Raw genomic sequence first — 1093739 nt, 5'->3', positions numbered from 1 at the left:
AAGAGGGATGTGGATAACCTGGAGAGAGTCCAGAGAAGGGCCACTTGTATGGTTAAGGGCTTGCAGACCAAGCCCTACGAGGAGAGACTAGAGAACCTGGACCTATTCAGCCTCCGCAAGAGAAGGTTGAGAGGCGACCTTGTGGCTGCCTTTAAGTTCACCACGGGGGCACAGAAGGGAATTGGTGAGGTTTTATTCACCAAGGCGCCCCCGGGGGTTACAAGAAATAATGGCCACAAACTAGCAGAGAGCAGATTTAGATTGGACATTAGGAAGCACTTCTTCACAGTTAGAGTGGCCAGGGTCTGGAATGGGCTCCCAAGGGAGGTGGTGCTCTCCCCTACCCTGGGGGTCTTCAAGAGGAGGTTCGATAGGCATCTAGCTGGGGTCATCTAGACCCAGCACTCTTTCCTGCCTATGCAGGGTGTCGGACTCGATGATCTATTGAGGTCCCTTCCGACCCTAACATCTATGAATCTATGAATCTATGGAGTACTGTGTCCAGTTTGGGGCATCACACTTGAAGATAGATGTGGACAGTGCAGAGGAGAGCAACAAAAAATGATTATAGAGGTCTAGAAGCCATGACATAAGGAAAGGTTGGAAGAACAGGGTTTATTTTGTGTTAGGAAGAGAACAGAAGTTTGAGGAAGGATCTCATGACAGTCTTCAAATTCAAAAAGGGTTGTTCTCAAACAGAAGTCATTCCATTGTTTTCATGGGTGGAGGGGGGGACAGGACAGAAAGTAATGGATTTACATTGCAAAAAAGGAGATATTAGGATGAACTTTTACCATGAATGTAGTTCTCTGCTGAAATGGATTATCTAGAGTGGCCAGGGAATCTGCTTTAAGTGCAGGTTAGACAAACATTTGTGTGGGATGGCTTAAACAAGAATGATCCTGCCTTGAGCAGAGGGCTTGACTACGTGATCACTTGAGGTTCCTTCCAGACCTGTTTTTCTGTGATTCTCTCAGGTATGGGATGGGTAAAGGACACACACAACGGAGGCATGCAGTGCTTTCTCGCGGTTGGGTACTCTCAGATGGGTCAGGTTTTATTTTCATTGCAAAAAACTGCAATGAAAAATTGCCTTGAAACTCACCACCATAGCTGTCTAAATGGGTTTTATTATACCCTGGTAGGGCCCCAAATACCTTGCAGATATCTTTTAGCCCACCGTACTGTTTCTTTATGAGGGTGTGATCCAGCAAGGTATTCAAGGGGAGTCCAGGCTGGCAAGCAGGTTTCAGGAGACACTCACCACCTTCGTGGACTCAGCCCTTTAGGAAGGAATTTGATTAGCACCAACTCAAACAGCTCACGGTCAGCTTTAATACACTAGGCATGGCAGCAATACAGTCCTTGGGATCTGATCCATAACTCATTGAAACAGATGGACATCTTTCCATTGACTCAAAATTGGCTTTGGATTAGTCCCTTGCTGTGGAAAAATGTAGACTGTCATGTTAGAAAACCTAAAGATGTTAACTGCCATGTGTGGGTGAATTTCATTTTGCAATTGTCCAACTCTGCAGCAATATGCAATTTACAAATCCCTGCTATTCTTTGATACGTGAATCACAGCTCCAGAACGCAAGTGGCAGCTTATTTACTGAGAATGACGAAAGCAATCAATACTCATTCATTCTGCAAGTACAAGTTAGCAATTTAAGCTGACAAGCCAGATAATTACTGTAGGAAACATGCCTGTTTTTTCTTAGCTCTTATTTTTTTATTCATGTCAGCTGCGAACAGTAGTTTTAAACACTGCATGGTAAAAGTGGTAAAAATCACAAGGTATGTTTTCTGGCTAGAAATCTCCATGAGATTCCCCTTTCAGGAACTTCCCCAAATTAGTCCATCAGCCGAGCACAGGATTAACTTCTCGGGATAAGCTTCAGGAGATGACTTGGGTAGACAGAGTGGCAGGGAATGGCTCTGGAAAGGAGATGAACCCTCTTTTCCATGAACAAGAGATCTCAGTCTCTCTGTGCATAGATTGGGAACATGCTTTTGCTTAGTCTCTTAACATTCATGGCTCCACAACCTATTAATTATGGAAGAGAAAAACCAGTTGTAGGTGCAAAGATTACTTAATAGAATTTAATGGATGTAGAATCACACTAAGGTTTGGTTTAGAGACAGTCAACATACAAGATCTAGGCAATTACATTTTCTAGCTGTGTTAACAGCCATTATTTATAACTACTGTAGGACTCTGTGACCAAAGAACCTTTCACATCAAAGGCAACAGAAGTGCAAGGGCCCCTAAGAAATTCCCATTATGCCGTGTCTGATATGAAGATTGGTAGTAGCATCACTGAACTAAACTTTGCTATCATTGATTTTTCTTGGGAACTGCACTGTATAACCCTGAGTAGTTCACATGACAGTTTGTAGCAAAAATGCTGCACGGAGGGATCTTGACTGTAAACAGTTCAGTGCCAGAGGTAAGTAATTTCTTCACCACTGCATTAGATTTAACTCAAGAAAAAGAAAGTTTAAAATATAAGCCTAAATATTTATCAAGTTCAGAGACTTCTCAGCACTTTCATCAGATTATGACCAATTCCCGCTATAATGAACCCACTTGTAAGCAACAGATATAACTGCTAGACAACTTACTTAATGCCTTCTGTAGCTGAAGGACGGACACAGGTTCTTGTCCCAGTTCCCTTTGTCTGTGTGATTTATCTAATGGCTATATATCTGTTGTGTACAGCAAATGGATTTGTTAAACTGAGATGTCAAATTATTATCAGGAGCAATAGCACTCTGTAGTTGGCAGTGTAGGGAGAGATGAGTGAGCTATTGGGAGTGAATAGCAGAGCCATGAGGGTCCTTGGACAATGACAGAATTGATTAAGGAAGCTGAGAGTTTGAACTGGTGTCTCATGGAATTTGCACTGCTGCCCTGAAGCAGACTCTTCATATTGGACCTCATTCTCCTCTATATCAGTGTAAATTTGATTCCATTAACATCAATGGAGTTACACTGATATAAGGAAGCAGTGCAGGTTAGTAGGCCTGTGCGAAGCAGCTAGTATTCACTTCCCATTTGGATTTGGCTGATTCGGGGGACAGTGATTCGATTCGGCGATTCAGCCAAATCTGATTTGGAGATTCAGCTGCTGCCGAATCTCTGAATCAGCCAAGGCAGGCCCATCCCCGCCCCTCTCCCAGCCAGGGAATGACTGCCCCTCCTACCCCAGCTCCCGACACTTGTTAAAAAAAAGCCCTGGTGCTCACTGGGTGCTGCTGGGCAGGGTGGGGGGGCATCCCTGCTGCCCCCCACTGCCCCATGCTGCATGGGAGGCTCTGCATGAGTCTCCCAACCCTCCCCTGCTTCTGCAGCCCCACCATGGGTGCCCTGACTGGGCAGCTCTGGTCCTTTAAGAACCCCCCCAAACCCCCCTAGACTCACCACTCCTGCGGGCGGGGGAGCAATCCCTGCTGCCCCCCACTGTCTGGTGCCATGTGGGGGGCTCTGCATAAGCCCTGAAGCACTGAGGCCCCTGATGGTGTGGTGAATCCTGGGGCTTTTCTCAGCTTTTTTTCCTTAAAGGTCTGGAACTGGCAGGGAGTGAAGGGGGGGGGGGGGTCGGGAGCCTTGTAGCAGAGCCCCCCCATGCGGCGTAGGGCAGTGGGGAGCAGCGGGGATCACCCCCCTGCCCAGCAGCACTCAGTGAGCACCAGGGCTTTTTTTAAAAGTATTGGGAGCTGGGGCAGGTGGGGGCAGCCATGGCAGGGGCTGGGGGAGTGGGTAGGAGTTGGGGGGGGGAGCTGGGGGAGTGAGGAGGGGGGAGCTGGCTTAATGGGTATTTTGCATCAGTCTTTCACCAGTCCCAAGGGACAGCCCTGCTCAATACGGTACAGGACGACCCAGGGAGAGGGAGAATTGTTACCCTTCATCAATGCTGACCACGTGAAGGAACCCCTTGAGAGGCTGCACACCTTCAAGTCAGCTGGCCCAGACAACTTACACCCCAGGGTACTCAAGGAGCTGGCAAGCATCATAGCTCAGCCACTGGCACGGATCTTCGAGAACTGCTGGCACTCTGGTGAAGTGCCTGAAGATTGGAAGAAGGCCAATGTGGTGCCTAACTTCAAGAAAGGGAGGAAAGTAGATCCAGGGAACTAGAGGCCCATCAGCCTGACTTCTATCCTGGGGAAGATCTTGGAAAAAATCATCAAAGAGACCATTCTTGACAAACTGGCTAAAGGCAACATCCTGAAGGATAGCCAGCATGGGTTTGAGCGGGTAGGTCTTGCCTGATTAATCTCATCTCCTTCTACGACCAGGTGACATACCACCTGGACAAGGGCGAAGAGATTGATGTCATATATCTTGATTTAAAAAAAGCTTTCGATCTGGTATCCCATGATCATCTCATAGAAAAACTGGCCAACTGCAGCCTTGGCTACTTCACAGTCCACTGGCTGGGGAATTGGCTCCGAGGTCAGACCCAGAGAGTGGTAGTTGATGGAAGTCAATCACTGTGGTGCCCCGTGACCTGTGGGGTCCCCCAGGCTCCTTGGGCCTATTCTTTTCAACATCTTTATTAATGATGACATTGGTATCAGAACATTGGTATCAGAAGCGGACTGGCCAGGTTTGCTGATGACACCAAACTTTGGAGTAAAGCATCCACACCTGAGGACAGGATGGTGATACAGGCTGACCTTGACAGGCTCGGAAAATGGGTGGACAAAAACCTGATGGCCTTCAACACCAAAAAATGCAAGGTACTCCACCTTGGGAAGAAAAACCCGCAGCATCCTTATAGGCTCGGCAGTGCTACACTTGCTAGCACCATTGCCGAAAGGGACTTGGGGGTCATGACTGACCACAAGATGAATATGAGCCACCAATGTGATGTTGCAGCCAGCAAAGTGAGCAAAACTCTGGCTTGCATCCATAGATGCTTCTCTAGCAAATCCCAGGATGTTATCCTCCTGCTGTACTCGGCCTTGATGAGGCCACAGCTGGAGTACTGCATCCAGTTCTGGGCTCCACAATTTAAAAAAGATGTGGAGAAGCTTGAGAGAGTCCAGAGGAGAGCCATGCACATGATCAGAGGTCAGGAAAACAGGCCTTATGACGAGAGGCTGAGAGGCATGGGACTCTTCAGCCTGGAAAAACGCAGGCTCAGGAGGGACCTGGTGGCTGCCTATAAGTATATAAGGGGGGTACATCAGGATCTGGGGGAACACCTGTTCACCAGAGCACCCCATGGGATGACAAGGTTGAATGGTCACAAACTCCTCCAAGACCGTTTCAGGCTGGACATAAGGAAGAACTTCTTTACAGTCTGAGCCCCCAAGGCCTGGAACAGACTGCTGCCCAAGGTGGTGCAAGCACCTACGCTGGACTCCTTTAAGAGTCAATTGGATGTCTATCTTGTTGGGATCCTATGATCCCTGCTGACTTCCTGCCCCTGGGGCAGGGAGCTGGACTTGATCTTCCAAGATCCCTTCCAGCCCTAATGTCTTTGAAATCAATGAAATCTATGAACATGTAGTATCGGTGGGACTTAAACTACTCCCAAATTTAGATTCGATTCAGCTAATAGTCTTCACCAAAGAAAGTCAGAGAGACTGATACGACTTTTCATTTGAAATGTTTCTTCTTTTGAAATTGTCCTAAATTAAAAATAAATAAATAAAAGGTTATGTAGCCTGAAAACAAAGTTCACCTCAGGATGAACAGAAGCAGAACTGAAAAAAATGGAAGCAGGTCTTTGTCATTTGAAAACCTGAAATAAATTCTATTGCGGATGCACCTGGAATGAGATTATTGTTATTAGTTAGGCTATTGAACCAAAAGATCCATTATTTGAGTCACTCTGAGCCTACCTTCAGTGACCTTTTCCCACCATTCCTTGAGAGTTTAATTTATGACTAATTAATGTTAATGGAACTACCACCAGGTACTTTTGTTAGCTTTAGATCAGTTGATTTTTGGCAAGCTCCTGTATTAAGTCTAACATAAATTGTTCTTAAAATGTGCTAAGTTTTAAACTCACCAGCTCCCTTACTCATGATTCCTCCCGGTCTTTTGTCCTGGTGTAATTGCAAAGCCGCTAGCCAACTCTGCCACCTGCCTCTGACTCAATAGGAACCAGAGCCTTTATATCAATAACCTGCACAGAGATGTCAGCAGATACACCAGGGGCGGTGTTTGGAAACAGGGAGTTGATGTAAAAGAATTACTAAAATCACAGTGAACATAATACCCTAAAGGCCATAACAATACTTTATTACCAATTTGACAGGTGACTTAGGTGAAATCTTTGACAATAACATTTGCATGGACTTCCTTCATCACTCAGGGAAACAAAAACATGGATTATAAGTAACATTAGTCCACCTATGCTAAATAATCCATATCAAAAGCACCTTACTTGCAGAGTTGCCTTTAGGGGAAAGGATAGAAATTACACATAAACCAGTACAAATGATCAGAAACCGGTTCAAATCTGTAACACAAATAAAAGTTCAGTGCACTTAAAAAACCGCTTTCAAAATGACCAAAACTGGTTTAAGATGAACCGGGATGGATGCAGTATCAGACTTAACGGATTTAGGTTAAATCAGTTTATTGAACTTCTGTCCCAGATCCCCTCCATATTCAGGTTAACTCACAGTCCCTCAGCATCCCATGATGCTTTGCATCTCCCCTGCAAAGCCCCCGCCTTCCTCCCCTCACAGGATGGGTGGACTAGCCCTGGCCCAAGCTGTCTGCTCCAGTTGAGCTTCTGGCCTGGGTCACTGCAGGTATGTGGCTGCATTTCTGGAATCAAATCTATGCAGCTTAGACCAACCAGTGAAGCTTGAATTGATTCAGTCTCAGGCTTTTAGTACTCTAACCTAGAAAGAAACAGCATTTCCCACATGGGCAGAAAGAAACCCACATGGATCCTCCTGTCATGAATGAGATTTTTGCCATTGATTTCAATGGCAGAAGGATTAAGACCCTAGGGAGGAAAATCCAGTATCCTCATGTGTGGCCACAGAGGGTCCCACATAAGTAGGGGTTTACTTAAGTCGTGGTTTTGTGCATTTTGCAGAAGCTGGGAAATCCAGGATAGTCTGTGACATAATAATTTAAAAAACGTAATAAAAATAAAATGCTGGCTCCCCAGTGTCTTGCCACGAGTTAAGTAGACCCCTACACATAAGGATGCTGGGTAAGCATTCAGGAGTAGAACAGTCAGAAATGTATCCTTTGGCACCTCTAAACCAAAGCTGGTAGATGCCACAGACACTATGACAAGGATAGGTCACTCTAGTTATACCAAATTCATAGGTTCTCACTCTAAAGCATCCATTTCTGCCACTCTTGGAGACATAATACTTGGCACTTCTTAAGTGTTTAGGTTTTTATGATACTTAGTTTGGAGGCCTGCTTCACAGGAGCTTCCTGTCCTGTGCAGACATTGGGAAAGTGATTATTTTTCCCCTGGGGTGATTTTGTAACAAACTGTGAAGGCCACTTCAGTCATTGGGATGTAAAATATGTGACCTGTTCCTTTGAACATAACTAGGGTCGGGGACATAACCTGGGGTTGGCCAACCCTGTTTAATTAAGAACACAGGACTGTAAGTAGCCTCCTGGGCTGGAGTCCAATACCCTTTATCTTCATGCAACCAAAGGACCCACAATACTGTTCATTCTGACCACTTTGACATATGACAGCCACAAAACACCCCAAGAAACCTTCATCCTACATCATGCCATAGGTATGGAGCAAGGGAGACAAAAGCAACACCAATACCCTGTGATTACAAAGCTGGAAATTAGTTAGGTTAAAATAGGAGTGTCAAACTTGGCACCATGGTGCTGCCACATGCACTGCCCTGCTTTTTTCTGGTGTGGTTTTTTTAACACTGGGAAATCCTGGTGTCAAAAAACCCCACTGTACTGCAAATTAGGAAACTACACATGTGCACTTGGATGGAGATGCCGCAGGAGCAAATAATGAAGCAGCAGAAGACGTTACAATGGGGGTCCATAGCAAAGAGGACTCTAGGAAGGCTGGGGTTGCAGAGGCTCCAGGAAGAAGAGGAAATACCCTGAAGAAGAAAGGCAGGAAGCAGCCTGAAGGAGCAGTGAGGGACTGAAGAAAACTTGCTTCAGCTATTGCTTCATAGTGGATTCCTGGTATGGAATCCAGTGAAATAGATGGGCCAGAGTTCTCCTACTGTCCAGGAGGGGATTGAGAGATACTAGTGGGTATAGACTATTAGATGGGGGTCTGGAATTGACAACAAACCATCAAATGGAGAATGGTGGCATAGAAGGAGAAACCGAGGCAGGTTGTTGCAACTCTCTATCAAGAGGAGGGACAGTGGGTAAAAGCAAGCATCAACATATGGTAACAGTTGGACTACTACTGTTGGATGTGTTTCTTGTGAAAATTTCTCTCTGAAGCAGTGCTGTTTAGACTTTTGTTATGTCCAAAGATGGGCTCAATCAACAACACAATGGATCAGAAAAAGCTGGAGCAATTTTGGTGGGTTCCCCAAGTGGTGGTACAAAGCTGAATCAGGTGGTTTTGGTCAGCATCCATGACTGAGGTGGCAGAGAGGAAAGACTCTCAATTTGTAAGCTGAGGGTACTGAAAGACCCATATAGTTGTTCATTCAGGAGAGCCCCAGTGGAAGAAGATTGAGGAAGACTCACAGGGAAAAGGAATACTAGATTTCAGTGGTTGGAAAAGCTATTTATCACTCATCTAATTCTCTAATCAAGTGGAAAACCCATACAAGGCAGCCAAGGAACTTCAATCTGATGATTCCAACATGGTAAAACTGGGTATGTAAAGACAGATTACCTAATGGATGGGTCTGTGTGAGGTGCTGTTTTTGCCAAAACAGGAGCCACAGACCATGGCCACAAGGATGAACTTTTCCCCATGCTACCTGTCAAGCTGGATAAAAAGGTAATAGGGGACATCAATCTGAGCTATGGACAAGCCCTTAAGCAAAAAGATGACAGACTGTCAGCTAGGGTTGACAGGCACCTCCCTTTATATTTCTCCTGGGTGTACAGTGAAACCAAAGTATGCTTGATGACCAAGAAGTACAGTGCCAGCAAGGCTGGGCATGGGAGTTGTAGAGCGCCATCCATCTGGTAATCCTCAGAAGAGACTGCTAGGGATTATCAACCAAGATTCTAGCAAAAAGAATGCTAAGACAGGGAAAGAGAAGAAGTACCTGCAATGTTGGCCCCAGAAGAAATAGTTTCATAGTTGGTAGGGTTGGAAGGGACCTGAGCAGATCATCAAGTCCCGACCCCTGCCATGGGCAGAAAAAATACTGGGGTCAAACGACCCTGGCTAGATGATTATCTAGCCTCCTTTTGAAGACAGCCAGGGTAAAGGCAAGCACCACTTCCCTTGGAAGTTGGTTCCAGCTCCTAGCCGCCCTGACTGTGAAGTAATGCCTCCTTATATCTAGCACGAATCTACTCTCAGTCAATTTATGGCCGTTGTTCCTTGTTACCCCTGGTAATGCTTGGGGGAACACACTCTCCCATTGCCTGCTGGTCCCCCTTGGCAAGTTTACAGGTGGCCACCAGATCTCCTCTCAGCCTTCTTTTGTGGAGGCTGAACAGGTTCAGGTCCTGTAGTCTCTCCTTGTAGGGCCTGCCCTGCTGCCCTGTAATCGTATGAATCGCCCTTCTCTGGACTGTCTCAATGCTGTCCACATCCCTCCTGAAGTGCGGCGCCCAGAACTGGACGCAGTACACCAACTGCGGCCTGACCAGTGCTGCATAGAGAGGGAGGATCACCTCCTTGGACCTGCTTGTGATGCATCTGTGGATGCATGATCAAGGTGCGGTTAGCCTTCCTGACCGCGTCCCCACACTGTCAGCCCATGTTCATCTTGGAATCAATAATGACTCCAAGATCCTTCTGTGCCTCTGTGCTGATGAGAAGGGAGTTCCCCAGCCTGTAGGTATGCTGCTGGTTCTTCCTCTCCAGGTGCAACACCTGGCACTTGTTCGTATTGAAACCCATCCTGTTCTCATACGCCCACCCCTGTAACCTGTCCAGATCTAGTTGTAGCCTGTCCCTCTTTTCTAGTGTGCTTGCTTCTCTCCACATCTTAGTGTCATCTGTGAACTTGAACAAGGTGTTTTTCACCCCCTTGTCCAAATCGCCAATGAAGATATTGAACAGTGCAGGCCCGAGGACCGAGCCCTGGGGAACCCCACTGCCCACATCCCTTCAGGTCAAAAATGACCCGTCCACCACCAAATAAACCTTGGAAACACTTTGTTCCTCTGGCTGGCCTGAGACTGGAAAGACTTAGTTACTTGTCTCTATACTGCTGAAACAGTATCAAGTTTCAAGGAAGCTTTAAGATCTCTTCAAAACCTACACAGGCAACTGGAAGAAGCTAAACCTTGTAGTGGAATTATACAATAATCTAACTGTCCAATATTACGATGGTCTTCAAGCAAAACTACAAAAGTGTCATTAATCATTCAAAAAAAAAAAGTGTAGTGTTGCCTACATTACTAACTACACCTCTTCTTATTAACATGGAAATACAGTTAAAACTAAATTTACATTTCAGCACTGGTTGAAGCACTGCATTTTCCCCAGCCCAGACAATGATAAACTAGTCAATTTTACTTTTTTTTGTAATCATACTCTAATAGCACAGAATATATGTAAAATATCAAAACAATAAAATTAAAAATAAAAATAATGTAAACATCTACAATTTGCACCATGGTCTTTTAGTTAACTTCAGCAACACAAAATAAGGTTAGTCTGAAGTGTGTGTGTGTGTGTGTGTGTGTGTGTGTAGTCTTTCAAGATTTTAAGAAGGCCTTTGACACTGTCTCTCACCCCATCCTCATCAATAAATTAAGTGACTGCGGCATTGATGCCTGCACAGTTGGATGGGTAAAAAATTGGCGGATGGGGCGCACCCAGAAAGTAGTGGTGGACGGGTTGTATTCAACCTGGTGAGATGTGAGCAGTGGGGTACCTCAGGGCTCAGTCCTTGGGCCCACACTGTTTAACATCTTCATCAGCAGCTTGGACGAGGGGGTGGAAAGCACACTGTCCAAGTTTGCTGATGACACTAAGATGTGGGGCGAGGTGGACACACTTGAAGGGAGAGAGAGGCTGCAACTAGATTTAGACAGACTACAAAAGTGTGCAGACGAGAATAGGATGGGGTTCAACATAGACAAATGCAGGGTGCTGCATCTTGGGAGAAGGAATCCACAGCATATATACAGGCTGGGGAGTTCCCTTCTTGAAAGCACAGAGGCAGAAAGGGATCTTGGAGTCATTATTGACTCCAAGACGAACATGAGCCGCCAATGCCAGACCGCAGCCAGCAAGGCCAGCCATACCTTGTCATGCATCCAAAGGTGCATCTCAAGCTGGTCCAGAGAGGTGATACTCCCCCTCTATACAACTTTGGTCAGGTCACAGTTGGAGTACTGTGTCCAGTACTGGGTGCCACACTTCAAAAGGGATGTGGCCAGCCTGGAGAGGGTTCAGAGGAAGGCCACCCACTTGGTAAGAGACTGAAGGACCTGAACCTGTTCAGCCTCAGCAAGAGGAGGCTGAGGGGGCACTTGATGGCTGCCTACAAGCTCATCAGGGGAGATCAACAGCAAATAGGCAGAGCCCTTTTCTCCCCAGTGACAAGGAACAATGGTAATAAGCTGATGGAGAACAGGTTTAGGTTGGAGATCAGAAGGCAATATTTTACAGTTAGGGTGGCCAAAATCTGGAACCAACTTCCCAGGGAAGCGGTCCTCGCCCCTACCTTGGGCAAATTCAAGAGGAGGTTGGACAATCACCTGTCTGGGGTCTTGTGAACCCAGCATTCATTCCTGCCTGTGGCATGGGGTCATGCTAGATGATCTGTTCAGGTCCCTCCTGACCCCTAGCTACTATGAAACTATGTATGTTTTCTAACCAGTTCAATTTCATTTCTCAACCTGATGCACATACTAACTATAGCAGCACTGTCTGGATTGGAGTTTGCCAAATTAGTTTTGGCAGAAGAGACAAAATCAGAAAATGCAATACAGTCAATGTCAAAATGTTTTTCAGGATGTTAAGTTTAATGAAATTTTCAGTGAGAAATGTCAATGCACATGGTTTTGATTGCATTGTTTAATTGTGATAATGTCTATTACCTTTTTATAAGATTTTGTTTTGACTTTCTTTTCATTTTGATTGATGTTAAAATTGGCTTATGATGTTTACATATTGCATAATATAGTGCAGGTGATTTATTTCATATTATAATTGAACTTATGAAAATATTTTTGATGTTTCTGAAATAAATGTTTCTATCCCGTGAAAAATTCTGAAATGTTTCCCTTCATTCTGATTCAGAACAAAAACAAATTTGGGAACATCAGAATTTTCTGCATTTTTTTTTTAAAGGACACATTTCTAAATGCTCGCTTAAACAAAACCATATTTTGATTCTAACTTTGGGAAGTACATCTCTACAGATTAAAAAAAAGGCTGAATAGATCAGTGGGTTTAAGATTTTACTCCAATAGAGCCTCTTATTTTTAGCTCCTCCAGATCTGCAATACATTAACGTATATGGGGCCCACTGGGGTTCTTACAAATTAATAGGATTTTTAACTGATTATAAAGGGCTTTGGATCAAGCCACAGCACCCCTACATGTTTGTCTGAGCAGTTATTTAGCTATCCCTTCATTTTATCTGATGCACTGGGGTTTCCAACTACTTTTTACTAATTTTGTGAACAGCATCCTTGTCCACAGGATACAGGCCCTATCACATAAAGCAACATTTCTAAAAGTGATATTCCTCTTATTCCTTCACTTCAGTCTAATTCTATAGTCAAAGCTGAACCACTGTACTTTTTATTAAAGAACCTTTAATGGTTCTGATTTTCCGGGACTGGGTGTTCAGGATTTTCTGAAAATTGGTTATTTTAAGTTACTGTGAACATACAGGTGGTCATATAAACAGAACAAATGTCATGCTTCAAACATTTCAGAAATGGCAACTAATCCTCCCAACACTCCTATAAGGTGGGAATTGCTCCAACTTTACAGAAAAATAGAGGAAGAGAAACTATGACTCACCAAATAGCCAGTGATGTGTAAGCTGAAATGTATTCATTATTGAGGCCTTCATTCAGCAAGACCATGCCAAGCCTTGAACACGAGATTTGCCTTTTATTGACCAGAGAGGAACTACTCCGACACTTAAAATCTGGCACATGCTTATGTACTTGCTGAAGCATGGCCTGAATAATTATAAATAATAATAAAACAGCTTGGACAAAACCATCTGTCTGTGGAGAATTTGCATACAGACAAAGGCTGTACTTATGACACAATTGGTTCCTGAAAACCGAGTTTTAAGTCGAAAAGTTGTAACTCGGAACTGATTTTCCCATAGGAAACGTTATAAATGGGGAATTGGTTCCTGAACTAAGACCGGATACCCTATTTTCACCAAAAATAACCCAGAATTTTGTACTCAATTATAGATGAGTAATATAGCTACATTAATGTATTTATATCATAAATAGCACCCATATTGATTTGGAAGGACTTCTTTGAGGTGACTTTGCTGGACTTTTTAAAAGGCTCTTGGTTGGACTTTTTGAAGGGTTCTTGGCTGGAGTCTTCTCAGGAGTCTTGGCTGCAAATTTTTCTGGAGTCTTGTCTGCTTTCTTAAAGAAAGTGTCTAAGGAAGTTTGGACAGATGTTCTCCAGGGAGATGGGCAACACAGTGAACTTGTTCGCTACCGTGGCATCGCATTGGATCAAGCGTTGTAAAGTTGAAACTGAGGTCAGAAAGTTGAAAGAGGGTGTCAATTTATAAACACTGTAAATGTGAAACCTTGTAACTCAAAACCTTGGAAGTCCAGGACTGCCTGTATATAGTTCAGAAAATGGTTTGTGTAAAAGAAACATAAATATGGACATAAACAACAAGCATCCATTCAAAAGTATTTTCCATTACTTAACATTGTCTAAACATTACCTCATATAATAATGTGACATGTACGCATTTCCTTAACTGTTGTTAATCTGTTTATCTCCACTGAACTCAATGGAACAATAACTGGCTTATGGGGTTTTTTTAGGACAGATCTTATTTGAGAATGATTTGTTTCTTTCTCATTTATTTCTGTAATTATGCATTTCAGAATAATGAATAGACCTATTCCTAGGCAAACAATGCATGCTCTTTGCTATAATGGCCGATTATTCATTGGTTCACCAAACTCTACCTTATCTAATGATGAGCTGTAACAGAAAGTAATCAGTTACCATTCCAAAGCATTCTTTGCCTATCCTTGATTCTATATTAACTGGCTTTTTGAGGAACAATTAAACCTAGTGATTGACGCAGGCTCATCACATCCAAGCCCTGAATGGTGTCAAAATGCCTGGGTTCCTTAGCACCCTAATTTCCTGTAGGTTACACTATAAAAAGTAATAAACATCCAGAAGCTTATGCAAATATTGTTGCCAGTTGCATCTGTTAGACCTAAACTAGTTAAAGCTAGTGAGATCATTTTAAGAGAGTAGAGCAGATTCTAAATTCCAATACCACCAGCACCCTGAGTCTCTCTGAGAGTAAGCATATGATTTTCTCAATGTAAATGGAAAGAATTTTCCTATTACTTTTTCTTTTTTGGGAGAACCCCCCACTCTGTAAACTCACAAAGCAAAACTCAGCCCACTAATACAACTCCCCAGGGCTAACAGTAACAAACAGCATTCTTTCGTAAGAGGAGTGAATGGAAATCCCCTTCCAGTGGCATCATTTAAATGTACAAAATAACAATCCTCTGACATTATTCACACTCTATGGAAAGCAGCTTCAATTTTTATTGCCATGAAACACCAGCTTAACTTTAATCAAGTACTACTGGCTACTCTGGGAAGCTTGTTCATTCTCCAGAAATTCCATGCTGGATCCACAAAACTAGCTGAAACTGATGGGCTTTGGTTTTGACAATTTAATATTTTCCATTAAAAATGTTTTGCTAAAAAATTCAACTCATCTCTAGTACTAGATCAGGCCATTTTTTATATTCCTAGAAATATGTATTAGAGGAGAGATTTTCAAACTGAGGTACACTTTACTTTGCCAAGGTGTACGTGCCTAAATTTTAATACTGGTGATGGAGTTTTTGATTGGTCAACACATGGCAAGTAATGGCATTCCTTTGTGTTGGTGGTGGTGAGCATCCAGAGATGTGCTGGGTACCGTATAGGGGGTAAGTGCAGCAACATTTTGCAGGTAAAGTGGTACGTTGTCAAAAAAGATTTGAAAAGTGCTGTATTAAGAGGCCTAACTTCAGGCACTTACAAACTTATAACTCGATTAAATAAATATGTAACACTGGGTTCAGCCTTGATTCCACCTTTTTCAGAGATTCCAAGGGAAGTCTAAAGAGTCTAGTCTTTCTCCTGCTTCTTTTGAAGTTGGAGCCAAAAATGCCATTGGCTGCAGGGGCAGAATTGGACTGCCCCTGCAGTCCAATTCTGCTCCGGATTTATTGCTCCCAGGTGCCACGTCTTTGCGTGCACCCAGGTCCGCAGCACATAGAGCTTAGTCGGAGCAGCCCCAGCTGGCAGGGAACCCAGGAGATCAGCCTGCCAGCCCGGGACTGCTCCCTCTGGCTCAATGTGCTGCAGAGGGGCTGGCTGGGGCACAAGGGTGCTTCAGTGTGGGGCTAGCCAGCAAGCAGACCCACACTGAAGCACCCTTGTGCCCCAGCCATCTTCATCAGCATCTACACGTGTGCTGCTGTGGAATATTTTATTCCACAGCAGGGTAGTACTTGCCTTTACAAGTACTATCCTGCTGCAGAGTAAATTAGTTTACCCCAGCCAAATAAGGGCACATGTGTAGACACATAACATTTACTGCACAAGTAATTAGGTTACTGTACAGTAAACGTCTTGTGTAGACACACCCAAGTTGGTAAGTAAAGTTGGGCACTTACATCCTTATCTCTAGCTACTTATATAATGATGCAAATACAGATTCCAATCTGCAGCCCTTATGCAGATGAAATTCCCTGCAGCATTTTATCTGTACAAGCATTAATCTATGAGTCTTACAATTAAAGCAAACAAATTTATTTCTAGGCCAAATCATATTGGAGATGAGCCCCCAAAAAATTACCTGAAAAAAGGGAATGACATAAAGTTCCTAAATACCATCATTTTGAAATTCCTTTCCTGATTACCAGACTTCCCAGAGCAACTTTGCCCCATGGATGAAACGCAAAATTTCAGGAGGATGAGTTTCTTTGCAGGGGAAACCGAAGCTGCTTGTAAACATTAAATCCAGAGGAATGCAAGCTTCCAGTTTAACAATGCAACAACTATGCATAATAAAGTATTTTGACATGATAAAATTGTCAGTGTTGCATTATTTATATTTAAATTATTACTTCTATATTAATTATTTACTAAAACAACCCCTCAGACTTTTGAGCAACAAAATGCTTTATTACACTGTGACTGCAGCCTTCTGTAGGCATACCTGATCTGCCTCCAAACTAGCTAGCTTGGGTCTCAGGAGTTGTCAGGACACAGCAGTGCACAGCTCAGTGCAGATTAATCACCCATGTTATCCCCTACCTAGCTTCTCAAGTAGGTTTTGCGTCCCCACTGAGCAGTGTACTGTTGCAGCTAGACTGCTACTGGTACCCAAGCTAGTTTAAAGCTAGTTCAAGTATGTGTCATGCCAGGCCATGGGCAGCCAAATCAGGGTGATTTCCTCAGGGTCAGGAGAAACAGCCAAGATCCAAAGTGAGTACTCAGAGTCTGAATATAGAGAAGCCAGGAGATCATGTAAGTCTTTGGGGGAACCAAGTCAGACATCCAGAGGGTCAGGCAGAGCATGAGGTCAGGAGGCTAGCTGGGTTGGGTACCCAGGAGATCAAACCAGAGTCAAACCAAGTGTCCAAAGGGTCAGGCCAAACTTGGGTCCATGGGCAGGCCGGGTCAGGTATCCAGAGAGTCTATCAGAAAGTCAGTAGCACAAGCCAAGGTGCAACAGCTTAAGCACAATGTTGAGCCTTGTTGCCCAGACACTTCTTCTTTCAGGTCAGGGGTTTATATTGGAAGGGGTGAAGGGTCATTTGACCTTGTCTGACCACTCTGGTGGCTGGAAGTGAGTGTGTGGCTAGACCCAGATGAAGAGTTCTGGCCACCTGTGTGCTCTGTTAAGGAGGTGGTAGACTAGGGTGAGCAGCTGTTCCAAACAAGCCAAGGCCCTGGATTCAAGGCCAACCTGACAGCATGCCTATACTACACTGTAGTCATAGCAGTGATAACATTGCGGATATATCCAAAGAGAACACCTAAAGCAAACAATAATGTTCATAATGCTGAAGGCATACATGAGAGTAAGCAAAATTCAGTAGAACAAATATTGATTCCTAGATAAACCTGTTTACTTGCATATTAAAACCACAGTTTCAGGAACAAGGAAAATACATGGCTAAATAACTCTTCCTCTTAAGGATATGGTTGAATGAATGTGTATGAGAAAAAATATACATTTCCAGGTCAATGCCTTAGAAAAAAATGGTTCTTTTTGCTGGTGTATTCAGCCTCGGTTATTTTTTTCTAGACTAAAAACAATTAACTATGGATATTTGCTAGGGTTTTGGGGCATGGGAAAAGCAGATATAGATCAGTTATTCAGTATGATTTCCCAGCTAAGTGGCAACAAACCTGAAATCAATTTAAGTTAAAAAAAGATCCTAATCCGGGGCGGGCAATTATTTCAGGCAGAGAGCAGCTTACTGAGTTTTGGCAAGCCATTGAGGGCCGCATGACAGGCAGCCAGGGGCAGCTAAATATTACTTTTCTACATTTTTTAGGGGCCCCGTGGGCCAGATAGAATGGCCTGGCAGGCCGCTTTCAGCCCATGGGCCACATTCAGTCCACGGGCCACATTTTGCCTACCCCTGTGGACCTAATCATTCAGTCTTATGCACTCAGGTAACAATATTCATGGAAGCAATCCCATAGTACTACATGAAGTTACTCTTATGTGCTAATTTAAGTCTTCCCAGTCCTGTAAACATATATTTTAGATACAGGATGTGATTTTAGGTACAGAAATTGAATTTGATGGGATTGCTCTAGAATGTAAAGTTTAGCACATTCATAAGTCTTTGTGGGATCAAGACAATGGCCTTTTCAATTAACAGCTGCAACACAAACTATAATTTCAGTAACACTTGCAAAAATCTAAGGTAAATCCTTTGATATCAGAAACCCACTTCTGTCATTCAGATCAGAGTCTGGCCCTGTGACTTACAGAAGAACGTGATCAATGCCCTTGGGTTCCATGACTGAAGAGGGCACAAAAGTAAACACGTTTGCTCAACCACCCTAGTTCTTAGACTAAATAACACAGGGTCACATGCCGTCAGAAGTTAACACTGAAATGTCAAGGTAAGAGCTAATTCACTTTCCATGGGTAGAATTTTTTTTTTCAGTTAAGACATATAAAAATTGCACTAAGTGACTTAAAGCATTCAAACTCAGAACACCTAACATTTAGGGAGTGAGCATGGCTATGACTTCCTATGCCATATGTGATTGTTTTGCCATCACCTTGTCTTCCTTCCTATTTGCTCACTTCTATGTGGTTAAGATACTTAGATTAGGAACAATTTGGAGCAGGGATCAGCTTTCTGATTGTCTGGACAGTACCTAGCATGGAAGGCTTGCAACCTCAGAGTTTTTGTCAGCAGGCCTCTTGTTCTGACAGCAAATCATTGAGTATGTCCACATCCACAGCTCCTCTATGGCAGCAGAATGTTCTTCTCTGTGGCAGAGTTAGCACAGCTTGGCTGAGCCAAGTAAGGCTGCTGAGGTGACTTGTCAGCCAAAAGAAGACGCACAGAGACACTCCTGTGGGCTGCTGTGGCCCCTTCAGCAGATGCTGCACACCACAAGGGCACTCTGCAATCTGGCAGTACAGCTGCTGGGTGAAGCCACATGGCACTGAATGCAGCATATGAGTATGTGCAAACTCTGGCAGCTTGACAGTGGTGCTGGTCGTCTGTCACTAGAACTTCTGGTGCCTGGGGGAAGAGAATGCAAAGAAGGCCTTAGATTCAAGTAACTCAAACACAGGTTCCTGAAAGTCAGCCCCAAAAGTGCCTTTTGAAGTCTCTAATAATCAATACAGTGTCTTTAGTGTTTCCTTCTTGAGTCTAGCCTACCTTGTTTTCACTGTTCAGCAAAATGTTCCTGGAGGGGGGAAGGGAGGTGGAAATCAGGATTATATTAAACAGATGTGGAAACAGATGCTAGCAATACATTTTTTTAGATAACAGACTGATGGCTTGGTTTGCACAGCAGAACAATAGGAAATAGTTTTATAAATGCGAACCATAATTGCTATTGTAGATCAATGTCATATGACTGGTCTGAGCCATACAATATAATCCTACACCGTAATTGCCTACACAATGCTTTTCTTATGTCAGAACTGGATAGTACAATTTGCTCCATTGTAACCTGACCCAGAAAACTACTAGATAGCTTGGCTTGCAGCAACCGCTCCTAAGTGGGGAATAAACCTGCAAAGGCACAAGTCTAGCAGCTGGGTCAAAAGCTCACTGATGCCCATGGTTTTCCAGGGACTACAGTGGATTTTGGCTGCCAATCCAAACTCCAGTACACTTTAATGTTCTAGTAATAATTTTCCAAGCCTTTGATGGAATATCAAGACCACCTCTCTTCTCCATAGTGGCTGCATTTTATAGAAGCATGGGGTAATAGTAGAAGCTTCTCAGCTTTAAAATGTATTATTGCCACAGATTGGAAAAAGACCATACCTCACACACTTCAGGTTTATTGTAAGCTCCATCTCTTCTGCCAGATATTCCTGTAACATGATGATTCTCAATCAGGGTGTGATGGCACCCTGGGGTGCCTTGGGATCCTTTAAAGCATGCCATGGGGTGCTTAGCAATGTTAGTACTGTCAGGTGTTCAAACATGATCCACGAGATAAACCCAGAGATTTCAAATAGATTTAAGAACAACCTGACTTGCTTTGGTCTTTATTATTTTTCTGTAATTAAAAATGAATGAAAACTAAGAGGTGGCATTTTCCAAAGGGTGCTTTGAGTTTAATGAGGGATTCTTTGAGTTTACTGAGGAGTGCCTTGTGTCTAAAAAGACTGAGAACCACTGCTTTAACAACAGTACTGGAACAGTGCCATCAACAAATCACCAACTAATAAATCCTGTATCCTGAAAAGATTTATGTATATGTTTGGCTTTAAGCTTGTGAACAGTTCCAATTAAGTAATCTGGATTACTTATGTGCTTGAAGTGAAGCAAATGTGTACATCTCTGTGGGATCAGGAGTAAGTAGATGATAGAATCCAATTCCTTTTAAGTAAATTGTTTGCCTACTTACTAGTGCTTTAAAAGTATGAGGAAAGGAGGAGAACTGAGGAGAACTGGTCCCATCCACTAGAAGATCCCTGGGATATATTTTAATTATGAGTAGTAACACCTAGTAGATACTATAATGACAGGTATCTTAAAAATGCTTATAACAACAACAGTAGCAGCAGCTGAAGTTAACATGGTCTGCTTCCCGGACTGGGAGTTGCATTCTTTTCCAAGCTTAAGTTATTTCCTTACAATCACTTAGCTTAAGAAGTCACGGAAGGAGCTATCAATCATGGGCTAGTTCCACTGAAGTCAAGGGATTTTTGCCATTGACTTGAGTCAGACTTTCACAGGACTATATTCTGAAGGAAATGGATTGGAGGTCTCAGTCCAGACCCCATAACACAAAACCCAACATTAAACATGGCAGTAGTGTCAGTCTTGGCAGAGAGGTCAAGGGCTGAATGACCAACTTGAGTCTCTCACTGGGTCAGAAAAGAGGAATCTTGGCAGAGCACTGCTGGGAAACATGTATTGCCACATTTCAGGCAATGAACAGAGTATTTCAGTCTCTGGACTACTGCCTGCGTCCACTAAATTCACTCAGTATTTTATCATCATTAGGAACTGGTCATAGGATGGCCAAGATTGGGGCACCACTGGGTTAGCATTTGATCCAAAAAAAATTACATACTAAATAGGTAAGATGAATAGCAGGAGACACTGTATTTCCCCTACAGAGTACAGAGAAGTGAAGTTACTTTCCCAATGTTGCATGTGGCAGAGCCCGTCTGAACTTAGATCTCTGGAACCCCAGACTAATGCCTTTAGCCACAAGTTCATCCTTTCTTTAATGAGAAGTTTTTTTCCCTGCAGTACTTCTTTGATAAGGTCTTTGAAAGGAGATGACCAAAACTGAAAACAGTACTTGGGCAGACAGTTAATACCATCAAAGAATATCATTATTATTCTCTTCCAGAAAGTAACCAGACATTTTCTACACTAGATATCTGCACAACTTCACTTAACGAGGATACCTAAATACTGTACAACCTCCAACTCTCTCACAGTGCAGATGCTACTGCAGGCAGTCTTTGACTTACAACGTTTCGCACTTACAACGTTTATAAATTGACACCGTTTCAACTTTCTGACGTTAGTTTCAACTTTACAACGCTTGATCCAATGTGATGTTGTGTCAGTGAACAAGTTTGTTGCATTGCCCAGCTCCCTGAAGAACATCTGTCCAAACTTCCTTGGACACTGTGGCAGTGCACCTTTGGTGCCTGCCACTTTAAAAGCAGAAAACAGCTGGCAGCCAGGTGCCTGATTAGGACAACCATTTTTGGCTCAGTGATATAAGCTGGGCTGCAGTTTGCTGTAGGAAGGAAGGAGGTAACATCAGGCTAAGAGGCTGCTCTGGGAATATGAGGAGGTAAGGTCAGGGGCTATCGGGTGGAGGTGACCCCTTGTCCTGGGTAAGATGTAAAACTGCACCCTAATGGGGAAGGGTGGCCTGGTGGGGCTCCTAGTGACATGGGAGCCCCCAGGAAATGCCAGGCCAGTTACCTCTCCAGTGCCAGGCGGGTTGGGGCACCTTATAACCCCAGCCCCACATCCCTGGTGGTGTTCTAACAAGCAGGGGGAGCCCCAACAAGTAATGGGTAGCCTCCCGTATTAGTAACAACTCTTATATTTTTCCATCAAGGCGTGGCAGGTGAGCAAAGCAGGCAGTTACCCCAGAAGCAGGATGGCCAGTGGAGACTTGATGAGGAGGTCACCCTGTTACAGACACTTTCTTTAAGAAAGCAGACAAGACTTCAGAAAAACCTGCAGCCAAGACTCCTGAGAAGACTCCAGCCAAGAACCCTTCAAAAAGTTCAACCAAGAGCCTTTTAAAAAGTCCAGCAAAGTCACCTCAAAGAAGTCTTTCCAAATCAATATGATTGCTATTTATGATATAAATACATTAATGTAGCTATATTACTCATCTATAATTGATTGAGTACAAAATTCTGGGTTAGTTTTGGTGAAAACAAGGTATTGGGCCTTGGTTCAGGAACCAATACCCCATTTATAATGGTGTTTCCTATGGGAAAATTGGTTCTGAGTTACAACATTTTGACTTGATGCGGTTTTCGGGAACCACTTCTGTCATAAGTCCGAGGATTGCCTGTACAGTAGTATAAAAATGCTTTATACTGGTGTACCAATTCCAAGATGGAAGGGAAAGAATTTTATCTGTACAAGGCATCATATACATACTTAGTGTCACAACCCAAGGGCGTGATTTTTTGTTTTGTGTGTGCTTTGGCGCCACTGAATTATTTTCCCGCCAATTTGTAGCTTTCTTTGCAGTGTGCATTTCTTCTTTGCAGCTAAGAAATGCTCGGTGCAAAGAGTTCCCGCCATTTGTATGATAATTCGAGCCCCATTATTGGCTCGTGTGAAATTATTCACACGTGGAGGCTAGTGATTGGCTTGCTAGCCGTATAAAAAGCTTGAGTGGTTTCCGCCCAAGTTGGAGGACTCCACGAACACCAGGAGGAGGGATCTTCACGCTGTGTGAAGATCTCTAAGCGCTGCGGAGCCTATCGGACCCAGTGCATTTCAAGCAGGCAACAGAGGTCTGATCAGCCTCTAGCCTCTCCCTGTTGCCATTCGCAATCCTCGACGTATCCCTCTCCCTGCGCGCAAAAGGATCCACGGAGCCTCAACCACTCCGTGGGAGAGACCCGAGCTTGTCGTAGTCCTCAAACGAGGATTTAATCAGAGCAGTGCCTGGAAAACTGTCCAGCCTACACCGCGACCATCTTCGGTGTAAGTAAACAATCTTGACTCAACCACTACGCGTCCGTGACTAATTCTAGCGTGTCGCCTGTTTTCTCCGATCCAGCGTGCCCGGGCTGCTGGCCACAGCCCGCGCGGCACAAAAAAGGGCCTGGATCGCTCCCGGCCCTCACACTTAGTTATACCTATAAAAAGTCCAAGTGTGGATACACTTATACTTATCTATTTCGGTAAAAATATTACAGTACATATACTGATAAAACTTTATACATAGGCTTTGTGTGATGTTATGCAGATGGCTTCACTGATTTCTCTCCCAGGACCCAGATCTTTTTCCTGAGTGGCCACAGTTAAATTGAAACCCATCACCAATACACACGGATTCGGATTTTTTTTCAACAATCATCACTTTTTCACTTATCTGCATGAAATGCCATTGATTATCCTATTGCCCAGTATCTACCTGTTTGGATAGTCTGAAGTTCCTAAAAACAGCCTGTAGACTTGACTAGCCTAAATAAATTTCCCAATTTTGCCACATCACTGTTCACTCGCTTTTCCAATTCACTGCTAAGTATTTTAAAGAAGACATGTTACATTGAACCTCCTTCAATCATCCTACATTCCATTTGTTCCTACTGTATGTTTTCTATCTCATATTTTTTAAACGTGAGATACTTCTATATTTGTCATCCCTGCGGTTTCTTCAGTAAACTTCAATTGGAGTGTCCAAAAAGAGTGAATGGGATTTTCTAAAAGAACAATATTTGAATATAAACCAAACTCACCATAATATCCTTGATGTCTTGATCAAAGGCCTCTCAATACCACTTTCTTCAGAAACAAGTCAAAGGAACATGATAAAAAAATTATATGAATGATACCAGCTAGACATGAGCTGTTGCCAAATAAAGTGGTTGTATATATTGTTTCCCCGCTGCTGAACATCTCATTGCCCATGTCAACACAGGAATTTCATTGGGCTCTGCATACTGTTTTCTTAACTAGTTATGTGGAATGGTGATTTAAGGTTTGATTGTACATATATTTAATTTGGCTTGTGTCCTGACAGTGAATTAACAGATATTTATTTTGGATATAATACTCCAAGGACTGCTTGTGCTATAGGAAAATTGTCAAAAAAAATTCGTCTTTAGCACAGGTACATTTCCTTCAACACCAGCAAAATTGGAAACCTTAATATAGGCAATACTTCAGCTACTTCTGCTGTTTTAATCACATACCCTGCTCAGTCTTTAAAATGAGGGTGGCAATTAAATGCCTGGCTCCATTGGGTCTCCCAACATATTGGTGGAGCTTATTCAGGATTAGGAATGATGGTAAATCTAAGGAAAAAAAAACCCTCTAGCACAGACAAAGTATTTTTCACATAAACAGAATACAAAAGTGAACTTTACAGTATTTGAAAGGAAGATGAAGGTAAAACGAAAGATCAATAGAATGAAAATAAGTAGATTGGCCAGAATTTTCTTTAGAAATATTTCAGGCTTGTAAGAGGGGAACAGACCTGAAATTTAAACTCCTTTCAGTAACACTGCTACAACACAGGACTGAAAGGAGCACCTGGGTCATCAAGTCTAGTCCCCTCTGATTGCAAACAAGCACGTGATATTAAGCTAAAAGAAGCCCCCAAGAATATCCACATCGCTTCTGCACACTCCACTAGCCTGTAACAAACTGGGACCTTTAGTACAAATGAAGACCTCAAAAACTATACCATGCCAGAGGAAGAGAGCAGAAAGGATCAAGTGTGTCACCAATTTCTTGGGCCTCTGCAATGGCAAGGAATATGCCTGGAGACTCTTAGAAAATAAGCAATGCTCCAACACTACAGAGAAAGGCAGTTATCCCTGCCCTCTGAAAGACTCCATGCTGATCTGACCCAACAGAAATTCGCTTCTTGACCCCAAATTTGGCAATTATTTTGACTCTAGGCATATGAACCAGACACACTCATGAGACACCTGAGAATTTTCCAGCAGTGTAGCCACATTCATACAGGACTTTGGATAGGCTAACTAGTACTGCTGAGTGACTACTAATTAGCGGCATGGATGCAGGGAGCAGGAAAGCAGAAAGGAAAGGAAAAGGAAAGCCTAGAACAGAACTGTATACTTACAGATGCCACTATGGAGCTTGGTAAGATCACTATGTAGACAAGTCTTCACTACCACTTGGGAGACTACCACGCTCCACTCGATCTCCCCCAAAGCTCCCTGTAATCTGTCTAAAGCACGTTTTTGAACATTCTGTCTAAATGTGAGTTTTGGGCGGTGGGTGCAAAAATTGTGAAATCCGACAAAACAAAAGACTTTTGGGTAAGTATTCATGGGTAACATGAATCCTTCAATCTTTCTACACCAGTTTCTTAATGCTAGTTGTAAATTAAGGAGTTTGAGTTGCCTTCAGCTAGTGTAACTCAGTGTAGCTCCTCAACAATCTAGACCAGCGACTACACGTATAGATAGAACATGGCTGGCAATGTACAGCTACCAGGATATGTCAGAACATTCTGTTTTTTATTCAATAAAAGCATACTTTAAGCCAAAGGGAACAAAGAGCAATGCTAGAAATAAATCAGAGGAAACGCCTGCCAGCTATATGAATGCAGTGTGTCAGCCAGGCACCAAGGACATAGGGGCAGCGGCAACTTCTGGTTGCTGCCATGATTGTTATTTTACAGCTGCCAGCAGCAGCCATTTTTTTCTGCCTCTCCCTCCCAACTTGGTGCCCAGGATGGTTGCCCATCACTTTGCCTTAGTTATGTTACGGGGTCAGATGATGCCTCTGGCAACCTAAGACTCTGGCAACAGTGTCTTAAAGGTGAGACACAAAAGGGAAATAAACTAAGCTTGTGTCCTTTCTTACCACTTCATGATAAAGAAAACAAATCTCAGGCTTCTATATAAAACTTTTTTTTTTAATAATAAAACACAAAAATGTAGCTTGGGAACTTTTCAGCTTTTTGCTGAATGAGTAGAAGCACTGAAGCCTTCGAAACCAGATACTTTTCCATTTGTACATTTTTACCTCTGCCTACTGCAGGGTTTTTATGAGCCCCATTGAAACAGCTATGAGTAGTCGCTATTGGACACAGGGTTCTGGATTAGATGGACCCCAAGCACTGGTGCAGTCTGGCAATTCCTGTTTCTTACCATGTTTGAATTAAATATGTTTAGAGAAGAAGGCATGTCTACACATTCATTAATGCACCTTAGATACTGTGCATTTAGTTTAGTACTTCCTTAATAAAGTACTAACTAATGAACAATACCTAGAGTTACTGCACAGTAGCATCAGTGCACGGGTACTTAGTCATGCTTACTGCGCATTAGCTTAGTAACACTGCGCAGTAGGCTATTAGCACAGTTTGTGCTGTGATGTGCTACTGAGCAGTGTTATTAGGCTAATGCACAGTAAGTGTCTCATGTAGACACACACAGTATTATAGAAACATAGGGCAGGAGACCATTTAATTCAATCACCTGCACAAAGCGGGAACATCCCCGTCTAAATCATCCCAGAAGTAGAGATGTAAATGGGTAAATAATGATTATATTAATACTGTTTACTGACCTCTAGCAGGAACAGCACAGCCCCTTATGTCTTCACTGTGCTCCTGCTGCTGCGTGGGAAGGGAGCAGTTGGGAGTGGCAGGCATGACTAAGCAACTAAGGGGTGCAGAGCCATGGCCTCCCCTTGCCCCCATGGGGAGGGGCTAGGGTTGGAGCCAAGGCTGTGGACCTCTCCTGTGCCTGGATCTTGCCACCATGGGATGGGAGCAAGGTGCCAGCAGGGTTCAAATTACAAGCTGAGCCCCGCTATAAGAGACAAGAGCCCCCCATAAGCCCTCCCCCATAAGAGATGAGAGCACTCTCATAAGAGACAAGAGCCCCTGGCTTGCCCCGTGCATTTCTAAGTAGCTCAGGTGGCGGCAGCGGTGGCTCCTTCTGGTTGCCACCACTGCAGACCCTCCAAGAGTTGGAGTGTAATTTGAACCCTGAGTGCTGGGCTCCCCACAGCAGCTGTGGAGGGGAGGTCTTTCTGCTGCAGCAACAAGACACCTGGCCACACAATGGATCTGCCCTTACTGTAGGCACCTTAATCTAAGACAACCCTGAATTTAAGATGATACCCCAATAATTCAATTCTATACATGGAAAATGCATAAATTTATTATAACTGACCATATATAGAATCGTATTGGGGCATTGTCTTAAATTCATCTTCCACCACCACTGCAGGCAGTCACGGGGACAGGTGGTGAGAGGGCAATAAGGAAGTGGGCGGTGGGGAGTGGTTGGGGAAGAGGTGGTTGAGGAGGTAGTGGGGGGGTATGCAGTAGAGCAGGTTGTGGGACAGAAAGGGACAGGCAGTAGAGGGGCTTGCAGTATAGAGGCAGAGGGGGACAGGTGATGGGGAAGGGCAGGCAGCTTGCACCCTGACATCTGTCCCCCATCACGTACCCCCCAGCCTGCTCCCTGGCACACTAAGGCCCACACTTTGCCCGGTTTATCCCCTTGGGGCTGCAGCAGCTGCCTGTCCCTCCTGTTGCCTTGTACTCAATTCCAAGCTGAAGGCCTTTCCTCTCCATGTTAAATAGGGAAAACATCTTATCTTGGAACTGGTAGTATCCACTTAAATTTCCTTATTGTAATTTAAGCTCATTACTTCTTGTCCTGTCCTGTGAACACAGAAAATAGTTTATCACCATCCTTTACATAACAACACTTTTCGTATTTGAAGACTATTTTAAATCCCCTTACTCACTTTTCTATCCTGAGACCAAATAAACTTTTTTTCCAACTTTTCCTTTTATGTTATTTTCTACACTTATAATACTTTTTTTGCTCTACTCTGGATTCATTTTCTGCACATCTGTCTTGAAGTGCTCCAGATGAGGCCTTACCAGTGCTGATGACAGTGAAAAAATCACTTCCTGTGACTTGTATGATACACTCCTGTTAACACATCCCTGTATACTAATTGATTTTTGGAAACAATACCATACCGCTGACTGAACTGGGCTATTCAATACAATTTTAGCAGTCAGATTTTTTTTTTTTTTAATTCCCTACTCAGTCAGCCAGGTAAGTTTCTACTTTCTATGTATTTAAGGGCATCTCCACACTGCACAATGCAGTACCATGTAGAGAGGTATCTGAGACAGCTCATAAATAAACTCTCTCAGCTACTGGAAACTGCCAAGCTGTGGCAGGCAGGAGCTCTGCAAAGGCTAATTTCCTGTGCTGGATACAATGTAAATGTATCCTATGCATCAGAATTCTTCTGCAGTAACCAAAAGAATCTTCAAGGATACATAAGACCTACATTTATAACAGGAAAAACAAGCATGGGCAGAAAAAATCCACACCCCAAATGCTTTCATTAAAGGAAATCTTTTTAGGACTACTTTATAAGTTAGAAAGAAAAGCAGTCTAAATTTACCTTTACTTTCTAGGTAGGTCATCTTTAAACTCACCAGACACTGAGCAGTCATCAATAAGAAGAAGCTGGGATATATACTGACCAGGGCTGATGTATATTGGCCCTGGGTAAGATTTGGTTTTCTGAATTTGCTGACATCAACCAAAATCACTGAGAACATCCTTTTCAGAAGGGCTTTTCAAGGTGAGTAGAATATACTTTTTAGATTTGATGTGATAAGTTGCAGCTCCAGCAAATCAGATAAGGAACCCCCCTGAGCATCATAGTTATTGAGAGTAAGACCTCTCATATTTTATAAATGTGCAGTATGTTAAAAACACGGCTCACCTGACATAATTAAAAGAAGGTGCTGATGAATTGAGGAACCCAGTACAAAATGATGAAACAGTCAGAACAGAAATGCAAATCTTTATATAATTTAAAATGATCATTTCTCTGAATTAGGATTATTGTTAAATATACCTTAGCAAAATACAAAGGAAAAAATAATCCACATGTCTTTATAATTACACTTTCTACAGTAGTAATATATGTACATGGAACCTATACACACTGGACTTCATTCTGACAAGGAAGAGTTATTCACTGACCTAGAAATTAGCAGTTGCCTAGGTAGCAGTGATTATGATGTGGTTACATTTTCTTAGTGCAAACACAAAATGGCACCATGCAGTGATATCTATACTTTGAATTTTAAAAGGGCTAATGTCCTAAAGCTCAAAGCAACTGTCAGCATAACTAACTGCAGACATTACATTTAAAGTGAAAGCATTAAAGAAAACTGGAAAATTTTCAAGGACATTCTCTTGAATCCCTCAAAATATCATGATTTTACAAATACAAAAACAATTATATTGCTCAAAAATCCATCCTGCTTAAAAGGATATGTAAAAGTAGCAATGGAACAGAAAAAAATTTATTGAAAGAATGGGAGATGGGGATGCTAAAGAGTTAAATGTAGTAAATGCTACACATTAAAAAAAAAATCTAGGTAAGTAATATGAAAAAACAAAGTAATTGATGAAATAACAATGGCCACCTTTTCCTTGACATAAAAGATGGTAAGAAGGCTTTTTTAAAACAAAGGAACAAAAGGAATGCTATAATAAGATGCCATTTCCCCAAGCTGTGAGGGAACATTAGAATGGAATAGTTTACCAGCAGAGCTTGGGGTCATCATTGCTTGGGGTCTTCAAGACGAGATTAGAAATCTTTCTAAAGGACCTGCTCTAATCCAGCTTCAGGGAAAAATGTTACAGACTTCATCCAAAAGATGAGACTCGATGACCACAATGGTCCCTTCTGGCCCTCAGAGTCTACGAATCTATTTAAAACTAAAGCGATAGAGCAACCTGTCAGAAATAGTGGTGAGAATTTAGAGTAGCTATACAATTCAGAGTTTACATTTACTTGTAAATAAGAGAATTTTTGCCCAGAGCATCTGCCAAAGGTTGAATGTAGTGTCAATTTAACATACATTCAACAAAGTCTTTGCAATGGATTTGGGTCGGACGCTGAAGACTCTCTCTCTTACTTGTAGAAAGGACAGACAATAAATTAACTAGTTGTTAAGCTCTGCCCATTTCAGTACAAAAACATTTACTGAAATACTTAGGATTCCACATTTCTCCATTTCATTCCCTTGCCTTTTTTTTCCAAAATTCTTTGGTGACCCCTCTATAAACCTCTGTGAAAGCAGTGTCAAACCTTAGAAAATGTACCTGGACATCAATGTTGCACCTGATTTTTTATCCAAAAATAGAACAGTTCTGTGGTCACAGGAAAGAAAACTGTCATGGTCCGTAACGTAACACTGGTAACACTGTACCTAGACCAGTACTGACATAACAAGAGAATTAAACAAGCAAACTGATCTGGTATCTAGTGCAATTTATTTACTAGGAAAGAATTAATTTGGCTGATCAAGGATGAAAGGCCAGACACATTACAACAGCCCATACATTTTCCTTAATAAGGAGAGGAACTTGTAAGGGTGGTGCATAGGTTGAATGAGGCCTCCTAGAATGCAATCAAGAAAAGTAGTGCTTAGGTTAAATGTCAGGGGCCAGATTTACATAGTTTTGGTTAAATACATTCTGTAGAATAATTCCCCATGGCCGCGGTAGAAGGCCAACTGTCTGGAACTTTTAGGAGTAGGGGAACAATTCCACCCTGGAAGAGGAAAGAATTCACCAGGGGAATTCAATGGCTCTTTTGCATCACCACAGTGTCTTAGCAAAATGGCCTTTTAAAGTACAGTCACGCTTCAGAGAAGTTACCTGGGCATAAACAGAAGAATTTAGCTCAGTAAGTCTGAAAGGCAGTATCACAGCTTTGCCTCATTTAAGATGCAACAGTAATTGCTTCATTATTTGGTTTGGAGAAAGCAGTGTCCATTTGACTCCACATTCACCTGCCAATAGTGCAGAACATTATTATTTACCCAGAATGCAGAAGTATGCCAGGCACCTCACAGGTCAGTATACCCATATACTTCACTGCAAAGTGTAAATTTTGTAATCCATTCCTGCTGTCAGTCCTTTGGCTATTAACAGATAACGTAACCTAAGGTGCAGAATCATTCAATTTGCCAGTCAGACATCCACTTACAAGAAAGAAGCCTGGAGGCTGATTTTGTCATGAGACTGTTCTTTACGTGTTACCTCAGCTAACACTGCGCCCTGCTAATGTCTATTTGTCCTTCTTTTCAGACTGTATTTGTTCTGATTGAGATGGAGCTGTGTGCAGCAGCAGAAGTCCACAGAGTGTCATGGTGATCCCTGCCCACCACAAAAGCGTGTGGGTCTCTCCAAACAGCAGCTTGCCAAGGAAGGCCTACACAAAAAGAATGAGAAACACGTTCACAGGTGACAGCTGTAACAAAACAGTCTGCAGGACAACAACTTGGTGGCAGTTTGTAGCTAGTCTAAACGGGCATTGCTAGTTTTAAGCCTATGATAGCATGCTGAATCACGCTCCTGGAGGAGCAATCCTATGATGCCTAGTATCAGTAGGCCTCTCTCTGTCTCACAAGACAACAGAATTGTACCGAGTGAGATATCAGCTTGCTGAACTTCTGCGAGTGTGGCAGCAGTGATGCCTAGTATAACACCTGCCTGATAAAACTACTGCAAATGCCTGCTGCTAATCAGTGGTACAGTAGTGAAAATCAGAAAAGACACACAGGAGCAAGAATACTTAGACCAGGAGTGTCAAAATCATTTTGTGCCTCGGGCCAGATCTGGACTGCAGGGCTCAAGGGCCAGGTCTGGCAGTGGCTACCTTGGCAGGAGTGGCTGTGCTAGTAGGCATTGCAGCAGCAAGTGGAGCAAGCAGCTGAGGGCCAGGTGGCTGCTTGCCATCAGCAGAACTGGTGCAAGTAGCAACTGGCTATGCAGCAGTGGGCCAAGTGACTGCAGGATGAATGAGAGCTGTGTCGCACAGCCCTTGCTCAATCCCTGCAATTGATAGCTATGTCCACTGGGGCCCCACAGCTATGGATTCTGCAGAAGATCATGCTCTCTGCTAGCTATACCTCAAATTCCCCAGCCCACTGGTAGCTGGCAGGCCAGATGCAACAGCTCTGCAGACTGGATGTTTAATATCCCTGGTTTAGACTGCAGCTCCCAAGACACAAGACGCCCTTCAATTTATCAGCACTGGCTCTTTGCAGAAAGTGTTATCTAAGTTTGTTTATTTAGGCTGCGTAAACCAGGTACCTTTCCATGATCAGTAAACAGTGAAGAGGTTCACCACCTTTACAACATTTTCTCCTTGTTGGGTCCTGCAAATGTTACCCACTGCACTGTCATTTTTCTCCTTTTGAATTGCAGCAGGCAGCACAATTCATCTAGGGGAATATATATTGCTATGGCTCTTTGCTTAACACTGACTTCATGTTGCTCCTGAGCTGGCCAGGATTGAATGCCACTGTACAAGATCATCCAGTCCCTATTCCTGCTGGTAGAGGATTGGTCCCTGTTGTTTTGTCCAACCTAGTTGTAAAGGCTCTAAGTGATGGGACTATCTGGACAGACTATTCCATAGTTTAATACAGAACAATTTATTTTCATAATCAGCCTTAATTTCATTTTAACTTCATCTCATTCATACTTTCATCCCATGACTCTGGTTTATAGTTTCCAAATTCATCTCCCCTTCAAGAATAAAATCTTTACCTCACTAAAATCAATGGCAAAATTCCCATTGATTTCAAAGGGGCCAGGATGCCTTCCCAGTATTTATGCCTTACAATATTAGTAGACTGTCCATTCCCTTTCACTACAGGCCATCACTTTGCCCAGCAACCTGTATTCAGTTGTTTCATACCTTTGTTATAGCTCAATCCCCACAGACCCTAGTTTTTTTTGTTGTTTTGTCCGACTAATTTTTAGTTTGTCTATATCTTTTGGAACCAAAGGAGGCTAACCTGAAGTCCACTGAAGTCAGCAGAAAGGTACCTAGTGCTCGGATCTATGCTGAAAATTGGGCAAGGGTTATTTAAAATAGGGAAGTGAGATGAATGTTTCAGTTTAGGAGTTATCAGAAGGAAGGGAAACTCGGAAGTGTAGTATTCTCCTCGTGCCTACAGGCAATAACTCTAAAACCAAAACTGGGGATGGTTTTAGCTCTGGGCTTCTTAAAAAGAAAGGTTTTTCAATAGATGCAGGACAGAGTGTCCTGGTTCTATCTCAGAGGTCCACACATCTTACTGCAGGCACATAGAAGATAATGACAAACTCTGAAGTTATTGAACTTGATAGTGCTGTAGATGGGATGAATAATTCCCTTTGCTAAATGAATTAGTAAGACAAATTCTACAAACTCTGTCAGGAAAGAGGCCAATGAGCTGATATGCAATGTGATTATCTTGTATCTGCCTATTGAACGGCTCTTTTATCTCCCTCTGGCCTAAGTGGTGCCAGACATTGCTGGAGACAGGAAAATGAACTAGATGGACATAGGTTTATCCAGAATGGCATTATCTTATCATATGTCATTAGTAACTCATCCTTATGGCATTACAACATTAAATCAGTTCTACTCACAGAAGAGAGGAAGTTGGAAGCTGTTGTTGTCACAGTGGCAGTAGCTGAGGAAGAGGAATACCGGAGGGCTTTTGCAAAGGAAGTCCACATGACTGCATTGCAGGCAAATACCAGGCCAACACATCCAACTTGGAGCAGCACATGTAACTGCAAAACAGGAGAAACGTACATATTTTGCCTCAAATTCACTTTCCCAACTATCTCAGAAACCTCTCGTGGAAAGCGAAATTAGCACAACCTGTGAAATTATCTGGACCCAAATTACAAATGTTATTTGGTGAGCTCTCAACATTTGCTTCCATTGTTACTAGCAGGCTAATGTTGGTGACTCCAAAAAAAAAGGAGAATTAAGATATTTTAAACCGAAGCTGTACCTCGCATACCCATTCCTCCTCCTTCCCTTACGACTAAGGAAAGAAAATCTGGAAAACAGATAACGGGGGAAGTTGAGTAAACAGAACAATGGTTCTTTTCTCTACCACCCTTTCCTGAACAAAGAATTCCTTGGTGAAGGCCTGATCCCTACATGGTGCTGGCCACCCAGAATTCCTTTTCTTCACTGAATGCCTTGACGTTTTCATGACCACGAAGGAGAAGCTCATGCTTTGTGTAAAACTAGGTCCCACACAGTATATGAAAAACATATACTGACAAGAAAGGGGTGGGGTATGAGATTTGAAGGGAAGGAACAGGACAGGATCTAGGAAGATCTCAGATTCAGGGTCTAATACATGTAAGTCACTTCTTTCCAGCCATACAAAATGGTCCAAATTCAGCCTGAGCATAAGACCTGAATAAGAGTACTGTATCTTTGAGTTAATTTTGTTTAAGCAAGAGTTGAATTTGGTCCAGCATCTGTCCGCAGCATGGCATGGAATTTGGACTAAAATGAATTCAGGATCAAATCACTGCTCCTAACAAGCCTCCTAACAGCTACTCTAACAGCGTTCGCAAAGGGCCATTACGGCAGAGCCAAATCATGCTTCTTCTACCAGCTGATGTTTGAGGAGTAAGTTTTACTCTAAATTGTTTTGCATGCTCAGGGAATAGCACACGTTCAAAGAGTGCTTTATCCTAGAAAGCAAATATTTAAATTCAATCTGGCCACTGAAGCCATGGATTAAAAAAATAACAGTTTTGAGACAAATCTGATGGACAAAAATGGACGCTTAAGTTCTGATTGTATTAGAAGTAAAACATAGGTCTGAGCCTGCAAGAAGCTCTGTACAGTATAGCCCTTTGCCTTCTGCAATGCTGGTAATAAGACTGGGACCTCTGTTTGGAAAAGGGGTGCAGTTTTGCTTAAGAGCCCTGTCCTATATTTGTAAACTTCCACACTCCCCCACCATTTAAATTGTCCCTGAGGTGTGTCTGCATTAATCACCAGATGTTATGTACTTGATGTGGGTATATAGGCAGATCAGGGAGGAAACTGCAGCTCCAAATGCCCAGCAAACATCCCTTGAGTACATACATGTTGGCAGCTGAAAAGCCAGGGCTTTGTCTACATGTTAAATTAATGGCTATGCCTTCATGGTATGCAATGTATCCTGGATGCCACTGAACACCTAAAAGGGATCAATCTTGAAGTGGTCATTAATGTAAGAGCCCTTGAACAAGCACACCTGAAAGGTGTTGTCTTTTCTATGGGGACTAACTGCTCTTTGTTAACAGTCAGGAGATATTGTTTAGCAGGAGCTGGGGAGCCAACAAAATTTTCTGAAACCCAAATATGTTGCGAACAAGATTAAAGACGAGAGACCATGCAGCAGAACTATTCGAGAACGTCCATGGAATAATTCTACAGGACTTGCTTGCTGGATTTACAGACATGTTTCAATTACAGCTTGATGGTGATGCTGAAGCTTGGAGGTCTGAGTTACCATGATAATTGTATACTGGTCATCACTATTGGCTCTCCACTGTTAGGACTCTGCTCCAGTGGGCTCAATTCAAGTTGACCCTAAAGGTACTCATGATGAGACATTCAAAAGCAGTCAGTATTAACTTTAACTCTGTTCTCTCCGAAATTAAGGGTAAAACTTCCTTGACTTCAACGGCAGACCAATTCATAGGATCATAAAAAACAGGGCTGGAAGGGACCATCAAAAGGTCAGCTGGTCCAACCTTCAGTTTTAAGCAAAATCATCCCTGTCTAAACTGTTTCAGACAAATGTTTGCCTAGGCTGTACTTAACTTCCCTTGAAGGAGATTCATAGATTGTAAGGTCAGAAGGGACCTTGGAAGATCATCAGATCCAGCCCCCTGTACCAAGCAGGAAAGATAACTGGGGGTGAGGTGACCCCCGCAAGGTGACTATCTAGTTCCCTCTTGAAGATTTCCAGGGTCAGCGATTGCACCACCTCTGGAGGGAGCTTATTCCAGTCTGGATACCCTAGCTGTGAAGTAGTTTTTTCCTAAGATCCCACAACCTGATGGAGTCAAGTCCATGCTGAGCTCTCCTGAAAACCCACACCATTCCTGGGGTGAGCTTCTCACCCTCCCCATGCTCACTAATTATCTTGAGTGGATAACTGTACTCAGACCCCACTCACCTTTTAGGGAGCATGGGGCTGTGTCTTGGGGGTCAATGAGAGATGGGGTGGCCATACTAAGGCAGAGCTGTGGTGTGGAATTTGCTTTGCTTTGTGCTGATCTCTTCTCCAGAGCCTTGCTCTCTGCCCTAGTTTCCTAGTTTGAATCAGCCTAGTTTCCAAAGAAACTGTTTATCTCCATAGTTATAACAGGGTGTCGCATCTCCTTAAAAACAGCAGCCAGTTCTACTGAATAGATGCATTCATGGGGAGGCTGCTGATAAGAGAGTGGCTCACTGAATTTAAAAATGTCAGAGAGAAGAGCAACAGGGCAACAAACTGTGAGGGAACAGTTCAGACAGAGCCAGAAGCAAGCCAGCGGGCTGAATCGCTGGCTGCAGAGGGCAGACTACTATGCTAGGGCTTGAGCCACAGGAGGTCTCCTCCCAGTGTCTGGGACAGGACAACAGGGTTGTGTTTTGCTTGCTTTGTTTGTTAAGGATGACTCTTTGTTCATGAACTGGCTGAGGAGCTCCTCAAAGAGCAAAAGCCTGCCTGGAGAATCTAAGAGGAGAGGCAGCCAGGTGCAATAATGCTGCTGATGGACGGGGCAGTGTGGGAATACAGAAATAAAAAAAACAAATCCTCCACATCTTAACTACTTCAACATATTGTGTTAAAAACCAATCAAAGAATGTGCCTGCCACAAAAGACACTTTTTATTATCAAGAGATGCTCATAATAGCCTGTTGTGGCCTCAAAGTTAATCTTTTAAGAGAATCTCCATCTCAAATGGAACCTTTTTGTGCAGTGTGCTTTGCTAACCCTTCTCTAAAGCAGGACCCACTTATTCCCACTGGCAGTGAAATCAAGCAATCTGTGCTCTGGAGTAAGCATATTCACAGAAACAACTCTTTGCAGAATGCTGCTTGGACAGAGGATCCAGGTTGTAGCTGTGTTGGTCTTGAGGAAAAGGCAATCAGGAAATAAAAAAAAAAATTTTTGCAATTAATTTTTTTGCAAAAATCTTGTTGCCTAATAAAAGATATAATCTCTACTATGAGTCCTGATGGTCTTGCACAGAGGAGACATTTCTAAAAAACTATGTACACCTATGTGGCTGTAGGCTTAATTTTCTTACAAGAACTGTACATGTTTTCAAACGAAAGAATGGAAATATAATCTTCCTCCTAAGGACTCTGTGAAGTATTCAGCCTAATAACTCAATGGCTGCTCTTAAAACTGGCTTTACAAGAGCTAGAACACATCTGATTACATGCTTACAAAAATGAAATCACCCTCCTGACTCAAGTGACAAAAAGAGGAGGAAAAAGATGTATATCACTCTTATCTCAGGTAAAATGCAAACCATGACCCCTTTGGAAGAAGTAATCTATTTTTTGCCTTAGCTACCACTTTCCTGATCCTGAGAGTGATGGTTGACATTTCAGCATTTAATTTTGCATTCTGTAGCTCTTAAATACAGAGCACTTCAACTCACTGAAACTGCTACATCTGCCTATGGCTGCTATGGAGATGCTCTTTGAGTAAGAATGTGCAGGTTTAACACAGCCACCAGGATACGGAAACATCTTAGACCAAGAACTGTATTCCTGCAAAATTTCAGTCACTCACAGGAACACTTGCGTGTTTGCTTAAAATTACTGTTATGACTAAAAAAGGGTAGTAACTCGCATTCAAGATAGACAGGGAAAAAGGCAGCTGGAAGAAACAACTTATTTTTTGAAGAGATACAAACTAGATAGTTTGTCATCACTACTTCAAATTAGCAACAATTAGCTAGTTAATTAAAAAAAAAAAGGGAAAAAATTCAGGAAAAATATGACAAAACTTTCTGGGCTGGGATTATAGCTACAAATCCTTCTTGGGCCACCCCAGAACATGTCTCTATGCCACCGGAGGACTCTCCTGCACATCTCTGAGCAGACACTTGCCTGGCCCAAAGCACCGTTTGGTGGTGCCAGGCTGCCAACTGACACCACCCTTCGAGACACTGTGCTAAATATATGGACCCGAATAAGGAACTGGATTTTGGGCTGGTATTATAGCTAGAAATTCTTCTTGGGTCACCCTACGCCATGTCTCAGTGCCACTGGGGAGACTCTGCTAGACATCTCTAACCAGAGACTTGCCTGGCCCAAAGCATGGTTTGGCTGTGCCAGGCTGCCAGCACCCTAGCCACTGTGCTAAGTATACAGACCTGAATAAGGAACTGGATTTTGGGCTGGGATTATACCTAGAAATCCTTCTTGGGTCACCCCAGACCATGTCTTTGTGCCACTGGGGGACTGCTGGACATCTCTGACCAGAGTTTTGCCTGGCCCAGAGTGCGGTTTCTTCATGCCAAGCTGCTAACTGCAGCCCCACCCGCATGCCCACTGCACTAAATATAATGGCTCGAATAAGGCATTTATTTTGGGCTGGGATTAACAATAGAAATTCTTTTTGCGCCACCACATGCCATGCCTCTTTGGCACCAGGGAATTCTTCTGGACACCCTTAACTGTGGTTTTGTCTGGTCCAAACAATGCTTTGGCTGTGCCAGGCACTAATTTACTCGACATCCGAATGTGCTATTTACATTGCTACCAATAAGGAGGTGCCCTTCTGCTGAGTTCATGGGGCAAAACCCTCATGGAATCATCCCAGAGCATGTCCCAACGACCAAGGAGCATCCTGAGAAATCTCGGTATGTCCCTGCTCAACGCAATGCTAGTTGTTTGAGTATAGGCCTGCCAGCTGATACCCAACCTTTAAAAATTTTATGTTGCTGTTCCACCAGGTGCTGGATGGCAGGACGAATGGCTACATGCAAATACAGGGCACCAGTGACGGACCTCTGCTCCAATGCATGGTATTTAGTATGTGTCAGTCTGCTGAAGCGTGCTAATTAGCGCACTCCAGCAGCCACTGCATTCACTGTGCCCATGTTTCAAAATAGCAGCAGCCATTAACTAAAGCTCTTCAAACCAGCTTTGTTTAAGCATCCCTGTGCCTGCCGCTGTTCCAAAAGGCATTCTTGGGCTGCTTTGGCTCGGGTGGCTTTCCGGGTTTGCCCCGGTCCTGTGGGCGGCCCCCAGAGGGTGCCCCGGGCAACGGTGGCAGATCCCTGAAACTCACTAGCCACGGCCTTATCTGGACCCTCAGTGGTGGGGTTCCCCCTTCGCTGCAGCCTCCAGTGCTGTCACGCCTTTGGCGGGCACTCACGGGGCTCCAACCTCCCCTACACCCCGGCCAACGCCACCTTCGATTGTGGGTCTCTCAGTCTCTTCTAACCGACCCCGCCTTGTCTCTTCCCTCGTCCCCGACCAGCTTGGCTCCATGTCTTAAGCTGGACTCTGGTCCGAGGACTACGAGACCCGAGGTCCTGTTGCCCCTGAGGGCTTCCACCCCGGCTTCCCTGCCGGCTCTCTCACCAGTTCCTTCACCGGCTTCCCTGCCGGCTCTTGCACCGGCGTCTCAGCCGGCTCTCCCACCGGTCCCTTCACCGGTGTCCAAGCTGGCTCGTCCACTGGCTCCGCAGCCGGTTCCTTCACTGGCGTCCCTGCCGGCTTTCCCACCAGCTCTTCCACTGGCTCCTTCACCGGCGTCCCTGCTGGCTTTTCCACCGGCTCCACAACCGGTTCCCCCTCCGCTCCCCTACCAGCTCTCTCGTCAGCTCCGCAGCTGGCGTTCTCGTAGCTGTGGCTCTCGCCGCTCCCGGCGCTGCTGCAGCTTTCTCTGCCCGAGGCAGAGAAACCCCGTGTGTGCCCGCTTGTGACCTCAGGCTTCCCTGTGGGCTCCGTCGTCTCCTGCAGCCTCCCGGTGCTGCTCCTGGGGCTGCACTTTATTCCTGCCGGGTGACGTCTCTCGCTGACGTCACCCGCTCTCAGCTGGATGTGAGTGTGGCTAACAAAACGCACGGGTGATTTCCCGGCGTCCACTCCTCTGCTGTCCTCGGCTCCTGCAAGGGGTAAGTAGGTGCTTCCTTTTTTGTTGGTTTTGGGCCGGGGTTTCCCTATAGCCCCGGTGTCCCTGGGACAATCCCCACTGCCATTTTGAAGCGTGGATCGCCAAATACATGTGACACTGAGTATGCTTTAATTAGAGTGGCTCTCAGAGCTGTTCTATTTAAAGCACCCCTCTCCCCACCCCAGAGCATGCATATAGAGGCCCCTAAAGATTTTTCAACAGTGTTTCACATTTACCTCCAGCCGCCACCCAGAAACTTGGTAAAATAACTTAAAACTGGGTGTTTAACTTAAAGAAACCTGCTCACTCACTAGCAAATGTTACATTAAAACAAGTTTATTACAAGGGAAAAGGGGAACAGTGGTACTCCATAAACAAAAGCTTAACTATTAACCACAGAGGCATGGCCCAAGAAGGATTTCTATCTATAATCCCAGCCCAAAATCCAGTTCCTAATTTGGGTCTATATACTTAGCAGAGTGGCTAGGGTGTTATCAATTGGCAGCCTGGCATGGCCAAAATGTGCTTTGGGCCAGGCAAGTCTTTGGTCATACATGTCCAGGAAAGTCCCCTGGTGGCACAGAGATGTGGTCTGGCGTAGCCCATGAAGCATTTGTAGCTATAGCCCCCGCCCAAAATCCAGTTCCTTATTCGGTTTCATGTACTTAGCACAGTGGCTGGGTGCTGTCAGTTGGCACCCTGGCATTCATAGATTCATAGATGTTAGGGTCGGAAGGGACCTCAATAGATCATCGAGTCCGACCCCCTGCATAAGCAGGAGAGTGCTGGGTCTAGATGACCCCAGCTAGATACTCATCTAACCTCCTCTTGAAGACCCCCAGGGTAGGGGAGAGCACCACCTCCCTTGGGAGCCCGTTCCAGACCTTGGCCACTCGAACTGTGACGAAGTTCTTCCTAATGTCCAATCTAAATCTGCTGTCTGCTAGCTTGTGGCCATTATTTCTTGTAACCCCCAGGGGCGCCTTGGTGAATAAATACTCACCAATTCCCTTCTGTGCCCCCATGATGAACTTATAGGCAGCCACAAGGTCGCCTCTCAACCTTCTCTTGCGGAGGCTGAAAAGGTCCAGTTTCTCTAGTCTCTCCTCGTAGGGCTTGGTCTGCAGGCCCTTAACCATACGAGTGGCCCTTCTCTGGACCCTCTCCAGGTTATCTGCATCCTTCTTGAAGTGTGGCGCCCAGAATTGCACGCAGTACTCCAACTGCGGTCTGACCAGTGCCCGATAGAGGGGAAGTAATACCTCCTTGGACCTATTTGTCATGCATCTGCTGATGCACGATAAAGTGCCATTGGCTTTTTTGATGGCTTCATCACACTGCCGACTCATGTTCATCTTGGAGTCCACTAGGACTCCAAGATCCCTTTCCACTTCCGTGCCACCCAGCAGGTCATTCCCTAGGCTGTAGGTGTGCTGGACATTTTTCCTCCCTAGGTGCAGCACTTTGCATTTCTCCTTGTTGAACTGCATTCTGTTGTTTTCTGCCCACTTGTCCAACCTGTCCAGGTCTGCCTGCAGCTGTTCCCTGCCCTCCGGCGTGTCCACTTCTCCCCATAGCTTTGTGTCATCTGCAAACTTGGACAGAGTACATTTCACTCCCTCGTCCAAGTCACTGATGAAGACATTAAAGAGTATCGGTCCAAGGACCGAACCCTGTGGGACCCCACTGCTCACACCCTTCCAGGTCGAAACCGACCCATCTACCATGACTCTCTGGGTGCGACCCTCCAGCCAATTCGCCACCCACCGGACTGTGTAGTCATCCAAGTCACAGCCTCTTAACTTGTTCACCAGTATGGGGTGGGATACCGTATCGAAGGCCTTCCTGAAGTCTAAGTATACGACATCTACCCCTCCTCCTGTGTCCAGGCGTTTTGTAACCTGGTCGTAAAAAGAAACTGGACTGGTCAGGCACGATCTGCCTCCCACGAACCCGTGCTGGTTTCCCCTCAGCATAATTTGTCCTGCTGGGCTCTCGCAAATGTGAGCCTTGATAATTTTTTCAAAGACTTTGCCAAGGATGGAGGTGAGACTGACTGGCCTATAGTTGCCCGGGTCCTCCTTCCTCCCCTTTTTGAAAATGGGGACCACGTTGGCCCTTTTCCAGTCCTCCGGGACTTGGCCCGTGTGCCACAAGCTGTCAAATATTCCCGCCAGTGGCTCTGCAATGATGCCGGCCAGTGCCTTCAGCACCCTCGGATGGAGCTCATCCGGGCCCGCCGACTTAAAGGCATCCAGTTCTTCCAAATGACTCTGCACCATCTCAGGGTCTACGCATGGAAGTCTGGCGCCTTGCTGCTGCCTCTCTACAACCCCAGTGAGAGACTTGTCGTGCCCCTTGCTTAGGAACACTGAGGCAAAGAACTCGTTGAGGAGTTCAGCCTTGTCCCCTCTGTCTGTCACCAATTGTTTCTGCCCAATTAGCAGGGGTCCTATTCCTCCCTGGGCCTTCCTTTTAGTCCCTATATATCTAAAAAACAATTTCTTGTTGTCTTTTACTTGGGTTGCCATCCTCAGCTCCATGGTAGCTTTGGCCTGTCTAACTGCCTCCTACAAGCACGAGCAGAGGAGGTATATTCATCTTTGGTGATCTCTCCCTGTTTCCACTTTTTATGTGCTCCCCTTTTGTCCCTTAGGCTGCCCTGGATTTCTCTGGTCAGCCAGGGAAGCCTCCTGGCCCCTTTCCCTCTTTTGCCTCACTCGGGGATCGTCTTGCTTTGTGCCCGAAGGATCGTTTCCTTAAGGCACAGCCACCCTTCTTGGGCTCCCATCACTTCAAAACTCCTACTCTGCAGTGCGTCCTTGACTAATCGCCTGAGTTCATTGAAATCAGCTTTCCTAAAGTCTAGCACTTTCACCCTACTAGTTACCTTACCCATGGTCAAACCGCAATTTCGGCCAGGCAAGTCTCTGGTCAGAGATGTCCAGGACAGTCCTCTGGTGCCACAGGGGCTTGGCAGGGGGTGGCCCAAGAAGGATTTGTAGCTCTAATCCCAGCCCAAATTGCAGTTCCTTATTCAGGTCTATAAATTTAGCACAGTCTCTCGTCAGAGATGTCCAGGAGCATTCCCTGGTGACACAGAGATGTATTCTGGGGTGGCCCGAGAAGGATTTCTGGGTATAATCCCAGCCCCAAATCCAGTTCCTTATTCGGGTCTATGTATTCAGCACAGTGGCTGGGGTGCTGTCAATTGGCAGGCTGGTACGGCCAAACCATACTTTGGGCCGGACAAGTGTCTGGTCAGAGATGTCCAGCAGTATCCCTTGGCAGCACAGAGACGTGTTCTGGGGTGGCTCAAGAAGGATTTGTAGCTATAATCCCAGGCCCAAATCCAGTACCTTATTCGGTTCCGTATACTTAGCACAGTGGCTGGGTGCTGTCAGTTGGTAGCCTGGCACAGCTAAACCGCACTTTGGGCTGGGCAAGTCACTAGTCAGATGCGTCCGATGCGTTCTGGTCAGACTTTACTGGAACAGGTCTCCGTGCCACTGGGGGACTCCTGAACATCTCTGACAAGAGACTTGCCCGGCCCAAGGCACAGTTTGGCCGTACCAGGCTGCCAACTGACAGCACCCCAGCCACTGTGCTAAGTACAGTGGTGGCACAGAGGTATTTTGATGGGTGGCCCAACCAGTATTTCTAGCCATAATCCCAGCCTCAAAGCCAGTTCCTTATTCAAGCCGTTATACTTAGTATAGTGGGCGTGGGGGCTGTTAGTTGGCAGCCTGGCACAGTCAAACTGTGCTTTGGGCTGGGCAGGACTGTGGTCAGGGTTCTTTGGGACAGTCCCCCAGTAGCATCAACAGGAAGTTTGGAGTGGCCGAAGAAGTATTTTGCCCCATAATCCCATCCTAATCTGACCTTTTAGGGCTCTGTACTTGATGTGGGATATTATTTTACATATTAATTAGTACATATGTATAGCTAATAGCTAATTCTCTCTCCTTAGGATGTATAATTCATTAATAACAAGCTTTTACTGGGTCTAGATTAGCTTTGAAAAAGGAATAGGGAACCAGGAATAAACAACCAACTTCAGCCTCATGTTTGATGACTTGTTGGCGCTAACCCTTCTCAAAAATGATTTTTAGTTATTGCTTATACCTACAGTCTCAACATTTGTTTAAAGCATAAATACACCTTTTGGTATATGTTTATCCATCTAAATATCTGATACTACCTACACTATGTATTTTAAGCATTCTTGTGGCTAAAAAAAACCAACAAATAAGTTCAAAAGCAGTAGAGACCTCTACAAAGACATTTAAAACATCTGAGAGGAGACATGACGGAAATCAAGAGCTGCATCTAGCTTTTCTTGTAATGACTGAAAGGAGAAAGGAGGTACAACAGAACTAAAAGGAGGAAATTGTTAGCAGGAGAGAGGAATAAGAACAATTGTTTCTTGGTAATATGAAACTGCAGTAACGTCCATCTATTCCAGAAAGAATGTTCAAAAGTTACAAGGCATTTGGTTGTGGTGGTTTCCCGGGTCATGCTAGCTTTCCTCTTGTATGATTTTATGAAAATGTCACCAGAATATTTTGAAGCTATTATTTGTCTGTATACTGACAGCTATTTTTACGCATTAGTCAGTCTCCTGGTAACTGTAAGAAAGCTGCAGTATAAATTGCTGACTTATAGTAAAGCACAAGCCAGAATGGCCTTGGCATTAATCTCCAGACACTGAACTACTAAAGGAAAAGGGCAGGCCTGAGAAGGCTTGTTAAAGGAACACCACCATAATTTACATTCTGTCATTAAAGATGCTCGACACCAGAAGAGAAGCTGTGGAGGCTGAAGAGCATTCTCATTTAGTATGTTCAGAGTGAATGTGTGAAGGAAACGTGTTATCTTAATGTATAAATGTAGCATACTCAGAAGCTTTACCCTGAGATAAGATCTATGTCTAAGAAACCTCCCTAACAGAATTAAACAGAGCAGCATGCTGGCACCAAAAGTCACCAAACAGTGAAGACTGCCTTTGATAACCTGCCCTTCTCCCTAGGAGATTTATCGCTCCCCTCCATGGTGAGAGCTCTGTGGCAGGAAGCAAGTGCTGCTCCCACATCTTCAGACACCTTGAAAAGGGACCCAACATCTGCCAACACAAAGCCACAATCGCTCTCTAGCAATTTAGGCCACAAGCTGCTGATCTGCCTGTCTCTGGGGCCAAGCCTGGAAGACCTCCTGCAAATGATTTGATACAGGGACCTCCTGTTTCTTTCCCACTGTTGGAAACAATCCTGGGGACTCTCCATTCTCCCCGCTCCCTGTAGGACAGCAGGCAAACATGGCCAAGGACTAAACCATCGTTTTCATGCAGGAAGCCACTGGCTAGAGCTGCCGTAGGCAGGGGTGCAGGTACCTAAGCGGGGACTGTGCTGCTTTAAGCAGGGGGTTGGACTAGATGACAGGTCCCTCCCAACCCGGACTGTCTATGCTTCAACTCGACGCGCGGCCCGCAAGGGATTGGCAGCGCTGCATCAGGGCCGGGGCAGGCGGCGGCCTCAGCCCAGCGCATCATGCCAAGCCCCGCCGAGGAGGGGTGCGACTGCAGGGGAGCGGCTGCTTCTCAGCGTGACGGGCTGCGAGCGGGGCGGGCGGCAGAGGCTCCGCACCGCCCCCTGCAGGGCACCCACGGCGGTGCCTGCCCCGCCCCGCGCCCGCCGCCGCCAAGGAGTAGCTACCTCTTACCCAGGCGCAGGGGCCAGCGGCCGCCTCGGCTCTCCGGGCGGCCGCCACGCAGACCTCTCGCAGATACTCGGCGCCCAGAGCCAGCTTGGCGGAGCAGGCGGCCAGCGCCCCCAGCAGGCCGGCCGCCGCCGCGCACGAGGGCCCCGCGCCCCGCATGGCAGCCCCCGCCCCGTCCCCACCCGGCGCGGACACACCACGTGGCTACAGCCAGCGGCTCTTCCGTGTCTAACGGGAGCTCGGGTCACGTGATTAGAGCTTCTTGTCACGGGGTGGGAGGGAGCTGCAGCCACCCAGTGATTGGCTGCAAGGGCTGTCTGTCACGAGCGGGCGGGAGCCCGGCTTCCCGCCCTGCCTCTCCTAGTCCCTCAGCAAGTATCCTACCTGCAAGGCCCAGACTGGGATGCTTTTGAGTTCAGATGCTGCACTTCCACCCCGGGTCTTGGTCTGAGCCAAAAGGCTCCAAAGTACAAACTATGCATGATAGTCTGAACCAACCCTCACAGGTGAGGGCAGTTCCAGACTCTCACTCCTCTGCCTGCGTGTGAAAGAGCTCTAGACAATTCAGGCTCCGATTTCTGAATTCCCACCCATTCCTCTGAGATAAAGAGCTCTTGGCCAGTTCAGTAGGGAGCTGGGAAACTGAGTCATGATCTGTGATCACTCTTCTTTCTTAGGCTCACTTAGCATCTGGTGTGATCACTGGCCTATGTGTAGGGACTTACTCAAATTACAATGTCATGATTTTGTGGAACCTGCGGAAAACGGTGGTTTCCAGTTTTCCATAGAATTACCAGAAACAAAAAACATACTAAAAGCCAGCAGCCACTGCAGCCCAGCTTTGCAGCCTGCTGGGGGAAACCACCAGCACCAAGGGGAGCAGCCAAGATGGCAGACACAGCTGCTGCTGATTGGCCAAGGGCTGCCCTTCGTGCAGCCCCACCCCTCTCACAAATCAGCAGCAAGGTGCAGTGTTGCACAAAGGGCAGCTCTCTCAGTCCATCAGCACTGAGGAAGGCCCCTCTTCCTCCCCTGGCTGCAATAGGCCTGGGAAAACAGCAGCTGGAACTGCTGTTGGCCGGTGAAATTATCTGTTTGCCACCTTGATTTGAGTAGGTCCCTACCTATTCATCTGAACGCCCTTGAAACTGTCCATCACAGTCCGCTTTTCTCATATGCTACTTGTGAGTCAGGCTGAACAGCTGCTGGGATCAGAGTACCTGTGAGAAGGAATGTAGCGCTAGACCCAGCACAGCAAAAAGGGCTGAGGGATGTTCAGGACTCCCCAGCAGTAACCTCTCAGGTCTGCTGTGTCTGGATCTCTCCCAGAGACCTGAGGAAGAGTACTGTGGTACAGGAAAGCTTGCCTATGTCCCTCCCAACTATACAACTGGTCCAGTAAAAGCTATCCCCCACAAAAATCCTCACCTCTTGCATTAGCCATGGACCTTCACAGCTATAACGGGAACCGATGACTGGCGGGGAACCCTCAACACCCCTCTTCCCTTTTTGCTGTGCTTGGTCTATCGCTACACTCCTTCTCACAGGTACTCTGATCCCAGAAGCTGTTCACTCCGAACCACAATGAGTAGCAAGTGAGAAAAGATGCATTGTGAGGAACAGTTTCCACTGAGTTGAGATACCAGGCCAGTGATCACACCCAATGCTAACAAGATGACCCCCAGAAAGAACAATTGTCACAGGTCATGACTCAGTTTCCCTGCTCAATTGGTTAAGGGATGTTGTTATCTCAGATAAATGGGCAGGAATCTGAACTGTACAAAACTGCTCCACACAAAGGCAGATGGGGGCACGGGGTCTGGAACAGTCTTCACTCATGAAGATAGATTGAGGGGCCTGGATTCTTCCTTACCACCTAGAGAATGTCATCTGTGTATTCTCTGCTGTATATAGCTGCTCATGGTAAGTGTTGCCTACTTAACATCCCAGTAAAATGGTGTATAGTTCAGAGGAACTTGGTTTGGCTTCTCTTGTACTTTGTTGGATAAAGTAAAAGCCCTCAGCCCAGTGAATTTAATGTGACAAATGAAACTAGTTACTAACAAAGAGGTATTTTTTTCTTTTAATTTTGATCAAAAAACAGGATACATCCACTCATGTTTTGCCTGCTTATGAGGAAGAAAAGTCCAAACTGTAGTCATTCCTGCTTCTGTTTGTTTGTTTTCACAATGGTTTTCACTTCCTTTTATGCATCCCACTATGAAATAGAAATTAATGTGAGTGGGTCCAAATGACAGTTCCATGTCTTTCATATGTAATAAAACAACAAAATCCTTATTTATGTACAAGACTTGTTTAAAAAAAAACCTGCAGTTCCATAAACATTGAAGTATTGATATCATAGACCTAAAACACCAAAGAGTCTACAGGTATCATCACAGCTGCATTTGCTGCTGCATTACAATACTGAGCATTCTGCAATGTGTCAGATAGACAGCACTGGTCACAGGCAGGTCCTCAAATTAGTTTGCTAGTCTGAGATTTTATGCAGGAGGCGGGGTCGATTTGCATGTTACAGACAGCTAAAACAGAGCTTTTGTAAGCAATGGGCTTTATCAGAAGCTGTTTTAGTCTCTAAAGCACAAATCTACCCTGCCTGACTTCAGATTGACATAGCTAAGTGTGTACTTGGGGGAAGGGGGTTATGGCATAACACCCTGAAGGAAATAACTAAAGAATGGCAGCATTAATATCGGAGGAACAAGCCCGCCTTTTTGGTGTGCATCTGCACACTTGGAAGACTACAGGCCCTGTGAAACAGCTAAAAGTATTGTGGAAAAAGGCAGAATGACTGTCCAATCATCTTCACTAGTCTTGAGAAGCTGTATCCTTCTAGAGGGAAGAGGCTATTTCCTAATCTAGTCTAAATAAGACAAGCCAAAGCCTTCTATTTTCTGGTGAACCTACTTGAGGTTAAATTGCCCTGTTCTCTGCTCCAATCTAGCCTCCAAGGAGAAAACAAATCTCTGTTCTTTTCCTACCAAATATTAATATATTTGAATTAAATTCATATTTAAGTTGGGGAAAAAAAAATACTTTGCAGGCAACTGCAATGGAATCTCACTAAATGTCACACACTGCAATTCACAAAATGGTGGTCTCCCTTTCTCTTAAATATTTAATAGTGATTCGTCACTACTGTACTTCACCGTATGAAGATAATACAGATACACTACAAATACTAAAACCCAAACATCTTTATCCAATGAACTTTATTACATCTTTATCCAATGAATATTTTGTGGTATATCAACTAATTTACATTTTGCTTATCTGAATTTTTCAGTCTGTAAAATCCTCAGTGTGATTAATGAGGTTCTGCTATAATCTTAGAAGATGCACTTTCCACACATTAACACTATTGTGACAAGACCGACTTCTGCTCGAGAAAAATTAGTTATATAGTGTTTAAGCAAGTTAAGCAATGAAGGCAGTCTCCACAAAGCAAATGTAAGAACAGTGTCCACCACTGCAAAGGTCATTTTCTAAGCTTAGAGAGGGAGAGAAAAAAGTTAGGTTTAAAAGCATCTGAATTCCAAACAAGAGAGCAAAATGAGAGCAAAAAAATATAATACCACAAATTCCACCACCTTAACAGTACTATTTACATATCAGTTTATTATTAAAATTGACATTATTGCTTTGTTGAAAAAGCCTTAGTACAAAATATTTTCAAGGAATGAGCATTAATTTTTGACGGATTAATCACAACAGCATGAACATGCACTATTTAAACAGATAAAAATATTACAAAAGTTGCTTGTGGGAATTCGCATCTTTCCACAAATTCATCTGCTGAAGAAAGAATGTTTTTGGGGTGAGGGGGAGAGGAATCTGAAGGACAGAAAGAAATAAGATGAGACGTTTCAGTGAAAACGAACCACTTTTTCTTCACAAGGCACAATTGCAACAAAGTCTTTCAGCACAAAATAGGGTATTCAGATAAGACTGTAGAGCACCTTCAGGATGAGGACGTTCAGAAGGCGCTGAAAAGTTGTTGGATGAGCTGGGACTGATGCTCCACTAAAAGCTACTATCTGGCACAATACACAGATTGACATACCTAGTTGTCTTGAATCTATCAGATGAAGGGCTATGGCTCAGCAGTGAAGGATGACTTTTATAAAACAGGCAGTTCTGGGTTTTTAAATCAATGGACATTTTTGTACAATGATATTTGGGAACTGTGGTACTGCAGCTTATAATTCCTTACATCATTCAGATTTTTTCGCTTCTTTCAACACAGCATTTTCAATACGCAGTTTTTCAACCTCCTGTGAAGAGAAAAATATGGTACCTAGTATTATGAGAATGTCTGTCCAAAGGGATTATGCTCATCTCAAATGTAAAGTCATTAAATCAACTTATTTTAAAGTTGTACTACTTGTTTAAGGATCCTGTAGCTCCATGAAACAATTCTGACACTGATGATGAAACTGATATTATGACCAGGGATCTGGGTTTTCCATTCATCATGGAAAAATGCAGTAAAATGCGGATTTTCTCTTTTTAAAGAGAAAAACCCACACTTTCTCTTTTGAAGGAAAAAAACATGGGAAACAAAGTTTTCCTGCCAGCCTGCAAGGGGCTGGGGAAGCGGGAGGAGGGCAATCAGGCAGGGGGTATGATGTGTGCCCCACAGGTAAGTCGGGGGGGGGGGGGGGGTGCTGAGTCCCCCATAGTGAGGGACAGAGGGAGGGACGGAGTTGGACAGTGTGCAAGGCTTGGGCCCTGGGGCTGGAATGTGCAGTTGCAGGGCCCAAAACAAAGCAGCAGACAGCTCCTTTGGGGGAAGTGGGAGGGCTGGCTCCCTGCCACTGTGTGCACTCCTGAGGGGGGGGAGACAGCATGTGCCCCCAGATTTATGCGCAGGGCGGGGGCAGATGCAGGCTCAGGGCTCTCCGCCCTCCTGCCCTCCCTACAGAGCCTCTGTAACCCAGCAGGTGGGACCCAGCGCAGCAGGACAGAGCAAGGCGGGGAGGCTCAGTGCTGCTGCCGTGAGCCTTATGCTGCCACGGCAAGGCACTCCCTGTCCCTCGGCAGCAGCGGGGGCCACAACCCTATTCTGCCGCCCCTGCTGCTGTTGGGGGGCAGGGGGTGCCTTGCCATGGTGGCATGGGGCTCCTGGAGGCAGCACCGAGCCTTCCTGCCTTGCTGTGCCAGGTCCTACCCGCTGGGCTGCAGAGGTCATGGAGGAAGGGCAGCAGGTCAGGGTGCCCCAAGCCCACAGCTGCCAGCCTGCATCCATGCGGCCTGTGAGGGAGGGGGAGCCAGGCTCTATGCTTCACTCCACTGCAGCAGCCACTGCCTCCTACAGGCAGCAGTTGGGGCTGCAGCCCTGGGTCTCTGGCTCCATAGGCCTGGCAGCTGGGGGTCCCCTTTTGGCAGGGCTGGAAGAGGTGGGGGGGGGGCAATGGCATGGACAGGGCACCAGCATATCAGGACTGCTCAGTGCCACAAAGCAGTGTGTGCACAGCCGCAGCTGGACCTGTGTGAGTGAAGGAGGCAGGGAGAGCCTTGATTATCCATAATAAAAAACCCCAAGAAATCAAATGCCAAAATTTATAGGTATTTAGAATTTATTTTATTACAGTACTTGAGGCACTAGTAGGCTTCGAACTTGATATATAGGTATCTATATATAGTGGCATTTAATTTTAATCATAGAAAAACATGGGTGGGGGGTGGTTAATCAGAGAATTTGCAATTTTTAAAATCAGGGAAGAATCAGGATCACTTATGACCCACAGGTGACTGCATGGAACTGCAATATGCCAAATATTCTTATCAGATGAACATTTTAGTCTGCTGTATTAAACATTTTCTCTGTTCTCTATCAAACTTTGAATATAATCTGTATTCTAAATCTCTGGAACATACCTCAATAAGTTTGACATTCTCTTTTTTCAGTTTCACAAGATACTGAATCTTCTGGTTTAGGTTTTGATGGCCTACTAGCTTCCCATTCTCCAAAGTGAGTGAATCTACTTGCTTCCTTAGAAAGTCCATCTCCTGAAATCAGATAATAAAACTGAATGCAGTTTGGAACTCTGTTAAAAAAAAAAAACCACCCTTTGGTTTTCAAGAAAGCAGTTTCTTTTCAAATTAGTAATACCACTCTTTAAACTCCTAGCATGCAATGTATTAATGGGTTTACTCGAATACATGGTATTCAATCCCCTTATAGCTATTGGATTAGTTTTCTCTTTGGAAAAATGCAGTTGTCTGATCTGCACTGCAAATTATTATGGTTTCTGTGCTCAAGCTTCCATCAACATTTGATTAGTGTACTACTACAAAGTACTGTAAATATATACAAACTATAAAATAAACAAAGTATGTTTTCAGAGACAATCCTCGGCCATCATTTGCCACTTAACAATAATGAATTTTCAGTCTCCCAGTTGCAGTTCTATTGCAAGCAATTAGCAGAAAAATCCCATGTTTTTTGTAACCTTTTCAATTTTGTCTCTCTCTTCATATGTTTCTTCCAGTTTTGATCTAATTTCTTCTTTTTCCTGAAATGCTTTAGACTCCAAAGCTCTTGTCCGTTTTATTTCCATGGTCATTTCAAGGCAGACACACTCTGTGTTTTTAAGAGCATTTTTAGTCTCTTCAAGTCTGTCAACAAAATGTTAAATATTAAAAAAAAAAAAAAAATTAATTGTGTTAATACCTTTCACAATATTTCAGCCCTCCATATATAATCATTTTTAACAGGTCCTTTTGTCTGATCTTTCAGTAGCCTTCATGAACTTCAGATTCAATACAGGGGAAAAAAGTTGTTTTCCATTTCAAACTTGGAACCCACAAGAACCCCTTGAGTATACTTTCCCTCCCTTAAAATCTGATGCTTGTCCAAGTCACATTCTGCTGCAGAAAATACTCCCTGTTTCCATACTGGAATAAAAAGCAGAAAAAAATGAGAGAAGATGATAGGCATTAACCTTTTATCTACCTGGGACCTCTTGAGCATATGATACAGGGGTGACATGTAAGGGGTGCACATGCACACCCTGAGCATGGCAAAAGCACCCCGTACAAAATGGGGCTTACCACTGCCCCCCTCCACCACTGATGGCATCTGCGTGCGGTCAGCGATCCCTGCTGGCCACTGCCAACAGCATCTGTGGGTGGTCACTGACCCCTTGTCGGTGCTTGCCACCCTCCCCCGCTGACAGTGCTGGTGGTGTCTGTGGGAGCTCCCCACTTACTGCCGCTGCACTCCTACCACCGCTGCCCCCCCCCCCCCCCCCCAGCCAACCTAAAATTTGCATGCCCCTTCTCCCACACCCGCATATGTGTTCTGTTTGCTACTGACCTAAACCACGCCACTTATAGGAAATCATGTAATTTAGATAGATTCTGCCTTGGGTTTTTTGAATGTTTGTACCTAGCCTAGGATGCAATAAACACAAGAAGAAATGTTTGTAGAACAGAAGGCTGTTTTACAGAGTAAGGGAGCCCTAAACACTTTAATGAAACCATGACACAAGAGACTAAACTGAAAATCAGAGACTCAAAGAAAATGTTAGTTTGACTAGTTAATTAATCCAGTCCTTAATGAACACTTGGGAGAGAAGATACCTTTATTCAGAACTCAGCATTAAAGTACAAATTTTGAGAAACTCTTTCACTTAAGATATCCTTTATGCAAACACTAGATCTCACATTGTTTAATTTCTGTGGTTATAAGAAGAAACTCTTAATACACATTTAGCCCTTCTTAATCTAACAGAATAGCAAACCCCCCCAAAACAAATTTAAAAAAAAATCTTTAGCCTGTCACTAAATTTGATCCACTGGCACTTGAACAGGGGTGTACGAAATGGGCCGTTTTCGATTCAGATTCGGCCCGATTCGGGGACAGTGATTTGATTAACTGATTTGGAGCAGTCCCCAATTCGACTCGGCAGCATCGAATCAGCTATTTGGCCATAGACACAGCTTTAAATGTTTTTTCTACATACATTGAGGTACCAGGTGCAGCTCATGAACGCTGCAATGCTGGGGCAGATGGAGCATCCCACAGGAGCGTTGGGGGGGGGGGGGGGGGGGGGGGGCGGTGCGCACGCGCAAGCTGGGCATCAAACCTGGAATTGGACTGGAAATACTTCCAATCCACTCCTGGTTCTGCCGCTGAGGGTGCAAGGGGTTCCCTCCATACCCCCCTGGCTTGGCGATTGGCCGTGGGGGGACCCCTGGTGCACCCCGAGACCCAGGAGGTACCAGTCGTCGAGCCAGGGGGTGCCTCCCACCCCCCTGTGCGCTCCCTAGAAGTGCATTTGGACCACTTCCAGGTCTGCTGCCAAGTACACTAGGAAGCCCCTGTGCTCCTGTGGGACAGCTCCAGCTGCCCCACCACTGCAGCATTCACGAGTTGCCTGGTGCCTTGAGGTATGCAGAAATAACATTTAAAGCTACGTCCATGTCCGAATCAGCGAATCTTTCCGAATCTCTCCAATTTGATTTGGAGAGATTAAAGGGCCTCCTAATTTGATTCGGATTCAGAGATTCAGCCACTGAATCAGGCTAAATCTCTGCTGAATCAAATCAGGGACCAAAGCTTTGCACAGCCCTATTGTTGAATGTAGAAAAGGAACTCTTTATATCAGCAATTTCATGGGCTTTTGCCCCTCAAGCTTTGATAAAAGAAAAGCCACAGAAATGGTACAATTACAAGCTTAAAAAGAAGTTAATATTTAACTTTAGGCGTCACCAGCATACTATAGTAATAGGCACATTAGAAAAATAAGCAAATTAAATACAGGTTTTGTGGGACCAGAAGTTATATATATATATGTTCAGCAGCAAATATTGACAACAATAATGTGGTAAGACCCATGCTTCAAAATGTGGTTCTCATTTAGAACTCTGTTCTACTCCCAAGGCCCATCATTTCAGTTCTGAAAACACAGAAGCAGCCAGTATTCTCAAATGCCAAGAGTTGGAGGTAATGCTTTATAGCATTCAGAAACATAAATGAACAGTCCCCGTAAAATCAGCAGAGCTGTTCACATGCATTTTAAGCATTTTTAAAGGGATTGGCAATCTGTACCATAACAAGTTGGTTTTGAAAGTCTTATAAAAACAACAGAAAGCACAGATGTACACTTCAGAACACATTATCTAGGTTTTAGTTTTGTAGCTAATGTAGGAACTGCTACCACCTAACTGATGGAAATAAGAACCGAATGTTTGTACTTTAAAAGGCAAAGCTAATCTTCATCTTTGGGGTTTTTTTTTTTTTCCAGATACATTACTTAAGGGTTCTATGATTCAAATTTCTAGGTATCAAACAGCATTTAACTTACTCAGATCTCATTTTCAGTATTTCTTCCATTGCTTTATTCTACAAAAATTCAAATTAGGAAGGGTTATAGCTACAGAATTCAGACATTATAAAAGCATGTAAATAGCTCAGTTTATACACTGAAAGACATTACATATCAGCAAAAAATACCCACAACAATTCATCCCTTGGGCTACTTGCATATAGCCAGTGCTGCTGTAAGACCATGCTGTAATAATGTCTAGGAAATTCATAATTTGAGGAACTGAACTTATTCAGCATTTGCCATAAACAGTATCCATTACAACTTAAAAGCTACCTTCTTTTTGCATACTTCAGAAAAAGGAAACAGCAAAATCTCCACAAGTCCCAGTGGAATGAAGCAAGGCTACTGGGTCTTATTTTCCTCACTCTTCTTTAACTATATATATTAATGTTATTTTTAATTTCAATGGGTTTAAACTACAGTAGAAGCAATAAAGTAAAATTAGGCACTGTCCCCTCCACTAGCATCAGAAATTTTGCAATGATATGAAACAGAACAAAACATGAGGAGCAGGACTTCAAAGCATAACACAAGCAACTGAACATCATATGAAAAAAAAAAAAGAATACCTTTGCTAGTCTTTCTTCAGCAATTTCCTTCTCTGTCTCTTTTAGATGCTCCTCACTCTGATGTTTGTGATCCCTGTAGAAATATAAAGAAAAAATCATCCTTGTTATGCACAAAAGAAACTACTGATAAAACAAGAGCTGCCTCAGAATAAACTAGTGATTGACTTTGTGCTTGTTCAAAATTTGGTTATCATGCATCAAAAAAATCTAGCTCTGGAAGGAGTCTGAAGTTTCCTATACTAAAGATTTTTTACTTAAATATCTTTTGTGTGTGTTTGCTTTAAAGAGAAGTGAGCACTTTTATTTAAAGTATCTTTTTACTAGCAAATATTGATCTGTGTATTATACAACTGAGGTTTTAGCAAATTATTATTAACTGACAATCTTGATCCTGTATTGGGTTAGAAAACTTCCTCCCCTCTTTGAACTTAGCTCTTTCATAGTTAGGAGGATAAGAGGGTTTTTTTATTCAGAAGGTTTAAATACTTTTCATTTTGTTAACATTAACTAGACTCAAAACACACAAGCATAAGTAAAGAGGTGCCCTAGAAGAAGGCATGCCTTTTTTGCTTTAAGTCCAACAATAAGATGTAAGTTTTTGGTTTTTTTTAAATAATAATTTTCTGAGAATAATAGGTAGAATGGATTGAATTGCCTAGTCATATGGCTCAACACTTACACTTGTTGTTAGTTGCTTAAATCTTTGGCAAATTAAAAAAAAAAAAAAAAAAAGCAGCCCAAATTAATACATCAGGTATTTGGTTCAGGGTCACCCCCCCCCTTTAAATTTCAGCCAAAATAGTTTAGCCATTTCTGTGAATGAAACTAGGAAAAATACATTTCTAATGTTAATTTCTGGTGAATGTTGCTTTGGCGAGCACCACTGGCTCTTAGCTTTGGAGAAAGGATTTGAGCATGTTCAAATCCAGGTTTTCCAAGAGAAAACAGACTTAGCCTGCAATAACTGTTCCAGATAGCAGACAGCAAGGAGTCCATCTCTCCTGTGCTCTGAATGACCCCCTCTTATTACCCAGTACTTGGGCAGAATTAAGGAGGAAGCAGTACGATTCAAATTGAGCAAAAACAAGATGGACCTGGAGTGGTGCAGAACAATTCTGAGGAAGTACACCAAGAGAAGGAGCCTGGAGGTCAGAAACTGGGGGAAGGAGGTTGGCAAGAATGCCAGACTCAGACAGGTTGGCCATGGAAGAGAATCAGGATGGAAAGGGACCAATTGAAAAAGGGAGCTGGGTAGGGCAAGGAGACTGGAAACCACTACAAATAGAAGGAAGGGAGGCTCACTGACAAGAAGCTAGAGTATATGGAGATACAAGGGCACTAATGTGGGCAGAGACTGGGAAAAGCTGCTGGGGAAAAACATTAGGATTAGATCATAAGCCCCAGGAGGCAGGACTAGAAATTTGGTGGGTATGAAGAAGTTATCAGGAAGGGATAATGGGGAGGGAAGACTGGAGAGAGACTGGAGAACTGGGAGGGAAATAGGAATGACTTGGCAAGAAAACTGGGAGCAGAAATGGGCGGAGATTTGACTAGGGCTCATTGGGGTTGGCTAGAGACAGATATAACAGGGACAAAGCAGAGCAAGTTGGAAGGAAAGCAGCAGAAAAGTCTTGTGCCATCCTTTTCCACAGCCCTGCAGGGAACACAGATCTTGAAGTGTCATCATTCTGAAGCCAGCATCTTATCCCCCTCTTGTGTTGGTCCACTAGAGGATAAGAACCTCCTCCTGCTATTGGTTACATCATTGGTTCAAGTGGAAGAAAGGCTGTGATAATAAAAAAAATCTATTTTTTCAAATTTACTTTTAATAAATCCTCATACATTACACCAAAGCCTTGTGTTAGAAATATGTTAAGGTTGTAAAGTTAAGCACTTCAAAGTTAAGAAATGCCAAAATAAGGATTGCCTGTGGCATCTTAATTCACATGCCCGTATCAGACTTCCATACACTGTTTTCTCCAGGACCTGTCTTACTCGAGCACATGGTAGAGAGACCAAGCAATTTTGTTTCTGCCTCACTGCTCAATGTGGAGACCTCTGCCTTTTTTTATTACACACTATTCAAAGCCTGCTCTGAAGACAAAATCATACATTTCCTTAAAGGATATTCTGTATAGCTCGTTCCTCTAGGGCTCAAGTGCTTACCTCACGATGAATTTATTCTTCATGACAACCTGTGGAACATAGGCACAGAGAACCTGAGTGTCCAGTGCACCTGAACTTTCAGAGCATGCAGTGTTAGAGAACTGTGCAGGCAGGGAGCACAGTGAAAAGCAGAGCAGCAGATCTGGCAGGTAGCACATGGCAGAGAACAGAAAGCAGAGTAGCAGATCATGCAGGGAAAGGAGATCAGAGATCCAGAGATTTCTCTTCTATACTGACAAAAACATTTTGATCTTTGGAGTCTTTTCAAGTTCTTTGCAACAGAACTGCTCTGCTTTATTATTTCCCACAGGACTGAAAACTAAGTAGTGGTATTTTTCAAGAGGGTCTTCGAGTCTAAAAAGGTTAACTGCCAACACCAGTGTTACAACAGACATGAAATGAGCATATGCATTGAAATGAGCATATGCATGACTTTGTAACCTAAATGTTTTTTACCCAGGCATTTTGTGTAAAGTAGTATTGAAAACTGTCTCTACAATTTTCAATCCATCTTCAGTAAAACTATTGTTAATTTTAGAATTCAGGAAATTCTAAGCATTCTAATTTTCAATGCTTTCTAATGGAAGAGCAGATCCAAGTCCTATCTTTTATTAGGTTGCCACAAAGCTACCACCGTGTGTGATTTATGCTTTAACGTATTTTTTTCTCCTAAATGATTTACTCCGCTTAATTAAAAAACGTAGTGACAGAAGATTATATTATAGTGAATTATCCCCATATTCTATATTTTGTGAAGCCTTTTAGATAGTTCAAAAGTGTTAGAAAGACATATGAACAAGTCTAATTGTGAAAAATTTCTGTTCAATACCGAAGATACAGCCTGGTGATTCAGAATGAAGATCATGTCTAACCCACCTAAGGATGTACTGCAGTTTGAAGTCTTTCATCATCCATTTTTCCATTTTCATTGAAAGTCAGCTTTAAAAGCAGAGAAACAAATCTGGAAAACTGACCTCAATTCAAGTCTACGATAAAATTTCCATTTACTTTTAGTATGACAATCACCCCAGCAATTCACATTCCATTTACTTGCCTTATTTTTGCCATGTTAAAGACTCCAGATGTAGTTAAAATGTGTTATTTACTTGTTTTGTTAATAGCTTAATTATTGTACTTTAATAAATTGTAATTCAAAGACAACAACATTCCCTGACCTTTAAAAGATTTCCACAAAAATCGGTGTCCAGTTATCTCAGTTTATTGCTCTTTCAGCCATAGTTGGGAATTAAATCATTATATAAACAAGAGGTTAACAGATATAAAGTGGCAGCGATATAAAGAAAATTGACTGCATTGGAAATCGGCCTTATGTGGCCAATAATTTGGCTGATAAATGCCTGTGCACAGCTGCAGCACAGCATGAAATACAGCACAGTAGGTTGGACAGTTGCGTCCAGTTGGCAAATCTGCTGTGGTGGAAGGGGAGGGGGGAGGGAAGCGGGGGGGGGGGGGGAGGGGGGGGGAAGGAGGAATAGATCAATGCCCCTCACGGTAAGGGAGGGAGCAGGGCTGGGGCAGGCGTGGGATGAAGCTGTGGCTCATCCAGGGGGCATGGAGAGGGAGAGGTGGCTCCCGCTGTTGCATGCACCCTGGGAGGGCATGGGTGGGGTAAGGCATGTGCCCCTGGATCTGCATGGGTAGGATGAGCTGTTGCTATGGGCTGGGGCTGCGCCAGGATTTTCCTGGTGAGTGAGGGAGGGGGTTGGGCCGGAGCTGTGCTTAGGGAGGGCACCGACGGTGCTGGGAGGGGGGCTACAGCGAAATTTGGGGTGGCTGCAGCCCCCCCTGTAGCCTCCCTCCCTCCCAGTGCCACTGCCCACCCCAAGTGCAGCCTGGACCAGCCCCTGCTAGGAAGACCCTGGTCTAGCCCTGGCCACAGCCTGCTCCACCCTGTGCAGATCCAGGGGCACATGCGCCTCCCCCACCCTCTGCCTCATCCTCCTGGGGTGCACGCAGCAGGAGCCACCCTCTCCTGGATGAGCCATGGCCCCATCCCATCACCTGCCCCATTCCCTCCCTCACCAGGGCAGGGCATTGATCTGCCCACCCCAGCCCAATGCTTCTTCCCTCCCCTTCCACCACAACAGACTTACCCGCTGGATGCAGCTGCGTCAGAAAATCGGATAGGTATTGGCTGACATGCCTCCTTAAAAAATCAGCTATCAGTATCAGCCCCCAAAATCTCTATCGGTGCATCCCTAATATAAACTGAATTCTGAGGTTAGAGAAGATTTTACCTGTTTTTCCATTGTCTCTGAGCCTCTTCAATCTGACCCTGTAGGTTCCGGTTTTCTTCCATTAACGACAGCATTTCCAGGCGCGTGTTTTCCAGTTCACATAACTGCTCCTAAACCAATGTTACAAACATCTTTTTTGAAAACTGAAGTACAACTAACACTTTCAATAAAGAACAGAAGGAACACTGAAAGCAGTCAATTAAAGTCATTTTCTATCAAGGCCCCCCCCAAGAATCTGCCATTCAATGTTTGAACAAAATTTGCTTTGGAGAAAGCCACTATCATTCTTGGATAAAAGCAAGGGGTGCAGCAGTGATACAAAATTCCCCTGATAGTTCTGCTTTTTTTACTTTGGTCTCAGGCTACGCAAGAAGATTAAGAACTACCTTTCTGCATTAACTTAAAGTTCTAAAGACACAGCCTACTAAGACGAACTAAAAATATGAAATTAGTGGATTTACAAACTGCCTCTGATTTTAATTCATGTTACCTTCAGCCTTAGGATTTCATCATTTTTATCTGTTCTTTCTTCATTCAATTTAGATACAAGATGCTCCAGAGTAACTGCAGAAGCTCTCCTGTCTGCTATTTCCTGCTCCTGAGTTTCCAAAAGTTTTGCCAGATTTAGATTAAAATTAGGAGGAGTTCTTGGACACTGGAAATAAGAAGTTTTATTTAAATTTCTGAAAAAAGTTATACATGTTATACATTTTACCCCTGCCCCCCCATGTTATACATTTTATTTTTTAATACTAGGTCAGTGGGGGACAAAAACAACAACAAAAAGAAGCAGCACTACTTACCTTTCAAATAAGAGAAACAATTTCACAGATAAATCTATTTATGGTCTGAAGCCTCCCTCCTCCTCCTGCATGTGTACTGTATGCTACGTATGTACACTACATATATATAGGCAGTTCTTGGATTTACGACACAATTGGTTCCTTAAAACCAAGTCTTAAGTCGAAATGCTGTAACTCAGAACTGATTTTTCCATAGGAATGATGTTATAAATGGGGGATCAGTTCCTAAACCAAGGCCCAATACCTTATTTCTCGCATGTGGTGGCTGCTGCTGCCATCCACCAACTCGCTCTGCCGTGTGCTCCTTTTACATGGCTGGTTGCACATCCGGCTCTGTGGGCTGCTGCCAGGTAGTGTGCAGATTGGCTGGGTGTGAGGCCCGTCAGCAGCCCACATGTGTGACCACTGCCGCCACCCATCGCCCTGCATGCTAACCCTGTGTCTGGCCGAGCATCGGAAAGTCAAAACAGGGTGTCAATTTATAAACATCGTAAGAGCTGTTCGTTGCAACTCAAATGTCGTAAAATTGAGGGCTGCCTGTACACATATATAAAAGTTTCAGTGAAGCATGGTCGAGCAGATCGTTGTCTCCCAAATACTGTACCTGTGCTACTGACAGAGAGGAGTCCACAAAACAGTCCATTTGTTTTATTTTTAGGTCATATTCATTCTTCCTCTTTTCCAATTCCTCCACCTTTTGGTCAAGCTATTATAAAAACCCAATCAATTAGAATTCAAAAGTCATAAAAATGTCACAAAAGCTGCAAAAGGCAGAAACTAGGCAAAAATTCTAATATTTTGGATAAAAAATGCAAGTATGCCAATCTTAGATGGTATTGGGAATATTTAATATTTTACACTTCACAGCTTTAATATCAGCTGTTCTTCCATATTTACCTACAATTGTATCGCTGTTGTTAATCAAATAGCAATTCCTTCTACCAAACTGTTTAAAGAGATTCACATGATAGTGTACTGTGTTAGCACCTAACCTGCTTAATTTTTTGCTGACATTCAGCCTCACTTACGTTTCTCAAGGTTTGATTGCAGGTTTTTAAACATTTGCCTAAATGAGCTTTCTGATATGAGTATACCAATACATCTTCAGTTGGCAAATCCCACAGGTGGCAACATTGCTAACACTTACAAAAGAATACTTTTACTAGTATAGGTTATTCTCTTCCAGCATACTGATCCAAGCAATACTTGCAGAAGGACTTTTGTAAATATACCTATACGTACATTAGGATTTTTATCAGCAGACATATTTGGTAGGACAGTGAGTTATGCAAATAAAACTTAAGTATAGACAAAACTTAAGAAATATTTATTTGTGTTTAAAGTATTAGAACACCTTCAAATTGCCCTCTCCCATTATCAAACTTTAGGTGAAAACAAAGAAACATCCCTTTTGCACTGCTCATAACTCAGGTTCTCTTGCCTTTACTTGTATTCTTGGGTAAAAAAAACACAACACAATATGAAACAAAACCACAAAAACAACAATGAAAAAGGTCTTACTCAGCCTTCAAATTCAGCATCTGTGAAAGCTCAGGATCCCCATTTCTCAATGCTATACATCTTAACATAGGGTTGGGCAAAATACGGCCCACAGGCTGAATCCAGCCCATGGGGCCCATAAAAAAAAAAAAAAAAATCAGAAAATTAATATTTATCTGCCTCTGGCTCCTGTCAAAGATGACAGGAATCAGGGGCAGTAGGACACAGGGGAAGCCATGGCAGGCTCCTGCGACAGCAGGGCCTGCCTGGCCCCACCCCCAGCCAGAAGCCCCTACCTACCAGGGGCTTTTGGCCTGGGATTGTGGGGCTGTTTGTGGCTGCACTGGCATGGGAAATTCAGGTAAGAAGTGTGTGTGTGGGGGGGGGGGGCAAAGAAGGACTGCAGGGCTGAACGAACTGGTGTGCGGCGCGGGGGAAGCATCCCCTCCCACAACCGATGACCAGTGCTTCCTGCTGCAGCCACTCACAGCCTGTGCGGGGCTGTCCTGCCTCTCCGGTATGTCACTGCTGCCTTGTGGAACAGTGGTGGCAACAGAAAGCAGGCACAGCCAGTTTCACACGGGCTCCGAGTGGCTGCAGCACAGGGCATGGGGGGTGGGGTGGGAAGGGCACTTTTCCCATGTGCTGAGCACCAGTTTATTCCCTGCCGCTGCTGCTATCTTGGGCCCCCCCACCAGCTCTGGGCTCACCCGTCAGAGCTGAGTGACAGCAGCAGTTGAGCAGAAACTGCTGCTCAGTGCAGAGGAAATCTGCCCCGCCCCCCACAGCTTGCCACTGCTGGGCAGCATTTGCTGCAGCTGCCCCCCCGGAGCCTGCACCGTGCTAGCTTGCGGTGCAGCTGCTTCACCACTGTCTCTGTACTGCCCAGTGCAGCAACAGTAGCTATGTGGCCAATATTTTTTTTTAATTAAATTAAAATATTTTATTATGGGTGTTTGATTTTTAGTATGTGATATGTCCCCCACCCCCCCCCCCCGCCAAGATGACAAACCCTCTTCCCCAGAGGAATACTTCCGGGGGAAAGGGAGGGACTTCCGGTGGCAAAGATCTGAGGTTAGGGGCGGGACTTCCAGTCCCAAGATGGTGACCAGGGGCACAGCACCTGTCAAGGGGCAGGGCTACTCATGCAGCCCTCGACAGCTTGCCAAAACGTGGTAAGCGGCCCTCTGCCCAAAATAAATGCCCACTCCTAGCTTAACTAGCATTTGCTTCCAATCCTTTACATTATTACTCTCCTAATTCAGCAAGAAATATTTTGTTCTTAATCTAACAGAATGATTAAAAATGTTTGAATGTGTGTCGCTAGGAAGTAATCTAAGATTTAAGCCCCTTTCCATCCAGTTGTTATAAAAGTAAACAAATGATTCTACAAGAAGAGCATCCTATGTTTTACCTGTTCTCTATATTCTTGGATTACAGCATCTTTTTTTTCTAAATCTTCTTGTGCACTCTGAAGCAATGCAACATGATGTTTAGAAGCTTCTGTTAACTTGTTTAGTTGCTCAGTGGTATGGTTCAGGTCTTCAAGTAGGAGATCTCTCTGTTTCATTTAAATGCACAAGCAAAAAGCAGGAACACTGAAATTAACAGGTATTACTCCAAAGTAGAGTACTTCAAATTATCTTTATCAGTTAAAGTTCCCTCTTTCATAATGCCTTTTAATTCAGCATTTCAGTTAAAAAAAAAGATTCTTTGGCAGCTCTCACTATGCAAAGGTACCTTAGTTTCAGAACAAAAGGTTTTACAAATTTTTGAAGGTATACTAGGATATTTTAGTTACAGTTAAGGTATTTGTGAATGATAGCATTGTATTATGGCAGATAAGTTTCTTTGGGTAGATGTGATATCTTGTGTTAGACCACATAAATAGTTGGAAAAAAACGTTCTTTGCAAGCTTTCGGGGACAAATGTCCTTCTTCAACCACGGGAGAAGTCTGGATACAACTTACAAAGACTAATTTTTCCAACTATTTATGTGGTCTAACACAAGATATCACATCTACCCAAAGAACCTTGTCTGCCTAGGTCCTTAGGCCAACACGGCTACAACCAACAATTTTAAGGCATTTCATTACGGTATTTTCAAGGTGGGGTATAATTTATATTGAAACAATCATGTGACCAGGGTTACTTAACACAAATACTGTATCTGTCTTAATCAGAGTTAGTGATTTATCCTGTAATTTTAAAATTACACTTTATATTGCCTTGCATACAGATACTCTCAGTAACATCTATGGGTAATGGCAGTTCGGTTAGCCTGGGAGGGGGAAGAGAACCTCGTGCAACTGAGTAAGACCTATGCTTAGTTTTGAAAAAACCTTTCTATTCCTATTTAGCTGGATCATAGTAGCTATGGACAAACAGAAAAGCCTAGGGACTTCATTAGGAGGTAGGTGAATACTACCGAGGAAGTATGATGAGAGTAAATGCAAGTATGAAGAAAATAAAAGTTAAAATATTTTACACTGAAAGGGAAGATGACTGGCAAAAAATGAATTCAGCAGGTAATTCAGTTCTGGCTTCCATCCTTCAAACACATGGAAATAGAGATTCAAAATTACTTAAGGTCTAAATTGACATTTGTGGTTTTGATAGATTCTCAGCTGAGAGGAGATTTTTTTTCAGAATTGGAGTTCAGAAGGATGAACAAGCTGTTCTAGTACATACAGGAGTGGCACTATGTCAGGACTGAAGCACTATAGGGTTCTACTGATTATTTTACAGAGATCATCAAAATTGAATGCTTTTATCCTAGAGATAAAGGGCAAGTTCTGCAAAATAAAAGGGATGGCAGGGAGTGAGAGGGGATAAATGGAGTAAAAAAATTAAAATAAAAAAGATGCAGGATTAAACAGATTAATTCTGTGCATCTTAAATGTGACACCAGCAGGTGGAGCTTTTGGCTAAAATTATAGGTAAAGGAAAAAGTTACTTCACTTAGCAGCACTAGAAAATGCTAACATGCACTATTCTTTTACTGCTACGTAAATTATTCTTTATGCATCTGATCCAGCTCCCATTAAATGCAATTTAATGGATCACCACTGACTAACGCTAGGTGTCTATAATCTGTCTTTTGTATACAGGTGTCCCTCGCTTTATGCTGTACATACGTTCCTGGAAAATGATAACTCAAATTTGCATAAAGGGAGCCCATGTTACAAGTAACAAATAGGGATACATTCCAAGACCTTGACTTTACTGACCCCTCAGTACACTGGGCTTCCACTACATTGATTGCATGAGTGAATTTACCTCGTATATAATGAATTCTTGATATAAAGGGTCATCACATAAGAGTGAATTTGCATATACAGAACCTGCATAAAGCGAGGGAAACCTGTACCTATTGTGTGCCCAAGTGATGTCAAACAAAAAACAAACCCAACCAAACTTATCTATAGAAGACATAAATTGCAAGGTAGTACTAATGCTACATTCATACCTCAATATCATCAGCTGCCTGTTTTCTTTCCAAGTCTTCTCTCAGTCTCTCAATTTGCCTTTCCTGTTCCTCTATGATTACTTTGCTCTCCTCTTTTGCAATCAAAACATCATTATACTTGAACTAAAAAAAGCAAAATTAATCTTTAGGATTATGATAGTGCAAACAAGATTATCAATGAAAATCGATAACAATGGAAATGATGCATCCTGGTGATTTGAAATGACAATGAGAAATTTCATGTTGAGAGGTCCACTTAAAGAGTATGATTTTATAATGTTATTACTTGATAAATTCCATAAAAAATAGTTTTGCATGAAAGACTTAATAATCTCACTAGGGTTTTGCTAATTCAACACAGATATACTTCTTAATTTGTGTTGAATTAATTTATTAATGAAAGCAACAGATGTAATATACGCTATATACACACACAATAAATAGATCACGGTGTATATTGTGAAATTTTGCATGCATTTCTTTCTTAGCACTTTTTGGGTTTACATATAAAACACTTTGTGCATGGTTGTATCTGTTTGCAACAGTAAAAGAAAGTATAAACAAAGACTGAGATACTTATTACAAAAAGATACACCAAAACAAAAGATAAAACCTCACAGTTCCATCCAGAGTCCAAACGTTAATAACAAATCACCTTGTGAGAAGTTATGCAGATAAATAACTTATTTATTTAAATACTCTTATTGTTTTCATGTACATAAGTGCTGCAGTACTACAGTCTGAGCTGTATGTCATAACTATATTTATATTCACTCTCTCCTAAAAAAAGGAATTTGGTGACTTCAGACTCACTTAGCCATTTCTCCAGTAACTAATTTCCCAGAGAAATTTAAACATGACTGTCAGCGGAGTGAAGCTCACAAAAAGCAAATATACTCTTTGATAGAATCCTCTCTTTACTAACCCTGTGGAAAGCATTCAGTTTCCAAGAAAGCCATAAGCATGAACTGCTGAAGCATTTAACATGTTAAAAAAAAGTTTCCTTCTACTAACACTACAGCAAATGACACTGATCTATAGCAAAATGTAACCATTTTATTCCATTTTTGCAACACCATGCATTATACCACCTCCTCAATGACAGAACATACATTTATGTCCTCCAGCTCTCTTGTCAGTCCCTCTATGGACTCTGTCTTATGACTGATCAGTGTCCTCAGCTCCTGGATTTGGCTCATCAAGTCAGTTACAACCTCCTGCAAGAGCAGAAAAAATGGACTTCATTGTTTGCCTATATATATATATATATAATAAAACCATGATTTCATTTTCAGTATGGAAAATAATATTTTAAATTGAGTTTTGAAATTATACTCTCAGTGTGCATGAGGGAACAATAACATTTTTATAATTAACAAGTCCCTTTTCCCTTTATCTTAAGCAGTCAGAGAATAGGATACTTTTTCAATGTCCCAGAATGAAAGAGACTATAATACAATACAAACTAGTTGGTGCTAGCTCAAATTCTTTTCTGCTGGAATGTTAGGATTACTATTACTTGTAGGAGCACAGAAATTTAAATAGGGCACATCATCTTCAGGTTACCATTACTGCATTCCAGATTTTTGGGACATGGTCCTCCAACCCTACATACCCCAAATTAACTTTCAAATCTTGAAAACAAAGCATCTTGCAAGGCAGTATCTTGAAAAATGAGATCCCATGCAATTTGTTAAATATATTTTATACCTAGCAATACAAAAGGATGCAGGATTGATTTTACTGACAAGGTAAGAATAGCTACAATCAGGTGCCTATTATGCCATGTTTATTTTTTCATTATTCAAGTCCATAACAAATGAAACTGACCAGAAGCTCCAGTTAGTGAGTGACAAGCCCATCCCCTTCACCTATCTGCTAGCTGTTTTGTCTAGTGGCCAAGCTCAATCTTTTCTTCTTTCCCTAGAGGTCCCCTTGTATTCCTAACCCCATTTTCTCCAGCTGCGTGCCAGACTTCTTTCAATTTTCTTTTGTTCTTTTTTAAACTTATGAATCAACAACAAAAAAGTCTCCCTGTACCTTATCAGCAGCATTTGTCTTCTCCAGAGAAACTATAACTTCTTCAGCAGCAGCCAGTTTCTGCTCCAGTTTTTGTAGCCCTGCTTCCTGAAAGAAACATCGTTTTATTTAAAGATAGGACTCCCATTACCTCCCTCAGTATTAAAAAAAACGAATAATTTAAATATGCTTAATATATGGTAAGACAATAGTTCTCAACCTTTTTGAACTCAAGACACCCCTCACTGGACACAAGGCACCCCTCCAGAACTTTTTGAAATTTGGTGCCACTCAGTTCACAAAGCTAATTTATAGATTATAGTGCTTAATTCCTTGTAGAAGGATCTGGCAGTGGGGACAGGAGATTGTCCAGCCAGGACCAAGCTTGAGCTTGCGCTTATCAGCTTAGTTTATCTGCTTATCCTCTAACACCTCACTTAAATATCCTCACATCTACTGGCATGCTCCAAAAGATTTGGTGGCATCCCAGCACCCTGGGTGAGAAATACTGCTCTAAGAGCTAAAATGGCAGCTTAGCAAAACTGCCTGAGGCTTGAAAGCTCTGCTTTTGTTTTACTACTCAGTCAATACGCTAATACAACTGCCAATATACAAAAAAAAAAAAAAAAAAAAAAAAAAAAAAAAAAATCCATGAAAACAGCTTTTAAAAATTGTCAAAATGTTTTACCTGCTGTTCACGCCTCGCCACTATTTCAGAAGACTGTTTCTCCAACTCTGCTTTTTCAAGGGTTTTCAAGAACTTCCTAGAAAAAGATTTTTTTGTAAGTCTTACTCAAAAGGTAAGAGAACTTCAACACAGAACAAAGTAAACAAGCTAATAGCTTATTATATATATATGCAAAGCAGCAACATTGCCCTTAGCTGAAAAAAGACTAGAAATCCAAGCAACCATTTTGATAGAGCCAGATGATAAAAACTTCTACAGATAGGCCCTAAATGGATGTTTTTAGGTTAATTGAAAGCATCATTACTGTTGCTTCAAATTTTTTTTAGGAAGTCAGCAGCCTTTATTGGAGTGGATAAATGGAACATTAAAAATATTTCTTTTTATATCAAGAGACAGGACAGTAGTAGCAATTATAAGACAGTGCAAAGATGTGCTAGACATCATGATTTCCAAGGGCTGAAGAACTCTGTCTTTGGGCAAATTTTAAATCTACAGTAGGAGGTAACTCAGAAATAAGCGTTTCCCTAAGTATTTAGAAGGTTATTTTATTTTTTTTAAAACCCTCTTACACTTAATAAGGGGTAAAAAAAATAAAATCAAAATTTAGTACTGGGTAAAACCATTACATACAACTGGAACTAGAAATAAGATCTATACTTACTTTGAATTATTTTCTTTGTTTTCTTGTAATTTCAGTGTCAGTTTTTGATTATGTTCTTTTTCTGTTTCCAAAAGTTTCAAGAGATTCTAAAAAGAAACAATGTGTTACAACAATTCTAGGCTAAATGCATTAACTTTTATGTTATTACATTCTGTTAGTCAGAGAACTTTAAAATACAGTAATTTAAACCAAAGCTCAAGAATATGGGAGCAAGTAAAAATAAAAATAACCAACAATATTTTACACATAGTGCACAAAAACTAAATGGAAACAAATGTAATTACACTCTGGCTTATACTGATAGGTCAACAGTTTGAGACCACCATTTTTAAATGTTATTATGAAAGACAGTCCGATTGGTACTTGATTCTAAGTTACTTAAGGGTATCAGATGGGAAAAATCCTGACACTTACAGGATGTGTCATAGGCAGTTTATATTATTTTCAAGTTTGAATATTCTAAGGGCACTAAATTTCCAGTGAATTAAAACACACACACACACACACACACACACACACACACACACTTCAATCTGTTAGTATTTTTTAAACACTAAAATGGAAACCTTGGTGAACAGGCAGCCAATATACATCATAGAAAAGTGGGCAAAAGCATTTGCAAGAAACCTTGAGCATCCTTATTTCTGTGTTCTGCAATCACTGCAGTCTGACAGGTTTTCAAGGACAGCACAAGCTATACTGCAGGACAGTGATACAAAACCAAGAGCCATAAGTTATAGATCACTATAATCAGACCTTTTCCAAAGGGAAAAAAGACTAACTTTTAAATATTTCAAAAGATGAAAAGGTTACTTTTAGCTCATATTAGAAAGTCAGAAACCTCTGGGTTTAGCACCCAGGATTCAGCTCCAAAACAATGTCCACTTCTCTGATTTAATCCAACTAGCTCATATCCTATAAAAAGGACAAACAATTACTTCAGAAGACAGTAAAAGTTCTACAAAGAGTTACTGGATGTCTTTCATCTAGTGGTTACAAAAGTCAACTGGAAAATTAAAAGCACTAAAAAAAAAAAAATAAATAAATCTGGAAGTAGTACCTTTCAGAAAGGACTACCATTAAAAATTGTTGGAATTTTCCCTGCCTAACACAGTACTCTTTCTAATAAGATCAGTTTCACAACTTGGTTAAATGAGAGGCTGGGTTATATTGTCCTTTAGCAGCCTTTATTTTCTTACACAAAGCTCAGTTTTCAGTGCTTCATTTTCTTGCTTGCTCTCCTCAAGCTGGCGCTTCAGCTGATCCGTCTCGAACTTGATTACTTCCTGCAGATTGTCATAGTCATCCTGAAGGCTTGCTTTTTCCTCAAGAGTCTTCTCGTGTTCTAGCCTTCATTAAAGAAATTGACAATATTAGAAGACAAACATGCAATGAACTATAAAATAGCCCAATCAATTATATTTCACAAGCTATCCAATTCAGAATGTAGTACTGATTTAGAAAATGGAGTATCATGTCAAGATGTGCAGGATTTGGTGCAATTTTAATCAACATTCCCAAAACAATAAAATTACATTAGAAATAATTGGAGGGTGGTGTGGTATAAGAGGGGTTAGCAGACTATGGAATGTTTGTTACTTATGTTCTACAATCTTAGTGACAGAGCAATAATTCAGTCACTATATCTTGGTCATTATGATCTGTTATGTTTGTCTGTCGGCTGAGATTAAGAGTACATATTTTTTAATATTAGCAGACTGATCCTTTGCATCTGTGCAGTACATTCGCCACACAAGAATTTTCTGCATGCTGTGTATTAGATTTCCTTTTATACTAGTAGTGTGAGAATTTAGGCCATCTTGTACTTAAGATTAAAAGTAAAAGGTTGATGGTCCTCACCACTTACTGACAATAGAATTATGAAATGTAATATGAATATAGAAGCTGAAAAAGAGGCATTTACTAAAGGCAATTGTCAAAAGGATCAATGCCTCTCAATATTTAATTGGGGCAGCAGAGAAAGAATTGAATCAGTTCTGATTCAAAGGGTCAGTCTTACAGTACATCTGTCAGATGACACCATATAAGATGTAATTCAATAGGCTAGAGTAACAGTAAAGTCCACGTGTTTGCACGGCAAATGGAAGAGACTCTCCATGCACCAAAATAGAGCTATTTTAGTGGAAATGAACCTGTTTAACATTACTTAACTCTTAAATACTTGCTATTAATTGATTAAACTTCACTGATTTCCTAATCCTAGTAGCTCTTAATGTCAATTACTGCCTGCAGTTCAAAGAGGTTATCAATCTCAAATTGCCAAGCTTTAAATTAAAAAAAAGAAAAAACAATCAAGTTAAGGGGGCTTCACACTTCAATGTCTTTCTGCTAATTTAACTTTTCATTATATTTTCTACACACACAGTATATAACTGAGCTGGTAAAAGCAAAGAACAAAATATACTCGTCAGCTTTTATAGAATTGACTTAAAGCAGAAGTAAACATAGAAATTAAGATTCTGGAGGCACTCTCAGGTAGAAGGTTGAAACATTTAACTAAGGAGTAACTGACAACACACCTGACATTATCCAGCTGGAGTTGCACGTTCATGTGTCTATCAGAAAGCTGACTCATTTCCTTCTCTTGTTTTTCTTTGAATGTGTTATACTCCACCTTTACAGTAGACAGCTCCTTGTCTGCAGACTGCAGGACAATGCGTAAATCATGGACTTCACTCATTAATACTGTCAAAAAGATACAGAAATGTTTGGAATGTTAATAATTTATTAAATTCCTTGCATCCAGATGCAATATCAGGGATGCTGTCAAATCCTATTAGATTAAAAAACACAACAAAACAAAAACCAACAACCCATCATGTAAAATTGTCAGCAAAAAAACAGCCATACTCTGAAAGACAGGACGAAACAATGGCAGCTAAAATGAATTAACAAGGAGGAAGAGGGACAAAGACATATCTTGTAAAAAAGTATTTGCTAAATCAAAAGAATTCTAGACACCACTGGGGATGAAGTCAGTTAGATATAAATTCAGAATTGCCAATAAAATGCATGCTAACACTTCTGGATAAGCATGTACTAAATCAATCTTCAAGAAAAATTAATCAGTGAATAAAATGAAAATGACATCTCACTTCACAATGTATTTTGTATTCAAGAAAACCTGTCTTTAGTGGATTTGATATCCTGACTTTTAAACATTGTGAACTAAACACTGGAAGACAGTATGGTCTAGTATGGAAAATAGGAAAGTTTCAAGTACTTTCAGGTTTGCTGCATCACAAAAAGTAAATGCAAACATGATAACAATTCATGTTATCATGAGTTGGGATAACAACTCTACCTAATTTAACTGAAAATGTAAAAAATATGGCAATATTTGCATTTATGTCCCATAAGTATGAAAATAGTAGAAGAATAATATTAAAGATGCTCCACAATGTTCAGCTTGATAAAACAGTGGGACATTTTCCTTGCATTTTTAATTATTTTTCTTCTTAACATCATATACATTTTTATTTACTAGTGATGAATTCACTTTCCATTGTCTCTAGTAGAGATCTTAACTCCATATTGCACATGAGTAGGCAGGAAAATTGCTCTGATGATAGATGATATAAACTCCTTATTACCAAATTAAGTCTATTGTAAATAAAAACAGTTATTCAATATTTCTCACGGTTGTTCTAAAACTATGCCTCTTAAAAAAATTCATATAGCATTTCAGTGTTACACATACTTACTATCATTCTTGCTTTGAGTGTCTTGAAGTTGCTTTTCAAGCAATTTTATCTGTTCAAAGAGCTCCCGTTTTTCTTTATTCCATTCATTTCTTTCTGATGAGAAAAGCTTTAGAAGATAACATTAAAAAAAAAAAAGAAGGAAAGCATAGAAGTTACCTAACTAAAATAAATATAGTTATACATTTTACATACTTTCAGCTAATAACTATAGAAGACATTTCTCTGTAAAGACGTTTTGAACTTTTATAATCAATTTATATTAATCTTGAACATTCAAAGAGAGTTTGATTGTAATTAACTAGGTGTATTTGGAAGTAGAAAAAGAAAGCACTACCATCGAAGACAGACAGGCTAAGGGAAGGAAGAATGCAAGAGCCTCATCTAAATGTATTAATCACCGAACTCAGAACCTGACACATCCTTCAAAACTAAAATAGCGGAATTGGGGAAAGTGACTAGTACTTCTCTCTGTCAATAGCATCTTCTACTTGACACAGCATATTCTACTTCTCCTGTACTACTGCCATTACATCTCAAAGAGCTTCATAAAATTACTCTGGTATCTATTCCTTTATTACCAGCCATCATATAAAGAGGCCCACTCAACAATTACTCATTTTATGATAGAACAATTTCTAGTCTATAAACATACAGTCACATCAGGGCATTTTACAATTCATTAGTGAGATAAACAGGGATCCGGGTTTTCCATTTCCTATTGAAAAAATGAGAAAAAAGGTGGATTTTCCCTGATAAAAACATAGGCTTTTCATTTTAACAGGAAAACATACAGATTTTGTACTTTTGAAAAGATGTCTGCAGACTGGCAGAGTCCCAGCCTGCAAAGGGCTGTGGGGAGTGTGAGGAGGCCAGTCAGGCAGCAGGTTGTGAGGAGGCCAGTCAGGCAGTGGCACAGAGTTGTGCCTACCTACTGTTGCCAGGTAGAGGGCACTTTGCCAGAGCAGCGCAGTGCTCGCAGCAGGAACAAGCTTCCCCACCTGGCCCCACTCTGCCCTGCTGCAACAGGTCTGGCCCATTGGGCCTCGGGGAAAGGACAGCAGGGCAGGCAGCATGAGATGCCCCACCCTGGGCTTTGCTCTGGCTGTGCGGTATGGGGAGCTAGGCTTCGCACTTGACTCTGGCACAGCAGCTGCTGCCTCCCACAGGTGGCAGCCGGGGCTCAGGAACTGCTACAGGGGGCTGCAGACTTGGGTCCCTGACCCTATAGCTCTGGCAGCTGCAGGTCCCCTCCAGCAGGGTTGGGGGAGGTTGGGCAGGGGGCTGCAAGTGGGGAGTGAGGGGCCTTGACCTGCATCCTGGTGAGCGAAGGTAGCAAAGGGAGTTCTGATTTTCCAGGATAAAAAACCCCAAATCAAATATCAAAATGTATATGTACTTGGAATTAATTTTATTATAGTGATTGAGGCACTGGTAGGTTTCCAAATTGCTTTTAATTTATAAATATAATCAACAAAACATTGGGTTCAATTGATACCTATAGTGGCGTTTCATTTTAAATCACAGATTTGGGGGTTTTAATTGGAGAATTTGTGGTTTTTAATCAGAACTTGTGATTTTTAAAAACCAGGATCCCTGGAGAAGTAGGCAACTAAGAGCAGAAACAAGCAATACCTTTCCTCAGTTTTGTGCCACCATAAGAGGACTATGACAAAGCTAGTCATAGATTGTGCCACTTTGTGTTGGATGCCTGCTTGCTAGCAGTGTAAGTGCACGACCAACCAGAGCTGCCTAAGCTTTCCAGGCATCCTGCGCAGTTGCCCTGAAGGCTCAAGGGGGCCCAGTCCTGCACACCCACTGGAATTCCTACGCAGGATCAAGACCCTCAAGCTACTGCAACACTTGGCTGCTTTTCCATGGCACATGTCCTTAAGAGGGAAATGCCCCGTCTCCATACTGGGACCCATCTTATGCTGACCAGTGCAAAGGGACGGGCCAGTGCAGGTCATAGCATGGAGGCAAAGGGCACTGGGAATATCTCTGCTCCCACACTACCCCATGCCTTGTTGCTGGGACTTGCTGGCCCTCATGAGGCCTGGCTAGGAGGGGAGCAGGGGAGACAGGGAATACTGTGGCAAGGGAAACATGTCACCCCTTGTTCCACATTGGGACCTGGACAAGGGGCAACATGCATTTTGCCAAATGAAATGGATTGGCTGTGGCTGGAAGATTAATAAAATATAGTAATAAAATTATTTAAGGAAGACTTGTAAACATTTAATATGGTAATGACATTTTAGCCCAGTCACAGCTCGAATTTGGAGCATTTTTGCACTGCAAAGTTTTAAGGGGAAATTTTTCACAAATTGATGCGGGTTTTTTGGTTTATTTATTTTTTTGAAAACAAAATCATTAAAATTAGTCAAGAACAACAGTAAATATTTTTTGAGTGCCCAGCCATTTATGTTCTGACTTTGGACTCAAACATCTTTAGAATTAAATAGTTATAATAGATATAATTAATGTTATAATTAATTATAACATTAATGTTATAATTTTAGTAGTATTTTCTCTCTTGCAAAAACAAGTGACAAAGAAGAGTCACTCCAGAGGACAGAGTTTAGAAGAATGAGTTATTGCATCACTTGAATATACTCTCATAGAAATTTGCATTACATGGCTCTCTCACCTCTTGCATTTGTGTAGAATGATGCTCGAGTTTATTAATATGTTGCTGAAGTTTTATGTTTTTACTTTCCTCCTCATCTAGCTTTTTTTGAAGAATGTTCAGTTGTTCCTGTTACATGGCAGACAGACAAAATTAGAAAGTTTTCCCAAAAATTCTGGTCATGTGAAATAGTCAGTTTGCAAATACTGAATAAAGAAAAGGTTGACTATTTTTAAATCATTTATCACCTGAACCATAGAAGCAAGTCTATAGAGAGAGATTGCTGGTTTCTCAGTTCACATTACCACAGATTTCTGAAACTCCCAAATGAGCTGTGGAAGATCCCTAAAGACATGATATACAAGGGACCTATAATCCCACAACACTTAAGTACATGCTTCCCTTCTAAGCACATATGTATATGTCTAAAATATCAGGCCCCTAAATCGTAATAGCTATCTATCGAATTAGAGACATGTGGATTACAGATTTCTTGGAAGAGCTTTGCATTTCGTGAGAAGTAGTTAGGGCATTTCAACATGGGATTCTACTGCTATGTAAGTTTCCATACTATTTAAACTTGGTACGCATTAACAAAATTAACTCAGGCATTTTGTTGAATTTTTCTATGGCTAAAAGATCCCCCTGTCAGGAAACTAAAGAGGAAGAGATTAAAGTTTTCCAACTGGCTTTTGACAGATTTCCTCAAATAATGCAGTTCCATACCCCTGCACTAAGCAAGCACTCTGATGGTTGGTGACACCTCTGACCTATGCATGAGCCTCCTAGAGAAGTTTTTAAATCAAGTGTTTTGAATAGTCCAGTTGAAATGCTTTGTGGAGTATATAATTTCTGCTGAATTAAAACTTCATCTATTTTTCTTGACAGAGGCAGACATGAATGCAATGCAAGTTTGCATTCAATGTAGGACTAAAATAGCCAACTACAAAGCATATTTTAAAAAATAATCTTGTAAAAATGGTGATAAGGTCTTATAAACACTATAGATGCACCTTTGACTTTTTTTTTTTTTTTTTTTTTTAATTGAGCCAAGAGCATAGTTGAAAGAATATGGCATAGTTTCATAGTAGCTAGGGTCAGGAGGGACCTGAATAGATCATCTAGCCTGACCCCATGCCACAGGCAGGAATGAATGCTGGGTTCACAAGACCCCAGATGGGTGATCATCCAACCTCCTCTTGAATTTGCCCAAGGTAGGGGCGAGGACCACTTCCCTGGGAAGTTGGTTCTAGATTTTGGCCACCCTAACTGTAAAATATTGCCTTCTGATCTCTAACCTAAACCTATTCTCCATCAGCTTATTACCATTGTTCCTTGTCACCCCAGGTGGTACATATACTGGAAGCACTGAAAATATGGTAATAGCACACACCTAAGCTTATATTTTTAAACGCACTTTTTTTTTTTTTTTTTTTTACAACAGCATAGAACCAAAATGGTACTATTCAATGATTACCAAAACATGCCTCAAAATATAATCACTTACTCACTTTAGTTTTTCCAAGCATTTACCTGCACCACTCTGAGTTCCTCAGCAATGGCCTCATAGGCTTGTTCATTCATCTCTGGTGGAACTGGTTCTTTGAAAATATCATCAATCATCTCGGGACTCTGGATAGCTAGAGAATCAAAGTCCAAGTTCTCGGGGCTTACTCGTGGCACCAGACGGGACCTTAGTTGGTAAGCCTTTGTCGGAGTAGTCAAGTTCTGTTGAAAATATTCCAATAGAAACATTAAATATAAATTCAAACCTAGACTGTCCTGTAATTTGTTTCATGATTCTAATACCAGAATACAAAGTGAAATAAAACTGAGAAATTTCCAATAATATTCATCACCACTGCAAGTTTTCTGATTTGCAACCCAGTTACAAGCAGTAGGTAGTTAGGGAGCAACTTGGAACAAGTGATAAAATTTCTATCTATCTGTCACAAAAAAATCACTAACCAAGTTTATGTGCTGAAACACTTTGTAAGACAGGGGATCATAAATTCTAATTCTTACTAAAAATCTTGCTTTCATCTCAAATAAACATTATCAATATCATCTCAAATATAACTAGACACTGTTGCACACATCATTCTTTTTCATTAAGATTTTACAGATTCTTATACCTTAAGAGTTTCTCTGTGCATTTTATTCAGTTGAGAGAGAGCGTGGCGTTTGTGAGCCTTAGTTGCCTCCAGAATGTTTTCAAGATGCTTGTTTGCTTTCTGAAGGGACTGAAGGTCTGACTCCATTTCCAGATGTTTTTTCCTATTTAAACAAGATTTCACCAAATAGCCACAAAGTCATTATACAATTAATTACCTTGATTTACTTCATTTTTTTATGAAGGGATACATCCTTTAAAACAGTATGAAAGTTGAGTTTAAGAGCGAGATGAAAATGGAAATGAGTGTTATGTTTAATTATTTGGACCACTGGTGCTCTAAGTCAACACGTCTTTTTTCCATAACACTAAGTACAGTGTCCATGTTTAACAATAAAAAGACAAACATTTATCTTGCAGCAGCAAAATAAAATGTACAAAAAGCTAAGAAAAATATAATTATATACAACAGAAAATCATGTACAAAAAACCAAAACGACAGATATACACAAATAGACTTTTTTACCTATGTATACATTTGAACTCCATAACCATCATTATTTACATGGCTGCAGTGATTCATTCTACAAGATTCTCTAGTTCAGAGGTGATCAGTAGGGGTGTGCGAAATGGGCTGTATTCAATTCAGATTTGGCATGAATCGGGGGGGAGGGGGGGATTTGGCCCTGTCCTGATTCGATTCAGCTGAAGCCAAATCTGAAGATTCAATGCTGATTCGGAGAATCAGAGATTCAGCCATAGACACAGCTTTATATGTTTTTTCAACATATCTTGAGGTAGGGGCAGATAGAGCGCACGGTCCCCAACGGACCCAGAAGTGCTTCTGGTCCACTTCCAGGTCTGCTGCCAAGTGTGCTGGGGCCCCACCCCGTGCTCCTATGGGACGTGAATGCTGCGATGGTGGGGTAGATGGAACGAGCTGCCTGGTACCTTGAGGTATGTAGAAAAAACATTTAAAAGCTGTGTCTATGTCCGAATCATTGAATCTCTCCGAATCTAATCGGAACCCTCTGAATCGATTCAGAGAGGTTAAAAGGTCTCCTGATTCTATTTAGCTTCGGATGCTGAATCGAATCAGTGACCAAAGATTCACATAGCCCTAAATGCTCAGCCCCAGCCCACAGGCCAGATCTAGCCTGCAGAGCTGTGTTATCTGGCGTGCAAGGCTTCGCAAATCTTGAAATGTGGTGGAGGGGGAGTGGTAGCAGCATTGACTGCCAACTCCCTTTCCGCCAAATTTCTGGACCTACAGGGAGACTTGTCAACTAGATCTGCATGTGCAGGATCACACCCAGAGACGGATCCCCACATGCAAGATCTGGCCGACCTTGCACCACTTGCATATCCCTGCAGGGTGAGAAAGTTGGGTGCCCCTGGTTGTAAAGAACTGACCCATTTGGCAATGTACAAATTGACTATCTGCTACACAAACATTAGACAGCTATACAGAAAGAAAGTTCAGTATCAAAGGCTTTTAAAAATTATAGGCACCAAGAAATCCACAAAAATGGCAATGCTTATGAAAGCTTAACTATCAGGTTCAATATGTTTTAGGACTGCACTACACTTCCTGGAAACACTGTGGTACAGAGATCAGTTGGAGCAAGACAATACAAATGTAAGTGAAACCCAAACTATACAGACCCTCCAGCGATTCCCTTCTGGCTTCAAAATATGCATGGACACAGTAATAACTGTACAGAAACAGTCTTAGCCAACACTATACTAGAACCCTTCTATATAGCAAATTAGTATATTTTGCACCAGATGTGCAATGCCTTTATTTTTTATTTATTTTAGGTATTAAATTTTTGCCTTTAATTTAAAATTAAATAGCTTCTATTCTGACTCCAGCCTCAGACTGGTGGCAACAAGAACATTAATATCTATTAATGCACAGATAAGAACCAAGTAATTTGTCTAAACTTTCAGAAGTTGGAGCTTTCAACTCTAAAACGTTGGAACTTTGCTTGCCGTCTTAAAGGGGCATGTTCCCAGAGGGCTGTAGCAGTCAGTACCTTCTGAAAGTCAACCCCCTGTATGGGGTTTCAATTATAGCACCTAAAAACATGAAGCCTATGTGATAAGTCCTTTAAGAAATCTTGACCATGAAACCAAGTAAATTGTAAAAAGAAGAACAAGTACGGGAAAAATACTGTAAAATGAAACAGGAAAAAGAATCACAGCAATGTTGTTTTTTTTTTAAAGAAAAGAGAAACATTGTCAAAATGGGGGCATGCGTGTATTGTTGTTATTTTCCAGCCAGGCAGCAAGATTTGCAGTGTTAAGTTATCCATGCTCAAACAATAAGAATTTTATTTCCTGCAGCCTACTTCAATTTTTTTTAGAGAAAAAAGGTCAACACTTTCTCCATTATAAATTAACAAGCAGCAGGGTCTATGCTTCCTGCACAATGACATAAATGACTTAGAGATGAGGTTTTGGGGCACCTGCCCAGGTGACCCACATTTGTTGCATACCATAACACTCAGCTGTGCTCTGCAGCCGTTTCATGCACCCTAATGTGAAGAAGAACTCTGAACAAGGCCAATGGATCTGTGACTAAACAAAGGCCGATGTAATACCTGTAGTTTGGCTCAACTGTTACTTGGTGCTCCATGAATAGCATGAATTAGGAAAATATTTTTTCCTTTTTTTCTTCCCTTACCCTGGCACTTTTGGGAAGGCAGAGAATTACTTAGGCTATATTCTGCAGTTAGGATTTGACCCTAAAACTCTTTGTGCATCTGCCCTAGCAAAAATTTTTGTCAGAATATTAGTTTAAGGGATCCTTCTATATTGGATTCATCTTACTTGGTTAGCTCTTTAAATTCTTCATATTCTTGTTTCGAACTTGCCAGTTCACTCTGAGTGTGCACTAGCTGTGCTTTCAGCCTTTCAAGTGATGCCACAGAATTGTTTTCAGTTGATATGGTGGTGATGGAATACAAATGATGACCTAAGCAACAAACAGAAGTCAGGCTGTATAGCACAAAACCATAAGGTCCATCAACAAGTTATAATTAATCAGCTTATGACCATTTTACCAACTGAGTCTAAAAAAAAGTTAGACACTAGCAACAGTTAACAAAAAATTAGGCAGTGTATTCATTATTACTATTGCCGCAGACTGTCTTTATTATATAGCTAATGACAATGGAATAGGATGAGCATATTGAGCAAGACCCTGGGAGCACTGAATCTGAATTACCACCTGCAGAAAAAATAATGTCTTAGACAAAAACAAAACAAAACAAAAAAACAGAACAAAAAAGGCCATTTGCAATAGCAGCCAAGGACCTCTAGTGTTTCTGAAGGAAGGCAGTAGTACTAGCATTACCATCAAGCCTAGATGCCTTAGGCATGAAGCAGGACCTGCCTTGTACAAATGCAGAAGATGGCTACTCCCATAAAAGCTTAAAACCATGGCTTTCTAACATTTTACACTCAAGGCACCCCTTGGAAAACACTAACTTAGTTTTCACTCATTTTTTGAATATGAAAAAATAGCAGCACAATTCTTCTGTTGCAAAGAACTCAGAAAGACTACAACAGATCAGTATGATTTTAAACGCAATGGATTCCTATGTGAAATTTCTGGTTTTAATCATGTGAATCAAATTTGTACGCCTAACAGTGTTACCACTATGTGGCACCCCATGGCACTCTTGTTGAGAATAACTGGAGTAAAATCTAGGTAGAAGACAGACAAAAGATAGATATACATAGAAAAAGGAGTCAGTATAAGTAGGACTGTGGTCTTAACATACCAGAAACCTAATTGCTGTTATGTTTTTGGCAGACATGGAAAGGGTGAATTAAAAAAATATATCTTTAAAATCTCATCATGACACATATTGAAGATCTCTTTTCAAAATGTTTTTAACATTACTGCATCACATGGTAAATGGATAAAAATGATTAGAGTATGAATTTTTCTCCAAGTGCATGTTTCACATTTAAAGTGATATTTCTAAATTAAATGCATAATGCTGAATCTGAGAGTGTTCATTGTAACTTTGCAAGCTTTTTCTTTTAAAAAGAAGTTAAAGTTTGAATGTGTGAAATCGAATGGCATTTCTGTGATCCTCAGTATCACCACTGCTTGTAGGGTGGTTTAAACTCTCTAACTCAGTGGTTTTCAACCCTTTTTCATCTGTGGACCCCATTCGAAATTTCAAATGGAGGTGAGGACCTCTTTGAATTGCAGGTGTGGGTATTCACACATTTTTGATTGATCATAGTCACCTTCCGTAGACCCCTTAGACAGTCTGCAGACCCCCAGGGGTCAGCAGACCACAGGTTGAAAAACAGTTTTAAAACAAGTAGAGTTTCTCAAAAAACACTTTATTAGCACCTTTTAATAATGTTCTATCCAGGACCAAAGAATGGACTACCCCCCCTTTAGAAAGCATGCTAGCTTTTGTATTCAAGTAAAGCATGACTACCTTGAAAACATTTCTAAATACATAATGCTAGGGTTTCATGCTTATTGTACCTAAATAAGCCAGCATTATACACAACATGGGATATAAACTTTTCTTTCTCTCTCGTTTATAAATATACTGGCTCAGCAAGACCAACAGGAATAAAAAGCTACAAAAGCACTTAGCTTTTGGTGTTAAAATTTGAAGGTGTCACTTTGAAGAGTGCCATCCTTTGAGTAAGATACTTCTTTTAAACTCAAAACATGTATTTACTTATGAAAGGAATAGGGAGTTTTTACCTCTGTTATTTTTCTCTGTGGCTGAAGTCTCCAAAAAAGCCTTTTCTAGTTCTGCAGTAGTTTGAGCATCAATTTCTTGAACCCTTCTCACAGATGGTAAGGAACGAAGTCTTTTATTCTCCTCTCTAAGGTTATGATTCTCCATGGCATACTTTGCAATTCGTGGGTGTTGATCCATCTGTGAATAAACAGATGCACAAAACAGTTGATGATGCTTTACAGAAAAGGCTATTTATATATGGCTGCCAATATGTCACTTTTCAAAAACATTAAACTGTAAATAAAACAAAACACATTTCCTAAATTAAGAAGGACTGTTCAGATTTGCTATGCAGTAAGCTAAATTAATGTTTACTGGAATCAACTCTTCATGAGCAGTTATGGTTAAAGACTAAAAGAAAATTATTTTATGTTCTAAAGTAAGTAAGGACAATAATATGCAGTTTTAGTTTTGATCATTCCAACTGAGTTTCTTCTTTTATAATGCAACACAATTTAAGTCTAGAATATATATATCTTCCTATTCCAAGTTAAAACTAAAAGTACTTCATGTTATTTAAAACAGAACTGAGGTCTCATTTTCTTAATATCAAGAAGCCAGCAACATAAGGATGACATGCTCCCACCTGAGTTCACTAAATTGAAGAACTGAAAAAAAAAAAAAAAAAATGTTGTCCATTAACATTTCTTATTTTAAATACTAACAATAATCATGGTCTTTAAATAATAAGGAAACAAAGTTTTATTTGTGCTGTTTGTTAGCCCTGTCATGTTCTTGTGGAATGGATAAACAAGCAAACAGGTTTACTTGTTGTCTTAATGTCTTCAATTCTTCTCTCAGTTCGTTGATGAGGTCGTCCTGCTCTTTGGGCAATAAACTGCCACCTGCTTCTTTATGTAGTCTCTCCAAGCGAACTATATGGTCTTCCCGGAATTTAACTATCATTTTATTGGACTGAATGAACTTCTCCTTTTTTTCACAGAGATCTTCTAGTTGAGCAACTTTTTCTAACAAAGTCTAAAAAATAAACAAAGTTGATTTAGTAGAAAAAATGGTAGCAAAACTAAACTGAATTGCCAGCATATACGTAACACAAATCTAAACATGGCACAAGTTCAAAACAATATTATGCAAACCAGACAAATGAGATTATTCCATTCAGATTTCTGTAATGAAACTAACCTATGTCTTAACACACACACACAATCTAATTATACATAAAAAAAAAAGTTATGATTTATTCTTGGCATCAAACTTTGGAATTACCTTAAATTTACAGTTCTAATAGTTTATAAACCCTTATTGTGGCTACACCTTACTGTTTTGTGATTATGTATTATAAAATAAAATATTGTTTAAACAATGTATTGTGCTTCAGTATACTCACTCACCTTAAGCACTGACCCAAAACTAAGCATGATGCAGTGTGTTCTTACCTTCTTTTCACTTTCAGACTTCTCCAAGAAGAGCATTGCCTCAAGAAAATTGTTCATGTAATTCTTCTCCTCTCTTTGCCCAGCAGCAGCTTAACAGAAGGGTAAAGAATAAATCATTTTCTACATAATGATAAAGATTGTCCATGTTTTCCTTCATGCTAAAAGAGCTACCTATACATCCATTCCCCCCGCCCCCATCATTCTTGATGGGTAATTTCGCTAGTAAGATATAAAAAACTTGACTCTGACAGTTTAAGTTAACGAAGTTGTACACAATGAGTAGGTGTTTTGAATTCAGTTTTTTAAAAACAAAAATTAAATGACATTCAGCTAAGAAAAGAGTAAATATTTAAATTTCAGTTGCTTTTAACACTAGCCTAAAATTTTCATTATTGATTTTACATTGTATATATAATAAACTGAACTATTTTAGGGCTTGTCCTGAAACTTACGGAAGCTTAGGAGAAACTTAGGGAAGCTAATTCAGATGAATTAAATGTAAGAATTTAGAAGTGGATTAATTCCAAATGAGTGTTCAGAGTACTTTAATGCAGCTTAGCAAATCAGCTTTAAAAGTTAATTTGGATTTATTTTCCTGAGGATCCCCAAGCAGACAAGCTGAGAGAGATTTATAAAGACACACCAAACACCACAGAATTAAAGTACCTAATAACTTTCTCATTATAATGTATGTAATTTTTAAAAGACCAACATGTTTTAAAATAAGCAGTTAATGATATTTCACATCTTTAAAATTGAAGCCTAATATGTAATAGTTTGTGTTCATGAAACTTGACATACATGTGTCCATTGTATCAACACTTGCACACAAAATTTTAATTTTTTTAAATTTTATTTTATTTAAGGTGAACGGTCATTTAGCAGATTTAAGTCACACTACTTTTCCTGGTGTTCCTACCAACTGTAACAGCTGTTAAACCTTCACAAACACAGCAGTGCAGAGCAGTGCAGCAGCTTGTAGACTGATTTATTCAGAGGCATCAGTTTCCATAGCCTACAGCCTGCTTTGTCAGATGCTATAAATGACATGCTATATCCATTCAGAGCATCTGATGAAGTAAGCTGCATCTTATAAAAGCTTATACCCCTCTAAAGGAGTTAGTCTATAATGTATCACTTCTGCCTAATGTCAGACTAGTATGGCTAGTTACCTCTCTAAACACAGTAAATCTAAGTGATGGATTCAACATCACACAAAATCTTGTGTGTATGGTTTAATATCTTATCTTTCACATAGCAACAGATGTGTGGTTTTTTTTGCAAAATCCAAGTAAAAATGATTTATAGTCATTGGGTCTCTCAAGTGCTCCTAATGCTCTACTGAAATTCTTAATTGCTTGACAAGGTCAGGCCACAGTCGGTGCAAGGCCACAGTAAGAGTTACAAGGCCAAGATAACAACAATAGTAATAAAATACTATAAGGTACAATATTTCCAGTTAGAATTATACTTAATAGGAAGCTTGTCAGGATCTAAACTGTATAATTGTTCAGTGAAAAGCTCATGGAAGTAAAGTTTACAGATTGACAAAAATCTCACTATTATCCAATTTATTTTCTATATCAAAACAAGCTCTTTTACTCTTCTCCCTCCCACACCAATATTTTTTTTTCCTAAAACAACCGTGATAAAAAACAAAGGCTGACAAACAAATAAAAAGGTTTGTGCAACAAATGCACCTAGTGAGGAAAAACAGAAGCCTCTATGAATAGATAATTGTACGCCTATTTTGACTTATCCCAAGGGCTTGGCCGTGACTATTTTAAAAACCAGAATCTGGAGGATTATAGTTATTAACCAAAATAAAACTGTAATAGAACTTTCACTTAATACATATACACTAAGAAAAAAAGAAATAAAATGAATCCATTAGATTAACAAAAGTGCCTCCAAAATTTTAAACATCTGCAAAATAGCTATTATGTTGTATATAAATATCCAGGTAATACATAAACCCTAAACCATACAAATTAGGAAAAAAATTCCTCACTCCCATCCCCCTAGCAAGACAATGAGCAAATAGCTCCCCCCCCCCCAAAAAAAAAGTTTTATCATTCCAGAATGCAACAAAGATCAAAGTTTTTTTTCTTTTGTCTCCTACCTTGTAAAACAGAAATATCATGTGTAGACTGTCCTGAAGTAAGCTGAGCAAGCTGTTCCTTCAGTTTTTTCACCTCAGCTTGTAGCTGGCTCACATTTCCTTGTGTGTCTTCATTTATAATAGCCTTTTGTCAAAATTGTAACAAGAGGGTATCAGGAGGAATAAATACAATTCTTAAGGTTGCATTTTAAATACTGTAACATTAAAAACAACTCAAATTAATCAGAAAGCAGTAGGTAACTATCAGCAAAACTTCCTTTAAAAACAGCAGAGTTCAACTTAAATTTTATTCTACTTCATTAGCTTCTGAAAACTAAAAATCATGATCTCTTGGAAGAATTAGGCTGAACATGAATTTATCCCTGAAAAGTTTAGGTGAAAAAAAAAAAAAATCACACACACACACACACAGGCTGTGTGAAGCTTCAGTCCCTAATTTGATTCGGTGGAGATTCAGCCCAATTCGGTTGGCGAATCTCCAAAATGAATCAAGAGACCCTTTAATCAGCAGAAGCACTTCCAGTTCACTTCTGGGTCCAGTGGGGAGTGCACAGAGGGCCCCTCCTGTGCCCCCCAGGCTCAGTGACTTGTGCCTCCTGGGTCTGGGGGGGCAGCTGGGGTCCCCCCGCGGCCAATCGCTGAGCCAGGAGGGCATTGGGGGGAGGGGGGGGGAAGAGGTTTCCGCATACGCTCCCCAGCAGACCTGTAAGTGGACTGGAAGTATTTCTGGTCCACTTCCAGGTTCGCTGCCAAGCATGTGGGGGGCCCCCCACTGCACTCCTGTGGGACACTCCATCCGCCCCAGCATCACAGCATTCACGAGCTGCACCAGGTACCTGGAGGTACGTAGAAAAGACATTTAAAGCTGTGTCTATGGCCGAAATCACTGATTCTCTGAATCAGCATCGAATCTTCAGATTTGGCCTGAATGCAAAATCGAATATGGCCCACTTTGCACACCCCAATACGTATGTATAGGATATATGTGTACGTGTGTGTATGCGAGCATGCACAAGAGTGCATATATTTATGTATTATAAACAGGGGCTAAACAACTGGAAGATAACATGCTTCCAATCCCTTCAAGAAGTAGTAGAACAGAACTAGAAAAGTTGTTTTTAAGCAGACACTGGGATGTAGCACAGACGTGAAGTTTGGGTAGAAAAAGTTACATAACCTAAATATATTCATGGCTATCTTAAAGCTTTCATTGTAAGCTTGTATTTTTCATGTTTTCATGAAGTGGCAAAGATTAAAAAAAAAAAAAGTAGTTCAGAAAAAAAACAAAATTAAATGAAGAGTATATTTTAATAGGTCATGTTGAATGATGTGCAAAGAATGAACTGACAGTTAAAAACAAAATTAGATACTTTAAATACTTTGGTAACCCAACTTATTAGTACCAAGACAAGCAAACAAGTGTGTGTGTGTGTGTGTGTGTGTGTGTGTGTGTGTGTGTGTGTGTAAAATAAATAATTATATAAATAATAATATATATATAAAAAATGTTCTGCATTTGAATTAATAGTACAGCAAAGATATTGAATAAAAAAACTGTAGCTTAGCAAACAAAAATGCAATTAAATTACAAAACTTTTTCACCATTTAAAAAAAAAAATTCTTTTTACCTTGTTTTTAATCAACTTTGCTCTCTGAGCAAAATTAAGGGTGGACAAAGTTTCACCAAAACACCTGGATCCAGGGTGAACATTTGCAATTATGCATGTTTTTGCATTACCTCCAAGAGAATCCTGTTTGAAAATATGAAAATGGACTATATTTGCAGATTTGTGGATAAACTCAGAAATTTACACTTCCTTCCACATGTAATCCAGTTTGTAATTTTAAACAAACCTACAGAATAGATTTATCCAACAAATTTCTGTATTTAAGACATTTTATTGCAAAGCTGACCAGGAAAGGATACAACCCTAAAAGTCTGGTTTAAAGCAACTTTCAGCCTGTATTGCAAAGCAATTCAAAACTAAGTAATATTTCAGGAACTGTTAGAAATGAACCATATACTATTACAGGCAAACCTAGAAGAGATGTACAGAGGTGGTTAGCGGTGTCAGTCTGAAGACAGGCAGAAGGTAGGTTAGGTGGCACCATATGGCATGAAGAGATCTTGCATTTGCCCTGAAAGAGACCGTTTTCTCCTGGGGCAAAGTGCAATCAGCTATTTCTGCTGTCCCAAAGAAAACCTTGCAAAATCATTCGAGATGAGCAGCAACCATTTCTTTCAGGAAAGAATGTCTGTATGGTTATCTCAGAACAGCATCCCAAGACAAACAGCCCAGTAGGTTTTTCAGGCATCCCACAATGTGCTGCTTTTACCCCAATTCCAGCCTCCTGAAGTCAGGTGACGGCTTTAGTCCTGATGGCAGAACTATATTGCCTGGAGGTGACTGGGTACAGGTGGTCTCACACGCACCTATATATTGCGAATAGCCATTCCGCACTCACAATTTACATTAGATCAGCATCGGAACCAGGTCCATCTGAACAACTTTGGACACATCCACCGACCAGGGACATCCATCTTGTTTATCACTTGATCAAATCAATCCACTTAATTAACTCTCTTATCACTGTGTCACTGCCTTCTATATATAAAGTCTTTTCTGCCATTCCATTCACAGAATTTAACCAAGTAGTTTACTCCCAGGGAAATTGCATTAATATAGTGTTGGAGTAATGCAACCACATGGTCCAATTATTGATCTCAATTGAGGACATGACGATTATGCAAGAGGTAAGGATTTTTTGGGGCGATATCTTTTATTTATCCCAGCCATGCAGTTGGTTCAAGTTAGATAAGCTTTTGAATTCAAGTTATTCTTCATCAGGCCTGAGGAGGGAAGCAAGCACAGCGATCGCTAAGAACAGTGGGTAGAGTTGTGAATCTGAAGGGAGGAGAAATTCCCAGAGGTAGCAGACAATTAGCAGAAGCTTAATTACTGGGAGATCAAGACTTATTAAAAGAAGGGCATTATCAACTGTAACATGTAAGAAGAATTTCAGGAATCAGGTAGATTACAGTGCATCATAGTGGCATAATCGCCTAACAATTACTGTTTCCTTTCCAGAAGAAACTGTATGAACACTTGTACACTTTTAGTTTCTACTGGGAGTGGTGATTCTCCTGGTGGAAATGTAACGCCACCTGTAAATGGCCAGGGTGTGTTTCTTCTTCAAAACAAATCTAGAAAAGAAAATTATGTTGTAGCAATGATGGTCCTTGCCTGAGCAAAGGAAGAACTTGGGTAAGACTGTGTTTTGCAGTTCCTTCAAAATGTTCCAAAACTTGTGCTGAGAGCAAATTTTGAAGTCCTATTGCATGTAAGAAATCAATTTTCTCAAGAAGCATTATTGAGAGCAAACCAATCCAAAAAAACAATCAATGTTTTCTTTTTTAACACTATTATATAAGGACTAAGTGTCATACATTACCCGTAGTAGGAAAGTGAGTCTGGAATCCCTGTAACAAATGTGTCTTGATTTTCCATTACCCACATCAACAAGTGCTGTAATCACTTGGCCTAGGCAGCTTAATGATCGGTTTATATTACCTGCTTCCTAAAACATAAAAGACAATGAATGAGGGGAAAAACAAACAAAACTTTCTTAATTAAGCAGGTTTCACCTTTAATAGAAAAGGAGAAAGCAGCTACAGATAGAGCACCAACCTTTAATCTCACTCCTTCTGCATGGGTATCTTTTTGTCTCTCAGATCCTGCCAAGTCTACCAAATTAAGCTGGGAGGATCGGATATTAACAATTTCATTGTTCTTCTCCATTGATTCTACTGTGATAGTGAAAACAGCATGTGACCTTGAGGACTCTCTGTTCATGGAGGTAGATGCTACGCGACGATTTCTCCAGCCCATAGTTAACACCTAGGCAAGAAAAAGGCACAAAATCATACCAACTTGCTTATTTCAAACTAACCCCCCCCAATTCCACATATGAAATTTAGTATCCAATTTGAAGACACTCAAATAGCCAATAAAAGAGGCCTTATTGCTAAAATAAGTAAAGCTTGTGTAAACAACCTGTGGCACATGTGCCACAAGCAGCCTGTGGGGATGGCATGCAGCAGATCAGGGAGGGGGTAGAAGGAAGAGCACACTGGGTAAGGGAATGGGATTGGAGGGGCACCCAGGGAAGATGCAGAGCTTACTTTTGTGGCACACTTGCCAAAAAGGTTGGCCCCCACTGAAGCAAAGCAGTTGTAAAACTGACTTTTATCAGTGTATATCTTTATACAAAATTAATATGGTTATAAATCTTAATGACACTATTCAGATATTTCTGATGTAGATGCAAACCAACTTGCTGGTTAAAAAAAAAAAAAAAAAAAAGATTGAATATTTGCTCTACTTCCTTTATTCCTGCCAACACAGTTCCAAGTTTTACAATCTTTATAGTTTAAAATTGCAACTGCTACATTTTAAGACTCATTAACTTTTTTTTCCAAGTACCAGATATCAATTTTTGCTATATAAAATATTATTCCCAGGAGCGATATTTCCTTTGATGTTGTGAATGTACAGATTAGGGCTGTGCGAAGCTTTGGTAGCCGATTAAATTCGGAGGAGATTTGGCCTGATTTGGGGACTGAATCTCTGAATTTGAATTGAATTAGGAGACCAATTAAAAGCTCAGAATTGATTTGGAGATTTGGCCACAGAATAAACAGGCACCTGACACAGCTGCCTCCAGTTGGTAAGTCTGCTGGGGTTGGAGGAGGGAAGGGGCTAGGACTAGCTGCCCAGTCCAGGCAGGGGGCACAGGACTTGGGGAGGGTGTGGGATGCGGGCACAGCAGCACTCAGTAGGGGCTCTGCCTTGCTGCCGTTTGCCCAATCTGGCAGAGGGGGCAGGATGTGGGTGCGGCTCACTCCAGGCAGAAGGGGGCACAACAGCAGCAGGGCACAGCCCCAGCTCCCAGCGCTACTGCGCCCACATCAGCACTGGGTGCAGGGGCTCTGCCCTGTTGCCGCCTGCCTCCCTTCTGCCCAGAGTGAGCTGAACCTGCGTCCTGCTTCCCCACACTGCCCCAGCAGGACAACTGGCAGCAGGGCAGAGCCCCCACTCCGAGTGCTGCCATGCCCGCATCCCATCCCACCCACCCCCCGCCCCGAGTAATGCAACCCCGCCACCCCAGCTGGGTACCTTGTCCAGGTTCCAGCTGCAATCCCTCCCCCCCGCACCACGCCCCTTCCCTTCCCCAACCCCAACAGACTTGTCAGCTGCCTGTTTAGTCTATAGCTGAATCTCCAAAGCAGCGCCAAATCTTTTGGATGCGATTCGGTTGAATCATATCACTGGCATCCAAATCCAAAGTGAATACTTGCCGCTTCGCACAGGCCTAATACAGATATTAATGTGATACAAGTAAAACCTTTATGAAGGATACAAGTGATTGAATTCTAGGCTTTATAGTAAATATTACTCAATTTTTGGACACGCAGCATTAGGTACATGCAGTACATGGTAGTGGGACTTAAGAACCTAGTGCTGAACCACTGACATTCACTGAAAGTACCAGCAGAAAATTACCATCAATGCCTTTTATCCACCCAAACCTCTTAAATTTGACAAATCTTTAAGAAGTGCAGGGTAGGTATTCTTGTTTCAGCTAATACTACCATATGAACAATACCATACAAAGCATAGACCAGTAGTTCTCAACCATTTTAGACTCAAGGCACCCATTGTTAGGACTTGTTATGTAGTAATTTTGGGTGGCTCTTGGAGCTCTTAACACCTGGATTGTCCACACATTAACATCTGAAACAAATTTTAGGGGTATAGGTTGTAGCCATGTTGATCTAAGGACATAGGCAGACAAGGTTTTTTGGGTAAATCTGATATCTTTTATTAGACCAATTAAATAGTTGGAAATTATTTTCTTAGCAAGCTTTCGGGTTTAAAAACGCCTCCTCAGCCTGATGAAGGATCTGCAGTTGGTGTGTGCTCTTCCATCCAAAGAAACTGATTTTAAGCACTTATTATGTAGCTCAAAGTTGCACCACTCCGGGGCAGGATTTCTCTCTGATCTGTGCTACCCAGCTTGCCACTGTAGGCTACATCTTAGTGTAAACACCCTACCCGCCCCTTCTGCTGGCTCAGATTGGGCCTCACTGCTCCCCCCACCCAGCATCCCAAATCCCTGTTTGCTGCCCTCCCCTTCCTCTCCCCCTGCTTATTTGTGGCTGCCTGTACTACTTGTCCCAGGGGAGCAGGCAGGGAAGGCTTAACCTGTCAGCAGCATCTGGGCAGGCAGGTTAACCCTTCCCTGCCTGCTCCCCTGGGTCAGATAACACAGCCAGGCATTAAATGGGGACCCAGATGAGCAAGGGGGGAAGCCCACAATGGGAAGTGTGGGGAGATTCTTGTTTTTCAGTGCTCCAGGGCCCTGCTGGCTTAAAGTGTGACTGCTCCAGATTTAAGCTAGCTCTATTACCAATCAACATTTGTGTGACTCACAACGCAAGGTGTAACATGGCCCACTCAAGGAATGCTTGGAAAATACTAGTGCTAAACTTCCACTTATTTCTTGAGTGCAGAAAAACAACAGAGCAATTCAGTTATTGCAAAGAACCCAAAAATACCAGGTCAGAATGTTCTTGACATAATGGATTCCTACTTGAAATCTCAGAGTTTATACTGTGAATTATACGTAGGTGTTTGCACTTCTAGTTCACAGCACCCTGGTTGAGAATTACTGGCCTAGAAGCTTCAAAAAAGTACTCAATAATGACTACCTGATATGCTTCTGCAGCTGATGTTAACACCTGCTCTACAGCACCAACAACAAAGACTCCCTTCTTGATATGTTCCCTGAGAAAAAGTCCAGCTGAAGCAGAATCCAGCAAGTCAAATATCTGTTCATTGTAGATTTCAATAAAGGAGCACTTGCAGAGAAAACTCTTTCCAGTGCCAGCCTGCAAAACAAGGACATTTCCAGTGTTGATATACCACTGTTATAAAAATAAAATAAAATCAGGTCTCTAACAAAGTACAACGATTTATTTTACAAAGAAATGGTTATTGAGGCTATATTTTATACAACAACATCACTTATTCCAAAAAACAACTTTTACCCTGAAAGCTAAATAAATTTATCTATGCAGAAATGTTCTGGCACTTGTATCCATCAACTGACAAAGCACTAAACAACAAATACTCCTTTACTAGGAAAGAAGATGTAAAGCTAAACGTCATGCTATCGTTTTTACTTAGCCAAAGGTAAACAATTCAACTACTTATTAAGGTCAAAGAGAAATGTCTTTGTTTACAAAGATAAAAATAAAGTTTTACCTTTTCCTTTTCACGTTCAATCAGAAAAAACAAATATTCAAAACTCCGAGGAATTACACCTCTCAGATTATGAGTGAAATTATCAGAATCAGATGGACCTAAAAAAAGGTTTGATAGGGGATATATAGAGGTTTAATTAGGAATTATTATTCAACAACAGCAGCTGGCTCTCATATAATATTATGCAACATTGTGACTACAAGTTTATTACCAATAATTTATAGCAAAAGAGGAAGAAATTGAGCCATTTCTCCTATAAAGACTTGGTTTTCTTGCATCACCTTAGATTTTAAAAGATTAACACTGAAGTAAAATAATTCCTGTGAAAAGCTGATACATTTACAGTTAAAGATACTCAAAGTTCGTTTACCCATAAAAGAGATACAAGTATGCAGATTTCCCCACTAATGTCCTAACCCTTCATGGGATCACCTATCAAAACTGAGAGAATAGTTCAATATTCATGTGCACTCAAATCAGTCCCCTCAACCATGCAGTCCTTTCAGTTTGGTACTATAAACAACCCCTCTGATGTTAAGTAAAGCAGGAAACAGAACAAAAAGTGCATTTAAAATTAACATCACAAATAGCACCAATACTTTAAATTTCCTTTATGTACAAATGGACCTCAATTTCCAGTCTAGTCTTCCAAAAATTCTGTATATTTTAATAAGAGAAGAAAGGTACTTACTTAGACTATCTCACTAGGAATTAAATTGGGTTGGGGGGAGGGAGGCAAAGGAAGGGGAAAAAGAGAAAAAGAAATCCAAGAAAATACTTTTAGAATATTTAAAGGCACTTGGATACAAATATTTGATTTACTAGGTTTACTTCAGCTAAGAATAAAGAAATAGGTCTTCTTCAATTGGAAAAGATGCCAAGTTAGTAACTACTCCTCATTCTCTTGAAAGACTGAGATAAATTACTCCAAGTGCTATAAAAATGTTAAAGTAATAAAAGGTACCTGAAGAAAAATGAAAACCCCACATCATACATCATTTACAAGGCATGAAGAACACAATATTAAAACTAAACCACATTACAGAACAAAAATATTAAAAAAACCACTGTTCATAATAAATCATTATGCGCTTACCCATCATAGTAAATGTTTTCCCTGAACCAGTCTGACCACTGAAGGAAAGAAAACAAATAAACAAAACTTTATTTTAGCAATGACATCACACATTAAACCTTATCTTCCAGGTCAGCCGATATGCTATCAAGCACGCAAAAAGCCACACTCTATAGCAGTGGCTCCCAAACTTTTTTTCTCTGCACCACGCTGCTGGGAGCAGAGTGCAGTGGTGACGGCCCAGGGGTGGGGGAGCTCCCAGCACGCAGCACAGCTCATCTTTTCTTTGAGGTGCCACCAGCATTGCCCCCGCAACCCTCATTTGGATTGTGACCCGGGGTTGGGAATTGCTACTCTATAACATCAATCTATATCTTGACACAAGTCAATTAGTATTCATTTACATGTAATTTTTAGAAACATAGGACTGTGAAACTAAAAGTTTATTTAATATGAAATAAATGTAAATTACTTACTAAGCAAAGATGGTCCCATTATAACCATTCATACAAGATTCAACAATGGTTTTGGCCACACTTGAAAACACTGACTCCTGATAAAACAAAATACATGGCATCTGGAATCAAGATTTCATAAACAAAGAAGCAAGGTCTCCTTCTCAGTATTGTCTATAGCTTAAGGAAATTTGTTGCAATAGCACAACATGAAGAGCTTTATGTATTTACATGTTGATCGTGACAATCATTTAATGCATCATTTCTGGTGGTCTTTCTTGAGGTCATCAAAATAAATGCACCAATACATCCCAGCCCCTTATTACCATGGGACCTAAAAAAATGAGTTTTATTTTTTATTTTCTTATAAGTAGTGAATCAATTGCTCTGTGTTCTGCTGGATAAAGTTTTTCTACTACCACCATCTATTTTTGTGTAGTCCTCTATTTGGACTAGGGGTCTACAAAACTTGAGGCAGCTGCCAATTTCATGGGGAGATTGCAGAGCCGGCCGCCATTTTTGCCAGCTGACAACGGCACCCCTACCCCCCCATAACTCTGACTTGTCAAAGGCTCCTGGTAGCCCCACCCCTTGCCACTGATTGGCTGTGATGCCTGTCCGTCATGCAGCCTCACCCCTCACCACCAATTGGTTGAGAGGGGCAGGGTCACAAGCAGCTTTCTTGGCCAGTCAGTGGTAAAGGGTGGGGGGAAGCAGTGATCTTAGGTTTTGCTTCATGCTGGCAGCCCCTCTCCCTTTTTCCCCCCCACTGGGCTGCACAGCCAGGCCACAGAGCCATGAGGACTCCTGGATTCCTCTGGGGAGCAAGCATTTTGTTTTCAGTATGTTTTGCTTTTTTGCAGATTTTGCAGGCATTGCCCAGTTTTTCAGGAATTCCAGATTTTGTGATTTCTGCAAAGTAGCGATTCCAGTAGGTTCTTACTTATGACTGTAACAATGGTCTAATTTGTCTAAATAAAATGCTTTATTAGGAGCAGTATATAGTATACGACAGAGGTGACCAACCTGTAGCACACATGTCCACAAGTGACATAGGCAGCCTCTGTATATGATAAAGGCAGGTAGGAAAGGGAGCAGGAAACATAGCAACATAAGACAGGGAGCAGAAAGCACAGCAACAGATCAGGCAGGAGGATGCACAGCACAAGAAGCAGAAAGCAAAGCAACAGATTGGGCAGGGGAAGGGCACCAAAGTAGCACTCAGTGAGGGCTTGGTGCTTACTTTGTGGCACACCAGCCAAAAAGGGTGGACACCACTGTTAAAGGATGATGATATGCTTTCCATCATTAAACAAAAGTTTCCCAGTTATAACATAGAATTTTGCATGCAAATGTATGGCATAACATGGTCCACAGCAAATAAAGTCCTTCTTATAGAATGGATGATCAGAAGATGAAGTTACCTTTTGTTAGAGTTGTAAAATTTAATTTCTTGTGCCCTTTACAAATAGTTTGATACCCGCCTTCTCCCCCTTCCAAACACGTTACAAAGTCCACAGCTAGCCAGCCAGCATCCCAGGGATATAGCAAATATTCAAACTTATTTTTAAATGCCACCAAATTGTTTACTTTGCTACAGTCAGGAACCTACAATGCTTGAGGGATTCACAGCATGTTACATGTATTTTCTTGAGTTTGTTTTACTGACATGGCAAGTGTACAGGTAGCTCAAGCTATGTTTATATGAATTAATGGTATCTGATGTATTTTGTATAATAGGGTCAGGATTGCATAATGAATTTTACACCTGGAAGACACTTAGAGCCTAAGTGGCTAAAAAAAAGGTAATCCTTCACAATCAGCCTCTACTATGGGTATGCTAAATAACCACACCCTTCAAGGAGATGATGAATTTCTGTTTTAAAAAAGGGGCCATAAGAATAACACGCCATTGGGGAAAGCACTTTTGTCACAGTAGGGAAACTGAGAGAGTATTTGTAGGATACTGGATTAGTAATCTTGGTGTCTAAAAGGATAGACAAATATTATCTTGATCTTAATTAGAACAGGAAAGACTTCTACTCCAGTAAACAAATACACTGGGGGGGGGGGAAGAAAGAGGCCCACAGGATATGCATAATGTAGGCTCCCCAAAAATCCATGTAAATGGCCAGATAAGAAACCATATCTAAGATTTACCTTGAGAACAAGTTTTAAATCTTTAGCTTTCCCATGCATAGGGGATATCTTTAGGCCTTCACCAGGGGGGCTAAGTATCTTGGCTGACAGGAGATTTGGCAGGAGACCCTGATAGAAAGTTCAGAGGCAAGTGCTGACTTCTAACCTGGTGAGCTGAAAAAAAGCTGCCTTCTTGGGTTTAAGATGCAGAATAAAATCAGAATAGTTTTTCTTTTTCTTTTGCTTGTTTTTTCTTTTTTGTTGCCTGTGGCTCAGCATATGGTTACTGATTTCTTATATTTGTTTTTATTTTCACAACTTTTTTTTTGGTTATAACTTACTTATTGTCAGGATAAGTGCAATTCCAGAGTATTCAACCATACAAGCAGTCCTCTTCCGTGGAAGGGGAGATCTATCTTTTCTGAGTGTATGACCAGATAAGGGTGCAATTCTTCTAGCTGCAAAATCCCCTATGCTAAGAGCTGGCAAGGCCTAGGTGAGATGGGCAAAGCTGAGGCACCATTGATTGGGGGGTGACTTTTGGCACCTCTCAGTCTGTCCTCAGTAGTCAAGCAACAGATGCCAGAGAGGGGTTTGGGAGTGAGGGGCATCCGTGTAGGTGTAAGAACACCCTGGAAGCCCCTCTCAAATGCACGCCTGGCTGTATGAGAGGTCAGGGCGTCACAGCTACTACCAAATGAAACTGAGTCACGTTACAAGGCAAAGGCTTTGGGGACAGGCAGAAAATGAAAGTGCAATAGGACTGCTGTCCATCAAATATTTAGAATTTCAAAAAAGGAGCTACTTGGGAATTGGCTAAACATCGTATGAAGAAAAAAAAAAAATAAGGAAACCCTGCCTTCCAATACTAGACATTTTATAATGGTACTCCTTAAAGCAAATGATTGAAGTGGTATTCTAAAATCATATAACCAGTATATCCGTTTAAAGAGCAAGTACATCAGAAGCTGACCTAACTACTCAAAAAGAACACCATCGCATATTAATCTACATAATTTTTTTAATGAGTTAGAAATTAAACCTTGCTGCTAACTTAGTTGTATAAAATTAGCTAGCAGTCTATCTATGGTAATGGTTCTTAAACTTTTTAGATTTGAGGCACTCCTTGATAGACTCAAGGTACTCCTCAGAAAATGCCAGCTCTTGGGTTTCACTTGTTTTTTTAATTACAGAAAAAAACAACAGAGCAATTCACAACAGGTTAGAATGTTTTTGACACTATGGGAACTTATTTGAAATCCCTTGATTAATCTTGTAAATCATGTTTGCACACCTAACAATGGCTAATATTGTGTGGCACTTCACAGCACACTTAAAAGGATCTCAAAACACTCCAAGGAAACATGCCACTCTGGTTGAGAATCATTGGTCTATGGTATTACCATAATGTCTACAAATGCAAACTGAAATTCTAAAAGAAACTTTGATAAAAGAAATTTTAAAAAACACTGGAGAGAAAAAATGAAAACAGAACTTGCTCAGTAGTAGTTAAAACCTACTGTAGCGTTACCAGTAAGTATGAAAACAGGGATTCACATCTTATTAAATATTTTTTATAGACATTGCAACCATTTTTTTCACTTTATCAAAGATTGTCAACCCCCTTCCAAAGCTGTTACCTGTGTTGTGTCTATATTTGCAACATGGTCAAAAGTGAAGATCTTGGGTTCAGGCTTCGAATGCAGACGGATAGTATTTGATGAAAGAACTGATAAGCACAAGCCTTGATCCCCATCAGCTACTGTAGGTCCTTCTGAAGGAGGACGCACTCTCACATAAACCTTGATGGCATCACCTTCAGCACTAAATGAAGCAATGTTCATATATAAAATATTTATCAAAAAACTGAAAGACTGATTTCTAAATTGTGAGATTATAGTAGTAAAATTAAGGAAGCAAAAGTTTTACATAGGCTTATCTGAAATTATACTAAAATCTATCTGTAAATTTGAATTCTATAAATCTACAACTTTAAGGTATGTTGAAAATTGCAAAATGAAGGAAAAAAAAAAATTATTTCATATAACCTGAAACTATACTCCATTGGCTGTCACCAAGGCCAGATTAAAAAAAGGCCTTGAACATCTCCAGGGTTATAACAGTTAAAGTTATATACTTTGTGAAGAAGCATTAAGCCTCATCTTACTGGGCTCAAGCTTATCCGTTACTAGTAAAAAGGAAGCAGCTGTGGGCAAATGGCATGTTATGCCACACTTGCATAATGAAAAGTTACTTAAAAACTGTCCTTTGAAGCATTTGATGTTGGTCACCATAGGAAACAGGACACTGGAGTACACAGATCATGGCTGTGATCCAGTACCTATAATTCAACCCACTTAATTAACAGAAGGACCTACTAGTTAAAATTAGTCCAAACACAAACACATGACCATTTCTTGGCCCACATTAAGATGGTTTTTCTAAAAGCTCAATGTATGGCAATATAAAAAACAGGCTACCAGGTATTCTGCAGTCATCTAAGATGACAGTCTCAAAGTTGGGTATACACGTGTTTACGGACAATTTGTTTTACAAGAGAATCCACAAGATCATTCATTCTGGCTCCCACCCATGACAGCCACCAAATTCACAACTATAAAACCCTAAAACATGTCATTAGAAAATGACAGAAAATGCAAGAGCACAGGTCAATATCCTACCACTGTAGCAGCAGTTCATGAGAAGACAAATTTCTATTCCACCACAACATTTAGAAACTCTAAACCCTCAAAAATCACTTTGCCAAACAGAATACAGTTTAAAATGCATCATAAAACAAATAGCAAACAGATAGTTACTTAAGTGAATTTGACGAAGGTAATGCTGGATTGCGCACATCTCCTGTAAAACAAAAGGGGAACAACGCTCATAAAACTTCACAGGAAAACCATTTGTAGCTATCAGTAAAGGATTAGGAGAAAATATTCCAAATTATATTGGGAGAGAGAAAAAAGAAAGACATTTGCATACTTACAAAACCATTTAAACATGTTTTACATTGTAACTGGCAATAATAGGAAGTAGCAAAAAAATTTCATCTACCATATTCCTTTGCTAGATATCTGGTTTAGTGCTTCTGGCATATCTAGTGGAAGCACTAAACTTTCAAGGCAAACACTTGCATATGTTTAACTCTATGAATGGTGCAACCCTATTGAATTCAGTGGGGCTGCTCAAGTGCATTAAGTTATGTGCATGTTTGCATCAGGCCACAGATTTTTAGCTATGGTTACAGATTCCCACATAATGGAGTTTTAAAAAGCTTTAAACCATAACAGGTAGATATCACAGAACATTAAGTTTTGACACATATTAGCCAAAAGAAATTTCATTGCATAACAGCGAAGCAGCCGAAATACTTTTACTTGAGCACTGTAAAAAAAACTAAGATGAACTCTATGAAATATCCAAACTTCTACCATCTTTACTCTCACCATCAGCATAATGAAAACAATTGTACTAGGACAGGGAGTTCCACAAGATCCATCAATCCTCCTTAAAGAGAACCAGCTAGCAGTAGCCCAAAAGTTCAGCTACCTAGGTTTTAGTGACTACTAACCTTGCACTGGATGAAGAACTTAGTGTTCATATCAGAACTTAGTGTTCATATCAGAAAGACTGCCACCACCTTCATCAGACTAGAAGAGCACAGAACAACTCAAAGCTTACCATCAAGACCAAAATGCTAGTGTACAAAGCTTGCAAACTCAGCACTCTCATGTATGGTGGGGAAACATGGATAGCTTATGCACATCAAGAGAAAAAGTTAAACTGCTTCCACCTGTGCTGTTTATGCCACATACTCAACATCAAATGGCAAGATAAAAACTTACCACTGCAGAGGTTCTTCAAAGGGCAAGTTTACTAAGCATGAGAGCCCTACTCAGACACTGATAACTGAGCTGCCTAAGCCATCTAAGCAGATCAGAAGATGGATGCATAGCCACGGACGTGCTATACGGGGAACTATCGAGAGGAACAAGAACAACAGGACATCCCAAGTTTTGCTACAAAGACACATACAAGTGAGATATGAAGTAGAGGTGCACTGATACATCAGTCCAATATTGAATCAACACCAAGATAGGGAAAATTGACAGCATCAGAAATCGGCTTTTTTGCCCTATGTGGCCAATAAATGCTCTGTGCAGGTGTACAGCTGCAGCATGTATGTGGCCAGGAGCACAGCCCGGTGGCTCAGAGGCCGGCATAGAGCTGGTACGGTGTGGAGGCAGGGGTGGGGAGTCAGACTGAGGCCCCCTGCAGTGAGGTAGTGGGGCAGCAGCAGGCGCTGCTCAGCCAGGGAGGGACACAGGATGGATCCGCGAGCCTCTCATCCAGCGGGGGGGCCTGCCACTACATGCACCCTGGGAGGGCATGGGTGCCCCCAGATCTGTGCGTGAGGTGGCACTGGGGCTCTAGCCACAACAACCCCCCTCCTCCCCCCGTGCCCAGCCCAGCCCCTTTGCCGGGAAGTACCCAGCACAGGTCCTGGCTGCAGCCCACCCTCGCCCCATGCACAGATCTGGGGGCACATGTCCCCCATGCCCTCCTAGGGTATGTGCAGCAGCAGGAGCTGTCCTCCCCCCCGGAAAAGCCGCTTACAGCTCCATCCCATGCTCCGCCCCAGATGAGCAATGCCTGCCCATGCCCCACTCCCTCCCTCGCTGTGCGGGCCTTGATCTGCACCCCACCATGCCCCTTCCCCCACACCAGACTTAATCAGCCCGATGCTGGTCTCCAAGCTGCCCGGCTCTATATTGGAATCAGATTGGTTTGGCCAATATAGCTCCTTAAAAATCAGCCATCGGTACCGACCCAAAAAATCTCTATTGGTGCACCCCTAATACGAAGGCATTTGTAATTGATCCTGACCAATAGGAAACCTTGGCAGGGGATCATAACAAGTGGCATCATCATCTCCATTAAGTTCACAACAGAAATTGACTCCAACAGCTTGAAGAGAAAAAAGCCCATAGGAAGCATGCAGCTCCTGAACAGCCCAACCATAACATATGCATTTGTAATCACTGCCACAGATCATGCTGATTAAACTATTCAGTCACATGAGACACTGCAAACCATCTACATCATGGGCTACAATATTCACTGTCTCCAGTAGATGAAAGGATGCCAAAGCAAGCTACCATCTATTCAACCATGGTTAAATGCTCCATAACAAATATCTGTAAGGCCTCCCCTAGCACACAGCGAGCTTGAGTCTGTACTTTGGCTTCAACAGCAGGACTTGCTAACAGTGTGAGGGAGAGGCTTAAGATTGAAAATTATCATCTCTACTACATCAACCTGCTTCCCAATGAAAGAGTCCCAGACACACTGCACCTGATATCTCTTGATTTACTTGAGGACACTGAAGCAGCATACTATGCTATAAACTTACAAAAAAAGCCAATGCAACTTTCAAACGTGCTGCATCAAAACTGCAAATTACACTGAAAAATGCAATAGTGAAATGGTGAAAACACAAGAATGAAAAATGCAGTCAGGGAAATCAATCAAGGTTCATGGACAGAGGGGATATCTTTTATTAGCCAAGCAAGATTTTTAGAAAAAAAAAGTCTTTAATTAAAAAAAATCTTTTAATTGCAATTAAAAGTCTTTAATTGCTTTTGGGCACAAACACCCTTCATCAGGCATCAGAGAAAAGACTGTCAGGGAAACCAGGAATATGTGTATATAATGAATGCATGTAAGTGATAGAAAATTAGTGTGTGTATATACATATGCACACCCAATTGATAGAAAATTAATTACTAATTATTAATTATAAGCGTGTGTGTATACACACAATTGACAGTTTGGAAATGTATATGCACACATATGTGCAATTGATAGTGCTAAGAAAATAATTAGGGAGCATGTGTGTGAACTAGAAAATTAGTTCTCTCTCTCTCTGGCTTATACCTACACACACACACACACACACACACACATTTATATCTACATGCAGACGCACATGCATAGGCACGTATACAGGTGTAACCCATATGGATCAGATGGGATGGACGGTACATCCCGCTCGCCGGCCCCCGACGCACAAGGAACTAGAAACCCAGTCGAAGTGGATGAGGGGGTTGGTCGCTAACGGGGCGGCGAGTCGCTGAACTGGCCCGGTCCTTCCTTTCCTGCACGGCTGACGCGGGGGGACTGAGCCTGGGCAAACCGCGACGCAGCTGCTTCCCGCCGAGGACAGTGCCCGCCGGCCCGCTCTCACCTCCTCCCTTTGCTGGAGCCGCCCCCCAGGAAGTGACGGGACCCGCCAAGCCTCCCCCCGCGGGGTCGCTGCCAAGGCGCGGGCAGCCCCCACCCCGACCCGACCCGCTCCGCTCCGCCGTCACCTTTGGTCCCGGGCGCCATGGTGCCCGCGCCCGGCGCAACACCGCCGCTCAAGATGGCGGCAGGTTCAAATTTGGCGCTTAGCGCCAGGAAAAGCGGAAGTAGTGTTCAGCCAGGAAGCCGCCGCGGGGAAGCGGCCTTCGTCACGTGATGCGGGGCTGTCCACCCTGGCCTCTGTCCGCCCCGCCCCTCTCCTGGCGGAAGTGCGTCGTCGGTGCTGCGGCGCGCGGGCCGTTCCCTCGAGAGGCGGCGGCGGCCATGAGCAAGCGGGACCAGGTGTCCTATGTGCCGCCGGCCGAGCCCGCCTTCCTCAGCCGCTTCAAGAAGGAGGTCGGGTACCGCGAGGGGCCCACGGTTGACACCAAGGTAACGGCCCGCCGCGAGGCCTGCGTGATGTCACCGTACCCTCCCCCATCAAGGCAGTGACGTTAAAGCCCCGCCCCTGAGCGCGGGGGCACTGCTCTCCATGGCCACGTTCGCTTCGCGCCCTTAGTGTGAGGTGTGTCAGGTCCCCCCAGGGGCGGTGGGCAGGGCCCAGCTACCTCCGTGCAGCCTGCAGTGTTGCCCGCTGTATGATAAGTATTGTATTTGCACTTTAATTTCAACCCTGGTATGATGTACTATCGATAATAGTAAAAGTGTTCAAAATGCACCAGACAAGGTTCCTTGGGTGAATTTGATATCTTTTATAAGACCAACGCAAATGGTTGGAGAATAGTTATTAAGCAAGCTTTTGGGTTCAAAAACCCTTCGTCAGGCTAAGGAGGTTTCAGCAGTTGGTGTGTGCTCTTCCACACACCAACTGCTGAAGCTTCCTTAGCCTGAGGAAGGGTTTTTGAACCCGAAAACTTGCTTAATAACTATTCTCCAACCATTTGCGTTGGTCTTATAAAAGATATCAAATTCACCCAAGGAACCTTGTCTGCCTACGTCCTTAGACCAACACAGCCACAACCCAAACCCCTGCAAAATGCACCATAATTTTTGAGGCAGCTCATTGTTGCGGCCTATGCAAAACCAAGGTCGCTCTGAGAGAGTCTTAACTGACATCTGGGTTTGCTGTTGGCGGGTTTTTTTGTGAGTACTCACCTCAAAATAAAGAAATGCTTTAAGTTTAACCCAATTCTCACTCACTCACTGGTGGCTGGCAGTGATCAAGATCAAGTAAATAAGACTTATTTGTCTACTTTTTTTTTTCAGTGTATGATAGTTTTTCAGAAAATATGATAATTTCATATTTAAGACCTGGCAACACTGGCATCCAGGCTCCCTGCAGCGGGTTGGCAGGCAGCAAGGAGAAGAGGCTAGCAGAATGCTCTGAGGCCCCCCCCCCCACTACATATATTATGCAGTTCATGGGTCATTGTACGATAAATGTAGAGTGGCTGTCTTTGCTAAGTCCTTGTTGTGCCCTATAAAGGTCCATAGAGCTTTAAAAAGAGCCAACCGAGCCCCCAAGGCCTGGAATAGACTCCCTCCAGAGGTGGTGGGAGTCTGCTTACTATGGACTCTTAAGAACCGTTTGGACAGTTATCTTCCTGGGTGTGATATGACCCCAGCTGACTTCCTGCCCCTGGGACAGGGGGCTTGACTTGATGATCTTCCGGGGTCCCTTCCAGCCCTAATGTGTATGAAGCCGGCCCCCAGACTAGTGCTTGAAATGGTGTAACAGCTTTCTACGTGGTTGCTGTCCAGTTTCAATGGTTTAATGTGGGACTGAGCCATTAGTGTCACGCCCCTTGCATAGGGGCTGGCAAAGGACAAAACTTCAGCCTCTCACATAAGTTAAAGCAGCGCTTCCAAGTGTCGGGACCCAGGGCAGCCGGTCAGCAGCTCTCCCTGACTCTCACCTGGGCAGATAAGGGTCCGGGGCCTTAGAAGGCCGTCAGGCGGGTATCTGTGATGCTTGGAGTGGAATTAATTAGGCGGACGCTTATCTGTTGGAAAGCAAGATTGTTTACTCACGTCAAGGTGGTGTAAGACGGAGGTCAGAGATACTTAGTTAGAGCTTAGAGATCGTCGTTCTGCAGATATATATATACGGGCCGGCGGTCGGCTTATCGGGCATGCGGGGCAAGGGTACGCCAGGGAGGTCGTGGCAGGAAGACGCTGACAACTGATCAAATTGTCAGATTTACTCCAAGGTGTGTGCAGAGTTGTCTTCGACTTTGCGAAAAATGTAAGTGGGTTTTGTTTGTATGATAGCCAATTGTTTTTCGCCATGTCATAAATCTAATTAGAATCGCCAATTATCTAGCGGTCTTTGCTAGGGTGTTATTTTTACAGGGTTACTCCTTGTTTTCTTTGACCAATTATAATGATTTATATAAAGCAAAGAAGGCAAAAGTTTTTATCTCTGTTAGTGGCGCAGCAATAAATTTCTTTTTGACATGCGCAGAAAAAAGTGGTTACTATCATTATTGTTAACCCTTAGTTAACCTAGTGCAGAAAAAACTGTTTTAAATGGTTATTACTTGTTTGTGACATGGGCACTACTTAATTTGGTTGTGACACCAAGGAGGTTGCCTTGTCCTTTCAAGAGTGTCATGGGGCATCACGCAAGGCTAGCACTGTTAGGGGTGCAAGTACGATTTGCAAGAGAAACCTCTAGATTTCCCCCAGGAATCCTTTTGTGTTTAAATCATCCCAATCTTGGGAAAGAGGGAGGGAGGAGAATCTTCCTAAACTCTTTGCCAAAGAAGAATAGCTCTATTATGTTTCAGGAGTCAAAGAAAACCCAAGTGAAAACAAAGCCCTAGCATTTTCCAATGGGTGCCTTGAGCCTAAGAAGGTTGAGAACTGCTTGAGCAAGTGCTGCATCAGCTTACATTTGGCTGCAGTGGCCCCTAAGGGCTGGTCTAGCTGCTTAAGCACCGTATTAAAGGGTACAAGGCTGCTCTGGGATAACTGGAGAAACCTTGGTTCTTGGTTTAAGTTACCTTTGTAGTGTCCTTGTGATGGTGAACTTCAATCCTTTTCCTAATGTTTTCTGAAGCTTCTCTAGTGTGTCTGAACCACAGATTTCTGATTGGACATCAGTCTACGTATAAATGTCAAATAAGTGGAATATATACCTTGTCTTAAACAGCAGCAGTTCCAGCTGTGTTCATGTATACAAGCATCTGCTGCTTTCTAGCCACTAAAAAGATGGGCATCAGCTCTTCTAGCATAAGATTTGACTGTAGCTTTGTGCCATTTGAGTATTGCATGTTGGGAAGGCTTGACACTGTCCCTATGTCTTTCCATCTTGAGCTTGCTACAAAAGTTGAACCAGAGACTGATCTTCCCAGTACTGTTTGCTTAGGAACTTTGGTTTGGCATGGTCATCAGAGTTGCTTTTGTTTCTCTCATGTAGAGAGAGCAGCTTCCGGTCCCTGAGGAAGATGATGAGAGTGGTAGTGACAAAGAGGATGAGCGCCCACAAGTGGTAGTGCTGAAAAAAGGCGACCTGACTGAAGAAGAGGCACTGAAAATTAAAGAGCAGATCAAAGATGCTTCTAAGTTAGGTATGTACTTAAACACTGACTCTGAAGCTGCTTGCCCTTTTGCTTTGTGTGTGTGATATATATGTTTGTGTGTGAGCATGAGTGTGTACACACACGGACAGGGAGACACTACATGTATGGAGAAAAAGATTTGACTGATACATGTTTAATTTTCTACAATTTCCTGTGACCTGTCACTTACCGTTTAGAATTCTTCATGTAAATAACTTATCCCAGCAGTTCCCAAGCTGAGCTCTGTGGCACATAGAACAGTTCCATAGTCTCTAGAGACCCAACTAATATAATCATGCTGTTTCTCATTTTTGTTTCCAGCTGTGAGGAATCAATAAGCTAAAATTACTGTGTTTGTGTGAAATTCATTTTGTTGTTCTCCGTGAATAATCTCTTCAATATGACTTTCAGTTTTCATCTTCTGTGTTCTGATGTATTTACATGAGCATAGGAAAAACATTTCAAATATGAGACTCGGACCATTAGGTTCTCATTTTAAATCCCTGGTTGACTGCTTCTCTACTCTGCAGTGTTAAAGGATAGTTGATGAACATGCCAAGTTTTTGTTAGGCCTAACAGGGGCAATAAACTTACAGCAAACTGCCTAAAGAAGATGGGGAATGAGAGCAGTCAGTGATAGCAGTAAAGGGCATAGCTGGGGTGAAGATAGGGGAGTAGGGGAAGAGCTAAAGGAATTTAGTTTGCTTCTTTTCAGTCCTCACAACACTGAGTACAATTGATGGGGACTTCTCATTCTAACTACTTTAAATGTGAAGTTCTTGAGTCATATTTCATATGGGGTATTCAATATCTGGATATATTTGTTCCAACATGGGTAAATTTGAACTGGTAGCAAATAAGCATTCAAATGGTTGGAAGCAATCACACTAAAGTTCTCTTTATAATAAAAACTCCATGAAGTTTTTGTAGTGAGTTTGAAAGGAACGTAAATCTTTTCAAAGTGCAGAAATTCACTTTTTCCCCAGACTTTAAGATCAAATATCCCATTTAATTTATGTCTACCTTTAGCTTTTCTAAAAAGAAAGCTGAAACCTTCTTTGATATCGACAGCACTGCCTTCAACATAGCAGAAAAATGCACAATTTAAAGAAATTTAATTCAGCCTGAGCACACTTCTTCAGACAAATTTTAACTTGTATGTACATAACAAGATACTACCACTGATGAAATGGGGTAAAAGAAATGAACCAGTAATCACATTAGTACAAGCTGGTTGGCTGAAGGTGAGAAATGATACAATAATGACCAGGGATACTGGTTTCAGCTGTGTCAGTCTAAAACCATGATAACTTCACAGCTAACAAGAAAGAAACCAAATTCAACACCCTGCCTGCAATCGGACACCATCGAGTAATGAGGCTGCTTCAGCCTATTGTCTGTGCCTACTTTGCATACTTGAAGAGCAACCTTTTTAAAAATAGACTGTTCTACCCAGGAGAACTCTGCCATCTTTTAACTGTGTAAGATGAAGTTTCCTTTCACCTGGGAGAACTTTTGCAATCTTTGACTTCTCCTTTGCCTGAGGGAAGGGTGTTTGGGCCTGAAAACTTGCAAAGAAAGCATTTTTTTGCTACTACTACTTAGTTGGTTTAATAAAAGATATTGTGTCTACCCCAAGAGTTTTGTCTGATAATGATGACCACGAACCTAGATACAGCATTTTTTCTTGTGTTTAATAGTACTCCCAGTTCTAAGTGTGTAAAGAAAGAAAACCACAGGAAATTTTCTCAACTTGTTGAAGAGGTCATCCAAGAACGCAAAGAAGAAAATGGCAAGGGGGAAGTCTTTGTAAATAGACAATAAAGATTTGGTGCAGCAAATGAAATGAGGAAATTTCATGCATGCAGTTACCTTGGAAGTCTGAGATGTGACTATTCAGCCTATTATTCAGATATTGTCAACAGGGAACAAATTTCTGAAATGCATCATGCAATTCACAAAGTCCTCCACAAGCATAAGTTACCTCATGGTGTATAAGCAGGTGTTTCATTTCAAATATTTAAGTTTGTTGTCCTGTTTTAAGTAGTTGTGACTATACAAGATTCAGTGCACTAAACAATCCTGCTCTCCTCTCTCCAACATCTGTGGAGGGGTAACAATGCAGTTTAGAATGCTACTATGTAAATACCTGTACAGCTTGTGTGTTAATCCCATTTAAAATCTGGGAAGGCAGGACCAGCAGTTTACAGCTGTGGTGTGTGGCTTTTTTTTTTTTTTTTAAAGAGGCACAAACCCCAGGTTGTATTAATTAAAACTGTTAAGAGTTGTGTCTATCTGTGTATATACATTGGAGAGTTTGAGGCAGGTTTTTCAGTCAGACATTGTCAACAGAGGGCTACATAGAGAAGCACTGAAATAAAGAAGATTTCAGAGTAATTTAACAGAATACAGACCGACAATATTACTGTTTCAGTGGAAATGTCTTGATTTAATTAACATCAAAGAATGAAAACTGCTTAAGGACAAAATAAAAAAAAATAAAAAAGATCCAGAAAAACTGGAATATTTTTGGTGTTTAGCCATGCTGAATTTTCCAAATGCCAGGTGTATAAGTGGAGCTCAAAACCAAAAAAGAGGTTGACATAGAACTGCTGGAATGAAATTCTTTTTTCTGCCATCTTGGTTATCCAGACTTCTAGTACAAATTTGTGCTAATGATGGAAGGTGTTCCTAGTACATTTCAGCAATATATTAGAAAATTACAGAAATAAAAATCTGAGAGAAAAGAGAACAATGAATTTTTAAAACATTAGTAGAATTCTGAATTTTTATTCCTGTCCAGCAATTCTGGAAGCTTTTTTTTGTACATTGGGCACCTATACATGTGCTCCGGGGGTGTGGAGAGGGCGTGTTTTAATTATAGCAGCTCTTAGGAGCTGCTGTAATTAACACACCCTCAGCGTCTCATGTATTCAGCATCCTGCGTTTCAAAATAGTGGCAGAGGCAAGCTCGTTTGAGCTTTAGATAAAGCGCCTCTGCTACTTTTTGCAATGCGGGGATGCTGAATACACAAGATGCTTCAGGCATTTTAATCAAGTCTGCTCTGATGCATTCTAATCGGAACACGTTGGAGGACTTGTAAAAGTGCCCATTAAGATTGGATTGGTCAGTATTTCACAGTTGGTTAGCTGCTTAAAATGCAAGTAAGCATTATTTATTTCCAAAAGCCAGGTGACAAAGATCAGTATTCATATCTGTTTAATATACTTAGAGGTTCCATCTCCTGAACTGCATACTCTTCAATTTTCAGAGCGTTCACAGCTTTAGACTTATTTAAATACACATTTCACATGCTTAATAACATTTATTTTCTTTCAGTTCTGTAAAGTCTGTGTAGATTTTCTTAGAAAAGTAGATTCTTTCTCAGGAAAATGTTAATATTTTAATTAGCCTGGAAAAGTGGTTAGCACCTTTCACACTGTACATCTTCTGTGGAACCAACTGCTCTGGTAGCCACAAAAATCATAAATGATCATATTGGGAAAAGAAGTGTCCTGCATTATTGTGTCTGGAAAATGATGTGGTCTATTAAAGTCTAGTTGGAAAAGTCCAAGAATAGTCTATCTCCCTCAGTAAGGAGAATAACAGTTTGTATAGAATGAAAGTGCATTGGGGTCAGAATAAGGCAGTGGTTTTTCAACCTTTTTAGGCTAGCTCTTAACTTTCACTGGTTTTTTTGACTGTGAAAAAATACCAGAGAATTTTTTTCATTGCAAAGAGCTCAGAAAGACCACAACAGGTCAAAATGTTTTTAACACTATGGATTCCTATTAGAAATCTCTGGGTTTATCTTGTACATCATGTGTATCTACACCATGCTGATATTGTGCATCAGCCTTAATGGGATGACAAGTTTATCAACTGCCCATGGCACCCTGGTTGAGAATCACTGGTTTAAATAATCTCTTTCACAGAGGATCATTAAAATTGAAGGATATATGGTATGCAAATTTTGCTGTACAGTTTTTTCCATGCTGCTCAGCCATCAACTTCAGTACCTCTGGTGCACCACCTCTGCATTTTTTGATCTCCAGCATTAAATCTCACAAATGACTGTTGCTGGGGCAAACTGTTTTCGGTGATATGCAGGTAGATGGTAGCAGGGGCACAAAGTGACTAAACTTTGAGGACCGATATTCTCTTTTCTGTCTCTCTCTGCCCCATGCTGTGGGCCCTTTCTGCTTGCCTGCCAGTTGAGATATTAACAGGTGCATCTTCTGCCTTGGCTGTGTTTGTTGATGGCTAGAATATGATATGTAGATGTTTATTTTTAGGAATTGACTTATCGGTAAAGTAGATATTGTATTAGAACAATGGTCCAGGGCAACAGCAAGAGTTAATTGATTTCTAAAAGCATTTTGTCACACAGTTTCACAGCCTTCAGGGAAGACAGGTTGTCTGCATCCAATGGATATACATATCCTGAGAAATTGAAAACATCCTAATTTTATTTTCATAATAGAGATAGACCGGGCTCCAGTGCCCACTTGCAAAAGCCCTTGGCTTTCTGGTTTTGGGGGAACAGACCAAATTAGGAGGACCACCGGTAAAGTGCAAATTAGGATGTATATATGTAATAGATTTATGAAAATGAAACCCCGTGGCTGCCTATAAGTTCATCACGGGGGCACAGAAGGGAATTGGTGAGGTTTTATTCACCAAGGCGCCCCTGGGGGTTACAAGAAATAATGGCCACAAGCCAGCTGAGAGCAGATTTAGACTAGACATTAGAAAGAACTTCTTCACAGTTAGAGTGGCCAAGGTCTGGAATGGGCTCCCAAGGGAGGTGGTACTCTCCCCTACCCTGGGGGTCTTCAAGAGGAGGTTCGATAGGCATCTAGCTGGGGTCATCTAGACCCAGCACTCTTTCCTGCCTATGCAGGGGGTCGGACTTGATGATCTATTGAGGTCCCTTCCGACCCTAGAATCTATGAATCTATGAAAATAGGATTTTGGCTGACAAAACAGAATGTGCGCAGTATAATGACCACAGGAAGGCCAGTTAGTGATGCCCAAAGATGGAGAGTTGTCAGAGAAGAAAGAATACAAAAGGAGGTCTTTTCAAAACAGCGAGTGGGCAGGTGGCATCAACCCCCTGACCTCCAAGGTTGCTGACCTCAGACATTGAAGCAGAGAACCTCAAGGCAGTGTTTACGTACCAGCTGGACAGACTACATGCCTTGTGTATATCCTGGGCACTGGGGAATTTGCGTAATGTATGTTGTAATAATCTTGCTTGCTTTGCCTGCATTGGTCTTATTTCCTATCACTGTGTATCAGTAAAATTTGCTTATTATCAACTGGAGGAGTTGTGGTTGGTCTGAAGGTTGTGCTCACCTGGAGCAAGGTATTGGGGCTGGGTTGTGAATCAAGTGGCAAAATTCATGTGTGGTCACAGTGGGAGCTAACAAAGGTGGGGCTAGTGTGCTCTGCTGCTGTGCAAAGGCCCATATGGGAAAGTTTTCATGGAAATGTAGATGTATGTATTGGATTTCAGTTTCCTGCTCATCTTGATCCTTTGTTCATCTCTGCCCTACCAACCTCATTTTTAGTTAAGAGTTCTTGGTAACAGAATTATTGGTCTGTTATTTTTCTGTATCCAAAAATGATGGATAACTAAGCTGACATTTTCCAAGGGAACCCTTAAGTCTAAGAAGGTTGAGAACCACTGTTCTGTACCATTGCATTGATTTGGCAAATATAGCTGATTAATGTCCTGTTTTCACTTAACCACTTCCTGAGGGACAGTGGAATTTAGTAACTATATGTTAGCTATAAAATTGGCCTTCTGTAAATACAGTCTTGGAGAGCTCTTTAGCTAGAATTTAAGCTTTTAAATGCAAAAAGTCAATAGGAAAGTTTTATATCAATGGAAAACTTGATAGAAGCTTTTTAAAAAGTTCCCATATTTACTAATAAGTCTTTTTTGCTTAAATTTTCTCTCACACATCTTTCTGTAAAGAAGTACTGCTAGTTCAGAAGTAGTAAAATTGGTCTTATGAGAAATAGTTTCTGATTATGTGCAATTTTAATTGGTATAATATACTTTCTGCCAGCATTCATTATAATCTCTAGAATTGATTTTTGTGCCGCTTTTCTAGTGTATCTGGCCTGTGGGGCATTATGATATATACAGATGACCAAAACATGGCAGTAAGTGTGCTTACTTATTCAAAGTCCTTTAATATTATTCCAGACTTGTTCACTTTGCTTGGCAGGAGGGGTGAATGCAGCCTCATCTGTCTCGTTAGAGCATCAGAGCTTCTTCCTTTCCCTAACAAACTTTTTAGCACATTAATGTCCATGCTGCTGTCAAGTTTGTATACAGCAAGTGGCTATATCAAGGCCATTTTATAACTTTGAGTTAAACACCAGTTTAAAGTAAAAATTCAGCACATCTAACTGCTGTCCTCCCCTTCAAAATATTATGGCTTGAATTGACTCCTTAAATAAGTAAGACTGGATACCATGCAAATGAAAATTTTCTTGTCAAGATATCCTATTATAGTTCAATGAGGCAAGTGCAGAGGAAGGAAAATAAAGCAGGAGGTCTGTTCTTGGTCAGAGTGAGAAATCTCCACAACAGGAATATATTAACTGTTGTAGTATGACTGATTCCAAGCCCCTTGGAGTCAAGGAAACAACTGAGAAATTCATCAGTCTGCTACAAAACATCTCCATCCTTTTAATAAAACAAGTTGCACATTTTTAAGGGTTTGTGCTTACTACGGTTGCCATGAGCCCCTGCCAATTTTTGTGAGTTTTGTTTGTCTTGCCATACAAATGACCTATGCAAACAAAAATTGTCTGACTGTATGCCCTGCTCCTAAACAAAAAAAAAAAGTCAATGAGCTAAATATAAAAAATGCTTCATTCCCCCACTCATCTTGTAAGGTATACGTTTGTTACAAGAAAGCCAAGTAAAATTTTCATGAAGTGTTAACTTCTGAATTGTCACTTCTTAAATGTGGAGTTTTCAGCTCAACTTTTGAATGCAGGCCTTTTAACATATGGAATTGGGATCCAGGCAAAAATAAAAACAAAACCCAACAACAAAAACTTTGATGAAATTCAGTCCTTGTTTTGGCTAGTAATCCTAGCATTTTAGGTGGGGTTTTTTTGTTTTTTGTTTTTTTTTAATTGAAGAAATTCCTTTTCCTGTTCTCACTTTTTCCAAATCACTTAAATAAGACCATAACAGCCATGTATTCTTACCTGGTTCATTCTTCATCCAGTACTGCTGACACATTTGAATTGTCAGTACAGAGGTGGTCTGTGTCCATGGATCTAGAATTTCCTAAAAGGGAATATGGCATATTGCCCTTCAGACCATGGGGTGAATGTCAGTTAGGAGTGTTTGAAGCGCACAAGCTGGCTGAAGACACCAAGGAGCTGGGGTGGAATCAGGTATTTGTAGGGCAGGGGTGCTGTGCTGCCATCACTGCTGCTGCCTCCAGCTGACCGAGACGTGGGGGGAGACCCAGAGTTCCCCTTCCTGCCCCACTCCAGCTGTGGGCTCCAGGGAACAGCTGCACAGGGTGCCAGGCTTAGCCAGGGACAGGAGTGGTGGCACACAAGTTCCTGTTTCCAGTCTCTGCTCCTTGGCCAGTACCCCCCACAGTGTCCTCTGCTGGATAGGAGCAGGCACTGGAAGGGGGAACCTGCACGTCATTGCTGCTGTCCCCAACCAAACCCATCACTCCATGCAGCTGCTCCCTGGAGCCCCAGCTGGAGTGGGGCAGGAGAGGGTGCTCGTGTCCCTCCTGTCTTGGGTCCCTCACCCTTCCCCTTGTGTCTGCATCTGCTGGGGACAGCAGTGGTAACAGGAACGCACCATTCCTCCTTCCAGCATCTGTTCCTGGCCAGCAGGGATCACAATGGGAAACAGCAAATACAGAAGGAGGAAACGTGCCTTTTGTTGCCACTACCCCCACAACACCTGCATGGCTTCAGCCTGTGAGTGAAGTGGGGCAGGAACTGCTCAGGGACTTTCGCTGCATCTCCAGAGATGGCAGCAGCAGTGGAAGTAGGGAGTGCCCACACTGGTGCACCCTTCTTGGAACCTCTCTTGGAAGGAAGTACAAAGGTGTATTGACTTACCAGAAATTATAATCAGAACTGGAAATTGCACTTGTAATTTTTGATTCCTTATTTTATCATATTGCTATATTTCCCTGTTATATAGAATTTCTCCATTGGAAACTACAGTATGTTCTCTGGTATTCAGATTGCTTTGAAAACATTTGCCTAAAGCTGTGCAGATGAGTGAAACTGCAAAAACTCAAAGTCATTTTTCTTAACAAGTTGTCTGATTGATTTATGTAAATAGATCCCCTTGTGATGTCAGCAAGGAAATCTATTGCGTATGGTGTAACATTACTAGAGTGCTAGGTTGCTAGTTACCAGGCTGCTTGTAATCACTGCTTATTTTAAGTTAAAGCTACCAGTTTGCCATTGAGATAACAGAGGATGTACTGTAGTCAAACTGACATTATCTTATCTAGTTTGTATATAGACTCCTGGAATGTTCTTACTAACATCCACAGTAGTGACATTACTGGAGGAATTGCAGCAGATCTTGGATGTTATGTTGGGAAAACAAATTGTGGTTTCCCATTTAAGATGCGTTATTTTATTTTATCAAACTGTTGGCGGAAAAACAGTCACGATTGCAGTTGCACTGAAGCAGTAGTAGTCTACCATATCTTTGCCTATCTAAGGAATACATTTCTTGCTCGTTCACTACTCCGTATCAATTATATGTTTGGTTCAAACGCTCATGAAATAAGTTGGTAATTCTCCTACTCTGATTCACATTGAGAATCAAAATGCACACGGGTGTAACCAATTTGATTTTCCTTAACGTGAAAATAATGGAGCAATTTTGTACTTATTAAATGCTTTATGCATAAAAGGTTGGTATAGTCACGTGATTTAATGGGGCAGTTAACATTTTCGTCAGATGGACACCTGCTTTCTCTCCATGTAATGTTTAAATAGTGAATTTCACCCCAAGGCATTTCAGCATGATGTAACACCTTCATACTTAAGCTGTTCTGTCCCAGGTACTAAGTGCTTGTCATAAAGGTAAGGATCACAAAAGTACATTGATGGCAATACCTTGTTATAATGCTGCAGCAGCAGCAACACTCTGAGCTGTATTCTCATAGCTGTGCTGGCACATATATGGATACTGGTATAAATAGAAGCCAGGATCCTTCAAGCACTTTACATACATGCATAAAAAAGTATTTTGGGCAGATCGGTGTTTGCAAGACTGAGACAATAGATTAGTTGTAATGTCCTGCTGTGGAAATAGATATTTTTTTAAATACAAGAAACCTGTATTTCCTAAAAGACTATAGCTCTGTTTGCAGACGTAACAGTAATATTTCATTATCAAGCTTTGGAGATCATGTTCCAAAACAGGTAGATGGTGGTATGCAACCATTACATAACTTCCAAGGAGGTTGATATAGTTTGTATTTTGTTAGTTTAATGGCATGATATGTTTTGTTGGAAACCTTACAAAATTTTACCCACCGTCCAGAACTATACTGAAATTAGTCTTAAATTGCCTATTAAATATAGGGCAAATTAGTAAACACTGATACATACAACATAAACATTTACAGGCAGTCCTCAGACTTACGACACAATTGATTCCTGAAAACCACGTCTTAAGTCAAAACATTGTAACTCAGAACCAATTTTCTCATAAGAAATAATGTTATAAATGGGGGATTGATTCCTAAACCAAGGCCCAATACCGTTTTCACCCAAAATACCCCAGAACGTTGTACTCGTTCAACTATAGATGAGTAATATAGCTACATGAATGTATTTATATTGTAAATAGCAATCACATTGATTTGGAAGGACTTCTTTGAGTTGACTTTGCTGGACTTTTTGAAAGGCTCTTGGTTGGACTTTTTGAAGGGTTCTTCACTGGAGTCTTCTCAGGAGTCTTAGCTGCAGGTTTTTCTGGAGTCTTGTTTGCTTTCTTAAAGAAAGTGTCCAAGGAAGTTTGGACAGATGTTCTCCAAGGAGATGAGCGATGCAGTGAACTTGTTCACTGGCGTGGCGTTTCATTGGATCAAGCATTGTAAAGTCAAAACTGGCATTGAAAAGTTGAAACAGGGTTGTCAATTTATAAACATAAGTGCGAAACGTTGTAACTCGAAACGTTGTAAGTCAAGGACTGCCTATATTTTAAAAAATCATGATTGGTCTGCTGATGAACGTACTTACATTTGACAAGTTTTATAGAAATGTATATATTATTCCGGTAAGTTATCTGAATATTTTCCTTTATCTGTAATGCTTTAAGAATGCAAAAGCACTATTCTTCCAAGAAAAAAAAGCTGCTGAGTTGACTTATCTCCTGCAGAAGTGCATGGCTATAGTACCTACTCTTATAGTAGTCATTTGCAGAATTGATTGGAGGTCTTAATTCTTAAAGCTCAGGCTTGTTCCTAGGAAAGATTTGTGAAGGTGAGAGTTTAAGTAAGCTTCCCTTGATTTTTTTTTTTTTTAATTACTTAAAAACTGAGGTCTTGATCTGATCTGTATGGATGCATACCTGATTTGGCACCTAAAATACTAATATAATTAATGTAATGATTTTTATAGTCAGAACATGTTCTGATTATTGGTCAACTTTCAGCTAGGTCTTTATGATGTTTTCTGCAATAACGCTGATAAAAAAAACAACTTCTGCTACAGATCATATGTATTTAAGTAAGAAAGGGAACAGGGAAAAAAATCCCTGAGTGCTGATATTATAGTGGCATGGAGGTCATTGTTAAATGGGAATCAATAAACCACAGCCTTGTCAAGCACTACCATTGTCACCAGGAAGTTTCGATTGCAAAATTGATTTTAGAACAAATTATTTTACTTTGTTAAAAAAATGCATTGTGCAGGAGAAGCACTGGTTCTTAAATGCCTTTCATCTACAAATCATGTGAATTGCAAGCCACTGCAGCATGAGCCTTTGCTTCTAATTCATTGACTTTACTTTTATCAGAATGTTTCAGAGATATGTTCATGTAGTAGCTCTTCTGTGTTTCCTTGGCAATGTCAGAATATCTCCCTCTCATTTTAAGTGCAGACATCTTCTTTTACACATCTGGATGAGCAGAATTCATGTGTTCAGCATGGTGACAATATAAATGCACCTACACCCGGCACCTTGTGTAAACAATGAAAAGAAAGTAGAACATTGTTGTACATAGAGGAAAATGGTAAAGATTTGGGGGTTTTTTTTCCCCTTAATCATCTGAAATTAGCAATGGGACAAAGTTAATAGAAGTAAATGAAAGGTTTCCTCAAAGATAAGAATTTAGCCCTTTAGAGATGCATATTGTGAAATATTGAAGGCAGTATTATGTTTTTGCAAAAGGTGAACTGGAGGTTGTCCTTTCCTTCCACACATGTGGAGCTAGATCATGTGGAAGCGGTGGTGGCTAGCTCTGCCATCTCCCTTGTTCCTGCCCAGGTGGTAGGGCATTGACTGTCACCATCTCTCCTTCTTTCAACTACAGTATGTTAGAAGACTTTCTTGGGGTTTTTTTTAGTATTGCACTTTGTAGGTGTGTGACAGTTTGAAATAGCAGCTTTGAAGATTCCCTTGGTACATGATTGAATCCAGTCCCCTACATTTGCAGGTTATAGCCTATGAAGCCTCTTGCAGTCCTGTGTTCCAAAAGCTCTGGTTGGCGTGAGTAGGATAAGTACAGCAACTATGAAAGAAGGGATTTCTCAGGCTATTAGGTGGGTGCACACCACAGAGCAGTCCTGTTTTTCCTCAAGGTTAAGTACAGAGAGTAAAAAAGTCTGAGGCTGAATCGGTTCAATCTTTGCAGGTTAATCTAAGCTGTATAGATTGAACCAATAAGCAAGTGAACAGACATTCACTTTTGATTCTGGAAATGAGGCCATATGCTTGCAGTGGCCCAGGCCAGAAGGTGGGGGGCACTAGAGCATGCCTCCCTGCTGGGCTGGAGCAGACAGCTTGGGCCAACACTAGCCCGCCCACCATGTGAGGGTGGTTCGCAAGGGACATGTAAAGCATCCTGGCATGCTGGGTGACTGTGAGTTAACTTGAATCTGGAGGGGATCTGGAACAAGTTCAATAAACTGATTTAACCTAAGTCAGTTAAGTCTGATACTACATCCATCCAGGTTTATCTTAAACTGGTTTTGGCCATTTTGAAAGAGGTTTATGTGCGCTGAACTTCTGTTGTCTTACAGATTTGAACCAGTTTCCAATAATTTATACCATTTTATGTGTAATTTCTGTCCCTAGCCCAAGAGGATTAGCTCATGATGTTTTTACAGCAAAGCCTTGACTTCATTTTGGTGAACTTTATTTTTATTTTTTGTTTGTTGTTTTTTCAATTTCTAGGGTCTTGTGTCAGTTTTAGTTTGGGGAAAAAGAGACATTAGTAAATCACCATGTATGTGTGAAGGGCACTTCTGATTTTGCAATCTTTATTTATAGATGAAGAACCAGAACCTTCTGATGGAAAAATTGTGTTCAGGAAGCCATCAAAGCGTTCATCAGAAGAAAAGTTTTTGGGCCTGACTGCAAGTTCAAGTAAGAAGATAAAAGAGTCAAGGAAAAATAGGAGTGAACCAAAAATCTCTCCGAATGCAGCTAAGCAGATCAAAAATAGTAGCCTTCTCTCATTTGATGATGAAGAAGATGATGATTAGTAGTTGTGCATGTTTGAGTCTGGTTCCCTTTCAGTTGGTGTAAAATAATTACCATCAGAGAAATGCAATATAAAACTGGTGGTTTGGATGCTATTGTATGAGCGGGATTTTTGGACTGCATTTTAAAATAAAACTTAAATGTATATGTAAAGTAAAATCCATGCAAATGGCTGTTTTTAAGATCCCACTTTAGTAGCAAAAGATGGAAAACTCATCAATATGTTTGCGTTTGCGAGCCAAATATTTTAAAGTCCTGCCTTCCTCCCCTTTTTTTCCTTTTCTTTTTAATACACACCAAGACCTGAGTTAATACTACTGCAGGGGGAGTTTGTCCAGTTAGAGTTCATCTCCCTAACAGCCAAAACTATAAGGACTTCAGTAGTTTGCTTTAAGAACTAAAATCTTTGACCCTTACTTAAATAAAACTTGGATTGTTGGGTTTTTTTGCCTCAGTGATCTACACGAGGCACACATCATGTAGCTCCTACTCAGGACTCAATACCCAGTAAAGTCATGAGTTCTAACACATCATCCGCCTTAGTATCAAGCATGGTAAAATTTACTTGATTGGACCTGTTTGTATGTGTAAGGGTTACAAGACTGGGTCTGTTAGCAATTGTATTGGTTTCTTCATAGGGCAGACTGCATAGAAAGCCAGTTAGTCCACCTTGGATACAGTGGGGCTGGACTTAGTGTTTGGAAAAAATACTGGATGGAAAATATACTTAGTTGTAAAAAGTTATACTTGTACTCATAATTATGTGGGATATAAAACAGCTTGTTTTAAAAGACTGCATTTAACATTTCAGCTATTTAAAAAAAATCTTTATTTTTGTCTTGTTTAGCATGGGAAAGCTGTAAGCAGGATATGTTTTGGGAAAAGCTCTTTTATTTTAATAATGTGAGATACAAAGGGTGCAGATGCATGTATATTTGGAACTCTTTCAAAAGAAGGCAGCAGCTTTGATGTTTAATGTGTGTGCAGGAGCGGAGAACTATTCAAATGTAGAAAAACTGCTCCTACTATGAGGCTGGAAGTAGTGTTAAAGTTAGAGCTGTTCTGTTACATTTTGACTAGTTTTTATCTAATAAGCACATACCAATTATGCCTTTTTGAAAGATTTCCAAAGGTTTGAAAGGGTTCCAAATGTTTGTGTGTCCACACCCAAAGTCAGTCAGACTTGTTGGCTGTGGTGATATCAAGTTTGTACGTTCTGCTGTCAAGTAGATGAAATTGAGCACCCTTCTCTGGGTTATAGAAAAAGGACATGCTGAAATTTGAAAATAATACTGAAAGCTGATGTGGTTTCTGGGGTAGAGTAAACAGCTGGTACATTACCCTTTGAAACTGCTTGGAAGTACTGTGTGTTCCATAATCATAAGTAAACTGATAGGAGACTGTTGTGGGATTACGGGATCAGAGGCCATGAACCTATTTCATTATGTGACAGAACATGCAGAACGAATGTCACTGTAAAGCTTCATCAAGGAGCTGAACTGAAATTGCTGTGTGAGACAGCTGTTCTAAGTTTTATTTTTGTTAATATTGGTATTAAAACAGTAAATGTGATAAAGAAACTGATCTTTTGTGTATGAATTATTAGTCATTAAAGCCTGTTTACAAAAGATTTCAATAGATGGAGCAGGGTTTCTGATCCATCCAAATACAAAGCCTTTTACACTTTTGGGGCTTGCAGGCGAGTGAAAATTATTGCAGTTTAAACTATAGTTTGAATATACATCACAATAACTGCCCTGCTGTTAATTACATGAACTCAGTGCACATTAAATGCAAGGTAGTCTGCTTCTCTGTAAAAGAATAGATGTATTGTCAGAAATTAAAACCAAATCTATAATCATATTAGTTCATTTCCATGTTTTGTATTTCAAATTGCTTTAGAAGGTTGGTACTGGAATCAGTTGGGTTCAGTATGGTAACATACACAGTTTTATTATGGGCATGTTTACTGACCCAAACACATGCAGTACATACACAGGAATATCAGAAACAAAAATTGCTAGTTCTTAATCTGTTTCAAATGATCGTAGTTTAATAAACTCACTTGCATCCAGTGTGTTTATGGAAAATGAAATATGCCCATGAGAAATCTTGTTTAGAATGATGGTTACAGTATGTTGCAGGAACATTTGGACATTTTCTTGAACTGAGAGAGTAAATCATTCTCACTGAGAACCAGTTGAAAGAAAAAGGTAACTTTAAAAAATGCTTACCTAAACTTTTTCTGGAGCTGTTTGTCAGCACAAAAATACATTGTACATATCTTCCTCTCCCAACCTTGAAAGCTCTTCATATCAGCTGGGAGGCATTTCCAGAGACATAGTTATCAGACTATTAATATTTGCCAGGGATCAGAGGGAACTAAATTTAAAAAAAAATAGAGAATCCTGTAAACCTACATCTGGTTCTACATGTTCAAAAGAAGACTGCTAACTTGTTTAGGCACAGTCAATAATTGCATTTAACTAGAATTTGTTTTTCATTAAGCCAGAAGTTATAATATTGAGGATTGGTGAAGGCGGGGAGGCAGTTGAAGTGCATTATTATTTATGCAGTTCCACATCTGTTTCACTACAGCAGTATAGTCACAGACCTCTCAAATGTCAAACTAGAGGTGGATGTGCCAGTTTAAAAAACCCAAAACAAACCCAAAACAATTATATGCAAGTCTTTATGCAATGCAACAGGATGTGGAAAAAGGAAGGTAGAATCAAAGCTGCTTTCTTTTACTGTGATCTTGATATGTAGCACTCCAAGCAGTAAAAAAATGCACTTTTTGTATCTCAGTTCACCTAGCAATAACTATATAGCTAATTGGATATGTTCTGTTAGGAACTGTGAATGATGTACCAAAGCGTTTTAGCCAATTAAATGTGAAAATTCACTGTGCTAGATGAGACACACCAGGAAAATTATACATGTCATCAGCTCGACATGAAACCTGTGACTAAACAAAATTGTTACTTGTTTGGTGAAAATATACAGTGGAATGATTTTAACCACTTAATGAGCCATCAAAAATCTGTTACCTAATGGCAGTGGCTTTCTCATAATAGGGAAGCAAGCTTCATTGCATGGGATGTGGGATGGGGATTCAAGGTTCTTGGCTTTACTATTGACTTAGGGTGAGTCGCTTCCTATTTCCTCATCTGTTGCCTCTTCTATCCAGTGGGGAATATATTTATATCCTTCAAGTGCAGCTCGTTGAGATATATGGATGAAAAGTAGAGAGCTAGGTGATATTGATACAGCTTGCCTAATGGAAATCTTTTGTACACCTTTCACTTTATTTAAAAATATAATTAGGAACTTTTCTTGGTTCAACTGAGACTCTGGGATATTACTCACTGGTGGCAGTACTAATTCATATTATAGTCATTTGAGCAGTAAGCTGGCACTGTGCCAATAGACCATAGCAGTACTACAGAGATAGATGCTTGTACAGAGTTAATGTGGACTTCCGTGTGTTTCTGTGTCGTGTTATAAGGGTGACATTAGGGCTGTGTCCCCTTTCTTGAGCACTTCCTAGTAAGCAATATTGGTGTCAGCCATGAAGGAGGCAGAGTGCTTAGTCTGGAGAAAGAACATCTTTTTTTTTTTTTACTAAAACGGAGATAATAGGAATAGAAAACAAAATCTATGGGAATCCTCATATGCTGACTGAATGGGCCTATTTAAAAAGCACATCCAAAGCTGTGATAGAACAGAAGACACAATGGTGAGTAGGGACATTGCCCAAAAAATTCTGTTCCTGCTTGTATATATAGACTGTCTTAGGGGACTAATAATTTTCTTTCAAAATAAAAAGCAGGAAGTGTTTCTAAATGATCATTCGCATTGGGCTAATCAGAAGTTTAGATAGGTGAGAGTCCTTTTTCTACAACTTGTGCCCTGTACTATTCAAAGAGATACCTTATACAATAACTGGGTGCTAAAAGGCTGTACTTTGAGGGTGCACAGAGAAGTACTAGCCTGTGTTCAGCTGTGCTTTAAATATACTTTCAAAAATTTAATTGCAAGACTGTTCATTCTTTTCACTTACAGACTTGTAAATGTATAATCTTATTATGAGGCTACAGATTTACAATGAATCAGGACACAGCAATGTCATTGTTTCAGTTGATTTTTTCCTTTGTGTTGTGTATTAACTAAGTGATGCTTCACTTGGCTATGTGGGACCGATTTTTATTTTCAAGGACACCTGGCATCCTTGAAAATGAGTCATTACCTTTTGTATGGTATAAGAAGTGCAGTCTCAGCCAGTATTGAAGCTAATTAATAACCTAAACCTTGATCATATTACCCCATTCCCTATTCCCCTGTCAAGATCCATGCCTGAAGTGGATCATCTTTCCATTAACAGGGTAGGTGTATTAGCTGCCTCTCTGGCACTCTCACTATTCCTCATCCCTTAACTTTTAAGTAGACATTTTACATACTGTAAAATTTCTGTATCCCTTTTAGAAGATTGTTTGATGCCATGTGTGGCAGGGTATCCATTGGAATCGGTGTAGAAACACAGGACTTTTGTGGGATGTGGGATTGGCAGTGGATCCTTCAAGATTTTGAGGATCAATGAATTTTGGGAGTTAATCCTAGAGTAGCAACTTGGCCTCTACCACTTTCACTCAGTGGAACAATCTTGTGAAAACTGCATCAGGTTGCTCGGTCTGGAGGTTTCTCTCTGTTAATCACATTCTGTAGAGAGGACCTCCATGAGAGAGGACAATTTTCCCTCTGCTTACCACCATCACATCCTTCTATCAGTCTGTCAGAAAAGCTTTTTATCTGAGGTAGTGACAGCTGGAAAAAAAATTAAGCACAAGTCAACCTCCCAGTGTTGGTATGAAGTATAATGTGGTTTTGCTGCTATTCCATTCTCTATGGTAGAGGATTTCACCCCCTCGACGACTCTAATGCTCCTCAGTTCCTATCTACTAAGCGATAGGGGTTTTGGAGGGGGGGGGGTGCAACTTTAGACTACAGTGTGGTATCCTGTAATATATAGGAGTTGTAAGAGGTCCTTACAGAAACCCCATTGGGTAGCACTAATCACTGTAGAACTTTACTTCTGATATCATAAAAGAAAGTTGCTCCCTGAGGGATAACCAGTAACAATGAACTTTAAACAGGCAGATTATAAAACTAGAAGGAACATGGTTAAAAGCAGGCTGAAGGGCAAAGAAAAATACTTAAAAACCATAGAAATCTGCCTGGAGGTTATTTAAGAACATTGTATCAGAGGCACAGATGGTTTGTGTACCTCTGAGCAAAAACATCACGGAAGTGGGGAGAGCGTACTCACACACTACACATGTAGCCATACTTGTTTCAGAGAAGTTAAAATGCATCCCTGCTTTAAAAAAAAAGAAGAAAAAAAAGCAAAACCTATGGCTTCAAAATGAGTACAATATTTACTCAAATATAAGAGGGCCCCCCCCCCCCATCAACATGGGACGGGAAGCCCCTTTTCACATACAAGGAAACCTTGCTAAAGACATTATCAGTAAGCTGCTGCCAAAAAGAGCATGTGCTCAGTAATGGAAACCAACTTTGAAGTTGATTAAATACAGCCAGCACTAAACATGACTATAAAACACATGGTTCATATGGGGCAAACATACATGGGGCTGAATCAGCCAAATCAGTTCTAAATTGTAATGACTGAGCAGACCTCAGTCATTCCAGTCTGTGTGGCATTACCATTGGCAAGTGTCCTACCTCCCAGACACTTCAGCCTGGGGCTTCAGATGCTCCCAAATCCATGGCAGGCATCCTGCGTGCAAACCCAAAGCCCAGAGGCCTTGGAGTTCAGATGCCCTCCAATCTCACTTGCCCCTAGCTAAAAGAGCAAGCTAAAAGGAAAACCTGCATAAATTGTGGATAGGAACCTACCTTTTTTGCAAAATATATATTGCAATATATATACATGCATACCTTTTTAACAATCTGTCACATAGTAGCCTTTTACCAATCTGTCTTGTGACCACTGTGGTTTACTTAATCTGCAGCACAACTTTATACTTACACTATTCTTATTCCAGTTGCAAAATTACACCGTGCACTCGTGTGCCCATGTGCCCATTTGCCCATCACTCACAATTATGCAAAAGACCACTTCACTGCCCTTCCTCTTGTCACCCAATTCCCCACCTGTTTGCCCAGTCCTTTCACTTGTCATTTTATTTGTCATTGTTGCCATCATCATTGTCATCATCGCTGCTTTCTTTGGGGGACCTGCCTCTGAACAGTCTGTGCCAGTCCTCTCTTCCATATGATGTCTGCCATCTCCTGCCCATCATGTACCATCTTCCTATTGTACCAGTACATCTTATTCAATTCCATTTTGATGCAGTGCTCAACTGATGTTTGTGTTTCTGTTTATGAGTAGGTTTCTGGTTTTCCACAGCACATTCCTGAAGTGGGAAATGAATTGGTCAAAGTGGTCTGTTAGTGTCTATTGCTGCTTAATCTAGTGTCTGTACAGAACTGCCTCTCTGGTCAGAGTTATGAGCCCTGTCAGTACTAGGAGGAATATGTGTATTCTCTTCCACAACTCTCTGGTGTAAGGACAGTCCCAGAAGAGGTGATTAATTGTTTCCACCTCCTACCGCCATGTTTGCCTAGGACAGTTTGATGGACCTCTCTGCCCCTTGCTGTTTCTCCATGCCTGCATGGAGAGTGCCCAGTGGGCAACCTGCCAGTTCAAATTTCTCTGCTCCTTCTGCATCTACTACAAGGATAGGTTATTGCAGTCCATCTGAATATGATATATGGTAGTGCCCATTGAACTCAGTCCTTTTTTTCAAGTCATGGTGAGCCACTACATTGAATACAGTTTGACTTTCTCTTCACTCCCATACTTAAGCCGCACCCTTTCTTTTCCATTTTCAGTGAGTTCTGTTTTTTAACTAGCCTTAAATGTCTGGCAAACATCACTGAATGTGGCCACCCCAAACAGGTTACCCAGAATCCCTCTGTCATCCCCTCTCTCTGCCTGGTGCATATAAGTGTGGGTCCGCCCTCCATGAGATGGAGCTGGACCAGGTTGCTATGTGCCTCACCTGCATATAAATTTTTGGAGGATCTGTTGTCTCTACTGAGGCCCAGCCCAAATCATAGAATTATAGAGAAGCAGGGCTGGAAGGGACCTTACCCTCTGCCAGAGGTAGGATCATCCCTAACCAAGCCATCCCATGCATACCATAAACCAAACTCTGCATAAGACTGCCATCATCCCTGACACAACACAGGCTTATCATGAACGTTTTGGATTTGCACTAATGTCATGCATAGGTTGTAACGTATACAAGCAGGTACAGAAGTGCTGCTTCAAAGTCTTTATGGAGTACCTAAGCTTAAACTTGCAGCAATTTCAAAAGTGGTAAACTGAATCAATTCTGAATGGACTAAGTCTATGGGTACCTGTAGTAATTGTCCTACATGCAAGTTACTGAAGGTATGTTTATATCTAGGTCATTGTTTTCAACTTTGCTTCTCACTTCCATGAGCTCCAGGAGAGCAGAGAGCAGGAACTGACAGTAAGGGGGTGCAGGGGAAAGAAGATGGGGGGGAGGGCAGAAAGCAAGGGGGCTACCTGTGTCCCCAGATCTTTTTCCCTGCTATGGCAGTTGGAAGGGAAAACATTCAAAGGAAACCTCCAATAATTAGATTCTGTACATGGAAAACTATAACAAACTTATGAATTTTTTGTATACAAAATATAATTATTGGGGGGTCATCTGATAATTAGGGTTGTCTTATATCAATATGGTTGATTCCTAAGTAATGCCAGGTAACATACAGAGTAGGTGTCCCAAAAGTTGTTCTGAGCACAGTATAACATTGTATGCAAAAGAGGAGCCTTTCAACAAAATAAGGACACCTGATCTCCTTAGGCCTAAATAGAAATGAAAAAGAAAAGGACAAACCAACTCTTAAGACAAAATACACTTGATCAATACAGGGCTAATGCCAGTGGACTCTTGCACTGTTTTATTCTGTCCAGGAAAACTGAAGCAAAAGATTCACAGCTGCCACAGTCTCTCTTCTTCTTCTCTGACAAACTCGCTGTCTACAGAGAAGAGATTAAGCACTGTTCTGATCAGCTCCACAGCAGCAATCCCAGTTTTGTACTTTAGGGACAGCATAAAATTTGTGGAGCACTGAACAGAACCTAAATCAGTTTTATGATTTTAATATATTATTGTAGACAGATTAAATTTGTGTGGAAAGCCAATGAACTTTAAGCTGTTTAGGCAATGGGCAATAACATTCAATATGGGAATTTTCAAAGATACCTATGGGAATCTTGATGGACTTTGGTGGGAATGGGGACCCTAACTCCTTTAGGCTCATTTGAAAATAGTCCAGCCTTAAATGCTTTTTAAAATTATGCCACATTATTTAAAATAATTAACAATTAGGGAAAGGAGGACCTGTTTTAATTTAATGGGTGTTTTGCACACTATTTTTCTGTAATCTCCCATGTCTCTCCCCTGGGTGTTGCGTATGGGGGTTCCTCTCTGACCTTGCCATTGTTTTTCGGTCAGTAGGGTGACTTTGGGTCAGTCCCCCAGGGGGTCTCGTCTGCCACGTATTTGATGAAGAATAATTTTAATTGGGAGGAAGATGTTCGGTCCCGCCTCCCTTCGGTCGTCCCCGCTGCCTCTCCTATTCGGGTCTCTGCCTCCCCTACACCCCGCCTAATGCCAACCAAGATGTTGTCACCTGTATCGTTGGAGTTGGTATCTCGTGTACTTTTTGTGCTCTGGCTCTTGGAATTTTATGGCCGTAGGATATGGATGATGTTCTTATCCCGAGTGCTTCCTACTGCCCCTTTTTACCTCGCCTGTACGTCATCCGGACGCCATTCTGTCCCTTGGCAAGTTGCCCTTTTCCCAGGCTTGATGCTCGCCGTCAGGCAGCCTTGTCAGGATCCCTGTGCTGTTTAGTCCTGCCGGATTCCAGGACTCTTCACTGCCAACCTCCGTTGTCCACGACAGCCCTATAAGAGAATTCTCGGGCCCTCTCTGGCCCTGAGCTATTGCTGGGACTCCTTCCTAGGGCAACCACCAGGTCCCCTCACTGGGTCTGAATGCCCAGTCTGGCCCCTCTGGACCGGTTGGAGACCTCACTTCCGGTTCCTGTTGCTGGTCTTCTGCTGGGTCTTTTATTCTGGCTCTAGGGGTCTGGCTGCCCAGTCGGTCCCAGCACGCTGTTATAAAGCATGCCCATGCTGACGAGGAAGCCAGTCCTGGCTCCTTCGGGCTTGGCTGCTTTTTTTTGTCTTTTATCTTTTGCTGCGTCCAGCCTCCGGCGCAGCATCCCATCGCCTCTGCTGCTTGCCCGGCAGGGGTAAGTTCTTTCCACACTTTCCAAGTCCTTCCTTCTTATGTTCTTGTGACAAAACATTTAGTAGAATGTGGAGATTTGTTGGAATCTGACAGGACTGCACCACGACTGCTTCTACTGTCCTTGAACTTGCAACCTCTGGGCTGTCAACTATGTGCCTTAGCACCCATGTTACTTTAGCTTCCTTCTTTCCAAGTAGGACTTAACTTGTAAATTAGCTCAGATAACTCTGAGCCCAGAGCAGTAACTCAGGATAAATAGGGGATTGAGTGTTTTTTAGCAGGTTTCTCTCTTAACCATCATTCCTTATAGTGTTTAGAACCCTTTAGTATGTAGGCCTGTGCAAGTCAGCAGCGATCCGATCCAGCTTTGGATCCAGCCACTTCAGATGGCCACGATCTGATCTGGAGCTCTGGACCGGGTTTCCACCTTGATCCAGCTGAAGTGGCTCCGAAGCTTTGGAGCTGCCTCGGACATCTGGCCATAGGGTATAATGGGGAATCAATGAAATATCTATAACTTTGTTGTTTTTTGTCCGATTTGGATGTATCTTGCAGGGACGGTAGCCTCTGCTGAGAGCATGAAATCTGCCAAGTTTCAAGATCGGTGCAGAGGTTTGTACAGGGGAACTGTACTCCAAATTCTTGAAAGCCAAACTCATGTCATGGCTGTGTGTTACATCACAGGGGGGGTCAAAACTGGAGGGTTGGTAGGTCTTACTGAGGCCACAAAGCCTGTCAAATTTCAAGGAGATAGGTGCAGGGGTTTGGGGGGAACTGCCCCTCAAGCTGCGGATAAGCAAAACTCGTGCCATGGGTGACACTGCGTGTGTTAAGGCGCAGCGGGGTGACAGCTGCAGGGATGGTGGCCCCTGCTGAGGCCATGATGCCTGCCAGCTGTTGAGGAGATCAGTGCAGGGGGAGCCCTGCACCCCTAGCTGCTGACAAGCAAATCTCGTGCCAAGACACTGTCAAAAAGCCAATAGAAGACATAGGAAGCCCTGAAATATCTTATTATATCCTTTTTTCTTTGTATGTGGACTTTATGCAAGTCCACTGTACAGGATGGTATTCACCCAGTGAGACAGGATACTTAGAAAATGTTTCATTGGGTAAAGGCACAGAGCAGCTTATTAACATCTCCCAGTTACAGGTTGATTTTCTGTTTGGCTAAGTACAGACAGTCAACAAGCCCAAGGCTGAATTGATTCACTCTTTGCAGGTTAGTCTGAGCTGCGTAGATTGAACTAAGAAGCAAGTGAACATATGTTCACTTTTGATTCTGTAAACAAAGCCACATGCCTGCAGTGGCCCTGGCCAGATGCTGGCGGGGTGGAGGGGGAGGACACTAGAGCATGCCTCCCTGCTTGTTTGGACCAGGCAGCTTGCATCAAGGCTAACACACCCAACCTGCAAGGGTGGGGGGGATGAAAAAATTCCTGGGATTCTGGGGGACTGTGAGTTAACTTGAATCTGGAGGGAATCTGGTACAGATGTTCAATAAACTGATTGAACCTAAATCAGTTAAGCCTGATGCTATATCCATCCAGGTTTATCTTAAACTGGTTTCAGCCATTTTGAAAGCAGTTTATGTGCGCTGAACTTCTGTTCTGTTACAGATTTGGGACTCCTATTGTGTTACAGATTTTGATCACTTATACCAGTTTGTGTCATTTCTGCCCCTAGCCTTTGTGTAGATATCCTGGTTTTGCATTTTTCACAAGTTTTCTCTATCTGAAAGAAACTGTTGTGTTTCAGATCATTGTAGGCTTCTGTGTAAATTGCTGTAACTATTAATGGACTACAACATTTGCTTTACTGAATACATCTACTCTGCTCTACTCCTGGGCTACATTTTCTTCTGATGTAGTTCCACGGTCCTCAAAGAAGTTAAACCAGCAGAGAAATTGGCCACATTATTGTTATCATTGTTATCACACAAAAAATTAAATTCCCAAAGTTGTTTCCCAGTATAGCTTTGATCTCAGATAAAACTGAGGGAAGATTTTTTTGCATATGGTATTTCTTTGATCTTCCTAGTACCTTACCATTAAATCAAAATGTGAAACAATAACAGTGCTATAACATTGACAGAAATCCAACTGAAATTGCCAATATCCAGAAGAATTCAAAGGTTATGGTAAAAAACTTACTGTTAAATAACACCTAATTGTTCTCCTAGTCTGAATACTTAGAACAGTGGTTCTCAACCTTTCTAGACCCAGGGCATGCCTCATTAGACTCAAGGCACCTCTCTTTTACTTGTAAATTGAGTGGCACCCAATTCAAAAATTAATTTATTTATTATAGTGTTTACAGTTGCAGAGGGGCCAGGAAGGGAAAGCCTGAGCCTGCCCTGTCACCCTGGTTGAGAGTCACTGACTGAGATGTGCAGCTAATTTACTTATGGCCAGATCCTGGTGTCAGTTACACTGGTGGAAATACAAAGTAACCACACTGAAACAGACAAACATTATTCTATATTTCCACAGGTGGAAAGTAAATCGGAATCTGTCACAGTGTGAAGGGCTGAATTCTGTATTTCCTTGCTTTTATTTCTTCAAATCAGTTCTGTAGTAAGCATCATTTTTTGGCATTTAACACATTTTGTGTGGGGTCATACTCATTTCCTAAGTCACCACATGTTTGGTCAAATGCCAGACTTCCACTTCCAGAGCTTTCTTTTCCCATCCAAATTATCACTCCAGTGCTCTGTTACACTCATGTGGCTGTGTTTAAATCACTAATATTGCATGTTATGCAGTCAGTCTATTTTCCTCCATTCCTCAGACACTGTATTCCTCCTGCTGCTTTTCTGCTCGTATGTTCTTTTATTCCCGTTGATAACTTTCATTTTTGTCTTCCCTTTTGCTGCTTTCCCTTTAAGCTGTGCTTACGTTACAAACTGCAGTTCAGCAGTTGAGCAGTTGGACTCTGTCCAAATATTACTAAATGCCACATCTTTTAATATCAGGCAAAGCAGCTTGAGTTCTCTTCATCGTAGTGTTGTAAAAGACACGCCAGCATGTTTTCTGTCCAAATGCCAAAAAAAAGTTAAATAAAAGAGAGGAGGAAGAGGGAAGCTAGAATGTGTTTTGGGGACATTTTGTACCTCTCCCCCCACATTTAGTTCATGCTGTAGGTGCTTATTTGTGTAAATCAATGGAGTATTACCAGTTTACACCAGCTGAGAATCTAGCTTTAAGGCTGTTGTGACTGGTAGGGTGGTTTGGTGTTCAGCTATGCTCCTAGCATCACTTTGTCCTTTGCTGCACTGTGCTCCTGGATTGATTACAGTATTGCCAATGTTTAAAAAAAGTCATATCAGGCTCTCCAAAATCAAGAGATTGCCTTAAAAGTAAGAATTTTTTTTATATCATACATTTTGGATGTTGTTTGTTTGGGAGTCATTAAAATCTATTTTTTGAACTTTTCTCTTTAACCATGAGGACTAGAAGCTTTGTTAAAAATTCAAACAGATTTTCATATTATCACATGACTCCAGGAGGTGGGGCTTTAAGGAACACACAACGTATCATGAAAGCTGACAACACTGTGATCCATTTTCTTGTCACCAAACTGATTTGCCTTTGATTGCCTGGCATGGGCTGACAGTTACTATTTTTTACCATTTCATACAAGTGTCGTAACTATATACCTTTTTTTATAATACAATGGTACTGAAATGATTTGCAAGCTTTATTGGCACCCTTTCCCCTGCACTTCATTGGCTGTATTCCTGGATGTTCCTGGATTTGGAACATGCCTGCTATACAAAAAGACCCCCATTGACTTCAGTGGGCTTTGGAACAGGCCCAGAGCAGGGGTGTCAAACTCATCAAGCCCTGTAGGCTGAAGGAGTGGCATGGAGAGAATTTATGAGCTGGATTGGACCAGCAGGCCAGCCCCATATGCTAGATCCGGTGCTCAGGGTAGGCACCACATGCACTGCACACCCCAAACCAGCCCCGTGCACTGCATGCAGCATGTGCTAGACTGCCCTTATATACCATCTGCAATGTGTACCAGACTAGCCCCACACAATGCATACCATATTGGCCCTGCATGCCATGTGCACTGGACAGGGCTGATTTTGAACATGCCGTATGTGGTGTGTAGGCTTAGTCCAAGACCCCCTGGCAGCACTGCAGGCTGGATCTGGTCCACAGACCATATCTTTGACATCCTGGCCCAGAGTATACTTCATTATGTCTGTTCTACTTTAGATGTACAGCTTAAGTGTTTTATAATGCAACTTCTGGGAGAGGAGAAATCATGCAGAGTTTTGTCCAGTTCATAGCTACTTTCCAACAAGAACAACAATTCATCATCATCCTTGCCATTCAGTCTGTGCCTCATGCCCTGCTGTCTGTGCATCAACATGCTCAAGTGGGAAAAGTCCTGTCTTCAGAGCACATAGACAGACACCACTTAGATCCCACCTTAGGCACAGGCTTTGCATTAGGATGAACTCCACTAGGGCAAATGTGTCAATGTTTCTTCTTTAGCATGCATTATCCTCTTCTCTTCACAATGACATTCCCTTGTACGCACTGCACATTAGGTGAGTTAATTTAGCCATGAAGACCAGTTTAATTTTTCTTGCCCTTTGGTTAACACTGATATGGCGAGGACAAATAGCCTTGCTAGTCAGAGGTTGTGTTGGGACCCAGGAGATCTGGGCTCAGTTCCCAGTTAATGTCAGACTTCCAGTGTGATCCTGAGCAAACCCTTAAGCATATTATTTCCCTCATGTTACAGTTCAACATCAATGATATGGAGGTGATTATTCTTCTTTCATAAATCTCTTCTTCTTTCCACCATTTGCCAGTCTTGTCTTGTCTATTTGGACTGGCAGTCATTTAAGAAAATCTCTTACTATGTGTATGTACTACACCTGCTGCAGTGGAGCATTGATCTTGGTAGAGCCTTCAAGTGCAGCTTTAATATAAACACTAAGTTTTTTTTTTTAATGGATAAGATACTTTTTAATCATTTTATTCACCAAACAATAACTGTGGAAACAGTTGCCATTACTTCTGAGGACTAAGTGCATAAAATGTTTCAGGACATAGAATTGATTCCTATAAACACTTAATTCTTTTATCGATAATTGTCACAAACAGATTTCTATCTACATTCTTTCTTTCTCCACCTTTGTCCTCATTATATACTGCATTCAGCTCCCTCCTGGATAGCTGTGGATTTGTTGGTACACAAATTAATTTTGGTATTGACTGGAATGCATGTTCTGAGGATGGGAATGCTGTAGTTATTCGGCCCAAAGCTAATCAATATAACTAAAGCAGTTTTTTTAACTGAGTAAGCATCCTATCTAGGATTATTCATGGATTTTCAGCTGACATAAATCCATGCAGTTCTATCACTATCAGTGCAATGATGCTGATTTATGCCAAATGCAGATCAGACCTACCGTTAGGTTTTTAAATTGTAGTTCATTTCCTGTGAAAACTTAGCTGTGTCATTCAGTGGCTTTCAACGTGATGATACTGGCTTCTATAGGTGACCAGCACTTGTAATCCTACTGATGATGTGATCCCTGATGGGTGCTTCTGGTTCCCTTTCCCTGTTGTAGCAGTTGCCTACAGTGATGGTAGCAGTCTGGTTCCTTCTCCATGCTCCAGTTGGCTCTACAGGCATCTAGATTCTTCTTTGCTATCATTTAAGGACATTAATAATATAATCAGCTAGCAGGGTTCTGAAGTCTTAACAGAAAAGGATAGGTCTCAAGGAGAATTGGCCATTTGAAGGAAGGAATATTGATTTAAAAAACTATGTATAGATGTCTGCATATGAGAGAAGTGGGGGAAGTTGGTGAATGAAAACAGTAGAAAACTGTGGTAGGATTTGGAGAGCTCTGTAACACAGTTTAGAAATATGGACAAGTAAGATAACTTTGGTGGTTGCATTGGGTGACCAGGCAAAATGAGCTTGGAGCAGCTGTCAACACAGGATTGTGAGGGCAAAGGTAAGAGTTTTACCTGGGTAGACAGAGTTCCTTACTTCGATTATGCAAAACCTTAGCTTAAAAAGTCTATTTTTTTCCTAAAGATATGCCCAAACTGCAAAGTTTGTGTTCAGACTGGAATCCAAACTTTGTTAATGCTCACACATTTCAGGTATTTGGCTGTATTTGATGCATTATAGAGACAGGAGTGGGTTACCATGTTTGAATCTAGTATATGAACTACCCTAAGATAAAGGAGTTTTGTTTCAGGCCCAGCTATAATTGTTCCATAACTAGACGTGAGGTTGAAGGAATCCTGTCCCATCCCATCTCAGCTATATAGCTCTTTGCCAAGCCATGGACCCCAAAGGAGTCACTGAAATGTGATAGCTTCTGCCTGTGGTTTGACTGCAGTGACAATGGTCATTTGTTTGTTGCACCAGCACCATCTGAGAAGGAAGAAATCCCTGTTTGGAAGTGAATGATTCTGCAAAGTAGCCCCAGTCATTGATGTGTGGTTACAGAGTGGTAGTTGCATAGCAGTCTGACATGGCTTAGAGAAGGGATATGAAGTAAGTTGATATGAGTGGTAATGTATTGAGATTTACTTAAATCCTGGTAGTGGCTGCTGCAAAATAAGAATTAACATACACAGGGGGCGCGTCTACACAAGACGTTTACTGCGCAGTAGCCTAATAACACGGCACAGTAGCGTGGCAGTTAAAAACCATGCTAATAGCCTACTGTGCCGTGTTATTAGGCAAATGCACGTCACAAAATAACCATGCATTAGTGCTACTGTGCAGTAACTCTAGTTACTGCGCATTTAGTACTTTATTAAGCAAGTACTAAACTAAATGTGCAGTATCTAAGGTGCATTAATGAATGTGTAGATGCATCCAGGGAAGACAAAAAGCAGCTGTAACAGGAAAGGCAAATTGAGTCTGAGATAAAGCACTAGGGCTTATCCAGCCTCTGCTTTCCCTTCCTGCCATGTTACTGCACAAGCTACAATTATTATGCTTATTAATTGATGCTACATTCATATCCCTTCAGAATTTTGCTCAGAGACTGCCCAAAGGTTTGCATCCATTTACAACTTAGATCTACACTAAGCCTAAATTTACACATGAAGTCAATGAGGAGGCAAGGGTGTAAGGACAAGATTTTGCCCTGCTTTAGTTGTCTGTTTTTTATAGACTCATAGGGCTGCAAAAGTCCCCGGGGGGGTCAATTAGAGATGCAGGATTTGCAGTTTCTAACTTATCCCAGATGTCTCTCCAGGCTTTTCTTGAAAACCACCACTGAATGAAATTTCATAACTTCCCTAAGTAACTCGTTCCATAGATTATAATAGGATTTGTTAATCAGATCTTGGACTGACAGGGAAGACTTTCAGATCCTGGTCTAGCTGCCTCCCATGCTTCTGGCATCTTTGTCTTTTGGAGGAAGCAGGCCTAAATAATTATGTGAAGCACCATGTTAATATGAACTATAGGTAGTATAAGACCATGATGACACCAGTGTTCTAGTGGCTTCTTATACCTGGAGAAATGGGACAAACAACTGTTTTACAATACATGAACTGGTCACATTAGGGAGAGTTTTCCATTCTGATGGAGTCTGCAACATAGCAGGTGTGCACTGCTATGGATCACCATTACCCAGACTTTGCAGAATAGCGGATGCCAAGTGGTACAACTGGTACACTTCAGCTGCACAGAAGAGGCTATACTTGGGGAGTGCCATGCTGGGGGAAACCACTCCTTGATAGCACGTAGACAAATTCTGCGGGTGCTTCAAATGTAGCCATATGCAGGGGGTGTTTCAAGCAAAGCAGGGAAGAGACCTGAGAACTGAGGGGCATGGCTGGACAATCTGCTGTTGCCTCTCGTCTTTACATACTTGGGGGGCATGTTAAAACTGCAAAGCAGCTTCCACAAAGAAGCTTGCCAGCTGCTCCCTGGTGCTAGGAATGGATTCCTCCCATTCTTTTCCCCTACAGGTCTCCTAAGCACCCCGCTGAGATCCTTGGTTTAACTGCTAAAGACTGGATTCGTTTTATAGTGAATAGCCCAGCATCTCTGTTATTTGAAAACAAAATTACCTGCATTAAACAACAATCAAATAATCTTGCAAGTTTTTTGCATTTTTACTATAGAAAATGGACAAACACCCTGTGATTTTTAAGCAAAATGTTTCCGTGTCTTAGCAGTTCCAGGCACAGACTGATTTGCTTTATAGTCACGCTAGGATTTGAAATAAAGAACCTAAATGTAGTTGAGCCTTTTTTTTCCAGATAAACCTGACTCTGGTATGGAGTAAAGAGAGAATTACATTTTAATCCCAATTTTCTTGCTATCACTCTCTCAAAAAAATCTAAGTGACCTTATTTTTTTTCAGTAAGATCTGGCAATTTTAATCTGACTTGAATCTATTCCATTTTTTTCACCAAATATTTTGTTTGTTGTTTTCTTTCAGTTGCCACCTCTGTTCTCACTGCATCTTGCTCAGCAGCACAAATTGATGAGCAGCAGAATCCTTAAAAAGAGAGCAAATGTGAATTCTTGCTTTTTCACAGTAACCTGAGATTGTGAAAATACCTCTTAACCATCCAAGATCTTACTGCTGAATGTAACATGGACCCCCTTCCACCCCCCCAATGACTGAATTACAAATGCCAGTAGCTTAGGAGGCTGTAAGAGTCTTTCATTTAGCATAAATGACTCTTTTTCTACATTTATTCTTTTGTTTCTTTATGTCCAATGTTAGTAATTTTCAACGATGCAACATGGGGTACAATGAAAGGCTCCCTAAGAAACAAGGGACATATGAGAGGTCTAATTTAGAGCTAAAAAGAAAGATCCTTGTTTGCATGGTTGGCTGGCCCTGTTTTTCTCCCTCAACTGTAGGGGTGCCATGCACCGGCAGGTGGCAGCAGCACATCACCCAGGACATAGCACGCAAATTCTCCAGAAAGACTGCTGCAGAGCTTGAAAAAGTTCTCCTCTGCAGCAGGGGAAATCTATCTAGGCTATATTTGTTTTTAAATGGATTATATCTGGGTTCCCTTTATGAAAGCTTCTAACATCTGGCATTCAAAGAATATAATCACTCTGGCCTATCGGTGCTGGTACCAGCTTGTATTAAATTTGCGTTTGTCTTCCCAGCGAAATACCTTCTTCTTTTGCTGGCTTTCTTTCCCTGACCTTTTATCTCAGCAGGGGGTCTGACTAGAAAGAGGGTTCTGGAAAGGCGGTGTGTTTTTCATGAGGTTTTCCAGCATAAGAGTTGTGTGGCTCGGGTTTTCTCTCCCTCCTCCCTTTACATATCTACAGTAACACCTGCTGCTTAGGTTTTATTTAATTTGAGATGAACAAGGAACAAAGTACTGCAAGGAGTGAGATAACAAATGTCAGTGTTCTCTGATTTCTTTTATTAGTATTATTATTTTTGTTCGGATTCAGCAAAATGATATTCCATGTAGCCCTGACAATGCCTGCTGTGTACAGTTTTCCTGTAAGATTCTTCTTAAACACCAGCATGTGTCTGGTATAGCAGCAAGGTGCACGCTGTCCAGGGAGGAGAGGTAACGGCTCCTCGGTAGTAATGAGTCACAGAAAGGTTTTAACATAAACTCAGGAGGATGTGTTGGTAATGTTATAGCAGTGGGGTAGGTACCTCTAAGAGTGGATAATACCAGCTGTGTAGTTTGCGCACTCTCTGTCATTGAACAGTCAGCAACACGGCATTAGAGCAGCCTAATTGATTCTCACCCTGAGCCAGACGTCTGATGCTTCTGAGTTAATTGAGGCAGGATGGTAGATTAACTGTAGGAAGGATGGGTGAGTAAGGATAAGAAAAACAGTGCTCAGACAGGCAAGCTTAAAATGCAGCAGAGAGAATGCAGGCTTGGACACCAGCCCTAAGAAAAAAGGCGTCCTTCTGTCAAACCCTACTGAAGGTTACCAGGTCCTAGCTATAGGTTGGCTCCTGAAGTTCTTACACACATTGGTAAGAACCACTTTTGCAGAAAGCCTCAGTGGCCTTCAGTGAGATGACCTACATAAGCACTCTTCAATGTGATCGAGGGCTGCATTATATACAGTATTTGGAGCATTTACAAAATACCACCACAAATGTCTAAATAAGACAAATTCCATTTTATTGGTTTGGTTGTCTTTGCAATATGTGATCTATTATAATTATTATTATTTATGATTCATAGAGCAGCATACATGCACGGTACTTTATTAGGCAAAATAATACTTAGGGCATCAGCTGAAGTGCCGCTTGTAATGCAAAAGGAAAAGCTCTAATAAAATGTGATTTACTGTAGATCGTAAAGAGCAGTAGAGTTCAAGTCAATTAATCAATATTTGTGAAATTACAAAGTTAAATTCCTAACCACTGGACATCTGAAAAAAGGATGTTTGATCATTGAACAGAATGTGACTATAAGAATATAGCACATACGAGAAAGAGACATCATTGAGTGAAGTGATTCACATTATGCTGGGGATGAATGTTTCCCAGCACCTTTTCATCTTTACTCTCTTCCGAACTAAGAGTTTATTAGGCCTACCACTAGATGAAGTGTCAGGATTTCTTGTTTGATTCATGGCTTTCCCACTAGCCTGCTGGATGACCTTGGGCAAGTCACACTGCTACTGTGTGCCTTAGTTTCCCTCAGGATAATGGGTACTGATGCCCTTTGTAAAGCACCTTGAGTGCTACTGGTGAGAAGTGAAGTACGAAAAATAGGTGTTACATCCTATGAATTTTTCACATTTTCAGAAAATGGATGTTTTCCATTCCGAAAGAAACCTATCTCGAGTATACAGATCCGTTTGTACATGTTGGACAGTTAAGACAGGTTGCAGTCAGCCTCCTTGTGGATTCATGAAAGGATCAAAGAATCTTCCTACCCAGCCCAGGCTGGAAACCAGATGAAGCTGCTGCCGATAAATTTCCCTAATTGTGGGGCAATTGCTTTGGGTTGGGGTGGTGGAAAATCAGGATGAGTTGGGGAGAGGGATTTAAGATTTTTTTTCCTACTTAAATTCATTGCTGAACAAAAAAAAAAATTGAAAAAATGTAGATTATTTTTGTCAAAATTTTGAATTGCATAACATTTCTGTCCCTAATCATTCGAGCCATTCAAAATGACATGGGAAAGAGACAGGATCATAGCCAGAGGTAGCACAAAATGCTCTGTGTATATAGCACTCTGTGTAGTTAGAGGTCTTTGGCTTGATTCCACCCTCCTTCCCCCAAAAATAATAGGACTTTTGCTCTTGAATTCAATAAGATCAGGATTGTGGCCTGTAATTATTGCAGTGCACGCACGTAAACTCTGCTGCATGTTAAATGGCCAGTGCCAAGGCATAGCTGGTTTCTGGAAAGATTGCACTGATGTGTTTCAGTCCTAGCCAACACAGGCCTACACAAGGGCATAGTGCCAGCCTGCACTGCCATTTCCCCTTCCTTTCCGGTGATTGCACTACAGTGGCAATGCCCTTTCAGGATACTAAAAATTTTGTAATGTATTCATTTTCCTTCATTTTTAACTATGTTTTTAAATGGAAAGTATTTAAGAAATGGAGGATGGGCTCATAGCAACTTTTAAAGACTCCGGCTCAGCCAAGTGCTTCAGCATATGTTTAAAGCCAACAGCTGTTATGTGCGATGCTCCCCCCCACCTTTTTTTTTTATCAGGGCTTCTATAAGCATGGCCTCTATTCAGAGACTAGTTCAGGTTAGGGATTATTCATCTGAGTAAAACCAACAGATTAACAAGTGTCAGTTTCTGAAGCAAATGCATAGGCCAACACTTTTAAATTGAAAAGCTTAAAATTAGACATCTAAATTCATAATTGGGACACCACCTATCTATTTTTTTTTTTTGCACCTAAAATTTCATGGATTGTAGTTTTTTACCTTTGTGGGACACACACATGCCACTCCTGTCTGTGTTAGTACAGCCAGCTAGCATAAGGGACTCCTAACTGCTCTCTTACTGTAAATATCTAACGCAACTAACTATTACTGGTAAATACATCACCTCAGTTTCAGGGGTTCAGAGCCCTCTTGGCTACTGTTGACTTCAGACAATTCACTTTATGTGAGTAAGGGTTTTAAGGATCAGATATTTTGTTGTAGGTTATCAGTTCTTAGCCTGGAGAAAGGCTGCTTTAACTGCAGGAACTCTTATCACCAGGACTGCCTTTGCCTGCAAGGGGTCACAAACAGGTGTCAGAGGGGTCTGACCACCCTGCCCTTCTTGTGTTGCCAAATGGTTGGGGAATCCCATCTAGACCCTAGTTAGCAGAGAAGGGGATTTCAAGGAGTTCCCAGGGTAGAAAAAGCAAGTCCCCTTATAGAAAAGGTTGACAACTCCTGCCCTACTCTAATTACAGTATATAAACGGATTGATGCTAGAGGTGGGGATGTCAGAGGGAGTTCATTGCTGTACTTCCAAGTGAAACATTTTAGGAATGCTTATTGTGCCCATTTCTAGGGCTCATCAAAATGGAGGCTAAAGAGTTTGCTGTACTTTAAAGAAATAAATGAGGGAAAGAATGAGAGGATGAATTCAGTCCCCTACACAGCATTCCCCCTACCACTTGTGCATAACTGTTTGCAGAATGAGACCCATCATTAAAACATGCAGTTTAAATTTCAGACCCAAGCATCTCCTACCATATGCACAGGCATCGTCACTGGGTCGTCCACTTGTCATCGCATCTGCTTGATCAAAGTGTTCATGTCCAGAGGATTGTGGTTTGCCATAGCTAAGAAGGAAAAAAAAAAAAGTAGTGATATGTCACATGCAAGTCTGGGTGCAGCTATTGCTATACACACAATAGCTGCCACGTTTGCTTATGCTGCCAGCATTTAATCCATTCATTTGTAAAGGTACCTCGTCCATGAAACATGCTACAGAAAAGCAGAATTCACTTGTTCATTCTACCAGAACTGTTTTTTCTGAAGAAAGTACAGAAAGCATTTGACAGGGATGGCCAAGAGCCAATCTTTCCTCATCCAGGCCATTTGTCAAAATCTGATTATTCAACCTGAATTTTAAATCAATGCGTTCTTCTCCACCTTTCTTCTCCTCCCCATGGTAGTTCTATCTTGACTGTAAACATTTGTATTGGGCAAATATATCAGTGCATTTAAGACAACTAAACAGGTATTTTACATGTAATTAATTTAGGGATCTGCTCAGCTGCTGATTCACATGCATAACCTCAATTATTATTAATGGGAGTTATGCATGCAAGTCAAGGACAGAACAGACCCCATAATAATCTAACATGGAATGTTATTACATTACTGCTGTAATTACATCCTGCACACACATCACTTCTACTTTGCCTCACTAACTGCCCTTCAAATGCAGTTGCTAACCATCTATTATACTGTATACATCAACATGGAAATTATAGTAAGTGTTATTGTTTGCTTTTTGTTGTCTCTGCTCCCAGCCACTGAAGACACACTTGAGTAAATTAGTAACCAGCCAGTCAGCAATTTGTAAAACTAGAAGTTTCATTTACTAGGTGATACTTTGAGCCAGAGACAAGTCACCAAAACCAAAATCTCAGCAGAACTGCATATCAACTCTCCTTCAAGCATATTGTTATTTTTATTTATTTTCTTTATTAAATACTAAACAAGCATATTACAAATACCTTTAGGGTCCTGGTCAAAAAGTATTTGAACATAGATGAATGACAATGTTCCATTAGATTTTTTTGTTTTGGGGTTATTGTAATATTACACCAGAAAAAGAGTCATATCCTATTTGGAAGTAACTGATAAAGATGAACACTATTTAAAATCTATAGTGAACAATTTCCATCCAGTAGAGGCTTGGTACAGCTGTTACTAGCTGGATCAGAGACAAGTTCCTGTTTGGTTTGCTTAGCAAAGTTGGTAAATTTGGACGTCAGTGTTCTCACTTCCCTGCTAGTGTAGTGTGTGCCCAACACTTACCAGTGTTTCAAGCATACCTACTATTGCCCTCTGCTGGATGATATTTCAGATCTTTTAGACTATACTTGCCTTCGTTGCCCTCTAGTAGCAATTGCTGGACTGCAGTGGTGGCTTAAATATTTGCACCAGAATGACATATCACTGCTTCTGACTGCAGTCTCTGTAGACATATACACAGAGTTACTGACTTGTGCCATGCAACCTTTACAAAATAATGCTCTATTTTTAAGGAACATACAGCTATGCCAAGTAACTTTTATTCACTTTGTATGTAAAGATTTTGGGGAAACAGGAAACACTGAAACACTGTTTTCCAAAAAGAAGAAGGATGGGTAAAAACTCGGTACGGTAATCAAAACATTAAATGTAACATACCTTAAGATTATCCCAGTTTGTCTTCCAGATTCAAAGTACCAATTGATAGCAACATCCATCACTACTGCAGACAAATTTTGTTTCAATACTTCTGTATGTGTAGGTCCTACACAAAATGGTTGGTAACACTATGCTCTGTTTCCAGGGTAATATCTACCTAATTTTGTTGCTTAAACTATGCTAATGCAAACAAGGAAGAGAACAAACAGATTTGTGTTAATTTCAAGCTCCATTAAAAACACAAGGAAAAAAAAATCAATATTTGCCAAATAGAAAAGAAAAAAATCAATAGTGGGAGAAATTTTATTCTCAGCCTTTTAGACAGGATAATGCAAACAATAGACTTTAAAAGAGTAAAACTACATTAGAGTTCTTGACAGTGTCCTTTAAAGCTGTATTGTAAATTGGTGCCAGATGGGATATGAAGAAGTAGTTTTGGATACTACAAAAACATTATTTAACGAACAAGGATGCTGAAAGGAGAGGCCCAGAGAAGTGAAGTGACTTGTTCTAGGTATCAAGTACAGCAAGGGCTGAACCAAAGACCCCTGACACTTAGTCCAGTGCTCTTTTCCATAAACCAGGAGCAGCGATTGAGGGTATGTCTTCAAGCAGCATGAAGATCTGACTGTAGTATGTGCTTGCTTAATCTAGCTAGCATGGAAAATAATAGCAGTAAAGATGTTATGACATGACTTTAGCATCTACTGACAACTGGAGTACAGACTCGCCAGTGACTCTGGGCATGAAACTAATGTATTCCAGTCTGGCTAATGGGTCTTCATTGCTATCATTACCTGTCCCTACCAACAGAGGTAGACTAGCATGTGCTGAAATGACATCTGCATTTTGCTGTGCATAATATGACACTAGAGTGGACTGCTGGAACGGTGGCAGCTGTAACTGTCTGATGGACTGTTCCCTTTAGAGGCATGAAATGGAGGATGGAGGGGTGAAATGGATGGCCTTTAGCATTCTGAACTACATGGACTATTGTTTTGATCTGATATGACAATTCCTAGGTTCCTAATGAGAGACGGTAGAAAGCAATGTGCTTGTGCTTGGGCACAGAAAAAGGATATAAGTGTCTGTGCATGCAGCCACAGCATCTTGTTTTGTGGGTATGTGAAAAGAAGGCCTGTAAGGAGGAGAACAAGAAGATGTAGGGCAAACTCACTATATGCAAATACAACATAAATTGCAGTTTGAGGACAAGTCTACCAGGCATGTACTGATCAGTCCGATCTGGGACTGAAACTGTAAATGAGACAAAATAATCAGCTATACGGTGCGGAAAGCCACATAATGATAACTAATGACTGGAACCCCTTTACAACACTATAAAAGGTATAGGCAAATAAAAACTGAATACAACAGTCCTGTAAAAGAAAGGACTGGTGACAACTCAAGTGTTCGGTGACATATGGAAGGATTTTTCGTCAAGGCAGCTGGTTTCTCCAGTCTTTCCTCATTTAGGAGAGGCATCTGTTAAAACAGCATGTGGCCCCTCCCTCTGCCCACCTCACCATCATTGCATGGTTTGCCCTGTATTTTCAATGGTATTTACTTTAAGCCTTCTTTGATTCAGTTGCTGTATTTTGTATTTTGGCACCCCATCAACCAGCAAATACAAGTAGAAAAGTGAAGGGAACATAGCTAAGTTGTTATCTTAAATGCACACAAATCCTACGTGCTGTGGCAACAACAAAATGAATAACAAATATACTGCATGACAATCTTCTTAAGTTCCTCTTTTCAATTCCAGCCCTCCATACAACAGGGGAAAGTCTTAAAAAATAATCCTCTAATATTGCTGAACTAACAGCATAGGTATGAGATACAGCATGGTCTTCTTGTGCTTCATTCTGTATCTCCAGACAATCACAGCTGCTGCTAGTAAATTAATGACTGGAAAGGGGGAGGTGGGGGAAGAAAGGAAAAGATGTGTAGGTGGCCTTGTCTCCACCAAAACTGAATATTTTCACTGAAGCTATTTTCTGTTAAAAAATTGGCAGCTCTGTACACAGAGAATTTTCCTTCATGCTGTTTTAACAGTGACAGTTAAAAGGAGACCTCTTCCAGATTCACATTGAAGGCTGCCTCCAGTCAAGCCAGATGCAAATAGGCACCTGGTCATTGCTCTGCAGAGTCAAAGGTGACTGACCATGATGCTAGCCACACCACTCACAAGTGTGCTGTTTGTTACAGCAATTGGCATATCTGAACCATGCTAGCCCACTGGCCTATTGAGCTCAGGTGGACCTTTGACCCCTTTTTTATTGGCATATTGGTTAATGTACATCAGGAAATGTCTCTTTAGCGTCCAAATTGGTTTCTCGTATAGGATTTGTCTGCCTGACTCTTAGACCTTGCCTTGGAAAGTAACTTCAGGTACTCTTATATCAGGTCCATCCTAGAATCTTTGACTAATATAGCAATGTCATCTAGGGGGTGATTTTTTGGGGGTATCATTTATTTATTGGCAAAAGCCACAGTGTAGTTATAGTTGTATCAGTTCTGACCATAAAAGTGTTTTAGCCCACACTATTTTTTCTTGCTTAACCAACCTAAAATATATCCCAGTAAAAGCATTTTTTAAACTATACCCATACCTGAATGGTTGGTAGTACTGTATACTGGTAGAGCTAAATCAGGAAAATGTTTCTATGGTAGACTAGGCCTAAGTGTTTGGTTAGGTCTCTTGTGCTTGCAAAGGGACCATAACATGAATGAAAGGATGGCACACTCTTGGACAGGAATGGAGGAGTAAAAGGAGCCTATGGTGAGGGCAGTAAGCTCAGCTTGTAGAAACTACAAAGAATGGGTACCCCCAAGTTTACTTACAGCTTAAAGGTGTGTGTGTGTGGGGGGGGGGGTTCTATAAAGGTTGCTCAGAAGGGGTGGCAAGAGTGCGAGTTTCTTGGACTGTCCAACTGCAGAACCTCGTCTACTGGAATTTAGCAACCTGGAAGCCAGGTCAGGCTTGTGATTTATTTATTCATTTTCCCCTTTGCCTTCTCCTGTTCATGTCACATGTAGGACTGAAGGCTGTGGGACTGAAGGCATCTTGGTGATGCATGCTTCTTTGCCACTTGGATTTTGCTCCCTGGTCTTTCCACTCTGGTGTTTGCTCTTCAGCTCAGACTTCTAACCTAGCTGACCTTGGGGAGCTAGACTAATCTAAATCAGCATGGTTTCATTGATATTAATGGAGCTACCCTGATTTACACCATTGGAGAATATGTTTGTACTGTACTGTTTTAGTGCTTCTTCTAAAGAAACCTTTCTGCACCAGTCCTTTCTGTTTTACTCTCCTAAGGGTTGCAGCTGTATGCTAATTACTTCTCCAGCCCTCTGGCAGAAAATATAAAGAGATATTGCATGCTTCAGTAAACCCAGAATTATATTCTGCCCTCCTTGACACCATAGTCTAGGGAGAGAAACGTGGATGGAGCCTTTTTCCCCTCTTTCTCTTTCAGTCTCTCTCTCTCAATCACTTTTATACTCCTTTAATTCTATTGACCTCTATGGAGTCTCTGCTTATTTACACCATTGTGAGTTCAGTGCATGTATATGGCTGTAAAGCACTTTAGAGTTTGGTTTTCTACAATGATTTTTAAAAGCATCTCTTGCCTTGAGGTGTTCCATACATTATGCTGTCTCACAGGCCTACACTGCTGCTACATTCATATTTTATTAGGGGGGAAAAAAACCACAACACAACCAGCTGCTTTGGAAAATCTGAGCAATTCCCAAACCAGGTTTTTTTCTTTTTTTAATTAATAGTTAAAAGCTGCAGGGTCATGGATGAAGCAACATTTAAACCCTTGACTGCACCCATGCACAGGGAGGAGTTTGGAGTTATTATTGTGCTGATTAATTATACTTCATGGGTGCGCTAGAAGCACTTCACTTTGCCCTGTGCCCCAACACATGTCTGAAGCGTGTCATTAATCAGCCTGACTGGATGTTTTCTTCTTTCTTATTGCTTAATTAAGACTCTTCAGTAATTTACATGAAATTAATACCTATTTGTATGGAGCTAAAGTTTCATCTCTTTGGGAATGAGTTATTGAACTGCATTATACAGAGTAAATCAATAAAATATTACTGAAAATGGAAATGACACTTTTCCTTGATTTTTAGTTCTTTCATAAAGTGCATGGAGAAAAATCATTTAAGTGAAGTATGAACACTAAGTCTCTATTTCTAACTTTGTGCTAACATATCACCACAAGGATGAAAGGGTTTCTGGTAATCTGGCCAATCAGCCTTCCTCTGTTACTTAGATCACATTATGAAGCTATGACATACTGAAGTTCTGGTAGAAAAGTGAAACAGGCCCCAGTCACATGACTTCGGTCAAGGGCCCCCTACCCTGGTCCTGCAGATCTGAACAGTCACTGTCACTGGTGCTTAGTGCAAAAACCAACTAGATGCAACTGGGGTGTATTGTATCCATGTCTATCTAAATAGTTAATGGATAAAATGCTAGTGAAAGGCACATGCAATATATAGTGTTATCCCTGGATTTGGTAAAGGGCAATAAACTTGTTGCTGGGCACCACAGATGGCTGCTTCTGGGCAACTCTTTACATTAGCACTTGTTCTCAGAATAGTTTCTTTTGCAGTGGCCTGTTCAGATGCTGTCGTGGGGCTGCTCCCTGAAGCCCGGGTTTTTGTGCTTGGTGGTAATTATGCCAGCATAGGAACTCTCAGTAACATTCTAGATGGCCTCAAGAAACACAACCAATGTATTTTTGGCTTTGTTCAGATTCCTTCTGCTCCTCCTTTAAGATTGACCCTCTGGCATAGGTCAGACGCATGATCTTGATGTAGACAATATCACTTTCCCTTGGTAGGCTGCCACATACTTTCTGAAGCTACCTCTTCCAGCTCTTTCCCAAACGAAGAATTCAGAGTCTTCCTTTGTTGAGCTTTTGTGAAAAATTCAGTTTATGCCTAACACCATATAATCAGGATCCAACGCACAGAAACGCTGGCTAGGAACTGAAATTATTTCCAGGTTCCAGTCATATGACCTGGATCAGAGTTCAAAAGGTGCCTAACTATCTCTGCCACGTGATGGGGTCTGGAATTCACTGACTTCAGTAGTGTCTGTAACAAATAATGAGGGCAAGTGAAGCTAAGCAGGCTCCAGCTGCAGAGTTCAAAGGGGTTTCAGTAAGAGGCAAGGGATAGAGATGGTATTTAGTTTGGGGCTTCTTCAGCTAAACAGATGCTGCCAATCTGAATTTATTTAAATTGATGATTTAAAAAAAAAATTGGGAGAGTCCTACTTGGATAACACATTTTGAGTTTTTATCTCTTTAAAGTATTTGGGATTTTTCCCCCTGCTGTCTTGCTGTTGTTCAGAAGGGTATTCTGGGTTGGCTCAAGGGCAACAACACTGAGCTTCTTCAGTGCTGGCCAACCAGGCTCCCCATCTCTCTTTTCCTTGATGCAGATTGCTACCTGGTGCTGACTGCCTTATCTGAACTGGAGTCCTGGTGGCAAAACGTTGAGTTCAGGAATGCTAAGAGTTTCTCTGCGGCCACAAAATCCTCCACTCTGCTGACAGAATTACACTGCCTGTCTTGAATGGAGTAAGGCTTCTGCTACTGCCAGGAAGCTGGCTGCAGGTGTGTGAAAACACATCCTCTCTACTAGCTGGATCCTGTGGTCCATTCAGCAGCTGGTGCCATCCCAGGGTACACTCTACGCTCTGGTAATACAGCTGCTGCATTGGAGCCACACAGAGCTACCAGGAGCATAGGCACGTGTGTGTTTAGTGGTGGTTCAGAGGTGATGTCTGTCTGCCACCACAACATCCTGCCACCAGGCCAGGTGAGGTAGATGTTGCTTCAGTTTTCCTGCTGTTACTTCCATAAATATGCTCTTGGAAATGATAGGGAAGGCTTCTGTGCCATCAACAGAACAGGGAAGCTAACTATGCCCTGGGAGCTGTCTAATGTGCAGACTAAACACCTTGAAAAAACGCCTAGCATAATGCCTTTCAGTTATAGTAACAGCAGGACAGAAACAGTTTCAGGTGAAAATCTTGTGTTTTAGGTGAAGGCACTTGTTCCTCCACACTCCTAAAGGACTGGTTGATTTTCTGAGTTGTTTGAAGGCTGGAACTGCCCCAACACTAATGGGCCTTGGGCCAGCTGCATCCAGCAGTCCCTCCTGTAGCACTAGGGGAGATGCTCTCGGGAAGGTAACTAACCGAAAACTACCAGCACCTTGAGAAGGCCTTTTTAAGTCACATTAGTTGTAAGTATTTGTCCTGTCATTCAAATATTGCTGAAGTTGCGGGGGCATGAATGAGTGGTTAAATAACAAGTCCAGTGTCAGGATGAGGGTGAGGTATCTGAACACAGAGGATTTGACCAGTATGTCACGGACAGGCCTTCCCTCCCAGCAGGCAATGACGTTCTTGCTAAACTTATATACTATAGTCTATGACACTGACCAATATATTACAGTATTATGTCATATAGCCAGTGGCGGCAGCAATCCCTTGATTTGAGGGTGATCTCAAACACAGCTCATTGATGGGTCTTGAGATGACTTGAGTCCAATCTTTGAGCCACAGACCGGTCTGCAGAAGGTGCAGTTCTTTCCACAGGAGAGGGCAGACTTAGGTCAGTATTTCTCTCCTATTCCTTCCTCTGCTCTCTCTCCTCTGCCTCAAGGGCAAAACGCTTCATCCTAAAATGGGCTGCCACCTGGAGTCAGTCAACAGTGAGCTCCTTCCATCTCCTGTTGTTGGCACTCATTTTCTTGAGGTATGCCTTTAATGTGTCCTTGTAGCATTTCCTCTGGCCACAGAGAGATGTCAAACTATTGCTAAGCTGGGAGTAGAGCACTTGTTTTGGGAGTCAAGCATTGGGCATGCGCACACAATGTCTGGTTCAGTAAAGTTGGTGCTTGAGGGGACAGCATAGGGGAAAGGGGTGGAAGGCTCTGCTGACTGCTACAGTAAATTTAGAGTCAAGGTCTGCCCTTTACTTTTCAAACAAGTTCCTGATTTGGGATACAGTCATTCTCTGGTGTTCAGGGAGCAACTCCCTGGCATGCATTTGTCAGTCTACAAAGGATTCTTTTAGGATCGAGCTTTAGTCATTATCACTAACATTTCTGAGCTGCCTTGTTTGATTGAAAGACTTCTGATAGAAGGATTATTCCCTGCCATCATGACTGATGCCTCTCATGTGACAGGGGACCTTTTAAAACCCCACCCCAGCCCATGTGACTGGGGTAGGAAATAGGTTTCAGGTTCTTGCTACTATTCCTGCTCTGTGGACAAGTTATATATCATTTGCATGTGTGGGCTGCTACTCAGTGAAATGTGTGCATGTCTTATTATTCCACTATTTCAAGCTCTCATGAGTGCATTCTGTCCTGTTACAGATTTGCTTCACTTTTCTTCTTCCACATACTTGGCCACATGTTATACCAAAGAGCTCTACTAAGCCATTTCTCACCACCACAAGATGAATCTTGGGGCAGTGGCTTCTCCCATTAGCCATCATGAGTACTGAATAAGGAAACCGCAAATCTCAGGCTCCTCTAAAACTAATAAAAGCATTACTTTTTTCCTGCCTACTTCAGAGAATCCAAAGTATAGCCATTGACTCTGAAAAAATGGGGGCACATCCCAACATGGAGGGGCATATGCTTGCAGTGGCAAAAAAAAATAGCAGCACAAATTTGTGCCACTACTTTTTGCTGTTGTGCACACCCTGCATGTGCACTTTGGTGCAGGGCAAAATGCTCTGCTTCAGGAAGACTGCCATTTCCCCACTCTTCCCGAGCTGGGGTGAAACTAGAGGAGGGAAGATGCTCTGGCCAGCAGCCAGAGCATCTTCTAGGAGAACAGAGCTTCCGTGTCTGCTGGCTGAAGCTCTCGTGGTATGCACTGCACCACTTTTTTGTGACTTTTTTTTTTGTTATCAGGATTTCCCAGTAGCAAGTTTTACCCCTGCTCTGCAAATTTGCAGCGCAGGGCATGTTTTAATTTTCTGGGTGGGCAGTTTGTGGCACTGCCAAGAGTTTGCAGCACCACAAGCCACATGTGCCTCCACGTCTAGATCTGACCAATGAGTCAAATGTCCAGTTCTACTGACCTTCCTTGAACACATGGGATAAATTCACCTAATTAGGGAAGTAGAAAAACCCCCCAAATCACAAATGATTCAATTTCTTCCAGTTTGAGACACCCACTTGATATGGGCTGAATTTTTTCACAGATGGCAAGGCTGAACAAAAGCTATGAACCCAACATCATTGGAAATAACTCTGCTGCAAAAAAATATTCACTTGAGGAATTTAATCATTTAGCAAATTCAGAGATTTTTCATTTTATTATGTTTAATTGGCCTAAGTCCTGACATCTTGGAGACAGTGATCATGAGATGATAGAATTCACTTTCTGTTGTAGGGCAGGCAAATCAGCCAGTAAAGCAGAGGTGCTTGACTTCAGGAAAGCTGACTTCAATGAGCTCAGGAAAATAGTCGGAGGGACCCTATGGGAAGAGGGATTGGAGGGCATGGGAGCTCAGGAAGGGTGGTTGTTCCTCAAAGGAACAATCTTCAGAGTGCAGAAAAGGTCAATTCCTGTATTCAGGAAAAGTGGCAAAGGGGCCAGGAAGCCTTCTTGGCTTACCAAAGGAGTCAAGGAGTGCTTAAAAAAAAGAAAAGGAGGCTTACGGACAGTGGAAACAAGGGGTAATCACTAGGGAGGAATACACAAATATAGCTCACATTTGTAAGGAGAGGATAAGGAAGGCAAGGGCAGTAACCGAGATCAGGTTGGCAACCAAAATCAAGGACAATAAGAAGTCCTTCTTTAGGTATATAGGGAGCAGGAGGAAGGCCAAGAGAAATGTAGGGCCCTTGCAGAATGGGATAAAACAGCTGATAACAGACAGTCAGGAGAAAGCTGAACTCTTTAATGAATCCTTTGTGTTGGTGTTCCTGCATGCAAATGGTGGCCGCCCACCCTGTTGGATACTGGACAGATGCAGGGGGAGGAGGGAGATTGCCAACCAATGGTCAATGTAAAACTGGAGCAGCTGAATATCTTCAAGTCATTAGGATCAGGTGGACTACACCTGACAGTGATGAAGGAATTGGCTGGAGTCATTGTGGGACCGTTGGCAAAGGTATCTGAAGACTTGTGGTGCTTGGGAGAGATCCCTGAAAACTGGAAAAGGGCCAATGTGGTACCAATCTTTATGAAGGGGAGGAGGGCATAGCTGGGAAACTATAGGCTGGTCAGTTTGATCTCAATACCAGCAGAAGGCATGATGCTGAAGGATAGCCAACATGGTTTCATTGAGGGCAGGTCACATCTGACCAGCCTTGTCTCCTTCTATGATCAAGTAATGAACTGCTTAGATGTGGGAGATGCGGTTGACGTCACATACTTGATTTAAAAAAGGCCTTCGATATGGTCTCCCTTGACACTCTTATAAAAAAAAAAAATGGGAGATTATGGGCTGGTAGATATCCACAGTCAGGTGGATTGGGAGCTGGCTAAGGAGTTGAACCCAGAGAATGTTAATGGATGGGTCTGTATCATCTTGGTGGGAGGTGGCCATTGGTGTCCTGCCAGGTTTGGTTCTTGGCCCCATGCCATTCAATATCTTCATCAACGATTTGGATGAGGATGTGGAAAACATGTTGGCCAAGTTTGCAGATGATACTAAGTTATGAGGAAAAGTGGGCACACAAGGAGATAGAATACAGATCCAGGCAGACCTGGACAAGCTGGAAAGGTGGGCAGAGCAGAACCAGCTGCAGTTCAATAAGGATAAATGCAGTGCTTCATCTGGGGAGAAGTAACCAGCAACATGAATATAGGTTAGGAGGAGATGTCTTAGCCAGCACAATGGCTGAAAGGGACCTTGGGGTTACAGTTGATCACAGGATGAACATCAGCCGCCAGTGCAACGCTGTAGTCAGCATAGCTAATAGCATACTGGGATGCATTAGCTAATGTGTCACAAGCAGGGCTAGGGAAACTTCCTCTCTACTCAGCATTGGCAAGACCCCAACTGGAGTTTTGTGTCCAGTTCTGGGCACCACAGTTCAAAAAAGACATGGAGAATCTTGAAAGGGTCCAGAAAGGGCCACGAGAATGATTAAGGGCCTGGAGGACAAAGACTAAGGGATCTTGGACTTTTCAGCCTGGGTAAGAGAAGACTGAGGAGGGACTTGGTGGCCATCTAAATATGTAAGTTCTGAATATCAGGAACTTGGAGAAAAACTGTTCACTAGGGCACCCCAGGGGAGGACAAGGAACAGTGGCCATAAACTGTTAGAGAATGGTTTCAGGTTGGATGTAAGGAAGAACTTCCTTATGGTAAGGGTGAACAGAATCTGAAATAGACTTCCCAAGGAGGTGGTGCAGTCCTCAACCTTGGAAGTCTTCAAGAGAAGGCGTCAACTGATCTCAGCAGTATTCCTGCCCAGAGCAGGGGGGTTGGACACGATGATTTTTCAAGGTCCCTTCCAGTTTTTAATTTCTATGATTCTGTGATTTAATTCTAAATGTCCAAATGTCCCTGAAGTTCAGGAAGTATTTAGATTAGGTGTTTTGGTCCAGATTAACCTGTGATATTTAACAGGTAGAGAAAGACACCAGCAGGCAGAAGAAGAAGTGAATATAAATCAGTTGGACACTTTATTATTAACTAAGTTTGATGTTTCTCACTGCTCGTCTTCCAACCAATTTCTTCTTTACCCCCATACTTAATTTCACTAAAATTATGAGGGTATTTTAGAAACTAACAGCAATTTCAAAATAAAACCATTTTGTATGCAATGATCATTTAACAGATCACATCACTTCTTTACATTGTATTCAGGTGTCACAAGTTTCTTGATACTGTTGTCAAAGAAGCTTTTCGATTCCTGTTACAACTGTTCCTGCGCTGTGAGGTACACCTCTGCCTCACTGGTAAATCTGCTCCTACAAAGACTAGGGGCAGAAGTTACGCATCAATCAGTTTAAGTGATCAGGAACTGGTTTAAACCTGTTACAAAACAGAAGTTCAGTGCACTTAAACTGCCTTCAAAATGGCTGAAATTGGTTTAACGTAAACCTAGATGGATGTAGTATCAGACTTAACTGATTTAGGTCAAACCAGTTTATGGAACTTCTGTCCCAGACCCCCTCCTGATTCAACTTAACTCATAGTCCTCAAGTATCCCAGAATACTGTACAGCCCTGGACTGTGCTTTCTGCTCCAGTGGAGCAGGGCAGGCCCTGCCCCCAGCTTTTAGCAGTGACTTTTCCTTTCCCAACAGCCAGGAGCCAGGTGGATTCCCTGGGCCCTGCCCCTCCTTGGCCAGGGGAATTGATCTGGCTCCCAGCCGGGGTGAAGCAAGTGAAGCCCCCACTGCGGACTCCCCCGCACCCCCTGTGCCAGGCACAGGCTGGCTGGGAGTATAGAGCCAGGTGGGGGTGGGGCACCATTCAGCCATGGACTATTTGGTTGTCTGTACTTAGCCAAGGAGCCACCTGCAACAGTCCAAACAGGTAATAATTACTTGGTGCAAGATTTGGACTGTATGGCAGATGTGGTAAGATTTCAAAGCCCAGTCCATTTAAAGGCTCAACAGCTACCTGTTCACTGTGCAGCCTCACTTTGTCATGCTAGAGAAGAACACTTTGCTTGAGCCATCCATGCCATTTGGTCCAAGTATTTGGATTCAGGTACTTTTGGAGAACATGGCAGTAGATGCTGCTGTTGATCATGACCCCGTACCCTATGAAGTAGATATAGAGTAGTTCTGTGAAGTCCCAAAACAGGTTGAGCAAGACCTTGCCAGAGGCTGGTTGAGTGCAGAATTATTTTGGGCAGAAGTAAGGATGTGTGTTTCCACTGCATGCTCTGCCTTTTACTCCCAGGATCATAATGGTGAACCCAGGTCTCATTCCCAGTAATGATGTGTGAGACGACCCCGCTCCCACCTTTGCCTTGTATACATTGCAGAACCAGGGTACACACTTTTACAGTTCTAATTTAGGCACATCTCAGTTGTTTTGGCACCCAGTGGACACAAAATTTCTAGTAATTCAGGGGATCATATGAAATGGTGTGGATACCACCAGCACTTCTGCCTACTTCGGCCACTGGTTTATGAATGCTTACTCATCTGTTGGCATGTACAGTGGCATCAACCCTGGCAGTCTTGTCCTCCATCATGGCTCTGTTTGGGCAGCCTACCCAAAATTCATCCCCCGTGGACATGCAGCAATTTTTTAACTTCTCCACCCACTCGTATCTGGGACCTACCTAAGTCATGGTGAGACCAAGGGATTTTCACAGGCCACTCGCAGCATGTGGAACCAGTTTAAATAAGTCCCTACTCATAGCTCTTCCACTGAGCCCTACAGTTCTCAATATAGCATGCCACCATCCTGTGGTGAATTTCACTATGCAGCACGTTGTTAGGGCCTCTGATCAATCAGGTCTGGTTGGGCCAAGCACCTGAGCTACCACACCTGCCCTTGATCCATGACTAATGCAACCGCCCCAGTTCTCTGCAGCCAGATTGGCTACCAAAAGTGCCACTCATCCCTTATAAGCACACCTGTAGCCTCAAGCTACAAGCACGCCTTCACACAGCCTCAGTCTGTTTTGGAAGCCGCACGTTCACTGCTCTCTGATTCTCCTGGCTCCTGACTTGGCTTTGGCTTTCTCTGACTCTGATCTTGCATCTCTCCTGAATCTCAGTGCTGGACCTGCTCTGGTTTCTCTGGTATGCTGACTAGGCTTGGCTTCCTTGACCCTGATCTCAGATCTTTCTTGGAACTTGGCACCAGTTCTCTGACTCCTGGCTTCTGACCTTGGCTTATGTCTCAGACTGTGTCTCTTGGATCTTCACTCTTGGCTGTCTGCCCTGTTGACCCCCAGGTCATCCCTGGTGGCCTACTGGCTGCCTACGTCCTGGCTGAACACTCACACATACCTTCAGCCCACAAAACAAATGACAGAATGTTGTTCTTCTTTTGTGCACACTGACAGCTGCGCAGCCATGCTTTTTTATGTGCTCACTAGCATCACAGGTGCGTTCAGCATGAAACAATGGGTGTGCTGTATAATGTGTTTCCTGCTGCTGTAGAGACTTTGTCGCAGGCACAGCATGGGCAGCCATTTTGCTGTTTCTGAAACACCCTTACATTTTATATGCCTGAGCTATTTCTCTCCAAATGCAAGTATAACATTTTGAGATATTTGTCACTGAAAAAGAAGTATGTGGTATGTACAGAAAAACAGTCCCGTGATGGTCTGGTTGCAAAAGGATACTTCTATTACTACCACTAGAAATGCTACAGGAGCTGCCCCAGGCAACCCCAGTTACCTCTTCCATAGCATTCCAGCAGCCTTGACAATTCAGGGGAACTTAATTTAGCTTCTCTAGCTGCCTTTTCTGCATCAAAATTGGCACACAAAGGAACATGTCCTGCCAAAACCACACCAAACCATTATTACATTGCAGTTACCAAATGTTTTACACTCAGCTGGAATCAGCTTTAATGTGCCGCCAACTCCTCAGGCTTTTCATTCCCCTTTCTCACACCCTTCTTTATTAAACAAACAGACTCATAAAGAAAAATATCAGTGCTGTTGCTATGTGCATTCACCTATTTGGTATAAAAGACAGGTTTGAGTATGTGAATACATTATACAATGATTAAGCTACGCAGAATACCGCCCACAGAGCTTTTTAGACCTGCAACAAATCCCTAACCCTGGCTCCCCCTCCCTCCTTATTATCCACTTACCTACCTCTTCATAGCTATGGAATTTAGGATTATGGTTGGTTTTTAGTTATGTTTCTGTATCGAAAGGAAGAGTAACATAGCCCTATCATGGTTTTGCTCTAAAAAGAAAATTTAATCAATTTAATATTAAAGCTATTTGTTTTCTATTAACAAATCAGCCAGTCTGTGACCCCACCCCAGTAGCGTGGACACTAGGTAAGTAGTTGGAAACCCAGAGGTTGAGAGTTTGAGGCCACAACAGAAGTGTTTATGGCACAGACTTGTCAGATTCCAATGAATCTTCAAATTCTGCTAAATACCTTGTCACACAAGGAGATGGGAAAGGAAAGGAAGTCATTCTGGGCACTCTGGAATGCCTAATCCAGGGAGAAAATTCCCCATTGTCCTTCCTACTTCTTATAGCTGGCACTGGCTGCAAGTGTAGTTGTCAATGATCAGATGTTCAGTTGGACCTTAACTGCCTTTCCATATCTTGGGGTAAAAGCGCCAACATAATAACTGGGTAATATTTTGGTCTCTTAAAGACCAAAGCCATCTGTTGATAAACTTGCAGTGTTCAGCTGGTTGGATTTAAAAGCATTGTCTAAAATCTGGATTGGTTCTATTATAAGAATTATAGACAAGCTTCAATATTAATGGGAGACTAGTTATCAAGTTTATTTTAATCCATTACTTATTACTGTCTGATTACTTTACTGTATCTGCTATCCCATTCTCTTCAATTAATTTGTTTTTAAATATTGCCAATTTTTGGTGGACTTAAAGCGGTGACTATTTGTGTTGAGATTGTTCTTTGTAGATAGTCTGCAGGTTGATCCACCTGTATGGAGAGACTTCTGTATGAGGAGGGACTAAATAGGGTAGAACATTGCATCTTAGAGAGAATATAACCGAGGCGGGAGTAACAAGGTTCATCTACACGTGCATTTAAGCACAACTAAATTTAATGCACATTAATCTAATGCACATTAAGTGATTTTTGGCAGGTGTCTACACGTGCAGAGACTTGGGCTAAAGGGAGCTCCAGCCTCCAGCCACATGACTGTCAGCACTTAGCAGCCATGTTGAAGCCAGAGCCAGCTGCCAGCAGCTGGAAGCCATCTGGGAAACTCTGATCCCTGGCCAGCCCCATCCCTGCCTAGAAGAAATGTGCCCAGTGCAGGGGCAGCATGAGGCAGCTCCCTTTTTGCCCACCCTGCTTCCCCATGCCAGGGCTGCCCAGTGGCCTGCTGCTCCAGCCTGGCCCCTGCCAGCAATGACCAGCACCCTTCACTCCTGCTCGCAATGGTACTGGCCCTGCTGGCCCCAGTAGTGCCCCCCGCCCTACCACCACTCAGGTCCCAAGACAGTCATGCATCTACCAGTGGGGGCCAGGCCACTGGCTGCAGAAGGCCCTGCCTGACCCTATCCCTCCTGCACTTCCTGCTCCAGACTGCCTGCCTGCTCATTGCCAACACCCCCCCTATTTCCTGCCTACCCTCAGTACTACTCCAAGGACAAGCACATGGGTGAAACAAAAAAGCAATATTATCTTCACAACACCCACCCCCATCCCTCCCTGTGACAGGGGGCCATCTCGGGGCCAGTAACTTACATTGGACCGCCCACCTATCTAGGGTAGTCTGCCCACCCGACTCGCCTGCCACACCTTTGTTGTAACTGAAGAGAAGTTGTTTCTAGGTGGGAGGCTGCCCATTTAATGCCCTAATGCCAAAGGAATAATACACAGCTCTGTACTTCCCCTACACCGTGTCCCATGTCTCACAGACAGCATCCAAAATCACTCCCCTGACCCCGTAACTGGGCTGCACTCAGCCTTGAGCCCAGACTTGGCCTCAGGTGTCTGTAGACATGCCTTGGCCACATGCCCCCATTACTGGGGTCTCAACTCTGGCTGGCCTATGCATAGTCCTTCAGGCCCCCTTGGACCTTACTCTATGCGGCCTATGACAGCCACTTCGCCCCCTCACTGGGGCCACTACTCCACACCCTCACTGGGACTTCTGGGCCTTATGCCACTTAGGGCTCAGGTATCTGATAATGTGCCTGGACCCTAGCCTGTCCCCTCTGCAGGGTTACCCACCAGACCATGGGGGATGAGGCTATATGGCACTCCATCCTCGCTTTTCACTGGGGAGGCACAGATGTGGCATTTCCTGAACACCGCCCCATCATAGGCAACCCCACCACACTATCCAACCCCAGCAGGGTGTAGTTTCAGGTTATGCCCCAGGACCAAGAATGTTCTCCATCTCTATAGTTCCTATCCTTAACCTCCAGGTGTTCTGGGAGCAGCAGTATTCTCAGCGATGTTCACCCTTTGGCTTCCCAGTTGCTGGCCCTGCTCCCTAGGCCTGGTCTTATACTTGAGCAGCCAAGCCCTCCTCCAGTCAAGCAGTCTCCTCATTGCAATGTGACCCCCTGATTGGCTCTGCTGTCACCTGCAGGCTGCTCTGCTGCCTGCTCAAGCCCATAAAGTGGCAGGCCCCTGCCACACTTCCCCTTCCCTCCTCAGCAAACAGAAACCCCTTCCCCCTCTCCCCTCAACCAGCAGAGCCCCTCCACCACCCTCCCTACCCACCAACAATAAAAAACCCCGCTTACAAATGGGAAACTATATACAAGGGGAAAAATATTTACAATATTTTGGGTCTCCAAGCCCAGAGTGGCAGGCCATGCGGGCGGGGTGGGGTGGGGGGGAGGAGGACACTTGGGGCAGGGACCCAGTCAGGTGCCCAGCACCCCAATTCCTGGATGTTTCTTGTGGCCAAGCTCAGGTTGGCACCCTACTGGCAGGGCAGACCCAGGACTAAAGTTAGTGCTGGGTCATGTCCACACATGTGTTAATGTGCATTAACTAATCACACCTAAATTTGATACCTGCATTTGCAGGTATCAAATTTAGGTGCAGTTAGCCTAAGTGAATGTATATTAAGGGCATACGGGCGTACATGAGTAGATGCACACCCATAATGCACATTAACTTAGGCTAATGCACATTATTGTGTCTCATGTAGAAGTGCCCACAGAGTCCTATGAAAGAATGAATAGCATAGAGAAAGTAAATAGGTATTATTTACTATCTCTCAATAGGATTAGAGGGCATACAATAAAATTATTAGGAAATAGATTTAAAACAGTCAAAGTTCTTTTTCACATAGTGTATAATGAATTATCTTGGGGAACTCATTTCCACAACATACTATAGAGGCTGATAATATAACAAGATTTACATGGCAATTAGACAAATTCATGCAGAATAGGTTTATCAGTTAAGGGTGTAACCTCCAGATTAGGACTTTCTAGGCCTCTGAATGCTAGAAGCTGTAGAGGGAAGAGGGACATAGGACATGGAGCATGGGACAGATCAGTCTGGATAGGTCTCACATAAATACTCTTACTCACCCATAGCATCTGCTCTCTGCCACTGAGAGACACAGGGCTAGATGAGCCTGAGGTCTGACCCAGTATAATATTTCTTGTATTCTTAACTGAATCAGGGATTTAGGGCTTGTCTGTATGAGAAAGTGTTACCAGATGTACTTATGCAGACATTTTATTTCAGCAAATGGCTTTTTTCATATTAGTTTAATCCCTTCCAAAATGTCATACGTTAAACTGAAGACATTCTTTTACCAAAATAAGAATATCCAGACAGAAGTGACTATACCGGTCTATATCAGTTTAAATTCACTCCTTAGTTTATGCTGTATAGCTTTGCTATGTAGGAAAGCTCTGAAATCTCAAAGGACCTTGACTATTAGTACAAAGAAGAAAGGGTACAAAATAGCTCTCACAATTATTTGTACTCACAGCAATGGAAATTAGTGATATAGGAACTGCCCCATAATGACATATATATGACATATATACACAAAGAATATAGCCCATGTGGTGGTGATATCCACATGCTAAATTACTAGACCATCTGCTAAATGGCACTTACTGTATTTGGCACAATTGACCATCTGAGTATATAGACAGACATAACAACTGTATTGATATCATATGATGCTGCAGGCTTCTATAGCAATAGAAGTGTAGCAAAACTCCAGCAACTTTAAGTCTGTTGAAGTCCGGGTCAAAGTCAGAGTGGTTTAGCTCACTTGCACTGATACAGGTCCATGCAGGCAGGTGTAACCATTTAATTGTTAACTCCTGATGTGTACTCTGTAGCAACAGCTCTCCCTCCCCTTGTAAAAAGCAGTTAAATGGTACACTTGTCCATATCCTCACTGTCCCACCCATTGTTTGCTTGAGCCATTCCCTTAATAAGTACTTCTTAGGTGCAATTTGTAATGGGAAGTTTGTATCTAGTTCTCTTGGGCCTAATCTGCATTACAAAGTTTCGCCTGCATACTTATATAGCTTTATATATAAGTATAATGACCAAGGGCCTCCACTTGATGTAAGCTGGCAAAGCTCCAGTGAGGTCAGCTCAACTATGCCTGCTTTAATCAGCTGAGGATCTGACCCAGATTTGGCATTCATTATTTGGGGAGTCAGCAGTGTTTTTCTTGCTGTGCAGAACAGAGCACTTACCTTATAATCTAATTAGACTTGGGTCATCTCCAGATACGTGTTGACATAGACTCTGCCAAAAATTCACCCCCAGATTGTTGAGAAGATTTTCTTCATTGGTCCCTAATGGCATTTATACTTTCCTTTGGGTATTGGATGATACTCCCTAGATACGGCTTATGCCTGGGGCCCACAAAAATACTTTTGAAGCCCTCATTTGCCATTTGAGTGCACTCATTTGCACAATGTTGCATGGTTGCACAATGCTCTTTGCAGGGTTTTTACTTACTCCTGTTTCAAGCTATACATTGAGCACATCTACACATGCATTAATGCCCTTTTCCTAATGTGCAATAAATTTAGTACCTCCAATGTGAACTGAAACCAAATTAATGTACATCAGGCTGCCCTAATGTGCAGTAGTGTAAGCGCGCCCTTTTTAGGTGACGCTTAATACACAGTAGCCTATTTTACTGCTTATTAGCATAACAGCACAGTTTATGTACCACTTCAATGCACAGTAAAATAGGCTACTATGCATTAAAGCGCACATGTAGACATGTTCATTGTGCCGTACTGTCAATATACTCAGAAGTACATTTTTGCAGGAAAAGGTAACACTTCCAGTAAGTACACTTGGCCTGTTTGTTTACTAGTGGGTACTGCTTTTCTTCTTGAATATGATAATAAGGATTTTGTTTACATTAATACTTATTTAACTCAAAGCACAGAGACTGCTTAGAAGAAAAGATGTATTTTTCAAAGTCTGAACATTGTTCCCAACTGCTTCAGCGAAGGACTAAGAAAGCTGACAAATTGCACCTCTTGGCCTTCCAAGGAGTCTTCCAGCAAAACCACAGAAGGTAGACTTGACATTCTTGTTATTTTTAAGGTGGGAAAAAAATAGAAAAGAAATGTTCCATGCCTTTTGTTATTCATCATAAAGAAGCAAGAAAAGACACAGGTGAAATCTCCTCCCTTTTCATAGTCCTCTTTTAAAATAGTTATTTCAAAATTTGTGGTGCTGTTCAGGGACCTATCTGACTGTTGCCAGAAATTCCATGTTATACTTTGAATATAGCATTTTTGGGTAATGTATTTGTATTTGTCTCTTAAAATATCTTTGCTTAACCTGCTTGCCAGATTGCAACAATGAGTTGTCATTAAGGTCTCCATTTGCACACACAGTTGAAGTTAGAAAGAATGTCTTTTGGGTTACGTCAACATTTTTGGGTTATGTCAATACTGTCTGCTACAACATAAGTGGTCTGTCTGGATGAAATGCAAGTTTCAGATTTCACGGGGCGTTCTTGAGCCTGAGATAAAATGGCACAGTTGACATTTCCTTTCAACACAAGCTGCAGCAAAGGGTGACTAAAGTGCAGCCAACAGGCCACATGCAGCTCTCAAGTGATTCTAAGTCAGCTCAGCACAGCACTCTGTCAAAATCTTCACGTTCAACCCTGCCAAGCTAAAGCATGGCAGCCAAGTGTACAGTCACCTGCTTCCATTTGCTCCTTTCATTCCCAAAGATCAGAGACAAGGGATGAGACTGGGGAAAGCAGCATACTTATCCCAAGCACTGGGGAAATTACAAAAGAAAGTAAGCAAAGTGCTATTATCCTTAGAGTGCAGCGTACCTGTGAAGAAAAGGAGCCATCCTTGGATCACGTAACACTGGCTGCTGTCTGAAATAGCATCGCTTGTTAGGTGGCTTCTGTCGTGACACCACCGGATACAGATGCAGGGTCTGGTGTCCTGAGGCCATCCACTTGTCCTACTGGTGCTAGAGCAGGTGTCAGTCAGAGGATTCGGGTCAGGCTGCTGCCCGTTATCTCGCCTGCCACATCTTTGATGATTTTTAATTAAGTCTGGGAGGGTGGTGGTCTTCCCTGACCCAAAGCCGGTTGACACTTGTTCAGGTGGATGGTGCAACCAGACAAAAAAAAGGGAAAACAAGGAAAATAACAGGAAAAACTTCCAAGTCCTGATGGCATCTTCTCTGTTTCCTTCTTTGTTCCCTTGCTGAGTCTCTTGATCGCGTGTACAGTGACCAAGCATTTTCTTCCCACTCCTCTGCTAATTGCTGACACACCGACTTAATCCCACACCCACCACAGCCAATTAACGCGGAGCCCGGATTTCCACTTTTGCTTTCTCTCTCTCTCTAATTTTTTTTCTCTGTGCTCCTCCGAGCTCTGGAGACCTGATGGATATTTTTCCCCATCCCCAGGGACTTCAGTCTTGGGGCAGGTGGGTGGTTCTTCCTGCTGCCGCCCCTCCTCTCTCTCTCTCCTCTACGTCTCCTCATCTCACTGCTGACCACTGCTGGAAATAGCCCTCGGCCTCGTAATTGCACCAATTTGGTGCATCCGGCAAGTCGATAAACCTCCATGGGAACGGATCGGGAGATCCCTCTGGAGCACAACCGGGCTGCGATGGTCGGACGGGTCCCCTCATTCGGGGTTTCCCATGACACGGTGCTCCCGACCTCCCCACAGCTTCTCTCTCTGGAAGGATAAAATCTTAGACCAGAGGTGTCAAACATATAGCCTGAAGGCTGGAGGCAGCCCATGGAGCCACATGAATCAGCCTGTGGGTCTCAGATTGATACCCCATGCTGCACAAGGCATGTGGAGTCAGCGTGACATGTTGACTGGGCCCACTGCTGCAGGTGCTGCTCATAACACTGGAGGTCAATTTGGGTTGCAAGCTGCATGCAGCAGCTATGCCAAACCAACCTTGTGCACTTGCTCTGCAGCCAGTCCAGATTGGGCTGTGCTGGAGCCAGCGCACAAGGATGTTTGGTGGGGTGCTGCAGGCAGCGCATGCCTCATGCCATTCCCCTGTGGTGCAAGCAGTGCTTGTGGCATGAGATCCAGCCCATGTGCCACACGCACCATGTGCTGGCCCTGCTCTGGGGCTTATGCTGCAGGTGGTACATGGGCTGGACTCTGTACCATAGACACTGGCCAAGGCACAGGGGACTGGCATGGGGCATATGCGGCACCCCACTGCATTGGCCCTGTGTGCTGGCTTCAGTGGGCATGAATGGCTTGGAGTCCAATCCTGACTGGCCCTAGAGCCAGTGCTCAGGGCCAGTCTGATGAAGCACTGCATGCAGTGTGCAACCCACACTGGCCTGATGGGTCACAGGCAGTGCTTCTGGCACTGGGTCTAGCCAGTGTGGCCTGCACCACAAGCCCTGGAGTAGGCCCAGTGCTGCCTGCAGAGCAGGGGTCTGGCTTGTGGAATCCACTACACATGGTGCCTCAATGGGCCAGACTTGCCTGCTGGCTCAGGTGTGGGTGGGTCCAGTCTGCAGACTGGCTCAGAGCTTGACACCCCTGCCTTAGACTTATAATAATTAAAAAAAAAAAAATCAATAATAGGCAGGGTAAGGATTTTCCAAAAACTGCACATCATAAAATGGCCACTCAGTTTGATGTGATCACCACTGGATGAAGTGGTTTAGGCCAAGATGATTTTAGACTCTGGAGCTCACAAAGGACATGGAATGACTGAGTTGTGCAGAAAATACTCTCACTATATGGCAGCACTTGACTTGATCAGTACCATGCTACTTGTAGGATTCAGAACCCCAAAGAAGATGAAAGTATGTGGTTCAAGACCTTCCCAGTGGAGTCAACACATGCTGCATTCACTAGAAATCTCCATAGTATCTGGATGTCTTTGTTCCAAGCTAGCTTAAGAAAACCCTCAAGGGACCTTGGGGTGAATTTTGACCAATACTAGACTGAGTGTTAAGTGAACCTGGACTTCCTGAGCCAGTTTACACTAGTGAGTAAAACCTATGTGCAACTGTGGGGGTAGGGAGGCTTGTACAATTTCAGTATAAAATAAGGCAAAATTTGACTATTTGTATTGAGGTCTGGGGATTTTCACTGCTGGTAATTCTTGCAGTTTTTTCTTGACTTTTGGAAACAACTGACTACTCACAAAGCTCAGGGTTTTTGTGTTTTTTTTTAAGTAAAAAGTTTTTGCTTTGATGGTTGCAAACAGAAATCCTAGAACTTTCAAATCTCGGAGGCGAATAAAAAAAACCCCTAATTCACTTTTTAATCATGTTTTTAAGACAATCTCCTGAATTGTGGGTGGCTAGCTCATGGTTTTGGAACACTGGGGTTGGCAGATAAGGATTTGTTCAGTCCTGGAATTTATACACTGTTAACCCATATAAACTGAAAAAAGATGAGATTCAGCTGAAATGGAAATGTGTTTTGTACAGATTTAGTTATTAGGTATGGCCTTTCCCACACATAAGCATAAAAATCATTTCAGCACTTTAAGGGACTGATTTTCACTGTTAGGCATGCAGCTTCTTGAGTCAAATTTGTGCCTGTTGACCCGAGTGTTTATATGCATAAGCATGTATGCTGGTACACATGCAAATTGAATTATGTATGTGCAGATAGGCAATGAGATGCATAATTGGCCACTTGTGGAGGTACATATTTGATCCCAAGCTTGAGCCTTGGTTTCTCAGCCAGCCGACACTTGGAGAACTTAGCTCCTGCTGGCAGAAAACACCTCACATTGCTCACTGAAAGAGACCCTTGAGACAAGAACCTGGACTAGCAGTGATGGACTCTTTAGGGAGCTGTTGTCCAGCCCTCCCGTGTCAGAAGAAAGGCTGTTCCTGCTATGTTGTGAAGGATTTAAGAGCAGAAGGAACTAACCAAGAGGGAGAAACCAGGACCTTTGGGGGATCTAAGATGGAGGCATAGGAAACCCTCTCTCTTCATCTCTCTAATCACAACCTATAAATATTAGACTTTTAAAAATGCTTATTTGCCTCCAGCTTTTACAGCTCTATAAATCCCTGTGGTTGTTCCCCCACTTGGGCTGGTCTTATGTCTTTAAACAAATTCACTTATTTGAAATGCCTGACTTCTAACAAACCCAACAGTACTAGAGGCAGAATACTGTTACTTTTGGTGTTGCTGCTTCTGTTACCTGATCCTTACCATCACAGATTGAAGCAACTACAGGGAAGTGGATATGACCTGTTGCAAATACACTTCCTGTGGGCATTCCTCTGCTTGCAGTGCCAGGTGGTGTCTTCTCTTACCATGTATATTTGAAAAACTAGAGGGGAGGAAAAGGTGAGGCAGAGAAGAAGAGAGCAGTCTAGGAGGGCAGAAGGATCTAGGGAAAACCACTTAGAACTTTTCACACACTATTTAGTTATTTTTTGATGGGAAATTCCACTGTAGAAAAAGCACATGGCTTAGCCCAGCTATTACTATGTGAAAATCTCAATCTGGAACGACAAGTCTAAATCCAAGGAGGGTCATTTCAGCCCTTTAGCCTTCTGAGCAAGATAAAGACAGGTCCTGGTGATATATTCTGTGTGTTGGTCTTTTGGACTATGTCAACATTCACCTAGTGTAGCAGCAGAAAGTTCTGGTGTCTTCTACTGCCAAGCTGCCAGACTGTGTACATGCCCATGCACTCACAGTAGTTCTGCATAGCTACTATACAGCAGTTGTACTACCTGTGGGTGAAATATACCCTGGGAAGGGGTGAACTGCAAAGAGGACCATGGCAGTTGGCAACAAGTGCTTTCAACCACCTGCACCAAAAGCTCTCCTCCAGTAGGCAGAGGCATGGTAACTCTGTTTGGCAGAGTAAAGGATTCTTCTACCAGAGTGGCTTGGGCTGGGAGTGTACTCAAAGTTTTGCCAGCAGAATTTCTGGTAGTGTAGATGACACCTTTAAGGAGAAGTTAAACAGAAAAAAACCAAGATATCATTTTGGGCATTAAAAGTCTCATAACAAAGCAAAATGTCTCTGGCAAAAATGTCCTCTTTTATCCATTGTTTTTGCATTGTTGTTTTAGTGTTTACTTAGGCATCACCCTCAATGATGCTGTAGTTTAGCACCATGCTAAGTCCCTAGCTGGCATAAATTGGCATAGGTCCGTTGTCTTTTTAAGAGCTGTGCTGATTCATACCAGCTGAACATCCAATTCACCAATTTTGAAGTCCTTTGGGCAAAAGATGGCATATAAATGTAAAAGGTCATTGATATTCTTGCACTTCTAAACATATCATGACTAGTAATACTCTGTTGTATTTAATCTCTAGGTGGAAGATCATAGGAAGTTGTTAATACATACTCTTGGTGAAGTGGGGTGATGTTAAATCTCTACTCTTTTTAGCCACAAGTCATTTTATTCTGTTATTTGTTGGATTGTGAACAGAGGGAAGTAAGCAGAGGCAGAGATGTTAGTGAATTTAGTGCTTGATGCATGCCATCATGAATGTTATGAAGCTGTAAATCATAAGGTTCCCTCACTGCCACACATACTGTGTCTGGACTTGTCATCCTTTTTTTTTGTTTTGTTACTGTATGTTGCATTAGAAGCATTGTAGTTTAAGGAATCAAACCTAACTGTATCTCTTTCCCCAGTTATTTTATTATTTTGGATCTCAAATATTGAGACCCTAAATACAAAATAAAGATTTTGGCAAAACTGAACACTATACTGAATGTGCCTGGAATCTCAATGCATAAGGGAGGTAGTACAGCTAACACAAGCCAGACCTACTTACAGTACTAGTCAACTAATCTTCCAAGTTTTAACAGATGCTCCTTGGTCTGCAGTTTGTTCATGCTTCATAAAAAGGTCATTTAAAGTTGCTTAGTAATAGGCTAGTTGTAGTAGGTTTAAGCCCCAAGAGTGGCCATGACAACCCCTGGTGGCTGTGTGGCTCCTGCTCTGTGGGTACCCTCCCTTTTCTTTGGTCTGCCATGCCTTGATGTACTTGGTTAATTTATATGAAGGGAGGCTGCCTAAGGGTCCCAGAGCAAGCTCTTGTCTGTCACCCATCAGGTCCCTCCTGGACCCTGCTGGTCCCAGTCTTGCCCTTCAAGCACTAGGTGAGCCCTCCTGTCCTGTCTATGCCCCCAGGGTACCTGTTGTCTAAATGACTATTTGTGGTCTTCTTCCACCCCTATAGCCACGTCCATACCTTGTGGATGTTACTGGTTATCACTTTGGGCCTCCTTAGGCCTTCATGCCCTTATTGGGGCTTCTGCCTTCCCCTTTCACCTGGCTGGGCCCTTTAAGGCCAACTCCAGTGTGCTGGACCTTGGTCCTGGGCCCCAGGCCCTGGTTTCACCCCTCTTGGGCTTTGGGCCCCTGGCCCTGGTTTCACCTCTCTTGGCCCTGGGTCCTTGGCCCTGCAGGCTTTGCCCTCCTCTGCTTTTTGCCTGCCAGGTCTTGAGCCCTGGATTCTGCCAGGGTTTCAAAACCTCTCAGGTACAAGTGTCCATGTGGTACACCTCTCAGACACTTCACTGTGGGCCAAATCTCAGTGCACTCTCAGGTACCTCTCTGTGTCTCCTCGACACCCCTTATGGCCACATTCATTCTGCTGGTCTGAAGCAGAAACAAAAACATAAGCCCACTGGCTGTAACTAAAACGGCCCCAGACTGGGTCCTACACCCTGCAAGCTATAAGCTTCTTACTTGCAGTCTCCAGGACAGCTCAAATGCCAGGGAGTCACTCTCCTGTAGCCATTCTACTCAGGAGCTCTTCTGCTTGTCACCTGCAAAGCTAGACTTCTTGTTCTGGTTCAGGCCCTGGGTTTATATGCCTCCTGAGCCCTACCTCTTCCAGTCACGTGACTCCCCAGCCACCCTCAGGGGTTTCCAATTAGGCACTGACAGCTGGCTTCCAGTGCAGCTTACAACTGCTACTCTTGCTGCCTTAGCAGGGCTCTGACTATTGTCCTATTGCTGGGCTGCCAGCCCTGCAATAGGCACTCTTAGTCTATGGCTTCCTGGCTACCTACTCTTCTGCAGCCAACCCCTAATGGGCAGCTTTCTGCCTACCTAGAGATTCCCCTGCAGCTACTTGTCCCTTTAAGCAACAGGAGCCCTGTGGCTCCCTGTCACACCAGCTTTTTGGTTCAATTATTAAAATGCAATGAAAACCTACCTACTTTATGGGCATATCTACATAAGATGTTTGCTGAGCAGCTGCCTAATGATCTCCACAGTAAAGTCTCAATGTCTATATGTGTGCCCCTATTAGGCCACTGGAAACTAATTAACTTCAACTCAGGTTAGCACTTGTAAATAAAAGTGCTATCCTATGGTGGACTTCTTTAGTGCATAGCAATGCATGTGTGGACTCTGATGAGGCTGGCTGGGGCACGAGGGTGCTTCAGTGCGGAGGTTGCCTGCTGGCTAGCCCCACACTAGAGCACCCTCATGCCCCAGCCAGCCCCTTTGCAGCACATTGAACCAGGCTGGAGCAGCCCTGTGTTGGCAGGCTGACTCCCTGTGTCCCCTGCCAGCTGGGGCTGGTCTGACCCTGCTCAATGTGCTGCGGTCCTGGGCACATGTTCAAACACGGCACCAGGGAGCAATAAATTCTGATGCTATATGTGCCTTAATTTATTGCTTTATGCTAATAGCACATGTAGATGCACCCAATACGTTTTTATTGTATTTTTCTTTTCTTTTGTTATTCAATGTAATGCTTTTGGTCATGATCTACTGGGCTGTGTATTTTCTCATACTCCTAACCTATACTGAAAATCATTTTTCAGTAAAATATAGGGCTGTTTCACCAAGAATTTTATACCTCATCAGAGGAAGATAGAGGATTTTCTTGTTTCCTGGTAGGTTGCTGGCATTGGGGAGAGATAGGGAAAGAGGACATGACAGGCTACTGTATTTCAGAACTTACAATGAACTAACATAGATGCAGTTTTCTACTGTGATGCCCTTGGCTGGGGGCTTGCAGTTTAGTTCAGTTCAAGATGACATCTGAGTGAGGTTGAAAATTACAGTTTAAAGTCTGTGTGTGGTCATCATCACTTCCAAGGTTGAATGCTGAGACCATGGCAATTGGTAGAGCTCATCATGCTGGTCAAAGGGAGTTCTTATTTGAAGGAATTATTGCCTGGAGGGAAAGGGAAAAAAACTGAAGAAAGGGAATTAGAGTAAGCTCTGATGAGTTGGCAGATGCTGCTGGATGAATGGCCATATCATGGTAGGGAAACCAGTCACAGCACTGTCATCACTATCTGTTAGTGTTGTCTTGGATAAATGCCAGCAAACTGTGCTGGGGGGGGCGGAAACAGAAAGGGGTGGAAAGGACATGCTGAGACATTTTTAATTACTTTAGGTCATGTTATACAAAAAACTGCACACAGTGTCAGATCGCTTCAGATCAGAGAAGTGCTCACGCCCAGACTAGCAAGGATGACTTGTGCATACTAGCCTCTTTCATCCAGAAGGCTCTCAAAGTACTCTACTAATCAGTCTATGCACTAGAGCAGGGGTCAGCAACCTATGGCATACATGCCAAACGTGGCACGGGGCATGATTTTTATTGGCACACAGGCTGCTTCCCGCCCCAAGGCATGGGAAGAGGCGTGCCCAGATTGAGCAGCACATGGTTGCCTGGGAACAGCCTTGTGCTGCTGCCGACCCCTGCTGTTAGATAGACTTGCCACCACTGGACCCCAGCCCCGAAGCACCCTGACCATGCTGCCAACCGCAGCCAGGTAAGAGCCTCTGGCCCCAACCCTAGCCCGGCACCTGCCCTGGGCCATGGGCTGGCCTCGCCCCAATGGCCCTGGCCTTGACCCCAGCCCCACGCTGCTGGTCACGTGGTGCCGGCAGGCCCCAGCCGGCACCACTGCCGCCACGGGCCCCCCCAGGCGCGGCCACATCAGCGGCCTGATGGCCCTGGCCCGAACCCTGTGCTGCTGGCCACATGCTGCCGACAGACCCCAGCCAGCACCACTGCTTCTGCGGGCCCCATCCCCGGGCCTGTCCCTATGCTGCCGGCAGGTCCGGCCCCAGCCAGCACCATCGCCACTGCGGGCCCCGGCCCAGTGCCAGCCTAATATTGCACAGTAGCATATTAGTTGGTGCTGTGACAAGCTACTCTGTAGTATTATTTGGCTGTTGCGCAGTCAGAGTCTCATGTAGATGTGCCCAAGGTCATCTAGTACAGCCCCCTCCTCAAGGCAAGATCATCCCAAGTCATCTTAGCTTGTTCATGAAATTTTCCACAACTTCTCTAGGTAGCCTGTTCCAATTCTTGACCACCCTCATAGTCAGAAAGTTCTTTCTAATCTCCAACCTAAATTTTTTCTACTGTAGCTGAACTCCACTGCGCCTAGTCCTGTCCCCCAAAGCCACAGGGAAAAGGCTATCTCCATCCTCCCTATAATTCCCCTTCAGATATTTGAAGACTATTATAAAATCTCCCCTCAGTCCTTTCTTCTGCAGACTAAATAACTCTAGTTCTTCCAGCCTTTCCTCACAAGTCTTGCTTGTCAGGACTCTAATAATTTGCGTTGCTCTCTGCTGGAGTCTTTCCAATTTGTTCACATCCTTCTTGAAGTGTGGGACCCAAAGCTGGACACAGCACTCCAGGTGATGCCTCATCAGTGCTGAATAGAGTGGAAGAATCACTTCCCTTGATTTGCAGGTGACACTTCTGTTAATACAGCTGTCACAAACCTGACCACGGGGGGGGGGGGGGGGGGGGGATTAGAGTCCCATGTTTCTTCCCATAGTGCTACTTCTTGCCTCAAGAAACAAACCAAGGATGCCTTGGGATAGCTCCCCACCCCAGCAAGCCTCAGCTCCACTGCCCTCCACACTGGACCCTGCAGCAGCAGGGGCAATCTCTGCCAGACCAAGGTGGCCACTTGTGGAGTTATGAGAGAATTTTTCAAGTCTCCCTCTCTGTGGAGAGGGCTAGCCTGGAATATCACTTGCCTAGAAATCCCTCTTTCTGTAGGCAATCAGGAAGGTGCCAAGCAACAAAAAGATCTATTACATAAGATAAAGGATTTATGTGAGCAAAATTGACTAGATTTGGAGACAGAAAATCAAAATCAGAAAAGTTCCGTATACATCTAGTTACACCTTAGCCTTCCTGAGAGTCTTGCCAGCATCACAAGAAATCAGGTTTCCTGATTTCTACCAGTCCCTGATATTGGGGTCTGTCTAACACTTCCTAGCCCACCCACAGCTAGCTGCCTAACTCCTTCCAACCCTCCCCCCACAGCTTTCTTAATAGTCACCAGTACTCTCTACAAAGTTCTGGTTTGCCTGAGGTACCTGGCATTTCTTTAGCTTGATAGGCCATTCCTAACCGTACCCCAAACTGTAAAGACATATACAGGTAGCACAACATAATTTTTATAGAAATAGCGGTAACACAACAAATAGATACAGGATAATATTGGTTTTCCAATAAAACCAAGTATGCCATATCAATACAGCAAAAGACAAGAAAATGTTCATGACACATCGCAAACCTACAAAAAATAATGGGGTTTCTACCAATAACCCGGTATGCTATTGGCTTTTAGAGCAACAAGAGCACTCTGTTGGCTCATACTCAGCTTATGGTCTACTGTAACCCCCAAGGTTCTTCTCTGCAGCCTGGTTAGTCATTCCCCTGGCTGTATTTGGGCATGCAATTATTATGTCACACGTAAAATTATCAGAATCTGGCTCTATCAGAAGCCTTGTCTTGGGGGCATTGGATGTGCTTTTAGTCCTTCCATTTCTGGAGGGTTCTGAATCAAGATGAAAGTAAAACAAATACACATTGCTACAGCTTCAGGTAAGTTTGGAATGAGTTTTAAAAAGATGTGCTGTTGACATCTGCCTAAAAGGAAGCTGTCTGATCTATAGCAAAGCCCTCATGCGAACACCTGGAGATGATTATAAATTACAAAATTTGGATCTAGGTTCAGTATCATATTTTGAATACTCCAATCAGGGAACACAAATACTACCTTGTGACTTAAGGAAACTACCACATACTAGAGGTGCGCGAAGCGGGCCGTATTCAATTTGGATTTGGCCTGAATTGGGGGACAGCGATTCGATTTGCTGATTCAGATCACTGTCCCGATTTGATGTAGCTGAATCTGAAGATTCGATTCTGATTTGGAGAGTCAGCAATTCGGCCATAGACACAGCTTTATGTTTTTTCTACATACCTCGAGGTATCAGCCATGGCTTGTGAATGCTGAGATGGTGGGGTGGATGGAGCATCCTACAGGAATGTGGGGGGTGACGGGGGCTGTGTGCTCAGCAGTGGACCCAGAAGAGGACTGGAAGTACTTCCGGTCCACTTCCAGGTCCATCGCTGAGTGTGCAGGGCACCCCTCCCTGCACCTCCCTGGCTTGGTGATCAACCATGGGGGGACCCCAGGTGCACCCCAAGACCCAGGAGGTACCAGTTGCTGAGCAGGGGGGTGGAGGGGTGGTCCCCCACATGTGCTGCGGCAGACCTGGAAGTGGACCGGAAGTGCTTCTGGTCCACTTCCGGGTCCACCACTGAGCATGCTGCGGACCACCCTGTGCTCCCATGGGACACTTCATCTGGCCCACCATCTCAGCATTCACGAGCCGCTTAGTACCTTGAGGTATGTTGAAAAAACATATAAAGCTGGGTCTATGTCCTAATTGTTGAATCTCTCTGAATCGAATTGATTCGATTCAGAGAGATTAATGGGTCTTCTATTTGATTTGTATTCAGAGATTCGGCTGCTGAATCAGACCGAATCTCCACCGAATCGAATCAGCGACTGAAGCTTCACACAGCCCTACCACATACCAGGAATAATGAATGAAGCAAGGGAAGAAAACACTTTGCAGCTGGCTGCGAATGGTGAATAGATTAGTAAAAATTAACATGTTTTTATCATGATTCACAAACATGCAAAAGAGGCCTTATGTTCACTCTGGCATGTGACCAGTGTTATGGTTAGCTGAAATATTGAAAGTTTCTTCAGATGACCTTGGGTAAGGAAGGTCATTGGCACTCTCAAGAGATGAAGGATTTGGATGTATTTGAAGTGGGGATAGAGTCCTTTTGGTCCTTCTCATCTCCCATTTTTATTCACTGGAACTGGTACTTCAAGTCTTTATACCTGAAATGACAACCCAGCTCTTTTCAGCAGTGCTAAATTCAAAGCCATTTACAACAAACAAACACATGATTTCTGTAGTACCCAGGCCCTGAAGCATCTTTTTAATGACTAATATATCTTAAGGAAGTAACTCACACTTGAACATAGTGGATGCCTACAGAAGCCACATTATACGAATAGACCTGAGGCTTTAATTGTCCTTCTGGAGAAACATAGGGAGCTCTCCCATAGGTTGGGGAGGAAAGAGCCCTTGGCTGAAGACGAGCAAGAGGGCTGGCTCTTGTGTAGGTGACTTCTTCCATTAGCACCCCAAGTAGAATCAAGATGATAGAAGGAGCCCCTACATCCACACGCACTAGGAGATTCCTGGATTACCTTAATTTTGCTCTAGTCTTGATACATGCATTGTCCATTGTAGTGGTTAGGCAGCCAATGCCCTTGTTCATGCTGCCACAGCAATGGTGAAGATTGGCATAATAGAGACATGGGTTACCTTCTGTCATAGTTAGTCTAATCCAGATAGCAGCAGGATTGCCTCAATGCTGTTAGGAGCCTGTTTGTGTGTGGATGCCTGGAATGTTGCAAGCATGTTACGGGGAAACTGTCAGGTAGTTAGTGCACCTGATATTTCTAACCTAGAGAAAGTCTATTAACCAAACCAAACTAGCCTACCTGCTTCGTTAGCTGGCTCAGGAATGGGAACCATGTGAATTTGGAGAATAAAAAAAAAAAGGCAGCCTCTTGTTGATGTATTTATTTTGCAATGCATTATTAATAGGACTGGAACCTTGCCACTACGCAGCAAGCTACACAGATGTGCATTACTATAATGTCACCATCCTGCAGTAAAGGTGGTTGGAGGATCTCTTGTTTAGTTTAAGAATGGTCAACCCGTGTATTGTAGTTGAACTCTCCCCCTACCAAGCTGTGTCACAGCAGTGTTCCTTCTAACCCCATCAACATGTTCGGAAGGTTGCCTTTTACAACCCCAACCTCACTTTTTCTTCCCCACTACCTCCAAACAGCCACTCACCAATGTTAAAACGAAGGGAGTGCTGTCATGAAAAACTATTCCCTCCTTCCAGTTTCCCACTGCCCTTGCTTTCCTCTTCCCCCACAAAGAAGTCTTAAGGGTTCCACTGCACCACAAAGGAGAGATGTCAAAGGTTCTAGGACAGAAAGGGTTAAACTCAGGCGAGCACTAGCTCCAGCAGTTAATCCATATAAAGCTCATGGATTTCTCTGCAGTGATCTTTGCGGTTGTCATTTGCATTTTTTTCCTTTTGTGAAATCTTTTCTTCTTTCCTTTTACACTCGTCTGCGTGGCGAAATTAGCATATTGTAGCGAGAGTGGGAGATGTAAGAAGCCGACCCCCTGCTGTTCAGTGGATTGTGCAATCTGCAGGCGGCATCAATTTTTCAGCAGTTTTCTCATTTCTCATTACAGTCAGGGCACCACACAGCTCCCGATTCAACACAATCCCTAGTGGTCCTGCAGACAAGCATATGGGCTGTCAAATATCTATACCAATACTTTCAGAGCATTAATATCCTTGTTTATGCTTTCACCATAATTAATCATGGTATTAATATAGGCCAGGCTTAGCTTTACTAATTATATATAGTATATTGGAATAATTGTATCAGCATATTATGATGCTGATATTTGACAGCAGTTTACCAACCTTGAGAGAGATACTTTAACCCTTTGGCAAATCCTGCTTTGCAAATGAGAAGAAAAAGAAAGGGTGGTGGTGATAAAACTAAGTCTAATGACTATAAATAGTAATTTTTAAATAACTAAACATTATAGTACACTAAAGTTGTCCTTGGGTATCAAACTCTGTGGTTGTCATAGTGATGTGTGCATTATTAAGAGGGTGTTGTTCATTCTGGCAGCTAATCTTGTAATGAGGATGGCTCATTATCAGACAAAAAGGGCTCCCCTTCCCCTCAGCCCCTTTGCTTTTCCCTTTCTTTTAATATAGCTGAACTTTTAGTGTGACCCTTCCCTTTCCTTCCCTCACCACACCTCATCCCAAATAAACTTTTAAATCTATAAATACATGGAGATGTATCCCAAATGGGATAATGAATTGCCTGATTTGATCAGAAATAATCCGGTTATCTTTTGTTTTCTTTGCATGTGTGTGTGCCTATGTCTGTGTATGTGTGTGTGTGTGTGTGTATGTGTGAGAGATAGAAAGAGAGAGACAGACAGACAGATAGAGGAAGGAATAAAAAGAAACAGCCTTTAAAAAAATGTACAGCCAAGTTAGCCTTCATGCCTATCTGGTGCTCATATTCACTCAAACTGCAGATTGGGGAGGTTTAATGTGATCAATCGTTCGGCTTTTATTTCTGCACCTGTTTCTCCTGCCCGACCATTTCCAGCAAATATCCTTCAAGGGGTCAATGGTTCCCTTTTGCATCAAGCATGTGGCTTAATGGTGTCACAACCAAATTAAGTAGTGCCCATGTCACAAACAAATAATAACCATTTAAAACAGTTTTTTCTACACTAGGTTAACCTAAGGGTTAACAATAATAATAATAACCGCTTTTTTCTGCGCATGTCAAAAAAAAATTTATTGCTGCGCCACTAACAAAAATAAAACTTAGCCTTCTGTGCTATACATAAATCATTATAACTGGTCAAAAAAACCAAAAAATAACCCTATGATAACACCCTAACAAAAACCGCTAGATAACTGGCGATTCTAATTAAATTTATGACGTAGCGAAAAACAATTGGCTATTACACAAATAAAACCCGTCTTTACTTCCGTGAAGAATGGGAGACCTCCGCACACACACCTAAAAAACCCTCTAAACGTATGTGTGAGAATAACTAACAAATTGATCGCTTGTCAGTCTCCCCCGTCTTGACCTTATCAAACATAAATCAACGACCTGTCGGCTCGATTTTTTCTCCGTTTATCTGCCCAATCAACGAACTCTTATACAGACTGACATACAACCTTCGAACCTTAAACTGTAACTAACCAAATATCTCTGACCTCCGCTATTCACCACCTTAACAGCGTAAATAAATAATCTTGCTTTACAACTGATAAGCGTCCGCCTAATTAATTCCACTCCAAGCGTCACAAATACCCGCCTGATGGCCTTCTAAGGCCCCGGACCCTTATCTGCCCAGGTGGGAGTCAGGGAAAGCTGCTGGCCGGCTGCCCTGGGTCCCAACATGGCGTCACGAACAGGATTAAGGGGAAATGTGATGGAGTGGAAATTAATTAAAAACTGCTCCTGGTGTAGTGGGGGGCGCCACGTAAATAATACAGATAAATTATGGGCCCACATCGCTTATCACCAAGCGAGCGGAGCGAAAACAGGGTGTGTCAGCGGCTACTTCTCGCTGAGAGGAGAGGAGGGAGTTGGAAAGGAGTGGGGAGGCTCCAAGTGGGACAAAAAAAAGATAATTAACGTGCCGATCTGTGCAGTGTCACTCCTACTGCATAAAAATACAAACTTAAAAACCCAGCTAGCTACAGTCAGCAAAGCTGCTGCGGAGATGACAGCGTGCCAAAATCCTCTGTTGCCACCAAAAAATGGCACCAAACAAAATATGAGCTGCCCGGAGGACCTAAAAAAGAACGGCAGAGCCACAAAAAAACAGGTGGAACTCCACGCAACAAGCCCGCCCCCTGAGATAACGTCACTCCCAATGGCCCCACCTCCGTACCACAGGGAGGGGGCAACGAGCGAGAATCCGATCCTCCCACCAAACACAATAACAACTACAGCTGCCTCTCATCCTATAACAATAACCAAACAAATAACCAACCCAGAGGGTGCAACCACCACCACCACCCTTGATATCATCAAAACATACATAGAGATTTATAAAAAAGAGGACATCATCACCCTTCGCCTTCTCCTCAACCTGCTCATTACTCAGCCAACAAAAAATCTTTTAAGTCAACTTCCACAACTACAAGCCCTTATAAAGTCAATAGCTACAAACCCAGCCGACATATCAAGCCACCTTACTGCATATCCAGTCGAATACCAAGGGCCAAAACATTCCCAATTCAACTCACGAAAGAAATCAAAACTGCCACCCCAGAGAACACCAGAGGAAAGAGCCATGTTTGGGTTCCTCCTAAACTACTTCACGCTTACCAAACAACGGCTACACGTCCTAGGAGATACAAAACAACTACAACTGGCACATATACTAGGCTACCAACCTCGACGGATACTGCCAACCGGTCCGGGCCCTGAAAACACCCATGCCTAACAGCGCACTCTGGATAACACCGCAGCCTGCCCCAACAAACAACTACTCGAAGGGGACATTGATAAACTATTCCAACCACTACAACATTATGCTCATAAATATACAAAAAACAATTTAATTGTTTTTTAGTTTTCTTTGTTTGTTTGTCTGTTTGTTTGTTTTATCCCCTTACAGGCCCAGCGATAACAAAAAGACAACCTATAACTGCCCGATCACAAAAATCACCAAACACCAACCTACAACACACCTGAGTCAACAACACAATGACCGCCTACTGATATGTCACAAGCAGGGTCGTCGCTCTATTCCTGCTGTTACCAACAGGTTCCTCGGCAAACAGAGCTAACTTCAAAACCTCCAACTCAGTCCTAAACCTTCTGTCATTTTAGGCCAAAAACATAACTAACAACTCATTTTATGGTTTTTCTTTTCCTATTAATAATCTTATACATACTTGTTTTATTTTGTTTTAAAGCCTTTTCAAAACTTTACACAGTAAAGCCAAATCATAATGTTTTAAATAAAAAACTCTAAATTATTAAAAAACCCCAACATTAATAGTCTAAAGGTTTGGAAAATGTCACAGAAAGGTCGGATATAAACAAAAGCATTAATTAAGGGAACGTAAAAAAAGAGATGAGGGAGATGATGATGGAAGGGGGCAAATAGTCAAGGTTCTAAAAAAACCTATACATTAAAAAAAAAAATGGTTTAAAAAAAATAACAATAAATAAAATAAAAAAGGCCGCTAATAATAACACGAAAAATTAATATTTTCAAAGCTACAATTTAACTCAAATATAATAAGCCACAATTTAAAAAACCCTCCGTATAGGGGGCATTAATCTAATACCGCACTCTCAATTACCTTAAAAAATCAAATTAAAAAAAATTATATAAAATCAAGGGTTACAGTTTACTGCGTTTAATTAATTCAAGTGTTGGCGTCTTTGATTATCTTATGTTTACCATAGATCATAATAGCCATTATTACATTTGTGTGTTTTAACTATTAGATTTTACAATATCTCAAAACAAAGTTAACCACGCTTTTTGCTTTTATATATACCCGCTTGCCAAACACTAACAATGATAAACAAAATGGTCTATACATAAACATAATATTACTTAATATGCCATGGGCAAGGGGACACGTCACAACCAAATTAAGTAGTGCCCATGTCACAAACAAATAATAAACATTTAAAACAGTTTTTTCTACACTAGGTTAACTAAGGGTTAACAATAATAATAATAACCGCTTTTTTCTGCGCATGTCAAAAAAAAATTTATTGCTGCGCCACTAACAAAAATAAAACTTAGCCTTCTGTGCTATACATAAATCATTATAACTGGTCAAAAAACCCAAAAAATAACCCTATGATAACACCCTAACAAAAACCGCTAGATAATTGGCGATTCTAATTAAATTTATGACGTAGCGAAAAACAATTGGCTATTACACAAATAAAACCCGTCTTCACTTCCGTGAAGAATGGGAGACCTCCGCGCACACACCTAAAAAACCCTCTAAACGTATGTGTGAGAATAACTAACAAATTGATCGCTTGTCAGTCTCCCCCGTCTTGACCTTATCAAACATAAATCAACGACCTGCCGGCTCGATTTTTTCTCCGTTTATCTGCCCAATCAACGAACTCTTATACAGACCGACATACAACCTTCGAACCTTAAACTGTAACTAACCAAATATCTCTGACCTCCGCTATTCACCACCTTAACAGCGTAAATAAATAATCTTGCTTTACAACTGATAAGCATCCGCCTAATTAATTCCACTCCAAGCGTCACAAATACCCGCCTGATGGCCTTCTAAGGCCCCGGACCCTTATCTGCCCGGGTGGGAGTCAGAAAAAGCTGCTGGCCGGCTGCCCTGGGTCCTGACAAATGGAACTTCCTTTTCTTATCATTAGCCACTTTGCATTTTTATATAACGCTATTAACTGAAATACAGACTTGTCTTTAATTCTCTTCTTAGATGTGTATACACTAGTTATTTTCCCTCACATCCCCAAACAATCCAGTTATCACAGTTTGTCACATAAGGACTGATGATCCACTTTACAGACTGACACCACCTGCAATATTGTATGGCCTGATCCCTGACAAGGGCATCAAGACAGTAGAGTTACAGATGAGTAAGTAAAGGTCTGTGTGATCAGAATCTCTAAGTTACTTTCTTGGTGGTTGCCTTTTTGATGATTTTTTTGGTTGGCAAAACAAAAAACCTGAAATCAGCTGTGAAATGATATTGTTTGAAGCTCTGAAATTTATAAATAACATAAAGGATTTAATTTTTTTTGGTAAAATAATTTATATATGGGCAGACAACTTGCACTGCCCTATGGACATGATGCCCAGTTATCACAGACTACTCAGACTTGAATTGCACCAGATCAACCAGGAACTCTAAAAAGTGGCAGCCAAGGGGAGTTCTGCATTCAGGTTAAAATTTGGGGAATCACTTAAGCACACAGTAAAACTTAAGCAGTGATTAAATGCCATTGACTTCAATAGGATTAGCCATGTGATTAAGTGCTTTCCTGAATCTGGTCCTTGAGTTCTGTTCTAAAGCTCACTGAAGTCACTGGAACGGCTTCCTTGGTCTTCTGCTGGGTTTAGAGCTGACCCTTGGGCCATGCCATTAAGTGCTCCAGGCCAGGATTTATAATGCTTTCACCAATTCTGCTTTAACTGCTCTGCTGCTCTGCTCCACTGTGGCTTCTGTTTCACAGCTGATGGCATCAGCTTTCTTAAAGAGCAGCTGGTAGCATTCCAGAAGCTTGGCAGGATGTACCACCATATGGGGCAACACGGTTGATAGACTATACCTTTTCTCCCCAATGTCAGATACTTTAGATAATTCTCTAGTGGTTGCAGAGGATTTCAGTGGACCAAATATTTTAATGAGAATATTAAAAATAAAAAACAAGCATCCTTGGCCATTTTCCTGCTGCATTTAATTAGGGTCAGATTCACTAGAGAACTTAAGTGCCTGAAAGCCAGGCATTTCTACACCTGAGTGGACTCTAAGACAATGTCGTAGTCACCTTAGCTCTTTAAATAGTGCATGGCATGGGAGAGAGTGGCCAGATACTAAGTCTGGAACCTCCTGAGCAGCCAACAGGGAGCCCTCAGACATATCTTAAAACCCATCCTTCAGCCACTTTACTTGTAGCTTCTGTCTGTGTGGGGATCCACAGCCTTCTCCTGAAAGTAGGCATTTGTATGCTTTCCTTTCTAAGCAGAAAGCACCCCTGTCTTTTAAAATACAGAAGGCAAAGCAAGTAGTGGTGATGCTGTCCCACCTCCACCTCCTTTTAATATAACAGTCTACTGATTAAAATATTTTGCCTGGAATTGGGAGACCAAAGTTTCAAGGTGCCCCTTCGTGATAGGTGAGAAATGTACATTTTAATCATCATAGGCAGTCACCCTAATGACCAGCTTATTGGTATTATCTCATGAAGGAGGGCATCTGGTGCCACTGTAAAGAAAATAAGTCAGGATTCTTTGGCCAGGGAGAGAGTACAAGCAGGAGTCCGACTGCATCTCAGTGGTTAGGGCACTCACCTGGGAAGGGGAAGTCCTTAGTTTTGCTTGCAAGTCTTTGGACAAATACTAGACACCAAAATCCAGGTACCCCTCCCAACCCTAGTGAATGCCTTCAGCAGTAGGCTACAGAGTCAGATTTGAATTTCTTACAGTTACCTTAAACCTGTTCCCCACATCCTAGATGAGTGCTCCAACCACTAGACTATTTTATGAAGGGGATGGGGCAAAACATGGTCTTGTCTAACCATGTTTTAAAGGAGGGGTGTCAAAGTTAAGCCCAAGATTGTAATTAGTAAAATTAAAGAAGCCATTTCTGATTGAAAAAAAAAGAAAAAAAGCTTGCACCCAAAATTCAAACATTTTCTCTCATTTCATTGTGGTTTATAAACCTGGAGTTCTGTTCCCGCCGTCTGAAACATGCACTTTTCAATTGATGCCCTCTGCCCCCCACCCCATGCCTCTACTGAAATTTCTGGTTTTAGCCAGCACTGGAAATGGGAATCATATGGCATTGTGATAAAGATTCACAAGGTGCTACTGAATTGCTCAAAAGTATTGTATTTTCTCACATACATCAAGCCATGGAATATAATACACTTTTTATTTTTGAAAGGCAGAATGAAGATAAAAAGAAATAGTAAGAAACTGAGCAACAGTACCTAGGGAGCTGAGCTTGCTCATTGTTCTGCTCTCTGCAGATTGCTTTAAATTGCATCCAGAGCAGCAGAAACTGCTCTTACCATATTTTCATATATAATAGGCACTCAAATTTCTAGAAGATATTCTTTGGGGAAAAGGTATGTGTTGGCATTTTACATGCAAGGGAATACCATCTTAAGTAATGTATCTCTCAAAATAAGACTTGTGAGTATGAGATTTCAGTAAGCAGTTTTGAATAGTTCAGAGATTTTAGGAGCAGGTTTGAATAATTCAGAAAAATCTCTGGGAAATTTGGTGCATGTCCAGACTATCCCAAACCTTCAAACTTGAGTAAGGTTGTAGCTTTCAGTTCCAGACTTCTTCACAGTCCAGGTGGGTACAGTCTTGTCTGGGTACAAGATTTTCGTCTCAACTCTGAATACCATTAAGGATTAATAGATATAAAAAAGCATTTAAAATATTTGTGACTGGTAAATTAATTTACAATTTTTCTTGCATTTTCAACATCTTTTTCTAGTATGAAACCTAGTCTTTTTTCATGCTGTTGTTATAATCCACTTATACTTCTGTTCATCACAATGTTAAGTACCCTCAGGATTTTCTTCTACAGTAAGACATCTTCATTATCTACATGCTATTTATCAACCATCTCAGATAAAATACAGAGCTGAATAATGGAGTATGAGAAAGGGATTCAAGTGATGTGTATATTCTGTGGTAACATAAGCTGAATATTACCATATTAACAGTAATTGTAACTTACAGTCCTCAGGAGTATTTTATACACCTTTCAATACAGCTAACAAGACATACCCCCAGGACCTTGCAAGTTAACAATTATACCATGGGAAAGGAGGGCATTGAAGGAAGTCAATAAGACAATGTGTTTATTCAGCAAAAGCTCGCATAAGCTTCATGAAGGAATAATGAATAAAGCAAACATCTTAGTTGGCTAATACCCTGTATACAATTTATGTCCTTCATAACTATTTGTCCCATTTGAACCTCATGAAATAGCTGAACCATCACTCACTGTAGCCTAGAGCACTCCTTAAGATCCCCTGATGTTGCCAGCTTCCATGACAAAAGCACCTGTTACCTTTCACATTCTTTCTGCTGTTGTGATTGGTGCAAAGTCTTGCATAAACAGTTGAGGCCTGCATGGTAGATCCTCATATGGCAAGATGAAGAAAATCTTATTCTGTTCCCATGGGGGGCAGAACTACTGGCATAGAAGGCCACTAAGTGCATGTTCTATTTCACTGGAGTCTGGAAAGTGGAATCCTACAAAATTGAAACAGGTATTGTATCCTGTATTTCATAATTGCCCTAGGTTACTATATGAGAGACATAGGGGAATTGAAACATAAATGGAGCATGGGATTTTTTGTAGTGCATGAGCATTGAAACTATTATTCTTGTAATATGGGTTATATCACTAAAGCTCTTGATTTTCTGTTGTGCACATCAGCCAACCATGATACAATTGCCTGGAGATAAATTTAACTGCACAATTTAATTTTCAGGAACATGTCTACTCCCTAAACTTAGGAAGGGTCATCCTGTAGTGAGGACTCTGGCTCCTTTTATTTCCAGCTTTATACCTCCAATTTAGCAAAACAGTTAAGCAAGTACCTGACTTAATGTATGTGCTTAGGTACAGCCCTAGCTGGTAGGGCTGTGCAAAGCTTTAGTCCCTGATTTGATTTGGCGGAGATTTGGCCCGATTCGGTGGCCGAATCTCTGAATCCGAATTGAATCAGAAGATCCTTTAATCTCTCCGAATTGAATCGGAACCTTCCAAATTGATTTGGAGAGATTTGGAAAGATTTGGAGATTTGGACATAGACACAGCTTTAAATGTTTTTTCCACATACCTCAAGGTAGCAGGCAGCTTGTGAATGCTGTAATGCTGGGGGCATGGAGCCCCACAGGAGTGCAGGGGGCTCCCCAGTGTACTCGTCAGCAGACCCAGAAGTGGACCAGAGCACTTCCAGTCCACTTCTGGGTCCGCTGGGGGCCCTCCATGCCGCCATGGCTCAGCAACTGGTGCCTCCTGGGTCTGGGCGGCCACCCAAGGTCCCTCTGTGGCCAATCGCAGAGCCAGGGGCAGGATACGGTGGGCCTCCCCTGTGTGCTCCCCAGCAGACCTGGAAGCGGACCGGAAGTACTTCTGGTCTACTTCTGGGTTCGCCGCTGAACATGCAGGGGCCCTCCTGCACTCCTGGGGGATGCTCCATGCGCCCCAGCATCACAATATTCATGAGCCACACCTGGTACCTTGAGGTATGTAGAAAAAACATTTAAAGCTGTGTCTATGTCCGAATCACTGATTCTCTGAATCAGCATTGAAACTTCAGATTCAGCTGAATTAAATCAGGGACAGTGACCTGAATCAACGAATCGAATCACTGTCCCTGATTCGAGGCTGAATCTGAATCCAAATCAAATATGGCCCATCTTGCACACCCCTAGCTGACAATGCATTTGAGTACTTGCTAAAATAGCTAGATATGTGCCAAGATGTTTTGTAGAACTGAGGCCTGAGTGTATTTTCCAAATGCAGTTAGAAATTCAAAACCTCCAATCTGTGAAGGATTCCTTGCAGGAAATTCAGGATAAAAGGTATGATCCAGAGAGGCTTTGGCTGCCAGAATGACTCAAGTCTAAAAGTCTCTGAAGCCTAGCATGGTCTATACTACAGGCCTTATAGAATTGGATTATTGACCTTTAGCTGTTGCTAGCCTATAGTCAACAGCTCACAAGGGATTATGCCTTGGGCTTGCTAGACTGAAAGGCCAGATATGTCCAGCTGGGTCATCTGGAAGCAACTTTAGCACATCAGGAACAGGGTTCAAACTTACACTTCTGAAACCTTAGCAGGATGCTCTAACTCAGGGGTAGGCAATTATTTTGGGCTGAGGGCTTTGGCAAGCTGTTTAGGGCTGCATGGGTAGTCCCACATGGGTAGTCCCACCCCTTTACAGGTGCTCTGCCCCTGGTCACCATCTTGGGACCAGAATTCCCACCCTCTAACACCCAACCTTTGCCGCCAGAAGTCCCTCCCCTTGGCCCTGGAAATACTACTTTCAGGAAGGGGTTTTGCCCTCTCAGAACCAGAAAAATACCAAATTATTTTCTAAAAAGTGATCATCTATAACATTGATTAATTTGATTTCAAAAAATATTTTTGTCCTGATTTACATGTGTTTGTGTAGTGCATATAGAGGTGATTGCACAATATCTTAAAATGAAGTCTTACTCTTGTATACTATTCGGGGGTGGGAGGCATGGGGATGGGTATAGGTTTGCGGGGGGCTGTGGGTGTATGGGTATGTGGGGAGGGTGTGGGGGGGTGTGGGTATAGGGTGAGGGAGCATATGGGTATTTGTGTGGTTATGTGGGGTATGGGGTTTGTGGAGGGATGTGTGTGGGGGAGAGGGTGGCTGGGGTGTGTGGGGGGTGTGGGTAAATGTGCATGTTGGGGTGTGCTTGTAGGACTTGCCCTATGAACACACACACACACACCATGCCTCCCTCACTACACACACACACACACACACACACACACCCCTCTCCTGCTTCTGGCCCTGGGGTACTGGCATGGCCCTGTACTCCCATGGTCCAGTGATGCAGCCCAGGGCCACATGATGCTGGAGCAGGCATGCAGGGAAACAGTGAAAGCCAGGTCAGGCAGAGGTTTCTGGTTGGGGGTGGGGGTGGGAGGGAGCTGGTGGGGCAGGGCAGGGCTGGCCTTCCTTCTGAGTCCTGCCAGCTTCCCCCGGGTACTACTGCTTCTGGTTCCTGTCATCTTTGACAGGCAGCTAGGAGCAGATAAATATTAATTTTTCTAAACTTTTTAGGTGCCCCACAGGCTGGACAGAATGGCCTAGTGGGCCAAATGCAGCCTGTAGGCTATATTTTGCCCACCCCTGCTCTAACTGCTCTCTCACTGGAGTTGACTAGAGGTCAGTAATTCTATTGTGGCAATATTTGACATCTTCAATTTTGTTTTCATTGTGTATTTGCAAGAAAATAACTTTCTGCAACAATCTTGCAAAAAATGGAATGACGGTGTGCTGTGGCAGTTAGAGGATTACCGTACTGGCCTAGGATAGGTGATTTAGGTGCAAGTCCTTGCTCTGCCTGAAGCCATGTCTCTCTTATCCCAAGCAGACACTGTAATCATATGTTAATGTCTCAATGTTCTCTCTGTCACAAAACCTTCCAGATGACAAACTTGTGGATACACAGATATCACCACAAAACATTTTAGCTTAACAGGCAGCATATTTCACCCCCAAAACTCAAAGCTGCTGTACCATCTCCCCTTTTCCCAGTGATGTCAGTGAGAGTTAGAATGCTTGGCACAAGTTGGGATTACACTTTGCATAAGAAAGGAAGTGTTGAAATGTGCAGGTCTAATCCTGTATGGTGCATTCCAGGTAGTTTTTAGCACTCTAATGTCTCTTAGAAGTTAAAGGAGTGGAGACTGTTTATGTAAAGGGATGTATATGGTCTGTTAACATTCTATTATATGCTGGACTTTTCCTTTTTCAGTGGAGGCTGAAAACAGATGTTCTAATAAGGCCATATTCCACTCAATGTAATCTGAATGCAACTCCCATTGAAGCCAGCAGAGCAAATTCAACTGTTGTGTAAATGGGCACAACTCCATCAAAGCCTGTGGCAGTTATAGTGGTATTGAATTTCCCATGGGGAATGCTTAATCAGGAAGAATTTAAAAGAATGCTAGAAAAACTAGTGAACTGCCTGTCAAGAATGACTGGGGGGGCTGGGCAGGGACAGAACATTGCCACCCACCACCCCGTGCTACCGCCACCTCCCAGGAGCAGGTGGGAGGGAAGCTTGCACACAGTGGCCGCTGCCAGCACCAGCCACCCCACACTGTCACCACTCTGCATCTGGCCTCAGCCCCCCCCACCCTGTGTCCGGCCCTGCACCATCCCCATCCCACTCTGCGTCCAGCCCCGCGCCACCCCCCCCCCCGCCATTCCCCCCACTCTGTGTCCACCTGGCCCACTCCTTGACAGGCATTCCTGACACACCACTGGCTGCAGCCACACCCCACTGAGAGTCATGCCCCCCAAGAACATTACAGACAGACAGACACCCAGGCAGATGAACTAAGCCCTTTATATATACATATCGATGGCTCCTGGCAGGACTGTTAGAGGAGTCTAGTAAGAACCCAGTTTTAAAGTATTACTGCATTCTGGTTTTAAAATATTTTTTGCTGGCAAGTATGCAGCTTTAAAGAGCATATTTTGTTATTCTTCAATTGATCTTTAATTCCACCTCTTCTTTTTAAGTGTGTCTCATTGAGCAAGCACACTGTAAATAAACACACACCTGTGCTTTACCTGTTTGGTGGATCAGCAGTCTCAAAGGCTGTCAAACTTTTATGGGCCCTAAATTTGCTTTAAAAAATAAAAGAGAGACTGAAAGAAAAATACCAGAGGAAACACATTTGCAACAGCCTTTCAGCTCCTGCAGTGTAGTATGTGAAAAATTTTACAAAGATAGGCCCCTGGCTTCTAGTTTCACCAAGCACAACCACTAGTACACAAGCAGAAATGTCTTTCTCTGCAGTGATAGAACAAAATAGATTTGGGGAAAAACACAATCCTGTGTTCTGGGTGGTATGACCGACACAGTAGTGGATCCAGGAATGGGGCAAGGGAGGTACACTTTGGCTGTGGCTGGCATGCACAGTGAGCTCTGAACTCACTAAATAATCAATGTGTGCTCCTGTCAGGGCAAGGTCTGGCATGAGGACTTGTTTTCCCATAACTCCGGCGCTGAGGGGGTGAATGCTGCTGCTAGTCCCCTTTTCCCCCTCTCCCCCTCCCTTTCTGTCCTACAGATCTAAACAAAGGTACATTTTTTTTAACAAGGAAGATGATTACACCACTGGACCAAAGTGCTGAGGAGGATAGTGGATTCGCCATCTCTTGCAGTCTTTAAATAGAGATTGGATGTTATCTGAAAGACATAGACAAATGCAAGTTGTTATGCACTGTGCAAGGGTAAGTGGGTGAAATTAGCTGGCCTGCATTGTAGGGGAGGCCTGAGGGAAGGACAGAATGAGTTAATGATACCTTCAGACCTTAAACTTTATGAAAACAATATTACTACAAATATCTGACATGCTTGCAAGTAAAGACCAATATGACAGCAAATCATGAGAGGCAATATTTTTTGGGTAATATTTCTATTTGGACCAGCTGTATATTTGGAAGAGATATCAGACAAACTTTTGGCCACAAAATGGTCGTTCTTAGGCCTGGGAAAGAAGCAGATATAGTCTAAGCTAAACACCAATTAGAATAATCACTTTTATTTGACCCCATTATGTTAATGATCATTTTCATCAAGATCTTTTTCTTTAATGCAATAGGGTTATGCAAAGCAATTGTTCTAATAGCTACCATTACACCTACCAGTTTGTTTTCTGATAGTGATTGAAAACATGTTTGTTTTAAAAAAGAGCCAACATTGATGAAGAAGTAAAAGAAATAAAAATAAAACTTTCTGGAGTGCAGGGGGGAGATAATTCTGAAAATATGGCAATTCCAATATTATAATCTATTTTGTCCTTGGAAGAAAAATCCATCATTTAATACAACTATAAAACCTTTAAGTTAGGATATGGTACTTTTTTAGAAAGTAATTGTAAGGTCAGGTTCTGTTCGCTGTGAAGTAGTGCAAAAGTACTGTTTTGAATAATGATAAATAACTTCAATTTTATCAGATCATCTCCTTTGGAAATAGATTCACTCTATGCAGTAATGATAATTTGTGCACTTATCATTCTGTACTTTCCCAAGACAAGCAGTCAGCCATAGGATGCAATTTAACAACTTATCAACCAGAGGTTCATCTAGCCCTTTCCAGCCAAAAGGGCATCTCACATTATTTAGGAGATTTCACCATACATTGTCATCAATTTCAAACGGTACCAGCCCTTTAGTCATTAAAGTGTTCAGTTCAACTTTATAAGCTGAGGACATTAAAGCTGAGTTGCACTGGTAGTCCCACACAATTATCTATTGCATGTAGGTAATGGAATAATTACCAAAAGGAATCAAATCACTAACATAAAATCAAAGGAAGCAATCACAATTAACTGTGTTACATATATAATAAGAGTTAGCAATGGTGAAAAAAAATCATGGAGGTAGCACCCTGCCCCTACTCCTTCTGTCTTACTAGACTGAAAGCTCTTTGGGGCAGTTATGTATTTCTACCGCAGGTAGCACAATGGGGCACTGATCCTCACTAAAGCTTTTGAGCACTACCTCATTGTAATAAAAAGCAATAGGTTCAGAGGGATGTTAGGAATGCCTCTAAGATCATGGGATTCATTTCCTCTGCAAGTGCTTGTTGTAATTCTTGAATAAAAGACATATCAGATCAGTACTAGTCTGTTGCCACACTAGACTGCTTCCTAGTAACTAGTTTGTGGATACATGTTATATTATCAAAATCTTGTATATACAGTTTGCATATATACAGAAACTGCATAAAGGAATAAATAGCATTTTGGTCCCAGTGAAGACAACCATTAACATACTGACTTTCCCTTGCCTCATTCATTTTACACCTGAGTGATTCCCAAACTGTAGGGCCAGGGCCATGGTAAGTTGTCTATAGTTGGTCCATGGATTGCACTGAGCCCCTTCTTCCATTAAAGGAATGACAATAAAGGTGTGTTGTGGTGGACGAGAAATTGTAAGAGCTGACAGTTGCTGCAGGCTAAAAAAGCTCTTAAACCTGACAATACCATGAAGGGACAGCTACTGCTCTCAGTGATCTCAGTAAAGAAACCTAGGTTGACTAAACTGCAAACAGCAAACCAGAGTTAACAAATGCATGTGGGGAATGTGAGATGTCTCCCCTTGCCTTACATTTTACTAACTTTTCCCTGTAAGGAGTTGCTGATGAGAAGGGCTGGGGTTGCTGATTGCCAAAGGGGAGTGAAGGCAATGTTTGAAGATAACATAAAGATACCCCAGGGATTGGGGTATTAGTGGCAGTGGCATACTATGTTGGGATCTGAAGCACTGTTGGCATTGTTTAAAATAAACTACCTCAGGTAGGGGTGATGCTGGCATTGAGCTACCCTGTGGTGGTATATTTGAGGGACTCAGGAGGGAAAATGGAGATGGTACCCTTGCGATATCAGACCAGTTGCAAAAAAAAAAAAAAAAAAAAGGATACTTGGGTAGCAGGGCAGGCTTGTTATATCTCTCTACTGGAGAACTTAAATGGAACTGATTCAAAGAAGACAGCCGAGTCCTTTAAAAAAAAGAAATAGGTACCCTCTTAGAAGCTTGCAAATTAACTCTCTTGGGTTGATGTGCTTCTGGCAAGATGTTCAGTTCCACTAGTATGAACAACTGGCAGGCTGATGATGTGCTTGTAGCATATTCTTTCATGTTGAAGAATAAACTTTATTGAAGCTGGTGCTTGGGTTCCTCCCTGGGGCTGGCAGGAGTGGCTGGTAGGGTTCTCTCTTCCTGTAAGAACCATGGTGAGTTCTGTCATAACCCAAGGGTGTTATTTTTGTTTTGTGTGTGCTTTGGCACCACTGAATTATTTTCCCACCAATTTGTAGCTTTCTTTGCAGTGTGCATTTCTTCTTTGCAGCTGATAAATGCACGTTGCAAGGAGTTCCCGCCATTTGTATTCTAATTCGAGCCCCATTATTGGCTTGCGTTAAATTATTCACGTGTGGCGGCTAGCGATTGGCTTGCTAGCTGTATAAGAGGCTTGAGTGGTTTCCACCCAAGTTGGAGAACTCCACGAACACCAGGAGGAGGAGACTTCACGTCCTGTGAAGATCTCTAAGCGCTGCGGAGCCTATTGGACCCAGAGTATTTCAAGCAGGCAACAGGGGTCTGATCAGCCTCTAGCCTCTCCCCGTCACCGAGCGCAATCCTCGACGTATCCCTCTTCCCTGCGTGCAAAAGGATCCACGGAGCCTCGACAACTCCGTGGGAGTGATCCGAGTACTGTCGGAGTCCTCAAACGAGGATTTAAGCGGAGCTTTGCTTGGGAAACTGTCCAGCCTACACCGCGACCATCTTCGGTGTAAGTAAACAATCCTGAATCAACCATTATGAGTCCGTGCCTAATTCTAGCGTGTCGCCTGTTTTCTCTGACCCAGCGTGCCCAGGCTGCTGGCCACAGCCCGTGCGGCGTGAAAAAGGGCCCGGATTGTTCCTGGCCTGCACAAGTTCCTCCATTTTTGCTAGTCCCAGATTTGGGATGAAAATGGCCTTGCTGAAGGGAAGTAAGTAAACAAGTGATCATTGCTGGCATTTGCATGCGGTTTACTGGAAGCAGGAAGCTACTTCATGGGATTTGAGATGGACTCCCCTCTTGTTTCTACATTTGGCTTGTTATCTCCTCTCTCTATTGAAAATACCTATCCAGGCAAAGGGGCAATAGAAAATAACCTCACTTTGCTCGGGTCCAGGGAGCATGTTGGGTTGGGAGATGGGGAAATAACATTCTCTCAGATGCAGCACATCATGTACCTTGGGGGATTGAATTGAGGTGGTATGTACAGGTTCACTGTACCAACATTTCTAGAATGTATCATTTTTTATAGGACCCAGATCTTAACTTGGAAAAAAGCCTTTTAAGCTCTTTAAGTTATTGGGATAACCATCTTTATGCTCACTAGTACACTGCTGTCTCATCCCAGGCCTTCAGGCAGAAACAGGTCAGCGTCAGGTCATAGTCATCTCATTAGGCTTAATTCTGATGACTAGTAGTGATAACAGTGTAGGCATCATCACAGCTAAGTTTCACTGCTGACTCTTTTCCCCAACACTGCTAAATATATACTTATTCTGGGACCATGTGAAGACCATGACTAGATGTCCATCACTAATTCTCCCCCTACCCTCATTCTGGTCTACTGCTCATTAGGCAGCCCCCTTAAGTTGCCAACCAAGTACTCATTTACATACCAGGAAAATGAAATCAGAGTCTTCTATAATTCATTTGAAAGTTGACTATTTTGCTGGCAAAATATTTTCTATGGATACATAAATTAGGAATTTGAAGACCATAAAATAGGTATGTCCAGTGAATGAAGTGTGGAGTATAATATACAGGAGTATACCCTCCTATAACAGCTTGGCCTTGCAGGGCCAGGTCTCAGTGCCAGCCACCCACCTGTTCTGGGCTAGACCACTACCTCACTCTTCTGCCGCGCCTTGATGAAAATAATATGAATGTTATTTCTAAGGCAGGAGGCTGCCCATTGTTTGACCTCTTGATAACAAGGGGCTAAGTACATGCTTTGACCTTCCCTTACACATGTCCCATGCCTCGCAGCTGTTTCTATGTCATATCCAGTATTTCCATATTGGAAAATTCCAATATATCTATTTCCCCAAGTCAGTGGCTCTGCCCCTCACTAGGGCCACTCATCTTTACCACTCTCAACTGGGCCACTTCACCCTCACTGGGCCTCTGGGGTCTTTCACTCAGTGGGGGTCAGGTGGATGCCGCTGTGCCTGGCCCCCTGCACTGGGATCTTCCACCCTGTGGGGCTCAGGTGGCTGCTGCTGTGCCTGGCCCCACTACACTGGGCTCAGGTTTCTCCCTCTGGGTTTGCATGGCCCAGGTCTCTTCCCTTGTCAGTAACCCACCCATAGGCAGGAGGTGGTGTTTTCAGACACCCCTCCTTGCCTTTCACTGGAGTGATAACTGGCTTGGCATTTCTGGGGGACTGTTCTGCCATGAATAGTCCCACCAGACAACCCATCCCTGGCAGGGTGCAGTTTTAGGTAATGGCCAGGACCAGGAGCCTCCAAACCATCCCCATAAGCTCCTGCCTTTACGTCCAAGATGTTCCAGGAGCAGCTCAGCCTGATGCTGCCTCCTGGCCTGCTCAGCACAGACTACTCCTCTCTGAGGGCCTGGGTTAAAACAGAGGCTGCTTTGCCCCCTCAGCCAATCCCAGGGTCCTTCTAGGGTCACGTGCTAGTCTTGTTGAAGCTAGCATCCACCTGCCAGCTGCTCCACAGCCAACTAGAAACTTTAAAGTGGCAGGCATAGCAGGTGCCCTGCCACACCTCCCTTAAAGACTATGGCAGAATAAAAAGTTGTGGAAGAAGTTAAAAGTCTTGAAGTAACTTTCAATCCTCAGATCTTGTAAAGGAATACATTTTTGTTCAGAAAGATTTCCACAGAACTTCCCTTCCCCTCCCTCTGATTTCTATAAATTCAAGACTGGAAGGGTCACTATGGGTCATCACTCATCATCAAGTCTAGAGCCTTAACTATTGCAGCTATACCATATAATCTCAACATAAACTGATCCAACTCCATCTAGAAACACTTAGGTTTCTTAAAAGACCATCACTTCCCCTTCATCTCAGGTTTTGAGTACACAATGGCTAATGTGGAAAATAATTATCACAGCCTTGTATTATTAGGTCATCTCTTCATTGTTGCTGCAGAAAAAGAAGTGAAGGGGAGATGTAACTAAGAGAGGAAGAAAAGAAAAACAATAGATCAAGAACCTGAAAACACTTAGGATTTTAACTGAAGAGAAAAAGAAGGAAATTAAAAACAACTTTTCTGAGAACGTTTGGTTTTAAAAAGGCCCGTTTTAGACAAATTTATCATGTGAAAGACATCAACTAGCTTAACACCTATTAAACTCCCCCCCACCAGCATTTACAAACATTCATTCTTATGCCATCTCTGTGTGATAAGGAGGCATCTTGGTTCTCATCTATGGATCATAAGATACAGAAAAGTGAACTGAGTTTGCTAAAATCATGCCAACTTGAGCTGGCTAAGGTTAGTGTAAGAGCAATGAAGAGAGAACCAAGATCTTTGTCCTTGCCATGTGCATTAGTAACAAAACCATCTTTTCATATGTGCTCTCAGCTGAAATTGAATGCTAGCTTAGTCTTTCCTATCACTTCACTCTCTACAATTAAAGGCAAAGACTTTTATATACTTATGTTTGCTACTATGGGTGCTTACACAAGTTACATTTTTCACATGACTGGGCCCCTGAAAGCTCTCTACTGCCAAGATGTAACACATGTGCACAGCTGCAGAGCACTTTTAAAATGGCTAATTGTGCAAAAAATTAACCCTCATCAAATAAGGTAATAGATTAAGGTGCTCTAAACCAGAGTGGTTTAGGGAAGGTGTCCCCAAGCATGCCCCACCACCAGACACCAAACCAGAAAATTGACTGCTGCTGCTCCAGGAACATCCCCTTGGGGTTCCTGAGATCTGTTTCCAGTAAAAGGCAGAAAAGGGGCGGCGGGGTGGGAATGCCGCTATGGGTTAAAAATGTGCTGTGGCAGGTCAGTAGCTGTTTCTTGAGAAGGACCCAGATTTTCAAAAGCTCAGCATATGCAGCTGGCCTGAGAGCTCAGTTCCCATCTAGATATTTAAATAAAGACCAGATTTTCACAACATGCTGAGAACCTAGTGCCTCCCACTCCAATGCTTATGGCCATATTTTCAATAAAGGTCAGTGTTCAGTGTGCATCTTCCACGCTCAGCATTTTTGAAAATCTGCCCACAGTTGCAGTTTTTGAGCTCTTCTAAAAATATGACACAGTTGTTAGTCAGGCAAATGATGATAACTTTAAAAAAGGATGGATCCATAAAGGACAACATGGAGGCTAGGGGAGGAAAGTCAGTTAGATGTTTATGATGGTTGTTTTTGAGGTGTCTTTGAGTTAAATGTAGTAGCTAAGGAATATGTGTTGTGTTGCAAGCATCTCCAGAGCTACCTTAACCAGTGGAGTCTGCTAAATCTTCAGCCCTGCAGCCATCAACATCATTTGCAAGTCTCCTATGCAGGCTTACATTAAGTAAGTAGAATTATAATGAACCCCCAAGGGACTAGGAGAAAAGTTGTTAAAAAAGGGTGTTCACTATCCTTGGGTTAATCAATTTGCTGCATAATAATTATGAAAAAACAGCGCGTGCTGTGAGGAGCATTAAAAGTGGGGGTGAGGGGTGTTATAAGCACAGTTTATTACAAAGAAGTTATATTGCATGTCACTTTGAACACTGTTTTGAAAGACCTCTTTTTGAGTGTCAAGTTGAGACAATCTTTTGTATCACAAGCTCTTAGAAATAAACTATGTTTGTAGTCTAAGTTATAAGTAGGGATCTGGGGTTTTAGTTTAAAGGACAAAAACGTGGGAAACCATGGGTTTCCATTTGCAGGCTGGCAGAGTTCCAATCTATGGGGAGAGCATAGGCAATGCTTGGGGAGGGAAGGGTTGAGGGCATAGGCCAGGGGTGCACAAAATATGGCTCGCGGGCCGTATCCAGCCCACGAGGCCACTCTATCCAGCTTGCGGGGCCCCTAAAAATTTTGGAAATTAATGACAAGAACCAAGGGCAGTAGGACCCAGGAGAAGCCCGGCAGGCTCCCACAACAGCAGGGCCTGCCTGGCCCCACCTGGCCCCACCCCCCCAGCCAGAAGCCCCAGCAGGGACTTCTGGCCTGGGAGCATGTGGCTGCCCTGCGCCGTAACCACAGGTAAGGGGGAAGAGGAAGGGAAGGGCAGGGAAGGACCCCGGGCAGGGAAGGAGCCCAGGGAAAAGCTGACTGCAGGGGGTGGGAAAGCAGCCCCTTGCGCGCACCATGGCCAGCGCCCCATGCTGCAGCTGTTCGCAGCCCTCCTGGGGCTGCCTGTGCCTTCTCCAGACAGCCCCGCGTGGGCTGCGAGTGGCTGCAGCATGGGGCGCTGGCCACAGGGTGAGGGTGGGGCTGCTTTTCCCACTCCCTGTGCTCACCACCACCTTGTAACCCGGCCCCACTGCCAACCTGGGCCCCATGCCAGCTCCAGGCTTGCCTGTCAGGGCTGTGCACTGATCGGTGGCAGCAGCTGCAGCACCCCCGCTTGCTGCACCAGGCAGTGTTTGCCACCACTTCCTGTGGGCTGCCCAGCACACGAGCTCGGGGTGGGCAGTAGCAGCCAACACTGCCCGGCGCAGCAAGTAGGGGTGCTGCAGCTGCTGCCACCAATGGGCGAGTCCAGAGCTAGCATGGGGCCCAGGCTGGCAGCAGGGCCGGGTTACAAGCTGATGCTGAGCGTGGGGAAAAGCGGCCCCTCACTCGCCCTGTGGCTGGTGCCCTGCACTGCAGCTGCTCGCAGCCTGCCTGGGGCTGCCTGTGCCTGTTCCAGACAGCCCTGCGTGGGCTGCGAGCGCCTGCAGCAGGGAGCACTGGCCATGGGGCAGGCGAGGGGCCACTTTTCCCCACAGTCAGCACCAGCTTCTTCCCTGCTGGTGAGCAGGGGGTCGGGGCTGTGCACTGCCCCCCACCTGTACTGCGGGGCTGGGAGGCACTGGGAGTGAGCAGGTGTGGGAGCCAGTGGGAGCATGGGGCCTGCACCGGTGTCCCAGGGCCAGTGCCAGCGGGGCCCAGAGCAGGGTGGCAGGAGCGTGGGGTCCCAGCCAGCAGGGGCTCTGTGGTGCCGGGCCAGCTGCCCCCTCTCCCTGCTGGTGCAGCCCAGCCCAGCTCCACAGACCCCTGCCAGGGAGCCCCTTCCCCCCAGTCCATTACTCCTTATGCTGCTGATTGTGTGGCATTACTCCATGGTAGTGTGGCTGGTTGGCATGGGGGTGCCAGCAGTGGTGGCAGCAGCAACTGGAACAACGAGTCTCACCACCCTGCTTTGCCCTCCCACACTGGGTCCCAACCAACCACTGGGCCTCAGAGGCATCTCCTGTCCAGTGTGGGTAGGTCAGGCCAGGTTGCAGCCCTGTGCTCTGCTGTGGGCACATAAATCTGAAGGAGGCACTTGCTCCCCCATGCCTCCCTGATGCATTGCCAATGGCATCTCCTATGGTTGGGCACCCCCTACACTCCACACACACCTGCTCTGTCCCACACACCCACTGCCTTCCCCATACACTAGACTGGGGGGCTGGAGCCTAGGGGCAGTGGGTCAGGAGTGAGGGACACCAGCAGGGCTGAGCTGGGGTGGGGAGCTGTGGGTTAGGAGTGAGGGGAACCAGGAGGGATGGGGGGCTGGAGGTTGGGAGTGAGGGGCATTGGTAGGACCAGGGGGCTGCAGGGTGGGCGTGAGGGACACCAGTGGGGATGGGGGGACTGTGGGTCACAAGTGAGGGTCACTGGCAGGGCTGGAGGGGCTGTGTCTTGGGAGTGAGGGGCAATGGCATGGGCAGGAGCAAGGGCAGGGCACCAGCATATCAGGGTTGCTCAGCACCACAAAGCAGTGTGGGGGGGTGGGATGGAGGATGGATAGCTGCAGCTGGACCCATGTCCTGGTGAGCAAAGGGGCAGGGGGAGCTCTGATTTTCCATGATAAAAAAGACCAAAATCAAATGCCAAATATATAGGTATATAGGTATTTAGAATTTAGTTTATTATAGTAATTGAGGCACTGATAGGCTTCCAAATGGCTTTAAAACGGTAACTATATTAATAAAACGTTGTGTTCAACTGATACCTATACATATAGTGACATTTAATTTTAATCATAGAAAAATGCAGATTTGGGGGTTTTTAATAAGAGAATTTGGGATTTAAAAAAACAAACAAACAGGATTCCTGGTTACAGTGAACTGGAGAGGGACTCTTTACTGATTCTTTACTGAAGAGGGATTCTTTACAGTGGACACAGATAGATTTCCATTTCTTTGTAGCTTCTCGACTAACTAAATTTGGCCAGTGATGTCACCATACAGGCTCTCCTCACTCTTGGGATGCATTAAATATTCATGGAAGACATTGCTTCTGACTATGTTAGAATGGTCATGTTTAACGATTTCAGGGGGAAATTTTTCATGTGTCCTGTAGACAATGCCACACTTGAGTTTAATTATAGCTATCTAAATGTTGGAAAACACTTTAGCCTGTTTGGTCATTCTGCCCCTGAACTCAGTGAACACACTGCACTATATATTATGTTCCTCATTTGATCTGTTTTCTATAGAGGAATTCATAGGCAAGAACTGTCAGGCCCCTGAAGCCCTTGTGCTGCAAAACACTATCAAACAGTGTGCAGCACACTCATGAGAGGTGGTCTCTGAACTCTGGACAGAGGGCTCTGAAAACATTTCTCTGCTGAGCCTTTCATTGCTCTCTCAAAGCCTCAACACAGCCAGAACCAGAGAAAACTAGAAAACCTACTTTTCTATAATTGTGAAAGATATCAGGCTCAAGCAAAGCATGACAGTTTCCAAGGGCTCATGAGAGAGAGAGGGGAGAGAGAGAGAATGAGAACTTTTGACTCTTTTTTTAACCTTTATTATAAAAAGGTAAAAAATGTTAAAGAAATACCAGTTAAAAGCAATCAATTAAAAGCTCAGCACTCCACATAGCAATAGGCATGAAAACAAACAACAACCAAAGAAGAACAATTCAAGTGACCATGAAAAAAAACCTCTTATACATCCTCCATTCCCACACACTTGTGATCACTCTTTAAGGACCAGCTGGCCCTCTTCTGTTGTACATAGGACACCCTTGGGACAGAAAGACAACCTGATGAAATAGTTAAGAGACTCAGGCAGCACCAGGTGATCCAAGATTATTTGCACTCAACCAAGACATTGCTTAGTTTATTATTATAAGTCATGTCTGCAGGAGTAGTGACAATATCTCTTAACTGTCAAGTTGTGTATGTCATTAGCTTTGGGTAGCACCATCTGTCTCAAAGCATGGTTAAGGCAAAGCCCTTCAACATTCTCCTGCTTTTGGCTCCCTTGCTTCTCTTCCATGGAATTAATTGAGCAGTCTTGATGTGAACATAGATCCTCTGTAAGCAATACTTACGAGTGTCTTATTCCCATTGATCTTCCATCATAGCTGTGTCCCTTAAACAATCCAATAAAGTTAGGGGAAGAGACCACACACCGTGCACCTAGCCACATAACCTGGGATCATTCAGCAGCAGTTAAGAAATTAAAAGTAAAACCAGCTTACCTGGTTTTACCTTATTTATCCAAAAAGACTCCTATGCACTGTCATAAGCCATTGCTACTAGCTAATATTTTTGCCCTATGGCATCACTTCACCGCTTTTGAGTTGTATATGGTCTTTTAAATACACTATGTGGATTTTTTTGCAGCCAAGTGGTCTGGAATAGAGCAGATTGTCCTTGGACTGTTCACAGAATCCATAGTTCAGCAGCTGTCACTTACTTGGCTTTTTCCCCCCTCCAGGAGTAATGATAACCTGTAGGTAAAAGAAGGAAGATGAACAAACTGAACTAGGAAGGGTTGGCAGGGATTGGGGGGGAGGGGGATTAGGGAGGAGACTGGAGGATTTGATATTGCTTTTGGCTGTACCTTCAGATCCAGAAGGCCTCTCTTCTCGCATCTCTCAAATTTATTGAGTTTTTTTGTTATTTTTGGGGACCACGGACCAATGCACAGAGAGCAATATATATTTTGTACAGCAGAACGGAAGTGGTTTCCAGTACAGGGCAGCAAGAAAGTCATGGGGCATTATTACAGTATTTATATTCACTGTGCATTGTAGAATAGGGGAAATCAATACTACAATCAGTTACTCTGAAATGATCCATTTTTTAACTTCAAACATTAAAAAGGAAAGTGAAGGAAGTCAGAGTAAATTTAAACTTGCTACCAGTTTTGTAGATTTAAAATGCTGTCTACACACACACACACACACACACACACACACACACAAACACACACACACACCCCTAAGGGGGATATGATTAAATGTTGAATTCATATAAGCAGTTCCAGAGGGGTGAAATTTATCCTTGTTCACAAAGACTGCACAAAAGCTAAGCAGCATACAAGTCCTCAAAATACATCCTAAGTGAAATTGAAGTGATTCACAGGATTCATGCTGACTCTGCACAGGTGAATGTATAGGGAGAATAAAAGTTAATTTAGTTCTTAATGAAATTAGTGGGAATTCTGCCTTGCCTTAAGTGAGAACAGGATCTGTCCCAAATGAAGTGCTTAAGTAATCGGTAAATTGATGTTTGCAAAATAACAAGTACTGTTCCACATCCATATCCATGTGGGTATCACACACAGGGTGTGTCTATGTGTGTGCTTTAATGCACAGTAGATTATTTTACTATGCATTAAAGTGTCATGTAAAAAACCATGACATTACACAATTAACAGTAAATTAGTCTACTGCGCGTTAAGCGTCACTAAAAAAGCATGCAAATGCAGTACTACGTATTAGCACAGCCTAATGCACATTCATTTAGTGACTCACATTTGAGGTACTAAAGTTAATGCACATTAGAAAAAGTGCATTCATGCACATGTAGATGTGCCCATGGTGTGTTATGTACCACCTTCACAATTCGTTATGTCTAAGCATGTGCAATACAATGAAGGGTACCAATAAAACAGGTATCACAAAATATGGAAGATGAGTTACTGAAAATGCTCCAGGATTGCAATAGAATAAGGATATTGATACAAGCTCTTCACTACTGCTCTAACAACAGAGACCAAAAGATTGTGTCAGATTCCTTTGTGCGTAGTTAGCTTTCTATTTCAAGAAGGAACTTGGCAAAAAAGCATAAAATATAGACGAACTGAGTTCCTCTGCCATAGAACCAGAGTGACAGAGCAGTGAGTTAATTTCATAACTGGTTTAGGTATATTCCTGCTTGTGAGCCTGCTGTGCACACAAATGAATTGTTGGCTCCTTTTCACCTTTGAGTGAGTGTGTGTATGTCTGTCACTTGGGTATGTCTGCCTGGCTGTAGCAAAACCATTGGCTGCAGTAATCCAATGAAACAGTTGTGTTCTGGTTGCAAGGTTCCTCTCCCTCCTCCACTCAAATATATTGTATCCTGCCCCCCTGCCATTTTCAAATTTAAAGATGTAATTTGTGAGACAGTAGGCAGCCCAAGCCTGTCTTTCCTTCTCCCTTCTGATCTTGTGTGATGCCCCCAATTTCCTTACCAGCCACGCCCTACTCACTTGGGGAAGAATTATTTAGAAGGAATCTCAGCCATTGCTTGAATGACTTCTCTGAGAATGTTCACGATCAGGCAGTGAAGCCATCTGGCCAATGTCCTTAACATCTATTTTGTGATTCACTGCAAAACCCTCCTTTCCCATGGCTCTAGCAGTCACATGAAGCATGGGAGTAATTCCACATGCCACCTATGCATAGGTCTAGAAGGCAGCCTCTTTTGCATCTCTCTGCATTATGTAGGTGGCTTCCTTTGAGATCCCACATGGCCAAGACCTTTGGAGGCAGATTAGAAGACAGGATCGAGTTACAGCAGAACAGTGGAGTTCTGCCTGAATGATGTCAGGTCCTTCCACTGATGTCATTGACCTGACACATGCCAGGGCTAACTCTGGCCACAGAAAGAGCAGGCAGATGGCAGCAGCAACAGCCAACAAGGGGCACTGGGAGTCCAGCCAAATAAATCAAAGGTTAGAACTTAATCATTGTAAGAATGTGACCTTACCAGCTGAAGCCAAAAAACAGAAATCCAGGGTAGGCAGCACAGCCAGTCTGGTAGTCAAACACTCTCTGGTAGTCAGTGTGCAATCTGAACTTGCCCCAGTAAATTGTCCAAGCAAAGTCCATTTTGTAAGGAATATCTTTCTCTGCTGCAGGAGAGCAGTTTCTCAGAGAAAATGGCAGAGCATAAAGTGATCTGCAGCAGTGCAGACAGCTAAATAAACTTGCAAAATGGACCAACTCCATATCTACCTCAAGCCTTCCAGTACTGAAGACTGATGGTTTAGGTTTGTGTTAGCTTGCCCATTGCACAGCACTTTAAAAGGAAGGGAAGGGAAGGGAAATTCACCTAAGTATAAACTGAGTACAGTAGAGCAAAAAGCTCAGAGAAGCAGGGACAAGAGAAGACTAGAAACCTGTAGTTGTCTGCTTTTCCCAAAAGAAGCAAATTGCGCTAATATGTCATGCTGAATCCTGACAGTAGCAGGCTATTAATAGAAGCAAGCCACTATAAAAGAGTATAAATGGGAAGTGAAGCGTATTACATATGTTTTTTAAGGGACAAATAGTCAGCCTGGCTCCAAACAGACCTCTATTTCTGAGCGTGCAAGTTTCGCTCCCCTAGTTATTTATGCTTGGAATTGTTTGTGTTTGCAGTTTAGAGATGTCTCAGGGACTTTGACATCTAAGAGAACTAAATTGCTGGCATAAATAAGGGAAGTTGCAAAATTGCTTCAGGTGATTTTATGCTACTGATCTATGTCCACAAAGGAGGAAGCAACAGACTGAATATCTAGCTATAAGATTCATGATGTAGTTAACAAATATGTCCTGAAAACAGCTCTTCCCCCAGCATACACTTCCCTCACCCTCCCCACACTCCCCACAAACAAGAATACCTCTAAATCAAATAGATGTAATATAGATTTTTTTTTAAAGGAAAAGGCAAGTAACATTAAACAAAGGGAGGAATTCTCTGCCTGAATAAGAGTCTGGGGGTCTCATTACGTGTTGCACTTCGAGCTGCTCAGGTGTTGATCAGTGTTAGTGCAAGCTCAAGTTTGGAGCAGTCACACATTCAAACTGACAGGGGTCTGGAGGACTGAAAAGTAAGAATCCCCCTCCTCCTTTCCCCTCCCATTCCAGGTTTACTCCTTACCCCTGGGGCTCCCCCCCACCCTCCTTCTGGTCCTCATGGTGCATCCATGCCCCCCAGCTTACTTACAGCTCCCTGTGCAGCCCAGAGAGTGGCAGCAGTAGCCAGGCAGGCAGGTTTCTCTTCCCTGCCTTCTCCCCTGGGACAGTGCCAAGTAAGCCAGGAAACGTGGTTGGGGGTGGGGGTAAGTGGAAATCTGGGGTGCTGGGTGGGGGCAGGAGATGATGGGTCTGATCTGGCAGGGTGGGAGGACAACTGGTCAATCTGGCTCCCCCCCGAACCCCTGGGGTTCCTCCCTTGCTCTGCCCAACCCCACCTTCCTTCACCCCCAGGACTCCCTGCTCCCTCTTTCAGTTGCTGGCACAGTCCCGGGGGGTAGACAGGGAAGGGAAACCCATATGCCTGGCCCCTGCTTCTGCTGTTGTCACTGGGCTGTCGTCGGGCTGCCACTGTCCTCCAGGCTGAGCCCAGTCTAGAGAATGGTGGTAGCAACAGCAACGATGGAGGCTTGGCAGGTGGGTTCCCCTTCCTTGTCTGCTCCCCTGGGACAGCACCAGCAGCCACAAGTAAACTGCAGGTCATGGGGGTGGGGGCGGGGGGGGGGTCTGGGGTGCTGGAAGAGTGGGAATGGCAGGCTTGCTCTGGGGCGGGGAAGGAGGGCAGCAGATACATCAGCGCTGCTGAAAGACAGGAGCGGGGACTGGCAACCTAAATGGGGGGAGCAGGCCCAATCCAGGACAATGGGGGGCAATATAATCCCATAGAAGGCAAGTTATAAAGGGCCAGCTTCTCCATGACATTAACAGCCCACACTAGAGTGTTCAGTGAAGCCCACGACATCCATTCAATACATGCTACTTCACTAAACAGATGTACTGTAGATGCCTTACTGCAGTTGTGGGCAGTTTGGGGCAGTCTGACCTCCCCTGAAGCACAGTCCTTTGACAGCACAGCCATGCCCTTCATCCCTGTTATAATGCCACAGTGCTGTAAAGAGACTAAGGCCTTGGTAATAGTTAAAAACGAAGCCATTTTTTCAGAGAAAGCTCAGAAAATGAAGCTAATTCTACCGTGGGTCTTAAAGGGAGAGGATCATGTGACTCTTTTGGTGTTTCAACTAAAATGAATTTTATTGCAAAATGTTTGTTCTTTTGTTGAACTGCTGGCTGGGTTGCTTAAGGAGTCTGAATAATACATATGCAGCATTGTGCAGTAATTGTTCCCTGTTCTCAAAAATTAATAGATTTTGAATTCATAGATTGTTTATGCAGCTGACAGCAACTTGAATACCAGTCTAGCCTGTATTTTCAAAAAGCCAGAATAAGGGATGGCTTCAAGGTGTCAAAATATAAATCCACTTGAACATTACCTCCCCTAAGAAGACTGTGGCGTTGTTTCCAGAAATACACCTTTCCTTTGATTCCTTTTTTATTGCCACACCTGGGTGTGCAAACAGCAACAGAAAAAAAAATACATCACCTGTGTTCCATAAAAGCCCTGTACCCTTTCCTACCTTTGACACACAGAAGGCTTTCCAACCTGAGGCTGTGTGTGTATGTACATCCAGTATACTGGATGGGGATCAACTGATGTCACCAAATGAAACTGTCAGGATGTGTCCTGGTACAGCTGATCTTCATTGGGCGAAACAGACAACATCTGTTGTCTCACAGGGTTGGTCCCTGATGCTCCTCGGAGCAGCAAGGACCCAGTCCTTCAGAACAACACTTAAGGCACCCCTCTGCAAATGAGGGATGCCTGGGTTTCCCTGCTAGCAGAGAAATATCCAGGGATTCCCTGGCTGTGTGTTTCTGCAAACAGGGAAACCTGGGGTTTCCCCATTTGTAGAAATATGGGGAATCTCAAATGAGGGAAACAGGACAGATACTGTTGGGGCCTCAGGGGCCCAAACCTGTGTGCTCTGGGAATGGGAATTCCCAGGGCCAGATTGAGCCCCTGAAGACCTGGGAGTGTCTGCCCACAGTGGCTGGAGACTGTGGGCAGCTCCAGACTGTTGGCTCTCTCCTGTCCTAAAGCAAACAGATGGTCACAAAATAGAAGCACAAAATCATAACACCTCTGTCACAGCCACAAATTTTTAGCATTTGTGGCTCAACAAGAGGCATGGACGTCTGTTTGCTTAGCCTTTGTGCCACCATAAAAATGTTTATGGTGGCACTAAGGCAACACCTACCAACACTAAGGCAACAAACTACCAGAAAAGGCCCCCAGCATAAAATGAGGTTTAAAGGAAACCATCAGTTCAGCTAAAAATAACTGAGGGGTACCAGGAAACCATCTTGATAAGCCAGGGGTGTGCAAGTCATTGTGTCTCCTGGGCTGGATCCAGATGTCCCATGAATAGCACCGGTAGCAGTGTCAGTCCTCATGGCTGCAGGAACTGCTATATCAGTGTGGCTATACGGGGTTAACACAGCTGCCACTGACACCCTTTTTCCCCTGCCACTAATGGCAACAAAAAAACCACCCCCTGAATTCAGCATCAGGTAAGGAAGGGGCAGCAGAGGCAGTGTTAACTCCTTAGGTTTTGGAGCTGCACTGACACAATGGTTCTGGCAGATGACAAGCTCCGCAGCTAGAATCTGACCCATGAAGTAGGCTTCTCAGTACATGACATAGACAGAGGGAGAAAATATTATTTGGTGGGGGGCTGAGTAAAACTTAAACTTAAAAGATACTTCTATACACACAGACACCATGTTCCCTGCCTGCCTGGCGACAGGAGGCACATGGCATTGCACGGCTGGCAAGGAACCAGCAGCAGGGTTCAGAGCCCAGCCTACAATGGCAGCCTGCCTCCATGAAGCCCTACACACAGATCCTGGGGGCACACGCCACCTATGTCTCCCCTGGGAATGCGCACAGTGATGGAAGCACCCCCCCCTCCCATGTTCCTGGATTAGCTGCCCAGGCTCTGACCCTCCCACAACCTGTCCCGGGACCCCATTCACCCCAGCCCCTGCTCCTGCCCCTGCCTGCGCTGCTACCGCTGCCCTGCATTTGGGGGGTTTAAGCCCTGTTAACCCTGCCCTTCCACTGCCTATGGTCCACGATAAACTCCACAAGCCAGATGACCCACCTCTGTACCTGGATCCAACCCCTGGGCCATATGCTTGACATCCCTATGCTAAGCTAATCAGAAATGCCAAAGTAGGCACTGCTGTCTGGTAAAGCTACTTATACTTGGAAAAGAAAGAAGCATTGACAGCTGGAGATGGGTAGGAAAGAAATGATTCAAGGAAAGAAAATGAAAAGGAAATGAAGAGAAGAGGAACAGAGAATAATTAAGGTTACAGGGAAAGAGGAGGTAGAAACTACAGAAAGAAGAAAGGGCTAGAAAGACAGAGACAAAATGAAGAGATTGTAAATGAGATAAAACTGTGAGAAAAGCAATATTTAAAATCATAAATATGTGCACATATCCAGCTAGGATGGATTACTTGTATGGTACCTTTAGTCATCTCTGAGACAGAATGCAGACCACTTAAATTCCTCATCTAAGAGCAAACTTGCTGAACAGTGTTCTGCACACCTACTAAGCCTAGAAAAGCTCATGCAAAGCATATTTATAAAAGTTTGCTTAGTTATGAATAGATCTGCCCCAGCTTCAATATACATCAATGGCATGTAGCCTCAGGCCTCTGCTACCTTAAGTGAATCCCTGGTGGTAAAACAGATTTAACTGTACACAAAAGCTATGTTTTTGAGGCATTTCCATTATGTTCAATTACAGGAGTTCTACCATATGCTGTACATTGCCCTGACATGAACTGAAACAGAACAAATGCATTCTCTTAACTGATTCATTCATCCCTGTATAACACTGTTTGGTGCACAGATTTCAAGAATGAAAACATTTATATTAGGTTGCTATTTATTTAAAAGAATGTCACTCTCCGGTAGGATTTCAATGCCGCAGGGCACAAGAAAAAGATCCTTTCAGTTGTTTTGGGTAGAATGGTTGTCTCTTTGTTTGTTGAGCAGGCTTCAGTTCACATTGCCATCTGTGGACCTGATTCTCTTTTCACTTATACAGGTGAACCTCAATAGAGTATTTGCTGGTGTATAATAGTGTAAGTGGGAGGACATTTGAGCCCAATTTCTTTTGAGGGAAGATTATACCATTAAAAAGACTAGCTTAATGCCTGTGTCCCTGCTCTGAAAAATGGCAGCAAGGGCGCTTTAACTAAAGCTCATTCAACAAGCTTCATTTAAAGCACCCCTGCTGCCACTTTTCAGCATGGTGACACATACACACAATGCTCCAGGCACTTTAATTAGAGCCGCTCTTGGAGCCACTTTAATTAAAGCACGCCTCCCCCCCTACATCCTACATAAATGCCCAAAGGTCTCAATTCTAAAACTTACTACAGCAGTGATCCTGGTTTTCCCTGACAAAAAATTGCAAGTTCTCTGATACCCCCCCCCCCCCAAATCTGCGATTAAAATGAAACGCCATTATATATATAGGTATCAATTGAATACAGTGTTTCAGTAGCGACACATAGGGGGTTCACAGGGGTGCATGTGCAACCCCTGAGAGCGTGGGTGCACCCCCTGACAGTCAGTGTTCCCCGCCTAGGTGATGGGCTGGGGGCCAGCTGGGAGCACTGGTGCCCCCCTGCCCAAGAGTGTTGGCTGGGAAGTAGGGGTGCCAGGAAAAATTATCCCTACTGTCCCCCCGTGGCTGATTGTGCCAACCAGGGTGGTGGGGGGAAGGTTCCCCTGAAGCCGATAATGCCAACCCGGAAGTGCCAGCTGCACTTCTAGGTCAGCGCTATCAGCTGCAGGGGACACCCTCCCCGCCCTGCAGTTGCTGACTGGACTCTGAAGTGGCAAGTGCCCCCCTGACTCAGGAAGCACCAGTCACCCATGCAATGTTTTATTGGTATATTTACAATGTTAAAGCATTTTGGAAGTCTACCAGTGCCTCAATAACTATAGTAAAATAAATTATGAGTACCTATACATTTTGGTATTTGATTTTGGGTTTTTTTATCATGGAAAATCAGAGTTCCCTCTGCCCCCTTAGCTCACTAGGATGCAGGTCCAGGCCCCTCATTCCCAAGCCACAGCCCCCACAGCCCTGCTGGTGCCCCTCACTCCCCACCCACATTCCCCCCCGGCCCTGCTGGTGCCCCTCACTCCTCAACCAGAGCCCCCCAGCCCTGCTTTTGCCCCTCACCCCACACCCAGAGCCCCCTGCCCCCCCCAGCTCCACTGAAGGGGGCTCTCAGTTGCCAGGGCTGTGGGGCCAGGGACCCGGATCCACAGCCCCCTGCCCCACACAGCAGTGCCCGAGCCCTGGCTGCTACCCAGGTGGTATAGCAAAAACAGAGCCTGGGGAGGGGGTACGTGTGGGCTGCCTGCTGTAGGCTTAGGCGGGGGAGGGTTATCTCCCTGCCACTGCATGCACTCCTGGGGGGCATGGTGGGACAAGTGTCCCTCAGATCTGTGCATGGGGTGGGGTGCGGGTGGGGGCAGGCTGCCTGCTACAGGCTTGAGCTCTGCACCCTGCTGCCCTCCCCCTAAGCAGGACCAGGCACTGCTGTAAGCCCTGCACTGCCCTACTGGCATGTCCCCTGCCTGCCCTGCAGCAGCAGGGGTGGCAGTGTGGGGTTTTACCCATCATTGTTCCAGGGTGGGCTAGGGACACATTGCAAGGGCAGCATGGGGCTCACAGTGGCTGTAAGGAGCTTCCCCTCCTGGCCTCACTCTGCCCTGCCATGCCAGGTCCTGTCTGCTGCGCCGCAGAAGCCCCATGGAGGAGGGCAGCAGGGCAGGGAGCCCAAGCCTGCAGCAAGCAGCCTGCCCCTGCCCCCACCCCACACACATGTCTTGGGGCACATGCCCACCCTGCTCCCCCAGAAGTGCATGCAGCAGTGGGGAGCCAGCCCCACTCTTCAGATAAGCTTCCTGAGGCCTCGTCCCACTCCCTGCTGGGTCCCTGTGGCTGTGCATTGCATCCCCAGGCCCCAAGCCGCACATATTGCCTGGCTGGGCAGCAGCCCCAGCCCCAGCCCCGCCCTGCCCAACTCCCTCCCTACCTCCCTCCCTCCCTATGAGGGCCTCAAATCCGCCCCCACCCAGACTTACCTCTGGGAGCTGCTCTCCAGGCTGCCTGGCAGCCATGTGCATGTACATGCACATGGTACCCCCTGTCTGACTGCCCTCCTTCTGTTCCACATAGCCCCTTGCAGGCTGGAACCCTTCCAGCCTGCAGAGAGCTCTTTGCGAAAGAGCAAAATCTGTGTGTTTCTTTGTTAATATGAAAAAGCCGTGTTTTTACTTGGGTAAAAGGAAAAAAACCCAGATCCCTGTACATTGCCAAGACCAAGGGCATTTATACACATGCTCTAGGAGTGGGGGAGGCGCTTTAATTAGAGCAGGTCCAAGAGCCTCAATTCCCTTCTCTCGAAGCTGTACTAATTAAATTGCCTAGAGTGTCCTATGTATTAGCATCCCCGTACTGAAAAATGGTGACAGGGGCGCTTTAACTAAAGCGTATCAAATGAGCTTTAGTTAAAGTGCCCCCACCACCATTTTTCAGCACAGGGATGCTAATGCATGTGATGCAGGAGTCTGCTGGAGCACAGTAATTACCATACTCCAGCAGACTCCAATGAATCTTGATTCTGCTCTGACACACTGTAATTACTCACAGCACATATATAGGTGCCCCAAGAGTCTTCCTAAGGTTTAACTAGCCCACTTCAAAAAATAATTTGCATCAATTTCCCCATGTAGACAAATCTTGAGAGGATTTAGAATACTGTCTTAACAAGCAGTAGTAGAAAATGACTCTTGTCATTTACTGTGAATTTCAATAACTTATTCTGATAATATAGTAATTTATTATTTTTATTATTATAGTGATTTTAATCTTAACATATAAAAGCTCTTTATAATTAATTAATTAATGAATCAGTCAATCCTTCCAACATCCCAGTAAGAGAAGTAAAGGCTTTAGAGCAATCATTTCACCTTCACTGAATTGCAGCTACTTTTATTGTGGAATGTATTACACTAATGCAATAGGAAAAGAAGAGAGAAAGATAAACGTCAAAACCAATTGAATGTCCTATAGGACATTAGGAAAAATGCATTCACCTGATTTATAATTCAATCAAGCCACCATGATGAGCTCCATTTTTCTTGGAAAAAATGCCATGGGATTTTTTTATGACTAGAAGTGATCAGGACTTATCTGTAAAAAAATACAGTGCGTAAAACAGTACCAAAAATGCTGGACTTTGCTGAGGAATTGGCTTAATAGCAAGGGAGGTAAAAAAAAAAATCAGTCAGTTTAGAAGAATATGATTTTTTTCATTTAATTCAAATTGATTTTCTTTGGGTGCATCCACATGTTCATTGATGTGTCATAGTTATTGCACAGTAAGTTTAGTACTTGCATAACCAATACTAAATCAATGTGCAGTAACTGGTGCTACTGTGCACAGCCAGTGCACTTGTTTTTACAGATGCTAACTGCACAGTAGGCTAATACTACTGTGCAGTAGTGTATTAACACGGGTTTTGCCCAGCATGCTACTGTGCAGCGTTATTAGACTACTGTGTAGTTAGCGTCTTGTGTAGACTCACCCTTTCTTAAGAAATCCTATTAAAAGCTAAGTTTCATATAAATGACAGCCTATATCAAGATCAACATTGTTATAATCAATTAAAATAAATTTAAATTTGTTCTATAAAATGGTAAGTGTTTTTAGCTGATATTTTAAGTAAGTTCATACTACTGAACTAATGGAAGTAACTGGTTAAGTACCTAGACCCTGAATATGCTGATATACTAATTTAGCTTTTGACAGAAATGGTGTTTTGACAGAAGTGGCCTTTTCTCTGTTTCATTTTACCTGAGTTTGAGTAAAAACTAGGTGATCGACTCTACTTTTTCTGTAATCTTGAAGGACACCATGACTAAAGCCACTCAGTTTAATTTATTAAATACAGATATATTTCCTTTGTTTTGAATGCAAAACATGTTTTGATTCACTTGTTTCTCTTACATATCCAGCAAATTAAGGAAGTTTTAACTAATGAAAACTCAATTTTAAAATGCTCCTTTAATACATTTAATTCCATTGCAATTTTTATCAGCTTGACAGAAATCTCTGGTAAAAAATTAATCAATTAAAAAAGATATACCTTTTTCATGACTTTCTAATGTAATGAAATGGAAATATTCAGAATGTTAATACATTTTAAGCTATATAACTGCTTAATATTTGGGCATTTCCCATGTTACCAAAGTGTAGTACCAAATTTAGAATGATAGAAAAATAGACCTGGAAGAGGCCTCAGTAGGTCATCTAGTACAACTCACTGCTCCAGGTGGCATCATCCCTGTCTCAAACATCCCAGACAAATATTTGTTTAAGTTCCGTTTAAAATTTCCCAGTGGCAGAGATTCCACATCCTTGCTAGGTAATCTGTTCTAGTACTTAATCACCTTCATAGCTAGAAAAATCTTCCTAATATTGAACCTAACTCTCTCTTGCTGCAGTTTAAGCCTGTTACTTCTTGTCTTGTCTTTTGTGGCCACAAAGAGCAAATTATTGCTATCTTTGTTGTAACAATGCTTTTTGTATTTGAAGATTTATTAAATCTCCCCTCAACCTTTTTATCTTGAGATTAAATCACCCTAGTTCTTCAAACACTTCCTCATATGTTACGTTTTATTCTTTGCAGTTTGACAACAATCAGTCTTTCAAAGTGTAGTGACTAACTGGTATACCAGGTGAGGCTTCACTGATTCTGAACAGAGAAGAAGATTCTTTTCCATTGACATGTATGCACATCTCAGTGTGCTATTAAATTGTTGTCTTCAATATTGAACAGTTGACTGTAACCCTGAAGTCTTTTTCTGCAATATTGCAATCTAGCCAATCCTCTCTCATTTTGCATTTGCACATAGGGGGCACTTCCAGACAACACACACATGTGGTATGAGGCGCCGAAGACCCAACTGTGGCACTGCACCCCACATGCACTGTACATGCAGGCATTTCCTGCTCTGCTGATTTGCAACATGAGGGCATTTTTTGACACTGGGAGATCCTGGTGTCAAAAAGCCTCATGCCTAAAAAGAGCAGCATGTGGCAGCAGCATGCATTGCCTGAAACCAGAGCCATGGCTGCAGCCCCCAGAGGCCCCCAGGACCCCAGATAAGGCTGCTGGGGGCCATCTGGGGCAACGTGCTGTGCGCCAGAACATGCATGTACAGGGGTTCCCTGAGGACAAACAGCAGCAGCACATATTGTGCCATGTGCCGCTGCTGTTTGTCCATGGGAAAATGCACATTCCCGCTTGAGGGGATGTGCCCAGGGATTGTTCATTCCTAAATGTGGTATTTTGCAATTGTTCTTATTGAAGTTCATTTGATTCATTTTATATAATTTTTCCAATGTATCAAAGTAGTTCCCCAAAGTAGTTTGGTAGTTCCCACACACTGACTTGTCCCCTTTCTTGAAGATGGTCACAATGTTGGCATTCTTTCAGTCAGGTGGTGCTTCCTTGTTAACCCATATTTTGATGAGAAGTTGGTAAAATTTTTGTGCAGGTTGCCCCAACAGCAGGCTAATGAGGGAATTAGCTAGCACCTGCACCCGGTCAGCTGACCAGAAGGGGGCAGGGCCCTGGGCACATATAAGCCCCAGGGCTGGGGCTGACAGGGGGTTAGTTCTCTGAAAGCCGCCAGGGGAAGAAGCTCTTGCAGGAAAGAACTACTTAGAGACGTTTGATGGACTGGGCTGCTGCCTGCAAGATTAATAGAGCTCATAAGGTACCTGGGGCTAGGAGGCACACACAGAGAAGTTTACCTCCTTAAGGAGCAGAGTGTAGCCTCCATTATTATTGTTATGTTGTAGTCCAGGGGCTTGTTTTTCTGTTGTCTTTTATACCAGTGGACCAGGAAGAAGCTAATGGGGAGGAATGGACCAGAGTGGTGCATTCACAGAGGCCAGGGATCCGGTGACAACAGGAGGCCAACTTAGAACAAGACCTTATCAGTGAGACAATATTTATATACCACCAGTGAGGCACAGGGATGGGAAAGGGCAGGTTTTGGAGCCATACATCTAGTGCACAAGGCTTGGGGTGTTTCATGAAGCACCAACTTAGAGCGGGACCCAACAAGGGGTCCAAGAACCCACAGGGTTTAGTGGGGTGCAACAGGACTGTGACTGCAGAAACTCATGGGCAGCCTTCCTCTTAGTTGTTTATACTAACAAGATGTGGCAGGTGAGAAAAGAAGGTGCCTGCAGGCCAGAAAGTGGCATGATCATGGAGCCCTAGGGGCATCACGGCCATCCCTGGGGACCTCGCGCCAGGACAGATACATCTGTGAGAAGGGTAGAGCCATCCTGGGATCGCAAGGGGTTTGGGCCATTTGAACATGGCCTGTAGATGGCTTTTATTGCTTGGAAGAAGCTTCTCATGTCATGTTGATCAGCAAACAGGATGATCTTGTGAGGAACCTGCGAGTACACAGTAACCTGAGAGATAGTGACCATCACTTGGTAGAGTTCACTATCCAGCGTAGGCTGGGAAAAGTATCCAGTGAGGCTAAAGTGTTAGACTTCAGAAGGGCCAACTTTAGTAAACTTAGAAGGCTAGTTAGTGAGGTGGCGGAGCTCAAGAGCATTGAGCAAATGGGGGTCCAGGAGGGTTGGAGGTTTCTCAAGGGAGTAATCCTTGGGGCACAAAAGGAGCCTATTCCCTTATGCAGGAAAGGGGGTAAGGGGATAAAAAAGCTCCCTTGGCTGAACAGGGGACTCCAGAAAAGACTAGGGGCAAAGAAAGAGGCAGTGGAAGTAGGGGGCAGCCACCAAGGAGGAATATACCTCCCTGGCGTGCTATTGCAGGGAATCAGTTAGGCAGGCCAAGGCAGGACTGGAGGTTAGGCTGGTTCAAACAATTAAGGACAATAAAAAGTCCTTCTACAGATACATAGTGAGCAAAAGGAAAGCGCAGAGTAACATAGGGCCCCTGCAGGACAAATCAGGACAGTTGGTGGTTGACGCAAGGAAAAAAGACGGAGCTCTTCAATGAGTTCTTTGCTTCAGTATTCCTAAGTAATTACCAAGACAATTCCCCCACCATGAGCATAGACAGATGTCCAAAAGGCAGCAAAGGTTAGCAGTGACTTAGTTAAGGAGATCTTGGAAGGGCTGGATGGGTACAAGTCAGCTGGCCCGGATGACCTCCATCCACGGGTGCTGAAGGAATTGGCCAGTGTTATAGCTGAGACTCTGGCACAGCTGTTTGAGCACTCCACTCATGGCGCTCCAGCCAGGTCCTCGAGGTTCTCATCAAACCAATCTTGGTGATGGTGGGTAGAGTATCCAATTGATTCAGTGCATGCCTTGTGAATAACATTCTTAAGTTCTTCTCAATGTGCCTGGATGTCCTTGATGTTCTCAGGCAGGTCAGAGAGCCTCTTAGTAGGGCGTTGCTGAAGAGTTTCATATCTAGCTTGATTTTGGAGTGCCTTGATGTTAAATACCTTCCACATTCCTTTCAGTTTTTTATGGTGTTGCGGTGCAAGCTGCATGTCCATGATTAATTTGACTAAACGTGGTCCATCCAACAGTCATCTGCATCTCTCAGGACCTGGGTGATATGGTATAATCATAGGCTCTGACAATAGTATAATCAAGAAGGTGCCAGTAATTGGAGCGTGGGTGTTTCCAAGTGGTCTTATATTTGTCACTCTGTCTGAAAATAGTATTTATGATAAGCAAGTCATGTTCTGCACATTTGCTGAGGAGGAGCATACCATTAGAATTGACTTTCCCTACCCTGTCTTTCCCAATGGTGCCACTCCAGGGTTCAGAGTGTCACCCAACTTTTGCGTTGAAGTCACCCGTGAGGATGAGCTTGTCTTCCTTGGCAGTGGCAGTCAGAACTGTGTCAAGAGTGCAGTGGTTCCTTGTTGACTTCTTCATCATGAAGTGTGGGGGCATACGCACTGATGATCATAGCATACTGGTTGTTACTGAGCTTGAGGTGGAGAGTCATAAGGCATTTGTTAATGACCAGAGGGAGTTTTGAAAGCTGGCTGGCAACCTTGTTCTTGATGGCAAAGCCAACCTCATGAATGTGCCTCTCTTCGGGTGACTTTTCTTTCTAAAAAAAGGTGTAGACACATTCTTCTTTTTTCAGCTGGCCTTCATCAGCCCAGTGGGTCTTGCTTAGGGCAGCAATATCTATGTCATATCTTGCAAGTTTTCTAGCTACTATGTTGGGTCTTCTTTCAGGACACTCACTGTTTGGGGAGTCCATGAGAGTGTGGACATTCCATATGGTGAATTTCAGTACATTATTATGTTGGTTTTGGCTGCAGGTAGAGTGATCCTACTGGATGCAGTAATCCAGCGAGGAGAGGTTGAGAGCCTATTTTTAGGGCACCTTTTCTAGCCCCTTTCCCGTTCAGGCTGAGCAGAGGGGATCCTAAAAAGAACTGCTTAGTCACAGCTGCAGCTGCTGAATTGTTCTTCTACCTCAGCAAGTGCAAAATGACCATCACACAACTGCCGCCTACATGCAGATTTGTGACTAGGGACTCCCAGAGATCACTGTTCCTGTCTCCACCACCACTCATCCATCACCACAGGATTTGGTTTGTGGGAGATGCAGTGTTGCCAACTCTCATGACTTTTGGCATTGTTCTTAAAGTCTGTGCTTCAGGAATGCGAAAAACTTAGCTTTTTATTTTATATATTTATAAATATAAAAGAAAGAGCTAAGTTTTTCACATTCCTGAAGTGTAGACTTTAAGAACAATGCCAAAAATCATGAGACTTGGCGGTACTGGAAATGTCAACATCCCTGGCAGAGCCCTGCGAGTGACATCTTTTAATGTGGGGAAGCTGGTGCGCAAGCAACAGCCCCATGAACTTGACACAAAGGAGCCCTGAACCCAGTGGCAAGAATTTCTAAGAGAACTGGAGACCTCCATCCCACTGTAGCCCTCATGCACCTTCACAGTCCAGAGAACCAGCAGGTCCTCAAGTGTACCTGTTTTGCCATTGGGGTCTTCAGGAGTTTGGACCATGCTTAGTCTGGGACCTTGCCTCAAGCCTGTTCACCATGGGAGACACTACTAGGAGTACAAGACTCCAGACAACATAGCTTTGAGGGTCATTGGAACACACAAGCATCTTTACTACGACAAGGCTGTGGTCCAAGGAGATAAGCTAGTCTATGGAATACTTTGCACTCTGCCCATTGCAGTGGTACCACTTTGCAGGAAAATTAAAGGTGTATTCAGTCAGAGTGAGGGAGAGTGTACAAGAGGGTGGGTTAGTGGTTCTCAAGCTTGTTAGACTCAAGGTTGACGGTACCCCTTGGAAAATGCCAGCTCTTAGCTTTCACTCACTTTTTGACAATGGAAAAATAATAGAGTAATTCTTCTGTTGCAAAGAACTCAGGTCAGTATTTTTCCTGTCTGAAATTTCTGGTTTTTCTTGTGTTTACATATCTAACAGTGCTAATATTGTACAGCATCCCACAGTACCTTTGAAAGGATTTCATGGCACCCCAGGGTGCCTGTAACAGGGGGCCTGCTCAGGGCTGATCTCACTGTGGCCCGCCCACCTGTTTCTGTGCTAACTGCCCACCTTCTCACCTGCCACACCTTGTTGGAATTAATTAGTTCATTGATATAATTAAGTGGGAGGCTGCCCATTTCCTGCCCTGATGCCAGGGGGTGCTATCTGTGACTCCATTCCTTCCCTACACCGCAGCCCAAGCCTCACAGATGGCATCTAGATGTTATCATCATCACCGGCCCCCACACTGGGCCCCAGAATCCTCCTAATTGAACCCTGCCTGGATTCCTTTCCTCAGGCAGTCTCACCCACCTTCATACTAGACAGCATAGCTCCCTGAACTGCTTTCCCTTCAGGTGTGGTCCCCCCGGGACCTTTGGCTCACTATCCCTGGCCCACCTCCAGGCCAGTTGGAGCCCCAGGCACACAGCTCTTGGGCATTCCTCACGGTGGGCCTCTGGCCCTTTGACCCTTCCGGTCCTGGCCCCAGCATGGACCAGTCAGGGGAAGTCCAGACAGGCGTGACTCTATGGCCTTTTCTCTCTCTCCGGGGGTCCACCCTCCAGGCCCTCCAAACAAGGGGCAACCCACCCAGTTGTGGGGGCTAGGGATTAAGGCACCCCAACCCACCTTTCACCGGGGTGGTAACTGGCCTGGCATTTCCTGGGGGCTCGCATGCCATTGAGAGCCCCACCAGGCTACCCACTCCTGGCAGGGTGCAGTTTTAGGTCATGCCCAGGACCAGAAGCCTCCTGACCATCCCCTATAGCTCCTCCCTTAACCTCAGATGATACCAGCAGCCCTCCGGCCAGGTGATGTTGTTGCCTGGCCTACCGCAGCAGAACTGCCCTGTTTATATGGGTAGCCCTAGGTTCAAAATGTCTGCCCTCATCAGGCACCTGGCAGCTGCCAGCTCCAGGCCCTTAAAGTGGCAGGCACAAACAGTGCCCTGCCACAGTGCCATAGCACCCTGGCTGAGAATTACTGGCGTAGGTATACAATCAACATACTACTCTTCAATTTAGGAACAATTGGGTTCAGGTTTGAAATGTGTGGTATGATTCTGACTGTTGACAATTGTTGGGTCTTTCTTAATTCTTTTATTCTCATGAAGGTGCTCAATATTCCTTCTTTAAAGGCCAAATACTGTAACAGATTAATTTGGTAGCACTTGCTAGTCAGTATACCATTCTATTGCAGCCTCCATCAAAATCCCCTCGTAAGTGTCATTTTTTTCAGTCCCCAGCTGACAACTTCTTCATATCAGTTAGCTTGTAGGTTCCATGCTTGCTTAATTTTTTAAATTGAGACATACACAAATAGTTTTCTGCTGTCCCTTTTCAGCATTGCCTGTGAGTTTTTGCTGATCTTTTCTGCATGTATTTTAAAGGTCAGGAAAACAAATCAATGAAGAGAAGGACCTCCTGCCCCTTTAAACTCAACATGTAGGATAGAGGGAAGTGAAATAACCAATAAAATGAAAGGGAATGTTAAAATCCAGTAGAAAAGGCACACTGGGGAGTGGAAGGGGGATCATGGATCAAAATAAAAAAACTGTTTCTGAAGCTTAGGAATTACTCTCTGTACTTACAGAATATGATGGACAGACTTTTTTCAGGAAACTAATATTTGGGCACATCCCACTGAAGCAGATGTAATAAAGAGGGGAGGGCATTTTCAAGGAATTTGGGGAGATTTGATTTGACTGAATCAGGTCTGTACCAGAGTGTGACAAAGGAACCTACTCGTGGCCAGTCACCATACCAGCCTGCCCCTCTGTCTAAGGCAGCTGCCCTGTCTCACCTGCCATGACTTGTTGTACAATACAGGAGCTGCCCATTTAAGGCCTCAATGCATATGACATTACACACGGCTCCGAACTATCCTGTAGCATGTCCTGTGCCTCACAGATGGCATCCATATTGCACAGTGCCTCATACCGTGACCCATGGTCCGGGGGTCTCTCATGGGACTCTCACTCCCTACCTGACGCTTTCCATTACTGTGCTCTAAGCTACCCACTATAACTCCCCCGGTCCCTTACTGGCCCCTTAGCCTTTGGCCCTGCTTGCCTCAGATATCCTTAGATGTGCACTGCACACACTCTCCCTGAAGCCCAACTCTGTTCCTGGCCACCTTCTCCTCCGCCCCAGTCCTGAGCAGCAGCCCCAGCTGGGTGGCATTCTTCTGGGTGCCAGAGGCAGACTGCTGCCTCAGCCCTGAGGGCCTGGATCTAAAATGGAGGCTGCTCAGCCCCCTCCTCCAATCCCAGGGCCCTCCTGCAGTCATGTGACTGCCTCGTTACCCTGGCACATACCTGCCAGCTGCCCTGATGCCTGTTCTGGCCCTTAAAGTGGCAGGTACCAAAGGTGCTCTGCCACACAGGGTAACCCTTCTTATACAAGTCCAGTAATATAGAACTGTTACCACTGCAACATCAATTCCATTGACCATGCTGGTCCTTGCAAAGGAGACGATGGGTGAAGTTACACGTTACACTTAGACCATACAAAACCCTTGGTTTCTAAGCTGTGTTAAAGCTAGAATATACTGTACGCAGTGGCATGTTAAGTGTTAAAACAGTTTCTTGCCTGTACAGTTCTGACTTGCCACTAGAGGGCTGACAAGCTGGGTACGGCTAGGAGCTGAATACCTGGGCTCTATCCCAGTTCTGGGGGCATGGTAGGCTGGGAGTGATGCTTCCTGGGATGCTGGAGGACTGCAAATTGCCCATTTTATCTTTGTGGAGCATTCCAAAGTTACCTTAACACAAGCTAGGTAGCATGGCCTCAAGTGTCATACTTTTGAAATACTCAAAGGGCACTTAGCACAAGTTAATGTAGACACTTGCATTTTAAGTGACCTTAGTGTGATCTAAGTTTAACAGATAACTTCACCAGATGATTCACTAGGAGAAGGACTGAGACTTTACAGTTTATTTGATGAATTAGTGTTAATTTATTCTGATCAGTGTTTGTGTTGGTAGTTATTTGACTCTGGGCGTGTCTACATGTGCCATATGGACGACGTGTAAACACGCCTTCTGTTATCTACAGTTTGGAATCTCTCTTCCTCATTGCCACTTTCTTTAACCATCTGGTCCCTTCCCCTCAGCTAGTGGGATTATTTTAGGCCAAAATGCAGGGTATGAAGGTAACAGCAAGAGATTCCCTATTTGCACAACCCATGGAAATCAGACACTTGCTAAGGTGGCAGTGTGTAACAAGGTCACTCAATGAATCTTTCATCTAATCACTATCTTGAACGGTAGAAGTATTTTTTCTAATTTAAACCTTAAATTATCTCAGCAGATGCACATCTTCTCGTGTGTTTAGCAACTATTGCATCAGTTAATCTAATTGGTGCAAGTCTTGAAATTCACCAGACTTCCCAGTAGGTCTTCAGCTTCTTCCTTGCTTTGAAATTCCTTCTTTTTACACCCCCATCCATCCTTAACCTCTCTTCTCCTATTTAACATCAAAATAAGCCTCTGTCTTTAACTACAGATTTTCATTAACTGAATTGTTTGCTTGTTACCAATTCATCATGTACTGTCACATTAATCTTTTCTTATTAGATATGGCCCTGAAGGGGTATCACTGTGATATGTCAGTGCTGCTAAGCTCTGTTTCAGGATATGGCCCTCCCCCTAGCAATGAGATTGCCAAGCAGAAAACTACATAAAAGAAAATGAATCCCCATTTTAAAACCCTGGAACAACAGCCGTCCAAATCATGTGAATAGCAAGTCCCTCTTTCTACAGATACCATACTACAGATCCCAGACTCACAGTGAGCTGTCCATTGAAATCTTGGTCTGCTCTTTAAATTTTACCGAATCAGCTGTAGAGATCAAAACCCCTTTACTTAAATTCTATAAATATAGCCAGCTTGTAGTAGAAAACAAAAGTGCCTGTATTCCTCCACAGAAAATTCAGTATTAGCCCTGCTGTGTAAATGACATTATCTAGCCACTCATCTGCTGGTAGAGTATGTCAGCCACAAAAGCAAAAAGGGACTAAACAAAAAACTGAATGCTATTTCTCCCCAAGGCAGTCCTTTGTGCTGCTAAAATTGGTTCATTAAAAGCCTTTTAGGAATAAAGTTGCTATGTTATTTGCAGCAAGAGCTTTCTTCACAAAGCAGTCATTAGGAAAACTATGTTTTTTTACAGTTGCTAAAAGCAAAAGTCCAGTGGACGAATATTTAAACCTTCCCTTTCACAGGTCTGAGTATAAGAATATTTAAACCTTCACTTTCAGTATTCTCTGTGCTGGTCTCTGAAACATTACAGTGCTTTGTCTGGTATTGCGCATCTGCTGATTGATAGGGCAGCACCTGACTTACCAGCATGGCTGTCAGAGCCTGTCTTGGACTGGTGTGTATTCTCCATTTCAAAAGGCTTGCCTGAAATATCTGTTAGGGTAAGCTGCTGACTTCTACAGTAGAGCCTGTGTGCATCTTGTTGTACTGTTTTCATAAAAGGCATAACTTGTGGGGTTGCAGCATCAACCAGGGGCTCTAAGCAGAAAGTTTTTCTTCTTTTTTGTTTTCAGGTCAGCCAGTGACAATTTTAAAATTAAAATATCCTGGATTGCCATAAATGCAAGCCTAACATTTCTGCTGCTGTAACTGAGAGAAGAATTTGGCCTGTTACATTAAACAGGGAGGGATAAATTGTCCTTCAGCCTCATGTCCCTTTATCCTGACAGACAGTAAAAAAAGGGATGTCAAGTAAATGAGAATCTGGCCATATTGAATAGAGAGAAATTAAAGATATTAGGATAAGTTCAAGGTTTCTTAGTTCTAAATGTAAATGGAAGCCAGGACCTTTGGCAAGATCAAGGGCAACTTTGTTGGGATCAGTAAAGTGACTCCTGCGTACACAAGGTCTGAATTCAGCCTTCTGAAGCTAAAGGTATGTCTGCATTACCTACTGAGAGCCTGAGCATGCTGCTAAGAAATTACCCCTGATCACATGCCCTGGCACCATCCTCAGGCTTATTTCTTGGTGGTTTGTCTAAGGTCTCAGAAGGCAACATAAACATACCCTAAGTCAGCGTTGGCAATGTTTTCCAGCAGAGAGCTGGACTGACTCAGTTCAGGTCTGAGGAAGGCGAGCACTAGGATCTGGCCGCCTCTGCTGGAGCCCCAAGGACCCAACTGCAGCACAGTGCAGGGGGACCCCCACTGTCACCAACCTTGCAGGCCGGATCTGGCCCTCAGGCTGTAAGGTTGCTGATCCTTGTGCTAAGCAGCTAACATAAACTCTTCTTGCTCATGCAATTGTCAGTATATAAAGACACCGGGAGAGGGAGATGTGTCACCAAAACATGCTTTTTAAAAGCAAAATGGAAATCTCTGTAAAAACTGTGCTTTAGCTCAGTGGTGCTCAACCTTTTTGTCCGGCAGGTTGAATTGGTAGTGCCTGGTCCCTCCATGGGCCGGATCTGGCTGGTGGACCCAATGCAGTGCTAGGGCAGGCTCGTCAGGGACCCATCCGGCTGCGTGGAAAGGGCAGCCCAGCCCTGATCCAGCCATGTGGGGGAAGGGGGCTTAGTCCGACCTTGCACAAGGGGGCATGACCCAGCCCTGATCCAGCTCTGCAGGGGAGGGGGCATGGCCCAGCCATGCACAGGTAGGAGGGAGAAGGGGGCATGGTCTGCCCTGAATCAGCTGTCGAGGGGGTGTGGCCTGGCCCCAACCTGGCCAGGGGGAAGGAGGGAAGAGGGTGCGGCTCAAATTGTTTCTTATGCTGATTAGCTAAATCTCTCCTTTAATGCCCATACTTGGCCAGGGTCCTCAGGGTAGCTTGAAAAGTCCTCTTCAGAAGATCAATCAATGTTTGTCTTGTTATGGGAAGTTCTCTTTTGCTTATTTTTCTGATCAGTACTTTGCAGAAAATCATGCTAGACAAGTGCTGTGTTATGCTAATGTGATGTGATGGTCACATTCCTATGGATTGGCTTGGAGCACTTTGGAGACCTTCTGAGATGTAGTTTGCCAAACATCTTGCAGCGATGCTTCCCACAAAACTCTGCGTATTCTCTCTCATTACAGATATTGTCATGTTGGTCTGCTTGGTGCATAAAAGTATATTATTCAATTAGATTAGAGTAATAGAAATAGCATTCACAGCAATTTTACAGGTTGGCTGGAGTGAGTTTGAATGTCTAATGAAAAACTAGATCATTAAAATTTTAAAGTTACATATGGATGGGGAAAGTTCTCTCATCGAGAGACAAGCCCAGCTGTTTGCTAATAAGTGGGATGGCAGAAAATAACAAATGCTGTCTCCGTAGGAATTGCTGACAGTTTGCTACTCACCACAGTTATGTATTCACTCAGCTGATCAGATTACTCAACAAGCTACATATTCCTAACTTTCTGTTTGGAACAGAGGGTGCCCTGCACATGGAACCAATTGTGTGTCAGGCAGGACTGGCTCACACCAGCAAGGTATGCTCACCCTGGGAATAAAGATCCCTTCATCTCCTTCCCTAGCCCCCTTGACTCCAAATCTGAGGGACATCACTGGGGTATTTGGATGTCCTCACCATTCACTAGGCTCTGCTTTCAACCTCCTTTCTTTTTCTCCATTGCTTCTCTGTGTTAATGGATCACACTGGTTCTTTCTTTACAGTAGCTATGCAGTTTGTCTTTTCTTCATCCTCAGCACAAGAGTTCTGGAGCACATCTAGTTCACTTGCTACCTTAGTTATTGTCATTTCCTCACAAAGGGAGAATTATGTTAGAATCAGCCCACAAGGAAAGCCATTGTAAAATGAGGCATACAAAATACATTTGGAGAATTGAATTGAATCTGGAGCTTTACTATTGCCAGTGTTTGGATTGAAGTGTTGGTTTGGGTCCATCCCGAAAAGAAAAGAAAAATACAGTGTAAGCAGCTGCTGTTTCTGAATATTGGTTCAGGAAAATGCGGTGTGTCTACATCAGGTGAAATCTTCAAAGATCAAAAATCCCCAGAGACATTACTGAAAAACTTATTCCAACTTCATCTCCTTTAGTGAATGATTTTGACTTTTAAAAGTGAATATATAGAGAAGTTCTACTTGAAGCTACTCATTTTGTCCTGTCATAAATAGTTAGATGGGCTTATTTTGAAGTTCTCTTGGTGGTAGTTTCTAAGCTGCAGTTTAGAACAAATGTATAAATTGATCCTAGATGCTTATGGACACTCCCAGGCCAATCTAATTCCACCCATGAGCCACCTTAGTGTCTAAGTGCAATTCTCTTCTATCCTGTTGGTGTTCCTGAAAAACTGTTCCTGCCAAATGATCCTCCTTCTCCTCAATGCTGTTTTTTTTGTAACTAAGTCTGCAAGCTAAATGGAGGTTTGTTAACTGTTTCTTTGAGACTTGATCAGGGTGAACTAGGATCACACTTAGGTGTCTAAGAGGCATGTAGGCATTTAAGCGTTTAAGAGGTGGAATAGGTTATGACCCTACATGCTCATGCATTTTCTGATGTGATATATAGGTGACCCAGGACAGAAACCATATTTCTGAATAGTGTTAAACCCTACATGGGAGCTGAGAGGGTGATTCCAAACCACCCACGATCTGGGCTTTGGTTCTGCAAAACAAAAATCAAATCTACTGAGTTTTGCAAAAGTTTCTCCCAATGTTGCCTAACCCATGCAAAATTTTCCTGTGAGTTAGAGCAATGGAACTGACATGGCATTCTGCAAGAGCAATGTGTGGAGAATTTGGTTTCCTTACAATATGAATAATGCAAGGTCTCCCTTTGCATTTTCATTCTGTCCTCAAAATAAAAATAAAAAGCAGTGTAGGAACGGACTGAATGTTTTTCATCAGGCTTTCCTAACACATGAGAAACCACCATTCTTTTCTCAGGCCTGATCTTTTCTTTCCTAGGCTACCAAGTCCTATTTGGAAGTGCTTCAGAGGAAGGGCATGGATAGATAGATAGATAGTCCAGAGATAAAACTGGTCACTTGAGTGCCCTGGGTGGCAGCTATGCATTAGTGGATGAACCATTGCTGGCAGTGGTGCTGCTGGTATTTTATGTACGCTGCTCCCAGGGTTGACACCTGGGACCTGCCCTGGTCACCCCTTCCTTCATTATGGTACTGATATAGCCTGTGCTTACACAGGGTCTGAATGTAGCCCTCTGAATATAAAGAATGGCTGCTTAGAGGGTCTGAGCATATTACTAAGAAATAAATGCTGTCCACTTGCACTCACTGCATGAGCATACACCTCTGCCTACACATTCTTCACTCCCCTGAGAGAGAGGATTTCCTAAAACTGCTCTGAAACAACAACTTTGGCTAATCTAAGAATAGGTAGATAGGCCTCAAGGACAGTGGCTGGGAGCCATTTTGCTTTACCAGCCTGACATAAGCCCTAGAGGCTTTATTTTCTGACAGAGTATGGGATGCTTTGACTCAAGGCTCTGCTATGAGAGCCTCGTGAATTTTGTTAAGCCATCGCTCCTCCACCAGCCTGTTGCCTCCGGCAAGGGCAGAAAGCCAGCCTGTTTCTTAGAACATTAAAAGAACTCAGAGCTGTGCCATCTGGGTTGGTTTGGAGGCATTCTTGAAGGAGTTGTTTGATTTTTTTTTTTTTTTTTTTTTTAGTTTGGTTTTGGCATCCTTCTACAATCCCGTCCATGTGGCAGAGTTGACATGATCACTCCCAGAAGAGTCATGGAAGAGGTCCATGTAACTCCTGAAACAAAAGCAGATGGAGAGAAATAGAAGCTGCCAGATCCAGAAGAAGCCCAGCAATGCCTAGAGGAAGTACAGCTGGTAAAGCAAGAGAGGAACTGTCCATGTTGAGAAGCACAGCTGGTGGCCCAACAGCACTGACAGAGGATACACACAGCCACACAGCAAGAGCAGCTGGAGGCACCATGTGCTGAGCAGAAACAGAACTGCCCGTATGGGCAGACTGCAGGGGAAAACACCAGGATGGGACTGGGGAAGTAGTGGGGAGGCCAGCCATTATGTGCACATAGATCTTACCCTCACCAAGCTGAGGGCAGTGACATCCCAGAATCCTATCGATAGCAAGCTGCTAAGGTCAGCTCCAGTGGTTTCATTTATCCTATGCAGGTTCCTTTGTTCTCTGTAGGTGGAGAAGCTCATCTCAGTCAAGTGTGTGTGAATCCATCACTGACTTTGTTCGTTGCTCTTTCAATGAATATAGAATCAGAATCTGACCTGGAATCTTGCATATTTAAGTAACCTCCCTACTTTTTGCTCACCCCAAACATAAATGAGCTGCACATACCTCATCCCCACAACTTCTGGCTGTTGCTATTTGGGGAAATAAAGGTAAAAAGTATAACTCCTCACCAAAGCACCAAAGTCTAGGTTCTGTTCTAGCACCACCTGCAATGGATTAATTTTGCTGGTGTGGGCATTGAGTTAGCCATAATTTGGCGAAAGGAAGGGAGAATGAAACTGGGAGTAAAGCAGGCCTAACAATATTCTGATTGGCCTGTGCTACTTGATGGGACTCACTGTGCTGAGATTCAAAATTTACAGCAAAGTCTTTTCTAAACCTGTAGCTGAATGTAAGCAGATGCGTTGTTCTGCCCTTATCTGTGCTAGGTAAAAGAGAAACAATCACAATGAACATTCTCCCAGGTTTACTGTTGTGTGTACTATTACCAACCCCCTGGAAACTGATATAATTAATTGATAAATACAAAACAAGGTTCATATGGAATGGGAACAGAACCAAGAATAACATATAAATCATTCCAGCCCTTGAATGTACTAAGGTTCCTCGGCTGGTATGTCTGGAACTCTTGAGTTGTGGCATTTCTGCTATCATGTGATGTTCATCACACTGACTTGGTGCAAGGGGTCTCTTATCAGACAAAAGTTATTTATGTCGTCTGCATAAACACACTTATCAAATGTCTCAGACTATAGACTCTGGCTCCATGGTGCCAGGTTCTCTCTCCATTAGAGTGAAACAGTATTAACCTCACAAAAGACCTTGCACAACCCTTATGAATCAATCAAAACTGGTTTTGTGTTGAGTAGCTGCTATTTGTTTTGTTGGGCTGTTGTTTTCTTTTTTTTTTAATCATACTGCTCTTCCAATGTGGCTTACTGAAGTTGCCTAGAAACTGTCTAGCATCAGCTCACTCACCCAGGACACACAACTCCCCACATGCAAGCAGAGTGATAAGCCCAATTTCTAATTTTTTTTTAAAGAAATGCAATTAACCCCTGTTCCCAGACCTCTCCCTTTATACGTGTGATGTCTGAGAACCCAGCTAAAGGGAAAATAAGAAACCCACTGAATCGACATGAATATGATGTGAAAAGTCAACATGAATATGATGTGTGAGCATGTTGATGAACACAAATAAAAGGTATTTCTCAAGATGGTGGGTGAATCAGTAAGGCAAAATGTTACATCCTCCTTCTCTGTGAAGCTCTGTCTGTTCCTTCTAAATGCACATTCCCTTTCTCAAAGAAATAAAATGGAAATAGTTGTTCTTGGTGGCTGTGATAAACACTGAGCATGCACTTGGATGCAAAAGGGGAGATTCATTGGTACACTTCGGCCACTCTGGTGACATGAGGCAAACATAATCATGGCCAGTTTGGGCTTTCAGCTATCTCCCACCCACCTTGTGAAAATATTAGCTGATCCTTCTTTCCCCCTTCCCCAGATCCAAAATCTTATGTCATCTCTTGAGGGGATGAGGAATCTGTCTCCCGCAGCAGCTGTGACTGGCTGTTCTTCCATAGGAAGCAGAAGAGTGGGGAAGGGAGCTACTTTAGAGTAGATGTTGTTGTTGCTCCTGTGTGAGTTTAACAACTGCATGAAGTTGGTATGTCATATATCATTACATGACTGGTTGTAGCAGGGGCTAAAACTGCATTATTTTTTATAAATCCACAAAAGCCGTGGATGCTGAAACATGTAAGTACTTCAGTTCATGGAAACAAAGTTAAGCAAGTGTGTAAGCAGAGCTGAAAGAAATAATGATATTTCTGTTTGTTGGCTTAAGCAAAAAAAATAGAAAAAATGGTTTGGGTTGAACCAAAACATATTTCTTTTTTTCCAGGCTTTTTGGTGAAACTAAAAAACTGAAAGATTTTGCTTTGGGTCAACTTGAAATGCTTCATTTCTTTCTTTGGATGTTTAACTCTTTTAAAACTTTTTGTTTGTTAGATTCAGGACAATCTTCATATGTAAACAATTTCAAAGTTTAAATTTGAAAACGCAGAAGCATTTTGGCACTCCTGAACGAAGAAATGTTGAAGCAAAATGCAGCATTTTCATACTATTTTCCATCACTTTTTTCATTGTGAGTTAGGTGCCTAAATCCTCTAGTAGATCTGGATCTTAGGTGCCTTGTGGCCAAGTTTTTCATCTTCCAGTTGGGAATAACAGCACTTCCCTACCTTACAGGGCTACTGAAAAGATAAATCCATAAAGCCTTAAATTAAGAATCTGAGGTACCTGTAGGCTCTTGTAAGTGGGAGACCATGTAAGTCCCTGGGAAAAAATCCACTGAACTCATAAAAGCGTGCCATTCTGTGGATCACTGGGAGTCTTTATCTGCTGTTTCTCACAACAGACAGAGAACATTTTTAGCTGAAGAACAGTTCCCCACAAAAAAAGAGAAAGCATTAGTGGCATTCAATTTTATGTCTTTATAACAAAGGACCATGGAGAGTTGCTGTGATGGTGTGAACGTTCTCCATGCCGATTAGGCAAAGGAAGGGTTTGCTCCTTGCAGAGGGCACCCAGGGAGAGGCTTCCCCCTTCACAAAACACTTCATGATGTGGGCCATGTTGTGTCTTATTGTGTTTTCCATGCCCTTTAAGGCCAAAGCCCGCATGTTCAGCACCGCAGGGCTCAGTTGCTTTGTGGCAGTTTTGCAGCACCGGGGATGGGGGATGCCAGGCTCTCTGCCATGAGCAGCCAGAGGCTTTCTTGCCTCCACAGGACTGGACGGGGTCAAGTTAGAGGTGGAGCAGGTATAAAATCTGTATACATGTACTGATGCGACTGTTAAGATCCACCTGGATGGGATTCCAGAGAGTTGTAGTAATGAATGACTGTTCGTTCAACACAGCAGTGGCCATAGGGTTGTTGCTGAACTCACAACATATTGGGCCAGTTGAGGAAAGTGTTTCCACTCATGTGCATGAAAGCCCTGAGAGTAAACATTTGGGTCTTGCTCAGGAAGTGGCTTGTTCATTTGCTCACCAGCCTGGATAGACGCTGGACTTGAGTAATACCTGGGGCGAGGGCAGGATTGCGTGGACTTCTGGTACAGGATTGTGTTCCAGATTTGGTGCTCTCAGCTAGGGCTGTTGCTTTGTTTTTCATTTCTTTAGATGAAAACCCCCTTCAACAGGACTGAAGTGACGCCTTAAGGGGTAAGCAAGCTAGCTAGCATTGGAGCTGACATCTGCACAACTGATGCTGGAGGCTGGAGTGTATAGCTGGTTCAGTAGCTAAGGCCTCAAGGCAGTGCCTAGCCTAAGGAAGAATGTCCTGGGTTTCTTAGTGCCTCAGCTGTAGACCTCCTTAGTGAAAGAGTATTTGGGAAGTGCTTATCCTGAGAAAATATTAGATGCGCAGCATCTCTTTGTTTGGACTTTAGAACAATCCACTCCTACAATGATCTAGGTGAAAAGTTCAGTTTAGTTATTCTCCCAGAAGAAAGAAAGAGGCTAGACAGAGGGAAGCAGAGCCAGGGGCACATCTGATGTCAGAAAGGTAAACTGTGTTCTCACAGGCTCCAGCTAAAATTGGGACCTTGCTTGTTAGGCACTGGGTGATGGTCCCTGACTGGAACAATTTGCCAGCTAAATAGAATAATAGTTTAGAGCGCTGTATGCAACTTTGGCTTTCACACGGGGAAAATGCACGGAGATAAACTTACTAGTTGTGTCCAGCCTGCTGCTTGTGAGGGGCACATCGGCTTGACACAAAATGGCAACACATGTTGTTGACCACCAGCTCTGAACGCTGCTGTCATTACACTGAGCCCCCTGCAGTACCAGGGGAGGGATTTTGCCAATGACTGCAACTGCAAATCCCTGTGCCATATCTTTTCCCCCAAGCACTACTGAGGATGGAGCCCATGGGACCACAGATCTGCAGTATGCAAGGGGTATGGACCTCATTGCATTAATTAGTTTCCTTTTTTCCTCCTCCTGTATGTTAGAACTGCCTTATGTACACAGCTTACCAGCCTTATGTGTCCTTTCGGGAAGCTTTTGCACAGACTTGGTGTTGCTACTCTGTGTGAGATGGAGGTTTGGATTATACATATTGTGCTTCACTGACTCTCTCTTCAAATCTCATCTTAAATCACATCTCATCTCTCTTGCCTCTCTCTCTTAACTCCTCTCCTGCTGTTATTGGCCTTATGACTGAATGCTTTAATTTACTCCCTATTCAATGGCCTTTACACCGTTTTTTTCTGGGATTTATATTGTACATTGTTTGCTATCCCATACTATTCTACTCTGGAGGCCATGTTAGGATGCGGTTTGCATGAAGGATGTTATATAAAAAAATATAACTTCATTGTTCTGTATTGCGTATAGGAAAGAGGTGGGCAGAAATGGAGGGTTGATGAGTTATTCACATTTGGAATCTCTGTCTCGAGGAGGTATAGAAGAGTTCCCTTGTTATGAGCTTTGGAATTGGAGTCAGGCAGGGTCAGGGAGAGCACATACACTCCAGTGCCTGCAGCCCCATCTGCCACCAAAATAGAAAGTAAAAAAAAATAAAGAAAGAAAGAAAAAGAGACCTTTTGGGCAATAATGAAAAGCTGCTGAGCACAGATCATGGAACTGCACCAGGCAGCATAGGACAGTTGCTCACAGAAAGGTGTCAGCTTTAATCACTGTGCTTTTCTGAGACCAAGGAACTTTCCTTGTATAACCGCAGCTGTCATAAGGGCTTCTGGTTGCTGCAGGGAATAAATCACAGCCCCCTCCCTGGTAAACAGTTAGTATCTAATTATCCTTTAATAGTCTCTCTCTGCTGTGCCAGATCTCATATTCAATAGGGTGATGGAACCTCTTAGTTTGTGCTCTATTTGTATTCTTTTAATAGATAGATCTTCTCCTTGCTCCAGATCAGGACTCTGGCACATCCAAAGCAGAGGTGGCCCTTGCAAATCATGATAGATTATTCACATTACTGAAAGCATGCTCAAGGCAGGACTTGGGGAATGGTAAATCCCAAGTAGATTCATAGATGAAGGGACCATAGCAGATCATTGAGTCCAACCCCTGCCCTGGGCAGGAAAGAGCGCTGGGGTCAGACAACGACAGCCAGGTGCATGTCTAGCCTCCTCTTAAAGACCCCTAAGGCAGGGGAGAGCACCGCTTCCCTTGGAAGCCCATTCCAGATTCTGGCAACCCTTACCCTAAAGAAGTTCTTCCTGATGTCTAACCTAAATCTGCTCTCCATCAGTTTGTAGCCATTGTTCCTAGTTAGTCCAAGGGGTGCCTTGGTAAACAGAGCATCTCCTATTCCTTGCTGCTCCCTGCCCCACCCCCCTGATGAATTTGTAGGCAGCCACAAGATCACCTCTCAGGCTTCTGTCGCGGAGGCTGAAGAGATTCAGGGCTTTCAATCTCTCCTTGTAGGGCTTTGCCTGCAGGTCCCTAACCATACGAGTGGCCCTCCTCTGAACCCTCTCGAGGTTGTCCACATCCTTCTTGAAGTGCAGCGCCCAGAACTGGATGCAGTACTCCAACTCTGGCTTGACCAGTGCTGCATAGAGGGGAAGTATCACTTCCCTGGACCTGTTTGTCATGTACCTGCTAATACATGATAAAGTGCAGTTAGCTTTACTGATCGCTTAATCATATTGACGACTCATGTTCATCTTGGTGTCAACAATGACTCCAAAATCCCCTTCCACTGCTGTACTGCTGAAAAGGTCTTACCCCAGCCTGTAAACCTGCTGGTGATTCCTTCTCCCTTGGTGCAGCACTTTGCACTTATCCTTGGTGAACTGCATTCTATTCTGTTCCCCCCACTTTTCCAACCTGTCCAGATCCACCTGGATTAGTTCCCTACCCCCTAGTGTGTTAACTTTACCCCATAACTTGGTATCATCTGTGAATTTGGACAGAGTGCTTTCCACGCCTTCATCCAAGTCACTGATGAAGACATTGTGCGACACCACTGCCCACATCTTTCCAGGTCGATAGTGATCCATTCACCACTGCTCTCTGGGTGCGACCCCTAAGTCAATTTGCCACTCACCTGACTCTGTAATCGTCTACACTACGGCTGCTCAGTTTATCTGTGAGAATAGGATGAGATACCATATCAAAGACCTTAAAATCCAGGTAGATGGACTCAGCAAAACTAAGAGTTCATTTAAAAAGCTTTTATAAACCTGAGGTAGTATGCTCACAGGGATATCATCAACATAGCCAATGTTTCAGACACAATGAGACTTTATCAGAAAACACATTTGAGACTTTATGTCCAATACCTTTGTGATAAACTATTATTTATGTAACTAGTCCTTTTGCTTATACTTAGTAGCTGATTTTGAGTTTGAGGGCATAAGAGATTCCTCCCCTATATATTTGTGATGGCAGGTGTGGGGGGTGTGAGGACCCCTTCACACTTCCCCCATGATGTGCAGCCATGGTAGGGAGCGGCGACAGCAGGAGCAGGCAGGGGCACTCCAGGCGTTTGTGCTTGGCTATAGTGCCCAGCAGTGTTCAGCTTTGGCTAGCACTGCACATTGTGGTGAGGAGTGCCACCCCCTGCCGGGCTGCCTCTATAGCCAGAGCTCCCTTCCCTCGTGGCAGGGGAGCGAAGCCTCATGAGCTGGAGCCAGCTGCCTTCCCTGCCCCAGCCAGCTCCAGCACATGGGGCTTCCCTCCCTGCTGTGTGAGTGCAGGGAGTGCCAGTGATAGTGGCAGGCCAGCAGGGGGCTGTGCTGTTCACTGTGATATGCAGCACTGGCCCTGCCAGGCACCAGCATCCCAAGCACCCCCACCTGCTGCTGTGCCATGGGGGGAGTGTGTGGGTGGGTCCACCCTCCCTCACACCCCAGAAACACCACACACCCACACCCTGTCCCCCACAACCCCACACATATACACAACCCCCCAACATACCCTATGCCCCCCACACATAGCCACATCTCCTCACAACCCCCCCACCATCATACCTCACTGTACATGCACCCCCCACATCCCCCCCACCATACACAACACCCCCATGCCCCAAACCATACACACACACAACCACCCCCCCACACAATATAAAAGACTAAGAATTTATTTTTGAGTTATTATGCAATCACGTCTATATACAGTACACAGACAAATCATGCAAAAATATATTTTTTAAATAAAATTAAAATGTTATAGTAGGTGTTTGTCTTTTAATGTACGATTTGGTTTTTTTATTGTCTATGATGGCAACCCCCCATCCCAAAAGGATTATTTTGGGGGGGCAAGGGGAAGGACTTTTGATGGCAAAGGTCTGGGGTTAAGGGTGGAACTTCTGGTCCCCAAATGACAACCAGGGGGCGGAGCAACTGCCAAGGGGTGGGACTACCCATGTGGCCCTCAAAACGTCACCAAACCTTGTTAAGCGGCCTCCAGCTGAAATAAATTGCCCACCCCTGCTCTAATTTGTCTGCAGATTTAAAATTGCATATTAATAATGTCTGTGCAACATATCCAGTAAGCCTTGAGTGTTGACCTGAGGAACATTTCTAATAAAGATAACTTATTTCCTATAAATTACAGTGTACTGCAGATTTTTAACTGAAGTCATGAAGAGTATCGTTAATCTGTGATTCTAGCACTGGATTCAAGAAGGCTTAATACTAGGCCTGTGCGAAGCGGCTAGTATTCGCTTTGGATTCAGTTTCAGCCGATTCGGGAGACAGTGATTCCATTCAGTGATTCGAATCACTGTCCTGATTCGATTCGATTTGGACGAATCTGATTTGGAGATTCGAACGCTGCTGAATCTCCAAATCAGCCAGGCCCATCCCCTCCAGCCCGGCCCACTCCAGCTCCCAGCACTTGTTAAAAAAAAGCCCTGACTCACTGGGTGCTGCTGGGCAGAGGGGCCATCCCCACTGCCCCCCACTGTGTGTGGGGCTCTGCATGGGCTCCCCAACCCTCCGCCTGCTCCCTCAGCTTTCCCCATGGCTGCCTTGCCTGTCATGGCTCCGGCCCTTTAAGACCCCCCCCAAGAAAAACCCCACACTCACCACTCCTGCCAGTAAGGGGCAATCCCTGCTGCCCCCCATTGACCTGTGCCATGTTGGGGGCTCTGCCACAAGCCCCGTAAAGCCCCAAGGCTGTTGCAGGAGCAGAGAGTCCCAGGGCTTTTCTATGGGTTTTTTTTTTCTTTTTTTTTTTCTTAAAGGGCTGGAGCTGGCCCAGGTGGGGCACCCGTGGTGGGGCTAGGGGAGTGGAGGCATCGGGGGGCTTCTGCAGAGCCTCCCACGCAGCGTGGGTCACTGGGGGACTGCAGGGATCACCCCCCACCTGGCAGCACCCGGTGAGCACCGGGGCTTTTCTTTAAAGGGCCTGGAGCTGGCATGGGCAGGGCAACCATAGGGTGGTTGGGGAAGTGGGTGGGGAGTGCGGGGGCTGGGGGAGCAGGCAGAGGCTGGGGGCTGGCAGGAGTCGTCCCTCTCCCCATGGTCCCCTCTCCCCTCCTCCAGCCTCCCATTCCCTGCTCCCTACTTACCTACTTCCCTTACCTCCTACTTACAGGGAGTTCAGCTCCAGCTCCCTGCTGCAGCCACTGAGGACTGCCGGAATCACCGAAGCTCTCCAAATCTTTACTGAACATTCAGAGAGCTTTGAATCAATCCAGACCTTTTCAACTGGTCCTCTGATTCAATTCAGATTCAGAGATTTGGCCACCGAATTGGGCCAAATCAAATCACCAGCAGAAGCTTTGCACAGCCCTACTTAATACTGTGGAGGAAATGGGACATTAGCATTGAATAAATAAACAGTTCCTCAGACCTTAAAGAACTCTAAGACAAACCATGTTAAGATGGGATGTTCATATCAGTAATTCAAGAATAAGGTGTGTCACAAGGACAACTGAAACAAATCCATGCATGGTAAGATAGGAAATGTGCTGTTAATGCCTCAAAGCAACCTTAACTCTGCCTGGTAGTCACACCATGTGTCTTTAAAGAAGAAATGAATGGGAAACCACAAATGCTGAAGTGTTGTAATTATAATAGTACGGTTACTTCTTGGCATAAACCTATTAGGCAGAATTAAGGCTTTTTGGGAGCTTTAACTATTGCATGGTTCTTTCAGATATAACCTTGGGCTTTAAACAAACTTGAGTAGAGAGCAATGAGGTATTTCTGATGATCTGAAGCATGTATTTTAAACTGCTTCCAGTGGTATTTAAGGATAGATTCACTGTTATGCAAGAGCAGCACCAAGCAGTCAGACTGCACTGGCCAGTTACACAGTTGCTTTGCATCACCTGAGCAGTACAAGTCAGCCAGAGGGCACTGGTGATTGCAACCTTGAATTTGCAATTTATGTGCGGAGCAGTTAGGAAGACTGGCACTATATGCAGAGGGTATAGCAAGAGACTCTCTGACTGCCAGGGTCTTGGCAGTAAGGTGCTTCCACACTGTTACCTCAGTTCCTTGGTTAGTGCTGTGTCACTGTGATAGGAGTAGTTTCAAGCAGTGAAGCAGAAACTATTAAGCAGCCAGGGACCCTCCTGAGTTGTAGACTTTGCCTGGTTGGTAACAAGGATCAGAATAGTTTAATACAATCATTACTAACATAAGTTACACCCTACTTTATTCAAAGAGTGTGTGCTCAGAATGTTAAAGGACCAGTATTTAAGTTGCTTATTAACACATTGATAAATCTGGCAAAAAGGTATTTTTGTGCTGGGTGCTATATGTTTTGGATATATTTTTCAATTTTACAATTAAAGCGGGGATTCTACCTCTAATCAAGATACAACTGGTGCTTCTATCACACACACAATAACCTGATGGCTGACTCTTTTTTATACTTTCCTTTTCTGGGGCCATATTCTTGCCTTGACTGTGCAGATTCAATAGAAGCCAATTGAATTGCTCCAGGGGTAGAACATGGCCTTGTGACTTTCTATGAAAGGTTTACTTGAGGACAAGTAATTAAAAAATTACTCTCAGGTTAATTAAAAAATACCTTGTTAATATAGAGAATTAGTGCAAGAGAAAAATGGTTTTTAACAAGTGAGACTGTGGTATTGTAAAATTTACACTGGTCATGTGATATGATAAATGACATTTAAGTTTATGCTAATTGTGCTTGGTATACTACTAATTGTAGCTTCTATACAAAAATGAGACCTCTGCTACCAAATCTCTGTATGATTAAACTATTGGGCCTCACTACAGTCCCTAAATAATTAATTAACAAAGCTTTGCTGTGCACCTTCACATCTCTGCTGTATCTTGCAGCTGCTCTGACAGTTATAATCAGAAGTTGCAGCCTCCTTATCCTTTTGCTTGGTTTGCTTGCCACAACTCAGTGACTGTCAGTGCAGTGAGAACACCATACAAGCCTGCAGGATTTGGCCTGTTATTAAATCTGAAGTCCTGATGCAAAACGTACACTGAAGTCAATGGAAATTCAACCTGTTTGTGTGTGTGCGCTGCACATATCCATCTTGATGGTGACATGACTGAAAAATCAATTCTGCAAGAGTCAGCTTTTGAATTTAATAAACAACCCAAAACATGCTTCCCAAGGTGCTGACCAAATATCTTCCCATTTTATACTGCTTTGTTAGCTGTCCCTGTCTTCTCCTCCACACACACACACACACACACACACCCCCGTTGAGAATTAGGTACCCAATCTGCTTGGACTCTGCAATCTATCAGTAAATCTCTTGTTGTCATTCCAGTGGTGAGAGCTGCCATGGGGATGCTGGAGGAAAAATTAACCTTGGCTCCACTGCTTTGCCTTTTTGTCTAGACATACTCTCCCTACCTGGCATAAGGAGGTACACTCGGGCATACACAGATACTGCATCTGGGAGCTGTGATAAATATAAAATGTCTGATAGCTGAAATTCAGCTTATAGCCCTTAAGTGCGCTAGAGCAACATAGCAACTAAAGCCCTGGAAGCTGGACCCAAAGATAAGTGAATTTTTACATATGTTATTTAAGGTCATTACCAGCCTCCTCATTACTGAAGCTAGCTTAGGCTGTAAAATAAGATTCCAGCAACTAGACTGTAATAAAGAGCAGGGCAGATACTTTGCTGGTGCAAATTGATGTAGAGCCGTTAAAATTAACGGAGCTATGCCAGCTGCGGATTTGGCCCGATGCAGCTGGGAGCAGAGAAGGAGACGGCAAATGTACAGTGGGAGGCTGAGCACTGAGCTCCATGCTGAGTGGTGTGTGCACTTAGATGAAATGCATTCTCTAGCAATATCAGGTTTGCTACTGTAGACTCTAATGGGATTTTAGGATGAGCCTGATCTTTGATGGTATTGAATTAACATCACTACTCATTCTATCTTATTATGTGTCCTGCAGTAGCTGTCATATCTCTCAACCATCTACAGCAAATAATGACCCCAGCAATTATAATGTTTTTGTGCTCATACAAATAAGAAGTAGTATGTCACATGGGGAGGCACTTGAGCCAAATTCTCCTCTCAGCTATGGCCATGTAACCACATTTAGTAACGTGGTCTTACGTGGGTCCCTTTCTTTGCATGCGGTAGTTCACAAGGGAGAAAAAGCTTTTGTAGAGGATAGAAAACACAGAGGACTTTCTATTTCAAGTTCAGTTTTAAAGGAGAAGCTGATATAAAGCAGGCAAATCTGCTGCTCTACAGATCTGATATAAAACACACTGAAGTCAATGGAAAGACTGTGTTCCCTCCTTGCCTCCCACTATCTGTGTCCCCTCTTAGGGCATGCACAACAGAGACAACTACATGATGAAGGGAGAGCGTGCTGCATGTGCTCTGCTTGGGGTAGCAGCAGCAGCCTGTCCAAATAGTGGGGTGGACCTGGGGTTGATAGATCTGTGCTATCTTAACTGGGCTGTGGAAATAGAGGGTTGCCACTGTGGGTGGAGAAGAAGATTTTTGAGGTATGTGGCATCTATGCTTACTGTTTATTTTGTGTACATCATGTTCAATGGAAGCAGTGGCCATGATCACAGTAATTTGACTACTAGTTAGGAGAGGATAATTTGATGAAACATTTCATAAAATCTGGGTCCAAAGTCACATCACATTTCTGACAGTCTGTTCACTTATGAATATAATCCTCATCAAGACTACTGTGTATTTTTACATGCAGCTGTAAAAGGGGTTTTGACATAAGCACTACAATAGCAAGAGTTGTCTCCTCCCTCCCCTTCCCCCAGCCCTCTAAGTTACACTTCCATGACTGCATTCCTCCTTGATATAGGATGTGGGAAGGGGTAGTTTCTTGCAGCTCTGTAGCCCTATTCCTTCCCCATCTCCTATACACATGTTGTCTGTGTGCTGGCTAGTACTTTGAGTGGACACACCAAAGGCTCTGCTCAGATTTCTGCTTTGCTAGGCTGGCCTGAAGTGCAAATCACAGTTTTTCTCAAAAATGGGAACCATTACATTTACGTTTCTGTGTTTCAGTGTCCTGAAAAAATAACCCCTTAAACATGGGGAAAAACAGAACAAATGGTGACAGGTGTGGCCTGAAACAGAACAGATGAAGCCATGCTTTAGATTTGACATATATGGCTTTTACATGGGAGCAGTGACAGTTACAAACATGTGAAAAGAATAGTAGTGCTCTTCCCCTTTAAAGTGCTTTCCTGTACTAATTTATAAATGTAACATTGATTTTTTTTTGGCTAGGCTGTATTATGGGAATATATTCAACAGCAAAGACCAAGGGGCAAGTTTTGTGCTTTAGATCCATGTTTCTCAACCTTTTAAGTAGCAAGTACCCCCTAACTTATTAAAATTTTAATAAGTACTCCAACACTCAATTTTCCAGGGGATTTTATATTTACAGACTAATGTGTGCCATATGTTGGAAGAAGGGCTGCGTATATAATGCTGTGATATGACAGATGTCTGATCTGGTGTGGGTAGGGTTGCCACCTTTTACACCAGGGGTGCTCAAGTATGTACCTGGGCTAAAGGTGATGTTGGCCAAAGCTAGGAGGGCTGAGCCCAGTGTTGTGCAAAGCGTGGTACGCCAAATTATTGCTGGGGAAATTTTTGCCAATTTTTTTGCCATAGTTTTGAGAGAAGGTGAGAGGGACAGGGAAAGAGGGGAGGGGGGGGGCAGGGTGGTGAAAAGAGGGTGAGAGAGAAGAAAAGAGAGCGAGAGAGATATAGCCAAGGAAATAGGGCGAGAGAGAGAGAGCGAGACAGGCAAGAGGGCAGGGTGAAGAGAGAGAGGGAAGGGGGTGGAGAGAGAGGGGACAGGTAGCAACCGTAATTGTGGAGCTGACCCTTAGGAGGAGGGAAGATTGTGGCTGCTTTTTTTCTAAAAAGGGTAAATCTGCAGGAGTACTGTGGTGGCAGTGGGTGAAAGGAGTGTTTGGATCTGTAGTTCAGAGATAAAAAGATACAAGGACACAGTTGGACACATGCAGTGACATGCTGAGACACACACATGCAGGCAGACATGGAGGCACACACACACAAATAGGCATAGAATAATTCAGAATTTAAGTTTTATTCTTTTTTATTGAAGTTTACAACAGTTTTTGAAACAAAAGAACAAATGAATCATAAATTATAGAAGAGTAAAAACAATATATAACTCAAACATTTATATTAATACAACTCTAAACACAGGTTTCTTTGTGACTGCAACTGATACTCTCCCTCTCTAGAATTGTTCTACAAATAAGGGATTGAAATGGGCTTTTTGCTAGTTTTATCAAAATAGCATAAAAATGAGTTCTTGTAAGAGCTGGATTTAATGATAAACTTGGGCCTGTTTGGATGACATAACCATTCCAAATCTTGGTTTTAAACTACTTATTGCTACTATCAGATCATTTTCTGGGCACAAATGATTTTTTATTTTACTTTTTAGCCCAGTCAAGTGTGAGAAACTGGTCTCTCACAAATATGTTGAGGCAAATGGGAGCAGCTCAGTGAGAGCCATGTTCCTCAGCTGTGGGTATTCCCATTTCATTTTCTGCCAAAATGCAGGGTTGTCACCCATTCCCATGCTTTGCATCCTCTGCAACGTACTGTCTGTGGAAAGCTCAATAAGTTTTTCTTTCATGCTTTCTGGAATCCTTGCTTATTCAATAGTGCCATCATTAAATGGATTCAAAATCTACAGTTTCTGTGGATCTTCATGCTCTTCAACATTAGGGAAATAATGTTCAAAATTTGGCTCCAAATTTACCAAGTGTTCTTTAATATTTTCTTTCACACTTTCATTCAGAGGGATTTCGTTTTCTTCACAGAACTCTGAGAGCTGTGGAAATGAACCAAAATTTGCACATAAAGCTCAATTTTTCCAGAACCTCAACTTTTTTCTAAAAGCTCTTACTTTGTCCTGCAAGGTAAATATATTTGTGTTGTAGCCCAGAAGCTGAAGGTTCAAGTCATTGATTTTATCAAAAATATCACAAAGATAGACTAATTTGCAAATCCATACTTTATCTTCAAAATGCTGTAAGAATTCAGATTTCATCTCTCTGAGAGAGACAGTAACTTCATATCGCAACTCAAACCAGCGATTCAACAACCTTCCACATGACAACCACTGAACTTCAGTGTGAAGAAGTACAGTAGTATGTTCAGATCCCATGTCATGGCACAGTGATCGGAAAAGACGTGAATTCAGAGCCCGTGCTTTTAGGAAGTTTACTGGCTTCACGGCTGTGCCTAGCACGCTGTTTAAATCTTCATTCAGTCGCTTTGCAGCCAGTGCCTGTCTATAGATAATACAATGGTTCCACTTGATTGAAGGATTTATAGCTCTTAAGCGAGCAACAAGACCACTTCGTCGACCTACCGTTGCTGCTGATCCATCTGTGCACACAGACACACACCACTCCCATGACAATCCATTTTTTACAATGTGCTCATTTAAGATCTTAAAAATGTCCTCTCCTGTTCTTTTTGTGTCCAGTTCTTTGCAGCCATATATTTGTTCCTGTATTCCTTGCTCATCTTCATCATCAATGTATCTGACAAACATCATCAATTGTGAATAGGTGGACACATCTTTAGATTCATCAATCTGTAAAGTGAACTGTTGTTTCTGGATAACTTTTTCTGAAATCTGTTTAATTATGTCTTCTGCCATGCCATCAATTCTTCTTGTCATGGTGTCATTTGAATGTGGGATGGTTTTAATTTTATCTACTTCTGTTTTGCCAAGCATGATTTCAGCAATTCTGAAAGCAGCAGGAATGACAAGGTTCTCAGCAATGGTATGTGGTTTCTTCGTTTTTGCCACCATGTATGCGATTTCAAACGAAGCTTGTAGAGCTTGTTTAGGGAGTGCAGAGTACAATTTCATAGTGGCACTTGATTTTTCCAAACTTGTACATTTTCTTGTGAAAAAAATCTATTGATTTGTCCTTCAGATCAGGATGTTTAGAATGAAGGTGCCTTTTCAGAAGGGAAGGCATCATACAATGATTAGACAATGTCTCATTGCAAATCACACAAAGTGGTAATGAAGGTATACCTCCGTTTGTTGTAAACCCGAAAGCCAGATAACTGGGATCATAGCTACATGCTTTATGAACCTGTGAAGATTGTGTACTTTCACTGCTAAGGCTTGTCTTTTTCGAAACATGTTCCTCTGGCTCCAACACTTGTTGCACATTTGTCTGGGAACTACCTTCTTCTAAATCTGAAGTCTTTCTTTTTACAAGAAAACGATCCATTTTAACAACCTCATAAACAATAAAATTAAAACAGTGACACAAGCCCACTGAAATTTAAACACTTAAAGTGGAAACTACAGCAGACAGGCACATGGTTACACTCTGAGAAACACAATCTTTCTCCCCTCTACTGATGGATGACTCTTTTTTTCATAAAGTGGGAGAGTTCTGATGCAGAAAAGCTAGCAAGCAAGTGTACAGTTGATGAATGATGGAAGTATCTTATTTTAGGAAAATCTACAGGTTTCCCTCACTTGATTTATGCGGGTTTGGTATATGCAAACTCACTCTTATGTGATGACCGTTTTTACACCCCAAATTCATTATATGCAAGGTAAATTCATTGTTATGTGATCAGCTCTGGGGCTCTGCTTGTCACCCCACCCAACCCCTGGACTGCACCTACTGTGGTGCAGGCAGGTGGTGTCGGCTGCTTCCGGGGTCGCTGCAGCAGGGGTTGGGGTGATGGGGAGAAGTAGAGGCCCACGGTGCAGTGAAGTAAGTCTGTAGGGCAGGGGTCGGCAACCCCTAGGGCATGTGTGCTGAGCATGGCACACAAAGCTATTTTGCTTGGCACACCACTGCCAGTCCGGGCTAGGCAGGTGCTGCCAGCCATGGAGCCCAGGCTGTTCCCAGCAGGCAACTGGGAGGCTGCAAGCCCTGCTGCAAGCAGCCCGGGCTCTGGCTGGCAGCAGCTACCCAGAGCCTGGGCTGGCTGCAGCCAGGAGGCTGCAAAGAAACTGCTCCGGGCTCCAGCATCCTGTGGCTCCAAGCAGATGGGGGGGTGGCCCTGAGGCAGCACAGCCCAGAAAAGCCCTGTGCCACCACCAGCCCCTGCCTGGATCCAGCCTGGACTCTGGGCAGTTGCAGCAGGCAGGCTGCAAACAGCTGCATGGGGTTCTGCAGCCCTGGCATCCATTCCATGCTGGCTACTGCATGTGTGCCTCAGAGCAAAGAGCAGGTTTATCCCCGCTCTCTGCTCTGAGGCGTGTGCAGTCGCCACCAGCATGCAGCTGATGCCGGGGCTGCAGAGCCTGGTGCACCTGTTTGCAGCCTGCCTGCAGCAACTGCCCCAGAGCCCAGACTGGCTACAAACAGCTGCTCTTGGCTTCAGAACCCTGTCATCAGCTCCATGCCGGCAGTGACAGCATGTGCACCTCAGAGCAGGGTGGGAATAGGCACTCTCCCCCGCTCTCAGCTCTGGAGCCCGTTGCAGCTGTTTGCAGCCTGACTGCTGCCTGCTGCAGCTGCCCCAGGGCCCAGGCTGGCTACAAGCAGGGGCTGGCAGTGGCACAGGGTTTTTCCTGGCGTTCAGCGGTAGCAGTGCTGGGGGGGCAGGCAGCAGCCCCCCTCCCATCACCACAGCTTGCCCTGAGCACTGGAAAGAGCCCAGTGCCACCACCAGCCCTCCTGCCCTCAGTGAACTGGGTCCCGGGAGGGCCAGATCATGGGGCCAAACCCCACAGTGCAGGAGGGAGTGGGGCAACACTATGCCCCTCCCACACTCCCTCCTGCACTGTGGGGGTCTCAGAGTCTGGGCCTCCCCCCCCCCCAACGCCCAAGCAGGATAAAAAAGAAAGAAAACTTACCTGCCGGTCAGCAGGGAGTGTACAGGTATCTGTGTGCACTCCCTCCACCTCCTGCAGCAGCCTGTGGCTAGCTTGGGGGTGTGGGCAAACGGGCAGATGTAAACCCAGCGGCGGCAGGGGGAGCGGCAGTGCCCCCTTGCTATGGGGGTTTTCAGCACTTGCGTACCCCCTGCCTGTATCTCACATACCCCCAGGGGTATGAGTATCACAGGTTGAGAAACTGTGCTTTAGATTACCTTTATTTCTAATGCTTTAGAAATATCATTTCCAATGTGAGGGTCTCAAAACCAGTAGCAAATACCAGATACATGGTGAGGACCTGTTCCTGATTGCATGGCTGTGGCACCTTTTGGAGTCTATGGGAATTTTAGCCATGTAAATTAGCAACAATGGCTGCTTATAGACATGAACCCTCCCCGCCAGTGTGTCACTTTCAGCTCAGCACACCCATGCACTGAACACAGCGCATGCCCAGAAGAGGCATTGTGTCCTGGCTAAGTCAACATCTGTATAAACTGCATGCTTCAGCGGGGCTTTTTGGTGCTTTTATCCAATAGCTGATTTAATCACCTTTGCTAGGACTAAAAACAAGACGTATTAAAGGGCAGATGGGTTCCCTGTGAGCCAACAGCCATCCATAGGTGGAGAGAAGATGGGCGCCCCCAGGTCACTTTGCCCAAAGAATCACCAATGATGCACAGCATCTAAGGTACCCTAATGGTTGCAGCAGCCTTGGGACTGACTTGACTTGACTTCCATTACAGCTTAGCCTATTAGAGAAGTATAGAAATGTTTTCTGCATGAAGAAAATACAAGTCCTTTGGGCACAAAGCAAGACGATCCCCGAGCGAGGCAAAAGAGGGAAAGGGGCCAGGAGGCTTCCATGGCTGACCAGAGAAATCCAGGGCAGCCTAAGGGCCAAAAGGGGAGCACATAAAAAGTGGAAACAGGGTGAGATCACTAAAGATGAATATACCTCCTCTGCTCGTGCTTGTAGGGAGGCAGTTAGGCGGGCCAAAGCTACCATGGAGCTGAGGATGGCAACCCAAGTAAAGGACAACAAGAAATTGTTTTTTAGATATATTGGGAGTAAAAGGAAGGCCCAGGGAGGAATAGGACCCCTGCTAAATGTGCAGAAACAATTGGTAACAGATAGGGGGGACAAGGCTGAACTCCTCAACGAGTTCTTTGCCTCAGTGTTCCTAAGCGAGGGGCACGACAAGTCTCTCACTGGGGTTGTAGAGAGGCAGCAGCAAGGCGCCAGACTTCCATGAGTAGATCCTGAGGTGGTGCAGAGTCACTTAGAAGAACTGGATGCCTTTAAGTCGGCAGGCCCGGATGGGCTCCATCCGAGGGTGCTGAAGGCACTGGCCGACGTCATTGCAGAGCCACTGGCGGGAATATTCGAATGCTAGTGGCGCACGGGCCAAGTCCCGGAGGACTGGAAAAGGGCTAACGTGGTCCCCATTTTCAAAAAGGGGAGGAAGGAGGACCCGGGCAACTATAGGCCGGTCAGTCTCACCTCCATCCTTGGTAAAGTATTTGAAAAAATTATCAAGGCTCACATTTGTGAGAGCCTGGCAGGACAAATTATGCTGAGGGGAAACCAGCATGGGTTTGTGGCGGGCAGATCGTGCTTGACCAACCTAGTCTCTTTCTATGACCAGGTTACGAAACGCCTGGACACAGGAGGAGGGGTGGATGTCGTATACTTAGACTTCAGGAAGGCCTTCGATACGGTATCCCACCCCATACTGGTGAACAAGTTAAGAGGCTGTGATGTGGATGACTGCACAGTCCGGTGGGTGGCGAATTGGCTAGAGGGTCGCACCCAAAGAGTTGTGGTGGATGGGTCGGTCTCGACCTGGAAGGGTGTGGGCAGTGGGGTCCCACAGGGTTCGGTCCTTGGACCGATACTCTTTAATGTCTTCATCAGCGACTTGGACGTGGGAGTGAAATGTACTCTGTCCAAGTTTGCAGATGACACAAAGCTATGGGGAGAAGTGGACACGCCGGAGGGCAGGGAACAGCTGCAGGCAGACCTGGATAGGTTGCACAAGTGGGCAGAAAACAACAGGATGCAGTTCAACAAGGAGAAATGCAAAGTGCTGCACCTATGGAGGAAAAATGTCCAGCACACCTACAGCCTAGGGAATGACCTGCTGGGTGGCACAGAGGTGGAAAGGGATCTTGGAGTCCTAGTGGACTCCAAGATGAACATGAGCCGGCAGTGTGACGAAGCTATCAGAAAAGCCAATGGCACTTTATCGTGCATCAGCAGATGCATGACAAATAGGTCCAGGGAGGTGATACTTCCCCTCTATAGGGCGTTGGTCAGACCGCAGTTGGAGTACTGCGTGCAATTCTGGGCGCCACACTTCAAGAAGGATGCGGATAACCTGGAGAGGGTACAGCGAAGGGCAACTCGTATGGTCAAGGGCCTGCAGACCAAGCCCTACGAGGAGAGACTAGAGAAACTGGACCTGTTCAGCCTCCGCAAGAGAAGGTTGAGAGGCAACTTTGTAGCTGCCTATAAGTTCATCATGGGGGCACAGAAGGGAATTGGTGAGGATTTATTCACCAAGGCGCCCCCGGGGGTTACAAGAAACAATGGCCACAAGCTAGTAGAGAGGAGATTTAGACTGGACATAAGGAAGAACTTCTTCACAGTTCGAGTGGCCAAGGTCTGGTGCTCTCCCCTACCCTGGGGGTCTTCAAGAGGAGGTTGGATAGGCATCTAGCTGGGGTCATCTAGACCCAGCACTCTTTCCTGCTTATGCAGGGGGTCGGACTTGATGATCTATTGAGGTCCCTTCCGACCCTAACATCTATGAATCTGTGAATCTATAAGTCCTGAACTGTTCTCTGCAGTAAGACATGGGGAAGATGTATAAAGTTTGTGTCTGTGGTTGAAGAAGAGTAAGTAACTCAAATCAAAATATCAGTACAATCATAAAGTCTGGTGCATGTTTCCAAATTGTTTAATTTTAAATGACTATATCTGTAATACAGCCAAGCCACTTATTGCTCAGATCCAATCAACCTTTGTAGGAAGTGAAGGAAGCTTCCAATTTCTTTGTTCAATCATTTCATTAAATTCCAATCCCTTTTAAAATCTTGGCTGTTCCTATCCTATACCACTGGCTTCATGCTGCAAGTCTTCTTTTCCTGTTCCCAGACCTCTCATTCCTTCCATTCTTGCACTTCATTATTTACCCCAGCGCCCTGCTACTGCCTCAGGTCAGTGCATCTTAGCTTTTTGCTATAACCTTACTCCTTTTCCTGTATAGCAACTAAAACTGGACTGGGAATTAAAACTGGGGTATGTATATAGAAAATATATGCAATTTCCTCACTTGAGGAACATCTTACAGTTCTTATACATCTTATAACATCTTACAGTTGAGAAGCCTCCTGGAAAGTACACTAGATAAGACTCAGATGCTTTTGGAAGACCAAAATTATCCTGTCCAGTGTATACCACTACAAAGCTTCTGTTGTACAAACAAATGCCCTTGAAGAGAGGTACTGGACATTCCTGACAGAAGAGGTAAATGGTGGAAAAAGCTCTGTTCTCAAGAGAAGTGTTACTGCCTGATGCAAGGAGTATCTAACCAAGAAATGGGCAATAGCACCTTAGCATAGTTATTACCTGGCAGCCCCTCACCCTTTATCATTCCCAGCTTACATAATTGCAGAGCGTGGAAAATATAAGTGCTAAGGTTCACTGGGCCCTGCAAGCTGCTTACCTGTGTGATGCACCCTGATATAGGTTAGGGTGGGTCAGCACACCTAGATGCTGCTTGCTTTTTCCTGTGGGAAGGGAGAAGAAGAGTATGATTCGAATAGCAACATACCCTGCCCCAGGCTTAGGGGAGGGAGAAAGACTTGCTTGACAAGGTACATTGGTGGAGCAGGACCCAGCTGAGCCCCATGTTCACTGGGGCGATGACAGTTGGTGTGCTCCCCAGGTGGCAGATGCTTGGCCAGGCCCAAGAAAAAGTGGTGAACTTGTTTGCTGACAGCATGTTCTTCTGTGCCACTGCCACCTGGGCTGGACAGGCATCCAGCAGGCAGTGGGCTCTCCCCAACCTCAACTCCCAGGCCAGGGTGAGAGCCAGAACCCTGGCTCCAAGGGGAGATGGGTCCCAGCCCAAAAAGAGGGCAGGCGGCTGGCACAGAAAGCACCGCCTGGCGCCTAGAAGCTGCAGGTGCAGGAGCTGATGAGCTCCTCTAGGGCTCTCTGCACCTGGTGGTGGCTGTAGGACACAGGAGAGTCAGCAGGAGTCTAGGCTGGCTCAGACAAACCCAGAACTCTCTACATAAAGGGGCACCAACCCTGGAAATGGAGGAACACCAGTGTAGGCACTGGCCCATGCTATGTCCCTCCATCCCAAAAGACCTGGGATTGTGGACCAGGATGACTCTGGCTCTCCCAACGGAACCCAGACTGCGACTCTGCCACCAGGAGCCAGGTACCTTTAGGGGCTCCATGGTGGGGTTTAGTACCCATGGCCCAAGGTTACCTGAAGGGTTTGGCCCAGAGCAGACCAGCCCACTTGAGTTAGGTTCATATCAAGGGAAAACCCTGAAAAGACTCGACTATCTGAAGAAAGGTGGTTGACATACCCTGCCAGGCTGAGGCAAAGCCTGAAGCAGGCAAAGACATTGTTATTTGAATTATATTAGTTTATTCATTTTCTTACATGGACTGGACACCATTGACCACAGAATTTTATCTAGAGTGGAGGGCTCAGCCAATGTGCATTGATTCTGGGCTATGTGGTTTCCCTCCATCACGGATCCTTTCACCTAAACAATGAGGCCAGATGCCTATTACAACCAGGCATCTACTCCAAGCACCAACAAGAGCACCCGAATGGAAAGTGGTGAGGTGTAGGGGAGGAGGAGCCCCACTGAAGACTCTCAGATGGTGTGACCCACACCAGTCTTGGGAAACTCTATGCAATCAGGTACCACCTCTGATACCTTGTTTCAGTTGCACCAAGTTATGGCAGGTGAGGTATGAAAATAGGGGAGTGAAACACCCACTGAGTGTGTGGCACTCAGGTCTCAAGTATGGCCACTTGGCCTGAGTCCCTCTACAATTGGCTTTTAGTTGGCCTATACATAATGAGTTAACTAGCTTCCCTTTCACTCTCCTTCAGAGAAAAGTGTACACAAGGGACTTCTAGACAGGCACTGAAGATGATGCCTGTTGAAAAGGCAGGGCTGAATGCCAGCGGCATCATTCACTTCCATCTGTGGAAGTTCTTGGTCTCAATGGATTTCCCTGCAAAACAGGCATTGCCGACCAGAGCCATGTGTTTGTTTCTGTTTGGCTATTCCTTCAGTTCACAAACTGCTATGATCCTACTTTTTTTAAAAAAATTTGTATGCCCAAGCTGTCACTAAAACACACTGTTTGGATGGATATCTCAAGTATTTCTCCACTATATATAACAATATATAGTGCTGTCCCAAGTTAGACTAACTCCATCTCTGCTGGTCAAAATTTCTTGCCTGGAAAAAAATGTTATTTACAGCTTTACACACGAAGCATAAGAGATGGTGCAAAGTGCCTGGGCCAGGAACCCTAGTTAGAAGGCTGTGGAGTCTTGGGTGTATTGTTGAAGATGATATATTGATGTAAAAGACATGCAGTGTTTTCCTGAAGTACCTGACTCTTTCAGCTGGGGAAGGGTTAAGGGCAGTCTGCTGACTTCCTGAGACAGGTGGATACGTTTTTCCTACCTGGTTATGAAATCAGTTAAAGTCTAGGACAAGGGCTGGCAACATATGGCCCACAGATCCACTGGATCCAGCCCACAGCCCAAGAGCTTTGCCTGTGCCTGCACTGGTACAAAGCAGCAAGGAGCTGTGCCAAAGTCGGGCAACTTTGCAGCTGCCCCTTTGCCACTGCTGCTTTTTCTCTCTGACCCCTCGTCTCCTCCAGCTGTGGCACAGGTGTAGTATACAGGTAGTGCCAGGGCTGCATAGCTAGAAGGTATGTCCATGAAGCTGCCTCTCTCCCTGCCCCTTCCTTGTCCTCCTTGTCCCCTGCCCCCTGTAGCACAGAAGCAGCAGTAGTGTGGACACAGTTTCTAGCTGCCTGGCCCATCATAACTTCCCATCAGCTGGCAGCCATGCCCATGCTTCAGCGGAGATGCAAGGGGCTGGGAGAAGTGGTAGCAGCATGGACACAGCTGTCTGACTCTGGAATGGGAGCAGGGCAAACTCACAATGTGGAAGCCACCCAGCACCTGTTGGAGTGGAGCTGGGTTGTTCTACTCCACAGCTTGAAAAGGTTGCTGGCTGCTGGTCTAGGACATAGGTTGGATAGTTCTCAGAGTTGTACTCTGTAGTAATCAAGCATGGAGGCAAAGCAGGGGAATGGATTTCATTTAATTTTGTGCTTCTGTGAATAAAAACTCCAGAGCCTAACAGAGAGGGGATTGAGGCCAGGTGAAATCTACATGGACTATGTGGAGCAGGGTGGGAAGCCTCCTGCTTGCAAGGGAAGGTACACCACCTTTTGTTCTAGCACATAAGCTAATCCTTGTTTAGTCGTCTGTCTGTACAGTTTCTAAGCAAATGCCAATAGGAAAGATCATGCAGCTGTTGCCATTTTAAAGCTTTGACAAGTTGCATTCAACACATAGTAAAAACTGCACTCCTGCAATACAAGACAGATGTGCTTCAGCTTGCTGGGAAGTATGAAGCTGGAAAGGCTGACATTTATCTTTCTTTCTGTTCACTAAAATCTGGTTGCTGAAGTACTTTTGTTACTATTCCCTGCCCATATGAACCATTTTTTCTAGAAATCAACATTGATGATGCAAATGAAAACTAGATGTTGCTGCTTATCACATTTGCTCTTGCATTTGTCCTTTAAAAAAAAAGGCTTGAAAAGCAATAGTACAGTAAAACTGGTAGAAGAGGTTTTAAGTTAGCTTAAAAAATTGGTCAGGTGTTTCACAGGGAAGAAAAGGTTGGGAATGTTACCAAATCCCAAGGACGTCTTGCTGAGAGAGACAGAAAGAGAAAGCAGCCATGTGATCTATTGATTTTGCAGTGGTATCGCTTTCATTCATGGTGTTCCAGCTTTGCATACCTGCTTCAATGTCTCCAAGAGAGGCTTATGAGAACTCCACTCAAATATAGATTGGAAACATCTTGGGATGAAAGATTTCACGCCTAAGAACTACCATCACAGCACTTACCCTCACATACTCACTTTCACACAGATCAGATAATTTCTGTCACCTGAAAAATATTCCTCCGTAATATACTATCTTGTCTAAAACTGGCTCTGAACACCCCCTTAATTTGGGACAAAGCTGCTTTAGTGACGTAGCTTGGATAATTCTTCCTCCCCACTCTGTCTCCTTTACGTAATAAGCTTGATCTCTAGCCAACTATCTTCTTCCCATTCTAGTCCACAGGTACATGTGCCTAGATGGGCCAGTTTTCTGCTCTCCAGCTGCAAAAGGACTGTCTTTCTGTGCTGTTATGGATTTTGATGTTTCCAGGTGATCACATGGGAGAGCCTGAGATGATCTGGAACACATCCTTTGCTTTACAAAAAAACCCTGTCCAGCTTCAATGATTTAGATGATCATTGAAGCTGGACAGGGTTTTTTTTTTAAAGCATGCTAGCCAAGTTTGCGGATGATACTAAGTTATGGGGAAAAGCGGTCACACTAGGGGATAGGATACAGATCCAAGTGGATCTGGACAAGCTGGAAAGGTGGGTACAAAGAACTGGATGCAGTTCAATAAGGATAAGTGCAGAATGCTTCATCTAGGGAGAAGTAACCAGCAACATGAATATAAGTTAGGAGGAGATGTCCTGGCTAGCATGGTGGCTGAAAGGGACCTTGGGGTCATGGTTGATCACAGGATGAACATGAGCCACCAGTGCAACGTTGTAGTCAGCAGAGCTAATAACATACTGGGATGCATTAGCTGATGTGTCACGAGCAGCGCTAAGGAAGTGATACTTCCTCTCTACATGGTGTTAGTGAGACCCCAGCTTGAGTACTGTGTCTAGTTTTGGGCGCCACACTTCAAAAAAAGATGTGGAGAGTCTTGAAAAGGTCCAGAGAATGGCCACAAGAATGATTAAGGGCTTGGAGGACAAACCTTATGAGGAAAGACTAAGGGATCTGGGACTGTTCAGCCTGGGGAAAAGAAGACTAAGGGGGGGACTCAGTGGCCATCTATATGTATGTAAGTGGTGGATATCAGGAGCTGAAAGAAAAACTGTTAACTAGGGTGCCCCAGGGGAGGACAAGGAGCAATGGCCATAAACTGTTAGAGGATGGTTTCAGGTTGGATGTAAGGAAGAATTTCTTTATGGTAAGGAGTAACCAGAATCTGGAATGGACTTCCCAAGGGGGTGGTGCAGTCCCCAACCTTGGAAGTTTCAAGAGGAGACTGGATAGTAGGGCTGTGTGAAGCGGCTAGTATTTGCTTTGGATTTGGATTCGGATGATTCAGGGGACAGTGATTTGATTTGGTGGTTCAAATCAGTGTCCCAAATCGATTCAGCCAACTCTGATTTGGAGATCACCCAGGCCCATCCTCCCCCTGCTCGAATCACTCAGGCCCATCCCTGCCCTGCTTTCCCAGCCCAGCAACGGCTGACCTGTCTGCCCCAGCTCTTGGCACTTTGAAAATAAAAGCCCCGACTCAGTGGGTGCTGCCGGGCAGGGGGTGATCCCCACTGCCCCACACTGCACGGGGGGCTCTGCACAAGCTCCTTGACCCCCCCCTCACTCCCCCAGCTCCCCCCCTGGCTGCCCAGCCCGCCCCAGCTCTGGCCCTTTAAGAAAAAGAAAAAAAAGCAAGAAAAACCCCGGGACTCACCAGTTTCTGTTGGCAGCGGGTGATCCCTGCAACCCTCCACTACCCCCCGCCACGTGGGGGGCTCTGCATGAGCCCCCTGAGGCCACTGCACAAGCAGTGAGTCCTGGGGTTTTTCTCTGCTTTTTTTTTTCTTAAAGGGCCAGAGCCACGGCGGGTGGGGCAGCCGTTGGGGGGGTGGCCTTGTTCAGAGCCCCTCATGCAGTATGAGGCAGTGGGGGCCAGAGGGGATCGCCCCCCACCCAGCAGCACCCAGTGAGTGGGGCTTTTTTTTAAAGCACCATGAGCTGGGGCAGGTGAGGCAGCCATGGAGGGGCTGGGGGAGCGGGCAGGGGGTCAGAGGGGCTGGGGGGAGCTTGGGGAGCAAGCAGGGGATGAGGGCTGGCAGGGGCCCCCCCATGGTCCCCTCTCGCAGCCCTCCCCTTCCCACCCCCTTACTTACCAGCTCGGAGTCCAGCTGCAGCTCCCTGCTGCAGCCACCGGGGACTACCCAAATCATTGAAGCTCTTCAAATCTTTTCTGAAGATTTGGAGAGCTTCGAATCAATTTGGACCTTCTTATTGGTCCCCGATTCAATTTGGATTGGAGGTTCGGCCACTGAATCGGGCTGAATCTCCTCCGAATTGAATCACCACCCGAAGCCTTGCACAGACCTATTGGAGAGAGACCTTGTTGGGATATTTGATCTCAGAAGCAGTATTCCTGCCCAGAGCAGGGGTGTTGGACTCGATGGTCTTTTGAGGTCCCTTCCAGCATTTAATTTCTATGATTCATTATAGTTCACCTCCACCTTTTATTGGACAAAATAAAACCAACAACAGGGTGGGATTCACATCAACCAGAAATAAAAAAAAAAAAGGAAAGAAAAAAGAAAGAGAGAAATCTTGATCTAAGTAAATACATAAATAACTTTATTACAAGTGCTCCAGGCACTTGTAAAAAAACATAGGGAAATGAAGCTCACAAAACTGGTGTTGACTGGTGTCCTTTTGGTAAATTTAACAGTGGTTGAAGTACTTCCCTTGAATGGAAAAGATTCACGTTTCTCTTTGCTTGAAGAGATTTGTACCTACACCATCTAACTCTCTGGAAAGTGCCCTAATACTAGAGGGTACTGTGGTGTGGGTTTTCAGTCTCTGATTTGCATGTTGTTCCACTTTTCTTCAATGCTTCAGTATTCACTGAGCCAGACACGAGTGACTCGGTAGCTTAGTTCTCAGGGAACTTTCCTGAGAGACGGGCCGCCTCAGCTTAGAATTATTCTTTCCCTGAATTAGAGTAGAGATTTGGAACAAGGGCTGGTGGCACCTCTCAGGGAATATCCTAATCACCTCTTCCACTGTCCTAGTCAATATGCAAGTTTCCATGCCAAATGGACTTGCCTGAGTTCATGAATAATTTCGGCTGCCCTGAAATTTAACTTGAAATCTAACTTTTTTTTCAGTGAATAAATAAGTCACTGAAAACATTTTGCTTCATTCTAATTGTAATAATACCAGTTGTTCATGTAAGTCATGAGGTCTACAAAATACCTGTTAAGTGGTATGGCTAAGTCAGAGGAGGTACTATCCATGTTGTTATCCCCATCCTGACTTTTTAGCCACCATCCTTTATCAAAGCAGAGTTTTTTCATTCTAAGCTGTAGAAGAACCTTGCTTTTTTATATAGGATCTTGGAAACTTCCACCATGGCTTACAGTACTAATACATGCAGTTCTCTCTTCCATGTGTGCGCGCGTGTGCGCACGCACTCACACACACGCACGCACACACACACACACACACTCAACAGGCTAAAATATTTGTGCAAAGTGTTTGTCAAACAGTGATGACTAAAGCAGAGGTTTGTGAACAGCAAAAGCTAAAATCTATTAAAATTATTTGCAACAAATATTGGTGCACAGAGCTGACTGGACTACTTTATACTTGCACAGATGAGAATTATTCAGTTCCAGACTAAACAGAGAAGTCCAAGGTACTGTTTAGGCTTCTTGGCAGTGTATTCAGCTACTAAACACTGAACAAATAGAATGTGCTCTTCTGTATTTCCTCAAATTTAAAAATGGGTTTACTTTATTTGGGTTTACTTTATTTGTGTTTGTGCCTCACTCTGGATTTGGCTGTGAACTTTCAGGTTTTTTGTGTGAAGGGTTGCAGAAAGCCAACTTGAATCCCTCTCTATTCTTTGCAATGAAGGTGGTGTATTTCATATGGACAATATTTCCCCCAAAGCTCTTGTGCTCCAGAATGAGCTATAAAGTGAGCCAAGTGTGGGAGCATCTCTCCCCACCCAAAATTAGACAGCCTGTGCACACAGCTGCTTCTAATGAGTACAGTTGGATGGAATTAGCTGTAAGATCTATATCTTGCCAACAAATCTTACTTCTTGTCAAGTAAAGTATTTGTGACTAGTACCATGCTCTCTGGAGTAATACAGCTCGCAAGTGAATTCTGCCTCATGTGCCCCTCTGGAGAGGGTGCACTGATCTCTCTAACTTCTTGTTGGGAGAAGAGAGTATCCCTGTTGGCTATGGGGGAAATGAGGTAGGAATGTGGCTAAGTCTTTGAAAAGGTTCCTGGTGGAGGTAGGTCAGTGGAAGCCCTGTCCTATACCCAGCCCCTGCATCAGGAAGTTGGGAGTGATTGGTATGGCTGTGCTTTGTGTGTTGTACTTATTCCTGCCTTGTATGATAGACAGAATAAATGCTTCCACTTCACGAAACCACACCAGAGATAGCCTAAGCAAAATAAAAGCCTGAATGCCTAAATGCCTAAAATCTCTTACTAAACACCGTGAACTTATTGCTGCTTTCCTTGGGAAATGGAGTCTTTCTCTCCAGCCTGTTTTGTGGGCCAGATCCTTAGCTGCTGTAAACCTGCATGGTTCTGCCAAGTTCAGTGGAGCTGCGTACATTTGCAGCACAGTACCTGGAAATCTAGGGGGTGGGCAACCATTTCAAAACCCTGCTGGATTTCAAAATTATTTAGTTTGCTAAGTTAAGCACTCAAAAGTTAGTGAATTTTTGTAGCTATAGGTGAAACCTGAATTCTGTCCTCTGTGTGTGAAATGAGGCAAGAGTTCTGTGAGGGGAGAAATAGTAGGCGATCATTAAACTATGGGGGCAAAATTGAGGTTGTACATTCAATCGTAAATCAGGCTGTTCTTAAATCACAGGCACATGACCTCGCAAGTCTCTTAGTATGTGTGGCAGTCTTGCAGGTGGCAGCCCTGCTTGACGGCTTGTGCCACATGGTTCAGGCCAATTGATGGGGGCACTCCCCTTCCCCATCAATCAGAAGAAGGTAGGAGAGAGGCCTGAGCTAGGGATGAGGTGAAGAAGAGGACCTGGGGGGAAACTAACCCCTCAGGCTTCCCCATTGGTCTGTTCCCAATCTGGGGGCAGAGCCTTGAGAAGGAATAAAAGCCCGCGTGCCCAGCACATGGGTGGCTTCGACGAGGGGCGATGAAGAAGAGCTGATAGGGCTGACCAGTGGGGTAGAGCAGTTGCCCCAGAAGCGCCCTGAAGATGCTTCTGCCAAGTGAGAAGCAGTGGGCAGCTGTGTCCCAGCCCCGCCATGGAAAGAGCAGGGGTGTCAGTGCACAGGTTGGTGAATGGGGCTGAGAGCTAAGCGGAGCTGACGGGACACTGCAGCTGCGTGAAGCAGCGCGGGTCCCCATCCCTGCATGAGGCAGGCACCCCTTTGGTGTACAGGGCGGTGCATGGGACTGAGAGAGGGCTGACAGGCCTGGTGGCTGCACGAGGCAGCTCGGGTCTTCCTGCTGCAAGTTGCAACCAGGTGGGTCGACCACCCTAGTGAGGAAAGATGCCCTGCAGCAAACCCACAGATAGAGATGAGCCTAGCCTACCAAAGCTGCTGGGTGTCGTGAGTCACCCAGGAAGGGGATTGTCTTTCCCTGAAGGGGAAGAGAAGGGGACTTCCCCGAGGGAGGAGGGGCTCTCCCCATTCAGGTGACCAAGAGGAAGCCTCTGACAGGGAGAGAGACAACCCACCCTTGGGTGTAGAGAGGAATCAAGGGCCCCTGTTTGTTAAGGGTGGTTTCACGGTTATGGTGCCCCTCCTAGTTGTGTGACCTAGGAGAGGGGGACGGTGTTCCTTTAAGGTAATGGGTCCCTTCCCCTGGTACTATTTCTTCTTTGGGCATAGCTGCTGTGCCATTGTTATGTTCTGGTTCCTTGTGTTGCTGGGATTTTTGTTGTAAACTTACATCCTTATTGTTGTATTATGAAAGGGTTGTAAGCTGCTTTATTTAGCCTGTTAGTAGGATCTGCTAGCACAACCCTGCCTCAATATCTGAATTCACTGTATTGGTTATCTTTATGCATTTGTATCCTGTTTGATGTAATCTCACTTTTGCATGTTCAGTTATTGTCCCGTCACTGCCTGATTCACATGTGTTGATTTGCTGTCTAACCTGTGTTTTATCGTTGAGTTTTCCCTTGCCTGCCACCTGGAGGGCCCTGTTTCTGCACACTAACCAGGAGGCCAAAGAGGATCAAGGCCTGTGTTAACATAATGTTTTTGTCTGCCACATCCAGCTGAATTTGCCTGAGTTCAGGGTTAATGAGAGTTATTGTCTTTAAAATATTATTATACTATAATATGATTATAGATATATAATTATAGATATACATAACACTATGTATTATGGGTGTGCAAAGCAGGCCGTATTCGATTCAGATTCAGTCCACTTCAGGGGACAGTGATTCGATTCGTTGACTTGGATCACTGTCCCGATTCAATTAGGCCGAATCCGAATCTGAAGATTCGATGCTGATTCAGAGAATCACCGTTTCAGCCATAGACACAGATTTAAGTGTTTTTTCTATATACCTCAAGGTACCAGGTGTGGCTTATGAATGCTGAGATGCTGGGATGGATGGAGCATCCCACAGGAGCATGGCCACCCTCTCCTCCCTGCATGGTTGGCGGCAGACCTGGAAGTGAACTGGATGTAATTCTGGTCTACTTCCAGGTCCGCCACTGAGCGCATGGGGGACCCCCCCCTGCACTTCCTGGCTTGGCGATCGGCCATGGGGGGGGTGTCCCCCCCAACCCAGGAGGCACCAGTTGCCAAGCCAGGGGGAGGGGGTCCCCCACATGCTCCGTGGCAGACCCAGATGTAGACTGGAAGTACTTCTGAGTGTCCCACAGAAGCACAGGGGGGTCCCCAGTGCACTTGGCGACAGACGTGGAAGTTTACCAGAACCACTTCTGGTCCACTTCCGGGTCCGCTGGGGAGCATGGGGGAACCCTCTGTGCCCCCTTGGCTCAGAAATCAGCCACGGGGGGACCTCAGGTGCCCCCCCAGACCCAGAAGGCACCAATCACCAAGCCAGGGAGGTGCGGGAGGCCCCCCCAGCATGCTCCCCGGCAGAAGCACTTCTGGTCCGCTTTCATGTATGTTGCCGAGCACACTGGTGACCCCCCCATGCTTCCGTGGGATGCTATATCTGCCCCAGCATCTCAGCATTCACGAGCCTCCTGGTACCTTGAGGTATGTAGAAAAAACATTTAAAGCTGTGTCTATGTCCGAATCATCAAATCTCTCCGGATCTCTCTGATTCAATTCAGAGAGATTAAAGGGTCTGCTGATTCAGTTCGGATTCAGAGATTCAGCTGCTGAATTGGGTCAAATCTCTGCCGAATCGAATCAGGGACTGAAGCTTGTAAGAATATGTTTAAAAGCTTGGTATATTATTATATAATTAAACCTGTAAATAGTTAAGTATCACTGGGTGTCCCTGATCTTTGCTCTGTTCTGTAGGGAAAGGAGGTGAGCTGGCGTGCAGCTAGGCAGTCATGCTCCCACAGCATACATGTCCCTTCAATTGAAGAGTGGGTACCAGCTGCGTAACACCTGGGTTCCATATATAAATTCCTCAACACAGAAATGGCCCACGTTGGGGCGGACAGTGCTTGTAGGAAGACCTGCCCTGTTTACACACTCTCTCCCTCTCTCAGGCCAGGTACAGCCATTATGCTTTTACTGGTATAAGTGATGAGAAACTGGTCTATAACAGAACAGAAGTTCAGCACACACAGACTAGTTTAAAATGGTGAAACCTGGTCTAAGATTTGCTCTCCCTGCTCTCCTCCAACCCCTGGTGAATGTGCATTCTGTTCACTACCAATCTAAACTATGCCGCTTACATAAAACTGCATCACTGATTCCACTATGGGCTTTTTGAATGTCTGTTCCTAGCCTCAGTTTCTGCCTCCCTTCCCCCTTCCTTTCTCCAGCTGCTGCCAGCCATTCCCAGTGCAGTCTGTGGTGGTGCTCCTGCTGCTCTTGCAATAACACAAGCACAACACTTTACAATTTGGGGGGGGTTAGTTATTTTGCTTGAGGCCAAATGTTCCTAAAAACTGTTAGAGGCAATGCAAATAGAGGTGTAGATATGTGGGTTTGCTCTTTGCATTTTAATATCTCAGTAAAACCAGAATGGGACTTCATGGGACCGAGAAAAGGCACATCTCTAGCTGGAGGATTTTTCCCTGCTGAATTTCAACATGCAGTGATGGTAGCTATAGAACATTTCAAAAAAGCTGGCAAGGATCTTTCATTGTGGAAAGTATTAGGCAGTCTAAATTTAGGGATAACTGGCAGCATCCTTTGTGATCATTTGCTGTGTCTCATGCACTTCCGTATCTAACTGCTTAATAGTGAAAGGAATTCTTCAATTTAGAGCAATGTTTTCCAATGTCACAAGCAGAAACTTTTCACCCCATCTGGATAACAATATTTGATGGCTAATCAGATACTGAGGATTGTATTTGTCATTTACCATACCATAAAAATATCCAACTTGTTGGCCCTGGCGTAATGTATTTGTGCAATGTATTCTTTGGCAAGATAAAAAGGCTTGGGGCATGGAAGTTTCCTTGGAACTCAAAATTTGCTTGGCATCACTAAGCATAAGGGTAGTCATGGAAACCTGTCTCTCAAAGCCCTCTCACAGTCTGATAAGAGCCTCAAGTGCTACTGTTTGTGTCCAGCAGGGAAAAGGTGAATGGAAAAGGTCAGTGCTGATGACAATCTGTGAACTGCCTTGAGGTGATGGAAAGAGGCATGAAGTAGGTTGGTTGGCTGGGGGATAAGTCACTCTGCAGGAGATGGGGAGACAGACATACCACGTTATTTGCACTAGCCAAAGTGTTCACAAAGGAGGCCAGCCAAAATGTGGCAAAGGATAAACTAATCCTACAGCCAGCCCAGCATGCATTTGAGCCATAATCAAAAGCAGGACTTGGTGTCCTTCTCCTTCTGTTGTTTGTTCCCTAATTTGTGTCTCTGCTTATGTCTCTATTTGCCTATAGTGCCCTCAATTCAGTTCCAAAATAACTCACCAATGGCAGTTGTGCTAAAAAGAGTCTGGGGTACATCTTACTTTCAGGGATGCAAGCTGCATGTGACTCCAGAAACTCCACAGCTAGAGAGATCAGGACACTGACTGAGCATAGGGATACAGAAATTGTCATATTAGATTACTCCTGTGGTCCACAGAGTTCTGTATCATGTCTGAGACCAGATGTTTCAGAAGAAGGTGCAAGAAACCCTTCAGGAAACAAATGTGGGTTAAACTCCCCTGAGGTGAGTCTCCTCTTAACCCCACATAGTTGGAGTAATTTATGCCAAAAACTGTTTTAATATAAATCTTTAGCTATTCTCATTATCCACACAAAGGGTAAATCCTTTGAATCTTGCCAAGGTCTTGGTTTCAGTGAGAACTAGCAGCAATAGTTTCCACAGTTCAATCGTATCCAGTGCACCAGTTCCTTCATATAAAGTTTTAAATGTAAGTTTCTTCAAATGTCCCTATTTGTAGTATGAGACCAAGACAATTTTCTATCCTCCTATATTTTCTCTAGCTGGTCACATCTCTAAAGTAAGCCTAGTTTATTCTCAATTGTTTTTGAGAGCTGCTTTTCTGTTTTAGCCACACACTTCATCCTACCATATTCTTTCTAAGAATCTGGGCTGACCAGTATTGTGTATAATATTCCAGATGACCCCAGACCACTAACATTTTCAAGCCCATTCCTTCTGCATCCTTACAGTTTGCCATTTTTTGTTCCCTGCCATTTCATTTGTCCATCCACTGTGATGCCCAAGTCTCTTTCCTGAGTTGATATATCTATCTTTTTAGGTTCTATGTTGTCTTGTGTTTGGGGGAGTTCACATTTTCCCCCAAATATAGATTAGCTTCTATTTATAAGCAATGAATTTCACATGCTCGCCTGTTGCCATTCATCTTATGCAGGCCTTTGAAGTATTCTAGACTCTCTTCATACATACGTTCATCATCTGCAAAATTGACACCCTACTCATCTCTTTCTCCAGATAAAATATAGTTAATAGCATTTTAAGTAATCCCATCAGTCCCAGTACCCTCCCAATATTCCTCAGCCTTGGAGAAGTCAGTGTACAGTAAGTTAGGGTATGCATCTACACAGCCTGTGTTAATTGACAGTAACTCCCCATGTGCATGCTTAGAGTGATCACATGGGTAGTTATTGAAGAGTAGAAGTGCATTGTACATTTGCACTCTCGCTTACTGTATGCTAACTTCCTGTGAAGACATATCATAAGTCAGTAGGGACTTTTTGGAACCAATGAAGCCCTGCACCCTTCTTGAGTGCTACTCCAATCCCCTTTCCTTGTTCAATATGCTGCCCTGTTCTCTGCTCCCTACTACTGTGCTGTGTGACCCCTCCCTGAACTGTCACGTGCTACACACAAGCTGACTGTGCCACCTGCGGCACTTGTGCTGCGGTTGGGATGCCCTTTTCATAAATAATACCTTGGAACTTAAGCTATGCCAAGTCCTGTTCTTCCTTGTTTTGTGATAGCAACTGGTGGCTTACATGTATTTGAAGAGCCATAATACACTCTTCAGGCCTCTGGTCTTTCCCCCTCCATTCATCAGCATGCAGTCCCTATTACATATCTTCTTTTACACACGTCTAGAAACTGAATGTCAAATAAACATACTTTGGAAAAATGTCCCTGGCAACTGGATTGGTCTTCTTCAGGTAGGTGCAGCTTGTGTCTGAACAACAGTGTTTCCCTCTACAGCACTTTTAGACACAAGGAACTGTTAGCATTGTGAAGTTGAGTGTTATGTGAGGAGTCTGGGGCCAAGGAAGCATCATGTACTGATACCAAGTAGACAGCTGAATTTTATGCATCTAGTTTTAATTCAACTTGTTTTATAAAGCTTTTTGGGAGATGGAACACTTTTCCTCTAGTTGATTATTATTCATTGCATGACTTAAAACCACCATATACACAATCATGTGACGACTTGAGCTTTTATCATTTTAAGATGTGGAGATGGCTTTCTTTTCTTCTTCCCCTGGCAGCCTGTGGCAGGCATTCTGAAATAACTCACCTGGTCATCTGTGCTGAATAGATTGATACTAATAAGCATGAATCTGCCACTCCAGAGTCTCTCTCCCTCATTATGTTCTGCAATCTATGGCACATGTAATACCCTTAATACTACTGAACTGGCTGTTTCAACTTTTGGTTACCTTATTGGAGTTTGGTTTTGGGACTGGCTCAAAGCAAGCAGAAAGAGCATGAAAAATGCAGTTTTGCTCCTGCAAGAACCATTCCTTTTCAAATAGTTCTTTACCCAAGATGCCCATTGTGCACTGTATTGTGTCATGAAATGAGCAGCACTAAAGTAGGGTGTTTTCTTTTAGTGAAATAAAAATGAACGCATGCAGCTCCTTCTTCAGCAGGAATTGCATTTCTATTCAGCAACAACTTGGAAAGAACTAACAGACCAACATTTTTTTCCTTGTGTGATTATTTCTGAAGAAGGTGTAGAGGAAGGTCTTTTCTGTTGAAGGTACACACACTTTTTGTGTTCTATAAAATTAATGCCTAATCTTTATTTTTCAAGCAGTGTGCCTTTTGGGATGCAGGTTTTGTAGGTTCTTATATAGAGACAGTTTTTCTATCTAGACTGTTTTTACATAGGTGTAAAAATAACCAAGAGAACAACTAAAACTTCATCTGAAATTTGACAAAGGCTAAAAACAGGGTCACTTGATCTTTACATTGGTATGTCAAAGCGACTTCACATGGGTTGGGAGACTACCACCTCACAGCTAATCGGTGGTTTATGTAGCAATATGTGGCATTTCCCATTTATTTCTGAGCAAACACTGCCCCAGATACTGGCTGAAGTAGATGTAGGTTGTCCTTCCCAACATCTCCCTAATATCTTAGTGATATTAGTGATACAGTGGGCACATCTACACATGCCCTTATGGTGCTGTTGTTACTGTGAAGTATGGTGTAGTAACAGCCTGTATTGTGCTGTGCTGGCAGTGCATGGTTATTTTTAGCTGCTGCATCTCTGTAGCAACATGATATAGCGAGGGACTGTCTTGCTATGGCAATGTAGCTGTGGCATCATGGTTTGTGCCTGCTGATGCTATGTCGCCATAGTGTGTTGCTACAGCGACATAGCGTCTTGTGTAGATTCAACCTCTCATCCTCAACCCAGTACACTGAAGGGCTCAAATGAAGAGTTGCTGAAAGCCAGGTTTGGGAACTGATAGTTTCATAGTTTCGTAGTTTCTAGGGTCAGAAGGGACCTGAACAGATCAAGTTCAACCCTCTGCCCCGGGCAGGAACGAGTGCTGGGATCATAATACCCCAGACAGATAACTGCCAAATTATGTGGCCAAATAACTGCCAATATTCAGATAGCATTGTCATGTTAATCTCTGCAGACTGACCAAAAACTTCATAGGCAAAAGGAAGACTGAACTACTCTGATTTCAGAGTTGATCTTTTGGGGTCACAGTTGAATGCCATTAAGTAGAGGAATAAAGGGAAAGTTTTCACATTTCCTGTTGTTTTGGGACTTGTTCTGTGTCAAGTCAAGAGATAAATGTTCTCCTTCCAGTTCTGAATTCAATCCGACATGCTTCTTATGTGTTAATTCACATTTCCAAAGCAGTATGCCTAGATGCATGGGTGTTAGTAATATTTACAAAACCTCATGTAACAAGAGTGTAATGCTAGACCTTATCTAGCAAAGGGAGACAGGGGATTCATCTGAATAGGGAAATCAGTCAGAATACTTATTTCACAACAGTTCCCTGTGTTGACACTCATGCTTTGGAATAACAGCATACACATGTGCTAAATTCACACCATAGCTTATTTTGGAATAAATTCCCCATGCAGACAAGCTTTAACACTTCTACACTGAAAAGGAAAGCTCTTCTATTTTGGAGTCTGCCTGTGTATATCTAGTCATATATTCCAGCTCTTGCCAGCATACACGTTCATGAAAATGTGGTCACTAACATTTTCTTCCTTGCCACCTGGATGTCACAGCACCCTTTCCTGAGTGGGGTCACAGCAGTGTGTGTGTGCTCCAGGGATGTCATACATTGGTGTTTTAAGTTTCTCACTAGAGTGGTTGGCCAAGACCTGGTACTTCCCAGCATACTCAGTGCCTTGACCAAGAGAGAGGCTCGTGCACCACATTCTCCTAAGGGTTTCCTACATTACATCCCTGGTACTGCCTGGGTTGCATAGGTGATGTGTAGGAAGGTCCAGGGGGTGGCCAGCGGCATCTGTAGGCAATCTCCACTTGCCACCGCTGACACCGCCAACAGCAGCTGCGGGCGGTCCCCGCCACTGCCACTTATGCCAGCGGCTGCTGCGGTCCCTGCTTGCTGCCACCAATGCCGGCACCTGTGGGGGGTCCACGCTCACCACCATGGTGCCCCCCCCATCTTGGGAGGCACCAGTCATTCATGCTGGGTTGACCACTCTTGAGTACTCTCTGAGAAGCCTGGAAATGCAGCAATGAAAGCTTTTCTGGGGTCATCTCCCTATGGTGTCTGTCTCAAGATTGATCTCCAGAATGGTGGGGTCTGGCCACAAGGGGACAACCTCAGAGCAGCTTCACTGTGGTGTTTCTGGGTTTGGCATATGTAGTGGGGTTGTGTTTGAGAGCAGGCACTGCTGGTGGTGGACAAAGTGTATACCTAGCCTAAGAATGCTCTCTGAAGCCATAGTGCTTATGAGCAGTTTCCTGCAGTACACAAGCTATGTGCAGGGTAGTGACAAAGTTTTTAGAAAAACAATGTTTTGTTCATTAATTTAAGCACAAAGTTACAACATACCAGGTAACTGCAGTATCTCTTCTGTATTGTCATACTGTATTTAGGGCTAGAATGTTTCTTTAAAAAAAAGGGGACTGATCTACTATGCTAGACATTATTTTAACAATTTATATTGAAGTCAATGTTGCAAACAAGTATCTCACAGGATAACTGCATAAAATTTTGTGTTTATTCAGTGATGTTGTTTCCTGAGTAGGGAAACAACATATCCTAATCATAGAATTTTAGCAGTATATTGAGGACTAATCTATTTATCTAAAAACTGTCTTAAGGCAAAAGTTTCCATTCAGATACAAATAGACTGGTACTGTATCAGTCTTAATTTGATATCTTGCTCCACCTACAAGGACATGATCATCTCTAGCATCAGTGTAAGCTCTGACCGTATTGGTAAGGATGAACGTAAAAATCTAGAGCCATGCTGCAAATCAACAAGTAGAAACTTGCTTTTAATGTCTTTATTCATGGTATTTCTGGGAGCAAGTACAGGACAGTTTAAGAAGGTAAATATAATTTAACTGTTAGTTTGAGTTTGGATCCAGGAGCTTTAATACCTAGAATAGCTACCTTCTATAATATTGTTTCTGCCTGACAACTTCTCATAGCCCCCATGACGAGAGCCTGTGCATCCTTGAGCAAGCAAGCCCCTGAAATAAGGCAGGACATCTACTTCCATAGATCTCAGAGCTTCTGTCTGATTAACAGTAATTCATTAAAGGAAACCTATGGGTCTAAAATGATTAATAGATCAAGCTGTCCTGTGAATGTACTTCTTCTGTCTTAGAGGTGCTCACACACTGCTCTGACTTAAAATAGAATGAGCAGTTGAATTTTATCGCCTGTTTGTGAAAAGTCATTTTCAGAGGCTGAAGAATTTACAAGCAGAACTTTCTGAAATCTAATGTCCTAACACAGTATGTTCTCATTGTTTTGTAGTCTAGCCATGATTAAACCTAGGAAGGAACAGCTTCCTGTTCGGCAGTGCAGGGATTGTAAAACCAGAAAGTATCTGAAGCAGTTCATCAGGGTGAGGCTGCCCATAGTAGAAGGGGCTATGGGAAGGTGGCTGGTACCAGAAGGCAAAGCCTTTTAATATTAACATACAGATTCAGCCCAAACCTGGTATTAACAGTCCTGTTCCATGACAGAATCTGATCTGAGCTTCTTAATGAAAGTACATATTTCTCAAGAGCATAAAAGGAATATATAATATATATAAATATATAATTGTTTCATAGTTTCATAGTAGCTAGGGTCAGGAGGGACCTGAACAGATCATCTAGCCTGACCCCCTGCCACAGGCAGGAATGAATGCTGGGTTCACAAGACCCCAGACAGGTGATCGTCCAACCTCCTCTTGAATTTGTTGGCCAAATTACCTATACATTAATGATCCGAGGAATGTCTGAGAGGAAAAATGCCTTTAAACTACTACAATACATGTAGTTAACAGCACAATGCATAATACACATGTATTGCATGTTTAATCTTTAGCTATATAGTAACTACAAAGTGTTTTATGCAGTTACTGTTTAAGTACTCTTAATCTGCACTGGGTTTAGGAAATGGCAATAATAGCCTAATATACAGTGCAATTATAAGGTACTCATGGAACTGCCAGTTCTGAGCTAGCACAGATTACTTAAGTAACGCATCACTAGCGGTGGCTTCCCAAGCAACATGCACTCAGACACTTTGCAAGTATTCTGTTTTCAAATTGGGTGGCTCAGTCCATTGCTGTTAATGCTAAATATATGGGGACAACAAATGGGCTGTGCAAAGTGGCCAATATCCACCTCCCAGACAGTCTTTGATTTTTCTGTTTCCTCCATTCTTTTGTGGTCGTAAGCATACAACTTTTAACACTTTAAGACTATAACTGTTGGCATTTAATGCCTGACCATAATAAGCATACATACTTTGGAGAAGCAAACAGAAAATCCTTGTCATTTGCCTTCCTGCCTTTTTTTGCCAAGAAAAGCAATGACAAAACAACGTGGAAAAAGTTAATGTGGGAAGTCACAGGTATACATCTGGAGCCATGTCTCCATTCCACTAGGCCCTGTTCATATCATGTCACTTGAACAGAAAGAAGAAGCTGTTAGGGCAGAAATGGGTCATAAGGAATATCCCCTGGTAAGGATGCTAAAAATAGGACTTGAGTAGAATAGGCCTTGTGCTGGCCCTGGTATAAGATGAGTTTCAGTGACACTGGGTGCATCTACACATGCTATTAATGCTAAAATACTGCACAGTAAGCCTTCCTTGATTGTCTACATGTGCTCTCTGTAGGAAGCAAATATGCTCCCAATTGAAGCAGCCTGGTACAGGGCTGCTCCTACCCTGCCCTGCACCCCTACAGCAGCCAGAGGGAGCCTCAGGCTCCCCTGGGGTGCTAGCCTGGGGGATGCTAGGGAGCAAAGGGGCTGGTCCCAATGTGCACAGGGCCAGGAGAGCTCTGCTGGCTGCAGCACCAGCTGTTTCCTGGCCCTGTGCACACTGGAAGAGGTCTTGATGTGCAGGGGGCTGGGAGATAGCTGCTGCTGCAGAGCTGTCCCAGCCCCATGCACATGGGGACAAGCTCTGTGCCCAGTGGGGCTTCCCTGCCTGGCTGGGGGCTGACTGGGAAGTTGTCCACTTCTGGAGCAGCTCTCAGACAGCCCCAAGCTGGGCAGGAGAATCCTTGAGCAGCCAGGGGCTGGCTGGGAGATGTCCCACTTCTGGGTCAGCTCCTCCCCTGCCCCATTTCCACAGCAGGACAGGCCTGGCTCCTGGCAACACCTGCTATCATGGTTCCAGACCCTGCTGCTCCCGTTTATCCTTCTGGAGGCCAGCTGGTCTCCTGTGATGCTGTCCAGCCCACAGCACCCGGGCTCTGGGGGTACAGAGTTCCTGGACTGGGATGTGGAACTGGCTACTCCTCATCCTCCCTTCAGGGGGCCTCTCCGGGGAGCTGCCCCAGGGCCAGCCTCCCCGTGTGCCAGTGCTACGCCTTGAATGTGTCCTTGCTGCATGTGTCATGGGTGGTGCGCAAGGAGTTGTTTCCATAAACCAAGAGGTGCCCGACCCACTGCACCCTGCTAATAATGATTGCTATGGTGCACTGGGCACACCTACACACCTGGCACAGGACCCTGAGTTTCAATGTGGGGGGCAAACCTGGCCTGCCCTGCAATGTCTGCCTCCACCTGAAGAGCTACCTGTGGCTGCACTATACATCCCTGCCTCCTGCAGCCAAGGAGGACATTGCCACCAGCATCTATGTGTTCCTTGACATGTGAGAGGGCCATGTCCCAGCAGCTAGATGGGCATGGGCTGCTCAGTAAAGTTTGTCAGTGTTTCCCACTTCTCTGTGTGTTGTGAGGGGAGATTCTGGTGGCCAGGGGAGTGCAGGCAGGGCAGGCTGGGCGGGGAGGATGGGCAGGGCAGGGGCAGGGGCAGACGCCGGGGCAGGGAGGGCTCTCCCCCCAGTGTGAGACTTATCACATGGCTGGGGCTGGTTTGGCCAGCGGCTCCGCTTGGTCCCAGCTGGTGACAATGGCGTGTGGCTCCAGGCAGTGTCCTCAGATGGTGGGGCATGACATGTGGTTGCTCAGGCAGGGCCCCTCCCTTTCCCTGGGAGGAGCTGGCACTACTGGTGGTCAGCAGTGACATATCCAGCCATGCCTTGTGGCTATGGCTGTAGCTGAGGCTGCAGAGCTGTCAGGGCAGGTTCTGGCTCAGGATCCCCAAGCTGCAGGTAGGCTGCAGGTGGGGAACCTAGTGGGATGGGCTGCTGGAGGCCCGAGGGGCCCTCCCCTGGCAACAAGTCACTGTGGCTGCCAGGCTGGGGTGGGGGCTCAGGCAGACCACCAGTGCTGCTGTACACAGCATGGCTGTGGCCTGGGTCCTGGGGCGCAAGGATGTCAATTGCCACATAAAGGGCATGGACATATGGGCACTCTCCAATCAATGGTTGTGGTTGTTGATGGTGACCCACTGTGCCCACAAGGCCTTAACCTTTATGTGGCATTGCCACGCCAACTGGTTGTGCCTGCACTCCCACATCCAGCCTGAGAGCTCCTCATAGACATGAGTGTTGGAGTGCCCATCCTGTGTAAACTGCTGCTGCATCTGCCTTGCCCCATAGTGCCATGAGGTTGCTAGTGTCTTCCATGGGCCAGCTGGGGCTCCAGGTGGTGGGCAGAGGCATTGGCGAGGATGAGGCCAACAGGCTCCTGCGCTGGCTCTTTGGGCCTCCGCATGGGTGTCCCTGTGCTGCTGGACTTGGGCAGCTGCCTGCAGTGTCCAGCCCAGGCACAGCTGCATGGCAAGGTGATGTCCTGCAGCACCTGCAGGCTCTGGGCAGGCTGCTGGGGGTGGGCTGTGGGCAGCTGGAGCTGGTCCTGGTGGCCAGGAGCTGCCTGAAGCTGGGCTTGGGTGCTGGCAGGCCTGGCAGGAGCCTGGAGCAGTCTACAAGCCTGGATGGTGCTGGTCTGGTAGGCGCGTGGCACTGCAGTGTCAGGCTGCAATGCCGGGGTGCAGGCAGGCTGGTACTGCTAGCCTGTGGCCTGCCCAGAGGGACACAGAGGCCTGGAGTGGCTTCAGGCTCCCTGCACATGTGCCCCAGGACTCAAAATGCCTGTAGGGTTTTAAGGGCCTGAGGCTGGGGCTGCCATAGGGGCAGTCCAGCCCTGGGGGAGGAGAGGCTCCCAACCCCAGAGCCCTGAGGCTGAACTTGGGCTAGCCCCCTAGTGACAAGACTGATCGGGAATAAATCTGCTCCTGGTTGGCATCTACACATGCATTACTGCATAGTATCTACTTGCAGGTAAATTTGCTACTTGCATTTGCAGGTACCAAATTTACTTGTGAGCAGTGTCATTTACTGTGTAGTAAGCCTGTGCATGTGTAGACATGTGCACTTACTGCACAGTAAACTGTGCTACTGCACAGTTAAACTTCTCATGTAGGAAACACACCTTCACTGAGACTGTTCTTATCTGCTGCTCTCTGGCAGAAGCTACAATTGTCAGGACACTGAACATCTGGTCTCAGTCTGACCTTTGGAGTCTGTCTCAATGGTATAAAGGGGGAGATGGTAGGTCTTGGGCAGCCTCCACTCATCCATACTCTTGCCTAGGCATATACGTCGAAGGTCTTGGTGTGATGGATGCATGACTGAATAAGTAGATTAATTAGGTACCTGACTAGACCTCTTATGCATACACCATGATCCAGAGGATCAATAGTTGCCTACTTTGCATAAAGTAAACATTCACAATTCAAGATTGGCTCAGAAAATATAATTAACAGTGACTAAATAATTCATCCAGTTTTAATAAAGGCAGAATAGAGAATAGCTCTATGGATAGAGAATCAGGAGAAACAGGAAGGCTCCTCAGAGGAAATTTCCTCTAGACCAAGGGAAATGGGGCACAGTTTATGAACAGACAGGACAAGAATTAATGGTCTAAAACTGCAACAGGGGAATTTAGGCTTGATATTAGGAAGAACTTTCTAACTATGAGGGTAATTAAGCATTGGGATAGAGGTTATGGAATCTCCATCCTTGGTAGTTTTTATGAGCAGGTTAGACAGACACTTGACTGAGATGATTTAGATCCCTGAGGCAGGGATCAATGACCTCTTGAAGTCCTTTTTTTAGCCCTGTGGCTCTATTCAAATATAGATCTCAGAGCACAGTAGTATAAATGTATAGCCTCAATGTAGGTAACATAATGTACCTTCATGACTGGGAGACTCGTGCTGTGCAGCCTCCCAGGAGGGAGGCTGAAAACCAGGAATTCTATTTCAAACAAATAAGAGATTTGAAATGTGTTCATTCTGCACTGGAACAAAAAGGCGACCTTTGAAAACTTTCTGAAATAGAGCTCCTAGATTATCCAATAGCCAGAACACTCACCCAGGATGTGGGAGTGTTCTCTGATTCAGGCAGAGCATGACCTAACCACTAGGGCTTCTTGAGACAGAACCAGAAGAAAGGGAAGGAAGGACATACCTTAGGCCAATAATAAACTCTCCAGTTGGAACTAATACACTTCCAATGAAAAATTTTAATTTTGCTGAATCAGTCTTTTCTGAAGACAAACATTGCATTGAGAAATTCTGCTTGGCTCTACTGTTCATTCTTTTATTTGTCAAATATTAACTAATTTAAGACTTGCAGCTAGAGCTGTCTACTGTCTGAGGGTGTCTCTGGCCTCATATATAATGCTTCTAAATATATTTGACTACAGCTCCTGCAGTTTATATCTTCTGGAAAAGTTGAAAGGAACATTTTCCCCTTCCAATCTATTCCCAGCTAAACCTGTCTGAGATCCCAGCTCTAAGAACCACACCAACACACCCCTTTGCTCATGTGGACCTTTGCCTGGCTGCAATAGTTGCAGAATTTAAGTTTTTAATACTATACTTAGAGAGGTGGAGGAAGGACCCTGACCACCTTCCTACTCCCTTTACTGCATTTAGCCAGACTCTTCCACACCCCAGCAGGAGGGATGTCAGGAGCTAGCTAATAGCTTCTCCTCCATGGTTGGGGAAAGGGGTTGCATTCAGCCTGTCCCTTTATTAACAGACTTATATCCTGTTAGACTTGCTCTTATTACTCACTTCTCTGAAATGCCATTTTGGGATCCCTGAAAATGCAACACTGGAGACTCCCAAGAATACACGTGGGACATTTTCCATGGCTGTTGTCCTTTACTTAAAAAAAGTAAATTTGGGAGACCTAAATAAGATGACCATGTCCCTTTTTAAAGATTTTTGCACCAAGAGTTTGGAAATATTTTTCACACAGTCCTTTCTAATTATTTCCATTGGCTAATTAGAATGTAGCAGGAGAATAGTACACTAGGTTTATAAATGAGTAAGTTACTGGTTAACTAACCTGAAATGGAGGCTAACACTTGTTTGTATGAGTGTGGTATATCTTGGCTTTTGTGCTGTCTAACAGACTTGGAAGATGGCAGGGTCTAACTTGCTGTTTTTTATGAGAATGAGGAGGGTAGTAGATGAGGAAGCAGGCTGTCCCTTCACACAGAGGAAGCAAACCAGAATGCTGGCATGAATCCTTTTTCAATGCTCTGTTCATGGGTGCACTCCAGCTGATCTTGCATTGCAGGAGTAGAACAAAACGCTGACGTATGTCCTTGAGGCTGGGCCTCTAAATACAGGGCACTGAGTGCTTCTTTTGAGAAAATAGATGGCATGGTTATGGCACCATATCCATCCCAAATGCTGCAATATCAGGACTGTTAGATGTGGCTGTAGAATACAGTAGTGTTTTATTGAGGGTGTTGGGGTTGGAAAGAGTGGTGAACACACCAAAAAAGTATGACCAGATAGGATTAAGGGTGTGGTCTGGGCTCTTTGTTTCTCCCTAATTGCTAGCCCCTGGAGAACAGCAATGGAGGGAGTATGTGTTGTTGAATCTAGGCTTCCCAGGCCTCTGAAAGTATTCTGCCTTGGCACTGCAGCTAAGGGACTATCACCCAGTTGCTGGTACAGAATTTCAGCTTCATCTCCACATACTAAAGCTCCCAGCATGTTTCTACCTTTTAAAAGTCTATGGGCCAGAGCAGTCTTTAGGGCTAGGGGCAGAAGTTACACATAAACCGGTATAAGTGATCAGAAACTGGTTCGAATCTCTAACACAACAGAAGTTCAGAGCACATAAACTGCTTTCAAAATGGCTAAAACTGGTTTAAGATAAACCTGGATGGATGTAGTATCAGACTTAACTGATTTAGGTTTCATAGTTTCATAGTTGTTAGGGGCTGGAAGGGACCTTACAGATCATCGGGTCCAGCCCCTCTGCACATGGGCAGGAAAGACTGCTGGGGTCAAATAATTCCAGCAAGATGGGCAGCAAGATGCTTTTTGAAGATCTCCAGGGTGGATGACTATACCACTTCCAGGGGGTGCCTTTTCCAAACCTTTGGCACTCAGCTTGTAAAGTTTTCCCCTTATGTCTAGCTTGAAGCTATCATTAATCTCGTCCTCCCCTGGGGGGCCTTGGTGAATAGAAGCTCCCCTGAACCCTGATGTACACCCCAATATACTTATAGGCTGCTACCAAGTCCCCCAGAGACTTCTCTTTTCCAGCCTGAACAATCCGAAGTCCCTCAGCCTCTCCTCATACATCTTGATTTCTAGGCTTCTAGTCATGTGTGTGGCCCTCTTTTGGACTCTCTTGAGCTTCTCCACATCCTTCTTGAAGTGCGGCACCCAGAACTGGATGCAGTACTCCAGTTGCAGTCTCACCAAGGCTGAGTAAAGTGGGAGGATGACATCCTTTGCCTTGCTTGAGATGCCTTGGTGGATGCATGCCAGTGTTTGGTTAGCTCTACCAGCTATGGCATTGCATAGGTAGCTCATGTTCATTTTATTGTCAGTCATGACACCCAGATCTCATTCAGTTCTGGTGCTAGGCAAGCAGAGCACTGCTGAGCCTGTAAGTGTGTTATTTCTCCCCAGATGTAGCACTTTACATTTCTCTGTATTAAATGATATCAGGTTGAGGACTGCCCACTTCACAAGCCTGTCCAGGTCAGCCTGTATTGCCAGCTTGCCTTTAAGCATAACAATGTGCCCCGAACTTAAATTATTTGCCGACAAGCAGACTTGAACTGGCAATCTTGTGGTCACTAGCATGCAACTCAGGCCCTTTAGCCACAAAACAGACCAGCAAAAGGGGGGGAGGGGGAATTTTGGATTCGCACCCACCCTTGAACTCACGGACCTTGTGTTCTTAACTACACAACCAAACTACACACCAGAGCTACACAACAAGGGCAAAATGTGGAACACTTTACAAATTTGCATGTCAACCTTGAGCAGGGACCATGCTAATCTTCTCTGTATTGTTCCCATTTTAGTATGTGTGCTGCCAAAGCAAGCACAAGAAGGTCTGCTGGTAGCATTGAGATTTGAATCCACACCATCAAAGTAACCAGACCTTAAAGTCAGCACCTTAGACCACTCAGCCACACTACCATCTAGTCACTGAATTTCTCTCCCCAAACCCCCTAGATTCAAGTTAACTCACAGTCCCCCAACATCCTAGGATACTTCACACCTCCCCTGCAAGCCACCCCCTTACAGGGGGCTAAATTTGGCCCAAGCTGTCTGCTCCAGCCAGGCAGGGAGGTGTGCTCTAGCCACCCCCCCCAAGCATCTGGTCTGGGCCACTGCAGGCTTATGGCTCCATTTCTGGAATCAAAAGTGAATGTCCATTCATTTGCTTATTGGTTCAATCTACACAGCTTAGAATAACCTGTGAAGATTGAATTGATTCAGCCTCAGGCTTTTTAACGATTTGTACTTTGCCAAAGTGGTATGTTTCCACTGGCTCTTGAGTCTCAGTAGTGTAGTCAGAGGAAGTCACTCAGGTACCATGAAGAGTTGTGCAGAAGTGCATCTAGCTTAGGCCTTCCACCAGCTTTACACAATTGCTATGAACACTACTGCACTGGCCACGGACTGTAGCAGTGCAATGGCAAATTGGGCACTTTCTATGGCAAAATAGCTGTGCCTAAAAATTGCCTGGCTTGACTTTATCAGTCATCTGGAGCTTTCACTGATCTAGCTGGGAGCTGGAGGTGCTCAGCATCTCTGAAAAGTGGGATAGCAATGTCTCTAGAATATCTGTGCATAGCACAAGAGAACTAGAAATGAACTCTTAAAAAAATTGAGCCAGGCCTGTGTTTCACATTTCTTTCTGCCCTTTCAGCAACCCTTCCCCTCCCTTCTCTGCAAAGTGTATGTCTACAGTGCAAGAAGCAGTTGAATTCTCATGCAGCCAAGCCATCTCCACGCTGTTTTTGATAGTTGAACTGCCCTTTGCATAGCCTCAGTAGCTCTGGGGCCTCTCACGGACAGAGCAGGGTTTGTCTGAGAGGCATGTTGAACTTGGCAGGTACCGTATATCTAATTCCAATTTAAACTACCACCTTTCCGAAGGAAAGAGTCTGGAATATACAGCAGTAGCTGCAAGGAAAATAAACTCATCCTGCTGCAAAACTCAACCAGCTGTTACAAAGGACCCAGTGCAAGCAGAAGGGCAAAATGTACACCCAACTCTGTAACCTTACAACATTGATCTAGCTGTAGGGTTTTTCTTTAATTGAAAGAATGTAACATTAGACAGCCCGATGGCCTGAATAGGCTAATGCGGGCTAAAGCAGACATAAATGTAACTTCGGAAAAAAAATCTGGCCCCTGAAAAACAGCCATCTGTTGTACATGTGGATTTACTGTGGAGTTTGCTGTGCTCTTTCATAGCCTGATGGCTTCCTGTGGGTTCATCACTTCCCATTAAGTTCAGCAAAGTCAATATTTACCAGTGCATTTCTTTGGAGTCTGGCTGGATATTTTTTCCCCTCTGGCTAGTGGAAAGCAAAAGCTGATCTCAAATGAAAAGGGAGTTAACAATGGCTCTCTGTAGGTAACTGGACCTGTGTAAATTGGGTGTTGGCAAGTTGGCTTTGGTTTGCTGGTGGGAAAAGGGAAGACATGTGACCCCACAAAGATCTTGGGAGAGGAAGAGAGACCTTTCTGAGGAGAGGTGACTTGAGTCAGGAGCAGCTATGATCGGAAATCTGTGTTGACTTAATGGATGTACACCATGTGCATGGTTAATTGGAGGGAATGGCTGGGGTGTTTCTGACCAGAGGTGAGTGTATGTGTAAGGGGGGAGGGGAGGATAAAGCAGGTATATTCAGCACTTCCATGTGCTGTGTGTGCTTTTGTGACATTCACTTGTTTCCAGTCACTATTTTCTCAACCAAGCTAACCTCAATAGCAATATAACAGTGGTTCTTGTGAAACCGTGAGGGAGGGAAGGCCACATCAGAGCTGAATCATTCAGATTCATATCTTCTGGGGAATAAAGAGTTATTTGGGTCATTCTCAGTCTTCTACACATGCAGTTAATCTGTAAAGAATGAGTAAATTCCAATAATAATATATGTGCTTGTGGTCTACAGATACCCAGCAAAGCAAACCTGAGCAGTCAATGCTTTGGAAAAACTTTGACTTGAAATTGGACAGATGCAATCAATGAGGAAGTCTTCTGTCAAGTGCTGAATCACTTGTTTCCTTGGTCTCTTGTTAGACAACAGTTCCTTCTTTTCAGCTACCATTTCCAGATTGGCATAGCAGTGGGCTGCATGACTGCAGCATAAAAGGGAAAGAAGATCCTTGTCTGAGGAGAGGCATTTGGTGGCATTTTCAGGCCCTGAAGATAAATCTTGATTTTTGTCCTACAGGATTTCAAACCATTCTGAAGAGTCCTCTAAAGTACTCAAATTAAGCAGAATCAGGGAGGTGTAGGTGCCTATGCACATGCATTGAGGCTGTTCCAGTGCACTATAATTACAGCACATCAGAGCAGACTTGATTTATTGAGTCTGCTGGAGTGTGGTAATTCCTAGGCCTGTGCGAAGCGGCTAGTATTTGCTTCAGATTCGGCCGATTTCAGGGGACAGTGATTAGATTCAGTGATTCAAATCACTGTGCCGAACCAATCTGACCGAATCTGATTCAGAGATTTGGCTGCTGCCAAATTGGCTGAATCTCTGAACTGGACAGGCCCCATCCCCCATCCCCCACGCACTCTCCCAATGGCTGCTCTGCCCAGCCCCAACTCCCAGCTCTTTAAAAAAAAAAAGAAAGAAAAAACCCTGACTCATCAGCTGCTGCCAGGTGGGGGGCAACCCCTACTGTCCCCCACTGTGTGGGAGGCTCTGCCACGAGCCCCTTGACCCCTGTCCAGTCCCCCCCCCCTCCCCCCCTCCCCTGGCTGCCCTGCCTGGCCCCAGCATCAGCTCTTAAAAAAAAAAAAAAAAAAGCCCCGGGGACCTTTTTATTGGTCTCCTGATTCGATTAGGATTTGGAGATTCAGCCACTGAATTGGGCCAAATCTCTTCTGAATCGAATCAGCACCCGAAGCTTCACACAGCCCTAGTAATTACTGTGTTCCAGCAGACTCCAGAGTCATGTGTATGGGGAGTCATGGGGACTCCAGAGTCAGCATCCCCATACTGAAAAATGGCAGTGGGGGCACTCTAACTAAAGCTGGTCTGACGAACTTTAGTTAAAGTGCCCCCACCACTATTTTCAGTGTGTCCCCCTGGAGCACATGCATAAACGCTCTGTAATTTGGGGAGATGTGGCTCATACTACTTTCTTCATTGTTTTTTCTAGATACTTTTGCTTACTTATTGAGCAAGTTGAGAAGCAAAGGGTTAAACAGTTCCAAGGGGCAAAGTTCAGTCTTCCACCTGACCTTGTTCAAGGATCTGAATTCTGATACTGATACAAAGCATAAAATAACTAAATGTGTTTTCTTGGGGAAACAATTTGAAAAGGAGAACTGGGTAGAGTGAAGACTATCTTACTATTAGAGTGCTACTACATTCCTATATGTACGAAGACAAAGGAAGTAAATACTGTACATGTACCTGTGCTTCCTGAGAATGCACTACACCTTGTAGTGTTTTAAAAATATTTTTGATGCTGGTGTTTTTCGGGGGATATGTGTGTGAATATGTCTCTCTCTAGGAAAAAGAGGGTGAATGAAGAAGGTTGACATAATAGAGAAAGATGAGTGAACAAATTTGGCATTTTTAGTCCTGTGTCTTTTGCTGTTCATGCAATGGAAGAATCTCTATGGGGCTCAATAGAATTGTCCATGAATGACATTTGCCCCTGGAGGCTGGGGGGGACATGGCAACTGGCCACAGGCGGCCATGGCAGTGTCAGTGGCGGCGGGGGGAAGGTTGTGAGTGCCGACCAGCAGTCAGCGACCACCCGCAGATACCACTAGCAGTGTCGACTGTGGCCAGTGGTGATCAGGGACTGCCTGCAGACACTGCCGGCAGTGTTGGCAGTTGGGGGGTGGGGGGTGTGAGTGGCGACCGCCCCTACAGATTCCACCGGCACTTCTGTCATGGGGTGCACCGCTAATCTCGGGGTCCATGTGCACCTGTGTTGCCAATGGCATTGTTTGCTGAGGAAAGTATCTTGTAACAACTCTTGCTTTCATAGTTTTATAGTAGGTAGGGTTGGAAAGGACCTGAGCAGATCATCAAGTCCAACCCCCTGCCATGGGCAGGAAAAAGTACTGGGGTCAAACGACCCCAGTGAGGTGTTTGTCTAACCTCCTCTTAAAGACCCCCAGGGTAGGAGCCAGCACCACTTCACTTGGAAGTTGGTTCCAGATCCTAGCCGCCCTGACTGTGAAGTAGAGCCTCCTGATGTCTAGTCTGAATCTACCCTCTGCCAGCTTGTGACCGTTATTTCTAGTCACTCCTGGTAGTGCTCGGGGAAACAGGGACTCCCCCAATACCTGCTGGTCCCCTCTGCTTTGACTTTGTTAAAGCGTAAGTCACTAGAAAAATTGCTCTGTAATCTTTAGGTCAACTACATCTGCAAAGGATCCCATAACGCAAAATAATATTTGATATTGCAAATGAACAAAGTATTACCAGGGCTGCCATGTATTGTCTTGCAACGCTGACTTGCCTAGTTGTATCTTACACAAAATGTCACACATCTGGCTTGATTACAGTTTTTTCTGCAGCTACTAGAAATTGATGAAGAGCTGATTCCAGGTAGCCAACCTGCTGTTCTCCCTGCTGAACCCTAGTCAGAGTCACATTGGCAGGTAAAATGAGACTGCTCAATATTCAGCCTAGGCTCCCCTAGACTAGTCCCTTGTCCATTGCTCAGGAAACTGTCTTCCCCAGCCAGGCTCAGGATTCTGTAGCTCCCAGAGAGACCCATGCCAGACCTGTTCCCTTAGGGTGCAGACAGAAGTGCAGCTTCCCGCTGAAACTGAGAGCACTTTGCAGGAAGCGCTCTGAGTTGCAACCATCTCCCGGACCAAACAGAAGTTCACTGTTGATTCTTGGTGGGAGGGGAATCTAACTGCTGGCTGGGAGCCTGCAGCTGGTTTCCCCTAGTAATGGCCTCTCCTCCCTCCCAGCCTGTCCCTGTTTTCAAAATGGGAGAGGGGAAAGGGAGGAGAGGGAGCTCATTTTAGGGGGTTCCCCAGCCGGTACTGGAGGGTAGGGTGGGTAAATTGGAGCCCCCTCAGCCTTGGAGGGGCTGCAATACACCCACCCCATTCTCCATTGTGGTCTGAAAAAGCCCCGGACCAAAATCCCTCTGCTCCCTTTCCCCACTCCCACTCTGAAAACAGCTCGAGGCTGGGAGGCAGCATACACAGAGGTTACAGAACATGGTCTATTTTGAGACCTCTTCATCTGAACCCTCATGCAAGTCTGCAGCCATGCACTTGTGTTTTGTCATGGCTATAGACCACTTTCTATGCCTCTGAGATGTTTCAGTTTAAAAGCTCTCTGCCGCCATTTTCTCAGCGCTGATGTGCATGTCACTGCTTATACAAATGCATGCATTGCAGTGCTGGGTGCTTTTGAAAGTACCTGGTGCTGTGATGCATGAATGTGTAAAAATGCCTTATGTTCCCAAAGCAAATTCAGGATCACCCTTGTGCAGGGTGACAAAGGGATGAGGAAGTCCTTGCATCCTTCCCGTTTTGCAGACTTTTTTTAAAGATTTTATCAGAATAGTCACATATGCCAGTCATTTCCCCCTGGGGTTGCTGTCCCTGTGTAAGGTCTCTCTTATTACTTCAGTTTCTCTCTGAACTCATCACAGTCCTGGAACTCTCACACAAGCTGTTGAGTAAAATAAGAGTCCTTTAAGAGGTGAGAAGCCTTCTAACAATAGAAACATATTATTCTAGTTTATACCCAGGCTGGGGGCCAGTACTTTCTAAAATGCTTATCTCCAGGCCATCAGGCCACCTAACCCTAAATCCAGGTTTTCCAGAAGAAAAAATCTTTGTTTTTGGCACTGACAGATTGTCCAGTTGTAGGTATTTTTAAGTAACTGAAAATTTTTGGAACAAGACAGCAATGTAATGGAGCAATAAACACAAGTTTTAAAGAGATGAGAATAATTGAGTGAGGTTTCCTGGTGCCTTTGTGCTGATGGTCTTTTTCGTAGTCCCTTAAATGTTTTTCTTATTTGTGTATTGTTTCCCATCCCAGATCATGCCTTCTTATTTCCTCTATATTTTGTGAACTTTTCCATTTTATTTTTGCCCCTCCTTTTTTTCCTCTGAGCTTTTTATTAAAATGAAAATAATAGAACAATTCTTCTGTTGCAAAGAAATCAGAAAAACCACAAAAGGTCAGAATGTTTTTGACACACTACATTTATCTTGTGAATCATGTGTAGGCGTTTGCATACCCAACAGTGCTAATATTTTGTGGCACCCTTAAAAGGATCTCATGGCACCTCAAGGTTCCATGATACTCTGGTTGAGAATTACTGATTTGTATGCTCCCCACTCTGTTGTCCTCTCTCTTCCAGTGTATCTTATAGTGATAGAAGTTATAATTCAGAGGTGCTCCCTAACAGGAGACTGAGGGAATTGGTAATTGGGAGATGTCCCTTCAGTTAGGGAGCTACTTAATTAAAAACTAAGGGCACCTATACATGTGTGTGAGGCTGTTCAGAGGCACTGTAATTACAGTTTATAAAAGCAGACTCGATTAATAAGCAGATTAATCGAGTCTGCTGGAGTACCCTCCCATGCTCCAGAAGACTCCACATCACATGCATCAGCATCCCCGCACTGTAAAATGACAGTGGGGGTGTTTTAACTAAAGCTCATTCAACCAGCTTTAGTTAAAGAGCCCCCACCACCATTTTTCAGTGTGGGGATGCTGATACACTTGATGCTTCAGCTCCTTTAATTACAGCGGCTCTCAGAGCTGCTCTATTTAAAGTGCTCCCCCACCCCCTGCCTCCCAGAGCATGTGTATAAATGCCCTAAGGTATAAATGCCTACTGCTCCACAATAAAGTTCACTATTTAGTTCTCATAACTTATGCCTGTATTTATTGATCACTATGGATGTGTGTCTGCACTGTAATACAAAGGTTTGCTGTCATACCCAAGGCAGGTTTACGTGAATTTGCTGAGGTACTGATAACTGTATAGCCATGAAAGCATGGAGTGCAGCACAAGCTGCAAAACCTACCAAGGATCCTGGGGAAATACTCAGACTTTTGATATGAGCTGAACTCTGTGCTGACACAGTGACAATGTAGTCAGTCCCTGAAGCTAGCTTGCTCTTGCTTGGGCATGTCTACATGAGCGGTAGCCATACCTTTTGCATTGCAGTGTACCCAAGTGTCTGGTTTTTGGCACTCTATTTTTTGTATTGTTCTCTCACCTCTGATTTTCATCACCCTATCCTAGCAGGTCATGCCCTGGTACTGATTTCTTACCCCACGCCTCCCTCCAGCACCTCCCTCCAAGGATAGTGAAGTCCTGGGTCAGTCCTACTGCAACAGTATCACAGTAGTGAAGAACAGCTACTTAGTACATCATAGCTTGCAGATGTTAAAAATAAAACCCCAAAATTTCACTTTACTGGAAGAAGCAGTGTGTTACTTCAACTCAGCTCTGCAGCATCTGTAAAGATCAGGCACTTCAGTGGGGCTTTTTGGTGCTTTTAGCTAAAGCTGGTTCAATCACCTATTAGACAAAAGCACTAAAAAAAGCCTTGCTAAAGCAAGGCTGCAGAATTGTTACAGATGTCAGAAAGCCAGGTTGAAGTAATGCTCTGCCTCTTCTGGGCATTCATGGGACTTGGCATGGGAACACACTGAGTTTAAAGTGCCATTTTTGTTTTTGTTTTTTAATGTCTGCAAGCACCCTTGTAGAGTTCAAGTCTCAACAGCTCACGTGCTGTAGTTGGAATATTGTTTGTCTGGATATGGTAGCAAACAAGCTTTGCTAGAAGCACTTGTATACCTTACCCTTTGTTTCTAGGCAATGGGGAGCAGTATCAAGTCTGTTATCAAGGTCCCATATCTTGTGACAAATTGAACCTAAATTTTGTGGTGCTCCAGTGGAACAGACTGAAATTGCCTGCAGCATCTTTGTTTCAGTAATCAAAAAATGGGGAGTAACCGAGTATACAAACAAATAATACAATCAGTATGGCAATCCCTTTCTCGTTGTAGTAACTTCATTTTCAGTTGGATATGTCCCAGATCTTGTATTGGCAAGGTCTAACCATATTGTAGGAGCTGTGAGTGGGAAGGTGAGTAGGAGAATTGGGGGTTTTCATGCTGAGAGCATATATTGGAGGCAGTTTGACATTGTTTCTGATAAAATCTAGTTAACGGTATTGATAGTTACTTTGTTCACTTCAGGTTTCAAGCGTAACATGCATGGTTTTGGTAATCAGAAATCTTCAAAACTCATTAAATTAAAAAACAAAACAAAACAAAAGGCCTGATCTTTTAGGATATGCACTTTCAAGCTTTTCTCTCAAACTGAGGTCTAAAACCTCCTCAAAAACAATAACTGAGATTGTCCCATCATCACATGACTCTGTAGGCTGGGACTTGAAAATCAACAAATATGGCAAAACTGGTGATAAAAAACAGGAGACCTAGCAACATTGCACTCATAGAGATTAATAGGAGGCATTGTTGCAAGCTGTCTGCACACTCGGGGCTAAGTAGACAGCCACAAAGCCCAAGGCTGAATTGACTCAACCTTTGTAGGTTAGTTTAAGCTGCAAAGATTGAACCAATAACCAAATGAACACACATTCACTTTTGATTCAGGAAATACAGCCACATGCCTACAGTGGCTCAAGCCAGAACCTGGGGAGGGGCTAGACCACAGCTCTCTGGCATGTAGCCACCATGGGCTATGTGTTTGCTTCTTTTCCTGCTGCCCCTGAGGACTTTGGGATTTACGGTCCATAATCACAGCAGCAGGACTCTGCAGGGTTGCTCATCACTTCCTGTTTCTGCTTTCAGGTGCCTCTGGTATTTGTAGTCTACAGTCACAGCCAGCACGAAGTAAGCCAGCAGGGCAGGGCAGGGCAGGGCAGGGTAGCTCTGTACTTGGGGGAAGGTGAGTTTAACTCCCCTCCCTGGCTCCAAACCCCAGCCAAGGTTTGCTGGGGGGGCACAGTGGGCAGTAAGTCAGGCCTCACTGCTCTAGCCACAGAGTAGAGGGGCATGGCCAGCCCTGCTCTCTGGAGCATCCCAGGGCTGAAAAGCATGCTGGGATGCTGGGGGACTCTGATTCAACTTGGACCAGAAAGGGGTCTGTAACAGAAGTTTTATAACTCGGTTTGACCTAAATCAGTTAAGTCTGATACTATATTCAGCCAGGCTTATCTTACCAGCCATTTTGAAACTGGTTTAAGTACACTGAACTTCTATTCTGTTACAGGTTTAAACTAGTTTCTGATCACTTAAACTGGTTTATGTGTAACTTCTGTCCCTAGCAAGGAAGACAGCTCTGTATAGAGAGAATAGTGAGCTATGTTAGCTTGAAGTCAGGCAGAAGGCAGGGCAAAGTTGTATGGCATCACTGAATTAGACTTGCATAGGGTTAACTTTAATTGAAAGCAGCATTTCTTCTCAACCATAAAGCCTATAAATACTTTGTTTAAACAAATAAACAGACCAAAAACACCTCAATTCTATAACACAGTTTTAGAACAACAGCTGGATTCCCTGGCAAGTTCTACCAGTTACAAAATGCACATGACCCTGCTTTTAATCAATGGATATCCCCATCTTTCCACTTCCAGAGAGTCAATATTGCCTTATTGTGCTGCAGCCTGAGAAGTCAAGGAGGTCAGTGCTAATGCAAACGCACTGAGAAACTACAGGCTTCCTGTTCACTCAGCTCAGCAGACAAAGGGTACTCCCACTTTGAAAAAGCTGGCTTAGTCATTATTTGCAGAGCCAGTCTTATCAGTACTGTACTTGATGAAAACAGTTTCTCCTAAGTGTTAAAAATACCATCATGAAAACGTATAGCCACAGTGCCATACAAGTAGAAACTGCTTGATTGGAACACCCATACAGAGTTTTACAATTAAAGATGATGTCTTGGAAAATTTAAAAAATAGAATGGACTCAGACTGAAAGTCTGAAAAGGAAAGAAAACTGTGCTGAGTAAAACCATGGCACCAAAGTATGAGGGCCTACACTTATAATGGTATAAACCAATATAAATGAGGTGTAGACCATAACACACAGCTCTACATCAGTGGTTCTCAACCTTTATAGACTCAAGGCATGCCTCAGAAAATGCCTGCTCTCTGGCCCTGTGCCTCTGGGGTCATGGAAAACCCTAACTCCTGTAACCACCATATTTCTCCCACAGAAGTCTGCACTCTGAAGCAGAGGGGACAAAATATAGAGAGCACAGACGAGGGGCAGAACCAGTGGATCCACAATTACATGGTAACCACTGCCACAGTGGCCTTAGGATACAGAGTAAGCTAAATTAATTTGTTTTTTACTACTAAAAATAATAGAGCAGTTCTTTTACAAAGAATCCAGAAAGACCACAACAAGTCAGAATATTTTTGACACTCTGGGATTCTATTTGAAATCTCTGGGTTTATCTTATGAATAATGTGTAGATGTTTGCATACCTAACAACACTTATATTGAGTGGCACCTTTAAAAGGATCGCACAACACCTCAGGGTGCTCTGTCACTCCCATTAAGAAGTACTGTTTTATACCAGTGCAATTACTAAGGGCTAGTGTAGAGCACCACTTACTTTTTTGGCTAGGGACAGACATTCAAAGAACCCTGAGCCTGAATTGATTCAATCTTTGCAGGTTAGTCTAACCTGGCTAGGCTAAACTGGTTTTGAAACCAGACAGACATCTCAGAAATGCAGGCACATGCCTGCAGTGGCTCAGGCTAGAAGCTGAGGGGCACTAACGCAGCTCTCCTTTTCTGATCACTTAAACCAGTTTATGTGTAATGTCTGTCCCTAGCCTTCCAGGTTAAAAATTACATCCCTTTAAGTTACATCAGTGTAGGTTTTGCATGTCCTTTTTTTCCTGGGATAGCTGTTTGATCATTTAAACATGATTATTATTGACTCTTTGCCACCTAGTTGCAAGGTATTATATAATAGTGCCCACAGCAACAGCTACCCACTAAGAGCCAGTCATCAGTCTCTGAATACTGGTGTAACTTAGATTAGTATACAAAAACAAAGTGAGTTATACTAGAGTTAAAATGTGTGCTGAACCTGTAGTAGCATTTCATCTCTGTACTTTGTTCTTTGTGACCTTTAGCACAATCTTTTTTGCTCAAGAGGCACTCCTTTGTGCCTCCTTTTCCCCTCCCCCACTCCTTTTTCTGCCTTTGTGCTGCATCTAGCATGGTGAATCTTGGCTGAGATCTCTAGGATATTCCTGTAATTGTTAGCTGTGTTAGCCTGAAGTCAGGCAGAAGGTAGCATCTGACAAAACATCAGATGTATTTCATAGCATCTGATGAATTAGATTGTTGCTTACTAAAGTTCATGCCTCTCTGCAGGGCCATCCATCCCCGGGGGGTGAAAATCGTGGTGACTGCCCCAGGCCCCACGCTTTGGGGGCTCTGCGGAGCTGGGCAGAGCAGCACGGTGCCTCCACGCTGCTGCTGGCTTTGCGTCCGGCTGCTCTGCACCCCCTGCTGCTGAATTCGCTACTGGCTTCCTCATGTCCGGGGGCGGGACCCCACACAAGCTGATTTGCCCCAGGTTCTGCACCCTGCTCAGGCCGTCTCTGCCTCTCTGAACCACTTAGTCTGTCTATGCCACCCTGACCTTCTGTCTGTAATGTTAGTGATGGGTCTAGACTTAGATACACACATCTCTTCCTGCCCTGGGTGCACAATCTAAGGAATTAAACTGTGCGCTATAAGCTTTGTAGCATCTTTTTTTCCCAGGGCCATTCTGCAACTTACTCTGTATCCTAAGACCATTCTGGCAGTACCATGTAATTGTGGATCCACTGATTCTGCCCCCCTCTGTGCTCTTTATATTTTGTCCCCTCTGCTTCAGAGTGCAGACTTCTGTGGGAGAAATATGGTGGTTACAGGAGTTAGGGTTTTCCATAACCACAGAGGCACAAGGCATGATTTAGCTTTTAATCTTCCCTTCCAAACATTTTAAATAACACTTGACTACTTGGTAGCAACCAAAATACATCTGTTATTATATGAAACATGAGTATCATCACAATTTTAAGGATCAGTCATTATGGCTACAATCATTAAGTGAGAGAGGGCATCCTAACAAAAGTGTTGTCACAAATTGTGCTGAGCAGTGTGTTCGGGACTATCAAGCTTACATATTGTGAAAACTATGCAGTGGGCTGCATGACTGCATAGCAGTGGCCTGCACAACTGCAGCATGAGAGGGGGAAAGAGGATCTTTGTCTGAGGGAGAGGATTTGGGGGTATTTTCTGGCCCTAAAGGCAAATCTTGACTTTTGTCTTAGTTATTTTAACTATCTCAGTGTTCAAAGCTTTCAAATGCAGAGTCCCAGAGAGAACAAGAACCAAGAGTGAAAATGCAGAGTCCCAGAGAGGTTAAGAAAGGTAGAACAAAACAAGGATATCAATAAGTGATGGGAAGACATAGCTGAATGCAATACCAAAAGTGAAGAAGAGGTTGTGCGTGTGTCATCATGACAGAAGCCAGGCATTCAAAGACAAAGATGAAGTGGAGTGATGAGGTACAGGCAATGCCAGGGAAAAGGAAGAAAAGATGCAAGTTATTGCAGAAGACTAAAGAGCAACAGGATTATGAGAAATATGAAACAGCCAAGAAGGAGACCAAGGAAGTAGTGGTAGAGGCAAAAAGCAAAGCACCCTAGAAAAGTTGTAAAATAGACTGCAAACAAAGAAAGGTGAAAAAGACATATGCTGACTGGCAGGGGCTTGAGAGGCTAACCAAAGATATTGGGGACATATAGGGAGGCAGGATATTGACAAAGCCAGGACAGATCAAGGGCAAGTGGAGGAATCATTCTGAGAGACTCTTCATGAAGAGAACCCAAGCAGGGTGTAGAAAAGTTCTAGTAAATCAAGTCTTGGTTGAATCAATAACAGAGAAAGAAGTAGCAGATGCCCTTGGTAAGATGAAAAATTGTCTAGCTGTAGGATTGGAGAGAATATAGACATGGAAAGCATCAGGGTACAAAGCTGTAAGTAATCTCAAAAAATTATTTAATAAGACCATGTTATGCAAGACAATACCAGTGGCGTGGAGAAGGAACTTTATGGTGCTTGTGACAAAATCCTAGGGTGTCAGGATGCTCCCAGATGCACACCATGGTATGATATGGAGCAAGGGCTCCTGTTACTTTAAGAGAAAAGGTGAACCTTAGCAGAGAAGCAAGTACCACAGAGTATAAAGGGCAATACGGGTCATCCCACTGTAGGCAACAGGGCCTGAGGCTGTGGATTCATGGTAATTAGCAGCACCTGGGCTGGTTACCCGGGAGTCAGATTGGGTGACCAGAAGCAGTAGGACAGGGGTGGGCAAAAGATGGCCTGTGGGCCGCATCTGGCCCTCCAGCTGATTGGATCCAGCCTACAGGCAGGCACTCACAAATTAACTGTATTCAGGCAGCTGCCCCTGCTGCGCTTTGCTTGGGGCTGAGTCCTGCCTGAGGTCGAGTGTGCTGTGCTCCCAGCCTCCCCTGTTGGCAAGCACAGCTCTGAGCAGGGCTCCTGCTGCTGCCACTGCCCAGGGAACTGCTGGGCTCCCCCAGCAACTCAGGAAAGGGCAGGAAAGCAGTTGCCACTGCCAGCAACAACAGAAGCCCCTGGGAGGGGGGACAGCTGGTATCACCAGCTCTCTTAGTCTCCATCTCACACTTGCCCGGTGGGCTGCAGCCGAGCCTGCACCAGCTCCTGCTGCTTCTCTCTCACCTGCCTGCATGGTGAGGCTGCACCAAGTGTATGTGGGCTGCTCCTATCTGTCCCTGCCTGCCTCATCAGGGCTTTGTGAGCAGCTGAGCTCCTTCACACCCCACTATCCTTCTCCATCCACACATGCTCCCCTGCCTCGCATAAGCAGGACCAGACTGAGGTGAGCCCATCCTGCTCTCCTGAATGCTGCAGCTTCCCCTCCCTACCTGCTGCCTGGAGCAGAAGAAGACGGGGACACTGGATCTTAATTCTGTGTATCCTAGCCCCACTTCAGATTAGTTACAACAGAAAAATCTCTGCTACTAAAGGAAGAGTTCATAGTCACCCCCCATGAGCTCGTTGAGCCTTCTGACTGGTTGAGGGTCCTTCTGGGTCTTCCTATGAGACCAACAGATGCAGGCCACTCAGCAAAACTGATGCAGTCTTGCACTGTGAAAGCAATATGGATAGGAAATTGCTCCCTTTTAAGTTGGACCTTGCATCCATTTCTTTTTCAGTTGCATTGATGCTGTTGCTATGGCTGTTACCATTCAGGAAGGTGAAGTGGCAGTTTTCATTACGAGTCTTAGAAACTGGCTCAATTTCCCAACCTCCCTTCACCCCCACAATTTCCATCTCCATTGCAATGCACAGCACTTAATGCATCTCTGGTGTGCTGACGTATGCAGAGTAAGCCAATTAAGCTAAAGGAAAGATGCATTTAGTTTACATCAAAATGGCCACACCATTCAGCTGTGAGTAACATTCCTCCATTATCGAGCACAAAAAAAAGATTCCTACCACAACACCTGTCCCTGTTGCCCTAGCAACAGCTGCAGACATAATTACAGCTGAATGAGTAAGAGTTTCACAAGCAATTGGAATACTTTCCATAGGCCTTGCAGATCTCATCATACCAGGAAGGACTGTGTGTGCAGGACTGGGTATGATCAAAGGCCGGTAGTGAGTCATCTCAAATCCAATAAATGATCATTAGTTGGAACGGGGGAAAGAGTTAATTAGACGGGCCTGACTATCTAGCAGTTATGTTGGCAAGACTAATGGGGTGGTACTACTGCCACTGAAGACTTCATTTGCTTAGAGTGACTCATTGAGTATGCATGACAAATTATACACTGGAAAACCTGCTTGTCTTTTTTGATGGCATTTGATATTCAAAGTCCAGTATTGTGTGTCCATGCAACAGAAAGCAGCCATGTGACTAACAATACAATCACCCAGGTGAGCACTCCCTTTACTTTAAGTCTTATGCAGAAGAAGCCTGCTCATAGACTGAAACTGGCCATGGTGGTGCTGCTACTGCTAATAACAATGCAAACTTCTTACATGGCCTGCATCAGAAACTGGAGGAGATATGACTCTGGGGACAAGAAAGTCAGCAGTGAGGGTCAGAAGGTCTGAAAACAGCCCCCAAATTACCAGATCCCTGTAGCACTAGGGAGGAAATTCACACCGTCAGCCTGATTCCTAGCTTTGTGACTGTCCTTAGCTTTATAATAAGGTAGAGTGAAATCTTAGATCCCAGTGGCTCTAAAACTTGAGGTGTTCAAGCTCTCTATCCAAATCTGAATCTTGAAGCTGAACTGGGTCTATCTTTTACTTAAGGAATGACTGATAAGTGAACCCCTGAAGTTCTTATTTAAATGACTGATGTATTTGTACTGATGTATTCATTTGGAAATCACAAGAGAAATTATTTTCTTACATGGCTTCTAGATCTTCTGCCTACAGGTAGGCTAGGATTTGGAAATGGGGGCAATGAAAAAATAAGTGGCAGCAAAAAATAGTTACATGATTTTTTTTTAAACCTTTTTTTGTTTAAACAAAAAAAATTCTGTTATAGTTTTAGGTGCAGTTTCAAGCTTGTTCCTATTTTACCCAAACTGGTTTCCTTATCTCTGATTAAACAAACTTGGTTGTATTTTGTTTGCCCTTGAAAGCCTTGGTCTAAAAAGCATCCACTAAAGAACCACTTAGTGCAGGGAATATAAACAATGCTGAGGTCTGTTGGTTATTTCCTTTGTGTGTGCTTTTGAGAGAGAATTTGATTACAGCACTTGAAAATTTTTTTTTTATTGTAGCTCTACATAAGAAAACAATTATGGAGACAGTTGCCCTGATTTTCCCATTGATTCCAATGGTGTGACACTAATTTACACCTTCCTAAGAATCTGTTCCAGTAGTAATGAATATTGTAAGGAGTCTTGGTTTGTGTACGTTTTAATGTGGCAAGGTTATATCTCTTGTAATATTTAGCTCAGGTTCCACTTTCCATATTCAAAGCAGCACATATAGGGCTGGATTATTTCCACTCCTTGCATAAGGAGGAAGGTGCAAGGAGCCCCTGTACATATGTTCAAAGGAGTGCATGTACTGTTCCCAGTTGGATTCATCTCACCTGCAAAAGGACACATATGAAACCATAGCCCTGGCCTTCGGCTCCGGAGAACACAGGCTACACCAAAGTAGTCAAGTTCTACATGCTGGATGAGGCTAGGAGACAGAAGTCAACTTTTAGGTGGAAAAGTTCTGCCTGGGTGAGTGGTGAAATACATCTGTCCCTTACTAATCACTCTCTGTTTCCCTTCCTACCTTAAAGTAGGAAAGATCCCAAGAGATGCTGTGAACTAAAACTTCCTGTTGACATTATAGGGAGGATACAGAGTACTTTCTCTGTATCAAACCCCATGTCCTCTACCAGAAGTCACCACCTAGCAGGCCCAAAATCACTATGTGGGAGCTCTCAGGTTGCACGTCTGTGCATTTTCTGTCTGGTCCCCTCCTTCCCAGTCAACAGTATATCAAAGAATTGTATTTGAGAGAGATGAAAGAATATACCATTTACAATCAGACTAACTGGAATAAACAAAATAAGCAGTAACAGCATGTTATGAAATGGAATTGGGATCTGAAGAGCAACAAGTACCATAAGTCCTTGCTTTCCTGCACACAGATAGATTAAAGATAACCTAGGGTATGTCTAAGATACAGTCACAGCACATGCAGATGTACACACATGGTTTTAATCTAGTTGGCTTAGGGCTTGATGGCAGTAAAGCTTTGGGGGCACAGGCTTCAGCGTTGACTTCAATACTCCACCCCTGCATAAGTACTCTGCAGGTGGAGTCCACTTGCCCTTGAAGTAAATATGAATATTTGTCATACTCAACATTTAATATGGAAACAATCTTTTGTAGATAAAAGAGCTTGTCTGTCCACAACTGTTATAAAGACAGGTTTTCTTAACAGGCAAGCACAGAAAGACTTCCTTCTTCTCCTTTCTTTCCTCCATTTCCCCTACTCAGTAAATACCCATTCTTTCTGTCCCTTTTTTGTATGTCTAGAACTGAATCTATGGCAAGACTTGTTTCATGGGAGGTTCAGAATTGTATTTGGCACTATATGATGGGTATTCTTTGTCAAAGACCATGTGGTTTTGGCCTTTTAAAGTGGTTTTGGTTTTTTAAAGTGGGCTGTTACAGATACACCTGACCCAAGTAAATTAACATTTTTTTCCACTTAGTGAGGTTTTTTGGGGTCACAGTTTTAGCTAAAACCCATGTGTCTGATGAAGCAAGAAACTGAAGAACACACCCTCTGATGATAAGGATGGTTAAGCACTGAAACAAGTTACCTAGAGAAGTTATGGAATATCCATCCTTGGAAATTTTCAAGAGCAGGTTAGACTTGAATGGAATGGTTTAGTTAGGGATGATCCTTTCCTAAGCAGAGGGCTGGACTACATGGTCCAAGATGGTCCTTTCAGTCCTCCTTTCCTATGATTCTATGCACTTGTGGTGAGGCTTTAAGGAGATTACGTTCCATTACTTACAGCCTTTTGTAGCTTACAAGCTTTCCCCACCATTAGGCAAAAGAAATGGAGGGAATGGGGAATTTTGTGCTATGCATTCATAATGTGTGTGAATATTTAAACAATGGTGCACTGATTTTGTTGAGGCCTCTAAGCACTTCTGAGATTTGAAGGGTTCATTGTGTCCTGTCCATCCATGGAGGAAAATATCCTTTAAGTCTAGATGGCTCATTTTAAATGAAGTATAACAACTGAGAGGCCACATCCTCAGCTGGTATATGGGTATTTCTATTGGCAAGTAAAGAATTCTCTGTAGTGTGAGTAGGTCTACTCATGATGACTTTAAACTAGCTAGGGTGAATAGCAGTAATATGGTGGCCAGGGTTTCAGTACTGCCAGGATAAACGTGTCTGGGATGCTAGTTGCATACTCAGATCATTAGCCTGTACGAAGGTTTTTGCTACTGTGTCTTTGTATTGTTTCTCATGCTGCTATAGCTACATGTGCTGCAACTGCACCTTCACTTTGCTGTGTGGATGTAGGTTATGCTTACATGGCACAATCTGGGGCCATGCAGAGAGACTCAAGATAGCTTAGGTATCAGATGCTATATTGCTGCATTCTCAGCAGGATTAATTACTCCAGTCAGAGTAGCACACTAACATGGCTGTCCTGCTTCCAGTACTTGAGTTCTGACTTTGCTTGGTTAACTCTGCAGGGTACTGGATCAGGCTGTGAAGACATACGCATAGCTGTACTGAAGTCAGTGGAGCTAGACTAATTTCTACACGCTGAACGTCTAGCCCAAATCTCATTTCTCAATCTATAAGATTCTGAATCTCCTTCCCAGCAAACCAAAAGGTGTAAAAATTGTTTCTCTACCAGCATTGTATAGACTGCTACCCTCCCAGGATGAGTTTAGCTATATATTTAACTAACCAGATCTTGCATAGCTGGTTTTCAGGGTTAAGTGAACTGCCTCATTATTTTCCAGCTCTTGGTTATGTCCTGATCTCTGCTTTGGATGCCTGAGAAATTAGGGTAAATGGGCATACCTACTGCTTTTCTTCTGAGAGGGTGACTTATTTTCAAGCTGAGTTTTTCCAGTGAAAATGTTACTGGGCAACATTATTTATGCTGTACGTAGAATACACAGCTTCTTATTCACTTCCCCACCCCTTCGTTTTCTCTTTCTATGCCTTTCACCTTCCTGACGCACAAACACATTGGTTTAAGTGCACATACATTACCCTCTTCTGTGGTTGTTTATTCAGTTTAACTGTATTGATTTAGGTTGATCTAGACCGTGATTTTTCAACCAGTGTGCTGTGGCACCATGGGGTGCCTTGAGATTTTTTCAAGGATGCCACAGAGTGCCACATAGTGTTAACACTGGTAGGTATACAAACATGATTCACAAGGTAAACTCTGAGTTTTCAAATAGGAACCTGTATTGTTAAAAACATTCTGACCTGTTGTGGCCTAAGTTCTTTGCAACAGAAGAATTGTTCTGTTATATTCTGTGGTCAAAAAACAAGTGAGAACTAAGACCTGGCATTCCTAAGTGGTGCCTTGAGTCTAACAAGGTGTGCCTTGAGTTTAGAAAGATTGAGAACTAGTGATCTAGACATGCAAAGGCAGGGTATATCTTGGCCATCTGTGAATGTATTTGAATTCACAGACCTGAGTTTCTGTATCTATAAATGTGCCCATTCATACACTTCCATCAACAATTGCTCTTTGTTGCTTTTCTATCCTTAGGTAGCAGAACTGATGACAGAAGTTATCGTCTTAAATGGTGCCATCATGGGGTATAAAACAAGTAGGAACCATTGAGTATTGATACAGGGACGGTAAAATTAAGGTAAAAGAGAGCTGCTGTTGGTTTCATTGCAGGTAGTACTTTATTTACAGTAGTTATTTGAAAGGCAAAGATTATAATGAAAAATAAATAAAACTCTAGAAAACCAGATCTCACAGTTTGAAAATGGTAACTATAAAAGTCTTTTAAAGATTTCTTGTTAAGTGATGCTCATCTATACCACGAATCTGCTTCTGGGGACTACCAGAGTTACTGTAAGTTTGTCCCAGGCACTGGCAACACCCGACATACATAGTTTTGCTGTATTAGATGCTCTTATTGAGAGCAGCCTGATGAAATGTCATACCAAATTACTTTGCACAGGAGGTTTGGCTGTAAGCAAAAATCAACACAGGTGACTGATTGGGTTCTGTTGGTTCTCGGGTCTCTTGCAGTTTCAGAAACTCTTGGCCAGATTCCATCTCCTTTTGGTTATGGGCATGGGACTGAGCAACAAATGAGGCTAGACTTTGGAGGATCTACCCTTTGTAGGATAGGCTTTGAGGAGGAGAGAAAGGCCTTGTGATAGAGTTCAGTTTGGAAGGAAACATTGAAAGGTTATTTTTGTGCCTAATTCTCTGTAACTTGTATAGCTCTTTGTGTTGTGCAAAAGGAGTGTAAAAAGCTCCCAAGCCTGAATGCCAATTTTTGTACTGACCTAAGCAGCTATCACTTAAGACTATGTAAAGAGTCAAAACTGTTATTTTTAACAAGTTGTTTAGTTTTTTAATACTATTAATTTATTTTTGGTTGGCATCTGTTTGCATCCTTATAACTTTTAATAATTTGAAAATGTGCTTAGACATTCATCTGAAACCAGTGAATTAATACAAAAAACTTTCCAACACTGGAAATCCACTGAAAATTAAAATGAGAGAGCCTAATAATGAATTGACTGACATCCAAGGATTCTGATTACCCACTATTCTTGTTATAGTCAGTGATAGCTTTGGTTGTACTTGGGTGCATCTACATGTTCATTAATGCGCCGTAGTTACAGCTCATTAAGTTTAGCACTTGGTTAACTAAGTACTTAGTCATTGCACAGTAACTCATGCTACTGCACAGTAGTGTCAGTGCATGGGTTTTTAGTGATGCTTACCATGCAGTAGCCTAATACTACTGCACAGTAGCATATTGGCATGGTTTTTGCCCAGCACACTACTGTGCAGTTAGCGTCTTGTGTATGTGCTCCCCTCGTCTCCAAAAAGCAGATCATAAAACGCTCATGTAATAATAATGCTAAGGATTCATAAAGAGACAAATTTCCCTCTTTTGTTAGTACAAGGAAGATGAGAATTTGGCTTTTAACACAGGCAGAATTTCAATTAACAATAATCCACTTCCAGTGCTATAATGTTACAGTTCTAGTGTTCTTCCTTAGCTGGTTCCATGGGCAGATCTAGTATTTTGAAAAGGGGAGTGTAGATGCTGTAGTGCATCATCATATATAGCACAACACACATTTTTCTCCAGTTAAAAAGGAAAAACTAGAAGGTTCAGTAACAAGAATGAGCCCAGAGCTATAATATTCAATTTAAGATTGAAGTGCAAACCCCACGCCCCAAAAAACCTTTATTGGAATGTGCATTAATTTGCTATATCATATATTATGTATAAAAACATAACAGACGAGGCAAAAATAATCCAAATACTTTGTTTCATTTGTCCTGGCATTGTTATAGTTGTATGTTGTTTTTCAGAATCATAAAACAAAATCAAGCCTTCTTGAGCATCTGGATAATGCCCCAAGGCTTCATTGAAAGTGATTTCCACACCTGTACTAATGTTCACCTGAGTTAATATTTCCACATCTGAATAAATATTTTTAGCTAGAGTTAAAAACCAGTCTGCAGAGTTGCAAAATAGGAGCTAAATGCATATGAGCAGCAAACAGACAGCAGCACTGCAGAAGTAAGGATAGCTGCAGTGCTGGAGCCATTAAAGACCATTTAAAAGGAAAGAGGATCATTAACACCTGTGGAATAAAGTGTTTAGAAGGAATCAAGCAGGTTATAATGAGCCATGAAGTCAATCAACTCCCTCACTGCTGCTTCAATAGAAACCCTGCTGGCTGCTGCTGCTAGACAGTTGGCTTTAAACTTTGGATGGACCAGTGTAACCCTTCTGCCAAGCACTAGATGGCAGCAATAAGGCCTGAGTTCACCTTAGGGGTTTTACACAAATTGATCATCTTGGCTTGAGCCTGCACCCAGAAACCTGGGAAAATAATTTCTGCCTGGGTGCTCCAATGTGAACAAACTTCTGTACTTGCAAGCAATATCAAACTATAATAGAGTTTATTAGTAAGGGAAAGGGAAATGGGATGACAAACATTTAAGAACCCCTTAATAATCATTAGCTCACCTCAACCCACTGTGAACAGTTCAGCACAATCAATAGGTTCAGAGTTCTCGCTTGGCACTACACAGGGTAAACAGTGTAGACAGTAGGGCTAGTGTAGCTCTTAGCCCAAGGCTTCCCTTGCCTCACTGGCTAGGGGTAGTCATTACACACAAACTGGTTTAAGTGATCAGAAACTGGTTTAAACCTGTAACAGAACAGATGTTCAGTGCACATAAACCAGTTTGAAAATGGCTAAAGTCAGTTTGAGATAAACCTGGTTGAATGTAGTATCAGACTTAACTGATTTGGGTCAAACTCATTCACGCAATGTCTGTCCCAGACCACTGGTTTAAGTTAAACCAGACTCCCCCAGCATCCCAGAATGCTGGGTGGGGCTCTCTACTCCACAGCAGAGCTGGGTCCTCTCTGCCCCCTGGTTGGAGCTTGGCAGAGACTGCAGGCATCTGTCTGGCCTCCCCCTGACCCCTCCTCTTCCCTCACCACTCCCTGCTAAGCAGGGATTCCCTGGTCCCCTCTGCCTTACACAGACACCACATGCTGGCTAAGGTCCATGCTGTGGCAGATGGATCAAAGGCAGAATCAACAGATAGCTGGTAATGTCCCTCTGTTGTTTTCTTAATGGGGTGATAAACACTGTGTTATCAATTCCCTACTGGACTGGTCAAAGGGGGGACCTCTTCCTAATCAGAGCATCCTGCCAGGGCCTGGTCAGGCCCCGCCTCAACTCAGCACTATGGAAGGGAAGGGAGGGCTGCTTTAGTGCCCCCTGGCTTCTAGCCTGAGGCGCTGCAGCCATGTGCCTGCATTTCTGGGATAGCTGTACAGTTACAAACTGATTCAGCGTAGCCAGGTTAAACTAACTTGCAAAGATTGAATCAATTCAGACTTGGGCTTTTTGAATGTCTCTCCCTAACCACCACCACTGCAGTGCTGCTCTACCACTGCTGTTGCCACTCCCCACCACTGCTGGGAGGGCACAGCTCACTTGCAATGTTGTGCCTTGCTGTTGCTGTGGGGTGCTGCTCGTTGTTGCTTCTCACCACCTCCATTACAGTTCCTCACTGCAAGTGGGGAGTTGCTCCTCTTCTGGTTGCAGAGGCAACCCAGATTTTTTAGATGTAGTCTCAGCTCTTTCAGGATCTAGCAGGTACAGGCTTCTGCCTGCTAGTATTCTAAGGATTGCAGTTCTTTAGAACCAAGTGGGTAACAGACTCATACTGAACCCACTAAAAGGATCTGTGCATCAGCAGCCCTTATGTCTTTATGGTTAGATGGTGAGATACAATACTATTCCCCGAAAAGAACTCCAATCTGGAGCCTCTCCCTTTTCTTCTTGTGATTCCTAAACAGGGGGTCCCTTCACCTTAGACTTCCACATAAGTCATGGTAAGCAGTGACCCCTCATGTCCATTTACTCAACTTTCACTTACAATATCAGTCCTCTTATCTATCAACTTTACAGTTTTGGAAGGCAGGGCCAGTCAACACAAACCTGACTTCCATGGCCCTTTAGGCTGCTTGCAGATTACGGGAAACTGGTGCCTCTCAGGTCTGGTGGGGGGGGCACCAGATTGCTGATGGGGGGTGGGTCCCCCAGTAGCTGGTTGCCGAGCCAGCGGTGAAACCGGAAGTGTGCTAAGTGCACTAAGCGACAAAACCTCTAAGTGCACTTCCAGTTTCACAGCTGGCAGTTCCACAGAGTCTATGGCCAATCTTACCTGCATGTACCTCCTACACATCACCAATGTTGAGGATATTAAAAAACAAAACAAAAAAACCTCACACTTTATTGAAAGAACCAGTACATTACTTTGACCCAGCTCTGCAGCGTCTGTATAGATCAGGCACTTCAGTGGGCCTTTTTGGCCCTTTTATCTAATAGCTGATTGAATCAATCCGATTCAATCAACTATTAGATAAAAGGGCCAAAAAAGCCCCACTATAGCGCCTGATCTATACAGACGTCAGGCGAACTGGGTCCAACTAAGGTGCTGCCTGGGAATGTGCTAGACTCAGTGCAGGAGCGTACCCAGTTTAGAGTAAAGCACCATTTTTTTTTTTAATGTAATGTCTGCAAGCAGCCTTACAGTCAAGATGTTAACAGCTGTTACTGCAGTCAAAACAAGCACAAAAGAGTTCTTTATTTCCTCACCCTTGCATACCAATGACAGCATGCAAATAAGCACCACAGAGCAGTGGCGTACCGATGGGAGGGGCAGGGGGGGCCATGCCCCCAGGTGCCAACTGGCGGGGAGCACCAGCCAGGCCCTCCAGGGGTACTTGGTCCCCTGGTGGCACTTTCAGTTTTGCCGCTGGTGTTTCCAGGCTTAGTGATTGGCTGTCAGGGGACCCTTCACCCCTCTGTCCCCGCTCAGCGAACTGCCATGGATGGGGTTGCAAATGGATGCAGTGGTCCCCGTGCATTGGAGGCTCCCAGTATGCCACTGCCACAGAGAAGTTGTCATACTGGTACAGTAACAACAGAGTCACATCAGGAATCAAAGGGGGGTACACCCCTCCCTTGGATCTGCCCCGGCTGGTTCTGTCATGACGGGAACTCCTCAAATTGTCGCCTCACATCTACTTTATTGATGAAATTTGCAAGGTCCCTGAAAACAAACCACTTCAGCTTTTGGCTAGTTATAACAGCAAAAAAGCATTTCAATCATCTTAAGAGGTGAAAAAAGGCCTGAATATGCTGGGAATGGGAGAGTTGTCTGTTTTAAAAGCAAAGGAAGACTACCTACAATGTGCAGCTACTTCCAATCTTATCTTCATATTACTTGCTCCCATTCTTTTGTTTAGCATCTTGCTGATTTGGATACCTTAATTCGGAATCTAGGTTTGTACCCACCACTTCTCTAAGTATGTTGTAATCTTTGGCATAGAGGCATACCGTTTCTTTGCTTCCATATTTTGGTGCTTCTTGTTTCTTGGCCTCAATGCCATGTTCTTTAGAAGAGAAAAGATGTGGCAAAGGACATTGTTGCAATTCCTTCATCTATTTTTGTAACTAAGTATATACTTTTCCCTCAGATTCAGCCTTTTTTAAAGTTTCCTGTTTTCAGGCTCCTCTGTAGAATCTATGTTGTATATTTTTGTACCAATTTCCTCCTTCATCCCCATACTTTGTGTTGTATTTGTATTTGGACTGCTACCCAGTGGCTGTGAGGACTCCTTGTCCACTGCTATGTCAGGGATCTGGGTCGTTGTTATTATGGTAGTCCCTTGAGGCCTCAGCTGAGACTGGTGCCACATCATGGTAGGTGCTATAAGATTGCTGCTGCTCCCATTTACAATCTAAATAGACAAGCCAAACCAAAAAAGAAGGGGCAAAGGATGAGGTGGCTTAGAATACAGGTTTCCCTTGTTTTATGCTGTACATGCGTTCCTGGAAACCAGTGCATAACTCGAATTTGCATAAAGGGAACCCATTTTACAAAGTAACAAATAGGGATACTTTCCAAGACCTTGACTGTACTGACCCCCAGACCCATTTCTACTACTTTTACAAGACAATTTTGGTACTCACCAACAGCAGACAGTACCCACAAGCACTGGTGGTGGTGAATGTTACCATAATGAGGATGGCAACTACAGAAACACGTGTCGCAGACAACAAGCGAGGAGCACAGATCCACACAGGAGACTATATTTTGTTGTGCGTCACTCCCACAATGAATGGCATAATGCAGCTGACTGTGGACTTCCACCACTCCGAGTGCATAAGGGTGAATTTACTTCACCTATAACAATTTTTTAGTATAAAAAGGGTCATCACATAAGAGCGAATTCGCACATGCAGAACCTGCATAAAGCGAGGAAAACCTGTTGTCCCACAGAAGGCAATGAAAAAGGCTAGAAGAGAACTCACTTATTTTGGGTCCTTGTTCAGTGCCTTTGTCACCTCTCCTGGTATGGCAGGACCATGCAGAAACGTTCTTATTAAAGGAACATTTTTGGTTTCTTCTTCCCATTTCCGTCCCATTCAAGAAAGGAAGCAAGTCTGGCTGTATAGCAGCTCTGTTTCTTTTCCATAGCCTGGGATTCCCTTGTCTCCTTGAGTTTTCAACTGCTCAGCATACTGGATGTTACTTGTTACTTGGAGGGTACTTGTCCCGACATGAATGGAATACAGAATACTTTCAAACCCACTTGAAAAGTAGAGTCTTCTTTTTTTCCTTTTCTCTCTTTAAATTTTGATGACTGTAGATAAAGCTTTGCACAGACAAGAGTTTTGAGAGTGGCAATCTGTATAGTGTACTCTAAATCACATTCTTTTTTTAATGGACATTCAAAACTTAAGATGCCTTTGTGCTAAAATGATTTATGGGCACAATCACAGTAGCATATTTTCTCTACTCCAGTTGGGATTCATGTTCTCTGACTATCAGAGGTGCCTCTGAAGGAATTACAGTGCAATAGAGCTTCACTTAGTTGCTTTTTCTGCTTCTGTTAAATTTCTGTTTGTTAAAATTAGAAGTGGAACAAGAGCAAATCCTTCAAACTGAATTTGTTGGATTTTGGAGAGTTTCCGGGTCTGAACTGGATGCAGGGGTAAATAGCCTGGCTGATTAACAGGGCTAACAAGATATATTTCAGTGGCCAAGAAAATGATGAGATGGAATTCTAATATTATAAAAGCCTAAGTCTGTCTGTCTCTCTGTAACGCTTTATTTGCACTCTGATTGGCTGACAAACAGCCAATCAGAGCACAAAGAAGCATTCTGACAGAAAGCAGCCCACCACCATGATGGTGGGGACACAAAGGACGGAGCAGGGGGAGGGTGGGAGGCCAGCAGGGAGGTGGCGGCAGTAAAGTGGACAGAAGGGAGGGGCAAGGCCAACAGGCCTGCTCCCTGCAGGTAATGTGGGCGGGGTGGGCGCGGGAGTGGGCCTGGAACCAACATGGGGGAGGGGGGAGCAGGCCTGAGAAGGGGAAAAGCCAGCCCATTGTGTGGGCAGGGGGTGGGGTGTGGAAACAGTGGGGGCCTGGCCCAATGCAGCCATGGCAGCAGCTGGGGGAGGGAAGGAACAGGCCTCTTCCCCCACTTGGGCCCAGGCCCACTCCTCCCTTCCTCCCCTCCCCTCCCCTCCCCTCCCTGTCTGACCCGAGCCTGCTCCTTCTGTCCCTGTATGGGCACAACGCAGGTAGGGGAGGGAGGTAACAAGCCCAAGCCAGGGGAGAAGCTGGCCTGCCACAGTAGTGGGGGTGGGGGGGGGTACAGTAGGCCCAGCCCAATCAAGCCCAACACAGCTGCTGCGGGGGGAAGGGAAGAGCGAGCCTCTTCCCTGCTTTGGGTCCAGGCCCACCCCACCCCCGCTCCCTCACATTGGCCCCAAGCCCACTCCTCCCATCCCTCTGCTGCTGCTGGGCTGGCCCGGGTCCACTGCTTCCCCCCCCCCCCCCCCCCCGCTGTGGTAGCCTGGCTTCTCCCCACCCTCAGGCCTGGACCTGCCCTGCATTGGGCCCGGGCCCATTCCTCCCTTCTCCCTGCCACTGCGGTGGGGAGTGGGGGAGTGGGCCTGGACTCCAAGTAGCAGGAGGGAAGGGGGAGTGGGCCCAGATTGGGGGGAGTGGGGCTCTGCCCCTGTGGGGGCCCCCTCCCTGTCATTCTGGACGGGCAATTGGCTAGTAGTTTAATAACTGCCTATACTTGACATATGTGTTATTGTTAATCTTAATAGCATAAAGTTATTAATAACTGTATTAAATTCTTAACCCAGATCGCCTTAGAAGCACCTGTCTTTTCCCTTGAATATAATGCATTCTCAAGTCATAAGAAAGTAACATATCATGATTCTGTAACCTTCAGTTTATTTGCTGATTTCCCATGTTTCAGAACAGATTTTTTAGCTTCTATAGAAATAGTTCCTGCTGAGATTTTTATCAGGATTTGAGAGACTCTCAAGGAGATTCAAAACATGTAGTAGAAAAAATTTTAGGTCTACAGGAATGTCCCTGGTTAAGACCATATTTATTTTCCTGGTACTCTCTTCCAACAGCCTTTGAATGTGGGGAACAATATGATAAGTGCTAAGCATTTCCTTTGGCAGAAAAGTTTGTTTTGGTAAATGTGATTTCTTTTATTAGACAAGCTTTCGGGTACAAATGTTCTTCTTCAGACACAGGGAGCATTCTTCAGGAACAGGGAGCATCCCTGTGCCTGAAGAAGGGTGTTTGTACCTGAAAGCTTGCAAAGAACAAGTTTCCAACTCTTCATTTGGTTTAATAAAAGATATCACATTTACCCAAAGAACCTTGTCTGCCTACATCCTTAGACCAATACTGTTATAACCAACAGCCCTAAAGCATTTCCTTTTGCGTTCCTCCAATGTGTATGTTACACATTTTTTTTATATTACCCATGCCGCTGCAGAATCTGGTATCTCTGAAAAACGTTTGAGGTTATGACAACAAAATGTTTCAGATTGGGACTTCCTTGTGCACTAGGAAATATATTAATTTCTTAGAGAAGTTAGCAGCACTCATGGTTATAACTGCTAGTTGGGTTGATACATGTCTGTTTTCAGCAGTAGTGTTGAATATTGAATACTGAACCAGTGCTGGGCTGTTGAACCTAGTGTGGCAATTCCTGGGTTGCTGACTGAGATTAGTAAAATGAATCTGGCTTGGGATATGGTGCCCCATGTGCCAAAGTAAGAGAAAAATACAAATGTGTCTTTGCTTTAGATACACATTTATGCTTCTTTCCAGTCAGTGATAGCTTCCTTCTCTGTACATGGAAGAACTCTAGACCTTCAGTATAGTATCATTACAGGAAAGTTATGAATGATGCATGTGTATACAGTAAGCTGTTTCAGGTATAACATAGATGGCCTTAGAATAAGTATACAGTTTGTATCCACTAGAGAGCCTCTAATGGTTTCATAAACTGCAAGAGCATAACTTTGAGTGGCTTATAAGTGACAGTCAAGGCCCCAGAGTGATTTTGGTCATGTATTCATTCCAGTGCAACGTGTTCAATAGCTGATTTTTCTTGTTTATGTAATGCACCTTTTCACCATTTTTACCTTTTTTAACTTCCTCTTAGAGCAAAATTCATGAGAGGGTAATACTGTCACCATACCTATGAAGTCTGAAAAAAGTGGTAATGTCCCCCACTTGTCTAATATCTGTGCCCTGAAAAACCTCTAGCACCTTCAACACAAAGATCTCAGAGTGCTATATAAACATAATACAATTTAACCTGAGAACATGTGAAGCAGGTGAGGTTTTTTTATTACTATTTACCCCTGAGGCACAGAGCAAAACTTCCATTGGTTTCAACAGAAGTGGGATCACGCTCAAAGTTACTTGCCATGTTAGGGTGTAGAGAGACTAGAACCCAAGTTCCCTGACTCAAGTCCTGTGTGTTAATCACTAAACCAGGGGTGTCAAACTCACCTTGCACCTGAGGCCGGATCCAGACCTCAGAGCTCCTTGTGGACTGGAGCCAACCCAAGGCATGAGGAAGTGATTGTACCGGCAGCTCCAGCACAGACCCAGAGCAAGTGGAGGTAGTGGCAGCAGTTTTGGCTCTGACTTGGGGCATACAGCAATAGCTGCAGCCTTTGCTGTGTGTCCTGTGCCAGAGCTGGAGCATCTGTCACTTGTGATCCATACCATGGTGGCAGAGCTGGCTTTGGCTCCAGCACTAGGTAGGCAGTAGGCCTGTGTGAAGCGGCTAGTATTCACTTTGGATTCGTATTTGGCCGATTCGGGGGATGGTGATTCGATTCAGTAATTCGAATCACTGTCCCAAATTGATTCGGCCAAATCTGATGTGGAGATTCAGCTTCTGCCAAATCAGCTAAATCTCTGAATCACACAGGCCCCATTCCCCGCCCACTGTCCCAGCCCTGTCAATGACTGCTCTGCCTGCCCCAGCTCCCGGCACTTTGGGAAAAAAGAACAGCACTCACTCACCAGCTGCTGCTTGGCAGTGGGGGATGATCCCCACTGCCCCATACCATGTGGGAGGGGGCTTTGCCATGAGTCTCCTGACCCCCCACCAACTGTCCCAACCTCTCCCCCCATGGCTGCCCCACTTGCCCCAGCTCTGGCCCTTTAAGAAAAAAAAAACACAAAAGAACCCCAGAATCACCAGTTCCTGCCCGGGGGGAGGGGGCAGGATGATTCCCGCTGCCCCCCATTGCCCTGCACTGCATTGGGGCACTCAGCACAAGCCCCCAGAAACCCCAAGGCCACTGCAGGAGCTGGTGAGTGTGGGGTTTTTTTTCCCCTTAAAGGGCCGGAGCTGGGGCAGGCAGGGCAGCCATGGAGGGGCAGGGAGAGCGGGGGGGGGGTCAGGGGGCTCATGACAGAGCCCCCCCTGCGTGGCAGCAACTGGTGAGTAGGTGCTTTTTTTTAAAGCACCGTGAGGATTCAGAAAGGATGTGGAGAAGCTTGAGAGAGTCCAGAGGGAGAGCCATGTGCATGATCAGAGGTCAGGAAAACAGACCCTATGATGACAGGCTGAGAGCCACGGGACTCTTGAGCCTGGAAAAGTGCAGGCTCAGGGGAGATCTGTTGGCCACCTATAAGTTTATCAGGAGTGCTTACCAGGATCTGGGGGAACATCTGTTCACCAGAGCGCCTCAAGGGATGATAAGGTCAAACTGTCACAAACTCCTCCATGACCATTTCAGGCTGGACATAAGGAAGAACTTCTTTACTGTCCGAGCCCCCAAGGTTTGGAATAGATTGCCACCAGAGGTGGTTCAAGCACCTACTTTGAACACCTTCAAGAGACAGTTGGATGTTTATCTTGCTGGGATCCTATGATCCCTGCTGACTTCCTGCACCTGGAGCAGGGGGCTGGACTTGATGATCTTCCAAGTTCCCTTCCAGCCCTAACTTCTATGAGTCTATGAGCTGGGGCTGGGTGGGGCAGCTATGGGGCAGGGGCTGGGGGAGCAGACGGGGGTCAGGGGGTGCTCAGGGGGGCATGCAGGGGATGAGGGCTGGCAGGACCCCACATGGTCCCCCCCTCCAGCCTCCCCTCCCCTCCCCTGCCTGCTACTTACCAGCACTGAGCCTGAGTCCAGCTCCCTGCTACAGCAGGCAGGAACTGCCCAAATCACCAAAGCTCTCTGAATCTTTTCTGAATCAATTTGGAGAGCTTCAAATTGATTCAGACCTTTTAACTGGTTCCCTGATTTGATTCAGATTTGGAGATTCGGCCACCAAATTGGGCCAAATCTCCTTCGAATCAAATCAGCACCCGAAGCTTCACATAGCCCTACTAGGCAGCAGGGGCTAGCATGAGCATTGGCAACGGGGGATTAGGCCAGAGGGTGACCAAGGCTGTCAGCCTCCACTTGCCCTCCTGCCACCAATCAGCATGTCCAACAGGGCCTGAGGGATCTGGATTCTGTAACAAACCAGTCCTCCAGTCATGCCCCTTAACTTCTAGTTGCCTGCCAGTAGCCTGGTGGGCCACATAGAACAGCTCCGTGGGCTGACTGTATGTTTAACACCCCTGCACTAAACAATCCTTCTTCTCTGGTAGGTGAGATCTTACTGCTTATACCATATGATTTGAATGAAAAGATACTATGTGTCAGTGGTTCTCAAACTCTGACAGATTGCACACCACCAATTTAAAATGATACAACCTTAAGTACCACCAAGTGGGGTGTGGGGCGTGTGTATAATAGGGTGTGGTGGTGGGGAGTTGTGAGGGGGTGTGGCCATGTGTGTGGGGGAGCATAGGGTAATTTTGGGGGTTGTGTATGTGGGGGCAGGGTGTGGATGTGTGAGGTTTATGGGGTGTGAGGGTGGGGGGGGTTGGGGACCCCCTGGACTCCTCTCATGGTACAGCAGCAGGCAGGGGTGCTCAGGGTGCAAAGTGTGTAGGTGCCTAATCGGGTATGGCTCCAACCAGTGCTGCACATCACAGCAAGGGGCGCAGCCTCTGCCAGGCTGTCTGTACTGCTGGTGCTCCTCACACTGCTGAGCACAGGAGGGAAGCCCTGTGCACTGGAGGCAGCCGCCTTCCCCGTCCCCCAGGGGAAGGTGGCTGGGGCTTCCTGCCCACATTGTGCAGCCCTGGCGGGGAAGGCAGCCAGCTGCAGTGCACAGCACTTCCCTCCCATGCCCAGAGAGTGTGAGAGCTGTATGTGCGTGTGGGGAGCTCTGGCGATACAGACGGCTTGGCAGAGGCTGAGCCCCTCATTGAGATGTGCAGCGCTGACCAGAGCCACACTCTGCCAGGCACCTGCACCAGACAAGAGTGCACTGAGTGTCCCCTCCTGCTGCTGCTGCTGCCACTGCCACTGCCTGCTGGGGCTACACACCACGGGGGGAGTGTGTTAGTGTGTACCACTGATGGGTTGTCTGCGTACCACTGGTGGTACATGTACCACAGATTGGGAACCACTGCTATACGTTGTCAAGAAGGTGATGCTTTTATACTTTCCAATATGCTATAAATATGTACATTTAAAATATATTTTAAACAGAAAAAGAAACCTGTCACCGTTTTTTCTGAGATAATCAATATATTCATTTTTTTTCCAGCTCTTGCTGTTTTAGTTATCAACAGCCAAGCTGTTGTTTAGGCTTCCTGGGTAGATTATTTTTAGCTAGGGTGGCATTTTTCCCTTTGGAAGTTTTCCCTGCTGCACATCATGCAATAAAAGCTGTTTGCTGGCATTACACTTTCACTGCTATTTTTCCTCTGCTGACTTTTTAGCTTTCAAAACATCAGTTTTCTTATTAGATTATCAGGTTGCCTGCAGTAAGAAAGGAAAATAACTTGGTAAAGCTTGCCTCCTAGCACCATGTAACATCCCTTATACCATGATCCTACTCAAGATATGCCCTATTTTCATTCTGTCAGTCTGTGCCAGAGATCTGGGTGGGTACCATTTACTGGTACTTCTTGCCTTCACTGAACCCATTTTGGGCTTATACAATACTTACCAGTACTGAGCCAAACAGGCACTTATATTTACTTGCTTCAGAGAGAAACAAACATGCATTTGAAAATGACTTCATTTGAAGTATTTTTCTATAGATATGCAGGACATAACAAATTTTGTGGCTCTTCTTTTTGAGATTTTGATATTGAGGCTTCACCAGAGGGAGAATATGCTTGAGTTATAAAGGGGTTTGGAGACAAAGGAGACACCCAAGGCAACCAAGGGTGAAATACTGCCTCCACTCAAGTCAGTGGCAAAACTGCCATGGTCTTATAATACAGACCAGATTTTAGCCCAGTTTCAGTGGGAGTTGAACCAAGTGCTTAGTATGCAAATATTTTGAGGGGACTGGTGCATCTGCATAAGAATAATGGCAGCCTGTGTCACTGACTTTTGTGTTTCAGTATGTGTGTTGGGACTATATGTTTTCTTCCTCAGGGTCATTGCTAGGATTCTTTCCATTCCCCAGCTACTGAGTTTGCCACTAGCTCTTCCTCTTGCCACAGAAATGTGGTTCAGAGTATAAACTTGTATTTAAAAAATGACAATTCTAGCTATTATAGTTATGAAGAAAATATGAGCAAGTAGCCAGGAATAAACCATTGAAGCAATGTGTAAGCCTTCAGAAAGCTGCAAGCGTAGCTTGAACAAATAGGTGAAATGCCACCCATCCGTCTCAATAGGCTTAACTATGAAGCCTAAGCAAGGCAGTTTAAATGTCCCTGTTACCAATTATTTAATTTCTGATCTGTTTTAGTGTAGGTTTTTTCTTCTTCAACCCAAACCCTTTTCTGAGGCCTTAACAGTTGCTAAAGACTCAAATATACTTTATGTAGCTGTCAAAATCTATATTTTGTGCCTTGATGGCCTTTATGTTATATGTAGTGAATACCAACACCTGTTACTTATTAAAAACAGTAGGGCAGAATAGAATTATTTCAATTTAATACTTTTTTCTGGAGTCAGGGCATGTTTCTTTAGAGAATTGGTTCTCAACCTTTTTTGTGCCAGGACCCATTTGTAAACATCAATGGCCAGTCCTGACCCAGTGCCCCTCACTCCCAACCTGCCATATTAAGACCCTACTCTGCCCCGGTCCCAGCCCCATAGTGTGTGGGGTAGGGGGTGGGTGTGTGGGGCAGGGGGGACCTCAAGCAACCCGACACAGGCTGAAATTCTGCCAGCCGGCAAGGGAAAAGCCCCCGTTTCTCACATTGTCCTGGGGGAGAGCGGGAGAAAGGACCCTAAACTGTAAAGGGGAAACCCCGGGAATGAGAAACGAATGAGGAAAAGAAAATAAACACAAAAATAAAACAAAGAAACCACTTACCTGCAACAGGAACCACGGCGCAGCTGGAACAAGGAAGGAAACCTGCGCAGATTGTGAGTTGCGCCTTCATACGGCTGAAGCCGGCCGGTGACATCATTGGCAATCACCGGCCGGCAGGAATAAAACAAACTGCCGGTGAAGGCAGAGAGAGAGGGAAAGCAGACCCGAGGAAGGCACCACCATGGGGTGCCTCTCGGGAGTCTCTCAGGGAGAGAGGACTGACAGGAATCCCCTGCTCCGGCGGAGGACAGCTCATCGGAGAGGACAAAGAGCCAGAAGAGGCTCCTGATGTCGGTCATGGCAACAGTGGCGGAGGACGGCTTGTTGAAGCAGACAAAGAGCCAGAAGAGGCTCCTGCCACCAGCAAAGGCAGCAGCAGTGGAGGGAGCGAAGAGCTGGACGGGACGCTCTACACCATAATAGGTGGGAGCACTGGGGACACCTGGGAGGCAGAGGAGACTTCCCCCTCAAGAGGCACCAGGCGGGAGCAGTGTGAGGGGCTGCAAAGCAAGGCAACCAGAGGCAGGGTGCTGTCCCTGGACATAAGGAGTGACCAGGCGTACATGGAGGGGCTGTGAGGCACCCGAACAGTGACGTCCCTAACGGGAGAGATGAGGAGCGGGGTAACATCCCGTTGAGAGTCAGATAAAAGGGGGAGATGACTCGGGCAGATGGCCATGGGCTACCCTGGCCCCAGGTGGAGGTCAGACCCTTGACAGGTCTTAGAAAGTAAGATGCCCAGCACCCGGGTGTAGGGACCAGGGAGGGGACTGCTAGGGCCCTCACAACATAGCAGAGTGTTGTTTTGGTTTGTTCCTTTGTGTTTCCCCTGTTTGGAGGGGTTGAGGGGTAGGACTAGGTGATACGGTCAAGGTAGCAGTAGCAGAGCTCTTTGGGCTCCACCTGTGTCTGGGGGCACGAGTCAGGCATCGTACCCTGGAGAGAGTCGACATCAAGGCCTGGATTACAGATCACAGGCAACCCTAGGCTAACCGAATTATCCTCCAGGAGCTGGTGCTCCAGAAGGGAGAGGGCTAACAAGGCTGCTGTAACTAGTAGTGCCATGGGATCGGGAGTGTGGCCAGGAAGACCCAGCAACCCACCGAGGTGTGGCGTAAGGCTGGGGTGTAGGGGAGGTGGAGCCCCGCAGACGATGGGTTTGTTTTATTCCCACCAGCCGGTGATTGCCGATGACGTCACCAGCTGGCTTCAGCTGTATAAAGGTGCAGCTCACGATCCGCATGGGTTTCCTTCCTTGTTCCAGCTGTGCCGTGGTTCCTGTTGCAGGTAAGTGGTTTCTTTGTTTTATTTTTGTGTTTATTTTCTTTTCCTCATTCGTTTCTCATTGCCGGGGTTCCCCCTTAATAGTTTGGGGTCCTTTCTCCTGCTCTCCCCCAGGACAAGAGGGTGCAAAAGCCCCCATGGCTCACCAAAAGCATACAGGAATGTCTCCTAGCTAAAGAAGGAGATGTACACCCAATGGAGGGGAGGGGCTATCACCAGGAAGTACTATACCTCAGTTGCTCGGGGCTGTAGGGGGGCGGTCAGGAAGGCCAAGGTGGAGATGGAACTGGGGCTAGCTACCCAGATCAAGGACAACAAGAAGTCCTTTTTTAAATACATAATGGGTAAAAAGAAGGTACCGGGTAATGTGGGGCCTCTGCAAGACACACTAGGAAATCTGGTCATCGCACCAGACGACAAAGCTAACGTATTTAACAATTTCTTTGCCTCCATTTTTCTGAGCAGGGACCGGGTCACCCCCCTCACCGGGACCCTCGTAGGCCCCAGGGGAGACGCACCCAGGCCTAGGGTCATTGGAGACCTAGTCAGGGAAGTTCTGGAGGGACTGGATGTATTTAAATCAGCTGGTCCTGACGATCTCCACCCCAGAGTGCTGAGGGAATTAGCAGAGGTCATTGCGGGACCCCTGGCATGGCTTTACGAGCATGCATGGTGCTCTGGCGTGGTGCCAGAGGACTGGAAAAGGGCCAACGTGGTTCCCATTTTCACAAAAGGGAGGAAGGAGGACCCAGGAAACTATAAGCCAGTTAGTCTTATCTCAATCCTGGGTAAGCTTTTTGAGAGAATTATCTTGGCGCATGTCCACGAGGTGCCAGCAGGGGAGATTATGCTTAGGGGCAACCAACACGGGTTCATTGGAGGCAGGTCCTGTCAGACCATCCTGGTGGCCTTCTATGACCAGGTCACAAAATCCTTAGACGCAGGGGTAGCAGTGGACGTAGTCTTTATGGACTTTAGGAAGGCCTTCGACACTGTCTCTCACCCCATTCTCATTAAAAAACTAGGGGCCTGTGGCGTCGACACCTACACCGTCAAATGGGTCACTAACTGGCTGGAGGGCCGCATCCAGAGAGTGGTGGTGGACGGGTCTTATTCGACCTGGAGGGATGTGGGCAGTGGGGTTCCGCAGGGCTCGGTCCTCAGGCCTGCACTGTTCAACATCTTCATCAGCAACTTGGACGAGGGGGTAAAAAGCACCCTGTTCAAATTCACAGACAACACTAAGATGTGGGGGGAAGTGGGCACACTAGAAGGGAGGAATAGGCTGCAATTGGACCTAGACAGGTTATAGGGGTGGGCGGATGAGAACAGGATGGGTTTCAACACTGACAAGTGCAAGGTGCTGCACCTGGGGAGGAAGAACCAGCAGCATACCTACAGGCTGGGGAACTCCCTTCTTGTCAGTGCAGAGGCAGAAAAGGATCTTGGAGTCATTATTGATGCCAAAATGAACATGGGCTGACAGTGTGGGTACGCAGTCAGGAAGGCCAACTGTACCTTGTCATGCATCCACAGATGCATCTCAAGCAGGTCCAAGGAGGTGATTATCCCCCTCTATGCGACACTGGTTAGGCCGCAGTTGGAGTACTGCATCCAGTTCTGAGCGCTGCACTTCAGGAGGGATGTGGGCAACATGGTCCAGAGGAGGGCCACCCACATGATCGGGGTCAGCACCAGAGAGAGTAGGCAGGCCCTACGAGGAGAGGTTGAGGGACCTGAACCTGTTCAGCCTCCACAAGAGAAGGCTGAGGGGGGATCTAGTGGCCATTTACAAACTAGTCAGAGGGGACCAGCAGGCATTGGGGGAGTCCCTGTTCCCCCCGAGCACTACCAGGAGTGACTAAAAATAACGGTCACAAGCTGGCAGAGGGTAGATTCAGACTAGACATCAGGAGGCGCTACTTCACTGTCAGGGCGGCTAGGATCTGAAACCAATTTCCAAGAGAAGTGGTGCTGGCTCCTATCCCAGGGGTCTTTAAGAAGAGGCTAGATGAACACCTTGCCGGGGTCCTTTGACCCCAGTACTCTTTCCTGCCATGGCAGGAATTTGGACTTGATGATCTGCTCAGGTCCTTTCCGACTTTACCAACTATGAAACTATGTCCACCGGATGGACCCCACGCCACAGAGGGACCCCAAGTGGTCACCCCCCCCCCCACTGGGGTAACATTCAAAGTCGTGGCAGGTGAGATTGAGGGAGGCCACTCTGGGAGTAAACACCTACTCAATGGCCTACCGGAGACCGTGGGGTGAACACCACCAGCCACTTGGACAAAGGCTGCGCACGACCAGATGTTTGAGGCTTGGCGGTCACACACATTTTTCTCCTTTAAAGAAGAATCCATTTTTAACGTTTGTTTGTGACCTTTTTACATATTCTTGCACTCCACCTTTGGTTTGTGACCCACTAGTTGAAAAAAGCTGCTTTAGAGGAATTGCAACATCTGAGTAGATCAGTGGCACCGTGCATCTATGCGTTAATTAATGCACTTTTACTAATGCACATTAAATTGAGTACCTCCTATAACAGGGTTCCTATTGGGGCCATTCACCTTGCTGGCCCACCTTCCTGTTTGGGCAGCCTGCCAGCCTATACTCTCCTGCCATGCCTTGATGTAAACAATAAGTTGTCTGTTTTTAGATAGGAGGCTGCCCATTTTAAAGCCCAATGTGAAGGGTGTGCTACACGGCGCCGAACCTTTCCTTATACTGTGTCCCGTGCCTCACATGACATGCAACTTCTACTGTCATTCCCCCGGTCCCTTATGGGGCTGTTCTGGGCCTTGGACCCAACCTGGCCTTAGGCATAATTGGAAATGCCTGGGCCTTAACTTGCACCCCCTTACTGGGACGTCCACTCCAACTACTCCAGTCAACTTGTATGCAGTCCTTTGGGCAGTCTTAAGTCCCTACTCTACTCTGCTGCAGCTAGTTCAGTCAGGTCAAGTACAGTTCTTCAGACAGTCTTAAGGCCCTACAGTTTTAAGGCTTTCTACACAGCTGTTGCTACTCTGGTCAGCTTATGTGCAGCCCTTTGGACTGTCTTAAGGCCCTACTCTACACAGTTGCCCAGTCACTGCTACTCTGCCCCCCCCACCCCATTGGGGCATCTGGGCCTCAGGCATCTGACTACTTATCTGGGACCCCCTAACTCAGCCTATGGCTGTGCAGGCCTCAGGTATCTGTTGATGTACCTGGACCCTTCAGGGCATTATGCCCCTTTAGGCCTCAGAAGTCTGTTGACTTACATGGACCCTGCCTTCAGGCCCCACTCAATGGGCTTGTGCCCCTGTGCTTTTCTGTTGGGGTGTGCTCCCCTAGCTTTTCCACTCCTTGAGGTAACCCACAAGGCAATGGGGCCTGAGGCTTTCTGGCACCCCATTCTTGCCCTTCACTGGGGAGGCACAGGTGTGGCACTTCCTGGAAGCTGCCCTGCCAGAAGCAGCCCCACCGCACCACCCTCCTCAGCAGGGTGCATTTTTACGTCAGTCCCCAGGACCAAAAACTTCCTGCCATCACCATAGTCACCCTGTCCTCTGTGTGTTCCTGAGCAGCAGCTGCAGCCTGGCAATGTTCTGCCTCTGGCTACTTGCAGCAACTGTTGTTGGCTTTCCTGCTCAAGCCTGCTCTTATTGCTAGCAGCTGAACCCTCTTCTCCAATCAGGCAGTCTCCTGCTGGTCTTATGACTCCTGTTTGGGGAGTGCAGCCACTGGCAGGCTGCCTCTGCTGTCTACTTAGACCCTTTGAGTGGCAGACACCACAGGTGTCCTGCTGCTAGCAGGTACCTAAAGCTGCCCTGCCACACCTCCATTGTGAGGTACTAGAAAAAGGCACATTAGCCTATTTTAATGCTCATTAGCAAAAGCGCAGGGTTTTTTAATATTTTTAATAAGCTTTAAAATAAGCTAATGCTCATTAAAGCACATGTGTAGCACCCACTGTGACTTATCCTAGGAGACAATCAAAATGTTCCTTCCTTTATGCTATCACCAGGTTCTACAATTTAAATGTGTGAGGCAGCCTTCAGTAGAAGAGAGTGGCAAGAGGTAGAACTTTCATAATCCTTAGATGAGTAGTATATAATATTGGTGCAGATTTGAACTTAGTTCATTTTTAACCTCCTTGTCTAGATATTTAAAACTCTAGTGTTAAAGAATTGGTGAGGTCACCATATGCAAGAAAAGGACATTGTTTCTATGCTTACCTGGCAGTTTCCTTTCTTCCAGCAGGAAGGTCTCCAGCATGGGAATTTTGGCTGGGACTGCAAATGTTTAGGACTGTGTTTTAAAAAACTCCATATAATTGCATCCAGATAGGAGTGGTGGGTAATGGTGTTTCCTGCTCCTAATAAAGTCTACATACACAAACAGGACATTGTCAAAACTTGATCCCTTCCTGAGGTTTTTCCTTTATTATTCACTTGTAAGACATTGTTCATATATAAAACAAAGAATTATCAGTTTGGGCTTCCTCTTACGATTGGTTGTTCCTACATTATTATCCTAAAGAATCCTTAGTAGCAACTTCCCTCTATGATTTGTCTGTCTTCCAAGAGATTTACACTTATACATTACTTATAAGGAGCAATAAGAACTGGCTCACCTGGCTGCTAGAATGAATCTGCAGCAACTTTGAGGGACTTTTTCCTGACACCCAGGAAAAAGAAAGAGTTGGCAAATGTGCCTGAAGCATGAAAGTTGCCTACTGTATATTCTAGTATGTATCACAACAAACGTGCTTGGTCATCAACCCTTTACAGCCAAAAGTACTTGACTTGGTGGTGGGAATTCCCTGAGAATTTCCTTTTGCCCTGTCTCAGGGCACCAGATATTAATTTCATAGCTGTAGTAGTCTCATGTCACTAATGCCACATGTGACGGGGCAGCAGTTGTACCCTGCCATGAGTTAACAAAAGACCGAGGAACTGCAGGAAGGGGAGTGTCCTATCTGCATGGTGGAAGAACCAATAAAGGGAGTAAGGAATGGGAGCAGCTTTGCTGATTTTTGCCAGGACCAGCAGGGAGATGGGAAACTGCCCTGATAGGCTCTGATGGCCAACCTGGGAGTTAAAGCTCTGGAGTTGGACAACTTATCTTTCCCTGGAGAGGGGAAACTGGCAGGAGTGGGAGATCGTGCAGCTGCACAGAGGTGCAGTGATCACCCAACCCAGACAGGAGTCAGCGGATTGTGTGGAGGAGCTAAGAAGGTGAGACTTACCTGAGATGAGATCCAGAGCAGAAGCGTCCCATGGAAGACCAGTGGTGAGAGCCCAGTGAGTGCAGTGTTCTGTGTTGTGGGTCTACAAAAGGGAAGAAGAAGCCGGGAGGCGACTAAGGGAGATTTGCCCTGAGAAGATGGGGTTCTCCCTTCTAGAAGGGGATATCAAGTATTGGGACTGAGTCAGGGGATTGTGCTAAACTGGTTATGAATCTGGATGGTTCTCTGTAAGTTAAAGCGGAGTGGCACGGGGACTCGGAAGCTTTATTGGATACTGATCACGTGCAATAAATGAGAGCGTGAGCAGAGAAAGGATTTACCCCTTTACACAAAAGGGGGTAGTAGAATTGAGAGCAGACCAGAACTGGGGACTTGAGAGGGTGTACACCCAAGTTGGAGAACGTCATGGCCACAGGCATGTGATAACTAACAAGAGCATGCAAGACTGTGTAATTGCAGTAGGCATGGACTCTAGTTAAGGAAATGCACCACAGAACATCTGGAGTGGTAAGAGCGGTGTATGGAGGGTGGAGGAGCCCTGCGAAGAGGCCATCTGGATATCTAGGTTGCAGTAGGAACCAATTTACCTCCCAATATTTACTTTCTCCTTCAAAGGCATGGTAGACAAGTTCCAAAGGGAATCAGCAAGTCGGGGGTGGATTGGCTGCAACAAATATTCCCGACGAGAGAGTCAGTCTTCTACAATGAGCCTCAGACTTTACACCACAGTATTCTGAGAAGAGCTTGCCAGTCTGTGTGCACTTGGTCTGCTTATTCAGACCCACACCAATTAGCAAGCTCCTGGGCAGCCCAAACATTCAGTCTGCTGCTGTTCATATATTGCTCAAGTAGAAAAAAATCCATGTCATACATCATCCTCCCCAAAATAAAAAGATTAAATGGCATTAATTAATTTAACTGCACAGCCCATTAGAAGTAAATGCATATTCTTAGTGGGTTCCTTGATTGAGTGTAAATGCCTCATTAATATTGGATATATCAACCTGGGAGCACTAGCAAAGTCAAATAGAATAATGACCAGCATTACAATGAGTCCAACAGACCCCACACAGGGATGCCTTTTCTAGTTCATCAGTCTGCATTCAGATACAGACCTTTCTCTAAAGACACCATCTGTGCAGGTTCCTAATGCCTGAGTCTTAGCTCTTTGGCATGGCACTGGCAGAATTCCCCAGGCTCTGAAAATAAATTTTGTCCATAGAAAGCAATTGCACTGGGGGTGAGCACAGGCCAAGACCCCTGCTGGCCTTAGAGCTGCCTCCCAGAGGGCAGGAATGCTGCATCCAAAAGTTCTAAGTTGGCTTCCTTCATAAACGAGCTCCCCACAGGAGCCTGCCCTTCTCTGGTCTCCAGCTGTTCTCCTTTAAAGCAGTAATGGCTAGGTACACTGTAATACCTCAAGCCTATCAGGGCACTGGGATTGTGCTTCTTGAGTCTTTTGCCTTGGATACTTCCATGCACTTCTGTGATATGCTGGCTGTAGTCATGCTGGAGCTCAGCATATGCTTCTCTAATTGGCATCCTATTAGAGGAGACTGGACAGTCACCTTGCTGGGGTCACCTGACCCACAGTTGTCTTTTCTGCCTAGTGCAGGGTACGGGACCCAATGATCTTCTGAGGTCCCTTCCAGCCTTACAATCTATGAATCTATGAATCCTTGCCAAGGCAGGTTGGCAGGTGTAGCAGTAGGAGAAGCTGGATCAGAGTCATGAGGTGGGGGAGGGACTAATGAGAACACCAAAAATGACAAGCCAGCAGAAGTAGCATGAGGACGTTTCATGGAAGATGAGAGACCACTTCCATTAAGATGAGAATGCCTACTCCTTCCCACTTCTGCTGCAGCATCCTGCAGGTCCCCACTCCAAGAGCATCTTTGTAGTCCTAAATACAGCACCTCTGGAGCAAGATCCTCAGTAAAACTGAGACCATTTAGAAAACCTTTAAAAAATGCCAGAGAGTGCAGTGCTCCTGGATTCACTACCCAAGATTGGTCTTACAGGGCAATCGTGTGAGCATAGTGCTGTGGACTAAGGATCTGGAGACTTTGTCAGTGGCCAGCTAAAGAGCATGGGCTCCTGTTCTTCCAGTGCTCTGCTCATGAAGGCTGACCTACCAGCTCTTTCTTAAGGGTACTCCTGCTTACACCTGCCTTTTAAAATGAACATAATGGTCATAGTGCAATTCTGAGCTGTTCCCAGCTACAATACCTGTATGCTTTATTTCTCCCACCTCTGTCCTGCACATTTGTAGCATGAAGGCCAGCACCCCTTGCTTGGTAATGAGCTGAATGTAGAAGAGAGATGCCAGTCATCTCAGACATGTGTCTCTATCCTGCCTTCCCAGTTGCATCTTCTGGGGACTCTGGCCTCTGAGCAGAGATTTGCCCACTAGGTAGTCTTTCTACCCAAGATGGTTCTTGAGGAATTCAGTTGCTGGCAGAAGAGAAGAACATGGACACAACAGCAACAAGCAAGTGGACATGCTAGCTGTATTTCCCAGCTTTTTATCTCAAGCACCATCTTCCCCAAATCACCTAGACTAGCTGGACACATTCTACCCAGACTCAGTTTCTAGGTTTTCTTGACAGGACATCCAGCTCTTCACAAAAAATGATGAGGTTTCATTATGGAAAGGGTCTCCTTTTTGTGGTGTGGAACATGATTTAGGGAGGAAGCCAGGCCACATAAATACTCGGTGGCTTCTGGGGAGTTATGTCCTATGGTTTATCTGCATCTCAACAGGTATCTAGACCTGTCAGAGAGAGCATGTAGGTCTCCTCCACCTTTGAGCTGGGTCATGCTGCCACCTGACCTCACTTTCATTTGTTAAAGGTACTCCTTGCACCATTGGGGTTATACTGCTGCCACTGCCTCTTCCACCCAGAAATGTCAAATGCAAGAAGCTTCCCTCAGAGTACACACCTCTCTGTTGTTCTGTCCCTGGGTAGGTGAAAGAGGGAGTCTAGAGACTGTCCTTGACTCTAAAACCTTGATGTGCTGCTTGTGCATGCTTTCTCTCTCTCTCAATATCAGAGTCTCTATACATCTCAACCACAATTCCAGAAGTCCACAGGAAAGAAGTCAACCAGAAGTCCACAGGAAAACTATCCTCATATGAATATGCAAAAGGTGACATTTCTTCTTTGAATCTAGGCCAACATCTCATCTAAACCTGAGCTAAACTCCTATTGTACATAGTGTAAAAGTTTCAATAGAAAAATAGAATTCCTCAGGGATAGCATTTTTCTCTATTCAATAGAAAATATTTTCTCTTCGCAATGCATATGTACTTACTAACACACATTACCATTCTGAGTGATCAATCATTAATAGGTACAGAGTCATCAGAAGCCTAGCCCCTCCATCCATAGAGACTTTACATAGTAGGGAAGGCAAACACTATACAAGAGAGTGCATGGAAGACCATACTTCACTGTGAATGGGTTTCCATCACATTTTTCTATGAATTAATTACAACATGCTGTTTTATCCTGCAGAGAGGAGTATAGCTTCAAGTGATTCCTGAGCTTACTTTTTAAACCAAGATACACATTACCAAGTCAGTAGTGATGAACAAGGATACAAGACTTTTGACTGAGATGTTTACAAATGTCTCCTGCTATTTTCTCTGTGGGATAGTGTAATGCCCATTAGTTTCCACATTCTTTATAGTGCCAGAAAATTATATAAATCAGCCATCCAACAGCTAGAGCACAGCCTACTTCTTCCTCGGTCTAACTGACCGCAATCTGACTGTCTAGCGGTCTCACTCTTATTAATCTGCCTCAGTGCTTTTTTTCCTCCTATGTGTGAGGTGCTAAGTCTAGAGAAAGTAAAAGTGTTGCTTTAAATATTACTGTATATAACCCATATCTGTTTTTAATAAAACTGCGTGATGAATGAGAAGGTGGTTATTGAAGTCAGAGATGTGTGCAGTGTTTGCAGCACTAAATGGAACCACGCCAAATAAAGGCCTGTTTGGGGGTTTCATGTCAAGTTACAACTCAAAGGAAATGCCCAGTGAAAAATATTTATAGGGATCTCTATAGTACTCAGTGTCTGAGCATCCTATGGAGATAATTTAATTCAGCCCCATGAGGAGGTAGGAAAATACTGTCACCCTGATTTTTAAGATAGGGACTGAAGCCTTGAAAGACTAAGGGCCATACATTCAAAGGTATTTAGCTAGCTAAAGGTGTAATGAGGGGCGTGGGTGCTTTTGATAATCCCAGTAGAAGCCTACCACCCACTGAGTTCTGTGCCAGCAGTGAAGATGGAAACTGACTCTGCCTTGGATTTAAACCTAGCTATCTAATCCTAGCCTTTTAGGGCTTGTTTATGGTTCTGTTTAGAATCCATGCCCTGTAGACCATGAGGCATATTTTCTATTTGACCTGAACTGAAATTCTGGGCTGCAAACCCACACAGACTGAAAACAGAGAACATTTGCCTAAACGTAGGGTAATGAATGGAAAGCTATAACTTTCCTTAACCTGCAGGACCCTTTACCCAGTCTTGCTGCCTTTGGTGCCTGAAATGAAAGATATTTTTTTTTCAATTCTTCCTACAAGAGAACAAAATGTAGATGCATCATTTTTCCTACCTCACTGCCCAAAACTTGTCTTCCAGTCAGTCAGCTGCCTTTTAAATTCTACCTGCAAGGGGTGGCTTCCTGGAGTACAGACCCAGAGGGCTGATTACCAGAGCTGGTCAGGGTGTTTTCAATGCAGGGGGTTTTTTTTACTGTTTTGTCAAGAGCTTAAATGTTTCCTGAAGCCATATAGCTTTTGATGAGGGTTTCTTAAGACTGGCATAGACCCTCAGGTCACATCCACAAAGAGAGAGAATAACCTAAATCATAAATCTGACCTCTTTTACCTGAAAATGGATGCCAATTCCTTGGAAAGCAAAATTCTGTAAGATTTTATCATTCCAGCAAATTTTGAAAGTTGTCATGGAATAGATTTGTCATTATCTGGCCAGCCTTGACTACCCTTTTTGCAGCCTATGTTCTTTGGGAATGTTTCTAAAAAGTGGGGTTCCTGTGGACAGTTCACAGTACAATTCTAGAAAAACACAGTGATTGTGGTTGTGTCCTATTCAATTTATGCCCAGTGATATGAATAAGTTAATGGGCTCTTGAGACCCACTTCTGAATTTCTGCCAGCAAAATAAAAGCTGGAATAAATATCCTGTCTTTTGATAGAGTATTTCTGCTTGGATCTGAATTAAACATACTGTGGAACAGCACAAGATTTTTGCTTTTGGAATGGACTAGAATGCCCCAAATCGGCAGGTACTTAAAAGGAGGTGACACAACTTGTTATGGTTACAGGAGTTTTCATTAGTATAATGCTGTTCACTTCAGTAGAATTCCACTGATGTAAAAATATTGTAACAGGGTCTAGTATCAGGCCCTAGACAATTGAAATGTACCATGTTGCGGTGCATATGAAAAATACTCTGAGATCAATTCCATCTGTTTCCCTCGTTAGAGTCTATGGCAGGGGTGGGCAAAATATTGCTTGCAGGCCATATCCAGCCTGTCAGTTAATTCTACCCAGCCCATGGGCAGGCCATGTGGGTGGCAGCTCTGGCTTTGACCTCTGCTGGTGCCACAGGGGATGCTTGGTAGAAGCTCGGGGCTGGCAGGAGCTGCTCTGGTGCTAGGACTGTGCAGCAGGTGCTCTGCATCTGTGCCTGGAGGTGGTGGAGCTTCCCTAGTGCCTCCCAGCAGGTGAAGCCCCAGTCCCTGTCCTGGCCCCACCACCCACCTTGCTCCATGCAGTGCTGTGCCCCCCTGCCCCCGCCACCTGCTTGCTGCCTTCCGGTTGCAGCCAGCACAGCTCCTGTCCCATCTACCTGGGTGAGGCTTCCCCCAGCACCCTGGGGTTGGGTCTCCTTTTGGAGAAAGGGGACTCCTGGGCTGTGGGTGGGCACAATCTGCATGGGGAAGGCTGGAGGGGGCTGTTGGGCTTCCCCTGGCTTTGTGGGGGCAAGTGTGGATGGGAAGGACAGGCAGGGTTGGGGTGCAAATGGCTCTTGTGGGGTGTATCAGGGTGCAGGCTGAGGCAGGAGCTCCCTTGTGATTCATGGGGTGGCTGGGTGGTGGCAGGACTCTGCCAAAAGTGGGGGCATCCTCCCTTGGCTGAGCATCCTGCTGGCTGGTTTTGGTTCCCTTGGGAAACACTTTATTTGGGGCTATTATGCAATTGCCTCTACATACACTACTCAGATAAACATAAATCAGGGCAAAAAATATTTTTTGAAATAATATTAAAATATGTTATAGTAGATGTTTGATTTTTAGCATGTGGTTTTTCTTAATCTATAATTTGTTAAAATGATATCTTCAATAATCTTATGTGTGCAACTTCCCAAATCGTATTAAGTGGCACTCCAGCCAAAATAAATTGCCCACCTCTAATCTATGGTATACAGCCTAGAAATAACTTTTGTTAAAATGTAATTTAAGACAAAGTGACAGAGATTTGAAGGTGTGATCAGTGTGGGAAAAACAGACCTGTGTTGTGGTTATATACCAACTTGTGCTTGCTGTACCACAGTGATTTGATGTGAAACCTTGATTTGCAGAACCAGCCCTCCTGCATAATTGTTCTTTAGTACATAGTGGAATATAAATATGGGGAGATTATATAATTACTGTCTGAAACCCCCTTTTTTCATTGAGGTTATTAGTACAAGGCACTTGCCAACCAATCAAATTTGTCAGTTCCTTCAAAATTTCCAATGCCATGAATAAAAAATGAGAGAATACTGAGTTTGCGTGGAAACAGAGGAAAAGTCAAGTCCAAAATGTGAGATGTTTGGAAGTCTAGCAGTCTTCTTCTTCAGTTCATAAAGTCCCTAGACAGAATGAGTATGTTAGCAGGTAGATATAACTCCAGCCACCCCTGGAAAAAGCCAAGTTGCTGGCAAGTAAAGGTCAAGTGTTTTGTTATTTTCCAAAGAAGAAACAAATTAACAACCTAAGTCTTGCTCTAAAGCACTCTGAAGTCAGTGGGAGTCTTTCAGCTGACCTGAACAAGCTTTGGATCAGGTCCCTAATGAATAGTCCAAGGATGATTTGGCCTCAGTTACTGCTCTGATTTTTCTTTTCCCTTCTGGGACGTGTTGAAGACTTTCTGATGATAATCAGATCACAGTTTTCATGTCTCACACTGCATGTGAACAGCAGCAAGTGACTTGTGAGGTTTTACAGTCATTCTCACACTTGGAAACTGTGCTGCAAACCCCAATGGGAACTGTTGGAAGAGTCTCCCCACCCCCTCTCTCCTCCACCCCTGCAGCAACACACATTTTAAAAATCCCACCCTCAGTGATTCCGATCAACAGACAGCCCTGTTACTGCTCAGACTGGGAGCTTTGTAACATTTCCTGCAGACAGCTATTTTAGGAATATTATGCCTGCGTGTTTTGGTGGAAAGCAAATTCAAAGGGACACAAGAGCAAAGAATGAGTGAATGAACTCAAACAACTTAGCAACACTAAAATTTTCTAACTTCTTTAGACACAGAGGGAGCTTTGATACCACACATGGCAACAGAGACTTTTGTCATGTAGGCTTCTTAGATATTAATAAGAAAATGTTTCCATCATACTAGCATCTAGTTTTAGGAAGCAAGGCTCATAGTAGACAGCTAGATAAAAATATTTTTAAGGCTCGTCACTTTTTGACATCACCAGTCCAACAACACTTTCCTCCCCATGGTCTTGTACACAGACAGATCCATTGTAACTACCACATCTGGTCTCTTGCCTTACCTAATGCATATACCTGAGCTGATGCATTGTGTTCTGATAAAAGAAGCATATTAGCAGGAAAAAGACTGCAATGATAGCTTGAAATCAGTAGGGACTACCCCCCGCCGCCTCCATGAGTAAGATATTTTCTTTCACTGTGAAGTACTAAGGAATTGAGTTTCTATTTAAAATTACGTTCTTCTATAGCAGGCATGTTAATCAGATAGCCCACAGGCCAGATCTGGCCCATGGGACTTCTTGTGGGCTGGACCACCCACCTCTGTGGGCTGGATTCAGCTCATGGTGCTCATCACTACGACTGCCAGACCACAGTGGTGCTGGTGTCAATTCTGAAGCCTGCTGGAGCTTCTGTTTCAGTGAAGCTCCAGAACTCAGAGAGTTAATGCAAACTCGCCGCCACCACCCTCTTGTGCTGTTGAAATTGCAGTTTTTAGTTGCAGCGGTAGCAGGGGAAAGGGTGGGAGAAAGAAGCAGTGGCATTAACAGTTGTTCCAAGGCCATGCTGAAATAGTGGCTTTGGCAGCCATGGGGATTAACACTGCCACCTCTAACAGGTTGTTCCCTGTTCCACAGCATTGGTTAAAACAAACACACACACACACACACACACACACAGTAACATATGACATAACACTAGTGTTTTGAGCCATGGCTGTAGTCTTTTTATAAAGGAGCATCCAACCCATCTCTTTAGATCACTTTATTAAATGGAAATTCCTGCCCCTTTGATTTTAAGCAGATGAAACTGCATTAACTGGACAGCAGACAGACAGCAGTAGTTTTAAAAGTTTAAGCTTCTATACCACCTTCCACCCAAAACTCTCAAAACACTTTACAAGCTTGAAAAACACGAGCCTACCAACAGTCCTAGATGACTTCCTGATGTGTGGTTGGGGAGTCTGATAGTTGTTTGTTTGTGGCAAAAATTACTCACAAGATTTATTAGCAGTCAGGGTCAAACTATTCTAAGTCTGTCTTAAAATTCAAGGATGTGGACTCAGACATCCTGTGTTTACATTAGGTATTTTTCCCCCCCAAAATTCCCTCCGTGGCTAATGTTTGCTGGTGTAGCTGCAAGGGTAAAGTCACTAGTATAAACTAGTTGTTTTAACTAACATGTTAACTTATAAGTTAAGAGAAGATCTAGCTGTTATGATCAGTGAGAGTATCTGTCCACACTACATAGGGCAGGCTACTCCAGGGTGGGACTTAAGAAGGAAAATTTAAGTGTAGAAAAGACCTCAGTATTCACATTACAAACTAAAAAGACTCAGCAGATGAAACCCAACCCATATAAAATTTGCTTATTCTGTTTCCTTACGAAGTCTAAACACAGTGCAACTTAATGGGAGAGACAAGGGGGTATTTAGTAAATATTTCTAGTTAAACAATGTCTACTCATATTGAAATATGGTAGTTTAAATACAGTATCAGGATTTTGACTGTCAGGCAAAGTTTGTAGTTTCTGTTGACTGTGGTCAATTTTGGAAGTTTATATGTTCAAAAGAAAAAAAAAGATTCATAGGGCCTAAGCAAGCCAGGGTGGCTATGTTTTGCACATCTCTACTGCCCAGCAGAAGTGAGTGAATAAAAGGCAATAACTGCCTATGAATATCTGAATTTGAAAGAGAATTTTAATTTGATAGAGTTTGCAACCTTTTGTGTTGATTTCTGCATAGATTTGCATATTCAGGCTTGCTAGCATGAAGCCTTAGAGTGAATTTTAAATACAGGTGTTCAAGTATTGACCAAGAGCAAACTCTGAATTACATATTTGATTGTAAAATTCACATTGTACTGCTCAGTTATCTAAGTCCCCCAATAGGGGGAGAGAGGAGAAATCACATTATTTATGTAATAAATGGAAACAGCAAACATTGCAAATGATGGTTACTTATAATGAACAGGACTGCACTGAGGAAATGATTCACCAACACAATTCTTGAATGAATATAATAATAAATAAATTATGGAGCTTTGCAGTCTGTGGACAGTTCAGAGACAAAAGGTGAAATACATGAGCAGAGGAGCGGGGGAGGAAGCATCAACTGCGAACTATTTGCTCAACTTTAGTTCTCACTTTTATGGTCAAATGACCTTGAGTGCTCATCAGCCAACATCCTTCAATTCTAATAGAGCTGGTTGTAAACTTATAAAAAGCTCTTGATGGCTTGTAAAGCTAGGAGGGCTTAAATTTAAGTTGCTTACTAATATTCAAAAAAATACCTGTGGTTCACCTTCAGTACTTCAAAGCAGGAGGGAAATTCCATTGATAAGTCTAAGAGCTGTTCTCCTTTTGTCCTGCCAGTTGCTGAATCCTCCATAATCCTTCATTTTCAATAGTGACAGATGAACTTCAAGGAGTTCAGAGAGTGGAGTTCCTATACAGGTCCTCAAATTTGAATTGTTAATTAGAGGGAGCTTATCCAAGTCTTTTGAGCCTTAGTATATGGGGGAGCAGGGAGGAGGGGAGAAAGGGGGAACAACCTGAAGTTTAATATTTGACGTTAAAAAAACCATCAGGTCTATGCAGACGAGGAATGAGAGAAACTAAATTAATTAGTAGCAGACTCTGATGTTAAGGTAAGGTCTAACTGAAATGTAGATTTTCTGTCTTTTTCTGTTTTTATTAAAATTGGATACTTGGTGGTGCTATAGCCTCTCATAGCCAATAAAATGGCCTGGTGGTTAAAGAACCTCACTGGAAGTCTGTAGATGGGAGTTTTGTTTCTGACTTTATCAGAACCATTCCATCTAATCTTGGGAAAGACACCTTGCCTCTTGGCCTGTTTCTGCCCCTGCACAACAGAGAGAGTTGTGCCTGCTTACCTCCTGGTGCTGTTGGGAGGATTCTTTCAATTAATCTTGGTATGGTTCTTACAGCATCTTGAATGGGAAGAACTAAACATGCATGGTGCTGATGATATGATTAGTTTGAGGGGGATCACATATAAACCATTTCTGATAGTTGATTTAAGTTCTGATGACTTTTCCATAGAATAGTTCTTAAAAGATTCATTCTGGCCCAGGCTTCTCCCAGGCTACTCTTTTGCACTGATTTTAGCAGCTGTTTCAGAAGAAGAACAGAATAGCACATTGTGGGATGACAGGAAGCAGTCTCTGCTGCCTGAGACTCCAAGAATCTGATACGATCCATGTGAATGAATATGAGTCTCATGAACACAGGAGCTTATAGGGTTGTGCTCATCAAAGTTTTGAAATCTCCTTCAGGTACTCACAGCACACCTTGTTAAATGGGTCCATTGCTCATGGCATGAGTCTGAGCAGATCACTGAATGAAGGAAGGAGACTGCAGTTTTGAAATAGTTCCCCATTGTCATGTCTGAGGAAAGCTCTCATAATGAACCACACATTTTGAATATCAGTAATAATGTCAAACTTGAAATCAAACATTAAACGTTTATAAGCCGGATTCTTATTTATACACTCACAGTTATACCACTCTAAAGCAATTCAGTGGGTCCTTACTGTAAAAGAGAATCAGGCTCTTATAGGCTTAATTGCTATTGTATTGCATCTGCCAATTGCTCAGGGTGCTGTCCCCATTGGATTTTGCATAGTGATGCAGCATAGACTGATCCAAAAGGTAATGACACCCTGTGGCAATTTAGGTGCAGGATCAAAGAAAAAGAGGATCTGGGCTGCAAGAAGATAAAACTTTTGTTCCCTGTCCTGAGAGTTTCTCAGATTCAGAAGTCAAGGAAATTCTGCTCTTGCCTCTTGTCTCATTTTTTTTTGCCTGTCTCAACAGCAGCATTACAGTACTTTCCTCTCTACCCCTGAAGCATCCCCTTTCTCCCTCAGCTTCCCTTCCACACCCCTCATCCTTCTCTAGTGCCCAGGCATGGAAGCCCATAGACAGTAGCACAGGAAGAGGCCTTCTTTCCAAACAGGTAGAAAGCCAGGGGATGTCATATTACCAGCTTGACACTTCAAGACCCTGTAGTGCAAGAGGTTGTGTATCTCAGACTACCATGTTGGTGGGGAGGGAAGAGGGCACAGTGTTCTGTCATAAAGGAAACAAATCAATTCATGGCTTTGTCCACCAAGTCTTGCCTCTTTAGTTATAACAAACCCTTCTACTCACTCTCTGGCCTGCCTCCCACTTTAAGGTGCAAAGAAAGGAATGTGAAGGCACAGCACACAAAAGTGTGGGAAAGTAAATCATATTTTGTATAAACATTTTTTTAAGCTAGGTATTATTATCATTGTTACTGTTATTTTAAAGATTTGCCATTGTGAATGCCTCTCTTTAAGGCAGGTCCCACATTATTGTCCTTTTGATTTTTTCAGTTGGGATTCAGTTAAAATTAACTAGGAGATAAACTCCTGCATAGTCTGGAATGTTACTGCTTTGATCCATTCATTTCAACTTTAAAGTTTACCTTTTTTCTCCTGCAACTGCAGGCCATACACCACACCCCTGCATTGTTATTTTACCCTGCAATTCACATGAACAAAATAAACATTCATTTACTTTGGTATCTTATGTATGGGCCTGGTGAAATTTTTCCACCCTTTTGGTTTGGTTTCAGTCCTAGCCTGCCTGATTGTGCTTCTTTTAAGCAACCAATATAATTGCCTCAAATGAATCCTGTTGTGGGAAGCATTAGGGGACAGCACAGTAACTGAAATGACACACCAAGGCCAGCTGAACATAATAACAAGCTGTTCTGCAAATTGTGCCTTGAAAGTAACATGAAAAAAAAACCCTGAGCTGGGGTTTCTCTTTTTATTTTCTATAGGCCATGATTTCTCTTGCCATGCTTTGCAAGCATTTTCTTGCTTTATTTTTTCTGCCTCCGTGTTGTCACAGATTGAGGAACAAAATTCCAAAAGCAGTTTACTGTATTGCAGATCATACCAGTGCTTTTGGACTATTGGTTCAAGCAGAGTTAGCAGATTCATAGCAGTGTATGTGCAGTCTTTTCATTGGATTAAATCTAAACCAGGAAAAGAAAAACTGGGGCTTCTACTCATTCATTCCAGTAATTGCTGGTCTTAGGAGAACTTTGGTTTCAACTGGTTGCAAGAGTACAGTGTGAGGTACCAAACTCTCAATTATACTTTTGAAAAGAATGTTAGGAAAAACAAATATATACTGCATTAGTGGGTTAGTATAGTTGGAGAGGGGAAATAAACTGACTATTCTAACAGGCATGCCAAGGCAAAATTATTTGTCATACAGATTTAGTATCTGATCCACCAGCATCATGCTAAATGCTCTCCTTTACCTGTGAGAGGCAAGGATTTTTGTGGGTGATGGCTTTTATTTGACTAACTGCATAGTTGGGATAAAGTCAGACAAGCTTTTGAATGCAACGCATTCTTCATCAGGGCAGAGAATTGTTCTGGGAATTTTGTGCATCTCTTCCAAAATCCAATTGCCACTGGGTCCACTGATTTTGGATTAGACATCCAGTTGAATCAAGAAAGTCATGTCTATAGTCTCAAGGGGCTTTTTTACATGTGCTTTGGGACACGGTGCTGGGCACTTTAATTAGCGAGCTGCACTAATTAAAAGCACCCACACATTACGTGTATTAGTGTCCTCCTGCTGCCAAAAAGGTTGAGAACTACTTGGGCCCAGTGTATAAACAAGTGAGAACCAGTAGTCGTGAACAGGACTATTTTCTTCCCTCTCTCCCTGCACATTACCTACCAGATGCTGCTAAAGACGACTGATACTACATTAGAGTCTCTTTTTTTCTTATAGCAAGAATATATAATAATCTCGCTAGGAAGTAAGTCTCATGCTATCTCCTAGAACAATAGCTGCTTGTAAGGCATCCAGTGAAGTCAGAATAGCTCCAGGCTCTGAGTAACGTAGTAACTTTTTGTACTTGTATAGTGTTTCATTTTCAGAGTGATCTGAATGAGAGACAGTTAAGTAACTAGTTTTAAAGGGACTACAGTGCCTCTTTAAAACAAGAACTTGAATGCCAATTGGAACATACTTACAATAGCAGGGACAGTAACATCTGAACAGATTTTGGGGGCTTTTGTGATGAGTACTATAGTCAGTGCAATGGCAAGCTTTGAGGTAGGACAGGGATGGCAGGCCATGGACCGTGGGCCACATGCTGTATGGGCCACAGATCCAGGAGCTATGCTATCCTGTACCACCTATCTGTAGCTTGAGCACTCCAGCCTTGGTTGCTGGGGCAGGAATAACTTGAGGGGGTAGGGATGGGAGGAGGCTGCAAGCCTCAGACCTACCCTTTGGGGATGGTATGTAGCCCACAAGATGCAAGTTGGACAGCTGTGGGGTTAGGGTGAGGGAAGCAGAGAAAGAATTGCAAATCTGTAGAGATACAGATTTCAGAAACAATTTAACTCAGGGGAGGGCAATTATTTCAGATAGAGGGCTGCTTACTGAGTTTTGGCAAGCTGTCAAGGGCTGCATTGGTAGCCCTGCCCCCTGACAGGTGCCCCGCCCCCTGGTCGCCATTTTGTGACTGGAAGTCTCATCCCCTAACCCCTGAGCTTTGTCACCAGAAGGTCTTCCCTTTGCCCCCAGAAGTACTCCTTTCAGCAAGGGGTTTTGTCATCTCAGAACCAGAAAAATACCAAATAATATTCTAAACAGTGAACATCTAAAACATTCATTAATTTTATTTCAAAAATACTTTTGTCTTGGTTTACATATGTTCATACAGTGTACATAGAGGTGATTTTATATAATAGCTTAAAATGAAGTCTGACTCTTGTATATTGTGTGTGGGGGGTGGGTATATGTTTGTGGGGGCTGTGGGTATGTGGGATGTGGGGGAGGGGTGTGGGTGTGCCTGTGGGGGTGGATAGGTATGGGGTGTGTGGGTATGGGGTGAGGGAGCATGTTGGTGTGTGTGCGTGGATAAGTGGGGTGTGGGTGGGTATGGGGTTTGTGGGAGGGAAGGTGGGTGTGGGGGTCTGCATGTATGACAGTGAGGGGGGAGTGTGGGTGCATGTGTATGGTGGGGTGTGCATGTGGGACTCACTCTACAAATACACACACACACACACACACACACACACACACCCTGGGTAATGGCGCAGCCCTGTGCTCCCATGGTCCAGCGATGGAACCGGGAACCACCTGATGCTAGAGCAGTGCAGGGGCAGCAAGGCAGGAAAATGGCTGAGACTGGGGCAGAGCTGTTCTGCTGTCATCTTTGACAGGCAGCCAGGAGCAGATAAATAGTTTCTAAATTTTTTAGGGACCCTGCAGGCTGGATAGAATGGCATGGTGGGACAGATCCAGCCCACGGGCCGTATTTTACCCACCACTGATTTAACTGCACCACAGATTGTGTACTGTAGTGAAACAGTATGTACAAGAGAACTTGTACTGAAATGCATTTCTCTAATACAGTGGTTTTCAACCTGTGGTCTACCCCCTGGGCCTCTGGGGGTCTGCAGACTTATGTCCAAGGGGTCTACAAAATATGACTATGACCAATCAAAAGTATGTGAAATCCACAGTTACAATTCAAAAGGGTTTGCACCTCCATTTGAAATTTTTTAGGGGGTCCACAAATAAAAAAAGGTTGAAAACCACTGTTCTAATAGCATTCAGGCTGTCCATATTTCAGTGATACCAATGCAATACAAAAGTGGGCTATGTGCCAATGGCACATCTGAATTGCTGGTGTCTGCAAATAGCCACATATACTGAAAATGTATTATATGCACTGTTCACCTAGCACTGTCACAGCTATGAGAAATGTCTGCTGATGAGTAGTGTCCTGCAAATCTTAAGGTACAGAATTTAAAATTGCTCTAAATTTTCTTAACAAAAATAGCCCATTGCAAACTGAGCTAAGTAAAGAATTGTTATGGAAATGCATGAGACCCGATTCTTCTTTCCAGAGTGAGACCAATTTTAAAAGAACCTTAGTACAAGTAAGGATCAGGGCCATGAACTTAATACATTTTTCTACCTCTATATCTCTGACAGCAAATCTATGTTTCATTAAAACCACAGAATTCTTTGCCTAGTTTGGGAATGAAAATGTATTCTCATACCTCATCCAGGGTATCCCTAATATACTGTGTTTCCTTCTCTAGCATGGACACAGTCACAATAAACTCTAAAAGCTATTCTATAGTGTTTGTGGTTACACATGGTGCATTAGGTTTTTGTTGTGGAAAAACTAGTGCTTTTTGTTTTATGAGGGTGTGTCATTAAATGATCATAATGTACTAAGATAGCATGTTTTCAACATTCACCTAGACAGGAGTCATTTATGATCATCCAAATCCCATGAAACTGTTGTGGGGTGGAAAATAAGCTTAATATTTTATCTAAGCAACTGCTCTATATCTGTAGCATTGTAGCCCACTGCAGTATTGTCAGTTCCCTCAGCCCGGGGTGGCTGCCTCTGCTAACAGAAAGGAGTTTGCAAACAAGAAAAAGCAGATTTGATTGCAAGGGTCAGGTGACTAATGTTAGGTCACGTATGTCAGCATGCTGGGGTTTCTCTTCCTCCCTTGCTACTGCTTGTTAATGGTTTTAATTGTAGCTTCCAGCAGAAACCAGAGGTTCTGTGGGATGTCTAAGGGTATGCACTTGGAAGGTTTGCCTCCCACCAGTTTCTGCAATGCTACAGCAAAGATCTGCATGGATATAGTACACTGTGAAGCTGGCTTCTTTTAATTTAGTGCTATTAGAACTGGGCAACATTTTCTCAGCATATCATTTATTTGCCAGAAAAAGGCAGCTTCAAGACAGCTGAAACCGTCATTGAATACTTTTATCTGTATGAAAAATGTGTATGTTGGGAGTTGGGGTAGGGAGCTTTCCACATGCCAGAATTTAACCTCTTTGGCATTCTCCAAAGCAGCATTAGATTTTTTTGATCAGATGCACAAGGAGGCTTAGTTAGTATTCATGAAGAGGAGGAGGTGCTGCCCTCTCCCTTTTGGAGCCTAGTAGCTAGGGGACTTGCCTGAGATGCAAAAGAATGGGGTTCAGTCAACTTGATTTTGAAGCAGACTTAAACCCTGATCTCCAGCCTCCCGGGAGAGTTCTCTTACCTCTGTCTATGGCAGGGGTGTCAAACTCATCTGGCCCTGCAGGCTGAATGAGTGGTGCGGGGTTGGTTCTTGGGCCAGATCAGGACCTTCTGCCTGCATGCCTAATCCAGCACATGCAGCATGCATCCAAGTCAGTCCAGGATGCCAGCCTGAGTGAGTGCCACAGGTGGTGCAGCCCAGGACCTGGCCTAGACAGCTGTGGGCAGCTCAGCCCGGTACTGGACCCAGCAAGTGCCACATGCAGCACAGGGCCAGTGCAGTGTGTAGGACAACAGAGCAGCACCGGGGGCTAGGTTATGGGGCTCTGTGATCTGGATCCATCCCATTGACTGTATGTTTGACACCCCTGGTCTAGGGATATGTTGGAATGGGTTTCTCTCTTCTGTTGAAGAATACTCCAGTATTCAATGGGTTGGGAATCCAGAAGAGTGCTCTAATCAGTAGCTCATAAAGACAATCTCCGACTGGTCCAACAAATATTTAAGTACTTTTTTTCAGTTTTACTTCTCTTCCTGATTAATGGCTTACAGGACTCCGCTTTGCAGTCTCTAAACAAAATCCCCTAGAAAAAAATAAAATGGAGCACCATCTGTCCGTCCAGGGCTTAAGCTTTTTTCAGTGAATCTTCAGTTCTCCCTGCCCAGTTCCCCACTCTTCTACATAACACTGACCAACACGGCTGCCTCCCTGCAGTCTTACCCCTTTTTCAGAGTCCTTTTGCAGGAACTAATTCCACTCCTGTGGCTTTCCCATAGTTTTCTCTCTGCCTAGCTTTTGCCCAGCTCTCCATTCCCATGGAGTGTTTCTCTCAACTGCACTGAAGTGAACACCTTCCTTTTAATGCCCTGACCTTGAAACACTCTGGTTATTTTTTTTTTTAAAGGAGTTAATAAAGTTCTCAGACTTCAGCTAACCACTTCTCAGTCAGCGTGGGGTTTATGCAACCATCACAAGGGATTTAAAGCTAGGTCTCTACGTTTTTTGATTTCTTGAGCATATTTTAACAAATTACTTCCTGTTCTTATAGTGGCAGGACTTTGGTAGTGCCTTCTTCCCCCTACTTTACTTGTGGCAAGCTAAAAGGCGTTTTTGATGTTCTGGGCACTATGCCTGTTAGTTGTGTTTGAGGGTTGTTTCTGTAGTCTTTAAGAATAGGTTAGGTCAGTGGTGCTCAACTTTTTGGCCCCACGGGCTAGATAAAGGGTGCAGGCCCGTCTGTGGGTTAGATTGGATCCTATATACCAGGATCTGGCCCTGGGCCCAGCACTGCCTCTGCATACTGGCGTCAGGCTCTGGAGGTCCCCATGCCACCTCTGACCAGTCCTTTGTGTTGGGATTGGGCTCCAGGGCCCCGTGCTGCCCTCATCCAGTCCCATGTTCCAGGATGGGGGCTCCAGGGGCCCCATGTGCCTCCGCCCAGTCCCACATGCCAAGATCAGGATCTGGAGCTCCATGCCATCCCTTGGCCTTGCATGCTAGGGTCAGACCCAGACTCACCCTGCACACCCAATCTAGCAAAGAGAGCCATGTCCCACAGGACTTCCCACAAACTGGATGAAATGGCACCAGGGGGCACATCTGGCTTATGGGCCAGGGTTTGAGCACTCCTGGGTTTGATAAACACTTGTCTAGGATGGTCTAGAAAGGAATGATCCTGCCTGGAGGAAGGGGTTGAACTAGATGACTTCCTGAGTGACAACCCTACTTTTCTATGATTCTATCCCAGGTAAGAGCCAGAAGCACTGGACTATGTGGCATAAGCAGAGGTCAGTGGTACTGTGATCATCACCTGCTCCCCTGTTTTCTTTTGGTTATGCCTCAATCCATGTGTGAATCTTGATCTTCAGTTGCAAATTTCCTTTCCTTTTATTAAAAATGCCAGAAACAAAATGCTTTGAGATCAACACCATTTTTCATTTGACCCCCAAACAATTGTCTTTGATTTGCTAAAGAAATCACAAATAATTAACTTGGGGGCAATCAAAAATACCCTTCCCTCCATTTTTAGTTTGGCAACTGAACCAAAAACAATCAATTATTTGCGCAGCCCACAGCGTTCTGCCATTCCACTGGCATTTGATCACTTGCTTTTTGAAATATGCCTTCATGGGTTTTTTATGAGGCAGTAGCTACCTGAGTCATGCTGAATGTGCCTGGTTCTGTAAATGAGTGCTTTGCTGTTCTTCATGCTCCCTTAGAGCCAATAGATCTGGCCTTGTTACACCACTTCTTGCACTGCATAGCATCTGGTACCAGAATTTAAAGTGCCCTGCCTGTCTAAAACCCAGACACTTCCATTCTTCCCAAGCTACTTCCCCCACCTCCCATCCTTTAGACTTAGTTCCCTACATTGCCCTCAGTGTAATTCCTTTAACAGCTGTTATCACCACCACATGAACAGCTAAAACATTTTTTTATGCCTTCTGCTACTGATACAGAAGCTATTGTTCTACATACCACTAACTCTGAATGCAGTCATACAGTGGATGCGTTACCATTATGGCTGCTCTGGTATGAGCACACAAGGGAAAATAAAGAGCTCCTTGTGACCTCCCTTCCCTTCTAGCACAGGCATGGTGAAGTATAATAACTTCAGTGCCAGGGAGCCACTGTTTCTGCATATCCATGCAGTCAGTGTAATGCTGTATCTGTGGTGGCCATGCCCCACCTCAAACCTTGCCCCAATGCAAGTGTGCCTCTTCCTCAGACACCATTGGCATCTGTCTGCTTAAAGTATTTCCTTCAGGTCTAAAGCAGCTCCATTAAAACTAAGCCTTGCCTCCAGCTGCTGTGGACGTTGCCTAGCCTTGTTCTTTGTCCAGCATGACCTTCCTACTTTTTCATAGTTCCCTAACTACAGTGTAAATCAGCAGTTCCTGTTGTTGGTTTGTTCTTTAGACTTCAGCTCCAGCTCAGACACCTGGCTTTCAAACCTGTTCTAGCCACTGCCTCAGTCTGCACTTGACAGTCCCAGAGCTGAAGCAACCAGGATCTATCCCACAATATTTTAAAACAAATTCAGACTCATGCTTCTAGTTTACCCTTATTATCACCTCCTATGCTCTTAATTTCTTTCTTCCAGGCTTCTTCTTTCTGTTTCTGGCTTCCAGGAAAAATAGTGTTGCTAGAGGACAGGTGATGTGTCAGGAGATAGGATATGATTCATAACTCTTAACATCAAACATCCTCCTTGAAGTGCTTGAAGAATGACTCAAGCTGCCTGAACCCTACCTTCATCTTGTTTGGAGTTGGAGGTTCGTATTTCCCCAAAAGTTTCAGTATATAAGACTAGAGATTGTAACCCAAGGCCCAGGTTCTTTAGCGCAGTATGTTTATTGCTATAATACTAGTAGATTTTGATCCAATAGCTGGCTTAACTGAGGATGGAATTACCTGTGCTATTTTCTTTACCACCCCTGCTGGCAATCCATTGATCCTGCCAATCTCTAGTGATTGTTTCAGGGTCATTTCCAGCTGGTATAGCTGCAGGCTCCTCTAAATTATGCCAGAGGACTGGACCACACATGGCAAGTCTATGAACAGCAAAATACTAGAGCTACAGCTGAGCTCCTCAACCACAGTCGAGAACCTGGGCTACTTTGTGCTCTGCTCCTGCTGGAAGGGTTAAATATGTTCCTTATCCAGCATGTGCTCACCTGACCATAAATTTATGAAATTCAGTGCCCTTGCAATTCAGAAACCAAGACCAAGTATAACAGGAAACAGCTTATTGAGTCCTTCACGTTACTGAAGTCACGTTATTACCACTTGTATTAGCCTTGGTATGATGTATGTGTTTTCCAGGGTCCTTGATTATATTACATCTTATTACATAATTCAGCTCTTTATCCATTTGATGATAGGTACTTCAGGTAATGAAAATTCACTGTTTGTGGCAGAAATGCCAACCAGAAGTGGTTTCTTATAACTAGTCTAGGCTGAAAAGTGGATACTTATATGCTTTCATGTTTGATTCCCATTCGAACCTCACTTCAAAAACATAATTTTGCTGAAAATATAATAAAGTAAGATGTTTCAATATTGGCTTCCTTTTTCTTTTTCTAAAATATCTTGCCATTTTAGGAGGTAATCTCCCTCTTAAAGAAGACAACTCAGAGCCAAATTTTCAAAGGATGATCGTTCTCTGAAAAGGCACTCCACTGGAGATGTTTTTTAATGGTAGCATAAATTACTGTCTCCCATTGCTTAATTTATCAACATACAGGTCAGTTCTCTGTGTGCCACAAGGGAGAGGAAACACATAGCTACATTCCAAGATCATTTGACCTGTTTCAGGGTAGGGTATTCACTGATAGTCTAAACAAATAATTGAGATTGCCTTGCCCTCTGGATTATGAACCACCCATAGCACCACAACCCCTTTCTGTTTGTCCAGCGTGTTGGAGCAGACTCGATTAAACAAGTCTGCTGGAGCACAGAAATTGATGCGCTCTGGCAGCCTCCTGCATCACGTGTATCAGCGTCCCTGTGCGTCTTTTCACTGAAAAAATGGTGGCAGGGTGCTTTGGAATAAAACACATTTGATGAGCTTTAGTTCAAAGTGCCCTGCCACCATTTTTTCAGTGTGGGGATGTGCAAGTATGCTGATACACATGATGCACAGGCGCTTTTAATAAGCACAGCTCACTAATTAAAGTGCCTGGTGCCACGTCCCAGAGCACATGTTAAAATGCCCCTTGAGACTGTAGAGTGACTTTCTTGATTCAACTGTAGATGTGACTTTCTTGATTCTAATCCAAAACCAATGGACCCAGTGGGAGGAGTTCTATTAAATCCAATGGGTTTAGGATGAGGCCTGTACATGTGACCTGGTTTGAAGGAAGTAGCTAGTCCAGAACATAACTGACAAAAGAGAGGAGGAGGAGACAGTTGCAGTGCCACTGACCTCTGCTTATGCCCCATAGTCCAGTACTTCTGGCTCTTACCTGGGATAGAATCATGGAAAAGTAGGGCTGGAAACGATCTCAGGAAGTCGGCTAGCTCAATCCCCTCCTCCAGAAAGGATCATTCCTGTCTCGACCATCCTAAACAAGTGTTTATTTAACCCAGGGGTGCTCAAACCGCAGCCCAAGAGCCCAATTTGCCCCCTGGTGCTGTTTCATCCAGTCCATGGGGAGATTTGACACTTGACATAATTACAGACCTGTCTAGAGCCTTTCTGCCTCCATTTCCCTGGCAGTGACATAATATTAGTATTTAATATCTTGCCACCTCCACTGGAACCATTTGCTTTTATAGTGGAAGTATCTGATTCCATTGGACAAAGATACATTGATTTCCATGAACAAGGCAATCTACTATTCTGCTCTGCAGTGAGGAAATGAGCCTTGCAGTCACTTCAGAGTGATCTTTTCAGGAGATATTATGCAAATTAAGAAGTCACATGAGCTAATATTTAGAGCTGAAGACAGAAAGAGAGGAAAATGCTTAGCTCTCATACACTCTGACTTTCAGGAAGTCACTTGACCATCTCATGGCTTAGTCAGATTAGATGCACATTTGGGGAAAACCAGTGATGCTTCAGTTGTCCTTTTCAGATTTAATGGATTTCATAGACATTTGGGCTGAAAGGGACCTCGTAAGATCATCAGGTCCAGCCCCCTGCCCAAAGGGCAGGAAGTCAGCTAGGGTTGATTAAAAAAAAAATGTTCTTCATAGAAAGCAACCAGAAGTAATGCTACCTCATATTGAATGAAGAAAGGGGTTTTAGAGCAGTGTTGCTTCTATTTAGACTCTCACTAAGACAGGGGTCAGCAACCTACGGCCTATGGGCCCGGTCCAACTGCAGAGCCTTTTGATCCAGCCAATGGAGATGGGGCTTCAGCAGCAGTCACTTTCCCCATGCTGATGCTAGGAAAAGTGATGGTGGCAGGCACTTTCCTCATGCCAGCCCAGGAAGAAGTGGCAGTGGCAGCTGGGTCCTAATGCTAGCCTGCTTCTGATTTGAACTTGGTCAATCCAGCTAGTAGTTTTAAAAGGCTGCTAACCACTGCTTTAAGACCTCTTCATTACCAGGTACTTATTGTCATGACCCAAAGGTCTGATTTTTTTTGTGTGTGCTTCAGCACTCGAATTATCCCTGTGGGTTTACAGCTTCATTGCACGGAGGAGTTCTGCTGCGCAGAGAACCCGCGTGCAAAGGAGTGTTCCCGCCACTTTGCAGCTATCTTTGCAGGGTGCATTTCCCTTTGCAACACAGAAATGCACGGTGCAAAGAGTTCCCGCTCGTCGTATGCAAATTTGTGCCCCGCAATTGGCTAGTTCTAAATTATTCACACGTGGCGGCTAGCGATTGGCCTGCTAGCCGTATAAGAGGCTTGAGCAGTTTCCGCCCAAGCCGAAGAGGACTCCGCATCCATCTCGTGGGGACTCTGGGTGTGCGCGGCAGGGTAATAGAAACCCTGTGTGTCGCTCAGAGGAGTTTGGCGGCCTGATCCACCGCCCACCTCTTCCCGTCTTCGAACGGAGCCTGCTATAAGATGTAACGACGAGTTTAATGCTCGCTTGTCCTGGACATCCGGAGTTCTGTCTGCATGGAGCCTAGCAAACTCCACGTGATTGTTCGTGTTTTGTCTGAGTGGAGCCTAGCAAACTCCACGTGTGTTCGTGTTTTCTGTTGTAACCGCAACTCAAGCAAGTTCTCAGCCTGCACCGCAACCATCTCAGTGTAAGTAAACAATCTTAAAATCAACCGTTAAGTGTCTGTGCCTAATTCTAGCTCGGCGACCTCCCTCTCCGACCCGGCCTGCCCGGGCTGCCGGCCACAGCCTGTGTGCAGAGTGACGAAAAGGGCCCGGGGTCTGACCCGGCCCGCACGCTTATCACAAAGTTAAAAAAGCCTTGGCAATCAGAAACAACCTCACAGAACAATGGCCTGAAAATAACATTTTCACCATCTGCTAGGTTATGCTTTCTCAGAAAAACAGACAAAGACCTATCAAAGAATTTAGATCTTATTTTTTTATATGGGTTTTTTTTCCCAATCTTTGCTAACCTGAGCACAGGCAGGTTTATAGGAAGGTATGCTGTTCTACTGATCCTGCAGTTACTCACAAGTTGCTGCTTGTGAGGATAAATAGAAGTACATTGAAATGACTCTAGTTCTTCTTCTCAGACCAAACCTAGAGAGTTGTGATACAGGCAACCCCCACTTAGCGTTCTTGATTGGTTCCTGAAAAAATGGGTGTTAACTGAAATGAGCATTAAGCAAAACTGAAAGTATTTAATGACCCAAGATAGTGACCACAATTGTTTTTAATGACCCAAGATGGCCACCGTAAGTGTTATAACAAAACTTACTGAGCGCTAAATGAAATCAGGTATCAATTTCAAATGAGCATTATAGCAAAATAAGTGAAACAGCGTTAAGCAGGGGTTGCCTGTAGATAGCTGCACATCAGCTCCCTGAACTCTAACCTGTGACATTCCCTGCCATATAAAACAATTCCTAAAAAGTCACTAAAACAGAACAGCAGACAACACAATCCCAAATGTCAAAACACTGATGATGCACAGGTTTGCTTTCTTTCATATGCAAAAATTACCACTGTTATTACCATTATTAGCTATTCCACTGACCATGTGAAAAAAGAATTTCTGTGATGAATGCTTTGGTGAATGCTGTGAGCAACGGAAAAATGTTATTTTCGCTCACGTTGAGGAGTTAAACAAATTAGCCATATGTTGCCCAGCTTCAGGAGTCTATTATCACAGCCAGATTTAACCACAGAAATATCTTGGAGCTGCAAATGAACATGGAAGCCTGGGTGTGGGGAACAATTTGGTATACAATATGAAATGAGCAACAACCGTAAGCAAAAGCATGTGACTTCATTAACTGTCCATTAAAAAAAAATCACTATGTACCGCCACACTCTAGTGCATTGGTTTCAAACTATGCTTTCCAGTCTCTTGATAGTTGTACACCAAGGGTGCGTCCGAGATGAGTGCGCATGTGTGGTTTGCGACACCTCAAAGCTGTTTGAAGCTCCAAAAACCACAAGCAGCACATGTGTACCAGTTCACTGCACTGCTAATTAGCAGCACGGTGGGGATTTTTTATGCTGGGAGATTCTGGTGTCCAAAAAACCACTGCTAAAAAAGCAGCACAGTGCAAGTGCCAGCAGCAGACACCACCAGAAAGGGAACTCTGGCTGCTGGCAAGGCTCCAAGCTGGCAAGGATCACCACCACTGCTGCCCCAGGAAGGCCCCAGGATCCCAGGTAAGGCTGCTGGGGCCAGCCCAGTTGCTGGCTCCAGCCTCCCCTACCCCCACTTTGGGCAATTTGCCAAGCTCTGGAACACGTGTGCCCTGGGACCAACAGCAGTGGCACAAATATGTGCCGCTGTGCTTTTTCCTACAGGAAACACACACCCCTGCTTTTGCATGTTCATCTGGACGTGCCCCAAGAGTCAGAGGATCACACATTGCTAGAGAACATTTGCCTTTTACTGACTGGAATATTAGATTATCTCAAGTTTCCGAGTTTCTGTTGCCTTATAGTGACTTGTCTACAGAGAAGATCAAATAAATGAGTACTATCAGAGTGAAAGAGGATTTTCCTTTGTCTCAAGGAAGTTGCTTATGCTTCTGATTTTGAAGCAGAAGTTCTCTCTCCATTGGTAACTGGGAAATGAGGCTGAATATTTATATTTAGCAGAATGATATTAAAATGTGCATATCAGCTGCTCAGATGATTCCCATGCATTTATTTTAGTTACTTGGCTTGTTTATGTTTTTAATGACTTAAACAATCTTTCAGTGTGCTAATGGGACAGTTGCTACCTTACAAATTATATAAATCAACCCATGCTGCTTTTGTGATCGGAATGAGAGCCACTTGTTGCTGTTGCAACCTTGGGAGTTACTTCCTGCATCGTAGTGGGCCCGGGTGAGGTGGGTGATAAGGTTGCATGTCTAATGACCTAGAGGTTGTAAGTTTGAAGGCATAGCAAAAATGCAGCCTGTCAGATTCTACCAAATCTGCAGGTTTTGCTAAATACCTTGTCACAAGGAAACAAAAAAGGAAAGGCGGGCCTAGATAATAAGAGCTCTTCAAAGAGGTTAAGGAAAATCACTCTCCTTTTCTCTCTAAATACCGAGCAGTAGAGCTTCTGTCTGTCGTTTCTTCCCCTCCTCCATTCCCCTCCTATAACCTGAAGTTAAGAAAATGCATCATCTGATAAAACTGGAAAAGGTCAGAGCATTTGGTTTAGCATTTGACTGAAAAAATAAGCTCCTCTCTCTGGAGTGCCAAGGAGACTGATCTAGTGGTCTGCTCACAGGACCAGGAGCTATAAATTCCTGAGTTCTAATCCCTGCACTGACAATTACTTCTTTTGTGACCTTGGGCAAATTGCTTAACCTTTCTGCTTCTGTTTCCCCAGTTGTGAAACTGGGAAAACTACCTCACGGGGTTGTTTTGAGAACTAATTATTTAATGTCTGTGCTTGAGTATTATTGTGTGGGCAATGGGTGAACCTGCTTGCTCATTACAATGTCAGGCTGCATTTCTATCATGAACTGTGTGTTTGTCTGTGTCCGATGCAGATGATCTTTGCTCTTTGTGAATGTTAAGATTCTGATACAGAAATACCAAACAGTTCAGTCTCCAGCACAGGCCACATGGTAGGTTAGGGGGGAAAAAAGGAAATATGCCTTTCCACTTAATCAGAAGTTGCAGCAAACATAGAAAGTACAGGTGATCTTTGACCTAAGAGTGTAAACCAAAGACCCACCTTAAATTACCTGCCTAGGGGAACAAGTGCCTCAATAACCCATTTTTATCACTATTCATGCTGCAATGTTGGGTCTGCATCTTGAAAACACTTGAGCATGTCTTGAACTGTCCTCTTACACATCAGTTGGACCAGCAGATATGAGAACAGTCCAGTGAAAGGGTCTTAACAAAGCCTGCCTCCCTTTGAGAAATAAACTATATGGTGAACTATGTACCTTGCAAGGTAGCAAAGAAGAGTGAGAAATCCCATTACACCTCCAAGTAGGCCTCCTTCATGGCAGATCTGGACATGTAACAGTAATTAAGTTGTTCATACTCAGCCAATTCAGAGGAGATGTTATCTGTAACTGATTTAGATCAGTGGCAAATTATAATACTTCTCCCCTCTTTCCCCTGGCCACACTGATGGGGGAAGGAATTATTTCTCACAGTATAATTCATGAGGTATAGTGCTTCCCAGACCTGCTACCAGGTCAGTGTAGCTTACATGATACTCCTAACTCAGGTCTGTGCCCAAGGTCAATATCTAGTCAAAAGTCAACAGCCAAACTCCTGTTGTCTTTACTGGTGTAGAAACTGGACTCTAGTGATTGTTGCACTTGGAAATAGTTTGTCTATGCTCTCTTTCTTTCATTTACTTTCACATTTTTGTATCAACATGACTTCATGTGTCATTAATTATGCTTAATAGTCTGTACTTTATCTCCTTTGTCATAATAAATTAAGTACAAGAAAAAAATTCCACAGAAAAAGTCCTCAAAATGAGCTCTCTGATTCAGTGTCAAAAGCTCAACTCCCCAAGTCTTGAATTTAGAAAAGCATTTGAGCATCTGCTTAAACATAAAAATATGATAAGTTGAACTAGGACCTGAGACAACAGCAAGTGAAGGGCAGACCTATAAAATTAGAAAAATGATCCTCGAAGTACTAATGTCAGTAGTTCTTTCTCAGGAGAGTGATTGCCTTGCTCTCAATGGGGCTGCTTGACCAAAAGGTGGGTACAGTGCAACCTTTATGTGTCAATGATCCTTGACTTTAGAGAAGGCAGTTCATTTGACTAGAAAAGAGCCACAGCTTTGGAACTTGAATACCTATATTCTGACTCCTGAATCCAACCGCATACCTTTAAGCCAATATGTAAGCAAGAATACAGGTTTGAAAATGGCAACACTGAATTCACAAACTGTATTTCAAATAAACCAATGTGGACAAACAACACAGAAATGCATTTAAATGAGAATCAGGGAAAGGTTCTCAAAGCTGCTACTTGGCCATACTCAGTTCCAGCTCTGGTTGCATGTGTCAAGGAAGGAGTTGTGAGGATGAGCTCCCTCAGTGAGGGTGACAGGAGTCATGTGAGCAGAGCACCTGTACAAGGGCAGATGCCTCACAGAAGAAGGGAGACTGTAGCAAGTACCATTTAGGTAAGCATCTGAGCCTGGTTCAAGATATTCTCAAGAAAACGTTCCCACAAGATCTGTGCCACTCCCTGGTGCTGGGTTGATGACATGCAGCCTGTTGGGTTTTCAAGGCTATATGCTTCAAGCACAAGTAAGGATGGAAATTGAAGCTTTTAAGCATTCGTAGGAAGGGCTCAGTACTTTTCAGGGTTAAACCCAGGGGCTATCAGATTAACCTCCTGAGGTTTTCTAGCATTTTTACTTCTAGTGATGGGCAAAATGTGGAAAAACAAGGAGGTGTCAAACTGAAGGAGAGAAAAATCCAAGACGTTAATTGCTCTTTTGAAACTCAAAAGGGTATAATTTGATTTTCGGGGAGCAGTTTTGCTAAATTACTATCTTATTCTAAGGGAGTTCAGTCACCTTTAGATAGTGTAAATTTAAGACTAGAAGCAGCGAGCACATCTACATGTTGTTTTATGACAAGTTTGTTACTGCACCATGCTTTAGCACTTTCTTTTGGCCTGTACTACACCATATGACTAGCACACAGTTATTTTTAGCAGCTACTTCGCTGTAGACGCATGTTATAATGAGGGAGTGTACCACTATGGCGAAGTAGCTGCTGGTCACGTGTAGACACCCGTGAATGCTACCTCGCCATAGCACATCACTACAGTGATGTAGCATCATGTGTAGATACACCCAGTGTGATGTAAAATGACTGAAAATAAGACATTCCTATTAATGGTGCTTCCTTATACAGTAGTGCTGAGAAAAATGTGCTTGATAGATTTTGCCTTAATTTACCTGTACTGAGGTCCACATATCCCTATTACTGTACTTATGGCAGCTGCAGTTAAAACTGCTGGAATGAAAAATAGCAAAAGACAGTTTAGACTTGAAGAGAAATTCCAGCTAGTGCTGAAGCCATGAATTCATCCCTTATTACCACTGACTGGCTAATTCAGAAATGAATCCATAACTAGCTAGGAAATAGCTACCTTTCAGAGTTGTTCTAAACTGTGCTGTTCCAGAGTAAGGTGGCAGACTGTTTACAGCAGGATTGAGCAAACAGAGGCAAGAACAAAGAGGAAGATATCAGAATGTCTTCAGAGAAAAAAATCTAGTAGTATGCTGAATTTTTCCTGCAAACATAGGACAAGATCGCTGTTTAGAGTGTGAGCTTGTTTTCTTTACAAATTTAGGGGCTCTCAGGATTCAGAAGAAAGTGATATCTCAAACTGGTCAATCTCTATATAATTGAAAATCTCCCAATACATGGCAGGCTATATTTTTTTGTAAAGCGTATCAGCCCTCTCTTATTCTAAGGCAGCTAGAATAATATTACTTATTTTGAAATTCTTCCTGAGTTTCTGCTTAGTATGCAGCAACTCTTCTCTGCCATCTTCTCTCCATCCACAGCCTTGTCACAAAGGTCATCTCATCTGATTATTCCCTTAGACATCACCCTATCCCAGAATCTTAGCTCAAATAAAAAAAAACTAAATTCAGTCATGGTTGCATGCTGGTGCAACTTCATTTGAATCACTAGACCTTACACCAGGGCTAAATGAGTCTCAGAAGGCACAGAAAGAAGAGCAGCTTCCCATTATAAATCGTGGTGCTTTGCAGGAAGTGCCATGAGTTACAACAGTCCCCCGAACACAACGGACACTTGCTGTTGGATCCCAGGGGTTGGGAGACTGTTGCTGTTTAGAGCAGCAGCAAGCCTGCAGTCACTCTCGCCTAACAATGCCTGTCCCCACTCCAGGCCACAGTGCTGTTTTCAGAATGGGAGAGGGGAAGGGAGCAAAGGGACCTCATTCTGGGAGTTGCCCAGCTGGCACTGGAGGGTGGGATGGGTGTATTGGAGTTCACTGTGCCAGCTGAAAAAACCCCAGACCAAACTCCCTCTGCACCCTTTCCCTCCCCAACCTCTTCCGAAGACAACACCGAGAGTGGGGCTGAGCTATGTCAGCCCAGCCCTGCTCCTGGACTGCACAGATACAAGTTACTGAAAGAGCTCCATTTTGGAGTGTCTTATGCATTGAGGTTTCAGATTGTTGCAGGATTGGGCCCTTTTAAAATGCTCTGCAGTCATGTGCTTTTGTTTGGTGGCTGTAGACTGGTTTTCAGGGCCAGATTGGGCAAAAATTGTTACTTCTGTTTGTGCCTAGATTCTTCAGCTGGTTAAGGTAAATGAGAGCTTCGTGCCAAGCAAATTTTACCTAAAGATTTACCAGTTTTGCAAAATAATTTTACTTAACAGTCAATGTGTTGCACAGAGGGAGAGAAAGGCAAGAGAAATGCCTAAAACTCGCAAGGAACCTGCAAACATCGAATTGTCTCATTTCTGAATTTCTACTAGCACAGGGAGAAGCTAGAGGAAGAAAATGCAGGGAGACATATAAAATATAAATAGATTAACTGGAAATAAGCAATACTAGTCTTTCATTGAGATTAATAGCAGAACGCCCTTTGACTTAGGAAATGGGATCGAATACCAGAGTAAGAATAAATCTGAGCCATCACTCAAGCTTAAACTAAAAGTTTTGTGTTCCATAGCAGTTTGTTTAACTTTTTCCTTAGCTACTTTTCCATGTTCACTTGCCAGGCTTTGCACTTTTCAGCCAAGTCTGGAAACAGACATAGTGCAGCACAAAAAGAGAAAGGGATCTTCTCTCAGGATTTTTTACCCAAGCAGAAGTAAGAAGCAGCAGAAATTTGGAAGAAATCTTTTCCTTGCAAGTTTTCCAGCTTACTTTTTGCAGAGTCAGTACATTTGGATATGAACTTTAAATAGCCATCCAAACGTTTGCGTTTGACCATCACTAAAAATAATGCAGACTGAAGGATGGTGATTTGAACATAGTCTGCAACTGTTTTGAGGTTCATCCATCACTGGGTGAAATGGCAATTACAATCTGGCAGGGAATGTTATCTGGATTCTAAATTATGTTTATTTTTAATCAGTTTCTCAGTTTGCCAAGTTCCTAATGTGGGACTAAAAGAAAATAATTGTATCCTAAACAGAATGATCAAAAGCTTCCAATTCCTGAGGTAGCATTTTTTTTAATGAAAAGTGCATAAAACGACATTTTTGTTGCTAACTTGCATGTAGCTAAGCAACAGGAAGAGGTATGATCACTGCTGCACAGTCAAAAAATTAAAACAAAAAGATTCAAACCCAGTCATAATTTTTAGATGCCACCTACTAATACCCTCCCACACCCCCCAAGAAATGTGTTGGCTTTCCCAGCTGGTCTGCAGGGAGCTGCTAACAGGAATATGATTACACTCTAAAAGCATGGTTGAAAGTGTCCTTTTAACATGCTACATCTGGGTCAATGCCATATGACATGACATGCCTCTGCTATTTTTTTAAATAGTGCCATAGCTCTGATAACACTTTAGAAAGCAGATGAGGCCAATGTAGTCTTTGGATCGGATCCTGTAGCAGAGCTGTAGTTGCTTCAGTAGGGTAGGTAAGCTAGAACATTAGGTTACAGTGAACTCTGAATGTGGAGAATGAGGAGATCTGAGGTGTAGGAAGCAGGCAGCTATTAAAAAAGTAGGGGGCAAGAGGCAAAACTGAAGAATAGAGAATGCGAGATGAGGGAGGGCAGGAGGGGGAAAAGGGAACATTAAATGGAGAAAACTGGGCAGAGGGTAATATCAAGAGAGACCGTTACATCTCTTGTGAAATAGGGCAAGTACATACATTAAGACTGAAGATAAAAAAAAATTGCCTGTCTTTAGGCAGGTAGAAGAGAAGATTCAGGGAGAGAAGTGGGTTGTCGGGAGATCTCTTACTATTTTTATCTTCTATCTGCAAGAGACAGTGATGGATTATCTACGTTTAATAGGAATTTATGATCCATCGAGTGATATTTAAAGGACTCAATGATGCATTTAATACCCAAACATTCTTCCTGATTAGTGCTTATTTGATCTCTTGTGAAAAGAGCTCCTCCTGGCACAGATATAAAAACTGAATGCCCTTGTTCCCCTATAGCTAACGACAGAGCACAGAACAATGATACTGGCCTCAAAGAAATCTGTGAATTGAAGTCTGCCTGGGAATATATGTAATTTTCGTAGTCTATATCTATCAATCTCACTCTCAGGAACCTCCAGAGTTTGACACTTTGAAGTCCTGCTGATGCTTTATTAGAGGAAGATTTTTTTTCATTATTCAGACATATCAAGATTATGGTATACTAGTATCATAGACTATGCATCTGTAAATGTGGCTAATTGTTTCCAGGAAACCTGCAATTTTTGGCCAATGGAATCAAAAGTTAAAATCTTCATTAATGCTGCATGGCTTTGGTTTTGCTAACAGGCTTGCTAACCTAGTGAAGAGGGCTTTAAACTAGGTTCGCTAGGTGATGGAGATAAAAGCCCAGAGGTAAGTAAAGAGGCAGGAACCTGGATAAAAACTTAGTCATGGGAAAAATAGTGGAAGCCTTAGCTTCCTTCTTCTTAGGGAAAAGAATGGACAATCAGTTAATTACCTAAAATGATTATTCACTAATGCGAGAAGTATGGGAAACAAACAGGAAGTATTGGAGGGCCTAGTACAATTACAGAATTATAATGTAATTGGGATCACAGAGACCTGGTAGGATAGTTCACATGACTAGAGGGTGGTCGTGGATAAGTATAGCTTGTTCAGGAAGGATAAGCAAGGGAAAAAAAAAGACGTGTTGCCCACATATACAGGTGATGTACATGTGTTCTGAGGTACAGTACAAAGTGGAAGGTAAGCCTGTTGAAAGCCTCTGAGTAAAGGTTAGAGGGGAAAGCAGCAGGGGAGATGTCATGATGGGCATCTGCTACAGGCCTCCAAACTAGGAGGAGGGGGAGGTGGATGAGACTTTCTTTAAACCACTGACAGAAGCTTCCAAATCACAAGGCCTGGTTCTCATGGAGTACTTTAATTATCAGGACATCTGCTGGGAAGGAAGCAAAGCAGTGCACAAATGGTCCAGGAAATTACTAGAGTATGTTGGGGATAATTTTTGGACGCAGATGTTAGATGGTGACAGACCGCTTAACACTCCCTCTACTTTAAGAAGGAAAGAGGCTGAGTGAGAAGCAGCCTGCAGGTGTGGCAGGGGCCAGTTAGAGTCACCTGACCAGAAGGGGGCTGGGCTTGAAGCATATAAGCCCAGGGCTTGAGCTGGTGAAGGAGTCTAGCCCTGAGAGCCACTGAGAGAGGAGCTCCCGGTTAACATCTAAGCTAGGGTAAGCAACTTTTGAGGTTTGAGGAAGAGACAGGGGAGGAAGAGGTCCCAATAGGAACAGGGAAGAGGAAGGACAGAGAGGCCTGGGAGATAGGGTTCGAGTCTGTAGCCCAGAGAGGGGCAGGAGAGAACTGAAGAGCCAGGAAAAAAGTGGGGCCAGGGTGCCCATGGTCTCACCTGACCTAGGGAGACTGAAAGTAAGGAACCATAACCAGAGACAGAGGGGATCAGAGGACCCATAGACCAGGGCAAGGGAGCCCAGAAATTGGGGCCAGGGGCCCAAAGCCCAGCAGGGGTGGAAATAGGAACCGGGAGTAGTCTGCAGAGGTGAAATGCCTGGGTGGGGAATATAGGCTGAGATACTGTGTTCAGGAGTAGCTGAGCTAGCCAGTGCCTGTGAAGAAATCCCCTCCCCTTCTGTGTGTGTCTGCATCCACCCGTCTGTCCTTGGTTCAGGCTGGTCAATCAGGTGACCTGGCCAGATAACCTTCCTAGGTGAGGAAGTGCTGTCTTTCTTCTGGCAGGCATTTTGAAAACTGCAAGCAAGCACCCCAGGCAGCTGCCTGGTGGCAAGTTTCCACTTAACAGAAGTCAAAAGTTAGGAATTGTGTAGCCTAATCATGTCTTAAAAGGGTCCCTGTATCTAGTCTCTGTAAAGACTCAAGTTGCTTTTGTTTGCTCAAAGTCTATTCTGACTTCCTTGTTTTAATGTCCGTTGGGTTGTGTTCCCTGCCCCCCCCGATCAATAAAGGTGTCAGGTTAGAACCTGTATTGCTGTGCTGCTGAGTGGGAAGGCCTTCTTGGTCAGCAGAGTCTTCATTTCTTTTTTTCTTTCTATTCTCCTTCAGTTTTTCCTGATGCTATCTAGGGATGCTTCAGGCTGAAATAAAGACTCAGAAATATTTCTGTGGGCAAATCACCCCTAAGGTTTGTAGGGTCTTTGTGCCCTGGGCTGCACAGAGCCCTGCCAGAGACCAGTGTGTGGGTGGTGGCAGCATTACTCCAGGCTTGCAGGTGTTCTCCAGGAAGCGGGACAGCTGGCTGTAGGCTCTCGAAGTGAGGTTTTGGGCTTGGCATAGTGAGGCAGGTGGCTCTACATAGTAGCTCCCCCTACTGTGCTGCCACAGTGCCTGGGCAGGGAGACCAAGTCATAGGGACTGAGGCCATGGTCCAAGAGGCCTGATGATCGATAGGATCGATAACATCTGCTGGGGATGGTGTAAGAAGCAAATGGAGCCACATTATAAGCCCCTAAGGCAAAGCAAAGACACCTGAATACCAGCATGAGATTGGGGATCCCTGGGGCAGCCTTCTTTTCTAAAGATCTAAGAACATCAAGGTGTTGTTCTTGGAGGTGGCAGGCAAGGTGAAAAGGAACAAGCCTGAGGTGTGAGGCCAGAGCAGGGACTGAGCAACCACCCTGGGATGAGCATCTGCTATAGACAGGCCAGCAAGGGGTGAAACTCTTATGGACTTGCTGCTCACAAATAGGGAAATATTGGTTGAGAATGTGAAAGTGGAAGGTAACTGATGGAATTCAAGATCCTAAAGGGAGGAAGGAAGGATAAAGAATAGAATAAAGATACTGGACTTCAGAAAAGTATCCCTTAAACTCAGGAGCTGGTGGGCAGGATTCCCTGGGAGGCAAGTCTGAGGGGAAAAGGAGTCCAGGAGAGTTGGTTGTACTTTAAGGAGGGTCCTTTAAGGACACAGAAGCAAGCTGTCGAGTGCAATGGAAGAATGGAAAGTGCAACAGAAGACTAGCCTGGCTAGATAGCAATTTCTTCAATGAGTTGAAACTCGAAAGAGGAATCCTATGAAAAGTAGGATGCGGGGAGAAAATCAGGAAGGCCAAGGCACAATTTTGAGGTATACCTGGCAAGAGACATGGTAATTAAGAAGGGATTCTACAAGTATGTCAAAAGCAAGAGGAAGATGAGAGAAATGATAGGTTCCTTATGGAATGCACAAGGCAATCTAGTTACAGATGATGCAGAGAAAGCTGAAGTATTTATGGGTAGTATTTTGTTTTTGTGGTTGTTTTTATGTTTTTACTTTAGCCTTCACAAATAGGGGCAGCTACCAGACGATTATTGTAGTGGCAGCAAATACAGGAAAGGAGACAGCCTAGACTAGTAAAAGAACAGGTTAGGGATTACTTAGAGATGCTAGATGCTTTCAGGTTGGCACAGCCAGATGGGATGCACCCTAGGGTACTGAAGGAATTGGTGTGGCTAATTTCAGAGCCATTTAGCTATCCTCTTTGAGAACACACGGAGGTCAGGTGAGGTTGTGGCTGATTGGAAAAGGGCAAATATAATGCCCATCTCTAAGGCAGAGAAGGTAGAGGATCCAGGGGATTACATACAAGTCAGCCTGACTTTGATACTGAAAAATCATGGAGCAGGTCCTCAAGGAATCTATTGTGAAGCACCTAGAGGAGAACAAGGTGATCGGGTACAACCAGTATGGATTCTCCAACAGCAAGTCATGCCCAACCAATCAGATTTCCTTCTATAAGGTGTGAATGAGGGAGAAAGCAGTAACAAGGCTTTTGACATCTTGTCTCACATTCTCATTAACAAGCTAAGGAAATGCAGACTTGATGAACGTACTGTAACTGAGATATATAACTGGTTAGATGATCATGCTCAACAGGTGATCATCAATGATTTAAGGTCTAGTTGGAAGGAGGTATCAAGTGGGGATGCCCAGGGTCTGTCCTGGGTCTGGTATTGTTTAACATCTTCATTAATGATTTGGATGATGGAATTGAGTGCATGCTTAGCAAATATGCAAATGACGCCAAGTTGGATAGAACTGCAGGTATTTTGAAGAGTAGGGTTAGGATCTAGGGTGACCTAAATTGATTGTGGACTATTTTTCCAATCTATCAGATTAGATTAAAAAAGGATAAGTGTAAGGTCCTGCACTTGGGATAGAATAACTGCATGCACAAATGCAGACTGTGGAATGAGTGGCTAGGCTGCAGTACTGTAGAGAAGGCCTCAGTTACAGTTGACCACTAGCTAAATATGAGCCAACAGTGTGCTCTTGTCTAAGGTTGGGGGAGGTGGGGAATCAAGGGCATACTGAGCTGTACGAACAGGAGTGCCACTTGCAAATCAAAGGATGGGATTCTTTCACTCTATTCAGCATTGGTCCAGTTTTGGCTCCACACTTCAAGAAGGATGTGGACAGGTTGGAAAGAGTCTAGCACAGAAAAACAATAAGATTAAGAGCCTGGGAAGTAAGACTTGTGAGGCAAGGCTGGAAAAACTTGAACTGTTTAGTCTGGAGATAAGAATACATAAGGGGGATTTGATAAGTCTTCTAATACCTGAAGGATGATTATAGAGAAGGGCTTTTTCTGTGGTCATAGGGAACAGGACTAGGAGCAAGAGCCTCAAGCTGCAGCAGGGAAATTCAGGTTAGAGATTGGGAGGAACTTTCTGACTATGAGAATTGTAGAATCTCCATTTCAAGAGCAGGTAGGACAGATACTTGACTGGGATGGTTTAATCAAGGAAGATCCTGCCTTGATCAGGGAGCTGGACTAGTTGACCTTGTGAGGTGTTTTCCAGTGCTATGCATCCTATCATCCTGTGGCATCTGACTGGCTGTATATTAACAAATCTAACAATCAAGTACACTAGCACAGGTTCTTAGTTGTCATATAATTGATTCAGTTGAGAAGAAGTGATGGACAGGGTGAAAATGAGTCATCTGTAGCTCACTAGCTCTGATGCTGATTTCACACTGGTTTTGCCACCCTATCTCTGTTCTCTGACTGGGTCCCTAAAAGGCCATCCAACAATTTGGGATTGCCAGGGTACAATACTCTGGCTGCATCCTTCAGACAAGCCTGCCTGGACCAACTGAGGATCCCCGCCACTGGGGAGATATGGTGGTTTTCTGGATCCACCAGAGCAGCACAAAGAATGGAATAAAATAGAGGGTCAGTTTTGTTATTTTCAGATGGTGGGAATAATCTGGCAGTTTCTTTAGACTCTTAATAAACTAGGAATGCCTACAATGTTGGGGCACTCCTACATGTCTTCCTAAGTCCGTTACACCTGAAGTTGCCCAATGACTTTCTGATCAAAATTTTCTATTTGAGTGATATGTTGAAGTTGTGAATTATCCAACAATGAAAATGACATGGAGCAGGTATGTGGGGAAAAAAATTATTTATGAATCGGTTGTACTGTCTGTGTGGACTTGAGTCCCTTGAAGCATCAAGAGGTATTCTGGTGATTTTTAAGCTTTCAAGTTGAAGATGCACGATTTTGCAAAGTGCATAACAAAAACCATGTCTTATTTCCAAACTCCTTCATTGGTATGCAATCACTAATGTAATTAAAAGGTTATTGTATCTCACATAGGTGAGAAACAAGTAGGTAAGTATCTTGCCACCTGCTCTCGGTGACAACAGCAAAGGAACTGCATCCAGTTTATCTGTTTATGTGCTGTAATGTTTATAGCTTCAAAAGCCTGCTGTAGAAGGCATAGAACAAAGACTAGACTTGCTAAGGTGGTCTTAAAATATCTGCTTTAAAGGGCTGTATTGCACAAGGACTCATTAATGAACTACATTTAGCTACTATTCTGGTTCCTTGAAAAGAAGTATAACAGTATAAATTCACTCTTAGGACAAATATCATGAGGATTAATAATTGGATAATTTGTTCTATATTTTTATGTCATTCTTAGGAAGAAGATGTTTTCAACTTCCAATCTGCTATTCCTTTCGGGCACTGCTATAGCACTACTAGGCCCAGTTCTATGACTGTATGTATATTTAGTATAGTCATTATTAACCTAGTGAAGGTTTTGCCTTCCCACTCTAAAAACCTTCTCTAAAAACCGCAGAGCTATCAGCTTTAACAAAAAGCCCTAGGAATGCACTTTAGTTACCTCTATCCCAGTATAGCCCTTACTTTATGTTTACCCATAAGTTAAGTACAGTTGCACAGCAATCTGTGTAATGCATCATTTCTAATCTACTCTTGTAGTAGCTCTGATGGGAGAACTTGTATCTGAAAGTCACAAACTGATGAATGGTGGCTGCTTCCTTTTGGCTTTGGCCCATGAAAACCGTTCTTAGTTAATCACCACTAAGGAGATGGGGTGGGAAACAAATCTTTGCTACACTTCTATCTGTTCTGCCATAACAAAAGTTTCTGTGATGCAGGAAATAAGAGGTACCTTAATGATTCTTTCAGAGCTCACTAAAGTTTTTCCTGCCAGGGTAATGGGATTCCCCTGGTCCACTTCCTAGGGAAGAAGCAAGGATTTTCAGCACCCAGGGGTCTGGAAGCTAGAACTATCCACATGAAGCCTGTATTCTGACCCCCATCCTTTCTCTGTCCTCTGTCTTCAGCCCTGCTCCCTTAAAAGAAAAGGACTCTGCTTGGGTGCCTGCTGACTCTGACAAAGGTTACCTTTAACATACCATTGTTCTTTTGCAGGGTTTGAGAGAAGCGAAAAAGGCACCTGCATAATTTTCTTCTCATCCCTGCTCCTGGCCTCTTCCCCTTCTGGTTACCTTGATTCATCTTTTGCCTAAAAAGGGAAAGCAAAGAGAATAAGGATGTGGAAACAGCTGTACGCAGTTCATGAGATCCCCAAACCCATCCATGCACAGGGTGGGAAGCATCAGGTAATGGTCAGAATTCTTACCAAACTTTGGATGAGAATTTGCAGGGTACTTTCTCAGTGTGATGCCTAGGCAATTTCATGTTAAGTACCTCTTACCTGATGTGGGATCAAGCTGTCTATAGAGCAGATACACTGTAGCAGAGATTCTGCAAATAAGTGGTTGTACAGATTACTGAATAGCCATTCTGTGTCTAGGTTGGTGGACTGGACATCTCTGCCTTTGCAAAGATGGGTTTGACCCCTCGCTAAAACTCCTCATCTGTGGAACTTTGGAGCATTGGGGTTGGGTTTTTTTTTCCTGGTTTTATTTCCCCCTTGCCTCCCTGTCCTTCAGTTTGGTCAGGCCCTCATTGCACATTTTTGTTTTACTTCTTCATAAGAGTTGCACGGTTTTGATGACCTCGCTTCCTCTCTTGGAAGGGACACTAATAGCCTTTGGGGTTTTTCTTTTCTTTCCCTTTCTTCTTCAGAAAGTCAATTTATTTTGAATGACAAAAATAAATAAGGCAACTGAAATGCTCTCTCTGTGGATGCAAGAGCAGTTTAGCTCAGTGAAGGGGCCCTTTTCTTTTCTTTTTCTTTTTCTTTTTTTTTCCGATTTAGATATTTCTTCACAACCTGTACTTGAATTTCAATATCTTGTTGTTTTGCCTTGATTTACCTCAAACTTTATACTATAAAGTTCACTAATAAAACTCATTCTTTACCATATCACAATAGAAAATGTTATACAGATGATGGTTCCCTACGGAAAGAGCTATTTTACAGTAGTTCTTGTGACTTCGTATTTATGAAAGCCATAGATATACTATCTTGTTCTGATGCCCTGTGAAGAAAAAGCTAGATATTCACTGTGCTCATCTACGTGAGATGCTTTACTGCGCAGTGTCAGAACCCAGTAAGTTGTATGCCTATGGCACAGTGGAACATTCCATTGGTTTGATACATGTGCCACAGTGATAATTCCGCTATGTCAGAGCCCAGTCTGTATCACAGTGGAAAATTACAGCTTAGAAAAAGTTGCTGCCAACTTTATGCAAACACGCACACCACCACTAGCCGGTTCTAAATTATTCATATTTGGTGACTCACGATTGGCTTGCTAGCCATATAAAAGTTAAAGCAGTTTCCGCCCAAGTGGGAGAACTCCGCATATTTCTCCAGGTTGGAGAACTCTGCACATCTCGGAGTAAACCTGGCGGACTGATCACCCACCAATGATTCCCTGTCGCCAACCTACTGACGTATCCCCTGCTTTGCATGCTCGTTAAGCCGTTCACGGACATCTCATTTCGTTCTCTGAAAGCTTTCATCTTGTTCGGTTTGCAACTGTAATCTAAGTCAGTTCTTCTTCCTGCGCTGTGTACACCGACGGCGTAAGTAAATAATCTTTGTTCAACCAGTACACTTCAGTGCCTAATTCTGCTCCATCGGTCAAAAGTACCCACGTGCCGTTTCAGGGCTGCTGGCCACAACCCGGCCTACCACTCAACCGCCACATGGCGTCACAAACAGGATACGGGGAAGACGCGATGGAGTTGGAACTAGTTAAGGACTGCCTAATGTCTGACTCGGACGACTTATGGGTGCACATTGCCTATCATCAGGCAGGCGGGAGGAGTGGAAATTTGGTCACTGGCTATTTCTCCCTCAGAGGAGAGGAGGGAGTCGGGAGGGAGTGGGTCGCTCAACTGGGCCCAAGCTCCTTCGGGTGCGTCATGTGCAGAAAAGGGGTCGTGTACCGACCGCAGGATGAGATAGAAACGCTGTCCCTGGCACGGGTGAAAGCAAAGGGCACGGAGAATCTGCACCCTGCCCAAGAGTTTGCCCGCTGCATTCGGTACGCACGAGAAGGTGGGGAAGGAACACCCCCGGACAAGTTCAACTGTCTGACTCTGGCGCCCCGGTCGCGTAGTCACGAGCTGCTTACTCAGCTCCGGGAAAGCTTAGAAACGATGGGGCGTACCGCGGCCAAGTGGTCGGGACCTAAGTAGGACAAAGGGAAGATGATTAATGTGCTGTTCCGCTCAGTCTCGCTCTCGCTGCGAGAAAATGCTAACTTAGAGAGACAGTTAGCTACGGTCAGCAAAACCGCCGCGGAAATGGCGGCGTACCAAAACCCTCCGCCGCCACCAGAAAATGGCGCCGAAAAGAAAGGGAGGTACCCGGAGGACCTGGAAAAGAAGAGCGGAGCCACAGAAGAACAGGCGGGACTCCACCCAGCAACCCCGCCCCAGGAGGTGACATCACTCCCAACGGCCCCACCTCCTTATCACGGGGAGGAGGCAATGAGCGGGAAATTGTATCCGACCCTCCCACCAGATACAGTAACAACTTCAGCAGTAGCGATAACCAAGCAAGTAACCAACCCGCAGGGTGCAACTACCACCTATCACACTCGGACTGAGCTACAAGAATTATGTAAAGAATCAAAAGTAAAACCCACTGAGACACTAGTCATTTGGCTGGGTCATCTCGTAGTGGAGTATGGATCAGAACTGTTGGATTTAGAGGAGGCCAGCTTCCTAACTCGTCAGGCCTCGTGGAGTGGAGGACATGCTACCGACCTAGAACTGGTAGTGAACAACAGCAACTGGAACATTCCACTCCCGTCCCTGGTTGCAGGACAGATTAAGAACAAATCTCACACGTGGCACAACGGCAGGTCGGGAAAAGCCACAGCAGAACAACTCCTCCTAGCCATAATAGGGGTATCCTATTGTTCTTGGAACCCGAAGTCACATCAGTTGGGGTTGACGCAAGCCCAGCAAAGAAGCAATTGGCCTCACCGGTTCCTATGAAACCCCGGGACAGTCCCAGCCACTCTTGACGCCATCGAAGCATGCATGGAGGTTTACAGAGGAGAGGACGCCATCACTCTTCGCCTCCTCCTCAACCCACTAGCTACTCAACCAGCTGGAAATATTTTAAGTCAACTTCCACGACTGCAAGCTCTCATGAAATCAGCAACCCCAAACTCAGTCGTTGCCCTAAGTCATCTTACTGCATACCCAGTTGAATATCGAGGGCCAAGATATCATCAATTCAACCCACGGAAGGAATCGAAACCACCACCCCAAAAGACACCGGAGGAAAGAGCAATGTTTGGATTCCTCCTGAACTGCTCTAAACTTACTAAACAGCAACTACGCGCCCTAGGAGATGCAGGGCAACAGCAGCTAGCACACATACTGGGCTTTCAATACACTGAGAAGCCAAAAAACAAATAGCTGCCGCCGGTCGGGCCGGTGGTGACCAACCTTGGACCTGATTCCACGGATCCTCGCCCTTACACCAAGCTCGTCGTTTATGATCCCACCGACTCAACAATACAACGGGAAGTCTCCTTCCTTCTAGATACAGGGGCTCAAGTTAACGTCATCACTCCATCGGTGCCTCATATGAAAACCACAAAGGTTATCATAGTACAAGGGCTAAATGCCATGGCAACTACTGCAAAAGTAAAGATCCTCATCTCCCAGCCTCTGCTTTGCCATTGCGATCAAGAAGTGGGGACCTGGGAGCCCCTTATCTCCTCAGCATGAGCTCTGCAATAGTGGGGCCGGTGCTGGGAGACCCTTATCTCACAGTGCAAGCTCCACAGTTGTGGGGCTCAGGCTGGGAGACCCTTATCTCCCAGCGCAAGCTCTGCAGTCACAGAGGTGACACTGGGAGCTCCCTGCTGGTAGGGGCTGAAGAGCTTGTTCTCCACGCAGCTCTGATTACAGAGTTGAGTGAGGAACAGGCTGGGGTGCTTGTTTCCCTGCTCATGGGTAAACTGATCCTGGATCAAATGCATCTGTAGACACACCAACTGTAGCTCAGTCTATAGCTTTAAGTAACAATACACATTCACATAACCATCTCTATCTAGTTGGGCTGAAAGGGGTTTCTTCATTTCTATATTTTCTGTGGTGTATTCTATCTTGACATGGGTCCAATTGTTTCATTCTGGATACAGACAAATATTTTGCTATTCTTATTCCAGCAGCTCTCAAATGTATTATTCATTCGGGATGATTTATTTGGTGTGTTGTCCACATTGTTGAAAAGCTGCTGTCAGTTGGCATGTTTAGCCATCTTTCAGTGATAGAGTTTGTGGAAAAAGCCCACCTCTTCATTTCTGTTAAAGTATTATTTTTTGACACTAAAGTGGAACTTTTGATCTCTGGATTTATGTATATACAAATACATCCCATTGAGGTGACTAAACAGTCAGTGGGACAGATTTTTGTAGTCTGCCTACAGTATGCCACAAGCATGGTGCGTTAGTTTGTCTGATTAATCACACTGTGACTCTGGAAACTGGAGAGTGTTGCAGCAGAAGGAAGGAGTTGCTCTCTAAGATCATGACCTCCATTCCAGTATCATTTCACACCTCAGGCACTGATCTTGTTACATCTCATAAGCTAAGCAGGGTCAGGCATGGTGAGGCTAAGCGCTTAAATGGGAAACTTTTAAGAAAAAAACTCAGGTGCTGCAGGAAGTGGGTCTACTGTTTAAGAAGGTGACATTATTCCTTCAGTGTCAGCAGTGAAAAAATGCCCCAGCATACTGTTAAGAAGTCCTTATGAATATGTCTATGAATTTGCAGCATGCTTATCATCATAGTATCAGCTAAAGGAACTATCTTTCAGACAAGTCATTAAATCAATGCATTAACCAGTTGTGGTCATTAAAAATCATCCCTTCCCACCTTTTTCTCTAGAGTAGAAGCTCTTGTGTGCTGCTAATTTGAGATGGCATTCTTCCAAGCCAACTCCCTCCTGCAGTTTCAATTTGATAAGTTACCCTTCACCTACCTTCCTTTACAACCAATCATCAGGTAGCTTTGCTCTCACTTTCATCACAGATCAGGCTGCATTTCAGCACTGAGCAAATGAAATGCTCATCTTCAGTGAGAGACAACCTCCCCTCCCCCTGCATAGAAAGACTGCAAAATGAGGCACTTAGGATGCAGACAGAAGTGCAGCTCCCAGCTGTAACTCCAAACAACTTTTCCAAAGCATTCTGAGTTACAACATTACCCCAATCCAAACAGAAGTTCACTGTTGGTTTTAAGGGGAGAGGGGAATCTAGCTGTGGCTGGGGGCCTGGAGTCAGATTCTCATAGCAATGGCCAGGACTCTGTCAAGTGCTCACTGTTTCAGAATGGGGGTGGGAAAAGGCAGCAGAGGGAGCTCATTCTTGGGGCTCCCTAGATGGTGCTGAAGGGTGGGGTGGGTGAATTTGATCCCCTGCTTCAGGAGCTTATGCTCCACACCCCAGGAGTGGGGGGCTGAACTCCCTCTGCTTCCTTTCCCTCCTCCCATTCTGAAAACAGGAACAGGCTAGGAGCTTCCCAGACACAAGTTACAAAAGACGCTACATTTTTGTAACATGTTTATCTGATACCTCATGCAATGAGGGATCTGAGTTTCACCCAATCGGCCATTTTTTAAGCTGTTTGCAGCTGCGTACTTGTGTTTGGTCACAGCTATAAACTGCTTTCTGTGGTCAGATTAGGCAAAAATTGTCACGTCTGTCTGCACCTTCAGAAGTGAGGAACACCAATGTGAAGGATCCCTATGTTTTCTTAACTCTCCTGATTTCTTTTTCTTGGGTACATGCTGCTGTGTTCTTGTAGGACCTCTGCCTCATTCACTGCACAGGCTAGATAACGCACAGGGCTGAAGCAAAACCTCCTTGCTTATGCTTTATCCTCACTATTCAGTGGGAGAAAAACCTCGTCATTCAATGCAAATGGCTGTTACCTATGTGCCCTCCAATGGAGGGCCCAGATATGAGCCCATATGTAATAACAGAACAAATTGTGTGGCTTAAAGCATAATAAACCACAAGTAAAATAAGGTAAATTGAGTGACAGGTATTCAGGAGCTGTAGAGTAGCTCATCTTACTGTATACAGGCAACCCCCACTTAACGCTGTTTCACTTAGTGCTATTTTGCTATAACGCTCATTTGAAACTGATACCTGATTTCACTTAGCACTCAGTGAGTTTTGTTAATAACGCTCGCAGTCACCATCTTGGGTCATTAAAAACAATTGCAGTTGCTATCTTGGGTTGTCCAATACTTTTGGTTTTGCTTAATGTTATTTTTTTCAGGAACCAATTAAGAGTGCTAAGTGGGGGTTGCCTGTATTCCTGCCTCGCTCACTAAGCATCATTCAGCCTGCCTGCTGGATGAGGTAGGTCTTTGTAGAGAAGAATGTATTCAATCATGTGCGATGTACAAGATACACAAATGCAAAAAGGGACAGAACAGAGCCACTTCCTGGCTCTTGACTACTCCTCTTTGCTGCCATCGCATTTTTTATTGTAAAGTTGGGACTGACTAGTCTAGGCCCCCTAATGGAACTGATCTTTTCTAGGGTTTTAAAATAAGGATGATCTCTATTTAACTGGGTTATTTAGGCAGTCTCCATTATCACAGTATCTGAATACCATAGAGCCTTTAATGTATTCATCCTCTCCCACATTGATCTGAGTTAGGGCAGTGTTGTTAGCCTCTGCTGTCCTCTGTAAAAACGGATTAACAGAAAGTCTGTGGCAGAGCAGTAAATCACCCTAGGTATTGTTGCTCCTAGGCTGGTGCCCAGACCAGTGGACCAATGCTTTGTAAAGTGCTGTTAGGTCAGTAGACCTCACATTTAAAAGTATTCAGAATAACTATCCTTGACCTTCAGTATGCTGATGACTGCACCATACTTACAGACACAGAGGGGAAAACCTCCAAACTGCACTGGCTCTCTTTGCAGAAGCCTACTGAACTTTGGGACTCTCTTTTGCCATTGGGAAGACTAAAGGGCTCTATCAGCGTGCTCTAGGCCATGCATGTGACACCCCCTGCTTCTCAAACTATCATTAAGGGAAAGACCCTGGAAGTAATCAAGCACTTCCTCTACCTCAGTAGCCATTTCTCTCAGACAGCAAATATTGATCATGAAATCTAGTACACAAGCACTTCCTTTGGGAAATAAATTGGATCTCTGGAAAAACACCAAGATCCAGGTCTACAGTGCAGTAATTATCCTTACTCTCCTTTACAGATGTGAAACATGGGTGACCTACCATCATCACCTCAAGACCCTAGAAAGGTATCGCCTACAATGCCCCTGGAAAATCCTCAGCATCAAATGGGAAGATTGCCATACAAATGCCAACATCCTTGCTAAAAACAATATTACCAGCATTGAGTCAGTAATCCTCAAGCATCAACTTTGCTGGATTGAATATTGTGTGTGGATGTTTGACTCTCAATTCCCACAGCAAGTGCTCTATTCCCAGCTTAGGTGTGGCCTGAAATCGCACAGTAACTACAGGAAATGCTTCCTGGACACATCAAAGGCATACCTCAATACAGTGGACCCCAACATCAAAAGCTAGAAGGAGCTGGCTGCTAACCAATTCCAGTGGCACCACAACCTCAGCCAAACATCAGCCTACTTCAAGGTAAAGTATCTTGCCATCAGAGCATAGAAAAGAAAGCAGAGGAAGAAAAAGAAGAGAAATCCCAGCCTGTGGCTTACTCTTCCTGCAAAAAGACCTGCACAACTTCTGTGGGCAGATCTGTGGCTCAAGGGTCAGACTCTTAAGACACCTCAGGACCCATCAATGAGCCATGGTAGAGATCATCCTCGAATCAAGGGATTGCTGCTGAGTATCTGGTCTCCTTTTGATTAGTCTTATTCACAAGCAAGGGACCTAATCTTGTGCTTTATGGTTTGGGATTCATCATGTCCATGCCCAAACTTGCATATTTCTAGTTGTAGTAAGACACCTGCCTCATTTCTTTGTAAAACAAATAGCATGTTTAGGGAAAGAAGGCAAGTAGAGTGCAGTCAGTGCCTGAACTGTTGCTGTTTGATAACATTGATGCAATGTGACTGCACTATAGAAATGTTTGAGATGTGCCATAAGGAGTCCAGCCACTTCAAACTGTAAAGTACACAATACTGATTAAGCTTGAAACAGCTGAACCAACAGTCAGTAAAATAAAGAGGAAGGAGAGAGACCGATCCTACAAACAGCAGAGATAGCTGCTGCAATAGCAGCTTTGTTGGAGCATGATTTGTGGTTTCCTGGTCTAGTTGGCATCTAAACTTTTATGTGGGTATGAAAGTGGAAAGAGGCCATGATATGCAGAGCTGGCTGGGAAATTGTTTTCCCATCCTATGACACTTGTTTTCATTCTCTTCAACATTGCGATGAACTTAAGACCTTTCAAGGGTTTTTAGAGTGAAAGAAAGAAGCAGGAAGAGAACAAGAGCTCTTAGAAGAGCCAGTAGCCCTGTAGTTATGGCTTTCACCTGACATCTGAGAAATCTTAATTTCAGAATCTTGCCATTGTCCTTTACTATCAGATCAGCATCCTCTGTATGAGGGGAAGAAGAAAAGAAGTCTGTATGCTCTTTTGGGGGAAGTGTGTTTATACTTTGGCCTGAACATGAGGCTGGGCCTGAATGACACAGCTGACTCTTGAGCTGGGACCCTTGAAGTCAAGTTTAAGTCCTGCACAATATCAAGCATAGCATCAGAGTGGCATCAGATAAGTACTCTAACAGTTCATCAACAATAGAAGTATGGAGTTGTTAGTCATGGAAAAGAAATGTTTGTATCCACATTTTAGAACCATTGCTAGGTAAAAAAACAAACAAACCCCAAAACTTTATATTCGGGCATGTACCTTTGTCTTTAGTAACAGTTGATTGCATGGACAGTCTGACCACCATACAGTGTTGCCACCTCTTGGTGAGCCTAAAATAGTAATTTTTGTGTTCAAAGGGGATGGGTAATTTGAAGATTTGGAGGATGTTTCAGGGAATTAAGGTGTTTGCCTATGTTCTTCATATTTTTCAGTTTTTGCGAGAGGACTCCAGCTAATTGCAATTTTAAAAGACTGTTTGATTTTAAACTCCCTTCCCCCACACCCTCCCTTTACTCTACTCTCATGGCTTTCATCACTGCAAAGATAGTGGTGTGTATCATCGAGTAAAATCTGTATCTCAGATTTTCCTGTTTTTTTTTGGGTTTTTTTTTTCCAGGAATTAAAAAATAGTTGTTTGGGGGCTAGAGCAGGAAATTCAATTGTAGAAGCCTGCAGCTTTATGGGGTTCTGCTGAGCATGACTGATTAATGTTTGTAAGCATGCTGAAAATGAAAAGAACTATATTATGGGAAAATTTAATTATTTTCATCAAGTTATTTAGTTTTTCACTAGCTACCTTTAAATACCACACTGAAGGATGAGCTAACTGTTTCCTTGAAAAACAGAACATAAGATTCTTAGAGTTGATGACTAACCTGGCTTAAGATAATATAGAGAGAAATCCATGGCAATAGATTGTATTGTCATATTTTTAGATTGACTTTAGAGTGGGATCAATATGCAGGAGTTCTGTTTATTATAGCTGTGGCTTTCGAAAGCACCTAGAAGGAGGAGGGTGCCCAGCATTTATTGAATTTCAACTCTCTAGAATCCCAGCCATATATACATTTTTATGTTGTCAATGAAAACCAAACAATTTAGAGTAGTTTTGCACTTGAATTTTTATTCATGATTTAACACACTAACGGACACATGTAAATTCTAATGTTGGATTAATGTTGTAGCTGTGTTGGTCAAGGGAATAGGTGAGGAATAAGGTTTGTTTGGTAATATAGCTGGTCCACTAAAAGGTATCAACAAACAGTTCTAGTGTCAACAGTCCATGGACACGTCCTGTTACACCGTGCACAAGAATTTACAATTGTGTTAGTTAACCCATGTTAAAAACGTAACTGAAACTGAACTACATTTCAGATGTAGACATACCATCAGGAAGAGGTCTGAGAAAAACAGTCAGTCATAATGCAGCAGTAAAAGCAGCTAAACACACAGGCCAAATTTTCCAAAGCAGATCCATACATAGTATAAATCATCATAGCTCCCAAAGATTTCAAACCAGAATTTAAAATTGACGAAAATTATTTGCATTGATATGGCCAGCATTCTTTTAAATAAATTAGTTAAAGAGTCCTCTCCACCACATCATGTCTATCTCTGTAGGCAAGACATTTTATTTCATCAAGTCTTCAAATACCATCCCTACGGGGCATTCAATCCTGAATGCTTTTCTCATTAAAAAATATGGTTCTACTCATAAAAAGTGAGTGTCCTGTTTAAAAGTAGGAAGGAACAACACAAGAGATTTATGGGCCAAACACACGGGTTAAAATTTTGATTACTGAGTAGAATTTTGCTATAGAATTAATGATAATCTTAATTTGTCCTCATTTCTGTTGAATTCTGATCCTTTTCTTCTTTTATTTTTATTTTCTCTTGAAGAGAAGCATAGAGGACATGAAGGCATTGGGTTTCATATCAATAGAGGACAGAGTAGCAGAAAACCAGACTGTCCTCTATGATGGCCACCCTACTCAGAGGGCACAATGGGGGCAGAAGCCAGGTCCAGCATGGTGGACCTAGGCAAAAAGGGCCCAGCTATATGAAAGGAGAGGCTGAGGCCCCCAACAAGGGCATGAGTAGGCCTGACATTGTCTTGGGGGCAAAGTGCCCACTTGAGTGATTTAAACAGTAACATCTGCAAGGCATGGGCACGGCTACAGAGGAGGTGAGAGGCCATGAAATTAGCCCTTAAGTCAATTAGCATATTAAAGCAATGACAGGCTGGGAGGGCCCCACCTAGTACCTGAGGGCATCATGGCTGCCCCTGGGACTCAGTCCTGCTACAGCGGTGCATTGCCTGAGAAGGCTGTGTGCACGTAGGGACTTAGCATCCCTGCAGGAGAAGAGAGGGACCCTGGGGCAAGGCAAGGGTAGGAACAGGTCTAGATCAGGCATGGCTTCTAACCTAGCAGCAAGGTTGGGCAGAGATTAAAAGGATCAGGACTGTTCAGCTGAGGCCACCACAGGAAGGTCTGCAGCAAGGGCTGTGGGGAACTGTTGTGAATGTGGACACCATAAAAGGACTGAAGTGCCAGACACTAGACCTGCAGCTCTTTTCAGATGAGGTAGCAGAGTGAGCAAGCTATTTACCAATGGGTGGTTGAGGTAGAAAGATGTAGACACGAACAGGTCAAAGCAGAAGTGACTGCTTTGAAATAATGCCTGCAGAAAGGGGGAAAGGAAGGAAAAAACAAAGTGAGGCATTTGATTGCAGCAGAGGCTGAGAGAAAGCTGAGAGAAATAAAAAACTGGAGTAGCTCATAACATCAGAGGTGGAGAAAAGCAAGAAGTGGGAGGAGAAGCTGCAAATGCTTATGAAAGAGATTGTTACCATGGCCTCCTGGATAACCGAGAAAGATGCAAATGAGACAGCTGAGACTCCAGACCACTCATGTAGGAGTAGAAGGGAACTATAGAAGCCCTGGAAACATGGGCAATTGGTACCTCCATTGTCTGGGGGGTGGTCTCCCAGCGGCTGACCGCAGCACTGGCGGCAAAACTGGAAGTGCCACCAGCACTTCTCTCCATGCTGTTGGTGCTTCTCAGGGTGGGGGGCACCGCCTGGTGCTTCACTCAGTGCCTCCATTCCCCAGCCAACAAGGGCCAATCTTAGGGGGGGCACATGCCCTCCCCATGCCCTCCTTACTGCCTATGCCTGGAAAGAAAACCGAGTTTCAAGAGAGAGAGGAAGAGCTCCATGAGGAGGTAGAGACTTGGCAGAGGAAGTATTTCCAGCTGAAAGATGCTGCAAAAATACTTCAGTGAGAGGTTAGCAAGAAGTTACTGAGACCCAAATCTGGGTTAAAATGCTGTGCAAAATCCAGACTGGCTACAAAAGCCTGCTGACCAACAAACAGAGAAGGTAAAAGAGCAGCAGTAGAGCTTCAGAGTTTCAAGCCAAGTTGCTTTCTTCTGCAGTGGAGGCAAGCTGCAAATCTGAGGAACCTGATGGTTTGAAAACAAAGCTGCTGGAGACCAGTATTGAAAACACCCAACTCATAGAGAGGACCAAATCTATTGAAGCCCTCCTAGGACAGGGCAGGTGAGAGAAGCAGCCAATCAAGCAGAAGTGAGCCAGCTGCAGTCAAGACTGAAGGAAAAAGTTGACCTATTCTCCTTGTTTGAAAAGGAAGCCACCAAACTAAAAGAGATAATCGAATAGCAGAAGACAGAAAACAATGGCCTTCATAAGAACACCTTGAGAGCAGTAGAAGCGTTGGCTATAACTGAGAGAGCCTCTGAAGAAATGCTGCTTGCTGCTGCTAAAATGAAGGATAAGTTAGAACAGTAGCTTGGTGCAATTCAGGATCTTGCACAACAAGCACTACTTCCTGTTTTCCTAGAGGTCACTGCATCTTCACAGCAGACTTATACTGAGTGGCTAAGAGAGTTTAAGGAGAGGATCCTGGAAGTGCTGAAGCAACAGAGGGCAGAAACAGAATTGCTTGATTCAGCCGTTAAGTTCAAGAGGCAGAAGAAGTTCAGAACATTTTACAAGCACGTGAACAATGCAGAACGACTTTCACTGAGATGGAGAGAATCCTCCAAGCTCTGCAGGAAAGTGTGAAGATGGAGGAGCAGTTGTGGAGAGCAAAACTAACTATCTGAAGAGGAGCTTCAAAGGTCCCAAGTCAAAGTGCAATCCCTGAAAGCTCAGCTTGGAGACAGCTGGTTCTGAACGTCAGAATTACCTGAAGGAAGTATTATGTGCAAGAAGCATTGAGGCAATTCTTGGCTGAATCCTGGGAATAGCTGGAGGCAGCAAAAACAGCAGCCCAGCAGACAAAAGAGGTTCAGGAGTTGAACAGGCAGTTGGGTCTGGAGCTTCAGAAGTGTGGTGCGAGGATCAATCAGCTGAAGGGGAGAATAGATAAGAGATGGAATGCTTCATTCTGAAGTGGAGGAACTAGAGGAGTGGTTTTCAACCTTTTTTCATTTGTGGACCCTTAAATTTTTGAATGGAGGTGCAGAAAATTTCAAATTTTGAAAATTTCAAATGGAGGTGCAGGTGCCTTTGAATTGTAAGTGTGGGTAGTCATATACTTTTGATTGATCATGGTCATCTTTTGTGGACCCCTTAGACATAGTCTGCAGACCCACAGGTTTGAAAACCACTGAGCTAGATGTTTGAGTCAACAAATAGAAGGACTGACTAAGGAGTTGGTAAGACTCACCACCCAGTAGGAGGCCTCTCAAAAAGACAGACTTAAGTTGTCAGAGCAGGTGAAGGCTGAGCACCACCTCCACAAGTATAGAGGGAGAGAGAGCAGCCTTGAAGAGCCAAATCCTGCAGTTAGAGGCTGAGTGGGAAGAGGCCAAGGTGAGGTCATCCACAGCTCCACAGCAACATGAAGAGATACAGAGCCCTCCTAAGGGAGGTGGGACAGAGACTAAGCGGATAGAGGACCAAGGCCTGAGAGAGGACCTGGAGAAGAAGGTGCCACACTTTAACAAGGACATGGTACAACTTGAGCGAGTCCAGAGAAGGGCCACCCATATGATTAGAGGCTTGCATGGCAAACCATATGAGGAGCTGGGATGCTTCAGCCTGAAAAAGAGAAGGCTGAGAGGGGACTTGATAGCAGTTTACTGCTACATCAGAAGCTGGCTGAACAACTGCTCATGAGGGCACCCTTGGGGAGAACCAGGAGTAATGGCCACAAATGCCTGGAAGACCATTTCAGACTCAACATTAGGAAAAACTTCTTCACAGTTAAGGCATCCAGACTGTGGAATAAACTCTCTCCAGAGGTGGTGCAATTGCCTACCCCGGAAATCTTCAAGAGGAGACTGGATAGTCATCTTGCTGGGGTCACCTGATCCCACCTATCATTCCTGCCTGGTGCATGGGACTGGACCTGATGATCTTCCAAGGTCCCTTCCAGCCTTACAATCTATGAATCCTCCACACAGAATTTATTAATTGTCCTCATAGACCATGAGTGAAAGTCACAGGAAATCCAAAAGGCTGAGGCTAGAGTTGCCCAATATGGGGTTTAGATATGGGAGTAGTGCTTCTGGAGGCAACCAAAGATGACATGGGTGTCATAGAAGCCCTACCTCCATTGCAGCCTGAATGAGATGGTTGGCTGGAAGAAGAAGGGACAATGACAATGTCCACTACAGCCAAGAATGGGGAAAGGGCTGATACACCTAGAATGAGAGTTATGGGGCTAGGACACAGGGAAGGGTTCCAGAAGCAGAAACATCTCCATCTACCCAAGCCCAAGGGAGTCCAAACCTTCCTTAAAAGGACAGGACTCAAACAAGAAGAAAAATGGAGCCCACCAGAAAGTGAAAAAGCCCAGCCCAAGGAAGACCAGATATGCCACTTGAAAAGGCATGAGGTGGTGGCCTTAATAGCAGGGTTTGTGGGTGATGGGCACATAGTTCCACATGGACTAATAACAATGAGCCTCCAACCTGGGGAAACACCTCCTTAAGGGTGAGAGGAAGAATAGCACTCCCAGGATAGTGGCTGAGGCACTGTTTGAAGGGAAAATAGCCAAGGGGTGGGGGAACAAACCTTGCTGAACACACAGGAAGGTGGGGGAGCTTCAGGGGAAACAAAAATTCCTGCAGGTCATTATGGGGACTGAACAGCCAGAGCAAGAGCCACTGATATGGCCTGTAGACAGCACATCCACCAAACTGGATACTGAACAAAAGCCTGAGGCGAGGACAAGGAAACCCCCTAAAAGCAACAAAAGAGATGGCAAATACTGGGAATGGCTTGCTGCAGACTCTTCCATGACAAAAGCCAGGACCAGATGAGAAGACAGGAATAGCATCTGCAACAGCAGCCCAGAGAGTCAGCAGCAACACTGTGAGAGAACAAATGAGAGAGCCAAAGAGGGGACTCAACGTGGAACCTCAGCAGAGGCACTCAGAATCATCAATGGAGGAAGGTTGGAATATCTTGCCCAAGGGCAAGCCAAATTGTAGGGCTGATAGATTCAAGTCTGCCATGTCTATAAGCAATCTGTGCTTCAGGGTAGGCTAGGGAAGATTGAAACAGTTCCAAATGTAAGATGCACAGAGATATGGAAGATGCACAGATATGGAAGAACAAGAAGGGGAAGAGCTGAGGCACGGGGACAGTTCATTCTGAACACCCCAGTGAAGCCACTCTAGCAATAGCCATGCTTGATGGACAGTTTCTGTGTGGTAGACCTGTGCAGGTAAAGATGGACAGAGAGAGTGTTCATTACAGACTGTCAAACAGAGGCTTGGGCAGTGTCACAACTGCCCTGGGACCTAAGGAACTTTGGGGTAGGGTATGGATCTAGGAGGAAATCTATCCAAGGGAGGGGAGGGGGCAGAGAGTCATGACCAGGAGAGAGAGGAGGGAGAGGTGGGATGGCACTGGTGGGGGGGGGGGGCTGATCCCAAGCTAGACAGGAGGAGCTCATGGGAGCCAGTAACTGTAAGGTCACAGGAACCTAGGACTGGTGGTGGTGGTGGAAAAATAAAGGGCTGAGAGGAATGGATCCTCCCCCCAGCAAAGCTTTTACGGAGGGGAGGTGTGTAACAGGGAGCCAGAGGCTCCCATCACTTTAAGGGGAAAGCAGCAGCAGAGTCCCCTCGGGGGGCGGGAACTGCCCAGAAGGAGCTGGCTGCAAGGGAATAAGTAGCCAGGGGGCCAGATGCTATTACCATAACAGGGGGCCAGATACCATAACAGGCCAGATGCCTGTTGCAGGGTTAGCTGCTCTGCAATAGGATTGTAGGGCAGAACCCAGGGTGAGCAGCAAGGGCACTGCTAGAGTATCTGGAGCAGGGCAGGAGTCACAAGGCTACCAGGGGTGTCACAGCCACCCCTAGGTCTCAGTCCTGCAGGAATGTTGAATGCAAATCATGGCAAGATAATCTTCCACTATTCAGCACTGGTGAGGCTCAAAATGGATCCAGTTTTAGGTGTCACACTTCAATAAAGATGTGAGCAAATGATAAGGAGTCCAGAGGAAAGCAGCTAAAATGATTTAAAAAGTCTAGAAAATGTGATGTACAAGGAAAGGTTGGAAGAACAGGGCTTATTTCATTTGGATAAAAGAAGATTGAGGGCGGTTTTAATAAGAGTCTTAAAATACAAAAGGGTTGTGTTAAAGAAGATGCCAATCACTTGAGCTGTCATGTCTACAAAGAGCAGGACAAGAAGTAATGAGCTTAAATTACAGAAAAGGGTATCTGGGTTGGATACTAGAAAAACTTTCTAACCTTGAGAGTGGCTAAGTACTGGAATAATTTACCTAAAGAAGTTATGGAATCTCCATTGCTGGAGGTCTTTAAATGTAGATCACACAAAGATTTGTCTGGAATGATTCAGATAGGGATGTTCTTGCTTTGGGCAGGAGCTATATGACCTCTGGAGTTCTCTTCCAACTTTATTTTTCTATGGGGTCCTCAGTATTGAGTCAGAGGTTAGAAGGGAACTAATAGCCTAGCTACTCCAGTCCCTTACACAAATACAGATTCCACCAAAGAAGAATTTTGTCCAAAGTTTTTAATGCACTTCTGTATCCTTCTTGATGAAAACCTCCATATAAATGTAAAGCTTCTGCAGCTACTGTTATACACCAAGGGAATATTATTGGGAGAATGGAGCTTACATGAAACTCCAATATATTGATTAAGAAAGAAACAAATTCTAGAATTTGATCTGCCTTTAAGAACATGTACTTGATCTTCCATTTTCAAATAGGGCATAGTTCTGCCCTAGGAAATTGCAGCCTTGAATTCCACCAAGCCACAGATACAGATTGTATATTATTATATATAATTTTGGAAATCTATCTGGAGCACACCATAAAGTAGGAATAAAAGAAAAACTGTAGGGACATTTGTAATTGTCAGCATCTCCCCAGACAGAGCCCTGAGGAGATGGTATTCTTAGAATAAAGCTTTCATTTCACAGTGCATCAGTGGGAAAATTAACAAGCTTTCCTCATACTGTTCCATAATTCATTTTCTTTGTTTTAAATGTTGACTGGAGCTAGTACAGCAACTTAAACTGAGAGCATAGATTTTAAACCCTGATCTGGATTATTGCTGAAGGGTTTTTCCCTTTCCCTATCCTGCAACTTCACAGTAACTAAATAATACTAAAAAACCCCAAAACTTCAGCACTGAAGTTATAAGTAACTTAAATGTCCATGTATTACTTTTAAGTGGAAACTAACAAATCATTTCAAATGGTTTTGAACAGCTAGGAGCAGATTTACTTACACTAGTGCCCTCGGTGTAAGTTCTACTTACCTCTCCCTTGAGAGGTTATGAGAGAGATTACCATTCTTCCTCGCATCTGCTAACATGACGGCCAGGACTCCATTAAGTTCTGGCTGAGTGAAATTCCTTTGTGTGAGGTCTATGCACTGCCTAAATTCACATAGGTTCTGAATACCAAAACACAAGGGCCTTAATATTAAAGTCAATTTAATACTTTCACTTACTGGGCTTTGTAACTGAAAGGCCTGGTTACATATTTCCAGTAACAACATGTTGTGGAAACAAAAGTAACTTTAACTTCACTGTGCTGTATCCAGAAAGTTAACTTTGGTCCCAAATACAGTGCACTCCAGATAGAGGGAGGAAGCAGAACATAGCACAGTTAGTTTTTGTCATCAGGAAAACTTTCCCCATGCTAAATCTGGCAGAACAGAAGGACAATCACTGGAACTGGTTCAACTAACAAAGAAGCCAAAACCTTGACAGAAAAAATGACTTGTTTCATGCCAGTCTGCTGTGCTCTGCCAGTTTGAAAGCTCAACAAAAATAGTGCCAGATTTTGGTTGCTTATGTACAACCATATCCTGTGCATGCAAGCTAGACAAATAGAAATTACGTACTTCCATGGCTTCCTATATCAGCAAGCCCTGGTGTTGCTTCCATGGTCTAGGTCTCAAGACCATTTGCCTTCAGGCTAAAAGGTATTGTAGAATCACAGAATTATAGAAATTAAGGGCTGGAAGGGACCTTGGAAGATCATTAAGTCCAACCTACCTGCTCTGGGCAGGAATACTGCTGAGATCAAATGATCTCACCAAGGCATCTGCCCAGTCTCTTCCTGAAGACTTCCAAGGCTGGGGACTGTACCACCTCCTTGGGAAGTCTATTCCAGATTCTGGTCACCCTTACTATAAAGAAGTTCTTCCTTACATCCAACCTGAAACCATCCTCTAACAATCTATGGCCATAGCTCCTCGTCCTCTCCCTCTACAGAGAGCAAAGGAACCGGTCTCACAAATTTGCCTGCTGTCATAAGGACCCTCCTTGCCAGTTTGGAAGAGTTTGCTTGCACCTCTGTCTCCCAGAAAGAGAGGAACAATAGTGACAAGACATAGGTGATGCTTCTGCCTCTTCTCCATAGTGGTACCATAGTGTGTTTGCACTTTCCTTCTATTCCTGCTGCAGGTGTAGGAAGGAAGGCCTACCCATTACTACTGTTATTGTCCAGTAGTTGGCATAATATTCTTCCCTTCTGGGGCCAGGGCATGAAAGCCCACAAGATCCAGGCCAGGGAGAAGTGGGCAGTGGAGGGACATGTGGTCAGGACACACTGGGCCTCCCCAACCTCCCATTGCAGATCAGGAAAGGGCAATTCCCTGCTCCCTCATCCGTGCCTCTGCTCCTTAGGAGCACCCTGGGGTGTGCAAGCCTGGCCCTGGATAGGGTTCTGTCGAGGCCTGAGACAAGAAGATCAGATCCTTTGGTGACAAAGGGTGGTATGGGGTGCCTCTGTCAGCAAAGGGTGGTATGGGGTCACACCCCATTTTTCAGAATTCCTTCCAGATCCCTTCTCCGCTTTACCTGTGGTATATTTGGAAGTTTTTACAGAGTAACTTTCTAGCTGTGTTGTATGAAAAGGTTTGGAGTAGATGGTAGTTAGGAATGGATTTGGGGGAGTTCAGGTATGCAGTCCCACCCCGTTTTGATTCCTGTTCCACCAAGGATTTAAAACCAACTGCCTGACAGTGGCAGCAGGATTTCTATTCAGGCAGCAGTGAGGGAGTCACTCAGCTTCATGTCTCCTTGTAATCTACCTGCTTCCTTCTAAAATCTTCGTTCCATGGGTGTTAAGGACCCTCTCCCCTTTTTTAATGGTCTTGATATGCACTAAAACTGTCCTTTTTTCTGCAATTCTGTTGTCTGTCAGTTGTTCCTCTTAACATAGCTCCTATTTCACAGCCCTGAGACTGCTTTCAACTCTAGCCAAGAACACTAGTTCAGGTGTGGAAACATTAATACAGGTGTGCAAATAACTTTCAGTGAAGTATTGGATGCACTGTTAAAATGCCCAAGAAGGTTAGACTTTGTTTTATTAGTTTGAAAGATATGCATTTAATTCTAATGACAACATGACTAATGCAACAGCATTTTTGAGTATTTTTTGCCTGGTCTATTGTGTTTTTTATACATAATATATGATATAGAAAATTAATGCACATTCCAATAAAGTTTTATATTTGTTTTTGCTTTGATCTTGAATTGAACAATATAGCCCTAGGCCCCTAGCTTATTAGTAAAGCTTCTCATTTCTTTTAACTTGGAGAAAAATATTTATTTGTGTTATATGTGATGATGCACCACACCATCTGCATCCTCCTCTTTAAAATCCTAGATCTTTCCATGATGCTAGTTTAGAGTTTTTGGACAAATGCTTGTCCATGAACACAGGGAAATTGACTTGGTAGCCTGGGAGGCCCCTATGTTTCAATGCTGGAACATAATCCCTCCATTGGATGCATCTCTGAATACTTTTTCCCCATATTTTTGAGCATTGGAAATAGTGAGTCTAATAGTGAACCATATAAGGGCCAGAGTACCCTCAGCTTCTGTTGACTTTACTCACATTTAAGACATTCAACTCATGGTTATTGAGCACTGTGTGAGCACTGTTGAGGAAGAGCTGTGCCAAAATGTTCTAACATAGCTAAGTATAGGAACCAGAGGGCTACTACACTGATTTAAGCAATAGCATGTCTTTTGTAGTCTTCTGTCCTTCCTCTGACACATCTAAGGGGCATGTAGTAGTGTGGTCACACTCCTTTTCAGTTCGTCCTCTGCTCAGTTATTCATTAACAATTATTCAGTACCTGACCATCATGGACATTTCTTTCTAGCTGAAGGCACTTGGTGATTGAGTTATGTCTTGAAGCAAATGAGTTGATATCCTTTATAAATCATTTTCTATTCTAGTTCATGTGATTGTGGATATTTAAAACATTTGTATACATGTATAACTCTTTGAATCCTACTTGGACACTAACATCATGTGACAGTGAGTTCCAAAAGTTAATGACATGTCAAATAAAAATAGTATGTCAGATTTTCCAGTCCAATAAATCTGCTTTTGCCACAACCACAGCCAGGAATCGGCCCTATATTTCCTTTGTTCTGTTCTGAATACATTTTTTTATTCTGTTAGGTATCTCCTTGTTCTTGTATTACATGAAAGAGTAAATATGAATAGTCAGCTCACCCTTTCTGTACTATTCATTGCTTTATTACCTCTGTCATGTCACCTCTTATTCTTCTCTTCTATAAAATATATTTCTAATCTTTTGAATTGCTCCCCACATAGAGACCTTTCTGTGTCTCAGATCATTATCATCAACCTTCTATGGACCTTTCTATTTCTGCTGTTTCCTTTTTTTGTAACGAGAGGGTGAATGTAACTACAACTGAACATGCTATTCAAGTTGAGGACATAACATGATTTATAGATGGCATTAAAATATTTTCAGTGTTTAAATATTTATAATAATGTAGACATGGACTGCTCATGCTATAAGACCCATTTTAAAACTATGAGAAAAGTTGCATTTTCTAGACAGAACATGTTTTAAACAAAGACCATTGGGTGCTACCTATTTCTGAACATAAGAATAGACACCATTTTCAGGAATCTATGAGAGACGCTTTGGTATCCCTATCATTAGTGAAGGGTTTTAACACAGTGAATGGATCTTACTTGGTTAGGCTTCTCAGTTAGGGCTTTGTGTTCCCCATACCAGATGGACCTTGGCAGATGGCAAAATTTTGTTGCTTAATTATTTAAAATACTGTATGCAAATCAAACTTTGACATTCGCTGATATAACAGCCAGTTTGTGGTTGGTATTCCATCTTTGATATACTGTTTTGTATTTCTCTCTTTGTAACCCTTTAAAAATTGTTCTGGTTTGTTGTACTTGTATATGGACCTACTCTTTTAGCAACTCTCCACACAGCTGGTTTCAGAGACTTTTTTATGCCTTGGGAACACCTGACAGATAGGATATAGGATTTAAAAGGGGCAGCCTGCAACTCTTACTCACAGGAATAGTCTCATTGATTTCAGCTGCATGGGGAAAGAATTCCACATTTGCAGGGAAAGCAGAAAACAATTCGGATGCAGTCTTTTTTCTTTTTTTTTTTAATGTTTGCTGTTTGAAGCTGCTCAAAGTTTTCAAATTGGTGATGAAATTGTCATTGGTCCAGGACTTGACCCTCCTGATCCCTTGAGTCAGTTAGTGACTTCACTAGAACGATTTACATGAATAGGAGTTTCTGTACCAGAACGAGGCCTCGTATAAAGGTAGAAGCTTGCTTGCCGTGAATATTTGTGACACATTTTAGAAAAACTGAATCAAATTCTTATTATTCTTTAAAGAAATGATTCATGTAGCACACTTTTCTGTATTTCCAAATGTCATGACTTTAAATTCTGATATTTTGAGATTAAAAAATGAAGGCTGTATCCCACTGGGAAGAGAAGATTCCCAGCACTTTGTTCTAGTCTCCAACAATTGTCCATAAATTTCTGGCTTTTTTTAGGGGTAGAAAAATGATTTTTAGTAATATATGAAGGTTGATATGGCTTGCTTTTGAGCTGCCTCACCTTGGAATCATGAGGTGAAATCAGAGGCATAACAAGCAGGGTTTGAGCCCTGGGCAAACTCTGCAAGAAAGGTGAGAATACATGCAGGTTCCTAGAGCTTGGAGGTTAGGAGTCTTACTCGTTCTGGGGACTCCCAAACAGTCCTCATCTGCACTGCTGCTCCTATCATGTGCTCTGCCCACCCCAGCTCTTGCTCTTAAAGACAATTTTGGTGCCCTTCTTAAGTTGGTGCCTAGGGCTGGTACCCTCTTGACCACCCTTAGTTATGCTAGTTGGTGAAATCCTGGGACCCACTGGAGTCGCTGGTAAAACTGCTTCATTATCAGATAGGCAGAGCCTTATGGTCTTTGCAAGTGCAAATTGTAATGTCTAATTCTGAGAAAAGTCCTTAAACTCTTTAACATACTCCTGGGTTTTTTTTCCTATAAAATAGGGACGAATACAAGATAGCATGGTTCAGGGCAAAAGTCTTTGTTACTGCCATGGTGCTTATGACAATGTAAGGGATGATATGCAGCTCCTGGAGGAGCACCAGAGAGATTGTGATTTGTATGGAGGACTGATCTCCCTAGTGCTGCTTCCTCAGCCCAAAAGAAGTTCAATAGATGGAGCAGATTTATCCTTACCCAGCACACTGTCTGCACTCCACAGGCCAGTACCAACAGGGCTGGCACTATGCCCTTGCCACCTTCCCACCTTAACTCTACTTTCCTTTCATGAGTCCTGCTTCCTGTGGTGGACTTGGAGCCCCTCCCTGGGCTGCTTACCTCTCTGTGGCTGGGCTTTTGAATGACTTTTGCAGTACTGCAAAAGTGAGGATGCTTCTCTCACCCCTCAGCTCCTGCACAACTGTGCAAGGACTTCCTGTGTGTGTGTGCAAGAGACATGTGTATGGAAATGTACATGTGAAAATTGTTAGCGGGCAGCATTTTAAGAACACACCAAAGTTGTCTGCCTCTGAACACAACTGGTTTTAGGTAAAGGTGCTGAAAAACTGGACACCACAAGATCAGTATTGGGAATGAGACAGCAGAGGTACTTCACAATACCACATCCTGCAAATCAATTAAACTTTTGTTAAAAAATAAGAAGCAATGGGGGAGTTACATGCTATTGTAAAGGATTAGAATTGAGAAAGAAGCCCTACAGAACAGCTGTTAACACTAAAAAACCATTGGTTAACATGTACACTATTTTTGAAAGGGGAAAAAGAAAAACACTAATAATGAGGCATAGGGAAGTAATAACTAACTACCATAGCAGAACTGATCTGAAACCTTTCTTTCTTTTGTTCTTGATGGCCGCTGACAGGTGAAGCCCATCTGAGCTTCTCCAGCTCAGGTCCCTTCTGTGCGGTGACCTGCTGGAATGCCAGAATGTCTGGTACGCCGCCCGGGTGAACTCGGTGCCCGTCATCTACCTGAGCTCTCCCAGCCTGGTGAGGGAGGTGTGTGCAGCAGGGCTGGTGATCTTGGGTGTCCACTACTTGGTCACGCTCCTGGAGGCCCTGGCAGTGCGGGTGGTGGCCTCCAACATCCCCCCCCACACCTGCCAGACCAGGACCTTACCAAAGCGCTCGAGCATTATGGTGTCCTCACCAGCCCCTGGCGCAGGCTGACCATGGGGAGCAGGGACCCTAGGCTCAGGCGCGTCCTGTCCTTTCAGAGGCAGGCATTCATGCTCCTCAAGGAGGGCTCCCAGACCCTGCCTCTCTCCATGACTTTTGTGGTTGATGGGAGGCCATACGTGGTCTACTTTTCCCAGGGTGGGACCTCATGCCGCTGCTGCGGTACCAGCTCCTACCTGACTGCCCAGTGCCTGCTGGGGCAGTCAGCTGGGACATTGGCTGCTGCACCTGCTCAGGGGGATGGCGCATCCATCTCTGGTGTGGGAGCCTCAACAAAGGGTGGGACTGGGGGCTCTTCCCAGCCCCTCTCCACCCCTGCTCCATCTGGGGGGGGTCGACGCCTCTGGCATGAGCATGCCACCCATGGGGGGCCTGGGATGTCCACCCAGGCTCCTCCTGCCCCTCTTGGGGCTGATGCCCCACGCAGTGGAGGGGCTCGGGACTCCTCCGAGCCCCCTCCTGCCCCAGTTCCCTCTGGGGTGGCTGATGCCCCGGACGCTGACACCCCACTGGGTGAGGCAACCATGGCCTTCTCTCAGCCTCCCTCCACCTGCCTGATGGAGCTGCCCCCCCAGTGCGGGGGCTTCATTTGGTGGAGGGGCTGGGATGTCCTCCCAGTCCCCCCACATCCCAGTTCCACCCAGGGAGGCCAGCATCTCAGGTGCTGGGCCCTGTCGGGTTGAGCAACTGAGACCCCCTCTCCACCTCCCTCCACCCCCGCCTCAGTTGAGGTGGTGGGCCCGGAGATGGCGGACCCCAAGCAGCCCGGCCCACCCCCTTTGGGGTAGGCACCACCTACCCCTAAGAAAGCTAAGATCAAGAGCTGGAAGGGAGCTTCCCAAGGAGCCCCAGCCCCTTTGGGGCCCACCTCTGCGAGTGCCGGGGAAAATGTAGCCAGGAACCCCACCCTGCCTGCCTGCTCAGCAACCCTGCTGCCTCAGGCCACACATGAGGGTGTCCCAGCGGCATCTGGCAACCCCTCTCCCCCACCCCAGCCTGTGGGACTTGTGAGTGGCGGGGCAGAGATAGAGTGCCTGCCTGTCCAGTGTCAGGCACAGGAGATGGCAGAGGAGCCCACCCACTCCCCTGCCCACCGAGGCCAATAAGGAGGAGATGGAGTGCCTGCCCTCCAAGTGTCACAAGCAGCCTCAGGAGTGGGATGACATTTGCCCCCCAAAGTGGATGGGGATTGATCTCCCAGAGATGGTCCTCGACCCGGATGCTGAGGGGGGCCTGCTAGGGAGGCTGGCCATCGAGGGTACTTTCACCAGCCTCACTGGTAGGTCTTCTCCCAGGGTGAGGCCCCGCTGGTTCTCAGTCGGGAACGTCCAGCTGCTGCTGGAGAACCTCCCCTGGGTGGCCCCCAGCTACGGAGGCCTCCTTGACCTTCTAGAGCAAATGAAGGGCCAGAGAAATGTGGCAGAGAGTATCCAGCAGTGGTGCCTGGACCCCGTGCAGTTTGCTCACACCGCCAGTGATGTGGCAAGTCTCATGCACCAGGACCCAGGCATGTGTCAACATGCCTTCCAGCTTGAGAAGCTGGTGACCCAGGTGAGGGAGGTGTGGGGCTGGGGCGGGTCCATGGAATAGAATAGGACAAGGATAGGCCTTCCCCTGTCTCTGTGGTTTTGCCCTGCTCTGTCACCTGCTCTCCTGCCTATGCCCTGCCTATCCTTCCTCTCTATTCTCCTGCTCATGGCCACTACCACAATTGGAGACACACAGCGATGTGTATGATCAAGTCAACTGGCATGCTGCCTGGAGAGGCCACTTGTTTCTAAGCCATGGCACCAATCTCAGTGCAGTATGACTCGGTGATGACACAAGAGGTTGTCCCCGGTCAGCTGCTGACCATCCACATCACCCTGGCACACCAGAGCCTGCTCCTCATAAACGTCTACATGTCCACTGAGGGGAGGGAGAGGGTAGCCTTCTTAGAGACTCTGGGCAACCTCCTGCTTGACCCCAGCGAAAGCGATGACCTGCTCCTCGTGGGCGGGGATTTCAACCGCACCATTGACGCACTGCTAGACCGGATGGGGCCAGAACTGTACCTACCTTTGGCCCGCAAGCTGCGGACCGTGCTGGAGGTGGCAGATCTTGTTGATGCCTGGTGGACCTTCCACGCCGACGAGTGCCAATACACCTGGGCAAAGATGAGTGCTGGTGGGATCTCCATGGCTCGCCTCGACCACCTCTACATCGCCCAGCACCATCTGCTGTTAATGCGCAGCATCCGGATCATCCCATCAGGCCTCTTGGACCACGCCCTGGTCTGCTGCAAACTGAGCCTGCCCGGCAGGGCGCACACACAGGCCCCTTACTGGTGCCTCAGTATCAGCCTGCTACAGGACACCCACATCAGAGACTGCTTCGCCCACCTCTGGAGGAGCTGGGAGGCTGTGCGAGCAGACTATTTCTCCTGGCAGCTGTGGTGGGACGTGGAGAAGATCCAGGTTCGGGCGTTCTGCCAGCAGTATTCTCAGCTGGTGGCAAGCGAGATCCACTGCTGTACCCAGGAGCTGGAGGAGGACGTGGTGGAGCTTGAGGCAGCCCTGCTCCACACCAGCAATGACACGCCGCTCCTCGAGAGCCTCCGGTCCCGCAAGAAACACCTGAGGGGGCTGGCAGAGGGCACGGCCCATGGTGCGAGGGTGCATGCCCACTGCCAGGAGCTGGCAGAGGCCGATGCCCTGACTGGCTTCTTCTTCAGCCTGGAGAGGCGGCAGGCTGTGGCAAAGACCTTGGACCATCTCAAGACCCCAGAGGGACAGCTGCTCATGGACCCGGTTGAAGTGCGGGGGCATGCCATTGCCTTCTGTAGTGACTTGTTTGCGACTGACCCCATCTGTCTGGAGGCTGCTCAGCAGCTGCATAAGGACCTGCCGCACCTCTGCATTTTGCAGTTCGAAACCCTGGAGCGTGAACTCTCCCTGGCAGAGCTCGAGGCTGCTGTGGCGGGGGCTTGCCTCAGATAGGGCCCCGGGCCTTGATGGACTGCCCGTGGAATTTTACAAAGCCTTCTGGCCCGTCCTGGGGCCCAGCCTCCTCCATGTCTTCCATGAGAGCTTCACTGATGACCCGGCTGACCAGCTGCCACCGGGCAGTGCTCACCTTGCTGCCCAAGAAGGGGAACCTTGGTTGCCTTAAGAACTGGCAGCCCATCTCCCTTCTGTGTGCCGACTATAAGATCTTGGTGATGAGGCTGGCAAACTGGCTCCACACCATCATGGCCTCTGTCATCAGACCCGAGCAGAGTTACTTTGTGCCGGGCAGGACCATCCAGGACTACCTGTTTCTGCTGCGCAAACTGCTCATGGCTGCAGAGCTCTTTGGCCTGGATGTTGGCTTGGTCTCTCTGAACCAGAAGAAGGCCTTCGATCAGTGTCGACCACTGGTACCTGCTCGGCACCCTCGAGGCTTTCGGCTTTGGGCCTCTTTTCATTGCAGTGCTCCGGGTCCTGTACCACGATGCCTCCAGCCTGCTGAAGGTGACCGGTATGCTGTGCACCCCATTCCTGGTGCATCAGGGCATCCACCAGGGCTGCCTTGTGTCGGACATGCTGTACGCCCTGGCCATTGAACCACTGCTGCACTTTTTGCCACGTCGTCTGACTGGCTTAGCCCTGCCCTGCACCAGGTCTGACCACTGGCCCCTCGATCCAGCTGATGGCATACACAGATGACGTGACAGTCTTCCTGGGCAGCCAGGAGGATGTGCAGGCCCTGGTGGACTGCCAGCACACCTACAAGCTTGCCTCATCAGTCTGCATCAACTGGGGCAAGAGTGACACCCTCCTGCTCAGGATGTGGGCCTGCAAACCCACCCTGGACCTGCCAGGGGGCCTTGCATGGTGCCGGGAAGGCTTCAAAGCCTTAGGAGTGTTACTGGGGCCGCTGGCCTTCGCTGCCCGCTACTGGGAGGACCTGGTGGAGGGAGTGGAAGCCCTTTTGCAGTGCTGGCAGTGGCGCTTGCCTGCTCTCTCCTGCTGCAGCTGGGTCCTCATCACCAACAACCTGGTGGCGGTAACCCTGTGGCACTGCTGCGCTGTGCTGGACCCCCTGCCGGAGCTGCTCGAGAGGCTGCAGTGGCTCCTAGTGGACTTCTTTTTGGATGGACGCCACTGGCTCCCACGAGGTGCCCTTTACCTGCCCACCACTGAGGGGGGCCAGGGCCTGATCAACCTGGCCAGCAGAGTGGCTGCCTACTACCTGCAAGCCCTCCAGTGGCTCCTGTATGCCAAGGGCCACCTCCCATGGTGGCAGCTGGCATGCTGGTTCCTGCACCGAGTGAGGGACCTTGGATTTGACTTGGAGCTGTTTATGCTGGACCTCACCTTCCTGAACAGGGCAGTCCTTCCCCCATTCTACTGCAGCATGGTGTAGCCGTGGTGGACTGCCTTCCATCTTGGTCCCCAGGCCAGGCGCCTGCATTACCCACAGCTGCTTCAGGAGCTCCTGGTCCACAACGCAGCCCTGCAGCATGTTGTGCCGAGTCTGGCCTCTGCCAGCCTCGTGGCTGCCCTCATCGAGGCACACACCACCCGCCTGGGTTACCTGCTGGACCCTGCTTAGTTGGGCTGGCTGTCAGCCGAAGTCCTGGCTGCTTGGCTGGCCCTGCGCTCCATCCACACTGCGGGCCAGCTTCTGTGAGCCATTAGGGCCACCCTCCTGACAGAGGCAGCGGCTGCCCTGGAAGGCTACCTCCAGGCCCTCCCCACTGTGGACGCCACGGGTGATACCTTGCCACCACTGCCGGTCATTCCAGTGGTGGCCAGTGAGCTGCCTGGCTGGCCCAACACACTGCTGAGGCTCCCTGTGACCCCGAGAAGCAACACGGGCTGCCCCTTTGTCACACTTCCCTGGAGGGGACTCAACGCGTGGGTGGTGCGCACCCAGCATGCCCAGGTGCTGGCTGGCCGCCCTGACACTGTGTGATGGCAGCACCTGGCATTGCCTGGGACCCCAGCATGGCGCACACTGTACAAGGCACCCACTTCCAAGAAGACTAGCAACCTTCAGTGGAGATTGGTGTATGGCATCCTGGCCACTGGCACCTTTGTGCGCCACCTGGACTCGGTGGCCTCAGTGGCCTGCCCCTTCTGCCTGGGGGCAGTGGAAGAGAACATTTTCCATGCCTTCCTCAACTGCTTCTGGCTGTGGCTGCTCTTTGCTGCCCTCGGGGTACTGCTTCGGGCACTGGGCCGGGACTTTTCAGAGGAAAGATTCATCTGCTCTTTCCCATTCTGGGCAGCTGAGCAGGGTACAGTCAGCCTGGCCAACTTCCTGGTGGGCCAGGCCAAGATGGACACCCTGAAGAGCTGGTGAAACCAGCTCGCCGGAACCAGGATGGACGACACCCTGCAGGTTTCCGCCTGCTGGTGTGGGCCCGCATCTCACTTGAATTTGAGCATGCGGTCCTCCGACAGATGGTGGCCAGCTTTGAGGAATGCTGGGCCGTCAAGGGGGTGCTGTGCTGAGTCGAGGCAGGACACCTGCTCCTTGTGCTGTGACACCACCACCTGCTCAGGATGAGGGGGCGGGTCCAGTGAGCCGAGATCTTGGGCTTTGTCTGTGTGGGCCAACCCCTGATGTCCTGTGGCCCCCCTGAACATCCCCACTGGCAGAACTGTATATATGTATATATTTCTTTGTCCCCTGTTCTTTTCATTTTTGTCTAGAGTGTGTGGGCAGGCCATGTCCTTGCAGCCCAGCCCTTCAGGCCAACCTGTTGGGTCTTTACTGCCCCCCGTTTGTCACCCTTCTCAGAATAAATGTTTCTTAAAAGTCAACATCTTTTTTTCTAGCTCTATAAGCTTTTCATGTCTTGAATAGCTTATTTTTAACTCTACACTGTCTACAAGGAAACTGTTTGAAGCAGCTGGATACATGGCCAGGTCATAATGAATTGGATCAGAATATAGATAGATATTATTTTAGCTGTATTGCAAACAGAATCACCCCAATGTGAGTAGAAACAAGCAGTTCAAAGTACAATATAAGCAAATCTTGGCCAGCAAGGCCAAGATCATTATCTTAATGGGATTTTATTTTCCACAAGAAAATGTGAAGTCATAGTGAACTACCTTTACATTTAAACCTTGTGCAAAATGGGAAATATTCAGATTATGAGATACTAAAGTGCAGCCAGTCACAAGCATGGATGAATCTAGGAATTTGAATAGGGGGATGCAGATGGTGTGGTGCATCATCAGTCACATGTCATGCAATATATATCTTTCTCCAGTTAAAGAGAAGCTAGAAGCTTTATTAATATTGTAGGGGACTAGTACTGTATTATTCAGTTTAAGATCAAAGCAAAAAGAAATATATCTTTATAAGAATATGCACTTATTTGCTAGATTATGAAGTTTAAAAAACACAACAAACTAGGCAAATGCTGTACAATTAAAATAAATTGTTTTATTAGACCTGTAGTCATTATCATTAAATGTACACATCTTATTCAGATTCATAAAAAAGAATCTAGCCTTTATGAGCATCTTGACCAGGGGTGGGCAAAATGCGGCCCGGGGGCCAGATGCAGCCCGCCAGGCCATTCTATCCAGCCCGTGAGGCCCCTAAAACATTTAGAGAATTAATATTTATCTGCCCCTGGCTGCCTGTCATGTGGCCTTCAATGGCTTGCCAAAACTCAGTAAGTGGCCCTCTGCCCAAAATAATTGCCCACCTCTGTGCAGCTGACACTTCACAGTCAGTCATTTCCACACCTGAGTTAATGTTCACCTCAGTTAATATTGCCACATCTGAGTTAAGGCTTTTAAGTAAAGCTAACAACAGTCTGCAGGCCTGGGAAAAAGAAGTGAGATATTACCAGGAATGGCTAACAGACAACAAAATTACAGAAGAAATGATAGCTTGATTAATGGAACGTTAAGACCATTAAAAAGGGCACATGCTTGTTAACATCTGAGGAGTGAAAAGAGATCAGCAGAAATCAGGTACATTATAATGACTGAGCCATGAAGTCAGTTGATTCCCCCAGTGCTGCCTGAATGGAAATGCTGCTCTCCCTTCTGGGCAGTTGGTTTTAAAATTTGGTTGGAGCAGGAATCTAAAGGAGGATGCAGCTGAACCACTGCATGCCCCTTGGATCTACCCATGGTCACAAGTGTTGTGACCATGTGAAAATGTTATTCCCTTTTTGGGGGGGGAGGAGGGGATTGGGGCTTTAGCCAAGTGGATTTCATTGACATTAATGGGAGTTGTATGGCTAAATCCTTTGGTGCTTTGAAAATTTCAAAGATTTTTTTCAGGGAGGGGTTAAAGTACCTCTCTCAAAATAAAGCCTACTCTGTCTTACCTGTCATTGTTATTATGGGTGTATTAATTTATTGGTTTGTTTTATGGTTGCAGCTCCAGGACAACTGTGCAAATAATTCATTTTTTTCTATTTGCTGGCCATCCAAAATTATATTGATTTTCTTAGTGAAATAAAAAAAAAATGTTTTGAGTCTACCAAAGCATTTAGTTAAACTCAGAACAAAACCTTTCCTTTTCAGGGCAGGGGCTGAGGCTGAGAGGGTTGGTTTTTTTTTAATTAAATGCAGGTAAATTTACAAATGAAACTTCATTTTTAAATGAAAATTTGAAGTGGTTACTTTGAAAATATTGAAATGAAACATTTAGACTTGTCTAATTTTCCCTCATTTGTTTCAGATGGAACAGTTTGGCAAATCTGATGCAAATCCAGGAGTAGTTTTAGTTAAATTGAAGTTGCATTTTTTTTAGCCAGTTGAACATTTGTCCTCTTCCCCCCAGAAATTGCCAAGCACTAACTTAGCAAACTTGAGAAATGATGAAGCCCTGTGGCATTTAATATGGTACACACATCAAATAAGACTACTCCTGCTCCCTGTACATCTAGTCTATTTGCTCAGGAATAAACCCACCTTTGCCTGTATTCACTTTGTAGAGCAAGTACCAATCTAAAGGAGTGAGGTGGGGTTTGTTCTTCTGCCTTATGCACCATTTCCCAGGTTGTCAGCTCAGTTCTGACTATAGAGGCTTTGGAACTGGCAGTGATGTGAGAGGCAGGAAGAATGTAGATTTACACTTCATATTGCATGCCAAGTTGGCAGTGCTAACAGCTAGAAAAATATATATTTAAACTTGTAAACTAAATCAATACTGAAAGTATTGAAAAAGCACAAATATAGGACTCAGCCTGGCCTTTTTATTATGTCTCTTCTGTCAGTAACTATTGCAGTTTAAATATAACGGTAATTATTGCAGGTAAAACTAATGGGTTTGATTTTCTTTTTACCTAACTGGTTTCACAGCCATGTAACTGCATTGATTTACATATGGTTACTTGTGGCTTATACTAGTGTAAGAAAAGAATCAGACCTAATATTTTAAAGCAGTGAAAAACCAGTGCTGTTATATCTTATGGCTTGATACAGAGGGCCCTATGTTTGAAATATGTTCATTACCAAGAATGAACTTGCATAGGGAGAGATCACCCAGTTCCGTTGCATGACTGCACCAAGACCCTGGGCAGAAACAGAGTAACTAATGTGTTGCTAGTGTGTAGTGAAGGTGTGTTTTGTCCAGTCTTCCAGTTTATATGTCTGTGCTGCATATACTGTGCTGGGGAAAAATGACTGTGAAGTTTATGGTGAAGTAGCTCCAGTGGTTTCTGGAGTCCACAGAATTCCATGACCCCATTCAGTCTGATATCAGGACTTTGTATGGGAGAGAAGCAGCACTTCTTCCATTGATCAATGGTTTATCTAATCTGGCTATTCTGTGCTTATCACTGCAGTATCTAATCCCCACTGTCTCTCCAGTTGTGTGTCTGGGAGGATTTCTGCAGACAGTGCACTGATGAAGAGTGGATGTCAATGGATCAATGTGCTGTTTCTTTCGCTGATATGACAGGGTTTGCTAGTTTACTCTATTCACATTCATTTACTTTCAGTACACTGTCTGCAGCAAGAGGGGAGGTGTCATTGGGGACTACAGGCTGACAACATCATGGCTTCCTATTAAGTTATTCTCATCAAGCCTGGAACTAGACACCAAAGACTGAAAATCTGTCTGAAAATTTTTGGGAATTTTTTTTTAAAGATTATTTTCCTCCTTTCCTTCTTCACCAGTACTGACTGACAATTTTTATTTTCCCCTCTACTGGTCCAGTTAGGAGTAACACCCTCCTCCCCCCCCCCATATACCCCAGTTCTTCAGGATACAATGGAATTAATACACAAATGTTGTTGATGATAGGCAGGGAGACTCTAGTTACAAAGGCAATCCTGGAGTTGGAAGTAGAGTGGAATACAGGATTGTTAAGGGAGTTCTGGCTCCATTCTATTTACAGTTAAAGTGGTAGAAAATAGCAAATGCATCTTGGCACCTACATAGATAGCTCCATGCTTTTGGTTTGAAATGTTCTGTGTTTAGCAATTAAGCCTTCACGTGCTAGCTCAAAATAGTAGAACTTATGGGTCCAGTTCTTCCCTCTCTAAATTGGTGCCTTTAAACTTACTGAGAACAAATTATAAAATTGGACTTTACTGTTAGTGACACAAAGGGTTATAATTTCTATAGTCATCTTTGGCTTTTACTCGCAGTTTATCCCTAGCAGATATTTCCTACCCTACCTGATGTCTTGTACTTCATGCTTTCCATTTCCTGCAAGCTTATTTATTTTTGTTTATATTGTTTTAAAGTTAGGAAGCAGTGAGTAGTGTTTAATGGCTTTCACTTTGCTGTCCATCAGTGCTGTTTGGGGCAGTAGGAAGGGATAATAACTAATCTTGTTGTTCAGCTTTGTCCTGGCTGGCTTTTGCAGGCTGCATACAGTAGATTGTGATTCATATATTCCTCTCCAGGTCTCTTGAACGCTCTCTCTGGTACTGTGAAAGTATGACTGATAGCGCAAATCAAAAATAGCACACAAAAGACTATGTCTATGGGAATGCACTGATACTGTTTTGTGGCATATGGGTACTTAAACTGAAAAATCCACTAGCTTGACTGCCTCTGGCAGGAAAGGGCACATAGTGGGTGAAAAATTTTCCAGTGTGTCTCTCAATCGCTGGACAAAGTGCACCTCTGAGCCCTTTTGGTCTCTTCAAGTGTACCTCTCCTCATGCTTCAAGCTGTCACCTCCCTCTTAGGGTGGAATCATGGGATTATCCCACGTTCAGTTTGGCTTTTGGGCCGGAATCCCTATGATTACTTCAGTTGGTGTGATTCAATTGACTGTTCAGCATCTTCAACCTTTGTTCCCTTGAGAAAAGAGAAACCAAATTTGAAACACAGTATTGTTTATTTGGGACCAAAATATTGAAGAGAAACTTGTATTAAAACCTTAATCAGGCTATACACATACTTGCCTTTTCCTAGCATTTACCATGCCCTGGATTCAGAGAAGGGCCAACTTCTTAGAATTCCTTTGCAGAGCTTCTCTCTTTGTTATCCTTTCCCTCTAGAGATCCCTTGAAAATAACAACATCCTCCTCCATTTCATCATCCAAGGAGGCTTTTAATTGCTTACTACTTTGACTTCTAAGTGCAATCAAAACTTGTGTCTTTGCTAGAGATGGAAAATAGGAGTTTTAAAGCTAGTAGGTTTTCACATAGACTTTCCTGTATATACTAGGTATGTCTATATGTGCACTTTTGCACATAAGCGTATTTTAATGCGCATTAAAGTATCACAAAAATGTGCCTTTTAGTTAATACATATTAAAATAGGCTAATGCGCATTAAATGTCACTTAAAAACTGTAGGCACCTATACATGTGATGGAGCTCTGCTTTGATGCATGCTAGTTAGCATGTATCAGAGCAGACTCAATTGAGTCTTCTGTGAGTCTACTGGTATGTGTTAATTAGCATGCTCCAGCAGCTTCCACATCACATATATTCAATGTCCCTGTGTTTCATAATGGCTTTAGCTAAAGTGTCCCCACCAACATTTTGAAGCACAGGATGCTGAATACACATGATGCTGGGGGTGCTTTAATTAGAGCGGCTCCTCCCATCCACCCCAGAGCACATGTATAGACACCCTGTGCCCCTCCTTTCACCCCAGAGCACATGTATAGACACCCTGTGCTCTTTGGTTAAATGCAATAGAGGTACTAGATTTAATGCATATTAACTAAAGCACATGAATGCACTTGTAGATGCACACACTAAGCAGTTCTTACCTGGGAAGCTACTCTTTTTGCCATTCTGTTCCTCTTCCACCCCGCATTGAATTAAATAAATTTAAGTGTATAATAAATATTTTGGTAGCCCATTCTAGATATACAGTTATCTTAATAACTAACTCAGTATTTCTTAGATTGTTACATAGTAGATCCATGTCCAATGCAGCAGAAGTGTGAGATCTTTAGTTTAGAGCTTTTATGAGCAAAAAGTTAACATGCCATAAAGAAAATATAGAGATCGGTAGGGAAAGATTTTTTCCCCTCACTGGTGGGTTTAGTGTACTTTTCCCCCATTTTTATGAAAAAGAACCTCTTCTGATACCTGAAGACAAACTGTTACGTGGCTTGGGAAATGTATTGGTAGAAGACTCAGGTTTGATGGTGCTCCCCTCCCAGCAGAATCATTTAGCCACCTTTTCAGAGTGAATATGGCTTGGGATTTCTATAGAATCCCCAGATTAAAATCAGATTGCGATACACACATTGGTTTTGATGTCAGACTGGATGTATCTATGAGAGATGCTTTACTGCACATAGAGCTAATTACTGTGCAGTAAGTGTCTGTGTCTACACATGCAGACGCTTACTGCACAGTAATTGGCTCTAATCACAAGTAAGTTTTGCTTTATACAAATGCAAATTGCAAATTTACTTGAGATTAGCAATTGCTCAGTAGCACACATGTAGACACCTGACTGGGAGCAAATATGCTCCCAGTCAGCTGGGCAGAAGGGGGCAGGAATTTGCTCCCTGCCTCCTGGAACTGCCTGTTGCCAGGGTGTAGTACAAATATGCTAGATTTTATACCTAACGCTTTATTTTGGCAAATGTGCTTCTGTATCCAGTATGGCTTGCAAGCAGATTCTGCATAAGTTAAAGACTGCTTAACACTTAGCACTAGCACAGTGACCTAGAGTTACAGGAAGACAGGGGGTTACTAAAGGGCACCAAGTTTACCGCAGTACCCTTGTGCAAAACACGCAGGTACGACATATCCCATAATAAGTTGAGCATAGCAACCTTTGAACTTTGACATCCTGTGGAAGCTTAGATATGACCTTTGGAAACTATGACGTCTTGAATAGAAGCTTGTAGAAATCATAAAACAACCAATAGTTGCAAGGTTCTTTGTTTAGGTAAGCTATAAAAGACCCCTGGACTGTACCCCGGGGTCGACTCTGCTTTGGGTTACTTAACCCCTTTGTCAATCGATTGCACAAATCAATAAACTTATAAATGGACCTAGCCCGAGCGTGTAACTCCCTCCTTGAGGTATTTGGATTAAGCCTCCAGGGGCACAAAACTAGCAATTTGTGCAACAAGGGCAGGCTCTACCACTGGAGCCCAGGTGGGGACAGTGTCCCCCTGCCCTGGCATCAGGGAAACTCCCAGCCCCCGCTCTGCAATCACAGGGCAGGGGCTGGGAGATCCTCATCTCCCACCCAAGTCCCATGGTTGCAGGGCCCAGAATGGGAGATCCTTATCTCTCAGCCTGAGCCCCATGGTCATGGGGCTGGCACGGGGAGATCCTTATCTACCAGCCCCAGCCCTGTAGTCAGAGGACCCGGGCTGAGAGAGACTTATCCTCTAGTGCCGGCTCTGGAGTCGTGGGACCAGTGCTGGGAGATTCTTATAAGGATAAGGATCTCCCAGCCCCGTGATCGCAGAGCAAGGGCTGGGAGCTCTCTGCTGCCAGGGCAGGGGGACATTGCCATCACAGCCTAGGTGGGGACAGAGTGCAGCCCAGCAACAGGCAACTCCTGGGGGCAGGGAGCGATGTGCCAGCCCCTGTCAGGAGGCAGCTTTCTCCTGGCCCCTGGGCTGGCACCCAGGGGGAGCCTAGAGCTCCCCCGGCTGCTGTAGGGGCCAGTTGCAGGGCTGCAGGGAGTGGGAGCATTCTGCTGTCAGGAGAATCAAATCTGCTACTGAGTCCCTGCATGTGTAGACACGTGCCCAGTGTTTACTCAAGAGTAAACTGCTCCTGTATATCTTTTGTATTTGTAGGCACACCCACACTGCTGTGAAGTGCAGCTGAGTGTGAGAAAAGGTAGCCATTCATTTCAAACAGTAAGTTCCACATGCTGAAAAACAACCAAAGCCACTGGTGAGGTTAACTAAATAGCATTAGCTGCTTCTGGGAATTGAGACTGTGTTCATGTTAGTGAACAAATGCCATATTATCAAGAGCTGTAAGATTTATTTTAAAGTTTGCCCTTCTGTTTCAGGTGATTTCTATACAGCTGACTTTTCTTTTTCCAAATCAAAATCTGATATATCAGCCTTCTAACACTTATCGAAAAGTTAATTCATTTTCACTTAATTTCAGGCTTGTAAATTTCTGAATAAAACTGAGTGATCCATTTTCTGATCCACTTGGTAAATCTAGAGAAAAAAAGAAGATCATGATATTTGGAGTGGACAAAGTACATGGTATACACACACACACACCACAATGATGTGTACACCTCTTTCTGTGTGCTTCTCAGTACTGCTACTTTTAATGGCCTGCTTATTTTTTGCTGCCACTCACCCTTGATATGTTCTACTCCATACTTCTCTGTCACATTCCTCCAGAAGTCACATTTATCATGTTATCTTCTTGAAATCAGTCAAGAATGTATGGCTTGATAGAAAGAGAAAGTCAACAAGTATTCATATTTATTTAAGGTATATATTATAATTATTTTGACTTGCCTTTATCTTTTTCATTATCACTTCCAAGTTCTTTGGAACACAATGGCCCTTCTTTTGGTTGGTGTTATACATCAGCCTCTGGTGGCTGGTGCATAGAGAGCATGAATCTAGTACCTCTGGAAGAGCAGTTACTCTTTTTAAATCCTTTGCGAGATGGCTTTTGCTTTTTGTCCAGGTGCTTTCCCTGGCACAATCCATAATGGTGACTGTCACCTGGATACCATCTGGAATGCTTCCAGCACTGCTGGAATTTAAGTTATAAATAGAACTGGGGAGAATAGTGAGTTACAGCCCCCAACACCTGTAGATGAAATGGGCTGATTGAGGTGAGGCCCCCAAATAAAGAGCTTTTAATGCAGTGCATCAGCCTCTTTTGGAGAAATGCCTTCATCTTTTGCAACTGTGGAGCCTTCTCTCCTCTTCACTCTCTTTTCTATGTGCATGATCCTGAGAGGTGCCAAGTACTTGGAATTCCTGTTGTGAAGGTCATAGGAGTAGTGCTCAGCACCTCATGGGTTTAGTAAGAGAAGGCCACTGATCTCTCTCAGAAGGCTGTCACTTCAGAAATACAGAAACTTACTTGGAATCCCAGCTATGGGAAACGGAAATCAAGAAGAGGAAGCTGCAATCAGCATCTTGGCTGAAAAATCAGAAGGATTAAATTAGGGCAATAAACTTCAGTCAACACTTCCATAAAATTTAGCAGGGGAATTAGATGGTCCTGTGGTCAATGAATCCTCTGTCATTTAGTAGAAACACAAGCCCCATATTAATGGCATTGGCACAGCAGAACAAATACTTGGCAAGTAATTGCTCAGACTAGGATATTGGTACCAAAGGTAATAGATTTATGTCCTCCATGCACCAACCAAATATAAAATGTGAAATATTACATATGAAGATTATCAGTCCCCATGGAATGAAACAGGAATAGGCAGCACAAAGAAAATAAAGGCTCTTTATAACTCAGAGAGCAGTAACCTAATTACAAAATGTTCCTTCAGATAAAATAGTCTAGGGGATTTCAGCTAACCCCTGGAGTAAGCTTAGTTGGTTAGAATCTAGAACCAAAACCATGTAACCCCCAAGCACTCTTTCAACTTGAAGCTGACCTGTGAAAAACTATGTTGAAATTTCAACGTGCATTTAGGTTTTAGCAAAAATTACTGTTATGAGAACACGGAGCATAAGCAAGCAGAACAGTCAGATAATGAATCATTGTTGTATATTATATGAATGTCACTATGACTAGGATCCATTTAAACACTTTCAGCATATCCATTTGGGCTCTAGCTCAATAATAATAATAAAGACTTATATGCCTTTCATTTTTGATAGAGCTTCAGAGGCATTAATTGATTAAACTGTATAATAGTAGTGTGAGTTGCGTAAATACTACCTCCATTTCACAGATAATATTGAGAAATAAAGCAATTAAAGCAGTGCATTTCACAACAATATTCTGGGCTCCTTTTCTTTTCGTACCTAGCTTGGGACACCAAGGACATGTACTTCAGAGCTGCTGAGCATTTTCAGCTCCCATGAACATCAGCGAGTTTCATAGACTTTAGCATTTCTGAGAGGCTGACCATACAGAAATTGAAGCAGCAGAGATCAGAGGCCACTTGTAAATATAGACATTAGGGCTGGAAGGGACCTCGGAAGATCATTGAGTTTAGCCCCTGCCCTAGGGGCAGGAAGTCAGCAGCTGGGGTCATAGGATCCCAACAAGATAAGCAAAACATATTAGCTTAGGGCCCAGACTTTTAAAGGTACTAGGTACCTAAAGATTTAGATAGGTGCCTTGTGAAATTTCCAGAAGCACCTAAGCAAAGTTAAGTGTATTACTCTTAATAATTTTAATGGGAGTTAGGAATCAGAATGAGAATCTCAGAACAGAGATGATCTTGAAATCCCTCCAACACTTGATGAGGTAAGGAAAGCCAGTCAATCAGATGAAGAACGATAAGGTAATCTGGAGCAGATGGAATCTGCATGGAAATCTCCAAGCAGTGGGGGAGAAGAGCTTACATCACTGCTTCATTCCCTCATCTTAAAGATCTGAAATGATGAGGAAATCCCAGATGACCTCAGGGATGGCATGATTGTGACAGTCTCCAAAAAAAGGAGACAAGTCCAACCATGGAAACTGCAGAGGGATCACCTTGCTGTCTACCACAGGGAAGATCACTGCAAGAACATTCCTAAATCTCTAAACCCTCTTTCTATTTGCTGAAGAGCTCCTCCTGGAATCTCAGTGTGGATTTAGGGCATCGAGAGGCATAACTGACATGATCATCACAGCTCACCAGCTGCAGGAAAAATGCCAGGAATATAAGCCTCTTTGACCTTACGGCCTTCTTTGAACTCATGAATGCTTTTAATTTTTGTCAGCCAAGAATTGCTGTGGAGGATCCTTCTGAAATACAGATGCCCACCAAGATTTGTCAGCATTCTCTGCCTGTTCCATGATGGTATGCAAGTGGTGGTTCTCAGTAATGGATCTATCACAAATCTCTTTGAGTTTAAAACAGGAGTTAAGCAAGGCTGTGTCATTGCTTCAACACTCTTCTCAGTATTCCTTGTTGTGATGCTATATCTGACCACCAAACTTCCAGCCAGTGTGAAGCTAAACTACTGAATGGATGGTAAGCTGTTTAACCTCAGCCAACTCAAAGCCAAAACTAAGACCATCCTGACCTCAATCATTGAGCTACAGAATCATCAGCTTACTGGAGTGTGCGCTCAGAAGCGGACTTGCAGGCAATCAATGTCCTTACCAAGGCATACAAGAAAATAGTACTTACGCTTGACATTCAGAAGACTAAGGACCTCCATCAACAAGCTCCTAATGAACAGTCCCCAGCTCCAGTAATCCATATCCACAGTGAGACTCTGGAGAACAATGAGTATTTCCAACACTTCAAAAGCCATCTCACACAGAAGGCTGACATTAAAGAAATCCGACATTGATGAAGAAATCTGACATTGACAAAGAAATCCAACATTGCCTCAAATGCACAAGTGCAGCCTTTGGTCACCTGAAAAAATGAATGTTCAAAGATCACAACATCAGATTCAAAAACAAGCTCATGGTTTATCAAGGAGTCATGTTTCCCACTTTGCTGTACAGAGTGGAGACATGGACAGTGTACAGGAGACATCTAAAGCTGTTGAAGGAAGTACCATCAGTGATGCCTGCAGAAGATTCTCTGAATCCAGTGGAAAGAGAAATGCACCAACATCAGCATCCCCCTGCAAGCAGCATGAGTACTGAGACAATGATCATCCAACATCAACTTCATTGGGCTGCCCCTGTCATCCAGATGTCCAATGCTGGACTCCCAAAGCAAGTTTATTCTCCCAGCTCAGCCAAGGCATACACTCAAGAGGAGGGCAGAGGAAGCACTTCAGAGACATCCTCAAGGCCAAATTAAAAAAAAAATTCAACATCAATGTCAACACATGGGAGATTACTGCCCCCATTGGAGGAAGAGTCTGCTGCAGGGATCTCAGTACTTAGACACCTCCCAACAACAACAGGAGATAGAAAAGCAGAAGCAGCAGAAACAGTGTATTGTGAACCAAATCAGGAATCCAGCACCACCCACCCTATATAGAAATATAGGTCTGAGCTACAGTAGAGTCTGTTGATCCAAGATAGGCTTCATCAGCCATCTTCAGACATACAGATAAGACAGTCATGGCAGACAGTCATCCTCTACTGCAAGGGATTGCCAAAGAAAGAGGTGCCTAACTTACTTCAGTACTTTTGAACATTGCATCGGATATCCATCTGCATGGTTAGATACCTAACATCTTTGAGAATCTGTCCCCCAGTAGGACTCAGTGTCAGGAACAACATCAAAACACAGTTCTCTTAAATTCTGGGTCTATGCTCCAAGTATGAGGACACTGCCTCAGGAGTCCACAGAGATGTTCTAGTTGTTTGCCTCAGTTCAGTCCCTTATATCCTGCAACAGCACTTATGGTAGATGTAGCAGGGTCATTCATAGATTGTAAGGGCTGGAAGGGACCTTGCAAGATCATCGGATCCAGCCCCTCTGCATTAGGCAGGAAAGACAACTGGGTTCATGTGACCCCAGCAAGGTGACCGTCCAGTCTCCTCTTGAAGATTTCTAGGGTAGATGATTGCACCACCTCTGGAGGGAGCTTATTCCACAGTCTGGACACACAATTGAAAGAAGCTGCATTCAGGTTCCTGTTTATTGTAATTTAAATGTAACGAGTCTTCATTTCTCCAGCTGTACCATCCTGACCATACCTGATCTCATTTATTCTTGGGAACTATTCAGGGTATAACCTCATTAGTGTTTGGAATGGGAATCACCTGCAAATGTCAGGCAGTACAGTGGTGCAGGCCCTGAGATACCACAGAAATGAGCACAAAGGTGCAAGTGAGAGGGAGCAGTGTTTGCCAACCTTGAGATCAGAAATCATGAGTTAAAAAACAAAATTTAATAAGATTTTTAAGAAGTTAAACTAAAACATGATTTCATATATCTTATTATTTTGAAAGTCTCCTTTAATCCCTCTGATACATTGAGCGTGACAATTTCAGATTGAAAAAAAATCATCCTTTCACAGGGCATACAAAAAAAAAAAAAAAATGCATACTTCTGCAGCTGCTCAGTTGGGACTCCACTTCCTAAGACTGGGGAAGTGCCATCACTAGGACAGTTCTGTTACTTGAGACAGCACTCCCCCAGTTCCCTTCTGCCTCTCCTGGGGAAACGTACATGCACGCTGGTGGAGACACACCTTTAGAGGGGTGGTGGAGTCACAGAAGAGCTGTGGCTGTGGTCTAGGGGTAGCAGGAGACAAGGAATTGCTACTAGCCCCTGACCCAGCACTAATTTTTTCCCCTGACAACCCATGTCAGTCTGAGTCCTCCCTCTGTTCTAGGACCAATTCATGACAGCAGGACTAGGTGGTGAGGTCATGTTTGTTTCCTTAGCTCGACAGGCTCTTGCAAAGAGCTCCGCTGTGTGTCTGTGTCTCAAGAAAAAAAGAAAAAAAAAAAAAATCACCACAAAAACGGGGGAGCGTCTTGCATCATTATGAAGTGTTCTTTTGAAGCTGCCAAAGTCTTGTAACTAACAAATAATTCATAAGAAATGACACTACTAGACAGAAGTAGTCTTACTTGCTGCAAAACAGCTACCATCCAGGCTGACCTGGACAGGCTCAGCAAGTGGGCGGATGAGAATCTGATGGTGTTCGACGCCAATAAATGCAAGGTTCTCCACCTTGGGAAGAAAAACTCGCAGCATCCTTATAGGCTCGGCAGTGCTATGTTGGTTAGCACTATGGAAGAAAGAGACTTGGGGGTCATCATTGACCACAAGATGAACATGAGCCTGCAATGCGATGCTGCGGCTAGTAAAGCGACCAAAATGCTGGCTTGCATCCATAGATGCTTCTCAAGCAAATCCCGGGACGTCATTCTCCCCCTGTACTCGGCCTTAGTGAGGCTGCAGCTGGAGTACTGCGTCCAGTTTTGGGCTCCACAATTCAAAAAGGATGTGGAGAAGCTTGAGAGAGTCCAGAGAAGAGCCACGCGCATGATCAGAGGTCAGGGAAGCAGACCCTACGATGACAGGCTGAGAGCCCTGGGGCTCTTTAGCCTGCAAAAGCGCAGGCTCAGGGGTGATCTGATGGCCACCTACAAGTTTATCAGGGGTGATCACCAGTATCTAGGGGAACGTTTGTTCACCAGAGCGCCCCAAGGGATGACGAGGACGAATGGTCACAAACTACTACAAGATCGTTTCAGGCCGGACATAAGGAATAATTTCTTTACTGTCCGAGCCCCCAAGGTCTGGAACAGCCTGCCACTGGAGGTTGTTCAAGCGCCTTCATTGAACACCTTCAAGATGAAACTGGATGCTTATCTTGCTGGGATCCTATGACCCCAGCTGACGTCCTGCCCTTTGGGCGGGGGGCTGGACTCGATCTTCCGAGGTCCCTTCCAGCCCTAATGTCTATGAAATCTATGAAACCATTTTGTGTTTCAGCTCAGATACAGAATGTTGCAGATTGAGGCACTGTTTACTCTTTGTTTTTTCTTTCTTTTGTCTTTGATGGAAACAATATCTGAAGTCACATAGGGTAGGCCTGTACCTCTGCCATGCTGTCCCCAAGACTGCCAACAAGAAATACACCCATTTTTCCACAAGTGGTACTCATGGAGTGGAAGCAAGTGAATGTTTTCTTTTTCTTGGTGGTGATAACAAACTTCATCAGGGAAGAGGTACAGACCTATGCATAGCCTAGTAAGTAGTATTTGTTCTTTTAATGGCACATTGCATTACACCCATAGATTACCTGATGCTGACTGCTCTAGGACCTTTCACCATAGGCTGCACAGGAAAATAAGTCACCTTGAATCCAGTATTTGTCCTTGTTTCCATCACAGTGCATGAAGCACATTGTTCCTTATCAGCTAGTGAAGCTTGCTTAAACAGGTACTACTACTGCTTCAGTAGGGAATTAGCTAAAACAACATTATGGTGATAAAGTAGAAGAGAATAAGCATCTCTCAGCACAAGAATTAGTCATGTTAAAAGGAGACCCAGAAATCGTTCAACTGGAGAAATGTTAGTTCTACAACTCTGGAGTGGTATAAAGATCAGCAAATATAAAGCAAACACAAGATTAAATAATGAGGAGTGTACTCTCAGTTAAATGCATGACAAAAGGTCCCATTAATAGCATCTAGTACTGCCACAACATCTTTCACCCCTGAATTCTTCAGATAATATGTACAGTATTATTTAAATGCAGCTTTCCTTCCAGGACCTGGCTGCAACTCACGCTTGGGGGATGTGTGTGAAGAATTTTGTACAAGGACACAAAGACAAAACTGCCTACCCTTTCCAAATACGCAGTGCAAAACTTTTAATACTTGCAGCAAATATTTAGGCTTTTGCTTGTTAAATTCTCACATGAATGACAGTCTTTATACCCACAGAAGGTGGCTTAAACAATGCTCAGTTTATCTCCCTTTGCTGATGCTGCCAGGACTTGAACCCCTTGATTCCATGGGATCTAGGTATTACAAGCCCCAATTCTGGGGAATTACAGATCCTTTTGAGAGCTGCAGAGCATGGGCCAGATCCTCAGATGATTTAGATTGGTGTAGATCCAAAGTCAGTGAAGCAATGCCAGTTTATACCACATGAGAATTTGGCCCTACCCTCTAGACATGCTGAAACAGTGGCTCACATCCATGTCTAAGGTCTTTGTACACGGCCCTCATAATTCACTCTAAAGATTTGTAGATGCAGTTTTTGCCAAAGATATGGTTTATAGCACACTGTAGGTGGTATTATGAGGCTGAAAGCCAAGTGACTAACCACCCAAGAAGAAAATTCCCTAGAAATGCATTGCTGGCATATAGCCATATTGAGATTGAAATGTATGACATCAAAAATAAATATCAAAAATAAGAAAAAACAGTCAGTGCACTTCTGCCACTCCTCTGTCAATAATGGTCTAATTAGCAGCTAGTGTTTATGGGTGCTTACACAAGTTACATTTTTCACATGATTGGGGCCCCTAAAAGTGCTCTACAGACATGACAAACACACATACATAGTTGCAGAACACTTAAAATGGCCGATCACATGAAAAATTAACCCTCCTCAAATGAGGTATTAGATGAAAGTGCTCGAAAGCAGAGCACCTTTGGGAACTTGTGTTCCCTCCAGAATTAATTTGTTTCTGCTTTGTGGAGCTGTGCTGGTACTCACACTGGTGAGCACTAACCCAGTTCTGTCCCTGGGGCTGTCAGTGGGGGAGGGATCGAGCATGGAGCTGCTGACTGGGTTTGGCCTAGCTAGAGCTGGAGGGGGGAGGGTGGAATGGGGCCCCCAGCCTCATGCCCCCCTGCTACCCCAGCCTCATGCCCCCCCCCACTACCCCAGCTGGGGTATTGGGGAGAACAAGGCTGGGACCCTGAAGTGAGGAGGCTCCATTCTACCCCACCTCCACCCCTCCAGCTCTGGTCAAGCCTAACTGAGCCAGCAACTGCTGCTGCCGCTGTCAAGAGACCTGGGTGGGGTAAGGGAGTTCCCTTTGCCTTGCGGGTCCAGCTCAGCTCTCCCCAGAACCCCAGCTGGGATAGCTGGGGGGAGCCTGTGAAGCAAGGTGGCTCCATTCCACCCTGCCCCACTCCCTCTCGGGCTCCAGCCAGCAGTTCTGATCTTCTCCTTTCTCCCCCACTGACAGCCCCGAAGCTGGGGAAGGGTGGGGCTGGGGAGAGATTCAGTTCAGCAGCCTCCTTAGGGGCTGCTGGAGTGCCCCTGCCTGCTGGCCAGGGCTGGTGCAGGCAGGTTTAAGCTCCTGCTCTGTCTGTTGGGTTGCTGGAAGGGGAGGTCTAACTCATGGTGCTTTGTGTAAATGGCCATGTGTTGGAGTGGTGCCCCTAAATGTCTGTAAGCACTCTCTGTCTAGAGTTACTCTTATTACTATCTCTTAACACTTAACTCAGAGTCCTCTGTACTACCTGTAGTTGCTATAACCACTTTGAATTAAAATTGACAATATGGTATAAGCAGTAGAATAAAACAAGAAGTTTTGTTTCTGAACTATGTAATACATCATAATAATTATATTAGTAATAGCTGTTAATAATAAAACAATCAATTAATAGTAACCCATCACTAAAATTATTTAATATAAATTAATAATCATTTGCTCATTGATTAAATCTTATTTGATTTGTTGTTATGATTATTATTATTTTCCAGAGTTTCATTAATATGGAGCCTGGTTGACTTGCAATGCCTTGTCCCCTTCTAGAACATTACATGTATGTTTAAACCTTGAGAACCCAGAAATAAAGTAAAAATGACTAGATCCTCAACTGGTATAAATCAGTATAACTCCATTGATCATAATGGAGTTACGTTTAAGTCAGTGATTTTCCACCAGGGTGCTCCGATATCTGTTGGCTCTGGATTTAGGACCCAGATGCCTTGTTCTGGTGAGGGGGAACAGATCCTCCGACCGACTATGACCTTTTCATTCTATAATAGGCAAATTTATTGATACACAGTGATAACATAGAAGGAACAATACAATCAAGCAATTCTATAGCTACTGTCACGGCGGGGTCCTTTAGGAGGGCTGTGATCTCCTCGAGGTGCCTCACTCCGTGTCAAGGCCAGCCTAAGGCACCCTCTTATTCTCACCCGCCACATCTTGCTGGAAAATATGATTGGGAGGCTGCCTATGACTCCCTGGGCACGGCTACTCGGGACCTCTGTCCCCACGGTTCTTCTGGACTCCTGTGGTCTCCCGGTATGAAAGGTGCTCCCCAGGCACCCTAGCCTTATGGGCTGCGCATGGCTCCTACCACCCCTAATACCACGCCCCAAGCCTCGCTGATGGGAAAGACGTTGTCTGGTCACAATACACCCATGCCCACTCTTGGGCCTTCTCTACAATAGGCTAGTCCCCTCTGGGACGTCCTCTCGATCCACTGGTCTTTTAGGCCCACCGCACTACTACCCTCTCTGGTACGGGCTCACCGCGCTGCTATCCCCTTTTGCCGGGGACAACCACAGCACCTTGCCCTTCTCCTGGGGTGCTGTGCTGCCAACCCCTTTGGTTTGGGTCCACCGCAGCACCCCTGCCCCTGTCCTGGGTTTTCCAGCAGTGCTAGCCTTCACCCAGGCTCGCTACGCCTGTCTCAGGCCCCTCAATAATACTGCCCCTTTTTTGGGGCTCTCTATGCCCAGCCTGGGCTCTTAAAAGTGCCCCTCCCTGGGGCTGGGGTCTATGCACCCCACAAGTGATGCCCTTGCTGGCATCTGCTGCGCCCATCCTGGGCTTCCTAATATGGCGCTCCCCCCCTTTGGGGCTCACCGTGCCCACCTTGGGCTTTCTGATAAAATTGCCCCACTCTCTGGGGCTGGGGTCTACATACCCTGCACACAACCCAGGGTCTGTGTTCCCCCCCCATCCACAACCCACTGGTTGCACCTGCAACCCACTGGTTGCGCTCCTCACTGCCAGTTGCGCCTGCACTGGCACATAAGCTGCACCTTCACTGGCGCTGGGGTCCCCATACCACTGGGGTACCTATGAGGATAATGTGCCCTCCTGGCGCTAGACTGCACCCTCACTGGCACTGGGGCACCCCACCCCTATGGGGTCCCTATGAGGCCTCCTCCAACCCCTACAGCCTCACCCAAACCTCCAGGGTAATAAACAATCACAAAACATACTGCAAGCCTCCTGGCTACAACTAAAACCTATGGCACCTAGCCACTACAAAGTAAGCCGCCTGGCTATAACTTAGCACCATTACACCAACCTTCAGAGCTCTCATGAGCTGTACTGGCCATCAGGCTTCTACCCATCTCTCAGCCAAGGGAGCTCCTGCCTCTCCAGCTGCTGACAGGGGACTGCTAGCTTGACCTCAGCCCTGAGCTTTATAAGGGCCAGGCCCTGCCCACTACAGGCAGCTGGCTCCCCTTAGTTGCTCCGGCAACCTGCAGCTGCACCTGTTACCCTGGCAACCCTCAGCTGGGCTCATTATGACCTGCCAGGGCTCTCTCTCTCTCTCCCTGGCAGTTTCTCCTCTCTAGGAGCAGGCACCGAGGTGCTCTGCGACAGCTACCAATCATAGGGATGTCATCAGAGTCAAGATACATCTGGCCAGGATGCAGGCTTCATTCTAAAGGCTCTCTCCCAGGTGTCAGATGTCAGCAGCCTGGAGGTGGGATGCTAAGGGTCGTTCCCCCCCACCGCCCTCCAGTGGGGAGGATGAGATAAACTGGTGATGTGCCTTCTGTCCATGGTGGCCTTGGGGACCCCTCCTGGGGAATGGGGATGGGGACCCCTCTCAGGGAGGAGGGTGGGAGGAGGAGGACCTGGGAGAAGGACGGGGAAGAGGACCTGGGACCCCTTTGTTACTCTCAAGCCTCTGCTTTTGTATTCTTCCCTCCTCCTGATGACTCCTGATGACTCTTGCTCTGTGGCTGTTGCTGACTGGTCTCTGTGTTTGTCACACTGTTCATGTTTTGTTCCGTAGCACATCTCAAGCTCATCACATACACATCTTTCACAAAAAAACAGAAATATCAGGCCCCCTTTGGCCTTGTGAGCTGGTGCTACCTTATTTCATGTTATGGAATAGTGTGGTACATGTCCCCAGTTCCTCAGAGAATGTGTCCTTGTTTGGTAGATACCCTGTCTGCTTCTGAAGGCTGAGAAAAGTGTGTGTGTGAAACCCAGGCTTTTAGAAATCAGGTAACCCCTGCTGCCCATCCAGAACCATTCTAATGCATATGCATGCGCATACAGGCGCACACACACACACAGTATAAGCCATTTCCCAAAAAGCAAACCTTTAAATACCATTTTCAAGCCATCAACACTTCCAGGTGCTTTGAGATCATTTTGAGGTGCCGCAGGGTGCCACACAATGTTAGCACTTTTCATAGACTCATAGATGCTAGGGTTGGAAGGGACCTCAACAGATCATCAAGTCTGACCCCCTGCCTAGGCAGGAAAGAGTGCTGAGGTCAGATGACCCCAGCCAGATGCTTATCCAGCCTTCTCTTAAAGACCCCCAAGGTAAGGGAGAGCACCACCTCCCTTGGAAGCCCATTCCAAATTTTGGCCACCCTTACGTGATGAAGTTTTTCCTGATATCTAGCCTAAATCTGCTCTCTTTCAGTTTGTGGCCATTGTTCTTTGTTACCCCAAGAGGCGCCCTGGTGAACAGAGCATCTCTAATCCCTTGCTGCATTCCCCTAATGAATTCGTAGGCAGCCACAAGATCACCTCTCAGCCTTCTCTTGTGGAGACCAAAGAGGTCCAGGTCCTTCAGTCTCTCCTCATAGGTGTTGTCCTGTAAGACCCTAACCATACGAGTGGCTCTCCTCTGGACCCTCTCGAGTCTATCAACATCCTTCTTGAAGTATGGTGCCCAAAACTGGGTGCAGTACTCCAACTGCAGTCTGGCCAATACCGCATAGAGGGGAAGCATCACCTCCTTGGATCTATTTGTCATGCATCTTCTGATGCATGATAAAGTGCAGTTAGCTTTGCTGATGATTTTGTCACACTGATGACTCATGTTCATTTTGGAGTCCACTATGACACCGAGATCCCTTTCCGCTTCTGTGCTGCTGAGAGGGTCATTCCCCAGCCAGTAGGTGTGCTGGATATTTTTGCGCCCCGGGTGCAGCACTCTGCACTTGTCCTTGTTGTACTGCATCCTATTGTGTACTGTCCACTTTTCTAACCTGTTCAGGTCTGCCTGCAATCATTCCCTACTCTCCGGAGTGTGTACTTCACCCCACAATTTAGTATTGTCTGCAAACTCGAACAGAGTACACTTCACACCCACATCCAAGTTACTGATGAAGATAATGAAGAATACAGGTCTAGGGACCCAACCCTGTGGGACCTCACTACCCACATCCTTGTGGGATGTCAGCGGGAGATGCTGCCCGGCAGATACAAAAGCTGGCTCCGAGAAGGAGCGAGCGGGGATGCCAGGAGCAGGAGAGGCTGCAAGGATCCCCCACACTGGGTGCACCCAGCACCGATGGAATCAAGAAGATCCAACGCAGAGGCTAGTGTTGGTGTCTGCAGAGACTGGAGGAGTGTCCCACACTGGCGACAGATGGCACGGGAGCACAGGACCCAAGGCAGCTCAGAGAGGAGCTGAGGAAGACCCTGGCTGGGGCAAGAATGTGGATCCGAGCCAGGGAGATGCACTAGGCTCAGGCTAGAGTTTGGGGGAGGTGGGCTGCTTAGCCTGACACCCCTCTCCTTTTTCATTTATTTTTTCTTTACTTGCCTGTGTTTATAGCTGACCAGAGTAGTTCCTTTCTTTTCTTCTTCTGTTGGCCTTTTTCTTTTCTTACTTTGGTGCAGGCTCTCATTGATTACTTTGTTGTAGATAGTCCTTAAGGTTATAGTAGTAATTTTGGTAGTAAAGAAGGATGGCTATAGCATACAGCTCCGACCAGAACCACCAGACTACTGGAGCATATCTCTGAGGGCAGAACATCCAGAGGACCCTGGGTCAAGATGAAATAGAGGTCATAGATGTCATAGATTTCATAGACATTAGGGCTGGGAGGGAACTCGAAGATCATCGAGTCCGGCCCCCTGCCCAAAGTGCAGAAAGTAAGCTGGGGTCATAGGATCCCAGCAAGATAAGTATCCAAATTTCTCTTGAAGGTGTTCAATGTCGGTGCTTGAACCACCTCTGATGGCAGGCTATTCCAGACCTTGGGGGCTCAGACAGTAAAGAAATTCTTCCTTATGTCCAGCCTGAAACAGTGTTGCAGTAGTTTATAACCGTTCAACCTTATCATCCCTTGGGGCTCTCTGGTGAACAAGCGTTCCCCCAGATACTGGTGTTCACCCCTGATAAACTTATAGGTGGCCATCAGATCACCCCTGAGCCTGCGCTTTTCCAGGCTAAAGAGCCCCATAGCTCTCAGCCTGTCATTGTAAGGTCTGTTTTCCTGACCTCTGATCATGCACGTGGCTCTTCTCTGGACTCTCTCAAGCTTCACCACATCCTTTTTGAATTGTGGGGTCCAAAACTGGACACAGTACTCCAGCTGCAGCCTCACCAAGGCCAAGTAAAATAGGAGAATGACGTCCCGGGATTTGCTTGAGAAGCATCTATGGATGCACGCCAGTGTTTTGCTCACTTCACTAGCCACAGCATCGCATTGCAGGTGCATGTTCATCTTGTGGTCAATGATGACCCCCAAGTCTCTTTCTTCCATAGTGCTAGCCAGCGTAGCACTGCCAAGCCTATAAGGATGCTGCAGGTTTTTCCTTCCAAGGTGGAGAACCTTGCATTTTTCAGTGTTAAACACCATTGGGTTCTCGTCCGCCCATTTTCTGAGCCTTTCCAGGTCAGCTTGGATTGCCCTCCTGTCTTCAGGTGTGGATGCTTTGCCCCAAAGTTTGGTGCCCCAAAGGTCAAACCAACGAAAGCGTAGGGACTGCAACGATCTAGAATTGACATCACCGGAGGGCAGGCCACACTAAGATCTTGAGGCTCGTCTTGAGGGCTGGCGTATGGATGGGGTGTAGGAGAGGTGGAACCCCACGTTCATCCACTGGGGGATGTGCAACTCCGGAGGTACCCTCAATGGGAGGCCCTACCACTGAAGATCCATCCTAAGTTGTGGCAGGAGAGTTTGGGGGTTCTCTCCAAAGTGACCGAGGGTCTCCCCAGGGATCGCACGAAGTCCCATAATGTCCAAGACTAGGCGCATGCACCAAAGCAGCGCGGGAGCAGTTAATCGAATTGAGACAGGCACACCCCTCTCTGTCACTAATTGCTCCTCCTTGTTCAGTAGGGGTCCTATGCTGCCCTGCGCCTTCCTTTTACTCCCTACATACCTAAAAAAAGACTTTTTGTTGTCTTTAATTTGTGTTACCAGCCTCAGCTCTGTAGTTGCTTTGGCCTTTCTAACTGCCTCCCTGCAATTGTGGACCAAGTAGGTATACTCCTCCTTGGTAGCTTCCCCCTGCTTCCACCACCTATATGCCTTCTTTTTTGCCCTTAGGCTCCCTTAGATTTCCCTGTTTACCCAAGGAGGTTTTTGGCTCCTTTCCCCCTTTGCCCTCATACTGGGATAGTCTCCCTCTGTGCCTGAAGGATTGCTTCCTATAGGAACGACCATGCTTCCTGGACTCCCATCTTGCCAATACTCATTTCCTGCAGTGCATCATTGACTAGACTCCTAAGCACACTGAAGTTAGCCTTCCTAAAGTCAAGGAAGGTCTATAATTACTCAGATCCTCCTTCCTCCCCTTCATGTTTGTTAAATATGCAAACGCAATTCATAAAATAAACACAGAGTCTTCATATAGGGATCCGTAGTGTTAAAACATAACTGATTTGTTGTAATTTTTCTGAGTTTTTTTACCACAAAAGAATTGCTGTATTATTTTTCAGTAAGATCTCTCTCCACAGCTACAAATTCTACCCTGGACTTTATCTGGCAGTTTCCTCCAGCTCCTGGCCATGCAAGTTAGTATTGCTTTAGACTCCTTTGCACTCATACTGGTAACTCTACATGAAGCTAAAGGAATCTAAATGGAAAAAAAAGAGTGAAAACTGCATTTTCTGAGGGGTGCCTCAAGTCTATTGATGGATGCCTAAAATCTATTGACAGACAAGGTTCTTTGGGTGAATCTGATATCTTTGATTAGACCAACTTAAATAGCTGGAAAAAGTTGTTTAGTAAGCTTTCAGGTTTAAAAATGCTTCAGCAGGCTGAGGAAGTCTCTGCAGTTAGTATGTGCTCTTCCTGGATGGAATAAATATTCCGTGAGCATAATCTGGGACACAGTTTTAGAGAATTGATAGACTTTTTGCCTGGGAAGTGGTAGATACTACTTTTAGTTGCAGTTAGTGTAGGAAGATGCTACAGGTAGACCAATGAACTCTGGCTAGAGCAGAGCTAATTAGCCTGGGCATGGCACTATGCAGATATAGATTAATAGATTCTAGGGTTGGAAGGGACCTCAATGGGCCATCTAGTCCAACCCCCTGCCTCTGGCAGGCAGGAAAAGGCTCTCCAAACCTGGGATCATATGATCCCAAGCAGGTGCCTGTCCAGTCTCCTCTTGAAGACCCCCCAAGGATGGGGCGAGCACCACCTCCCTTGGAAGCCTATTCCAGATCCCGGCAACCCTGACCGTGAAGAACTTTTTTCTAATGCCCAGTCCTTCCATAAGCTCTCCAGTAGCTTATGGCCATTGTTCCTTGTTGTTCCAGGGGGTGCCCTGGTAAACAGATCGTTGCCTACTTCATGTTGCTCTCCCATTATGAATTTGTACGCCACCACAAGGTCCCCTCTTAGCCTTCTCTTGGAGAGGCTAAAGAGATTAAGGTCCCTTAGCCTTTCCTCATAGGGCCTTCCCTGCAGGCCTCCAATCAGATGAGTGGCTCTTCTTTGGAGCCACTCCAGGTTGTCCGCCTCCTGCTTGAACTGCGGCATCCAGAACTGGACACAGTACACCAGCTGTGGCCTGACCAGTGCCACGTAGAGAGGGAGAATCACCTCCCTGGACCTGTTTGTGAAGCACCTATGGATGCACGACAAGGTGCAATTGGCTCTGTCAACTACGTCATCACATTGACAACTCATGTTCATCCTGGAGTCAACAGTGACTCCAAGATCTCTTTCTGCCTCAGTGGTGCTGAGAAGGTCGCCCCCCATCTTATAGGTATGATGGCAGTTCTTTCTCCCTAGATGCAGCACCTTGCACTTGTCCTTATTGAATTGGATCCTGTTGCTCTCTGCTCACTTCCCCAACCTGTCTAGGTCAGTCTGGATTTGGTTCCTCCTCTCCGGGGTGTTAGCTTCACCCCATATTTTTGTGTCATCTGCGAATTTGGACAGGGTGCTTCCCACCCCTTCATCCAGATCACTGATGGAGATGTTGAACAGCATCAGCCCCAGAACTGAGCCTGGAGGGACTCCACTGCACACATCTTTCCAGGTTGACACTGGCCCATCCACCACCACTCTCTGAGTGTGACCCTTGAGCCAGTTTGCTACCCAGTCTACCATATAGTGATCCAAGGAAAATCTCCTCAGCTTATTTATAAGGATGGTGTGGGATACTGTGTCAAAGGCCTTCTTGAAGTCCAGATAGATAACATTCACCTCGACTCCTGCATCTGAACATTTGGTGGCCTTGTCATAAAAAGAAACTAAGTTAGTCAGATAGGACCTGCCTGCTATAAACCCATGTTGGTTACCCCTCTGCATCACATTAGCCAGTGGGCTCCCACAAATGTGTTCCTTGATAATTTTTTCAAGGATTTTCCCTGGGATAGAGGTAAGGCTGACTGGTCTATAGTTCCCCAGATCCTCCTTCCTCCCCTTCTTAAAGATTGGGATGACATTGGCCCTCTTCCAATATACGGTTATATTGCTTTTGTTTTGGGAGGTTGCTGTATGCTCCCAGTGTGGCATCAGTATAGTGACATTTATGCAGCACCAGAAGCTGTTGTATTCTGTCTGCTGAGAGCAGACCTCATCCCAAAGTAGAAATGGCATTGCCATCATCTAGCAACACAGAAATGTTAGGAAAGAGATTTGGCCAATTCATGAATAATTTTCCAAAACTGGGATGAGAATCTTATTTGAGGTACTGTTTTGGAACACTGTGATAGCCCCAGTATTTGGGATTGCCCTGGAAAATTCAAGACAATGGGTCACTTTCTCTATGGCAATTTATGCTCAATAGGATCTGGCCAGCTAGCAGCACTTGTTAAAAACAGTATTTAAGTGCCTAGAAACGTTAATGTTAAAAGAACCTCATTGTGAATAGATCCAAATGTGAATTAGATAGAAAGGTATATAAAAGAGACTTTGGGTTCAAGTGAGTGTCAGCAGAAGAAAAATCAAAGAAACAAAAAGCATCAAAATATGTAAATAGTTTCAAGGGGAAAAATCATTTCAATGCTGAGATGCTAACCTTGGAAATATTTATAAGTCATCAATAGTGCTCTTAAAGATGCAAGACACACATTCAGTCAAACATCGTAATTCACTCTGAAGTAAACAAACACAGGACTAATTTGACTAAATCTGGACAGCCTCTTGGCAGATGCAAGCATGCACTGTATATCATTGCTGACTGCACAAGGAAAATAAAGGTGATCATGCATTGCCCAAATGTTAAAAACACATGTATTCATCTAGTAATTTTGGCGACTGAGTGTCCAGTGTTGCAGTGAGATCTGCACAGGTTGTTTCCTTTAGCTAGGCTCTGGAGCATGCTGGGGCCCATCCCATGTAGAAGGGCCTAACAGAATAGTTCACAGATTATACAGTGAGTGGTTACTGGCAGACACCTAAGATGCGTTATGAGAGACAAGGCTAGTGCCTTCAGGAGGCACATGATAGCATATTACAGCATACTTCAACATGGCTTAATATTTTTAGATTTTAGTATTTTAATTAATTTTTAAACAATTTTATGTGGCTTTATGCAGCCTAATCCTCGAACCTATTAAAAAATTCTTCCTAACTAAAGACAATAAAATAATAGGACTTTGACTTTTAAGAGACCTTTATTCCCGGGAGGGTGATAACTCGGAGCCAGTAAAGAGCATGTACAAGTACGCCCGAAGCTCTGGGCCTCATGGACAAGGCCTGGGCTCATGCCTGCAAGGCCTGCCCGTACACTCTAGACAAAAAAAAACAACACAACGAGCATAAGGACTATTTACAGTATTTACAGTTCTGCCAGCAGGGACACCCATGGAGGCCTCCGGGGTCGACCCGCACGAGCAAAAGTCCAGGGCCTCGGCCCGCTTGACGCATCTCTGCGGCTTGAGCAGCTGGTGGCATCACAGTACGAGGATCAGGCGTCCCGCCTCAACCCGGCACAGCACCCCCTCGAGGGCCCAGCACTCCTCAAAGGCGGGCACCGTCCGCCGGAGGACAGCGTGCTCAAACTCGAGCGAGAGGCGGGCCTGCACCAGCAGGCGGAAGAGCTGCAGGGCGTCGTCCATCCTGGTGCCGGTGAGCCGGTTTCGCTCACTGGCACCGGTGAGCGAAACCGGCTCACCGGCAATATAGGATAATAGGATAATAAGACAATAATAGGACTGAAACAATAGTAGGTACCTTTTTTCCTATTACTTTGAACATATTTATTAATTTTCAGTGAGAGCGTCTATCGAGATACTAAACGCTCAATAGACTAATTCTACTGCAGATTAGCATGTTATGGCAAAAACCATGCTAATGCGCGAATGTGCAGTAGAATTGGTCTACTGTGCATTAATGTCACGAAAAGACCATGCACTGGTGCTGCTGCACAGTAGTGCTGGTTACTGAGCACTGACTTAGTACTTGTTATTACAAGTACTAAACTTAATGCGTAGTAACAATAGTGCATTAATGCACATGTAGACACACACAGTTTTAGCCTTTTCTGTTTTGTTATAAGGTTTTCTTTCTGCTTCTGCCATCTGCTCTTTCAACAGCAGTTTGTGAGCTAACCGCTTCTTTCCTTTCTGTGAAGGCAAAACATGAAAAAATGAATATGCTCTGAGGCCTTGTTCCTGCTACACATTTCGGTGTGGATTGACCCTGTTGCTTGCCCAGAGCCCTGCTGATGTCAAGAGGACTTTGGGAAAAGTGTGAAGCCTTGTTCATGCAAGTCAGACAGCAGGATTGGGTCTTTATTTTGTACACTAAAAAGCAAGTTCAAAGTTTCTTTTGAGCACAAAGAAATACTGAAAGAAGCTTAAAACATTTTTCCCATCTTTCAGGCAATCCCTCTCTCCACCACTACAAATTCTACCCCTGACTTTATCTGGCAGTTTCCTTCAGCTCTTGGCCATGTAAGTTTGTATTGCTTTAGACTCCTTTGCACTCACTCACATGCTGGTAGCTCTATGTGAAGCAAAAGGAATCTACATGAAGTCCCTGCAGATGTTAAGGCAATGGTTGCACTAATTCCCGTGGCTCCCTGAGCTGACACAACACTGCTTACCCCACCACTGCTTGTTCTACCACCAGAAGTGGGTCTGGATCCAACCCTCAAGACTCCTTTTGTTCTAGATCTGGCCAAGGGGACTGAGCAAATGTGATACTCCTGGTATAAAGGGTAAGATAGCAGGGGGAAATGGTCCTCAGTAAAACATTGTACATTGTCTCCCTCTTTCTTTTATTTTTAATCTGCACATGCATGATAGTAGGGTTTTTTGGCTTTGTATATGTGATTAATTTTGATTTTAAATGATACTTTTATGTGGAGGGTGTGTGTGTGTGTGTGTGTGTGCGTGCGCACATATTGATCTATTTAAAGCGAACCCAAGACATTTGTGCCTGAAATTAATTCCTTCACATCTGATGTATATTCCGAGGCCTATAATATATGAAATAAATTGATGGTCTCACTGTAGTTCCAACAGAACAGTGTTCACAACACAAACACCATTGCAGTTGGCACTGATCAGCAAATATCTAGTCAATGGGAACAGTAGCACATTCATGTGTGGTAGATATTATCTTGGCATATAAATAATGAAAGTCTCTAAAATGCTCCCAGATGTTGGAATCTAGATTCCTTCTGGGCATGTGAAGACTTTGCTTAGAGGAAAATATAGCAGTTATACAGAAATAGAGAGCTGCTTTAGCTTTGTGAAGGTCTGTTCTGCTTATAAAAAAGAATGAATAAAAAAGAAAACAATTAATGTATTGGTTAGTGACTTACATGAGGCTACCAAGGGTAGTGTCAGCTGCTCAAGGTATTACTGTAAAACAGAATATTGGTTTTATATAAACTATTCCTATGGTGTGTATGTGTGTGTGTGTCTGTGGGGCTGGGGGATAATACAAAGGGGGCCCTAATTTCTTACATTTGTTTAATTTCCAGTTTACAATCAGTTTTTCAACGCATCTTGGAATCTACAGTCTTTCCTGAGAAAAATGAACTATTTGATCTCTTACAATGACAATTTATTCCATAAGATAAAAAGGAACAATTAACAAGTGCCTACTGTGAACTATTTCCCACGAGAAGCTGCTGTTCATAGCCTATGCAATTAAAAATTTCTAACCCTAGTGGTTAATGTTTGAACTCTTACAAGAAAAGTAAATAAAGAGACAAAATATACAATACCATACAAAGCTATGGAGACCTTTTCAGTCTTTTAGCAATTAGGGTTATTTATCTGTACAGAAGTTTAAAATACACTTACACAGTTCAGTATTGTCCACAGCCTTTAATCTTGTCTAAAATAAAGAGCTATAAAATGGTAAAGGCAAAGGCTTGACTTCATGGCAATAGGTTTAGAACAAGTTTGACTTTTCGTTATGTCAAACTTAGCAACATATTTCACTTAGTGATGTATTTAAAACAAGTGAGTTAAATGCCTTACACCATTTAGGATCAAATTCTATTAAGTTTAGGATAAAGTTACATATACACTTAGATGAGAATGAGGGCACTTAAAACATGATCATCTATACAATAAGGTTGTTAACTCATGCTAATTGCCCTCTGTCAGAAAGCGATGCCACCTCAGAAGAGAGTTACCTCAGGAGTATGTAACCTAGCCTGTGTAACTTCAGTCTGCTCCATGGAGATAAAACAAGCAGTTTGTAGTCCTCTAGCATCCCAGGATGCACCACTACCATCCCCACACAACCCAGATGTTTTTGTTCCTAGCCACACCCCTGCTCACCAAACCTCTAGTGGCAAGTCAGTGCTCTGCAGGCAAGAAGCAGTATTAACCCTGAATGTGCAGCTACCCACAGCATGTTATAATTTTAATACCACTTAATATACTACAGTTTTAATAGGGCCTAAGAGTAAGGTGTAACTTCACCCTTATTCACTTATCTTGCTGAAACTGATGGAATTCCTATTGGAATTGATCCAGCATCCTTTATTCATGTAAGTCTTCTTCACATCAGACTGTAATCCTACCAAAATCCACAAATCTAGTCATGGAAATAAAAACTACCAGTGATGCAATTTGAGCAAGGGTTGCAGAATCAGATCCAATGTCTTTTAAGGGAATAGGGTTATACTCACATAAATAAAGTCCCTCACCACCCCACCCCTAGACTATACCGTTTGCAAACAGGGACTATGACCCTGATCTTGCAAAGATTTAGACACACACTCAAATTTATACATTGTGAGAAATCTGTATGACCTCTACAAGGTTACTTGCAGTACATAAAGTTTACTGTGTGCTGATGTCTTTTCAGGATCAGGGCTTAATTTTGAACCAATTTTTTATTTTGTCAGGATTTATGGTCAATTTATGATATCTTTTCTGTAACTATAAAGTCTCCAGTTACAAAGGAATGATTTAAAAAAGTCTTTTTCTCCAAGCGACAACAGAAATTAGATACTTTTCTTAATCAGAAATGACTCCTAAGCACATCTCTGAAAATTGAACTCATTATGGTTATAGCAAAGGACTTGGTGCTATGCCAACCTCTAACATCACCTTACTAAATGGCTTTGGGCAAATTAATTAACCTCCCTGTTCCTTTTTGCTCATTTGTAAAATAGGTATGTTACTTTGGGGGGGAAGGGGGGGCACTTGGAAAGTACTGTGAGGTCCTTTGCAGAAATGTGTTCTACCAGAAAAGCATTGATGAGTTCAAAATGTAAGGTCCAGAGTCTGCCCCAGGAATACATTGGTTCACTCTTTATATGCCCACTAATGCCATATGTGCTACATCAAGAGTTACTTATTATTCAGGAGTCTTGCTTGTGCAAGGTGCAGTCATATGAATTAAGATATAACATTTACACTGGTGTATCCTATTTTGTGCCATTTTCACACACCAACTTAACTAACTCTGTATTTGGAGGACTTAATTGCGACTCCAAAGAGGAAGAATGTAATTTAGGAGACCTTAATTCAGTTTTCTGTTCTCCCACAAACTTCCTGTGTGGCCTTGGGCTAGTCTGTTGGTCCCTTTGTATCCCAAGTCCCCATCTGTAAAACAGGTCCCTGCCTCATGTGGGTGTTGTGAGGATAAACGTATCAGAGGTTGTGAAGTACTCAGATACTGCAGTCATGGAAACTGTCAGTACCTAAGAAAGATATGTAGTCAATAAACACATCATCCTTAAAGCATATTCATGCAAGGGGACTCTAATTTTTTCTTAAATAAATGTTTAGTTCAGTGAATAGAAAATATATATTTATCAAATCTATCCTCTCCACTTTCTGACTAGGACTTTGAAACAACCAAAGAGACTTCTCCCATCTGTTGTACACTGAGTCTAATGCATGCTGGACAAGACTTTGAGGGACTGCTGTGTACACATTCCACAAGCAGAAGGAGTAACGTTCAGTTTTGGTACTACATGTTCAAGTCTCAGTGCCTGAGGTAAGAAAATTCCCAGTAAACTGATGTAGCTCAGGTCAATTTTCTCCTACACTTTGCACAATAGAAATGTCTTTCCCTTTCATCAGTTTTCTCACTTCAGTGGGCTGTTAGGGCGGCGTGAAAATATTTCAACAGAACCTGAAACTATGTAGAAGTCTCATGATTTCTGATTTTCTTACTGTCTTGAGGCTCAGATATTTGTCCAAAGATAATTAAGGTCCTGTTACACACTAGAAATTTTTGCCAAAAATAATACTGTCAGTTAAGGGTGTGTTTCTTAGTAACATTTTTACACTGGCAAAAAGTCCTTTTGTGCATGCAACTATATAAAAAAAAGATACCTTTTGTAATGACTTATTTCATTTAAGGACCATTAGCAGAGTGCCTTTGATTAATGTAATCTGCATCTTGACTAGAGCGATTCTCCAGTATAGTTACTCGCAGTCCCTTTCTGGCAGCCAAAGATTTATAAACACTTTAAAGAATTGTGGCCTTTTTAGGTGTCTGCACTGAAATTACATCATGTTCATAGTTTCTTGTGGCATTAATATGACTAGCTTTGAAGGAGTCTTTCCTGAAAAGTCAAGTTCATTAGAACCCCAAACTCTAAATGAAACTCAGGGGTATGTGACTCATGCAGATTGTAAATGGAAGGTACTCATACAGCCAATGCAAAGGGAAGCAACCTCGTTTTGTGCAGCTCTGTTTATGTTATATATATAGATGCTTGAATGTGATGCAAGGAAAAATGTAGTATTTTCTCAGGTATTCCTTTAAGCAGGTGGTACTGTGCTTTGAGGAAAGCAGAGTATTTAATTTAAGATATCTACTACAGCAACAATTCTAAATGACAGCATTTATATTAAAAAAGCTATTCTACCCAGCGGCTTTCTTACAATAGAAGCAGCACTGTTATAAAAATAGGAAAACAGAAGTGATATTATTATAGAACTGCTTCAGTAACAAAAGTTCTACTGTATGTTAGTCTATGATTTAGAAAATTCTTGCTGTCTTTTTCTCTGATGATGAATATTCTCTTGATTTTCCTACCATTGGTCCTAATTTTTTTTGTAAAGGACGTTGAGATCATTGCAAATAAGCTGCTGTGTATAGTAAGTGCAACATGTTATAACTTCACTAAAACTACGCACATAAGTAAGTGGTATTTAGCAGGAGCAAAAGTGGCAAAATCTAATTTTTGAGCAGCGTTCAGAAAATCAGAATAAAAAAACCAGCTGTTAGCTGCTAAATGGTGGTTTTGCCAGAGAGCCTTGTATACATTGAGCTATCACTCAAGGAGCAGCTTAGAGAAGCAGTCATTCTGCTTTTGCTCTAACACAGAATGTAACTTGCTGATAGGTGCATAAGAAGGAGAATAACTTTGCAGCTGATCCCTTCTGGTGACACATTATTGTCCCCTCCACAACCTATGGAGTTATGGGTAGGGATCTACCTAAACTGCGCTGATGTGAAGGAAAAATCATGGGCTGCTTGCGGTGCGCATCACCATTTTCAGTCTTTTCACAATGCCCCTCCCCTGCGCTGATTGGCCAGGGCGCCCCAGCAGCCCTGCCCTTCCCTGTTGATTGGCCAAGAGGGCTGCTCATTTTGCAGCCCTGCCCCTTGCCACTGGTTGGTGGAGAGAGGCAGGACCACAACACGGGCAGCCCTATTGGCCAATCAGCAAAAAAACAGCGGGACAGCTGCTATTTTTGCTGCTTCCATTCATGCTGTTGGCTTCCCTCCCCACCCACCCACTCCAGCAGGTCACAAGGCTGGGCTGCGGCGGCCCAGAGGACTGCTGGTTCCGACTTGGGAGCAAGCATTTTATTTTGAATAAGCTTTTCTTTTTCTCCTAGTGATTCTGTGCCAAAATTACGGGATTGCCATTTTTGCAGGGTTCATGGAAACTGCTTTTGTCACTGTTTCTGCAAAAAATGCAAAATCACAAATAGAGTAGTTATGGGCTCTGTGGCTCTGCTGGTCTGAATGCACCTGATTTTATCTGAGCTTAGAAGCTAAGTAGTCCTGTACCTGTCTAGCACTTGGAGACCCTCATGGAACCCCAGCTTTCATAAATGCAAGCTATGGAGTTGTGGTCGAACACTTTGCAAATACCACTCCTTAGAAAATGGAATGAGTGGTCTATACCAGCTTTCTGCATTTTCTGGTAGGGTTCTGAGTGGTTAAATCTAAAGTAATGATAAGAGTATAAACATACATTGTGGTGAGCTGGTTGAGGAAGCAGATAAGGGCATTCTATGCCAAAGTTCATTCATCATTTCTCCTTGTATAGCCGCTAAGTGGTTTTTTAATTGCACTAATGTTTTTGCCTTGGTGACTGACTTACAGATCATCTCTCTCTCCAATTACTGCTTATGTAAGAAAGTGCATCTTGACACTGTCCTCGATTTCTTTTTGCTTTCTTTCCATTTATTCTTCTCTGTGATGGGAAAAAATAGTAACTCAGGCTGAAAGTAGCTGTTGTTCATTTTATATTCTTTCAATTAATATCCTTTAAAATATTTCTACCCCTTTCTTCTTTTTAACCAGATGTCACAAATTTCTTATCTTAATTTTGAAATTAACTTTTTCAATTCTTCCCTGAGTCTTTTGGGCACTATAATAATTTTCTTATAACTTGATGACCAGAAATGAATGATCTATCTATCTATCTATCTATCTATCTATCTATCTATCTATCTATCTATCTATCTATCTATCTATGTCTACTGACTACAGGCTATTCAGAAAGCAATGTTGTTTTTGCATTAAGTACTACTCTACATTGGCCCCAATTCTGAGATGCATTGGTATTACTGATGGCTATATCTGGCTATGCATTTCCTAGTTAGCTAAGTAACTAGCAAAGATTTTAAGGTGTGTATAACAGAGGGCTAAGGGCCCCTGTTACTTTAAGGGGGGAGAGCAACTGGCTGCTGTAGCAGAGGAGGGCAGGCTGGCCATCAAGCCCATCTGGAAACCACTGTGTGTGGCTGGGGAACCATGAGACAGGAAGGGATGGGGCTGTTGCCACATAAGCCCAGTGCCTAAGCCCAATGGGGCACCGGCCCTGCATACTGCAGAGAGAAGCTCGAGAGAGAAGGGCTGCTGGAGACAGATAGGTGGGCACCCAAGGGAGATAGGGTGAGAGGGCTCCAAAGGAGGCATGGACTGTAGGCACCATTAACCCAGAGTGGGGAAGACTTTTAGTTTGTGAAACAGCTTGCTGGCATTTATGTTACATTTTTAGCTTGATACTGGAGGACTGGATTGTGGCTATGGGGGATGGGGGAGGTGTGGAGACTATGGAGGGATGCCTGGTGGGGCACTCTGTGACAGGCAGCCTAGCCTGGGGTCAGGGACCCAGAGGTCAGAGACTGATACCATGAGCGTACCCTGGCCAGGGCTTAGGGTTCCAGAGGGCTGAGGCTGACTCAGCAAGGGCAGCCCAGCCTGGGATTGGGAACCCTGAGGGTTGAGGTTGATGCAGCAAGAACAACCTGGCCAGGGGTTGGGGACCCTGAGGACTGAGGCTGATGCAGCAAGAGCAGGCTGGCCAGGGGCTGGGGACCCTCAGTGCTGAGGGCCAGAGGCCCAGAGCATGCAACAGGGCCAGGGCTGGGGCCCAGGAGCCAAGGTCTGGGGCAGTGGACCTAGGCCTGAGGGGAGCAACCAGCATAAAAAGGCCAAGGCCATGAAGGCTGACACCTGGACAAAGGTTTGGGGCCTGAGGGCCAAAGCTCTGTTGGGGCTAGAGGGCTCCCTCCAAATGGACATGAACTAACATCTGCGAGACATGGGCATGGCTACAGGCAAGGACAGAGGCTACAAATATAGCCCATAAAACAACTGGTGCCCTTAGATCTTTATAGGGCCAAAAGGGCCATAACTTAGTGCCTGATGGGCGAGACTGGGGGCAGCCAGATACAAGAGGTACCAGCTGGCTAAAGTGAATAAGAGCTTACTCTGGAAACCTGGGACAGCTTTCCTTAACACCAGTATAGTTACATCAAGGCATGGCAGACAGGGAAAAGGGGGAGTACCCTGAGGGGCTGAGGTGGGTGCAGGAATTGCATGGCCACCAGAGGTAATCACAGCTGTTCCCTGGGGTATGGTCCTTATACAGTGGGCTCATGTGCCTATATTGAGGGACTTGTTTTTATGCTCAAGGGAAATTTCACTGGGAAAACAATTGTGCTGAATTCAGCAGAATTTAGCTTATTGGGAACTTCACCCCCTCCCAGTTACAGTTTGCTAAGCAAGATATTTGTCCACTTGAGACTATAACACATTTACTTATTCCTCTCATACAAGCCAAGTCCCCAAAGATATTAGTGGGAACCCCAGAATGCAGGACTGCTGCATTCTGTGATGGATTCATTTATTGGCTTTATTATTTTATGAAGGAAAATCCTGAGCTCTTGCCCAGTAAAACATTCATTGAGGTCAGTGAGCATTTGCCTAAATAAGGACTGAGTAAAAACTGAGGCCAGGATCTCTCCTTACACATCATTCCCTCCCTGCTCCCTCCCTCCCCACCCCGTCTCGCAATCTGTACAAAAGCAAAGAGAGTGCAATCTGTACAGCTCATTCCTTTCCCTGGAAACTTATGAACAGTCCTCTGGCAGGTTCCTTTATGGGTCCAGGTTGCAGCATTGGGAGCTTGAGGACAGGAGTTTGGGAATGGGTAGACTGGAGAACTCGGTCTTCTTGGCAGCATCCGCTGAAAAAATGGGCCTGATTTCCTAATCAAAGCTAATTCAGTTCAAAGTATTGTCTGGGAGACTCAAAAATGGCTGCAGGCTAGCAGTGCTGTAGCAAGGGTGGGGGTTGAGCAGGGCGACTGCCCCAGGTGCCAAAGTGAAGAGGTGCCAACAGGCACTGCCCAGCCAGGGCGGGGCATGGGATGGAGCCATGAGGAGCTTGTTTTGGGGGGGCGCAGGGATGAGGGGAGGGTGGCTCCCACTGTTGTGTGCAGTCCCAGGCAAGCATGGTGGGGGGGTGCCTGTCCCCTGGATCTGTGTGCAGGGTGAGGGCAGGCTGCTGCGGCAGGCTTTGCCTTGGGTGCCAAACTTCCTTGCCACGGTACTGCAGGCTAGCACACGTCTCCCATTTCCCCTTCTGAATATTTACCAGGCAGATTTTTTTGGTCTCAACATTAGACCCTATGTGCTTTTAAGCTTTTCTGGGTGTTGGGCAGAGTCTGGGTATTGCCACTGACTCAGGGAATCTAGGCACGCTCTCAGGCTGACGATTCTTTTTGTTCAAAAGCCCAAGAGTTGCCCTGCACCCACCACCTGATTGTCTAGGTCCTGTGACTTATGCCAGTTTCCTCAAAGGCTCTAACAGAACCTCCCTCTGCACACCAGTGTGGATGTCCTAGTTTTCAAGTTACATCAGGGGTGTCCAACCTCCAGGCCACAGGCCAAATGTGGCCCGCAAAGCCAGGACATCAGGCTTGTGAGACTCCCCATGGGTCAGGAACTTTGGTGGCAAGGGAGTAGTGGCAAGTAATATTGCTACTTTTCCTTACTAACATACCCTGTGGGGTTGGGCCATGTCCCCTTCCCTCCACCCTTCTCCCCTGCCGGGCTGCATTGGGGCTGTACCATACCCCCTCTCCCCCCATGGCTGAATTGGGTCCCAGATACCCTCTCTTCCCCCACTGCCTGGCTGTTTGGGACCAGGCCACACCTCTTTCCCCCTAGGCAGCTGGACTGGGGCCAAACCATGCCCCTTTCTCTTGCAGGGCCCAGTTGGGGCTGAGCTGCTCCGCACCCCCAACATAGCCAGATTGGGCCCTGCCTCCTCACCCCAAGTGCCAGATTGAGCCGTCCAGTGAGATCTGGTGCACAGACAAACTGAGCACCATCCATCCAGCCCAAGAGGAAAAAAGGTTGGGCACCACTGAGTTACACAATTAGAAAAATGTGATAGTTGAAGCAACCAGGCACTGGCTTTGTAAATGATTTCTAACACATTTAGTCTATACTTTAGACAGTACAAGAAATATAGAACTCTATGCATAATAAGTCCTTTTTCTGCCTCAATTTCTTTATTGTACATGAGCATTCTTTAGGATTGACATCACTGTCCTTTCAGGTTCAAGGTCCTTTCTGTGGGGCCTCACTTATTTAGGTTGCGGTTTCCCCACCGAATCAAAGTCTCTGACTCACTCTGAAATCCACATTTAGCTTCCTCTAGTCTTGACTGGGCCCTTAATAAAAAAAGGTCCTTTCTGTTCCTCTCTTGTGTTCAAATTCCCTTTGTCTTTGTGAATTTGCAACTGTAAGTGGAAGCAGCAACACCTGATTTCTTTTTCCCCTTTTTGGAGAAATTCTGTCCCTTCACACCTTTCCCTTCATCGGAGAAACTAGTGGAAGTGCATTTATAGGCAACCCCTGCTTAACACGGTTTCGCTTACCATGGTTTCGCTATAGCGCTCCTTAAAAATACCTACCTGGTTTTAATTAGTGCTCAGCAGTTTCATTATAACACTCAGTATGGGCAGGGGGGCGGGGAAGAACCAGTGGTGGCAGCGGCGGCAGTGGTAGCGGCATTGAGTGAAGCGGCACAGGGTGGGGTGTCGCGAGTCCAGGGTCTGCTCTGGCACACAGTGCTGGAGCAGGCAGGGAGAAGCAGCGGCAAGAAGGGATGGACAGGGGGCTGGTCAGTGTAAGCATGGAGCCTGGCCTGGTGGGGCCGTGGGCAGGGTGGCAGGAGCCTAGGGTCCGCTCTGGCACATGATACTGGAGTGGCCAACAGGTTGGGGGGAGCAGTGGTGGCAGTGAGAAGGGGCGGCAGGGGGTATGAGCGCAGGGCCCGAGGCTGGCACCCAGGGCCAGGGCCGGCAGGGTGGCAGGAGCATGTCTTCCCTGGCAGAGCCCGCACAGTGCCTTTCTGGGAGTGGCAGGGCCAGGGCTGGCAGGAGTGCAGGAACTAATTATATTTATTTACATTAAACCCTATGGGAAAATGGGTTTCGCTTAACACTGTTTCGCTTAGCACTTGTTTTTTTCCAGAACCAATTAAGACCGCTAAGCGGGGATTGCCTGTATCTAAGATATGGTTTCTCTGTTGTTCTGTCTGGTAAAGATCTATTCACATGCCAGTAGTCTTTATCAGCCAACCTGTTCAAAATTGTGCCATGCAGGCACTGCTGCTTTGTTTTTTTAACACACAGTATGAGTCAAGAGTATGATGCAAATAAGCACAAGGGCTTAATGTATGCAGAGTTCCTAATCTCAAAAAACCCAATAAATTGTACACAGGCAAATTCCTTAAATCCTCACAAAGCTCACATAAGTGCCTTGCTGCCAAAGGAAGAGAGGGTCCATGGCAGAGTGCGCTAATGTAAGCAATCTATGTGGATGGATTCTAGCTCTGTGAATTCCTTTCCCTCAGATCCCCAGAATATGTAAGGTTGTGAGATCTTCCCTCCAAATACTTCCCCTGGGGTCCAGAGCCCTCCTCCTGCAAGGTATGTTTCCTGGGAAGTTTAAGTGGAATCTCAAAAAAATTTTTTCTTTCTCTCCCCCTTTTCATAAGGTTCTCCAGGGAATGGGGAAATTGAGCCTTGACTGAGAACTGTAGAGTTTAGTCCATTGTCGTTAACAATAAACATGATATTGAAACCCTATATTGTTAGTGCTCATCTCTAATTTAAGTTACCCTGCACTAATATTAAACCTTACATGTCCTGTACAAGCTAACATGTAATTTAGCTTACAGAGAACCATGAGGTATTACACAGCTTTCTGGCCAGAAAATACCGGCACTTTCTGCATTTACTGAGGAGGAGAAAGTATTGCCCAGAGGATAAATGAAGCCTGACAGCCTTTTCTGCCTTATTTTCTGCTGGCAAGTAAATGAATACTTTCAGACCCTGACTAATCTTCCAACCTTACTCTAGTGGCTACATGCAGTCCAGCACTGCTCACTATCTGTTAGTTGTCCCATCGTGTTTTGGACAGTACTGGTGTCTCCAGTTTTTTCTGTGGAAGCTCTTAGGTGTGGAACTTGCTACTTACTCTGAACACCTGGCTCAAAGTATACCTCTTCCCTCATTTAAAAAAAAAAAGAGATCTGAAACTATTAGGCCAGGTTTGCTGTTTTACTCTGGCTGCTTTTTGTTGCCTTGGCAAAGTAAAATACCATAAGCTTGGCTTAATTTTATGCTGGGTTTGCAGCAGATTTGAACTGCCAAAATGGCATGAAGCAGCTACAGTGAATCAGTGAAGCTTGCTGTGTTGCTGAGGCAATTTCATCTTAAATCTCCATTGACCTTTTTAATTTTTATTGCTTATTATTTGTATTGTCATTGGGTGTAGAAGCCCCAGTAAAGGTCCTGAACCCTTGCATGGAGTACTGAACCAGTTGCATGGACTACGGTAGAGACAGGAAAGATGATCCCCCTGTCCCAAGAACTTCTTGGTTTTCTCATTAGATAAAATACAACAGATGGATGAAGACAGATGGAGGAAAATAAGGAGAACAGCATTGGTCAGCATGATAGAACTCTCATCACACCTAACACCAAACCTCCTAACCTGTTGTAACAACACCACATCGCTATTGTAAGAAGTTTGTATAATAACCGAAGTGCTACGGCTAGGAGTAGTTTTTTATAAACAAAATTATGTGAGTTCCAGTGGACTGGAGTTGAATATACTACAAGTGGTGTTCTTAGCTGAAGACCATGCACTGATAATTGATATTTTGTTCATGCAAACATACTACAAATCTACTTAAAAAGGACATGCTTAATGTTTGATGATAAGACAAAATGGACAAAAGGAAACAAACTTTAATTTCAGTACATTTATTACTCTGTATTTGTTAAGACAGATAGTTACACCAGTCCCCAGAGGCATTTTATGGGAATTTAAGATCATTGTTATAGCTTTCTGTAGAGGCAAGAAAGAACTGGTAGGAAGAATTAGTTGATGTGCAGTAAAAAAAAGGACTCAAAGAGACTTTTCTCTCTCTAGAAACAGTTTGTGCAAACTCTGTTAACATTTAACAAATGCCCACACACTTGATAAAGATTTTCAAAACGTCCAGTAACTATGTGCCTCAGTATTTGTGTGTCCAGTTAGCAACATATTAAATTAAATTGGTTTAAAGTGCCCAGCATTCACCTCTGACCCTCAGACCCCTTGATATTGCCTCATGTTGGGCAAAGAACAAGGATATCAAAATCACTGGTAGTCATGTCTGGAAGTTTTTTACATGTATGTGACACACAAACCATACCAGATAAAATTACAGTAAAAGAACAGAATATAGGCTGCAGGGTCAAACACTTGAAAGAGAAAACACCATATATCAATTGTCATTTCAATCATAATTCAACTCACTTGTGTTTATGCACTTTAATATGTTTCATACAACTCGCATGCTGGATAGTCCAGGCTAGTTGATGGATAATGAATGTCATTCACATCACTGGCCTCATAACTCTTCCTTCTGCTCCTTAGCCCAGCCCCACAAGTTGACCACATCTCAGATGTGCAAGTTAAGGAGGGTTTTGAGGTGATAGGGGCCGTTCTTCCTTCTGGAGTCTCCTGAGGGTCCCCCTTCCTCAAAACTGTCACTTTAGCATCATTGTTGTTCCTCGGCCAATGTTTTTTGGAGCTGCTTTTCACAACAGCAGGACTTATATACTTTTATCCCCTTTTGGCCCTTTTGATTAGTTAAAAGTTTGGGGTCTTTTAGGTGGCTTTGGTTAGGAGGAGAGATTGGTGATGGAGTCTCATGTTATTTCACGCAGTTCTTATTATTAACACACAATGAACAAAAGTCCTGTTTCCCTGATCACAAGAGGAATAAAATGACACAAGACAGTTTATCTTCCCAACCTCTCACAGCCAGCACTTAACCCAAAAACTCTCTCTACTTTTTTCTCAGGCTCATGCTACCAGTGGTGCTGTGGCTATATCTGACTCTGTGTCTGCTCTATTTCTGTTTTTTAGCTTTTGCTTTTTCTTCTTCCTCTCCTACACATATGCTCCTATTCTACTAGTACCCTCAAAAAGTCCCTCAATCCACTCAGGATCACAGGAAAATAGGGATGGAAAGGGCCTCATTCAGTTCAACCTGTTCCATGCAGGATCATCACTAGGTAACCAACCCAGTCAAGTGTCTGTCTAATTTGCTCTTGAAAATTTTCAGATATAGAACTTTTGTAACCTTTCTAGGTAGTCTCTTCTAGTGCTTGACTATCCTTATAGTCAAAATGTTCTTCCTAATTTCAAACAAGGGATGCCGACCCAAGAAATATATATATATACTTTTATTGACAACCATACTTTTAAAAATGTTTTTACTGAGATTAAGTTTTACATAATATAAATGTAACCCTTCTGCCAGGCCTTGGACAGCAGTAACAACATCTAGGCTAGAATTTAGGGGTTTAACACCAACCATATTAAAAAGATTTCATTGTCAGTAAAAAAATTGAAGATTGAAGATTGTCAGTAAAAAAATAATTACTGGGTTGGCAACCCTACTTGATAACAACAATGGTTTTACACTGTGATGCCCCTACCTTAGGGGTTCCTTACTCACTTCCACATCCTGATACCCCTGACTGCACCCTGCACCACCCTGCTTCCCCAGCTTTATCCCTCCTGGCCCCACTGCCCCCCTCCTAGCACAGAACTCCACTCACTGCTTCTTCCCTATTTTACCCCTGCAACTCTATCCTGGCCACACCACCCATCCCTGTCCTGCTTGCGGTTGCACAGCCCTTCCTATGTGTGAGGCGAGCAGTGTTACAGGCAGGCCACAGCAGCAGCTCATGGCTGGGGGGCAGAGGGCTACAGAGGCTCCCAAGACCTACAAAGCCCTGAGGGAAAGGTCTCTGCAAGGCACCAAGCTGTGTTCCTGCTCAGACATCATGTGGCACTGCCTTCAACATCTAGGTTTGTTCAGACAACAGATCTTTAATCAAGCTAATGGTTTCTTAGTTTTTATGAACAGCTCCATTTTTACAGGCTTTATAGACAGGTGTTTTTAGCCTGTTTTTTATGGACTGTCTATAAATTTACAGGCAGTTGGCGATCCAGTTGCCAATCTAAATCCCCTCTGCTGTAATTTGAAGCCATAGCTCCTTGTTCTACCCCTACAGCCACAGAGAAGAGTCCATCATGGGGATGGATGAAGGTCACTGGGCTAGTCTGTGATCAGATGGGGCTGTGCCATGTAGGGCCAGTGCAGCAGGTGTTACATGCTGTGCATACCCTGTGTAGGCCCACTGTCCCATGTACAACCCTGTGTGCCATGTGCAACATGCACCAGCCCTGCTCTGGGGCTGCACAGGGAGTGCAGCATGTGGTGCACAGGGCCTGTACAGGGAACATGCTGCATGGGGTGCCCCACTGGAATGGCCCTGTTCTCTGGTTCTGAAGCTGGTCTGGATGGGGCCTCAGGCTGTTCATGTGTGCCAGAGCCAGCACACAGGGTTGGTCTGGCAGAGCATCCTGTGCAGTGGATGCTGCTTGCACCACCTGCACAGTGAGGAGTAGAGTGGGACCAGCACATGCTGCACATGAGTCTGGGGTTAGCCCTAGAGCCAGTGTATATAGCCAGTCTGGCACAGGCACTGCATGCAGTGCATGTCTCAGACTGACTGTAACTGGGAATCCCAGCCCCTATTACTGGTGAGGACAGAAGACAGGCAGTTGAAAGTAGTAATGTATGTGGGATGAGCCTGGCACTGATGAAGGCAGTGGATTACCAAGTAACTGGCTGCATCTGGTAGCAGGGTGCAGTAAGTCTAGTCCAGAAGTGGTTGCGGCTGCTTCTGGGAGTGCTGCTTCCTGTCTGGCACTCGCAGGGGGGCACTGGTGCTCCCGCCTGCCCCCACTGTCCGTTGCCTAAGCGACAAGCATGGCCAAAAAGGTATGAGACAGCCATTGAGGACTTTACCAGAACCTGAGGTCTTTACCAGAGGGTCAAGGTGGGCAGGGCCAGAGAGAAAAAGGGGTCTAGACTGAACTCCCAACAAGCTCATTTCAAGGACAGCCACATGAAAGGAGGAACCCTGCTTGGGTGCTCAACATGAATGGCACGTGCCCCCGGTGGGAGCGCGGTGGCTGTGGCAGGAGCATGGCAGCGGTAAGTGGGGGAGCTCCTATAGATGCTGCTGGTGATGTCAGCGTTGGGGTGGTGAGCAGTCACTGCCCACAGGTGCCGCTGACAGTATTAGCACCGCCTTTATGTAGGGGGTGCACCACCACACTCAGGGGGTGCACATGCACCCACATGCACCCCCTACAGATCACCCCTGGTGCTCAGGGGTAAAAGGACTTGAGTAGAGTGATGGGTCCAGTGGTGTCAACCAGCCTGGCTGTGGACCTGCTACCAGTCCTAGGACTTCCTTCCACTTCCCAATATCCAGTAACATTAAAGTTGCAGTGGGCTAGTAATGGAGGCACAGGGAGGCCAAGAGAAGGTAGTAGCAGAGCAGCATGTGTCCTACATACTGACTTTCTTTGCTGCGTCTAGCACCCATGGTGCCAAGTTGAGACCATACACCAAACCAGCTCCACACACTGCATGCAGTGCATGAGGTTAGTCCAAAGCCCACGGGCCAGATCATGATCCATCTACCAGATTGTGTCCATATGTTTGACATCTCTGGTTTATCTACATCCTCTTTGTAATATTTGTTCAGGTATTTGAAGACTTATCAAATCCGCGCTCTGTCTTCTCTTCTGCACCCTAAATAGTCCTATTCTTTTATCCTTCCTTATAAGCCACATCTCCTGGGCCTCTAATCATTTTAATTATTTTTGTCTTTCCATGCTGGACTCTTTCCAATCTATCCACATTTTTCTTAAAGTATGGGGCCCAAAACTGGACACAGTACTCCAGGTGACACCTCACAGCTGCCTAATAGAGCTGAAGAATCACTTTCCTTGATTTGCAAGATCAACCCAGGATGCTGTTGGCTTTTTTGCAACAAGAACACACTGTTGGCTCATATTTAGCTTATCATCTACTGCAGGGGTTGTCAACCAGGGCTACGCATACCCCCAGGGGTACTTGGGAAGGCCTTAGGGGGTACACACAGGTGGCTGGGAATGGAGTGCTGCCACCCACCACCCCACACTACCACCTTCCAGGAGCAGAGCCAGGGGAGGGGGGCGAGGGCAGTGCTGCCCCTCTGCGGGCCACACTGGTGCCACCCATCCAGCCAGACATGGGGGAAAGTGGGGAAAGCTTCCACACAATGGTTGTCACCACTACCCACCACCCCATGCTGCTGCCGCTCCGCATCCGGCCGCGCGCCACGCCACGCCCTACTCCCCCTGCTCCACGTCCAGCCATGCACCACCCCCACCCCGCTCCATCTCTGGCCACCAGGGATACACTTATTAAAATGATTGAAAGCCCCATATCTACTGTAAACCCCAGGTTTTTTTCTGTAGTACTGAAGCCCAGCCAGTCACTCCCCAGTCTGCAGTTTGCATACAATTATTCTGTTCCAAGTGTAGGACTTTGCAGTAGTCCTTGTTGAATGTCATCTATTGATTTTTGTACCATTTTTCTAGCCCTGTCCTCCAGAGTGTATGCAACACCACCCAGATTCTTACTTGCACCTTTTTTTTGGGGTGTTGACATGCACCCCTTTTGGGGTAAAGGCTGGTATTATTTCATAAAGAAGCTTAACTCACTCTGACACGTATCTTAAATGAAGGGCAGTAGTTAAATCCATGCATTTCAAAATGGCTTTTCACATAAGCAGACAAACAGACCAGGAGGAAGTGGTGAATGAGGCTTTCTTCAAGCAGCTAATTTCCTGATTACAGGCCCTGGTTCTCATAGGGGACTTCAATCAGAGGGGACAGCAGCCCCCCTGGCTCTCCAGGGACCTAGCAGACCTCCTGAGGCTAAAAAGAAAGGCCTACAAAGGATGGAGGATGGGAGTCACCTCCAAGGAGGATTATTCTGCACTGGTCCGGTCCTGTAGGGAGCAGACCAGGAAAGCCAAGGCTGCAACTGAAATCCAGCTAGCTTTGAGCATCAAGGACAATAAAAAGTCCTTTTTCAGATATGTGGGGAGCCGGAGGAAAAGCAGGGGCAACGTTGGACCCCTGCTGAACCAGATGGGGCAACTGACAACTGACGCCCAGGAAAAAGCCAACCTATTAAATAGGTACTTTGCGTCGGTCTTTCATCAGCCCCATGGGACGCCTGTGCCTGCTACAGGGCCGGGAAGTCCGGGTGAGTGTGATCCCCTGCCCTCCATTAATGCTGACTTTGTGAAGGAACATCTTGAGAAGCTGGATACCTTCAAGTCAGCCGGCCCTGACAATCTTCACCCCAGGGTACTCAAGGAGCTGGCGAGCATCATAGCCCAGCCTCTAGCGCAGATCTTTGAAAACTCTTGGTGCTCTGGTGTAGTGCCCGAAGACTGGAAGAAGGCCAACGTGGTGCCTATCTTCAAGAAAGGGAGGAAAGTGGATCCAGCTAACTATAGGCCCATCAGCCTGACTTCTATCCCGGGGAAGATCTTAGAAAAGTTTATTAAGGAGGCCATCCTTAATGGACTGGCCGACGCCAACATCTTAAGGGATAGCCAGCACGGGTTTGTTGCGGGTAGGTCTCGCTTGACCAATCTCATTTCCTTCTACGACCAGGTGACCTATCACCTGGACAAGGGAGATGAGATTGATGTCATATATCTTGACTTCAAAAAAGCCTTCGATCTGGTGTCCCATGATCGTCTCTTGGAGAAACTGGCCAATTGTCGCCTTGGGTCCCCCACGATCCACTGGCTGGAAAATTGGCTCCGGGGTCGGACCCAGAGGGTAGTAATTGATGGAAGTCACTCATCATGGTGTCCTGTGACCAGTGGGGTCCCCCAGGGCTCTGTCCTTGGACCCATACTGTTCAACATCTTCATTAATGATGTGGACACTGGAGTCAGAAGCGGACTGGCCAAGTTCGCCGATGACACCAAACTTTGGGGCAAAGCATCCACACCAGAAGACAGGCGGATGATCCAGGCTGACCTGGACAGGCTCAGCAAGTGGGCGGATGAGAATCTGATGGTGTTCAACGCCGATAAATGCAAGGTTCTCCACCTTGGGAAAAAAAACCCGCAGCATCCTTATAGGCTCGGCAGTGCTATGTTGGCTAGCACTATGGAAGAAAGAGACTTGGGGGTCATCATTGACCACAAGATGAACATGAGCCTGCAATGCGATGCTGCAGCTAGTAAAGCGACCAAAACTCTGGCTTGCATCCATAGATGCTTCTCAAGCAAATCCCGGGACGTCATTCTCCCCTTGTACTCGGCCTTAGTGAGGCCGCAGCTGGAGTACTGCGTCCAGTTTTGGGCTCCACAATTCAAAAAGGATGTGGAGAAGCTTGAGAGAGTCCAGAGAAGAGCCACGCGCATGATCAGAGGTCAGGGAAGCAGACCCTACGATGACAGGCTGAGAGCCCTGGGGCTCTTTAGCCTGGAAAAGCGCAGGCTCAGGGGTAATCTGATGGCCACCTACAAGTTTATCAGGGGTGACCACCAGTATCTAGGGGAAAGTTTGTTCACCAGAGCGCCCCAAGGGATGACGAGGACGAATGGTCACAAACTACTACAAGATTGTTTCAGGCTGGACATAAGGAAGAATTTCTTTACTGTCCGAGCCCCCAAGGTCTGGAACAGCCTGCCACCGGAGGTTGTTCAAGCGCCTTCATTGAACACCTTCAAGATGAAACTGGATGCTTATCTTGCTGGGATCCTATGACCCCAGCTGACGTCCTGCCCTTTGGGCAGGGGGCTGGACTCGATGATCTTCCGAGGTCCCTTCCAGCCCTAATGTCTATGAAATCTATGAAATCACACTGAAATCTGCTGGGAGGGCAACATAGCAGCGCACAGACAATCCAGAAAGTTTTTTGGAGAGTATCGGTGCAAGTGCTGGAGCTGCCAAATAGGGGCCATGTTCTTCTTCACCTGCTGCTCACAAACAAGGAAGAATTGGTGGGGAATGTAGTAGTGGATGGCAACTTGGGCAGCAGTGACCACAAGATGATTGAGTTCAGGATCCTGAGGAAAGGAGGGATGGAGAGCAGCAGAGTAAGAACCCTGAACTTCAGAAAAGCAGACTTCGACTTGCTCAGGGAACTTATGGGCAGAATCCCCTGGGAAGTGAGACAGAGGGGGAAAGGAGTCCAAGAGACCTGGTTGTACTTTAAAGATGGCTTACTGAAAGTGCAGGAACAAACCATCCTGACACTCAGGAAGACTAGTAAGTATGGCAGAAGACCAGCTTGGCTTAGTAGGGAACTCTTCAGTAGACTACATCACAAAAAGGAAGCTTATAAGAAGTGGAAACTTGGACAAATAACTTGGGAAGAATATAAGAGCACTGCTTGGGTATGGAGGGATGAAGTCAAGAAGGCCAAAGTATAGTTGGAGTTGCTGCTAGCAAGGGATGTGAAGGGTAATAAGAAGGGTTTCTACAAATATATCTGTAGCAAGAGGAGGATTAGGGAGAGTGTGAGTCCCTTACTGCATGGGAGAGGCAACCTTGTGACAGAGGATGCAGAAAAGGCTGAAGTGCTCAATGCCTATTTTGTCTCAGTATTCACAGGCAAGGTCAGCTTCCAAACTACTGCACTGGGCAGCACAGTTTGGGGAGGAGGTGAGCAGTCAGCAATGGAGAAAGAACTAATTAGGGACTATTTAGAAAAGCTGTAACAAGTCCATGGGGCTGGATGGGATGCACGCAAGGGTGTTGGCTGATGTGATTGCAGAGCCATTGGCCATCATCTTTGAAAACTCATGGTGATCAGAAGTCCCGGATGATTGGAAAAGGGCAAACATAGTGCCCATATTTAAGAAAGGGGAAAAGGAGGGTCCAAGGAAGTACAGACCCGTCAGCCTCACCTCAGTCCCTGGAAAAATCATGGAGCACATGGAGGAGAAAAAGGTGGTTAGGAACAGTCAGTATGAATTCACCAGGGGCAAGTCATCCTGACCAACCTGCTTTCTATGATGAGATGACTAGCTCTGTGGGTGTGGGAAGACCAGTGGATGTGGTATACCTTGATTTTAGCAAGGCTTTTGATACGGTCTCCCACAATATTCTCACGGGCAAGCTAAGGATGTATGGGCTGGATGAATGGACTGGACTGTAAAGTGGATAGAAAACTGGCTGGAGCATCAGGCTTAGAGACCAGTAATCAATGGCTCAATGTCTAGTTGGCAGCTGGTATCAAGTGGAGTGCCCCAGGTGTTGGTCCTGGGGCCAGTTTTGTTTAATATCTTCATCAATGAGCTGGAAGGTAACATAGAGTGCACTTCAGCAAGTTTTCAGATGACACCAAGCTGTGGGGAGTAGTAGATACACTGGAGGGTAGGGCTAGGATTCAGAGTGACCTAGATAAACTGGAGGATTGGGCCAAAAGGAATCTCATGAGGTTGAACAAGAACAAGTGCAAAGTCCTGCACTTAGGACAGAACAATCCCAGGTACCAGTACAGGCTGGGGGGTGGCTGGCTGGCTGGGCAGCAGTTCTGCAGAGAAGGACCTGGGGGTTGTAGTGGACAATAAGCTGAATATTTGTTGCCAAGATGGCTAACTGCATCCTAGGCTGAATTGGTAGGTGTGTTGCCAGTAGGTCAAGGGAGGTCATTATTCCCCTCTATTCAGCACTGGTGAGGCCACATCTGGAGTAGTGTGTCTAGTTTTGGGCCCCCCCACTACAGAAAAGATGTGGACAATTTGAAGAGAGTCAAGTGGAAGGCAACAAAAATGGTTCGTGGGCTAGGAGATATGACTTATGAGGAAAGACTGAGGGAACTGGGCTCATTTAGTCTAGAGAAAAGGAGACTGAAAGGGGACTTAATAGCAGCTTTCAACTACCTGAGTGGAGGGGGGGGTTTGAAAGAGGATGGAGCTAGACTGTTCTCAGTGGTGGCAGATGACAGAACAAGGAGCAGTGGTCTCGAGTTGCAGCAAGGGAAGTTTAGGTTAGATATTAGGAAGAATTTTATCACTAGGAGGGTAGTGAAACACTGGAACAGGTTACACGGAGAGATTTTCTGGAGATTGGAGATTGAAAGACCATCCTTAGAGATTTTCAAGACCCAGCTAGACAAAGCTTTGGCTGGGGTGATCTAGTTGGGGATGGTCCTGCTTTGAGCAGGGGGTTGGACTAGATGACCTCCTGTGGTCTCTTCCAACCCTTTCTATGATTCTATGATAACCCACAGTAAAACCCATATCACTGCTGTTTCTGTCTGTGCTGATAACCACTATCAGTTTTGAAATCATACAGAAAATGTTTAATCATAGGCTTTGTAAGAAACTTTAATGTGTCTGGCTTTTGAAGTGATTCATAACAAGGTGACACATGCTTAAGAAAAACAAAACTTCTCCCCAAACGTAAAAGATTATTGTATGAGAACCTCAGCTTACATTTCAAAGGAAAATGAAGTCTCTGCCCCTTATGAGTAGAGAGCTTGAAATTGTTACCCCAGAGACTCAAACTCTAGACCTAAAATAACCCCAACATGCATTTAAAAATAAAAAATAAAAACCAAGTTCATGATTTTGAGGCTACAAACTTATTATTGTTTAATATGTGGAGTTACCATTGCTACAGAAGTGTAATAGCAGAGTAGGTACAACATCCTGCTTTAGCTCCAGAGACATGAGTTCAGGCCTTGCTTTCTGGACTTGTGCTAAACCCTGCCCCTAGTTGATTCCTCTGTAATCAATTACCTGATTATTCACACAGGAAATTCGAGGCAGCTGGATGCAATGCTGGCCATCTCTCTCTTTTGTGTACTGCTGGCTATGGATACTGGCACACCTTAACCATGTTAGCCTGCTGGGCTATTCAACACAGGCAGACCTTTGGCTTGAATGCTGATAAGCCTCGTGATTCAGGACGAGTGCATGTGTGACTGCTACAGCACAGGAATAAGTAGAGAGAGGTGGTGGGTGACATATCCTTTCCAGTCCTAACCATCTCATGCAGTGTCTGTGAACAGCTTCAGCTTTTCTGGGCACAGGAAATGCTCTCTCCCTGTGAGAATATGTCACGGCACTGGAATGACAAGCAAACCACTGTATGCACTTAATCGACAAAGCTGTTGTGAGGTATAATAAATGATGTATGCATACACGTATGTACTGTGAACCAAATGTCATGTTGAAGTGAGTTACTGGCAGCAGTGGGAAGAGAACTGAGGAGTACCTGGCACTCAGCTCTGCACTCAGTGTGTGCACATGTGCATGCACACACACTCAAATACAGACACACACATACCTGGTTTCACAGATAACCTGGTAGATCTTCCCCTTCTACTTCAAGGGGCTATTATTAATGACTTACACCTCAGCACTAGGTTAAGTGAGTCTCACCTGGCCTGTTGCCAGCAAAACTACCCAAATTAAATTAATTAAATGGGCCTTGAGAAAGGAGGTACATATATTTCAGAGAATGTTGAGGTAGCCCCATGACATCTGTTAATGATAGCTCAAGTCACATAGCTAATATCTTGGGCATTATGACATTTACCTCTCAGGTTCCTTTTCCTATGGAGTTGCAGTATGCATAAAAAGGAAAGTTCATTGTACCATCAGTGATTTCAAAATGTGGATATGTGGAGGGAGAATTACCTTTAAAATAGGAGCTGTGAAGGAGATGCCTTCCAATAAATTAATTCTTATTATGAGTATAATTGAGAACTTCATGCGCCTTTACCCCACTGACTTAAATGCTAATTCAACCAAGGAACATAGTTTAATGACAGTGAGTGATAATGGATTAAAACAGCTGCTATATGGCACAAGATGGTTTATGTATACTAGGGGAGAATACTGTAGTTAAAACTAATGTTCTGCTAGAAAGTCAGGTTATCCTCGTGACTGGACAGAACAAGGTGACCTGGGCAGGTTACTGCAGTTAGCAAAGAATTCATACAACACGGTCTTGTATCCTTAGAAATTCCAAGACAAAATAAATTCTTCCTATGCTGCTAATTCAAATGCCTTTATTTCTAAATTGCCAGTTGCAAGAGCAAAATGGAGCAGAGTTTCTGTGGGCAGTGAATGTTTTTCTTCCTCTCCATTGCAAATACAACAACAAGCTGAAGTTTTTGCTGAGCTAGCTGTTTCTTTATGTTTTTATTGGCAGGTTAGTATTGCAGATTGTAAGAACCACAATGAGCAAATCATGCTTTAAATTCTGTAATATAAGTGCTAAATACTTCTGTGCTAAAATATGCTATGGTGTGTCTTTGCCATAGCCCAAATGAGTAAACACAGTTCTTGGCTGTTCGTCTAACCCCCTGTAGGAATGCTGTTGAACACAAGCAACGCAAAGAACTCTTTGGGGTCCTGCACTGACTTGGCAAGGCACAAGGTGGTCCAGCCCTGGATCTCTCCACCCCTTCTAACAACAAGACCAGGGTGGGAAGCAGCTCCCTCTCGCAGTTAGCAGCAATAGAGGCTGCATGTTGCTTGGAGCAAGGTAAATCATAAGGCTAATACAGCACATGCATCTGTGGCCAGAGGGCTTATACCAATTACACAGGAATTTTTAAAGGATATGGTACTAACATCCTAAAATTCAGCTATGTTATATGCTGTATATTCCTTCACACCATGCTTATGTTGTTTTGCTTGGATGACTTGTATAGGCTGCCATACTCATTTCATAGCCTGCATCAGAGCCAGTTCAGATATTGATTGCAAAATCTTTCAGAAAGTTTCTTCTTTAAATCCTAGCTATGATACCATCTCTTGTAAGCTCTTGCTTACTGATATTAATGTCATGATGGTCTAAATTTCCAAACAAAACTAATGTTTTGGGAATCCTCAGTTTTGGCATTCCCAATTAGAGATACAGGTTTCCCTCACTTTATGAGGGTTCCATATGTGCAAATTTGCTCTTATGCGATGACCCTTTTTATACCAAAAATTCAGTATAGGTGAGGTAAATTGACTCTTATGTGATAGGTGTGGTAAAAGCCTGCAATCAGTTGCTTTGTGCAGTGCATTATGGGAGTGAAGCGCACCAAAATATAGTCTCCTGTGTGGATCTGTGCTCCTTGCTCGTTATCTGCGACACGTGTTTCTGTAGTTGTCATCCCCGTTATGATAGTGCCCTGTGCTTGTGTGTAGTCAGCTGTTGGTGAGTACCAAAATTGTCTTGTAAAAATGGTAGAAATGGGTCTGGGGGTCAGTACAGTTGAGGTCTTGGAATGTATGCCTATTTGATACATTGTAAAGTGGGTTCCCTTTATTCAAATTCGAGTTATGCACCACTTTCCAGGAATGCATGTACAGCATAAAGTGAGGGAAACCTGTATCTTAAAGGGGCCTACTTTTCAGAAAGTTCTGAGCAACTTTCCTCTGAAAACTTGGCTTCCTTCAAAATGCCACAGACTGGGCACCCAAAGATAAATTTTGAAAATGTAGGGTGTTTATAAGGCCTGTGAAAAGCGGCTAGTATTCACTTCGGATTCGTATTTGGCTGATTCAGGGGACAGTGATTAGAATCAGTGATTTGAATTACTGTCCCAAATTGATTCGGCCAAATCACCCAGGCCCCATCCCTCACCCACTCTCCCAGCCCGGCAATGGCTGCCCCACCGGCCCCAGCTCCTGGCACTTTGGGGAAAAAAAGCCCCAACTCACTGGGTGCTGCTGGGTGGGGGTGTGATCTCCACTGCCCCCCCACTGCCCCATGTTGCATGAGAGGCTCTGCACGAGCCCCCCAATCCCCGCTTCTCCCTCAGGCCCCCCCCAGTGGCTGCCCCGCCCAACCCAACTCTGGCCCTTTAAGGGAAAAAAAAAACCACATAGAAACCCCCCAGACTCACCATTCCTGCTGGGCAGGGGGCAATCCCTGATGCCCCCCACTGCCCCACTCTATGTGGGGGGCTCTGCATGAGCCCCAAGGCTGCTGCAGGAGCTGGTGAGTCCTGGGGTTTTTCTCGTTTTTTTTCTTAAAGGGCCGGAGTTGGGGCAGGTGGGGCAGCCATGGGGGGGGTGGGAGGAATGGGGAGGGGGCTCATGGCAGAGCCCCCACTGCAGCGTGGGGAAGTGGGGGCAGCAGGTATCACCCCTCCTGCCCAGCAACACATGGTGAGTAGGGGCTTTTTTTTAAAGCACTGGGAGCTGGGGCAGGTGGGGCAGCCATGGGAGGGGGTGGGCCTGAGGGAACAGGCAGGGGTCAGGGGGTCTGGGGGAGCAGGCAGGGAATGGGGGCAAGTGGGGGTCCCCCCATTGTCCCCTCCCCGCTCCTGCAGCCCCCTACTTACCGGCTCCAATTCCGGGACTGTCTGAATCATCAACATTCTCCGAATGTTTTCTGAAGATTCATTGAGCTTTGAATCGATTCGTACCTGTTAATTGGTTCCCTGATTTGATTTAGATTTGGAAATTCTGCCACCAAATCGGGCCAAATCTCCTCCGACCTGAATCGGCACCCAAAGCTTCACACAGCCCTAGTGTTTATAGATGTGATCTGGGAGGCGGGGGGAGGGAGTGCTTTAATTAGTGCAACTCCAAGAGCTGCACTATTAAAGCGCCCAGAGCGTCATGTGTATCAGTGTCCCCAAGCTGAAAAATGGCACCTCCACTGCCATTTTTCAGTGCAGGGATGCTGATGCATGTGACATGAGTCTGCTGGAGCATGGTAATTACCATACTACAGCAGACTCATTTAACTGAGTTTGCTCTGATGCCTTGTAATTACAGCACAGTGGAGCAGCCTCCCTGCAACTGTATTCCAGGAGCCTGTAGATTCCAGGGCTCCCTTTTCTCCCTAGGGATCCTTATCAAGGATTCAGGTTTTTCTTCAGCCTTCTATGCACTTGGTAAAGCCTAGCCATGTATTGCATTCCTTTCTGGAATTAAATACTTTACAAATGTTTTCAGAAAATTTTCATAGCTATTCTTATCTCCTTCCACAGCAAAGGCAAATGATTTATAAACATTTTCAGCTTCACTCCCCATTACGTAGAGATTAACAAACTGACCAGTTCTCTTTCTTTGATAAGCTTTGTTATGGTTCAAGATTGACTAAGGTACTCTTCTCCCCTCCCCCTTCTGCTCACACAAGTATTATCAACCTTCAAGCCTCGTGGAGCATTATATTTGAGTAATTTCATAGATTTCATAGATTTCATAGATGTTAGGCCTGGAAGGGACCTCAAAGATGATCAAGTCCAGCCCCCTGCCCAGGGGCAGGAGGTCAGCTAGGATCAAAGGATCCCAGCAAGATAAGCATCCAAACATTTCTTGAATGAGTCCAGGGTAGGTGTCTGCACCACTTCTGGAGGGAGTCTATTCCAGGTCTTGGGGGCTCGGACAGTAAAGCATTTTTTTCTTATGTCCAGCCTAAAACGATCTTGGAGGAGTTTATGACCAATGGTCCTTGTTTTTTCTTGGGGAGCTCTGGTGAACAGATGTTCTCCCAGATCCTGATGTACACCCCTTACGTACTTATAGGCAGCCACCAGGTCCCCCCTGAGCCTGTGCTTTTCCAGGCTGAAGAGTCCCATGGCTGAAGAGTCCCGTGGCTCTCAGCCTCTCTTCATTTCTGTTCCTCTCAGTGATGTTGGTTCAACATTAGACCATTTCTGGCACAGAGTCATTTAAAATGGTAAAGAATCAAAAAAATTACCTTCCTTTTAACACTGGCACCACCACTTGCTGTCTTGGGTTTTTTGCCAGTCTTGTAAGCTTTGCATTGTATTTGGATTTTTAGAGGCTCACATGTCTTAAAAGCTCATGAAATTCCTGTAATTCAAAATGGCAGTCATCTCCCATTATTTTCAATCAGATAAAGCAAACTGCTGTCAGTAAAAATGAGGATAAAACCAGTTAGGGTCAGGAAGAATGTCCACGCACTGGGCTTTGCAGTTAATGAGATGGACTGGAAACGATGACAAGGGAACAAGTGAAGTAGGGAGGGGAGTCCAAGGGAATTCAGGAGAGAGTTTGAAATGGACACAGAGACTGAGTAATGTGCATAGGATTGTGGGATGCTTTGGGCCTTCTTGAGGGATGGGGATTGGAAGGAACAAGAGGAAATTAAGAAGGTCTAGGGAAAATAAGGGGGAGGGCAGATCTATGTAAGATATTATAAGGAGAAAAGGCAGCTAATACCATTTTTATGCATAAATCTCATGCAGCTTTTACCCCAAAGTTAGTCCCCCAAAACTGGTGTGTATGTTTTAAGCAAGGAAGCTGATCCATGCCAAAATGGAGGCATGGGGGAATAGAATAGAATAGAATAGAATAGAATAGAATAGAATAGCTTCCAGGGGATTTGCTGGGTTCTGTGCTCCATAGAGGAGAGGTAGTCTGCTCATCAGTGTCACTGATCCTGCAGCACCGGATCTTCAGAGTTAACCCTGTCACAATCACCACTACATTGGCAGTAACTTCCGGCTGAGCAGCCAATTCAGACAGGGTGTGATAGGCTGGATTAAACCTGAAGCTCCAGTGCTGCAGCTACAGGGTGAGTGACAGGAGTGTTTAGCTATTGTGAGCCCAGCATTCAGCCAGTTAAGTTTTGGGTGCCTTTTTTTCTTTATTCAAGGTGTTTGTCTTATTTGGGAGTATGTGGTATTGAAAAGAATGAGTGCATGGAAGAGGGTTTAGGAGAGCATGGAATGGCTATGCAACTTGTAAGAACACCCAGTTGGGTTAAAAAGAGGAAGGAAACAGCAATCATGGAAGGAAACAAGGAGATAGAAAGGCTGCTCCCCTATTTCCAGACGGTGAGAGAGGACAAGGGGAAGTCCCATTTGATCATTCAAAGGGAAGTCTTTAATTTTGCAAAGGAATTTTGACCCTTAAGTTGTCTCATATACCATACATGTGAGCAAATGTTCAAAAACCAGAAGACAAAACAAAATCTTAAACTACATTATTTTTTTTTCAAACCTCAAGAGGTGTCTCATCATTTTGGGCAGTCTGAGTTATAATTGTGGGTTGGTAATGAAGCAGTAGGCCAGAAATTTCATTAGGAGAAGGAAGACAGTATTATCCCCTCTTTCTATCAGGTTTGCTTAGAGCCTTTCCAACCTCCTCTTGTCTCAACTTTACCATCATAAAGAAGCAGAAGAGTCATCTCACACAAGGATGCTTCTGCACACATACATTGAGAAGCAGTAAGCTGAACTAAAATTAACCTAAAAAAAACTGTATATGAGATGGTGCCCCTGTTTGACGACCCAGTTTGACAAATGGGCAGAACTCTTAAATTCATCATCCATATAATCACTTCCACAAGAGGTATGTGCATAAACCCTCTATGCACTTTGGTTAGACTTCTAAGGTCAGAGTGTGTGCAAGATCAGGCCTCTTACCTGGGGTCATGACTACAAAGATTTCACTACCAGGCTTCCAACATGGCCAAATGAAAGCAGTGAGAGGGGCAGCAGCCTGGGGCTTCAGTTCAACCTAATGAAGACAGCATTCAAAGTTTATCTTCACTATTACTCACAGCGCCATCTGGTACAGATGTACATGTGGGAGATTAAACGTAAAAAACAGCAGCCGTGGTGGCAGTGGCGGCGGTGGCAGCAGCAACAACAACAAACATTTCCATAATAGTCGTCTTTTTTTTTTAAGGAAAATATGTTGACCGTCTCATTTGGATTCATAAAGCAAACCTATTAATCAGAAGCTTCAAAGAATTGTCTCAGAACTTTTAATCAGTAGTTGCATTTTGCAATGGAAAGAAGTGGAGGGCTGCATTATGTGTGCTTCTGTTTTTTGGTTTTGGGTTTGGTTTTTTTTTGCTTTTTTTTTTTTAAAGCAACTGACTGAAAGCAGGCTGGGTGAGGAAGCCCAGCAGGGATTCTCTTCTCACCCACCTGGAGAAGAGGCTCCCTGAATGCTTGTTTTCATTAGCATGGGCCTCTCTGGCTCTTCAAAACCCTTTCCACTGGTTGCCAAGGCAACCTAGAACCGTATTGCAGCACATGGACGTTGCACATCAACTACTGTGTTGCACTTTACTGTAATAAATAAGCAAATAAACATGAAAAATTACCATGGGCCAAAGAAGGGCATTGCCTTTTATCATGGACCTCTCACACTCATTGGGATTTCAAACACTCTTATCTGCCAAGAGACAGTCGATCAAAAGAGGATAATACATGTAGAGAGAGAGCCTGTTCCTTTCATTTTAAAGGGGCTCCTGGCTTGCGTACGGTAAAAAAGATTGGCTCTAGAATGTGCCAGCATATGTGCTGGCACTGCCCTAGGTATTCACCTAACTCAGCCCCTGCAGTCACAGCCAGTTTTTCAAAGGAGTTGAGAGATCCCAGTTAGACACCAAAGCAAATGACCACATTTTCAAAAACGCTCAACACAGGTGCCGCAATGGTAACTGCTGCATGTCAAGAGCTTTTGAAAATCTGGTCCAAATAGTAAATGCTGCTGAGCACTAAAAAACAGGCTTTTAGGATACAGTGGTGAAATTGTTATTTACCTGAGTCATATTTTTTCAAGTAATATTCCCAATGTAAAAGCTAGTCATGGATGAGGGTCAGAGGACTGAGCGATTTGGTTGTTCAAGAGAAGGCTCAGATATTCTGATAAAATTACCTTTTTGGAGGAGAGAATTTGTGGTGAACTCTGGCCATTACTATTTGCAAAGGAAAATAAGCATCTGAGTACATCCTGGGAGTCTAGGTATATGAGAGAATAAAATGTTGATTGCTGTTTGACTGAGTTAATTTGAAATGAAGGATAACAACTCTGTAGCCTCCTCTCCCTCCACCCAGCCTGCAAGTTTTCAAAGTGTAGCTGAAGATAAGATTTGTGCACCGTGGAATTTTTGTTGCATGTTTTATTAAATGTGGCTGTGAAAGGGTTTTCGTTCAAATTCAGGAAGGGAGGTGCTGGATGCAATTATTGGCAGGAGAAGAGGGAAGGGAAAGGGGAAGAAAACACTGTGTAGCCACTTCAGCAAATACCACCTAGTTCTCCTCCTGTTTTGTGTTAGCATTCGTTGGAAATTGAGAGAACAGTGGCAGGTCAACAGAGGATGCAGCAACTTATGTTTGTGGGTCCAATCATACACTGAGGAAGGCTGGTATGTGTATACGTACATGGGATGCAGAGGAAGAGAAGGTAAGAAGCAAAGGGGAGTGAAGGACTGTCTCCATTGAAGTAAATAGGAAACTCCTATCAACTGCAGTAGAACTAGGATTTTACTCAAGGTGACTAAAAGATGAATTACCTCAGGCTTTGGGAAAGCTTTTAACTTAACAATTGTCAGACAGTGAGGGTACATGCGCAGTCACAAAGCCTGATCTATGACCATTCAAGAGGGATGTGGCTAGCACTGTGAGGGTCCAGAGGAGGGCCACTCACATGGTCAAAGGGCAGCGGGGCAGACCCTACAAAGAGAGGCTAAAGGACCTGAACCTATTCAGCCTCCACAAGAGAAGGATGAAAGGGGATCTGGTGGCCGTTTACAAACTCACCAGGGGGGACCAGTGAGAATTGGGGGAGGCTCTGTTCCCCTGGGCACCACCGGGGAGTACTAGGAATAACAGCCATAAATTGTTAGAGAGAAGGTTCAGGCTGGACATCAGGAGACATTACTTTATGGTTAGGGCTGCCAGGCTCTGGAATGGACTCCCAAGGGAGGTGGTGCTCTCTGCTACCTTGGGGGTCTTCAAGAGGAGGCTGGATAGATATTTGGCTGGGGTGTTATGGCCCCAGCACTCGTTCCTGCCCGGGGCAGAGGGTCAGACCTGATGATCTGTTTAGGTCCCTTCCGATCCTAAGCATTATGAAACTATGACCATTCACCTTACTTTAAGCGGTGTTATTGTAGATCGGGTCCCCACTTGTACACACATTTACCAGTGCCAGGAGCCATGCCATAAATGCAATCTAAGTTAGTTGGGGGGGCAGGTCCTGGCTGGTCTTTGGGGAGGTTGTTGGGTCTGCATGGGGGTTGTCAGATCCAGGTGTGGAGGGGTCAGAGGGCTAAAAAATAGCCTGGTCATGATGCAGGGTGTAGGCAAAACAGAGCCGCAGGGCTGGGGTGAGTGGCTGGGCTGTCCCAACCCCAGACTGTGCTCCTAGTGTATATTAGGTTAGCCCAATCTATCTATATAGTGCACTTCTTCAGGTGACATAAGTTAGATGAGGCCACCCAGTTTTTGCCCAATCTAAACTCCCTGAACATATGTATACTTGGCACTTAGATTGACCTAACCTTAGATTGATCTAAGTGTAACATCTGGATGTACCTTTAGATAATTGCTATAAACTTGCATAATTGGGTGTGGAGTTCATAGATGATTCATAGATTCATAGATGTTAGGGTCGGAAGGGACCTCAATAGATCATCGAGTCCGACCACCTGCATAAGCAGGAAAGAGTGCTGGGTCTAGATGACCGCAGCTAGATGCTCATCTAACCTCCTCTTGAAGACCCCCAGGGTAGGGGAGAGCACCACCTCCCTTGGGAGCCCGTTCCAGACCCTGGCCACTCGAACTGTGAAGTTCTTCCTAATGTCCAATCTAAATCTGCTCTCTGCTAGCTTGTGGCCATTATTTCTTGTAACCCCCGGGGGTGCCTTGGTGAATAAATACTCACCAATTCCCTTCTGTGCCCCCGTGATGAACTTATAGGCAGCCACAAGGTCGCCTCTCAACCTTCTCTTGCGGAGGCTGAAAAGATACAGTTTCTCTAGTCTCTCCTCGTAGGGCTTGGTCTGCAGGCCCTTAACCATACGAGTGGCCCTTCTCTGGACTCTCTCCAGGTTATCCGCATCCCTCTTGAATTGCGGCGCCCAGAATTGCACGCAGTACTCCAACTGCGGTCTGACCAGCGCCTGATAGAGGGGAAGTATCACCTCCTTGGACCTATTCGTCATGCATCTGCTGATGCACGATAAAGTGCCATTGGCTTTTTTGATGGCTTCGTCACACTGCCGACTCATGTTCATCTTGGAGTCCACTAGGACTCCAAGATCCCTTTCCACTTCTGTGCTACCCAGCAGGTCATTCCCTAGGTTGTAGGTGTGCTGGACATTTTTCCTCCCTAGGTGCAGCACTTTGCATTTCTCCTTGTTGAACTGCATTCTGTTGTTTTCTGCCCACTTGTCCAACTTGTCCAGGTCTGCCTGCAGCTGTTCCCTGCCCTCCAGCGTGTCCACATCTCCCCATAGCTTTGTGTCATCTGCAAACTTGGACAGAGTACATTTCACTCCCTCGTCCAAGTCACTGATGAAGACATTAAAGAGTATTGGTCCAAGGACCGAGCCCTGTGGGACCCCACTGCCCACACCCTTCCAGGTCGAAACCGACCCATGCACCACGACTCTCTGGGTGCGACCCTCCAGCCAATCCGCCACCCACCGGACTGTGTAGTCATCCAAGTCACAGCCTCTTAACTTGTTCACCAGTATGGGGTGGGATACCGTATCGAAGGCCTTCCTGAAGTCTAAGTATACGACATCCACCCCTCCTCCTGTGTCCAGGTGTTTCGTAACCTGGTCATAAAAAGAAACTAGATTGGTCAGGCACGATCTGCCCGCCACAAACCCGTGCTGGTTTCCCCTCAGCATAATTTGTCCTGCCGGGCTCTCACAAATGTGAGCCTTGATAATTTTTTCAAAGACTTTGCCAAGGATGGAGGTGAGACTGACAGGTCTATAGTTGCCCGGGTCCTTCTTCCTCCCCTTTTTGAAAATGGGGACCACGTTGGCCCTTTTCCAGTCCTCCGGGACTTGGCCCATGTGCCACAAGCTTTCAAATATTCCCACCAGTGGCTCTGCAGTGATGTCGGCCAGTGCCTTCAGCACCCTTGGATGGAGCTCATCCAGGCCTGCCGACTTAAAGGCATCCAGTTCTTCCAAATGACTCTGCACCATTTCAGGGTCTACGCATAGAAGCCTGGCGCCTTGCTGCTGCCTCTCTACAACCCCAGTGAGAGACTTGTCATGCCCCTCACTTAGGAACACTGAGGCAAAGAACTCATTGAGGAGTTCAGCCTTGTCCCCCCTGTCCGTCACCAATTGTTTCTGCCCATTTAGCAGGGGTCCTATTCCTCCCTGGGCCTTCCTTTTACTCCCTATATATCTAAAAAACAATTTCTTGCTGTCTTTTACTTGGGTTGCCATCCTCAGCTCCATGGTAGCTTTGGCCCGTCTAACTGCCTCCCTACAAGCACGAGCAGAGGAGGTATATTCGTCTTTGGTGATCTCTCCCTGTTTCCACTTTTTATGTGCTCCCCTTTTGTCCCTTAGGCTGCTCTGGATTTCTCTGGTCAGCCAGGGAAGCCTCCTGGTCCCTTTCCCTCTTTTGCCTCGCTCGGGGATCGTCTTGCTTTGTGCCCGAAGGATCGTTTCCTTAAGGCACACCCACCCTTCTTGGGCTTCCATCTCTTCAAATCTCCTACTCTGCAATGCGTCCTTGACTAATCGCCTGAGTTCATTGAAATCAGCTTTCCTAAAGTCTAGCACTTTCACCCTACTAGTTACCTTACCCACTCGCCGTCTTATGGTGAATTCTATTATTAGGTGATCACTGTCCCCCAGATGGCTACCGATCTGGAGGTCTGCTACCATGTCATCTCCCGTTGCCAATACCAGATCCAGTATGGCATTCCCCCTAGTGGGACCATGTACCTCCTGAGTCAGGTGGAGGTCTTGTACACAGGTTAGAAACCTGCGTGAGCGGTGGGACTTTGCTGTCTGTGTCTCCCAGCAGATGTCCGGGTAGTTTAGGTCCCCCATGACTACCGCCTCTTTAGCTTTTATGGTCTCCGAGATTTGCCTCAGGAGCCCCGAATCTCTTTCTTCCCCTTGGTGTGGGGGTCTGTAGCAGACCCCTACCACCAAATCCCTTTCTCCTTGCCCCCCATGTAGCCTAACCCACAATCCTTCTACTTCCTCATCCTTGGATTCTGTCTTGATGAGGGTTGATGTATATTGCTCACTGACATAGAGTGCAACCCCTCCCCCTTTCTTCCCCATCCTGTCCTTTCTGTACAGTCTATAACCCTCAATATGTACCGCCCAGTCATGGGATGAATCCCACCAGGTTTCCGTTAGCCCCACTAAGTCATAGGTGTTTAGTGCAAGCAGGAGCGCTAGTTCATCCTGCTTGTTTCCCATGCTCCTAGCATTAGTATATAGGCACTTGAGCCCTGTGACTGGTGCCTTTGCTGCCCCCCCCGCTCCAAGTCCCAAGGGGCCCTTTGATTCTTACCTTCTCGTTTGTTACCTGTGCCATAGTGCTGGCCTCCCCATGGCTTTCAGGTTCCCAATGCTCTCTTTCTTCAGGCTGGGCTGTCCTTGTGGGTGCCACATGGTTTGGTGGTCCACAGCTTCTCCCGCCCTCATCTTCCCCTCCCCCCGGCGAGCCTAGTTTAAAGCCCGCCGGAGGAGATCCGCCAACCTAGAAGAAAACACACGCTTACCTTTGGGGGACAGGTGAAGCCCATCCCAGCTAAGCATGTCCCTCGTCGTGATATGCGGGTCGTTGTCCAGGAAGCCGAAGCCTGCCTCGAGACACCACTGCCGAAGGCACCAGTTGGTCTCTCGGATGCAGTTCTCATGCCGTCTTCCGCGTCCATTCACTGGTAGGATGGAAGAGAATACCACCTGTGCACTGAACTCCTTCAGCACGCCGCCCAGAGCAGTGTAGTCCACCATCAGGTGATCGGGGGTTCTCCTGGCTGCATCATTAGTACCCACATGGACTAGGACCATGGGGTAGTAATCGGTGGGCTTGATCCTGGCCTGGATTACCTCCGTCACATCCCGAATCTTTGTTCCAGGGAGGCAGCATACGTCTCGTGCTGAGGGGTCCTGGCGACAGATGGGCCCTTCCATACCTCTTGTATGTCTAATATAAGTCAAGGTGTTTGGGGTGTAGGGTCTTGATCCCTAAAGGAAATCTTTAGGTTTGCAGTTTAAAAACAAAAATGAAGTTTGGTGCAATACAAATGATTTCAGCTTTGTTCCTCCTCTTTTAATCCCCATGTCAAAATTCTTCCATAAGAACCATATAATGCTAGAGCCTAGGCTCTCAAACTGGCCACAGAGTTTAAGCTCTTTTTCCCAGATTCTCAAAGATATGTAGTCCCCTATCTCCCACTGAAATCACTGACATCTAAATAATCCTGCAGGTATAGCCCTTTGTGTCTTTTTAGACATACATATTTTATATTAATGCATGTGTACATTGCCTACAGCAAAGGCATCTTAGCCCCTTGTTGAGGCCTCTAGGCACTGTCATACTGAAAATAATAAAAAAAAAAAAAATGTATACCCATTGACTTGCTCCAGTTTAATTCTCTCCTGTTGGCAATGCTGTATTTTAGTAGGTTCTCCTATAGTGACTTGTCTCACTTTTCTCTGAGATCTTACAATGCTAACAGTTACTCTTTCATGCATTAGACTGAAAGGTACATATTTTAAGTTCATAAGTGTTGTATCCCAATGCTTTACAATTCAAGAACTAAAATGACACCAAATATTGGGTGCTTAGATATATAATATACTGTAAAACATATGTACATATATTCATAAAGTATGCATGACACATGTTGATTGTTAGGCCTTCACGTAGTATGGTTTTTGTTACTTTTTTGGCTTTATTTTTACTTTTTATGTGAACTGAAGCCTGTTTTTATTTAGGCTTTTCAAATATACATAGTAGTAGACAACTGTTAATCCCCTGGATCATGGTGTAAACATAAGCAATCTAGTCAGTTGCTTCATGACTCCATTTGTGGCTGACAAGCCCAATTCAAGAGCGACACTGCTTGTTACAAGTTTCACAGATTCATATGTTGGCTGAGTTGGAGTCCAAATTTACAGCATACCGATTTCTTCTTTCTCACTTGGCTTCTATCCTATGGATCAAAGCTGCTTCATGTAGAGCTGCACCCAGTGCCAGATGTTCCTTCCAGATCAGACGGGATTCTACACACTCCTCCCACCTTTCTACGCTGATGTTGAATGACTTCATATAATTTTTGCTCACATAGTGGTATTGCCATAGAGGGTGACCCCACTTTCTAGAGCCATCTCGAAGATCACTGTACAAGATACTCTTGGGGATGTGGTCTTCTCCCATTCTCCTGACATGGCCAATCTGTCACTTTTTCTTCTTGATAGTGGTTTCTAAGTGTGTCAGTCCTGTGTGCTCCAGTACCTCTGTGTTTGGCATTCTGTCTCCCCACTTTATTTTCAGGATCTTACTCAGACATCTCATGTGGAAGCTGTTCAGTCTCTTGGTATGCCTAGCATATGTAGTCTGCATTTCTGAACCATAAAGCAGGGATGACAGCAGGCAAGTCTCATACATTTGTATCTTCACCTTAGCTGATAGTTTGCTGTTATTCCAAGCACATATCTGTAATAGCCCGAAATTCCTAGCTGCTTTTCCAATTCTGTTAGTCAGTTCAGTCTGAAGTTCAAGATTCCTGCTGATCATAGAGTGTAGACAGAAGTGACAATTTTTGCCTCATCTAGCCACACAAAGTGGTCTATAGCTGTGACCAAACACAACTGCACAACTGCATACTACTTAAAAAATGGCCAGTTGGGCAAAAATCTGAAGCCTCATTGCATGAGGAGTTGGATGGAGATGTTTCAAAATGGAGTCTTCTGTAACTTCTGCCTGCATTACCTCCCTGTCTGTGGCTGTTTTCAGAATGGGAGGGAAAGGGAGCAGAGGGAGTTTGGTTTGTAGTTTTTTCAGCCCCTGCTTCAGGCTGGGGGTGAGGGGTAGGGAAGGGAAACGTGCTGGGGAACCCCTAGAACATGCTCCATCTCTTTCTCTTTCCCCTCTCCCATTCTGAAATTGGGACAGGCTGAGAGGGGTGGAAGGTGTCACTAGGGGAAACTGGCTGCAGGCTCCCAACCAGCAGCTAGATTCCCCACCCCCCTGGAACCAACAGTGAACTTCTGTTTGGTTCAGGGGATCATTGTAACTTAGAACACTTTCTGCAAAGCATTCTCAGTTACAGCAGGGAGCTGCACTTCTGTCTGTACCCATAGATCCCAAGTAGCAAAAACTGCCAATAACACCAAGAGATTTATCCTCCAGAGTGATGTCAGGTATTGGTTCTTTCACCCGTGGTACATGATCCCAGTCTTCTTGAGACTAATTGCCATCCTGAATCTTTTTGCATGATTCAGAAAATCCGCCCACAAGATTTTGCAGGGAAGATTCACTGTGGGTAACCATAGCCATGTCATCCACAAACAGGAAATCTTTCAGAACCAGTTCTTTCACCTTGGTTTTCACTCTAAACCTTGTGATGTTGAACAAGCTTCCATCTACTCTGGTTCCAAGATAAATATCATCACTGAGGTCCCTGAATATATAAAGAAGCAGAAATGAAAAGTAGATGTTAAAAATATATATAGTAGTGGCAGCTAAAATGAGTATACTTTTCATTAAATATATATCTTATTGTGAAAAGGTTATTTCTTTGGTTGCTGTAGTTTTAGATATGCAAACTGAGACAACAAAACAGGAACAGGCTATTAAAATACCCAACAGACAGCGAACTCACCCACCCCATTGAAATTAACCAAACAAAATGTACTGAATGAAATTGGCAGATTCCAGAAGGAAGTAGTTGATTGAGCCGCAAAAATATTTACTATGTTCTAGAATTTAAATTTCAGAATTCAAGTTTAATTTAAAACTCAAGTTCTTTGAATTAAAAGACTTTTTTGGAATCACAGGACAAGCAGTATTGACACCATTTGTCTGTTCAGCTGGTTTTGTTTTCACTAATTGTATGGGTCTGCCCACCTATGCTATGTCAAAAGCTGACAATTAACCTTGCCAGTATCTTGCATTGTAATATGAGACCTGTGCGTGAGGCATTGTAACCATCATGTATCTACATGGTCCTCATCACCAGGGATCCTGGCTTTCTCTGATAAAAAAATCACAAATTCTCCGATAAACCCCCCCAAATCCATTATTAAAATTAAAAGCCCCCTGCAGCCCCACTTAGCCCTGCTGGTGCCCCTCACCCCCCCCCAATGCTTCCCCCAGCCCTGCTGGTGCCCCTCACTTGTCCCCAATGCCTCCCCCAGCCTGGCTGGTGTCCCTCACTGCCCCCAAAGACCCTGCATCCCAGCTGGTGCCCCTCACTCACCCCCAAAGACCCCCCCATCCCTGATGGTGCCCCCTCACTCACCCCCAATGCCTTCCCTAGTCCTCCTGGTGCCCCTCACTAACCCCAACCCCCCCCAGCTGGATGGTACCCCTCACTCACCCCCAATGCCTCCCCCAGCCCTGCTGATGCCCCTCACTGCCCCCACAACAGCCCCCCCACCCTACTCATGCCTCTTGACCCCACCCACAGCCCCTACCCCCCAGCCCTACCGGAGGGGGCCCCCAGCTCTCAGAGCTATGGGGTCAGGGACCCAAGTCTGCAGCTCCCTGCCCCCAACAGCTAGCAGCTGCAGCAGAACCAGCATGGAGCCAGCTCCCCCACTGCTGCTGCCTGCTTGGGGTGGTGTGGGGGCGGGGCCAGCTTCTGGCTCCCCCCCAGCCCTGCCAGTGCCCCTAGCCATGACTCACAACCCCCAGCCCTGCCAGAGGGGCCCCTGGCCCCCTGCAAACACCACTTACCTCAGGCTCCAGGCAGGACAAGTGAAGCTGAGCTAAGCCCAGAGCTGTGGATGCCTGAGTGCCTCAGCCCCACCCTTCCCCTTCCCCTCTGGGCAGGGCTGGGGGTTTCCCGCCGTTTGCAAACAGTTCTTGCAGGCTGGAGCTCAACCAGCCTGCAGAGCTCTTTGCAAAAGCAGGGAATCCATGGGTTTCTCTGTTAAAAGGAGAAATCTGTGTTTTCTCTGATAAAAAGGGGAAACACGTGGTTTTCTCTGTTTTTCTGTGGGAAACAGAAAACTTGGATTCCTGCTTATCACTTTAGTATCTCATTATTACACTGCATCCTTAATGAGTTTGTTCTCATAGCACTCTTGTAAGGCAGGGAAGTATCATTAGCTCTATTTTTTAAGATGATGAACTGAGAAATAGAAAAAGCCAGTGATTTGCCCATAGTCACACAGGAAATCAGGATCTGGGAATTAAACCTAATGGGAATTGTTAAAAGCTAAATATTAAATTGCCAGATACCTACAGCAAATGTGGTGGACCAGATCCTCAGTTAGTGTAAACCGGCTGAGGCAAATTCATTCTAGTAAAGCTATATTAGTTTCCTACTGAGCAGCTAGCCCCGTGAAAAGAGGATAGAATCATAGTACATTTAACGGAATACATCAAGGTCTTCTCCTTTGCTAACATCTATCAGAGTCACTAAAGCTGTAATAATACATATTAGGGGATGTCCAGTATGATCTATGAAGGAGTTTAAATTGCATGAGACTTACTGTGGCCTCCTGCACTTGCCTGAATGGAGAAACTCAATAATTCCAAGCTGCTCTTACACTGAAAAATTGTACCCGTAAATCTCTTTCTCATTTGGCATTTAATGTTCCCAAGGATTGTGGTAAAACCAAGTCTAATAAGCATCATAACAAGTTCACAAAAGAAGGAAGCAGTTTTAACAGTATGTAAGCTTTACAGTCCACCTTTATAGAACAAGCGTTATTTCACTGATCTGCTTTTCTGCTAGTATATCTGTGAAGAAATGAAGCAAACTAGGCTATTCTTATGAGGGCTAGTTGATTGCTGCTAGAAACATGATGCCCTTGAGCCTGATCCTGCCAACACTTTCTCACATGAAATGAAATTCAGCCCAGGGCAGAGAGGTAGAAAAGATCTATGCCCCATATTAGCCCTGTGTAAGCCCTGGGTGGAGGTCACATGTTGGGTGTCTGCACCAGTGGTGAATTACACCAATCTTTACTTAAATTAATAGTGCTATTGACCTTAATTGCTCTCATCACAACATTCATCATGAGAATAGAGATTTGCAAGATTTGGCTTTTTATCTGCTGATGGTTTTCTAATTAGGCTTTGCCAGAGTTTCTGAGAGTGTACGTGATAGGGTGAACATTCTGGATTCCAAGTGACCACAGTGATTTTTCTGTGGATTCAGTAAAATGGGAGGAAGGAAAGAATTGAGGCCTGAGAGCAACCTCCTGGATCATCAAGTCCAGGCCCCTGCTATCACAGGTAGTCACAAATGCTTTCGATCATGCTTAATTATTGTTCCACTTGCTTTTTTAGTAAGGAATCACTTTTGATTAAAGATATGGGTTGCTGAAGCTTTCAAAGTGCTAATAAGTGTTGGTATCTCAGCTTATTTCTGTCCTAAACTACTTCAACTCTGCCATCCATATCTTAAAGTAAACTTCTACATCAGAATACAACATCCATTAGAGAGGGAGAGGGAGCTTATCCAGAACTGATCTCACTATTTAAGTTGATGAGACATACTGCTAAAAACAGAGGTCAGATTCCTCTTGGAACAAAGCTTTTTATTCTGGGATCTTACAGAAGTACAAGCTCATTGTCCCACTTTAAAGTACCTGAGAAGTACAGGGATACCACACCTCCACACAAACAACTGGGGACATATTTGAGTTAATTGCCATTCAAACTGCATGTGTAAATGACTGTCCCGCCCTGTTTTGCTGCAATTCAACGCCCAGAACTGGATAAACCCTAGGTGGTTTTGAAGGCTCAGATCAAGTGTAGTCTGTTTTTAGTCATACTTGTGTCAATGAGGACTATTCAGTCACGCAAGTAAGCATCTGTAGAACTGATCACGGGGTTTTTGAAGTGTAACAGTTATTTAATTTCAGCGAATTATGGGCCCAGTTCTTCTACCTTTAGGCTTTTGAATACCTCAGTCCACAAAGAGGCCCACTGAAATCGGTGAAACAGCTTATGAAGCAAGGTCTTATTGAACTAGGAGATGGAAAAACAAGAGTGGCAGAAAACATATTGCAGACCAAGCCAATAACCCAGAGCCACCCACCCTGCATGGAAACGTGTGCCTGAGCTGCAACAGAGTCTGCCAATCCTGGATAGGCCTCATCAGCCATCTTCAGACCCACAGATAAGACAATCATGGAAGATAACCATCCTCAAATGCAAGGGACTGCGGATAATTCAGCAGTGCACTTAAACATGTCTTTAAGCGTATGGATATTCCCATTGACTTCACTGAAAGTACTCATGAGTGCAAAATTAAGCAGGTGGTTAAGCACTAGACTTGGCCTAATAATTAATTCTACATGAGTAGTTCCAGAATAATCTAGTGCTTCACTATTTTGGTTAGTAATTTTAAGGAAAGTATAGTTAAAATGCCCAATTTCGATAGCAGAAAGGAAGGAACATATTAAACATGAAGGTGATTCCAAACTTTTTATAGATAGTAAAATAAATGTTGAGAAGCAATCAAAAATGTTTTGCCTACTAGATGTACCCCTTAATGAAAAGTCAAAGAAAAAATTGTACCAGAGAACTTAAGAAGACTGTAAATTGATCTCTTCAAACAAGTTTCTGTACTGGAGATGGTCATTAGTAGACACCTCCACGTATTTTTAAAATCCTGTCAATTGTTTCCTCTAAATTTTTGTTTTAAATGGATACTTCTATTTTAGAAGAGTTTTTAATGGAAAAATTGGGGTCCCAAAGAATATTTTTTTGTTTTTATGAATAACATTTGCCCAAAGTATATTTTTACTTTATGTGCTCTATATAAGGGTAATTTTTACCTAATTAAAACAAAACCATACCATGAGGTCAAGGTTTAGTTGGTTTGTAAAAGCCTTGATCTGATTCAGTTAGTACAGTTCAGCCACTTGGGGGAAAATTGCCTTAGATCAGGGGCTGGCATCCCCTGGCATGTGAAGGCATTTTCTTGGTACATCCACCTCAGGCTTCATAGCGGCCACCCTCCTTGGGCTCTATGGTGGGTAGCAGGGGCCTGCCCAGAGCCCAGGCCAGCTGTGGCAGGCAGCCAGGAGGCTGTAAGCGGCTGCACCGGAGTCTACAGGGTCTTGGTTCAGCTCATTGCCAGTGGTGGGTGCATGTGTACCTCGGGGCAGACTGCAGGGGAGCTGTGAAAGGCCTGATCCTTATTGTGGCGGCGCAATCCCAGTCCCTCTCTCACCGTCTGCCTGGAGGCATGCATGTCCCTGCTGCCCGCAACGAGCCAGGCCAGGGCTCTATAGACCTCGGTGCAGTCACTTGCAGCCTCCTGGCCACCTGCAACTGCCAGCCTGGGCTCTGGGCAGGCCCTTGCTGCTGGCCACAGAGCCCAGGCTGCTCATAGCAGCTGGCAGGGAGGCTGCAAGCAGCTGCATTGAGGTCTGCAGAGCCCCAATCCTGGTTGTTGCCAGAGGTAGGTGCATGCACACCTCTAGCCAGATGGCAGGGAAGGGGCTGGGGCAGTGCTTCCACAAGGATGACACCCCTCATGGGCATCTGGCCTCGGCATGCCAACATCTCACAAGTTGAGGTTGGGGTGTTTTGGCACTCTCCCCAAAAACGTTGCAGACCCTACCTTAGATGCTTCAGAATTCAAAACTGATGTAACCTGAATGGAGGTCCACCACGAAGTTGAAATTCCCTTCACAGCAGGCAATGCAACTTTGAAAGAGAGAATGTTTTACAGGTTATGCTTCCCTATTTCACAGGGCTGTCCACGACCCAGTGGGGCATTTCAGTAGCAAGAATCATCAGCTGGACAAGCAGCAGAAGAGTCACTCCACAGAAAGAATCCTCAATTGGTTAATTTGGCTTTCACACCATTTAGCTTAAAATGCCAAAGTTTGAATACCTTCCTAAACTATTCAAACTTCCAAGTCTACAAAAAAAAAGAGACAGACTGCAAAAATCTAGAGAGGAAAATCTATCATGAGTTCTCCAGTCCTTCCTGCTTCTGGTTAAGACAGGAATGCCATAACAACATGAAAATTGCCATGAGCCAAAGAAGGACGTTGGCTTTTATCATGGTTCATGGCACTCTCTTACAATATAGGTTCCTTTAAAATACAGAAGCCCTTTCACTAGTGGCCCAGTATGAAGGCCTCATAAAATTGGGTGCAGAAGTAGCATGAAAAAAACCCCATTATTTCATTTTGTAACTTGTATAAAGGTTTGATTTGGATTTGGTACTCTGGGCAAGGAGTGAGGGGGAGCATAGGTTTTTAATCACCATTGATTTGTCCATCCTTACATATTAGGTCTATATTTTAGTAACATTTTTTGGGATGTAATTCAGCCTCATGCTGGCCCTCTGCACCAACTTATTCCCATAAAAAATCTCAAGCACTGGGCTTTTTCCTGACCCCCTGCACAGCTGTGAATTTTTACCCTTGATGCTCTTCCTCCCTTGTTCTGGCCCAGAGGAGTTTCCCAGCTTTAGGATTCCCTTCTCTTTTTCCTTAATCATCTACCAAAAAATCAGCACCATTAATATCTCTGATCATAAGCTAAGAGACTCACAAGAGAAACTCCTTTAGTCTTATAATAGCTCAGATAATAAATATAGGGACATTTTATGAATCTATTTGCCAGTCCTATTAGTCAGGGTAGGAATACATAATTGTAAGATGTCTAAGCATTTTGTCATCCCTCAATAGTTGTACCAAAATATAGTCTAAGCAGTTATCATTGTATTTCTGACTAATAGTTTAACACTGGCTAATAACAGAGTCAGCAGTGAAAACTGTTCTAATCATTATCTTTCTGGATAGGTGACTTTCCTATAATTTGTTGTATGCTGCAGGTTTGGGCAGGTGGGGGTTCTCTTTTCTTTTCATGTTAACTATGATTTTATCCTCAAAGGGGTGATTATCTCAGAGAAAATTGGCAAGGTTAAACACTATGTATAAAAAACATTCAGCTGTGTGCCATGAAATGAATTACACAATATATCAGTCATCTACCTGCCTTTTGAAAAAGCGCAAATATGTTTTTGTTCAGTCTGGGTAAGTATTTTATATTTGGCTTCTCTTTCCATGAAGGTAAAAATGACCTTGGTTATTAGAAAGTGAAGATATATTGAACTTGTTGGAATCAACACAGTTCCATTTCATTTAGTCCCCACTAGAACTGCAAGGATTGAAAATAGAGATTGAATTTATTTTACTATATATTGCCTCATTTGAACTTTAGTAAGGCATTAGCCACTGAGGAAAACCCTTTCCTCCCCCCAGCCTTCCATAATCTCTTATAGATGATATGTTAAGAAAATTGCCTTGACTTTATTGATTCTGGGCTATGAGGTACAACGTAACAGGCAGTGTGTTAAACTGGGAAAATTTATGCTGTACTAGACTTGCAGCTAGGTAGCACTTTGACATGGTAGCTGTATCTTCCTTCACAGAAATCTCTGACATTTTGCAACTACAAATTCGTATTTTTTTTCTAGACACCCTGCCATCTTGTCCTTGTGACTCCATTTTTTTAAAGTTATAGCAGAACAAACTGTTTATTTTACAGAAGGAGAGCCATTAGCCCTTTGCTAAGCTAAAGGGACAACAGGTCAAAGCCTATTGCCATATTAAATCCAGCCACCATATTGGCTGCTACTTCCCTTCCAGAAACGCCTCCCTTAAATAATTATAAAAGGAACAGTATGTGATCCTGCCTGCTGCTAAACTGTTATGAATTAACCACTGATTAGTTAGAACTACACCTATTTTTCTACCTAAATGATTTTGTGTTGAAGTGAGTGAATGGATAGATGTAAATCTTCCTTTTCCTTATTCTATTTTTAAGAGAAACTAGAATCTAATAAATTCTGGAATGGATCATCAGCTGGCATAGATCACATTAGCTCTGTTGAAGTCAATGGAGCTACACCAGTATAAACCTTTAGAGCACCCACTCTTTGAATGCAAAAATCCACATTAGCACCTGTTTTATAAGTGATAATTGCTGCATAATTGCTGCAGCCAAGGATATTGGCACTAGCTTGAGACCTCACTCTGTGCCAAATTCACCCCTATGCAAACCTGAATGTTTTTTGACTGAAATTGGGGTTTGATTTAAAAGACAGACAGACAAACAGAAGGAAAGAAAGAAAGGAAGACAGAAAGAAAGACATCTTGTGAAAAATACTTGCATTCCATAGAAGTTTTGTACTTTTCTTTCTGGGAAAACAGCAAACCCCTCCTCCTAATTTCTGCTCAAGTGTGTTATGATGAGAACTACAGTTTGCTTGCTTTGTGCATCTATTTTCTTAAATTGGCTGAGCTCACTAGTCTGAATTTATCTCCTATGATTCATTGCTGCCATGTGACTCCCATCATTGACTACCTCACTCTCCAATAGGGAACCTACCTAGGAGCCTGAGCATAAAAGGAAATGTGAAGTATCCAAATTACAAATCCCACAAGACATTTCAAAATCAAAACATGTATTTGTTGGTTGAAATATTTTGAATTTCAAGTTCTCATCCAAATTCAAAATTTTCCATGGAAATTTTTTTTCATTTCAATTAGCGTTTTTGTGGGGAAAAAACCCATTTTCCAACCTGCACTGTAGTGTGTCTTTTAAGTCAAGCTTACTACATTAGTATATCTCATGATTTTATTCTAAGTCTCACAAGTCGCGTCTACACAAGATGCTGACTGCACAGTAGCTCATTACTATTGCACAGTAGTGTTGCATGGCAGGAAGTGTGATGTGATGCTACTGTACAGTAGTAATGAGCTACTGTGCAGTTAGTGTCACCTAAAAGCTGTTCAGGGACATTACTGTGCAGTAACTCCAGTTACTGCGCAGTCATTTAGTACACAAGATGCTGACAACTGTGCGGTCATTTATATTTGTGTATGCAAGTACTAAATGACTTCACAGTAACAACTGCACTGTCAGCATCTTGTGTAGATGGGGTAACAATATCTTAAGGCCATAGCTCCTAAATACTTGTATCTACATGGGAGTCTCTGCTTTGATTTAAAACAATAAAAAATACATTTCTAACTCTCATTGTTTTGGAGAAACTACTCTCTCAAAAATAGAAATCACCATTTATTATGGTTTAAAAAGCATCTTGTGACATTTGGGAGTCTGACTTAGAATTTTTGAACATTTGAGTTTGCTAATGTTGTGCATATGCCCTTAAGAGAAGGTTTAATTACGACTTAGGTGACTCATGGACTTTGCATTAACTTTTTGCAGCCGAAACTGAATGCAATATGAAATCTGAGCTATAGTCCTTGAGGTTAATAGTATGGATATTCATCATATCCTTATCTGATGTATTTGGAAGTCTGAATTTATTCCCTGGGTAGTTTTCAATGGGATGGATTAGATTTCAACATCACAATAGGTGTAATTTTATTTGACATGTCTCTGCAAAATAAATATAATATATTAACTATATAAAGTCTATCGAGGGGCCAATATGAAACTGTCTCAATCATCCATCAGGTTATACTTCTTAGAAGAGTATGACCAGCCTAACCTACTGTCAAGGCCAAATTCAGAGGTGATATGTTTAGCAGTACAGTTTAGACATCTTGGCCTCATTATTCACCTCTATCTCATTTCTCTACCTTGTTCTTCAGCCATATAAATAAGAAGAAATGAGGCCACTATGCAATGAGGATGGAATAAAGATTAAGGATAAGTTAAGTATGGCTCGAAAATTAAATAAGTATTTTACCATAGTTTTCAATAAGGAAGATGATTCTAAACATAGGGGAGAATGCAAGATGAATAATGGGAATGATGGTATGGAAATGGATGTTACTAGGCTGCAATGAAAGCAGAAATCATAGAGCTCAATGCACTCAAGCTGGGGAGACTAGATAATCTCCACTCATTAATTCAGAAAGAATAGGCACATAAAACTCCAGTTCTATTGGCAAGTATTTTTAATAAATCCGTCCAGTCAGGGGTGGTGCCATTTAACTGGAGAATATTAAAGAGGGCGAGAAGAGATTTAGGCAACTCTAAATCTGTTAGTCTGACCTGTAAAATATGCAAGGATTTAGAACAAATTTTGAAAGAAAGAATAATTTAAGATATGGAAGAAAATGGAAGAAAATGCAACACAGTTGTACAAAGGTATACCGTGCTAGGCTAGCATAAAAGTTATCTTTGATAAAAGAACCAATTTTCTAGAAAAATGAAATGCAGTGCAACTCTTCTATCTTCAGTAAAGCATTTGATATGGTTCCATGTATGAAGTATTAGTGAAGATGAGGGATTGTAGCATGGATAAGGAAATGTCTAAAAGGAGATGACAATGAGTAGTGTTGAAAGGGGAAGTAATAGGCTAGAGAGTAGTTGCTATAGGGTGAGCTCCTTTAGGTTTAGTTTTGGTATCGATTCCGTTTAACATTTTCATTATTGACATTCCCACAAAAAGAATGCTCATTAAACTTGCTGATGATACACAGTTTGGAGGTATTACCAAAAGTAGAGAATCATAATATTATAAAGGAAGACTTGGACGATCTTGGTGACTGGAATAATACAAATGAAATGGAATTCAGTAGTACAAAATGCAAGGTCATGTGTTTGTTGACAAAGATAGTGTTAAGAGTGATGATGTAGCCAGGAATTATGTGAGAGGCAAGGATTTCTTAGGGTGATCACTTTTATTTGACCAACTGCATAGTTCGGATACAGTTAGACAGGTTTTCAGATGCAAGACAATCTTCATCGCGTCTTACATTCGATAGCTTGTCTAACTCTATCCCAGCAATGCAGTTGGCCCAATAAAAGAGATCACCCTAAGAAATCCTTGCCTCACTTGTTAACAGAAGCTTTCATTGTAATTTAAGAGTTCATCAGGTAGAAACAACTGAGGAGGAAAAGGACTTCAATTTACTAGATAATCACAGGATGACCTTGAGCCTATGGTGTAACTTAGCCAATGAAAAGGCAGATGCAGTCCTGAGATGTTTCCTTTCAGAAAAGCTACTTCCATCAGAGAGAGAGAAGCATTAACTGCCATTGTTCAAGGTGCTGGTGAGACCTCATCTGGAATATATTGTGCAATTCTGATAACATATGATCAAAAAAGATGAGTGCAGACTGGGGCAGGGGAATGGAGAGCCTGTCCTCAGAAAGGAGATTGGAATGGTTTGGCTTGTTTTGTCTTGCAAAACAAAGTTTGAGTGAGTATGTACCTCATAAGGGTATGTACCTACCAGTACCTCATAAGGATAAACATCAGGGAAGGAAAGGAGCTATTAAGCTAGAGGACAATGTTGCCTCAAGAATATGTAGGCGTAAACCAGCCATGAATAAATTTAGGCTAGAAATTAAGTCTCTTGACCAGAGAATAGTGAGGTTCTTTAACAGCCTTCCACTCAGAGTAGGGGTTCAAAACAGCCTAAATATGCTTAGGATGGAGCTTGATAAGTTTATGAAGGCAGTCTAGGCTTGATGCTCTAGGAAAACTCTTCCAGTCCTGTTCCTATGTACCCAGATGGTTAGTAGTCTGTCACTGGCAGGGCCACTTTGCAAAGCTGCCATATACCCGGTGTAGCCAGTCAACAGAGAACCTTCCCATTATAGACATAGGACTGTTTTAGCTATTTGTATACCTCTTCCAAGAAGCAAGGGTTGGACAAAGGGCTGTTGCTTCCTTTTAACGGGGTGCCCCCTGGCTGCCACAGTGCAGACCTCAGACTGTCTTGACCCATGCAAATTTATCAACTTAGCACACAATTACTTCAAGTTTTGGTGCAGTGAAAGTACATTAACATCACCTTCTGAATTGCACTGCAGGCCCACCAGGCATGGCTGAAGTTCAGGGCCCTGGAGCCTTTTCAGGACTTCAGTAGCAAAATCCAAGATTGGGAGCAGAGACTTTAAATTTAGTGTACACTTTCTGTGGCTCAACAATTTCCTAGTCCCAAACTGCAATTTCCAGTTTCCCTTATACCTGCTACTTATGATGCTCATGTGGTCTACTATTACTGTAGTGTCTTAGTGCCTTACAAATATTAATTTATTTATCTTCACAACCTCCCTGGGAGATTAGAAAAGTGTTATAACAGTCATGAAACCCAGGTAGAAAAAGATGAAGTGTGTTACCCCATGCCATGGAAAACATCAGTGGCAAAGTGGGATATTAAGGCATGTCTCTAAAGTCTCAGTCCCCAATCTTAACCACAGCAAGCCCATTCTTCCTCCCTGCCTTATATAATGTAACTCTCCACAAATGACCACTGCCCCACTTCACAGAGCTGGGCTTCTTTGAAATCCTTGCATCCAGGCCAGACATCTGTTAATCCCTTATTTAGAAACAGATCTTGAATCCTCACCCTGTGGAAATTGGAGTTTATCTTCCCATCATGAAAGAAAGGAGTATTTTAAAACATTCTTGAAGACAGCACTAAAAGTCTCACTTAAGCCCAGAGATACAAAGGGCTTCAGAACTCCATCCTTCAGGCACCTGTTGTGCCTTAGCCTGCAGCTGATAAAATGTACAAGATCATACATTATTGTGAACCGCTGCACAACAGCGTGTGCTGAGAATGAAGTGGCAGCTGCAGAGCATTGAGTTTCTCTTGCTTTTCTTAATTTCTCATCTAACTTTTACCATTATTTTGACATCTCCAATGTGCCTAGCTTTAAAAAAAAGGCCAAGAAATATGATGTTGCAGCTAAACTTCTCCCATCCTTTTTTATTTCCTCCTTCCCCAAAATCCAGATGATTTTGAAGAGTAAGAAGGCTGCTTTTGAGAGGCAGGCCTGCTGTGAGCTGTGATATTCATGCAGCATTAGATCATGTTAATATTAGATATAATCCAGTACAAATCCTGTTAGTTTCGCTGGCACTGTAAGGGTTGTTATAATTGCTCATAGCTTAAAACAATTTTGTAGCTTTTCTTCCTCTCAGCCCGTCAGTTCCAATTAGGCTAAGAGAGCTCTACAAACTCATAGAGGGTCTATTTAGGACACAGCCCTATCCTGACAACATGCTGTCAGCCCCACAGAGAAGTTGGGAAAATGCCTGCTTTATTGCAGCCATGTGAAAAAGCAGAGTAAGAGTAATGTGCGTGTTCTACTTACTTTCCAGCTCTTGTACAGCCTTCCTAAGGCGATTATTTCTCTCTGCCTGACACCACTTTGTTTAGACCATGTTTCTTTGTTCTGCGTCATCCGATTTTAAAAAACATTCTGACTTCAGAAAGTTTGAGGAAAGGGAGAGGAGAACAATTAAGAGGCAACAAATCAGAAAATCTAACTGGCTTTGAGTGCATTCTCGAAAGGACACCCAGTGGAGGAAACTGCATCCTGATACAGAGTCTGCTCAGAGGGCATGAGCCAGATTGAGATGGAGCATAGACCTGGTATTAGCCCCCTTCAGGAGTCTGAATTTCAGCTGGTCTGAGTAATGAGGCTTACTTGGTGACACGTGCATACAGGACTGAAGAAAGGACTTTCCAGCCTGTGCACTTCACACCCACCCTCACGCACAGGAGGGCCCTGGCCCTGGCCCTGGCCCTGGCCCGGGCTAGCATGCCACCTTCAGGGCAGGGCTGCTGCTGCAGCCACCATAAAATCTGCTAGGCTTCCCCGGCCAACAACTCATCTCCCTACTGCAGCACTTGTTCCAGGCAGCAGGTAGGGAAGTGGCAGTGGGTGAGGGAAAGCTGCAGCTGGGTGGGAGTATATGGCTGGGGCTGGCAGAAGTGTGAAGCTCGGGCTCTGCACCCAGCAGGGTGGTGAGAGCACAGAGTTCTAGTGGGTAGGGTGCGGATGTGAGTGTGTGCAGGGTTTGTGGGGTGTGAGGGAGGGAGGGTAGGGGTTGTGGGGACCCCCTACATACCTCCCCACGGTGCACAACTCTTGCCACCAGCAACCTAAGCAGCAGGTCCTTGGGGTGCTCATGGCCCTTGTAGACACAGCCGCCTGGTGGCATGCAGCTTCAGTGAGTTCTGGGAGCTGCACATGGCAGCAAGGAGTGGAGCCAAGCCAGCCTGCCTCTATTGCATGGTGCTCCCTGCAGCTCACATGGAGCTCCCAGGACTCAGGCACCATCAGGGGGAAGCCCTGCATGATAAAGCTGGTGACCTGGCCACCACGTGTGACTCCTGGGACTCTGCCAGAGGTGGCAGGGAGCCCTACCCAATGCATCCCAGAAGAGTACCAGAAGCTGCACATGGCAGCAGGAAGTGGGGACAGGCCACCAGCTCCATCTTGCAGGGCTTCCTCACGGAAGCTCCATGTGAGCTGCGGGGAGCCCCACATGATAGAGGCAGGCTGGCCTGGCTCCACTTCTTTCTGCCATGTACAGCTCTGGGAGCTGGCTGGAACTGTGTGCCACTGGGTGGCAGGCAATGAGCACTCTGAGGACCCACTATCTGTTGCTGCTGCTGCTGCCAGCGGCAAGAGCTGTGCACCATGGGGCGGGGGGGGGTGAGGAGGTCCCCACACCCCTCCATCCTCCCTTACACCCCACAAACCCCACATACCACCCCCACACAACCCCCTCCACATATACACCCCCCCAACATCCCCTACATTCCCCACACACAGCCACACCCCCTCACAAACCCTACACATACACGTACCCATACATCCCCACCATACATCATCCCCACTCCTCAACCACATCTCACACTCTCCCCCACACACAATATACAAGAGTAAGACTTTATTTATGAGCTATTATGCAATCACCTCTATATACACTATGCAAACACATATAAATAAGGACAAAAATATTTTTTAAATAAAATTATTTAATAGTACATCTTTGACTTTCAGCATATGTGTTAGTTTTTTTCCAGTTCCAAGGTGGTTCTTCCCACCCCCTTCCCAAAAGTAGTACTTCCAGGGGACATGAGCAGGACTTTGGTAGCAAAAATCAGGGGTTAGGGGTGGGACTTCCAGTCCCAAGATAGCAGCGAGGGGGCAGGATACCTCTCAAGGGGCAGGGCTACCCTTGCAGCCCTTGACTGCTCACCAAAACTGTGCACACACTGTATGTGGCTGCATATGCAGTAAAAGTAAAATGGTACTGCCTATAAATTTGTTTAGATGCCAATGTATCTAATGCCACCCATGCATTCCAGTAGGGGGTTGATGCCAGTGCTGGTTTATGGTCAGAAGAGCTGGCAGCCAGAAAGTACACCAGTGATAACTGGGTTTGACTCCAAGACAGCAAGGGAAGTAAGGGACACCTTATGTGCTCAGATCCTTGCTTTGCCAGGGAAATTATCAGCATGGCATTAAATGGTGGAAAATGTTGGCAGAAGAACATGACCACAGCTTTGGTGTGTAGTATCAGTGTACCCATGTGGGTCAATATATGGCTTGATTTTTACCAGTTTAGTAGTCCACTAGGTATATGTTTAATCTGAGACTTTATTAATAGCTTTTTTAGGGGAGAGGAGGTTGACCTTTATGGTTTGCAAAACAATGATACATAAAGGTATTGGTCAAGCAGTGAAAAATAATGAATAGTGAGCCATGTGGAGGTACAGTGTGAAGGAGCATTGTGGAAATATGAACAAGCAAAATGAAAAAGGTCCAGGAAGAAACAAAGATCTCCCCTAAAAAGGAAGAAAAATATAACGTCTCATAAGAGGATGCAGTTTGTCTGCAAAATAACACTTGTTTTCCTTCCCACTTTGCTGCATTGGACTGAAGTGAATTGGGTACCTCTGGCCATGTGCACTGTGTACACCACATATATCTCCTTCCATATACTGTATTGAGTGTTTCAGCAGCCACCCAGGCTTGTGGGCAGGCTGCATGATGTGATATGGTGGAGAGCCCCTGATACAGGGTAAGGCAGGGGCTGGAATCACAGCTGGCATTTTCACAAGTCCTTTTAATCAGCTACTCCATCACCTGAGCCCTTCACCCCCAGTATTAGAATCACAGAACATTAGGATTGGGAGGGACCTCAGGAGGCCATCTAATCCAACCCCTGCTCAATGTGGTACCCATCTTCAAGAAAGGGAGGAAAGCAGATCCGGGGAACTACAGGCCAATCAGTTTGACCTCAATCCCTGGAAATATTCTGGAAAAAATTACCAAAGAGACATTCTTGACAAGCTGGCTGATGGCAACATCCTGAGGGAGCATGGGTTTGTTGTGGGTAGGTCTTGCCTGACCAATCTCACCTCCTTCTATGACTAAGTCACATATCACCTGGACAAGAGAGAAGAGATTGACATCACGTATCTGGACTTTTAAAAAGTCTTTGATCTGGTGTCCCATGATCTCTTGGAAAAATTGGCCATTGGTGGCCTTGGCTACATCACAGTCCAATGGCTGGGGAATTGGCTCTTAGGCCAGACCCAGGGAGTGGTGGTTGATGGAAGTGAGTCATCATGGCACTCTGTGACCAGTGATGTCCCCCAAGGGTTCGTCCTTGGATCTGTTCTCTTCAACATCTTTATCAGTGATGTGGATACTGGTGACAGAAGTGGACTGGCCAAGTTTGCCAATGACACTAAACTTTGGGGTAGAGCGTCCACACCTGAGGATAGGCTGGTGATCCAGGCTGACTTGGATAGGCTCAAAAAGTGGGCAGATACAAATCTGATGGCATTCAATACTGACAAATGCAAGGTACTCCACCTTGGATAAAAAAACCCCGCAGGACACTTATAGGCTCAGCAGTGCTACGCTCACCAATGCTGAAAGAGACATGGGGGTCATGATTGACCACAAGATGAATATGAGCCTGCAATGTGATGTTGTAGCTGGTAAAGCAAACCAAACTCTGGCTTGCATCCATAGATGTTTCTCAAGTAAATCCCAGGATGTCATCCTCCTGCCGTACTCAGCCTTAGTGAGGCCGCAGCTGGAGTACTGCATCCAATTCTGGGCTCCACAATTCAAGAAGGATGTGGAGAAGCTTGAGAGAGTCCAGAGGAGAGCCACGCTCATGATCAGAGGGCAAGAGAATAGACCTTATGAAGAAAGGCTGAGAGCCATGGGACTCCTCAGCCTGGAAAAGCACAGGCTCAGGTGTGACCTGGTGGCAGCCTATAAGTACATAAGAAGTGTGCATCAGGATCTGGGGGAACACCTGTTCACCAGGGCACCTCAATAGATGACAAAGTCCAACAGTCACAAACTCCTCCAAAACCATTTTAGGCTGGACATAAGAAAAAACTTCTTTACTGTCCGAGCCCCCAGGGCCTGGAATAGACTCCCTCCAGAGGTGATGCAAGCACCTACTCTGGATTCTTTTAAGAAGCATTTTTATGTTTATCTTCCTGGGATCCTTTGACCCTAGCTGACTTCCTGCCCTTGCGGCTGGACCCAAGGATCTTCCAAGGTCCCTTCCAGCCCTCATGTCTATGAAATCTATGGAAGCAGGACAGTCCCCAACTAGAACATTCCAGCCAGGGCTTTGTCTAGCTGGGTCTTAAAAACCTCCAAGGATGGAGATTTTACCACCTCTCTAGGTAGCCTGTTTCAGTGCTTCACCATCCTCCTGGTGCGAAAGCTTTTCCTAATATCCAACTTAAACTTCCCTTGCTTCAACTTGAGACTATTGTTCCTTGTTCTGTCATCTGCCACCACTGAGAACAGTCTAGCTCCATCCTCTTTGGAACTACCCTTCAGGTAGTTAAAAGCTGCTATGAAATCCCCACTCAGGCTTCTCTTCTCCAGTCTAAATAAAGCCAGTTCTCTCAGCCTGTACTCATAAATCATGTGCCCCAGCCCCCAAACTATTTTTGTTGCCTTCCACTGTACTCTCTTCAACTTGTCTCCTTTCTTTCAAAACTGGGAACAGTCCTCCAGATGTGGCATCACCAGTGCCAAATAGAGGGGAATAAAAACTAAAAAAACCCGGGGCTCACCAACCCCTGCAGCGGCCTCGGGGCTTATGGAAGAGCCCCCCCATGTGGCATGGGGCTGCGGGGGGCAGCGGGGATTGCCCCCCGCTGGGCAGGAACCGATGAGCCTGGGGGTTTTGCAGGTTTTTTTCTTAAAGTGCTGGAGCTGGGGTGGGTGGGGCAGCCATGGGGTGGGGAGGCTGGAGGAGCAGAGCCCCCCATACAGTGGGGGCAGTGAGGGGCAGCAGGGATCACCTCCCGCCTGGCAGCACCCGGTGAGTCAGGACTTTTTTTTCAAAGTTCCAGGAGCTGGGCCGGGGGGGCAGCCATTGGAGAGGTTGGGAAAGCAGGCACAGGATGGGCCTGTGTGAATCAGATTTGGCCTAATCGATTTGGGACAGTGATTCGAATCACCGAATCGAATCACTGTCCCCCGAATCAGCTGAATCCAAATCTAATACCAACTGCTTTGCACAGGCCTAGTAAGTGTGGAGGACTAACAGCACCAAACTTGATAAGCCTATGTTCTTACTGCAACTGGCCACTGCTCAAGCCTGTGCCCAGTAAACCATACTTAAGCCTCAAGCCAGGCTAAACTGGCAGTGAAGACATAACCTGGGATGAACCACAGTGTAATTTATTTACAGCCACCCGTAGGCCTGCCTTAAGTGTGCTGTGGATTGAACTTGCCTTTGGCACTGCAGAAGTGCCAAAGTCACCTTTGCTTTCCCACAGTGAGCTGCACTGCATTCAATCCAGTGGAAGCACTGATGTGAAATAGATATAGCCACACACTCATTCTGGCTGGAGAGGACAGTAAGTGAGGTAAGGATAGATTATAGGCTACTGCAGGGGGAGTTCAGTTTAATAAATAACTGTGGATATTTCTGAGTGTCACCTTTCTTTCATTTTGCAGGTATAGATTAGAGTTAATATGGGAAGCAGAATAACAAATTAAAAGAGCCTGGCCTAACAATGTTCAGAGATTTCACATATTTAAGCTGTGATCATGGAAGACACTGAGTTTCTTCAACTCATAGGGACTTCAGTAGGATTTGAGAACACTTGGTATCTAAGAAATGCTGAGTTCCTGACAAGTCCTAGTCATTAGTGGGGAGAAATACTCAGAGAGATGGCCAGAATTCCTGCAGAATCCTGTTCTCTTGGGTAATAAGGAAAGAAATGGTTAATTGTTCAGGAAGATAGCAATTATTTCTGCATGGGGTTTGCTTTCTTGAGACTTTGTAAATAAGAGAATAGAGGATAGTTGCAGTCATCATGTTCTGGTACTCAGGTTTCCATCCAGTCTCCCCTTGTAAGATGAAAGAATGCCAGCCGAAAGATGGTATTTTATTTTCACACACCCTCATCTTTTTTCCCTTGGGACAAATCCTCCACATCAACCCCGCCTCATCTCCCCCAACTTGCCACTCCCCTTTTCCTTCTCCTTAGACTCCAATATTCATATGGAGTGGTCATGAAATGTGTGGAAACTTGTTCAGAGAGTGACCCCTTCCTCCTTTCCACGTGGACTCAGCTGTGTGTGCAACCTTCCACTCATCTGTGCAGAACAGAAGGAAACATTTAAAAAAAATTGATCTCATTTCTGTAAAAACTGTAGTTCCCCCCTATAGTGACAGTAAACCTCTGTGATAAATAGGGAGCGACCCTTTCCCACTAATGCACACTGTAATACAGATTCAAATTCATGTGATAGAAATAAATGTCTTTAAACTTCTGCAAATCGGGGAAGGCTGCCTCCAAAATTATTTCCATTTTCAAGGTCAGTAAGCAAAGAGTCGGTCCACGTTCCTTGGAGACAGCGTCCAATCAGAGGAAGCTGCTCTCTTGTCAGCCAGCTGTTATCTGCATAGCCCTCTTTTGCTATTTGATGTGCCACTGGCTTCTTGTCACTTAACTGTGAGATATTTTCATCAGTCCTTCAGCTGACACCCTTAACGTTCCTTTTCTCCCAGCGCAGAAATTCCCACGTCTCTACAGCTGCAAGTGGCTAAAACCCATCTAAGCGAACTCCAGTCTCTGTTGTTTTCACATTGTTGATAATATAATGTTGTTTTACTGGTGTATATTTTATAACCACCTTCACGCCTCTGTTAGCTTCTGTCTGTCAAATCCGTACATTGATTTTAATATATATTTGCATAATACTCGGGGTAGAGAGATTAGGCTTCTAATGAGCTAGGCAGTATGCATTCCCTGTGGGCCACATCTTGAAGCCCTTGCTCAGGCAAACTCCCACTGAACTGGAAATTGTGTTAAGCCCAGTGGTTTGGCCTAGTCTGATTAGCTAAAAGAACAGAAGACTGAGCACAGTTTGTTTCACCCACTCGAAAGGACACTAAACTAGCTCACCCTTAGGTCACTGTCTCATTCACATGGCCTCTGTACTTCCTCCCCCCTGGCCCTTGCTGCGTGATATGAAAGGGAAAGACACAGGGGAACATAGGGAGGGTGGAGGAGGGGGGGTGAGAAATGGCTTCATGTAATGTTTCCTCCTTCTGGTATGTAACTGCCAGTGTCCCCCAATACAGCTGTGTGCAACCCTGGAGGAGCTGTGGAATAGTCTCTCTGTATGGCACACTACCTTCCCACCTATCCATGTGAAAGTCCCAGCTTAGTTAGTGGTGCCTGAAGCAAGTGTGCTCACTGTATATATTCCGGGCATATCGCCGGAGGGGTTACAAAGCACAGGTGCTGGATGGGAGTCAAAAGTAGCAAGGCTTTACCACGGGAAGTATGGGGAGTGGAGAGAGAGGGAGTTTTCAAGGACAGAACTTCCTTGGAGTCGATGCTAGCGGCTGTCAGGCTACTTCTCTCCATACTGACTCTCTTTGCTCTAGCGCACAGTGAAGGCAGAGAAATGCAGGCAAAGAGGTCAGAGGTGAAAGAGAGGGAGGAGCTGAGAAGGGGCTGGGCCTTCTGATCAGATGAATGAGAGGATGCAGGTGAGAGTCTTTATCTAAAGTGAATCCCAAACAACTGTGTAACCCCCCTCCTAGGATACTCACCTCCTCTTCTGGTCTGTTCCTCAGAATCCCGATTGTCACAGTTTTGTTTGCTTGCAAACTGCAGGCAGACCAGACAGTAACATTTTCAGTCTGCAGACAGATCAGTAAGAGTACATGCTCAGTTCCCTCTTCCTAATTCTCACAAACTTAATCACCAGTCTTGCATTTTGCTTTACAAAACTGCAGTACCTATTCGTGATGTAACTGGATTGCATGAAGAGGCTTGAACTCCGGGCATGGCCTGGACCTTATTCCTGAAATGGAACACAGTGGGCGCTCCAGACAAGCCCACATGTGCCTCTTGCAGCGTCTCAAACCCCTTTGAGACGCTGCAAGAGGCATGTGCAGGAATGAGAAAGTGTTCCCCACAATGCAAATTTGCAGCATGGGGGCAAAATTAGACCCCTGGATATCCAGGGGTCAAAAAACCCTGCTGAGAAAAAAACTGGAGCAGGGCATGGTCCTGGACCATGCCCTGAGCAGCCAGAGGCTGAGTCCTCCATAGAGCAAGGGTCTTGCATAGCCGCTGCCAGAGCATCTCTATGGTTAGCCCTCGTCCTGGTGCCAAAGCACGCTGCCTACCCATGAGGCCTGTGGTGCTAAAGCACGCCGCCAGCCACAGGGAGCTGGACCCAGGTTCCACTGCAGTTAAGTAAGGGGTCAGGGGGCTGGAGTAGGGGGGATGGGACCATGGGGGGGACCGGGGGGGACCCCCCCAGCCCCGCCTTCTCCCCCAGCCCCCCCGATCCCTGCCCTGCTCGGCCCCATCCCCTCGAGCCCCCTGATCCCGTCCCCCACCAAGCCCTGCCCGCCCACCCCAGGATCCTGGGGAGGGAAACCTCCCCCTCCCCAAAAAAACCTTGGCACTTACCAGCAGTTCCAGCTGCTGCTGGGGTCACTGGGGCCCCCTCCGCACAGTGCGAGGCAGGGTGACAGCCTCAGCGGCCCCAGCCCATGCCCTGCTGCCTGCTGCTGCCCTGTGCTGCCTGGGGGTGCTCTGCCAAGAGGCCCCAGAGCCACCACAGCCCCTGCTCGGTGAGTAGAGGCTTTTTTTTTTTAAGTGCCAGAGGCTAGTGGGGCAGCCACCGGAGGCTGGGGGTACAAGGGGGGGATGGGGCCAAGTGGGGTAGCCATTGGGGGGTCTGCAGGAGCTGGTGGGGGATGGGGCCAGGCGAGGCAGCAATCCAGGGGGCAGGGGGAGCAAGCGGGAGTGGGGCACATGGGCCCTGCAGCGGGGGGCCATAGCCCCTGTGGGGGGGGGCTGTAACCCCAGTGGGGGTGCCGTGGCCCCTGAGGGGGGGCATAGCCCATGTTGGGGGGCTGTAGCCCCTGTGGGGGGCAGCAAAAGATGTATTGTGTTGATGAATTCATGAAAAATGTATTTAGAATTCACTTCATTATTATGATAGAGACACTGGTAGTCTAACAAATTGCTTTAACACTGTAGATATATCAATAAAGCATTGCCCAACTGATCGCTGTCTCTCTGTCTCTCACTCTCACTCTCTAGTGGTCTTTTGTTTTAATTGTGGAGGAACATGGATAAAAGATGCACGCTGGCGCTACTGCGCAGTAGTGCTAATTATGACACATTAAGTTAGTACGAGTTATTACAGGTACTAAACTTACTGTGTCATAATTATGGTGCATTAATGCATATGTAGACATACCCAGTTATGGCTAAGTACTTGCAGCATGTTGTAAGTGGTTCTCCTGATTCAATTGTTTTGGAGTGTGACTGCGAAGGACCTTAGTTTATTTTAACTTTTAATTAAAATTTTGCAGAATTTTAAATACACTGCTGTCATGCAACATCAATTTTAATAGTACTGCTGATGGGCTTTGGGGTCAATTATATTGCACAGTCTGAAGATCCTCACTCTCTGGTTGACCATTATTGCTCCAGCACGGTGTGTAGAGAGTTCCATCTTTTCATGGTGCTTAGAGTACAAATAAAATGGAAGCTGCCATTTTCTTGGAAGCAGCAGGCATAAATTCCTTAGAGTGCTACATGATGGATTGCTCCACATTAAACACAAATGGGGAAAAAATTTACATGCCACAATTACCATGAACAGTAAATTGCTTTAAAGTCCTAAAGGGGGGAAACCTTATGAAGTTGTACTGACAGAACCTTTAGTTTTGTAGCTAGTCTTAGTGTTTGGGGGGCTTTTTTAATTAAAAAAGGGGGAAAATAATTGCATAACTACAAGAGAAGAGAATGTAAGGCTGGAGTCTCTTGCTGATGGTTTTATTAGAAATAGAAGAAAAAATTAAAATAAAGCTAGGTTTTGTTCCTTGGGGTTTTTATTATTTTATAAAAGATGCTTTCTACGGTTAACCTGTGTCTCAAGGATCAGCAAGAAAGATCTCTTTACGTTGATGAGATTAAGGAGATTTACAAAACAGGAAAACAAATACTAAACAATTCAATTTTAGTTTGGGTAAATTTATCCAATACCTATTTTGAGACTAAGGGGAATCAGGAAGTCATATTCCTTTTTCTAGTTTAGTATATATGATATTACATACAAAGTTTAGTTTAGATTATATAATAATAATATTCTATTTTGTAACAATGTGCATTATAAAACATGACACACAATATTGGATATGTATAGATATTGTATATGATATTATATTATAAAATGATATAACACTGGTATAATAAACAATGCATAAGATAATATACTTGTTATAGTAAGGCAGACTCTTCCCAGGCTGATCAAAATAGAAATGATAAAGGAGAAAATGATGAATGGGAAGAAAGCAATATGAATGCCGAAATGCAAAGTCATGAAGAGATCCCTCTGGATGAGCACCTGACTGTTGTGGTTTTTGTACATGTGACATCTCAAAATAGTGGGGGAATATAATAGGAAAAAGTAGGTAATTACAAGATACTGGTTTGGAGGAAGCTCTTGCTAGTGGCATCTTAAGGCACTGATCCTGCTGTCTGACCCTAAAGGGCAGATCCTTTTGCACATGTCAAGCCCTACTAGTTTCAGTTGAACTCTGCATGGGCCAAAGAGTCCATCCACCCAGACCCAACTGCAGAACTGGGACCAAATTTGGAGCATGATTCAACACTCAGAATTGGGGTCCTGCATTTAAGGGGAGTCTTGTTAAAACCAGTGGGGCTTTCCATGAACACAAAAACCAATAGATCCAAGCATTTTTGACTATCTAGAACAATGTACAAAGGTTCAGGAATGTTATTAATGTTAACAGATAATAACTAATTTAACAGATAATTAACAGATAATTTAACAGATAATTAATGGTAACAGATAATAACTAAAAGCACCATAAATACGGCTCATTAATGCATGTGTAGATATGCCCACTGAGACTGGTTCATCCCGTCTAGTGTACTTTACAATGTTAAACAAAGCCAGAAATATATTGGGGTTTGTTGAGGTAATAAACCAGTGCTATATTTTCTGCATTGTCATATAACCATTAGACCACTAGTTACCATAGCAGGAAAGAATAAATGGCATGCAAATATTTTGTATGAAAGCATCAAGTTCAGCTTGCTCTGATTTAATCATGATGTCTGAGCATTTAGAAAACCAACTGGTATTTATGTATCTGGAGCTTTTCATGAATTATTGCACAAATCATTAATTGTTCACAAATTCATCACAGACACCATGTCTACACTGCTTCCTTGATGGGACTGGGGCTCCTGCCAAGAAGCAAGCCCTGCCCACTTGTTCTTACTTCATACTCACCAAAGCCCAGAAGTGTAGGCAAGAGTAGTTAGCTAAGTGCAGCCCTGCATGTGTGCCTCAGCAGTACTTTTAGGCTTTGTGTCTGAGGCATGCTCAGGGCTCCTCTAAGATGGCTATACTACTTCATTTCTGGGCTCTGGCATGCCCTGTGGGGGAGTAAGTGGGTGGGGCGAGCTTCAGGTAGTATATTCCTGAGCTTGGCAAGAAGGTAGGTTGGAAGTGGCCTAAGTAACATTTTTTTTGTTCAAGTCCAGACAGGGATCATTAATCACATCATGTGATTTACATGTCCAGTCACACACCATGAAGAACAGAATCCAGATATTCAAAGCAAACAGTAACTCCTAAGATGAAGATCTGTTATTTACCATAATTTACAAGTAACAGGTCTGTTCTTCAGGTGGTGTAAATTAGAGTAGCACCATTTAAATCAATGGAACTGCACTTATTTACACAAGTTGAGGATCTGACTGAACCAATAAATACATCAGCAGAAATCAAGACTGATCTGCAAATGACTTGCTAAACAAAAATAAATATTACTTTGTATTGATCCTAGTGAATGCCAGTGGGCAATTGATTTTGATAGTCCTGATATAAATTAACCCCTTCTCCACATCAGGAAAAACACATCCACTTCCTTAGTAGTTTGTTTCAGACAGTCTGATATACAGGGCTAATATCACTTTGAAACAAACTAGGAAAAGTGTAACTATTCTTGGTTTTCCTATAAATCCTCTAGGAGGATTTTTGTGGATTGTTGCAGCTTTAATTCAGAACTGTATTGGCTGATTTCATCCTAGGGGGTTGCTAAGCAACATAGATTATTTTTCTCCATGAGTTTGTCAAGATAGAAAAAGTGAGAAGAAAATAGAGAGAGATTCACCTTTTCTAATATATCTATCAGATTATAGCATATCACTTGTTTCACTCCAGCTAAGCTATATACTATTCTTAGTTTTTCCCTCAGAATAGGGGCAGATCCTAGAATTCAAACTAAATTGTAAATGAAACCAAGGCCCAAACTTTGCTCTCAAAGACAAGGTATTATCAAAATATGACATTTACCCACAATCATAGCCAATATATTATAAGCCTGGTTCACAACTTATTGTTTTATAGTCCTAGGTTCCCTTCACAGGGAGCTGTGTGATATGACTTAGGGATGAAAAACAGAAATATGCTATCCTCAGCATGGAGTTGTTCTCTAAGATGTTTAAAAATGGACAGATAAAACTGGCAGTCAGTTCAGTCTGGTTAGCCAAACTGAATCAATCAGGCCTTACAGCTGCCTCATTGCTTGGCCCACGGCCACTGCAACAGCAAGAACAACCAAGGAGATTGTTACTTTCTAATGTGGGTTATCATGGAATGCTCTACATCTTGCAGATCTACCCCAGAGTCCATAGGCAGTTTAGGATTTGTGACAGCAAAGCTGAAAGTATCAGAAACCTGCGTAAGTTTATAGAGTGTATCAAAAACAAACAAACTGTGATGGTGTACCAGCATCAACCCTTTCCTGGGGGGTGATGATGGACACCACAACTTGTGGATTCACCCACTTTCTCTACTTTTTGATACCATCTCCTTTCTGTGCCTCTTAAATCTTCTCCATCATCCTGTAGTGTTAATGAGGTGGGTGACCTTGAGGCACTGCCTTTGTGGGAGGGTGCAAAAATAGCCACCCCCATTGGCAGTACAGCAGCTGGCACTGCCCTCTGCATTGTGGCTGCCTGGGCACGGAGCTGCCCCACTATATCGCCACTGTCCGCCAGATGGGTTCTGCAACCCCCTGCTCAAACAACTGGAACATGGCACATGCCCTTTAGTTAGCTGTTCTCTTCATGATGGTATATGAGAAAATATTCCAGCTCACACTCCCAGAGCTGAATGGGTTCTGCAGTGCAAGCAACAGTTTAAAGGCAATAACAGCATATTTTTGTTGCTGAGGAAAGAAAGTATAACATGGAATCCATATTGATCCAAATTCTAAATTCTGTCATGCTTAAGTAAACCTGAAGTAAATCTGTTCATCTTAATGTCTTCATGTTTTGTATAGTAAATGAAGTTATTTCTGATTAGCACTAGTAAAACTAAGAATAGAATTTGGACCTATAACTACACTTTAAGCCCAAAATTTGCCCTCAGATAGATCTATGTGTAACTTCCATTGACAACATGTATTTGAGGACTCGTAAACTGGAACACTGAAAAGTATTATTGATTGATTTCCTCTCTGGTCATTCATAAAGTATGTTAAGTTCTGTTTCTCATAAACAGCATTCTGAGGACAAAACCCAGCAGCTATATTCCTGCTTTCCAGTTAAAAAGTCAATTGAGTGTTGTAAAAATGTTTTATAGAAAACGAGTAAAATTCTGGACATGAGTCATATTTTTGGCGACAGCTTAAATACTAGGTCTGAGTTAATACAGCAAAAATATGTCTGCAAAAATTCCTTCGTATTTTTAAATTGTTTTGACTGTGTTCATAACCCAGTGTGTCTGTTTTGACCAACATTCTAGCGTAGGAATTTTACCGACAGAAAATGTTATTGTGGATAGAAGTGGTGAGTTTTAATCATTATTGGATAATATTTTATGAAAATAATTTAATTAATTTTCACAAATATACACCCATGATCTGTAATTATAAGAATTACACTAAAGTAGTAAAAATATGGAAACATACGTAATCTATATGTTTAATCTAAGCATGAATTTCAAAATTCACTATTAACAATGAACAATTTGCTAATGAGGCACAGATTGAAAATCCTTTGTGCAGTGATGTCAAACACTGTGAAATTCTTCCTTGTGTGGAGTGCCAGCATGAACCCTATATATAATTTGCATCCCAGTCTGAAGATTTCACAGGGACTGATGTGGGGCACGGACCTTAGGTCAGGCCTCTGCACAAACTGGAATTTCACTCATAATAAGTACCACTTCAGAAAATTGTAGTTGTTCCTGGTTAATTTGCAAACATAGAAAAGAGGCAAAACTCACCGAATTAATTACTTGGCATGAGTTATCTACCAGGTACCAGTAAATATCCTTTCTATGATATCGGTGCCTTTTTTAACTTTAACAATTGCAAGTATTACATGCAGAGACATTTAACTATATGTTATCATATATATATTAGTTTTATATCTATATCTATATCCTCATATATCACTAATATATTCCCTTTTGTAGAATGTGAGCTTGATAAAAATACTTGGGATTACTCATATGAGTAGTGTTAGTCACTTGTGTAAGTGTTTACAGGATCAGGCCCCACATTCATAAAAAATTAACCTCTTTTTTTCTCCTATTGAAGTGGAAAACTGGCTGCAATGTGAATCAGTTACATATCTGAGTCGTATTGTGTTTTGTGTATATGTGTATTTACTTGTAGCTCATTGTATATACAGTTATGAATCTACAGTCTAGTATAGCAATCCAGCAAACAAAGCAAATTGGAAAAGTGCATTTCTTAAGCAATAATAAGAAATGCTAGCAGTGCCTCGCTGCACAATTACTGCACACCCCAGGCAATGCTGTAAGGCACAGAGTCAAAGGTTGAGTGATTCAACCACTTAATAAATGCTTTAAATTTCATTCTTATTGCTAATATGAAATGAAAATTGAAGGGAGGGGGAGCAGAAATAATAACTATGCATTTGTTAGCTGTTGTTGTACTTCTTTACATGGCCATATCACCTTCCATGTAAAGGCTTCAAATAAAAGCTTTACAACATTAATTACTGTACGATAGGGCATGTCTACAATACTGCAGCAACAGGTCCTGGCCCAGAAAAACCCAAGCATGTCATGCCTACACCCTGCCCATGAGTCCTCAGGCATGCTCCAAACCCCAAATATTCAGTGAGGCCACTCCATTCAATTTCCTCTGCATCTGCTCAGTCCCTCAGTCTTTGGCAGGCCCAAGAGTGGCTGCTGGGGATGAGCCTGGAGTAGCCTCACTGGCAAACTCCCAGTATAGGAGTTTGTCAGCTAGCACAGGTTGATGGATCTGGGTGGAGTGAACTCTGGCTATTTCATGCTAAGACACACTGCCACTACAACACAGACATTTCCTTAGAAGCCTAATCCAAAACACACTGAAATGGACTTTCTTTTGATTGTTCTGGCCTTCAGATTAGGTTCCATATATGACATCAACATTTTACAGATAAGGATGTTAAACAGACCCTAAATCTCATGATTTTCCAGCTTCTGTCTTTAATCACTGTATAGTATACTCATCCTTTCCAGTTAAAAGCTTTAACCTGTCTGTGCTAGATTTAAGAAACACATGAGTTAAACCATGTTTGCTAACGTGTTTTTAAACATAACTACACATCTAACTACCTTGCTTTATTTTCATAAACAAGGCTTGGCCTGTTTGTAGAAGGTTATTACCAGCCAGGAAGATAACACTACCTACACCTAGAGACCTTTCCACCTAGAATGTTAGAACTAATTCTAAACTACAAATTTTATAGGTAATAAATAACACATATAATGGCTGAAGGGATTTTCATCATACTTAAAAAAAAAATCACAGAGAGACAGAGCATGGAAAATTCCAGCTAGAGGACTATTTGTCTTTGACAACAAAAGGCTGCAATGGAAACTGTTTTGCAACTTTGACTGTAGCATTTAGTAGCACTCGCACACAATGAACTACTAATAGATAAATGCACACCACCAAGAACAACATTTCATTAAAGGATTAGCATACCTTCCTCCCCATATATCATGTCCCCCAGTTTCATTTGCTCTCTCCACATAAGCCCCAAACCCTTCCAAAGGGACATTTATGCAATATGCACATCACATTCCTCATGATTGCACTATAATGTAAAACCTAACCCTCGACCTCATGTTTTCCCCATGGGAGAATAACTCTGCATACTGCTTACTGGTGCATGGATGTCAACCAGACGTGTATGTTGATATTCCTGAGGTTTTACGTCATAGTGCAACACTGAAAAGAGTGACTTTTTTACTGTTTGTATTTTTTACATTTGCCAGCAACCAAAAAACCCTCAAAAATTCAGATACCTCAAAGAAAATGCTCCACTTCATTTTTTTTTTAAAAAGCAACCCACTGTGTTTCAGCTCCAGAAGGGATTTTATGTCTAAATCCTTAAGGCATCAAAGCCTAAGTCCTGCTGCAGTCTTAACTATGGAGCTGCTATCATCACTTCTATAAAATAGATAGAACACATATATACACAGGTTTACTGTAATTCCTTATTCCCCTACTTGTATCTCTTATAATCACGAATTATATCTAGTCCAGCAACATTACATATTTGACTAATATGCACTGCTACAATTTGTAATAAGGTATTTCAGTATGTACTGTGCAATGCCTCTCAGTATTTCAGTACATGCCGAGATAGCTTTATACATATAATATACTTCTGAGGCTGTCGTATACCAAGTCAAAAGAACGGTCACATGTTTTTCACTTCACCGCACATCACAGAGCAAATCCCCGGCTAGTATAAAATGGTTCCATTGACTTCAGTATGGATCTGTGCTGATGCATGCTATTTAAGGATCTGGTCCCACATGTCACAAAATGTTATAGTCCATTCATAGATTTTATGTAGGAAGATTTAATTCAATTGGATTATCTATAAAGCAGCATACTGAAATAGTAAAATGATATGAAGACTATTTCTAACAGGCTAGGGACAGAAGTTGCACATAAACTGAGTTAAATGATCGGAAACTGGTTCAAACCTGTAACAGAACAAAAGTTCAGTGCACGGAAACTGTTTTCAAAATGGCCAAAACCGGTTTAAGACAAACCTGGTTAGATATAGTATCGGACTTAACTGATTTAGGTCAAACCAGTTTATGGAACTTCTGTCCCAGATCCCCTTTTTGGTTCAAATTAACTCACAGTCCTCCATCATCCCAAGATCCTTTGCAGTTTTTGGTTATGCTGTCTGCTCCAGTGGAGCAGGGACTGCCTTGCCCCTCTGCTCCTTAGCCTGCTTCCGTCCTGCATCCCTCAGCCCATAGGGATGGGGGGTAGGGGAACAGACCCCCAGACTCCCTAAGCCTGGGTCTACACAGCACGTGAGGGGAGGGAAAGCCCCTATGGTGGGGGCGTTCTGACCCTTGGCAGCCCTCCCCCTTCCCAGCTGCTGAATGCTTCAGCAGCTGCCACAGGAGGGAGGGAGAAGAAGTCCTCCAGGCCAGGTGCCTGCCCATGCAGCCCAGCATGGGGACACCTGTGAGCCTTTGCCTTGCGGGGGCTTCCCCCACCCCCAGCCCAGGGTCCCTCAACCCCGGGCAGCCCCAGGGAGCTGAGGGGAATTCTTCCCTCCCAAACCCCAGAGCTGCTTGCCTCAGCCCCTGTGAGTCTCAGGCAGGCTCAGGAAGTGCAGGGAAATTCTCTTCCTCCTCCACAGCTGGTTTTACCTTAGCTGCTGTGAGTCTGAAGCAAAACTAGTGCAGGGGAGTGGAAGAGTATCCCTGCATTCCCTGAGATTGTCCCAGGCTGTCCCTGAGACTCACAGCAGCTAGGACAAGCAACTCTGGGGTTCGGGAGGGGAGGAATTCCCCTCAGTCCCTGGGGCTGGGCTGGGAGACCCTGAGCTGTGGGGGGGAAGAAGCCCTTCAAGGCAGGGGTTCCCCGGTGCCCCCATGCTGGGCTGCATGGGCAGGCACCCAGCTGGGAGGACTTCTCCCTCCCTGCTGTGCTGGCTGCTGAAGCCATCAGCAGCTGGGAAGGAGTGGGGGATTCCCTTCAGCTCCCCAGGGCTCCCTGAAGGGGAGGGTACCCCAAGGTGGGCCATCACCAGACAGGGGGCTCCTCAACTAACCCCTGTGTGGGGTCAGCAAGGGGTTGAGGACACTTGGCTGGGCTGGCAGTGACCAGCAGGCTGGGAGATGTGCTCTAGTGCCCCCCCACCTACTGGTCTGGGTCAGTGCAGGCCTCCCCCTGCCTCTCCCAATTGAAAACTGAATATAAGGTTACTTTGTATCCATTCAGCCCAGACAGCTTAGAGAAAGCTGCCTAGATTGAATCGATTCTGCCTCGGGCTTTTTGACTGTCTGTACTTAGCCATAGTGTCAGAGTCACTTCATCTATAGAGATATATTTTGGTTATGTATTCAACAGAAGTCATAAACTGGGGTTTATACTGGGCTATAGGCAGGCCAGGGGATTTGAGGGGCATCCCTACGGAGACAGGGCCTGCCATAAAATCCAGGGCCCTGGGGGACCACTGGATATGACCATCAGCATCAGGGGGTGAGCAAGGTTTGTGCTGACACAGTTCTGCTTGCTCTGTGGCTGCTTAGCCCATGGACCTGTGGGCCACAGCCACCACTGCTTGCATTGCCTCTGCTGCAGCAACTGGCTGCTTGGCCCAGAGTGAATGGCCCACTGCCTCACCACTTGTGCTACTGCTGTCTCCCTTTCTACCACTTCTGGCCGTACCAATGCTACTGCTGTCACTGCCACTGGGGACACCACAGCTGCTGTTTGTCTTGTGCATCTGGCCCACAAGGAACCCCACAGTCTTGATGTGGCCTGAGGCACAGGGTGAGTTTGACACCCCTGGCCACATTTCCCATAGATTAAAAAACCCCTGTGTGCACGTAGCAATATACAGGAATTAGTTCATGGACCTCAGATATGTCGTGATCTCAGGAATCCACAGAGTATTCTGAATACAAACTTAATGACAGATGCACAAGTGGGCAGACGACTCCCTGTTGGCAATGCTATCAGAAAGGTTCTTGAGGATTATTTATACTAGTGAATACCTGGGATAGTCTGTGCTCATAAAATGTGCTTCTGGTAGAAACGATTCAGATAAGAACATACATTTAACTATTGTCAAGGCCTAAAAGCTTCCCATTCAAATGAAATCATGTCCCATTTTGAATGCCTGAGCACAAAAGCATTAGACACGTGTGTAACCTGTCTCCTCGGGGCTATTAGTATGCCAGCACACTGCATCATTAAGTAATGGTTACCTCTGGTTTCTCAGACATGGCCAATGTTTAGACTAATATGTGGAACTGAGCGCAAAGGCCTTTGAAGTCAATGGAGTGTTTCCATTGAAGTCGATAGGCTCCAGTTTTGATTAATGCAAAATTGAAGCCTGAAATGGAGGAGGCCAAACTAATGCTTCTTAAATGGACAACATCTTAAATATAAAACCTGTGTCAAACTCTACAGGGAAACAGAAGGAATTGTTTTTCAGCAAGTTTCCTAAGAAGCAAAAGTTAAAAGATTTTTTCATCCTCCTGGTATTAGTCATTTACTGCAGCAACAAATAACAAAAAAAACCTGTTGGGTGCGATAGAAATTGAGAAGCAAATACAGGATCATCTTCATTGCATGGTGTGAAAGTTCAGATGTAAATAAGGGGAGCACTGTGCCTCCTTGAAGAAACGTAGATGGGCAACTGCATACCCTGGGCAGCAGTGGTGCACAGGGTAGAGGAGGTAGTGGTGGTGGTCGCTATTTTTGTGTTCTTCTCCTTCCCTGCAAGTCAGCACCCTGGGGCTGATGCCCCATTCCCCCTGTCCCTTAGTTAAACTACTACCTCCTTGTAACCTTAGTGAGCATTTTCTATTGAAACATACATCTAATGTTAGTTGTTTATAAGATTTTCAAAATTGCCTTGTTGATGGTACAGGACTCTTTGCCTCTCTGAATGTTCCCCTCTGGTAGCAGAGCCTATGCCCTTACCTTTCTTGGGGTAGAATCCCACAGCTCTTCTGCTTAGACCCAGTCATATGCTATGGCAGGCTGACTACCTTCTGGGCTTATCCAGTAGGTCCAATGGCAAGATTCCTCTCCCCTGTGACCATGATAAACACACATCACCCCAATGGCCTTCTCAAAACAAAGCATTATTTAATCATAGCAAATGGAACATGACATAAGGGAGGGGAAAGGATTTCAAACCAACAGAGTGCTGTTTGAACATGTCTGTCTTAGCTAAAGCCTTACGCAGTAGTGTAAGGCACCAATCTTGGATGCCGATTTAGAGTGGGTGCAGAATGGCAGCTCCTGGGGAGCCCACACTACTACAGTGGTCCATGTTTGGGTGCTCAGCACAGTCCCCTTTTCCACCTGTTGGCACCACAACTCCTAGTAACTCCTAGTTACACTCCAGCATTACCCTCCTGTGACAGAAGAATGAAAAAGACCACACTGCTTCATATGACATCCAGCTGGGTCTTTGCCTTTTGACAATAGCTCCCAAACAACTCTGGCCAGTGAGAGACCTTTTAACTCTTTATGGGTGCCTATATATGTGCATTGAGGCTGCTCTGATGCCCTGTAATTACAGCACATTGGAGCAGATTCAATTAAGTAAGTCTGCTGGAGTGTGGTAATTACAGCACTTCAGCAGACTCCAGCATCATGTGCATCAGCGTCCCTGCACTGAAAAATAGTGGCAGGGTGCTTTAACTAAAGCTTGTCAAACAAGCCATTTTTCAGCACAGGGATGCTGATACACACGATGCTCCAGGCACTTTAATTAAAGGGGCTCTCGGATCCATTCTAATTAAAGTGTCCCCTCCACCTCCCAGAGTATGGATATAAACACCCTATAGTCCTATCAACTTATTCATTCCCAGCACTGGCAAAACAACCTTTGTAACAAGCCAATGAAATAGGATCTGCATAACTAACAGTTTTGGTATTTTCTCTTAAAGAGCCCTAATCCATATACCAGGAGGTTGCTTACATGAAGCTACTGTGTCACATTCTAGGAACCCTGGAATACATAGGCATACAGAAAACATGCTGCTGATCCAATATAATAATATATAATAATATAAACGTATGATAAAAATCACAGTAAAATACTATTGTCAATACAACAGCTATCCCAATAACTAGGTCACATTAGATATTCATAAATTATTACAGATCATCCCCATGTTCCTCAAATGCTTAAGTAACCTAGGAGCCTTTCTCACACTGAAAGCCAATCACAGTAGTTCTGCCTCTCATATTCCCAGTGGCTTTGGTCTTTGTCCTCCATCTGCAGCCTCTGTCTGTAGCCCTCTTCTCCCATGTAAGGCTCAGTCTTTGGGCTTTCTTTCCTATTTCAGTCTCAGTGTGGGGCCTGCCTTTCTGAAAACATGCTCCATCTTTTATTCTTTTCTGCAACCTCTCATGTTCCAGTGTATTTCTGCCTTTTCAAAACCAGTATCTGCTCTCTGAAGCCTAGTCTGCCTCTTCAGAGCTTGCTGCAGCTTTAGGAGGAGCTTATTCCTGGATATTAACTTCTGTCACTTCAAGTAGTTTCGGGACTACGTGCTTCCTTTCTTTTGACCTCTGAATGCATTTGAGGAGGAGAAGGTCCCTTGTCTCCTTTGTTTTTACATACAGCATGTTATAGGGCAGTTGGGGGGAGGGGGGCAATATTTACCACAAATTGAGTCTGTCCCCCTCTCCCTGCCCTGTGCTCCCTACTTATTTGCCATATGCCACACACAGAGGCTGCCCATATCACTTGTGGCATGTGCCACAGGCCAATCACCCCTGTTCTAGTGGTTTTCTTGGTGTTAATATTCATTATAGGGTATTCTTGGTATTTTTAGTATTGTGCCTTGTAGTTATGTGGGAGGATTCGGAGTGGCAATTTTGAAGATTTCCTGGGTAAAGGTTTGCCTGTGAATGCAGGGGACTGGATTCAATGTCCTAGGCCCCTTCCTGTCCTGTGGTACTATGCTTCTACAAGCCACTGAGACTTGCTGCATTTGGAGCACCTAGATTTTAATTCTCAGCTAAAGAGGTCAGTATAGAATGAGAAAGAGTTAATAAAACATCACGATTTTATACTGCGGAAGCTTTGCAAGTTCGGAACATTGCTGTGTTGCATGCTGATGAACCTTCATGGAGTTCCTGGTTGGGTGAGAGCCCTAGGAAATTGCTAACAAAATTCAAAGTCAGAATATTTTAATGACATGTGGTATCCTCCTCCTAGTACCTGAGAGCAAAGAATATATATATCCTGATGGCAAATATGTTTTAAGTTTTCATTTAGATCCCATAATTTAGGTTGGGTGGGGAGGCTGCAGAATGTAATCTGGTATCCTTACAGATGCCATTCATCTCAGCTGAACAAAGAGAGTTCAAGGTACCCACTGAGTAATGAGAGATGCACAGGGGTTAACATTTCCCCATCAACTGTGATCACAGGCAGAAATTACCCTACTAAAATTGAATGTGATGAGCCAAATGCTCAGCTGATGTAAATCAATGTAGTCCTTTAGTTTAAATGGAGCAACAACAATGTACATCTCATAAGGGTCTGGTTGAATATGTTTGATTTGACAGCTGTAAGGATACTTTTCCATAGTGGATGAAAATGTCTCTTAATGGATGTCAGGAAGGAAAGAAATACAGTGCTTTGGAACCCAGGTCCAAAGCTAGAGAAATGAGATTCTCTGTGAGATTCACCTCCATGACATGAGACTGGAGTGACATTGTATAAAACATGAACCTTGATCTGCACTATGTATTCGTTTAGGTTTATTGTACTGCTTTGTTATTCACTTGCTAGTGTTGTGGTGTACAATGCAATAGATGTGGCTCTTTGGCTTTAAGTATTTAAGTCTTTAAAAAAAAACACTCTAAAATTGTGTGGCTTTTAGTATCTCTTCTAGGGGCATCTGTGCTGGGTAAAACCCACTGGGAAACAGAAATGTGGCCATTATTTTCTCAGTTAGTTTGTCGTAGACGAGGGCCATCCAACTTCTAGGCAGCTGGGTCCACACATGGTGCCAGCCATAGTCCAGGGGCCACATCAGGTAAAGGCTGCAATTCTGAGGGCTGCTCACCATACAGGTATTCCCATTCCATCACCCTGGGCCCTTCCCTGCTGTGCAAGTAGCCTAGCATGCCTCCCCCACCACAGGCACAGTGCTGACAGCCTGGCTTTCCCCCAGCTATATGTGTTACGTAGGAAGCTCATCTTTCTGATTGTGTTGCCAAGTGTACAATAATTATTGCGTTTGTATGATACCTTCAACCCTTATGCAATGTACTATAGATAACAGTAAAAGTGTTTAAAATGTACAATAACTTGAGGCAGCTAATTGAAGTAGCATATGTAAAACCCAAGTCACGCTGAGAGTTTTAATTGACTTTTGGGTTGGCTGTTAATATTTTCTTAAGACTGCTTGCCTCAAAATAAAGAAATGTTTCAACTTTGATGACCCAGTTCTCACTCACTCACTGCCCACTTACAGTGAGTGACATAAAGTAACTAAGAAGACTTAATTTGCATATTTTTTTGCATACAGGGGGTCAATGTAGAATAGTTTTTCAGCAAATATGATCATTTTGAGCTTCCAATATGATAATTTCATATTTAACACCTGGCAACTCTGTTCTGGTTCCCTCCTGTCTTCCCCCCCCTCCCCAGTCACATGCATCACACATGCAAACCAAACCACCTGCCCAACTGGCTGCACAGGCATCTCGGTTACCCCCTGCATCTGTCTAGGCAACCCAGCTCCCCTCCACTGAATGCATTCCCTTCCCTTCCAGGAGGTGCATGCTACCCACCTGCAGCACAGGCAGCCCAGCTTCTGCTGCCCTGAACCCCTCCCACTGCACTGCCCTGCCCCCAGAAGCAAAGACAGGAAGTAGAAGCTGGGAAGCAGAAGCTGGAGGAGGGCAGGGGAGCCTGAAGAACCCACCTTACCATGGCAGGAGCAAAAGTGGGGTGAAGGGGGCAATGGTAGCTAGAAGGGAGTCCTCAGGCCACATACCAACTATTTGGAGGCTGCATGCAGCCTGCAGGCCACCAGTTGGACAGCCCTGTCCTAGACAATAACAATAATGATGGCAGTTAAAAGTCAAGTCCATAGAGGAAAGGAGAGATAAATGTAAAACAGGTATGTTGGATCTGTAGGTTTGGGGTTAATTTGTAGCAGATTGATGAGATGTTTCAAATAATACAAGGACATTTGATCAGTGTCTTCTGCTCAGCCGCTCAGTTGGTCACCTCTAGGAGCTAAGGAATTTCTATCCTTGATGATGTGGTCTTACAGTAACCATAACGGTAGTGTACAGTAATTCCAACCTAAGTGTTCTTATTTAATCTGCACTCTAAACGTACACACGGTAAAACAATCAGAGAATAGCACACAAAAAATGAAATACATATCTATAATGTGGCCTAATGGTTGTAGGCCTGGGCTGGGACACAAGAGTCTGATGATCTGTTGGGTAAGTCACCTCATCTCCCTATGCCTCTGTTTCCCAAATGTAAAGTGGGTGCAGTGATATGGAGCACCTTTGTAAATGCAGTTTAAGTTGAGTGGATGAAAAGAACTAAAGTTTTTTATACCTTATGTGGAGACACCTCATCTCCTGTCAGCTTTGTTCTGTTACTGTGGCATTGGTCTGTCAGCCAGTCTTTATACTTCTGGCTCTCAGCCTGCTCCCACAACAGTATACTTCCAACAGTTTTCTAGCTCCTGTTCACATATGCAGCCAACTCAATGGTTGTTCTGTTCACTTTGGGGCCCAGCTTCTCAAAAAGGAGAAGATGAGTCTTCTGTTCCCTGAGATGCAATGGTCATCTCAGTCCTGGCAGCATGCTTTCATTTTATCGACACTCGGCTTATTACTGCACTCAGTGTTCAAATCACTGAGGCTTGAGGTTGATCTGAATGTCAGACTGTAGTAGCAAGCCCCCCTTGGATTGGTTTATCATCACTGCAGATTGTACTCAGTACCTGCTGTTGGGCTCTTAGCTCAGTTAGCAATCTACTGGTATTGGTATTTGTATAAAAAAATGCGATGTCAGTCCTGCACTGAGGTTTGATTACCTCACAGATCTGTCTGCTGACATTCATGCCAACTTACAGGCAAAATATTTCAAAACTATGGGCCTGATCATCATCTTTTACTCACATGAGTAGGTTTTACCCATATGAATAGTTCCATTGACTTTCATGTGATCCTCTCAGAAGTAACAGTGACTTATTTTATAGGATTTTAAGATTGGGCCTTGATTTTCCAAAAGTGGTCACTGATTATGAGTGACACAGTTTTTTTGGCTGACCAAATGTAGGCCCTAAACATGTCTAAGGCTGGTCATCCAGCAACTAAGGGTGTTTTTACATGCTCTGGGCATGGAGGGAAGGTGGCATTTTAGTTAGAGCTGCTCAAGGAGCCACTCTATTTTAAAGCACCCACAGAGTATCATGTATCAGCATCCCTGCATTTCAAAATGGCAGCAGAGGCACTTTAACTAAAGTTCATTGAACGAGCATTAGTTAAAGCTCCCCCACTGCCATTTTGAAGCATGGGGATGCTGCTACACAAGACACAGAGGCAGGCTGGAGCATACTAATTAGCACACTTCAGCAGACTCGTTTAATTGAATCTGCTTCGGCATGCTATAATTAAAGCATATCAGATCAGCATCCTTGCACATGCACAGGCACCCTGAGTCACCCACTCCTGAAAAATTGGCCCTAAGTGATTTAAAATAAATTGGTGGTAGAGTGAGGTTTAAACTAACTAATTCCTATCTCTTTGTTCCCTACTTAGTCCACTGGGCCACATCACCTCCTATGTACATCAGTTCATTTTTAACTCTTTTTTTAGGTTATTCATAAAATGTTTCTGTGATATCCCAGAAATTTCTCCTCTTCTATGTTGCTGTTTCTGCAGATGACAAAAGTGTTTATTTTCAAGCAGCACTTTCTTTTATACAAGAAGTATTTTATGTAGCAACTGAGACAGTAATTTCTGTGTTCAAAAACAGGAAGACAAGTATAAACAATGTGTAGTCCATATAAGAAATAGAGGAGGTCTGCCAACTACATTCTTACATGCACATACATGATGTTTGTGCACAAAATTGCCACAATCTGTGATTTCTAAAATTCAGCTGTATCATACCATTCATTTTAGGCTTATGGTTTATGCAAGATTAACAATGATAAAAATCTAATGCTAATTTTGAGTAATCCTGGGATTTATTCACGTTCATGGATGCTTCAGAGTGATCATTACAGGAGAATAGGACAAACTAGAGCAACTGATTCAGCATAGCAGGAACCTTGTATTAAGGGCAAAATTTTTCTCTCAGGTTAGCTCTCTGGATCTTCTCTATTGTCTATCTGGCGCTTCCTCTTCACAAGAAGCCTCTATTATAGCTGCAGCAGTTTTGTGCAGGGGATGAAAGCAGTTATGTGCTTAGATTAGAGAAGAGGATTTAGCCCTGTGACAGGCTACAGTCACTGGGCTGCCAATGGTGTGTCCTGCCTGTCCAAACTTTGCCACACCGGAGACTACTCACCTCCCACGACTTGTTGTTACATGAGGTTTTACCTGGAGGAGTTGTTCAGTGGTGTCCCTCAGACCACAGGCACCTCTGCTCATGCTTCTTCTGTGGGGCTTCTGCTCCCCTACACCCCACCCCTTTCCACTCAAGTGGTACCAATCAGTCTCAGTGATGTCTTGGTGTGATGAGGGTGCTGTTCACTCCTGCAGTGATGCCCAGCTTTGAGGTTACCTGCAGGATTATGGCTGCGGCTTCACTAATTAACCAATGTAGTAAACAAACAGTATTTCAATGAAAACAGCTCAAATGATGTGGTGAGCAGGGCAGCAATGCGCACCACACCCAGCACTCTGCCTCAGCACTTGGGCCTTCCAGAGGCGTGATTCACCCAGTTCCCACATGGTCCCATGTTGCAGATGCCCCAGGGTTGACCCTGTGACTTGGGCTGGCTATCACCTGGTCACATACCATAGTGTCCTGCAGAGCATTCCTTCATGTCTACACAGCACTCATGACTGGGATACCTCCCAGCTGGGAAGCTCTGTGTCCTCGGCTGCCCAGGAGGAGGAACAGGGATTGGTGAGTTCCCAAATGGGGTCTTGCCCTCTGTAGGTTCTGGTGATGCCCACCAGGCTGCCCTCTCCCAACCCCAGCTGACCTGTGAATTCCTGCATGTAGGGCCTGACCTGGGTTTCTTGGCCCGCCAGTTGCTGCTCCCTCAGCACTGCCTGGATTATCTCCCCCAAGTACCTGAGTGGTCACACAGTCCTCGGGCTTCATAACTGCTGGGGTGTGCTCTGCTCTGGGGAGAGTCTCCAACTCCTGAGTGGCAGAAGGCACGTGCTCAGGCTATGCCTCAGTGGGTTGAGCTGGAACTGTTTCACTAGGAAAACCCCTTGAGCAGGGACATGCCAGCTTCCTATACCTACAGCCTTCAAGCCAGACCCATTCGGAGGGCTCCTTCCAGCTGTGTGGTGACAGCCAACTCCCCTGCAGAGCAGCCCCTGGGATGCTGGCACCACAGTGAGTATGGAGTGAGCCTACCACAAGTCCTAAGAACTACAATGCATACACTCCCTTCATTCAGATGCCCTCTAACCAAAGATACTAGTACAGCTTGCCTTCACACAGCTTTTGTATTGGTTAATTGTGTTGACCTGAAACAAATACAGTTAAGGCAGCCAATCCTCTAGGAGGATTTCAGTTTTACCAGTATAAAGCACTTATAATAAACTGTATCATTAAAAACACCTTCATATCATTATAGTTGTTTTCACACATAGGACTGTACTCATTTTAAAAAGTGAAAGAAAAACACATATGTGTGTGCTCAGATTAGTACAAAAAACTGTGTATGAGCTAAGCCTAAATACATCTTCCTTTGTTTAATGCCTACTTTGCCTTGTTTGTCACTGTGAAATTTGTATTGGCTTCTTTGTCCCTGGCAAGAAGAAATCAGTCTCATGAACTTAGCCATCTTATGGGGCAGTTCAGGATGCATGTGCCTAAGCTACTGCCTGGCCACATATCTGGCAGCACTGTTCATGAATCCAGGTGCTACCCTGTGCATCTGTGGTATTCAGCAGCTCCCAGATAGCTCTGGCAGGATGGGGAAGATATTTCAGAAAGGTTTTTGAAAAATAAAGGAGTGATATATTGGCTGGGAAATAGAGAGCTCACTTCACCTTTCTAATTGCTATACCTCCTCTCCCTAATAGTGCTGTTTTAGGCTGTATCCCTATTTTAAGGTTCCCTTTAATAACTCGTCAGTGAGCCAGCCTCTGCAGGGAGGTTGCAGAGGCACTGTGTATCACCCTATGCTCTGTGATACAGAGGCACTGTATCACCCCATGCTCTGTCTCCTCTGACACTACTCTCCAGCAGTTCTCTGTTACATATTCTATGGCAAGTAGGCAACATCCAGTTTGGGACTTCACTCCTCAGAAAGGGAAGGCAGCTGGACAGCCTCAGAAAGCTGATGAGGCTGGCTCTGGGCAGGATGGCTCCTGCCCATCTTCTGTGAATATGGAACCCAAATGTTTTACAGAGGACTTCCAAACCATTTCCTGAGCTCAGGATCTGGCCCACAATATTTTGGAGGCAAATTCACATGGCAATAACATATAGTACCTTTGTAAAGGAACTCATATATTAATTATAGAGGTGAAGGTTGCTGTTAGTGCACTTGTTTGTTGACAGGAAACTGTTACAGAGAGGTCCTGGTAACTTAAGTGAGCTCTCCAGAGTCAGTCACAGTTGAAAAGAGAACCCACAACTCTAGTTAGGATGAAGACTTTTCAACTGGCAGAATGTCAGCTGGGAAAATTGTGGGGTTTCCAGCACCTAACTCAAAAAAAGAAAAACATAGACTAGAATGTAGTTGACTGTATTTGTGCAAAGCAGCAGACTGAAGTGTGCATAGGCATCCATGAAAATGCAAAGTGTGTGGGCAAGCACTCTTTTGTGCTCACTAGAAGATTTACAATTTGTTCTCAGCTGTCATTTATTTTCATTATCATTCAGTAATTAATATGTACTGCTGACTTCCCACACGGTGCATGTACGTACCACAGTTCTGTATCTGTTTACAGATATGACTATCTGTATCTTTTACTCTCTGTACACACATCATTATGAATGAAGATACAATATGTACACTGGAAGACATTTTTAGAAATTTTGGGGAACTTCATAAGAATCATATAGAACAATAGGACTATATTATACTCTGGATTTTATATACAGTGCTCTTCATTGATTAGATGAACCTATTGATTCCTATACCCAGATCAAAGATAGTATATAGGCTGTCAAAATTAGATGAGGAAAAGACATACTATGTCCACTTGGCTATCTCCTGCATCAGTATAAGATTTCTTTCCTGTGCAGTATTAAATGCTGTATCTGGCCTGCTTTTAAATGACTCAAGTGATCGTTTTCCAGCACTTTCCTAGATAGGTGTTTTTTTGTAAACTAATAGCCCTCGGTGCTGGAAAATTTATTTTCGTACTCAGGCTAATGCTGGTTATTGTTGATTTCATCCAATCTCCCATGTTCATCTCCCTCTGTGGTCTTTTTTCTGGGATTGAGTTGCCCAGTATAGTATTCAAGGAGTGATTTTTACCAATCCCCTAAAGAGGGGCAGAATTACCTTTCTGTTACATGAAATGCTGCCTCTGTGTATGTGGCTTAAAACAGCCTATACTTTTTGTCATTATACTGTATTGCAAGCCCATTTTTAATGCACTGTCCTCTGCCATCCAAGGTCTTTCTGAACATTATTGCTGTATAAGTATTTCCCTCTTGTTGAACATCTGCATTTTGAACTGTTTCCCAGAGCGCTCTCAGCTTGCATCTTGCTAAGCAGAATATCATTTTTAATTCTCTGTCCTTTTAATCCAGTTTTCCTTTCTTCCCATTGCTGTTCACAGTCCTTCTCACCACGTGTCATCTATGAATATAATTAATGTAATGTTTACTCCTGCTTTCAAATGTTAATGAAAATGTTAATAAGTGCAGGGGTCAGAACCAAACAAACCTTGTAGGTACTTAAAAAGGACTTTGGCAGAATCTAGGCCCAGAAGTGGTCCAAATTGGCCTCAAACCACTTAGGCACCTAGATTTATTAGGCACTTTCATTTTGGTTTAAAAAGAACCTTAAGGACCAAGACTTGGTCTGTTGCACATGCTCAGAAGTGAACAAACTCAGAGACCCATCTTCTGCCCAAGTTCCATTATGTTCTAAACCAGTAAGAAAGGCACCAACCTAAATCCTGGATTTCTTAGGTGGGGACTGAGCATAACAACCTAATTTTTGACACTCAGAACACAGGTCAGGAATTATCTAGGTCCCCCTCTAACCCTCCTTTTGTAGTTGAGTCACTGAACGGTGTATTTAATATTTATTGGATAAATTGAATGGAGAGCAGTGGGCATGGGTGACTGGTACCTCCTGAGTCAGGGGGTGCACTTCCCCCCTCCAGCAGCCAGTCAGCGATTGGGGGGGGGGCACGGCTGATCGTACTGACACAGAAGTGCGCTGCTGGCACTTCTGGGCCAGTGCAATTGGCCGTGGGGGAGCTCACCCCTGCCCCCTGGTCGGCGCAATTGGCTGCGGGGGGATTGCAGGGATCACTACTCCTGGTGCCCTCACTCCCCAGCTGGCGTTCTCAGGGGGGGCACCAGCACTCTCGCCTTCCCTCCCTGCCCATCACCTAAGCAGGGAACACTACTGTCAGGCAGTGCACCAGCTCTCTCAGGGGGTGCACATGTACCCCCATGCACCCCCTACGTGTTGCCACTGGCAGTGGGGATGTTTCTGCCCCACTGGGAGCAAGAGGCCAGGCTAAATTCAGGGCTCACTCCCATCCAGAGCTCTCACTGAGCCACATACCCTCTAGTTCAGCAGATCTCAAACTTTTTTGACTCAAGGCCCCCCTTGATAGACTGCAGGCAGCCCTTGCAAAATGCCAGCTCTTGGTTTCACTCTTTTTTGCCTACAGAAAAATAACAGAGCAGCTTTTCTGTTGAACTCAGAAAGACCACAACTATGGATTTCTGTTTGAAATCTCTGGGTATCTCTTGTGAATCATGCTTGCACGCCTAACAGTGCTAACATTGTGTGGCACCCCATGGCATCCTCAAGACACCCTGGAGTGCTGTGGCACCCTGGTTGAGAATCTTTGCTCCAGTTTGTTCTCTTCCTTCTGGCTCTCCACAACTCCTTTTCTTGGCTGCCGTGATGGCCAACTTGAAGAGAAGGACTAGATGATGCCTAACCTGTGGCTTGGAGGAAACTGTACTGGGAAGTCAGAGAAATGTAGCTTTTTGCCCGTCTATAATTTCATGAAGAAGTGCAAATGGAGTTGCATACCTGTCCAACCAGTATGTAGCTTCTTTCATATGCTTGGTAGCCATGTGGATATTTGTGCATTGACAACACATGGAATAGAGTCACAAACTATGTGTAACACCTGAAAATGGCAGTTATGCATCTGGGTAAGTGCCATTTAGGCATGTAAAGTGAAACAGATTCTGCCCTAAATATTTAGGGATGGACAAGCATGCATTTTTTACCAAAATAAAAGTTTGGGATGAAAAATTTCATCCAGTGTCACTTTTACCATGATCTGCTGACTCCTTTCTAGTATGCCTAATGTGCTCATAGCCCATCCAATTATAATGATTTTTTTCTGAGTAAGCATGTAGTTTGCTTTTGTTCCTGCTGTTAATCACATTCATTATGGTTGTTCCTAGAGGTTAACCAGGATTGAGGACTCATTGTCCTAGGTAGCAGACAAACACAAAGCATCACGTAGTCACCATCCCAAGACTTCTCAGTCTTAACAGACAAGAAATACAGGGTGAAAGTGATAGGACCTGAAGTAGAGCAAAGTAGGAGAATGCAACATGTTAATGTTACTTTTTTAATGGATTTAGTTAGAAGGGGATACATTAAACAAAAAAAAAAAAAAGGAAGAGAAAGGGATGAGTGGCCTAAGGCAAGGGAGAAGAGGAGAAGAGGAGGAAATTAAGCTGAGGTGAGGGAAATGAGGGAATTTGAATCAACATGTTAATTGCTTTACTAATGTGAAGATACACTATTTCATCTACTACTTTTGTTTTGTAATAAAAAATGATTTATTTACTTTCTGTTTATACTATTAATTACTTATGGTTCTGTCACCCTCTAGATCAGCGGGCACCAACCTTTTGTGTCAGGAATACCACAAATTAGCCCTACACTCTCCCTGAGAGCCATTCTGATCCCCTTCCTCCGACTGATCTACTGCTCTGCTTTGTGTTTCCTGTCCTGTGCTACCTGCCTGATTTCTTGCTCTGTCTTCTGCTTCCTACTCCATCTGCTACTGTACTGTCTGTCCCTTCCCTGATTTGACATGTGCCACACAAAGAGGCTGCCTGTGCCACTGGTGGCACTCATGCTGCAGGTTGACCACCTGGCTTTTACATTATAATCTCTCACCACCCGCCACCCCCAAATTATGATTTAATTCTTCATGTTTCCTGTAATACCTAGGACTAATAAAGGGCAAGATTTAGAAGAGTCTTGCAGCTATTATAACTTCTGCTGCTTGTTATTGTCTCCTACCGTCCATTATATCAGCCAGGGATCACCAGAGATGAACTGTACCCCGACCATCCGTTATATTTCCTTATTCAATATAGAAAGGATCTCTTTAGCATGGCTGGGTAGTTTTATGGACCCCCTTTGTACTTTCAGGGACAGACAAAACAGCATCTGGCCCTGCATTTCTTAATTACGCAGAATATTGTTGTCTTAAAATCTAATATCTATGCATGGCTATGCATCCATTCCATTCAGTACTGATATCAAGTGTTCACTAGGCTCAGGCTTCTCCATCTGCTCTCAATTTTGTTTCATCAGTTACTACTTTTCTGTTATGTTCCTCCTTATTTGTCAGTAATGCCACTAGTGAAAGATAATGGGGTAGGAATATCTAGAGAGATAACAAGATAGATAAGGATGCTCCATTAGGCAAGCATTAGTGCCTAGTGAGAAAGTTTATATAGCCAGAATAAGTCCTCAGTGTACATGTAGGATGCCTATTAAAATCAATGGGAGTTTTGTGCATGGAATAAGAGTACTATATGGCCCTGAGGATGTAAGGAAAATTTGCTAACTTTGCTTTATACTCTTCATGCAGATAAGGAAGCATCTCACTTAGTCTCCAATCATAAACCAGTGTTTTACAGTATACTCCCAAAGGCCATAATTACTTCCAGAAGCAGAAATTTGAATGACCCAGATAATTAGTTCAGTGCAGTTGGTCCAAAAACTATTTACATAAAAGCTAGTTTTACTTGAGGGGGAAAGGAAAACAACCTTGCTACCAAAAGCAAATGACCCAGTTAGCTTAGTGCAATGAGTCTGAGGAGGTTGAATGTGAGTGGCAACACAACAGCTTGGTTCAGGGTTTCTCCTCTTGTTTTTAAAATGACAACTTCTGAAAGCTGTCTATGGCAAATGTCCATCAACTATTCCGTATCATATCTTGCCAGAAGTAATGGACAGCCCTCTATAAAGAAACTTTTTTTATGGTGGGGTAGGGAACAAAGAGACTGGGAAACTTCATGAGCTTGGTATTCTTTTGTTTCCTGCAAAGTATGCTTGATAAGGAAGTTTGGTGAGTCATGGAGTCAGAATGGGTGACACTCCCCAGAACAGATCACCCAATCTGCAAAGATAACAGCTGTGTGTATGGACAGCATCCTTGCCTGGTTCCTCACCCCTCCCATCCTCTAGCCCAGCTGTTGGTCTGGTCCAGCAGTTAACACAGACTGAGACAGGAGGAGGAGTTCTCCAGCTAATGAGGAATGATAGGAGTAGAAGTTTTTCTGCCATTCCTGGCATAGCCAGGACGATTAGAGAATCCTTCCCTCTGTGTGGACTAGAGAAAGAGTTGTGCTGTACCTTACTACCTTTTCTTTAACCCTTAAGCTGCAGCCCATGTCTTCTTTGGCACTCCCTCATGGTTGAGGATGATTGTCTTCCATGATGGTCTTATATGTGGGGACAAAGATTTTATGTTGTGTGGGTGGCTTCATATTCCTGATTCAGTCTGTGACACGTAGTTTCTGCTGCACTCATTTTTTCATCTCCTGTTGTTGTCATAGTACTGAGATCCTTGCAGCAGGCTCTTCCTCCATTTGGGGTGGTCCTGGATGATAGTCTCCCATGCGTTGATGTCGATGTTGCATTTTTTTTTCAAATTGGCCTTGAGGACATTGCTGAAGCACTTTCTCTGCCTTCCTTTTGAGCATATGCCTTGACTGGGCTGGGAGAATAAGATATGCTTCAGGAGTCTGGAGTCAGACATTTGGGTGACATGGCGAGCCCAGTGAAGATGATGTCAAATGATCATTGCCTCAATACTTGAAGTGCTTACTTGCAAGAGGACATTAATGTTGGTGCATTTTTCTTCCCACCGGATTCTAAGGATCTTATGCAGGTAGCATTGATGGTACATCTTCAGTGACTTCAGGTGTCTCCTGTACATTGTGGGGATCACAACTGCTTGATAAAAACAATGAGCTTGGTTTCAGATCTGATAGCACAATGCTTTGAACATGCACTTCTTCAGGCGTCCAAAGGTTGCACTAGCCCATCTGAGGCAATATTGGATTTCTTTGTTGATCTTAGTCTTCTGCAAGAGATGGCTTCTTAGAGGCAGGAAAGTAACCCAGGGGAAGTTAATACAGATCCAAGCTTTCATAATGCCTGAGTGGATCTCAGTGTAGAAATCCAGTGGGTCTGAAAGAGGATGGTTTCTCTACAACTTTCATTAGTCTGCTCTTTTGCTCCCTTCCCCAACACCATAAGGGGAGAAGACCACTAGAATCCAACTAGAAAGTCTGCTGTAGGATCCTAGGTTAAGGCAGACTGTGTTTTGGAGGGGGCATTTGCCTCCTTGCCACTACTGGCTAGTGAAAAGGCTGTGCATGTCCTAATAACCCAGAAACATCTCTACTGTTAACAACAGCACAAAGTCTTCAGTACCCACAGTTTAAAGGGTGCTTGGCTACCAAGCCAGACTCTAGAAGGGATCAGAGAAATTTCAGTGATTCTCTAATCTCAGCAATGCTGTAATCTACCACCAGCAGTTAGAAATCATGGTAGCATAGAGGTGCCTCAGCTGCTACTCTTTTCCTTGGTTATGCCACCTTCAAGGCAGCCAAGAAGGGGCTGGCACAGGAGCTGCTGGCCTGTGCTGCCAGAGCTGGGGAGATCCTCCTCCTCCTGCCACATTTTGTTTCACAGCTGGGAATGAGGGCTTGCTGACAAAGGAAGCTCATATGCTGTATGAAGAAGTGTGAATTTACAGTGCAGTAGCTACCTTGCACTAACTCCCTATGTGGACATTTTCAGTGAACATCTAGACTGGACTAAGTTATCTTGCACAAAGACACTCTTAGTCCACAGTGGGACCAAGTCTGTACCACCTCTCTGCCAAACCTGAGACCACTTCTGAGAAACAAGCTTTGCCTACTCTCTGTCTCGCTGCATGTGCCCACACCCAGCAGTTATCCCTCTCGGATGGTTCAGAAGGGTCCTGAGCGCATGCTCCAAGAAAAGTTGTGAGAGAGCCTGAGACTTGTACTGGTATGAAAACTCAGGACTCTTCTGAGTATGTTGCCAGGCTTGAGCACATGCAGAGTAGAAACCGGGGGGCAGGGCTTATTTCTCAGCCCTGGCCTTGGGCTCAGCAGAGAGGCAGTACCGATATTTCCTTAGGGATGTCCACAAGGGGAGTTAATGTGGAGTAGCTGGTTTGTTGGAAATTCACCCCTTGGTTCACCTTCCCCATACAGACAACACCTTAGAGCTCATATTAGGGGTGTGCAAGATGAAAGCCTGAGTCTTTTGTTCTGTTTTGTGGGGTCATTAGGTCTTTCTTGTGTAGCTGGAGGCCAGCCATTTACATTTGGGTCTTAGCTGGAGAGCAGTAACTTTCACCACTGCAGAATTAGGCAGATGTTTAACAGCAGAAATTTACCACTGAAGGAATATGTCACCTCAGGTGCATCATAAATATCATCTGGTGCCATCACTATTTAGCACGCCTTCAGATGTAAACCTGAGTGTTTTCCTTCTCATAAAATATGCTGACTTTAAAAACAGAGCCCCCTTAAAGAATCCACAAGAAAAATAAAATCTGTGTGAAACCAGGTGGCATTTCAATAGATTTTTTGTATTCTAGAGACAACAGGCACTTGCTTCCTTAAAAAACAAAATTGTTCCCTTAATATGTTGTAAAATGTATAAATAATAACAGCAAATTGCTCTGCATCTCAGCAGCACCACATTACAGATTGCTATTAAATTTGTTACAGATAGCTTGTCACTTAACAGCATAGTAAATAACCAGATAAAATCCACATAAAGTGAGAGAATCCGATTCGCCTCCCACTTACACTGCTTTTACATTATTGTATCCCCATTGGCTTAACAGGGTTAATCCTGATTTACATAAACATAAAGACAAAGGACAGTCAAGATCACAAAAAGGCACAGGGGCTACTGCTCAAGAGCACTTATCTGTGTGCTCCGTGTATCTGCGTTACACCGTGTGCCAGATTCTGATTTCACTACTGTGGATGTAAATCAGGAGTGACTCAGCCAAGATAAATGGAGCTACACTGTCTTAGACCAAGGTGAAGGAGAGTTAGGCTGCCTGTATTTGATGAGTTTTGTTTAATAAATATGTATATTATACAGAATAGTCCATGTTGGCACACTTCTCATTCTCTCTACCCTTGTTGGTGCTGAATGCTTTTGAAAACTCAGAAGCATAACAAGCATTTTCCTTGTACACTGCCTTGATCTAAAGGGACCTTAATGACATGCTCTACACTTTGCCTAAAGGCAACATACACAAAGTCCTATAGGTATACATTGTGTGCATATGAGATGATTCAGCCTTTAGGAGAAGAACCAAGCTGAAGTTTATCTAGGTGTGTTTTATCCCGGTTTAGTTAAACTGGTGCAACTCCCACCTGGACACTTTTAAATCAATTTAAACCCAACTTTTATCAATTCAGCTGAAATTAATTCCAGTTTAAACTAAATCAATCAATTTAAAACTGGATTTGAAGTCAACCAATAAAATCTGTAGTATATACAAGTCCTAAAACATTGAGTGAAGGTTCAGTACAGATTTTCTCCAACATTTGATTCCCTTGTACTACTTTGATGATGCAAAGGAAGTAGAAATTGACTTGATCTTCCAAACTGGGGATTGCTTTGGCACATGGGAGTGCTAAAATAGCACAGAGCTTCCCATAGACCCAAAATATACTCTCTTTCTCAGTCCCTAAAATGGGTATATAAAAGGCAATGAGTAGGGACCTACTCAATTCACAATTTTATGGAAATCATGAAATCAAGCATTGTCTGCAAAATCAGTGAAAAAAATCTGGGAGCCAGCAGTCCTCATGGCCGCTGCAGCCTGGCCATGTAGCCCACAGGGGGGCTCCCAATGGCATGAAGGGGAGCAGCCAAGATAGCAGCTGTCCACACCGTTCATAGCTGATTGGTAGACAGGGCTGCCTGTCATGTGGCTCTGCCCCTCTCCACCAATCAGTGATGAGGGGTGAAGCTACAAGATGGACAGCCCTCTCAGCCAGTCAGTGGTGAGGGGCAGGGACACATGATGGACAGCCCTCTTGACCAAACAGCAGTGGGGGGAAAGACCACTGGTGCCCCTTGATCAATCAAGTATGTGGGCATGCCCCGCTGTGATAACACCGCAAAAATGGCAGCTGACCCCGTGATTTGCCCATGAGATCAGCTACCTGTCTCCTCGATTTCAGTAAGTCTCTAGTAATAAGGTACCAGGAGGAGGCATAGCTAATGTGTTGAGTGCTGTAGTAATCATATAATCATAGAAAATTAGGGTTGGAAGGGACCTCAGGAGGTCTAGTCCAAACCCCTGCTCAAAGCAGGACCATCCCCAACTAGATCATCCCAGCCAAGGCTTTGTCTAGTTGGATCTTAAAAACCTCCAAGGATGGAGATTCCACCACCTCTCTGGGTAACATCTCATGGTATTTTACTACCCTTCTAGTGAGAAAATTTCTTCCTAAAATCAAACCTAAACTTCCCTTGCTGCAACTTGAGACCATTGCTCCTTGTTCTGTCATCTGTCACCACTGAGAACATCCTCTTTTGAACCTCCCTTCAGGTAGTTGAAGGCTGCTATTAAATCCCCTCTCAGTGTCCTCTTCTCTAAACTGAATAAGCCCAGTTCCCTCAGCCTCTCCTCATAAGTCATGTGCCCCAGGCCCCTCACCATTTTCGTTGCTCTCCACTGGACTCTCTCCAATTTGTCCACATCCTTTCTGTAGTGGGGGACCTGAACTGAACCCAGGACTTCAGATGTGGCCTCACCAGTGCTGAATAAAGGGGAATAATCACTTCCCTTAACATGCTGGCAAACTCCTACCAATGCATCCCAGTATGCCATTAGCCTTGGTGTCATCTGCAAACTTGCTGAGGGTGCACTCTATGCCATCTTCCACGTCGTTGTGGAGACTGTATCAAAAGCCTTGCTAAAATCAAGGTATGCCACATCTACTAATCTCCCCACATCCACAGATCCAGTCATCTCATAGAAAGCAGTGAGATTGGTCAGGCATGACTTACCCTTGGTGAATCCATGCTGACTGTGCATAATCACCTTCTTCTCTTCCAAGTGCTTAAACATGGATTTCTTGAGGATCTGCTCCATGGTTTTTCCAGGGACTAAGGTGAGGCTGAATGGTCTGTAGTTCCCTGGATCCTCCTTTTTCCCCTTCTTAGATATGGGCACTATGTTTGCCCTTTTCCAAACATCCGGGACCTCTCCTGATCACCATGAGTTTTCAAAGATGATGGCCAATGGGTCTGCAATCACATCAGCCAACTCCCTCAGCACCCTCAGGGGCATCCCATCTGGCCCCATGGACATATCCAGCTTTTCTTAATAGTCCCTAACCTGTTCTTCCTCCACTGTTGGCTGCTCACCTACTCCCCAAACTATGCTGCCAGTAGTCCAGGAGCTGACCTTGTAGTAGTCTGGGAGCTGACCTTGCCTGTGAAGACTGAGGTGAAAAAGGCATTGAGTACTTCAGTCTCTTCTGCATCCTCTGTCACTAAGTAGCCTCCCTCATTCAGTAAGGGACCCATACTTTCCCTGATCCTCCTCTTGTTACTGACATGCTTATAGAAACCCCTCTTGTTACGCTTCACATCCCTTGCTAGCTTCCTGACTTCATCCCTGCATGCCTGAACAATACTCTTATACTCCTCCCTAGTTGTTTGTCCAAATGCTTCCTGCTTGTTTCCCAGGCTGTGTGCATTCATGTATAGGCACCTGAAGTAACTAGTTGATTGCCCTGATTTCTCAGGAAGAAGAACACCTTCTGCTTGTCTTTCCTCCAGGTCACTGACTTCCCCACTTACCTCAGGGCTTTGGTCTCCATCCTCCAGCAAACCTAGTTTAAAGCCCTCCTCACTAGGTTAGCGAGCCTGTTAGTGAAGATGCTCTTCCTTCTCTTTGTCAGGTGATTGCCGTCTCTTCGTAGCAATCCTTCTTCTTGGAACATCATACCATGGTCAAAGAAGCTAAAGCACTGCTAGTGTCACCACCTGCACAGCCAGGGATTCATCTGCAGGATGTACCTGCTCCTGCCCAGGCCCTTTCCCTTGACCGAAAGGATTGAAGAGAACAAGACCTGAGCTCTTGTCCCCTTCAGAATTGCACCCAGAGACCTGTAGTCACTTTTGATCTCCTCAAAGTCTCCCCTTGCAGTATCATTTGTGCCCACATGGGTGAGCAGCATGGGGTAGTAGTCAGAGGGCTGGGTGAGTCTCAATAATCCCTCCATGATATCTTGGATCCAGGCTCCAGGCAAGCAGCACTTTCCAAGACAGCAGGTCAGGTCAGCAGATGGATCCCTCCATCCCCTGCAGAAAGGAGTCTCCAACCAACACCACCTGTCACTTCTTTTGGTGGCGGTGGTCTTGTTCCTTCTTACCTTGGGGAGACCTGGCCTGTCTTCCTTCACCAATGGAACATGCTTCTCACCCTCTGTTGCTCCACATCTATTCTCTTCATGAACTGCCATAGGTGGAGATGATTTCTGCTTGCTGCCAGAGGTCACAAGCTTCCAGCTTCCACCTTCCTGCAAGTCCATGTCTTCTCTCTCCTCTAGCGCTGCATCTGGCAGTTCTTCCTCCATAGTCCCGGAGGTCTCCTCCAGCATCAAATCAATGAACTCCTCTTGGCGTAGGATACTTTGGAGCTTCACCACCTCTTTCTGTACTTCTCTTGCCTGTTCCCTGAGAGACACCACCAGGAGACACTGCTCACACTGCAGGCACTCCTCGACCTGTGTGTCACTGGAAGGAACCTGCAAGCTGCAGTCCCCAATGTGCCAAACCCAGACCTGGGTGGAAGCCTCGATGGTGAGTGGTCCTGCCTGGACAGAAACCTCAAAGGTGCAAGCAGAGGCAGTGGCAGTGGCTCTGGCATTGTGACGTCCTCCAGCCATTTCCCTGTGTCTCTAAATCTGCCTCTTCTCTCCTACTGCCCTTCTTCCAAGCACACTTTCCCTAGTGAAAGCTGGCCTGTTTACTGTTCCTTGGTCCTAAAGGGTTCCTAAAGTGTTCCTTTTCCTCTTCTCTGCTTCCTCACACCAGGCTGAAAGGCTCTCCCCTCAAATGGGAGAGGAGGAGGCAAGGTGACCTGCAACCTGACCAGCAAACTGCTTGCCCTGTTTACTGCCCCTGTTTGCATTCAATCCCCACCGGCAAGTGGTTCCTCAGGAAACAGTGGTAGTTACTACCATTTAGAGTAGCCTCTGACTTCAGTCTTGAGCAAAATCAGTTAGGAAGTAATTCTTAGTGAGACAGAAAATCTGCTTTTATTATGGGCTTTCACTTTGGTTCTTGCAAAATGATCAGTTTTTCCAATCACAGCTTGGAAATACTGTCATAGAGGTGTGCACATTGTGTTGGCATGGGCATCTCCTTTCCATCTAAAAACACAACTGATTAACATCAGCAGATATAAATCAGTAGAAGTCAACAGAACTACATCTGTTTTCACCAGTAAAAAAAATCTAACCCCATACATACTTTTTCTCAGAAAAGCATTTGTACCATACAGCTCCTCTTTTTCCTATGAGACCGCAGTATTAGTAAATGCACCCTTGTTTACATTTCCTGTTACATAAGGGGATTGTTAACTCTGGCATTTCCTTTCAGAACATTTTGCAGTTACTGTATAATATGGGATTTTCACAGCAGGGGGACAAGAAAAAGAAGGGAAGCAGGAAATGGCTCACGTATTGTATTCATGCTACTGACTGACCACACCCATCCACTAGGCCTCCGCAGCATTGGAAGGAACCATCTTTTTGTGGTCTAACTTGGCTCCAAGTCACAGCTACAATTACACCCTGGTACTGTGTATTCCTGAAATGTATCAGTCACTCTAAATTACACATTGAACCAGTGTATAAAACCATCTGAGTTTTTATTTCTCTTTTCCCAAGACCACAATCACAGACTGGCTAAACGCATGGTAAGCAGGGCTGCATGCCGGCAGACAGAACAGATTCAGATTTTGTTTATATTGGAATAAAGCTGGAGTATTTCAGGCTTCTGACAGTAGCATATATCTCCATCTTGATTTCAGGTGTAACTCACATGGCAGAGATAAATTTGATCCTGCAGGACAGGTTTTCAAAAGTGCTGGGCACCTGGTAGCTCCCTAGATTTGTCTGCTCATACAATTCAGTACCACATTAGCCAGCCAGATGACATTCAGTTGTATATTTCCCTCCCCACCCCCCGGTAATACTTAAAAAAAAAAAAAAAATTGCGTGTTTGCTTCTCTCAGCTCCTTGCTACTGCCCTACCCTTGCTAGATGAATGGTACTTTTCCTTGTGCAAGCTGCTTTCTAAAAATAATAATAAAAAAATCCCCCATATTCAGTTCACACTCTCAGCTGAGCACCAAATTAGATTCTGTCTTCATATCATAAGCTCACCCTCTCTGTTAGTTTATATAAAGCCATTTCAGCCCTCAAGGAGTTGGCAGCTCACATCCCTGGCTTCTGAATGTACAGAATAGAGGAGTTAAGAACAAAATAGCGGTGGGGGGGAGGATGGGGGGGGGGGGGGATGTTCTGTTTCTGCTTCGTAACATGAAAAGTCCTCAAGTTAAATACCAACAAAATATTCAGTGTTAATCCTTAATATTGCTAGGAACTTGTCACCTCTTCTTACAGTCTAGGAGCTGCCATTCTCCTACAAACTCCTACGTCTTGACTTTGGGCATATCATGCTTTCCTATTATATACTAAAAAGAAAAGCCCAGAAGTATAGAAATGCAGTGATTTTGCTTCAGTTTCAAAGGCACGTTTATTTTTTTCTATTTTTTGCAGAAAAAAATGACTCAGATGGTTGAGCTGTTGAATTGCTGCTTTTTCAGGGGTTACCTCTTTTAAGCAACCTCTGTCTAGCCTATGTATTTGACATGATCTTTGGTTTATGCAGGCTGCACTGTGGTTTCCTTACACTTGTTAAAAAAAATCAAGGGGCTGATGTGGCAGTTTTGAAACCAGAGTTGTAACTGCAGAATTTGGGATATCCAGAAAACCTGGCCTGAATAAAGCATGATGCCTAAGATAATGACAAGAATTAAGACTTGCCTCCAGTGTTTCAAAATTGACTTGAGGCTGATTTGCAGTCAGGAGAGTCATCTTTAAAAATACATGCATTCAGTTTCTCAGTGCTTGCCTCCCAAAATTTGAAGGCTTTCCAAGTTTAACCTTCTGGTGCTGACTGTACAATATGGTAGATTTCCCATTCAACCCTGGAATTTTGGATACTGATCTGGAGATGAAGAAATAAGAGACTGGTTCCTCCCATTCAGTGCAACTGCTTAGTAGGCCTGTGCGAAGCAGCTAGTATTCACTTTGGATTCAGATTCACCAAATTTGTGATTCGATTAGGTGATTTGAATCACTGTCCCAAATCCATTTGGCTGAATCTGATTTGGAGATTCGGCTGCTGCTAAATTAGCCTGTGGCAGGGCACTGGCAGGCAGCTACAAGGTGCCTGATGAGGGCAGTCATTTTGAACACAAGACATATAAAGGCTGCAGTTTGCTGCTGCCAGTGGAGGCAGAAACATTGCCTAGCTGAGCTGCACCAGGAACAACACTGGAGATAAGGGCAGGAGCTTATGGGGATGGTTTGGAGGCTCCTGGTCCTGGGCATGACCTAAAATTTCGCCCTGCCAGGGAAGGGTGGCCTGGTGGGGCTCCTGGTGGCATGAGAGTCCCCAGGAAATGCCAGGCCAGTTGTCCCTCTTTGCCCTTCACTGGGGAGGTGCCTTAACCCCAGTCCCCATCTTTGGGTGGGTTTTAGAGGCAGCTGGGGGAGTAGTGGGGCCAGATATGCTCATGTGTGGTGCCTGAGCACAGCAGGGAGGAGAGATACTGGAGACCCCAGAGCGGGTAGTGGAGAGTTGTGGGACTAGTGGGGGCCAGGTATGCCCATGTGTAGGTGCCTGAGCCCACTGGGGATATGAGGTCCCAGAGACCCCAGAGTGGGTAGTGTAGAGAACATTGGGAGGCCCTGCACAGAGGAAGGTTGAAGAGTGAGTAGGCCTGAAGGGCTGTGCATGTGAGGGGCCTGAGTAGGGTTAAAGTTGGAGTAGGCCTGAAGGACAGTTCAAGGAGCATACTGGGTAGGGTCAAATGGAAGTAAATTTGAAGGACAGTGCAAGGGCTAGCCCCGTGAGAAGTTGTGCCCGATGAGAGGCTTGGGGCAGAATTAGCCCAGGGTTTGGCATAAGGCCGACCCACATAGAGTAGGGGAGCTCACGGGAACTGAAGGCTCTGTGTGGCAAGGCCAGTATGAGAATAGCAAAGCCTGATGGCCCAAGAGGGGCTGCTCAAGGGGGAGCAGGGCAGTGGAGTGTGGCCCAGTAACATGCAGTATGCCAGAGGCCTTTGCAAGAGAAGGGCAGAGTGGAAGAGGCCTCCTGTGAGAATGGTGGTGGTGTGTGTGTGTGGAGCCCAACTCTGGACTTGGTTTGCTCCGGTCTCAGACTGAAAGTAATGTTAAGCTGGATGCCATCTGCAAGGCATGGGCTGCAACACAGGGGAGGTTTGAGCTGCAGATAGTACCCCCGGCATTGGGGCACATAATGGGTAGTACCCCATATTTACCATCTGTGTGTAGGAACAGCAAAGTCACGGCAGGTGAGACCAGGTCCTATAGCAATAGGTGGGCAGGCTGACGTGAGACCCAGCCCCAAGAGGTGCTCCCATCACACAGCCGAATCTTTGAATCACACAGGCCCCATTCCCCACCTGGTCTCCCAGCCCTAGCAATGGCTGCCCCACCCACCCCAGCTCCCGGTTCTTTGAGAATAAAAAAAAGAACCTCCCCCTCATAGGCTGCTGCCAGGCAGGGGGGGAGGTGATCCCCACTGCCCCATGTTGCACGGGGGGCTCTGCCATGAGCCCCCAACCCTTCCCCCGGTCTCCCACTCCCCCAGCTGCCCTTCCCACCCCGGGTCTGGCCTTTTAAAAAAAAACCACAAACAAAAAAAGCCCCAACTCATCAGTTGCTGCCAAGCAGGGGGGCGATCCCCACTGTCTCATGCTGCATGGGGGACTCTGCCATGAGCCCCACAATCCCTGCCCACTCTCCTAGCCCCCACTCATGGCTGCCCTGCCTGCCCCAGCTCCTGGCTGTTTTGGGGGGGGAAAAAAAAGCCTACACTCACCAGCTCCTGCCAGGCAGAGGGTGAACCTCGCTGCCCCCCATTGCCCTATACTGTGTGGTGGGCTCTGCCGTGAGCCCCCAGAAGCCCTGAGGCTGCTGCAGCAGCCAGTGAATGGGGGCTTTTGGGGTTTTCTATTTTTTTTTTGAGTGCTGGGAGCTGTGATGGGTGGGGCAGCAGCCAGTGAGTGGGGCTTTTTTTCAAACTACTGGGAGCTAGGGCCAGGTGGAGCAGCCATGGGGTTGCTGGGAGAGTGGGCAGGGGTTGGAGTGTGCTCGGGGGGGGGCTGGGGGAGCAGGCAGGGGATGGGGCCTGGCAGGGGTCCCCCCGAGGTCCCCTCCCCCTTCCTCCAGCCCCTCTTCCCCTGCCTCCTACTTACCAGCATGGAGTCTGGGTCCAGCTCCCTGTGGCAGTGAGCAGAGACTGCCCAAATCTCCTAAACTCTCTGAATTTTTTCTGAATCAATTCAGAGAGCTTCAAATCAATTTGGACCTTATAATTGGTCCCCTAATTCAGTTCAGATTCGGAGATTCAGCTGCCGAATCGAGCCAAATGTTTTCTGAATTGAATCAGCACCCGAAGCTTCGCACAGCCCTGCTGCTTGGGATTGCACTGCAAGAAGACTGCAGCTGTTCGGTCAACATTTCTGGCTTTAGAAAGAATTACTCTGTTATACCTTCTCACATGAACAGCAGCTGACCAAGCGGCTTCAGCACTGAGGCTGTGGCAGCCAGTGCTGCTCTGTGCCTTGCAGTTGCCCCAGGGATGGAGCTGGCTTGCTATGACTGTGCCTGTTAAACCTACCCATGTCAACAAAGTTTAACCCGATTTGTAACAACCCTTTCACTTCAGTGCTGGAGAGGATGATTTCCTGTAGCTGGGAAACTCTATTTCCATTTAAAAAAAACAGTTTTTTGACCAGCTCTAATTAAAGACCTGAAGAGATCATTCAAAGGGAGCAAGGTAGGCACACCGATGCTGGCATAGAGGAAAACCCTGGCACCGTAATTCCAGCCAGTAGTTACAGGCCTAACCTGGAGATTATAATTTGCCAAGATCACGTTAAAGGAAATGTCACCTGTTACACTTCAAAATGTGTTGGTGATGGGTTTGCTGACTCACACACCAACACTCTAGTCCCCGGGGATCACAAATGTGGGGGAAAAAATTGTTTTGCAACAACAACAAAGAAAATATGGCAAAATTTTTCCAACAAAACAACCGCTGTGTTGAACTGTAACTGGTGTATAGAAGATGTGAAAAAGATGGAAATCTAATAGAAGAAAATAAATTAAAGAGGAAAATCCCTGCCAAAAAAGCTACTGATAACTCGGCAAATAAACATCCCAGGGACAAGTAGCTGGATGAACATGAACCAGAGGTTACTGAGGTCATTAAATCAGCAATTTTAGAGAATGTGAGCTACTGAAAAGTGGCTGTCAGGGTTCCCTGACTTTAATTTCTGCCTCCTCCTGGCTCACAAGGTGTGTACAAAGATGCTGTTGTAGCCTTTCTGTGGCTTGGTCTACCCATCTGTAACAATAGATATGAATACTATGAAGCACCTGTATAGTTAAGGTGGGAACTAGCTTCTATTATAAACCTGATTTTTTTTTTTTCAAAACCCCTTTAAATTACCTTCTAAAAAAATGATCTGCCTGAAATTCTGCATGCAGCCACTCATCCCAAAATACAGGGGGGGGGTTTCCACCTGAGAAACTTAGAAAAAAACAGCATAAATATAAAGTTATGTGATGAGATTCTTCAGTTCGCTAAGGTTGTTTCACAAGGGACTTGGGCAAGGGGTGGATGGATGCAGCTAGCGCAGTATACTTCTTCGGCAGAAAGACAATGGAGACAGCTGCACTAGGTTCTCTGCTAGTCAAGCCCCAACCATCAGCAGAAAGGAGAGAGGCAACATGTTGATGAGTTTCAGGGGCAAGGTCTGGTAGAGAAGAGCTACTCCTGATTCTCTGAAAGAGCAGGTTAGAGCTGCTCCTGTGCTCACAGTTCACAAGATATTGATTTTTCACTTCATGTTTTATTCACCAGATTATCCCTTTTATTCACATTATTTTACCAAACTCACTTCCCCTATAGGAGAAATAATGATATGTTCCATCTGCAGTGGGGTGCTTATGAGAGCCCTAATGCTGCTCGCAATAAAGATTATGCACATATCGCAGGTGGCAATACATAATAAATCCCTTAATGGAACTCATTGATCAGCCATGTTTTATGAGGGCAAATAGTTAATTAAGGATAAAGGACCATAAGGAAGAGCATGTAGGTTTTCTAAACTGTTTTGATTTATCTGAGGAAAGCTTTTAGTTTGCATCAAAACAGCAGTCCAGACTGGAGCTCCCTAAATAATTCAGAGCACTCAAATATCCTGTCATTAGCAGAGAAGAGTTCTCCACACAGGTGCTTAAAAGTAGAAGGCAAAGTGACAGTATTTTCTCTCTAAATCCAAGTAATATTATACCCTGCTATGCCATAGCACTTAGTAACTTGTATAAATCAATAACTTCATTGCTTTCTATAATTAAATCAACAATTAAATTGTTGCCCATATCCATATGCTCAGAAATCATCTATTCTACTGATTTAATTACAAAACTAATCTTGCAGTACAGTTTAAGCTGCCATGAATGTCTTAAAGCCTCAAATGCACAGATATGCTGGGAGCTTACGTACAGGAGGAATGTCTAACAAAGCAAGCTGCTGTTTTCTTTCCCAGGAGATGTGGTAGGTATCTCTTCACTTTTCAGAACGATAACTGTTATGGTAAAGTTCATTCAAGCAAAGCAAAAACTTCAGTCACTCTACTTTTCATAGTCAAAACTGGAATGCAACAGAGAGCCTTTGCTGGTCTGATCAGACAGTCTCTCTCTTTCTCTTGGAGAACTTGGGGTCCCAAAACAGGCAAGTGACGCCCTATTGCTGGATCCTCGATTTGAAAAGGGAATAAAATAACAGGATCCATCTCTTTCTATAGAAAGGCTTATTCAGCTAGAATGAGTGCTTTTCTTTTGTACTTGCATGCATGGAGTCCACATCTGGGGAAACTATACTCCTGTTACTTTTATAGGTTGGATGTTTGTTTTTCTCCAAATGTGTTTCTTTTACCCTATAGGCACAGTCTGCTTAGGTTTTCAGGAGACACTGCAAGCCCACTATTTGCAGGGTGAAGTATTTGTAACACTCAGAGGATTGCAGTTTCAACAAGGTGCCAATGCCATCTCCCTTCCTTCATCTGGGACAAGTATAAACTCCAGATTTTGGATGATGATGATGATGATGATGATGATACATTCATTTATGTTAATGTAGAACTGTCAATGCAATGGATCCAAAGACAAGCGAAGTAGATGGAAAGACTTGCATGAATTTCAGAGATCACAATTGTTCTACAGTGTTAATGAATGTAATCCCTGACCTCGTCACTTAGTTTCACATTTTACAACCATATCTAAAGTGACTCATGGAAACTCACGTGGGAGGACTGAGGTACAACTCTCCCAGTTCCCTGCCCCATGTAAGCAAATTCAGCCAGGGATAAGTGGCTGTAGATATAATTATTGTTCTATGCAGGTGAACAGGACCATGTGGCAGAAGTATTCAGTAAAGACTTCTCTGAATGCTGAGTCTGATTTTCACCTGCTAATAGACTGGACAGGTGATGGTAGACATTGTGGATTGTGACAACTGATCCTGAGCCTGAAATATTTGTCAGACACCTGGGCTCTACATCCTTGCTGAGTTGGTTTTCAAAGTCAGAGTCACACCATTATGGGCCAATTTACACCAAGTTTTGTGTTTTTGAGCTCTTAGTTCCCTGCTGCGCATATCAATACTGCATTGATTCCAAGTTATTTTTAGACAATCCTTACATCTTTTCCGTGGCCTGCCATCTATTAAAGCAGAGTTCTCTGTAAAGGAGAGAGCCAGTTATCAGACACCTTGACTATCAGACACCCAAAACATCTTAGTTGTGCATAATTATAGCTCCTGTGCTTTGAATATTTGCCTACTGGGGAACTGCAGTATTTGGGATATTAGTTTGCCATCTTATTTTCATTAGCTTCCTCATGCATTTTAAATGGAAATGGTTCAGCTTCTTGACATGATGCTGCAGGTTGTCCATGACTTACAGGAATAAAGGAGGTCATAATTATTGCCTTGTAGGTTTTCAATTTTGTCTGAAAAGTTATGCCTTTCCAAAGACTTTCACTTAGACTTCCAGAGGCTGCACTAGCTTTAATGATTTTGTTGGAGCCTTCACCATCAATGTGAATTTTGCATGAGCCTGAGGTGTGAATTAATTTGTACTTTAAAGCACACGCCCTCCAGTGGTGATGGCTGGTGGTAGGTAGTAGGGCTGTGCGAAGCTTTGGTCCCTGATTTGATTCGGGCCAAATCTCCGAATCTGAATCAAATCAGAGGACCCTTTAATCTCTCCAAATCGATTCAGAACCTTCCGAATTGATTCGGACATAGACACAGCTTCAAATGTTTTATCTACATACCGCTATGTAGCAGGGGCTCATGATCACTGGTGCTGAGGCAGATGGAGCGTCCCAAAGAAGCACAGGGGGCTCCCCAGCATGCATGGCAGCAGACCCAGAAGTGGACCAGAAGCACTTCTGGGTCCACTGGGGAGTGTGCTGCCCCCCTGCCCCTGTGTTCCCCCAGCTTGGTGACTGGTGCCTCCTAGGTCTGGGGGGGCACCCGGGGTTCCCCTGCGACCAATTGCTAGGCCGGGGGGGGCCACTGGTGCCTCCCTACATGTTACCCAGAAGTACTTCTGGTACACTTCCGGGTTCACTGCCGAGCACGCCGGAGAGCCCCCTGCACTGCTATGGGACGCTCCATCTGCCCCAGCACTGCACCAATCAGGAGCTGTGCTGCTACCCCGAAGTATGTAGAAAAAACTCTTAAAGCTGTGCCTGTGTCCAAATTGCTGATTCTCTGAATCAGCATCAAATTGTCAGATTCAGATTTGGCTGAATTGAATCAGGGACAGTGATCCGAATCAATGGATCAAATCGCTGTCCCTGATTCGGGCCAAATCCAAATCGAATAAGGCCCGTTTCGCACACCCCTAGAAGGTAGGACTTCCTAGGAGCATGTTGGCATATAAACTATCTTTGTAGGGCCATAGCTGTAATGACATTTGGATTGTACCCACCTATACCACCATTGGATTTGGCTTTCCTGATTTTAATCGCAGCAGGACAGGTTTGCAAGCAACTACAGCAGCATATAGGGGACACAAAAATGTTGAAGCCAACTTTCACCAAACAGAATCAACAAGTTTGATTTGATAACATCAGTATTTCCCCCTGAACCATTCACTCTTTTTCCTTAGGACTAATAAACATAGCTGATTTTGTCCACCTTTATGTAGGGGTAGTTCTGTATAGTTGAAGAAGACTAGATTTCAACTTCTGGCAGGGACAGTTAATAATGGGTTCTTTGGTGGCTGGTAAGTAAGAAAAGCCCCCCCCGAGAAATATTGTTCATGTAAGGAGACTCCCAAATGACACAGCTTTGTGCTATCCTTCCCACCCTAGCACTCAGAATAGAGAGCACATCAAGTACCATATGAGAGATGGGGAAACACGGCCACATCATGCTGTGATATGGATATTCTTAGCTCTGGAAGGACCCTAAGAGGATGTTGCAACTAAGTGTAAATTACAGTAGCATTAAAGCTGCTCAGACTTATGCTGGGTTCAGGCTAGCATTATGGCAGATACAAATGCACTCTAAAAGTGACTTTTATTCGTGCCCCTCCTCTTTCCCATACTGAGAGTAAATTAGAGGTGAATCTGGGTCCATTGTCAGGAGTAGAGTAAAGTTGTTCCAATTCCAAATCCATTGTTGAGATAACAGATCAGGACTAATTCTATGTTTTTAAAGAGTGTCCCATTGCATAGATCTATCTGTCTGTGGGATTTAGGCTAACTTGATGAAAGCTTCACTGTATCCTCAACTGAACCCTCATAGTTAAGGACCTTTTTAATTTGTGATTTTGTGGATTGTCTGCGAAATCCGTGAAATCAACAAAAACAAACCTTAATAAAGATCAAATGCTGGCTCGCCAATGGGAGGCAGCGGTTCTTGCAGCCAGGAGGATGAGATGCCAGCTGGTGGGGTGGTACAAAGGGCAGCAGACAAGATGGTGGCTGCCCCCACATCCCTCTTCCCCCTAGCATAGCTTCTTCACCAGTCAGCACTAAGGGAGGTGGCTGCAAGAAGGGAAGCCAGCAATTAAGGTGGGGTCGCCCCCTGGTCCCTCCTTTCCCCACCCCCCGGTCTCTCTGCCAATCAGCAGGGGCAGGGCCACATAAAAGGCAGCCAGCAATGAAGATGGCAGCTGGCTCCTTATTCCTCCTTGCCCATAGAGCCTCTCCACCAATCAGCACTGAGGGGTGGGGTGACCAAGAAATAACAGTGGAATTAGAACTTGATGCTACAATCAGCCCATGAAAATTGGTAAGTCCTCCCCTCCCTGGTGACTCCTGCTCATGGTTCTGAGTTCTGCCTGACTTTAGACTTCCAGGTGTACTTTTGGGGGAAAAATATCTTGTACCTGCTGCTTTTATATTTCCTCTGTGTTTTAACATTGTCTAACCAAACATCACCAGAAGCAATGCTCCAAGAGACTGTAATCACAATAGCCAGAAGCCAGCATCATGACCAAAAATAAAATGCCACAGCCTCAAACTAAGTAAGGGGCAACAAGTCCTCCAGCCAATATTGCCAATAACATCAAAGCTGAAAACGAAAGGTGGCATGCTCTACCCTGCCCTTCCAATCTACTCTGTGTTAGAAGAAAAATATTTTTCAAATCTTGCCATTTTAAATCAGCATGAAATGTAGAATAAATTAGATCAAATAATCTTCTCAGCTCATAAATGGTTATGGTTAAAGGTCATACAATGTAGCATGACTGTCATCCATGGCAGATAATGAGAAAGCTTGACATTCCAACATTGATCAGCCCCTCGGTGCAAAAGGAGAACCAAATTTTGCAAAATGCCTCAAAATATTCACTTGTTTTCACCACATAATATTATATTTTTTCTCTAATTTCATTAGCTAAATTCTAGGGGGTAGGTTATGACATCAGGATACAGCCCATTCATAGGAGCATCCCAGGGAAAGAATTATGTCTCAGGAAGTCCCACTTCCCCCTGCTTCTTCCTTGTCTGTACAAAGCATGGGAGGGGGCTGTTTTCTTTGCAGTCTCTTTAACTGCTTAAGTGTAATGGCTGCTGCTGTGTTGGAAGCAGCCGAGCTCTGGTTCCATCTACTTCTCATTCATCTGCTCTAGGAAGAAAGTAGCAGGTGCACAGCACAAACAAACATACTCATCCATGCCCAGAGCCAATATCAAGACAATCATGCAGAGGTGTTTCATATTACCCCTTGGACTTCAGTCTTAGAGACAGTCAAGACCGGTATAAACGACATTCCTTACTCAAGGAGGTGGTTAGCCATGTTAGTCTGAAGTCAGGCAGAAGCTAGGGCAAGGTGGCACCTTAGAGGCTAGCTGGTTCAGAGTCTTTAGCTTTCATAAGCAACAGCCTACTTCATTAGACGCTCTGAATGGATGCTGACAAAGTAGGCTGCTGCTTATGAAAGCTCCTGCCTCTCTGTACCAGCTAGCCTCTAAGGTGCCACCCTGACCTACCTTCTGCCATTCCTTGGCCCACTTTCAGTAAAGCAACTTGGTGCTGCATCACCTGTGCAACTCATCCAGAAAGCCAGCACCAACATTAGTGGGGCACAGCCAGCATAATAGTATGTACATTCAGTAAAAGGGGTACAGCTATTGGAATGGGCATGTGGCTAGGGCCTCCCTCTACCCTTCAACGCAGAAGGTATCACATAAGACACGCGGACCAATAGGTTACATCAGTATTCTAGACCATCAGCAGTGAGCCTTCTGGATGCACTAACTTGTAGCAGGAGGTTGGCTCACCATGCAGCCAGCTCAGGATAGGAGGAAAGCAAAAGAAGCCTTCAAGCCCACTGCATTAAGTGTTGCCTATTTCATCATTTTTGCATATTATTAGGTATAAACTCAATTAGCAGTAGGGCTATGCAAAGCTTCGGGTGGTGATTCGATTTGGAGGAGCTTCGGCCTGATTTGGTAGCTGAATGTCCAAATCCGAATCAAATCAAAGGACCAATAAAAAGCTCTGAATCAATTCAAAGCTCTCCGAATCTTTGGAAAAGATTCGGAGAGCTTTGATGATTCGGACAGTCCCTGGTGGCTGCAGCAGGGAGCTGGAGCTGGACTCCGAGCTGGTAAGTAAGGGGGTGGGTGGGGGGGGGCTGCAGGAGTGGGGAGGAGACCATGGGGGGACCCCTGCCAGCCCCCATCCCCTGTCTGCTCCTCCAGTCCCTCTGATCCTCTGTCCACTCCCCCCACCACCCCCATGGTTACCCCGCCTGCCCCACCTCCCGGTGCTTTAAAAAAAGCCCCAACTCACCGGGTGCTGCTGGGCAGGGGGGCAATCCCCGCAGCCCCCCACTGCCCCACACTGCATGGGGGACTCTGCCACAAGCCCCCTGACTCCCTCCTTCCTCCCCTAGCCCCCACATGGCTGCCCCACCCGCCATGGCACTGGCCCTTTAAGAAAAAAAAACAAAAAAAACCCTGGGACTCTCTGCTCCTACTGTGGCTTCGGGAGGCTTGTGCAGATCCCCCCAAATGACAGGGGGCAGCGGGGATCACCCCCTGCCAGGCAGGAACGGTGAGTCCAGGGGTTTTCTCGGGGGGGGGTTCCTTAAAGGGCTGGAGCTGGGGCAGGCAGGGCAGCGGGGGGAGGGTTGGGGGGTTCGTGCAGAGCCCCCCACACAGCAGTGGGGGGCAGCGAAGATCAACCCCCGCCCAGCAGAACCCAGTGAGCCGGGGCTATTTTTTTCCGAAGTGCTGGGAACTGGGGCAGGCAACGCAGCTATTGCCAGGCTGGGAAAGCAGGCAGAAGATGGGCCTGGCCTGGCTGATTCAGAGATTTGGCTGCTGCCAAATCGCCAAATCAGATTTGGCTGAATTAATTCAGGACAGTGATTCAAATCACTGAATCGAATCACTGTCCCCCGAATCAGCCGAATTGGAAGCAAATACTAGCCGCTTCACACAGGCCTAATTAGCAGACCCTGTTAATTTCATAATCTGAACTAATTTGTAATGAGTTTGTTAGATTGATTCCTTGGTTGGGTACCTCCCTTCCCCATCCAAGTTTATATATTTATTCTAAATATCCATCAAGTCTTCTGTGGTGATTAAGCTACCGGTTTACTATGGTATAAGGATGGGATCCAGGCCTGTGCAAAAGCCTTTCTGTATTTTATACACAATATTCCTGCAAAATAAAGGCATTCTAAAAAATTACAGGACATTCCACTTACATGAAAATAAATATATGCATTTATAGGGGTGGTGCTGAGGTGTTTTATTTGCACTTGTTTACCCCATGCCTCAAAGACATGAATTCTCAGTCTCTTTTGCTATACAGTATTAAATGGGACATAAAGTGCTTCATGTGAATTATGGTAATTGCTTCAAAGCAGAATTCAAAACTTCCATTGAGAAAAGATAGTACTGCCTCTGAAATGAGAAGAGAAGGTTCACAAGGTCCCAGAGTGAGTCTTTACTGGTGGGTTAGATTTCTTCCTACGGCTCAAGTTGTTCCCGTTTAGGATGAGCCCAGGCCTGAGAACTATATCTTGTGATGCACTTGAAAAGATCACAGGGTTGAAGACCACAAACCTCAGGCTGATTCAATAGCTGGCTTGGCCCACATCTTTAAAAAAAGTTACAAGGCTATAAAAATGATGTTTCAGTGCAGGGTTTTATTGCCAAGAGTAAGCTGCCAGTGCTATATTATTAGATTGAAGGCCCAAAAGAAGCGACATTACAGGTTCTCTCCTTTTCTTTAAAGTCCTATTAACATTTCAGCTGTGTTGTGAAGCAATAAATATGATCAGCCAGTGTGTAATATCTCAAATCAAAACACAGCCCCATCTCCATTTCCCTTTGCTTCCAAAGGAACTTTATATGACCATACATCATATGATGTATATTGCCTTAAAACCTTATGATAACACTTGCAAAGTCTGCAAATATATTCAAAGAGGCTTCTTTTTCTTGAGAAAAGCTGGGGACTTCAGGAATAGGCAGCGGAGAGAGAACTTCTTTGTTAATACCTAATTTAGGAAAGCCAGGGTGGGAGAGCAACTTTTTTCTTCAGATTCTTCCACAAAACTCACTTCTTCCACTTTATTGGCCTAAGTTTATAAGGCAGTTGTTCTTTGCCCAATAAATGGGATCAATATTCTTGTTTACTACATTTTATAAAGGTTACTGTAAGAAACATTGGGAGAGCTGCTTCACAGCAACAGAGCCTATCTTGAAAATCCAAGGGATCATAAAATATCTAGAACCATGGTCTCAAACGTTTTAGATCCAAGCCATCCCTCGTTAAGACTCACCCCTTGTTAGACTTAAGGCACCCCTCCATAACTTTTCTAAGTGGTTTCCCAGTTTAGAATCACTGCATTAAGTCTTACTGCCACAGAAAGTAAGTGGGCTGGCTGAACTCATCTTCTGCTTCATAATACTGGAATAGGTAACTAATGACTGGTACCTTAGAGAAGCCATGAGAGAAACTATGGCCTAGTTTGCAATACAGGGCATGTACACAAGTGTACGCAGCCTGTCAGATTCATAGATTCATAGATTCATAGCTGTTAGGGTCGGAAGGGACCTTAATAGATCATCGAGTCTGACCCCCTGCATAAGCAGGAAAGAGTGCTGGGTCTAGATGACCCCAGCTAGATACTCATCTAACCTCCTCTTGAAGACCCCCAGGGTAGGGGAGAGCACCACCTCCCTTGGGAGCCCGTTCCAGACCTTGGCCACTCGAACTGTGAAGAAGTTCTTCCTAATGTCCAATCTAAATCTGCTCTCTGCTAGCTTGTGGCCATTGTTTCTTGTAACCCCCGGGGGTGCCTTGGTGAATAAATACTCACCAATTCCCTTCTGTGCCCCCGTGATGAACTTATAGGCAGCCACAAGGTCGCCTCTCAACCTTCTCTTGCGGAGGCTGAAAAGGTCCAGTTTCTCTAGTCTCTCCTCGTAGGGCTTGGTCTGCAGGCCCTTGACTATACGAGTTGCCCTTCTCTGGACCCTCTCCAGGTTATCCGCATCCTTTTTGAAGTGTGGCCCCCAGAATTGCACGCAGTACTCCAACTGCAGTCTGACCAGCGCCCTATAGAGGGGAAGTATCACCTCCTTGGACCTATTCGTCATGCATCTGCTGATGCACGATAAAGTGCCATTGGCTTTTCTGATGGCTTCGTCACACTGCCGACTCATGTTCATCTTGGAGTCCACTAGGACTCCAAGATCCCTTTCCACTTCCGTGCCACCCAGCAGGTCATTCCCTAGGCTGTAGGTGTGCTGGACATTTTTCCTCCCTAGGTGCAGCACTTTGCATTTCTCCTTGTTGAACTGCATCCTGTTGTTTTCTGCCCACTTGTCCAACCTATCCAGGTCTGCCTGCAGCTGTTCCCTGCCCTCCGGTGTGTCCACTTCTCCCCATAGCTTTGTGTCATCTGCAAATTTGGACAGAGTACATTTGACTCCCTCGTCCAAGTCGCTGACGAAGACATTAAAGAGTATCGGTCCAAGGACCGAGCCCTGCGGGACCCCACGGCCCACACCCTTCCAGGTTGAGACCGACCCATCTACCATGACTCTTTGGGTGCAACCCTCTAGCCAATTCGCCACCCACCGGACTGTGCAGTCATCCACATCACAGCCTTTTAACTTGTTCACCAGTATGGGGTGGGATACCGTATCGAAGGCCTTCCTGAAGTCTAAGTATACGACATCCACCCCTCCTCCTGTGTCCAGGCGTTTCGTAACCTGGTCATAGAAAGAGACTAGGTTGGCCAGGCACGATCTGCCCGCCACAAACCCGTGCTGGTTTCCCCTCAGCATAATCTGCCCTGCCGGGCTCTCACAAATGTGAGCCTTGATAATTTTTTCAAAGACTTTACCAAGGATGGAGGTGAGACTGACTGGCCTATAGTTGCCCGGGTCCTCCTTCCTCCCCTTTTTGAAAATGGGGACCACGTTAGCCCTTTTCCAGTCCTCCGGGACTTGGCCCATGCGCCACGAGCATTCGAATATTCCCGCCAGCGGCTCTGCAATGATGTCGGCCAGTGCCTTCAGCACCCTCGGATGGAACCCATCCGGGCCTGCCGATTTAAAGGCATCCAGTTCTTCCAAATGACTCTGCACCATCTCAGGATCTACGCATGGAAGTCTGGTGCCTTGCTGCTGCCTCTCTACAACCCCAGTGAGAGACTTGTCGTGCCCCTCACTTAGGAACACTGAGGCAAAGAACTCATTGAGGAGTTCAGCCTTGTCCCCCCTATCTGTCACCAATTGTTTCTGCCCATTTAGCAGTGGTCCTATTCCTCCCATGGGCCTTCCTTTTACTCCCAATATATCTAAAAAACAATTTCTTGTTGTCTTAAACAATTTCTTGTTGTCAGGGAGGCACTCTAACTTGTGGCATTTTGTATAAAGTGCCACAAGTTAGAGCACCATTGGCTCCAACAGACATTTGATCTGCCCACATCCCAGGTGGTTTTGCAGGCTGGATTGGTGCTTGTGTGGGTGAGCACCAGCCCAGCCCCACCCCTGGGGCTGTCACAGAGAGGAGACAATAAAACTCTGTCTCCTCCCTGTGCTGCAGGGGAGGGAGGAAGGTGGGGGAAGGGAGCTACCCCACCACGCAGCCCCCCCCCCCGCCCCTGCCAAGCTGCTCCTGCTCTGGTCTTGCTGGGAGCTGGGCTGGATCCATGAGGCTGGGGGGGCTCCCTTCCCCCACTGTTCCCCACCCCAACTGTGCAGGGAAGAGACAGAAGTTTTCTGTTTCCTCTCTGTGACAGTCCCAAGGGTGGGACTGAGGTGGTGCTTGCCCATGTAAGCACCAGTCCAGCCCACAAGCCTGCATGGGATGTAGGCAGAATCACCCAAAATTAACACTTTCAGAGAATCCATATACAGGTTTCTTAAAGCACTCTGCCTTATAGTGCACCTTATCTGTCACATAAGGGTTAAATTTTCATGCAATCAGCCATTTTAAAAGCGCTCTGCAGCTGCAGAACACTTTCATCATACAAAAAAATGTAACTTGTGTAAATGCCCATAATGCAGGCCTCTCATCTCACTTACACAAGACACAGTGCTGCATTTCAACAGGATTACTGTGGGTAGGAACCTTTGGTAGTGTAAATCATATCAACTTTTGCTGACTGCAATAGATTAAAGTGCTGATTCCCACCAATGGAGGGTCTGGCCCTTTAAGTTACTTGCACTATAATGAGATAAAGGTATCATGTGTGTGTCCATCTTCATGTTTATGTCCTGCCATGTCACAGTCATGGCCAGATGAAACTGTTTCTAGAAGCATATGGGGCCAGACCTGGAAGAGGCTATGGCAAGAGGGGGAACTGTTGCTCAAATTCAGATAAAGACATTAGATAAACCTAATGCAGGCAGGAGTGCCCCCACCAGCTGCAGTTACTGCCTGGTCTCACCCTGCACAATTTTCCTGGAAACAGACATGTCCAAGGCAATTTCACCTGGCTTTGGCAGCAGCAGCAGCTCTAACACCAGCACCATGACAACCTTGAAAGAATCTTGTTGAGAACCACTGTCTTGGAGTAAGGAATATAATTTTCATTAGGCTTAGGGGGCTTCACCTCCTTTATCTGGTGATATAAAGAAGAATATGAGGAAGTGGAGGAGAAATACTAAATTTTCTGGCATCTGCAAATGTGGATGGCATTGTGCTGAGCATCTGTATGTCCAGAAGGCAGAGCATTAAGGATCTGAGAAGATACCACTTTGAAAGAAATCCCTAACTGAAAGTCAAGGAGAGACCTTTCCCTTACAGTAAACTGGTAACAAGTCTGGTACATTATTGGCTAGGCTGTAGTACATCGATTTCCAACTTTTTTAGGTCAGAGATCACTTTTGGAATTTAAGAGGAACCAAAGATCTACCCTCCCCCACTTCCCCCCACCCAGCAGGTAAGTCTGTGGGGAGGGGAGAGGGGAAGAGCAGGTCCATGGTGGGGAGGTGTCCCCACTCCCAGTGCCGCCACTGTTCGCTCTGAGCACAGCATGGACCAGGTCCAGTGGGAACAGTCTGGTGCAGCTTTCCAGCCTGCAGCTGCAGCCCACCCTCCCCTGTGCCCACTAGCCCCTGGACCCCATGTCCTCAGGGGGAGGAGATGGCCATGCCAGGCTGCTCCCACCGGGCCTGGCCTGCACTGCACTTAGTGGTGGCACTGGGAGGGAGGGTTGGGAGGCTATGGCCCTCCCCCCGTGACCCCACTCCCACTGCTGAAGCCGGCCAGCCTGAGCGCAGCCCGGCAGAAAGAGCCTGGTGATGCCCTGGCCCCAGCCTGTTCCACCCTGCCCCGCATGCAGATCTGGGGGCATGTGCCCCCCCTGTCCCCCCCCGGGCTGCATGCCTCCCCTCCCCACACCCCCTGGATGAGCCACTTGTGGCTCCATCCCCCACCTAGGCTGTGCAGGGTCTGCCCCCTCTCCCTACCTGCAGCTGCAGGCACTGTTGCATGTTTGGTGGGGGGCACGTGTCCCTGATCTGTGTGCTGCAGAGATGACTGCAGCTGTGGGCTGGGCTTTGCACCCCGAGCCCTGCTGCACATGCCCCCCAGGCCTCCAGTCCTTCCCTCCACCACCGACTGACCTGGAGGTGGGTGGGTATGTGCACATGCACACTCAGCCCCTCCAGCCCAGGATCGACTTGAAGAAGTTCCAGGTTGGTGATCACTGCTGTAGTACTACAGAGAAGGACTGGAGGTTACAATGGACCATAAACTATGAGCTGATATTTTGTTCTTGTTGAAAAAAAAGCCAACAGCATACTAGGCAGTATTAACTGGTGAGACACTTGCAAACCTAGGAAAGTGATTCTTCTGCTCTATTCAGCACTGTTGAGGCCTCATCTAGGTTAAGTACAGCCAGTCAGAAAGCCTAAAGCTGAACTGCTTCACTCTTTGCAGGTTAGTCTAAGCTGTGTTAATTGAATCTATAAGCAGGGATCCAGGTTTTTTATTCACCATGGAAAAATGCATAAGAACACAGATTTTCTCCTTTTATGGAGAAAAACACAAGAAATGGTGGGATTCCCCTTGCAGGCTGGCAGAGTCCAGCCTGCTTGGGACTGTGGGGAGCAGGAAGAGGGCGATCAGGCAGGAATGTCATGTGCATGTGGCAGGCCAGTAGGGGGTGCTCCTGCATTGAGCTACCTGCCTCTCTGCACCTGACCACCTTCTAGGCTCCAAATGCCTCCCTGGGGGTGCCTCATGTCTGGCTGACCCCCTTCCTGGAGCACACCCTCAAGCGTGGGGGTAATACCACCACTGCCCAGAGTCTGGACTGACCTTGATTCTGTGCCTCCTAGGAAACACAGGCCTAGTAGTCCTTGAGGGTACTTGACCCACTGCAAGAACTTGGGGTGCCTCCCTCAGTCTGAAGCACAAATAGTGTTCTCCCTTAGTCAGCCAAACCAAGGAGTCCCCAAGGCATAATCTAGGCCCTCTCCCAATAAGTCTCCCATGCTACGTACAAAGGAGAACTTTATTGGTTACAAGGAGTAGGTTTGGTATAGGGTACAGGGTAGAGCAATATCAGAGAAATCCCTTAGAGCACACAGTGGCATGGTAACCTTTAATTATGCATCTGTTACTGCAAGCTGTATATCTAGTTAGATCTCAAGTAGCTTACTCACAAGTATCATCCAGAGGCAGGTGGATATTTCCTGTGGAGGCAGGCAGTTCATTGACCATGAGTTTCAAGAAAGAGAGCAAGTTTCAGATAGTCCAGCTTCTCTGAGAGTTCTCATCATGGCTGCTGCCCCACCTCCTGAGCAGTCCTTAACTTATATAGACTGTATGACTTCATTTACCTGATCCAATGAAGGCCAGCAATTGTTGGCTGCCAGCCAACCAATTTGAAATGCATCACTAGTTGCCAGGTAGACTAGCAGGGTCTCTAGCCCCCTCCCAGTCATGATGACATTGCTTAGAACAATAGGGAGTTTAAGCCCCCACCCAGGTGTGTGAGGCCAGTCACATAAGTAAAGGGAGGAGGTTTTCCCTTCCCTCAGGAATGTATCCAGCTCAGGTTACAACTCAGGGTTATCTGAAGTCAATGGGGCAAGGGGTGTTTACCCTCTGCAGTGACCAGGGTAACCAAATTGTCATATTGGTCACCCACCTGATAGCAAAGTTTGGGGAGAGACAGAGATGACATTCTGCTACAATGCACACGTGTGCATAGTAGCCAGACAGTGTGGAGAGCAGCTGCCACAGCTCCCTCCAGGTAAGTCTATGGGAGGGAAAGTGGGGAAGAGGGCAGATTGAGGCCCCAACAGTGAGGGAGGAAGGGACGGAGGGAGGGAGTGGGGCAGGGCTGGGGGCGCTACCCAGCTGGGGCAGTATATGGGGTCTGGGACAGGAATGCAGGGCCCAAAATATATAGGTATTTAGAATTTATTTTATTATAATGATTGAGGCACTGGTAGGCTTCCAAATTGCTTTAAAATTGTAAATATATCAGTAGAACACTGTATTCAACTGATACCTTTATATATAGTGGTGTTTCATTTTAATCACAGAAAAACACAGATTTGGGGTTTTTAAATCAGAGAGTCTGAGTTTTAGGGACATATTTTACCCTTAGAATGTACTCTGACTCTGTATCGCTGATTTCTCCTCCACTGGAAAACCAACCTACAAAGCCCCAGTCAAATGCTGCTGTTCATCAGAGAGTCAGTGTTAGCTTCAGAAGAGGAAATCAGTGTTGTAAAACAGAGCTACAACTGTAATACTATTTTACCTATATATTGCATATGGTGTGTAACACCTTCTAAAAGTTTAGGGTGCATTCTTTTCCCTTTCCAGGTACATTGGTGACCATTTTATGGTTATCCACAAGACTTTTTTTTGCAGTTACACACAGGTAGGAATTCCGTTTCTGGCCTACATGATTGGTAGGGGTGTGCGAAATAGGCTGTATTCAATTCGGATTTGGCCCGAATCAGAGACAGTGATTTGATTAATTGATTTTTGGATCACTGTCCCCGATTCAATTCAACCGAATCCAAATCTGAAGATTTGATGCTGATTCAGAGAATCAGCGATTCAGTCATAGACACGGTTTTAAATGTTTTTTCTACATACCTCAAGGTACTAGGTGCAGCTCATAAATGCTACGATGCTGGGGCAGATGGAGCATCCCACAGGAGCATGAGGGGGCCCCCCCATGTGCTCGGTGGTGAACCCGGAAGTGGACCACAGGAGGGTGGGGGGGGGGGGTCCCCAGCACACTTGGCAGCAGACCCAGAAGTGGACCAGAAGTACTTCCGGTCCACTTCCAGGTCCACTGGTGAGCACGTGGGGGGCCCCCCTGTACTCCCCTGCACCCCTCTGGCTCAGTGATCAGTCACGGGTGGACCCTGGGTGCCCCCCAGACCCAGGAGGCACCAGTTGCTCAGCCGGGGGGGTGTGGGGGAGGCCCCTCTGCACACTCCCCGGTTGACCTGGAAGTGGACCAGAAGTGCTTCTGGTCCACTTCTGGGTGTGCTGCCAAGCATGCTGGGGAGCCCCTCATGCTCCTGTGGGATGCTCCATCTGCCCCAGCATCACAGCATTCGTGAGCTGCCTGGTACCTTGAGGTATATAGAAAAAACATTTAAATCTGTGTCTATGTCCGAATCTCCGAATCTCTCTGAATCAATTCGGAGGGTTCTGATTCGATTCAGAGAGATTAAAAGGTCTCCTGATTTGATTCGGATTCGGCCACCAAATCGGGCTGAATCTCTGCTGAATTGAATCAGGGACCGAAGCTTCACACAGCCCTAATGATTAGGCTGTACATTGGCAATGTATGAGTCTGACTACATGCATGTACCCTTTATGGAAGTTCAATAGCATCTAAGGCCTAAAAATGTAGTCAGCTGAAACACTTGATGTGGAGCTGTGAGGAGGACACCCACATTCTTATCTTTTGCCTCCAATAGCTGAATGATGAGGACACTCTCCTGGGAAGCCAAAAACCTAGGATATAGTCCCTCTGTTACCCAGAAAGATATTGAACATTGAAGGACTCAGACGCAAGCAAACAAGATCTCTTCCACTAGTGCCTCAACAAAAAACTGGTGAATTCCAATCAACAACAGTGGGAGACTGTCAGTACTGTGTGGGGTGCCCTCAAGGCCACCATCATCACAGCCTATGAAGAGACCCTTAGATTCTCTACCAGGAAATATCAAGACTGGTGTGATGAGAATAACTGGTAGATCCAAGAGTTGATCAAGTGCAAGGCCTTTTGTGCTTGGTAAAATGACACCAACTCCAAGCAAAAAAAAATGAATCTCCAACAGGCCAAGGCAGAGCTTCAAAGAAGGACCCATGATATGAAGAACAAATTGTGGAAAGACAAGGCTAAGGAGATTCAACATCTCACTGACCTCCATGATGCAAGCAATTTCTTCAGTGCCACCAAAGCTATCTATGGCCCAAGCATTCAATACCAACCCCCTTGAGACCTAAGCATGGAAGAGACCTGATTAAAGAAAGAGGAGCCATCAGTGCCCATTAGAAGGAGCATTTTGAAGACTTCCTCAATCAAGATGCTATTGTTGAATGTTCTCAACTCCATCATGCAACACTCAGTCAGAGATGATCTCATAATCCCTCCAGCCCTTGACAAGGTGAGGAAAACCATCAAGCAGATGAAGAACAACCAGGCACCTGGAGTGGATGGAATCCCCTTGGAAATTTTCAAGCAGCGAGCAGAGGGGCTCAAATCACAGCTTCATGCCCTCATCTCAAGGATCTGGAATGACCAGGAAATCCCAGGCTACCTCATGTTCCAATCTTCAAGAAAGGAGATAAATCTGACTGCAGAAACTACAAAGGTATAGCCTTGCTGTCTACCACAGAAAAGATCTTTGTGAGAACCCTCCTTCCATGTACTGAAGAGCTCCTCCAAGAATCTCAGTGTCAGTTTAGGGCATCAAAAGGCACAAATGACATGACCTTACAGCTCACCAGCTGCAGGAAAAATGCCAGGAACAACATAAAACTCTCTACATGACGTTCTTTGACCTCATGAAAACTTTCAACTCCATTAGCTGAGAAATGTTGTGGAGGATCCTTCTGAAGTATGGATGCCCATTGAAATTTGTCATCATTCTCTGCCTGCTCCACGATAGTATGCAAGCAGTGGTTCTCAGTAATGAATGTATCACAGATCCCTTTGAAGTGAAAACAGGAGTTAAGAAAGGCTGAGTCATTACCCCAGCACTCTTCTCAATATTCCTTGCCACGATGCTACATCTAACCACCAACAAGCTTCCATCTGGAGAGGAGTTAAACTACCAAATGGATGATAAGCTTTTTAACCACAGCTGACTCTGAGCCAAAACCAAGACCACCCTAACCTCAATTATTGAGCTCCAATATGCTACTGATGCTGTAGTGTGTGCTCACTCGGAAGCAGACCTTCAGGCAATCGTCAATGTCTTTACCAAGGCATACAAGAAAATGGGACTGACACTTAACATTCAGAAGATTAAGGTCCTGTACCAACAAGTTCCTAATGAACAGTTCCCAGCTCTGATAATCCAGGTCTGCAGTGAAACGCTGGAGAATGTTGAATATTTCCTGTACCTCAGAAGCCATTTCTTGCAGAAGGCTGACATCAATGAAGAAATTCAACTTCGCCTCAAATGTGCAAGTACAGCCTTTGGATGTCTGAAGAAATTGGGTGTTGGAGTATTGTGACATAAATCTGAAACCAAGCTCATGGTTTATCAAGCAGTCATGATCCCCACCTTGCTATATGGAGCTGAGACATGGACAATGTACAGGAGACATCCAGTGTTGTCAAAGTATCATCAGCATTGCCTGCAGAAGATCCCCCAAATCCAATGGCAAGATAGATGCACCAACATAAGCATTCCCCTGCAAGCAGACACCATGAGTATTGAGGCAATGATCATCTGACATCAACTTCATTAGGTCAGCCATGTTGGATGTCCAACTCTGGACTCCTGAAGCAAATCTTATTCTCCCAGGTTAGCCAAAGCATATGCCCAAAAGGAGAGCAGAGAAAGCCTTGAGGACACTCCTGAAGTGCTAACTTAAAAAATGCAACATCAGTGTCAACTTGTGGGAGACTGTTGCCCAGGACTGCCCCAAATAGAGGAAGAGTCTGCTGCAAGGATCTCAGTACTTACGACAATAACAGCAGATGAAAAATGAGAGTGGAGAAACAACATATTACAGACCAAATCAAGAATCCAGTGCCACCTACCCCACGTGAAAACACAAGTCTGAGCTGCAGTAGTCTGTTGATCCCAGATAGGCATTATCCACATCTTCAGACACACAAGTAAGACAGTCATGGAAGACAGTCATCCTCAACTGCAAGAGACTGATGAAGAAGAAGGGGTCAGGAAGAACAGAGCAAGTAGACTAGAAATACATGGTCCTGGGGCCAGTTTTGTTCAATATCTTCATTAACAATCTAGAATATGGAATGCATTGCACCCTCAGTAAGTTTGCAGATGACACCAAGATGAGGGGAGTAGTAGATAGACTGGAGAGTAGAGCTAGGATTCAGTGACCTAGATAAATTGGAGGATTGGGCCAAAAGAAATCACATGAGGTTCAACAAGGATAAGTGCAAAGTCCTGCACTTAGGACTGAGCAACCCCATGCACAGTTCAGGCTTGGAACCAACGGGCTAAGCAGCAGCTCTACAGAAAAGGACCTGAGGGTTACAGTGGATAGTAAGCTGGGTATGAGTCAACAGTGTGCTGTTGTTGCCAAGAAGGCTAACAGCATACTGGACTGCACTATGAGCGTTGCCACCAGATCGAGGGAAGTAATTATTACTGGGCACAGGATTGAGCAGTGGCCAATTGCAGTAAGAACCTAGGCTTATCAAGTTTGGTGCTGTTAGTCCTCCATTCTTACCACTCAAATCCATTGGGGTGGTTCTGTCCTAACTCCTCCATTTTTGTAAGGTGTTAATTTGTTTACTCCATTTGTTTACTCCACACTTGTTTACTCTATTTCTGATGCACTTCCAATGGTATTTGAATATAGATGCTGTCCAAAACCAGATCTCGTTGCAGGACCATTACCACAGCTGTGAACAGTCACAGCAACATGATGCTACTGACAATTGGTGAGAAGTGCAGAAGCTGGGGACAAAAAGAAAAGTTGCCAGAGCTAAACAGATGCAAGAGAAACTAGGACTTATCTAGCAAGAGAGACTTCTTTATGGTGCATGGCAGGCAGGTGAGCGGAAGGAGGAAAAGATGTAAGTGGACTACATTGCCCATGACCTTGCCATGAGGGAGCAAGACAAACAATGGAACAATAATTAACACAGAGTGGACAATAACCTGGATATGAGCCAACAGTGTGCCCTTGTTGCCCAGAAGGCTAAGAGCATACTAGGCTGCATTAATAGGAGTGTTGCCAGCAGATAGAGGGAAGTAATGGTTCCCTTTGATTCTGCACTAGGGAGGCCATATCTTGAGTACTGGGTCCAGTTTTGTGCCCCCGCTACAGAAAAGATATGAACAAGTTGGAGAGAGTCCAGTGGAGGGCAACAAAAATGGTTTGGGGGCTGGGGCACATGATTTATTAGGAGAAGCTGAGGGAACTGGGCTTATTTAGACTGCAGAAAAGAAGATTGAAGGGGGATTTGCTACAGCCTTTAACTACCTGAAGGGTGGTTCCAAAGTGGATGGAGTTAGACTGTTCTCAGCTATGACAGATGACAGAACAAGGAGCAATGGTCTCAAGTTGCAGCAAGGGAAGTTTAAGTTGGATGGCCTGGCACCCTCTTATAAAAATAGAAAATTAGGGTTGGAAAGGACTTCAGGAGGTCATCTACTCCAACCCTCTGCTCAAAGCTGGACCATCCTTCAACTGGATCATTCTTTGTTCCTAGTGAGGCAGGAATTGTTCCCATTTTCCCCAATGACTAGTAAATAAATGAGTGGCAGAGTCTTAACTTCAAAAGGAGTCCTAGGGAAGGGTTTGCAATAGAGGTACACCGATACACAGGTCCGATATCAGATCGGCACCGGTATAAAGAAAACACTGTATCTGAAATTGGTCTGATGTGGCCGATTAATTTGGCCGATTTAAATACCTGTGCATGCATGCAGCTGCAGCACAGCACATAGGTGGTGAGGAGCACAGCTCTGCAGCTTAGAGAGCTGCATACAGCTGGTAAGTCTGTTGTGGTGGAAGGGGAGGGGAAAGGCAGGGGTATGGAGGGGCAGCTCAAGGGCCCCACGGTGAGGGAGGGAGTGGGGCTGGGCAGGGTGCAGGACAGAGCTGTGGCTTGTCCAGGAGTCATGGGGGAGGGCTCCTGCTGTTGTGCACACCCTAGGAGGGCATGGGGGAAGGGGGGACGTGTGCTCAAAGATCTGTGTGGGGCAGAATGGGGCAGGCTGGGGCCAAGGTGGTACTGTGCTCTTTTCGGCACGTTGGGGGGAGGGGAAGGGGGAGTTGCACTCAGAGTGGGCGGTGGCAGCGCTAGGAGGGGCTGCTATGACGGGCTATGGCAAATTTTGGGGTGGCTGAAGGCCCATAGCCCCTTCCCAGTGCTGCCCCAGGCCAAATCGTGCCCCCCCCCACACACACACACACCAGGACGAGCCTGGCGCCACCCAAGCTCCAACTGCAGCCCACCCTGCCCCGCACAGATCTGTGGGCACATGCCCTCCCCTCCATGCCCTCCCGGGATATGCGCAGTGACAGGAGCCGCCCCCCACTGCAACTCTCCCCCTGGACGAGCTGTGGCTCTGTCCCACACCCCACCCCACCTGGCAGCGCCTGCCCCAGCCCCATTCCCTCCCTCACCGTGGGGGCCTTGAGCTGCCCTCCCACACTCCTTCCCTCCCCCTCCCTTTCCACCACAACAGACTTACCAGCTGGACACAGGTCTTCAAGGTGCAGGGCTGCATATCGGAAATTGGATCAGTATCGGCCAATATGCCTCCTTAAAAGTCAGCTATCGGGTCCCAAAACCTCTATTGGTATGCCCCTAGTTTGCATAATTCCTGGCCTGTAGTTTGGGGGTTAGTATGCTTTGCTAGGAAGTCGGAAGGTAAAACTAGACATTGGAGCTAGATTTTTTTTCCTAGATAAAGCCGTTAATTCTTGAATCCTAAAGCTTGTTGTGTCCCTCTTGAAGTACTAAGATAAAACCTCTCCCCTCTCCCCCAACCCTGTTTTGGGACACTCATTCCAGGAAAAGACATCTGTCTTTAGTCAGAGAGACCTGGGTTTAAACCACTTGTGGGTAGCAGGGCCTAAAACCTAGGGGTACCTGTAAACATGTGGGAAAGCTGATGCAATGTGCTGTAATTACAGCATGTTGGAGTTGACTCAATTAGTCAAGTCTGCCGGAGCATGCTAATTAGCATGCTCCAGAAGTTTCCACATCTTATGTATTCATCATCCCTATGCTTCAAAATGGTGGTGGGAACGCTTTAAAGCTCATTGAACAAGCTTTCATTAAAGTTCTCCCGCCACCATTTTGAAGCATAGGACGCTCAATACATGAGACACTGTGGGCACTTTAATTAAAGCAGCTCTTGGATCTACTTTAATTAAAGCACCTCTCCCCCGCTGGCTCTGGAGCACCTGTAAAGATGCCCTAGGTCTCTGGGACTGCCTATTAGGCAGATGTGCTCATTTATGTTCTAACTAAAACATGAACAAGCAGACTCAATTAATCAAGTCTGCTTTGTGTTCTAATTAGAACACTCCAGAGTCGCTGCAGCGTCACGTGTATTAAGCCCCCCCCCCCCCCCCACTCCCCTCAATGTGACAGTGAAGCATTTTAACTAGAGTGGCTCTCTGGGAACTACTCTAATTAAAATGGCTCCTGAGCACATGTATAGGGAGTCTGTCTTTCCAGGAAAGTGTCCCAGCCACTCAGCGATTGGAAGCAAAAGATGGGGAAATTGTCATCTTCCTACACTTGGATGAGTAGTTATCTGCACATGCAGGCTTACATGGCCTGGAATAGAATTGTTACCTGTGTGCAAGTGTCAAAAACACCATGTACATGTCCAAAACATGGCCACTTAGATGAACAAGAAAGGAACAGAATGCCACCCTTAGTGTACACCAGTCAGCATAGATTTTAGCACCTGCTACACTGGTTGAGTTGTAAGATTTTTAAAAAGTCGCACATTTTTCAGCAGTATTTTTAAGGGAGCGAATTACACCCGTTGTTTTCAATGGTACTATATCTGGTAATCCAGTACTTTGCCACCTCCTCCTCATTCCCATAAATCTGTGTCCTGGAGCTGGATTTTCAGTCACATAGGCAGATAGGGCAAAATGCTATTGGGAACCTCTCTGAGGCACACGTTCCAAACAGGTAAGGAGCAGAGGGCATTTACATCTTATCTGTGGTGACAGAATAAAGCCTTTATAAATGGAACCTCTTATTTTCAGAAAAGAATCTATTTTCAGTTTCTTAGCTCAACCTTTGCAGCTATGGGTTGCAGAAGCTCATTTAGGAATAGGGACATACAGAAGAGAGGCAGAGGTAGCAGAGATTTGAAGAGGTTAGGCCCAACCCATCATTCACAGTAACTTGTATGCATGCTTCTAGGAGAAAGTGAATCTGGAATACAAAGGTTATGGGCCATTGTATTACTCTAATTTAAAACTTTTTTTTGCCCTGTCCCCAGAAACAATGAATGGAAAAAAATATAAAAGTATGGGAACCCATGTTTTCCCCTCTCTCCAAAGAAAATCCATTTTATATGGTTTTAAAGACAGTACAGATGAAAATGTTAAATGTCTATTTTTGTGTGTAAGAAGAGGAAAAAGGTTAAGGCAATAATTTATTCGTTGACAACAGGAAACAGCTGATAAAAGAAATCTTTCTTTGTTTTGGATTTTCTAGCCATTTCCCATGTCTGATGTTTGCTCTGGCTGGCTCTGCAGTATCCGCTGGACAAGGTGAGGGGGAGGGGAAGCCAAGTCTGTTGAAACCACAGGACTCCCAACTACTGTCACTCCTGTTGTCCTCGGCATAAAAGTAGCAAGGCTCTCTTCTGAACCCTGATCCTTCTCCACATGTGTTTTTAAAGGGTAATTATGTGATTTGTGTGTGCAAGCAGGGCTACAGAAAGGATCTGGAACGACATCCCAAGTTTTTATGAAATAGATGAGCTGGGCAGCTCTTAAACTGCAAATGGAAAAAGGAACAGCTTAAGTAAGCCAACTTTAAAGTATTCCTCAGTATTACTTTGCAGCTCTTCTATGCTCAGCTGATCATTTTATTTCAGGAGACAGCAATTTCCAGTCATTGTCACACTTCTGTCACAGCCTCTGTTTCCTTACCTGAATAGTGAGGTGCTCTGCTGTGTACACCATTACTTCTTCACACTGCAAGGCTAAGATTTGTACTAGGTCCAAAGGAAGTTTGAGCACATTGTACAATGAGGAGTGGTGGGAACTTGTTCACCCACATTAGAAGCATCATCATGCAGTATTTTAAAGCTCCAGCAATTCAATTCACTCCTTTTCTGTCATGACCGGACCCTTGGTCTGCTCACTGGGCATATCTATGCATGCTTTTACATGCACCTAAACTTAATGCACATTTGCCTAATGCACGTTAAGGCTATTTAAGTGTGCGTAAACATGTGTATGTGCTAAGGTGCATTAACGCGGTGTGTGGACCAACTTAATCCCAAATGAGTCGACATACACAGTGTTAATGTGCCTTAGCGTGCCTACACATGCATTAAGGCGCTTTAGCTATTCGCACCTAAAATCACCATTTTTAAGGTACATTAAGGGCGAGCACTTGTGGACCCACACCCTTAATGTGCCTTGAAAATGGCTAATGCACACTAAATCAGCACATGTAGACGTGCCCACTGTGACAGGTGCAGGTGTTTAACAAGGCTGGGGGAAAAAACAACTTTAACAAACGATCAGAAAAGGAAGGGAAAATGGGTTGTTATCCTTCTTGCTCATATGTTACCTATAATGAAGGCTTTGGACTTCTTTTTGGTTCTTACTTTAGAAATAAAAGGAATGACAAGTCTTGTGTTAGCTCTTTTGTTGGAGAATTCATTGGAAGTTTCAGAGATGAGTATGGGGTTATGAGTTATTGGATCTTAATTAAATTCCACGGATATTGAATCTTTAAAGAAACGTATCTTTTTTTCTCAAATGCTTCTTAGTCTTTTGAGTCAATGTGTCTTTACAAAAGCAAACAAACTGCAAACAAGTTTTAAACAGCCTAAATAAAAATCACTCCCTCTCTGATTTAATCAGGTATCACTGGCCTAGAATCTCTGATGTGCTAATCCCATTATGTCAACCACAGTCTTCTAGGAGAAACAGAATAGACATGCTTTAAGTTTCTAATTAAAAGAAAAAAGCAGGACATGTCACAGGGTAACAAAAAAGGTACTGCTTAAATATTTTTCTTCCTTTAGTAGGTCACTTTTCAGATGTTTTGAAGTCATCTGGTGCAGTGATAAGTTATTTCACCATGTATTTTTAAATTATCTGAGAGTTACACTGAATTCTATAAACACGGTGCTAAATAGGGCAAACAAAAATAGCTGTTACTTTGACAAGTGCTTATTTAAAGCATGTTTTTTGTCAGCACTACCACCCTGGTTATGACAGGGATGTCTTCTAGAAATTGCATAATTACTAGCATTAAAAAAAATAACAGAACACAAACCAATAATGTACTGGTGCTTGTTTCCCATCATTATTGCTCCCTTATTAAAGCCATAGCAGGCCCATCTTAACACATTTCCTTAGGAAAACATTCTGGTGGCTGCTCTTTGTTTGATATCAGCACAAAAATTTGCTGGGCTCTTGTTACTCAGATTGCTGCTGAAGATTAGGTGATAAGGATACCATTCTCTGTCTGTATCCTGCTGAGAGAAGGCTGGGTTACTTCATTAGCTCCAGCTTCTCCAAGCCCAGCCCTTGCCATCAGGACTGGAATATACTGAAATACAATAGGTGTAAGGATTGGGCAGGGAGGTGAGAAGTATTCCCCAAACATCAGGAACTCCTTTTTGCACATAATAAAATTTGAACAAGTTCAATACATGGGCCTGTGCAGGATAAAAGGAAATGTTCGATGCTTTTTTTTTTTCTTTATCATAGTGGAAAAGAGGTGAGAGAAGCTGACTGGCTCAGAGATTGTTTTTTAATGGTTTGATTTCATGGTCTTTATGTTGCTTAAGTACCATTCATCTTCCTCGAAATCTCTAGTGGGAGTTTCATATGGCTTGGCAGTTCTATTTTCTATCAGCCTACCAGATCATACAAAAGGTCTATCTATCTGATCAGTTATCTAGTAGAACCAGGGAGGGAAGCCTTAGAGTAAGCATTACACCACCTCCGTGAGTACCTTCTTCACTCCAAGATTGATTGCATACACAAGAGGAAATTTACTATTACTTGTTACATTTACCATACTTATTTGGATGCAACCTCACTATTGATTTGCTGTGCATTTTATTTCATTTCATTCACTTTTCTAGAAAAGCTTGCTGTGATGTGGCTAAGAAAATGAACAGGGTGTACTAAATTGATTCATACCAGCTTAGAATCTGACCCCTTCTGGGTATGCCTGCATTGATAGTTTGTGGTGGCCCCAAAGGCACTAAAGAGTGACCTGCGACACTTGACCGACCATCCAGTTCCCATGCTGTAGCCCACAGTTAAATGGTACACACTGTTCCAAGCACACCACAAAGAAGCACCCTGTGACCCCATATTCCTTGAGAACTAGAACCCGTCTAGGATTCAGCTCATGGCTAGCTTGTCAACCCTCAGCATCCTTAGGGCTGGAAATCCTTTAGCGTCTCTCTCACAGAATTGCTCCTGTGTTCCCAAAGCTGCTTTGGCTTCCTGTTAATGCTCCTTGGCTTTGTGTGATTGTAGCATGGCAGCCAGTGTTGAAGGAATTCAGCACTGTTGTCCGGATAAGTTGGTGGTAACACTCCAGGTTGGAAGTGTAAACATACTCTGTGGGCACTTCTACACATTGCTGTATGGCGATGCTGCTATGGCACCATGTTTTAGTACTTACTTTTCGAAGTACTAAAGCATGGCACAGTAACTGCCTGTACTGCACCACGTGCACGGGAAATGGTTAGTTTTCACTGCTACTTCGCCATAGCGGCGCACAAAAGCAGGGGAGCGCACCACTATGGCAAAGTAGCTGTTGCTGATGTATAGACTCATGTGATCGCTTTGTCACCGTACCGTGTCATATGGTGATCTAGCACATTGCTACGATGATGTAGGGCGATGTGTAGGTGCACCCTGCATCTCCCTCTGCCCTTCTTGTGCTCCTTTACTCTTATTCTTATATCTTCCTCTTTTCAGCCGGCCCAGGCATAGTGGCAAAGTTCCTGCATTATGGATTCCTAGCCATGCCTTCATGTTAAAGTGTGGCTGTTATTTATGAAACAGCATTTTGAATGATGAAGGGCTAGCTTTTTTTGCCAACCTAGTGGGTATGTTAACTTTTAAAAGCATACTTTCCAAAACTGATACAGTTGAAGTGTGTACCATTTCCCAGTCCTGTCCTCTGCTTCCTGTTCTAAAACAAAAGCTGCTTCATGGATTTCACAAACAGAGTAGCTCCAGGAAAAGCATCAGAAAAGTGATATCTCCTATCTGTTGGAGCAAGTTGGGCAACTGGGGGGATCTGAGGCTTGATAGAATGGAAAAGGTGCATACTCACTGACTGATGTCTGATAAAAGTGTGGGTGTGATCAATGAGCTCAAATTAGCAATGTGAGCAGGCAGTTTCAGCTGCTGGTCTGGGATTGTGTTTGCCTCCAAGCTCCCCTGCCTAGTCCCTTGAGAAACAACCTAGAGTCCAGAGGAATGTCTTCCTGTGAGTGGTTTCTGGCAGCCAGCAAAGAACTTTCTCTGTTCTGTGTTGTTAAGGGGCTCCTTTTTCCTTGCTGGCTGTTTTCTCAGGCAATGGAAGGTGGGGGAAAGGCACGTGATCTGTTTTTTTTTCTTTGGGATTGCTTTAAAAAAACAATTTATTCTGCCACTACAGACACAGTCAAAAGTCTTCAAGGTTCCAGCCCTGTTTTTTCATGCATGCAGTCCAAAGCCTCTAAGTCTTTGGGTCAAATTCTGCCCTGAGATATCATTGGGAGATATGCACAGCTGAGATACCGTGTGGTTTGGCACAATAAGAACTAAGAATTCCAGCATAGAGTGAGGTTGGCGATCGTTTTCTTGTCCTGCTAAAGTCTTAGGATATTTTTCCCCCTTTTGAAATTATATAAACAATCAAGATTTCTTAAATCTTTCAAAACTGATAATCCTCCCCCCCCCCCCCCCATTTTATTTGGTTGGGCCAACTGAACCAGTTCTGTCATTTAAAATGTTTGCGTTGAATCTTGATCTTTTTCTCATTGTCCTTCACATGTATTAGTTAATTACAGTCTCTAAATCAAATGCCATTTTAATTGAAAAATGATGGTATTGTTTCAAATATCAACACAGTCAAATGGGTCACTAATTGGCTGGAGGGCCGCACCCAGAGAGTGGTGGTGGATGGGTCATTTTTGACCTGGAGGGATGTGGGCAACGGGGTCCCCCAGGGCTCAGTCCTCGGGCCCACACTGTTCAACATCTTCATCAGCGACTTGGACGAGGGGGTAAAAAGCACCCTGTTCAAATTCGCAGACAACACTAAGATGTGGGGAGAAGTGGGCATGCTAGAAGGGAGGAATAGGCTGCAATCGGACCTAGACAGGTTACAGAGGTGGGCAGATGAGAACAAGATGGGTTTCAACACGAACAAGTGCAAGGTGTTGCACCTGGGGAGGAAGAACCAGCAGCATACCTACAGGCTGGGGAACTCCCTTCTCATCAGTGCAGAGGCAGAAAAGGATCTTGGAGTCATTATTGATGCCAAAATGAACATGGGCCAACAGAGTGGGGACGCGGTCAGGAAGGCCAACTGTACCTTGTCATGCATCCACAGATGCATTACGAGCATGTCCAAGGAGGTGATCCTCCCCCTCTACATGACATTGGTCAGGCCGCAGTTGGAGTACTGTGTCCAGTTCTGGGTACCATGCTTCAGGAGGGATGTGGGCAACATGATTCAAAGGAGGGCCACCTGCATGATCGGGGTCAGCAGGGCAGGCCCTATGAGGAGAGGCTAAGGGACCTGAACCTGTTCAATATCCACAAGAGAAGGCTGAGGGGGGATCTAGTGGCCATTTACAAACTAGTCAGAGGGGACCAGTAGGCATTGGGGGAGTTCCTGTTCCCCCAAGCACTACCAGGAGCAACAAGGAATAACGGTCACAAGCTGGCAGAGGGTAGATTCAGGCTAGATATCAGGAGGCGCTATTCACAGTCAGGGTGGCTAGGATCTGGAACCAACTTCCAAGCAAAGTGGTGCTGGCTCCTACCCTGGGGGTCTTTAAAAGGAGGCTGGATGAATACCTTGCTGGGGTCATTTGACCCCAGTACTCTTTCCTGCCCACGGCAGAGGGTCAGACTTGATGATCTGCTCAGGTCCCTTCTGACCCTACCAACTATGAAACTATGAAACAATCTTGAAGCTTCTTTTCAAATGGGAGTCATCAGCACCGGCCCCTTCTGTGAATAGCTCTTGTTTCAACAGATGACTGACTTCTTGAAAGGCTTATAACTCAGCCAAATCTGGACAGCTTTTCACAGCAACAGCAAAGCCACAGCCTTGCCACAGAGGCCACCTCCTGCTAGGGTGGCCACTGGTCCTGCGGTTTTTTTGGTTTTTTTTATTGGAGTGTCCTGTTTTTAAGCCCTTTGTCCCTGCTCATTTCTAAATGAGGAATGGACTGCAAAAAGTCCTGTTTTTCAGTTCATTGGTGGAAGTACATGTCAATTATATTTGTCCTCACAATTCTATTGGCTGTACCTAGAGTTAGGGTAGTGCACAACCAAAAGGAGCAGGGTTCCAAGCCAGCCAGGGAGGGAGGTGGCCTTTTTGTGGTGGCCCTGTCCCTTGCAGCTGATTCGCCAAGGAGGCCCATGGTTTCCCTACCCCTGCTCCCCACCAAGGAGATGTCCTGTATTCTGGGGATGTCAGTGGTCACCCTACCCCCTGCCCAATTTCAAAGCATACGGGTGCTAGAACTGCCTCAAGAAAAGTTTGTCAGAATTTTTAACCAGAACATAACATAGTACTTTTCCCAGCTCTTGTTCAGGGGAATGGCTGAACTGTTTTGACTGAAATTTTATTTCGAAAAACCCCCAACTAGCAGATGTCTAATAGAGAGGGGTTCAATTTAGATGTCCTACCTTTGGCAAATGTTATAAGCAACTGAAAACAGATTCTTATAAGGGGAAGTGCTCTTCTGCTGCTTATGTTCTTCTGTAAAATGGAGATAATCATACTACTTTTTGTAAGTACTTTAAAATCTCTTGGTGAAAAATGATATATAAGAAATGGTATTTTATCTTCTGCTTCTCATCGTCCCACTACCACCCATGATTATTATTATTATTTTAAGGAGACTTTTAGCCCATGTTCATAGCCTGGATTTACTGCCCTTTGCCTAAGAAAGTATCCAGGTGCTATATGGTTGAAGGGAAGGGTTTCCCTATCTATCCATCAGCTGTTGAAACAAATGCTGTTATGGGCAAGGGTTTATCAAGTGGATACTATTTGATATGGAGTTGAAGGTATTGGAAGGGAAGAGGCAATACAGTGGAAAGAGCATTACAGTGAGTAGGCCTCATGGTTTAAATTGTCATGTTAAGCCATGTTGTCCTGAGAAAAACCTATTTTTATATTTCCCTTTCAAGCCTGAGGACAAAGCTTTGCAAACTCTGGGTGCAGAGCAAACATGGAAAGTGCAGGGGGCATTTTTTTTAGGAGTGAGAGCTTGTACATGCCTAGACAATTGCCTCCGGTTGGCAGTAATAAGAAAGATTTTTAGTATGGTGCTGCTTCTCCTGAATAGAGGACTTGGAGGATGTGTCTACATGAGTTGCTGACTGTGCAGTAACCAACTAATACAGTGCAGTAACATATTAGCACTGTCCATGCTGTGATGTGCTATCACTGTGCAGTAGCCCAATAATATGCATCACTTAAAAGACATTCACTGGCACTCCTGCACAGTAACTCTGGTTTACTGTGCACTTATTTAGTACTTGCTTATACAAGTACTAAATAAAGGCGCAGTAACCACTGTGCAGCAGCGTCTTGTATAGACATGCACAGAGAGCTGAAAAAACTGGAAACTAAGAGAAGACATGCAAGTGTTTACCAGGAGTAGGGTAGCCATCATAGAGGACAGTCCAGTTGTCCCCTCTCCTCTATTTATATGAAACCAGACACCTTTATGTCAAGAGAAAAATAGAGGACATAAAGGCATCGGGTTTTTTATCAATAAAGGACAGAGAACTGACTAGCAGAAAACTGGAATGTCCTCTATGATGGCCACCCTAAACAGGAGGCACAACCAAATCTTTTCTGTGAAAACACACTGTTTAGGGATCAGCAAGCTAATAACATTTGACAGACAGTTAAAAAAACTCTGAGCTTCATCTTCATTGTCCTGCACCTTGGGCAGTTCTTTTAAACCAGTGCAAAGCAATGTGATATGCTATATTCTGAGTTTTGCATTCTGCTTGCACTGGTGTAGATGATAATACAAGGGGTGGGCAACAGGGATTCAGTCCCTCTGTTTGTGTTGCCATATGTCATGGGAAGATTTAAAGCATTCTGGATTTGATTCTCACTTACCCTGTTGCCCTGCAATGTGGCGAGGGGGCCAAATTCCCCACAAGAGGGGTGAACCCCACCCCAAGTGGCCTCAGCCTGTAGGGGAGAACAGCTCAGGAAGGGCTGGTGACAGGCAGGACTTACCCACAGGCACTTGGGCCAGGATGATAGAGCAGCATGCAGCACAGCTGCACCGCTTTAAAAATACATGCTCCCTGCATAAAGGAAGACGCTCAGGGAGTGACATACAAAAGGCTGCCCAGAGGATCAGACACCCTGGGCAGTAGAGCCAGATGGAGGCAGCCGGGAGAACTCCTTGACACCAGCACGACAGAGGACCCAGGCTGCTGAGCCAGGTAAAGTCGGCAGGGAGAGGTCTTTGGCTCTGGTGAGTCCACAAATGTAGGATGCTGGGACCTGATGCAGGAGCCTGTGGCTAGAGAACCCAGAGAGATTCTCTCTCTTGAAGCTTGTGGCCATGGAGAACCGGGACAACAGTAGGTCCTCCCATCCGGATGGAGCAATCTGAGGGGGCACGTGAGTGTGAAACCCAGCACAGCACTGGACAGAGGGTGCTGCCGGGGCAACCATTTTGCTTTGATTTCCTTTTTGTGTTTGCATAGAGGATAGCTCCTCTTGAAGCTTGAGCACCCTGATCACCCATGCCAGCATCCAGCAGGGATCCGGCAAAGTAGCTGCTCATGTTTTAAGTTACATTTTCCTATGAATTTGCATTGAGAGTGAACTTTGGGGTTCTATTATCACTGGAAGTAAATCATTGGGGCAGACTTTTGTCCACCTAGAGGGACTATATAGAACCACGGTACATGCATTTTTTTTTCTTTTGAAAGTTCTTTCTTTTAAGTTCTAGAACTGAGAACCATTTGCAGCAAAAATGACCCAAGTGTATGTACAGCTGCAACAACCCAGGATCATAAAGCACCATTTTGACAACATCTCAGTGGGTGTATGGATGGAGTGTAGGGGAGGTGGAACCCCATGAAGCATGCTTTGGAGAGCCTCCCTAAGCGAAGGGCACCTCCCACTATTGGAGCCTCCCTCCCTCAAGTTTCTTTTTTCAAACAAGTCATGGCAGGTGATTTAAAGAGGGATCTCCCTCATGGGAAAAAACTCCTGAGACCCAAAGAGGGTACGTGTAGGTCACCACACGTGTACTGAGTAACCCTAACAGTCACATTACTCACTTCACTGCTTTGACCAGGTACATACCCTATCACCACTTTCCATTACTCCGGTAACGTGTAGAAACTCTGAAGTGACTGGAAATAGTTCCATTTTAAGGCCCCTTTGCAGTGCAAATTATCTATTGATCCCTAACTCTATTTCTATTGCTTACCAAAGAGAATAATGGGACTTAAACACAATCAATTTGCTGGTAAATATTTTTTTCAGTGACCACACAGATCCTTTTGTAGCTTCCTTCTCTTTTTATTACACTTTTAAATCTAACAAAATAGAGGAAAACTTCCAAAATTAACAGAAAGTTGGCAGTTCTTAACACTGTCTTCAGTTTATTTCAATCAAAATAAATGCCGTACATTATGAAATAGGTGTAGCACACTTGACACACATTGAAATTTCCATTTTGTTTGGTTGGAATATCTTTTGGCAATAATCTCGCCCCATACCCCAGAAATGTGTTTTTCCTGATTCTCTGTTTTAATTATCTTAAACAATGTAAGATATGCAACACCGACTACCTTGGGAAACCTGATAACAAAGAGCAGTGATACAATACAAGCCTTTCAAATAGATGTAGTTAATTCTATACTAAGACAAAAGAAAATTCATTGCCATGTCATGTCTCATTTTCTCTCTCTTCTGTGGCAGGCACTAGCAGCATGAAGAGATAGCTATGACTCTGCCATGTTTTTCTTGGTAATAATCTCTATATATCAGCAGGTCAGACATTACTATGGACTTTTTGCCCATTTTTCCCTTCTGTGTGATCCATAAAGAACTAAAATGATTTTTTTAACGTGCTTTTCTTCCTTTCTTTCCTCCTTTAATGTGCTTTGTTTTTATGTTAGAAATTCAGGTCTTATTTCTCTTGTTTTTAGAATATTCTTTGGACTACTGAAAACTTATTATAACTTCACAGGAACAAACGAAGAGAAGCCTGAGTGAAGACTAGAGATTTTCAGTCAGCCTGTTCATAATTCGTTGCACTTGTTGTTTGTTTGTTTTGTTTTTTGTTTTTATTAACACGTCTAACTCAAATGCGTTACAAACAGGAGGGAAGAGAGAAATCTTTGACCAGGTATACATGAAAGAATTATTTGCTGGCTGAGCTGTGTTTGTCAGAGGTGACCCTGACTGACTTGGCCGTATAGGCCAAGATGCTTAGTGTAGATGCAAGAATACGAGCAAAACTATGCAGAACAAGAAAACCAAAACACAGCAAGAAAGACAGGATTTGCTTGTCCAGATATTTTGAATATAGAATCAAGAATATTTTAAGCAAAGCAACAACAGTCTCTTGTGTACCCATTGTATACTGCAAAAAAAGGGTTGCAGCTGATTCTTTTTTTTTTCTTCTTTTGTGTGGATCACCTTTAGTTCACAAATATACCCCATATCCCAGTTAATTACAGGGTATAGCATGAAATAAGCTATCATGATTAAACTGAGAAGACAGCTAATGTATTTTTGTACCTGTGGGCGGCACCTTTGTATTACAGATGAGACCAGCTGCAACCTGTTCAATTTCAAATACGAATTAGATTCATTCCTTCCAGCTCCTGTAAAGTAGAAAACATAGCTCTCCTCTGAGCTACGTGTAGACTGTACAAATCTACTACTACTGTTAGAGATAGTTTAGGACTGAAATACTCAACCCACCCAGAAGGAAAAGTAAGTACAGCTTTACTATTTGGTACAGCACATTTTATAAACTCCAGCCAAGCATGGCAAATTCTAGTCTACCACAGAGCATAGGAGGGCAGGTAGAATGAGGACATGTGGCAATGTGAATCCCAAGGCACACTGAATACTGTAGATTTTCCCAACATATCAAAATCATGGAATCTACACTTCTAAGCACAAGAGATAAAATCATGATTCCACTATCGTCAATGCAAAATTCCCCATTAACATCAGTGAACCAGGATTTCATACTCTCTGAGTGCGTGAGTGTGTAACAGGGTGGCCCCCTCATCTGGTCTTCACCAGCTGCCCTACTCCTAGGGTAACCACCCACTTTGCTCATCTGCCATGCCTTGATGGAAAAATATGACAGCTGTTACAAAGGCAGGAGGCTACCCATTACTCGCCCTGCTGACAAGGGCCTAGCACCATCTCCGACCATCCGTACATGATGCCTCGCAGATGTTAGTCTGGTGTTACTTCTCCACTCTATGGCCATAGCAAACTGGGCACACAATTGTAGCTCTTTTCTACAGTCCCAGAGGGCCACTCACATGCCACCCCTCTCGCACCAGAGTCCCACTCACTCGGCTGGCTCTCACCCAGCCTCTTTCATACTGCCCTCTGTCAGAAGCCACACTCATGCCGTCCAGCCTCACACGGCTTCAGACTTATCTCTCCTCACCTCAGTCAGCCCCGGCACAGTCTGTTGGGTATCTCCCGCTACCCTCACCTGAGTATTGACAGCAATTCTATAACTGTAGGCCTATTTTGCTCCTGGCCCCTCACCAGGCCACTATGCCCACACTGGGCCTTCTCACTTTCCCACACTCATGGGCTGCTTTACTCATCGCCCCTATCACACAGGGTCTCACTCGCACCCCTGGGCTTTCCTTTGCCACCTCAGCACAGCCCCAGGTCCCTCCTCCGGCCTGAGCTCTGCCTCAGAGCTCCTTAACTGGGCGCTGAGCTCCCCCTGCTCGCTAGAACACCACCAGGGATGTGGAGCTGGGGTCATAAGGCACCCCGACTTGCCTTTCACTGAGGAGGTAACTGGCCCAGCATTTCCTGGGGGCTCCCATGCCACTAGGAGCCCCCCCCAGACCACCCTTCCTTGGCAGGGTGCAGTATTACATCTTACCCAGGACAAGGAGTCACCTCTTCCCCATCACCTGCCCTTACCTCCTAATTCTGGCCAAAGCAGCCTCTCAGCCTGATGTTTCCTCCTTCCTTCCTGCAGCAAACTGCAGCCCAGCTTACATCCCTGGGCCAAAATGGCTTCCCTCAGCAGGCACTTGGCTGCTGCCTGTTTGCTGCTCTTAAAGTGGCAGGCACCAAAGGTGCCCTGCCACAGAGTGACAGTATTGTTTCAATATGGAATTGAAGACCATTCATTAAACTTCAGAATTTTTCATGTCTGTCATGACAGTCCCACATGTGTCCTACCTAAGTTGTGGTCCTAGATGTATGTCACATGTCTGGGCCCCCAGTCTGTTCTTCCACACTAGCAGTCAAGTATGTTACCATGTACCATTATACCAGAACTCTCATTTTGATTCACAAGTATTTGTGTGAACATTTTCATTGGTTTGGAGCTATATGGGCTAATGGGATATATGGGCCTGATTCTGTAGTTACTTCCATATATGGAAGGCTTATTCCAAGCTCCTGCAGAATCTGCCCATTAGGTATGTACTTTGAGTTTTTCAAGCCTGCAAAGCCTCCAAAATCCCAAATCTCTGCATAAAACTTTTTCAATACCTTTCAAATTCCCATGGCTATGCACTGTAATTAAATAAAAATAAGATTTTCATAGTCTGTGGGTCAAAATCTTTAAAATGGCTCTGGTACATACACACAGATCATGTAATAAGGTTAACTTGAGCTTTTAACAAAACATAAAGGAAATAATACTATGATGTTGCTTCACTGTAAATACTTCATATAGCAATCCCAACAAATGGAAGATGTGCACGTAGGCCATTTCCAAACCTGGGGTAATTCTACTTATTGAAATGTAGATACATGTGGGAGGAATTTGGACCACATTTAGAGATTATGTTAAAAGCATTCAGAAGTGGTCTCCAAAATAAAATACTTTATGTTGACACTCATGCCTAAATGTCCCCTGTTGGCTTTTTCTTGGAGTTATAATGTTAGGCAGTTTGCTAAGAAACTTTGACAGATTTTACGATTATAACCAATTACTTCTTTTTTGAGGGGGGAAGCTATTCTTTTAGGAATATCTCAGTATGTCAGTAGCTACTACCTTGAGAACATGATAAGAGGGCAAAATGTCAGACCTACAGTAGCCTTACAAATTTGTGTGGAGATATACAAACTTTCTTGATTTGGAATGTCTTTGACCTTTATCTATAGGGGTTACAGAACAAGTGATTATCTAGGATGACAAAATAATAGAGGCACTAAAATGTTCAGCGACTGCTTGTGTGATTGCTCTACCCTAGTAGAACCAGACATTTGCAAGAACAATTATCACAGAAAATCCTCTTGAGTGTATCTTACATAAATAGTGTATTTCTTTCCATCTCTCATACCCGTTCACCCTTATAGCTCTCTTCCATTCACTTCAATGGACATTCTATAAAGTCATTTGATCTATCCAAACCATCCTGAGTATACAGGTAGAATAGCCTCTTGCCCATCTTTGAAAGAATTTGGCCTGAATTTCAGACAAATTTCAAGTATTTCAGAAATTTAGAGAAGTTTGAATCTACTTGTGTACCTGAACTTCCTGGACCCCCTCTGTAGAGGAGGACCCAAAGCAAAGCCTCCCATTTGAGCACACTGAAATTTCGGAGAACCTAATATGTAACCATGGAAGCTCAGGCCAATATCCATATTACACAGCTGCTTTACTATGTTACCTCTAGTTAACATGTCATCTAGCCAATGACTGAGCTTTTCAATCTGAAGTGATATTGATTGTCACAGAAAATATATAATGTATTAACTTGTAAGTACATCTCCTCAAATACTTCGAGGGCTTCATCAGAATTGCTAACAGTCTTATCTTCAGAATTAGTAATTTATTCCACAACCCTTAAGGGACAACAACAAAAAAAAGGAGGCTAGGAAAATGCCATCCTTCCTGCTGTGTGAATAAAACTAATGCTGGTGATTTCAAATTTTCATGCATTTGTGTATATAGCCTTTAGTCAGCAAACCATTTATGCACCTGCCTAATTGCACTTGCTTAAGTGTTGTGCTGACCTATAGTGCCCAGATGTTCATGCTAGTGAAGAAAAACTTTTTAAAGGTCTGCTTTACCATTCACTGTTTCTGACATTTCAGAACTAAAGATGAAAACTTAAGTTTTGAACTTTTACAGGAGTATATATTACCTTTGACCTGAACAGATAGGCAAGGACGCATAGTTTTGTGGCAAGTTCATTCCAACAACTGCTATCCCTAGATGAGTGAAAATCCAATACTCCTTTCTTCTCAAAGCTCTTCTAGACACTCTAAGAATGGAGCAATTAGCTAGTATAAGGGAAAGCTACAGAACTAAGGTGTCTCATATATTGTAATATAAATGGCCGCAAATCACAGAGAACTTTATTTTCTCTAATTGAGTGCTACAGCTCTCCTCTGAGTTAGGCAACCTTAAAACCAAGTTACAGATGGGGAAAAACTATAATTAAAGATTTGGCTCAGTGAGTCAATCAAAACTGGGAAACCTAGATTGTGGAAACAAGGGGCTCCACATACCTTGGAGCCCATGCAAACCATAAAATAGTCTTTTAACATAAACACATTATAGTTAATTAGGCAGGAAAGGTTCTTTGAGTAGATGTGATATCTTTTATTAGACCAACTAAGTAGTTGAAAAAAAGTTCTTAGCAAGCTTTCGGGCGCAATCACCCTTCTTCAGGCATAGGGAGTCTGTGCTGGTCTGAGACTCCAAGGAATGAGAGAAGCTAAAAGTATGCTAGTATGTGACCAATTATGATTAATTAAAGATATATAATTAAAGAGATTCTTTCCAATGCTCCTTCACTCCACCATTCTCCTTTGGTCACGTGCCTGTGTAATTCAGCTATCTTATTATAAAAAAGTAGCATAAAGAGAAGCTTAATAAACAAAGTTTAAAAACAAAGAGTGACATTGTCTCTTTCCACTGTACATATGGAAGTCCTTCCACTAATGATAATGGGCGTCATAAGGACAGATTGTCCAGAGAACAGAATACATGCTGAAACACTAAATAAGAAAACACATAAAACTAAAACCCCATGCTTTTTAATGCAAGAAAATAAACCTGACGTGTAAGTACACAGCTGTATAACATTCTGCATTCAGCCAGTGCAACTCAGCAATGAATAAAAGTGAATGTCACTTAGGGTGTACTGTAATATGTAGGAATTAGCTTTGTTATCACTCCAATTGGACAACCAATTAACACTTTGCTGATGGAATTAGTTATTAAGATTCCAAGCCCCAATCTTACTCTTTGATGGGAGTTTTTGCCATTGACTTCAAAGAGTACAAGATCAGGCTCAGTATTCCACACTAATGGTCTGAAATTACTTGTTATAATAGTGCTAATGCAGTGTTTGGGACCATTGCTATAGAACACTATGGTATCTTTTGAAGAATGCATTATATAGTTAGCATGGGAAGTGATATTTGGATTGAGAAACCTCTCTCCATTTCCCCAATCCTCTATATATTTTTAATGAGACCATCTCTGCTCAAGAGATTCAGTTTAGCTTTGGATTGCATAACTACCCAAAGGGCATGTCTACACATCACTGTATGGCAACGTTGGAAGTACTAAAGCATGGCACATGGTTAGATTTTTCCGCTGTATTGCTGTAATGGTGCACTAAATTGGGGGAACATGCATCTATGGTGATATAGCTGCCAATCATGTGTAGATTTATAAGATTGCTATGTTGCTGTAACACTCTGTACGGCAACGTAGCGTGTCAGTAGGACAATGCCTAGATGTGCCTAAAGGTAATCTAAATGCATCTCTGAATGTATGTAAGAATGACCTTGGCATACTCCAAGGAAGTGGACATCTAGCTCAAGAAGATGTGGACCCAAACAGACTGAGGCAAATTAAAGGCCAAATTCTAGCACCTACCAGCGCTGAGAGTTCTCTGGAAAGGAGAAATGACATTTCTGTGAACCTGCTTCTGCATTAGCTTGGCATTAGTTATATTAAATTTAAAGTTTTGTATTGTATCACTCCCCTTTCTTATCAGGATACCCATAATAGTCAGGAGCTGATCTCTCATGTCATTTGAGCTAATTAGACCAGGAACTGCAGTTTTTGGAGGAAAAGGACAAGAGGTCATTTCCCCAAATGCATTTTCTAGAGTATTTCAGCATCTCCGGTTAAGTTCCTACTAGGAAATTGTAAGTCAAATAAGAAAAATTAAATCCTTTTTGGAAAACTGAAAACACTAAATCTATTCCATATAGGCAAGTTCCGTAGCAAAAAAAAGCACCAGGAAAAATGTAGCGTAACACATACAACAGAAGTATGTATTGACAGACATGGAGGCTTAGTCCTCCAGGCTGCTGGCCAGAGCATCCCCACTCTTTCCGTTGTGCCCCAGCTCTTCCAGCATACTGGGAGCTGGGAGGAAGTTTGCCTAAAGTGGAACAGTTTGTCCCTCAATAAAGCACATGTACAGGGCCGTGCACTGTGGCAAAAACTATTTGTGCAGTTACTATTTTTTGTTGCTGCAAACGCATGCCCCTGCACATCTGGATGCAACCTGAGGGTCTGATACCCTGGCCATGTTATCTGGCAAAATTCCATAACAGTTCATAGATTTATATCAGAGGTATCAAACTCACACCATGCCTCAGGCCCAATCCAGATCATGGGGCTCCTCACAGGCTGAATCTATGGAGCAAATGGCACAGGTGGTGGGGCCAGTGGCTGCAGCAGCATCTGCGGAGGCGGTGGCAGGGGCAGTGCAAGCAGTGGTGACAGCAGGGCATGCAACTGTGAGGTGAACAGCAGCAGGACAAACAGCGATGGTCCCAAGCAGCCATGGGGTGAGCAAGGCTTAGTCAGCACAGACTTTGCACCCCCACCTGCTGCTAATGCCCATGTCCAATAGAGCCCAGGTTTCTGCAGTAAACCCCACGCCCAAATTCCCTGGCCTGCCAGAAGTGGTTCCAGAGGCTGAACCTGGCCCACTGGCCCTGCATTTGACAATCCTAACCTATACTAACATACACCAGATGAATCTAATACAGCTCTGGGGTTTTAGTAAGTGGCTATCATGAGTTTAGTATGTATATGGCTCTTGAAATAGGTGAACATTTGAGATTATTCTAAGATTCCCTTATTTTCTCGTAAGTATTAATGCTATTTCCAATTTTGTATTTTGACTGTTACTGCTGATTACAGCAATAGGCTAGCTAGATGATGTCTCCACATAAAGGAAGACAGACAATTATATAGACTCATTTTTCACTGTGGTTATAGTCTGAAACACTGCTAATTAAATCATGTAAGTTTTGAGCCCCCCATTATAGTCCTGGGGCCCCCACTTTCTCCAATTATCCATATCCTTTCTGTAGATATGGTGAAGGACTGGAACAGGTTACCTAGAGAGATTGTGGCATCTCCATCCTTGGAGGTTTTTAAGGCCTGGCTTGACAAAGCCTTGGCTGTAATGATCTAGTTGGGGATGGTCCTGTTTTGAGCAGAGGGTTGGACTAGATGACCTCCTGAGGTCCCATCCAACCCTCATTTTCTATGATTCTATGTACCACTGGTGGATTTGAGGATTTCTGCCTCCATGCAATGCCCGTCTTTGCATAGAAGATTAGGACATGAATCAGTTTGACCATACATGAATGTGTAGCTTAGTCCTCTAGAACAGTAGTGCTCAAACTTCTGACCTCTTGGGCTGGATAAGTGGCAGAGCACGGGTCTGTGAACTGGATCCAGCACAGGGTCAGCATGTGGGGTCAGTCCATGGGTGTGATCCAGCATGCCAGACTGTCCCTACATACTCTGATCTGGCCAAATGCCAACTCAGCCCTGGGCCCATATTTAGCCATGCACTGCCCAGCCCCAGGTGCCCGGATCTGACCGTGGAGTGACCCACACACTTGCCTGACCTCACACCAGTGGGATCTAGCACATAGGGCCACATTACCCAGCTTGCAAGGCTCTCCATAGGTTTGGAAATTTTGTAGTGGGGAGCAGCAATTAATGCAGCCACTGTGCCCCTGCTGATAAATTTTCTGGGCCTCTGGAGAGACATGTAGGCTGGATGACACAGTTTTGCAGGCTGGAGGATGAGCACCACTGCTTTAGACTAATTTCAAGTAGGGAAGCTTGTGATGCCAAGAAACCAGTTGTGCCCATTCTCATATAGAATTGTTGACTTATGTTCTACAGTAGTTTTGTGTGTTGGTATAGCTGAGTATATTGTAAGCCCAAACTTTGTTAGATTTCACTTCAGCAAACTTACAGACTTCCCTGGAGCGCTACAGCTGTAAATGAGTGCATTCACCCTAGGGTTCTGAAGTAGCTCAGATCCGATATTGCCGACCTCCTAACTAGTATACAACCTATCGCTAAAAACAGAGGACTGGAAGGTTGCCAAGGTGACTCCAATATTTTAAAAATCTCTGGAGGAGACACAGGCCAGTAAGCCTAACTTCTGTTCTTGGAAAGCTGGTAGAAACACTAATAAAAAAAAGTCATGGATGATCATGACTTTCTGGAGAGGAATCAATATGGCTTTGTCAAAGGGAAATCATGCCTCACCAAGCTACTAGGGCTCTTTGAGGGTGCCAATAAGTGGGTGGATCAGGCTGATCCAGTTGACACAGTATATTTGGACTTCTAAAAAGCCTCTGACAAGGTACGCCATCAGAGCTCTTAACTAAATTAGGTAGTTGCAGGATACTGGAATATCGACTTGTGGATTAGAAATTGCCTTAAAGATAGAAAGGAAAGTGTGTGCATAAATGGTCAGTTTTTAGGATGGAAAGAAGTAAACAGCAGGGTCCCCTGGGGGATTTGTGCTGAAACCAGTGCTGTTTAACATATTCATATATGACCTGAGAAAGGGGTGGGGTTGGGAGTGGGGAGGAAGGGGAGTAGCAAAATGGACAGATTTGAGGATGGCACAAAACTATTCAAAGTGGTAAAGACCAAGGCAGACTGTGAGGAACTACAGAAAGATTTGGCACTAATGAGTGAATGGGCAACTAAATGACAGATGAAATTCAATATAGAAAGTGTGCAGTGATGCATATGGGCAAAAATAACCCAAACTATACCTACACTATGATGGGCTCTACATTAGCTGTTACTGTGTTATTCTAGATCTTAGGAAGAGACAGGCTTGTTCTCATTAAGCCTTTATTGTAACAACTAACTGCTGAACCCAAAATGGTCCACCAAACACTTCCTGTGGATGACATCATTCTTTAGTAGGGGAGTTAACCCTTACTACTACACTCCCCTTTCTCAGGGGAAAACCTGATACACACTTAGTTACAAAAGGAACCTAAGCAAAGCAAAAATATTGGTAGGTCTATTCATTTAGAGCCGACTAATTCACAAGTTTAATCTCTTTGGTGGAACTGAGGCACGTCCAGACCTAGTGTGGGAAATAGGTGGAATATGACAGAGGTGTTCTCAATTCCTACGGAAAAGACCGCTAGGTGTCTCCACCCAATATGAATGAGGGGTAACTGTTCTAGCCTGGACGGTGTCTTGAAATCCTAGTTCTGGGATCCAAACTTTCTGCTGTGGGTGTCTTGAAGCATGCCTGGTGTTATAGTTCTGTCTCTGATGATCCTTTATCTGTTTGTCTTTCTCACAAAATTCCTGTGGATTGACAAGTTTTGGAACCAAGTAATTTCTCATACTTGGTAGGGTTGTATGGAGTTAACAATTCATAAACAACTCAGCTGGACTCCACCCATGTTTCAGTGGCATTGACCAGTAGATCAAGAATGCCTTATAGAGTTCTTCATTCTTCTGGAGCAAATTCTTCACAGTCCGCACCACTCATTCTGCCTCTCCATTACTGCGGGAGAAATGTAGACTGCTGGTGGCATGCTAAAAGTCATACTGGGCTGCAAACTGCTTAAACGTGGCTCCCAAAAATTGTGGGCCATTATCAGTTCTTAAAAATGAGGTTATGTCATGGCATGCAATGACACTCTTCAGCACCATTATAACTCTCTTGAGTTGCAGTGCCTGTATGGCCAGTAAGCGAAGTAAAGGTACAGCAAGATTACCAATCACATAGACTTCCTGGTCTATATATCTCCACTTCAGTGTCATCTTTGCATTAAAGGATCCCAGTACTTTGAGGGTAGTGTCACCTGGTCCCTGTAGCTGCTTAGTGTGCGGGCTGGGTCAGGCCCCGGGCCCTTTTCATCGCTCTGCACGCGGGCTGTGGCTGGCAGCCTGGGCAGGCCGGGTCGGAGAGGGCGGGCGCCGAGCTAGAATTAGGCACAGACACGTAACGGTTGATTTTAAGATTGTTTACTTACACCGAGATGGTCGCGGTGCAGGCTGGAGACTTGCTTGAGTTGTGGTTACAAACAGAAAACACGAACAATCACGTGGAGTTTGCTAGGCTCCACGCAGACAGAACACGAACAATCACGTGAAGTTTGCTAGGCTCCACGCAGACAGAACTCCGGATGTCCAGGACAAGCGCGCATAAAACTCGTCGATACGTCTTATAGAAGGTTCCGTTCGAAGACAGGAAGAGGTGGGCAGTGGATCAGGCCGCCAAACTCCTCTGAGCAACACACAGGGTTTCTATTACCCTGCCGCGCACACCCAGAGTCCCCACGAGATGGATGCGGAGTCCTCTTCAGCTTGGGCGGAAACTGCTCAAGCCTCTTATACGGCTAGCAGGCCAATCGCTAGCCGCCACGTGGGAATAATTTAGCACTAGCCAATTGCGGGGCACGAATTTGCATACGACGAGCGGGAACTCTTTGCACCGTGCATTTCGGTGTTGCAAAGGAAATGCACCCTGCAAAGACCGCTGCAAAGTGGCGGGAACACTCCTTTGCACGCGGGTTCTCTGCGCAGCAGAACTCCTCCGTGCAATGAAGCTGTAAACCCACGGGGATAATTCGAGTGCCGAAGCACACACAAAAAAAATCAGACCTTTGGGTCATGACATCCCCCCTTGCTGAAGGCACAATAGAATTATACTTCAAACCTATCATCCGGGTTATTCATAGCTCTGTCAATGGTTCGCGAAACTAAACGAGCAAAAACAAAATCAGTCAACAATAAAAGTTCGTCCTCAAGGGATCGAATCAAATAATAGCCGGCACACACACATATACATAAAATCACATTCATAACAAAAAACTGGACGATCATGACTTCAGTGGGCGGCATGGTGGAATCGCGCGTCAGGCCCTCGTTCCTTTCGGTGATGTTGTCCCTCTCGGGGCCTCTCTCCACCACGCACTCCGAATCCCTGATCTGTAAAAGAACTCTCTTAAAATGGTTATTCACTATTATTTACAAAATCACACAGGACCGCACGATAATGCAGTCGATCAAACTTATCATTACTATTAAATACAGATATGTAAACACGATTCTATACTGGACAGCTTTCTCTCTTTTCCGACTCAGCAACTCGACGAAATCAACGAGGAGTCATCGTCGCCTTCTTCTAGATAGTGAAAACCTAACTCGTAGGCTAGCTGCCACTGTCCCGCGTCTCCTAAAATCCGAAGTTGTCTCTTATTAAGTCCAGAACGCTGTAGGAGGAATCCAAACATGTATCTCTCCTCTTGCGTTCTCTGGCGTAATACGGGACGCTCGGATTCGCGGTGTTTTGTGTTCTGAGCCTCAGTCGGGCGTTGACACTCCCGATCACTGGATAGTCTTGGCTCCATGAGGACACGCAGTCTTGACAACTGATGAAGGAGACTACTCACAGGAAGATCGACCAGTGGGTTCAGCACAATCCGCAAAACCACGATGTTTCTTTGCCCGTAGACTTTAAGACAACTATCTATGCTGTCGAGAGTCACCAGAACGGTTCCAGGGTCTCGCAGGTGACGGTGAGGCCATGGTCACATTCGTTGGAGCAGTGTTAGTCCCAAAGTGCATTCTCTTGGGTTCCAGGCGCAATAGGAAACTCCGATAATAGCCAGTACAAGCTGTTCTGCACCGGTGTGCTCTGGTCATCCGTCGTACCATGCGTGGGCCTTCTGTTCAATCACTCCTGCCACAAGCGCTGGAATCGGAATAGGCCAGTGGATGCTAAACGCCACCATGTCGATGTCGGTGACATGTCCCCTACTCCATGAAGCTTGTCTCACCAAGAAGCTTGCTTCTTCCTGGTCCAGGAGGTCAGACCCAAGTTCCACGACTAGACGTCCTAACCACACAGCCAGAGTTTCTTCGGATCAGATCCTGGATTCTCTACACAAATTCTGCAGTTCAGCTCTGGAACGAGCGTAATAGGTGGTAGCATGAACTGCACTCTGCGGACCGATGACTGGGCTGCTTGATGCTGCAGGCTGATCAATTTCTTCGCGAGTTGTCGTTGCTGTTGCTGTTTCTGTCGGAGCTGTAGTCATTGTTACAGTGGGGGTTGTTGTTGTTTCAGGCGGGAGGGGTGGATGCACTCCTCCGCTTGACTCCCCCTCCCTTCGGCAGAGGGGCGTGGTTGGCAGAATCGACGTTACGTCGCTGGGCAGAGTTACTGGCTGAACCCTCATGGGCTCTTCCGAAGCTCCATCCCTCTCTTCCGGCTCCTCCACGCAGTCTTCCCTCTGCTCAGCGCCATCTTGTTGGGGCTTCTTAAGATCCCCTCTCTCAGCCGCTTCTCCGACCGCCCGAACGGCCATATGCAGCTGGGTCTTTAAGCTTAAAGTTTCACTCATCAGATCAGTCATAGTCTGAAAAGTTGCATTTAATTCTCCCCCCTTGTCGCACCGTAGGACCACTCTCTCATTTACGGCGCGGTCCTCCCTCTCCGGGTCTTCGCGGACGGGTATATTCCTGGATACATAAAGTGAAGGCTTTCAATGGAAGGCAACCAATTTCTGATTTGTAAATACTGAGGAAAATATTTGTCTTGACATACCGCATTTATTTTAAGCTGTAGAAACTAAAAAACTAATGCATTTTTTAAAAAGAATTTTAGAAATCCTCTACTTTTGCTACTGTTGGTAGCACAAGAATGACATTTGAATTTGGAAATGTTAGTAACTGCCAATTCCTTCCTCCTTGTAAAGCAATAAAAATGAAATCCATAACTCATGATCCACACTTAGAGTTCAGCTTAATAAGTGATTACATGATATGGCCTATGGGAGGAAAATAACAAAAGGAGTCTCAACCCAAAGACATTCAAACCAAGACATCTAGGGAAAGTAATCCAAAGCCCAGCTATTCCTCAGAAGGGAAAATGAGGAAAATAATGCCAAAAGAAGCCTGAGGGAGATAGTAGAGAGCAAATTAAACATGACTGAACAAAAACCAGTGAAAATTTGGGCAATATATTAAAAAATATTGCATCATAGAGAAGGAAAGAAAAACCTCTTCTCTGCATGGCTTTAGGGCAACTACACTTGGGATATTAAGTTCACTTCTGGGCATCTCATTACCATTTGAAAGAGAAAGTTCGGTGAAGAGCAACAAAACTGTCTAGGGGGTTGACCAGATTGACTTTTAAGGATAAATTAGCATAGCTAAGGCCTGAATTTTGACATCTTTTATTTCTATTGGGTAGCACTTGACTCCAAGTGTCATCCCAAAACCCTTTACTTTAATAGGACTATTTAGGGAGTAAGGTGAGACGGGTAAGGGTGTTAACATGTGGCCCTAAGTATGTCTAGATAAGCTAAAAAACTAATATGAGAAGAAACCTAATGACCTATGTATGGTAGAAAGGTTATCAACACCATGGGTATAACTAACAATGGGATGACATTAAAAGAAAAAAATCTCTCTGACAGATCAATTAGCCTGTTGATTTATTTCCCAACTGGAGAAGTGAATGCTCAGTTGGTATGTTTAAAACAACACTGGACAACACACAAATGTGCTCAAGGGAGCAATTCCACATTAGCAGGGAGATTGACCAGATGACTTAGTGGATCTCTCATGTTTCTACTTTCTCTGACTTTGAAACTTTAATGAGACATAGAAAGTTACAAGAAAACCTGGCAATAAATATGCACCAGCGTCTCATCTATTTTTGGCTAAAGCCCAGATAATTCCTAAAGTACACCTCAGGGTCTCATAACAACTCCAGCATTAAATATCTTACAGTCCCACCTCTGCCTGGCAAGCCAATGAAACATTACACAGTATAAATAAGAATTAAATCAATAATTCTAAACCACAGTCTCTAACAATGGCTTTGTCAGAAGGGCAGGTAGTGTTTTCTCAAAATATTTTCCATTACAACTACATGTGAAGAAACATTGTGTCTCGATCCAGTTTAACATTTTAGGAATATTTGGTTGTATAACATTTTCCTTCTGGATCCAATTTGTAGTTTCAGTGCTTCCCATTTAGGCAGGCCCCCAGTTCTGGTATGTGCCTGCAAGAAATAACTAACTGTCACTCCCATCACTGGAAGGTGTTCAGATCCTGTGATAGGAGAATCAGGCACCTCTATTATGGACACGCTCTGGGATGACCAGAATAGTTTCTCCCTTGAAACCATAGGGTCCATTACACCTATCACAGGAGCTTATTGGTTCTCCCATAATTCCATGCTTTGGTCCAGTGTCCTATTATACTTCATTAGCACCTTCAGCATTTTGGCAGAATGTTTTATTTTCCCCTCATAGATTGTTAAGTCTCTATTGATTTCAAGCAATTGGTTTTCCACACTCTCTCGACATTGTTATAAATTACTGACGCGTGATGTAAGCTTATTCAGCTTCCCATCAAATGCCATTAACTGTACCTTGTAAATTGTTGAATTTTGAGTTAATCTCCTCCAAGTATGTCTTTCGTGGTGTGTTCATCTCGGTCGCAAGTGGAAGATGATTAGCTTTCTCAGCAGTAATTTCACACATCTCCAAGCTCTTGCCTGGATAGCATATCCAATCCAGATTCCCTAGAAAAAGTTATTGGATACATTTAATTTTGTGTTTGTTTATTCACTGTTCTCTCTGCTAAGGAATAAAGCAATAACAACATGAACAAGCCTTTCTTCATTATCAATAACATTTTAGCTGAGAATGACAAATCCCCGCAAACTCAGAAAAGGGTATTCCCCTGGCCTATGCAGCACATTATTGAATGTTTGGTCAGAGTCCTCAACCTTGAAGTCTTTCTGTACCCCAAATTGCTTTCTGATGCTGAAGATGCAAAATCACAGGCATAAAAACAGGCTCTCACATTAAAAGATTGTGCCCCGTCCTATTGCATTCTGAGTTGATCAACTTTGCTCTTATTTTATTACTTTTGCTAAATACTTAATACTTGTAGGAATGTAGGAGCCACCTGCTTTGAAAAACCTCGTGATTGTATGAAAAAACAGCTGTATATTTTCTAACAACACAATGCAGCACACTAGTGCTTACAGTCAAACTCTAGGTCTTGAGTTTTGTATTCCAAGGACTACAGGAATGGCACAAGATGTGAGTCCATGTTTCCTTTCACATCCATGACTGTTTCCTTCTATTACAGCTACAAGCCCCTTCCTCAATGAAGCTGTCAACCACTAGGGAAGAGATTTCTGAGCACAAGATACACATCTTTCTCAACAGGGGCCCTAAGGGCTTGATCCAAAGCCCATTAAAGTTAATGAAGACACCCATGGATGTCATTAGAAGAATGAATTGGTTTAAATCACATTAATTTAAATTAGTGATTACAATCACCAAGTAGAAAGCCTTGACTTTTCTATTTCTACTTCAATTATTTTATAGAGAAAGGTGTATTCATATTTGGGTTGTTTTAACCATTTAACCCTTCTGCCAGGCAACAGGCATCAGCAACAAGGGCTGGGTTCAATTTTGGTGTGCTAAATATATTTTATCTTGGCTTGAGCCCCCACCCAGACCACCTGAGAAACACTATATGAATTACTAGGGTGTCCCATGTAAACAAAAAAGCCCTCCTCACAAGCAGTGTAAACACAAAAGACAGAAGTGTAATGTAAAACATTACTAACTACAAGACATAGTCTATAAGTTGTGCTGTACCAGGGGAAGCTGCTAGAGAGTATGGGTCCTTCTGTGGTGCAAGGGGCCCTACATTGCTCTTGGAGGAATGGTAGCATGCAAATCTTTGCTCCCACGGACAAGCTGTATGTGTGGGTGGGGAGAGACTGCAGCTCCAAACAGCATGCACGCACCACAAAACTTCTGGGGAAGATTATATGGCATGCTGAAATGAAACACGTGGCATGCTGAAACGCAACTGCAGGAAAAAACTCCAGAAGGAGCCAGGTTGATTAATGGCTACAGCCAACCCAACTGCACAGCTTGACTAGAGCAAAGGGCCAAAAGAAACAAGGGAAAAGACCAAGCCTACCCTCTAGACCTGGGCTGCAGGCAGTTTGGGTCATAGCTCCATTGGGAGCAGAAAGTTGCAAACCTCAACCCTGGCCCAAAACTGGCAGGATTAGGAACTCCCAAGTTTCAACCCTGTTTAAACTGATAGGTCTAACTCCTGGCCAGCAAACCCAAAGAACCAATGTTCTTTTCCCCAGTATTAATCCCTTAAAACCTCAAAAGAAGAAAAAGGAGAAGAAGAGGAGGAGAAAGGAGTTCCTAGACACTTTGACAATTCTCTCCCTCTCTCTCTTCTCTACCTGAGCTTCTCTTTTCACTATCTGCAAACTCCCTTTCCCTTGGAGGAGACTTCACTTTTCAGCAGCCCCTAGCCCTAGCATCTTCTCCCCTCCCAAATCAGCCTAGCTTACCTTATATCCCTTTGCATGACATCACCCTGGCCTTGTCCAGTCAGGGAGTGCCAAACTCGTTCCTCTCCCAACCAATTGGCCTAAAGCAATGCTTCTCAAACTATCTGATGTGGCGGACTGGCAATTTTTTTTCCAGTGGGCCAGGGAACAGTGCCCAGTTCAGCTGGTGGCAGCAACTGCATGTAACAGTGCTACACAAATGTGCGACTGGCTGTTTCTTTCTCTTTCCTCACCTCACACGACATGACGTCACCTGGAGCGTTGGAACGTACGAACTGTGGCGCTATGACATGTCAGTGTTATGCTACTAAAAATATATTTCTTTCTTTCCTGGCAACTTGCTGCAGTCCAGCGACCGGTGGCTCGTGGACCAGCACTGGTCCGTGGACCACCATTTTGAGAAGCACTGGCCTAAAGGATCCTGTGCTTCCCCTGGCCAATGAGGCCAGAGGATTTTACATATTTTTCCCAGATACAGGCCCCAGCTTGTCATGTGATGAGCACATGGCCAAAACACAGGGGCCATCTTGCCCACATAAAAAAAACCCACCCAAAAAAAGCACAATATACAACCCAAGTATGAGTGTGGGTCTTACACCATTAAAACATGTAGATTGACAAGTCACTGTATCCTTCACAGATATGTTAAATTTTTTTGCCATCTAGAAAATAAACTATAGCTCTGTATATTTATTTAAGTGATTATATAGTTTAATATATTCAGATTCTTACTAATTGTACATTTTAGTATATTAGAAAATTGTGACTGATGTATTGCTTATTTACTAGGTCATTAACTTTTTGCTTGTGATTTATGTCAAGCAGCTGCATAGGTCTGTAACTGGAATTTAATAAAACACCCAAAACAGCATATAAAACTTAAAGCTTGACCTTAAATACAGGCAGTCCTCAGACTTACAACACAACTGGTTCCTGAAAACCACGTCTTAAGTCAAAACGTTGTAACTTGGAACTGATGTTCCCATAGGAAATTATGTTATAAATGGGGGATTGGTTCCTGAACCAAGGCCCGATACCCTATTTTCACCAAAAAATAACCCAGAATTTTGTACTCACTCAATTATAGATGAGTAACAAAGATACATTAATGTATTTATATTGTAAATAGCAATCATATTGATTTTGGAAGGACTTCTTTGAGGTGACTTTGCTGGCCTTTTTGAAGGGCTCTTGGCTGGAGTCTTCTCAGGAGTCTTGGCTAGAGGTTTTTCTGGAGTCCTGTTTGCTTTCTTAGAGAAAGCGTCCAAGGAAGTTTGGACAGATGTTCTCCAGGGAGATGGGCAACGCAGCAAACTTGTTTGCTGGTAGGGTGCTGCATCGGATCAAGCATTGTAAAGTAGAAACTGATGTCAGAAAGTTGAAACAGGGTGTCAATTTATAAATGTTGTAAGTGCGAAACGTTGTAACTCAAAATGTTGTAAGTCGAGGACTCCCTGTAATGCTATAGTTACTTGAATATAAAATGACACCCCCAGAATAATTTGATTCCGTATATGGGAAGTTTAAAAGTTTGTTCTAATTTTCCAGGTATATAATCTAATTATTGGAGGTTTATTTTGTATTAAATTTGAATTTCATTTTAAACAGGTTTATTTTTATTAAGTAAGGTTATAAAGGTCTAAACAACAAAATAACAAAAATCTGACTGAAAAATTAAGGAATTCACTTTAAGAAAAATACTCAACTTTATCAATCTTGACCTGTGAGGTTTGGGTTAGGCCCTGTAAAGAGTAACAGAAATAACTATAACACTCAGCAGCATATTCAGAACAAAGGGCAAAACTCATTCTTTTGATTTAGTTGTCCCATAATAAGCAAATCCTGACCTCAGAAAAACATATTTATAATAAATCAATTCCCCCCAACATAGGGTGGGAGAGGATGAGATAGATCCTTCTACTTCTTTTAACACTTTCAGGCACTATATTGATGGTCCCAATTTGCTGAAGTTGTCTATGTAGGAAAGCTTTAAGTCCATAGAGAACAGTAAAAGTCTTCTTTCTGAATGAAATAAATGTAGTATGTTTATTTCCCTCTGGCCTATTCTTACATCTTATTTACAGAACTTTAATGGAACCACTCCAAAGGATGTATTATCTAACTGGTGTCAAGCCCTGCTGCCACTAGTCTTCATTTTTTTATAGCAAAAGAATAACTGCAGACATGGATCTAACCCAAAGCCAGAGATCCAGATAGTTCAGACTTTGGAAAAGTCTGGATCAGAACTCTGTTGGTCAGGCACATTTGCAAGGAACTCAAAAAAATAAGAGCTCCAGGTATTCATGTTTAAGGTAATTTGTCAATGTTTAAATTTCCTGTTTTTGCATATTCTATTCAGGGAGAGAATGTAGCAGATATTCCAGTTGTCCTTCTCATGAATTTCTCTTACCTTCCCTCTTCATTCTCTTTTATCTGTCATTCTCTTCCCAGTATAAATATTATTATTAATTATTTGTTCAATACCACTGTAACAATAAGCCAAGAGGCTCCCATTTCCTCTTTTAAAAAGGCTGACTTTAATAGGCTCAGAGGATTGATTAGCAGGGTACTAGGAACCAAGAGCCTAGATGCTTTGGGGGTCCAGGAGGGGTGGTCATTTCTTAAGGATACCATTCTTTGGGCTCAGCGTGAGACAATGCCATGGCAGAGAAAAGGGGGCAAAGGGGCCAGGAAGCCCCTTTGGCTAACCAGGGTCATCCAAGATACCTGAAAAGCAAAAAAGTAGCATACAGGAAGTGGAAGCAGGGAGTACCTAGCAAGGAGGAGTACACTTCTTTGGCCTACACCTGCAGACAGTCAGTCAGGAAGACCAAAGCAGCTCTAGAACGCAGGCTGGTGGCAGGGATTCAGACAATAAAAAGTCCTTCTTTAGGTATGTTGGGAGCAAAAAGAGGGTGCAGGGTAGCATAGGATCCCTACAGGACAGGAAGCGGGGCTTAGTGATGGATAGCTGGGACAAGGCAGAGCTCTTCAATGAGTTTTTTGCCTCTGTCTTCTTAAATAGGAATTTAGATGAACCCTCAATATGCATCACGGACATCAACAAGGGGAACATCAGCCAACCAATGGTCAGTGCTGATACAGTAAAAGAGCACTTGGAGGGACTGGACATGTTCAAATCACCGGGACTGGAGGGACTTCACCCACAGGTAATGAAGGAATTAGTGAGTATTATAGCCAATCCACTAGCAAGGATATATTAGCACTCAGAGTGCTTGGGTCAGGTCCTGGAGGATTGGAAGAGGGCCAATGTCATCCCAATCTTTAAGAAGGGGAGGAAGGAGGATCTGGGGAACTATAGACCAGTCAGCCTTACCTCTACCCCTGGGAAAATCTTAGAAAAAATTATCAAGGAACATATCTGTGGGAGTCTGCTGGCTAATGCGATGCGGAGGGGTAACCAACATGGGTTTATAGCAGGCAGGTCCTACCTGACTAACCTAGTTTCTTTTTACGACAAGGCCACCAAATGATTAGATGCAGGAGTCAAGGTGGATGTTATCTATCTGGACTTCAAGAAGGCCTTTGACAAGGTATCCCATACCATCCTTATTAATAAACTGAGGAGATTTGCCTTGGATGATTATACAGTAGACTGGGTAGCAAACTGGCTCAAGGGGTCGCACTCAGAGGGTGGTGCTGGATGGGTCAGTGTCAACCTGGAAAATGTGTGCAGTGGAGTCCCTCCAGGCTCAGTTCTGGGGCTGATGCTGTTTAACATCTTCATCAGTGATCTGGACAAGGGGGTGGGAAGCACCCTGTCCAAATTCGCGGATGACACAACAATATGGGGTGCAGCTAACACCCTGGAGAGGAGGAACCAGATCCAGGCTGACCTCGACAGGTTGGGGAAGTGGACAGAGAGCAACAGGATCCAGTTCAATAAGGACAAGTGCAAGGTGCTGCATCTAGAGAGAAAAACTGCCATCATACCTATAGGCTGGAGGGCAACCTTCTCAGCACCACTGAGGCAGAAAAAGATCTTGGAGTCACTGTTGACTCCAGGATGAACATGATTCGTCAATGTGATGAAGTAGTCGGCACAGCCAATCACACCTTGTCGTGCATCCGTAGGTGCTTCACAAACAGGTCCACGGACGTGATTCTCCCTCTCTACATGGCACAGGTCAGGCCACAGCCGGAGTACTGTGTCCAGTTCTGGATGCCGCAGTTCAAGCGGGATGCGGACAACCTGAAGAGGGTCCAAAGAAGAGCCACTCCTCTGATTGGAGGCCTGCAAGGAAGGCCCTACGAGGAAAGGCTAAGAGACCTTAACCTTTTCAGCCTCTCCAAGAGAAGGCTGAAAGGGAGCCTTGTGTTGGTGTACAAGTTCATAATGGGAGGGCAACACAAAGTAGGTGATGATCTGTTTACCAGGGCACCCCCTGGAACAACAAGGAACAATGGCCATAAGCTACTGGAGAGTAGGTTTAGACTGGACATTAGAAAAAAGTTCTTCATGGTTAGGGTTGCCAGGATCTGGAATGGGCTTCCAAGGGAGGTGGTGCTCACCCCATCCTTGGGGGTCTTCAAGAGGAGGTTAGATAAGCATCTAGATGGGGTCATCTAGACCCAGCACTCTTTCCTGCATATGCAGGGGGTTGGACTCGATGATCTATTGAGGTCCCTTCCGACCCTAACATCTATTAAACTATGAGACTGGATGGGCACCTGGCTGAGATCACATGATCCCAGGTTTGGAGACCCTTTTCTTGCCTGCCAGGGGCAGAGGGTCAGACTAGATGGTCCACTGAGGTCCCTTCCGACCCTAGAATCTATGAATCTCTGAGTACCAGGCTGAACTGAACCAGGGAGAACTGGCAGCTAGGGAACAAGCTAGCTGTTAATGAAATGGCTGCCAGTTAACAGATCAGGGTGCAAGGCACAGGGAGAGGCTAACTATGGGAAGGTAACTCACCCTGGGGAGAGGGGTAGAGCAGTAAAATGCAGCAAAGGCAATCTGGGATCAGCCCAGAAACAAGGGGCTGCAGACAGATGAGCTCAGTTGTAGCAGGGAGAGCAGGCAGGCCATCAGGCACAGAAGGGAACTCCTGTGAGTGCCTGCAGAGTCACATAACCATGGGGCGGGGCTTAGGAAACTCTTAAAGCCTGGACCTGCGAGCAGGCTGTGAGTGTGGCCTTGATAGCTACCGAATGAAGAGCTCTTGCCCTGGAAAGCTGTAGTGGGGGCTGCTGATTCTTGGAATGCCTGACAATGCCAATAAAACACTGAATGCTCGCTGCAGTGGGGATAGGCCTCAAAACAGGGAGAAGTTTGGAAGCTTGTCAGACAGCCAGTTGGCTTGGAGTTTTGCTAGAGCCTGAGTGCTTATGTGTTTTGTTTGAGTTTGACTGGAGGTTTGGGCGGGACTAGAAAGGGCTGAGAGGAGGTCCCAGCAGTGCCAAAGAGACATGAAGTTAGAGCCAGAGTGGGTTCATAGCTTAGTAAGGGGCAGACACGGGACTAGGGAGCCCAGAGCCCAGTTAGGGGCAGATGTGGGGATGGAGAGTCCAGAACCCAGAGAGGGCAGACACCAGGCTAGAGAGTCCAAAGCCTACAGAGGGGAAAATGGGGCTGGAGTCCAAGAAGGCATGCCTGGTGCAGTGGGTCTAGGCTAAAGGGAATAGCCAGAGCAGAGAGGCAGAGGCTGGGAATACCAAGGCCCCAACAAGGGAGTGGAGGCCTGTGGGTTTGAATGAAGTTCCCACTTACGTGATAGTTGCAAACACCTGCGAGGCATGGGCACAGCTGATGGGGAGGTTTGGAGGCCATGACTAGCCCATAAGGTGATGAGCAGTGACACTGGCACTCATAAGTGAAATTTTGCTTGGGGAGCCCTGGGGCAGCCTCCTTTTCTAAGATATAATAACATCAAGGCATGGCAGAAAAGCTGAAGTGGAGATTGTCCAAAGAAAGCAGAGAGGACAAGGGCTGAAAGTGTATTCTAGGGGCACTGCAGCCACCCCTGGGGTAGGACATAGTTACAACCATGAATATGCAAGATACTTTATCAACAGGGATGAAATAAAAATCCTAGCCCTGACCAATTAACCCTTATGCTTGTTTCCTCTTCTTTTTAATATCCCCTGCTTTTTTTTCTTTCTTTTTTGTTCCATTGCCAGTATATTGTTCACTGGCAGATGACTGATGCCAGCTAAGATTTTAAAAAGAAAACAGGAGAAGCATGGGAAAGATACAGAGGAAAAGGAAGTTAAAAAAACCCATATAATCTGTTATAAAAATTATTTGGCACACTGAATCAATGGCATTGCCACAGCTACAGAAAATTAAAGAGAACTAGAAGAAGAAAGCAAAGTAGAATTTAATTTAATATAGTCTCTTTTTAAGTTTTGGAAAACATGATAGGAGTATTAAACAGTTCAATCTGTTAATTCTGTCACTGTGTAGGTAAGTGCAGTAGCCATTTTGCAGACAACAGTAATTCACTGTCTTGGACAAAAGAATTGATTTTATAGAGAAAATGTTGGCCAAGATACTAGGTTACCCATTAAAATGGAAGCTTTTTGATGGAATTCAATAGGCATTAGTTCACAGATTAACCTTTAATTACCATTTGGACAGACACTAAACATCTGTAGAAGAATGGACCTTGATGTAATATCTCATGTAAGGTGTGTGCCTTGTGGCAAACATTAGGTCACCCTTTTAACCGGTAATGTTTTGAACATACATATTTCACTAGGCAACATACTGATAGAATTTTTGACCTTTTCAAGTGACACAAAATATTTACCAGCTTTGTTATCTGAGAATGCTACAAAGGCTGTCAGCCCTACAAATGTGAGATGAGAAAGGTCTACAGCAGCTTCTAATGGTTTCCAATAAATATATAATTATACACACACTATGTAGAGAGAATTCATGTATATATAATGTGTATACATAGATCTGTCTCACACCCATCATCATAGCATTTAAGTACCATAAATTAGTCATGGCATTCCAGAACTGAATGACATGGGAGAGAAATATATCATGTTTATGAAAGTCATTTGCTAGGATCATCTTTAACATAAATAATATTTTCATTCATACATTTCAAAATACAGGAATCAGTAAGAATCGCTATCTTTGTTTTACCACTGGAGAAACAAAGAACAGACAGTTTAAATTATGGCCTAAGGTCATACAAGGTAAATGAACACAAACCGTGTCACCTAAGTTGAACTATCCCCTGAGAGTGCATAGAAGAGAGTGAGAGTGAGCCACAGCATTTCATTCGAAACTCTTCAGCACACATGCTGTAAGAGTGCTGCCAATTGTTTTTGTTGCCTTTTGGTATCTGATTATTTAGAGTTCAGTAAAGTAACGCTTCACAGCTTTTATCCATGACTACGAGGGATCATCGTCTTTTAAATGAAAGCTGGAATTCTCACAATTCCAGAAACAGTATATTTAGAAAAAAAATACTGTAAGTCACACAAAAATAGTAAGGGTTGGAAACACAGCCACAAACATACATACTTCAGCACATTTTAGTGTTCTTCCTGAGAAAACGGATCTCACTTTCAGAGAGGATCAACACCAGCAGCTGATCCCAGTGTACTCAGTGGGGTTGACAGACACTTAGCCTTTTCAAAAATTGGTCCATCTGGAACTGCAGTGCCCATGAATGATGCATGCCCCCGGAGGCTGGCGGGGCATGGCAACCGCCCACAGGCAGTAGCAACAGTGGGGGTGTGGCAGTGACAAGCAGGGGGGTAGGGGGAGTGACCACCCTCAGACACAGCTGGCTGCAGCAGTGGAGGCCAGTGGCAATTGGCTACCACCCACAGATGCCGCCGGCAGTGTCAGTGAGGTGGGGGTGGCAAGCAGCGACCGCCCACAGGTGCTGTCAGCAGCAGCGGCAGCAGCCAATTGCAGGGAGTGCACTGCCAATCTCAGGGGGTGCACGTGCACCCACGTGCACCCCCTACACATTGCCAATGGCAGTGCCACCCACAAACATGCGGCAGATGTGTGGTTTAGGGCACTGGCCATTGTCACTCCTTAAGCCTACAACAGTTTTCTTGCAGATCAGCACTGCTTCACTGCCCAAAGAGGATATTGCTGTCTGCAGCCAGGGATTCCCAGGAGTCAGGTGAAATCCTGGTCTGAACAAGATGGAACTTGATTAGGTCCCTACAATGCTTTTGTGGCCATCTCACTTTCATCATTTGTTTTCTACAACTATTTGGCATGTACTTATCACTCATGAGTGCAACATGGTCCACCCAATGGACCTGTGCCTTCATTATCTGCGCCTCAGTGCTGTAACAACCAACCTATTGCAGCACCTCAGATAGTCAGTCAAACTGCCTGACCCTCTGAAGGAGGCATAAGAAGTGTTGATGGATTTTCTCCAGCTGCTGGAAGTGCTGGCTGTACAGTTTCCAGGTTTCACACTCATCAAGCAAAAAAGTAAGAACAAGAGCTTTCTAGCCTTTTATCTTTGTGGAGGCCTCTTTCCCTCCATGTGCACTTGGTCAGTTCACCAGTAGTTGTATATGGTTTCAGGATGCAGGAAACAACTTCCTTATTGATAGTAACTCCATCAGTCAACACACTGCTGTTTAATCCACCCAAGGCTCACCTTCCTTTGCAATGCTGCTTATGGAGCAATCTCCCTGACCAGGATCTGTTTGCAGAAGCCCTCTGGATCAAGGAATGGGAATCATGCAAAATCACAAATAAGTTCCTTGTGACAAACCCCACTTATCAATCTGCTGGCTTTAAACTAGTACAGCAAGAGTGGTCCCTACTAAACAGGTTCAAGACAGGCCAAGGCACCTGCATAGCCAATCTTCACCGCATTGTGTGCTTGTGGAAAGATACAAACGATGCTGCACATCACTGAGGAGTGTCCCCTCTACAAAATAAGAGGTGGATTAATAACTTTGAACTCAGTCAATGGGTAAGCTATTGCTTGGCTTCACGGATTTGCATTCGCTAAATAAATAAATAAATAACACACTGCCAGGAAGTGAAACTCAGCCACGGGAAGCCTCTCTTCACCAATGTGTTATGTGTACTTCATGTCATTCTTGCCAGGTACAGGACAACACATGACCTCAGTCTTTGTTAAACAAACTGTAAAACTGAATGTGTGTGGGGCTGCTGCAAAGTGGCTAACCTGTACCTGCAAGTCCCATCTGGAATGTGCCACTAATGCACAGCCATCTGCATAAAGCAACCTGCAGAACACTTGAGTGGTGACTTGTTATCTTGCTTGCACTGTTACATGATTGAACGTCATGGCAGAAGTGCAGAATCTTGATATCATAACAATTGAAACGTTACCAACCATCTTCTTCATAAGTGCGGCACAGAACAGGGGGAACAAAACTGATCCAAGAAAACTGTCTTGTTTTAGTCCATTAGAGATGGGAAAAGCTCAGAGAGGTCAGTATCAGTCCCTGCTCTGCCAATCCTTCACAGGATTGTCAGGACACCCAAATCTGTCTGGTAGAGCATATCGTAAGCATATCTTTCGTAAGCATATCGAAAGATTTCTGGATGTCAATGAAAACCATATAGAAAGTGCAGTTCTGTTCATAACCATTATCTTGGGTCTTTCACATAATAATAACCATGTCTACCTTCTGCTACCTCAACCTAAAGCCCCACTAGGACCAAAGAAGTTTGCCAGCCAATGTGTGCTGGTTAAGGAATATCCAAGGCAGCAGTGTCTAGATCAGGGGCGAGCAATTATTTTGGGTGGAGGGCCACTTACCAAGTTTTGGAAAGCTGTTGAGGGCTGCATGGGTAGCCCCACCCCTTGACAGCTGCCCTGCCCCTGGTCTCCATATTGGGACCGGAAAACCGACCTCCTAGCCCCTGACCTTTGCCATTGGAAGTCCCTCCCCTTGCCCTGGAAGTACTTCTTTTGGGAGGAAGGGTGCTGTGATCTGGAAACCATGAAAAAGTTATATACATGTATACACCCCCCCCCCCCCCCACACACACAACATCTACTATTTTAATTTTATTTAAAAATATTTGTCTACTGATTTCTGCATTTACAAAAAGTGTATCTAGAGGTGGCTGCATAATAGCTTAAAATACAGTCTTACTGTGTGTTTTCTATGGGCAGCTAGCAGGAATAAGTGGCGGTGTGGTTGGAAAGAGTGCGCGCGCGCGTGCGTGTGTGTGTGTGTGTGCGCGGTGGGGTGTGGGTATGGTAGCTGGGTGTGTGCTGACAGAGAGAGCCGGGGTCGGGCTGCCAGCTCTTTAGTGTGCAGCTCTAACACACTGCATGTGAGCTTCACAAGATGCAGCCAGGCAGAGCCCATGCCCAGGCTCTGTGCTTCTACAACCCCACCCTGGGTCTCTGCCAGTCCCAGGGCACTTCCACAGGTTCCGTGTTTCTGCCTGCCACCACCTTTCCCTGCATTCCCTCCTGCAGGCTTGCCCGCTGCTCCCTGCAGCCCCCTGCTTCCTGCAGTGCTCCCCGTGGTCCCCACCAGGGCCCACCACCTGCTGCAGCCCCACTGTGAATCCACTGCCTGCCACAACCCCACCACTCACCGTGACTCCACCATCTGCCTGAGACCCCAAAGCTATGCTGCCCACTGGGGCCCACGGTGCCTGCACCACCACCCATTGGGGCTCTGCTGCCCACTGGGTCCTGCCTCGGCCCGGCCGCTGCTCTGCCACGCACTAGGGCCCACCTCCTGCTGGGACTCTGCTGCCTCCTGGGGCCTGCTGCCTCCCCACTGCTCACTGGGGCCTGGCTGTGGCTTTGTTGCCTGCAGGGGCCTGCTGTGGCCCCACTGCCCACTGGGGCTCCACCACCTATCGGGTCCCGCTGCAGCTCTGCCACCCACTGGCTCCTGCCACTCACTGGGGCCCAGCTACGGCTCTGCGATCCACTGCAACCCCACCAACTGCCGGGGTCCACAACAGTTCTGCTGCCCACTGTGGCTCTGCTGCCTCTCAGGGCCCACCGCAACCTCACTACCTGTTGGGGCCCAGCCACGGCTCTGCTACCCGTTGGGGCCCACTGTGCTGCCTGCTGGGGCCTAGCCATGCCTCTGCCACCCATTGGGGCCCACTATGCTGCTTGCTGGGGCCTGGCCATGGCTCTGCCACCCGTCAGGGCCCACTGTGCTGCCTGCTGGGGCCCAGCCGCAGATCTGCCACCCGTCGGGGTCCACTGTGCTGCCTGTTGGGGTGTGCTGTGACTCCGCTGCCCGCTGGGGACCACCGTAGCTCTGCTGCCTGCTGTGGCTCCACTGCCTGCTGTGCACCACGTGGGTCCTGCCACTCCTGGCAGCTGCCACTTCCCACGCTGCTCCCCACAGTCCCCCTGCCACCACGGCACTCCATGCAGCCCCCACCAGTCCCTGCAACCACCACCTCCGTCCAATCTTACCTTATTTTCCACTCAGACAGAGAGAGGGGGAACAGCTCTAGGGGCACAAGGTCAGAAGCTGCAGAGGCTTCTGGTTGGGGGCTGAGGGCAGGAAGGTGGTGAGGGGCTGGGTGGAGCTGGGCTAGCCTTGTTGCTCAGCCACAGGCTCCCACTGGGTCCTGCTGCCTCTGGCTGCATGTCATCTTTGACAGGCAGCCATGGACGGATATAAATTCATTTTCTAAATTTTTTCAAGGCACCGCGGGCCAGATAGAATGGGCTGGCAAGTCGAATCTGGCTTGCGGGCCGTATTTTGCCCACCCCGGTCTAGATCTTAATTAAGGTTGCATCTTTTTGTTTGTAAGATACAACTCCTTACTCCCAAAGGCAGCATAAGAGCTTATTCAATTCACATGTTCATCCAGAGCTATACGCATTCTTTATAGATGTGGAGTGCCATTAGGACCTGGAGCTTTGCCAGTTTTCAGCATCTGCACAGCATCCAGAACTTCTTTCAGAGTAGGTACATGATGTAAGATATTGCTAGATCTTGCCTGGGATATTATCAGCATCATTAGACCAAGTATTCAGCAAGTCCTAGAAATGCTGCTGCCATTGCAGTTGGATGCTGACGGCTTCAGTAGTAGGGATCTGGGTTTTCCATTTGTGATAAACGTGGTAAAATGTGGATTTCCTTATTTTAAGGAGAAACCCAGGCTTTTCTCCTTTAAAGGAGGAAAAAACCATGGGAAACAGTGGGTTTTCCCTTGTAGGCTGGCAAAGTTCCAGAATGGCAGTCAGGCAGCAGGTGCCATGAGCATATGCTCACTCACACATGCACATGGCTTCCAGGCAGCTTGGAGATCGGCTCCCACAGATAAATTGGGGGGATTGAGGCCCCCATAGTAAAGGACAGGGGGAGTTGGGCAGGGATGGGGAGTTGGGCTGCTGTTCAGCCTGGGTGGTACGTGGGGCTTAGGCCCAAGGGCCATGTGCGGTCAAAGGGCCTGAGTGGGGGGCAGGATGGGGCCATGGGCAGTTTGTTTGGAGGATGGGAGGGGCTGGCTCCCCACCACTGTGCACACTCCCAGGGTGGCATGGGAGGCACATGCCCCCCAGATTTGTGCATGGGGAAGGGGTGGGCTGCCCACTGTGGGCTTGGGCTCCCTGCCCTGCTGCCCTCCCCCTGGGGGCTTCATGGCCCAGCAGATGGGGCCCAGCACAGCAGGGCAGAGCAGGGAAGCTTGCTGTTGTTGCCGTGAGCTCTGTGCTGCCATGGTGAGGCCCCCTGCCTGCCCAGCAACAGCGAGGGGCATAACTTGGTACTGGCACCCCCACTGCTGCCAGGCAGACAGGGGATGCTTCACCATGGCGGTGTGAGGCTCAAGGCAGCAGCACTGAGCTTCCCTGCCTGGCTCCAACAGGCCCTGCTCTGCCCTATAGCATAGCGCCAGGTCCTGTTCACTGGGCCACAGAGGCAGCAAGGTAGGTGGGGAGCCCAAGGTGGGGAGCCCAAGCCCTCAGTGGGCAACCCACACTGTCACAGGGCACTAAGGTGCCTGCTCCTCTTAGAGCAGAGAAGGCCCGGGGAGTGAACACAAAAAGTCAGATAAGAGCCCAGGTGCAGGTTGCCATGACAACTGGTTAGTGAGGGAATTGGCCGCACCTGCACCTGGTCAGCTGGCCTGAAGAGGCGGGCCCTAGGCCCATATACACCTTAGGGCCAGCAGCCAAAGGGGAAGGAGCTTTCAGGAAGGAAGGGCCCAGAGATGCTACAGCTATCACACTGGCTACCCTTAGGGCTAATGGGGCACCAGGAGCCCATAAGGCACCCTTGCCTACTAGACACCTAGTAGTAGAGAAGATGTTTTACTCTTTTAAAGGGGCAGAGCATGCCCTGAACTTTGTATTACGTTATAGCACAGGGGCTCACGTTTAATTGCTGTTGTTTGTTTGCTGTCTGATAACACCGGTAGTTTGGGTGAGGCTATTTGGGGAAGGAGGAGGCCTCATTGGGGGCCCACTACAGTGTGGGCACCCCAGTGACAGTGTGGGCACAAAGATGAGGGCTGCGGAGAGCCCAGGAGCCGGTGAGGTGCAGAGACAAGAGCTGCCGAGAGCCCAAAGAGGACAAGGGGGCCAAATCACAGCAAGACCTAGACAAGACAACGTCGGTGTCATCTGCGAGGCTTGGGGCATGGTAAAGGAGTGGTTGGAGGCACACATATAGCCCATAAGGCTGAGAGACTAAGGAACCATCCACTGTAAAATGGGATGCAAAGGGGTGTATGAATCACAGAGCTCAATAAGATCTAGCCAGACTGTGTCTAAACCCAAAGATCAAGGTCAGCCTCCCTATATCAATTATACCAACAAGATGTGGTGGGCGAGATAGAGGGTCCCTGTAGGGCAAGACTGGCATGGTTAAGGAGCCTGGGGTAACACGGCCACCCCTAGGGACCCCACCCTGCTACACACACCCACATGGTCCGCTCCAGACATGCTGCTCATGGAGGAGGGAGAGCCAGACTCCATGCTCCACTCCGCTGCAGCAGCCATCACCTCCTGTGGGTGGCAGCTGGGGCTTGGGTGCTACTGCAAGGGGCAGAAGGCTGGAGACCTTGGTCCCTGGCCCCATAGCCCTGGCAGCTGGGGGACCAAGCGGCACCGGCATGGGTGGGAGGCTGTGGGTTGGGAGTGAGGGGCAATGGCATGAGCAGGGCACTGGCATATCAAGGCTGCTCAGTGCCACAAAGCAGTGAGGGGGAACAGCCAGAGCTTGACCTGCACCCTGGTGAGTGAAGGGGGTAGGGGGAGCTTTGATTTTCCATGTTGAAAAGCCTGAAATCAAATGCCAACATTTATAGGTATTTAGAATTTATTTTATTATAGTGACTGAGGCATTGGCAGGCTTCCAAATTGCTTTAAAATTGTAAATATGTCAATAAAACATTGTGTTCCACTGATACCTATATATAGTGGCATTTCATTTTAATCATAGAAAAAACATGGATTTGGGGAGTTCTAATCAGAGAATTTACAATTTTTATCAGAGAATTTGTAATTTTTTTAAACAGAAAAAACCAGGAACCCTGGTAATCACCACTTGACCATCACTGCCGTTTCCTAGCATTTACAGTAAAAGCCGTGTTATCCAGCACCTTACAAACCGGCATGCTCTATTAACCGGCATGCCAGCTTGTAAGGTAAAAGTGAAACGGGAAGTGCCCACTGTGGCACTTTCGGTTTCGTCGAGCCCCCATGGCCCAGGGCAAAGCAGCCTGCGTGGGGCCCTCTTCCTGTCCCCCGGCACACTGATGCAGCGGGAGAGGCGGCAACGCAGTAGGAGAGGCGGTGACTGGAACAGGCAAAGCTGCCTGTTCGGGCCTCTCAGGTAATCGGTATATTTGGTTATCCAACACCTCCCATTCCCCATGGGTGCCGGATAACAAAGCTTTTGCTGTATATATAACAGGCAGGACCATGTGCAGCCTTGGCCTCAAGTAAAAGCATGTCATGTTATGTGCATCATTAGGCTGTTGCAGTTCAGCTGCTTTGGCACTCTCCCAGCTGTCCTGCAGTCGATGGAATCAAACACACATGACAAATCTATTTGTAATCCATCTATTTGTAATCGGGTGGACAAGGGAATCAGGCTTGTGAAGAAGTTTTTAGTGGAGCATCCTCTTTTTATCTAACAGCTTTTGGATGACATCAACATTCGTGTGGAGCCAGTCCTAGAGGCTTACAAACAGCAACACAATACAGTGTTTTGGATGCTATTCCACGTTGTAGTGAGAAAGGGACCTTTATGTACCACACCCAGGCCAAACAACACACAATAAGAATGAAAAATAAACAGCTTTCTTTGTGACTGAAAAATAAATTGTGACTCAAACTATACCATTTATGTCACTAAGACATAAAACTGTCATCTTGCAAATAGGATCTCTGAGAAGATAAATATTCCTGTACATGGATCTATTGCAGGATCTGTCTCTTAAGCCACAAACCTATACTTACCCATCATTGATTTCTTTATACAGAATTGAAATGATTTTCTCCTTCAAAAAAGAGGAGTTTCTCATTCTTCATATGCTAAATAAACAGGTTAACTCACTATAATTTGCAGTCCAATCTTCCCAAACAATATTTATAACATACCAAAAATGTTCTTTTAAATTTTTAGACAATTGGTATTTTTTCCACAATAACATTTGACAAAAAGGGGCTAACATTTTTTAAATTTCATAAAGCCAAATGTGTAGTTTTTAAAAAATAAGATCTGTTTTTCTCCCAAATGTTTCCACGTAGATACTAGCTAGGGGCATTTATAGTTGTTTTCCTTCTAAGACAAAGACAATATTTGCCTTTTCAGTTTCTGTTGGTGTTTTATCTCTTATTATGCTAAAACACTTTGAAAGCTATATCGTCCATTTAAAAGTCATATCCCATTATCCAGAAAAGAGTTTGAAAAGGTCAGCATTAAAAAAAAATTAAAAAGCAAAAGCTAAATCAACTGCAACGACCCAAACTTTCAACATTACCTAACCTATACACTATTGAAGGTTAATTATATTGTAAGAAAATGTGCTGGTAATACATATGGCATGTTACTGATAAAATAACATTGCTTATAATAAATTAAATTACGGGAGAACCTAACTCATTTGCACTAATCATAGGAAACCCAATGTAAATTAATGGTGAGTTAAGCTGGGCTTAGCTTTGAGTGAATACACAAAAGAAAACAAGAACAGCATGTACCCAAATGTATTTGTATTCTTTGCTTTTAAGTTATAGTTCAGTTTTACTTATTTTGATGTGTTTCTACCTATTTTGTCACAACTCTTAGTACACAGCTCAATGTAGCCATCCTTGGTGAGGTCTGTAAAATGTGCAGATTAGTAAAGAGCTGTTTAGCAAAGTATTTGCTATAATACTGACACAATACTTTTCAGCTGTTTCACAAAGCTGTAGCATTTTTGCTAGTACATACCTATTAGAGTGGATAAGAGACAATGCACCTGCTGAGAGAAAAAGCAAATATAGACATTTCAGAAATTAAACGAAAGTCAAACATCTTCATCTGATTTCCCCCTTTTTTTTTTTTTTTTGGAGACAAGAAAATTTTACGCTGCACCCAGATATGCATGCCCTGGAAGAGCACGTGTTTGTTGGAGTGAGTGGGGTAAGGTTTTGAACTTCACTGAATTTCATTTTTAACAGAAAACACTTGAGTGTGCGCCCTGTAATTGATTTATGTTCTTAACAACATTCTATCTAAGTACATCGTTCTTGTTTTCAGCTAACATGTTGACAGACTCTGGAATATGCAATCACTCAGATTTCTTAGTGCTACAACCTCTAAAAATGTTACAAAAGCTCCTAACAGAGGAAATTGCATGAAAATGCAATACTGTGGATCCGTAATATGTTCCAATTGGCATTGCATTGCATTGCATTGCATAAACATTAACAAAGTAAGCCTTACAGCACCCTCATGATGCAATTATTATCATTCTCATTTTACAAATGGGGAAACTGAGGCACATAGAGATTACATGGTTTGCCCATTTTCACATTGCAATTCAATGGCAGTACCAGGAATAATAGATCTCCTGAACTCCAGTTCTATCTTTCAACCACAAGGCTGTGCAGGTAAGTAGAAGAGGTTGTTGGCTTACACATGAACTGGCTGAACATCAGGGTCGCTTATGACCAGATCTGTTATATTCATCTTGAATAAGAGGATGTGTGTGGCTGTATCACAGTTTAAATAGCTAAAATGTTGCTTCCCTGGATAGCCCAAGTGGGGTACAACAGAATGACTGACCTGTAATCTTACCACCTTCAAAGCAAAATACAAACTCACCTGTTGAACTTGCTTTCTGATGACTGGTACAACAAAGACAAACAAACAAAACATCAAATTCAACAGGAAGAGAAGGAAGAAAACTTAAAAGATAGGATTTTTAAAAAAAACTTTTTCTATGATTTGTGATGCATTCAGATAGCTGATAGCACAATGTTACGGGCACTCGCAAAGGTAGAGAGGCATCTTGTTCTTATGAATATCCCAAGGGGACAAATGTCACAGTTACTCCAGTATTAGGCTGGCCATATGGAAATCCCAGAAATCCAGGACATCATCTAGGAAATCAAGGACAGTCCTCTCCCCCTTGCATTCTCAGAAGTGGGTGAGAGCAGGGCTATGTGCTGGGCAGGCAGCAGTGCCTGCCCTCCATGCTGCTATAACTCCTAGCCGGACTGCCCCTCTGTTTCCAGGATGCCCATTATAATTCCCAACAACTGGCTGGAATCAGCCTCTGAAATCCAGGACTGTCCTTGCTAAAATGGGTCATATGGTCACCCTATCCAGCATACCTAATCACAACACAAACAATGCAGTGCAAGATACTCAGTCTGAGAGAGCAATGAACACTGAACACTCACCATTTCAGGTCAGGCTTTATAAGATAAGTCATGAAACATTTCTTAAAAGCAGATAATGTTGGTTCTTGTTCCAGTTGATCAGTAAACTTATTCCATCTGTTTGGGGTTACAGCCCCGGCTGCCTCCTTTTGAATAACCTCTGATGACTGAAAGCATTGCAGAACCACATGCTGCCTGGGGCTCAACTTAAAAAAAAAAACAAAAAAACCCCTGTTTTGACTTATATAAGATGGAAATATATTTTCTTGCTCTGTAACCCCCTCTCAAAAATACACCCCTACTTTAACTCTACTCCGTAAGTGTGTGTCTTGATCACTAAAAAACTGAAGAAAACAACCGCATTTGGTACGCTGGTTTTTTATCTGTGCCAGAAGCCGTCTATCAGTCCAGAGCAAAGGAGGGTCTGGTAAGTTGTTTTCCATCTTCTGAACTACTGTTATCTCTACTTCTGTTTCTAAGGTCAGTAAAAATATACAGAAGTGATTATGCAGGAACTAGCTCTGAGGGATTATGCTATTTGTCAAAGTAATAACAGTGAATTCAGTATGTGTAAATCTCTTCTCCCTGTGCGATACAGTTGTGCTCTGGAATACCAGTGGGATATTGATAGGAATTGTTTCCTAGGCAGCATGCCTTCTGGGGGAGGTTGTGGTTGACATACAAAGAATCCCAAATTTCCTCCAAATCTAAAATCATAGGGGAATTCACTACTGTAGTCTGGCCCCTATCTGCCAGCTAACCCAGCAAAGGTAATTAAAATTTTTATCAGTGACCTGGAAGAAAGCATAAAATCCTCACAGATTAAGTTAAGAGATGACACAGAGATGGGGAAGCAATAAATAATCAAGAGGGCAGGTCACTGATACAAAGCAATCTGGGTCACATGGCAACCTAACAATACATGTTTTGATACAGCCACATGGAAAGTCATAAGTCTAAGAATAAAGGAGGCCACAGTTACAGGTTGGGGGGGCTCTACCCTGGGAAGCAGTTACTCTGAAAAAGACTTGGGAGTCATGGTGGAGGAGCAGCTGAACTTGAACTCCCAATGCAACACCGTGATACAAAGGACTAATGCAATCCTTGACTCCTGTAAACAGGAAACTTGCATAGCAGTGAGGGGGTTATGTTACTTCTGTACTAGGCTTGAGTGCAGTTGCTACAGGAATACTGAGTCCAGTGCTGTTCAGTTCTAGAAGCATACTAATAATTTGGAGTGGGTTCAAAGAAAAGCCACAAGGATAACTAAAGGATCAGAAAACTTACATAAGAAGTGCAATCTAATTTATCAAAGGAAATGTTAAGGGGTGACTTGAGCATCATCTATAAAAGACCTGCATTGGAAACAAAACTTTGATAAAGGGGCTTTTCAGTCAGCGGGCAAACATGTAACGAGGTCCAGCACTTGGAAATCAAAGCATTATTTCAGATGAGAAATAAGTTCCTGATTTTTTTTAACTGTGAGAGCACCTAACCTTTGGAAAAAAACTTCCCAGGGGTTGGGGTGGTTTGGAGATCAGAAAGTTTGCTAAGTTTAGCACGCCACTGTTTTGAAGATCGAAACAGAGGAGCAGCATAACAAATATTTAGGACTATGTAATCTCAAGAAAAACTACTTCCTAAAGCTTTCAGTAATGAGCTGCCCAGTTTAGGTGCTGGGGTTTTGTTTGTTGTAAAACTTGTTTTTAAAAAGGCCAGATACCAGGGTTATGTATCAATTTAAAGATAGTTTAGGGATTGGGGTACAAGTTGTGTTTGCCCATCAGTGTTGGTTGAGGAGTCCATGTGCATAGGAATTCTCTTGTAGAAACATGCATGGATATAATAGATGGGTTTAAGCAGGCTCTTGGAAAGGTTATAAACTTACAACACAGCAAAAACCCCTAACTTATTCCACTCATTATTTTTTAATACTTTAATGTGAATTTAATGCACATTAAAGTTGCAAGATTCATTGTTAGTCACTGAAGGTAATGTCCTGTATATCCACGGCACAGGAACAGTAAGTCAAGCTTCCCTACAGCACCTGACAAGAGTACCTTAGTCCTGACAGGAAGGAAATATCAACTCTTGGATGACTTAGGAGCCTGGGACAGAAGTTTCATAAACCAGTTTGACCCAAATCAGTTAAGTCTGATACTACATTCAACTAGGTTTGTCTTAAACCAGTTTCAGCCATTTTGAAACTGGTTTATGTGAACTGAACTTCTGTTCTGTTATAGGTTTAAACCAGTTTTTGATTATTTAAACTAGTTTCTGATGACTTAAAACAGTGTAACTTCTGTCCCTAGCCTTTGTTTTCAGAACCTTTTCAGTCTTTGAGCTCTCTGACAGGGATATCACTCACAGGGGCAGTTGTGGTTTTTCTTTTTTGGGGGGATATGGATACATGTACCATTACCTCACCAACTTTTTTTCATCCATAAATGGATCTTTTTCTTTTTCATTGGTTGGGGGGATAGGTATGTTGGCATAGAAGGAGGTTGTCTGATTCTTATGGTGGAATTTACACTGTCTTCATGAATGGTGCCTTTATGCTGTTGCCTTTTATTTATTAAATTGTTTTACAACAATGCTCAAAACGGATGCTTTGGGAAAAAATGGCTCTTGTTATAATGCATTTATACATCAAAAGGTGAGATTACTGTTTTTTAGACTATCATTTCCTGAATAATTCTATTTACATCTTATAGACCCCTAGCAGTTTTATTCAGCGCCTATATTCCTTCTCTCTTCCAAAACTGCATTAATTTAAGCACGCAAATGCCTGAAAACTAGGTTATTCACCAGTGCTGGTTATCTGTGAAGCCTAGACTTTATTGTGAAATTTGTTTAAATTAATTCCAAATAAAAAGACAAAGAAGATTGTTGGGGATTTTTTCTTATCATTAAGAATGAAAATAAACTCTGGTCCAGATTCATCAAACAGGTCTGGTAATTATCAACTCTGCCTTCATAAAAAAAAAACAACTTGTAAACATCTAATTCCAAAAAAACACTGATAGGTTGGAAGCTGACAAAAAATTATTAGCAATAAGCTCTTTCGCATAGAAATAGGCTTATTACCATGAATTTGCAGCAGCTGGCATGAGACTGGCTTTGTGCCAGCTAACAGTGTCCTGAAAACACCATCTTTTCACCTGACTACAGGAAAAAATTCAGCAAGTCAGGGTCATAGTCTTCTTTTGATCTCTGCATAAAATTCCCATTGACATCAGCATGTGTTGTATGTATGCACAGAGCACAGTGCTAACATAAAAATTAGTTTCAGTTTTTAACAGTCAGACCTGTGGGCCACAGAAGGGACTGTAGGTGGCTGTTTAAAAGCTGCAAGCCATTGCTACATAATAAAACACTTGTGGAGGCAAATGTTCAAGGAAAGAACAAATTAAAAATGCAGGAAGTAGAGTAATACAAAGAGTTCAGGTTAAATATGATTTTTTTTCCCTTAAAATCTGCAGAAAAATTACTTGCAGAGTGACATGTGAGTCTGACTTCAACCTTTGTGGCTCCTTCCACACATGGCTGTTCAAACATGGTAGTAGCTAACACATTGATAGCATGATTTGCTTGTCCATTTTGAATTAATTGATTTTTTTTTCATATAATTATACTATCAGACTGTCCTGTTGATTACACAGACCTTACTGGGTTATAGAAAAAGAATCCATGTTCAGAGTCATCAAGGAAGCCGTCACAGCAACCAATGGATAAAGCATGTTTACTGTTTTGACTGGTTCCAAGCTGGGGGACTTGTCCTGCAAAATGTCCAGGACTTTCTGTGAGGTACCTCCAACATCCTCAACTTTCATTTGCTTTATTGGGAAGTGAGGCTGCATGGAACCTCAAAGTAAACATTCAGCATCTTGCATGATTGCACTCATAAGCTAAGTACAGACAGCCAAAAAGCCCAAGACTGAATCAATTCAACCTTTTCAGGTTAGTCTGAACTGTGTAGATTGAACCAATAAGCAAGTGAACAGACATTCATTTTTGATTCTGGAAATGCAGCCACATGCCTGCCGTGGCCTAGGCCAGAAGCCAGGGTACACTAGACCAAGGCTGGGCAATTATTTTGGCTTGAGGGCCACTTAACTTTTGGTGAGCTGTTGAGGGCTGCAAGGGTAGCCCTGTCCCTTGATAGGTGCTCCACCCTCTAATTGCCATCTTTGGACCGGAAGTCCCACCCCCTAACCCCTGACCTTTGCCACAGAAGTCCCTCCTTTTGCCCCTGGAAGTACACCTTTTTTGGGGGGTGGGTTGCCATCTTGGAACCAGAAAAAAACCAAATCATATATAAAAATCAAACACCTACTATAACATATTTTGATTTTCTTTCAAAAAATATTTTTGTCCTGATTTACATGTTTGCATAGTGTATATAGCAACTATTGCATAATAGCTCAAAATAAAGTCTAACTCTTGTATATTATGGGGGGGGTTGGGGAGGTGGGGGATTTGTGGGGGTGGTGAGGGGGTTTCTGAACAGGTGTGGGGAATATGGCTATCAGTGGGGGGTTGTGAAGGGGTGTGGGGGTGTGTGGAGGGGTAAGTGTGTGGGGGGGGTTTGTGGGGAGGTGTGTGTGTGGGGGGGGTGGGCTCTCCCCTGCCATATGCCCCCCCCCCAAGTGCACAGCCCTTGCTGCTGGCAACAGCAGCAGCAGGTGGCAGGCCTTCATGGTGCTCTTGACCCACGGCAGGTAGAGCCCCCCATGGCTCACAGCTCTGGCTGAGTCCAAGAGGCTGCATGTAGCAAATGGAGCTGGCCTTGCCCAGCCCGCTGGCATGGGCCTTTGGACCAAACCAGGCTGGCTCCATGCCAGCATGTGGGACTCCTAGCAATGCCGGCAGAAGCCGCATGCCATCAGGCCAGGCCAGCTCTGTGCCTCCATGTGGGGCTTCTAGCATTCCAGCAGGGAGCCATACACGGAGGCATGAAGCCAGATAGTGTGTAGCTCCTGCCTTCAGGGCCAGAAGCCCCACATGGAGCCAGCCAGACCTGGCCCAGTGGCACACACTCCTAGCTGCGGTGCTAAAAGCCCCACATGTTGGCATGGAACCCCGCTGGCCCAATGCTTTATGGCTCCTGAAAGGAGTGCCGAGAGCCACATGTGGCAGCATGGAGCCCACAGAGCCTGATGATGCGTGACTCCCTGCGGCTCCTGGTCTGTGCACCGTTGGGCCAGGCAGGCTCCATGCCACCTTGTGTGGCTCCTTGCATTCCTTCCGTGAGCCATGTGGCATCAGGCTGGCTGGGCTGGCTCCATGCCAGCATGTGGGGCTCCTGGCACTGCAGGCATGAGCTCTCCACCCCAGGCCAGTAATAATTGTTTTTTTAAGGACCCCATGGGCCAGATAGAATGACCAGGTGGGCTGTATCCGGCCCATGGGGCATATTTTGCCCATCCCTGCACTAGAGTATGCCTCCCTACTTGGCTGGAGCAGACAGCTTTCCCCAAGGCTAGCCTGCCCACCCTGCAGAGGAAGGTTTGTGGGGGAGATGCAAAGTATCCTGGGATGCTGGGGGACTGTGAGTTAACTTGATTCTGGAGGGGATCTGGGACAGAAGTTCAATAAACTGATTTAGCATAAAACAGTTAAGTTTAATACTGCATCCATCCAGGTTCATCTTAAACCAATTTTGGCCATTTTGAAAGTGGTTTATGTGCACTAAACTTATGTTGTGTTACAGATTTGAACCTGTTTCTAATCACTTATATTGATTTATGTATAATTTCTGTCCCTAGCCTTTGACTGCATAGTGTTTAAGGGTCTAACACAGTAGTTTTCAGCCTTTTTTCATTTGTGGACTCCTAAAAAAAGTTTGAATGGAGGTGCAGACCCCTTTGGAAATTTCAAATGAAGGTGTGGACACCTTTGAATTGTAAGTATGGCTATTTACATGCTTTTGATTGATCATAGTCAATTTTCACGGACCCCTTAGATGTAGTCTGTGGATCCCCAAGGGTCTGCAAACACAGGTTGAAAACCACTGGTTTAAGATGAGTCCTAGGATTACCAGCCATACAGTTTAATTGCTAACAATATTATAGGATGGATGGAGTAAAGTAAGATGAATAGAAGCTATTACTGAAAATCTAGGGGACATGCCCTTTCCAATGAGACAGATACAATTTCAATGTTAGTCATTTAGGAGGCATTTGACCAATTCTGCGTTTATTTTAAAAAGCAAATTATATCTTTTTTTTTTACAATTCCTTGTTTTAATTGTGATAAAAGGCTGTTTAAAGGGAAATAAAATAAATGGCCAGTGAGGCCCCCCTCTTTCACACACACATGTGCGCATGCATGTGCTCACGTGTACCTGCTATGATGCTTAAATGAAACACAATCAACTGATCTGGAATGGCTAGATAACCATGGCACACAAGGAGAACTAATAAAGTTATAAGCAACTGAGAACTGGTCTTACGTGGGTAGTGTCAGACAAGCTTAATAACAGGTAGTGTTAATAGCCCCACCTATAATTATTGTACTTTCCTCCCTGCCCTTTCTATGTCACTAGTTTCTGTAGATTGTAAGCTCCTCAGACCGGCCTAGAGTTGATGAGAAAAATTGAGCCCCACATCTGATTAGATTTCTTGGGAGCTGCTGCAATATAAATATTAAATATTAACAACATAAATAATAGTAGTAATAATAAAACAGATGAAACATCTCTGCCTGCCAGTTGCTGTAACGTACACACTAAAGTGTAGAGTCCTCTTAAAAGAAGGCAGGTATAAGAAATGATATATTGAAAGGAATATATTTACTGTACTTCACATAGTTCCCATTAGGAGATTTTTATGATCACATTACTATGTGCTTTGTCTTCAAACGGAGACTTCTCTGGCTTTTCCACCCATAAGCAGAAAAACTACTCGCCATACTCATTATCAGTGTCTTGGCTCAGATTTTTCTCTCTGATGTGCAGAGGTTTTACTTTGGATCTCAGCTCCAGTAAGATCCATTATTGTCACCTTTTCTGCAACATTTTTTTATAATTCCAAAGCTAGCTGACACTTTGGATAGTGTTGTTACTATGTGGCTGAGGCTAAAGTGTACTTTGAATTGATTCAGATGACTAGTGCTGGCTGAACTGTTTGTTTTGAATATCTGTTACCAATTTACTCCTTTTTTTGATAGACAATAATTCAGTGATACTGAATTATTGATAATTATTTCAATGAATAGAAATTGAATAATAATGAATAATTTTCAGCCTATATGTTCCTTGGTAAACAGTTTTGTTTGACTAATTCACATAATTTTATTGTATTGCTTTTGTTTGTTGATTTAAACAAGGGATATTTTTTATTAAAAATAATGAATTTGTGGAGCAAATTTTCAAATGAAGGCTTGAGCCAAAGTAGAGAGAGCTTGTTGGACTCATTGTTATTGACTCAATAAACATCTAAATATTTGCAATTACAACACTAGGAATCACAACTTAAATGCAGTGCTTTTGTTCATGAAAATAATAAATACATGTATTTTTAAACTATTTGATCAGTTCCATAGAATATAAAGCTATTAAACTGTCTGACAGTGAGAATTTAAATGGGTGAAGCATAGATTGACAAGGGAATGAAAGAAAAAGTACCATTTGTCCATTTTGCAGGTAAATACTGATTATGCAAAGGTCTTGAGAGACATTTCTAAAAGTCAGGATTGGTTTTCATGTGTACTTTATTTTAGGTACACAGCCAGATACAATAAATGTGCAGATTCAGGTAGCTAGAGGGAGGAAAAATTGAGGCTATCTGTATGTTGTAAGTGCGTTAGTGTTTAGTTCCTGTTAGATACATATAGCTGAGGATATTTATAATGGGGATCTATAATGAGATTGAAAGTCACTACATGTATCAGTGTTACATGCCCTAATACAACTTGTGTGAATGCAAATGCAGTCCCACTCCCAACATTGCAAGAAAATGTTTAGCTTCCTATTGTTGAACAATAAATGGGCTAATAAGTTATAAATGAGGTGCTGTGTGCCCCTTGTCTCTGGTAGAGTCCATTTCCCACAACAGTCATCTTCAGGATGGTGTTGTATCTGGGAGGAGACGAGGTTACTGGCAACCTGATCCTGTTTGCAGAGCTCTTCAAAGGAGACTTAGTTGGCAGATGGCTTCCCTTTCTCCTGCTCGGATTTTTCCCCACTTGCACTGAGTATCCCTCCCTTTCCTAGACCTCCTCATTGGCTCCCTGATCCTTCCTCAGCACGAACTCAGTCATATTCAAGGCCCCTTGCACTAGACATGCAATATCAGACTTAAATTTCTGCCTTGCTGCTATTTACTCAGCAAAACTGCAGTGCATCCTGCACAGCATCCCAACAGTGTTAACTGATCACAAAACTAATTTGATGAGCTGTGTGCTAGCTCCTAATCTGGAGCAGCTGTGAGGAGAAAAGCAATGTCAAAAGGCACCAAAGGTGGAAGATAAAGGAAATGGTGTGTAGAAGGAGATGGCTGACATCCAGGGCTCTTAAGCACTGCTTCCAGAGGAGCTCTGGTGGGTGGTCCTCCCTATGATGCTCCCAGTACAGAGGCTTGGTACAAAAAATTCTGTTAGCAACTGACTCCAATAACATTTTTCATATTATTTCCAAAGGCCCAAATCCTCAGCTGATAATAGTACTTCTATAGCACAGCTCATTTGAGGACCTGAAAATGCTTTGCAAATATTAGCTTTTAATAAAAGATATTACCTTGCCTCACAAACCTCGCTTCTCGTGTATTCCCTGGACCATTGTGGCTACAAGAAAACTGTAATACTAGTATAGCAAATATGAGCTACTCAAACCTCATAGTACTGCTCTGAAGTAGGTAATTTGAAGCCAAAAAGGTTGACTTGCCCAAGGTTACCAGGTGAGGCAGAAGCAAGAGTAGAGCCCAGAAGTCTTGAATCCCTGTAGCCAACTTGAAACACCAGCACACAATCCTTCGTTGGATGAAGTGGTTACTGACAGCTAAGGATCAGATTGTCCCCTGCCTGAGCAATGTGTAGAGAAGTCCATGCTAATCATATCTCCCCTCTTCTATCCTGTGGGTTGGGGGGTTGGCCAGTTCCACAGCCACGTCCCCATATGCCAGGACCAGGCAGAGCTCTCTTGGCACAGTGGATATATTGGCAGGCTGAGGAGGCATAGGCCATGGTATGCATGAACATATTGTATTCCCCTGTAGACCATATGTGAAAAAAAATGCATGGAGAACTGCTGTGGTTAGGTACAAGTATCTCTTGGCATGGCTCCCAAATCATGCGCTCTACAGGAAATGTTGGTTGGGGGGCGGGGAGGGGGAGTCAAGTGAAGGGCTCAGCTACTTTAATAATGAGTGCCATGCAACTATCTCAGATAGATACAAAAACAAAGTGACAAATTGTTGATGAGCCAATTACTTCTCTACCAGGCCCATCCTTGAATAATGCATTTACCTTTTATTTTTTTAGTCGTGTTGTACCAAGTTTTTAATCAGTAGTCCTTACTGAATTTCACTGACAACAATATATGGCCACTTCTTTCGGGCATAAATATTGCTCCTCCTTATTTTTCAGATAAGAACATGATCCTGAACAGCTTGCCTACCAGTCTTTTTTTGTTGATGTTCAAAGCCTGGAGCCTAACTTTTGCCCATTTTATAGTGCCAAATATTACATAGAAAAAGAGAAATTGTAGGTTGTGGAAACACCCAGTTTGTACAGAAGTTCAAGGAAAAGTTCCCCCCACTGCCGCTACATGGGCCAAGGAGCATTGTATGTCAATAAATTGGATGGTGATATTTTTAGTAGAATATAACAAAATATGGAGAGTATTTGAAACATCAATATAGGGATTGACCTAGTTGCTGGCTCTTAGAGAAATAGGCATGGATTTCAGTGGAGGTTTGGTCTGAATCTGGCTTAAAAATCAGGTCCTTGGAGTGGTTATGAAGCAACTGCAAAAATAAAATAGGTGTATCACATAAAAACCTTTATTATGTAAAAAAGCTTATTTGACTGGTTTAGCATACAGGTTTGGAAAATGATGGGGCTTTTTATTATTAAGGGAACAAATATTTGATATTCTTGTTTAGAATCCCATTGTGCAACCTTACACTTGTTCATAAGTAATCTACTTGACTTTTATGGGACTACTTGTGAGTAAGCATTCACCAACCCTCACATAATGCCATGCAGGTAGTGTTTCAGCAATAATGATCCTTCTAATTATTGTGAGGTTAAGGCAAAATAGAGATGAAATCTCTGCAGTGTCCAAGAAAATTGTTTTATAGCTTCTTTTAGGATACAGACACACATGGAGATTCTACTTGTTTATATCCCAGAATAAAAAATTTCATGAGTTTTACCAGCTGTTTAAAACACACGGGATATAATTTGCTTTGATTACATTTTAAAGGAAGTAATTTATGTTGTGTCAATGCAAATGGAAAGCTAATAAAATCAGCACAATTTAGCTCTAAATTTCACCCTCAGTTTAACCTCTTCACAAGGCTTCAAACAGGCAGGTCTGCATACGTGGTTTTAGTTTTACATGTAAGAATATAGTTTTTGCGTTCAAATGCAAAAATAAAAATGGAGTTTGCCTTTAGTTAGCCTCCTGTCCTTGTAGCTTTGGAGTGCCGCAGTGTGTTAGTGGCATCCGTCTGTAAGGAACTAGGAACTGACTTCCATGAAAACTATATTTATCAGAAAAGAGAAGAGAATTCTCCATTTAGTTCACTGCAGATCACATATGCTAAACTCTAAATATAATTTATTTTCTCTGCTTTAAAGTTGATGGAACACCCAAAGTATTCCAATTTGCATTAGACTTCTGAGATGTTTACAGCCCCCACCTTCCCAGTTCCACATGTGTAATATCTTATCTACAAAGCTCTGGCATATAACAGGTCAAAGATGATTGGTGGAGTGTATTATCTAGATGGACATCTTCAATCCTGAACACATCATGGAGCCTCTTTAAATATTTTTGCATGTGATAGATTTCTGTTTGGGTTTTAATCCTCTATTCCTGTCTTCTCTGCTGATGACTAAAACATCCAGGGGACAGGATGGTCTTTGACAATAGGTACACAAGATATTTATAATAACAGGACATTGCACTCTGCATTTTGTTTTAGCATGTGTGGGGGGAATAACAATTGTATTCAGACTTGAAATGGCTTGGGTTACTCAGTTCAGAGCACAAGCACCTGCAGCAAATTAATTTGTTGTAGCACATTAATTATCTCATAGCTTCCATTTAGGCTGCAGCTGTTGCTATTATGTTAATAATGTTTTTTATCACCACTGTATACAACAGGTTATGGTAATAGAGAAAATTTTTAGGGTGGGGTGGTTTTTTATTTAATTTTTCTTGAGAAATTTGGGGGGAAAACTAAACATACAAGCATCGATCAGGCATTTAGCATTCTAGTTATTAACTGATTTGAAAGAGAATGGGTAACTGAAATTAGAAAAGAATAACAATAGACAAAGATGGCGCGTGCAGAATTTGTGAAAGCAAAAAAGAAGAAGAGGTGAAAAAAACAGAAAGAAAGAAACACCGAACACCGCAGTGCTGGGGTGGTGAGTGTGCGGGTGGGGGCGGGGAAAATGCTGCAGTTTTCATGAAATAATAAGGTGGAAAAAAAGGCATACAAAGAGTAGGTTTTTCATTGTCTGTAAAATATAAACACAGATGAATTCTGTCTTTGGTTTGTTCATGCTTTTCACTCTGCACAGCAGGGATGTTCTTAAGAAGTTGCCCTCTGCGAAATTTAACTAAATGGAAACCGTGGACCCTGCATGATGTGATTATAATCACACCAGCCATTCTTTTTACATAATTTTTTGTTTAAAATCCAGTAATGCTTCTTGGTTTAAAATCTATCTATCTATCTACATGTAGACATGTATATAGAACTGTGCTGTTTTACGCCCCTATAGCAAAGTGTGAGCTGAAGCTATAACTGGTTATACCCCATCTACAAATCTCAATGGACTCAAAAACAATATGAAAATTTTTAGCTGACAAGAACATGTCTGCTGCCTGCAGTCACTGCAATAGCTCACCATGTTGCCTACTAACCAAAAGATCAAAAATTATCGATTTCATGGCGCTGCGTGCTCAGGATAGAAAAGCTACTTTAAAATTTGCATTATTTAAGAAATGAATTAAGAGAAAAGGCTCGTGTTTTGGAACACTTTGGAATGTAAAAATGGCTTTATATTTTAATCTTATCAATGATTTACTATAATTCTATTATTTTTAGCAGCTGGGGTCTGGAAATGATTTTTTGCCGATGAATTTAGGATTTTGCCGCAGTATACATCTGCAGTCCCAGAATCCTCTGGTAAGATAATCCCTCTTGCGATGGGGAAACGCCTTTAACCTTTTCGTGAATGAAAAAATATGCAACCATTTTGAAATAAAAAGGGGGAAAGAATGATGATTTCTAAGAGCTGGAATGATATTTACTCTGCATTGAAAGACCACTGAAGGGAAAACATACTGTAAGCGCTTTGTCTTTTTGCGTTCGTAGTTATCGTCTCCATTGCTCATACGCTTCCTTCCATGGTGACCGTAAATATGTACTTCTAGATTATGGTTCTATCCATGTTTCATGCTACTAAGAAATCAAGAACCAAGATCTAAGATATATGCAGCATTTCCTATATATAATTACAGAATCACCCTAACTACCACCCAAATGCAACTTTTCATAATAATTCTCATTGAATTTGCTCAGTGGATTCTGAGATTACTTGTATAAAAGGAGCCAACTTTCTAGAGGACAAGAGGCATTTACAACTACTTAGCCTTTTCAGCTGGAAAGAAATCAAAAGATTCAACTGAGCTATGAGATGTGTTGCAAATCTGAAGTCCTAGTCCATAAATACCCTATCTGAAAATCCGTTAAATGAAACTTTTATCCTGATGCATAATATTTTCAGATTACATGTTAATTAGAAAAGTCTACATAGTCAGTCTCCATAGGAAAATCTGGCCTTAACATTTAGCATTTTCAGATTACACATTGTTTAAGAGGTCAGTTTGAACAGGAAAATTCGGCCTAATTGCTTTTTTTTTTCCCCTTTTAAAAAAGGACTGAAACTTTATATACCCAATCACATTTTTACTATTTTAATGTTCACTATATAGACCTGATATTTAAGGTTTTTTTATATACTGCTGATATTTTAAAGGGCTTACAAATATGAGAAACCAGTGGTTTCATGTACATGAAGTTGAGCGGGGGAGAGGAAGGTAGGTATCACACCTTTGCTACTGCGATTGTTTTCATTTGTTTCTTCTGCAAGGCTGGCCGAGCATAGCAGTAACATATTGATTTAGCTAGTAAGGCAAGTTACCTAATCAGTAGGAGTCAGATATATTTTTAAAAGAAAACTGAAGCTCTGTGGGATACTAGACACGACAAATTCAAAAGGGGAACAGAGCTGAGGATTTCTTTTGACTTCGTTCATAATTGGCCATTTCTATTTTATAAAATGTAAATCATTGCTGATATTATGCATTTGATTAGCAATCGTTAAAATATATTTATTTGGAAAGTACATAGCTTCATGTTTGCTCATTTTTGCTGTGTCTGCTGCTTAATATACCAGTAATCAGATATTGTGATGAGTAATCCCTCAGCTGCTAGATCAGTTGGACACTTTTTTTCAGTAACTGAAACATACCTTAAATATAAAGTTAAACTGTTGCTGAATTCACACAAATTGTATTCAGGCATGTAACATTGATGCATGTTATAAGAATCTAGAATGAAAAAGTAAAGAGAGAGAATAATCCTTTAATTCCCCCCCCCCCATGAAATAAAATCTATTCATTACTAATGTCTGTTTCTTATACTTAAAATAATACTTAGAGTACTATATGCTTTATATTCTTTCAATCAACTACTGTAGTTTGACTTTCGTGTCAGTTTATAAATAATATTTTAACGTCTGCCTTCATTTTAAGATAGATGATCTCCAGTTAAGGCTCTGTATCATTTTTGTCTCATAATTCTGAGGAAACTCAAACCTGGCCAATAATCACACTTGTCTAATTTATTCATTTTTTTTTCTTTTCTGAAGTGCCTGCACACAGTAGGTATTTTACCAAAGTCAAATCTGACCAGTGCACCCATTTGCCTTATTACAGAAAAGTTTCCCCCTTTTAAAATAAAACAATTCTCAACTAAGCAGCAGGCATTAACTTGATTAGCTATATATCTCAAATCAAGTACTTAAACATTTGCAAGCCTCTACAGTCTTTTTCCTCTGTCTACTATACCAAGGTACAAAATATTTGTTCCTTTATATTACCAAAACTTTAGTCCAGAGAAAGTAGTATTTTTTTTCCTTTTTCTTTTTTGTGAAATGGCCAGCTTGTTTTATTTTGTTGTTGATAAACTGAACATATCACCAGTCATAATTAAAAAAAACAAACAAACAAACAAAACTTGTAATTGATTCTTAAAACTGCTCCTAAAACTCGCATGGTTAGAAGCCATTATGCATATGTTTTTAAGATGCGTCTGGAAAAATCAAAGATTCAGGCCCAACGTCTTAGACATTTCTTTCATTGTTACTTTTTGGGGGGGTATGTATTATAGCCATTGCTAATCTTTCTTTACTGTGTGCCTTAAAAAGACATAGTTATATTCCAATATCCTCAGAGGGAATGGTAGTCAACTAAATTTACCTCTAACCCACTTTTCCCCAGTTTTTTCCTTTCTGTGTTGTAGGGTGTTAATCACTGACCAGGCAAAAGCAACGCTAAGGATGTCTGAGAGGCTAACTAACAAAAAAGATCTGAATCATTATCTTATAAAATTTAACCATGAAGTTCTCCTTTGCATTGAGGATTTCTCACTGCAGTGATACACAATGGTCATGTTAGAAGGCTGTTTGACCTTTTGGGGGAAAAAAAAAAAAAAAAAGTGTCTGCAGCATAGTCGACTAACAAACAATCCCCAAGACAAACCTATTAAAGTATAAATTAGCTCCAAAGAAACTTCTGGAGCTATATGGATAGTGATTGCTTTTCGGGGAAAAATGATTCCTTAGATTGATGGATATAACTTGATTGTTGATGTATTCATTAATTGTAGCTTTACACTGTAATATCCAAAACAAAATCTGTTTTTGTTCCTTTCTACACCATATCACACTGTATTTTATAAACATTTGGAAACATTTATAAACATTTGCAACATAACAGAAGAGTGTTATGTCAAAGTCAATTATAACATTTACATATAGCTATGAAGTAATAATGGCTCTCTCAGACAGCTCCAGAAGAGTGACATTGTACTAAATGGTTAACTAAATATTGCAACGCCAAACCAAAACATTTTTTTTATTTGCATAGTGTCTAAATATGAAAGTATCCTAAGCCCTCTGCAACAACACAAGAACAGATTAAATGCCTAAAAAATATGCAAGATTAAAAGCAACTCTAAAAATCACTATGAAGCTAACATTATGTGCCAAAGGCCTTTTGAAATTTAAAAAAGGAGGGTTTTTCAACCTGTTTTAAAAGGGGCTAAATCCAGTAGTCCTCTCCAGGTCAAAAAGAAAAGCATTCCATAGTTCAGGGGCCTGAGGCAAGGACACAGACTGTACCCCTTCTGCTCCTGCAATCCAGGCTCCACCAGCCCCATCCTCCCGGACCTCAGGGGGTGGGATGGCACACAAAGAGGCTCTTAAAGGTATCTGGGACCATGCGATGCATCAAGAGTGTTTGACTGATTCTCCTGTTGTTATCAAATACCTAATGGAAGCGCTTATCATAAATTTGGCAATAACACCCTACAGCAGCCACACTTTGAACTTGGATCGCATCTTTGATCCCGGGGGGTGAAAAGTGGGTCAGTCAGCAGCATTATCCCCATTTCACAGAGTGAAACCGAGGCACCCGGGATGGCCCCCAAGCAGGAAGGGGGAAAAGAGCTGGACAAAGAACCAAGCTCTTGTCTCAGCCAAAACACTCGATCTTACACCTCCAGCTCTCCTGTGAAATGCGAGTTCTCATCTTCACTTAAAAGAAATTTTACAATCTTTGCACTCTCCTATGCCTGAGGAAGGGCAAGTGTGCCCAAAAGCTTGCAAATCTTTTGTTTTTTGCAAATATCTAGTAGGTCTAATGAAAGATATCATCTCTGCCACCAGCTCTGAGTCCTAAGCAACTGGACACTTAAAGCAGGGGAAAATCCTGGTGCCTACTGTGCCAGGAGCTTGCAGCACGGGCTGCATTTCAGAAGGGCTTGCAGGTCCAGAAGGGAGCGTGGCTTTGCCCCCTGCAGCTGCCTGGGCTGGGGCGGGTCAGCAGCCAGGGCAGAGGGCGAAACCCCCAGCCCTGACCTGCCCCTCGCCGGGCCCAGGCGCTTGCGGGGCTGCAAGGACACGGGCCCAAGCCCCGGGAGAGGGGGAGAAGGACGAGAGGCTCAGCCGCCAAGGAGGCGCCTCCGTCGTTGCCCCCTGTCCCGCGCCCGGCCCCTCGGCCCTGCCAGCCTACGTGACCTCCGCTACCCAGGAGCCCCGCCGGGCCGGGCCTGTGCGCCAGAGGGAGCTGTCCGGACCGGAGCTCCGCCTCGCACGGCGGGGCCGTGTCCGCGGGAGGAAGCGGGCCGCGGGCCGCGTGCCGGCCGCTGGTGTGAGGGTGAAGCCGCGCAGCCGAAAAGGGCTGGGGGTGCTTCCCAGGACGGGTCCCGCACCTCAGGGCGTGTCCCTACGGCTCCTCCACCCCGCGACGGGCTCTGTCAGAGTCGGCCCGGCTCCTTTAAGAGAGGCCGCCTCTAACCGGCTGAGCCCCCGGCCCGGCCCGGAGGTATCACTCCGCCCCTCGGGGCTGGATCCCTGCCCCGCCTCCACCCCACGCTTGCCACCGCCCTCCGCAGCTACCGCCCCCCCTCCACGGCCCACGCGAGGCGCCGCCGTGTCCCTCCGCGTCAAGAGCCGGGCACTACTTCCTGGCGCCCCGCCCAGGCTGTAGAGCGCTGCGCGCGGCGGATGGATACATCCGCGCACTATAAGAGCCGCCTTGTGCGCGGCGCCATTTTAAGCTTCTCGCTCAGGTCGGTGGCGGCGGCGGCGGAGGAGGGAGCAGAGGAGCCGGGATCGCCCGAGCGGCGGCGGCAGCCGGAGGCCGAGGAACCCCACGCTTGCAGCGTTAGTGCCGCGCTCCCGAGCGGGATTGGGGGGCTGCGTCTGTGGCGAGGCGGACCGGGGCGGCGGAGCCCGCGGGGGACAGCAGCTCCGTCCCGGCCGTTTTGGGGCCCGCGGGCCCGGGTGGACGCCGCCCCTCGGTACAAAGGGCCGGTGCGGTCCCGGGCGGGCGCGGGAAGGGGCCGGGTCGGGGCCTCCCTCGCCCTTTGTTCTGCGCTGACCCCGCTGTAACCCGAGCCGGGCTCCCGGCAGGGCTGCGGCCGGCGGGCAGGGCAGGGCGCTGGGGAAAGCGGGTTTGTTTTGAGAAAGTACTCCTCAGTCAGGGGAGGGGCTGGGGCCGGGCTGCAGCGCCCGGAATGGGCCGCCTGGATCCCAAGCCGTGGCCCCCGGGGCGAGGGGGCGGGAAGGAGAGGGAGAGAGGAAGCAGTGCCGGGAGCCCGCTCCGCTTTGCAGCCAACTTGGGGCTCCCCGGACTTTTGTGTGGTGGAGAAGCCGAGTGGGGCGGTCTGTTCTCCGCTTCGGCAACAAACCCTGCAGACAGTGTGTGGAGCTGGACGGGAGGCTGCAGGGGACCGGCGGCGCGTCTGTAACTGAAGTTGTTGTGCGTTTGGAAGCAGTTCACAATAGTTCGGGTTGGGAACAGCAGGACGGTGGTGACAGCACAGGCGGCCACAACAAAACTTTTTTGTTAGAAACATCATTAAACTGCCTGTTGTGAACAGCACATGAAGAATATGACCTCACTCCTCATTATTTTAAGCTTCCTCTGCCCTTGAGCAGGTTTTTTGCTTGATCAAGGTTCTGTAAAACAAACTTTGGTAAGAGAAACCAGACTTAATTGGCTCCCTGATGGTCTAGTTGGGAGGGGGGGAAATGGTGTGTGTATTGGCATGTGACTAGAAAAATCTGTATGGCAGTTGAGCTGCAGTGAAGTAGGTTCAAAACCAGGCTGCATTGAACTGTGCTGCAGACTTGTACAAACCCACTAGTTCAGGGAAGCGTGTGTTTCTACTGAGCAAAATTATTGTAGTAGTAAAGGATGGTGAGGTGTGGGCTCAATGTGTCTGAAACTTAGTCTGTCTAATTACAGTGCCTTAAAACACCCCCCCCCCCTTTGCTATGCCTCTAAATTGCTTGGATTTTGTTGCTGCTTTGACATTGAAAGGTCTTCAGTAATGTAGCTTGCAACCTAAGATGCCTTCTCCCCCCCCCCATGTTCTCAGACTTGTATTTAAAACAACAAAGTTAATTCTCTATCAGCGAGCTGTTAAATATAGGGAGTTACTAGTTATGATTGATATAGTGAGGTTTTTCGCCCTGCTCTTTGTTTCTGGGGGTATGTTGGCTAGACTGTCACTCTCTGAACCCTTTAAAAATGTAATCTTTTGGGCACAAACACCCTTCTTCAGGCATAGGGGGAGACTCCCCCTATGCCTGAAAAAGGGTGCTTATGTCTGAAAACTTGCAAAGAACAATTTTTTTTCAACTATTCAGTTGGTCTAATAAAAGATCTCGCATCTACTTGAAGAACCTTGTCTGCAGATGTCCTGAGACCAACAAGGTGACAACCCTTAAAAATTAACTTAATTTATAGCATTAATATAGTCTGGCTTTCATAGCTGATGGAAATAATTACTTGGATAACTGTCAGCATAATATACCAAACTTGCTTAATATAGTATAGTGTGAGCAGATGTTAAGTTCATTATCATTTTGATGAATGCAGGCTCCATGATGAGATGCTCTTTTCTCCAGTTCTTTTTATGTTAAGTTTTTTTTTTTTTAAAGTAAACACAAAAAAAACCCCAACACCCCCCTTCCCCCCCCCCCCCCACCTCAGTACCGTAGGTTGTATGCCACAGAGGCTCAGAGCTAAAACCCTAATGTTTGGGGCTGCTATGAATAAGATGGGGCTAATGACATCAACTAGATGGAGCATTATTGCAGCAGTGTGGGCTGTAGTACAAAACCAAATCACCATGATTTGTAGTACAGTACAGTAGTCTGTTGTTCGTTCTGTAGCACTGAATCAAATCCTTAAGCAGTTCCCTGATAAAGCTAATGTTGGAGCAGGTTGGTGTAGACTTTAATTGGCATCGCAGAATTCTCAAACCTGCTTCTGCTGAACGAGGATTACTTTTTTATTAAATGAAAAGTGGCACTTAAATTTACTCAATCTTGCTTGAATTGTTTAATACAAAATGCATTTGTTCTAGGCATGTGGTACACCCTGACAGAATCAAAATTGAGCTAGGTATATCCAGGCTGGAACTGGGGGGATTATAAAGCTCCATGTTATAGGGCATGTATGACCTAGTTAGAAATATTCCAAGCCATGTGTAGTCCTTACAGTATAGAGCTCTGTAGGGTAATGCCAGCTCTGTTCTGGCAACAATATAGGTGCCCCCCAGTGGTCAAGAATCTCAACATCCAGCAGCTATTGAGGAAGTACTGTAGCTTAGTCAGTCTTTTTGCTTTAATCCAGGGAGTGCTAGTAAAATAAGCTTGGTCTTGGTGTCAAGCCTCACTCTGTTAGTTCTGTTTAATAAGCATCTAACTCATGTAGATAACTCTTCATTGTAGATTTTACAGTGATAGAATGGAATTGCAGGCTGGTTACTGCCTTAACTTCACAGTTTCTCAGAATTCCTATGGGCATTTTCCTTGTAATAACATTGATTCTAATAGCTATCCAGTTGTTAAGCCACAAAGACTAATGGTTAACAGCTATGTGGAAGGCTGACTAAAATAGTCCATTTTTGTGTCCAGCTCTAACTTTATTTTTTCCATTCCTCCCCCCCCCCATTTCTGTGGCAGTTTATAGGGGTTTGAGGGTGATTTGTGAAGTACCACAGCACAGTGAATCCGTTTGCAGGTTGGGATGTGAGGACAGACTCCACAGCTTCCTAACCTGTTACAACTTCAATCTTTTACCTCTTGCTTTGCAGACTTTGGAAAGTGACTGAATAATTTTAAGTGGTTACTAAAGTATCAGCTTTCAGCAGGACTGTTTTAAGGTGTCAGTCCTAAATCTGAAGAGTTTTATATTTTTGGTTATCTTGCATGCAACAGTTGTCAACCAATGCAATATCAAACTCAAGCAGACTCTTTATTTTAAGGGATTAATATACTATTTAGGATTGCCTGAGCACTATATTCTTGAAAGCCAGAATCTTGTTTGCCATTGACCAAGTAATTGGCCTCAGATTTGAGACTTTTGGATGGGAGCTTTAGTACAAAAAGACTCACTCTCAACATCATGGAAATGAGTAACAGTGGTGTTCCTTGTGGCAGAGTAGTTACATTAGCTGGAAATGTGGATGTATCCAAGTGGAAATGTAAAAATAATGCATTTAATATCTGAAAGCAATTGATTAAACTTGCCAACCTAAAACGCACAGTAACTTTAGAAAGCCATGTTGCCAAATTCAGGTTTATAAACTAGTACTCCAGAAAAAAGATACAAGGTGCAAAAGGCTTAGAAATCTGTTTGCATGTTATCATGTTTCTGTATATTTGGATGTAGAGTCAACCAGTGTGCAGATGAGTATATGACTAGATTGTTGGGGGTCACATTCTAGGCAGCTGTACTCTTGGGGCATATAACTGCCCATTGTATATTTAACATTGCAGATTTGGTAAAACTGACAATAAAAAGCTGCCCTTCAGAACACCAGCTATTTTACAAATATGAGCTGCTTTTTGCAGTCTGGACTGTTTGAGTACTATTGTAGTTTTGGCATGCAACTGTTGGATTGTACAGAAGGTAAACATAGTGACATTTCAGGTGTTATATAGGTAACTATATCTCCTTGGAAGGGAAGTTCACTGCCATTGCGTTGGCTGTCTAACTTCCAAGTCCTGTAACTAGCTTTTGATACAGTATGTAAGTAAACTAGCTGTTCAGTGTTCTTAATTTCTGGGTTATTGGTTCAGTCTATCACTCAGAATGGAAGGAAGGAATTCCTGCAGCTTCCTGTAACTCCTAAAGTTTGAACTGGATAAGTGCAGCAAGACTTCCTTGGATAAAAACAGTTGTAGCTTTTAAAATGACATGAATTCCATGAACCCTTAAAAGAGCTGTAGAGCACAAATACCAGCTTTACCTCCCATAGTGATATGGGCAAGGGACTTTGACTTCTCATTCTTGTTCTCTGAGTCATCCATGACTTGGTGAACAAAAAAGCAACCCGAACTTCCTGTGTAATGCTGCCAGATGGCTATGAAGTTGCCATGCCAAATATCCACTTATCAAAACAGCATTCTTTTGGGCATAACTATCAATTTGGAGTGTTGATGTTAAAGAATCTACAAGTCTTGAGTGGATTATTGCTTATTACAAACTATACAACTGCTACTTGTTCTGCTACTGTAGCATAAGTATTACACAATTACTGTATTCTAAAGCATTCATACACTGCTTTTCTGTTGCAATCTGAACCTGAGTTGGCATGCTATACTTCAGATACACTCCCTTAATTGCCCATCATTGGGTAAATCTGGCAGTGTTGGGGGCCCAGACTAATTTTAACTGACGGGCGGGATGTGGTTCATCTGCTGGGTCAATGCTGGTCTTGGTATCCTAACAGATAGTGGGAGTAAATGGGGAGTTCTACCTCTGTACCTCTGGATATAGTCAAGTTTATTTCTTCTATGTGCAGGAGCCAAAAGCATCAGAATTTGCTGACCACTTTGGGTAAATAACAGGGAAAGTATTTTGCTATATTTAAAACAAAACAGGCTACATAATGGGTTCTTGATGTCTGTAGGAACTCTGGATGTTGTACAGTTTGAGTGCTGATTTGGGTGTTAAAAACTGAAATAAGGGATTTTGACTTTCAAGGATAATAGTGCTTTGTTTGGCTTTTCAACATTTAAGCTTTCTACAAGGGTCAGAGGCTAAGTGATCCAAGTGAAAAGCAACACGTGGTCAAGTCAGAACAGTTTAACATACTTCTTTACAAATCAAGATAAAAAAGTAATACCAGTAACAGAACTTCAAATTTTAAGTGTAATCTGGACTGGATAGAAATAATTCCAGCAGCCTCTATTACTAATAGAGATGCTCTCTCAGGCTTAAGTCTTATTTCTGTTCATAAGAGTACCCAAAACATAGATGACACTATTCTGGCACCACATATTTGCACTCACTTTCTACTCAACTTACTAGTTCAAATAAAAGCAAGTGAAGACCTACAGTCACCCTATACACATTTGGGACACCCCACAACATGACTACTATAGAACCAGCATCTGCTCCTTGACCACCAGTCTCCCCGTGAACCTTTCTAAGAACCATGCAGTGGCTTTTTTGCCCTTTCATGGGCAATATTGCTCTGCGGTACAGAATCATAGGCTAATGCAAAGTAATCCCAGTGCATATGCCTGCTACTAGCCTGTGGCCTTGCATGAGAAAAGTACAGAAATCCCCCTTCACAGTACAACCAATCCAATTTTAGAAAAATGTTGCTGGGACCACCCTGCATGTTCTGGCTCTGGCATCTTACAAACCTGTAGGACTGTTCAGAGGTTATAGGGGGGCCGAGGTGTCTAACAATATGAACAAGAACTTGGAATTACCAATTGAAAGTGTATCTACAATAAGTGTCACTTGGGTTGACACTAAACAAACTGGTTTGAAGTTGTACAGGACATGGGACCTAAATGCCTTCTTGAAGCAAGGATTTAAGTGATCTTGTCTGTGAAGGTCCCTAGCAGATTTCAAACCACATACAAGGTTTGGAAGCCAAGACAGCTAATGTGAGAGCAGATCGCTTCCCAGTTGGAAGTCTATTACCTGTAGCACAAATGTGTTGAAATGAGCAAGGCAGACTTGGAGGCTGAAAAATACAGTAGTCAAACATTTTTGCTAAATGGCATTCAGGCTTGATTTTTTTTTTTTTTTCTTCAAGAGTGTACTTGCTGCTTCCCCTAGTCACTTTCTCTATTAAATGGCTTTTATGAATGTCAATAAAAATCCTTCTCTGCTTTCTGTGTACGTTGGGTAACCTGGACTAGCTCATTTTGTGTGTGTGTGTAGGTTCTTTTTCTCTTCTTTCCTTTTTTTACAGCAGCCTCTAAATGCTTCTAGCATAGCATCCAACTGAAAAGCATTTTATAGAGTTGGAAAACTGCTGATGGCTACCATATGACCACTTTTTAAATGAAGATCATCTCCGGTGTGGAACACCTTCAACTACCAGCTAGGTAACATGAAGTAGTCAGACTAATCTGCCTTCAACTTGAAACTCAAAAATGAACAGTTTGATTTTACTTTGTTTTAAAGTAATCCAGCTTGCATAATACAAAGCTGAATTTCACATTTCTTTAATATAGTGGGATTAAAACTGGAACTGAATGCTGACTTCTTTTTTTAACTGCTCCATTTGACTTGATGGCAACCTACAATTAAGTGGCCATTAGCCTTCAATTGCACTTTGACGTTTTTATTTAATTTATTTATTTTGATGCAGTTTATAGCACTCATAAGCCTTGGACTTCAGACAAATGGGGTATCTGAGGCTATAGGACTAAGGCGTCTTTGCCTATAGTTAGGGACCTATCTAATTCAGAGAGGCTGCCTCTGGGTTTTTGTGGTCCTGGTGCAGTGTCAGGCTCCATTTTTGTGGTGGAGCATGGTGGGGGAGGGGGGAGGAGTTGCACCTCTCCCTGGAGATTGACAAATGGTCACCTGTCAATCTGAGGTGGGGTGGGACTTCTGAGGGCCCCTCAGGGGGGTGGGGGGCACTGCTGCCAATTTCTCATACAGCACCTGCCCTGCTCCCCCCACTGGCTTGCTGCTGTTTTCCTGATTTTTTTTTTTTTTCCCCTGGTCCCTGTGCTATTTTGCAGGGACTAGGTTTTTTCACAGAACCTGTCAAATTTGAAGGTTCTGCAAAAATCGTGAGTGTGATAGGTTCCTCTCTGTTGGAAGAGCACTTCACTTCTGTTTAGGGTACATGGAGATGACCAGTTCTTTTTGTCTGTTACCTGGTCCCGTTGTATTACTCACTCTCCAAAGCAAACCTATTCAGTAAGGGGAGAAGATGCACAGTTTCACATAGTTAAGTCTTGTGTTCTGCAACACTTTCAATCTGTATTAAATACTAAGTGAAATGCTTCAGAACTGAAGCTTCACTTGGCTCTGTAATCCTACTATTGATTGTACAAAGTCAAACCTCCCTGCCTTTTGGTGGGGTTATCTAAATGAATCTTCTTGGGTAGTTTAAGAGGAATATTTAAATGGCTGCAATCGGCCTATAAAAAACGTAATGCTTCAGCACTCAAAGTGGTAGCATGGGAACCATGCAGTCTGTGAGTTAACTTAAGCAATTTATACTATCAGGATGGATGGGTTGGGGGGGGCATTATGCAGGGTTTATAGTTAGGGTGGGGTGGAACTAGTGATGCTTCATAAAACTAAAATAGGACTTAACCTTAATGCCACTGTTGACAAGGGGGCTTAGTTAAACTTCACAAAGCTGCTCCAAGGCAAAAAGATCATCAAGGACCTGATAGTAAAATTCCTTATGCAGGTAGATATTTTGCAAGAGCAGCCCTACTGACTTCAGAGGGAAGACTTCTGCATAAATGGGTACCACAAGCTACACATGGTGCACATGCACCCATTTGCATGCTGTTTAATTTTGCAGGGTGCTGGGTTGTTTTCTGACATGGAGAGATCCTGAAATTAAAAAAAAAAAAAGCTGCCCACCCCAGGACCCCAGCACAGGTGCTGGCCCACCCTCCCCTACCCCACCTGGATCTATTTGCCAAGCTCCAGAGCTCATGTACAGGGGTGTGCCTGGGGAAATAATAGCAGCAGCATAAATGTATGCTGCTGCTTTTTTTTTATCCCATGGGAAATGTGGGCTCCTGTACATGTGCACTTGTGGGGATGTACCCAGTGTGTGCAATTACAGGAGCTAAATCTGAATAGTGATAACCTCTTGCTTCAAAACTTAACTCCTATTTATTAATGAAAAGTAGACATTAACATGGTGGTTAGCTCTTCCTGTATGGGCCAGAATTTCCAAAATTGGAACCCTACATTAGGGGAAGGATGGGGCTTTCAGACCAGCCCGTGTAAATTGAGTACAAGTCAAACAGCTGTGAAAGGCCAGATTCTGGTGTACGTTCTGAAAATGCTTTTCCTGGCTGAGATTGGTGGAAATAGCTTAGACTATTCTTTTAACCTCAATTACTTCTTAGATCTGCTACACCACTATTGTATTTGACCTTGTGCCCTCTCACGAGGGCACTGAGCTACTAGAATAATTCTCCTTCCTCCCTCCCTCTCCCCTTCTCAACATAAGCATTTTAAGTGGTGCAACTTGAGTATTTCAAAGGTTTCTTTTTAAATCCTTCTCTTCAAAATCGTTAACCTTTCTTAATTTTTAAGTTGCTTCTAAGTCTGGACTTGATTTTAGAAAAATTTTCCACTTTGACTTGTTTCATATTGATGCTAGTCTTTCTAGCCTTCCATGCTCACAGGAAACACATGATGCTCCAGGGACTTCTAAAAGCAATTTGAGAGGCAGTACAAATGTTTTGTGCTGGGCTCTAGGTCAGGGGCAGGCAGTTACTTTGGGCGGAAGGCTGCTTACTGAGTTTTGGCAAGCCATTGAGGGCTGCATGACAGGCAGCCAGGGGCAGACTAATATTAATTTTCTAAACTTTGTAGGGGCCTCGCAGGCCAGATCTGGCCAGTGGGCTTCGTTTTGCCCGCCCCTGCTCTAGGTAAAGACTGGTGGTCCATGACTTTCTCTAGGAATTAGAAGCTGGCATGCAAAAAGTGTTGCATTAACTCTGAACTGGCAGCTTTAAAAATCTTTAGTTTTGGAGACCTTGGCCCTAGACAGCTCTTGATTTCAGCTATTGCAGGAAGGGGTTGCATGTGCCATTGTTTTGTTCCCATATAATGTTTCTTGTTCTTAATTGGTGTGTAAAATACTTTCCAAATACAGTTCCTCCAAACCTTTGGTTAGTTTCTTTTTTGCTACTCCCTGACCTTGAGGCTTATGTTTAACATACCTGAGCACTAGGCATTCCCCCACAGGACAGGGGAGAAGTGTGTTGGCTACTGGAATGTGATGGCTAAAAATGCTTTAAATGCATTGCTAGGGAATACAGTGTGAGAATTGGCAGTCTCTGTATTCACACATGTGTACACACTAGTTTAAGAGTTCTGTTTGGTTCTCTGTAGTTGTATGGTGGCTTCAATCGTGGTCAGAGTTGGACACCTCCCTTGAAGGGATGCCACTTTTTTGATGTAAGAAATTTACAGAATTGCTGCATAAACATAAGAACTGAAAGAATGTTAGGTGATGCTTCTGAATAGAATAAAAAAAAATCTGCAATACAAATTAGGTGCTTTGTTAGACTGTTAATTGCACAACATTTTAAATCATTTTTTCTTCATTCATGGGGATGTCCCACCTCCCCAAAACATCCTTGTCTACCAGGGAAGTCTACAAACCCCTGTCTCTTCTACATCACCCAGTAGTTCTCTTAGGTATAAATCTTTTGAATCTACATGTGTTTTTTGCTTTCTATGAGCTTAATTAAAACCATTAGTCAGCTCAGGCTACATATTTTTACCTACTCTAGGGCTCCTACCAGTGTTAAGACATTGAGCTGCTCCTTGGTCACAATACTGTTTACAGAAGGGGTGGGCATTTTATTTGGGCCTGAGGACCATGTAGGGAGTTTCTGATGAGCGATTACAGGTTAGGTTGGCACCCTTCCACTTCCACCCCCACCCCACCCCAACTCCCTAAAACTCCTTATGGGGCTTTGGGTGGGTGGGGAGTAGTGTTCAGGAGTGGGACAGGCAGGTGAGGCTAGGATCATGGGGTTGGGTCACAGGGTGGTGACAGCTTAAGGCCTGGGCCAAGCTACAATCTTCCCCTTGTATATCCTGCTCTGTGGGGGTGAGAAGGGGGCATTGACCTGGCCTGCACACGTACCAATGCACATCAAGCTTATTTTGTTTGTAGTATACTAGTTTTTGTGTGAATGCTGCAGTTTTTTTAAACTGTAAAAACATTAGTGTGGTCAGCCTGAAATAGCAGTTAGTTTAATCTGTTACAGGCTGCTTTTGTTTTGTGCAGGTTAGGTTGCATTTTGGTTTGAGAGACACTGGTACAATTTGTGCACCATTGAGAGAACAAAGCTCAAGTACATACAGTGTTTCTGTTTTTTAAAAAACTGCTTGACATGGGAAAAGGCCTCTGTCTGTCTGCTGTCTGGTTTAGTTAAGTGAGTTGTACAAGGCTAGTACTGCTGCTTCTAGCCTTCCTTGTTAAAACAGCATGTTCATAAAACTGCTTGTTGCATTAGTCATTCACAGAGACGGGCATGTCCCAATTTTTATCTTGTGCTGCTAGTAAGGCTGTACATTTTACAAAAGGGAAAAGATTTGAGCTTAAGTTACATAAACAATTCAGTCTGAATACAGATTAAATTGTTGCAGATTTGTGCCTTAACAAGGAAAGGATTTATAGGTTGAATGAGAGAACCCTTTACAGGATGCATGCGCCCTGCAGGCTGCCAGCTGGACAGCCCTACTGTAATCTGGACAACTGAAAAGGAGAGTGAGTGAGTGTGGGTGGGGGGGAAAAGTTGTGTCCTCTGGGCTCCTGTCTGGCTGCCACTTCCCACTCCCTCTCTTAGCTGCTGCAACTTGCCTCTGCCTGGGAGGGTGGTGGGGCAGTATGGTGCTGTTTGGGACACAGTGAGAGTCTGGGGCTGTGGAGGAAGAGGGCCTCACCCATGAATTGCAAGGGGTGGGTAGCATTCATTGGGCTATACTACATGACCTGTGGGCTGTTCCTTGCCTGGTGTGGTCCCCAGGGCCTTACAAGTTGGACGATCCCTGATTTACAGTGTAGAATTTTATTTATTGAGAGGATTTTCATTAGGAACATTAGTGTGATCTTAAGAGCTGTATTCATTTCAGCTGGAAGGCTGGGGTACTGCATCTGCAATGTTGTCTTAGTGTGTTTTGAGCTCTGAAGTTAGAGGGGGTGAATGTCTGAACAATTCCCCTTTCCCTTTTTTAAACCTGAACTCCTTAACTTGTGTAGCTTTTAACTTGCTCCTGAGCCCTTCTGGGTTTGGCAACTCAACTTTTGAGCTAAAGTTGACTTGTACTTTTAATGTACATCTGGAGATACAGGGTACCATCCAAGTGCAGGTCTTTGTACACATCTCCTGTTTTCTGGAAAAATATGAAGCTAGTAAACTCTGGCATGAGTAAGTGAAGGAACTAACTAGTCCTCTTAGTGTACAAGTGTAGGGAGGGGGAGAGAGCATGGTAATTGTGAACAGACTTGCAGATTCCTTCTGCAAGTAAGGCCAATCTTAAATTGATAACTGCTGAGTGTCCCACAGCTTTTGGTAGGGTATTGCTGATAAGCATGTTCCATATGTAAAACCTCTGGGCCTTAAGTATAGAACATCATTTTATTCTAAGTTCTTGTTTTCTCTTTAGCACATGGAATTCTGCTGCAGTTAGCAAGATGTATTTAAAAGGAGTTTGCTTGTTCCAGTGTAGCTAATATTAAACTTACCTTTCCTATTAACAGCTATTTAAAAAAAAAATCCCTGAAATTTGTATTGGTGACCAAAATTTCTGTATTATTGGGTTTTTTAGTAATGAGGCAGTGAATTGTCTGTCTAGTTGAATGGCATCAAATTAAACTGGAGCTAGGCTTAAAGTAGCTGGTGCAAGCATATGCCATGCGAACAGGAAGCACAGCAGGCCTGGCTCCAGCCTGCCTTTTTTCACAAAGTAAAACAGTATGTGTATCTTTCCCCTCAGACCAATTGTAAAAACTTGCCCATTTCCCTTTACTGAAATTGTTACTACTTATCTTTGCCCAAGGTAAATCATCAGTGTTGTTGTTGTTTTAGATCCTGTGCAACAATGGACACATTCAAAATAGACATTGTGGCTCCTTTTAGCTGTAGTAGTGTTGGACTCTACAGAGTAGGAGCTCATTTCCCCTTAAATCTAGCAGGCCAGTCAACTGCTGTAAAAGTTCCTTCACAGATGGATGCATTATGCATGGTAACTAGTTCCAAGTGGTCATGCTGTTCCTAGATGGCAGAAATTCAGGGGGAAACCCCATCTGGTTGCAAATAGCTGCTCTAAGGACTCTTCTTAGATAGAGCTACTTAAATTATACAAAGTCTTTCTACCTTTAGAAGAATATCAAAATGGAGGTAGTGGTGATTCAGCAGCTGTCACTAATCACCTGGAACTGGAACTTTCTTCATAAACTTCATAGACATTAGGGCTGGAAGGGACCTCGGAAGATCATTGAGTCCAGCCCCCTGCCCAAAGGGCAGGAAGTCAGCTGGGGTCATAGGATCCCAGCAAGATAAGCATCCAGTTTCGTCTTGAAGGTGTTCAATGAAAGCGCTTGAACCACCTCCGGTGGCAGGCTGTTTCAGACCTTGGGGGCTTGGACAGTAAAGAAATTCTTCCTTATGTCCAGCCTGAAACAATCTTGTAGTAGTTTGACCATTCGACCTCGTCATCCCTTGGGGCGCTCTGGTGAACAAACGTTCCCCCAGATACTGGTGATCACCCCTGATAAACTTGTAGGTGGCCATCAGATCACCCCGAGCCTGTGCTTTTCCAGGCTAAAGAGCCCCAGGGCTCTCAGCCTGTCATCGTAGGGTCTGCTTCCCTGACCTCTGATCATGCGCGTGGCTCTTCTCTGGACTCTCTCAAGCTTCTCCACATACTTTTTGAATTGTGGAGCCCAAAACTGGACGCAGTACTCCAGCTGCGGCCTCACTAAGGCCGAGTACAGGGGGAGAATGACGTCCCGGGATTTGCTTGAGAAGCATCTATGGATGCAAGCCAGCGTTTTGGTCGCTTTACTAGCCGCAGCATCGCATTGCAGGCTCTTGTTCATCTTGTGGTCAATGATGACCCCCAAGTCTCTTTCTTCCATAGTGCTAGCCAACAAAGCACTGCCAAGCCTATAAGGATGCTGCAGGTTTTTTTTTCCCCAAGGTGGAGAACCTTGCATTTATCGGCCTTGAACACCATCAGATTCTCGTCTGCCCACTTGCTGAGCCTGTCCAGGTCAGCCTGGATCATCCGCCTGTCTTCTGGTGTGGATGCTTTGCCCCAAAGTTTAGTGTCATCTGCGAACTTGGCCAGTCCGCTTCAAATACTGGATGCTGGATTTAAAAACCTGTACCTGGCCTATAGTCTAGAGCAGCATTTCAGTTGCATCTTAAAGAATCATCTTTCCTGTTAAACTTGCTCTGTAACTGTGCTTGATAATTCAAACTACCCCTCGAAGCAGTTATGCTTACTATGTAGATGCCTCCAGCCAAGCAAACTGGTCTTGCTTGTAACTTCATAAACAGAAGCTGAATGCAAAAGGGAATATACAACTAGCTGTACAAAAGGGACTTAAAATATTACCTATACATAGTGGTGATGTTGGTATACAGGCTTCTTGGTTTTGGGTCAGAGGGTGGGATTCATAGATGTTAAGGTCGGAAGGGACCTCAATAGATCATCGAGTCTGACCCCCTGCAAAGGCAGGAAAGAGTGCTGGGTCTAGATGACCCCAGCTAGATACTCATCTAACCTCCTCTTGAAGACCCCCAGGGTAGGGGAGAGCACCACCTCCCTTGGGAGCCCATTCCAGACCTTGGCTACTCGAACTGTGAAGAAGTTCTTCCTAATGTCCAATCTAAATCTGCTCTCTGCTAGCTTGTGGCCATTGTTTCTTGTAACCCCCGGGGGCGCCTTGGTGAATAAATCCTCACCAATTCCCTTCTGTGCCCCTGTGATGAACTTATAGGCAGCCACAAGGTCACCTCCCAGCCTTCTCCTGCGGAGGCTGAAAAGGTCCAGTTTCTCTAGTCTCTCCTCGTAGGGCTTGGTCTGCAGGCCCTTGGGCCACTCATATGGTTTTCTCTGGACCCTCTCCAGGTTATCCGCATCCCTCTTGAATTGCAGTGCCCAGAATTGCACACAGTACTCCAACTGCGGTCTGATCAGCGCCCGATAGAAGGGAAGTATCACCTCCTTGGACCTACTCATCATGCATCTGCTGATGCACGATAAAGTGCCATTGGCTTTTCTGATGGCTTCGTCACACTGCCGACTCATGTTCATCTTGGAGTCCACTAGGACTCCAAGATCCCTTTCCACTTCCGTGCCACCCAGCAGGTCATTCCCTAGGCTGTAGGTGTGCTGGACATTTTTCCTCCCCAGGTGCAGCACTTTGCATTTCTCCCTGTTGAACTGCATCCTGTTGTTTTCTGCCCACTTGTCCAACCTGTCCAGGTCTGCTTGCAGCTGTTCCCTGCCCTCCAGCATGTCCACTTCTCCCCATAGCTTTGTCATCTGCAAACTTGGACACAGTACATTTTACTCCCTCGTCCAAGTCACTGACAAAGACATTAAAGAGTATCAGTCCAAGGACCGAGTCCTGTGGGACCCCACTGCCCACACCCTTCCAGGTCGAAACCGACCCATCCACCATGACTCTGGGTGCGACCCTCCAGCCAATCCACCACCCACCGGACTGTGTAGTCATCCAAGTCGCAGCCTCTTAACTTGTTCACCAGTATGGGGTGGGATACCGTATCGAAGTCCTTCCTGAAGTCTATACGACATCCACCCCTCCTCCTGTGTCCAGGTGTTTCGTAACCTGGTCATAGAAAGAGACTAGATTGGTCAGGCACGATCTGCCTGCCATGAACCCGTGCTGGTTTCCCCTCAGCATAATTTGTCCTGCTGGGCTCTCGCATATGTGAGCCTTGATAATTTTTTTTCAAAGACTTTGCCAAGGATGGAGGTGAGACCAACTGGCCTATAGTTGCCCGGGTCCTCCTTCCTCCCCTTCTTGAAAATGGGGACCACGTTGGCCTTTTTCCAGTCCTCCGGGACTTGGCCTGTGCGCCATGAGCGTTCAAATATTCCTGCCAGTGGCCCTGCAATGATGTCGGCCAGTGCCTTCAGCACCCTCGGATGGAGCTCATCCGGGCCTGCCGACTTAAAGGCATCCAGTTCTTCGAAGCGACTCTGCACGATCTCAGGGTCTACGCATGGAAGTCTGGCGTCTTGCTGCTGCCTCTCTACAACCCCAGTGAGAGACTTGTCGTGTCCCTCGCTTAGGAACACTGAGGCAAAGAACTCATTGAGGAGTTCAGCCTTGTCCCCCCTGTCCGTCACCAGTTGTTTCTGCCCATTTAGCAGGGGTCCTATTCCTCCCTGGGCCTTCCTTTTACTCCCTATAGATCTAAAAAAACAATTTCTTGTTGTCCTTTACTTGGGTTGCCATCCTCAGCTCCATGGTAGCTTTGGCCCATCTAACTGCCTCCCTACAAGCACGAGCAGAGGAGGTATATTCGTCTTTGGTGATCTCTCCCTGTTTCCACTTTTTATGTGCTCCCCTTTTGGCCCTTAGGCTGCCCTGGATTTCTGCGGTCAGCCAGGGAAGCCTCCTGGCCCCTTTCCCTCTTTTACCCCGCACGGGGATCGTCTCGCTTTGTGCCCGAAGGATCGTTTCCTTAAGGTGCAGCCACCCTTCTTGGGCTCCCGTCATTTCAAATCTCCTACTCTGCAGTGTGTCCTTGACTAATCGCCTGAGTTCACTTAAATCAGCTTTCCTAAAGTCTAGCACTTTCACCCTACTAGTTACCTTACCCACTCGATGTCTTATGGTGAATTCTATTATTAGGTGATCACTGTCCCCCAGATGGCTACCGATCTGTAGGTCCTCTATCATGTCATCCCCTGTTGCCAATACCAGATCCAATATGGCATTCCCCCTAGTGGGACCATGTACCTCCTGAGTCGGGTGGAGGTCTTGTACACAGGTTAGAAACCTGCGTGAGCTGTGGGACTTTGCTGTCTGTGTCTCCCAGCAGATATCCGGGTAGTTTAGGTCCCCCCATGACTACCGCCTCTTTAGCTTTTATGGTCTCTGAGAGCTGCCTCAGGAGCCCCGCATCTATTTCTTCCCCTTGATGTGGGGGTCTGTAGCAGACCCCTACCACCAAATCCCTTTCTCCTTGCCCCCCATGTAGCCTAACCCACAATCCTTCTACTTCCTCATCCTTGGATTCCGTCTTGATTAGGGTTGACATATATTGCTCATTGACATAGAGCGCAACCCTGCTATGCATGTGGCAAAGCTGTTAGGCCTCATTTTAAATGATGCATGGCTGGCCATAGCTATTCCATAGCTGGGTATTTGGGACTTGTAGCTGAAGGCAGGTTAAATAACATGACATGGGTGATGGGCTTCTAGTTCAACCCTTTCTTTCCATCTGCCCAAATACTGCTACTTCTGAAGTGACGCTTCTAAGGCTTGACTTGCATGGAAATGTACTAGTTCAACTCCTTGTCAGTTCAGAGCATTGCTGTGTGAACAGTGATTACTGTTATTTGGCCACACTAAGGGACAATGCACTGCCTATCCCTGGTGGGTTCAGAGGAGGACTTTTAAGTCTGATCTAAACAACTGCTTTTTAGACCCTCAGATACTAGTTCTTACAACAGCATTCAGAAGGGTTAAGCAGCTCTAGTGCAAGCTTAAATTAGGTATCTGCTTCCTTTCAGTCTTAGCTTGATGGCTAGTAGCTCCTGAAGGAAAGGTCAGATATCTCCTTTTTAAGACTAAAAATATTATTTAGAAGTAAAGGTACCTGAAATACAAACATAGCATGCTAACAAATATAAGTTAGATGGAAATTCTGTACTCTTAAGTGGCACTGGCTTGGTTTGGTTTCAGCTGGTCACTTTAAACAATGCTGTTGCAAACTGGAAGGGTAAAATATTTGCTCTAAAAGGGAAGTGACTGTTTTGTGGTCTCAGAGTAGGTGGGCTAGAGTTGTTAATAGTTTTAACTTGTTAGAATTTTGATTTTTGACCCTCAGTCTAAGTTTGTATATCCTTCACAAATACTGTCTGAAAAAAGGAAACTATCCCTATTCAGATGCACTTGAACTGTCAGGGAATAATGTCAGCTCTGTCCAAAAGGCTGGTAGGGGCTTGGTGGTTTAGGCTTTGTTTTTAGAGTTCTGTGGATTTGATTTAAATTATTCCCCAGGAATGCATACTTCTTATCTTTTAATCAAGACTAAATTCTCATTTTTACACCAAGTGGAGAATTCTTAATTTGATCTTGCCCACTTTCATGGGTGATGGCCCACTTTCCCATTCCTTTCTCCTCTTTCCCCTCCCCCCATCCAGTTGTTGTTTTGTTTTTTTTCTGCTTAACTGATGTAAGACTGATTCCTATAGCAGCTGTCTGACTTGAGGTAGGGAGGGAAGTCTGCACCAGAAGCAGATTAAATAGTGTGGTTTGTGTTACTCCAGTTAGTACAAAACCCCCAGCTTGGCTTAAATGCTTGGTTGAAGGTTCCTCTGAGAAATTTTTGCATGCTGGTTTCCTTATTTCTCATCCTCTCTAGCAAGTGACGTAATTGTTTTCAATCTTCCATTCTTTCTTCTGTAGTCAACTTTCTCAGGAGGTAAATGTTCTCCATGGAACTTCTGCCAGCAGAAAGTATGCCTGGATGTGGTTTCAGATGTTTCTGCTCCTACATTGGATGTGTGCTCTTTTAATAGTGCCTGGGCAGTATCTAAATCTTTGGTTTTGTGTGCCCATAGTAGACTACTAACCTCTTGGGATAATCCCCTTGTATAACTTCAGCCTCTGAACTAGCTTTCTACAGCTTCTGAGATCTGATTTTCTTTTTTCTAATTTTCCCTTTTTCTAGGGTCTCTGAAATACAGCAGGCCACAGTTCTGTAAGCAAAAAAAAAAAAAAAAGAACATGGCTACTCAAGGTATGTATGGTGCATCACACTTTGCTTATCTGAAAGTTTTTTTTTATTTCAAAACGGTTATGTAGAATGTAGCATTATCCCCTTTACTAAAATATTTAAAGGTATGGCAGAGAGAGCATGAACTTTTAAGCATACTTGTATTAAGCCTGCTGACAGGCTGAGAAGCAGGTCAGTCCTTTTCCTGGAATACGTGAGGAAGATGGAAGGCCTGAATGCCTTGGTCACAGAATCAAGTTACTGCTGAGGTGCCAAGTACTTGGGTTGGTTTAGGCTGCTCGAATAGTTCTATTTACTTAGGTGGTCAGGTTTGCAGGTTTCTGAATTGGTTGAGTGGTGAAGCCTCAGTCTGAGAGAACTGGATCACAATCTTTTAACTGTTCTAATTTTGAAATCTGAAGTTTGTCTGAAGCAGCCTTGTTTGTTCTTTTGCAGCTGACTTGATGGAGTTGGATATGGCAATGGAGCCAGATAGAAAAGCAGCAGTCAGTCACTGGCAGCAACAATCTTATCTGGACTCTGGTATCCATTCTGGTGCCACAACAACTGCTCCCTCTTTGAGCGGCAAAGGGAACCCTGAAGAAGAAGATGTTGATACAACACAAGTTCTGTACGAGTGGGAGCAGGGGTTCTCTCAGTCCTTCACCCAGGAGCAAGTGGCTGGTATGGAGGGTCTCCATTGTATTGTTGGCTTTATATTTTAGATGACTTGCAAGCTTGGTATACAATGTATATAAATCTGAATACTTAATTGACACCCTGTCTTTTGAGACGGTGGTTTTGGGGGGAGTTTTTGAGTAGGCATTTAGTAACTAATCTTCCCTTCAGATATTGATGGACAGTACGCAATGACTAGAGCTCAGAGAGTACGTGCTGCTATGTTTCCTGAAACACTGGATGAAGGTATGCAGATCCCATCCACACAGTTTGATGCTGCTCATCCAACTAATGTGCAACGCCTGGCTGAACCATCCCAAATGTTGAAACATGCTGTTGTTAATTTGATAAACTACCAAGATGATGCAGAACTGGCAACTCGTGCCATCCCAGAACTGACCAAACTGTTGAATGATGAGGACCAGGTATGCACATGCTTGTTTTCTTAGCCAGTTTGCAGGATTCCTTTTAATTGACTTGAAAACTGAAACCTTGTTTCAAACTTCAATATTTTTTTTTTTTTTAAGGTGGTGGTGAATAAGGCTGCAGTTATGGTTCACCAGCTGTCTAAAAAGGAAGCCTCTCGCCATGCCATCATGAGATCTCCTCAAATGGTATCTGCCATTGTGCGTACCATGCAGAATACAAATGATGTGGAAACAGCCCGTTGTACTGCAGGTACACTACACAACCTTTCACATCACCGTGAAGGACTGTTGGCAATCTTCAAATCGGGAGGCATTCCTGCACTAGTGAAAATGCTTGGGTATGTGGACTACCATCTTAACATCTTATCTGTTTTATTACCAGTAAGTAGATGCAAGTACTCACCAGGTTTTGCTTGTTTTTCTGTAGGTCTCCTGTGGACTCTGTGCTGTTTTATGCCATTACTACTCTGCACAATCTCCTCTTGCATCAAGAAGGTGCCAAGATGGCTGTCCGTCTTGCTGGTGGGCTTCAGAAAATGGTTGCCTTGCTCAACAAGACAAATGTTAAATTCCTGGCCATCACAACAGATTGCCTTCAGATTTTAGCTTATGGGAATCAGGAGAGCAAGGTAAATCAATGCCTCAGAGCCCTAATTGGGCCTCTTGAATGGTGCTGAATAGTTTGCTATGATAACAGTACAGCATGGAAGATGTTGGTATTTGACGTTACACTAAGATCTCCAAATGTCACCTAAAATGTCAGAGTTAAACTCTCACCCCAGATCACTATGTAGCCATTGAACTGTGAGACTCTGCCACTAGGTGCAGAGAAAGACCGCTGCCAGAGAACTGAATGATAGTTGAAAAGAGTACTATTTTTTTTGTTTCTTGCAGCTGATTATTCTGGCCAGTGGTGGACCCCAGGCTCTAGTTAACATTATGAGGACCTACACTTATGAGAAACTACTGTGGACCACAAGTAGAGTGCTGAAGGTGCTATCAGTCTGCTCTAGTAACAAACCTGCTATTGTTGAAGCTGGTAAGTATCTTTCATGGGAACATGTAATCTTAACTACTGTGTAGTAACCCAGTGGTTCTCAGTCTTAGACTCAAGGCATCCCCCCATAACTTGGTTCTGAATTTAGACCTTCAGTCTAGTGGGGAGGTGGAGTGAGTACTCATAAAGGAATGGATTTATGTAAGGTGGTACAAATGGGCAAGTAGCAATGATAGGAAGACTTTTTAAGCTGGATTGCAGGAACTCCTCTCTCAAACATGAAGGTTTAGTCTCCCAAAGGAAAAGATACAGGTCTGTAACTTTGAAGTAAACCAGAAATCAAACTTCCTGAAAAATAGAGTAATGCAGCATAATTTTGTCACAAACCCTGTGTATAATAAACCCCTCTTAAATCATTCCTGTTGCTTGGACTGTTTCATCGTCATGATGCAGTTACTTGACTCCCTATACTTTAGCATACATTTTTTTTTTTTTTTTAAATGAACTCCTTCCCCTTGATCCCAGGGGATTTGTTGCAATGAAGTTATACTGTACTCCTCGGTGAGTAGTAAAGTAATACTTTTCATTAGAGTCCTTTTACAATTTTTATCACAAAGCCAAATAAATACAGGAATATTTAATGCATTCTGTATTAGGCAGTTCTTTGGATACAGAAAATGTTATGATTACTTACACTGTGTAGTGCTGATTTCCTGTGTCCTTCCCCATCTCTCCCAACAGCTTTGGACAAAAAATGCAAGAACTAGATTTGCATTTTTCTCTAGCTCACCAGAGAACTTAAAATTTTTATTTAAATAATAATCAGGGTTTGTGAAGCAGCAGGTTTGCTTAGCTTAGTACAGGACTCCAGTGCTGCTTGTCTTTACTGCCTTCCATGAGCCTGCCTTGCAGTAAAGGGAGGGGGGGGGCAGCATGTGCTGAATTAGTTGAAGGTCCCCTTCAGGGCCCTGGAATGAGTGCCCTTGTCCCATCCTGCATGCTCAGCAGGAGTGGTGGAAAAGCTGCAAGATCCTTTTTAAAAAGATTTAATGGCATGCAAGTTGAGAATCCCTGAGGTAGCAAGTACTGCATGCTAGCCCATGAATTGATCCTTATGGAAATAAGGAAATCCAGTAAAAGCTTCAAATTCCTCACTCTTAAGTCACTACTTCCTTGAGATGCAGTGTGTATTAGAGAAATGGCTGACTTTTTAAGACTACATCTTAAAGCTGTTAAGCTGTAACTGGAACCAAGATATATAACTGTTTTCAATACTATGGATTCCGCTTCAAGATCTGTGGGTATTTCTTGTGCAAGCATGCTTGCACATCTAGTAGTGCTAATGTTGTGCAGCTCCTTATAGCACTCTAAAATATTTTAAGGCACCCTGGCAGAGAATCCCTGCTTTAGCTTCTTTAGATTGAACTTGCTTTACAGTGTAGGCTTCTAGTCTGCCAAATATGCATATTGTTTAAAAACAATCTGACCTCTTCTGATCTTTCAGGCTGCTGACACTCTCATTTTGAAGGAGTGATTGAAATCCGATGCCAACAATCATGCCTCCTGCTGTGCATGTTTTAATATGCACAGTGCATGGCAGGAGGCATGATGGTTGGGATTGGGGATCCAATCCCAGCTGTGCCTTGCTTGGGAATTGGATCCCAGCTGTGCCCTGCTTGTCCATGTACACCATGGGTGGGCAAAATGGTGGATCTGGCCAGTGACTGGACTCCATTTCCCAGCAGCCTTTGCCAGCATTGCTCTGGCCAGCTTCCATGGAGACCTGAGGAGCAGCAGGGCTGTGACATCATGGGCACAGGGTTTCCATGACTGGCCTGAGCAATACTGCCAGGGCTCATGGTTGGATGTGGAGCTGTGCCAGGGCTGGGATTTTGCAATGGGGACAGCACAGGACGGAGCCAAAGAGGAGCTGCGATCTGCTGCCTGTGTGCCCCAGGCTGGTCTCAGGGAAGCCCAGGTCCTGTGCTGTCATGGCCCCACCACTTCTGGCATTCCTAGGATGTAGGCAAAGGGCTCCTGGGAAATGGAGTATATAATGGGCCCTTTCTGGCCCATGGGCTGGACTTTCCCCACCCCTAGTGTAAAAAGAGCCTGGGATCCCGCTACACTAACAGGTTGAAAGCCAGGTTTCCCTTACTGTAGTGCTATTAAGTCCCTAAATGTGTGGTGGGTTGCTATTTAAGTTGCAATTAACAGAGTAATTTTGCTGCTGACAGACCAGCGGCTGGGGGGGAGGAAAAAAAACACTTTACCAGAAGAGATCTCATTAGTTTGACCCTGCTCCTCAATGTCTGTATAGACTGGGTGCTTCACTGGGGCTTTTTGGCACTTTTTGATTCAATATGCTATTAGATAAAGCCCTGCTGAAGCACCCGGTCTATACAGATGTTAGGCAGGTCAGGTCAAACTAATGCAGTGCTTCCTCTGGGCATGTGCTGCACTCTGCAGGAGGGTGCGCCAAACTGAAAGTAAATGGCTGGGTTTTTAACTTTTGTAAGCAGCTATTGTGTCCCAAATGTAGTATCTGCCAGGGGCCTTCGTTCTTTGCAGTGGAAGAATTTTTATTTTTCTGTACTCGAGTGAATGCTAAGAACTAATGCTTTCCAAGGAGTGACTTTAGGCTAACAAGGATTACTTTGCATCTGAGGGGTGCCTTAAGTCTAGAAAGGTTGAGAACCACTGGGCTTGAAGCGTAACTTGCTGCTTAAACACTCTTCAGCCTAAGCCTGACTAGCAGGAATCTGATGACAAAGCCCGGGGACTGACCTGGTTTGGTACCAAACCGCCTTAAATCCGATCTTGAATTCCATGGGAATTTTTTAAATCCTCACAAGCTCATGAAAGTAGTTAACATCTTGTGAGATGAAGATCTGCACAACTGCTGCTTTCCAAAGGAAGGTTGCTGGCTTAATACTAAGGTATCACATCTTGTTCTAGGTGGAATGCAGGCCTTGGGACTTCATCTTACAGATCCAAGCCAGCGTCTTGTCCAGAATTGTCTTTGGACTCTAAGAAATCTTTCAGATGCTGCAACCAAGCAGGTAAGTGCTCTTTACTAGGGATCAACAACAGCTCTGTAAAATGAGATTAAAACATCCTTTCTCCCCCCCCCCCCCCCCCCCTTGCTGCAGGAAGGAATGGAAGGCCTTCTAGGAACCCTTGTTCAGCTTTTAGGATCAGATGATATCAATGTTGTAACCTGTGCTGCTGGCATCCTTTCCAACCTTACCTGCAACAATTACAAGAACAAGATGATGGTGTGCCAAGTTGGTGGCATTGAAGCTCTTGTGCGCACTGTACTTCGAGCTGGAGACCGGGAGGATATCACAGAACCTGCTATCTGTGCGCTTCGTCACCTCACCAGCAGACATCAGGAAGCTGAGATGGCTCAAAATGCAGTACGTTTGCACTATGGGCTTCCAGTGGTTGTTAAACTCTTGCATCCACCATCTCATTGGCCTCTAATCAAGGTAAATGCTGTACAAACAGGTGGTACTTCCCTATATCTTATTATCTTAGCATTTTAATGTGACCTGCCTGTATTTTTCTCTGTCACTTAGCAAAGCTCAGTATGATTTCTATGTTTTTATATGGCTGCAAAACAGTGGGGGTGTATGTTATAAGTGATGTATACTAATGGGTAGGAAGATTGAGCAACTTGCTAGATTTTGCAGGGGTTTCTGCATTTTTGTATCAAGTGTACAAGCTCCTCAATCCTCTTTCTTTCCCCCTCCAATTGCAGGCTACTGTTGGTCTGATCCGCAATCTTGCACTCTGCCCAGCCAATCATGCCCCCTTGCGTGAACAAGGTGCTATTCCACGGCTAGTTCAATTGCTGGTCAGAGCACATCAAGATACCCAGCGTCGTACTTCTATGGGTGGAACACAACAGCAGTTTGTGGTAGGTGATCCAAATGAGTGCGGTGGCTTTTCCCCATAATTGAGTCTAGAGCACACTGTTGGAAGGTCTAGGTAGGGTGGACAATACAGATTCTGTTGGTGTTTTCCAAAAAAAACAAAACCAACCTGCATGCCTGGAGCTTGTTCTCATTAACCACTGGGTGCTAGGAAGAATGTGTGTATTTGAGTTTGGGGTTTTTTGTTTTTTTCATACACACTATATAATTCCATCAAGGCAAGCTGTCTTGTTTTGGAATGCAGTTCGCAAAGCTAGATTCCATGGGAGAACAAGCTAGACAGAATTGTGTGAAAGTGTGTGATACCCCACCACTGAGTGATTATTTAAAGATCTTTTAGTTTGCTACATTGTATTGTTAGTGAATCTGAAACTAGACACTTTAATTTTCTGTATACTGTGCCCATTTGGATTGGGCACTATATGAGGTGGTAATGTTTTTCTTAAGTGTGTATGCTGTAGCACTAGGTTCTCCTGTGCATTTGTTTGCCCCAGACAGTATAGGTCATGTAGCCTAGTTAAAGGTCACAGCTTGCAGTAGTTATTGTGTGCTGTATGCCAAGGCAACTGCCCGTCCACAAGTAGAATTGGTGTTTGGTAGTGTAAGAACTCGAGCTTAAATTCAGTTGGAGCCAAGTACGGCTTCAGTAAGTAGCTTTCTTTTAGCCCATAGCCTTGCTAAACAAATGTTTGAATCGCAAATTGTTTCAATTACAATTGAGTCCTTCTGCAGCAAAACCATTGTTGGAGACACTCAGACTAATGAAGCACTAAAAACTGAAATACACCTTTGCAAAGTTGTCTACCATGGGGATAATGTCTGTTAACAGTCTGTTATCCCACCTCCTTGTAGAATTAAATGGATGCTTGCTCATCAAATTGTCATCTTAGAACTGTGCAAAATCAGGATATTCTTTTTAAACTTCACTTCCATATGGCTTATCCCATTCATAGGCAGATCCTAATGAGCACTTACGAATGGGTTGGGGGAAGAAAACACCAGCTAGTCCTTTTAAAGCCTTGCTTGAATCTAGCTTTTAGAAGGATGGTTGTTTGCTGTTTCAGTTTGCATCAATTAAGACTTGTGCTGCATAGGATAGTGCTGGAGCTGACCACTGGTGATTTTTTTTAATCTGGCTAGCCTATGGCAGGCTCATAAACTGCAACCCTCCCAAGAGTTACAGTATTCTCATTCTGTACACAGGAAGGTGTGCGCATGGAAGAAATAGTTGAAGGCTGTACTGGAGCTCTTCATATTCTTGCACGAGATGTTCACAATCGAATTGTAATCAGGGGTCTAAATACCATCCCGCTATTTGTGCAGGTAAACTAGTGTTACTTTTCTGCTTGTAACAGGGATCATGTTACTTCCTGAGGCTTCTGTTGGCTTTTGTTGCATTTATATTCTGTGAGCTTCCTGGGCCAGGCCTCCTTATAGGTCACTACCAGGGCTAGCCTGACTAGTGGAATCTGTTCCTTGTTGTGGTCTTTGAGTGCAGTTTGGTTTAAGTACAAGGCACATGATTAATTTGTGGGTATTTAGCCCATTATGCGCTACAGTTGGGAGGAGGGCTACTAACTTGGGTAAGTAATTGGCATGGGTTCATCAAAGGCAGGTCCTGCCTGACCAACCTGATTTGCCTTTTATGACCAAGTAACTAAATTCTTGGATGATGGTGTCACCATGGATGTAGTCTTTCTAGACTTTAAGAAGGTCTCTCGGTCTCTCACCCCATCCTCATCAATAAATTAAGTGACTGTGGCATTGATGCCTACACAGTTGGATGGGTAAAAAATTGGCTGATGGGGCACACCCAGAGTAGTGGTGGACGGGTTGTACTCAACCTGGCGTGATGTGAACCCTGGGGGACCCCACTGCTCAATCCTTGGGCCTGCACTGTTTAACATCTTCATCTAACAACTTGGATGAGGGGGTGGAAAGCACGCTGTCCGGGATCTTGGAGTCAATAATGACTCCAAGATGAACATGAGCTGCCAATGCCAGACTGCAGCCAGCAAGGCCAGCCGTACCTTGTCATGCATCCAAAGATACATCTCAAGCAGGTCCGGAGAGGTGATACTCCCCCTCTATGCGACTTTGGTCAGGCCGCAATTGGAGTACTGCGTCCAGTACTGGGCGCTGCACTTCAAAAGGGAATCTGTTTAGCCTCAGCAAGAGGAGGCTGAGGGGGGACCTGGTGGCTGCCTACAAGCTCATCAGGGGAGATTATTGGCAAATAAGAAGACCCTATTCTCCCCAGCACCACCTGGGGTGACAAGGAACAATAGTAATAAGTTGATGGAGAACAGGTTTAGGTCAGAGATCAGGAGGCAATATTTTAGAGTTTGGTTCCAGATTCTGGCCACCCTGTTTCCTAGGGAAAGTGGTCCTTGTCCCTACCTTTGGGCAAATTCAAAAAGAGGTTAGATGATCACGGGTCTTGTGGACCCAGCATTTATTCCTGCCTGTGGCAGGGGGTCAGGCTAGATGATCTGATCAGGTCCCTTCTGACCCTAGCTACTGTGAAACTTGGCTGTTTAGAGGATAGCTAAGACTTGCAGTTGCCTGTTGTCTTGCTCATTGGAGCTCTTAATTGTGGGCTTCTTTTGATGCCCTGCACCTTGTTGATAGATAACATCTGTCTCTGGCTTTAGTTGCTGTATTCTCCCATTGAGAACATCCAGAGAGTAGCTGCAGGAGTACTATGTGAACTGGCTCAAGATAAGGAAGCGGCTGAAGCCATTGAAGCTGAAGGAGCTACTGCTCCTCTAACAGAGTTGCTTCACTCTAGAAACGAGGGTGTTGGTAAGTGAACTAAAACTGAGACTCTTTTAAAAATGAGATTCTTTCTTCAGTGAAAGGCCTCTGCTAAATTCTTACTCTTCTTCAATAGCAACATATGCAGCAGCAGTGTTGTTCAGAATGTCTGAAGACAAACCACAGGATTATAAGAAACGGCTTTCAGTTGAGTTGACAAGCTCCCTGTTCAGAACTGAACCAATGGCTTGGAATGAGGTAGGTCACATTCTTGTACCAACCTTATTTTCCCTATAAGGCCTGATTCCCGCATACTTCTCTTCCTTCTGTGCCCCACAAAACTGTTCATGATTCAGTCTGTTCTAACCTTTGCCATGACTAGCTGTATTTTTTTTTTTTTTTCCCCCCCCCTGTAGTACATTGTCCATCCATTTTGGATCATATTCTTTCAGTAGGAGGAAAAAAGGGCTTTAAGCATGATGTACACTTCTCCTGTAAGCTGGGATTATTTAAGTATTGTCTAGAATGTTAAGAGATGACTTCTGCTGGTCTCTGAAACAACTTGACAGTTATTGGTAGCTGTCAAAGATGCTATTGTAACTTATTTCTTTGAGAGATGCTAATGAAATAGCAGCTGTGTTCTTTGCTCCCTTAGGCCTACCTTGGAGGGATGTCAGGCCAAATTATTTGATAGGTTTTACTATAAAAGTTGGAACTGGTCAAAACTGTCAGACTCTGAAAATTAAAGGAAGCACTGAACCCTAAACTTTCCCCCTTACCCAGTTCCAGTTCTAGGTATTAATCGGAGCTAATGATATTAAATGCAAATCTTTGCTGTTCGTGGCACTCACTCTCTGCTCTTAACTGATTTTCTTTCCTTATTTGGATAAAATATCTTCTTTATTAAAAACTACTTTTCAACCTTCTGTACAAGAGTTGCAACAGTTTGTCTACGTTGGTCACGTATAAAGTGGTTCATACTGCTGTTTAAAGTACTACCCACCCTAAATGTCCTGATTTTACCTTGAATGAACCTGCAGTGAATATTTAGCTCTTCAGTAACTCTTTTAATTGGTCTGTGTTTTTAGCTTTTTTTTGATCCACCTAGACACTGAGCACTGACCTGGATCTGTGTTGTTGTATTTAATGCAGTCTGATCAGGATGCAATGTATTGTGCATGTGGTATTTAGCTGGTGTACTTGCAGAAGGGCAGGTTTTTTTCCAAGGTCCACAAAGACCTCTCCAGTATTGAAGTATCTTAAGCCTTCACTGTCTCTGGGAAGAGATGGAGGGGAAGGGGGTGGGGGTTGGCTTGTGCCACTTCCAGAAGGCCTGGAGTTGGCAAAGCTTTGAACTATTCTCTGGACATTAAGATGAGATTTCCCCCCCCCCCCCCATGAGAAAGAGGAGGTAGTATATTGTATTGTCTTAACTGCTGCTCTGTCTGGCATAATGAAGTCCTTCTGGGCACAGTAAGGACACAGCTGCTTTCACCTAGGAAGGTGTTGGTTTGATATGACACATTTCTGCTATCCTGGGCGGGGGGGGGGGGGTAGAGCATTGGGACTGTTTAAGTTGGTTGGTTGTTTTCTTTTTTTTTTTTTTTTCCCTCTTGGGACACGCTGGAGTTGGCCTTCAGAAGGGGCAGAAGTGCTGCTCATTCCACTTGGGTGTTAGAGTTTCTAAACAAGAACAGATTCAATCTTGGCACCATCTTATGAGCAAGACGGCCCCTCTCTGTATTGACAAGCCCTGCTGACTAATTCAGTATCTTTCCCAAGGTAAATAGCAGCTGCTGAAAGGCCGGGTGGTCAGACTGCCTCAGATTTGCTTTTGTTGCTGAAAACTTTCAAATCCTCCTGGGTCTTTAGTTTAGTTGAGACTCGGAGCAGCTTATCGGTACCAGGCACCATTGACAAAGGGATGTGGGGTGCACAATTGTGTGCACCTTCAGGAACTGTTCTGTACATGTTGGAAAAGTTCTTGGACATTAACACTAAGCTAGGCTGAGTAGAGACAGCTGCTTTTACCATATGCTGCTGCCTTCCCTTCCCTCCCCCCTCCCATTATCATGGAAGAACAAAGGCAAACACTGTAATGCTCATGTGAGTTTGTCAGGGGTGTAAAAGATTCCTGTGGGCTGAATCTGGCTTATGGAAAACCTGTTATCTGGTCTAGGTTTTGGGCACCCCTTTTTTTCCATTACATTGCATGCAACACATGCCACCCCCAGCCTCTTCTACACTGCATGTGGTGTGTGAGGCTGCTCTGGTGCATACTGCACATGGTGTATAGGGTTTGACCCAGTGCAACGAGCAGTGGTTTGGTGTCTGGTGAACCAGCCCTGCACATACGCTGCAGGGCTGGTCCAAATTTGGGCCCACAGATTGTACCTGTGTCAGGGCAAGCATGCTGGCCTGGTGCCCAGACACTGCATGTAGCATGAGCCCTGGACTGTGGCTGGAATGGGCCAGTGTGGGGCATGTGGCACCCTGCCATATTTGGTTTTGGGGTTGGTCTGGGTCAGGTACACACTGGCCCTACGTGCCAGGGCCAGTCTGATGTGGGCATCTCCATGCAGCACATGCTCTGTGTAATGAGCCTTTAGCTAGGGCTGCTTTGAGGTGTGCACTGCAGGAAATGCCTGTGCTGGATCACTCTGTGCACTCGTCCAACATGTGGAGTAGTCTGTGGGCCTAATCCAGCTGGCAGATTGACCCTGTGCCCCTTATCCAGACCTGTGGGGATGGATACATTTGACACCTGTCTTACATGATTGCCCAAAAGTTCTGGGTGCCCACTGAATTAAAACCAAGTTAAAATGTTGCTAAAAGTGTTGTTAAGGCTGTTTACTAGGGAACATATATACTTTTCCGTCTCAGAGCACAAGTCACCACAGTAATTGCATAAAACTAAACTATTCAGCACCAACTGTCAGGTACTTGCAGATAGTGTTATCAGACCAGATACTTGAGTCCTGGTGGACAATGGCTGTGCAGTTGCATTTGTTTCTAGCAGAAGTGTTCCTTGGAGCTCAACTAACCACCTAAACATCACAAGGCAGAACTGCCTGACACACATCTGTCACCTGAAGTAGATGCAACTTATCACTTTTTTTTTCCCCCCTCCTGTTACCCTGCCTATGCACCCCCTCCTCTAGACTGCAGACCTTGGAATTGATATCGGTGCCCAGGGAGAACCTCTTGGATATCGCCCAGATGGTAGGTCTCTTCCATTGCTGTTGACCTCTAAGTTTTTAAAAGTTAAGCCTGGCAACATTCAATTCATAGCCTTTAAAGGAGAACTGCAAAAAGTGAAAGGCTCTATTGGAGACTTGATTGATCTGAAAACATTCCCAGTTGTTGGGCCTAATAAGCTTTGCAGCACCTTGGGTCCTATTTCAGTGGGATCTAAGAGAACATACAAGCACAGGGGGAGTGGGGGTAGTCTAACTCTTGTGCTGGGCAGTTTAAATGCATTTTAACCTCAACCCATCTAAAAAGTATTTCTAAACTGCAGTTTTCCTTTAAAAACAAACCCTAGTGCTTGAGTATATATTACCTGGGTCATTCTAGACTTGGAGAACTAGGCACAAGCTGCCTTTTGACTAGCATGTTTTAGAAGCAGACTGCAGTTACTGGTCTTGTTCTGTTGCAGCATTGGTGTGCGGGGTTTTAGTACTGTTCTGCAGACTAAATGGCTTGGCTGGAATCTGCTTATGCTTCCAATGGCAGTGCACTCTCTGCAGAGCAACTGAAAGGTTGCCTTGTTCAGAACAGTGGAATAGCTGTAACACTACATGGTAGATCAGTTTGTAGCCATCTAATTTCTTTTAGTTTGGCCAAATTGGGGGAGGAGAGAACCTACAAATATCACACGCTGATAATTTGCAGCTTTTGATGCATCTAACATCTGTTAACATTGTGCTGCCTCTTTTTTTTTTTTCTTTCTCCCCCCACCCTCCTCTGCCACCCTTAACTCTTAGATCCTAGCTACCGTTCTTTCCACTCTGGCGGATATGGTCAGGATGCCTTGGGTATGGACCCTATGATGGAGCATGAAATGGGTGGCCATCACCCTGGTGCTGACTACCCAGTTGATGGGCTGCCAGATCTGGGACATGCCCAGGACCTTATGGATGGGCTGCCTCCAGGTGACAGTAATCAGTTGGCCTGGTTCGATACTGACCTGTAAATCATCCTTTTAGGTAAGACGCTCAAAACTTAAAGCAATCTACCTACCAAATTGAGAACTCGGGTGGCAGGGAGGGAACAGCTTATGTGGATTTGTCAAAACATCAAATGGAATATCTGAAGCTCCTACTTTGTGACTCCTGATGTGAAGTGTGGACATAATTATTAACGATGCCCTGTTTGTGCTCCAGCTTCATGCAGTCTTAACATGTTCAAGTAACCCACTTTTTTTCTTTTTTCTTCCTACACAGCTGTATTGTCTGAATGAACTTGCGTTGTGATTGGCCTGTAGAGTTGCTGAGAGGGCTCGAGGGGTGGGCTAGTATCTCAGAAAGTGCCTGACACACTAACCAAGCTGAGTTTCCTATGGGAACAATTGAAGTAAACTTTTTGTTCTGGTCCTTTTTGGTCGAGGAGTAATAATACAAAATGGATTTTGGGAGTGACTCAAGAAACAAGGAATGCACAAGAATGAATTGCAAGATGGAATTTATCAAACCCTAGCCTTGCTTGTTAAAAACTTTAATTTTTTTTTAATCTCTGTAATGGTACTGACCTTGCTTGCTTTTGAGTAGCCTTTCTTTTTGCAGTAATTGTTGTTTAGGGAGCTTTTTGTTTCTTTTCTTTTTTTTTTTTTTTTTTAAGTCTCTCGTAGTGTTAAGTTATAGTGAATATGCTACAGCAGTTTCTAATTTTTAAGGATCAAGTAATGGTGTAGAACACTAATTCATAATCGCTCTAATTGTATTCTGAATAAAAGTGTAACATTGTGTAGCCTTTTTGTATAAAAAAAAAAAAAAAATTAGACACATAGAAATGGTCCAATTAGTTTCCTTTTTAATATGCTTAAAATAAGCAGGTGGATCTATTTCATGTTTTTGATCAAAAACTTTACTGGGATATGTCTGGGTAGGGGCCAGTAAGAACTGTTTATTTGGAACCTTGTATTGGACAGTTTACCAGTTGCCTTTTATCCCAAAGTTATTGTAGCCTGCTGTGATACAGATGCTTCATGAAAAATGCAGTTATAAAAATGGTTCAGAATTAAAGTTAACTTTTAATTCACTGCTGCAGTCGTGGTCTGATTTTTTTGCAAACCCAGCTTCATGTAGCTACATGTACACAAAGCATAGTTGCAGAGAAAAGTCCCTTCTAGTCTGACAATTAAAGAAGTGGTTGGTCAGAAGTATGGATGTTCCCAAAACAGCTGAAATGGCAAAGATAAAACCCCTCCTAATGGTAGTCTCATCTTCACTTCTGCAAAAAAGCAATCTATCCAGTACCTGCATGCTGCAGTTCTGAACATGAGTCGGTCTTCCCTGTTGCAGATGCTGGCAGTATTTTAGTACTGAGTTCTTCTGCTGTTGGGTACTGGAGCAAAGTATAAAAAGTTTGAAATTTGTTCATACCTTGTTGGCCAAATCCCTAAACTAGTTCTATGTTCTGAGCATAGCAATCAACTATACACCTTACTTCAGGCAGCATGTCTCACTCCTGCTTTGTCTACAGTATAAAGCATTTGTTTTAACAGGTGCAAGCACCCAGTCACAAAGACTGGCTTGGCACTATCTTGTTCTGCAGCACTCTCTTGCAGTCCATGTTGGTGATCTGATTTTACAAGAGTGGTTTTAGGCTCTAATTCAAATGCACTGAAGAATTTACAAGTACAGTTGAAAGGAATTTCAGAGCATCTTACTGAAGAGTTTTTCCATTTGCCTTGTCCTATGGGTGTACAGAACTCTAAAACAAGTCTTGTGCCCCATTTACAGAATCAGCATGAGCTGATTCTGTAAATGGCATATGTAGATCACCTTTCTACATGAGATCACTCCTCTGTAAGGCCATCTACTGCTTTGAAGCAGATACTAGAGCCCTCATGGGGATGGGAGTGTACTTTGGGTGAAAGACAGAACACCTACAACAAGTTTCCCCACTGAAATTAGTTTCATACTAAACAAAACTCCCTGAGCTGTAAGGGTGGGGGGAAGCACATCTGAGAATTGCACTTCTTGTGATCTGCATCTACTTGCCTATCTAATTCATTACAGCTTTGTGATGAAGCAGTCACTATCTTACAACTGACCTTTCATGTTTCTTCCTACCTCTTGCATTTTTCCATAACATGGCTGAAATCAAAGTTAAATGTATTTGTGCAATATCCAATCCCAAACATAGCCTATGTTTACCCTACTGCCTTGTTTATAAAGAGAGTAACCATAATTGTCATCCAGAACCAGGGATCAAATACTGGATTCCTGATTGTAAATAGCATACTTAAGTAGGCAAAGAGGGTGTTGGTACCTGAAATGCAAACTGACTAGCAATGACACCTCTAGCTTGAGTTGGCTTAACAGCAAAGCAGCTAGAATTAGCCACTTCACAGATTTGATTTGGACCACAGTATGTTTTGCACTCTTGACAAGCAAAAATATGACCTGACCAATGAAGGAGCATCCTGGCTATAGCAGATGCAATTCTGGCAGATATTTGACAGTCTGTAAGGGTTTGGGCCTGTAACTTCTGCTGACACTTGGGATTGAATGTGAAGTATCCAGAAATGTTTGCTGTCACTTCAACATGCCCCATGTGCTAGAAAGGAAGGGACACAGACAAACCTGCTTAAATGTAGCTATACACCTGGTTCCTATAGCTTTTCATCTCTGTGACAAGTTGGGAAGTGACTGACATGACTTACTCAGTTTTCTTCTAACAGGCATGACTAGTAAATATGAAGTCTTGATCAACTTAACTTCCAAGTTTTAAGTAGGAAGAAAAGTTTTTAAAGGATTTTATTAAGGCATAGTGCAGCCTTTCAAAAACTAAGAGCATAATTTCATTTGTTTCCCAGAAACATGATATTCCATATTATTTTGGGGTGTTAACTACTGAACTATGCTAAAACAATATGCCTCTAGGCTAGGCAACTAAAGAAAGAAACATACACTGATTGTTAATGCTGGATTAGGACATGCCCTCTTCATCCAAAACTTAAAAGTATGGAAATGAATTAAGGTATCAGACATTTACATTCTTATCAGTTAAGACACTTACCTCCAGCACTCCCTAGGGCTCACCTATCTAATGCAGATACCACAGCATTTCACTCAAGCTTGCATTTTAACACACAACCTAGCAATGACCTTATATATACATAGAAGATGGGTATATCTCAAGTCACAGATTCCATTACTTTGAGCTGTGGAGACTGTGGGTTACGAAGCTTGGGTACCCATTGCTTTTCAAATTTAATGAAGATGGATTATTTTATCAGTAGACTTACAGACACTATGGAAATGCAAACAACTTAATGGGATGTACAGCTGCCATCTTAAGAAACAAAGAACTAGTTAACATAAAATGGAGACTCCTCCTTTCTCAGGGCATCAGACTGTATAAAGTACTGCATCATTTCAGGATAATGCCAGAACAGTGTAGGAAGAACTCCAATGGCTTAACAGCTTACCTCCTCCAGACCACCTTTCCTCCTTTGCTGCTACTGTAAAATAGCACAAGATGGTTTGAAACTAACCCTTTATCTAGGACCTTACAAAAAATGTGCAATACTAAAAGGTTGCAAGCTCATGCAAATACTTTACCACAAGGTTACTATGTTCAGTCGGTAAAAAAAATGACTTCTACCCAAGACACCAAGTAGACTGGAATATAAATGGGAATCTGGCAAAGGAATGTACACTGGCTTAAGTGCCTACCTGTAACATTTCATTGAGTAGCTCCAGGGTTTCAAACTCTGTGCATTTAATGAAACCAGCAAGTCCTGAAATTCTTTGAGCAAAGGGATACCTGTTGTTTAGAACAAGTGGTCAAGGTTACAGAGTGCTTTCACTACCCTATCCTGGAATGGAGAGGAACTCCTGCGTGTTAATAGCTCAAAGTGAAGTGAATACTGCACAAGGACTTATGAAGTATTTGTTCACTTACAGGAAATTTCCTTTACTGGAAACTAGTGCTGAAATGTGGCTAGTGCTTCATTCAGCCTGCTAACAAGGCCCTATGAAGAGACAGAGAGTGAGCGAGCCTGCCTGTCACTGAACTAGCAAATAAATCCATGTCATGCATCTTAACCAGGCTTGTCTGTGTTTAAAAAATGTTATTTTAGGGAGGGCAATACTTGTTCTGCTAGCACTCATCTGTCAGTGACTAGATGTTCAAAGCCCAAAGATTGATGAGCTATGTCCACAGAGGGACTTAAGCAGCCTGCTGTCTAGTGGTACTCTCAGTCTCAAGTTAGGCACCAAGTTCCCAGGTACTAAGGCTCAAGTGTGCGCTAGGGCTCCAAAAGCTTGATGGCACCAGGATGCGGTGGCAGAAGCTGTGCTTATCTACTGGCAGAAACTCCACACCTAGGGATTTCCCATGCCTACAGGGCAAGACAGCACTGAGAGGTGCTACTGTGATCTTCACACCCAAATGTTTATCTTGGGACTTAAGGTAACAGCTAGGCACCTAACTTCCTTTGCAGATTCAGTCCATTATCATGGGAGCTAGTAGGCAGTAACTAGAAAGCTTAAAAGGTTCAACTAAATTCTGTAGCTGTCCTGCAGTTGAGACTTTCATTTCGCAGTTTGACTGGGCATTTCACCTTATTGTGATATCAGTGCTAACCAGATAATGGAACAACCGCTGCTGTGGCAGGAGCATCAAACTAGTTAGCCAGTATCAAAAGCAGTTAGTTTGAAGGCAGAGCAGGGTGGCACCTTAAAGTACTTTGACAGAGTCTGGTTAGGTGGCGTTGGCGCAGACTCGATTCATCCCATCCAGTGTGCTGCAGCGTCTTGTGTATTCAGCGTCCTGTGTTTCAAAATGGTGGCAGGGGGCGCTTTAAAGCTTGTTGAGTGAGGACGCTGAATACATGAGACGCCGTGGGTGTTTTAATCAGAGTGGCTCCCGACAGCTGCTCTAATTAAAACACCCGCCTCGGCACCCCGGTGCCCTTAGAGACTAGCTGGTTCAGAGGCATAAGCTTGTATAGGCAACAGCCTGCTTTGTCAGAGGCTATGATAAAGTAGCATCTGACAAAGTAGGTTGTTGCCTACAAAAGGTGCCACCCTGCCCTGCTTTCTGCCAGACTAAGTGGAACATGACTGCAGATTTATGTAGGGGAGCATAGTTGAGGGAGAAAGGTCAAACAATAGCTACAACAGGCCGTTTGCTCTGCCCCAGTTTGAAAGCTTCCTTGTCAAAGTCGCTTTATTTTCCCCATGGATGAAATGTTCTTGTAACAGAACTGCCAAGTTTTGAAGTGTGTTAAAATTGTTCTAAGAATTGCCACAGGTTGGTTTGTGCATATGGCACTTGTTAACCAAAACTCACTGGAACAGGGAAGTGTGAATGAAGGCATTTATTGTACTTCAACTAGAACGCTTTCTCTGGTTTTGCAAATTGCCTTTTAACTACATGACAGAAGATCTCAGTTCTACTGCCTGTGTCCCAGACTTTCTGTAAGACGCTAGGAAATCACTCACACTCTGAGCTTGTTTTCTCATCTGTGCAAGGGGATGATGCCACCTCCCTGCAGCGTGGCCAGGACTGCGTCATTAACATTTGCAAAGTGCTTCAGAAATCATTCCGTGTGCAAAAGTCACTGTCCTACTCAGAAAAATGTAATTTCTCCAGTTTCTCTCAACGAGAAAACATTCCATTTCTGATCAACCATTTTGTATGAAAATGTATCACGGTTTGGATGGAACGAACAGTTCTCCCCTACTGTACGTATCTGCATTTTTCTAATTTGTGTTTTTCAAAATACAACTGCCAAGCACTTTTGGTTAAACTAAGAAGGTACTGAATTAAGTTCAACAGACAAATTATTGCTTTTTCTCCACTTCTCCCGTATTTTTAAGTAGAGAAGAAAGCAAACATAAGTATGCATGTGCCCACACAGTTTTGCTGATTGAATTAGGACTACTCTACTCATCTGCAGCCATCCTAAATCAAGTGCAAGGAATGGACCAGCACAAATGTCTTTTGGTTTCAGTCAGGTCTGTGGAGTGATGTTTGATCTGGTAGCCTTGATCTTTTCGTGTCCAACTGTTCTGAGAATTTCAAAAGCCAGGGAAGCAACAGCAATATCGGCATGGGAGCTAGGGAAGAAAAGAAAAACAGTAACACTTCTTAGAAATCTTTCAGGTAAAACATCGGATCTAAATTCTGCAGTTGCTCCACACTGGAGACTCATCTGAGGAGGGCGGCCACTTTGGCTAACTCCTTTATACACCATTTTTCTGCTACGCAGTAGCAAGATTATACTGTTTTTTTCAATGTACAGCAAGTCACATGTGAGCCCTTAAGTTCATGTTTACCATAATTTCTTCCCTGATGAGTCCCACTCTGTGAAAGGGAAAATGTAATAATTATATTTCAGTAGTTTATTTGGGAAAAAAAAGTCTCATATCTTTTGTTTCCTTTACACACATCTTCAAATGTGCGTCCGAATCCAGAGGCTGCTCTGCTGATGTCTATTTTCTTTCCTTCCATGGGCAGGACTAACTGCCGCTGCTACACGCAGTTATGTTTTTCAGACCAATTCATTGCCTTTATCAGCAAGTACAGTGCTCCTCTAGCCCTATTGTCTATGCTAACCATCTTCCAGCATCCCCACACTTATTTTGTCTGTTTTTCATGCTGGGTAACATTTACTTTTCCCAAAATTGGGAAATGTCAGGGCTGGCCCAGTGAAACTGTTACTATGGGCTACCCTGCCCTTCAGTTATTCTAGCTCTATAAAAGTGTGTTAGCACACTGATTCATTGATGCCTTGGCTTCTGTGTGGGATATTTATCAATTGAATGCTCTGTTTTTGGTGAACAATGTGTACAGTCACAAAGTCCAAAATGCTGGTCCAGGAGTTTCTTACTGAGCAGCAGTGTAAACCGGAAACCTTAAATTATTTGAACATCTTTTCTGAAACTAATTCAGCTCATAGTCTTGGCAACTGTCTTCACTGGAAAACAGCAAACTGGACAAATTGGGAAGTACAAAGCTAGTTCAGAACAGTTAACACGTGATGAATTCTATGTTGTTCCCAAATGGTTTGTCCTGACTGGTTGAGCAGGTAGCAGAGAAAAGGTTTAGCAATGCTGCTTCATGTAGCTTCTTCAAGGCAACAGGAAAGCACGTACAGCTCAGCTTTCAATCTATTTAAACCTGCCAGGCTTCTCCTGAGTGTATTTAACAACTACTTCCTTTCTCCTTGTAGGGGCTAGACACTGGCAGTGCCCTGCCCCCCTGCTATACCTGTGGCAAGTCAGGGTGTTCCAGACATTGGAGCTTTTGTTTCATAGTTCTCTGAAGTTTTGAAGAATAGGTTAGACCAGCAGCCAGCAACCTTTTAGCAACAGCCAGCTGAATTCACACAGATCAGTCCTAGGGCAGGACACCACTTGAAACCCAGCCATAGCTACTACTTCTTCAGCCACTGATTGTTGCTGCTGTCCCAGCTACGTGAGCTGCACAGAATCTCTTTGCAGGAGAGATCCAGCCCACAGGCTGTAGTTACTGAACCACTCGTCCAGGGTGGTTTAGGGACGATCCTGCCTTGAGCAGAGGGCTGGACTAGATGACTTCCTGGGGTCTCTTCCTACCCTTTATTTTCTTTTGCACAGGCTGACAGCCCACAGTCACTCCACCCCAGTTGTAGCCACTTACAATCTCCAGGATGGCATTAGCCTTCAGGTCTTGCACAGGAAAAATGGGACAGATCTCATAGAGGGAAGTTAAAGGACCTGTTTATGAGGCCCTTTCGTACTCCTATAGATGCTGCAGGGCTGAATCGCAACAAAGCAGTTGAAGAGGTGCCACACACATAGGGCCCTGCTACATGTTCAAATTAAAGCTGGATAGAAACCAGTTAGAATTGTTACGCATTTTCAAGCACTAACTTGAGAACTGGCTGGCTCTTTTTGTAGCTGGAGAGTCATGTGCTAATTACTTTGCATGTGTGGCCAATCTAAATTTATTGTGCAATTAACCAGTTAATTGCATAATATATGTAATGTAGCATGGGCCTTAACATACCAATTTGATCATCACTGGGATCAAGCAGGCAGGGCAGAAGTTGATGAAGGAAGCTTCTTGGGATCTAGCCCAGTTATCATTTTCCTGGAATAAGGATCTGAGTAGCAGCAGCATGTGGGTACTTTTAGACAGTAAACAATTACAAAATGAAGATTAGAATGGACAATGCAGGGATGTTTAGTACCTTAGATAATTAATTAAAATCAGCACTATAACAAAAACTGGAACTGAATTGTAGACCAAGAGGAAACAAAAATCTGTTAGTGTATATTTTTCTCCCTATCTTAAGGCGAGTTGTAAGGAGATTTATTACTACGGTCTAATAATGTAGTTTGATATAGAGGAAATTGCAACAGAGCAGCTGCATGGAAAAGAGGGGTAACGGCTTTTCCAAGTTGATATAAGGTAAGCTCCATTAGCTCTCTGCAACCATTTCCCTTGCCACACCATCTCTAACCTTATGCCCATCTGCACCCCACAACTAACTGATTTTCACCTTCTCCTCCATAATTGCACTGTTTAGTACACCCTCTCAAAATCCTCCCCTACAAAAAAATACAATGCATTCTGCAATAGTGCATAAGGACCGTTTTCAGAACTTGTGCTTAGACCAGGCCATGCAATTAACTCACACAAAACCTACACTTGCATGTGCAAAAGGGCACTAGAAAGATTAACCAAACCATTAAAAAATAACTGGCTCGTGACCTCTATGACTTGCCTACAAAGTATATCTCATTCTGCACAGAAATACAGCTTATCAGCCCATGACACAATATCTTAAGAATGGCAGAGGGCAGTCACTATCCACTGAGTGTGCAACGGGAATTAAGTAGGGAGAGTGTCATAACCCGGGCTGGACTTCGCCCAGGCCACTGGGATTAACAGCTCTGTTCTCACACTTGACGCCCAAGCATTTCAGAAGTGGTCAGGACCCCAGTTTTGTAACCTTACCTGAAAAGACATGAGGCATTCTGAGAAGTAGGATATTTCTCATCTTTCTCAAATGCACATGCAAAAAGTTTGTGCTTTTACAGACCCCATTATTGTGAGGCAGGGCACAAAAGTTATGTTTTGCTGCCAGCACACTGTACCAGGGAACAATAGAGCAGTATCTGGTTATGAAGAGGTGAGCCATTAAAAAACAAAAAACCCCTAAAAGCCCAACAGATTGTGTCACATAGCTATGGCCTGCTGCATCTGGGGATCAAAGCACACCACAACAGCAGCAACAGAAAAACTAGAAAGCTTTGAATAAAAGGAGTGTTGAGGACAGCAGTGTCTGAGAGGCGAGGGGTGGTAACACGAGAGGCTTGTAGTGCACGAGGTGATTATATGAGAAGGCCATTTCAGACTAAAGGGGAGGGGAGATCTCGGCCCTGGAAATTCCTGAAAGCCCGAGGGAACTCACCTGGCAGTTTGGGCCAGTCCCCCGAGAGTGTGGATAAGAATATCTCCATCATTCTTCAAGCTCTCACAGTGCTTCTCGTTTGAAGTTATCTGGAATGAAAAGAAAGGAAGGTTTTCAAAGGTTTAGGAAGAAATTCTTGTGTGTCATTTTTAGTGAGGTGGGGGAGAGGCAAACAAGTTACAGCAAATTGTTACAATGTTAACTGGAATGTGACGTTAAAGAGGCAACAACAAGAGAAAACCCCTTGCTGAACGAGACCGGATTTTAGGCGCAGACCGTCTAGAGCAGCTTGCCTTCATGTACATGATTTATTTTTGTTCGGTATCCCTGAGTGTGAGATCATTCACAGATTACAGTCCACCAACCCTGAGCAATTGCTTTTCATATTTATTATCGCTGCAACTAATATTATATCCATTTATTTCGAACTTCAGGGGAGTTTTCAGCACAAAATCATTTTGATCTTGTCAGCCCGCGTTCAGGTTAGTTATCTATATTATAACATGCTGGATTTGCTTATGGGCAAGAGGCAGCTGGTTAAAAATCATGGGAACTATTGGAAAGGTTCTCCTTCCATGTGGAATCACTACCACTTATTACACATTGGAAACTTTGCATGCTGTGCACAGTGACATGCCTGCCTAAGGCCCCCTCTACAAGTGCAGGTAAAGGTGTGATAGGATTTAATGCACAATCCATATAACCACTCATCCTGCCATGCCACATGTCCATGACATGAGGTGTAACTGTGGTATCATGCATTAAATAGATCCCATCGCATTTTATTGCTGGTGCAGGGGGAGCCTGAACTCAGACTCCCCTTGCACAAGAAGCAAGCTCCTGCAGCTGGAAGCCCCCTCAGTTGAGGAGCTCCCAGCCACAGGGGTGCCCCATGATCTCCCAGGCTCAAAGAGGGACGGATCGTAGCCACGATCTCCCAGGCTTGGAGAATCGCAGCTGCCTCAATCCCTAGGGCTCGGGGATGCATGAAACCCCTAGACCCTGCTACACTTACAAATTGAAACTGGATAGCAACCAGCTATAAAGTTAGTACATTTTTGAGGTCTAACTTCATAGCTGGTTGGAGCTTTTTATTGTGCGATAGCTACTTTGCCTGTGCAACTGGTCTTAAGGTAACTGTGCAATACCTGTAATGTGTAGAGGGGGCCTTACTGTCTATATGGCAGGTAAAACAAGAAGGGTCTGCATCATTTCCTGTGTTGGACTAGCTGACCTTACAGTGCTCTACCAGTTTCATCGCAGTAAGCTAGAATGACCGGTCTCCCATCTTAAGGGTATAACTTTTTCTATTCAAGGTAACTGCAAGAAGCTGCCCATTTCCTGACATGTCAATCATGCTGGCGGGAAGGTCAAGGTTACTGTGACATGGAATTATATAATTTGTATGGCAGGCATTGAATATCTGGTAAATTGCTTAAGGAGCTCTACTATCAGTTTCCTTCTAACGCCCAGGAAAGTGTCAGAGAGATCTAAATATAGACTGCCACCTGCAAAGGTGACCAAAATCTTGGCCAGAAAGGAGAAGGAAAGGAAAGAAGTACAAACATTTAACGTTGGGTGCCTGATTAGTTAAATGACTCAGAAGATAATGCTTGAAATCACAGATTTTAATCCTAAAATTGGCAGGGAACTACAGACTATAAGATCTCATAGCTGGTCCTATTAACATTGATCAGGCATACTGATTTGGCTTCAAAGTCATCTCTTTAAAGCTGCAGCAAAGCTATATTTACTGCTGCCATCATGCCTTAATTTGTGTCAACAGTGATCCTACTCTACTACAACAGTGTCACTGCATCTGTAATCAAAACATCCAAAGACAAAGAACAGGGTCCTTCTTGTACTAAATAACAAGTTTTCTTACATATTGAGGAGAAAAAAGAAAAATAACTCTCCTAAGTAAATCCATTGCCTAAGTACAAGTCAGTGATCAAGTTCTGTTTAAGACCATTCAGCCTTTCTCCCTTTTTTGAAGCTTATGCAAGATCCCCTCATTTTACAGTTCAATCATCCATCCTTCCTTTGTTTTCCTTTAGCCAGAAAATAGCTTTGTGTATGTGTTCTGAATTGCAGAACAGATGACAAAGGGAACAAAAACAACATAATCTTATTTAGCTTTGTTCAATCTTGCTTTAAATGTCCCATGCAGTAATGCCTCTATTTCTTCCCTAGGAAGCTTACACCTATCACAGCTTCCTTTCCATATCGTAGTAAAAACAGTACCAAGGCAGACATTTCAATCTAGGCTAAACCAAAATTTGCAACACAAATTTTCAAAGAGGTTTTAAAGAGCCGTGTGAAATACACATGCTCAGTTTTTGTGCAAAACCACTTGTGAACACCAATGGTAGAATTTGCACATGCACAATTCCAGTTTGCCAAATTTGCAAAGTTTCACACATCTAATCTTGATCTATGGTGTACAGAATACTGCGTTAATCTGCCATACAGGAAATTAGTCCAGCTTACATGACACACTGGCTTGAAGAAGAACATGTAATAGCAGAAGTTGCAGGACAATTTTGCAGAACCATGCAGGTTAACTTGAATAGCATCTGCTTATTTTTTTGCCAGTACTATGAGCATTAAATATTTGCCTTCCCCAAGAACTATTTTTTATATTAAACTGCTTGACAAAGCTTACTGTGCCATGAGTTGTCAAAGGCCTGCTGACACACAAGATACTAGACCCTTTCAAATGTAAATGTTATGAAAAATACTGGTTATTCTCAGGAATTGCTTTTCAGCTAAAAGAATGAGGGCAAAATCTAATATCCATATAATATTGACGAGCTGACTGATTTAATTTTTAAATAATACTATCAGTGGTTGTAGTCATAGCAATATTAGTACTGTAATAGTAATAACGAAATTATAATAGTGAATTAGTTGCCCAGTTTGGTTTTTAGATGGCTATACATGATAATATAGCATGTATAAGGAAGACAAAGAATAGAAAACTATCAAAACATGACCATTTTAGACATACTTTTAAACATTTTAATATTTTTCTTTTACCCTACATCACCATGTGACTTGCCTTCACCAGTTATGTTTTTAAGGGTTCCTTTATGTTTCTAACAAATGGTTTAGAGATCTGTTGTCACAATGATGTTTTGTTATGGTGGATTACAGCACATGTTCAATGACTTACAATCAATGGCTGTTCCCTTAATTAAAAAATAAAATTAAATCTCAATTTAGTTGTATATTCATTGCAATTTAATAAGAATTTCAAAAAGATTTTTCTTTATTAAGCTAATAACAACACAGCAGATTTCCTTTGTTTAACTCTGTTAAGCAAAGATGAGTAATAGAGAACATTATAATTGATATGTAAATTTAATTATTTCGTAATAGATACAATAGCTGGTCAGGTAAGTGCATTCAACATTTAGGAACAGATATCAAATGAAAAAGTAACTTCAGCTTTATTATAGTATGAATGACCTTACTGGAGTTGGGCTTTTGATTTAACTCACACTTGTTTTTGTCTGATTTTGCTATTGTCTTTTTCTGAGACTCAAATCTGAGCTTGGCCCTATGCAAGAAGAGAAGATAAGGAGCTATTTTCCTTTTTTAAAGTTTCTGGCTTTACAACACTGAGCTGTCTTCAATTTGTCACAACTTGTAGATTTTTGATTTATGACTGACTTTGAAATCAATTAAACCGAAGGCTGAAATTTTCTCTCTCCATTTGGAAAGGAATGTGTTTTTTTCTTGCCCCGTTGAAGGTTTAAGTGAACTGGAAGTTTCTGTCTGTGTGGGAAAATTATACCCAAATGGGGAAATATAAAATGCTTTACTGGATAAGCAAATGGGGCCAATTGATCCCAAAAATTTGTATTTTGTGATTTTCTTTTTCAAAGAAAGGCCTTCAGGATCATTTTAAACTGCACCACTCAGCATTCCCTTCACAAGTATGACAAATGTCCACACACATGGATTGGTGTCTACCCATTTTAGCTATCAAATGCATGATTTTCACAAGTCATTAGTACAGATGCATACAAAAGAGTAAGTGCAACATTTTCCACCCATTTCCCTGCATGTACCCTGAGCTTTTCTTTTTCCAGTGTGGCCTGACACTTGAGTTCCATAAAGGGATGGATTTTTTCTACGTAAAAAAATCTGATACAACAAAAACCATGTCATCTTTGCAGAATTAGTTGGCTCATGTTGTCTACTCTCACATTAACCTTCATGTGTTAACCTGCCTGACTGAGAGCAGCAAAAGCATCAAAAAACACTTTAGCTGCATTGCCTTAGCAGCACATGATAGAGTGCCACCATTGCATTACTATGTCTAGCATGAGGAACATTTCCGTGTCAACTCAAGTTCTGTGATGGCCCAGTTAGCTTGCGATCAAGGCTCTACTTAACTAGAGGCAGAGATTTCTGTGGATGGGTGCTGAGCTTAAGCAATACCCAATTTATACTCTGAGCTAACGCTGGAGCAAAGACAAATCCAAAGCTTTCTTTTTTTCTCTGTACAATAGCTGTAATATATTTGTGGACCTATACAATATTTATCATTACAAAGTTTCAGTAAAAGTTTTTCAGTTCTGCACTCACCACAGGCTTTACTTTAATTTAAGTTATATAATATGTCATTTGTAATATTTACTATGTCACTCAGTGCATATGGAGCAGAGTCAGAACCACTTGATCTTGTCCCTATTTATGTATACATATAAAATACCCTTTTCAAAATAAATCTCTGTATACATGCACTTTAGGCACTGATTTTCAAAAGTTTCTAAATGTTATCAGCTTCATCCTGCCTGGTAACTTTAGGCCTGTATAGTTCACCTTCAGATGTGAGCTTAAGATCTTAAGTTTATATAATTATTAACTGTATTACAGTATTACCTAAAAACCCCAATCAATTGGTGTGTTAGTACCATGCAAATATACAGTACCAGCTCCACAATAGCTTATGAACTTAGCTTAAGTAAAGTTCATTTACAAACATGGATTAAAAAAACATGCAGGGAAGAGATGGCATGTGGAGATTATGATAACAGTGATTTGAATATGGAGATATGAACAACTTACTGTGGTGGAAAAGAGGCAGGGTTGTACCATGTGCCTGCTGATCCAAAGTAACAGCTCCTATGTGCCGCCTTATTCTATTTTGATAAGGATGAAACTATTGTGGCTTAGCTTTCACATACCATAAGATAAGTGTGTGCACATGGGCAGTTACCACAGAGGAGCTGATATGCAATAAGGCTCTGTCCCCTTTCACTGTACAGTTAAGTTTTTTCTATGTGAATAGCCTACGTGTAGTCAATATTTGGAAATGCAGAGCTAGGCATTCAGCCCTTTGTACTGCATCTGTAGTGCAAAAGGACCATAAAACTTCCAGAACTGGGCAACTTTGGATTATGCCTAGTGAATCTGTAGATGCCTTGGAGTCAGCATAACCTGTTATACCTGCCCTGCCTGGCCTCCCACACTGTTACGCTGTGTTCAGCAATAGCTAACAAGGACAATAGCCCCTTGGCAGCTGTTACTGCAGGCACAAACTAAACCATTCCTCCTCTTTTTAAGTTCTACCAGCACTGAAGTCCACAACAGCCTCTCACAGCTCTAAGAATTAAGGGCAACAGAGATGATGTCTAATATTAATACATATCTCTACTGATAGTCTATTTATCGACAGATATTTCTTTAATAGACATTTCGTTATTTTCTCTACCATGAGATTAACAGAACTCCATATACTGTGATCATTCTTACTACAGCCTTCAGAAAAAAAATAAAAATCAGCAGCCTCAATTTACCTAAAACATCAGGAAAACACAACTTTGCAGTGATACCTGTAAAATGACGGTAGAGACATCAGGAACTGATAGAGGTCTACAGAGGGGATATTCACAGGTATGCTCAATTAGTGTTTATTTAAAAAATAATCATCACTATTCTTACAATCTAGTACAATTGTACAAAGGAACGGACACAGTGGATGCACTCTTACAAATAGGACTCACAAATGTACACCTTGGTGACAAAATATGAGAGATCATTCTGAAATGGTAAAATTATTTCTGATGCATTGCAATTGTATTTTCCTGCTACTCTTATTACAGCAAATGTTTCAGCTGGAGAGCGAGACGTGTGGGAAGAGCAAAGCAGGTTTAACAAGTTTCGTCTATGCTGCTAACTGCCAGCTCAACTGAACAGGTCTGGGCAACGCTGATGGGCCATAAAAACAAGTAACAAAAGTTACAAAAATATAAGTGTTCCAGGTGTTCTCTGGCACACGTCTTTATAGAGGTGTATTTCACACATGCAGATTACAAGGACTTCATGGCCTTCAGATCTTGTAAGTACTTGTAAAGAAAGCAGGTATCTGCGATGATAAACCTACATCAGACAACTCAGATTCAAGAGCTCATGTGTCTTTTTTGTTCTTTATGGGAGACACACTTGCCCAATGAAGTCAAGGGCATACTCCTTTTGACCTCAATGGGACCAAGATTTCATCCTACTTTTCCTTGTTTGTATTTACATGCATATGCTTGTGGACATCTTTCTTATGAGTTGAACACAATTTTCAGTGCTAATTTGCAAAGGTAGCAGCCTCCTAACATTTCAGTGGTCAAAGGAGCTTCAGGGTTTGTGGTTGTAAGTGCTACACTTCACCTGTGGTTGCTATCAGACCTCAGATATCTTTCTGCACCCTCCAGATTGAAGGTATCCTCTCCTCGGCATGTATAAACACACACTCAGGAGAACTCCATGGTTACTGTATATCTTGTAAAGTTCCAGGATTGTTAACTATAAGGGTCTTTTGTTGAAGTATAAAAGACCATTTACAAAGCTTCAGAGTAATTACTGAGCAAAAGAAAAATATCAGGAGTTCTCTCTCCTGATAATTCTCACTACTCTCTTTTGGAAAGTACGGATGTCTTTATTATCCAGAAAATATCCATTATTATGGCAGTTTCTGTCCACTATAACTAGTGAGTTAAAAGTGTTTGATTGAATATAGTTGGTTAGGGAAATCTTTTTATGTCCAATCTAACCAACTGTCCATAACAACTGCATCCTGTACAAGTGAATTGCAGTTATTATCTGGCAAAGAGAGTCTGACATTTCCTGCTTTTAAGAAGAAATGTATGGTATAACAGACCGTCTTGAAGGGGTTACAGGTGTTCTCATATAGTGTTTCAGACTTCTGCTCTGTGTGTGCGTGCAGTTGTATGTAAGTACACACACATCCCCCTCCCCAATATCCAAGAGCAATGTCATAGTGAAAGGCAAATCCTTGGCACCTCACTTCTGGGTGATCATATATATACACAAACTAAATTTCAACTATCACCTCCTGGCTGATGACTCACAAATGCACCTCTCTCTCTCAGAACGGTTTCTTTTGGTCTGAACAGTAACCTTAGCCTGCCTTTCTTTTCTTCTTTTTTTCATCTCCAGTAGCTGTCCCAATTTCACCTTAAGCTAAACACGGGCTATAAACAACATTTAGTAGTCTTTTCACACAATTTTTCTGTACCCTCCAAGAGCAAGGCAGTGGTAATAACATGAACACTAGTCTCCAATTCTTTAAAACTAAACCATTTCAGGGGAAACATATATAAAAGAAATAAAACAGACTATGGACATGTAGCTTTTCTCTATGTCTCATCTTTCCCTGGATATGGAACAACCCACTTCTTTGGACTTCTCTACAGAAACTGTAAAACCTGTCAGCCACCACTTCATGTCCTGAGAAGCATTAACCTCCCCTTCCCCTCCCCCACACAACCCCCCCCCCCCAACTCAAATCTCTTCCATGTTCTTTTGATCTCCAAGAGCCAGACTTTTGAAGGTATTTAGATGCCTAAAGATGCAGACAGGCACCTACTGAGTTTTTCAAGAGTGCCTATGCTCCTAACTTTTTGTGATTTTAATGGATATTATCGGGTTTTTGAAAAATGCCTATGTACCTAGCTACTACTTTTGGCGCTTACATCTCTTTAAAATCAGGCATTCATTTCTGGGAACAAGCTGCATCCTCCTTGGAGACAGGGTCCTTGAAACTAACAGCTTTCCTCCTTTTCAACTGTTTTACCTAGACCTATTGTGTTACTCTTCCTAAATTCCTGAAAACGATTAGGACAAGTTATACAGGAAATTCTGTTAACCCAACACAGTTATAGAGTAATTTCCTTTCACTGACCATGACACAACAGCCATACTATTATTACATTGTGAGAATCCATACAATTCCATGGTCTATCATAAAGCCACCACTGTCCTTCTCGCTCATACCTATAACCAGCGTGTTATCCAGAACACAGCCTTCTCTTTAGATATAACCCATGTCTGTATCTTTTTATCTTTTCCTGAATTAGCCCTGTAAAATGTGCCTGTCCTCTCCTGCTCCCCACTAAATTGTTCATTCAGGACCTCACAATCTCATGTCTCACCTACTGCAATCAGCTCATCTTTGGTCTCACTGCTTTGTCTCCTGTATAACCATTCACACAGCTGCTGCAAAGAAAACAGCCTCCTCTCACAGATCTGACCATGTTAACTTGTATCCCTCCCCTTATCCACTGCATCAAACACATATTCTTCCCTTTTAGGACTGTTCATGGCCTATCCCTGCTCTATGTAATTATCTTTGATACAATGTTAATATTACACCTTGCATCTACTATGGCAGTGATGTCCACCTTCATGGCTCATGTCAATATGTTTTCAAATAAGATGTACTTTCTTCCATGTTGCCCCTAACACTGAGAAGGAAACATCACAAAGCTACATCAATTTCATGTTTTAAATCCCTTTTCAAAACTCTCCTTTGCTGTGATGCCTATAAACACTGACAGTGGTTAGGCAGCTGATCTGCCCCTGTCTCGTATACTTAAGACTTAGTTCTTTAGTCTGGAGACAGACTTTTTCTGGTGCACCTGCACAATGCCTAGCCCAGGAGAACCCTGCTCTGTGACTAGCATCCATTAGTGCTACCACAGTACAAATTAATATGTAAAGAAATAACAGCATTCACCAGAACTACACAACTGCTACAATTATTGCTTATTTCCAATGGGGGAAAACGTGGTTGCAACTGCATTTTACTCAGTAGTAGTGGTTGGAAAAATGTTGACATTTTAAATAGTGATCATCAGACAACAAAACCATGAAAATGACCAAGTGATCCCAATTGAGCCCCCCCTTTGAATACCTAAGGACTTCAGCCTCAAAGAGGACATTCCTGTCACACAGAAGAGACCCAGGTGTATCTCTATAACTGCAGGGCAGTTGCTGTTTGCCAAGGAATCTGATGTTTCCAATGAAAACCATCTCCAGGTTGGTATTTCCATTTCTCTCATTTTTAAATGTTTATTTAGCAGCCATGATAATGAAGGACACTGCTGGGTTTAGCAGGACACAGTGCAAGTAGGTGCTGTCCAAGCTTTCCTTAAATAGATCTGCCAGTGCATTTTAAGCCGCCCTGATACACAGAATCCTTATAGCCTTTCTTGAGCAGAGTACTAAGCTGGAGCAGTGCATGTGGTAATTTTGTGCTACTGATTAAAGTTCACTACAGATGAAGAAAAAATAGAAAGTTTATTTTCACGTGGGTTTGAACCCAGGACTCCAGAAATACAACTGTATGCAGTATTTTGATTTACCATATTAAGTTTGCCATCCAGCAGAGAGGACAAAGACAATGAGATGTGTTAAGAATTAAAGAGGATTATGAAAAATACATATTCAAAGTATAAAAAGAGCAATAAAATCTTGTTAGAAAATTATTGTGGGCTCTGATTTTGAGGCTAAATATTAAAGCATTATACATGTTTCTCTTACTAGGCTCTATAGGAAATATATGTAAATTCCCCCATTTCCAAGGGCACATAAAACTCGGAAATGGAGCCCTTGAGGTTTTCACTGAGTATCACACACGGATATGAGTCCTTCAAGGATTTTGTTAAAAGGACAAAACTTCAGTCTAAAGATTTTTTTTTTTTATTTAACATCTTTATATTTGGGCTCCATGTAAAAGCAGCTAAATATGTAAATGACTAAAGAGGGATATAAAGTCTCTAAAATACCAATTTCTGAGGAAAATTATGTTTTATGTAATGGGCCAATTTCCATAAAATTGTAAAAACTGTCATAAAAACAAATGGAGTCCTGAAATCTACTCTTGCTTATTGTCATGTGACAGATGGCTCTTACTGCCTGGCAAAGAATAAACAGGTAGTCAGTTGGTCTGGACTGACCTTTGAGAGAACCATTTTGGTTAATTCACATTTCCTCTAATGAGCCTGGTTGCATTTAGGTACCTTTACAGCAGCCAGTCAGTCATGCATGCACAATTACAGAGAAGAGGTCAAAAGGAAGTAATAGTGATGGGCACAACAAATGACACAGCAAGGCAAGCTCAACAGAACTGCACCATGTAAAATTACAGTGCACTGAAACACCGAATGAAGTGGCAGTCCTTTTGTTCCCACAGCAGCACTGAATTAGGGCAAGAACTGCTGCACAACAAAAACAATTGTGATCATTGTAGAGATTTGCATTGACTTGAAATTATGAATCAAATGTAAACAAGATATCAGGTTCCAGAATCAGACAGACAGTCTCACTGTGCCACCAGGAGGGAAACATTTGTTCACATGGAAAGAAAGCATATTTCTCATTGCTAACAATGCTGTTTTGTGGACCAGCTCCCATATTTACTCACAATCACACCAGGCTCCCATTATTCAAAAGCCAGAACAGTGCCAGTTCCTCGAGGGGTGCTGCAAAGTGAATGTATTCTGAACAAATGGGAAAAGAAAGGCAACCTCTACTGGAACATCAACTTACAATATTCCAGCAGTAGAAATAAAGCCTGGTCTTTACTTCCTTTTCTCCTTTATGAAACCAGGATAAAGTGCCTTTGATTTGATTTTTCCAGGAACCTAAATTAACATCACCCATTAGACTTCATTGAATCCTTTACCATCAACAGACTTTGGTAAACAAACAACAAAAAATGGCAGCCAGATAGGCAGAAATGCATACATTTTTAGTGATCGACTATTTATTTAAATAAATAAACTCTGTCTAATCAGAATACTTGTCGTAACACGGACAACAAAATGAATAGGGCAATGGGCTGGGTTTCAAACACATTGCTAAAGCTTCATCTTAATCTTTCATGCCCCTACCATAAACACCCACACCCAATATTAGTACTTTGCACAATATTTGGTGAATATATTTTGTGAAGAGGTCTCACCACATGTGAGATCTCACATCATCTCTCACTCAAAAGGCAGGGCAGGGATGCATCTGATGAAGAAGGCTGTTGTCTCCAAATGCTTATGTACTGCATTTCTGAATTAGTTAGTCTCTAAGGTGCCACCCTGCCTTACCTTCTATCTGACTTCAGATAGAAGCTAACTCTCTCCTTCACTCAAGGTCACTTTGAAATTTCCATGTCATCATTACAGCATTCCACATGGTGCATCTTATTTCTGTGCCTTGCTGTTGTAGTGACATCCAGCAAATATCAATTTTATGATTCCACTACCATTCTCCCCCCACTCCCTGCCAATCCACAAACATGTACTTTGTCAATTTTATCACAGTTCCAATTGGTGATTGACGAGAACAGACTCATGAGTGGCTTTTCTATGCTTTTATCAATTAGCTGAGTTCCAGGTCCTGGCAGTTCTCAGTGTGACACAGAGACCCCTGCAGCCGTCCCCAACATAATGCCATTTTACCATCCTTTATAATCATATTCAAGACACAAATGACTGTAAACACTGCAGCTTCTTTGCTGCAACTGCAAAAACAAAAGGACTCCAAGACAAGGTTAAATGATTTACAAGAACTCACAATAAAAAGAAATAACATAAATCACCCTCTTTTCTTTATATAGCCAGTAACGAGCACAGGATAGTCATATTCATTCTTTCTTATCACCTGCCACTTCTAACATATACAAGCAGGGCTCTTATTGTCATGGGGAGAAAGAAAGGTCAGAGCTCCCAACCCCGCACTCCTCTGTCAACCAGCAGAAGAAAAAGATACAAGGACTACAGAAACCAAAGTGATGGCACTTCCCAGTGACAAGAATGGCAATCGGCTGTGTATTGTTAATAAAATAAGGCCTGGAAGAGTGAAGCTTCACTTTGTTTAAAGAGAAAGCCAAGTACCTGATATTTCATATGGATGTCATGCAGAGAAGGGCACCTTACTCGAGCTCCAAATAACCTGAGGCAGCTGGAGTGTATGTGCTATTGCATAATTAATGGAGCCAGAAAGACAAATTCCTCATAATGCCACAAGCCCATTGATTGCTACAGAGGGGACAAGGCGAGAAAGAATATCTTTATGGTGTCAGGAAACAATGGTAGACTACACAGTGGACACGTCTAGTGCAACACAATAAACTCTGGTGCAGTTTGTGCTGGAGTTTATTGCTCCCAGGCACAGCATTTACACATGTGCCCGGGACTGCATCACATTGAGCTGGAGAGGTGGAGCCCTAGCTGGCAGGGTCCCAGGGGGGCAGCCTGCTAGTCTGGAGCTGCTCCCCCTGGTTCAATGTGTTGTGTAGGGTTTGGCTGGGGCACAAGTGTGCTACCGTGCCAGGCTAGCTGGCAGGCGGCCCTACACTGTAGCATCCTCATGCCCCAGCCAGCCCCATCACTGCGTTGCAGTGAAGTAAATAACTCCGCCATAGGATAGTATTTGTGTCAGGCAATACTAACCTATGGCAGAGTTAATTAGTTTACTCTGGCCTAATAGCTCCATACGTGTAGACAGTGACACTTTACTGCAGAGTGAATTAGGCAACTTGGCAGCAAAGAGTCTTGTGTAGATACCCCCGGTTTCTATTTAAACTGTTCTTCCTATCCATGTAATCTAGCATAAGGTAACTGTCTTATTATGCACAGCTCGGCAAAATTGAGCTAAATTATGATACATGGTTTTGAGGCAAATTATTTTCATAATTTGATTGCTGTCATCATCTTAAGCAAAAAATGCTATAATCAGAGACAAATGTAGCTGGCACATGTACTTTCAGTGCATCCCAACTTTCACAAAGCTTACTATAATTATTTTTGATTAGATGTCATCCAGTTCTAATCTAAGTAAATATCTACAATTTTTTTCTCAGTGAAAAAGGATTGAGTTACAGAGAAGGGAAGCTCAAAAGACAAGGCTTTTAAGGCAGAAATTGTCCCACAATAAGAGGAAATACTGTCTTTAGATAATCATGTTATCTGCAGAAGTTCCTAGGACAACACAGAAAAACCTCTGTATACAAGGTTAATGTTTAAGTTGGATAGGAAAATCTTCTCAGGAAGGCAGCCTATATTTCCCTTTCTCCTTTCCCACTTGGTAGCTTTGATGACACAAAATAAGTTGTTCTGTATGCCTTTGTTTTAATGATTATCATGGAAAAACAACCTATAGGTCAATGTCTAGTGAGAAAGATTTAGAGGATTAATGACTGTTATGCAAAAGTGTGGGCAAATTTAACACAGAAAGCCTTCTAAAATACAAGTCCAGCTGCTGTATCTGTCATGTTAGCTGGCTTTGTATTCCACTGTTTATTTGTCTCTGAAATGTTTGCTGAGACAAGTTAATCACATAATTCAAATTTGACACAAATCTAGCTGTAGCTAGTAAATTATCCTTTGATACTTTTGCTTGGTTATCTTTGAGAAAGTTTGACTCAAAATGCATATTACTTTCATATAGATTGAGGAACAGAAATACTTACTTTGTGCAAATGTGGGCTTTTTGCTTTGTATTTTGTGAGGCAATTTATGATTCATAAAAGAAAGGAACATTATGATTGGCATAATCCAGTGGTAATGCAGGTAAGACCTGTGGCAAATCTCTCCTACGTGGCTCAGTGAGATTTACTCCTAACTTACAACACTGCTGCTATTCCAGTCTTAGGCTCCAACTGAACAGAGGTAAAAAGTCAGACTGAATCATGTACAAAAGTAGAGTGTGATGACACCAGCAGCATCACTTTTGAATGCGACTGTCAAGATGTGAATGATGTGCTTTTTTTCAATTTAGTTTTGATTGATAGAAAATAAATACAAACTACATTTATAGCAGGGGAAATAGCCAGTTAGAAGTGCATACTAATGCCAAATAAACTATTTTAATATACTGTTTCCCCCCCCCCCCACCTTGTAGGCTTCAGAATAAATCACTCATATAAAGACATTTTTGTTGAGATGTAGCTAATTACATCAGTGGTTTGTATTCATTATTACACAACTATTATGAACAGGCTGTTCCCACAAAACAAAAGTTGCAATTTAGGCACTTAGCCTGATTATGTTAGTAATTTAAATACTAACATGGGAAATGAGACCAGGAGGACATCAGTTCTAATGAGACCAGTAGGACACCACTTGTAAAGCTTTTCATTCTTTATTCTTAGGAAACTCTCTAAGTTGTAGAGACACAAAACAAAACATTTTGGACCCAGGATGAGTATTTAAGGCTCAGCTATATAAAGGCTTCATTTTTGCTTCTTATATCTATGTTAGGGGCTGCCAATTTTAGAACTTTGCCCTCCAGGACGAAGTAATTGTGTCATGATGATTATCATATCAGAGCATGGAGTTAATATATCACTACTGCACCTGACAATGGCTGATAAAACAATGGAGGGGCGTAATTCCTGGTAACACTTCTCATTAGAGATGCAATAATATTAGTCCATTAATATTTAGGAATACACACTGGCAAACTGAGCAGTTGTCTACAAATACCCAGACAAGATGACTGGGCACTTCCATGTTGTCCTCTCCTACTTCGTGAAGGAAGGAAGCGGGATGGTAACATTCATACTTTTAACAAGAGTCTTGATGCTTTGTTGTCTGATTTTAAAACTGCAGTTTAAAAGAGTTTTGATATTTTACCAAGTCTGTGATCCTTTCCCTTAGTGCTAAGGTTCCTAGAAATATCTTTATGACAGATTAAAAATGGTTTTGTACTTTAAAGGATAGCTTTACAATGCCATTTCAAGTGTTCAAATCAATCAAAGTTGGCTATGATTTCATTTTGTAGCCATTAATCTAATTTTACCTAGCATTTGGATTATTTTCTGGCATATTATCAGACATGCAGAAACAAAATCTAACACATCTAGATCTGACTTGAAAGAATACCAGTATGATCAAAGTCTCTAATTCGCCTGTTTTTATAGCAGAACTAACCAGTGGGAAAAGTCTTATCTTCTAAGAGAGGTACTCAGGATCAACTGCTTTCAAAGATTTGAAAAAAACATTGGGATTATGCTCCTAAAACAGCACCAAAGGAACTGGGTGGATCAAGAGACTGATAATGAGAATCTGAATCTTTCAGTTCTAAATTGCTGATTTAAACTGAGCCCAAGATGACAGCAACCACAAGTAATCACCACCTGATGGCCATTTGATGGCCTGTTTGAGAGCAGCTGACAGTCTTACTCCAGTATTTGGCAGACATGTATGTTGACAGTACAAAACCATTAACACAATCTGAACTCTCAGCAGTAAATAAAAATGAAAAACTGGACATGAAACTTGAACTACCATCTTGCCAATAGAAACAATCCTTTAGATCACAGCTCTGGCACCTTCGAAGGCAGAGGAGGACAGGAAGAGTGATTTAAAACACCATCACTCATGTTGTGTCTGTTCTGTCCAACCTGCTTAAAGGAAGTGTTTTAGTCTAATGCTTGTCTACCACACAGGAGACCAGGGTTCGATTCCCAGACACTTATACAACTGCAGCCATGGAGGTACCAAACATCTGGACTCAGTCTGGTCCTTGGATTCTGTCCGAGTGACCTCAAGGGAAGATGGAAGGTCTGGGCAGCCTCCACTCCTCCAAAAATTCCTGCCCAGGCACATGCATTGAAGGTCTGGGTGGTCCTCATTCATACACCACAATCCAGGAGGATTGATGGTTCCGACCAAAAATAAGCATATTGTCAAATAATAATAGTCTAATGCTGCCAGACCACCTCCCTATCTCAGATTGAAAAAGATACCTTAAAGGCTCTCTAGAATTTCTATCCTTGGAAATATTTAAAAAACACGAACCTCATATTTCACTTACGTTTCATTAGAAGTTACTTTATATGATGGGGAATAAGATGGGGAAGCCATATCCCCCCAAAAAACTATTCTGAGGGGGAAACCTAGCTAGCTTCTTTAGCTTACCAGCTATAAGTTTGCTTCTCCCCAAGTTTTCTTCCAAAGACTGTGCCCCACTCTACACGTTATATGTATTAAGCAATTAACTGCTTAACTGTGCAATTCATTTAGACTGGCTACATGTGCAAAGTAACTACCATGACATAAAAAAGGTCCAACCAGCTATAATGGAAACTGATTTTATAGCTGATTGCTATTCAGCTTTAATTTGTACATGTAGCAGGGTCTCCCCCTGCAGCTGGGAACCCCGTCTGCTGGCAGGGCTCCCAGCCACAGTGGTGCACCATGCACAGCCAGGAAGTCCTGCAGCTAAAGGGACTCTAAGTTGAAGCAGTGCTCCACGGCAACACTCTGGCAGCATCTCCCTCCCCTTGAACTCTCAGTCCTGGCAGCACCCCATGGCCCCATCAGCTATGGGATTCACAGCTATGGGAGCTTGATACTTGCCAGTACAGGGGGAGACTAGGATGGTAATCCCAGTCTCCCCCTGTACTGGCAATAAGGAATTATATGATCTGATGCTGGATCCCACAATCACGCCTCCTGCCATGAACGTGTGGCATGGCAGGAGGCACAATTGTCTGGATCATGCATCAGATCCTATCATGTCTTTACCTGAATGTCTAGAGGGGCCATGAATACCCCACAATCCTCTACCATCAACAAAGATTCTTTTCTGAGGATTATACTATGCAATTCTCTCATGATTACTCAGCAGCCAACTTTTATGCTAAAATTCTAACTATTATCCCTTTTTAAATACAATGACCAAAGATTTATCCTTTCCAGTTTCCTTCCTACCACATAACTAAGGACATGACCCCCTAAAAATAAAAGCATCTAACCCAGATGATAATTATTCCATCCAATTTAAGCTATAAACTTCTCAAGCAGCTATGGATGCCGTTTCCTGGAAACCTACTTTTAATTCTACTCTTCTAGTACATGGTGTGCTTGTGTATTCTACTTACTACACCCTAGTTCAGCAATCCTGCACTCCACAAAGTTCCCCTTCCAGATGCACTACCGAGCTGTGCAGTGCAAGGTAACGAAGTGAAGACCCACAAAGCTGCAGCAACAGACAGCTTCAAAAGCCAGTAATGAAACTCTGACATGGAGAATTTATGTAGGTAGGAGCAAATTGCCTGTCAAGAATGACAGGGGGAGGGATTGGGGGGGGGGGGAGCAGCAGGGATGGAGCCCTGTGTCTGCACCCCCCCTCATCTGGGCTTTTTCCCCCCCTTCCCCCCTCTGCCCCCACCGGGCCCACTACCCCTCTCCCCTGCCGGGTTGAGCCCAGGCCTGTTCCTCCTTTCTCCCCCCCCACGTTGGACTTAGGCCCCAGGGCCCAGGGCTGATCCCCCCGCCACCGCTTGGGTTCCAGTCCCACTCCACCCGCCACCGCCTCCAAGGAGCATGGTGGGGAAGGGGGAGCTAGCACTGCTGGCCTTACCTCCCCACACCGTCACTGCTGCCTCCAGGCCCACATCCCCCCATTCTGTCCCCACCGTCATGGGCCGCCATGACAGTGGGGACAGAATGGGGGGGTTCAGACAACCAATCAGAGTGTGAATAAAGCATTACAGACAGACTAAGACTTTTATAATATAAGAGTCCTGGGGGAATGTTTTGAATCCATACAGTATCCCACCCAACACCACATAATTTCAAGAATCTAGCACAAAAATGCAAGATTTTCAGAGAACTTCCCTGTATATTTGTTGCACTGAGATTGTACACAAGAATATAAGCATATATAGCATATATATATTAGCATCTATCTGGATTTGGACCCTGAGAACAAGCTGTGAATACTTTGATTCAGGGCAAAATGAAAGTACCACAAGGAAGGACGTTTTCAAATTATAAATTGGTACAAATGTTTTTAATGTTCAAGAACTGAGAAGATAACTTAGCAAGGATGTGTGGACTGTGGGAGTTGGCTGTAAGCATACTCAGAGCCATGAGGATTTCTTCTTTTTTCGATGAACTGTACAAGCTTCTCATAAAGACATGAAATAAACAGAATAGTTTTAACATCACCTCTGTGTTTGCCCTTAATAAACAATAATAAATAGCAGAGAGTGGAAATTAACACGCGTGCTGGTGATAAAACTGCAATGTCACAGCATTTCTGTTATCAGTAAAAATCTTGAATTCAGGATAAAAAATATGAAAGAACGAAAAAACTAGATTTGATTAGAAAGGTTTTTAAAGCATCTCTAAAAATGTAACCAGAATGCTTGTAAGAACAGCAGCTTATATTTAAGAGCCAGGTAATTAGTATAATTAAAAGGCATTGATAATTTATGTAATGCAGGTGAAAGAGTAGAAATATCACACCATAGTAATTAGCCAAACTGGTCTGTCAACTATATTTTAATTGGACTAAAATGCTTCAGACAAGTCAATATCATTTACAACTGTACATATTACTCTGGAGATCAGATTTTAAAACTAAAAATTGAGTTGCCTTTCTAAATATCTAACTCTTAAGTTATTTGACCACATACGGCATGATGTAGGCAGGGATGCTATATCCAAAAATAATCTGCAAGGAAGAAGAGAGGGTAAAATTGCCCTCAGTGATAATAATTGAGGGCAGTGGCAAAAAGGCATTAACTTTGGAAACATGTCAAAGGCATAATTAGGTTTTGGAAACATTGGTTCAGATATTGAGTAGATATATAGTAAGTGTCCAAGGCCTTGGTGACTAGTAAAACTAATGGAGGGGCTGTTGTAAGAATGTGGTAGGATCTGGCAACTGGGGACAGTCCCAAGAGAGTGAAAAAGTTTGGCAGTTCAGGAAACACCAAGTCATTTTCCCAGAGACACATGGGAAGGTCAGAGACAATTGGATAGGGTTACGTTCAACAAAGTTTCTTCTAGGGAGAACACGAGGATTTTAAAGTAGAAAGAGGAAATCTTGTGATAGGGTCTTGGAATAGGAGGTATAGAAGTATTTTGTACTGGAGAAAAGTCTTGTTCTGGGTTGACACTTTCTCTTCTCCCTCTATACTTTAAAGAAAATCAGGATTCAGATATAGACTTGCTGGGTCTAGAAGTGCTGTCCATCTCTTTATGGAACTATGTATCCATGTTTCATTTTTTAGACCAAACCATAGAGTTCATTTAGCGAGTTGGTTCACCCAATGCTAATACCTTTGTCATGCACAGATTTGCTTTGTTTTACATAAGAGAGGTAAGTTGGTCCATCTCTTAGAGAGGATACATGGTGAAAAGAGTGTGTTCTTCCCTAGCTCTAATATTAATGCTTATCACAGCAGTACATTAGAAAAAATATATAAATGCTGAAGGGGAATAGCAATTGACTGACATGAGATAATGTTTGTTGGCCATCACCTCTCTCTGAAAAGCTCATAGAATTGCATAACCTGATGGGTACAAAATTCAAACTAATGAATTAACATGGGAAGCAATTTCCACAGCTGGGGAAACCTCACTGAAAATGCTTAGTTTTCTGTCCCATATATATATATATATATATATATATATATATATATATGAGAGCTGTAAATTTAAGTGCCTCAGATAATCCCAGTGTCATGGTACTGTATAAGCAGATAGGCAATATCTGAGGTATTCAGGAGCCAACTCAGTTCTGGCTCTATAGGTTAAAGCAACACCATAAATTACACTAAATGAGCTGGACACCAGGTACTTCACAAAACTGAGGTGTAAATATACTCTCTACTAGCAACACTGCCTAATAAAAAGACAACTACATTCTGCATCAGCTAGGGTGGCCATCATAGAGGACAGTCCAGTTGTCCTCTGTCTTCTATTGATATGAAACTGGATGCCTTTATGTCCTCTATTTTCTCTTGGAGAGAAAATAGAGGACATAAAGGCATCCAGTTTCATATCAATAGAGAACAGAGGACAGAGTAGCAGAAAACTGGAAAGTCCTCTATGATGGTCACCCTAGCATCACCTGATGTTTCTAAGAGGCTTCTAGTAGCAAATCCATGTAAAATGTGGCACAGAATTCTAATTCAAGTAATGAAGCAAGAGCTCCAGTGCTGACACTGGCATTTGAAGGGAAAGGCCATTTTTGTTTTTACCACATGTCGATAGTAAAAAAAAAAGTTGCTCTTTGGACATCCAGGAGCACTAAGGATCCATCAAGGTTCTCAAATTACAAGTTTACATAACAAATGCGAGTGTGTTCCCTCAATCAAGAGAAACTATGCAACTCCACCAGATTTTTCAATTACTTACCCCAGTTTATTAATATTCCCCCAATTTTCTATGAATTTGTCCTACTGTCACTTACCATCCTCCCCAGTCACTGCTTCTGACTAGGGGCTAGGCTTATATTCTGCACTATTTAGATTTGATGGAGGTGACATACAGAGTTGAGTACTGTAACCTTTACTGGAAATGCTGACCCCATCCCCAACTTGGTTATTTCTCCTAACTGCTTCACACACATTGAGTAAGGGTGATAGGACAGAACTCTGAAGCACTCAGCATGACTGAATTTTCAGGCAAGGGGAGAAATCATCCATGTACCACCATGTAGAGCCCTTCAGCAAGAAAGGGCCACTCAAGCACAACTCTAACCATTCCAATTAGGGATTTGAGGCAGTAATATTCAACTGTCAGTAATATTTCCAGCCAGGGGCATGGACCAAGGTGGTCAAGGGCCCTAAGGCCCGCCGCACCAAGGCGCCTCCCCCACCAGAACTGAGCAACAGGTACGCACCTCTTGCTGCCCCAGCAGAGCCTGCTGAGTTGCCGGCCCCCACAGGCAACATGGGCCCAACTGCAGCTCCCGCCCCTGCTCTCCCCAAGACAAAACGTAAGGTGTTTGTTGTGGGAGACTCCTTCCTGAGGGGGACTGAGGGGCCAATCTGCTACCCCGACCCCTTAGCCCGGCAAGTCTGCTGCTTCCCAGGGGCCCACATCCGGGACATTGCGGAGAGGATCCCAAAGCTCCTGAAACCCACAGACCACTATCCCATGCTCCTTGTTCATGTGGGCACCAATGACACTGCTTGGAGCACTCCCAGCCAGGTCATGAGGTGCTACAGGGATTTGGGAGCGGGTCTAAAGGGTCTGGGGGCACAGGTGGTGTTCTCATTGATCTTCCCAGTCTCAGGCTATGGGCTGAGAAGGGAGAGGAGGATCTATGTGGTCAACCAAAGACTGCAGCGCTGGTGTCGTCAGGAAGGCTTTGGCTTTCATGACCACAGCCCGCTCTTTGGCGAGAGAGGCAGCGAGCTGCTGGGAAGAGATGGCCTCCCCCTCTCTCCCCTGGGGAGGAGGCTCTTCTCAGCCAAACTGGCTGACCTGCTCCACCGGGCTTTAAACTAAGCCAGCTGGGGGACGGGGGTACTACCGCCACTGCTGGCCCGCTGAGCAATCCTTGCAAAGCCAGCGGATCATGGCACTCAAGGGAGCCCACCCCTGCCCCAGCCGAGGTAAAATCTGTAGGCAAGGAAGGAGCCCCCCAGGGGGCACTTGCCTGCCTGTACACTAATGCCAGGAGCTTGGGGAATAAGCAGGAGGAGCTCATCCTCCTGCTCAGTGCAAACAATTACGATGTCATAGGGATAACGGAGACCTGGTGGGACTCCACCCATGACTGGACCATGGGGATAGATGGCTATACCCTGTACAGGAGGGATCGTGTAGAGAAAAGGGGCGGGGGTGTAGCTTTCTATGTTAAGGAAAGCTACACATCCCTGCAAGTCGATATTGGCAACCAGGGTGGACGGCTGGAGACCCTCTGGGTTAAAATCCGTGGGGAACACGGCACAGGGGACACAATGGTGGGAGTCTATTACAGACCTCCCACCCAAAGTCCTGAGCTAGACCAGGAGTTTGCCCAGGAACTGGCTGAGGCAGCTTGCTCCAGGACCATGGTTGTCATGGGTGACTTCAATTACCCGGACATCTCATGGGAGGATCGCTCAGCAAAATCTGAGTGGTCGCAGAGCTTCCTCTCGTGCGTGGATGACCTCTACCTGACTCAAGAAGTCTATAGGCTAACGAGAGGCAAAGCGCTGCTCGACCTGGTACTGGCTAGTGGGGATGACCTAGTCGGCGACCTAGTGATCGATGCGAAGCTGGGTGACAGCGACCACGAGCTGATCACCTTCACCATCTGCCGAAAAGCTGGCAAGTCAGTCAGCAACACGCAAGTCCTTGACTTCAGGAAAGCTGACTTTGACAAGCTCAGGAGGCTTGTCAGTGAGGCTCTAAGGAACCGTGACCACAGGGAGAGGGGAGTTCAAGAAGAGTGGTTGCTCCTCAAGGGAGCGATCCTCAATGCACAAACTAAGTCTATTCCATCTCGGAGGAAAGGCAGCAAGAGGGCATAGCAGCCCCCCTGGCTCTACAGGGACCTAGCAGACCTCCTGAGGCTAAAAAGAAAGGCCTACAAAGGATGGAGAATGGGAGTCACCTCCAAGGAGGATTATTCTGCACTGGTCCGGTCCTGTAGGGAGCAGACCAGGAAAGCCAAGGCTGCAACTGAACTCCAGCTAGCTTTGAGCATCAAGGACAATAAAAAGTCCTTTTTTCAGATATGTGGGGAGCCGGAGGAAAAGCAGGGGCAACATTGGACCGCTGCTGAACCAGATGGGGCAACTGACAACTGACGCCCAGGAAAAAGCCAACGTATTACATAGGTACTTTGCGTCAGTCTTTCATCAGCCCCATGGGACGCCCATGCCCGCTACAGGGCCAGGAAGTCCGGGTGAGGGTGATCCCCTGCCCTCCATTAATGCTGACTTCGTGAAGGAACATCTTGAGAAGCTGGATACTTTCAAGTCAGCTGGCCCTGACAATCTTCACCCCAGGGTACTCAAGGAGCTGGCGAGCATCATAGCCCAGCCTCTAGCACGGATCTTTGAAAACTCTTGGCACTCTGGTGTAGTGCCTGAAGACTGGAAGAAGGCCAATGTGGTGCCTATCTTCAAGAAAGGGAGGAAAGTGGATCCGGCTAACTACAGCCCCATTAGCCTGACTTCTATCCCGGGGAAGATCTTAGAAAAGTTTATTAAACAGGCCATCCTTAATGGACTGGCTGACGTCAACATCTTAAGGGATAGCCAGCACGGGTTTGTTGCGGGTAGGTCTTGCTTGACCAATCTCATTTCCTTCTACGACCAGGTGACCTATCACCTGGACAAGGGAGAAGAGATAGATGTCATATATCTTGACTTCAAAAAAGCCTTCAATCTGGTGTCCCATGATCGCCTCTTGGAGAAACTGGCCAACTGTCACCTTGGGTCCTCCACGATCCAATGGCTGGAAAACTGGCTCCGGGGTCGGACCCAGAGGGTAGTAATTGATGGAAGTCACTCATCATGGTGTCCTGTGACCAGTGGGGTCCCCCAGGGCTCTGTCCTTGGACCCATACTGTTCAACATCTTCATTAATGATGTGGACACTGGAGTCAGAAGCGGACTGGCCAAGTTCGCCGATGACACCAAACTTTGGGGCAAAGCATCCACACCAGAAGACAGGCGGGTGATCCAGGCTGACCTGGACAGGCTCAGCAAGTGGGCGGACGAGAATCTGATGGTGTTCAATGCCAATAAATGCAAGGTTCTCCACCTTGGGAAAAAAAACCCGCAGCATCCTTATAGGCTCAGCAGTGCTTTGTTGGCTAGCACTATGGAAGAAAGATACTTGGGGGTCATCATTGACCACAAGATGAACATGAGCCTGCAATGCGATGCTGCGGCTAGTAAAGCGACCAAAACACTGGCTTGCATCCATAAATGCTTCTCAAGCAAATCCCAGGACGTCATTCTCCCCCTGTACTCGGCCTTAGTGAGGCCGCAGCTGGAGTACTGCGTCCAGTTTTGGGCTCCACAATTCAGAAAGGATGTGGAGAAGCTTGAGAGAGTCCAGAGAAGAGCCACGCACATGATCAGAGGTCAGGGAAGCAGACCCTACGATGACAGGCTGAGAGCCCTGGGGCTCTTTAGCCTGGAAAAGCGCAGGCTCAGGGGTGATCTGATGGCCACCTACAAGTTTGTCGGGGTGACCACCAGTATCTGGGGGAACGTTTGTTCACCAGAGCACCCCAAGGGCTGACGAGGTCGAATGGTCACAAACTATTACAAGATCATTTCAGGCTGGACATAAGGAAGAATTTCTTTACTGTCCGAGCCCCCAAGGTCTGGAACAGCCTGCCACCGGAGGTGGTTCAAGCGCCTTCATTGAACACCTTCAAGAGCAAACTGGATGCTTATCTTGCTGGGATCCTATGACCCCAGCTGACTTCCTGCCCTTTGGGCAGGGGGCTGGACTCAATGATCTTCCAAGGTCCCTTCCAGCCCTAACGTCTAAGAAATCTATGAAATTTAACCATCAATTAAATCAGTGTGCGCAGTTCTTATTCATCACCAGAAGATCAAAAATGAATTAAAATAATGCAGTCTCTGGTTAGTTCCTAGGCATATAACTGGACTGACTCAGGTGAGAGAACTCTGAAAAATGGTATTTCCCATTTAATTTTATCAGCAAGGAAGAGCTTGAATCCTGGGCATACAACAATATAACTCAAATGAGCTGCCATTTCCTTTGAAGCAGTATTTCATCACTGGTTCAACACTCGTACTGGCAGCTGGATATAAACTGCCAGTCATATAAATCAGGAAATTCAAAGTCATCAATTTTCTTCAATGTAGTTTTATGTGTTATGCCATTTATAGCCAACCTCTATAATTAAAGCTGTAAAATTATCTTCATTCCAACACCCACTGTTTTCACACATGCATATGTTTCTGAAACATTTAGCATTTCAGATAAAACTTTCCATGCTTCTACCCATTTGAAAATGATGTAGTGCATAGCTTGCTGAGCACACATTAAAAACCTGGATAAGAGAGTCGTCTGATTTTGCTCAATTGCTGCCTGATGCCATGATGTCATGCAAGAACAGTAGTCAGGAGGCAGTAGAGTGTTAGATCACAATAGATGAACAGGCACCAAACGTTAGCTCATACATTCAGTTTACATTTTCCAGACTATAGGCCTGTGCATTCCAAACGTACTGAGCAATACAAAGCCTTGGGAATTTGAAACAGCGTTTAGCCAGCAGCTCACAAGGTTTCTCAAAGACTGGCAAAAGGGTCCTCAAAGTTGATCTCAAAGTTAGCGTGGAGTTTGAGCAGGAGGGTGTGCGGGAGGGCCCGAGGCCCTGCCTGCGACCCCCCTAGGGTAGGCAGACTCAGGCCCAGCCCATCTACCAGCGCCATGCCGCGGATGGGCACGCGCCGCACCCCGAGGGTTGCCTCGGGGTCTGCAGCCCCCCCTCTCTGGCACCTCAGAGACAGCCACCCAGACGGAGCCCCTGGTTCTGGGCTCCACGCAGACAGAGCCCCTGGCTCTTGGCTGCGGGGGCTGGCTGTCCCTTTTTCAGGCTCTGGGGCCTGGGAGCATGGCTACCTCCCCTTGCGGGGTCTGCTCCCTTTAGGGGTCTCTGGCACGCCGGTTGGAGGAGCTCCAGGCCACAGTCCAGAGACTGCGTGCCATCAGGGACTGTGAGCAGGAGACAGACTCCTACTGCCAGGCCCTTCTCCCCCAGGAGACGGTCTCCCTCCAGGACAAGGGAGGACTCGGGCACCTCCCAATCTGTCCAGTCAGGGGGATGGACCAAGGTGGTCAAGGGCCCTAAGGCCTGCCGCATCAAGACCCCTGCCCCGCCGGAGCTTAGCAACATGTACGAACCTCTTGCAGCCCCAGCAGTGCCTGCTAAGTTGCCAGCTCCAGCAGGCAACACAGGCTCAACTGCAGCTACCGCCCCCGCTCTCCCCAAGACAAAATGTAAAGTGTTTGTTGTGGGAGACTCCTTCCTGAGGGGGACTGAGGGGCCAATCTGCTGCCCCAACCCCTTAGCCTGGGAAGTCTGCTGCTTCCCAGGGGCCCGCATCTGACACATTGAGAAGATCCCTAAGCTCCTCCAGCTCACAGACCACTATCTCATGCTCCTTATTCATGTGGGCACCAATGACATGGCTCAGAGTGCTCCCAGCCGGGTCATGAGGCGCTACAGGATTTGGGAGTGGGGCTAAAGGGTCTGGGGGCACAGGTGGTGTTCTCGTTGATCTTCCCAGTCTCAGGGTATGGGCTGAGGGAGAGGAGGATCCAGGTAGTTAACCAAAGACTGCGGCGCTGGTGTCATTGGGAAGGCTTTGGCTTCCATGACCACAGCCCGCTCTTTGGCGAGAGAGGCAGCGAGCTGCTGGGAAGAGATGGCCTCCACCTCTCCCCCCTGGGGAGGAGGCTCTTCTCAACCAGACTGGCTGACCTGCTTCACTGGGCTTTAAACTAAGCTTGCTGGGGGACGGGGGGACTACCGCCACTGCTGGCCTGCTGAGCAACCCTTGCAAAGCCAGCAGGCCAAGGCACTTAAGGGAGCCCACCTCTGCCCCAGCCCTGGGACAATCTGTGGGCAAGGCAAGAGCCCCCAAGGGGACACTTGCCTGCCTGTACACAAATGCCAGGAGCTTGGGGAATAAACAGGAGGAACTCGTCCTCCTGCTTAACACAAATAATTACGACATCATAGGGATAACGGAGACCTGGTGGGACTCCACCCATGACTGGACCACGGGGATAGATGGCTATACCTTGTACAGGAGAGATCGAGTAGATAAAAGGGGTGCGGGTGTAGCTCTCTATGTTAAGGAAAGCTATGTGTCCCTGCAAGCTGATGTTGGTGACCAGGGGGGATGACTGGAGACCCTCTGGGCTAAAATCCATGGGGAACATGGCACAGGGAACACAACGGTGGGAGTCTACTACAGACCTCCCACCCAAAGTCAAGAGCTTGACCAGGAGTTTGCCCGGAAACTGGCTGAGGCCACATGCTCCAGGACCATGGATGTCATGGGTGACTTCAACTACCCAGACATCTCATGGGAGGGTCACTCAGCAAAATCCGAGCGGTTGCAAAGCTTCCTATCATGCATGTATGACCCTCTACCTGTCTCAAGAAATCTATGGGCCAATGAGAGGTAAAGTTCTGCTCAACCTGGTACTGGCTACTGGGGATGACCTAATCAGTGACCTAGTGATCAATGGGAAGCTGGGTGACAGCGACCACAAGCTGATCACCTTCACCATCTGCTGTAAAGCTGGCAAGTCAGTCAGCAACACTGAAGTCCTTGACTTCAGGAAAGCCGACTTTGACAAGCTCAGGAGGCTTGTCAGTGAGACCCTAAGGGACCATGACCCCAGTGGGAGGGGAGTTCAGGAAGAGTGGTTGCTTTTCAAGGGAGTGATCCTCAGTGCACAAGCTAAGTCTATTCCATCTGAGAGAAAAGGCAGCAAGAGGGCACAGCAGCCCCCCTGGCTCTCCAGGGATCTAGCAGACTTCCTGAGGCTAAAAAGAAAGGCCTACAAAGGATGGAGGATGGGATTCACCTCCAAGGAGGAATATTCTGCACTGGTCCGGTCCTGTAGGGAGCAACCCAGGAAAAGCAAGGCTGCAACTGAACTCCAACTAGCTTCAAGCATCAAGGACAATAAAAAGTCCTTTTTCAGATATGTGGGGAGCTGGAGGAAAAGCAAGGGCAACATTGGACCCCTGCTAAACCAGGTGGGACAACTGACAACTGATGCCCAGGAAAAAGCTAACCTATTAAATGGGTACTTTGTGTCGGTCTTTCATCAGTCCCATGGGACACCCATGCCCACTATGGGACAGGGAGGTCCGGGTGAGGGAGATCCCCTGCCCTCCATCAATGCTGACCTTGTGAAGGAACACCTCAAGAGGCTGGATAACTTCAAGTCAGCCAGCCCTGACAATCTACATCCCAGGGTACTCACGGAGCTGGTGAGCATCATAGCCCAGCGCCTGGCACGGATCTTTGAGAACTCCTGGCGCTCTGGTGTAGTGCCCAAAGACTGGAAGAAGGCCAATGTGGTACCTATCTTCAAGAAAGGGAGGAAAGTGGATCCAGCAAACTATAGGCCCATCAGCCTGACTTCTATCCCAGGGAAGATCTTAGAAAAGTTTATTAAAGAGGCCATCCTTAATGGACTGGCTGACGCCAACATCTTAAGGGATAGCCAGCACGGGTTTGTTGCAGGTAGGTCTTGCTTTACCAATCTCATTTCCTTCTATGACCAGGTGACCTATCACCCGGACAAGGGAGAAGAGATGTCATATATCTTGACTTCAAAAAAGCTTTCGATCTGGTATCCCATGATCACCTCTTGGCGAAACTGGCCAATTGTGGCCTTGGGTCCACCATGATCCACTGGCTGGGAAATTGTCTCCGTGGTTGGACCCAGAGGGTGGTAATTGAAGGAAGTCAATCATCATGGTGCCCTGTGACCACTGGGGTCCCTCAAGGCTCTGTCCTTGGACCCATATTGTTCAACATCTTCATTAATGATGTGGACATTGGAGTCAGAAGCAGACTGGCCAAGTTCGCCGATGACACCAAACTTTGGGGCAAAGCATCCACACCTGAAGACATCAGGGCGATCTAGGCTGACCTGGACAGGCTCAGCAAATGGCCGGACGAGAACCTTATGGTGTTTAACTCTGAAAAATGCAAGGTTCTCCACCTTGGGAGCAAAAACCTGCAGCATCCTTATAGGCTCGGCAGTGCTATGCTGGCTAACACTATGGATGAAAGAGACTTGGGGGTCATCATTGACGACAAGATGAACATGAGCCTGCAATGCGATGCTGCAGCTAGTAAAGCGACCAAAACGCTGGCCTGCATCCATAGATGTCTCTCAAGCAAATCCTGGAACATCATTCTTCTGTTGTAGTCGGCCTTGGTGAGGCCGCAGCTAGAGTACTACGTCCAGTTTTGGGCCCCACAATTCAAAAAGGATGAGGAGAAGCTTGAGCGAGTCCAGAGAAGAGCCACGCGCATGATCAGAGGTCAGGAAAACAGACCTTACGACAACAGGCTGAGAGCTCTTTAGCCTGGAAAAGCGCAGGCTCAGGGGTCATCTGATGGCCACCTATAAGTTTATCAGGGGTGACCACCAGTATCTGGGGGAACGTTTGTTCACCAGAGAGCCCCAAGGGATGACGAGGTCGAACAGTTATAAACTACTGCATGACCGTTTCAAGCTGGACATAAGGAAGAATTTCTTTACTGTCTGAGCCCCCAAGGTCTGGAATAGCCTGCCATCAGAGGTGGTTCAACACCTACACTGAACACCTTCAGGAGTAAATTGGATGCTTATCTTGCTGGGATCCTATGACCCCAGCTGACTTACTGCTCTTCGGGCGGGGGGCTGGACTTGATGATCTTCTGAAGTCCCTTCCAGCCCTAATGTCTATGAAATCTGTGAAATCTACAAGTCCCTTTTCCCAGTGGGCAACAAATGAAGAATCTGCTCTTTGGATATTCTGCTTTTGGATAGGAAGCAGGCTCTCTGCTCACATCCCTCGCAAATTTTCTGGGATACAGTGCTCAGTCAGTTTCTCAGCCATCCCAGCGCACTTTGCAAAGACACTGGGTAATTTATAGTAAACTACAAACTGCCTTTGTTTAGTGGGCATTCCTGCAAATACAGAGTGATCAGTGTTGTTAGATGTATATACCTCATAGATGCACTGATATAATACTTCCAAGCAATGTAGCTGTACTTCTAAAAACTACCGTAGCGGCATCTGGTAGCACATGTTTCAAGCAGGTGTACCTTCTGAGCAACCCTACACAGAAACATACTTTAAAGAGCACTATAATTTAGCAAATAAAGCTGCAATTTAATGGGAAAAATTGAGGGCCCATGACTCCAGTGCCTTGGACCTTTGAGTGGTCAGGCAGACCTGTGTCAAGCGAGCAGCTTGTTAACCAATGGTGTCAGAGGAGAAACTGATTTGGCAGCATTTAATACATGATTGTAAATGACTACACAAGGTGCGAGGCAGTGGAAAGTCACAGAATCCACCTCCTGGGCCAAGTACAGACAGTCAAAAAGCCTGAGGCTAAACTAGTTCAGCCTTTGCAGGATTGTATAAACTGCAAAGATCAAGGCCAATAAGCAAATGAAAAGACATTTACTTTTGATTCAGGAACTACAGCCACATGCCTGCAGTGGCTCAAGCCAGGAGCCAGGGGGTGCCAGAACATTGCTCTCTGGCACGTAGCCAGCATGGGCTGTGTCCACTTCCTCTTCCTGCTGCCCCTGAGGCCTTTGGGATTCGCAGTCCAGACTCACATCAGCGGGACTCTGCAGGGTTGCTCATCACTTCTCCCTGCTTCCAGGTACCTCTGAGGTCCACAGTCGGAGCCGACACTAAGTAAACAGGGCAGGGCAGGGCAGGTCTGTACTTGGGAGAAGGGAAGTTTAACCACCCTCCCTGGCTCCAGGCCCCAGCAGAGGTTTGCCTGGCGGGGGCCAGTGAGCCAGCCCTCACTGCTCCAGCTAGGGAGTAGAGGGGTAGGGTCAGCCCTGCTCACTGGAACAGACAGCACAACCCAGCCCAGCCCAGGGCTGCAAACTGCTAGGATGCTGGGGGACTGTGATTTAACCTGAAGCTGGAGGGGGTCTGGGACAGAAGTTTCACACACTGGTTTGACCTAAATCAGTTAAGTTTGATATTACATTCAACCAGGTTTATCTTAAACCAGTTTCAGCCTTTTTAAAACTGGTTTATGTGCACTGAACTTCTATTCTGTTACAGGTTGAAACTAGCTTCTGATCACTTAAGTCAGTTTATGTGTAACTTCTGTCCCTAGTTCTAGTCACAGCCTCTCTCCCCCAGCTCCTGTCTCAGTCTACACAGTCTCAATCTATTTTTTTCCTCATCCTTATGGTGTCAGGAGTTAGATGTCTTCTTCCTCTGTGTTGCCTAGGTGCCAGCAGAGTGGTCACTAAGGATGTGGACACATGAATGCTTGGAGCCTTTTCAAAGGGAAACATTTCAAAAGGGCAGCAGCTGGTATGTTCTAATTGTTATGTTTAAATTGAGCTGAGAAAGATTCAAATGCAGCAAAACTGTTCCAACTTTACTTCTGGCCAAAGCTACTGCCTTTTTGAAACATTCCACTTTTGAAAGAGCTCCAAGCGTTTGTGTGTCCACACCCCATATAGCACCGGAGAGACAGTATCCCTGCTTTCAGTTTCACTGCTCAGTTCTGTCTTTGCCAAGAATAGTAAGGACAGAAAAATGTCTGGCTTCAGCCTTGGCCAAAATCAGACATTGTTGCTCTGTAGTGATGGCACACAGACACTCTGGCCACACAAAGGAGCTATGAAGGGATGTTTGACTGTTCTAGGAAATGGCCTGCACATGGCCTACTTGGCACTAAGGGCTGCAAGAGGCTTGAGAGAGTTCAGTGGGAATGGACCTTTGGAGATTTTAACTGGTAACAATGAAGAATCCTTAACTGAGCATATGACCAGCAAAAGCTTTCAAATACAGAATTGTCAGGCACCTAACATGCTGCAAAAAGCTCCCTCTGAATCTCATGTATGGAGACTGAAAACATTTGAATCCATATATTGCATCAACTAATTGTTGAACCAGCCCTATACTATCATTCCATCCCTTCCATAACATTTCCCAATGCTTTATTTAAAAGACCATTCCAAACCTTCTCTCCTCTGATAGCTAGAAATATTCTAATTTCCAGTTAAAATTTGTTGATAGCCAGTTTATAACTATTTGATCGTGAGCTGGCATTTTTCTTTTGCCTAAAAACGCTCTTTTCTCTCCCTAAAATCATCTAGCAATTGGATTTATAAAAAGTACTCATATCCCCTTTTAACTTTCATTTTGCTAAGCTAAACTACCCAAGCTCCTTTAATCTCCTTCCGTAAGAAGAGGTCTATAACATTCCCTTAACCATCTTACTTTCAATGCACCTGTCCAGTTTTGTTCATCTTTATTGAATGTTGGTCACTGAGAACTTTACACAACATACTAAAGGGGGGTCCTTACAATGCCTCGTACAGCGATACTAGTATTTCTTTGTCTCCACTGTATATGCTCTACCTAATATACACTAAACTTGCACTAGCCTTTTTCCCAGTCGAATCATGCTGGTAGCTCAAGGCCATCCTACAATCAACAACAGCCTATACAGAAACAGAGGAAAATAAATATAAAGTATAGGTACCAGGCTTTTTAACAGGAAATTGCCATTTATTGACAATGGAGATATCCTTAATATCTATAGCAATTTTGTATATAAAACCTCGGATTCTCATTCTGTGTTCTGAGCGCTGTCAGTCTCAGCACAACACAGCTGGGCTTAATAGAGATCTGAGGGACAGGAACCTACTTATAGCATCTGTACCTTTCCACGACACAAAGCCAGGGTCCGTTATAGTTTAGTTTCATGTGGTGGTTTTCTGAGATGGTATTAAGCCATATTTCTCATAAAGGTCTGCTGGTCCATCCTCCCACTGCCAATCCATCAGGGGGTTGAGTGGTTGTATAGAAAGTAGAGATTGTTCTAGCTGTTAAATAGGGCTCACAACAGCAAAGCAGCCCCAGTAAAATTCTTTAAGCTGTACTGAGGCAGGGCGGTAAAAGATCAGACTGAAGCAACAGCAATTTTTCTCCCCTATATCCAGAGTTCAGTCATAATGAAGAATCATTCTCCAAGTCTTTCCCTCATGCAATAAATACCCTTTGGATCTAGTAATTCGTGTCTGTGATAATCAGTTACTTTCTAAAAGTTATTTTTATAAATGTGTATAGTGATTACAAGTCATTAGGTTTTTATATTGGTTTTGAGGGAAATGAAAGCACTGGAATTGCTAGAGAAATCAAACAGGAATGACCTTCTGTATCTGCTTAATTTTTAAAGATTGCAGAAGCAAATCCATAGGGATGATGGAGAGTCAATGGGGAGTTGGCTTTTTTGGGGGGGGGGAGGGGGGAGGGGGAGTTTTGTTTTTTTTTAAACTTGCATCCATTAATATTACCATCATACACAGGAGAACTAAATAAGATGAGCAATGGTTAGCATCAAAGATTTACACCACTTCTGTGCAAGGCAAGTGCAGTCCATTCATTTGAGCTGTTTTTTTTCTGCTATATGTAAATTAACCTAACCACAGCTAGCAATTTTCCTTAGTCAAGTCATTCGTTCCCCTAAACAACAAATTACCAGTTTTATTACAGTGTGAACATCAAAATAAATGACTGAGTTGAGCTGCAATTCTTAAGGGGAAAATTTAATAAAATATTTTAGTAGGTTTTTGATTTATCTTAAAGCACAATGCCGTTCAACCTATATATTGGTCTTGTGCAACATGACAAAATGAATTCCAATTACTGCAGGCTGTGATCATAAGATTTATTTTCTGGTTCTAAAATTGACAAAGTAGATGCCAGCTATTCCTCTTTTATATCTATTTACAGTAATTTTACTATGATTGAAGGAAAATAGTTAAAACACCCTCCTGCCTTCTCCCAATGGGATGCATGGTTCTTGTCATTTTACCATAATAGGATGTTTCTAATAGTGCTGTCACGGTGTTTAGGGTGAATTATTTATGAATCCACTGGAAGCTCCCTCTTTCTCATTGAGGGACTCTACCTAGGGACTGAAGGGTCACCAGAGGGCACATTCTAAAAAGTAGCGCTCCTTTTAGCCATGTGTTTAGTAAGACTTCTAAGATACCAAGAGAGCCTTCTACTAGTTTGAATTATCCAGCATAACCAGTTTTCCATTAATATGAGATATGAGTAGTCAGTTTACAGAGTCCTATATGCACATTGATGAAAACGTTTGTTTCACTGCAGGGCTACATTTTGCACTGGCGATGCTCCAAGAAAACTGGGAAGTCAATTCATAGCTACAAATATAGGACACTGCAATAGTATTTATTTGTATTGTGGCAGCAGTCAAAAGTCAATTTCCAGGATCAAGTCCAAATTGTGCTATACAGATACACATGAAGCTACAATCCTTGCTCTAAGACCTTACAATTTAATTTAATACAAGATATAAGAGCTTCCCTGGACTTTGGATCAGGCCACGCAACTGACAATGAAAGAGAGAAATCAGGAGGAGAGGGAAGACGTGTGGAACAATATTGAAATCACATATGTATTAGGCTAGACCAGTGGTGCTCAAGCTTTTGGCCCTGTGGGCCAGATGACCAACACGGGAGTGGTCTATGAGCCAGATCAAACCCCGCCCACCAGAATCAGACCCTGCCTGACCTCACGTGCCCAGACAGGGCACCAGGGCTCCACATCACCCAGTCTAGGCCCTGTGACCTAGAATCAGGTCTTGTGTGCTGGGACTGGGCCCTGAGGCCTGGCACCATCCACGCTCAGCCCCTGGGCCAAGATTGGGCTCAGAGCCTGGCATTGCCCCCACATGCCAGGATTAGGCTTTGGGGCCCTATGCTGTCCCAGTGTGCTGGGATTGGGCCGCATGCTGTCCTGTGTGCTTGATCTAGCATTGTGTGCCCAATTTAGGCTGCAGGGTCCAGGACTCTGCACAAATCTGGAAATTTGGCAACAGAGGAGTGGTGCCACCCATGGGGAGCTCCACAGACCAGATGACATGGTACCAGGGGCCTGATCTGACCCAAGGGGTGAGCCAGAGAGCTCCACATACAAATGACCTTGGTAAAATTAAATGTTTGTTTTTCCATCTTACCCATAAAGTGGTGCAACTCACTTTGGCTGTATACAGAGGTGTGGCAAGAGCTGACATATGTAACAATAATGCAGCAGATTATAGGCCTGATTTTCCTCTTAGGCCAGTTTTGTCACCAGTGGAGTGACTCCTGCTGTGAGTTGAGGAGCAGTCCCCAGATTTAGGTAAAATTTCTCATTTCATAAACAATTTGCTTTAATCAATAAAGCTGAACACTGGAGTACCCCATCACTTCTGGAGCTGGCAGGTTATAACATGGGCTCTTTTAACTCTTGGTGATTTCCAGCAATGGAGATAGGAAGTATGAATAAAACAGAAGATATCACTGATGTGGTAGTTTAGAGTTCTGTACTTTTCACAGGCACATTTAATTAAAAATAAACAGACCTGTACTACTGCCTTTCTAAAGATGATGTTATTGTGATAATAAAAGCAACTACTTGTCTCTACACAGATGAGAGATTGATGCTTGTCTTCTGTTATAGAGTCTAATCTAACTCTTATTGAAAACACTTGTCCCATAAGCCAGATCTAGTAAATCCCCTACCTTTGCTATATACAAAATAATCAGTTGGAAGATTCACAGATACACACTTGTAAGAACATAGACTTGTTCTAGTGAAGCGGTTCTCAGACAGCATTTCATAAATAGACATTCACAGGGGTCAGCAACCTTTGGCTCTCTGGATCTGCCCTGCAGAGCTGTGGTTTTGGAAGTGTTTGGTGATAGGGTGCTTTGCCTCCACTGTCCTACAAGTGGGCACTGGATGCTTCGATAGAAGGGGCACTCTGCTCGCACCATGCCAGTTGGGTGTCTGGGTCTCCAGCAGAGGCAGGCTCTCCTTGTGCTGTGCCACAGCCAGGAGGCAGGGAAAAGTGGCAGAGGCAGCCAGATCCTAGTGTCTGCCTGCCTCAGACCTGAGCTGGGGTATTCTGGGCTGCTGCTGGACAATGTTGCTGACTCCAGGAAATTCAGAAAAGGAGGTGTTTTCAATTTTTGAACCTTTTTCTACTAAAAAACCCAGCTCTTTTTGAGTTGGGACTCTAAAGTAGTTTCACTGATCAGATTAATCATTATATACTATAAAAAAAAATAGTCCTACAAAACAGAGCCATTAATAATGAATTTAAAACTAAATACTCTCTTTGCTAGTGGGGCAAAAAGATGGAAATTACATTCTTGCTGCCCTCATGCTAGTTGCTTCATTTTTTTTGAGGTAATAGCAGGAAGAGTCCTTTAACTGACTAGGAAGACATTATATAGAAACTTTAAACTTATGCAACTGCTGACAATGTCCTGTTCCCAGGTTGAGGGTGGAGCAAAATTAACTCAGGTGGCTCCAGGTTGTCCTCATTCCCATCAGCAAACATGTGGTAGCAGAACAACAGCAAAGGGGAGGAGTTAAACTGAGTCACTCAGAGTGAGCAGTCAGAAAAGGAGTACAAAAGGAGTCAACGAGGAGCAGTTGGGAGAATGGGTGTGATAGTTTGGCTACTGGCCTTGAGCAAATCACTTGGCCTCTTGGTGCCAGACTTCTATCTTTCCCCATAATGTGTAATTGAAATATGCTTTAATTCTTAATGATTAAAATACAAAACTATGAATCTTAATAATTTGTTTCTAACAAATTATTTAATTTTCCCTAACATCATACGGGCATTGATAATCATAACAAAGACACTTATAGAATCATAGAAAATGAGGGTTGGAAGGGACCTCAGGAGGTCATCTAGTCGAACCCCTGCTCAAAGCAGGACTAGCCCCAACTAGATCATCCCAACCAGGGCTTTGTCGACTGTCTTTAAAAACCTCCAAGGATGGAGATTCCACCACCCCTCTGGGTAGCCTGTTCCAGTGCTTCACCACCTTCCTTGTGACAAAGTTTTTCCTAATATCCAACCTAAACCTCCCTTGCTGTAACTTGAGACCATTGCTCCTTGCTCTGTCATCTGTCACAGCTGAGAACAATCTAGCTCCATCCTCTTTGGAACCACCCTTCGGGGAGTTAAAAGCTGTTATCAAATCCCCCCTCAGTCTTCTCTTCTTCAGACAAAAGAAGCCCAGTTCCCTCAGCCTCTCCTCAGAAGTTGTGTGCCCCAGCCCCCTAACTACTGTCATTGCTCTCTGCAGGACTCTCTCCAACTTGTCCACATCTTTTCTGTAGTGGGGGCCCCAAAACTGGACACAAGCACTCCTAATGTAGCCTCACCAGTGCAGAATAGAGGGAAATAATTACTTCCCTTCATGAGCTGGCAATGCTCCTACCAATTCAGCCCAGTATGCTGTTAGCCTTCTTGGCAACAAGGGCACACTGTTGACTCGTATCCAGCTTATTGTCCACTGTAACCCCCAGGTCTTTTCTGCAGAGCTGCTGCCCAGCCAGTCAGCCCCAGCCTGTAGTGGTGCGTGGGATTGTTGAGTCCTAAGTGCAGGACTTTGCACTTGTCCTCGTTGAACCTCATGAGATTCCTTTTGGTCCAATCCTCCAATTTATCTAGGTCACTGAATCCTAGACCTAACCTCCAATGTATCTACTACTCCCCCCAGCTTGGTATCATCTATGAACTTGCTGAGGGTGCACTTAATCCCATCTTCCAGATAGTTAATGAAAATATGCAGTATGGCCACTTCACTAATGTTTATGGGCCTGCTTGTGCCTATTAACATACCTGAACCAAAGCACTATCCTATTATGACATATACTCTAATACAGCTTATTGACACAGGAATACATCCTATTGATACATCACACTGTGACAAGCCCACGAGACAAAGAATCTCTGATGTTAATTTAAAATCTTGTTTCAAAAGGAGAAACTTGCCTTTTCCCTCTTTCAAATCAACTCTCTCCTAGACTAGTTTCAACAGCTAGGGCCAGAGAGGACCCTAATGTAGACAAAATAAAGTGTCTGCCAGAATTACATCAAGAGAATCAGTTTAAGTTAGATCAGGAAAGGATATTTTTTTGGTCTTTATTAGCTGCATCTCCACTAGGGGGATTTGCAAGTGCAGTTCGTGCAAGTGTAGATTTATCTGCAAACCCTTTTATGTGTAAACAGATCATCAGAGGGACTCCATTGGCTTCAATAAACCTGTGCCAAATTACACTCACTGACAACTTGGACCCTGGTGTATTTATATGGCTGTTTCCTTCACTGCCCTATTTTTAACATCTTAAATTTCTCTACAAACATAAATTGAGCTCTCCCTCACTTCATGATTTTTTTCTTTCATACTGCAAGCTTGCCCACCACAAGAGTTTTTCCCCAAGCTCCCACAGCTCCATTTGAAAGGAGAGGAGAGGTGTTAATTAGAGTAGTAATGGCCACAGAAACACCTTTTCTCATTTCAAGGAAGAAGCAGATACTACTGGAAACTTGGCATTCCTTTCAGAAGTGCCAGACTGCATAAAAAATTCAACAAACAAAAATGCTTTTAGTCTGCACCCGTTTACTCGAGTAAATAGCACTTGCCTCACAACTGATGCAAATTACAAGCGTAATCTGTCCACCACACCTCTGATTTGGAACCATTTTGCTGTGGAGCAGGTTGTATACGTTCTTATCTTTGAGCTGTACCTTTTTTTAATTCACAAACTGTGTTCCACCCTCAGGGTGCATCTTCACATAGAAACTCTGCCCTCAATGTGCGATAGCCAACAGGAGGCAAAGCCCTAGTAACTACAGGGCTACTTTTAGTTTTTACACGTTCTCCCGGAACAAAGCCTTTTTATCCTAGGATCCTACAGATGTACAAACCCATTGCCCCACTCTAGGACCTGTGAAGCAACTGAGATGACACTTTTTCCAAGAATACTCAAATCCCAGGCCACAGTACCTTACAGATCAACACGGACAACTCTTCAGATAAGCCTCCTGAACTTAGATTTGCAGCTAAATCCTACACTGATGCGAGTCAAAACCCCAGACCCGGGATAAATCTGATGTCTGTTTTTAACCATGGTTACAAGCTAGGTTTTCCAAGTCTTTACCTTAACTCCCTGTCTTATGAGAGAGCAATACATAGTTCAGCTCCACTAAGATTTTAATTCACGCTAGGATACTAGGTGTTAGCTAGTGTGAGGTAAGAACTTTTCCTCTTTACTTAATAATAAGCCATGGCCTAAGATGTGACCTTTGTTTTCTTCCTCTCTGATCCTGATATAATAGTGTAAAAACTGGCTCATTTTTTGTCTACATTACAAATATAATCAAGTCTAGAAATGTAGCTAACCATTCACTTGTCTTCTCACCAAGTAGATATGGGTAAAAGTTACAGGCAAAATAACCATAGCAGTGCATAATAACTAGAGGTGCACCAATATATTGGTCCATATTGTATCGGCACCACTAAAAGGAAAATTGACATTACTGGCAATTGGCTTTTTTTGGCCGATGTGGCTGATAACGTCACTGATAAATGCTGCATGCCTGCGCGCAGACGTGGCATGCATGGGGCCAGGAATGCAGCCCTGCAGCTTGGAGAGCAGCATCTGGCTGGTAAGTCTGGAGGGGAGAAGGGGTATGGTGGGGGCAGATCGAGGCCCCCACAGTGAGGGAGGGAATGGGTCTGGGGCAGTTGCTGCCCAGCTGGGGTGGGGAAGGGCACGGGACAGAGTGACAGTTGGCTAATCTGGGGGGCACTAGGGTGTATGGAGGGAGGCGGCTCCCACTGCTGCATGCACCTCTGGGGAAGGCATGGGGGGGCATGTGACCTCCAGATTTGTGCGTGGGGCAAGGGTAGACCGCCCGCTGTGGGTTGGGGCCAGGGGTTGCGCCGGCCTCTTCATGGTGTGGGGGCTGAGCTGGAGCAGTGCTCGGGAAGTGGGGGGCGGGGTTGGTGGCAGCAGCACAGGGGGGGTGCAAATTTGCCTATGGCAAATTTTTGGGGTGACTGTAGCCTACCTCCGTAGCTCCCCCTCCCAGTGCTGTCACCTGCCCCACACCCGCCCACCCTGAGCACAGACCCAACCCAGCCCCTCCACTGGGAAGAGACCAGTGCAGCTGCAGGTCCCAGTAAACCCTTGCCCTGCACACAAATCCAGGGGGTACATGCCCCTAATGCTTCCCCTGGGAGTGCTAGCAGTGGTGGAAGCTGCACCCCCAGGCCCCCACATGAACTGCCTGAGGCTCTGTCTCATGTCCTGCCCCATATAAGGAGTGCCTGCCCCAGCCCCAGCCTCACTCCCTCCCTCGCCCTGAGGGTCTTTGTCTGCCCCCCCATAGACTTACTGGATGGACACTGCTCTTCAAGCCACGGGGCTGCATATTGGCAATTGGATCGGTATTGGCCAATATGGCTGGTTAATATTTGGCCATCGGTATTGGCCAAAAAAATCTTTTATCAGTGCACCCCTAATAGCAACTGGTACGTTTCAAGTATAAGTGAGAAGACTTTGAACATTTTTAGATTATAATAATTTTGGAGATGCCAAAAGTTAGGCAAATGGATAAGAGACTATGCTTCTGATCCTTCAATTGGATCCATGTGCTTAAGACCCAGTTAAGGGTCATGGAAAGATTCAGTTTTAGGTTGACTATGATTATCTCTGAAGTCTGAATGTCATGTTAAATGCTGACTGCTTTCCCTGACTGTTGTTCAGGAAAAAAGGCAAGGGTAGGATCTGTAGACTAACTAAGGTGCCACGTTTAAAACAATTTATTTTGGTTGGAGAACCTTCATCCTTTTATTTTTCAGGGCAGTGGGGAGTGGGGCATATAGGATCACTCCTGTAAAGGAGTGAGCTTTTTTTTCCTGTTTTCTTATTCTCTGATGCTTCAGGAAGGACTTCCTGGGCTGCTCCCAACTAGCTCGAGATTTTCTTTTGAATACAATGGGAGGGGAAAAGGAAGGAAGTCTGAGTGCAGCCATCCTCTTTCTTCCCCCCTCATTCTCTCACAGAGAAGAGAGAGATTACTCAGCCGTGTTAGTCTGCAGTCCAGCAGAAGGCAGGGCAAGGTGGCACCCTATAGACTAATTAGTTCAGAGAGGCATAAGCCTTCATAGGTGAAAGCCTATTTCATCAGATGCTATGAAACATAGCATTTGACAAAGTATATTGTCATCTACAAAGATTTAGGTCTCTTCAAACCAGTTAGTCTCTAACTGGTGCTACCTTGCTCTGACTCTTCAGAGAGAAGAGTTTCTTGCTTCCACTAGAAAGGATGGAGGTTGTAGATTAGATCCACTCCTATTGGATGTATTATCTGTTCTGGTTCAGATATGGCCCAAATCACGTGGGAACAGCTATTTCATAAAATTAAATCTTGAAATTGTAGAGTTGTCATGAGACCATCTGATTTCATGACATTTGCAACATTAAAAATGGCAGAAATCTCATGATTTTGTTCTACCATTTGCAGATGAACTCTTAAAAAAAAGCTCTAGAGAAAGGGATTCTGCATCCTCATATCTAACCCTAAATCCAAACTCAGTTTAGACCTCAGCTTCATTTCATCCAGATTCTCAGCTCATCTTCCCTTTCAGCTATTATTACCAACTGCTCAGACTGCTACAATTGACAGACTGCTTCAAATTTAATGGCTGAGTGAAGAAATTCCATCTAAATTTCTTTACTGCCTTTACCTTTCATAGGATAAGATTGTGCCTACCTTGTACTCATCTTTCTCACTTTATTCAAATAGCCCAATAACCCATGTTCCATGTTCTTCTCAAGATTCAGAGTAAATAAATAAGGTGTCTCAGGCCAGGTACAAATATTGCACTTTTACCAGTATAATTGATTTGAAACAGGTCTATACCCAGAAATTCAGCACACAATGGCTGGTTTAATATGATGGAAACCAATCTATGATTTGCCCCCACCACCAAAGGGCAAAAGTGTGTTCTGTTCACTACCAATTTAAACAATGCTGCTTACAGAAAACCAGATAATGTAGATCAATTCTGCCTCAGGCTTTTGAATGTCTGTACCTAGCCTCAAGTTTATGCTTTCCTAAAGAACACAGCCACAACAGATCTAATCTTTTCAAGTAACTAAAATCCTTGCATCTTTAAATCATTCTAACTCCATTCTGTTTGTTAACAAGAAAACTAGGATGCACATGCTGCATCCTAACTCACATTTCGACACTAGTATGGATGTAAGCAGGCACTGTATTGCCTGTAGTCATCTATCTACTACAGCAAGGTTGTTCATAGGCAAATATGTATTTCAGTTCTACAGTTATAGAATTGTTGGTCTCCTGTAAGAAATCATTGTATACTGAAACACTAAAGATAACAAAAAATTGGAGGCTAAGGAATGAAAATAGGTCCTCCCCCACTTTTATAGGAGATAATTACCATATTTACTAGAGTATATGATGACCCTGAATATAAGATGACCCCCCCCGGCAATAAGCAGATTCTGTATATGGAAAACATATAACATTACACATGTTATAATTTTCGAGGCATAAAGTATAATTATTGGAGGCCTTGAATTTGTCCCCCTTCCACTATTACAGCAGGGAAAATAAATCGGGGGGGAGGGGTCAGATGGCTCCCTTTCCTTCTGCCCCCCCAACTTCTCCCTCCTATAGACCCTTCCCCCATTACTGTCAGATCCTGCTCTCCTGTTCCAGATGGAAATAAGAGACACATTTGAAAACACTAACTTTGAAGTGAACATGCCTGTTATACATGCCTATACTTGCATATAGGCAAATTACTATGGGTACCAGTAGACTTAGCTTTCGTATGACTTGCACTGTATAGGAATGCAAGATGAGGAGCTTTTTTCTCCATGCTGACTGGGGGAAAAACCTTGGCTTATATTTGAGTAAATACAATCTGTAGCTAAGGATTTTTCTGGAGAAAAAAGAAATTCTAACATTCAGTGGTGCTCATCACAGTCATTTCAATATGCCTGATATATATAAAGATTAAATATATCAGATTTATATATAGAACAGATTTTTAGCAGCTTAAATCATAAGTGTCTGAGTAGGGTACAGGTTCACTACAGTATGTCGGGTACCCACCCCCTTCTGATTGAACAAAATGACATATTTGATCCTAGTATGAAATGCTTGAAGAGTCCTTTGAAAAGAAGCTCTTTAAAAAATGTGCATCAGCTTAGTGGCCCAGAGCTAGTGCTCAATGCTGCCTCTGTGGAGGCTGAGGTTTAGTTCCCAGTTAGTTTCCTTATTAATTTCTGAACTAACAGTGGAGTCTGGAAAAGATTCAGATGGGCAAAGCAAAGGAAGACTATGGCGAAGTTTGAGGATCTAATAGGGCTTCAGTCTAAAGGATGAGAAAAAACAACCCTGAATACCTTTATCAGAATTAAATATAAGCAGAGTTGAATGCTTCAATGGTTTCTAGAAAGAAACAACTGAGAGATTAGAGTCTGAAACCAAATACTAGAGCAGGAAAACAGATTTCAAATTATTATGCAAACCATACATTTTCTATGCAAATTTAGGGACTGAATATCTATAATCTGAAATTTAAAACATAATTTGATGTCTTGATTGTGAATGTCTTTTTTTCCTTCTTGAATGTCATACCAAATTACTGTGCGGTGTGTGGGTGGAAAGGATTAGCACAGGGAAGATTACAGTCTTATGATAGAATAAAGATTTTAAAAGGACGTGTTAAGAATAAACATCTAGCACTTCCATTACAACTGGAGCTAACCATTATTTATAAACATGTAAGAGTGCAAATGGAACAGTGCTACTTGCTAGTCTTAAGTAGTGAAAACACTTGTTTCAGCCTGTGCATATACCAGTAATTTGGTGTCAGTGGCCAGAGTCCACTTCTTATCCTTCTTGTTCTTCTAAATCAGTGCTTCTTATCATAGTGAATACAAGTTACCTTTCAGCTCAATGTGAACAACTCTTCAAATTAGCCTCCTGAACACAGTTTTGCAGCTAATTCCTACATGGATTACATTATTAATAGAAGTACAATTTAGATCTACTGATTACATTTCTCGATTCCTGTAATTCCCATTTAATTTCATCAACCAGATTAGCACAACATTTGTTGAAAGCCTATTATATGTAAAACAATTTTTTGTCCATATAATATATTTTAGTGTATTTACTCAAGATAGAAAATAGGGATAGTTACATGAAAGCTGGGATTCACTCCTAAGCATAACAGGTTCTGCTGAAATCAGATTTGATATATTTGACTTTATGTCAGAATGGAAGAAAGACAGAGCTGCTGTGTGTCATGGCTCCAAGCTGGCAACATTCTGTGCAATTTAGCTCCCGTTAACTTCAGCATAGCCAGATCTAGGATTTTGAAAGGGGGTGGTGGGAGATGTAACTAATACCTGACTGTGGCCACCCCCCCTAAGGTAACTCCCTCAGGCAGACTGTGTCACAGCAGCAGCTGCCAGGGAATTTCTTAAGTCCCCCAAACAGGTAAGGCTTTGAGTCCCCATCTCCCCCTAACCCTGCTTTGGGCATGTCCTCTCCTCCCATGCTCATCAGCACCTCCAAGTAAGGGTTGCCTCTGGGCATAGAAAGAGGAACCCAGCTAACCTGGGGTTGGGGAAGCCCCAGGATATTTCCTGCCCACCCCAGCCAGGAGCTGAGTCGATCAGTTGCATGGGGTACTGGGCTCAGCTAGGGACAGTGATGGCAGTGAATGGGTCCTCTTCCAGTGCTTGCTCCTTGCTAGGTCCCCCTAGGCCTTCCTCACTCTCAGAGAGCAGGCATTGAAGCTGGGGACTGCCCCCAACACAATGTCCCCAGCCCAGCCTGCCAGCTGGAGGCCCAGAGCTGGTGAGGGAAACTTGGGGGAGGAGACAAGAAGCAGAGATCTGCTCACTGCTGCTCAGTCTGGCACCACATGCAACCACTCACCACAGCTCCTGGTTGGAGCATGGCATAAGTGCCTGAGGCTTCTCCCACTCCCAGTCAGCCATGGACCTCAAGCAAGTCCCCTCTTCCTCACCTACTCCCTGCTTGATCCCCTGGGGAATCCCTACCAGCCCAGGATTCTGCAGGAGACCCAGGCACCTGGAGCTGTGGGCAGGCGTGCTATACTGCTGAAGGGGGAAAAAGTGTGTGTGGGGGGGGAGTTCAGTACAACTATGCCACTGCATCACCATCAGATGCAGAGTTCAGTACACCTATGCCAATGCACCACCACTGAACTTCTGAAGTTGTTCAGAACCTTGCACTTTTGGACCCAATGAGCTAGAATCCTTAAATGGTGCAAATTAGCATAGTTCTACTGAAATCAGTAATGCCTTACTAATTTATACTAGCTAGGGATAAAACTATAGTTTTGTACCTATAGCTAATGTAGCAAATGCTTAAGTAAATCAAAGGATGAAAAACAGCTAACATTGTTTATTATATATTGTGTACGATTATTTAGGCAGCTGTAAATTTGGTTATGCAAAGAAATGGAAAACTGAAAGCAGCTCCTTCTAATAAATAAAAGAAATGTTGTTAAATAAATTTTAACAACATTTCTCCCAATATTTAAAAAACAAAACGTAGAATGTAAAATAGCTCCACTTCCACACTCATTCTAGGTTATCATACAAAGATAAGGGGATATTAGCATGAATTACATTCTACTAACTAGACTAAGCAACTCTGTTATTTACCACAGCTGAACAGTGTTTTCTGAAATAACTTCTGAATTCTCAAAAACATCAGGGAAGCACTTGTAACCTGCTAGCATTGCATTCGGTAGGATGAAAGCATTATTGCTGTTTAGTATTGGAATATATTGGTCACCCTTTCCCCAACCTTTCAAAATATAGTGGAGTCACATCTTATGCGGAGGTTACATTCTAAAGTCAGCGCGTAAGGCGAAAATCGGTAACTATGTGCGGGGTGGGAGGGGGCGGGGCTTGAGTTTGCACGCAGTGCCGTGCTTAGAGCTGTGCGGCTGGTGGCAGCGGCGCAGCGTGGGGTGGTGGTGGGGATGGCTGCATGCCGCCCAGCCACCACCACACTGCCGCTGCTGCCTGGCGGCTGGCCACACAGCTCCGGGCACAGCTCCACGGTGACAGTGGGAGGTTTTGGAGGCAGTGGCTGTCACCGCCATAATGGGCCTCCAGGTAAAAGCCCCGCACTGCCTCCCACCTCATGTACAGTTGAATTCGCATAAGTTAAATGAGCGTATGATGCGACTGACCTGTACAATTAATACAGGGACAGTACCAACTTAAAAATATACCTCCAAAATTTTTTATAACTATTGCTATTAGGGGTGTGTGAAGCGGGCCCTATTTGATTTGGATTTGGCCCAAATCAGGGACAGCGATTCAATTCTCTGATTCAGATCACTGTCCCTGATTCGATTTGACCGAATTCAAATCTGAACATTCAATGCTGATTTGGAGAATCAGTGATTCAGAGATAGACACAGCTTTAAAAGTTTTTCCTATATACCTTGAGGTACCAGCGCAGCTTGTGGATGCTGTGATGCTGGGGCGCATGGAGCATCCCACAGGAGTGTGGGGGGTGGCCCTCCACGCTGTCACAACCCAAGGGTGTGATTTTGTGTGTGCGCGCTTCAGCACTGCTAAATTATTTCCCGCCACGAGGAGCTTTGTGATTGGCTTGCTAGCCGTATAAGAGGCTTGAGCGGTTTCCGCCCAAGTTGGAGGACTCCACAACCATCTCGTGGAGGAGGAGGACTTCACATCTCGTGAAGAACTCTAAGCGCTGTGGAGCCTAACGGACCCAGCGTGCACCTTAAGAAGGCTATAGGGGTCTGATCAACCTCTGGCCTCTCCCCGTCGCCGAGCGTGATCCCTCGACAAACCACTTCCCTGCGCGCCTATTCCACGGAGCCTAGCAAACTTCGTGAGTGTGTGTATCCAGAGCTCTTCTCCGAGTTGTTTTCTTTGGTTGGTACGATGGGCTCGCTGTTTTAGAGCCTTCAGCCGGATTGGGCTAGAGTTTGCGAGTTTAGAACTCTTGTCCGCTCTTCTTTCCTATCTGTAACTGCAATGCAAGCAAGTTTTCCTGCCTGCACCGCGACCATCTATGGTGTAAGTAAAATAATCTTTAATCAACCGCTACGCGTCCGTGCCTAATTCTAGTCCGCCGGTCTGCATTCCCCAACCCGTGTGCCAGGGCTGCTGGCCACAGCCCGCTGCGCGCCCCCGAGGGCCTCGGACTGCTCCCGGCCCGCACATGGCGACGAGGATGGGATCAGGGGAAGGCACGCTGGAGCTAGAATTAGTTAAGAACTGCCCTTGGCGCAGTGGAAAACGCCAAGTAGAGAACTTGATGGAACTGGAGGCGCATATCGCTTACCACCAGGCGGGCAGAACGGGTGAGAGGTTTATCAGCGGACGCCTTTCACTGAAGGGAGAAGAGGGAGCTTCCGAAGACGGAGCCCAGAAAGAGAGGGAAGTGTATCTTCACTCCGCAGCATTCGGGTGTGTGATGAGTGGGTCCTGTTCAGGCCCCTCGACACTGTATCCCTCGCCAGAGTCAACCCGGCAGGCGCAGTAAACCCAACCCTCACCCGGGAGTGTGCCCGTTGCCTAAGATGTGCTCGGGACAGTGAAGAACTGGTGCCGATCAACTGGTTCGCCCCCTTTATGCTGGCGTCTAGATTAAGGGGTTGCGAGCTTCCCTCCGAGCTCCGCAAAGATCTGGAGACGGAGGAACATGCCGCGGATGAGAGGGTGGCCCCACAATACGACAAGGGGGAAATGCTAACTGCAACTTTTCGTACTGTAACCGATTTAATGCAGAAGAATTTAAGTTTGAAAGCCCAGCTGCGTATGGCCGTTCAAGCGATCAAAAAAGCGGCTGCGAAAGAAAATCCTGAGACGCCACGCCAAGATGGCGCCGAGCAAGAGGGAGAATGCGTGGAAGAACCGGAAGAGAAGGGTGGAGCTTCGGAGAAACCCGCGAGAGTTCAGCCGGTGACCCCACCCACCGACGCAGCGTCGCTTCCGGCGACCACGCCTTCATGCCGACGGAAGGGAGAATCGAGCGGAGGAGTGCATCCGCCCCTCCTGCCTGAAGCAATAACAGCAGCAGTAACTCCTGAAGTAACAGATCAGCCTGTAGCAACAACCAGCAGAGTTGCTACTACCTACTATGCTCGCACCAGAACTGAATTACAGGAGTTGTGTAGAGAATCAAGAATCCAACCTGAAGAAACTTTAGCTGTATGGTTGGGACGTTTGGTCATGGAACTTGGATCCGACCTGCTAAACCAGGAAGAAGCAAGCTTCTTCGTCAGACAAGCTTCGTGGAGTAGAGGACATGTCACTGACATCGATATGGTGGCGTTTAACGTTCACTGGCCTATTCCACTGCCAGCGCTTGTTGCAGGACTGATCGGTCAGAAAGCCCACGCATGGCATGATGGACGGCCAGAACATACCGGCGCGGAGCAACTCATGCTAGCAATCATCGGAGTCTTGTACTGTGCCTGGAACCCCAGAGCATGTGCGCCGGGATTGACATCACTCCAGCGAATAAGACCATGGCCTCACCGTCATCTACGAGATCCTGGAACCGTTCCAGTGACTATTCACAGCATAGATAGTTGTCTTGAGGTTTATGGGCGAAAGAACATCGCTGTCCTCCAGATTCTGCTCAACCCAATGGTAAACCAACCCGTGAGTAACCTCCTTCATCAGTTCTCACGACTGCGTATCCTGATGGAGCCAAGATTATCTAGTGATCGGGAACGTCGACACCCGACCGAGGCTCAAGGCGCAAGACATCGCGAATCCGATCTTCCATCATTGCCACAGAGAACACCAGAGGAGCGATACATGTTTGGATTTCTCCTACAGCGTTCTGGACTCAATAAGCGGCAACTTCGGATTTTAGGGGACGCAGGCCAATGGCAACTGGCCTATGAGCTGGCCTATGAGTTAGGTTTCCATTATCTAGAAGAGCTAGACGACGGCTCCTCGATGATTTCATCTAGTTGAATGTTCAAGAGAGGGTAGTTCGAAGTAGCAAACACCTGTATTATATGTTTTAAAAATGATAGTGTAGTTCCATGGAAATTTTGTAAATATTTTGATATACGTTAACTTATTTTCTGAGAGTTTTGTTTACAGATCCGGAATTCAGAGTGCGTGGCGGAGAGAAGCCCCAAGAAGGATTACATCATCGAAAGAAGTGAAGGCCTGACGCGTGACTTTGCCATGATGCCCACTGAAGCCCTGATCGTGCAGTTTTTTGTTATGAATCTGATTATGTGTATATGTATTTGTGCTGGTTATTATTTGATTCGATCCCTGGAGGACGAACTTCTTATGTTAGTTAATTTTGTGTTTATCCGTTTAGTTCGACGACCTGTGATAAGAGCTCTCAATAACCCGAGTAACGAGTGTATGGCATAATTCAGCTGTGCCTTCAGCAAGGGGGGATGTCACAACCCAAGGGTGTGATTTTGTGCGCGCGCGCTTCGGCACTGCTAAATTATTTCCTGCCACGAGGAGCTTTCTTTGCAGGGTGCATTTCTCAGTTGCAAAGAGAAAACCCCGGTGCAAAGGAATTCCCGCCACCCGCATGCAAATTTGTTCCCCACTATTGGCTGTTTCTAAATGATTCCCACGTGGCGGCTAGTGATTGGCTTGCTAGCCGTATAAGAGGCTTGAGCGGTTTCCGCCCAAGTTGGAGGACTCCACAACCATCTCGTGGAGGAGGAGGACTTCACGTCTCGTGAAGAACTCTAAGCGCTGCGGAGCCTAATGGACCCAGCATGCACCTTAAGAAGGCTATAGGGGTCTGATCAACCTCTGGCCTCTCCCCGTCACAGAGCGCGATCCCTCAATGAACCCCTTCCCTGCGCGCCTATTCCACGGAGCCTAGCAAACTTCGTGAGTGTGTGTATCCAGAGCTCTTCTCCGAGTTGTTTTCTTCGGTTGATACGACGGGCTCGCGGTTTTAGAGCCTTCAGCCGGATTAGGCTAGAGTTCGCAAGTTTAGAACTCTTGTCCGCTCTTCTTTCCTATCTGTAACTGCAACACAAGCAAGTTTTCCTGCCTGCACCGCGACCATCTACGGTGTAAGTAAAATAATCTTTAATCAACCGCTACGCGTCCGTGCCTAATTCTAGTCCGCCGGCCTGCATTCCCCGACCCGCGTGCCAGGGCTGCTGGCCACAGCCCGCTGTGCGCCCCCAAGGGCCTTGGACCGCTCCCAGCCCGCGCACACATGCTCGGCAGTGAACCCGGAAGTGGACTTGAAGTACTTCTGGTCCACTTCCAGGTCTGCCAGGGAGTGTGCTGGGGCCCCCCCTGCACCCTCTGGCTGGGCGATTGGCCACGGGGGGACCCTGAGTACCCCCAGACCCAGGAGGTACCAGTTGCCAAGCTGGGGGGACGTGGGGGGGCCCCCAGCACGCTCCCCAGTGGACCTGGAAGTGGCCCGGAAGTGCTTCTGGTCCACTTCTGGGTTTGCTGCCGAGCGTGCTGGGGAGCCTCCTGCGCGACGCTCCATGTGCCCCAGCATTACAGCATTCACAAGCCGCCTGGTACCTAGACGTATGTAGAAGAAAACATTTAAAGCTGTCTCTACGTCTGAATCTCCGAATCTTTCCAAATTTCTCCAAATTGATTCAGAGTGTTCTGATTCAATTCAGAGACATTAAAGGGTCCTATGATTCAATTTGGATTTGGAGATTCAGCCACTGGATCAGGCCAAATCTCCGCCAAATCGACTCAGGGACCGAAGCTTTGCACAGCCCTAATCGCTATAGGGCACATTATGATTACTAAAACTAAGAGAGATTAGAGATAACAAATCTTCTTTAGTTTACTTATTTTCGGTTTTCACAAGGCCTTAGAATAATAGAAAATTAGGGTTGGAAGGCACCACAGGAGGTGATCTAGTCCACCCCCCTACTCAAAGCAGGATCATCCTCAACTTGCCCATAGTCAGTGTAACTATTTTCCTGTCTAGATAATCACAGAACTTCCCCTACAAAATTTGTATGGTTTTTACCCATATCAACAGGGAAGCAGCACACCAAAGATAAAACAGGAAATTATTATTATAAAATTGATAAATTTCATTATTATTGATAATAAAACAATTGACAGGGATCTCAGATAACAGTAACAGAAAGTATCTTCAACTCAAATTGGGGGTTTCAAGTTGATGCCCCAAATTTTGAAAGGAAATGACATGCAACTAGTAGTGATATTGTTCAATATTTCTTCATGAAGAATTCATAACATTTCTGTGCAGGTTTGCAAAGCAAAAGCCAAGTGACTTAAAACTGATTATACTGTAAGATTATAGTTCTAATACTAAATTTTGTCTCTAAACATAACATAGAAAAATACCATGAAAGGAAACAGTTAAAATAGCAGAATACCATACAGAAAGTTTGGAGAGTAAAGTCCCCTTCAATAATTCTAACAGAAGGCAAGTGAGTACTGACAGAGAATAGAGCGTTTAGAAACATAGGTCTAGGGGAAAAAAGATGATCCACAGAATAATAAGTCTTGAACACCCAAAAAAGCCAGTCTTTTCTAATGTGCAAGAGTAGAACTCTGATGTTTAGCAGTTCAGTAAAATATGTGGGACTATTCAGAGCATTACAGGTTAAAACTAAACTTTTATACTGAATCTATGTGCCAAAAGGGCATCTGTGCAAAGTGAGATAGTGGTCAGTCACAGTTCTTTTAGCCCACTCCAGATTTTAACTGGCTCGCCTCATTCTGCATCAGCTGCAGGCCCAATATTCAGCTTTTAGGAATCTAAACACATAAATTCAGTCCTTTCATTAAGGCGCTGTATCACACTCCTCAGTTAAAGAACATCTTCACCAAACAAGAACGAAGCCTAAGGAGAAGTTGCTACTGTCACCCCCTTGCCTGAATAAAGGAAATATTACTTTTTTGGGGGTTTAATTCCTGACCATTCTTTCTCATCTGTTTTTGAGTTTCCTTTAAGCAGTATGTAAACTGTCTCAGTGCCACGAGATACAGCTATGAAACATTTGCATCATAAGATCTCTCAAGATTTCTCTCATTACAGCACAACAGATCAACAGAAACACTTGAGCTAGAAAAGACCCTTGTAAAATGCTTTATGCACTTGCAGTAAAAGTACATGAACATTCACCCAATGAGACTGGTAGTTAGAAATGACCAGAATGACACAATCGAGTGAGAGCCAAGCTGGCCCCCAAGCAGTCCAGCTGGTATCAATAATACAAAGTAGCAAAAGAGATCCAGCAACAGAGGATCTTTTATCTACTGGTGCATGCTACTTGTATTAGTAGAGACAGACTTGGTTCTGTGACTGGGGTGAAATAAGGGCTGAATACTTACTTACACATAAGTCTATTCTAAATATTCCTGTGTATGTAATGCCAACATTGTTTCTAGGTCATGGGTTAAATGCGAGAAGTTGAAATAGGCAATATCTTTCTCAAAATAGTTGTGTCATCCAAAGCTATCTTAAATAAATGTTTTACAACCATTTTCTTCAAAGCTCCAAGAATATATTTGTCTTGTAACAAACTTTTAATTATGCTTAGAGGGGTAGAGAGCAACAGCTCTTGAAAATCTGAAAGACATTTTGTTATGCAGAGATCCAAATTGTACCTGGCAGAATGATGCTTAGTAACTATACTAGAACAGGTTTGGTCCAGAAACAGCTCTAACACCTTTCTGTTGCTGAGAAAATGGCATAATTTATAACTTTTTGTTCTAACCATAGCTCCTGCAGCTCCTTCAATAGGACACTGTATGCAGGTAACCATCTTCTGGTGTGAACACTACTGAAACAAGTTTTATTCTGAATTTTGCACATGTAAAGTGCTATAATAAATGTCAAACATTGTTAAGTGTAAACAGGAGAAAACTGATGATGCATCTTAGCTGACGCAGTCACCACAGAGTGATATACGCTAACTGAAGGATGAATAAGATTGCCCACAGCCTTGAACAGGGCAGACAGGTGGTTTCAAGCTGATGCCTTTGAAAAATAAGGACATTTTTCAGAGGTGATGGTTCTCTGATGATGGGATAAATATCATAGGGATACTTCATCCTTCCAGAAACCCAATGACTTCATTAGTTGCAGTAATACTGCCACTATACCCAAGAGGTTGGTTAGGACTGAAATCTGCCATTTAAAAATAAACAGAAGATTTTTTTGCAGAAACAGGGATCCAGTTTTTGGATAAGCAATGCTAAAATAAAAGCAAGGAAAAAAGTAATTTAAACGTGCTTTCTCCATTTTAATGATCAAACTAACTATAACAACACAAGAACAACAGAGAGCACAACCTGAAGATTCTCTCTTTCTTTATTCTTTCCTTTTTTCATATTGACATTTTATAACTGAAATTAAATATTCAGTTTCTGAAATATTAATCTTTCCTTTCAGCATTGTTCACATGAAAATTTTAAGGGTTTTTTTGCTTCAAACTGGAACTTTTAATTTAAAATTTAACCTAACTGCTCCTGCCCCCCCATCTTAAAAAACCCAAGGTTTAAAAACCCAATAATGAAACAAAACATTTCATATGAGGCATTATTTCAGGATGACCTATTATAAAATGTTTCATTTTCCCCCCACCAAAAACATGAAAAATGTCTGTTTTGGTTTGATCAGAAGAATTCTTTCCCTAATTTTTCAGTTCAGCCTTTAAACAGAAAATCCATTATATCATCCACTTCCACCACAATATAAATGAGAATCAAGCCTATTATATCTGAATGACAGGATTCCTGAATTATCTTGTATCAGTAGCTTGCAAAATATACCACTTGTTATTTGCATTTAAAAAACTCATCATTTGAAATATATATGTTAAAGCTGCTATTATTATTATAATTATTATTATTATTATTGATTGGCTGCATTCTTCATTTGTATCATTAAAATTAAGGCAGAAAACTCAAATTATACTTTGGGTCATGCAAGTGTAAAGAAGAATCAAGTATGAATTTTAATAACTAGTGTTCAATAATCCCAAATTCTACATGTAAGCAAAGAGGCAAAAATATACCACAAGAAAGCAATTTTCTTTCCCAGAAATCTTTTCGTATTTATGTTAAAACTGTCAACATAACATATATCAGCTTCAATGAGGACAAACGATACGTCTAAAATAGGGAGTGGAAAAGATTTATATATATATATATATATATATATATATATAAAATACATATATGCATATATATATATGTGTGTATAAAAGTATCATAATTCAGTCTTGCTTGTATGATCATTACAAAAAAACTCACTGATTTTGAGTTTCATTACATACCTCAAACTTAAGCCAAATTCACTAACTTGTCTGACCATGTTTTAAATATGCCTGGATACTGGTTTGGGGAAATTTTTCTTGTATTTCATGTAGTTGTTGTAAGTTTATTCAAATGAAAATGAAAGGGAATTGAAGAGGGTAAGAGAAGGTGAACTTAAAGAAAGAAAGAATTACACAATATTTGCAAAGATTCACACAACTTCAGGAAGACCTCTTTGGAAACATAAGTGAAAGTTGTTCCTGACAACAGTGCTCCTTTGCTCCCTCTTCACTACAGAGCTATTACACTGGAGGGCTGAGATGTTTGCATCAGCTCAGTTTTTAAAGCAAGGATTAATTTACTTGAGGAGCTAAAAACCACCCATATAAATGTAAGAAAAATATAACAGAAAATGCGTGACCTTTGCCAACAGAAGTATTAAAATAGTAGGTCACAGTTTTATAGATACTGTTTAACGTTGTAGAGGGAATTTAAAAAGGAGGCTACCTCATTCCTTTGAATTTCTATAGGATTGGGATGCTTAGTTTGCCCTGGTTCCTTTGAAATTGCTATCCTGTAGCTACATTTTAAAATATATATTAAAGGTCTGTCTCTCTACCTATCATTCCAGCATATAAAGTGAAGGATAAGAATAATGCCTCCAAAGAACTCGCATACCTTTGACAAGATTTAGCAGGTTTATGTTAGTGAGTTGTCTTAAAATTTAATTCTTCTTCCCTCTCTTCCTCCCTCTTCCCTTAGTTCAGACCCTAACTGCCTTTTCTCTCAATTAACTGGCATGAGTTTGTTTTCTAATAGCGAATATAAAGATTACTCTTACAGCATCAAAATTTTGAATGTGTTAAATCCCAGTTCTCAAAATTTGAGATCATTATAAGGATAGTGTCATTTTCCTTTCTGTGACTTATTTGGATGTACATTATTATAATTTATTCCATCCTTCAAAATAAATAATTAAGCTAAAAATAATGATGTCAAAGTTGTGGAGTTTAAAGCACTGCCATAGAACAAACCACTGGCTATGGCAGGGGTGGGCAATTATTTTGGGTGGAGGGCCACTTATCCAGTTTTTGCAGGCTGCCGAGGGCCGCATGAGTAGCCCTGCCCCTTGCAGGTGCCCTGCCCCTTGACAGGTGCCCTGCCCCCTGGTCACCATCTTGGGACCAATGTCCCAATGGGTTGGGACCAATGTTTCAGGGCCAGCACCAGTGGGGCCCAAAGCAGGGCACAGGCTGGCAGGGGTCCATGGAGCCGGGCTGAGCTGCACCAGCAGGGAGAGGAGGGAGCTGGCCTGGCTCCATAGAGCCCCTGCTGGTTGGGACCCTGTGCTCCTGCCACCCTGCTCTGGGCCTTGCCGGCACTGGACACTGATACGGGCCCTGTGCTCCCACTGGCTCCCACACCTGCTCACTCCCAGTGCCCCTCAGCCCCACAATACAGGCAGGGAAGAAGCTGGTGCTGAGCGCGGAGAAAAGTGGCAGGCACTCACAGACCACACAGGGTTGTCTGGAGCAGGCACAGGCAGCCCCACATGGGCTGCAAGCGGCTACAGTGCGGGGTGCTGGCCATGGAGAGAGTGAGGGGCTGCTTTTCCCCATGCTCAGCACCAGTTTGTAACCCGCTCTGCTGCCAGCCTGGGCTCCGCGCCAGCTCTGGGCTTGCCTGGTGGTGACAGCAGCTGCAGCCCCCCCACTCGCTGCACCGGGCAGTGTTGGCTGCTGCTGGCCACCCAGAGCTCACACGCTGGGCAGCCCACAGGTGGCAGTGGCAAACACTGCCCGGTGCGGCAAGCAAGGGGGGCCGCAGCTGCTGTTGCCACATGCAGCCCTGACGAGCGAGCCCAGAGCCGGAGTGGGACCCAGGCTTGCAGTGGGGCCAAGTTACAAGGTGATGCTGAGTGCAGGGAGGGGAAAAGCGGCCCCTCACCTGCACCGTAGCTGGTGCCCCATGCTGCAGCTGCTCGCAGCCCGCGCGGGACTGTCTGGAGCTTTTCCCCGGGCTCCTTCCCTGCCCTTCCCCCTTACCTGAGGTTCCAGCTGGGCCAGCCATTTGGTCCTGGGCCAGAAGCCCCTGCTGGGGCTTCCAGCTGGGGGGAAAGGGCTGGGCGGGTCCTGCTGTTGTGGGAGCCCGCTGGCCTTCCCCATGGTCCTACTGCCCTTGGTTTCTGTCATTTTTTATGGGAACCAACAGCAGAAAAATATTAATTTTCTAAATTTTTTAGGGACCCCGCGGGCCGGAAAGAATGGCCCCATGGGCCAGATTTGGCCCGCGGGCCATATTTTGCCCACGTCTATGGTATCGTATAAAAGTTTGGCCTACATAGTCAACCCAATGATGCGAAAAAGTCAGTGGAGTAGGCAATTTCCATAAGGAGTTCTTTGACACCATACATAATATGATATGGTTCTGTAAGATTATCTAATATCTTTGATTGCCATCTACAGATCTCATGGCATGAGGATACCATAACTTTCTTAATAAAACATACCTATGGTAATGAAGTGGTTGGTAGTAGCTACAAATGTAGTAGTTTAATTTGTTATTGACAAACTTGCTTAATGATGGTATCTTAGATCTAAAAACCAAAACAAAATAAAACAAAACAAAGCCATGTAATATTAAAAAAGAAGACCAATAAAGCTTTATTGTATCACTGAAAATCATTCTGCAAAGTACAGGACAGTAGAAGCAACAGGAAAAGCAGAAGTATTTACCAATTTTATAAAATATTTGAAGAATAGGTAATATGAACAGTGAATGATGAAGGTTGCAATAGACATTCAAAAACTGTACCATCTAACTACTTTTGAGATCCCTGCTACCACAGTATCTGCACATGCCTCCTACAAATAATAATTCTCCCTCTCTTCCTTCTCAGCCTATAGGAAAACAACTTAATTAGTTTGTAGTTTTTGTGCATGTGAAAACCTTCTGAGAGAAATAAAGAAGTTGAAGAAAAGAATATTGCATTTGGATCTTGATTCAGCACAATCCACATTCAGAAAAGCACTTGCACACATTTCACTTAAAGGACACAATTAAGCTCTTGATTGCTGCTAATGGGACTTCTCCATGTGCTTAAAGTTAAGTGCAACGTACTCAGTGAATCCCATAGCCTAACAGCAGTTTCTGTCATAGTTCTATCCAACAGTGGTTATGTAAGTACTCATGTACCACTTTCCTGAGTATGATGATAAACATTTAGATCAGTGATTTTCAATCAGGGTGCTGAGTCATCCAGGGGTGCCTTGAAATCCTTTCAAGGGTACCTCAGAGTGCTGCACATGTTTAGCAATGTTAGGTGTACAAGCACAATTCATGAGATAAAACCCAGAGATTTCAAACAGGAATTCACAGTGTTAAAACATTCTGATCTGTGGTAGTCTTTCTGAGTTCTTTGCAACAGAAGAAGTGCTCTATTATTTTTCTGTGGTCAAAAACAAGCAACAGCTAAGAGCTGACATTTTCTGAAGGGTACCTTGAGTCTGATGACAAGCAAAGTCCTTTGGATAGATGTGATATCTTTTATTAGACCAACTGAATAGTTGAAAAAAAGTTTTTTGCAAGCTTTTGGGTGCAATCACCCTTATTCATGCAATGGGAGACTCTGCTGATGTTATGAGATCTCCAGGGTAGAAAAGAATCTGGATCTGGAAAGAAGCTTCTTTTCTACCCTGGAGAACTCATAACATCAGCAGAGTCTCCTATTGTGTGAAGAAGGGTGTTTGTGCCCGAAAGCTTGCAAAGAACTTTTTTCCAACTATTCAGTTGGTCTAATAAAAGATATCACATCTACCCAAAGAACCTTGCCTGCCTGTGTCCTTAGACCAGGGGCAGGCAATTATTTTGGGTGGAGGGCCACTTACCAAGTTTTGGGAAGCTATCAAGGGCCGCATGGGTAGCCCCGCCACTTGACAGTTGCCCTGCCCGTGGTCGCCATATTGGAACCAGAAGTCCAACCTCCTAGCCCCTGACCTTTGCCATTGGAAGTCCCTCCCCTTGCCCTGGAAGTACTTCTTTTGGGAGGAAGGGTGCTGTGATCTGGAAACCGTAGTCTGGAAACACACACAAAACATCTACTATAACCTATTTTAATTTGTTTAAAAATATTTTTCTACCGATTTCTACGTTTACAAAAAGTGTATCTAGAGGTGGCTGCATAATAACTTAAAATACAATCCTACTGTGTGTTTTGTGTGGGCAGCAAGGGGGTATAAGTGTCAGTGTGGTTGGGAAGAGTGCGTGTGTGTGTGTGTGTGTGTGCGCGCAGTGGGGTGTGGGTATGGTGGCTGGGTGTGTGCTGAGAGAGCCAGGATCGGGCTGCCAGCTCAATAGCATGCAGCTCTAACACACTGCATGTGAGCCTCACACGATGCACCCAGGCAGAGCCCATGCCCAGGCTCTGTGCTTCTACAACTCCACCTTGGGTCTCTGCCAGTCCCAGGGCACGTGCATAAGCTCCGTGTTTCCACCTGCCACCACCTTTCCCTGCATTCCCTCCCGCAGGCTTGGCCGCTGCTCCCTGCAGCCCCCTGCTTCCTGCAGTGCTCCCCGTGGCCCCCGCTGGGGCCCACCACCTGCTGCAGCCCTGCTGTGACTCCGCCGCCTGCCACAACCCCGCCACTCACCGCCGGCCTGGTCACAGCTCTGCCACCCACTAGGGCCTGCCACCCACAGTGGTTCTGCTGCCCGCTGGGTCCCAGTGGGGCCTGGCCATGGCTCTGCCATCCACCAGGGCCTGCCTCCTGCTGTGGCTCTGCCACTGCCCGCTGGGGCCTGACTGTGGCTCTGCTGCCTATTGAGGCCTGCTGTGCCACCTGCAGGAGCCTCCTGTGGCCCCACTGCCCACTGGGGCTCCACTGTCTACCGGGTCCCACCACCTACTGTGGGTTTGCCACCTGCTGGGTACCGCTGCGGCTCTGCCACCACTGGCTTCCGCCACTCGCTGGGGCCCAGCTATGGCTCTGCCACCTGCCGGGCCTGCCACCTGCTGGGGCCTGCCACCTGCTACTGCTCCACCATCCACAACAACCCCATCAACTGCTGGGGCCTGTGATGGCTCTGTTGCCTGCTGTGGCTCTGTTGCCTCCCGGGGCCCACTGCAGCCCTACCGCCCACTGGGTCCCGGCCGTGGCTCTGCCACCCATCAGGGCCCACTGTGCTGCCTGCTGGGGCCTGCCGTGGTTCCGCTGTCCACTGCAGACCACCGTGGCTCTGCTGCCTGCTGTGGTTCCACTGCTGCTGCGCACTATGTGGGTCCCACCACTCCCTGCAGCTGCCACTTCCCATGCTGCTCCCCACAGCCCCCCTGCCACTGCGCTGCTCCATGCAGCCCCCACCACTCCCTGCAACCACCACTTCCAACCACTCCCTCTGCCCAATCTTACCTCATTTTCCACTCAGATAGAGGGAGGGGGAACAGCTCCAGGGGCACGAGGCCAGAAGCCACAGAGGCTTCTGGTTGGGGGTTGAGGGCGGGAAGGGGGTGGGGAGTTAGGTGGAAATGGGCTAGCCTTGTTGCTCAGCCACAGGCTCCTGCTGGGTCCTGCTGCTGCTGGCCGCCTGTCATCTTTGACAGGCACCCACGGGCAGGTATAAATTAATTTTTTAAAAATTTTAAAGGCCCCGCAGGCTGGACAGAATGGGCTGGCGGGCCGCATACGGCCCATGGGCCATATTTGCCCACCGCACCTTACATCAACACGGCTACAACCAAAAACCTTGAGTCTAATGAGTGGTGCCTTGAATCTAAAAAGGTTGAGAATCATGGATTTATATAGATATGGGAAAATGGTAAGGAGAACTACATCTCCAAATATACAACCATTTGAAGAGGTGAGTACTTTCATTCCTACTTTTTGAAAAATAGTGCTACCAGTTATTAAACTAGGAGGTTATTAAACTAAGAAGAGTTATTGAACAACTGTGACGTTGATCATTTTTCCTACCATTTATGAGAGCCAGCAGTATCATAAAATGTTAGGGTTTCCTTATACTCTGTAGGTACAGAAGGTTGAGAAGCAATACTCAGTCTCAGAGGGAGCATGGGAAGCATTTGCCTTCAGAATACCACCCGGAGTTCCCAGATACATGACATGACATGTCTGTATGCTGTTTACTACTCCCCTTATGGCTGACCAAGTGAAACTTCAGATCCTCCCCATCTCAGTCTAGCTATCACCTGTGGATATCTATGTGACACCAGAAAACTAGGGACTGTGCTGCACTGTGCTTTCCTCATTGAAGGGTCTGCAGTACTGCTTCCCCCACATTATAAGGGCACTGAAAGGAAGTCAAAAAGGTTCCTTATGGTTTCCCCTATGAATCTCTCATACCTTAATAGGAGTATCGGCCCCAAAAATCCTTGTGAAAAAGTAATAAACCTGACCACTGAAACACAAACATGTCTTTGTATAATGATATGGAATTAAAAACAAAACCCATACATTTTCCTGTTAAGATTTCAAACTGTTAGCTTTCACATCTACCTAGTGCTGTCATGTAGATAAAACACATGTACTCAGAGTACTCTAGATGCTATACATAAGCAACTTTTTATGGCAAGGAACTCAAAATGTGATGTAACAAAGAAAAAGGCTAGAAAGGTCAATATTTTTTTCAGAATAATCTGGATTTACAGATCCAGTTCTTTAACAAAGGTTTTATTGGATACACGTTTTATTTTGTGTGCTTTGTAATCAAACTGGTTCAGTCATTTCTAGTCATAAAGATGCTGCTTCTGTTATTATATTTAAATATATAAATGTATGTGAGCAGCAATGGTCTAATAAAGAGCCAGGTGAACAAAGAAAATGGCTGACAAGCTACAGTCTCATTTTAATTTGAATTTTCATGTGTTCACATCACATTTTAATTGTACACAGCAATAAATAAGCTTCTGTCATTACTAGTTTCTCACAAATGGGCTAATGCTAATCATCATTCTATTTTCAACTCTATGCCTTTAGTGAAAAGATTAATGTCAGGAAAATAAAATCAAAATAATGAGCTTTGCAAGCCACCTGAGAGACAGAAAAGCTCATGATTTTCCTTATTACATTTTACTGAATTTATATGAAAGCTGTTATCATCCATTTCGTATATTTTAAAAATCCTTACATCCTTGGATTAAGATCCATTAATGTATTAATTCTATATGGATATATATATTTTTTTCTAGATTCTTTTCAGGATTGTCATATCAGTGGCAGTGAAAGGCCAAATGTATTGTTTTTATTTACTATCCTTTAATCAGGGAGTTAGTAATCTTCCTCCTGGAAAAACTTCTATGTCCAGGTAGTATATTTTTCTTCCCATTCTTATCTCTGTTCTAAAGCTGATGTTAATGAAAGCTTACTTTTCCTGAAATTACATCTGCCAATCTGTCAAAATGACTCTAACCCTAGTACTAGATGTAAAAGAGTAGGTGTCTAGAGATGGATTAATTAGAAAGGAAATAATTTGCCAGTAACTAAAATTCTTCAAAACATGTTGTCCAAACACACATTCTCATATGCAGAGTTGGGATCAGCCCTTGAACCTTCTAATTGGACACTTTAATATTTAATCCATAAAGGCCACTCCAGCCCCTTCCTTCCCTTTGGCTTCTCCCTTAGCCTAGGGGATAAAGAGTGGAGTGCACAGCCCCTCTCTTCAGTTTCCTCTCAGCTACAGACTTTCTGAGAGAGGGGGGAAGGAGGACAGGTTTTGAATGTGCATGTGAATAACACATCTAAAAAAACCCCAGTTATCAATAAGTGATTTCCTTTTTCTTCTTCAAGTAAGTGCCTCATATATTCTCATATGTGGGTGACTCCAACACCTGGAGGTGGGAGGCTGAGTCTCCTCACACCTGACACCCTGCTGAAGAAATCTTCCATAATCTGAGTGCTTAGTGAAGGTATAACCCAAACTTGAAGGGCTCCTATAGACATTCAGGGAGCCTGCTCCAATGAGCTGGAAATCCAGTGCGTCGGAACAGACTCAATTAATCGAGTCTGCCAGAACACAGAAATTGACATGCTCCAGCAGCCTTCCATGTCATATGTATCAGTGTCCCCAGGCTGAAAAAATGGCAGCAGGGTGCTTTGAAATAAAACATGTTCAATGAGCTTTAGTTCAAAGCGCCCCACTACCATTTTTTAGTGTGGGGATGCTGATACACCTGATGCACAGGAGCTTTTAATTAGCAGAGCTCACTAATTAAATCACCCAGCACTGCATCCCTGAGCACATCTAAAAATGCCTTAAGTTACTGCTTAGCAAATATTTGACATGGAGGCCCAATGGAAAAAAGGCAGCAGAAGTAGTCTGAACCCTGGTGGAAAGCACTTGAATTACCAAAGCACTCATAACCTTCAGCAGCTTGTAAGAGTATGATACCTTCTAAGGAGTTTTCTCCTATGCAAGTAAAAGCCCAGAACTCTTTTCCCATCCAATGTGTGAAGGGCAACTTCAGATTTGAACAGCATAAATTTAGGGAAAAAAATCAGTAATGCAATTTGTAGGTCAGAGCAGAACTGAAGAACAATCTTTTACATGAATTTGGGATGGGTATGGAGGACCACTTTGCCCAGATAGAACATCATATAAAGAGGATCTCTCATTCATACTGGGATCTCACTAACACATCTGGAGGTGATTGCTACTAGGAAGACCAATTTCAGAAACAGATGGTGGAGGGAACAAGAAGCCATTTGCTTCAATGATTGGTGCATCAGTGCCATAAGGACCAGATTCTGATCCCAAGTGAAGAACTGGGTCCATGACACAAGGGAAAGGCTTTTGCAAACCTTTAAGAAACTTCAGTGTGGTATGGTGGGAAAAAGTTGACTCACCCTTGACTGGGGGTAGGAGAAATAGGGTGATGGGCAAATTGCATCAAGAGTCTTGGGATTTTTTGAGGGGAAAAAGAAGGAGTATAAAGGAAGAAAGAGAACAAGAAGAAACAACACCAGAAAGGGACAGTGGTAAGTAGGTGTCTGGCCATGGGCTGTGATTGCTAGACAACAAGAAGATACGCTGATTTAGCCAGGTGGTCGAGAAGAACTGAGAGCATGTGTTTCACCCTTTGTCTGTTTGGTGTGAAGGGTGGGAAGCAGAGAGAGGGAAGCTGAAGACAGACCTGAGCAGTAGGGGTGTGTGAAATGGGCCATATTTGATTCGGATTTCGGTTCGACCTGAACTGGGGGACAGTGATTTGATTCACTGATTCGGATCACTGTCTTGATTCGATTCAGCTGAATCCAAATCTGAAGATTCAATGCTGATTTGGAGAATCAGTGATTTGGCCATAGACACAGCTTTAAATGTTTTTTCTACATACCTCGAGGTACCAAGCACGGCTCATGAATGCTGAGATGGTGGGGCACATGGAGCGTCCCACAGGAGTGCAGGGACCCCCTCGCCTGTTCAGCGGCAGACCCGGAAGTGGACCAGAAGTATTTCTGGTCCACTTCTAAGTCCGTCACTGAGTGCATGGGCTGCCGCCACGCCCCCCCCCCCCCCGGCTCAGCAATCGGCCATGGGTACCCCCCCAGACCCAGGAGGCACCAGTCACTGAGCTGAAGGATGGGGGGGGGGTCCCCCAAATGCTCTGCGGCAGATCCAGAAGTGGACCAGAAGTGCTTCTGGTCCACTTCCGGGTCTGCCACCAAGCTCTCTGGGGACTCCCCCGCGCTCCTGTGGGATGCTCCATCCATCGCAGCATCGCAGCATTCACGAGCCGCCTGGTAGTTTGAGGCATGTAGAAAAAACATTTAAAGAGGTGTCTATGTCCAAATCATTGAATTGCTCCGAATCAGTTCGGAGGGTTCTGATCCGATTTGGAGAAATTAAAGGGTCTCCTGATTTGATTCAGATTTGGAGATTTGGCCACCAAATCAGGCTGAATCTCCACTGAATCAAATCAGCAACCAAAGCTTCTCACAGCCCAACTGAGCAGCCTGTATGAGTACTGCTCAGGTACCCACAGTTGTTCAGACAATTATTCAAAGAAGAAAGAAGCTTTTTTCTATTAAAATATTTAGTCCTTGTAAACACCCCCTCCTTTTTTTTTTAGCCTTCCACACACCAAACAGATTATTCTTCCTGCTATGATGTATACTACAATAATATCCAAGGTTTGCAACAAAAATCAGGACTCATTCTGTTGAACACTGAAATACACACACACCCTTTCCCATACTCCTTGGACTCTTTCACTCTTTTACCAAAAACAAACTCTACTTTACATCTTCCAAGCTTTTACAGTTTCCAGCCTTCTTCATCTTTGTCTCACTTGCTCTCTCTCATTTTGCAATCTTGCCCAACTCCCGTGCTCCCATCGCTCTAGTAATTAGATTTTGATTCTAGTTTCCCATCCAAATGCAATTAAGTTTTATCAGTTTTAAAATCTGTTCTATGTTCTGTAATGAACATTAGGCAAAAGTTAAATAAATTAACTTTGTTATAATTGACCTTCAGTAGTTATTACTTTCTAGTAGAGATGGACAAACTTGTTTTGCCTCATTTCCAAACCATTTGAAATTTCTATGTTGATACTTGAAATTTCTGGGTCAAAAGTGACTTTATCATTTAGTTCATGTCTCCTTTAAAGGAGACTGTGGAAAGGGGAATTGGATATGGGTACAAGGAACAATTCTAAGGGGAAAAAAAGAGAGAGAATATATCATATATGATCATCCCCTCTGCCTTCCAGGCAGGTTCTGGGGGACTGGTAGCTTTGAAAACCAAAATTATTATTTGATAAGTTTGCAGAAGCTTCCTATTGTGACTAGATTCACCTCTCTGCTTCCAAGTCTCTTGTAACAGAAACACACAGTTTTTGACCACAACCTGTAGAAGTGCCTAGTCCTTTTGGATGACAAACTGGATATGCTTTAAAAAAATACGTGATTTTCAGAAGTAAGAGCATAACACTTTCTGACTACCAGGCTCTTATAAGACTCCTTAGAATGGATGCCGAAAAAAGAGGCACTCCAAATCACAAGACACTTTAGAAAATCATAGCCATTATGCATATGAAAATGCTAAATTAAAGAAAGCTATTGTATGTACTACTCACATTTAACATCATAATTAAAAATTGATTGCAGAAAAGTATATAACTCTACCATGTGTACACACATAAGAACATAATCATATGCAAATGTAATTATGGACTCTTGATATCATAAATAGCTATGCAAATTTAAAGTACCAAGCCTCAGGGAGGAGAATAGGATCCTGTTGAAACCTGCAATGGCCAAAATGCAACATAAGAGAGAAGGCATTTTAATATTCAAGGGGCTTCTGTTGCTTAAAGTTTCAATGGTGATTCCTATACAGCTTTCAGTTTCTTTTAAAAACTGTTTAAGTCCTGAAAGATGTTAGAAGCACCTGGTACAGGGGTTGAAAAGAAAATCAGAAACACATGGGGGCAGAGGTGGCAATACAGGAAAAATACATGGAATGAGCAAATCAAAGCAGCAAAGCCTAATAAACAGAAAGGTGAAGTAGGACATACTATAGAGAGTAGGAGAGAACAGTCTATAGGACCATTTGTTATTAAATAACATCATATTGGGGTTCTGCCGAAATGAATGAACCATGTAAAAGTATCTCCTTATGATGTCAGCAGAACCCTTCAACAGAATTATAGTCCATATAACCTGAGAATTTGATGGTATGTTATCCTAAAATCTTGACAGCCATAATTTGCCTTTCAGTAATCACAAAAAATAAAATAAATATCACTATATCAGTAGCGCCAAGGCAACACATCTTACTGATAAATGTGGCACAAACTAGTTTTAGCCATCTCACAGATATGAACTATAGAAGTAAATTTTGCATGTCATTTCATGATTATATCCTCATTAACACTGCAAATACATAATTTTTACTGCTTAAATGTTTGTAATGATAAAAGAGAGCTCTGAACATTTCTTTGTAAGCAAAGGCCCTATTCATGTTTCATGCAAATGTATTATTTATCATATATATTAAGATGACTTCTGTTCATTTTAAGAATGGTTAGTACTTTGACAATGTTAGTCTTTTGCTACAATATTAATTTTTGTCAGTGTTATTCTAGTCTATAGGTTTCAATGTGCTATTTACTGTATTTACCCAAATCCAAGATGACTTCAGATTTATGATGATCCCCAATCGTTAGATTCTAGACATGGAAAAAATAAATTTATTATAATTTTCCATACCAAGAATCTAATTTTTAGAAGGCTGTCTAAAATTCATCCTCTTCACTGCTACAGAAGAGAAAGCAGTATCCCCTTGTCTCTCTCCCAGTCCTTGCCCCCCTGTTGCTTGTCCCTGCTGCCACTTGCTCCTCCCAGTGTATGCCCCCATTATCACCTGCCCTCACCCCCCCTTCCCCACTCTCACCATTTACCTTATGTGGTGGCTCTGGCTCCAGCTCAGGGCATGGAGCACTCAGTGACTCCCGGTCTGGCCCTGGCCAGGCAGCCATAGCAGTGGCAGCAATTCTGAGTTCAAAAGGCAGCAGGGAGGGGGAAGAAGAGGGGAACACAAGCTACTGAATGGTCTCCCTTGTGCTTCTCCCTCCCCCACACTGTGTGATCTCCCCTGTGCCCTCCAATATATCACATGGCTTTCCCCATGCTCCCCCTATCCCGCATTGCACAATGTCATGCATGCTCCCTCTTCCACATCAGGCACTCTCTCCTCTGCCCTCTTGGCACTGCATAGTATTCCCTGTGCTCCTGCCCACTTTGTACCACATGTTCTCCCCCACACTCCCCCAACCACGTGCTCTCTCCCCTGTGATACAACCTCAAGCTAACGTGACCCTGGCCAAGGAGCAGCAGCAGTAACAGCTTTGGCCCCAGCACAAGGCCATGGCAGGTGGTGACTGCAGCTCTGGCTCCAGCCCTGGACTTGGGACTAGAGCCACAGCAACCCATGTTAAGTGCAAGAAAAACCACAACTTGTATTCAAACAAATATGATAAATCACGGTGGCTTTTACATATATATGCACATATGTAAAACTCGACTATAGTTTTTCTCTGATCAGAATTAGTAGATTAAGAAATTATGGATAAGTGGAGGCTCTTAGTCAAAATTTGAGGTGGTGCACTGTAACTCTACTGCTACAAAACTGCAAAAGTGCATATTTATTATAAACACTTTTGCAAGTGCCCATTGGTTTTTGGTTGTCAGACTGATCTCACAAAAGCACTTTATGGCATCTTGCTGTTATAGCTTTGGAGCCCTCTAGTGGAAAACTATACAACAAATAAGTAACACTGGACCACATAGGCTGAGTGGATCCTTTATCCAGATGCATTACTCTATTAATTTAACAACCATAAAGAGATAAATTTAATTTAGTAAAAGACTAGAATACAAATCTTATATCTGTCTCTGAATTCTTATTTAGTTGTATGTATCCCACCTTTTTTATACCCATTCCACATAATGTTTTCTTGCCTGGGCTCGCTCATAAATATGGTCCTAAGCAAATTTTGATCTCTTATACTCACATAAATTCAGTTCTAGTCCAGACTAACTCCACTGAACAAAATATATTTACCCAAGTTTCAAGAGCATAACGGAGGTCAGAACTTGGTCATTGGTGTATGACATGATACAGCAGACTGGAATAAAATGTATATCAATTTTTGTATTATACCTATATATTATCATTTATGTATTATAAATGCCACTGCCTGGCTGTAAGCATGGGAACATTTTGCTAGAAACATATTCTAAATAGTTCGGACTGAGTATTCGATACTGGTAAATAACATGCATCTGTTGATCCATATCTGAGAAACTCTATTAAACTTGACTGTCTATTATATACACCTGGAGGGAGTACATTTTTACTGATATTCAAAGAATTAAGCAGTCAGCTCCTTTTGACAAGAGCAGGAGTTGTGTCAACTCCACTGCTCTGAAAACGCACCCTGAACAATCTAAAAAAAGCCAACTGTATAATCAGTACAGAACTGGTATGCAAATTATGAGATATTCTTATGCTACATCATATGAACTAATCAACTTGGCATTATATCCCAAAGAAAGCATCTGCTGTGTGAAATTTAGGACAGTAATTCACAACACATAGAACTGTGCAACACCACACAAATTACATCTGTTATAAATTTATAATGATATTCATATAAAGCCATTACATCTTAATAGTTTAAAGAAATGACAGCATTGGGCGCTTCTATAAATGTTTAACTAGCACAGCCTTCATAATTCAGAATGTGTAGGTTTCATCACTGAAGACGCTGAATTGAAACACTGTCTGAACTTTGAAAAATACTCCAATTGCTATAGAAATCTATTGAAAGCATGACCTCAGTGCACATACATGCTATTTTAAAATATACCCTTATTTCCAGAATCCTAACATGAATCATGGACTCATTTGAGATTGTTTCAAGTGCACAGTCACATATACCAGTATCAGGCACTGGCGTATCAGAACAGATCCCTTTTATAGGGAATTTCAAGAGCGGGCACTTTAGTGCTGAAGAATACCTAAAACAAATTCAGTCCGATAAAGCATCAGAAGCATGAGGCTTTCAAGGAGAAACATCAAGAAGTTCTACATTCCCTCACCCATTTCTAAAATAATTTTCTTTGACCATGTCAACACTTTCTACCTCCTTGAATCCCTGTCTTCATTTTCTTTTTAGGGCACAAAGGTTCAAGATTCTCACTCTCACCTTCAGGACGGACATACTTTTGCTTTGTCTGTTTTGGCTGTGAACTTGGGAGTAAGAAGAATACATGGGGTGGTAAACTCCCTACGCTCAGCTCCATGTGGCCAGGAGCTAAGCAGAGGAAGTAGCATGGCAAATCCCTTGCCTGCTTCTCACTCTGGGGATTTCAGCAGGAGGGGAGCAGCTGGTGGTTGTTCATCTCCTCCCTTCCCAGTCTGTGGGAGGGGTGAAAGCAGCTGCCCCAATGCCTTCTCCAGGCTGGGGTGAACCTGGTCTCTTGGAAGGCATCGGAGCCTTACCCTGCAGCTCTACTCTTCTGGGACTCTGGGAGGAGTTAAGCCATAGAAAAGTGTACAGATGTCCATTCTCTCAGGAGCAATTTCTACTTGGTTGTAGTTGGGTCTATTTTTCTCTATGAATTGCTATTTTTGCTCCAGGAGAAAAATCTGGAACATCTGTATACTTGTGGTTTCTACTGCAAACTGACAATTCTCCCAGTAGTAGCCTTAGCGTGTTATTTCAATAGTGCAATTGTTATAATTTATATAGTGCCTTAAGTTTACAGTACAAGTTTAAGGTATTTGCAAGAGGGATTTGTAGAAGACACTGTAATGGTGATTTCTATGCTTTTGTTTATATTTTTGAATACACATAATGTATGGTTTATTTCTTCAAAGTTTCTATGGCTTCAGAGAATGATGTCACATTGAGATTGTGTCAAGATTAAGGATTTTGAAGTATTGAATTCACCTCTGTTGGTGAGATTTCAAACTTGGAGTGACTTCTATATTGATGATTAGGAACAACTTGTTAAAGTCTCATCCACATCTGCATGTACACCATGGCTGGTCTTGTCCAGACTCACAGCGCTCTTTCTCAAGTCAAATTATCTACTACGAGGGAGCTTCAGTTGCAGACAATTGTTTGAACATGCTTAGAAGGAACCTAACTATTTGGATTCTAAATTCTTCAAGCTAAGGACTATCCTTTGTATTTGTTTATACAGACAATAACCCAATGGAAGCTTGGTATACAGGTCCCAGTACAAGTAAGAGCAGCCACAAATCCTGGGCCACTCCCACTCATTCTAAAGACTCAAGAACATTATTCAGCCTTATATTCCTATTTAAACCAGGAATCCAATGCTGACAACCTTAACATAAGCTTACTGATATTGGTAACATCTTGCTAATTACAGTTTTCTGATTATACACTACTGATCACTCAAAGGACACTCTCATGGCAGCCTATGTGGACAGATAAATTATATTAAACTCCCAGTAGTCGTGATACAGAAGAAAACCGTAGAAAGAAAGAACTTCTAGCTATTTACAGGAAAAGAGATATGTATTTTAAAGAAATACTGGAGAAATGAAGACAACCACTGAAACTGGCTTCTTCTTGGACTTATGAACTGATAGATATAGATAATGTAAGTGCATCCTCCTCTGCAGATTCTTTGGGCACAAAAAACTTCAATAAATAACATGCTGACAAGGCAGGTGCACTTGCAATGCAAATGCTAGACAAAGAGCAGTGTACTTTCTGCTCTATGACAAAAACACCTGGTCATTTCTTTGTTAAAATAAATAATCTAGACAGCAATTTGGTTATTATGGAGATATGTCTCTAATCAAATGAAAAAGCAAATGCAAATTAAGATAGTCACTGGTGTCTCGGAAATAAAAATCAGCTTGACAAAAAGGGGACCTCAAATTAGAAGACCTTCAAAATCTTTTCTGAGCCAAAAGCTTCTGAATCCTGAAAATGTGAAATCAAGCAGTCTTTGATTTAGTCATGCACAACATTCTAGTTCAGGCGATTTTTTACAACACATAGTTACTAATTCTGAGTATTTTATCATGACACTTGTAATATATATTTCATACAAACCAATCTCCTGGAGTCAAGTGATCATTTGATAATCTCGGCTTTGATTAAGAAATAAAAGTAAGTTTCTGGCCCTCATGGTTGTAGAGAGAATATTGAAAATGTAACCCAATTGTACTCTGAAGGCACAAAAAATGGAAAGTGAAGAAAAATAACTCAGGATATTACAGTCCATATGATGATTTTGAATGATTGTACTTGGCAATAAGTAGGGGTGCACCAATAGGGATCTTTTGGGCTGATACCAACAGCCGATTTTAAGGAGCTGTGTTAGTCTGAAGTCAGTCAAAAGTCAAGGTAGAGAAATACCTTATAGATCAGGGGCTGGCAGTCAGACTCCATTTCCCAGTGGCCCCTGCCCACATGGCTGGGGCTGGCCTCCACAGAGGCCCCAGCCGCAGCTGTGCTGTGACAGCACAACTGGTGTTGCCATGGAGACCAGCCCCAGCCACACTGGTAGGGCATGTGGTAGGGCAGAGCAGGGGAGAGGGCTGCTCTGGAGCCCTGGGACCTTGCAGCAGGGATAGCTTGGTCTGAGGCCAGGGCAGAGCTGCAATCTGCAGCCTGCATGCTCAGGGACCAAGCTGCCCCCACCACAAGATCCCAGGTCTCCAGAGCAGCCTCCTGCCTTGCCCTGCTGCATGCCCTGCCAGCACGGCTGCGTCTGGTCTCCACGGTAATCTCAGCTTTGCTCTGTCACAGTGCAACTGTGGCTGGGGTTTCCATGGAGACTGGACCCAGCCATGCGGGCAGGGGCTGCTGGGAAATGGAATCCACTACTGGCTGGAACTGGCCCACGGGCTGGACTTTTCCTGCCCCTATACACTAACTGAATCAGAGATGCATGAGCTCTCATAAGCAAGACAGTAGTGTAACTGAAGGGAGGGCAACAGGGGCAGCAGGTCTAGGTGTTGCCTTTGTGTGGGAGAGGGTGCAAAAATAGCTGCAACTGCAGCAGTGGCTGATCATGTTGCTGCGATAACATTGTGACAGCTGGTGCTGCCCATCATGCAGCTGTCCCATGTGTGGAGCTACTTGGCTACACCTCTGGAGCAAGATCTTGCTTAATAATTTTTACCCATCATCTCCATCACCTGTCTTTATCCATACACTGGATGCATTTCCAGTTTGTATCTTTCTCCTTCATCAAATTATATAGAGCAAATACCAAAGGATAAGTCTCAGTCACTGGTTATAGGCTTCAATCATCTGATTAAGTGAGCTGTTGCTCATGAAAGCTTATGCATCCCTGAATTTCTTTAGTCTATATGATGCATCTCTACCCTGCCTTCTGCCAATTTATGTATGCAACAGTGGAGTGTTAAAATGCTGAAAACTATGTGTAAAGCTTCCAGCCAGTGGAAATAAATATGTTGCAAGACTTAAAAGTACTTTCATTTTTTCTCTTTTGGGAATAAGCCAGACCTGGTGTCAGACAAACGCAGACAGACCTACAATCACACTGTTTTAATCAGCAGTCATGGGGAACTTTCCATTCAGGAGCTCACATTGCTGATTTAGTGCAACTGTCTCGTCTGTTTATTCTAACCCACAGTAAAGTAAAGCTAAACTGCAATAATTCATTGTGGGTTAGGAAGAGACAGATTAAAAACAAACTGTACCAGATTCAGCTGCACTGTGATAAGTTCCACCCTCTCCTTCAAAGCAGAGTAACTGTTTCAACAATCTACACCAGTGCTTTCACCCAGGGTGCTGCAGCACTCTGGGATGCTTTGAGATCCTTTGAAGTGTGGCACAGAGTGCCACACAATGTTAGCTCTGGTAGATGTCCAAACCATTCACAAGATAAAGATTTCCAACAGAAATTCAGTGTTAAAAACTGTTGTGGTCTTTCTGAGTTCTTTGCAACAAAAGAATTGCTCCTACTTTCCTGTAGTCAAAAAAACAAGTGAAAATTAAGTGTTGCCATTTTCTGAGAGGTGCCTTGAGAGTATTGAGGGCTGCCTTGAGTCTAAAAATATTGAGAACCACTGATCTACACTCCCAGTTCAATTTCTTTGCTTGCAGATATCACGGATGAACATACAAAATAACAAGTAAACAAGAGTACAATATTGCTCACGGTTACCACACTAAAAGCAAAAGACAATTGCTTTATGTTCTTTTTTGGCATAAATGTGACATCCCACATTTGTTTAAAGACTTTACATGGTGACAGTAAATATACTTTATTTCACATACTGAGTAATAGTAAGACTGCTCTGCAGTAATCAGGCCTCTTTTCTGTTTTTTGGAGATAGGTAACTGAAGAGAATGATTTATCATATATGCAGAGGACATTTACAACAGTGTGCTGTTAAATTCATGAATAAAAGCTCAGTATCAAAATAGATGGGGAGCTCCTCACTAAAGCTACGGGGATGTAAATAATACAGTAAAAGCTGTGTTATCTGGCATCCATGGGGAATGGGGAGTGCCGGTTAATCAAATATGTTGGTTATCCGAGAGGCGTCTTTGCCTGTTCAGGCCGCCACCCCTTCTGCTGCGTCCGGTGCACCAGGGCTTTCACTCCCTGGCATCAGTGTGCTGGGGGACAGGGTGGGGGCCCCATGCAGGCTGCTTTGCCCTGGGCCATGCTCCAAAGTCAGCAAAGTGGGACTTGGCAAAACCGGAAGTGCCACGGTGGGATTTCTGGTTTCACTTTTACCCCGTCAATCAGCATGCCAGTTAATAAAGTGTTGGGTAACACAGCTTTTACTGTATAGTGTTAAGACTAGTGAAAATGTGTTACTGATTAAACTCTGGTTAATTCACTACTGCAAAGAGAATGCAAATAATAATGAATTATCCAACATTGACCAGGAGTCGATTAATTCGCTGTTGGGAATAAGAAGAACAGTGATTAACCTATAGGTAAATTAAACAGAGTTTATTGTATTTAAAATTACCAACCTGAAAGGAATCCATGGTTTATAAATCAACCTGAATTTGATGCTTAATCTGCTGTATAAACTCTTCACAGAGAACAATTTATGCACCCCTCTCTGCGGTAAAGTGTTTAACAGTGAAGAGCATCAGTACACAATAATTTAGGACAAGAAATGGAAACTCCATCTCCAACCCAAATCAGAGGTTGGCTTTCAGGGTGTAGAATGTAATTAGCCAAATTAGATTTAATCTGGTATAGTTTAAAAAAAAGTACCACGGATTCTGCAATAACTGGCTAGAATTGAGAATGTAGCATGATGCAAGATCCATAGATAATACCACAGACCAGTGTTTTTAGTGAGTACACATTTTATGCAAAAAGACTTCACATTTGAAGAATTTTGCCTTGCTTGAAAAATGTCTGAGGATACACTGGGATTATATGTTCCAAATTAACCAGGCTTCATTTTTTTCACTAACCAGATGAGTTTTTCTGGTTGTTGCTGAGAATGCACAAATAAAGGGAATTTCATAGACACTTTCCAGCAATATTTGGCATTGAACTTAAAAATTGTTTAGTATGAGAATCTGCATTAGTAGATCCCATAATTGCAAGTAAACTGAACACAGAAATGTTAAAATCAAGTTGTAGGAAAGCTGTTTAAAAACTCTTCACCAAAATGGCTTCATATTCGCTCAACTCTTGGTTCACTCAACAGCAAAACAGTGCAAAGGGGCTGTACTGTTGTAAAGAACTGGGCCCGAATCTATATTAGTTTAATTACATTGATTCTTGCAGCCAGCAACATTAGCTTCTGCTTAAATGACTGTTTTGGTCACTGCCGAATCTGGACCGGTATACTGCTTCTTGAATGGGGAAAAAGGGCAGCAGACCAATCCAAACTGATAACAAAATTAGTCTTACTTGTTAACATTACTTAGGAGTGTTATGTTTGCTTTTAAAAATATCATAAAATGTATTTTGGCTGAAACACGTGCAACATTTAGAAAACTATATTTAATAATTTACTTTGTGACTAGATTAAAACCTAGCAGTGAAATGAGGGTTTCACCCTCCAAACACTAACAGAGTACAGCCTTTAGAAAGGGATTATTTCCATTACATTTTCATCAGGGACTGGCAGAAGAGCAGTATATCATGTTATTACAGAGTCTGGAAATGTAATGGTTTAAGGTTGCTAAGCAACGCCACCGTGTTAAAGGCCTCTGTATCTGTGATCTCTAGAGACTCTCTCAAATTTCATTAAAACCTGCCCATAACTATTACACAAAGGGCTGTGTGGAGTTTATAAACAGATTGAGCTTCTTGACACAATGGTGGAAGGATAAAGCAAAGAAGTGACACTCTACTTTCATTATGTTTGCTAAAACATTTTTAGGTTAACCCATCCTGTTTGTGATATGCATAATGTATCTTTGTGTTGGTTGGCTTTTCTTTGCTGGAGGAGTCATTAGTCATTTCTAACTAATGAAACACCTTATCCTACTGAAAGAAAGTCTAGTAGAGACTGCAGTCAACTAAAGAGTTAAAGGATAAAGGATGTAACAAGGGGCGGGAGGGGGAGATGGAGAATATTTGGTATAAGAAAAATGCAGGTTCTTTATATTAAGAACAGCACATTAACCATAGGTTGATTTTAATCAGACTTAGTACAGATATATATATCAGTAAGCCACATCTGTAGTGTGCTGCCTAAAACTGAACTATCATTCCTGTGATGAAGTTCCTCCTCACAACAGATAATGGGCCTCTAAAGTAATTTAGCTTAAGGCATTTTACAGATAAAAGCAAAGAAAATACCCCCACAAGAACAATTCCTTCTCCTAAGTGAGGTTCCCTGACAGTGTTCATACAAGTGGGATCCACTAACAGGTACATTAAGCTTTATGTGGCTTTTATTAAGGCAGTGTCTGCTGCAAATCACATAAGCACCTCCTTGTGGATCTGACTAGGTGGAGCTGCATTATAAAGGCAACACCAACTGAATCATCAAAACTTTCATAAATAAATGCTTTCTCTTCTTCAAGGTAACCTGTGTGTATTCCTGCTGGTGGGAATCTTGTGTGAGGCATATTCACCAGTGAAGCAGGATGAAGAGTTATATTTAAACAGAGACTGCAGAATTGCTCTCCTAACTCAAACATCAGTGAGTGTTGTTTAGACCAGTGGTGCTCAACCTTTTTTGGCTGGCGGGCTGGGAAGGCAGTGCCCAGGGCTGTCCATGGGCTGGATCTGGCTGGTAGTCCTGATTCAGCACAGGGCAGTGGCAGCAGGGCCCATCTGGCCATGCAGAAGGGGGCGGAGGGCGTCACGGCTCCAACCTGACCCTGCAGGAGGGAGGGAGGGGACATGGCTCAGCCCCACAGGGAAAGGGGTGTGACCCGGCCCCAACCCAGCCCCAGGAAGGTAAGGGGCATGGCCCAGCCCCAACCCGGCCCCATGGGAGGGAAGGGGTGTAACACAGCCCCACAAGGGGGAGGGGTATGGCCTGACTTCAAAGCTCCAACTTTCCCCTGCCAAAGCTCCCCTGCTGCCAAATTTCTGAATCTGTGGGAAGCCCCACGGGCTGAATACTCATGGCCCCATAGGCCACATTTGGCCCATGGGCTGGAGGTTGGGTATCCCTGGTTTAGACTGTAAACTCTAGAGCTGGAACAGTCTTTTTGTTGGATGTTATTCAGCATGTTGTGCAATGAGGAACTACCACAATAAAATACAATCATAAATAGATGCCAAGTCAATAGATGCCTAGTGCCAAATAAACCTGTTCACAGAACTCAAATTAGTATCTCTGCTAACTTCTATGATGGAAATGAGAAATGTCAATTATGCTTACACCTAGCAGAGCAAGCTGTTAGACTTTCATGTTTTCCCACTAATGCTGACATCTTATTACACAGCCTAGAATAAACAGAAGCATTTTTATGCAGGTCATTAAAGGCTACTAAAAGGCTAGATAACTTGCTAAATGTATTAGACTGGCTCAGTAAAAGCTAGAGTACCATTTGACATCTGTTTTTTAGAGACTAGTTTCACCAGAATGAGAATGAGGCTTTGGGAGGGTCACCAAAGATTAGAAGCCTGATTTAGGTGGAATTTAGACATAATTTTTAAAAGAATTTAGGAAAGAAATACTGAACAGGTAACTGGAAAACAGCCAAAAAAGGGCCTTTCATTAAAGCCTGAAGTTTACTCTCTCTTAAATGAAGTTCTCTTTATGCATAGGCAAACTAGGGAAAATTTTCCCCTTGGATCAAAAGTGGAAAATATTACTTCTGTCAGTACAAGTTGAAATCCTGCACTGCAAGATTCTGCAAGATTCTTTCCCATTGGAAAGTCATAGGACAGTTGGTTAAGAAATCTTGTGATAGTGCAACAACTGAAAACAGCAGCATTGTGCACAGGAAGATGGGAAACTGAGATAACAGGCAGGTGTATCTGAAAAAGAGTGGCTGAAAATTTCTGAGTAAAGCAAACAGTTAATATACAATAATCTCCCACTTTGAAAATCTTTTCCATTTCTGGGGGGAAACATTTCAATGTACAAGATCCCTTGGACAGTGGCAAAGTATAGATACTCTGGGACTTCTACAGAGCAGGTGAAGTCAGAAGACTCAGCATTCTATAAAGAAGAAGCTAAAATGATTCTGGAACTGCCATGCAGAAGAGGGCCCCATTCCTGTGTCAGATAATATGAATGAGACTGACAGATTATACAAATGCTGCCAAGAAAGATCCAGAAGCTACAAATACCAAAACTGTCTATCCCAAAATGAAGCAACAACAATTGGGGACATACTAAGTAACACTGGTGGACATATCACCCCTCCCTTGAACCTATACAGAAAATCCTCAAATAATTGCAACCCATACTAGAAGGAGACCCTACTATTAAAGAGATCTTCCCAGAACTACCCATCCTAGCCTTTAAACAAGTACTGATCCTTGCTAACAGCAGCAGCAGAAGCAAACTTCCTACAGTCCAGAACACACCGAATGGATCCAGACCATGCCATGACAAGAAATGCAAAACCTGCCAACACATCTCCACCCTCCCCACAATAACTGCACCCTACAACATAGCCATCAGCATTCCTGAATCTTACAGGTACACCTCCAGAAATGTTATATATCTCATCCAATGCACCAAATGCCCTGATGGAAAATGCACAGGAGACACCAAACAAACACCAGAATGAACACACATCGGAAGTCTACCGAAGGCAAGAATGCCCTATTATCTTTGGGGCACATTTCTCACAAGACAACCACTCTCTCTCCAATCTCTCAGTTCTAATCCTCAAAGGGAATATACAAAACACTTTTCACAGATGATCCTATGAACTTCACTTTATCAACCTCCTGGATACAAAAAATCATGGACTAAATATAGACACTGGATTTATGACACAGTATAACTTGCCTGACATCTGACTCCCCAGGTACCTCTCCATTATTCATCCCTCTTCGCTCCCCCAGACCCAGCCTGTCTCTCACCCACTGACTCCTCAGTTTACATCTTCACTGACTGCCTATCTTGCATGCATACCAGCCCAGCCTCTGGCTTCTTTACTATGCATTCCATCCAGAAAGAGTACACACCAACTGCAGATGCTTCCTTAGCCTGACAAAAGGTTTTTAAACTCGAAAGCCTGCTAAGAAAAAAATTTCCAAGGATTTAAGTTGGCCTAATAAAAGATATCAGATACACCCAAAGAACCTTGTCTAACGGTGGAAGAATATACTTCATTTCCTTGCTGCAAGCCAATATTTGTTAGTCAACTTTTCTAAAATTCTGCTCTGGAAACACTGGCACATAAGTGGCTACCTACTAGTGTTTCAAGGGCCTACATTTTTTTGAAACTAGGGTAATCTTAGTTTATACTAGTAAGTTGAAGCAAAAAGAGATGGAAGTCAGTCAATGTGGCATATTTAAAAAAAAACACCTCAATTATTTTTTTTAATCTGAGCAAAGCATATTACCTGATTATTATTCCTGTTTTTATTATCATTAAAATAAACTCAGAATCCAGAGGTTTCTAAAGAACATGTACATTCTGTAACATTTAATTAGTAAGTCTATTCTGGACATTTTTCTTCTCTTGCACCTATTTTACCTTTCAAAAACAGCAACATTTCAATCCAAAATGTCAGTGGGAATGGCAATCCTAAAAGGATAATATATTTCACTGCCTATTGCCATGCAAATTTCCTAGTTTAAAATAATCTATCCTAAAACAGCTACATATCTGCTCACAGTATGCACATAGGAGAAAAAATATTTAAATTCAGATTATTACATTAAACTCATACCACAGGAGTTTGGAACTCATATAATGCCTGCTCAATGTATTGTTAATGATTTCACTCACATATTCTAAAACAAATGTTCTAGGACTGTTATCCAAGAATCCCTGGTAGTGCATAGAGCACTTGGTAGAGAGCAAACTGGTTCTTCTTCATTTCCAGCATATGCAGTATAATAAGGGAAGCCATTACAGAACTGCATTTAAATAATGTCCTAATATTTCTTTGGAAATATTAGCTTTCTAATATAAGCAGTAGCTATGGTTGCCAAAGAGATGGAATAAGATCATGGATAGAAAAGAGATGGCAGTGCGAGCAGTGCTGAATGTGACAGGAAGTCAGTGCACTTGACAAATTCTCTCTCAAAATGCTGACCAAATTTCAAAAAGTTTGAGAAACCATTCTGTAGGCTACAAAATTCAGCATGAACAGCTGGAAGTGGGTTGAATTCATCTGCTATATTGCAGTGTCTTTTGTGATTACTGTAATTTTGACAAGATAATAATCTCTTGTGGATATGAATTTTTAAGGTTCATAGAAATGAAATAAGATTTATTATACAGTCTGTCAAATTATTTATGCAACCTACTTTTGCTGCTTTGAGAGGAAATCCTATCATCTCACATAATTGGAGAAATCTTTCCCTGTTCTAGTTTACAGCAATGATCAATATTGCTGGTGTACAAGGAGAGCCAGTAGTACAGGACCTTCCAAGACTCACATTTATCAAAGGTGATAGGATATATTTATTTTCTGCAGTGTTATGTAGCTTGGAGTTAAGACATTGTGTGGAACATTCACCACTCCTAGGTCACTAGGTCATTCACCGCTTGTCCTTGAGCCTTTGGTGCTCTTGAAAACAGAGAAATGAAGCCACATGGACAGTAGTAAATTTGGAATGGAATGATCTGAAATTGTGTGTCAGCTTCTCGCCTATCTCCATCAGAACCATCTTTACTATCTACATATCTTGCTGCCTCTTTAGTCTTATTTTTAGGCCAGAGTCAGTTCTACAGCACGGCAGGAGTATGGCTGAACAAACGCTGGCAAGGGCAAGAATATCATGTAAGATTTTTGCCACAAGTCACTTTTCAAGATGAGGTGACATACAGAAGACAGAAGTTGAAACTGGAAAGGAATTCAGGGATGATGGGAATTCAGAAGTTTAAATCTCATCTGGGTAAAGTGAGTTTTAGCTTCAGAAGCTAACAGTTTCTTCGGGGAAATTTGAGGTTGGAAAGGGGGAGGGAGCTGTATTTGCTCTTCTGTCATGCAAAGATGGGTGTGGTATGGCAGCCACTTCTTTCTAACTTCATATCTATATTGACTTCTTCAATCTTCTGGTCAGGACACTTCACCAACCGACAAAATCCATAAACTTTGCAGGAGCTTAGAAACCGCAAGTATACCTTGTTTAACCCTGACTCAGAAGGAAGTTATTCCCCTTGGAAAACTTCTTTCTTGGAGGATACAGCATAGTAAAGGGTAATTATCAGAGTCAAGTACATAGTTCAGCTAAATCATCTTTCCAAAAGACTTTAAAATTAAAAGTAGGGTGAGATTAAAAGTAAGTGATAGATCATATGATTTCCTAGACATTTAGTCCACTTCTAAGAAACAACACTGCCCTCCTGATGATTAAGCATGACAGGAATGGAAGTCATGACTTGTCTGTAACTTTTCATTGGACTTGAATTTGTGCGATTCCTACTGACTGATAACCCATGTTATAACCACTCTGTCAAAAGCAGTTTTACCATTTGATGAAAATTATAAAATAATCTATATATAGATGTATTTCAACTACAAAAGTGAATTATTGTCTGACATGAAAACAAACAATATAATTTTATGTTACAAGGTTAGTGCTTTGGAAATATTCAAAATAACATTTATTAATTCTTAAAGACAAAACACTAAACAAATATATAAACAACATAAGCTTTCTATTAACAAAGTAAAAAAAGGGTTAATGGTGGGGTGGGAAGGGAATGAAGTTCTATTACAGTGGGTTCTTAATCTAGAATATAAAACATGCATTGATCCAGAAACTGGTATCATCTTCTAGAGAAAATAGGATGGATATATATGCTATTTTTTGCTTCTTTAAGAACTCTTAATATTCTTTACACGCCAAACTTTTATTTAAAGGAGGGAAAACACAAATCACAACAATTTCTTTTCATGCAAGCATACAAGAACCAAGACAGAAATGTTAAGTTGAATTTTGGATGCAAAGAAAGTTATTTAACTCACCAATCTTTTGATGATTCTTAACAAAAGCTTCTGCTGTCTCAGATCTCTTTTGGACTTCAGTATTTTGGCAAAGCTGTCCATATTTTCTGGAGACATACTTTCTGGACTGTCGCCGCCATATAGCTGAACCAACAATGACAAGCATTGTGATGCACTCTCATATATTTCACTGTCTTCACTTGGAAGCTAAAAAAAAGAAATGCACTTCAAACTCATATTTCACAAAATCTGTATCATCAGGATCTGTGAGATTCCTGTGAAGATTTATTTGTACTGTGGTAGAAAGCAACAATTTCCAATCATCTTATTTTAAAACACAATAAAAGTTTATAAAAGATTTATAAAGTGATAGAAAGACATTACTGAGGGCCCTTCTACATGTGCTGGTAAATGTGCAATGGAGTCTAATGCATGATCCACACAATTGTGTCTCCCACCATGCCACATCTGCTTGGCAGGAGGTGTGATTGTGGGATCATGCATTAGATTGCACTGTTGTGTTGTTACGTCTCAGCTCTGTGTTCTTGGGCAACCCTGGCACAGGATGCAGTCTGTCTGACTCACAAGGACTCACCCCCCTCCCTCCCCTCCTCTACCTAAACGAAACTGATTAAGATGCAGTGAGAGACGCACCTAAAACTCTCCAGATAAGGGTGATAAGAGTGAAACAACTGCCCTAGGTCTCATTTGCATCTGAGATGGAACCAGATGACTATTCATTTACATGAGAGATGGAAAACAGAAAGCCTGAAGCAGAAACTGCAGTGAATTCTGGGACCAGAGAAGCAGGAGAGCACTGCATGATGGGGAATCTGTGCTTCCAATGTTAATCAACCCATGTTCACACACACCCAGCTCAGCATTTATCAGACCAGTTCTAATCTGGATTTGCTAAGGACTTTCCCCCCCCAGACACACACACACAGCTCTAAGTTTAATAGGCATCTCGGGCCGTACATTCCCCGGTCCCACTATGGGAGGCCTATTTAAACTTGATTGACTAAAACTTGGTTGCCGGGTTAGGGAATGCTGAGGTAAGAGACCGAGTCAGAGGGGGTATGGGCAACATTTGAACAATGGTTAAGGGTTCATCACAGCATCCAGCCTGCTGGAGCCCTAATCACAGGTGTTGTCATATCTTTCCCGAGACGACTGGTGGGAGTCCTCTCCACAAAAGGTTATGAGCACCCCAATAATTGCTTTAAGTCTGTTAAAAGACTATAGTAAGATCTGGAAAAGTCATGCTAAGATGAGGCTTGTGCACAACAAGTAAAAATCCAAAATCCTGATGCTGCAAGCTATCTATTGTTCCTGAAGAAACCATGAGATATCCCATCAGTATATCTGCCATCCATAGGAATCTCAAGCTGGCTCCCAAGTATTTGGGTTACTCCCTAATCTTAAGTGTTTCCTGATTATCAATCAGTTTCCTGAGATGATCCAAACCAGATAACCCCTTGTCAATAGAAAAGACAATGATTTACAGTACTGAGGGTGCTTCGAAGCAGCTGAACTGAGGGTATAAAAATCTGTAAGTGTGTGTGCTGAAAGAAGAGAAAAGAAAAAGAAGAAGCAGGAGGAGGAAAGAGGGAGAAAAGGAAAGAAGAAGAAAACTCCTGTGCTGACACCATCCCGTCGTTCTTGGGACGCTGGAGGAACAGATAATCTCTCTCTTCAAGGACTGTGCTACGGACTGTGCCTGTCAGCTTTGCAGCCTGAGTACCGTGGACTAGGTGAGATTCCCAGCATTCTCTCTCTTCTTTCTAGGCATAAACTTCTGAACCTGAACTGTATCAGTTAAACTTGAGCTAAGTTTCCCCAAATACTTAGTGAAACCAGGGTAGTATTGTCATTGTTTGTGTTTGTTTTTCTTTTGCATGTCTCTTACTACTAGTACTATTATATATTTCATATGCTTAGCAATAAATAACTTTTATAGTCAAAGTGGTAGTAATTTTGTATATTTTTCCTTCTCTGCTTCTCTTTCCTCCCGTGCTCTGCAGCAACGCTTCTTTTACCTAAGCTAAAGATCCCTGTGAAGCCTAAATTATTGTGGGGTCTGCTCATCAGGAGGCCAAAGATTGGGACGTGCTGAGTTTGAAACACATAAGGGGATCAGCTTGTACAGGTTGATTGACCCAGTTTGACTCAGACGTGCCCTTATGAACTGAATGCTGGCCCATGAGGGTGTCAGCTGGACACCCAGCCAGATTCAGAGGGATTCTGTTTACCTGTGTGCTTGTGTTTGACTGTATTTTATTGTTGCTCTTATGAACTGATTCTTGGCATACGAGGGTGTCAGCCTGTCCATGCTGATCAGCCCGGCCAGGTCAGGCGTGTCACGTTAATTTGTGTGTATGACTGATTTGGTGACTGGAGGAACCCAGTCCCATTGAGACTGAGTCCTGCAAGATAGCTCCACTGGGGGTGAGGGCTTGCAGAAGGGAGAAATACAGCTCCATATAGTAACACAAGCAGCACATTGACAGAATCACCAAGACCCTAGAAACTATCCCTAATAAATGAGCACACCCCAAAGTAATGGGCAAATTTGGTAACAGTGTCTTATCATTGGTACACTGAGAGCCTGGGCTCGATCCTGGGCTCCCCTGGGCTCACAGTGCAGGAAGCGGGGAGAACACTGCCCCGTTGCTGGCCTCATGAGGCACGGGGCTTGCAGTGGGGAGAACACTGCCACCACTGCAAACCTTGTGAGGTGTAGGGCTTGCAGTGATGGCAGCATTCCCTGTGAGCCCCGCAGCCAAAGACACTACTATCATTGCAAGCCCCACAGCCAAGGTGGCTCAAAGGGAGTGGGGAGGAGCAGCATTTTCCCCGCTGCAAACCCCACAGCTGACAATGCTGTCACCACTGCAAGCCTTGTTAACTGTGTGGCTGGTAGCAGGTGGTGCACCTCTGTGGCTGGAAGCCCCTTAGTTGATGGGTCTCTCAGCCACAGGGGAGCACTTGCCCACACATTCAATTAATGGTTTGATTAGACAAGCTACAAAGTTATTACACATTTTCTGTGGAATAACTTTGTAGCTTATTGCTTGCTTTATCATGCCATTAACTGGTTGAACATGTAGCTGGGTCACAACTTAAGGCATGATTACCTGGTTAATCAAACCTTAAGTGTAATGTGTAGAGGGGGTCTGAAACACAGATTAGACTGTAAAAGTGTCTATGGTACATTTATCAGGTTGTATTGGTCTAGAGGAAAAAGTAATCAGGGCTTGTGGTAGAGGTGATATCTTTTATTAGACCAATAAGATTTTTTGCAAAAAAACTTTCTTTAATTGCAAGCTTGCAGGCACAAACACTCTTCATCAGGCATCGGAGAAAAGATTGTAAAAGTTCTCCTGGGTAGAAATGAAAGTTCATATTTCATAGGATTTCACAGAGGAGTCAATAGATGGAAAACTCCTCTGGGCAGGCAGTTCTTAGCTGGTAAGGAGTCTTAGCTCTCCTGTGAGGTTCTGTGATGATGCAAATTACCTTAAACAAAGGCAGGAGCAGTATCTCCATTGTTAAATGGATTTCATCATTGATTTGCAGAACTGTTTTTTTTTTTGCTTTCAACAGCATTTTCAATAGATTTTAAGGTCTGACCACTATTATAATCCAATCTGATCTTCTGCATGGTATAGGCCATAAAATTTTACCCTGCTGTTCTTCCATCAAAACTATAACAACTGTTGACAGTGAGAAAGCACATCTTCCAGAAAGACATTCAATTTTAGTTTAAAGACAGCAAATGATGGAGAATCTATCAGAGCTTGTAAATTGTTCCAGTGGTTTAATTACCCTTATTTTCATTATGAATTTGTCTTCATTTTTCATCCATTGATACTTCTTATGCCTTTGCTAGCTAGATTAAACAACCTTCTAACAGCAGATATCTAGATATTTATGGGCCGTAATCAGATCACTTAACGATCTATGAGATGACATTTCTAAATCTCTTGCATTCTGAGGCAAATTGCTCAAATAATTCTTGTAGCAATTTTCTGCACTTTTTCTAAATCTTTTCAAAATATTTTTTAAACACTGGACATCAAAACAGGCCATATTTATAGGATTAGGGTTCTCTCTTCTGGGAAACAGTGACTCTGAAAAAGACACAGAGCACCAGGGCTGGTAATGTGCTGGACACAAAACTTCCAGCAGAATTCTGGAAGTTTTGATCCATTTGCTCTGGCAACCCTCAAAGGGGAAGGAGCTCTGAAGCTGAAGAACAATTATCAAAAACAACCCCTCACATGTTTTTGCCAAGGTGACTTGGTATACTGATGATAATAGCATGAAATTGATCTCAGCTGTCCTTGGGGATTTGCAGTGGGACATAAGGGAGAAGGCGGTCCCTTAGGTACCGAGGTCTCAGACCACTTAGGTCAAAACCAGCACCATGAATTACAGCTGGAAAGCTTTTGGAAGCCAGTGCAATCTCTGGAGCAATGGAATTATGTTTTCCTGGCAACTCATGCTGATCAGAAGGCAGCAGCTGCAGCATTTGGATGGTCATCAAGAACAGCCCCACATACAGCATATTGTAGTAAACTAGCCTTGAGGTTATGAAAGCATGGATGATGGTGGCCAGATTCAAACATGAAAGAATGGGTCATAGCCTTCTTACTAGATTGACATGGAGATGGAGATGAAGATGGAGAGAAGTACTGCCAGCCACCACTAACACCACCTGCAAATCCAGGGGCAGCAGAGGATCCAGGATCACCCAAGGCTTCAAAACTGAGTGAAAAGGGGAAGTTGAACCCCATTAGTCCAAAGCCATCCCGTGTCAAATGGTCTGCCCACCACCATCAACACTGGCTAGTCTGGATCTAGTTTTAATTGGTTCACCTGCATTCAATCCCCAACTTCTACCAGGCACTGGGGCCCAGGTCAGATGAGAAAGAGAGATAGAGATGGGTGTTATAAGCATGCTTATGGCATCTCACTTGAAATCTCTGCACAGTCTCTACCAGCAGCTTCATATACATGTTGAATAGGGGTGGTGACGAGAAAGAGCCATACAAGAAAAGTTACAAGGGGATGGCACTTACCATTACCCTCTGGGACCTCCCTGCTAAGAAAGAGAGGAACCAATTTAAAGCAATCCCACTAATACCTACCAGGTCATATAAATACTTTATTATACCTTGTAGCCATGTGTATCAAAACCTACTGAAAGAACTAGTAAGATCAATGAGGAACAACATCCCCCATCTATCTCCAAGTGAAGATCATCAACCAAGGCCACGAGTACAGTCTCTGCTGTACCCAGGATGAAAGACTGACAAGGGTCTAGGGACTCCAATTTCATCCAGATGCACCTTGACTTGTTAGGCAACCACCCACTGAAAGACCTTTCCCAAAAAAAGGGAGCTTGGAAACAGGGCAAAAGCTGGCTGGGGAGAGTTTCTTGAGTAGGGGATGGGCAGTTGCAAACTTAAGGACACCTAGCACCCTCCTCTTCCAGGAGGGAAGCACTGACAACCCCAGCTCCAGTCCCCTTCAGCTGGCTTTCACAAGGCAGGCTGGGCACAAGTCTAGTTCACAGCTGGTTGCTTCCATTCACCCAAAGCACACCCTCTGCATCAGTGTGACAGCAACTGAAACTGATCCATACACAACAGAGACATGATTGAACTTCCCCAGCTCTGAATTCTGACTGCAGCAAAGAAGTGGCAGTCCCCGAGCTATGCTGGAAATGGGCAATTTTTGTCTGCAAAGTAGGTGGCAAACTTCACATAGTGGACTGTAGATGGTTTTGGATCAAAGAGTGGCAGTTATGGAAGGGAAAGTGGACCAAGAAATGAGAAGTGAATTGGAGCACAGAAGCAAAGATTGAGTCTGATGGAAGATGGACAAAGGTGGGGAAGAGGGAGGAAAAGAAGGTAGGAAAGAAAGGTGGGACACTTGATCTAGAAATAGTGTTCCTGTAGTAGTTGACCACTGTCAAATGCATTGGTAACATAACCACCCCATTCCCACTCTTTTATAAAGAGCTGTATAAACGAAGAGGAATGAACGGAAGAAAAATGAAGGTTTCCTTGAGGCGATAAAGGAAGGAATAGAAGATCAAAATAAACAAATTGGAGAAGTTAAGTATGAGAGAGGTAGAGGACTGCTTAAAAATTTGCAAGAGAAGTAAGGTGCTGGAAAGAGATGGATTTCTGGTGGAATTCTATGAAAAATGTTGGCAATGGCTGGGGACAGATATACTAAAGACATACAGGGAAATAATGGGGAGATAAGGGAGGATTTTGCAGAAGGTGTGGTAATTTTGATATTCAAGAAAGGAAAGGAAGATGTGTTAGGCAATTGGAGGCCAATAACCTTTTTAAACACAGACTACAAAATGATGGCAAAAGTACTGGCCAAAAGAATGTGTGACTGCTTAGCAGATGTGATACAAGAAGAACAAACGTGTGCTGTTCCTAAGAGGAGGGTATCCCATACCCTATGGTTAATGAGAGATTTCATATTGGATGTGCAAGACAGGAAAAGAAACACAGTAATAATTAATTTAGACCAGGAAAAAGCTTAGAGCTGAACATGATTTCATGTTTGAAGTATTACGAAGGATGGGGTTTCATGCAAAGATAACTGGATGGGTCAAAGTGTTATAAAGTAATGTGGAAAGAAAGGTTCTTTGGGTAGATGTGATATATTTTATTAGGTCAACTAAAATAGTTGGAAAAAAAATGCTTTGCAGGCTTTCAGGTACAAACGCCCTTCTTCAGGCATTGGGGGACTCTGCTGCTGTTATGAGTTCTCCAAGGTAGAGAAGAAGCCAAAGCATAATAAGAAGTCTGTGAAAATGTAAATGAGTGGAAGTCTGCAAGAGAATAGGTAGAGATAGGAGGGGAGGGGAGATGTGTGAAGGAATGTAAGTGGTCAGCTTCAGGCAGGTAACCTGGTAAATTAGATGTCAGGCAGGTTATAACGTTATAATGTGTCATAAATCCAATGTCTATATTAAGTCCATGATTTTTTGTATTTAGTAGATTAATGAAGTTCGTAGGCTTGTCTACAAAAGGTGTTTTATAAGTTCCCTTTGAGGATTAGGACTGAGAGATCAGAGAGGGATTGACTGTTTTGTGAGAAGTGTACACCCACAGGTAATTAGATATTTTTGTCTCTGATGGATTTTCGGTATGTATTCATTCTGGTATGCAGTTGTTGTTTGGTTTCTCCTACATATTTTCCATCAGGGCATTTGGCACACTGGATGAGATGTATTACATTTCTGGAGGTGCAGGCATAAGATCCAGGAATGGTGATGGTTCTGTTGTGGGTGAAGTTATTGGGGGACTGGTGGAGATACGTTGGTAGGTTTTACATTTCTGGTCATGGTCTGGATCTATTCGGTATGGCTTGGGTTATAGGAAGTTTGCATCTGGTGGTGAGGTTAACAAGGTTTGTTGCTTGTTTAAAGGCTAGGATGGGTGGTTCTGGAAAGATATCTTTAAGAATAGGGTTGTCTTCTACTATGGGTTGCAGCTGTTTGAGGATTTTCCATATAAGTTCCAGGGAACAATGGTATGTCATAACTAATGGTGTGTGATTCATGGGAATTTTCTTTTTGTACTGCAGCAATTCTTCGCATGATATCCGGGTGGCTCTTTCAAAAGTGCAATCTATCTCTCTGAAGGAGTGTCCTCGTTGGGTGAAAGCACTTTTGAGATATGCGAGGTGATGGGGGGGGTACTCTCCTCAGTGCAAATTTGGTGGTGTTGGAGAGCTTGCTTGTAAATTACAGCCTTTTTGGTGTGATTAGGGTGATTGCTGGTTCTGTGTAGTTATGTATGTTGTGGTCCGTGGGTTTCTTGTATGTACGTTGGTCCGTGGCTTGTATTTTACCATTCTGGATATCGATCATGGCATCTAAAAAGGAAATGTTGGTATTGCAGTATTCAAGAGAGAGTCTGATGGAGGGCTGATGATTGTTAAATTTGTGATGGAAATGAATCAAACAGAGACTGCAGGCTTTCCGTCCAAATTATGAAGACATCATCTATATATCTCAGGTATAGCATGGGCTTGATGGTGCAGTTCTTGAGGAATTCTTCTTCCAGGTGGGCCATGAAAACGTTGGCATATTTTAAGGCCGTTTTTGTGTCCAAAGCTGTACCCGTGGTCTGGAAGACATGCTGGTTGTTGAAACTGAAGTTGTGTGTGAGGATGAAGTGTATAAGTTCAGTAATATCTTGAGGTCTGTACTCTGAGTTGTAATCTTACTCTTGTAGATATGTAAGGCAGGCCTGGATGCCATCCTGGTGTGGGATGCTGGTATATAAGCTGGTGACATCCATAGTGGATAGGAGGGTGTCACTAAGAAGGTGGTCTATGTTTCTGAGTTTTCGCAGAAAGTCTATTAGTTCTTGGATAAAACTTGTTCTTTGGATGACAAGATGTTTTAGGATGGATTCAATGAAACCTGATATTTCTTCAGTTAGGGTTTCATGGTTGGAAATTATAGGTCTGCCAGGGTTCTCTTGTCTGTGGATCTTAGGGAGCATGTAAAATATCCCTGGATCCAATCCCATTTTAGGGACATGGTCCTTAAAATCCACAGACAAAGGTACCCCCAGCTGAAGAAATATCAGTTTTAATCAAATCCATCCTGAAAAGTATGGTTGAAAAGTAGGTTGATGGGTGTGGGGAACTGAGAGAATTTACAGAAGTTTGAGCTGCAAGTGGTAGAGGGTATAATCAAGAACTTGGGAATCCGAATGGATGCCAAAGGGAAAGAAATAAAGGTATGGGAGACGTTAGATTGGGATTGTCAAGTGGTAGAATGTTATCTTTGAAGGATAAAATGGCTGTGGTTAAAATGGTACTCTTGTTGATCATCCTTTACATGGGAGTGGTGTATCCACCATCATGGCAGAAGATAAACAGGGTACACAGGCATATATGCATTGGGGGAGGTGGGGAGGGGAGGGAGAGGAAGTAAAAGAGAGATGGTAGCCAGAACATAGCTATACAAAGGCAGAGAATTAGGAGGTTGGAGAATACCAGATTTGGACAGCTTTATATATATCTAGTTTATAAGTATGTTCTTTTAAAGTGGCAATGGAAAGGATGGGGAAGACTGCATGTTTCTGTCCTTACCTGGCAGAAAGAACATTAAGATGGGACATGTACACAGAAGACTGGAAAAAATGTGGGCATGGCAGCCACCAGCTCACTATGCAAAGATGGAGAGTTTCTTAATAAATAAACTAGGAGTGGGATTAGAGTACTTGAAAGACCATAAGAAAGTGACTAATATGATAAGAAAGAAAGATAACAATAGTTGGGGATCTAATGGAAAGACAGATGGCAAATGCGTTCAAAGAAGTGACAGAAACTAGATTGAAAGGAGAACATACAGATATCATATGGCTGATAATATGGAATATTCTTCCTGTGAGGGGTATTTAGCATAAATGGGGTTTTGGAAGATTGGCAGTGTGTCTGAGAAAGGGATGTGGGGCTGAAGAATCTATATCACATGTATTTTGGGGACTGCCCCTTTGAGCAAGGTGTATGGGAAGGTGTGCATTGATTTTTGAGGACGATCAATATGAACGGTGACCTAACAAATAAAATGGTGTTGTATGGGTTAACGCCCAAAGAACTAGAGGCAGAGACGGAGAACCACACTACTTTGTTTACTACTTAAACAGATATGCTCTATTACAACCCCAAATTAATTCAGGGAAATCCTATGACTGATGATTGTCACAAAGATCATATAATCTATAAACTGTGTACAGTTTTCCAGTAATGGTCTCACCAGTGCAACAATATATCCTATGCAGTTATTTCATTTTGAGAAACAGTATTCACTTATTCACATATATACTACATTAAAAAAGATTACTACTGGCTTATCCTTATACTAATAAAAGGCAAGAGATTTACATTAAAGACAAACAATCACAGATTTTACATACACCAAGGGAATTCTGTCTAAGAATCTTGCTGACAGTCTTTTTAAGAGACCACAGAACAATGGATGACCTTATACGCTAGGCACCTATGCATGCATTGCATAACTATGTGAGTGATAATATATTTTGTTTGATTTGCCTGACTTCTGTCAGTTAAGAGAAACCTTTATTGTTATTTTAACATAATTCTGGAAAATAACATTTATCATATTATGCCCCTTAAGCTACTTTAAAGTATAATTTGCCAGACACCTATACATGAATAATGCCAACTTCTTTATATCCTTCATAAATCCTGAACTGAGATGGAAGTTATAGATTAGTAGCCCTAAGACATAAAATACAGGAAAACCTCACTATTCACGAATCTGCTATTTGCAGATTTGAATATTCGCAGTGCACCACGCCAACTGGTAGAGTCGGGGTGAGCACCGTTGCGGCTCTCTCTGGTGCTGCACTAAGCTCCTGCCTCTGCAGTTAAGCCAGGCATGGAGCACTGCGCAGGGTGGGGGAGGGCAGAGATGGGGAGAGCGGAGCGGAGAGCAGAGATAGGCAGGCAGAGGTAGGCGGGTGGAGAGCAAATGCCAGGGCCAAGGAGGGAGGCAGCGGCAGCGGCTACATCTTCTTCCCTGGAAGCAGATACAGTCGGTTTCCAGGCGCTGCGGGGGAGCCCCGCGCTTCCAGCCTCTCGCGGGGGGGGAGGGGGAGGGGAGCAGGGGCCAGCTGTGGGGTCTGATGGGGAGCCCCGTCAGTATTCGTGGATTTTTCCATTTGCAGGGATCTCCAGAACGGATCCTCTTTAAATGGTGAGGGTCTCCTGTACTATATTTGACCCAATACCATAGAAGTGAGAGGATCCTCAAAATTATTTTTTCTTCTTCTCTGGGATTATTTTTTTCACTTTGACTTCTTTCCAAGCTCAAAGCCATACACTGTTGATATCTGATTATTTGTTTCTTGACCTACTTACTGATACGACTTACAAAGTAACTGACAAGAAAACTGACTTATCTGGTAAGGTAACAAGAAGGAGTAGTGATAAACATAACTTTAATTTCTGTATGTATCTCTAAATTCTCAGTTCTAAATAGAATAAAAAAAGTCTACTGATTTCATTGGAGGCTTTCACTGAGCTGACTTAATTTCCCCTTTGCTAGAAAAGTGACTTATCAGTTAAAAAAAGGTTAAACAAAAAGAAGCCTTTTAAAGCACTTATTTTACATCTCTAAAGGCAAGAGAATATAACTTACAGCATCAGTCCAGAATTGTTACGGGGTCAAAATATTGATGTATAGTAAAGCTTCTTATAGAGAAAAACCACTATATCTGCTTTTTAAAATATGGCCTGTCCTCAAACCTAAAAGAGCATCCATGCAGATTTATCCAGGATCTAGCCCAGTTTGGAATAGCAGTCACCTAGCTGATCTCTACCAGCAAGAACTAGAGGAAATAATCAGAGTAACTGTTCTCAATGGAAGCTAGGGATTGCTGGTGTAAGGATTTCTGGGGAGATCAAACCAAACCAATATAAGCCTGAAGATTGCAGGATTTTTGCCCAGGCCTTCCTGCATCAAACATGTATGAAGTGTATGAACTCCTTGTGGAGTTCCTGCTGTGCCCTGGAGACTACAGCTCCTTCAATGAGGCAACAAGAAAATGAACACAATGTAGCTCAAAATTAAAGGGGACGTCCAAAAAGGTTGACACCATGTATGAGTGTGTCTACAGCAGTATTTTTCTTTGTAACTCCCACTTTATGTGACATCAGTGGAATTGCACAGTTGGATTCACTAATGTAGATGGGGCCCTGGGGATATGACTGTATCAGTTAATATTTTCAGCCAGTGTATACTGGTATTCCCATTAGTGGCAGCACACAAGAATGAAATTTCAAGAGAAATTCTGGATGAATGCATAGCTGAAAGAACAAAATGCAATATATTAAAGCTGGAAAGCTAGAAAAATGAAACGCTGACATTTGGGGAAGTAGTTTCTCATTTAAAACAGAAGCAGCCAAGTTAGGATCTTGTTGCTAATCAACAGGATACTGTTCGATAGCTCATCTCATTTCCTAACAAGCTAGAACAGTGCTCCATTTTATTTTTTTTATTCAGTGATTCTCAATCAGGGTGTTGCAGCACCCTGGGGTGCCTTGAGATCCTTTCAAGGGGGTAGTGGTGTGCCATGCAATGCTAGCACAAGATAAACCCAGAGATTTCAAATAGGAATCCATAGTGTTAAAAACATTTTGATCTACTCTGTAATTTTTCTCTAATAAAAAATAAGTGAAAGCTAAGAGCTGGTATTTTCCAAACGGTGCCTTGAATCTAACAAGGGGCATCCAGGGTCTAAAACAATTGAGAATCACTGTTCCAACTGGACAAATTCTATTAGTAATTTGCTCATTTGCATATGAAGAAAGTATATCTGTATCTGAGAACCATTTGCTTATTTTTTTTAACCAAAACACATAATTTAGGTCTGACAATGGGGGGCAAAACAAGAAAAATCAAAACCTAGTTCTTGTCCTTTAAGAAAGGAAAGCAAACGCTCACCAAAACATGACAATTATTTCCTTTTGTTAACCAAAAGGCATCTCTAGGTGGCTTCTATTTTGTCCTTTCAGTTTTATAAAAGTTTAGGTCTTGAGCCTTTCAATCATGCAGAAGTATTAGAGCACCTTCCCACTCACCTCATTCTCCAATGGCTGAGACTATTTTGGGATACTGACCATTTCAATTTCTAGTAGGGGACCCAAAAATCAAAGTAACTTATAGAAATGTATTTTAAGGAGGTAAAGTTATGAGTGCTTAATGATATACTTCTCTGGTAAAATTTGTAAAATATAGTAACTCCCTGTAACAACCCTTGATGCACAGAAATCTTGCATGTCAAGCCTGCACTTCATTAGATTTATGATTACTTTAGTTTTCTGAAAACAGGTTCATAATGTAATATCTTAACTGTATTTAATACTGATACAGACATTATTTGCTCTATGTAGCTTAATGAGAATTTGGCATGAAACATGAGGGGGGTTTTTTATTATAGCACTGCATTTTTGTAGTTTATTGCCAAAAATGTGTTCATTTTGAGCCCAATTTCATTGTGTTCATGAACTGCAAACCACTGCAAGAAATGTGTGATCATTTGAGCTGAAGTGACAGTTTTCACACCGATGGAGTTGTTAGGGCACCTAATTTGAGAATTACAATGAAACTGTCTGGAATACCCTGAGGGGACACTATTTCAGCACATTAATGAGGTTACACACAAAGAGAGTTTATTACGATAAGAGATAGATGTTCATTAGATCAGTAATATGATTACAGAACATGCTGTACAGGAAGGACCGTTGGGATCTATACACAAGATGATTTTGCAAACATTAAAGAAAATACGAAAGCAAGCATCATTATTGAATCTGCTAACTTTACTATAATTACTAGTAAATGTGCACAGTTTTAAATTAAATTTTAAACATCATAATACTATATTTCAAAGCAGAATAAGTCTCCTACCTAGCCAAGGAAAACACATTTTAGGGTGGATCTTTTTTTAGCTCCCTTGGTCTAATTAAGACACCTTTCTGAATTTCTGTACTTATGACCAATACATTTTTACTTCCCCAGTGGTTTTGCTGTGCAACTCCAACAAGGGAAATTCTGCCTAGTAGTCAGCCCTGTTGGAGTTCAAAGTGAGTAAGTAGTGGCACAGGATTTTAGACAAGTGAATATCAAAGTGGCACCATTTCAAGGAAGATCATGGCAATACCTTCTTTTATGCCTATAATGTACAGTAAAGAAAGTTTTATGTCCTGCCACAGATAGCCCACTTCCATTAATAGATGGTAAAATCCCATTATGCGGTCTATACACAATGCTACTATTTCTACTGATACTTTGGTGCCCCAAAGACAGCTTGCTTCCCATGCTCTGTAAGTGAAGCAGGTGCATAATCTTCAAATCATAGAACTGTAGTACTGGAAAGGACCTCACAGGATAATCAGACTCAAACTTCTGCATAAGAGAGAGAAAGCTTGAGAAGTAAAAAAAGTAGTTCTTGTTAGATATAGATTTATATGGTACCATATAAACAATCAACAGACCTTCCATCATTTAAAAGAGCTGTTGTTTGGGAAAATATCACTATTGCCAGTTGCTCTCTGGTGTCAAAAACTTGAAAATGTCGTTCTCCTGAGATAGGGCAAGTTTCCAACAAAATCACCTCTCACTAACATGATATGATCTAAGAGGGGATGGAAGAGAAATCAAGCATCATTCAGAAGTAAATACTGTATTACAGTTGGTTGGGAAAGAGTTCTTTGAACAGCTTGCCATAAATGTCAAGGCTACTCTGTTTATAGTAAATTATCACTTTCAACTAGAGATTTCTGATTTAGGAGCCATCACTCATGCCATGGACCAAGAATGAGGATTTATGGGAACAAAGAACAAAATGAGGTTGCTCATTTTTAACTGAATTTTAAATCAGTGGCTCATTCTTGGCTTGGAATGGTAATTTTGATTTTTTTGAAGCTCTGCTTATGTAACCTTACTTAAATTTAGAATAAAGATAATAGTAAACTCATGTAAAACTATCACACAATTACTGCTATGATTAGAAAGATTTAGGATCATCTGCTGTCCTGCACAAAGGCGGTTCACACTAATTAATGCTTCTTCCTTGGTTTGGAAAATTTCTTGGATAGTGCAGTGAATTTTAGGGACCACTTTTCCTGCTTTTGTAAATTTAAATAAACTTTTTAAAATTTGTAAACATTTGACTAAATTTAGCATATCAACAAATCTCAATGTTTCCATTTATACCTTCTGCACAATATAATCTTAGCTGTAATAAGTAATTTACAACTCTTTTTAAAAGCAGAAGCACTGGACAAAAAAGAATCCAAGTGGAATTAGTTTTAAAAAGTCAACTTGACAAAAAGAATCTAATAGTAAGTGCTCAATTTACTTTGCTTTGATTGATCAATTAAGGGCAATAGTGATCATGGGTTTAAATACTGCATTATCTGTACTCGCAATTTTTCTGCATGGTGGGTTTTGGAATGATTTCTGCTTCCATATTCTTAAGAACTTAGAAGTTTCATTTAAAAGCAATTTGCATTTTTTATATTTCCTTCAGTGTACCCAAAGTAATGGACTAAATCACAAGTATAGAAGGGAAACATTGATTCTAAGATTTTGGTATTTTCATGTTTAACTCATATCAACTTTTGAAGAATTACTGAAAGAGCTAAGCATTTAAAACTTTGCAAAAAAAAAAAAGATTCAATGGGACAGAGGATATAAATCATCATCTTGAAAGATATAAATATCAGTGAGGGAGGGATTTGTTCAAGGTCTAATAAGTTATAAACCTGGTAAAAATAATGGTGTGAAATAAAGAACAAGAGAAAGTCTGAATTCAATGACAGAAAATTCTAATCAGGGTGCGGACCAGTGAAAATATTATGGCTGCTGAAAAGGGATCCATGGGACTTATGACAATTAGGCTGAATCTGCTGTAACTGTTTAGCTTGTCTATTCTATTTCACAAGTAGAATCTGAAGTGCAATAATTTACTGACTCTTTCATTTATAGCTAAATGATGTTCTTTATCTTCATTTGTGGTAGAATAGGAGTAGATGTAACACAGCACAGGATGTTCTGTTACTAGCAGGGGCCTGAGGGGCAGCCAGGCAGCTTGCAGCTGCCTGCAATGCCAGTTAGGCAGAGAGGCCTGATTGGGAGCAGGGCCCAGCTGTGCTCTAAAAGAGCTGAACCCTGAACAGCTAAGGGGCAGCAGCTTGCTGCTGCAGCCAAAGGAACAACACTGAGGTGAGCTGCTGTCCATGGAACACTCTTGGAGGTAAGGGCTGGGGCTATAGGGAAAGAGAAGACCCCATGGTTCTGGGCATGACTGGAAACTGCACCCTGCTGGGGACAGATGGCCTGGTGGGATTTTCTATGCTGGGACAGTCCCCCAGAAATGCCAGGTCAGTTACTGACCTGGTGAAAGGCAAGTATGGGGTGTCTTCTAACCCCAGCTCCACATCCCTGGTGGGTGAGATCAAGCAGGGGGAGCCCAGATTCCTAGAGAGTACCGATGCAGGTCCCAGGTCAGTGGAGGGACCTGTGGCAGCACTCAGACTCTTGGTGGAGGTCTGAGGTTGCATACAGAAGCCACCGTGAAGTTCCGAGGCGGGGGGGAAGAGTCCTGAGCCTTGGGGAGCTCCTGGGGCCAGGCATAAGGAGATAGCCCAGGCAGGGCTTGGGGACAGGGGTTGGAGCCCTGATCTAGTGGGGAGTGAGGGTCCTGATGAGACTCTGGAGCTTGGTTACCAGTGTGAGCCACTGGAGGGAGAAACATATGAGAGGCATGGGATACGATAAGGGGATATTGGAGTCATATACATAGGTCTTTGCCATCAGGGCAGCTAAACAGGCAGCCTCCCACCTTATTAACATTGGATAATTGGTAACATCAAGGCATGGCAGAAGAGGAGGCAGGCTCTAAGACAAGTGGGTGGGCCTCCATTTAGACCAGTTCCAGGATGCTCACTTGTTATAGAAGACAAAACTGAACAAGTGCAACGTATCTGATGAGTTCTCAAAAACAGTGAGATTCTCCACCCCCTCCACACTTTAAAGCAGTACAATTGGTTGTCTGTCTATGCCTTTAGAGTTCCAATTGCCCTTCAGGATCTTATACCTCTGTTTCCAGAAGGGCAAAGTCAGCAAAACTCAAAAATCTGAAAACCAGAAAATGAAGATTTAAGACATAATCCCTGTAACCTTAACTCTATCCCCTGCCATGCTTCAATGGACAATTGGAATTATTTGCAAGCACTCCAGGTCATTTCATTGTACTAGTGCAGGTGTATTAAAATGATGGAGGAATTAGTTGGAACAACTTGGTAGAGCCTGTAGGAGACAATCTGAGTAAGCCATGCCCTTTGATGGACTCCACTAGCATAATCGGGGGGGGGGGGGGGGAGGGAAGGTGGCAGCTCTTCACTGCATGGCCATAGGAACCAGGCAGCCCTGCATATAGCCATGTATTTGTGGGGGGGGAGGGGGGGGACGGCAGACCAAGTGGGGCAAGTGGAATGGTGTCCCCTTGCCCCCTAGGAAGTCCGTGCCATAGCAAGTGCAGCCATGCACCCAAAAGCATATTTGGGGAGAGGGAGCGAGCAGGGCACCAAATGTGGCTCCCAGAGAGCCCACCATGGGGCTACAGCAGCCCAAGCTGATGCTGCTACAGTAGTAGAAGCTGCCTTCTCTGTATAGAGAGCAGGAACAAACAGAATGGCATCATGCTGGTGATCACTTTTGTGGTTCCACAGATAGCCCAAGCTTTTAGATGTTGTGACTCTGGTCCAAGTGAAGAGAAAGGCAACAAAATAATTTCTTTGCAAAGCCTAAGGAAAATTCTACTTGTTGGACTGTTTCTGTTCAAAAGAACAGGGCTGCCTGAGATCCTGGAGGGATGGAAGAGCTTGTCTAGAGCACTATCTGTATCTCAGGTTCCAATTTACTTCCTGAGTAGATATGATACAGTTTTTCTGGGTTATAAATGTTTATTACCATGACTGGCTTTACCCATGCTTTTGCTTTCTTAGAAAAGTTTATTTGGGGTTTAACAAAGAAAGGATTTGCTGCTCTTGTATGTACAGGTGCCATTTTTCATTTGTGTGTCATGTTTTCACTGTTGAAGGAGAATACTGTTTTCCTGCTGTTTTGACTGAGGCCATAATCCTGCAAGGGTATTGCCACCACAGAGCATTAACAGCTGCATGAAACGCTTCCAATTTCTGAGTCTGGTGTATCTGGGAGAGGAGGGGACACCCAGATCAAAGTTCTAGGATTCAGAGTGGGGGCCTGCCCAAGCTGGGTGGCCCTTATTCTTGGGGACCATTTTACCATGAAAGTTTGCTATGCTTCTGCTGAAGGTCTTTTCCTGGTCGCTCCCTGAATCTGTCATGAAACACATCTCAAAGACAAAATCTGCTCTAACAGTTCAAAATGAAAAGCTGTAGCATGGCCATAATCAAATGACTGCTGGTACTCTTTTCACCTGTTTGAACTATTGCTTGAGACCCCTTCATCTTGGATTGTTTTGATGATGATCCCTTGCAGTTATCTGGAGTGCAATTGCTTTGTATACAGCTGAAACCAATTGATTTCTTTTCAGGGCCTGTAATACTTTTACCTCTTCCCAGAGGTTTCACAAATTTCATAGACATTAGGGCTGCAAGGGACCTCGGAAGATCATCGAGTCCAGCCCCCTGCCCAAAGGGCAGGAAGTCAGCTGGGGTCATAGGATCCCAGCAAGATAAGCATCCAGTTTGCTCTTGAAGGTGTTCAATGTAGGCGCTTGAACCACCTCCGGGGGCAGGCTGTTCCAGACCTTGGGGGCTCAGACAGTAAAGAAATTCTTCCTTATGTCCAGCCTGAAACGGTCTTGTAGTAGTTTATGACCATTCGACCTAGTCGTCATCCCTTGGGGCGCTCTGGTGAACAAACGTTCCCCCAGATACTGGTGGTCACCCCTGATAAACTTGTAGGTGGCCATCAGATCACCCCTGAGCCTGCGCTTTTCCAGGCTAAAGAGCCCCAGGGCTCTCAGCCTGTCATCATAGGGTCTGCTTCCCTGACCTCTGATCATGAGCTTGGCTCTTCTCTGGACTCTCTCAAGCTTCTCCACATCCAAAGACCTCCATGCAGCTCCAGTAGACAGATCAGTAGGCAGCAGCTGGCATCCTTGAAAATGCACTGGGAGGTTGTGTAGATCATACAGAGAAGAAAACTAGTGAGTTCCCAAAGTTTCAGACCCTGGAGTGTCCAAGCAGTACCTGGCCATGCATCAGAACTAAGTGTGAGATGAGATCTAGGTATCATCACTATATGACCATAAAATTCATAAAGGTGAGCAGAGAGGGCACAAAACAGTGTGGGAAGGCAGATGATAGGCAGTTGATTTGAGGCAACTGCCTATCAAGAAAGCAAGGGTAGCCTTGTGATTACAATTACAATTTCTCACCATCATGATGGTTAGAAATATTATTAAAACTGTGTCACCGTAAGTTGAAGGCAGTTAACTTGCAGCAGCTGACTGACTCAAGGAGAGGTCAAGTATAAATTAAGCTGTCAATCATTGAGTGTTAAACACGATAGAGAGGGGTGCAACCCCCAAATTAGGAAATCTAAGGCCTCTACGTGCTGAAAGCTGTAAAGGGAAAACAGCAGAGGAGAGATCAGTCTGGACAGCTCCTGCATAAATATGGTTTGCCCTTAGCATCCACTCTCTGCTACTGTGAGAGAAGATACCTAGCTACTGACCCAGAAAAGGATGGCTTTTCTAATGTTCTTATATTCTTGTTTGAAAAAGAATACCATATTTAGCCCTGATTCATCTAGGAATAAATTTTACACTGATAGGTGGAGCTAAATCTCACTTAGGAGTTGCATCATGCATATGCAGCTTTTTTGAATGGGGATGCCATTACTTTATATAGGCTAAACTGCTCCTTGTTCACAGTCCAACCTTAGCCTGCACTCCCATGAGGTACAATGAATTTCAAGGCAAGCAAGCATGTGGACTTTAGAACACTTAGATAAATCAACCTTTAAACAGAAAGTAGTTTGCAGAGAGGTGTGAAGTGATCCATTCATCTCTATTTTAAGTTTTAAAATGAACGAGACTATCCCACAGAGATGATTACAGCCTGAACCAATAGCTCAGAGAGGTGTGAACTCCTCCATTCGTCTCATTGGGTGTTCCCATGCCCCCAAATCCCTGGTTCCAGTAGTTGACAGCCTGAGATTTGCATCACACATTTCCATTTTTAACTTGTTACCCAGACTCAGCCTTGTGTGCTTGGTGCATATTTCTCTCACGGTGTCTTCAAATCATGAGACTGTGGGCCTCTGAACCCCTCTTCCTGTTCCCTTCTGAGCCACTAAAGGACAAGCATATTCAGAAGGGAACAGATAGAGGGGATTCATAATGCCCCTGATCCCACCTCATAAACCCTAGGGGGGTCGGATCCCCCCAGGTCCAGGCTCTCATGTGGCAGAGCAGAGAAAGACAGACCACCCAGACTGAAGCATGTACAGCCTATGCACAGCAGAAGGAAGCCTTCTCAGACCTGTCTCCCTCAACCTCAACACAGAGGTAGAGAGGTAATCAGATACCAATCCCTAAACCCCTGCTTTTCTGAAGGGGACTGGGGATGGAGGTCTGATAGGGGCCCACAAAGTACAGCTCAGATGTGAGAGCATGAACAAGGGCTCAGCTGCACATCTCTTTCCTATTCTTTCCACTTTTCCATGATTTAATCCCTTCTGCTATTAATGCAAATATTTGCATACATAATCTATCTTGTATCTGAAAATAGCTTGAGAGTCTTCCAAATTTCTTATTAAACTCAAATGACATTTTCCCAAAAGAACAACAGCAATGAAAAAAACCTTTTTTGACAGAGGAAGACAGTAGAGCAAGATGCTTTCTTTCCCCCTTTCCCAAGATTTTGGCCAAGTGTTACCTTTGATTTGCTATTTGGACTCCTTCCCTGCTACAAGCTTTCTTATATGGTTCTTTGAATGCAGTGTAAATGCTGATCTTAGTCCCCTGTTATCTGATGATAACCTCTTCTTTTAATCCTGTAAATCACTGGGAGTGAGCTTTTTTGGTAGGCATGACACACATTAGCCTCACACCCTCCCTGAGTGCCACTCTGATCCCCTTCCCCTACCTGACTTGCTGCTCCATTTTCTGATCCCTGCCTGGTGCTCTCTGCCCTATCTGCCACTGTGCTGCCTGTCTCCTTTCCAGTCCACCATGTGCCACACATGGTTGGCCACCCCTGCTACAAGGTATTTTTAAAGAATTTTAGCATGACTATTTACATAACTCTTCTACTACTTGCCCCTCTGCTTGCTGATGCATCGAACTGCTGAAATTTCAAGAACTGAAGACAGTTTAAAAACTGTGAAAATTTTAAGCCTCTGGTGACATCTGTGACAGTCATCCATAATCATAATTAAGTGAAGCTCTAATTCAAAAACATCCTGGAAGTTATAACAGAAATGACTAAGCCAGACAAGCAGAGCTTTAACAGGGCTAAGCTGACAAAAATATATACTATGTACATATTATATTTGAAGAGTTTGTTAAGTGCACATGTTGCCTTGAACCACTCTTTGAAACTGTGGTAGTGATACTACATTTAAAGCATCATTGCATTCTAAATAACTGTTTTCAGTCACTTAAAATCTTTTCAGAACTGTTTGTCTATGGTTTAATGTCCTCATCTTTGGCACAATTTAGATGTAGATTTTTATTTTTTTGAAAAGTAAAGTTATTTCTGAAGTATACAAGTATGGGGGAAATGTTTTGTGCTTCAAAAACAATCCGTGCTGCTTTGACTTTTGCATTAAGCTCAAGTGGAGCTTTGTTTTAAAGTAAAAACTTGGCGAATCCTCACATTCAGAAACAGCTCAGATGGTTTGAGGAGGACCAGGTCATCATAGAGCCTTTAACACCCACACCAAATCATCTGTCTCAGGCCATAGACTGGCATTAGGGTATGCACACATAAGCAGTAAAGTAGGAGGAGGAGGGAGGCACTTTAATTAGAGTGACTCTTGGAGCTGCTCTAATTAAAGCATCCACAGCGTCTTGTGTATTCAGTATCCCGCGCTTCAAAATGGTGGCAGGGTGCTTTAATTAAAGCTTGTCCACCACCATTTTGAAGCATGGAGACACTGAATACACATGACACTGAGGTTGCTGAAGCATGCTAATTAGCACATTCCAGCAGACTCAATTAATATACAGACTCATTCTAATTAGAAAGCGCTGGAGCAGATGTCAGGCACATGTATAGGTGTGACCTAGATTTTTAGTCCAAAAAGTGCCCCAGCACTTAGAAGTGCTACAAAAATTTAGTGCTAAAGGTAGGGACAGATGTACAGAACCCCCCCGGCTAGAATACCATAAATCACTGCAAAGGTATGTAGTGGCATTCTCACCAACCAGAGGGATGTGATAGGAGGTTGCTCAGCCCTGGGGCTTGATTGCTGACAGCCTGCCCATTCCCCTGCCATGAAGGAGGAGAATCGCTGCCAGCCTGCCAGGGTGATGCAGGGAGGGGGCCTTCATTGAGCATGTCATGCTGCAGCCTTCAGCTCTGCTACTCACCTCCAGGGGGAGGGGAGAGGATGGCAGGCTGTCTGTGTGTGCTGTAGCCCCTGGCAGTGGCGACATGTAGGGGGTGCACGTGCACCCCTTGAGAGCACTGGTGCACCCCCTGACTGGCCGCGCTCCCCACTTAGGCGATGGGCAGGAGAGGCAGGCAGGAGTGCTGATGTCCCCACTGTGAGCACCGGCCAGAGAGTGGGAGCACTGGATGTAGCGGCCATTTCCGGGAGTGCCACAGCCACTTTTGGGAGCAGCACAGCTGCTCACCAGTTGGTAAGTTTTGCTGCGGGATTGGCTGCAGGGGACTCCTCCTCAGGTCAGTGAGACTGGCTGCAGAGGGACCCCCGCAGTTGCTGACTAGTTGCTGGGGGGGGGGGGGGGGGGAACATGCTCCCTTTGACTAAGGTAGCACCAGTTGCCCATGGCTCTTGGAATCTCTACTGGGAGAGTGGAGATTTCCCTGTAGCCAGCTGGTACCCAGATATCTGTAAGCAGGCGGCACCTCATCCCAGGGGAACTGTGAGGCCAGCAGGCTTAGTTACTGTACACCCCACTCTCTCTCCCTTCCTTCACCCGTGGATAAGAGTTGGGAGAATACAGCATGGCTTTATATTTAAACCAGCAAGCACCAAGCCACATAAAATAGACTTTAACCTCATTGGGACATTCAAGGAAGTAAAATAAAGCAACACACAGTGATAATTGAGGCTACATTGCTGACATGAGGAAAAAGGATGCAGGACAGGTACACACCTCATTTTATCCTTTAATTAAAAAGTAACAAGAGATGGTATAGTTGGTGCAGATGGTATAGTTTGAGTAAAGCTTAGCTACTATTTTTTTTTCTTATTTAGGGAACTAATGGTATTTAAGTCAAAGTAAAAAATTGCTATTTCCAGTTCTACTTAAAGGGACATCAAGAATCTGTTCAGGTCTCAAAAGTTATGACATAGTATTTTTAAATTTAAGTTTAAACAATCTGAGAGTTGATGCATATTAAATATTATACAACTAACCCTGGATCACTTCTTTCTTTTTGTTTTAGGCTATTGAGTTGGCATTATATAAAAAAAAAAAAAAAAAAAAAAAAAAAAGATTTTATCATTTGCTGGTGCAGGCAAATCCAGACAAATGGTCCACAAATAAGTCTTATAGAGAAAGATTATAGGGAAGGAATCATATTCTCCCCAAGATAAGAGTCCACTGATAGAATTAAAATCACAAATTCAACACGTGTCTGGATATGTACAGGTTTTGTTGAGTTGAGACTCAATCTTTTAATCTAAAACGTAAAACAATGCCAAGGGGAAGGGAAGGGATCAATGATGAGTCAGGAGGCCTATGGTAGGATCTGATATTTAACAATGCAGTTACAATGGAATACATCCCCACCAACCATACTTCCAACAGCAAAGCCTTGAAAAGGCACTAAGGACTGAAGCAAAACCCAAGAAGAACTAGTACAGAACCTTATTTTAAAAGGTTTGGAAGAGACTCTAGGAAGTCAAGAAGGGAAGGTGGCAAACTCCAATGGCCCATGTTTTGAATTTAGGCAGGCAGGCAGGGAGTAGGAACAAATTACCTTGGAAAGAAGAGTATTTGGCACTAGGAGTAGATCCTCACGTAGTTTAGACCATTTTTGCTATCTGCAAGGACTGGAAAAGCATAAAGTGGCCTTACAGAACCCATAGGCAGTAGAAGACTGGGGCTAACGAAGCTTAGACACCCCAAATGCGGGGCAGCAGGTAGAGCTGCAGGGTAGCCTGGCTGCAGGCTCCGAGCTGCTGTGGCAAGGAGGGAGAGGCACACACACTCAGACACACAGCCAGCCAAAATCTCAGCCCTAGTGTATGGATTACTGCCCAGCATGGTAGTCAGGAAAATTTCAGTGTACTTTGAAGGGGAAGGAGCTTGGGGAGGGGCAGATCAAGGCCCCCACAGTGTGGGAGAGAGTGGGGCAGGCGCTGGAGTGAATGGGGCCCTGGGGCAGGTCATGGGACTAGTGGAGTCCTGGGCATCTTGTCCAGGGGCACATGGGGGCTCTTGCCCCACGGTGGCAGCCACATGGCAGTGTGCGGCTCTCTGGCCAGAGGCAGTGGGGCACACAGCCCAACCTGCAGCCGCAGCCTGCCCTCACCCCATGCACAGATCAGAGTTGCACGTGCCCCCCAGGCCTCTGCCGGAGTGCATGCAGCAGCAGGAGCCTCCTCATGTCCCCGGACAAGTCACCCAGGCTGAGCATCACATGACCCACCCCGGGGCCCCATTCACCCCAGTCCCTGCCCCTGCTTTTGCCCCACTCCCTCCTGCACTGTGGGGGCCTTGATCTGCCTCCCCACACCTCTTCCCCATGACAGACTAACCTGCTGGGAGGGGTGTGGGTACACACACAAGCACACACACACTCAGGCCCCCCCCCCCGATATAATATTTTCTCCCTCTGCCTATGAGAGAACCTGTGCCTGGCTGAAGAAGGATTTCCCTAGTAAAAGGTGTGAAGAAACCCCCCTCTCTCTGCCACTCACTTGGGACAAACCAGGTGACCCCTGTATCTCCTTGGTTTCTTCTTGGTACTGGCTGGTCAATCAGCCTGGCCAAAAAATCTCCTAGGGGGAGCAGAGGGCTTTCCTCTTCCTCCAGCAGACATTTTGAAAAGCCACAAGCAATGTGCCCCCAGGTGCAGCTTGGATGATTCTCTGTAAGTAAAGACCTGGAAACTAGCCAGAAGTCTAGAAATAAGTATAGGCAGTTGTGCCTTAAAAGGATCATTGCATCTAATATCTGCAAATTATCAATTTACTTTTGTTTGCTCTGACTTCCTTGTTCAACACCCCCCGCCCCCCCCCCATCAATAAAGGTATTGGGTTACAGTGGATTACTGGGGATAGGCAGGCCTTTTGTTCCCTTTGCTTGGCCAGTGAAGTTGGGCTTGGCTTTTTATTTTTCTCCAGTACCTGAGGCTATCTTTGGATGCTTTGGGCTGACAGAAGCACCCCAAAATATTACTGTGGGCAAAGCACCTCCAAGGTTTGCCTAGTCTGTGTGCCCTGGGCTGCACAGAGCCCCCTACCAGAGACCAATGCCTAGGTGATGGCAGCGTTACCCCAGGTTGTGGGTGTTCTCCGGAAATGGGGATGGCTGGCTGTAGGCTCCTCAGGGGAGACTCCTAAAGCATGGTTTTGGGCCTGGCACAGTGAGGAGGGTGGCTCTACATAGTTGTGCCCTCTATTGTGCCATCACAAAAGGAAACCACCACAGAAGGGTGTCCTTTGAGGACCCTTTGTTGAATGTATTGCATACCAGAGCCACGGCATTCTAAGCTGGGGAGATTTCAGGCAATGGTGTGACCCCCTAAGGATAGCCCAGTGGAAGCTTCCAAAACTTGGAGATATCCTTATGGCTATTTAATAGTTACATTAAACTATTTAAACCAAATTTATCTAGTTTTAGGTTACACCAGAGTAATAACAGAGAAACACATGCAACTATTTTCTGCTTCATAACTCTTACATCAAAAGTTTCTGTTTCCTTTGAACAAACATGATTTTTTCAAGTTAACACCTTTGTATACAAACTTGTGATAGCTAGTCAAATGGTAGGTCATCTGTGTTAAGCATATCCTTTCAATCTCTTTTAGGCATTCTATAGATCTCAACAAAGCTCTCTGTTTTTGTGTTGAATGTTGTCTTGGTTATTACTTTAATGTGATATAGCTAAGTCATAAAGTGAAACTCAAGAGGTTAAAACCTGTGTAAAACAAAATGATGATACTGTTAACCACTGCGAAATAAGAATTGTTCAAAACTAGTCAGATTTATCAGCAGCAATAATTGTTAGTCTACAGATCTCAAATGTCCTGTTTTTTTACTCGGTGGTCACCATTCCATTTGTAAGTACCAGAAAAGACATAAGCCCAAAACAAAGCTAAACTTACGTAGCCTAAGTTATGAGCATGTGGCCCTCAAAGTCTTGCAATGTGATAAACAAGTCAGTCATTTGCAACATGCTTTATGCAAAGTATTTCCAAATAATGAAAATTCAGTGTCTAGAGCTTTGAAATATGGAATTCAGATGAGTAAATCCAACTTCAGCAACATTCCAATAGTCTTACAAATAAGCAAGTTCTTACCAGTTGAATAAGCAGGCTAATTAGGTCTGTCAGGGGTTTATTGATAAGCAGAAGGTCTTCAGCAACCTGAGTATCTCCTCCTGTGCCAGATTTCTGAGCCTTAGTAAGACAGGGAAGAATAAAAAGAAGTCTTGGTGAGCACTTAGTTCTGAGAAACAAATAAGGTCCATTAGGTGGTAAAAATCTGAATGGAAATTTGTAGGGGACTTAAATTGCCTTTCCTGGTTTAGTATTCAGAAAGCCCCTACAAGCAGTTAAAATCTAACTGTGTCGGTAACAATCAGTTAAAAGCTAAAGGAACTCATGCTGTCACATCCATTCTAAACAGATTTAATATGCTGACCTACATGACATTTCTTCAGCAAGAGATATTGACTATGAAATACATATCTATGAAACTATAATATATGGCTGTCCATCCAGTGTTTTATACACACACACACTATTTCCCTACATAAACAGGAAACAACTTTATTGTAATATATAATACTCTGCTGAAAGTCTTCATTTCTTTATTTAGAAGTGGAAATTTTAAGTACCACTGAAAAACAAGGAAAGCAAAATCATTCAAATGTTAATATTTGGCACTGCTTTTCATTCCTTTCCTCCTGACCCTTGTTGCTTCCTGAAAAAATATACTTAAAATACATTTTAAAATATTTTTGAAACAGAAACTAGTAAAATCTTCCAATAGCAGAAGTCTATATCATGTTCTACTACTACTCATAATTCTAATCATCGTTACTCCTCCTTCCTTCACACATTGTTCACCATCTCTGGTTGTGGTATTGTAAACCCTTCATCCCCCATTCACTAAGCAAGTCTTTAGCAGATTCTGAATGAAGGACTTTCAGTATCAAAGTAGCCTTCTACCACTTCAGTTAAGTAATACCTTGTATGAGTTTTTGATAGTCTCCTTTGTGGTCTAGCCACTAAAGAAGGATGTGACTCATCCCTTAGAAAGATTTTATACTATGCATAATTTATGGCCTGATCCTGGAAACCTTACTCTCATCTAGTACCAGTGGCAATGTGTAGGGGGTGCATGGGGATGAACATGCACCCCCTGAGAGAGCTGGTAAACACCCTGACAGACCGTGCTCCCCACTTAGGTGACAGGCGGGGGGGCAGGGGGAGCACCAGTGCCCCCCCTGCAACACCAGCCAGGGAGTGGGAGTGCCGGATGAAGTGCCGCGGCCACTTCCAGGAGGCACCACAGCCGCTTCCCAGTCAGCGCAATTAGCCACAGGGGAATCCCCCCAGTCACTGACTGGACATGCCCCCCTGAGGTGGTACCAGTCGCCCATGTCTAATACCCAAGGATTTTCATCCGATTAAGGCAAGTATAAAATTGGGTCTGACTAAATCTAGAAAATGCAGGAGGGGGCATTTACGGAAGCTCATTTGTGGTTTTGCAGGGCCAAGAGAATCAAGCCTATCTTTTGAGAAGCATTCTGGAACAAAGGAGATCTGAAGAGCTGAACATTTGAGTAATGATGTACACTGGACAGCCCTGATTAAGGCTAGCTAACTAGAATCTTCAGGAGTTTAGAAGATATGCTGGGATTCAAAGAAGGTGAACAACCAAACCAACAGGAAGAAAACCAACTTCCAAGAGAAGTTGTGCTGGCTCCTTCCTTGGGGGTCTTTAAAAGGAGGCTGGATGAACACCTTGCCGGGGTTGTCTGACCGCAGTACTCTTTCCTGCCATGGCAGGGGGTCAGATTTGATCTGCTCAGGTCCCTTCTGACCCTACCAACTATGAAACTATGAAAAATATGAAATTACCTAAACTCATCAAGAAGCAGAGGGAAGCCTCTTTCATTTTAATGGAGAACATTACTGTTATTTTAGGCTACTGCTTGCACCAGGAGCAAGACATCTCCGTCCTGAATCAAGTATAGTGGCTGCCCAGTAAAGCAGAGACAAACTGAGAGTGAGGGGAGGAATCCCCCTTTGAAAAACAATGGTATCGGGAACAATAAGTTCTACAGTCCTAATCCCCTAGTGTGTAGGAACTAGGGCAAAACCTCCATGCACACAAGTTTTTAGATTCAGAAATTTATTGCTGTGTGTTTTGATCAATCCAAAAGGAAGTTGGAATAGATTATGCGGATCTGAGTTTGTGGAGATGAACTAAGGGTGTGGAAGCTTGAGCTTGTTTAATTTTAGGATTCCTTTAATGGTTGTATTTTGAGTCTCCAAAAAGAACTAGTGTGACAGCACTGAAGGAGATCTACACTGTGTAAGATCTAGGTGTTCTTGTGTTTATTTATCATGCCCCAAACCACAAATTATTTCTAGTTATAGTATATCACTCATGAGTAGGGTGGCTGTTGACACATCCCCAGAATACAGGACATTGCCTGTAGGGAGGCAGGGGTGGTGCACACGGTGCACTCCTGCAGATGGAAGCCAAGCTTGCTACTTGTTGGTGTGGGGGAGCCCTGGATCAGGTTCCCCTGCACCAGCAAAATGCATAATGAGATCTGATATGGGATCCCACAGTCGTGTCTGCTGTCATGTACACGTGGCATGGCAGAAAGTGTGATTGTTAGGATCCCACATCAGATTTCAATGCATCTTTACTTTAAAATCTGTCAAGGGCCTAGAGCAACAGTGGTCACATATTCAAATGGAAGGCAGCACAGTCTTTTAATTATAAGCATAACCTACCAGAATAGGATAATGTGACAGAATTTGGATTTTGGTTGTTTTACTTATTCCAGAAAATGCCGTATGGATAAGACCCCACAGGAAAATAAGTCAAAGGAGCCTCTGCCAGCACTAATTTGTACAGAATAACCAATAATCTTTGAGTAGTAGATAGGGGAACATCAGCAAAGAGTGTCAGGACCCAGAACGTGGTCATAGACCAAATGGCAATGTTAGTCAGCAGGGGACGGTGGGGTAAGGTGTGGCTCTATCAAATGCCACACCAGCCCTGTGATGAGGACAATGCAAATATATGTGCCTTTAAAAACCCTTGTTGAGTTGCAGGGCAGTAGTTAGGTCTCATAGTCCTATAGTTGGCAGGAAAGCTGAATATCTTCATGGTTGTTACAGGGTAAGTGAATTTCATTAGCTTTGACAGACAACACGCCTAAGAAAAGAAAAAAAATATGCCAATTTCAAACCAAAGATGGACAGCCAACTTTGTAAAGCTTGTCTTATGTTTATGCCTCCTATAGGTCCATGAACATGTATTTTGGCATAAGTCTACAAGTCACTGACTGAAAAGAAAAGGTCAAGAAAGAAGAAGATTGAGGTTGACAAAACTAAAAACAAATCATTTAGAGTAATAAAGGAGATTTTCCCTTAGATGCATAAGGGAAGATTAAGAAAATCAACTTTCTAGCATCTAAAAAGGAAGTTTGCCATGCTGTTTTCTAGTCATTGGCTCCTCTAGAGTGGACGAGAGTATTTTGACAGTATTGGACAACTACTGAAGCTTTATCCTCAGCTGAGAGGAGCTGTAGTCATATAGACTGAGTGCAGAGTTTGGGCCCTAAATATTATAATTTTATTTTATACTCAAGTGCTATAAAAAAAAATTATTCCATTTCTGTTAAATTCATGCTGTGTGTCAAATCCTCCCTCCTTATACATGACATACTATATTATTGGTTTCTGTGCAATTAGTAGTAGTGCAAGGACAGAACTTAGCTGTATATGCTTATATAAAGGTCCTAGTAATGCACAAACTACTTAAGTTGCTTGGTTTTTTTTATAGTTATGACTTGCAACTGCTGATAAAAATATTGTTTCTTCATGCAAAAAACTGAGCATGGATCAGGTCTGAAAAAACATGCAGTGAAGAAGAGAAAAAGGTACAACAATAAATAGACTGGAAAGTCAGGAGCAGAAGATCAAATTAAAAATAGCAAGGGAAAAACTAAAGAAAAAGAGTTAGAGGATACTTCTTTTTAAAAGTATTCTCAAAGAGCATCAGATCCCTTATGAAAAATTTAAAAAAACATACACAAAGAAAAAAATTATATATGTTATGAATTACCATGTTTTCTCACATATGGCATGCCCCTGAATATAACAAGAACCCAGTTTTTGAAAGGCACCATGAAGAAAAGAAGTTCTTACCTTGTACTACAGGCAAGTAACTGAGTTGTAGCAGCTAGGGGGCAGAGCCTGCTTCTCAGATTGCTGCCAACCCCGTGCGCTGGATAGGGCCTGTTGACTGAGCTGGCATGTCAGCCCAAACTGGCATGCTGGGTCTAAGGCCACAAGCAATGCCCAATCCAGCATTCCAGGTCTAAGACCAGGGCTGGGCCCAATCCATTGCGCTGGGTCTGAGGTCACATGCTAGATTTGGCCAATCTGATCTGCAGGGCAATGTTATTCAGTGGGGGTGGGGGGAGGGGTTTCTCAGGGATCCAGGGATTTGGTGGCAAAGGATTAGTGGAAGCCTTATCTGCTGTAGCTCCTACAATGGGCTGGAAGCTCCAGAAAGTAATATTGTCACTGCCCCGCTGCCACCAACTTTCTGGACCCATGGGAATCCAAATTTTTTGCATATTTTGCGCACTCCAATTTCCAACTGATTCTGGAGAAACATGAATGTTTTATGAAAGAAAACGTGGTAATCCCTTCCCCCACCTTGCTCAGGCCACTTGCTTGATGAGAAAAGGTAAGCAGATTTACATGAAATCTTCTGCTTTTGAATTGCTCAGTTATTATTTTCCATTTATAATAGCAAAAGATATTTCAAAGCAATTAACTGGTAAAGTTTGTATAGTGCTTTGAAATCCATAGGTATAAGCTATCACAGGCATGTACTACTCAATGCATTATGATACAGGAACATAGCTTTGTCTTTCTTGAGTCCCTATCTGGAGATCTTTATCATCTCTCTAGTAAAAATTTCAAATGTTATTTGCTTGGGATATGCCTGGGTTGAAAATATAACTGATTATGTAAATTATGTCAACAAGAAGGCAGATATATAGTACTGACTTCACATCCATTAAATCCTATTAAAATCAATTATAGGTTTTCAGTTATATGAAGCTAAACCACAAAACCAAGTGGCTACAATTTTAATTTTTCTGCCCTCTAAATGTGCTCAGTAAAATACAAGTCTGTCTCTTCCTTAGGATACCCAAAGGAACATCAAAGCTCATGAGAGATACTGATAATCAGAAGTGATGCTGTTATTAGTGTAAATACAGAAGTCACTTTCCGTTAACTGGTTGAGGGCATGTATCAGATAATCTTAAGATACGCAAGTCGCCTGATTTACTGAGGTGCAAGTAAAAAAGGAAGTACTGTACTTCAAAATCTATTATTGTAATAAGAAATCTGTTTCTTCTCTTTGTACATCCCACACCTTTCCCTTATCTTGACATAGGTGTATGGTATTTCTCTTAACACACACTTCTCAGTCTTTCTTTTTGTTTTCTATTTTATCTCTCTGGCCAACCTATTGTACTCAGGTTGTAGACTTAAGCCCCCATTTTATACACCTTTCTTCTATGTTGTCAAACAATTTTAGCCATTCCACCACTATCCATCTTTGTTTTTCTCATTTTGGATCAGTAGTCTAACAATTGTTTTGGCATTCTCATAACCCCACATTTTATGATATTCCATGTTCCTTCCTATAGTGCTCATTTCATCTTCACAATGGCCATAATATTTTCCTTCCCAGCTTCCATGCATTTCTTTTTGATGTCTGGGTCTTTCAGTTTATCTGTCTGAGAGATCTTACATCTTGGCACTTTTTTTGGTTGAACTCAGTTAGCGGTAAAATACTATCAGAAATGTATAATCAAAGGAAAACAAGCAAGGTTAAGTAATGGAATATTATTAAGATTGTACATTATACAGAACACTGTAGATTAATCTGTCCCACAGAAGTTTCACAAAGGAAATGAGGAAGAACAGTAGTAGTAAAAATCACAATAGAAAGTCTAAAAAAAGAGAAAGGTGCCAGAAAATGACAATGCAATTGCAGAGCTGTTGTAAGCAAGTAAGAAACACACAACAAAGGTGATGCTCAATCGCAAGACAAATGAGAATGAATGCTCAATGATTGGAAGGAGTTGTAATAACTAAGACAATGGTGATTGCAAGGACCACAGAGGAATTCAGTTGCTGAGTATATAGGGGAAAGCATCCACCAACACGTTGCAGAGCAGACTGAAATAGTATGTGGAAGCAGTGCTTACAAAGAAACATTACAGATTTCAAAAAGACTTGACTACAATAAACCATGCATTTTTTATAAGAAAGATATCAGCACAGAGAACACAACAAAGCCTGATATAATGACTTTATAAATTTCAAACAGGAATTTGATAACATCTTGCAAAAGGATGTTCTCCAAGCATTGAAAATTTATGGAATCCCCAAGAAACTGATCTTCTCTTGCCTACTTCATTTCCCCCTCTGCACATCATTAATGTGGCAGAGCCACATGACTGCTTTATTGTTGAAGCTTTCCAAGTCCTCATTCTGGGTGGATGGGTGTGCTGCACATGTGAGGAAGTGGTCAGCCGTCTGTGGTGCATCACCACACTCACATATTGGACTGTCCTTTAAGTCATTCTTACGGAGTGTGGCATTAAGTGTGCAGACAGCCGTGCCGCTCCCAGCTGTAACTCAGAACAATTTTTGCAAAGCATGCTGAGTTACATTACCCCAGACTAAGCAGAAGTTCACGGTCGGTTCTGCGGGGAAGGGAATCTAGCTGTGGCTGGGGGCCTGTAGCCAGGTTCCCACAGCAATGGCCAGGGCTCTCTGTTTTTAGACTGGGAGGGGGAAAAGGCAGTGGAGGAAGCTCATTCGTGGGGTTCCCCAGCTGGTGCTGGGGGTGGGTTATGAATTGGAACCTCCCCCATCTCGGGGAAGGGGGGGGCTCCAATATACCTGCCCCACCCTGGCGGGGGGGGGGGGGGGGCGCTGAAAACCCCTCAGAATGAACTCCCTCTGCTCCCTTTCCTCCCTCCCATTTTGAAAACAGCAACAGGCTGGGCACTTAGCAGACACAAATTACAAAAGATGCTACATTTTTTAAACGCCTTTATCTGGTACCTTATGCAATGAGGAGTCAGATTTTCACCTGAGCGGCCATTTATGAAGCTGTCTGCAGCCATGCACTTGTGTTTAGTCACAGCTATAAACTGCTTTCTGTGGCCAGATTGGAAAAAAATTGTCACTTCTGTCTGCACCTTAAAGTGTCCAGCTCCAAAGCAAATTCTGTTTAATTTAATCCATAAATTGCAGGGGAAGCTCATACCTGGGTGGATAGAGGGTGTTGGGTTGCTTATGCAGTGCTTGAAACCTACCTATCTACCACTGTAAACCTATCATCATGATGCAACCTGGCCTTCTTCAAAGAAATTGATTAGACTGATAGATGATGTCTACAATAAAGTAATGGGTGTAGTGAGGGTAAACAACTCGTTATTGCAAGACAACTCTAGGAAGGAATCAGAGGTGGGCACCATCACTAGATTTGTTCCTGTGTAAGTCAGGATGCTTAAGTATTAGCAAAGTCAATAAGCAGAGGACACTGATTGCAGAAATGAGATGACTGAGAGGAATAGCAAGTCTCAGGATTATAGAAAATAAAAAATGAAAGGATAAAAACACCCAGGGAAAGAAATAATATTGCTACCAAAGGTCCAACACAGATGACTACAATGGTCTGGGCACATATAAACAGTCTCACATATATACAGGCTACTTGATGTGCCCCCATGCTGAGTGCAGTGCGTGCCCAGAAGAGGCATCACATTAGTTTGACCTGCCTCATCCAACGTCTGAATAAATCAGGCACTTCGGTGGGGCTTTTTGGCGCTTTTATCTAATAGCTGATTCAATCTATACAGATGCTGGGGAGCTGGGTCAAACTACCACACTTCCTCTGCTGGTAAAGCGCTGTGTTTGTTTTTTTTCATGTCTGTCAGCAGCTATTATTACACATATGCACCATATACACCAGTAGGAAATGCTTTGAAACATAATTAAGAAAGTGCCAAAGCAATTTATTCATGGAGTTCACCAAAGGAAAAAAAAAATCAACACGTGTGGGTTGACAGCATGTGATGAGGCCCAGTTAACCTTATATGAAAGAACAAATTGATTAAGGAGTTAGTGCTGTGCTACATAGAAGGGCTTGACCCAAAGCTCATTCAAGTATATTTGGGGCTTTTCATCAACTTCAGCAGACGTGAGTTTATATTAGCAGTTCCAAATTAGTGTTTGGTGTATTGTGATCTGAATGTGTGGAGAGGTTGATGAAAACAGACATTACAAGATAGGAAATGAGGAAAAGAAACAAATTGCTCTGCCTCTGCATAGATACAATTATATATAAAAGGGAAACAGTAAGTTTCAGAAGTTTTTTGATAATTGGAAATAACTGGCTGGTGTTTCTTGCCTACTGAATCCTAAGGAAGGTACAAACTGTTCAGGGTCAAATGATCGGTTTTAGGGAACCACAACACTACTTTGAAAACTCTGCTGCTGATTTAGAAAATTGTATTTGAGAGATTGACAGCATCCCTGCATTCTTGGTCTTGTACTACAAAGATAACTAATACATACTATTCAATATATATTACTAATTAATAGACAAGTATATTTTAGGGGTTAGAAAAATTCAGATAAACTTCTCAAGTGTCTTTAGAAACAATGTACAACACGATGCAATTTATTTGAACCTTTGCTGAACTAACTGTGCGGGCCGGGTCAAGCCCCAGGCCCTTTTCGTCGCTCTGCACGCGGGCTGTGGCCAGCAGCCCGGGCAGGCCGGGTCGGAGAGGGAGGTCGCCGAGCTAGAATTAGGCACAGACACGTAACGGTTGATTTTAAGATTGTTTACTTACACCGAGATGGTCGCGGTGCAGGCTGAAAAACTTGCTTGAGTTACAGTTGCGGATAGAAAAGAAGAGAGGTGGACTAGAGTTCCTCCGGGAAAACTCTTCTAGCCCATCCGGTTGGAGGCTCTAAACCGTGAGCCTGTCAGACCAACCGGAGAAAGTCCATCCGGTAAAGAGCTCTGAATAGACTCACTCACACGAAGTTTGCTAGGCTCCGTGGATCCGTCTCTTTGGCGCACAGGGAAGGATACGTCTAGGATCGTACGGCGACGGGGAGAGGCTAGAGGCTGATCAGACCTCTGTTGCCTGCTTAGAATGCGTTGGGTCCGTGAGGATCCGCAGCACTTAGAGATCTTCATACAGCGCGAAGTCTCCTTCTCCTGGTGTTCGTGGAGTCCTCCAACTAGGACGGAAACCACACAAGCCTTTTATACGGCTAGCAGGCCAATCGCTAGCTGCCACGTGTGAATAATTTAACGTAAACCAATAATGGGGCTCGAATTAGAATACAAATGGCGGGAACTCTTTGCAACGTGCATCACCGTGCTGCAACTTAGAAATGCACACTGCAAAGAAAGCTACGAATTGGCGGGAACTTTTTTTGCACCCGGGGTTCTCTGTTGCAGCAGAAAACTCCACCGTGCAAAGAAGCTGCAATTTGGCGGGAACAATTTAGCGGGGAGCAATTTAGCTGTGCTGAAGCACACAAAACAAAAACTCACAACTTGGGTTGTGACACTAACAATCAACTTGTCAAAATGCTGGCAAATGAAACCTACTGTAATGCAATCTAGAATCAATATGGTATCTATGTTGTATGCTCCTTATGATGGGAGAAAAAAGTATTTAATTTTCAAAGTTATTTACATGCCTACCAAAAGACACTTGGGAAAACTAATCTAAATTAACTAAAGGCAGGAATTTAAGGTGGATTTGTTAAACTACATTAAACTCCTTCATATCAGAAGTGAAGCAAGCTTAATTGAATCAAAGCTATGCTAATTCTGAATACCACTGTACACACAGGGTGTAATACAGTTTAACCTATTCACTTTAAGCATTAATTCAGGTTAGGCTTCCTGGCTAAGTACAGACAGTCAAAAAGCCCGAGGTTGAATCAATTCAATCTTCATAGGTTAGTCTAAGCCAGGGGTTTTCAACCTTTTTAAATAAGTGTACCTCGGCAGCCCCCTTTTTAGTAAGTGTACTCCCGGGGGGGTGGGGGGGGTGGCGAGCAGCTACACATGAAGTGGGGGTGGGGTGGCGAGTGGCGGAGCAGCAGCAGTGCAGCATCTGTGCTGCCCTGCTCTCGCCCCACCCCAGCCCTGCTCCTGTGAGGCAGCAGCACGGGGTGGCAGCGCTCCATTCCCACCCACCCTGCATACCCTCTGGGACCTTTCAAAGTACCCCCCAGAAGTATGCATACTCCTGGTTCACAACTCCTGGTCTAAGCTATGCAGATTGAACTGATAAGCAAGTAAACAGACATTCACTTTTAATTCTGGAAATTCAGCCACAGGCCTGCAGCGGCCCAGACCAGAAGTGGGGGTGCTAGAGCATGCCTCCCTGCTTGGCTGAAGCAGACAACTTGGGCCAAGGCTAGTTTGCCACCCTGCGAGGGAGGGGTTTGTGGGGGACTGTGAGGATGTGCAAAGCATCTTGGGATGCTGGGGGGACTAAGTTAACTCAAATCTGGAGGGGAATCTGGGACAGAAGTTAAATAAACCGATTTAACCTAAATCATAAGTCTGATGCTTTCTCCATTCAGATTTCTCTTAAACTGGTTTTGGCCATTTTGAAAACAGTTTATGTGCACTGAATTTCTGTTGTGTTACACATATGAACCGGTTTCCAATCACTTATACCAGTTTATGAGTAATTTCTGTCCCTAGCCCCTGAATGTCCCTGTGGAAATAAGCTTTACAGTATTAACCATAGCAACTGGTTTTCAAGTAGTCCAGTTCAAAGAGTAAAACATAATAAAAAATGGACTTCACCAGTAATACACAACAGAAAACACACCTCTTCTTCCTCTGTCAACCTGTTTTAATTTTTTTTTTTTAATAGTGGCAAATTCATCAATAAGGATAATAGAAAACCGCCTCAAATTTTTATGATGGTGATTTCTTTACTAGAAAACAGATTCCATACCTGTAATGTCAGGCGGACAATATTTGTTGTATACATCAGCATGTAGTGCAAAATGTCAAGCAAGGACAGTAGGAGCACATTTGCTGTCTTGATGTTGCTTTTATCATCTGCTTCCAAGTACAGAGCTGCAGTTTCTAATAGGAGATTACAGATGTGAGTGACCAGACCTAAGTGGATAACAAACACACACACTTAGCATTAGAAAAGAATATCAGTTTCAGAGGGTCTTGCCATTCTAAGAACAACACATTATCATCAGAACAAAATTCACTTAAATACTGAAGATCCATTTAATACATTCCCCCCCCCTACACTCTTGTAATTACTATTTTAAAAAGTAAGACTTTAATTAAGGCCTGTGTACATGAAGCCATTTACAGGATTGAGCTCTAAACTGATACAATCACATGTACTACATACTTTTAGAGTCAGATACTGTTTGTTGGAAAGGATGTCATGTAAATCAAAATCAAAATAGATAAATATATAAACACATAAATAAATAAATTATACCAATTGACTAAAACTACCACTACTATAACTTCAATTCCTGACTTACTGGTATATACAATCTTTAGACTAGTGATTCTCAACCAGAGTGTCATAAGATCCTTTTGAGAGTGTTGAGGGGTGCCACTCAATATTAGCACTGTTAGGTAGGCGTGCAAATACCTACATATGATTCACAAAAGAAGCCCACAGATTTCAAATAAGAATCCATAGTGTCAAAAACATTCTGACCTGTTGTGGACTTTGAGTTCTTTGCAACAGAAGAAATTATCTATCATTTTTCCATAGTAAAAAACTTGTGAAATCTAAGGGCTGGTATTTTCTGAGGGGTACCTAATGAGGATGAGAATCATTGCCAAAGCTTGTGCAATGGACTACTGGCAATGTTGAGTATAGAATGTGAAATTCTGCGCTTTGATTGCTAAGTCCCTTTAATGTCTCCTCACTATGCTGTCATTTTATAAGGGAACATTTTAAGTCTTAATGTAAAATGTATTTGGTACACCATTCTATTTCTCAAACTAACAAAGAATCACTTAAGAGAGATGATAAATGAAACATTGAACACTACACTAGAAAAACAGTGCTAATGTGGGTTTAACGGTAGTAAGAATCTCCTCAAAGCTGCTTTTCTGTCTTGAAATTTTGTTCCTTTTAGAATTTAGGGCTACTGGTCAAATAACTTTTCATGGCTTGCCTATGCCACAATTCATTTTCTGAGTTAGGAATAAATATCTTAATCAATTTAAAATGAGCAGCAAATCAATTCAGATTCTTAACTGCTTTCAAAGAAAATGTGACTTAAACATCTTAATTTCTTTTCAATTAGTTTCATAAAGGTTGTTTCTTATCCATGAAACACAACTGTGTTTACTAACTAGATCACCTCTTTTAAGCTGGTAATTGAATCACATCCAAGCTCTGGCTTGGTATATGTACTAATGGAATAGTAAATTAGTAAGGGGATACTGCGCTGAGATGTTGCTCTTTACATGAGAGATTAATCGGAGGTCTTTTCTTCAATATTCTAATGGCTATCTATGATGCAGTTAAACATCCCCATGGCAGTTTTCCAAAGAGAGTAGAGGCCATCCTTTGTCTGTTAACCAAAGTTTTCTCTCTCTGTAGAAGAAGTGTGTGTATTTATGGATATGAGAGCTACTGCTGAGTGCATAATAGCTATTGTATTTGGCCACTGCACTGCACAGGGTAATGACCATGATGGAAAGGATAAGTCTGTTTTGTGAACTGTTTTGGGGTATTATTCAAAGTATGAAAGGTATTATAATGAAACCAAATTATTTTCCATGTGAAACTAAAACATTTCTAGAAGATTTCTGAGTTTAGTAATTGTTAAAACAGCTTTGATTTAAAAAAAGAAAATTCTAATGCATACATGTAATATAAAATTCTCACATTATTTCACATCACTTCAGGTAGATTAAAAATTGACAGAGACAGAGAGAAGAAAATTAATCATAATAAAGCTTTAAAATAGGCTACTGCATTATTCAGTCAAGTTTTTGAAGACTTGGAAGTATATTTTCCTAGAGATGCACAAACAATTTCAGCTATACCTCTCCACCATGGATATGCCACTCACACCATTGACCCATTGCTCTCGTGTCTAGCCAAAAGAGCCTGAAGAACTACCACCATACAAACCAAACCAAATTCCTCAGCAAATTAGCTATAACAGAAGAACTCCCAACAACAATAAATTTAAATAATGATATGTATATTCAGAAAGACAAAAACCCTAAACTAAGCAGAGTTTTATCCCCAAGAGAAAGAATTTACCTATTTCATGGGCTGGGGACAGACATTCAAAAAGCTTGAGCCTGAATTGATTCAGTCTTTACAGGTTAGTCTAACCTGGCTAGGCTGAACTGGTTTGTAACTGCACAAACATCCAACATATGCAGGGACATGTCTGCAATGGCTCAGGCTAGAAGCTGGGGGGGCTCTAGAGCAGCTCTCCTGTCCTTTCCACAGCACTGAGCTAGGGAAGGGGGTGGCCAGGCCCCAACAGGATGTTCTGATTAACCCAGCAGGGAATTGATAACAGTGTTTATCACCCCATTAAGAAAACAACAGAGGAACATTACCAGCTACCTGCTGATTCTGCCTGTTGATTCTACCTGTTGACTCGGCACAGACCATAGCCAACATGTGATCTGCTAGCTAATACACAGACACTTCTCTGCAAGGCAGAGGGGAGGGGAGAATTCCTGCTTAGCAGGGATTGGTGAGGGGGTGAAGGGAAGCAGCCCACAATCTGTGCTGGAGCTGCAGCCAGGGAGCAGAGCAGAGGGGCCAGCCCTGCTGTGGAGCAGAGAGCCCCACCCAGCTCAGAGAGCATGCTGGGGGGGGGGTGCCTACTTTATCTTAAACCAGCGAGAGGTGTGGGACAGACATTGCATAAACTGGTTTGACCCAAATCAGTTAAGTCTGATACTACATTCAACCAGGTTTATCTCAAACTGATTTCAGACATTTTCAAACTGGTTTATGTGCACTGAACATCTGTTCTGTTACTGGTTTAAACCAGTTTCTGATCACTTAAACCAGTTTGTGTGTAATCTCTGTCCCTAGCCATGAAGTCTAGGATGACCTCTGTGGCTGTTATCACTTTTACAGGGAAGGTGCACTGAAGAGGGACTGGAGTATAAAATAGATTCAATTTGGTAGATGTAATAGGAACTACACGCATGCACAGGGGAAATATACAACAGTCTTCTAATATTTGTATTAGATTCAGACATGGACAAACTGCACCATTTTGTGCAAAAATATAGACCAATGAAAAAGAGGCCTCTGAAGTAACTATAATGTGGAAGGGATACAAAGTGGACATAATAGGAAATAACTACTTGATTCACATAGCAGAAATCCAGAAAGAATCCTGGAGACCTGGATTCAGGTCCTCACTGTGCTGCAAATTTCCTGTATGACCACTGGCAAGTAGGGGTCAATTTACCTAGTCCAGGCATCTAATAAGATTGACAAAAGTGTCTGTACTCGTCAGATGCTTAACTCCTGTTGATTTCAATGGTAGCTAGGTGTCTACTCTGCAGAGATACTAGATTCACTTTTGGAGAGATCTTCAGAAATCTGTAAGCTTTTTCTCTTTGATTCCATTGATAAAATGTGATATTATCTCTTTCCCATCTCCCAGGTGTGCTGAGGAGATAAATGCATTAAAATATTGGGATGTGTTCAGAAACTACAGTAATGAAGCCACGTAAGTACTCAAATACATTTTGCCTCTCAGGTATATCCATTCTGACTCATCTCATCCTAGAGCCTCTATGAGTAAGGGAAAAAACCTGGGAGGTTTACCATGCTGACATGGTCAAAAAATAATTGGTATGGAGCCAGGACTCCCAAATAAACTAACACCAGCTGCTTACTGATGTTAAAAATAAATAAATAAACAAAATGATGCTTTACTTTAAACTCGGCGCATTCCCGCGCCAAGCCCTGTACATGCACAGAAGGGGCAGCACCTGATTTGGACCTGGTTTGCCCGATGTCTGTATAGATCAGGCACTTTAGTGGGGCTTTTTTAGTGCTTTTATCTAATAGCTGACTGAATCAATTTCAGCTAAAAGCACCAAAAAACCCTACTTAAGTGACTGATCTACATAGATGCTTCAAAGCTGGGTCCAAGTAAGGTGCTACCTTTTCCAGTAAAGCGCATTTGTTTTTGTTTTTAATGTTTGCAAACAGCCCAAGTTAATAGCCCTGTAACAAACCATGTGCAAGGGCTCAGGGATCACTGCTTTTCAGTGTTCTCTCTCATGTGTAAGTGGCCTACATGTCCCATAAAAGAGCACATATATTGAAAAACTTGTATAGTGTACTCTACTCATTATCAGGGCTTGCCTATGTGACACCCAGAAAAAAGGGATTGGACAAATTCTTAGAGGAAAGGGGTATTGAGCATGGGAGTTAGGGATACAGCCACTGAATTAGAACTTTCTAAACTTTAAACGCTAACTATTGCAAGTGAGAGAGGAACAGCAGCAAAAAACCCAGGTCATACCCAGTTCACTTGCTCTTTCAGTGTCCATTCTGCCACTGTGAGACACAGGTTACTGGACAAGATGGTCCAATCCAATAAATCACAATTCTTATGTTTTTATGTACTACAGTGCTAAGTGAAACGTTCCCAACTTTTTAATAGATGAACCTAGTTAATTTCTCTCCTGATACATCCGCACCAAAAGACTGCACTAGAGTGCTACAGTGAAGCACAACACTAGGTCTGTGTGAAGCTTCGGTCGCTGATTCGATTCGGAGGAGATTCGGCCTGATTCAGTGGCTGAACCTCCAAATCTGAATTGAATCAGGAGACCCATTAATCTCTCCAAATCGAATCTGAAGCCTCTGATTTGATTCAGAGAGATTTGATGATTCGGCCATAGACACAGCTTTAAATGTTTTTTCTATGTACCTCAAGGTACCAGGCATGGCTCATGAACACTGAGACAGTACAGCAGATGGAGCATCCCACAGGAGCATGGGGGGGTGCCCTTTGTGCTCAGCAGCGGACCTGGAAGTGGACCAGAAGTACTTCCAGTCCATTTCTGGGTCCACCACAGACTATGCGGGGAACCGCCCCCACCTCAGCAACTGGTGCCTCCTGGGGGGGAACCTGGGATCCCCCCACAGCCGATCACTGAGCCAAGGAGCCGTGGAGGGGGAACCCCGCATTACTGTGGGACGCAACATCTGCTCCACCATCTCAGCATTCATGAGCTGCGCCTGGTACCTCAAGGTATGTAGAAAAAACATTTAAAGCTGTGGCTATGGTTGAATCGCTGATTCCCTGAATCAGAATTGAATCTTCAGATTCAGATTCAGCCAAATCAAATCAGGACAGTGATCTGAATCAGCAAATTGAATTATTGTCCCCTGAATTGGGTCAAATTCGAATTGAATACTGCCCGCTTCGCACACCCCTACACAGCACACCTGCTCCACTCATGGTGTACCCATACTGCAGGTAACATAGCTGCCTTCACGTGGGACTGGGTAAAGCCCAATAAACTCACCCAGAAAATAGTGAGCTTGGTATGTACCCAATACCAGTTTAAGAACTTCCATCACTTTTGGAGCATTGTGCACATGGATAAGGCATGCTAGAGAGGCAAGGATTTTTTTTTAGGTGATATATCTTTTATTGGACCAACTGCATAGATGTGATAAAGTTAGACAAGCTTTCAAATGCAAGGCATTCTTCATCAGGTCTGCCAGATTGCCTGAGGCATTCTTTTGACAGCATAGAAGCATCATCAGTCTGAGATTCAACATGGCCCCTGGCACATCTTAATCCTGCTCCCTCTGTCTGAAACTGCCCGTCTTCCTATGGTTTTCAGATGTGATGTGGTATATGCGATTTTTGCTTCTACGTCTATACTAATAGGGTTTGGAGTAGGGATGGCAGAGCAAACTTTTGCTTCCACTGTTTCTCAAAATAGCCAGATGTAAACATCTGGTGAAGTGTAGAGCAGGCAGCAAATAGTATTTCCTCTCTCCAATTCCTAACTAGTGCCCTATGTAGCCTTGTCTGTCTTCTTCTGCCAGTGCCTCTCCTCCTCCTTTTACCATATTTTCGCCACATACAAACTTTTCCCCTCAAATCTGCCCGCCCGCCCCCCCCCCCCCCAATTTCATTATTCTGACCAGGGTAGAAGATTCATATGTTTATAGGATTTAACATAGACAATGACTTCATGGTCTATTATAATCTACCTGTCCTCACTGATCTCTGCACTTAAGTGATAACAATCCTCCAATCTCTTTTGTCTGTTGGCTACCTGATAATTTCTCCTATATCCTGTTTGTATTTACATATGGTTTTACACAAGCTATTGTTCAATCTTCTAGAGAGGTGGCAGAAGCTCCATCCTTGGATGTTCTCAAAACCTGGCTAGACAAAGCTTTGGCTGGGCTGATCTAGGTGGGGATGGTCCCTGCTTGAGCAGGGGGTTGGACTAGATTAGGGGTGGGCAAAATGCAGCCTGGGGGACAGATGCAGCCCACCAGGCCATTCTATCCAGCCCGCAGGGCCCCTAAAAAATTTAGAAAATTAATATTAATCTGCCCTGGGCTGCCTGTCATGCAGCGCTTGATGGCTTGCTGAAACTCAGTAAGTGGCCCTCTGCCCAAAATAATTGCCCGCCCCTGGACTAGATGACTTCCTGAGGTTCCTTCCAACCCTAACTTTCTAATGAAAGTATGATTCCGTTTAGTTCTGCTGTGCCTGCTTCTTTCCCAGAGACTTGAGGAAGGGTACTGTGATACCTGAAAGCTTGTCTAAATTTATCCCAACCAGGCAGTTGGTCAAGATACAAGGTATCACCCACAAAAACTCATGCCTTTTGCATAATCTTATTGTGTTTTGTAATATTTTATGGTGATACCAAAGCCCTAGCTCCCTGATTTATGCAATTACACAAAAATCTCCCTTTAAAAATAATTCCTAACCCTCATGACTGAAGAAAAATTTGAAAACATGACCCAAGAATACCCTTAAGTCAAATAAAAGAACCTCAAAATTATTTTTTAAGTTTACATTTTAAACCTCTGTCTCATGACTCTAAAAGCATCAGGTTGGAATTACTATAGATTACAAATAAAATTGCCAGGTAAATATTACATGTACCAAAATACAAAGCTGATTTTATAAACAATATTTTAACAAGTAATAACACACTGTTACAAGCTTGAATACAACACTAAATATGATACTGTACACGTTTGCATATAATTAAATGATTAAGGTCTCTTGAGGAAATAAATTCCTAACTGTAACTTCTGCCTTTGAAAGCTGTCCCTTTAATTTACTCAATTTCCATGGAACAGTTTTTTCCTCCATTATCCTCCTACCTCACTTACCTAAGGAAATAAATATAAAACATTACTTCAGAATATTTTAAAGATCAGTACCGTTTGGGCTCAAGTTATAATTCGCACCATTATATCTTTATTTTTACATACTAATTTAAGGGATGAACCAAGTATCAGGCTAAACTTTGAATTTTCTGAGTATTGTTTACTTAAGCCAGACTCTCAACATTATATCAGCATAATCTAATTCATTTAATTTCTTCCTTTTTTCCAGCATTGTTTCTGCCAGTACTCTGAATGCTATACAAAAACGAGATACTGTGAAGAGACATACTGATGTGATATCACCATTATCCACCAAAAAGAAAATAAACAGACATAATTGCATGTCTACATAATACCAAACCTTGTGGTTACTCCGCTCCTTTTTCACCAGGCTAAATTAGAATAAACCTAAAAAAAAACAATCCAGTAAAACTGATCGCTATCAAAGTAAAGTCTGCAAATTTTTATGTGGGCAGATGTTCAAGTACTCCCTGTTTCTCCCAGTAGGTGACCACCAAACCCACTGACCACATCAAACTGAATGAGTCACTCCTCTTAGTTTTGGTTGATTTACACACTTTGAGATTAACACAGAGAAAACCTCTTTCAAATGGAAGTATGGAAGAGGAAGTGATCAAAACATTTCAGCATATAGTTCAGCCAACAACCTCAAATCTGCACAGAGTACAGAGAGGAACCGAAAAGCCACCATCAAAATAAAAGTTGTGACAATGACTTGCAATTCATTTCCTGATTTACCCCACGACCTCTTGGGAAGAGTAATTTCCCCAGCAACAGACTGCTGATGAGCAGCAGATGACTTCTCCCTCATTGCTGGAAAGACAATGGTCAACCAACTACTCGCCCACTCATGCAGGGGCACAAATAAAGAAGCCTGACAGATCTTGCTCCTCCTACATACAGACTGAAGACCAAAGTCTAGCATGAAAGGAAGTGTGAGATGAAGTGAGGAGCTTTACAGCCATCTAATTTCTTGTGTGATGACATTCTTGGCCTGAACCAAGGTGCCTAAGGTTAAAAAATAATTTATGCTGTCAGGCATTTAATATGCATATTTGAATAATTGAAGTATAATAGTGATAATAATAAGACATGTAAATATGTAACACCATATATGTATATGTGCCTATACAAATCTGGAGTTTGGTATTTGCATATATATATATGGTTAATAGGAATATCAGAAACAGTGCATATGAAATGAATATACCAAAGCATGCACAGTTGTCACATATCAGGGTTCCAGGGGTGGTTGTGACATCCCCTACAAGCTCCGTGACCATGGCCACTCCACCCCTAGGGTGCCTTCTTGTCTCACCTGCCACACCTTGCTAGAAATATTATGATGAGGGGAAGGCTGCTCTGATCTTATTCTAATGACTAACTTGATTGCATCATAGACTTGTGGGCTAATTGCACGGTTCCATACCTCCCCTACACCGTGCCCCATGCCTCACAGATGGCATCTTTGTAGCTGTTCTGCTAGTTGCTGATGTAGTTCTTCTCTAGGCCTTTTGACCGCTTGACCTCTCAGCCCCACTGGCCCTCAGAACCCTTGGTCTCTCTCCTGGCCACTGTCCAGTGGCCAGACCCCAAGGCCCCGCTCAGTCTCTCCTCTGGCCCCTCCTACCCCTCTGTCTCACCCAAGTCCTCCCTGGGCTACCAAGAACCTTGATCTCTCTCCTGGCCCCTCTCTGGTGTGTCAGCTCCTCTGTACTTTCCTGGCCACTTTCCAAACCCTCTGCCCCATTCAGCTCTATTCCCAGCCCCTCATTGTGGACTGCTAGACCCTCATGGCCCTGGTCTTCTCTGGCCCCTCACTGGACCTCTGAACCCACATGGTCCTGATCTTCCCCTGTTGGGGTGTGCTGCCCTAGACTTCCCCCTCTACAGGGTCACCCACAAGGCACTGGGTGCTGAGGCTTTCCAGTGCCCTATCCTCACTTTTCCCTGGGGTGGCCCATGCATAGGATGGCATTTCATGGAGGCAACCCCACCACAGGCAGCCCCACCACACTGACCAACTCCAGTAAAGTGCAGTTTTAGGTCTTACCCAGGACTCATCTTCGAACCTTCCTGGTCTTACACAGCCCTTTCTGAACTCTCCTTTAGCTGTCCTATACCCCTCCTGGGCCCTAGCTCTATCTTTCCTCCAAGTCTTCTATCTCTGGCCTCCAGTTCACTCGCAGACCCCTATCAACCATCATCTGGGGCTGCACACATCATGACCCTTCCTGCTTAGCTGTGGCCTCACAAGGACCTTTGTGCCTCTCCTAGGCCCTGACCCCACCTCCAGGCCAGTTGAGACTCCAGGATCCCAGTTCTGGCCATCTCTCATAGTGGTCTATTTCACCCTTCGGGCCTTCTTGGGATCTGGGTCTAGCATAGGCCAGAAGGGGTCAGTTCTCCAACTGTCAGCTCTCTCCTCTCTGTGGGTCTGCCCTCTTGGGCCCATCCATAGATTGCTTACTCTCCTTGGGCTCACCCATAGCCCTCCATAGGTCTTCCTTATCACATCCCCTTCCTTCTCTGCGCTCATCTGGGCCCCTCAATTGGCCAACCAACTCTCAGCCTAACTACCCTGGCTTGCATGGTTTTTCACTAGGCCCCTGTGCACTTTGTTCCCTCTGTTCTTGGGCTCATCTGGCCTCTCCAGAAGGTCCAGGCACACAGACCTTTTCTCAGAGCTCACATATCTTTTAAAATAATTTTTGTTATAACAAAAGGGAAGGTAAAGGCTACATTATTTACACATGTAAAAATATTCCTTGCTTACTTTGAGAGAATAAATTTTTCTTGTGTTCAAAAGATAAAGTCAATGACTGAACCAAATATACATTGGAAATTTAATAGCCTTGACTATTGTGAAAAGGTAGCTATGGAGATCAAGAGAAATGCATTAAAGCATCTAGAAGAATGCAATCTAAAAGAAGATAGTTTGAATAAATATATGGATGATTTTAAAAAATTAGATTCCAGAAGGAGATTATTGTATTCAAAAGGATCATTTAAAAGATTCACCTTCTGATCATTTTTACAAAATGTACTACAAAGGCTTTCTATACAGTTTTGGTAAATGTGTTAATTCAGGAATCAAATGTTTCAATCATCTATGAAAATGTCAGCCTTAATTTTCAAAATATCCTAAATATCAATATCTACATTTTAACAACGCACATGCAACATTTCTAATCCACGCACAGGAGCAATATGTTTCTTATGCAGCAGACTTTAAGACTATTTAAAAGTAGACTTGGCCCTGACCCAAAAGCCTCAGTCCATGCACTACTGAACTTTGGGAAATGTTGGATACAGGATCTGACCTTTGTGGGTTGGTCAAATGTCTAGCGTAAAACTGGACTGGAATAAACTATGGGAGACTGTTCTACTGAAAACAGCTGTAAAACTATTGAGTAAACTGAGCCCTACTTGGCATTGAACCAGTCCCCCCAGTCAGAAGAGGTTGTTTAATGACAGTTTACACATATTGACAGTTTTTCATGGTTTCTTTTAGTTCAGCATTTATGGTTTTAAAATTTCAGTAAAACCTTGTTTATTCTCTCACCGTAGATTTCTTACTCTGCCAATTTGCAGAATTCAGCAAACAAGAATACAGTTAAAAAATAAAATACACTGCGTCACAAAATGTACTTTGTTCATTTATGTTTTGCCAAGTGTAGCTGAGTTTGAATGATTATGAGAACACTTCACAGTATACTAGTAAATGCACTGTCATATTTTGTAAGAGCGGTGGAATCTTGGAAATAGCAAATCTCAGTGCAACTGTCCACTATAAAAACTGCAGAGAAATGAGGAAAAAATAATTTTGTATGCATGATAGTCATTATGTCCACAGATCAGGTTAATTAAAATTAGGGTGGAAATAATTTTAATAAGAATTCCAATTTCATTATCAGAATTAGAAAGATAGAAAGAGCATACAAAATTTCTACATTTTACAAAACTAAGACATTTAGCTTATTTAATATTTATAACCTGGAGTACCTTCCTGCAAAAGAGAGAAACCCTCCACAATAAATCAAATAGCTTCTAGAATTTTATGAATGTGAACAATGACAACCATGTTTATATATTACAACCCTTTCCTGAGATAGAAGTACCACATTTATCCAAATCCAAGATGACGCTGAATTTAAGAAAACCCCACAATAATCAGATTCTATACATTGAAAATTTGTTACAATGTTCCATGTATAGAATCAACTACTGGAGGGTCATCTTAAATTGGTCCCTCCCACTGCTGCAGCAAAGAGAGCAGCAGCAGAGAGGCAAGCAGTGGGGGAGGAGGGGTAAGCAGCCTGACCTCCGCCATTTGCTTCCCTGGTGCCTGCTTCCCCACCATCTGCCCCCTTGGTAGCTGTGCTCCCTGGTGCCTGCCCCGTCTTGCCACTTTCTCTCCCTGCTGCTTGCCCTACCATTGTCTGCCTCCTGGTATTGGCTCCCTCCCAACCACCCACTGCTGTTTAACCTCAGGCTCAGCTCTGGATCTGGCTCTGGCCCCGTTCTAGCTTGGGGCATGGAGTACACTGTGGCTTGGCAGCAGTGGCGGGTTGGACTGCAGTATCAGTGTCAAAAACATTTTAACCTGTTGCGATCTTTGAGTTCATTGCAACAGAAGAATTGTTCTATTATTTTTCCACAATCAAAAAAAGAAAAGAAAAGAAGGAGTGAAAGCTAAAAGGCAGCATTTCCCAACTCTATGAATGAAGCACTAGTGAACTGCTTATACATCTTCAGATAACCCATTCAAGACTGGCCAGTTAATCTCATTTTCTCTCACATAGTATGAGGTCATGTCACCATTTTATATTAGTCAGTGATGAGTGTCCACTCATGTAAGTTGTGTTGCCGTTGTGATTAATTGCAGATAACATTTTCATAAATAAAATACAATTTGTAATAGATCAGTTCATTATAAAAAAGTGAAAATGAGCCATGTAATAAAACTATAATAAAGAGTAAATCGTTGTGTTCAGAAAAGATGAACCTGAAGCAACTATAAGTTCAAGTAGTGGTTTTAAACAAGGCTAAAAGTAGGCAAGCTGAGACAGTACAATGAAAGATATCTAGCTATGAATTTTATTTAGCATACACTTGAGCATTATTCCATTAAAAAAAAAATGAGAGAAAGACTAGAACTAGGAGTAACAAAAAAGAACTAGTATGTAGTAAGTGTAAAATTAACAAAAGGAAGTTCTTTTTCACACCACATGCAATTAAAGTGTAGAACTCATTGCCACCAGATGTTGTGGAAGTTGACAGTTTAGCCAGATTAAAAAAGGGATTGGACAAATTCTTGGAGGAAAGGGGTATCAGCAGCTACTGACTATGGGAGTCAGGGGTACAGCACCTGAATCAGATCTTCCTAGACCTTAACATGCTGGAGGCTGCAAGTGAGAGAGAAACAGTGGAAAAAAAACCCTGGTCATACCCAGTTCACTTGTTATTTTATCATCCACTCTTTGCCAGTGTGACACAAAATACTGGACAAGATGACCCAGTAAATGGCAATTCTTATGATGTCTTTCAGTGGAAAAGGAAATGAGTGTGCCATTTTTCAATTTGTCCATGGGTTCAAGATATAGGCAAAACTGCCAAGCTCAAGTGTTTCATCAGTTACAATGTTATGGTTACTTATGCATCTTTTTTCCAGTTTGTGAAAAAATGTATTTTCAGTCTTATTATTTTTACTTGCTGCAATAAATAAATTAAATTTTAAATCAGGAGCTGCTGAATTTGGAAAAGTTATGGAGGGGTCCCTTGAATGTAAACGGTTGAAAACCACTGGAGTAGACAATGAACAAATGGTTCCTGGAGAGATTGATATATGCCAAAACTAACATCCTTTCCTTGCTTACTCTTTTCCTGCTTTCTTTTTACTACCCTTGATGGCTTGGGTGTCACAAACTTTATCATCAATTTTTTTCTAAGCCATATTTTATCACCTACTCGAAATCAAAAAAACATTGCTAAGAGGAGAGAACCATACTGTGGACTAGTCAGCAGTGGTGAGGATAGTTCCTCCAAATGACAGCCTTCCAGTAAACAGAAAAGTAATTTGCGGGTCCATAGATGACTGAGAAGGCTGATCTGAGATCTGCATGTTTGACAGAAGATGTGGCAAGTAGTTCCTGGAAGAAGGAGTAGATCCTGGGTCACAGCTCTTTCTTTTTGTCTCTCGTCTATCCATGTCCATAGCGAAGCAAATTTGCTCAAAGAGATCAATGCCTTGTTGTACATCACAGTGCCACTGCTAGCGTGGGTTTGTGAAATTAAAGTAAAACAGTTCTACTGGACATGATACTTAAAGTAACCAATCATGTTTTAACGATTACTCGTAAAAAGCATATTAAAATACATAACTGCATGTGTGATCTTCATTATTGTTTAAAACATAGAAGAGGATGTGCATTTCAATGCCAGGGTTCAAATCAAAATGCCCATAGTTCAGTGTTGAATGGTAAAGTGTGACTTACAGTCTTATATTAATGACAGTGATAGCAACAGAAAATAATTACTAAGAGAATAACTTACTTAACAAGCTCAGTACTTTGATTATATTTCACATTTTTCATAACAGTTAATAAGGGTTGGTACTATATTATTTCTGGGGAAAAAGACAGAAAGCTGAGAGATTGTGGAGAAATCCCACTGCCTCTGCCACTCACTTGTGACAAACCAGGTGACCCCTGTATTTCCTGGATTTCTTCATGGTACTGGCTGGTCAGTCAGGTGACATAGGCAGGTAAAATACTTAGGGGGAGGGGAGCACACTCTCTTCCTCTGGCAGGCATTTTAAAAAGCCACAAGCAATGCCCCTCCAGGCTCCAGTTTGGATGATTCTCTGTAAGTAATAACCTGGAAACTAGCCAGAAGTCTAGAGATAAATATAGGCAGTTGCATTTAACAGGATCCTTGAATCTAATATCTGCAAAGGCTCAACTTACTTTTGTTTGCTCAAAGTGTATTTCTAAGCCCATCCCCCACCACTGATCAGCAGAGGTACCAAGTTACAGCTTGCCTGGCTGTGGTACTGGGACACGGGAGAAGCAGGCCTTTTGCTCCCTTTGCTTAGCTAGCAAAGTTGGGCTAGGCTTTTTATTTTCCTCCGGTACCTGATTATCTTTGGATTCTTCCGGCTATAAGAAGCACCCCAGAATCACCCACGAGGCCTGCAAGGTCTGTGTATCCAGGGGGGGGGGGGGGGAGGAGAGGGGAGGGGAAGAGTGGGGAGGAGGCACAGAGCCCTGACAAAGACCAGACCCTGGGTGGTGAAAGCGGTTACCTCACACTTGTGGGTGTGCTCCAGGAAGGGGGTCAGCCAGACATAGGCACCCCAGGGGAGCCACTCAAAGCTGGGTTTTTGGTCAGGGGCAGTGAGGTGGGTGGCTCAGTGCAGGAGCACCCCCTACTGTCCCACTACAGAGATGCTATTTGATTTGAAGACAAAGATATATAATGATTTTTAGATAAAACCATCCATAGATGGGAGAGTTAAGGGTTATTGAGCATTTCAATAACATCATTGCTCTTTTGAAAATTAATTTTACCCTAACTTTAAAGGAAAATGAATGGTCCCTAAACAAGGCATTTTGGGTATGTATTCTTGCACATAAAGTGGCTGCATGGAATTACTTAACAGTCTATTCCTGCTGTTGAGACAACTTATGTATAACTGTACAGCCACTGAGGAATAGAAGCTCCTACTTGAAGAATTAATGCTGTAGTAGCCAGGACTGTCCAACCCCAGATACGTAGGGGATCTACGTAAACTGCGCTGGAAGTGCACTGCGCAGCAGTGTCTTTAATCTTGCTCTTTTTGCCATCTCCTGCATCCCCAATGATTGGTAGAGGGGCCCCAGTGGCCCCACCGCTTGCTCCTACTCAGCCAGGAGGCAAAAACTTCAGTTTAAGATATATCCTGGTTTTTGGCTCCTGTTGCTGATAGACTGTGGGGTCCTTGTGGCCCCACTGCTTGTTGCTGATTGGGCAGGAGGCAAAAACCATGGCATATTTAAAACCCTGGTTTTTGCCTCCTGGCTGATCAGGAGCAAGTGGTAAGTGGAAGGGCTGCCAGGGTCCCTCTGCCAATCAGCAGTGGAGTGGTAGGGGCCATGTGGTTAAAAAACCAAGATTAAAGGAGCCACTGTGCACCACACTTCTGGTGCTATTTAAGTAGATCCCTCACAAAGTCAAGGTGCTGAAGGATAATCACAAAGCATGCAGCATTTCCTTGAAGTCTCAGGCAAACATGGGGTTGTGAGGGCAGGCCCCAGAATGGAATAAAATTGTAATGGTTAAGGAGATGATGAGGTTTATCCTTTGCGACTACTAGGTAGAAAGTGGATTGAGTATTGATGCTATTGATAATAACACTCGGTTATTTGACCGAGTCCTGACACCCAAAGAACAATAAAACTAGCACTGAATTATAATCAATTTCAGTTTTGAAGCATAGAGTCTCTCCAGGATATAGATACCTATATTTATCTCTATATAGATTCTAATATTATAAAAACCTAAGTCTGTCTGTCTGTCAGTCCGTAACGCTTTATTCACACTCTGATTGGCTGACGGAAACAGCCAGAGTGCTCTAAGCGTGGGGGAACACCACCATGATTCCAAAGCTGTGCTGAGGACCAGACAGAGGGTGGGGGAGCCAAGGCCAGCAGCACTGGCCTTGGCTCACCCATCCAGTACCCTGCAAGAGGCAGAACAGCAGCAGCATGGGTCGTTAGGTGGCAGCACTCCATCCCAACCCCCTCCCCCTCCCCACAGCCCCCCGTCATTCTTGACAAGCAATTGGCTACTACATATATCTATATATATCTATATCTATACATACATATCTATGTATATAGATATACATATATATCATCTATCAATGGTCAGTGTCAAACTGGTGAGGGAGCACTTAGAACGGCTGAATGTCTTCAAGTTGGCAGGAGCAGATGGACTACATCTGTGAGCGTTAAGGAAATTGGCTGGAGTCATTGCGGGACAGTTGGCGAAGGTATTTGAAGACTCATGGTGATCAGGAGAGGTCCGAGAAGACTGGAAAAGGGCCAATCTGGTTCCAATCTTTAAGAAGAGGAGGAGGGAGGATCCAGAAAACTATAGGCCAGTCAGTTTGACCTCTATACCAGGTAAAATTTTGGAAAAAATTATCAAGAAGTCCATTTGTGAGAGACTGGCAGAAGGCATGATGCTGAAGCATAGCCAGCACGGTTTCATTGTGGGCAGGTCATGTCTGACTAACCTGGTCTCCTTCTATGATTAAGTAACGAGCCGCTTAAATGTGGGAGATGTGGTTGATGTCATATACTTGGATTTTAAAAAGGCCTTCAGTATGATCTCCCATGATGCTCTTATAAAAAAAACCTGGGGGATTGTGGCTTGACTGAGTCCACTGTCAGGTGTGTTGGGAGCTGGCTAAGGGGTTGAACCCAGAGAGTGTTAGTGGATGGGTCTGTATCATCTCGGCGGGAGGTGGCCAATTGTGTCCCGCAGGGTTCAGCTCTTGGCCCTGTGCGCTGTTCAACATCTTTATCAATGATTTAGATGAGGATGTGGAAAGCACACTGGCCAAGTTTGCAGATGATACTGTTATGGGGAATGGTGGTCAAGCTAGGGGATAGGATGCGGATCCAAGCGGATCTGGACAAGCTGGAAAAGTGGAACCAGATGCAGTTCAATAAGGATAAATGCAGAGTGCTTCATCTGGGGAGAAGGAACCAGCAACATGAATATAGGTTAGGAGGAGATGTCCTGGCCAGCACGATGGCAAAAGGGACCTCAGCATTCTGGTTGATCATAGGATGAACATGAGCCGCCAATGCGATGTGGCAGTCAACAGAGCGAATAGCATACTGGATGCACTAGCTGATGCTTTGTGAGCAGGGCTAAGGAAGTGATCATTTCCCTCTCTACTCACAGCTGGAGTACCATGTCCAGTTCTGGGCACCGCACTTCAAAAAAGATGTGAAGAATCTTGAAAGGGTCCAGGGAAGGGCCACAAGAATAATTAAAGGCCTGGAGAACAAACCTTATGAGGAAAGACTAAAGGATCTGGGACTGTACGGCCTGGGGAAGAGAAGACTGAGAGGGGAATTGGTGGCTGTCTATAAGTATGTAAGGGGTGAATATCAGGAGCTGGAAGAAATACTGTTCACTAGGGTACCCCAGGGGAGGACAAGGAGCAATGTCCATAAATTATTAAAGGATGAATTCAGGTTAGATTAAGGAAGAACTTCTTTACAGTAAGGGTGACCAGAATCTGGAATAGGCTTCCCAAGGAGGTGGTGCAGTCCCCAACCTTGGAAGTTTTCAAGAGGAGACTGGGCAGACACCTTGCTGGGATCATTTAGAGCAGGGGGGTTGGACTAGATGATCTTTCGAGGTCCCTTTCAGCCTTTAATTTCTATGATTCTAAGGTAACTGAACTATTGTTTCAAATTAATTCTCAACTGGATATCACAGTGAATAAAACCTGTTGTAATGCAAATTGCATGGGGGGACTATTCAAAGCTAAATTGAAAACACAGATATGTAGAAGTTACTTCAGCTACTCTTGGAATTATTTCAGTTTGGAGTGTTCAAGACAACTTTTACAAAGATAATCTGCAGACCTTAAAACATAAGCAGCCTCCACACATGACTATTCAATGGGGATATTTTGAAAGACTAAAAGATAACTATCCCCCAAAATAAGTACAAGAATCTCTAAATATCTTTCTATCATTTTCCGGCACATAACACACCTCCCCACCCCCCCTGGAAATCCAGAGTGTACATATTAGGCAGGGAAGCTGATTTTCTGCCCAGGATAGGAATGCACATTGCCTTGATCCTGTTCCATAGTGCAGAAGTTGTGGTATACTATTTAGGCAACTGAAGGAGTTAATTGACTTAATAGCTCACTGTTCTTCATGCCAGATCTTTATGATCATCTCTCCTTTTTAATGGTTGTGAGGTTCCACTAAATCAAGCTAACCTTTCTTAGGGCAATTTAGCAGTCTTGTTCCTGCTCCTGGTCTCTCACCTCCTGTTTCATAACCCTGAAAATTATTTTATTCTCTTCAAAATCATATATCCACGCATAGAGATCAAGAGCAGCTAGGTTTTCCGATTCAGTTAAGCAGGAAAAGGAGGGTGAGTCAACTGAAGATTAGGCTCTATCCCTGCTCCATATAGCCATAAGTCTGGGAAGAAATCTTTTTTTCCCCTTCATTTTTCCTTTAAAAAACAAAGGTGCGTATTATAGTCCAGTGTTTATTATGTGTTGTATACAAGAAAATACACTAATTTTCCTATTAGAATGAATGTATTTGACTTGGGAGATTATTATGTGTTTATGAAGGGTAATGATGTTTGGGAGAAGACTGCTGATATGGCCTTAATAGTGTCTAATTTCAACAGATGTTTGTTTGGATATCATGCTGTTGGCAACCTAACCTCCACAACTTTAACTTTTCACTTGTCTTATATTTGATATTAGCTGGGTAACTGGGTTTTCACTTCAACAGGGCAATGGCAAACAAAGGGAAACTAGGTGCCTTAGAGAGGAATGGAAATGAGACACAACTATTTGTCTTTAAAACAACTATTCAAATCTAGTTCTGCTCTCAAAAGATGGATTCTAATGTCCAATACCTATCTAAGCAGTCTACTTCACAAAAAACAATTCAAGCTGGAAGAAAAAAGAAAGGCATGGAGCACTGAATAAGTATAAAGCTTGAAAGGTTCCATCCCAAATGATGTTTGGTAGAATAGTGTTGAAAAACACTGACTCGCACTATTGCTACAAACATGATGAAACATTTTTGTTTATAGAGACTTTCAATCTGTCAATTTTGCAGTGCTCACAGGTATGTTTTTAAATGTAATATAGTCTCACTAAACCACAGAAATTCTACTTTCCAAAAAAGAAAAGTAAGCTAAGAAATAAAATTTTGTCCTCTAGATTCGCTACTGTTGATGCAGTTATCAAATATAGTTGGCTTTTTGCAGGTCCTTCCTTTTATTTTCCCCCCACATATCTATTTCAGAAATATTCCATTTAACCTTTATATGTAAGGAGGACTACTAAAAGCAGGTTATCCAACAGTTTATTATGCACTGTTAAATTCACATCTTTGATACTTCCCATAACATCCTCTATTATCTATTCCTGTTCCAAGGGTACTAATTACAAATGATCAAGTCAACAGTTTGATGGTCAAAGCTAAAAAAGAAAGATGTCTGTATTCTGAGTTTTAAAAACTCAGCACACAGGAATTGAAGCATTGCTGATACTTCTGTATGCAACAAAGATATTCCCTAAAATACTATACTTCTATTGAGACACTGATAGGCTCTACTCTCAAACCTTCTCATATCCTATAACATAAAAAGGAGATATGAGAACATGCCCATAATTTTATGAACTAGCAATTAGAATACAAATAAGAGTTTTTTTAATAAAGCGGTATATTGCAGTTATCCACACAAGAAAATAGAATGGTTTAGCAGGTGTCCACAATACCTTAAAACAGGGGTGGTCAAACTCACCCCATGCCCTGGGCCCAATAAGGACCATGGAGCTTGTTACAGGCCAGATCCAGCTCAGGGCACAAGGTGATGGCTATGGGACTGGCAGGGCCAGAGGCTAGGATGGATGAAACAGCTCTCTGTCCCAGGTCCAAAGGATGTATTTTTCACATCTCTGCTTTAAACTTTCAGAGAAATATTTCTGTATAATTACTCGTATGCTGAACTGAGAATTTATGGTTTGCTGATTTGTTTGGGCAGGTTTGCATCACATTAATAAGGGGAAGTTTTCATTTGCTTTCCACATTAATATACAGTGCAGTAGATGTTTATAGAAAAGCAAAAGCTGTGTGAAGTCGTCAAATTAATGGCAAAATTAGACAAGAAGTTCTTCATCAGCAGACTCAAACCTGTTCATTTTTCTTAGATCAGGAAGTTTTTGCTGTCAACAAGATTTTCAGAAAAAGACTTTTGACTTAATGCTCGGGAACATCAAGGCTGCAATAATTACTATATGATAAAATATAAAAGGAATTTGTATCTTGGGCTTAATTTAGAACTAGATGTTCTTTTAAAGAAAGTAATATTTTAATAATAGACTTCTTGTCACATAAGATTAAAACTTGATTATTTACTTCAAATCTCCAAACATGCCTCTTCATTGGCAGCAACCTCTGCTTTTACTAAAATCTTCAGAGACTAAATTCAAACTTTGAGAGCTGCCTCTTTGACAAAACCTGAAAAACCCAGATATAAACAGCTTGCTTCAGAATATGGCTATACCATTAAACTATTTGTCACACACTGTCAGTATTTGACAGCTTTGAATAAAGTTAGAAGCCCTAATTACTTAAGTAAGGGCTTCAAGAGTCTCTGGACTAAGCGTGATAAGGACCAATGAACCTTGGCTTCAGAAAACTGTCTAAAACTTTAAAACACTTAAAAATGGCAAAACTAAAACAGACCTGACTAATGTTCCCAAGATACTTAGTAAAGGATAAATGCAAAAACTACACATGTCCCTGTTTAAAAGTCATACTCTAAGAAAGGATAATAAATAGGATCTTAAGACTGAGAGGGGCCTCTGGGGCTACAGAGTCCAGTCACCTTCATTCGCAGCCAATCATTTACCCAACAATGCCTGCAGGCTGTCACTATAAACTCTCTATATACCATAATCACAAAACACATGATAAAACCAAGAGCCCTCCACAGTATGCTACAGATAAAGAGTAGGGAAAATGAGCACAGCCAATACAGCACCACTACAATGCCAGAGAAGCAACTGTCAGAGATTGTGTGGTTATCCCCTTCCTTTGTTTGTCCTTCTGCTATCTGCTCAGCATATATTAACCAATCTAACCTAAGGACAATTGTCTCCTGACCTCAAAGCTGGTAATCTGTTTGACTCTGAGCAAAAAACCCAAGATCCTGTAGTCCAGGGGATGGCAACCTTAAGGAGTGACAGGCTGAAATAATGCAGCTGCTTCTGAAGTAGCTCCCCATTTGCGACCCAGCTGCTGTCACCCTTACCACCAAGAACCCACCTACTGCCACATGTCAGCAATACTGTTCCACTGCTGCCATCCTGGTTTTGAAGGCTAGATAGAATCACTTGGCAGGCTAGATCAGGCCCAGGCATGAACAATGCATGCCCCTGGCAGCTGGGAGGGGGCACGGCTGCACCAGTGGTGGCAGGAGCGCTGCAGTGGCACTGTTGGCAGTGGGGGGTAGGGGGTGAGGTGGTGAACACTGACCAGGGGTCAGCGACCACCCGCAGGCACCACCGGCAGTGTCAGGGCTGGCCGGGGGTGATCATGGACTGCCCGCAGACGCTGCCGGCAGTGCCAGCAGAGGGGTGGCAAGTGGCAACCGCCTGTGGGGGGGTACACTGCCACATGCAACCCCTACGCATTGCCCCTCAGCTCAGGGGCCATAAATTGCTGACCCCAGCTCCAAGCAAGTACATGAGGGGTTTCTAAGCCCCAACAGGAACACCAGGATACTCCCATCAAAACTCCCACATCTAGGTGTTGCAAATACGCAGTGCTTCAGACAATGGTGAAAACTCCCCCTAGAAGTCATAATGCAGTCACAAGGGGAAGAGATCCTTCCCGGACCCTGCAAACTACCCGTATGAGACAATCAGATACCCCCCAGGCAGGAAAAGTTATATCACAATACTAACACGAGGATTGAGACTACTCCCTATAGTATCACATCATCCCTTCTATAATCTCACTAAACTCAGTCTTATCAGTCTTAAAATGATTCAGCAATTCTTAAAGCAATTCAGGTTCCTTGCTCCTACTGCTTTGCTTGGAAGACCATCATGAAACTTCCCTAATAGTCAGAAACCTTCTTTTAAATTTATAATTTAAATTTGTTCATAATCAGTTTACAGTAATTTAATTATCTGCTTGTACTATGTTCGACTATCACTCGAAAAATTCTTACTTTCTGATTCTCACCCCATGAATAGATTTATAAAATTATCTGTACCCCTCTCAACTTTCATTTTATGAAGTTAAACAAATCAAGCTCTTTTAGTCTTCTCCTATAAGATGGATTCTCATTTCCTTTGACCATCTTTGCTGCCTTTCTCTGTACGTATTCCAGTGTTCATCTCTCTTTGACCACTGATGCCCAGACCACCCCGTCCAAGAGGGCTATCAAACAACACTCATTATATACATGGCATTAGGAAATTAGTTCAGATTGATATATATTCAGCAACCTCCATATCCTACTCCTCTTAGATTGATAAGAATAGATCACAACAAGGCCATCATTTACAAGGTGTGAATACTTTGGGCATTTATACATGTGCTCCACAACTGGGGGCAGGGGTGATAAATTAGAGCACCCAGAGCATCTTATGTATCAGCTTCCCCACACTTAAAAACGGTGGTGGGAGTGCTTTATCTAAAGCTTGTTCAATGAGCTTTAGTTAAAGCACCCTTGATGCCATTTTTAAGCACAGGGATACTGATACACGAGATGCTGAAGTCTGCTGGTGCACAGTATTACCACGCTCCAGCAGATTCAATTAATCATGCCTGCTTTGACATGCTGTAATTATAGCACTTCAGAGCAGCCTCACTGCTCATGTATAGGTGTCCTTTGATTTTAAAGTTACAGCCCTTGTGAGCTGTTGAAGCTGCTAGTCCAAAAGACAAGCCAAGGACAGGATATTTAACTAAATAGACTCTGGCACAAGATATTATAACTAAATATTGCATCCATTCCACCAGACTGTTTGCTGTAATGCTGCAAATTATTCATTAATCCTATTTGAAAGAAAAATGAAAGTTAATTACTGGTTACTGAAGTTGTCTCTTAGAGAAGAGCCTCTCCATATTCATACTTGCAACATCAAAGCCTATTTTTAGCTCACTAACCCTTCCTCCACCCCCACGCAAATAACCCTCCCCCGGTAAACCTACCCCCTCCATTCCACCTGCCCCTCCACCTCAATGCCAGGGTTGGGGTATAAGAAAAGCACAGCTTCAGGGCTGGGGCTAGCAGCTGGGCTTTCCCAGCCCTAAGGCTATGCTGGGAACTGTACAGAAGTTCAGTTAATCTTACTGGACCCAATCTATGTTAGACTACCTTGGACTACTACTTCCTCAACTTCTGTACAGCTGGCACTTACATTCACAAGGTTTGTACCTGAGTGAACCAAGCAAGATCAGGTCTCCATTTTTAATGGGATCTAACCTCCCCCTAACCTCCCTGAATGTCTGTATGTACCCACAGTGTAGGACTTACCTCAAATCAGGAAGCTTGACTGGTTATCCCTGTTGATGTTTGAATGCAGGTGAAAATCTGGTCTATTAAATTTTCATTAACTACAATATTTGTTAAAACACAAGTAAAGTCACTGCAACAGAACACGATCACAGGATCCCCATTTTGTTTTGAAAAGAATGTTCAAAGAATCTCTCACATTCACATGATGGAATTTCCATGCACATACAGAATAGTGCTCATTTTCAAAGGTGAATGCTAACATCTAAGCAGGATCAAAATTAGGCCACAACTCTACCACTGATATCTGGGCATCCACCCAAATTCTGAAAATACAAGTGCCTTGACATTTTGAAGAGGATCTTCTTTGCATCACCCTAGCACATTGCACATGCTGCCCACACTGAGAAAGCTGCATCTGCGTTATCTTTATAGTTGCTCACAAAATTCAGTTATAATAGTGGCCACAGCAACTTTGAACTACATGGGAACCTTGCGGCCAAGCTCGAGGAGTGGATTGTGGAGCATTTCTCCACTCTGATCATTAAGACTGAGAAAGATAATGTTCAAGAGAAGCTTTTACACCTGCTAGATATGCTGTTCTCACTGCCTGTCATAATGGTGATGGACTAGTTCCTTCAAGGAGCAACACATGCTGCAGGCCATTTGTACCTAATACATATTCATTGTAGTAATGTTGGGCTTTCTTTCAGTCTCTTCTGTCAAACCTTCAACCATGCCTTTATAACTTATCACTTCTGACTATTGGGGGGGGGGGAGGGGAGTAACTTTTTTTTTTTTTTAATTCAGGCAAGTATAGAAACAAAATTCCAATACTATAGTAATACACAGGAATTGCATAAGGTTCAAGTTGTTACATATTTACAAAGCAAATAATATGCAACAATTCTTAAAACATCATTTGTATATAATGTTTATATATATTAACATTCAATCTGGCCAAGACAATGGCTTACTGGCTGGTGAATACCTATTAGCTGGAATTGTTTTCATCTGTTTATAGTATATGAAAATAAGAAATAAAGCAAATCTAGATTATATTTGGTGTACTTAATAGCAGTACTGCTCTCATCCTTGTGTATTCTATACAACCTTGCCCTAAAGTTAACTTTATTTACTTAAGTCCCCGCGTCCCACCATTATTTACCCTGTCCAATTTCCCTCCCATTTGGATCCTCAAACAATCCTTATTTTTGTACCCTTTACTTCTTTCCTAAAACATGGAGATCGACTTTAACCCTCAGGTGGAAAAAAATATTTAATCCCTCCACATCTGAGCAATGAAATCCTTCCTGGGAAGTTTTGCACCCCAGGGGAATCATGGCATTATATTATAGTCCAACACAGGCTGTTTTCTGAAGGGAGTTGTGCAGCACCGTATTTCAGGCCTCCCCCTCAGTCTCTTCACGTGTTACACTATTTATACCACTGCCCTATCCTCTTACCCTTTGATTTTAGCTTTAGAATATGCCTTTGCTTTCCTGTTTTCCTAATTATTTTCGTTCCCAACACTGCTATTTTATCTTTTCCCCCCTTGTGATATTCTTCCTTCCATGTTTTTTTCTCTCTCATATTATTCAGTCCCACTCAAATCTTCTTAAATTGCCCTAGTTTTGCGATTACTCCCAGTCTTTTTTCCTAGCACTTTAGTATCTTCTTTCACTTGGACTTAAGAGTTTGCCTTTCAGAATTACAGTGCTGCTTCTCACTGTCTGGATTAGTTTCATGTTGAGATTTCAGGGTATTGTCCATTAAGTTTCTCAAGGATTTTAAGACCTTCCCCCCTGCAACCCCCACCCCTTTACAATTTACTGCTCTTCTTGATGTGTAAAGATAAGTGTAAATGGAAAACCCCATCTGTATCTTATATTTGCTTCTCTGAGAGATGTAATTTTTCTACGTTCCTTCCTTCTCATTTTTGCCTGTGACAAGTCTTGAAACACTTGTATTCTATATCCTCCAAGAGTAGGAGGAGAAGCCTTTCTAACTTTGTGCTGCTGTTGTTCAAAACACAGCAAGAACCGTATCGTGTCTCTAGGTTTGTTTGAATTGGTGGGGGAGTGTAGAGAGCTCTGTATGCTTTATCTGCAAAGAACTGTTGCCTTTGTTTTTAGCTGTAGGAAGAAGCAGAATACCTGCTTTAAAAATCCTGCTGGATTGCCCTTTTCTACACCTTCTAGGAGTCTTCTTATTCTTATGGTATTTTTCCACTCACAATTTTCAATTATCCCAATTTCCTCTGCAAGCTCCTTTTTTTCCCCCCCAATCATAATTTTATTTTGAAGTTTTACTGCTGATTGCAGGTTTCTCCCCAGCTTTATCTCCAGGGCTGCATACACACATTCAAATAAATCTGAGAGAATTCTCCCAGGTTTGTTTTCCTGGCAAAGAAACTTGCTTAGAGTTGCATGTACAGACATTTGAATGCTGAGGCCCTAAAGAGCAGAGAGCTTGTAGTATTGACACTGTGCAGCCAGGGGGAGCCCCATTCAAAAACATGTCAGCTTGCTCTGCAGCATAGGTGACTTGTAACTGTCGATAGCGGGGGTGCACAATTAAAGGGTTCTGGTAAGAAATGGATGGGGAATGGAAGCGCAGGCCCCTTCAGATCCCTTTCTCACAGAGGTGCTGGATCCCACCTGAGGCAGCGGTGGGGACAGGATGAGGCGCTGTTACCTGGCCTCACTCTGCTGCTGGTGCTCGGGCAGCCTCTGGCTGTGAGGGGAGCTACAACATGCTCTGCCTGATGATACTGGGCTGCCTGCTGCTGCTGTTTGCCCAGCCTCTGGCCGCGGGAGAAGCTGGAGCAGCAGCAGCACAGCCACCTTTCATGGACCACCAGAAATCGGGGGGGGGGGGCACATGCCCCGGCATGCCCTCTGATGCATCGCCTGTGCTCTTGCAGGCTCCCTTAATCTGCCTGGCATCAGATAGCAGCAGTGCGTAGGGTAGTCCTAATTGGCTGGGCCAGACTGACCGTGGTCGGCCTGTTTCCCTGCTGCACAACGTGGAGATTGTGAAGTGTGGGAGGGGGTGTGAAGCAGCAGAATCCAGCAAGTGACAAAGGCTCCCCCATGGGAGAGGGGATGCTTCTAGAGGACTTTGTTCTCTTCTGAAAGAAGGGTGACATGTGCAGACATTCACTCTCCCAAGACAAAATCTCCTGAAAGTGATTTAACCTTGGTTGTCATTCAGGCTATTTTTCCCCCCCAGAGTGGTAATTTTTCTTTTGGAGAAAAAAAAGCTTGAACATTTGTACATGTGTGGTTTCTCCTGGGAGAGCAGTAACAATCCCAGGAAAAACTGAACGTCTGTATGAGGCCTTCCCTCAATGTCTTTTATCTCTATTTGGATTTTATCAAATTGTGCTCCCATAGAGGATCTTAAAGCTCTACTTTCAGACATTAACTCACCCAAGTCCTTTATGGTGAAAGGGGCTGTTTTGTCTTTCGACTCTGCTCTGCTTGTTCTGTTTTCCCCTGCACCAACCATCTTTGATTCTGCAGACCCTGTGAGCTGTTCTAAATGAGAATCTTCCAGCAAGTTTCTTCTGGGGAACCAGGTTTTCAAATAGATTCCCTTATATGGAGTACATGTTCTATGAAAAAGGGAAATGCTTTTTTTGGAGTTTAAGGGAGTCAGGGATCAGTGATATTTGTGGATTGTACCATCTCTCCCATGGAGGTCTAGCTTCAGGCAGCCATCTGCTCTGGTGATGTTATGTGACCCTCCGCACTGACTAATGTAACTATATTCTCTACAACTAACTAACAAACCTCTCTTTCTAGTCCATCCAAAATACTGCCTTGAAAACTTCAGCTTTTGCACTGCACCAACCCTATTCCTTCTGAATTGTTCCACAGATGTTCCACTTAATTATAACTTTTGTGGGAAATACATAGCACATAACAGTACTGCAGCATGCATGTTCTTATAAAGAAATTATATGTCAGGAACCTGCTCTCTGAGTCATTCACTTAGGTATCTTTTTTTGGAGCTAAGGAGAGAGCACAAAGTATAAAATAGCTCTCAATATTTAGGAAGGATAAGACAGCTGTTTTCAAAAGTTACCCATAACAAAAGGCTTCTAAGTTCTCTTGAAAGCCCATAATGGATAATTTTACCAGTTTTTTTTGGCCTATATATAATTAATATAGCAATAAAATCACTGCCAGCCAGAAAAAGAAGTAATATTTCATGATTGTGTCAACTGCTAAAAGCTGTATGTCAGTCGGGGCTTAACAACCATGAAATATGACATTTTAAAAATAGGAATATATTCATATACAATACTTTTTAAAGCATGTAGCCATTAATATAAAGAAGGGGTGTAGGATGTTTTTAAATGAGCTCGCCACAATATGGTATGCCAAGAGAGAACGGCCTTCAAGAAAGATGTGACAAATAGAAAATTAATGCACGTTAAAAAGAAAAAAAATTGTAACTATTTTTTTTTTAAATCTTGCTTAAAAAATATCAAATGACAGGCAAAAAAAAAAAAAAAAAAAAAAAAATCTTCCCGGCTTTTACTATTTCTTAAGAGGGAGAGAGAGAATTTTTGTTTTTTAAGAAGCTTGAGACTAAAGATCCAAACATTAGATCAACAGAACCTGGAATCAGATTTACTACTCGGGTCCAATAGATGCTTTTGTGTAGCTGTACTGCTCTATTTATTTTCCTAGTCACCTCCAAATATCAAGAGACACAGACTTCTCCTGAATAAAAGAAAAGTATTCAAGTACTTTATCCAACCAATGTAATATTTCTAGAAATTACAGGACATAATCAAAAGATAAGGATTTCCATAGAGAAATATAATTGAGAAATAGAAAAAGGAAGGTTCTCCAAATTAGGGGTTCTCTGTAGACAAAGTTGTATTGATTTTACTAAAGAGTAAATTAAAAAATGTCTTAGTTATACTGGCATGCAAATGACCATGGAGGCACTCTACATTTATAGAAGCCAGATTATATAGATGTATGTCGATTAAGAATAGATTTAAGCTAAAAACAAACAAACAAGCAGAACATCTTTAAAAATGTTTAGATACGGTTTCAATTGGTTTTACAAATAATTTAAAATTTAAAAATAATTCACTGTATTTTTCTTACATACAAGATGTCCCTGAGTAAGAAACACATCTTGTTTTTGGAAGGCAGAATGAAGAAAAGGGTTCTTTCCTTTCAAATACTGGTAAGTGCGGTATTTTCCCAGGGTAACATTAGCACTTGTGTTTGGGAGGGAGCAAAACATTTCGGCTGCTCCATTAACCCCCAGGCTGCAAGACACTGCAGATGCTACTGGCTGATTCAAACTGCCTCCCTCCTGTTCTCTTCTCGAGCTGAACTGGATGGGCAGGCAGCAGTGTCTGCCAAGTCCACTAAGGGCCTGATTCAAGCCAGCAGCACTTGCAGAGTTCGCCAAGGATCCACCCATGTGGTTCTGCGGGAGCCTTTGCCTCAGTACCAAGGACTCAGCTTCACTTCACAGGGTAGGCAGGTAGGCAGCCCCTATGCAGCACGTGCAGGGTTACTTTCCCTTTCCTCAGCAGAAAACTGAGTGGCAGAAGCTGCTGTTTCCTCACTTAAAACAAGCAGTCCAATTTCCAGCAGCTGATTTTTGGAGGAAAGCTGAGTGTTGTATGCAAGAAGATATGGTAAGTTAAACTGCTGCTACATCTGCATGTAGGCATGACTTAAGACTCCCAGACTTCCCTTGGCAAAAAGATTCTAAAATGTATTCAAGATCTACTTTTTGCTTTGTGTGTTTTTTCATATAGATTTTATCTGTAAATGGCTTCTTGAATCAAATATAGTTACAGGGTCAGATATTAGATAACAATAGGAGAGAAAAGGAAGGCAGGCAAAGTTAAGAGATTAAAAGCTATATTTTAAGTGATATGAAAAAAAGGGCTGTCAAAGTTGAAGAGCTACAAAATGCCTGCTCTAAATGGCAGGAATATCAAAAGAAAAGGCTCTGACAGCCTGTGGGCTGTGAGTTTTTTCCTTATTCTGTAGTGTGGAGCATGGTCCTCTTCCTAGGATCTTCTGAGCATATATTAACCAACTACTTTCCTGTCATTGCATCAGCAGGGCACCAGCACTGTCCTAGTCTTTCCTGTTTTTTTACATATGTCATGGTATAGGGATTTCTTAGTGTTTCCGGTATTGTTCCTTGCAGTTGAGTGAGAGACTTTGAAGTGGTAATTTTGGGGATCTTTTGGGTTTACAACTGCCTGTAAACACACTTCAATGGCTCTTTCCAGTCCTACGTTGCCATGTCTGTCTTGGAATGCTTTTAAGCATGAATAAAAAGGAGTGCTAAATGAGCAGTAAGAGGATTAGATAAGACAACTACCTAAACATACCAATTTATTCAAAAAAATAAGTGTGTGAAGATATTTCTAATGTCATAAGCTTTGCATAAAATGGACAGAATCTAAATGTGTGTCAAGGCTGGTAAATATAGGATTTATTATTTAGCTTCGAAATATAAGAAGTCTGGAAATTTTTAAGTTTGCTCACACAAAACTGTTTTAAAGAAAATGAACATTTATTTTAAGGATTAATCAACCATGAGCTGCTTAAATTACAAATTTGTTTGTATGACAACCGTATTTGTTCCGTTTTTAGATCTAGTTTATACAGATTTTTTTCTGCATACAAAAGGAAAATTATTGGTTTCTTGGAAACAAGTGGCAACTACTGAGAAAATGTAACAAACTCTTCAAATTAATGGATGTGAGGGAATAACCATCCAATGCTCTGAACCGGTCCATCTATGCAAGCAGTCATGGTTCTCATAAATTGCCAGAATTCATAATTTTTAGTGGAATCAATTAAGCACAGAGGAATAGTATTGGCTCAGTGACAAAATAATGATTAATAGCATTTAATTCTAACTGTGTCTAGCACTTTGCATCTTCAAAGCTCGGTGCATACTTTAAATTGTCAGTTCTGTATTGATCTTAGATTGAGACTGTCCTTTAGCTGGAAATCAAAACAAATATTAGCTTCTAGGTAATCCCCAGAATAAAAGGTTGTAACTGTTGAACTGTATAGCTCTGTTTTGAATTTCATTTTCTAGCAGCATCTGATAGCTTACTAATTACATCTGACAAGCTATGCAGGAACATTGTTATCATTAGATCTTAATTTATCATCTGTAACAACTTTAATAGTTTACATCACTAATGGTGCAGTATAGCTAATACGATAGGTATACTATTATCTAGTCCTTTATTTTTTTATAGAAATGACAGCCACAGATCCTGACAATTAGGCTGGATTGCAGCCTGCCCCACAGCTATAATAGGGAGCAATGTAATGATGCCAAGAGAAATAACATTTAAATTAATTTTAATAAAACTGTAGTTACTAGGGGCCAGGAAGAAACCATCTTTTCTACAATTAAAGAGGAAAAGGTTTGATGTCCTTTCTCCTTTTTGTGGGACCTGAAAATGCACCAAACCCCCTCCCCACCACCCAAAAAACACCACGGCTTCGACACACAGGAAACAGAGTTTAAACATGCAACTTGGTTACATGAACAAAACTCACTTGGATAATTTTATCCCTGGTAAGAACAGGTGTTAATGGTCAAAAAGCATGAGCAGAAATTACTTGGGCAAAGGTGGAGGTCATTTTTGAAAGTTTCACCTCCTCAATTGTTTGGATAGTCTGCTGCTTTAAAAAACCTAAACATACATGCATCTTGTTTCTTCTAGAGTTAAAGGCACTCCCTATTGTTATTATATTACTTTTCAAAATACAGAAATTTTGTTTCATGGATAGTATAACCTGCAGGCAGACTGCTACAATATATATTTTGCCCAAGTCAGCATTTGGTAGGTATCAGAACTTAGATATTACTGTGATTACCCTTTGTTAATAGTTATAAAAATAGACCTTAAAGATTAAAAAATAGATACCATATTTACTCAAATACAATATGAGGTTTCCTCCCCTAATCAACATTGGGAAAAAAGCCTCTTGTCTTACATCTGCAAAGAAGAAAACTGCATTAAATACACTGCCTATCTTTCAGCTGCTGCTAAAAGCAGCATGCACTCAGTAATAGAAACTAACTATAAAGATGATTAAATGCAGCCAACACTGAGCTTGACTAAAAATTACATGGCCCACTTTTTTTTTTTTTTGTCTTTTAAGGAAAATTGTGTGTTCCAAGCCAAATCACACAAATCAATTTCAAATCCATGAGTCATTCAAGAACTGTATGTGGCCCAGCAAGCATCCTCCACCCCTGCCTGGGGCTCTAGATACTTCCAAATCTTTTGGGGGGCATCCTATGTGGAGGCCCATGCCTGGAGGCTTGGAGTTCAGATGCCCCCCAAGTTTTGCTTGCCCTCAACCATATGATCGCAGAAGCGAGTTAGGAAACAGTCTCCCATTTCCATAATGTCAATGTATAGCCGAGATCTTCCCATTCAAACTGAAAGTGAGAGGCTATCTATGCATTACTACCCCTTGCCAAGAAAGTGGTTTTCCCCTGCAACTAGGAAAACCACCTGAGTAGTCATGGTATTTCCCCTGCCAGGTAACCTTATGGGAACCTACCATAAGGATAAGTACATGGCCCACACTGGGCAAACATGCTGATGGGAACCTACCACAAACATAAGTTAGTACAACCTATCTATATAAGATACATGGTAGTGCCCATAGAGTGCAGCCCACCCCACCCCACCCCCCAGCATCTATTCTGATAAGTCATGGTGAGCCACTACATTGCATATATTTTAAGTACCTCTTCATTCCCACAACTGAGCTGAATCTTTCTTTCCTATTTCCAATGATTCCTGTTTCCTTACCAGCCTTGTCTGGAAAATTGGACCCGAAATGGTTCACCCAAAATCCCTGTGTCAGCCCCTCTCTCAGGCTATTGTATATGATTAGTGTGGTCCCACCCACAATGAAGTAAAGCCTGACCAGGTTGCCCTATGACAGGTTGTCCCTATCTTTGGAGTATCCATGGACTCATGATAAGAACACCTAATTAGCACATGAATCCTCTGTGGGGGGGTATCTGGAGTACACACACACACACACACACATGCTGAGCACTGCTCAGTTGTGGGGTCAACATGACTTGACATGCTGAGACTCTGCTGGGGCCCAGCCCAATGAATTACATGGTAAATCGCAAGCCTTTTGGCATGTCAGGCATAAGAGGCATGTCTACACGAGATGCTTTACTGTAAAGTAGTGTAGCTTACTGCACAATAAGCATGTGCATCTACATGTGCACATGCTTATTGTGTAATAAACCTTGCTAATAGGCAGTAAATTTGCTACCTGCAAATGCATGTCCCCCTGCCCTGGGATCAGGGAGATCCAAACCCCTGACTCTGAGATCGCAATAGGGGAGCAGGAGCTGAGAGATCCTTATCTGCCAGTGCCAGCTCCATGTCAGTGGGGCTGGCACTGAGAGATCCCTATCTCTGCGGTTTCCCACCCCACTGGGTACATACTCCCACCAGCCCCAGCCACACTCTCCATGTTCCTGCCCAGCTGCAGCTTCCCTACTGGGTGCCTAAAGCAAGTGCTGCAGCAGGGACACAAGGAAGAGACACTGGAGGCCAGGGAACTCAAGCAGGTCCCCTGGTGACTGCAGCAGTCCCACACAGGAGGCTGGGAGTGAAGCACAAGGGCTGGGTGGAGTACAATTAATTGGTGGGTGCCTGTGGGCTGGATGGGATTGCCTAGTGGGCCAGATTTGGCCCACAGGATGCATTTTGCCCACCCCTAATATAGACTGAATCTTGGCTTTTCTATAAAAACTGAACCTAAATCTTCTAATATGTATATATCAGTTCAAATACTGTATTCAACAAGATTTAGTTAGGATCTTATAGGACTGCAACCCAGAACACAATGGTTACCTTCCTTGCCTCCCCACTGTAGAAAGAGGAGTTGGTCCTCCCTAGAGAACTCCTATTTTCTTTGACTCAAAGGTATCTATTTTTGCTTTAACTAAGACAGTGGTGCTCAACCTTCTAGCCCCACAGCCCAGATGGTCAGCACAGGGCCGATCTGCAGACTAGATCTGGCCACAGAGTTACTCTGCTTCCCCTGGCTCCGACTCCATGTACTGGTGCCACCTGGTGTGTGGGGCTGTGTCATCTGTCCTGTAAATTTTCCTGTAAGTCTGGAAACTTAATAACAGGGGAGCAGCAGTAGCACTAACTGTCATATCCTCTAGAGCAGGAGCAATTAATGCTGCCACTGATCTGTGCCACTATTTTTGGACCCCTAAATGCATCAATCCTGGATGAACCAAGTCTACGGGTACTATAGGGAGCCCCAGGGGGAGGACCACTGCTATAAACCATTAAAACCTACCTAAACCATTAAAAACCTACACTCCAGGAGTTGCAGCAGTTAATGTTGTGCCTTTCATCTGACTGCCAAATTTCCAGACTCAGAGAGAGCCCCATAGGCCAGATGATGTGGCCCCATGTTCACCATCTGGCCTGTGGGACAACCCACACACCTGATCTGGCCTGAGGTATTGTTCTGCAAGCCAGATCTAACCCATGAGGCCAGATGAATTGGGTACCACTTGGCTAGGGAGCTAGATCTCTCATCAGGGTCAGTATCTATTCTACAAGAGTGGGAAGGACAACTAGGGGGATAAGAGGGCTGCATAGGGAGGCAGTAACTCTTATTACGTACTCAGTAACAGTACTTAAGAGTTTTAAGAGACAGTTAAGAGCACTTTGGAGATGAGACCTGAAGTACAGCTATTTGTAAGTAGAAGGATAGAAAAATGTCCTACAATGGGCACCTATCTAGATATAAAAACTTTTTAGCTTGCCTATAACTAAACTATTTTTCTGTAAGTGTAAAGAGCTGGCACATGACCTTTTTTATTAAAAAAGTTAATGCTGGGTTGCTGGTCTCATGGGAGTCACTTTTTAAGTGTGAAATATTTAACTGACTTTAACAATACGACATGCATAAAGACATCTGAAATCTAATTAATCTCTTGACATTTGACTAAAAGTCAAAGCAGCGGACCACAAGATGAATAGAATATCTCACCCATGAAGGTTGACTATTATCTTTCTTTCATGAGCTGCAAATGAGTTACTAAAATCCTTCTACAAACTTTCATTGCAGGGCTTTTCGTTTTTAATAACTGTCCACACTTCAAGTGCTTACAGTGTTTTCTTAATACAGCGTCAGATATAATTGCTTTAAACTGTCATATTGTGTTTTGCATTAACTGTCTTTCCTTTTCACTTTTGGTATTGTAGAAACTACTTGCATTCTTATTAACCATTAACGGATTTTACATTATTTTGAAAAGCAAGATGCTGACTATATTATTCTCAATGATGATATCTCAAAGCTTCATTTCCATGTTAGTTTGTAGTTTTCAACAGATCTGACAATTCCAAAAATAGAAGGAAAAAGTTTGGCATATGTTCCACCGGTAACTGGAAACACTTTCTTCAAATTCAATTTACACATAGTATTTTCGTATCGGTCCAAATTTTGCCTATATTGGCAATGTTGATGCCTTCAGCACAGGACTGGCCACTTGGCAGAGAAATCTGTAGTATCCTTTATAATATTTTGATAACAGCTTGATTTTGTAACGAGTACTGGTCTGCCAAAAGAAGAAGACCTAGAAAGTAATAGTTCTGGACACAGCCAAAATGAGCTACAAACTACCTCTATAATTACCTTTGAAAAAACTACTGCAATTAGTAGAGTTATTTACAACATGCCCATGTCCTGTCAGAAAAAAAATTCTCTATATAAATGAGTGCTCTGATAAATATAAGCTACCAAAAATTGTCTTTTGCCAGCACATCAGTCTACTGTGCAATATATCAGCTTGTTCATCATGTAGAAATGAAAACACTGAGCTCCAAGACGAAGCCTTACAAACACATTTACCCCTCTAGTAAAATGTGTCCAATTTCTTTCAATAAAACAAAAGCCAGCTGATGTGACAGGTATAATAAATTATTTCCATGCCTTTGAATATGTACCAAAAGAAAAGAACAAGTTTCAAAAGAGGTAAAAATAACATTCTAGACAACGAAATGCTCTGACAAGCTCTAATTTGTGTAAAACAATTTGAAAATATATGAGAAAAGAAACAAAGGTGGTAGAAATAAACAGTTTCTATAACGGTTGTAAAAGGCAGGCATTACAGTAAAAGACTTTGCCTTTGTTTTATGAAACATGCTACTGCTTAACAAATATCCCTACCAGAGATTATGCTAAATCTTGCCTAAAATACTTTTTAAAACACAGGGTTCCAAGCAGCCTTAGAAGGACATCAGCATGTGAGCATATACTATAAGCCTGCTGTGGTTAACACTGAAAAAGAAATCAGGAGTTGCAAACAATAATTATAATTAAGATGCTACAGTTTTGTCCTAAATGCTAAGAATAGGGGCATCCTTATGTTGATTGTGTAATAACTGTTGGCAAATGTTAGTCTTTGTACAACTATGAAACGATAAGAAAAATTTACATTTGTGCGAAATTAAAATGCAGGTTTCAAGTACTGATTCTCAATAACTGAAGTTCAGAAATGTAGGCATGCATTAATACTTTAAGAGCTTTTTTAGAGATTAGAACATCTTCCTCTTTGTGTAAGGTAAAGTGATATTTTTTCACCTTGTTCTGCCTTGCACATTTTATATACTTTGGAAGAGGAGAGGTCTCTAAATTAAAGTTTGAAGGACAAATATCTGATGTTTAATATGCTGGATGAAAGACCTTTAGCTATCTATCTAGCTATCATTTTTAAGTTTTAAGTAACTAAAAAACTTTGGCCAGGTTTAGGACCCCATTACATTTCCCAAATACTAGGTCATTCTGTTAATATTAGCATCCTCTCTTATTTTCAACCTACAGAGTCAGATGCTGTCTCCATCCCAGAAAAGCCCATACCCTAGTGGTACAGCATTCATGCAAGGTGAGACATTTGGAGCTTGAACCTTGAATCTTGTTAGGGTGAGGAGTGAGTCTTCTTCCACTTCACAGACTTATACAATAAGGATATTATATGATAAGGTGGGAACAAGCATAACGCCACCAAAAGAGGGATCCCCTAATTTAGTTCTTGGAAAGAGTAGTTATAAGCATCTACTCTGAGAATAGGACTTTGGACTATGGATTCTGAATGGATGGAGGCACCTACCTGCCTCCTCAACTTAGGATACTGTATCTAAACTCTGGAGAGGGACAAGCACATAGGCCTAATCCCCCCCAAAATGTTAAATGGCTTGGATATATTTTTTCTAATCACTCAGAAGCTTATATATTTAGCTGATTTGCTATATAGATGAGTAATAATGCAAGTAATGTTTACCAAGAAAATTAACTTTTCTTGAGCCATTATACATTGCTGAATCAACATATAACATTTGGATTTTTTTAATAATATTTTTGCAGATGGGGCACTTTATATTTTGTACACAAGTGCATAATTTAGACTTCCATGCTATTTGTACAAAAAACTGCAATAGAAGACTACAAAAAGGTCAGTCTGCATGTACTAACCAAAAGCTAGATTTAAAATGTTAATAATTATAGAATAATGTGAAACTAAAATGGCACTCTTTGTGTTATGGACACTGTTTGCAAGAAACATTTAATGCTCATGCAAATGCCTGAAACATTTCGAGTATAATAATATTTCAAACAAGTCCTCTACTGTTAAAGCAAATGATGTTAGCTTTATAATTTTAATATTTAATTATCTCCAGGTTTCAAATGCAGAAGGGACTATTTATGCTATCTGACTACCTGTATAATACAGGCCTATATTCCCATAACTAGTTTGAAGTTATTATATGATCATTATGATTATTAATATAGTCACTGGCACTTTAGACCATACATAAAAACAACTTATCCCAAAGAGGTTAGTCAAACCCAGAGAAATCTTAGGAATGTAGAGCTGGAATGAATAAAAATATCCAGACCAGCCTGACGTTGGTGGATACCCAAACACTTCATCACCCTCCTCTTCAGATTAACTTTTTACCTATTTCAAGATATAATGAATAGGTCCGCAGAAGTGATTCTCAACTGGAGATTGTGAGATCCCCTTAAGGATGTAATGCCATCCAGCCCCTGTGTGATGAGGTAAATGCTTTCAGCTCCAGTGCCCTGCACCTGCCCCAGCTACCCCAGTGGTGCTTATGGATGCTTCTCTGAGGACTGCTTCCATTGCAAGCCTCCTCTGCTCCCAGGCAACCCCTGTGCCAGCTGCCCCCACACTCCCAGGCAGTTCAATCTGCTATGGGTGGGTGGGCAGATGCACAGATGGAGCCAAGCTTTGTAGTCTATCTCATCTGCCCTGCTTCTCCCATAGACAACGGAAGAGCCTGTGAGGGTACTTGCTGGCTTATGAGACTCCACAGGATCAGCCTCAGTGGTGGGAACTACACTTTTCCCCTCAGGTATAGATTCAGAACAGATATAGAAGGGTCCCCAGAGGTGACAAAGATTGAGAACACTGGTCTACATGGTACAATGTAAAGTTGTGCATAGATACTCTGAACTCTCTCATGTACTGGAGTCTATATTGGATAAAGTGCACCTTGATAATATACAAACTAGCTCTGCTCACACTAGCACCAGAACCAGAAGCTGTATAATCACAAACCCAATTATTATCAGACATCGCCAACCTCTAGTCATACAGTATATATTGCAAACTGTTACCATTTTTATTGCTTCCCTCTGTCAAAACAAATCATGTCAAACCAACCTTGGTTGTTAGGCTGACAGCTCTGTAATTTCCTGGATCCTTCTTTTCCCCCTTTTTAAGATAAATGCTAGATCTGTCCTTCTCCAGCCCCCTGGGACCTTAACCATTCCTCCATAAGTTCCTAAAAATAGTTACTAATGGTAAATGGGCTGCTTCAGTTTCTTAGATAATCTAGGATGAATTTTATTAGGCTTTGCCAAGTCATACCATCTGAATATTCTTTTTCCCTTCCTTTTTCTGTTCTAGTCTATATTTTTACTCTTTTGTTATTGATTTTAATCGTGTTAAGTGTCTGGTCACAACTAACCTTTTTTGTGAAGACTTAAGTTTTAAGAGGCATTGAACATTTTAGCCTTTTCTGTGTCACTTATCATTTTCTCTCCTTCCCCATTAAGTATTGTAACAGGACTGGGCCCCAAAGGGGGCTGTGTTGCTCTCTGATAGCTGTATGGGTCCTAGCTCAGTCTCTAAGATACGTTTCCTTTACTTCTTGCCTGCCATGCCTTGTTCTTATTAAGGGATTAAAATGGGAGGCTGCCCACAGGTCTTAGAGTGAGCCCTGGTCTATTCCCACCAGTGGTTTCCCTCTCTCTCTGACTCCACTGATTGCACCAATCTCTCCCATTAGGTGGAGCTCCCCTGGCCCACATGTGTCTCAAGGTACCTGTTACCTTATGGTCTAATCACAGCCTCCAAACCTCCCCTACAGTCATGCCCATTCCTCATAGGTGTTATGCATCATCACTCACATGGGAAACTTGTCCCCAAAGCCACCAAGCCACCTTAGGCCTTTACTCCCTTGTTGGGGCTTTGGCCTTTCCAGCTTCCACCCCTCTACTCTAGATGGGCCCTTATCCAAGGCCCGCTGTCTCAGACCCGGCTTCTGGACTCTAGCCCACTGTCTCGCCGAATTCAGCTTTGTCCATCCCCTATCCTGGGCAATACGTTTACTGAGCCTGCTTAGGTTCCTGGGCCTCCTGGCAATTGTCTCTGTCCCTTTTTATTAACAGGACCCTGGCCTCACCCCTTCCTGGGCATTGAGACCCCTGGCCCTTGTCTGGCTCCTGCCCCAGCTAGGCTTTAGCCTCTTTTGCTATCTCTAGGCTTTCACCTGCTCCTTGAGCCTAAGCCTACGGTATGCCCTGAATCAAGGCCTTTAGCTGGGCCCTAAACACTGGTGTGCCCCTGGTATCCTGCTGTGGGTTAAACCACCCTCCGCTCCTCATGCACCCCACTGAAACCTCATCACACTCCTCTTTCATCCACACCCAAATCACCAGTTGAAACTGTAACCAAGAAGTAAGCCTTCTGGCCATAACAAAAACTAAACCACTTCTGGGTCCAAACAAAAACAATGGCTACCCACCTGCATAACAAGGCTCCCCTTACCCCAGGTAACATTCCTCTATAGGACAGCAGCACTCTGTTGCCTGCCTCAAGACAGCTCCAGTGCCAGATAAATAAACTACTGTATTTCCCCTGCTCTGAAACTCTTGCTTCTGCAGCCTCCAAGGCCAGAATGCCTCCTGGCTAAGGGCCTGTGTTTAAGTACCTCCCTGGCCTGGCCCCCTTTCAGTCAGGTGACTCCCTGAGCTGCAGCAGCTGTTTCCTGATTTTGTTTGCTGGTTCATCCCCTGGGTGACTTACTGCTGCTGGCCTCTGCTATAATAATAGCTTGTCTCCCATACAGGGCTCAAGCCCAGTGAGCTACTACAACACAACTGGTTCAGCAGTAAGTACTCATAGCAGGTAAATCCCTAGGTACCTGTTCCCTGGCAGCTCACAACGGGCAGCTTTCTCCGCCTGAGGCTCTCCCTCAGTAACATGAGCCTTCACCTTTCTGTTACAAGTATACTTTTCTTCTTTCTCATATATGTAATGAATTTATTGAACTTTTTTCTTAATGCCTTTTATGCCCTTTGTTAGGTGCATTTAGTTTTGTCTCTCCAGCCTGTGCTACTTAGCAATATGTTCTTATTACTACTTTCTACTCAATTCATTTTGATATTCAGGTAATTCAATAGCTTCTTTAGCAATCATAGTGGTCTCTTAATAAGCCTATTTTCCCCTCCATGTTAGGCTAGTTTGCTATTCTGCCTTTACTATCATCTCTTCTAGAAACTCTGATCTCCTACAAACTCTTTCCCATCAGCATTCCTTTCCACAGACTCTTCCTTACCACAACACTGAATGTAATGAAGTCTGCTGTTTTGGGGGCTCATGGTCATTATTCTGCTGCCCACCCTTTTCTTGTATCTCTAAAATTTCTACTGTTTCATAACCAGTTTCAACCAAAACTATCTTCTACCTTCAGTTTTTCAACCAGTTCATCCTTATAAAATTCAGAATTATATCAGCCACCTATACCATCTTTCTCCCCCTTCTGGAACAAAAAGTTGTTTCCAGTACATTCCAAGAACTTGTTGGAGAATGTGTGTTCTGCCACATTTATTATCCGAGAGACATTCATATATGTAGAGTTCCTCATTATTACTGGCTCTTGCTCTTTGGATGCTTTTGCTCTTTATTCAAATCTTTAACCATCTTCTTCTAATTTGGTGGTCCAGAGAAAACTTCTACCATGGTATTTCCTCTCTCCTTTTCCCCTTTTATCTTCACCTAAAGACTTTCAATGTCTGCTTCTTCCAACTTGCTTGACTTTTAGTGTAAAGGAAATTAATTCTGGATGCGTAAGGCAAACCTGCTTCCTCTTTTCCCCTGCCTATCATTTCTAAATATGTTAAACACTTTAATAACAATATTTCAGGCCTGTGATTTATAGGAAAAATGACAATGTTGTGCATTTTCTGTTGTTACTCCAACACTGTTTACTTAATTACAAACACAGAAGAAATAAGTAACAAAAAACAGACTGTGCTACAAAGACTTGTAAATTCCTAGATAAATTTAAAAATAAAAATTCACTTTAATTTCAGATGTGTCTTTCTTCATCTTATAAACCTAAGCAAAGACCTTTATTTTAACAGATTTTCTTACTAAGGCTGCCTGTTGTTTATTTGCAGATCGGTTTTCAGTTTCAATATAACCCCTTCTGAGTTCAGCAGTCCCTGTGTAGTTCATAATACAGAAATGGGGAACCAAGAAAGAAATAGATTGGAGTGTTCCACAACTAGCACTTTCATGGATGTGAATAGGAAGGGAGAACACAAGCAGCCTCTCCTCTTCTCGCATATCCTATGTGTACAAAGGCCAGTTGCAATCAGAGTTCATGTGTGCCAGACTCTGCACCACCCATATGAAAGTCTGTGCCTCAGAGGCATAATTTAAGCTTCACTGCTTGATGAATTACATTTCCTTTAGGAAGCAGCATTCTAAAAGTTATAATTTCTAATCAAAAGGAGTTAAATAAATATGAGGGTGGAGGAGGATGTGTAGAATGCCAGTTGGCTTTAGTGTGGCTAGTGACTACAAACCAGTAAAGAAGTAAGTACAATGAGTAGAAAATCTCATGCATGTGCAATCCAGCTACACCAAGTATATCAAAAAATGATGCAGGAAGGAGGATGCAATACATAGAAAATACATACCTTGTTCATAAAGTAACATCAGGTTTGTATTTTTTTTGGCAACCAGGTTATTCAATAAGGCAATTATACTCTGCATAGTATTTCCCAGCACACTGTCCTGATGCTCCTGTAATACAAATAAAACTAAGTAAAAAATTTCTATTTTTTTTCTACAAATTGAAAAATGTATTCCCTCCAGTAATATATTCAGTAGCAAATAAAAAAAGGTTAACAAAAACTTTTAAATTCAAGAATGATTGCAAGACTTTGATATACATCCTCTTTGCAATGTTTTAAATCAGGTGTCCACAGATACAACCCACAGGTCAGATCTGGCCCTTGGAGCCCTGTCATCAGGCCCCTGGTGCTGCACCTGGGTGCTACACATCACAAGTCAGGCTGGCCCCACAGGGAGGGCACGTGGTGACACAGACAGCACCCACCCCAGCCAATCCAGGACACACACTGTACATGGTCCTTTCTCCAGCTGGTCCAGGACCCATGCTGCAGGTGGCACTTGCAGGTATCACACAGATCATGGGTAGTGGATTGGCTGAAGCAGGTGGTTGTGCAGCATGGTTCTGGACCAGCCCAGTGGAGTGCCACATGCAATGCAGATGCAGCACAATCTGGTGAGGGGAAGTACTGCATATTACACATGGCATCTACTCCTGGCCAGTATGGGACCTGCGCTGCATATGGCACCTGCCTCAGCTGGACTGCGCCACATGCACTGCCCATTCCAGCTATTACAGGAACCAAGCAGCATGCAGTGCCCTCCCCAGCCAACCTAGGACACCGCGCCACATGCTGCTGGTGTCTCAGACCTGATGAAACAGACATCACATGCACTGGATCTGGCACAGGGGGAAGAGGGTCACAGGAAAAGGGGAAAAGAGTGTCTGTGGGCCCAATTCAGCCCATTGTCTGTGGGGCAACATGAGTTTGATACCTCTGGGTTAAATGGATTTCAGCTGAGAAGGGGAACTAAACTGAAAACTCACATCTGAACCTCACAGGCACATTTTGTCACTGCGTTCAATGGATAATGTTGAACTTCCAGGATACTTGGATCTGGAGTATAATTTGCTTCCCAAGGACCTCAAAGTCAAAACTGATTTATTTTTCTTCTGTATTGTATCTCTTCCTCTCATTATTTTCATTATATTCAGCTTTAGTTTAAGATCCCACTTTTCTTTTTTGTGAAAAAATGCACAGCAACAAGATTTTCCTTAAATACAATATTAAAGATAATTTCCAAAGCAAGAAGGATAGGCATTTTCACATATCTAATTTAATGTTTCTTAGCGTGACTCCCTCCTCGTTGATAGATACGTCAAAGCTGTAACAGAATTTTTTGAGTCTACACTGATAAGTTGGAAATGTTCTTGGTCCCCAAGAAAAAAATATATTTTGCTGCACTACAGACTATTCTTAAGGACAATTTGTACTGAAGAAAGAGATGAACTTTTGTGGGATCAAGAACTTCACATAATCACAACAGTAATAAAAATAATAATAATATATTAGACCACAAAAAGCTAATATAGAAAGAGTATGGGCTTGTGACAGGGGCTGCTTAAATATTTAAACCTCAATAGGAAATTCAGGAAATGATAGGCTGAATTTGTATTCAGACCCAAACATGAATCAAATAGGTATACAAAGTCAACATGCAGCATTTCCTACCAAAAATTAATCTTTAAAATTAAATCTATATCACCATACTAGTCAACTGCCCATTGGGAACAATAGGGAGGGGAGTGGGTAGGGATGGAGTGTCGCCGCCTCCTAGGAGCAGGGTGGAGAGGAAGCTTGCCCCGATGTCATCTCTGCCCCACTCAACCAGCACACCACACTGCCACCGCCTCCAGGGAGCAGGCCAGTAGGAGAGAGAGGGAGGGGGGGAAGCGAGGCCAGAGGTGCTGGCTTCACCCCTCCACTCTGTTGCCACCACCTCCAGGGAGCAGGGCTGAGGAGGAAGGGGGCAGGCAAGGCCAGCGGTGCTGGCTTCACCGCCCCCCCACACTCCATCTGCTCTGTTGTCGCCACCTCCAGGGAGCCGGGCCAGGGAGGGAAAGGTGAGCCAGTGGTGTGCCGTCATGGTGGCACTCCGCTGTCACCTCCTGTCTGGAAAGCTCTTGGAGCTTGGTTGTTTCAGTAACTAAATCAGAGTGCTCCAAGAGCATTACGGACAGACAGAAAAATGGACTAAGCCCTTTTTATATTAGAATTAAACATATCATGGAACATTCTAATATATTTCAGTCACCTCCATGCTCTTCCCATCTGCTGCTATTCTTCAGAGGAGGGCAACTACTCTCCAGGCTTCTAAATTAGTCTATGCAGCTTTGTTCTTCAATAATGTGTTGAAATTCAAACACAAGGTAGGGTTATGGCATTAATACAAATGCAGATTACAGCATTGCTGGTACAGTTGCACAGCTCATTTTATCAAAACCAGATGAGGTAGCATCTATTATGCCCACATTCTACCTGATGCCTGGACCTGGATGTGAGTCCGAGGCCATGTACAGACATTCAGTTTCTACTGGGAAGTTTCTAATAGCCCATTAGAAAACACAAGTGTACAAATGTTCAAGATTTTTCTTCCATAGCAAAAAATGGCCACTTGGGGAGAAAAATAACCCAGAAACAAACAGGGTTAGATCACTCCCAGGAGAGTTTCTCCTAGGAAAGCGAATGTCTGTACATGTTCCCTTCTGAGAGAAGCCACAGCACAGTCCTCCAGCATCCCAGGGTGCTTTTCTCCCTCCCCGCAACATCTGAATCACTTGCTAGACTCTACTGCTCTAGCCAAGCAGTGAGCAAACCATGCCTCTTTCACAGTCCCCACATAGTGCTGCAGAAAGACACAGACTGATCCTGAGCAGTTTGAGTCAGCCAATCATAGCTTTCCTTTCCCTTGATGCCATCTGTCACCAGGAAGAATGAGGGAGCCTGCAGAGCATGCTGAGATGTGAACACAGCCCCTCCCCCTTTCCCCTCCCCCAGCTGTGTAGCATCAACACTGCAAGTTTTCTGCTCCTCAGGGTCTCAGTGATCAAATGTCTACCCAGGGGTCACCAGGTACATTTTTCTATCAGGAAAACAAACCCAGAAGAATGCTCTTGGATCATCTGAACGTGTGTATGCAGCCCAAGTCTCTATCCGTACAAAACGGAAGATTTATTCTTAAAGCCATGGTAAATACTTTAAGGATACAACAAGGATGCTCACAGACACCATCAAATAGGGTTCACAAGCAAACTTTTTCTACGAAGTTCACAGTTCAGTGGAGTTCTGAGACCGGTCTTCCTTTGGAATTCCAACTGCTGTTGGCATCCAAGAGCATCTTATACACACACCTATTTCTCTGCCAGTTACTTTTGTTCTTCTCTCTCAGGTCTGTTTTTACACACACTAATGGCAACCCACCCCACTACAGGATCTCCTCAATGACTACTTAAATGTTACAGCTGGCGCAGAATGCAATTTCTTGATTATTAGATAGCAGTTGTCACAAGGAAGATGTCCCCCCCCCATGAATTTCTACCTATTCATCTTTTAAGTGCAGCTCAAGACAGGGTCTCTAATCTGTAAAGCACACCATGAATGGAGCCCTTGCTATTTGAGAGAACCTCTCTCTTACCTACACTTCATACCATGTTTATAGCATTTAGAATAAATGGGGATTATCTGAGTCTCTGGATATGATTAGTGATTGGGAATTTTAGTGGAGAACTCATAATTCTGGACCTCTTTCCTTAAATTGTCTAGTTAATTTTGGGCCCATCTGTAATGCCATACATTAAAGAGTATTAATGTACTCGGCTACTATAGTGAAGAGGATGCTAAAAGAACCATATATATTAGTGAATCATACTAACAAAGCATTTGCTTGAAGAGAAAGTTCCAGTAAGACAAATGCACAGTTCCTTTGGGAAAAGATACTTTACCTTTTATTTATTAAATAAGAAAATTAAGTTGAATGCTATTATCACTTTTCATAATTACTCTGAGGCACATCAGATAGGACATTATATATAAACAAGATCAAACACTGTCTTCTGTGAAGCCTGGTATAGGTAAAAGTACCAGTCCTAGATGCCATGTCTCTCTATAGTGCCTTCTGTGTGGGACATTCTACACGTCTTCTGTGTGGGACCTTACATTTTGCTACAGTGCTGTAATTCCCTTCCCAACATTTAAATAAATATGCATTTAGATCAAAAGTTGTATTTGTCTTACATGCCATATTGACATATAATTTGTGATGTCTTTGAAAGGCACGATATAAGTCTATTTACATCAAAGCCTAAAATATAGGCTAATGCATCTAAATGTAATGCTGGATAATATAACTGTCATTTTCTTTAAAGAAAAATAAAGTGCCTGAAACAGAAAAGTGATGCCATATGGCTACGTTACTGCAAAACAACCCTGAAGTCAATTCTTTTAAATAGCTGAATTTTAAGAAAAACAGATTTTCAATATACCAACAAGATAAATGTACATCTGATAGCCTGTCATCATCTAATTAGTCTTCTTAAAGTGTGTTTGGAGCTCAATTGATTAATAAATACTAATATGAATATATATGTTATTGAATAAAAAGTTAATTATATAGACTGCAGAAAACTTTTTCTTATGGAAAAAAACCCTGCAAAGCTAGTAAAATAAACTTGCCTATGATAGATTACGCTTTCTTTTTTTTGTGAAAGTCCAATAAATATGTCATTTTAGAGACCAATGCACCATGTTTTTGGGATAAACATCTTGTAATAAAATATACAAGTGTAACGGAGAAGCTGGTAGTTGTGCAGCATTGCAGTGTTTGGACACACAAGGTTAGCAGCATTTAGATGAGTCATATTTCTTTTAGTGGAAATCAATCAGGTTTATTACACAACCCTTTAATGGAAGACTCTTGCAGAGATGCATTTGCTTACATTAAAGCAGTACTTAAAGAAACTTATCATACTATAAGATATAGAATTCCAGACTACAGGATATAATTTTAGGTATCATGAGGCAGAAAAATAGTCTCTTAATGAATAAAATCATGTTCTAGATGTCTGTCTTGGAGCAAAACAATGTTCTCAGCTAGATGACAGGCATTGTAATACATGTGTAGAAAATGGCTTGTGGTAAGATATGTACTAGGTTTCAAGAAGACACAGGTAATGCCTTTACCTACCTTAGACATCACTGATGTCTGTTGCACTAGCTTTTTAAGGTTTATGTAAAAAAAGGTTTCACTTCTTCATAATCCATCAGTGAGCAAAGCTGATCTAATTTGTGTGCACAACACTACAGACTGTGGACATTTAATGAACAGTGCACTTGACAGCTTTAATAAAACATAGCATTCGGCAGCAGAGATAATTAGAATTGAAGCAGCAAAATTCTAGTGTTTGGCAACACAGATGAAACAACTTCATTAAAATGTACAGCTTCAGCAAATGAAAGGCAGGAAAGCACTGGACCCTGAAGAATCAGCCTTCTCAAAACTAATTGCTTCAGTGCTTAAACAGGACAGCTATGAAATACCAAGGGCATAACAAGGAAATACTAGTAAAAAGAGAGAGAGAGAGAGAGAGGGAAAAAGAGAAAGAGAAGGAGAAGAGATAAATCAGCTTTTCAAACAGTACTACAATGTATTTAGGCCATTAAACTTTTTATTCTAATTTTGAAGGGTTGTGTGTTAATGAAAGAAATCACTCAGAGTGTTTTAAAACCAGTCAAGTAAGCAGGCTTGAATTAGCAAGGTAGGAATATGCACCTCAGCAAGATGCTATTGTATACACTGAGTAATAACCATTTTTCTTCCTTTCAGTGTATCAGAGTTTAAAAGAACACATCCAGAATACAACATTTGAACTACCTTTTTGGTAACATTGAAATTGGACTGAAATTGTGATAAAAGTTAACCATTAGGAGACTGAACATAACATGTGCATGCATGCCCTCCTAATTATTCATTTGGCTGAAAGTCTGGAAAATAAAAAATTCTCTAAGGATTAACTTCAGAGATATGCTGTAATTAAATCACAGGATACCATGACATTTCACACAGTAATTCTCTTCCACTCATTCTACTGTAATTATTTTAGGGGCTCTCCTTCTCACGCCTATACATGATCTATGAACCCAAGTAGGATAATTAAGGTGACAGACCTAGATATTGTGATATTTTGTGCAATAAACCCACTGATATAAAAGTACTACACAAATGAAATATATTCAAACTATTCTTGACATAAAGGTGATTTTTTTAAAGTTCTTTTGGTATGTTATAGCCAAGACGGTATCAATGTTATGACTATATCAAAAATACCTGACAAAAATGCAGCTTAATAGTCTACTGGGGATGTTTTATTCTGTCTTTCAGTGTATATCAGCTAGGAAAAGAAAAATGTGGTTATAGTTCTCCTAAGTAGAAAAGTATGATATCATTAGAATACTGTAATTGACATTCATGGTAGGCATGTGTACAGTTTTTCAAATCAGAAGAGAAAGCCAACTGAATAAAAGGGATTCTGCATAGGGATTCTGTACATAAATTGACCAATCATGCTCTTAAAGTTTTGTTCTTTTTAATCTATAAATGTAGTGTTTACAAACCTTGAAATCAATTAATATAACTTATGATATTAATGTAACAATACTGTATCTGTAGAGGATCTAGCATACGACAGACAACATTTTATTTTAAATACTTTGTATTTTCTAAAAAAGTAAACAAAACGCTGATAACTCTTTCAAAAATCACCATTATTCATATGTTCAGCTCTAGTAAACCCAACATTTCAAGGATTATAGTATGACATTGGTCATACAATAAAGGAAGCATCTACCATTCTGGCAATCCAGTTCAGAAGTAATCGTGGGAATTCTAATTATTGGATGTATCACAGCATTCATATATTGAACCCACATAGGGGAGTGCTAGTGTCATACACCTTTCACTAAAATTTCTGTTAGAGAATTTAGAACAGTCCTTGAAACTTCGTGATGGGAAGAGTATCAAGCTTCAGACATTTAAAAAAAACAGTAATTCAGTGCGGCCGCTTAAGAGCAATATGCATGAAAAATACTTAGGGCCTCAAGAGCCTCAAAAGCCATTCTAATTGGCCACTGAAAACCTCACTCCCTTATTTTTTTCCACACCTGACTATAGCATTTTCCTCTTTCTTGTAGAAGTATTCATTCCAGCCATCAGTGAATGTACTCCCTGAACTCCTGTCCTGGTTGCATGATGCAGATTTCAAACACAGCCCTGGTAACCATTCCTCTTGTGTTCTCTTTACACCTGAAATCTCTACAGTTGCCTTCTTGCCTCAATAAACAAACTATACTTAGAGAGGCAGGGATGGCATGGGATGGGGGCGGATACTTGTAGAAACTGGCATCTTAGGAATGTTGCCTCTTTTTCATCAACATGTTTGCAATGTGCCCCTAGAAAAGATGAGCGTTGGTGGTCTTCTAGACAAGTGGTTTGTGCTGGGAGCAAATGAATGTGTCCTTCACAAACCAAATATTTAGAATTAAGGAACTACATGGATCATATGGCCCCATTCTTATTTCCTTCTGCTAAACTACAGTCATTCAGAGAGTAGAACGCTATAGAAAAACCTGGACCTGTAAATAAAGAGAATACTACTAAACCAAATTTACTAAGGAAACTGTATTTCCTTGTTTGAGGTGACTGCTAAATATTCCATCACATGTAAGACTAGACAGCAGTCAAACCCTCAAAAGGTGTTCCACTTAATAAACACTGCAGAACTGCTGTACCAAAGTAAATATCAGCTTTAGATGTTATAGCAAAAATAAAGCTGAGCATGTTCAGAATTCTAGGCAGAAACCCTACAGAATTTTAAGATGGAGACACAATGTAGACATGCCCTCAGTCATGTTCTATGGCTGCTAGAGCAGTGGAGGTCAAACTTTTAAGCACCCTGTGGCACAAATTAGTCCCACACCCTTCTCAAGTGCCACTCCTATCTCCTTTCCTTGTGTAGTCTGATGCTCTGATTTCTGCTCCTTGCCCAACCTGTTCTGCTCTGTGCTTTCTGTCCTGTGTAGCCCATCCAATTTCCTGCTCTGCTTTCTGCTCCATGCCCTGTGCTTCCCGTCCCATCTGTTACTCTTTCTGCCTTTTGCCCTATCTGTCATTGTGTTGCCTGACCCCTCCTCAGTCTGCTACCCACCACACACAAAGGCTCCCCATGCCACTTATGCCCATGCTACAGATTGGCCACCCTTACGCTAGAGTGAGCTAAGATCCTCAAGTACTGACAGCTAATTCAGGGAGTAGAATCATTGAAAATAATTCAGTTTACCAAGAATAAACTACTTAAACAGATGCTCTTACTTTTTGCTATAGTCCTAGAGATGCAGAAGCCCTACTGACACCAAGTTTATAGCATTTAATTTCCAGAGGATGTGAATGAGGTTTTGGCAAGATCACAAGGAAATTAATGGTCCGATTCAGCTGGAACTCAGATGTCACTAGTGGTATATAATTTTTGTATGAGGCTAGAGATCAAGTTTGTTCTTCTTGAATATGGTTAAAAGCAGAATAAACCTTACTGCTTGAACCCATTCTTCTTATAGAGGTAACTGCAAGACAGTTCAGCAACAAGTTCCCAAGACTCAAAGTTGTTTATTCTTCCCTAAGCACAGGGCCAAGTATTCTGGCACTGAAAATTCCTCAGTACTTCTCTTTTGCTAGTGCTATTGCTTCTCTAGTGGTTCTCTTTTGCTACAGGGAAGCCAAAAGGTGCCTCAATATGTCCTCAGAGGAAGAGCCTAGATGTATTTGATGGAGAAATCCTGAGGAAGGCCCTATGGAGATGGCTCTCATTGGGTGCACCTACACGTTCATTAATGCGCCTGAAATACTGCACATTTAGTTTAGTACTTGCTTAATAAAGTACTAACTGAATGTGCAGTAACTAGTTACTGAGCAGTAGTGCCAGTGCATGGTTATTTTGTGATGCATACTGCGCATTAGCCTAGTAACACGGCACAGTAGGCTATTAGCACAGTTTTTAACCATCACACAACTGCACAGTGTTAGGCTAATGCGCAGTAAGCGTCTCATGTAGATACACGCACTGTGGCATAACTTTTTCAGCATCAAAGAAGATCCCAAAAGCAAGGGAGTTGGCTTGCTTCAAAACAACAAAGCTCAAAGAAAGCATCTGGTTCCAATACACTAGTAGGTACATGTTTAATATGATAATTTCTTAGTTGCCTGGAGAGTCCCTGATATCAATTTACAAAGAAGTTAGGAGCTAAAAATTAGTTTTTACATTGGTTAAATTCCAGTACCAAAAGTCTTACTACTCAGACCTATTTCTGCACTGGAAATGAGGAACCATTTGTTAAAAACAACTGAAGCATTGCAAATATTGATTGTTATGACTAGTTAACATCTTTTGTTCCAGATTTCTTTTGACTTTTTAACAAGTTGGCTTCTCTGGTTATCCTACAGGTGTAGAGGCTGATCCAATGATGAAATCCAGGATATTTAATTATTGGAAAATGCTGATTTATCAGGAAAATAACTCATCTGGAGAGTTTTTTGGTATGGGTATGTCCCTTTCTGTTCCCCAATGGAGCTGTTCCCTTATCTCTCTATTTCTCCCATTGGAGAATTATACATAAATAAAACACTTGGTCAAAGAGAGAAAAAGAGAGACTGATTACTGCCCAGCAACTATAGCACCCTCTGGGGTGCAAGACCCAGGTCTAAATTCCTGGTTTGATTCTCCCCGTCACAGATAGAATAGTTGGGCCAATGAGAATTATAAAAGTAGGCAAGGAAAGTTTGGGGAAAAGTTAACTATGCACTAAAGTCTTTTGCTGTTTGTACCCTTTGCTTTACACTCTTGAGGAATTAAAAAACCAAACAAACATTATTTTTAAGATACTGTTTCAGTGCCATTAAAATTAATTTATACCTGCCCAACTGTGCAATGAAAAAAACAGCAACCATGGCTGAAACAAACAGAGCTTGTGTCATTAACATCATTGGCAGCCGGGGGCTGCTATTTCAGTCTAGGGGAGTGTGTGTGCATGACACTTTAAAGCAGGCTACATGCTTTTTCACCATTTTAACGGTGTTGGTGTTTGCACACGGCAGCGGCGTATTGCGCATTAATTCCAGTTGCTGTAGGAAATTCGGTGGTGTAATGTGCCTTAAATGACTTGGGGCACAGCAAACTAAAACTCCTTCAAGTTTTAGTTTGCTGCCCCTACAGCTATGGAATGAAGCACCAGGCTGTGCAGCTCCATGGCTCTGCAGAAAGCCCTGCAGGCAGCCTGGCAGCAGCCTGGGAAAGCAGGGTCCACCCAAGAAAAGCAGCAAACCTGATACCCCCCACCCCCGAGCCTGCCTGCCTGCTTGAGCTGCGCGAGGGCCTGGTGCTTCCTTCTGTGGCTGCAATGCCCCCTGGGACTGCCTGAGCCGGGTGACTGCAGGCAGGTGCCACCTGGGGGGGGGGGGGGGGGCGCCGCTGCCGCAGAGGGAAGCATTATCCCCCCCACACAGCCCAGGGACAGCTCGCCCTCCTCTCCCTGCTGGAGAGGCAAGTAAGGTATGTGCACGACATCGGGGTTTAATCAACCCTAAATTGAAGCGGTGTTTTTTAAAACCCCATTTCATCTACACACACCCTAGGAATGGTTGAAAGGAAAGGTTCCACCCACAGCAGAGTGCAACAAGATAAACTGGCACCTCCCTTAGGGAATATCTGAAAGAGGAAGAAAGAGTTGGTGCATAATCTGTTCTTAGTTTTCTTGGCAACATTTTTTACAAGGCTGTGTTCCAAGCCATCACTCCCTCACCTATTCATTAATTCTCAGGAAATATTCTGAATCTTGATAATTATTGCTATTATGAAAAATGAAGCTGAATAAAAACACAGCATGCAGATATTTTAATCCATAAAAGAATGCCCTAAGCAAGCAGCCTGCTTGTATCACCTCTCAGCTTTACATTCCATTTCCACTCTATTTAAAATACAAATGCTACAATGTTCTTATAGCAAATTTATTATCCACCCTTTTTCAGCTTATTCCTGCAGCAGAAAACAATGTTTTCACCTAGCTGGTATCAAGGCATCATGCCTCAAGGCAGGGAGTGGGCTGAAGCCCACAATGAACTGGCTGGCAGAAGTGCTGAAGAGTAAAACAGCCAGCATTAATGCCCCTTGAGAGCGTCTCTCTTTCATGTTTAGAAAGACAAACCAATCCGCTTCAAGCAAACTGTATACTGTACAAGAGCACCAGTAAAGGAGAGAAAAATGATCAATTAGTTTTCATTTGTAAATAAAACATAATAACAGCAATAAAAATAAAAAAGATAATTCCCCCTTTTTAATGATAAATAATACCTGTTAACAAACTCTTGGTCATGTTGCTTGTATTAAATAATTTTTGTGCAGTTGTGGTACTGCAACAAGTTTCAGAATTAAAGTAAGTAATCAGTTCACCCCTCTTGAGCTATTGTTTGCAGACATCTAGATTTTGTAGAGACGTACCATGGGAGAGGGGTAAGTCCAGCCCCACCCCACCAGGAAGAGCTTGGCGCAGTTCTGGCCCCACACAGATCTGGAGGTACACGTACCCCCCCCCCCCAATGCCCTCCCAATGAGCAGCAGGAGCACTGGCAGAAACTGCTGGACAAGCAGGCAAGCATCGGACCAGTGGCTCCTGCACAAGCAGCGCACAGCTGCGGGAACCGTGCCCCACTCCCCGTGCCTCCTGGATGAGCTGCGGCTGCATCCTGTGCCCACCCTGCCCTGGCTGGGCAGCACTTGCCCCAGCCCCACTCCTCTCTCACCACTGGGGCCTTGATCTGCCCCCACCACGCCCTTTCCCTTCCACCACCCCCCTCCCCTTCCACCACACCAGACTTACCAGCTGCACACAGCTCTCCAAGCTGCCAAGCTGGTATCAGAAATTGGATCAGTATCGGCCAATATGCCTCCTTAAAAAACAGCTACTAGCATAAGCCCCAAAAATCTATCAGTGCACCCCTATTTTCAGCCTTTTTCATTTGTGGACCCCTAAAAAACTTTGAATGGAGGTGCAGACCCCTTTGAATTTTAAGTGTGGGTATTCACATATTTTTGATTGATCATAGTCATCTTTCAAGAACCGCTTTGACATAGTCTGTGGATCTCCTGGGGTCCACGGACCACAGGTTGAAAACCACCGCCCTATGCCCTAGCTCCAAACGTTCCTTAACATAAGTGGGTTTGAAATTGGATTTAAATTGCACAGCTCTTGACAATTTCTTGTAATTAAGGCCTGATCCTGCAAATACTAAACAAGCGTGGTCACTTATAACTATCAGCAATTCCAGTGATCTCAAAAGGACAAGGAAGTGCTTGCAAAGATAACTATGATTCACAGCAGGAATGAAGCAAGAAAGGTTCTGCAAGAGAAAAAGTGAATATTATTGTTAGAAATAATAAAATTACTTCTTCAATTGTAGGCACAAGAAGGAATTTGCATAAGAAATTATGCAATTATCCAATTCCTTTACAAGGATAAGGTATTTGGTCTTAATCTCTTTGGGAACTTAATTTAAGGCCTATAAAAACATGTCACCAATCCTATTTTTTAATCAAAGTCTCATTTAAATTAACATAATGTTTGCTTCATTTATTGTTCCCAACAGGAATGGAATCTGCTTTGGATGAAGAAAATAAAATAAAATAGAAATGCATCTAGTGGAACACTACAAAGAAAGAACTTTAAAGTTAGGGTTGATATCTTTTCTCTGGAATAGTGCTGCAGCTTCCATAGTCTACATAAATTTGTTTTAAAATTGTTCTGTTTGGGCACAACTGAGGTAGGAATAAATATATTTGCTTTTTGACCTATTTATAGATTTGGTTCGGTTCAGAAACCTTTTTTTAAGGGATTTTTTTAGGAGGATTCCAAGAAGAGATTTTTTTAAAATATGCATTTGTTTTTTGGTCTTTGTTATTGCTTTTGCATTTAATACTTATTGCTTAATATTTATGGCATTTAATACTTTCCATGCAATACTTATTTGTATGTTTCCTCCAAGAAGGAACCAAGGGAAAAGAATAAACTTCACAAGCAGTGTTTCAAATAAAAAGCTGTATTATTATTTGTATATAATACGAATAATTATGATGTGCATTATAATTCAGTTGAATTCACATATTTCAGGAGTGGTATATTCATTCTGCAAAACAGAAGAGTATGGGCTGAACATAGTTTAGAGAAGCGATGTTTTCCAAATGCCAGAATTAACTGATATTTTAAGGCAACTGTTTCTCCTCTTGATAACATTTAGAAAAGTAAGTTAGGTTAAAAAGTATCCTCTGAAGAGGACAAGACAGCAGACAGGAAGGGACAAGAATGGAGAAAAAAGAAAGTTAAATGTAGTGGAGGGACAGGTTGTGGAATGGCTTCCCAATTGCAGTCCTGCTAGCAAGTAGCTGAAGCAGCACCTTTTGGTAGCAACTACAGAGCAAGTTTTTCCCAATGCCACCAGAGTCATTCTTTTTCTATGCGTTTGACTGGGCAAAATAACATATCTACTCAGTGGAGTAATAGGATGAGCTGGCACCCAGGCAAACTATTAAGAAGAAAGTAGAGGGGGACACCTGGCTTCTAAGAGCAGGAGGAGACAGGGGGCAGGGAGCGTGGGTTCAGAGAGTAGGGGGGGTACACAGACCTGAGAGCAGGGATAAAGGGGTAGCAGCCTTACTCAAACAGGAACTTCTAAGCAGTCCTGAATAAGCTGTTGCTGGTCCACATGCTCTGCCCTCCATGCTCTGTTGCTCTTGAGCAACAATAGCTGGGAACCATTTTGAAGTTCACGGCATGGCAAAACTGCCGGGGCATATTCGGTGGGAGTGAGGAGCAATTCTGGGACCCTTCCTAACTTGGCATCCAAGGTGGAAGCCCATCTCGCCCAACCCTAGTTACACGTCAGTGGGTGCATCTACACAAGACATTTACTGCAGAGCTGACTAATTTGCTCTGCAATACAGTCTCAGCATCTACACATGCAGTGCTATTAGGACAGAGTAAACTAATCAACTCTGCTGTAGGTTAGTATAGTTGGTTAGCAGCCAACACAAGTACTATCATACAGCAGAGTTTATTTTGCCTCAACACACATGTAGATGCTGACGGGGCTAGCTGGAACATGAGGGTGCTTCAGTGCAGGCTACCTGCTGGCTAGCACTGTCATGCTCTAGCCAGCCCCCCCTGAAGCACATTGAGCTATCAGAGCAGCCCAGGGCTGGCAGGCTGACCCCCCAGGACTTCTGCCAGCCAGGACTGTTCCAAACAGGCACAGTGTGCTGCATTCCCTCATGCATGTGTAAACACACCACTCAGGAGCAATAAATTCTTGCACGAACTGCACCAGAGTTTATTCAATTGCATTAATAGCACATGTAAGTGCACCCTGCGTCTATTTGACAGCTACCAGCTCTAAACCCCAAACTCCTATGCTCTAGAGAGGCCTGAGGGCACAAACTGGGCCTCCAGAAACTGGTTCCAACTCAGAAATATGAAAGTAAAGGGGAAGAACATTGACTCTGTTTTGTATTTGCAAAATAGTATCTGTTATGAGTCAAAAGAATATTCATTGCAACTACATATGATCTCACCCATAATTCATTCCATTTTTATAGCAGATTAAGAGATGGATCAAAGACAAAATCAAGAACTATATCAGCAAATCAGAAAGCTTTTATAAACAACCCCCACTTCAATTTTAGAGTGAAAGCAAGCTCTTCATTCTTTATTATGACAGATATGTTGAACATCAATTTTTTAAATTTGTAGTTCTTTACTGTACAATCTCTAAATGATTAATTTTTTTCTTTGCCAAAATATTTGGTTCATTTTTATTTAGGTGTCAGGGAATGGATCTAGGAGGTTTAAACTTGAAAATGCAGACTTGAAAATGATTCCCTTTTATTTATGGACCACGGAGATAAATGCTTTTTAACGGCAAATGATTCCTTACAACTTTAACTTCAAATCAAATCCTGGTTCTGCTCATTAGGTCAGATCTTCATTCTTACTGTCAAGAAATTTAGCTCCTGGAAAGAAAGGAAAACCCAAGCATAATGCTTGCATGCCCCCAAACAGTGAACACTTTTTGAATTTCATACATGTTTAATTAGCTTTCTCCTGTAGTGAACAGATGGCCCTAAAGGGTTATCGGAGAGTTTAGATATCAATGTTTTAAAAATTGCAATGAACATAAATATGTCATAGCTCATCTTTCTTTGCAAGTTATTCTGATCAGCTGTCATACACAAAATACAAGTGAAACTACTTATCTGGCAATATTTAAATATGAATGACTTAGGACTTCATGGTGCTTTTAGCTAGAGTTGGGTGGGAAACAATTTTCTTACAAAAAGTCCCAAGATTTCAAAACGTATTCCCATTTTGTATTGAGATAAAACTGAAACCTTACTAAGTTTTTCATAAAAATGAAAGAAAATGCCTACCTCAAAAGCCCACTGATTACCTGGCAGGAGATCCAAGTTTAAATCCCTGCTCTGCTCTCCCACTTGAATGCAGTTAGTCTCTCTGGTCCAACGAATATTTAACTATTTATACAAATTGCAACAGATACATCATGAATTACTGAGAGAGGCCCATTCAGAATAATCAACAGCCTTATCTGGATACTCACCTGGAATGAGAGAAAGTCAGAGTCAAGTAGTAATTGACTTGAATATAGGTCCCCTGTATCCCAGGTGAGTTTCACACTGCCAGACTGTTGATACTCTGGGTTGCCTGTCACCCTAGTTTTGAGTAAAACTGCACATGGAACTTGAGAAACCTCCCCAATTATTTTATCACAACAGATATTATTCCCATTAAAAGTTTCAGTTTTCAAAACTTAGCATTTTTTGACAAAACAAAATTACTCAATAAGTAATGATCCCAAGTTTTGTCAAAAACTCCCAAAAAGCACTATTTTTAATTCTCGCCAAAATATTTATTACTGCAAACATGGTCTACAAGTTACCTTGAATTGTACTTATTGAGGATCACTTACTTTTGTATTAATGAACAGCTGTTTGGATCATTACTTATTGAGTATCATCAGTTTGCTTTAAGCTATTCCATCACTTGGTCAAATTCATTGCCAGCATCAATTTCTTCTCCAAGAGGGTTCCCATATTTTTGCACTCTTGTGTGTGAAAAATAAAGGACATGAAAAGGCAAAAATGTTGAAAAAACTTCCCACATCACCGCTGGAATAGATTTAGGGGCAGCTGAAAATGTCAGATATACATGGTACTCACATATGATAAGAAAATGCAATTATTAGAATCAGTATGACAGAGGCTGTGGGCAAGACAGTATATGGTTAACATGTATTATTCACTAAACACAGGAGTTCAAAATTAATTGGTCTGGTACAGATTCTTCCAACTGCTGAGATTACTTTTCACTTAGTAGCACAAAGTTAATTTACATTGGCTGAGAATTACATCTGGGTACAGAATCTCAAGATGGCATTAAGCCAGCACTATCATTTCCTAAAACTTGAGATGCCCTAGTCAACATAAGGGAAAAGTGTGTGTGGGGGGAAAGAATTATGGAGGGGAAAAGAAAAAACAGGATTGCAAAGCAGGGATTCACAACATCCAATACCAGAAGATTATATAACAGCAATATAAGTTCAAGTTTTCCCTACAGATAACTGAATGCAAACAAGAGGTAAGAATTAGGGCTATGTGAAGCTTCAGTCCCTGATTCGATTCAGTGGAGATCTGGCCTGATTCGGTGGCTGAATCTCCAACTCCAAATCAAATCAGAGGACCCTTTAATCTCTCTGAATCGATTCAGAACATTTTGAATCAATTCAGATAGATTCAGGAATTCGGACGTAGATACAGCTTTAAATGTTTTTTTCTACGTACTTCTAGGCAGCAGGGGCTCTGATCACTGTGGTGCTGGGGCACCTCTGATCACCAAGCCGGAGGGACATGGGGGGTCCCCCAGTGCGCTCCCTGGCAGACCCGGAAGTAGACCGGAAGTACTTCCTGTCTACTTCTGGGTTCGCTGCCGAGCATGCTGGAGAAGCCCGCAGTGCTGCTGTGGGAAACTCCATATGCCCCAGCATCGCAGCTATCATGAACCACACTGCTACCTCAAGGTATGGAGAAAAAAAACTTTTAAAGCTGTGCCTGTGTCTGAATCGCTGATTCACCGAATCAGCATTGAATCTTCAGATTCGGATTCGGCCAAATCAAATCAGGGACAGTGATCCAAATCAACAATGCTGTCCCTGATGCGATCACTGTCCCTGATTCCAGCCGAATCCGAATCCAATAGGGCTCATTTCACATACCCCTAGTGAGAATCAAAGAACCATGATCAAACCCTGTTAACAACCCTTCTCCACTATGTCTGTATTCTGTTCAGGCTTATTAGTTTAAACTATTATAATAGAGCCTATTCCTATGTTAACTTTTTAAAATTAAGTATTTTTAATTAAAGCTATGGGTGATAACTAAAAAGAGTTCAGTTTTTAACAACTGATGACAATCCCTAACACTAGCATTATTATTAAAGATAACTAAATCAGCACTCTGCTTCATTTAATTCCATGGACCCTATTTCCCTTGCCATGGTTTGTTCACACTCAAGGATGCTTACAAGATTGGATCAGAAAAGGGAGAGAGAAAAGGGAAAAATATCTAAAATATACCTGAAAAACTGGTAAATGAGTTTAAAGAAGGGTGGACTGGAAAGGGTAGTATGGGTATTATTAGCCTTTTTTTATAACCTAATGGAACTCCCTTACTGAAAAGTGGGTCGGTGGCAAAGAGCCCAAATGAGGTCTGGGAAAGGATAATGTACCTTTAATGATTGAAATAGCAAGAAAATTAAATCTAATCATGTTTCATTAAGCATACTCTAGCTCCCATTTTTACTAAATTATTTTATTATGATTTCCCAACTGTCTGTTGAAATAACCTTTTACAGCAATTTAATTCCCTACCATAAACAAGTCTTATTTTTCACAATGAAGTCCCCTGAGATTAGTGAGAGGAGATAGATAATCTAAATCTTGCCTATCCTGCAGCCACTAAGGTAACCATTCAGGCAGACGAAGATTTTGTTTTCCTATTTGTAGTTGAGATCATTAAGATATAATTAGAATCTTATTCATGAGTAATAGAGCGCCTGTTATTGAGATGCCATTCACCCAATGAGCATCATCTGTACCAATTTTTAATAAGAAGGGCAGCAGGCATAATCCTCACTTCAGTCTCTGGAGAGTTCTACATTAAATGGACTGCATTAGACATCTCTCTGTCTCGCCTTTTTTTAATGGAATCTTATTCAGGCATCCAGTGTTTTCTCAGACTCCATTGTTATTGATCAAACTGCTAGTCTGCTTTCAGCAATATGCTTCTGCAATGCCATCCAGATGTGAGTCCCAAAGACAGCTACGTGCAGTGAATTTAAATCCCATCCTAGAACCTGTTACAGGGCACATAAATGTGGAACTTTACACTACAGAATAACAAATGAATTGGACTATACAGAATGACCTCTGGCTGTCTGCAGAAATGGAGAGAGCTATCAGCATGTGCAGGTGTCATTTTAGGAACTCAAACTCTTTTTACCTGGTATATGTTCTGCAAAATAGTATTAGGATGAACTAAATTAACTAGGATTAAGCTAAAACTAGCACCAAATGTTATACATCAAATAGTTCCTTTTTTGCCTTGCATATAGAAGTTAATCTGGTTCCAATTTCAATCCAAAATATTAAGCATTGCAGTATATGGGAATGAGAAATAATACTAATAAAGCACATCATATATCTGTTAAAAGGAAGAATTAAGAATAGCCAATTAAATTGTACTATGAGTACTATCAACAGATTCTGTAACATATTTAGAACCATGACAAATGTACGTGTTACTTATGATCATTTATAAGTAAAAAAAAATTTAAAACATGCTTAGAAACAAAAGGAGAACAACAATGCTGTGGGGCATAATGCTGTTACCTTTACTTAAGATGAGTTCAGAACTACTTGCACAATAAGTTACTATTTATGTTTAGTAGACAAGTAGGAACTGACCCCAAAATAGTAAAGAAATGTCTTGAAAGGAGAACTAGAAAGAGTCTAATATTTCTGGACTCTGTTGAATAACTGCAGGAGAAGGAATGTTTTCTCCCTCATGAATGCTACTGGCTTTGGGGACACTTTATGGTGAAAACTTGAAAATCCACTCAATTTACATAAATATGCAGAATCCCGTTTTCCTGCATGCAACTTAGTAATGAAGAGACCAGTTTCATTATTCAGAAATATGAGTCTGCCTCTAGCCAGTGCTCTGTACAAAACATTTCCAATTTCTGTGAAGGCCACACTTCAAGTGTATTTTTGGCTTCTCCTGCATAACCACCTTCTTTACACTCAGTCCCCAGTAAAATGCCCTTTTCACATAGTTCAGCTTCTGCCCAGCATCATATGGGGCTTTATTTTGGGCAGCTATTCTTATTTCAGCTATCTTTCCTACAAATGAACCTGTTTCTTACATGTACTGATCTCTGAACAAAGGCTGGCTAGCATACCCGCCCCTCAAAGAGGCTGGTAACTCCCTATAGATCAAAGACACTAACACTCTTGATACAAATACTTACCATAAGAACCAGTGGATGGCAACAACAAAGGCAACAGAGACGAATTACAGGCATTTACAAGGCCGTTACAGAGAGCTAAGGAAGAAGGAAGCCTCAGAACAGAAAGTATTTTCAGTTGCTTTATTAGGCACATTAATTAGGAAGCAATTTTTTTCTTTTGGAAAAAAAAGCTTTCAAAATGTTCACCAACCAATAAAATCAACCACAGAAACAGGTCAAATATTACCAAATCATGCAGATTATATGTGGTGCATGTTATATCATGGCTAAAATAACATTAAAAGCAGTGAGTCTCAACCTACAAGTCCTTTCAAGGGTGCCGTGTGGTGTCTCACAATATTATCACTGTTAGGTCCTCTCTACGTGTGCAGGTAAAGGTGTGCTGGGAACTAACACATGACCCACACAATTGCACCTCCTGCCCTGCCACATATGCATGGCAGGAGGCATGACTGAGGGCACATTAAATCCTATCATGGCTGCCATGAAGCTGGGACTGCAAATCCCATCAGCTGACTACAGCTACTGACCGAGTCCTGTCAGTGTGTGGGATGCAGCTGGGACTGTGACTCCCGCATCTGAAGGGGCTTGCAGTTCCAGCTTCATGTGGGCTTATAGCCAGGGCTATAAGTCCTGTCAGCTGCAGGATGTGCTCTCCCCAGGCTAGGAACAGACATTACACAAACTGGTTTAGGTGATCAGAAACTGGTTTAAACTTGTAACAGAACAAAAGTTCAATGCATGTAAACCAGTTTCAAAATGGCTGAAACTGGTTTAAGATAAACCTGGTTGAATGTAATATCAGACTTAACTGATTTGGGTCAAACTGGTTTATGAAGTGTCTGTCCCAGACCCTTTTCTGATTTAAGTTAGACCAGAGTCCCCAGCATCCCAGATGTTTTGCAGCTCTGGGATGGGCTGTGCCATCTGCTCCAGAGAGCAGGGTTGGCCCTGCCCCTCTGCTCCCTAGCCGGAGCTCTGGCAGAGACTGCAGGCACAGCAGGGTCTGCCTGGCTTCCCCCTGCCCCACCCCCCACTCACCACTAGCTGCTGAAGCAGGGATCCCCCACTCCCATCTTCCACAGCACAGACCCCAGCCAGCATGTGGTATGCTAGCTAATGCTGAGAGGTGTCTGTGTGTGTCTCCAATTTCACTGGGACAGGACAAAGGCAGACAGGACAGTGTCTGCTTAGGGCTTTTTGGAGCTAATCAACAGGTCAGCTGGTAATGTCCCTCTGTTCCTCCCTTGGAAGGAAGACTAACCTGCAAAGATTGAATCAATTCAGGCTCAGGCTTTTTGAATGCGTGTCCCTAGCCCCAGCCACCAGGAGCGTGGTATGCACTCCCTGGCTGGGAGATCTCTGCTGCAGCTATCCAAGGGTGCCTCAAGTCTATCCAGGGATATCTTGATTCTAAAAAGGTGTTAAAAGAAGTTTGATTCAAAGCAGAAAGTCAGTTCCACTCCACATCTCTTCAAAAACAAAAATCCTTTGGAGTTAATAATGGAGTGACTTGTTTATTGGATTCTAAATTTTACTTCTGATGTTTGTTAATCAAGGTGAGAACACAAGGTGAGGATTTAAGAAAGGATATTTATTTTTTTTGAAAAAAATGTTAGACAGTGACAAAAAAACAGCTGATTAATAACACAATGCCCTACTCAATCAATGATGTTCGTATACCATTTTGTTTTATACTTCTGTGCAAGTGCTCTCAGAAACATTTATTCCTATACAGTACAAAACTGACATATTCTATATGTGAAATAAAAGCTCTGGAAAGGCAAAGGCAATAGTCTAAATGCATCTCTACTCGGTTTCCATTTCACTTAAGAAGAAACTGCCATTTCCACTCTCCTGAACTTGGATCCTGAACTTGACATCCAAGTGGTCTCATTTTTCCTGTAGAAATGCTGCATCAAAATCATCTGCTCTAAAGAGAGAAATTAGAAATGGAAAATGCCTTTTAGATAGTGAAGCCTATTTCTGTGCTGATAGTCAATTGTGAAATACAGTGGTGCTCAACCTATTAGAGTGGCAAGCCAGGTAGCTGGGGAGGAGGGAGGGAAAGAGTGGGGAAGGGAGGTGGCTGCTCATGTCAGAGGGAGGGAAGGTGAAGGGAGGGAGAGAAAAAAAAAAGAGAGCTTACGTCTACTAAATAGCACCTGCAATAGGGGAAGGTGGAGGAAGAGAGCAGGAAGGACTACAGAGCATATCAGCAGCACAGTGCGGAGCAGGGAAAGAGACATGCTGAACTGGTCTGTTTGCCGCTAATCCTTTGTGTAACGGGCCATTCCCATTCTTTTCAGGGGCTGGATCTGGCCCAGGGACATTGGTGGAGCAACCGTACCCCAAGATATATATGTATTAATGCTTTCTCCAGCCTTGCTTTAAAATTGCTTAAAATTTCCTAATGAAAAAGCTTTCATCACTTCACTTGGAAGACTAAGAGGAGAACATTTCTCACCAGTAGGAAGTTTTCTCTTGATTGTTAAGCCTTTTTTTCCCCTTTTCTTAAACTTATTACTCACCAGTTGGAATTCCTGAAATCAACTTTTCACATTCCTGGGCTTTTACAAGTACATTAATATTGCAGACATTTATGCCCTATCCTGGTCACTGGGCATAACTATATCTTTTCTGCGGCAATCTTCAAACAACTGCAGAAAAATAAAACCTGCTTGCTAACTATTGCTCCACCCAAGCTGGATCCTGAAAAAATGTTGCACTGTTGCCTTTAGAACACTAGGCACTGCCATACCTAGTGTTGCTCTCAGGAGCACATCCAAGAGAAATCCTGGGAACACCTTTGGGCAGGGGTGGGCAAAATGAGGCACACGGGGCCCCTAAAATTTTAGAAAATTAATATTTTCTGCCCCTGGCTGCCTGACATGTGGCCCTCAATGGCGTGCCAAAACTCAGTACTCTACCCGAAATAACTGCCCAGCCCTGTGTTTGGATGTGTGTTAAGAAATAATCAAGCAACATTTTTCTGCAAGTGGTGCACGCAGAGTGCTAGCAAGTGGGTACAAGCTGTGATCTCAGGATTATCACGAAGGAGGCATATACACAGTGCTTTGCTAAAAAGCACATATTTAATTCCTTAATTTCTTTTTCAGGCTCTTAATTGTACTTAATTTAAGCCAGTTTTTAAGCTATCTCCATTTTGGTCTGGCCTCCCATCCATCCCCTGTCACCACAGGGGCCAGCCAGGGTGAGCTAACCCTTCATTCCTGCCACATAAACCCTTGACTTAGAAAAGGAAGTGTCCAGGCAACAGGGCACAGCCCTTATCCAGACCATCTTACTGTTCCTTACAGTTTGTGCCTCTGCCTCCTTTTTGTTTGGTTTCCTGGCTACCCAACCTGGCCTGCTCTCTGACTCTATGCTCTGTCTGATCCTTTGGCTTCATAACACAGCTTATCCCTAGATCCTGCTCTCTGCTTGATCTCCGGGCTACTTGACCTAGCTTACCCTCCGACACTGTGCTCTGCCTGACCCACTGGCTTCCTGATTTAACTTATTCCCAGACCCAGTTCTCAGAGTGACCTCCAAGCTTCCTGACAAGTCCCCCAACTGGATTCTATTCACTTCTCCCAACCTTGTTCAGCCCCTTGAACCCTGAGTGATGACCCATAGACCTCACTGCCCACAAGACAACCCAGTGTGACACTAGTTCTCTATACTTCCTGTAGTTTATCTATAGAATCATAGAAGTAGGGTTGAAAGGGACCTTGTAGATCTTCAAGATCTTAACTTTTTTCTGTTTTCAGATGCCCATTCATAGATGCTAGGGTTGGAAGGGACCTCAACAGATCATCGAGTCTGACCCCCTGCCTAGGCAAGAAAGAAAGCTGGGGTTAGATGACCCCAGCCAGATGCCTATCCAGACCCCAGCCAGATGCCTATCCAGAATTGATTCCTGATCTGCTTCATAAATAAAAGAAAGCTAGGGATCTGCCAACCAAGAAATAGCTTTAAAAAACAACACCTAGTGCAGTGTATCTGGGGAACAACAATTTGGAAAAAAAAATATTTGGTTACTTTCAAAAACAATCCACTCTAGGATATAAGCATCTTCACTGCCTTCTGCTGATATGGATTCCAGAGCTCATGTTAGTAATTGCTACAACTGGAAGAAGGTATTCACAGGTTTGGCCTATTTAAATAACATAATTATCATCATAATCATATAGTGTTTTTTTATTTCTCTGCTTATATTTAGTATATACAAAGAACTTCACTAATATAGTACTCTGAAATGGAAGTTGGGTGTATTTGTCCACCCTTTATATTTTCCTGAAAGCATAAATATTGGAATGGGTATGGAGGATGCTCTTCTGGATGAGAGGGGCATTCTTGCATTTGAGAGCTTGTCTAACTTTATCCCGATTATGGATATGGTCCAATAAAAGATACCACCCTAAAAAAATCCTTACCTCTTGCATAATTTCTGGACCATGACAGCTACAACATCACTCTTATACTTCCTGGGTGAGAGGCAGAGAAGAAGTGGGTGAGGTGGGGAAAGTTGGAGCCTTTAAAGGCATTTACACACGTGGGGAGCCTGCTCCAATGCGCTGGAAATCCAGCGTGTCAGTGCAGACTCGATTAATCAAGTCTGCTGGAGCATGTAAATTGATGTGCTCTGGCAGCCTCACGTGTCATGTGTATCAGCGATGCAGCACATCTCCACGCTGAGAAAAAGGTGGTGGTGCACTTTGAAATAAAACACATTCAGTGTGCTTTAGTTCAAAGCACCCTACCGCCATTTTCTCAGCACGGGGATGCACTCCACCGCTGAAGCACATGATGTGCAGGTGCCTTTAATTAGATGGCTTGCTAATTAAAAGCACAACTGCCGCGTCAGAAAGTTATGTAAAAATGACCTAAGATTTTGGGATGTTGTTTGGGGATTCTGTTTTGTTTTATACCTTGTGGGCTTTATTGTAAGCTACATTAAACCTTCTTTGCATAGGGTACCACATAAAACTAATACATAAATAAATATTTAATTTGCTTCCATCTAGCTACCATCTGTCTTTAGACTGTAGGATCTTTAGAACAAAAATCATCCAGCCTTTCTTCTGTGTTTAGAAAATGCCCTTCACACCATGCACAGTCAGAAACAAAATTAAAAGAACTATGATAAAATGGAATAGTTCACTAACTGCCAATGAAGTATATCACTATGAACAAATGATTATCAGTTAGACTGGTTATTGCTCATAAATTTCCAGATTTTGACCACTAAACGTAGAAATGCAGGACAATTATCAAATCCTCCAATCACTCCATTTAGAAATACAAACAATGTGGTACAAGAATAGTATAAAAACACAACTGACAATAGAAATAAAAAATCCTATAACATAATTTCATAATATTATGAAAATGATATTATTTCATTATGAAATAATAATAGTTCATAAATTTACATATAAATGTATTTTATAATATCGTCAGTATCCACCATTATCTCCCAGCACATATTTTATGTCATCAGACCTGTGTTGTAGCATGTTATATATAATCCAACGGTAGCACAAATACTGCAATAGTTTACTTGTGGTGTTATTTACTTTTTTATAGCCTTCTAAGATAAAGCAGTCACATTTCTACAGCAACAGCATATCTTATAATTTAACAGCTATAAATATATATCAGATCCTACTGGATGAAAGAAAATAACATTTAAATTTTTTTTCACTGCCTTGTAGTTATCTTTCATAACACCACCCTCTTGAATATGAAACTCCTCTTTGTTTTGATGCATTGACCCGAATGAATGAAATGCAACCTGTTACAAAAGAGATGAACTGATATCAGATACCACCAGGCTTGAGTACTACTCAGGACAAATAATGTTTGTATTTTCCACGTCAATATGCTTTCTAATTTACTGCTCTTTTCCTAGTAAATTAATTAGGCCAAGACCCTGAATCAAGCTAAGCAGAAATGTTTTCATCTGTTAAATGAAGGTATTGATATTTAATCCCCCAAATTTAAAACAATATTTTCTACTAGGCATGAACATTAAGAGTAAATGTCAGAAAAGGGAATTATGCCTGGGTATTCAAAGATACACCCTAAGGACAAAAGGAGAGGTGAAATTTGAGAAAGCGTGAAGGTTTTCCTGGAGACTCGCAATTTGTAAAATGATCTAAAAGCAGTGATAGATCTACATGCTGCTTGCTGACTTATTACTCTTTTCAACAGACTGGAATAAGGCAGCATGTGAGGCACCAGAACTGACACTATCTGGTCAGGGCAACTTATCAGAAGAAATCAGATGTATGAAATAAACCAAGGCAGGCAAAATACAGCCTGAGGGCTGCATCTGGCCCATCAGGCCAGTCTGACCCACAGGGCCCCTAAACTATTTAGAAAATTAATTTTTATCTGGCCCTGGCTGCCTGTCAAATATTACAGGAGCCATGACCAGTAGGACCCAGGGGAAGCCACCGGCAGGACCAAGGCTGCAGAAGCAAGACCTGCCCAGCCCTGCCCTCACCAGCCAAAAGCCCTATGTCAAGCAGAGCCTTCTAACCTGGGCCCCTGGGGCTGTTCCTGCCTCCCTGCACCAGAAGGACATTCAGATAAGAAAGGGGGGAGGCAGGGGAGGACTGCCCATGATCACCCCAGTCCAAAGGGTTGGGCCAGGCTGGGCCAGCTGCTGCAGTCTCGGCACTGCAGCTGGGAACCATGTGGTGCTGGAGTGGGCAGCGGGAGTGTGGAGAGGAACAGTAGCAGCCACAGGCAGGGAAGCACTGAAAGCAGTGGCAAATGAGGGAAAGGGCCAGCAAGTGGGCACGCGGAGGGCAAAGACAGATGGGTGGGAGCACGGGGTCCACGCTGGTGCACCAGAGCCAGGGCCAGTGGGGCCCAGAGGGGATGGCAAAACACGGGGCAAGGCTGGCAGGGGCTCTGGAGCCAGGCTGGCCCCCCCTCTCCCTACTGGCACAGCCCAGCGTGGCCCCAGAGCGCCCCTGGTACCCTGCGCTGGGCCCCACTGGCTCTTGCTCTGGCACACTAGCGTGGCCCCGCACTCCTGCCCAGGTATCGCTGCACTCCACGCACCCACTCACTCCCACTCACCCCATCTGCCGCAGCCATTTGGCCACTGCTGCCATTGCTCCCCTCCATGCCCCTCCCCCCCGCCTGCTGCTCTGGCACCATGTCGTCCCCGGCTGCAGTACTGGGACACAGTATGCAGCATGAGCTGGCCCAGTCCCTGCGATTCTTGGCTGGCTCTGTACAGTGCCAGCCAGACCGGGCCAGTCCAGCTCCTGCTGCATCCTATGGTCTCAGCCATGCAGCTGGGATGTGGTGCCAGAGCGACAAATGAGGAGGGACGGGGAACTGGCAGAAGAGCAGTGGTGACAGATGGGAGAAGTGGCTGTGAGTGGGAGCATTGGCCCATGCTGGTGCTTTGGGCCAGGAGCAGCAGGAGCACAGAACCTGGTCTGGCAGGAGAGCTGTGAGGGGCTCTGCCTGCTGCAGGGTGCTGTGCGCTCTTCTCACTCCACAGCCACCCTCCCCCCACACATTCACAGCTCTCCGCACACACCCACATGCTCCCTCACCCAACATATATACACACACCCACAAACCTATACCCACCCCCACACGCCCTCCCCACAATATATAAGAGTAAGACTTCATTTTAAGCTATTATACAATCCCCTCTATGTACACTACACAAACACATGTAAATCAGGACAAAAATACTTTTTGAAATCAAATTAATGAATGATGTAGTAAACGTTTGATTTTTAGAATATAATTTGGTATTTTTCTTATTCTGAGATGGCAAGCTCGTGCTGAAAGGAGTGCTTTTGGGAGGGACAATGGGAGGGACTTCCAGTGGCAAAGGTCAGGGGTTAGGGGGCAGGACTTCTGGTCCCAAGATGCCAACCAGGGGGCAGGCACCTGTCAAGGGGCTGGGCTACCCTTGCAGCCCTCAATGGCTTGCCAAAACTCAGTAAGTGGCCCTCCACCCAAAATAATTGTTCGCCCCTGAAATAAACACAGTTGTTGGGAGACACTAAAGGACCTAAAGGATACTAAAGGACCAGTGAAAAAATGCAGATTTCCCTGTTCTGTGATGCTCAACTTAACTGGAGTGGTATTCCAACTCACAAAAACAAGCAGGTATGTGAACCTAGACTACATATCCAGCAAATCCAGACATTCAGATAACTAGCAGTAACACCTTGCAGGATGCTAAACCCGAATTGTTTCTCTAGAGAAACCTGGATAGTTAGTCACTGGGTATGGCTTTATTAATGAATGCTCTGAAAAAGGGCACTTATGCTGCAAACTTAGCCAACAAATCTCCCAACTATACAGTTAGTCCAATAAATGATATAAAACCCCCATCACTGAATGCCACCCAGTATACTATTGATTTATATATAAAACACTTTGACTAAATTTGTCATCTATTAAAGTATAATTAGTCCTTTCCAAAAGTACACACATATGAAATGAGAATGAAATGTGTTCCTAGTAACTGGTTGATTTACAAAGTACTAGCCTAAGTCTGCCATAGCATCTACCAACCACAAGCATTGGCTACTCTTCAGCTTTTATTAATTCAAGAAGATAGAGATGATCAACTATTCTATTTTGAAGAATTTTCTATTTCAGCAAAGAGTGCATGTATGCGTGTCAAGCAAAAACATCTTTTGACTAATGATTTTACTCCCTCATCATCCTGTAATGCTTATACAATGGTCATTCTGAATTTTTATAGTAAGAAGTTGTACAGGAAATATTCATCTGTTTAATAGCTGTAATGTTTAATGTTCTGGGCTGCTGCTGGGATCCAAATTCCTCACTTTCAGGCTCTGTGTCCTGCCCCTCCTCATAGTTATCTTACCTGCCATGACTTGATGTTATAGGTTAGTAGAGAGGCTGCCCTAGGAGGCAGATGTGGAGTTTCGGGTAGGTCCTTGTCTCAACTCAGGCCCTTCCAGACTTTGGGTCATTGTGCCTTGGGGTCCACTGCACCAGGACCCTAGGTTCTTGGCCCCCACTGAAGCCCTCTGTGGGCTCTGGGCCACTTGGCCCCTAGGTAAGTGCATTGTGTTTACACTGCACTCCAGTCTTGGTGCCAGATGCCCAGTCCTCTGACATGTCACAGTCCTCCCTTTTGCAACATATTTGAGCTACTGCCCACACACAACATACCAGGGCCCCAGCCCTCTAGGAGTGGGCTAGATTGAGTGCCTCTCCTGTACCCTAGGGGCCTCCAATCCACCCCTTACAGCCACCCAGGTACTCTGGTTCAAACATAAATCAAAACATGAGTATATGCTTCCAAACAGAAGGCTTGTCAAATACAAGCTCCCCTGCCGGGGTTAATTCTCACCCCAGGGTAACAAAAAAGCAAAAGGGGCAAAGTACTTATCTTGTGTTGCCTACAGCACAGGGCTTCTTCTGCCCTTCTGTTGTACCCAGTCCTGTCCTCCAGTCGGTATAGACTGGCTCTCCCTTAGAGCTCTGCCTCCCGTAGATCCTACAGTCAAACTACCCCTTCTAGGCTAAACCCAGGGCTTTTGAGCTTTTCCATGGGTCATCTGACCCTCTACTTCCAGGCCGGCCAATTACTGCCTACGTATCTGTGGCATGTGGCCATTTTATTTAGGTCCCTTTTACCATTACATCTGTTCAAAGGGGGTGGGCTGGCCAGTGGGCCCTGGGCTCCCTCCCCCTTCTCAGTAATGAGGCAGTGGCCCCATTTAATAATATAATTCTCATATTCTCACCCAGCACTGAAGAATGGCACTTTGTGCTCAAAAGCTTATCTAATTTCTCTCCAATTATACAATTGGTCCAGTAATTTCTCCCCAGTTATACAACTGGTTGGGGGGGGGGGGGGACAGGCAGGCACCAAAGGCACCATTCGAAGGGATCAAGTGCCTCTATACTAATGTTAGTAGCATGGGAAACAATCAGGAAGAACTTGAACTCCTGCTTGCAAACAGTAACTTTGATTTTGTGGGGCTAAGGGAAACCTGGTGGGACTCCCACCTATGACTGGGCAGTACGCATTGAGGGCTATAGGTTGTATAGACGGGACAGAATAGGGAGGAAGGGGGGGGTGATTTCTATGTTAAGGAGCGCTATACATCCACCCTAATCAAAACAGGATCAGAGGAGGAGAAAGTTGACATCTTGTGGGTTAGGATACATGGAGGTTGGGGGCAAAGGGACTTGGTGGTGGGGGTCTGCTACAGACCACCGCACCAAGAGAAAAAGCTAGACTTGGAATTCTTGAGGCAGCTCTCAGAGGCTGTACACTCTAGGGATGTGTTTGTCAAGGGGGACCTAAACTACCTTGACATCTGCTGGGAGGAACAGTCAACCAAATTCAATCATTCATATAGGTTCTTAACCTGCATACAGGACCTTCACCTAACACAGGAGATATACGGTCTCACTAGGGAGAATACCTTACTGGACTTGGTGTTAACTACGGGGGATGACCTGGTAGGGGAGCTGCAGATTTGTGGTCACCCTGGGGACAGTGACTATCAATCAATCAAATTCACTATACAGCATTGGGTGGGAAAGATAACTAGTAGGATGGAAGTAATTGACTTTAGGAAGGCGAGCTTCAGTGTGCTCCGGAGTTTAGTTATTGATGCACTGCAGGATAGGAGCATTGGCGAGATGGGAGTCCAGGAAGGGTGGTTGTTCCTTTGAGCGCAGAGGGAGATGATCCCATTGTATGGGAAAGGGGGCAAAACGGCCAAAAAAACTCCTTGGCTAAACAGAGAAATCCAGGGAAGCCTAAAGGCAAAAAAAGAGGCATACAGGCAGCGGAAGCAGGGGGAAGCTACCAAGGAGGAGTATACGTATTTGGCCCATACTTGCAGGGAGACAGTTAGAAAGGCTAAAGCAACTACAGAGCTGAGGCTGGCAACAAAATTAAAGACAACAAAAAGTCTTTTTTTTTTCTTTTTTTTTTTTAAGGTATGTAGGGAGTAAAAGGAAGGCACAGGGCAGTATAGGACCTTTACTGAACAAGCATGAGCAATTAGTGACAGACAGTGAGGACAAGGCTGTGTTTTTCAATGAGTTCTTTGCCTTAGAGATCCTGAACAAGGGTCAAGATAAGTCTCCTAATAGGTTCTTAGATGGGCATCAGAGGGACACCAGCCCACCAACTGTTGACGCTGACTTGATGCAGAGTCACTTGGATGGACTGGATGCATTTAAGTCATCAGGCCCGGATGAGCTGCATCCAAGGATACTGAAGGAATTGGCCGGCGTCATAGCAGAACCACTGGCACGGCTGTTTGAGCACTCGTGGCACTTAGGTCAGGTCCCAGAGGACTGGAAAAGGGTTAATGTGGTCCCTATTTTCAAAAGGGGGAGGAAAGAGGATCTAAGTAATTATAGGCCAGTTAGTCTCACCTCTATCCTTGTAGAAGTCTTTTAAAAAATTATTAAGATTGTTAAAATTATCATATTTGTGTGAGTCCAGTGGGAAAAATAATGCAGCAGGGCAACCAGCATGGATTCATAGCAGGCAGATCATGACTGACTAATCTGGCTTCTTTTTATGACCAGGTCACAAAATGCTAAGACGCAGGAGTAGGGGTGGATGTCATTTACTTGGATTTTAGGAAGGCCTTCGATACGGTATCTCATCCCATTCTCATAACTAAATTAAGAGGCTCTGACTTAGATGACTACACAGTCTGGTAACAGATGCATGACAAATAGAGCCAGGGAAGTGATACTTCCCCTGTATGTGGCATTGGTCAGACCACAGTTGATGTACTGCATCCAGTTTTGGGCGCCGTACTCTAAGAAGGATGTGGATAATCTCGAGAGGGTCCAGAGGAGGGCCACTTGTATGGTTAATGGTTTGCAGGCCAAGCCCTATGAGGAAAGACTAAGGGACCTGGATCTCTTTAGCCTCCACAAGAGAAGGCTGAGAGGCGATCTTGTGGCCGCCTACAAATTCATTAGGGGGGGCGCAGCAAGGAACCAGAGATGCTCTGTTCACCAGGGCACCTCTTAGGGTAACAAGGAACAATGGCCACAAACTGAGAGAGAGCAGATTTAGGTTGGACATTAGAAAGAACTTCTTCACCATAAGGCTGGCCAGAATTTGGAATGGGCTTCCAAGGGAGGTGGTGCTCTCCACTGGATAGGCATCTGGTTGGGGTCATCTGACCACAGCACTCTTTCCTGCCCAGGGCATGGGGTCATACTCAATGATTTGTTGAGGTCCCTTCCGACTGTAGCATCTATGACTCTATGAAAAGTAGCCAAAAAACTGTCAATTCAGCAGTGGTATGAAGATTAAAACTGGACTTCACCTCTGCTGCTTGCTGGGCAGGGAGAAGCAGCAGGCATTACAGTAAAGTGTCTCCATACTTCTACTTCAGTGAAGAAAATCAGCCTTTCCATTTGAGAAACATATTCCAATTCTGGAATATTTCTTCAGCCATCATGGTTACAATAACACTCTGATCCTACCACAATTCTGTTATGCTAGGGCAGGGTTCATACAATTTGCAGTTTTTGTAACATACTTTTTCTTCATTATAAATTATGAAAAAATATTTTTACTGTATCTTGATCCGGCATTCAAAAAAAATCTCAATGAAAAATTGAAAATGGCTATGGATATTTAGTCACTCATGGATAATTAGTCATCATTTACCATTCTTCTTGGAGTGACAAATTAACCAGATTTTACTGTGTATTAGTAAAATATACACAGTAAACTCAGATCCTCAACTCAGTACAGTACACACAATTTAGAATTTGGCTCTCAAGGTCTGATTTGTTGCCTATGAATCATGCAAAAAAAATCATAGGTGTATCTCAAAGTGTCCATTAATTTGAATTTTAATCTTTAAACAGTTTTCTGCAACCCTTCATTAATAAAAATGATGTGATATACAGCACTTAAGAATAATTTCTAAATTTTTGTCTATGTGAAAACACACAGAATTAAGTAAACACGATTAACACCATGTTATATCAGAGTAAAAGTATGAAAACAAGTAGAAGTATACTATAAAAATATTGAAATATAGAACTTTAAAAGCTTATATTGCATCTGGGACTAATCACCGACTGGCAGTAAAAACCCATTTTTGTGCTAGAGAAAGTAGAGATGTACCATCAGAGCTATAACAGCCAACCTGCTGGTAGAGCAAGATGCTTCAGGCTGCATTACACACTGCTTCTTCCGTAAAAGGACAGTGTGAACATCAAAATGGATTAACATTTTGCTCTTAATTTTTACTCTGATGGAACCTAATGCCTCGTCTACACAGATAGCACAAACTATTAATTTGTGTTAGCACGTCTTTGTTTTTTGGGCCCAATGTATCGATTTAAACTTGAGAATAAATTAATAGTTCTGTTAATTAGTTCTGATTTTTTTCATCATAACATTTTAATCTTCCTGAGAATAAAAAGCAAATTTTTGCGTAACTGGGCACTTCTGATACAAGAATACATTGTGATCTTCTGCATTTAAGATCAAGGAATATACAGCTCCAAACTGATCAATATATAATAGAATTCTCTTGCCTGGAGTACAGAAAGTCATTATAGTAAATCCTTCCATGTGCTGCTAACTCTTAAACATAACAGTTTCTTTTTAAAGTAAAAAAGAAATATGCTGTGCTAGTCACCAACTACTTGAAAAGTAAAGCCCATAAAGGATTAAATTTATTCTCCTCTGAATACAGTTTAATGGTTAGTCCCATAGCTTTGAACCAGCTTCTGAAACTGTAATTTTTTAACCATTTATTTAACTTTCCAACAAAAAATTAAGTAAGTTACCACATTTAATTAGTTTTAAATCCAAATTCCCTTCCTTCTTGGTTATAGTACATAAGTACACTATTTTTAGTAACTATACCTCATTAGAAAGGTGTCCCTCTTCTAGCTGTTCATTGACAATATTTAAAATACAAGGCAGGGTAGAATTGCACCTTACAGACTAACTAAATTAGGGTTAGTACCTACTACACACAATTTAGTTAGTACCTATGAGCTCCAGCTCATAAAAGCTTATGCTATATATAGAATTGAGGATGATTTGAATATAAAAAGGAGGAAGAGAGGGGGAGGGGATAGTTCTAGGAGAGGTAAATAAGCAAAGAACCTATAGGAAGAAAGGAGTCACAAAAGCAAATACAGGCAATAGGATAAGAATCCACAACCCTCGTTTAAACAATTCTTAATGTAAATTAGTCTGTAGAGTATTTCTTGTTCCACAATTTCCCATTCAAATCAGTTTTTAAATGTTTGCTGCCAGAGAACAGCTACTCTGAGGTCAATGATGAAATGTCTGGGGACATTCCAAAGTGTCTGGACACAGGTTTTTGTGTCTTTCTGGAGCTGATGAAAAATTTGTGTTCGCTCACCCTTTCACATATGGATCACCCCTTCTTGCCAATCTAGACAGCTAAGGGGCACTATAAGCAGGTGATGGCACATATGACATTGGTAGTTGCAGGTGAATGAACCTTGGACGTTATGATCTGTATTATTTGGTCCAGTGATGACAAGGTCTGTATTGATGCTAGGACAAAGCAGGCATCTGGGTCTGCTGAAAGGCCCAATGCTTTGCTAAGAATGAGAGTTCGGTAGCCTTTTGCTCGAGAGATGTTGTTAGACATTGGGGGGCTTCCTGTAAACCAGGACAGGTTTGTTCCAAGTAGCTACCTTCTCCAGGAGTGGTTGATGGACATGAATGATGTTTCTAAGGTGTTCAAGCCGGGGGGGGTTGTAGGTGACAACCAGACGGACTCTTGCTGACTTTGTCCAGGGCTTGGTATTGTAGAGGTATTTAAAATTGGAGGGTTAGATTTGAAGACCAGTCTGGATCCTGACCCTGCAGTGAAGTCCTTTAGTGCAGGTCCTGGGTGGCAAGAACTATTGTTTTTTAGTCTGGCAGGCTAGGTACAGACAGTCAGACAGTCCTTAGGCTGAACTGATTCAGTCTTTGCAGGTTAAACTGCACAGATTAAATTGAAACAGAAGTGAATAGACATTTACCTTTGATTCAGGAAATGCAGCAACATGCCTGCAGTAGCTCAGGACAGAAGCTAGAGGGAGGGAGGGGAATGCTAGAGCATGGTTCTCTGGCTGTGTGTTCACTTCCTCTTCCTGCTGCCCCCAAGGTCTCTGGGATTTGCAGTCCAGAATTACAACAGTAGGAATATGCAGGGTTTCTCATCACTTCCTCTTCCTGCTTCCTGGTACCTCTGGGATTTGTAGTTCACAGTTGCAGCCAGCAGTAAGTTGAGTTGGGGAAGGAGTGTTTAACCCTCCTCCCTGGCCCCAGACCCCAGCCAGGATTTGTCGGGGGGGGGGGGCAGTCCTCCACACTGTACACTGGGCTGCATCCCCAGCCAGGCTTCCCTCCCCCCACCCCCTTGTCAGCCAGCCCTCACTGCTGCAGCTAGGGAGCGGAGGGGCCAGGTCAGCCCTGGTCTCTGGAGCAGACAGCACCACTCAGACCAGGGCCGGAAAGCATACTGAGGGACTGTGGTTTAATTTGAACCAGGAAGGGGTCTGGGACAGAAGTTTCATAAACTGGTTTGACCCAAATCAGTTAAGTTTGATACTACATTCAACCAGGTTTATCTTAATTAAACCAGTTTCAGCCATTTTGAAACTGGTTTATGTGCACTGAGCTTCCATTCTGTTACAGTTTTAAGCCAGTTTCTGATCACCTAAACTGGTTTATGTGTAACTTCTGTCCCTAGCCAAGAAGAGAAGACTGAGGGGGGATTTGATAAGAGTCTCCAAATCCCTGAAGTGCAATTATAGAGAGGATGGAGATGGGCTTTTCTCTGTGGCTATAGGAACAAGACTAAGAGCAATGGCCTCAGGCTACAGCAGGGGAAATTTAGGTTGGAGATTTGGAGGAACTTTCTTTCAATGGTAGGCAAGCTTTGGAGCAGGTTACCTAGAGAAACTGTGGAAACTTAGCTGGGATGGTTTAGTCAGGGATGTTCCTTGAGGCAGGGGGCTGGTTAAATGATTTTGTGAGGCTCTGCTTCCTGCTCTGCTTGCTTATGATCCTACTCTATACAACCTATGATAAAGATGGTGGATTATATTCTATCTTCAGAAATGCATATACATATATACATACATTCCAAAGTATCCCTATGCACAATTACAGGAGAGGAAGAATCTGAAACATATTTTTTGCGGAGTAGAGGATATAATAATATTCATTTTTGTATCTTTTTTTGTCCAAAGGTCATCCACTTCTGTTACAAATACTGCTATATAACATTATTAAAATGAAAGCTCTGGTTTCTAGCATGCTCCTCAAATCTTTAAAAGCATATCTCTATAAAATGGAATGGGTTTATTTATCAGCATTTCTGTGCCATTTATTGCCATAAAAATTGCATATCTTTCAAATATAAACAAACTTATCACCATACTCCTGTGAAATGCTTTTTATCTCTTGTCTGGAATTAGAAAAGATGAGGGAGAGAGAGATTCAAACCTTAATTTTCAAAAGTAATTAGTCATTTGGGTCCTGTTTATGGTCTTAAAGCAGGGTCTCTTTAAGACATTCAGAACATTTTAAGCATTCAGTTTTTAGTAATCAGGTCAGTGTAAGATTCTCAAGTGAGAAAACACAAAAATCTAAAGCTGTCAAAATCACCTACTTAGCTTCTCAATGGTTAAGATACCTCATACTTGGCTCTGTACTGCTGCAGCTAGATTGCTTCAAGAAGGCAAGGCAGTCCATTTAAAAAGCTCTCATATACTGCAGTCTATAATGTGGAAATACACAAGGCACTCACATGTGAAGATTCGTCGTTGATCTCATTGGTTGTATTCTCTATGAGGAACTGTCAGGGCAGCAGATGCCAGCAGCTTCTTAGTAAAAAACAGTTTTACAACTCTAATACATCAGTTGCAGTCTGACCTGCTAACTGTGTGGGCCAGAGTCAAGCATGCCTTCTTGCAGGCAACCTGAGCTGGCTTGGGAGCTGAATGACTACCAGCCTAGGAGAAGGATATGAACTTTTTAATCCTGTCTACTGAACTCACCTCAGGAGTAACCGAGTCCTGACATCCTTTTCCAAACCAATCCCTTGAAAAGGTTGTCTATATTCCCAAAGTTTAAGAGAGGCTACAGGGAATGGAAGGTCCAATGACAGTCCTATTACTTCTCTTAATGCATTTTCACTTTTATATCAATTTTGCAAATTGGGCTAAACTCCACAACATTCTTTATACAAAAACTGGAGCAGGTAGGTTTTCTACCTTATTTTAACCACAAATTGCAGCAGCAATACCCTTGTTCACATCCCAGTGACATAAGCAAAAACAAAACTAAAACTAAAATAAAAGACAGTTCATATACTGTGATAAGAATGTCTGCTTGAGGAATTATAAAGTAGAACTGTAACTTTCTATGTCAATGTAACTGCCAAAGGTTTCTCATGTAAAATTAGCCTGTTTACCTCATTACCTAGCTTTTTTGAGAGCTATTACATGTTTATATGCAACAGACACCAGTACTGCATAGACAATTAAAAGATATGTTCCACAATTCAAGTTAAGATACAGCACCATGGTCATCAATAGAAAGGACAGAATAGGGGAATGAGGTACTCCACTTAATTATTCACAAATCTTAGTGGTTTTATATATGATATTATTAAATAGTGATGTAGACTAAAGTTGCTGGCTTAAAGAAGCATAATTTTAAAGACTCAAATCTTGCCCCTACAAGAAGAGTGCACGCACAGATGTGTACCTCCCATGTAGAGTCCCATGGACTTCAAAGGGGTCTTCTCAGGAATAAGGACCTGCACTAAAGGACTTCACTGCAGGGTCAGGATCCAGACTGGTCTTCAAATCTAACCCTCCAATTTTAAAAAGTGAGACAACTGTGGGGAATCACGCTGTTGAATTTAAAAAACATCTTTGAAATGTCTTTCTATGGTAAATGCTCCACTTGTTTTAGTTTTTCAATGGGTTTAAAACTTCCAAGGAATGAATTAACTTTTTGAGCTGTAAATAATGAATTATGCCAACAAAAACAATAATGAATATAAAAGCTCAAACTTAGATAAAAATCAGAAAAATAAGAACCAAAAGGTGAATATTGAACAGAATTGTTCCATAGCTGTTTTGATCTCATTTTCTCTTCTGCTTTCTAAAGTATATCTTTGAGAAATTCTACAAAATGAAAGAATTTCAGTGGAAAATCTGGAGTCCTTTTAAAATAAGACACAGTTTATTGGTATTTTAGATAGATCAAAGATTTTGACTAAATCGTTATTCAAAGCTATTGTTAATAATTTTACATTAGAAGTAAATTACAAACATCAAACAAACTTTGAAGTATACAAACTACTTTGACAGTACTTTCATTAGAATGAAATATAATTTTAGATAAATTAAGACAAACTTAGATTGTTCAGTTTAGACATGCCCGCAGCATCTACACGAGACATTTACTGTAGTTGCCTAATTGGCTCCACAGTAAATGCCTCAGCATCTACGTGTGAAGTGCTATTAGGATGGAGTAAACTAATTAACTCTGCCATAGGTTAGTACTTGTAAACACGTACTATCCTATGGCAGAGTTTTTTACTCTGCACCCATGCATGTTTAGACACTGATAGGGCTGGCTGAGGCATAAGGGTGCTTTAGTGTGGGTGATGCCCCTCCGCAGCATGTTGAGCCAGGGCAGAGCTGCTAGCAGGTGCTGCTCCAACCCAGCTCAATGTGCTATGGTCCTGGGCACACATTCAAATGCAGCACCCAGAGCAATAAACTCAGAGGCAATATGCACCTGAGTTTTTTACTGTTCATTAATTGCATGCATAGATGCACCCTATTTGTACTAGACAATATTACATTTGTAAAAGAGAGCTTGCAACAAATAGTTTTTCAGCCCCTTTCAGTTAGAAATACATTTTCAATACAAGGATTTACTTTAAATTCCAGCTATATCACTATACATTTTATGAGGGCATTGACCTTTAAAGGACAGCACCGTATAAAACCTGTTTAATAACACAAACTGAACTCCGAAACACTAGTACGTTAAAACTTACACTAAAATTTCTAATAGGGTAGGTATACAGTTGCTATCTGTCTTTAAAAAAAAAAGAATAGTGCTGAGCTCTTAATCACCAATATCATTAGCTTTTGTATTAAAATTTATCTACATAAAAAATACAATTTCACCAACTTTATAGGATTTCTTTTATATGCAATACTTTGCAGTCAGATAGCCCTAAAGTAAGGGCAGATAAACAACACTTTTTATGATGTGTGCAGTTTTTATTCAAGGTCTTTAATTCTGATTGATTTTTTCTCCCCCAGTGACTATAATAAGAACTACTCAGGAAAGGAAGGTAGAGTAGAAAGTAATATAAAAAATGACATTATTGCTAGTTACTTAGCAAAATGTTGGCAATAATTCTAAAATGCAAATATATATTATACAAGTGTGGGGGCAAAATACATTTATAACACTATTATGGAGAGTTTATAACAGTATTCTGCTACTGAATAGTAGCTTATACTTTATACATTCAAAACACTGATATTGAATTAGATAGTTGATCTGGCTCGTAAGTTTAATGTTGGCACAAATGTCTGATATTGGGGCACAAATGAATTTGAATGTAGCAGAAAAAGCTAAAGCTAACAGGAGAGCATCTGATAATATAAGACACAGCATACAACAACACTTTATTTAACACTTTCTAATTGGTTTCTTTTTCTGCTATAATCCCTTCTGCCCTCACAGCACTTAAAATGTACCAACTGACACCATTCATAACTTAAAATAATGAACCAAATTCAGTGGTAGTCTATGTTGCTAACGTATGTTTGTAAACTGAAAGCTTGAATTTTAATTTCAAAATAATTAAGACAAATCTTTGACAGTTTTTATGCTGTTTTTTCTTATCCTATATTTTTCAAGGTATATTATAATGACTGTCACTAAACCTCATTTCTTGTGTATAGGAAAACTCTCTTTTACAATATTTTCCTTAAAATCTTGATAGAGTTTAGCATTCATAAAAATGCTGAACTGGAAGCTCTACAAACTAATTATCTATAAAACAAATACCAAGTTTCCATTAGTCAGTCTTCAAAATTAATCACCAATCACTGAATTGGTAAACATTGTCACTTCAGTTATAGTTAAGAAATAGAAAGTAATTTATTTCCATCTTATGTGCATATATGAAAGCACATACAACTTGCCACTACTGCAGAATTTTAGAAGAGCAATTGAATTCTCTCTTGAATGCAACCAAATTTTACTAGTATCTTGATTCCAGCCCATTAGCAAACTAATGATACATATAAATAGTAAAATTAAGGTGTAACTATATAGCAGGTATGTGTTAATATAGCAAGCATGGTTGACAAGAACAGTGGAGGTGAAGTAGTGTGGAGTTCAACAGTGGTTAGGAACCTGAGTACATTCCCAGGGTCCTTGTGCTGCCACGTCTTGCCATTCTGGTAACTTATGCTAGCTAAAGGCTAGTATAGGTTTGCATACCTACAATGTAATCACATCTTTGCTTGCAGCACAGACATACCTTAGGAGGGACTGATATTATAAGGCTTAATTTCTCAAGACGTGTTCCATTTTTGAGTTCTCATTCATTCTCTCTAGATGTTAAGATGCCTATGTCCATGCAATCAGTGGAATTTTCTTACCATAAGCTCTGTTGCACAGTTCATGTAGTAAGCTTGGGAGCCTTGTTTAGTGTAGAAAGTCATAAACTATGATTAAAGACATGAATACTAGGTTTTGATTAATCTCAACAGAAGTAGCTTCACACTAGTAGCATAAACAAATTCAGGCTAGCTTTAACCTAACATGGAGCTCAGCATGGACAAATCTATCCCGCTTTTTGAGACTGGGCCTGAAGTATAGACATATCCAAAGACTAGTTAACCAATCAGCTCTGGTGTCAGTGTCAGAAGTGGCAAGACTTGTGTGTATGAGGTATTTTTAGATCTTCAGAGGAAGAGCAATACTTGAATTAATAACTTACTGCTTATTGTACTTATATTTGAATTCCTATTCGGTGCCATGCCAGTAGGAACTGTTTCCCTACTCCATTTCCATCAAGATTGACACTTAGTATGTTTGCATACAAGGAACAGAAACACAAAATACTTGGAATGTGCTTTGACATCTTTTTTGTTCTTCTACTGCTTACAGATTATTTTCCAAAGTCAGCAAGGGTGAAATGTTTATTACAAACATTTGCTTCTTTCTTTCTCATCAAAAACAGAGGTCACAGAGAACAAAAGCTGTCATAAACAGCTCTCTGTCTGACCTCTCGGCCAAAAAAAGAGCAGGTTTATTACTAACGTGGATTTCTTTAAAATACTTCCTTGGCTGACTGGAATTGGTCAGAAAGGGAAACAACTGCTCTGCCTTAACAGTCTCAGGTACCTCTGATCTTAAACCATTTGGGTACCCCTTAGTGGCATTCTCTCAGAGCCCAAATGCCACATACAGGCAACTGTCTCTTCTTAGAAAAATGGGACAGGCTGAAGGAGGAGTAATTTTCACCTAAAAGCTATGATTTGTTCCTCAAGCTCTGCAGTGGAAGACACAACCTAAGTTTCAATGGACCACCAGACACAGCAATCATTTTCAAGTGACTTAGGGTATCTTATTCTCCAAAACCAACTTGTAGATCATATTAAATCAAATTGTACAATGAAAATAAAGTTACTGATTGATTCCAATTTCTCCACTTTCACATAGTAGACCTCAGATACCAGAGGTACTATTTTGAATAAAGGGTATGGGGGGGGGGGGGGGGGGGGGGAACATGACAGGGACGGGATGCATAATTTCCCAAATCTATGACTATTCCTGGCCATTATATTTCCAGCAGGGGAAATACCTCTCTCCCACTAGAAACAGAGCATGCGGGTATTCATGAAGTCTTAGGAGACATGCAGTTATGAAGATCTCACCTGCATGAGAGGTCTTCTCAGGTAGGAATAAATACCTAAACACTTCCCTTCTGCTTGACTCCTCTTGGTTCCCAAAAGGAGCTGAGGAGCTGCTGCTCCCCATACCTTCCCCAAGTCAAGGTGACCAGTTGGATGTCTATGAACTGCCACAGTTCTGAAGGCTAAGGTTCATGTACTACTCTGGTACTTAAATAACTTAGCATAAAATATTTTAAAATATTATAGTGTATTCCTTTTATTACTATATATAATTATTTAGTTAGTATTTATAAATAGGGCTTGGAACAAAATAACTATATTTTCTCAAAGCCAAGGTGGTGACTTGGAATTTAAGACTATTCCTCCCCCCCCCCCCCCACCATTAGATTCTATACAAGGACAATTACAAATTTGCTATAATTTTGCATGTATAGAATCTAATTATTGGACGGTCATCTTAAATTCATTCCCTATACCCTGCAGCAGGGAAGGCAGTGGCAGGGGAGCAGGTGGTCTGACCCTCACCACTTGTCCCCCTGGTGACTGCCCTCCCCACGCTCTGACTCTGGCTCTAGCTTTGACCCAAGGAATAAAGCCACTGTGGCTCTGTGCTCTTGGCCTTGGCCAGGCAGTTGTCCCAGTCCCGGCAGCTTTGGCCCCAACTGCAGTCCTGACCCCAGCCAGGCAGCAGGGGCAGTGGCAGTTCTGGCTCAGGACCCATCCAAGCCCAGGACTGGCAGTCATGATGGCTCTGGGCCTGACCTTAGTCTGAGGCAGGCAGTGGCAGCAGCTCTGGGGCGGACTTAGCCTGGGGTAGGCAGTAGCAGCAGTTGAGGGCCTGGCCTGGAGCAAGAAGCAGTGGGAACTCCACGTCTGGCCCCGGTCTGGCAACAGCTTCAGCTCTGGCCCATCTCAGATACTTGCCCCAGGCCAGTACTCAAATCCAAAATTAGGCTTTTCTACTGCCCCCATGTTGAATAAGGAAAAAACCATCTTGCTTTGGATTTGAGTTAGTACGGTAGCTATTAGTGTCATTTATGTATTCATGCTATCTGGGTATTTTTGTGGTTAATATTTGACATAAGAATTGTTTTAAAAGATTTGTCCATACATATGACTATAAAATGTCATGATAGCAGTATTCTGCATGCTACTGGAAAAAAATCTGCCATCAATAAAGATGTTTTTAATAAAAAAGGGTTGATATCTAGGTATTTGATATTAAAGTGATAATAATAGTCAGTAAAATAAATCACTGCAATGAAACAGTGAAGATGAAAATACTTAAACCTAAGGAGGAAAAACCAGAGTTGATTCAGAACTACATTTATGAACTACTAACCTAAATGAGATTGAATGTCAAAGGATTTTACAATAAAAAGTATGCAATGTGCTTGCCTTGTATAAATCACACTATTCAGTATTCATCTAGAACACCCTGACATGACAGAACTTACCTCATATGAATTTGTGGGGGAAAAAACCGTTAAAAAAGAAATGAAAAAGAGCTGGAAATGACTGGAGAGTACTGGGCTATCAATATTTTAACAAGGACCTCCAAATTCACCACTGCCCCATTAGCCTGTAATGAACTCTACAGTTACAACTGCACTGTATGTATAAGAATAGCGGGGGAGGAGGGGTGGCAGCGGAAGAGAAGGAAGGCTGTAGCTTAGGCCCATAGTGGCAAAGGGCCTAGTACTGGCCACTATTGGAAACCAACTAGTGGACAAAGCTAGGCACTCATGTGATTGGACATAGCAATTCATTCTTCTTAGTCTCTTTGTTTTTTCAAATAGCACCACTGGACGAACTACAGCAGGGAATGTCTCGCTTAAGTACAGTAACCCCATTCAGACAAAAGAAAGGTAAACTGCATGTTACCCAGCACATCAGATGTAAACACGATTATCATCGAAGCCAGCCTCTCTCACTTCTTTTTGTATTGTTCTCTTACACTTTTCACTAACTGTGCTGTTTCCTGTATCTGCTACTGGCAGCATCTCAAATAGTTAACACAGTACCCACCTTCCAGCCCAAACTGTAGCAATTTTTTGGGGATACTTTTTCAGTACTCCAGTAGCATAAATCATCTACCAGTGTTGTATGATCTATCCAAATGTGCTCCCTGACCATTTGTCTCAAAAGATGTGGCTCTAGTGTGGTGAATCTCAAACAGGGTGCCACACTACAACTTGTGATGCCTTGAGATCCTTTCAAGCATGCCACTGGGTGCCACATAATGTTAGTGCTGTTAGGTAACCAAACGTGATTCACAAGATAAAGCCAGAAATTTCAAATAGGAATCCCTAGTGTTAAATACATTCTGACCTGTTGTGGTCTTCCTGAGTTCTTTACAATAGAAAAACTGCTCCATTATTTTTCTGTAGTCAAAAAACAAGTGATAACTAAGAACTGACATTTTCTGAGGGGTGTCTCGAGTCTAATGAGGGGTCTTGAGTCTAAAAAGTTTGAAAACTTTTTTCCTTTGTACACACCACATTTTTTGCCCTTTCTTGCACTGCAACTGCATGACTGTTTGCATGAGTAGGTTTTCTGGATGCTTCAAAGCTAGAGACAGACATTCAAAAAGCCGGAATTGATTAAATCTTTGCAGGTTAGTCTAACCTGCCTAAGCTGAATCAGTTTGTAACCGTACAGACATCCCCTCTGGACTGAAAAAATACAAACACTGATGCGATGTTCCAAAAAAAACAACAACCAAGTTTAAATTCTATAAACCTATTTAATTTAATGAGGATTAAAACCTGTGGTGTGTACAGGCACCCTACAGCTCTAGTGGCTGGTATGAGGAGTTAACAGGAATAGCCTTTTCAGCATAAACAAACCATCTGGAGACAGTTTTCTGAGGTTATGCAGTGAAACCAAAACTAATATTGTTTGCTGGTGGAGGTAAGATAAGAAAAAATAAGGAAAAATTCCCGTAGGTAAAACAAAAGAAAATTATTGTTCATTGGTGAGATTCCACGTAAATATCTGTGTAAGTTGGAGTTTTATGTGCTGACAGGTACCATGAAGCTGAACTATCCAAAAAATGTCATAGGACTCATATATATTCATGTCCAAGTAAAAGAAATAGTTATGAGTAGAACTTTTCAGTCAGGGCATTTCAAATGATGTTAAACAAATTTATTGAAAAATTGTTTAAAATTAAATATAAAAATGAATGTATTCTTACCAGAATGACTTGGAAAAGAACTGGAACAAGATTGCTCTCTTCAACCAGGCTGTAAAAACATTAAGATACATATATTTTTATATTAGAATTGTCAACTGGTATTTAACATACAAGTTACTCAGGGAGCAATGCAGCTCAAATGTCTTTGTTGCAAAAATCTCTGACCCAGAACCCTAGCCTTTGACTAACTCTTCACATAAATGAGCTATTAAATAGAAACAGCAATGTAATACTTCTTTGGAAATTACTCCTAGATCTGACTTACTGATGTGAGGCAAGTGAGTGGAACAGTAAGTAAATTAATATTTTTTAAATGGCAGAAATTAATTAAAATTTAGAAATACAATACTATAAAGACTATCAAACAGTCAATGTAGACCATGAAATAATTTGAACTAATAGACCACAATGCCTACAGCGAAATTATAAGCAGACTGCATGTTAATTTTTTATGTATGCTCCATTAACTATCCTCTCTACTTTAACATATTAATGTACAATGAATATGCAGCATCTTCTCTCTTTAAAGAGAGTCAGGAAATGATTACCTAGTGGATTTCAGATATCTCCCAGCAAAAACAAATATAAAACATGTGTTCTATATTTTTCTTATAATATGTTCTAATAGTGGAATATTCAGAAAAAAGAAACAATTTTATTTCTGAAGCATTTTCCAAGAGGATGTCAAAGGGCTTATATACATATACATATATATATATATATATATATATATATATATATATATATATATATATAAAAATTAAACTTTACAATATATTTGTAAGCAACTGTAAGGTCAATCTTCTTCCTTTAAAGTTAATGAGTGTTTTGCAAACCAGCTGTTGATTTTAGAGAGAACAGGAAGAGGTCTCAGCATTCCATACGGCTAAAAACTGATTTACTTTAAAAGTGTTCAAATTTATTTTAATAGTCTAATTTTAAAAGCTTCTTATATTAAAAACAAACAAAACTATGTCACCATTAAATCTGTGAGGTTGAGCATTCAGACATCAGGAAATACAGAACTGAGATTGTTTATATTAATTTAAATTTGGCCTTACTGTGAACACACATTATGATACAGTCTCTAATTTCATGACTACGTACTATTTTTCTCCACAGAACATCTGCTTAATTCAGTGAATGTGTACTTATTCAATAGGTTTTTTTCCCCTTGTCACTCAGTGAGCTGTATCATGCCTTATTTCACACCATTCAAACCTGGCCTTGAATAATTTCTGTGTTTATCTTACGGTTCTTATTTTCACAATACGCAAATACATCTCACAGATCTCCCCCATTGTATAGATGGGGAACTGAGGCACTGAGAGACTGAAGCCAAACTTATCAAAGGATCCTAGCTTCTCCCACTTTGTGCCTCTTTTTTTCAGCATACTTAGCATAAAAAGTCTAACTACTACACAATGATGAGAGAGAGACTTTGCCAGTGAATGTCATGGTTATTAACCAGATCACAGAATGCTGCTAAGACTCAAGAGACCTTGGTTCACTTCCAGATTATGGCAAAACCTTTTGCTCCTGTGGTCCAGGACCATCTTTCAGTATGAACTACCAGCCTGACCTGTTTCACCCAGCCCTCTAAGTAAGCCTACATTTGTCTGACCTTCTCTGTGCCTGATATCCTGCTACATGTGTCAGTGTTTTTTAAAGCCTTCTGCAGCAGCACTGGGAGTTAGCTATAGCCAAGATTGAGAATTTTGACTGGCATCTCAGTACTCCTGCTGGGACTTGAGACAAGACGTTCCTAGCTGGAAGGTCTTGCCCCTCCACTCAAGGTTAGACCAATCACCATATTGGGGTCAGGGATGAATTTTACCCCATGGTCAGACTGGTATGGATTGTGGCACCAATATGGCACTAGTATGGCACCCTGTACCAGATCCAGACACTTGCCCAAACCCACTTGCCAGCCCGGCTATGTATGCTGGATCCAACTATGGCCAAACCCTGATCACCAACACAATCCATCATGTGGGGGTTTTTGCCTTCCTCTTTAGCTGGGGTTCGGCCCTCTTCCTTGTGTATATTAACAACATGCTTCAGGATGTCGACCACCATGGTACCCACTGCTTTACCTGTGGCAGATTAGGGTGTTATGCTTTGTGCTGTGTCAGGGTTGACTGCATAGTTTTACTGAGAAGTTAGTGAGTGGATATGTATACAGTGGTTTGGATAGGGATTATACTGCCCCAGGCAGGGAATTGGACTAGATGACCTATGGAGGTCCCTTCCAGCCCTAATTCTTTATGATTCTATGTAGCCAGACCCTACCAAGATCACCAATTTATTGTTAACTCACTGGTATTTTATAACATTTCACAGATTTCACAGACATTAGGGCTGGAAGGGACCTTGGAAAATCATAGAGTCCAGCCCCCTGCCCTAGGGGCACAAAGTCAGCTGGGGTTATAGGATCCCAGCAAGATAAACATCCAATTTTTTCTTGACAGCATTCAAAGTAGGTGCTTGAACCACCTCCGATGGCAGTCTATTCCAGACCTTGGGGGCTCGGACAGTAAAGAAATTCTTCCTTATATCCAGCTTGAAATGGTCTTGCAGTAGTTTATAACCGTTCAACCTTGTCATCCCTTGGGGGGCTCTGGTGAACAAACGTTCCCCCTGATCCTGGTGAACACCCCTGATAAAACTTATAGGTGGTCATCAGATCACCCCTGAGCCTGCGCTTTTCCAGGCTGAAGAGTCCCATAGCTCTCAGCCTGTCGTCGTAAGGTCTGTTTTCCTGACCTCCGATCATGCGCGTGGGCTCTTCTCTGGACTCTCTCAAGCTTCTCCACATCCTTTTTGAATTCTGGAGCCCAAAACTGGACGCAGTACTGCAGCTGCGGCCTCACCAAGGCCAAGTACAATGGGAGAATGAAGTCCTAGGATTTGCTTGAGAAGCATCTATGGATGCAAGCCAACGTTTTGGTTGCTTTACTAGCCGCAGCATCACATTGAAGGCTTATGTTCATTTTGTGGTCAGTGATGACCCCCAAGTCTCTTTCTTCTGTAGTGCTAGCCAGCGTAGCACTGCTGAGCCTATAAGGATGCTGCAGGTTTTTCCTCCCAAGGTGGAGAACCTTGCATTTTTCAATGTTAAACACCATCAGGTTCTTGTCTGCCCATTTGCTGAGCCTGTCAAGGTCAGCCTGGATCGCCGGCCTGTCCTCAGGTGTGGATGCTATACCCTAAAGTTTAGTATCATCAGCGAACTTGGCCAGTCCGCTTCTGACTCCAATGTCTACATCATTAATGAAGATGTTGAACAATATAGGCCCAAGGACAGAACCTTGTGGGACCCCACTGGTCACAGGGCACCACGATGATTGTTAAACCAGATGGGACAACTGACACCCAGGAAAAAGTCAACTTATTAAATGGGTACTTTGTCTCGGTCTTTCATCAGTCCAATTGGACACCCATGCCCACTATGGGACAGGGAGGTCTGGGTGAGGGAGATCCCTTGCCCTCCATCAATGCTGACCTCATGAAGGAACACCTTGAGGGACTGGATACCTTCAAGTCAGCTAGCCCTGATAATCTACACCCCAGGGTCCTCAAGTTGCTGGCAAGCATCATAGCCCAGCGCCTGGCACGGATCTTTGAGAACTCCTGGCACTCTGGTGTAGTGCCTGAAGACTGGAAGAAGGCCAACGTGGTGCCTATATTCAAGGAAGGGAGGAAAGTGGATCCAGCAAACTATAGGCCCGTCAGCCTGACCTCTATCTTGGGGAAGGTCTTAGAAAAGTTTATTAAAGAGGCCATCCTTAATAGACTGGCCGACGCCAACATCCTGAGGGATAGCCAGCACAGGTTTGTTGCGGATAGGTCTTGCTTGACCAATCTCATTTCCTTTTATGACCAGGTGACCTATCACCTGGACAAGGGAGAAGAGATTGATGTCATATATCTTGACTTCAAAAAAGCCTTCATTCTGGTATCCCATGATCACCTCTTGGCGAAACTGGCCAATTGTAGCCTTGGGTCCACCATGATCCGCTGGCTGGGAAATTGGCTCCGTGGTTGGACTCAGAGGGTGGTAATCGACGGAAGTCAATTGTCATGGTGCCCTGTGACCAGTAGGGTCCCCCAAGGCTGTGTCCTTGGACCCATATTGTTCAACATCTTCATTAATGATGTGGACATTGGAGTCAGAAGCGGACTGGCCAAGTTCGCCAATGACACCAAACTTTGAGGGAAAGCATCCACACCTGAAGACAGGAGGGCGATCCAGGCTGACCTTGACAGGTTCAGGAAATGGGCGGAAAAGAACTTGATGGTGTTTAACATTGAAAAATGCAAGGTTCTCCATCTTGGGAGGAAAAACCTGCAGCATCCTTATAGGCTCGGCAGTGCTACGCTGGCTAGCACTACAGAAGAAAGAGACTTGGGGGTCATCATTGACCACAAAATAAACATGAGTCTTCAGTGTGATGCTGCGGCTAGTAAAGCGACCAAAACGTTGGCTTGCATCCATAGATGCTTCTCAAGCAAATCCCAGGACATCATTCTCCCATTGTACTTGGCCTTGGTGAGGCCGCAGCTGGAGTACTGCGTCCAGTTTTGGGCTCCAGAATTCAAAAAGGATGTGGAGAAGCTTGAGAGAGTCCAGAGAAGAGCCCACGCACGTGATCAGAGGTCAGGAAAACAGACCTTACAACAACAGGCTGAGAGCTATGGGACTCTTCTGCCTGGAAAAGCACAGGCTCAGGGGTGACCTGATGACCACCTATAAGTTTATCAGGGCTGTTCACCAGGATCAGGGGGAACGTTTGTTCACCAGAGTGCCCCAAGGGATAACGAGGTCGAATAGTTAAAAACTACTGCAAGTCTGTTTCAGGCTGGACATAAAGAAGAATTTCTTTACTGTCTGAGCCCCCAAGTTCTGGGATAACGTGCCACCAGAGGTGGTTCAAGCACCTACATTGAACACCTTCAAGAGTAAATTGGATGCTTATCTTGCTGGGATCCTACGACCCTAGCTGACTTCCTGCTCTTCGGGCAGGGGTCTGCACTCGATGTTCTTCCAAGGTCCCTTCCAGCCCTAACGTCTATGAAATCTATGGCTGACTTCCGTAAACGACCACCCTCTGTGTCCGACCACAGAGCCAATTCCCCAGCCAGCGCATTGTGGTGGACCTGAGGCTGCAGTTGGCCAGTTTTGCCAAGAGGTCATCATGGGATACCAGATCAAAGGCTTTTTTGAAGTCAAGATATACAACATCAACCTCCTCTCCCTTGTCCAGGTGATAAGTCACCTGGTTGTAAAAGGAAATGAGATTGGTCAAGCAAGACCTACCCGCAACAAATCTGTGCTGGCTATCCCTCAGGATGTTGGCATCGGCCAGTCTATTAAGGATGGCCTCTTTAATAAACTTTTCTAAGACCTTCCCCAAGATAGAGGTCAGGCTGATGGGCCTACAGTTTGCCGGAACCACTTTCCTCCCTTCCTTGAATATAGGGACCACATTGTCCTTCTTCCAGTCTTTGGGCACTACACCAGAGCGCCAGGAGTTCTCAAAGATCCGTGCCAGAAGCTGGGCTATGATGCTCGCCAGCTCCTTGAGTACCCTGGGGTGTAGACTGTCAGGGCCGGCTGACTTGAAGGTGTCCAGCCTCTCAGAGTGTTCCTTCATGAGGTCAGCATTGATGGAGGGCAAGAGATCTCCCTCACCCAGGCCTCGCTGTCCTGTAATGGGCAGGGGCAACCCGTGGGACTGATGAAAAACCGACACAAAGTACCCATTTATTAAGTTGACTTTTTCCTGGGCGTCGGTTGTCAGTTGTCCCTTCTGATTTAGCAGGGGTCCAATGTTGCCTTTGCTTTTCCTCTGGCCCCCCACGTATCTAAAAAAGGACTTTTTATTATCCTTGATACTTGTAGCTAGTTGGAGTTCAGTCACAGCCTTGGCTTTCCTTGTTCATTCCCTGCAGGTCTGGACCATTGCAGAATATTCGTCCTTGAAGGTGGATCCCATCCTCCATTCTTCGTAGGTCTTGCTTTTTAGCCACAGGAAGTCCGCTAGTTCCATAGAGAGCCAAGGGGGCTGCTGTGCCCTTTTGCTGCCTTCCCTCCAAGATGGAATAGCATTAGCTTGTGCATCAAGGATAGCTCCCTTGAGGAGCAACCACTCTTCCTGAACTCCCCTCCCCTTTGGGTCACGGTCCCTTAGAGCCTCACTGACAAGCCTCCTGAGCTTGTCAAAGTCAGCTTTCTTGAAGTTGAGGATTTCTGTATTGCTGTCTTGCCAGCTTTACAGCAGATGGTGAAGGTAATCAGCTCGTGGTCGCTGTCACTCAGCTTCCCACCGATTGTTAGGTCACCGATTAGGTCATTCCCGGTTGCCAGAACCAGGTCGAGCAGCACTTTACCTCTCATTGGCCCGTAGACTTCTTGAGTCAGGTAGAGGGCATACAGACGAGAGGAAGCTTTGCGACTGCTCGGATTTAGCTGAACGCTGTTCCCACAAGATGTCTAGGTAGTTGAAGTCTCCCATGACAACCGTGGAATGGGAGCATGCAGCCTCAGCCAATTCCCTGGCAACCTCCTGATCAAGCTCCTGACTTTAGGTGGGAGGCCTGTAATAGATTCCCATCATTGTGTTCTCTGTGCCACGTTCACCATGGATTTTAACCCGGGGGCCTCCAGTCATCCACCCTGGTCGCCAATATCAGCTTGCAGGGATGCATGGCTCTCCTTGACATAGAGAGCTACACCCCCGCCCCTTTTGTCCACTCGATCTCTCCTGTACAGGGTATAGCCATCTATACCCATGGTCCAGTCACGGGTGGAGTCCCACCAAGTCTCCGTTATTCCTATGACATCGTAATTATTTGTGTTCAGCAGGAGGACAAATTCCTCCTGTTTATTTCCCAAGCTCCTGGCATTCATGTACAGGCAGGCAAGTGTCCCCTTAGGGGTCCCAGCCTTGCCTACAGACTGTTCCAGAGCTGCGGCAGGGGTGGGCTCCCTTAAGTGCGTTGACTTACTGTCTTTGCAAGGGTTGCTCAGCAGGCCAGCAGTGGCGGTAGTCCCCCCCCTCTGGTGGGCTTAGTTTAAAGCCGAGTGGAGCAGGTCAGCCAGTGTGGTTGAGAAGAGCCTCCTCCCCATCAGAGAGAGGTGGAGGCCATCCCTTCCCAGCAGCTCACTGCCTCTCTTACCAGAGTGGACTGTGGTCATGGAAGCCGAAGCCTTCCCAATGACACCAGTGCTGCAGTCTTTGCTTCACTATCTGGATCCTCATCTCCCTCAGCCCGTAGTGCAAGACTGAGAGGATCGAAGAAAACACCATCTGCACCCTCAGACCCTTTAGCCCCACTCCCAAATCCCTGTAGTGCTTCATGACCCGGCTGGGAGCACTCCGAGCCATGTCATTGGTGCCCACATGGATAAGGAGCATAGGGTAATGGTCAGTGGGCTGGAGGAATTTAGGGATCTTCTCCGCAATGTCTCGGATTCGGGCTCCCAGGAAACAACAGACTTCCTGGGCTAAGGGGTTGGGGCGGCAGATTGTCCTCTCAGGATGTCCTCTCCGAAAACAAACACTTTGCGTTTTCTCTTAGGGAGAGTGGGGGCAGTAGCTACATTAGAGCCCGTGTTGCCTGTGGGAGCTGGCAACTTATCAGGCTCTGCTGGGGCTTCAAGAGGTTTGTACCTGTTGCAAAGCTCCAGTGGGGCAGGGACCTTGGTGCAGCAGGCCTTGGGGCCCTTGACCACCTTGGTTCAACCCCTGGGCTGGACAGAAGGGGAGGTCCCCAAGTCCTCCCTTGCCCTGGAGGGATACCGTGGTCTACCCTCCACCTCCTGAGGGAGAAGGGCCTGGGAGTACATTAATAGGATGAACTGGGGATTGTTCACTACTTTTAAATAATGTGCAGAAGGATTATTTTTAAAACATTCTAGTTCTCTTTGTGGCCAAATGTAAATTTATTGTATGTATTAAACAAGCAAAGCCTTCAATTTGATATTATTTAAATATTCACCAGCTCAGACAACCAAAATAGGCATTGTAAATTCAAAATCTATTGAACAAAGCTGAGATTTTAATTTAAGATGTTAATAAAATACTTCTCAAAAATATAACCTTCATAAATATTGGCTATTGTGCATACTATGTTTACACTGAAAGTAGTAATGGTTTTATATTTATGAATGGATGAATTTCTGCTCTCCAACGGATCATTTGCTTCATGCTGACAGAGTCTTGAATTCCATTGCTCATACCTCAGAGTTGCAAACTATTACTGGTAAAAAAAATATACATAAAAAAAACCCCTTTCCTTCTTATGCTCTAGCATCTTTGATTTCAATTTCATTTCTTGTATATCTTTATCTAGAGAATACTATTTGAAGTATATTATAAGTAGCATTAAAAATAAGGAAGATAAACTGTTTAGTAAGTGGGAAGCTACAGGCATGATTGTGAGAAACCCCAAACATCTAGAGCTCCTACTGAAATTAAAGGCTTGTAGTAAAAACGCCAATGTGTGGAGAACAGCTGTTCTATTTAGGGTTTATCTATAGATCTATATCAATACACTGAATCAGTACTAGACCCCCTGTAATGACTTGGGGGCAAACAGCACTATGTGCTAGCTTTTGGATTATGGGGAGGAGGCAGGATTAGGAGAGAATTTGACCTCTGTTCACTCTGTTGATCCTTAAAAATACCACAGCATTTTTCACAAGAATGAGAGATGTAGTATCCTGGATAGATTCTAATTTGAATAATTATATTTATCTTGCTTAAATTTCCTTTCAATTTCAATTAAATAATCTATTCTTTAATTTGTATTCTCAAGCAGTGGTTTAATATTGCTCTGCATTGCTAATCAGTTGCTGTAATTCATACTAGACGGGTTCTGTATTTTAGTGAAGTGATACCAGTTATCTGAATGTATAAAACAGATCTAGTAACACATCTCAAAATATATATGCATAACTTTAAAATCACTACCAAAAAAGGATAAAATACAAATAAAATTAAGTCATTTAATTTCCCCAAAGCCTGGGAAGTTTCAAAGTTCTGCCCTTTAGGCCAAGACATTAGTAGGGAATTAATTCACTAGTGGTGAAGTAAATTACAGAATCAAGAGCCTGCCAGTGAGGAAGACCTGCTAGTAGAAAAGAAGGAGAATTTTCTGGTTCTGGAAGAAGAATTACTAGATCGGTCTTGACATTTTTTGCTCTCTAGCGTTTAGAAAGTTAAAAATTACAAGTAGAAAGCCTACCGACACAAAAACAGAACAAATTTAGAATTACTCTGCAGGGTAATGCTGAGAAAAAAAAATTGTGAATGTTTATAATGAACTCCAGATTGTGAAGAATCTCTCTCAACCTATGAGATGGTTCGAGGCTGTCTTTCCTTATACCACAACTCTGGTTGAATAAGCATTAATATTACCCTCAATTAACAATATTGCCAATAACACTGATAAAATGCCACTACATAGTAAAACATAATTTTGGCATGTTTTTTATTGCATAACTGAAAAATAACATGAAGATAAAGCAAAAAAAACCCAACTTTAATAAACACTTTAAGCAATATGTTCTGGTACAGAAGAGAAGTTTTGCACTGGTCCCTTACAGGTAGGGGGATCTTAGGAGGGTGGAAAGCCACTACACAGAAAATCCTACATCCTGCCATTTCCTGAAGGTAGAGCAGAAGGCATGGCTAAGTCCAAAGATGCTTCCCTCAGACCTAACATTTTGGTAAGTCCCAGTTGCTGGAAGAGCCTTTTAGTATACAGAGGCAAATCAGAAGAGCCTTTAAGACTGCTCTTTGCCCTATTTAATGAAAAGTGCCACTGGATCAGAAAGGTTCAAAGCCCACATATGTAAACCCTGGCTGCTCTAAGGCAAAATAGAAGAACTAGCCATTGATTCTCAAAGTGAAAACATGAAGATCAAGGAACTCCCTAGAATGGTGGCTAACAATGATAGGTATGAACCATTACACCAATGATGCTCAAACTCCAACCCACAAGACCACTTCATCCAGCCCATGGGACTTCCCATGGGGCCAGAAATTTTGCAGCAGGAGAGCTGTGGCAGTGTTAATTACGTGGCTCTGGAAGCTATGGCAACTAATGCTTCCACCACTCACCTCCTGCCAAAATTTCCAGACATGTGGGGAGTCCTGAAGGCTGGATGACACAAAGCCAGGTGCTGGATTGAGTTAGTATGCAGGGTCTGGCCACAGTTGGATTCAGCCTACAGAGCCAGGCTGGCAAGTGGGGTCTGGATCTGGTGCAGGGTGTTATATTGGTGCACCACTCACAGCTGCAAGCTAACCCCATGCTGGATCCAGCCCACAGACCAACCCCAAAGCACTCATCCAGCCCACAGGGCCAGAAAATTGAGTACCACTGCGTTAAACTTTTCAGGGAGAACTAACAACATAAAATGTCCCTTCAGAGCTAGGTTATTTTAGAACTAAATACCTGAAGTTATTGCTAAGTTCCAGTTCCTAAGGCTTTTCAGTAGCTCTACTTTAAGTGTTGTCTCCCTTAGTGATAAAGGAGGTGACTTTGGTCTTTTAAATAGCAAAATAATTATTCTGTTATGTTGTACACAGAATATTCCCTTCCCATCTCACCCTGGAAATCTATCAGTAAGTTATTAAGTCTTCAGCATTTTACTCAATATCCCAGTCTTGTGTTAGGCAATGAGAGGCAAGCTGGAAGAGAAAGATCTGTATGTGAAAGGTACCTGTGCCTGAACCAGTTACTAGGGGTGCATGGAGCTTTGGTCGCCGATTCAATTTGGAGGAGATTCAGCCTGATTCAGTGGCCAAAACTCTTGATTCGATTCGGATTCAGAGACCCATTAATCTCTACGAATTGAATCAGAAGCCTATGAATCAATTCAGAGAGATTCAACGATTCAGCTATAGAAACAGTTTAATATGTTTTTTCTACATACCTCGAGGTCCAGGCATGGTTCATGAATGCTGAGATGGTGGGGCTCATGGAACATTCCACAGGAGTGCAGGGGGATCCCCTGCGTGCTTGGCAGCGGACCCAGAAGTGGACCAGAAGTACTTCCAATCCACTTCTGGGTCTGCCGCAGAGTGTGCGGAGGAACCCTGGCCCCCTGGCTTGGTGACTGATGTCTCCTGGGTCTGAGGGGGCACCCTGGATCTCCCCAGGGCCAATTGCTGAGCTGGGGGGAGGGGGGGGTCCACCGCCGAGCGTGTGGCGGACCTCCCCCACATTCCCGTGGGATGCTTCATCCACTCCACCATCTCAGCGTTCATGAGCCACACCTGGTATCTCAAGGTACATAGAAAAAACATATAAAGCTGTGTTTATGGCCAAATCACTGATTCTCTGAATCAGCATCGAATCTTCAAATTCAGATTCAGCTGAATCGAACCAGGACAGTGATCCAAATCAGTGAATTGAATCACTGTCCCCTGAATCAGACTGAATTCAAATCGAATATTGCCCGCTTCACACACCCCTACCAATTACTAAAAGGGGAGGAAAGGGGAAGCCCATCTTGTTTTCTGTAGGAGTTCCTTTATAATTTGCCAAGCAATATTCAGCAGATAATTTTTTAAAGTTATATCATAAGTATATGATCAATAATGAAGATGTGAGCTTTAAGAACAGAAGCAGAGTGTTCCTTAGAGATATCTATAGATCTATATCTATAGGTCTATATCTATATAGATATATAAAAGTGTGGCTTTATAAGGAAGTGGAAAATTAAGGGAAATGCTGTACATCAATAGCTTTGTCTAAGTATAATACTGCTGCATTATTTTCCCTTCTCTTAAATATCTTGATACTTGCTACAGTTGCCAATGTTTGTAACAATGAACAAAAAGCACTTTTTAAGTACAGTACAAAGTAGATTTTTATTGAATCTACTGATCCACTAGCAGTGTTGTGTTTAACTATCAGATGTCATCAACTGAATTGCTAATAGCTTTCTGATAATTATATGTTGAAATGAAAGAGGCTTACTCTGAATCTTATCATAAGCTTAAAAACTGCATTTTACTCTTGTTTTATCATACTGGCGTCATTGCAATCTTAGACATTTTACCAAAAGGCTCAACATGCTTACTGATGCAGAACAGAGTTCTTCTTCTCAATTCCTGCAGTTTCCACTTTCAAAAAAACATATTCTTATAGGATTGCACAAACTATTAGTTTGCCTTTTGACAGTTCTGAACCACAGCAGCACATTTCTTTATTGACATTACTAGACTGGAAAGATCTTGACAGCCATGCTAATCCAAATAAACGCCATTTAATTTATTTTACAAATTCTCAGTTTTCAGAATTCAGATTTGTAACTTATTTAGAAAGGTCTGCAAATTAACACATACACAGTCACACACAGAGACACAAACACACATACTCTATTCCTACTACTGGGATCAAACAAACAATACCCTCATGTTTTTGTTTTATGTTCCAGTTTCTCAATACGTCCTGTCATTTTACACTGTTGTGTTCCCAGAAAATTCATAGTGTCTTTAAAATATTTTAAAATGTAACTGTGACAGGTGACCAGCCCAGGGCCGAGTCTCGAGTCAGTCCGCCCACCTGTCTCTATGGGGTAGTCCGCCCAGTCTCACCTGCCATGACTTTGCTGGTCCCATAACTCAGGGGTGGGCAAAATATGGCCTGCGGGGCCCCTAAAAAATTAAGAAAATTAATATTGATCTGTCTTTGGTTCCTATAAAAAATGACAGGAACCAGGGGCAGTAGGACCCAGGGGAAGCCCGGCAGACTCCCGCAACAGCACGACCCACCCAGCCCCACCTGGAGGCCCCAGTAGGGGCTTCTGGCCTGGGAACACGTGGCTGTCCTGGCACAGGAACCTCAGGTAAGGGCAGGGGAGGACCCCAGACAGGGAAAGGGCCCAGGAAAAAAACTAAGCCCAGGAAAAAGTGGCCCCTCGCCCGCCCTTCTGGCTCACACTCCCTGCTGCAGCCACTCGCAGCCCATGCAAGGCTGTCCTGAGCAGGTACAGGCAGCCCCACGTGAGCTGCGAGTGGCTGCAGGGCAGGGCACTGGCCATGGGGCAGGTGAGGGGAAGCTTTTCCCGTGTTTAACACCAGCTTGTAACCCACCCCCGCTGCCAGCCTGGGGCCCATGCCAGCTTTGGGCTCGCCTGTCAAGGCTGTGCCATGGTGGCAGCATGTCTGCCCCTGCCATAACTGGTGGAAAATGCGGGAGAGTACCAATTACAGGCCCTGATACCAGGGGGTGCTCTCTACCACTCCAAACCTCCTCTACATGGTAGCCCATGCATCACAGATGACATCATAAGTTCTTGCTATAGCCCGGCCTAAAGCCAGACCAAGCTTAGCCCTCACTGTCAGGCCTCTTTCACGTGCACATTCATACCACCCTCCTCTCACTAGGGCCTCTCACAGTTCACCCCCTTTCACAGGGTCTCTTTCTCATATTGACAACTTGTTCTATCCTGCTTCCTCTTGGAGTGGCTCCCGTAGGCCTTCGGGCTTTATCTGGATCACGCCTTGGGTGGGAGGCCCCTCCCATGACCCTCACCTGGGTAGGGTACGCCAAGTTCCCGACCTGGGCCAGGCTTGTCCTAGTCCCTCTGGGAGCAACTCTACATAAACATACACAAACACACACTGGGCCCTGGGCCCCACATACTGGGCTCCCAGCCCTCGCTTCTATCTCACTGGGGCTCCATTGGGGTCTTCCACCCTGTGAGGGTCAGGTGGCCACAGCCATGCCTGGTCCCCTCTCAGGGCCTCTCCAACCTCAGATTTCAAGGGAAGCCTGTGTGCTGCTCCAGGTCCCACCACTGACCTGGATCCTGCCTCAGGACTCCCATGAGCCTGGGCTCCCCCTGTGTAGATTGAACCCACCAGGAATATGGGGGTTAGGGTTTTCAGGCACCCCTCCCGACTCTTCATAGATATAGGGTCAGAAGTGACCTTGCAGATCTTCTAGTCCAACCCCCTGCCCTGGGCAGGAGAGAAAACTGGGCTCAAATAACCCTAGCTAGGTAATCGTCAAACCTCCTCTTAAAGACCCCCCCAAGGTAGCAGCCAGCACTACTTCCCTTGGAAGTTGGTTCCAGATCCTAGCCATCCAGCCTTCTCTTGTGAAGGCTGAACAGGTTAACGTCCTGTAGCCTCTCCTCATAGGGTCTGCCCTGCTGTCCCCAGATCATGCGAGTGTGGCCCTCCTTTGGACCCTCTCAATGCTGTCCACATCCCTCCTGAAGTGTGGTGCCCAGAACTGGACGCAGTACACCAACTGCGGCCTGACCAGTGTCGCATAGAGGGGGAGGATCACCTCCTTGGCGCTGCTTGTGATGTATCTGTGGATGCACAACAAGGTGTGGTTAGCCCTACTAACCATGTCCTCACATTAGCGGCCCATGTTCATCTTGGAATCAATAATGACTCCAAGATCTCTTTCTGCCACTGTGCATTTGAGAAGAGAGTTCCCCAGCCTATAGGTATGCTGCTGGCTCTTACTGCCCAAGTGCAACACACTGCACTTGTCAGTATTGAATCCCATCCTATTCTCATTTGCCCATCCCTGTAACCTGTCCAGGTCCAGCTGTATCCTGTCCCCTCCCTTCTAGCATGCCCACCTCACCCCAAATCTTGGTGTTGTCCATGAATTTGAACAGGGTGCTTTTCACCCCCTCGTCCAAGTCACTAATAAAGAAATTGAACAGTGTGAGCCTAAGGATCAAGCCCTGGGGGACCCCACTGCTCACATCCCTCAAGGTTGAATATCACCCGTCCACCACCACTCTGAGTGCGGCCCCTCAGCCAATTTGCTATCCATCCGACTGTGTAGGCATCAATGCCACAGTCACCTAGCTTTTAATGAGAATGGGGTGGGAGATAGTGTCAAACGCCTTCCTGAAGTCCAGAAAGACTACATCCACCACAACACCTGCGTCCAATGATTTTGTGACCTGATCGTAGAAGGCAATCAGGTTGGTCTGGCAGATCTGCCCCTAATAAAACCATGCTGGTTGCCCCTGAGCATCATCCCTGCTGCTGGCCCTTCACAGATGTGCTCCTTGATAATCTTCTTAAAGAGCTTTCCAGGGATTGAAGTAAGACTAATGGGTCTATAGTTGCCTGGGTCCTCCCTCCTCCCTTTTTTGAATATGGGGACCACATTGGCCCTCTTCCAGTCATCCAGCACCTGGCCAGAGCACCACGAGTGCTCGTAAAGCCATGCCAGGGTCCCCGTGATAACCCCTGTCAATTCCCTCAACACTCTGATTTGAACACCTGCTGATTTGAACATGTCCAGCCCCTCCGGAAGTTCCAGAAGTTTCACCATGGAGGTAACCAGCCTGGTATTTCTGAGGAGCTACCCTCCACCAGGCCACCCTTCCCCAGCAGGGTGCAGTTTCAGGTCATGCCCAGGACCAATGAGGCCTCCTCCTTGTCCATAGCCTCACCCTTATCTCTGAGTTCTCCAGGAGCACCTCAGCCTCATGTTGCTTCCTTGGCTGCTCCTCCCAGACTGCTGTCTTTCTGGCCTAAGTTTGAAAAAATGGCTACCGCAATCACCACCTAGCGGATGCCTGTACCAGCTCTTAAAATGATGGAGCACTAAAGCTGCTCCATCGCAGTAACACTACGCGTAAAATAATAAGCATGTGTTTTCACACCAGGAGTTTCAAAATCCTCTGTCTTGAGGATTGTGTTTTGGATGAAGTGCTTGCTCAGAAGTAATAATGCAAAACAAGAAGATAACACAAAAGCCAGTGAACTCTTAAAGGGAAAACAGATATACCATGAATGGACATTTTGAAAGACTTGACAAAGTTGCAGCTTTTACATTGCAGTTTATGTTCTGAAAATTCAATAACAATATAAAACCTTTACCTTAGTGTTGTTATATTGATTTCTTTGAGTACTGAATAAAAGATTTTGCATTACTTTTAGAACAAATTATAAACACTTTGGCTCTCACTAGAAAGGTATAAATATTATTGCATTTAAAGCTTTTGCTACTTCCCAATAGTTATTAAATCCTCTAGGATAATTTTCTGGAAAAAATATTACAGTATTTCCATTGTACAATATTATGGTTGGATTACATTTGTTTGGACCCTCCTTAGAAGAACATCAGTAGTACCATACTGGGTCAGACCAATGGTCCTCTACACCAGTATCCTGCCTCCAACAGTGTCCGACATGGATGCTACACAGGGAAAGCATTGAGCCTCTCTCTAGAATGATCTATCCTGTATCAATACCCTCCCTGGCACCCACCATTTATTGGTTTTTAAAAGATGCCTGAGAAAACATCTCCAACTATTTTGTTGCATAACCATTGATAGATCTATCATCCATGACTTTATCCAGTCTCTGTTTGAATCTGGCTATATTAGTTGCTACCACTACCTCCAGTGGTGATGAATTTCACAAGTTAACTACACGTTGCATAAAAAGTACTTTTTTGTTAGTTTTAAAACTGTTGCATACTAATTTCAGTATTCTGAACAAGATGATGATTTTATGACTTTATAGACCTCTATTATACCCACCCCCTCAGCTTTCCCGTTTCCAAACTGAAGTGTCCTAACCTTTTTAGTCTTTCCTGGTAAGGCAACTGCTCCAGGCTCCTGATCATTTTGGTTCCCTTTCTTGTTATCTTTTCTCATTCTATTACCTCCTTTTTGAGACGTAGGAATCAGAACTACATATGGTATTATTCAAGACGTAGGCACACTATGGATTTGTATACTGGCAGGATGATGTTCTCGATTTTGTTTTCAAATCCATTCTCAATGCTGCCCAACATTTTATTTGGTTTTTTTGGTCACTGCTGCACACTGGGCTCACATTCTTACAGAACTATCTACAATGATTCCAAGGTCTCTTTCCTGAATTATAACAGCCAGCTCAGAACTAAGTATTGTGCACATATAGTGGATGTTATTTTTCCCCAGGTGCATTTACTTGCATCTGTTGACGCTGAAGTTCACCAGCCACTTTTTGCCTACTCCCTGAGCTTGGTGAGATCTCTCTACAGATCTTTTTTGCTGAGATCCTTCCTCATACTTGGTTCTTCTTTCTTGTTAATCTGATATGGTAGATTCTGAATTCCCTGAAGTGAAATCCTAGTCCCACTGAAATGAATAGCTAAACTCCCATAGACTTCAATATGGCCAGGATTTCACCCCTCTGTGCTAACTCATGTGATGTAATGGGACACACACAGCTAATCCACCTCTGTATTTCCACAATTGTTCCTTTGCTGATGTAGAGATCAAGTTAAATATTTTTTTCTAGTCTATGTCTATAACACCTGGCCTTTTATAAATAAGACTTTGCCTGTTTTTATTTTGTGGGCTGCAAAAGAGTTGTAATTTTTGCCAGTGTCACCACATGCTTTCTATTGTTTATTCCACTGTTGAGCACTTAAATATTTGATACAACCACATAGCTGATTAATCAGAGGGTTTCCTGGTCAACTCAGCCATCATTAAGATTTCAAATAAGTAAAAATATGGTTTCCACACTGTAGAAACTCAAATCAAGCCACAAATTATACAATCTTATAGCCTGAAAAAGCTAACTCTGGTTCTGATGGCACCACTCTCCAAATAACATGATGCTTATTTTACAGACCTTTCCCCCTGCCAGCAAAGCTGAGGTAGAAAGCAAAGCAGTTAGCTTCAAAAACTTGCTGTGATCTTACCTAAGAGTTAGATGACACCATTTTGAAGCAACTTTTGAAATGTAGTTGAATTTTGCCTGTGAACAAATCAAAATCTTACAACTATTTCCATGAAACTGGAATTGTTCTGAAATGAAGATTTTTGGATCAAAACAGCATAGCATATGAAATGAGCATTTGTTCATAAAAGCTTATGCATATGTAATTCAGCTAGATTATGAGGTGCTTCTCTACCCTGACTTCTGCCTGACCAGACTAACAAGCCTTACTACAAAGCTATAAAAGACTGACAGATCTCCTGATGGTTACAGGCACCTAGGCTCCAGTCCCTGCTCTGCCCAATTCAGAGTGATCTGGAATAATTAAAAATTTTGCTCTGAACTGGACAAAATGAAAGATTTGAACCTAGTTTGTCAGCATCTTAGACCACTGGCCACCTACTATGCTAGAGTGCATCAATGTGTCAGTCAATGGGCTCTCAAGCACCACTGAAATCAACACCTTTTGGCTTCAAAAAAAAGATCTCAATGAAATTTCACTTAGCCAAAAACATTCCAACCAGTTCTGCTAAAATCAGTTATCAGAAGCAAAGGCATAGGCATATAGGGCTTTGACTACTATATTAATAGGAACACGGAATTAAAGGGTTAGGAGAATGAAAAATAAACCCTTCTTTTTGAAAATGTATTTCACCATTATGTTCTTGGGATGGCTTTATATGTATGGCACAGTATTCCTTTATAAACTCTCAACATCAGGAAATAAAGCAAACTAGATTAATTATGGTCAAGTGATGAGGTTACTGTGGCAGAGCACAGGGTGCTCCTGCCACTTTAAGGGCCTGGAGCTGGCAGCCTCCAGGTGCCTGATTGCGGCAGCCATTTTGAGGCCTATATAAACCAGGCAGTTTGGCTGCAGGAGGTCAGGCAGCAACATTGCCTGGCCTTAGGGCTGCTGTGAATGACCTGGAGGTAAGGGGGAGCTGCAAGGGGATGGTAGGAGGCTCCTGGTCCTGGGCATGACCTGAAACTGCACCCTGCCGGGAGTGGGTGGTCTGGTGGGGCTCCCAGTGGCGCGGGAGCCCCCAGGAAATGCCAGGCCAGTGATCACCCTGGTGAAAGGCGGGTCGGGGCGCCTTAACCCCTAGCTCCCACCACCACCGGGTGGGTGACCCCTGAGTTGGAGGAGGGCCGAGAGGGCCAGGGTTATGAGGGCCGAGAGGGCCAGTGTTTCTGAAGGGCCCAGAGAGGGCGGACCCCGAGAGTGGAAGTGATGTGGGCAAGGTGCTGTGGTTGCTCCTAGGAGGAAGGGAGTAGCGGCACGGTGAGGCCCGAGGAGTAGAGAGTGGCTAGAGAGACCCAGCCCGAAGGGGAGAGTCCCCTCGACTGGCCCATGCTGGGGCCAGGACCAGTGAGGGTCAAAAGGGCCGGGGGCCCACCGCGAGGGACACCCAAGAGCCGGGGGCCTGGGGTCCCGACTGGCCTTAAGGTGGGCCAGGGCTGGTAGCTGAAGGTTCCGGGGGAACCACACCTGAGAGGGGAACAAGGCTTCGGGGGGGGTGAGGTAGCCCAGATGACGGCGGAGTGGCCGCCTGAGTAGGGAAGACCATAGCGGGGTCTTGCATAGAAGATTCTGGGGCCCAGTGCGGGCACCGGTGAGGAAGAACACCATGATGCCATCTGCGAGGCTTGGGCTGCGGTATTACGGGAGGTCGGAGCCGCAGAGAGCCCCTGGGCATCGGGGCAGTCGAAGGGCAGCCTCCTGCTTAATTATCATCATAATTGAACTCATTATCATCAAAGGCGTGGCGGGCGAGATGAGCGGGCGGTTGCCCAGAGACAGGTGGGCGGGCCATGAAGAGCTCGGCCCCGGGAGGCCCCCGTCACAGTTACTTTTTGATAAACCTCACCATGTGGTCTCATACTTTTCAGAAATTACAATTATTAAAAGGTTTTTCATTTCAAGCAATCAGTCACTTCATTTTGCTTCAAAAATTTGTTTTAAAATATCCACCTCATCAAATTCCAAAGCTTAAGAACTTTACTTCATGTACACTAAATTTCACAAGTGGAACAGATAAAAGTCTGGCAAAAACTTAGTACCCTTAAGGTTCAAAACCATCCCTTGTATAGCATTTTTTTGTTCTTATTAAAGCTGAAGGACTAATATTACTTTGTAAGTTTTTGCCAGAATGTACTGTATACATTGGCAACTCTGGGATCTGTTGTTAATGGTACATTAACATCTTTTCAACTAAATTTAAAATACCAGATGTTCAAAGATCAATAACAACTTACAATTTACTTTACTTACACAGGTTAAGATTCCTTAGATCAGTATCCAACTGGAAACTAGATATATTGGAACTATAAAGCAAAAGACAATCATCTAGATTAGTGCTTCTCAGATTTACAAGACTTTTTGGGGAAGCACAAAAAAAAAAAAAAAGGCTTTTATCTAGCTTTCAGTCAAATCCTGACTTTAGATTAAATAAAACTGCATGAAATGTTTAAAAACCAATGGCTGCTTATAGATGTGAGCGCGGTGTAGTTCACTCTAAATTGAAATGGTGGGCTTTGAATTGTTTGTTTTTTAATTGTGACAATTAAAAAAATCCACCGATTCACTTTAAGAGCTCCATCACGGTTATGGCTGATCCCTTTTTTTTTCCCCTGCTGATGGAGACTGCTCACAGCAGGGGGGTGAGCTGCCAGTGGACCCTGAGTTGCTCAGAGCCAGCATCCAGCCCGCCAGCCCCCCACCCAGGTGGCCCCAGGGGATGTCGCCGGCCCAGAAGGAAGCACCAGGGTCCCCTGCAGCTCAGATGACATTGACAGCTCACCCCCTAGCCACAGGAGAGGTTTCCCCCCCTCCCCACCAGGGCTTCCAGCACCCCGTGCACCATCCCCACTGCCTGGGACTGCCCGGGAACAGGCTGGCTTGCCTCTGGGACAGCACGGGAAGGCAGCAGGAGGGTGGCTGGGTGTGCTGCTGACCAGAGAAGTCGGTGGAAACACTGCACAGACCATTGGAAGCCTGAGCTTTCCTGAGCACACTCATCTAACCTCCTCTTGAAGACCCCCAGGGTAGGGGAGAGCACCAGCTCCCTTGGGAGCCCGTTCCAGATCTTGGCCACTCGAACTGTGAAGAAGTTCTTCCTAATGTCCAATCTAAATCTGCTCTCTGCTAGCTTGTGGCCATTATTTCTTGTAACCCCCGGGGGCGCCTTGGTGAATAAATACTCACCAATTCCCTTCTGTGCCCCCGTGATGAACTTATAGGCAGCCACAAGGTCGCCTCTCAACCTTCTCTTGCGGACGTTGAAAAGGTCCAGTTTCTCTAGTCTCTCCTTGTAGGGCTTGGTCTGTAGGCCCTTAACCATACGAGTGGCCCTTCTCTGGACCCTCTCCAGGTTATCCGCATCCTTCTTGAAGTGTGGCGCCCAGAATTGCACGCAGTACTCCAACTGCGGTCTGACCAGCGCCTGATAGAGGGGAAGTATCACCTCTTTGGACCTATTCGTCATGCATCTGCTGATGCACGATAAAGTGCCATTGGCTTGTTTGATGGCTTCGTCACACTGCCGGCTCATGTTCATCTTGGAGTCCACTAGGACTCCAAGATCCCTTTCCACCTCTGTGCCACCCAGCAGGTCATTCCCTAGGCTGTAGGTGTGCTGGACATTTTTCCTCCCTAGGTGCAGCACTTTGCATTTCTCCTTGTTGAACTGCATTCTGTTGTTTTCTGCCCACTTGTCCAACCTGTCCAGGTCTGCTTGCAGCTGTTCCCTGCCCTCCGGCGTGTCCACTTCTCCCCATAGCTTCGTGTCATCTGCAAACTTGGACAGAGTACATTTCACTCCCTCGTCCAAGTCACTGATGAAGACATTAAAGAGTATCGGTCCAAGGACCGAGCCCTGCGGGACCCCATTGCCCACACCCTTCCAGGTTGAAACCGACCCATCCACCACGCCTCTCTGGGTGCGACCCTCCAGCCAATCCGCCACCCACCGGACTGCGTAGTCATCCAAGTCACAGCCTCTTAACTTGTTCACCAGTATGGGGTGGGATACCGTATCGAAGGCCTTCCTGAAGTCTAAGTATACGACATCCACCCCTCCTCCTGTGTCCAGGCGTTTCGTAACCTGGTCATAAAGAGAGACTAGATTGGTCAGGCACGATCTGCCTGCCACGAACCCGTGCTGGTTTCCCCTCAGCATAATTTGTCCTGCCGGGCTCTCACAAATGTGAGCCTTGATAATTTTTTCAAAGACTTTGCCAAGGATGGAGGTGAGACTGACTGGCCTCACACCTGAGCTGCCAGCACCCCATGCACCATCCCCACCACCTTCTTCAGCTGCCGGCACACCCAACTGCCCTCTGCCTGCTTCCCGTACTGCCCCAGGGGCAAGCCAGCCCGTTCTCAGGTGGCGTGAAGGTGGTGGAGACAGTGCATGGAGCACTGGAAGCCCACCAAGCCTCTTGCAGCTTTTTTTTTTTTTCCCCTTGAAGAGCCTGTCTGCAGCCATGGAGTGAGCTGCCAGCAGGCTGAGTGGCCCCTGAGCTATGGGCGGTGCGGGGCCACAGGGATGGATGTATCACTGCAATTTGTTATATGGCAAACTAAAATACATTGGGATGTGTTTTAGTTTGGTCCATAAAGTAATTTAATTTACAATACACTGCCACACATGTACAGTGTGACGTGATTAAATCGCTAAAAAAGGGCAATTTTGTCATGTGTACAAGCGTTTAATGTTCTTATTTGCAGGTTGTGCTTTCATATGACACATCAGTGCTTTATTATAAAATTATCTACAATACAGGATCTAAAGAAAAATGTTTAACTCTATCCCAACTCTGCAGCTGGTCCAATGAAAGATATCGCCCAAAGAAATCCTTGCCTCTCCTATAATACAACAGCAGTGAACACACACACAAAAGTGATTGTGCCTGTACATCAACATCCTTATGCAGTGTTCAGGAGTTTGACGTTATTTCCATTGTAGATGTCACCTTTTTTCAAAGCTTTCCTCTTTTTTAAAAATGTGTCCTTCTTGGACCTTTAAAGTTGATTCTTAAAACATCAAACATTTGCTCACAACTTGGATTTAAAAAATTAATCCCTAGATCTAAAATTATTGATATCAATTACTATAAATCCTTTTGCTTGATCATACAGAAACAAACTTAAATTTCTGGCTCCATGATAACTACAAAAAATGCAATACCTCATCTTGTAATTCTTATTTTTAGTGTCTACCTTATGCTGGTAATCCCATCCTTATCAACAAAACTGTTTGAGCAAGTTGGGTGTTGTAGGACTAGGTTCTTAAATAATGAATTTAAATTAAACCTTGTATATATTCTTCAATGTGACCTGAGGTCTTTCAGTATTATTCTTATCCATAAGACAAATCCTGATCTAGGAGGTATTTTGTAAAGGAGGCTGGAACTGCAATGTAAACAGACAACACCCCTGCCCACAACCAAATCTAAAGAAAACATAGACAACCCCCCCCCCCGCCAAAATCACACAGCCTTAAATTAAAGATGTATGTTTTGAATATCCCAAATAACAGGGGTAAAGTAGACTGTAAGCTTATAAAGGTAATTGATTGAGTCTTAGCGTTACTGTTTCCTAAATCCCCCACTACAGAGAATCTGAGTATGGAGGCAACCTAAAGGATATTATGGGACTTCCTGTTTTTTTTCAAATTAAGACAAGACTTGCAGGGATATAGAAAATAATCATGTTGGCCATGTCTACACATGGATTAATGTGCTATTGCTACTGTGCATTAAATTTAGTACCTCTAATATGAGGTACTACATAAATGCACAGTAGCCAGTGTTAATGCATAATAGCAGTAGCACACAGTCTTTTCATGACATTTAACGTGCAGTAGACTAATTCTACGGTGCCTTGGTGCGTTACAGCAAAAACCGTGCTAATGCACAGTAGAATTAGTCTACTGCACATTAAACATCTTGTGTAGATGCTCCCACTGTGTCTTACAAGATCCCATCTTGCTGAAGCAGAACCCAGACATAATAACTGACAGGAGAAAGGCTGAAGAAATAGCATGGAAGGAGCTGTTTTGGGAAAGATAAGAAGGAAGGATCCAACCCATTTGTCCAGAGATCACCACTTCAAGAAACAGTATTAACCATTTTTCCCAATTCTCTCATGAAATCTCTGTCCTTTATCAGAAGATAGATGCGACAAAGTCTGTGGAAGAGAGGGAAGGAAGCCATAGGGGGAAGTGTGCCAACAATCAGGTGACCAGTGTGTGCCATTCCTGTATAGCTTACAAACTCCATTTGACACTGAATAGGCACTAAATATCTTAGAAGTCAGATAGCTAAATTGTTCTTTTCCTGGATATGTTGAAGTTGAGGCAATAAATATTTTCCAGCCCTTTTTAAACAATATGTTGTCTGGTATTTTGTAAACCAGGAATAATTTTAAATCTTATCATGTTTTGAATAGGAGATAGAAGAAAGATTAAGAGAGAGATCACATTTGGAAGAAAAAAAAAAAAATCAGTATTTCGGTTCCCAAACACAAAGCCTGAAGAACAACATTAAAGGGCATTATAAGGTGACTTGATCAGAATTACGATTATCCCATTCCCTTTCAAAATAGATTGTCATATACACAAAACACCAGAAAGCTAAATCCTGAATTCTTAGTTGCAAGTCTACAACCTCATACCACAAGTTTGGAGACATGAGAACATTTAAAAATTCCAGGTTCCCCTTGACCAACTCCAATGAGACGGTGGGGAAAAAAAACCAAAAACAAAAAACGACTCTCCAGTTTTATGTACCAAACTATAGTTCCTTGGCCTTCATTACTTTTTGTGCCCCACAATCTATATTATATTTACCCTTGTAGCACTTTCTTACCTCACAGGTACATTACAATGACTTTCACAGATGAGGAAATGAGGCACAGACACACTATGGGCTAGACTCACAAAGTGATTTGATGCCTGAGCCTTGGAGTGGAACCCATAGCTCTGAATTGAATGTCTTAAGCCCCAGAGAGATGAGAGGGTATAAATGCCTACACATCTACATGTGAGAGGGGCAAGAATTTCTTAGGTTGATATCTTTTATTGGGCCAACTATGCAGTTGAGATAAAGTTAGACAAGCTTTCAAATCAAGACATTTGAAGATGTTTAGCATTTGAAAGCTTGTCTTACTTTATCCCAACTACATAGTTGGTCCAATAAAAGATATTACCCTAAGAAATTCTTGCCTTTCACAAAATTTCTGGATCATCACAGCTACAACATCACTCATACATCTACATAAGTACTTTAACCTTCCTGGACATTCCATCATTGGCCTCAGGGCAACTGCCCTTTAAAACAACAAACAAATTGAATGAAAACATTGCAAAGCAAGAAATTGTCTACAGGGACCAGGTGTTCTTATCCCATTTGTCTGGACTAGCTCTTATTCTGATGTCCCTCCAAGTGTTAACTGCCTTGTTGTTTATCTCAACTGATCTAACCAACCCATTTATTACCTCTCTTAGCAGTGTCCCCTCCCTCTGTTCTTTTTCCTTCTACATTAAATCTGTTCTTTCAGCCAATCAATTCATAATGTTTGACAGAGTAGGCTGTTGCTTATAAGAACTCATGCCTCTCTGAACTAGTTCTTCTCTAAGGTGCCATCCTGCCCTACTTTCTGCCTCATTGTATTGATGGCAACAGTTAAAAACTTACTATTTGTTTCATATTTTTAAATTATTTTTCTTCACCTTGATCCTCAGTGTAGATATAAAATTCCAAGATAAAGTTTTTAACGAATTTCAGAAGGGAAATTGTTATGTGTTGTAACAAGGTGCTGTGGTCTGCACTGGAGACACTGCGCATTACTTGAATAGATACTGTGCCCCATTAGCAATTATGCACTGTGGACAAGATACAATGCTGATGACTTCAGCTGGAAAGTCAAACATTAACTGCTACTCTTACCTGACAGCCAATGTACATTTCAACAGGGTTCCTATAAAAGCTGAAGTAAGAAAGCAGCATGTCATAAAATTTTGTTCCAAAAGTTATGTTCCAATAACAGATACTATGGTGCTACATAATTTTCATGCCCAGCTTAACTCTACTGATGAGTTGAGGTCTGTTCATTCAAATTTATCATCATCATCAAACTGAAACAAAATGAGGGATGGAATCAAGTCCAAAATGTGTACAATGAAAACAATAATTCTAATAAAACAGCATCACCCTCCAACCATCTCTCTTAGTCCATCTGCTTCATGGTTTTTGTCCTTAATATAAAGAGATTCAAAGACTGTTGAACTACTGTTCAACTAATGGGAGTGGGCCTCAAAAGTTCTCTATAGTAAGAAATATGGTTAGCCTTGTTCATCAATGAAACTACCCCAAATTTTTGTTCCATTAAATTAATAACAAAAACTCGAGAGTTAAGAGAGTACAGGAAGAAACAATAACAACGAATTTAGAAGCTAACAGGTTAATTTTTAAAAATATTCAGTATTACTACATTTTAAACTAGAAAAAATATAAAGCTAACAGTTTTAGAGATCATCATGAAATGCTTTCTAAACAATTAATATAAGCGTTCATTAATAAATGTACTACGGAAGCAAAGTTACAAGAACGTTAGCTTCATACTGTAAGTGCAAAGAGAATATTGTTTTTTCGTGGAGAATGTGTAATCTAAACTACTACTTTTCATACTACACCTTTAAAATAGATGATACCAGAAGCTATGTTTAAAAGTGTAGCATCTTCTGACTCAAAAGCAATTAAGAACTTTATATTCAGCTCCAAAGAAAAAGGGTCAAACTCTTCTGTTGCTGCTTTTTAAATCAAGGACCAGGAAAATCAGATAATGTTTTTCAGTATAGGCTGGAATGTAAACAAATGTTAAAGCAAGCATCATGATGTATGAGAAGAGGATCAACCCATTACTAATAGTGACACTAAAATGTGACTTTAATGGCCTTTAAAGAGATAAAGCATGGGTGAAACCAGTGGTGTAAATTAAGTTTGAAAAGTAGATCCATCTTGGATGGTTCCAAAGACATCATGATAAAGAGTTACTTTAATTAATCACAACAGTCTGTTGTGTTGTACAAGGTTAATCCATCTATCATCTTCACAAACTGTATCATTTCGAAATGGTACATTTCTGAACATTGTTTTTCTGTTCTGCCACATACCTCTATGGCTGAGGCTGTCTCCTTTTCTGGAATTGTCCTCCTTTGTGGACAGCTACATGGAGATAACTAAGAGCACAGAAGCTGTTTGTTTCTTTCTTCCCCTGTTACTCCTTACCATAAAAACCACACATGATCCTAAGGCATTCTATCCCATTGTCTCAATCAGATATTTACAGAAAGAATGTCAATATGCAAATCACAGACAAATGTTTTCTATCTAGTTTAGCAAGATTTCACTTTGAGAGACTGTTCTCCACATCTTAAGTAACAGTATTTTAGAACATGTATTATGGTTGCACCAGTCACAGGTCATTAGTTAAACCTAAGTTGAGCTTTGTACTTGAGTCAGGGATTTCACTTAGCATTGAGCGTCCAATACATCTTTATTTTTTAGCTTGAATTACCTTAAAAACAGAATAATCCAGTGTTTCCAACTCTCATGGTCATTGATGCGTGTAACAGGGGACCTTCTCGGGGCCAGTCTACCAGTGGCCCGCCCACCTGTTTCTGGGCTAACAGTCTGCCTTCTCAACTGCCACACCTTGACAATATTTAATTAGGATGTTAATTAGGTGGGAGGCAGCCCATTTCTTGCCCCAATGCCAGGGGGCGCTATTTGTGGTTCCGTTCCTCCCCTACACCACAGCCCGAGCCTTGCAGATGGCATCCACGGCCTCACCTCCAGGCCAGTCGGAACGCCAGGCCCTCAGCTCTGGGCGTCCCTCGCGGTGGGCCCCTGGCCCTTTGACCCTTCTGGTCCTGCCCCCCGCATTGACCAGTCAAGGGATTTCAAGTCAGGATTCTGAGTCTATAGCCCCACTCTCTCTCCTGGGTCCACCTTCTGGACCCTACTACGGGGTAACCCACCCGGTCGTGGGAGCTGGGGTTATTAAGGCACCTCAACCCACCTTTCACTGGGGTGGTAACTGGCCTCGCATTTCCTGGGGGCTCCTCTGCCACTGGGAACCACACCAGACCACCCACTCCCGGCAGTGTGCAGTTTTAGGGCATGCCCAGGACCCGGAGCCTCCAAACCATCCCCTTAAGCTCCTGCCCTTACCTCCAGTATGTTACTGCATGGCCTGACAGCAGTAAACTGTTAGATCTAAAATGGCTGCCATAATCAAGCACCTGCTGGCTGCTTGGCTGCTTAAAGTGAGAGACGCCCATAGTGTCCTGCCACAACGAGAGTAGCATAACCAGGGCAGGGTAACCAAGCAATCCCCTTCTTCGGCCAGAAGTTGCCACTGCCCCTCAATGCATCCTACTGCCCCAGGAAACCCAGCTACTTTGTTATGCCTCTGCTAAAAAAAACTTAGGCAACAATAATCACTTGCTCTTCACAGGCTCTTCTTCATTTCTCAGTAGTATCATCAGGATACCATTTCTGCTGAGAGCAACTTAGCTTTATTCATACCAGGAGGAAAGGAGTAGGACTTCAAACATCAGTTGAAACTAAGGTAGGACTAAAATATTCTATCCATTAATCAGAATCCAATGTTTACTGCATTGTAGTACTACAGGATAGAGTTGAAGTCATATTTTTTCCACTGATGAAATAGTCAATCTCTTTACTGAAGAGGCATGTAGTAGTAAAATATTTACCACCAGGCAAAGAGTAGACAGATAAGCAAAATCTTCATCAACATCATGATTCCTAGGGTGAGGAAAGATTAAACAACTGAAACACTTCCAAATGAAACACACTTGGAAACGTTTCCACCAGTGAGCAAACATACTCCCTCTCTGTGCTGTTCCTGGCTGGAACATTTTAAAATGCAACAGACTCTTTTAGCCCTAACCAGAGGGCCCTAGGAGGCTGCAGTGATGTATATCTCACACTTTGTTTCCCCCCTCCTCCCTTCCCCTCACAGGGAAGGGAGGTAGAGGAAAGAGATGAGAAGTCAGTGAAAAAGGAAAGTGAGAGAGAGGATAGGTCTGGGAGTCCGACACTCCAGCCTCAGTCCTTTGAAGCTGGAGAGTCAAGGATCACTTGGAGTGCCTCAATTCCTCCAATTCCTGCCTTTATCTGTCTTCATTAGTTTGCAGTTTTCTCTGACATGTCTGGTAGTATTGTCCAGAATTTAAGAACTCTGCAAAGATTGTGCTCCCTGTTTCTAGTGCATGACAGACATTGCAAAAAGATATGAAATTAAAGAGATTGAGGCAAAATCACTTTGGTAAACTGGGGATGCGGATGAAACTCTACCACATTTAAACATAAAAACTTACAAACATATTCTAGTCATCAAAATACAGGAATCTGAAAACAGAAAATGCATTTGATTTGAAGAAGCCCAATTACTGGTATTTTAAGTGAACAGATAGTTACTAGTAACTCTTGCACTTCAGAAGTTGCCTCTAAGGTTTTATCTGTGAGATGTCACCTTCTGACAGTACACATGCTCATCACAAGAGACAACACTGCACAAAAGAAAATGTACAGAGTTCTGTGAGACAGTCATAAGAAGATTACTCAAAACATTCTCTGCAATTTTTATTCTGCACTACTATGCTGCCATCCTCTTTGTTTCTTTTATACTTAGTGTAAGATGAGTTCTGTGCAGTCATGAAGTTAAGATCTTTATTTCCAGCTGTAGCTCAAAGATGTTTTATACTTTGAAGCATGTAGTGCTTCAACCCTAATTTAGGTGTTTAAGAACACATAAAACCTCATTAAAATGCTTAATATTAAATATGTACTTAAATAACTAGCTGATTTGGTTTATGATAAACTAAGAGAATAAACTCCAATTCTATCCTCTTCTACTCATCATCTTTTTTCCTGTAAAATGTCTACTGTAGTAATCTTTAGCTGCACGTATCTAAAATGTCTATACTTACAAACATTTATTTAGATTGTACATGTCTGTATTTAGATTGTAAATGGGTTCTGTAGGTTTCTAACACTAGACAACTACAACATTTTAAAATTGCTAACTTGTACTGTTGACCTGAACTTCAGTTTAAACATACACTGTCATAGTATCATAGTACTCAGGGTCCGAAGGAACCTAAACAGATCATCAGGTCTAACCCCCTGCCCTGGGCAGGAACGGGTGCCGGGGTCATATCACCCCAGCCAAATATCTGTCCAGCCTTCTCTTGAAGGCCCACAAGGTAGAAGAGAGTACCACCATACTTGGGAGCCCATTCCAGAGCCTGACAGCCCTAACTGTAAAGTAATGTTTCCTGATGTCCAGACTGAACCTTTTCTCTAAAGAATTTGTGGCCGTTATTTGTTATTCCTAGTAATCCCCGGTGGTGCCCGGGGGAACAGAGCCTCTCCCGATTCCCACTGGTCCCCCCTAGTGAGTTTGTAAATGGCCACCAGATCCCCTCTCAGCCTTCTCTTGTGGAGGCTGAATAGATTCAGGCCCTTTAGCCTCTCTTTGTAGGGCCTGCCCCACTGCTCCTTGACTATGTGAGTGGCCCTCCTCTGGACCCTCTCAATGCTGTCCACATCCCTCTTCAAGTGCAGCGCCCAGAACTGGATGCAGTACTCCAACTGCGGCCTGACCAACGCCACATAAAGGGGAAGGATCACCTCCCTGGACCTGCTTGTGATGCATTTGTAGATGCACAACAAGGTGCGGTTAGGCTTACTGACCGTTTCCTCGCATTGGCGGCTTGTGTTCATCCTGGAGTCAACAACGACTCCAAGATCCCTTTCTGCCACCATGTTGACAAGAAGGGTGTTCCCCAGCCTATAGGTGTGTTGCTGCTTCCTTCTCCCTAGATGCAGCACCTTGCACTTGTCTTTGATGAATTCCATCCTATTCTCATCTGCCCACCTCTGCAATTTCTCTAGATCTAGCTGGATTCTGTCCCTCCCCTCCAGCATGCCCACCTCTCCCCACAACTTGGTGTCATCAGCAAATTTGGGCAGCATGCATTCCACAACCACATCCAAATCACTGATAAAGATGTTGAACAGTACAGGCCCCAGGACCGAGCCCTGCTGGACTCCACTGCCAACATCCCTCCAGGTCGAAAACGACCCGTCCACCACCACTCTCTGGGTGTGACCATGTAGCCAATTTGCCACCTATCTGACTGTGTAGGCATCAATGCCACAGTCACCAAGTTTTTTTTTAAGAGACTGTGAAGGGAAACCATGTCAAAGGCATCCTTAAAGTCCACGAAGATGACATCCACCCCGACACCCTTGTCCAGGGACTTTGTGACCTGATCATAAAAAAAACAAACAAACAGGTTAGTCAGGCAGGACCTGCCCTCAATGAACCCATGTTGGTTGCCCCTGAGCATTACCTTCCCTCAGGTAACTGTCAAGTGAGAACCACCAATAAATTATGCAGCTATGTTGTATACGATCATCTATCTACCATCACGATACCAAAAACCAAGGTCTTCAACCATATTAGACTTTTTTTGTATAACTGAAGAGCATTCAACAAATGTGACCCTCAGCTAAAAAGCAAAACACAAAAACTGAGATAAAAATATTTAATTGCAAAAGCTCAGAGTAATTCTAACATTGATTGTAGAAGTCAATATTGTTATATTACTTAAAAAGAATCAATGGAAAGAGTATGTTATAAGTAAGGAATAAATGAACTCAACAAAATCATCCTCAGATAATCCAGCTATTTGATCATTATATATCTGTTAAATAGCGAAATGATGGACAGTGTCTCAGAGAAGCAACTGATTTAAAAACTGTGGATAGACAGCCTAACAACTTCATCTCAATAAATATCCACCATATTAAATTGTTCCAAACAGACTGGAGACAGTTAAATCAGATCTGATTCTACTATGCAAATATTTGTTCCCAATAGGAGTTCATTTCCTCTGACAATTTCTTATACAAGTACTATCTGTAAAAAGTAATTAAAAAAGAAAATGCAATTTTCCAATTGTCCAGAGATGAATTTCATTAGTTCAAGCTGTCCTTTTCTTTAGTATCCACTTCTTATTTTATTTTAAACCATTAATGGTCTCAAAACAGCTAAAAGCAAACTCTGGTTTAGTATTATTTAATGTTTATTAATGGATTTTGAGGTTGGATATTTGGAACATATTTCACATGACTGAGGACACATCCGATGGATGACTTGTTCAGGAAGTACAGGCAGAGGGGAAAAAAAAGGTGCTGTTGCTCTCTCTATATAAGAGAGCAGAGCTGGATGAGGTGCATCCTAGAGTACTGCAGTATTTTGCAGAGGTAATTTCAGAGTCATTACCTATCTTCGGGAACTCAAAGATGTTGGGGAGAGTAGCTGGAGAAATGGTCCAAAATTAACTAAATTAAATTTAATAAGGACAAATGCAAAGTCTTGCAACATGGGATGGAACAATTCCATGTACAAATATGGATTGGGGAATGGGTGGCTAGGCTGAAGTACTGCAGAAAAGGAACAAGGTGTTATAGTAGACAAAAGCTGAATATGATCCAAGAGTATGTTCTTGTGGCAGAAAAGCCAATGGTGCTACATTAATAAGAATGTCACTTGCAAGTCAAGAGAGGCAATTCTTTCTCTCTGTTTGTCACTGCTAAGGCATCAGCTGATGTACTGCATCCAATTTTGGGGACCACACTTCAAGAAAGATGAGGATAAATTAGAAAGAATGTAAAGGAGACCAACTAAAATTATTCGACCTCTGGGAAACTTGGATTTACAAGCTGAAAGACGGTATTTGACAAGACTTTAAATACATGAAAGGTGGTTATACAGAGGATAGTGATAGAGAATTCTTTGTGTTTGCAGGGGACAGGATGAGATACAATGGCTTCATATTTCAACAAGGAAAATTTAAGGTAGATTTTTTTCACTACAAGGATGATCAAGCATTGGAACAGAGAAGCCATGGAATCTTTTATCTTGGAAAGTTAGACAGTGACGATCCTTCATTGAGAAGGAGGGTGGAGTTAGATGACTTCCTGAGGCCTCTGCAACCTCTAGTTTTCTAGGTTTACATGAGAAAAAGGTATCTATTTACCTCTTCAGTTCTACTACCATAGCAGTGCATTTTTCTAGGTTATTATGTAGGTCATAAAAGAAAGATATTCCAGGAGGAGGCAGCTATTGTGGGAGAAGTATAAAACTGGTTAAACCACTGACTCAGTAGAAAATGATATCCATCATTATATATTAAAATAATAATGTGAAAGGACATTCAGGAGTAAAAGGAACTGAAGAAAATCTGTTCTACAAAGTACCTCTATATTGAACAACACACCATGTGGAATCATTCTGTTCAGCCCCTACCAAATCCCAGAAATGAGGCAATGTGGCTGCCTTGGGTCTACCTTGAGTGCATGTCAATTTACATACTCAAGATGGAGCACATGAGAGCAGTGCTAGTTGTGGGAGATGGTGGGTGGGGAGTGCTTCTCAGTGGTGCTATTCATTCAGTACAAGTGACACTATAGATAATCCATGAGGATCTACTCACAAATACTACTATCAGATATAGTAGAATTAAAAATAATAATAATTTATAAATATGGGTTATAAACCACCCAGAATTTCAATAGCTATTTTCCAACAGTGTCATAAACACAACGAATGTAACCCAACTGTAAATACATTACAAGGTTGAGTGTCAGCATCTGCAATCCCAGTGTCTGCTATCCAATCACATTAAGTACATGAACACAAAAAAAATTCTTCAGATAAAAAAGAGCTTACGATGGTGAGCCACAGTATTACCCTCATAACCAAAGCTCTACTTACAGTGACATTTTATGAATTGTAATAAAGTTTTAGAAGCTCAATAGATTTATTTCAACAATAGGAAAAAAATCATACCATTTATTTGCACAATAAACATAATCCCATAGTTGTATAAATATAATTTAGATAATAAAAATGCAGTTAAGTACTATATTTACTGGATTCAAATTGTTCAAAAATCTCAAACCACTCAAGCGATTTTTCTAGTTCATTTTAATCTATTTAGTGTATTGCAGCAGTGCTTATGGTCGCACGTAAAAGATGAGAAGGTATAAGCAATATTTTAGTTGTTTTTATGACAACCAACTGATCAGATATCAGCCAAAGGAAAAAATGTGACTATGTTTCCAGTCTTTGTTCATTACATTAGGTTCAAGAAAGAGAGAGTAACAATTGAAGAATTATTACCTACTCATAGTGAAAAAGGTGAGTGCACGAGGATGCGATCCTCACTTAAAGTTTCTGCTAGTATAATTTAACCTACTTCAGTGAAGTTAATCAAGACTTAATGGAAGTGAAAGAAGGACCTGGCTTATTGCCCTACAAGGGTACCTTTTAGGCTCCCTACCTGTCTCCTCCATCCCCAAGGTGCCTTCTATACTTTTGTAGATAGGCTTTCTCTAGCTTTCCCTGATGTTTGATCTCTACAGCATGAACAGGAAATACCATTCACTCTATCTCAAGCCTAACCCAAGGCCTATTACAGAGAGGAGTTTTTTCCTTTACCAGTTTGCAAACACAAATATGTATCATCAAAAATTTATTCTCCCATCATATGAACATGCATGTTTCATAACCAGAATTTGCTTATTTCACATTGATTGTTTATTTTTGTCAATATCAAGAAATAGAAACATAAAAACTACAGTTAATTTAGTGCCCTCTAGTGAAACTTTTGCCATGAGTTCCTGACATATCAATGACTTAGTGCTCTAAATTTAAATAATTTCACCAACATATTTTGAAAATAGCATAAAAATAAAAAGCAAGATAAGAGTCTACAAATACTTGCATGGATTTCTTTCTACCTATCAGGTTCTCTCTCTCTCTCAATATTACATCTCTGACAAAAAAGAGACACTGAAACAGCTAGTCACTCATTACAATACTGGTCACACACAAAACTACTGGGAAGCAGAAGGGTTTTACAGCATATTAATAAATTCCATAAGATGGCAATACACGGGAATATTACAATATGCTCTATAGTGTCAAAGATGTCTATTGCCACAAACTACTTGGGTCAGCCACACTTTTCAGTGACTGCCTTGCATATAGAATAGGCTTCTGTCTGCAGAGACAACATATATATACCTAATTTTCTGCATTGTAAGTACTCCCATTCAGTCATTCACAAGCATAGGTGACACGTGCCCCTCTGGGAGCGCTGGTGCCCACCCTGACAGCAAGCGCTCCGACTGGTAGAGGGGCATGGAGAGTGCTATTGCCCTCCCTGAAATTGGCTCTCCATCACCGGCTGGCCGCTGGTGCTCCCCCCAACCTGCTGGTGCTCCCACGAACCCCAAGACTCAGGAGGCAGAAATTGGTACACAGAATAATAGAAAGTTAGGGTTGGAAGGGATCTCAGAAAGTCATCTAGTCCAATCCCCTGCTCAAAGCAGGACCATCCCAAACTATATCATCCCAGCCAAGGCTTTGTCTAGCCAGGTCTTGAAAAATTCCAAGGATGGAGCTTCTGCCACCTTTCTAGGTAACCTGTTTCAGTGTTTTACTACCCTCCTAGTGAGAAAATTCTTCCTAATATCTGACCTAAACTTCCCTTGCAGCAACTTGACACCGTTGCTCCTTGTTCTGTCATGTACCACCATTGAGAACAGTCTAGCTCCATCCTCTTTTGAACCCCATTTCAGGCAGGTGAAGGCTGCAATTATATTCCCCCCCTCACAATCTTCTCCTCTCCAGACTAAATAAGCCCAGTTCCTTCAGCCTCTCCTCATAAGTCATGTGTCCCAGTCCCCTCACCATTTTTGTCACCCTCCACTACACTCTCTCCAATTTGTCCACACCCTTTCTGTAGCGGGGGGCCCAAAACTGAACACAGTACTCCAGATGTGGCCTCACCAGAGATGTGGGGCAGAAAATTTTCCCGTGCTTTATTTTTCTGTGGGAAATTTTCCATTTCTAAAAACGCATTGTTTCATAAAATTCATTAGTAACAATGAATGGGTGTCAATACAAAATTAGGCAAGCCTGGCAGTTTCAAAGTTGTAATTAATGTTTTTCAGGTAATTATCCCTAGGAAGTGAGAGAGAAAGTACAAATACATCTTATTGATTTGTAAACAGGAAGGTAAATGTATTCACATAATAATCTAAACCAAAAATCAAGTTATGAATTCACCTAATTGGCTGTGCAGGTCAAATCAAAACCAAAGCTAAAATTGTTATTTCATCTCAAACTGCAAGTGAAAGCAAAACCAGAACTAAAACTGTGATTAATTTTTCTTTCACTTCAGCAAACACAGAGCAGTGTCTCATTTCTTTTCTTGAGTTGGGGAAGTTGGAAGTGTTTGCATAAGATCTGTTAGTTTTTTAGTGCTTTTGCTTTGAAGTAGCCATAATAATGCCTAATAAGGAAAAAATTGGTGTATGGATGGCATCATTATAGTGAAGTTCAAGTCATTGAAGGAAGGAAGTTGGTAGATGTAAATACTGTGGGCAGGAGTATGCTAACAATGCAACAAGAATGAAGAACATTTGATAAACAGGTAGAAACTGTCCTGAAAAGGTACAAGCCATATACAGAAAGCTAATACAATGAAGTGGTGGAACAACATCATCTGAGAAAAAGTCTACTTCAGAAACCCTATGCAAGTAAACAAATTAATATGTAAAACAAGGCACAGTATACACTAGCATGTACATTGTTGTAAAACATTACAATTTTAAAAGTTGTTAATGCAACTCTGGACTATTATTTATTTATTTATTTGTTTATTTAAATTAAAATATTTGTATCCTGCTTTTCTGCTTGCACTAAACACCTAAAGTGGCTTAGGCTTAACAACATATTTTTTAAATTACATAATAGATAAATAGTTAACTATTTCAACCCAGCAGAGCAAGCTTAGTCCTCTGGCAGATGGCAAAGGCCAGACTACTTCCTTTTGGCTCTGCAGTCCCAGGGCAACTGAGCAGCAGAGTGTTCTTTCTGGCAGGGAGTGGGGAAGCAAGCTCCCTGATGCTTCTCCTCCTCCTTCTGATGGATGAAGCCAGACTAGAATAGGCTAAGATAAAAATCTTTCCCCGCTTTTGTTGCAGGAACTTGGTAGCTCAAGTGTAATAGCAGATTTGCAAAATATGGGCAATGAAAATGTTGGGCTGCCAGGTCTGGGGGAAGAAGCAGCAGGATCCTCACTTTCAAGATCACTGTCACCACATATGTGATCCACCATGAGTAGCTGTTCAAGATAGTCAAGTTTTTAATCAAGCTTTGTGGACAAAACGTCAAAATAAGATCAAGAAAAAGCAGATGAGACATTAGCTTGAGCTATATTTGCAAGTTGTACACCTCTTTCCATAACTGAAAATCAATATTGGAAGGAACATTACAAACGAATTCACTCATCATATAAGTTACCGTCACATTATCGCTCATCATATTCTCTCTCAGGTAGAGAGTATGACAGGGTTCAAACAACGGTTATTCAAAGGATTGGTCAAGCAGAATCTTTGACTCTGATGTCAGATGGATGGACTGATTGATATACAAAGAAATCCTTTATTGAACATTATGTTAGCAACACCTGAACCAATATTCCTGAAAGCAATTGCTACCAAATCTTCTTGTCATAGAGGTGAATACATAGCCAAATTACTGAGTGAAGAGACAAAGTGCAGGTCCCTCCACAGTACCAGCCCTTATAACTGATAATTTGAGTAACATGAAAGCTGCATGGCAAATATTAAAGGCAAAGTATCTTCATTTAATAGTATTTGGCTGTCTTGCTCATGGTTTGAATCTTCTGGCAAAGGACATAGTAAGTGTGAATACAATGAAGACAATATTGGCAAACTGCAAAGCGATTGTGAAGGTATTCAACAATCATCATGTTGCTAATCAGACTTTGAAGAAACTACAGAAAGAGAAGCAGGGGAAGGAAAGTGCACTTTTATTGCCAAGAGAAACTAGATGGGGCTCCGCTACAAAGTGTTTACATAGTTTGCTGTGCCCAAACAACTGTTTGTATTGTGCTTCAATAGATAACACGGCACCCGAGATTATTCCCGTGAACATTCAGAAGCAGATTTTTGACAACAATGTGTTCTGGATTCGAATTCAAGGAGCATTCAATTTGCTACTACCAGTTTCTAGTGGCTATCAAGAAACTTGAAGGAGACACACCAAGCCTTTCAAATATTCCAGAGATATTCAGACAACTGAATGAAAGTCTAATAGAGCTTTTGCCTTCTTCACCTCTATCCAAAAAGTAGTAGTAAAACAAATGTTTACTAAGAGATCTGAGTTTTGCTCTCATCCAGTTCATCTGGCAGCAAACCTTTTGGATTCTCAACACAGAGGACAACATTTAATCGGAAGATTAATTATCTACTGCTCTCGATACAATTCTATAAGTAACTAAGAATGTCCCCAATGTTGATGAAATATCCCTGATGACAGACATTGCCAAGTACCACACAAAAGAAACATTTTGGAGCAAAGACATCATTTGGCAGGCAGCAGAGACTACATCCCTTTCACCATGTGAGAAGAGACACTGTAACACCTGATTGTTGTACAGGTTTGTTCTAAGGCAGCGTTTCCCAACTGGTGTGCTATGGCATTTTGGGCTGGAGCCACACCCCCTGCCTAGCTGGAGCCACACCCTCCATCTGCTGCTGCTGTGGACACAGGCAGACGGGGAGCATGGCTCCAGCCAAGCAGGGGATACAGCTCCAGCCCAACATGCCTTCTGGCTGGCAAGAAGGTTTCCCAAGGTTGGGAAATGCTGCTCTAAGGATCCTAAGCATTCCACCAACAGCTACTTCTTGTGAATGGAACTGGAAGGTTTTCAGCTCAATCAAGACAAAAAAGGAGGAACAGACTAACAAACGAATGCACCTCTCTCAAAATCTCTTCCTTCTGAAAAATCAGTCAGAAGCACAATTAGTGAGGAAGATGCAGTGTGATGATAGGTTGCCCTTGCCCATAGACTCATTGGTCAAACTATCCTTTACTGAAAAAGAATATGGTTCAAGTAGTTCTGAATCAGATTTGCTTCAATCCGATACTGAAATGGAACTAATAAATAGTGCAAGTGATTCTATAGATAGCGACAGTGAAACTGGAGGTGCCAAAATGACCTCAGTGGAAGAGAGTTAAACTCTGTTAAAGTAGATGAGTGGACAATCATGGTATATCATGCAAAGTACTTTGGGTGTGCTAAAATTAGCGTCAACAGTTTTCAGTGCCCTCATTTTTTTCCATAAATTTAAAAAAACAATGTAAGGGAAGTACATGCTATTGTGTTTGTCTTTACATTTATACAAGTATTCCAATACAAATAATCTCTTTCCACATAAAGCTTTGAATAACATTTAAACCACATTAACTGCTGTATTTAATTATTTTCCTAATCAAATATTTCAGTTCAAATACTTGTGGCTACTGAAACATAAAATTAACATTAACTTTTTAAGTTTTGTTTACTAAATATAAGTCAAATAAACATGCTAAATCAGATCATGATCTATTTAGGGCAATGCCAGGTAGGGACTGGAGCCAGAGCCACAGTAGCCACCTGACCCCTCCTGCTTGAAATGTGCTGACAGTCACTGATCCAACATTCCCCCTATATTTAAAATAAGATACACATTTAAGAACTAAAAGATGCCAGTATGCAGACAGATATGCAGAGAGTGAGATTTTCTCAAACTTCTTTTTTAAAATCGGTAAAGCACTCTCTTCTATCCTAAAAACCCACCCATCTGCAGTATAAACCCTCAAACAATGAAAGGGTATTACTAGACTCTGATTCACTAAAATGAGATGCATAGTCATTATAGGTAGGTGGTCTTGGACCCCATATTCAGACATGGGGTATTTTTTGTGGGAAGAATGGGATAGATGATTTAAACTACTATTTGTGGCTTTGCACATTCTTTGAAGAATTAAGAGGAAAATGGATCTCTGCCTTAGTTGGAAATGATAAACACTGGGCTTCTTCCTAATATTTGATTCCTTTCTAAAAACTTGCAGCCTGTCCTATACTCCTTGGGTGCATTTGCATTACTTGCACAAAGATAAAGGCCGAACTCAAATGAAATTTCTTTTTTCTATTCTTTTACTATAACATATTGTTTCATTTGATTTTTTGTATCATCATATGTTTGTTTTAATTTTAAGTTGGTAAAATATATAATGTTATTGTAGGTTTTTACTGATAACCATGAATTACCTAATTTTATTCCAATATATTTAAATTCTATGGTTAATTTTACTGCATAGTTTTAGCAAAAGCTGTAAATATCCCAATATCTAGTAGTAGTTTATCTAGTATATACATTCTTTGATATTTCTATTTACCTCATATCTTCAATTATTTCCTTCAAAATTTGCTGTAAAGCCTTTCGTTCTACTGGGGTCAGGATAATAGGTATGACATTTCATAAGTAAAATTCATGAGTAAAAGTACTAAATTTGCTGTTCTCCAGAAACATGGTACCCCGAATTTGATATTTTTATTAAAAATCCATGTTTTCACTTTTACAGTTTTACATACTAGGTTTTTTTAGCATTCTGGATGCAGATTATTCAATCCTTCCCAATTTGAGTCCAAAATGTCCTGGAGCAGGGGGTCAGACCCTATGATCTACCAGGTCTCTTCCAACTCTAGAAATCTATGAATCTATGTCCCTGAGATTTGCTCTGCAACTTGGATAGGGTAATTCACATCTTGCTTTTGTCCTCATGCTCAACATAACTGTACTGACTGAATCAAATACTCATTTAATACTGGAGCCATAACTAAATTATTTCTAATCTCTACTCTTTTGCAATTCCATTTCTTTTCTTCTCATCTTTTCATTTATAAGGGTATGTAACCTTTTACTATTGTTTTAATTTCCTTTGCAAGGAATTGATTTACAGTCATTCTCCCTTTACCCATACTGACATCTAAGACAGATTTCTTTGCTGATCAATTCTCTTTCCCCCTTTGTGGGAGGCTCTACTTACTGCTAAAATCTTTTCTGGGGATAATTTAAACACTCTGTACTGAATATTCTGATCATAACTTGCTGAAACCTCACATTAGCTTTATGTAACCTGATTTCAGAAAGTTCAGAATTATATAGAAACCTATTTTGTTACTGCCACTATTGCTTTCAGGATTTAGAAAGTAATGGACAAAAATGAAGAATGAGCTGAAAATCTCACTCACCAGTCAAAAGTGAGGGAAAGGCAAATACTGGTAATTCCAAACACTATGTTCTGACATAGCAGCACAGTGTGCAAACTACTTGCAGAGGAAGGGAAACAAATATAGTGTTTTTATACTAGGTATTATATACACACAGAAAATAGACATCACATTGATCATATTATCCTGGGACAAACTACAGGCATACAGATACCCATTCTCTTATCCTGAGATAAATCCTAAAAATGTTTCCTGCATAACAAGTAGTAGCAGCTTGTCCCAGGTTATTGCAAAGTATGTCCAAACAGTTATCCTGGGATTATGTCATTGAATCAATGGCAGAAAGGTGGCACTGCACTGAACTGCTCACTAAATCCTGACTTTAAGGGTGATGTGCGTACATGCCAATCCCAGGACATTTTAGTGCTGGAATAAACAGAAGAACAATTTTTCCAGGGACAAATGTGATGTCTGTTCCTAGCCTTAGTGTATTTATATTAGCATAGACAGCACAAGAAATTCAGAAAATTTAGTAAAAGATTAACAAAAAGATACAAATCAGAAAAAGATTTTTTATCTTCCCATTATTTTATACTCTTTTTTATTTAATAGGGTTAAAAGTATTCAAAAATGTAGGAAAAAAAAAGCAGTAGAGCAGATTAAGAACTATGAATTTCAGTAACAGAAAACTGTTTTCACTATTACTACAAACCCAGATCTCTACATAATCTCAACAGGTTGAACTGAATTTATCCCTAGAGTAATTCTTAATTGTTATCTGAGTAAGTGAAAAAAGAGAAGAAAATGTTGTGTTACCTTGTAAAAGCTGGGCTGTGTTCACTCAGGGCCACTAAGAGTTTTAGAGCATACACTGGGACTGGGTCAGGAGCCATCAGAATGTGTTCATAACTGCAACAAAAAGAAAAATTAATGGTGAAAAGCTAGAGATTGAGTGTATCAAGTAGCTGATATACTTTGTTAATGGCTTAAAATATAGTCACTCCTAGAGTATTAAGGAAAAACAGCACTCCAAAATAATGTATTTTTACTGATTTGGTAAAACAAACAATAAGGTTCCTGCTACTTGGAATTATATAATATTAAACACTGCTACTATCTGGAAATAAATGTTTATTTCCCAGTTTATGGCACTAAGTCAAAAAAATATTAAAAACAACAACAGTAGTACTGAAAGAGCAATTTAGTTTCATCATATATACTTGAGACAGGCAAGCAATAAAATTATAAAGAAGTAATTTTATTCAATGAATCTTAAAATAGTAATAGGTACAAGATATAGGAGTCTCAAACTATTGTATAGAGGCTTATACGTGACCAGGTGCTGTGATTTGATATTTTACTTTGTTAATTTTTTGCAATTTAAAGCCTTTTATTTTTAAAGCACTTCTTTCACTTTTGGTTTTCTTTTCTTAAATACAGTGAACTTTCATTCTCCTAGGAATGCTACTGAACAATGCAACAACTCCAATCAATGCTTCTTTTCAATTTCTTCGATAAATGCACTTCCACAAACAAAAGATCTATACTATATATCAAAATATTTTCTACCTAACCAAAAGCCTTGTCAGGGAAAACAAGGTGCTGTATGTCAATATGAAAAACTGATCATCTTGGTTCTCCCTGGGGAATAATGGTATTTCTAGTTCTTTTTAGCCCATTTATGAAAAAGAAGAGTTGATGCATATACGATATAAGATGATGGATAGAAAAAAAGAGATACTAGTGCAAGAGGCTTAAGTTCCGTTTCAAGAACAGAACTTCTCATTAATAAATACTATAACTCTAAATAAGAAATTAGATAGCAGAGACAAAGCCCTTGATTTATGAAAGGAAAATTTAAAGAATTAATATTTAAATGGGGGATTATTAGAAGGAAAACCTAGTAGACTACCATAATATGGGCATCAAATGCATTCATATTTTACATACCATTTTGAGAAAAAAAAATCTGAAGGAGTGGTTGGGGATAGGGAATAAAATACTATCTTTAAAATTTTCACTTCTACTAAAATGAAAAAGGAACGGCTTGTCACCAGCTTGTATGATATCCTCAGAGAACTGCACATGCTTCTCACACCTTGAAGAACAAGAAGCAAGAGCTAAACCTAGACCCTTACACAAAGACTTACTCTTAACTTTTTGTCTATCCAGTGAAAAGGCCAAATGTTACTCAATATAGTTTTTATTTCCTGAAATAAAACCCATTTTCTCGTGTGTGATTAATACATTAATTTTTTAAAAGATAAAAATATTTTAATTCACTATGGAGCTCCTATTGAACTAAACACATTTACTCGCATGCTTCTACAAGCTGCTTGTGGTTTAGCATGGGTGCTTATATAGTCTCCAAAACTGCCTGCCAAAATCCGTACTTTGCTATACAAAACATGGATTTATGTCTCAAAATCATAATCCATAGCAAAAATAATAGTAAAAATTGGTTAGGGCCCAACTTCAGACACACAACTTCAAAAATGTAACAACATAAACTTTTCTGCAGACATAGAGGTAAGGTGATTATTACCTTGCAGAGACTATATCCACTTTATAATATTTAAAATCTACTATGAATTTTTTTAAAAGATTACCTTTATATTTACTTACCGTCATACTCTCCCATGCACTTGATAAAAATCAGTTCTTAGTTGCTTCTACTTAAAATGCCAATTTTTTTTTCAAAGATATAATAAGTGAATACTATTTATGGTACAATAATTTTAGCTTACCAAGCAAGAAATTTCATTGCAAAGTGATTCATTGACCCAAATAACACATAAAAAACCCACAGTAGCTAAAATGAACATTCTTTTTGTGGAAATTATTTTTTTTTTCCTGAGGAATCACTAAAATATCTATTAGAACTGGTCAATTTTCTACAGGGAGAATAAATTTCTTTGCTCCTACACCATCACCCATGGTGAGATAAAGTAGGATAGCATTCCCCCTAAATAAAATGGGGTGAAGTTTTCCTAACTTAAGTTTCACGGAAGAGTGCTGTTACAGGTTACCTTTAAACCATTCTAAATTTGTGGAATGTTAGGCAGTATTAAAGTAAGAAGCGTTTCAGAGCAGTCACACATTAAGTTTAATGCCATCTCCCTGGGCTTGAGACTCACCATGCTTGGTACTAGGCAGCCCTTTCCCCACTTCCACCACTCAGGAACGTGAGAGACTAGGGAGGGCAGCCATGGTCCCCCCACTCCAAATTCTCATCACAGAGAAATCGAGAGCCAAAGGACAGTTGCTCTGGAGCAGCTGCAGTGTGGTAAATCTGGGCAAACATACAGATCAAGGCATAGTATATCCCCTTAAAAACTAGGGAACAGGTTCCTCATCACAGAGACTTATCAGAAGGGCAGTAAATATTTGTGTGCCTGCAAGTGAAGGAGTGAAGTTACTGTGGTTTAGTACTTACTTATGGGGTAACTGCAGACAGAGGGATAGTTGATATGCAGCCAGAATGATAATGGAATTTAAAGGCTCTGTGAAGCTTATGACCCCATGTGGGATTGCAACCCCTAATTTTGGAACAGTTGCCCTAACTTATGGATGTTCAATTAGAACAGTTTATACCACTATAATACCTGTATGATTTAAATTATGTCCATCCACTCCTGTGCCAGTATAAGTGGAACTATACAGCTAAGCTAAACCTGAACAAAATGCCTTTAAAGTTACAGTGTCTTTAGTTCACTTTATACCTGTATAGGAGAGGACAGACACAGTAGTAAAATTTAAACAACCAATCACACTATCAGTTGGTTGGATCATTGTACTCAATGGGCGCATCTACACAAGGTGTTTACTGCACAGTAGACTAATTAACTACACAGTAAACATCTTGACAGCTACATGTATATCCCTATTAGGCTTGAGTAAACTAATTTACTCCACAGCAGCACACATGTAGACTGACTAGCTGGCTAAGGCACAAGGATGCTTCAGTGCAGGAACTGCCTGCTAGCTAACCCTGCACTGAAGCACCCTCATGGCCCAGCCAGCCCTTCTGCAGCACATTGAGCTGGGGGGAGCAGCCCCAGGCTGGCAAGTTGACCCCCCCAGTCCCCATGCCAGCTAAGGCTGCTCCAACCCAACTCAGTGTGCTGCACTCCTGGTCACATGTTCACACAGCAATTAACTCTGGAGTTTATTGCTCCCAGGCATATATTCAAACAGCACACCCAGGAGCAATAAACTCTGGAGCAATTAACCCCAGAGATTATTGCTTCATATTAATTGCACATGTACACATGCCCAGTGAGTAGTCATCAATGGCTTGATGTCCAGTTGGGAGGAGGTATCCCCAGGGTTCTATCTTGGGTCCAGTATTAATATTCTTGTTAATGATGCAGATGATGAACTTGAGCGCACGCTTAACCTAGTGATGTCTTCAAATTTGCTATGTGGAGTTGCAAACACTAAAGGATAGGTCTAGGATCCAGAATGACCTTGATAAACTAGAAAAATTGTCTGCAATCAATCAATCTGATGAGCCTCAATAAGCACAATTGTAAAGTCCTGTACTTGAGACAGAAAAACTGCATGCACAGACTGCAGAATGAGTGGCTAAGCTACAGCAGACCATAAGCTGCATATTAGTCAACTGTGTGCTCGTTGTAAAAAACACAACATCATCCTGTGTTATATTAACAAAAGAGTCACTTGCAAATCAAGAAAAGCAATTCTTCTTTTCTATTAGGCATTGGTGAGGCTTCATCTGGAGTACTGTGTCCAGTTTTGGGCCTCACTTCATGAAGGATGTGGACAGTTTGGAAAGAGTCCAATGATTAGAGGCTTGGGAGGTAAAACTTCTGAGGAAAGGCTGAAAGAACTGGTGTTATTTAGTTTGGAGAAGAGAAGACTGAGGAGGGATTTGATAACAGCTTTCAAGTCCCTGGAGGGGGATAATACAGAGAATGGAGACGGGCTTTTCTCTGTGACTGTAGGGGACAACAATGGCATCAATCTTCAGCAGGGGAAGTTTAGGTTGGAGATTAGGAGGAACGTTCTAACCATGAAGATGGTCCAACACTGGAACAGGCTACCTAAAAGAAATTGTGGAATCCTCATCCTGGGAAGTTTTCAAGAGCAGATTAGACAGACATTTGCCTAGAACAGTTTAGTCAAGGATTGTCCTGCCTTGAGCAGGGGGACTAGACTAGATGACTTCATGAGATCCTTTCCTGACTTTTCCTATGATCTTATGATCACCAGGTGTATTTCCATGACAATCATTTCACTAGAGAACAACAAAGGCACAAATACATGAATAAGATTTTTTTTGCAGATGAAAATAATTGAAAAATTCCAACTACAATCTAGTAAGTGCCATTTTACTGATATTTCCCAAATAGAAATAGTATCATGGGAACCCAGAGGTTTTGGAGCTTGGGTTCTTTTAAGCACTGAGACATCTAAACATTTTTTTTTTTAACCTATCCATGATTTTGGCTTCCAGAGCTGGCCAAAATAATATTATTAACCACATTTTATCACTTCAGATCTCAGCCAGAACCAGGATGTGCAGAGCAATCTGTAAGTGAAAAATACTATTTTCTTTCGTATAAGAATATAAGATAACCTTTCCATATATGAAGGTTTTTTGTAGTCTGAGTTTTTGAAGAAAATTTAGGTAATTTCTTACTAAATGTAAACCATTTTCACCCCCTTTACTTGCTTTATTAGTTTCTAAAAATTTTGTACTGGTTGCACCAAATACTGAGGGGACAGGACACCAAATCTTTCACTGAAATAAATCAAGACTTTCCATTCAATGAAAGGCAGAAGGGGAAATTAACATGCTGATCTACAAATAGAAGTACTGCTAACATGGAATTACCATTCTTGTAGATGGGACATACATATATATGGCAGATGAGAAGATGGCAACTGTTCTTTGCCTAACTGCATTAATCTCAAACAGTCCTTTTGCATCTCATGCATATTGAGCAAAATTCTACCACTGGGACAATTTTATGCTTAAATCAATTGCCTGCTGTTGGCAAAGACCTGGCACAGTCGTAACAAGTGTGGGCCCCTGAGGAGGCTACATTTCAAAGTGGATAGCAGGAAGCTACGTTTACATTTGAAAGTAAAACCTGTAAGGGGCAAGAGGTGGGCACTGAACATGTGAGAGAGTCTTGGAATATGTGAAAGACAGGCCATCCAAAGGGGGGGGGGGGAAATCACCTGTAAAAGCCCAAGTAAAAATGAAACTTATGGGACCACCCTCACCAACTAAGACCTGCAGATCCGCAGAAAGACCCTCCAAATACCTGGCTGCAAGGAGATACTCTGCCCTCGGGATTACGTAAGACCTATGACAGGATTTCTGTTGTCTTTTTGGCTTTTTATGTTGTATTTTGACTTAGGCTATTGTTCTGTGGCTTACTGTATTTTAGCTTAGGCAAAGTTTTTCTGTTGCTTCTTTGTCCTATGCTTGAAGTTGCAAATTGCTGTGCTCAATACGTACTCTCTTCAGAGAACAGACTATTTCTGTTCAAGCATTTTCATGACTTCATTGCCACTACCTAAAATCTAATGTTAAGTCCAGTAAGACCTGCGGGCAGCTATTCTGTAGGTATAAAGTGCAGACATACAGGAGTCCTAGCTAGAGCTCCCCTTAAAAAGAGGGGTGAACAAAACTTAAACTGGGAAGTCTTCCTTTTCCACACAGCTAGTTGGAAAGGCTCATTTCTTGAAACAAAACCAAGCCTCGATTACTACAAGCTGTTTGCAGAAGGGCAACTCATCACCTGATCTACTGCCTCACAGCAGAGCATAGAAACAAAGGCACTCCTCTTTGGGAGCCCACTGCCAACAGCCACTCAGTGGTCTGCCTTTCATAACTTAGGCACCCAGTCAAGCAGTATTCAGGCACAATAGTTCAAATGGCATTCAGCCCCTGACCACAGGCTTAGCCGTCTGTCTCTTGTAAGATTTTCAAGAATTCCAAGCCCCAGATCCAGGGTTTTATACACTTCCTTGGCTCAGCAGTTGCTGGCATAAATTACACCCTACCTTTACTCTGTGCTTCAGTCTAGGGACTAAGCCCCAAGTAGTTAGGGTCTGTGTTCTCAGATTCCTTACGGTTTCCTTGGACCCAGGGTTTGCACTTCCTGTTCCTTACCTGGAATGCTGGTTCACAGAACTACTTTTCTGGCAATTTTCTCCTTTTCTAGGGCCTATCACCTACTTCAGTTTTATTCCTGCAGCCATGTCTAATATCATAGAGCATTCCTCTTGGCTTTTTGTCCAAGTTCCCTTCTCAGAAAGGGATCTCAAGATCCCTGCTTAGTTCCTTAGCTCTATATTGCAGTCCTTTAATTAGTTACATATCCCTCACAGCTGGAACTCTTCATTTACTTAGAACTGGCCTATCCTCCAGGTGCAGTTTGGTGCACTAACTGTTTTCTCTGACTGCAGTTAACTCCTTCAGGGTTGCAGTGATGTTTACATCCTCCATCACAGTGCTTCACAGTTTTATTAAATGTACTTTTATCTTTGCATAAAATCTTTCAAATGTTAATAATCTGAGTGTATATATGTCATGTGATATGCTTTTCAAGGATGGATATTATTATGGTCTTTACTAGAAACAAACAAGGGACCTAACTCAGAGGAATTCATTTGACTGCAAAAGGATTGGTGTCAGGGTCAAGAAAAGAACCCACAGCTCCTGACTCCTCATCTGAACAGGATTGAAGCAGTATTTATTTATTTTAGTACAGGCTATACTCTATTTTAAGTCAAATTTCCAATACTATACAAGTTCAAATCTTGGAACTAGTATTTATAAATTCTGTGAATCTTTGGCAAAGGGGAAAGATGTTGTGAGGGATTATTAAAACTTCTTTCATGGAAAAACTCATAAGAGCAAACCTTGTGAAGACAAAAACCTCAACAAGTTTTCATTCAGATTCACTTTCAAACAATTCCATGGGAAGGGAAAGGAAGGGCTTGCACTATTCCTACGTCCGAATAAGTTAGCATATTGCCTAGTATCCACAGAATTTGCAGGCCAGTCTATTACAGGAATAGTGCCATTGGTACAAAGGGCATGCATCTGCTTTTCTCCTAACATGTCCTGCTGTTGGTCTCCTAAAGACTTGATGTGGGTACTTGCCTTAATTTAGAACAGGCAGACAAAAGACAATGAAGGAGGGTAGGTATATACTGCTTCAGCAGCACTCCTGAGAGAACAATGGAGAAGCATATCCTACCCACCTCTTTGTTCTCTCTTTGAACAAGTGAAACTGCCCTAAGAAGGTCCTTTGTGGCCACTCTTGAAATCTCTCTCTCTAAAGTGCTTGAGAGCAATGGTGGAGTGCCTCTAAAGCAGCTTTTTAGACTAATTTCTGGGTTTAGAAAATGTGGAACAGGAGAATGTCAGTAAGGTATGCTTCCTGACAGAAACATGGAAATGGTGTAGACATATCCAGATAGCAATTTAGAGAGAGCAATTTACTTCACTACTGAAAAGTTTACCTGAATCCCAGAGGCCTAATTCCCCTCTCACTCTCCTTTTTAGAAGTTCATATTTAAATATGGTACTCTCTGAACAGCTTTCAGAGGCATAGTATTCAAAAGAGAAGAAAAACATTATAGTCAGCAATGATCAGAACTGTTCTGACCTAATGCACTGGGCAAGCAGGGGGGTTCACAGCCCAAAGCCTACGGAAACTCCTGCCTCATTTCAAAATGAGTCAGGAAGACAATACAACTAAGCAGCAAATGTGGGTGTCCTACAGATGTTCAGCTTGTGTCACAGATGGTCAAGCAATAAATGTGTTTGGTAGGGAGTCGTTTAGAAAAGAAGTTTGTGACACCAATTCATCATTATTTATTATTTTAGTTTTGTTATTTAAATAAAAAAGGCTTCAAAACAAATAAGCAGTCAAAGTGGACTGAGTATCAAAATATTCTGTGCTAGAAGAGCATCAGTATACTTACTGAGGCAGCAATGAATCTCTAATGAGAGACAGAAGCTTGTTGTTTGAGTCAAAGCTCTCCTCTTTCTCCTCAGCCATGACCTCGTGGCTAACAAGCAGTGATGTGGTTTCTGAGAGCAACCGCAAGCTGAAGAGTCTCCATTCCACTTGAAAATAAATGTGCCAAGCATGTGACCACACTGAAGTCTAATTAAAACAAAATGTGGAATTCATGGAAATTTTAGTTGATGTGGCCATATACTTACCATTCTGACTGTGGACCAAAGAAACTAATGATGGGAGGATATATTCTTCAACCTAAAACAGAGCATTAAAAAGATCTGGCTTAGATCATTCAGAAGGAAAAAATAGAACCCAGATATATTATAAACTCTGTTATTCCTCTCCTAGAGCCTTTAATCAAAGGGATGAACTATCCTGGAAATTCATCCATAATCAGACTGAGGAGGCTCCCAAGCTCACTTTGCTCTGGTAAAATCACTATGAAGTTACAGATAGCAGTATATCAGAATACCAGTATATCAAAGTAGTTATCAAACTTCAGCTTAATTTACTCAGAAGTTTTTTTTGTTTAAAATGCAGAATGTGGGTTTGATGTAAGATGTTAAGAAGCTAAAAGAAAATCAGGAAATCTATTAATTCTCAAGCCCTAGTCCAATGGGGGACAACCTTTCTGGTAGGTGTGCCACAAATTAACCTCATGCACTCCCCAAATGCTACACCAATCCCCTTCCCCTACCCAATCTGCTGCTCTGTATTCTGCTCCCAACTCTATGCTCCCTGCCTGATCTGATGCTCTATTTTTTTCTTCCTTCCCTTTGTGCCACTGTGCTGCCTGTCCCCTCCATGATCTGCCACATGCTACGCACAGAGGTTGCTGATGCCACATGTTTGGCCATCTTTCTCTAGTCCATGGAAAAAAATCATTAGATAGGCTTAGAAAGAAACTTCTTAGATAATATGTGACTCTGAAGTTAAGATACAGAAATGCAGCTTTATATCCCCTACTGAAGTGACCACCAGTACCAGTTTAGAAGATAGACTAGTTCCCCACCCTCCTTTAAATTAAATGAGTTTCTTTCAAGATTCACCTTTATTCAAATTCATCCTTAACAACTAATAAAAATATTATTTTTAGGTTTGGGAAATGAAAAACAGAAAGGAACTGAGGTGAAAAATCACTGGACATAATACAAGCAATAAATCTCAGTGTCCCATCCAGACCAGGCTGTAAAATATCATAGATCCTAAAACTGCAAAGTTAGGATTACTATTTAATGCTCATTTCAGGAAATGACACAAAATCAAAAAATATCTCCAAGATAACAGAACTACAAAATCTTGTAACAGTCACTTTAAAATGAGATTCTCAATTGCTCTGAACAGAATATAGCAGATTAAAAGATTGGGGATTAAAAATGTATTTCAGGCCACATGTTCAACTGATGTAAATCAGCTTTGTTCTCTGTGAGGTCAATTTACACCAAGTCAGGATCTAGCCCAAGTTATTTATATTTTTTAATGGTGTCAAATAGCCATTTAAAAGGCTAATAATCTTTGTTTGGAGAGTACATTATCAAGTCACACAATATAATATAGTCTACATTCATACTATATAATCAGTAAAGTATATCATAAGGCTTGGGGGAAAGGGAAACAGATGATAATGACAGTCACATAACAAGCAATTTGGAAGAGTAATTCTCCCTATATTTAAAATACAATATAAAAAAAATTGTTTTGGTAACTCAGGCCTGATTCTTTGGCTTTGATAGACAAAGGAAATACAGAATTATTGGAGGTACTAAAGAAGAGTACTTCTTAAGGATTTCAGGAATCTCCATATCCCTAGTCTCCTCTATTCTGGGGAGTTCTTTCCACCACTTATATAGTCTATTCACTACATCCTTTATACCTTTGGCCTCCCAGAATGAGCAGCCTAATACATTTACTGGGCAGCACATGCATAAAGCTATTTTGGGCTTGAAGCTACATACTTCCATCTACTTGCTGGTTGGTTCAAGTACAAAATTCCTACATGTAATACTTTCAAGAGGAAAGAAGGAGCAGTATCCAATAGCAATTGGTACACAACAAGATAGATAGGTGTGGGAGCTTGGGAAAGACAAGGTCATTTCAGACTCTCCTCAAGAGGGAAACTCACCTTATTATTAGGCTTCACTTGTTGCATTAAGTATTCCTACTGTTAAAAGGAACATATCAAGAAACTTGTGTCATTCTATCTCTGCAATTACTACTATTATTAATTGTGTTTGTGCTCTGGCACAATCATACGCTATTTTTACAATGATTATATGCTATTTTTACAAAGAGCCAGTCCATACAATATATAGCTCATAATCTAAAGCAAGCAACTTGGAATGTATAGCAAGCAACAGAGCTATAATCAAAACTTGGATTTCATGTATGTATGCAGAATTGACTATTAAATAAATATGAGTCAGGTGTACCCAATGGTCCCTTGATTTACTTATATAAACATTTCAAGAAAGGATCACACTATATTACTAGCAAGGTAAGCTGTAATTAGGCTAGGTTAACAATTTTCAAAGTGCTTTATTAGGCTGCTCTTGATCTGAAGACTAATACCTATGAGACTTCCACTAATAGACCATTATAGATGTTACCAGGCTATACAAAAATCATAGAATCATAGAAAATTAGGGTTGGAAGGGACCTCAGGAGGTCATCTAGTCCAATGCCCTGCTCAAAGTAAGACCATCCCCAACAGTATCATCTCAGCCAAGTCTTCATCTAGCCAGGTCTGAAGAGACTCCATGGATGGAGATTCCATAACCTCTCTGGGTAGCCTGTTCCAGTGCTTTGCTACCCTCCTAGCAAGAAAGTTTTTCCTAATATTGAATCTATACTTCCCTTGCTGCAACTCAAAACCATTGCTCCTTGCACTATCTGCCACTGCAGAGAAGAATCTAGCACCACCCCCTTTGGAACTACCCTTGTTGAAGGCTGCTGTTAAATCCCTCCTCAGTCTTCTCTTCTACAGACTAAATAAGCCCAGTTCCCTCAGCCTCTCCTCATAAGACATGTTCCCCAGTCCCCTAACCATTTTCACTGCCCTCTGCTGGATTCTCTCCAATTTGTCCACATCCTTTCTGTAGTGGGGGACCCAAAACTGAACACTGTACTCAGATGTGGCCTCATTACTGCTGAATAGAAGGGAAGAATTGCTTTCCTTGATTTGCTGGCAACACTCCTACTAATGCCGGAGCAAGCAAACTATGGCCCACCAAGCCATTCTATTTAAAAAATTTAGAAAATTAATATTTATCTACTCCTGGCTGCCTGTCAAAGATGACAGGAGCCAGAGGCACTAGAACTCAGGGGGAGCCAGCAGGAGCCAGCAACAAAGTCAGCCCATCCCCACATCCCCTGCCCCCACTTCCACCCCCTGCCTCCAACCAGAAGCCTCTGCCTGCCCCAGCTTTCACTGCTTCCCTGAACGCCTGCTCCAGCACTACGTGGCCTCAAAGTGTATCACTGGACCATGGGAGCACAGGGCCGCACCAGTACCCCAGGGCCAGAAGTGGGAGAGTGTGTGTGTGTATGTGGGGGGGGGGGGTGCGTGCACACACGCACGCACGCACGCAATGAGGGAGGGAAAGAGACAAAGAGAGCAATGAGGAGGAAGAGAGAGAGAGAGCGAGCAAGAGAGAGTGTGCGTAGTGTGGGGGGCACAGTGTGTGTGTGTATGTACATGTACTTTGGGAGGCACAGTGCATTTGTGTGTACACTTTGGGAGGCACAGAGTGTGTGTGTGTGTGTGTGTGTGTGTGTGTGCATGCACACACGCGCACGCATGCACACAGGGAGGCAGGGAGGGGGAGAGACTCAGAGAGAGTGTGAGTGTTTATAGGGTGAGTCCCACAATCACACCCCACCATACACACAGACCCCCACACCCATACCTCCCACACACACCAACCACTCTCCACCCCACACACATAACCTCCACAAACCCCATAACCACCCACACCCCACTATCTACACATACACCCACATGCTCCTGCACCTATTCTCCCCACACACCCACACACTCCCCCACATACCCACATGCCCACAGCCCACCACAGATCTATACCCACCCCCATATGCCCTCCACCCCCTACAATATACAAGAGTAAGACTCCATTTTAAGCTATTGTTCAATTTTTAGAATATAATTTGGTATTTTTCTAGTTCTGAGATGGCAAAACCCCTTGCTGAAAGGATTACTCCCGGGGGCAAGGGGAGGGACTTCTGGTGGCAAAGGTCGGAGGTTAGGGGGTGTGACTTCCAGCCCCAAGATGGCAACCAGGGGCGGGGCACCTGTCAGGGGCTACCCATGTGGCCCTCAACAGCTTGCCAAAACTCAGTAAGTCCACCCAAAATAATTGCCCGCCCCTGTACTAATGCAGCCCAGTATGCCATTACCATTCTTAGCAACAAGGGCACACTCTTGGCTCATATTCAGCTTATTGTCCACTGTAACCCCCAGGTCCTTTTCTACAGAGCTGCTGCTTTGCCAGTCAGTCCCCAGCCTGTATCACTAAGAAAATTAGCTCCTCAACCCTTCTCCTCCCCCAAATCAATATTGATCTCTATATCATAACTAGTTGGTAGTCAGGCTGAAAGGAGTTTTTTATTTTAGTCTAGAACTCATAACAATAGTTCATTTTCTTAAAACCACAAAAGATGCCAGTTTCTGCCAGCTGCAACAGAAAGGACCGTAAAGGACTTTAGAGGTACTGAAGCCAGCTACACTCTCACATGTACAAGTGGTTTCTTCAGGTCAGGATTAATTTATTGGACAATACAGGAACTCCTAAACAGCCATTGCTATAGAAACACAAAGACTTTTCATTTAAACCCTATCAATGGTAATTTTCACAAGTAGTAAGTGAATTAAAAATAATATGGCAAGAGAAGGAACAGGCTAGAATCTAGTGTTTTCATAAAGCATTCAATGAAAAAAATGTTTTAATCATACAATGCAACAGTTCAATAATTTGTCATTTTGAAATCTTTTATGCCCTTGACAAATAATACAATAATATAACAAACAATAAAATTACTTTTCTGAGGGGCCTTTCCAACAGAAAAAGATTAGTAGCTACGCAAATGCTTTACAAAGTCTCACAACAAACCTATAAATAAGACCTGGTTTAAATCACAGGCTCAGCTCATGGTACAGTGGCTCCTTTAATCTTAGAGTTTCCCCCATATACCCGCTCGCTGCTGATTGGTGGAGGGGCCCCATCAGCCCTGCCACTTGATCCTGATGGTAAAAACTGTGATGTTAAATATGTCATGGTTTTTTGCCTCCTACCACTTGCTGCTAATCGGACAGGAGACAAAATCCATGGCATATTTAAAACTGCAGTTTTCATCTCCCGGCCATCTGAAGCAAACAGCGAGGCCAAAAGGGTCCCTCTTCCAATAAGCAGAGGGGGGTGCACAGGGGGAACTCCAAGGTTAAAGGAGCTGCCGCACTGCAAGCTGGGCCTGCAATTTAAGCCAGGCCCTACCTATAAAGTAGGTAAAGAATGCAAGGGGTTAATGAGCAACACAAAGAAGCCTCACTAAGTGATCGAAGCCTGCACTATTACTCATTTGAAAGTTGAAATATTGCTAGTAGCACTTCAAAACCTCACTATCCCATGTCAATGGTGTAGTAAGAATGACTCAGAGATGACTGTCACAATAGTGAACTGCCAAAACTTCTAGCAGCACTTATATGTTCCCCACATGGACTCACAGGATGGTGGTCACAAGGACGTGGCAGGGACAGCCTTCAGCATGACATGCATGCAGTGAACCTCATATGCAGAAGCACAGGCAGAGGCTGGGGCACCACATACTGCCCTGAGGTTAGGGCTGAGGCATGGCAGGGAGGACCAGTGCCACATTCCACAACAGCACAATGAAGCAGCTCATGGCTCTGGCCATGGACATGCTGCGGACAGCAGGACAAGGGTGAGGGGCTCCAGGCAGTCTCTGTCCCACCTGGGCTGGAGCACAGCAGCTGCAGTGGCTCCAGCTCATGCGGGTGGCGGCAGAGCGAGTCCAGGTCTTGCACGGGCTGGAGGAAGGAGGAGGGGATGCCAGTGGTACTTCCTGCCCCAGGCTGGGGCTCCTGCACTATGCCAGGCAGCCTAGCTATGGCCTCTCCCTGCAAGCAGCATATCCTGGCCACCCTGCCCCTGCCCCAGAGAACAAAGGTGCCAGCCCCCAGTGCTTCTAGTGACCCCCTGCTCCCCCTCCCCTACTTGAGAGGCAGGAGCCTCTGGGTGGGCTCCTTTTGGCAACAGCACAGAGCTGGGCTGACACCCCCCACCCCCCCAATTACCTATATTCAGCTGCCAGGGCTGCTCCCAACACCATGGCTGTATGCTGTCCATGTGTGTGCGTGCGCACACACATGGCAACCCCTGCCTCCCGGAACCACCCCCCCCTGCTCCCAGCAACTCTTTGCAGGCTAGAACACTGCCATCCTGAAAAGGAAAATCCACAGCTTTCTACATTTTCGTTTTTAAAAAAATAAAATACACGTTTTTTCCGCAGCAAACGGAAAACCCGTTTTTCTGGTTATGACTAGGCATGTGCTAAGAAGTGCTCTGCAGATGTTAAGACCAGAAGGAACCATTATGAACATATATGCCAACTTCCTATATAGTACAGCACATACAAGTTTACTTGGTAACACTTGCATCGAACTCACGTGATAGGACTTAGATTGTAGAAAGACACACCATCCTGATTTAATTACTTTAAATGATATAGAATCCGGTACTATCTCTGGCAAATTATTCCGAGGGTTAATAACTTTCATCATTAATATATTGCACTTGATTTCTACTTTGAATTTGCCTGACTATAATTTCTAGCTTTTAGATCTTCTTATGCCTTTGTAAAGAATTTTGTACTACCAGAAATCATCCCCCTACCTCTGTACTTCTAAATAACCAAGCAGGCCCAGTTTTCTGGGGCAGTCAAGTTGTAGGTGCTGAATCCTGGTGTCCCCAAAGTGTCCCTTAAATTACACTTCAAAATAAGTGTAAGGCCTTCGTGAGGCCGCAGCTGGAGTAATGCATCCAGTTCCCCCCCCCCCACTTCAGGAAGGAGGTGGAGAAGCTTGAGAGAGTCCAGAGGAGAGCCACTCGTATGATCCAAGGCTGGAGGACAGGCCGTACGAGGAGAGACCGAGGGATTTGGGACTCTTGAGAACATTTAGATATGTGGGGAGCCAGAGGAAAAGCAAGGGCAACACTGGACCCCTGCTAAACCAGATGGGACAACTGACAACCAACGCCCAGAAAAAAGCCAAATTGCTAAATGGGTACTTTGCGTTGGTCTTTCACCAGTCCCATGGGACACCCCTGCCCATTACAGAACAGGGAGTCCCGGGTGAGGGAGGTTCCTTACCCTCCATCATGCTGACCTCGTGAAGGAACACCTTGAGAGGCTGGACAACTTCATGTCAGCTGGCCCTGACGGTTTACACCTCAGGGTACTCAAGGAGCTGACTAGCATCATAGCTCAGCCCCTGGCATGGATCTTTGAAAACTCCTGGCGCTCTGGAGAAGTGCCCGAAGATTGGAAGAAGGCCAATGTGGTGTCTATCTTCAAGCAACGGAGGAAAGCGGATCCGGCAAACTACAGGCCCACCAGCCTGACCTCTACCCTGAGAAAGGTCTCAGAAAAGATTATCAGAGGCCATTCTTAACAGACTGGCCGATGGCAACATCCTGAGGTATAGCCAGCCCAGGTTTGTTGTGGGTAGGTCTTGCTTGACGAATCTTATTTCCTTCTATGACCAGGTAACCTATCACCTGGACAAGGGAAAAGAGACTGATGTTGTATATATTGACTTTAAAAAAGTCTTTGATCTGGTATCCCATGATCACCTCTTAGCAAAACTGGCCGACTGCGGCCTTGGCCTCACCACGATCTGGTGGCTGGGGAATTAGCTCCATGGTAGGACCCAGAGGGTGGTGGTTGATGGAAGTCAATCGTGGTGCGCTGTGACCAGGAGGGTCCCTGAAGGCACTGTTCTTGGGCCTATACTATTCAACATCTTCATTAATGATGTGGACATTGGTATCAGAAGCGGAATGGTCAAGTTCGCCAACGACACCAAACTCTGGGTTAAAGCATCCACACCCGAGGACAGCAGGGTGATCCAGGCTGACCTTGACAGGCTCAGGAAATGGGTGGATGAGAACCTGATGGTGTCTAACACCAAAACATGCAAGGTTCTCCACCTTGGGAAGAAAAACCTGTAGCATCCTTATACAGTCGGCAGTGCTAGGCTGGTTAGCACTATGGACGAAAGGGACTTGGGGGTCATCATTGACCACAAGATGAACATGAGCCTTCAATGTGATATTGCTGCTAGTAAAGCAAGCAAAACACTGGCTTGCATCCATAGATGCTTCTCAAGCAAATCCCAGGATGTCATTTTCCCATTGTACTCGGCCTTGGTGAGGCCGCAGCTGGAGTACTGCATCCAGTTTTCGGCTCCACCATTCAAAAAGGATGTGGAGAAGCTTGAGAGAGTGCAGAGGAGAGCCACGCGCATGATCAGAGGTCAGGAAAACAGACCTTATGACGACAGGCTGAGAGCTATTAGACTCTTCAGCCTGGAAAAGTGCAGGCTCGGGGTGATCTGGTGGCCACCTATAAGTTTATTAGGGGTGCTCACCAGGATCTGAGGGAACATCTGTTCACCAGAGTGCACCAAGGGATGACAAGGTTGAACAGTCACAAACTCCTCCTTGACCGTTTCAGGCTGGACATAAGGAAGAACTTCTTTACTGTCTGAGTCCCCAAGCTTTGGAATAGAATGTTACCGGAGGTGGTTCAAGCACCTACTTTGAACGCCTTCAAGAGACATCTGGATGTTTATCTTGATGGGATCTTATGATCCCTGCTGACTTCCTGCCCCTGGGGCAGGGGGTTGGACTCGATGATCTTCTGAGGTCCCTTTCATCCCTAATGTCTATGAAATCTTCAGTCTGGAAAAGAGAAGTCTCAGGGGGGACTTGGTAGCCGCCTACAATTATATAAAGGGGTATATCAGGACCTGGCAGAACAGTTGTTCACCAGGGCTCCCCAGGGGATAACAAACCCTAACAGCCATAAACTCCAGGAAGGCCAATTTAGACTAAACTTAAGAAAGAAGTTCTTTACAGTGAGAGTGTCCAGGGTCTGAAACAGACTCCCCCCCCAGAGGTGGTACAAGCACTTACTCTGGACTCTTTCAGTAAACATCTGGATATTTAGGTTGCTGGGATCACTTGATCCCATTTGATTTCCTGCCTATGGTGGGGGGGCTGGACTCAATAATGTCACGAGGTCCCTTCCAACCCCTAATGTCTATGAAATCTATGAAATAAGGTTGCTTGACATGTCTCATTTAAGACTTTGCTCTGAACTTGTTTATGACACTAATATACTTCAACAATCTGAGCTGGAATCTTCCATACTAGGCAACTGTTCCATGCTAAATTGTTTTGGATTGATTGAATGAGACCCATGGATCCTGTTGAAAAAATATTATGTAATATGTAATTGGAGACTACAATAATGTAAGTGCAATAAGGGGAGCGCCAAATTAAAACTGCAGAGACAACCTTAATCCTGGCACCGCTTAACTTTTGAATGCTTGATTTTACAACTGTTATGTTTTTATGTTGACAATATACAAGGAGAAGCTTTGAAAATGCCTTATGAATATTTCAAGCAATTAGGCAGAGGAAGCAAACTGGGATATCTAAAGGGTAAATAAAAAAAGTAATAGGGTTTCTACAGCATGAAGAAATCCTTACTGAATTCATCAATGCTAAAATAAGAGTGGTTACGCTTGAACTTTAGCAGAAATAACTTTTCTATTTTCAAAAACATTGGGAATGACATATGAATGAGAATGTGGTCAAGAAAGGATTTGTTTTTTCCTCCTTTGAACAGCTGCTGAAATCTGAAAATAATTCTGTTCTGAAAAGTCTTTTCATTTGTGTATCGCTGTATGATTATTTTTCTTCTTTCCTGCTTTATCACAAAGGTCATATATAGGAGAAAGTTATGGAACACATTTTTCTTACTTAAGAATTTCCTTCACAACACAAAATTATAACAGGAGATTCACTTCTTTTCCCCCCAGGGAATTAAAGTCATGCCAGATATTTAAGGCCTGCTTCTCATTTACACTAAGGACATTTTTCATCTATCTGGAGACATAAAATGGTGTCGGTGTAATCGGAAGCCACAGTCGTGCAGCACTGCACCTGTGTTAATTAGGTCTTTTGAGAGGCAGGATTTAGCTTGGGTATAGCACTACTCAAATACAGCTAATCTGCTTCTGGAGCTAGAATGCATACAGCTAGCTCAGGTGTCTCTTCCTGACACTCCCTTATACCAAAACAGCTGTGCATCTAGAAAGGAGAATCCCTCTATGTAAGTTTGTAGGCAGGTTGAGACCCAGTGTATTTCTTGGTCTTGCTGTTTTTAATGCTTCTAATAGTCAGATGTGGAGCTGCTATTAGAAGCCTGAAAATAAAGGGACCTGGTCAGGTCCAGGGAAGATAATATGCCAGGACTGAAAGTGTTTTGTACTTAACAAGCATTGTTTTTTAGCAGGATCAGTGCTGTGATATTAGCGGACTAGAAACAGACTAGCTTCCATTTTCAGAGCTTATAGTGACAATTGTTTGACAACTGTTTTCCCTTCACTGCTTCTGACATAATTAAATGGAGCACAGTTAGTTATAAAGTGCACAGTTACAGTTAGTATACAGAGTACTACTATGCATCAAAAGTGGGTTATTAAGGCTGAAAGATGCTCTGCACTTAAGCAGTTTATGCATTTAGCCAATATGCAGATAATCTTTGTTACAATGTAAGCAATAAGCCTACATTTTTCTCATAAATTTCCACTGCAATAAATGAATGCCTATTCATACCCTGTGTACTATGTGTGTGCAGGGGTGTGTGCATCTGTGTAGTACAAGCTTTCATGAGCTGAGCTCACTTCATCAGATACTGCAAAAGGATGTGCAGAAAGCTGTGTATGAGGACAGGGAAGTTTCAATGCCAAAGCAGAAAGGAAAGGCAGAAAAAGGAAAGGGGGTGGGGGGGAAGGGGACCAGCACCAGGAGAGGCAAACATGCAAGCAATAAACCTTTAGGGACAAAGGAGTCACAAAAGCTAATTCAGGTAATTGGATAAGAATCCATAGTCCCTGTTTAAACCATGCTTAACACAATCCAGTCTGTGGATGATTTCTGGTTCTGCAATTTCCAGTTCAAATAGTTTTTTAAAGGCTTGCTGCCTGAGACCAGCTACCCTCAGGTCAGCAGTGGAATGACCCAGGAGGTCAAAGGGTTCTGCCAAAGACTTATGTGTCTTTCTGCTGCTGATGTCAGATCAGTGTTCATTCATTAGGTCATGTAGGGATCACCCTACCTGTCCAATGTAGACAACACAGAGGCACTGTGAGCAGATGATGACACTGGCAGAACTGCAAGTGGATGAAACTCAGGTATTATAATCCACATTATTTGGTCTGTATTGGTGTTGGGGGCACAGAAGGCATCTGGGTCTGTGGCAAGGCCTAGTGCCTCAGTGAGACTGAGTTACATAATCTGTTACTTGAGAGATTGGTGGCCACCTGTAAACTAGAAAAAAAGTTTGCCCTCCATGACTGTTTTGACATGGTCATCCTTTTCCAGGATGAGTTGGAGGTCTTTATTATTCTCTCATTATGAAAATCTTATTGTCTCAGGTGTTCAAATCAGGGACTGCAGGTGATGACCAGAGGGACAGTTGTGTTTGTTCCTATAGGTTTACTGTTTTCATGTTTGCCTCTACGGATGCAGCAAGGGATCGGAGATGCTCTGTTCACCAGGGCGCCTCTTGGGGTAACAAGGAAGAATGGTCATAAACTGACAGAGAGCAGATTTAGGCTGGACATCAGGAAGAACTTCTTCACTGTAAGGGTAGCTAAAATTTGGAATAGGCTCCCAAGGGAGGTGGTGCTCTCCTCTACCTTGGGGGTCTTTAAGAGAAGGCTGGATAGGTACCTGGCTGCGGTCATCTGACCCCAGCACTCTTTCCTGCCTGGGCAGGGGGTCATATTCTATGACCTGTTGAGGTCCCTTCCGACCCTAGCATCTATGATCTCCCAGCATTGTCCCCACCCCCCAACTTCCTTCCTTCTCTTTCCCTCTCTGTGCCTCCCCTCTGCTTTTATATTCTCATTTCTCTCTTTTTACACACAGATGGACCTGTCCTTTTATAGCATCTGATATAGTAAGTTTTGGTTAGTCTATAAAGTGCAAATCTACCCTGCTTTCTACTTTACTTATGGCTAACTATATCTCTCTATTTCCTTGGTAGCCAAAGTTTGTGCTGTTATGACTATCTGATATTGTTACCTGGGCTAGTTAGGTTAAATCTAGCATAACTATATCTACAATAGCTGCAATCACACCTCTGTATTGCAGTGCAGACATACTGGGAAAATCAGCAAACCTGTGTTACTTTGTAAGGTGCAGTGGGATCATGAGACAAAGGACACAAGGTCCAGGGAGACTGACCTCTTAGAAAAGGGAGGCTATACCAGGGAAAAATGGGAGTGGACCATGACCAGAACCAGGCAAGACTGAACAAAATAGAAGGAATTCAGGAGTTGAACAAATTTGAGCAGGTTTTGAAGTGAAGAGGAAACTGAGGCAGGAAACTGCATGCAGGTTTTTTGTTTTCCACAGATCTGTATGACCCTTCTGCAGTTTATGAGTAAGGTGTGTTGATGTTTAGAAATTCCTTTGCTAACCTACACATTACTTGGTCACCAAAGAAAGGAACAGTAAACCAGAACACACAGCTTTGGAGGAAATGAAATCATGCATCAACTGCTGAAGCGGCTTGGAAGAGCTGTCTATGACACTTTAGTCTATCCTATGAGACTGCATTGTGTGTCAAACACAGGGTCTGGACCTGTAATAAGTGCCTTGTGATCCAGAGCCATGAACAAAGTGTCTCAGCACTCAAGTTTGGGTCCAGAATAAGAGCCTGAAAAATGTCCATCACGGGCAGCTGCAACACTGGAAAAGCTTGAAATGAAAGGATGCAATTAAATCACATTAAATTCTTACATGAGTGTGTATCACTACCACCAAGACAACCCAGGGCTTGGAGGAGATCAGAAAATGGAAGAATAGTATCTGGTTGAATTTGAACCCAAGAAAGTACTCAAAAGTGCAGGCCCAGAATAGTTAAAAGAAGCTTAAAGCTTTAAGACACGGATCATGATTGAACGTTCCACTCTTCGCTCACAAAAGAACTTTTGGCCACAAGAATAAAGCTCATCTATACAAGTAATAGAGTTTTTTTTAAGTTAAATGCAAGAAGATGGAATGAATGCTGCAGAAACTTCATGCTGACACAAACTTCACCACTTTCAAAGGGGCTCCCAATATCCTCTTTTCAGACACATATCTTTAACACATGGAAGGAAGAAAGCTCCAGAAAGTGTAGAACAGGTAGAATTTTTTCTAAATAGATTATTTTTCAACCCTTACCATAAGGCATCAAAGCTTTTGAATTAAATGTATTTTTTTTTAAATCAGTCTGACAAACATTCTCAAATCTTAATTCTAATTTTCTTGGAGGCATCATGGTTCAGATTCTATTATCTTCTACATAGGTTATTATATCACACTTTTCACCTCATATCCAGTGCCTGGGACAAAGAGGCTAATGGAAGTCCAGGACCAGAGCCAGGCATGTAGCAAATGGCTATCTGTGTCTTCAAAAATCACACATAACCATCTGCTAAAATAGATCACCTATCACAGAAATAAATATGTACTTGCTTTCAAGTAGCTCCCCATTTATTCTGATGCTAATAACATATATTTAACATTTCAGAAATAAATATTGCCAATAATCAACATGCATTTGATCTCATTATGCAGTCATACTGTTTGTAATCACTGAACTTGCTGCTAGTAATACCAGCTAATGCAAAACTATCATAACATTATTATTTTTAAACTGTAGGGCAGCTTTAATAACCTTTTTTCAAATGAAGATGAATGCCATGAGTTTTGTTTTGTTTTTCCCCATTTGCTACTGGAGACTAATAAATAATTTCACTGCTACTGTTAGTGTACTTTTGTTGCACTACTGAAGTGACTTTCTCTCCTCCTCTCCCACCCCATTCCATGAAACACTGATGGTAGCCCACTTTACTTAAGTGAACTATCCTAACCTCTGGGATCAATCTAAAGTACACATTTCTGGCCAGTAAAAGGATATCCTATTAACCACTGTTACATTTAAAAGTATTGATCTGGAACCTTGAGCATGCCTTGCTTCAACTTTTCAAAAAAGCATTAAGTTCCTTTGGGCACTAGCATTTATATTCATAGATTCCAGTCATGCTCAACCAGCAGCAATTAGAAGATATCCCTCGAGTAACAGCATTTCTAAAAATATTTTGTATGCATCATGAAAGATGAAGTAGCATTTCCTCTAAAGTAATGTACGTTGTACATTTAAAAATAATTAGCACACTAGACCCTGCAAGTGGTAATAAACTAATTATTGTTCACACTACTACTGGCAGATATGGTAACATTAGCAGTTATACCGGTCTAAACCAGATCTCTTAAACCTAACATAGTAAATTCAAGGCACTTCCTCCATTGTGCTTGCAGTCTGAATGGCCATTTGTTGGGCACAAATACTGCTCTGTAAAAGCAAAAAGCATCATTTTAATATTATAAAAGCCTAAGTCTGTCCGTCTGGCCATAATGCTTTATTCACGCTCTGACTGGCTGACAAACAGCCAAGCAGAGTGCGAACAAGTTGGCGGTGGTGGAGCACCACCATGATGGTGGGGACACAGTGGATGGAGGCAGCTGGCCTTGCCCCCCCACGCCCTGCTCCCTGGAGGTGGGGGCAACAGAGCAGATGGAATATGGGGGGCAAAGCCAGCAGTGCTGGGCTCGCCTCCCATGTCCTGCTCCTTGCAGGTGGCGATGATGGAGCGGAGGTGGGGAGCTAGGCCACCAGAGCTGCCCTCACCCCCCACTTACTCCTTGCAGGTGATGGCAGTGGTGGCAGTGTGGGGAGGAGTGGGGCCACCAGCTCTGGCCTCAGCCCACCCCTCCTCTCTTCCATCATTGCTGCCTACAGGGCCCGACGTGGTGACGGTGAGGAGAACAGCGGGCACACCATGGTGGCAGGAGTGGGGGGAGGAGAGGAGTGGGCCCGGGCCCAATGCAGGGGAGGACCGGGCCCAAGGGTGGGAAGAAGCCAGGCAGTTGCAGCAGGGGGAGAAGCGGGCTTGGAGCAAACACGGGGGGGTGGGGAGAGGAGTGGGACCAGGCCCGAGGCAGGGAGGAGGACCAAGCCCAAACTAGAGGGAGAAGCCGGCTCGCCGTGGCGGTGGGGGGGCAGGCACTGTGGGCCTGGCCTGACACAGCAGCAGCTGGGAAATGGGTGGAGCAGGCCTCCTCCCCCCTTTGGGCCTGGTCCTCCTCCTCCCTGATCCCCCTCCCCCCCGTCAGCCCCGAGCCCACTCCTCCTGTCCCCCCACCGCCACTGGGTTGGCCCGGGCTCACTGCCGCCCCCCCCCCCCCCCGCAGCCGGGCTTCTCCCTAGCCTTGGGCCTGGTTCTCCCCTGCATCGGGCCTGCTCCTCCCATCCCCCCGCTGCTGCGTTGGGGAAGGGGGGGAACAGGCCCAGACCCCAAGCAGCAGAAGGGAAGTGGGGACTGGGCCCATATTGGGGGGGGCATGGGGCTCCATCCCTCCCTCCCCCCCCACTCCCCCTCTGTCATTCTTGACGGGAAATTGGCTAGTTATTTATAGAAATGAAGAAGAGAAGTGACAGATCTTATTTTCTCAAAAAGGCATGGAAGTAATTATTTTTACTTAATATTAAAGACATCAATTCTAAATCCAGGTAAGGATTCTGTATATACACTGAAGTGATATACTTCATAAACTTTAACCAGCATTTGGATGGGTAAGAAGCTTTTTTCTTACGTACAGAAAAGTTAATGGCTACCTTCAGATGGGTTTCAGATAACACTTAACATTTTGACTGTTTAATGTGAACTGAACCAAATATCCAATCATTTTAATAATCAGTCAATACTAATCTGCAGCCTTAAGTCTGAAAAGGCAAAATGAACCTAAGTTGCTTTAGCAATTATTTTAAAGAGAAGTAGGATAGTGGCTGCTCTCTTTTTGATGATATAAGGTGCTCAGTATGTGTTACAAGGGAACTGTATCCTTACTTCAATCCCATTTAAGAGTAAACATCATCTGTAGGAATTTTATATAATGTACTGAGAGAGGGTACTGCAATTTCAGTAAATATTTTGACAGAAACTTGTATCACTTTTATGGATGTCCATCAATAAGATGCACTGAAAAACCGTTAAAACTTAACCATGATTCTACAGACAGATTACTGCTCTTGGAATGGTGTTATAACACAATGAATGTATATGCTGATAGGTAGCTGAGACAATATCCATAGGTATTCATGGTATGAATATCTTGCGTGCATCTAAATTCCTCTTAAAGAACCATTTCTGCCACGCAGCTTACAGTGAGTTGAGCTGACTTAAAAGCATACTAAACAGAACTATGTATTTCTTTCCTACTTCCCCTAACCTCCGTCTGCTCTTTTATAGCACATTTTGGGCACTATAGTAAACAAATATTAAAGTATTATGATTCTAGCTCATCTCTGTTTCTAAGCTATAGCATTTTCACTTCACAACTTAATACCCTGCTTAAAACACACACGAGAGTAGGACTAGGTGATGGAGATATGTAGCATATCACCTCTAGGGAACCTCTTCCTCCAGTCCAGTTTGTTTTAGTTTGTCTTCATTTAATTTTTATCTCAATGCGAGTCGCATGCACATACAAAAATCATACTTAGCTTGTTTAACTGATACTTGGAAATCACACTAACTGGTCCTAGAAGGGGGCGAAGGTTAAATACTCAGGGTAGTAAACTGCGGGGACACAGCAAACCAAGTTACAACAACTCACTAATAGCTAGTTCAGGTAAACTGTGCTGCTGTGAAGTCTGGGTGTTTCATAATATGGCTGTTCCTACTTGAGTTCTACTCAGGTTGAGTTCCACAGCCATATTGTGAAACAACACCCAGGTAGAAACCTACATTAGTAGAAACCTCCTCACTGTAGAAAAGATTGAATGGTTTGAAAGCTGAAACATTCTTTCACCCGTAGAGGTTTTTTCTTTCCCTGGTCATGGCAAAGGCATGCTGACAGAACAGTGAGGAGGTTTCTACTGATGTAGGTTTCTACCTGGGTGTTGTTTCACAATATGGCTGTTCCTACTTGAGGTAGGCTAATCTGACTGGAGTAATTTGAACGTATTAAATTGAGTTGACCGTTGCAGTGAATGCATGACCAAAGACATGAAATATCTTATGTTTGTTAAACGTGTATGTAAAATGAGTTTAGTGATTGCAACCCAAGTGGGCACAGAGTAATAACTGGCACTAATCAGTCCTCTCAATGAGAGCCTCATCAGAAGGAGAAAAGATTGAATGGTTTGAAATCTGAAACATTCTTTCACCCTTAGAGGTTTTTTCTTTCCCTGGTCATGGCAAAGGCATGCTGACAGAACAGTGAGGAGGTTTCTACTGATGTGCCTCAACATAATTTGTTCTAGAGCTTAAAAGAGGACTTCAGTCTGCAATGCTGTCAATCCAGTACTTTCTCAAACATTTTCATATGAAATCATTCTGAAAATGGATATACAGAACCGCCACAGCTAATTTCGGATAAAATATTCGCATTTCTTTGCAATTTGCTAAATGATGACTGGACATAGTAAACTGAACTTTAACTCTTCTCTTTCCCTCTAAAATCAGGCCTTGTTATTAACAAGTACAACCCTTCCCAGTCAAAACAATTATTTTCTTCTTACAATACATTTTAAGCTATGATTCCATCAGCTACTGAAATTTTTGAAAAAAAATGGCTCATTAGTGGGAATTCAGCCAATAAGTATGCAACCGTTTCATGTGGTGCTAGGACTTACTGTTGAGTGGTAGAGTGTTAACAAGGCTGGATGCTGAGTTACTGCTTCAAATGTGGATAAAGTGGTCTTAATCAGCTCTTCTGATGCAACTTGACCTATTAGTAAATATCATTGTATTTCTTTATTACAATGCTACCGTGCAAATGTTTTCATATAAAAAGTTATAGAAATGCCATAAATGAACTTACCTATAGCTCCATCTAAGTTAGTTTCTCCTGAATCTATTGATTTAATAAAACTCTGTAGAAAAAAGGATTACAAATATATATTCAAAAGGTTCAAGATCAAAATGTAACAATGTTTTTTAAGATCACTGTATTGTTATGAAATAATGAAATAACATAGAATATTTTAAAATTATATAAAATTCACATGTGCACAGACACACATATATGAATTTATATTTCAAATATGAAAGACAATGCACTGGTAAGCATGACACAATTTTGTAGTTCTACTAAACACACAAAGAACTATGCAATGATAATCATTACTCTAATATCAAGAATGATAAAGTTTCTATATAAATATGAAGCAATTAAACCATGTACTTTATTACTAACAGAAGACTGAATTTTCTAAAAAGACTTTGAATTGTCTTAGATACTGCTATGTTAAAATAACTCATTAAAAACACCAAAATTCTTGTGGAAAATGCAATTTTCTGTTATTTGTACCACCTTTTTGTTTTCCACATATAGTACATATAGCATGGATGCATTTACATGTAGGAGTACATACAGAAAGGCATACTCTCCTAGATTTTAAGGATAACCTAAAAAAATGATCATTCTGAAGAACAGGATAAATGAAATGATAATGATTTGGGATAAGTACACACTACACTATTATTCCCACTGTTTTGTGCCATTTAATTCATTTCCGGTCTTTCACGTTGACTTTTATGACTGAGTATTTCTTTCATGAAGGATGCAAAGGACACTAATGATGCTTACTGAGAATAATTCTCAGCAGAATTTACAACACTTATATTTATCAAATCAGAGTTTTATTGCGCATATAAATTACCTGCTTTGACACTGTCTTTCTGATCTTCAGTTTATGCAATATATTTCTATTTCTTTTTAAGGCATATGGTATTAGAATTCTCATTTCATGTCTTGGTGGTGTCAATCAGAATTTCATTACTACATATTTTACTGATAGGTGTAAATCCAGTAGTTACCTTAATATGTAAGTATAGGAATTTTTCAAAATACAATAAATTAACATTATATATATATATTTCTTTTTTAAATTAATTATGATAAGGTAGGTCATCAAACAACAATTATTTTGGATGCTAGAAAATCAAGAATGTAAAGTCCATCTCTATTCAAAAGGCAGTTTATTTTATTTACTATAACTTTTAATGTAATTGCTTGTTTTTGTGCCCAGCTGAGATGGGGTTAAATCTGACTACATTACCAAATTCATCTCAAAATTCATAAACCATGTGTGAAAATTAGACCTTGCTTTTATACATTTCTATGAAAACACAGAAAAATGTTGCTTACTGCTACAGTTACCATGCTTTTGGAGAGATGCTGTGTTACTGTAGGGAGTGTGTATACATTCCACTGTAGGGAGTGTGTGTGTGTCCTGTGTATTTGAACCAATCTAATACTAACAGTGACATCAGAGAGGAGTATGTCCTGTACATGTTCTTGTACTCACAGCCAAAGCATAAAAAAGCAGGACTGTGCCAACTCCCTCTTGTTCCTTCATACAGGAATACTGATGATGATAAAAACAACTCCAAAGCATCAGGGAAGGATGGAGACTGTAAAGTGTGCGTGTGTGTGCGCATGTTTTACATCCTCCATTCTTCCCTAATGCTTTAGAGTTGTTTTTATCATCATCAGAACATTAAACAACCTTTACAGTATGGGTAACCAAATTTGTTCTGTCATTTCAGTGATTGCACATTACACACGCACGCACGCGCACACACACACACACCCTACTCCCAAGCACTGGAGATATCAGCACAAGGACAGTAAGACTGATTTAGCAACGTCCACATGAGCCCAGGGAAGCCCAAGTTACAGTGAAGTGCTTCAAAAGATATGTTCAGATGATCAAATGTCCATTTACAGACATCCATGATGAGTACATTGCTAAAGAAAGCTGATGAAGTAGCTTATTCCTTGGTAGAACAGCAGTTATCTTGCCAAAAAAAATTGTTAACCGGGTACAAGATGAAATCCAGTGTAGTGTTCCATGTGCAATCACCACCTGCCTTCTGTAATTCTTGTTAGTCTAGCCATACAAAAGGACAAGACTCTGCAAAATCCAGAGACTGAAGCCTTTTCTCACCCTTTAAAGTTAAGCTTCGGGAAGAAAAGTAGCAGCTGGACAGTTAGGTTCATGGTGGACACGACCTGAAACAAAGTTTGGATGTGGTCTCAAAAAGGCCTATCTTTTTGGAATGTTGTGCAGGTGAGCCTGCAAGTCAAATTCTCCTGGTCAACATTAAAAACATAAGAACTGCCATAGGTGTCAGACCATAGGTCTATCTTGGCCAGTATCCCAGGAACAGGGTATGACTAGGGTTTGTTTTTTTTTTACTGTTCCTCTCCCACTTGCAACCTCAGTATTTAAAGTCTAGGAAGTTCTAATTCAGAGGTTGTATCCCTAACTCCCACGGCTAAAAGCTGCTGATGCCCCTTTCCTCCAAGAATTTGCCCAATCTCTTTTTGAATCTAGCAAAACTGTCAGCTTTCACAACATCTGGTAGCAATGAGTTCCATACTTTAATTCAGTGTTTCTCAACCCAAAAGTGGGTCACAAGAATATATGAAAAAGTCACTAGCACACTTTAAAAATAAATAAACAAATTTTAAAAATGGATTCTCCTTTGGAGGCGAAAAATGTGGTAAACTGTGTTTCTTCCCTTGCAGGCTGGCAGAGTTGCAGCCTAAAAGGGGCTGTTGGAGCCCCCCCCCATGCCCAACATACCCACCCACTGCCCCACACACTGGGGGGCTGGGACCTGGGGGCAGTGGGTTGGGAGTGAGCAGCACTGGGTTGGGACTGGCCATCAATGTTTACAAATGGGTCCTGCTACAAGAAAGGTTGAGAGCCACTGCTTTAATTGTACACGGTTTGAAAAAGAACTTCCTTTTGTTAGTTTTAAACTTACAAATTGCTAATTTCATTTTGTAACCCCTAGTTTTTGGATTGTGAGAAACCGTAAATAATAAATCCCTATTTACTTTCTTTTCATCATTTAGCATTATATAAACCCTTATATCCTTCTTCAAGCATCTCTTTTCTAAACTTAATAGGTCTAGCCTCTTTAGTCTCTCCTTATATGGAAGCTCCTCTACACCACTAATCGTAAGTGTGGGGGCCACAACTGGGCACAGTATTCAAGGTCTGGATGCACTATGGATTTATTAAGAAGCATACTGATACTGTTGTTTACAATTCCCTTCTTAATCCCTAATATTTTGTTTGCCTTTTTGACAGTTGCTGTGCACCGAGCTGGTGTTTTTTTAGCAAACTGTCCACAACGACTCTTTCCTGTGTGGCAACAGTTAATGTAGAGCCCATCACAGTATAGGTATAGTCTGGGTTATTTTTGGCCATGTGCATCACTTTGCACTTATCTACACTGAATTCCATCTGCCATTTACTTGCCCATTTACTCAACAGTGCCATCCTGTTGTATATCCTCACAGTCCACTTTGGTCTTTAACACTTTGAATAGTATAGTGTGTCATCCACAAATCTGCCCACCTCACTACTCACCCCTTTTCTACATTGTTTATGAATATGTTAAGCAACAGTTATATCCATAAGAATATAGTTTTCCATGACAAAAGACATAAAGAAGAAAGCAGAAAGCCATAGGTCAAGTGGGGAGCCATGGGGAGTGGGAAAAACCTCATAAATCAATTTAGGACATGGTCAAGATCCTACGGAGAAATCAAGATCCCAAATTGATGGGAATTCCACCCAAACCTTGTTTCAGGGGTGTAGACTGTAGCCGTGTTGGTCTAAGGACATAGGCAGACAAGGTTCTTTGGGTAAATCTGATATTTTTTATTAAACCAACTCAAATAGTTGGAAAAATTTTTCTTTGCAAGCTTTCGGGAACAAACACCCTTCATCAGGCTGAGGAAGCATCTATATTGGATTTGCCCAAAGAACCTTGTATGCCTTTGAGAAACCTTGCCACTCTGGGATGAGAGATACCCAAGACAGCCTGCATGTGAAGACATACAGCTCATGTGAGAATTAAACAGACTCTGATATAACAACAAAGTCCCAAGTCATTTTGATGCAGCAAATATTGCAATGTCCTGAAACTGACCTCAAGTTAGAGAAAACAGATGAGCTACAGCTCATATAAAAAAACCTCCAACTGCAAGAAATACAGATTCATAGGCTCTCTACTATTTATCAGGAAGCTATGGACTGCCTAAGAGCACTATCTTTCTCTTAAATTTGGCTACTCATTATCTATAAGGTTCAAATGATGCAGGCTAGAATGTAGGACCTGGCACCAAATCTGTGACTGCAGCCTCTCCACCAGAGTAAGCTTCACATGTGGTTAAACAGCAGTCAGCGTAGAAATAGTTTTGATAAAGCTACTGCTATGCAGATCACTGCAGTGTAATTTTATTTGAATTCCCTTCTGACTGACATTCATTGGAACTTGAGGAAAAGAATTATAAATTTACCAGATGAAAGAAACAAATGCATTGGTGCTTCACACTGGAACTGTATACCTCAGACACTTTTGCTCAAGTTCGGAACTAAAAGGCCCACTATGGATGTATCTCATCTGTGTAATATATTTGCTATTTCATTTAAATCACATCTTAGCTAACCAAAAACTAACTTCCATGTGTAGAGAAGCACAGAGACAGCAAGATCAAGCAAGGGATATATAGCTTATTAAAAAGATGTTCTCTTAGGCAAATCTTTCTGGACATAGTCCAAGATGCGGATGTGAAAACTGAGAATTTGTCCTTAAATGCCCCTCATCTAAACAAAACAGCTTGAATGTCCATCATTAGCCAACATCACAGCTCTGCAGGAGGCTCTTAGTTTACAGCCTGGAAATTTCTACATAATTAGAGCAGAATAGTTGGAAGGGGGAGAGGGATGACAATTAAAGAGCCTGTGACGGAGATTAACACTATCTAATACTATCATTTTTTTTATGTTTTTTTTACAAGAAGGTTTTAAACATGCTATCCCCATCTAGAGAAGAACCATGACTCAAGAGAAGCAGGGAATGCTCCATCTCCCACCAGTGTGGTAAGATGAAACTGAGAGGGAGTTGAGGCAGCTGCAAACCTATACAGGCTACATCCAAACAGTACTGCTAGTAACAATCTGTGATGCAAATCCATTGGCTTAACAGACCCCTACAATAGATTGCATATGTGGCTAGTCACTCAGATGGATGCTATTTATAAGACCAGTAGCCACTTTTAATACATATAATTTTTGCATACAACCTGGGATCATGCTTAAGAGAGGGCCTTGTTTCAGAGTGGGGATGGTGGCCACTTAAACAACAGATAAGTTTAGGCCAAAAAATAAATTTTGAAGTGTAAGATCTATCTGTTTTAAGTTTCTGTTCCTCAGCTATTTTTTCCTAATTCATTGTCTTGTGATGTGTTGTTATAAAATGGTCTGTTTCTATTGAAGGGTTTTCCAGGATATATTTTCCCATCCTCTTGCCAGTGAGGCTAAAGAAGACAGGAGACAATAAAGTTTTATGCCAGAATTCCTAGTCTGAAACTGGCATGGTTTTGTCCTTCCAAGCTTCTTTTGGTTTTGTGATCTCCACTTCTGGGAAGTAAGATGCAGCATCTCTAGACTCATCTTTTTTGATGAGAAGACATGGGGAGTGGTGGGACATAGGCTCCTTGCACGCTCCCCTCCTTTCTCCCGTTTAATACCCTCCTTTCTCCCCTTTAAATCCCCCAAAAGGAGCCAGAGATAACATGCCTATGGGCTTTATGAGAGTTCTCAAGGGATCTTTTCCTGCCCATATGCAAACTGTATAATCACCAATTCATCAGCTAATATCAAGACTAGTTTAAGAAGGCATTTTATAAAGAACTCTTTCATAAATCACTATTTAAGCAGTCTTTAGAGCAGGCACAAGGATGACCACCAAAGAGCTCTTACATTATTTCAGCCTGGGCAAAAAACTGGATAAAATATTTCATTCTTTTTCCTCTTCTTTGAGGATATGGTTGCAAAACCAGGGGAGTTGGAGGTGCTCAGCTACTTGCAGGTCCGTGTCTACTTTATTTATGGCATTTGAAATTACATGAAACCTAGCAGTGTCCCTAGGAATCCCGAAGTTCTGGGTTTGATTTAGTTTTTCAAGAACTTGGCTCTAGCTATCCTTAGATTCATTTTAAAACCTTACATATAAATAATTTGCTTAACTATTTGGGATGCGAAACAATTATTTTCAATTTGGATCACACATTTTTAAGTGAGATCTAAAAACCTTTCACATCTAGTTTGCTATTTCTAATTTAGCCCAGGTAATGACTATAAATTATTACTACCTGTCAGCAATTTCACAGTCTAAGTAAAATGGCTTATTTTGGAAGGAGGTGGTTGAAAATCACACCTACACATTTGTTAGCTGTTTTAGGAAAGCCAAAGGAATTTGAAGGTGAACAACTTTCATCTTTCCAGTAGACTTGACAGAGCAGCAAGAAGCAGCTTGCACTCCAGCTGCCAGGGTTATACCATGTACAGTTGATAACAGAGGACTTCAATCTCCAAAGAGATCAATCACGAGAGTTTAATAAACACTACATTTATTTAGAGAAGATTAAATAAGAAAGAAATGCCTTGCAGTTCAACTTTTAAAATGTATATTTTTTCTTTATTCTAAGGATCCTCATTCTAAAATATAGTCTTTGTGGGCATTATTCAGTCACAGATAGGTACAGCTAAATCAAAATCAATTAAACTCTTCTCAGAATCAAAATCCTAAGCAGCAAGGAAAAGTGAAACTGTCTTCAATGAAGAGCTTCTGCACTGTATTGTGTGGATAAATTGCTAATCACTCTTTATATACATATGAACTTGACAATATTTTACTTCACCATGAGAATAAACTTCTAGAATATATTTTTTTTCATTTGACAATAGCAATCACTCTCAGTCTAAAATCTAACAGTACAATATAGAAGTACTACTTCATTTTAACTACAGTGCTCTATAGCATATTTGAAATCCCAGTTCAGTTTTTATTGTTAATATCAAAGCTAGACTGCAGATGCTGAATGTGACAAATGTCTTAGCTATCTAGTTTATACTGCTTGGCATTTCACCAACTAAATATAGTGTAAATGTACTGGCAAGGAGAAAAAGATAACATAATTAATGCAGGTCAAATTCTTAAACTAAGGAAGAATGGCTCTCACTAAACATAAGTGTGAACTGAGCATTATAGTTTATCTTTCATTCCTACTCATAATTTCACCATTAAATTACAGAAAGTAAAATCATGTGTAGTTTAGATTTAAGTTATTCTACTATCAAATAAAATGCTCAGGAAATTCTGCATTTATCAGAAAATATACATAACTTCTGGATTCATTTTTTCCAGTATTTGAATGTCTTATGAAATTTGATCCTAAGAGACATGAAAAATATTCAGTAGAAAAGCCACTTTATGTGTTTTTGCCTTTTTAGCAAATGTATTATGGAAAGAAAATATGAGATAGTAGTAGAACATGTAATAAAATCAAAGGCAAAAAGGCACATCCAAAATAAAATAAAACCTCCCTTTCACTTTAACAGTGAGGTATATGTTTTATAAGACTAATCCCCATGATTTCTCTGTGTGCACTTTCCTAATAGAAAGTTAATATAATGAAACTCTTTACTTACAAGCAAACTCCCATAGTTGAAAAGAAACTCTTCTGTTATAACTTGGGGACGGAAAACCTATTTGAACAGAGTTTGGCAAAAAGTTAAACAATCCAAAAAATATTAAACATCCTACATTTTACAAGGGATCTAAAAAATAAGCAGAATATTTATTTTTTTTAATTAATAAAATTGTCATATCACTACAAGCACCAGGCTTAGTGTTTATTCTGCTATACAGCCATATCTTAACTTCAAATAAAGCAGTTAAAAAGGCAGTCAGTGCAAACTGCATTTCAGAAGCTCATACGAGTGTAATGTCCTTTGTATAAATTTGAAAAAATAATTACCTGGGATGTTACAAGATGGAGGACAACAGGCATCATGGGAAGACACACCTTGAGCTGTTTGGCCTGAATTGTTGATGGATGTTTACGTCCAGATACATTAGCTAAGGCACTGACAATGTCTCCTGCAACAAAAGTATTGAAGTGTATCTTAAATGCAATATATTTTCCCAAACTTCACTAGTTTACTAAACAAAGGTTTTATTATTCAGAAATATTTTTCTTGTGGTTTCAGTTGCAATATGTAGAAGGATTTTGAGGATTTTCCTTAACTGAAACTCATACTGATTTTTTTTTCCTTCTTTGAACTTCTAGAGGACTTGAGCCTGCCAAGTTCTCAGCAGTCTGCTCCCAATCCTTCAGAACACACAAGTATGTGCTTACCTTTGGGCATGTATACAGTTCTACCATTTTTTACAAGAGTAAAGATTAGTCTCTTATGCTTACCAGTAACTTGCACTAAACTGTGAGGATATGGAAGGGAAGAGATTCTGTTTTTCTCTAGGAGGTAACTCTTAAGAGTGTTAAAGAGCCTAACTCTTATCCTGGCTGAAAAAAAATTATCACTTACTGCCAGATACACTGTGCCCTAATTCCACGTTTTCCCCACTAATGTGACATATGATCATTTTCTTGACACTAAATAAGTGCCAAACTAGAATCTAAGGGCTGATTTCTCTTTTACTCCTATTTTTAAGTCGCTAGAAAGTCCATTGTGTACACATGCAATTGATGCATCTCAATTTTCTGTGCAAAAGATTCAGGTGCATTAAAATGAAGTCCCACACATATCTGAACGTACACCCATTGGAAGCAAATTTGCTCCCAGTGGGACCAGTTCAGTTCAGGGCTGCTCCTGCCCTGCTCTGCCCTCCTGCAGCAGCCAGAGGGAGTTCCAGGCTCTCCTGAGTGCCAGTCCCAAGCTGGCAGGGAGCATGAGGGCTGATGCCAATCTCCACGGGGAGGAGGGAGCTGTCCTAGCTGCCGGAGACTGACAGCTGGGACAGGTCTCCCAGCCACGTGGAGATCAAGACAGGTCCCGATCTCCACATAGCTGGGAGGCAGGTGCCCAGCAAAGAGGACAACTCTCCAAGCTACGTGGAGATCATAAAGTGTCCCAGTCTCCATGTGGCTGGGAGGCAGCATCCCACCAAGCCAGGACAATTCTCCCTGCCTCCTGTGGCTCTCTGCTGCCTAGGCTGACGTGTGCTTTGGTGCATTAGTTTAATGTGCTGAATTCTAGTATCTGTATCCACAGGTACTAGAAAACAGCGCATAAAACTAATCTACTGCACAGTAATTGCTGAGCATGTGTAGATGGTAACACTTTACTGCACATTAGTCTAATGCACAGCAAAGCATCTTTGTAGAGGCACCCACTGATTCCAAGCAGAACTATATTTACAAAAATCTGCAGTAGCGCAGTAGATGAATCATGTCATGGGCAAACACATCATTTTTCGAGGCAAAAAATTTGTAATTCTGTAATTATGTTGATAAATTCTGAAGTCTACAATCTCTTAGAAGCTATTATTTCTTCTCCACAAGAAACATTTGCAAACCATCTCTCTGACCCCTTCTGAGCATCCCAAACTCAGACATATCAGAATGAACCACACAGAAGCTTATGCAGTCCAAACCTAATTGAGTGATCAAAACTCTCAGTAGCTTTGTTAGCAGCTTTTCATGAAACATTAGAAAAGAGCCTTCAATGACTTATCTTTGAATGAACAACATTTTTGATAACTGTCTCACAAATACTTTCCCCAAACTTAAATCAAATATTGTGCAAGATGCTGTGTTCAATTTCATATACTATACATCGGGGTGGGCAGAATACATCCAGCCTGCCAGGCAATTTAATCCAGCCTGAGGGTGCCCACCAACTAATTGTACTGTGCCTAGCCCACACTTGTCACTCCCACCCTCATGGGTGGAAGGGCCAGGCCCTTCTGGATGGGGCTGCTGCTGTCACTGCTGCAGCTGCTGGGGGATCAGCTCCAACAAATGGATGAATGTAAAAGAACTGTATTCTGACTGATCCTGTTCTATATTAACTGTTGTCTCAAGCAAACATGACTCCATCATATCTTCATCTGAAGTAGAAGAAAGAGGCCAGAGAAAGTCTTTGTATATATGCAAAGAAAGAAAAGCAACTACCAAAGCAATGAAAATATCCATTGCAAGGGCCGTATTCCATCTCTGAATGTTCACAGGATCATAGGAAAGTACGACTGGAAAGGATCTCGTGAAGTCATACAGTCTAGAATGTGCACTTCTTTTCCCCAAGAACACCTGTACTGAAGATTATTTACAGCACATTATATGTGCATTAAACAATTAAAGGACACATTCCGCCACACTTATTTAATGTTTCATACACTTTAAGGCTAGATGGGACCATACAATCTTCATAATCAGATCTTCTGTATAAAACAGGCCATGGTATTAATTCATACTTAGCAGTAGCAGTGTTTTATCTGTTAAATATTCCAAGTGATTGCAATGTTCAACAAATGGAAAGACAGAAGAACTAGGTACCAAATGAAAAGGACAAATATGTTTATGGATTTGACTGTCATGGATAGTTAACTGTCCAAAAAGCTCATATTTTTTTCATTTATAGAAGATACAAGAAAAATTCTATTTTTTAAGAAACATACACTTTTCTTTTAAATAGTTAAATAGAATAATCTGCCCGAGCCCAACTTGCAGTGACTGAGAGATGGTGAATCACCCTCATTTGGTATTCTGGTTTTCTGTATGGTAAGATGCATACAGTGATCACCCTTGTTGCCAATTCTGCATCAGATGTATAGGTATGCTTACCTCAGTATTTCAGTATGCCTTGCACTTCTTATAGTTATTACAGAAGAGAACTTAAAATTCTATAATTACAGAAGTTAGGTTATTTAGTTAAGCTATTTGGCAAGTTTTGAAGACAGACTGCTCTATTACAGATTTAACTGAACTTTTTAGTGTGAGAGAGAGAAACTGATTTCTTTTTTTAAATATAATTTGGTTTACAGCAACATCTGCTGGAACAGAAGGGGATTAGAAGAGAGTTTAAATATATGCTTGTAAAAAAACCAACCAAACATTAATTTGTTAATCAATAATTACATTGCTTTTAACTAGTTCCATTTTGTAAGGTATCTAAGTTTGGACACCTTTTTCACATGAGGCAATAGCATTCACCCTTCGACCAGGACATGTTTCTTCATTGATCCCAAACAAACAGAGAGAAAATGCTTTATGATAGAAATGGACAGCTTAAAAAATAATCAAAACAGACAACGAAAAAAATTAAATGGAAATGTCTGCAATTGGCTTTACTTTAGATACAGTAATTGTCCAAGCCATCCCATTAAAACTATACAATAGTAAAATCAGAAAATTGTGTGCAAAAACTGCAATGCAATATTCTGGGTAAATGGTAACAATATGTTTTACCTCCCAAATGAGATGAGGACCACACAATGTGAGGTACTACATGTACATATGGTAAACCAGTTCATGCCTCAATCGTTTTATAGACTGTGGATGCAATCCTGGAATTGACCCTGAATGGGCATCTGATATATTAAGTTACGTAAAGAGAAAAAAAAAGCATTTGGTGTGAGGAAAACACAAACATCACATGGTCTTTGTAAATAAACTTTAAGAGAATAAAGTGACTTCTTGACCTAGCATCTTTGCAAGCACTGCCCATTCTTTCTCATTCCTGTAACAATAATTAACACCAGGGCCATCCCTGCTGGAGCGGGGGGGGAGGGGGGAGGGCGCGTGGAACTGGGGCAACTGCCCTGGGCCCCATGCTTTGGGGGGCCCCTCAGAGCCAGGTGGAGAGGCCACAGCTGCAAGTTAGGCCACTTGCCCACCCGGCAGGTTGGATGGCTTTTTGCCTGTTCTGCCTGGAAGTTCCGGCCACCACACATCCCGCCACATCTAGTGTGCCAGGGCTTTCACTCCCTGGCATACGTGTGCAGGGTGGGCAGGCTGCTTTGCCCTGGGCCCTGCACCCTGCTGGGATCATTTCTGATTAACACACAGCAAGAAATAAATCTACTGTCATCTTGGATCCAAAAACCATTACACAGAGTCTTACTCTTCTCTCCTGCCTGAAGGTTGCAAGGGTCTCTATCGTTGGCCCCTTCTCTCCTATACCTTTGCACCCATATCTCTGGGGGTGGAAGTAGACAGACATCCCCTTTGCACTACCATAACGTATTTTATGGTAGTACAAAGGCCAAGCAAACAGACACCCATACCCCTGTCAAGCCACAAATGCCCAAAATTTGTGGCCACAACATAGGTCGTATCAATTTGTGCTGCTTTAATCTGTTGCTTTAATCTGTTAGGTTTATGGTGCGAGTGTGCAGTCAGCCCAGAGTTGCACACATTCCACAGCCACTGCAAGCAGGCAGTCTTGAGGCTTCAGGGGTCCAATCTGGTAAGCCTTGTTAATTCCTATTCCCAGTGTATGAAGGATCAGGGCCTTAAAGCCTTGGGAATGCCTGCCTGGCTTCCCCCTTTTGGGACTACCTGTCGACACTCCAGTGTAGTCCCAGGGTTGTGGCCAATCAGCTGATTGGTGGCCCAACCCTGGCACCACATCAGAGTGTCCAACTCGTTCCAATGCAGTCTCGGGGGGGGGGGGGGGGGGAGGAGGAGCTGGGATTTCCCTGCTTATAGAGACATATCAGAGAGATTCCTGAGGTATGTCCAGGAATGTGTTGCCCACTGTCCTGCAAGATCATTGGGAAAACAAGAGGTGACGTGTTTCACCAAATGAAGCAGATCAGCTGTACTAGGTTAATCCTGACACAGCTGATTTGCTTAATTTGGCAATACCTATTTCTAGCCTGGGACATCCTGTCTGCTAAGACAGTTTTAACTGCCACCTTTGTGTTGACAACTCACAGATCAATCTCTCTGCTCTCAGAGTATTCAAACCCACATCTCATCTTTCCTGAAGCCTTTTTCTTGCACTTGAATTTATGTTCCGCCTGTAACTCCCCAAACTTTGACCTCCTCTGCCCAATCCACTATAGACTGATTCTATCCCAGACCCTTTTCACCAAACTGGGGTCCTTGTCCTGGTTCCATTATCTTGCCTACCCAGTCCAAATTTCTAGGCTCAGTTTCCCCAACCAGCCATTTTGAAAATCTTTCCCTCACAGTTTGCTATCCAAATCCCAGTCTTCTCATCCTCCTTACTTCTAGGCTCAGTTTTCATACACAGCTGGCCCTTCTACTCTTCCCCTTCCCCAAGCCATCTACTAACTTCTATTCCTAGGTCACCCATCCCGTTCCTTGGTGATTTCATTTCACCCACAAACACCTCCACAGATCCTTGTCCCTCTCTTATCCATCCACTTCCTTCTCCACCCCCACTGTTTCTTCTAACTTATTGAACCTGGCAGTCCCATTTTCCTTGTCAGTGTCTGCTACAACCAAATGATTGCCAGTTATTCCTGCTTCCTTCCCTAGGTTCCTCTCCATCTATAATCTGTGTCATCAGTTTCCAATCCCCCTTTTCACTCATTTCCCTCTCCTAACTCCAGCTTTTGATATATAAATCTTAAACAAAACAAAGCATTCTCTCAATATTCAAATGCAAAGTATCATCATACAACCAATGGTTTATCTGCACCATTTCCATATGGTGTCCTAACTTCATACCTATAAGCACACTCAAGACCAAGAGCCTAAGAGGGACCATAGGAGCCTGGGTCCAGGTCCACTATAATGTGACTACATTGCCATATTTCTAGGACTTTTAGCACACCCAGAGCAAGACTGAGTGGGCAAGCAAAATGTGCTTTCCAGCAGTGCTTCCAGCCTTAGCTCTAAGCTAAGCCCTGAGAAACTCTGTGAAGCTAACATCATAAACAGTAAATGATAGGAAAATAGCATCTTTCCACCTTCATATTTGTTCTTTAAAAAGACATTTAAATGTTCCACAAGGGCGTAAAGAAAAAAGTAAGATTAAAAAAAAATCTGTTTATAGTTAGCCAGTTCAAATTACCTAGAATTCCTGGCAGCTCCTGTACAATGTGATAGATGAGAAGATCCAGGCATTTTGACAGGTATTCATTGCCGCTTTGCTGCTCTTTTCCTGGTGTGGCCTTTCTGCTGTCTCTTTCAATGTACATCACCAGTCTATATATAAGCAAGTACAAAAGATTACCTTTCATGACAAAAAACTGATTCTGTATCTCAAAAATACTACCAAGGCAAACATTTCAGTTTGCACAGTTACAGGCACAATGACACTTAGGTATTGTTTCTGCACCTTGTTGAAAATATTAGATGCTGCCTTCCAAACAAACACAATTAAAAATACTCAAAAAACAGTGAGCTAAACTTAGCTCTATGGTAGTTCACCCTATTAGTATAAATGGAGATACAATGTATACATGACAAGTGATTTGTCCCTTACAAGTAGATTAGGGAGATACTCATTTTAAAATAATTTATTTTAGATTACAATAACATTCCGAAAAAACCCCAAACCCCTCCTGCCTACGGTAGCAAGTTTCCAAATTTATGAGCGTAACATTAGGGCCCCAAATCTATTTTTAACTTCATCAGAAATTACCTGATTGTCCAGAAGAGCCACAAATCCCAAAGAAATCAATGACTATTTTCTCAAAAATCACACACCCTGAAATAAGATGTACACCTTGTTTTGGGGAAATCTGAATAAAGAAAAAAAGATTTTTGAGAGGCATGGCTCTGTCCTGAACACAGAGGCAGAGTACATGCTGCAGCATCAGTATTGACCCTTTCATTGCCACTGCTGAATTAGAAGCAAATTTTGGTCAAAAGCTAAAAGCTGCTACCAATTTGGCAGTGGCTGTAAAAGGATTAACACTATAGGTCCGACCCTGCATGATGAATTCCACCCTCCCTCTCCAGGGCTGGCACTGAGGCAAGGTTTAGTCTTGTGCAAATAAGAGACTAGAGTCGCAGGGGTTCTCAACCTTTTTAAACAAGTGTACCCCTTCAGTCTCAAAGTTTCAGCTTCAGGCAGGAGCAGGGGCTGGGGTGAGTGGGGCCCCCCGGGCCTCTGCTTGTCCCACCACCTGGCCTAGCCAGGGCCCCACTCACCCCAGCCCTTGCTCTTGGCCCACTCCCTCCCTCACTGCAGGGCCTCGAACTGCCCCCCACCACAGTGGTGAGGGAGGGAATAGGACTGAGGATCAAGCCTCCCATAGAGCAGGAGGGAACGGGGCAGGGGTGAATCATTCATCCCTACCCCTGCCCCACTCCCTCCTGCAATGTGGAGATTATCCCATGAACTGGCCCAGCCAGGGCTCAATTCACAGTGAATGAGGCCCCGGCTGGGCCAGGTCGTGGGACAATCAGAGCCCAGCTGCTCATCCAGGGACACAGCACAGAGGAGCCAAAGCAGGGGGGGCAAGTACCACCCCCCCCAGGTTCCCCCATGATGCACGCAGCAGCAGGAGCTGCCCACCCATGCCCCTGGATAAGCCAGCAGGCTCCAATTATCCCACAACCTGGCCCAGCCAGGGCCTCATTCACTGTGAATGGGGCCCTGGTTGGGCCGAGTCATGGGACAATCCCCACAGTGCAGAAGGGTGTGGGACAGGGGCAGGGGTGAATGATTTGCCCCTGCTCCATTCCCTCCTGCACTGTGGGGGGCTCGATTTCCACCCCCCCAAGCCCAGTCACAAGCGCAGGCTGAGCAGCTGTGGCACTGGGAGGGGGCTATGGGAGGGGTTGCAGCCACCCCAAAATTCAGTGTAGCTCTCCATAACTGCCTCCCAGTGCAGCCCGGCCCAACACCCCTGCTGGGAACAGCCCAGTGCTGCCCTGGCCCCAGCCCACAGCAGCCCACAGCCCACCTTGCCTTGTGTGCTGATCCAGGGGCACATGCCCCCCATGCCCTCCCAGGGGTATGCATAGTGGCAGCGCTGCCGGGGGGGTGGGGAATGGGGTGGGGGCTCACATGTGGTGGCTGCTGGTGCTGACTTGCTTGGCCGCATGCTGTGCTGCTTTGCCATGGCCAGTTGTGGGTCTGCGGGCTGCTGACTGGCCTCACATCTGGCCAATTGCACGCCGCTGGGGGCAGGCACCACCCCCCCACCATTCAGACCCTACCACTCTGCTGTGGGGGTAGTGGCTAATCTGGAGAGTGAGCTGGGGTGAGGGGTGGAGAGATGCCGCAGCATGCTGCATGGGGCCTGCGGTGCTTGGCATGTCCTTCCCCTGGGTAAGAGGTGAACGCACCAGGGAGATGCTGCTGCCACACCCCAGAGCACATTCCATCCCCGCCCACCCATGTGTACCCCCTACAACCTTTTTAAGTACCCCTGGGGGTGCACGTACTCCTGGTTGGCAACCCCTGGACTAGAGCCTTCATAATGTTAAGCAAATGTAGAGAAGCTTCTGCCTAAGAGAAATGGGACTTTGGGAAGAAAACTGGGAGAATGATCTGTCACTATTGTGCAACTCAAAACAAGAATTCTGGATAGGCCTTCAAGGTTTTGTCAGGATAAAATATGAAGTAAAGAGGATATGCCATGAAGACTTGGATCTTGCCTGCTCTCCTTGCTAAGGTAACTGCTACTAGGAATTTTTGTTAGTAGATGACAGATGGATCATTGATAGATGAATCAGGGTTCATATCGCCATAGGCTCAAACAGTGGCTCTATTTAGTATATAAGGATCAGATTTAGGTCCCACTGAGGAATCAAGACTCATACATATTGGCCTGACTCTGAGGAATACAAGTGTAATGGGGAACCAGGGGCTCCTGTTACTTTAGGTGAGAAGCAGCAGCAGGGGGATCCCCAGGTTGGGGAAGCACTGCCCATTATGGGCTGAACCCAGTGGAGGGAGGTGAAGCGCAACCCTGGCTGCGCCCAGCAACTTGCTGCCCAGTGGAGAGAGGCTGCACTCCACCTCCCTGCACCAGGTTCAGTGCCCAATGGCTTGCTGCCTGGTGGAAGGAGGCAGTGTACAGCCATGGCATTGTGCTCCACCTCCTTCCATTGGGCTCAGTGCCCAGCGGCTCCCAGCCCTGTGGAAATGAGCCTGCTGGGGGGAAGTGGAGCGTAGCACTGGGGCTGCGCTCCGCCTCCCTCCACCAGGCAGAGGAACAGGCAGCCAGGGGTTCATGGGTTTCGAGTGCCAATTCCAGGGCTAGTGGCCCAGCCACAGGTTGATAGGGCAGAGCCCTGCTTGAGCAGCAAGAGCCCTGCTATGGCAGCTAGAGTAGCAGCTATAAGCCATTCATTAGAATTAGACAGGAACAGCTGTGCCTGGGCTAGAGGGTCATCTGACCCAAGAGGGGCCATGGAGTTTAAAAGCCAGCATCTAGAGAAATGACAGAAGGAAGGCTGGTACTGTGCAATGAGGAAAACTTTCAGCAGGGAGAAGCAACCATGGCAGGCACTAAACGCCCAGGAAGCAGTGAAGTGAGACCCCTCCAGAAGGATTTCTAAGGAAAACTGCAGCTCTGAACTTCGGCAGCCTCAGATGGTACTAGGGTCCCCTGACCTACAGGGTGCGATTGTTCTGGAGAACTGGAAGGCTTCATACTACAAGCTTCTCATAGGCTCACACTTACCTGCAAGTGCTTAAAGGAGAGGGCTAACAGAGGAACATCCAACACTATGAACCTTCCTTCACGGTCTAAGAGGTCTCACAACCTGACAAATCAATACAATGGTCCTTATGGGGTTTATCCTGTACAGAGCATAGGGACCCAGAACTAAAAGGGGCCTCCTGGGCCATAAAGTGCCTCACATTCTGTGCTTACAGGAAAAATTCCTACTTGACCCCAAATTTGTCATTTGGTTTGATCCTGAGTGGAAAAGCAGGATCTTTCAGACTGGATTCTTTGGGTTTATCAAGCTAGCAGAGGCACCAGTGAACCTCAGTCAAAAATGACCTCAGCTGTGGCTAATGTCCCCTCAAAAACAAAAAAAATCTTCTTGGCCCCAACTGGAATTTCTTCCTGGCCCCAACTGATGACCAGCAAAATACAGAGTCATGGGATTACTAATCTTCCACATTACAGCTACCTTTATACCATAACCTAAAGACCAAAATTATGCATCCATGCCACACAGACTAAGCGGTCTTGTACCAGAATTTCCAATCTCATCATGATATCCCATCACAGGATACTTCAATCTACATTGGTTCTTTTCTCATAACTCACATATACAGATATCCCCTCCACTTAACTACTGTCATATTTGGATGTAATAATAAACTATGTTTATTTTTTTATTTATATATTTTATGTAGTGTGAGGTTTGATATAAATATACTGTTATAATTCTTTGCCCTGATTTACTCAAGAAATTGTCAGTTGGTGTATTTCCAGCTAGGTGATAAGAGCACTTCTCACTAGGCAATGGTTAACTGCATACAAAGGACACCCTATTTAGCATACCTAACACAGACAGAGGAAGAAAAATTCTGGGAATGTTTACATTAAACAGAATATATATCAAACAATGGCCTGGTGCATACCAAAGAATACAATTGGTGCAATTAACAGGTGGATGCCAGACTTTGAAAGAAAATCATCTACCAATATAAACATGTGCCCCAGGAATTGAAACAAGGAATGAAAGTTTAGATGGAGATGATGATCAGGGGATTTTAAAAAAACCTTTTGGGAGAGAAGAAGTTACCAGGTGTCCAGGGGAAAAGAGGAAACCAGCCAAGTAGGCAGAAGGGTCACCCAAGAAGCTAGCAAGACTGCTTGCTGCTGGAAACACAGGAAACACCTGGAAATATCTTCAGGTTAGTAGTTAGCAAGGAGATATTTTTATTTTTGTATGTCTGTCTAACCAAACCAAACAAATGTTTGATTTTTTTTGCCTTATCTAATAAACCTGTCTCAACTTATTACTTTACAGCTTTTCTGGTGTGCAAAGAGATTTTAGACCAGCTGGCAAGAAGAGGCATTTGGTTTTTCTGGGGGGGATGGATTCTCATCTGCAATCCCAGGGACTCCCTAAAAGTTCAAGGGGCCCCCTTCCACTCAGCTGTAAAGTTTGGTCAGAGTTCTGGTTAAACTCAGGTTTGCTAAGGGGAGCAAAGTCTCCCAGAAGCAAAAAGAAGTCAAAACCCTGAGGATCCATAGCAAGGCAGTGGGGAGAGACTCTGGAGCTCTGGGGTCACCCCAAGATGAGACTGATTTCATTGCATCATCCCTTCCACCAAACTTATTCAGATCAGGTTCCTTAAGCCCATCACTTTGCTTGGAAGACTGTTACAGAATCACAGAATCATAGAAAATTAGGGTTGGAAGGGACCTCAGGAGGTCATCTTGTCCAACCGCCTGCTCAAAGCAGGACCATCTGCAACTAAATCATCTCAACCAAAGCTTTGTCTAGCTGGGTCATGAAAACCTCCAAGGATGGAGCTTTCACCACCTCTCTGGGTAACCTGTTCCAGTGTTATATTACCCTCCTAGTGAGAAAATTCTTCCTAATATCTAACCTAAAGTTCCCTTGCTGCAATTTGAGACTGCTTCTTGTTCTCTCATCTGCCACCACTGTGAACAGTCTAACTCCATCCTCTTTTGACCCCACTTCAGGTAGCTGAAGGCTACTATGAAATCTCCCCTGTCTTCTCTTCTCCAGACTAAATAAGCCCAGCTCCCTCAGCATGTCCTCTTAAGTCATGTGCCCTAACTCCCTCACCATTTTTGTCGCCCTCCACTGGACTCTCCAATTTTTCCACATCCTTTCCGTAGTGGGGGGCCCAAAACTCAACATAATACCAGTATCCATAAGCCTCTTTTTAGATACTCAGATGTGGCCCCACCAGTGCTAAATGGAGGGGAATAATCACTTCCCTTGACCTCCTGGCAACACACCTACCAATGCAGCCCACTATGCCATTAGCCTTAGTGGCAACAAGGGCGCACTGCTGACTCATATTCAGCTTATTGTCCTCTGTAACCCCCAGGTCCTTTTCTGCAGAGCTGCTGTCCAGCCACTCAGCCCCCAGCCTGTAGTGGTACATGGGATTGTTCCACCCTAAGTGCAGGACTTTGCACTTGTCCTTGTTGAACTGCATGACATTTATTTTGGCCCAATCTTCCAATTGTCTAGGTCACTCTGAAACCTAGCTCTACCTTCAAGCATATCTACTACTCCCCATAGCTTACTTTCAGTTGCAAACTTGCTGAGGGTGCACTCCATGCCATCTTCCAGATCATTGATGAAGACATTGAACAAAACTGGCTCCAGGTCTAACTCCTGGCGTACTCCACTTGACACCGACTGCCAACTAGACATCGAACCATTGATTACTACTCTTGGAGCCCAATGCTCCAGCCAGTTTTCTATCCATCATAGAGTCCATTCATCCAGCCCATATTTCCTCCCTGGCAAACCTAGTTTAAAGTCCTCCTCACTAGGTTAGTGAGCCTATCTGTGAAGACACTCTTTCCTCTCTTTCTCAGGTTGATCCCATCTCTTCCCAGCAATCCTTCTTCTTAAAACAACATCCCATGGTTGGAGAAGCCCAAAGTGATGCTGGTGACACCACCTGTGCCATCCCTGGTCCTTTCCCTTGACCAGGAGGATCAACAAGAACACAACCTGAACCCCAGGCCCCCTCACCCTTGCACCCACAGCCCTGTAGTCACTTTTGCTATGCTCAGGGTCTCCCCTGGCAGTATCATAGATGCCCACATGGATGAGCAGCATGGGGTAGTAGTCAGAGTCTTGGTAGTCCTTCCATGACGTCTTGAATCCAGGCTCTGAGCAAGCAGCAGACTTTCTGAAACAACAGAAAGGTTGGCAGATGGCTCCTTTCGTTCCCCCCCAAGAAGGGAGTCTCCAACCACCACCACCCATAGCTTCTTCTTTGTGGCGGTTGTCTCGATCCTTCCCACATTGGTGAAGCCTGGCCTGTCTTCCTCCACCAATGGAACATGCTTCTTCCTCTCTGTTGCTAGGGCTGCATATCTGTCCTCCAGCCAAACCACTGACAAATTTCAACGTTCTGATAATTAGAAATCCTCTACTAATTTCCAGTCGAAGCTTATCCATAAGTAACTTGCAGCCACAAGTGTTCAAAACACAAGAACTTCCTGTATGGTATCTACAAAGATAGGATATGCTTTGCACCCTGGTAGGAAATAGGCCCTTGAATCTGGAGCAACATGATGGTGGGTGCTAACTGGTACAGTACTAGGGAAAAAGATGGTGTTCTCTTGGAAGGAGTGCTAGTGGATTTCCAGTGTCAGGCAAAAATCTTGGTGCCAGAATCTGAAGATATCTGAGTTTGATGGCAGAGACATCTCCGAGTGCCCTTATTGCCTCAGTAAGGGATTTGCAGTATGCAGAGTAAGACTGGGTGGGTGGAGATTATTTTTCATTTTTCTGTCTTGAAAGCAAGTCATAAGACCCGATGTATACTCCTGAGTAGTAGCACACTTTCCTTTTTCAAGTGGTTAAAAAAGAACATTTGCCAATATCCTGAGTGTTAGAATATAGTGAGGACTGTTCGTGTATTATTTAAATAGGCTGTTAAAATTTAACCACTTAGATGTGTTTGTTTTTTTTTTTTGTTTTTAGATAAATTCTGTCTGGTAAGCATCACATGTGAATATTTATTTACTCTAGGGAGGCAAAAGATAAAAATTCATAGAACTTGTAGTATGGTCGGTATTCTCTCATCCTGAATATGGCCTTTCTCATTTTCAAAACAGTGCAATTCTCTTCCACCTACAAACCAATATTGACACATCCTTCTTAAAAGGATCACCGGTATTTCTTTAAATTATTTGATTTCATAGAATCATAGTAAATTAGGGTTGGAAGGGACCTCAGGAGGTCATCAAGTCCAACCCCTTACTCTAGATCATCCCAGCCATGGCTCTGTCTAGCTGGCAGGGCTCTGCAAAACAGCACCATTTTGCTTCAACTTCTGTTTCAATGTTTTGACAGAACGGTGTTTCATTTCATGTTTAGTTTTGTTTCGAAAGCACTGTTCCAATTCGTTTCATCAAAACAATTTCGCTGTTTCGATACTGTTTTGAGTTTTGTCCATAGGCTATAATGGGAAAGCACAAAACTGGAGGAGGAGCAGCCTCCTGTGATCATGGGCAGATCAGGGACCCACACCCCCAGAGGAGTCCAGCAGAGCCCTCCTGGGGGTGTGGGCGGGAGGCTGCCGCTGCCACCTGGGACCAGCACTGGCAGCTGAGCCTGGTGGAGGGAGGCGGAGCGCCGCCCCAGTGCTACGCTCCACTTCCCCCCAGCAGGCTCAGTTCCACAGGGCTGGGAGCCGCTGGGCACTGAGCCCAGTGGAAGGAGGTGGAGCACAATGCCATGGCTGTGCACTGCCTCCTTCCACCAGGCAGCAAGCCATTGGGCACTGAACCTGGTGCAGGGAGGTGGAGTGCAGCCTCTCTCCACTGGGCAGCAAGTTGCTGGGCGCAGCCAGGGTTGCGCTTCACCTCCCTCCACCGGGTTCAGCACCCAGCAGTTTGCTACCCAGTAGAGGGAGGTGGCACACAGCACCAGGACTGCTCTCCACCTCCCTCCATTAGGCTCAGCACCAAGCGGCTTGCTGCCCCGTAGAGGGAGGCGGCGTGCAGCGCTGGGGCTGTGCTCTAACTCCCTCCACTGGGCTCAGCGCCCAGTGGCTTGTAGCTCCGTGGAACCCCAGCCCAGTGGTGCAGCGCTGGCTCTGCCCGCATCCTGCCACAGGTCTGGACTCCACAGGGCTGGTGGAGCCGATGGGAGCACAGCCTGGTCTCGGGAGGTGGGCAGAGCGTTCCCATTGGCTCCATCAGCCTCACAGCACAGCCCAGCGGCGGGAGGCGGGGAGAGCCAGGGCTGCACTCCTGCAGGGCTGAGCCACATGGGGCTAAAAAGCCGCTCTGAGTATAGCCCTGGATCTCCCCTGCCTCCCACCACCTGGCTGCTGCTTCAAAACTCAAAACATTTCGAAACTTTCAAAACATTTCAACTGGCCTCATTTTGTTTCAAGGCTGTTTTGAAGCCCTTCATTTCATTTTGATTTCGCTGTTTTGAGCTCGAGTCGAAACAGTGTTGAAATGAAACAGCTGGCGAAATTTTGCACAACCCTACTAGCTGGGTCTTAAAAACATCCAAGTATAGAGAGTCCACAACCTCTCTGGGTAACCTGTTCCAGTGTTTTACTACCCTCCTAGTGAGTGAGTTTTTCCTAATATCTAACTTAAACTTCCTTTGCTGCAACTTGAGACCATTGCTCCTTGTTCTGTTATCTGCCACCACTGAGAATAATCTAGCTCCATCCTCTTTGGAACCATCCTTCAGGTAGGTGAAGACTGATATTAAATCCCCTCCTCCCTTCCCCCCCCCCCCCCGTCTTCTCTTCTCCAGACTAAATTAGCCCAGTTCCCTCAACCTGTTCTCAGAAGTCATGTGTCCCAGACCCCTAACCATTCTCGCTGCCCTCTGCTGGATTCTCTCCAATTTGTCCACATCCTTTCTGTAGTGGGGGCCCATCATTCATCGTTCTACTAACCATACCTGTGAATGAAATATACAAAACCACATAAGTCAGCTTTAACAGTTCTATTGTCTCAGGCACCCTAAAAAAATTCTCTTCCTTCTTCATGTTCCCACATATAAAGATTTTGCATAATCTTGATTTGCCCCAAAACACACCCATTATATTTAAATGGCCAAGATGAACATTGAAAAATCTTTCACTTGCTGCACACATGCCAAATATAATCAAAAGGTGCACAGCATGAACAAAATGAGTGTGTATTATTAAAAAGAGGCAAGTATTTCTTAGGGTGATATCTTTTACTGGACCATATAGTTGGCATAATGTTAGACAAGCCTTTGAATGCAAGTCATTCTTCATCTGCTGGGAGCTATCTGGTCTGATGGCTTATTATTTTTTGTTTACTCAGTTGTAGCAGGATTGTGAGAGGTGGTAGTGACCTCATTGTAGAAGTATTCTTTCAGGCCAAGTCTGTGAAAGAATTCTTCTAATTCTCCACATATTAGTATCTTGTTCTTGTCAGGGTTTTTTTTTCTCTTGGCAGAAGTTCAAGCCTTCGGAGAGTACAAATATTTTAGACTGGGATAGTGTGTATTGTGGTAAGTTGAAGATGTTGGTACTCAGAATGCTGCTGTCTTGATTCTCTTGTGTGCTGCTGGTATGCTGCCTGTGAGGTGGCTTTTGTTCTGACAACTGATCAAACAGGATAATACTACTCCGGTATTATTAAATAATTATATATTATTTGTAATTATTAAGTAACAACTATTAAGTAATTATAATATTAATACTCAGGTATTTTAAGGCAGGAATAGCTCTAACCCAGTGTTTATTAACCTTTTTAGACTCAAGGAACCCTTGAATAGACTCAAAGCACCCCTCAGAGAATACTCTAAGTTTTCACTTGTTTTTTTTGACTACAGGAAAATAAATGAGCAATTCTTCAGTTGCAAAAAACTCATCACAAAAGGAAAGAATGTTTTTCAACACTACAGATTCCTATTTGTAATCTCTGGATTTATCATGAGAATTATGTTTACACACCTTACAGTCCTAACATTGCTTGGCACCCCATAGCACTCTTGAAAGGATCTCAAGGCACCCCTGGGTGCCAGGTCCCCTGGTTGAGAATCACTGCTCTAAACATTAGGAAGAATATACACATTAGGAAGAATAAATCACTCTTTGAGAAGTTGACTGTATAAATACATTCATTTTCCAGGAACTGGTGATATCCATGACACCCTGCATTATCACTCTCTTGTAGGTTAACCTAAGAAATATTAAAAATAAACACTTAACTTTGGGGAACATAACAGTCAAGATTTCAATTGTTTTTACCTTGATATAAATTATTGGCATCTACAAAAAACACCCTGATTCTAAAAGAACACTGCAGGTTTTTTTAAGTGTTAAATCTTCCTGATTCCTTCAAAATTAAAGAAAGATTTTAGACACTACTAGATTACCTGCTTAATATTTTCCTTTTCTTATTTACAAAATGAAGAAACTGTTCTTAAGTATAACAGAAAAATATCTGTTCACACAGATATTTATAAAAAAATGCTTTCAAAAGTATCAGTCTACAATATTCTTTTATGCAAACAACATATACCATTATGTACAAAGAGATAAAACTGTTCCCAAGTATGGTTAGTTGGAACTACTGGATTTAAGTCTTATTTGAGAAATCACACATTTTGGTGAGTCAGATATCCATAAGTCACTTTTTCTCATTTAAAAGATATTCGCTACATACTCAGGTGGAGGGCCAGGAAGGAAGGAAACAAACGAAGAAAAGCTGTGTCAGTCAACCAAAGTACCCCGTATCAGAAATACATCTTTAAATACAGTCTTAGAGAAGACAGTAGACCTTGGTAGGACAAGGACTGTGAGCAACCCAGACATTACAATAACCTCTTGCAGCTAGAGTTCCAGTATGCAGATATGAAGGGAGAGAGTGGAGGCAAACAGAAACCCACTCATAAGATCTTCTAGCTAAATGAATTTTTGCTTAATAGGCACCTAAAGAAAAAAAGTCCATAAAACAGAAAGACAATTCTTTATACTTATATACAATTTTATAATTATATACAATTATTGTTTAACCTCTTAAAAGTAAAACATTTATAATTGAAAATCTGAATGTAGTAATATTTCTTCAACGGAAGCACATCTAAACACTTTAATACACGTTACTAAAAACAAAAAACTGAAAAAGAGGAACAACTCTTGAAATATCCAGTCAGTGGAAACAGATAGGATTATTTAGGGTATTAGGGTATTCTGATCGTCTGGAAGGAATTTTGATTTTGAAGTTCTCCTGTCAGTCTATGTAAATTTGAAAGTCAGGTCAAACTTTCACCTTTTGTGTATGGTGAAATTTTATACAGTCCTGCTGACATATGCCCCCAGAAAAAGAAAGAACAGTATGGAAATTAGCCTATAAATTCCCTACTGGTATAATAAAATAAATTTTCAATGGGTGAATATATTTAATGGTAAGAAGGCATGAGGTTTTTTGTATTCATTTTAATAATTTACATTATTACTTTTTTTGGTAAAATCCGGTTAAAATCTTTTTAATTTGAACAAAAAGAGACTAAAGGATAAACATATGATACATAAATATATCCTTGCTTAAAATAATAGTTTTTATTACCATATGCTGTCTTTTATTCATTTGATGTTTATGATGAATTTAAGGACAATGTTAAGAAAGGGGTACTGAATAGCAGGAAAAGGCACTCAGAGTTTGCCCACATCCTGCTGGTGTAACATTTATGGTGCAGAAGCAATTTGGTGGCAAGCTGAAGTTTGGTGGGATGGGTAAGTCACTGCGTTAAGTGTAGGTCCAGTGTTTCCTGTAGATAATACTGCAACAAACAGAACTATTTAGTTTTGAGAACTCATTAAAGGGTTAGAACTTGTCAGCAAGCAACATAACGGGACTGGAGCATCAGTGAATATGGATAATAGGGATGAAGCAAAAGAAAAGGACAGGAGAGGGAGATGAAACAAAGACCAGGAGTGAGTTTATAGCTGTTCTGGCAAAATAAAAACAACATGCAGAAGAAAAGATACAAAAATATACATGATTACATTGGGAGAGATCTACATTACCAGTACCTCATGGACCTATAGTATATCACAAAGGATTTCAGTTCAAGAGTTACTCGTCCAAATTTTGGAGTTGAGTGCATAAACCCAGAAGGCTTATTTGAAACTCTCACTCTTATTTCATAGAATCATAAAGAAGAATAGAGCTGGAAGAGACCTCCAAAGGTCATCTTGTCCAACACCCTGCCTGAGGCAGGATCATCCCTATCCAAACTATTTTATAGAAACTATAATCTAAACTCTCCGTAAGACTACTGTCAACCCTGACACAGGTAAAGCAGGGGAATCATAGCAGCCAGTCAACGTCCTGCTTCTATGAAATATTGTCTATATATGCTCAAGAGATCCTGGGTACAGGGCCACACCCCCTCCTACAGAGGAAGGCAAAACCCCCCTTGATTCTGTACCAATCTGACCATGGGATAAAATTACTTCCTGACAACAAATATGGTGATTGCTCTGACCCTGAGTGGAAGGGCAAGACCCTCTAGCCAGGAACCTGTAGCTTAGGTCTCGGGAGAAACACCGGCACTCCCCAAACTCACCAGCTGTGGCTGTAGCCAACAACCAATTCCTCTGAGGAAGGCTTAAAAATACACTGACACATGTAGCAGAAGCAGAGGGTAGGGGGTGGAATCAACTAGCAGTGCCTAGAAGTATGGGATATACCCACAGTAGAACACAGGCACACCTACGCCTAGATGAGCCTCAAACAGTGGCTGTCCAGCTTCTTCTTGAATGCCTCCAGTGATAGAGAGTCCACAACTTCCCTAGGCAGTCTATTCCACTGCCTCACTATTTTAACAGTGAAGAAGTTTTCCCAGATAACCTATCTAAACTTCCGTTGCTACAACTTCCAACCATTGGACTGTGTTCACCTTTTCCACAAGCTGAAAATGCCTAGCTCCTTCAGCCTCTCCTCATATGACTTGCTTTCCAAGCCCTTTATCATCTTTGTTGCCCACCTTTGGACCCTAAATTCTTCATGTCCTTTTTAAAATAATATGGAGCCCAGAACTGCACACAGTACTCTAGATGAGGTCTAACCTGTGCTCACTGGAGAGGCACGATTACCTCCCACATTTTGCACCTAGTACTTCCATAGATGCATCCCAAAACCATATACAACTTTTGTGCAGCTGCATCACACTGCAGGCTCATATTGAGTCTATGATCTGCATTTGCTCACACTGAACTTCATTCTGTTAGCTCCAGGATCAGCCTTTCCTCCTCCAGATACTTGCAAACAAATTTCCTTAGGACATGCTCCAGTAACTTACCAGGTACTGAGGTGAGGCTAACCTGTCTGTAGTTCCCCGGATCCCCCTTTTTGCCTTTTTTAAAGAGGGGCATTACATTGGCACTTTTCCAGTCCCCTGGTACCTGACCCATCCCCCATGACTTCATGAAAAGCACTGCCAAGGACTCCAAGATCTCCTCTGACAGTTCAATTCAGTACCTTGGAATGAAGTTTATCTGGCCCTGCTGACTTGAATTAATTTAGACCCAACAAAAGTGCTCTAAGCATCTCTTCTGTTATCTCTTCCCTCTGCTAGTCCCCTTTCTTTTTCAGATAATTCTTATTAGGTATCTGGCTTCAGCTTAATTTTTTTGATGAAGACAGAGGGAAAGTAGCTGTTGAATAGCTCCACCTTCTTTGCATTTTTTTGTTAGGAATTCCTCCTGGCTTGTTAACAGAGGACCCACAGCTTCCTTGGTCCTTCTTTTCTAGCCAACGTACTTATAGAACCGTCTGTTGTCCTTAACCTCCTTTGCCAGATGCAGCTCATTCTTTTTTTGTTTGTTTTCCTGATTTTGTCCCACCAGGTTCTTGCTATTTCTTGGTATGCTTCCTTGGTGACCTGCCCATTCTTCCATTGCCTGTATGCATTCAAGACATTTTAGAAATCCTTGTGCAGCCACATTGGTCTCTTGCCATTCTTTTTGTGCTTCCATCATGTCTGGACAGTTTCTTGTTGGTTTTCTTATACCGTACTCTTTAGAAGCAACCAGCCCTCTTGGGAGCCTTTATTCTTCAGCCATGACACCATGCCTATTAACTCCCTGAGTCAGAAGAAATCCAACATTTTTAAATCTAGCAATTGCTTAGGTTTAAATCTTTATACTATGATCACCTCTTACACTTTTGATGCACTGGGTAGCTACAGCAGCCTGATATTAGTGTTCTGAATGGGTGTGCGTGCTGCATTGCCACTTAAATGGGCCAGGCTGATTCCTACATCTTGCCTCAATCTTCTGAAGAATGACAGGTTTTGCCTTGTCTTACCCACTAAAGAATTTATGCAAGTTACAAACATTTGGTCAAAAATTCCAGATATTGCTCCTGTAGGGCTGTGCGAAGCTGTGGTCTCTCATTCGATTTGGTGGAGATTCGTCCCGATTCAGTGGCCAAATCTCCAAATCTGAATCGAATCAAAGGACCCTTTAATCTTTCCAAATCGAATCAGAACCCTCTGAATTGATTGGGAGAGATTCGGAAAGATTCAGCGATTTGGACATAGACACAGCTTTAAATGTTTTTTCTATATACCTCAAGGGCAACAGGTGGCTCGTGAATGCTGCGATGCTAGGGTGGACGGAGTGTCCCACAGGAGCACGAGGGGCTCCCCAGTGTGCTCAGCAGCAGACCCAGAAGTGGATCAGAAGCACTTCCGGTCCCCTGGCCCCCCATTTCCAGTCCCCCGGCTCCCCGTGCCCCCCTGACTTGGCAATTGGTGCCTCCTGGGTCTGGGGGGGCTCCCCAGCAGACCCAGAAGTGGACTGAAAGTACTTCCAGTCCACTTCTGGGTTCACCAACGATCTTGCGTGGCTCCGTCCCCCCCCCCCCCGCACTCCTGTGGGACGTTCCATCCACCCCAGCATTGCAGCATTCACAAGATGCACCTGGTACCTCGAGGTATGTAGAAAATACATTTAAAGCTGTGTCTACATCTGAATTGCTGATTCTTTGAATCGGCATTGAATCTTCAGATTCAGATTCGGCCGAATCGAATCGGGGACAGTGATCTGAATCAACTGCTTGAATCACTGTCCCCGATTCAAGCCAAATCCGAATCCAAATCAAATAGGGCCCGTTTTGCACACCCTTAGTGTCCTGCTATTTGCAAGTGGCACATATGTCTGTACCAGGATACACATTGGTTGTCTTTTTCATTGTATATTCCCTGTTATGATGTGGTCATTTTGAGCATCTATAAGTAATTTATACCTATCAACATTTTTAACTTTTCAATATCATTACCAAGGCAAATTTTCAGTGGAAAAATGTTTTATTATTGCATCTTGCTGTTCGACTTATACCTAAATCTGTTATATTTAAAGCAAGTAATATTATGATACTCTTTTTATTGGTAATTACATAGGAGGGAAATAATACAGCAATTATGCTGATACTTAAGATGACCTAATTCTAAAATAGCTAGGCACTTCAAAACAGAATACAAACCTTGCATGTGTTAAGTTCTGTTTAGCTGAAGCATGACTTTAAAAGTGTCTACCCAAACCTTCAAAATGTAGTTATTACTTAAATTAGAAGGGCATGATGTATCTGTAAATCAGTTACTCCAGCTACTGATTGAACAGCTATTTTTATACACTAAAAGAAAGATGCTTGATAAAGCCCTAAGAAATTGTATGCGCTTCCAAAAAATAATACTGAGCAACAAGCTGTGAAAATTTACAAAAATTACAGAGCACAGATGTTTGCTTCAAAATTTAACACTGTATTAAATTGCATGACGACTACTCTTATGAAAACAACATTAGAGAATTCCAGAAAATATTCTTAATTTATGGTTTATGTCAACACTCTATGATGCTTTGTGCTAAATGGGGAACTTAACTAAATGGGGAAATTAACTTTGGCTCTGATCCTAGAAAAACTTACATAAAGGTTGATTTCATGCATTGTGAATCCTGCATTTACCCAAATCCAAAATGACTGAATTTAACACCCCCCTCATAATTAGATTCTACATGTGGAAAATGTATAATTCATTTATCATTTATAATTTTTAAAATAATTTTCCATGTATAGAATCTAATTATGGGAGGCCTGTCTTAAATTCACACCCCCAACCCCCAGTGGGGCAAACAGTGGCATGGGGGGGCAGGCAGTAGAGAAGTCAAGTGGCCTGTCTCCCACCCCTTGCTGCCTGTTCCCTTTTGTGGCGCCTGCAGCTCTTGGCACCTGCTTCCACCTGCCTCCCCCAACAGCTTGCCACCCCTGCTGATGCCCCAGTCTTGCTCCAGCCCAGAGCACATGATTGCTCTGGCCCCAGGCACAAAGCACATGGTCACTCTGGACCATGTCCAGTCAGGCATCAGTGGCTGTGGCTGTGTCTGCAACTGCGGCTGCTCCTATCCTGGCCCTGGACCCTGGATTAGAGCTGGAGCAAGAGCTGGACACACAGACAATATGTAAGCATTGACAGTGGGAGGGCACAACTCTGTGCCGCTGCTGCCACCCCTGCTGCCGCTGGGCATGGGCTCTGTCCAGGCTGCAGCCCCATGCCCCACTGTAAGTATAGAAACCTGGGTGGGGGCACATGCCCCCATTTCCCCCCCACACCACATCATCTATGGCTGGAAGCACTGCTGCCACTGATGCAGCCTGGCCAGACAGGCCAGAGTGACCATATGCTCTGTGTCCTGGAACACAGTGGGTCTCAGGCAGGGGATGTGAAGGACAGTGAATGAGTGATAGGGGGTAGGGAGGGCAGATGGAACTGGGGGAGGTGAAAGGGAGCAGAAGCTGCAGCTCCAACTCTGACCCTAAACCTGCGTTGGAGATGGAGTCAGAACTGGAGCAGCTACCTGCCACTCAACTTGTACTTAGCTCCAAGAGGAAGAGATGTTTCCCCCTGTGTTGTATGAAGGAAAAAACGCATCTTGGATTTGAGTAAATATAGTAACCCAACTGATTCAAAGGATAAACTCAAAGAGCATAAAGATAAGTATGTGTGTAAGCTTTTGATGGATAGGGATCTAGTACCGTGAATAAGAATAGTTGCTTCTGGGCTTATAATATAGGTGCTGTGTATAGAATACAACACTCTGCTGTATTTAATAATTTTGTCAAACTCAAGATAATTCAAGGAGTCTGGTTTAATCAATGGGGGCTGAGGGTTAAATTGGAATATTTACTATGAGAACACATTAAAGAAAAACACCCTAAACCCAGGTCTGTATTTGATCAGTGATTTAATCTTATTCTGTTGCTTCAGGTTTTTAAGGTCTATTTTTCGGTCATCCTTTGTATTGAGATATACTCAAGATGTGGATATCATTGATTATAAAATCTACTCAACTTGCTAGGTGAATATTGATGTGTGGAAAACTGTTTTTCTGTAGCAATAGAATGAAGCATCAGCTTCACATTTGTTAAAGACTAAACAAATATCTTCAATTTTGTTGTTGGAGTAGAGAGCAAATAGATCAAGCTAGAGAAATCCAAACATCCAGCCTTGTTTCCCTGTAGTTAAAATCTCAAAAAGGATGCAAAAATCTACAGATAGTTAATGCATCCACAAATGCATTAACTGTCAAGATTCGTTATTTACACTACATCACATTAGCCATGAACTATGCTTAGCACTAGACAAAACGGATACAATTGTTACATTACTAAATGCATGAGAAAACTCTTCATTCCCTACTCTTCTTTTTTACATCAGAGAACACTAACACCAGCAGAGTCTCGGTCTCCCTGTGCCTGATGAAGGGTATTTGTGCCTGAAAGCTTGCAAAGAACTTTTTTCCAACTATTTAGTTGGACTAATAAAAGATATTTCATCTACCCAAAGAACCTTGCCTGTTTCATTCTCCACGTGAAATGCTCAGAGCACCATGAAAACCAGTATGCTGAAAGGGACAGAGCCAACTTGATTTATTTTTTATTTAACTAATTTTAAAAGGATATCAATTTGGATTCACCTAGGAATCACATTTTAGATTTTTTAAATATTTAAAAATGTTTATAAGGGTTGGTCTACGTTTTTTGCTGTATTCATAAAGGTTTTTTGGGTGGGTACGCGAGAAACAACATCAAATAGGTTGTCTCTCCCATAAATGCCTCTAAAATAGTAGTAAGCAACAGTTTCCCCTACCAGGAACACACACACACTCTCTTTCTGTCCCCCCCCAGCTTTGGAGAAATATAATGAGCTGTGCTTTGCCATATTAAGCACTTCTGACAAGTATTTGTAATGATAATTGTGCTAAATAAATAAACTGTAAGTGCCCTGGGGCAAGCAAATGACATTCTTTTATGGTTGGAAAGCACCTGGCACATGGCAGACATTAACTGGAGTAAAGTACATAACAATATTTAACTTTTGGGGGAAATCAATCTGCATTTAACGAGGGCTTTTTTTTTTAGTTGCTTCTAGTAACACCAGGGTTTTTAGTAAGTATTACAGAATAAAGAATGAAAGAACTGGAAAAACATAGTGATGTTGACAGAGAACTTGTTTTAAAAGAACTGTCAGCGCTTTCAATCTCAGAGTATAAAAAATGAGTTCTGATCTATGTATATAGAACATCAAGGGCTATAGGCTGTACAGGAGGGAAAGAACAGGGAAAAAAGGCGGGGGTGTGGCGCTCTATGACAAAGAACAATTCACATCTTCAATGAGCAGCACTGGGTCAGAGGAGGGGCAGACTGAAGGGCTCTGGGTCAGAACACAAGGGGGTCAGGGGAAAAGGGACCTAACGGTGGGGGTCTACTACAGACCACCCAACCAGGGAGAGGAGCTAGACTGGGAATTCTCAGGTAAGCTCGCAGAGGCAGTTAAGTCTAAGGATGTGGTCATCATGGGTGACCTAAACTATCCAAACATCTGCTGGGAAGAGCAGTCAGCCAGGTCTGACCTCTCATGTAGGTTCCTAGCTGAGTTACAGGACCTCCATCTAACCCAGGAGGTGCACAGTCCCACCAGGGTAAATGCCTTGTTAGACCTGGTCCTGGCCACAAGCGACTACCTGGTGAAGGGACTGAGGGTGCTCGATCACCTGGGCAATAGCAATCATCGCCTACTGAAATTTACCATCCAGTGCAAGGTGGCAAAGCCCTTCAGCAAGACAGCAGCCCTGGACATCAGGAGGGTGGATTTCAGTGAGCTAAGGAGATTAGTTGTGGAAGCACTGAGGTCCCGGAGGGATGTCCAAGAAAAGTGGGAGTCCAAGAAGAGTAGTCATTCCTGAAGGAGACGATCCTCCAAGGCCAAAGGGTGGCAATCCCAACACGGATCAAAGTGGGCAAGAGTGCTCAAAAGCCCCTATGGCTAACCAAAAGCATCCAGGAACGTCTCAAAGCTAAAAAGAAGGTGTATACCCAATGGAAAGGAGGGGCCATCACCAGGGAGGACTATACCTCCATTGCTCGGGATTGTAGGGGGGCTGTTAGGAAGGCCAAGGCAGAGATGGAACTGGGACTAGCAACCCGGATCCAGGATAACAAGAAATCCTTTTTCAAATACATACGGGGTAAAAAGAAGGTTCTGGGTAATGTGAGGCCTCTGCAGGACATGCTAGGAAATCTGGTGGTCTCACCAGACGACAAAACTAACCTTTTTAACAATTTTTTTGCCTCCATTTTTCTGAGCAGGGACCAGGTCTTCCCCCCACCAGGATCCCCAATGGTCCCAAGGGAGGCACAGCCAGGACCAGGGTCAGTGAGGACCTAGTCAGGGAAATTTTGGAAGGACTGGACGTGTTCAAATCAGCAGGTCCTGATGATCTCCATCCCAGAGTGCTGAGGGAATTAGCAGAGGTCATTGCGGGACCCCTGGCACAGCTTTACGAGCACTCATGGTGTTCTGGTGAGGTGCCAGAGGACTGGAAAAGGGCCAATGTGGTCCCCATTTTCAAAAAAGGGAGGAAGGAGGACCCAGGAAATTATAGGCCTGTTAGTCTTACCTCGGTCCTGGGGAAGCTCTTTGAGAAAATTATCCAGGTGCACATCTGTGAGGGGCAAGCAGGGGAGTATATGCTTAGGGGCAACCAACATGAGTTACATTAGAAGCAGGTCCTGTCAGACCATCCTGGTGGCCTTCTATGATCAGGTCACAAAATCCTTGGATGCAGGTGTCGTGGTGGACATAGTCTTTCTGGACTTTAGGAAGGCCTTTGACATTGTCTCTCACCCCATTCTCGTTAAAAAATTAGGAGATTGTGGTGTCGATGAGAGATTGTGGAGTCAGATGGGTCTCCAATTGGCTGGAGGGCTGCACCCAGAGAGTGGTGGTGGACAGGTCATTTTCAACCTGGAGGGATGTGGGCAACGGGGTCCCCCAGGGCTCAGTCCTCGGGCCCGCACTGTTCAACATCTTTATCAGCGACTTGGACGAGGGGGTGAAAAGCACCTTGTTCAGATTCGCAGATGACATTAAGATGCGGGGAGAAGTGGGCACACAAGAAGGGAGGGACAGGCTGCAATTGGATCTGGACAGGTTACAGGGATGGGAGGATGAAAATAAGATGGGATTCAATACTGACAAGTGCAGGGTACTGCACCTAGGGAGAAAGAACCAGCAGCATACCTACAGGCTGGGGAACTCCCTTCTCGTCAGCACAGAGGTAGAAAAGGATCTTGGAGTAATTACAGACTCCAAGATGAACATGGGCCACTAATGTGAGGACGCAGTCAGGAAGGCTAACTGCACCTTATCTTGCATCCACAAATGCATCATGAGCAGGTCCGAGGTACTCCTCCCCCTCTACATGACATTGGTCAGGCCACAGTTGGAGTACTGCATCCAGTTCTGGGTGTCGCACTTCAGGAGGGATGTGGACAACATTGAGAGGGTCCAGAGGAGGGCCACTCACATGATCAGGGGGCAGCAGGGCAGGCCCTATGAGGACAGGCTACGAGACCTGAATCTGTTCAGCCTCCAGAAGAGAAGACTGAGACGGGATCTGGTGGCCATCTATACACTGGCCAAGGGAGACCAGCAGGCAAATGAGAGAGTCCCTGTTCCCGCGAGCGCTACTGGGAGTAACAAGGAACAACGGCCATAAATTGACAGACAGTAGATTCAGGCTAGATATCAGGAGGCACTACTTCACAGTCAGGGTGGCTAGGATCTGGAACCAACTTCCAAGGGAAGTGGTGCTCACTTCTATCCACTTTAAAAGGAGGCTAGATAGACACCTTGCCAGGGTCGTTTGACCCCAGCATTCTTTCCTGCCATGGCAGGGGGTCGCACTTGATGATCTGCTCAGGTCCCTTCCAACCCTACCAACTATGAAACTATATAAAGAATGACTGATCAAGCTCCATCCTAAAAATAGCTAGGTTCATTTTGTTCCCTCCACTACTACTAGAAAACAGCTACAAAAATATTGTTATAAGGATAAACTCAAAGAGTTTCTCTCTTATATTTAGTAACCAGCTTCTAGTCTCAAACCTGAATTTATTCATACCCAATTTATATCTATTTGTTCTTGCTTTAGTTTGTGTTCTGTTTCTTTGCCGGGTTTCTTTAGCATATTTATAGAGGGCCATCACATTCACTCCTAGCCTTCATTTTGCTAGGCTAGACAAGACAAGCAATCTCTTACTCTCCTCTTGTAAGACAGAGTATCCATTTTCCTGATCATCATAATAGCTCTTCTCAGCACCGATTCCAGTCTGAATTCCCCCCACCTTTTTTTTTTTAAATCATAGCTGATCAGAATTATTCCAGATGAGCGGGCAGCTGGATTAGATTACCTCATTAGGTCCCTTTCCAGCTCTATTTTCCTATGATCCTAGGTCTCCCAGGTGCCTTGTTCAGTGATACACATACCCTCCATCTCTACAAGAGATACCTCTCCTGACACATCTTAGGATTTCTTTTGCCATCTTCATAGCCATATCACATTGGTGATCATGTTATCAGCCGGCATATTCAAGTCTTTCTTCATCTAATAGGCTATCAACTTTTTTATTAATCCCTAGGTGCATTATCTTGCTCGTATCCAGGTTGTAGCCATTTTGGTCTAGAAGAAAAGGCAATCAAGACTCATAGTAAAGACGGTATCTTATATTAGACCAACAAGATTTCTACCCAGAACCTTCACAGTCTTTCTCCAATGGCTGATGAAGGGTGTTTGTGCCCAAAAGCTTGCAATTAAAGAAATTTTTTTGCAAAAATCTTGTTGGTCTAATAAAAGATATTATCTCTACTACAAGTACTGATTGCCTTTACCTTGCACTCTGTACTACAGTATTACATCTCACCCTACTACTTTCCCCAGTCCTCTCGGTCAGGGCTGTCAAACATATGGTCTGCAGGCTGAATCTGGCCCATGAAGCTGCTCTATGCACCCTGCCAGACTACCAGTGTGGTCAGGGGGAGTGGCCTGCCACAGAATCAGAGGCTCTTGTACCCTGGTGAACATAGTGATTGGCAGCAGGATGATAAGCAATGGCTGACAGAGTCCCAAACATCTTCCAGCCACTTCACTGCCTCAGCCCTACCTCTCTAGCCACTAACCCTTGCCACAAGCTGGAACTGGAGCCGAAGCTGAAGCCACCGCTGCAGCACAGGGCACGCAGCAGTGTCAGCTGCAACTCTGGCACGGGGCACATAGCAGGGGGCTGGTACTGCCATCATGTTCCCTGGGTCAGAGCCAGAGGTGCCATCACCACTGCCATGTGCTCCAGATCAGAGCAGAAGCTGCCACTGCCACATGCTAAGGGTTGCAGTCAAAGCTGCTACCACTACCATGTGCTCCAGGTTACAGCTGGAGCTTGCCACAGCAGCTTCCTTATGCCCCAGACCAGAGCTAGCCAGCAAGAAACCTTGCAGTCTGGATCTAGGAGAAGGCTCAAGATAAGTCCCTGCTCCTCCTGAATTCCTACTCTCCTCTGTATTTATGATACTTCCCAAATGCAAATCAACAAATGGTATTACTTGGTACTCCCTTTTTTGGTACCAGAACCATTCCTGAAAATATTAAAGACCAGACTCCAAACAGTTCTTTAAAGAATTCCATTAGTAATCTCCTCCATCCCAACAGTTCTCTTTTTATACAACTCATTGTCATCTCCACTTTAGATAGTTGTTTATCCACTTTCCAATACTTACTAACTTAGTCTGACCAGATCTAGGTTTAGAAAACCCACGATGAGTGTCATCCCATTTTCTATTTTCTCCAGCTGTTTAATTCTTCTTTCCTTCAAAATTCACTCTAAAGCTTTGCATGCTACTAAGGTAAGACTAGAGGGTTACACTTACTTGGATCATTACCTTAAAAACCTTTTTAAAAACAGGTACTACACTTGATATTCTCCAATCATATAGTCCACAAATAGTAAAAACATATTGTAAGATTTACTAAAAGTCTTTTACTGCTGGACTTATGATTCCAGTGTCACTTCCTTCAGAATTCCAATTCACTGACTTGAGTGCATTACGCTATTTAAGGTGCCTTGAACCACAGATATAAGAATTCTTATTTCTATATTCATTCCCCACTTCACCACCCTGTTTTTTCCACCATTTTTTGCATCACTGTACTTGTTGAAAACAGAGGCAAAGCATTCATTTAGTTTTTGGCGCATACCAAAATCATTTTTAATCCTCATTGTACAGTAGACCTACTTTTTCCCCCTGTGTTCTTCTTCTACTTATATGGCTGTATCCTTTTTTTAAATGTTTTTCTCCCTTGTTTTGGCTAAAAAGTCAGATTATTTTGGCACCTTTAACTTAAAGGTATTCCAAACCTCTTCCACATTCAAACACTAGTAAATTTTACTTCGCTAGTTCCCCTAATTAGTCAAAGTTTGCCCTTTTGAAATCAAATAACTTAGTTACAGAGATATTTTTCTTTATTCTTCCTATTAAAATTCATCTGTATCACTCATGAACTCTCAAGACACCATTATTTTCTAAAAATAGCTCTTCTATAATGTCCTCAATTCTACTTATTAACAAATACTTCTATAACATGCTCACTTACCAAAAGTAAGTCTAAACTCAAATAGCATCACTGTCTTGGTGCAGTAACAAACTGTTGAAGCAATCTGTTGGTTTTCACATCTTTACCTCTGGAAAGAATCACAGATAATCTTGCAGTATTAGATGACCTGACTTAAAGGATGATGACAGACAGGCAGATCCCTGCTCTAATTCATGGCACTTTGCATTGAGCACCATGAGTTAGAGCAACCCGCCAACCCAACAGACATTTGCCTGTTGGGTAGGGGGTGAAGGGAGGGAGGGAAAAAATCGAGTCTGCCTGCCTGTCCTGTGATTGGGGCTGGGCTGGGCTGATGCAGCCCCACCCCCTCTGACCCAGCTCCAGTGCTGTCTGGAGGAAGGGAGGGAGTAGGGAAGAGGACAGGGAGGGGGAACTGCAGGCTGGGTTTTACCCAGCCTGGACTGAAGGAGTGAAGGACAATGGGGGACCATGAGGCACGGGGGGGAGGTCCAATCCATCCACCCTGCATCCAGCTCAGACTGGGCAAACCCAAGCCCACAGCTTCCCCTCTCCCCTCCCTTCCTGCAGACAGTACCAGGGGAGGGGCTAGGCAACATCAGCCCAACCCCAAATGCGCTGACAGAATGACCCTAAGAAACAAGTTCCCTTAGGTGCTCCACTTTGGAGCATCTTCATCTGATCCCTCATTAGATGAGGGTTAATTTCTTGCGCAATCAGCCACTTTTAAAGTGATATGCAGTCGTGCATATGTGTCATAGCATGGTTGTAGAGCACTTTCAGGGGGATGACCACGTGACAAATATAACTTCTGTCTGTGCCCAGGACTATCGGTAGATTCTTCAGAAGAATAGCTAGGCAGCTCCATGTCCTGTGCAGCCATGAAACACTACCATCTCTGTGGTCACAGCTATCTTTGTGCCCTACCACAAAGTTGGCACTGGGGCTCCTACCCCAGTCACTCCCCACCCCCTCTCCTTTAGTTACACTCCTGGGATTTCCCCTCACTCCCATTAAGATCCAATTCAACCTTTAAGTCCACATGTCATATTTTTACATTCAACACATAGAAAACATTTTCAATATCTGGATCTACTTTAGTGATAGGCCTCTTGAGTTCCTCAACAATGATTCCTCAGTGATATAGTCATCTCTTTGTGTTGGCATGGCCCTTCCATTTCCTGCCTTCTGTTCTCTCTCTCAGTCTACTATATATATATATTATTCTTAACCCTTCTTATGCTCCAGTTTCTAGCTATCTACCTGCCCTTTTCTTCTTCCTTCCCAGCTCATTCTCTATTTCTGTCTGTTTGTTCTCCATACTCTCCAGTGCAGCAAACCTGTCCCTACATGAATTTCTCTTCCATTGGCTGGTCTCTTTCTAGCTTACTCCTGTGTTCACATACTTCCCTAGGACACACTCCTCACATGGATTTGCCCTCCAGGTTCTCTTGTTTAGTAGGTGTCTGAAAATCAATTTGTCCATGGAGTCTTCCCTCTCTCGCAATGTCTTAAAACCCCCATTTGAACTCCACCATCATCTCAAGCTGTACCACTAGATATCTGATTTTCTCTTCCTTGAATTTCATGGCTCTATGAAGTATGGAAAATGATTAATTAATTCAACATCTAAAGAAAGAGTGATACAGATATTATACTCATTTTAATACTTAAGGAACTCAAATGACTAGTAGCCACACTTCCAAAAAGAAAAAAATGAAGCAAGTAAGAAAATGGGGTGTTGTTATTTTTATTGTGACTGTAAATCATTCTTTTGACAAGTTTTGTGATAAGGCGCTTCGGTGCGTAATTTCCTATACTGAATCTCAGCTGCAAGTTTTATTTATTGAAGTAATTTACATAGCACCCTTCATCATGACATCTGCACTGAGATTACAAAGAACTAGACACCATTAGTGCCAAAACTGACTGAGAACAACCAGCCCTTTTCTCTGACATTTCCAGCCATTAAAGTAACCCTATGCCTACAAAGCCAAATTTAAAAAAACAGAGTGAACAAAAGTGTATTTTATCACAAAGCTAGAGCTCTTACAGACATGAGAAACAGCAATTTCTAGATCCAAGTTCTCTGCATCAGGAATACCTGCTGCCTCCCCACAAGTCCAGCTCTGCAGATGGGTACCAGGAATAAATAAGATCAATAACGATTCTAGTGACGGGATTGCAATTTTTTCTGTGGCAGCCATGGGTAAAAAACGGTATTTCATTTAAGAATCCATCTGTACCAATGGCTCCAATAAGACCTAAGTTTATCATTCAATGCAAAAAATGAATGCCTATTTCCTCTGTGACGGTACTGATTACAGAAGAACCTGGACAGTTCATGTTGGGATAGATTGTAATCTGTTTAATTCAACTGTTGAGTCACAGACAAGCTATGCAGCTGTTTAAATCTGGCTTCTACTTCCATGTGTGTTAAATTTCCAGCCAGGTCAGACACCTCAACAAACCTACACAGCTGCTTTGCTGTACTTTAAATACTCCCAGTTAATTCACAAAAGCTCGTTTTTGCAAGGGCTAAGGAATTTAACCCTATGAATTATCCAGATTATACCATTTAACTCCTACAGACCCTTACTTCCCCTACTCATCAGCACTAACTGTGTCCTAATAGACAGAACTAACTCTGTCTATATTATTAAGCAGTGATAAAAGTGAGGAGACTAGATAATCAAAGCTGACCAAGAAAACATGCAGCTAACTGCTATCAACATACTAATGACACTTCTGTCAAATAGTCTCATTATCTCAACTAGCTTCAACACACACATCTTGAAGAATTTGGAGAAAGAAAGCATGAGCAGCTCATCACTTTTCTGATTGCTTAACTAATCCTAAGAAAAATATTTATAAGACCAACAGTAGACTACATTAACATCAAAATTAATCTCTGTAGCAATGTCATCCATCTGTCAAACCAACATTTTAACCAAAAAAGTGTGAAACAAATTTGAATTTTTTTAAACATATTAATAGCTGAAGAAAAACTGAAACATAATTATAGCATATTACTGTATGTGAAGTGAAGACATTGCGTTTTTACTTATTTTCATTTATGTCATACTTATTTAATGTAGCTTTATGTAAAGGGAGACAAAGAATAAACCAAAAAGTTCTACATCACATAACAGAATGGCAAAGAGAAAAAGAAAGGAAATAATGACTGCAGGGAAAAAGGTCACTGTTAAGAAAAAGTATGAGCTAAACCAAAAATTCCATTCATTATATCAAATCTTGAGAACAGCAGTACTGTACACTATCATTGGAGTATACCGCTATCATCCATTTTAAATCAGCAGCAGTCAAAATGTTCTAAGGCAAATGGCACTACAGTAGCAGCTGTAGATTACAAAATAGCTAAAACTGTTTATGAAGATCTATAAATCAAGTGACAGATATCTGTCACAAGACTATATTATTGTGTAATATGATTCTCTGTACCAGGGTACTTTAGTGCCATGAGGATGAAACAGAGTAATTCTGTTGAACAACAAAACTTTGAAAGACTTCTGTGACCCATCAAGCATGAAATAGCAATAACCTTACAAGGGATATATTTTTGTATTCATTTAGACAAACATGGTGCTTCTGAAAGGTGGCATTGTTAGACTTCCTTGGATGGCTAACCATGCTTTGTCTGAGTATCTGGCTACCACAGATAAGGTATGTTAACTCCCAAAGCCCATAGCCACAAGAGATAGAAGCAGCTGAGTGAGAATGCTCAGTCTGACCACCCAGCCCAAAGGATGAGGCACCCATTTAGAGTTAGGTCAAGTTGGGGTGGACTTCAGCTTCAGTCCTGAACAAGACTCAAATTCAGACTGGTGGAGCCATAGCAAATCACTGAAATCACTAGGCCCCCTGCCAAGAGTAGTGCCAAGTGTCTCAGCATTAAAAAGATCAATTATAAAGTGAGAGGATAGTTAAAGTTCCAAGCTCATTCAATTCTTAGAGTCTCCCTGCTAGGCTGAACATGAATACATTGACATTGGGACTGAGTTCAATTAAGTTCAAAACTGGCCGGACAGACTTTTGCTCAATCTTAACCTGGGTCCAGACTATAACCAGTAACCTACAACAACACTATCTATAAATGCTTTCTATTTGCAGATCTCAAAGCACTTAAAAAAAGTCTGTGAGACAGGCTTCAGTACAAATTGCCACGTATTTGGGGACTGCCCCATTTGACCATGGGGTCAGATGCCTCCATTATCAAGTGCCTGATCTATCCAGTTCTCATATGATTAATTTTGAAATAGTCATTTAGAAATCAAGCTCTTTTGGGGAATTAATTTAACTATATAGCATATACTTTGTATATGCAAATGCTGGATTACACATTTGGTCAGTTTGCTAAAGAACTCACAAATAGCTCTGCTGTTATTAATCTTGATAACTTACCTAAAATAAAAATTCTGTCCCAACTCAAGCTGAGCAGTATTTATATCATGAATCCATAGAGATGGGTACAGTATTGCCTTGGAGTTGTTATTACTCTCACTGTTGTATTTTCTACCTCAACTATTCACCCCAAACAGTCCCTTGATATTGACTGCCAGATTTTGAAAAAAATCAAATTTATTTTTTAAAAATAGCCACTCAGCTAATTTCTTGCTCACTGTACCTCTGGCACTAAAGTAACCAAACGGTTCATCCACAAATTTAGGAGGTACCTTGACTACCTGAAATACACTGATGAATGATCACTGATACACTTCAAAGAACATCCATTAATTTTGCTGGGTCAAATAAAATGCTATCAGAGTCCAGAGTATTACAAAAGTAACAGCCTCCACATATAATGGTCCATTTCTTCTCTCTCTCATCCCACTGTGCCCACCTTACAATCTAAGCCTCAGAGAAATGTTTCAGTTTAAATCAACTATCATGTCAGGGGATACACTGTTCATTAAAAGAACCTCTATTATGTGTAAAGAAATCATAATAGGTGAAGAAAAACAGTGGGTTAGTGCAATAAAATCTTTACTGCTGCTAGAAGACATAGCTATTGTTAATCCTGATGGCTTATATTGGAGACTGACCATTATCTGTTTTGTTTTGAGTATTAGGTAACAGTATTAGAACAAAATGAATATTCGCAATGCACAGTAACTTATCCCACCATTTTTCTCAGAGAGGTGGCTCAGTGGGTAGTATTTAAAATTTAAAAAAATCAAAAGCCTAAAGAATAACTGGCAAAATTAATCTAGTGACCAAAATTGTCCCAGGTTTATCCTTCACAAAATACAGTAATATGCCTTGATAAACAAATAGTATTCACAAATAGAGGATTTTTGTCAGGATTCTGTTATTTGGTTGGGGGTGGGGGTTATTAGCTACCCTAAGCAAGCATGCAGTCATCATTAAGTCATTAAAAATGAGTCATAAGTGATAACAGATCATATTTAAACTAACAGAAAGACTATCAAGGCAGTTGTGTGATAAAAACTATTTTAAAAGGAAAAAAATAAACCAAAAAACCCTTTAGTCCAATTCTTGTTCTTCAAATTCAGCAAAATGTGGGACCATCACAAAAGCAGTGTACTCAAGTAATTAAGGACTACGAGGGGAGCCAGGGGCAGTACAGAGCTAAGAAGTACCCCTGCAAACTATGCAGATCCCTCTCCCCAGAATATCCTCTCAAAGGTCTGAGCCCTTCGTGCAACAATCCTGTTCCTTTGACCTCAAGAAACCAGTCTATCATTGGCTAAAGTTCCTGAACTCAGTGTTTGTGTCCTAACTCTCCTTTGACAGGGATATAAGACACGAAGTTATGACTGCTATAAACTGTAATTCAAAGTAGATTTTCTTTATTTGAGGGAGCATATGACAGATTCCAACAGCTCTCACACTCCATCCTTATATACTTTCTCCTGCCCCAGCCTCAGACAGTTTTTGCTTCCTTGTGGGTTTTACAGCATGTTTTATCTTTCTTCATAATGCAAATGGCATCAGATATTTTATAATCAGATTCTTTTATTTCTCTCAGGTAAAAAAAAAAAATCAGACTTCCCCTTATTTACCTCACCCCTCAAAAAACTACATTTGCAAATTACATACTAAAAAGAGTCTGAGGATACACAGGATTTCCTCTGGTCAAAGCAGGTATCTCATCACAATCGGGAGATGCTACTTGCATGAAATATCAAATGCATTTAAAACAGATGATCACTGCTTTTAAGTGGTCTACTCATCTGAATCGCCTTGAATACCAGGTTTTATCATCACTCACATTTCAGTCCAAGAAAAAGATAGAGAACTGGTTAAAATTGATAAAACTAACAAGAAAGTGTTGGAAGAATTCTCTCTCCTCTCTTCGTTTTCCAAGAGCATCCACTCTTCTGAAACAATCCAAGTTCCTACACATCAGAGTCATTTCTGCAATGTCTATGCTGATTGGCTTCAAAGCCCACTCACTGATAACCTATACTGTAAATGCCAAAGCTTTGAACCTACAAGCTCTGCTTTACTGGGTTCAGCTGATACCGCTGCCAACTGCCTCAGAACCTACCTTCTCCTGTAGCATATATGTAATATACTCATGTGTGGCAAGTTTTATGCAAAAGAAATCTACTAGAATCAATGTCATAAGTCCTGCCCTCTGGTTGTTCTGCACCCTCTACCCTTTCTACACTGCCTCAAAGCTAAGACATGCAGTCCACAACCTGATCCTAGAAGAGTTCCATTTTGCACACATAAGCCAGGTACAGATATTTCACTTTTACTGGTCTAATTGTTTGGAAACTGGTCTATACCCATAACAGAAAAGACACATAACCAGTTGATAAGTGTAACAGAACAGAAGTTCTGCATACATAGACTAATTTAAAAATGGCAGAACCTGGTCTAAGATTTGTCCCCCTCCACCAAAGGGCAGATATGCATTCTGTTTGTTACCAGTCTAAACTATGCCGTTTACAGAAAACCATGCAACTTAGATTGATTCTACCTTGGGATTTTTGAATGTCTGTACCTAGCCATGTCTGCTACACTGTGGGTGCACCTACACATGCAATTAATGTGACGCAATAAACTCTGGAACAGTTTGAGTTGGAGTAAACTGCTCCTGGGCGCAGCATCTACACATTCACCCAGGATAGCAGCAATTTGAGCCAGAATGGAGCAGGCCCCTGGCTGGCTAGGCTGGGCTGACTGGGTGTAATGTATGCCCACAGTCCACATCTACAAGTATAGTTAATTACTCTGCCGTAAGACGGTACTGTTCCCAGCTCAGGCGTAGACTGTGATCCTTTTCTGCAGAGCTAATTAATCTATTCTGCAGTAAAGTGTACATGTAGCTACATCCTCTAGGAGGTACTGTGCACTCCCATGCAGCAGCTCCCCCTTCCCTTTTGAAACCAATCCAAGGTACATTTGTCCATTCTCTCAGACATACCTTTGGTGCCCAAAAGTAACAGGACTTCACCGCTATTGTGTAGAGTCTCATCAAAACAACAGAAACTCGGAAGCATTCTCTTCCAATAGTGGTACTATATTTAAGAGCCCACAGATTGCACCTGACTCTAGGATGGGGCAAGGAGTGAGAAGCAGTATCCCAATTTGCATTCTAAGTCAGACACTAGCTGAAGTTGCTTTGCCTAACACAGAGCCTGATCCTTGCTAGTGCCAGCTGGTGGCACAAGTTATTACAAATGGATAAGGAGTAAATAAGATCAAAGGTCCATTAAAGGATGCTTTCTGTTGTAGATGGACAAAGCATTAGGGCAAACAAACTTTTTGCTAAATATAGTGGTCATTACAGGGGTCAACTTTTATAGGTTTGGATTAATTTTAAAGAGAAAAATCAGCTTCTCCACAAACAATTATACATATAGCCTACACTACTTATTGAGAGTTCTTAAAGCTAATTTTAGAAATGTGCACCGTACGTTCAATTATATTAATCAGTATCATCTTACCTTGCTTGGCATCCGAGCAGTAACATTTCTCTATTGTTCATTAAAACTTGCAACAGGACCAGAAAAGCTTTTGCTCGAATGAAAGTTGAAGGACTTTCAAATAAACGAATAACTGTAGTAACAAAGTCCTAGGTGAGAATAAAACACAAACACAAATATTGTTCTTTAAAAATGAAACAATTAATATTGTCTATAAATACACAAATATTTTAAATCATGCTATTTGTATTTGTACTTGGGTTCCATCTTAGTATAATCATTTTACCAATGTTATCTGATAATCCTATTTGATAAAGTAGTTTTGCTCAGACAGAATGTTCTATGGCCCAACTGGTATGTACAACCTTCCAAGCATCAAGATTGAAAGACATTTTCTACTGGGTGGACAGAATGGAAAATTTAAAATACAAAGACATGTACAAGTTTCTTCTTAAGACATAAGATATTTTAACACATTTTAAAAGTTATGGTACAAAAATTTATAGTTATTTTTCCTTACATTATTATCAAACTTACTAATTTATCTGCTAATTATCAGGTGAACAGGAAAACTGACAGCTAAGAAAAGTTAAGATAATTATGGGCTGGACCACATCCTATATGTAGCACAACTAGGACAGTAAGGATTCTAACTCCACATAGCAGGGACCCCAGACTTAGGAAATAAATCCCTTTTTCCCTTAAGCATTCATGCTCTGTTCACACCTGCCTGGTTTAATAATATTTTAGGCACATGATGCTAACAGACCATGCAAAGAGTGGTAAGGAGAACTCAACTCTCGATTTATATAGAACGACCAAGGCAGACAAGGTTCCTCGGGTGAATTTGATATCTTTTATTAGACCAACCTAAATGGTTGGAGAATAGTTATTAAGCAAGCTTTCAGGTTCAAAAACCCTTCGCCAGGCTAAGGAAGCTGCAGCAGTTGGTGTGTGCTCTTCCTGGATGGAATGAAAAGTAAAACCTATAGAAAGAAAGTAAAACCTATAGAAAGACCAAGATTACTTCCCTTAACACCATCATTCTATTGACCACTTCAACATTGCTGCCAAAGAGTGAATTGGACAGGAACTTGCTAGGTTAACCTTCACTCAAGAAAAGGATAAGCCCATAATAAAGAAAGGTGATAGTTAAAATAAAAATGGTGCAAGCAAAATAATGAAAAATAGAGAATAAACTATGTCATAAAATACTTTCACTGCTGGATGACTTTTAAAGTTCCAACAAAAACTTAACAATTGTAGATTGAAAAAAATCTCCTGCCCAGATTCAAGAAACTAGACACACAGGTGAAGGGCTCTAAGATTCATATGTAGCATCTGATCTTTCTTCTGAAAAGAGAAGATTCAGAATCAATGTCAGGAAGGAGTGTGCAGGAGAAGGGGAACTTTCATACTGTAAGGAACAGGCTTGAGTACTATAGATTGCCAGTTCTGGTCTCTTTCCTCGTCTTGAACTGAATCCTGGACAATTCAAGGGTTGTCCTGTTGTTAAGTCAATGCACCTCCAAAAGGTGACCCCATTTTGTTGATTTTTTATTGTCAAGATGTTTATTGTCATGGCCTCCTTTTGTACTTTTTTGTTCTTGGTTCTTCCATATCTGATTCACTGCCATAAGCATTTTTGCTTCCTAACAAATGAACTTCTGATGGCAGCATTTGGTTCTGAAAATACCATTATGACATTCTTCGGATATGACAACATATGTATTAAAACAAAACAAATGGGTGGAATTTTATCTTTTTCACAGTAAGAATGATAGAAGAGTGATACTGGCAGCAGTAAAAGTCTAGAGATTTATGGTAGAGTCCATTTTACTGTATAGACCGGAAATATGGGGTGATGAGGCCATAGTTCATTCACAAATAGAAAAAAAAATCTTATTACATTTTAAGGAGGCTTTTATCGCTAATAAATTTATGACGCAGGGCTCGTGTGATCTGTTATAGAGTTATTTACTGTAAGCATTATAGCTCAGTTAATAACTCTAAACTACTGAATAAAAATTACAGCATGTACTCCTACCAGATACTCCAAGAAGTACATTTTAGAATCCTCTCTTATTCCAAATATGCCTTTATTTGGATACTTACATAACATTTATAGTGTCCTCCAGACAAATGGCCTGGGAGACTTACTCAATATTTCCCCCATTTTTAAAGCAAGATATAAATGTAAGAATTAAAGATGTCAGCATGTAGACAGATATGCAGATAGTGAGATTTTCTTAAACTTCCCTGTTTTGATAAAAGAGCACTCTTTTATCTTAGAAATCTACCTATGTGAAGCACAAAAGTACAAACAATGAGAGGCCATTACTAGGCTGTGATTTACTCGCATGAGAGCTGAAGCCATTATGAGCTGATGTCGTTAGACAAAGATATGTTCATGCAAGAAGAAAGAGATAGGCAATCTAGATTACTTTTTTGTGGTCTTGCTCATTTTTTGAGGAAATAAGAGGGAAGAGGATCCCTCCTTTAATGGGAAATTTTAAATACTGGGCTAATGAAGAAAAATAAACAAATTTGGCTCCTTAAACAATGTATACTCCCTAAGTATATTTGCATTAGTTGCACAAAGAATAAGGGCCAAAATTAAATAAAATCCCCCTGATTCTATTATTTTACTGTATTATAGTATATTGCTACAGTTTATGTTTTCATTGTATCAGCATAGATTATGTTTTGTTTTAATTTAGTTTAAACTGGTAGAATGTATAATATTATTGTATGCTTTTGTCAATAAGCACATTACCTAATTTTATTGTTAATTTTAGTGTATTATTTTAGTGAAAGTTGTAAATAAACTACTACTACCCACATGGTTTCACATTCTGCATTTTGTTGATCTAATGATCAAATGAAGACTACCAGTACAATGTCAATAATTACTCTTAAAACATATAAAAAACATTAAAAGAAACTTATAAAACCAAATCCAGTGAGTGTGTTAAATTATATCTGGTAGCAAAAATTTGAGAAGACGATAATGGAGAAGACAGCTATTGTAATACATGCTCCTTTTGCTTAGATCCCATGTTACTGTTATCTGCGTAAAGAAAGAACAAGCACAAACACCCTAGCAGCTCAAATTAATATAACATGTTCTACAACATTTTTCTAAATGTATTTATTATATATGGGATGAATTCTTAAATGCTGTGACTGTTGAACATGCACATGAAATGGGTTTAGTGCTCTAAATAATGTAATGGCACATGAGGTATGACTTACAGTTGCTTCAGGAAGGATCTACAGAAGCAATTTCACGAAAATGCTGGAGTCCACTCAGTAAGAGGCATTTAAAAGCACACTGGGCCAATTTATGGGTCCAAATATAGCAGCTACAGCAGGAGAAGCTCATTCAGGGCTATGCCACTCCAGGCAATTTTCAAATTGCCATAAATTTGTTTATTTGTTTTCAGAATTGCCTCCTGCTGAGACTGCAGCCACACAGTGGAAACCACAACTAGCTCTGTGGTAAACAATGACAGACCACAGTCAGGAAAGATCTTGAACAATTTTTTTCCTCAGGCCTGTAGGTAGTTTCAGAATAATTTTACCTACCAGCGTCTCAGTCAAAAAATTCTTACATCCAAAAGAGCTCCAACCACTTTCATCAAGGTCTATGGTGGTTCTTCACTTGGCCTTAGGTGAAAACAGGCAGCTACATTAAGGTGATTAGCAATGTCTTCCTCCATTACTGCATTTTGCCACAATTTTTCTTCCACTCTAATTTTTAAAAGCATCTTGTGAGCATTTTAGTCTCATAAACTGAAGGCTCACACAGAGGCTGTATCTTTGGAGGAAAAATTACTTTCCCATATTCTAGTTCTTTGAAGATCTGTATCACATTAGATTACCTCTCAAACATCCTTCTTTCCTTCAGTGTTTGAAAGATCTTGTAATTTATGTGCACCTTTCTTCTTGCTCAAGCATTTTATTTCAGAACTCTCTGCCCCACTTATGAAAAAAACTGGGGCAGCTGAAGGGGCAGAGTTTGAGAAAATATGGGGTATCCCTTAAGTTTCCTAGTGACTTAAGATTTTTGAACTAGGCAATTTTTTCCACAGACACAGTTATACAGCTAAAGACATTAAACCATGATTTTTTTTACCCTTTATGTATATTTTAAAACACTGGCTTGCAGCTGCATTAAATGAATAGTTGCAGCTTTGTCATTATCTCCTATATAACACTAGCTCTCCAACTATGTATACAGTTGCTTTACAGAAGAGAAAAGGCTTTGGAGAATGACACTGTACATTTCTCTTTTCCTTCCTTTCTTTAATGAAGACTGGTATAGCTCTTTTAGAAACTACTGAAAATTGTATGGATTATGGGCTGCAGCTTTTAGTAATACATACATTATTATTATTTGTATTGTAGTTCATTATTGCAGGTCCTGCATAAACAGAAAGGAAAACCAAAACCCTGCCCCAAAGATCCTAAACTCTAATTTCTGATACTGGAGCTATAATACTTTTGAGATTCAGAAGTGTATTATCCCTGCATAGGAAACATGTGGTAAAGACAAAATAGAAGCCAGAACTGACTAGCAAGCCTATATATCAGCCACAAAATCATTTTCTAGTTAATATAATCTAAGGAATCAAAAACAGGTTTTTAAATTAGAGATTTGGGTTCTGTTCTCAGTCTTGCCATTGGTTTGATGCGTGACTGTGCAGAAAAAATCATTAAACTTCTCAGGTTTGATAATCAGTAATATTCAGGACATGCCTCAACATCCACGTAAAATATGCTTCAATTGTGTTTTAAAAAAGGATCTTGAGATCCTGTGATAGGATTATACAAAAATATAAAGACAGATCTGCATAGTAATAACTAATGACCTACTTAAATTGCAGTGAGACTAAACAATTTTTGCAGGTCAGTCATGCATAAAGAGAAAATTTTGCAAATATTTCCCAGATGTGTTCCTCTAGCCTCACCCCTTTGTGAAGAGGCTCCAGCAGGGGAGGAGGGATGAGGGGGCAGCCACTATCTTGTCTGCTGACTGCCCTTCATGTGGCCCCACCCCTTGGTGCTCACTGGTAGAGAGGACCCAGTGGGGGTAGGATGGACAAGGAGGCAGCCATTATCTTGTCCACTGCCCTTCATGCCACCCTGCCAGCCAGCGCCCTCCCCCCCCGGGGTGGGCTGTGCAGCCAGGCCATGGCAGCAAAGACCACTGGTTCTTACTGGGGAGCCTGCATTTTATTTTTATTAAGCTGTGGGTTTTTTTAAGTTGATGTTGCAGACAATCATGGATTTCACGATTTCCCAGAAATCCACAAAATTGCAAATTAAATAGACCACTAGTAAGGACTGAAATCTTGGGCTTCCTTTAAAATTAATTTTACTGTACCTCATAACTTTAATTTATAAACAAATTTCCTAAAAACAACAGCATCAAAAAGGGAGATCCCTTTAGCGAGAAGTCATGTACAAACATGAGATTTTACTAGTAATTGTCACCCTGAAATTGCTTTTCTTGTTTGAAGTTGTGTGTTTTATTTGAATGTTCTCTGATACATCATTTATTCATAGGAATGTGCACAGAAAGAAAATGCAGCATTGTGGTGCAGTTTGTCATCTGGTGATGCTATTTTACTTGAACCCATGGAAAGCTCCAGGCCAACTAGCATATGTAATATAATGTGCATTCTGATAAGATGTGCAGGAAAATGGAAATGACTGTAATAAGGAAGTGGTCTCCTGGTGATGAAAGAGATGGGTGGAAGATAAGGATTATATAATTTTCATAGGCCTAATAATCTTTTTATATAAATGCAGGGTGAGTTTACAATATATTTACAACAGAAGGTTGTAGGAAGAACTGCATTTGGGCTCCAATTTTTTGCTGATATGAATCTTTCTACTGTCTAAGAGCAGAGGTGAACTCATTTTGTTTCTTAAAATATGAAATCTCATTGCTGAAACATGAACACATACATTCAATTTATACTCTATTTTCAGGGAATCATTGGATAATCAAAATAAACAGCTTTTAATGACATTCTGGAAATTAAATTAAATATTTATCAAAACCTGTAGTTTTAGTCTGTAACACTGTAAAAAAATTGTCCAAGTTAATAAAATGATGATTTCCTGAAGACATTTCATTTACAAATTTGCCTAAGGTCCTATAGGGATAGTATAATACAAGTACAGCATTAGATTCAATCAGCACACTCATCATTTTCTCTTTTAAATGTCTAAGAATACCATGTCAAAGAAGTTTTCCTCGTATATTTTTCCTTGTTTTTCCTTGGGGCCATCATGTGTTGATGTTCAGGCTAAAGCTTTTTAAATTTATTGAATTTTACCTGTAGCAGCAGCTTAGCTACATATCAATCTCACCTCTTGAGATTCAAAAAAAGAGCCATACTAAGTGCTATACCTCATTATTTCACTTTTTGGGGTTTTATTTTTACGAACTTAAATATACTACTGAATAGACAAGTGGCTTTCAAAGTTCCTGAAGTCACAGAACCCTTTCATATTACTTCTGCTGTGGAGCCCCTACCCCTATCCTAAAGACTGAACCAGGTGACCCAGCCTTGCAATGATGGTATACTGCTTCCGGCTCACTTTCTCATTGCCCCCAGTCTCTTTGCAGAACACCTGATAACCTATTGCAGACCCTTAGGCTTCCAAAGAACATGGTTTGAAAACCACACAGTGGCCCTATACTCACCCTACAGACTATAGGTGGTAATCTTTTCTCCTTTAGTATCCAGTTTGAACAGTGTCTGCTAAAGTGGTTTTACTGTAAAAGGCATTAACTGCATATTTCCTGGTTTTCAGAAATACAAGTTTGAATTAACTTAATTCTTCACTTCCTGATTTTAAGAGATTTGAGCATCACTGAAATCAACATTCTGAAAAGCAAGAACCATTAGAACAGACAGTATTAACTTGACAGTAATGAAAGGTTGTGTCAGCAAACAGTAATGTAAAGTTTAAATCAAACCTTTTCTTGAATCAGTCTCTGCAGATGAATTCCACATGACAACATAGCAGCAAACATGGTCAGAACGTACTGTTGAACTTTGCATATTCCAGTTGCCAATGAGTTTAGTACAGCTGTTAATCCCACCTTTTCTATGACACTCTGAAAAGCGCTGGGTGAGTGACGAGTAATTCTACATGCAGCCTGTATCAATGAGATAAAATCCCATTATATAACAAAATACACATTTCAATAACAAGTAATAAAATAATCAAATTAATCAGCAACAAATCTTCCAATTTGTTTTTAGGCACAGAAGAATATCTGGTAAGAAGAACAGATAAATTTTATTTTCCCCTCACTACAACTTACTGTATAAATTATAAAGAAAAAGAGTTAGTTAACTTTGCAGAGCTGGAATTCTTTAGGAAACCTTACCATGTGCTCAATATCCAGAAACTTTTGATCATCAACATCCACTATGACTACAATTCTGCCCTGAATATAAAGAATCATAAAAAAGTAGGGCTGGAAGGGTCATCTGAGGCAGGATCATCTCAATCCAAATCAACCTATAGAAACCAATATCTAAAGTATACATAAGGCTACTGTCAACCCTGATGCAACACAGATCTAACAGCCTAACCTGCCATTGGTAAAGCAGGGCAACCATGGCAGCCAATGTCCTGCTTCTATGAAAGGTTGTCAGTATATGCGCAGGAGATCCCGAATATAGGGCCATGCCACCCACTACACAAGGAGGCAAAAACCTGCACAATCCATACCAATCTGACCATGGGGTAAATTCTTCCTGATGACAAGTATGACAATCGGTCAGACCCTGAGTGGAGGTGCAAGACCCTCTAGCCAGGAACTGGCTTTGGTCCCAGCAGGAGCACTGGCACACCCCAGTCAAAGTCCGCAGCCTTGAGGGGACCAGTGTGTCTGAGCGAGGCTTAAAAACACCCTGATACATTGGGGGTGGGGGGGAACCAGCAAAGCCCAGAAGCATTGGAAATACCCATAGTAGAACATAGACATAGTTATACCTAAATCATCCCTGACCAGTGGCTGTCCAACAACTTCCTCAACATCTCCAGTGAGCAAGTGTCCACAAGTTCCTGAGGCAGACTACTTCACTACTGAAGAAGTTTTTCCAGATATCCAACCTAAACTTACTTTGCTGCAATGGAAGCCATTGTTCCACATCCTCTCTGCAGCAAGAGAGAAGTGCTTTCCCTCTTCTTTATGGCAACCCTTCAAGTATTTGAAGACTGCTATCATATCTCCTCTTAAGCGCCTTTTCTGTAAACTGAACATACCTAGCTCCTTCAGTTTCTCCTTTTATGACTTGCTTTCCAAGCTCTTTATCATCTTTGTTGCTCACCTCTAGACCCTCTCCAACTTCTCAACATCTTTTTTAAAATATGGAGCCATACTGCATACAGTATTCTAGATGAGGCCTAACCTGTGCTGACTATAGGCACTATCACCTCCCACATCTTAGACCCAATACTTCCATTGATGCATCCCAAAACTGCATTTGCCTTTTGTGCAGCTGCACACTGCAGACTCATATTGAGTCTATCTATAATTTACCAAGACTTCCAAGTCCTTTTGCATAGTGCTGCCATCTAGCCAAGTGTCACCCATTTTATGTTTGCATTTTTGATTATACTTCCCACAGTGAAGCACCTTGCATTTGTCCACACTGAACTTCATCCTGTTAGCTCTATAGCGCAGTTTTCCAATCTGTTGAGATCCTTCTGAATTGTGTTTGTACCCTCCAACGTGCTCACAATCTTTCTGAGTTTAATGTCACCTGCAAACTTGTTCAAGAAGCTTTATATGCTTGCACCCAAATCTTTAATAAATACGTTGAACAGCACTGGGCCCAGGACAGACCCCTGAGGCACTCCACTCAAAACCTCCTGCTATTCTGATATGTACCCATTAATAATTACCCTTTGTGGCTATTGAACCAGTCATCTATCCACCTTACCATAGATTTGTCCAGCCCACATTCTTCCAATTTGTTTATGAGAATGTCATGTGGGACCCTGTCAAAAGCCTTGCTGCAGTCCAGATACACTATATCCACAGCATTCCCTTCATCCACCCACATAGCCACTTTGTCACAGAAGGAGATCAACTTTGTTTGACATTACTTGTTTTTCATAAATCCATGCTGGCTGCTTGTGATCGGCCTTTCTTCCTCCAAATGCTTGCAAATGGCTTTTCTTAGGATATCCTCCAGTAAGTTACCAGGTATTGAGGTGAGGCAAACCACTCTGTAGTTTCCCTTGTCCTTCTTTTTGCCTTTTTTAAAGAGGGGCACTACATTGGCCCTTTTCCAGTCCACTGGTACTTGGCCCATCTCTCACAACTTCATGAAAATCATTGTCCAGGACACTAAATTCTTCTGTGCCAGTTTCTTCAGTACTCTGAGATGAAGTTCATTTGGCCCTGCTAACTTGAATTCATTCAGACCCAACAAACGCTCTCTGACCATCTCTTCTGTTATCTCCTCCTCCAGCTTGTCCTTTTCCTTATCCCAATACTCCTTATTAGGTGTTTGGCTGCAGCTTAACTTTTTTGTGAATACTGAGGCAAAGTAGGTGTTGAGTAGGTCTGCTTTTTTGAATTTTCTGTTAGGATTTCTCCCTGGCTTAACACAGGACCCACAGGTTCCCTGGTTCCTCTTGTGACCAAATGCTTACAGAACCTCTTCTTGTTGTCCTTAATCCCCTTTACCACATACAGCTCATTCTTTATCTTAGTACAGCTCATTCTTTATCTTTATCTTCCTGATTTTGCGCCTGCAAGTTCTTGCTATTTCCTGGTATGCTTCTACTTCTTGCCCTGCATCCTGCAGGTATAAAGAATGGAGAGGGCCCATATATCCTTCAGTTTTTTCATCGATACAGAATTTAAGTCAGGGCTGTCTAACTGCAAAGTGGTTAAATGCCACATGGACCACGCCAATGGGGGCCACACTAATGTGAGCTACAGGCCCCCATGCCTTATCCCCTACTACCACTGGACATGGACAACCCCCTACCCCCACACCACTGCTCCATGCATGTGGTTCCCCCCCCCCCCCCCCCGTGCTACACTGCATACACAGGCAGCCTCCCCAACTACAGAACCACACGTGCGCAGGCCCCCTCCCTCCAACCACTGCACCGCATATGGGCAACACCCCCATGCCAGCTACCTTTCTGTAGACTCCTCTGAAGCTGCAGGCTCCCCAACCCCACCTAAAACATTAGGGGAAGGAGGGAGAGCCTAGAAACCTTGGCTGCAGCTGCTGCCTGAGTGAAAGGGGGAGCAGTGGCTGGGTGACAGGCCAGAGGCTGTGTATTAATCCCTTACAGGCTGCATGTGGCCCACGGACCACCAGTTGGACAGCCCTTATCTAGGTAACATCAGACTGCACAGTAAGTAGAAGGCTTTGTTGTAGAATACATATAGAAAACACAAAAGGAGAACTGCAGTTACTGAGAACTGTGTGTGCTTGTGTATATGTATTTCATTTCTGGTGACTCTCAAGCAGTAAGATGATGTACAGGAGATTGCTGCTTATACTGGAGCTTATATTTAAAAAAGGATTGTAACACAACTATAAAAAACTAGGCTTCAAATCTACATGTCTCTATTAAAGGCCAGTATTCAGTTAACATATGGACTGGTTTCCAGGTAATTACTTTACAAATGTCAGCACTTGCAACACTTCTAAAAGAAGTGTTTCCTTCTGAGCTGAGGGGCAAGTGTCCTAAAACCCTGTAATAAATGTAGTGCTTTGTCAGTCTTAATGTTGAAAAATTAATTCCCCTCAATAGGAAGATCTTCTATACTATTCTGGATTTCTCTGTGAATCCCAGAACATTGTAGCCATGATGTTTGGCACATCATTACAGCTTTTGCCACTGACCTTGTGGTGATATCTCAAGAATTGATTGTGGTTACAAAATGGCCTGCAAAATAAGTTAACCTTCTGCCATTATAGATTTTGACATTACTTTTTCTCTGACAAAAGGAGCTCTACTTTATCCAGGGGGATCCAATCTAACCAGTTGATAGCAATCATTGTCCCAATCTGAAATTCACTTAGACCACCTCTGAAACAATATAGCTTGTTCCTTGCAACAAATAATTCTGGAGACTCTAAATTATTTTGTTCTTTCCATATAAAATGATACGGTTTTAAGGATATGGATCCTAATTTCTCCTTGGTTCAAACATGGAATGGGTAAAAAAGAGAAATATATCATTTGATTGAGATGAAAATTCTGAATATCCTGGATGATCACACAAAAACTTGAGACTTTCACTTGGTTCAGTCACAGTTGAGGGTAGGAAGCAAAATTGCACGTAGTTCCTACAAAGAACAGCTGTTGCAGAACACCCAATGGCATACTGGGCTTTATTAATAAAAGGCTTGCTTGCTTGTTTCTTCTGCTCTATTTTGCACTAGTGAGGTTTTACCTGGAGTATGGTGCCCACTTTTGGGCACCTACTTCAAGAAGAATATGGACAAATGAAAGTCCAGAGGAGAGAAACAAAGATTATTAAAATAAGCAGCAACAGCAGATTTCCTGAACAAAGTCTTGACTGTTTTCTTCTAAGCTGAATAGTGCAAGTGTTCTAAAGCCCTTTAATGAATGTGGTGCTTCATCAGTTTCAATGTTGAAAAGTTCATTCCCTTCAGCAGGAGGATCTTCTTTGCTATTCTGGGCTTCTCTGTGAATCCCAGAAGACTGTAGCCATGATGTTCGACAGATCATTACAGCTCTTGCCGCTGACCTCACTGTGGTATCTGAAGCATTGATTGTGGTTCTAAAATGGTCTGCAAAATGACTTTAACCTTTTGCCATTATAGATTTTAATTCCCTTATGGAGCCTTTTGGAACCTGATCAGGGAAGTCAGACAGATTATGTAAACTAAGATGGTCGTAATAAGAAAGGAGAGCCGACAACTGCCTATTCTAAATTGAAGATTAGCAGGTGAATAACTTTTCCTGCCAGCTTCTTTGGTATAGGTTTTGAACCCTGTTACCTTATCTTGTCCTGAGTTTTAGTGACCACTAAAAGACACTGGCACTAGATGCATGTAAAATACTCAAAGCCAGAAGAAGAATGTTCATTTATTCTATCCGTTTTCTCATAAATTGGAGGAATGAAGTCAGTGTTTGCCATAGCAACTGCACTTGCTCCAAATTTTACCTTCATTCACATAGTCAAAACTAACATAGCCAGTCATTTAGTTAAAGAAGGACGCATCATGTCCATCAATTTGCATACCTCTTCTTACACAACCTGAATAACTGTTTCCAGTTACTATGAACCTTGGAAAGGAGGTTTGAATAGCTCTTTTGTCATCGTGAGGAGAAGAAATCAGTGTCGGCACTTTCATTGGGGAATGAAGATACAACTGAGAAATTTTCAGTAGATTTAAACTTAGAGACTCAAGCCTGAAAATAAGAGGAAGTGATATAACTATATATTTAAAAGTATTGACAAGAAAGAACATAAAAAGAATAATAAAGGACTTAGTTTTACATTACTCAATTGTATGTAGCATATATTTAGTACTTGAAAGACCTATATAAGTTTTCTGTATATTTAAAATAAGGGTTTGGTAGGTTTAAAGAAAAATAGCCACAAGGACAAGAGAGAAAAAGGTACATCTTAACTGGAAGAAAATACTCTCGAGGGAGTTGCATCACAACCAGAACATTCAAATAAATTAGAATTCTCTCCATAGTGAGCTTAACACAGACAAACTCAATTGGTCTCATAAGCATTATTAAGATTCAGGAGCAGCTGGTTGGACTAAACATGACTTTGTATTGATACAAAATCCCTATCCAATTAAATTAAAGAAACGGTTCCCCTGAGGACTTCTAAACATATTACTGAAGGCTAGACCAAATCTGTGTAAATACTGCTTTTTAGAATGTTCTTGTAAACTTGGCAGACTTTCACTTTTAAAAGAAAAGCAGTGATAAATTTTAGATTTCATACTGGATAGCACCTGCTGATTGACACTGCAAAAAATAGGCTTTATCTTGCTTGAAGCACCTTATGCCTTTATAATTTCTGAATCTAAAGTACATAGAAGCGCTCAGCTAAGCTTCAGAGACTTAGTTTAATAAAGGGAAAATTTGCAAGAATGATTTTGCTTCAGCAGTCCTATTCAGTCCAGAAAGAGGAAGATTATTATTAAAAATCTGGGACAGTCATGAAAGTAACTTGCTTGAGAAAAAGATAAGGGGTTAAGGCTTGCTGACATTATACAGTAAATAAAAAAAAGCATCTAAAAACTCTTTTTCAGGTACTGTGAACCTGGTGTTGCCTTTAAAACAAAATAATAATAATTCCAGGGCAGGAAAACTGAAACATGACCACAGTCCTTAAAAATATGGCACAGGCTGCTTAAACTGAATGTGAGTTACTAAAAGACAATTAGATGAACATTTTCTTGAACTTATTAAATTATTCATGTTTCCACTTCCTTGTCCTCTCAGCTAGGGACAGAAGTTACACATAAACCAGTTTAAGTGATCAGAAACTGGTTTAAACCTGAAGCTCAAAGCATATAAATGGCTCTAGACTATGTAACCCTGCCAACTACTACTACCTACTATTTAAAATATGCTTTCTGTAGCTAGCTCTCCTTTAAAACAGACTATGCGGAGTTCACTATGTCAAAAATATTGGATAAGATGATACAGTTGAGCTTTACTAAGTGAATCTGCATTTAAGTGGATTAATCCAGGGCCTAGCAACCTTTTTAGGCTGCAGGCTAGACTGACCCAGTTTGGGTGAGAGGCAGGTGGATATGTGGGTGCTAGGACCCAGCTGCTGCCACCACTTTTCCCAGTGGAAACAAAAGGAAAGTACTGGCCAATGCCACTTTTCCCCATGGCAGCACAGGGAGAGTGTTTGCAGCCAGTGCTTATCCTCACAGTGGCAGTGGCTGGGTCCTAGCACTTGTGCACCCACCTGCCTCTCACCAAACTGGGTCAATCCAGCTGCTGAAGCCATATGTCTGAGGGCCAGATCAAATGGATGTGTGGGCCAGATCCAGCCTGGTAAGTTGCCAACCCCTGCACTGGTCTATAATTGACTGCTACACTTGCCATAGAAAGGACATTTAAAAAAAATTATCAATATTTTGTGGCTTTTGAGGACGTTATCGTTCCCCTTATTGTGAAGATAAGCATTTTTCAGTGCTGAGCTTGTAAGCGTAAATCATTTTGACACTGACATTTTAAAGAATTCTTTTTCTGACTCTAGAAATATGATAAAAGATTCTGTTTCTTTACAGGCAATATTTGTGGTATTTACCTGAGGCAGGATGGACCCAAAGTAAACAAAAAATTTTGAAACACATCTTCTGTTTGCAACCTTGTGATAGACAGGACTGAGAAAAACATTATTTTCTAGATGCCAGACATTGATGACAGAGACTTCCTAATGCATTTTTATATTACTGATTTAAAAAAAAAAATAATGGCACATTCATAGTATCCTTAAAGTGAAACCCTGCTTTTGGTATGTTATCCATACTGCCTATGGTCCACAGGTCAAAACACCACATGTCTTTCTCAACAGAAATAAATTTTCACGTGCAAACATATGTCTCAGTTGGAAAGAAATCCTTCAAGAGATGTTTAAATAAGACAAAGGAGGGCCCATAAAAGGAAGGGTATAAAGACAGAATAGGGTATAAAAGTGTTAAAAAAGCCTCCTCAATGAGTCTGTTCAAATAGTCATATGACACAAAGAGGACTAGATACATTGAGAAGAATAAAACATAGTGACAATTAAGACACAATAAAAAGAACTATAATGTCAAAAAAGACATGGTAGTTTAACCCAGTGGTTTTCAACCCACAGACCATATGTGGCACAATAAGCATGCTGCTGAGGCCTGTGTGACATCCTGTTGAAAAAAACAGTAAAGATCGCCACCCATGGTCCATTAGTCAGGGAGAAAAATGGGCCTGGCCAGGGAGCACGACAGAGCCACGGGTGACTCATCCAGGAGGTAGTGGGGAGGCTGGCTCCATGCCACTTGTCATGGCACAGGGTCCTGCAGGATGGCTGTAATCTTCCCAAGGCCCCCTCACCATGCCAAGTTGGCCCAATGGGCACCCTCAATTCTCGCCCACCACGTCTTTGATGATAACTATATAGTAGGGAGGCTGCCTTTACATCCTCTTGGACATGGTTTGCTGTATTCTCTCTAACCCTTTGGGCTCCCGGACCCCGTTTACAGTGGGTGTTTCGGGGCACCCTAGCCTTATGGGCTATGCATGGCTCCAACCACCCCTTTACCATGCCCCAAGCCTCGCAGATGGAACTGATGTTGTTCAGTCTGGGCCTTGTTACAATTTGGCCCCCTGGTCCTCCTCGGGCTCTTCGCAGCCCTGTCTCGCATTGCACCTTCACTGGCGCTCGGGCCCTCTGCAGCCCGTCTCGCACCGCGCCTTCACTGGCGCCTGGGCTCTCTGCAGCCCTGTCTCGCTCTGCGCCTCACTGGCACCTGAGCTTTCCACAGCCCTGCAAAGTGCTGCACCCTCTCTTGCACCTGAGCTTTCCACAGCCCTGCAAAATGCTGCGCCTCCTCCGTCACCTGGGCTTTCCACAGCCCTGCAAAATGCTGCGCCTCCTCCGTCGCCTGGGCTTTCCACAGCCCTGCAAAATGCTGCGCCTTCTCTGGCGCCTGGGCTTTCCACAGCCCTGCAAAATGCTGCGCCTTCTCTGATGCCTGGGCTTTCCACAGCCCTACAAAGCGCCGCGCCCCCTCTAGCACCTGGGCTTTCCAACGCCCTGCAAAATGCTGAGTCCCTCTGGTGCCTGGGCTTTCCAACGCCCTGCAAAATGCTGCAACTCCTCTGGTGCCAGGGTCAGTGCACCCCAAATGCTGCTCCCCCTCTGGCACCGGGGTCAGTGCACCCCAAATGCTGCGCCCCCTCTGGCACCGGGGTCAGTGCACCCCAAATGCTGCGCCCCCTCTGGCACCGGGGTCAGTGTACCTCAAATGCTGTGCCCTCTCCAGCACCGGGGTCAGTGCATCCCAAATGCTGCACCCTCTCCAGCACCGGGGTCAGTGCACCCCCAAATGCTGTGCCCTCTCTGGCGCTGGGGTCCCCACACTGACGTGGGGCCCCTATGAGGCCTCATCCATCCCCTACCGGTCTTAAACAGTAAACAAAACACAAGCCCCTGGGCTATAACATAAATTCCAGCTGCCTGGCTATAACCTTATTCAAGCCACACCAGGGGTGCCCCATCCCTCACCAGTATCAGAGGCTATACCTGCAGTCAGGCCTCTCCCCTTTGCTTGTTCTGGGAGAGCTCCTTCTCCCTTGGCTGCTGGCAGGGAACTACCATCCTGGCCTCAGCCCTGGGGTTTATATGTGAGCCAGGCCCTGCCCCTTCCGGTCACCTGGTAACCAGCAGCTGGGGCTCCCACTCACTGCTAGGGCTCCTTCCCTAGCAGTTTCCACTCTTCAAAGGAGCAGGGCACCTAAGTGCTCTGCGACACCACTGCACACACTCCTGGGGAGGGAGGCATGGGGGAGGAGAGCCTGTGCCTCTCAGATTTGTGTGCAAGGTGGGAGCAGATGCAGGCTCCTTGCTGAGGGCTCAGGGCTCCCCACCCAGCTGCCCTCCTCCTGGGGGCCTTCACGGCGGGAAGGTTTGCTGCCATCACCTGGCAGCAGCAGGGCAGGGGGCACCTCACCATGGTCTAACAAACCGCTCTAATGAACTGTTCCTGGTGGCAGCACCAAGCTTCTCTGCCTGCTGGCACTGGGTCCCACCTGCTGGGCCATGGAGGCCCCAGGGGTAGAGCAGCAGGGCAGGGAGCCCTAAACTCACAGTGGGCAACTGACATCCACCCTCCTTCCCCTTCCCCACTCCCGTGGGCTCCAATCCAGCCATGCCACCCATAGGGGGGAGTGGGGAGCCAGGCTCTGTGCTCCACTACAGCTGCAGCAACTGCCGCCTCCTGCAGGCAGTAGCTGGGGCTCAAGCACTGCTGAGGGGGAAGGCAGGGGACTGCAGGCCCTAGCCCTGGTAGTTGTGGGCTCCCTCAGCTGTGGGGTGCAACTCACATAACACACAGAGCTGCAAGTGTGGCCCACTACGGCAAATAGGTTGAGAACCACTGAACTAACCCAAAAGGGTAGTAGCTGTGTAGCAAGGCCTTCATCAATCCACTGCAACCCCACCATGGCTCACAACACCTCCAAACATGCCCTTTTGCTCATAATTTTATGGACCATAACAAATATTGACATAACGAATATAAATTCGTACCGCTGTTCCTAAGTTCCCTCTACATTTGCAAATTCACGTGATCTTTGGTTCTTTATGAAATGTAGAATATATGTAAAGAGCAACTTCTTGGTTACAGTGACAGAGAATACTCAGGTTAGCAGAGAAATGAAAGTCAAGTAATTTTGAAGCTTTTTCCAGATCAGAGCAAAATGTTCAAAAGTTAGCAATATTTGTCACGTTTCATTTAGAAAAAAGGAGTGTGAAATTTACATGGCCCCACTGTGGGATCCAGTCCAGGTGGTTTCTTGTGGGCCAGATCTGGACATGGTGGTAGTAATGGAATGAATGGTGATGGTAGCTGTGGCCACAGGAGTTAATGCAGCTGTTGCTGGCCTCCTGTGACCGTCAAGCCTTTCCCAATGGGGTTCTATACACCAGATTTCAGCGGAGGACCCTGCTCCTACCTGCCTTGCACCAAAATTCCTGGTTCATCTCTAAGCCCTGTAGGACAACTTACAGAGCTCTGTGGGCTGGATCTGGTCCATATGCCATACACTTGATAACCTCAATTCAGAGCAATTATAGTTTATAATGGAAGTTGATGTTAGTGGAACAAGTCAAGATTTCTTGTCCACTGAAGAAAAAAATTCTGTCCTTCCAGACTCAGACTACAGCCGTCTTTGTATAGGAAAAGTCAGCATGCTTGCCTATACAAAAAGATACTTCAAGAGCTACATTCAACAAAACTAATACTGATGCCGGGGAGTGCACCAGATGGTGCACATTTGATTAACCAGCATATTTGATTAACTGGCACCCCCCATTCTCAGGGGATGCCGGGTAACAGAGCTTTTGTATTAGACTGCTGAATGCTTACCTTACAATTATAGAAAACTTAAATTTTTACATGCATTACATATATCAAATGCAATCAAATATTAACAGAATATTAAAAAGAAATTACAATATCCATATTTACTTGCATACCACATGTACATTGCCCTCCCTCCTTACCTCCCCAAAATCAGCCCTCCAAAATCAGGGTGTTTGCCTTAGGTAAGAAGATGATTTTTCCTTCCTGGAATAGAAGGAGGAATAGAAGCATGCAGACACTGCTCTAATGGCTGCCAAGATGGCTGTCACTCCTCTGTGGCCCCAGCAAGCAGAAAGGAAGAGTCCCATGTTAATCCATTCATAGCTGCTAAGGAATTTGCAGCAGCTACCAGATGAGCACTGTAGCTGTGCTTAAAGCAGCAACTGAGCTGGCTGAGGGTGCTGCATGCAGCCTGTAGTATCTTGATGAGGCTTATGGTGTAGAAACAACCCTCTACTACAGAAATTTTTATAATAAACTATTTACAGTAAAGAAGTAGCAGTCTTGCTACTGCCCTTGCAAGGGCCAGGGCCTAGCCTTGTTGCTGTCTTGTTATACTAAGAAGTTCCTTTTGCCTCACCCAGGTTGTCTCTTCAGGCAGCACACTTCATGGATCTCCTATGTTTCCAAGAGCACTTACTCTATGTTACAGAGTTGACAATGACTCTAGAAAAAACTTTTATTCTACATTCTGACTTGCAAAAAGGAAGTGTCTTAATTGGAAGCATGCTGTGTGCATGAAAATCCAGTATGTGCACAGAATACTCAAAAGCTTTTCAAATTATCCAAAGTATTTAGTTTTGAGAGAAAGCTTCTTACCGAAATAGCAGTTATCTTCAGAGAATCTACAGTAGAATGTGTAAAAAGGTACCATAACACTGGTCCAATTTCTGCTGTAATAAATCCCTGTGCATGATAGGAGACAGTGGTACAAACATTTTCAATGATCTTTGCCGCCATATGATTGACAACGCGTTCTTCCTACAGGGGAGAGGAAAATACATTTTATATGAACGTTACATGTTTCTGACTTTGTTTTTTTTTGAACCAACTAAAAATAACCCACAAGATTCAATATGTAATAAGTGCCCTTCATCTGAATCCTGATACATACAAATCAGGTAACACATTGAAAATCTGTAAGAAAGTCATTCCACAAGGCAGCTCAGCCAATTTTGAAATATGAAGTTAATGGAATTTCCCCCTTACTCTTGTACTGTAAAGGAAACAACAGAAATAGCATGCAACACTGAATCTTTTATCTCAACATGACCAGTCTGGATCCAATTTAAGTCAATTATGAATGAAAGATGATCAATTCCTTAGGAAGAAATGTTCAAATTACAAAATATATTAATTACTAGAGGTGCACCGATACATCGGTCTGATATTGGATAGGTACCAATATAAAGAAAACTGGCTGTACTGGATATCAGCCTGATGGGGCCAATAATTTGGACAAGAAATGCCTGTGCTGCGCACAGCCGCAGCGCAGCACTCAGGCAGCAAGGAGCAGAGCCAGCAGTATGGAGAGCTGCCTCCAGCTGCTATATGTGGTGTGGTGGAAGGGCAGGGGGGAGGGAAGGAGCATGGGCGGGAAGATCAACACTCCCTGCAATGAAGGAGGTAGCAGGGGTAGAGGCAGGCACTGCCCAGGCAGGGCAGGAGGGGGCTTGTTGGGGGGGAGGCGGCTCCCCCCGCTGCTTGCACACCAGGAGGACATGGGGGGGGCATGTGCAGGGCAGGGCGGGCTGCAGCAGGGGCTGCACAGGGCTCTTCTCAGCAGGGGCTGGGCTCAGAGCAGGTGCCGATGGCACTGGGAGAATGCTGCATCCACCCCAAATTTCACCGCCTCTCTGCTCCCAGCACCACTGCTGCCAGCCGACTAGAGTAGCCCCAGCTCTTTCCAGTGCATGGGCAGAGGCAGGGCATTGAGCTGGACCTGTGCCAGGCAGCTGGCAGTGGCACTGGGAGCGGAGCAACGGTGAAATTTGGGGTAGATGCAGCATCCTCCAAGCACTGCCAGCGCCCGCTCCAAGCCCAGCCCCTGCAGAGAAGAGCCCCATGTTGCCCCAGCTGCAGCCCGCCCACCCTGAGCAACTCCAGGGGGCATATGCCCCACCATGCCCTCCTGGGGTGCAAGCAGCGGTGGGAGCTGCCTCCCCCCCACACAAGCCGCAGCTCCGATCCCATCCGCCTAGGCAGCACCCGTCCCTGTCCCCTCCCTCACTGTGGGGCGGCGCTGATCTGCCCCCCCACACCCCTTCTCTCCCCCCTCCCCTTCCACCATACCGGACTTACCAGCTGGAGGCATCTGTATCAAAAATTGGATTGGTATCAGCTGATATGCCTCCTTAAATACTGGCTATTGGTATCGGCCCCAAAAACCTCTATCGGTGCACCCCTATTAATTACTGTTAGCACTAATTAACACGATTGAAGTGAACACCAGTTGTTACTATTTATTTAAGGTAAAAACAACACTCATTTTTTCAGATTATAACCATTCAAGTAACTTCCTGGAATAAAAGAAAAATGTTAGATTACTAGATTAGCTCGATACAAATTAGATTACTCAGTAATTGCCATTCCTTATATGTTCTTCTAAAACATCTGTTACTGATCATTATTGGAGATAGGGTAATGAAGTATATGGACCACTGGTATGATTTTATTCAGTAATTCCTAAATTTCTGGGATTGATTCTTTGCCCTTTCTCCATCCTCTTTAGGCTTATTGATCTCACTTGCATAATATACAGGATCAGGGATGAAGTGATTTTTAACAACACTAAAATATATTTTTAACAACAATAATATATATTCAATGGCATGTTGTCTGCACATGCCATTGATCTCTGTATTATCCACCCCAATGCTGTGTATTATTATACATAATAAAATCTTTCTAGAAAATAAATTGCCATGTCAGAATAATGCTGATCCATGAACATATATTATCACAAAATTTACCTTGCAGCAGTTTTTATTCCAGAAATATCCAACAGGCTTAGTGGAAGCTTTACCTGAATACAGGATGCACAGCCAGACACCATATTATATACAGTAATCAGATAAGTTACCAAAATAGAAATGAAAGATCAATAGTGTATAGTTTCTTATTTATTGTGCACTGCATCACTTTGCTTCCAGCTCTGTGAAAGAGCATTGCCTTTCAGCAATAACTTACACTTAAGCGGTGTTCACGAATTTGTTAACAGAGAATTTATATATAAGAAAGATGGACAATAGATGTACTCCAGGGATTTAATTTGTCAAGTCTGTAACATACTCTGACTTCACTAATAATTCATCATAATGGCATTAATTGATTTATCTTATATTAATCTCCACATTATCCTACTACTGCATTCCCTTTGGATTTCTGACATTTATCTTCACAGTCATAAATCACCAACAACTGGAAACCTCTCAGAAAGCAAGACAAAAGCCATTCAAAAAGGGAAAATTTTAATGCCATTAAAATATATTCTTTACCCTCTTTCCCCTACTGACCATCATTGCTTTAATTTTTAAGCATGTAAGATTATAGAAACTTATGGGAATTGTGGTAGAATTCTGATTAAAGGAAATTTTCTCCATAAATGCCGAATTAATTCCTTCCCATTGTCTAAACTGCCTCAAAGTATTTCAGCTCAACTTTAAATAAGTAGAATTTACATGTGGCCTAATTCTCATCTCACATCAGTTTTACACTGATATAGCTCTACTTGCTTCAGTAGATTTGTTTTTCATGTACAGCTGTGTAAGTAAAAAAATTATGCCCTTGGTCATAACACAAGTTTTGTTAGCATAACATCCGGTACTATATGTATCTGCAGATACAACTGTGCACCTATCAAAATTCAGCCTCTTGACAATCTCTCTCTCTCTCAGATACTTCCGTTACAAAGTATTGTAACACTTTTTTTTAGTCTTTTCTATGATTCATACAACTGTATTTTAGTTTGAATGATCTTCTGCACTCCTCAGGAAAAAAAAAAAAAGATAAATCCATTTATAAAAAGCACTATATGCATTCAAAATTTCTTCCATTTCCAAAAGGTTAATAATAGCATTAAATCTCTCTTACCTATGAAATAATTATTAGGAGCACTAACTGGGGCTTCTGTGCTGCTTTCAACAGGCAGCAATGCATTTAATAAATAGACTATAATCCCATAAATAAATCATATTCAAAGCATTATGCAGCAGGGAATGGTTACTATGAATGCTAAGAGATCTCCAGCAATATCCAGATGCAGTTTTAACTATCCTTAGCAATATATGTCCCTCGATGTGTACTTTATCTTGTAGTTTTCACCCAGTGCTGAGATGAGTCGTGCCCTGTGCTAGATAACCAGAGTTATTCCAGCATCTTGGATGGAAAAAGGTCATGTATCCTCACAGTGCTGTATAAACTCAATGAGGCTGTCAGACTAATTCAATTTGCTGCCACCTGAGATTGCCTATCATAGCCCCCTCTGGGATCTGTTCTCGAACACTGTATAAGCAACAAGACTTGTACCATTTTCTGCTTAATTAACTCTCTGGAAGTAAAGCTTGAGCTAAACTAATATTTGGCCTCTTAACTGAAGGAGTCATCTTGTCATGTTATCAGGATATAAGCTATGTTAGTGGAAAGAAATGGATCCTCAAGATATGATTAAAGAGCTTTCATACACCAGTTAACCTCTGTCAGTATCATGAACTGTATTATACATGAACTCCAGGAATAGAACAGTATCAAAAAGCAATGCTGGCTCTATTTTCTCGGAGTCCAAGTAGTTTTATAAAATGCATTAGAGGACACAGCACCTGATATTCAGAAGTGCTGAACACTCACAGCTCTAATAGAAGACAATGAGCTGTAGATGCCACACACTTCTGAAAGTGAGGCCTGCATAAATGGCAAAGCAAGCACCAATAAGGTAGGCACACATGAAAGGAAAACATTAAGCATCCTTTCAATTGTCTTTTAATTTAACTCCTACAGGAAGTAGAGAATATGCAAAGCAGTCTAACTTTATACATTTTACTATGTATTATTTTCATTTTGATGGTGGAAGAGCCAACAGAATATTGGAAGTTTTCTGAAACAATGAAGATTTAGACTCCATCCTGAAGAACACATGATATGAAAACAGCAAATTTCTGTTTAACGCATCACCTTTTTAAGCTTAGTATAGATCAGGGGTGCTTAACTTCTGGACTACAGGCCACAACTGGCCCACAGAGCTATGTCATTCAGTCTGCTGGGCTCCCCATGGGTCTGAAAATTTGGCATTGCGGGAGCTTTGCTAGCATTAATTGCTGCTTCCCTGTTGCCAATTTCCGGGCTCATGAGTAGTTCAGAAGGTCAGAGAGCACGGCCCTGCATGCTAGATCGAGTGTGCGGGGGTGGAGCAAAGCAGAACCAGATTCCAGCAGGTGGGCTGAGCTAGGGTGGCATGGGACCCAATCAGCGGTGGCAACCCCATAAGGGATCTAGCCCACAGATTGGTTCCATGCCATTCATCTGGCCCAAACAGCCAAAAAGTTGAGTACCACAGGTATAGCTACAAATGCATATATACAAGCACATCTCAAAGACTGAAGTCAGAAATAGAGAGGAAATTAATTTAGCAAATAAGAATTTATTTCAGCATCATTCTAAATCAATGTCCAAGCAGTTATTTTTAAAAGATTAAAGAATCACACAATCTAATAAACTCATATGACCCAAGGACTAACTTCTGTTTCATAGTAATTTGGGATCAGAAGGAACCTGAAAAGATCATCTAGTCTGACCCCCTGCCACTGGCAGGAGCACATGCTGGGATCACAAGACCCCAGGCAGGTGTTCGTCCAACTTCTTTTTGAATTTACCCAAGGTAGGAGCAAGGACCACTTCCCTAGGAAGTTGGTTCCAGATCCTAGCCACCCTAACAGTGAAATAGTGCCTCCAAATCTCTAACCTGAACCTATTTTCCAGCAGCTTCTGGCTATTGTTCATCACCCCAGGTGCTGCTGGGGGGAATACGGCCCTTCCTATTTGCTGCTGATCTTCCCTAACGAGTTTGTAGGCAGCCATCAAATCACCCCTCAGCCTCCGCTTGCTGAGGCTGAACAGGTTCAGGTCCCTCAGCCTCTCCTCATAGGGCCTGCCCTGTTGCCCTCCAACCAAGCGGGTGGCTCTCCTCTGAACCATCTCAAGGCAGGCCACATCCTTCTTAAAGTGCGGTGCCCAGAACTGGACTCAATACTCCAATTGTGGCCTGACCAATATCACGAAGAGGGGGAGTATCACCTCTCTGGACCAGCTTGAGATGCATCTTTGGATGCACGACAAGGTGCAGTTGGCTTTGCTGACTGTGGTTTGACATTGGCAGCTCATGTTCAGCTTGGAGTCAGTGATGACTTCAAGATCCCTTTCCGCCTCCATGTTCACAAGTGGGGAGCTCCCTAGCTTGTATGTATGCTGTGGATTCCTTCTCCCCAGGTGCAGCACCTGGCATTTATCTACATTGAACCCCATCCTATTACCATCCACCCACTTCTGTAGTCTGTCTAAATCTAATTGCAGCCTCTCTCTCCCTTCGAGTGTGCCTACCTCTCCCCACATCTTGGTGTCATCGGCAAACTTGGACGTGTTTTCCACCCCCTTGTCCAAGTAGCTGATGAAGATGTTGAACAGTGTAGGCCCCAGGACCGAGTTCTGGGGGACCCCACTGTTCACATCCCGCCAGGTTGAGTACAACTCGTCCACCACCACTCTCTGGGTGCGCCCCATCAGCCAATTTTTTACCCATCCAACTTTATAGGCATCAATGCCACAGTCGCTCAATTTATTAATGAGAATGGGGTGACAGACAGTGTCAAAGGCCTTCTTAAAGTCCAGAAAGACTACGTCCACGGCGACACCATCATCCAGGATTTAGTTACCTGGTCAAAAAAGGCCATCAGGTTGGTCTGGCAGGACCTGCCTTTGGTGAACCCATGTTGATTTCCCCTGGGCATGATCTCCCCTGCTGGCCTCTCACAGATGTGATCCTTGATAATTATTTCAAGGATTTTCCCCAAGACCGATGTGAGGCTTATGGGCCTATAGTTTCCTGGGTCCTCCTTTCTCCCTTTCTTATAAATGGGGACCACATTAGCTGGTTTCCAATCTCCAGGCACCTGGCCCATGGGCCCGTGGACCACGATCGCTCATACAGCCAGGCCAAGGGCACAGCAATGACCCCCGCCAGCTATCTCAACACCTGTGGGTGGAGGGCATCGGGGCCCGCAGATTTAAAAACATCCAGCCCTTCCAGAAGATCCCTAACTACATTTGCGTAGACCTGAGGCCTGGCAGTGCTATCCCCAAGATTGTCCCTACCTGTGGTGGGAGAGCTGACCTGGTCCCTGTTCAAGAAGACAGAGGAAAAGAACTTGTTAAAAATTTCGGCTTTCTCATCTGGCATAGCCACAAGATTACCATTTGAGTCTAGCAGGGGCCCTACATTACCTGGTGCCCTCTTCTTACTCACAATGTATTTGAAGAAGGACTTTTTGTTGTCCTTAATCCTGGTCGCTAGCCTGAGCTCAACCCCCACCTTGGCCTTCCTAATAGCCTGATGTTCTGTCAGCATTCCACAGAATTCCTCAGTTAACTGTGATATGTAATTACAAATTCTTCACTTTTAAAAACAAATGAAGAACATTTTTTTTTTAAGTTACTTGGTTGGGAAAAATATAACAAGTCTGTATCTGTAAACTAGATATCTGAACTTGGAATATGAAAAGAAATACTGTATATAACATTCTGTTCATAGGTGACATGTAAGTGCTACCAGTGAGAGGGAACAACTCTGCACCACCACCACAGTGTGGCAACAACTCCATGCCACTGCCCCCATGCCACTGCCCGCACTGCCACTGCTGCCAGGCTCTGCTCCAGCCATGCTGCAACACTGCCCCATGACTTGCTGTTGGTGCAGAAATATGGGGGGAGGGGGGGGGCACTTGCCCCCCATGTCCCCTCTGACACATCATTAATGATTCTCTCTGTTTCCTTTAGGATATGGACAGGCATTCATTTGAAGTGCTAAGAATTACTGAGAAATTTGCAGCACTATGAAAACATGATGTGACATGCAAATATAGCCATTCAAGTGCACAGTCATCCAGCTTGCTACAACGCATGGTAAGGGGAGCGTGCTGTGCTAAGATCCAAGCATGCTTTGTGGAAGGCCCCATATCTCCAGAACTGTCAAGGACAGCCAAGCACAAAGGAAAGCACCAATTGGCTAGCCATCTAAGGACTATACCTACCCAAGGATCTCAAGGTCTCTGAAGCCCCAGCCCTATTCATTGCTGGCAGTGGATGCATGTGCGCCCCCGGGAGGAAAGTGTGGAAGGGGCTGGAAATGTACTACAACATCAAGGACCAGGCCCCTTTTGGCTCCCTTGTTATCCACCCTGAAGCACGCATGCTCCTGCCACCAGTAATGAACTGGGCCAGGGCTCCGCTTGCAGCCTCCCTCCTCAGTGCAGCTGCTTGCAACCTCCCAGCCTCCTGCCACAGCCAGCCTGGGCTCTGGGCAGGCTCCTGCCACCCATCACAGAGCCTGGGCTGCTTGCAGCAGGTAGCAGAGAGACTGCAAGTAGCTGCACTGAGGTATGCAGAGCCCCAGCCTGGCTTATTGTCTGGCAGCAGATGTACACGCGCGTCCAGGCAGATGGTGGGAGAGCTTCAAAGGGCCTGATCCTTGTTGTGGCAACGCAGCCCTGGCCCTTTCCCCACCATCGACCCCTTCCCCACCATCTGTGCGCATGCCAAGCAAAATGCCTTTGCATGCCACGCTTTGGCAAGCATGCCACGGATTGCCGACCTCTGGTCTTCTCCTTTAGCAGCCAATAAATTGCCATAATTGCATCTGTCAAATTTTTTCTCCAAGGCCCTGATATGGCATGAGCTCCACTTTTAAATTAATTAGGTTGTGTATTGGGGTCGGCAACACAGAAATCAGGACAGAGGCCTTAGCTCTTATATTTGGCAAAAACTTAAATATTTAACCATACCTTTGTATTCCAAAACAATAGGTGCTAGCTAACTTACTGAACAGAAGTAAGGAAGTTCAATATAAAAGGGAAATTTCTTTTCTAATCCACCATTTGGTACTGTATTTGGTGGTAAACAGACTGCAATTCTCCTGGGAGAAAGCTTTTTGTCCCTGAATCCTACAGATGTTCACATCCATTGACCCACTTCAAGTACCTGACGTATGCTGTATAAGATGTGCAAACATTTTCCCCCAACCCACTCCCAGTGTGTGCTCCTGTAAACTAACTGCATCGCACTTAACTGAACTGCTATTCATTTTTGGGACAAGCCCACGGGGTGTCTGTTGTCCATGACCACCTACTGGCAGGAGAAAAGTAATGCACAGTTTGGAAGGGCTACATGTATAAACATCTGCTTTGATCAGTTAAAACCAAGGACAAGAGGTCCCAGGTCTAATGAGACATTTGTTTCTAGCTTTTGAGTACATCTAATACAAAACAATTACTACTAAGTCACTGCATAAATGTGGAACTAAAAGAAAGAGAAAAAAAATAGACCCGAGTCTAAAACAGAAAAAATCCTACTGGAACAGAAATTTTATAAAGGAATTCCCACTCTACAAATTTTAGAATAAGAAAATTAGCTGAATGAGCCTTTTGGTGCTAGGAATCAGAATTTAAGAAAAAGAAAACTTCAGATCTTTCATTTTAATTTATTTTTGTCAGTTTAGACCTGAGAATGTCTAATTTATGTCCTAGTTTCTCAGAAAGCAAGCAGGCCATATGAAAGATAAAAAAGGGCTTGTCACCAAGTTATAGGACCAGTATTTTATTAGAAATCATACTGACACATATCAAAGAGGCAAAAATTATCCCTTGTAGCCTCATGTACTATTTTGCAGTCAATACTTCAACATTAGAGAGTTATACAGGCAATAAAATGAGATGTGGTTTGTGCAAAACGCCAATATAATAACTTCCTACAGGTTCTATCCAACTGTTGTTAAAAATCATATATAATGTACTGTGCATATACACTGCATTTATACGTGGAAAGTGTCAAATTCCAAGCCCCTAGCTCAATGATTCACAAAGGGTCAGACTAGCATGCTGCAAAAGCAGCAGAAGTGTGTCATAAAAATGATCCTTTGTCTTCTTTTTTGTATTTTAAGCTGGGGTGGGGGTAGGGGGTGGGGGGCACAGCATGTGTGCAGGGAGCAGCAGACCGCAGTATGGCTGCGTCTCCAGAATGCAGGCAGAGCACAGTGGCAGCTATTTGCAAAAATCTGGTCCCAGCACAGTTTTCCAGCAGCTGGAAGTTTCACGCAGACCACACCTGGGAAGAGGAGGGCTGGAAGTGGCAGCAGCACCAGAACTAGACATCTGCAAACTGTGTTTGTGTTCCAGCTGCCACTTTTCTCCCCTTCCCTTTTCAGGCGTAAAAGCATGCTGACAATTTTAATCCAGAAAAGGTGTGCCCCAGGTATCAACAGTTTAAGACTAACACTGCCCAAGCTATACCACGGGCCCATTGCAGAGCTTTCTCTCCCCTCTTTGTATAGCCAATACAAGGATCATGCAGGTAGTATTCAGGACCACAAATGAATAGAGTAGTTTAACCCTGTTGCACTGCTTCAGTGTAGGACTATGCCTATAAGACATAGGAGAGCAGTTCAGACAATGTCAGGATTATTAGAGATAAAAAAAAATACCCAAGGAAGAGTTTTAAAAGAGGGACATGGAGAAGCAGAGAGGTTATTTAGAAAATAAGAAAAGGAAGACTGTTCCACACATAGGAGTAAGCAGGGCCAACGAGAAGGTAAGGAGAAAATGGAATTAGAAAAGCAAGAAGTTCATTTAGCAAAGAGGAATGCAGAGACACAGTAGAAGATAGAAAACAAAAATAGCGATTAACATGGGTCACGATTAGGTAAGGCTTTTTAAGTGACAATTGGAAGCTGAAATATTATGCAGTGAGATAGAGACTCAATGATGAGCTTCAAATAAAAGGAAAGGATGATATACAAAAAATAGTGACAGAAGCATAACATTAGCAAACTAAAAAGGGAATGGGTAAAAAGCAAGCCAACCACAACCTTGGCACTATGTAGCTATTATTAAGTGAAAAATATCCTCTCAGGTTTAAGAGACTGAGACTCTGTGACTGCAAAATCTGGAAGCATTCTGTTTGAAGGAGTTGCCCAACAAAGGCAGTTAATAGTTAAAAACACTGAAATATTTAATTAACTGATTGAGGAAATTATTGGAATATTTAATTTGCTGACTGGATATGTGCCAAACGGTGATATCATTTAAATCACCATGTCCTGCTCTTCACATCAAAACTACATGACTCTCTGGATTTATTACTGATTTTTTTCAATGAATAGAGCAACTTCCCCATTTTTGATGCCTCACTGCAAATGTCTGCAGTTCATCCAAACCTAAAATCAACATTCATCTCAATTTAGCAGTGTTCAAGCGTTGCAAATTTCAGCTTGCAGCTCCCTGACTGCAATCTTGAAAAAGATTTTTCTGTCTTATCAGTTTTAATTTACTGTCCTATCAGTTCTCAGTATTAGACTCATTTTTGCTGCTGTTTGACTGTTTTGCACACTTTCTACACCTGTCTTTTAATCAGTCACCTCCACATTCTACACATTGTGTTCCTTTATTAGTCAATAAATATATCAGATAGCCAGGCCTCCCGTTTGTATATGCCATATTATAGTTGCAATGACAAAACTTAATTAGAATATATAAGATATTAAAAAAAGACAATCAGTTCAACACAAATACATTTGTTATTTCAAACTCTTTCCTTCCTCTATTATTCTGTTTCACTGAGTTAGTTCTGCTCTGGAAATGACAAATCTTACCAAAACTCAAGAGACTCAGGAAAGCTTTAGAGCAATTCCTAATAGACTTGAAGAATAGCCAATTTATCTTAAGGAATTCAAGAATATTTAAACAACTGTACCAAATGATGTAAATCTGTTTTATTTTCTCAAATTCCTATTTAAGAGAGCAAACAAAGCTTCTTAATTGGCAATAAAAGACTACACAAGTGTATTTCATAATTCACATACTTTAACAGTACAGGAATGATGAGTGTATTCCAAAAAAAAAAAAAAAAAGGTTTGCTGATCTTTTCAAATGCAGAAACCACAGATACATATTTGGTGAGTGAAACATGCTGCCATTCTAATTTAGATGCACAAACAAAGTTTAAATGCGTATATGTTAACATTATGCATTATCTATAAACATGATACTAAGGTTATGGCAATTTGTGCAACAGATAAGTTATAATATATTTCAAGAGGAGCTATAACCGCTCAGATTCTAAGCAGCAGACAAGGAGCACAAATGGAGACACAGAAATACAAGATGTAGGACTGAACAGTACGGCCTAGGTTGTCAAACCTAGGCCGTACTGGACTGGGGGCTGGACTCGATGATCTTCCGAGGTCCCTTCCAGCCCTAATGTCTATGAAAACCCAGTTCCTGCCATCCAGTTCTCATCACACAATCCCTTCCAAAAAACTTCAAGCTTCAGATTAAAACCAGTTTGCTCCAACTACTTCTATTACTTCCCCCTGCTGACTTGGATTAGGAAGCACAAACATATCTTTATGCAACTTTCATTCACACAAGAACCCGAAACACTGGTCTTATCCGCTTAAAGACTGCTGTATTAACTATACCAGTTGCTAGCAGCCCTAGGGCATCATTCTGGCAGCTAGAAAATCACAAGGGATTACGGGACAATCCCACCTTTCATCTTGTCACACATAACAATGCATTCTTCAGCACAAAAAGCTCCACAAATATATCTGAAAAAAACTAAACAAGTTGCTTTAGTACAATATATTTGTCAATTTGTCAAAACAACCCTTTTGTAGAAAAATTTATCTGAATATGCTTGACAGTTGTTTGTTTGATTTGCTACCTTGTAGATTTATATTTTGAAATAATTTTGTTCCACTAAATATTTGTTTGAATCTTATTCAAGTACACATTGCTGTTCAGATATTTTTAAAGATTTAAACTGCTGAACTAAAAGGTTCTGTTTAATAAAGTTGATTCTTGATGCGAAAGACTGTTTAGAATTAGAAACATTTAAATAATTAAACTGATTTTTATCTGTCCTTATAATCTGAAAGGCAATTCAACCAAATCTTACAAAAAGTACTTAGAAACTATGGAAAATGCTCCACATTAAATCTGTCTATGAACTTTTAAGCAACAGATATGCTCCAAAGGCATATCCTCAAGCTTTGGGGAGCAGCTTTTAGGAATAGGAGAAATACTATACATTCTAGGTCAGTATCTAGTGCAGTATCTAGGTCAGTATCTAGTATCCTATTCCAGGATGCATCTATTCTAGTGCCTAGTCTCCAACAATGGCCAGAATCAGAAACTTCAGATAAGGGACAAAAGACTCTCAGAGCAGATGTGATTACTCCAAGAAAACTTTTTCCTAATGACTAAAAATTATAGATTAGTTTAAACCCTAAAACACTGGGAGCCAACCTTGTTGGCAGGCTTACCACAAACTGAGTCCTGCAACCTCTCTCAGTGTCACTGCAATTACTTTCCCTTGTGGCACAAAGCAACAATGAACAGAAGTGCATACCTTACGTTGTGCCACAATGTGGCCGTGATAGAAGGTAGTAATAAAGTGTACCGCTTTATTTGGAAAGACATTTATTTACTATATAGAAGTTTATGGCAGGAAAGCACAGGCAGCCAGAGCTGTGCACACTGTCGTTGCCCTGGGCAAGCGCTCCCAGGGCTTGAAGGGCCTGGTCTTATGCACTCCAGGAATTCCTGTGCAGGATTTGGCCCTGGAAGCGCCTGCCAAGCTTTTCCCGCTTCCAGAGATACGTCCATTGCAATCTCTGGGGCACGTCTCTGAAAGTGGGGCAAGTAAAGGTTCCCCAATACTAGGAACTCACCCCAGAGACTGCCTGGGGTGTCTCTGGAAAGCAACCTGTTGTCCCGCAAGATCAACTGGCAGGACAACAGGCAATGTGTTTTGCCCAATGAAGTAGATCAGCTGTGCTAGGAGACATCCCAGCATAGCTGATTCACTTCATTTGTAGCCATCTATTTCTAGCTTTAGAGACTCCCTCTATTCCCAATAAAATCCTGTGAGGAGGACAGCTGCTGAAGCGTTATTTCAGGGGGACTGTCCACTTTTCCCCGAAAACATACGAACAGAGCCTATTCTTGAAAGTACCAAGTGTCTTAGGTGTGGGAGTCTCAGCTACTTCCCCCCTCCAGTTTTTCTGTATCTGTGTACTTATGAGATCTAAGGGTCCCCTAAGCTCATCTTCTATACTCTGGCTACCACAGTACTATTTCACACCTCAAGCCAAACATGCAATAGTTAACATACTTCTGGTAATTCTACTTCCACATGCACCTTTTGGGTTGCTTAAAATTAGGATACACCCATCAAATGCTCTGGGGCACATATAGGCATATTAAAGGGCAAAGTATAAAGAAAGTCAGCAAGCACAGCCTCTTCTTATTAAAATACAGGGAGTAATTAAGTGACTGCCCATATTCTGTTCATAATTCACCCTTCTCAAACACAATATGCAACACACAACAATCTGCCCCAATGAACTAGCAGCCAGACCTGTTCTGCTGGATGACAGGTCAGATGGTTTTATTAACTAGTGTGGAGTGAGAAGATTTAAGCAAACTTCCTGGAAGTGAAAGGCAGGAAATAGGGCTGTAAGAGAGAAGTCGTGCTATGGAGAATAAGTACAGGCATACTACCTACATATGTCACGCTTTCTGTAAAACTTGACAGGACAAGGGATTCTTGTCTTATAGTTGTGATCATTTATGTTTACAAATAAACTGGTCCAAAGAGCCTAGAACTGGAGCAGAATATGGCTGGCTGTCATTACCCAGACTAGTGAATTTGAATGTACAGCACACTTTCGGAATAACCAAAAATTTCTCTGGTCTATCTAGGTCATTCTCAACCCAAGGCCTACCCTTCAGTGCATCTGCAACTCCAATGACCTGGGTGTCATCAGCAAATTTTGTAAATATGCATTCAATACGATCATACAAATAATTAGTTAAACTGTTCCAAACCCAGGACAGACCCCTGGGGAACCCCACTTGATACCTCCTCCCAACCAGACATTGAGCCATCAAGGGCTACTCGCTGAGTACAACCCAGTTATATAACCACATTCCAGTACTTTCAACTAGTCTGCATTTCTTTGGCTTGTTAATGAGAATGTTGCAGGAGACAGTGTCAAAAACCTTGCTAAAGTCAAGGTATATCACATCCACTGTTCTGCCTCCATCCACAGAGCCTGTCATCTTATCATAGAACAAAATTAGGCTGGCCAGGCATGACTTGCTTTTGGTGAATCCATACAGGCTGTTCCAGATCATTTTGCTCTTATGTAGATGATTCACAATATATTCCTTGAGGACCATGATCTTTCCAGGTATTGACGTCAGGATGACTGGATGCTCTTTCTTTCCTTTCTTAAAGATGGGCACTATATTTGCCCCTTTCCAGTCAGCCAGGACTTCAACTAATCTCCTTGAGTTCTCAAAGATGATAGCAAATGGCTCCAAAATTACCTCAGCTAATTCCTTCGGTACCTAAGGTGCATCCCACCCAGCCCTGACGACTTGAAAGTATCTACCTTCTCTAAAGTAAATCTTAACCTGCTCTGCCATTAACTCTAGGCTGTTTATCTCCTTCCCTATCTTTGCTGACAACTGTATTTGCCTATCTGGTAGCTGCCCCTATTTGTGGTCTGATGTAAAAAAAGGCATTAAATACCTCAACTTTCTCTGCATCATCCGTAACTAGATTGCCTTCCGCATTCCATAAAGAACCTATTATTTCTCTTGCCTTCCTCTTACTTGTGACAAATTTGTATAATCTCTTCTTACTGCCTTTTATGCCCTATGTAAGGCGCATGTCAAAATTGTGCCTCAGACTTCCTGATTTTCTCTGTATGCCCATGCAATGCTCTTATACTTGTCCTTAGTGCCATGACTAAGTTTCCACTTTAATTTTTTTCTTTTTATAAAATTCTATTTTGGGTTTCAACTTGTTGAAGAAATTGCTGCCTTGCCAGGCTGGTCTCCTGTTCCATCACATTGGGATAGTTTGCTGCTGTACCTTCAGAGTGCTAGAATCTAGAAAACTCCACATTGTGTTTGAAAAGCTGAAACCCAGTTGGAAAGATGTCAAGAAACAAGGACAGGGAAAGAGCAGAATCATTCAGGTCCCTTGAATTCCAAGGCTCCAGTACAGGAGATGTGTCAGTCTAAATCCCCTTCAGGGTTAATAGGACGCCAAGCTGAAGTTCCAGTAAAGACTAAAGAGATGCAGTATTCTGCAGTGCTGGACAGTGGATTTCAAGCCATTATTTTTCAGTCATTTTATAATGAAAATTTGAAACACTTATCTTTACAACCATCAACAGGGCTGTGACTGTGTGGTTTAAGCAAAGAGGGCTACCCATACAGTGGATATGTCAGAGTTCAGTTGGAATTTCCAAAGGAGACTGGCAAGGTTAAGGTATAAATGACCACTGCTGCATTGAGATGCTCTGATCCAAAAGACATGAGATGCATCTCTGGTAATAGAAAGCAACTCCTGTCTCTTAAAAGGCCTTGCCCAACAGTGCTAATGAAAAATAAGACAGTGCTTTTTAAATACCTTAAACATGTACTTACTTTATAGACTGGCAGGTAGAAAATTGAAAGTACTGGTGAGAGCAGTAATGACAAACCGACTGGTACATAGGAATGCAAGACTTCTATGGCAGGCCTACCACTGGGTTTGGATGATGACTTGGAGCTCTAGCAGAGGTGGAGTCCTTGAAGGGTGTCACCACCTCAAGCTTACCGTAGGCCAGGGGTAGGCAACCCCTGGCACAGGTGCCAGAGTATGGCATGCGAAGGCATGTTGCTTGGCACATGGGCCTTGAGATGGACAGCTCCAGAGGTGCTGGGCCTGTGCTGCCACAAAAAGGATCAGGCCCCTCACAGCTCCTTTGCTGTCCACCCCTGGCATGGCAACATCTTACAAGTCAAGGTTGTAGATGTTTTTGGCACTCTGCCAAAAAACATTGTCAACCCCTGTCATAGACCTGAAAGATCTAAAAAGCACCTTCCTATAGAAGGTAGACTTGGTGATGATTCTATATCTGCAGGGCAGTGTCCATCCTTGGCATGGGATAACCCTAAGGACTCGGAGCATAAAAGTGGTTTGCAAGCACTGCGCAAGAGTGAACAGGGGCAGCAAACAGGGAAGTTTGCAAGCTGTTTGCTAGGAGCAAGAGGAGGAAGGGGAAGAGGAAGAGGAGCCAGGCACCAGATCCTGCTCCAGAAGGGTAAACAAGCCAGGGCTACCTGTGTGTTTGGCTTCCTGAGTGTTTGGTTGGTGAGCTGTGTTTGGGCTCTGAGCAGCTGGGAGTGCTGTTAGCTGGGCGATTGCTGCCTGTGTCTGACAGAAGCCCTAATGCAGGGGTGGAGCCAGTCCAGGCCAAGGAGGGTATAAAAGGAGACTTCCCAAGTGATGAGGGAGTGAGTGAGCAGAGGCAGCAAACAGGGCAGTTAACATGCAGTTCACAGGTCAGCTTGCCACCCCCTCTTTGAAGGGGAGCCTTTAATTTCTTTCCTTAATTAAGAGTAACTAACCTACATATATTTAGTATAAGAAGCTAAAACAGCAGTTTGACCAACACTTAAGTCCCTTGTTTAACTAGAGTCCAGAGTGAGGGCGAATTCACTAGGGCATTTGCCTGGACACTCTCTCTTTCCTTCCTTCACTGGAGGCTTGGTGAGAGAAAGCAGGCTAGCAGAGAAAAAGGAACCTTTCAGGACAAGGAGCAGTGACTAGGCCAGCTTACAGGGGAGTTTGCCAGGGAAGGTATGTCTGGAAAGAGGGGCAGGAAGAGAGAAGCAGCGGATTAAGAGACCCAGAGAAATGGCTAGAGGATGTCACAATGCCAGAGCAACCGGTACTGCCAGCTATTCCTCTGCTTGCACCTGTGAGGTATCTGTCCGGGCAGGACTGCTCACCAAGGCTTCCACTGAGGTCCTAGTTTGGCACTGTGGAGACTGTGGCTTACAGATTCCTCCCAGTGACTGCCAAGTGGAGTCCCTGTGAAGTGAGCGCTTCCTTCAGGTAGTGTCCCTCAGGGACCAGGCAAAACAGGTACAGGAGATGGCAAGACTCTGGAGCATCCTTTGCCATGCACACTTCATCAATTTGATGCTGGAGGAAACCTACTGTACTGCAGAGCAAGGACTGCCAGAGGCAGCAACAGAGAAAGAAGAGGACATGGACTCCTGGGAAAGTGGAAGCTTGTGACCTCTGGCAGCAAGCAGAGGTCTTCATTTCCACCTGCAGCAGTTTGCCTGAAGAACAGATATGGGGCCCTTGCAACAGAGGAGCAGCAGCATATTCCACTGGTGGAAAAGACGAGGCCAGGCATCCCCAAAGTTAGGAGGATTGAGACTATTGCCACCAAATGGAAGCATGGTGGTGGTTAAAGATTCCCTTCTGCGGGGGATGGAGGCATCCACCTGTTGGCCTGACTTGTTGTCTTGGAAGTTCTGCTGCTTTCCCAGAATCCAGATCCGAGATGTCACAGAAGGACTACCGAAACTCATCTGGCCCTCTGATTATTACACCATGCTGTTCATCCATGTGAGCACTCATGATACTGCCAGGGGTGACCCTGAGCAGATTAAAAGTGACTACAGGGCTCTGGGCGCAAGGGTGACGAGGACAGGGGCTCAGGTAGTGTTCTCCTCGATCTTTCCAGTCATGGAAAAGGGCCCAGGCGGGGGCAGGTGCATCCTGCAAATCGATGCATGGCTGCACAGATGGTGTCACCAGCAGGGCCCTGACTTCTTCAGCTACAGGATAGTTTTAAGAAGAAGGACGGCTAGGAAGAAATAGGATCCACCTGACAAAAAGAAGGAAAAGCATCTTCACAGACAGAGACATGAACCTAGTGAGGAGGGCTTTAAACTAAGTTCACCGGGGGATGGAGACAAAAGCCCTGAGGTAAGTGGGGAAGCAGGCAACCTGGAGAAAGCACAAACAGGAGGGAGCAACAGAGCAGACCTTTTCATTCTTCCTGAGAAATTGGGGCAATTGGCTAGTTACCTCAGGTGTACATACATGAATGCACAGAGTCTGGGAAACAACAGGAAGAACTGGAAATCTTCTCAAAGTCACAGAACTATGATGTGATTGGAATAACTGAGACTTGGTGGGATAGACTGCATGACAGGAGGATTGTCATGAATGGGAATAAACTGTTCAAGTTAGACAGGCAGGGGAGAAAAGGAGAAAGAGCTGCACTTTAAGTAAAAGAGTTGTATGATTGCTCAGAGCTACAATATGAAGCGGGAGATAGCCTGTTGAATATCTCTGGGTTCAGGTCGGAGAGGAGAGCAACAAGTGAGATGTCATAGTGGGTGCCTGCTGTAGACCACCAAACCAGAAGGATGAGGCGGATGAGGCTTTCTGTAAACAGCTAGCACAAATTTCCCATTCAAAAGGCCTGGTTCTCATGGGGAATTTCAATCACCCTGACATCTGATGGGAGGACAATATAGCCATGCACAGGAAATCCAGGAAGTTTATGGAGAGAGGTGAGGACAACTTCCTGGTACAAGTGCTGGAGAAGCCAACTAGGGCCCATGCTCTCCTTGACCTGCTGCTCACAAACAGGGAAGAACTGGTTGGGAATGTAGAATTGGATGGCAGCTTGGGCAGCAGCAACCATGATGTGACTGAGTTACGGATCCTGAGAAAAGGAAGAAAGGAGAGCAGCAGATTAAGGCCTTCAGAAAAGCAGACTGACTTGCTCAGGGAACTGATGAGCAGGATCCCCTGGGAGGCCAGTCTGAGGGGCAAAGGACTCCAAGAGAACTGTATTTTAAAGGAACCTTACAGGAGGCATAGGAACAAAGCATCCCAGTACATAGGAAGACAAGCAAGTTAGCAGAAGACCAGCTTGGCATAGCAGGGAATTCTTCAGCAAGCTAAAACACAAAAAGGAAGTTTACAAGAAGTAGAAACTTCAAAAAATGACTAAGGAGCAGTACAAGAGCATTGCTCAGGTATGCCAGGATTAAGTGAAGAAGGCCAAAGTGCAATTGGAGTTGCAGCTAGCAAGGAACGTGAAGGGTAACAAGATGGGCTTCTACAAGTATGTCAGCAACAAGAAGCAGATCCAGGAAGTGTGGGTCCCTTATTGAATTGGGGAAGCAACTTAGTAATAGATGATGAGAGAAAGGCTGAAGCACTCAATCCTTGCAGCCACCACACTGTCTGCTGTGAGCAGCCCAGGCTCTGTGGTTGGTTGCAGCGGCCTGCCCAGAGCCCAGGCCCGGGCCAGTTGTGGCAGGCAGCTGGGAGGTTGCAAACAGCTGCACCTGGATCCATGGAGCTCCAGCCCAGCTCACTACCAGCAGCAAGTGCATGCATGCCTCAGAGCTGATGGGGAAGGGGCTGGGGGCATGCCGCCTCAGCATCTTTCCCCTCCATCCAAGGCGCACATGCACCCGCTGCCAGCAACAAGTCAGGGCAGCCAGTGGGGAAGGGGCCAGGGTAGCTGAGCCCCAGCCCCTTCCCCGTTGACTCCAAGATGAACATGGGCCAACAACAGGAGGTCACGGTCAGCAGGGCTAACCGGACCTTATCATGCATCCACAGGTGCATCTCAAGTAGGGCCAAGGAGGTGATCCTCCCCCTCTACGTGACACTGGTCAGGCCACAGCTAGAGTACTGTGTCCCGTTCTGGGCACCCCACTTCAAGAGGGATGTGGACAACATGGAGAAGGTCCAGAGGAGGGCCACCTGCATGATCCGGGGACAGCAAGGCAGACCCTACAATGAGAGGCTGTTCAGCCTTCACAAGAGAAGGCTGAGGGGGGACCTGGTGACCGTCTATAAACTCACTAGGGGGGACCAGAAGGGTTTGGGGGAGACCTTGCTTCCCCTAGCGCCCCCCGGGATAACAAGGAATAACGGCCACAAGTTGTTGGAGAGTAAGTTTAGATTAGACATCCGTAAGAACTACTTCACAGTTAGGGCGGCTAGGATCTGGAACCAACTTCCAAGGGAAGTGGTGCTGGGTCCTACCTTGGGGGTCTTTAAGAAGCGGCTTGATGCCTACCTGGCTGGGGTCATTGGAGCCCAGTTTTCCTCCTGCCCAGGCAGGGGGTCGGACTTGAAGATCTATAAGGTCCCTTTCGACCCTACTTCTATGATTCTACGATTCCCTGCTGTCCACCCCAAGGCACGTGTTCACCCACCACTGGCAACAAGCTGGGCTGGGGCTCCAGTCCTGGTGCAGCTGCTTGCAGCCTCCTCAATGCCTGCTGAAAGGATCCCTGCCTTCCCCCCGCCTTGTCCCCTGTGCTCCAAGACTGCAGTTTTCCACCCTTTTCCTACTTGCCAGTAAGTTTTTTTCCCCTCTCCTAGCAAGCCCACCAAAATCAAGGGCTTGCTGTTTTTCATAGAAAACTCCTGATTTTGTATTTTGCACAAAAAACATGAAATTGTGATTTGGTAAGTCCGTAGTGGTTACCAAGAGGATGAAGCTAGACTATTCTCAGTGGTCTTAGAACAAGGAGCAATGGTCTTAAGTTGCAGCAAGGGAAGTTTAGGTTAGATATCAGGAAAAAACTCTCTCACTAGGCAGGTAGTAAAGCACTGGAACAGGTTACCCAGAGAGGTTGTGGAATTTCCATCCCTGAAGATTTCTAAGACCCAGCTAGACAAAAACTTGGCTGGGATGATAAAGTTAGGGAGGTCCTGCTCTGAGCACAGGTTTGGGCTAGACTCTGAGGTCCCTTGCAACCCTAATTTTCTATGATTCTGTGATTCATAGAAGACTATGGAAGACAGTAAGAATCATGTTCCTGAGGGTACAAGTGGTTTGCATCCTTTACTGCAGATCCCAGAAGACAATGAAATCATGCAAATGCAAAGAGTGATGGGAGTCCTTCAGCCTCCTCCTCATCAGAGACCCTCCTATATCTGTACCAACCTTACCTGGGGTAGTAAAGTAATTGAGCTAGTAAAGTCATTAAACCATCTTCTTGGCCTAATGTATACTGCACCTAGAGTTGAATCAAAAGAACCCATTCTTTTAACCCATAAATGAGTAACCATAATGACCCCATGGTTGAGTAAGGGGTAATCAATGTAACAGAGGTTTTACTGGTTTGCCAGGACATCACATTTTTGGCTGTGTTAAGGATGAAACCCTATTAATGTACCTGTGTTTTATGTGACAACCTCTCTGTGGTGCTTATCTGCCTATGCACATTGATATGCAGATTCAGATTGCTGGGAACTGCATCCCTTACCTGAACACCCTTACTGGTACAAGTTCAATGGGAATGGAAACACTTTGTGCTTCTTTTGACTGTGATAACATATTTTAACAGTTCTGAATATAGGGGGCCAGGTGAGTCAGGTTGTGTGTGCAATGGCCCTCCCTTCTAAAAGTGTAAAATTTATAAGGCACTGATGCTGTAAGGAAAAATTGGATAAATGTTGCTGAGGGTTTATGTGGAGATCTAAGGTGGAGGTGGAGCTTAGGTATGACAAAGGAAGCTTGGGAGATTCCCTAGGATTGCACTGTATTTTACCACCAAGTCTCAAGCAACAACAGCAATGGCAGAGCAGCCCCTGCCCCCCACCCCTCCCAGTGGTAAAGAATTACAAACAGTAGCAGCATAGCAAACCCCCTCCCTCCAAGTGGTGATGAGATATGACAGCAGTGACAGAGCAAAGCCTCCCATGAGAGAGGACACTTTCTAAAACAGAATACTCTGATCGACTGTTAATAGTTGGTTGTGATGGGCTACTGACTGTTAAGAGATTTCCCAAGATTGTCTGTTCATCCCATTTATCTTCCCCTTCAATAAACCCTGTTATAGTTTAATACTGCATGCTTTTATTTTCCCAGGTTTCTAGATGGGGGCTCAAGTCAAAAGAGAAAATTTGTGTAGAGCTTTTAAACTGAACTCAGCTCTTTTTACTGCCATCCTGTGCCTGACAGAAGGCTTACACATACTTAGCCACCAGATATTTTTAGTTCACTTATTTCAGATTTATCAGGTAGTAGGCAACTGTTGCTAGAGAGACAACACCAAATATCTCAAGAGAGGCTGGACAGATACTTATTGTCTGCAGGTGGAGGCTTTTGAAAGAATGCTATAATGTCATTAAGTTCCTAAAGATCTCCATAGGGAATAGAATAAGAGAGAGTTGATTTTTTCAAGCAGAAAAATACTGGGTTGAAGTGCAATTCTTAAATAATAAATCAGACAGAATTGAGCCTTCTGATGCAAAAATACTTGATATAAGCACAATTACAGAAATAGGCTCTTTCATGATCTGAGGTGGAATTAAGAGTTGTAAACATTAAAGAGTGCAATAAGGTAGCCACTTCTATGATCAACATCTAGAATGCTACATCACATTCCAGGTGTTTTGATTTATTTTGGTATATTTGATATATTTTTATATATTTTAGATTTTTTAAATGCATCCTTCCTTAAAGGTTTAGAAAGACTACATATGTGCAATACCCACATTCAAACATCTGAGCAGCTTTGTTTTGCATGTGCATGGAGGCAGAAGATGGGAAACTGGTAACTGTGCTCAGTCATTTTCAATCAGACTTCAGGTTACAGGGCTATCAATTCAGCAACAAACTTCCAGGAACATTATACTTGATAATTTGGAAAGTAATTTAATATACAGTCTCAATGAAAACAAACACTGCAGGATTTAGAATTAGTTTTACTATATAGAAATAATGTTCTTATTCATGCCTGTATCATTCCTATCACATGGTCACCTACAGTTAGCATGAAGTCTCCCTTTACTAAGTTGATAATTATGTGGTTTATCACAAACAGGTCTTAGAATGACATCTTACTATGTACATATTACTATCTGGAAAGAATCAAAAAAAACAAATCAGCTGTGCGTTCTTGGTCACTTAAAAATCTTTTTTAGTCATCAAGCTATTTCTTTTATTAATCACAAACTGTAAGCAATAAAGATCTCAGAAGAAAGGAGTTTACCTTGATTTTTTTTTAAATCCCTACAAGGAATATTTTCAGCCTTCGGCTTTGCCTCGGGCAGAAATAATGTCAAATGATCTCAAATAAACAGTAAATGCCAGTCCCATACACGACTTTGCTCAATTATTTTTTTCATTTTACGAGTGGGGGACCATACATGTTGGCATCCTTTTCTTTTTTCAACATACCAAAGTTGTCACACAAGAAATGAAGTGTATGGCAAATAGTATGTAGCAAAGAAAAACTAGTATTTCACATTTATCACTTTTGGGCCTCAATAGGACACTGATGACCTGACAGGATGATGATGGAGTGTTTCAAGCCTTATAGATCGACTGTGTTTTATTAAACCGGGAAGAAGTGAATAAAAACCTGTTAAAAAAACCTGTGAAAAGTTAAGTTGCAGCAGAAATTGTACCAGTTGTCAGAAAATTCCTCAAAAAATATCTTAAAAATCATAAATCAAGTAATGGTAATTTTTATTTACTATCTTACTTCCAAAATCAAGTAACTTTAAATTAATGTCAAAAATAGAGAACGCCATTTCAATTTTTGCACTCTTCTGTGTAGGTCATGGTCTTATCATGATTATTTAAATTCAGGAGCAATACTTGGTTGACAAGGTACTGCACTGCTGCAGGCTACAATCCTCACACAATGCCTAAAGGGTTATTACAGTGGAGAAATTCTATTGAGGACAATAAAAGAGCCTTACCCCTTCCCGAAGGCACCTCATTAGCACAGTGTAAGCAGCCAAGGGAACAACCCAGCATTCTCCAGGGTGTTCTTTTTTTTCTTCCTGTAATGAAGTGGAAGGAACAGCAATGAAGCTAACAGCACAAATGATATTAACCCTTCAAGGCAAAAAAAAAAAAAATCACATTAATATTACAGACAAAAAATGCACCCAGCAGTTGTTTTTTTTTTTTTTAATGTTACTAGCATATGTATTTCAAATTAACAAAATTTAGGAAACATTACATTCTGGAACAATATTTTGATATGCTATTGTTTTTGTGGGCAGCACAAAAATTGATTTTTATTAAATAATTTAAACATGCCCTACAATTTTTAAAAGGTATTTCTTCCAATGTTTCTATTTGTCACTAGCTCAACTGATTCAATTTGCATGCAAAACTGAACCTGAAGTTGTGAAAATCATTTTGATTGCTACAGAACTAGATAATTGATTATTTGAAAAACAAAGTCCAATTATTTAAACAATAATTATGTTTATATTATATCTAGAAACAAGATTTCTTGGGGCCTCTAAAAAAAAAAAAGAATTTTTAAAGTAAGCATGCCTTTAAAATATATTCAAAAGTTAATCAGTAAAGAGAAAGCTGTTAAAAAAAGGTTAAGTGAGTGAAATACCAGGTAAAGCACATAGAACCTCTCAAGAGATCCATAATGTTCCAAGAGCCTTACATGCATGACACTATTATGTCCAACTTTTTAAAAAAGATCAATTCACTATTAACTAAAATGAGACTGATTGCACCTTTAGGAGTAAATAGACTGGTGGGTTTTTGTTTGGTTTGGCTTTTTTAGAAGTAGAGTATTATAGGTAAAGAAAAAGTTGTTTGGCTTTTTCCTTAGCAAAGGGACACATGATGAAAACTTCATATTGTTCCCCTCCTGTATTTGATAACACACAGACATTAGCAACTGATGGAGCACAGCTTTTGCTGGAAAAAATTAAAGAATAAAAATTAATAAATTATATTAGATTCATAGATGCTAGGGTTGGAAGGGACCTCATCAGATCATCGAGTCCGACCCCAAATCATCAAGCCCGACCCCATGGTATCTTACAAAATGATGGCATCTTACAAAATAAATTTTGATTTTGTGAGATATCCTTATTCTGCAGAGTGTTTTCCTCTGAAAAGTAGCAACTGCTTCTAAAATTATTAAACTGGACTGCTTTGAATAATGATTTTTTAGAAACTGTTTCATGCACTTTTATACAATGAAAAGCATAGGATGCCTAATGTGTTCAGGTCAATGATTCAGGAACAACCTTAATTTTCTGTACTTCCTAACTTTTGAGTGTTCTATACAGGATTTCAACATTTAGATTGTATTACTGGTCTGTTTTAATTCAACTATGGTACCTTAGTCGAAGAAAAGCTGCTAATGAGATGCCTTATATTTCCCTTTGAAAGGAATGCAACATATCTCAACTTCATCAGAAACAAATGCTTTCTTTATTTAAAAAAATGTTACCACTTCTTAAAATCTGTTCTATTAAAAAAGGAATGGAGTTGAAACTGTTTACAGTGGGCATCCATAAAGAAACTGCATGCTTATCAGTGCCTGATTTCCTCGGAATTTTACATCAGCTAAATTTAAATTACAAAACTGTGGTATAATCTCTCTTGAAACTCAATTACATACAATAATAATCTGGCATAATCTACGGAGATTCTTTATGACATTAGTCAGAGACATCCAACCCAGGCTCTCAGGCTTCGAGTCTCCTCCATTTTTAATATACAAACATTAATATAGACACTTTTTTCCATTTACCATTTTTTCTTCAACATATCACTGTTAAAAAAAATTGGAGATTAAAAATTTACAATAACCTCTCAGCACTTGAATAATGTTCACTTTTAGACTGAACGGGTCCAAAAGTGGTATCTGGATACTAGCAAACAGGTATAACCCCAATTCGTCTTCATCCTCCCACTGCAAAGGGTTTAAGGAAGGTAAGATTAGAGATTACAGTCCAAACAAATTCTAGGAAAGGATGACAAGCATTTCTCTATGGAGAAACAGAAGAACAGATACCTTGAAAAATGGAGGAGTTCTTACCCAGTCATTAAACAGTACAGTCTGAAGATACTAAGGAACTGGGGAGCCTTAAGGAATGCCACATGAAGGCTCAAAGATTTTATTTTTTTTCTTCAAAGTACTGAACATATAAATCAAACTTAAGACAAGAAAAAAATATGAGAATAAGATAGCATTCTTGTTATCTAAATATCTTTATGTACACAGACACATCTCCCAAAATTGGTTACTGGGACCTTCCAGGAGCTTCAACATATCCCCATTTTGAATTTTTTCCCCATGGATTCTGTGTCCTGAAAACCCTGCCAGCAGAAAATGAATGCAGCTATTTCTGAAATGTAACGGCCTCTCGAGAATGACATCAAGTTCTGCCTCTGCATTACTTTTAGCCTTGCCTTTCATGTGTTATTGTATATCGTATTTACCTGAATCCAAGATAACCCGGAATTTAAGATGACCCTCTGATAATTAGATTGCATATATGAAAAATTTACAAATTTATAATTTCCCATGTATAGAATAGAATTATTGAAAGGTCATCTTAAATTCATTGCCCCGCACTGCTGAAGCAGGGAAAGCAATGTTAGGGGAGCAGGCAGTGAGGGATACAGTATGGCAGGTACAGAGTGGGGGCAAGCAGCTTGACACTTGCCCTTTATCCTCCCACATCTTGGCCCTTCTGCCTGTCCCACCACTTACCTCAGGGGTGGGCAAAATATGACCTGCGGGCCGGATCCAGCCTGTCAACTGACTAGATCTCTATTCATGACTGGAACCAGGTGTTCTAGACATGAGCCCCAGACCTGAGGCTCCAAAAATGTATATGCAGATGAAGCCCAGGACAACCTGGTCGCAGGGCCACACTAATCATATGCGACAGGCTGAGTGTCCCAGGGGTACAAGCACGGGGGCTACGCACCCCCAGAGGAGAAACCCCAAAAGTAAAGAGAACTTACCTACTTTAGGGCTGCAGACCACAAACAAGCGCTGCTGATGAGAAAAACCCATGTGGTTCGTCAGCCGCGCCTATATACAGCTGGGGCTGGTGCGTGACATCATGGATGATAGCCAGCCGGCCAGGATAAAAGCCGACACCAGCTGGGAGCTGGGGAGAGCGGGAGAGGCAGCATAGGCTGCAGATGCTCTCCATGCCAGCGGCAGTCAGTGCCAGCAAGATAAAGGAAACTATGATCGAGCAGGGACGCCTAGGGAGCAACAGCTGCGAAAAAGTCCCATGCCAGTCACGGACAGCACCGGTGTGTGGAAAGAGACCCTGCTCCAAGAACAGCAGGGAAAAGCCTGGAGGATGGTGAACACTCCCCATACCGGACACTTATAGACCAGGTCATGGGAAGAGAATTAACCCAGAGAGAGAGGTATGAGAAGCTCCCATCCAGCAGAGAGCAGAGCAGCATTGGGGGATGCAGCAGGGCACAGGCTCTAGGGCAGAGCCAGTATAACAAGGTGGTTCAGCCTGATCTATCTATCTATCTATCTATCTATCTATCTATCTATCTATCTATCTATCTATCTATCTATCTATCTATCTATCTATCTTTCTTTCTTTCTACCTTTGAGACTGCAAGACATAATTTAATCATTAACATAATGTCAGCAGAAGCGGAATTCTTCATAAAGAACATGAATGTAGAAGAAATGTTAGCAAGTGAGGTACTTGGAGATTTTCTTGGAGCAGTGAAAAATGTATGGCAACCAGAGCGTTTGAATGCCATAAACATCACCTCAGCTCTAGACAGAGGAGGCAGAGTTCCACTTCCTATCAATGATATGAAGGAGGGTGTCTATGTAATGGTTGGTGCAGATGTTCCATTCTCCTCATGCTTACGAGAAGTAGAAAACCCACAGAATCAGCTGAGATGCAGCCAAGAAATGGAACCTGTAATAACTTGTGATAAAAAATTTCGTACCCAGTTCTTTCTTTCTTTCTTTCACATTAGCTGAATCAGCACAACCGCTCATGGTACCAGAAATGATAAATTGCTTTGTCTATAAGCTCTCTCTGGTGCAGACATATTTGTGATCAACCTGAAATCAGGTTGTAAAAGTCTCTGTTAGCCAGTCAGAAAGATGTAACAGTATTCTGTGAGCCCAGTGATTTATCAGAAACTATGAACAACAAATAAATATATAAATACGTAGTCTTTCTTTCTTTCTTTCTTTCTTTCTTTCTTTCTTTCTTTCTTTCTTTCTTTCTTTCTTTCTTTCTTTCTTTCTTTCTTTCTTTCTTTCTTTCTTTCTTTCTTTCTTTCTTTCTTTCCCTGGCGTCCTTCCCTTTTGTTTCCTGCTGACCTGTGCCCATTCTTCAGTTGCCTCCTGTTTTATTTTGTTGTTTTATTTCACTTGCTTGTGACCCTTCATTGAGGGATCCAGGCGATGGCCATACAACAAAGGACCGCCTGCAAGAAGCAACAGACAACTGGCAGAGAGCAAGAGAGCCCCGCAGGAAAGGGGAACATCCATCGGCCCCAGGGTCCATTAAGAAGAGAAGTACAACCGATACCTAAGATTGAGCAACAGGTAGGAGTCATCAAGACCTGAGGGCCGGCTGCATCAAGATCAGGTGGCCCGCTGGAGGCTGGCGTATGGAACGGGTGTAGGGGAGGTGGAGCCCCACGGATATCCATCAGGAGGATACCTTGAGGGACCGCCAATGGGAGACCCCACCACTGAAGAAACACTCAAAGTCATGGCAGGAAAGTTTTGGGGTCTTCCCTGGGGTGACTGGGGCCCCTGTCAGAGGTTACATGAAGCCTCCCCATGCCCATCACCAGGCACCCGCGCCAAGGCAGCACACGAACAGATACTTGAAGCAAAACAGGCACACTGAGAAAGGGGGCAACAGAGGGATTCTGGGTGAACTGTTTGGAGCCCCATTTGTTGATGTTTGCCAGGCACTTAAGGCTGGTGAAGAAGGGGGAATCATTGGAAGTGGGAAAGGAAGGCACAGCTCAACTGTGGGAGTGAAGAGGAAATAAGAAGATATGCAACCTAGTGGCTCACCACTGCCTTCTGACAATGAAAGCAGAAATGAGGAGGCAGCCCTAGAGAGGCAGGGGCATGTAGAATCTGAATGTAAGCCTTCTGGATGACAAAAAGATATAGCAAGGGTTCAGACAACATTACGCAGGGTTGAAAATGCACAGACCCAGGTACCAGAACCACACAGAGAGGTAGGTCAGTGTAAAAGAGAGAGCAAGAAAAGTTTTTCAACAGGCAGGATGCAGGCATGGTACCACAGAAAGCAAAACAAATGCCTAAACTGCAAGTTGAAAAGTCTGCACAAGTAGGCAGCTTGGGGTTGACCATGAGGGAGGCCATGCGGGAGGTGAAAGGCCAGATCAGAGTCTGGTACAGGGAACAGGCCCAGAAGATCTTTCTGTTCTGGGCCCCCTGGGTGGAAGAGGGGGAGGAGTGGTCTGCTTATTTTAGCAGGTTAAAAGGGACCAAGAGAAAGGCCATGACTAGCCTGGTAGATAGAGCGAGTGTGGAGCACCAGTTGAATGAGGGGATGCTGGAGATGGTGGAAGCTTTCTAGCAGGAGCTCTGCAAACCCAGAGAACCCAAGAGCCATGTCGGAAAGGAGAAAGGTCAGAAGCTGGTCGAGGAGTTGACTCTGGATATCAACAAAACTCTCCACAGCTTCAAGAAAGGTAAGACTCCTGGGGCAGATAGCCTGCCCAAAGAGCTCTACAATGTTTTCTGGGACCAGGTGGGCCTCATAACCCTTCTTTACAAGAAGAGGGTGAGGGAAAATTTGAAAGATTGAAGAACCATGAGACTCCTGAACTTTGACTGTAAGTTGCTGGCCAAAATCTTGGCTAAGCATTTTAAGTCTGTTATAGACTTGGCTAAGCATTTTAAGTCACTTATAGGTGATCCACAAGGACCAGTCGTGCATAGTGCCAAAGCAAAAGATCTGTGGATCCCTGCTGCAACTGTGAGACATGCTACAGTACCAATAGGAGAGAGGGTTGAATGCCACCATGCTGAACCTTGACTTGGAGAGGACCTATGACTGAGTGTCCCACTGGTCCCTATTCAAGACACTGAAGATGGGGATCCCCTTGACCCTGGATAAAGACACTGTACATCGACATAAGCAGCAAGGTGCTGGTAAATGGGTTCCTGACAGCCCCAATCACAATGGAGTGGAGCATCCAGCACGGCTGCCCACTCTTCTTGCTGATCCTGTTTATCTGTGTGATGGAACCACCTCTGCTTTGGCACTTGCGTATGCTCCTGCTGAGTACTGTGCACCTTTCTCCTGGGGGGATCCTCTCAATGATCCCTCTTCAGGGATTTGAAGAATGTTATTAAATTCCCCCTCAGCCTTCTCTTCTAAGTACTAAACAACCTGAGTTCTTTCAGCTTTTCCTCTTAAGTCTCGCTTCCCAGGCCACTAATCACTCTTGTCATTTTGAGCTAAACTCTTTCACCCTTCCTGAAGTATGGGGCCCCAAACTGGATACAGTACTCTAGGTGAGCCCTCACCAGTGCTGAATATAGTGGAAGAATCAATTCCTTTGATTTTCAAGGGTCACTCCTGTTAATACAATCCAGGATGCTGTGGGGCTTTTTTTTTTTTTTTTTGCAACAAGAGCACACTGTTGGCTCATGTTCAGTTTATGGTCTATTTTAACCACCAGGGCCTTCTCTGCAGTACTGCAGCCTGGCCAATCCATGTTTGTGCATGAAATTATTCTGTCCCAAGTGTAGGATTTTGTACTTGAATAGAAGGTGATCAGGTCACTTGCTTTATAAAAATGTTTTTCAAAGCATCACTTACATGAAGATCTACAAGTTCTATCTGATATATTTCAGATGCCTCTTCAATATCAAATGCAAATGAGTTTTGAAGAAGGCAAATGTCTTTTGAATACTTATAGAGATCCTTAAATTTTTCCTGGATTTCCCCCTACATGTGTTTTAAAGCCTCAACAAACCTGCCCAGTGCAAAGTCCAAATCAATTCCTTCTTCACTCAATAAATGTTTGCAACAAGGAAGGTGTGAATAGTTTATTTCAGTGATATGTTTCATCAAAAGATTCAGTTTAATCTTAAATGCTTTCACACCAGTGAACCTTTCAGGCAGCAGGCTTCCCTTTGCCTGAAATTCTACATTCAGATCATTCAGCAGTTCTATTACATCTGCTAAAAATGCTAAATCCCAGATCAGACAGTTCAGCTTTCTGCTTTCCTTTCTCTGTTAGGAATACATCAATCTCATTTGGCAGCTGGAAGAAACATTTGAGATCCTTACCCCAACTGAGCCATCCCACTTGTGAGACATCTCCATATTCCGCTTCAATGTGGTCAAGGAACTATTGAAACTGACAGTGGTTCAAGCCAGGGCCCCAGATGAAATTCATGCTTAAAAGAACCACACCCATGACTGACTGCCAATGTAACACCTTGCTGCAAAACAACTGCTGGTTTATGATGCAGTGAAGCTGCCTGGAAGGGTCAGCATTCGATATTTGCCTTTCATTGCTGATGTATCCTATTACATCAGCCTTGTATCCTGTCATGGTTTGTAAATCATCTGTTCTTATGCTTTTCAGTTTCTCCCAATCAGATGAAGCATTCTCACTGTTTCACACACTTTGAGAAATAAGTCTTCTCCTCTGGTTGTCCCCTTCAGACTCTAAAGTGCATCAAGCCTTTCAATAACTACAATCTTCAAGTCTATTCTTTGCACAAATATGAGCGGTTGGGCTGTATCTGACATGTCATTACTCTCAAGTGCCAATAAGAAGTCTTGGAACATTTTGGCCTATTCATTCAGCATGCTAGGCAAATCTGTCCCCATCTCATCTGTTCATAGTATGAGCAGAAAGACTCACGTCGTTTATCATTTCTTTTTCTTTTTTACGGATATGCCTCCTCAATTACCTGCATCAGGCTCTTCGGTGAATTATCTGTCTGTAAAAGGTCTCCCACCATCAGCAACTAACTTTAGCCACATGATAACTAGCTTGAGCAATTCCTAGGTTTTGCTCAATGTCTCTTTTAAAAATATTCTGCCAACTAGCAAACTGTTTCTGAGAGCTTCTGTTTTGTCACTCATAGGTTACCTTACCAAACAGTCATACTTTTCTTTATGATGTGTATCAAAATTACACCTTATGCTATATTCTTTGAACACTGAAACAGCATCTTGACAAAATCAGGCAGACTGATTTGTCTTGTCATTGCACAAAAAAGTAATCATACTTCCACAGCTCATTGAACACTAAGCACTCACTATCAATTTTGTTTTTGTTTTTTTGACAATGACATGGCAGTGGGTGGCTCCTTCAGTACATCACATACAAGGATTACTGGACTGTCTAGTTGGCAATGACGCTGAATTAATCTAAGGCACTACTCTCCAAGTGAATTTCAGAAACTCACCACAACTCCTTGCAGTTTTTCTGCAGTAGGAAAGACACATGGAGCACCTACCAGAGTAATCCCATCCCTAAGAAACCCTAGGGACAGACAGTCCCTGGTTCTGCACACAGCAGGGAGTGGAAGGACCTTACAAGCAAGTTCCTCCCTTCCCTCCACAAAACTCCACACCCCAAACTGCAGCAGAAGATTACTAACTATAGAATATCCCCATCTACTGATCCTCATTGATTAATTGCAGCACAACACATTACCTAGCTACTCTGGAAGCCTATGTTTGGTTGAGAACAGCCTGGAGCCTGCCTCAATCCCTGCTACTACAGCCGAGCCCATGACACATCAAGTTCCAGGGCCAGCAGACTGTGAGGAACAGCCCAAAGTGCAGGAGCCACAACAGCAGTCATGGCCACAGCTGTATAGTCTGGGCCAGGCTGGCCAGGGACATGTTAGTTCCTGCTGCTACTGGCCAGCACAGCATGCTTCGGGACACACAGAAGTGGCATCTACATGTGCTATTAGCATGGAGGAATAAACTCCAGCACATATCACGTCAGAGTTTATTGCTCCTCGGCGCCGTGTTTGAACATGCACTCAGGACTGCAGCATGTTGAACCAGGTCAGAGCAGCCCTGGCAAGGGGCCTACAGGGTCAGCCTTCCAGCCCAGTGCTACTCCAACCCAGCTCAACATGCTGCAGAGGGACTGGCTGGCGCACAAGGTGGTCCAGTCCAGGGCTAGCCAGCAGGCAGTCCCTGCACTGAAGCACCCTCGTGCCCCAGCCAGCCCCATCAGTGTCTACACATGCACTGCTGTGGACTACAGAACTCTACTGTAAGATAGTTCTTGTATTTAGAAGTACTAACCTGCAGGAGAGTTACTTAGTTTCCTGTGGCCTAATAGACAGGAAAAGTTAATCAGGCAGATGCACAGTAAATGTCTCATTTAGATGCGCCCATGGAGGAGCAGCTAGAGTCAACGTGGCTACAGCCATGTGATCTGTGCCAAATTGGGAACGTGTTGGTGTCTCCATCCCAGTTCCTGCTGCTGCTTTCTGGTACAGCATGCTCTGGAATACGTGGAGGAGCTGCTATTGTGGCCATGGCCACAGCTATGCATGTCTGTTCTGCACCAAGTACTGGGCTGGTGAGGGATATCACCCAGCTTAGCCACTGCAGCTGCTGCCCAGCACAGGGTATAAAGCAAGGTACAGAGCATTCTTCACCAAGCAGCTGCTATAGCTTCAGGGACTGGGACAGAAGCAGCAGCATGCCCCTAACCAGCCTGACATGCACTGCAGAGCAGACCATGTGACCCAAGCCACAGCCACAACTCCTCCCCAGGTCTCTATGCCATTCTGCATGATGTACTGGATTGGTTGGGGATCTGCTAGTGCCTCTGTCCAAGTTATAACTGCAGCTGCTGCAGGGGCACAGTACAGAATGGGCTGGGTAGCTGTTGTTGCTACGGAAGCTCCTTTACATGCACCTAAGTGCACTGCACTTCGGGATACTCCTCACAGTCTACTGCATCCTGGAGCTTGGAGAGCCAGCTAAAAAAGCTCTGCAGAGGAACCACCATATGGGCTGTATATTACTGATCCCTGATTTAGGTTATATAACGTCTCTACATTCCTATTTATACACCCTAGAAGACTCAAGCCTTTTTAGTCCTGGTCACATTCAACTGATTATCCACCAAGACCCATAACTCCTTGGTAAGAGTCAAACTCCTCCAGATAGAATCCCCATCCAGTACATATGGCCTATCATTTTTGGTTCTAAACATAATAAACATCTGGGCATATTAAAATATATATTGCTTGCTTCTACCCACCCTACTAAGCAATCAACATCACTCAACATCACCCATTTTAACTATTTCACTCTCCTTAAGTCATGTGCAAAGATTAGCAGCAGCAATTTTGTTTTGCTTGAGGTTACTGATAAAAATGAAAAAAAAAAAAAATAGAACAAAGAAGCAGTTCCCAGAGGAACGCCAATAGGAACAAGTCTGTTCCCCATTTACAATTTTGTGAGTGCTATCAGTTGGTTAGTTTTTAATCAATTTAAACATGCACTATGCTAATTTCGTATTATATTTTCTTTATAATATTTTTGTATTATATTTCTTTATATTTATATTATAAGAAAAATGTCATGCAGTTCTGAATCAACCATCTTTCTGAAGTCTAGGTATGTTACATACAGTGTGTCCTCACCATAGCAATAACATTCCAGCAAAAACACCCACAAGCATGACTCACCCACCTGCTCCCACTCACGTACTCCAAGCCTGGAAATAAACCACTGTGATCATTCCAGACAATCCAATCCCTCTATAGCCTATCTTAGAATCTTCACCTCAAGCAAGCTTGAAGAGTGGCTATTAGAGATATCTTGAAATGGCCTGATAAACATTTCTGGGTTTCAAGTATGGACACAGGTGAAGGAATGGACAGACAGGGCATACTCAGGAGCATCCCAACCAAGGTATATAGCTTCTTGGTGTAGATATGCATGGGATGCACATCAGATGTGTAATCTCCTAAACATAATATTGCTTCATTTTGATAAGATCTCTTTTCCATAAACCTATGCTGGCTGGCATTATATTACCTGCTTTGTTGATGAATCAAGCTTTGTATCAGCTATTCAATTATTTTGCCTTGGATCAGGTAGACAGGCTTAGAACAGCCTTAAAAAATTCACCCCTTCCTAAATGTTAGCATTATATTAATTTTCTTCCAGTTCTCTATAATAGGGCTATCCAACTCACATCCAACAGAGTACATGAGACCCCCCCCCCATTAATTTGCAGCTCTTGGGCTCTCATCTAGCTATTGCTTCCCCCATTACTCTGGTTGAACCAGGAATCAGGATCTGCAGGCTCCATCCTACCTACTTCCTAGTTGTCCCCCAGGGGCAGCACAGTCCATGGCACATGCAGAAAGTATGGGGCAGACACCAGCGCTCATGGTGCCTGCCACAGGGTGGGACACGGACAGCCTGCAGCCCAGGGAACTTGTGGCTTATGTTTAGTAGCCCCAGCTGTTTAGTAGTTGGACAGCCCTGCTCTAGGACATTAAGTGTTCAAAGAGCTCCTTGGCCAGGTCTTTTAAAATCTGTGGATCCAAATTATCTAGGTCTACTTAACCTAAAAATATCTAGATTTCATAGCTTCTGATGATTAATTCCATCCTCAATTGCTGCTAGAACACAAAGTATTTTATTACTACCACATGTTATAACTGTATCACTTGGCCTTTTCCAAATATAGAACAGGAATATTCACTGAACAATCTGTCCATTCTGCAGCACTATTAAGAATTTTACTTTTTGTGTCTAATAATGGACCATTTCTAAAATTCATTTTGTTCCCACAACTTGCTTTAAAAATTCTTCATCTTACTTAATATTGCTGGCCAGATTCTTCCTGGTGTTCTTTTGCTTCTCTTTTCACCTTTCTCGAGTTTCTGGTTTTGGATTTATATTAGTTATCACCAACTTCCCTTTTCTTCCACTTATGTTTTTATTGCCCCTTATGCTGGCTTTTTAATCAGTTTAGCCATCCCTCTTAATTCTGGGATTTTGGGCTTCTAGTGCAGAACTTGAGCAGTTCCCAATTGTTATTAACATTTTCCCATTTAAATTATTTTTTCCCACATAATTTGTCTTTTAATTGTTTTCAGTCTTGCAAAGAACATCAAAATATCAGCTACATAAAAAACAAAGCATTGGGAGTGTCTGTGTATGTGTAAACTGCATGTATGTGTATATAAATTGGTTTGGACAACTTCTGCTTACACATGACCAATATAACTAATTCATGATAATGTGTCTTTAAGCTACCAATACTTTAGGTTCTGGATCAATTTCTGCTGAAAGAAATTAAAACAAGGTTAAAACTATGAGTGTTTATAAATGTGCTCCAGGAGTCGGGGTGCTTTAAAGCGCCCAGAGTGTCACATGTATCAGTGTCCCTGAGCTGAAAAATGGCGGCAGGGACCATTTTTCCTGCTACCATTTTTCAGCGTGGAGACGCTGATAGATGTGATGCTAGAACATGGTCTAGGGTCTGCTAAAGTGTGGTAATTACCACATTCCAGCAAACTCGATTAATTAAGTTTGCTCTGACACACTGTAATTACAACACATCAGAGCAGCCTCGCTGCACGTCTATAGGCAATCTATATGACTAGCCTTTAAAATACACTAATTAGGTATATAAAATGACAAACTACACAAGTTTCCATCTGTGAATGGTGAAATAATGATAACCAAGCACAAAATATGTTGACTTTGTAAGTTTAATAGCAGGGGATTTTATAGGAACTACAAAATTAGGGCTGTGTGAAGCTTTGGTTGCTGATTGATTCGGCAGAGATTCAGCCTGAATTGGCAGCCAAATCTCCAAATCTGAACTGAATCAGGAGACCCTTTAATCTTTCCGAATCAAATCGGAACCCTCTGAATCAATTCAGAGAGATTCGATTATTCAGACACAGATACAGCTGTAAATGATTTTTCTACGTACCTTGAGGTTAGGGGTGTGCGAAGCAGGCCATATTTGATTTGGATTCGGCCCGAATCAGGGACAGTGATTCCATTCATTGATTCAGATCGCTGTCCCTGATTTGATTTCACCGAATCCAAAGATTCAGTGCTGATATGCAGAATCAGTGATTCGGCCAGACACAGCTTTAAATGTTTTTCCTACATATCTCGAGGTACCAGAGCGGCTTGTGAACGCTGCAATGCTGGGGTGGATGGAGCATCCTACAGGAGCATGGTGCTCCCTGTCCTCCCCCCAACGTGTTCAGTGGCAAACCCAGGAGTGGACCAGAAGTACTTCTGGTCCACTTCCGGGTCTGGTGGGGAGTGCGCGGGGGGCCCCGGCTCCCCCCCCCCCCGACTCAGTGATCGGCCATGGAGGGACCCTGGATGCTCCCCCTCCCCCTCCCCCCCAATCCAGGAGGCACCAGTTGCCAAGCCAAGAGAGTGCAGGCGGACCCCCCAACATGCTCTCCAGTGGATCTGGAAGTGGACCAGAAGTGCTTCTGCTGTCAAGCGCGCTGGGGAGCCCCCCATGCTCCTGCAGGGAGCATGCATCCGCCCCAGCATCACAGTGTTCACAAGTCACCTGGTACCTCAAAGTATGTAGAAAAAACATTTAAAGCTGTGTCCATGTTTGAATCTCCCCAAATCAATTCAGAGAGTTCTGATTTGATTTAGAGAGATTAAAAGATCTCCTTATTTGATTCAGATTTGGAGATGTTTGCCGAAATGGGCCAAATCTCTGCCGAATCGAATCAACGACCCAAGCTTTGCACAGCCCTACTCAAGCTACCAGGCTGAGATGCTGGGGCAGATGAAGCGTCCCACAGGAGCACAGGGGGGTCCCCAGCACGTTCAGCAGCGGACCCAGAAGTCGACCAGAGGCACTTCTGGTCCACTTCCGGGATCACCACCGAGCACGCGGGGGGGGGGACCCCCCCGCACACTCCTGTGGGATGCTATATCCGCCCCACCATCACAGTGTTCACAAGCCGCGCCTGGTACCTTAAGGTACATAGAAAAAACATTTAAAGCTGTGTCTATGGCCGAATCACTGATTCTCTGAATCAGCACTGAATCTTCAAATTCGGATTCAGATAAATCGAATTGGGACAGTGATCCGAATCAACGAATTGAATCACTGTCTAAGATTTGGGCCAAATCTGAATCCGAATTGAATACGGTCTGTTTCACATACCTCTACTGCAAATCCCCTATGTCTTTAATGTCACAACACTGAAAAAACTATTGAAAAATAAATTGATATAAGCACCTTGAAAAATAAATTATATACTACAATGTACGTATGACAAAAATATCCACAGGATACAAGTGCCAAAAGGATGTTTATTTTCTACTGAAAATGATATACAGCTCGGTAAAGAGATTTGTAAAGATCACCTTCTGTTCTTACCTGACTGGCTATAAGGTAAAGGAGCTCTCCAAGGGTGGGTAAAAGGCATTGTTTCAATTTACTATTCCTGAAGTTTTCCCTGATCAGTTCGGTTAAAAGTGTAACAGCCTAAAATGCAAAACCAAACAAGAAAAATATTAGAACATTATTACAAGATGTGCCTGAATAGCAGTCTTTCTTCAAGCAAAATTAAATATGAAAGCAATTTTAAGATTTGCTTAAGACCCAACCCCAAGTCTCTATTCCTTGGACAAATCTTCCATTCTCATACAACTAGGTTGGCAAGGAAAGACAAGAAAGTAATCTGTTAAGCAGTTATAAGCTGTTGCCTAGAATAAAGAAGACCAGAGCAGCCTGTCTAGTGAGCCCCCAGAATTATATAGGGAAATTAACCCATTAAGAATTCACAGCAATACCTCCAGGAGTGGTCCTTCATAGGGAAGCTGAGAGGAAAGAGATCAGCTAGTGCACGGGTTGCCAATACAGGACTACAATTAAATATGGCAGAGAAAGGACAATAAATACCCTTTCCCTTACTTCGCAATTTTTCTGGAAGAGGGTCCCAAAACTTAACTTATCATGGGGTCACTATGCAAAAAGAAAAATCATAGGTCTACATATTAAATTAAGAGGTTGGGAAACAAAACTCCAGGGCTCCCTATTTTTTACTTAACCAATGACTTGCTATGTACCACTAAATAAGTCACTTGACTTTTCTGTACATCAGGTTACCCATCTGTAATAAGTATTATGTCCATACCTCATAAGCAGTACCGTAAAGTCTAAGGCAAAATTCTGGACAGGTAAGATCCAGCAAGCAACATTTATGCATTTACTTAGTAGGACTGTAACCTGGCACTCAATCAGGACTTGATTAAGAGAACATGCGCCTTCCCCCCGTCCCATCCCACCGCTCCCCAGCTTCTGCACCATGAACCAGACAGAGCACAGACTGCTGGCTTAGGCAGATGGTCAGGCTCTTTAAATTCCCACTCATGTTGTGATGTGCGGCAGGCATAAGACAGGACACCAACTTAATCTCTGTTTTAAATGAGAGGGCAAACTCAGCCATTTTCCCCTGCTCTCAAAACATCCTTCTCCTTCAACGGTAGAAAGGCTCTGTGTCAACAGCAAACTTTGGCAGTGTGCTTTTCACCCCCACATCCAGATCATTGAAGAAGATGTTGAAAAGCATTGGTCCAAGTACCGAACCCTGGGGGACCCCACTGGCTACCTTCTGCCAGGTTGACACAGATTTGTCTACTAGTACTGTCTGGGCAGAACCCGGCAGCTAGTTTCTCACCCATCTGAGCATTGAATTGTTGAGCCCATAGTCCCCTAGTTTTACTTTGAAAGCCTCATGGGACACCAAGTCAAAGACCTTCCTAGAGTCTAAGTAAATGACATTGACCTCATCTCACTTATCCAGGCAGGAGTAACCTGGTCGTAGAAGAAGATAAGGTTAGTCAGACATGACCTACCCATGACAAAACTACGCTGGCTGTTGTTCAGAATTTTGCCTTCTACTAGCTTATCACATATGGGTTCCTTGAGAAATTTTTCAAGATCTTTCCTTGGATTGAGGTCAGGCTGACCGACCTGAAGTTCCCTGGGTCCTCTCTCCTCCCCTTCTGGAATATGGGCACAACATTGGCCTTCTTCCAGTCTTCTGGGGCCTCTCCCAAGCACCACAAATTCTCAAAGAGGTTAGCCAGTGGTCTTACAGTGACTTTGGCTAGTTCATTCAGCACTTTCAGATGGAGTTCACCCAGTCCTGCTGACTTATACATATCCAACCTCTCTAGCTGTTCTTTCACCAGCTCTACATTGACTGTTGGTATGTGATCATGCCTACTGTGACTATTCTCTGTCATATTTGTATTCAGCAGGCTATCACTCTTAGACTGGTGGAATACAAATGCGAAGTACTCGTTCAGGAGTTCAGTTTTCTCCCTGATGTCAGTGATCAGATGTCCAGATGCACTGAGCAGTGGTCCCACATTTCCACTGGTTTTTCTCCTGTTACCTGCGTACCTATAGAAGGACTTCTTATTGTCCTTGATTTCCGTTGCAAACCTGAATTTGGTTACTACCTTTGCTTTTCTAATCTGCCCCCTACAGATGTGAGCCAATCTTAAGCAGTTCTCCTTGGGGGCTATTCCTAGCTTCCATCATTAGTAAGCTTCCCTTTTCCTTTTCAGAAGATCGGCCCCTATGTAACCTTTTTTGCGTACAGGTATGGACAACATCTGTGCTCCAAGGATCGTGTCTTTGAGGAATGAGCACTCTTCAACCACACTTTCCCTGCGGTCACTGTTGCCTATGTTCCCCTCTATTGTCAGATCACTCACCAGGTCATCCCCCTTGGCCAAAATCTAAATCTAATCTTCCTCTGGTTGGCCTGTATACTTCCTGAGACAGGGAGAGCTTGTCAATACAAGTCAGGAATCTATGTGACTGGTAAGATATGGAACAAGTGTTCTTCCCAGGAGATGTCTGGGTAGTTAAAGTCACACATAGTATCTGATAAAGGTTCCTTCAGAGGATCTGATAAAAGAGATCCTTTATGATAAATGTTCCGATAAAAAAGTTCTGATAAAAGCCCTTTCAGAGGATCTGATAAAAGTTAAAATACCTTGAAATATTTTGTCTCCGATAGCATATATCATATTTACTCAAATACAAAATGAGGTTTTTTTCCCCCCAGTCCGCAAGGGAAAAAAGCCCCTCATCCTACATTCACATACAAGGACACCTCACTAAATACACTGTCCATTCATAGATTGTAAGGGGCTAGAAGGGACTTTGCAAAATCACTGGGTCCAGCCCCCTGCATTAGGCAGAAAAGACAACTGGGGTCAGGTTACCCCAGCAAGGTGACCATCCAGTCTCCCCTTGAAGATTTCCAGGGTAGGTGATTGCACCACCTCTGGAGGGAGTTTATTCCACAGTGTGGACACCCTAACTGTGAAGAAGTTTTTCCTAGTGTTAAGCCTGAAACCATCTTCCAGAAGTTTGTGGCCATTACTCCTGGTTTTGCCCAAGGGTGCCCTGCTGAACAATTGTTCACTGAGCCCTTGATGTAGTCCCCGGATGTAGCGATAAGTTGTTACAAAGTCCCCTCTCAGCCTTCTTTTTTTTAGGCTGAAGAGGCCCAAGTCCCTCAGCCTTTCCTCATATGGCTTGCCTTGCAAGTCTCTGATCACACAGGTGGCTGTTCTCTAGACTCTCTCAAGCTTTCCCATGTCCTTGTTGAAGTGCAGCACCCAGAACTGGACGCAGTACTCCAGCTGTGGTCTCACCAATGCCGAGTAAAGTGGAAGAATCACTTCCTTGGTTTTACATAAGATACATCGGTTGATACATGCCAGAGTATTGTTTGCCCTGCTGGCTACAGCATCGCACTGATGGCTCATATTCATACTATGATCTATTATTACCCCAAGGTCCCTTTCAGTCATGGTGCCAGTCAGTATGGCACCACCGAGCCTGTATGTTGGGGACTGTTCGTCCCCACATGGAGAACTTTACACTTCTCAATGTTGAACTTCACCTGGCTCCAATCCACCCAACTTACCAGCCTGTCAAGGTCCACCTGTATCTGCAGCCTATTTTCAAGTGTGACTATGCTCCTCCATAACTTGGTGTCATCTGCGAACTTGGCCAGTGAGCTCTTCACCCTCACATCCAAATCATTGATAAAGATGTTGAAAAGCAACTCCTGAAGGACACCACTGGCCACTTCTCATGAGGATGACACAGATCCATTCATTAGAACTCTCTGGGTCCTACCCCACAGCCAGCTTCCTGTCACAATGCAGGGTCCCCAGGGATGGCCATGATGCCCCTAGGACTCCAAGACCATGCCAGCTTCGCCCCGTGGGCACCTTCTAGTCTTTCCTGCCACATCTTGTTGATTTAGATAAGATAGGTAGGCTGCCCTCAAGTTGCTGTGCAGTCATGGTCCTGATGAACCCCACTAAACCCTGTAAGTTCTTAGACCCTTTGCTGAGTCCCACTCTAAGTAGGTGCCCCGTGGGACACCCCAAGCCTTATAGGCTAGATGCATGGCTCCAAAAGCGCCCTTTTACCATGCCCCATGCCTTGCAAGATGGTACGTCAATGTTGTCCCTATAATGAGGTCTTGGCCTAATTCATCCTTCTGTTATCACTGGGCCCCTGTCTCCTGTTGTGGTGCCCCCTGGCACTGGGCTCTTCCCAGCCCAGTCACAGTGCCCTCTCTGGCACTGGGGCTCCACATGGTAGTGTGCCCCCTATGAGGCCTCCTCCTCCCCAATTAGCCTCATCCTGGTCCACCGGTTCAAATAATAATATAAATACAAGCCCCTGGGCTACAACATAACCATAACACTGAAGACCACACTCTTCCCCTTTAAGGAGGCAAGCTTCTCTCTCCATAACGTGTGTCTCCTAGCCCCAGGTACTTAAGGAGCTCTTGGAGCCTGTTAGTCTTATCAGTAGCAGAACAGGCAACCAAGCATCTCCGAGTAAGTTTTCCTGCAAGAGCTCCTTCTCCCTGGCTGCTGCCAAAGATCTGACTTCTGCCAGTCCTGGCCCTGGGGCCTACATGTGCCCAGACCCCGTCTCCTTCCGGTCAGCTGACGGGGTGAAGGTGCCAGCTAATTCCCTCATTAGCCTGCTGCCAGGGCAACCTGCAGCTGTGGAGTGCTACTTAGCTCTCAGGGCTCTCTAGCTAGGCTGCTTCTGCTCTTAAAGGAGCAGGCACACCTGAGTGCCCTGCAACACTACCCACCTAAGTATCGAGCAGTTAAGCCCACAATCCTCCAATTTTCCCATGAGAACATCATGGAATACCAGATCAAAGGCCTTTTGGAAGTCTAGGTATACAATGTCGACCTCTTCTCTCTTATCCAGGTGGCAAGTTACCTGGTCGTAGAAGGAGATGAAATTGGTAAGACAAGACCTACCTGCAACAAAGCCATGCTGCCTGTCATTCAGAATCCTACCTTCTGCAAGTGTATCGCACATAGACTCCTTGAATTTTTCAAGGATGCTCCCTGGGATAGAAGTTAGGCTAATTGGCCTATAGTTGCCCATGTCCTCTCTCCTCCCCTTCTTGAAGATGAGCACAACACTGGGTCTCTTCCAGTTATCAGGGATCTCCCCCGAGCGCCACAAGTTTTGAAAGAATTTCACCAGAGTTCCTGTAATGACTTTGGCCAGCTCCTTCAGCACTCTCAGATGAAGTTCATCTGCCCCTGCTGACTTATAAATGTCCGACTTTTCTAACTGATCATGCACCAGCTCAACATCAACAGTAGGAAGGTGGTCATTCCCACCATGCCCATTCTGAACCCTATCTATTATGGTTTTCCCCTTAGTTTGGTGAAATACCGAAGCAAAGTAGTCATTCAGGAGTTCAGTTTTCTCCTGAGCGTCGGTAACGAGGTGTCCTGAATTGTTAAGCAATGGCTCCACACTTCTATTTATTTTCCTCCTGTTCCCTGTATGCCTAAAGAAGGACTTCTTATTATCCTTGACTTCTGTTGCTAGTTTAAATTCAGTCGCTGCCTTAGCCTTTCTAATCTGCTCCCTACAAGTGTGGGCCATTGTTGTATAGTCCTCTTTGGGGACTGTCCCAAGCTTCCATTGTTTGTATGCCTTCTTTTTCAAGAGGACCATGATATCCCTATTAAGCTAGGAGGGCTTAACCAACTTTTCTGCTACCTTTCCTCCACATGGGAATGGACTTCTTTTGTGCTTCAAGGATCATGACCTTGAGAAGCAACCACTCCTTATGCACTCCTTTCACCTTCAGTTCCTGGTCCCACAGTGCTTCGCCTACTATTGCCCTGTACTTGTTGAAATTCACTTTTTTGAAGCCCAGAACTTCAACCCTACTAGCTGATTTGCCTGTCTTACAACAGACAGTGAATATATTTGAACTGCTGCTAAAAGTAACATATGCTCAGTAACAGAAACCAACTATGAAGATGATTAAATGCAGCCAACACTGAGCATGACTATAAAACACATGGCCTATACCGGGAAATGTGTTGATCGGAACCTACTACAAAGATAAGTTAGCGCAGGGGTGGGCAATTATTTTGGGCGGAGGGCCACTTATCCAGTTTTGGCAAGCTGTCGAGGGCTGCATAGGTAGCCCCACCCCTTGACAAGTGCCCCGCCTCCTGGTCACTGTCTTGGGACCAATGTCCTAATGTCTTGGGGCCAATGTCTCAGGACCAGCACCAGTGGGGCCCAGAGCAGGGAACAGGCTGGCAAGCGTCTGTGGAGCCAGGCTGGGTTGCACCAGCAGGGAGAGGGGGGGAGCTGGCCCGGCTCCATAGACCCCCTACCAGCCAGGACCCTGTACTCCTGCCGCACTGCTCTGGACCCCGCCGGCACTGGCCCCGGGACTCCAGTGTGGGCCCCATGCTCTCGCACCCACTCATTCCCAGTGCCTCCCAAGCCTTGTGGTACAGGTGGGGGGCACCACGCAGCCCCGAACCCCTGCTCACCAGCAGGGAAGGAGCTGGTGCTGAACACAGGGAAAAGCAGCCCTTTCCCCGCCCTGTGGCCTGCACTCCCTGCTACTGCCACTCGCAGACTGTGCGGGGCTGTCCTGAGCAGGCACAGGCAGCCCCACATGGGCTGCAAGTGGCTGCAGCGCAGGCTGCCAGTCACAGGATGGGTGAGGGACAACTTTTCCCTGCATTCAGCAGCAGCTTATAACCCACCCCCACTGCCAGCCTGGGCCCCACACCAGCTCCAGGCTTGTTCATAGGGGCTGCGCGTGGCGGCAGCAGCTGCTCAACATGGAGGAAAGCATTCCCCCTGGGCAGTGTTTGCTGCTGCTCCTGCTGCTGCCGCTGCCTGCCCTGAGCTCACGTGCTGGGCAGCACAGAGGCTGCCCAGCCTCTGGGAGCCGCACTGCAGCCTACTGTGGCATGAACTCCAGGAGGGCAGCAGCAGCAACAAACACTGCCCGGGGGAGCCGCTTTCCTCCATGCCAAGCAGCTGCTGCCGCCATGTGCAGCCTCGACGGGTGAGTCCAGGCTGGCATCGGGGGTGGGTTACAAGCTGGTGCTGAGCGTGGGGAAAAACAGTCCCTCCCCTGCCCCGTGGCCAGTGCCCCACGCTGCAGATGCTTGCAGCCTGCATGGGGCTGCTTATGCCTGCTCAGGACAGCCCCGTGCAGGCTGCGAGCAGCTGCAGCAGGGAGCATGGGCCAGGGGCGGGGCTGCTTTTCCCTCATGCTCAGCACCAGCTCCTTCCCTGCCTAGGGTCCTCTCCTGCCCTTCCCTACCCACCCTTACCTGAGTTTCTGGTACCAGTGCAGCCACATGGTCCCAGTCCAGAAGCCCCTGCTGAGGCTTCCAGCTGGGGGGAGGGGGGGGGCAGGGCCAAGCAGGCCCTGCTGTTGCAGGAGCCCACCAGGGCTTCCCCTGGGTCCTACTGCCCCTGGTTCCTGTCATTTTTGACAGGAACCAAGGGCAGATAAATATTAATTTTCTAAAATTTTTAGGGGCCCTGCAGGCCAAATAGCATGGCCACACAGGCCATATTTTGCCCAGCCCTGGGTTAGTGCAACCCATCTGAACAAGGTATCTGGTAGTGCCCATTGAACGGAGTCCTCCTCAGCACTGAGTCTTTTCCAAGTCTTGGTGAGCCACTACACTGAATACACTTTGACTTCCTCTTTACTCGCATGCTGAGCTGTGACTTACTTTCCCATTTCCAAAGATTACCCCTTCTTTACCAGCCTTAAATGTCTGGCAAACATCACCAAACAGAGCCCCAAACAGTTCACCCAGAACCCCTGTGTTGGCCCCTCTCTCAGCCTGTTGCATATGATTAGTGTGGCCCCACCCTCCATGAGATGAAGCCAAACCAGAATGCCCTGTGCCTCATCTGCTTTAAAATATTTGGAGAACCCCAGAACTAATGACAAAAACAGCTGTCATGAATGTAGGGCTAATTAGCACATAAACCTTGGTGGGAGGTATCTGGAGTACAGACACATACTGAGCAGTGCTGAGCTGTGGGGTCACCATGGCTTGAAATGCGGTTGACTCTGTTGGGGCCCAGCACAATGAACTATATGGCAAATCATGCATCTTTTGGCTATGGACTAATATCATGCATAGTTTTTATGATATATAAGTAGTACAGTCACTTCTTGGTCTTTTAGCTCTGATCAGATGATATCTACATGGAACACATTACGGGTGAACACCAGTACACGGACTCCAACGCACCACAGCCTGGAGGCAACCCAGAGGGGACTGCCTGACCACACCTGCCAACAGATCATGACTTAGAACATTTATACCTGGGGATGCTTCCACACCCCTCCAATTGTACTCTGTATGTTATTACTTGTATCTGTATGTACCCTTTAAAACCCATCACTCTGTAATGATGCAGTTTCCTTGCAGGGGACATCTTGTATTTTCTCTACCTTGAAAGCATTGCACCCTTAGCTCCTTTATCCCCCACCCCTACCCACTCCTGGGCTAAGTAAGCTACATTTTTACTATGTAACTTAGTTGCATCCTCCCCCCACCTACCCTGTACAATGTAATCACCCTTCCCCGGGTCTTACTGTATCTCGCTTTCACCTCTTCAACTTTGTAACTTCCTTTTTAGCATTCACTAATAATGTTAAATCTAGACATCTAAGTTCAGATGCAGAACACTGAGACACCCCCGTGCTCATGTTGGGGAGGAGCAAAGACCCTAAATTCTGGAGTTACTGGATCCTGGGTCAGGGAACACCTCCGAGCATAGAGACAAATGGAAGAAGCTTCCCAGTGAAGATCCTGGTGAAGAATGGACACTTGAACCAAGAAAAGCAGATTTTGAAGAGACATGACTTCTTAGTCAAGATTATGCAAGACCTGCTCAAGGTAAGCCTGAAAAACTTGCATTAACCTATTTTCCCTGCTGGACAGGGTGGAATGTGAATTGGGCTTCAAAGATCCCAAGGTGAGACCTGATTTTTGGCAACAGCTTGAGGCAGCTGCAGGAAATCCCCAGCTGAAGTTTTATTTTATCAAGAGAAAAATGAGGAGAGGCTGATTACAATCCAAATGTATTAAGCCCAGATAAAGGAAGAGGACGTGAGTTTTGGCTCAGAGGACACTGGAAAAATAGGGAAAGCGGAGAAAATCCTAGACAAGTTTGGGATACGGACTGGAGCCTGGTAAAGCAGGGTAATGCTGAGAAGCAAGCCTGGGAATCCAGGCAAGGTGCAGCATCTCCCCTCCCAACACTCTTCCTGAGACCCCATAGGGATTTTATTTTCTACCGGGGGCAGCCCAAACTCTGCCATAAATGCAGAGAGCAGAGGTACCTGATAGCACAATGAACAACTAAAATTTGTGCCAGGTACAAGGAGAAAAAACAAGAAGCCAAGGACTATGAACAGAGCTGGAGTTGCCATCTATGTGAGGAAGAGGGGCATGTCTTTAAAGATTGCCCCCAGTCCTACACAAACATAGGGAAAAACGAAGAGGGGACTGCAGGAACCACAGCAGCCTCAATCCCCCTGGCCCAGCCTCCCCAGGCAGCAACAGAGAACAAGGATGCAATGGAGGTGAAGGTGAATAGAACAGGGGAGGGATTCCAGGAAGAAGATGGAAAGGAACCAAAGATGCCCCACCTCCCTCACTCCCACTGTCTACAAGTGCTCCCTCAAGAAGCTAAATAAACTGAGAGGTTGAGAACGAAACAAGAGACAGAGAATGTGAACCTAGGCACCCCAGAAGGGAGCCTGGAAAAAACCTCAGAAGCCGGAGGGGAATTCAGTTTAGAAACAGAAACAGATTTCCAAAGGGAACCCCCACTGGAAACCCAGAGACAGATCAGGACAGCTGGACACAGCAGCAGAAGTTCAGGAGGCCCTAAGTGTCCCCTAAAACCACCCAGAAAAAAGATCTGGACCCCAGGGGGGCCTTGCAAGTGGAGGGGAAGGCCTGAACCTGAACAAAAACCCTCAACATGCAAACAAATATGTGACCCTCATCTTACTGCTTTCATTATGGGGATACTAATTGTCTCAATAAATGTAAGAAGCCTGCTAAAGAAAGAAAAGTAGACACAACAGAACAGTGCCTGGAGCAACTATGAATGGACATTATATGTTTCAAGAAATGTAATTTGCCCAGCTCTAAAAACTATGCTTTGTTCAAAAGATGCTGGTGACATGGTTTCTCTATGTGGAGAGGATCAAATAACAATAGAGCAGCAGATGTTGCAATCTTTCTGAAAGGAGATAGAGTGCACCCGCTACAGCACAGAGAAATTATTGCAGGCTGGCTTCTGCAAGCCACCATTAAAACAGGGGGAAGGAAATCAGCTCTCCTAAATGTTTACGCACAGCTAATATGAAAGCAAGGTATACCTTCCTAGAAAACAAGACTGTGGCAACGCCCAGTACCCAGCCAGTGACGACTGCAGGAGAGTCAAATACATCATCGATGAGGGAGACAGAGTAAGTGGAGGCGAAGCAACAGGGCTTGACAGATCCTCCAAGCTGCTGAAACAAATGATCTGTAACCATAGCTTGGTGAGTGCAAGTAAAGGGGCCCAAAGATTTGGAGATAACTTTACTTGGGTGGACTGCACAAAGCAGACAAAGTCGTGCCTGGGCAGGGTGGTGCATAGCGAAAGCCCAATCCATGCCTATCTGCTTCTTGGACCACTGCCTTCTGACAGTGAAGGCAGAAATGGGGAGGCAGCCCAAGAGAGGCAGGGGCATGTGGAAGTTGAATGGGAGCCTCCTGGACAATGAAAAGACCCAGCAGGAGTTCAGACAGTGCTACATAGGGTGAAGAACCCTTAGAGCCACCTCCGTACCCAGTGAGAGATTTCTTCCAACAAGCCATCAGGAGGCAACACAAAAACTTAAACCACAAGTTGCAGAGTCTGTACAAGTAGGCACCTTAGGGTAAGGACGTAAGGGAGGCCATGCAGGAGGTGAAAGCTCAGATCAGAGCCTGGTACAGGGAACAGGCCATAGGCCCCCTGGGTGGAGGAGGGGGAGAAGTGGTCTGTTTGCTCTGGCAGGTTGAAGATGACCAGGAGGAAGGCCATGACCAGCTTGGTGGACAGAACTGGGATGAGCTACTGGTCGAATGAAGGGATGCTGGAGAAGGCAGCAACCTTCTACTCAAAGCAGTACACAGCATGTCCAGAGGACCTGGGGGCCATGTAGGAATGCTTGCAAGAGCTCACCTGGGCCCATGGGGGAGACAAAGGCCAGTAAGTGGTGAAGGAGAGGACACCAGGGAAGACCACCAACACTTTCCACAGCTTTAAGAACAGTCAGACCCCTAGGGCAGACAGCCTACCCAAGGAGTTGTACATCACGTTCTGGGACCAGGTAGACAGGGAAGTGGAAACAGGGTGAGATCACTAAAGATGAATATACCTCCTCTGCTCGTGCTTGTAGGGAGGCAGTTAGGCGGGCCAAAGCTACCATGGAGCTGAGGATGGCAACCCAAGTAAAGGACAACAAGAAATTGTTTTTTAGATATATTGGGAGTAAAAGGAAGGACCAGGAATAGGACCGCTGCTAAATGGGCAGAAACAATTGGTAACAGATAGGGGGGACAAGGCTGAACTCCTCAACGAGTTCTTTGCCTCAGTGTTCCTAAGTGAGGGGCACGACAAGTCTCTCACTGGGGTTGTAGAGAGGCAGCAGCAAGGCGCCGGACTTCCATACATAGATCCTGAGGTGGTGCAGAGTCACTTGGAAGAACTGGATGCCTTTAAATCGGCAGGCCCGGATGGGCTCCATCCGAGGGTGCTGAAGGCACTGGCCAACATCATTGCAGAACCACTGGCGGGAATATTCGAACGCTCGTGGCGCACGGGCCAAGTCCCAGAGGACTGGAAAAGGGCTAACGTGGTCCCCATTTTCAAAAAGGGGAGGAAGGGGACCCGGGCAACTATAGGCCGGTCAGTCTCACCTCCATCCTTGGTAAAGTCTTTGAAAAAATTATCAAGGCTCACATTTGTGAGAACCCAGCAGGGCAAATTATGCTGAGGGGAAACCAGCATGGGTTTGTGGCGAGCAGATCGTGCTTGACCAACCTAGTCTCTTTCTATGACCAGGTTATGAAACGCCTGGACACAGGAGGAGGGGTGGATGTCGTATACTTAGACTTCAGGAAGGCCTTCGATACGGTATCCCACCCCATACTGGTGAACAAGTTAAGAGGCTGTGATGTGGATGACTGCACAGTCCGGTGGGTGGCGAATTGGCTAGAGGGTCGCACCCAAAGAGTCGTGGTGGATGGGTCGGTCTCGACCTGGAAGGGTGTGGGCAGTGGGGTCCCGCAGGGTTCGGTCCTTGGACCGATACTCTTTAATGTCTTCATCAGCGACTTGGACGAGGGAGTGAAATGTACTCTGTCCAAGTTTGCAGATGACACAAAGCTATGGGGAGAAGTGGACACACCGGAGGGCAGGGAACAGCTGCAAGCAGACCTGGATAGGTTGGACAAGTGGGCAGAAAACAACAGGATGCAGTTCAACAAGGAGAAATGCAAAGTGCTGCACCTAGGGAGGAAAAATGTCCAGCACACCTACAGCCTAGGGAATGACCTGCTGGGTGGCACAGAGGTGGAAAGGGATCTTGGAGTCCTAGTGGACTCCAAGATGAACATGAGCCGGCAGTGTGACGAAGCCATCAGAAAAGCCAATGGCACTTTATCGTGCATCAGCAGATGCATGACAAATAGGTCCAGGGAGGTGATACTTCCCCTCTATAGGGCGTTGGTCAGACCGCAGTTGGAGTACTGAGTGCAATTCTGGGTGCCACACTTCAAGAAGGATGCGGATAACCTGGAGAGGGTCCAGAGAAGGGCAACTCGTATGGTCAAGGGCCTGCAGACCAAGCCCTACGAGGAGAGACTAGAGAAACTGGACCTTTTCAGCCTCCGCAAGAGAAGGTTGAGAGGCGACCTTGTGGCTGCCTATAAGTTCATCACGGGGGCACAGAAGGGAATAGGTGAGGATTTATTCACCAAGGCGCCCCCGGGGGTTACAAGAAACAATGGCCACAAGCTAGCAGAGAGCAGATTTAGACTGGACATTAGGAAGAACTTCTTCACAGTTCGAGTGGCCAAGGTCTGGAACGGGCTCCCAAGGGAGGTGGTGCTCTCCCCTACCCTGGGGGTCTTCAAGAGGAGGTTAGACGAGTATCTAGCTGGGGTCATCTAGACCCAGCACTCTTTCCTGCTTATGCAGGGGGTCGGACTTGATGATCTATTGAGGTCCCTTCCGACCCTAACATCTATGAATCTAATCTATGAATCTAGACCCAGACCTGCTGGAGGTGTATAGGGAAAGGCTGCAGGAGGGCCACCTGAGGACAGGGACCCTTTTGTGCAAGGTGGGGAGGGGAGAAGTTGAGGAACTGGAGACCCATAGCGCTCCTGAACTTCAGCTATAAGCTGATGGCCAAAGTTTTGGCCAAGTGCTTTAAGTTTGCTATAGGGGGGATGGTCCATGAGGACCAGTCACGTGTGGTGCTGGGGCAGTAGATCCATGGAGCTTTGCTGCGACTGGCAGATTCAGGGGTAGGCAACCCCTGGCACGGGTGCTAGAGTGTGGCACTCAAAGGCATTTTTCTTGGCATATGAGTCCCAAGGCAGATGGCAGGGAAGGGGCCAGGGCTGCACTGCCACAACAAGGATCAGGCACCTTATGGCTCTCCCACCATCTGCCCCTGGCACACCAACATCTTACAAATCGAGGTCATGGGGATGGGGATGGGTGTGTGTGTGTGTGTGTGTGTGTTCGCGTGCGCATAGCAAAAAAAAAATAGTTTGTACTAGATATAAGTAAATGCCAAAGTGATAAAAGTGTGTTTATAGAATACCTGTGCTAAAACTTGCAGCAATTTCAAAAAAGGTAAAATGGATCAATTCTGGGTGAACTAAATCTATGGATACTATATGCAAATTACTAAAGTTATGTTTATTTCAAGGTCAGTTTTTTCAAATTTGTTCCTCACTTCCATGTGCTCAAGGAGAGAAGGGTCTGACAGTAAAGAGAGTTGGAAGGGCCATAGGGAGAAGTTGGGGACAGAGGGTAAATGGGCTACCTGACTTCCCAGATTTATTTTCCCTGCTGTAGCAACAGGATGGGGACAAATTCAAGACAAATTTCCAATAATTAGATTCTAAACCAAAAATTATATCAAATGTATACATTTTCTATACAGCAAATCTAATTATGGGGGAGGGGTCATCTAATCAGGGTCATCTTATGTTGGAGTCAATAGGTAATATATTGGACAAGCAGAGCATCTTCTTAAATGCTTGATTCCATAATATTAAAAACAAACAAACAAACAAACTATGCAAGTTATGGCATTATTGCCAACTTTGGCGTGACAAACATATGATAACATTTCTAACAGGAAAATCACAGCTCTCCCAATAGAAACCACATGTGTACAAGCATTCATGCAGTTTTTACCAGAATAAAAATGGCTGTTCCAAGAGAAAAATAACCCATCTCAGGTAGAAGTCACTCATAGAATGAATGTCTATATACTTTCCAGCTGCTCAACTCCTCCTGGGGAAAAAGACTTGTTGAGTAACAGGGAAATACCCCCTGCAACTTCCATGACTGGGGTCACTCGGTCTGGGGAAGAAGCTGCTACTCACCTCCTCCGAGTCCTGGGAGGAATTAGGTTATTCTGGTTTGGAGAATGCATTGGGGGCAGCTGCTCCCACCCCTCCCACAGACCAAGAGGAGTGGAACAGTAGCTGCCATGGTGCCTGGGAGTGAAACAGACTGAGCAGGACCACAGAACAGGGAGACCAGTAGATGTGGTATACCTTGATTTTAGCATGGCTTTTGATAACGGTCTCCCACAACATTCCCACAGGCAAGCTAAGGAAGTACAGGCTGGCTGCATGGACTGTAAGGTGGATAGAAAACTGGCTGGAGAATCAGACTTAAGAAGACAGTAACCAGTGGCTCAATGACTAGTTGGCAGCTGGTATCAAGTGGAGTACCCTAGTGGTCAGTCCTAGGGCTGGTTTTGTTCTATATCTTCATCAACAACCTGCAAGATGTCATACAGTGCACCGTCAGTAAGTCTGCCGATGACACCAAGCTGGGGGGCGTGATAGATATGCTGAAGAGTAGGGCTAGGATTCAGAGTAACCTAGACAAATTGGAGAACTGGGCCAAAAGGAATTTCATGAGGTTCAACAAGGACAAGTGCAAAGTCCTGCACTTAGGATAGAATAATGCCATGCACCACTACAGGCTAGGGGCTGACTGGCTGGGCAGCAGCTCTGTAGAAAAGGACCTGGGGGTTATAGTGGACAATAAACTGAATATGAACCAACAGTGTGCCCTTGTTGCTGAGAAGGCTAACAGCATACTGGAATGCATTGGTAGGAGTGTTGCCAACAGGCAAAGGAAGTGATTATTCCTTTCTATTCAGCACTGGTGAGGCCACATCTGGAGTACTGTGTTCAGTTCTGGGGCCCCCACTACAGAAAGGATGTGGACAAATTGGAGAGAGTCCAGCATAGAGCAATAAAAAATGGTGAGGGGGCTGCAACACATGACTTATGTAATCTGGAGAAGAGAAGATTGGGAAGGGGGGGAAATGTAATTGCAGCCTTCAACTACCTGAAGGGTGGCTTCAAAGAGGATGGAGCTGCACTGTTCTCAGTGGTGGAAGATGACAGAACAAGGACCAATGGTCTCAAGGTACAACAAGGGCAGTTTAGGTCTGATATTAGGAAGAATTTTCTCACTAGGAGCATAGTAAAACACTGGAACAGGTTACCCAGAGAGGTTGTAATCTCCATCCTTGGAGGCTTTTAAGACCTGGCTAGACAAACCTTGCCGGGAATGATCTAGTTGGAGATGATCCTGCTTTGAGCAAGGGGTTGGACTAGATGGCTTCCTGAGATCCCTTCCAACTCTAATTTTCTATGATGCTATGATTCTAAGGTGCAAGGGGCAGGGGAGAGGGGGCAGTTTCAAAACAAATACCTTACTACTCCATGTCCTAGAAACATTTGTATCAGTGGAAAATTTGTGGAAGAGAATGCTTGTTTGCAGCACTAATGCATGTTATTTCAGTCTTCTGTTTATAACTTCTTCTCCTGATCTTTCTCTTTAGGGAGCAAAAGCATCGCATCACACGACTAATAATAAAATTCACATGCTTCATTTATGCCTTTTGCTGTAAAACAATGGACTGTGGACTTTTAAAAAAATATTTTTAGAAACAAAATGGTAACTCTAAGACAAGCTTATCCCTAAATTATTCATTCCAAGGTCTTGGATATCAACTTTGTTTTTCTTAGATGATGAAAAAAAAACTAGTCTACATAATAAAGTCTGTTCTTATCTGACAAATAACGCACTGACAGTATACTTTCCAATGTTTAGGTTTAGTCTATTTTTAAATTTCCATATGGTTTAAACATTGTAAAAACGTTTTGGTACTTCTCCCACATTAGATTATTTGAATGAATGATACTAAATTAGTTATTCCCCCTGCCCTCTCCAAGTATTAAAACAGATTCTCTGCTGGCCAGAAACGGCACTTCATGGTCCAGCTTCCATAAGCCCGCAAGATCAATGTTTATGCTCCATTAAGCCCAAATGGCTTAAATACACACCTTCCCAGAGCTCCAACCTTTCCAATAAATTTTCCTGTTCTGGTTGAAGCATAGAACAGGAAGATTTTTTGAAAAGTTCCAGAACTGCACAGAGATACCCTAAATCATCATGTCATTAATGGAGGTCTTTGGCTTGAAGTGAGGAACAAATTTGAAAAAACTGACCTTGAAATGAACATAACTTTAGTAATTTGCTTGCTAGTAAGTAATTTGCATATAGTATCCATAGATTGGCATAGAATCATAGAACATTACCCTCCTAGTAAGAAAGTTTTTCCTAATATTGTTCTAGGTGTCAAAAAAATGAGGCCTCTCAAATTGTCGTTACTTATAATTATTATTCCTGACTCAGGCAAGCAGGAAAAAGTCTCTCATGTGATGCATAGAAACAAAACAGAAAATAATTACCTTTGTGATACCAAATACAATGTTATTTATGAGTCACGTGCATTAACCAACTGTATCCAAATGTTCAGAGACATGTATTGACTATTGTTTAGTACACAAGAGATAGCAAATTTGTTATAGCTTCTCTAGTAGGTAATATATTACTTATTAAAACTTTAAAATATATAGTACAATAAAAATAAGATGAGAATAGGATGGAGTTCAACAGGGTTTTTTCATTTGTTGGATTTTTCAACTTCTTGTAAATCTTGTAACAAACGGTTTTACAATCACATATTCATAGATGCATAAAATTGGGCAGACGAGAATAGGATGGGGTTCAAAACAGACAAATGCAGGGTGCTGCACCTTGGGAGAAGGAATCCACAGCATACATACAAGCTGGGGGGGGTTCCCTTCTTGAAAGCACAGAGGCGGAAAGGGATCTCGGAATCATTACTGACTCCAAGATGAACATGAGCTGCCAATGCCAGACCGCAGCCAGCAAGCCCAGCCATACCTTGTCATGCATCCAAAGGTGCATCTCAAGCCAGTCCAGAGAGGTGATACTCCCCCTCTACGTGACTTTGGTCAGGCCGCAGCTGGAGTACTGTGTCCAGTACTGGGCACCACACTTCAAAAGGGATGTGGCCAGCCTGGACAGGGTTCAGAGGAGGGCCACCCATTTGGTGAGAGGGCAGCAGGACAGGCCCTATGAGGAGAGACTGAAGGACCTGAACCTGTTCAGCCTCAGTAAGAGAAGGCTGAGGGGGGACCTGGTGGCTGCCTACAAGCTTATCAAGAGGGATCAACAGCAAATAGGAAGAGCCCTTTTCTCCCCAGCACCACCTGGGGTGACAAGGAACAATGGTCATAAGCTGATGGAGAATAGGTTTAGGTTGGAGATCAGAAGGCAATATTTTACAGTTAGGGTGGCCAAAATCTGGAACCAACTTCCCAGGGAAGTGGTCCCCGCCCCTACCTTGGGCATATTCAAGAGGAGGTTGGACGATCACCTGTCTGGGGTCTTGTGAACCCAGCATTCATTCCTGCCTGTGGCAGAGGGTCATGCTAGATGATCTGTTCAGGTCCCTCCTGCCCCTAGCTACTATGATATTATGAAACTATAAAGGTACACAATTGGAAGTGTCCTTATGCACAAAGCAAGACCATAGCAAAACTAAGAAATAGGGTAACTCGTAACACCTTAAATGCAAAGTATCAGAGACAGAAACAACTATCTGCTATTTTCTGAGCGCATCAAATACCATAAAGAATTAAGCAGAAAAAATATATGCACTTTGACACACCAGAAATGAAATTCATTAATATTCTATGCTGTTCTGAACAGAAATCTAGGAGTATCAATACTGTAGGATGTTGAAAATCACTTCAGATTCATATTGTGGCTTCATCCTCCAAATACCTTTATTAGGAAATTGATCTTAGACAGGGTTTTTCCATTTGTTGGATTTTTCAACTTCATTTGTTACAAGATTTACAAGGTTTTACAATCACATGTTCATAGATGCATAAAATTGGATGCTGGTAAACAAATGCTCATTTCTTAGACCCTTTGCTTCTAATAAATCAAATTCATGTTCTTGTGGGTTACAACATCTTAGTAGGCAGAAGCAAAGTTCCTAACTCAAGTCTCATTGATATTTGCTTCTGAATTGAAAAAGTTAAAAAAAAAAAAAAAAGTGACACAGGTCTCGTAAGCCAAGTGAAAAATATAAAAATATCTTATGAAATAATTTTGCAGACATGGCAGACTATGGGAGAAAACAGCTTGCTCTGTTCATTATTTTTCCCCATGTGAAAGATATTACCAGTGTCACACAGTTTTGTAAAAGTTGTAGTTCAGCTTTTTAAGTTTTTCAGCAGTTAAGTTTAGTTCTACCAAACAGTGATTGTGTACTGCACAAGTAGGGGTACTTCATTATTGGGCTATTAAATTGCCTGTAGGCAAGCTTAAGCTTCTCAAGTTAAATAATTTACATTTTAAAAAATTATAATTATAGAAAACAGAATTTCATTTAAGTTGCAATAATTTCTCATTTAATATATATAGCAACTTAAATGAAATTGTTTCCTATAATTATAATATTTTTTAATTTAAATTATTTTAACTTGAGAAGCTTAAGTTTGCCTACAGGCAACTTAATTATGGCTCTGTACTTTCTTTTGGGAGCTAAATTCCACAGCTATATACAGTAGAAGTTCTGTTATCCGGCATCTTAGAAGCCGGCATGCTCCACTAACTGGCATGCCGGCTTGTAAGATAAAGTAAAACCAGAAGTGCCCACCGTGGCACTTACTATATATATATATATATATTAGAAAGGTATATTTACATACAAAATTGATTTCATTTTAAAAACAAGAAACAACAATAAATGCTGTTTATTAATTTCAAATCAGTGACAATTGTCCAAACCCAGTAAATGCAATCAATTTACATATTTCCTCTTTTCTCTGTCACTTAGCACCACCATTTATTCTTCCTTCCCTGACTTAGATGAAAACTACGCAGAGACCATTACTAACTCTGCTATACCTAAGCCCAACATGGTCAGCCTTATCCAAACTTTGCACACCTTCTTCCATAACAATGCCAAACACACAGTTTTATCTGTCTACATGTGAAACAGCCAGTCCGAACCTCATCAGCCACTGTCACTGACTACTGCAACATTTATTCTACCCTTCCTGTCGCTGGTAGGTATTGCATGGCTTTGGGGACCTCTTCGTCAGCGCCCTTCCCCCCAGCGACGTCAGGGTGAAACTCTATTCCAGTGCCCCCTAGATGGTCTGTGCACAGCCCCTTTGCTCTCCTGCCACATCTTCGGTGTTACTGTTGGGGAGGCAGTTCCCTGTCGGGGGACCCAGAGGGGTCTCGACCCTGTGAGTGTCTTTGTGGAGCTCCAAACCTCCCCTTTACCTCACCCTTACCGTTGCCCTCAGCCTGGGTAGATGCTACTCCCCACAGGTCTTCCCACACTGCCCACCTTGATAGGGTCAAGTCCTCCTGGCTGTCAATCTTTAGGGGTCCATCCCTCGTCTCTGGGTCAGCTTCCCCTCTCCTAGGAAACTAAACCTGCCCCATCCGGGGTCACACTGTTACTGAAGACACTCAAGTGAAAATGACCGGCTTCTGCTCGTGGGCTCCTGGGTTTCCCTCTCTCTGGGCCCTCAGTTCCTTGGGGAAGACTCGTCTGTCCCCTTTATCTTAACAGCCGTGTACAGGCAACTGCCCTGTGTCCAGCCCTTGCCGGCTCTTCTGGCATCACCTCCCTGGGGCCTGGCTGACCTGTGGTCTCGTTGCTCTAGTCCCTCCAGTCAGCACCATCCATTTCCCCCTCCTGGGGGCTTGTGATTCCCTGTGCTCTGCCTGCTGTAAGGCTGTCTGGGGATGCCTGTGAGCCTGAGGAGCCATCCCCAGCCCTGGTATCTGAGCTCTTGGTCAGAGCCCCTCTGCTTCCTGGCAGCATCCCTTGAGGCTGCTGCCTCTCAATGGAGCTCCCTTACCCCCGTTGGCCCCCGAGGCTGCCCTCTGCTTCACCCGTCTGGGTCCTCCGGCGGATACCTGGCCCCTTCTCGTGGTGGCTGGAGCCAGATCTCCCAGCTAGCCTGCTGGAGCCACATCTCCCAGCTGGCATTCTGCTTCTCTCTCCACGGCGCCACCTCAGCGGATCCCCGGCTGCCTTTTGAGCAGCCCACGCTGCTTGGGAGCCATGCCCCCAGCTCTCCCTGATATGCAGGCTCAAGCAGCTGCGAAACTGCTGAGCTTGCTTTTGTGTCGGTGTCTGGGTCTCTCTCCAGCTGCTGCCTGTCTCTGTTCCTGGGGTAAGTATCAGGGTATGCTGATCAGGATCCGGGCCACATGACACTCCTGCCTCCCCTCTCACACTTCCGAAGATCCACCTCTCCTCCACTACATCCACTCAAAACCTTAATATTGCCACTTTCCAGAATTCTGATCCTATTCATGATTCTCTTCAAGCCCTTCTATAGGCTTCCCATTTTTCATTGCACACATTCAACATTCTTCTCTTAAGGTTATGTGATCTTCAAAATGTTGCCCGCTCCAACATCGATTTCCTGTTATTATCTCCTCCTCCATTCTTCTGTTGTCCACTTTGATTTCTGTTTGCCCATTTTTAACGTGGAACAAATCCATAGAAAGGCCACTTTACAGATGACAACTGAGACAACGAAGAGACGTTGTGGGATAGAATAAAAGTATGTGCACATGCACACATACCTCAAGGGGTGAGGTTGGGGGAAGGGACTCCAATCAATTCTATTTTCATCTTTCTCCCTTCAAGTACATAGATTACTTCTATGCCTGACAGGAATAATGAAAGCCAAGCTACAAAATGTCCATTAGTCCTGGCTTTAGGACAAAGTTTACGGTTACAATATTTTGGCCACCAATTTTTTGTTCAGGATTAGAAGGAAAAAAAAAATTAATGAATAAAGTTTTTTTGATGTTTTATTACCTGCAAAAAAAATGCAACAAAAAAAGGAAATTTCTAGTAATTAATTACTGTCTGTCAAATAACAGCTCGCTCCCACCCCTGCACCATGTTCTTCAACTAGTCAACATTTTCTCTATACATCATTAGTAATGAAGAGTCAGTTCCATAGTGTCCAGTCAAAGTATTTTAAATTTAATACATTAGCTAAACGTTTTATATTACCTGTCAAAACAGGATGGATTTAATATAGTTATAATAAAAAGACAAAATATAAGATTCATATCTGGACAGACAGCTATTAGCTGCATCTGCAACAAAATAATATGTGCATTTGACAGGTTATTCCTTGAAAAATTTTCTCCCCATTTCAGGATGTATCTAGAATTTTCACTGCTGTTTGTACTGTCCAGAAATTAATTGTGAAGTGTGTTCACAAACAAGAGCTATTTATACCTTACGGGGTAGGTGGCAGAGATTTACAATATTACTCCATTTTCAATCCATTAGTATGAGGTGTCTGTAAGCATTTGTGGGAATTAAAACACATTTCTAATGCTGCAGACCCTTACAGAGATAAAACTGTCTATGCCTCAAGCATAATAGAAATTACTTTAGAGCTCGGTGTCTTGTAAGTAGACACACATCACATGCTGGTAATGCCAAAACAACCTCACTTTCTTTGAGCAAGGTACTCATTTGGCTGCAAAACTAGGTTATATATAGGATTCCTACTAAAAAGAAAAGTAATCATCTTTGGAATGTTATTTATATAGAATATGAACGTACTGTTTTTTTTAAAAGTGCACATGAAAAGGAACAAATACTCCAAGATTAAAAGTGAAAACAAAATGGTGTCTCTTAACATCTTAAAATACTAACTAGTATAATGAAAAAGTAGTAATCTTTAAAGTAAAGCACTGTTTTTTCCCCCCACATCTGCAAGCAGTCAATAGGATAATATTGTAGAATATGACCAGACAAAGCACATATCAAAGAAACATGCTAAAGAATATGATAAATTCAGATATAATGTATTGTCCAGAATTAATGGAAAGATCAACACCTAGGGGTTTCACATCAGGAAGATCAAACACTAGGAACTTTCTGGGTTGGTCTGTCTTCCTGTTTGTGAGAGCATGACCTTCATAAATTATCTTCTATAAGCATCTTATGACTCTGATGCTCATATAAAATGTATGGAAACAGAACTTATTTTGTCCACCAAAAACTATTACTGCTACGTTACTACAACTACAGAGCTTTCTAATTTGTCTAGCTTTTCATCCCAAGCTATCTGACACAGTTTCTCTAGAAAATAACAGATGTCAGCTCTGCAATAAAGCAAAACAAAAAACCCCCACAAATCCACAAGCTATTAAAAACAAACAAACATCATCAATATATCAGATTGTTCTAGACACAGTAAATTTGTACATGTGCTAGAGATGTACAAATTCTTTAAACGTATAAAATTCCTTGTCTTCTAGTGGATTTCTGCTTCTCATTTACTTATTTATTTTTACATGCCATAACATGACTATCAATCATCAAAATGTAAGTGAAACCCTTTGCACCTGTAAAATATGAGAAAGACAAAATGGCTGTATGCAAAATTTTAACTGTTGAAGAATTTTCAAATTAGAAAATGCCTAATTTTCATTTTTTTTAAATTTGCCACATTTCAAATGGCATGAAAATGTAATTCTGCATAAAAAGGAATGTGTTTATGCAAGACATGAAAAAAAGATAGCAAAACACAAAACATTTAATTATATCACCACCATATAATGATACATTTATCTAACTCTTTCTGCCCCCAATGTACAACTGCAAAAAAACCCACTTCCTCTCCTTTGCTGCATTATTTTCCAGGAGAATAGGGGTAAAATGTGTAGCACTTTAACCAAAAAGAAAGTAAAGCATAAAATGACAAGACAGCTTCAAAAGGGAAATGATTAATTTATATATTTATTTTTTATTTGCTTTCTGCTGCTTACATTTCACAAACTGAAAAGCCACTAGATGACTTGGAAGGCCTTTTACAAGCCTATCATTTACAGTTCTATGGATTACAAAAATACCACTGAATTATTTTAGTGTTTTTCCTCCAAACTACTGGTTTCCAACACTACTACTTCCAGATATTAATCAAACAAAGAGCATAACCTACATTTTAAAATTTCATTTTGCAGATTATTTCTTGTGTGAGAAAAATAATACTATTTAATCAAAACAGAATTTTGCTGGGAAGTGGGCTTCTGGAGAGCTGTGGCAGAAAGGAAGTGGCAGGGGAGTAGGCATACCTAGGAGGAGAGAAAATTGCAGGGAGCAGGCAGTCACTTGGGATGGGGGGACGCAAGAGGCAGGGATCTGAGTGCCTGCTCCCCTACTGCTGCTTTCCCTGCCACAGCAGCAGGGGGACTAATTTAAGGTAACCCCCCAATAATTAGATTCCATATGTGGAAAATTATAAAAAAAAATATAGGGAGGGGAATGAGGGGGTGACTGATCCAACAAGAAGGGTATTTTGTTTGTACATTTTATCCTACTTCCTTTGCTTTAATTTGTTTAGTCTGTCTACATTATGGATTCTTAGGAAGGTACTTTTTCTCACTGTGTATTTGAAGGCCATGTAACAATATGGGGGTTTGGAGCCTTTATTCACTACAATACAAGTAACAAATAACAAGATTAAGTGACTGATCTTTATATTTTAGAACGTGTTTCCTTCAACACGCACAACTTCCATTAAGGTCAATGAGAGTCTGACACTACAATCCTCAGGCATATTAAAATCACCCACTTGTAAGGCGTAGTGTGAAACGATTAGGGAGGGAAGAATAGCATAGGCTTGAATGGGAGTTACTTGTAAAGGCTACAATGTAATAACTAGAAAGGAAGGATTAATCCTATTTAAATATAGGAAACTTATTTTCCTACCACAGAATTTAAGCAACTGTCAAAGTTTACAATAAAAAGAAAGAGAAAAAAAAAAGAGAGAAAGAACGAAAAAATAATTTGTATGAAAGACTTGGGACTGCTTAAATAAAGTGTTTAAAACATTATTCAAAATTATTAGACACTTACTTATAGTGATTAGAATATAAAAACTATTTCTATTGTGGAGTTATATCACTTCCTATTTAACTTTGCAATAAACCTAGGACTATATTTGATATATTTTTCTTCATTTGAGCAGGAATGTTCTCAGCATTCAAGTGGTGATGATCAAACTTTCAACCAGTTGAAGGCAGACCTTATTAGGATTCTGATTTTGTATTTTGTAGGACACACCTAATTACATTTCTCTAGATTGCACTAAGTGGCATGCTAATTTATTTTATAGCCATTTATCATTTAAAATAATTTAAAGAGTCAACATCTTAACCTTAAGCAAACAAAACAAACTGTTGTTTGTTAACTCTTTCTACAAACACCTATAATCTCAGAATTGCTTGAGAAAATACTTTTCAAATGAATTAAACACTAGTCTCTGTGCACATGTGGCTTTAGACAAGCATTTACCCACCATGTTAAAGACATGTTTTGAAATCCTGGACCCAAAGCCTTCATATGGACAACATCTCACCCAGAGCATTTAAGAGTCCTAAGGTAACAAAACTGTAAGAAAAGCTGTTTTAAATCATGTTTCTATTTCAGAGAGAAGCCCTAATTATTTGGGGATAACATCATCTCCTCATTTTATTTTCATGATCTTTCATGATTCCTAGGATTTTCTAATTGAAAATATGAATGGTTTGAAAGAAAAATGAAAATACAGAATGGTTTACATGGTTTCCCTGGAAATACCACAGCTTGTTCTGTGAAAATCTTACAAATATAGGCAGAGATACAAACTAGTTAGAATCAACAAAAATCCAAGATTACAGAAAACATATATGCTGAAAACTGTTCTACAAGGCATCAGGTAGGACATCAAATATACTTCTATCATTATAAGCAAGGAGGCAAAATCCTTTTAAAGTGTTCTTTGATGTGTGATGATGTGTTATTTCCATGCATAAGCAATTCAAATGCTCTAATTTTACATCTGAATTGCATTTCAGTTTCACTTCGCTTACATAGGAAAGAGAAGGTAACATTTTCTTTTATTTCTCCACCCCACAATGAGATTAACATTTTAGCACCCTACTTCCTCTCTACAAAAAAGTTTATCCTTCAGTCACCAATCAAAAACCAAGTACATCATATTTAAAGTAAATAACTTGCCTAGCCACAACATAATAAATATAATTAAAACAGGAGACCTAGACTTGAGGTTAGGCACAGGCCAACAATAAACCAATTGCAGTGATGCATTAGGTTTTGTTCAGATTACACTTGTATAATAAAAAATAACAATATAATTAAAATGAAGGAAAATCAGTAGTGGTTGTGACCTCATATTATATTATCAAAGTAACATTATCTACATCAAGAAAAACTAAAGGATTCTCAACCCGGATCAAACCTAAAGTTCACCTTTTCCATTATTTTGTTCTCAACAGTGACCATCACCAGATACTCTAAAGAAAAGGATAAAACATCTCAAAATAAGCAGATAAGGAATAATCACAGCCTCTCCTTCTCTCCCTCTGCCCCCCCATCTCTTCCTAACTCCTTGTTATAAGACCTGAAAGACAAGTTTTTATATACCTTTAGAAATTCTTTCTAACAAACTATTAAAGCTTTGTATAACTGGTTTCCATACAAGTAACCAAAGCCTCTTTGAATCTTGCTAATTTCCTGACTTCACTGACATAATAGGGCAATAAGTTTCATGGTCTAATTACATGTTGAATAAGAATTTCCTTTTGTCAGTTCTGAATTTCCCATGTTTCAATTTCATTGAACACTCCTTTCTTCTTGAGTTATGAGACCAGGGAGAGCCAACATTTCCGAATCAATCTTCTCCATACCATTCCTTATTTTATATTTCTTCTTCTTTCTAATGAAAACAAGCCCCACTCTTCTAAACCTACATAAAGCCCCTAATCGTTCTTAATGCCTTTCTCTGAACCACTTCTAAATCTGCAGTAGCCTCCTAAAAATAGGGTGACTACCAGCACTTCTCATAGTACTCCAGATAAGAAAGCACTATTATTTGAGTACTGTATCTTCTTATATCTTCTGTATATTTTCCAGTTCTTAGGCATCCAAAAATCATGGTGTACTTTTTTTACCCAGAGCTGCACTTTAAGTCAAGGATTTCAACTGAGCTTTGAGAAGTGATACTCAGACCCCTTTCCTAAGCTGATACTATTTAGAACACTGCAGAAATCCACAAATGCATTCAAGAACTATTAGAAAGAAAGATAAGGAAATTGTCAAAAATACACATGAACATTTTAATTGTTAAGATCAAGCCACCGCCAAAACTAAAGTATGGTATTATCCATATGCAGAAAGTATGATATTATCTAAAGGATCCTCACTGCAGACTGTTTCATTTTCTTTCCCAAGAACTGTATTACCATCTGGGCTATTAACTTAAGAACACACAATTAAGAAAAAAAATAATCTTAATTGTGCAGGTCACATAGGGTTAAAATCCTAAAAATTAAAATGTGGATTGCAAAACCAGGAAGATATTGATTTTGAGTACAACTGAAACAATTAAGAAAACAAAAATGTTTATGGTCAGAAAAATCAATTCTGAGCTCTGCACCCACTCTGAGTATCTGGGTTGAGCATTGATTAAATGCTTGTAGTAGGAAACATAAAAACGAAGGCAAAGGATTTCTGAGGGTGATACCTCTTCCTAGACTAGCTACACAGTTGGGATAAATTTAAACAAAACTTTCAGATGCAAGACACCCTTCCTCATGTCACATATATGTGCATAGGTGTAGTATATGACTGCAGACTTTCTACACAGAGTGTTTTGGCCAGTCTTCATGTGTCCTATCTCTTTGAGGTAGGGGGAAAAATACTCTAATATAAGGATATGCATAAAATGTCCTTATACTCCGAGATATGGATATACCCTGTCCCTATATGTTGTGAATAAGGAGTGCAGTCTGAGTACAAGAGTATATAATGGAAGGCATAGCTCTTGACATAAAACCTAAAGATTTTTGGAAATCTTTTGGTAAAAGTCACATCAAGAAAAGCAAATTCATTGAAACCATAACTTTTTGTGGGACTATATGAGTTTGAAAAATCTTTGGCCAGGACAGATTTCTCAGCTCTAGGATGGAATACCTAGAGAGACATAATAACAGAGAGATAAAATGCACAAGCTTAAAAGATTCAATAATTTGATGTCCCAGACAATCTTCTAGGATTTCAATTTCAATTTCCCTGCTTTGCAAGATTAAGATTAGAAACTTGTATAAAAAATTTAAATATTCACTGGGTGAATGCAGTACAGTAGTTAGGGCACTCACTGGAGGTAGCAGAGACACCCATTTTCAAGTCTGTGCTCAAATTAACACTTACTTACAATGTGGACTAGCTCCAACAAGACAGACAGAAAGACTATTACATAATAGCAAAGAGCCTGGCAGCTTTAAGGCACACATCTACAATTTGAGAGGACCGCAGAGCAACGGACTCAAATGTGTATCCCCTATATCCCAAATGATTGGGCTAACCACCAGACTAATAGATATGCTAGGTGGGTGGACATGGACACATCATTCCCTCACTTTTTTCCAAAACCTTCAAAACATTTTTGGTTTCATGTAACTGAAGAACAGTTAATATTATCAAAATCTCAAAGTTTCCTGGGATGGAAAACCACTTCCCACCCAGCTCTAAGGAAGCCTCACATCAGTTTCTCTGCATCATTATAAATCTGTGGCGTTAGACAGAAAAAACTGTTTTTCCTTTAATGCATATTATCCTTCCTTCTCCAGACCAGATTCATATTTTTACCTGGTGTTTAACAAAGCCAAGGGCACTATTACATTTTCAAAAACTTATGAAAGGAGAAGGTTCACAAAAGGACTTAGGACTATGAAATATACTTCAAATGCTGAAGGAAGAATTCAATTAAATATATACTCTTCTTCAATACCTCTCTAGATTTTAGTGTTGTAGTTATACTAACAGAAATAGAAGATCACACCTTCATCATCACCAAAATAGGCAACTGATAAAGAAATAAGCAAAAAAAGACACTGGATCATCGCCTTCATAAAAGATGCATCAACTTACATCGGACTTATCAAGGAAACACGTGACTACCCCAGCTATGCAGTTTTAGTGAGAAAGGTATAGCAATTTGTTTCATGACAGAAATGAAATGAATTTAAGGTACTCCACGACAACAGTGTCAACTGAAATCAGTGCTTTTTATGATGGTAACATTTTGCTTAGATGAAATAATTAATCAAAATAAATACTAAAAAATGTACCTCATGCTGTAATTCCTGAATGAAGTGCCTAACAATTTTGATGCTGTACTCCATGGGTGTTTGGTAGGCCTGTGTGAAGTGGCCAGTATTCGATTCAGGTTCAGCCAATTCGGGGGACAGCAATTCAATTTGGTGATTTGGATCACTGTCCCAAATCAATTCTTTGGGACAGGAGACAAATCGAGCCTTTCTGGACTTCAGGAAGGCCTTCGACAGTCTCTCACCCCATTCTCAGTAAGAAACTAGGAGACAGTGGTGTTGATGCCTACACGGTCAGATGGGTCACTAACTGGCTGGAGGGCCGCACCCAGAGGGTGGTGGTGGACGGGTTGTATTCGAACTGGAGGGATGTGGGCAGTGGGGTTCCCCAGGGCTCAGTCCTCAGGCCCGCACTATTCAACATCTTCATCAGTGACTTGGGCGAGGGGGTAGAAAGCACCCTGTTCAAATTCACAGATGACCCTAAGATGTGGGGTGAAGTGGGTACGCTAGTAGGAAGAAACAGGCTGCAAGCGGATCTAGACAGGTTACAGGGGTGGGCCGATGAGAACAGGATGGGGTTCAACACTTACAAGTGCAGGGTAATGCACCTGGGGAGGAAGAACCAGCAGCACACCTACAGGCTGGGGAACTCCCTTCTTGCCAGTGTCGAGACAGAAAAGGATCTTGGAGTCATTATTGATGCCACAATGAACATGGGCCAACGAAGTGGGGACACAGTCAGGAAGGCCAACCATACCTTGTCGTGCATCCACAGATGCATCTCAAGCAGGTCCAAGGAGGTGATCCTCCCCCTCTATGCGACACTGGTCAGGCCGCAGCTGGAGTACTGCGTCCAGTTCTGGGTGCCGCACTTCAGGAGGGATGTGGCCAATATGGAGAGGGTCCAAAGGAGGGCCACCCGCATGATCAGGGGTCAGCAGGGCAGGCCCTACGAGGAGAGGTTGAGGGACCTGAACCTGTGCAGCCTCCAAAAGAGAAGGCTGAGAGGGGATCTAGTGCACCCCCGGGCAACCATTGGGGGGGGGGCACGTTTCCTCTGGATCTGTGCGTGGAGTGAGGGCAGGCTGCTGCTGTAGGCTTGCACCGGTCACCAAACTTCCTTGCTACAGCACTGTAGAAATTTCTTCCCCTTAGAACTAGCCCCGAAAATTAAAAGAAAAATAATCGGAATTGAAAGTAAAAATCACAAGAAAAAAACAACTTGAAAAACTTTAAAAGCTTAGAAAAATAACATGAAAGAGTCATGAAGATGGATGGATGCTCTGGGTTGGCAAATGAAAATTCCTTGAAAGGGCTCACAAACTAGAACAAAATTGGGCTGTACAGCCACAAGAACTGTATACCTTTACTGTGACTGGACAAATCCACATAAACATGTCTTCAACTGCAATCAAAGAATTTCACTTTGAAATTAAAATATGTAAGAAACCAATTTACTTGTTTTGTTACAATCACTAAAGTGGGTTAAAGTAATGAGAAGTGCAATGACAGTGGTGAAACGTATAAGAACATTCATTAACTACAAATATGAATATTTCTCAAATATTAGACTGTATCAAGGCAGTGAAGACTTCAGTGTAAAATAGTGTTTCCTGAGGAATTTGCCTAGTCTATTTCAATTTAAGATTTAAATTGAACAAGAATGTACATTTTGCTTATAGTTTATTTTTGTATTTGAGTGACATCTAGTGGATATTTGTACAACAAGCTGCTCTTTCCAGGTGTAAATGCTAAACTTTGCAAACTTTTATCAAAAGAGTGGGTACTGAATTTCTCACACAACAGGCAGCAAAAAGGTTTCCTGATTTTCCTATTATCTCAATGTATATAAGCTTATTCATGTGAACTATACCATAGACAGTAGCTTTCTAGCCATAGAACATACGCGGCAGCACACAACACTAAAAAAATATTCATCATACCATTACACCTGGGCATAAGTCTAGTCCTAAAGCCTCTGTCCATTCAGACCACGATCTTCCTCTTGTTCAAAACCAGTGAAAAACTTCATAGACTATTTTTTTCCTAAGACTGTCAAAGAATCCTAATCAGGATCACTGGTACTAAGGGTTTGTGACTTACCTACCGGGAACTGACCTGAAACCTGTCATGTCATATCAGCTGTTGTTTAAGCCCCAAAGTTCTTGTGGTTGAGGACAGCACCGTTTCTGACAACTCAGTATGCAAGTTGGTATGTCAGGGCAGTGGCCACAGAGACCAAACTGGAGCATGCACTGGATTATAAAATGCAATTTAAGACCTAATGCAAATTTGAAGAGCTTTTTAATATATTTAAAGAAACAAAACAAATCTCTCTCAAAATTATGCCTCCTACTTTAAATAGTGCCATACAAGTCATGTGAGTTTGCTGTGGCATAACTGAAGTGTTATGAAACATACATTCAGCTCAAAGTATCTGAACTAAACCAATTACATCATTAACAAAAAAATAAATATTACGATTCATGAAATTTATATTTTCTAAAGCAGCAATCAGCAAACTTTTAAGGCTGTGGCCTGGATTGACCCAGTTTGGGTCAGAGGCAGACAGATCAGTGGGTGCTAGGATCCAGCCACCGCTACCACCAATCCTCAGTGGTATGGGGAAAGTGACTACCGATGAAATCTCCCAGCCACTGAATCCCACCGAAACTCTACCTCTGCAAGCCAGATCTGGCCCATGAGCCATAAATTGTCAACCCCAACTCTAAAGTCATACGTATATTGTATATATTTCCAGGTCTTAAATTGTCCCATGTAAACCAGTTCATGCTCCAGTTTGGGCTCTGTGGCCGCTGTCCTGACATACCAACTTGCATATTGATGTGCAGTGCTATCTCCAACCAGAAAAACTTACAGGGTTTAAACAGTCACTGGTATATTTGATACCTCTTTCCATATAGATACTGAACCACTGATGACAACTCATTGAATATATATAGTAGGTTTACTGGGAAAATAAATGCCTACATCAGTATTCATCTCCAGCTTGTATCTATAACATTGCTCAGAAGATGCTTACTATTGTTTCTTAATGATATTTTTTCAAAGTAAACTTTCCCCAAAAAGAATTTTATTTTCAGGCTTCTACAGAAAAAGTCCAGTCCAAACATTGTAGTGCCCTGGAAGAGAGAGAGAGAGAGACAGACAGAGAAAGAAAGAGAGAGAGGGAGTGTGTGTGTCATATTTTTACAGATTACAGGGTGCCAACAAGCAGCAGCAGATTCGAATCTTTGTGGCCTAATATGCACATAGCAATATTTGATGTCAGAAGGCAAGACAGATACAAACCTTTATAGATTAACTAAATATGTGATGCAATGAACTTGGGTTCACAATTTTTATGCTCTCTCATATATATTTTATTTAGTAAGTCTCTATAAACGTGCCTATCTACCCTGCCTTCTAAATGACTTCAGACTAACCTAGCTGACAACCTCTCTCTGCTCATGAATGTTTTGATGGCCACATGTGCTTAGAGAATACCATCACTCAATGTAAGTTTCACAGCCAGATACCACAAAGTGCAAAAGTTGCAGGTATAAGTACCACAAGGAAAAGGGAAAAAAAAGAAATGTACATGTTTAAATAATCTTCGGAGTCGAACTAGCTAACCACCAGCATGTAACAATTTTTAAATGGTTGGCAACAATTTAAATAGTGTGGAATAAAAATTTTTGTCCTCTATAGGAAATGATTTCCCTTTCAGTGTAAAACATTCTGGGACTCGTAGTAATGAAGTGCAAATTAGTCACATTCCTAGCTTTATCCAAGCTTAGTTGTGAGATTTATTTTATTAAGAGTAACACGTATCTTAGAAAATAATTGAGTATGAAGAAACCTAACTGTTACATTTTACAAAACCTCAATAAAATAGAATCATTATAGCCTAATGAAAAACAAAATGTAAAGTACAGCATGTAAAACTGAGTTTGTGAAAAAAAACAAGCTGAAAATATTATTGCTCTGCCAAAGTTTACTTAAAAATCTGTACAACTATTTTTGTGTATATAGCATCACGGATATGTAGTTTTAGATAACAGAATGTTGTACACCCATTTTCAAACATGGAGAAAAAATAAAGCAGAGTTTAATAAAAAGGTGTAAAAATGTTTGAGTTTTCTAATAAAAACATCAATATTCTTAACTCTACCAATTTAAATAAGGAAAAGAAAGTTACCTCCAAAACAGGTACATTTTCTTTTAGTTCAGTTGTATGCGATGCCAGTAAGCCAATCACTCTGGCTACTTTAGTACGTCTATGAATTAAACACATTTGTTACTGAAATGAAAAACACACTACATTTAAAACATAAGAAAAACATAGTTGTTGTGACTAGTTATTTATAATGGTATATTATACACAGATTGTTAAGTACAGGCATTTTTCAAGCACAATTTTACAAATTAAGTAATCGTAAAAGCCCAGTTTGTTCTTAGATACTACACATTGGGCACATCTACATGTCACCATATGGGAGTACACCTTTTGGAAATACTAAAGCATGGTGCAGTATAGGTGGTTACTGCATCGTGTGCATGATGCACAAGTGAATTTCACTGCTCCACTACCGACGCGCTATAGCCGGGGAGCGTACCGCCACGGAGACATAGCTGGCAATCACATATAGGCACACATGATGGCCACGTCACAACAGCATGACATACAGCAATGTAGGGCAACGTGTAGACGCACCATTTTCCCCTTTACAATAGTATGTTACTTCAGCAATTCTAACTGAATTATGATGTAAGCAATTACCGGTCTATAAAAAAGCATAGACTTCCCTTTGTTTACTATAAAGTGGATTTAGAAATAATATTCATGCTAATCCCATTTGTTGTTCATATTCATTCACATAATTTAAAATACAAAAGACTATCATGGGTCATTTTACATATTTCATCTTAGTTGTCAAAACAGATTCCATTTCCAGAAAAACATGAATGGGACAAATTAAATATTAGACACCTTATTTTAAAGGACATTTAAAAACTTACTTTAAATGCTGTAAAGGATTTAAAAAAACCTTAATACAAAACAACCAGTAGAGGGCATTATTGCATCATAATACTTCTGACCACTAAAGTAAATAAAGTTTCTATCATTATGAATATTATGAAGGGGTTGGATTAAGTCAAAGCCATATCAAAGTTTAAATGATATTCCCAATTATTTATTTCCTCTACTTCTAAATTACATATTTTAAGTAAAAAAGAGACGTATTCATGATCACAAATTCATTTTAACAGTGCACACATTTGTAAAAAATGGACAGCGTGGTTATGCAATTCGCTTCTTTTGTCAACATTGCAGTAGATTTAATCAGTCAACTCCTGGATTATATTTTTTTATTTATAGTATAAGTAAAATCCTCAATGGCCATTTAAAATTGGTAGTGGCTAGAACATATCAGATCTTACTACACTTATGATGCTGAAAATAAACAATTCATTACACGTGCCACTATACTGTGCGTCATCAGGAAAGGCTGGCAGGGTATGAAATTAAAGGACGTCATCTAACATATTCAATGACGATCAGTATTTCAACAGATCCTTTTGAAATGAGTTACTTGTTACTTACATATCCCAATTGGCAGCTGCCCTCATCTGCTGAATTAACACTGGAAACTAGAATTAAAAACATACAATCCATTGTGAACCAAACTTCCCTGATGCTATGAGAATCAACATAATGGTGGACAGTATTCAAAGTTTTACGGTTACTTGTTAATTGAATATTGAATAAATCTATGTATTCTATGACCTAATAGGGGCCTCTGTCTCTAAACTGCATGTTCTTATTTTGTCAAACCTTTGGCTGGACCATATTCTGCCCTCAGTGTTACCACTATAAACTTGGTATCATCAGCTGAGGGAAATTTAACTTAGGCCAAAGTACAGAAAGTACAGCCATTTTGATCTCCCCAAATTATAACATCTTTAATATTTCATGGTCTTATTAAGCTTGGAAACACTTCACAATTAACTCTTTATTAATATAGCAAATGATTATAAACATATTTATCTAGTCTAAAAGATGTAATGCCCCCCCAGCTCCTTAAAATTTTTATTTGGCATGAAATTTAGTAGCATAAAATATAACAGGCGTAATTCATTATTTTGTCCTTAATTCATTGTACTGTATTTGTCATTACATTAACAGTTTCTTAAAATAGAAATAAAGGGAAGCATTGCTAAAGACAGCTGAGTTGTTGCAATGGTTGGCATGTGAACCATGCTGACTCTCCCAGAACTTCATTACTTACCAGCTGTGAGCAGATTAGTCTAGTTGCCACTTCTTTGTGGCCAGCCACAGTGCACAGGTAGCAAAGCAAATTCAGTTTAGCTCGTGCTGCCCCAGTGTTCTTTTCAGTGCAGTCGATCAATGAACAAATTTGTTGCAAAAAGTCATTCCAATCCGTTTCTTTCAGAGACAATAGCTTCTCAGCTGTTTAAAAAAATATGAGCAGCTGTTTAAAAGATCATGACTTGCAATCTTTGATTTCATTTTATGTACTAAATATGTCAACGTGAATCAAAGCAGTTTCAAATCTTCTGGATGCAATCACAATTTTAATGTTTAAAACTGGGAGGGACCATGACGCAACCAAAATTTGGTAGCAGGGGAGCAGTTAATGCTGTCATTACTCATGGTTCTGCCAAATTTTCAGATCTATGAGGAGCCCCACAGGGCAGATAAGGCAGCCCCATGTGCCAGGTCTGGCCCTGTATGCCAGATTTTGCTTGCAGACTGGTTCCATGCCACTCATTTGGCTCACAGGGCCCAATGAGCTGTGCACCACTAGTTTAAAATATTAAGAAAGTGATATTTAGAAAACAGCTGCTGAGCTATAAGTTACTCTTCAATTTAACACCTGGGCTCTGCCCAGAGCATGGAACTTTAGGTTATTTATTTTAATTTGGTCCTTTTAGTATCTACCCTTTAAGGACCCAGATCTGAAAATGTTAGTCCATGAATTTCTCTCACAAAGAATTTGCTGAACTTTTGTTTGGGGACAAAAGCAATGACAAAACTCCTTCAGCAAAATCACTGTCCAACAAATTTTACAGAATAAAGAAAAGGATCTTACATTATTTTTCACTCACTCCTCCTGCTTACACACCCAAGGAACAAAAATTACTAAGCAGAAACACTATCTGAGTTCTAAAAAAGAAAATATTTTCGGCTAAAGTACAGAGTCATTCCTCAAAACACAATAAAGCCCAACAATACCTCCCAAAATAAACGAGATGGAAGTGATCCAAAGAAGATATGTTACGCTCCCAACAACAATCAGCCTTTTGTTTTAATAAAATTACAACTTCAGCAAGCATTAAAAAACAACTTGATGCTGGGCATTAGAAACATTTCATAATTGAAGGTGGAATCAGCAGGACTGGGATGGGTGAAAGATTCACAGAAATTTAGGGCTGGAAGGGACTTTGTGAGATCATCAGGTCCAGCCCCCTTGCTCTGGACAGAAAAGATGTTGGGGTTAAATAACCCCAGCAAGATGTGTGTCCAGTCTCCTTCTGAAGATCTCCAAGGTAGGTGCCTGCACCACCACTGCTGGGAGTCTATTCCAGAGTCTGGTCACACGAACCGTAAAGAAGCTTTTCCTTATATCCAGTCTGAAACCTCCTTCTAGGAGTTTATGACCGTTGCTCCTGGTTTTCCCCTGGGACACTTTGGTGAATAGCTGTTCACCTAGCCTCTGATGCTCTCCCCTGATATATTTGTAAGCTGCCACCAAATCCCCCTAAAGTTCTCTCTTTCCTAGGCTGAACAGTCCCATATCTGTCTGTTCTTCATACGGCTTGTTCTTCAGGCCTTCATAATCATACGAGTGGCTTTTCTCTGGACTCTCTCAAGCTTATCCACATCCTTCTTGAAGTGTGGTGTCCAGAACTGGATACAGTACTCCAGCTGTGGCCTCACCAATGCTGAATAGCGTGGGAGAATAACTTCCTTAGGTTAGCTTGACATGCATCAGTCGACACGTCAGCGTATCATTTGCTCTGCTAACCGTAGCATCACCCTGGTGGCTCATATTCATTTTGTGGTCAATTATGACCCGCAGGTCCCTTTCAGACGTGATGCTAGGTAGCGTGGCACCACCAAGCCTGTAAGTTTGTTGCAGATTTTTCCTCCCCATATGGAGCACTTTACACTTTTCAGTGTTGAACAGCACCTGGTTCTGGTCTGCCCACCTAACTAATCTCTCTAGGTCTGCCTAGATCACCAGCCTACCCTGAGGTGTGCCCGCACTTAGTGTCATCGGCAAACTTTGCCAGTGTGCATAGCAGCTCCACGTCCAGATCCATTAATGAAGATGTTGAAAAGCACTCGTCCAAGTACCAAATCCTGAGGGACCCCACTAGCTACCTTCCGCCAGGTCAACACAGATCCATCTATTAGTACTGTCTGGGTCTGACACCACAGCCAGTTTCCCACCCTTCTGACTGTTGAATTGTTGAGCCCATAGACCTCTAGTTTTACCTTGCGAGCCTCATGGGACACCAAGTCAAAGGCCTTCCTAAAGTCCAAGTAGATGACATTGACCTCATCTCCCTTATCCAGGTAGGAGTAACCTGGTTGTAGAAGGAGATGAGGTTAGTCAGACATGACCTACCCACGACAAAACCGTGCTGGCTGTTGTTCAGAATGTTGCCTTCTAGTAGCTTATTGCATATGGACTACTCCTTGAGAAATTCTCTCTCCTCCCCTTCTTGAAAATGGACACAACATTTACCTCTCCCGAGTGCCACGAGTTCTCAAAGAGGTTTGTTAGCAGTCCTGCAATGACTTCGACTAGTTATAACACCTCTGATTACAGAAACAATTTTTGAACTTGATTACACATTTATCAAACTTTAACCATTTTGACTAAACTTCTGCATATCAGTTGTCTGCCTTAGGCTGAATATTTTTCAGAAAATGTCAATTGCAGGGGTTCAAGCATTTCCAAGAACAACAATAAAGAAAATTATGTGATTTTATCTATGTTAAATTCTAGTAATCTTATCTGAAAAGATCTGGAGCATTCCGTTCTTTGGAGCAAACATGCAAAGGGATATGACGTTAGGGATATACTCTATGCCATCACCATGAAATCCACCACATGCAATCCACTTTATAAGCCTTTGAAAAATCTGTTTCTATATACTCAAGAGAGACTTTCCAATGTTAAGGTACTAAGAAATCCTTCAAATTCTGCTATTAAGAATGCTCAAGCCTCTTAAAGCTCCTAGTGCTGATCAGAAAGCACATATGACATCCTCAGAAAATGCTCAAGCATTCTCCATCCTTTCACAACATCTACATATGACAAAGACTGGGTAATCGTGTACCTGTAATTCAAATTTTCCCTATAATTACTGTTCTAAACAAGGATGGGGCTGAGCATCTTCTGCTTTCTCCTGTATTTTCAGTGACATCCTAGCTGGCACCCAAGCAGTGTAAAAAGCAGCTCTCCTATTTGAATATAGATGAGAATGGAAGTAAACTGGGATAACAATGTTGGTGAAACTGGAAGTGAGGAAGAGATCCTGAATGGGAGACAGAGCTTGAGACAGGGAACTGAAGAGGAAAGCAGATCGAGAGGGAAGCAAAATAAGACCAAGAAATATAAAGAAAATAAAAATTGTACTGGCTAGACAAAAAATTGTAACAAAGAACTATAGTGGTAAAGACTGGGAAGGCACAGGAAGAAACCTGAACTGGGATTAGGAATCCATAAGGGAAACTGGAGACCAGGGTGAGTTTGAAAACAGGCTGGATAAGGAGCAAAAAAGGGGGAGAAACAGGGACTGGAAAAAATGAGTACAACTGTGTAAATTAAGACTGTATCATAAAGAATATACATATGAAGGCAGAACTAAAGTTGTACATGTAATGTTAATTTTGGCATTTCCTAACTTTTGAGTTCCTTGACTTAGCAGTTTTAATAAGTTTTGTTTATCATTTATAATTTAATTTGCACATCCAGAAAATTGTGATTTAATCAAAGAAATAACACCTGCTTATTGTAAATTTCTGTAAAAAACAAAAAACAACACTCAATTTTACAGTTCACTGTAAAGAGTTTCACTTTTTTCCCCAGATCCAACTTTGATGTGCAGGGTAAAAAAATAGAAAAGTGATTGTAAGTGATGCAAGTGATCAGCTTCTTCTCCACTCCTATTGTGTACTAGAAAATGCTACAACTTTGAGAAATACATTTAAGCATAGAGATTCCACTTTCCTAAGCATATTTTAAATAATGTGAGCTTTCCATAATTTTAAGGTAAGAAATGGATTTATGTGGTACTATTTTGGTTAATACTTTTAAACAGTAACAGCTCCTAATCACTTTCTTGTGGACTGCACTGCAATTCATGAAGATCATTCATTGTCTTTGCAATTTTTATAGATATTATATGAAACTTGATCTTAGGTTTATTTCAACAATTTAGCATGGTTTATAACAAAATTACAATGTAATACAGGAAACATGTGAATCATCAGCTATGAAACTTATGAATCAAAAGGAGACTGCAGCTCTTCAAATAGAAAATAACGAAGAGGAAAAGAAGTATTACATTTACACGTGTAGCACTTATACATTTAAACAACTTTAGCAGGATTGTACCTGAATGTGCTGGTATATGTAGTGTTTTCTGATCAAATCTAACTGGTGCTTGTTTCATTATCTGGAAAAAAATGTTGTTTGATATAACTATTAGTTTTTAACAGAACTGCTGAAAGTCTGAGTAGATAAACTTGATATTATGAATCATGAGATTATTTCATGCACCCAATAAAAACATTCCTGCCATTACTAAGGAGATGTCAACGTTATCACATAAATGTATTCCAAGCTAGTACTTGGGATTTAATGTATCAGTCTGGTAGTAATTAACTAACCAATTTCAGTATTGAGCTGATTTTAATGTACAGAAATAAAGCACCCATAATTTGTTTAACATTTTTACTTCACTTCTATAAGAAAAAAATGCCTTTTCTTTTTAAAATGATCTATTGTAGGGTAATAAATAGACATGTGGTTAAAGACCAATTAATAAAGAATTTCTATTATATAGATGTACATTGAAAGAGTTACCACATTGTAAAAAAAATAAAATAAAAGGAAATTTCATATTAACATAGTATTGTATCCAGTGCTAAATGCATATTTTCATGAGAGATCAATATGCAATGAAGGTTTATGGTTGAGTTGGACAATTACTTATACATTCAATTATGCATTTGAGTGTGATTTATAGTAACAGGATGTCAATACAGTGTAGCTGGAGTTTAGAGGGTAGTATGTGACACAATAACAGTGTGGATTGGAACGTTTTCTCCTAAAAATCATCAGCTGCATGAGTATGGCTAGTAAGAGAAAGTATGTTGCTGATTTAAGTTGGAACTTCTCTAAGGCAGATATGTAATGTTATTGTAGGTTCCCCATTTTTGTCATGGGATAACTTGCCTTGCTTTTTTGTAACATCTGGCATGTTACATAAAAATCATGCAAAACTCACATTTATCCTGCAACAAATAAAACATTGGATGGGGCCTCAGACAAATACTTGATTTAAAATTAAATCAAATTCTCTAAACTTGTACCATCACAGTGCCAGAGAAACTCCAGAAAATTCAAGAAGGCTTGCTAAATGACTGGGTGTATATGTGTATAATGACAATTATAAAAGAAAGGAAGAGTTTCACCCTGTGAAAAGTTGCTGTGCATAAACAGCCCAGCCCTGCAAGCCCTTAATCTACTATTTATTATTTTATTATATTGTACCTTTGGATTGTCAAGAATGGGGGTTACAGTAAGGTCAAACTCAGTGTAGATGAGCTCTTTTAGCCTGAACTCCATATCCTGCTGACTTGAGCACATATGTTCAGCCTAGAAAAAGAAAAATATATATAGTAGACAGATTGATAACAAAGAAAACTTTTCTTCTGCAACATTGTGTTTCACCGTTACCAAACTGCATTGTATAGATCAGTGGTGCTCAATCTCATGCCAGCCCACAGGGCTTACAAGAGGTCCAGAAATGTGGTGCTGAGGGAGTGGTGGCATCATTAAATTTCCACTCCCCTCCTGCCATATGTTTAGACCTCTGTGGAGCCATTTGGGCTGGATGACATGTTCTTATGCATTAGATCATTCAAGCACATAGTAAGGCCAATGTGTTGTGTCACTCCATGGCTGGATCCCAGAACACAGGTCACTCCACAGCCAGACTGCTTCCATGGACCAATGCCACATGCTGGATCCAGCCTCTGGGACCAGATAGGTTCAGCATCACTGGTATAGATAAGAGAAATACTCTTATTTCTGTATATTTTATGTATTTACCTGAATCAAGATGACTTTAAATTTAAGACGACTCCCTAATAATTAGATTCTATATGTGGAAAAGATATCAATTTGTTTAGAATATACAGAATCTAATTATCAGGGGGGCTGACTTAAAATTTTCCCCACCACTGTCCCTTGCAGTCATCTGCCAATCCCACCCCCCACGACATTGTACTTGAATCAAAGACAAGGGGCTTCCCCCCCCCCCCGTCCATGCCAAACAACGAACATAACTGTATTTACTCAAATCTAAGACAAGGTTTATATAGTGCCTAGATTTCTTAATTTATAGCAAACACAGACTGCTCAGTAAAGGGTAGGAGAACAAAAAATAGCATTGTCACCTTTTTATAGATAGGAAACTGAGACAGAAGAAAATTAAACAGCTTGCCTGAGTCCTAAAAGTCTGAAGAACAGGGATCTTAATATTCAACATTCCTGCCATCTTTATCACTACACATTTCTACTAGCAGATTCCTCCCAATTGTACAGATAATTCTTTTTTTCTTAAGCCTCAGATCAAAAGAATAGGTATTTATATACAAATAAGAGTTTATGTAATTCTTGACATAATTTTCATTCCTGAGAGAAAATATTCTGTATGGACAAGATCCAACACTTGAAAGACCATTTCAAAGTTTATCTAGAAATATAAGAGAAAGGTATGTGCACAAACATTCATGCCCAATCTGCAAAGAAATCAATTTTGCACAAAATTATTTAATGTACTTAACTTTACACATTGTGATTAGTCTCAGAGAAAACTCAAAACACACGTCTTTGCAAGAGCAGGGCCCAAGATATTAAAAACATTTTCTTAATAGTAAAGACATCTTGCAATTTAATATCTACAGTTATTTATGTAATTACATTAATAATCTCATTGTCTCTAACATTTAAAATGCAATTATTTTATTTTATGGATTCTGTGTTATTTATTAGACTACATTTGGAACATTTAAAGTATGTGAGAACAATTAATCTTTCTGTAGAGTACATTTAGTCATAATAAAGGTGGTTTTAAAAGACCATCAGGTACGTTTTATGAACTATAATTATATTAACATATTTCTTTTAAGCGGCAACATCAATAAATAAAAAAATAATTTATTTCACATATGGACCTTTGTTTACATAAATATACACACACACATTCCCACAAAAAACCCTGTAACTTAAAAACTACCACAGTAATAAGTATCATTAAAAACACCACAGTATGAAATCCCTAGTCTTTAAAGGCTATAGAAATGATAAAATCAGATAAAGTACAGAGTGTTTTGATCACTGCAGTTCATATTTTCTAAAAAGGATATGCTTATACATGTGAACTAACATCAGACATTGCACTAACAACCTTAAATATGACCCTAACATACTTCTTTTATAACGCGGTTTCTTAGTAAGGTATTAAATCATTATTGCATATTATACAAAGCCATTATTGAAAATCTAAATAATTACGTAAGTACACGCCATTTTATATACTTTACTTGGTACAGAAATTGTAAAGTAAAAAAAAAAGCATATCAGTACTATTTCATGTTTAATACTGATACATAAATATTTGAGGAATTCAGGCTACAACCTTAAATCTAAAAACACTATCAACAGGCTATAATATTTTTCTGCTCACCTTTGTGGCCTGTAAATCTCTCTGAGGGGAATTCTTAGTAGGAGTAAGAAGAACGTTGTTTGTTTCTACAGCAATGCTAGTTCTAGGGGTAGGACGGGAGCTAAAATAAAGCCGAGAGAGAGAGAGAGAGAGTCCTGAATAGGTTCAATATACTATAAACCATACTCTAGTTGTTGAAACTTTCACAAATTGCCCATTATTCTGAAAGGCTGTCAGGCACAAAAATTGTTCCATCTACCAAACATGTACTTAGTGTTTTTAAAATACCCAATAGTGTAAACATGGTAAAATCCCATCTCCTCAATCTTTGAGTCATCAAATATCTCAAGAGAATTAAACTCACTGGAAACAATATTCAGTTTAGATTATTCTTCTGTTCTTATTGCCAGCTGTGCGAAAGCTGGGAAAGTATTGAAAAATTACAAAGATTCTCATGCCTTCCTCCCACCCCCCTTTCCTCACCCCCACACACTCCCATTTCCAATGCTGTTTGTTCATAAAAACTTTAAAAAGCAAGACAATGAAAGGAATCAGCATGGAGAGTCTAGTGTGCGACACATCTGTGATCACAAATACATCTGTGATCACTATTAAAGTCATTTAAATAATTTTAAAATCAGGATTTTAAAACTGTACACAGGAAACTCAGATGTTACATTATCAATTTTAATTGTATTCCATATTTGTAATTTTAGTTATTTTTATTTATAGTTTGTGTCCATAAAGAAACATGACTTCTTCAGATGAAAACTGGAATTCAATTTTAAAATGCACAAAAAGAAGCCATTAAATATCTGTACATTAAGTATGCCATACAAAAGAAAAAAGCTCAACTAGTTATTTCCTTTCATAACTTATTACACAAAGGAAGTATTGTCTAAAGATGATAAACAGAATCAATTATTTGTAGTTATCATGTCAAGTTCAAAATTTAGGAATTGGTAAATCCCATTCTTCACACCTTGTTTTTATTCATAAGCAACAGGAAGAAGACACATGCTTTTCCACTTTCTCAGCTCCCAGTTTGACTCTGAATGAGCTAATCACTGAACTAAACTACCTAAAAAAAACCACAAAGGCAGAAAATTTTATCTCTGCCTTGCAGAAAAGCTTATTATAGTCAAACACTGGTTTAGCACAGTGTTTCTCAACCCATGGTACGCGTACCCCTGGGGGTACATGAGACACAGGCAGGGGGTAAGTGGGTGCTGCGTTTTGGTCTTTGCTTTCTCAGGCAGGAAGCTCCGGCTGCCACCCCTCCCGCCACATCCAGTGCCCCAGGGCTTTCACTCCCCAGCATCAGTGTGCTGGGTAATAGGGAGGGAGGCGCTGTGCAAGCTGCTTTGCCCCAGGTCACGGTGGAAAAAGGTCGGACTCAGCTCACAGTGACAAAACTGGAAGCGCCACGGTGGGACTTCCGGTTTCGCTTTTGCTGCGTCGGTATCAGAGGTTGAGAACCACTGGTTTAGCACATCCACAAACCCTTTGTTTCCAGATATTCGGCTTGTGACTCCCTTCAAATGCAATGGTTTGACTTCCTTTAAAAGTCTGGCAGTCAAAATGTCTGGATTAAAGTTTAAAATAGCATCATTTTTTTTCAAATTAAAGTTAGTTTAGCACATTACCTTTTTATTTTTTATAAAGAGGGTTTTCAGTGTTCTTTTTTAGTAAATGTTTGTTTTTTTTAAATCACTGGCTGAACTACTCTAATGGCTGATGGGCTATCTATCATGTCTGTTTGGATCATAACACATGAGCCCTTCATTTGGGCTCATCTTCTGCAAGAATAGTACATGACTAGCATTTTTGACTAGCATTTACCTTCTCCATTCGGACAAAAACTAAGCTTATAACTAAAAGTAATCACTTCATTTTTTTCTCTTACAAACTACTGGTGTATGTGGCACAAATAATACATAGCAATTGATATCCTCCATAGGACATGCTTAACTAATTTGCAGATGACAGTAAACTGGGTAGAGTTGCAGACACTAGAGGGTAGAGCTAGGATCCAGAATGACCTGGAAAAACTGGAGAAATGGTCCAAATCAATCGGATGAAATTCAGCAAGGATAGCTGCAAAATCCTTGTGGAATACCTGCATGCTCAAATACAGACTGGGGAATGATTGGCTACTGTACTCCATACTGCAGTACTACAGATAATCCAGTGAGGATTACGTTAGACCATAAATTGATTATGGGGAAACAGTGTGTTCTTATTACAAAACAAAAACAAAACAAGCCAAAAACTAGGTTAGAGATTAGGAAAAACTTTATGGCTAGGGACAGACATTACACATAAACCTGTGTATCAGTGATCAGACACTGGATTAAACCTGTAACAGAACAGACATTCAGGGCACATAAACCAGTTTGAAAATGGCTGAAACCGGTTTGAGATAAACCTGGTTGAATGTAGTATCAGACTTAACTGATTTGGGTCAAACTGGTTTATGCAATGTCTGTCCCAGACTCCTTCCTGGTTTCACTTAAACCAGAGTCCCCCAGCATCCCAGATGCTTTGCAGTCCTGGATGGGGCTCTCTGCTCCAGAGCAAGACTGGCCCCACCCCTCTGGCTGGCTTCCCCTCTGCCCCTCCCACCTCCCTGCACAAGCAGAGATTCCCCCCCTCCCTTCTCCCACAGCACAGACCAGATCGTAGGCAGCAAATGATAAGGCAGACAGGACAAAGGCAGATAGGACAGTGTCCGCTTTTGGAGCTAATCAACAGGTCAGCTGGTAATGTCCCTTTGTTCCTTCCTTGGAAAAAGTTGTTTAGGAAGAGCTTAAATTAATGAGAGGCTTTTGTTTTCTTGATGGGGTGCTAAATGCTGTGTTAACAACACCCTGCTGGCTCCCTCGCTGGTCAGGAAGAGCAGGGGGGAGGAGGAGGAGGGACCCTTCCCTAAATCGAAGCGTCCTTCCGAGGCCTGGCCTGAGCTCAGCACTGTAAAATAGAAGGGAGGACTTCTCTAGCACCCCCCAGCTTCTAGCCTGAGCTACTGCAGGCATGTGCCTGCATTCCTTCAGTTCAGAGAGAATGTCTTCACGGTTAGAAACTGGTTCAGCCTAGTCAGGTTAGACTAACCTGCAAAGACTGAATCAATTCAGGCTCAGGCTTTTTGAATGTCTGTCGTAGACTATGACTATGAAAGCAGTTAAGCAGTGGAATAGGCTACCTAGAGAAGTTGTAGAATCTCCATCCCTAGAAGTAGTCAAGAGCAGATTAGTTAAACAGGTTAGTTAGGGATGCTGCTGCCTTCTAACCCTACTTTTTTACCCGTGAACTGAAGTAAAAAACTGTTAGACTATCTGAAACAAAATGTTTCAAACATACTGTCCTATTAGCATGCAATTAAGGACTGCTTAAATAGTAAAGAGCACTGTGGCTGCTTACAGACGTTAACAAAAAAAAAAAGCGCTTTACTTTAAACTGGGCATGCTCCCAAACCAAGCCCAGTGCATGTCCAGAAGACAGAGCATGTTAGTTGGACCCAGCTCACCCAATGTCTGGTCTGTATAGCTCAGGCGCTTTAGTGGGGATTGAATCAGCTCTTAGCTGAAAACGCCAAAAAGCCCTGCTGAAGCACCTGATCTATACAGATGCTACAGAACTAGGTCAAACTACTGTGCTGCTTCTTCTGGTAAAGTGTGTTTTTCTTTTGTTTTTTTTAATGTTTGTAAGCCGGCTGTGAATATGTAAATTAAGAACAATTTCAATGTTCTAAACAATGGATAAACCTACAAATAATGTTTCTCTAATATGGTTTAGGAAACAGCTAAGATTAGCCCTCTCTGTGAAAAACAGTACTAAAAAACATTATTTAAATTTCTACATCTCTCAAAGTTGAAGGAGACAACTTTATACCATTTAAACTATGTATTTATGTGCTACCTTTCCCTATGAACTTGTGAGACAAATACTTCATTCCAGCCATGTATTATATCTTAATATAGTAACAACATATCTGAGCATACAAAAAGTAAAAATTATAGAGACTGCTTTTGTTATTCATACCTGAGAAGAAACATGGACTCATTTGATTCACCATCAAGTGCACTTTTAGGCCGCAATTCATCTGGATTCTCTGTTGAAAAGAACACACAGGACTTGCATTCATTAATGAATAAGAGGAATAAAACACATCTTGTTTGGAATAAGTGACTGATAAGATTTATGGGATTTGTTCATCCCAAATTAATTTGTTATTGAATTTCATTATTAGCTATGTATAATATTACCTAGCTTGAAAGATTTGTTAGGGTGTTTATTATCTGCTCCTGAGGATGACAGATTATCTGATTTTGTATTGGTATCTAAAGGTTCCTTGGTATCTCTGGGTACAAATGCCTCTGAGTTCTCACTGCTGGTTAACAAGAGAAGAGAGAGAGATACAAATTACTGAATGCATTTTAAAAGTCAATATAATTTCAATTATTATTTATTCTTTGTATTACTGAAAACTTTATCATGAACCAGGACTACATTGTACTAGCTTCTGTACAAACAGTGTTTGCATCAGTGTTGGCAATGGTGGTACACAGGGTTCTACCAAGTGACTGGTAGAAAATCTCAGTACTAAAACTTCTGAATCTTGACGCTCATTAATTATGTGAGATCAATGCTAGTGGCACTAAATATATTAAAGATGAAACTAGAGAGGCTAATTTTATATCACCATACCAAATGATTTATCAAATTAGTTCAAACTACAGAAAGACCTTCATACATCTGATGACCAGGAATTTTAGAAAACCTGTGTAACTTTCCACCTGGTTATAAAAAGCAGAAGTCAAAACAAATATGTGCTTAACAGTGAAGTCTATAAACTAAACTAAGACAGATAAAAGCTACTTGATCACCTTTTGCACATGGAGGTAAATAAATTAAAAGGCTGGCGTACCCTTTCAGATGCAAGTGTACTTTGCTGTTAAAAATATGCTTCTCTGGGGTTCACATTCTGAGAACTTGACCCACAAGCTTAGCTTCCTTATACTCAAAAACCACACAGAATGTGAAAGAGTTTACTGGCTGTGAATTCAATTGAGTCAAGAAGCACAGAAATTTAACTAAGATTCTCCCACAGGCGGTCAAGCACTTTTATCACTTCGATAGTACTAGCAATAGTGGTAGTGCTAATAAAAGCCACCACCATTCTAATCATGTTATATACCCATGCGCACAGCAAATCTAAACAACACAGTAGTTAAAACCCCAGTAAGCCATTCTAGATAACTTAACAGAATATATGAAAAAAATAACATATAGGCTTAGAATGTAGCATGTTCTGTAAAAGAATCTCATAAATCTCTTGTACTGTCTTGTATCATCTCCAAGAGGTTAGATATTAATCTACTTTGTACCAGGAAGCAAACAGCTAATAATTTCTAAATTTGAAAAGGAAATGGTATAGACTCCAAGATTGTTAGATCTCTTATTTACTCAAAATTCAGCAGATCCTTGACAGGTGATGTAAAATACCCAGATATTTTATAAAGAAAACCACTATATTTATGAGCAACACAAGCACCACCCACATTTATTACAGACTTTCTTGTCTTAATTATATCTCTAAATTTATATTCTGATTTCTTGCTTGACTGGCAATATGAAATCCTACAGCACTTAAGCCATAAGCAGGGAGAGAGTTAAAGAAAACAATGGAGGAATATAAAATAAATATTGTATAGTCCCATCATTCTAAAAGACTACCATTTTTACTGTTTTGGAACCAAAAAGATCTTCCAACCTATGAAACAAGGTATATAACAGAACAACCATAATAAAATATTCAAAGTAAGGAATTATAAAATAAGTCAAACAGAAGTAATTATGGAAAAGCCCAACCCTTTCAATGCACTTTTGAGAGATCCTATTTTCAGAAATTTCACACATGCAACACAGTGTAAACAAATTTTGTTTATAATGTTTTATATTATAGTTTTGTTTATATGCTTTTATGTTTTGATAGTTTTTATGTTTATGTTTTATATTATAGTACCTGTCCTATGCTTACATTTGCCTGGTTATAAAACTTAATTGTATAAAAGCAAGATGTTGAACTGCTAAGCTTTGTGATGCTATAAGACTAATGCATGAAAAGCATTAAAGGATTATTTTTATCAACAGATGTGTTGATAAAAATAACTCATCTCTCTAAAACAGAGATAATACTGACCCACATTTAAAAGGTTCTGAGAAATATGAAAAAAATTACATAAGTGCATACTACAGTGCATCATTATTATACAAACAAAAAGAAAAGTAAAAGCAATCAGTTTAGCAACAAATATCAGGTTGTTATAGTTAGGAGAAAAGCAAGTTTATTTCAGCACCAACATATACTGTGCAAATGTCTTCTAAATCAAATTGAGAATGAAGTTCCAAATTCAGCTCATCATACACAACTAATCTCCAGTGGAGTCAATAAAACTATTCATTTGTGGGAAATGAGTGAGATTTCTCATCATATGGCAAGTAGATGAGGGCACAACTTCACAATGACAGAAATAATATAATTCTAAAGATGTGTAAGATATACATCAAGTGACATGAAATAGCCCGAGTCAATTATTGTTCTAGAAATACTAAAAAATGAAGTTTAAAAATTCTTATATCAAAAGAAAAATACAAGCAACTACCAGAAAAAACAAGAAGCAAGGCGTTTGTATGATACAATCGCTCCACTATAAGGTATACTGTAGTTGGGAGAGCCGTTGAACAAGCCTTTAGGCATTAGGTGCTCGTCTCTGAAGAGAGTCTAAGAAATATAGACACAGGCTGAACTAAACAGAAGAGAGAAGACTCCGTGTAAAGGCAAACAGTCTGCTTGGAGGGATGAACAAGGGTAGAGGTCTCATAGTTTCATAGTTGGTAGGGTCAGAAGGGACCTAAGCAGATCATCAACTCCAACACTCTGCCATGGGCAGGAAAGAGTACTGGGGTCAAATGACCCTGGCTAGGTGATTATCCAGCCTCCTTTTGAAGACACCCAGGGTAGGAGTGAGCACCACTTCCCTTGAAAGTTGGCTCCAGATCCTAGCCACCCTGACTGTGAAGTAGTGCCTCCTGATATCTAGCTTGAATCTACTCTCGGTCAACTTATGGCCGTTGTTCCTTGTTACTGCCGGTAGTGCTCGGGGGAATAGGGACTCTCCCATTGCCTGCTGGTCCCCTTTGGCCAGTTTGTAGATGGCCACCAGATCCCCCCTCAGCCTTCTCTTGTGGAGGCTGAACAGGTTCAGGTCCTGTAGCCTCCGCTCGTAGGGCCTGCCTTGCCACCCCCGATCATGCAAGTGGCCCTCCTCTGGACCCTCTCGATGCTGGCCACATCCCTCCTGAAGTGCAGCGCCCAGAATGGGGCGCAGTACTCCAACTGCGGCCTGACCAGTGCCGCATAGAGGGGGAGGATCACCTCCCTGGACCTGCTCATGATGCATCTGTGGATGCATGACAACGTGCAGTTAGCCTTCCTGACTGCATCCCCACACTGGTGGCCCACGTTCATCTTGGAATCAATAATGACACCAAGATCCTTTTCTGCCTCTGTGCTGATGAGAAGGGAGTTCCCCATCCTGTAGGTATGCTGCTGGTTCTTCCTCCCCAGGTGCAATACCTTGCACTTGTCCATATTGAAACACATCCTGTTCTCATCCACCCACCCCTGTAACCTGTCCAGATCTAGTTGTAGCCTGTCCCTCTCCTCCAGCATGCCCACTTCTCTCCCCACATCTTAGTGTCACCCCCGAATTTGAACAAGGTGCTTTTCACCCCCTTGTCCAAGTCGCTGATGAAGATGTTGAATAGTGCAGGCCTGAGGACCGAGCCCTGGGGGACCCCACTGTCCACATCTCTCCATGTTGAAAACAACCTGTCCACCACCACTCTCTGGGTGTGGTGCACCAGCCAATTTGCGACCCATCTGACTGTTTAGGCATCGACGCTACAGTCACCTAATTTCTTAATGAGAATGGGGTAAGAGACAGTGTTGAAGGCCTTCCTAAAGTCCAGAAGGCTTTGTGACCTGGTCGTAGGCCACCAGGTTGGTCCAACAGGACCTGCCTCAAATGAACCCATGCTGATTGCCCCTAAACATGATCCCCCCTGCTGGTCCCTCGCAGATGTGCTCCTGGATAATTTTCTCAAAGAGCTTCCCCAGGACCAAGGTAAGACTAACAGGCCTGTAGTTTCCTGGGTCCTCCTTCCTCCCTTTTTGAAAATGGGGACCACATTGGCCCTTTTCCAGTCCTCTGGCACCTCGCCAGAGCACCATGAGTGCTCGTAAAATCGTGCCAGGGGTCCCACAATGACCTCTGCTAATTCCCTCAGCACTCTGGGGTGGAGATCATCAGGACCTGCTTATTTGAACACGTCTAGTCCCACCAGAAGTTCCCTGACTAGGTCCCTCCCCATCCCTCCAAGCAGACTGTTTGTCTTTACATGGAGTCTTCTCTCTGCTACTTAGCTCAACCTGTGTCTACCTGTTTCTTAGACCTGAGGAAGGGCACCTGATGTCTAAAGGCTTGTCCAACATCTGTCCCAACTATACAATCACTTTGCTATAAGGTGTTACAAAAAATTTTCACTCTTGTACATTTCATGGACCGTCATGGCTACAAACACTGCAACCCTACCATCAAAAAAGTGTACAAAAGTAGAAAAAAAACAGACATGTACACTTTATTTAAGAATGTTATTTTTCCTAAGCATGCTGTACCTTGAGGTTGTATCCTGACTGTTTGCAGATTCACCTCCATAACTGCTGAAAGCATCTTTCCAGAATGAATGCTTTAATAGGTTTGTCCAGTTCAATCTTTAAATATAATAGAAAAGAGAGTCTGAAACAGTACTATAATTCCCAGTAACGGGCAAGTCTTACATAGTTACATACCGTACATATACAATTTTAAAATAAAAGCCCAGTAATGTTAACATTTTGACTGCTCACTTCATCTAGCCTGAAAATAAGTTAAAAATAGACTGAATTTAATATTAACATCATTCTAAAATGGGTATCAGTTTGATTACCCATAAGACAGTCTTTGTTTGGTATCATTACCAAACTATATGTAAGCAAAGCTCAAATCACAATTTTTTGTAAGTGAATAATTTTGATTCAGCACATGCAAAACAAACAGCTACATCATTTTCCAGACTATATCTGCAAAATAAGAATTCACTATTTTAAGAATAAGTTTTCAGAGGAGTTTAGGCCAGAAGACAGGCTAGAAAGAGTTTCAGTGTGGAGGCCCTACGTTCTGTGAAGGGCAGCAGAGTGCATCAGAGAATTTGAGATCTGTTTAAGAACATCCTGAGATGGATGGAATCAGTACAAACTGCAATAAGTAAATAAAAGCACACATGATGGTATAACCAAGCCTGAAACAATTACATGCATAGGAAATGCTGTACTGGAATAAGTTAATTAATCAGTAGATTGTGAAGGTGCATGGCACCGAGCAGGATTGATCATGAGAAAAGTACGGAGAACAATACAACCCAAAATGGATATAAGAAAAACAAAGGGTAATTATAAGGATCATTAATGAGCACGTAGTAATAAGTAATGATGCATGCAAAGATGTAAGCATTTCTAATGTATGTAAAAAAAACAGAATAGAAACACACTTTGGATTTGTGTTTAACCCAGCACCATCCCTGCTGTCAGTCAATCTGGTATGAATAGAAGGCTACACACTTAAGTTTATACTCACTGAATAGCTGCTACACATGCTTATTCAAACCATGCTGCAGTAAAACCTGACAGGTCCCTGGGGGGCAACAACAAGGAAGAGGAAAACCATAAAATGATATTAATAATCTTGAATTAGACTACTTTACCTTGTCAGAGGATCCTTCTGAAGCAGACCATCAAGCAAACTAACAAAGTCTGAGGAAGGTTTGGGAAGAGAAGAATCTGTAAATATAAGAACTTGCAGTAAGATGTGTTTGGTAATAAAAATAAGTTATTTCAAAGCTAGAAAGATTATGTCAATATCAGAAAAAAATATAGACCCTCATCCTGGCTTTATCCACTGAAGTCAGTGTGTTCAACAAGGATGTAGGGTCTGTCAACTCAGAACCAATTGCAAAACAAGAGTCTTAAACAGTTATGCCTCAGAAGATTCCTGTAACTAGGTGAGATGGTACTTTTTGAAAATTTTTAAATTAATTTCTCATATTCTCAAACGTGGCCTGCAGGAGGGAGGGGGCGGGTTTCATAGGTGTGCGGTACAGCTAGGGTGGGGGCGCACAGTGCAGCGGTAGGGTACGTTACAGGGGCATGTTTGGGAAGGGGAGACATTCATGAGGTGTTCAGCCCCAGGGGGCTATGGCTTGCCTTGGTGTGGCCCATGGGGTGTGTGCCCTCTCCCCTGGTCCAGCTGGTGGGGCATGTAGATCCCAGCTACTTAGAACTTGGACAGCCCCTATTTAAATCATAATTTCCACTGTTTCATCCCTGTATTATACCTTTTAAAACATTTTTTTTAGTGTATATCAAGGGCATTTAAGATGAAGTTCATTGCAAGCTAGATATTTTAAGAAGCCATTCTGCATTTTTCTTTAACTGACAAAAAAGCATTGTTTTGCTTACTCTGAAAATTCAAAATCATAAAATTAAATTTAAAATAATATATGAGGGCTACCCAGACCTTCATTGCATATGCCTGGGCAGGAATTTTTGGAGGAGTGGAGGCTGCCCAGAGACCTTCCATCCTCCCTTTAGGCCACTGAGACAGAATTCAAAGACCAAACTGAGTCCAGGTGTTTGATACCTCCATGGCTGTAGTCATATAAGTGTCTGGGAATCAAACCCAGGTCAAATATGTGGTAGACAAGGATTCTACCACTGAACCACAGGGGACTCCTAAGAAAACACAGATTCAGCCCTGAAACATTCAAATCTGAGCTAAAGCTACCCACTGAAAAATGTGAAGTAGTTTTACTACATGTAAAAGTTACTATCTTATGTCTATGGCCTGAGTTAGTTTCCCTGGCCCTCTAACAGCACTTAATGTGGGAAGGTAGCTGTAAAAGGGGGCCTTCTCGGGGCCGATCTCACTGTAGCCCGCCCACCTGTTTCTGGGCTACCTGCCCGCCCTCTCACCCACCACGCCTTGTTGTTAATTAGTTAAATGATGTTACTAAGCAGGAGGCTGCCCATTTCCTGCCCCAATGCCAGGGGGCACTATCTGCGACTCCATTCCTTCCCTACACCGCAGCCCAAGCCTCGCTGATGGCATCCAAATGTTCCTACAATCACAGGCCCCCACTGGGTCCCAAAATCCTCCAACTGAGCCCCTCTATGATCCCTTCAATCAGGCAGCCTCATCCACCTTCATCCTGGGCAGCATAGATCCCTGAACTGCTTCTCCTTTGGGTGTGGTCCCCCCAGGACCTTTGGCTCACTAGCCCTGGCCCACCTCCAGGCCAGTCAGAACCCCAGGCCCTCAGCTCTTGGGAGTTCCTCGCGGTGGCCCCCAGCCCTTCGACCCTTCCGGTCCTGGCCCCAGCATGGGCCAGTCAGGAGAAGTTCAGACAGGTGTGAGTCTATGGCCCTTTTCTCTCTCTGGGGGTCCACCCTCCAGGCCCTCCAAACAAGGGGTAACCCACTCGGTTGTGGGGGCTAGGGATTAAGGCACTCCGACCCGCCTTTCACTGGGGTGGTAACTGGCCTGGGGTGGTAACTGGGGTGGCAGCAGAACTGCCTTGCTTATATGCGCAGCCCCAGATTCAAAATGGCTGCCCTCATCAGGCACCTGGCAGCTGCTAGGTCCAGGCCCTTAAAGTGGCAGGCACAAACACTGCCCTGCCACAGTAGCATTGGAGAGTTGGTCATGTGTTCACTTATTATATGTTTACTATACAATAAAATTGAGATACATTACTCCAAAACAACTGTGTCTTATGTCTACACCCTAATAATAATTACAACAACAACAAGTTTGATAGAATAGACATCAAGTCAGTTAAAGTTTATTCAACTGAGACAACTGGCTTCAGTCATTAAGAATTTTAACTTTCTGAACTGAAACATTGATTAGCAAAATCGGGGGGGGGGGGGGGGAGGAAGTAACCCACACCCCTCCCACCCCACAAAAAACACCTAAATATGGCAATTTAGGTACCAAACAATCTGGTTTGACTCACTGAACAAAGAGAAGGTTACCTTTTGGTCTAGGCGGCAAAGGATCTTCAAACAAAATCTTTTCAGTTAATTCAGAAAAGCTTTCCGAGAAGAATGGAGGTCTTCCTATGAATGGTATTTTATTAACAGAGTTAGGTAAAATTTTGTAAGGCTTCAAAACATGTTGTGAGCTATAGCCAACAATAGCTAGATAATTTTCATCCTGTTAAGGATAAACCTAAGGAAACAAATACCTTCAATCTGAATTCAATTTACGAAGCACCTACAAAAACAACAATAGACAAATTCTTGGTGCTGAGAGCCAATGAGTAACAAAAACAGCAGAAGAATCCATTTGCAGGATGCTCCTAAATATCTTGCATGCCAAAGGGGTCTCCAGGCAGCCCCTTAAGACAGCAAAGTGGCAGCAATAACATCAAGGTGAGGCAGGAGAGAAATTTCAACATCTACATAACTGTTTTTTTAATGGACCAGAAGACTGTTACTACACTAAAACTGTGCACCACTGTTTGAAGAGGACTTTTCATCTTCTGATCTCCAGTCCCAACACACACATATCACTTCACCTGCAGGGTGTCCAATTACTGTAACTTTATACAGGGGCAAGTGAATTTTACCTTTAAAATAAAAAAACAAAAATAATGTACAAAAATAAACCTTCATGTTTAGGAGAATAAAATCCATTGACAGAACTGAAACTCACATAGTTCTAATTTAGCAAAGTCATAATGACTGAGGACTACAGACAGTTAAAACCATCTTATAATTCAGGTATCAAGGCAAAATGAATTTACTTTATTTTAGTTATTTTACAAGGGTCCTAAATAATTGTTACTACTTTTATAAGCATCTCCAGTAAAATTTTCAAGAATTCTTTAGAAAAATACATATTAAAAACATTCCTATTTTTTAACATTCCTAAACATTTTGAAAGTGTGCATAGTGGAAAAATTAGGTTTTGGTACAATTACAACAGAGATTAGTCAGATATGTGTGTACATACACACACACAAATATATACCTGAAAACATTTCATATAGTAAACAACCCAACGACCATAGATCACTGGCTTTGGAGAAATCTTCTCCATTTATTACTTCTGGAGCAGTGTACATTGGAGATCCTACAAAACAAAACAAATAGAGAACAATTTGACTATTCATTCAACATTTCTATGCTTCAACACTGGACATATACCACTAACAAGGCAATCGTTTCAACAATTATGAGGTCGTTACCTCCATTTAAAAAAAAAAATGGTACCGGAGAATTTAAGGCCACTTGCAGATTGCGCTTAGCTCTCACTGGGAGAGTCTCTGCTCTCCCTATGGAAACCATGCATGTATAGATGTTCAAGAATTTTTCTCCCAAAGCAAAAATAGCCACTCCAGGAGAAAAATACCTCAGGAACAAGCAGGACTAAATCACTTCCACAAGAAAGCAAATGTCTGTAAACTTTCCCTTATGCAAGGAGCTGCAGCAGTCCTCCAGCATCCCAGAATTCATGGCTTCACCTACCTGGCCCAGGGGAGTCAGGGTGTCACTCTGACTGATTCAGATGACCCAGAGCAGTCTGTGAGCTAATTAGGGCTGCCTTGTACATTGCTGCCATCTATCTCCAGGCAGGCAGAGAGCCTGCGGAGCACACTGAGATGTATGCACAGGGGGCCCTTGGCTGCATAGCATCAGTACTGAAAGCTCTCTGCTCAGCATTCAAATGTCTGTTCAGGAGTTTCTGGGTAAGTTTTTCCATTAAGAAAACAAACCCAGAAGAATTTTCCCAGATAATTTCAATGTGCATACACAGCCTACATAATACAGAGTGTTGATAGCCAAGTTAAGGGAACAGGACTTCAAGAGTTATGCCAGCCTTACACACAATTATCTTTTCTTCATCCTGATATACCTATATTCATAGGTGGAGGGAGAAAAAATTATTGGGGGGGGGATGAATGCGCACACATATGCACGTGTGCACGCACACGCACATCCCTGCCCAGCAGGTAAGTCGGTGGGGAAAGGGGAGAGGGAAAGGCCATGGGGGGGCAGATTGAGACCCCCGTGATGAGGGAGGGAGCGGGGCAGAGGCAGGAGCAGGAGTGAATGGCCCAGGGCTGTGGTGGGTCATGCGAGGGTCGGAGCCTGGGCAGCTCGTCCAGGAGAGCAGGTGGGCTCCTGCCAGTGGGTGAACTTCAGGGGAGGCCTGGGGGGGATTCATGCCCCCCCGATCTGTGCGCGGGACACAGGCAGGCTGCTGCTGTGCACTGGGTTCCGTACCCTGCTGTTGTTACCTCCAGAGCTGTGTGACACCATGTGTATCCTACAGCTGGGTAGGCAGGGGGCATGGCACAGCCAAACGGCAGCAGGCACATGGTATTGCGCCGCTCTGGAGGCAGCGGCTGCAGGGTACAGAGCCTAGTATGCAACAGCCCACCTCCACTCCATGTACAGATTGGGGGGGCACATACCTCCCGGACCTTCCCCAGGGTACACACAATAGCGGGAACCTCCTGGCATTCCTGGATGAGCCACCCGGGCTCCAACTGTCCCATGACCCAGCCCAGCCCTGGGGCCCCATTCACCCGAACCCCTGCCCCACTCCCTCCCTCAATGTGAGGACCTTGATCTGTACCCCCAAGCCCCTTCCCCTTTACAGAGTAGACTGATACCTGCCTGCCAGTGCTGGACCGCTATCCACACACGGGGCTGTGATCCTAGCTGCACGTGCACCCCTCCCCATCCCTGCTGCAGCCACCTGGAGCCCATGGCCAGGCTACCTTGCACCTCTGCCCACTGCCCTGCATTTGAGGGGGATAACTCTGTTAGCCCTGGCCTTCTGCCGCCCATACCTGTACTAGGTTATTCTGCATTACATAAAGTATTTTGTTTGGTCCGCTTATACCCACATCCAAAGAATAACTGTAAGAATTTTGTGCTGTTCATTTCTAGTGTTCTTTATAACAATAGAAAGTATATTACACATTTTGGTGACTACTCAGAAGAATGAAGCAAATAGGTTACTACAATTCTCACAAGAAACTAAAAATATCTACAAGTACATGACTTTGAGTCCAAAAAAAATTGACCTTATGCTATGGGTCCTAAGACAAGCAGAACTGTATGGAGTTTAAAATGTCTACTTGGGTAGGTTATGTAATTAAGAGTTCATTATACTGGCTTGCTTTTGTATTTTGCACCTTCCTAAGAAGCATCTGCTACTGACTAGTGTTACACATAGGATACAAGATAAAATGAAACACTGGTCTGATCCAGCACGGCTATTCCTATATTAAAGTAGGACAGAGACTGATCTACATTCTCTCACACTCCATCAATTTTTATTAAGACGTCCATGGCTAAAATGTAGGGCCCTGCAAGACGCAAACGGTAATCTTGTGGCTACACCAGACAGAAGAGCTGATAATTTTAACAGTTTCTTTGCCTCTGTTTTCTTGAACAGGGACCGGGAAATCCCACCTACCAGAGGTAGGGACAGTCTTGTGGACAGCTCTGTCAGGCCTTCAGTTAGTGCACATGTAGCTAGGAATCTTCTGGAAAGGCTAGACATTTTTAAATCTGCAGGTCCAGATGCCCTCCACCCAAGGGTGTTGAGGGAGCTGGCAGGGGTCATCGCAGAGCCCTTGGCCCGGCTGTATGAGCATTCGTGGTCATCTGGCCAGGTGCCGGGGGATTGGAAACTGGCTAATGTGGTCCCAATTTTCAAGAAAGGGAGGAAGGAGGACTATAGGCCTCCTAGTAACTATAGGCCTGTAAGCCTCACCTCGGTGCTCGGGAAGATCTTGGAGAGAATCATCAAGGAGCATATCTGCGGGGGGCCTTCAGGGGAGATCATGCGCAGGGGCAATCAGCATGGGTTCATCAAAGGCAGGTCCTGCCTGACCAACCTGATTGCCTTTTATGACCAAATAACTAAATCCTTGGATGATGGTGTTGCCGCGGACCTAGTCTTTCTAGACTTTAAGAAGGCCTTTGACACTGTCTCTCACCCCATCCTCATCAATAAATTAAGCGACTGTGGCATTGATGCCTACACAGTTGGATGGGTAAAAAATTGGCTGATGGGGTGCACCCAGAGAATAGTGGTGGACAGGTTATACTCAACCTGGCGAGATGTGAGCAGTGGGATACTCCAGGGCTCGGTCCTCGGGCCCACACTGTTTAACATCTTCATCAGCAACTTGGACGAGGGGGTGGAAAGCACGCTGTCCAAATTTGCCAATGACACTAAGATGTGGGGCGAGGTGGACACACTTGAAGGGAGAGAGAGGATGCAACTAGATTTAGACAGACTACAAAAATGGGCAGATGAGAATAGGATGGGGTTCAACGTAGATAAATGCAGGGTGCTGCACCTTGGGAGAAGGATTCCACAGCGTACATACAGGCTGGGAAGTTCCCCTCTTGAAAGCACAGAGGCAGAAAGGGATCTTGAAGTCATTGTTGACTCCAAGATGAACATGAGCCGCCAATGCCAGACCGCAGCCAGCAAGGCCAGCCATACCTTGTCATGCATCCAAAGGTGCATCTCAAGCCAGTCCAGAGAGGTGAGACTCCCACTCTATGCGACTTTGGTCAGGCCGCAGTTGGAATACTGCGTCCAGTACTGGGCACCACACTTCAAAAGGGATGTGGCCTGGAGAGAGTTCAGAGGAGGGCCACTCACTTGATGAGAGGGCAGCAGGACAGGCCCTATGAGGAGAGACTGAGGGACTTGAACCTGTTCAGCCTTGGCAAGAGGAGGCTGAGTGGGGACCTGGTGGCTGCCTACAAACTCATCAGGGGAGGTCAACAATAAATAGGTAGGCTCTACCATTCCCATAAGAAAGAGCCTTAGATGCTGGGGAGAAAAGGTAGAGCCTTTTCTCCCCAGCACCACCTGGGGTGACGAGGAACGATGGTAATAAGCTGATGGAGAATAGGTTTAGGTTAGAGATCAGAAGATAATATTTTACAGTTAGGGTGACCAAAATCTGGAACCAGCTTCCCAGGGAAGTGGTCCTCACCCCTACCTTGGGCAAACTCAAGAGGAGGTTGGACGATCACCTGTCTGGGGTCTTTTGAACCCAGCATTCATTCCTGCCTGTGGCAGGGGGGTCAGGCTAGATGATCTGTTCAGGTCCCTCCTGACCCTAGCTACTATGAAACTATGAAAATCAGCTTTAGGTGTATAAGATGTGAATCAGAATCTTCATATGAAAATGCAGCTCTGTTCTTCATCGCAAAGAGCTTTCTGTCCTCAGCCAAACAGATTTTTTTAATGCAACTGAAATTTATTTAAAACTTATTTTTAAAAATAACAGTCTGCCCATGTGCAGGCATTTAATTATTTGCAAAGCTAAACGAAGAGATACAGGGAATATTACTGCCATCTTTTATAGAAAACACTGCTCCTCACAGAAAAGGAAGGAGAAGCCTAGAATTACTTCTTTACTGAAACAAGATGCCTAACTTTAAATTTATTGGTTTGTTTGTTTTGTTTTTAAGGTACTGCTTTTTTTTGCATAATACACATCAGATCTTTTGAAGATAGCAAACAAGTTTCATAGAGATGTTTAGCCAGCAAGAGATAATTGTGTGTTTAAAAAGGAGAGATCCATTGTATACATTTTAAAATAAATACAGAGATGCAAAAAATAATGACAGCCATCTGAAGGCAAGATGTGCTACAGAATTATCCAAGGTAATTGTTCATATATTCTATAATAATAAGCTTATTCGATCTGAGCAGAGCACTCCGATTGGTTGTCTCAGCAGCCAATCACAATGCTTACTGAAACAACCAATCAGAGTGCTCTGGTCTGGACAGACAGTGCTGCAGACAGACAGAATAGGCATCTTATTATTATAGATTCTGAGGCATTTCAAACACATGTGCAGGCAAATCAGAGCTAGAATGAAGCACCAGCAGGCTCTGCCAAAATGGAGGGGGGCGGGGGGAAAGAAAAAAAAAAGCAGTGGGGGGCCTGATCCTTTTCCCCACCCCCGGAGCCTGTCCACCTCTCCCACAGCCAGGGAACAAGCTGCCAGTGGGCCCAGGTGCTTCCCTTCACAGGGCCAGCACCCCGTGGGACCACCTGGGTGGGGTGCCAGCAGGTGGGAGCTGCCTGGGGGGTATTGCAGTGGTGGAGGAAAGCATTGGGGTCCCCCGCAGCTCAGGGGCTGCATGACCTACTGCTGCTCACTCCTCGGCCAGGTGAGATGCAGGCAGGCTCTGGGAGAAAAAAAACAAACAAACAAAAAAATCAGGCCCCATGTCACTTTCTTTTCCACACACCCTCCCCTTGGTGGAGCCTGCCTGTGCGAGCTGCCGCCAGGTCATGCAGCCCCTGAGCTGTGGTGAGGCCCGGTACTTCCCTCTGCAGTGGCAGTGCCTCCCAGGGCTGCCCGGGTGGGATGCTAGTTGCACGCGTGCAGCTCCAGGTTGCCGGCAGAACCTGCTGGATCCAACAATGCACAGGACACTGGAAGCCCGCGTGTGCTCAGGAAGCTTGACCTCAGTCGGCTTCCAGTGCCCTGTGCACCATCCCGGCCAACTTCATGCCACCTGGAACCACCCGGGAATGGGCTGCCTGCCCTGGGAAGGTGGCAGGAGGGTGGCTGGGTGTGCTGGCAGCAGGAGAAGGTGGCAGGGATGGTGAATGGTGTGTTGGAAGCCCGCCAAGCTCGAGCTTCCCTGAGCACACCTGGGCTTCCAGCGCCCCCTGCACTGTTCCTGCCACCTTCTCCAGATAGAGCACTTGCATACATGAGGAATATCACTGTAATTTGTTACATAGCAAACTAAAATACATGGGATCTGTTTTAGTTTGCTACATAAAGAAGCCATTTAAATTGAAATATGCCGCTGAACGCGTACACTGTTACACAATAAAACTGTTAAAAAGGGAAATTAAACCACTAAAAGGGGCAATTTCCTCACAGATATAAGGGTCCTTAGTCATGTGTACAAGGACCCTCTTATTTTATGATTATAAACAAGTCAGAAGGTCAGACTTTTGACACAATATGTATTCAAGCCTGTTTTTATGCATGGACAGCTTTATGTTGCCTTTTTGAGAGTGAGAAGTTTTGATTCTGTCAAAGCATAACTAAAAGTCCTTTATTTAAAGAAATATTTTTGCAATAAAAATGTAATTGCAAATGTTTTGCGGGTTTCAGCTAGTAAGGACTGATTCTGCAATATTTGTACGGGCAGATCTCCCAACAAAGCCAATATATAGCATATTAGTTACAAATCCAAGCTAATTTCAATGGATTTTACTTAAATGCAAAATACTGGCAATAACAAATCTGATCTGGTCTATCAAAATAATCTTCTTTATTCCCTATAATCTCCTTTTCCTAAGTGGACTGTAATGGCTGCTAAAATACCAAAGCAGATAAGTCAGAGGTAAAACTGATGTGCATGTCTAATTACAAATACAGAATTAAATAATCTTCAAATCCTTCTCTTAATTGGTCAGTGACAGAGCCACTCAGATTTTCAGGAGCTACTAAAGAAACTTTGGCATCTTTAACACCTTTGGCATTCCCCCAAATATACTTTAATTAAAAGTATTAATGCAAAAGAACAAAATCAGTGAGAAACTACCTTTTTCTGAATACTAAATATAAAAAAAAATGACATCTTGAAAACTTAAAAATGGATGAAAGGCAAAAATATAATTCAAATGATAACTTGCCTTACAAGCCTATCAGCCTAAACGTTTCATCAAATCCAAAAAATTCTCAACATTATTTTCAATAAGGAAAAAATAGACATTTGAAAAGAGGAGTTCAATGTATTTTTCAACCCAAACAGATAAAAAGAAACCATGAATAAAGTTTGCTGGACAAATATTAAAAATGAAATTTATATTAAAACTAGCTGAAACCCGCAAAACATTTGCAATTAAATTTTAATTGCAAAAGTATTTCTTTAAATATAGGATTTTTAGCTATCCTTTGACCGAAAACTTTAATGGAATCAAAACTTCTCACCCTCAAAATGGCTATATAAAGCTATCCATGTGTAAACACAGGCTTAGGAATATAAATGCATATTTTGTCAAAAGTCTGACCTTCTGATTTGTTTATAGTCATAGAATAAGTCGGCCCTTGTACACGTGATTAAGGGCCCTTGAATATGCTTATTCTTTCTGTCCAGATCACTCTGATTGGTTGTTTCAGTAAGCATTGTGATCAGCTGCTGAGACAACCAATGTCCCCATGAATCTAGGCACCATTAATCAATTAATGCCAAAAGGGACTTGGGGGTCTTGACTGACCACAAGATGAACATGAGCCCCCCATTGCGATGCCATGACTAGAAGAGAAAACCAAACTTTGGCATGTAACTATCAATGCAAGTCGAGCAAAACCAGGGACATCATCTTCACACTTTACTCGGCCTTAGTGAGGCCACAGCTAGAGTACTGTGTCTAGTTCTGGGCCCCCCACATCAGGACGGATGTGGATAAGCTCAAGAGAGTCCAGAGAGCCACCCATGTGATCAAAGGCCAAGAGAGCAAGCATTACAAGGAGAGGCTGAGGGACATGGGACTCTTCAGCCTAGCAAAGAGCAGGCTCAGGGGGGAACTTGGTGGCCGCCTATAAGTATATAAGTGGGGTGCACCAGGATCTGGGAGAACAGTTGCTCACCAGGGCTCCCCAAGGGATAACTAGGTCTAAAAGCCACAAACTTCTAGAAGACTGATTCAGACTTAATATAAGGAAAAACTTCTTTACAGTCCAAGTGTCCAAGGTCTGAAACAGGATACCCCCAGAGGTGGTGCAAGCATCTACTCTGGACTCATTCAAAAGGCATTTGGATGTTTATCTTGCTGGGATCATCTGATCCCTGCAGACTTCCTGCCTGTCAGGGAGGCTGGACTCGATGATCTCATGAGGTACCTTCCAGCCCCCAACGTCTATAAAATCTATGAAATTATCATATTGCATTTTGGATATTTTTACATTTCTTTAAACAGCCAGAAAGACAAGAGACTTTCTACACTCTGCTTTTCCTCTTTGGCAATCCCTCACAGTCAAGGAAGATTGTCTTTCATGATTATCTTATCTGTGGATCTGAAAATGGCTAATGAGGATGGTCCAGAATTGACAGACTCTGGTGCAACTCAGGCAGATGTTTCCAAGCAGGGCAAGTAGCTCTGGATTCTTGATTTGATCTGCGACATGCTATTTCTGTTGCTCCCACTTTTCCATCTCCTTTTGTCACTGCAAGTTTTCAAAGTACCTAGATCCTTGCAGCAGACTCTTCCTCCATTCAGGGTGGTCCTGGGCAATAGTCTCCCACGATTTGATATCAATGTTGCATTTTTTCAAGTTTTTCTGCCCTCCTTTTGAGCATACGCCTTAAATGAGCTGGGAGAATAATGCTTGTTTCAGGAGTCTGGAGTCGGACATCTGGATGTGTGGTGGCGAGGCACCCCCCACAGGTTCTCGAGGGGGAGAGAGTAGACCCTGCGGGTCCCAGACTCCGAGAACAAGCCCCCAGAGGGGCTAACGTACCTCCCCCGCAGAGCAGCCGGAGCGGCGCCCACGGCAGCAGCCACACAAACTGGCATTACGCCGGCTGTTTAATCAGCTGTTTCCGGTGCGAGGAACAGCTGAGCCAATCCCAGCGGCTGTACCAACCGCTGAGGGAAAATTTAAAAGCCCCGCCGGAGCTGGGGCAGGGAGAAAGGCAGAGAGAGAGAGAGAGCACGGGCTGGCAGCTCATGAGGCGGGCTCCAGCACAGGGAGGAGGTAACCCAGCCTGCGTGGCTCAAGCAGGCAGCACAGGGGAAAGCTTTAAGCCTCCTGCAGGAGGCAAAGCAGGAAGCAAAGCAGGAGCACCTACACAGCCACCGGAAGAAGCTCACACCAAGGAGGCAGGGGAGCTCCCTGCTTACAGTAGGGGAGAGGAGGCATCGGAGACCCCGAGCGGCGGCTGGGATAAGGGAGGCAGCCCTGCAGCCCCTTCTTACTCAGGGGAATATTTCCTTTGAAGTAAAAACTACCCCAAGAGGGAAGAAAAGTGACAGGAACCCAGTAGACAGGTCCTCGGCCGTCATACAGGACCAGAAAACATCACTGATGCATCACCAACCGGTTGTCGAGTGGACAGGGTGTAGGGGAGGCGGAGCCCCATGGAACATCACATCGGACGATCGTATGTACCGTCATCTATTGGGAGGCCCACCCGGGAAAGATCTCCACTGCAGACCCTTCTTAAAGTACATTTAACATCAAAGTTGTGGCAGACGAGTTGAGGGGAGGGGCCACACCATGACAGGCCAGGCGGTCAAAGGGGCGCAAGTATCACAAGCTGACATAGCAGCCCAGCAAAGTTGATGTTGGATGACCATCACATCAATGCTCATGGTGTTTGTTTGCAAGAGGACACTAATGTTGGTGCATCTATCTTCCTACTAAATTCAAAGGATCTTCCACAGGCAGAGCTGATGGTACTTCATCAACTTGAGGCGTCTCCTGTATGTTGTCCACAACTCGGCTCTGTACAGTACAGTGGGGATCACAACTGCTTGATAAACCATGAGCTCGATTTCAGATTCTGATGTCGCGATCTTCATACACCCATTTTACACCCAAGTAATTACAACTTACAGCTGACTGTATTTATCTTTACTTACTTATTAATATGTATTTCACTTGATAGTTTAAGTAACCGCTCAAGACTATGCGACTTCTTAAGCCAGGCCTTTTTCATATAAAACCTTAAGTTTTCATGTATAGCTTAAATGAATCCTATAATAAATCAAATTATTTGCATTTACTGATGCCAAAACTTATTTCCTTCTCAGTAAAGTACACGTACTTAACTAATTTTTTAAGATACACTTGATAAAAATATACAAAGTAGATGGTTGATTTAAAAACACACACATCTGTGTACCAATTAAACTTAATACAAGAAATAAAAAGTGTATAATCTATGTATACCATTGTTACCAGCATCTTTGGGGTCCTTAAAAAAATTACACAAAGCCAACAAAAATCCCAGTTCCCTCTTCTACTCATATATTGGTTTCTTTTCTTAGATTTTGGTTCTTACATAGGAACAGGCTGTTAATCATTTTTAAAGAAATTCTTTAAAAGGTTATAGGAGAGAGACTGGGTTTACATTTCTTCCTGACCATGTTATGTTCCCTATTGTTCTTAATTCTGGCAATAAGTCAAACAAAAAAGCTTCTAATCCTGTTCCTGTAAGTCTTTTTCTTCCTGTCAAGACTCCCCTTGTTCCTGATGAGTGGGATTGTTAAAGCAGATCTTGGACAGCAGTAATCTCTGAGATAGTCCGGCTGCAGCCTACTAAGGACTTTGGAAGATTAAATTTTAATATTTGATAGGAAAATAGTGTAGCATACAGCGAACTACATTAATGCATTTTTATATATTAAACTTGCTGAGCAAAGACTGCTGCATTCAGGACCAGCAGTTTTTAGTGCCTTTCTTTAACGTCTAGCATTCGTTCCCAAGTAGAAGGCACTCAAATAGCATAAGTGCAGGTAAAAAGAGTGTGTGCATCACTCTAACAAGGTCCTGGCCAGTGACAAATGGGAGAGGGGGGACATTTCTAGCCACAGTTCATAAATGTATACTGAACAGCAATGCAAAGTCTATACTGAAGTCATCAGAAGAGCATGCAATTTTTACTAAGGTTGATATATATACTGAACGAAAGAGAATGTACATCTGCTAGACCCCAAAGGAGACAGACTTCTTGAATATAGCCACAAACAGACATTCATTTCTATCAGTAGAAATTTCTCAGAAGTTTCCACCAGTAGAAACTGTTTCTGAAGAGGGACCAGTATAAACATTTGGCCTGCAGCCACCTCCTCTACACTTGTTCTCCTCACCTTCCCAAAACCAGGATGATCCCAGCCTGGGGGAAGGTAAGAGGAACAGTGCCTACTCTACTTCACCTGGTCCCCACGGGGAGTAGAGCAGCAGGGAAAGGCTCCCCACACCTGTCCCAGACCGGGGCCTGCTGAACTGGGGAAGAAGCCTCTCCTCCATTCCATCTGGGAGTGGAGCAGATGGAGCACTGGTACAAAGCCCCAAGCCCCTACCACAAACTAAGCAGTGTCTGGCTTGGAGAAGAGTCAAAGAATAGAAGCAGCTGCTTCTTTCGCTTCCCAGACCTGACTTGGGGTAGATGCTGGCTGTGCCTTGCTGTTCCTTTCTTCTCCATGGGAGAAGAGCATATGTCAAAGCCCCTGAATGGAGGAGTTATTTCTCTACTCTGGTCCTGCTCTCAGGGAGAAGAGTGGAGGGAGCACTGAGGCAAACCCCCCCCTCCCCCTCCCCAGTTCTCACTCTGAGGACTCTGGTTTGTGAAGCAGACAGGGGGATTGCAGCACTGCTCCCTTTACTCAGCTTCCAGTGCCAGGGAGCCGAGTGGAGGGAGAAGTGGAGCAAAGCCCCTGCCCACTGCACACACATAAGACTCTGATATGAGGAGCTGACAGAGACTTTGCCTTACTATACCATGCAAAGCCTTCCTGAACCTGGTTCCCTGTTGACCAGCTTCCTCTCCACCCTCTCCCTTAACATGTTAACTGAGAGGTTGGGTCAGGGAAAGCTGGCTGGGCCAGGAACCAGGCTGAGGAAAGCCTCTCTGAGCTCAGCTTCCAGCCAGCTTTTAAACTGCTGCCCCACCATACAGCTGAGCAGCACAGGAGGGGTTGGGGCCATAGGCACTGACTCTATGGGTGCTCCAGAGCTCAAGGCAGACAAGGTTCTTTGGGTGAGTATATCATCTTTTATTAGACCAACTTAAATAGTTGGAAAAAATTGTTATAGCAAGCTTGAGATCAACACAGCTACAATCTACACCTCAGGGCTCAAGCACATATCAAAAAACAGATGCTCAGCATGCACAGAGTTGCTTGCAGATGGTTTAAAAAGAAAAAAAAGAAAGAAAAAAAAACAAACAAGCGGTTTACTGGAAGCAGCAACACGTGACTTCAACCTGGCTCTGTAGCATCTGTAAACATCAGGAGCTCCAGCAGAGCTTTTTAGAGCTTTAAGCTAAAGCTGATTTAATCTACTATTACATAAAAATGCCCCAAAAAGCCCCACTAAAATTCCTGAGCTTTATGGATGCTGCAGAGCCAGGTAGAAGTAATGTGCTGCCTCTTCTAGGCATGCACAGGGCTCATGCTGCATTAAAAGTAAAGTGCTGGGGTTTTGTTGTTTTGGACGGGCGGGGAGGAAATGCCTGCCAGCACTCGATGGAAAAAAAAAAAAAAAATAGTTGGTGCTTTTGAGTAGAACAGCAAGCAAAAGGAAGCTGGCAGGGACAGCACTGCTCCCTGTGCTCAGCTCCAGGTATCCAGCAGGGAGCGATGCGAGAAGTGGGCAGGAACTTTGCCTTGCATTAGAGCACCAGTTCTACAGAAGAGGTGGGAGCAGCTGTCCATTCCCTGCCCCGCCTCACACCTGGTGACCCTGGTCTCAGGAAGGCTAGTCCCCAGGAAGAGTTAAGCTGGGGGGCAGGGAGAGCAGGGGGAGTGTAGACGTTCAGTCTCCCAAGAGAAACTCTCTGGGTACTCCTGAGTTATTTTTGGAGCAGCCACTTTTGCTTAAAGAGAAAAAGCCATGAACAGCTGCACACTTGTGGCTTCTGGAAGAAGCGCAATTCACCAAGTAGAGACTGAACATCTTCTGTATACAGCCTTTATATAAACAGCTATCTATAACTAACTTCTAAAGTGTCTAAACTATAGGTGTTTACAGATCCTTAATCCAACTCAACAAATCCTACTAGTTACTGAAAGTAGGACAGCAACAAAGAAAGCATTAACAGATCTTTAAAAAAAAATCAAGAACAATGCAAAGGCCATGTATATACTACCTCATTATGATGGTATAAATTTTTGCATGCAGGAAATGCAGTTCTGCTAACGGGGCTACTTTCTATATTCTACTGGTCTGCAATACAAAGTTTAAACACTTATTGATCAAAACTGTTCATTCACTAGGCTGGTTTAAGTTTAAAATTACCTTAATCCTGTTTATTTCCATACTTCTCAAAAATATTACACTATTAGCAACCTTATGATATATTCCTTTTGCTTTACCATAGTTCCAGCATTAGTCGTTTGCTCATAGAACACATATCACTGAGGGCCAGGGCCCAAAGAAGTATAAATTAAGGATCACTTTTTGCCAGAGTTAGCTTCATAAATAAATCTATTTTAGATTATTTCGAAAAATACTTCCATATGGTTAGTATCCCAATACAGAAGTAGGAGGGCACTGATAAAGATTTTCTTGGCTGATACCGATAGCCAATTATTCAACAGGCATATCGGCCGATACTGATCTGATAACGATTTACAGGAATGCCACCAGGCAGCGTGGAGAGCAGCACCCTGCAAGTAAGTCTGTGGAGGGGAAGGGGTGTGGCGGGGGGCAAATCAAGGCCCCCAGGGTGGAGGGAATGGGGCAGGGGCTGGGGCAAGGCAGTAAATGGGACAGAGCTGTGGGCAACTCGTCTAAGGGATCAGCATCCCAGCACTTAAAAATGGCAGCAGGGGAACTTGAACTAAAGCTCATTTGATCTTTAGTTCAATTGCCGCTGCCACCATTTTTAAGCACCAGGACTCTTTTAGCCAGACCAGAGCTGAGCAGGGCGAGGGAGGAGGTGGGCTGCACGCTGCAGGCTCAGGGCTCTTCACCCTACGGCCTTTGACCTGGGAGCTGCACACTGGCTCATCATCTGATGAGCTTTAGTTCAAGTGCCCCGGCTGCCATTTTTAAATGCTGGACGAACCACCTGCGGCTCTGTCCTGCTCCCCGACCTGGCCCTTGGGTCCCATTCACTGCCCTGTCCCACTCCCTCCCTCACCATGGGGACCTTAATCGCTCCTCCCCATGCCCCTTCCCTCCTCCATGCCCCTTCTCCACCACAGATTTAACTGCAGGGATTGATCTCCATGCTGCCTAGCTACATTACTAGCTGGTGCATGCATGTGGCTGCACACATGCACATGGCATCTGCGGGCCCCGGCCAGAAGGGATATTATATTTATCGATACATTATCAGCTACACCCTGACCAAAAAAAGCTGATAGCTGATAACATTCATTTTCTTTTTATCAGTGCCAATCCAATGTGGCACCGATATATCAGTGCACCTCTATACAGAAGTACAAATTGTTATTGTAAGTATTCATGAAACTGTATTCTTTGCACTTAGCTGATAGGAGAAATGCATAAAATCAAAGCTATTTCAGTTTTACTTTTTCCATTCATCTGCATCAAATATTAATGTGGAAAAAATGAAACCTCACCAAAAAACAAAATCCTCATTACACTTAATCCAAAGACTTAACTTTTCTAGCCACTTAAAGACTTGCTCCATTTAAATTCTTATCAATTTGATTAACATTTTTAGAAATGACTATACACATTTTTTATGTTAAAAAACTCCAAAGTAGCACAAAAAAATCATGAAAATATTATGGAACTCCCCAATACCAGGAGTAAATGAATAAGAGACAGTTGCATTTTGGGGATGGAATTTTATAAACTAATACAAAATAAACTTTTTTCATGCACTATCGTATTATATACTCTGCCTCTTAGTCACTTACTTAATCGCTTGGATTTGGACTTCAGTTCCAGGGTAATTTGAAACCTATTCAGAATTAAAACTAACATAATAAAACACATTTAATTATATGTTTTATTGCAAATACAATTTTGTTATTCTGAGTCTGAGCAAAGCTTCTTCATATAAAAGTGAAAAACAAGATTCCATGCTTATAAAATCTGTTGCTTTTCTATAGTTTACTTAGGAAATTCTTGTTACACTGCAAATTAAGATCCCTTTAATGGTCTATGTTTCCAAAGGCTTGCTGAAATAAAACACAGGGTCCAATCAAAACCCGTTCCATGCACAAAAGTCCCATACAGGACCTGCTCACAGAGTTGTTATGATCAGGCTATTAGTTACCTGCTTAGTTGTATATAACCAGAGAAATGATTAAAGTTGACCAAAAAGCAGCAATAATCACGTGCTTCTGTTTTTTGAAAAGTCTGCAGCATCCCAACAAAACGATAATCAACAATCCTATTTCATGCTATATTCTTTGTCATTTTTACCCTAAGATTAGTGCTAGACTCATTACAAGAACTGAATGTCCCTGTGCATTATTGCTTATTTCCAATATGTATTGGACTCTAACTTACGTGACAGTAGCATTAATTATAACAGGAAGAAGAGATAAAAAGGTCCCTTGGGGTAGCAGCTCCACATACAGATAAATCAGCAACAAAACAATTTATTTAACAAAAGGCTTTTCACAATCACATAAAATGTTCTCATATTTTGTAACAGGGTACTGTAACTTATTATATGATTTATACCATATACAAATGCAAGTAATGCTTACTACTGCTTAGCCAAGGACACTGACAACACTGAACAAAAAATGTGCGTGCAATAAGAACTTTTACAAAATTCCACTGTTCTGAGGATTTCTGGCACAAAAAATCTCTGCCTCCTCCCCCCACCCCAATACATAACTAAAACTTTAAAACCTTCCACTATATCTCATTGGGCTTAGTTCATTTGGCCTGATAAAACACATACTATACCTTTGAGTCTGTTTTTCAGGTTTCTTTGTGGAATACTTTCATTACCATCAATTCCTCCCTCTTCTGATCCAATTAAAGCAAAAAATTCTTCCAAATTTTCACCCTCTGCTTTAGCCAAGCAAAAATTATTGAACTTCAGGGTGCCAGGCCCTTCCAACAGTATCTAAAAATAAAAAACAAAACATAACCCAAAAATAGAGCACCCAGGTTTTCATTTTTTAAATTAGGCTTCTCTCAGGTTTCATGTTTCAAATCAAGCTAGTTAAAGTTGCCATTTGGATCAACACTCATTATTACTATTTATTAAAGTATTTACATAGTCTTGATCACAATAACATTTGACACAATAACAGCCCCAAAAGGAAAAGGCTCTCATTTCCCTGCCATTCCTCCCCCTCCATCTCCCTCTCCTTTCTTCCTTGCCACCAAGTAGGTATATAGAAGATTTTTGTTTTAGTGAGTTCAGGTAATGAGTTTTTTTTTATTTTGGCTTAAACTACTATTTCAATGCCTGGGGGAAAAGGGGGCTTTGCGGTTTCTGCGAATGAAACAAAGTTATTCAACTTTAATATTTAAGTGAAATACAAACATTTGATCCAGCTCCTATCCAGCTATCATGCATTCACTAGTGTACCCATATTAGTTGACTGTCACTGTTTCAAGGAAATGAAGCTATCATAGAAGGTAATGTTCACGGGAAGAGTCTTACAAAAATGAATGAGGGACTTTAAAGGAGACACAGGCATCCTGACTCTGCTATATTCTGTTTGCATCTCTACAATCTCACACCCACAGATTTGCAACTCTATATTTTTTTATGAAGTCAGCTAATGCACCTGTGCATGGTAATAGATTTTACAAAAATCTTGGGGAGGAAAAAAATGTGACCACATATTAGAGACTACAATCAAGAGTAAGTTAAATTCTTGTCAGAGTCATATTGTGATTGCCATATAGGTTTTTAGAAAGAAAATTAGTTTTACCAGACTATAACTACAAAAGCTAGCCAAAGATCTTCAGCCCTGTTTTATGAAATCATTATACTAATCATTTATACTACATTTCAGACCTTGATGGGAAGTCGTTACCAAAGGAAGTTTAGCTAACTGCATTTCTCAACTGCTATTACTATACTGTATGCAATATTAATTTTGATTAAATCATTGTTTTTTTTCCAAAATGACATGTCTTTAAATCGTAAAATATTCTTCAGGGTGAAAGATAAAGTGCATAAGCTAAGAATGATGTGGTTTCCTACTGTAGATAAGACACATACAGAGAGTACAGCTACAGCTGTAAGAGAAGGGGTTTCAGAATGATCATTCAGCTAGCTCATTTTATTATGCTGCAGTCTGGAAGTAGGTATTGCTCTCTCAGATGTACATCTGCAGTTGTAAGAAATCTTTGAAAGGAATAATAAGGATAGAAAATAACCTTACTTGGGGTCAGCAACCTCTTACGAAGGGCTGGCCAAAGTAATAGGGCTTAGCTGTTAGAAGCGCTGCCATTCCCTTGCCCTCTAGTGCTGTGTGACACTGAAAGTCACCCTAGGCCAAAATGGAGTCTGCATCCCTGTACCACAGCCACCACTGCTCATCCCCATTGCTGAGTGCCATTGACCACCATCCCCAGTGGCAACAGACAACAGTGGATTTGGTGATCAGAAAACAGATTCCATTCTGACACCAATCACCACATGTCATGAACCTCTTCTCCTGCCAGCTCCAGAATACCGCTATGTGCAGCTGATGCCTGCTGCGGGCTGGATCAAACCTTAGCAGGTTGGACCACATCTGTCGGCTGATTCTGACCTGCAGGCTGTAGGTTGCCAACCCATGAGTTGGGCTGTAGGCTCTTCAGAGCACGGACTTGACTCTTATCATAATCACTTAAAACACTCAGCACATCTGGCCCCCAATGCCAAGCAGAGCTTCTTGTCACTACTGTAATACAAACTGTTACTTAGCTTAAAGGTAGTAATTTAAAGATAATCACTACATTTTAGTATGAGATGCCCATTATAAAACAAGTAATATTCCTTGTTACCTTTCCAGGTGTGAGGTCACATAATATAATTCCAAGCTCATGAATATGATGTAAACCAGTAACCAAATCAATACCAAAGTCTCTCACTACATCTTCAGGTAGATGTTCATCTTGAGCAATAACCACTTCTAATGAACCACCTGAAATGTATTTATACATAATTACTCAGGTCAGCTGTGTACCTAAATAGGACAGACTAACAGTCTACTATACTTATACACATTTCATTAAATACAAATACACACACACGCAAGAACTATTGTCATCTTCAACAGTTTCATCTTTGGACTCTCTAGTACCCAAGAGTTTCAAAACACAGAAAAAGAATATGTTTCTAGAAAAGTCTGTCAAGATTTCACTGGCAACCTTAATACTAGCATATTCTAGATGCTGAATGTTCAACTTCGCAAGCTGACTTGTTTTTACTGTAATTTTCTAATATGGAAAAGAACACACACCAAAGATGCAGTCAATCTATCACATCATCACACTGGCATATATGGTTCACCAAAGTTGTGCCCTTACCATATATATACCACAGACACCTCTGCAACATTGGCTAAGAGCTCAGCAGGCATCAACAGCAGACAATCATCTTTTGTCGACTAGCATTAGAAAATGATGCAACACACAGTTAGCTTAAAGGGTGTCATAAATATTCACAGGCAGCAAATGAGTTAAGAATCTTGAGTTCTATTCCTGACTCTGGAGGACATAGACTTCTTCTGTCCATTTACCACAAACATAATCACCTCTGCTCCAACCCCTTCAAGCTTCCCATCTGTCTCTCCCCCCAGCTACTTGTTCTCATCCGAATCCCTTTACCTAGTCAGTTATAGTCAGCACTTCTCAGGCTTTTTATCCCACCCTTAATTTCCTTGTAAAGCAAGTCCTAATCTTACCCTTTTAGAAGACTCATTCTTGTCTTCTCATCCCAGTCCTAATCTCCTTTCTCAGCCATTCCCAACTTTAACATCAGTTCCATTACTCTAGTCTCCATGTTCCACGAAGTCTTAGTTACCCTCTCCTCAATTATCATTGAATCCCCAACCACGACCTCTAATCATCCCTCACCTATGTTAAGTATCCCCACTAGCTAACAGTCCCAAACGCCAAATGCAGACTTCTCCTCCAGTGCAGTGCCTCTCCCCATCTCCCCTTACACCATAAATCCTTGCCTGACCTGTTTCCCCTCCTGTCACATCCTTCCTATCCCTTAATTGGTTCTCCATCATATCTCCATGTTCATCCCTTTCAACTGTTCCCCAATTCTTCATCCAGTACCTCCTATTTTCCCCACCAAGCTTCCACCCCCTGTCTCCCTGTCATCCAGGCTCAGGCACAATCTGCTTAAGAACATAACTATGATTTTTTTAAAAGAAAGTTATAATTACAGTAATTTCAAAGCACTGATCCTCATTAGAAAGTGTTAGATTGTTAGGTAAGGTGAATGACGACTACTCTCAATATATATATTTTAAAGATGGCCTACTCAAAAGTGTATACACTTCCCATTTAATTAAACTTAAAAAGATAGGCCAATGTTTTTGAATCTGGCTATATAAAGTTAGTTCTCCATATGGAGTTGAGTGCTAAGCATATGGCCTGATTTTTTTTTCCCCCACTGGCACCAGAACCTGAAGCTCTTATATTCAAAACCAGCTTAAGCAGCACAGTACAGGAAAATGCTACTTTTCTTTAGGTCATACTATGAGACAATTTTAGGCATTCAGATTTGATCATTTAACTCCTGTACCATGCCCAGTCCCTCTCTCTCCAAACAAGGAAGTAACACTAACCAAGAGTCCAAAATATACAAGTAATAACAAATTATTTTAAAGGTTTTATCATTTATTATTATTATTATTATTTAGATAACAGGAGGAGAATGAGGAAAGCTCAAAGAATCACCTTGGTTAAGTTCTATAGTTCTTTCAATCCCCCCATTTTAAATTAGAGTTAGGATGATTCCATTCACCTAGAGGAGAGACCTTAGCTAGGGATGTAAATACAGATTTAAAAAAAGGTTTAACCTACTGTAATTATAATGGTTAAATGATTAATCAGTATGGCAACTCCTGGCCTGATCCACATGGGGGTGCTCCAGCCAGTCCTGTGGGGCATCCCTGCCTGACCCAGCACCAGAGGAGCATTTCCTCCCTCCCCCAAGGTGTGGCAGGGACTAAGCGGCTCCCTGGGGCCCTGCCTCCCCAAGACCATGCATCATGATGAGCTACGCAGGTGGGCAGGTAGTCTCTGAGACCAGGCCTGGACATGACAAGCAGGCAGAATACAAGGCTGAGCTGCAGGCCCAGGGAGCCACCGTGCACCCCCTTACATCCACCTTGCCCCTGACAGGCCCTAGAGCCACTGCAGGTCTGGCTGGGGGGTATGCGCAGATGCCACCAGCAGCTGCAATGGTAACTGCAGCAACAGAAGCTGCCGCATCCAGCTGGAGTGGGGAGGCTGCAAGCAGCTGCACCAGAGTCCACGGAGCCTAACTATATGTACTAATCTCTCCCCCCTCCTGCCCGCCCTGCTACCTTCCAGTTTCTTCTGGGGCTGGCTTCCCTTCCCCACCTTCCCTAGTGGACTGCACCCCATCCCATGGTAAACGATAACCAGCAAGCTATAACTGGTTGTCACTGGGCTTATCGGTTAAATGATTAATTGTTTAACCATTCACATCCCTAGCCTTAACTCACTTAATACCACCATACAAATCCCCATTTGATGTACACAAAACCATATGGGGCCTTCTACAGGTGCAGGTAAATGCATGATGGGATCTAATGCGTGATCCACAAAATCATACCTTCGGCCATGCCACACGTACATGACAGGAGTCGTGACTGTGGAATCATAAATAAGATCCCATTAAAACAAGCAATAGGAACCCCTGCACTGGCCAGCAGCAAGTTCCCACAGCTGGAAGCCCCCATAGCTGCAGGGACTCCCAGGTGAGGGGGAGCACAATGCACCATGAGGCTAGAAGCCTGCAGCAGCTGCAGTCTCCCAGGTATGGGGTACACAAGGTGCTCCTGCAGCTGAGAGATCCCAGCAGCTAATCTTCCAAGTGCAGGGTGCATGGTGTGCCCCCTTGGCTGGAAGATCACAGCAGCTGGTCTCCCAGGTGTGGGGCACAAGGTATGCCCCCATGGCTGAGAGATCATAGCAGCTGTGGTCTTTGAGCCATGGGAGCACAAGCTACATGTGCAAATTAAAGCTGGATACAAACCAGCTATAAAGAGTATTACACATTTTCCAGCAATAACTTTATAGCTGGTTGGGCCTTTTTAAGGCACCACAGTTAATTTGCACATGTAGCCAGTTCAAATTAAATACGCAATTAATCAGGTAATTGTCCAATAGATATTTGTAGAGGAGACCTATGAATACTCTATATGGTCATATTTACAAGTTTATTAGGTTTTATCTCCCTCCCTCCCTTTTTTAATATTGCATGAAATCTTGGAGGAATATAAAAAAAGAACAAGCTGGCAGTCCTCGGAAGACTTACTCCACTTGTTCAAGTCACTGCTGTAAGAATTCACCTTATATTGTTCTGAAAAATCCAGCACCTGCACAGTTGCTAACCTTTTCAAATCTCATCATATTATTCACATCAATTAACTTTTAAAACATATTCATTGAAATGGAAAAGAATTTTGCCTGGAAGCATTTTTCTAGGAATCAGTTCAAAAGTTGTAACTGATTCCTTCATACAAATGTTATAGTAAAATTTCTGCTCTTTCATTTATATTGTTAAACAGAACTTCGAAAAAAATTAAATAAATGTATATGTTAGGTAAATATTTCAGTTACAAATTTATACTGTGAAGTTCCTATTCAGCATTTTACTTATTTAGTATCACTTACCTGTGCATAATTCTACTACGAGCCACAGATGGTTGCTTGTTTCATACCATTCATAAAATGTTACTATGTTCTTATGTCTTATTTCATGCGTAAGACGAACCTGTAACAGAGTAAGTGAATGTATTTATTTGGAGAGCAGTATTAAGAGTTAATAAAAATACTACAACAAAAAGTAATTCTAGATTCACTTGTCATGCTCTTAAGAATTTAATATTTAAGCACTTCTTAACACTGTAAACATTAAATGGTTAAAGTATTTTGAATAATTTAAAAGGAAATTATCCCATCTCAAATTTCAGAGATAGAAGGTATCTTTTGTCATAGACTTGCTCAACTGCTCTATGTTTAGACACACACAAAGGAAGGTCCCCCAAACCAGTTCAGCTCACGTAAAGCAATCATTGTTAATTTAAAAAAGACCAGGACAAAAAAAAGATAATTATAATTATAATAATTATTTGGTTGTATAATCAGAAGTTCAGGTCAAAATTATGACCCTCATTTTCCAAGTCAATGAAACTGAGCCTTTGTTGGGAAAGGTGGCATATGAGTAAACAAACAAACAAACTGGAAGTGTTAAAAAGGCATAAGCCTCTGAGAAGAAAAGCAGCACAAATCTTTTGCAATCTTGAGTAATTTCATCAAACCAAGAAAAAAGTGGCCATATGTAATGCCTAAAGACCTGTCACAGCAACATCTTGATTTTGACCTCCACCTCCAAGAGGGAGAGAAAAAACGTGTGGAAGAAATTTAAAAGTCCTCCCCCTTCCCTGCTTCCTTCCAGGGAAATGTAAATAAAAAAGACAACCTAAAGGGAATTTAAATAAAGGAGGAGGCTTAAATGTGCAGAATTGATAGATATCCCAGTCGCAAAGTGAAACAAAATAACCTGAGCATATTTAAGCAATGACACATTGTGGTAATTCAATAATCATTTTCTTAATTACATAAGAAAACATGAATTTAGGAGTACAGATACTTGATACACAGCAACCTAATTCAAAATGTCATAACCATGTTTCTTGGTAAAGAACTCTGGGCACATACACGAGACATTAAATGTGCAGTAGACTCACTCTTCTGCGCATTAGCATGGCAGGCAAAAACTGTGCTAATGCAATAATGTGCAGCAAAATTAGTTTACCGCACATTAGCGTCACAAAAAAAACAAACACTGGCACTAATGTGCAGTAGCACCAATTACAATTATGATGTATGTAATAACAGGTACTAAATTTAATGTGCTATAATTACACTGCATTAAGGAACGTGTAGATGTGCCCCTTGTCAAGCTGTTACCAACCAAAATTCAAAATAACTTAATTTTATGTGTTCATCATATATAAATTTACTCTTCAGAGGTATAAAAATGACTGATTACCAAAAGTTCCTTGTATTTTCACATTGTATAAACAAAGCATAAGCCAGTCATTAATGTAGTGATATAGATATGAAGATGTGACAGCTTCTGTTCCTTTCCTTTTTCGTGTCCTTGTGACAAGGTATTTAGCAGATTTGCAGAATCTGCTAGGGCCTCAGACTTGCAGTATCCGAGCTGCCAACTGTGTGCCTTAACACCTGCGCTACCTTAGTCCCCCACAGCTTCTGTGATCAGCACAAAATTAACTTGCAAAGCAATTTTTTGCATCTACAATTTGTGTCTAAAAAGGAACTGAAGGAAGAAACTTGAGCAATGAAAAAATGAATAATAATCATAATTTAAGATGCAAGAATTTTAAGCCTAAGAGCTTAACATTTCATTATAAATTGTGAAAAATTAATTTTATGTGAACTAATACATGGTAGTACCTTATTATCTGTAAAATTCATATCTACATGTTCTCCCAAAAATAGTCATCAGCATGTTTCTTACCCAGTTTGTTATTTCAGGTCGCTTGCATTTATCAGTGCAAAGAATGGCAACAAAATTAATGGTGCCTTTTCTTCTTCCTTTATAAACAACTGTCTTGTTTCCTCTTCCTATCTCTTCATACAGGATAAAGTTCTCCATATTTAAGACTTTCACAAGAAACAAATTAAGAAATATGTTGTTTTCTTCACTAACATACCATCCTAAATAAAAAAGAAAGGAATTCACAGTTATTTTATGTAAATATGTAGCAATTATCCTTCTAATTTTTATGATAATTCTTATAATATTGACCACAGAAAAATAACATCCATGCAATTAAAAACTTTCTACAACAAAGGGACACATGCCACAAATTCCTCCCCCCACCCTCCAAGTGCCACTGTAGTACCCTTCCCCTGCCTATCCTACTGCTCTGCTCCCAACTCTATGCTCCCTGCTCTGTTCTCTACTTTCTGCCCTATTTGCTGCTGTGCCCTCCCTGTTTTGCCATGTGCCACAGAGACTGCCTGTGCCACTTGTGGCAGATGTGCTGCAGGCTGACCACCCCATTTGTTAAGATCAAACACAGCTGTTAAACAATACAACCACATGTAAGGAAAATCTCATCAACATTTTAGACAGGATGATATCTTCTGCTTCCAGAATTAGTTAATACTTTCAAGGCTTCCAACTGGGTCAGCAAGTACAGCATTAAAATGTTCACCCGCCACTGGCCTCCGAATAGGAAGATACAGAGTTCTGACATTTGAGTGCCAGACACAGGCAAGCTAGGGGTCCTATCCTGCATCACACTTCAAGTGCAAACCAACTCCCTCTCGGCGCTCCTAACAGTTTGCTCCTTGTGTGGGAGGTGAAGTTCTTGATGTGATGAGCAGGATCACTCGGATGTGCCAATGCTCCTGCTGGGACCAAAGCTGGAAGATCCTGGCTAGAGGGTCTTGTCCCTCCACTCAGGGTCAGACCAATCATCATGTCTGGGGTCAGGAAGGAATTTTATCCCATACTCAGATTGGTACAGACTCTGGGAGGTTTTACCCTCCTCTGTAGTAGGGTGCATGGCCCTCCACCCGAGAGGGTCTCTTGAGCACATATTGACAATATTTCATAGATGCATGACATCGGCTATCATGATTCCCCTGTTTTACCTGTTAGGTCTGTGTTGTGTTGGGGCTGACAGTAGGTGTACGTAAAGTTGAGATTATGGCTTGTCTGGGATATTTTGGACAGAAGTGATCCTGCCTAAAGCAAGGGGTTGGACAATATGCCCTCTGGAAGTCCCTTCCAACCCAGCTTCTCTATGAACCAAATCAAGAACAGTCAAAAAACAAATAATGGGGATATCTCTAGATGGATTCCCAATGAGGAACAGTTGCGTGCAGAATTCAAAGAAACACACTCTGGAAAATAAAGTCCAAACTTGTTCTGGCTGGCGAACACCCGCGATTACACGGTGTGGAAAATGCAGCCAGAGAACAAATGCAGAGAGCACTGCATGTTGGCGTCTGCAAAGAAGAAAGCTCCAGGAGCAGCTGCGGCAGTATTCTGGGAACTGCTTTCGGCAAATCCTTTCATAGCATCTCATGAGGCTGAGCTTCAGCCCATGAAAGCTTGTGGGGGGGGGGGGTGTACACACATGTGTATATATATATATATATATATATACACACATACACACACACATGTACAACACCCCCCATGTATACACACTCATACACATATACACACTTGCGTGTACGTGTACACATACATGAGCATGTATATGTATATGAGTGTGTATACATGGTGGTGTTTACATATGTATGTATATATACGTGTGTACACACACACACACACACATACGTTGTGTATAGATGTGCCCTCTGGAGGCCCCTTCCAGCCCTGCTTCTTTATGAACCGAATCAAGAACCAAAAAATGTAACACATATGCACGTGCAAGTGCATGCATATACACACCTCTCAGGACCCTGCTACACATTACATATATTACACAATTAACAGGTGAATGGTGCAATAAATGGAGCCCAGCTGCACAGGCAAATCAATTATGGCAAGAGAAAAATGACCTTTTTGTGGGGCTGGGAACTTTTTTTTTTTTTTTTTTGTAAGAAAGCCAGGGACCGCTTTGTTTGCCCGGCTGATGTCCTGTATCTTGAGAAGGAGCTGCTCATTTAAGAGAAGATGCTCCTTTTGCTAGTTTTCACGGACAAGGCCAAGAGTGACCAGCTGCGGGGTTACAACATACACACGTGTATGTATATCTGTGTATACTGTGTGTCTGTATATACGTGTGTGTACACATACACACACACACGTATATGGAGAGAGACACACACAGACTTGTGTATAACCATCTCTGTCTCTCTCATTTAGGAGCCCACACTGTACGGACCCCAGCGGGCGTCAGGGTGCGCAGAGGCGCGGTGCGGCCGCTGCCCAGAACCCGGCCCCCCCTCGGCCCCGCCCCGCGCAAACCTGGTGTGAAGCCCAGCGACTCTCGACCGGGGTGGGCAGGGCCACGGCGTCACTCACGTGGGCCGTGGCGTCACTCCCGGCCCGCCGCCGAACGGGACAGGGGGACCCCGGGCGGTAGCGGCGGGCGCTGGGCTCCGTTGGAAGCGCCGCCGCCGCCGACAACCGAAATGCCGGCCCCGCCCCCTCGGACCTCTCCACTGCTCAGCGCGGGGGGGAGGCGAGGAGCGCGACGCGTCACCACAAGCGTATCCGGAGCCACAGCCGCTTCCGCCGGGGCAAACCATTGACAGAGTTGCGACCACTCACTGGATCCCCCTCCCCGCACCCAGATGTCCTTCTGTGGAGCGAACACCCCCTTCCCGGTGTTCCCGTCCCCCCCGCAACCTCCAACCTGTTGGTCCGGCCCGTCCCGGTAGCTACGATACGGCGTCGGACGCCGGAACCGGAACAGCGCAGCGATTGGCTAAACGCCACGCTAACGTAAAAAAGGGTGGAGTTTCCGAGTTGAAGGCAAGTGGAGTTCCCGGATGCTGAGGGGAAGCGGAGGCGCTTGCTCCTCATCTGTCAGCGGGTACTTGCGGTCCCGGGGAGCCGCGTGTTCTAGCTCCGCAGCCGGTTCCTTTTGACCTTGACCGTGACCATGAGCAAAAGGAGCATCTTCCTCTTCCCTTCAGTGAGCAGTTCCTCCAGACACACCAGCCGGGCAAACAGCTGTGCCTCGCGGCCGGAGTCCTTACATGAGCAAAGCAGTTCCCACCCTCACAAAGAGTCATTTTTCTCCTGCCATCCTTGCTTTGCCCCCGCAGCCCGGCTCCACGTATTGCATCATTCACCCCTCAATTGCGTAGTAAATGTCACGCGTAGCAGGGGCCTACAAGCAAGTTCCTCCCTCCAGTAATTGTCTGGCATGGCCTGTGCCACGCATGCCTGTTTGCTTTGTGCACATGGTGCAGTGCTGGGTTCATGGTCTTCCCTAATAGCAAGTGATTGCAAACTGGGGAAATCCTCAATTGCCTGCAGCAATCTGAGCTTTCAGAGCTTGGTATGGAAGTGGCTGCAAGCACAGAGAAATTTTCCTAAAGCAGTAGTTCTCAACCTTTTCGTACCAGGACCCATTTGTAAACATCAATGGCCATTCCCGACACGCTGCCCCTCACACTTCCCCTCAGGCCCTCCTAGTGTGTGGGGCAGGGAGGGGATATGTGGGGGGCCCCAAGCACCCCTCACAGGCTGGAACTGCCACCACGCAAGGGAAAGGCCGTGATTTCCCACATTTTTCTCCTTTAAAGGAGAAAGTGTTATTGCGATTCTTTCATACATTCTTATG

General features: G+C 43.4%; 5 protein-coding genes, 4 long non-coding RNA genes and 1 other non-coding gene across 15 annotated transcripts; 2 read left to right on the top strand and 8 right to left on the bottom strand.

Annotated features, from left to right (window-relative positions):
* Nucleotides 1-29087: 29087 nt before the first annotated feature.
* On the bottom strand, nucleotides 29088-46131 carry TMEM42 (transmembrane protein 42). The gene is made up of 3 exons (XM_019483515.2): nucleotides 45969-46131; nucleotides 33745-33891; nucleotides 29088-31531 (listed from the first exon to the last, which is right to left on the bottom strand). Exons 1-3 carry the CDS (start codon nucleotides 46122-46124, stop codon nucleotides 31388-31390), a joined length of 447 nt encoding a protein of 148 aa, XP_019339060.1. The 5' UTR covers nucleotides 46125-46131; the 3' UTR covers nucleotides 29088-31387.
* Nucleotides 46132-49181: 3050 nt separating this feature from the next.
* Nucleotides 49182-103696, bottom strand: KIF15 (kinesin family member 15). The gene is made up of 35 exons (XM_006274838.4): nucleotides 103605-103696; nucleotides 100044-100086; nucleotides 98865-99048; nucleotides 95107-95183; nucleotides 94652-94689; nucleotides 93556-93653; nucleotides 93000-93179; nucleotides 89917-90126; nucleotides 89681-89806; nucleotides 87856-87978; nucleotides 86228-86351; nucleotides 84106-84194; nucleotides 83477-83686; nucleotides 82669-82846; nucleotides 80757-80901; nucleotides 77944-78085; nucleotides 77342-77536; nucleotides 75830-75937; nucleotides 73183-73288; nucleotides 71998-72163; nucleotides 70657-70807; nucleotides 69458-69543; nucleotides 68797-68872; nucleotides 68130-68216; nucleotides 67202-67306; nucleotides 66090-66212; nucleotides 64035-64181; nucleotides 61725-61826; nucleotides 60808-60972; nucleotides 60318-60427; nucleotides 55894-55966; nucleotides 55301-55338; nucleotides 52442-52607; nucleotides 51867-51998; nucleotides 49182-50260 (listed from the first exon to the last, which is right to left on the bottom strand). Exons 1-35 carry the CDS (start codon nucleotides 103621-103623, stop codon nucleotides 50201-50203), a joined length of 4182 nt encoding a protein of 1393 aa, XP_006274900.2. The 5' UTR covers nucleotides 103624-103696; the 3' UTR covers nucleotides 49182-50200.
* A 102-nt stretch (nucleotides 103697-103798) lies between these two features.
* On the top strand, nucleotides 103799-121423 carry KIAA1143 (KIAA1143 ortholog). Its single transcript, XM_006274837.4, has 3 exons — nucleotides 103799-103968; nucleotides 106958-107108; nucleotides 119627-121423. The coding sequence occupies exons 1-3, from the start codon at nucleotides 103861-103863 to the stop codon at nucleotides 119839-119841; spliced, it is 474 nt and encodes a 157-aa protein (XP_006274899.1). The 5' UTR covers nucleotides 103799-103860; the 3' UTR covers nucleotides 119842-121423.
* A 52884-nt stretch (nucleotides 121424-174307) lies between these two features.
* LOC132250885 (uncharacterized) lies at nucleotides 174308-185155 on the bottom strand. Its single transcript, XR_009462561.1, has 3 exons — nucleotides 183649-185155; nucleotides 175867-176325; nucleotides 174308-174833 (listed from the first exon to the last, which is right to left on the bottom strand). It is a non-coding gene; the product is annotated as an uncharacterized LOC132250885 (long non-coding RNA).
* Nucleotides 185156-199620: 14465 nt separating this feature from the next.
* LOC132250884 (uncharacterized) lies at nucleotides 199621-300100 on the bottom strand. The gene is made up of 2 exons (XR_009462560.1): nucleotides 299815-300100; nucleotides 199621-200566 (listed from the first exon to the last, which is right to left on the bottom strand). It is a non-coding gene; the product is annotated as an uncharacterized LOC132250884 (long non-coding RNA).
* On the bottom strand, nucleotides 273890-273996 carry LOC132251021 (U6 spliceosomal RNA). The gene has a single exon (XR_009462831.1). It is a non-coding gene; the product is annotated as a U6 spliceosomal RNA (small nuclear RNA).
* Nucleotides 300101-383903: 83803 nt separating the features above from the next.
* LOC109282249 (uncharacterized) lies at nucleotides 383904-401487 on the bottom strand. Of its 2 annotated transcripts, XR_009462559.1 has the most exons (4): nucleotides 401320-401487; nucleotides 390811-390903; nucleotides 388278-390662; nucleotides 387362-387659 (listed from the first exon to the last, which is right to left on the bottom strand). It is a non-coding gene; the product is annotated as an uncharacterized LOC109282249 (long non-coding RNA). The 2 variants fall into 2 exon arrangements; XR_002089186.2 differs by lacking the exons at nucleotides 387362-387659; nucleotides 388278-390662 and adding an exon at nucleotides 383904-387352.
* A 149788-nt stretch (nucleotides 401488-551275) lies between these two features.
* On the bottom strand, nucleotides 551276-555871 carry LOC109282250 (uncharacterized). The gene is made up of 2 exons (XR_002089187.2): nucleotides 555715-555871; nucleotides 551276-553793 (listed from the first exon to the last, which is right to left on the bottom strand). It is a non-coding gene; the product is annotated as an uncharacterized LOC109282250 (long non-coding RNA).
* Nucleotides 555872-592574: 36703 nt separating this feature from the next.
* CTNNB1 (catenin beta 1) lies at nucleotides 592575-624550 on the top strand. Of its 2 annotated transcripts, XM_006258718.4 has the most exons (16): nucleotides 592575-592682; nucleotides 610449-610517; nucleotides 610950-611177; nucleotides 611343-611596; nucleotides 611699-611937; nucleotides 612027-612228; nucleotides 612494-612638; nucleotides 615555-615658; nucleotides 615749-616087; nucleotides 616360-616518; nucleotides 617738-617857; nucleotides 619189-619339; nucleotides 619428-619549; nucleotides 622453-622513; nucleotides 623278-623499; nucleotides 623737-624550. In XM_006258718.4, exons 2-15 carry the CDS (start codon nucleotides 610505-610507, stop codon nucleotides 623484-623486), a joined length of 2346 nt encoding a protein of 781 aa, XP_006258780.2. In that variant the 5' UTR covers nucleotides 592575-592682; nucleotides 610449-610504; the 3' UTR covers nucleotides 623487-623499; nucleotides 623737-624550. The 2 variants fall into 2 exon arrangements, with proteins under 2 accessions (XP_006258780.2, XP_019339057.1); XM_019483512.2 differs by lacking the exon at nucleotides 610449-610517 and having other exon boundaries at nucleotides 592580-592682.
* ULK4 (unc-51 like kinase 4) lies at nucleotides 624095-1092607 on the bottom strand. Of its 4 annotated transcripts, none has more exons than XM_019483510.2 (37): nucleotides 1092413-1092599; nucleotides 1089941-1090140; nucleotides 1088068-1088167; nucleotides 1084189-1084328; nucleotides 1082143-1082305; nucleotides 1066529-1066630; nucleotides 1065529-1065612; nucleotides 1063200-1063275; nucleotides 1062076-1062171; nucleotides 1057601-1057722; nucleotides 1057377-1057446; nucleotides 1053357-1053456; nucleotides 1051157-1051261; nucleotides 1049996-1050056; nucleotides 1045631-1045812; nucleotides 1044946-1044992; nucleotides 1043539-1043617; nucleotides 1010469-1010576; nucleotides 996008-996091; nucleotides 971954-972115; nucleotides 959986-960168; nucleotides 953010-953137; nucleotides 920521-920654; nucleotides 914493-914614; nucleotides 914164-914220; nucleotides 906465-906516; nucleotides 906277-906371; nucleotides 888405-888456; nucleotides 888161-888305; nucleotides 880004-880096; nucleotides 838204-838252; nucleotides 793341-793446; nucleotides 751276-751442; nucleotides 740282-740380; nucleotides 714002-714187; nucleotides 632931-633019; nucleotides 624095-629586 (listed from the first exon to the last, which is right to left on the bottom strand). In XM_019483510.2, the coding sequence occupies exons 2-37, from the start codon at nucleotides 1090076-1090078 to the stop codon at nucleotides 629481-629483; spliced, it is 3882 nt and encodes a 1293-aa protein (XP_019339055.1). In that variant the 5' UTR covers nucleotides 1090079-1090140; nucleotides 1092413-1092599; the 3' UTR covers nucleotides 624095-629480. The 4 variants fall into 4 exon arrangements, with proteins under 4 accessions (XP_019339055.1, XP_019339051.1, XP_019339056.1 ...); XM_019483506.2 differs by having other exon boundaries at nucleotides 1057601-1057725; nucleotides 1092413-1092598; XM_019483511.2 differs by lacking the exons at nucleotides 624095-629586; nucleotides 632931-633019; nucleotides 714002-714187; ... (1 more) ...; nucleotides 751276-751442; nucleotides 793341-793446 and adding an exon at nucleotides 814600-814959 and having other exon boundaries at nucleotides 1057601-1057725; nucleotides 1092413-1092604.
* Between the last annotated feature and the right edge of the window lie 1132 nt (nucleotides 1092608-1093739).

This window comes from Alligator mississippiensis, chromosome 5, assembly GCF_030867095.1.
Source record: "Alligator mississippiensis isolate rAllMis1 chromosome 5, rAllMis1, whole genome shotgun sequence".
Taxonomy (NCBI): Eukaryota; Metazoa; Chordata; order Crocodylia; family Alligatoridae; genus Alligator; species Alligator mississippiensis.
The sequence above is the reverse complement of the archived record's forward strand: the minus strand, read 5'-3'. Positions and strand labels throughout refer to the sequence as shown.

What these genes read in the sequence shown, in the direction of transcription:
- TMEM42 (XM_019483515.2), bottom strand. Translation starts at nt 46,124, where the DNA reads ATGCGGGGCGCGGGGCCCTCGTGCGCGGCGGCGGCCGGCCTGCTGGGG. An exon ending in CCGCTGGCCCCTGCGCCTGG is followed by an intron (nt 33,892 to 45,968) that starts GTAAGAGGTAGC and finishes CCTGTTTTGCAG; the next exon opens with TTACATGTGCTGCTCCAAGT. An exon ending in CTTCCAACTTCCTCTCTTCT is followed by an intron (nt 31,532 to 33,744) that starts GTGAGTAGAACT and finishes CTTTTTGTGTAG; the next exon opens with GCCTTCCTTGGCAAGCTGCT.
- KIF15 (XM_006274838.4), bottom strand. An exon ending in GAAAACATTTACTATGATGG is followed by an intron (nt 93,654 to 94,651) that starts GTAAGCGCATAA and finishes ACCTTTTTTTAG; the next exon opens with GTCCATCTGATTCTGATAAT. An exon ending in GACTCACTTTCCTACTACGG is followed by an intron (nt 87,979 to 89,680) that starts GTAATGTATGAC and finishes ATTTTCAAACAG; the next exon opens with GATTCTCTTGGAGGTAATGC.
- KIAA1143 (XM_006274837.4), top strand. Translation starts at nt 103,861, where the DNA reads ATGAGCAAGCGGGACCAGGTGTCCTATGTGCCGCCGGCCGAGCCCGCC. An exon ending in GGCCCACGGTTGACACCAAG is followed by an intron (nt 103,969 to 106,957) that starts GTAACGGCCCGC and finishes TCTCTCATGTAG; the next exon opens with AGAGAGCAGCTTCCGGTCCC. An exon ending in CAAAGATGCTTCTAAGTTAG is followed by an intron (nt 107,109 to 119,626) that starts GTATGTACTTAA and finishes CTTTATTTATAG; the next exon opens with ATGAAGAACCAGAACCTTCT.
- CTNNB1 (XM_006258718.4), top strand. An exon ending in TGTTGAATGATGAGGACCAG is followed by an intron (nt 611,597 to 611,698) that starts GTATGCACATGC and finishes TTTTTTTTTAAG; the next exon opens with GTGGTGGTGAATAAGGCTGC. An exon ending in ACCTGCTATTGTTGAAGCTG is followed by an intron (nt 612,639 to 615,554) that starts GTAAGTATCTTT and finishes ATCTTGTTCTAG; the next exon opens with GTGGAATGCAGGCCTTGGGA.
- ULK4 (XM_019483506.2), bottom strand. Translation starts at nt 1,090,078, where the DNA reads ATGGAGAACTTTATCCTGTATGAAGAGATAGGAAGAGGAAACAAGACA. An exon ending in ACTATATGAAATGTTTTCAG is followed by an intron (nt 1,065,613 to 1,066,528) that starts GTATATATTTGT and finishes TACCATTCATAG; the next exon opens with GAAGACCTCCATTCTTCTCG. An exon ending in AGAGACTGATTCAAGAAAAG is followed by an intron (nt 953,138 to 959,985) that starts GTTTGATTTAAA and finishes ATTCTCACCTAG; the next exon opens with GACTTTGTTACTACAGTTAT.